We start from the raw sequence: 1153433 nt of genomic DNA on the forward strand, positions 1-1153433 counted from the left end.
TTCCTTCCTGAAACGCTTGGAGTGCAGTTTCCAGAGTTGGCACCCGCGGCCCCCACCTCCAAATTTTTCACATACCTGGGTACCTACAGCTTCTCGCCCTCCGCGACCTGGCTTTTCTCTGTGGTCCCACCCCAGGGTCCCACCGTGCCAGCCCGCTCTCCCACTCCAAGGCCCACTCTGGGCATCTCAGCCACTCCCATGGTTTTAACAACCTCCTGCCTGATGATGACTCTTGAACTTCATCTCCAGCCCAGAATGTCCCCGAGCTGCTGAAGATGGTGAATCTAACTGCCTAGGGAACATCTCCTTTAGAGCTTCCTAGGCCGGCGGAAGCGGTCCAGACCCAAACTCCTAATTGCTTCCCAGGAAAACGCCAGAACCTGCTTCTGTGTTTCCAGTCTCAGTGAATGATACCGGGGTCGGCACCACCGCGGGGCCACAGTTGGGAGCCATTCTTGACTCGGTCTCCCTTTCCTCTCTCAACAAGTAAGTCACCAAGCTCGGAGAGGAAACTTCATTAGTGAGCATCCACTGTGTGTCCTCACTGTGTCAACCACTTTCACAGAGTTGCTCATGTAAGCACCAAGTTTTATTCCTTCTACCCCATAGTCTGATTAGTCTGATACTCACAATTCATGTATTCATAAACGTTTTGCACATGAGACTGCATTAATGAGTTACATATTATAAAGAACACTAAAAAAATTAAAGGATGTGGTAAAGATGAAACAATAATTTTAAATTGCTTCATTTTTATGAATGGTACAATATACCTTTTTCCTTTCATTTTAAAGTTATTAGCAATAACTTTCATTTTAAAGTTATTAGCAATAATCAGCAATAAACAGATTAGTGATTCCACTTATCTGTTAGTGATTTAGTGATTAAATCATTAAAAATTATTTAAATAAATCTTAGTTTAATATTTTATGAGACCAGAAAGTGTACTTGTAAGTTCAGTTAATGTCCGTACTTGATCCTAATGGCTACTCTTTAAAAAAAAAAAAAAAAAAAAAGATATCTCACAAAGATTAAATAGACCTGAATAGAAGAACTATATCTTTGCACTTATTAAATCATAGTTCTTACTGTTTAAATTTGATCTATCAGTTTTGCAAATGTGAAAACTCTTCTTTGTCCATGAAAACAACATTTTCAATGATGTTTTCCTCAGCTGTTCTTGCAAATCATTTTAACAAATGGGACTTTTAAAACACTTGAAATTCTGCATTTGGAATATTTTAAAACGGATTTAGAAGTATGCTTCTACATTTTGCAGATTGTGACTAGGAGAGTGTAGGTGACACTGGCACGCTTCATTTTGGCATTAAAATCACATGATAATGGAAACAGTTCCAAACATCAATTTTCAAAGTGCCTTCCCTATAACACAATTCTTCTAAAGCACATTTGTTACGTCAGTTCATTGCTGAAATATCACCTTTACCCAAAAGGATACTCTGTGTGTGTGTGTGTGTGTGTGTGTGTGTGTGTGTGTGTGTGTATACATGTGGTGTATACGTGTGTGTGTTTCTTTCTGCTACGTATCACACTTGTGACAATCTCAGGCCAGCACATTGGAGGTCAGCAAATTTGGAGCACTTGTTCTTTGTTAAAGAAACTCATCTTTAAATTCACAATGTTCAAATTGTTTGCCTTGAGATAATCAGTAAACCTTGGAATCATAAGAAAGATTTTTAGTCTCATTCCACATCTCAATACAAAGTGCTATAAAGATTCTGCTATATTTTTTTAATTAACCATATTATTGACATCCTATAGTATTTCATGCTCTTCTTGCTTCAACTTCTTGTTGTGCTTTGTAAATGAATAATGTGATTGCCGAATTTCACACGTAGTCCTCATGGACCAGAACACGAACCACCCCCCAGTTTTGGAGGAGAGATTGGTGGTGCTGCTACTGCTTGGAGTTGGGTGAGGGTGACAGTGGCAGTGAGAGGTGGAGGGGGTGAGGGGTAGCAGAAGTGGTTGCATTGGCAGAAGACTAGTTAGGTGGTATTCATGTTGAACTGAGGCAATGGAAGGGTAACATTAAGTCAGTGGTCTTCAAAGTAGAATGTGTAGAATGATCCATTGAAATGTAAAAGAAAAATTAAAACTTTTATTTCTACGTATTTTTTAGTCTAAAAAAAAAAAAAAATTAGCATTCACCAATGTTAACTACATGGAACCCTTACTCAACTCATGCGTCAGGTGTCCATGCCATGTGTCATATCAGAGGCATAGTCAGGGATGAGAGGAGATTGTGCAATACGGGGGACAGAGAATGGGACCAGGACACCCTTGCCTTCAAAGTATATTACTAGGCCTTATGAACTATTTGTATCCTGGGCAGTAGATAGACAGATTATGTTATCTGGTTTTCACTAAACTCTTCTCACAAAAGAGACAAGTGGTAGAACGAGACATTTACATGTCTTGCTGAGTTTATAGCATTTACATGTCTTGCTGGTCATACAAAACACCAACCACCCTTCATTTTGTATTCCAGAGAGGGCAGCCACTCCCTCAGTGGTTTACTTTCACCTATAAAAACCACAGCATGTTTTACTAAGTTGTTCACTGTTGTGAACATATCTATCTTTCCTTTAGTAGATTACAAAAATATTTCTTTATGAATGTCATTATCAAAAAGCATAGCAAAGACTCAAGGTGAAACATGTTAGCAACTTGCATCCAACCATATAGCCAACTTCCACAATACACCATGTGTTCTAAAACCCATTCTTCAAACTTAAAGTCTGTGTGTCTTCCAACAGAATACATTTTAATGTACTGCCATCTTCTCTCTGTGTTAACTCAGTCACTTTAACCTGGCAAATACAACAGCTGTTTTTTTCCAGTGATATTGACTGATATTTTGTCTTTTACTATTAAATAAGAAGCCTCAAAAGAGATTTCTGAGCACTTTCTTTTTTTTTTTTTTTTTTTTTTTTGAGACAGAATCTCACTCAGTCGCCCAGGCGCTGGAGTGCAGTGGCTCGATCTCCGCTCACTGCAAGCTCCGCCTCCTGGGTTCACACCATTCTCCTGCCTCAGCCTCCCAAGTAGCTGGGACTACAGGCGCCCGCCACCTCGCCCAGCTAATTTTTTTTGTATTTTTTTTTTTTAGTAGAGACGGGGTTTCACCTTGTTAGCCAGGATGGTCGCGATCTCCTGACCTCGTGATCCGCCTGCCTCGGCCTCCCAAAGTGCTGGGATTACAAGCGTGAGCCACCGCGCCCGGCCTTCTCAGCATTTTTATACACTCAGTAATAGTTCACAAAAGCACGCAACTGAGTATCCAGGCGCAGTGAAGTGTGCCTGCACTCCCAGCTATTTGGGAGGCTGAGGCAGAATGATCACTTGAGCCTAGGAGTTCAAGTCCAGCCTGGGCAAATAACATATTAAAAAATAATTTTTTTTAAGACAGAGTCTCGCTCTGTCACCCAGGCTGGAGTACAGTGGCATGATCTCAGCTCACTGCAACCTCCGCTTCCTGGATTCAAGTGATTCTCCTGCCTCAGCCTCCCAAGTAGCTGGGTTCAAGTGATTCCTGGGTTCAAGTGATTCTCCTGTGTCAGCCTCCCAAGTAGCTGGGATTACAGGCATGTGCCACTATGCCCGGCTAATTTTTTTTGTATTTTTAGTAGGGACAGGGTTTTACCATGTTGGCCAGGCTGGTCTGCAACTCCTGACCTCAGGTGATCCACCCACCTCGGCCTCCCAAGGTGCTGGGATTACAGGCATGAGCCACCGCACCCGGCCAAAAAATAATTTTTAAAAAGTACACAACTAAGTATTGCATGACTTGGAAAATCCCTGAAATAAAAATTGTAGAAGTTTGTCTTCTTGCCCTGAGTTTATAGCATTTACATGTCTTGCTGATCATGATTTCATGTTTATATTATTATTAGCTAATATCTCAAGGGCCAATATATGGTGGTGTAAATCCATGTTTCAAGTAGTCTTTTTTATAAATTTGAACTTCTTAGTTGTCAGAGCTGACTACTACTGAGCTGACTAATCATCATAATGGATATCATATTAGTAGTAAGAAATCGTCAGCTTTGCCATTTTCTGAGTTTGCTTTTGCTTACATTGTTCATATTATTTTCAGTCTATGGGTTCCTTTGAGGAATGTCTTCAAACCACTTGTCTGTTTTGTGAGAAGAGTTTAGTGAAAACTAGATAATATGTCTATCCACTGCCAGGACACAAATAGTTCTTAAGACCTAGCAATACATTTTGAAAGCACCTGGCCCAGGGAGGGTGCCGTGGTCCCCTTCTCCATCCGCCATGTTGTAGAACCTCCTCTCTTCCCTGACTTGCCTCTGATATGATGCATGACATGGACACCCAATGCATGAGTTGAGTGAGGGTAAAATGTATAATAGTAAACATTGGTGAAGGTTAACTTTTTATTTTTAGACTAAAAAATAAGTAAAAATAAAAGTTTTAATTTTTCTTTTACATTTCAATGGAACATTCTATACCTCCTGTGAAGACCACTGATTTAATCTAACCCTTCCATTGCCTCAGTTCAACAAGAACACCACCTAACTAGTCTTCTGCCAATACAACCACCCCCCCGACCCCTCACCCCCTCTAGCTCTCACCCCCACTGTCACCCTCACCCCACCCCAAGGATTACCACCAGTCTCTCCTCCAGCTTCACACCAGGGACAGACATCCTGTGCTGTCAGCTCCTCTCCTCCAATCGGCCTGATGCTCCACTCATTCAGACCTTTGAACACCTAGGAAAGCACTTGGACCAGAGCTTCAGGTTACCTCCAACAATACTCTGACTCCTAATGCACTGGGGGATGGGGTTATTTGAGCATTTTTGGAAGCCAATATCTGCTTGGGGTCTCTGTTCCCATGCCCTGACTTATGCTCCCTTCTGAATAATGGTTGCACAATGCACACATGTATACAAGATTGGCATGGCAGCCTCCGAAAACCCAGTTTCTCTACCACCTTTACAGTCTTGTCTGCTACAGAGGTCCAAATCTCCCCCCAGGAGGCAATAAGAGAAGGACTCTGCTTCTGAGAGCGCATTAGCAAAGCCTCATCAGATATAGCCAGTTTTCAAACCAAAGTGCCCTGGGGCCTTCTGCTAATTGAGTGGACAGAAATCATGGCATATGGCCTGACACTAGGATAGAAATAGGTACCTCAGAAGTACACGATGGCTGAAAGAAGAATAACCAGGGACATTTTCAGGGCACCATGTGTGGAAGGGCATTGCAGCCTACCCTGATGCTGTGGCATAATGAGAGTACAAGCCTTTCCCCCACCACCCCTCCACTCCAGTTTGAGCCTAATTCCTTCCCAGGATTTTAACTCTGTGTAGTCAATCAGACCTAAGCAAACTGGAGTCTGACAATTGGCATAGCAGTATCCTTACTGTTAAGATCTGGTTCCTTTTTTCTGAAATGGGTTTCTAGAAAGAAGAGAACCAAATCTGAGCACTTTGAAAATTAGTGCATGTGACAGCTAGGCCTCGTCACAGAGTGTGTGCACTCAGGATTATGGCAGGAAGTGGGGAGGGGGGGTGTCCTGGGCACCAGATCAGGAGACAACCAGAAGAGGGCTCAGGACTAGGACTGGGCTGAGTCTGTTTCGGGGAACCTTGGGTCCTTGAGCTTAGAGTCCCTAACTCGTCACCAGACTGGAGTGAAAGAGAGTCATGAGTGGGGATCTGAAGCTTGGGGCCTACCACATGTGACCACAAAACCCTCTCTCCATTATCTAAGTGTATGGCAGGGGGCTGGTGCTCCCCAGGCATGGCTGTCTGCTGATAGGGACATAGTTTCTGAATCAAACTGAAGTCTGAAAATTAGCAGTCCTTTACTCCATCTAAGAATGACCTGTCATCTCTACCTCCTTGCCAGGACTTTGTACAAGATCATCCTCAGTTACACAAGTAGAGTTTATTGCTCCAGGTCACCACTATCTTGTTTCCATGTTTGTGTATCTTTCATAGTCTCCAAAATGCCACCAGCAGCCTCAACATTACATTATTCTGGTGAGACTCTGCAGCTGAATATCCATAGATGAGAGTCACAGCTTCAAATAGAATTTCCCAAATTCTCTGCCCTCAATCTGCTTCAACTCTTCTGCCTTATCATCTGAAATTCAGATTTCAAATTCTAGCCTGACCAAAGCCGTCTAAAATTTTTGGAAGCAGGGAGAGGGAGGTGAGTAGAGTGGAACTCAGGTGAGGCTATGACCTCTGTCTCCCAGAGATGCAGTCTCCCCCATTGCTGCCCACCTGCCCATCACACACACATTCCCCTTAGGCCATACTCTTTCCCAAGAGTCCTCCCTGGCTGTAGCTTCTAGTTTTCCTAGTCTCAAGCTACCTTCGTCCCAGTGCCTTGTTCAGAACTGCTCACCCAACCATTCAATGGGCAATAGGGTCAAAAGCTGAATCTGGAGTGAGGGTCTGTAGCCTTCCTGTCCCACGGTGTTTGCTTCCCAGTTGAATGTCAGACTCCAGGGGCTGGCCACCATCAGCCTTTGACAGTATCATCAACACTCAATACATCCACAGCTCTGTGCATTCTACCAGGGACATCTGGAGGAAGGGGTGGCTTAAATTATACCAGAGAAAATCATGGGGATTTTTCAAGTTCCTGAATTCCTGTTATTTAAAAAGAATCCTCACTATGACCTCACTGGGGCTATAACATCTCTGGGTCAGGAAAGAGGGCTCTATTTAAGAATTTAATTTGGTAGAAGCCTAAACCTCAGCATTACGCAATGTGCCTATGTAACACACCTGCACATGTACCCCCTGAATCTAAAATAAACAAAAATAACAAAAAATTTTAAAATTTTTTTAAACATTTTTTAAAGAATTTTATTTGGGAAATCAAAAAATTGTGATGATTGTATGACATTGTGAATGCAATTAATGCTGCTGAATTGCACATGCAAAATGGTTAAAATGGCAACTTATATATATATTTTTACTATAGTAAAAAATTATCAAAACAACAAAATTAAAAATTGAATTTTTTTAGAAACTGTTATTTCAGAACTTTACTATTTCTTTGGAACATTAAGTATGAACAGGGCAGAGCATGTGGGTCTCTATCCACCATCCAGTATCCCCAAGTCTTCAGGCAAAGCGGTTTAGCCGTGTTCTGGGGGAACACAGAAGACAGAGTCATGTTCCACACTGGCAAGGCTCAGCAGAGGAAAGGAGTGCAGCAGCCAGAGAAGGAGCATAAACACCAAACAAGGACTGAGGCCCCGTAGTCAGAATGAGGACTCTGACACAGAAGCTCGAGCCAGGTCCTCAGAAATCTTGAGAAGAACACAAGCGCCAAACAGCTCAGAGTGAGCAATCGTTTCCATAGCCCACAATTCATCCAAAGGATGAATCTTTAAGAGGAATAAATCAGCTAGAAGTCATCGGTATCTATCACCTGTCAACTGCTCCCGAAAGGTAAGCCCTCGTCACTGGCCCGTCTGCACATTTCATGTCTCGATCACATTCCAGACAATTCCCACTGGATCCAGATCACTACCAGTCACCTATGGCAAAGTTCAGATCCCTATCTAAATGAACATGATGAAAGCTTATGATGCACCAATAATTTAGTGTTCACAAATATATTCACGGGAATTAAGTTCAGCTGATGGTAACAGAGACCCACAATAATAGTGGCCTAAACAAGAGAAAAGTTTCGTCTCATTTCCTTTCCCTAAATAGTCCAGAATTGGACATTACAGGCTGTTCCACAAAATCCCCACACTTCTTCCAGCCATCACTCTACCATCCCTCCAGTGTGGCCCTCATACTTTGTGGTGGGGGTTGGGGGGCATGGGGAATTAGCTCTTCCTTTGTTAAGGAAGAGGCAGAGGCTAGAGCTTCAGCCATTATACTCATGTTTCATGGAGCAGAAAGGAGGAAGTGATGAAGAATAAAAGGCAGAGGGCACAGGCCAGAGGCCTTTTAATTAAGCCACCATATCACACCTCCCACTGGCCTTACTGAGCTGCTCTCTAACATCACTGACCAGTGACATCAGTATTTTTTGTGTCTCACATATAATTTCACCAGGGCATAGCCTTCCTTTCCAAATATAACCGCCATTGGTTTTCGTGGTTAACTTGAGTATACCAGGCCTAGAAGCATGCATCAAAGAGAGCAGATAAAAATATCAACACAGCACAGTTTAGATATCCTCATAACCTCAGAACTTCTCCAGCTTGGTCTCGGTGCACCACGATATTTGCATAGTTGTAGCAGCCACTGAAAGGTCCAAAGACCTATGAGTTCAGCAAAAGCCTTTTGGCAGTTTCAGGGAGATCAAAGAGAAAGTATGTCTCTCCTGCTGTAAAGGTAAGATTTGATCTGATTAAAGTTTTCACCCCCCTTCCTCATGAATTCCTGACATCAGCAGGACTCCCTCCTGGTAATGTGTCAGAAATGTGTCAGAGAAATGGAGGCAACATAGGCCTGAGGTTACCAGGATTATATTAATATATTATGTGTCACCTTCTCTAATTTGGGAAGCTAGTCTCAACTTGACATGCTTTAAAAGTCCTTCATGTTGTCATCCATGAAAGATCTATTGAGCATCTAGGTGTCAGCCACCGGGTCCTAGAGCAACAGTGGTGAGCAGAGCACCATTCTTGTCTTCATGGAGGTCATCAGCTAGTAGGTGACCCAGGACATTAATCAAATGACTTCAAACTATGATAGAGCTGTGCAGAAAAAAATACAAGAACCATACCAGAGCATAACAAGAACACTCAACCTTCGTCAGGATATGAGGGAGGAGACATGGGGAATGGCATGTGCAAAGGTCCTGGGACAATTGAGAGGAATAATACCTGAGTCATTTCTTCCCCTACTTTACTTCTATCACATACTTGTGATTGGACATTCTGTTAAGTTTACACATTAAAGCTTGGTTTTCAATGTGTATAAATTCCTTACTTTACCAAAGGGAAGTACCAGATGGCCTGGGTAAATAAAACCAGATTTAGTGCTCCAGGGTGGTGCTGTTTTTACATTAACTTTTCCAAATCCTGTCACTTTTCCAGCATTTATTAAATATATAACAAACCTATTTTAAGATTCCTCAGGCCCAGGCTCTTGTGTTTTCTCAACATTTCCAGCTGTGTGTCTCACGCATTCCTTCCATGTGAGCATATTCTGAACGTCAGAGGGGAAGAAAGTCCTTCTCCCCACAGCTACTCTGTAAGCACCTTGCTTCCTTCCATCAAAGTTGTAGAGGTGCCCACTCATGCCACTCCCTGTGAAGACACTCTAGTGCCAGGTACCACCCATTCCACCCTCCTCCTTCTTCAGGGGACTCTTCAACTTTAATTCTTCTCCTCTTCCAGGGTCTGGCCTTCTGTTCAGCTCCTCTCCATAGAGCAAGAGAAATAGGTCTGAGTGATGATCATGGCCCTGGGCTGAGGTCTGACTGTAGCCTTCCTGTCCCCTAATACCACCACCCCATTCCTGCCTCAAATCAGATCTCTTTAATCTCTACTCATCCTGATGAGTTAGGCTGCCATGTATTACCAAATTTCTACCAGGGATCTCTGAAGTACATCAATGAAGTCACAATCTATATTCTTAGTTTTAAAAATGTGATATAAGGGGTCCACCATTTAAACCTCAGTCCCCGTCTTTTATCTCCAGAGCTGGTTACTGAAAGCCAGAGTTCCAGAGGGTCCCCCTGAAGCCATCAACAGAATGGCTTCTGCATCAGTAGACTCTCAGCAGCAAGCAGATGGTGCATTCATATTAGGCTAATTGATTTAACAGGTCATTTAATAGAAGGACTATTTCCAAAGGTGTGGCAAGTGTGTAGGGAAACAGTGAGGGTCTGTGCAAGACTCAAGAGCTAATAATATCAGGGCTGTTACTTTCTGGGCCTAAAGGGCCAAGATGAGAGAGCAGCTACAGTGATTATGCAGCAAGTTTTCAACGAAGCCAGGTTCCAAGTTATTTATTTGTCTCGTGTTCCCTGGCTAACTCCTGTTAGCCTGGTCCTGATAGGCCTTTTTAATCACTACCCTATCCTATTTCTCCAGATCCCTCGCAAGATCTCACAAGGCCCCTCTCCAAGTTTTACTCTTCAGCACAGTATCTTCCTGCCTCTGACGTGACCTCAAGGCCTCCTGTGAACCTGAAGGCTACAAGTACCTGGCCAAGCCCACCTGTCCCTGTAGCTTTTCTTTCCTCCTCAGTGAGGATCTGCAAACAGTGCTAAGGGTCACCACCTTTGCCCCCTGACCTTCCTTGCCTTTTTTGTAGCTGGTGACTTGTACTCAATCAGGCCTTATGGCTTATGGCCTTAAGGCTCAGCAGTTGTGTCCCAGGGTTTTTACCATGAAGGGGAGAAATCCCTCCCACTATCCCCTCCTTGTCCCCTGTGCGTCACTATTACTGAGAACACAAAACACGGTGGCCTGGTACTCTCACAGCAATTTCAGTGAACTGCCCTGTTTTTATTCACTTTCTACTACAGCCCCTCCCTCTGAGGCTGGGCCAGAGTGAACAACATTCACAGGCTAGACCCTTTCCCAAGAGGTTTCTAGATCCTTCTGCAAACAGACTTCTGCCACCACAATTGCTCTGGACCATCAAAATACACGTGAATATGACAGTCCTGGTGCTCAGAACACTAGGCTGTCCCACTAAGACCATGCCTCTGGTATAGTCTTGCAAGGGACAGCTCTCTCCAAGCAGTCTCTCCACAGACATATTTAGAAATATTCTTCTTTCTGTCTAGCTGTCAGCAGCTGAAATCATGCAGCCCAATTTGTTAAACGATTTCTGCCCAGGGGTTAGGATTTTGGGGAGTTGCATGTTCTTCTCATATCCTTCAGGACTGAAAATTATGTTTTTAAATAGGAAAAAATGTGAATATAAAACAGATGTTTCCCAATATTATACAGTAATAAGGTAAATGCTTGTGATAAAACATTAAGTTAGAAAAGCAGTCCACAAGAACGTGATTTCAACTATGTAAAAATAAAGCAAATGAAATAAAATCAATAAAAACCTGAGCATAGAACTAAGTAAGTTGCAGTACAATAAAGAAAAATACCACTCTAGATTCTGGGGGAAAACACTCTCAGCTCAGGAGGGCCTGTCCTGTTTCTCCAAAAGGCTTCCCACTGCTCCATTTCTGCCTCACAGATATCTGAGTATGCATTGGTCAGTAGAAAAGAGACCTTGAGTAAGAATCTGATTTGATCCAAGGTAAAGAAAAGCTACAACAGCAAAGCTGGAGAGCTTCGGGTTGCTTTGGAATAGGATGGATGGGAAGAAGCAAGAATATGGAATGTGAGGAAAGAGTTTAAATAGAGAAGGGGACCTTAAAACTTGATAATAGGTCAGGGCCGAACCTGAAAGACTGGCAATGAAAAATTCCCTGGGGGAAGGAGGGGACTGTATATTAAATTAAAATTATTTTGTGTTGTGTGCTATGCTGTAATACCCCTCTGTTAACCCCACATCTTCAGGAAAAACACAGGGGAATCAATGGGAAGTCTTGGCAAACTGCAATATGGACAGATATAAGAGCTGTTGTGAAACAAGCCCTCTTGTAACAGCTAGGATAGGATAGGCCATAGCAAGCCTCTTAAGAAAGAAACAAAGCAGTTCACATCAAAGGTATGTTTCTTGCATATATCACTAGCCAATGCATGTGAGGCAGCTCTCTTGCATGGCTCTCCTCCATACAGTGACTCAGAGATTCATGCAGATTCATTCTGCATTTCCAGCATCAGAAGTCTTTCGCTACTGGATATGTGGGGAGAAGAGAGGTAATGTGGTCAATAACACTACTAAAGCAGCGTCTAGAAGGACACATATACCATTAAGTCCATATATTAAAAAATAAGAAAGGTTAAAAACCAATTATCTGGCTGGGCACGGTGGCTCACGCCTGTAATCCCAGCACTGTGGGAGGCTGAGTCAGGCAGATGATCTGCCGTAGGGAGTTTGAGACCAGCCTGACTGAAATGGTGAAATCCCATCTCTACTAAAAATACAAAAATTAGCCGGGAGTGGTAGTGGGTACCTGTAATCCCAGCTACTCGGGAGGCTGAGGCAGGAGAACTGCTTGAACCCAGGAGGCGGAAGTTGCAGTGAGCCGAGATCGCACCACTGCACTCCAGCCTGGGCAACAGAGCAAAACTCCATCTCAAAAAAAACAAAAACGAAAACCAATCAATGATCTAAGTTCTCAATTCAAAAAACTAGAAAAACGGCCAGGCATGGTGGCTCACACTTGTAATCCCAGCACTTTGGGAGGCCAAACCTGGAGGATTGCTTAAGCCAAGGAGTTTGAGACAAGCCTAGGCAACATAGTGAGACCCTGTCTCTATGTAAGAAAAATCTTTCTTTAAAATATATTTTTAAATAATAGGAAAAAAGCTAAAACAAAAACAAAAACAAAAACAAAAAACAGAAAATTAACCCCCTCAAAAAATAGAAAAGAGGAATACAGAGCAGGATCAATGAAATAGAAAACAGACATTTAATAGAGAAAATCAACAAAGTCAAAAGTTTATTCTTTGAATAGATTAATACACTTAATAAACTCCTAGCAAGACAATTCAAGAAAAAAGAGAGCAAGAGAAAGAAAAAAACATAAGTACAAAAACCAGGCTTGAAAAAGAGAATATCACTACCTGCCTTAGAGACATTAAAAAGATAATGAGAGGATGTTAGAAAAAACTTTATGCCAATAGATCAGCATTCTGTACACCAATATTTATGCCAGTAAATTAGAAAATCTAAGTGAAACATGTTTCTTAAAATACAATTTGCCAAAATTGCCGTAAGAAGAAATTTTAAAATACCAATAGCCCTATATCTATCAAAGAAATCAAATCTGAAATTAAAACTGTTTCCAAAAAAGAAAACTATATGCCCAGATGGCTTCACAAAAATTTAATGGATAATTAATACTGGTCTGCAGAGGTCTGTCCAGAAAATAGAAGAAGGGAAACATTCAAACTCATTTTACAAGGCCCACAAAACATTGATACCAAAAGCTCAGAAAGATATTACAAGAAAGGAAAATTACTGGACAACACCTTAGGCTGGGAAATTTAGAGAAGCACATGTGAGCCAACTTGGTGAGCAACAACAGTCTCCACCGCAGTTCACTCTTCTGGCCATTAAATAACCCTTTGTTCCCTTCATCCTGAAGGTAGAGCATCTTCCACCACTTCTCACGGAAGACAATCCAAAGTCCAATCTATTATAGCATTGCATTTCTTAGTCCTCTCTATCAGGAAAAGACATGGCTTCTCTTACACCTGTGAACTGAAAAGTCAAGATGTCTGCCTCATATCCATGTGATATGGGTTGGCTGTGTCCCCACCCAAATCTCATCTTGAATTGTAGCTCCCATAATTCCCATATGTCATGGAAGAGGCTTGGTGAGAGCTAATTGAATCATGGGGTTGGGTGTTTTCTCAGGCTGTTCTCATAATAGTGAATAAGTCTCACAAGATCTGATGGTTTTATAAAGAGGAGCTCCCCTGCACAAGCTCTCTTGCCTGCTGACCTGTAAGATGTCCCTTTGCTTTTCCTCTGTCTTCCGCCATGATTATAAGGCCTCCCCAGCCATGTGAAACTGTGAGTTCATTAAACCTCTTTTCTTGTAAATTACCCAGTCTCTGGTATGTCTTTATTAGCAGCATAAGAACAGACTAACACACCATGACAGCATACAAATATGCGATAATAGAACAAGAATAGGATAACTACAATAACAGGAACAGGATAACTCCCATTCAGAAAGGGGAAGACTGAGAGACCCACAGTAGTCACTGCCTGTGACAGTGCTGAAATACCAATGGGCAGATGTTATAAAGGCTGCCTAGCCTAGAGCAGGAACTCCCTCCTCCACTATTCTTTGTGATCCTTGGCACCACACTCTGAGGGGCTTCCTCCTGGACCCTGATACTGCTTGACCACATATAAAGAGGGAGTTAGGGAGAATACTCTCTTTAGGGGATGTGCAACTTCCTACCAGAGGTTGCTTTAAGGCTTAGCTAATGGACTAATGCTTTTTATACAGCCTTGTGGTTTCTTTGACAATACTGTTTCCTCAAAAATTTGGTAAGCATCTGATCTATTTGCCAATATCCACACTCAAGGTTGCTTTTGTAAGATACAGTTTTCCAACTTGCTTTACCTTTCACCTTCTTGTCCCCCTGCTCCGTCTGTCTTTCAATATGATAGTGTCTACCTTGAAGCTAGCTAGAACAAAGGAATGCACCTTTAATCAGATACTTTCTTTTTTTTTTTCCTTTTTTTCTGAGACAGGATCTCGCTCTGTCGTCCAGGGTGGAGTGCAGTGGCACGATCATGGCTCGCTGTAACTTCAACTTCCCAGGCTCAAACAATCCTCCCACCTAAGCCTCCCAAGTAGCTGAGACTACAGGTGTGCACCAACTTGCCCAGCTAGTTTTTTAATTTTTTTGAAGGGACGGGGTTTCACTGTATTTCTCAGGCTGGTCTTGAACTCTTAGACTCAAGCAATCCTCCCACTTCAGCCTCCCAAAGTTCTGGGATTATAGGCATGAGCTGGGATTTTAATCAACTGAGACATTTTCTCCGGCCTTATTATGCAAAGCCTTTTAAATTTCCATGTCTTACTATCTGGAAACTAGAAACAGTCAATTTTTTCAATTCTACAGGCCTCGATATTCTGAATTTTCTCTATTTTAGTTAATTTCTACTGGCAAACAGGCAACTCTTTCTTATATTTTTTAAAATTTAGACATAATTCACATACCATGATATTCACTGTTTTTAAAGTGTACAACTCAGTGGTATTTACTATACTTACAAAGTTGTGCAACCGTCACCACTATCCAATTTCAGAATATTATCACCAGCCCCAAAAGAAACCTTGGAACCATTAACAGTCATTCTCCATTTACCACTTCTCCTCTCTCCTAGAAACCATTAATCTACTATCTGTAGATTTGGATATGGATTTGCATATTCTAGACATTTCAGATAAATAAAATAATATGATACACGGCCTTTTGTGTCCAATTTCTTTCAGTTAATGTTTTTGAGGTTCAGCCATGTTGTAATGAGAATCAGTACTTTATTTCTTTATATGGATGAATCATATTCCATTGCATAGCTACACTATTTTTTTAAATCTGTTCATCTGTGGATGGACATGAGGGTTGTTTCCACTTTTGAGCTATTATAAATAATTGTGCCATGAAAAATTATATACAGATTTTTATGGGAATGTGTGTGTTTTATAGCTCTTAGGTAGGTACCTAAGAGTGGAATTGATGGGTCATACAGGAATTGTGTGTTTAACATTTTGACAAACTTTCAAACTATTTTCCAAACTAGTAACACCATATGACTTCCCACCAGCAGTGTATAAGTGTTCCAATTTCTCCACATCCTCACCAGCGCTTGTCATTGTCTCTATTTAATCACAGTCATGTTAGTGAGTAGGAAGTGGTATCTCATTTTAGATTTAATTTGCATTTCCCTAATGACTAATGATTTTGAGCATCTTTTCATGTGCTTCTTGTCCATTTGTGTATCTTATTTGGAAAAAATATCTATCAAATCCTTTGTGCATTTAAAAATTAGGTTATTTCTTTTTATTATTGAGTTATAATAGTTCTTTATATATTCTGGATACTAGATGTTTATCAGATACACATGACTTGCAAATATTTTCTCAAGTTCTGAGTTGTCTTTTCACTTTCTTTATAGTGTTCTTTGAAACACTTAATGATGTCCTTTAATTTTGATGAAGACTATTTTTTCTTTTGTTGCTTGTGCTTTTGGTATCATATGTAAGAAATCATTGCATAATCCAAGGCCACGTATACCTATGTTTTCTTCTAACAGTATTATAATTTTAGCTCTTAAGTTTAGATCTTTGATAATTTTGAATTAATTTTTGTGTACAGTGTGAGTAGTAGTCCAACTTCATTCTTTTGCGTGGATATCCAGTTTTCTCAGCTCCATTTGTTGAAGAGACTATTCATTCCCTATTGAATGGTCTTGGCACCTTTATTGAAAATCTATTGGCTATAAATAAGTGGGCTAATTTCTGGACTCTCTGTTGATTGATTTATATATCTATCCTTATGCTAGTACCACACTATCTTTATTATTACACTTTGTAGTAAGTTTTGAACCTGAAAGTGTGAATGCCCCAACTTTGTTCTTCTTTCTCAAGATTATTTTGGCTATTCTGGATCCCTCGTATTTCCACATGAATTTTATTATCAGCTTGTCAATTTCTGCAAAAACCTGGCTGGGATTTTCTAATTTCATTCCGTTATGGTTAGGGAACATACCTTATATTATTCAAAACCACACATCAGTTTGGGGAGTACTGCCATCTTACAATATTGAGTCTTCAAATTTGTGAATATGCGATGTCTTTTCATTTATTTAGGTCTTCTTTAATTTCCTTTACCAGTGTTTCATCTTTTTTTAGTGTACAAATATTGCAATTCTTTTGTTAAGTTTGTCTCTACATATATTTTTTTTGATGCTACTGTAAATGGAATTATTTTCTTAATTTCATTTTTGGATTGTTCATTATTAGTGTACAGAAATACAACCAATTTCTGTATATTAACCTTATATCCTGCAGCCTTGCTGAACTCATTGTTAGCTCTAAGAGTTTTTTTGTGGATTCCCTTGATATTCTATATTCAATAAGATGTTATCTGCAAGTAAAGATCATTCTACTTCTTTCTTTCAAATATGGATGCCAATTTTTTTCTTGATTAAGTTCCCTAACTGGAACCTCCAGTACAATGTTGAATAGAAGTAACAAGAGTGGACATCCTTGTTTCGTTCCTACCTTAGGGGAAAGCTTTCATTCTTTCACCTTTAGGTATGATGTTAGCTGTGAGGTTTTCATATATGCTTTTTAGAAGATTGAGAAAGTTTCTTTCTAATTCCTACTTTGTTGTGTGTTTTGACCATGAAAAGGTGCTGGCTTTTGTCAAATGCTTTTTCTTCATCTATTAAGATGATAATGTGGTTTTTGTCCTTTGTACTATTAATATGGCATATTACATTTATTGATTTTTGCATGTTGAATCAATCTTGCATTCCTGCCATAAGTCCTACTTTGTTGTGGTATAAAATACTTTTTATATGTTGCTGATTCAGTTTCCCGGTATTTTTATGAGGATTTTGCATCTATATTTATAAGGAATATTGGTTTCTGCTTGTGATATTTTGTTCTGCCTTTGGTATCAAAGTAATACTGCCTCATAGAATGACTTGGAAAATGTTCTCTCCTCTTATAATTTTTGGAAGTATTTGTGAAGTATTGGGCTTAACTCTTTAATACTAGGTATTATAAAATTCACCAGTGAGGCCATTTGTCATCTACTTTTCTTTGTGGCAAGTACTTTTAATCACTAATTCAATCTCTTTACTTGTTACAGGTCTGTTCCAATTTTCTATTTCTTCTTGAGTCAATTTCAGTAATTTGTGTCTTTCTAGGAATTTGTTCATTTTATCTAGTTATCTAACTCATTAGCACACAAGTGTTCATAATATTGCCTTATATTCCTTTCTATTTTTGCAAGGTCGGTAGCAACATCCCCTCTTTCATTCTTGATTTTAGTAATTTGATTCTCTCTCTCTCTCTCTGTCTCTCTCTCTCTGTCTCTCTCTCTCTCTCTCTGCTCTCTCTCTCAGTCAGTCAAGGTAAAGGTCTGTTAATTTTGTTGACTTTTTCAAAGAACCAACTTTTGGTTTTGTTTTTTTTCTCTATTCTTTTCTATTTACATTTCATTTATTTCTGCTCTAATCTTTATTGGTTTCCTCCTTCTGCTTGTTCTGGGTTTAGTTTGCTCTTGTTTTTCTAGTTCCTTAAGGTAGAAGTTTAGTTTACTAATTTGAGGTCTTTGTCCTTTTTTCAATTTGGGTGTTTATAGCTATAATACTCTCTAAGCACTGCTTTGGTTGCATCCCATAAGTTTTGGTATGTCATGTTTTCATTTTCATTCATCTCAAAGTATTTTCTAGTTTTGTCTGTGATTTCTTCTTTGACTCATTGATTACTCAGAAATGTTGTTTAATTTCCATATATTTGTGAATTTCCCTCTGTTATTGATTTCTAATTTCATTCTGTGTGGTTAGGAAACATACTTTATATTATTTCAAAACTTTTAAATTTATTGAAACCTGTTTAATGACCTGATATATGGTCTAAACTGGAGAATGCTCCATGTGCACTTAAGAAGAATGTATAGTCAGCTGTTTTTGAGTGGAGGGTTCTATTGCTATTAGATCTAGTATGTTTATATTGTTATTTAGTCTCTATTCCCATATTGATTTTCTGTCTAGTTGCTCTATCCATTATTGAAGGTGGTGTATTGAAGTCTTCAACCATTATTGTATCAATTCTGTCCTTTTTTGTTTCATGTATTTTGGGTCTCTGTTGTTAGCTGCATATATGTTTATAATTTTTATATCTTCTTGACAAATTGATTTATTTATAATTATAAAACTGTTCTTTGTCTCTGATAACAATTTTTGTCTTAAAGTCTATTTTTTCTGATATTAGTATAGCCACTCCAGCTTTCTTTTGGTTACTGTTTGCCTGATATATGTTTTTCCATTCTTTTACCTCGAACCTATTTCTGTTTTTGAATCAAAAGTGTCTCTTATATGCAGCATATAGTTGGATCATGTATTATCCATTCTGCAAGTCTCTGGCCAGTCCTATTCTGAAGTTTTCTTGTAATACTTGCCAAATGCAGAAATAGTAGCCAACACATCTACTAATGTTCTGTTTTTCAGTCTCTTTTCCTAGGGATGCCATATAAGTAAACATGAAGCTTGCCTCCCAAGTTACATTGGTTAATAATATTTTGGCACAACATAACATGCATTGACATATTTCTGGTCTCCAACATCAGTCTTCCTCTCAGCACACCATCAGCTATTATAGCAGTGCCCTATTTCAATGTACCTATATCTGTCTTAGTACGATATTTATATTAGTCATAGTATGATAAACTATACCCTAGTAATAAATTAACTCAAAAATCTTAGTGTCTATTCACAATAGCCAAGATTTGGAAATAATGTAAGTGTCCATCAATAGACAAAGGGATAAAGAAAATGTAATTCACATACACAATGGAGTACTATTCAATCATAAAAAAAATGAGATCCTGTCATTTGCAAAAATATGGATAGAACTGGAGGTCATTATATTAAGTGAAATAAGCCAGACACAGTTAGACAAATTTCACATGTTCTCACTTATTTGTGAGAGCTAAAAACTAAAACAATTGAATTCATGGAGATAGAGAGCAGAATGATGGTTACTGAGGGCTGGAAGGGTAGTTGGTGGGGTGAGGGGGAAGAGAGATTGATCAGTGGGTACAAAAAATAGAAAGAAATAAGATCTAGTATTTGACAGTAGAACAGGGTGGCTATCATTAATGATAATTTAATTATATATTTTAAAATACTAAAACTGTATAATTGGATTGTTTGTAACACAAAGAAAGAATAAATGCTTGAGGTGATGATACTCCATTTACCCTGATGTGACTATTATACATTGTATGCACATATCAAAAGATCCTATATACCCCATAAACATATACACCTACTATATAGCCACAAAAATTAAACATTAAAAAAACATTTAAGTTTAAATCTTAGCAGTCTAACCCAACAAAGGTTTATTTCTCACTCATGTCACCATCCAAGGCAGGTCAGGTAACCCTTGTGTGGCTTTCTCCAAGCGGTAAAGATGTTCACATCTGGCAGTTTAGGCATTTCAGAGCCCTTCACTTCTGGAACCATAGAAAGGAGTGAAGAGGAGTGGCTGATAATGCAGCGGGGCCAGGGGGCGGGGGTGTTATTTCCAGGATAGAAAACGGCACAAATTTTTCTGCTCACTTCTGATGGGCTACACATCACATAACTCCAAATCAACTCAACAGAAATAGGGACTTTATAGGAACACATTGGTATTTGGTGATCACTAGTAGTTTCCACCACACCCCATTCCATAAACAAATCAAAATTTCACCTTTGAAAGGGGAGAAGAGTGTCTAGAGCCAACTATTTTATGAATACAGGCCATGTAGGGTTCTAAGAAGCATCATGATTAAGTGGTATTAGCTCTGGAGCCAGTCCATCTGGGTTCAAATCTTGGATCTGCTGTCTATTAATTATGTCACCTTAGGCATACTTAAGCCCTATAAGCTCCGGTTTCTTCATCTGTAAAGTGGGGATTAAATATTACCTACCTCCTAGGTTTATTGTCAACATGAAATGAGACATTCCAGTGCAGTACCTAGCACACATAAATGTATAACAGATATAACCTATTATTAGCTAAAGAGCTAGAAAATAATGGGACATGAAATAAAACCATACAGATAATATTATAACTGTTAATGATATTTCCCTCTGCATGCCTGATTGGAAGTGCTCTTGTTTGGGGGCTGTAAGCAGTGGCAGGAAACAGGAGGCAAGACAGATGAGGCGCTAATAGGCCTACTTATATGAGATGAACAGGCATCTGATAATGGTATTAGCTCTCAGAAATGCATTAGTCCAGGCCTGAGAATGCCCCCCTGAGGACTAAGAGAGGAGAGACTTAATTGAAGTTCAATTTAAATCTCAATCACATCCCTACTCACAGGAGAGTAGAACTGCCTGCCTGGTGGCAAGAAGCTTGGACTCTACTTGGGCTGCCTCTGATATTTCAAACCACTCTGTAGATCTGTGAATCCCAGTGGGAGAGCCTAGAGAGAAAATGGCAAGTGTGAATCTTCTAGCACCATTCTGGGGAGCAGGACTAGGAGCTCTTGTTGTTGCCGCAGCTAAGAGGTGATACTATCTCACTGATTCCCATCAGTGAGATAACGTAATTCATCTGAGCTGTACACAGTCAATCTGCTGTCTGAATTCAGGGTCTTCATCTGAGAGATGATAGAGCCTAGTGGTTAAGAGCACAGGTTCCAGAGTCAGACTTACTGAGTTCAAGTCCTAGCTCCTCCCTTGAGTTGACTGTGTGAACCTAAAGAAGTCACTAAGTCCTTCAAGCCTTAGATTATTCATCTGTAAACTGGGATTTGTATTATTGTCTTGGATGTCTTCTATTTGCCCTTCCATATGTGCTTTCATCCCTCTCTACCCTGACCTGTGTCCCAGGAGGCTGGCCTATATGAACCACACCCAGGGACTCCTTTGCCCTCTGGCTTCTAGTTGCACCCATGAAACGGGAAGGTGGGAGGAGAGTGACATTTTGGTGCTTATTCTCCTCGTACCCACACCGCTGGGTTGCTAAGGGTTGGTTATGACCTTCTCCCAGAGACTGCAACTACTTTCAGGCAGCCTTTTGACAGCTCTTTCCATAGGTTCCAGAAGCCACTACCTCCTCTTTCCCCTTCAGGCCTAGGATGGTAACAGCTCCCACACTCACTGGCCCCAAGATACTGCAACATCCTTTGTTGCTTTCCCTAAACTCTTCTCACTTAATCCCCTCATTAAATGCTCTTCAATTACCCACTTTTCAATGTGCCAAAACCCTGAATGATAGAATTGTGTGCTTGCAGTTATCACCCTTTGAGTGACCAATCAGCTCACAGGGATTCCATTTCTCTGAGCACAGCTCGTATAGAAAGCTGACAGCGCCTGGTGGCCATGCCTATGCTACAGGGTCCTTCAACCTGATTGGTCCAGGGATACACACCTGACCCAAGATAGGCCAATCAGATTCTCCCACCCTGAAACGTGGTATTTGGAACAGAGTGATAATACCGGCTAGGAGCCAGTAGTGCTGCACCAGGTTTATCCCCAAATCCACCTTCTAAGGGGACAAGATCAGGCAAGAATGGGTTCTTGTCCTTCCAAGTTTTGATTGTTGAATCCTTCCTCTGACAGGGTATCCATTAGATGCTCTATCATCCTTTCAATTCATTTGTTCTTTTCCTGACTAGCTAGATTTTGTTTCTGTTGCTTACAATCTAAAGAACCTCAACAGACTCAGCACCTCATGGAATTTTTATTAGATATATGTAGGGTTTTTAGCAAAGTGCTTAGTTTATGGCAAGCTCTCAATAATTTTTTACATTTATTATCTGTAGAAGTAGAGCTAATAATTGCCTCACAGGTTTTGTGAAAATTAAATGAGTCTGTGCAGTCTCTACTAAACCCTGATGGGCACACACAGAACTTACGTCTGGAAAATTAAGTAGAGGTTCTGAATGAATCTCAATTGGTTCTAACGTCCTGCAAGAGGGATAATATTAACAATGCCTCAGACTGATACAGCCCTGGAATGGACATGTTATTTGGTCTGCTTGTGTTTCTTCATTTAGAAACGGTTCTGCCCTTGCTTCCAAGGGAGACTTGTGGGACTGCCACTCAAGTAACAGGGAGGAAAAGGGGCAAATATGATAAGCTGGCCAGACAGAAGACCCATCCCCTGGACACAGGGATGCCCAAGATGCCCAAGCAAGGAGCAGTTGGAGTCCTCTGAGGAACGGGGAGGGGCTCTAGGAGGAGTCTCTTCTTCTGAGGTCACAAGCTTAAGGATTCTGAAAACCTGGAGTCTTTGAGTTTCTTTCAACATGTGGGAAAAGTGAAGAAATTCATCATAGAGAGAAGCAGGCCCACAAGAGAGGAAAAGAGAGAAACAGATTCCTGGCAAAATTTTTGGGTTTCCTGAGCCAGCTACACTTAAAGCTGAAACCTAGAGTTTTCAGTTATGACCACCAATATATTTCCTTTCTTTCTATGTTGATTTGAGATGGATACCTGTTATGTGCAATTGAAATAATCCTATTATATAAACCAATCTTCTGAAAAGTTTAGACACTGTCAGAGTTATTACCTTTGTCTTAACAAAAGCCCTGGGAAATAAGCGGGTACAGAAATTTTTCTTCCCATTTTTCTGGCAGAAAAAAAAACTCTTATATTAAGAAACGTATCCAAATTTACACAGCAAGTCAATGCACCAAAATGGCCAATGAGTCAGGGTCCTATCAGGGCCAAAATCAGTGCCAAATTATTTATGGCTTTTGTGAGCCCCCAATACTTTTGTCTTCCTGAGCTCCTTCCTCCAGAAAATAATACTTAAAATTATATTTTATGAATTCATGAGTATAAAGACAAATATAATCCAGTTTGGGTTCATTGTTATATATTTTATATTCACTTTTTTCTATTTTTAAAAGAAATTAAAATTAATACTTTTTTATAGGCCCTGGTCCCTAATGTGCCTACTAGATAAGCTGGCTTTCAGTCTTCTTTGCAAAAGAAATTAGAAGAGAGTATGGGGACGTGGTGTTTCAGAGGGAATCGGGGGCAAGCCCAACTGCAGCTCCACTGGAGAGATGTGAGGCTTGTGGTCCTGGGCCTGGCCGGGTCACAGAGGCTGAGCTGGAGGTCAAGGATGAACTCCAGGAGAGTCCCATAAAAATATATCATCAGCTCCAACCTGATATTTGACCTAGCCATGGAAAACCTCATTGGCTCCTCACTAGATCAGAGCATAGCTGGCACTCTTAAAAACGCTTCCCATGAAAAAGTATCAGGAATGAAAATTTAAGATATATTCCTACCACTACAAGATGTTCTTATACAAGTCAACAGTCTAGCAGATCAGCTAGTCTCTTTCATCATCAAGCTGACATACTCGAGGCACCAACACAGAAAAGGGCACAACATGTCTCTCTATGAGTATTTTTTATACTATGTGTGTGACCCATTAGTGAGGCATGAAATTAATTCTGTGAGTCACAATAAACTTAAAAAAAAAAATGTAGGTGGCTGGCAAGATGGTGGAATAGGAACAGCTCCAGTCTGCAGCTCCCAGCGAGATCAACACAGAAGGCAGGTGATTTCTGCATTTCCAACTGAGGTATCCAGCTCATCTCACTGGGACTGGTTAGACAGTGGGTGCAGCCCACAGAAGACGAGCTGAAGCAGAGTGGGGTGTTGCCTCACCCAGGAAGTACAAGGAGTTGGGGAACTCCTTCCCCTAGCAAAGGGAAACCGTGAGGGACTGTGTCATGAGGAATGGTGCACTCCAGCCCAGATACTACACTTTTCCCACAGTCTTCACAACCCAGGTGAGATTCCTTTGGGTGCCTACACCACCAGGGCCCTGGGATTCAAGCACAAAACTGGGCAGCCATTTGGGAAGACACCAAGCTAGCTGCAGGAGTTTTTTCATACCCCAGTGGCACCTGGAACACCAGTGAGACAGAACCGTTCACGCCCCTGGAAAGGGGGCTGAAGCCTGGGAGCCAAGTGGTCTAGCTCAGCGGATCCCACCTCCTTAGAGACCAGCAAGCTAAGATCCACTGACTTGAAATCCTCACTGCCAGCACAGCAGTCTGAAGTCCACCTAGGATGCTCAAGCTTGGTTGGGGGAGGGGCGTCCATCATTACTGAGGCTTGAGTAGGCAGTTTTCCCCTCATAGTGTAAACAAAGCCACAGGGAAGTTTGAACCGGATGGAGCCCACCACAGCTCGGCAAAGCTGCTGTAGCCAGACTGCCTCTCCAGATTCCTCCTCTCTGGGCAGGGCATCTCTGAAAGAAAGGCAGCAGCCCTATTCAGAGGCTTATAGTTAAAACTCGCATCTCCCTGGGACAGAGCATCTGGGGGAAGGGGCAGCTGTGGGCGCAGCTTCAGCAGACTGCCTGCCAGCTCCGAAGAGAGCAGCAGATCTCCCAGCACAGCGCTTGAGCTCTGCTAAGGGACAGAGTGCCTCCTCACTTGGGTCCCTGACCCCTCTGCCTCCTGACTAGGAGACACCTCCCAGCAGGGATGGACAGACACTTCCTACAGGAGAGCTCCGGGTGACATCTGGTGGGTGCCCCTCTGGGACGAAGCTTCCAGAGGAAGAAACAGGCAGCAATCTTTGTTGTGCTGCAGCCTCCATTGGTAATAACCAGGCAAACAGGGTCTGGAGTGGACCTCCAGCAAATTCCAGCAGATCTGCAGCAAAGGGGCCTGACTGTTACAAGGAAAACTAACAAACAGAAAGGAATACCATCAACATAAACAAAAAGGACATCCACGCCAAAACCCCATCCGAAGATCACCAACATCAAAGACTAAAGGTAGATAAATCCACAAAGATGAGGAAAAATCAGCGCAAAAAGGCTGAAAATTCCAAAAACCAGAATGCCTCTTCTCCTTCAAAGGATCACAACTCCTCACCAGCAAGGGAATAAAACTGGATGGAGAATGAGTTTGACCAATTGACAGAAGTAGGCTTCAGAAGGTATGTAATGACAAACACCTCTGAGCTAAAGCAGCATGTTCTAACCCAATGCAAGGAAGCTAAGAACTTTGAAAAAAGGTTAGACAAATTGCTAACTAGAATAATCAGTTTAGAGAAGAACATAAATGACCTGACGGAGCTGAAAAACACAGCACAAGAACTTCGTGAAGCACACACAAGTAACAATACCCGAATCGATCAAGCGGAAGAAAGGATATCAGAGATTGAAGACCAATTTCATGAAATAAAGTGTGAAGATGAGAGAAAAAAGAATGAAAAGGAATAAACAAAGCCTCCAAGAAATATGGAACTATGTGCAAAGACCAAACCTACATTTGATGGATGTACCTGAAAGTGACAGGGAGAATGGAACCAAGTTGGAAAACACTGTTCAGGATATCATCCAGGAGAACGTCCCCAACCTAGCAAGACAGGCCAACATTCAAATTCAGGAAATACAGAGAACACCACAAAGATATCCCTCAAGAAGAGCAACCCCAAGACACATAATCATCAGATTCACCAAGGTTGAAATGAAGGAAAAAATGTTAAGGGCAGCCAGAAAGAAAGGTTGGGTTACCCGCAAAGGGAAGCCCATCAGACTAACAGCAGATCTCTCTGCAGAAACCCTACAAGCCAGAAGAGAGTGGGGGCCAATATTCAGCATTCTTAAAGAAAAAAATTTTCAACCCAGAATTTCATATGCAGCCAAACTAAGCTTCAGAAGCAAAAGAGAAATAAAATCCTTTACAGACAAGCAAATGCTGAGAGATTTTGTCACCACCAGGCCTGCCTTACAAGAGCTCCTGAAGGAAGCACTAAACATGGAAAGGAACAACCAGTACCAGCCACTGCAAACATACCAAATTGTAAAGACCATTGACACTATGAAGAAACTGCATCAACTGACGGGCAAAATAACCAGCTAGCATCATAATAACAGGATCAAATTCACACATAACAATGCTAACCTTAAATGTAAACAGGCTAAATGCCCCAATTAAAAGACACAGACTGGCAAATTGGATGAAGAGTCAAGACCCATCAGTATTCAGGAGACCCATCTCACTTGCAAAGACACACATAGGTTCAAAATAAAGGGATGGAGGAATATTTACCAAGCAAATGGAAAGCAAAAAAAAACCAGGGGTTGCAATCCTAGTCTCTGATGAAACAGACTTTAAACCAACAAAGATCAAAAGTGACAAAGAAGGGCATTACATAATGTTAAAGGGATCAATGGAACAAGAAGAGCTAACTGTCCTAAATATATATGCACCCAATACAGGAGCACCCAGATTCATAAAGTTCTTAGAGACCTACAAAGAGACTTAGGTCCACACAATAATAGTGGGAGACTTTAACACCCCACCGGCAGATCAACGAGACAGAAAATTAACAAGGATATTCAGGACTCAAACTCAGCTCTGGACCAAGCAGACCTAATAGACATCTATAGAACTCTCCACCCCAAATCAATAGAATATACATTCTTCTCAGCACCACATCACACTTATTTTAAAATAGACCACATAATTGGAAATAAAACACTCCTCAGCAAATGCAAAAGAGTGGAAATCATAGCAAACAGTCTCTCAGACCACAGTGAAATCAAATTAGAACTCAGGATTAAGAAACTCACTCAAAACTGCACAACTACATAGAAACTGAACAACCTGCTCCTGAGTGACTACTGGGTAAATAACAAAATTAAGGCAGAAATAAATAAGTTCTTTGAAACCAATGAGAACAGACACACAACGTAACAGAATCTCTGGGACACAGCTAAGGCAGTGTTTACAGGGAAAATTATAGCACTTAATGGCCACAGGAGAAAGCAGGAAAGATCTAAACTCGACACCCTAACATCACAATTAAAAGAACTAGTGAAGCAAGAGCAAACAAATTCAAAACCTAGCAGAAGACAAGAAATAACTAAGATCAGAGCAGAAATGAGATAGAGACACAAAAAAACCCTTCAAAAAAATCAATGACTCTAGGAGCCGGTTTTTTGAAAAGATCAACAAAATAGATAGACCACTAGCCAGACTAATAAAGAAGAATAGACAGAAGAATCAAATAGACACAATAAAAAATGATAAAGGGGATATCACCATTAATCCCACAGAAATATAAACTACCAACAGAGAATACTATAAACACCTCTACGCAAATACACTAAACAATCTAGAAGAAATGGATAAATTCCTGGACACATACACCCTCTCAAGACTAAACCAGGAAGAAGTCAAATCCCTGAATAGACCAATAACAAGTTCTGAAATTGAGGCAGTAATGGATAGCCTACCAACCAAAAAAAGCCCAGGACCAGACGGATTCACAGCCGAATTCTACCAGAGGTACAAAGAGGAGCTGGTACCATTCCTTCTGAAACTATTCCAAACAATAGAAGACGAGCAACTCCTCCCTAACTCATTTATGAGGCCAGCATCATCCTGATACCAAAACCTGGCAGAGGCACAACAGAAAAAGGAAATTTCAGGCCAATATCCCTGATGAACATTGATGGGAAAATCCTCAATAAAATACCGGCAACCCAAATCCAGCAGCACATCCAAAAGCTTATCCACCACGATCAAGTTGGCTCCATAGCTGGGATGCAAGGCTGGTTCAACATATGTAAATCAATAAATGTAATCCATCACATAAGCAGAACCAATGACAAAAAACACATGATTATCTGAATAGATGCAGAAAAGGCCTTCGATATAATTCAGCACCCCTTCATGCTAAAAACTCTCAATAAACTAGGTATTGATGGAACGTATCTCAAAATAATAAGAGCTATTTATGACAAGCCCACAGGCAATATCATACTGAATGGGCAAAAACTGGAAGCATTCCCTTTGAAAACTGGCACAAGACAAGGATGCCCTCTCTCACCACTCCTACTCAACATAGTATTGGAAGTTCTGGCCAGGGCAATCAGGCAAGAGAAAGAAATAAAGGGTATTCAAATAACAAGACAAGAAGTCAAATTGTCTCTCTTCGCAGATGACATGATTGTATATTTAGAAAACCCCATCATCTCAGCGCAAAATCTCCTTAGCTGATAAGAAACTTTAGCAAAGTCTCAAGACACAAAATCAGTGTGCAAAAAACACAGGCATTCCTATACACCAATAATAGACAAACGGAGCCAAATCATGAGTGAACTCCCATTCTCAATTGCTACTAAGAGAATAAAATACCTAGGAATAGAACTTATGAGGGATGTGAAGGACCTCTTCAAGGAGAACTACAAACCAATGCTCAAGGAAATAAGAGAGGACACAAACAAATAGAAAAACATTCCATGCTCATGGATGGAAAGAATCAATACCGTGAAAATGGCCATGCTGCCCAAGGTAATTTATAGGTTCAATGCTATCCCCAACAAGCTACCATTGACTTTCTTCACAGAATTAGAAAAAACTACTTTAAATTTCATTTGGAATCAAAAAAGAGCCCATATAGTGAAGACAATCCTAAGCAAAAAGAACAAAGCTGGAGGCATCACACTACCTGACTTCAAACTATACTACAAGGCTACAGTAACCAAAACAGCATGATACTGGTACCATAACAGATATATAGACCAATGGAACAGAACAGAGGCCTCAGAAATAATGCCACACATCTACAGCCATCTGCTCTTTGACAAACGTAACAAAAACAAGCAATGGGGAAAGGATTCCCTATTTAATAAATGGTGTTGGGAAAACAGGCTAGCCATAAGCAGTAAACTGAAAATGGACCCCTTCCTTACACCTAATACAAAAATTAACTCAAGATGGATTAAAGACTTAGATGTAGGACCTAAAACCATAAAAACCCTAGAAGAAAACCTAGGCAATACCATTCAGGACATAGGCATGGGCAAACACTTCATGTCTAAAACACCAAAAGCAATGGCAACAAAAGTCAAAATTGACAAATGGGATCTAATTAAACTAAAGAGCTTCTGCACAGCAAAAGAAACTATCATCAGGGTAAACAGGCAACCCTCAGAAAAAACAACCCCATCAAAAAGTCAGCGAAGGATATGAATAGGACACGTCTCAACAGAAAACATTTATGTGGCCAATAAACATATGAAAAAATGCTCATCATCACTGGTCATTAGAGAAATGCAAATCAAAACCACAATGAGATACCATCTCACACCAGTTAGAATGGTGATCATTAAAAAGTTAGGAAACAACAGATGTTGGAGAGGATGTGGAGAAATAGGAATGCTTTTACACTGTTAGTGGGAGTGTAAATTAGTTCAACCATTGTGGAAGACAGTGTGGCGATTCTTTAAGGATCTAGAACCAGAAATACCATTTCACCCAGCGATCCCATTACTGGGTATATACCCAAAGGATTATAAATCATTCTACTATAAAGACACATGCACACGTATGTTTATTGCAGCACTGTTCACAATAGCAAAGACTTGGAACCAACCCAAATGCCCATCAATGATAGGCTGGATAAAGAAAATGTGGCACATATACACCATGGAATACTATGCAGCCATAAAAAAGGATGAGTTCATGTCCTTTGCAGGAACATGGATGAAGCTGGAAACCATCATTCTCAGCAAACTAACACAGGAGCAGAAAACCAAACACCACATGTTCTCACTCATAAGTGGGAGTTGAACAATGAGAACACATGGACACAGGGAGGAGAACATCTCACACTGGGTCCTGTTGGAGGGTGGGGGGATGGCGGAGGGATAGCATTAGGAGAAATATCTAATGTAGATGACGGCTTGATGAGTACAGCAAACCAACATGGCGTGTGTATACCTATGTAACAAACCTGCAGGTTTTGCACATGTATCCCAGAACTAAAAGTATAATTTAAAAAGTGTAAAATATCAAAGTGCTTTGCATGGATCCTTTGCCTGAATTGTGCATGTAGCAAGGAATACTGAGGTCAATTTCAATATGTGAGAAAGGTATTTGATGGAGGGGATATGATGAATACAATGTATGTTGGCTAAGAAGTGGTTTTCAGTCATTTGCTCTTGGGTGTCTTGCTTGGTGTTCATGTTAGCAAAGTTAATGTTGTGCAGTCAAGTTTTATATTACAATGACTTGAAACTAGAGATATTCAACTGAGATTCAATTGCAAACTTTGAATGTAGATTTTGAAAAGATGTCATTTAAACTATATATGTGTGTATTTTTTTCTTCTTTTTTGAGTTAGTACCAATTATACCATTTTAATCAAACTGGAAAAAATTGCTATTAAATGCATAATTTCTTTATTAAAAGAAAGAGGAATCATGAAATGAAATATACAGAAGCATGTTCAAGTTCATCTGTTGAATTTGGAAGTGTGAATAGTGACAGTACTGAGAAAAATATAGACTCTAATCTGCAAACTTAAACTTCATTTAAGCCTCATTTCAAAAAGAAAAACTTAAGTGCAAGATGCTATTATGATTACTTAAAATATGGCTTTATCAAATGTGAAAAGCCCATTGAAAATGACAAACCTCAGTGTGTTATTTGTAATAATATTCTTGCAAATGAAAGCTTAAAACCTAAATTAAAAAGGCACTTAGAAATTCAGCATGCTGAACTTATTGATAAGCCTCTTGAATATTTTCAAAGAAAAAGACATAAAATTATCAACACAATTTCTTAGTTGTCCTACTACTGTTAGTGAGAAAGCCGTATCATCACATTTAGTTGCATATTATGTGGCAAAAAGAACATAGCTAACACAGCTGCTGAAAAAATTATTCTTCCAGCATGTTTGGATACAATGCATATGATTTTTGATGAGAAATCAGCTGATAAATTAAAAACTATACCTAATGATAACACAATTATCTCTTTGGATTTGTAGTATTACAGAACATTTAGAAACAATGCTTATTACTCCATAACAGTCTGGTATAGATTTTGCAATGCAGTGTGATGAAAGCACTGATGACATTGGCAGCTGCACAAGACATTCAGTTTATGTCAGATATGCGTGGAAAGATGATTTTATGGAGGGTCTTTTGTGTTTTTTAAATTTAACCTCACACCCGAGTAGATTAGATATGTTTACAGGATTAGAGAGGCGCATAGTTGGTCAATATAAATTAAACTGGAAAAACTGTAAAGGAAGTACAGGTGACGTCACAGCAAACGTAACTGGAAAACACAGCAGAGTCATTAAAAAATTACTAGAAGTGACTAATAGTTGTACTGTGTGGAATCATTGTTTTATACATCATGAAGGTTTAGCATCCAGAGAAATTCCACAGAATCTCATGGAAGTACTGAAAAATGCAGTGAAGTTGTCAGTTTTATTAAAGGAAACTCACTGAATAACTAGCTTCTTGAAACATTTTGTTCAGAGATTGAAACTAACCGTACCCACTTTCTGTGTCATACCAAAGTTTGTTGGTTGTCTCAAGGGAAAATACTAAGCAGGGTTTATGAGCTCAGGAATCAGATTGACTTCTTTTCTCATTGAAAAAAAATCTCATTTGGCAAATATTTTTGAACGTGACATTTGGATTAAAAAATTGGCATATTTAACTGATATTTTTGGTATTCTTAATAAACTGAGTTTAAAACCACAGGGGAAAAACAGTGATGTATTCCAACATGTCAAACACATCCAGGGATTTCGAAAGACATTATTGTTATGGCAAGCAAGACTTACAAGTAAGTGTCCTAGCTACTACGTTTCCAAGATTTTCGCAACATATTGAAGAGAATATTATTAATGAAAACATTTTGAAAGAAATAAAATTAGAGATATTGTTGAATCTCACTTCTCTATCTCAAACTTTTAACCATTTCTTTCCAGAAGAAAAATTTGAAACATTAAGGGAAAATAGTTGGGTAAAAGATCCACTTGCGTCAAGGCGCAGTGGCTCACGCCTGTAATCCCAGCACTTTGGGAGGCTGATGCGGGCAGATCACGAGGTCAGGAGATCAAGATCGTCCTGGCCAACATGGTGAAACCCCGTCTCTACTAAAATACAAAAATTAGCTGGGTGTGGTGGTGCGCGCCTCTAGTCCCAGCTACTTGGAAGGCTGAGGCAGGTGAATCGCTTGAACCTGGGAGGTGGAGGTGCGGTGAGCCGAGATCGTGCCACTGCAGTCCAGCCTGGCGACCGTCTCAAAAAAAAAAAAAAAATCAGTTTGCTTTTTGAAACCCAGAATCAATAACTGGGCTTAGTTAATAACTGGTGCCTGAAGAAGAGAATGAATTATCTTAGCTTAGTTCTTCGTATACATTGAAGAATGATTATGAGACCTTAAATTTATCAGCATTTTGGATTAAGGTAAAGGAAGACTTTCCTTGATTAAGTAGAAAGAGTGTCCTACTATTACTATATTACTACCATTCACAACAACTAATTTGTGTGAACTAGGGTTTTCTATCTTAACTCAGTTAAAAGCAACAGAAAGGAATGGATCAAATGGTGCAGCAGCTATGTGGGTAGCATTATCTTCCTGTGTTCCAGACTGGAGTGAACTTACGAACAGGCAAGCACACCCATCATAATAAATAAAATCTTATCTAGGTTTTGGTTTTGTATTTCTTATTTTGTAGTATTTTTCTATGTTATATTTAAATGGTAATATAACATTATATGTGATACTTTTGTTATGTTTTAATTTTTGTTGTATCTGATAAAATTATTTTATGTTTGCTTAAAAAAAGAAAGTATGGAAATGAGATAATACATGTGAAAATACTAAAGTGCTCTGTTGACTGTAAATCATTGAACAAATGTAATAACTATTACATTTATTTCTAAAAGGGTGCTCTGTGGAGGGTAATGAAGGTATGTGGTCAAGAAATAGTTAAAAGTCAAAACCCTAAGTGGCTACAGATGTTTAATGGTAGGAGACCAGAAGGATGGGGAATCGATGACTTTTGGCAGTAAGGAGCCCTTTGTAGGTCAGCATCCACCCCTGCTGACCAGCCTGCTCCCATGATGTGGCCCAGCATGAGGCACAGCTGAGGAGAAGCCAATCCTGGGCACAGCTGGAGGCAGGCAGAGACCCTCACAGGTGTCTAGGCCATGCTCCTCAACTGGACAAGGCTGGTAGAAGCCACCTAGAGGGATCTGGGCCAAGGAAGAGCTTTAGAAACAAGGCTGGAAAGAGAGTTTTTATTCAGGTTGCCATAGGTTGAATAGAGCCAGCAGCACGGACCAAATGTCAGGTGCAAAAGACAAGGTAAAGCCAAACATGGAACAATGCCAGGTCAGGAACTGGCAGGATTAGAAACAAGCCAGAACACAGTGTGTGGAGCTGTCAGGTGAGGTTCAGGTCCAAAGCTATCAAGCAAAGGATATTGAGACCCATGTTAGTGTCATGCTGGCTTTGTGACCCAAAGGCAGTCCCTAGTATCTTAAGGAACCCATGAAGAGCCAAACACACTGGATAAAAGTAAACTTCCTCAAAAACATGACTACTGGGCCAGGAGCAGTGGCTCATGCCTATAATCCCAGCAACTCAGGAGGCTAAGATGGCGGGATTGCTTGAGGCCAGGAGTTTGAGACCAGCCTGAGCAACATAGCGAGATGTCTATAAAATATTAAAAATCACCTGGGTGTGGTGGCACACACCTGTAGTCCTAAGCTACTTGGGAGGCTGATGCGGGAAGATCACTTGACCCAGGGAGGTTGAAGCTGCAGTGAGCCACGATCACCACACTACTGCATTTGGCCTGGGTAACAGAACAAGACCCCATCTCTTAAAAAAAAATAGCTATTGAAAATTTTCTCCTTTATTGTGAGCTTTCAGCACCTGCTGATGGAGAGACTGAGAATTCCCCACTATTGATATTAAGACCCATTTTTTTTTTTTGAGACAGAGTCTCACTCTGTCTTGCCCAGGCTGAAGTGCAGTGGCACCTCAGCTCACGGCAGCCTCTACCTCCCGGGTTCAAGCGATTCTCCTGTCTCAGCTGGGATTACAGGTATGTGCCACCACACCTGGCTAATTTTGTATTTTTAGTAGAGACAAGGTTTCACTATGTTGGCCAGGCTTGTCTCAAACTCTTGACCTCAGGAGTCCTTGGCCTCCCGAAGTGCTGGGATTACAGGCGTGAGCCACTGCACCTGGCCAAGACTCATTTTAAGCAAGCAAATCATTTCAGTGCAGACAGTATGGCATGCAGACAGCTCGAGATGCAGAAGAAGACTTAGAAGCAAAACCAGACAATAAATGAAGAGGATGCTGACAGAATCAGGACAGAGATAATCTCCTGGCCACATCTGGCTACAGCTGTCACAATCCCCTAGAGAAGAGGGACTGGCATCAATAACTGAACAGCACTTCACCATTTTTGTGATGATTTTGTGTCTATACATTTGCTTAATTCCACTTGTATAGTTCTCATCTCCTAGTGCCAGTATAGTCATTCTAGACTGACCTCTGTGTTGCCATTGTCTTTACAGAGTTCAGGAGAAAACAAAACCCCTCTCTGGATATGGTAATAAGAAATGCTTGTTGTTATTTAAACAAACAAACAAACAAAAGATACCTAGGCCAGGTGGATTCCAACAGGTAGTCACTGTTTAGGTTCTGCTGCCCAAATGGAGCCAACCAGGTAACTGCTGTCCTTGCCCCCTTAGTAAATGTAGAACAAGCCAGAACATTAAAAAACACAGCCTGAACATGCCTCATGGCTATGTGGGTGTGCCACATATTACACAAGGACATAAATTAATTAAGAAGCAAGGAAGGGACTTAGGACTGGGTGAGACATGAAGGAGTCAAAAAAACAGCAAGAACTCCAATCACTGAGAACATGACCTGGGAACCTGCCAGCCAACTGTGCTATCAAGTTAATAAGAACATGTCGGCCAGGCGTGGTGGTCACGCCTGTAATCCCAACACTTTGGGAGGCCGAGGCGGGTGGATTACAAGGTCAAGAGATCGAGGCCATCCTGGCCAACATGGTGAAACCCCGTCTCTACCAAAAATACAAAACTTAGCTGGGCATGGTGGTGAGCGCCTGAAGTCCCAGCTACTCCGTAGGCTGAGGCAGGAGAATCGCTTGAACCCAGGAGGCGGAGGTTGCAGTGAGCCGAGATCGCACCACTGCACTCCAGCCTGGTGGCAGAACGAGACCCCATCTCAAAGGGGAAAAAAAAGAGAGAAAGAGAATGTGTCCCTGAGAGATGCCAAGTCTCTGCGAGATGACTGAGCGTTTTTCTTGTGCCGCCTCTTTTCTAAGAAGCTAAAGAAGAGGCGATCACAGCTCCAGGACTGCAGGCACATCAGGAAGGAAGTGGGAGGTCCTGGGGAAGCCACCGCCAGGGCTCGGCCGGCTCATGCTCTTCTCAGGGCAGCAAGAGTTGAGATTTAGGATGCTGAGGTTTCAAAAGTTTGGCTGACTCCAGCCTTCCTTAGTTCTGTAAAAATTCCACAGGAGTGCTGTGATCCCCCTGAAGCCTCCAGTCACTCCTAAAGGAAATTATTTTCAGGCACCTTACTCCTCTCTTCCTCTCTTCCAGATGTTAAGTTTTAGCTCTCTTCTTTGTTCATAAATATGTTGCTATTTTTGTTTTTGTTGTTTTTCCCCAAACCAAAAACTTCAATAACCACAGAGAAACACAAAGGAAAGGAAACGGTGATAAATAGCCATTGCCCACACTCCAGCCCACACTCTTAGAGAGAATGTGCTCTTAACATCTGCTCTGAGCTATAGACCACAGATTTTAGTTTTAACATGGAGGAAAAATATGCTTCCTTAAAAAGAGCCCACAGGAACATCCTGTATGTCACAGTCCAGGAGCCTCCTACGCAAAGGGGAGCTGGAAGTCAGTGCCGGGTGCAAATGACATGCATCTTCCCTGTCTGATGGTCTCGGGGCCTCCCAGCCATTCTGAGTCCCACTCGTCACCATTGCACTTGATGGAGCTGGCTGACCACGTGGAAAATTACCCAAAGGCCGTAAAAAAAAAATTTACAGAAAGTTACAGAATGTCACGTTGGAAAAGTTGTGCCGCTTGGGACAAAAGAATGGAGCAAAATCTTTGCAGAGCAACAACTACTGCACCTTTCCTAAGCCGTGCCACGCTCCCCACATCCACTGCCCCTGCCCTCACCTTTCCCTTCAATTTGTGCTTGCTGACCCTTTATAAAATTAGAAGACTTTGTGTCATACTCTGGCCTAGAATGAAGCAAAAGTTCGAGAGACACGCTGTGGAATGCCTGTTCTACCCACATCCCCCTCTCCAGGGAGTGTCTCTACTCCTAGTCCCTTTAGCTTAACTGGTCATTCATTCATTTATTGTACATGTATGTATTGAGCACCTATTGTATTCCAAGCACTGTGGTAGATAAAGATATGAAAAATGAGCAATACAGACAAGGACCCTTTCTCATAGAGTCCATTTTTTAATGGGGAGAGTTAGCTGGTATGCAAGTAAATAAACAAAATAATTTTGGATAATGATACCTACTATGAATTTTTTAAGACAAGCAAAACAAAGTGATGTTCTAGAGCACGGGTCCCCAGGGCCATGAACCAGTACCCGTCCATGGCCTGTTAGGAACTGGGCTGCACAGCAGGAGGTGAGCCGTGGGCCAGCAAGCAAGTGAAGCTTCATCTGTATTTACAGACTCTCCTCATCGCTCACATTAGCACCAGAGCTCCACCTCCTGTCAGATCAGTGGTGGCATTAGATACTCATAGGAGCGCGAACCCTTCTGTGAACTGCACATGGAGGAATCTAGGTTGTACGCTCCTTATGAGAATCTAATCCCTGATGATCTGAGGTGGAACAGTTTCATCCCAAAACCATCCCTGGAAAAATTGTCTTCCACAAAACAAGTCCCTGGTGCCGAAAAGGTTGGGGACCACTGTTCTAGCAAATGATTTGGGGGAAGGGGTTCCTACTTTAGATAAAATAGACTAAGAGAGCCTCTCTGAGAATGTATGAGCTTGCACCTGAGTGATGAGGAGTTGTGGCTGCAGTGAGTATCAAGATTGTGGCTGCAGTCTTCCTTCTTGGGCAGAAGGAAGAACAAGTATAAAGGTCCTGGGGTAGGAATGGGAGAGGACCAGAAAGGCCATAGTGGCTTAAGCCTGTAAAAAAAAAAAAAAAAAAAAAAAAAAAAAAGGAGTTTAGGCTGGGCACAGTGGCTCACACCCATAATCCCAGCACTTTGGGAGGCCAGGAGTTCAAGACCAGCCTGGGCAACACAGTAAAACCCAATCTCTTTTTTAAAAAAAAATTAAAATTAGCCAGGTGAGGTGGGGTATGCCTGTTGTCTTAGTTACTTAGGAGGCTGAGACAGGGCCTGGGAGTTTGAGGCTGCAGTGAAACATGATGAAGTTGCTGCACCCCACCCTGGGCAATAGTAACTCTTTTTCTCTAAAAAGAAAAGAGAAAGAGTTTGCAGAGGAGCAGAGGCTTTGGTAAGAAGTGTGAATTTTATTTTAAGGGCAACAGGAAGTCACTGGAAAATTTTAAACAAAAGAGTGGCATAACCTGATAGACATGTTTAATGGAATCATTTGGCTACTATGCGGAAGGTGGATCCTTGGAGGGCCATCGTGGAAGCCAGGAAACCACTCAGGAGTCAATTGGAATAGCCCAGGCAAGACATGATGGTGGCCTTGGCAGGAGCAGTCAGTCAGCAGTGGCAATGGAGAAGCAGACTCACTAATCATATATCATGGAGGCACCGACAGGGCTTGCTGACATAGTAAATGGGAAAGGAGAAAGGAAGTGCAGAGTGAAGCATGATCCTGAGTTTTGGTCTTCAGCCACTCAGTGTATGAGCATGACTTTGATGGGAAATACTAAGAAGGAACTGGTTTGGAGGTGAAAATCAAGAGTTCAGGTTTGCCCAGTTAAGTTTAAGATGCTATTAGGCATCCAAATGGAGATGTCTGGGAGGAGTACGTAGTTGAGATTCAGGGAAGCTATCAAGGCTACAGATAAATATGTGAGAGTCATTGGTATATAGAAAGTATTTAAAGCCCTAGGACTAGATGAGATCAGCTAGGGAAAGTGTATAGATAGAGAAAAGAAGAGGACCAAAGAAAGAGTCCATGGGAATTCCCAGAAGAGGAAGATATAGCAAGAGAGGGTGAAGCATGCTCAGTGGATATAGCAGGCAAATCAGAAGCATGTGTTATCATGAAGGTCAAAAGAAGCAAGTTTTTCAAGAGTGGTCAAGTGTGTGGAATGCTGCTGAGAGACTGAATATTATGAAGACAGACAGCAAAGTGACCAAGAGATTTGGCAACATGGAAATGGTGGTGTCCCTGACAAGAACAGCTTCAAAGGACTGATGGAGCTGAGAGAATGTGTTGAACAGTGACTAGGATTTCTAATGAAACATGGGGGTGTAAACACATGTGGTACGTCCATTCCATCCTGACACCCACTAAAGTAAAAGTAATGAAATTCTGTTAAAAAGAAAAAGAGTGAGCCCACAAGAGCAAAGAGAATGGCATGAACATGACAGAGAACAAGAGAAGTCAATAATTATTGGAAGAGGTAAGAAGCTGGATGATAACCAGCTTAGCAAAGCAGAGAGAGCTGAAACCAAAGTGAATGCAAAGAGAAATGTTAGCAAGAAGCAAGCAAGTTCCAACCACCGACCCCACAAAGCCTCATGCATTGGAGCCAGGGCGAAAAATGGGGCTGAAAACAGGTGGATAGGGCAGAAGTCTTTATAAGAAAGTATTCCTACCCCAGTCCTCCTCCCAACCCTGCACTGCCTGGAAACTATCCTGGTAGGCTATAGATGATTTCATCTCCAGAGAAATTGATCCAGAGATACTCAAGGATAAGCGATACCTGGCAAAGAGGAAGTTAAAGGTGAAGCACTGTCCTGAAAGCAGGGAGATTAAGTGAAATCTACATATGGGATGGTGAGACCCTCCCACCTTCCCCAGCTCAGCAGCCAGCCCTGTTGACAGCCCTCTCTGGAGGGGACTGAGAGGCTGTGGGTTACTCCCACTCCGGCTGGTAGCCAAGTTAGCCGTATACAGGCAGAGGAAGCCAATCAAGATGAGAGGAGAGAGAAAGTAGTAAAGAAGAAAGATGCTGCTGTCCCTGGGAGATGTGGACAGCTTTGGGTGCTGGCCTCAGGCCAGGAGTAGATAGCTCTTCCAATCACATGACCTGGTGCATGCTCACAATACCTTTTCCTCGAGCCGCTTGAGTAACTTCCAACCTCCTTGGCAGATGAGCCGTAGCAAAGGCTGGAGGCATCCAGAAGAAGGCTGATTTTCCAGACCTTGTCCAAGCTCCACTTGCAGTGCTCTCGGTATTTGTTATGCAGAGGTGGCCAACTGAGCTGCAGACTTCCCTTTACCCCAGGAACTCCAGAATGTCCAAGAAGAGCCCATCTACAGGTCTGAAGGTTCTAGAAAGGCAAGCAGTGGTCCCACATCATAGAAGGCCAGGCTGTTAGGCAATATCCTGTGTAGCTACCACATGTTACAGATAGGGAAGATAAACCCGGAGGCGTTAAGCCATTTGCCTAAAGTCACAGAGCTTTATTATCCACAGAACCGGTTAAAGGTAAACTCCATTCTCTTGACTTTCAGCCCCTAACTCTTTCCACTACCCCACATTGCCTCCCACTAGACTTGATTGATTTGAAACATGGGGCTGTGACCAAAGACGACTTGGACAGGTGAGATTTGGTTATTTCCATGGCACTACTGAAATCAAAATACTAAGGCATGAAACTCTAGATTCACTATTGTGTAGCAGGTAACATGCTGAATGCAGAGCCCAGCAATGTGGGTTCCAGTCCTACCCTTACCTCCTTGTTCTGTGTTATCACATAGGCAAGTTGCTGACGCACCCCTCCAGACCTTGTTTTTCTCATTTGTAAAATAGAGACAAAGTGACAGTGCTAAGGGCAGAGGAAAGAACACAAATTCCAAGGGTCTGAGAGCATTGCCTAAATATGCCTCTAAAACTCGAAATTTTTCTCCGGGCTCCCTGTTTCCTTAAATATATATCTATGCAAATTCAGTATTTTACTCCTATATGTATATTTGTTTTAATATAAACATAGGTGGGGGTGTTATTCCCCACCAATGTTCATGTCAAATTGATGCTCCAGGAAGATGACCCATATTTGTCCTAACTTAGCTTGTCCTTCATATAACCTGATGCTAAAAGGCCTCCTTTTAATGTCCTTTGTGAAGAAAAGAATAAATGCATTAAAGATTCAAGCAGCAGTGTCAGCTTAGGCCAGGGCCTCGCTGTTGTTGTCCAGCCCACCATTTCTCCAAGGCTTCGCAGGTGCCTCACACAATCCACAAAACACTGGGGCCCAGAGAGATCCCCTTCCTTCCACCCAAAATTGCCCTTTCCCAAAGCAATTACCCTCTGCCACCCACAGCAGACAAAATCTAAGAGTTGAAATCCCCTCTTATAAGAACCCAGGAGAGTTGTGAGTTTGAGTCTCCAGTGCTCCGTGATCAGTCCCCAGGGATGCCAAGGGAGCTCTCACATGCCTGTTGGGCATTGCTCTCCCTGGGAGGCATGGGAGACATCTAGCTTCTCTCCATCCTGCTCGGGAAGGCAGGGCCACACAGGAAACCCACATCTCACTCCCCTTGCCCTCTGCTTCCTGCTGTCTCTGCCCCTGCCCCATGTCAATGCTCCTGCCAAAGTCCATTTCTGTAACCTGACCTTGTCTCTGAGTCCATCTCCATCCCTCTCTGCCCTGTGGTGTTACAGGACTCCCTCCTTGGTCCTCATCCCACTCCACCCCTCGGATTCCTTGTTAGTAAACATGACAAAATGTTCTCCAGTGTAGCAACAGGCAGACATCCTCGGTGGCTGAGGGCCCCTGAGGACAGGGCAGGAGGGACTGGCTACAGCCCCCAGTTTCTAGCCAGGCCTTGGAAGATTCCACTAGTGAGCTGCTGATTTAATTCCAGACAACAAATGTTATCAAGGCCCACTCTGGGCCCAGCCCTGCGCTAGGTCCAGGACGGGCAGCTATGAAGCACACACAGCATGGCACAGCCCCTGGGTTGGGGTGCAGGCCTGAGAACCCATAATTACAATCTGGGGGTTACACAGATAAGATGCCTGGTGAATGGAGAAGGGCAGAGGGGGTGAGGGAAGGGAGCAGCTATGCTGACACTCAGAATTCCAAGAGCCACACCCTTCCCTAAGTCCTCCACCCTCAGGACCCCCCACACTAAATACATGACTCTAAACCAGGAGTTGGCAAGCGATGCCCCAACAGCCGAATTAGGCCCACCACCCACTTTATGAGGATGATGAGCTAAGAACTGTCTACATTTAGGCTGGGAGCACAGTGGCTCCCAGCCTAAAAACCCCATCTCTACTAAAAATACAAAAATTAGCCAGGTGTGGTGGTGTGTGCCTGTAATCCCAACCACTCGGGAGGCTGAGGCAGGACAATTGCTTGAACCTGGGAGGTGGAGGTTGCAGTGAGCTGAGATCGTGCCACTGCACTACAGCCTGGGCAACAGAGCGAAACTCTGTCTCAAAAAAAAAAAAAATCTTTACATTTTTAATGGTTGAGAAAAAAATCTGAAGAAGAATATTTTGTGACACATGAAAATTACATGAATTCCAATTTGACCACCCATAAATAGTTTTCTTGGAACATGACCACATTTATTCATTTACCCATTGTCCTTGGCTGCTTTTCCACTGCAATGGCAGAGTCCAGTAGTTGTGACTGACACCATATGATCCCACGAGCCTCAGACATTTACTATCTAGCCCTTTACAGAAAAGTTCGCCAACACTGGCTCTAGACCAAAGCCCAGAAAGGGAATTTAAGACCCATCTGGCTGACCACTCTCACTTTTCTTCCCATCCCGCTCCATTTCTCCTTGCACTGCCCCCGCCACCACCCTCCACTCTCCACCATCTCCTGTCCTCCCTCCTTCTTCCTCCCACAATTCCCTGGGACCAAGAAATGGGTGCTTATTTGCTTCCTTTATGTCAGATCCTCCCCGTTTCTACTCTAGCCTCACGAGTAAGTCTTAGGGACAGGCACAGGTACCTTCCCTAGGCCAGAGCTTCCCCGTGGAAGTGCTTCAGATGGGCCACAGGCGTGCAGCACAATGGTGATGCCCTCGGTCCTCAGGTGAGAGGGCAGCCAGAGTGCACAGGCTGGGTACCTCTAAGGAGAACCTCACCTACAGCTCCTTGGAGGGCAGCCAAGAGTGGGCCCCATCAAACAGCAAGGACAGTGATCTCATCCCAAGTGTCGAGAGAGGCCGCCTCCGGGACACGTCCTTTGGCAGCTTGCTGCATAGTGTGCCACTCCCACATGGACAGGGCCAGAAACCCACTGGAGGAGTGTGTGTCCCTTGCGTCGAGTGAGCACAGAGCACAGGCCAAGAGGGATGGGGCTGGGGGCAAGGAGAGCAGGAGGGAGCTTCTGGCAGCCACAGTAGCAATGGCAGCCCTGAATCTGTCTTCACGCATATGTACAGAAACCATATCATTCATTGTCCAAAATAGTATACTTTCTTTTTTTAAATCGACTTTAATGAGGTATAATTTACATATAATAAAATGCATCTATTTTAACTATATAGTACTATGAGTTTCTGCAAATGTATACATGGGTGATCCACCAGTGTCACCACTACCATGATCAAGATACACAATGTTGTCATTACCCCCCAAAAGCCCCATATGCCCCACTGCAGTCACTCACCCCCACCACTGCCTGAGACAACTACTCATCTGTCTTCCATCACTACAAATTAGTTTTGCCTGTTCTAGAATTTCAAATAAATGGAATCATACATCATGTACTTTTTTGTGTCTGGCTTCTTTCATTCGGGGCAATGTTTCGAGATTCATCCACACTGTGTATCAACACCAAACTGGCACGCTTCTTGTTTGTTTTTGAGCAAAGGGAAGTGCTCTGAATAGTCATGTCATGTCAGAAGAATGAATCAGAGTCCTTCAGGACAAATCAGGACAACAGTCACTCCATGTATATGGGCTGTTCCTGTCTTTCTCAGCAGGTGAGCCTCTTTAGTCACATCCACACTGCCTGCAGGATATCTGATGTAAAAGTGCATGTGTATTCTGCAGATTAGGGCTTCACCATTACCTAAGTGCACTAGAATCCAAAAGGTTTGAAGGGTGCTAAATCCAATGCGCATCACAAAAAATTTCAATACCACATTTGTTGTTTAAAAAAAGAAAATGCCGTTATAGTCTTTATATGATTTCAACTGGTATATATATTTTTAATAGGTGCAAAATTGTTTTTAACTTTTTATCACCAATCTGTACAAACAAATTTCCTGTTAATGATGATTATGAGTACAATGTACACTATTCAAGTGACAGTTACAGGAAAAGCCCAGACTTCACCACTTTGTAATATATCCATGTAACAAAATGGCACTTGTACCCACTAAATCTATAAACATTTAAAAATTAGAAACAAATAAAATTTGAAAAAAGAATTTGAAGAAACCCTTAAAAATCTTGATCAGAAATTCCATGTAGCCATTGCAAGCCTAAAACTACATAAAAAAAGACATGCTAATTTGAAGCAAGCTCATGTTTAACAATAAAATATTTAAATGATTTTATTTAGAATGTTATATAAATTCAATATTTAGCATTTTATTTTGCATATTATTGTAATAATATAACATGAAGAAAATGTGAATTTTTTTCACTAGCTCCCATGTAGGCGTTCCCAAATCCCCTTTAGCTGACCCCAGTGTGCCATACGCATATTCTCACTTTCTAAGTGTGTTGTGAACAGGGAAGCATTAGTCAGTACTGCCCCCACACTATGGGAGAAGCCAGTACCCTGGGCTAGGGCGCATGTTTTCTTGCTAAAGAGGCCTCTCCTGCCCTCTAGTGATAATTTTGTAGCTGGGTCTCAGAGGGAAAACAGTGATGTAATGAGTAATTAAATATACCTGTTTTATATTTGCAAAATTGCCATCCCTGTCACATGCATTATAGCTATCTTGGGTCCTGACAGATAAAAGCTTTCACAAGCATCCCTCTGTTGCTCCATGGGGCCTGGGAGGTCGAGCTTGTGGCTTCTCTTCCATGATTCCACCACTCCTCTCTGCCCTCATCTTCTCCACCCCTGTGGCATGGCAAAGTCTCCACCATCCCCAGCCAGTGACACCACCCTTGCCATCACCTAGGACCAGTGGCCACTGAACCCCTTTCCCACCCTTACCAGATGCAAGGACTGGAGTGGTGGAGAGGGGAGCATGGGCCTGGGAAACAAACACCCAATTGTTCATTGTACAACAATTTGTTATCAACCGACAAACTCCAGGCATTCAGAGAATTTGGGATTCCCTTGGCACACAGAGGGAAAGGGGGGCAGCTGTACCATAAACACTTCCCATACCCCCTTGTCTCTGTAGAAACGCAGCCTTTTATCCCCAAGCAGCAGCACTTAGCAAGTGGCCACACAAGAGCAAAGGCAAAATCACCATCCATCAACTAAAGGATGAAGTATCTGAGTTATCAGTATATAGTTACAGAAGTGAAAGATATATGAATGAAAATTATATGAAAATGGGAACATATCAAAGTTGAGGATCACCTATGCAAACAACAAAAAAGTTGTTGAAAACAGCTGAATTTTCATCTGAAATGAGAACTATAGAATATTTACTATTGAGGTAATTTCTGTTCTGTTGAGTAGAAATCCAGCAAACAACAATCTATTTTTTTATTTCTTTTATTTTTTATTTTTATTTTTAGATGGAGTTTTGCTCTTGTCGCCCAGGCTAGAGTGCAATGGTGAGATCTCGGCTCACTGCAACCTCCACCTTCCAGGTTCAAATGATTCTCCTGCCTCAGCCTCCCAAGTAGCTGGGATTACAGGTGCCCACAACCACGCCCAATTAATTTTTGTATTTTTCATAGAGACAAGGTTTCACCATGTTGGTCAGGCTGGTCTCGAACTCCTGACCTCAGGTGATCCACCCGCCTTGGCCCCCCAAAGTGCTGAGATTACAGGCATGAGCCACCAAGCCTGGCCACAAACTGCAATTCTATATATAGTTGGCCCTCCATCTCCAAGAGTTCCATAGCCATGGATTCAACCAAGTGTGGATGGAAAATATTTGAAAAAAAAAAAGTGGCATCCATCATAAATATATGAAGACTTTTATTCTCTTCATTATTTCCAAGAAATACAGTATAACAACAATTTACATAGTATTTACATTTTATTAGGTAATATCAGTACAGTTAAGCATCCATTAACAATGGGGATATGGTCTGAGAGATGTGTCTTTAGGTGATTTTGTTGTGCAAACATCACAGAGTGTACTCACATAAACCTAGATTATATAGCTTACCACATACCTAGGCTGTATGGGATAGCCTGTCGCTCCTGGGCTACAAACCTCTACAGCATGTTCTTTTACTGAATACTGTAGGCAACTGTAACACAATAGTAAGGATTTGTGTATTTAAACATATGTAAACAAAGAAAAGATACAGTAAAAATGCAGTATAAAAGACTAAAAAATGAACAAATGGAGCTTGCAGGACTGGAAGTTGCTCTGGGTGAGTCAGTGAGTGATCAGTGACTGAATGTGAAAGCCTAGGACATCACTGCACACTATTGTAGACTTCATAAATACTGTACAATGAGGCCACACTACATTTATTTTAAATGTTTTTTCTTTCTTCAATAATAGATTAACCTTAACTTACTGTAACTTTTTTACTTTGTAAACTTGTTAATTTTTGCAAATTGTGACTCTTTCGTAATAACATTTAGCTTGAAACACATAGTATAGCTGTACAAAAATTCTTTATATCCTTATTCTATGAGCTTTCATCTATTTTTTATAAACTTTTTTTTTACTCTTTAAAATTTTAAAACTTTAAACTTTTTTGTTAAAAACAAAGACAGAAACACACACATTAGCCTAGGCCTACACAGGGTCAGGATCATCCATATCACTGTCTTCCACCTCCACATCTTGTCCCACTGGAAGATCTTCAAGGGCAGTAACATGCATGGAGCTCTCATCTCCTATCCTAACAGTGTCCTCTTCTGGAATACCTCCTGGAGGACCTCCTGAGGCTATTTTACAGTTTACAGTTTTTTATAAGTAGAAGGAGTACACTCTAACGATAAAAAGTATAGTATAATATAGTAAACACACAAACCAGTAACATAGTCATTTATTATCTTGTCAAGTATTATGCACTGCACATAACTGTATGTGCTATACTTTTATGCAACTGGCAGTGCAGTAGGTTTGTTTACACCAGAAACAATGTGAATGGTTGTTTATCATCACAACACATAAATGATGCATTGCACTATGACTTTATGAGGGTTACAATGTCACTAGGCAATAGTAACTTTTCAGCTCCATTTGAATCTCATGGGACCCCATTGTATATGTAGCCCATCATTGACTTAATCATCATTGTGTGGCACATGACTGTAATTGAGAGATGATGAAAGTATACAGAGGATGTGCATAGGTTATATGCAAATACTGTGCCATTTTATACCAGGGACTTGAGCATCCTCAGATTTGGGTATCTGTGGGAGGTCCTGGAACCAATCCCCCATGGAAATCAAGGGACAATTGTACTATGTTCCAGTGTTCAGTTCCATTTAATCTTCATTCTGCTCTGCTACATTTTCAACCTCTGCAGGCCAAAAGCCCTGAATTCTCTGCCTAGCCCTCTTTTGTCCAGGTAGAGACCCAGAAGTCCATTTGGGGAAGAGCTGTCAGAAGGTTAAGTCATATCCAGGAGTGGCAGCTTGTATGGCTATGATGGACATCAGAGGGACACAGGATTTCTCTCCTAGCCTTTATTTCTAAGTAGACCCCTTTCAGAAGCACCCTCCACCCCAGATGGGTTTTCCAAGTCCCAGTCCTGATGTCTAACTAATTCCTTTTCCCTGGACTATGTGAGCTGACTGGGCTACAGAGCTAGGCAGTAACCAGCCAAAGCTCTTCTTAGTCACAGATACATGTGGCACAACAAGGCAGGTTCCTCAGTGTCCAGGTGGACAGGCTCTGTTCATACCTCATTTGGAATCAAAGAGCAGCTGTCTTGGGCCCCCAGGCTGTTGGTCTCTAGATCAGTGGGGCCCCCATTAGATCCCACACAAGATGTCAGTCATCAACAATTGAGCTCCACTGAGTTCCTGTGGGACTGAGGTCTGATGATTTCTTGAGGGCTCTTCCCCTATCACATTGATCTTTCTGAAGACGAATTTTATCATTGGTTATGTGTCAGGTAGGAATCTTCTGGTTGCAAGTGATTTTTTAAAAATTCTAATTGGCTTAAGCAAAAAAGGGCACATGAAACTAAAAAGGACCAGGGACAGCCAGCTTCAGGCAAAGCTTCACACTAGGCTCGAAGAATGACATTGCCCAGTCTAGCTGTGCCTCTGCTCTGCTCTGTCTCTGTTGGCTTCAATCTCAGACTTCACATCTATGGAAAAATGGCTACCAGCAATTCCAAGCTTCATCTTCCCAGATACATGTCCAATGGGAAAAGAACAAGTCTCTTCCCCAATGCTCAGGATCAATTCCTGGAATTCACTCAGAAAGACCACTCTTGGGCCATGTACCTGTCCTTGAACTAATCACCACAGTCATAGTGATGGAACAGGATACATTCCCAACACATCCAACCTGTGCTCTCCTCTAAAGTCTGGCCACCAAGGCAGCAGCAACCTCAAGTCCCAATTTCTGAGGCAAACCAACCTGCCCATGTCCACTTCCAGGTCTCAACTTCTACAGAACTCTTTGTCCTCCCATCTTTTTTTTCCCTGGGCTGTCCACCCAGAGGCTACCTCTCTGAGCCTGTTGGCCAGCTGGCCTTCCCTGGTTCTTGATATAACCTACTCCTTGGTGCCCTCTCTTCCACCTCCAAGTTTAGGCCTGAACTCAGGAACTGGAAAATCGTCTTTCAAAACCCTGAGTCTGTTAGCACCAGGCAGCCAGAATTCCTAGAGAAAGACAGAGCTTCCCTGTGCTCAGATGCCGAGAGTGTGCCCCTGCCAGGGTGCCTGGCACAGGAGACCAGCTAGGGTTCCAGATGAGGCATGTGAAGAACTGGTAAGACAGAGGGCAGAACAAGAGCCATTCAGGAAACAAAACCTCTCATCCAGCTTCCTCCTAGATGGTACAGACTGTGAAGGGCCTTAAATGCTGTGTCAAGGAGCTGAGACTTGATTCAACAGGAGGTGAAGAGTAGTCAAAAGGCTTGCTGGACGGGTGAATGGATGGATGAACACACAAACAAGTAACCTCAGCTTGGAGATGGAAAGTGACTTGCCCCATATCACATAGGAAGCAAGTGGCAGAAACAGGACCAAACTCCAGGCCTACCTGTGCCCATCCTAGGGCTCTAGTATCAGCCCAGGCTGCCTCCATCCCAACAGGGCAGCCTGGGAACCCTCGAGATTGTCAGCCACTTCTCAGAGGCTCCAGACCTGGGCTTCTGAGCTTGGAGCAAAAGCAGAGGCCTGGGCATTAGAAATGTGGACACTGGGAAATTTTAGGAAGGCTTGAGCTGGTGCCTAAAGTTGAGGCTGAGGATTTCGAGTAAGACTGAATTCTCTGTGAGGTAGAAGACGGGCAGAGGGAGTCTGCCTGAAGCTCAGCTGCTCTGGAAGAGTCCAGCCAGACCCCCAGAGGGCAGCCCATCCCTGACAAAGCCCAGAACTCAGCAGGAGGGGACCACGACTCCTGGGGAAGAGTCGTGGGGAGATGAGGGGTGTTATCTTTGGCTTCCAAAGGCCTTGCCAGTGTTCCTGCTGAGCCTGGCACTTTGCCCCAGGGCACAGAGCTGTAATTTAGAGACAGCAGGGACTGGGATCCAGGGTGGAGGGGAAGAAGCCTTCTGGCCCTTGGTTTAGGGGAGGCCGAAACTACTTTAGGGCAGGATAAGTCAGGATATCAGAGGTGAAGGGTGAAGAAAGATCCAGAATTTTCATGAGAGCAAGAACTTTGCTGTCTGGCTCTCCATTGTATCTCCAGTGCCTGGAACAAACCCTGACACATAATAGGTCCTCAATAAATATTTGTTGAATTAATAATGAACCCTTGCTGAGGGTTAGGGAGCAATTTTTCACTTCCTTTTGCTGCCCACAATTTCCTCTCTAATGGATCTCCAGCATATAGTAAAAAGTCTGCGTGGAGTCAAGTAAGCACATTTACACTGGTTGGCTGAGGACTTTCTGTGCCCAGAGTGGTTGCACATCCCAACTAGAACAGTTCACCCTTAGCTCCATCAAACATATTTGATGGATACAAAAAGTATGAGGCTGGAAATCAAGCAATTTAGGTCCTAGATACGGCCCACTGTTTATCAGTGACAGATGTGAAAAAACTTTCAGAACATCTTCACAATTAATTCTCTTGTTATGCCCATTTCGTAGATGTGAAAACTAAGTTGAGGCTAGCACTAGATCACACAGCCTCGGAGTGGCAGAGCAAGCCTGACATCCCAGGAACTTGCAACTATCAGTAGCTTCTTTCCCCTCTCTGTGCCTGTTTTCTCACCTGCATTATTGAGGTTTCCAAAGACAGTCCTGGATCTCCTGTGGTAGAGGCAGGAGGCGACTGTCCAAGCACCCCACCACACCTGCTAAAGGCTGGTCCAGCTTAAATGTACTGCGGAGAGGGGTCCACAGGGCAAGATCAGGCCACAGTGGGTGTCTGGGGCTGCTTGGGCCCAGCACGTCTGAGGCCACCATTCGTTTGGATCTTTCTATTACCTTTTCCTGGAACAGAGTAGAAGACTGGAGAGGACTTTTCAGGAGAAGTGAGAGGAGGTTAAAAAGGCAGGAAAGAAAGAAGAGGGAAAGCAAAGGTAGAGAAAGATACACCAGTGGCCAACAGGTACAATAAAAGATAAATCAAAACCACAATGCAAATCAAAACCACAATGAGCGATCACCTCATACCTGTTAGGCTGGCTATTATCAAAAAGACAAGAGATAACAAGGGTTGACAAGGATGTAGCTAAAAGGGAACCCTTGTTGGTGAGAATGTAAATTGGTACAACCATTATGGAAAACAGTATGGAGGTTCCTCAAACAGTTACAAATAGAAATACTGTATGATCTGGCAATCCTACTATTGGCAATCCTACTATATACCTAAAGGAACTGAAATCACCACCTTGTAAAGATAGCTGCACTCCCATGTTCATTGCAGCATTATTCAAAACCGCCAAGATATGAAAACAACCGAAGTGTCCATCAAGAGATAAATGGATAAAGAAATCATGATGTATATGTATAAATATATGTGTCTATATATATTTCTTTGTGTATATATAAACATATATATGTGTGTTACATATATTTATATATAAATGTAAACACACACAAAGAAATATTATTCAGACTTGAAAGAAAGCAATCCTGCCATGTGTAACAACATAGATGAACCTGAAGGACATTATGCTGAGTAAAATAAACCAGACACAGAAAGAAAGAAAAATACCACGTGATTTCACTTACACATGAATCTTAAAAAAACTGAATACATAAAAACAGAAGAATGATGATTGATGGGAGGGACTGGACAGATGTAGGTCAAAGGGTTGAAAGATGTATAGGATGAATAAGACTAGAGATTCAATGGACAGCATGAGGACTATAGTTAGTATTGTATTGCATACTGGAAATTTGCTAAGAGAGTAGATTTTAGGTACTCTCACCAAAAAAAGAAAGAAAGGTAACCATGTGAGATAATGGATATGTCAATTTCCTCGGCCATAGTAACTGCTTCGGCTACTGATAGAAAGAAACTACTGATAGTTGCCCAGCAAGTTCCTGCCTATGTACATTATGCATACATAGGTATATTAAAATATCATGTTGCATGTTTTAAGAAAGGAGGGAAAGTTAGCACTCCCCTTGACAATGATGGAAGAGGCCCTGCAGCCTGACAGCATGCATACAGTTAAGGCATCGCCACCTACTTCAAGGCAACTAACCATCCTTTTTAAAAACACAAAAGGTTTGGTTTGAGGGAGCTTCCTGGTAGCTGAACACCTGAAGGCTCCTGGAGGGTGGTGCATGCAGAGAGGGCATGGAGCCCCTCGCCTCTTCCCACATCTCTTGCCTTAGGCATCTATTCCATCCATCTGGCTGTTGTTCATCTGTATTCTTTGTAATATCCTTTATAATAAATTGGTAAACTTTTTTTAAATTATGTCCTACACTGGCTCCTTTGTAAACCCACTGGCAGAAGTGTCCCACTCAGGACCTAACAGTTCAACACCCATAGCAGGGCTGCAATCAGCTGTACCAGACTCAGGGGACCCATGGATGACAGACAAGCCTGTCCCCCAGGAAGTCCAGTCTCCTGGTTGGGGGTGGGGGTAGCAAGCACCCACAGTCACCAGCAATCCAGCCTGCAAAGTGCTTTGAGGAGGCGAGCCCAGGGGCTGTGAGAGCAGGGAGGAGGAAGTGACTGGCTCTGCTCTCAAGGTCACAGAAGGACGAGAGCATGGGGTGTGACGCCAAACATATGTGTGAAGGAGGATGGAGTGTTCTAGCCCCAGGGAAGAGCATATACAGAGGCACTGGGCATGGTCACCCTGAGGAAGCAACTGTTCCTGTGGAATGCCCCTTAGTGATCACAGCCTCCATCCTTCCCCTGATTTCCCTGCTTTTGTTTAGCCTGCCTTTGAGACTCTGCATGCCCTCAGCCTCTGACCTGTCCCAGTTCTCCTCCTGCAGGGGCCTACGGTCAGCCATGAACCCTTTGGCCTCCCTGACTTTCAGTCCTCTCTTCCCTGATCCCAAACCATTTGCCCACGAGGACTTCAGGAGAGTGTCTTCCAAGAGAAGCCTGGCCCCACTGCAGAGTCAGGCTGTCCATCTTCCAGGGAGCCTTCCTGTAGACTCTCATTCAACCCAGGTGTCTCCCCACTTCTCTGGCCAACAAGCTACCCCTCTTTTCTTCCCTGAGCCCCCAAAGCCTCTTTTGCCAAGCTCAGCATTTCCAGAATAGCCTATCCCTGTAGCAACGGGCAGTGGTCATTTAGCTTCCACTCCCTCCATTTCTCTTCCTTCCACTCTAAATCCACACTCTCTCATCTCCTATTCTTTCCTCCTGACTCCCCCTCTCCAGCCTTACCCATCTCCTATCCATGCTCCACCAAACTATGAGAGAGGACTATCTGATACACAAAGTTGTCCATATCACCCATGCTTAAAATGCTTTCTAACTCCCTATCATTCACAGGGGTAAATCCAGACTCCTCAGATGGCATTTGAAGCCCCCCACACTCTCTCCAGGGGCATTCTGTACCTGTCCCTCACACACCCTAAGATCCAGCCCCTTCCTGCTTCTTGGCCTATCCCGACCTGCCCTGCATTTTATCACATCTGTCACATCCTGAAGCAGCTGCAAGGTTGAGAAAGGCCGGATGCTGGTGGTGACTCAAGACTGGAGGGAGAGGGATTACGCATTGGGCGCCTCACCCACAGAATAGCAGTCTTGGCATTTTGGGGGTCACCTACCTTTTTTTAGTGTCTATTAGAAGCCATAGGTCCCCTTCCTAGAAAAATGAATATAATAATGTACCTAAACACAAATTTTATACCACATGTCTGGAAAGTTACAGATCTTTCCCTTGCACTCTGATATGGTTTGGCTGTGTTCCCCTCATCAAATCTCATCTTGAATTATGGTTTCTATAATCCCCATGTGTCATGAGAGGGACCAGGTGGAGACAATTGAATCATGGGGGCAGTTCCCCCATACTGTTCTTGTGATAATGAATGAGTTCTCATGAGATCTGATGGTTTTACAGGGAGCTTTTCTCCCTTTTGCTCGGCACTTCTCTTTGTTACTGCCATGTGAAGAAGGATGTGTTTGCTTCCCTTTCTGCCATAACTGTAAGTTTCCTGAGGCCTCCCCAGCCCTGCAGAACTATGAGTCAAGTAAACCTCTTTCCTTTATAAATGACCCAGTCTCAGGTGTGTCCTTATAGTGGCTTGAGAATGGACTAATACACAGTCCATCCATGAACCCAGGTTTTAAAAGTCCTGCTCCAGAGAACAGGCAGGAACTGTGGAAGCTGGCCTAGCCATGCCTTGCAGGTCCTTGTGCCACCAACATCCAGCATGGATCTGAAACTGAGTTGGTGTCCATAAGAACTTGTGGAACTGAGCTGAATTCAACAGAAGGCAGGAGCTGCCTCAGAGAGAGAGGAGCCAGGGGCTGAAGATACAAGGAGAGCTGAGAAGCTCAGGCAGATCTTCCCGCAGGTATAGCTTATGGGGTTACCATCCAATGGTGGGCTTGCTGATAAAGGAAAGCAGGTGAATTCCAGGTGCCACTGGGAAAAAGTCGCCCTGTCCAGGTTTCAGCTCAGGTCTGCCTCTTTGAAGCTGGCACCAGTAGGTGACCAGGCCTGACCACATCCCTGCATACCTAAGGGGCATTACAAACCCGATTGCCCACCTTCACCCTCCACCAGCTGTTGCTTCTCCCATCTCAGTTAATGAAAGCACCATTCAACAAATTGCTTAGACAGAAACCCAGGAATCTTCCTTCATTCCTCTTTCCTTCATCTGCCACATCCAATTCATCAAAAAGGCCTGTCATTTTAACCTCCAAAAATGCACCAAATTTACCTTTTCTTCATCTGCACTGTTGTCACACTGCTCCAAGCCACCATCATCTCTGGCTTGGGTGACATCTCCAACAAGGCATCCTGCTTCCCCTCTTGCCCTGTGTGGTCAACTCTCTACACGGCAGCCAGAGTGACCTTTTATAAAATGTGAGATTATAGCATTCTACCACTACAGACTTTCCAACGGCCTCCTTGAAATTAGAATCAAGTCCCAGGATCCCAACCATGACCTGCAAGACCCCCATGATCTGGCCCCTCTCTCTCTCTCTGACCTCACCTTGTGCGACTCTCCCTCTTTCACTGTGCACCTAGCAAACGGCCTTCTTTCTGGTCCCCAAGAAGCCACATGCTCAGGGCCTTTGCAACTTGCTGACCCCTCTGCTCCCCAGATCTGTGCATGACTGATTCCCATGCATCCCTCATTCTCAGTTCAAATTGCACCTCCTCAGAAAGTGAGACCTCATCATTACCAATCCCATTGTCCTGTCTTATTTTCTTCATAGTATTTACCATGGGCTGAAATATTTTTGTTTATTTGCTCATAGTATTGACTGACTTCCAACTAGAATGTATGCTCCATGTGAATAGGGACTGATTTCTCTCTTTTTAGTACTGGAGCTCAGAATAAATGAAGTGACAAAAGGGAAAAACTAGGTATGACTCAGGGCCCCGGGGATATGGGTTTGGGGTAAGGGTCAGGCCAGGGCAGGGCCAGAACAAGGCAGAATAAGGGGCTTGGGCACCCCCTCCCAGTCCTTCCTGATGGGGCCCCACCACTCACTGGTGTGACTTGCCGCAGGTGGACTCCACCAGAGGCATGAATGAGATAAGGCACCTTGGCAGCTCCTCCTAATTCTAAGAGACTGCAGCTACTGGACTGTTCACCAGCATGTATATTCCTGCCAGGGTGAGTCCCTGGGATAGTTAATTCTATGCACTAGGCTATGGTGGCCAGTTGTTCAATCAAACACCAGTCTAGACGTTGCTGTGAAGGTGTTTTTGGCATGTAATTAACATTTAAATCAGTAGACTTTGAGTAAAGCAGATTACACTCCATACTGTCGTGGGCCTTAGCTCATCAGTTTAAGGCCTTAAGAGCAAAGACTAAGAGTTCTTGAAACAGAAGGAATTCAACCTCAAGACTGCAATATAGGAATTTCCTGAGTTTCCAGCCTCCCAGCTTTCCCTACAAATTTCAGAGTAGCCAACCCCACAATCATGTGAGCCGGTTCCCTAAAACAAATTCTCTTTCTCTCTCCCTCCCTCCCTCTCCCTCGCTTCTCCCCTCCCCCTCTCTTCCTCCCGTATGTATGTGTGTATCTATATACTCAGTAGGATATATATCCAATAGGGTGGATGGGTAGATATCTTACTGGTTGTTTCTCTAGAGAGCCCTGACTAATAATACACTCCTTTCCTCTACTTCATCCACAGAGAAGGAAGTAGCCTGAGGTGTCTTCCAGGGAAAATCAAGTAAGAGTGAGGTCACTGTGAATGTCCCGGAAGTGCCATGGCTCTCTTCTCAAACATGAAGGGCCCCAGGGTACCAGCCTGTGCATCATCCTGCGAGCCTGTCCTGCAGTCCTTCCAGGAATAGCCTGGCTTGTGGCCTAATGCTCAGGCGGTCCCCTGCACTGATGAGATAATACTATCAGAAAATGAATCTAGTTTTAAAAGAATGTTGATAAATGCGGCAAACATGCACTCAACAGATTACATATCAATGCTAAAGAGTCACCAAAGCCTCTCTTCTCGTCAGATGTAGTCATTCATTCACCCATTCAACAAATATTTATTAAAAGCCTGCATGTACCAGACATTCTTCTAGGCATCGGGAATGCAGCAGCAAACAAAACAGTGACATTCAGGCAGAGACACAGAATATGTTATGTGGTAATGATAAAGAGCTACGAAGAAAAATGAATCACGGTAAGGGGAGTGGGGGGTGTGATTGAAGAAAGTGTCTAATTGATGCGGGGTGTGTAGAGAAAGCCTCTTTGTTAAGAGAGCCTCCGAACGGAGGCCTAAAAGGAGTGAGGGAGTGAGCCAGGCAGCACTGTGCGAGAAGAGCATACCAACAGAGGGCCCAGCAGATGTGAAGCCACGTGGCACGGCACGCTGGCATCTTCCAGGAACAAGGAGGCCAGTGTGGCCAGAATAGAGTACACAAAAGAGAGTCCAGGAGAAGGGGTGGGAGGCCAAGTCATAGAGGGTCTTAAGTCCATGAGAAGAACTTTGAATCTTACTGAGGAAGTCGGAAGGCCTTTGGAGTTTTTGTCCAGGGGAGGAGTACTAACTCCATAAAACTCATAAGAGGTAGAGAGAAAAGAAAGCGGCAGGGGTGGTTTTACTTCCAGCACTTCTGTGCCAGCCACTCCTAGGCCACATACTCCCCAAAGAGGCCTCCGCCATTGAATTTTCAACAGCTGCTGCCTTGCCTCCCATTTATGTTGCCTCATCCGTACAGGACCAGTTTTAACTTCAGGATGACACACCTGGGGGTGGGAGAAGGGTGGTGGAGGGAGGAGGACCATCGAGGCCACACTGACCCCCATCTCCACAAGTTTATGCTGCTGCTTTCAATGCTGCTTCCTCTAATCTTTTTTCATCATTATCTTAATAACTGTCGTGCCATTATACCACCTCGAAAACTGTCTTCCAGAAATGTCCCATGGAGACAGTGGCTCCCCCTTTCCTGGCCCTCTGGAGTGTTGATCCTCACCCCAGCCCTCCTCTTTCATGCTCAGGACCACAGCCCTGTGGCTCCAAAAAGGACCTTCTGGGTAAGTGCACAGAGCACTTAGAAGCACCTCTGCCCCTTCCTCACTTACTTCCTGTTCCGCCATCAGCATTATACAGCTCTGGCCAATGCCGTCAGCCTCTACTCAATATGGTGCTTCATTCCACTGTGGGAGGGAAAGTGAGGAAATAAAAATATGACAAAGGAAGAGAGAGCTGAGAGAGAAGGCCAGAGGAGAGGAGAGGCACGATTCAGGAAGGAACTGCTGAGACACTTCATCCCTGAAGGAGCTCAGGAATCACTACATCTGGTGAGCAGGAACAAGGAGCTCATCAGAAAAGACTCTGCTTCCTCAAGTGTGTCCTCTAAAGCCAAGAAGAGTGGCAGCAGGACTCTCCATGGTGGGGGGACGGAGGTCCCTGAGGTCAAGTCGGGGACTTTTTTATTTTATTTTATTTATTTATTTTTGACATGCAGAAGGGTTCAGCAGGTAAAGGGAAAACTGCACCTATTGAAGTTCTATCCTTTTCACAAGTACCAGCTCAGATGCCCCAAGAAAACAGCCCACATCTCCAAATGGGAGTGAACATCTCCCTCCTTCTGTATCCCAGAGAGCTCAGCCATAGAGAATCCAGAGCCCTAGGCAGGAAATATTCTTCCTGGAAGCCAGAGAAGCATGTCATGTTCTCCTGCCACACCAAAATGACATTTTCTCCTCCCTTTCCAATTCCACCCTTCCTGCTTTGAATATTAGACTGACTCAGCGCCCCTCTTTCTCCACATCACGTGATGCTCTGCATGGGTTTCTCACGGGTGAAGGGTTGACTCAGCCTGGCTGCCTGAACCCACTTTCCAGCTCTCTGGCCCGCGGTACATCCTCAGCACGGCCTCCACACCACAAAGCAAGATGCGCCCTCTCTGCCTTCGCTGCATTCAAATCCAAAAGAATTTTTCCATGATTTGTCACTTTCAGAGAGGGCTTACATAAAGAGTAGTTGTTTCCAGAGCAAAGCAAAGAATAATCAATGGAATTTAAAACAATCCTAAGAAAGGCCAGCCCCAGTGGAGCCAAGAAAGTTCTCCTGCCCCAGTTGAATCACTATTATGCACAGTCCTGGCCCTGCAGGAACCCAAGAGCCCTCATATTGGAAGGGTATTCCAGGTCCCCCACCCCTGATGTCTTTACTCAAGTCTGTTTGAAAGACCTTAGCTTTAGCGCAAGGCTCCCAGGGAAACAGATAAGAGGGTGTCCCTCCTACCTTACCTATTCTCCATATGCTGGCAATTCAACTTTCGCTCCAGCCCAAGCCTCTTCTGAGTTCCAGTCTCATTTATTCCAGTGCCTACCTGACCTTCGTGGATGTCTAACAGAGATCTCAAACTTAACATGCTCAAATCCGAACTCTGGATTTCCTCCCTGAACTCGGAAGCTTCTCTGCTTGTGATCTTCATATCTCAGTTAAAGGCACCACTATTCACTCAGTTTCTCAAGAAGAAATGTGGCAAAAGTACATGAAGTCTCCCTTGCCCACCACATCCTACTCTATACCCCAAACGTGTCTCCAGTGTTGTCCCATCAGATTAAGCCACCGTCATCCCTTGGCTAAAAGACGAGCAGTTCCTTGCTTCCATGTGACCCCCTCTCCAATCTATTTTCCACGTAGCAGCTATAGCAATCTTTTGAATCAGATCACATCAATTCCTGCTTTAGCCCTTTCCTTTTATAACTTCCTCACCAAGGCCAAAAAGCTGTGCATGAATATGTCTCCTGCCTTCTTCCCTGGTCTCATTTTATGCCACTTTCTCATTTGCTGTACTTCAGCCACACCAAGCTTCTTTCCAGTTCTGGAACATGTTTTCTTCTCCACCTCAGGGCCTTAGCACTTTTTGTTTTCTGTTCTCTGCACATTTTTTTCCCCTATGACATCCTTCAGATCTTAGCTTAAAGGTCACTTCCTCAGAAAGCCTACTCCTAATACCCTTCCTAAGTAGGTGCCCCCATAATTTGTTGTCATTTTCTGTTGCAGTCTTATTCTGTATATAACATTAAACCAATTAGCAGTTGGCAATTAATTATATGTTTACATGTTTATTGCCAGTCTCCCTGCCATTGTCTGCTATCCCCATAAGAATGAGCCTAGACTGGAGACATATTAGTGAGTCCAGCTGGAGACAGTCCAGGTCCTGCCAGACAGATGCAGGGCTTGAGGCAGACACAAGGCTCCTTGCAGGAAGAAACCGTGCCTGAATTGTTTACACAGGACTTGGCAGATACATTTATTGTATGACTGGATGGGTGGATGGATGGATGGATGGGTGGATGGATGGATGGATGGATGGATGGATGGATGGATGGATGGATGGGGGAATTTCAGCTGTGGGCAAAAGGCAATAGAAACCATGTCTGAGGAATGGGAGGTGACTGAACAGAACAGACCCTGCACTGGCAGGAACTCTATAGACCCAAGTTCAGAGAAAATGTCATTTTAGCACCTAGATGAGAAAGAGATTAGGATAAGTCAGGCTTGCATGTGCTCAGGTAATACCTGCCTGCATCTTGAGAGGGAGAATTAAAACCAAAAAATAAAGAATATATATAGTCTGACTTTCTCCTTCTTCACTTTGGCCAGAGTTGCCTTGACTCAGATTAATCACATGGGTTGATGAGCTGATGCGGGATGACCCATAATACTCTGGGAGATGTCTACATGAAGAATTTGATTTTACAGTCAGTAACCCTTACCGGTACATGAGGAGATCTACTCACTGGGGGAAGGGCTGCTGTCAATGGACTCCTAATGACCTTTGCAACCAACAGAAGGGAGACAAATGGAACGGAGAGAAGACTCCTGAGCATGGCTCAGTGGGACAGGAAGCATAGCCCATGCCAAGTGTCATTAAAATGGGCACATGGAGAAAGTATGTCGGGCCAAGGAGAGGAACAAAGAAAATGGAGAAAGCCTCCTCACTAACCCTGAGCCACAGGTTCCAGCCCAGCTGCAAAATGGGCTGGTAAACTGTTCAGAGGTCATCCCTAGTTGACATCAGTATTAAAGATAGCCAGGCCAGTTGGCAGAGATGATAGAGATGGGAGGTGACATAGAGCCAGGTGAAGGTTCATCACCATGCCGAGGGTTCCCTTCGTCAGTGGCTGGAGGAACGGGCCAAAGTTTACAAGCAGGTGTAGAGCCCCAGGAAGGCTTAAAACCTTGGTACAGACCCACAGGAAGGGTTCAGGGAAATATAACCAAGTGAACTAGGAAGAAAGACCAAGGCAAGACCCCAGTCCTGTGGATATACCAACACAGCAAAGCAGGAAGCCCAGCCTGGTGCTACCAGCAGGAAGATGATTCCAAGCCCCATGGAATGGGATTGGGGCTGTTTTCAGTATTGGCTCAGGCTCCCGGATGGGCTCAGGCCTGGAAGTGGGAACATCAGTGACTCCAGGCATGAGGTGCTAGACAGACAGATGCAGGGACAGCAAGGTGCACACAAAACTGACAGCATCTTGAAAAACATGAGTATCCCTTCCGACACCAAGATGGTGGAATGAGGGAAAGTGTCATTGTTCAGCAGGATTATGGATGACCAAGGAGACACCAAATGTCCTTCCCTTTATAGTCCTTTAGGAGCTGGCTCTCTGGCCTGCCTTGGGGACCTTCCTCTCCAGCTTCAGAGAAAGGCCTCTTCCCCTAACACCATTTTATGACTCAGTGTGATTCCTTAGTGTGAGGTGGGACTCAGGAGAGAGAGGCTCTTCTTCCCTGCCCTGTCTGGGCCTTCCCTACATTCTGTCTAGGAAGCAACCTCAGGGTAAGGAAGACCATCCTTGGTAAGGGCCCATACTTCCCCCAGGATCCTGACACCCTGTGAGAGGTCACCCTGCCCGGGATCTATGACACGTGCCTTCTGATAACCTCCCCAAGGGCTGCAGCTAGCCACACCACTGGTGTTTGGCTCCCGACTCGTTCCAAGGCCTGCCAACAAAATCCTATTTAATCAACACTGCTCGTTCTGCAGCTGCTCCCAAGGGGAAACCACATAGGCACAGTTCATTTCACAACTGTTGGCTCCACATCAGGACCAGCGGAACAGAGTGTAGTGGAAAGAGCACTGGGCTGGGAGTCAGGAGCCCTGGGTTCAGCCTTACTCTCACACTAATGGCTGGCCCCCATTTCCCTGTCCTGTCTCCCTCACAAGGGTGGAGTCACATCAAAGGAGAAGCCGTCTGTGACTTGTAGTTCACTACTAAGCACTGTCTATAAAAAGGAACCCCCACGCATGGGACCTCAGGGTGGGCTCCTCTTAGCCGTATTCATACATGTGACTCTGACCCCCTAGCCACCTCTGATTTTACCAATAGTGAGCCTGTCACCCGCCAGGGCTAACTAGCACATTTACCCCAAGGAACTTGGAGTCGGGGAAGAGAGAGAGAGAAAGAGGCTCACGTGGACTCAGGCGCTGTGGGGCAATTGTGTTTTCTGCCACACTGTCTGGAGATCAGAGAAACCTGTTCTGCAAGGAGAGAGAAACATGAAACAAATACTCAAGACTTGCAGACAGAGGTGCAAAGAGAGCCGGTGGACTTTTAGTTCTGGTTTCCAGGTCTCCCTGAAACCTGGCTACGCCTTTTTTTAAGCTGGCTTTTAAAAACGAGTCTCTCTCGGATCCCAAGTCTCCAGACAGCTTCAAAGTGGTGAGCCCTGACAAGCTATCAGGGTCCCACTCAGCAGTCCACCTGTGTGATGCCTGTGTGTTCAGGCTTCTCTCCTCGGCTGCACTGTGCTCAGGCAAGCTGGGCTCAGGCGCTGGTCCACACCTGTGCTTCACCCCGCCCCACAATGCAGCCCAGTGTTTCAGCCAAAGTAGGTGCTCCGTGAACAGGTGTCAGGTTAAGACCGAGAAAATCCAAAGACATCATTCCTCTGTGAGGTGTGTTCCTCAGAGCCAGGCCAGGCAGCAACTCCCTCCCCGTGCAAGGTTGTCCACAATAAATCCATGACCTGCCCAAGCCCTTCCGGCTCTGCAATCCATGGCCCTGCATGAGCCCAGAATTCAGCCCCTGATGCAGCCAGCCCACAACTTCCCAGGTTTTATTTTCATTAACCCAACTGGAAAATTGGACTTCACTCAGGATTGTGCTGAAAACCAGATGCTGGAGCTGGGCTCTGGTTTCCTAGATAAACACATTGCAATAATATGCATCTACCCATGAGATGCTCTGTGTGGCGGCACGTGGCAGCACTCCAGAAGAAAGAAAAACAATGTCAAAGCTTCATTTGAGGCTTCTCACTCCCCTTCCTGGCCAGCGGCTGGGAAAATAGCATTTTTTGTTGGCCCCACTTCAGGCCAGCTCTCTCTCTCTGCTGGCTCCCCTTGCCCTATCCCTACCTCTGGCCCGGAACTTTAAAGCTTCTAGAAAGAACTTCAAGCTTTTCCCAATTGCCCTGTCTGGATCCAGCCCTTTTCCTCTGCATTCCCTCCGTGCCCTGTGTCGACCCCATCCTAGCAGTGGAAGACAGTGTTGCGACTGTTGGGGTTGTCTGGCCCCTCCAGAGGGCTCCAGCACAGCCAGTGAACACAGTTCTTAATGTTGTTAAATGAATGAATGAAAGTGAGTCACACCAGTGGCGGTGGGTGGGGGACAAAGTGGGTTGCACATATGGAGGAGGCATGGGCTTAAGGGATGTCGTTGAGGGCTGATTTTCTACAGCCCGAGTATTTTCATTCACTCATCCAAGGTTCACTGAGCTTTCCCCTTGCAACAGACCCTGTGCTTAGTGTGGGGACAGGCGGGATTCTGACACATCCCTGCCCTCAAGGGGTCTGCCACCTGGGAGAGGAGCGGTGGTAGCAGAATGAGGTTTCCTGTTCCCCTTGCCCACTTCTTCCCAACATATAACCCCACCATCCTTGTAGTGAAGGCTTGTCTCTAGATAGTCACCACAGAGTGGCAGAAACTCTGTTAGCATAAAAACCACAAGCTATGGAAGGCAATCAATACTAGAAAGAGAATGACTTGGGTTTTGGGGCGTGAGAATTTGAGACAAAGTCTCGCTCTGTCACCCATGCTGGAGTGCAGTGGTGCTGTCACAACTCACTGCAGCCTCAACCTCTTGGGCTCAAGCCATCCTCCTACCTCAGCCTCCTGAATAGCTAGGACCACAGGCACATGCCACCACACCCAGATAATTTTTTACATTTTTTTAATTATTATTATACTTTAAGTTTTAGGGTACATGTGCACAACGTGCAGGTTAGTTACATATGTATACATGTGCCATTCTGGTGTGCTGTAAGAGACGAGGTCTCCCTGTGTTGCCCAGACTAGTCTTGAACTCCTGGGCTCAAGCGATCCTCCCTCCTTAGGCTCCCAAAGTGCTGGGATTGAGAAAGACTTGTTTTATGATGCTCCTCTGACTATTTTGAAAGACATTAATACCTGAAGACCTCAGGATATGATGCTATCGCTCTATAATGGAGCATGAATCATAGGGGAGGCCAGGGAGTGCGAAAAAGAAACAGGGCGTCATAAGGGAGGCAAACAGGGCAAAGGGAACACCGATTTGCCTATCTAAGGCTGCTTCTATATGGACCAGTGGATGATTTGCTGAGAAAATTAAATGCTTTGCTGCACCCTTAGACTCCACAGGTATACATGAATCCCTGACAATCAGAGGTGTTACAGCTGTGTACAAGAATAGTTAAAGAATTCCAGGATACTTCCAATGGGGCATAACTGGGAATGGTACAAGAGCCTGTGGAGCATAAAGGAAGGGAGGGCTTTCTAGGGAACCCATGCCCTCATTCAGGCATGTATGCTATGTGGCATTTGGCTTCGAATCCTGCTGTTGTCCTTCTCGCTTATTTCCTTGGCATCTCTGGACCTCAACTGCTCCAGGTGGATAGTAAAAATCCCATTGCATTGTGCAAGGGGGAGAGGCTCATGTCAGGAAAGATGAGCACATGGATTCACAGAGCTGCCAGGGAAATCACAATCACAAACCCAGCTGTGGTTGTCAGGGACATCTCTCTGACAAACTCACAGCTCACAGAACTGTGGCTCTGCTCCAGTCCACATGGTGTTTCTCTCTTCTGAGGACAGTCAGATCCCAGAGAGGAATTCAGTTGCTGCCTGCTTTCCCGGCCCTTGGCCCCCTCGGTTACTGAAGGGTGGTGTATCCTTAGGGTAATCCAGGGAAGAGGTCACATCTCCTTCGAGGAGAGTAGGGAGGGCAGAGCAAATTTCTTAACAACTTCAAAGCCTGACATAAAAGCAAACAAATACCAAAAAAGGCTTGGTTTAGACAATAACATGTAATCTACATAAATGCAAATTGGGCCACTTTTTTATGTGGAAGAGAATTAAGTCCTTAAATTTTAAAAACTAAAGGAAATTCAACGTTTTAATTTAAATTAAATTTTAAAAACTTAGGAAACTGACATGATTATTATAATGAAACTGTGAAGACTACTTTTAATTATAATTATAAAAATGTGTTGGGAGGCTGAGGCAGGCAGATAACCTGAGGTCAGGAGTTCGAAACCAGCCTGACCAACATGGAGAAACCCCGTCTCTACTAAAAATACAAAACTAGCCGGGCATGGTGGCGCATGCCTGTAATCCCAGCTACTCAGGAGGCTGAGGCAGACGAATCACTTGAACCCGGGAGACAGAGGTGGCGATGAGCCGAGATCGTGTCATTGCACTCCAGCCTGGGCAATGAGAGCAAAATTCTGTCTATAAAAAAAAAAAAAGTGAAAACCACTTAATTATAAAAACTTTTTTGTGTATTTCAGACTTCTGTGTGACTTCTCTCATAGGAATGGCAGGATATCCTTTTTTTTTTTTTTTTTTTTGAGACAGAGTCTCACTCTGTTGCTGAGGCTGGAGTGCAGTGACTCAATCTTGGCTCACTGCAACTACACCTCCCAGGTTCATGTGGTTCTCCTGCCTCAGCCTCCCAAGTAGCTGGGACTACAGGCAAGCGCCACCATGCTCAGCTAATTTTTGTATTTTTAGTAGAGACGGGGTTTCACCATGTTGGCCAGGCTGGTCTTGAACTCCTGACCTCAAGTGATCCGCCCGCCTCAGCCTCCCAAAGTGCTGGGATTAGAGGCGTGAGCCACCACGCCCAGGTAGGATATATTTTTGTTCTGAATAAATGACGACTCCTAGAGAGGGACTCAGGGAGTACCACAGGCTACTGAGACTCCCAGCATTGGAGAATAAGTACCCGGCTCTGAAGGAGGGAGCCCGGTGCATCACAGCACTCACTAAGCCGCATACATTTCAGTGTCTTTGAATTGCCTGTGAATATCCTTTAACCAGTTTTCTCATAGTAGTTGTGCCTTTTTTTTTTTTTTTTGTTTGAGACAAGAGTCTCACTCTGTCACCCAGGCTAAAGTAAAGTGGTGTGATCTTGGCTCACTGCAACCTCTGCCTCCCGGGTTCAAGTGATGCTCCTGCCTCAGCCTCCTGAATAGCTGGGATCACAGGCGTGCACCACCACGCCCGGCTAATTTTTGTATTTTTAGTAGAGATGGGGTTTCACCATGTTGGCCAGGCTGGTCTCGAACTCCTGACCTCAAGTGATCCATCCACCTCGGCCTCCCAAAGTACTGGGATTACAGGTGTGAGCCACCACGCCTGGCCAGTTGTGCCTTTTTGATGGATTTATACTTGCTATATATTTTTTATGAATCTTGATATTTTGTTCTATATACACTGCAAATCTTTCCCATGCTGTTTTTTTTTTTTTCCTTTTTCCTTATTGCTTCCTCAGTCTATGAATGAAACTCATCATTTGTCTGTCCAGGACTCGTCTACTTTTCTTGAGGAAACAGATTGTGAGACAACCTGAGTGAAGAGGTAGGAGACAAGACTGGGGAGAAAACCAAAGAGGGAGGATCAGAGACTCAGAGCTAGGAGCTGAAACTCAGGAAGGAAGGAGCCAAGACAGGAAAGGAGGAAGAGTCTCTGAGAGAGAGGAGCTGAGACTCAGAGAAGGAGGAGCCGAGACTCAAAGGGGGAGGAGCTGAGACCCAGAGAGGGAGGAGCCGAGACTCCGAGTGGGAGGAGCCGAGATTCCGAGTGGGAGGAGCCGAGACTCAGAGTGGGAGGTGCCGAGACTCAGAGTGGGAGAGGCCGAGACTCAGCGGGAGGAGCTGAGACTCAGAGAAGCTGACAGGGACTGGAGAGACGCCAGACTTAGAAAGATAGACACCAGAGAGAGGGGGCAGAGATGCAGAAAAAGTTTCTTTTGTGTTCTTAATGTTTTTATGGTGTCTTAACTTGCAAAAAAGTTTCCGAGTTTATGTAGTCAAATCTACCAGCCCCTTCTTATTAAGACTTCTCAATTTTAGAATTTCAGAATGGTCTTTCCCACTCCAAGACTGAAAAACTGCTCTCAAATGTTTTGTTCTAAAACATTTTAGTTTTGTTCTTTAGTATTACTTCCGTAATCCATTTGAAAATTTATTTTCATTTGTGTATGTGTGAGATAGGAATTCTAATCTAATCATTTTCCAGATAGATAACTAATAACATCATCTATTATAATATTCACCCTTATTCCCCTCTTTATGCCCTGTCATTTCAAATACGGTGTTCATTACTTCTCAGCCTTTTGGCTAAGATCAAGTGTGAAATACCATATTCATCATATACTAAACTACTACATGTAGATGAATCTGTTTCTGGAGTCTCTGTTCAGTTCCACTGAATTATTTGTCTATGCTTGTGCCAATCCCACAATGTTTTAACCACTATAGCTTTATGGTATATTTTGATATCTAATAGGGAAAATTCTTCACTATTGTTCTTTTTCAAAATGTTCTTGGCTAGACTTCTGCATTTTTCCTTCCAGATGAACTTAAGAATTTGTGGTCAGATTGCATAAAAAGTTCAGAACCCATCAAATACTTTGTTTCTAAATGTTTCTCCTTTTCTAGTTACTGATCTATTTCTCCTTCTCCCCATGGCACCTCCTTTAAGCAGTACATATGGTCATCAGCAAGGCACTCCCAAAATTCTAAGAAGTAAAAATTTTAAGCCCCCACATTATAAATAAAACTAGAACATGTAGAAAGCAATAATCATAGACTATTCTGGGGTAAGGAGTAGGAAGCGCAGAACCTAATTGATTCAGTTTAAAAACTTATTTTAAAGAATAAAGAGGCTGGGTACAGTGGCTCACACCTGTAATCCCAGCACTTTGGGAGGCTGAGGTAGGACGATCACTTGAACCCAGTAGTTAAAGACCAGCCTGGGCAACATAGTGAGACCCATCTCTATAAAAAAATTACCCAGGCATGGTGGCACACAACTCTAGTCCCAGCTACTTGGGAGACTGAGGTAGGAGGATCGCTTGAGCCCAGGAGGTTGAGACTGCAGTGAGCCATGATCACACCACTATGCTCCAGCCTGGGTAACAGAGTGAGACCTGGTCTCAAAAAAATAAAGAGAATTGACTAATCATAAAAGGTCAATGATACAAGTACAGAAAAAAAAGGGATGAGCTTTTTTAAGCAAAGTCAATTCATGATTGCCCACAATATAGGGATGGGCAAATATGTGACTTGTGCCCTTCTTATATCCCCTCAGCACTATCCATTTCAGACCTACCAGCCCAACTTCTAACCACCACATCTGTTTCTCTTGACCTGAGCTCTGGCCACCAGAGCTCATTCTTCCCATGTATGCAGCAGGAAGGACGTGTTGGCAAATTAGCCAGCCAATCCACTCCCTGGTCAGGAGTATCACTCAGCCAATGACTTATGAGAGTTGGTACATAAAGACCCAGATCTCCGGCTGAGCACAGTGGCTCATGCCTGTAATCCCAGCACATTGGGAGGCCAAGGTTGGCAGATTATCTGAGGTCCGGAGTTCAAGACCAGCCTGGCCAACATGGTGAAACCCCATCTCTATTAAAAATACAAAAATTAGCTGGGTGTGGTGGTGCATGCCTGTAATCCCAGCTACTCAGGAGGCTGAGGCAGGAGAATCGCTTAAACCCAGGAGGCAGAGGTTGCAGTGAGCTGAGATCACACCATTGGACTCCCGCCTGGGCAACAGAGTGAGACTCTGTTTCAAAGAAAAAAAAAAAAAGACCCAGATCTCTGGACCCTAGGTTGGATTAACATGGGGATGCATATTGTACACTGTCTCCCAGAGTCTCCAGTGAGGCTAAGCTTCAGTTACCCATAGTGGTATCTTGTTTGATAACACACCTGTATTGGCTTCCTTCCTTTCCCTGTTTCATTTCACTCTGCTACCACTGTTTCCTGGAACCGCTTTCCAATTAAACCATTTGCACTCAAATCCTTGTTTCAGGGTCTGCTTCTGGAGGAACCCAAACAAAGCAGTCCCCTGACCCAAGGCCTTAACCTACCCAGCTGCAAAGGTAGGCCTTCCCCCATCCCAGGCATGGGGGTAACAGCTGATTAGAACCTGTTGCCATCAAACCGCACCATCATAAAACAATCACCCCTAAATCTGACTCCAAGCTCACCAAGCAATCTTCTGATGATGACCTGGTTTCCCAGATGGCTTTCCATTAAAAAAGAGGGGATGCTGACAAGAGGCAGCAAATGCCCCGTCCCCAAGTGGTTTTGCTTCTCATCGACAACAAAATTTAGCAAGTAGTTTACACAATAAGCACTTGCAAGCTCAGACAATGAAACCCTATTCTGAGTGAGATAGAGCCACTCTCAGTGTTGACAAACATGTGTTTCCAAGCCTACCAAGATGAGAACCAGGCTCTGGGCCAAGGAGACTTTCCACCCTAAAAGCTGATTCATAAAGAGCCTAATAGAAGTCAACCAGCCTCATCTGCCAGCACCTGACCTGGCCACACACCTTCTTACAGGCTCTGGTGGCAGTGTTCCACTTCTGTTAAGGGAAGCAATAACAGATGGCTTCACAATTTTTCAAACCTTTATGCTCCCTCTTTTATGCTTCCTCCTTTTACTAGAGGAAAATCTGTGCACCCTCTAGTACTTTAGTTCCCAGGGCATTCACAATGCCAGGATCTCCATTTCCTGTTAGACTTCTCTCTTCTACCTGAGTCATTCTAGACTGCTGGTTATGAGCAAGAGAAGCATAACTCTGGATTTTCTGGGACAATCCAGATTCCAAATATGCTGAACTTTAGCCTTAAACCATTAAAATATCCATGGAATTCTAAGATTTCTCTGTCCAACTAACCTCTCCCATATTGCATTAATACTGGGAAATAGCCCAAAACAATTTTTGTAAGACAGTGTGTTCTTAATGTTGATTTGGTTCTGCAAATCTTGTTATAAAAGATTCCTGAGCTGTGATACACACCCATCCTTGAGCTGTTTCTAATTCAATTACTCAGGCTCTTATATTTAGCCAAAGGTCCTTTATTTGGACCAACTCATTCCTTTATATACATTGGGTATCTTAAAGAATGAAATCTCTTAAATTGGAGCTCCTTACACCAAAGTGAATTTTTTAAGAAAGAAAGAAAGAAGAACAAGAGAAAGACAAGCCAGTGTTCCCAGAACACCAGTGGCCCAGGGGCCCCACTGAGATGGGGAGATTCTGGTGGCTGATGGGGAGCTGTCCACTAGGGAGGTGCTGACAATTTCCTGGAGTTTAGATGGGGACCGTCCTCAAGAGTTGTGAAAGAGTCCACTCCATACTCCTACCACCACCACATTCCCCAGAAAAAAAAAAAAAAAAAAAAAAAAAAAAATGTTAAATATTGTGAGGGTTTATGGAAACATAGGCCATGCCCCCAAGTTGGAGTGGGAAAGACAAGAATTGGCCCCCAGAGCTTTCTGAATCTTCTCCACTTCACTCAAATCCAGACACAATATCTGCCAGGACTCCTTTACTCTGATTCTAAACATTCTGTGTGATGGATGCTATAGATGACTCCAGGGAGGTCTTGAAGTCCCTACAGATGCTAATTCTGGCAGATCCAATAGGAAAAACAAGACTAGCTGCTGAAGAGAGAGGGGGTTGCAGTCCCAATCCCCCTCCTATGCCCTAACATTGCCTTCCTTCTCCCTTTCTGTACTGAGAATAAGGGCCTGAAGCCCTACCACCTTTCCTTAATCACAGGGTTTGGGGAAAAATACTGGATGCCTTTGAAGGGACAACTGATTGCCTTTGGCTTGTGTGGCAGGCTGCTGACTCTAAACAAGCCATTCTTCCCCTCTAGGCTTGCTCTCCTCCTACATAAGATAAGAAATGCCTGGACTCGCAACCCTTTTGCCGTCTCACTGTCCTCTGGACATCTTTCCTCCTCTCCTCAGTTGTATGTTTCCCTGCCAGGGTATCCACAGCCTCCTTGCAAAGAATTTCCACCACTCAAGTTCCCCAGCACGAAGGATCCCCGAGCTCTGGAAGCAAAATCCTCTGGAACAATCATGGGTATTAGGGTATCAGAAGAACCTGAAAGCCTTGGTTCTGGAGTATATAGGGTGAGGGAGAGTGGGAAAAGCAAGGAAATCCCCAGTTGTTGGGAGGAAATCCAGGAGCACTGCCTCCCTATGTTTTTTTAAGATAATACTTTATTTTTATAAACATGATACATACTTATTATAAAAAATTCAAACAATATTGTAGAACACAAAGAAAATATTTAAAAATCTTCAATATCCCACCACCTCCAAATAACCATGGCTGACACAAGTGAACATTGTTGTAGATGTCACTTTCCTTATGTGTACAGACAGAAGGATGGATAGGTAACTAAGAAGGGAGAGTGAATGGATGTATGGATAGTTGAATATAAAAAGTGGTTTAGAAAGAGATCATACCTTACATGCTATTTAATAAAAGGTATAAAATTTAATTTTCCTTGAATTTAAGAGAAGACAAAGATGTTAATAAAGCTAATGGAATTGCTTAACTTGGTGTATTCTCCACAAGAGATATTTTTATTTTTATTTTTTTGGGACAGGGTCTCATTCTGCCACCCAGGCTGGTGTGCTGTGGTGCAATTACAGCTCACTGCAGCCTTGACTTCCCCGGCTCCAATAACCCTCCCACCTCAGCCTCCCAAGTAGCGGGGACCACAGACACATGCCACCACACCTGGCTAATTTTTGTGTTTTTGGTAGAGACTGGGTTTTGCCATGTTGTCCAGGCTAGTCTCAAACCAGTGAGCTCAAGCAATCCGCCCGCCTTGGCATCCCAAAGTGCTGAGATTACAGACGCGAGCCATTGCACCTGGCCCAAAGGAGATAGTATTTCTCAAAGATGTTGTACGTCTAAGGTTAAGAAAATATGTTATGAAAAATATTCAGAGACTGGAATAAACTTTTTTACATGCTTCAATTTTAGGCAATATCAATTGACTGGCTGCTATAAAAGATAAGGAAATTACCATTCTTACACTTCCCCTTCCTCCCTTCCCCCACTTCCCGAATATTATGAGTAATACTGTTCTTTTTTTCTATTTTTACCTCTTAATATGAGTCATTGTCAGTGCATGTGATCAAGATGAAATGGTGCATGTCATGGAGAAATGTGATAACATGGATGTCTATATTTGTAGATACCAAATAATATCAAAAATAGAAATATTAAAAATTATATTTGTCTACATAATTATAATAATAATGTCAATGATTTATGTGGACCACTGACCTTATGCACCTAATTACTATGCATCTAATAATTATGTGATTATCTTCAAAGGTCAGATCAGAAAAATAATAATAAAATCAAATGAGCGGACAAACTAGATTATCACTGAGGCTTTTGTAATGCTATGAATTTTGAAATCTATCTTCTTAGAGATCCCCTGGAGGGATCTTTATATGAGCTCTGGGGAAGCTTTTCCTGTCACACAGCAGAGACAGACTTGATAATAATAGCAACAATTGGCCAGGCCTTGGGGCTCAGGCCTGTAATCCCAGCACTTTGGAAGGCCGAGGTCAGGAGTTCGAGACAAGCCTGGCCGACATACTGAAACCTTGTCTCTACTAAAAATACAAAAATTAGCCGGGCGTGGCGGCATGCGCCTGTAGTCCCAGCTACTCGGGAGGCTGAAGCAAGAGAATTGCTTGAACCCAGGAGGCGGAGGTTGCAGTGAGCCAAGATTGCGCCACTGCACTCTAGCCTGGGCGACAAAGTGAGACTTCATCGCCAAAAATAATAATAATGGTAATAATAGCAACAATTTCTAACATTGCCACTCACTGCCTGCCAGGCACAGGCTTAACTACTTTACATATATTGGCTTATTTAATCTCCCAACATCTCAATGAAGGATGTACTATATTCTTAATTTAAAAGTGAGGAAACTGAGGCAGAGTGATTAAGTAACATTCCAGGTCCCACACTAGTGAGTTATAAACCTCAAATAGTCACAGTAAGTAGCAGAGGTGGAATTTGAAGACTGTTTCCTTGACCTCAATAACTCACCAAGCCATGTGCCCTTGGGTTAATCACTCATTGTCTCTGGGCCATCGTGTTTTCCATAAGCTAGGGACTAATAAGGACTTCCCTGCCTGTCACCCAGGGCTTCACTGAGGATCAAGTAAGCAGTGCTTGGGAAAGGGCTTTGAAAGCTGCATTATTATCTTCTTCTCCTCCAGTCCTCACTACGGCACGCGGCCAGTGGCCTTGGTCAGGGCTCAGGCAGGAATCAGCCTCTGCTGATGAGAAAAACATTACCACGAGGCCACAAAAAAAAAAAAAAAAAAACAGTCCTCCTGCCAGAAGACAGTTAGATGGGGTGGGCAGGGAATTCCGATGGCCACGAACACTTAACCAAGTTCATGTTCAGGGTGAGTTACAGCGAGATGCTATTCATTTATAAGGTTTGTTGTCAAACGACGATTTCACGGTAGAAGTCATTGCATGGAGAAAATATCAAGAGGGCCATTGGCTATTGTCTCCACTCCTTTGGGCCAGGTCTTTTTTCTCAGGTTCTCAACACTTGTTCTCCACTGGAGCAGACACCCTTTGGCTGGCTGAGCTACCAACCTGCCTCTCTGGATGCGATACTTGAAAAGTGAGGGCCAGAAAAAAATGCCTTTTTAAAACTCAGCCAGTGTAAAGAAGAAGACCAGGCCAGCATTAGGAGCCCTGGGGGCTCTGGGAGACAGAAAAGCTGATTTCTGGCCCTGGCTCAAAACCATGACCTCGGGCAAGTCCCTTCTCTTCTCAGGGGTTTTGCCTTCCCATCTGTAATACAAGGGCTTCCTGGATGCTCTCTCCAGGCCCTTCTACCTCTGCCCTCATGCTGACTATTCTGGGGAGAGGTGCAGTGCGGATATGACTGGCTGTGATTTATCTGGGAGATTTCCAGAAAGAGAGCAATCAAGCAAGAATCCAGAGACCACAGATTAAGACAAACTGCAGTTTCAGAATCCTTCGCCAACAATCCAAAGTTTTAAAGCCACAGCAGTTGGTTTGTAGGGCAAAAAGGAGAAGATAGTACTGTCTAGAGGAGCATCTGGAGATGGGTTTTTTAACAAATGTTGCTGGGATCCTCTATTGTATGCAAGGCACGTGGAGAAGGGGAGGGAAAGAGAAGCTATGGAAGCTCCCAAAATGAATAAGATATAGTGTCAGCCCTCACAGATTATAAACTAGGGGAAAAGATTGTTATATACTAAGCTAAGAGGAATGAAAAGGGTATAGGATAGGGCTGTCTGCACTCGCCATGGAATGCAACAGGAGCCACTTTTAAGTCCTATGCTAGGTATGGCAGGGTCAAAGGTCAGAGAGAGGGCCCTCTCCGGTCTAGAGATAGGAAAGCTGGCTAGGCAGAAGGGATACTCTTACATACTATCCCAGAACCTTGAAAAAAAGGAGAGAGCTTTAAAGGTCTGGGAATCAGTTGCCACTCCAGTTTCATACCTCTAAGTCAAGACCGGTTTCTCTAAAGGCCTTCCATTTCTCCATGAGCAAGAAACAAGAGCCACAGCTTCCCTCCCCACTGCCTCACTCCCAGCATCTAAGGCCTCATTCCTTTCAAAAGAAGACAAGATTTCCAAACTTGTTCCCAGACTTGTCACTTACCTTGTCACTGGCAGGGCTTCTCTCTGAGAGACGGGTCAGGGTCCTATCTCCCAGGGAGCCTGCAGCTACGTCTGGTCAAGAGAAGAGAGGCTGGATCTTCCCATTAGACAATCAGAATCATGGTGCTGTTTCTGCCTTGCTGGCTTTCTGTGCGCTGCTTCTGGTCTAATATGTAGCCCAAACAGATAGGCACAGGAGACAGCTCATCTGGGACATACACTCAGCCCAGGAATGATGACTACAATGCCAGCAGGTCCATTCATTCAGACCTCCCTCCTGAACAGAAGCTTCTGTGATTCAGGACTTTGTAAAGATGACAAAAGGATCGTTTGAAAGACCTAAATCCCCCTATGACATTAACCATGTAATACCATTTGTGAATTATACATACATATAGATACACATACATGCATGCATAAACATACATATACATGCACATGCATGCATATATGTATATATACATGTATATACATTTGTATACATGTATATACATTTGTATACATGTATATACATTTGTATGCATGTATATATGTGTGTATATATATACATGTACATACACATATATACAGATATGTGTGTATATATAGGCATATATACACATATATACAGATATGTGTGTATATATAGGCATATATACAAATATGTGTGTGTACATATACATGTATACACTTATACAGTGACTTTGAATAAAGTACAGTCATGGCCTAGGGGCCTGGGGTTAACTGCCAATCCCCCTCGCCAGAATGAAACTGGCTACAGGTAGAGTTTCTGTGACGGCCTTTTATGGTCTACCTCTGCCTGATCTGACTGTGCATCTGCTCCCCCACTTCTCCATCTTGATGATCTATATCCCACACAGGCCCACACTTCCTTTACAGGTCCCATTTACCAACTGATAAATGTGGAGAATTATCAGTAATAGATCTGATCTATATCTGTGCAGGCTATAGATCATCACTTTTGCCACAATTAAAAATAAAAATAAAAAAGGAGAGCATCTCCTTTTTTATTTTTATTTTTAATTGTGGCAAAAAAACACATGCACAATGGAAAATTTACTATCTTAACCATTCTTAAGTGTACAGTTCAGTAGTGTTAAGTATGTTCACTTTGTTGTTCTCATCTCCCCTTTAACACTTACCTAAAAGCCTTGAAGCAACACAGTCTTCATTTGTTATGGTTAGATTGCTTCCAGAAATTTGACTCCTCTTTGCTCCTGCACAGATCTGTGTAGAGCTGAAGTGCAGGAGGTTCATACTTGACCTCAAATGCACTCTGCTAATGGCTATTATAAATTATCTTCACATTTTGCTGACTCCATGGATAAAAGCAGGTCAGCTTCCTGCAGCCAAGAGTCTTGGGCCAGGCAGTGGCATGGGCTCCCTTCCAGGGAATCAGTCTCAAAAAGGAGTGGATCTACTTGTGTTCACAACACAAGAGTTGGACTGTTTGCGTCAGATGGGGACACCAGACGACTGTGCCTGTAAGGGTGGTAGGCACCCACCTGTGTGGCCCCAGCTTTGCCCTTTGGAGGAGGCACTTGGAAGAAGCAAGTTATGTAATGTCAGGTTCCTCATCTGAAAAATGGGAATAATATCCACCTTATAGATTACTTCAAAGCTTGAAAAAGATAATGTTCATGAACTGTTTATTTTCAAGTAGTAAGTAGTTTAAAATAGTCATATGGTAAGTGCTTTTTTCCCCAAGTTTAATTTTTCAAATTCATTTCTGTCTTGCAGTATACTATACTTCATAATATGTCCACTCTTTGAACTTCTATTTATTTAATTGACAAAAGTGTATATATTTGTGCAACATGCACAACATGATGTTTGATAATGACTACATTGTGGAATGACTAAAAATTAACATAACCATTATCTCACATACAAAGAGACTTCAAAAAGTTTATGAAAAATGTGTCTTATGAAAAAACTGTGCATGGATTTAAAATTTTTTCTGCACCAACATAAACTCATACTAACTTGTTATAATATGTGTGAACAGAATCTAGTTTGAGGCACTAAGGAGGATAAGACATGAGTTTGAAAAGAGCCTCTATCAGAGCAACATGAATTCTGCTAAAATTGAAGAACAAACATCAAATTTATGGTGAAGCTTGGGTGGAAGAATGATAAAATCACTGATGCTTTACGAAAGTTTATGGGGACAATGCCCCAAAGAAATCAGCAGTTTGCAAACAGACACCTCATTTTAAGAAAGGATGAGACAATGTTGAAGATGAAGCCTGCAGTGACCGACAATCCACATCAATTTGTGAGGAAAAAAATCATCCCATTTGTGCCCTAATTGAAGAGGACTGACAATTACCAGCACAAAAAAATAACTAACACCATAGACATCTCAATTGGTTCTGCTTACACAATTCTGGCTGAAAAATTAAAGTTGAGCAAACTTTCCGCTCAATAGATGCCAAAACCATTGCACCCAGATCAGCTGCAGACAAGAGCAGAGCTTTCCATTGAAAGTTTAAATAAGTAGGATCAAGGCCCTGAAGCATTTCTTTGAAGAATCGTAACGGGAGATGAGGGGTGGCTTTACAAGTACGATCCTAAAGACAAAGCACAATCAAAGCAATGGCTACCAAGGGGTGGCAGTGGTCTACTCACAGCAAAAGTGGACAGGTCAAAAGCAAAGGTCATGGCAACAATTTTTTGGGCTGCTCAAGGCATTTTGCTTGTTGACATTCTGGAGGGCCAAAGAATGATAACATCTGCTAAGTATGAAAGTGTTTTGAGAAAGTTAGTCAAAACTTTAGTAGAAAAATGTCCGGGAAATCTTCACCATAGAGTCCTTCTCCACCACGACAATGCTCCTACTCATTCCTCTCATCAAACAAGGGCAATTTTGACAGTGTTTTGGTGGGAAATCATTAAGCATCCTGATTTGGCTCCTTCTGACTTCTTTTTTGTTTCCTACTCTTAAAAAGTCTTTAAAAGGCACCCATTTTTCTTCAGCTAATAATGTAAAAAAGACTGAATTGATATGGCTAAGTTCCCAGGACCACTTGGTTCTTTAGGAATGCACTAAATGGTTGCTGTCATCAATTACAACAGGGTCTTGATCTTGATGGAGCTTATAGTGAGAAATCAAGTTTATATTTTGTATTTTAATTTTTTAGTTCCATTTTTCCATGAACTTTTTGAAGTCTCATGCTTATCATTTTTTTCTCGTGAGAACATTTAAAATCTACTCTCTTAGCAATTTTCAAGTATATGATACATCGTCATTAACTACAGTCACATGGTTGTTCAATAGATCTATTGAATTTGTTCTCTCTGTCTAATCTTATTCCTTTGAGCAACATCTCCCAATCTCCCTACCCCCATGGTAAATGCTTAATGAGTAGATAAATAATATTTCTTGTTATTATTGGACCCCAAATTTTCCCAATCCCTGCAAGCCTGCAAGCATGAGTGAAGATGCTTTAACAGTAAGAGATCTAATTTCACCAACTAACGTTCTCCTTTAATAACTTAGGCTTTCACTTTTGTGGAATGTGTCTCACAGGAGTTATCTTTGCCCATGAGCAAATCTCTCTCTGGGGCATCTGCTGCCCCACAGGGTCCTAGTTTCAGATACTGCTCTTTGCACTTGGCACCACTAGAGATGTGTGGAAGCTTCTCGGTGTCATGTAGGCTCTCTCCCTGTGTGTCACACCCAGAAAATCCTAAAGAACTGTGATGGTGCACCAATGTTTTGCATTATTTGTAAAATGGCTTGAGTTTTTACTTAGAACTCCCTGTTTAGCACAAGACAGGCTTGAGTGAGTCTTTTGAGACTGGATCAAGAGAGATTTCTAAGGGAGAGAAAACAATCTGTATTAGTATTTCCTACCCCCTCCTCCCCTGGGTGGAGTGCTCTCAGCAACCATACACAAAGACATATGGGAAACCTGACCCTTCAGGTCACCAGCCATGGTGGCCAAATCTGTCCCAGATCAAGGGACACAACCTATACTAAGCAGAGATCTAGAATTGTTATTCTACTGGGCTTTGACATTCCAAACACAATCTCCCAAATACCTGCCCCGTATTAGTTACTTATTGCTGCTTAATTAATGATTCCACACTTTGTAGCTTTTGTTAGGAGGTCAGGAACCTGGGAGTGGCTTAGCAGGATGTTTCTAGTTCAGGGCCTCTCCCAGGGTTGCCAGGGCTGCAGGCATCTGAAGCTCAATTGGCAGGAGGCTTTAGTTCTTTGCCACATGGGCCTCTCCATAGCTTATGATGTGGCTTCTCCAGAGCAAATTATCCAAGACAGGGTGACTGAGACAGAAACTACAATCATTTATAACCTAATCTTGGAAGTCACATACCATCACTTTGCCATAGTCTACTGATCACACAGACTTACACTAGTACCAGGTGGGAGGGGACTACCCAAAAGTGTGAATACCAGGAGGTGGAGATCACTGGGAGCTGCCTTGGTAGCTGCCACCACACGTCCTCTGCCCTCTCCAGCTCCAGCCTCTATAATCTTGCCTGAAAGGAGCCCATCTTTCTTCACAGTCAAAGAGGGGAGTTTAGAGGCCCTGAGGATAGAACTAAGCAGTGGCAAAGTAGCACTGGGACCCAAGGATATGTGTGTAAAAGACAAGAACCAGGAAAAGAAAGAGCAGAAAATAAGAGGACAGAAGTAAATCAAAGGGCACAGAGCTTTGAAGGAAAAAAAAAAAAGAAAAAAGCAATACTGTAGGACAGTAAAACTGAAAATAGACAGAAGACCTCGATCCTCAGGGGGTAGACTGACACAGGTCAGTACTTTATAACAGCAGAGTTGCATTTCCCTCTTGTGCTACCTGTCCATGGTTGGGAGTTCACTCCGCATCTCACTTGGGAGCCCAGGCTGATAAAGCAGCCGTCATTTGAACATCACCTGCATATGGGTGGAAAGAGCACTCTGGAGGGTCTTGTATTGGCAATGAAATGCTCTGGCCCAGAAATGATTCACACCCTTTCCATTCACAACCCTTTGGCCACAAAGGGTCACCAAGGAGCCAAAAAGTGCAATCCTATCATGTTCCTGGAAGAGAGGAAAACTGGAAATATTTGGCAAAAGCACTCATGACTCCTCCAGGTCTAAGAGAAGAACAAACTTTTCAGAGAGAAAGGTAGGGAAGGGACTAGGGCTGGGTACTGGGGACTAGACTAGAGTCTCGCAAATGAGGCTTTTCCAGAGCTGTGCTCTAGAAGGTCCTCTGCCTGTCACCCTACCCCCACCTTGGGCTCAGCTCATCCTTTGCTGCCTCACACAGCAGGCCAAAGGAGCAAGCATCTCTTGGGGACTCTGTCTCAGGCCTGGGTCATTCCCTGACCCTCACCTTACACTGTTTTCCTCCCTCACCCAGCCCATTGATCCAGCGGGAGGATGCCCAGACACCAGGTCACAGGTTTCAAAGCAAGGCCCAAGCCATGGGATCCATGGGGGCAGCCCTCAACTCCCTTCCCAGAGATGGGTATACCTCTAGCCCTAATCTGACCACCTGACCGTGGTTCTTGGTAGATAGAGCTGGGCCAAGCTCCCATCAACCTGAGAGGTCCCTGGAGAAGTAAAGCCCTTTCTTGCCTAAACCCATTCTCTCTCTTTTGACTAGAAGCTCAACTCCTGAGAATCTCAAGTTCTCACCCACACTAGCTGGCCCAGCCTACCCAACCAGGCCAAATATCTCATCTCCCTAGCAGGCTTTTCAGAGAAAGATCTGGAGGTGGCTATAAGACAACGCATGGTAGCCGTCTGGCTTGTCTCTCTGCAGACTCCATGTGACCTCACTTTTGTTCATAGTCTCACATCCAACAACTGCTTAGGTTAGAGCTGATTTAGTTATCGGCCATTCTTAAGGACTCCATTGGCTCACTCACAGATTAAGAATATCCATGGTTCAGCAGCAGGACCAATGCCACCTGACCCCAACCTCTTACCCCCATCCCCTAAGCCATCCCTAAAAAGTATACAATGTAAGTGAAATCAGTGTGTTTTCCATACAAGACTTCTAGCTTCCCCTTCCACTGCAATGCCTCCTAACCCCTCCAACATAGAAATGCTGGAGCTGGCAGGGCGTGGTGGCTCACACCTATAATCCCAACATTTTCAGAGGCCAAAGCGGGTGAATCACCTGAGGTCAGGAGTTCGAGACAAGCCTAGCCATCATGGTGAAACCCCATCTCTACTAAAAATACAGAAATTAGCTGGGCATGGTGGCGTGTGCCTGTAATCCCAGCTACTCAGGAGGCTGAAAGAGGAGAATCACTTGAACCCAGGAAGCAGAGGTTGCAGTGAGCAGAGATCATGCCACTGCACTCCAGCCTGGGCAACAGAGCAAGACTTGGTCTCAAGAAAATAAAATAAAAATAAAAGAAATGCTGGAGCCAATAGCACCTCTCAGGCTCAGGCACTCAGAAATCAACTCTTGGGGTGAGGTTGGGGGAATGTCCACAAAAACTTAGGACAAACTTTGACATTAAATTCATTCTCAGGGGCCAATCTCATCCAGTTCTTGACTGAAAATAGTTACAATGGCTGTGCTGCTACAGGAGGCAGAGAAAAACCTCTCAAGGGGCAGCCAGGAACTCTTCATGGGGTAGGTCATATTTTAACTTGGGCCTTGACAGTTGGGAAGATTCTCAGTCAAGGATGCTGAGGAGGTTACTCTGAGTGCAGAGAGAACAGCATATACAAAGGAAAAGAGATGAAAATTTAGCTGACTAATATAGTATGTGTAACAGAATAGTGGAAATAAGACTGGAAAGACAGCTCATAAACTGACCCCAACCTCAAGAGAGCCTTGAATATCAATGAAGAGGTTACCCTGATTCTCAAGAGAGATACAGAACAATCAGGATAAAGAATAATCTTAACCAATTAGTCCATTTTCATACTGCTATGAAGAAGTACCTGAGACTGGGTAACTTATAAAGAAAAAGAGATTTAATGGACTCATAGTTCCACATGGCAGGGAAGGCCCCTCACAATCACAGCAGAAGGTGAAGGAGGATCAAAGGCCCGTCTTACATGGCGACAGGCAAGAGAGCATGTGCAGGGGAACCGCTCTTTATAAAACCATCAGATCTCGTGAGACTTATTCACTATCATGAGAACAGCACAGAAAAAACCTGCCCCCATGATTCAAGTACCTCCCACCAGGTTCCTCCCACGACACGTGGGGATTATGGAAACTACAATTCAAGATGAGATTTGGGTGGGGACACAGCCAAACCATATCAACTAACATCTATAGAATATTTACCAGGTTGAGCATTAGGCCAAGTGCTTTATATGCATTATTATCTCACACCAGCTTAACAAGTATATCTATTATTTTTCTGTTTTAAAGATGAGAAAACTTGGCTCAGAGATGCTGAGTTACTTGCCTGAAATCACAGAGCTAGTAAGTGGCATGCCCGGAATTCAAACCCAAATCTGCCTGATTCTAGAACCACTAGATGATATTAAATGGTGATGAACAGCATACTTACAAAAGTGCCTCTCCATGGCCGTGGACTTAGATGGCATCAGGGGGATGGCAAGGAAGGTGTCGGCCTAAAGCCAGACAATTCCATGCATAGTTCAAGCGTCACTGTCAGGTGTCATTCACAGTTGACAGCTGAACATAAAGGCTGGACATACACGTTGTCTTAGTTAGCAGGGAAGGACAGGAAAGAAGCATGCTGAGCAAAGGTCCATACTGAATGTGATCCCTTCCCTACTCCGGACTTTGCAGAGCTGCCCTGCCTAGCTGCACCAGGCCTTCTCAGAGTTGTCCTTTGGCAGAAATGTAATTCATGTGCCCCACTGAGGGCAGAGTCCAGGCTTTGGGTCTATTCTAGCACCCCTTTTCTTCAGAGGCAGCCAAAACAACCCATTGCCTCATTGCAGCACCCCCTTCAAACCAGTCACTTTGGAGAACTTCCAAGGGCTTCGAGACATCTGTGAACACTGGATCTGTTGAACAGAGTTCCATTCTCAATGCCTCTGCCCGCGGAAAGCCACGACAAGGACAGATGTTGTGGCTAGAGGGCAGCAGAGAGCTAGAGGCAGAAGCCCAAGGAGGAGCTAAAGATCACAGCTGGGAGAGCTCTTGGAGGAAGTGGGGGGATGGGGGCACATGGAGAACCTCCATCTGCCAAGGAAATCCCCTCCCTTGAGTTCACACAGAGGCCAGTTCAGGTTGAGCCATAGATGTTAGGGGATCACATTGGGAAGCCAGACCGGAGGAGAAGGAGAGAGATGCCAGAGACAACACCACTAAGAGTCAAGAAGAGAGCTGGGAACATGCTGGAGGTCACCAGAGGTCCTGGAGCAGGTCTGAACACAGGCCAGCCTTGTTCTCCCCAGGCCAGGAGAGCAGAGAAGAATTTGGGCAAAAAAGCAAAGAAGAAAAGCTGCTCAGTTCATTTTATGAGGTTATCATAACCCTGATAACAAAACCTGTCAAGAACAGCACATACACACACACACACACACACACACACACACACACAAAGACCAGTCTCACTTTTGAATGGGGATAGAAAAACATCTGGAAAAAAATTAGCAAATTTAATTAAAGCACATCAAAAAATCATCCATGATTTTTTGGTCATGGAGGGTTTAACAACGTAAGGATGGTTTGACATTAGGAAATGTATTAAAATTATACAGTTCATCCTCAAGAAAATAAATCACCCAAACCTATATTCTGAAAAGCACTTGATAAAGTTCCACATCCATTTCTGGTGGGTTTTTTTTAACTTTTAAATTTTTAGGAAGAGCAGAAAAATCCCTTAACATAATGAATGGTGGCAATATCTTACTTAAAATTGAAATACTACAGATTGTTCCATTAAAATCAGTAACCAAAAAAAAGATCAATATTATTATTATTATTTAATATTATTCTAGAAGTTAAGGTCAATGCAATAAATGAAGGAATAAAACAAAAACTAGATGTGGCAAGAAGACAAAATTATCATTTCTTGTCAGTGCTATACCTTAGTTATAAAAGCTATATTTTAAAATTCCAAGACAACTTCCAGAAATAAAATAATAGTAAACAAGAACTTAAAAATCAATAATAAAAGTAATGTGAATAAAACAATAGGCAATATAAGTTGTTTACCACCTAGATGTTAATGGTCAAAAAGTTTGAAAACAATGTTGATAAGGGTTTGGGTAAACAGGCACCCTCAAACGTTGCTGATGGTATTTTGTATAGGGGGGAAAAACCATTTCTTCTCTATACTCTCATAATGTTTCTGGCCACTAAATGTGTATGAGCTTTTCCCATACCAACCAATTATCCAATTCTCTGTAGGCACCAACTGGGTATCCTATAATTTAACTCAATTCTGACACTAACTTTCCTGAGTTACGGCAGACCCCACAGGTTAAGGGCTCAGTGCCACAGGACTGCCCCCAACTTCAGACACCAAGTACAAGGAGTAGGTCCCCAGGTTACCAAATTGAGGGCTGTCACAACCCCCTCCCCAGGTTTGATAATTTGCTACAATGACTCATAGAACTCATGGAAACACTTACGTTTACCAGTTTATTATATAATAAAGGGTCTGATAAGGATACAGATGGACAGCCAGAGGAAGAGGTACATAGGGCAAGGTCCGAAAGCAGGACAGGCATAGGAGCTTTTGTCCCCGTGGAGTTGGGGTGCACCACCCTCCCATCACGCGGATGTGTTCACCCACCCAGAAGTTCTCCAAACCCTGTACTTCAGGGACTTTTATGGAGGCTTCATCACGTAGGCATGATTCATTATTAACTCAATCTCCAGAAGTTCCAAGCTTCTAATCATGGCTTGGTCTTGCTCGAGAACAGCCCCCATCTAAGAGCCCACCAACAGTCATTTTATTAGAACAAAGATGCTCCTAGTACCCTTTCACTTAAGAAATTACAAGGGTTTTAGGAGCTCTGTGTCAGGAACAAGGGTCAGAGACCAGTATATACATATATGTATTTCTTGTTGTTTCACAGTGTTATATATTGGTACAGCCTCTATGGAGAGCAATTTGGCAATATTTAAAAATTATAAATGCACTTGCCTTTTAGACTAGCAGTTCCTCTTTAGGAATTAATCTGATAGATATTCCTGTATCTATGTTAAAAAGTATATGTACAAAATTATTTTTTATTTATTGTTATGACATAAGAAAATGGAAATGACCTAAATAACCATCAACAGGAAACTATTCAATAAATTGTGGTATTCATTCATTGGTATACTATGCAGTTGTAAAAAAGAATGAGGAAGCTTTTTATGTATTAAAATGGAATGAGCTCTAAGATATAAAGTTAAGTGAAAAAGCAACATACATAAGACCATGCATAGTTTGCTACCATTTGTATATATACATTTTAAAAACAGGAAAAATCATATTTACTAGTTTATGTATAAAATATCTATGGATGGATATACAAGAAACTAGTAACATTTATTAAATATGTATACCGTATTCTATAATTTGAGTTTAAAACTAAGCATACATATTACCTGTTATTAAATATATTTGATTTTAAGAAAGAACTGGGGAAAATGTTCATAAAAATATGGGACATCCTTTGCTTTGCCAGATAAAAAATATATTTTAAAATTACTATTACTAAACACTATACAACTATAATACTGGCAGAAGTACTGACACAACATGTAAATTAGTAACTTAAAAGACAAAGGAAACATGAGAAATTAATGGAGAAATATCAAGTTATTCACTCACCAAACGATATTGTAAAAAATAACACTTTGGCAAAAAATTATATTCTTACCCTAGCCCCATATATACCAAAATTAATTTCAGATTATTTAAAATTTTAAATGTACAAAATAGAACTATATAAAAACTAGGTGAAATATATGTAAGTAGTTAACTGATCTTTAGATGTTGATAATTTCTGTTCCAAACATTAAGTCTACCTTCCATTCCTGGGATAAACCCCACTAGGTCATGATATATTTTCTTTTTCAAATATTATTGGTTTTAATTTGCCAAAGTATTACCATTGGTTTTAATCTGCTGCCTCTATTCATGAGACATGTTGGTCTTCAGTTTTGTTTGTGGTATCAAGATAATGCTAATCTCCTAAAACAAGTTGGGCAATGTTTCTCCTCCATTTTTTAAGTGAGTTTGTATAGAACTGGTATTATTCCATTCTAATGTATACTAGAATTCACCCGTTAAACATAAAGTTGTTCATAATATTCCTTTGTTTTTTAAATATCTATAGGATCTATAATAATGTCCCCTCTTTCATTCTTTCATTCTTAATGTTGGCAATTTCTCTCTCTTCTCTTCTCTCTCTTTCTGTTAGCCTGGTGAGAGGTTTATTATTGCCTTTTTTTCTTTTCAAAGAACAGCTTTTGGTTTTATTTACTTTATTATTTTTCTGTGTTCTATTTCATTTATTTTCACTCTCATTTCCTTACATTCTTAATCGTTTCTACATCTACTTACTTTGTGTTCAATTGCTCTTTTTCTAGTTTTTGTTTTAAGGTGGAAGATTAGATCATTGATTTTTTTTAGACCTTTTTTTCTCTAATAAAAACATTTAATGCTAAAATTTATTTGAAAGTACTACTTTAGCTTCATACCACCAATTCTGTGGGGGGAGGGGGGCAGTTGTTGTTTTGTTACGTTTTGTTTTGTTTTGTTTTGTTTTGTTTTAAACAGAGTCTCTCTCTGTTGTCCAGTGGCATGATCTTGGCTCACCACAACCTCCGCCTCCTGGGTTCAAACAATTCTCATGCCTCAGCCTCCCCAGTAGCTGGGATTACAGGCACGGGCCACCACACCCAGCTAATTTTTGTATTTTTAGTAGAGACATGGTTTACTGTGTTGGGTAGTCTGGTCTCGAACTCCTGGCCTCAAGTGATCCACCCACCTTGGCCTCCCAAAGTGCTGAGATTACAGGCGTGAGCCACTGCGCTCAGCCCATACCACCAATTCTAATTTGTTTTGTTTTCATTTTCATTCACTCCAAAATATAATTTCTCTTCTTTGACCTATGAGTTGTTTAGAAGAATGTCATTTCATTTCCAAATATTTGTGAATTTTCCAGTTATGTTTTTGTCGTTGATTTCTAATTTAATTTTATTTTTAAACAGAGAACCTACTCAGTGTAATTTCAGTTCTTTTCATTTTGTTGAGATTTGTTTTATGGCCCAGAATGTGTTTTATCTTGTTCAATGTTCCACATGCACTTGAAAAGAATGTGTGTTCTGTTGTCACTGGGTGTTAACACTCTACCTATCAATTAGATCAGTGGGTAGATAATGTTCTAGCCTTCTTTATTCTTACTGATTATCTGTCTGTTTTACCAATTACTAAGAATGCAGTGTTCATATCTCCAACCATAATTGTGAATATTTCCATTTCTCCTTTCATTTTTGTTAGTTTTTATTCATTTTTTTTCTTTTTTCTTTATTTTTGTCTAATTGCAATTCATATATTTGGAAGCGCTGTTACTGGGTGTATATATATACTTAAAATCTTCTGATTAATTGATCTTTTCTTCATTAGAAAATGTCCCTCATTATCCTTGGTAATATTTCTTGTCCTGAAGTCTACTTTGTTTAATATTAATATAGCCACTGCACTTTTTTGATAAGTGTTTGTGATGTCTATCTTTTTCTATCCTTTTTTTTTTTATTATAAATAAATGAGACAGGGTCTCACTCTGTCACCCAGGCTGGAGTGCAGTGGTGTGATCATTGCTCACTGAAGCCTCAACCTCCTAGGCTCAGGTGATCCTCCCACCTCAGCCTCCTCACTCTCTGGGACTACAGGTGCGTGCCACCATGTCCAGCTAATTTTTTGTATTTTTTGTAGATATGGGGTTTTGCCATGTTGCCCAGGCTGGTCTCAAACTCCTGGGCTCAAGTGATATTCTCACTTTAGCCTCCCAAAGTGCTAGGAATACAGGTGTGAGTCACCATGCCCAGCTACTATCCTTTTAATTTTAAACCATCTGTGTCTCTATATTTAAAGTGGGTTTCCATAGATAGCACAAAGCTAATCTCTGTTTTTACTGGACTATCTGGACCATTTATACTTAATGTAATTATCTATATGGTTAGATTAAGTTTATCGTCTTGCTGTTTGTTTTCTACGTGTCTCATTTTTTCTTTTTCTTTTTTTTTTTTGTTTTGCTTTTTTTTTCCTTATTTTATTTTTTTGAGATGGAGTCTCACTCTGTCACCCAGGCTGGAGTGCAGTGGCGTGATCTTGGCTCATTGCAACCTCCACCTCCAAGGTTCAAGTGATTCTTCTACCTCTGCCTCCTGAGTAGCTGGGACTACAGGCATACGTCACCACGCCTGGCTAATTTTTTTTGTATTTTTAGTAAAGATGGGGTTTTGCCATATTGGTCAGGCTGGTCTTGAACTCCTGACCTCATGATCTGCCCACCTCAGCCTCCCAAAGTGCTGGGATTACAGGCGTGAGCCACCACATCTGGCCTTTTTTCTTTTTTCTTTTTTTTGAGATGGGGTTTCACCATGTTGGCCAGGCTGGTCTTGAACTCCTGACTTCAGGTGATCCACCCGCCTCAGCCTCCCATAGTGCTGGGATTACAGGTGTGAGCCACTGGTGCCTAGCCTCCATTTTTTCTTTTTTTGTTGTTGTTCTTCATTGTTCCTTTTTTTCTTTTTCCTGACTTCTTTTGAATTATTTGATTGCTTTTTCAGTATTCCATTTTATCTCCTGTTATTTGAGGTTTTTTACTGCACTTATTTGGACATGTTTTGTTCTGTTGCTTCTTGTTTTGCATATGCGTATTTACCCCTACCACAGCCTACCTTCAGACAATATTACACCACTTCATGTATAAGATCTCATAACAACATGCTTCTATTTACTCTTCCATCTTTTGTGCTATTGTGGTCATAATGTTATAAGCATCATGAAAAGTTGTTATCTTTAAATAGTGAATTATCTTTTAATAAAATGTTTAAATTTTTTAAAATTGCATAAATACATTTATCATTTCCTCCACTCTGCTTTCCTTTATGTAGCTCCAAGTTCCCATGTAGTATCATATTTCTTTAGTCTCAAGAATTTCATAGCCAGGTGTGATGGCTCATGCCTGTAATCCCAGAGCTTTGGGGGGTGGCAAGGTGGGAGGATCGCTGGAGGCTAGGAGTTCAAGACCAGACTGGGCAACATAGAGAGACTCTGTCTCTACAAAATGTTTTTACAAAAATAAGCAAGAGCATATCTGGAAAAAAAAAAAAGATTTCCTTTAACATTTTTGTAGTCCAGGTGATAGTCACAAATTCTCAGCTTCTATCTGTCTAAAAAAGTCTTTATTTTACCTTCATTTTTAAAGGATATTTTTCCTGGGTAGAGAATTCTAGGTTGGCAGATTTTTTTGTTTTAATATGTACTTTGAAGGTGTTGCTAGAAACAAGGGCTTATTTTTGCATTCATTCTTATCTGTGTGCCCCTATAAGTAAGGTATCTCTTTTTCTCTGGCTGAGTTTCAGATTTTTCTCTTTGTCGTTGGCTTTCAGCAATTTGATTATGTTTTACCTTGGTATGACTTACTTTGTACTTATCTTGCTTGGGGTTTATTGAACTTCTTAGGTCTGTGGATTTACAGTTTTTATCAAATATGAGAACTTTTTCTGCCATTATTCCATCTTCCCCTTCCTTTTAGGACTCCAGTTACACATCTGTTATACCTCTTGTTATATTGTCCAATAAGTTACAGAGGCTCTGAACATCTTTTTCAGTCTTTTCCCCTGCTCTGCATTTTAGTTGGGATAGTCTATTGTTCTGTTTTCAAGTTCACTGATCTTTTCTGCAGTGTCCAATGCATTATTAGGCCCATGAGTGAATTTTTCATTTTATGTATTCTATTTGTCAGCTCTGGAATTTCCATTTCATTCTTTTTGATATCTAGCATTTCCTTCCTAATTATGTTCATGTTACTATTAAATACTTGAGCATATTTACAATAACTGTTTTAAAGTTATTTTCTGCTAGTTCCATGATTTTTTTTTTTTTTTTTTTTTTTTTTTTTTTTGAGATGGAGTCTTGCTCTGTCGCCCAGGCTGGAGTGCAGTGGCACAATCTCAGCTCACTGCAAACTCCGCCTCCCAGGTTCAAACCATTCTCCTGCCTCAGCCTCCTGAGTAGCTGGGACTACAGGCGCCCGCCAACATGCTCAGCTAATTTTTTGTATTTTTAGTAGAGATGGGGTTCCACCGTGTTATCCAGGATAGTCTCGATCTCCTGACCTCGTGATCTGCCTGTCTTGGCCTCCCAAAGTGCTGGGATTACAGGCGTGAGCCACCACGCCTGGCCCCATTATTTCTTTAATATCTACATCTGTTTCTGTTTACTGATTCTTCCCCTGCTTATGGGTCACACTTTTCTTGCTTCTTCTCATAACTAGTAATTTTTTGGATGCTGAGCATTGTAAACATTGTGTTGTTACATGGCTGTAAATTGTTGTCTTCTAATGTAAGTAACTTTATATCCTCAAACAGAAAAGGGACATTAGAGAAAAAAGTGGTGAAATCCAGAGTCTGCAGTTTAGTTTATAATATTGTACAATGTTAATTTCTTAGTTTGACAAATACAACATAGCCATGTTTACAATAAGGTAAGCTAGGTGCAGGTCATACAAAAATTCTCTGAAATATTTTTGCAACTTTTCTGTAAATCTAAAATTATTCCTAAATCAAAAGGTTATTTTGTTCAATTTCTCCTTTTTTCCTTCTATTTATCTTAAGGCATTATTTGTTTTGTCTTCCCCTTCCATTGTCTTCTAATTTAGTCTTCATTTCTAAAACAATTTTTTTCCATGGTTTCAAATTCTTTTGTTCTATCATCTCATTTCCAAGTTTTCTGATTCTAATTTACTTTGCTCTTAAATCTTTTGTTTGAAATAGAATGTTATATTTTGATCTCCTTCTTATGTCTCTCTGACATACATGCTTTTGTTGTCTGTAGGTATAATACTGCTTATTCCTTTTCCACATATAATTTTTTTCCTTTTTTTTTTTTTTTAGATGGAGTCTTGCTCTGTCTCCCAGGCTGGAGTCCTGTAGTGCAGTCTCGGCTCATTGCAACCTCTGCCTCCCAGGTTCAAGTGATTCTTCTGCCTCAGCCTCCCAAGTAGCTGGGATTATAGGCACGTACCACTGTACCCGGCTAATTTTTGTATTTTTAGTAGAGATGAGGTTTCACCATGTTGGTCAGGCTGATCCAAAACTCCTGACCTCAGGTGATCCACCCACCTCTGCCTCCCAAAGTGCTGCGATTACAGGTGTGAGCCACCATGCCTGGCCTCCTCATAAAATATTTGACTTTGATATTTTTCTGTGGGTTATGTTGCTGTGAGTTTCATTTTTTATTTTTATTTTTTGAGACAGAGTCTCACTGTAGCCCAGGCTGGAGTGGAGTAGCTTGATATCAGCTCACTGCAGCCTTTACCTCCTGGGCTCAAGTGATCCTCCCACCTCAGCCTCCCAAGTAGCTGGGACTACAGGCACACTCCTTTTGGGATTTTATCATAAGAAAATAATTCAGCAACAACAAAAGGCCAAGTACATAAAGGTATTTATGACAGCATCATCTGAGGCAGCAGAAAAATGGAAACAGCTCATGTGTCCACCAATAAGGGACAGGCTGAGTAAATTTTGGTATGGAATATTTTGTAACCATAAAAATGATCACGATGAAGATTATGTACCAAAGGTTTGCTCCTCAGGACTACAGGCACGCTCCCCAGCTAAGTGTGTGTGCGTGTGTGTATGTGTGTGTGTGTGTGTTTCCTGTAGAGACAGGGTCTCGCTGTGTTGCCCAGGCTGGTCTCGAACTCCTAGGCTCAAGCAATCTGCCCACGTTGGCCTCCTTAAGTGCTGGGATTACAGGCGTGAGTCACTACACCCAGGCTTGAGTTTCATTTTTTTAAGTTTTGTTCAGATAGCCTTCAAAATCTCACGGAGCTCCGTCTTCTGTTGTTTTCATGTAATGTCAAAAAATAGCCGTCTGCATTCTAAATTAAAACGTTTATTTTTAAAAGTTTTCTTTTGAGATTTCCTAGTTCTTTTCTTCTCCTTTTTTTTGAGACAGAGTCTCGCTCTGTCGCCCAGGCTGGAACGCAGTGGTGCGGTCTCAGCTCACTGCAACCTCCGCCTCCTGGGTTCCAATGATTCTCCTGCTTCAGCCTCCCGAGCAGCTGGGACTACTATTTTTAGTAGAGATTAGGTTTCACCGTGTTACCCAGGATGGTCTCCATCTCCTGACCTTGTGATCCACCCACCTCCGCCTCCCAAAGTGCTGGGATTACAGGCGTGAGCCACTGCGCCCGGCCCTTCTCCACTTTTATCTAAACATTCTTTCTTTAGTTTCTTCTGCACTTACCTTATTCAATTTTGATTCCCCTCCTAGAAGTTTCCTTAGGTGGGGGCTTGTTTTAAATGGCACACCACAGGCTACTCAGTTTCAAGAGTTCATGTTCAAACAGTGCCCCAGTCTCTTCAGGCCTTACCTGAGCCCTTTGTTCTCATACATTATTGAAGTGGACAAACTTCTTCTAGTTTTAGCTGCTGCTCTCAAATTAACCCTCTGTGCTTTTCATCATGTCTGACGTTTTCTCGTAATTTCTCAGGTCCATTAGATGTCCTATTGCTTCCCACTGCTTTCTCCCCCTCAGATGCCAATAATATGTCTGTGGTTATTGGTGACTGCATTTTGTCACCTAGCTTTATTATAAAAGTTGTCCCCAGGTCTTTAGTTTTGTTAGCTAATTGCTCTGTTTTTTAATATGGTGATTCAAGAAGATTCATAAACCATGCTGCTCTGCTCCTGCCATCTTCCCAAAATCCCAATACTATCTATCATTTTTTAGATTGGAGCAGGGTGGGGAACATTAGATATTTTGAAGTAAGCTGAGCGCTATGGCTTACACTTATAATCCCAGCATTTGGGGAGGGCAAGGCAGTAGGATTGCTTGAGCCTAGGAGTTCAAGACCAGCCTAGGCAACATAGTGAGATCTCATCCCTACAAAAAAATTTAAAATTAGCCAGGCATGGTGTTGCATACCTGTAGTCCCAGCTACTTGGGAGGCTGAGGTGAGAGGATCGCTTGAGTCCAGGAAGTGGAGGGTGTAGTGAGCTGTGATCATGCCACTGCACTTCAGCATGGGTGATAGAGTGAGATCTTATTTAAAAAAAAAAAGATATTTTGAAGTAAATCTTATATTATTTTTGGGATTTAACTACAGTGATAGGAACTTGGAAAAAATTAATTGCTTGAGACGAAGAAACACTCAACACATTTGCACTAATAACATATATAGCATTTTGTATACTTCTTTTGTCTAAATTATTTATTCTGTGTTTTCTGCATTTGGTACCTAATCTTCACAGTGATCATTTTTACGGTTACAGAATATTCCATACCAAAATTTACTCAGCCTGTCCCATATTGGTGGATGTGTGAGCTCTTTCCATTTTTCTGCTGCCTCAGATGATGCTGTCATAAATATCTTTATGCACTTGGCTTTTGTTGTTGCTGAATTATTTTCTCATGATAAAATCCCAAGAGTAGGATTATTGGGTCAAGAGTAGGAACATCTCCCTGATTCTGGCAATCTATAATCTGAAAATGTGTTTTGAGAATTATTTTTCTTATTATAGGGGAAAGGTTGAAGCTCAGTTGTTAGTGGTAAGGATCACATGAGGAAAACAGGCCTGTTTCCCTGAGCCCATTAGCCCAGGATCACTGCCAATCTATCTTTTCTCCAGCCATCAGCCTTTCCTATTTATTTTATTCAATTTTCATCATTCATTTAACCAACCTTTATTAGGAGCCTACTATATATCAGGCACTATGATTTCTCTCTGCCACACTGCAGTGAATCCCAGAAGTAAATCTAATACACAGAATTTAAAGAGACCCAATCCAGATGTGCCCTGGCCTATCCTCTCTGAGGGTTATGAAAGGCATTGGAGCTTGTCCTCGCCAGAGTTCCTGCACCCCTTCCAACATGTCTGAGATTGTTCATGGAACCCTGGAATCTCTTGCCTGGACAGATCTGGTATTAGCAATCTAGCCCATTCCATAGACAGGCTTGGTACCATGGTAGGGCAGGCCCAAACAGGAAAGGGAGAGCCTAAGCAACCTCAACTGCACCAGCTGATCCAGTTGCCCCAATATCATCTTGATACTTCTGTCCCCAGAACTGGTAAGCTAGAAGTAACCCCAGGGTCTCCTAGCCACAACCTAACAGCTATATTGATTCAGTCCATATACTTGACTTTCAGCCTCAGTTTCCCTCAGTCTGTCTTTTCAGTGCCCCCTCCACCCCGAAAATTGAGACTTGTCCTGAACCCAGGTCCTCTTGGCTTGGGTTCTGGTTGTGGTTCTGAGTCCCTGCCTTCCCTGGCCAGCATCCTTTCACGTCAGGGCTGACCCTGCTCCACTGGTTGAGTCTGTGTGTTTGAAGTGGACAAACTCCCTCCAGTTTTAGCTGCTGCTCTCAAGCAGCAGACTAGTTGACTCATGGGACTAGTCCATGACCAGTTGACTTGTGGGAATAGTCCATGGTGCTGAGAACCCTATATAACTTGTGTCCAAGCCTGCTAAGTTATTAATAATAATCACAATGTTCTAAAGGTGAGGACCCCAAGGTCTACAGAATATATGTGACTTTGTGACAGTCAAATAGCAAGTTTGTATCATATTAGGCCTAGAGCTCAAGGTTCTTGCAATCTAGTCCCCTCCATAGGCAGACTTAGCCCCATTCTAGGGTAAACTGCTTTCCTCCTAGTTTATGCCTAGAAATTTAGGAAAATATTCCAAAGCAGAAGCCCAATTACAAGGCCTGAGACCCACAGGGTGGAGGAGGAGAGAAGACCCCAGGGTTTGAGAATAAAATTAGTCTACTTTTCAAAAGAGGGGCATGAATCAGGAAAGTCCTGAGCAGCAGGACTGATTTTATGTGGAGCCCTAGACCATCAGTCTGGATCTAGTCATCTTAAGATGCTTCTTACATCTCAAGAATGTACCAAGAACCTGGAGTAGGGCTGGGCTCATATAGGTGAGAAGAGACAGGGTAGAAAATTGAGGAAGGATATGGGGGCGAGGAACCAGGCTGGACCTGACACAGAGATGCTCAAGTAGCCCACATGTCAGTTGAAACCTCTCTGCTTCATAAGTCTTAGGTAACAATTGGCTTAAAATACACATCTCCATGGCCTATGGAAGTCTACAGCTTTCTCCAAAATTTCTGTAAATACCCAGGACACATACATTCTCCTGTCCTAGTCTCTCAGGGATAATGTTCTTTGAGTAGTCTTTGCTCTGTGCTACATCAATCAAAGCATAAATTTAGCTCTTTTGTAGAAAAAAATCTTAATATACCATATATGAACTTAATAGACTTTGCTGAAAATGTTGGGAGGGGTTTCACAGAAAGGGAGTCTGCTCATTCACTGTACCCTGGACAACCTAAAAGTCTCATTCGTCATTGCACATTCTTGCTCTCTGCAGTCCTTGTCAGCCACCCACTTAAGATGGTTTTCTCTATTGGCTTCAACACTACACCCACCCTCGCCTCACTGCACCCACCCTCACACGCTCCTCTGGTTCTTCTGTCTTCCTTCTGTCTTCTCTTTCCTCTGTTCTTTCTTCTCCATCCAATCTCTCCAAAGTCAGACATAAATTCCTTTCCTTATCTCATGCAGAGAGGCTCTAGTGGGAGAAGGAGGAATTATATCTCGTTTGCTTCATTATTAAACTCTTTTTTTTCAAGCAAAAACACTTCCTTCCCATCAAGAATTCTAGTGCCAGATGTTTATTAAGGTAATTCAAAAAATTACTCAATACACATGTGTAAACAAAAAGTATGCAGAGTTATTCTGATGGATAGTTCATGCCAGACCAAGCACATGATAGTCCTATTCAAAATGGACTAATGAGAATGTTTAGAACATCCTGTCTGATTTAGGAGTATGCCCTTGACCATAAAAGCTCAGCTGAATCCCAGAACTGAGCCTGGGAAAACTTGATTTGTCTTGTGCCCTTTGAAAGAATTTTACAAACTGCTGCTACAGGCAAGATACCCAAAATGGGGTGCTGCTTTTATTAGATAAGACAAAAAGGTACCTATGGTAACCAGAAAGTTTCGAGGTTTTTCAGACCTGTGTGGACTCTTAAGGTATTTTCAGCTTGCAAATTTGAGCTGGACTGTGATATCAATCCAGTTGCAAAAATTGGCATTAGCAAAAATGCAATGGTCATTTCATGTGGTCAAATCAGGTGACCAGCTGAACAATGAAATTCAAGATATGTGGCTTGTTCCACTTGCTACCTAATGGTGTAAAACAACAACCAGTTTATTATTCTCAAGGATTATATGGGTCAGGAGTTTGGGAAGGACATGACAAGGACAGCTTGCATTTGCTCTACAACATCTAGAACCTCAGCTGGAAAGTCTCAAGGCTGAGGATTACTGAATAGCTGGGAGCTGGAATTATCTGAAGGCTCTTTCACTCATGTGTCTTGGTGTTTGAGGTCAGAAAGTCTGCATATGACCTCCTCATCTGGGCTTTTTCATAGTGTGCTGGTTAAGTTCTGTGTTAAAAAGCCTCTAAAATGGTCCCCAATGATTTCCACCTGCTGGTATTCACAGCCTTGTGTAATCTCATCCCCTTGATTAAATTGCTTCTAACCCATAGAATATGGCAACATTGAAGGAATATTTCTGCTATGATTAGGTCACAAAATAATCTCTCTCTTTCTCTGGCTTTGATGAAGGAAACTGCCACAGTGAAGAAGCTCACATGGTAAGGAATTGAGTGTTACCCTGGCCAATAGCTATACAAAACTAATGGTCTTCAGTCCAACAATCCCTAAAGAAGTGAATCCTGCCAAAAACCACAAATAAACCACGTAAGTGACTTTGGAAGTAGATTCTTCTCCATTCAAACATTCAGATGAGACCCCAGCCCTGACCAAAATCTTGATTATAGCCTTGTGAAAGATTCTGAAGCAGAAGACACAGTTAAACTGTGGTTGAATTCCTAACTCAGAAACACTGTGGGATGGATAATAAATGTGTATTGTCTTAAACTGCTAAGTTTTGGGGTTGTTACATAGCAATAGATATCTACTATAAGTTCCAAGAGCAAATATCTCACAAGAACCAGGCAGAAACCATAGCTTTTATGACCTAGGCTCAGAAATTACATAGCATAATTTCCCCCAAATTCACAAGCCTGCACAGATTCAAGCAGATGGAATATAGACCCCATCTCTCACAAGGAGGGGTGTACAAGTGCCAACATGTCATCATAGGAAGAACATGTGGGAGGAGAGATGCTGCTGTGGCCATCTTTGGGGAACACAATCTGCCTTGTGGCTCTTTGGCCTTGACCTGTAGCATGGCCTGATCTGCTCATGTGAAAATTTCAAGAAAGATTTATGTTGTTTTGCTATTTTGAAATAGAGGTTTTGTTTATGTTCCTCCTGACATGTCTCCCCTGCTTTTAAGAAATTCTCAAGCAATTCATCAGCATGTCACAAGATTAATGGGAGTTTCCCCTCCTGCAACCAAGGAGACCTCAGAACCATAATTTCCAAGAATGTGAATGACTATCTGAAGAACAAGATCCTCTCCACTTAAGAGTGACTCCTAATAAATTACAACATTGCTCTGGCTACACGTTCTGAAACATTCCTGTATTGCCCCACACTCCATGCCAGTTGAGGGGAAAGAAGACAGTGAATGAGGGGGATGTGGTTGGGGGATCTAATGGACACTCGGGCCGGGCTGACTCCAGTGGTATTTCCAGTACCCCATAAACTCACAGAACTTCTGAACATGAAGGAATCTCAAAGATAGATCAATTCAATTTATACTGGAAATGTAGCTATGATCATAGCTATGAATTGAATTGATCGATCTTTGAGATTCCTTCGTGTTCAGAAGTTCTGTGAGTTTATGGGGTAGTGGAAATACCACTGGAGTCAGCCCGGCCCGAGTGTCCATTAGATCTCCCAACCACGTCCCCCTCATTCACTGTCTTCTTTCCCCTCAACTGGCATGGAGTGTGGGGCAATACAGGAATGTTTCAGAACGTGTAGCCAGAGCAATGTTGTAATTTATTTAGTGAGATCTGACTATAATAGTATGTCCTTTATAGCTGAATGAAGTAGACATTAGTGTCTAATAGAACTCAAGTATGTCAGACTTCACCAGTTTGTAAACTCATGCTTCTATTTAATGCACCATCATTGTAGCTCGAGCCTCATCCTACTTGACTTCATGAAATCAGGATTTTATCCAGTTCCGCTGGGGAACACTTACACGGTCCACCCATTTCCTCTGTACTTTTCATCTCTGCCAGCTGCCTGGCCCCACATGGGGGACTCCTATGTCTGAACACCTGCTTCCTTCAGGGTACAACTTTGCTAACCCCACTGTTGTGCCCCAGCATGGGCTGTACAGACTCCTCCACCATTTCCCTGTTGTGATAAAGCAGACTAGGCTAAAACTTTTAACAAGACATTACCAAAGGCTTGGAGAGAAAAGAGAATTACAACAGAGAGAAACTTGAAACTCAGTACCTTTGCCCAGATTCCCCAGTCTCTGGGTTTGACTTCTACATTGCTCTCTACTGCTGCCATGGAGGAAGGGCCAGCCTGCCTCCCCACAGTGGGAAGATACTTCATTCTACAAATCCTTGAGGTTCAGATCAAGGAGGTAGTTATTTCCCTCACACTTCAACCTGAGCTCCATGTCCTTAGTCTTTATTTCCTGCCTTAGAATTGATCGTGTTCCAGGAGGCCTGAGAATTAACGTGTCTATTTCGTGGAAAACTCCAACTTCTAAACAATAACATAACAAGCATTCTAACCATAGAACACTGTGTGTGATAATAACAGCCCAGTCAATGCTGTCCCATAAAGCCCAATTAAGTTCTTTTCCTCATTCTCTCCTCTAGCACGAGTCTATGATCACGGTTATACAGTTGTCTAGCCATCTTCAGTGTCTCAGCTCTTGAGTTTCTATGATTGTCTAGTTGGAAAATGGCTTATTCGGCCTGGCATGGTGGCTCATGCTTGTAATCCCAGCACTTTGGGAGGCTAAAGTGGGCCAATTGCTTGAGCCCAGGAGTTCAAGACCAGCCTGGGCAACATGGCAAAACCTTTACAAAAAAATACAAAAATTAGCTAGTCATAGTGCCCCTATAGTCCCAGCTACTCAGGAAGCTGAGGTGAGAAGATCGCTTGAGCCCAGGATATTGAGGCTGCAGTAAGCAGAGATCATGCCACTGCACTCCAGCCAGGGCAACAGAACAAGACTCTATCTCAAAAAAAAAGAAAAATGGCTTATCCGTTAAAAGATTTTCAAGAGCAAGCAATAATAAAGCGACAAATGGCAGTGTAAATACATAGGAAATTTTAGGCTGGGCATGGTGGCTGTCACCTATAATGCCAGCATTTCGGGAGGCTGAGGTGGGAGGATCATTTGACCCCAGGGGTTTAAGACCAGCCTGGGCAACATAGTGAGACTCCATCTCTGCAAAAAAATAAAAATAAAAAAATTAGCCAGGCGTGGTGGCACATAACTATACACCTAGCTACTCAGGAGACTGAGATGGGAGGATTGCTTGAGCCCAGGTGGTCAAGGCTGCAGTGAGCCATGATTGTGTCACTGCACTCCAGCCTGGGTGACAGAGCCAGACCCTATCAGAAAAGAAAAAAAAGAAAAGAAAAGAAAAAGAAAAAGAAAAAGGAAAAAGAAAAGAAAAGAAAAGGAGGGAAGGCAGGGAAGGGAAGGAGAGAGAGACAAAGAAAAAGAAAGAGAAGGAAAGATAAAATGCTCCAAATAAAACCTTTTGAAGAGATCAATTCTGCCTAACATGTTGACATTTTATACAATTTTGCCAAACATTTTAGTTATTGGAGTCATAGTAGCAGACCTTCCCCCATTCCAAGGTAAGATTTTTTTTCTCTATATTTGCATACGGCCTATAAGAAGCATTTTCTGAGACATTTCCTCTTTTTAGAGACACAAAAATGTGTATGGATTACAAATGACAGTTCTTTTTCAGTCTCTACTTCTCAAGCGATCCAAAAACATTTGGGTCTAATCTCAGCCAAGTTCACCTTGTTATATCCACTTTATGGACAAAGGAAGCTGAGGTTCTATGAAATCCAATTTACTGAATTACACAATTAGAAAATGGGGCTGGGAATGGTGGCTTATGCCTTTGGGAGGCCAAGGAGGGAGAATCACTTGAGCCCAGGAGTTAGAGATCAGCCTGGGTAACATAGGGAGACCCCATCTCTATAAAATATAATAATAATAATTTTAAAAAATAAACAGTAGAAAATGGGAAGGCTGAAATTCAGAACACCAGCTGCCCTGGATGCTCTGGCCCTTGCAACTATACCAGGCCACACTTGATCTAAAAGGAAATGTTACATATCACAAAAACATGCTTTGTGAAGACCAGCCAAGCATACAACAAATCAGTCCCATTCAGTTTGGGATTACAAGCCGGACGAACAATAGAGCAGGCTTCAAAATAAACTTCCTTTTCCAGGATGAGAAGGAAACATAGGGACATAAGCTCTTAGGAGACACCTGCAGTGAGCAGGGACCTGCGCCAGAGAAAGGGTATAAAGCGGAGCCTGAAAAGAGGGGACTCCGAGGAAGACACCGCGTTCATTCTTCCATCCCACAAACTTTCGCCAAGTGAGTCCTTTGTGCCCGGCTTTGTGCTTGGCTTTGTGCTACGCAGCAGGCACATGCTGATGAATCAGTTAGAGGCGCCTGCCTCCTTGGGCCTCACAATCTGATAGAAGGGACAAACAAGTAAACATAGAACCTGCATTCCTCTCATTCAAGTGAAAAGGACATCCTGATTAAAATATCTATGGCAGCTCTGAGAAAATTCATGCCAAATCACAGTAAGGGCCTGAACTGATTGTCATTTCCTTTGTTTAACCAATTCTCTTACACCTGGAGTAGAATCCCTGGGGCCAGCCCAGCTGGGTACCCAGCGTGATCCCTCCAGATCTCTGGAGTGGCTCGCCTTCCTCGTAATCATTTTACCCTGGGATGTTTCAGCCTTTGAGGTACAATGTGTGACTAAGGCCACTGTCAACAGGCAATGACACAAAGCATCTGTCGTCTGGCAAAGACCAGCTGAGCAAATGCTTAACTCAGAAGGCTGTTACAGTTTTTGTGAAAACAAATTACATCAGCGCCTAACCCGGGAGTCTCCCAACCAGGCTAAAGGGTGTTTTCTTTGGTGAGCATGTGTGCTCCTACCTCACACAGCATGAAGGAACTCTGCATAGAGTAAAGTGGCACAAAGTCTCCATATCTCAGAGCTTGGTGACACCATCAAGAAGACTCCTTGCAAAATCGGCTTAGCAAGGAGGCAGACATTCTAAGACTTCTTGGCATGCAAAGAGCCCTGTGCTGTGGGAAGGGACACACAGGAGGTCAGCCAAGGTCATGGGCTCCCAAGGAAATATTTACTGATTAGCTTCCGTGGGCCACGTGCTGGGTGGAGATTTAACTTACCTTATCTCATTTAATTATACCCCATCTATGCTCAGCCCCATGGCCTTACTCTGAAACTGCCTTAAGGCCAGCACTTCACAAAGATACCTTTAAAGCAATAGTGAATAATGCAGAGTCTACTACTAACTCCATGGGGACATATGAGGGACATTTATATTGCAGACCACAGGTAAATATTAATCTTCAAGAGATCTATTGTACAACACGGTGACTAGAGTTAATAACAATGTCTTGCATTCTTGAATATTGCTAAGAGAGTAGATTTCAAGTGTTCCCACCACAAAAAAAAGTACATAAGATAACGCATATGTTAATTAACTCAATTTAGCCACTCCACAATGTATGCAAATTTCAAAAATCATGTTGTACACAATAAATACATGCAATTTTATTTGTCAATTAAATACATAGATAAATTTGAAAAAAAATACTTAGTTTAACGCCTCCATTGTCTTCTCCCTTCTTTCCCTTTCCATTCTCTCTAACTTCCCTGTGACAGTTTCCTCTCTCTCTCTCTTTCTCTCTCTCTCCCTATTTCTCTCTCTGCCTCCCCATATACACAGCTTCTTCAAAATCCCCTCCACATCTTCCCCTGTCACTTGCCTAACCCCACACACAAAAGCCTAATAATAGCCAAAAGGCAAGAATATCCAATTACTCCTTAAGCAAAATCCTTGTGAGCCTCAGTTTGTCTCATTCATTCATTTAACAAATAGTTGTCAAGTGCCCAGCACTGTTTTGGGTGCAGCAGATTAGTAGTGAACATGATAGACAAAAATATCTGCCCTCATGTAGCTTCCATAATCCTTATAGCAATCCATTTTTACATATTAAAAAAACAGAGGTTTGGACTCAATTTATCCAAAAGAGTCAGACACTTGGGGCCCAGGGGCAAATTCCAGCCCAGAGAAAGCATTTGGCAGGACCCAATGAGGGCTTCAGGGGCCCAGTCAGCACTCTGGAATCTGGTGGTGAGACTGGGTGCCTAGAGCCTGGAAAATGAGGGGAAGGGACTCAAGTGTCATGTTACAAGGACAGCCCTTGGAAACAAATACACTGGGTTCAAGTTCAAGCTCAGCTACTTACTTGGACTAGTTACTTAATTCTCTCTAAGTCTTAGTTTTCTCCTCTATAAAATGGGGACAAAAATTAAACTTACCTTAAAGACTGTGTTTACATGTATACGCACTGTGTATATATATACATAGACAAAATCATTAAATTCTCAGAACCCTATGTTGTGCTAAACATCATATATGTATATGTGGTCTAACAGAGTAAATGCTGTAAATATTAGTTACCACTTATTTATTTATATTTGTAATTATTATTAGGTATAAAAATGGGTCTACTTAGTAATACAGCCCCATAATTTGTCAGCCCAGCTCCTTCTTTTTCTGGGAACAGACTTTCTCACAATCACCTCCCCACCCATCCCCAACCTCCTGATCAACCAACTCTATCCACGAGGTTTCCATGGAAGCCACATGTTGGTACAATATGACCTCTCCCCCAGGCACTTGAACCAAGCTTGACATATCAGAGTCCTTTCCCAGAAAGCTTGCCACTGGAATAGGAAAGAAATTAGTCTCCAGGTAGCTAAAGCTGTTACTACTAGCAGCCATGTTTTCAGCCACATGAACTGAGGAGCAGAAATCAGTCTGTAATAAGAACAAAGAATGAAATTGGTGTGCAAATATATAGAAGTGGAGACAGGATATGGGGAGCTGTACCAGCATTTGAGGGCTGGTTGCACTTCATTGAGTTCCAAGAGACAATTCTGTAAGTAAATACCTCATTTTTCTCAAGCTGGTTTGATTTAGGACATTATGCCTTGCCATTAATGAGTCTTAACTAACTACAGGTCTAATCCAGAAGACTTGGCCTTGATATATGGGTCATACCACCCTCTAAGAGAACTTCTCTGAAGAGAAATTCAATTTCTCCTTAATAGTCAGGATCAGTTATCCCAAGCCAGTTTAGAAGCCCTCTCCTTTTCCTGTTGATTCAATGGCATGATGAGCCCATGTGGCCAGGTGGTCATCTTCACTTCCAGGTTAATGATACAGTTGCTGTGCTCCCTGGAGGAAATATTCTTCCCCTGAAAAACAAGACTTCTAAATCAGCAGAGCCTAAAGTTCTAGAGATAGGAAGATAAAATTTCATAGTGGATGACTAAATTTAATAATAAGAAGAAACTCTCTCATTTCCACTCCTTGATTCCTGAACCCAGAAAAATTGGCTATGGGAGAAACAGCAAAATATGTTGGTCACTAATTTAGGACATACACTACATACTAGGTGACACTGCCCCAGTTCTACAAGGTGTTTCCACCCAGCTGGCCCTGTAACTATGCCTTCGAAAGGTCATTCTACCACTTAATCAGGACAGCTGCTTCGAGGTAATGGGGAATTTTGCAAGACTAGTGAATTCCATGAGCGTGAGCCCGTTGCCACACTTCATTTGCTGTGAGTTCCCTGGTCAAAAGCAATGCTCTGTGAAATACCATGTGAATAACACATTCTGTAAATCCCTGGATGGTGGTTTTGGAAGAAGCATTGTGAGAAGGAAAAACAAATCTTTATCCAGAGTAAGTGTCTATTCATTCCAGTGAGAACAAAGTTCTGTCCCTTCCATGATGAAAGTGATCCTTTATAATCAACTTTTCACCAGGTGGCTAAACTGGTACTCCCAGGGAATGGTGCCAAATAAATGCTGTGTTGATCTCTGCTGTTGGCAGGTTGGACACTCAGCAGTGGTGATTCGAAGTCCATGTTGCTGAGCCCCCAAATACCCCTATGGACCATTTTATGTGGCTTCCATAGAACAAAAAAGGGGAACCTGGGGAAAGAGGGTAACAAATGTTCACAAAACCAGCAGTCTCATCCACCTACTTATTAAGATCTTCTTCTGATAAGATTGCTGTTTGGTGAGCATTCACATGGGATATACTATCTTCCCATTCCATGCAAATTCATAACATTCTACCTACAAACCTCTTTCTCAGCTTTCCCTGCCACCAGTTTTTTAATCATGATCCTTTTAAGGTTTGACCATCCAGCCAAACCATTAGCCACTACCCTAAGTCAATATAGATTCATACTGTCCACTGGGAAGATTTTCCTTCACCCTATCTTTCAAGGCCATGCTGTGATGGAACTGCAATGGTGCAACCACCTACTTTTGGGTAGTGCCAGCATATTGGACAGAACCATCTTTAAACAAGGCCTGGAATTTTTCCTCTTCATCAACTTGTTATAGGGAACTACCCAAAAAGACGCAGATGCAGGTTGAGAGGGAAGAGAAATTAATTAACATAGATTTCAAATTAATACAGATAATCATAATAGATACATTTACTTAATATGTAATGTGTACCAGACACAGTTCTAGATGCTTTACATGTATTAGCTCCTTAATTCTCACAATAACATTCCCATTTTATAGATGAGAAAAGTGAGGCACAGAGATTTAGTAACCTGCTCCAAATCACATAGTCATTAGGTGGCACAGTTGGGATTAGAACTCATACCTTCTCATTCTAAAACCTGTCATGCAATTCTGCCTCCCATGATAAAACAAGTTTGCATATGTTTTTGCAAGTTACACTGTAAACTCCCAAAATTAATACTTTGATTGCCATAGGAATCCTAACCCTGGAGCTGTGTCTTTTCAACACAGGGTTATTTTAATACACATTTTTAGATATGGTAACAGGTGCAATAGGGCTGCTGGAAATGTTATTATGTGCAAATTTCAACTGCTCTTAGATCTGAAAGTGATTTTCAACTTAAAATGAAACAATACAGGACAAAAAATGTGATGCTTGTTATTCAATGATAATGTCTCTTCAACAGAACCTACCTTCAAACAACTGAAACTTAAGGCAGGAACTCAAAGAAGAGAACTTTACTACAAAAAAATCGAGAGTTTCCACATGTTGAAGCCCAGAAACATCGTTTTCAATATCCTCTGTCTCTCACAGTTAAATAATCATAGACAAAAAGTTGTATACAAGGTTTAAAACATCTGAAGTGGAAAATTAAAATGCATCAATGAAATATTATTTTTCTGATATTTCAGACTACAAAAGGCAGGCTGGAAGTTATAGTTTGGATGCTAAAACATTGATATTTTCCAGGTGTTCTGGTGGCTTATGGAGACAGAAAACTTGAAGTCAGCACTGTCCTGGTTTTTCTAAGTTATATGGCAATGTCACTTCTCTGGCCTCACTTGAATAGCCCCTAGAAGGACTTTTGTAATAGAAAACTAATAAGCATTTGTAGATGCAGAGAGGAAATTTTGAAGAAAGAGGTACAGCAATCTGAGGATTATGATTCTGCTAGGGATGGGAGTAGAGGTGAAGCTGGTTGGAAATGGGAGAACTTATATGCTTCAATTTTTTTAATATAGCTTCAAAACATGTATTAATTACAAATGTATCCAGCTGGGAATAACAAAAAATAATAACAACCAAAAAAGGTTTAAACCACTGGTTCTTAATCTGGGCTACACATTGGAATCTGCTGGAGAGTTTTTTAAATTATTGAGGCTAGGGCTGGGTGCAGTGGCTCATACCTGTAATCCCAGCACTTTGGGAGGCTAAGGCAGCAGAATCGTTTGAGACCAGGAGTTCAAGGCTGTAATGGGCTATGGTTGTGCCACTGCCCTCTGGCCTGGGAGACAGAATGAAATCCTGCCTCTAATTATTAAGGCTTAGGTCCTACCACCAAAAATTCCTATTCATTTGGGGGTATATAGGGAGATCTTAAAACTGAGAACTTTAAGACTCCACAGGTGATTTTAATGGGTAGCTAAGTTTGAGGGCCACTTTACTAACTAGTTCAAAAAAGTAAAGGCTTAGCCAGGTGTGGTGACATGCACCTGTGGCCCCAGCTACTCAGGAGGCTGAGGGGGGAGGATCAGTTGAGCCCAGGAAGTTGAGGCTGCAGTGAGCGGTGATTGCACTAATGCACTCCCACTGGGTGACAGAGCAAGACCCTGAATCAAAAAACAAAACAAAAAGTAAAGGCTTTTTTTAAACATAACGCAAAATCCAGAAGTGGGTGGACCAAAACCAGCATAGTTGCTAAAGGTTATCATCAAGGAATCAGGATCTTTCCATCTTTCTGCTCCACCATACTTAGCTCTCAGTTTTCATTGTCTTGGTAAATAAATGGCTGCTGCTACTGTATTGGATCAAAGCTCCAGACAGGGAGAGGCAGAAGGGCAAAAACACTCCTCCTCACAAGTCTTTGCCTTTTTTTTTTTTTTTAAACATTTTCATAATTTTCTTTTAATTTCAATCCTCTGAAGTAACTAATTTTTTTGGTTGATACTATTTTCCTAATTTTATTTTTTATTTTTATTTTTTATTATACTTTAAGTTCTAGGGTACGTGTGCACAACGCACAGGTTTGTTACATAGGTATACATGTGCCATGTTGGTTTGCTGCACCCATCAACCAATCATCTACATTAAGTATTTCTTCTAATACTATCCCTCCCCTAGCCCCCAACCCCTGACAGGACCGGGTGTGTGATGTTCCCCACCCTGTGTCCATGTGTTCTCATTGTTCAGTTCCCACCTATGAGTGAGAACATGCAGTATTTGGTTTTCTGTCCTTGTGATAGTTTGTTGAGAATGGTTTCCAGCTTCATGCATGTCCCTACAAAGGACATGAAGTCATCCATTTTTATGGCTGCATAGTATTCCATGGTGCATATGTGCCACATTTTCTTAATCCAGTCTATCATTGATGGACATTTGGGTTGTTTCCAAGTCTTTGCTACTGTGAATAGTGCTGCAATAAACCTACATGTGCATGTGTCATTATAGTAGCATGATTTATAATCCTTTGGGTATATACCCCATAATGGGATGGCTGGGTCAAATGGTATTTCTAATTCTGGATCCTTGAGAAATCACTACACTGTCTTCCACAATAGTTGAACTAATTTACCCTCCCACCAACAGTGTAAAAGCATTTCTATTTCTCCACATCCTCTCCAGCATCTGTTGTTTCCTGACTTTTTAATGATCACCATTCTAACTGGCATGAGATGGTGTCTCATTGTGGTTTTGATTTGCATTTCTCTGATGACCAGTGAGGATGAGCATTTTTTTCATGTGTCTGTTGGCTGCATAAATGTCTTCTTTTGAGAAATGTCTGTTCATATCCTGTGCCCAGTTTTTGATGGGGTTGTTTGTTTTTTTCTTGTAAATGTGTTTAAGTTCTTTGTAGATTCTGGATATTAGCCCTTTGTCAGACGGGTAGATTGCAAAATTTTTCACCGATTCTGTAGCTTGCCTGTTTACTCTCATGGTAGTTTCTTTTGCTATGCAGAAGCTCTTTAGTTTAATTAGACCTCATTTGTCTATTTTGGCTTTTGTTGCCATTGCTTTTGGTGTTTTAGTCATGAAGTCTTTGCCCATGCCTATGTCCTGAATGGTATTGCCTAGGTTTTCTTCTAGGGCTTGTATGGTTTTAGGTGTTACATTTAAGTATTTAATCCATCTGAGTTAATTTTTGTATAAGGTGTAAGGAAGGGATCCAGTTTCAGCTTTCTACATATGGCTAGCCAGTTTTCCCAGCACCATTTATTAAATAGGGAATCCTTTCCCCATTTCTTGCTTTTGTCAGGTTTGCCAAACATCAGTTGGTTGTAGATGTGTGGTGTTATTTCTGAGGCCTCTGTTCTGTTCCACTAGTGTATACATACATATATATAACAACATATATATGTTGCATGTATATATATGTTGCATGTATATATACATATATATACACAACACAGATATATATATGTGTTAGTACCACTACCATGCTGTTTTGGTTACTGTAGCCTTATAGTATAGTTTGAAGTCAGGTAGCGTGATACCTCCAGCTTTGTTCTTTTGGCTTAGGATTCTCTTGGCTATGTGGGCTCTTTTTTGGTTCTGTATGAACTTTAAAGTAGTTTTTTCCAATTCTGTGAAGAAAGTCATTGGTAGCTTGATGGGGATGGCATTGAATCTATAAATTACCTTGGGCAGCATGGCCATTTTCATGATATTGATTCTTCCTATCCATAAGCATAGAATATTCTTCCATTTGTTTGTGTCCTCTTTTATTTCGTTCAGCAGTGGTTTGTAGTTCTCCTTAAAGAAGTCCCTCACATCCCTTGTAAGTTGGATTCCTAACTATTTTATTCTCTTTATAGCAATTGCAAATGGGAGTTCACTCATGATTTGGATCTCTGTTTGTCTGTTATTGGTGTAAAGAATGCTTGTGATTTCTGCACAATGATTTTGTATCCTGAGACTTTGCTGAAGTTGTTTATCAGCTTAAGGAGATTTTGTGCTGAGATGATGGGGTTTTCTAAATAAACAATCATGTCATCTACAAACAGGGACAATCTGACTTCCTCCTTTCCTGATTGAATACCTTTTATTTCTTTCTATTGCCTGATTGCCCTGGCCAGAACTCCAACACTATGTTGAGTAGGAGTGGTGAGAGAGGGCATCGTTGTCTTGTGCCAGTTTTCAAAGGGAATGCTTCCAGTTTTTGCCCATTCAGTGTGATGTTGCCTATGGGTTTGTCATAAATAGCTCTTATTATTTTGAGATACGTTCCATCAATACGTAGTTTTTTGAGAGTTTTTAGCATGAAGGGCTGTTGAATTTTGTCAAAGGCCTTTTCTGCATCTATTGAGATAATCATGTGGTTTTTGAGGGTGGTTCATTTATGTGATGGATTACGTTTATTGATTTGCACAGGTTGAACCAGCCTTGCATCCCAGGTATAAAGCCGACTTGATCGTGCTGGATAAGCTTTTTGATGTGCTGCTGGACTCAGTTTGCCAGTATTTTATTGAGGATTTTCGCATTGATGTTCATCAGGGATGTTGGTCGAAAATTCTCTTATTTTGTTGTGTCTCTGCCAGGCTTTGGTATCAGGATGATGCTCGCCTCATAAAATGAGTTAGGGAGGATTCCCTCTTTTTCTATTTATTGAAGTAGTTTCAGAAGGAATGGTACCAGCTCTTCTTTGTATGTCTGGTAGAATTTGGCTGTGAATCCTTCTGGTCCTGGACTTTTTCTGGTTGGTAGGCTATTAATTATTGCCTCAATTTCAGAGCCTGTTATTGGTCTATTCAGAGATTCAGCTTCTTCCTGGTTTAGTCTTGGGAGGGTGTATGAGTCGAGGAATTTATCCATTTCTTCTAGATTTTCTAGTTTATTTGCATAGAGGTGTTTATAGCATTCTCTGATGGTAGTTTGTATTTCTGTGGGATTGGTGGTAATATCCCCTTTATCATTTTTTATTGTGTCTATTTTATTCTTCTCTCTTTTCTTCATTAGTCTTGCTAGCAGTCTATTTTGTTGATCTTTTCAAAAAACCCGCTCCTGGATTCATTCATTTTTTGAAGGGATTTTGTGTCTCTATCTCCTTCAGTTCTGCTCTGATCTTAGTTATTTCTTGCCTTCTGCTGGCTTTTGAATTTGTTTGCCTTGCTTCTCTAGTTCGTTTAATTGTGATGTTAGGGTGTCAATTTTAGATCTTTCCTGCTTTCTCTTGTGGGCATTTAGTGCTATAAGTTTCCCTCTACACACCGCTTTAAATGTGTCCCAGAGATTGTGTTACATTGTGTCTTTGTTCTCATTGGTTTCAAAGAACATCTTTATTTCTGCCTTCATTTTGTTATGTACCCAGTAGTCATTCAGGAGCAGGTTGTTCAGTTTCCATGTAGTCACATGGTTTTGAGTGAGTTTCTTAATCCTGAGTTCTAATTTGATTGCACTGTGGTCTGAAAGACAGTTTGTCGTGATTTCTGTTCTTTTACATTTGGTGAGGAGTGCTTTACCTTCAACTATGTGGTCAATTTTAGAATAAGTGCGATGTAGTGCTGAGAAGAATGTATTTTCTGTTGATTTGGGGTGGAGAGTTCTGTAGATGTCTATTAGGTCCACTTGGTGCAGAGCTGAGTTCAAGTCCTGGATATCCTTGTTAACTTTCTGTCTGGTTGATCTGTCTAATGTTGACACTTGGGTGTTAAAGTCTCCCATTGTTATTGTGTGGGAGTCTAAGTCTCTTTGTAGGTCTCTAAGGACTTGCTTTATGAATCTGGGTGCTCCTGTATTGAGTGCATATATATATAGGATAGTTAACTCTTCTTGTTGAATTGACCTTTTTTCCATTATGTAATGGCCTTCTTTGTCTCTTTTGATCTTTGTGGGTTTAAAGTCTGTTTTATCAGAGACTAGGATTGCAACCTCTGCCTTTTTTGTTTTCCATTTGCTTGGTAGATCTTCCTCCATCCCTTTATTTTGAGCCCACGTGTGTCTCTGCACGTGAGATAGGTCTCCTGAATAGAGCACACTGATGGGTCTTGACTCTTTATCCAATTTGCCTGTCTGTGTCTTTTAATTGGCACATTTAGCCCATTTACATTTAAAGTTAATATTGTGTGAATTTGATCCTGTCATTATGATGCTAGCTGGTTATTTTGTGCATTAATTGATGCAGTTTCTTCATAGCATCGATGGTCTTTACAATTTGGCATGTTTTTGCAGTGGCTGGTACTGGTTGTTCCTTTCCATGTTTAGTGCTTCTTTCAGGACCTCTTGTAAGGCAGGCCTGGTGCTGACAAAATCTCTCAGCATTTGCTTGTCTGTAAAGGATTTTATTTCTCCTTCACTTATGAAGGTCAGTTTGGCTGGAAATGAAATTCTGGGTTGAAAATTCTTTTCTTTAAGAAGGTTGAATATTGGCCTCCTCTCTCTTCTGGCTTGTAGTGTTTCTGCTGAGAGATCTGCTGTTAGTCTGATGGGCTTCCTTTTGTGGGTAACCCGACCTTTCTCTCTGGCTGTCCTTAACATTTTTTCCTTCATTTCAACCTTGATGAACCTGATGATTATGTGTCTTGGGGTTGCTCTTCTCAAGCAGTATGTTTGTGGTGTTCTCTGTATTTCCTGAATTTGAATGTTGGCCTGCCTTGCTAGGTTGGGGAAGTTCTCCTGGATAATAACCTGAAGAGTGTTTTCTAACGTGGTTCCATTCTCCCCGTCACTTTCAGGTACACCAATCAAACGTAGATTTGGTCTTTTCACCTAGTCCCATATTTCTTGGCGGCTTTGTTCGTTTCTTTTTACTTTTTTTTCTCTAATCTTGTCTTCTCACTTTATTTCATTAATTTGATCTTCAATCACTGATATCCTTTCTTCCACTTGATTGAATCAGCTATTAAAGCTTGTGCATACATCACGAAGTTCTCGTGCTGTGGTTTTCAGCTCCATCAGGTCATTTAAGTTCTTCTCTACACTGTTTATTCTAGTTAGCCATTCGTCTAACCTTTCTTTAAGGTTTTTAGATTCCTTGCGATGGGTTAGAACAAGCTTCTTTATCTCGGAGAGGTTTGTTATTACCGACCTTCCGAAGCCTACTTCTGTCAACTCATCAAAGTCGTTCTCCATCCAGTTTTGTTATGTTGCTGGTGAGGAGCTGTGATCCTTTGGAGGAGAAGAGGCATTCTGGTTTTTGGAATTTTCAGCTTTTCCGCTCTGTTTCTCCCCATCTTTGTGGTTTTATCTACCTTTGGTCTTTGATGTTGGTGACCTACAGATGGGGTTTTGGTGTGGATGTCCTTTTTGTTGATGTTGATGCTATTTCTTTCTGTTTGTTAGTTTTCCTTCTAACAGTCAGGACCCTCAGCTGCAGGTATGTTGGAGTTTGCTGGAGGTCTACTCCAGACCCTATTTTCCTGGGTATCACCAGTGGAGGCTATAGAACAGCAAATATTGCAGAACAGCAAATACTGCTGCCTGATCCTTCCTCTGGAAGCTTCGTCCCAGAAGGGCACCCACCTGTATGAGGTGTCTGTCAGCCCTTACTGGGAGGTCAGGCTACACGGGGTCAGGGAGCCACTTGAGGAGGCAGTCTATCTGTTCTCAGAGCTCGAACACCATGTTGGGTGAGCCACTGCTCTCTTCAGAGCTGTCAGACAGGGATGTTTAAATCTGCAGAAGTTGTCTGCTGCCTTTTGTTCAGCTATGCCCTGCCCACAGAGGTGGAGTCTATAGAAGCAGAAGGCCTTGCTGAGCTGCAGTGGGCTCCACCCAGTTCAAGCTTCCCAGCCACTTCGTTTACCTACTCAAGCCTCAGTGATGGTGGACGCCCCTACCCCCACCAGGCTTCAGCCTTGCAGGTCGATCACAGACTGCTGCACTAGCAGTGAGCAAGGCTCCATGGGCATGGGACCCGCCAAGCCAGGAACAGGAGGGAATCTCCTGGTCTGCCAGTTGCTAAGACCGTGGGAAAAGCGCGGTATTTGGGCAGAGTGTACCAGTTTTCCAGGTATAGTCCGTCACGGCTTCCCTTGGCTAGGAAAAGGAAATCCCCTGACCCCTTGTGCTTCCTGGGTGAGGCGACGCCCCACCCTGGTTTGGCTCTCCCTTCATAGGCTGCACCCACTATCTAACCAGTCCCAATGAAATTAACCAGCTACCTCAGTTGGAAATGCAGAAATCACCCGTCTTCTGCATCGATCTTGCTGGGAGCTGCAGACCGGAGCTGTTCCTATTCAGCCATCTTGGAAGCAACCCCAAGTCTTTGCCTTTTTATTCAGAAATGGAAGCCCACCTCAGGGACATCTGCATACTTACCACACTATATTACACAGCTGTCTTAGATTGTGATGAAGTCTGGGAATTTGTGTATGTTGTTTGCAGCCTCTATAACAGAAAAAGTCAACAGAGAAGGCAGTTAGAATGGTTATTGAGTGAGTCAGTCCACAGCATCTGCCATCCATGAATGTACTACTTTTGTAATTTTTTTAAATGTAAATATAGGCTGGATGCAGTGGCTCACACCTATAATCTCAGCACTTTTGGAGGACAAGGCAGGTGGATTGGTTGAGTCCAGGAGTTTGAAACCAGCCTGGGCAACAGAGTAAGACCCCATTTCCACAAAAAAATAAAAGAACTAGCTGGGTGCTGTGGTGCACACCTGTAGTTCTAGTTACACAGGAGGCTGAGGTGGGAGGATCACTTAAGCCTGGGAGATGGAGGTTGCAGTGAGCTGAGATAGCACCAGAACCGCTGCACTCCAGCCTGGGTGACAGACCTTGTCTCAAAAAAACAAAAAATGTAAATATAGTGGCATAACGACTACAGGGAAACTGCCTAAGCATGGTGGCTCATGCCTGTAATCCCATCACTTTGGGAAGGTGACGCAGGATTGCTTGAGCCCAGAAGTTTGAAGTTGCAGTGAGCTATGATTCTACAACTGCACTGAAGCCTGGGCAACAGAGTAAGACCCTGTCTTTAAAAAAGAAAAGAAAAGGTCTTACGGAAACAACATACCTGGGAGTAATTTCATCACAACCTGGCCTATCTAACACTCTATTTTCTGTTTATGTCATTCTGCCCAAGCCCCAAATCTCTCTGTTACTTTTTCTGAGGCTATGTTAATTGGTTAATACAGCAGCCTTTTTAAGTCTCAGAGTTTCATTCTAGTAGAAAAGAAGCAGCATTTAGTTTTAAGCCTGGAGAGTAGAAAGACCACAAAATCCTCCCCAAAGTCCTGGCCTCCTCTTGCCTGATAGTCTCCAAAATAAATTTAATTTCTCTGCTGACCTGAAGTTCACATTCAACTGTTTACTGCCAAGGGTTTGAATTACTGCAAATATGGCCCTTGGGTTTATCCCAGTTGAATTAATAATCACAGCCCCTGCCATAATCTCGTTTGCCAATTACACGTATTCCAACATCCCTCCTGAACTTAAGACTCATGATTTCCAACTTCCTGCTGGACAAGAACACCTCAATACCCCATAGACAAATCAAACTCAGTATGTCATGGTGATCTCATGATGTTCCCCCTCCAAACTCCTGTATTCCCCATCTCAGTAAATGGCACAACTGTTGATCAAGTCATTTGAACTACAAATCTCAGAACTGTGCTCAAATTCTCTCTCTTTTTAATATCATAGATCCAATCAGCAAAATCCTGTCAATTCTACCACACACATATTTTCTAATCTGTTCCTCCTCCTCTAACCCAATCATCTTCTACCTGGACTATTAGCACCTTCAAGAACTAGAAACAGAGGGCTGGATGCCATGGCTCACTGTAATCCCAGCACTTTGGGAGGCAAAGGCAGGAGAATCTTTTGTTTTGTTTGTTTCATTTTTGTTTTTGAGACAGGGTCTCACTCCATCATTCAGGCTGGAATGCAGTGACCAGATCACAGCTCACCGCAGCCTCGGCCTCCTGGGCTCAAGTGATTCTTCCATCTCAGCCCCCCAAGTAGCTGGAAATAAAGGCCACCACACCTGGCTAATTTAAAAATTTTTTTATTATACTTTAAGTTTTAGGGTACATGTGCACAACATGCAGGTTAGTTACATATGTATACATGTGCCATGTTCGTGTGCTGCACCCATTAACTCATCATTTAACATTAGGTATATTTTCTAATGCTATCCCTCCCCCCACCCCACAACAGGCCCCGGTGTGTGATGTTCCCCTTCCTGTGTCCATGTGTTCTCATTGTTCAATTCCCACCTATGAGTGAGAACATGCAGTGTTTGGTTTTTTGTCCTTGCGATAGTTTGCTGAGAATGATGGTTTCCAGCTTCATCCATGTCCCTACAAAGGACATAAACTCATCATTTTTTATGGCTGCATAGTATTCCATGGTGCATATGTGCCACATTTTCTTAATCCAGTCTATCAAACTATACTACAAGGCTACAGTAACCAAAACAGCATGGTACTGGTACCAAAACAGAGATATAGACCAATGGAACAGAACAGAGCCCTCAGAAATAATGCCACATATCTACAACTATCTGATCTTTGACAAACCTGACAAAAACAAGAAATGGGGAAATGATTCCCTATTTAATAAATGGTGCTGGGAAAACTGGCTAGCCATATGTAGAAAGCTGAAACTGGATCCCTTCCTTACATCTTATACAAAAATTAATTCAAGATGGATTAAAGACTTAAATGTTAGACCTAAAACCATAAAAACCCTAGAAGAAAACCTAGGCAATACCATTCAGGCCATAGGCATGGGCAAGGACTTCATGTCTAAAACACCAAAAGCAATGGCAACAAAAGCCAAAATAGACAAATGAGATCTAATTAAACTAAAGAGCTTCTGCACAGCAAAAGAAAATACCATCAGACTGAACAGGCAACATACAGAATGGGAGAAAATTGTTGCAATCTACTCATCTGACAAAGGGCTAATATCCAGAATCTACAATGAACTCAGACAAATTTACAAGAATAAAACAAACAACCCCATCAAAAAGTGGTCACAGGACATGAACAGGCACTTCTCAAAAGAAGACATTTATGCAGCCAAAAGACACATGAAAAAATGCTCACCATCACTGGCCATCAGAGAAATGCAAATCAAAACCACAATGAGATACCATCTCACACCAGTTAGAATGGCGATCATTAAAAAGTCAGGAAACAACAGGTGCTGGAGAGGATGTGGAGAAATAGGAACACTTTTACACTGTTGGTGGGACTGTAAACTAGTTCAACCATTGTGGAAGTCAGTGTGGCGATTCCTCAGGGATCTAGAACTAGAAATACCATTTGACCTAGCCATCCCATTACTGGGTATATACCCAAAGGATTATAAATCATGCTCCTATAAAGACACATGCACACGTATGTTTATTGTGGCACTATTCACAATAGCAAAGACTTGGAACCAAGCCAAAAATTTTTTCTATAGGCAAGGTTTCACCATGTTGCTCAGGTTGGTCTCGAATCCTGAGCTCAAGTGATCCACCTGCCTCAGTCTCCCAAAGTGCTGAGATTACAGGCATGAGGCACCACACCTGGCCTGGAGAATTACTTGGGGCCAGAAGTTGAAGACCAGCCTGGGCAACATAGCAAGACTCCCTGTCTCAAAAAAAAAAAAAAATTTTTTTTTTTAATTAGCTGGGCATGGTGGCATGCATCTGTGGTCCCAGCTACCCAGCTACTCAGCAAGCTGGGGCAGGAGGATTGCTTGAACCCAGGAGTTCGAGGTTGCTGTGAGCTACAATCACGCCACTGCACTCCAGCCTGAACAACACGGATGAGACTCCATCTCTTAACCAAAAAAAAAGAAGAGAAAGAAACAGAAGCTCATGGGCTTGGCATAAAGAACAGGGAAAAGAGCATCAGCGGATGAAGTCAGAGAGGCAGACTGGGTCCAGATCCTGGAGAGCTGTGTGGGCCACATTAAGGAGTGAGTTCTTTTGTTTTGTTTCTTTAATAATGGTGAAGGTAAGACATTGCAGGGCTTGAAAATGAAAGGGTACTGACTTAATAAATTTGAACTAGTTCACCTTCCACATTGGCCCCATATCACTTTTGATCAAATGGTCTTTAAAACCCATAGTACCCACAACCCCAATCTTGCCATGTGAAAAACATCAGAAAAATTCCAATAAAGGGGCATCCTACAAAATGCCTAGCCAGTACTTCTCAAAACTTTCAAATTTATCAAAAAAAGAAAAGAAAGTCTGAGAAACTGTCACAGCCAAGAGAAGTCAAAGAAGACATGAAAAATGTAGTGTCCAGATAAGATTCTGGAACAGAAAAAGAACATTAGGCAAAAACTAAGGAAATATGAATAAATGATGGACTTTAGTTAATAATAGTATATCAATATAAGGCCAGGCACAGTGGCTCATGCCTATAATCCCAACACTTAGGGAGGCCAAGGCAGGAGAATCACTGAAGCCCAGGAGTTCAAGACCAGCCTGGGCAACATAGTGAGACCCAGTCTCTATAAAAAATTTGAAAATTAGCTGGATTTGGTAGTGCATACCTGTGGTCCCAGTTACTCAGGAGGCTGAGGTGGGAGTATCGCTTGGGCCAGAGAGGTCAAGGCTGCAGTGAACCATGATCACGCCACTGTGCTCCAGCCTACATGACAGAGTGAGACTCTGTCTTAAACAACAACAACAAAAAGTGTTATTAATATAGATTCATTAATTATAAAAAATGGACCATGCTAATATAAGATATTAATAATAGAGGAAAGCAGGAGGCTACGTGGGAACTCTCTATACTATTTGCTTAGTTTTTCTATATTTCCAAAACTACTCTAAAAAATAAAGTATATTAATTAAAAAAAAAAAACTCTACAGTAATTCCCTAGTTCCCAAAGGACAAAGGACAAACAGCATTTGCTTAGGACATTTTCCCAAGTGAATTTCTTATTCTTCTCATGCCTCCAAATTACACCCCAGTCACACTGAACATTTTACTTTTCCTTGGACATTCTAGACCCTTTCATGCCTCTGAGCCTTTTCATATGCTGGTCCCTCTACCTAGAATGCCATACTCTGCCCTTCTCAGCTTAGCTAACATTGCAATTATTCAACTCAGTGCTTCCCCACCTCTCCCAGTTGACTTCTCCTGTGTCATCCTATAGCTCTTAAACATTCACACACTCTCTGCTCACAACAAACTCTAGAAGAGCAAGCTGCGCAGGTCAACCATCTCCCCTTTATTCCCAAGGTTCAAGCATCTAGTCAAACCATCTCCATCTTTTAAATTTTCCAGGCAGAAGCCAGACGAAAGTCCAATATGGACCCTCCCACCCCACAATGGCAGAAGATACATAACAAGTTCTCAGGATGGTCCTGTTTAATCCCTTCTCTCTTGACCTGAGATGCTAGGAAAAGCACTCAGCCTTATTCCTCGGGGTTGATGCAAATACAACTCACTGCACAACTTTTCCAAAGAAATCCTCTTCACAAATCCTCTCCTTTTTAATGCATTTGATACCTTTGATACAGGAGACAAGTTTAATGAATCATGTTGTCAGTTTCGGGTGTCTACTCTGAATACCTACAGATTGGGCACTTGCTTTCATCTGATATCTAGCTTACTGTGCTGGATATGTCTGCATGCTTCAGTGTCCTTTCCCACTCCTTTCTTTGTGCCTTCCTGTGCTACAGAGGCTGGAAGGTTAAAAACTTCAGATCCTTTGCAGCTAGGATACTAGATTCAATTAAGTGCCCTCACATGAGATTTGGAAGGTATAACTGGGATGGAGGCCATCACCCTGCTACCATTTCCTCCTGGTGGTTGAGATCATGGCCACCTGAGATGGGCACTTGACCTCAGCTTTTCACTGACTCTGTTGTGATGAGGCAGCTATGATGGCCATGGCAGAGCCAACAGAAAAGGCATCAGTTTCACAGTCCCCAGACCACAGGCAGTGCACTCTTAAATACATTAGTTCTAGTGGCAGCCCCAACTCCAGCTACTCCAGCTCTTCCAATGATTTTGAAAGCACCTTTCTATATTAAATCTTTCTCTGCTTAAAATATCTACAGTAGTTTTTATACTTGTGTTAGTTTGCTAGAGATGCCATAATAAAATTCCACAGACTGGGTGACTAAAACATCAGAAATTTATTTTGTCACAGTTCTGGAGGCTAGAAGTCCAAGAATAAGGTGTCAGCAGATTTGGTTCTCCTGAGACCTCTCTCCTTGGCTTGCAGATGGTTACCTTTTTGCTGTCCTCATATGGCCTTTCCCTGTGTGGATGCATTCTTGTTATCTTTCTGTATGTCCTAATCTCCTCTTCTTATAAGGACCCCAGTCAGATTGGTTTAGGGCCTATCCTAATGACCTCATTTTAACTAAATTTCTTCTTTAAAGGCCCTATCAAGATTTTTGTTTTTGTTTGTTTGTTTAGAGACAGGATCTCACTCTGTCACCTCAGCTGGAGTGCAGTGGCATGATCATAGCTCACTGCAGCCTCCAGCTCATGGGCTCGAGTGATCCTCCCACCTCAGCCTCTGTATTAGTCCATTTTCACACTGCTATAAAGAACTGCCTGGGCCAGGCGAGGTGGCTCATGCCTGTAATATCAGCACTTTGGGAGGCCAAGGCAGGCAGGTCATGAGGTCAGGAGATTGAGACCATCCTGGCTAACATGCTGAAACCCCATTTCTCCTAAAAATACAAAAAAAAAAAATTAGCCAGGTGTGGTGGCACACACCTGTAATCCCAGCTACTTGGGAGGCTGAGGCAGGAGAATTGCTTGAACCCAGGAGGTGGAGGTTGCAGTGAGCTGAGACTGCACCATTGTACTCCAGCCTGGGTGACAGAGACTCCATCTCAAAAAAAAAAAAAAACACAACTGCTTGAGACTTGGTAATTTATAAACAAAGGGGGTTTAATTGACTCACAATTCCACATGGCTGGGGAGGCTTCAGGAAACTTACAATCATGGTGGGAGGAGAAGCAAGCACGTCTGACATGCCAGTAGGCGAGAGAGAGCATGTGTCAGCACAGGAAAAGCTACCATTTATAAAACTATCAGAGCTCATGAGAATTCACTCACTACCTTGAGACCAGCATGGAGGAAACTGTTCCTGTAAGCCAATCACTTCCCACCAGGTCTCTCCCTAAACACCTGAGAATTACAATTCAAGATGAAATTTGAGTGGGGACACAAAGCCTAACCATATCAGCCTCCCAAGTAGCTGGGGTTTTAGGCATATGCCACCACACCCACTAAGGGCCCTATCACATTCTGAAGTGTTGGGAGTTAAGGTTTCAACATATGAATTTGGGGACTGATATGGTTTGGCTCTGTATCCCTACCCAAATCTCATCTCAAATTGTAACCCCCACATGTTGCGGGAGGGACTTTGTAGGAGTGAATGGATCATAGGGGCAGTTTCACCCATGTTGTTCTTATGATAGTGAATTCTCATAAGATCTGGTGGTTTGAAAGTGTTTGGCAATTTCCCCCACTGCTTCCGTTTCCACCACGACTGTAAGTTTCCTGAGGCCTCTCCAGCCATGCAGAACTGTGAGTCAATTAAACCTTCTTTTCTCTATAAATTACCTACTCTCAGGTAGTTCCTTAAAGCAGTGTGAAAACGGACTAATACAGGGAGACACAATTCAGTCCATGCCAATAGCCTTTCCTGAAGGCTGTTACACATATCTCTACTTTAACATTTTTAACAAATGAATGAATGAATGAATGAATGAATGAACAAATGTGGTAGAGCTTCACAGCAAAAGTCCTTTCCCTAGTCACTTTCTTCTCTTCATAGAGGTTGCTGGAGTTCCCTTCCAATCTCCCTTCCCTGCGATCATTTTTTTCTCCTGCAGTTCTTATGGAAGGCAAAAGAGATTAACTGTTAGGATATTAATTAACTATTGCTGCTTAGCCATATTACCACAAGTTTAACTGCTTAAAAGAGCGCAAGTTTATTATCTCAGTTTCTGTGGTTCAGAAGTACAGGTTTGACTTAGCTGGATTTTCTGCTTAGGGTCTTACAAGGTTGTAATCAAGGTGTCAGCCAAGGCTGTGATCTCATCTGAGCCTGATCTAGGGAAAGATCTGCTCCAAACACACTCAGAATTCAGTTGGCAGAATTCTGTTTCCTGTGGTTGCATTAATAAGACTCAGGGCTTCAGTCTCATGGTGGCTGTCAACCAGTGGCCACCCTCAACTCTTAGAGGCTGCCCACAGTTCTTTGGCACATGGGGCTCCCAACATAGCCATCTGCTTCCTCCAAGCCAAGAGAGCAGTTCAGTAAGACAGCACTAATATTCATATCATACGCAACATAATCAATAATCACATACAATTCACCACCTTTACTATATTCTGCTAGGTAGAAAAGGCACAGGCCACATCCACACTCAAGGAGAGGGGATTATACCAAGGTGTGAATTCCAGAGGTGAGGTTTCATGAAGGTCACCTTAAGAGTCTTTCTGCTTCTTCATGGTTTCTGTTTTTTGGCCTTTTCCTCTTTCTCCCTCTGTCAGGGTCTCTGTGGTCAGGACCACATGGCCTACCTGATGGCCATGGAAAAAAGGAAGGGGCAGTGGACCCTCATCCAAAGTAAGTGCCTCTTCTATCACACACTGCCCGAGCAGGAGCTGCCTGAAGGCAGAGAGCCCATCAATTTTCCTATCCTAGGTCCAAGAGTGGCAGAAGAACTTTGGTTGTGATGAGAGTCTCAGCTGCCTGAACATCTCTTGGCTGCTGCTCCAAGCTCCAGGGAGCCCCACAGGAGAGAAAATTATAGTCCTTTGTATTTAATCAAGGCCCCAGAGCACATGGCACACTCCCCTGTAGTAGACCCTAACACAGAGAACCTTGTTCCAATACTATAAATGTGCTTATTTTGTGACCTCTATCAGATTCCAAGTCTCTGAAGGGCCAGGCCCTTGCCCAGTTTTTGTTTTTAATTCCTCAATGTTCTGACACAAGGTCTAGCATATGGTGGGTGTTTAATATACATTAGGAAGAATGGATTAGGCTGGGCATGATGGCTCACACCTATAATCCCAGCACTTTGGGAGGCCAAGGTGGGAGGATTGCTTGAGTTCAGGAGTTTGAGATCAGCCTGGGCAACACAGTAAGACACTATTTCTACAAAAAGTACAAAAATTTGATGGCTGTAGTGGAACCCACTTGGAGTCCCAGCTACTCGGGAGGCTGAGATGGGATGATCACTTGAGTCCAGGAGGTCAAGGCTGCAGTGAGCCATGTTAGCACCACTGCACTCCAGCCAGGCAACAGAGCAAGACCCTGTCTAGAAAAAAAAAAAAAAGAAGACTAGATTAACTCCATAATTTGAAAACAAATGATTCTTATGTCAGAATCTAATGAATTTAAACAGATAATGTGTTAAACACTTAGAAGAGACTAAGGTTCGTGCAATGAAATTCTACTGAATAATAGAAAGGTAGCCAAAATAGATTAAATTAAAAAATGAAGTTGCACATGATTAAGTTTTTTGTAAAAGAAAAAAATATAATTTTGGGTATTGATAATGATGATAGTTGGCATAATGTATATTGTCAATCATAGTTGACATTTTATTTTCCTGTAATGTGTGACATTTTCACTTAAAACAATGAAAAGTAATATAAAGAGCACTGAGAGCCCAAGTGGTTCATCAGTGAATCATGCCTCATTTCCTTCTTTTAAATATGTGTTTATTATGCTGATGATTCACAGAATTCAGTTTAATTCCACAAACATTTATTGAGAGCCTATTACGTGCAAGATACTGGGCCAGTGCCAGGCCGCCAGGGTGGAAATGCTAGAGTCAGTGTAACTTGATTTCATAAAGAAAATACACAATGCATTTCATGATCCAGTGATGGATAAGGTGGAGAGGGAAAGTGGTATAAAAGTACCATGAGGCCAGGCATGGTGGCTCACATCTGTAATCCCAGCACTTTGGGAGGTCAAGGCAGGCAGTTCACTTGAACCCAGGAGTTCAAGACCAGCCTGGACAATATGGCAAAACCCCATCTCTACTAAAAGTACAAAAATTATCCAGGCATGGTGGAGTGTGTCTGTAGTCCTAGCTACTTAGGAAGCTGAGGTGGGAGGATAACCTGAGCCCTGAAGGTTGAGGCTACAGTAATCTGAGATCAGACCACTGCACTCCAACCTGGGCAATAGAGTGAGATCCTGCCTAAAAAAATAAATATATATATATATATATATATACCGTGAGATAATTTGGCCACTGGCTGAATAGCTAAACACACACTCACTCTGTCACCCAGGCTGGAACAAGGGCAGTGGAGTGATCACAGCTCACTGCAGCCCCAAGCTCCTGGGCTCAAGCAATCCTCCTACCTTAGCCTCCCAAGTAGCTGGGACTACAAGCACACATATCACCAGACCCAACTGATTTTATTTTCAATTTTTTGTAGAGATGGGGGTCTCACTTTGTTTCCCAGGCTGGTCTTAAACTCCTGGCTTCAAGCAATCCTCCCGCCTCGGCTTTCAAAACTGCTGGGATTACAGGCATGAACCACTGCACCTGGCCCTAGTCAATATTTTTATACATGTCTTAAATGATGAAGAAGGTAAGCACAAAGTTTAGAGTAATAGCTAATAGACAAAATAAGCAAGATAATCTGACCAGCATGACTTTCAAGAAGAATCATTGTAAAGTTCTGTATTTGGTTCAAAGAAAATCAACAACACAAATTCACAGGGATTCCTGACTTGGCAGCAGTTCATGTAAAAAACAACTGGGCTTTTAATTGACCATGGATTCATTATGAGGCATTATTGGAATGTGACTGATAAAAACAAGACTAGGGCAATTCTTGACCACAGCCATAAGTCTAGTGTCCCGATAAGAGGGTGGCAGCTCAATCCTGTTCTGGTCAGACCACACTGGAGTTCTATTTTCATTTCTAAGCATCCATTTCACAGTTGGAACATGGCACTCTTGACCCACTTTTGTGAAGTAATGTTTTCTCACACTCCTTTTCCATCCTGTGTTCTAGCATACTCTCAAGTGCAGTATGCTAAACTAGGACAAATGAGCTCTACCCTTGTAATAGAGCACAACTGCAAAGCAGTAATGTCATGTGAATCAAGTTCCTTCAGATTTCAGTCATGTCAGCTTTTTGTTAATTTTTCTTTTATTGCAGTCTCTTCTCCCTGGTGACTTGGGCTAAATCTGGGGGTAATGAAATGACCGAAATCTGACTTACAGCCACTATGTGTACTCCAAATGATTCCTCCTTCCTATTAGTCATAACATAACCCTTTGTCCTTGAACCAGGCTGCTCTGCCTAGTTTCCTGTTCTTCATGCAAAAACTCCAAGAAACCAGCCTTGCCAACCTCCGATAGGAGTCTAAAGCTACCATTTATTCTGAAAACTGAGATCTGTGCTACACTTGAATGCAAAGTCATCAGAATTAGCTTACACAAGTTCCCCTTTCTCCCTCTGGCATATACTTCCACTCCTTTGCCATCCCAGCTTTGACTTCCCTTTCTTCTTCAGCCCTGATGAGAACTGGGAGTAAGAAAAAATGTAAGGAAGAAAGGAGGAAAAAGAAGAAAGAGAGGAGAGATTAATCTCGATCCCAAAGATAGGTAGGACCTTTTGTTATTGCACCAGCAAGTCATGGTTCTCTCCTTTCTTCCTTCTTGGTCTCCCAACTCTCTTCAACGTGTATACTCGCCAAGGGCTAGGGAAACCCCAGGTTACAAGATCCACTCCCTTTAAAGGGACTGATCCTAAAATTAAAGCCAGTCCAGAGGGGCCACCTTTCCAGCCTAGGCAAGATATTCAAGTCTCAAACCAGGTTAAGGTCTTGTTGGAGTCTACACATGCCCTCTTCTTCCCTATCCAACAAAGGCCTGAGAAATGATGGTCTCTTCCATTAATGCCCTTGGATTGGAAGGGCAGGGGTCATATATAAATTCTGTGCTAAATACTACGAATTCTTTTTCTTTTTTCAGCATGAGACAGATATTGTGAATGCTATATCCCATTTAATACCCATAGTAAATCCTGTGCTATAATGTATTAATTTAAGATGGCTTCCATTAAAAGGAGCAGAAAGCTCAACTCACTATGGGATACTAAGTGAAGGAGATGATTGGTTTACACAATAGAAGTACAACGGGATTGAGGATGGGTCCGTTTAGGAGTTCAACAACTTTATCAGGGAGTTCTATTTTCCATCACTCCACTCTGCCATTCACAATGAGAGCTTCCATCTAGGGCTTCCCCTGTTTTAGTCTCAGAGTGGCTTTCTATTGCTGCTGAGACTGCATATGTCTCCCATTTTTATCTAGCAAGAGAAAGGGAACTTGTTTTTCTGGAAATAAGCCAGTAAACTTATGCAAACTCATTGGCCTGAATTGCTAGTGAGACCACATATGTGTCCCATTCTTATCTAGCAGGAAAAAGGAAATTTGTTTTTCTGGAAATAAGCCAGTAAACTTATGCAAGCTCATTGGCCTGAATTAGGCCAGCACCCATCACTGGGTCCTATAATAGTGGCCTTAGAATGGAATTGCACTAGGCCTGAGTGTTCAGGAGTGGAATGGTCTATTGGGGGAGATGTGGATACCCTTACAAAAGTCATGGTAGTTACCAAGAGAAGAACAAGGGCTAGGGAGGCAACTCCAAGGCTCTCTTAGCTACATATTATCCGATTTTTCAGAGGAGAAACTGAAGCTTGGAGATGCTGCTGTGTGTAATGATAGAGCCAGGATTCTCACCCTTCCCTACACCAGGATATCTTGAAGAAACAAACCAAAGAAAAGCCGGAATGGTCATCCCTTCACTTTCAGCCTAAAACATGTAGATAGGAAAGAGAAGCAGGGATTTCATAAGACTGGGAAAATCTCAGCCACTGTGCACCCGGGAGCTACTGAATCTACCTACTCCACAAAGCTGAGGCAGCTTTGAACCTTCACATCACCTGGGACCATGCCTAGCTCAGCAACTATTTGTAAACTGAAGAGCACAGACTACAAAGGTATTACCCATAATGATGAGTTCTAGAGCACTGCTTTCCAAGCCCATTCTGGGTTAAATCAGAGGTGTGGGCTAGCCTGGGAACCTTGCCACACTGCATAACATTGCTCCTCCTGGGGAATGTCTTCCGAGTTCCAAAGGACAGATTTGCAAATAGACTTCTGGAGTACAGCCCCATCCACTGCTGGGAACTGCCTTTGTTTGACTTGTTTATTCAGGAGAGCTGCTCTGGACTTTCACCCAGCCGCTGCCTGGCAGGAGGTGACCTGGCTTTAGCCAACAGTGGGTGGGGACAGCAGGAGAGCAGCTTCTGCTGAGTGCTAACTGGACACGAAGCTATACCATAGGAAGGGGGAAGGGCAGAGTATTCAAAGGCCATAAGACAGCTGGTCTTTGACAAGGGACCTCATTTAAGGAGCAAGAGTCTCTCTGTCCCACTTCTACCTGGTGGAAGAGGGAGACAAAATTAACTCACATGACTTGAAAGGCTTTTGCAATTTTTGAGGGCCACTGAGTATAAATTTTCCAATAAGCAGTTGCTGGATTTTGTTCCTGCTGAGGTGTCTCACAAGGCAGCTCCAGGCTTGAGTGTCATGGCCTGCCGTGGCCACACTGGCCTTGAGGGTTTCTGTGGCCTATTTTGAGCGATTTTACTGTTCATGGTCCTGGCAAACATATCCATTTTTCTGACAATATTTATAGTCTGATGTAAGTGTGAACTAGATAATGACCTTTCAAGTCATGGCACAATGTTCTGTTTAAAGTTTTCATTTTTTTGCTCAGAACATCTGCAAGATCCTTTGACCCTTCTGCATGGTCTCTTGGAGATTTTCCTAACTTTCTGACCACTTGTGGGGATAGAGTGGTGAATGATGGGCAGAACCTTCACGTGTCTTGGGTCTTGTGAGCATCTGAGCCTACAGAGAACACTCCTTTTGCTTCTGAAGCTCTTGCAGCCTGTTCTGAGATATGAAATGCTGACCAGTTCATCTCAGGCATTTCTTTCTCTCTGGACATTATAGGATTATCCTCAAAACACGTGTGAGGGTACATACATCATCAGCTTCCCCTAGTGAGTAGTTACTAGGATTTGGATAACATTTCAAGCTTGACATGGCTAAAACAATACCATATCTGCAGTTAACTTTAGGTGACTCACCAGAAGAGCTATTTTAAACAGAATTTGTAGCGACTAAGATTACATTTGTTCTATGAAAAACAGACTGAAAGGACAAAAGGCTAATGCAATATTTTTGAAATGCTCCTTTTAAGCTCAATGAAGTCCTGCTGTATTTTCTTGACAGCATCCTAGTTACCAGGCATAATGGGACGGGCAATAACTGGTATCTAGAACACTCAAGAAACAAGCATGTCTTGACACCATCCAGCAGGAGTATATGTTCATCAGAAGACAGGTTTGTAGAAATAGTGATGGCCGTGTTCATCTAGTCACCAGGGATTCTAATGTATTCCCCTGCAAAATAATATTGGTCAGGCTAGAGCTCTGGTAGCCTCATGAAGGGTATGGTTTACCAGTCACCTGGCCTGCCTTAAGGTCATCTTCAGTTCTGCTGGCAATTACTATACTCTCTTCTCTACCCCAGAGTGCAGACAAAGTTCTGTATTTAGTTCAAAGAAAATCAACAGCACAAATTCATACAGATTCCTGACAGAGCCAGAAGGTCAGAGCTAGAAGCAGATTGGGGCTTCTAGCTCTGACCTTTCAGCTGAGACAAGATTTCTAAGGGGAGAAGAATGAACAGATGCGAGGAATGGGGTGCTCTCATGCCACTCAAATGAAGCACAAAGGTAAACACCAACCTCATTATTCTCCTAAGAAGTTGCTTCTTTTCCTGGGGTAGGGAACCTGGGGGCAGGCAGAACCTTCAAGGCCTGAGAACTATCAAGAGACTCTTTAAGAGGCGAGGAGAAGCTGAAACCACTACCCCAAACCAGTTCTCCCGAGTTTTCCTTCCTGCTTCGGGTTTCCCACTTCATTTCCCATTGCTGTGGCATCATGTCCGCCCCTACCTGTGAGGAGATACTGACATTTCTCTAGTGTTATACAAACTCCTTCCCTGAACTCTTCTTCACATAGCTGAGATAGGCTGGAACTTTTCCAAAGCCTTTACAAAATTCTAAGGGAGAACAACGGGGACATAAACAAGAAAATACATGAAGCATAAACATGGTCAAGCTTGTGCAATACATTAACAATCATAATATTTAGGGAATGAGACACGGAAGGGAGAAATGTTGTACATAATAACCTTGTTTGATAATTTTTAGGAACTGTATATACTTTATAAGTAATACACATATATTTTGACATATACAGTATTAATTCTGGTCCTACCATAGCATTCTAGCTCCCATGGTTCACTCCACTTACAGACTTTCCATCTGATTAACTCTGAGACTCTTCCTTCTGTTCCTTTCTATCCCTGTCCCTCCCCAACAGGTCTCATGAACCTTCTGGAAAGAACAACGGGTGATAAGTTTGATCATTCAGTCAATAAATGTGCCAGCTATAATGCCAGACACAGTGATAAGCCATCACTTACCTTCAATGCTTATCGGTACCACTCAAATGCCTTTTCTCTTTGATAGGAGAAAAGACCAAGAGTCATTTCCTTAACACTTCTTTCTTTGTCCATCTAAAAAGTCACTTAGAATTATATGAAAACACACTTAATAGACTCAGTAATCTCTGCCAAGAAAAAGATCTTGGTTGAAAGAATTCTCAGCTACAACAATGACCGCAATCAAAAGGAACTCATTTACATACAAATGGATCTTCCCAAAGAAGGCAAAAAGGAAAATCCCACTTTCTGATTTGGAGCAGCAACAAGCTACTAATATAGTCAAGGCAAGGCAGCCTCTGTCCTCTGGATGCCTCCAATAAGATGACTAAGGGCTTTATCAAGCCCATCTAAGCTTATGACTATATTAACTCTCCAGTGCTCTTTATTTGAGCTCCGAGGAGCCACTATTTTCCTCATCCCTCTCATCATCTAACCTGAACTCAAGTATTCTCACCCGGGTGTGATTCAAATGGAGCTAGCCTTTACTTTCCTGGACACCCCTCTTCCTTAATCTGCCTCAGTTTCCTCAAGGAAGACAAAGATAAAACATTTGGAGACACCACAAATGAACCTCATCACAAATGAACCTCAAGCTGAGAAGAGCACTTCTGAGAGGCACTTCCAATACCGCCCACTGACACCCAGCGGAGAACAGTCTGTGCTTGGGGAATTTACCTGCTGTTACAGTTTTCAGACATCATTGGCCCATAAGGAAAAGACACTTAAACCTATAAGCCTCCTGGGCTTTGCTCTGGAGCCTCACTGGTCAGAGCCTTGCGTGAACTCCCTTGGAAAGTTGTCTGGGATCAAGGAGTCTGCCCTTGAGTCTCAGCAAGGGATGAGGGAGGCAGGACTTAATGGACTGAAAGAGAGAAGCCACCCATGTGGTCCAACAGTTCATCCTAGGAAATGAGAGTCCAGTTGGTACACTATATAAACTTATATTCCAAAATCCCCCAAATTCACCACCAAGGCACTTGGCTAAGATAAACCAATATACAATCAACCTAGAACCATTTCAAGAATGTATTCCTAAAGAAACAGCAGGTGGCAGCAAAGTTTTACATTTTTTTTACCCTTTGGCCTGGAATGAAAACAAAGTGTCACAGAATAATCTCATCTCTGAGTCAGCCAATTGGCCCAGAAACGGGCATATTGCCATCTTGTAACGTGACGAGTATAGCATCTTCTCAGAGTGGGCTCTGTGCATTTTGACAAGAGAATACAACATCACCCGCCACCCCCAGGCCAGAGACCTGACTGGTTCTCTAGGCCAAGCAGGAAAGTGACTGCCCCAGAATGACCAGATCACAGAGGCTGTGGCCCTGAGTTTCATATTCGTTTTCCCAATATCCAGGTGTTGCTCATTTACAATGTGGAGGCCCTCAAAGAAAACTGAGTATGATTAAGTGGAAGTAAGCCTAGGAATTGAGTATACACCTCACAGCATTTTCACCATCTATTATGAATAATCCATGGCAGAAATGTGGGGGCAAAAAAAAGTGGAAGAGAAAAGGAGAGTTAATAAAATCTGGTTTCTGGTGTACTTAGAGATTTAGAGATCTCTGAAAGCTGCATCACCACCCCACAGCTGCTGTAGCTTGGGCTCAGGAGCAGGCAGTGCCAAGACCACTGTCTGCTTTGGCCTCAAATACCTTCCTTGACTTAGTATTGTGCTTGGCTCCCAACTTCCAAGTTGTAGCTGGAAAGTTTCCATTGTCACAGTGCAGCACCAGAGTTTGGAATCCAAGTTTTTGCTGAATTGTTTTGCAGAGCAAATCCAGTTTTGCCTTTAAGAAGTGACTGGTCAGCCGGGAGCGGTGGTTCACGCCTGTAATCCCGGCACTTTGGGAGGCCGAGGCAGGCAGATCACGAGGTAAGGAGATCGAGACCATCCTGGCTAACACGGTGAAACCCTGTCTCTACTAAAAATACAAAAAATTAGCTGGGCGTGGTGGCAGGCGCCTGTAGTCCCAGCTACTCAGGAGGCTGAGGCAGGAGAATGGCGTGAACCCGGGAGGTGGAGCTTACAGTGAGCCCAGATGGCGCCACTGCACTCCAGCCTGGGTGACAGAGCGAGATTCCGTCTCAAAAAAAAAAAAAAGAAGTGACTGGTCAGTTTGTTCCATCCCAAAATGGTGATTCAGAACTCTCTCAGACACACCTTAGACTGAGATACTTATTTTTTTCCCCCTTAGATTAGAGAAGGAGGATTTCCTTATGTTGCCCAGGCTGGTCTTGAACCCTTGACCTCAAGAAGGCTCCTGCATCAGCCTACCAAAATGCTGGGATTACAGGCCTGAGCTGCCTCACCCAGGCTGAGATGCTTAATTTGCATCCAAGAGGAAACTTTCTTATCTAAATTAAGTAGAAATGGAAGGATGGAGGAAGGTGGGGGTAGGGCTGGAGGAATTTTAATTGTTACTATTTTTTTTAAATATAAAACTTGTTCAGGAAAAAGATAAAGTTAAGGACCTTGTTTCCAGGATCCCAAACAGATTTTGCAAACATATATTTGTGGGTTTTACTTTTGGAAGTAGAGTTGACAGAAAAGTGAGTAGCTTTAACTCTGTAGCAACACAACTCCTGGTGACCAGAGAGAATGTAGAAGACGTTCATTTATTTACATGACATGCAGCCTCAGCTCCAAACATGTATTTTGTTTTCTTTTTCTGCAGAAAATATGATTTTGTTCCGACAACTTAAGGACAAACTTCACAGCTCTCAGCCCAGAAAGGGTCATTTAAGATTATCTAATAAGGAAAACATTGTATAATTCCTTTGAATGTAATAAACAATATCTTTTGGGGCAACTTGCAGCAAATGTTCCAAATTTCACATCAACATTTAATTCCCCCTCCGTGTGTATGTTCTACGCTCCACAAAAAATGATATTAAAACATTTAATGCAGAGAATTGACAGCACCAGGAAAATATTTGGGCTGTCTGGAGTTGCCATTATTGGCTTTAATTATGACCTACTGGCTCTTGGGTCCTAAAGCAGCCAGAAAATGAGATATGTGTGCCAAAATATTCATTAGAATTCCCTTCTCAGTCATTGTACAGAAAGAACAAGTTTCTTTCTGGCTCCCATCTTCAGTATTTTAAGTGGAATTATTAGTATGCCAGATTTTTTAAAGGATCAGTCAATAAACAAGATTATGTGCCTACCTTGTATTTTGCATTTTAAAAATCTTGAAAAGGTCAAATGTCCCCTTTGCTATCATTGTATTACTGTGAAGAAAGAATTGTTTTTGCAGCCATGGAGTTAACCGGTAATCTCCACCCAGGCCTCCTCATCCAAGCCCTGCTCTCTTGAACTGACTTGATCCTATACGCTTTGGAACTGAAAGTACTGATGAAGCACAGCTTGAGTCTCCCAAGGAACCAGTCAGAAAGATGGTTTAATTTCTCCCACTTTTCAATGTTCATTTCTCCCTGAATATAAGACCTCAGAAGGCTAGAGTCATAAAGGAGGAATCTTTGAGATCCTTGATGCCATGTCCTCATTTTAGAGATGATTAATCTAAAGAGAAATGGTATATTCACTGCTTTACCTTTGTGTTCTGGCATTGAGAAAGAGCAGGTGCTTTTTTTTTCTTTATTTTTTAAACCACAGCATCCTTAGTCGTTACTCTTAAACAGAGTTGCCATTTAATGAGCTTATACTATACTGCCAGGCAGGGGTTGTTGCTTTCATCCATATTATGTCATTCATCCTTACAACAAGCCTATAAGGTAAATATTATTATCCCCATTCTATAGCTAATGAAACTAAGATTTGGGTTAAGAGATGTGCCCATAATTACAGGGCTAGGAGGAGGGAGAGTCTGTGTAATCTCAAGGTTGTCTAACTTCAAAGCCTATGTCCTCTACTATACCACTTCCCTGCCCCCATCCTGCCTGCCAAATGAAACAAGGCCAGACTAGAAATCAGTTGGCATATCTTGGGCTCTCACATTGCTTTAATTTTTCAAGTAGTGGGGTGAAGAAAGAGTCCTCCACAGTGATAAAGTGGAGAGAGATGCCTGTGCCCGAGCAGTCTTCACTTACCAGAATGTGCCAAGAGATAAACAGGGACCATATAGATGCAATTCTCCCCTATTAACTACTTGTCAGGTTTAACATGACAGTTCACCCTGAAAGCTTTTGAAAGACTTCCCAGTTTTTAATAAAGTTGGCAGATTTGGTCCTGACAATTTGTCTTTCATTTAATAGAAAATTGGAAGGGCAATTTGGGTCAGATGCTTATTTTGAGAAAAAAATAATTTGGAGTTTTGTTTTCTGTGTGTGTGTGCGTGTGTGTGTGTGTGTGTGTGTGTGCACGCGCTCAAGGTCATTCAGGGCTGGAAGAGCAGATGTGGTATGAATTAAGGAAGTTTATCTGATGGTTGTCTACGGTGGCACAGATGATGGGGTTATTGCCTGGAAATGCTTGTGTTTTCCATGGAAACATGGTTTGGGAAAGAAACTGATGTTTTAGAAAAACTAACAAAGTTAAGATCAAGTTGGAATGTTATGTGTTAAATTTAACAGCATGAGATGAAGACATCTGGCAAACATCTTAAGTTTGCTAACCTAGGTGCCAGTGAAAACTGTAAACTGAAAATTTCTTTCTCTCAAAGAGAAAATTCATATACCTGGGTTAGTTATAAATAACCTGCCTGGTCTCTGCTCCCACAGTTCCCTCTCCGAAAATGAAGTTACTGGAACCCTCTGCAAATAGGTACTTGCCTGATCAGGAAGACTTAAAGGACATCATCTCCACATTGGGTTGTTTGAATGTCAAATCACCCTAGTCACTGACATCCTCCTAATCTAAATGAACATAATTTTTTATCTGGACTGCTGCAATGGCAGGCTACCCAGTGTCTAGAACAGGGCCCTGCATGGAGCAGATTGTTGATCTAAAATATCATTGATTGAATGAATAAATGAAATACTGTTTGCCCTGACTCAGTTACCCTGTCCTGATTCCCTAACTCTTGTTGCGTGTCTGGTGCTGAAATCCAGCCACGATACCATGTCTCTAGGCTTGTCGCCTGGTCCTGTTCTCATCAATCCCTTTGACACAAGTACATTCATTTGTGAGGACCGTCATAATAAAATACCACAGACTATGTGGCTTAAACAGCAGACATTTATTTTCCCACACTTCTGGAAGCTGGAAATCCAAGGACAAGGAGTCAGCAGGTTTGGTTTCTTTGGGAACCTCTCTAGTTGTCTGGCACGTGGCTGCCTTCTCTCTGTGTCCTCCCGTAGTCTTCTTATAAAGACACAAGTCATATTAGATTGAGGACCACACATATGACCTTACTTTTCCTTGATTTCCTCTTTAAAGGCCCTATCTCCAAATACAGTCACATTCTGAGGTACTGAGGGTTAGGAGTTCAGCATATGAATTTGGCGTATGGGGGTAGGGGACACAATCAGGCCCATCATGAGGAGTAATTCCAGTCCTGTCTGCTGCCTCCGGCTGGACCTCTCTGGGGCCTGCCTATAGTTTGCTCCTAGAATGCACGCTGCTGTGCTCCCTGACATGCCTGATGCCCTGTCATTTCCTGCTGTTCCTCCTTGATGCCAACACCCTACAGCACAACCACCTGTTGTCTGTTACCCTGCCCTGGGCTGGGGCTGGCCTCCTTCCCATCACCTGCAGCTTGTCTTCTCTCCAAACACCTGCCCTGCTGGCTGCAGTTAACCCTTCTATTTCTGGCTGTTTGACTGGATACAACCCTCAATCTACAACAAACGAATAAATAAATAAACTGTTGTTCTCAGTCTGTTATCACTACCAGGGTGCATTTTTGAAATAGCTGTATGGGGACAATATGTAGGCCGAACAAAGTTAAGTGGCTTCACAAAGATAAAATGTTACTCACAATCACACAATGACATTAGGCCCCACCCACAGACAATCCAGTTCAATTGGTTAGGGATAAGGCTCGGTATCAGTTTTTTTTTTTAAAACTTCCCCCACATGACTCTAATAGGCAGAAGAGGTTAAGGATCACTGCTCTATCTGGTGGAACAAACCTATTAAATTGAGACAAAAGGTTACCAACTAGCTGAACATAGGAGCAAAACAAGGCTGGGGGATCCCACCGCATCTGTGACTTGTGAATGGAGTGGAGTACGCCTCCCCAGAGTCCAGTCCCTCCCAGACACAGGGGTGGGTGACTCTTCCTTCAGCTCTAGCACCCCTTTGGTGTTAATTGCTCTGCCCTTTGGTCTAAGAAGTTGGGGGTGGCTTATTAGTGTCCTCTGCCATGTACGGCAATGTGGGTAAGGTTCAGCAATGACTTTAGACTTAGGCAAGTATCACATCTGCTGGGCTATCCGAGCGTGACTTGCAGGCTGTTATTGATGAAAGATCTCCAGCAGTAGTAAAAAGAGCAACTAACATGGCTCTTTGGCTCAGGCAACAGTGGGACTCACTTGGATGGCAGGGGATGAGCTCCAGGCATTTAATTGGCCTCCACAGGTTTGCTGGGACTGATCTGCAGTCTCTCCATGCTGATGTCCTCCTCTCTGTGGGGCTCTTTCCCAAGGCCTCCCTGCAACCTCATAGGTCCCTGCTCTCCCCCAGCCCAGGATGAAGGCGGCTTAGTCCAGCTCTCCCTCTAGTCTCTTTCCAATGTGGGTAAAGCCCAATCCCTGATGCTTCCGGGCCTTCCCTTTTGATTCTCAAGAGCCTTTTCTTCTCTCAACAAAACCTGGTTCTCTGCAAACAAAAGGCTTTGGCTTTCAAAACTATTGTGTTTGATGTGGGCTTCAAGAGGCTATTTTAAAGTCAGAAAACTGAACATTTACTGTTTCATTCTGACTGTTTCTTTCTCTTAGCATTCTGGTTGTACCAATCCTAATTCTCCTCAAGGCAATGCCTCTGATTTACTAGGGAAAAGGTCAAGTGGAAAAAGTGTTGCAAAGAAAAGCATGAACAATAACATTTCAAGATACCCTTTCTCTATGTAAGAAATACTGCAACACTGGCCACTCCACACCTCCCCTCAGGCAAGCCCCGACAAGTGAGCAGGCCAGGATGTTCTGGCTGAGTCCACGCAGGCAGAGTGAAGAGGAGAACCAAGATTTTTCTTGATAATAAAAGCTCTAAATCACAATTATTAAATCACTGTTTTCTTTAACAAGCCAATGGCTAAAAACAAAAGGTGTGAGGAGCTTGCTCTAGATTAAAGAAACACTAGAGATAGAACAATTTTGTCTGGATTCTATTTTGAACAAACCATTGTCAAAAGACATTTTTTGAGGCAATCGGGCAAAGTTGATTATGGCCTGGCTATGAGATGATACCGCAGAATTATTTTTAATGTTAAGTGTGACAATAGCATTTTGGCTACATAAGAAAACATTATTTTCATTTTTTAAAAACAGATGCATACTGAAGTATGTGTGGGTGATATGATAGGATGACTGGACAAAAGAAAATTGAAGAAAAGAAAAAACTTATTAAGAAAAGAAGAAAGAGGAAGAAGGGAAAAGAGAAGGATAGGCAGGAAAGAAAAGAAAAAACATACTTTGGCAAAAAAGTTTTTTAAAAACAAAAAAGAAAAAAGGATAGATGAATCAAATGTGGCAATATCATGATAATTATTGAATTTTAATGATGAGCATATGGGGGTTCATTATATTATTATTTCTCTGTTTTTGTGTGTTTGAAAGCTTTCATAATTTTTTAAGTTGTAAAACTGCTGCAGAAAAAGACAGACTGAGCAATAGAAGAGATTAAAAGGGCCAGAAACAAATTTAAATATTTACTATTTAAGAATTATTATATTACTGATTTGCAGGAAGATGAATTCTTTCTTCAAATAAAATCTTCAAATAAAATCTGACGAGGAGCTCCAACAAAAAGGAATAAAACAAAAAAGGAATATATATGTTCCACTAGAAGCTGGAGAAAGAGACTAGCATTTTTTTCTTCCCCCTTTTCTCCCCAGAAAACTTCAGAAGTAACTCAGGAAAACTCTGTGTCTCTGTGGAACACAGTTTAAAAACCTCTGATGCATATGATGAAGGAAGACCCTCAGGTCCTACAGAAAATATGCATTACTCAGTATAAATACTGGACAATTGGCTAACAATTTAGGGGAAAATAAAAGTTAAATCCCTACCTCATCAGATGCCAAAATAAATTCCATTTGCTTTAAAATGTTTAGCCTGGGTAATATGGTGAAACCCCATCTCTACAAAAAATTTAAAAATTAGCCAGGCGTGGTGGTGTGCACCTGTAGTCCCAGCTACTAGGGAGGCTGCGGTGAGAGGATCACCTGAGCCCAGGAGGTTGAGGCTACAGTGAGCCATGATCACACCACTGCACTCCAGCCTGGGCAACAGAGCGAAACCTAGTCTCAAAAAAATAAATAAAATAAAATGTTTAAAGTACAAAACAAAATCATAAAAATATTAGAAAAAAAGAGATGGCTATTCTAAAATATTGAGGCAGAGAAAGACTTTGTAAGCAAGCCAGTAAAGACAGAAATTATAAAGGAAAAAATTGGTATCTTTGATTATATAAATATTTATAAGTTTTATATGGCAAAAAATAAGCCACACTCTCTCTACAAAAAGAAAAAAGGTGTGTCTCTATGTGACAAAACTTTAGTATTCTTAATCAATAAGAATATTAAAGTATTTCAGATCAACAGGAAAAAAACAAATATTCTGACAGAATGAATGAATCAAGAACTCAAAAAAAAAAAAAAAATGGCAGGGTGTGGTAGCTCATTTATAATCCTATAATTACAATCCTATAATTCCAGCACTTTGGAAAGTCGAGGCAGGAGAACCACTCGAGCCCGGGAGTTCAAGACCAGCCTGGGCAACATAGTGAGACCTCCTCTCTACAAAACATTTAAACATTAACCAGTGTGGTGCACGCCTATAGTCATAGCTATTCAGGAGGCTGAGGCAGGAGGATCACTTGAACCCAGAAGCTGGAGGCTGCAATGAGCTATGATCATGCCACTGCACTCCAGCCTGGGTGACAAAGCAAGACCCTGTCTGTTAATAATAAATAAAATAAATAAATAAATAAATAAATAAACAATAACAATATATGTAAGGGGAAATATAAATGATCATGAAGACATGAAAAATACTCAGGCTACACTAATAATCATGGAAATAAGTTAAAGTAGTGAGAAGAGTTGATGCTGTTAAATTAAATTTAGCCTAAATCTGCTTCCTTACATATTTTAAGTTTGGCCAAAAGCTTTTTGCATACGTAGTGAACAGTAACCTAACGATGTGAAAACACACTGTAACCTACTCTTGTAACAAGCAGCCAAGTCTCAGCCAATCACAGAAGCCATACTTCAACTACTCACAGGTTGCTAAGTGTTTAAACCTTGTTTTAAAAAGGCAGACACAGAGCTGTAACCAGTCTGGCTGTTTCTGTCCCTCACTTCCATTTTCTCAATGTCACTTTTGTTTTTCTGTCCATAAATCCTCTCCAACCACGTGGCAGCACCAGAGATGCTCTGAACTTACTCTGGCTCTCGGGGGCTGCCTGATTCGTGAATCCTTCTTTACTCAGTTAAACTACGTTAAATTTAATTTGTCTAAAGTTTTCTTTTTTAAACAATGCTGATTCCTCTTTCTGGTGATATAGCAGACTAAGTTGAAAATCCTGCTACTATAAAACATCTAGAAATGCTAAGTAAAATACACTTAATATCCTTTTAAATGCATAGCTGAACCCCATGAAAATACAGAAAAGCCACAGAAAACTAAACCAAGGTAACTAAAAACCAGAGTAGAAAACTTGAGCTGAAAAGCAGTTGCCTGGGCTTTGGGGAAGGGGTTTCCTCCCTTTGGTAACAGAGATTTGTTTAGGGACAGAAGAAAAGGAACTGAGATACTCAAGCAAATCCAAGGACTCTCAAAATGCTACACCCCATATCGCCAGCACAGATGCACTTTTGCGTGGTTCATAAACATAAAATTAAGAAATTAATATAAAGAATGGTCTCAGATGGGTAATAACCTTGAGAGATTTATGTTGGCAGAAGCAAACATAAATCTCTCTGAAGGGACTCAACCCAGTCCACACAGAATTACCATCAACTAAGCTTTAATAAGATGAGCTCGGAACCCCAAATTACAGGAAATAGGAGGAAATACATCACAATGAACAAAAGTCAGCTGATAAAGGTAACAGAGTTATTAGAACGAAACTATAAACTAAATATTTTAAATTATTAAGGATATAAAATACAGTCTCAAAAACATGAGAAAAGAATAAAACTTTTTAAAGAGCAATAGGAAACACCATGTTTACCTATTACACGACACAATATTATTAATTGAAAAGAAGAATAATGTTCAGTGTTTCAAAGGAAACAGGAAATTCACTTTTTTTTTTTTTTGAGACAGAGTTTCACTCTTGTCACTCAGGCTGGGTGCAATGACACAATCTTGGCTCACTGCAACCTCTGCCTCCCAGGTTCAAGCGATTCTCCTGCCCCAGCCTCCTGAGTAGTTGAGATTACAGGCACCCGCCACCATGCTCGGCTAATTTTTTGTATTTTTAGTAGAGACAGAGTTTCACCATGTTGGTCAGGCTGGTCTCGAACTCCTGACCTCAGGTGATCCACCTATCTTGGACTCCCAAAGTTCTGAGATTACAGGCCTGAGCCACCATACCTGGCCAGAAATTGACTTTTTTATACTGTTAGTAGAAATAAAAATTGATCCTTCCAGACGGCAATCTGGCTCAAATGCTTTAACAAAAAAGAGGACAGACCCAATGACCCAATACTTTTATTTGTAATAATTTATCCTAAAAAACAGTCATAAAATTACTCAAAGATGAGTTGAATGCACATAAAAATGTTCACTGAGGGCCTTAAAAAATTGTTTAGAGATGGGATCCCCCTATGTTGCCCAAGCTGGTCTCAAACTCCTGGCTTCAGGTAATCCTCCCACCTCGGCCTCCTTGTAGCTGGGATTATAGGTGCAAGCCACAGCACCCAGCTATATTGGGGGCATTTTTAATGGTAAAAACACAGAGGGAAAACCTTAGCATTCAGCCAGGCGCAGTGGCTCATGCCTGTAATCCCAACACTTTGGGAGGCCAAGACAGGAGGATCACTTGAGGCCAGGAGTTCAAGACCAGCCTGGGCAACATAGTGAGACCCCAGTCTACAAAATATTTTAAAAATTAGCTGGGCATGGTGGTGCACACCTGTAGTCCCAGCTACTCAAGAGGCTGAGTCAGAAGGATTGGTCGGGCCCAGGTATTTAGGTTACAGTAAGCTATGATTGTGCCACTGCACTCCAGCCTGGGACAGAGTGAGACACACACAGACATACACACACACCCCAAAACCAAAATAACCTTAACATCCAACAGCAAAGAATGGTTAAACAAATTATGATTTGTTTCATAATTCGTTTCATTTCATTTTAATAAAATGAAATATGGTGCAGGAAATTAAAATGATGTTGCATAGATATATTTATTGGCATCAAAAGATGCCCAAATATACTGAGAAGTAAAAAAAAAAAAAAAAAAAAAATCAGCAGATCATGGACAAATATGATCTCACTCCTTTTTAATTGTGTAGCCCACTAGGAAAAGTTCAAATGACCAATAAATAAATGAAGATATGCCAAAATTCACCAGCAACCAGTAATGGAAAGTAAAACAATATTACTTTTATACCCATCAGCATGGCAAACATCAGAAGAGGATCCATGCTATATTTCTCAGGGTTTTCTAGAGAAACACAATCAGCAGGATATTTATAGATTTGTTGGTTTGTTTATTATGAGAACTGGCTTATGCAATTATGGATGCTGGTAAGTCTCAAGATATGCTATCTGCAAACTGGAGAAGCAGGAAAACTGGGGGTGTAATTCAGTCCGAGTCCAAAGGACTGAAAACCGGGGGAACTGATGGTATAACTCCCAGTCTCAGTATGGAGTGAGGCCACTGGTGTAAGTTGAAAACCTCAAGAACCAAGAGGTCTGATGCCCAAGGGCAGGAGAAGATGGATGTCCCAGCACAAGAAAACAGAGGGAGAATTTGCCCTTCTTCTGCCTTTTTTGTTCTATTCCAGGTCTCAACAGATTAGATAATGCCTGTCCACACTGGTGAGGGAGCTTCTTTACTCAGTCTACTGGTTCCAATGCTAATCTCCTCTGGAGACATCCTCACAGACATACCCAGAAATAATTTTTTACCAGCTATCTGGGCATCCCTTAGCCCAGTCAAGTTGACATATGAAATTAACCATCATACATACAAATATTGCAGTGACATGGGGAGGTGAGAATTCTCAGGCACTGCTGGTGGAAATGCATACTGGTACAGGCATTTTGGAAAGCAATCTCATACATTTAGCATAATCTGTATGTAGAAGCCTTTTAACTAAATGATGCCATTTCTGGGTATATATCTCCAAGAAATTTCCATTTAGACCCATAAGAGGACATGAAATGGAAGGTTAATTTACATATTGTTTGTGGCAGAGGGGTACTGGGGGCAACCCAAGTGTCCCTCATTAAAAGACAAGAAAAGTAAAATGTGGTAGATCCATAAAATAAGTAATATTCAGCAGTAAGAGGAAACAAATCTACCTGGATAATTTTTTTAAAGTGTTGAGTGAGATTAGGAAACAATAAATATTTTAACACAATGTGTTTGCAGGTTAAAAACATGTAGTTGTGAAATAACACAGCAGATTTTACAAGATTGCATACTATAATAAGCACAGATATCAAACACATTAAAGAGGGTTCCCATAAAGAAGATGTGAAGGGATACGGAAATTAAAGAAGAAAAAATAAAATAATTTTAAAAAGAGAGAAGCCTTGCACAGATTGGTAATGACAATTTGCCCTAAACTGAGTAGGTTTAATTCAGCTCTCTCCACTGAATTCAATTTTTTAAAGTGTGTATATGTATAATATATAAAAATGTCAAAAAGGAAGTTAGCCAGGCATCATGCCTATAGTCACCCCTACTCAGGAGGCTGAGGTAGGAGGATTGCTTGGGCCTGGGAGTCTGAGCTAGTGAGCTTGATCAAACCACTGCACTCCAGCCTGGGCAACTGAGCAAAACCCTGTCTCTAAAAAAATAAATAAATAAATAAAAGATTAAAATGTCTAAAATATTAATAGTGGTTATCTCTGAAAGTAGTATTACAGGTGGATCTTTTTCTTCTACACTAAATAAATATTGTAAATAAGTAAAATGCATTTTTTATGCTTTAAAATTTATCTCAATACTCAAAACTACTTTCCTAATGTTGGATAAATGTACAAAAACCTACTAAATTCAGCTGCCTGTGTGGCCACAGTCATTCTATTGTTTTTCCAGAATGTTCCAAAATAGCTCTGGAACAAGACCAGTGGGACCACCAGATAGCTATCTAGCCTCACCCTTCTTCCCTTGCACATGAAGACCAAGCCTCCAGCCTGGCTTTGGCAGAAACCTCTGTGAGACTCAGGATAACAAGGCCTTCTCCTTCTCAGCTGGGGAAAGGAGGGGCCTTATGTCATAGCTCTCTCTCTCTCTGAGAGTCAGTTCAGAACATCCTCTGAAAAGCTGCCTTGAGCAGCAGTTGCCAAGACAAAAGATCCCACCTCAAGGGTGGAAACTCTATTTGCAGTTTTGTAGACACAGGTGTTCTTCCAGGCGACTTAAGACCTACAGTGTGGGACTGTATTTGGCCAGGAATAGCTCAGAAGGCCTTCCCCTCCGAAACCAGCTCTTGAAGCTTCAGTGTATATTTTAACTATATTTGGCAATTCAAACCAAAGAGGTCAGTGGCTTAGCTCAGGAGAGGAAAAAGGTTGATTTATAATCCCTTCTTCAAACCAAGACCAAGAATTTAAAACTCAGTTCATTTATTTATTTTGCACTCATTGAGCTTACTGCTGAAGCAGCTCTCCTTCCCTCTTCTACCAGCCCTCATGTAAATCTTTCAGAACCACAGGTGTAAATCACCTATACAAGCTATCCCTGTTTTAGAGGACATTTGGGGACATTTGGCTAGAGAATCTAAATGTTAAAATTATCCCACTTTACTCCGTATGTCTTTAGAGGATCAAAATAGCCTGTAGCATTTGGGTACAAATCCAGGCTCCATCGCTTATTATTCACTGTGTAACCTTGGCTGAGTTACTTTACGTCTCTGAGGTTGTTTCCTTATCTATAAACAGATAACACCTACTTCACAAGGCTGTTGTAAGAATTAAATGAGATAAGGTGTATAAAGTGGCAAAGAGAATATCTGACACCAAGCAAGTGCTAAAAAAGGAATCTGTTTCCATTCCTCCCCATCACTCCCCTTCACCCTTGGCTGTTCAGCCAAGGTGTTGGCTTTTCAAGAAATTGCCTGATACCCTGTGTTTGATTACAACTGTATGGTATCATTCCCACAGCAAGCAACAGTAGCTAAAGATAAAAGCTGTGACTACTCCTCAGCTGTGGACAGGTCGAATCAGCTCACAAATGACTCATCACTGTTGATAAACGATGTGTTCTTGGCATCAATAGTCCCTATCCTGATAAGCTTCAGCACCTCAAAGAGAAGGGCCCGGGGTTTGATGGTGACCTTCGGTTAATCCTGAACTCATACCAAACTGGTCTTAGGAGGGTCTCTGTCTCCTCTCACATGTCTCCAGTCACAGGATTCTGAGCGGGAAGGACTCCAGCTGAGCAGCTGCCTCTTTTGTCTTAGAGCTGAACCATCTCCTTCACTTGCCTTGGATTCCCTCAAGTCATAAGACTTCCTCAGCACAAGGCTAGACGCCTGTTCCCTGCTCACAACCGCCCTAAGCTTGTGCCCAACCTGCCTTTGGCAGCTTTGTTTGCTGGCTGACGCTGTGCCAGGGTGAGGTTTGGCTGGAGTGCTTTGTGGCTACAGGACAACGTTGGCTCAAGGAAAGGAGTGAGTGTCTAACCTTGCGCCACTGTCTGCGAGGCTAAAGTGTTTGGTGCTCTCTGCAGTTTCTGTAGCCCCTTCAGACCACCCAGAACCCACTCACTGGCACAGAAATTCCATGACAGGAATCTTGAGTCACTCTTTCATTCATACATGCCTGGTACCTTCTCAGTGCCTGTGCCTGACACAGAGTTCCCACAAAGTGAATCTTTTTCTGAAAGGCCCTTGAGGACAAGAATGGTCTGTAGCTGCATTTCTAACCCCCTCAATTCTGACACACCTCACACAATTATCAAGATCAAACAGGGCAATAAACTATATGAGATTGGCACTGTCAACAGCCAGGTGCCCAAACTGAGGCTTTGTATGGTCTTAAGGAAATTCTATGTACTCGAGTTTACTTTCTTCTAAATTGGAACTGCTTTGGAATGAGGTATCTCTGGACCCCGGAGTAGGGCCCCTCTCTCTCAGTGGGTATGCAGTCCTCTTCTGCAAGAAACTAAACATCCTAGCCCCTCGGAGGGGACCCTGTAATGTGCAAAAGCCCCAGAAGGCCCTAGGCTACCCTGGAAACATTTCCATTCTCCAAACTCACCTTCAGGTTTTCTTCACCAGGGAGATTTCTGAGATCACCTACAAGCACTGACATTGAGGCCAGGGAAGCTTTTTGGAAAGGACAAGTAGCTGGTCTCCATCTTGGGTCTTCAGGATATTGGATGAGACAAACGGGGCACCCTGAAATCAAAATCAGGGGTCCCTCTCTTTACTCTCCCCTTATGTCCTAACTGTTCCTATGTGCCCTGACTTTCTAGTCACTCAAGGGGGGGCTTAGTGTCCGTCTATCGCCGGAACTGGGGTCAACCTTCTCAGAAGATAAGGCATATAAAGAAAGCAAGGAGGAAGGAAGGAGAGAGAGAGAGGAAGGCTGGAGAAAAGTGAAGAAAAAAATGAAGAAAGGCTTGGGAAGGAGGAAGGAAGAGGGGAGCGGCTAGGGGAGGCGGAACAATGAAGGTCTCAGGCCGTCGGAGGCTCACGATTCCGGCTGCACGTCCGTCCTGCCCGCCTCCAGCCGGCAGCTGCACGCAGCGCAGCGTGTGGGCGCTGAGTCACTGTCCCAGAACAGGGAGCCGCGGTGCAGGTCTGGGGGGTGTAGGGGGACGGCCCTGGTTGGCATCTGCAAACTGTTTCTTTCTTTTTTTTTTTCTTTCTTTCCTCTTTCATTAAGGCTGTGTGCTGACTCCCACGTAGAAGAACTTATTAAACCGCACGTACTGCTTGGCGGCGCTGGGCCTGTCTCAGATGCCTGCAGGGGGCGCTACAGCCTCGCCCATGAGCCAGCGGCCCGCGGGCGCTCAGGCCCGGGCAGACCCGGGGTTACTGGGGGTTACTGGGTTTTCCGGAGGTGTCCCCACGCATTGCTGGGGCGGCTTGGAACTTTAACAACCGCGGCAGGCAGGGGGAACGCCTCTCTTAGAAGTCCTCAGAGACCACCCCAACTCTTCGAAGCGCGCTTTCGCGCAGGGTTCTGTGAGCAACCCTATAAATCTAGGACTCCGTTGCGCAACCCGAGAGTCCGGGCTCGCCAACCCACTAGGGCTCCCCCTACCCCCGCCCCGCCTGGCCGCCACGCCAGGCGGTGACCTCGGGCGTCTCCGCGAAGTCCTGATTCTCACCCAGGACACGTGTTCTGCGAGCCCCACACAGAGAACAGAGCTCGTGACAGCTCAGCCCGCTCAGAGTAGGGCCAGCACGTGCACGCGCCGCCGTCCCACCTTCCCAAGCCCGGCGGCGGGACCCCAAGGCTCCTGGGCGGGCCGGGACCAGGGAACCCTCCCTCCCTAGACGCGAGAGCCGAGCCGAGAGAATGAATCAGCATTGAGACAGTTTATTGGTTTGCTGTTCGCATATCACCCATTTTATGTAAATAGATTATACAGAGACTCGGTGTTTCCTTCTTCCACACAGGAGGTAATCAGTCTTTCTCTTTCATGCACACAAACACACTCACATTCCACGCGGCGAACAACTTTACACCTCGCTGAGACATTCACGTCTTAAAATAGGGGGAGGAGGACAATATAATTGCTTTTAAAATGCCCTTAATACAATATATAACGTACAAAAATATCTCTATATTTGAAGTTACAAAAAAAATCTTGACAGCAACAAACTTAAATATTGATAGTAACCTCTGTATGTACAACACGCATTGCACTTTTCCTCTCTAGGTTTTGGAAAGTTCAAGTAATAGTGAGGCTTGCGCCCTGGTGGGGTGACACGCCGTGAGAAATCAGTTTGTGGATGAGCACGGCTGTGGCTCAGACCCCTGCCCCGGGGGTCTCAGCATTCATTTCTCATTTTCTCCTCTCCTTAAGCCTGGAAAACACTCGGATTCTTCTGCACCCCGCCCCCCGGGGCACCTGCACCTGAGCAAGGCTAAGGAAGCGAAGCCCCCAGAAGGAGGGGCCCTTGCAAAGCCAGAGCTCGCCGCCGGAAGGTGCCTCCCAGACTCGGGGTCTCTGCAGGGCTGTCAAAGCCCGGTCCCCACACCGCTCGGGAAGTCCTTCGTCCCGGGAGGCACCAGCGGGATGCTTGCGCGACTATTCGTTGTGCCATGGGCGCCTAAATCCTAAAGAAAGTGGGGAGCACTTCCACTCGGGGGGGCTGGAGCCCCGTGTGCTTGTGGCTTAGAAGACACCAGAGTCCGACCCGGGCCGGCCTCGGGCAGGGAGCGCCGGCGCCGGCGGCCGTAGCCCTGGGGGCTGATCTTGCTCCTGGGGGCGACGTTGTCCTTGTCCTTATCTGTGAACTGGTAGATCTGGTGTGCCAGCTTCTGCACCGTGCACGTCCCGAAGCGGCAGCCAAAGCTCCGGAGGCCCTGGAAGTTGTTCATGCTCTGGCGGTAGCGCTTGACTCGGATGCGGGCGGCATCCGGACTGCTGCGGGAGGGGGAGGAAAGGCAATTTGAGACCCCATCAAGCAGAGCTTTGGCCCCAACAACGGGAACGGGAGCCACTCTAGGGCCAGAGGGAGCTGGAAACTTCTCGCGCCATCTGAGCTGCGGTCCAGCCCCGACGATCCCCCGGGCCAGGGGAGTGGAGACAGAGAACTCCGCCCGCACACTTTCCTTCCCTCCCGTCCCTGGACAGCACAGGGCACAGTTACCTGTCTTCGGGGCTTCGAGAGGCACCCTTCATGTCCTGGGGCCGAATAAGGGTCTGGGCAGGCCCAGCCTTCAAGTCAGAGAGCCCAGTGGGGTAGCTGCTGGACATCCGCAGTTCCCTCTTCCCACGACTCAGAGCCCACTTATTCCACCTGGAAAACACAAGCAGACCCGATTCGCGTGCGTTCAGGTGACGCCCAGGCCCGTCCCTGATCCCATTCGCTTCTGGACCTTCGGGACCAACCGTCAGTTCCCCTTGCCTGCCAGGTACCAGCACGGGGGATGGCGCTGCCCCGACTCACTTCTTTCGAAACTCCGACGCGACATCCAACCGAACGGTGTCAGCCCCTAGGAAGGCGAGGGAACCCAGGTACATCAGGGCGACGGAAACCAGCTTCATCCCGGCTGCGAAGCGCAGACCCTGGAAAAGAAGAAAGAGAGTCGAGCGTGAGCACCCGGGCCAGCTGCACCGCCCGGGCGCGGCACGGAGGGCGGGCAGGGGCCCCGGCGAGGCGGGTTTAGCCCGCGCTTTCCCTGGCTCAGACGCTTATCTCCCTCCGGCGCAGAGAGGCGCCAGAGGCGTTTGCACGCGCCGGCCGGGTGACAGGCCCCGCAGGGGAGGCCGCTGCACCCCGCCAGGCTCCCAGAGGGTCTCTGCGCAACTTCTTGGAACTTGGCTGACGGAGCAGAGGGGACTGGGTCTCTGGATCTCCAGCTGTGTGCACAAGTTGGGCCCAGGATATAGGGTGTATCCCTCAGAGAACCCTCCAAAGTGGGTTGTTCCCCTCATCCAGCGCTCCCAGTTTAAGGCCTTGGCAAGCACTGCCCCCACCCCACCTCTTAACCCGCAGGGTCTGCGGCACCTACCTGCTAAGAGAGTGATCTGCCAAGTACTTGAAGGATAAAGTCTCAGACGTCCCACTGGCAATGGCAAAACCACGAAGTCCAAGCCCAGCTGCAGTGAGAAGCCCGAAGTGGCAAGGCTCGAGCTGCTCTATCCAGTGTCACCAAGAAACCACTGAGTGGCCAGCTCTGGTTCCTGTGCTTTATAAGCGCACGGGTGGGGGAGCGGCGGGGCGGGGCTTGGGCTGCCCGGTTGCCTTCCCTTTCTTTCCTCAGCCACGCACGCTCCTGCTCTCGGACGCGCGCATTGCTTCCTTTGGGGCTGGAGTTGGGATGGGGGGAGGGGGGGAGGAGGTCCCTTGTGCCCAGAGGGCTTAGGTATGGGCTCCAGGCGGTTGGTGCGGGAACTGCCATAGCCCTAACTCTTTGGGCACAGGGTTCAGACAGTACGCCGGAGCGAAGGGGCGCCACTACAACCTCTTGAGGTCCTTATCCAGGACCCATGCGGCCCGGAGTGCAAAGCCTCCTGGCGAAGAACAGCAAGAGCCCGCGGGAGGGACAGCGCGGATGGCCCGAGCCCGGACCTGGGGAGCTGTGGCCTCAAGTGGACCGCGCCCCCTGCCGGCTTGGCGCCTGACCGGGCCGCGACCCCAGACTCCCGCGGAGGGGCCGGGGCAGAGACGGAGCAGAGCCGAGAGGAGCAGGACTCACTTGTCCCCCAGAGGACCGAGACCCCGGGGTTTCGGGATGAGCGAGTAAGATTTCACAGTAGGGACAAGGCTCAGAAAAGCTAAATTGAGAATTGGGATTTGGAGGGGGGAATTATCTGAAATTTCAGAATTTTCATTTCTATTTGGAAACATAGGAATAACCAAAATTAGGAGTAAATATACTGTTTCATTTTGCCTCCTTGTAATCCTATTATGCCTTATAAGGTCATAACCTGAGAGTGTGCCTGGCTGCCTTCATTAATCCATCGTAAACGTGAGGACTGACTGCCAGGGAGCACACTAACGCTTCACGTATGCTAATCATTTTACAGTTTACCAAGCACGGCCACATCCCAGTCTACTTTGAGCTTCACACCCACCCTTGAGTCAGGCAAGGAAGGTAACATTCCTTTTCCCATTTCAGCAGGTAGAAAATTCAAGCTCAGAGAGGGGAGGTATCTGCAGAGAGGAGAAGTCACCCTGCAGGTAGGAAGCAGCAGAGTCCCTACTCGGCCCGACACGCTAGCACGGCCGACTGGGGCGCGGCGTGGATTCCTCTAGGCTGGGGTCACCATCTTCTCAAGGGGCAAAGGAGAGTCCTAGCCCCCGCCCAAAGAATTTGTGCCTGTTCATGATGAATCACGCTAAACACGTTTGTCACCCGTTTGTGCTCTTCCATCACAGCTTCTTCTCTTTACTTCTCTCCTGGGGGCCAAACTGGGAAGGAAAGGCTAAGCCACGGGGCTTCCTGCTTCTTGCTTGTGGGTTTCTGGTGTCCTACTAACCACTCCTCTACTCGAATGTCCTGAAGCCCAGCGACTCGAGGGAGAGGCCAAAGGTGCGAGACCACTAGCCAAACAGGCTTCTAGTCCTCACCTCCCAGCAATTCGCTGTATGAAGGTGGGCGAGTCACGTCCCATCTCTCGAGTCCCCATCTTAGAGCGGGTCCCCAGCAGACCTTTAAGCTTCCTTCCTACTCTGCCATATGGCTCTGAGCTCCGGTGCAAAGGCGGCTGGGCAGTGGGTCGCGTGGACCTTGCCCAGAGTGGTCTGTCTGGGCCGCGCACTGCTGGCTCAGCTGCCTTTTCGCTCTCGGGACTCAACAGTGGACATTGCACCTGGGGAAGAAATGGCCGCGCGGAAGTTATTTAAGGACTCTTCCTGGAAGGAGTCACCTGAGCGGACCTGAATTCCATCTGAGGACAGAGGACAGATTCCGGGCCCTGACCCTGGCCCTGGTAAGGGGTTGGGACGCGGAGGGTTAGAGGAGTGCAGCGCGGCGCACTGGTCTGGATCCGGCCGCCCGGCTGAGCGCAGGGCAGTCACCGTAGCGGCCTGGCCGGGCGACGAGTCCGTCTGCTATTACTGCACGCCTGCTCGGTGACCAGAAGCCTCCCCAGCCTAACTATTGTTCTTCTCCCTTGTCTCCCACTTCCTTTTCCTTTCACTTTATCCTCTGCGAGTCAAGCTCTTCGCGCAGATCCAGGACTGGCTATCAGTCGCTCTGAGGATGCGACCTACTTGTCGCCAGCTTTCACTTGGTTCCACGCCAGGACAGGTTTTACTTTCATTTCTCCCGCGCTCCTCCGACTGCTGGGGAGGTCAAGGACAGCTAGGCGTCGGCCCACGGCCAGGGAAGGTCCCGTGGTCTGGACTCGTTCCTTCCAGTCTCCACCAGTCCTGGGGTGTGGGGCGGGGCGGGGGTGTTCGTTCTCCAGAGAACTCTGCGACTGTACCTCGCTGCCTCCTCGCTGCCCTTTACAAAAGCCCGTGATTCCGTGGGGAAACTGAGCTGTGGCTCTGCCAGGAGGATTGCGAAGCAAGTGCTCTTGGTTCAAACTCCTCTTTGAGCTGCAGGCGGCTTCAAAAAGGAAAGCAAGCCCAGGAGTGTAGGGAGACTCAGAGGCTAGGCTCTGCCAGCCTCGGGTGCCTACGCCAGCAACCTCTTGGCTGTGACAAGAATTCCTACCTGAGAGTCTTGGCAGCACCTTATCAGCCTGGTGCACTTTGCCGCTCTGGCACTTAGAGATCTGTCACTTGAGAACCAAGTCAATTCTTTAAGTAAAATCTTGGATTGGCAGCTCAAAGGATTTTGCTAGAAAGCCCCTATCTTGGAGTGTGAGTGTGTGCGCGCGCGCGCACCCCGCTTGCATGGGTGAGTAGCAGGGGCCAGAGTGCTCCCCAAAGCGTCGTGGGTTTAAGTCGAAAAAAGATAAGGAATTTGTTAAATCTGGGCATCTATGTTTTTTCTCGTGAAATCTCGAGTTTGTTTAATTAATCATCGTTAACGACAAAAAAAATCACTAGAATGCATTTCTGGTTCAATGGTTCTATGGAGAAGGAAATGCTGCAGTGGGAGCTCTGATCCTGGTGATTTATTAACATAAGTTGCATCCATTCAAGTGGCAGTGATTGTAGATTCACGTTGAGCAAGGACAGTACAAGGAAGGAAGGAAGTGAAGGAAGAAACATCTTTGAAGTTTCTGGCAAGAAAAGAGAAAAGAAAAAGAAAAAAAAAATCCTTGTTAATGAAGATCTACTTTTTTTGTGTGCTCCAGAATTTTAAAAGGTCAGATTATAAATAAACCTCCAAACCAATGTAATAAATGTGTACATCCTGACATTAGAGAGACATACATACACATATGCTAAAGGGTTTCTGCATAATGGTGTTTCAACTTCTTCACATTCCAATTGAATGATTTTTAGGCCCTACATCCAAGCCTGATTCTTAGTAAAGTTTGGAGTTTAAAAAAATATGTGGTAGTGGTTTCTCAGCTAGCACTGTGGACACAGTTCTTAAAGCCAGAGTGGCCATACTCAGGTCTTTCAGAGAAGCATTGAAAAATAATAAATATCAATGATATTAATAAGAATAACTAAAATGTGAGTAGCTAAGTGCATTGCATAATTATCTCAGATGCCTCCTTTATCAAACAGGAAATTTTATGATGCATTTATTATTAATATAGTTCAAAATGTCTTTTAAGCTGAGGACTTGTTTACAAAGTTCACTTGAAAACAAAGTTCAAGATGCATCCTGAAGTCATAACACAAAGTGATTTAGAGAAAGAACACAATCAGCCTTGTGGATTTGATCACTTACAAGGAGAAGTAAAGCAGGATACAAAGCCCAGGGCACTTTTTTGGGATCTCTGACTTCTCTAAGGACCTAATAAAAATATAGATCCTTTCCAGAAAAATGAACATGTACATAAACCAATTAAAGTATAAAATAGGCATACAGTTCCGGGAGGTTGACCAAGTTTAAAACCCTGACACAGAATAAAAAGCACTGTTTCCATATTTTAAATTTCTGTCTGGTTTACAGTGGTAAGGGCAAGGAGGACAGTTAACCTCCCTCTTTAGGGCATAATATTTTCCAGAGCATCGGCATAAAGAAAAGTAATGCGTTTGCTGCCTCATTTTTGTGCTCCTGTACAAAACAGGCAGAGAGTAATAGTTAGTTCTTGTACATGATAAAGCCAGAAGGCAAACCTCCCTGAAGCTTAAATAGGGTAAATTACTGCAGAACAAATGAAAGAGAAGAGATGGTCCAGTACAGTGGCTCGTGCCTGTAATCCTAGCACTTTGGGAGGCTGAGGCGAGTGGATCTCTTGAGCTCAGAAGTTCAAGACCAGCCTGGCAACACGGCAAAAATCCATCCCTACAAAGAAAAAAAAAAAAAAAACGAGAGAGAGAGAGAAGAGAAAGTAGTAAACCTAAAGAAGCTTGTTACAATAACACCTGTAACAGGACAAAATGAAATTACTTCACGAGAAATTTTTTACAGAGGGCACAATAAATGGCATTAATGAATGGATGATAAAAGAGATGATTAGGCCATTTGAATCATCCATAGCCAAAGAGAATGGTGTTAATGAGAGCAACCATCCTGCTACTTGTCTCCAGGTAGGGATCCTGTGGTATCAGATTAGAAACACCTGGAAAGAAGCAATTATTTTATATATGTATATATATGTATATTTTTTCTTTTTTCTTTTTATAGAGATGTGGTTTTATCATGTTGCCCACGCTGGTCTTGAACTCCTGAGCTCAAGAGATCCACTCGCCTCAGCCTCCCAAAATGCTAGGATTACAGGTATGAGCCACTGTGCTCAGCCAAGAAGCAATTCTGATGTATAAGCCTGAATGAATTGACAGTTTTTTCATTCTTTCAACAAATATTTACTGATAATATATTATGTACCCAGCACCGTGCTAAGTTCTCAACATACACTAATCACCAATGCAGTCATCAACAAACTTACCCTCAATGAGCTTACAGCCTAGTGACGTAGCCAGATATAAACAAATCCTTATCGGAATTATGTATTTACATGATTATAAACTGTGTTAAGTATTCTGAAGGAAAAAGCAAGACTAGGGGGATCTAATATTCCAAATGTAGGAAACAGCATGTGCAAACACTCAGAGATGGGAAAGAACTTGGTACATTAGAAAAAATGAAAGGAGTCCTGTTTGATAGGAGTGCATTGAATGATGGAGAAAAGAGGCCTGAAATGAGATTAAAGAAGTCATCAGGGTCAGAGCAAATAGGACCCTTTCTGACATGAAGATTTTGTACTTTATTTATGGTGACATGGAAAACTATTGACAGGTTTGAAGACAGGAGAGACATGATCTGATATACATTTATTTAAACGATCGTTTTGGCTATGGAATGTGGTAGATAGATTAGAAAGGCGCAAGAAAGGAAGCAGCACAGTGGTGGTACTCTGGAGAGACTGCAGAGAGTCTAGTCCCCCCATAATGTTTACTATACCCCCTCCCCACATACACATATTCATTCCATCCTAAAGTTCACCAGCTTCACTGACATGCACTCTGTTCAGTAGCACACGGCCTGCTCTCAGAAGAGCCCACACTTGGTGGAATGCTCTGCTGAAGCTGTTTTGAAATTCTCCAACATTTCTGAACAGGCAGTCTACATTTTCATTTTGCACTGGACTCCACATATTATGTAGCCAGTCCTGCTCATCAAACATGTGATCTAAGTAAAAGCAGCCTGTAAACTCTTACAGTACTTATCTATACTGTAGCTGCTAATGTCAGGGGTACTTCAAATGAATGTTAAGATTCAACCATTCATCTCATCACACATGTGACCGCAACTGCAGGACACTTTCTTTTTTTTTTTTTTTTTTGAGATGGAGTCTCGCTCTGTTGCCCAGGCTGGAGTACAGTGGTGCCATCTCGGCTCACTGCAAGCTCTGCCTCCTGGGTTCACGCCATTCTCTTGCCTCAGCCTCCTGAGTAGCTGGGACTACAGGTGCTCGCCACCACTCCTGGCTAATTTTTTGTATTTTTAGTAGAGACAGGGTTTCACCGTGTTAGCCAGGATGGTCTCGATCTGCTGACCTCATGATCCGCCCAACTTGGCCTCCCAAAGTGCTGGGATTACAGGCGTGAGCCACCGCACCCGGCCAGGACACTTTCTATGTCATCTATGAAGCTTTTTCTTTGCACCCCAAACACACGCTCAAGGTAGAAATGGTATGTTTGCTATACAAATTTAATTTTGAGACAGGTTCAATAACCTGCTTACTGTCCTTAACATTTACCTATATAGAAAGTTTGGAACCATCGGTGAAGCTGGGAAAACAGTTAAGAACCTATTGCAATAATAAAAGTAGAAGGTGATAATGGCTCAAACTAGTGGGGTGGCAGTGAGGGTGGAGAGAAGTGGACATATTTGGGAAGTAGGAACAATAGGACTGAGTGATGAATGTGGGGCTGAGAGGCAGCTGTCAAGGGTAACATTCATTAAATTTCTTGCTTAGGGAACTAAATGGTTGAAACTATAGCAATGGATCAGGGAATTTTCCACCACAGCGGCATAGTCTCCTTTGTTATGCTTTGGTAGAGACGATCTGAAGAGGCCCCAGCCCTGCCTGGTGACGTTTGCTCAAGTCTAACTCATACTGCCTCCTTAACTACTGTGGCTAACCACAGCAAGCACTTGAAATGACTGTACAGATCAAACCACTTACTCCGCAATAGCCCACTAGGGCAATGGGCTGATAAGCCTTGCTCACTGATAATTAGCTCCATTTTGTCTTTTTCTCATTTTTTATTTTATTTTTTTGAGCGGGAGTTTCGCTCTTGTTGCCCAGGTTGGAGTGCAATGGTGCAATCTTGGCTCACTGCAACCTCTGCCTCCTGGGTTCAAGCAATTCTCTTGCCTCAGCCTCCCAAGTAGCTGGGATTACAGGCACCTGCCACCATGCCCAGCTAATTTTTGTGTTTTTAGTAGAGACAGGGTTTCACCATGTTGGTCAGGCTGGTCTCGAACTCCTGACCTTAGGTGATCCACCTGCCTCGGCCTCCCAAAGTGCTGGGATTACAGATGTGAGCCACCGCATTCCGTCTGTTTCGTCTTCTAAAGCAAAAAAGAAAGGCATCTGCCAGGTACACATCATGATAGTGTTACATACCCTTCCTCCCTTCCTGCTCCCATCAGCCTTCAGGAAAACAAATCTGGGCTTGCTTTACTCTCTCTCTCTTTGGTGAAAGGTGATGGTGGTTATCGTTGGGGATGGTCTGGCTTTCAGCCAACCTCAGTAATCAGGCTGCCTTGTCAGGGCTTATCAGTTTCAACAGACTGGCAGCTGTTGGCTGAGAAGCAAAGCACAGCTTTAGTGTATACAAAATATGTTCACATGTATATACAAACACACAGTGCCTTTCTACATATACCTAGGATACGTTAAAATCTCTATGTGACAAAATGGGCATTTGCAAATGGACTGGAAGTCTACTTATGACAGTAACAGATGAAATATGCCTAAAAGCAGAATAGCATTTGATTCTAGGCTTAAAAACAACTAACCTTTGATTTTAAAAAAATAAAATAATTTAAATGAGTACTTGCAAATGAAATAAAAGCCAAGACATTTAAAAGGTAAAACGAGACCCCTTACCACTTACAAAATTAACTCAAAATAGGTCAAAGTACTAAATAGAAGAGCTAAAACTATGAAGTAAACAAGAGTAAATCTTCATCTCACCTTTAATATGGCAATAATTTTTTAGATATAACACTAAAAGCATAGAAACAAACTAAAAAATTGGACTTTATCAAAATTAAAAACTTTTTGAGCCAAAGGACATTATCAAGAAAATGAAGTCTGGGTGTGGAAGCTCATGCCTCTAATCCTAACATCTTGGGAGGGCTAGGTGGGAGGATTGCCTGAGGACAGGAGTTTAAGACCAGCCTGGGCAACATCATGGTACATTATCTCTACATAAAAATAAAATGAAAACTAAAATAAAAATAGGAAATATTTGGGGGGGAATAGGGCATAAAAATTTTAAAAAGAAAATGAAAAGACAACGTACAGAATGGGAAAATATCTGCAAATCATGTATCTGACAAGGAGTAGTATCCAGAATATATAAAGAACTCTTACAACTCAACCTCAAAAAGACAAAGAATCAATTAAAAAATGGGCAAAGGACTTGAATAGACATTTCTCCAAAGAAGATTTAGCAATGGCCAATAAATACATGAAAAGATCCTCAACATCATTAGTCTTTAGGGAAAGGCAAAACAGGACCACAATGAGATATCACTTCACACTAAGCTACAACAAAACATAAACAACAGGAAAACAAGAGTTGACAAAGATGCAGAGAAATTAGAACCCTAGTGCATTGCTTGTGAAAATGTAAAATGATGCAGCCACGGTGGAAAACAGTAGTAACAGAATTACTACTTAATCCAGTAATTCCAATCCCAAGAATATATCCCCAAAATTGAAAACAGGTACTCAAATACATGTACATGCATGTTTGCAGCAGCACTATTCACAATGCCAAAAGGTGGAAACAACCCATATGTCCATATGGGTTGTTCCAGATAAATAAAATATGGTATATATATATGATATGGTTTGGCTGTGTCCTCACCCAAATTTCATCTTGAATTGTACTCCATAATTCCCACCTGTCATGGGAGGGATCCGGTGGAAGGTAATTGAATCATGGGGGTGGGTCTTTCTCCTGCTGTTGTGGTGATAGTGAGTAAGTTTCATGAGATTTGATGGTATAAAGGAGAGTTCTCCTGCATAAGCTCTCTTGTCTGCTGCCTTGCTCTCCTTGCCTTCCGCCATGTGGAACTGTGAGTCAATTAAACCTCTTCTCTTTATAAATTACCTAGTCTCGGGTATGTCTTTATTAGCACCGTGAGAACAGTCTAATACAACATACAATGGAATATTATTGAGTCATAAAAAATAATGAAGTATTGATACTTCAATGTGATGCTACAACCTTGTACTGAATCTGCCTGTATACAAGCTGAGAACAATATACTAAATGAGAAAAACCAAGACACAAAAAGTCCACATATTGTATGATATGAATATGAAATATTCATAATAGGTAAATCCATAGAGACAGAAAGCAAATTGGTGATTGCCAGGGGCTGTGGGAGGGGGGAATGAGAATGACTGCTTAATGGTTGTGATGTTTTCTTTTGAGTGATGAAAATGTTTTGTAACTAGATAGACATGGTAGTTGTACAGCATTAGGAATGTACTTAATTGCCACTGAATTCTACATTTTCAAGTGGCTAATTTTATGATATGTGAATTTTACCCTATTTTTAGAAAAGTTGGGAAGGAATATGATAGCTGCCTTAAAAATCTATCATATGAAGATAGTTTTTTTTTTTCTGGATAGTTCCGGAGAGCAGAATCAGGGGAAATTACAGTAAGACAACTCTGAAATAATAAGGAAGAACTTTCTAACAATAGGGCTGTTAAACAGTGGAATGGGCTGCCTCCCAAGGAAGTAAGATTACTCTTTACTGAAAGTGATCAAGTTGGATGATGAGCTCTCAGGGGAGTTACAGAGAGGATTGCTGCATGGGGTATGACTGAAGGTTTTTTGTTTTTTTTTTTGGTTTAATTATTTTCAGGATCAAACTATCTTCCCTCCACGTTTGCAAATTCAGCTGATTCAGTTTTACCATTAGCAACTGACATAGAGGTCCTGGAGTTAAAAAGTATTCCTTCAGTTTCAGTTCTAGTGCAGCCCAACCCTCCCAATTTGTAGATCAAACAAGTGTGGCAGAGAAAGGGGAAATACTAAATTACAGCAGAGTAAATCTTCAGGAGCTGAGATGTCAACTCTCTCAGTTCAGAGTTGGAGCCATTGCGGCTTCCTGCTGGTCGTTGGGGAAAATCGCACATTTATTCATTTAAAATATTTGGTAGGCACCTACTACATACTAGACGCTTTGCTAAGAGGCCTTGTCTTATGTGTAAATATGAAGGATCAAACCCTCAATAGTGAGCAGTGATAAGCAACCACAAAGACAACTTCTAAACCACGGAGATTTCCAAAACTTTGGTCTACCACTTGTACAAATTCTACTGAAACCTCGTGAGATATTAACAAATGACAGAGTGAGTTCACCTGAATGTCACACCAGCCAAATTCGAAATGGTCAACACGAGGTTCAACAAAAAAGCAAGCGACTTTGATAATCCCGAGACGGAAGGACGGGACCATCTATTCATTTTTGTGCATGTTTGAGCAGGGAAGTTGGAAGTCCACCTGTTCGGGCTGCAAGAGCCCTGGGACCGCTGCGAGGGAAGCAAGCCGAGGCGTGCGGGGCTCCCCTGGGAGAGGCCAGCCCAGTTCGGGAGGATCCCGGGGATGCCGCGTTCCTCGGTGGAATCTGGCTCCCCCGGGCGCTCCGGGGGAAGCCCAGGCCGACCGCCCCCGGCCCACCCGGCATTGAAACCCGAGGCTCCTTGGAGGATTGCGCAAAAGCCTCTCCCTCCCCCGTCGGCTCGGTGGCATGTTTCTAAAATTCCCATCTACACAGCATAAACAGGAAACGTTCAGGAAAAAGCCCTGTCGATGCAAATTCCTTGCTTCCAACCGAGGGCGGGAGAATTTCATCTTTGGTGGTGGTGGGGAGCAGAGGAAGCAGCCAGCTTTCCAAGTGACCCCTCAACTCTCCACGTCCCTTCTTCCAAATCCAAGCAGAATAGAGAAGGCGGAAGGAAGGACCCCCTGCTTTAGGAAAAATAGGGAGGGGGAGGGGGCCGTGAAGCAGCATCCAGGCCTCAAAGTGAACCACCTCCGGGGCCGCGGTGGCGGCGCGTGGCGGGAACACGCCTGACCGCCCACTCCCCCAGCGCAGCAGTCCGCGGGGCCCGCGGAGGGTGGGGGTGGGCTCGCCGCCCGGGCTTGGGGCAGCCGAGCCAGCGCGGGTGGGGGCGGGGGAGGAGCGGGCACTAGGCGCCGCGCAAGCGCAGAGCGCGCCTCGGTTGTCAAACATGGCTGAAGCGCTGCCGCTGCTGCTACTGCCGCTGCAGGGAAAATGCTGAGCCCTCCCGGGCCGGGTGGGCGGCGGCGGCGAGGGCGGCGACGGGGACCCGCTTCCCGAGCGCGGCGGCGGCGGCCATGGCCCGGCTGGCTGACTACTTCATCGTGGTAGGCTATGACCACGAGAAGCCAGGTAAGGGTGTGGGGCGGCGCCGCCCCCGGGCCTCCCCGCCCCCCGGCCGCTGTCCAGTGGGCTCCGCGGGGCCGGGCGTCGGGGCCGGGCGTCGGGGAGGGCCAGGCCGAGTCTCGGAGGAGCGGGCGGTCGGCGTCCGGCCTTCTCGGCTGGGCTGAGCCTGGCGGTGGGCTTGGGGGCCGGCACGACGGTAGGGGGAGGGAAGACGCCGCGTCTGCCTAGCCCCTGGGTGCACCCGCTGGGCCGGCCGGAGGCGAGTTGGGGTCTCGCGACCCTCCCGCTGGAGGCTGCAGGGTACCCGGGGCAGAGCCCTGGGATTGGGCCCAGGACCGCAAGGCTGGGAGGGCGGGAGCCAACTGTGCTAAGTTCCTCGGGGATAAACTTCTGCCCTGCATCCTGAGTGAGTAACCAGTGACGCAGGGGGTTGTCCTCCTCGAAAGGAAGTGCTGAGAGTCCAGTGCTAACTCACCCCTGTGCTGTTGGGGGCCTAGTGACCTCCCCAAGGAACGCGTGGTACCAGGGAAGGGGAAAGGATTCTTTGCACTTTTACACCTTTCTAGGAAATGCTTCCTGTTCTTTTAGGACAAATGTGACGGTCACTTCACAGTGACATGACTTGTCTTTTAACTAAGGACAGCCAGCTGACCGCTGAAGGTGATCTTGTTTCACTTTAATGTGTTTTCATTGTTCTTTTTATTTGTCACAGCATTTTCTTCGTAAGGAACAACTGGGCAAATGCATTGTATTTTACACTTTAATTGACGGACTTACACAACTTAAGAGAATTCAGGGTTCATGCACGTTTATTTCTGTATTTGTATTCTTTTGTATTACTATGTAGCTAAGCATAATGTAATAACAAATTGAGCTGGGGAACCACTTCTGTTTTAGGGCAATTCTAGTCCCACATTTGCAAGGAATTTTAGATATCAGCTCTACAGCCCCTTCATTTTTCAGAGTTGCTGAGATTGTGTTTTTCTGATGGTTACAGCCATTGGTAGCTCAGAATACCATTGTTCTACCCACTCTTGGTCCACTGTCTCTTTCATTATTCCTCTCCTAAGAACTTCCTCTCCTTTAGTGGGAACCTTTCATGTTCTTTTCTCTTTCACCAGTCATGACCTGATGGAGGTCAATTGTTAAAGAGAAAGATTAAATTTTTAAACTTCTGGATCCAAAATTTTATTTCCTAGTAATTTTGCATAGTCTGATGTTTCTTTTCTATTAAGATTAAGTGTGGGAAATCAGTTTTTTAACCTTTAGTTTTTAGTGACATTGTTCCGCCCCCCACCCCCCACTTTTAAACAATTTTTTTTTTTTTTTTTTGAGACAGTTTTGCTCTGTTGCCCAGGCTGGAGTACAGTGGTGCGATCTTGGCTCACTGCAACCTCTGCCTCCCGGGTTGAAGCAATTCTCTGCCTCAGCCTCCGGAGTAGCTGGGATTTACAGGCGCCCGCCAACACGCCCGCTAATTTTTGTATTTGTAGTAGAGACGGGATTTCACCATCCTGGCCAGGCTGGTCTTGAACTCCTGACCTCGTGATCCACCGGCCTCGGCCTCCCAAAGTGCTGGGATTACAGGCTTGAGCCACCACGCCCGGCCAACAATGTTGAAACAATAACAGTCTTGCAAAAAAGTTGCAAGAATGGTACAAAAAATTCTACCTGCCCCCCGACAATTTGAGAGGAAGCTGTTGACCTGATGCCCTGTCATCCCAGAATACTTTAATGTGCATTTTCTGCAAACAAGAATGTTCTCCTACATGATCACAGTACAATAACCAAAACAGGAAATGAATAGTGATACAGTACTCTATCTAGTTCTCAGACTGGTTCAAGTTTTGTTGATTGTGCTGTTAATCTCTTTACTGGCAAAAGGATCCAGTTTAGCAATATGTGTTGCATTCATGTTATGTCTCTTTTGTCTCCCTCAATGTGGAACATTTCCTTTATCTTCTCCTGACTTTCATGACCTTGACATATTTAACAATCACAGGTCAGTCACTTTGTAGGCTGCCCCCTCAATTTGGGATTGTCTGTTCCTTCATGATTAGATGCATGCAATATGCAGTTGGGAAGGATATCACAGAAGTGATGCTCACTGCATCCTGTCAGGTGGTGCACAATTTCACTTTGTTTCATTGTTGGTTATTTTTACTTTGATTACTTGATATAAGTAATATCTGCCAGGCTTCTCCACTATAAAGTTAATACTTAATTGTTTTTGCCATGTACTTTGAAACTATGTAAATATCTTGTTCCTCACTAAACTCTTAATCATTTATTGACATCTACATGGAGTCTGTGTGTGTATTTAGTGGATTATATTCTGTTACTATTTGCCTTAGTCCATTCGGAAAAAGTCACTAGCCCACCTGCCCTAAGCACTGGCATTTGAGTGGGAAATAGGAGAGTCTAAGCACATCCAGCCGAAGTGAGACCAGAAAGGGGAGTTCGCGGATTATATTGTTACTATTTGCCTTAGTCCATTCGGGCTGTTATAACAAAAATACTTCAAACTGGGTGGCTTATAAACAATAGAAATTTATTTTTCACAGTCTGGAGGCAGAGAAATCCAAGATGAAGACTCTGACAGATTCAGTGTCTGGTGAGGACATGCTTCCTCATAGCCATGTTCTCACTTTAACCTCATATGGCTTAAGGGTCAAATGAGCTCTCTGGGGTTTCTTTAAAAAGGGAACTAATCCCATTCACAAGGACTCCACCACCATGACCTGATCACTTCCTAAAGGCCTCACCTCATAATACCATCATTTTGGGTGTTAGGATTTTAACATATGAATTTTGGGAGGGGACATACACATTCAGACTATAGCATTATTTATTTTGATGTTCAAATTGTTTTTTATTTGGCCAGTGAGAGTTTTCAGGCTGGCTTCTGTGTTCTTATGGTACATCCCCATCACTTTGAGAACAACTTTGTACTTTTTGGCACAAGAACCTGTTCCTGGCTCATCTTGTACTTTCCATGCCTTGGTTCTGGAATCAGCCATTTAGGGATCCCTGGTTCCTTTTAGTGGAGAATGACATTTGGAAGCTAAGATCTCAAGGCTAGTGTGTTTATTGCTGTTGGGCTGTTACTCCTTACAGGTCCTGTTAACGGTCAGGGCTGGTAAGTATAGGTATGTATGCATAAACATACATATGCATTTATATCTATATTTATTTATTATCTCTGTATATTGAAAACTATGAATTCATACTGATACCTCCAATTTCAGTCAAATAGTCCAGGATCTATTTCTAGTGTTCTCCTTTTTCATATTGTAACGTTCTTCTCTGACAGTGAGAAATCTGGCTTCTGTTATTCTTAATGTATTTACTTATTGTTCAGTCTCCCGTCTTCACTACCGTCTACTCCTCTCCCTGCTGGGACTTGGATTCTTCATTCCATCTCTTCCATCCCCCTACCCCAGTCCGGATCTAAGAGTCCATACCAGCATGCTTCAATACAGGGACACCCTCCCCAGCACTCTGGTTATGACTCCTCATGTTGGTCTCCCCACTGTTGGTGGACACACTTCGTACCCCACTCAGACTCTGACACCCCACAGTGAGTTGCTTCCATTGGAAGATATCCTTTTCACTCTGTTGTACCCCAGTGCCCTTTGCCAGTTTCCCCCTCCTGCCTTAATGCTTGGGCTCTGAAGCAAAATGTTTGGCTCTTCCCCTCCCACACAGACTCCCTCCTTACCTCTCTTGGTCTATGACAATGTGACAAGCTCCACCCCAGGGATCCACCTCCACCCCAGGGGTACCATGACAACTGCTCTTCTCACAGCAGGAACAAGGAAGGAGAAGGAAGATTAATTATTTAAGTAATACAGTCCAGAAGCTTGTATAAATTGTAGAATGTCAATAGTGAAATGTATAACTTTTTAACGGGATAATTCTTCTTTAGTCATGTTGATGGCAGCGAAGAGGTGCGGGCGGTGGTGTCAGGAGCGGCTATGGGAGCAGCAATGATGCTGGTGGGTCCCCTGTACCCTGCGTCCCTGAGGCAGCCGACTGTACCGCCCCCGCCCTTGTGCCTCTGGGCAGGACCTGCCCTCAGGCCTGGAGCCTCCCCAGCTCCTGACCCTGGCCCCATGTCACCACTCTTGCCCACCAATGCTGCGGGGAGGATGTGAGTAGGAGGCGGAGCTGGAGGTGCGATTTGGGGGTCTGGGGCCGGAAGTGGGAGCAGTGCCTGCTTCAGGGACCCAGCCAGCAGCGTGGTCACCACACCCACCCTGCCGAGGGCACTGGGTTCCTGTGCCTCAGCGGGAGGCTCTGAGCAGGGCCGCCTAGGGCCGCATCCCTGGGGTCCACCCTGCATCAGGGTGATTGCCAGGCCTAACACTCCCAAGGGCTGGGCCCAGGGCCCACAGTCTGCTCCTGGAGGCACCCCCCTAGGCAGGGCCACAAGCTGGGTGAGGGGGAGCTTGTAGAGATGTTGCCTCTGCCCTAGATACTGGCCTGGGCCCAGCGAGGACCTGGAGCCCGTGCTCCAGGCTACGAGGGGGCATGGCTGGGGCTGCACACTCCACGGACCTGGCAAAAGCTGGAAGCAGGCAGCAGCCCCGCCCTCCTGAGTGTGCTGCAGCCACCCAAGTCAGAGCTGTGGACCCAGTTCTCCCTGTGTTCTAGGGGGCCACGAGCAGGGGGCCCCCCCACCCCACACAGCTGCAGCTGCCCAAGTTGGGGCTGTGGACCCAGGCCTCTTTGCACTCTTAGGGGCCAGGGAAGGCATTCCTCCTGCCCTTGTAGGCTTGGAGGCACCTGCTCCAATCTCGGAGCGGGGTTGGGGCCAAGCCAGGGTGCTGTCACAGCCCAGCCGGGTGTGTACACACTTAGGTCAGCACTGACACACTGGGCCCCTGCCTCCTTAGCCCCCTCTGGACTTTGGGCCCTGACAAGCACCGTGGGAGGGGTTTGAGGGTGGTTTGGTGCTGGCCTGCAGGTACCCCTTGACGCGAGCAGCCTGGGCGTCATGGATAGCGGCAGGAAGCAGACGGGCTCCTGGGCGGAAGGGGGCAGGTCTCTGGTGAGGCCCCACCTTCAGGCCGGGGAGGGCTTGAAGACTGGGGGCCTGGCTGCCAGTCCTATGGACTAGAGCAAGGACTTGTGGTACCTTTTCTGGGCCCACCTATGGACAATTGGTGTGCACTTTGTCCCCTCTGAGGCCCATAAAAGTTGCAGGCTCAGCCCAGAGCAGAGCAGAGGATGGAGAGATGACGGGACAACCAGTTACAGAGAGAAGTTACCCTCTCTGCTGATAGCTGCAGAGATGATGGGACAACCTGTCTAAAGAGAGGAGCTTCCTGCTCTAGAGCCTCCTCTCTGCTGATGAAGAGATGATGGGACAATCTGCCTGCAGAGAGGAGCCACCCACTCTAGTCTAGGACCTCTCTGTTGAGAGCTGCAGACAGCAGGACAACCAGGAGCTGCCCTCTCTGCTGATAGCTGAACACCTGTTGGGATGACCAGCTGCAGAGAGGAGCCACTCTCACTGCTGAGAAAATACTTGCTGGGGTGACCTGCCTGCATAAAGGAGCTACCCTCTCTGCTAGGAGCTGAACACTCATCAGGATACCCTTGCTACAGAGAAGAGCTGTCCACTGTGGGTCTTTGAGCTGTTCTATTGCTCAATAAAGTTCCTCTTTGTCTTGCTCACCCTCCATTTGTTGTCTGCAGACCTCATTCTTTGTGGTCACAGGACAAGAACTTGGGACCCTTGAATGGTGAGGGAAAAAGAGCTGTAACACAAGCAGAGCTGAAACATGCCCCTTGCTCACCATGTTGCAGGTGAAGGAAGGGAGAGAGGAGCTGTGGCCCTTCCGGGAGCCCAGACCTGGGAGCTCCCCAAGCTAGGGCTGTGACTCCATCTTTGGGGCCCTGTGGTTCCTGGCATCTTCAAGCTTCTGAGTGCCACTACATTCCCCGGTGCCGGCCAGGGAAGCTGTTTGTGGTGCACCTGGTCCAGCCACAGCCTTGTAGAGAGCTGGCGCTTATGCCAGCACCTGGAGCTGCCCACCCTGTGGCAGCAGCTGACATGTCTAACTGCGCAGTGGCCAGACTGTACGCTCGCTTACACACCCCTCACCGCTCCACGCCTGACTCCAGTCTTTCTTGGAGGCAGGGGATCCAGGCTGGTAGCGTGAGCTGAGTGTAGCCTACCAGGCCGAGTGGGTGGGAACGAGCCTAGCGGGTCTGAGCAAAACTCAGGCAGAGGTGCCACCGGCCACAGGTTTCTGGCCAGAAAAGTGACACCCTAAAGATCCCATAACAATATCTAATAAAGTATAAATTACATGCAATAAAATTTACTCTTTTAAGTGAACATTTCAATGAGTTTTGACAAATATATACATTAGTGTAGCCACTACTGCAATCAAGATATAAATATAGGGCTGGCCGCTGTGGCTCACATCTATAATGGCAATGCTTTGGGAGGCTGAGGCTGGAGGATTGCTTTAGGCCAGGAGTTTGAGACCAGCCTGTGCCACATGGTGAGCCCCATCTTTGAAAAAAAAAATAGCCTGGTGTGGTGGCACATGTCTGTAGTTCCAGCTATTTGGGATGCTAAGATGGGAGGATTGCTTGAACCTAGGAGTTCGAAGCTGCAGTGAGTCATGATTACTCCACTGTATTCCAGCCTGAGTGACAGATTGAGACTCTGTTTCTAAAAATAGGTAGATAGATAGATAGATGGACAGATAGATAGATAGATAGAGAACATTTTCATGCTTCTAAAACGTTCTCTCATGCCTCTTTGTAGTCAGTTCCCTTTCTAGCATCTGGCAGTCACTGATCTGTTTTCTGTCTGTATGTTTTTGTCTTTTCTAGAATGTCATATAAATAGTATACAGTTTTTTGTGTCTGACTTTTTTCACTTAGGATCATACAGTTGAGATTTATCTATGTTGTATTTATTGGCAGTTGTTCCTTTTTATTGCTGAGTATGATACGATTTATCCATTCACCAGTTGAAGGACACTTGAATTTCTAGTTTTGGGCTATGGTGAACATAATTGTTCTGAACATTTGCATACAGATCTTTGAATGTTTTCATGTTCATGTTTTTATTTCTCTTGGGTAAATACATAGGAGAAGAATTGCTAGGTCATAAGTGTCTTATTTGTGTGAGACTGACAAACTTTCCTAATTGGCTGTGCCATTTTACATTTTCACTAGCAATGTATGAGAGTTTCAGTTATTCTTTTTAAATTTAATTTATTACTTAAAAATATTTTTGGTTGCTCTGCCTGTGGAGTAGCCATTTTTTTGTTAACTTCGCTAATAAACTTGCTTTCACTAAAAAAACAAACAAAAAACAAAAACAGGCTGGGTGCCGTGGCTCACACTTGCAATCTCAGCACTTTGGGAGGCCGAGGTGGGTGGATCACGAGGTCAGGAGAACGAGACCATCCTGGCCAACGTGGTGAAACCACGTCTCTACTAAAAATACAAAAATTAGCTGGGTGTGGTGGTGTGCACCTGTAATCCCAGCTACTCAGGATGCTGAGGCAGGAGAATGGCTTGAACTCAGGAGGCAGAGATTGCAGTGAGCCGAGATCGCGCCACTGCACTACAGCCTGGCGACAGAGTAAGACTGTCTCAAAAAAAAAACCAAAAAACAAAAACTTCCCCTAGCTTTATTGAGGTATAATTTACAAATAAAAATCATATATATTTGTGGTGGACAGTGTGATGTTTTCTGTATACATTGTGAAATGATTGCCATAGTCAAAGTAATTAACATATCCATCACTTCACATAGTTACCGTGTGTGTGTGTGTGTGTGTGTGTGTGTTTGTGTGTGTGTAGAAATTTAAAATCTCTTTTGGCTGGGCGTGGTAGCTCACGCCTGTAATCCCAGCACTTTGGGAGGCTGAGGTGGGTGGATTGCTTGAGTCCAGGAGTTTGACACCAGCCTGGGCAACAGGCTTTTTTCTCCAAAAAAAATATCTACTCTCTTAACATACCTCATTTGTGGTTTTAATTTGCGTTTTCCTGGTGACTAATGATGCTGAACACCTTTTCAGGTGCTTGTTGCCATTTCTGTATTTTTTTGTAACGTGTATGATCAAATTTGTGCTCTTTTTTATTGGGTTGTTTGACTTCTTACTGTTACTGGTGGAGGGTGTCCAGGTTCTTGGTGTTTTGAAAAAAGAATTGGACAAAATGCACAAACAAAGCAATGACAGAAAAGCACAGATTTATTGAAACGAAAGTACACTCCACAGGGTGGGAATGGGCTTGAGCAAGCAGCTTGAGAGTGCTGATTACAGAATTTTCTGGGGTTTAAATACCCTCTAGAGGTTTCCCATTGGTTATGCAACGTACGCCTTATGTAAATGAAGAGGATGAAGTGAAGTTACAAAGTTATTTACTTGGTGTACACCCTGTGCAAATAAAGAGGATGTTTCCTGACATAGCTGAAGTGAAGTTACACAATTATTTACTTGGATGTAGAAAGTTGGGGTTTTTCTGTTTGATTTAGTTCTAGGAAGTCCTTAGGTTCCCTGCCACCAGGCCCTATTCTCCTGCCTCAGTATTATTGAGATTTTTTTTTTTCTAATTCTAGATATAAGTTTGTCCCTCCCTCCCTTTTTCCTCCCCTCTCCCCTCTCTTCCTTGCCTTGCCTTCCCTTCTCTTTTTCCTTTCCTTTCATCTCACTCTGTTGACCAGGCAGGAGGGCAGTGGCACAATCACAGTTTACTGAAGCCTTGATCTCCCAGGCTCAATTCATCTTCCCACCTCAGCCTGCCGAGTAGCTGGGACTACAGGTGTACGCCACCATGCCTGGCTAATTTTTGTATTTTTTGTAGAGATGGGGTTTCACCATGTTACCCAGGCTGATGTTGAACTCCTGGCCTCAAGCAGTCCTTTTGCCTGAACTTCCCAAAGCACTGGGATTACAGCCATGAGTCACCTCACTGGCCAAATGATACACTCTTTATTTTTGTTCCTAAAGTGTCTTTTCAATTAACAATACTTGCAGTTGAATTTTTAAATATTTATATTTTATAATTGGATTAAAAAAAACAAACAAACTCTTGTCAGCTGGGTGCAGTTGGCTCACACCTGTAATTGGGAGGCTGAGGTGGGTTATCACTTGTGCCCAGGAATTTGAGACCAGTCTAGGCAACATAGTGAGACCTCGTCTCTACTAAAAATTAAAAAAACATAAAAATGAATTAGCCAGGTGTGGTGATGCATGCCTGTAGTCCCAGCTGCTTGGGAGGTTGAGGTGGGAGCATTACTTGAGCCCAGGAGGTCAAGGCTGTAGTGAGCTGTGTTTTTGCCATTGTACTCCAGCCTGGGTAACGGAACAAACTCCAGCCTGGGTAATGGAAAAAGATCCCGTCTCAAAAACGAAAGCAAAAACCCCTTGTCTTTTGAAAAATTTCTTTTACAAACTGGAAAAAAAAGTGAATGCATGCTATTTGAATTATATAGAAAGAAGGGTGCCTGGTACATCATAGGTTGTTAATGAAGATACATGGAATGAACACACAGTTGTTGAAAATATGGGGAAAAAAAGCTATAAAAAAGGAGGGTGGGAGGTGGATGTGGTTATAAAAGGGTAATTGGGGGAATTTTTGTGGTGATAAAATTGTTTTATATTTTGACTGGGTGGTGGATACATATATCTTCACGTGTGATAAAATTGCATAGAACTAAATACACACATACAACCACAGATGAGTATAGGTAAAACTGAGGAAATGTGAATGAGATTGGTGGATTGTATGATATCCTGGTGGTGATTTTGTAATTTAATTTTGCAAGATGTCACCAGTGGAGGGAACTGGGTAAAGGGTGTATGGTTTCTGTATTAATTCTTAAAATTGTGTATAAATCTGCAACTATCTCAAAATTAAAAGTTTAATTAAAAAAGCTATAAGGAAGATAGAAAGATACCCTTACTATCTTTTTAAAAACTATTAATGACATAAGGAAAAGTTATTTTATAAAGTTTTAGAAAAACATAATGTCCAGTGGCTGTATTATTATATCATTTGAGTGTTTCGTTTTAACTTAGTCACTTTACTATTGGACCTTGTTTCCAGTTTTGTGTTCTTATAGTGCTGTTATGCTGAGGAGAACATAGCTTGAAAACCATTGATTTTTATGATAGTTTGATTTTGATAATTTGAAATTAAGACTTTATTTTTCTGACTTTGCCTGTGTACTATGGCAGAATAATTAAGAAATATCATTAGCTTCTAATATGTGAAGTTATTTAGCCAACTATATTTTTCTTATTGTTTTTACTTTCTTTTACTGAGATTTGTTCAGAAAAATTGATAATGACTACCTGGGTTAATTTTATATGCCTTTACTTTTTTTTTATTTCTGCTGTCCATTAATACATTTATAATTCATGTGTCTTGGTGGTATTTCATCTGGAGTCAATTATGTTAATTATTTGAAGTTCTTGTATTTTTTTCATATCAATCTGCTTAAGTATGTTAGAGAACATTTGACATGTTTCTTAGGCATTTAATCAGTTTTATTTAAGCACTGTAAGTGAGACAAGCTAGAATGTAAATTTGTGTATAACACCTGAAATACCACATTTTGAGACATTGTAAAAATTGATAATTGATTATTGTTAAACCATTGTAATACATAGCCTGAGTTTTCTCCCCTGGAGTAGTTGGTATTTTCTAGTTGCTGTTTGTTGCCACCTGTCAAGAACCATTTGGGATTCACTGATTTGACAGTTATTTATTGCTTTCCAGGCATTGTGCTAAGTGCTAGGCTAGATACAAATGAGTAAAGATTAAAACTCTATCCCTAACCTAGTCATTAGTGGACAAGGTCTTGAAATAAGTAATATAAATTGCTTATTTCAAGAGGATGGACCCACTTTTACTGAGGGAAAAAGAGAAGACTTCTTATGAGAGGTGATGTTTAAACCAATTTGTATGGTATGCATAAACATTGGCTATGTGAAAAAGAGCATAGAGGAGATTATAGGCATAGAGGAAAAATGTGTGTATGTGAATGTCTTGTTACAGGAATGGAGAGAAGTGAAAGTAGATGGAAACTGAGGTAGGCTTTGATGCTTGAGTGGGTTGACAATTGTGAAAAGCTCTGTACATCAGGCTGTAGAATTTAGCCTTGACTCTATAGATGGTGGGGTCTGTTGAAAAATAGTAGCTCTTAAAAAGCAAGAAACAACATAGAAATGTGACTCAAATGGCAATGAACTGAAGGGAGAAAGACCAGAGAAAGCTCAAGCGTTTTTATGGTGGAAATGGCAAGGAAGGTATGGATGCTAGAGAAATTTGAAAGTTCAGATTAGTAAAACTTAGTAATGAATGAATGTGAGGGGTAAAGTAGAAAGAGTGGATGAGAGGTAACGTGTCATGATGCTATGGATACAAATAGGGAATTCAGGAGAAGAAATGAATTTGGATGAGGGAAGGAAATGCTGCGTGAAAGGTGATGGTCTATAATCAAGGTAGAGATGTCATTTAAGTGTTTAGACATGTGAGTCAGGAGGTAAGGAGAAAAGTGAAGATAGGGATTTAACTTGGCAATTGTCAGTAGCCAGCTGATTGTCAAATATGAAGAAAAATGTGAGATTGCGTAGGAAATCTGCAAGAGTGAAAAAAAGAGTGGCCTCAGAATTGTACTCAGAGAAAAATCAATATTCAAAAGGTTGATAAAGCAGTGGCAGCCTGGAAACTAAATAGGAGTAGTCAGAGGTATTGCAAAAGAACCAAGATAGCATGATATGGTATCATGGAAACCCTGGGTATAGAGAATTTTGAGGAGGAGGAAGTAACAAATGTCAAACGCGCTGAAAATGTCATGTAGAATAAGGACTAAAAACAGGCTTATGGATTTAATAATTAGGATAACTTTTGAACATTATACTAGAGTTGTGGGGGCCATAGTCATTTTGATGAATGCATGCCCCAAGTCATATGCTGTATAAACCTCATGTAGTCTAGTTTGTTTCATTTCTTTTTAGAAGTTCAATATGACCTGCAACTCATGGCTTGCTGCAAATAGAAAGAGGAGTCAGAGGCAACTTCAAAATTGCAGACCTGGAGGTCTGGGGGTACTTGTGATGTTATGACTTAAATTGGAAGATTGAGAATGTTTTTCTTTTAAAGTTACTCATTTGTGTTTGTGGGCTTGACATAGAATGGTGTTTATTTTGTAGCAATCCAAGTGGAGACTTCAGAAGACGGTACAGGTAGGGACTGGGTACAAAGACTTGAGAGTCATTAGAGTATATAGAGTTATGAAACTGTGTAGGTGTTCCCAAGAAGTTGGCATAGAGACAGAAGAATAGAGTACCAAGAACCAAGCTTTGGGGAACACTGTTGGTTAAGAGAATGTAAAAGAAAAGGAACCACAGAAGGGTTTGGAGAGTTTGGAAGAGACATTTGGTTCTCCTCCATGGCGATTCTTCTCCTTGATGGTTTTGAATAATCATGTGGACATGCATAAGACAGACTGTTTTCAAGTTTCTGACAGCTATAAACATGTGAATAAGTTCTGGTCAGTTGGATGTAAGTGGAAATGATGAATGCAGTATCCTTTAAGTGTTCTTAAAGGATGAGGGTATGCCTTCCTAGCTTTTCTTTTTCCTAAGACTGGCATTCTGATATGAAGGCTGCAGCCCCAGCAGCCATCTTGGGCCAAGTAGGTAAGGCCCAAATCCTAGGTATATCAGAGCAAAAAGCTAGAAAGAACCTGAGTCCCTAATGACTTATAGTGGGATTGTCATAGCAGACCTGGATAGCTACCCTCTGGATTTATTTTATTATTTTAATACGAATTTTTAAATTATTTATTTATTTTGACATGAAAGGCTATAATCTTACATGTTTAAACCATTATAAATCTGAGTTTATTGCTTCATGTGGGCAATCTAAATCCAGATACACAGAAGGCGGCGAGATCAGAAAAGTCATAGAAAGTGAAGGAATATTTCTTAGTGTCAGGTGTGGCAGATAGTGATCAGTGAGATAAGGAGTTAATGAAAAGCTTTGCATTTCATAAAACTTTAGGGCCAAAAGTTAACTGTACACATAATCTATATCTGTCCAATTTTTGGGTAAGGAGAAACCAGTGAAGGCTGCCCGCCTTCCCCACCCCCAATCCCCAGTTGTTACTTCTGAGTAGTTACACAGCTATTGAGTGGCAAATCTTGTAATGGAAGTTTTCTCATGCCCATACTGCAGTACACCATGCTGTATCAAGGGTAGTTTTACCCCTAATTGTTTCAGCTGGAATGTTGTGTTGTAAACCATATTGCAGAATTTTAGTAGGATAAAGAATAAGAAGTAGAGGCAGCATATTAAGATGATTTGTTTCAGTAATCTGATCTTGAGAGGTAAGAGTATCTGGTTGGAAAACTTTGAATGCTTATTCTTCAGGGTAAAAAGACTATTTTTTATATCCCAGAGTTGCCTGGCTTATTATTGCTCTCAGTAACATGTTCGTTGAATTAAATTGCAGACTTAATAAGATCCAGTGAGAGTTTTTAAAAATGTATGGAGTAGATGTGACCATTTTAAAGGTAGAAGAGTGGAAATCAATGGAATGAGAACAATTGAGGCTGGAGAAAGTGGGGATAGTATGTATAGGAATAAAGTTCCTTAGGTTGTGGGGGTCTCAAGCACATGTATTTGGGATACAAATATATCAGTCCAGCTCTCAGTCATCCCTTCTAAAGAGTATGTACTTTGGAAACTAAAATTGTCATTTCATTAATCTTGGAGATACAGGTTGAGTATCCCTAATCTGAAAATCTGAAATACTCTGAAATCTGAAACTTCTTGAGCACTGACATGACACTCAAAGGAAATGCTCATTAGAGCATTTTGGATTTCGGATTTTTGAATTAGGGATATTCAACCAGTAAGTATAATGCAAATATTTAAAAATCCAAAAGAATCCTGAAACAATTCTGAGCCAAACATTTCAGATAAACGATACTGAAAACTGTATTCTATAATGATGTACATTAAAACATCGCTGATCGGCCGGGCGTGGTGGCTCACGCCTGTAATCCCAGCACTTTGGGAGGCTGAGGTGGGCAGATCATGAGGTCAGGAGTTCTAGACCAGCCTGACAAACATGGTGAAACCCCTGTCTCTACTAAAAATACCAAAATTAGCCAGGCGTGGTGGTGCTTGCCTGTAATTCCAGCTACTCAGGAGGCTGAGGCAGTAGAATCACTTGAACCTGGAAGGTGGAGGTTGCAGTGAGCTGAGATTGCGCCATTGCACCCCAGCCTGGGTGACAGAGGGAGACTGTGTCTCAAAAACAAACAAACAAAAAAACATATCACTGATCAGATGTAAGGACACTGTGGGAGGTGACAGGTCACATAGGCGTATAATAGAACTGGAAATCTACAGGTAAACTTAGCACTAACAGACAGGGAGGTATTGGGAAAAGATAGTGGTGATACGTGCCAAGAAGTTTCAGGGTAAGCTTTTAAATTTTAGGTACTAGTATCTAAATAATGAATTCCAAGAGACCTAACCTCTTGAAATAACTTTTTTTTTTTTTTTTTGAGATGGAGTCTCGCTCTTGTCGCCCAGGTTGGAGTGCAGTGGTGCGACCTCAGCTCACTGCAACCTCCGCCTCCCGGGTTCAAGCAATTCTCCTGCCTCAGTCTCCCGAGTAGCTGGGATTACAGGTACCTGCCACCATGCCCGGCTAAGTTTTTGTATTTTTAGTAGAGATGGGGTTTCACCATGTTGGCCAGGTTGGTCTTAAACTCCTGACGTCAGGTGATCCACCCACTTCAGCCTCCCAAAGTGCTGAGATTACGGGCATGAGCCACCACGCCTGGATTTTTTTTTTTTTTTTTTTTTTTTTTACGAGACGGGTCTTGTTCTGTTGGCCAGGCTGGAATGCCTGCAGAAGTGTGATCATAGCTCACTGCAGCCTCAAACTCATGGCCTCAGCCATTCTTTCACCTTGGCCACTCAAAGTGCTGAGATTACAAGAGTGTGCCAGAGCCACTGCGCCCAGCCTTGAAATAACTTTTTGAATAGTTTTATTTCCTAATTGTAGGTTAATTTGTATATTATAGGTTGTTATGCCCAATATGATAAAGATCATTTTTATTAAAAACTGTTAGGAAAGTGAAGGCATTGATTAAATCATTGTGTTGCTGGAATTGTATTTCTTTTTTTTTTTTTTTTTGAGATGGAGTTTCGTTCTTGTTGCCCAGGCTGGAGTGCAGTGGGGCTTGGTCTCGGCTCACTGCAACCTCTGCCTCCCCGATTCAAGCTATTCTCCTGCCTCAACCTCCCAAGTAGCTGGGATTACAGGCGCCTGCCACCGTGCCCGGCTAATATTTTTGTATTTTTAGTAGAGACAGGGTTTCACCATGTTGGCGGACTGGTCTCAAACTCCTGACCTCAGGTAATCCACCCGCCTTGGCCTCCCAAAGTGCCGGGATTACAGACATGAGCCTCTGCGCCTTGCCAGTATTTCTTAATTTTAAAACATTATTATGGTCAGAACTGAGATCATTAAATATTATAAGATTTAATATCCTATTATTGCTGAGCTCTCAAAATTTTGGGGGTTGGTTATGCAATTGTTTATTGAGTAAAAGTTATTTATTTAAAATTATTATTACCATAATTTACATTGTGAAGGCAAATGTAACTTTTATAAGTTGATAATTTTATTTTTCCATATACTTATCAATGTCTTCATCATGAAATTTTTCATAAGTTTTTAGTTATGTCTGTAGGTTTCATTGTTTACTTGAAAAAAATTAAAAACTAATTTTGCCTAGGGAACTATTTCACATAACTGCTTAAGTTTAAATGAATTTCAAACAGTATAGATTGATCTAGAATATAGGAACAAAAAGATTGTTAACTAAGAAGATAAAAAAGTTTGGGTCTTTTGGGAAAATTAACACTATTGCAGGGAAGTACAGAGAATTCTCACTTTAAAATATTTAAACAATAGTGCTTATTTAAGCTCCAACACTCTGCTAGTTTCTTGGGGTTGCCATAACAAATTACTACAAACTTGTGATTTAAAACAAACACCATTCTCTCACAATTCTGGAGACTAGAAGTCTGAAGTTGAGGTGACAGGAGGGCGTTAGTCTCTCTGAAGGATTTAGGGAAGGATCCTTTCCCTCTTCCAGCATCTGGTGGCCCCAGGTGCTCCTTGATTTGTGGTAGCATAACTCTGATCTCTTTCTCTGTCATCACGTGGCCACCTTCTCTGTTACTGTGTCCAAATCTCCCTTTCTTTTCTTTTATAAAGATGCTAATATTGGATTTAGGGCTTACCCTAAATCCATGATAATTTTCATCAGAAGATCCTTAACTATATCTGCAAAGACCCTGTTTCCAAATAAAGTCACATTATGAGATTCTGATGGACATGAATTTTCAGAGAACGCTATTCAAGTCACCACAAACACAATGGTTCATGCAGTTATTATAATAATAGTAGTTGTTTGTAAATATTAGGAAATTTATCTGGATAGAACAGTGCTAAATAGGCTTAATTTTTTAAAAACAATTTTGCAACAAACAAAATTATTCAAAAAGCCAAATATATGAAATAGAAATCATTCCCACATTACAAGTTAAATCAGCATCCACTCTAAATACTTCATTGAAAAATATGCTGTAGAAAATTCAGAATTCCTTGGAAGACAGATACATAGCTTTGCATGATTTTTTGTTTGTTTGTTTGTTTAGAGACAGAGTCTTTGTGATGCCCAGGCTGGTCTCAAATTCCTGGGCTCAAGCGATCTGCCCGCCTTGGCCTCCCAAAGTGCTGGGATTACAGGCCTTTGTTTTTTTTTTTGTTTGTTTGTTTTTTGAGACAGGGTCTCGCTCTGTTGCCCAGGCAGGAGTGCAGTGGCACTATCTTTTTAAATTTTTTTGTAGAGATGGGGTCTCCCTATGTTCCCCAGGCTGGCCTTGAACCCCTGGCCTCAAGGAATCCTCCTGCCTTGGCCTCCCAAAGTGCTGATATTACAGGCATGAGCCATTGTGCCCAGCCTGCTTTACACAGTTTTAAGAAAGGCTTAAATTTGTGTTGTGTTCTTTGTTCTAACTTTAAATTACTAGTGCCACCTGTTTTCTCCATATTATTATGTTGATAACAACCAGTAGATACTTTCTTGGGATCTAGTGTCACAGCCTACATTTATTTCTCTATACACTTGTTTTACAAGCAGAGACTATCAGATTGAATCTTCATTCATTTAAAAAAATTGAGTGTGTTCACATTATTGCATTGACTCTTCATGGTCACGCTGAGTTATCCTTGAAGGTGCATAAAGGTTAAATAATTTGCCCATGTTCATACTGAGCATGAATGGAATTAAAAGGGATTAAATGAAACTTGAACCCAGTTTTCTGGCTTTAAATCAAAACTTTTGTCTATAAATACATTGTGGGGACTGGGAGGTGGAGATGAGTAGTGGCAAAGGCACTGAATTGATAAACAATGGGTAGATTCTCAATTTGTCTGGAATATTGGGACCATAAGAAGAGAACTAATAAGTAATAAATGAAGATTATATTAGAGCAGCCAAAACAGGTTTTTTTCCAACTATTTTACTAGGCCAACCACTTTACATTGTGTTTCTTCTGTCCTTCTCTGGAGTTGAAATTCTTGATATTTTGGCAGCCACACATGAGAAAATTGATACAAATAAATAAAAGAAAATTTAAAACTTGTTACACAGGTAGGTTTAAAAGTGTTTTCACTTTTGGTAGTGGAAACTTTGGTAGTCAGGAAGATTGAAAATGCTTTTGAAAATATTTTTTTATTGCAAATATGGTTGCTGTTTTTGGCATAACTGGTTAAGTCCAGATTCCTAATTATGGTAGAAAATAATTTTTCCCCTTATCAGTTAAGTATTTTGTAGAAAGTAAAAAACTATGCAAATTGACCACTGTTAAAAGATCATTCTCAGAAGACATTGCTTCTTTTCAAGCTTCTTGAATTTAATGCTTTGCTTTTAACTATGATTACAACTCGAGAGAATTTTCAAATGTTGAAACCTGTATAGCATGTTGTAATCTGTAGTGTTATGAATACCACATAAATTTAGAGACAGCAATGAAACATCACTTTTTTTCCTCACTCTTAAATGTTGACTCAAGAAGTCACCTAGTAGACTCTCACTGGTATGTATGATTAAAAATGGATAGAGCCTATAGAATTTTATGTTAAAATATTTATTTTGAAACAATGAATTGTTCCCCAAGAAGCAGTTTTTGTTTTACTCCTTCTAGTGTATTGGTTTTTTTGTTTTGTTTTAAGATTCTATTGCAGCCTTGGAAATGAGGAGGATTGGGATACTTTTTTTTTCTTTTAATTAATGAAAGAATGTTAAACCGTAGAATACAAGTTAATGACAAGTCATGTAAGTAAAAAGCAATTTTAGTTTTGTAAGGTATACATGTATTTTACTGTAGAAACTAAGAACACGAATAGTAAAACAATATTCAGTACATCCTACAAATAACTTAAAATATTTTAGTTTTGTCTTGTATAAGTAGGAAGTCATGCGGAGATGGGTGTCATACCCATCAAGATGCTCCAACAGAGAATCAAATATACTTTGGTCTTAGAATTTAGAGTTTTGCCACTAAAGACTTTTAAAGCCATATTGTGCTTTTATGGTTACAAGCACAAATGGAGGTAACACCTTGGGAAAAGTTCTGGCTCTCAAAGGAACCAGGTTAATTGCCTTTGCTTTCAGATTGATTGTCTGGTGTTCTCTCTTTTTTTTCTCTTCTCTCTCTTTTCTTGGTCTCCTTTCTCTACAAACTGTGTTTTGTTTTACTCACATTTGACTTTACCTCCTTATAGACTTAGTTTCTGAACTGATCCTTTCTCCCTGGCTATTGAGTTCATGTGTCCATATGATTTGGAAACTCTGCTCATCTATTTTTCTACCCAGTTTTTACTTATAATTCATAACCAGGATGGTGGTGGTTCTGCTGCACATTTCTGGTGCATGCTCCTGCATATTCATTTGCATATTGCTTCCATTGACGTGCCTATGCTAAACTATTTTACTTACAGTAGTAATACTTGTTAAAAATTTTAAGCATTACAGAAACTTGCTGACTCTTGAATGTAGTACATATCTCTGCGGGTCTTATCACAATGAATTTGTTTCTAGGTACTTGAACAGAAACTTTCTAATTCTTTCTGTCTTTCTTTTTTTTTTTTTTTTTTTTTTTTTTTGAGATGGAGTCTTGCTCTGTCACCCAGGCTGGAGTGCAGTGGCACAATCTTGGCTCACTGCAACCTCCACCTCCTAGGTTCAAGTGATTCTCCTGCCTCAGCCTCCTGAGTAGCTGGGATTACAGGTGCCCACCACCACTCCCAGCTCATTTTTGTATTATTAGTAGAGACAGGGTTTCACTATGTTGGCCAGGCTGGTCTCGAACCCCTGACCTCAGGTGATCCGTCTGCCTCGGCCTCCCAAAGTGATGGGATTATAGACATGAGCCACTACTCCGGCTGAAACTTTCTAATTCTCTTAATAAAATGAAACCCTGTAATTTTAAACACTACAGAAACCTGCTGACTCTTGAATGTAGTACATATCTCTTCAGATTTTGTCATGATGAATTTAGTTCTAGGTACCTGAACAGAAACTTTTAAATTCTCTTAATAAAATGAAACCCTAGTCCTCCAAGGTTGACAGCGGAAGGAGCGCCTGCCTCCGTATGGGAAGGATTGGCTTGAACTCAAAGCTCCAATTCTTCTATTTCTCCAGTGATCTCATGGAGTGCCACTTTTTCTTAACATTCTGGCCTAACTCCCACTGCCAAATCATTCATCCCTTTATTTGCTGAGGCACAGCTGCAGCAGTGAAATAAAATTTTTCTGAAGGTTAAAAATAAAAAGATAATGAAACCGGAGAATAACCTTTAAGTCAGTAGTCTGGTTTGCAAGGTATAGTTTCCTCCGTTTCAGTCTGTAGTCTCCTAAAGGGATTCCACCCTGCCTAGTTTGTGGTCTGCCGTCATATGATGAAGGTCATCTTGCCTTTCAGCATGTTTCCTTAGGTCTAGGCCCTAGATGGTGGCAAGACAGACAACCTGTTCCTGTCAGATCTATCTAATGAGGTCCGTTTTCCTGGTTCTAGTTTTCCATCCAAATGTCTGTTTCTTTTCTGTATGATTCATATCAGGACTGTGCTTCAGGAAATACTCCATTTCTTATCCAAGGCCTTAAACTACAGCACTGACTGGTCTGCTACATTATAATTTAGCACAAGAAGAAGAGATACACACATACAGCAGTGTGGGAAGGGACATCTTTGTTTTTGTACCTGTTTGCCACCCATGGTCCTAGCATTGACAAAACTTTGATGTTACCTAGAAATGTGGTCATAACATTCATATACAAATCAAAGCACAGCTAAATAAGCTTTATATTTTCTGTTTCTTTTAAAAGAAAAATAAGTTCTCTAGAGAGAACTATGTGCTCATATTTATTTTTAATTGATTCATTGTAGTCTTTTCTGTTTGATTTTGATCTGAACAAATAATGATACCATTTTTATTACTTAGTAAGCATGAATGTTGAAGCAATTTTTTAAAAAACAGTAGTTTGAGTTCAAAAACATCTAGATCCTGGACTGATTTAACTTGTGCAATTAAGTTGAAGTAATGATTTCTGAAAGCTTGTCCTATCCCTTTCATTTGACTCCCTTTTGTATAATGGGTCTGTTCTTTCTACTAATAATTAAACAGAATAATTAGTTATCAAATAATTCAAAAACTAAAAATGGTCTTCTATTTACATGTTACATAAAGGCTCACTCCAGGGATTTATTTATTTATTTATTTATTTTTTGGAGACGGAGTTCTCACTCTGTCGCCCAGGCTGGAGTGCAGTGGCGCGATCTTGGCTCACTGCAACCTCTGTCTCCCAGGTTCAAGTAATTGTCCTGCCTCAGCCTCCATGGTAGCTAGGATTACAGGCATGCGCCACCATGCCTGGCTAATTTTTGTATTATTAGTAGAGTTGAGGTTTTACCATGTTGGCCAGGCTCTCTCGAACTCTTGACCTCAGGTGATCCGTCCACCTCGGCCTCCCAAAGTGCTGGGATTACAGGCGGGAGCCACCGCGCCCGGCCTATTATTATTATTATTATTTTAAGACAAGGTCTGGCTCTGTTGCCCAGGCTGGAGTACAGTGGTATCATCACAGCCCACTGCAGCCTCTGCCTCCCAGGATCAAGCCAATCTCAGCCTTCCAAGTAGCTGGGACTACAGGCACATGCCACCATGCCTGGCTAATTTTTGTATTTTTAGTAGAGACGGGGTTTTGCCATGTTTCCCTGGCTGGTCTTGAACTTATGAGTTCGCACTTTGGTAGTGCTGGGATTACAGGCGTGAGCCAGTGTGCCTGGCCTGGTATTTTTTATTTTTAATGAATAATTTTAAAGAAATGGTATGGTGAAATCACCGTGTTTGCCCAGGGTTGTTTATACTTGTGGCTCATGAGGTTTGAAGTTATTGAAGAAATTGTTGCAAGACCTAAGGAAATTGTGTGAGTAGCTGGTAACTAGCAAATAAGTAAGTCTTAGTTACAGTGAACTACTTGTCATTCTCCTAAAGAATCAAGATTGCTGTCCTTGATTTTGTAATTGCTACTCCCTTGTTATTCTGTCTTTTTGATCATAACCACTCCAGTGGGTAAGAAGTGGCATACCGCTGACATTTTAACATATGTATTTCCAGAGATTTTTGTGTGCATCCATATACATATATATGTATAATTAATTTTACTTTTTTTTTTTTTTGAGACAGAGTCTTGCTCTGTCGCCCAGGCTGGAGTGCAATGGCACAATCTTGGCTCACTGCAAGCTCCGCCTCCCGGGTTCACGCCGTTCTCCTGCCTCAGCCTCCCGAGTAGCTGGGACTACAGGCACCCGCCACCATGCTTGGCTAACTTTTTTCCGTTTTTTAGTAGAGACGGGGTTTCACTGTGTTAGCCACAATGGTCTCAATCTCCTGACCTCATGATCCGCCTACGTCGGCCTCCCAAAGTGCTGGGATTACAGGCGTGAGCCACTGCGCCCGTCCTAATTTTATTTCTTAAAAACATGTTTATAGCATCTATCCATTTATATAAGCTGTGTTTTTAAAACTTAACTGCATGTTATACCCTTCAACAACATGGATTTGAACTGCATGGGTCCACTTATACACATTTTTTTCTGCCTCTGCTACCCTTGAGGCAGCAAGAATAACCCTTCCTCTTCCTCCTCCTCAGCCTGCTCAACATGAAGACAATAAGGATGAAGACCTTTGTGATGATCTACTTCCGCTTAATAGTAAATGTGTTTTCTTACGATTTTATTAATAACATTTTTTTCTCTAGTCTGCTTGATTGTAGAATACATTATATAATACATATTAACATTAACAATATGTATTAATCTACCATTTATGTTATCTGTAAGGCTTCTGGTCAAGAGTAGGCTATTAGTAGTAAAATTTTTTGGGGAGTCAAAAGTTATATGTAGATTTTCGACTGCACAGGGGTTGGTGCACCTAACCCTTGAGTTATTCTAGGGACAACTTTGTATATATAAAACATAATGTTAATTTTTATTAACTACAAAATGTTTTTATCATTTTAATATATAATTTAAATTTATCAATTAATCTCTTATTAGATAATTTTGTTATTTCCAAATTTTTGCTGTTATAAATAGTGCTGTGATGAATTGTTCTAGCCAGATTTTTGCATTGATTTTTAATTTCTCAGGATCAATAGAGAGGCAGTAAAGTTTAGTAGTAGAAAAGTTAGAAGTGTGGGATGAGCTAGATGCGGTGGCTCACTCCTGTAATCCCAGCAAGTTGGGAGGCTGAGGTGGGAGGATCATTTCCAAACAGGAATTTGAGGTTCCAGTGAGCTATGATTGCACTACTGTACTCTAGCCTAGGTGACAGAGTGGGACCCTGTTTCTACAAAAATAGATAAAGTGTGAGATGGAGCCACATAGTCTGAGCTTGATTCTTGGTTTTGCCTCCTAGTAGTTCTGGCTTTAGACAAGTTACTTAATTTTTCTGTCTCAGTTTCTGCATTCATAAAATTGGATAATAGTAAATAGTAGTATCTACCTCATAGAGATGTTGTGAAGATTAAATGAGTTATTTCATGTAAAGTAAAACAGTGTCTGGTACACAATAATAGTGCCACAGTTTCATCATAGAAATGGAACTGCTGGGTCAAGGATATGTATGTTTATATGGACGTATGTGAATTTTCTTCCTGGCATCCCTTCCTTTGGGAACCATGCCTTCTTTTCCCTATGGTTCCAGGGAAAGTTTCAGTCCTAGTTACCCTACCCTCTACTTTAAGCTAGGCCAATTAGAGCTTGGGTGTTTTCTTTTGGAACAAACTGGCACGCCTATCTTTTCCCACTAGGATGACTAAGGTAAGATACTGTGATTAAGTTGAGGCTGCCAGTGTGTGTTTTCCTTACTGTGTTTAGAGAGTCTCTGAGTATTGAACACAAGCTGAGGCAAGGATAGTCAAAAAATGAAAAGACAGACATAGCTCTGGAAACATTATCTAAACTTCTGGTTCCAGCTGTTTCTGAAAGCCAAAAGAACATTTTGAATAGTTTTGAGGTATATTGCTAAAATGCCTTGCAGAAAGATGTGTCAGTTTATACTGTCAGTAGTAGTATGGGAGTATACCCATTTCCTTCAGGGAGATTTTAATTAGGAAAAAAAATCTCTTAATGAGGTATTGCTTAAGAAACAACAGAGGAAACTGCATAGCTTCATGAAGACGAAGATGCTAAGGGGCTGGTTCAGAGAGATCAGACCTTCAGATTACATCTCTGAAACATTTTGCTGCTTGTCTTTGGTCTTTATTGTGTCCTAGGAATGTTTGAAACAAGGAATTAGAGTTCTGAAAATTTCAAGGTCCTTCCGTTTATATTTGTCTAATTTTTTTAGACTGAAAAAGAGTTCCTTGAGAGCATGGCCCAAATATATCACAGTATGCTGTCAGTAGAGAAACTTTTGAAACTGGAAAAAATGTCCTTTCAACAGAGAGACTACTACTTTTTTAGCAGAATGCTTTACATACTGGGAGGTAAACAATTATTTACTGATTGTTTATTGAGTAGACAGTTGAAGGGCTTTTGGTGATTTTCCTAACAGACTAAGTTAGGAGAAAGAATTTGTGTTGTTTCTGGAAAGGCCTATTTTCCACTGATGACACCATTCTATAAATGTCATCTTTTTCCTTGATCCATTGTAGCTTTTTGTGTACTGTATTAATAATTTACAAGGTTCACTAATACCATGATATGAAGAAAACAAATTATTTGGGAACTTGACATCTCTCTATTTTTTTTCTTCAAGCAAACATTCTATCCTTATAGTAATTTAAAATATAGGTTTAAGAACTTAAAATGGAAGATTCTTGTTTAAAGAAAATAAGTGGTTTTGCGGCAAGTTTTTAAGTGGAAAAAAAATCTGTATAGTTAATGACATCTGCTTGTAGGTAAAACTGTCCTTTGTTTTTCCTAGCTTAAGTTAATTCTAGTAACATTTACAGAGAGAAATCAAGTGTCAGAACAAACTTGGACAATAATAGTATGAAAATTAATTCACAGTGGAAAGTAGCAGTTGGGACTGGAGTGAATTTTATAAATGCTTCATATACTTGTCCTACGCGGTCTTCTAGGGAATTTGAAAAGAATGTTACTTGTTTTTCTTTGGAGACAGATGTTTTACCAAATCGTAGCCTGAGTAAACCCAAATCCACATGAGATTGGAGTTAATAAAAGTCGTTTTTTTAACAGGAGGAAAGAAATGAGAGGGAACAACAGAATAAATATTCATTTAAGATAGTGAAACACTGAAGATTTTTGAAAATGTAAATTACTGTGTTACTAAAAAACCATATTACTCCCTTCTCCCTCACCCCCACCTTAAACTCCCTTTCATTGCTACTGTTCAGATTGTGTGTTTGAGGAATTTGGTTGTAGAAGAATAAAGAAAATCCTTGAGTATAGCACCTGATAAAGTTATCACAATCTGAATTAGGAGAGGATTATATGGTGACAGTCTTGGCCTTTTTTTAATTGTGTGAATGATGGAACACATAATTCCTACTATATGCCAGAATTTATCTAACTGTGTTAGTGTCTCGCAACAAGCTGATAAGATAGGTGAAGTTACTGCGATTTGGAGACATTAAGTAATTTGCTGAAGGTTATACAGCTGGTACTGGTAGTATCGGTAACTGAGTTGTCTTTTTTCTTTTTTTTTTTTTTTTTTCAATCCAAGACCCATGCTCTTAATACTATGCACAAAACGTCTGTTGACCTTGGGGGAATCCCCAAATATTATTTAGTTATTTGTTTATTTGAGAAATGTTTATTGACCATTATGTGCATGGCATGATGCCACAAAAATAAAGCAAGTCAGATACTGAATGTGCCTGCTTGCAGATTAGAGTAAATAGAACTAGCTCATTTAGGAAAAAGCTAGGCTTTTCTCCTTTAAGGAAGAGTTATTAGCAGCCTTTCATAAGTGGAGTGCTAAATGACTTCCTTTTAACCATTCAGTCAAATATCTATCGAGTAATGGGGTATTGGCTTTGTTCTTAAGGAATTTATCCAATTTTGTTAGGTTTAATCAACTTTATTAGCAGAGAAATGAAAAATTATTCTTTTAAAAGGCTCACATTGGCTGGTTGTGGTGGCCCATGCCTGTAATCCCAACACTTTGGGAGGCTGAGGTGGGCAGATCACTTGAGCTCAGAAGTTCAAGACCAGCCTAGGCAACATGGCAAAACTCCATCTCTACAAAAATATACAAAAATTAGCTAGGTGTGCTGGTGTGCACCGGTAGTCTCAGCTACTCGGAAGGCTGGGTTACGAGGATGGCTTGAGCCTGGGAGGCAGAGGTTGTGAGATTGTGCCACTGCATTGCAGCCTGGGCAACAGAGTGAGACCCTGTCTCAAAAAACAAAACAAAACAAACACACACACACACACACACACAAAAGCTCATATCCATATTATTAATAGTATTCAGTCTGCTAAATTTGTAACAATCAGGTGGTTGTGGACAGTTGTGAGGCATCAGGAGGAACTAGCATGGATATGTAGGTAGGGAGTAGGAGGTGGAACTGCCTACAGAAAAAAAATTCACCTAGATGTCTCATAAGAATGGAAAATTCAGGCTGGGCACAGTGGCTTGTGCCTGTAATTCCAGCACTGTGGGAGGCTGAAGTGGGAGGATTGCTTGAGGCTAGGAGTTCAAGACCAGCCTGGACAACATAGGGAGACCCCATCCCTAGAAAAAAAATAAAAAATAAATTAGCCGGTGTGGTGGTGTGCACCTGTAGTCCCAGCTACTTAGGTGGCTGAGGCAGGAGGATTGCTTGAGCCCAGGAGTTTGAGGCTGCTGTGAGCTATGATCACACCACTGCATTCCAGCCTGTGTGACAGAGTAAGACCCTGTCTCAAAAAAGAAAAGAAAAAGGAAAGAAAATTCGGCATGTTCAAGCATATCTGGCTTATTCAAACCTCTTCCCCTTGGCCATTCACTCAAGTCAGAAACTTGCCACACTCCTTTCTGTCTCACCTTCACTTCAAAGTGTTGTTTTTTTTTCCCTCAAAATTTTCTTACATCTCTTTTTTTCTCTGTTTTCAGTCACTGCCATAGTTTAGGCCCTTATCAGTTCTTACTCGGATTACTATAAAGTGCACTCTGTTAGGATAGAGGTTTGGCTTCCAGTAATAGGGACTTAAGTGTCTTAAACAATATAGAAACTTATTTCTTTAAAGGTTAAAGTCTGAGTGTAGACAGTTTCGGGTTTGTATAGCCATCTGGACCAGACTGCTTCTAGCTTTGTACTTAGCATCTCAACTCCATCCCATCTATATTCCAAGTAGGAGGATGGAGGAAGTAGGGAAGAAGAGATAGCCCCCTTCCCTTTTTTATTTAATTTAATTTAATTCAATTTAATTTATTTTTGAGAAGGAGTCTCACTGTCACCCAGGCTGGAGTGCAGTGGCACGATCTCGGCCCATTGCAACTTCATCCTCCCAGGTTCAAGCGATTCTCCTGCCTCAGCCTTCTGAGTAGCTGGGATTAAAGGCATGTGCCACTGCACTTGGCTAATTTTTGTATTATATTTTCAGTAGAGATGGGGTTTCACTATGTTGGCCAGGCTGGTCTCGAACTCCTGACCTCAAATCATCTGCCAGCCTCGGCTTCCCAAAGTGCTGGGATTACAGGCGTGAACCACCATGCCCGGACCCTCTTCCATTTAAAGGCCAAAATCAACTACGTTTCCTTTGGCCAAAACTTATCCTGGGAAATGTGGTCCATATCCCTCATGTTAAAATTTGAGCTTCTGTTATCACCATCATCATCATTGTCATCATCATCATAGCTGTTAAGAAATAACTAATCAAGTGTAGACATCTCTTTATTTCCTTGCTTTCAGTTAAATTCTTCTCTACCTAGTTCCATATTGCCACCAGAGTAATTTTTTTTTAAAGGAATGTTTATGTCACTTTGTATTTAATCTTTTAGTAGTTTGCTACTAGCTTCAAATTCATACTCAGAATGTCTCACGGTATCTAAACAGTGTCAGTAGCAGAGGAAATCTGCATTTACCTGTATCTAGCCTGGGTCCTGTTGTCCTGCATGCAGGGATATCCCCTCCCCATAGTGATCAGTGTCTCCTAGTCCTTTACAGTCTCAGTGCTCTGTCCTTGGCCGAGAGGTCTTTAATTGCACAAATAGTGTCCTCTCCTCTGTAATTCTGCAGTGAGGGTCTGTATGAGGTAGCATGGTGGATTGACTGGTCACAAGTAGCATTAAGTTCTGGCGTCAAACAACCTGAGTTTGTGCTTAGCCACCCATTGGAATGTGGCTGTGGACAAATCATTTAACTACAGAGCTGAGTTTATCCTCTGTAAATCTGGGATAAAAGTACGAGTAGTAGCTGCCTCATGTGATTGTTATGAGGATTAAATGAACTGATAAGCAAAGTCTTCTGCCTAGCAGAAAAAGTACTTAAAAAAATGGCAGGTTGGGCTGCCAGGCACGATGCCTCATGCCTGTAACCCCAGCACTTTGGGAGACCAAGGTGAGAGGATCACTTGAGGCTAGCAGTTCAAAACCAGCCTGGGCAACAAAGTGAGACCCCCCCCCCCCATCTCTAAAACACACACACACACACACACACACACACAATTAGCCTGACCTGGTGGTGTGCACCTGTGATCCCATCTACTTGGGAGGCTGAGGCAGGAGGGAGGAGTGCTTGAGCCTGGGAGGTTGAGGCTGCAGTGAGCCGTGATTGCACCACTTGTACTCCAACCTGGGTAACAGAGCGAGACCCTGTCTCAAAAAGAAGGCAGCTATTATTATTTACGTATGTGCATATATGTTCTTTACGTAAGTCCATAATATTTAGGCGTGTTTCACAGAATTTAAGTTGCATATGGTTTTCATTGAGTTCTCTAGATTTTTTATATTGACTGTATGTTTGTATATTCATTGACATATTTTAAAAAGATACCCTGTGTTGATCCCCCCACCCCTACGCTCCCCCCCCATTTCTGCACTTGACTGTGAGCTTTTAAAGATAGGAACTGTTAAATTTACAAGAAAAAAACAACCCCATCAAATAGTGGGCAAAGGATATGAACAGACACTTCTCAAAAGAAGACATTTATGCAGCCAACATACATATGAAAAAATGCTCATCATCACTGGTCATTATAGAAATGCAAATCAAAACCACAATGAAATAACCATTTCACGCCAGTTAGAATGGCAGTCATTAAAAAGTCAAGAAACAACAGAATGCTGGAGAGGATGTGGAGAAATAGGAACACTTTTACGCTGTTGGTGGGAGGGTGAATTAGTTCAACCATTGTGGAAGACAGGGTGGCGATTCCTCAAGGATCTAGAACTAGAAATACCATTTGACCTAGCAATCCCGTTACTGAGTATGTACCCAAAGGATTATAAATTATTCTACTGTAAAGACACATGCACATGTATGTTTACTGAGGCACTACTCACAATAGCAAAGAATTGGAACCCACCCAGATGTCCATCAATAATAGAGTGGATAAAGAAAATGTGGCACATAGCCACCAAGGAATACTATGTAGCCATAAAAAAGGTTGGGTTCATGTCCTTTGCAGGGACATGGATGAAGCTGGAAACCATCACTCTCAGCAAACTATCCTAAGAACAGAAAACCAAACACTGCATGTTCTCACCCGTAAGTGGGAGTTGAACAATGAGAACACGTGGACATAGGGAGGGGAGCATCACACACTAGGGCCTGTTGGGGGGTGGGGGACTAGGGGAGGGATAGTATTAGGAGAAATACCTAATGTAGGTGACGAGTTGATGGGTGCAGCAAACCATCATGGCATGTGTATACCTATGTAACAAAACTGCACGTTCTGCACATGTACCTCAGAACTTAAAGTATAATAAAAATTTAAAAAATTAACAAAAATAAAAAAATAAATAAAGTAGGAACTGTTTTCTGCTCATTTTTTTTTCTAGTACCTGGCAAAATACCTGACACATGGAAGACCCTTGGTAAATACATATTGAATTAATATTGAATGAGCAATTTACTAAGATGGGATGGCAGCCTAGATGCTATCCTTCTGCTCCCATTTTCTTTTCAAGCATGCATCTCCCTATATAATCTTCCCTAAAAGAATTTTTAGTATACATAGGTGAGATCTTTATTATAACTCTAAGTCAGTTATTCTCAACATTTTTTCTAATGAGAAGCTGAGCTTAATTTCCCTGAAGTATTGTGAGTATTAGGATTAGAGAAGAAGGTGACCAAGTATCACTGTACCAGTTACTGATAGGAGTGGGAGGGAGATTATGGTTGCTGAGCATTCCTTCCCCATTATAAGGAATAGTCAAGAGCTATAAAGAGGGCAGTTTGGCAGTAAAACCATCTTGGAATTTGATGATGTAAAGCTTGAAGATCTCCAAGCTGTCTGCTGTTGACAAATATTCCTTAGTAAGCTTTACCTAAGGTGGAAGCACATTCACATAAGCACCTTGGATTATCTTGTAGTTCTTATTTTTTAATATTAACTTTATAAATCATGAATATTTTTGTAGTTATCAGGTTATTGTTAAGACCTGTTTGGATAATTTTCCTCAGATAATGCTTGAATGATGTGATTTTTGGATATTGTCGTTTTTTCCTTTTTAAGTGGATAATTTGGACTGTTCAAGTGTTTCCTCACCTTTTCCATAAGGATGTTCAAATGTGTTTAATGTATTCCAGAGAGTTTAATTTCAGCCAGGATACAGTTTTCATTTGATATGGTATATTCTTCTATGTCATTTTTCCGGGTGAATGGAGTTGAGTATTCTCTAATACAGCCTAAGGCTTCTATTCTTAAGTACAGCAGAGATTTTATACAAACCCTTCACTTTATAAACGAGGAACCTAATGTTTAATTAGGTACCTATTAGTAGTAAGAGTCTCTGACTTATATAAAGGTCAGAGTTTATTCCAGTAGAAGTTACTGCATGTCTCTTGATACTAGTAATTAACCTATTGTAGCTTGAATTAACCATAGTTATCATTAAGGTTTTAAGAAGACCGTAATTCATTCTCTTGGTCATTCATACATGGAAGTCAGGGCAACCCCTCTAAACAGAAAGTAAAGTGTGGTTTCTTCCAGCATTATGTCATTATAGTTCACACAAAATATAAAAAAAACCTTGAATTTTTACTATATCTGATACTTCCAGCTTCATAATTTTTCTTTGGGGGATAAAAATGTGTAATTATTATTAAAATCATATAAAATATGAATAATGTGCTATTTTCTTTTGTCGTTAAATGTTGATTTATTATGCTGATTTTTTTTTTTATTTAAAAGGATAACAGAAGATTCTTGAATGATTTATCAATTGGCCTTCAATAGGTATAGAAAGAAGGTATCTATAAGGAGGAGATTTTAAGATTCTAAATGTATATTGTATATAATTTTTTAAAACAGGGAAGTAGTACAATTTCTTTAGGATTAAATGTTGTATTGAACACTGATAAAATATTTTAAAGAATGTCATTACTTGTTAATACAAGTTTTTTTTTTTTTCGTCTTATATGGTAGTACAATTATAGACTCCCCGAGGATCCTTTTATCCTCAGGTAAAGAATCTGAGACCTCTGGTGTCATAGCTCTTTGCAGAACATTTAGAGAAAGCATCAACCAATTATTTTTGCATAGATGAACTATTAAGTTGAATTCAGTAGGTATAGGATATTTCATTAATCAAGGACTCAAATCAAGGATACTTGGTTAAAAGTTTTTAGCTTTCAATGCGTGTGTGTAGCGTATGCATATACATCCACGTATTTACATTTTAGTTGACTGACAGTTGTCTTTTGGAAGTTATGGTTTATAAAATAAAATAATTTATACGTACATAGAAAGCATAATAAACAGATCACTAAACTCTTTTCTACCCTCCCATCGGAGAGCAGCCCCTAAGAGGCTTATAGTCTATTTTATAAGGATGAGATGTATGTGGAAAGATAATTATCATATTGCCAGATGAGTGCTCTAGACAGTAAGACTAGGTCCAGAAGGCTGAGGGTGACAGGAAAGGGCTTATGGGAATAGTTTATTTTGAGTTGCACTTTGAAGGATTGGGTGAGGCTTTTTTTCCTCTACAACATTTGATTATGAAAAATTTCAAATACAACAAAGTTGAAAGAATTTATACCAAATGCCTGTATAAGTACTACCTACACTTTGTACAATTAACATTTTATTATACCTGTTTTATCATATATTACTCCATCTGTTGATTCCTATATCATCCACTAATCTGTCTTTTTTTGGATGCATTTCACAGTAAATTATTGATACCAGTATCTTCCCCCAAACTAGTTTGGCATGCATATAATTAACCATAATGCAATTTTGGGGACTTTTTTTTTCTTTTGATGCAATGTTCACATATAATGAAATAAATCTTAAATTTACATTCCTGGAATTTTACACATCTTTGTAATTTAAACATGTATTAAGATACAATATATTATGCCCCTTCTGAGTCACTTCCTGCCCTGTCCTCCCAGAGGCAGTCACTGTTCTGATTTTTTTGTCTGCCATAGATTAATTTTTCCTATTCTAGAACATCATAGAAATGGAATCATATAGCACATATTTCTATGTAAGGCTTCTTTCACTCAGCATGTTTTTGAAGTATATCCACATTATTATGTCTGTTAGAAATTTGTTCCCTTTTTTTGCTGAATGACATTCCATATGTGAATCAACAAGTTTGCATATCCATTCTATTGATGAATACCTGGACTGTTTCCAGTGTTTGGCAATAGTGAATAAACTGCTATGAATATTCTTATAAGTCTTTTTGTGAGTGTAGTTTTTAATTTCTTTTGGGTAAATACCTAGCAGTTGAATTTTTGGATTATAGGTGGGTGTATGCTTAGTTTTGTAAGAAACGACCACATCTTTTCCCAAAGTGGTATACCATCTTATGTCTCCACCAACAATGTATGAGAATTGCAGTTGGCTGGGCACAGTGGCTCACACCTGTAATCCCAGCACTTTGGGAGGCCAAGGTGGGCAGATCACCTGAGCCTAGGAGTTTCAGACCAGCCTGGGCTACATGGCAAAACCTGCTCTCCATAAAAAATACAAAAATAAGTTGGGTATGGTGGCATGTGCCTGTAGTCCCCACTACCCGGTAAGTTGAGATGGGAGGATTGCTTGAGCCCAGGAGGTGGAGGTTGCAGTGAGCAAAGATGGTACCACTGCACTCCAGCCTGGGTGACAGAGTGAGATACTGTTTCAAAATCAAAACAGCTACAACAAAAAGAGAATTTCAGTTACTCTGTAATCTCATCAGTATTTGGCGTTGTCAGTCTTTTTCATTTTAGCCATTCTGAGATATAGGTACTAGTATCTCATTGTGATTTTAATTTCTAGTTTTCTCTATTGACTAATGATGTTGATCAATTTTTTTCTTCTGCTCTTTGATGAAGGGTCTGTTCAGATCATTTGCCTATTTTATAATTGGATTGCCATTTTATTACAGAGTTGTTACTAGTTATGTAGTGGTGCTGAAATATTGGCTATTTTTTTTTCTTTTCTCCCTCTCTCTCTCCCTTCCTCCCCTTCTTTCTTTCTTTTTTGAGGCAGGGTCTCTCTGTTGCCTAAGCTGGAGTGCAGTGGCACAATCACAGCTACTGCAGTGTCAGACTCCTGGGCTCAAGCAATCCTCCTGTCTTAACCTCCTGAGTAGATGGGACTACGGGTGCACACCACCTCGCCCATCTAATTTTTAAAATCTTTTTTTTTTTTTTTTGAGATGGAGTCTCTCTCTGTTGCCCAGGCTGGAGTGCAATGGCATGATCTCGGCTCACTGCAAGCTCTGCCTCCTGGGTTCACACCATTCTCCTGACTCAGCCTCCTGAGTAGCTGGGACTACAGGTGCCAGCCACCACACCCAGCTAATTTTTTGTATTTTTAGTAGAGACGGGGTTTTATCGTGTTAGCCAGGATAGTCTCGATCTCCTGACCTCGTGATCTGCCCGCCTGAGCCTCCCAAAGTGCTAGGATTACAAGCATGAGCCACCGCACCCGGCCTGTACATTTTTTTTGTAGAGATGGGGTCTTACTATGTTGCCCAGGCTGGTCTTGAACTCCTGGCCTCAAGTGATCCTCCTGCCTTGGCCTCCCAAAGTGCTGGGATTACAGGTGTGTGGCATTGTGCTCTGCAGATATTGGCTCTTCTTTGCATATGCCAAAATGTGCCCTTAGTGGACATAATTACTTATGAAAGATGAGTAATAGTCTTATTGAAATAAAAATAATACAGACTTCTAATTTTATTAACACATTGTGGGTTGTGGGGCAAATTAAAAACTATTGTGGCCTTTTAAAATTTTTTATATTATTTCTAAAGCTGATCTGAATAACTATTTTGCTGTCAGGCAGGAGAACCCAAACTATCCAAATCAGAGGAGAATGATGTAGATAAATTTCTTAAGTATAAATTGTTCCTAGTAAGCGAATAACTATTTGAATATATGGAGTGAAATTAATATGATTCAGGCATTAGTTGGGTGAAAATCAGCTAATAAATGGTAATGAGATCACTTGTTTTTGGATTTGAAATTGTTTGTTATTAAAAGTCCTCAAGAGAAGCTACTATTTTTTTCTTTTAAATTTTTTTGTTATTATAGTAGGTCTGCATATTTATTCCAAATATTATAATCTCAGAATAAAAAATTACTTTTTATTTTATAAAGTAGGCTTATTTTGTTGCCCTTTAAAATTTGTTACGTTTCGGAATCTTTAAAAATGTTGATGCTTTAGATAAGGTATATCTGGTATTGATGTAACATTTTTATCCTGTTTTGGAAGAATTATTTTTTTAAGATCAAACATATTTTCAGAGTATTTAATATTATTAGTTCTATACAAAGTACAAAGGGTGAGAGATTCCCTATGGCTAAGGCCTTGTGGCTACAGTGTACTAATGCATTTTTTGAAAAGCAGTATTTATCAGATGTTTACATCTAGAAATAGGATTTTTCTTTTTTCTTAGTTAGGTTCTAAGGACAAGGTTTTCCTGTTGAGTGAGAGAAAAGAAATGCATGCAAATTAGTAGTAACAATAGCTAACATTTATTCAGTGCTTTCTATGTACAGAGCACTTTACAGACAGCTCATTTAATCCTTGCAGCCTTACTGAGGTGGAGATACTTTCATGTCCATTTTATACATGGGAATTGGAGGCTTTAGTTAACTTTCCCCAAATTTTGCATCTTAACAATAAAAGATGTGGGCTTAATTACAAGTATTCTAACTCTACAACCTGTGCTCTTAACACCTGACTTGTACTGCTTCATTTCAGTGAAATTAAACTCTTCTTGTTTGAATTTAAATAGTGTTGGTTGCAAGGAAAAGATGACTTCTCAAGCTAGTTAAATCCAAAGGGGTACAATATTATAAGGGTACAACGAAGATCCCATAGAAGTCCAAGGACTAGGTTCCCAGGAGCTACAGCTAGCTCCAAATGTGAACACAGAGTCCATCTCTTACTTTTCTCTATGCCTTCTCTGTTCCCTGCGCCTCCCTTTTTTTCTGTTGGCCTTTGCTCTGTTCCTTTGCTTATTAGTAGTTTCTTACTCCTTTGTGATTTCCATCTGCTGCCCTGTTGTCACTGTATGGCTCTTCTGGACCCTCTGCTTTATTGTTTGTTTCCCATTTTTAAAGATAAATCTTATTTGCCCAACTAATCTTTTTGAGGCAGACTGTGTAGTGAATGGGCTATATTCCTTTGGTGCCTATTCTGTCCAGTTATCTCAGAATGGGAGTAAAGTTACATGATCCAAAACATGGTCACTGGCCCTCAGCGTGGCCATGACATTTTCACCTAGAAGTGGTGTATGGATGAGCAGTAATCATAAGATTTACTGATTAGTAATTGACCTAGTTTAGTTGAAATTATCAAAGAAAAAGATGGTCATGTGAAATTTTTTTTTACTAGATAAGCATTTTCTAAGGTGCATTCCACAAAACATGAGTTCCAGGCAATGGCCTGTGAAGAGTGGTAACTTCAGCTAAATAATTATGAGAAACTCTGCTTAATATCTTTACTTATTTACTTCTTGGCTGGGCACAATGGCTTATGCCTGTAAATCCCAGCACTTTGGGAAGCCACAGCAGGAGGTTTGTTTGAGGCTGGGAGCTTCAGACCTATCTGGGCAACATAGAGAGACCCTACCTTTAAAAAATAAAAATAAAAAATTAGCTAGATGTGGTAGTGCATTCCTGTAGTCTTAGCTACTTTGGAGGCTGAGGCATGAGGATTGCTTAAGCCCAGGAGTTTGAGGATGCAGTGAGGTTTGATCGCGCCACTCACTCTAGCCCAGGTGACAGAGGGAGCTCATGTCTCAAAATAAAAAAAAAGTGTGTGTGTGCGTGTGTGTGTGTGTGTGTATTTATACCTCTTAGAGATTCCTAGTTTGGATTGGCATATTAAAAATTCTGATATGTCCTACAATATAGAAGTTTGAGTTCTTTTTAAAATTTATTTTTACTTATTTTTATTTTTTTGAGACACTCTTGCTCTATCACCCAGGCTGGAGTGCACTGGCATGATCTCGGTTCACTGCAACCTCTGCCTCCTGGGCTCAAGCAGTCCTCCTGCCTCTCCTGGCTAATTTTTCTAGTTTTTACAGAGACAGAGTTTCACCATGTGCCCAGGTTGGTCTCGTATTCCTGGGCTCAAGTGATCCACCCACCTCGGCCTCCCAAAGTGCTGGGATTATAGGCGTGAGCCACTGTGCCTGACCAAGCTCTTTTTAGTACAGCATTTTTTTTTTGTTTTTTTGAGGCAAGGCCTCACTCTGTCACCCAGGCTGGAGTGCAGTGATGCTATCATATTTCACTGCAGCCTCTACTTACTGGGCTCAAGTGATCCTCTCACCTTAGCCTTCTGAGTAGCTGAGACTGGAGGCACGCACAACCATGTTGTGCTAAACTAAAATTTTAATTTTTAGTAGAGACAAGGTTTCTACTGATAATAGGTGATCCTGAACTTCTGAGCTCAAGTGGTCCTCCCACTTAGGCCTCTCGAAGTGTTGGGATTGCAGACGTGAGCCACTGAGCCTGGCCTGTAACATTTCTTATGCCTGTTTGGTCATAGAACTTTCTTATTGTATGATATCTCACTGCATAGTGTTTTGGGAACCATTGCATTAGAGCATATTGAAAGATTTTTTTGTGGGGAAAAAGGTAGGATTAGTCAATGTTATAAAATCCTGTTGATGATTCTACTTTGAGGCATTGACAGTGTGGGATAATTGTTAAAAACATGAACTTTGGCATCGCAGAGATAGAGTTTGAATTTCAGTTGTGCTATTTATTAGATGTGATCTTGGATAAGAACTTAACCTTTCTGGGCCTCAGTTTGCTAATGCGTGATGTTTGCTGTCAAGTGCTTAGCTCAGTGCCTGACATGGTAAATAATTAATAAATGGTGATCAGTAAAATTTACCTGTGTTTTTACTAGGAAGTGTTTGGATGTACCAATTAGTACAATCATTCTTCTGTAATAAGAAATAATTATCTTTCATCTGAATAGTTTTGTCTAGCATAATTCTTGTGTCAGACTTCATTATAGGATAAATACGGGATAAATACTGGGTCAAAGGAAAATTTCAATTTAGAGAAAAGATTTTGATGAGAGAGATGCTATTACGTTTTCCAGGTCAGGAGTAGAAATTGTGGGGGGCTGGTGTGAGATGAGATTGCTGTTTTGGATCTGCTGTGAAAGGAGTATTGTGTATAGGGGTGACAGTATGAGACTATACCCTGGAGAGGGTAGGTCAGATTTTTAAGTCTGAATTTATCTAATGAGGTTTTGGTTTATAATCCAAATATATATGGGCAAACAGTGCTCTTAGTGGAAGCTACAACCATATCTCATTTCTGACTAACGTGGATTCAAGGGCTTGTATCAGTTGTTATGCTTTGTTATGAAGCCATTCTTCTTTGCCTCAATTACCTGGACCAGGAACTGGCATCAGTGATATATAGGTAGGCCAGTGGCTTATAGCTTGGCCTGGCCCAAGAACTCTGTCCAATAGCTCTGTAAATGATGAATTAACTCAATCTTATCTTTCTTAGGGAATTTCAATGTGAGATATCAGAGAATGCAGTAAGCAGAAGCTGCAGGACAGTAGAAATCATGTAGTAGAAAGAGAGTAGTTATTGTGGAGAGTAAAATAAAACTACAGTCGTAATAGGGGCAGAGTTGGGAAGCTAAATTTTGACAATAATCAACCAGAATTCCTTCCTATTGGGAACCAATTTTATTTTATCCTGGCCAGTGCTGCAGTTGTTAGTGAAGCCTGATTGTGGAGATTTTTCTTATATTTTCATATTCCCCCACATTTTCTTGTACTAAATTTTCTTTATGAAGTAGCTCAAATGAGTCTGCATATAGTTTGGCAATTGGAAAGAGCCCATCTTGTGTAATACACCCTGAAAGTAAAGCACAATAATTTACTTAGTTGATGTGAATGGTGTTGACTGATTTGACAGGTGGGAGCAACAGGGACTTTGCTTGTGGCGCTGTTGACCAGGGAAACATAACTAAAGTTGTGCTTCTTTCCTGTTTTGACATCGTTTCCTCAGTAATGGGGTAAAGAGACCTGGTTTTATGTCTCTGCCACGCATTAGCTATGTATGATCTTAGGTAACTCTTAATTTTATGGATGACCATTTTCTTTCTATAATTTGAATTAGTCGAACTGACTTTTTGATTCAGAAAAAATGCTTTTTTAGGTCATTGTTCATAGTATTTAGAAATGGTCAGAGATAATAAATGTGAAAAAGTTAGAAAAAGAGGAACTATTATGGTCAATCTAAGTAAACATTAAAATATTGATGCAGCTGCACTAGGAAAGCCTAATAGTATTCAGTGTTACTCTACCACTTTTGTTTATGTAAAAGGAATATCTGGAGGATAATGTATCTTCACAGAAGTGACAGTAACTTATTTACTTTTGCTACTATGTGTTTCTGTTTTTCTCCTTTATTTATATTTCAAATATTTATAACCATTTCCCCCAAAGAACTTAACAAACCAGTAGATTTGTTTTTCTTTTGTTTAAAGATTTTTATTTTTAATTGACAAATAAAAGTTATGTATGTTTATCATGTAAACATAATGTTTTGAAATATGTATACATTGAGAAATAGCTAATCTAGCTGAATAACATATACATTAACTTACTGATTTTGTATACTGAGAACACTTAAAATCGACTCTTTTAGTGCTTTTCAAGAATACAGTATATTATTTTTAACTGTAGTCACCATGATATACAATAGTTCTCTTGAACTTTTTCTTTTGGCTAACTGAAGTTTTATGTCCTTTGACCATCTCCTCAATCCTTCTCACCCCCTAGTCCCTGATAACCACCATTCACCCTCTGCTTCTGTGAGTTTCAGTTTTTTAAGATTCCACGTATAAGTGAGATCATTCTCTTCTTGGCTCATTTAATTTAATATCATGTCTTCCAGGTTTGTTGATGTTTTTGAAAATAATAGGATTTCTTTTTTTTTGAGATAGAGTCTCACTCTGTCACCCAGGCTGGAGTGCAATGGCACAATCTCAGCTCACTGCAACCTCCACCTCCTGGGTTCAAGCTATTCTGCCTCAGCCTCCCGAGTAGCTGGGACTACAGGCATGCACCACCATGTCCAGCTAACTTTTTAAATATTTTTAATAGGGATTTCATCATGCTGGTTAGGCTGGTCTTGAACTCCTGACCTCAAGTGACCCACCCGCCTCAGCCTCCCAAAATGCTGGGATTACAGGCGTGAGCCACGGTGCCCGTCCTCTTTTTTTTTTTTTTCTTTTTTTTTTTTTTTTAAAGGCTGAATAGTATTCAATTGTGTATGTATACCACATTTTCTTTATTCATTCAGCTGTTGATAGACAATTAAGTTGATTCCATATCTTTGACTACCGTGAATAATGCTGCAATGAACATGTGAGCACATATATCGCTTTGAGATATTGATTCTCTTTTCTTTGGATATATACCTAGTAGTGGGATAATTGGATCATACAGGTAGTTCTTTTTTTTTTTTCTTTTGAGACAGGGTCTCGCTCTGTTGCCCAGGCTGGAGTGCACTGTCACTGCAGTCTCGACCTCCTAGGCTCAAGCAGTCCTACTACCTCAGCCTCTCGAGTAGCTGGGACCACAGGCACACAGCACCACGCCCAGCTAATTTTTAAAATATTGTTATTTTTTGTAGAGATAGGAGTCTTACTATGTTGCTCAGGCTGGTCTCAAACTCCTGGGCTCAAGTGATCCTCCCTCCTGGGCCTCCCAAAGTGTGGGGATTACAGGCATGAGCCACCATACCTGAGTATTTTTAATTGTTTGAGCAACCTCCATACTGTTTTCCATAATAACTGTACTAATTTACACTCCTTCCAACAGTGTGTAAGGGTTGCCTTTTCTCTATAACCTCACCAACACTTGCTATTTTTTATCTTTTTGATAATAACTGTTTAACAGATGTGAGGTGATATTTCATTGTGGTTTTAATTTGCATTTCCCATACTATTATCAATGTTGAATATTTTTGCATGTATCTTTTGGCCAGATTTGTTTTTCACTCAGTGCTTACCTAGGCTTTTTATCTGGGATCAGCCTGATAAGGGGGCGGAAGACCAAAGAAGGCCTTTTTGTTTTTTTTGGAGATTTGAAGATTCCTAATGTGTGAATTATGGTATTAATAACTGACAAACTAAATTATACTGTGATTCATTATAGTAATATCTCAGGGCAGTAGTGATTTTTCCTTTATGAGAAAAAGTGCCCCTTTTAGCAAAAAGTAATGCAGACTTCCCAAAAGTAATCATTGTGGTTTTGTATTGGTAGAGTCTGTGATTTAGAGATTCTTTGCCATAATATTCTGTTTCTCCACAGAATCAGGGATATATCCAGGAACAAAAAGAAATTAAGAAAAGCATTTCCAAGCAGTTAAAATCACTGTCTTAAAGAGTACTAATGTGCAGACAAGGTTTTCTTTTGATTTTATATAGTTCTTACCTCTATCTCTTGCATCTCCTCCCAAAAAGAAAAAGACAGGCTTTCAGAAACAAGTTGTGGCTCATTTCTGCTTTCCTTTCTCTCATAACTCTTTTTATTTTCATTATATTATATATGCACATAGTTTAAAAAGTCAGATCTGTAAAAGCATATTATAGAAACTAGTATTCCTTACCACTACGCTCTAATTCTTGCTATCATTTTTCTTTTCTCTAGAGGCAAATTCTGGAAACTTCTAAAGCTGATTTTTTTTTTTTTTTTTTTGGTGTTTACCTCTTGTGTGGAGGTTGCTAGTCGTCTGCCAGTGTGTTTCTCCCATGTTAAAACTTAAGCCGAATTAAATCTAAAGGAGTTTAATTGAGCAATGAACAGTTCGCTAACTGGGCAGTCCCCAGAATCACAGCAGATTCACAGAGACTCCAGTGCAGCCACGTGGTGGAAGAAGATTTATAGACAAAAAATGGGAAATGACATAGAGAAATCGGAAGTGAGGTACGGAACTGCTGGATTCGTTACAGCTCAGTGTTTGCCTTTTTTTTTTTTTTTTTTTTTTTTTTTTAATTTTTTTTTTTGAGACAGAGTCTCACACTTTCACCCAGGCTGGAGTGCAGTGGCGCGATCTCAGCTCGCTGCAAGCTCCGTCTCCCAGGTTCACGCCATTCTCCTGCCTCAACCTCGCACGTAGCTGGGACTACAGGCGCCTGCCACCACGCCTGGCTAATTTTTTGTATATTTAGTAGAAACGGGGTTTCACCGTGTTAGCCAGGATGGTCTCGATCTCCTGACCTCGTGACCTCGTGATCCGTGATCTGCCTGCCTCGGCCTCCCAAAGTGCTGGGATTACAGGCGTGAGCCACCGCGCCCAGCCAGTGTTTGCCTTATTTGAACACGGTTTTAACATTCAGCAGTCTATGAATGGTTGAAGTATGGCCGATGGGATTGGCCAAGACTTAGCTATTATTACAGACACATACTCCTAAGTCAGGTTTTCAGTCTTGTCTACATATTAAGCTAGGTTGCAGTTCGTCCACAAGGACTCAAATATAGAAGTACAGAGTCCTTCTCAGGCCATATTTGGTTTGCTTTAACAATTTCCCACTTTTGGTCATTTTCTCAATTTTGAGAGATTGACCAAAACTTTAGTTATTGATGTCACTATCACCATTGTAAATGTACTTATTTGGTCTTGAAACCCACTGGGAAACAGTAGAACAGTGAGTTTTGCAAAGGTAAGAACAATGACTGAGTAGAGGGTACCTCCTTATGCTGGAACATCCTGTTTACAGGAGAAAAACAAAACCTGGTCTGTTCTAGGATCTGGGTGTTTCCTTGAAGTCTTAAGTTTGATGAATCTGCTATAGAGCCTATTATGAGGGATACATTTTTGATTATTGCCTCTTTTATTCTAAAGCATGGAAAAAGGATCTAACAAATGATGTGCTTCTAGAAGAGTGAAGTCTTCCTGACAATATTCTTTCTAGCCCATGATGTGGGTTAAGAGGAGTTTTGACTGATTATGAGGCAACATATGTACCATTAAGGTTTTGCATCTACATCGGGCTTTCATCTTTTATCTACCAAAGTATAAGGTTATTAATGTATAAGGCTGGCTGCAAAATCCTCTACAAGTAAAAGTATACCCTATAAGTGCACATAATAGACCCCCTTTACATTTCTATTGTTCATGGAGGCATAAATAAGGAAAAAATATTCAAAGATAAGAGTTAATGATAGAAGTCTTGATCCGTGATCCTAGGAAAAGCTGTTCACATTAAGGATGCCATTTTCTTCTGGGGAGAAACTTGCCTGGTTAGTTTTACCTTAAGGGTTCCAGTGGGTGTACAGTTTCCAAGAGTGTGGAGGGACCCTTCTCAGTTGCGAGATTATTAACCCAAGGTTCAAGCTTCCCAAGTTTTGTTGCAGTGTGAATGGCAAGGGCAGTCTTTCTCTGATGTTCTCAGAACATCCAATCTTCAAGTTCTATATTGTGAAGGGGTTAATTGTCCTTAGTGAACCATAAAAACTTTCTTTACCTGGTGAAAATATACTGTGGCATGATAATTAACTGTTATAACATAAAACATGCATTGAAAATGACAATTGAATGAAATCCCTTTATAAATGTTTAAATGACCCATCAGGTAGCCAAATGTACCTGAAGGTTTGATTGTCTTCCCAGGAATATGGAACCAAACATTGGTTTTAAACTAATTTTCACAATTTATAAGTCACCACATCTATATATTCAATTTGGATCATTTTATCCTTTCCATGATGAGTCATGGAATGCAGACCCTTTAATAACAAGAGCCTTAAGGACTCAAGAAGGACAAGGCAGCTGTCCTGGTTCTCTCTGAGTCCATGCTTAGTACTGGACTTACATCCTCTTGAATACCACTTGTTTCTGCAATTTAGGTGCATAGCACAGATAACTAATGGGTTATCATAGGTAGTTTAACTTAGACCATGGAGTTCAAATCATATATCTAAACAGTTTTAGTATCAGCTAGTTTAATATGAAAATCTGGCAAAGTATTTTCTTGGTATTTAATTAACTTTTTTGTTCTGCTTGGGTTAGCAGTTTTACAGAAGGATATTTGGTTATTTCTATGGTGTATAAAACTTAATAACTGTAATTATGATTGATAGCATATACTCAGACATATTAGAATTTTAGAAATCTCATGCAATTTTGGAGCATATATTAATATTCACTAAAATATAACCTGAAGATTAAACATTATTTTTACTTTGACAGTGCTTCCCATGTAACTTAACATGTTAAATAATTCTCTTTACTGCTCTTTTAGATGCTTCAGGGAGGGGCCCTCCATAGCATTCCAAAGTTAGAAGTCAGAAGAGACTATTTAGAAGCTGAAATTTGATTTGGGGAAGCTTATTAAATATGTTAAAGGTTTAAAACACTTGATATTATGAACTGGAATTCCACGTTACTGTAAGTCATTCATTTAGCCAAAATAATGAGTCAAAAATTTTTAAAAAGGCAAAAATGTTTACTCATTGATAGAGGGAAGACTTAGCTTTTCAAACAATCTTTTATCTTTCTCTTCTTTTTTTCTTTGGTAGTGTATTTAAAAGGCAAATAAATTTTTCATTATCTTTTAATATTACATGGAAATCTTGTTCAAGAGAGAAAGCCATATTTCACTCTTGCATTAGTAGATTATTAATGTGAACCCCAATTTTTAATAAAACCTCATTAGACAAATCTGTCCAATCTTAATCAGTTTGACCATAAGGAGAAATTTTTATAAACCTTTTATAACCCTTTACAATTTTTTTTGTTAAAGAGCAGATTCGTGCTTTAAGACAACCCTGTTGTGCTTTTATTTGATGTTCAATTTACAGAAAAACCACATAGTACCCCTTTAAATTTAGTCAATATTTTCACACATAGAATTTCTTTCTTTTTTTTTTTTTTTTTTTTTTTTTTGAGACGGAGTCTCGCTCTGTCGCCCAGGCTGGAGTGCAGTGACACGATCTCGGCTCACTACAAGCTCTGCCTCCCAGGCTCACGCCATTCTCCTGCCTCAGCCTCCTGAGTAGCTGGGACTACAGGCTCCCGCCACCACCCCCAGCTAATTTTTTTGTATTTTTAGTAGTGACGGGGTTTCACTGTGTTAGCCTGGATGGTCTCAATCTCCTCACCTCGTGATCCGCCCACCTCGGCCTCCCAAAGTGCTAGGATTACAGGCGTAAGCCTCCGCGCCTGGCCTAGAATTTGTTTTACAGGGTTAATTTTTACAAACTTTCCACAAGTTGTTTAAACCTTTAGATTTTTCCTATTTCAGTTACAACAATCCTTTAACTAAAGTTAGGCAAAAAACACATTCCCATGACTTTTAATCTTTTACCAAAAACATATTTAACTTTCTTTACACACCTTGCATGTAAAACTGTTTTTTCAGTAATTTCAAATATACATTACACTGTTAACCCTTAGCATTTTTACTTTTGGTGAAAAACCTTGGTAAGTTCAGCGTTTTAATTATGTACTAGGCGTGGAGCCTAGGACCCAGACAGAAATGAAGATAAGGTCTGACTCTTTCCAGCGTCTTACTCCACAAGTCCCAAGCCTTACCTAACTGTAAAGCAGGCAAGTAGTATAGTTAAGAGTCATAGTGGCATTTTATGAAGCATTTAAGAGGCCTAATCACCTTTAAGTTTACAACATTTCTTGCATAAATTCCCTTTCACCAATTCTTTCATGACTTACACAGACTACCTACAACATGCTTAGACTTTTTGACTTGTCCTAAACATCCCTCTTTTTAAATGACCAGTCATTTTACTTTAGCTTTAGGACAAACATTTACTATACAAGATCCTTTCATATATAAAATCTCTTTTCTTTAATACCTTCTTTGCCTAGCTAGGGGGCATGGGTAATTTCACATGTCTCCGGGCCTTATCTGGAATGTAATGCTCCAAAATAAATTGAACAATTTTTAAAAGTCAAAGAAGCAGCTTATGACCTTAAACCATTTAACAAACTTAATATCTGACCTGCATAATTTAGACCAAATGTTTATACTTTTGAAGACATTTTTATTTTACCAGTAATCTTTAAAACTGGGAAGGGGTGGTGTCAGCAATTCAAGACTGTTCATTCTACCCTCTTCAGTGCCTCTTTGAACAATATGAAGTTAAAATCAGGTACTGTAAGGGCTCACCTGATTTTTGTTTTTTATGAAGGTGTTTTCTTCTGTGGATAGTTGTTCAGTTTGGTGTTCCTGTGAGGAGGATGATTGTTGTAGGCTTCTATGTAGCCATCTTGCTCTGCCTCCTATTTTGATTGTTATTTTATTTTATTCATTTTTTTTTTTTTTGCAATGGAGTCTTGCTGTGTACACAGGCCTGGAGTACAGTGGCATGATCTTGGCTCACTGCAACCTCTGCCTCCTGGGTTCAAGCAATTCTCCTGCCTCAGCCTCCTTGAGTAGCTGGGATTACAGGTGCCTGCCACCACGCCTGGCTAATTTTTTTTTTTTTTAATTTTTAGTAGAAACACGGGGTTTCACCATGTTGGCCAGGCTGGTCTCGAACTCCTGACCTCAAGTGATCTTCCCATCTCAGCCTCCCGAAATGCTAGGATTACAGGCGTGAGCCACTATGCCCAGCCTGATTGTTGTTTTAAATTCTTAAATTGTAGTGAATGACAGAGACTGATTTTCAAATGTTAAGCCTATTTTACATTTTTAGTAAATGCAACTTGCTTTGCTATATTATCCTTTGTGTAGTTTGCTTGATTTTGTTTGCTAATGTTTTTAGGAGTTTTGCATGTGTGCTTATGAGTCACATTGGCTTGTAACTTTTCTTGTGTTTTCCATGTCATTTTTTGGTAATAATGTGCTGGCTGGGAAAGTGTTACGTTCCATCCCATTTTTCTTTCACTGAAAGTTTATGTAAGATTAGTGTGATTTCTGTCTTTCTTCCCTTTTTTAAAGACAGGGTCTTATTTATGTCGCCTAGTACAGCAGTATAATCATAGCACACTTTTACTTTGAACATCTGGGCTCAAGTGATCTTCCTGCCTCAGCCTCCCAAGTAACTGAGACTATAGGTGTATGCCCCATGCCCAGCACCATGCTGGGCTACTTTTGTAAATTTTTTGTAGAGACAAGGTCTCACTATGGTGCCCAGGCTGGTCCTGAACTCCTGGACTCAAGCAATTCTACCACTTCGACCTCCCAAAGTGGTGAGATTACAGGCATGACCCACCATGCAAGGCCAGTGTTATTTCTTTCTTAAATGTTTGTTATAGTTAAAGTGGCGAAGCCATCCGGATTTGAAGTTTTGTTTGTGGAAAGATTTTAGATTCATTGTTTTTAATGGTTATAGTATTTTCAGATTTTTAATTTCTTTATTGATATATGATTGTCTTTTTATCATATATCAATTGACATATGATTGTCTTTTATTGACAGAAACCTGTGCATATCAACTGAGTGTGGTGGCTCTTGCCTGTAATCCCAACGCTTTGGGAGGCTGAGGCAGGCAGATCACCTGAGGCAGGCAGACCAGCCTGGCCAACATGGTGAAACCCTGTGTCTACTAAAAATACCAAAATTAGCTGGGCGTGGTGGCACACACTTGTAACCCCAGCTACTCGGGAGGCTGAGGCAGGAGAATTGCTTGAACCTGGGAGGCGGAGGTTGCAGTGAGCCGAAATTGCGCCATTGCACTCCAGCCTGGGTGACAAGAGTGAAACTCAGTCTGAAAAAAACAGCAAAGAAAGAAAAGATACCTGTGCATATTTAATGTATGCAAATTGACGAATTTGGCAATAAGTATACACCTTTTAAAGCGTCGCTACAGTGTATGCCATAAACATATCCAGGACCTTCAAAAGCTTCCCCCCACTCTTTCTTTTTTTGTGTGTGATAAGAACACAACGTAAGATCTAGTGTCTTTGTATAATTTTAAGTATACCGTAATGTTAACTATAGGCAGTATGTCGGACAGTAGATCTCTAGGATTTATTCACGTGTATAACTGTAACTTTATACCCTTTGACTAATACCTCCCCAGTTCTCCACCCTCAACTCATGGTAACCACCATTCTACTGTTCTTTTGTGAGTTTGGCTATTGTAGATTCCCCCTATAAGTGGTATTTGTCCTTCTGGGTCTGACTTATTTCACTTAGCGTAGTGTCCTTCAGATTTACCCATGTTGTCACAAATGGCAAGATACCTTTCTGAAGGCCAAATAACACTTCATTGTATTTATATCCCATTTTTCTTATCCATTTATCTGTCAATGGACATTTACCTTGTTTCCATGTGTTGAGTATTGTGATTAATACTGCAATGAGCATGGGAGTGCAGATATCTTTTTGATATCTTGATTTCAGTTCTTTTGAGTATATATCTGGAAATGAGATTGCTAGCTCATATGGTTGTTCTATTTTTAATTTTCTGAGGTACCTCCATAATTTCTTTTATAGTGGTTGCACCAATTTATATTCCCACCAACAGTATACAAAGGGTCACTTTTCTCCACATCCTTGCCAACATTACTTATCTTTTTTTTTGTTTAATAATAGCCATTCTAACATAAGGTGATATCTCATTTTGTCTGTTTTAAAATTTTTATAGATAGGGTCCTGCTGTGTTGCCCAGGCTGGAGTGCAGTGGCTATTCAATGGCAAAGTCATTGTGCACTGTAGTCTGGAACTCCTGGGATCAAGCAGCATTCTCCTGACTCAGGTTCTTGAGTAGATGGGATTACAGGCATGCACTCCCACACCAGGCCTCCATGTGGTTTTGATTTTTATGAGTAATGTTTTCCACCTTTTCATATACCTGTTGGTTATTTGTATTTCTTCTTTGGATAAATATCTAATTAGTTTGCCCATTTTAATTTTTTTTTTTTTTTTGAGACAGGGTCTCACTCCGTTGTCCATGCTGGAGTAGTACAGTGGTGTGATCTCGGCTCACTGTGGCCTTGACTTCCTGGTCGTAAGCAATCCTCCCACCTCAGTCTCCTGAGTGGCCAGGACTACCTGCATGTGCCACCACACCCATCTAATTTTTTTGTGTTTGTAGAGACAGAGTTTCACTGTGTTGTCCAGCTTGTCGTGAACTTCTGAGCTCAAGCGATCCACCCACCTTGGCCTCCCAAAGTGCTGGGATTACAGGCATGCACCACCGCCCCTGGCCTGCCCATTTTAAATCATGTTATTATTATTGTTTGCTATTGAGTTGCAGGGATTCCTTGTATATTTTAGATATTAATCTGTTACAGTTATATAGTTTGCAGATATTTTCTCTCTTCCATAGGTTGCCTTTGCGTTTTGTTTTTTGTTTCCTTGGATGTTCAGAAGCTTTATAGTTTTGGTGTAGTTCCTGTCAAAATCCCGTTGGCATTTTTTACAGAAACAGGATAACACATGCCTAAAATTCTTAAGGTACCAAAAGAGACCCAAATACCGAAAGTAGTTTTGAGCAAGAACAACAAAGCTAGAGGCATCACACTTCCTGATTTTAAAATATATTACAAAGCTGCAGCAATCAAAACAGTGCAGGACTGGTATCAAACAGACTTGTAGACTGATGGAGCAGAATAGAGTACCTAGAAACAAATCCATGCATATACTCAACTGATCTTTTACAAGGGTGCCAAGAATACACAATGAGGAAAGAACAGTCTATTCACAGATGGTGTTGTGAAAACTGGATATCCATATGCAAAACAATGAGATTGGACCCTTACCTTACACCATAAACAAAAATCAACTCAAAGACTTAAATGTAAGACCTGAAACGATGAAACTCCTAGAAGAAAATATAGGGAAGAAGCTGTTTGATATTAGCCTTGGCAATGATTTCTTGGATATGACACTAAAATCACAGGCAAGAAAGACAAAAAATCACTTGAGTTATGTATATTGGCCTATGTTTACATCCCAGGAGGGAAGTCCCACTTGGTCATGGTTTATGATCTTAACATGCTGTTGAATTTGGTTTGCTAATATTTTGTTAAGGATTTTTGCATCTATTTTCAGGGATTTTGGCCTATAGTTTTCTTGTGTCTTTGTCTTTGATATCAGGTTGATGCTGTCCTTATAAAAGAAGATTAAAAATTTCCTTGTTTTCATTTTTTTGAAATAATTTAAGAAGAATTGGTGATAATAATTCTTTAAATGTTTGGTAGAATTTATCCCTGAAGTCATCTGGTCTTGACCTTTTCTTTGTTGGTTGGTTTTTGATTATAGATTCAATTTCCATATTTGTTATTGGTCTTTTTGGCCTTTTCATTTCTTCTTAATTCAGCCTTGGTAGATTATACATTTCTAGGAATTTATCTGTTTAGGTTGTCCAATTTGTTGGCATATAATTGTACACAATCGTCTTATGATTTTTTTAATTTATGTGGCATCAATTGTAATGTCTCTTCTTCCATTTCTGATTTTGAGTGTTTTGTTTTTTTCTCTTAGTCTAGCTGAGGGTTTTCCAATTTAATTTTTTCAAAAAACTCTTGATTTTGTCATTAAAAAAATTTTTTTCTCATCTCTTTTTCATTTATTTTGACTCTAATTTTTATTATTTGATTTATTTTTTTAACTTTAGGCTTGGTGTGTTCTTTTTTTTCTAGACCTTTAAGGTATAATGTTAGGTTTTTATTTGAGATCTTCTTTTTTTTAACGTAGGCATTTATCATTATAAACTTCAATCTTAGTACTGCTTTTGCTGCATCCCATAAGTTTTTAGATAGATTTTTGTTTTAATTTGTCTCAAGATATTTTCTAATTTCCCTTTTTGGTTTCTTCTTTGACCCATTAGTTGTTCCAGAATATATTGTTTAATTTCCACATATTTTTGAATTTTTTTCTTTTTGTTTTTGATTTAGTTTCATTCCATTGTGGCTGGAAAAGATACTTGGAATTATTTCAAACTTCTTATATTTGTTAGGACTTGTTTTCTGACCTAGCATGTGATCAACCCTGTAGAATGTTCTGTTTGCACTTGAGGACACTGTGTGTTCTGCTACTTTTGGGTGGAATGTTTTGTATCTGTCTGTTAGGTTTATTTGATCTATAGTGTTGTTCAAGTTTGATGTTTTCTTTTGATCTTCTGTCTGGATGATTTGTTCGTTATTTTAAGTGGTGATTGAAATATCCTAGTATTTTCTGTTGCTATCTATTTCTCCTGCAGATCTGTCAATCTTTATGTATTTAGCAGCTTTTATGTTGCATGCATATATAATTGTTTTATTTTCCTGTATTCAGTTTTCCCTTTTATTATTATGTAATGACCTTCTTTGTCTCTTGTTAACAGTTTTTGACGTAAAGTCTATTTTGTCTGATATAACTACAGTCACCCTTGCTCTCTTTTGGCTACCATTTTTATGAAATACCCTTTTTCATCTCTTCTGTTTCAGCTTGTGTGTGTTCTTAAATTTAAGGCGTATTTGTTGCAGACAGCATACAGTTGGATCTTGTTTTTTAATTCCTTTCACTACTTTACCTCCTTTGATTGGTGAATTTTACATTTAATGTGATTGATAGATAAGAACTAACTATTGCCGTTGTTAATTTTTTTCTGTCTGTTTTATAGTTCTTTTTGTTCTCTATTGCTGTCTTCGCTTTGATATGATGATTTTTTTTGTAATAATATACCTTTTTTTCTTTTTTTGTACCTACTATGGATGTTTTCCTCATGGTTATCATGACGCTTGCACAAAATTTCTTAATAGTTATGACAGTCTGTTTGAAGCTGATACAGTGTTAACTTTAATTGCATATAAAAACTGTACACTTATATTGCTTTTGCCACACACTTTATTTTATTTATGTCAGAACGACTCTTTATGTTGTGTATCTATCAGCACATTTTTGTGGGTAGTTTTTTTTTTTTAATACTTTGGTGCTAGGATCAGTCCTTGGGACCTACCACTGCCCATAGACACCAGTGGACCTAACTTGCCCATAGACCCTAGGACCTAACACACTTGCCTTGGTGTCTGTGGGCAGGCATGTTAGGTCCTAGGGTCTATGGGCAAGTGGGTCTGCAGGGAAGTAGGGTCAGCCTGGTGGTGTGGTCTGTAGGTGGACAGGCCTGGTGCTAGAATTTGTGGCAAAGGTAGACACTCACCTTACTCTTTCTTTCTCCCATTGGAGAACTTGTGGGCCAAGGGAATCTGCTGGAGGCTGATTTCTGGAGTTCTCTTGAAGGTAATTTTTCATTTAGATGGTTGTTAATTTTGTGTTTCTATGGAGAAATGAATTTTGGAACCTCCTATTGTGGCATTTTATAGATATCTGCTTCTCAGATTTTCAATTTCTTGAACCAGTTTTGAAAAGCTGTTTTCTAGGAATTTGTCCATTTCATCTAAATTTTCGTATTTATTACCATAACGTTGTTCATAATTTTTTTATCTTTTTTAAGTCAGTAGGATCTGTAGTGTTTCCTGATTTTGATTATTATTGCCACCTTTTTTTGTTTTGTGTTGGTGGGAGCTTATCAAATTAACAACCAACTTTAAGCTTTGTCATTCTTCTCTATTGTATATTTTTTCTATTAAAAATTCTGTTCTCATCTTTATTTACTTCCTTCATTGGATTTAATCTGCTGTCCATTTTCAAAGTTCATTGGATGAATTTTTATATCATTGATTTTTAGCATTACTTACTTTCTTTTTTTTTTTTTTGGAGATAGTCTCGCTCTGTTACCCATGCCAGAGTGCAGTGGTATGATCTCAGCTCACTGCAACCTCTTGCCTCCCAGGTTCAAGTGATTCTCCTGCCTCAGCCCCCCAAGTAGCTGGGAGTACAGGCATGTGCCACCACACCCGGCTAATTTTTTTGTATTTTTAGTAGAGATGGAGTTTCACCGTGTTGGCCAGGGTGGTTTCAAACTGCTGACCTCAAGTGATCCCCCCTCCTCTGCATCCCAAAATGCTGGGATTACAGGCATGAGCTACTGCGCCTGGCCAGTTTCTTTCTTGTATATGCATTTCAAGCTATAAATTTTTTTAAGAACTCTAATCTGTGACACAAATTTGTTTAATCTATTAATATTAATTTGTCAAACAATTGGTATATCTTTAGATATTAAACACTAATATTCCTCTAAGTATTCTTATATTCCTTATGCAAATAATCAAACTTACTGATAATGCAATAAAAATTCTGAGATATTTAAACATGTACTGTGAACTTAAATACTTTTATTGATTGGAGTCATAAAATTTAATAGTAAGTTTTTTTCAAATGATCTAAACACATTAAGAAGCAGAAAAAAATGCACCATGTATCTAAATTATTACCTCAAACCAGTTACATCATTAAATACCATGAATTTTACTGTTTCATATCCTGATGATAATATAATTCTACTGTTCTAATTTTTCTGTTTTTGTAGGTATAGGTAATTCAACCAGATGCAATTATATTTTGCTTTTTTCTTCTCTGGGTTTTAGTCATACCACCAAACTCAAAGGTAAAGAGCATGCGTTCTCAGACCAGCAAAGATACTGATTCTGTGTCACTCACCAGTTGATTTTTGTGTTGGACGTGAAAACTGATTTCTTAGTCCATGATGATTCGTATTTCAGCTATTGTTCTCTAGGCCAAGTCTCCATTTAATCTGAGTTTTATGTGTTATATCATGGTACTTTTAAGTTCCCATCTTTCCTATAAATATTTTTCAAAATTTGTTACCTTTCTCAGAAATAAGGAAGTCTTTAAATTTTGTTTGGCCAGACAAACTTAACAGGTTATCCTGTTTTTTTGTTTGTTTGTTTGTTCTTTTAATTGTATGCATATCTCCTAAAATGATCAGCAACTTATGCCTGCACTTCATTAAAATTATAATGTTCATCTAGGGTTTCAGCTCCTGAGATAAGGCTTTAAGTCTGTATAGTTAGCTTACTTTTGGGGACTTTTGTCTCATGTATTATTGGGACACATTGCAGAATCTTTCTTCTAATTGGTTTTTAGATATAACTACCAATACTAATCAGCTGTGGGACTCACCTTATACTTAGTTACTAAAGGGCACCTCCAGTGCTGATTGGGTCTTCTTGTTTGTAGCATAATTCCTTCTTTTGGCTAGTGCTGTTTGGCTCACTACTAATTTTATTCATGCTCTTCTTCTTACAAAGATAAAAACAGACACATTTATGTGCTTTATAAATGAACACATAAAACATACTCAAAATTTTAAAACCCAAAATATACATATATAGCAATACTTTTCTATACATTATAAAAACAGGCTACTATATTTACCATTAGGTTTATATAGTGCATTTTACGTTTTCTCTTGAGCATTGTTGTGATGTCACGGTCTTTTATAAAATAAAAAACATTAACGATCATTAGTTGGTATTTTTATTTTATGTGCAGTTTTTCAAAATGTAATTAGTATAATCCCCTATTTACCTTTTCCTCCTTTTTTAGTGATGTCTATGATCTTGAAAGTAAAATTGTTTTCCATTTACAACAGGATGTTATAGACACTTCCAATTTTTTCTCCTTCTCCATTATATTGTGGTTCATTTACTGGTAGAGTATTAGGCACCAAAATATGAATGCTAAGGAAGCATCTCACAAGTTTTGATATTGTATTTTTAATCATTTTGTTTAACATATTTTCCAGTTTTTATTGAAATTTAGTTTTTAACCCGTGGATTATTTAGGAGCATATTTTAAAATTTCCAAGTATACAATTTTCTATTTATCTTAGTCTTATTGGTTTTAGGTTAATTGCAGTTGGTTAGGGAAGAAGCTGTGTATGATTTCAGTCCTTTTAAATCTGCTGAAACTTGCTTTATGTTGCAAACAAATTTAATTTTGGTAAAAATTTTGTATGAGCTTGAAAAGGATTTCATTCTATAGTTTGTGCAGTGTTTTATATATATTCACATACATGCACATATACATATAAGCACATATACACATGTTTATGTTAATATACATATATTATACATATATACACACATAAACATGTGTGTGTATATATGTATAATTCAGGTCAGTTTTGTTTCTTCTGTATTCCTGTTTTGTTTGTTCACATGTTCTCATCAGTTGCTGCAAGAGTTACATTAAAATCTTCCACTATTATTTTACTTATTTATTTTTTGTTTGTTTTTTGAGATGAAGTCTCACTCTTTTGCCCAGGCTAGAGTGCACTGGGGCAGTCTCGGCTCACTGCAACCTCTGCCTCCCAGGTTGAAGTGATTCTCTTGCCTCAGCCTCCTGTGTAGCTGTGATTACAGGTGCGTGCCAGCACACCTGGCTAATTTTTGTATTTTTAGTAGAGACAGGGTTTCACCATGTTGGCCAGGCTGATCTCAAACTCCTGACCTCAGGTGATCCACCCACCTCAGCCTCCCAAAGTGCTGGGATTACAGGTGTGAACCACTGCGCCCAGCCATGTTATTTTGGATTTGTCTTTTTCTCTTTGTGTCTCTCAATTTTGCTTCATATCTTTTAAGGTTATACCATTAGGTACATAAGAAAATGTTAATCTTCTTGTGGAATTCAAGCTTTTTTCAATATGAAGTATTTGTAAAAGTCCACTTTGAAGTTAATAGAGCTACACCAGCCTTCTTTTGGTTAGTGTTTTCATGTTATTTTTATTTGTTTTCATTTTTGAGACAGGGCCTTACTCTGTTGCCCAGGCCGCAGTGCAGTGGTACAATCATGGCTCACTGCAGCCTCGACTACCCCAGGCTCAGGCAGTCTTCCCACCTCAGCCTCCCGAGTAGCTGGGATTGCAGGTGTGCGCCACCACACCCAGCTGGTTTTCCTGTTCTTTGTAGAGATAGGGTTTCACCATGTTGCGCAGGCTGATCTTGAGCTCCTGGACTCAAGCAATCTTCCCTCTTCCATCCCCCAAAGTGCTGAGATAACAGGTATGAGCCACCGTGCACCAGCCTCCATGTTATATTTTTGAATCCTTTTATTCTTTCTGTATTCTTGTACTTTAGAATCTGATAAGAGTGTTATCAGAAACAGGCTTCAAAATATTCATACCTTATGCCCATACATAGACTTATATAAGGATGTTCGTAGTAGCTTTATTTGTAATAGCCAAAACCCAGAAACAGCCCAAATGTCTTTCAGTGGATTAATGGATCAACAACTTCAGGTCTATTTATACAATAGAAGTGACCCTCTCCCAAAGTACATACCATTTATTTACATGAAATTCTAAACTAATTATACAAACTAATCTATAGTGACAGAAGGCCAATCAGTGGTGGTTTAGGAATGTGGAGGACTAGGGTAGGAACAGGTAGAAGGCAAGGATTACAAAGGTGCATAAAGAATCTTTTGGGGGTTATGGCTGTGTTAATTATGTTGACTGTGATGATGGTTTCACCAGTGTATATACACGTCAGACCTCATTTAATTGTACACTTTAAATATGTGCAGTTTATTTAACATTATAGCACAATAAACCTGAAGAAAATAATCCTGCTGAATATGTTCAAAGAAATAAAAGACAAGATAGGGGTATTAGTAATTCTGTATCACCTTAATCCAGTTTTAAGTACTGAGATGATTTGAGGCTAGGCAGTATTCCTAGGGATAGTCAGTTTATTTTAGGTTCCCTAGGGTAGCCTTCAGTGTATGGTCTCCAAGCATCAGGTGTTTAACAACACTCCCTTATTTGGCTCCAGTTTTTTTTTTGTTGTTGTTTTTGTTTTTTTTGAGACAGAGTCTCGCTGTGTTGCTCAGGCTGGAGTGCAGTGGCACGATCTCAACTCACTGCAACCTCTGCCTCCCAGGCTCAAGTGATTCTCATGCCACAGCCTCCCAAATAGCTGGGATAACAGGTATATACCTCCACACCCAGCTAATTTTTGTGTTTTTAGTAGAGATGGGGTTTTGTCATGTTGGCCAGGCAGAGCCTCAGGTGATCTGCCCGCCTCAGCCTCCCAAAGTGTGGCTTCAGTTTTTGTTCCATATTCCTTTGTGCCTGTCAAAAGCCCTCCCTATCTTCTAAACCTTCATCTGGATTTCAGATTGGCAAATACTCTGGGGGAAAAGTGCCCCCAAATGCTGACTTTATCTCTGGGTTTTCTTTTTTTCTTTCCAGATCTGTGTCCTGTAATTTATTTTCTGTTTTCTTGACTCATTAATGCCTTTAATCAGATTTATCCAGCTTTTCTATTTGTTTCCATCAGAGAAGTTAGTCCAAATGACTGAATATACATTACTAGAAATGAAAGTAATTTGTTTACATTGAACACTCTTTAAACTTTTTTGAGAGACAGACTCGCGTCTGGTCGTGGTGGCTCACACTTGTAATCCCAGCAATTTGGGAGGCCGAGGCGGGTGGATTAAGAGGTCAAGAGCTTGAGACCATCCTGGCCAACCAACAGGGTAAAATCCCATCTCTAGTAAAAATACAAAAATTAGCTGGGTGTAGTGGCGCACACCTGTAGTCCCAGCTACTCGGGAGGCTGAGGCAGGAGAATTGCTTGAACCCAGGAGGCGGAGGTTACAGCGAGCCGAGATTGCGCCACTGCACTCCAGCCTGGGTGACAGAGTGAGACTCCATCTCAAAAAAAAACAAAAAAAAAGAGACAGACTCGCTCTGTTGTCTAGGCTGGAGTACAGTGGTGCCATCATAGCTCACAGTAGGCTTGAACTCCTGGGGCCAAGTGGTTCTCCCACTGTCAATCTCTTGAGTAGCTGGGACTGCAGATGCATACTACTATACCCAAATAATTTTTTTATTATAAAAAATTGTTAATAGAGATGGGATCTTCCTATGTTGCCCAGGCTAGTCTCAAAATCTTGGCCTCAAGCAATCCTCCTGCTTGGGCCTCCCAATTTGATGGGATTATAGGCATGAGCCACCAAGCTGGACCTAAATCGAACGTTATTTCAGATATTCTTTGTTCATTTTTATTTGTTCATTTGTACACTTTCTGGTTATATGAGGACTCCTTTTTTTTTTGAGACAAGATCTCGCTCTGTTGCCCAGGCTGGAGTGTGGTGGTAGGATCGCGGCTCACTGCAGTCTTGACTTTCTGGACTCAAATGATTGTCCCACCTCAGCCTCCTGAGTAGCTGGGACCACAGGCACAAATTACCACACCTGGCTAATTGTTTCTATTATTTGTGGAGGTGGGGGTCTCACTATATTGCTTAGGCTGGTATTGAACTCTTGGGCTCAGGTGATCCTCCTGCCTCATCCTGGACTACATTTTTAAAAAGCAAATTTGCTACCTATCTTGGATAATGGTTATCTAGATGCAGCAATGATTCAATTTTCCTGTTATGGATTAATAAAGTTCTAGGATATTGTCAATGATAGTCCTAGGATCTGGTCAGTGATAGTCATTGAGAAATTATAATATGAACTATAGAAATGTTCGAAGGATTGTTGATTTGAAAGTATCTTCTAATTTTTCCAAAAAGGGAAGTTTATGTAAATAGGCTTGCTGTTAGTGTTGGTCAAGGTTCTCAATTGAGTTTTTTTTTTTTTTTTTTTTTTTTTTTGAGATGGTGTCTTGCTCTTGTTGCCCAGGCTGGAGTGCAATGGCGCAATCTCAGCTCACCACAACCTCTGCCTCCCGGGTTCAAGCGATTCTCCTGCCTCAGCCTCTTCGAGTAGCTAGGATTACAGGCATGCACCATGGCTAATTTTGTATTTTTAGTAGAGACGGGGTTTCTCCATGTTGGTCAGGCTGGTCAGGCTTCACCTCAGGTGATCCGCCTGCCTTGGCCTCCCAAAGTGTTGGGATTACAGGCGTGACCCACCGTGCCTGGCCTCAATTAATTGACTTTTAAAAAATACTTCAATTCACTTAAAAAAATGCTTCAATTCACTTGAAATTATAATTTCAAGTATAATTAGATGTATACTTGAAAAACAATAAAGTGTAAATTAGTTATTTATTAAATACTCAAAAATGTTGGCAATGAGCTATGAACTTGATATTATCTCATTTCAATCTTTATAAGTACCATAAGGAAGGTATTTGTATTTGAGGTTACCAGTGCTTACTCATACCTGTTTCTCCTTCCTTGGCACAAAGAAACCCAATGTAGTTCTCTTTGTACGTAGGAAGCACCACGTAACTAATTTTAGGCAATGAAATTTTAACAAATTGATGTGCCATGTCTGGGCTGAGGCATATAAGAGATACTGTACCACCTGGCCACCCGTATCCCTTTTTCTACCAAGCTATAACCACACTGATTTTCTTTTTGTCCAGCCAGCACACCAAGCTTGTTCCCCTTGTTCTTTCTATTTTGGATGCATGCATTCTTTTCATCATAGAGATGGAGGATTATTCCTTTGAGAAGACGACATTTAAGCTGTGAGCTGAATTTGAAGATAATTTTGAAGTAGAGAATTTAAATCCGAATAATCTTTGATCCCACCATTTGATAGGGTAAATGTAACACAAATAAAAGCTGTTATAGCTGCACATGGAAAATTTTGTTGTCAATTAAAATCTGATAGGAGCACTATCATGACAAAATTTAGATCTGTAAAATTTGACTTTGGAAAAATAGACTTGGTTAGGAAAAGGTAGAAATTGGGCCACTCACCCAAATTTTACTGTGATACAAGCTAATATTAAAAAAATTGATATGGTTATAAAACAAATTAAAATTGTTATTACAAAATGGACATGAATTGCTCTAGCAATTCAGTGAAATGAACATTTTTTAATAAAATAAATGGTCTAACTGTGCTATAGAAAATCAAGATAGGATGGTTGGCTTAGTGAAACTGGCTCAGGAAAAAAAGATACATCCTTGATGTCAGGGTAAAAGCATTTACAAGATCAAATTGAGGGGTAAAAACAACTACCTCAACCAACATCTCAAATCCTCTGCATACCTGTTTTTAATAGTTTATCCATATTTTTAAAATTTTATCTGATAGGTATGGCAGAATGTAAGGGGACATATAAATGAGAGAAATAGATATTTGTACTAGAATTATAATTTTAAATCTGGATCTTTGATGAATAATATTGATGTGTCAATATTAAATCATTATATCTGTTAGGTCCTTTGGGAAGAAGATGCTGAGGTGGATGGAGTTAGGAGTGCAAGAGGTTGATTGAGGAACAATGACTGTGAAGGATTAATGAAAACAACATAGGGCCAGGGGAGTCTCCTCACCATGATGCAGAGCTGACAGTCTCAGCCAGCCCAGTAGGGGGACCAAGTGTAAAGATTGCATATCGAAGGAGTCCCATGTTAGGCAGAAATGACCAGGCCCTAGTATGACAGCTGTGCTTAGTAATTGGTTGGGAGATAACTTGGGAAGATAGTAGTTTTAATTGGAATGCTGATGCAAAACCTGAAGGCTCTAATAGCTAATTACCCTCCCTGCAGCTGAATCATAAATTCTTTCTTGAAAGGAGATCTGAGTGGCTCATATCTTTGGCTGACTTACTAATCAATACCTTTTTTTTTTTTTTGGAGAATTATCACAGGTTGTTTGATACAGAATCTTTGAGAGAGATATAAAGGATATACACCAAGAGGTTAAAAAAAATGAATACTTTTAAGCTTAGAGATCTTAAAAATCAGTGGTATAAGATTAAGATTATGAAATATGGATTATTCATAATAGGAGCATGCAGCAGTAGAAAGATTTTGGTGGGGAGGGTGTGGGAGAGGATTGGCTACACAGTTCTTGTACTTTAAGACAGGAATAGAATTCTTCCTATTCAGTTTTGATGATGATTAGAACATAGTAAGATACATGTGAAGAAATCTTGTCAAAATATGATAAAAATGGAAAGAATTGATAGAAATGACAAGATAACTACTTTGTAAGGAAAAATTAAAGCATTCAATTTGTATATAAATATGAAACTTTCAAAGGGAAGACATGATAGAGTAAATGAAAAGATATGAAAATTAGTACTAAAAATCTAAAAATAGGTCTTCGTATGTGGCTAATTAGCTTCTTTGGCTGAAAATATTTGCTTAAAAGGGAGGTGTAGACCATGTATGTTTTCAGCGTTTTATATTAATGACTGGATTCGTGACCTCTGGCAACTGGGGTTATGCAGATGGCAAATTTATACTCTTGGTTTTCCAGAATGAAACAGCACAAATTCATCACTCCCTATCAGAGATAACAACTTCTAATTCTAAGTACAAAGTAAATGACTTGTCTGGAGGACTCCTTGCTGTTATAGAAGTAACAGAATTTAGTTTGGGGAAGCTTAAAAATAGGCTTCATATTTAGAGAATAAACTTTTCCCAAATGAAAGCATCTTTTCCCTTGTCCTAGAACTAGAAGAACTAGAAGAACTCATTTTAAAAGTTCTAAACTGGTCCCAATTGTGTGTACCTGTAGTCCCAGCTGCTAAGGAGGCTGAGGCAGGTGGATTGGTTGAGCCCAGGAGTTCAAGACTGCAGTGAGCTATGATCTCACCAATGTACTCCAGCCTCGGTGACAGAGCAAGACCTTGTCCCTTACAAAAAAATTCAGACAAAATAAAAATATAAAAAAGAAACCCTACTACTTTCGTGTAATTCTGCTAACATTTTGGTCTATGTATTTCCTGACTTCTTAAAAATACATGTGTACTGAGGGGTGGAGCCAAGATGGCTGAGTAGGAACAGCTCCAGTCTACAGCTCCCTGTGTGAGTGACGCAGAAGATGGGTGATTCCTGCATTTCCAACTGAGGTACCGGGTTCATCTCACTGGGGAGTGCCAGACATTGGGTGCAGGACAGTGGGTGCAGCGCACCATGCGTGAGCCGAAGCAGGGCGAGGCATCGCCTCACCCGGGAAGCGCAAGGGGTCAGGGAATTCCCTTTCCTAGTCAAAGAAAGGGGTGACAGACGGCACCTGGAAAATCGGTTCACTCCCACCCTAATACTGCGCTTTTCCAACGGGCTTAACAAACGGCACACCAGGAGATTATATCTCGCACCTGGCTCTGAGGGTCCTACGCCACGGAGCCTCGGCTCATTGCTAGCACAGCAGTCTGAGATCAAACTGCAAGGCGGCAGCGAGGCTGGGGGAGGGGCGTCCGCCATTGCCCAGGCTTGAGTAGGTAAACAAAGCGGCTGGGAAGCTTGAACTGGGTGGAGCCCACCACAGCTCAAGAAGGCCTGCCTGCCTCTGTAGGCTCCACCTCTGGGGGCAAGGCACAGACAAACAAAAGGCAGCAGTAACCTCTGCAGACTTAAATGCCCCTGTCTGACAGCTTTGAAGAGAGTAGTGGTTCTCCCAGCACGCAGCTTGAGATCTGAGAACGGGCAGACTGCCTCCTCAAGTGGGTCCCTGACCCCTGAGTAGCCTAACTGGGAGGCACCACCCAGTAGGGGTGGACTGACACCTCACACGGCCGGATACTCCTCTGAGACAAAACTTCCAGAGGAATGATCAGTCAGCAGCATTTGCAGTTCACCAATATCTGCTGTTCTGCAGCCACCGCTGCTGATACCCAGGCAAACAGGGTCTGCAGTGGACCTCCAGCAAACTCCAACAGACCTGCAGCTGAGGGTCCTGACTGTTAGAAGGAAAACTAACAAACAGAAAGGACGTCCACACCAAAAACCCATCTGTACGTCACCATCTTCAAAGACCAAAGGTAGATAAAACCACAAAGATGGGGGAAAAACAGAGCAGAAAAACCGGAAACTCTAAAAATCAGAGCGCCTCTCCTCCTCCAAAGGAACGCAGCTCCTCACCAGCAACGGAACAAAGCTGGACGGAGAATGACTTTGACGAGTTGAGAGAAGGTTTCAGAAGATCAAACTACTCCGAGCTAGAGGAGAAAGTTCGAACCAATGGCAAAGAAGTTAAAAACCTTGAAAAAACATTAGATGAATGGCTAATTAGAATAACCAATACAGAGAAGTCCTTAAAGGACCTGATGGAGCTGAAAACCACGGCACGAGAACTACGTGACAAATGCACAAGCCTCAGTAGCCAATTCGATCAAGTGGAAGAAAGGGTATCAGCGATGGAAGATGAAATGAATGAAATGAAGCGAGAAGAGAAGTTTAGAGAAAAAAGAATAAAAAGAGACGAACAAAGCCTCCAAGAAATATGGGATTATGTGAAAAGACCAAATCTACGTCTGATTGGTTTACCTGAAAGTGACGGGGAGAATGGAACCAAGTTGGAAAACACTCTGCAGGATATTATCTAGGAGAACTTCCCCAATCTAGCAAAGCAGGCCAACATTCAAATTCAGGAAATACAGAGAATGCCACAAAGATACTCCTTGAGAAGAACAACTCCAAGACACATAATTGTCAGATTCACTAAAGTTGAAATGAAGGAAAAAATGGTAAGGGTGGCCAGAGAGAAAGGTCGGGTTACCCACAAAGAGAAGCCCATCAGACTAATAGCTGATCTCTCTGCAGAAACTCTACAAGCCAGAAGAGAGTGGGGGCTGATATTCATCCTTCTTAAAGAAAAGAATTTTCAACCCAGAATTTCATATCCAGCCAAACTAAGCTTCATAAGTGAAGGAGAAATAAAATCCTTTATAGACAAGCAAATGCTGAGAGATTTTGTCACCACCAGGCCTGCCCTAAAAGAGCTCCTGAGGGAAGCACTAAACATGGAAAGGAACAACCAGTACCAGCCACTGCAAAAACATGCCAAATTGTAAAGACCATCAAGGCTAGGAAGAAACCGCATCAACTAACGAGCAAAATAACTAGCTAACATCATAAGGACAGGATCAAATTCACACATAACAATATTAACCTTAAAAGTAAATGGGCTAAATGCTCCAATTAAAAGACACAGACTGGCAAATTGGATAAAGAGTCAAGACCCATCAGTGTGCTGTATTCAGGAAACCCATCTCACATGCAGAGACACAAATAGGCTCAAAATAAAGGGATGGAGGAAGATCTACCAAGCAAATGGAAAACACAAAAAGGCAGGGGTTGCAATCCTAGTCTCGGATAAAACAGACTTTAAACCAACAAAGATCAAAAGAGACAAAGAAGGCCATTACATAATGATAAACGGATCAATTCAACAAGAAGAGCTAACTATCCTATATATATATGCACCCAATACAGGAGCACCCAGATTCATAAAGCAAGTCCTTAGAGACCTACAAAGAGATTTAGACTCCCACACAATAATAATGGGAGACTTTAACACCCCACTGTCAACATTAGACAGATCAACGAGACAGAAAGTTAACAAGGATACCCAGGAATTGAACTCAGCTCTGCACCAAGCGGACCTAATAGACATCTACAGAACTCTCCACCCCAAATCAACATAATATATATTATTTTCAGCACCACACCACACCTGTTCCAAAATTGACCACATAGTTGGAAGTAAAGCACTCCTCAGCAAATGTAAAAGAACAGAAATTATAACAAACTGTCTGTCAGACCACAGTGCAATCAAACTAGAACTCAGAATTAAGAAACTCACTCAAAACCGCTCAACTACATGGAAACTGAACAACCTGCTCCTGAATGACTTCTGGGTACATAACGAAATGAACGCAGAAATAAAGATGTTCTCTGAAACCAACAAGAACAAAGACACAACGTACCAGAATCTCTGGGACATATTCAAAGCAGTGTGTAGAGGGAAATTTATAGCACTAAATGCCCACAAGAGAAAGCAGGAAAGATCTAAAATTGACACCCTAACGTCACAATTAAAAGAAATAGAGAAGCAAGAGCAAACACATTCAAAAGCTAGCAGAAGGCAAGAAATAACTAAGATCAGAGCAGAACTGAGGGAAATAGAGACACAAAAAACTCTTCAAAAAATCAATGAATCCAGGAGCTGGTTTTTTGAAAAGATCAAGAAAATTGACAGACCGCTAGCAAGAGTAATAAAGAAGAAAAGAGAGAAGAATCAAATAGACGCAATAAAAAATGACAAAGGGGATATCACCACCGATCCCACAGAAATACAAACTACCATCAGAGAATACTATAAACACCTCTACGCAAATAAACTAGAAAATCTAGAAGAAATGGATAAATTCCTTGACACATACACCCTCCCAAGACTAAACCAGGAAGAAGTTGAATCTCTGAATAGACCAATAACAGGCTCTGAAATTGAGGCAATAATTAATAGCTTATAAACCAAAAAAAAAGTCCAGGACCAGATGGATTCACAGCCAAATTCTACCAGAGGTACAAGGAGGAGCTGGTACCGTTCCTTCTGAAACTATTCCAATCAATAGAAAAAGAGGGAATCCTCCCTAACTCATTTTATGAGGCCAGCGTCATCCTGATACCAAAGCCTGGCAGAGACACAACAAAAAAAGAGAATTTTAGACCAATATCCTTGATGAACATTGATGCAAAAATCCTCAATAAAATACTGACAAACCGAATCCAGCAGCACATCAAAAAGCTTATCCACCATGATCAAGTTGGCTTCATCCCTGGGATACAAGGCTGGTTCAACATATGCAAATCAGTAAATGTAATCCAGCATAGAAACAGAACCACAGAACCAAAGACAAAAACCACATAATTATCTCAATAGATGCAGAAAAGGCCTTTGACAAAATTCAACAACGCTTCATGCTAAAAACTCTCAATAAATTAGGTATTGATGGAACCTATCTCAAAATAATAAGAGCTATCTATGACAAACCTACAGCCAGTATCATACTGAATGGAGAAAAACTGGAAGCATTCCCTTTGAAAACTGGCACAAGACAGGGATGCCCTCTCTCACCACTCCTATTCAACATAGTGTTGGAAGTTCTGGCTAGGGCAGTCAGGCAGGAGAAGGAAATACAGGGCATTCAGTTAGGAAAAGAGGAAGTCAAATTGTTCCTGTTTGCAGATGACATGATTGTATATCTAGAAAACCCCATTGTCTCAGCCCAAAATCTCCTTAAGCTGGTAAGCAACTTCAGCAAAGTCTCAGGATAAAAAATCAATGTGCAAAAATCATAAACATTCTTATACACCAATAACAGACAAACAGAGAGCCAAATCATGAATGAACTCCCATTCACAATTGCTTCAAAGAGAATAAAATACCTAAGAATCCAACTTACAAGGGATGTGAAGGACCTCTTGAAGGAGAACTACAAACCACTGCTCAATGAAATAAAAGAGGATACAAACAAATGGAAGAACATTCCATGCTCATGGACAGGAAGAATCAATATCATGAAAATGGCCATACTGCCCAAGGTAATTTATAGATTCAATGCCATCCCCATCAAGCTACCAATGACTTTCTTCACAGAATTGGAAAAAACTACTTTAAAGTTCATATGGAACCAAAAAAGAGCCCGCATCGCCAAGTCAATCCTAAGCCAAAAGAACAAAGCTGGAGGCATCACACTACCTGACTTCGAAGTATACTACAAGGCTACAGTAACCAAAACAGCATGGTACTGGTACCAAAACAGAGCTGTAGATCAATGGAACAGAACAGAGCCCTCAGAAATAATGCCACATATCTACAACTATCTGATCTTTGACAAACCTGACTAAAACAAACAATGGGGAAAGGATTCCCTATTTAATAAATGGTGCTGGGAAAACTGGCTAGCCATATGTAGAAAGCTGAAACTGGATCCCTTCCTTGCGCCTTATACAAAAATTAATTCAAGATGGATTAAAGACTTAAACGTTAGACCTAAAACCATAAAAACCCTAGAAGAAAACCTAGGCAATACCATTCAGGCCATAGGCATGGGCAAGGACTTCATGTCTAAAACACCAAAAGCAATGGCAACAAAAGCCAAACTTGACAAATGGGATCTAATTAAACTAAACAGCTTCTGCACAGCAGAAGAAACTACCATCAGAGTGAACAGACAACCTACAGAATGGGAGAAAATTTTTGCAACCTACTCATCTGACAAAGGGCTAATATCCAGAATCTACAATGAACTCAAACAAATCTACAAGAAAAAACAACCCCATCAACAAGTGGGCGAAGGGTATGAACAGACACTTCTCAAAAGAAGACATTTATGCAGCCAAAAAACACATGAAAAAATTCTCATCATCACTGGCCATCAGAGAAATGCAAATCAAAACCACAATGAGATACCATCTCACACCAGTTAGAATGGCAATCATTAAAAAGTCAGGAAACTACAGGTGCTGGAGAGGATGTGGAGAAATAAGAACCCTTTTACACTGTTGGTGGGACTGTAAACTAGTTCAACCATTGTGGAAGTCAGTGTGGCAATTCCTCAGGGATCTAGAACTAGAAATTCCATTTGACCCAGCCATCCCATTACTGGGTATATACCCAAAGGATTATAAATCATGCTGCTGTAAAGACACATGCACATGTATGTTTATTGCAGCACTATTCACAATAGCAAAGACTTGGAACCAACCCAGATGTCCAAGAATGATAGAATGGATTAAGAAAATGTGGCACATACACACCATGGAATACTATGCAGCTATAAAAATTGATGAGTTCATGTCCTTTATAGGGACATGGATGAAGCTGGAAACCATCATTCTCAGCAAACTATCACAAGGACAAAAAACCGAACACCACATGTTCTCACTCATAGGTGGGAATTGAAAATGAGAACACATGAACACAGGAAGGGGAACATCACACACCGGGGCCTGTTGTGGGGTGGGGGGAGGGGGGAGGGATAGCATTAGGAGATATACCTAATGCTAAATGATGAGTTAATGGGTGCAGCACACCAACATGGCACATGTATACATATGTTACAAACCTGCACGTTGTGCACATGTACCCTAAAACTTAAAGTATAATAATAATAAAATTAAGAAAAAAATACGTGTGTACCACATGCAAAAAACATGTTTTGTTTCTTAAATGTTACTTCATAGTATAATGCTGTTTTGTGACTCCTTTTTTTATTTCTTGGTTTTTTGGGACATCTTTCTATGCTAATAAATAAAGATACTACTTTTAATAGTTGTACACTGTCTTTTAAAAAAATGAATAGCCTTTATTGTGACTGGGTTGTGACCATGAATATGCCATAATTTATTTAAAAAATTCCCAGTGTTAAATATCCAAATGACACATAGGTCATTTAAATTTTTTCAGTGTTTTCAGTTTTATAGTAAACAGGCTTATATGTGTCTTCTGGCTGCTTATTTCTGTTGGATAAAATTTTAATAATGAAAATCCTGGTTTAAAAGCCATGAATATTTTTTAAGACTTTGAAAAACATACTACTAATCAACTCCTTTACATTTTATTTCAAACTGTGGGGTATAGGAGTGCTTTTTTCTTTTTGAAAAAGATCTCATCAGCTGTGGGCATTATCAGTCAATTTAACTTTTGCCAACCTTATTACAAATGGTTGAGTCTAAAATGATGAAATGTTCTTGGGAAGAAGTCAAAATAATTTCCCTTGAGATAGTTAGAAGTAAACTGCACAAAATGTTATTTTAAGAGCTTTCATGACAGAATGGATGAATGCTTTTGATAGAATTAAATAAATGAAGGCAAAAAACCCAGCACTTTTTTCTTTTTGAAAATGGTGTGTCATCTAGAATTTCTGTAAAGATAATACAAGACACAAAAATAGATCACTTATTAGGAAATAAATTTCTATTTATAATAGCACAAATGCAACCTCTATGACTAGTCTTTAGGGACAGAGAGTACTCCTTGTCTAGGATTTAGATGTTTACTATTTTCTTAAGAACATTGTTATACCACTTAGACAACTTTTTTTTTTTTGATAGGAAATTGGGTTTTCAAAATGCTGCTTCTATTAAAAAGATCTTTTTCATTTATCTGGCATAATTTCATGTTCCATTTGTGTCTTTTTTTTAAAGAAGAAGTGTTTTTATTTTTGCTTGTTGAAACAGTTAAATATCAATATTCTCAAATTGGTATATGTTAAGATATGAGTTCATTTGGAAGATTGCCAGTGATTTGTTGAGTTTTTTAATTTATATAAGTTCAGTTGTTTTTCATCCTAATTCTGAGGTAACATAGATTATCAGGGACAATGAAGGGAATGTTTTTAAGTTCACTTTATTTTTAATAAAAATACACTATGAGCTTTTATTTGTTAAATTAGTCTCCTCATACCCCTCTATCTCCAAGATGGTAAACCTATTTAAAATGAAACACTATTTGAAATGTGTGAAAATTTGAGTTTATCTTGAGCTTTCAGTTAATAAAATTTATAAGCACCATCGCTTATTCTTATTGTATTAGCCATTGGGCATCCTGGTAAATCATGCAGGTGTGGTCCCTGTTCTCATGGAGCTGTAGGCCTGTAGGGGTCTTAGGCAATAAAAGCAAAACAAAACAACAACACCATAATTAAGCAATTTGTGACAAGTACTATGAAGGGAAAATATAGTGTTAGATAATGGAAAATCTATTTTCAACAAGGTGGTCAGGAGAGGTACTCTGAAGAGGTGACATACAAACTAACGTGAAGAATTCGAAGGAACCAGCCATGTATGCAGAAAGGGGAGTAAACCAGTTTGAGGGGACAGCCTATTAAAAGAACTTTAGGTATGAAAGAACTTCGTATGTTCAAGGAATTGAAAGGATGCTTCTGTGGCTGGAATATAGTGGGTGACATTGAGACTAGAATGGGATGAATGAGGTTGTGGAGGTAGGGGTCACATCATACAGATCTTGTAAGCTTAGTAAGGAGCTTAGATTTTATTAAAAGTGCAATGGGAAGCAAATGAAGTAAAGTGACATGATCTAATTTATTTTGGCTGTTGTGAGAATTATGGATGGGGAGTGGGGAGACTAATAGGAAGTGATGGTGGCTGGATCTAGTGTAAAAGCAATAGAGATTGAGGGAAATGTATGCATTCAAAATATAGTTGACCATTTAACAACATGAGCTTAGACAACATGGGTCTACTTATACATGGATTTTTTTTCAGTAACTATATTGGAAAATTATTTGGTGATGTGTGACAATTTGAAAAAACTTGCAGACAAACTGCATAGCCTAGAAATATTGGAGAAATTAAGAAAAAGGTGTGGTATGAATACATAAAATATAAGTAGATACTAGTCTGTCTTACCATAAAATATACACAAATCTATTATAAAAAGTTAAAATTTATGAAAACTTACGCCACAAACACTGTAGACTATACATGACACCATTCAGTTAAGAAATGTCAACAAATGTAAAGATACAGTATTAAAACTGCATAAAATATACTGAAGTATATACTGTAGTATTGTTAATAATTTTGTAGCTGCCTCCTGTTGCTATTGTGGTGAGCTCAAGTCTTGCGAGTATCTGCTTAAAATACCTTAAAATACCGTGTGATGCCAGTCATCTCCAAGTGAACAGTTTATCTCTCCAGTAAGTTGGATACGATAGTTAAAAATTGCCTCTCGATTATTTTTCATCATGTTTAGTTGAATAACACTATGGGACTCATACACAGTACCACTAGCAATGCTGGAAGTGTTCCTGAGAAGCAGACAAAAGTCATGACATTACAAGAAAAAGTTTAATTGCTTGATATGTAGTGTAGATTGAGGTCTGCAGCTTTAGTTGCCCACCATTCCAGACAGAGATTCATTTATAAACAGATGACATAAACTTTCAGTATTGATAAATACAGTACAATACTATAAATGCATTTTCTCTCCCTTATGATTTTAAAACATTTTCTTTTCTGTAGCTTACATTATTGTAAGAATACAGCATATATATATATATAAAACATGCAAAATATGTGTTGTTTATTGGTAAGGCTTCTGGTCAGTAGTAGGCTATCAGTAGCTAAGTTGTTGAAGAGTTAAAAGTTATGTGCAGATTTTTGACTGCTCTGGGGGTTGGGGTTCCTAACTCCCAAGTTGTTCAAGGGTCATCTGTATATTTAGAAGATAAAAATGACAGGACTCATTGAGGAATTGAATATGGGACAGGAGGGAAACATAATTGATGTTGGTACTTCTAGCTTGTTAGATTTTATATAATCAGTGAGTGTGTTAAAGTATTTGCTTAACAAATAAGTTGTTTCTACTGAGTTACTTTTTATTTGTATTGTTGGTTTTATAAAATGAATACAACTTGTAAATACAGTTTGAGAGGTAAACAGACTGATGGCCTAAATATAGAGATCTACCGATAAAACGTCTCTGAAGATGTAGCATAAATTAATAAAAATGATTTATACATAAGGTTATTGAAACTCATTTATTGCCTAAAGGACATTATCTGTCCTGGGTAATTAACCCATTTATGCCTAGTGTTCCATTATTGGAATGCTAAGCTTGTGGGAGTTATTTATATCCTGCTGCTCAGGGTCATCGCCAAGGTCTGATTTTTTCACAAAAGAAATTTGCAACCTCCAATATAAATGGGTTAATAAATATTTGTTGAATTAATGAGTGTATTTTAAGACATAGCCGATGCTCTCTTTCCTTCTGAAGACTTGAGTTTCCATCTAGCAACCTTCAGAAATCTTTTAGCATTGTATGTGCAGACCAGTCATGAGGCTCTGTTCCTTTTTGCCTCCTAATTTGCTTTTTCTCAGTTCTTCAAATTCAGTAATTTATTGATCTGTTTTCAAGTGTACCTTTTCTCTGTCGTCTTCATTCTGCTGTTAAGCCATCAGTGAATGTTTTTATTTTAGATATTGTGTTTTTCAGATCTAGAATTTCTACTTTGTTATTTTTTAGGTTTCTATGGCTTTGTTAATTTTTCAAATTTGTGTTGTATTTTTCACTGCATCATTAAGCAGAATCATAATAGTTGCTTGAAAATCTATGCTGATTCCAACATCTGGATCATCCTGGAGTTAGTTTCTATTGGTTTTCCTTTCTCTTGCAAATTGGCCACTTTTTCCTGATTTTTTTGTTAGTCAAGGAATTTTAGATTGTGTTTTGGATATTGTGAATATGAAGTTGTGGAGCCTCTGAATTCCATTATATTCCTCCAAAGAGTGTTGATGCTTTTGTTTAGCAGGCAGTTAACATGATTGGACAAAAACTGCAAGCTCTGTCTCTTGAGCGGTAGTTCTTAGTTCAGTTCTTTTATCTCTACCTGGACTGCTTGCAATCTGTCCTTTGCATGTTTGGTTCAGGGGTCAGCCAGAAATTTGTACAGAGTTTGTAACTAGATTTTGTGTCTCTACCTTTCTGGGTCTCTTCTTTCTAGGATGTGTTTCTCACTTTTCAGCAACTGTGGTCTTCCTGAACTCTGTCCTTTCATTCTTCAAGATAGTAAAACAGTGGGGTTTATCTTAGAGTTTTAGGCACTTGCTATGGTGCTGACTGGATCTGCCCTCAGGCCAAAAGTTGTAGATGGGAAATTCACCTAATACCATACTCTTCCAAGTATTGACTGCCCTCTAATTGTCTGCTTTTGGTCACTCTTCAGTGCCTGATTTTTATATTTTGATATATACCTATCTATATATAGGTAGCTGATTTTTATATTTTGTTCAGAATTTATAGTTGTTACCTGTGGGAAGGTTAATCTGGTAGGTGCTTACTCAGCCATAGCATAAGCAGAATTCTCTCTTGTTCCTTTTTGTATGGGGAAATTCCCTTCATGATTGTGCCCCCTAATGTAGATACTAGCTTTGTAGCTATATGATGCATAAGTTAGTTAAGAAATTGTCATTTTGAATATCACTATTGTAAAGTGCTTGACTTGTGAGAAAAGCCACAGCTCTTAAGAAGTAACAGTCTTGGCTGGGCACAGTGGCTCACGCCTGTAATCCCAGCACTTTAGGAGGCTGAGGCAGGCAGATCACTTAAGGTCAGGAGTTTGAGACTAGCCTGGCCAACATGGTGAAACACTATCTCTACTAAAAATACAAAAATTAGCTGGGCATGGTGGCTCATACCTGTAATCCCAGCTACTTGGGAGGCTGAGACAGGAGAATCACTCGAACCCGGGAGACAGAGGCTGCAATGAGCTGATATCGTGCCATTGTACTTCAGCCTGGGCAACAGAGCGAGTCTCAGTTAAAAAAAAAAAAAAGGAAGTAACAGTCTAGTAGGGAAGACAAATAGGTAAATAGAAAATAGTAATATAAGTGAAAGGAGCCATGATAAGAGGTATAAACAGGATACTATGAAGAACACAGAGGAATAGAAGCTTAGCCCAGTCTGACAGGAAAGAGAGGAGATGAAAGAAGGCTTTCTAGAAGAGATGATTCCTGTGTTTTGTCTATGAGAAATAGGATGTGCCAAGTGAGGAATTAAATAAAGTGCTTTGTAGGAAGAAGGGAGAAGAACACAAATATGTATGTGGGAGCCTAACAATGAATGACAGATTGGAAGAATTGCAAGTAGTTTTGGTGGGGCCACAGTATAGGTATATATGGGGAAAGGGGGAAGTGTCAAAATATGAGGCCAGAGAAGTTAAACTGGAGCCAGATGATTCAACGCCTTGAATGTCATGTCAAGGACTTTGAACTTTAAATCATAGATAGTGGGAAGCCATTGGTGCATTTTAAATGTGAGTATGATTTCAAATTTGCATGTTAGAATGATTATTTTGGTAGCAATGTACAGTGTAAGAAACAGGAGATAGGGATACCAAGTCAGGCAAGAAATTATGAAGGCCTAAGGGAGTGGTGGTAGAAAGGAGGGATGAACTCACCTGAGAATTTAGCAATAGAAGCTATAGGTCTTGGTAACAGATTTGTTGTATGTGCTGTAAATGTTAATGAACAAGAATCTAGAACGATTGGAGGTATCATTTGGCTGTGTCCCCACCTAAATCTAATCTCGAATTATACTTCTCATAATTCTTGTGTGTCATCAGAGGGGCCCAGTGGGAGGTAATTGAATCACAGGCTGGTGCGGCGAGGGTGGGTCTTTCCCATGCTGTTCTTGTGATAGTGAATAAGTCTTATGAGATCTGATGGTTTTAGAAAGGGGAGTACCCCTACACAAGCTCTCTTGCCTGCCACCATGTAAAATGTTCCTTTGCATCTCCTTTGCCTTACGCCATGATTGTGAGGCCTCCTGAGCCATGTGGAACTGTGAGTCCATTAAACTTCTTTCCTTTTTAAATTACGCAGTCTCTAGTATGTCTTTATTAGCAGCATCAGAACAGATTAAAACACTAAATTGATACTGAGGTAGGGAGGCATTCTGTAAAGATACTTAAAAATGTGGGAGCATCTTTGGAACTGGGTAACAGGCAGAGGTTGGAACAGTTTAGAGGGCTCAGAAGAAGACAGGAAGATGTGAGAAAATCTGGAACTTCCTAGAGACTTGTTGAATGGCTTTGACCAAAATGCTGATAGTGATATGGACAATAAAGTCCAGGCTGAGGTGGTCTCAGATGGAGATGAGAAACTTGTTGGGAACTGGAGTAAAGGTCACTCTTGCTATGCAAAGAGACTGGCAGCATTTTGCCCCTGCCCTAGAGGTCTGTGGAACTTTGAACCAGAAAGAGATGATTTAGGGTATCCTATGGAAGACATTTCTAAGCGGCGGAGCATTCAAGAAAAAGCAGAGCGTAGAAGTTTGGAAGTTTTGCAGCCTGACAATGCAATAGAAAAGAAAACCCTATTTTCTGGAGAGAAATTCAAGCTGGCTGCAGAAATTTGCGTAAGTAACAAGGAGCCAAATGTTAATCACCAAGACAATGGGGAAAATGTCTCCAGGGCATGTCAGAGACCTTTAAGGCAGTCCCTCCCATCACAGATCCAGAGGCCTAGGAGAAGAAAAATGGTTTCCTGGGCCAGGCCCAGGGCACCCCTGCTGTGTGTAGTCTAGGGACTTGGTGCCCTGCGTCCAGCCACTGCTAAAAGGGGCCAAAGTACAGCTCAGGCCATGGCTTCAGAGGGTGAAAGCCTCAAGCCTTGGCAGCTTCCACATGGTGTTGAGCCTGTGGGTACACAAAAGTCAAGAACTGAGGTTTGTTGAACCTCTACCTAGGTTTCAGAGGATGTATGGAAACTCCTGGATGTCCAGGCAGAAGTTTGCTACAAGAGTGGAGTCCTCATGGAGAACCTCTGTTAGGGCAGTGCACAAGGGAAATGTGGGGTCAGAGCCAGGAGCAGGGCTATACCCTGCAAAGCCACAGGAATAGAGCTGCCCAGGGCTGTGGGAGCCCACCTCTTGCATCAGCATGACCTGGATGTGAGACATGGAGTCAAAGGGGATCATTTTGGAAATTTAAGGTTTAATGACTTCCCTATTGGATGTCAGACTTGCATGGGGCCTGTAACCCTTTTGTTTTGGCCAGTTTCTCACATTTAGAATGGTGTATTAACCAAATGCCTGTACCTCCGTTGTATCTAGATGAGATTGGGTGCATTCAGGGTGGTATGGCTGTAGACCCTCCGTTGTATCTAGGAAGTAACTAACTTGCTTTTGATTTTACAGGCTCATAGGTGGAACGGACTTTTCTTGTCTTGGATGAGACTTTGGACTGTGGACTTTTGAGTTAATGCTGAAATGAGTTAAGACTTTGGTGGACTGCTGGGAAGGCATGATTGGTTGAGAAATGTGAAGACATGAGATTTGGGAGGGGCCAGGGTATAATCATATTGTTTGGCTGTGTCCCCACCCAAATCTTAGCTTGAATTTTAGCTCCTGTAATTCCCACGTGTCATGGGAGGGATCTGGTGCGAGGTAATTGAATCATTGTGGGGGCGGGGTGGGTCTTTCCTGTGCTATTCATGTGATGGTGAATAAGTCTGTTGAGATCTGATGCTTTTATAAAGGGGAGTTCCCCTGCACACACTCACTTGACTGCTGTCATGAAAGATGTGACTTTGTGGCTGGGCACTGTGGCTCACGCCTGTAATCCCAGCACTTTGGGAAGCCGAGGCAGGTGGATCATTTGAGGTCAGTAGTTCGAGACTAGCCTGGCCAATATGGTGAATCCCTGTCTCTACTAAAAATACAAAAATCAACTGGGTGTGGTGGTACACGCCTGTAATCCCAGCTACTTGGGAGGCTGAGGCAGGAGAATTGCTTGAACCTGGGAGGCGGGGGTTGCAGTGAGCTGAGATTGAGCCACTGCACTCCAGCCTGGGCGACAGAGCAAGACTCCGTCTCAAAGAAAAAAGAAAAGATGTGACTTCTCTCCTCATTTGCCTTTCACCATGATTGTGAGGCCTCCCCAGCCATGTGGAATTGTTAGTCTATTAAACTTCTTTTTTTTTTAAATAAATTAACCAGTCTCAGTTATGTCTTTATTAGCAGGGTGAGAACAGACTAATACAGAGGTTATCCTTCCCTCCACAGATTATTATAAAATAGAGTAATACCTCTCTAAGGCTTAGTTTTTTCTCTCATAAAAATTAACTGGAAGTAGCAGCACATTTTGGCCTCTGATAGAAGCATCTCGTCATCTCTGACTTGTAGCAGTGAACATTTTGTGATTTTATAGCAATGATACTTTAGAACTAATAAATAGAAGAAACTACTTAAAGTTGTCAGGGGTTATTTGCCTTTTATTGTCTTAAGTATGTAATCACAGATTTGCCACTTATTTTCTACCATGTTATAGCATTAGTAACTGTTTTATTAAACTACTTGTGTGTGTGTGTTTTGTTTTTGTTTTTTGTAAACAAAATAGTCATTAAACAGAATAATATAAAGTAAAAAGTCTCCTTTCCAAGAAAAAAGAAATAATCTTGCACACTCCGTCCTACTTCCTCAAAATAAGACCTCTTTTCTGTCAGTTTTTGTTCTGTTGGTGGATGCTTTATGAGCAATGAATATATTGGACAACTTTAGACAGCATCTGTTAGTTCTCCAATATGAAGGATGGGGAATTTTGTATTTTTAATAATTATCTTCTCCTTCTCCCTCCTGATATCTGTTTGCTATGTTAATATTTAATATTGTCAGTCTAGAGGATACTTTATTACATTAAACCTCTATTTCTTGAATTATCAAATGTATAGTGTCCATTGATTACCTACTGTGAAAGGCAAGGAAAGTGGTATACTTATACTTTCTATTTTTAGCTCCTGTATTATTTATGATTTTTTAAAAGATTCATTTAGGCATTTATTTATATCATTTAAATATTTGCATTTTCTTAAGATGAGTTCCACTTTTTATCCCTTTCTACTTTTTTTTTTTAATTATTATTTTGAGACAGATTCTCCTTTTGCCACCTAGGCCGGAGTACAGTGGTGCAATCTTGGCTCACTGCAACCTCCACCTCCCCGGGTCAAGCGATTCTCCTGCCTCAGCCTCACGAGTAGCTGGGATTACAGGGGCCTGCCACCACACCTGGCTAGTTTTTGTGTTTTTAGTAGAGACAGGGTTTCATCATGTTGGCCAGGCTGGCCACTTGACCTCAAGTGATCCACCCGCCTTGGCCTCCCCAAAGTGTTGGGATTACAGGCGTGAGCCACTGCACCCAGCCCTCTTTCTACTTTTTCATCCTTTTAGAAGTTCTTACTCTGAACTAATTCTTCTACGTTCCTTAAATTGTTTCACTTTAGTTGAACACTGTTAAGGATTAGAGCAGTCTAAGATGGGAAAGCTAGTTACATTAGAGAGGGATGGAGAATCATGATTATGGCTTTCAAACAGCTGAGAAGCTATCGCTATCATCTTAAAGAAGGAATAGACGCATTTTTTCTTATTCCAGGTAACATCAGTTGGTGAGAGTACTTCAAAAAGATTTTGACTCAGTGTAAGGAAAAAGAAAGTTTCTAAATGATTTAGATCTTTCAACAACAGAATGAAATAATCTCTCAACCTTCTCTTATAGTCATTTTTGTTTTTTTCTTTTATGTCTTAGAGTTAAGTCATACTGGAGAAGATTACATAACTGTTTGCATTTCCTCCCTTTAGGATTTTGAGTAAGATATTATGGAAGCATAGGGAAGGACCACTCTTAGCTTAGGGGAACAAGGTGTCAGGAAACATTCCTAAAAAGAGATGACACTTTAAAATGTGTAAATGTTAACCTGGTAATGGGAGAAATGGAGGTAAGATTAAAGAGGAGAATGTCCACAGAAGGGACAGTATACTTAAAAGCAGATAAATGAGTTTGAATGGACCTGACTTACTTGGGGAGCTGTAAACAGGTTGTTGAAACTAGAGCACTCTTAAAGACATAGATGAGCATTTGGTAAGTCAGATGGAAATTCAGTCATTATCCTGAATGTGATCAGAAGTCAGTTAAGTGGAGTAACATGCTATATAAATTCTGGTACTTTGGGGAAAATGATTTGAAGTGCACAACAAGTAAAAGTCAGGGAGAGCAGTTATGAAGGTATTGCAGTAGTCTATGCAAGAAATGATATGGATTCATTGTAGTAAGTATGGGAGAATGTTGCAGTTCAGAATCATAAGAGGTACATGGTTTTTTGTTTGTTTTTTTGAGTCAAGGTCTTGCTCTATCACCCAGGCTGTAGCAGTGGTACAGTCACGGCTCACAGCAGCCTTGACCTCCTGGGCTCAAGCGATCCTCCCACCTTGGTTGTTATTGATGCAGAGGATTTTCCTTTATGGAAGTCCTCAAAGAGGACTGGTTACACAAAGAGGTTCCTACAAGGTGACATTAACCTTAGTTTGGAATCTATATTCCAGTAATTCAGGCTCAGGAAACTGCATTATTGATAGGTTAAAAATGCAACAGTGCAGTAATTGATAGATTACATCTCTTGGAGAATACCAATTTTTAAGATGACAGTGAAAAACATAGCTTTCAGAATGAGAGTGCCTAATAGTCTTCTTGGCTAGTAAAATTTTTTTTTCCCTATAGGCTGCTTTGTTTTCTGGACGTGATTTAGGTTCCATCCTTCAGATACACTTTGATTTGGAAGTGAACCACCTGGGGAGAGAGGAAGGATGTGGGCTTAGATTATGAGAAAAGTAGAATGGTTCTGAGCTAGTAGTTTGTGGGGCAGCCTTCTCATTTAGCAGTAGCTTTCTAATTCTGCAGCTTCTACAGGAGCTTCCTTGCTTGCCAGCTTCCTACACTGATGGTACCAGCTTTTGTGATTGTGGCTGAGGCAGAGTGGTTCTGTGGGCTAGGAGTTGTTTCTAGGAGCTCAGTCACTCTGGACCCTGCCTCTCTACTTTTTCCAATGATTTTGTGAGCATTTGATTCTTATCTTAAGCCCCCTTTTTGCTTAAACTACCTGGAGTGGATTCTGATCCTGGACCATTAAATAGATGTAAAACTGTTCTGGGCAACAGATCCTCAAGGAATCTAGAAGCGTCACTGGTAACCAGTTTGTGGCATCTAGTGTTTTTCATCTGTAGTTACCTGGGATGAAGTACCTGTTGAAGGCAAAACTTTGCTAAACGGATTGATGATCCATTTAGGAAAGTAAAGATATGAGAGGACAGGCTGTTTTTGTTTGTTTGTTTTTTGTATTTTTTAGACGGAGTCTCGCTCTGTTGCCCAGGCTGGAGTGCAGTGGTGCTATCTTGGCTCACTGCAACCTCTGCCTCCCAGGTTCAAGCGATTATCCTGCCTTAGCCTCCCGAGTAGCTGGGACTACAGGCGCGTGCCACCACACTCGGCTAATTTTTTGTATTTTTAGTAGAGACGGGGTTTCACCGTGTTAGCCAGGATGGTCTGAATCTCCTGACCTCGTGATCCGCCCGCCTCGGACTCCGAAAGTGTTGGGATTACAGGCGTGAGCCACTGCGCTTGGCCAATTGGCTGTTTTTAACTCCACTGTAGAGTTTAAAGCAGTGGTTCTCAGCCTGGGGTGATTTTGCTCTCCAAGGCGTATTTGGAAATGTCTGGTGACATTTTTTAGTCATCAGAACTGGGGGAGCCGGGTGCTATTGGTATCTAGTGGGTAGAGACCAAGAATGCTGCTGCACGGGATTGTCCCCTCCCCACCACAACAACAAAGAGTTACCTGGCCCAAAATGTCAATAGTGTTTAGTTTGAGAAATTCTGGTTTAAAGAAAATTTAAACCACAGGGCTAAATTTTTAAATCTTGGCTGAAGTTATGGTTAGAACACTTAGGAATTTGGTGATTGGCTTAAAAGAGTCTTTTATGTGTTATAACTCTAGGACTGTCATAGTCTAAATCAGGTTCACAGTCTGATCCAACAAATTATTAAACTGTGTTCAGTGCAGAGTGAACTCAGAGCTTCATCAGATTTCATAGGTGTAAGTTTGGTTATTGATTGGGAAAGAGTAAGATTCCAAGAATTGGAATCATGACATGGAACCATTTGAATGACTCCAGGTATTCTTAACCTGTGGTTTGTACTGAGCCTCCCTTGCCAGCAGAAGTAACCCTTCTTCCTTTGAGTGATGCTTAAAGATGCTGTAATGACTTCAGCTCGTTGAGTGATAGCTGTTTTTATTCCCATTCCCACCACCTTTTGGCCTCTAGACCAATAGCGAGAGTCAGATCCCAGGAAGTTCAAGGGGCTAACTTCATGATGAAAGACAAGTTTTGTGCATCAAAAGAATTACAAGAATTTTACTAGTTTATGTTAGCAAAAACCTATGCAATTGATATGAAATCAAATTCAAAGAGGTGCTGGACCAGGAAAGAAGGAATCTAATTTTAGTTTGGGCTGAATCTATTAATGTAGATTCATTTATGAGAGATTTTAGATTTGGTTCTTGCGGAAGCAGCTAGGAGTGGTTCTAATTGTCTGCTTGTTTGACTGAAATGTGGATTCAGTAGTGACCTCCATTGAGTAAAGTTGAGATGCCAAACTTGGGGAGTTAGGAATGTTGGGGTGGATTTATTTTGTGCAGCTGGCTTCCTTACTCTCTAAGAACGTCCGCCGAGATAGGTGTTCTCTACTACCTTTAAGAAAATACAACAGTGAGAGAAATGCTGGCATCCTTAAAAAGTACTGTAGTGGCTGTCTTCTCTGGCCTTGGTATACAGGTAAGAGATGCTGCTACAAAATGAGCTTTCTGAATTTAGTGGAATCCTGGAATGGCAGAGGCAAGTAGCAGAACTTTTTTTTTTTTTTTTTTGAGACAGAGTCTTGCTCTGTCGCCAAGCTGGAGTGCAGTGGTGAGATCTCAGCTCAATGCAGCCTCCGCCTCCCGGGTTCAAGTGATTCTCCTGCTTCAGCCTCCCGAATAGCTGGGACTACGGGCGTGCACCACCATGCCCAGCTAATTTTTGTATTTTTAGTAGAGACGTTGTTTCACCATGTTAGCCAGGATGGTCTGGATCTCTTGACCTCATGATCTGCCTGCCTCGGCATCCCAAAGTGCTGGGATTACAGGCATGAGCCAGCGTGCCCTGCCGCGAATAACAGAACTTAACCATCAGACTCAAGATAGGCGTGCTTAATATAGTATGCAGATTGATTAAGGGGTTCCTAGGACTGACATGGAAGGGTAGCTCACTAAGGTCTTGATCTAGATACTGGAACTAAACAAACAAACAAAAAGAGAACACTTTAGGTCCAATGAATGTAGGACTGATTTTAGGTCTCCATAATGTCTAATACCTATAGCTTTATCACTTTACAGATCTAGAACTCCTTGAAGAAAAAAGAGGCAGCATATCTTCCTTTAAGGAAGGACCTTGTGATAATATCACAAGTAGGCACAATTAATTTTCTTCATAGCCTTCCCTAAAGAAAGGGGTCTTTTATTATTTACAAGCCTAACTGTTTGTCAGAAGGCAAATACTGAAACCTTTCAGGAGTTATTGGAACCTGAGCTAATGATAATTCCCAGTGACTCAGGACACCATTGTGTTCCATGAGGCAGATGGGAGCTTGTGGAAATCAGGCATGGAATGGAGCTTTGACTTGAAATTATTTCACAGTCCATGAATTCATACTGTGCTTGTATCTTGTTTCTTACTGCATGTTTGGAATAAATATGTTCAACAAGTCAAAGAATCCCCAAATTAGTTCCCATATCCATGGGTTAATGGACTTTATGGTAGGAAGAGCCAAGTGTAACCTCCCGAAGTTCTTTTTACCAAAGCAGTCTCACATCCTGAATCTCAGAGATTAGTGCCATATTAAAGACTTGAAAGGTTCAGCCTGCTAACTCTGGTTTTACCTATGCAGAAGATAGATACATTTTGGGGAATGATGGTGTATTATCATAGGCTGCTTCTACCACTCCAGTTGTATCTTTTGTTCCACATGTGGTCTCTTTGCTAGAAACAGAACCTGGCACTCGGTAGTGCCAGGCATTTGATATTGATCTATCAAATGCCTTACTGAATCTGATTAACAGAGAACATCAGAAATACCCAGCAGTGTAGTACGCTGTCATCATATTGCCTCCATGGTTAGGTCAGCATTTTGGCTCTGTGCCATCATTTAGTCTGTAGGGATTTTGTTCATCTCACTATCCCACAGTACATTATCCTGGTCCCCTACAGTGATGACATCATGCTTATTGATAGGACATTGTGATAGAGAACTAGCAGGCACCTTAGATCCTTTGTAAAGACACTAAAGACACAGCTGATGATGGGACATGAAGTCCATAAAAAATTGGAGGACCTGACACCTTAGTGAAGTTTCTGAGCTAACAGTATTTTGGGATATATTGGGATGTCCTTTCTGAAGTAGAAGATAAGTTACTGCATCTTGTATTCACTGCTACCAAAAAGAAGTACAGTAACTGGTGGGTCTCTCTGGGTTTGAAGTCAGGATATACTAAATTTTAAGTGTACTGCTCCAACATCTTGACTCAACAGTCTATAAAAACTGCCATTTGGTTGCTATGTGGAATTTGTGGCAGGCTCTGACAGGAGAATCACAGTGAAGCCTCCTTCATTTTAGAGCTAACTGTATCTTCTCTGAGAAAGCTACTGGCTTTGTTGTTATATGTGATAGAGAACAAATTTCTAAATACTGGATACCAGTGACATGAGCATGCATAGCAGTGTTACATCATCAAATAAAAGCAGTATACCTGGGATTGGGCAAAATGGAAGTACTGAAAACACATGTACATTGAGCAAGCAAGAGGCTCTTTTCTTTTTTCTTTCTTTCTTTTTTTTTTTTTTTTTTGAGTCAAGAGTCTTGCTCTTGTCGCCCAGGTTGGAGTGCAGTGGTACAATCTCAGCTCACTGCAACCTCCGCCTCCTGGGTTCAAACGATTCTCCTACCTTAGCCTCCCAAGTAGCTGGGATTATAGGCACTTGCCACCACATCTGGCTAATTTTTGTACTTTCAGCCGAGACAGGGTTTCACCACGTTGGCCAGGCTGGTCTTGAACCCCTGATCTCAGGTGATCCACCTCCCTCGGCCTCCCAAAGTGCTGGGATTACAGGTGTGAGCCACTGCGCCTGGCCACAAGAGGCTCTTTCTGTACTGTGATTCCTTTCACAACCCCACACCCATGGTTTTATTCCTGGGGAGTCTGCTGTGTTCTTGATTAACAGATGGTTCTACATGATGTGTTGGCACCTGTCAGACTAAGAGCAGACTCTGGTATAAACAGCCAGTTGCCTCCTAATACTATTTTTTTCTCCTTTAGAAATAAAACTCTTGTTTTTTAGCAAGGCGATTGTCTAAGAGACTAAGAGACTCCCTTGCTATTGGGTGTAATCATGTGACAAGGCTTTGGCAAGTGATATGTAAGTGAAATTGTTCTTCCAGAAATTCTCCTTAAAATATTCTATACCTTCCTCCTTCTCTTCCTCCTCCTTCTCTCCCTCCTCCTCCTTTTTTCCTCCTCCTCTTCTTTCTTTTCTTCTTTTTTTCTTTGTGCAAGGGAGCATAGGGTCTTGCTCTGTTGCCCAGGCTGGAGTGCAGTGGAGCAATCTTGGCTCACTGCAGCCTTGGCCTTGTAGGCTCAAGCAATTCTGCCACCTCAGCCTCCTGTATAGCTGGGACCACAGGTGTGCACCACCACACTCAGCTAATTTTTGTGTTCTTTTTGTAGAGATGGAGTTTTGCCATGTTGCCCAGGCTGGACTGGAACTCCTGGGCTCAAGTGATCCTCCTGCCTCAGCCTCCCAAAGTGCTTGGGATTACAGGCATGAGCCACTGTGCCCAGCTTCCTTCCTTCCTTCTTGATTTCTACTTGAAACATGGATGTGATTTTTGGAGCTCTAGCAGACATATTAAACCATGAGAACAAGGGTCTAAACCTGTAGATAGTGGAGTGATGAACCTGAAGAAACTGGATCTTTGAGACCGTAGATCTGACATTGATCCTGAATATTGTCTTTGAGACATCTTTTATATGAAAGGAAATACACTCTTATCTTGTTTAAGCTATTAATATTTTAGGTTTTCTGTCATATGCAGTGGAACATAATCCTAGTGGAGACACTGAATGCTTAGATGGATAACGTGCCATTCTCTGAGATAGAGAATGGAGGGAGAGAAGATACAGATTTTGTCGAAATAATAGAAAATCCCAATTTGGTCATGATTAACTTGCTGTGTTTATGGAAATTCTTAATAGGGGGTACAAACAGCATTGGGAGCTTGAGAAATACTCTGTTACAAGAAGGAAATGATTGTCTTCAGGAGAGTGAGAAGAGTTGAGCAGAAAACACACGGCTTGGATGATCTGTGCTGTAGATGCGATGCTCCAGGGTGAACTTTGAGTTGCAGATAGGAAGTTAGAGATGGGAAAAAAAACCCAGAAATTTGTGGAGAGGAGAGCATTGTAGGCAGGGGACATGTTTAAACTGTATTTGGGAAGAAGAAATTTGTCACCTGTATTTGTGTAATGAAAAAGGCCTAATTGATTTTGAAGGCATAGGTTGCTGGAGAACTAAGGATTTTTGTAACTTCTCCTTTATTGACTTAGGGTTAGGAAATACATTGATAGGGACACATTGAATGAGTTTTAATGAGAAATTTATGTGTATCATGTCCAGTTGCATTATGCAACAGATACGAATTTCTCGTTTAAGGAAGATTAACATAATAGCCTTTGCTGTTTTTCAATCAATAACTTTCCTCCCTAGTTTAAAAATGTTGTATTTAAAAAACCTGTGCTGAAACTAAGCACTTGTTATGTACTAGTCTTATCTTCAATTGGAGGAAAACGTAAATATAACTTAAACACAGTGAAAGTGGTACAGTTAAGTCATAGTAGAGAATTGTGTTTTAAATTTTCAGTTGTATTTTTATTCTGAAAGGATCAATGTTTTATAGATACTACCAATATATTAATGTTTTTAAAGCTGGTTTCAAGAAATTTGTCTGAAATTTTAATGTGGCAGTGTTTTCTCTGCTGAATTATCAAGGGAGGCTAAATATTCTGTGGTACAGTGGTAATACATTTTCATAATACCTTGATAGGCATAGATAATACTGCAGAAATTGCCAAAAAACACCTTCTTTTTTTTTCTCCCTTCCCTCCCTCCACCTGTGTTCTTGCCTGCCACACGTCTTCACTACCTCCTTCACCCCCTCCTTTGTTGTAAACTTATTTTCTCAGAATTATGTAATAAGTGTGTCTTTGTAAGTTTTCAGTTTGGTTCATGATAACTGTAACTAGTTCAGAAAGAGGTTTCTCATTCTACGTCATGCAAAATAAAAGTGTTTGTGAAGTAGCCGGGAGTTATTTGCCAGCAGACAAGTTATTGAGGCTTAGTTTAAATTGGTATAATTTAAACGGGTATAGTTTTCCTAACAAGGTAATCTATCTGGAGGAGATTTTGGTCTGCTTTTCAGATCAGCAATCATAGTGTTATGCCATCTAGTGGTAGATGTATGTATTTCACGTTTTTTGTTGGTTTACCATGCCTGGAAGTTTAGAGCCAGGAGGGACCTAAGATCACTTTCCAGGTGGGAGACCAAGGCTCAGAGAAGTTAGAGGATTTGCTTAAGGTCACCAGTTAGTGACAGAGCTAAGATAAGCCTCAGATCTCCTGATTACCAATGTAGTATTCTTTTCAAAACATGGCAGTGTTTTTCTTGAGAACTTTCTTAGATTAGTTTGAGTATATCAACCATGGGAAGGTATTTATATTTCAGATGATTTCTGTTTATTCATAATTACTGTTGATAGTTTTAATGTAGTAGTGTTTTAATAGGCCCTTGTACTCAGAAGTTAAGAGAAATGGATATCATATTTACCTTTGATAAGACACAGTAGTTTTCTTTAAGTAGTTAAATAAGTGCTTGTGAGAGAGGGTTGAACTTGTTTTCCATTTGTTACAGTGAGAACAAATATTAATTATTGTGCCTTTGGGCTTGCCCTTGTATGATCTAGTTTTTTTTCCCATAGAAAAGGAAATATTAGGAGAGAGGGTCCTAGGACTAAACTTATCTGTTAGGGTCATACTCAGATTAAGTTTTGTGTTGAAAAAAGAATCAATTCTGACAGTGCCTTCTGGTCCCTCCTCACCCTACCCTGGCAACTAAAGGTTGCAAATCAGGCAAGCAGTAAGCTTCAAGGACAGAGAAGTTTTAAGCAATCTTAAAGGCTGTTGGAATAAGCATGAAGAATATTGCCCTGGGAAGAGGTTTAGAGCCAATTGATATCAGAACACCAGCTATTGGACTGGAGAAGTATTTAAGTACTAGATTGAGGATGACTTGGATTTGCATTTTTGTTTTGCCACTGATGCTCCAGTATTGCTTCTTTTGTAATTTCCTTTCTGTTTAAACACCTTTCTTCAGCCAATCTTCAATGTTAGTGTAGTTTTTTTTGTTTGTTTGTTTTTTTTTTTGGTCCAAGAATGTCTGGATTTTCCTTTCATTCCTTAAGGATAGTTACGTGGGAAATAGAATTCATAGTTGATAGTTCTTTCAGCACTTGAAAAATGTTGTGCCGCTTTCTTCTGTCCTTCATGGTTTCTGATGAGAAATTTGCTGTCGTTTGAATTGGTGTTATCCTGTAGGTAAAATGTTTCTCTCTGGCTTCTTTCAAGACTTCTTTGTTTTTAATTTTCAGATGTTTAATTATGATGTATCTTAGTGTAGATTTCTTTGAGTTTACCCAGTATGAGATTCATTCAACTTCTTGAATATGTTTGGTGCTTCACCAAATTTGGGAGTTTTTTAGCCATTATTTCTTTGAATATTCTTTTAGTTCCCCTCTTCCTCTTCTCTTTTCTGGGACTCCAGTGATATGAATAGTGGATCTTTTGTTATGGTCTGTGGACCTCCCATGGGTCCCCAATGTTCTTTTCTTTATATTTTAATTTGTTTTCTTTCTGTTGTTCAGACTGGATGAATTCTACTGATTTCACCTCAAGTTCACTGATTCTGTGCTATGCTATTTTCACTCTACTGTTGAAACCAACCAGTGAGATTTTAATTTTGGATATTTTATTTTTTAGTTTTATAATTTCTGTTTGATTTATAACTTATTTCTGTGCTGATATTTCTATTTTTCATTTGTTTCAAGAGAGTTTATGATTTGATGTATTTTTAAGGTAGCTGCTTTCAAATCTTTGCAGATAATTCTGACATCTGATTCATGTCTGTGTTGGCATCAGTTAATTGTCTTTTTGTCATTCAAGTTGTGATCTTTTCTGGTTCTTGGTGTGATGGGTGCTTTTTTACTATATCCTGGACATTTTGGCTGTTATGTTAGTTTTTGTGTTTAGAGTTAGCATGTAGACCATAGTCTAATTTTGTAGGCTGTTGTTCCAGTGGCAGTTTAATTTTCAGAGCCTTTGCAGTGTTATTTTGATTTTCTTGGTTATTTGGTTTTCTTGGTTTATTTAATGCCAGGGCCATTAAATATAGCCCTTCTGTCACCTCAGGCAGCACTAGAGCTCCCACTGGTGCTGCCTGAGGTGGCAGAAAGCATTCCCCAGGCTGAGCTGTTTGATGTCTCTTGGTGGGGGAGGGGACTCTCAGGCTACAGGGACAAAGAGGTTTTGCTGGACCAGGCTACTTTGTGTGGCACGATGTTCATTATTGGTGCTGTTTCACTGCCCTGATGTCACTGGGGCGTACATGAGAGATTCTGACTCATGAGGACAAAGAGGCTCCCTGGGCCAGACTGCTTGTTACAGTGGAGTCTCTCTTACTGGTGTCCTCTGACTACCCCAGTGTTTCTGGATTGGGGAGGGAATTCTTAAGCCCATAGAAACAAAATGTCTGCCGAGGTTACTTGATACAGCGTGATACCTCTTGCTGGTGCTGGCTGGACACCTCAATATCTCTTGGTTGTGTAGGAGAGCCTCAGGCCTGTGATGACAAAGGCTTCCCAGGCCATCCTGATTATTGTGATGGGGTCTGTCTTGCTGGTGATACCTACTCGCATGGTATCTCCCTTTGGGGCAAGGGAGTCAGGGCCAGGAGTGAAGGAAAGTGCTTTCCCTGGCTGCTTATTATCATTGTGGCTGTCTATCCCCTGCTCATGGTTCTGGGCTTTCCCTGTGTTGTTAGTGGAGCTTCTGTTTGATCTGGGAGATGAGTGAGCCTACCTGGGCTGCCTTCTGTTGTTAGCTTGGGGATTGGGACATGCTAGGCCTGGGTTGCCTTCTTCTCTTTGATAGAGGTACGTAAGATGTCCTGCCATTGTGTTGTTCCTCCATTCCGAGGGTTACAAAACAGTTTACTTTCCTCTTACCACCTTTCAGAGTTCTCCTTTGGTTGCCTCCTGTGTTATTTATAGGCTTATACTTAGTGGGGAAGAGCGAGAAGAAATGGGTCTATACCATTGTGTCTGATCAGAGATTCATTAAAGAAAATCCTTTATTGACATATAATTTGCATACCATAAAGTTCATCCTTTTAAAATGTAAAATGCAGTGGTTTTAGTATATTCAAAGAGTTGTGCCACCATTACCACTATTTATTTATTTGTTTATTTATTTTAAACTTAATTTTATTTTAAGTTCTGGGATACATGTGCAGGACGTGCAGGTTTGTTACATAGGTAAACATGTGCCGTGGTGGTATGCTGCACCTATCATCCCGTCACCTACATATTAAACCCCACAAGCGTTAGCTATTTTACCCTGATACTCTCCCTCCCCCCTCCCACCTCCCCCCAACAGGCCGCGGTGTGTGTTGTTCCCCTCCGTATGTCCATGTGTTCTCATTGTTCAGCTTCCACATACAAGTGGGAACATGCGACATCACCACTATTTCCTTAAAATATTTCATCACCCCAAAGAAACCCTATATCCATTAGCAGTAACTCCCTTTACCCCCTTAAGCCCTTGTCAACCGTGAATTTACTTTCTGTCTCTTTGAATTTGACTTTTCTGGGCATTTCATATAAATGGACTCATACAATATGTAGCCTTTTGTGTTTGGTTTCTTTCCATTAGCATACGGTTTTCAAGGATTATCCATGATACGTAGCATGTATCAGTACTCCATTCCTTTTTTTTTTTTGAGATGGAGTCTTGCTCTGTCACCCAGGCTGGAGTGTAGTGGCGTGATCTTGGCTCACTGCAACCTCTGCCTCCTGGGTTCACGCCGTTCTCCTGCCTCAGCCTCCTGAGTAGCTGGGACTACAGGAACCCGCCACCACACCCAGCTAATTTTTGTGTTTTTAGTAGAGACAAGGTTTCACCATGTTGGCCAGGATGGTCTCGATCTCTTGACCTCTTAATCTGCCTGCCTTGGCCTCCCAAAGCGCTGGGTAATATTACAGGCGTGAGCCACCGCACCCAGCTTTCATTCGTTTTTATGTTCAAATAATATTCGATTATATAGATATACTCAGCTTTTTTTTTTGAAGGATATTTTCTCTGAGTATAAAATGTTCGGTTGATTTTTTTTTTTCCTTTCAGTATTTTAAAGATGTAGCTCCACTGTCTTCTAGCTTGTGCTGTTTATAATGAGAAGTCTGCTGTCATTCTTATATTTGTTACTCTGCACAATGTATCTTTTTTCTCCAGCTGTTTTTAGATATTTATCTTCATATCTAAGTAATTTATTATGGTATGCCTTTGTGAGTTCTGTGTGTTCTTCGTGTTTGGGATTTGATGAGCTTCTATGATCAGTGTGTTTATAGTTTTCATCAAATTTGGAAAAGTCAAATTTCATTAAATTTGGCCATTATTGCTTCAGATATATCTCCATCCCCTCCATTCCACGCTGGGACTCCTGACTCCTGTTACATGCATATTAGGCCACTAGAAGTTGTTGCACAGCTCTGTTTTTGTTTTTTTGTCTTTTTCCCAGTCTGTTTCTCTGTTTCATTTTGGAATTTCTATCACTATAACACCATTAACCTTTTTTTCCTTGTAGTGTCTAATTCATTAGCTATATCCAATATATTTTTTACATTTATATTTCTGAAAATATGCAACATAATGATAATTTAGAATATCTTTATCTACTAATTAATACCTACATCATTTTGGAGTCTATTTCAGTTGATTGATTTTTGTCCTCCTTGTGGCCCATCCTTTTCTGCTTCTTTTCATGCCTAGTGATTTTTGTTTGCATGTTAGAGTTGTGAATTTTACTCTCTTGATTGCTGGATATTTCTGTGTTCCTGTAAATATTCTTGAACTTCGTTCTGAGATGTAATTAAGTCACTTCGAAATAGCTTGATCTTTTTGAGGCTTGTTTCCCAGCTTTGTTAGGTAGGTCTACAGCAACATTTTATCTAGGGTTAATTTTTCACACTGAGGCAATACCCTCTGGGTTCTCTGCCTGATGCCTAGTGAATTATGCAAGTTTTTTCGTTTTTTCCTCTTGGCTGTTGGGAACAAAAACAGTCCCTGGCCTTGTGTGATTTCTGGGGATTGTCCTTTCTGTTCCTTTCATGTGCTTCATTCAGCCTTCTGCAGGTCTCTGAACTTCTTTCTCCCTGTTAATCTCTCTTCTCTTTGATACTCTGTGAACCCTAACCTCTTTGGGTTCCCTAGATTCCCACCTCAATTGCTTCAGTTTTACCAGGACTTCTCCTGGATTTTCCTTGATTGAACTGCAGTCTAGAAACTGCACCCCCCTCTCACCCCCCCACCCCAGCTAAACATCTAGATCTTGCATGGAAACTCTTACCAAGAAGTAAGCTGGGGCAATTATAGGGCTCACATAATTTGTTTTCTTTCTCTCTGGCTTCACTGTCCTCTATTGCCTGATGTCAGGTGTCTGAAAACCATTGTTTTGTAGATTTTGTTTTTTAGTTGTTGTAGGTTGGAGGGTAAATTCAGAACTTGTTACTTCACCTTGGATGAGGTAGAAGTCCCTAAGGTAACGATTTTGGACAATTTTTTTTTTTTTTTTTGAGATGGAGTCTTGCTCTGTCGCCCAGGCTGGACTGCAGTGGCGCAATCGCAGCTCACTGCAAGCTCCGCCTCCCGGGTTCACGCCATTCTCCTGCCTCAGCCTCCCGAGTAGCTGGGACTGCAAGCACCCGCCACCATGCCCAGCTAATTTTTTTTTGTTATTTTTAGTAGAGACGGGATTTCACCATGTTAGCTAGGGTGGTCAATCTCCTGACCTCGTGATCCACCTGCCTCGGCCTCCCAAAGTGCTGGGATTACAGGCATGAGCCCCTGTGCCCGGCCAATTTTGGACTATTTTATTATGTAGCTAGTTAGCTAGTGGGAGAATTACTGAATTATTTTGATCAGAGAAGTTAGTGTGAAGAACTTCGATTTTGCAGAGCTTATTTCTAGACTGCCGGAAACTTGAACATGACTCGGAGTGAAGTGAAACAGGAAGCAGGGAGATGATGAGGCTGCTGCTGTTACCCAGGTGAAGATGATGAGGGTTAGAACTACTAGAGTGATTGTGAATGATGCTGGGGGTAGGAGCACATTCGATGCATATTTAGAGAAGGGACTTGATAAGACTCTCTTTTCTTAAATGTTGATGTACAACAATATAGTTTCCGCAGCATTCCAGACTGCTAACCATTCTTTCTTCATTGCTGTTAAAGAAGACGTTTTAATTCAGTAAAATGATGCAGTCTGAAGAATTTCATCAAAATGCTAGATCATATGTTTAGTTTTAATTTCAGTTTGTATTAATTTCTCAGTTTTTCTTAATCTTGACATTCTCTAAATTGCTGGAATTATACATTCTCGATGAACTGTGAGTTTATAAGGATTAAAACTGTGTAGCTGCTGTTTATTATTTTTAATGACATTCCTTGTTCGTTATGTATTCTCTTCAACTTAAAAATGCATTTTTTTTTTTTGAGATGAAGTCTCGTTCTGTCACCCAGTGATTGTATTTTTAATAGAGACGGGGTTTCACCATGTTGGCCAAGCTGGTCTCGAACTCCTGACCTCAAGTGATCCGCCTGCCTTGGCCTCCCAAAGTGCTGGGATTACAGGCGTGAGTCAGTAAAAATGCATTCTTTTTCACTTCTGTAAAAGCATATGGGCTCTTTCCTAAGTTTAAGTCTGGGAAAAATAGCTTGTGTGTTCCAAATAAACCTTTTGAATAATAGGAGATTGTACTGGAAAATCAGAAAATCACATTACATTCCTACCTAAATTTTTAAATCACCACAAAAAAGGCTTATGTTAATTGAAACAAACAGACTTCTCTCATTAAATGCTAAATGGATCAAATATGAAAGCCTTTTGTAGAATGATTTCCTGCATGCTTTCTTTTCAGTGAATGAACAGCTTTTATTTTCCTTATCTTTTGAAAGTTGGTCTATACTGGCACAATTAGATCTACTTATTTTGGTGAACTTTGATTTTCTGGCTGTCTTGGCATTATAACAAGGTCTTCTAGAGAACATGAAAATAACATTTAAAAAAAAATCATTTGCTCAAAAGCAGATTTTCCAAATCACAAATGGGGAACTTGGAACTTGCGAGTTGAATATGGCCTTCATCTTAGTTCTGTCTTTGGACAGATTTCTTTAGATCAGCTTCTATTCTATTAAAATGAGTAAATCAATACATGTACCCAAAAGTCTGATTTTCTAGTGTTGTGCATTTGCTTTAGCCATTTCTTCTGAGATGATATTCTTAATGAAGAAGAGAGAAGAACAGGTGCTAGGTACGATGCTGAAGTTCCAAGCAGATTGTTTTGGGAGAGAATGGAATAGAAGCGCTGGTGTCAGTGTCAGTAATGTGTATATAGCATGTTTTGACCAAGACTTTTATCCTCAGGAAATTTTGATTATTATTGGGAAAATTATAATTGGACTTATGCCAATATTGATGAATTTTTTTGGGGTAAATATTTTCTGAAGGAACTCTTTAAGCAATATTTTAATATAACAATTTCCATTTTCTCCATTTTTGTTTTTATTCTACTGCAATTGTTTTTATTGAGAGTTTGTCAATATATATCAGACTGTTAATTTAAAATGGTTGCATTTTGTAGTATGCATCTGTAACTAAAAAAAGTAAGTTAATTAAATAAAAAATGGATATAAATACACTGGGTAACTGACATAGGATCCAAAAAATGCATGTACTGAGCTGACTAAAGAAATTTAACAGGGATAAAACTTGAGTCTGAAAAATCTTTTGTACAGGTACAGAACAGCATTAAACATGTTTTAAAAAGGGATTTACATGTTTCATTCAAAAGTAACTCCGGTAAATCAAGAGTCCTGTGGCCACCAAGAGACCTTAAATAATACCATTCTTCATTGTTAATAACATAATTGTCTAGAACAATAATAGTTTTCTTCTCTACACTATATTATTCAGACCAGCTCAGTAATCTCAACTATTATGTTCAGGTTGGAGTGCTATTCTGAGAAACATGCATCTACTCATACTGGTATATCTTTTACATGCACATTAACTTAAATTCTTCCTCACAAGAGCTCTAAGAGTTAGGTAATAGTATCTTCATTTTTTGTATGGGGGAAAATGAAGCACAGAGAAGTAATGTAATTTTCCCAGGGTGGAATGGTGGAACTGGACTAGAGTATAGGTAACCTGGATCCTGAGTCCATATTCTTAACCCTGTTTCATATGTATATAAAACCTCCCGTGACAGGTCACAATCAAAACGCAGATAAATGTTAATTTCTTAGTTTTGACAACTGCTAGGCTTAAGCAGTCTTCCTGCCTCAGCCTCCCAAAGTGCTGGGATTACAATAGCATGCCCCATGCCTGACCAACATCCTGCTTTTAATTCCTTTGGAAATATACCCAGAAGTGGGATTGTTGGAACATATGATAGTTCTATTTTTAATTTTTTGAGAAGCCTTCATACTCCATACCTCCATATTCCATATTTTCCATAGTAGGTACACCATTTGACATTGCCACCAACAATGCACAAGGGTTCCAGTTGAGTCTGAGTAGTTGGGACTACAGGTTTGTACCACCATTCTCAGCTAATTTTTGTAGAGATGGGGGTCTCAATATGTTGCCCAGGCTGGTCTCAAACTTCTGGCCTCCTCACTCCTGGGCCTCCTAAATCCCTGGGATTACAGGTGTGAGCCAATGCACCTGGCTTTACTTTTTGCTTAAAATTTTCTGACTAAATCTCCTTTTTATAGACAGACTTACTTTGGTTTATTGTTCTTTGCTTATTATTTATTATTTGTTTATTGTGCCTTACAGATATTGTGGGTGGGTTTTTTTTTTTTTTAACAAATTGAAGATTTGTGGCAACCCAATGTTGAAGAAGTCTGTCAGCTCCATTTTGCCAACAGCTTGGGCTCATTTTGTGTCTCTGTGTCGCATTTTGGTAATTCTCACAAGTTTTCAAGCTTTTCCATTACATGTATTTTGGTGATATGTGATCAGTGATCTTTGATATTACTGTTTTGTTTTGGCATGCCACAAACTACACCCATGAAAGGTGGCAAATTTAATCCATAAATGACTTATGTATTCTGACTGCACCACTGACCAGCCATTCCATCATCTCTCTCCCTCTCCTCAGGCCTCTCTATTCCTTGAGGCACGCCAGTATTGAAATTAGGTTAGTTGATGACTTTACAATGGCCTTTAAGTGGTCAAGTGAAGGAAAGAGTTGCATGTCTCTCACTTCAAATCAAAATCTAGAAATGATTATGTTTAGTAAGGAAGACATGTCAAAGGCCAAGATAAGCCAAAAGCTGGGCCTCTTGTACCAAACAGCCAAGTTGTGAATGCAAATGATAAGAAAGTGAGACAGCATTATTACTGATATGGAGTCTGAGTGGTTTGGATAGATGAAATTAGCCACAACATTTTCTTAAGACAAAGCCTAATCCTCAGCACAAGGCCCTAACTATCTTCAATTCTGTGTAGGCTGAGAAAGTTGCAAAAGAAATTTGAAGCTGGAGATTGGTTCATGAGGTTTAAGGAAAGAAGCTGTCTCTATAACATGAAAGTGCAAGGTGAAGCAGCAAGTGCTTATGTAGAAGCTGCTGCAAGTTATGCAGAAGATCTAGCTAAGATGATGAGGGCAGCCACACTACAGTAACAATGTAGACGAAACAGGCTCTATTGGAAGAAGATGCCATCTAGGATTTTCATAGCTGGAGAGCAGAAGTAAATGCTTGGCTTCAAAGCTTCAAAGAACAGGCTTACTGTCTTTTTAGCAGCTAATGCTGCTGGTGATTTCAAATTAAAGCTGTTTCTCATTTACCATTCTGAAAATTCCAGTGCCTTTAAGAATTATGCTAAATCTACTCTGTCTGTGCTCTGTAAATGGAACAACAATGCCTGGATGACAGCACATCTATTTATAGCATGGTTTACTGAATATTTTAAGCCTACTGTTGAGAACTACTGCTCATAAAAATATTCCTCTCAAAATATTACTGCTCATTGACAGTGCACCTGGTAACATAAGCGCTCTGATGGACATGTATAAGGAGATTAATTTTGTTTTCATGCCTGCTAACACAACATCTATTCTGCAGCCCATGGATCAAGAGTCATTTTGACTTTCAAGTTTTACTATATAAGAAATACATTTCATAAGCCTATAGCTGCCATAGATAGTGATTCCTCTGATTGAATCTGGGCAAAGTAAATTGAAAGCCTTGTGGAAATGATTCACCATTCTAGATGCCATTATAACATTCATAATTCATGGGAGGAGGTAAAAATATGAACCTATTAACCGGGAGCTTAGAAGAAGTTGATTCCAACCCTTATGGATGACCTTGAGGGGTTCAAGACTTTAGTGGGGAAAGGAACTGTAGATGTGGTGGAAATAGCAAAATAACTAGTGTTAGAAGTGTAGAAGTGGAGCCTGAAGATGTGACTGAATTGCTACAATCTCACGATAAAACCTTTAACAGATGAAGCTTTGCTTCTTACGGATAAGCAAAGAAAATGGTTTCTTGAAATGGAATCTACTTCTGGAGAAGATGCCGTGAATTTTGTTGAAATGACTAAGGATTTAGGATATTACATCAATTTAGTTGATAAAGCAGCAGCAGGGTTTGAGAGGAATGATTTCAATTTTTGAGAGAAGTTGTGCTGTGGGTAAAATGCCATCAAACAGCATTGCATGCTATGGATGAATTTTTTGTGAAAGAAAGTGTCAATCGATATGGCAAACTTCACTGTTGTCTCATTTTCAATAATTGCCGCAGCCACCATCCTGATCAGTTAGCAGCCATCAACATCGAAGCAAGACATTCTACCAGCAAAAAGATTACAACTTGCTAAAGCCTCAGATGATTGTTAGCATTTTTTAGCAATAAAGCATTTTTAAATTAAAGCATGTACATCTTTTAGACGTTATGCTGTTGCACACTTAATAGACTACAGTATAGTATAAACATAACTTTTACATGCACTGAGAAACCAAGAAATTTGTGTGACTCACATTATTGCAATATTCACTTTATTGCTGTGGACTGGAACCAAACCTGCAGTATCTCCCAAGTATGACTGTAATTGTTTCCAGATCCTCTACTAGTTTGAAAGAACTCAATCTGTCTATCAAAGTGCCTCTTACAGTAGTGTGGTCTCATTTCGGTTCTTTTCTTGTAAGGAATACACACCAATTCTAGCTTCAGTAAAAGGAAGAAATATTGTCAGAATGCCTCAGACATTTGCTGACAGGTGCTGCAGTGCTGCCACAGTTTACTAGAGGTAGAATCTGGAAAAGAGTATTTTTTCAGGAAAAGTGAGATGAGGATAAAGATTTGTAAATAAAGACGTTTATTGTAGTATTATTTATAATAGTGAGAAACTAGAAAATGTATGTTCAACAACATTAAAGGCCCTTTGTAAAATATTAAGTAATAAGCCAGTGTATAAAGTTAGGTTCAGTGTGGTATTCATTTTGTAGGAAAAAAATATATATATATATTTATGCAAGAAACCAAGGAATAAATGGATAGTCCAAAATGTTAATAATAATTGTCTCCAGGTGTGGGATTATGGGTGATTTCTTCTTTATATTTTTATGTATTTAAAATTCTTTCTGCACTTAACATTACTTTTATAATTAGTAAAAGTTAGTATGATTGGGCTGGGTACGGTGGCTTACGCTATAATCCTAGCACTTTGGGAGGCCAAGGCAGGTGGATTGCTTGAGTCCAGAAGTTCAAGACCAACTTGGGCAATGTGGCGAGCGAAACCCCGTCTCTACAAAAAATATGAAAATTAGCTGGTTGTGGTGGTCTGCACCTGTAGTCCCAGCTACTTGGAGGCTGAGGTAGGAGGATCGCTTGAGTCTGGGAGGTCAAGGCTGCAGTGAGCCATGATTGTGCCACTGTACTCCAGTCTGGGCAACAGGGTGAGACCCTGTCCAAAAAAAAATTAATATGATAAATATTTCTTGAACCTAAAATACATTAGGTATGGCTTTCAGAACTGGATAAACAATGTAGGGACATGATTAAACATGATAGAATAAGTACATTAATTTATCTCTTTAAAAACAAGGGAGGAATAAACTTAAAACAATTTCAGTCAGTACCAATGAATTTATTAAAGTAAACAGTTTACTCAGTATAGACTATATGCCAGGAATTCAGTATGCCAGGTGCTTGGGGAAACAAGTTGGTTACTGAAAGGAAGTAAGCTTGCTGTCATTTCTTCCAGAAAGTTTTGTATGGTCTTTCTATCATTGAGCTTACGATAACATAACTGAAATTATCAGTTCGTTTGTTTGTTCCCTGAATTGATTATGAGTTCCTTTAGGATAGGGACTATTTCTTTTTCATTTGTGTACCTCCAACACCTAGCAATTTGTTTCATTAACCCTGCTTGGAATGTCATAAGTGTTGATGCTTGAGGTGGATTTTGAAGAATGAGTGCCTATGATAAAAAGTTGGTTTACTCTTAACAAAATCTTTCATTCCCCTATAACAAGAGATAGATAAGTTACTGTACTGCAGCAATTATTAATTTTAATTGAGAATATTTTTATTTTGTCTTTTTCAAATGGATTTTGGTTTGACCTTGTTTCAGAATACAGTTCTGAGTTGGTCAGTAAAGTGAATGTCACTTTCCATTTATATTTTAAACATAAAAATTTGGCTGTAAATTGATTGCACTTTAGGTGAGGGGCAAGGGAGAAGCTGCATTCATAGAGATGAGGTTGAGAAATCATAGTGGATGATTTTTAAAGTATATTAACAAAATGAATTCGTTGTGAAGACTTCCTCAAGTTAGGTATACAAAACAAATAATCAGAATATTGTTGCCTTCATTTCATATGAACTAGAACAACATATAGAATATGCAAGCAACATGAAGATCTTAAAAAACTATAGCAAGAATTAGTTTAGATTTAACATGTACCTTCCATCCCCAGTTTACTCACAAATTACATCCCCAAAGTTCAACGGTAAGTTGATTCCTTCTTCCGTGTCACAGGATAATTTTATAACAACAGTAATAGAGATCTGTGGTTTTCAACACAGGGAACATTTGGCAACGTCTGGGGACATTTTTCGTTGTAACATCTTGCTGGTGGTAGAGGGTGCTACTGGAATCTAGGAATTGAGACTAGGAATACTGCTAAACATCCTACAATGCACAGGACAATCCCCATTCCCCCAAAGAAGTATCCATCTGCAAATGTCAGTAGTGCTGATGTTGGGAAACCCTGCCTAAACAATGGTCAAGTTCCCAGGCCAGCCTCAAAAACTTTAACCAGTAACAGTATTTATAGCCCATAATTGAAACTTAGTGCTGGCAGTGCCATTTCATTTGTTACTTAAAATTATTTCATCTCCATAGAAAAGTTCTTTTTAAATTTCAATTTGGGATTAATTTCCTTGTTGGGGCACAAAGGGCAGTTACTCCCATAACGTGGTAGAGACTCTAGATTTCAATGCCTCTGGCTAGTGTTTTTTAGCTTTTCATATGTATCAGTCAATCTTATAGAATAGTGGCCAGGTGCAGTGGCTCACACCTGTAATCCCAGCACTTTGGGAGGCCAGGGCAGGTGGACCACTTGAGGTCAGGAGTTCAAGACCAGTCTGGCCAACATAGTGAAACCCCATCTCTACTAAAAATACAAAAATTAGCTGGGCGTGGTGGTGGGTGCCTGTAATCCCAGCTACTCGGGAGGCTGAGCCAGGAGAATTGCTTGAACTCGGGAAGCAGAGGTTTCAGTGAGCCAAGATCATACAACTGCACTCCAGCCTAGGCAACTGAGCAAGACTCTGCCTCAAAAAAAAAAAAAAAAAAAAAAAAAGGTTTGTAGACTAGAGATTGCCTGTTATTTCAGTACAGTCATCCCTGGGTATTTGCAGGGGATTTGTTCCAGAACCCTCATGGATACTAAAATCCATGGATGCTCAAGTTCCTTATATAAAATGGTGTAGTATTTGCATATAACCTATGCATATTTTCCTATATACTCTAAATAATTTCTTGATTACTTATAATACCTAATACAATGAAAATGGTACAGAAATATTTGTTATACTGTATTTTTAAGATTTGCATTTTTAAATTGTTGCATTGTTAATTTTATCGTTTTTTTCATCCCAAATATTTTCAATTCATGGTTGGGTATCTCCTGCAGATGCAAAACCCATGGATATGGAGGTCCGACTGTATAATGTTTAGATGATGCATACTCACATGTTTTTTAAAACTTGAAAATGTTTAATCAGTTTTTTAACTTATTTACCAAATATTCATTTAGAAATAAGTAAGAGTAGAATGAGTATTTGTACTTTTTAGTATCCCATAACTGATTCACTTTGATTTTATTAACAGGATCAGGAGAAGGTCTGGGGAAAATAATCCAGAGATTTCCACAGAAGGACTGGGATGATACACCTTTTCCACAGGGAATTGAGTTGGTAAGTGGTTGTTGTATTATTGCATATTTATAATGTTATTTTTCTTTTTTGTCACATTGATTTTTACATTTATGTTACATTTGCTGTTAAATAATTTGATAATTTAATTGTAAGATATTACAGTACTAGAAATAATTATCTTCCCTCCTAGTCCAAGTACAGTCATCTTTGAATATATTAATTTTAGAATGCCTATTTTGCTCTTCTTTTTCTCATTTAAATTTCTAATATTAAAGATGAAATTGAGGGCCGGGCACGGTGGCTCATGCCTGTAATCCCAGCACTTTGGGAGGCCAAGGAGGGCAGATCACGAGGTAAGGAGATTGAGACCATCCTGGCTAACACGGTGAAACCCTGTCTCTACTAAAAATACAAAAACTTAGCCGGGTGTGGTGGCAGGTGTCTGTAATCCCAGCTACTCAGGAGACTGAGGCAGGAGAATGGCGTGAAACCGGGAGGCGGAGCTTGCAGTGAGCCAAGATCGTGCCACTGCACTCCAGCCTGGGCGATAGAGTGAGACTCCGTCTCAAAAAAAAAAAAAAAAAAAAAAAAAAAAAGATGAAATTGATGATTTTCATATACTCAAAAGCAGAAAAATTCCACTGCTTCTTTAGTAAAAGTCTTAGCCTAGTAACTTCAGGGATACACATATATATTTTTTTTCCTGAAAATGTCCAGGTTATTGTCTTAGTAAAAACAAAACAAAAAAACACAGATAAATAAAAAACCAAAAGTTCGTTTAATGTTAACCAGTTATGGTTTGAATTTGATCTTAAAATCACAAATTAGATTTCTTTTTGTTTTTAGCTACAAGGTCTGAAGGTTATTTTATAATAGTGCAGTTCAACTCCTTTTGTTATTGTTGTTGTTACCCATTTTAAAGGAATTTATTGGTTGAACATAATTTATGCTGCCCAAGATATTCTATCTGGTGGTGGATCCATGGTGGTAAAATGAGGGACTAGAAAGGTGATTACTAAAGTACTTTGTAATATGTCTATGAAGTTTGGTTCTCCAAATTTACTGGGGGTGTGTGTGTGTACTTATTTATATTGTGTTTATGGATATGCACACACATAAACACATAGAAGCAGTGTCTTCAATGCAGTCCTGTTGAGAGGACATTTGGTATAAATATGATACTTCAGAGTGCAGGCTCTGGAGCAGAGTGCCTAGGTTAAAATCTCAGCTGCATGGTATGACTTTTGACAAGTTGCTCAACTACTTTGAGCCAGCAGAATACTTATCTATAAAATGAGGATAATGATTATATTAATCTCATAGGTTGTTGTAAAGATAAAGTGGAAAAAATACACATAAAATGCTTAGAACAATGTCTTCCATAAATGAGTTGTCCCGTTGTTTAATTAGTATTGTTGCTGTTTGTTCAACGTATCTCAGCACCTTACCCACAGGAACAATTGTTCATTCTCTTGTTGACATGGATCAGAAATATCTATTAGATATTTTGTATTGAAAATTGTAAATTTTCTCATCCAAGCTAATAACTGTCCAGTTTTGCTTCACTGAAAATTAAAGATACATTGCTGAGTGCTTAGTTTTGACTGTTATAACTCAGCCATGTAAAGAAAGCTGAGGGTTCTGTAGTCCTACAGAGGGGGTAAATCTTGAATTTTGGCATTAAAAATGGGGAAAGAATGTGAGGATCCAAGGAAAATGGCTTTTTGGACAGCCCTTTGCATTCCTTTCTCTTTTTCCCCATATGCCTGCAAATACCAGTTATTGGACTTACAGTGTGAATAAGCAGGCATTTGTTCTATAAAAGCTTTTAAACCCTGTTTCAATGTCCCTTTTAGTGTGATTGAGGGGAAATTTTTGGTGCTAGGAACCTGTTAGAACTTTTTGTGGGTTCCTACCTCCATTCACATCAAAGTGTGGAGAGATATAAACTATACCAATTTAACAGTATGAGCAGGGACTCACCTTCATAAGTTTCAAGAACAGCAGACATCATAGAGGGAGAGGGAAATCATGGATTGGCATAGCTATTTAGCTAGGACAGAGAAAGGATAGTGTTGTTTTGAAAACCAAGAGAATAGATACCTGTGATACCTCTCTTGTTTCTCCAGTAGCAAGGGAGAGAAACATACTGATTTTACTACTTAGTAAATGGATATTTTCTCTTTGTATGACAGACATGCAATGTTCAAGTGCTATAAATGTTTCTCCAATAAGTGGAGTCATGTGCTGCTAGAATAGTGAAATGGAGGTGCTTAAGAGGTAGACAGAACTTTTCCTCCCTAAGATTTTCCTAGATGACTTCTTGGCATATTCTTAGCATAGCATTTCAAGATTTGTTGGGCTAGATTAATATTTAAAGAGTAATCTGTTGGCTTACGTCAGAAATTTTCTTTTTCGTTTTCCTTTTTCCATAATGGATTTCAATTTCAATTTTTTAATTTCTATGGTGTTGTCAAGTACAAAATAAATTTATCTTACATCTATCAAAGTCCATTTTAAAAACAGAATAAATCACTATTAATTTTTTATTGTCTAGCCTTTATTGCCTTATTTTTTCATATCTTTAGAGAGTGTGAATATTCTGTATATGAACAGCAATAACTTGAATCATTGTGATGCCTTATGTGATCTTGAGTAACCCTGCGGCTTCAACACCAAAGATAGACATAATAAAATTTTAGTCTAATTGAAGGTGATCTGGCTTAGTCCTTAAGTGGTTTGTTGTTTCCAGTGTAGTCGTGACCCTTTTCTGATGATTTATGGGAAAAATTCTTACCCCTTCCACAATGGTGGAACAACATTAGCATGTAACATTCATGTTAATATCTAACAGTTGTTTAAGATTAATAGATTGTGATGAACTCACGTACATATGGTGGTGGTATATTAATTCACAAATAAGTAAACAGAGGCTTAGGAAATTTAAATAACTTCACTGAGATCTAACAGCTAGGATACAGCAGAGCTGGGATTCAAACCCTGATCTTTTGATTCTTAGTGTCAGCCAACATCTGAGAGATTTCTGGGAGTGACACTTTTAGCTGTGGTTAGCATTTTAGTGTAAATGGTTAGTCTTTTAGTGTAAATGTAGAATTCTGTGATTTGTAAGAACTAAGGTTGAGAAATGTTAAGGCTGTGTTATTGAATAGGGACCAACTTTATTATTTATTTTATCTGAGAACACACATGGGTTCAGAATATAATATTATATTCAAATTATTTTCTATTGCCACTTCTCCTTCCCAGGGAACACATAATTGATGTGTTTAAGTTCTAAATGAAAAATAGATATGTTCAGCCTTACAACTGGTGGAAAAGGATTTTAGGCATTCATTCACTAATTAATCAAATTCCAAATTTAATTTAGAGGATGCTGAATTTCTTTTTCCATTTTTACATAAAGAAATTGCCTTCTATTTTTCTATTGAAAAATGGTAAACTTTAATTTGGATAGATTTTAAAAATAAAAATATGGAAGTTAGCTAAACCAAACATAATGACTACTTTTCCAATTCTGGGATATTTTTATCTTTCTCTTGTGCTTTTTAGGCATACATGAAAACCACAGACAGTCATATAAATAAAGTTGCAGTTAATTTTAGTGACAGCATTTCAAAGAAAATTAAATTGTTTTTCAGAGGCACTCTATGGTTAACAATCTATTGCTGATTATAGGAACAATATTTTTATTGGCTAGATCAGAAACATCTAAACAGCTTAAAGAATTAAAGCAAAATAGTATTGTTTTGACCTTAGCTCCTTTTTTTTTTTTTTAGATGGAGTTTCACTCTTGTTGCCCAGGCTGGAGTGCAATGGTGCAATCTTGGGTCACTGCAGCCTCCACCTCCCAGGTTCAAGTAGTTCTCCTGCCTCAGCCTCCCAAGGAGCTGGGATTACAGGTGTGTGCCACCACACCTGGCTAATTTTGTATTTTTAGTAGAGACAGGGTTTCACCATGTTGGTCAGGCTGGTCTCGAACTCCTGACCTCAGGTGATCCCCCTGCCTTGGCCTCCCAAAGTGCTGGAATTACAGATGTGAGCCACCACACCCAGCCAACCTTAGCTCCTTTTTAAGATGCCCTGTCTTAGGAGTGAATTTTTTAATATCATTATTCAGAAAATATGCCACAATCTCAATAGGGCATGCTTGTACTAAGGTTTTTGTTAGACGTACCTGATTTTTTTAGAAGACTAAAGTACTGTGGTAAATGAATTTTGTGGCTTGAAAAAGAGAAGCATTCAGTTAGAATTTCTAACTTTAATGTTCTCGAGAAATTAGTTCTGTTATTTAAATTACACACTAGCAATTTGACTACCTGCCCTATGAATTCAGTCTTCTGTAAATGTAGATTGAGGAGAAGAGAGGAAAAAGAGCTTGTATTCCACATTGTGCAGGTGTAACATAGGAAAAGTAGCTTTAATATGGGATGTTATTTGAGGGCAGAGAAGTAAATATAAGTACCATGTAATGCTTTAATTCTTTAAGCTGTTTAGAATGCAGTACATACAATAAATGGGTAGCAATCATCCATCTGACATAGATGTAAATACTGTTTGGTTAGAAGAGACTTTTCTCTTCCTTTTTGTAGAAGAATATGCTTGAAAGGAGAATGAGATGACAGAATCAGGGTTCACAAACATTTTAAAAGGCAGGAGTTATGGGATGTTTAAGAAAATGAAATATAATAAGTAAAAATTTAAGTTCTTGCATGTGAGTATATAAAGCTAGATTTGTAAGTAACTATTTAGAATAAAGATAGGCAGATACTATCCAGCTAGAGAGGTTTGAGAAATAGAAGAAGACAGATTTTAAAAAGTTTATAAAAGGTATGTATGGTAGATACTGTAGATAGAATCTAAAGCCTCTGTCCTGAGGTAGGGTGCGAGGTAAAATACACAGTTTTAAAGATGGTCCGAAGCTTGGTATAAACGGTGTGTGGAAGGGCTCTTGATTTGGCATAAAGTTGAGGCTGAAAACTTAAGAATACTGCTATGAAGTATGAAGACATGACTTTTAAAACATACTAAGAACTATAAAAAGGATTTTAAAAGTTATGTTCACAACAAAGCAAGTGGATATAAATGGGGTTTAAGCTAGAAAATGGTGGTTTGAGCTCATATTTTTGGTACCCACTCCCAGACTGTTGTCTCTTTGAAGTAATAAAACCACAGGGCAGGGAACCTCACGAAGTCTGGAAGGTGCGTGTGAGGTAGTAGATTATTTTATCATCTCTGAGGAAGAGATTAGTTAATCTTGGTGTTATGATTCTAATACACTCCTCCATACTCACTACAATGGTTTGTTTATCCTGTACTAGAACTAGTATCTCTCAATTCTGCTTATTTTGCCAGTGCATCGATACCCTCAGTTATGCTAGAAAATCTTTCCCCTACAGTCACATACTTCACTACTGCTGTCAGAACCACTTTAGACAAAGTTTTCTTGTCATGCTAGGGTTCTGCTCTACCTGATGCTTTAAGAACAAAGAGAACTTCCTGAGGAAGATGTAGAGCTACATAGGCCTGACCCACTACATCTGTGTATTGTTTGCAGACAGCCTGGACTTCGTTACATGGTATTATACTGCTACTTATCTCTCACGTGCTTGTCTGTCATATCACCCTTATGGCTTATTCTGTACTTCTTAAGTTCTAGTTCCTTTTTGCTACTATTCTATTTCTGTTCATCCCATTTCCATTGTATCTATAATTTTAGCAAAAAAAAATGTCTTTACTTTATGTTTTAGCTACTATCCTATTTCTTCTTCATTATAAAATGTTTTCAGTGAGTCTTCATTTGCTGTCCCAATTTCTCTAAGAGACTAATGTGGTTCAGTAGAAAGAATACGGGATTTGAAATTTAAAAGCCTCGAGCGAAGTTAATTTACTCTCTCTGATAATAATATTTTTCCTACAGGGATGTTATTAGATGATCATCTGTTAAAATTTTAATATTTGTAATGTTACAATTTCTTGTTATTTACTCTCATTTCATACCTCTGCCTCATGCACATTGCAGGGATTTATTCTGAAGTATAGTTTATGTCCTCTCTGTTCTGAAATCACAAAGTTGAAGTTAATTTTTTCTGAATTGGTTAAGATAATGCTAGCTTTTGTAATAGATATACCTGAAAATCTTAGTAACTTAACATAATAGAAGTTTTTTTTCCCTTATTTACATAAAGGCTAATTAGTGGCAGTGGGGTAGATGGGAGTGGGGTTTGCCATTTTCAAAATGTGGTCTTGTAACCAAAAAGCAGGTTAGATGCCCACTGAATGTAGAGTTCAATTAACAAGAGTGATGTCTGATTAAAAAAAAAAAAATGAGTTTATTCCAAAGCTCGCTTGGGGGAAGAGGCACACAGCGTTCTTTTAAATGTCCCGCTTCACCTTTGGAGCAGAAAGCAGGCATTTTTATAAGGCAGGGGAGGAGATGAGCAAAGGCAGTGGTCCCCTGCTACCAGGCAGTTATCTACTAGGCAGTTGGATTGGCACCTTCCTGGGAAAAGTTGTAAAAGGTGCCAAGTGGACATGCTTTCAGCAAGCCCTCCTAGTAGGTGTAAGTTCTGAGGCGGGTGGAGAGGGGAGGCAGGGAGAGAGAGAGAGAGAAGAGAAAAAGGAAAGAGAGAAGAGAGAGAAGAGAGAGAGGAAAAAGAGAATAATTAAATCACCTCCAGAAAAATGGGGGTACTTGGTTACAGTCCTCAGGGTCTTCTTGGGCAGCAGTAGTTGGTCGGCAGAGTAGTGAGAGAAAGCATGGAGAATAGTAAGTTAGTTTTATGGGATATGTCTGGAGGCAGTATATATTATCCATATTCTATTAATCAGAAGTCAGTCACAAAGCCAGTTAGCTTTAATAGGAGGTTGGTAAATAAACCCTAGATGTGGGCTTAGGAGAAGAAGGAAACAGATTTACTGAGCAAATAGCTTTCCTCTGCCACACTGTTCATGCTGAATCCAAAGATTGTTTCCCTTATCTTAATTTTCCTTGACCATTTTATTTTTTGACCTCATTAATTTAGTCTTTGTGGTAGAATGAAAAAATAAATGTTTGGTCTTTGCCCCCAGTTTCTGGCACAGAGCTCCTGAAACCTTTGTGATTTACTGTGTTTTAAATGCCAGTGAGATGGTTCTTGGGTTGAGAGGCCCTAAATAGTTTCAGGATGGGGGCTGGTCACCGGAGGAAGCAACTATGCATTTAGTGGGTTGGAACTTTCACCCCCCAGTGGGGAGAGAGAAGGGCTGGAGATTGAGTTTAGTCACCAATGGCAATGATTTAACCAGTTATGCCTACTTAGTGAAACCTCCATTAAAACCCCTAGATAACAGGGCTCAGAGAGCTTTTGGGTTGATGAACACATTTTTTTTTTTTTTTTTTTTCTTTTTAGAGACAGGATCTTACATACTCTGTCACCCAGGCTGGAGTGCAGTGGTGTGATCTTAGTTCATTGTAACCACGAACTCCTGGACTCAAGCGATCTCCTGCTTCAGCCTCCAGAATAGCTAGGACTACAGGTGTGTGCCACCATGCCCAGCTATTTTCTTATTTTTCGTAGAGACAGAGTCTGTCTTTCCCAGGCTGGTCTCAAACTCCTGGCCTCAAGTAATCCTCTCACCTCGCCCTCCCAAAGCACTGAGATTACAGGCATGAGCCACTGTGCTTGCCCAATGAACACACTAATGTCTTGTGAAAGTGGTACACCTGAGAGAGGGCATGGTCCCTGCCATACCTCACTCTGTATATCTCTTCCACTTGTCTGTTTCTTAGTTGTATCCTTTATAATAAAGTGGTAAATATAAATATCTTTTTCTAATACTAAATTTCTAGTATGAGGTAACTTTTGGGTAACAAATAGCCTGGAAGATTAAATCACAGCTAGTTCTTGCCTAATTTCACTTTCAGCAATTTATCTTATCCTTAATCTGAAACTAGGGTAACTGTGTCTTATTCAAACCAGAATGTTTTTGAGAGTGAAAAGGAGTGAATCAAAAATATGCATAAACTGGAGCTATCTAGAACCAACTGATTTGCATGGTTACTTATATACATGTGTATGTATGAATTACCTGTATGCAAAAGATTGGAAACTATCTAAATGACCATTAGTAGGGGACTCGTTGAATTAGCGGTACCACAGCCCACTCATCAGAACATAGTACAGCTGTTAAAAAGTATGAGGTAAGGAGATCTACAAGCACATCAAAAGATGCTAACATTACCAATTATTAAGGAAATGCATATTAAAACCACCATAAGATACCATTGCATGCCCATTATTATTGCTATTAAAAAAAAAAAAAAAAAGCCAAGCACAGTGGCTCACATTTGCAGTCCCAGCAACTGGGGAGGCTGAGGTGGAAGGGTCACCTGAGCCCAGTAGTTGGAAGCAGCAGTGAGCTATGATTGCACCACTGCAACTCCAGCTTGGGTGATAGATGAGATTCCAACTCTAAAAAAAAGCCCCAAAACAAAACAAAAATCCCAGAAAATAACAAATGTTAGCAAGATTAGGGAGAAACTGAAACTCTTGTGCACTGTTGGTGGGAATGTAAAATGGTGCAGCCACTATGGAAAATGTTATGGAGAGTCTTCAAAAAAAATTGAAAATAAAATTACCGTATGACCTAGCAATTTCACTTCTGGGTATGTACCTAAAAGAACTGAAAGCTGGGATTCAAACAGATATTCATACACATGTTTATAGTAGCATTGTTCACAATAGTCAAACGGTGGAAGCAACCTGAGTGTCCATAGACAGGTGAATAGACAAGTGAGATGTGATACACATGCGCGTGCACACACACACCCCAGAATATTATTCAGCCTTAAAGAGGAAGAAAATTCTGACATGTTACAACATGTGCCAACATTTGTTGTGTTGTGCAAGGTTCAACCTGAAGGATGAACCTTGGGGACATTATGTTAAGGGAAATAAGCCAATCACAAAAAAACACAAATGCTAGGAGATCAAGACCATCCTGGCTAACACAGTGAAACCCCGTCTCTACTAAAAATACAAAAAATTAGCCGGGCGTGGTGGTGGGCGCCTGTAGTCCCAGCTACTTGGGAGGCTGAGGCGAGAGAATGGCGTGAGCCCAGGAGGCGGAGCTTGCAGTGAGTGGAGATCACGCCATTGCACTCCAGCCTGGGCGACAGAGTGAGACTCCATCTCAAACAACAACAACAACAACAACAACAACAAAAACCAAAAAAACAAATACTGTATGATTTCACTTATATGAGAGACATAAAGTAATCAAATTCATACAGGCAGGAAGTAGAATGGTGGTTGCCAGGGGCTGGGGAAAGGGAGGAATGGCAAGTTGTTTAGTGGGTATAGATTGTGAATTTTGCAAGGTGGAAAGAGTTTTGGAGTTTAGTTGCACAACAGTGTGAATGTACTTAACACTATCTGAACTGTCCACTTAAAATTGTTAAGATGATAAATTTTGTGTTATATATATTTTACTATAGTTAACTTTTTAAAACAGTATGAAATAAAGCTTTATGTACTGAAATGAATAAATCTCTAAGGCATATTTTATAGCAAGTAGCCAAAAACTATCTTGGAAAAAAAGAACAAAGTTTGGAAGACTTATACTACCTGGTTTCAAGATATCCCATAAGGCTCAATAATCAAGACAGTATGGTATTGGCTTAAGGAATAGACATGTGGATCCATGGTACAGTCTAGAAGCAAACTCACATATATATCATAAATTTATTTCTTTTTTCTGAAATGTTCCACTTTATTGAAAGAAAAGCATGTGTTATCTTTTTTGTTTTTTCCTTTTATTTTTAGTTGATATGTAATAATTCTACATGTTTATGGGAAACAGGGTGATATTTCAGTACATGTATGCAATGTATAATGGTCAAATCAAAGTAATTAGTATATCCATCACCTCAAATACCTATCATTTCTCTGTGTTGTGAACATTCAGAATCTTCTAAGTTTTTGAAAATATACACTAAATTATTGTTAACCATATTCACCTTACGGTGCTACAGAACACTAGAACTTATTTTTCCTGTTTAGCTATGACTCTGTGTCTGTTAACCAATCTTTTTCTTTCCTCCCCTCCTCACATCCTTCCCAGCCTCTAATAACCACAATTCTACTCTCTGCTTCTATGAGCTCAAATTTTTGTTTTTTTGTGTTTTTAGCTTCTACATATGGATGAGAACACACAGTAGTTATCACTCTGTGCCTGACTTCATAAATTGGTTTTTTGACCGAGTTGCTAATGTAACTCATTTGTGGAAAAGATAAGCCCAAATGGTGCTGGAACAACTGGATATCCATTTAGGAAAAAAATGAGCCTTGACCCTTAAACCATACACAAAAAGTAACTTGAAATGGATCATAGTCTAAATGTAAAAGCTAACACTATAAAGTTTCTAAAAGAAAACTTAGGATTTTGAGACCTTTAGTTAAGCCAAGATTTTTTAGAGAGAATGTCAAAACCGTGACTCATTAAAGTTTCTCTGGATTTCCTGAAAAACCTTGAAAAATAGTATATAACCATGCAGAAAAGGTGGATAATACAATAGCAATAAGCCCCATTTTTTTTAGAAGTTTCCCTTGGATCTACAGAATCTTTGGATGCTACTTGGGCCTTCTAGTTTTTACTATTTACCGTTGGAAAGGAGGAGGACGCTGGAAGAAATGAGAGGATGTGGGACACTTTAAGCAGCACTTTCACCTAGAAAGGGAGAGCAAAGTTTACTCAGGTGTTATTTTTGCCAGATGCCAGGTTTTCTTCTTCAAGGCAGAATTTTGGGTATATTAAAAAATGTGGGGTGGTGATCACCCTGGGCAACATGGTGAAGCCCTGTCTCCACAAAGCATGGAAAAACTGGCCAGGCACTGTGGCTCACGCCTGTAATCCCAGCACTTTGGGAGGCTGAGGTGGGCGGATCACGAGGTCAAGAGATCAAGACCATCCTGGCCAACATGGTGAAACCCTGTCTCTACTAAAAATACAAAAATTAGCTGGGCGTGGTGGCACGTGCTATAGTCCCAGCTACTCAGGAGGCTGAGGCGGGAGAATCACTTGAACCCAGGGCACGGAGGTTACAGTGAGATGAGACATCGCCACTGCACTCCAGCCTGGCGACAGAGCAAGACTCCGTCTCAAAAAAAAAACAACAACAAACAAACAAACAAACAATAACAACAACAACAACAAGACATAGAAAAACTAGCTGGACCTGTCGGTGCTTGCCTGTAGTTCCAGCTACTTGGGAGGCTGAGGTGAGAGGGTTGCTTGAGCCCAGGAGGCAGAGATTGCAGTGAGCCGAGATTGCACCGCTGCATTCCAGCCTGGGTGACAGAGTAAGACCCTGTCTTAAAATAAACAGACAAAAAAGAAAGTCGGGTGAATTTGACAATAAGACTTCTTTCTTGAAGTTTTGATTGCTGTAAATGGTAGCCAACTTGAGATATTAAAATCATTATGTGAAAGACTTTGTGATATGCAGGAAAGAATACTGAACTCTAGGATTTTATGTATCTGTATGTTTATGTATATATAGAGAGGTGTATATTTATATATAAATACATAATTTGCTTATAAAGGACAACAGCAACTTGAGAGAACACCATCTCTCTAGGTCATTCCTGTAGGTCATCTCTCTACGTCTACTTTCAAAGGTATATAAGGAATGAATTTTTATATTACCTACCCCCCCATTTTGATCTCATAAAGCTTTTTGTTGAATTATACATCTGTACATGCATACATCCTAATTACTGTATGAAATATGTTTACATCTTTTTGCTTGAGTTTGAATAATTCTTTGAGAGTTCCCAGTTATGGATATTACCATGTATGGTCATCTCCTTGTAACTTAGCTTAACTTGAAGTACCTTTAAGCTAGCCAGAATAACTTGCAAATCTGTCGATTTAATAAAATGAAGTATTTGGTGGCCTCTAGTGGTACTTATGTGTCTATAAAAAGTCACCAATGTACAAAATTTTAGGGTGAGAGTTACTAAGGTGACAAAGTAAACAAATGTGTATTTATTGAAGAAAAGTTTTTTAGTCTTTGAGAACTAAAAGCTCATTAATCAAATATAAATTTATCAATGATATGGCTGTATCTACTTTTATAGCAAATTATTATCACCATTAAACTTTCAAGAAATGCCTTGGAATTATACTCATATCTCTTAACTGGAAGAATTTCTATGTAACTTGTATTTAACATTCAGAAATAGTTTACTGTTGCATTGAATTGAGATGTGTCGAGGAAGGAGGATGGTGAGAATATTTCTGACCTCTTTTGAAATGTAATGAAAGCTAAAAAGGGAGTCACAATTTCATAGATTAATTATAAAGATAAAAGTCCTTAGTAAAGTGTACTTTTTTAAACAGTTAATTCTGGCTAACTCTTAAAGATACTTTAAGTCAGGCCAAAAATTATCCAGAGTCTAAACTGCATGTAGAAATTTAGAAAGATCACTTCAAAAATTGGGAAAATTTGTATAAAGTTAAGATTTAGAAAACCAAAGAGAAAAGTGACAGTTTTAGGTAAGTTATATTTATTCTTAAATGCTAACATTCATTCATTAAAAAAATTAGATATTGAAATCTCAGATTACATAGCTTGCTCAGTGTTATGTAGCTACTTAGTAATTGCTGAGATGATAATAAAACCCTGGTCTTTTGATTCTCTGCTAAAGCTTTTCTAAAACTATTCTACTAGTTGTATTATATGAGAAAGCTGATTTTTTTTATAGTTTTCTTCATTTCTGATACTTAAAAAATTAATAGACTAAGCCTTAGATTCGAATTAGGATGGTTTAAGTGGCATTAGAAAGACACTTAGAGAAAAAGCATTTTAACATTAAAATCGGAAGAGTGTAATGACATGAATACTTGGTGCTTAGAGAGTTGGCAGCTTTTATTTTTTCCAAAGATAGACCATATTTACCAGAAAAACCTCTAATATCTGTGAACTTAGGAATAGCTTTGATTATGACAGCCACAGCGTTCTAATGAAAAAGTTAGATTTTACTATTGGATTCAAAACCAAGTGAAAGATTTCAATAAAGCTAAGGAATGCATCAGCGTCTCTTAACAGCAGCAGAATTGATCAAGCAAAAGAAAGAATTTGTGAGCTTGAAGAGAGGCTATTTAAAAATACCAAGTCAGAGAACACCAAAGAAAAAAGAATGAAGCATACCTACAAGATCTAGAAAATAGCCCCAGTGGGGCAAATCTAAGAGTTATTGGCCTTAAAGAGGAAGTAGAGAGAGATAGGGGTAGAAAGTTTACTCAAAGTGATAATAACAGAAAATTACCCAAAACTAGAGAAAGATATTAATATTGAAGTACAAGAAGGTTATAGAACAGCTAACAGATTTAATGCAAAGAAGAATATATCAAGACATGTAATATCAAACTCCCAAAGGTCAAGGATAAAGAAAGGATCTTGAAAGCAACAAGAGAAAAGAAAGAACGTACAATGGAGCTCTAGTATGTCTGACAGCAGATTATTCCATGGAAACTTGACAGGCCAGAGAGAGTGGCCTGATATACTTAAACTGCTGAAGGAAAGAAGTTTTTATCCTAGAATAGTATATGTAGCAAAAATATTCTTCAAACACGAGGGAGAAATACTTTCCCGAACAAAAGTTGACGGATTTCATCAACACCAGACCTGTCTTACAAGAAATAATAAAGGGAATAGCTCCATCAGAAAGAAAAAAACATTAATAAGCAATAAGATATCATCTGAAGGTACAAAACTCACTGGCAATACTTATAACACTGTAACTGTCATGTGTAAACTCCTCTTAAATAGAAAGACTAAAAGATGAACCAATAAAAAATAAAAACCACAAGGACTTTTCAAGACATACACAGAACAATGAGGTAGAAATAGAAACAACAAAAAGTTAAAAAGTGGGGGAACAAAGTTAAAGTATGGAGTTTTTATTTTTCTTTTTGCTTGCTTTTATGCAATTAGTGTTAACTTGTCATTAAAGTAATTGGTTATAGGATATTATTTGCAAGCCTCATGGTAACCTTGAATTGAAAAACATACAACAAATACACACAAAACAAAAGGGGGTAAAAATAAAAATAAATGAAAACATACCACCAGAGAAAATTATCTTCACTAAAAGGAATACAGGAAGGAAACAAGGAAGAGAAGACTGCAAAACAACCAGAAAACAAATAACAAAATTGCAGGAGTAAGTCCTGCCATATGCATCCAACACTGGAGCACCCAGATATTTAAAGCAAATATTATTAGAGCTAAAGAAATAGACACCAGTACAATAATAGCTGGAGACTTCAATACCCCACTTTCAGCATTGGACAGATTGAGACAGAAAATTCAGTAAAGAAACATCACACTTAATCTGCACCATAAAACAAATCTGCACTATAAAACACTTAATCTGCACTATAAATACCTAATAGATATTTATAGAACATTTCATCCAGCGGCTACATAATATACATTCTCCTCAGCACATGGATCATTCTCAAGGATAGGCCATAACATTAGGTGACAAAATAAGTTTTTAAAAATTTGAAAACATTGAAATAATATCAAGTATCTTCTCTGACCACAATAGAATAGAACTAGACATCAATAAAGAGGAATTTTGGAAACTATACAAACACATGGAAATTAAACAATATGCTCCTGAATGACCTGTGGGTTCATGAAGAGTTTAAGAAGGAAATTTAAGGCCAGGCCTGCTGGCTCATGTCTGTAGTCCCAGCACTTTGGGAGGCCAAGGTGAGCGGGTCGCTGGAGATCAGTAGTTCAAGACCAGCCTGGCCAACATGACAAAACCCATCTCTACTAAAAAATATAAAAATTAGCCAAGCATGATGGCATATGCATGTAATCCCAGCTACTTGGGAGGCTGAGACAGGAGAATCGCTTGAACCCAGGAGGCAGAGGTTACAGTGAGCCAAGATGGCGCCACTGCACTCCAGCCTGGGTGACAGAGTGAGACTGCATCTCCAAAAAAATAAAAAGAAATTTAAAATTGTATTGGCCAGACGTGGTGGCTCACACCTGTAATCCCAGCACTTTGGGAGGCCGAGGCCAGTGGATCACCTGAGGTCAGGAGTTTGAGACCAGCTTGGCCAACATGGCGAAACCCTGTCTCTACTAAAAAATACAAAAATTAGCTGGGCGCGGTGGCAGGTGCCTGTAATCCCAGCTGCTTGGGAGGCTGAGGCAGGAGAATCCCTTGAACCTGGGAGGTGGAGGTTGCAGTGAGCTGAGATGGACCATTGTGCTCCACCCTGGGAGACAGAGCAAGACTCCTTCTCAAAAAAAAAAAAAAAAAAAAAAAAAAAAAATTATTGAAACAAACAATAATGAAAACGCAGCATACCAAAACCTATGGGATATAGTGAAAACAGTATTAAGAGGGAAGTTTGTAGCTGTAAGTGCCTACATCAAAAAAGAAGAAAAACTTCACATAAACAACCTAATGATGCATCTTAAAGAACTAGAAAGGCAAGAGCAAACCAAACCCAAGATTAGGAGAAGAAAAGAAACTAATAAAGATCAGAGCAGAAATAAATTGAAATTAAGAAAACAATATAAAAGATCAACAAAACAAAAAGTTGGTTTTTTGAAGTGATAAAATTGACAAACCTTTAGCCTGAGTAAGAAAAAAATAAAGACCCAAATAAATAAAACCAGAGATTAAAAAGAAGACATTACAACCGATACTGCAGATATTCAAAGGACTGTTAGTGGCTACTATGACCAACTATATGTCAATAAATTGGAAAACCTGGAAGAAATGGATAAATTCCCAGAGATCTACAACCTACCAAGATTGAACAATGAAGAAATCCAAAACCTGAACAGACCAATAACAAGTAACAAGATCAAAGCCGTAATAAAAAGTCTCCCAGCAAAAGAAAGCCCAGGACCCAGTGGCTTGACTGCTGAATTCTATTAATATCAAGCTTTTAAACAAGAACTAATGCAGTTTCTGCTCAAACTATTCCAAAAAATTGAGGAGGAGGGAATACTCCAAACCTTATTCTATGAGACTAGTATTACTATGATACCAAAACCAGGCAAAGACACAGCAAAAAAGAAAACCATAGGCCAACTTCTCTGATGAATATTGATGCAAAAAATCCTCAATAAAATCTTAGCAAACCAAATTTAACAAAATGTTTAAAAGATCCTTCATCATGACCAAGTAGGATTTATCCCAGGGACACAAGGATGGTTCAAGACACACACACCAATCAATGTGATACATTTTATCAACAGAATGTACAAAAACCATGTGATCATTTTAATTGATGCTGAAAAAGCATCTGATAAAATTCAACATTCCTTTATGATAAAAACCGTTTAAAAACTGGATATAGAAGGAACATACCTTAACACAATAAAAGCTATATACAACAGACTCACAGCTAATATCATTCTGAATGGGGGAAAACTGAAAGCCTTTCCTCTAATACCTAGAAGATGACAAGGATGCCCACTTTCACCACTGTTATTCAACATAGCACTGGAAGTTCTAGTTAGAGCAACCAGATAAGAGAAAGAAGTCTAGGGCATCCAAATTGGAAAGGAGGAAGTCAAATTATCCTTCTTTGCAGATGATGTGATCTTATATTTGGAAAAATCTAAACACTTCACCAAAAAACTATTAGAACTGATGAACAAATTGAATAAATCTGCAGAATACAAAGTCAGCATACAAAAATCGTTAGCATTTCTATATGCCAACAGTGAACAATCTGAAAAAGAAATCAAGAAAGTAATCTCATTTACAGTAGCTATAGATAAAATACCAAGGAATTAACCAAAGAAGTGAAAGATCTCTACAATGAAAACTATAAATCACTGATGAAAATAAACTGAGGAGGACACACAAAAAAGGAAAGATATTCAATATTCATGGATTGGAAGAATCAATATTGTTAAAATGTTTATACTACCTAAAGCAATCTATAGATTCAGTGCAGTCCTTGTCAAAATATCAATAACATTCTTCACAGAAATAGAATAAACAATTCTAAAATTTACATGGAGGCAAAAAAGACCCAGAATAGCCAAAGCTATCCTGAGCAAAAAAATAAAAATAAAAAATAAAAAAACTGGAAGAATTACATTATCTGACTTCAAATTAAACTACAGAGCTATAGTAACCAAAATAGCATGGTACTGGCATAAAATCAGACACACAAACCAATGGAACAGAATAGAGAATCCAGAGACAAATCTGTATATCTACAGGGAACTCATTTCTGAAAAAGGTGCCAAGAACATACACTGGAGAAAAGACAGTCTCTTCAGTAAATGGTGCTGAAGAAACTGGATGTCCATAGCAGAGGAAAGAAACTAGACCCGTCTTTCTTGCCATAAAAAAAATCAAATCAAAATTGATTAAAGACTTAAATGTAAGACTTCAAGCTATGAAATTACTACATGAAAACATGGGAGAAACTCTAGGGCATTGAACTGGGAAAAGACTTCTTGAGTAATACCCCATAAGCACAGACAACCAAAGCAGAAATGGACAAATAGGATCACATTAACTTACAAAGCGTCTGTACAGCAAAGGAAACAATCAACAAAGTGAAGAGACAACCCACAGAATATATAAGGAGCTCAAACAACTGTGTAGTGAAAAAAATCTAATAATCTGATTAAAAGCTGGGCAAAAGATCTGAATAGACATTTCTCAAAGGAAGACATGAATGGCAAACAGTTATATGAAAAGGTGCTCAGCGTCACTGATCATCAGAGAAATGCAGATCAAAACTACAACGAGATACCATCTCACCCCAGTTAAAATGGCTTATATCCAAAAGACAGGTAACAACAAATGCTGGCAAGGATGTGGAGAAAAGGGGACCCTCACACAGTGTTAGTGGGAATGTAAATTGCTAAAGCCACTATGGAGAAGAGTTTGGAAGTTCCTCAAAAAACTGAAAATAGAGCTACCATATGATCTAGCAATTCCACTGCTAGGCATATACCCAAAAGAAGGGAAATCAGTTTATCGAAGAGATAATCTGCACTCCCATGTTTACTGCAACACTATTCACAGTGGCCAAGATTTGGAAGCAACCTAAGTGTCCATCAACAGACAAACGGATAAAGAAAATGTGACAATATACACAATGGAGTATTCTTTGACCATAAGAAGAATGAGATTCTGTCATTTGCAACAACATGAAACTGGAAGTCATGTTGAATGAAATAAGCTAGGCACAGAAAGACAGACTTTGCATGTTCTAACTTATTTGTGGGAGCTAAAAATTAAAACAATTGATCTCATGGAGAGAGAGAAGAAGGATGGTTACCAGATGCTGGGAAGGGTAGTGTGGCAGGGGAGAGGAGGTAGTGGGGATGATTAATGGGCACAAAAATATAGTTGGATAGAATGAATAAGATTTAGTATTTTATAGCACAACAGGGTGACTACAGTCAACAATAATTTTTGTACATTTAAAAATAGCTAAAGGAGTATAATTGCATTTTTGTAACACAAAGGATAAATGCTTGAGGTGATGGATACCTCATTTACTGATTATTATGCATTATATGCCATATCAAAATATTTCATGTACCTGATAAATGTGTATACCTGTGTACCCATAAAAATTAAAAATTCAAAAAATATTTCATTAAGAGTACTAACAGCTTCAGTATTTTTCTCCAATTAAATGCTCTTCAAAAGAAAGAAAAACAGTACAATATTATGTACTTACTTTGGAAAGAGGATTAAACTGCTTTAAAACTTGTGTGAAAAATGTGCTCAATTGGTTAATTTATTGTGGTTTCCATTGCTTGAAGTTCACTGTCTTTTTCCTTATGCAGTGTAACTTCTTTTCCTGAGACTTCTGAGCTTCGGTAAAAAGATGAGGTAGAACCCTGGGTTGTTTTAAATATTTTACTTTCTGACAAGCCAAAGAAGCAGAAGAAGAGACATGTCCTTAGTTGAGAAGCAGCACAAGAAGGCCACCTGCTCATAAATAATATCTTCCACTCATTCTATTAACTACAGATTCTTTTAGACTGATTCTGACCTCTTTAAAATTTCCGGAATAGACATTTCAAATTCATATAAATATTTAGCTGGATTAATATTGTTCTACTTGGGTATTATCTGTAATTTCATCTCGCATAGCAGCCTGTTTCCTGTTGGTGACAGTGACAACTTTGAGTAGAATGACCATGTGATGCTGATATTAGTAAAAGGGAAGAATTGTTTCTTGAACATGAAACAAGGGTAAGCGTGGAGTCTAGAAACTAATAAGTTAGTTATAGATCACCAACAACTGGCTTGCAGGTACTTAGAGAAAAACAACCTTTTTTGGTCATTGCTCATTTATGCAGAATTTTACTTTAAAATTTATAGCCTTTTTGAATATTTAGCAATGATAGATTCTAGTCTATTCATTTAACAGATATCTATTTGGTACTTACTATGTGCCAGGAACTGAGATCAGGGTTGAAGATACAGCTGTAAACCAGATAAAAGCTGTCTTCTCAGAACTTAAATTTCTAGTGGAGAGAGACCAGTACTAACCATAATAAGTTAGTAAATTATGTAGTATGTGATAATTGATAAGTACTATAAAAAAACAGTAAAACAGTGATGGGTGGAATGTGGTCTGTTACTTTGTTTTTGTTTTTTGTTTTGAGACAGAGTCTCACTCTGTTGCACAGGCTGGAGTGCAGTGGCACGATCTCTGCTCACCACAACCTCCACCTCCAGGACTCAAGTGATCCTCCTGCCTCAGCCTCCTGAGTAGCTGGGATTACAGGCACATGCCACCACGCCCAGCTGATACTTGTAGTTTTAGTAGAGATGGGGTTTCACCATGTTGGTCAGGCTGGTCTTGAACTCGTGACCTCAGGTGATCCGCCTTCCTCAGCCTCCCAAAGTGCTGGGATTACAGGCATGAGCCACTGTGCTTGGCCGTGGCCTATTACTTCGTAAATAACCAAGGCAATCAGTTTCCTGCTGCTTTTTGCCAAACAGAGTCTAAGGAAAGCAAATGATCTAGATAAAATAGCTTTTAGCATTTTTCATATTTCCTATATTACCAAGCAAATTGTAACTAGATTTTATTTATTTATTTATTTAGAAGACCCAGTGTTGCTCTGTTGTCCAGGCTGGAGTACAGTCTGTGGTCAGGGCTCACTGCAGCCTCGACCTCCTGAGCTCAAGTGATCCTCCCACCTCAGCCTTCCAAGTTGTTGGGCCTATAGGCATGAGCCACCATGCCCAGCTAATTTTTTAATTTTTATTTTTGTAGAGACCAGGGTTCAGTACGTTACTGAGACTGGTCTAGAATTCCTGGGATTACAGACATGAGCCACCACGCCTGGCCTGTAACTAGACTTTTAATCTTAACAAATTACTGAAGAAAATATCTTTAATGTGAAGTATATTATGGGAAGTTATGTGAAGTTCATTAACGGTGGACATTAGTTTCTTGCCTTAAATTAACCATTATTTAATGTGTGACCTATTTGTATATAGTTCAAAAATTTCAAAAATATTTGTGTTTTATAGAAGGACAGAGAAAAGAGTAGGGAAATATAGTCAGATATTTGCAGCTTATCATTAAGTACAAGTATAAAAATCCTGTGTATTTCTAAACTAATTCTGTAACTGAGCAATTGCTTAACTGGTACTGAACTTTTCAATTAGTAGCCTTTTTTTTGAGACAGAGTCATGCTCTGTTGCCCAGGCTGGAGTACAGTGGCATGATCTCGGCTCACTGCAACCTCTGACTCCCGGGCTCAAGTGATTCTCCCGCCTCAGTCTCCCGAGTGGCTGGGACTACAGGCATGCGCCACCATACCTGGCTTATTTTTGTATTTTTAGTAGAGATGGGTTTTGTGATGTTGGCCAAGCTGGTCTCGAACTCCTGGCCTCAAGTGATCTCCCCACCTCGGTCTCCCAAAGTGCTGGGATTACAGGAATGAGCCACCGTGCCCAGCTAATTTGCAGCTTTTAAGGAAAAAATAATTCTGTTACTTTCAATACCAGGGATTTTCCCCCTAATTATTAATACATCATTTTTGGATTTGTTCTTTTAACACAATTCATAGACCTAGTCATTTTTAGATTAACATTTTTTTAGTGTATAAATATAGAAGTATATAAACAAGGTTAATTTATCCTTTAAGATCACTAATGTTTTATGGTTTCTCTTGTGCTCCCTACCCCACCCCCACCCCCGCTTGACAGTTATTTGTATGAAAAGGCTGACTGGTAGATTATAATGCATCCTGTGGTTATTGATAGGCATGTTTCTAGTAGTCCTTTCTATAATAGAGTATGACCTTCATTTAATACCTTCACTGGCATAGTGATGAAAATGTTATGAAGTCTTGAGGTTTGGAAAGCACCTTAAAGATTTCCTGGTCAAATTCTAACCTTCCTTTTACTGATTAAATAAGTTTGTATACAATACTCTTGTCAAGTGATCATCTAATTTTAGTTTATATTAAATATTTGCTATGATTCATTCAGCCTTATGTATTTTCTTAGTGCCTATTATGTGCTAGTCAAGGTGTTGGGTGCTGGGAATATAGTGGTAAATAAAACCAATGTGGCAATGCCCTTATGGACTCGGTATTGTATGGTTTTTGCAGTGATTGTGCACTTCCTCTTGTGTGTATACTTACCTTCATTGATACATATTATCTTCAAGAGTCTTGTTCTTTTCCATGAGTTTATAGGACCATTAACTTGACATATGCTAAAAGTACAGTTACTATAATTGAAAATACTGTGAGATCTTTTTCTTCTCAGAAGCCTATTTGCTAAATTTGTATTAAAATACATACATATTCAAATTCCTTTTTCAAGAGTTGAAGGTCCTAATATGTATGGATGTGTCATTAAGTTATAAATATAGAACCCTTAACCTAATAAAAATTTCTAGAACTTAGGCAGGGCAGAATGTGGAGTATTTCCATCTCATTTAAGTACATTATACTAAGGGTGAGATTTTAGATACTATCTAGTTGAAGTGACTGGGATGGAGATTTGGTTCTGTTTAGTGCTGGTACAGTGTACAACGCTACAATGTACTGGTAGAATCTTAATGAAGTTGTCCTCTGCATTTCAAAAAGAAATTCAACTTCGGCAAATCTTTGGACATCATTTTTGGCTAATTTTGCCACAGATCATATTGGAAACTGGAAACTAGTGCCAACTATTGCTATTGGGGCCATGAGCTCTTGCTATTATTCTGGCAGTCATTTTTAGGGATGTTAGCTGTAGTGCTATTAGGGCATGAAAGCATGGCAAGACATTGGATAATGTAAAGTTGATCTAATCCATATCACACTGGATTAATATCTGTGGCAAGCTTCAAATACCAATAGCAATGCATTATATCTTACAATCTCACATCACCTTAGCGCTTTGGATCATGTAGCTGTCCCTTGTCTGTGGAGGCAAGAGCTCACCTAAAGACCAAAGTCATTTATATAGTAAGTTATCCAAGCTGCTAGAAGAGGTATTTCTCCAGATTAAAAATAGAAAATAGGAAGGCCCGAGGTATAGGTCAGAATTAGCCATTGTTTATTTCTTTCTGCCTCTCAAGAGAAAGTACAGAAGACAGCACTTTCCACATCCTGTTGTAAAGGGAGCTGGGACGCAAGGAATCCATAAGAGGGACCTTCAGAGTTGTTCCAAGGTTTTGGATGACTGTCTGGTTTGGAATAGGTTAGGATTTATTAATGCTGAGAGCAAATAAATTGTGGTAGTTTAGTGTGAAACTTGCTAAGAGATGCCCTGAGGCACTTGGCTTAGCCCTAAGTGTGTTGAGATGTTGAGATCTCTGTGAGCAGTCTTGTGATTAGCTGTGGTATCGTGTATAGATAACATCCTCCATGTTGCATGAAGTGAAAAAGGTTGGAGAGCACTGTGATTTATTGTATGCTGTGGACTGTTTTTAGCTATTTGGTTGTTTCCATTTGGTAGTCTTTTTAGTCTTCAAACTGTCTCAGTGATACTCAGTGGAACCAAGATAGATTAAAGGAAGCACCGTGCTCCCGTGACAGTTATATAAATTAGGATTTTGGTAATTGAACTAAGAGTGCCCCACTCCAAAGTGTAACTTACGTGTTAAAAGGTCACTTGATTCAGCTACTCTCCTTGACTATAGATTCTATTAAATATTTCCAGTGCTAAAATCTTAAAGGCTGTGTGTTTCATTTGAATAGGAAATGTGATTGATTTCTTTTAGTTTACTTTAAAGTTTTGCCTATCCAATTTGTGTTTGGTATATATCTGGAAGGGAGAGTTAATATATAGGCTGGAGTAATGGACTGAAATTAATAAAGTGAATTTTTTTGAGGAAATGTAAAATATTTTATTATAATTATGTCCTATAAAATTATGATGTAAGACCTGCAGTTCATGTGAAAAAGACCTAGATGTTTTATTAATAAGGCTGGCATGAGCTATTAGTTTATAGAAAAGCTGATGCAGTTTTTGACTGTGGAATATCCAAGATGGTGACAATATGAGTGGGAATGGAGTATTTAATTGACAGAGTTTGGTTGGATGACTAATTGAATATGGAATGCACTGAGGCACCAAAAGTTATCTCACTGATTCAAATTTGAATAACTGGGAGAGAAGCACTACCTTGATAGAGTAGTGAGAAGATAGAAATAATTTCAGCTTTGTCCAGCTTGACTCTCTAAATGAACTTAAGGTATAACACTTAGAAAGTAATTTGGTACAGTGGTCAATATCATGGACTCTAGAACAGTCTTCTTGAGTTTTAGTTCTGGCTTCTCCACTTGGTAACACTGTGACCTTGGGCAAATTATTTAAAGGCTCTATACCTCTTTTTATCAGTCTAATGGGGATAAACTTCATGTACTATATACCAGGAACCATTTTAAGCACTCTATGTATATTAAATCATTTGATCCTTATGTATCTATCAAATGTTTCCAGTACTAAAATCTTAAAGGCTCTGCATTTCATTTGAATAGGAAATGTGATTGATTTCTTTTAGTTTACTTAAAAGTGTTGCTTATCCAATTTGTGTTTGGTATATATCTGGAAGGGAGAGATACATGGATCAAATGACTTAATACACATAAAGTGCTTAAAATGGTTCCTGGTATATTGTAAGCATAAAAGTAAAAGCTGTTGCTACTCTTATTGTCATTATTAGGGTACATTTTCAAAAATAATACTGTGGTTTCAGTATAAAACCTAATGTTATCAAAAGGATTTCTTTCATTAGGAGCAGTTCTAGGAAACTTCATTTTCTTTCCTTACTTGCCACCTTTGCCCTCTCAAACTTGTAGATCCAAGGTGTGTAAAATTAGTTGTACAATTTTAATTATTAAATCTTGTCATTATTGTGTATTTTAGGGATGTGAGAGAGTCTTTGAAAATTTTTTTTTGCTGTAATTACAATTCTTTTTGAATTTTAAAAAACCGTATTGAAAATGTTTATTTCCCACTTTCTGTCATTCTCATCTGGATACTGCGTTTAGCTTAAGTTCAGAGTTGTGATTTCAGCTTTTATTTTTCTCCTACTAGACCTCACTTAATGACATTAGCTTTGTCCGTCAGTGAATTTATCTAGTCCTTTGGACTTCATGTTTTATGCTCTCTTCGACCCTCATAAATTACCTGATATTTTCATGAAACATATAGGAAGCAATTTGAATTCTTAGAGGAACTAAAACTAGTCTAAAGACTCAGCTGAAAAAGCTGTGTTTTTTTGGAAACTTCCAGATGAAAAGGACAGTCTGAGGAATGCTGTCAGACTGGAAGAAGCCCCACATATAAACAGAACTGTTCCTAGTTATTCTTGGATCTGTAAAGGTCATATAGTTTTGGATGCTTCTTCTCTTTGATTTCCTTCCATCTATCACTATTTAAATAAATTATGCATATCCATTTCTGTTCATTCAGTGTTTTAAATAGAGCCTGTCTATTTAACTGCATGCCAGATAAGGATGTTAGAATACAGAGGGGGACGGAGTACTGGTAATTTGGTGCTGATAATTTGACTGCCAAAACTTGTGACTGTTTTATTAAAAATTTTTAAAAGAGTGCATTTAAGGGTATCTGTAAAATAAGGTTATTCTCACTTATCTGCATTCTGATATTTTTTTGAATGGAAGAGAAACCAATGCTATTTTAGTTGCTGCTCTGGCCTGCAACGAAGCTCAGACAACATGAAACCCTGCGTTCTTATTTCAAAGACATAACCGAAACTCTTTGGGTGCTCAGCATTAGAGTTTGTCTTTTTACTCTTGGCTGTATTTATCATTCTCAATTATATTACTCCTTTGCCCCAAGGATAGAGATTGCAGTTAGTTCCACTAGTTATCTTCAGCCTCCACTGAGGCATATGTTCAACTAAATGCCTGTAACAGAATACCCAAACTATAGTGGAATAAATGAGGTAGGGATGTATTTTTCTGCGCTGTTGGAAAAAAAAAAAGACAAGGTAGGTGATTTGGGGCTGTTACAGTAACTTTGTGATGTTGTCAAAGACTCATGCTCTCTCCAGCTTTCTGTTCCTTCCTATATAGGATATCACTCTTATCTTCATGTTCTCATCCTACACAGAAGGAAGAGGAAAGGGGAACAGTGCTAAAAATGCAACCGAGTCTTCCTACTATTTTTATTTATTTATTTTTTAGACAGGGTCTCACTCTGTCGCCCAGCCAAGAATGTAGTGGCGCAGTCACAGGACACCACAGGCTTGCACTTCTGGGCTCAAGCAATCTTGCTGCTTCAGCCTCCTGAGTAGCTAGGACTAGAGATATGTGCCACCAGGCCTGGCTAATCCTTATTTTTTAATTTTTTTTTTTTTTTTTTGTAGAGAAGGAGGTCTTGCTATGTTGCCCGGGCTGGTCTTGAGCTCCTAGCCTCAAGCAATCCTCGTTGGGATTACTGGCGTGAGCCACCACGCCCACCCTCTTCCTCCTTTTAAAAAGAATTTTCCTGAAAGTGTACCAATCACTTCCACTGGTATCTCATTGGCCAGAACTGATGTGTAACCATGTCTGACTACAAAGGAGGCAGAGAAATTTAGTGTGTATTTGTTTGAGTTAGGCATATTGCCATATACAATATGGAAAATGGATACTGGTGGACAGCCAACAGTCTCTCCCATATTATCTAATATGGAGAGTTCTTAACAGTGCAGGCTTCAGCTAGTCATTCCTGTGCTAATCATTTGTGGTTAGGAAATTAAAATTGGTTTCTCTTGTCATTCTTGGCTTTGTAAATTATAACAGACTGCTTTGGCTTGCTTTTAAAGAAGAGGCAGTATAACTGGCAAACACTATGAGGCTTCATACAGTATTCATTAGGAGTAGAGTTATTTAGCTTGTTGTGGGAAGAATGCATAACTTTGGATGTGTCCATGTTTGTGGCAGCCAGAAAAAAATGATTGAAAACTGCTTTTTTCTTATGACCTTTTTTTTTTCTTTTATTATTATTATTATTATTATTATTATACTTTAGGTTTTATGGTACATGTGCGCAATGTGCAGGTAAGTTACATATGTATACATGTGCCATGCTGGTGCGCTGCACCCACCAACTCGTCATCTAGCATTAGGTATATCTCCCAATGCTATCCCTCCCCCCTCCCCCCACCCCACAACAGTCCCCAGAGTGTGATGTTCCCCTTCCTGTGTCCATGTGTTCTCATTGTTCAATTCCCACCTATGAGTGAGAATATGCGGTGTTTGGTTTTTTGTTCTTGCGATAGTTTACTGAGAATGATGATTTCCAATTTCATCCATGTCCCTACAAAGGACGTGAACTCATCATTTTTTATGGCTGCATAGTATTCCATGGTGTATATATGCCACATTTTCTTAATCCAGTCTATCATTGTTGGACATTTGGGTTGGTTCCAAGTCTTTGCTATCGTGAATAATGCCGCAATAAACATACGTGTGCATGTGTCTTTATAGCAGCATGATTTATAGTCCTTTGGGTATATACCCAGTAATGGGATGGCTGGGTCGAATGGAATTTCTAGTTCTAGATCCCTGAGGAATCGCCACACTGACTTCCACAAGGGTTGAACTAGTTTACAGTCCCACCAACAGTGTAAAAGTGTTCCTATTTCTCCACATCCTCTCCAGCACCTGTTGTTTCCTGACTTTTTAATGATTGCCATTCTAACTGGTGTGAGATGGTATCTCATTGTGGTTTTGATTTGCATTTCTCTGATGGCCAGTGATGGTGAGCATTTTTTCATGTGTTTTTTGGCTGCATAAATGTCTTCTTTTGAGAAGTGTCTGTTCATGTCCTTCGCCCACTTTTTGATGGGGTTGTTTGTTTTTTTCTTGTAAATTTGTTGGAGTTCATTGTAGATTCTGGATATTAGCCCTTTGTCAGATGAGTAGGTTGCGAAAATTTTCTCCCATTTCTCCCAATTTTTTTGAGACAGAGTCTTGCTTTGTTGCCCAGGCTGGAATGCAGTGGTGCAATTTAGGCTCACTGCAAACTGTGTCTCCCAGGCTCAAGCAGTTCTCCTGCCTTACTCCTGAGTAGCTGGGATTACAGGTGTGTGCCACCAAGCCTAGCTAATTTTTGTATTTTTGGTAGAGATGGGGTTTCGCCATGTTGGCCAGGTGTGTCTCGAACTCCTGGCCTCAAGTGATCTGCCCATCTTGGCCTCCCAAAGTGCTGAGATTACAGGCATGAGCCTGTAATGAGGTTTGTGGTACAAGAAGATTTTATGGAGGAAGTGGTACACATGTGTAGTTTTGAAGGATGAATAGGAATTAGCCAGGTGCAGGTAAACGGGGATAATGTTCTAGGAAGAGAGCTACTTGTGCAGAGGTACAGATATGAAAAGATACAAGGGTATGGGGTGTGGCAGGAGGTGTATGAACCACATAATGAAGGTCTTAGAGTTCTTTCAGAATATCATTAAAGACATTTTCAAAACAACTTTTTTTCTCTCTCTGATGAAAAAGGAAGCACAGTTTTTAAGGACAATCTTCAAAATACAGAAAGTGTATAAAGAAAAATATGAAGATGACTCATAATCTCTTCAACCAGAGATAACCACTGTTAACATTGTGGTGTATGTACTGCCATAATTCCTCTATTTTTCCCCCTCTCTTTTTCCTCCTGTCTTTCCTTTTTTCCTTCTTCTTTTTTTCCTCTCTTTGCCTCTTCTCTGGCCAGATCTTTTTGGCCCATATGGCAAAAACTTGAAGCACTTACTGAAAATAGAGATTAGGGATGGAAAGAGGCAAGTTTTTGTCTTAAAATAATTTTCTGAAATAAATATTGTAGAAAAAGGTATAGTTTTGGGAATGGAGAGTTTGAATTTGGTCATTAGACATGTTTTTATTTCACCAACACTTACTTATGTAGCATGTAATATGTATCCACTTCTGTTTTAAGACCTTTAAAAATTACATATTTAAACCTTTTCATGACCATGCAAGGTAAGAACAGGTTGAATATCCCTAATCTGAGATGCTTGGGAGCAGAAGTGTTTTGGAATTTGGATTTTTTTCAGATTTTGGAATATTCGCAGATACTAACCAGTTGAGCATCCTTAATCCAAATATCCAAAGTCTGCAATGGTGCAATGAGTATTTCCTTTGAGTGTTATCTTGGTGCTCAAAAAGTTTCAGATTTTGGAGCATTACAGATTTTGGATATTGGATTTTCATATTAGGGATGTTTAAACTATATTATTATTCCCATTTTTTAGGTGAGGAAATTGAGACACAAAGAGATCTAGTAATTTGTTTAAAGTTAACAAAGCTAGTAACTGAAGAGCCTGAAATCCAGGCTGTAGATTGAAATCAGGGCAGTTCTGGCTCCAGAGATCATGCTCTTTACCACTATACTATGCTACCTCTCAGAATGAGGCCAAAATATATGTGAAATCATCAAGTAAAGATATTCAGTAGGCATGCGATTATCCATTGGAAACCCAGGGACAAGTTAGGTCTAGGGATATAGATTTGGAAGTGATTTGTATTTCTTCTTTGGATATATGTCTATTTAGGGTTTTTTTGTTTTGTTTTGTTTTGCTGTTGAGTTGTTTGAGTTGCTTATATTATACATTTTGGATCTTAACCCCTTATCACATATATGGTTTGCAAGTACTTTCTCCCAGTCTGTAGATTGCTTTCTCATTTTGTTGATTGTTTTCTTTGCTGTGCAGAAAAAATTAAATTTGATATGATCTTGTTTATTTTTGCTTTTGTTGCTTATGTTTTTGGTGTCATGTAAAAAATTGTTGCCAAGACCAATGTCAAGGAGCTTTTGCCCTCTATTTTTATCTAGGCGTTTTACAGTTTCAGGTCTTATGTTATATCAAACTTTAATCCAGTTTGAGTTGATTTTTGTGTATGATGTAAGAAAAGGGTCAAATTTTACTCTTTTGCACTTGGATATTCAGTTTTCCGACCACTATTTATGGAAGAGGCTATCCTTTGCCCATTGTATATTCTTGGTAACTTTGTCAAAAATTAGCTGACTGTGTATGTGTGAGTTTATTTTTGGGCTCCTTATTCCATTCTATTCATATACATATTTGTTTTTATTCTAGTACTGTGCTGTTTTGATTACTGTAGCTTTGTAATACAATTTGAAATTAGGAAATGTGATGCCTCCAGCTTTGTTCTTCTTTCTCAAGATTGCTTTGGCTATTTAGGGTTTTTGAGGTTTCATACGAATGTTAGAATTGTTTTTTCTACTTCTGTGAAAACTGCCATTGAAGTTTTCATAGGGATTGCAGTGAATCTGTAAATCATTTTGGGTAGTATGGACATTTCAATGATATTAATTTATCCAGTCTATGAGCATGAGAAATCTTCCGTTTATTTGTATCTACTTCAGTTTCTTTCATCAATGTTTTATAGATTTCCAGGTACAGATCTTTCACCTCCTTGGTTAAATTCAATTTCTAAGTATTTTATTCTTTTTGATGCTATCATACATGGAATTGTTTTCTTAATTTATTTTTTTGGATAGTTCCTCGTTAATATATAGAAACACAACTGATTTTTCTTTGTTTGTTTGTTTTGAGACGGAGTTTCGCTCTTGTTGCCCAGGCTGGAGTGCAATGGTGCGATCTTGGCTCACTACAACCTCTGGCTCCCAGGTTCAAGCAGTTCTCCTGCCTCAGCCTCCCAAGTAGCTGAGAAGACAAGCACACACCACCACACCCAGCTAATTTTGTACTTTTAGTAGAGATAGGGTTTCACCATGTTGGTCAGGCTGGCCTCGAACTCCTGACGTCAGGTGATCTGCTCGCCTTGACCTCCCAAAGTGCTGGGATTACAGGCATGAGCCACCGCATCTGGCCCACAACTGATTTTCATAGGTGGATATTGTATCCTACGACTTTACTGAACTTGTTTATTAGTTCTAACAGATTTTTGGTGGAGTATTCAGGGTTTTCTCTCTATGTATACATAAGATTATGTCATCTGCAAAGACATTTTTTACTTCTTCTTTTACATTTTGAGTGTCTTTTATTTCTTTTTCGTGTCTTAATTGTAACTGCCCAAGGGGGTTCACCTTGCCTGCTGCCTAGCCAGAGCTGATTCATCAAGACAGGGGAATTGCAATAGAGAAAGTGTAATTCACACAGAGCCAGGGGTGCGGGAGACAAGAGTTTTATCATTACTCAAATCAGTCTCCCCAAGCATTTAGGAGGCAGAGGTTTTTTTTTTTTTTTTTTTTTTTTTGAGACGGAGTCTTGCTCTGTTGCCCAGGCTGGAGTGCAGTGGCGTGATCTCAGCTCACTGCAAGCTCTGCCTCCTGGGTTCACGCCATTCTCCTGCCTCAGCCTCCTGAGTAGCTGGGACTATAGGCGCCCGCCACTGCGCCCAGCTAATTTTTTGTATTTTTAGTAGAGACGGGGTTTCACTGTGGTCTTGATCTCCTGACCTCGTGATCCGCCCGCCTTGGCCTCACAAAGTGCTGGGGTTATAAGCGTAAGCCACCATGCCCGGCCAAGGGGCCAGAGTTTTTAAGGATAACTTGGAGGGAAGCCAGTGAGCCAAGAGTGCTGATTGGTCAGGGATGAAATCCTAGGGAGTCGAAGCTGTGTTCTTGTGCTGAGTCAGTTCCTGGGTGGGGGCCACAAGACCAGATGAGCCAGTTTATTGATCTGAGTGGTGCCAGCTGATCCATCAAGTGCAGGGTCTGCAAAACATCTCAAGCTCTGATCTTAGAAGCAATTTAGGGAGGGTCAGAATCTTGTAGCTTCCAGCTGTATGACTCCTAAACCATAATTTCTAATCTTGTGGCTAATGTTAGTCCCACAAAGGTAATCTAGTCCACAGGCCAGAAGGTCCGCTTTGGGAAAGGGCTGTTACCATCTTTTTTTAAACTATAAACTACATTTCTCCCAAAGTTAGTTCCCCCTACGCCAAGGAACAAACAGGACAGCTTGGAGGTTAGAAGCAAGATGGAGTTGGTTAAGTTAGATCTCTTTCACTGTCTCAGTCATAATTTTGCAAAGGCGGTTTTATAATTGCTTGTCTCTGATGTTAGAGGAAAAACTTTCAGAGGAAAAGCTTTTTGTCATCGAATATGTTGTTAGTGGTGGAGTTGATATATATAGACTTTATTATTTTGGGGGTACATCCTTCTTACCTAATTTGTTGAGAGTTATTATTGTTAAAATATATTGGATTTTATCAAATGTTGTTTGTGATCTAATGAGATGATCATGTGATACTGATTCTGTTAATGTGGTATACTAAATTTATGGATTTGCATATATTGAACCATTCTTGCACTCCAGGGATAAATCCTAGTGGATCATGGTATAGTATGTTTGTAGTATGCTGTTAAATTCCATTCGTTGAATATTTTTGAGTCTGTATTCACCAGGGACATTAGCTTGTAATTTTCTTTTTCTGTAGTCTTTATATGGCTTTTTATGATTTGTATGATTCAGTCTCCTTGCTTATTATTCATCTACTCCGATTTCCTATTTCTTCATGATTCAGTGTTAGTAGGTTTTATGTTTCTAGGAATTGATACATTTCTTCTAGGTTATTCAATTTGTTTGCATATGATTATTCATAGTAATCTCTTATGATTCTATTTCTGTGATATCAGTTGTAGTGTCAGCTGTTTTATTTCTGATTTTATTTATTTGAGTCTTCTCTTTTCCTAGTCTGGCTAAAGGCTTGTCAATTTTGCTTATCTTTTCAAAAAACCACCTCTTAGTTTTGTTGATTTTTTTCTTTTGCTTTCCTTGTTTATATTTCATTTATTTCTACTCTAATCTTTATTATTTTCTTTTCTTCTGCTGACTTAGTTTGCTCTTCTTTTTCTAGTTCTTGAGGTATAAAGTGAAGTTGTTTATTTGAGATCTTTGTTTTTTTCTTAATGTAGGCATTTATTACTATAAACTTTCCTCTTAGAACTGCTTTTGCTGCATCCCAGAAGGTTTGATATGTTATTTTTTTCATTTTCACTTTCTCGAGATATTTTTTGACTTCTCTTTTAGTTTATTCTTTGATCCATTGGTTGCTTAGGAGTGTGTTAATTTCCACAGATTTGTGAATTTTCCAGTTTTTCCTCCCATTATTGATTTCTAATTTCATACCAATTTGTTTAGAAAATATTCTTGGTATGATTTCAGTTTTCATAAATTTGTTACGACTTGTTTTGTGACCTAACTTGGTCTATCCTGGAGAATGTTTAATGTGTGCTCAGGAAAATATTTATCCTTCTGTTGTTGGGTGGAATGTTCTGTATAGGTCTGTTAGGTCCATTTGTTCCAGAGCAGTGGTCCCCAACCTTTTTGGCATCAGGGACCAGTTTTGTGGAAGACAGTTTTTTCATGGACTGTGGGTAGGGGGTTATGGTTTCAGGATGATTTAAGTGCATTACATTTATTGTGTACTTTATTTCTATTATTATTACATTGTAATATATAATGAAACAATTATAAAACTCACCATAATGTAGAATCAGTGGGAGCCCTAAGCTTGTTTTCTTGCAACTAGAAGGTCCCATCTTATTATGGGGTTGTTTGTTTTGTTCTTGTGAATTTAAGTTCCTTATAGATGCTGAATATTAGACCTTGTCGGATGCATAGTTTGCAAAAATTTCCTCCCATTCAGTAGGTTGTCTGTTTACTCTGTTGATAGTTTCTTTTGCTGTGCAGAAGCTCTTTAGTTTAATTAGATTCCATTTGTCAATTTTTGCTTTTGTTGCAATTGCTTTTGGCATCTTTGTCATGAAATCTTTGCAAGTTCCTATGTTTAGAATGGTATTGCCTAGGTTGTCTTTCAGAGTTTTTATGGTTTGGGGTTTTGTATTTAACTCTTTAATCCATCTTGAGTTAATTTTTGTATATGGTGTAAGGAAGGGGTTCAGTTTTAATAATCTGCGTAAGGCTAGCCAGTTATTCCAGCGCCATTTATTGAATAGGGAATCCTTTCCCCAGTGCTTGTTTTTGTCACGTTTGTTGAAGATCAGATAGTTGTAGTGTGCAGTCTTATTTCTGGCTTCCTTGTTCTGTTCATTGATCTGTGTGTCTGATTTTGTGGCAATCCCATGCTGTTTTGGTTACTGTAGCCCTGTAGTGTAGTTTGAAGTTGAGTAGCATGATGTCTCAGCTTTGTTCTTTTTGCTTAGGATTGCCTTAGCTATTTGGGCTCTTTTTTGATTCCATATGAATTATAAAATAGTTTTTTTCTAGTTCTGTGGAGAATGTCAATGGTAGTTTAATAGGCATAGCATTGAATCTATAAATTACTTTGGGCAGTATGGCCATTTTAACAATATTGATTCTTCCTCTGATAAGCATGGAATGTTTTTCCAGTTGTTTGTGTCATCTCTGATTTCTCTGAGCGATGGTTTGTAGTTCTTCTTGTAGAGCTCCTTTACGTCTCTGGTTAGCTGTATTCTTAGGTATTTTATTCTTTTTGTGGCCATTGTGAATGGGAGTTCATTCCTGATTTGGGTCTGTGTGCTGATTGGTCCATGTGTGGCCACAGGCAGGCCTGGAAAGAGCGCCATCTGGCTGGCTGAACGGCCATCAATGAAGTTCTCACTCTGAGCCCCAGACTTCACCCAGAACTGACATGCCGACTTCACCCAGAACTGGATGGCCTGGACCCCAGGCTTCAGGCTATCCTTGGCCTGAAGGTGGGGGTTTCACCGAGGACCCGCCCCTTCCTGCCTGGTAACCTATCTGCCTCCCACTGCCATCCACAAGCTGTCCACGGTGCCCAGGCTGTTTGCGCCGAGGGGCAGCTGCAAGCCTGCACCCATCTGTCTTCACCCCAGGCCTCCCTCGCATGCTCACTGGTTACCAAAGTCCAGAGGTGGGTGAGGCAGCAAGGGGCTGGCATGTCAGCACGGCCCTGAGTGCACACACCTGGCCAGGTGGCGACAGCACCCGGGCTCAGCCACAACTTTGCTCTGAAATCGGAGTGGGCACTGGGAGCGAGGAGAGGCCAGGGAACAGGAGCAGGCACTTCCAAGCCTGTGGGGATAGGGGGGCTTCCTGGGCTTCTGAGAGTTCAGGGTTGCCCGGTTCCAGAGCTGCAGCTGGGTGGCTGCAGCTGTGCCTGGTAACACGGGACTTGGTAGGGGGCGGGGCTCCCACCTGTCCCCCACCCCCGTGGGCTCTGTGGAATGCACAGCCCCAGCCACACGTCCCTGACTGCAGCTGACATCCCCACAGTGGCTCCTCCAAACTGGCCACTGCCACCATCAATTTGTATTCATTGTTTCAGTAAAGTAAATGATCTGATAGCTTGATAAGTTGTATCCTTGAAAAGATACAAATAGTATAAAGTACATGGTAATTTTCCCCATTTGTAACTGTTTCAATAATATGAAAATACCAGTAGGCATGGAAAAATAAAATTATGAAGACATTTAAAATGTTACTCTATTTTAGAATAAGGTAGAGTTGAAAATTGTCAGAAATACAAACGTTATTTAGCTATTTAATCCTTTATATATGTGAAGTTTTAAAATATGTATGACCTTCCCCTCTGAAATGAAAATATAATTGATGGGAAATTTTAACAAAAGAACACATAAAGTTCTAGACTGTAAACATAAATATTATTGTTTGGCATTACCCCAAAGTTCCCCTTTAAAAAAACAAATAAATGGAAATAATATATATTTGAGTGTTCTGTTTCTACTTTCTTTGAACCAAGGAGGCCTCATACTTTATGAGTTTGTTCCACCCTCTTCTAATATATCTGTCAACAGAGCATGGCAACAGTGTTACAAAATTTAATGTTTTAAAATTTTGAACAAATTAAAAACATTAAATTTATATTTCTCTTACATTTTACTATTCTCTAATGAGGGAAAATGATTTAAATTTTGGACTAAATGCAACCAGTGTATAAAATAATTCTCTTCTGAGTGATAGTGAAACAATTACTGAATTACAACTATATGCAGAAAGTATTTTTGTCTAACATGTTTTCCATGTGACTAACATTATAGCTCATTGCAAGTGGTTTATTTGTTTTATGATTAATAAAGAAGTCCAGGTGGAGTTTAACACAAAAACAGAAGATAGAGAGCATTTAATTTTGGGGAGAGGTTTCAGTACTAAAAGAGGTAGTCAGAATTTTCTGACTTTAATGGAGTCAGAAACTGGGTAACTTTCATTCTTTTAACTTAAATCAGTTTCTGGATTTAGTTTGTCAAAATAGACTGTATTGTATGTGTATTGGTGAACTAGAAATAGATCAGCTCTCACTGAGACCGAATCCTAGCCTTGAATAATTTTAACCTCTGATTGGATTAAGGTGATTTGTTATTTCTAAGGCCATTAGGCTAGCAGCCTGCTAAAAGAAAACATAAGTTTAATTTGGATGAAGGTAGCACCATTGAGAGTCTCAAGTTATGGCCACATAAAAAACATAACAGCATTTAGCATTCAATCAAAAGTAGTCAGACATTCAAGGAGGTAAGACAACGTGATTAAGAAACTAAGAGAAATATTACTAGAAACAGACTCACAGGGGATTTAGCTAATGGCACTATCACACATGGCTGTGCTTAATATGTTTAAGGGGGAAAAAGACAGTATGTGGCAGAGAACTAGAAACTAGGAATTACATCAAATATGAGAACTGAAAAAGTATGATAACTGAAATTAGCAACTCAGAGGATTGACTTAGCAGCACATTGAGTATTGTTGAAGAAAATTAGTGAACTAAAATATAGGCCAGAAGAAAATACCGAAACTATTTCATGGGGATTTTCTAAAAAAGATGAAAAATACAGAAAAGAGTTGATAAAATGAGCCTGATGTGGAATACTTTCCAGAATCTCCAAACACTACTAAAACTAATTAAGGATTTCTTAGAAGTTGCAAGATAAAAGATCAATTTACAAAAATTATTTTTGTATAGGATAGCAATAATCTATTGGAATTCAAATTTATATGTAAATGCAAAAGACCTAGACTAGGCAAAACAACTTTGAAAAGTAAAAACAAAGTTTGAAGACTTCCACTAATTAACTTGAAGACACATTATAATGATTAAAATAGTTTAATACTGTAGACAAGATAGACAATAAACAATATTAATTTAATCAATAGAACTAAATAGAGAATACAAACATAGACCCATACATATATGGACAACCGATTTTTTTAAAAAAATGTGTAAAGATTATTCAGTGGAGAAAGGATAGTCTTTTCAACAAATGGTGCACAATAACTGAATAAGCATATTAACAAATGATCTTCAATCCATATCTCAGCATATTAAAAATGATCCAAATAAATCATAGACCTAAATGTAAACTCTGAAATTATAAAACTTCCTTCTTTCTTTTTTCCCTTATCAATCTATAAATTTTGTTGATCTTCTCAAAACCAGCTTTCATTTATTTTTTTCTGTTAACTTTTGTTACCACTTTCATTGATTTCCATTCTCAACTTTATTATTTTCCTCCTTCAGCTTATTTTTGGGTTAATTTGCATTACATTTTCAAATTTTTAGGATAGAAGCTGAAGTCATTGATTGGAGACCTTTATTCCTTTCTGGTAAAAGTGTTTAGTGCTGTAGATTAATCTTTAAGCACCGCTTTAACTGCATCTCACAAACTTTATTAAATTGTGTTTTATTTTATTCAGTTAAAATATTTTTAAATTTTTCTTTTGAATTATTCTTGACCTGTGAGTTATTTAGAATTGTGTTCCTAATATTGTGAGATTTTGTAGATAAATTGGTTTTGAATTTAATTCCATGGTGGTCAGAAGATGTAGATTTTTATGATTCAAATTATTTTAAATTTTATGAATGCTAGTTTTGTGGCCCCAAATATGGTCCATCTTAGCCTCTACTGCTTAAATTTAAGGCTCTCATTATCTTTCTTCTTGGTAATTATAAAAATTTCTTATCCAGTCTTCCTCTAGTTTATCATTGCTTACATTTCACTGTCACCAGAGTTATTATTCCTAAACACCAATTTGATCTTGTCACTTTTACCTTACTCCAGAAGTGTCAGGGACATCCCACTATCTACAGAATGAAATGAATCCTCTTTATCATTGCAGAAAATGTCTTTCATTATTTGCCTGTAAGTTGTTTTTCTGTGAAAGCCTCATCTAGTATTGTCACCCTTTTCTGCTTCTTCCCAAACATTCTGTATTTCAGCCATGTTTTATTGGCTTTTTTTCCCCCAGAAAATGTTTTATGGATTTTCAGACCTCTGTGCCTTTGATCAAGCTATTCCTTTCTCTCTGAATTCCCCTTCTCTCACCTTCTTGCTTTTCATTTAATACCCATGGTTGATTCTGCAGCACGTGTGGAACACTTTTGATTCCCTTAGTCAGAATCCTGCTTTATCTTTGGTTTATCATTTATATGTTTCTTATGGTATACTTTGACTTTGGGTGACACTTTTTGTTCTCACCTTTGAGTAGATATCATTTTTCTACTAATCTTTTAATACCTGAAATACAGTAGGCATTCACTGTATCTCAGTTGTGAGGAAATTAGGACAACATATGGGGTACTTTTCTTTTCTTTTTGTTTTTTTGTTTTTTTTTTTTTTGAGATGGAGTTTCACTCTTGTTGCCCAGGCTGGAGTGCAATGGCACAATCTCAGCTCACTGCAACCTGTGCCCCCCAGGTTCAAGCGATTCTCCTGCCTCAGCCTCCTGAGCAGCTGGGATTTACAGGCATGCACCACCACACCCGGCTAATTTTGTATTTTTAGTAGAGAGGGGGTTTCTCCATGTTGGTCAGGCTGGTCTCGAACTCCCAACCTCAGGTGATCTGCCCGCCTCGGCCTCCCAAAGTGCTGGGATTACAGGTCTGAGCCACTGCTCCCAGCCTATATGGGGTATTTTCTAATTAATAAATATGCCTTCCTTAATTCAGCATATGGATCAAGGGGTTCTGACACGATGAAAATTTTTAAGTTATGTTTTAAGATAAATTGGATTCAGAATCATAGATTCTATACCTATGTCTTTTACAAGTCATCTGCCTTATGGATAGTTTTTACAAATAGAACAGAATTCCCAGTTCAGTTCCACAGGTACAGCAGAATTCCCAGCCTAATTTTTAGTAAATCTTAGAGAAAAACAAGAACTAACTTTGACAATGCTGCAGAAAATAATGAATCACAAAAAGAACTAAAAATATAGTTTATTGGCTGATAGTTATAAAAGTATGTGTTCCTGAACGTTTAGTGAAGATGGCAGTAATAGTTGATTATGTGTTGACTATTCATTGGAAAATGAAATTATGGGTGATGTAGGAATCATACGCATAGTGACAGCAATAGACCTATTTAAATATAAAGAGGAAGATGGGCAAAAATTACCTGCAAAGCTAGAAATTTCTTCTGTGGTAGCCAAAGTCCCCCAGTCCATAATTTTATGTTATACTCAATAATTTAGTTTAATTTGTGAAAAACAGTAAGAAGATTATTCAGGAAATCATCACATTTCTTCTAAATCTAAGTTTCTTATTGTAGTAAAAGTTGTACATTTATGTTTTAAGTTAAAATGAACAGAGATGTTTATCATTTTTTCTGATTTCCTGTGTTTGTCAACTAGTTTGAGTAATCAGATTAACCTGCTGTATACTTTGCGATCTATAAGGAATTATGTGAATGGGAGTTATTCTTATAACCAAGAAAATAAGCTCTATACAATAGTAACATTTGAATACCACTTTTACCATTTTCAAAGATATTTTGGGTGTGCTGTTTCTTTGACTTTCAACAACGTGGGGAGGAAAGGAATCCTAATTAAAGATATCGATGGATGTATGGAACCTTGTGCTCTTCGTCCCTAATCAGCGAAAAAAGATGGATCCAGATGGCTGAGCGAGCAAAGAGATGCCAAGGGATTTTCTGGTCAGCATTATAGAACCTCTTTAGAACTGGATTACTGGATATTTTTAGAGGTATAAAGTATTGTGTATGTATGCATAGATGTTTTCAAATGTTATTGAGTCCCTGAAGGTAAGAGACCGTGTATTTTGGAATATAAGATTTGATAACATATAGACATATTCTCCAAGGGAAATACATGTCAACCTTTAGCATAGAAAGTTGGGAGGAACCTTTTACTTTTCTAGGAGTCTTACAAGAAATGCTGACTAGTGTTTCTATAATGATTTCATCCCAATTCCAGAAGGTTTAAGTCATATGTGATTAATGATTTAATATATTAGGTAATTGCTCCAGTTCTACCTTTATCCTTATTTGGTAATTTATCCTCCCGTTTCATTCCTATTCTTGTTTTTACTTAGCAGTTGACCTTTTATATAGACTTGAGGGAAAAAAAAAAATAACTGAATGCCTCCATTTATATTTAAAGTATGTTTTTCTTTGAAGTGTTTAAGTCTTTACTGTTTTATCCAGGTACAACATGTGGGACATTTATGTTAAGGTAGAACTAAAAGAGATGATCAGTTATTTGTCGATAAAGAGTTTTCAACTGAACAGCTTAAAAACTAGCTTTTGGGGTTGATTTCTAGTCAATAAAATATTTTTAATTGTTTAAACAAGACAGATTATTGTAACAAAACAAATTTTTTTCTTTGAAATAGATTTTAAAACATTTCAAAGTAAATTTAAATATTAAATTATTATATTTCCATTTAAGTACCCCCTCTTCCATCGGTAATCCCATTCTCCAGAAATAATAGATCTTGATTTATTCATCTTAATCTTTTATGTTGACATTTGGTCAGGAATGAAAATGGTGTTTCGCCCCTGAAAAAGTAATGAGTTTTCTGTCATAAATTTTATCCAATCATGACTAAGATAATTTATCTTTAAAAGAATGATGATAAAATATTTGATTTGGATTAAGTTCATATGGTTATATCAGAATTACACTTTATATACTAGAGTAACTAAATGAACCTATTGAATTCATTTATTTAGTATTCTCCATCTGTGGGCTGAGAAGGGTCTGCTTGAAATGATAGTTCTGGATTTTGGCATAGATAAGAGTATGCAGTTTTTGTTCAAGGATACAGATCTGGCAGAGACTGGGTGGTTATTCTATTATGACCATTTTCTCTCTTCTGTGGCATACTATTAGACTGTACTTCCTCTTGTATTAGGTGGGGCATGATACTAGCTCTCGAAAGTGGAATGTGGATGAAAATAACATGACATTTAGAACTAACCCTAAAATTTCCTTCAAAACTTTCCATACTCTCTTCATTGAGGAATATTTGGTGGGAGTTTCCAAGGCCGTAGGATAGACACTAGTAGACAAAATGTCATTGAGTCACATAGTGAAAGACCATCTTTCCCTGTCCCAAATCGATTGTGACATAAGAGGGAAAACTTTTGTTGTGTAAGCCACTGAAGCTTTGGAGTTGGTTGTTACAGCAGAGAGAGTTACTTACCCTGGTCAACACAGAAATTGACATTTTGAATTGGGTTGCTACTGTAACAAGATCCTAAAGTATATGACATTGGCCTAAGGGTTGGGCAGTGAGGAACACATACAGCATATAGGGATAGCTAGAAATCCATGTCATGTGATGAATGTTTGTAAAACTCTTACCTTTGGCAACTTGGAGGCCATTCCATGTTTCTACCAAGGTTGAAGGTTTAAGAAAAGAAGTTGTTAGTAGTGTGTGTTCATTGTAATTGCATTACCTTGCCAAATGTAGTCAAGGAAGAGATGAGTTTAGGAAAGTATTGTTTGGTTTCCAGGAGTGAAAGAAAATAATAACCAGAAATTCAGAATTGGAAAAAAAATGACTGCTTTTAAACTCTCAAAAATAAAAGATGAATTTTAAGAAGGCTTTGAGCAAAAAAGACCCCATAAGACTTCTCAGTTGAGCTGAGTGGCTACACATTGATATAATGGTCAGATTAAGATGTGTGGCTTTCTTGAGCCTGAAAAGTCAGAGTAGCCACCAGTAAATTAACAGAGAGATGAGACATTGGGAAAAGAAGCAAATAAATAAAGCAGATTTGAGAATGATAAAAAGTAATTTTGGAGTTGGTTATTAGCATTTGGATCTGACTGGAAGCTGCTATGATTCTGATGGAATTTTGTTGCTAGAGAAACTGTGAACTTGGCCTTAGAAGGCATGTGACTGTTCATTGAGCCCCAAAAGCTATCCTCAAGTGGCATACTTCTCAACACCAACTTCATATGTGGCCACAGGAGATAACAGGCAAGGAAAACCCATAGTGGGTGAAGCCAGGAGCCATGGAGAACAACAAAGGACTAGGGAGTTTCTCCTGGAGAACAAAATTAGGGCCTTAACAAGGAATTTCTTCCTTCACGATGTTCATACATCCAGTGGGATTTCAGAATGCTACAGATTAGCAACCACTGAATATTTTTCCATTTTTTTTGCCTTTCTAAATGTGGTGATCCTTTCTCTGTTTTCCCATGGTATGTGTTTTGTACAGAGGGAGATGGGACAGATATCTTGTCTTTAAGGCATATGTTGTGGGGACATGGAGAGCGACATCTACATCTGATGAAGAAGATTATGTATGAACTGGAGATCCTAGATTTTGTCCTGGCTGGGACCTTTGGTAATCTTCCTAGTGGAGAGCTTGAGTGCATTCTATATCTGGCAGGAAGAATTAAAAAAAAAAATAGGTATTTAGTGAGTTAAATAAGGAATTGTTTCAGAAACTAATTAGATTCTCTCTTTGCTCTTCTGGGGCATACAGATAGACTCAGATAGCCCCCATGAATGGAGGCTATGTGACTATGCCTTGTCAATGGAATATGAGCAGAAGTCATTTTGAGGCAAAGGTAGGGTTTGCTTTCTTTTCACTTTCAATTATGTCCTCAAAAGTAGATCTCACAAGATTTTTGGAACTTAGTTCCCTAAATGACCATGTACCAAGTATTCTCTCTCTACTGCAATACTCCTGCTCACCCCCACCCCCAAATTATTATTTAATGAATATTAGACTTTCATTGTGTTAAGGCATTGAGATTTGGGTTATAGCAGTAAACTTCCTCTGTATTATATAGTAAAGCACAAATATAAAAATCAATATTTTACATTTATAATATTTTGGTAACTTTTAGAAAATAACATTTCTTGATTATTTACAACGTTTTAGGTACCATGCTAAGCATTTAGCACATTGTCATCTTATTTGCTCTTTATAGTTACTTATCAGAAGTGAATGTTATTCCTATTTTAGAGATTTAGGAATCTGAAGCTGAGAACATTTATAAGTAACTTTTTCTAGTAGCTGCTATTTATTGGGTTTGTATTTTACCATAATTACTTAATTTCATTCTGATGGACAATAGTGTTTTAAGAACCAGACACAAACTCTGCCTTATTCACTGCTATTTATCACTAGTAGGTTATAGAATTTGTAGTAGTTGTGGAATAAATATATATATATTTTAAACTTTTGTTATAGTTCAGGGGTTCGTGTGCAGGTTTTTTATATAGGTAAATTTATGTCACAGGGGTTTGTTTGTACAGATTATTTCGTTACCCAGGTACTAAGCCTAGTACCTAGCAGTTATTTTTTCTGATTCTCTCCCTTCTTCCATCCTCCACCCTTAAGTAGGTCCCAGTGTCTGTAGTTGCCCTCTTTTTGTCCATATGTTCTCATCATTTAGCTCCCTCAAAGTGAGAACATGCAGTATTTGGTTTTCAGTTTTTCTGTTAGTTTGCTAAGGATAATGGCCTCCAGATCCATCCATGTTCCTGCACAGGACATGATCTCATTCTTTTTTATGGCTGCGTAGTTATTCCATGGTGTATTTGTACCACATTTTCTGTATCCAGTCTACCATTGATGGACATTTAGGTTGACTTCATCTCTTTGCTATTGTGAATAGTACTGCAGTAAACATATGGGTGCATGTGTCTTTATGATAGAACGAGTTATACTCCTTTGGGTATATACCCAGTAATGGGATCGCTGGGTCAAATGATAGTTCTGCTTTTAGCCCTTTGAGGAATTGCCACACTGCTTTCCACAATGGTTGAACTAATTTACACTCCTCCCAAGAGTGTATAAGTGTTCCCTTTTGTCCACAACCTTGCCACCTTTTATTTATTTTTATTTTTATTTTTTTACTTTTTAATAATAGCCATTCTGACTGGTGTGAGATGGTATCTCATTGTGGTTTTGGTTTGCATTTCCCTAATGATCAGTGAAATTGAGCTTTTTTCATATGCTCATTGGCCACATGTATGTCTTCTTTTGAAAAATGTTCATGTCCTTTGCCCACTTTTTAATGGGGTTATTTTTTCTTGCAAATTTAAGTTCCTTATAGTTGCTGGATATTAGACCTTTGTCAATACATAGTTTGCAAAAATTTTCTCCCATTCTGTAGGTTGTCGTTTACTCTGTTGATAGTTTCTTTTGCTGTGCAGAAGCTCTTTAGTTTAATTAGATCCCATTTGTCAATTTTTCTTTTGTTGCAATTGCTTTTGGCATCTTTGTCATGAACTCTTTGCCAGTTCCTATATTTAGAATGGTATTGCCTAGGTTGTCTTCCAGGGTTTTTATTGTTTTGGGTTTTACATTTAAGTTTTTATTCTATCTTGAGTTAATTTTTGTATGTGATGTAACGAAGGGGTCCAGTTTCAATTTTCTGCATATGGCTAGCCAGTTATTGCAGCACTATTTGTTAAATAGGGAGTCCTTTCCCCAGTGCTTGTTTTGTGTCTGCTTTGTTCAAGATTACATGATTGTAGTTATGCAGCCTTACCTTTGGGTTCTTTATTCTGTTCCATTGGACTATGTGTCTGATTTTGTGGCAGCCCCATGCTGTTTTGGTTACTGTAGCCCTGTAGTATAGTTTGCAGTCAGGTAACATGATGCTTCTAGCCTTGTACTTTTTGCTTAGATTTGCCTTGGTTATTCTGGCTCTTTTTTGGTTCCATATGAATTTTAAAATGTTTTTTCTAGTTTTTGAAATATGTCATTGATAGTCTGATAGGAATAGCATTAAATCTATAAATTTCTTTGGGCAGTATGGCCATTTTAACAATATTGATACTTCTCTGATAAGCATGGAATGTTTTTTCCACTTGTTTGTGTCATCTCTGATTCCTTTGAGCAGTGTTTTGTAATTCTCATTGTAGAGCTCTTTCACCTTCCTGGTTAGCTGTATTCCTAGGTATTTCTTTTTTTGGCAATTGTGAATGGAACTGCATTCCTGATTTGGCTTTCAGCTTGGCTGTTGTTGGTGTATGGGAATGCTAGTGGTTTTTGTACGTTGATATTGTATCCTGAAACTTAGCTGAAGTTGTTTATCAGCTGAAGGAACTTTTGGGCCAAGACCATGACATTTCCTAGGTGTAGAATCATGTCATCTGCAAACAGGGATAGTTTGACTATAGAATAAATATTGAAAAAATGTATTTGTGACATTAGTATAGAGCACTATACCAGGTGCTGTAATGGGATATACAAATTATGAAGACCATCTCTCGAGCAACTCCCAATTAAATGGGAGGTTATATTAAGTCCTGTGATGATAATAACTATAAAATACTAAGAGTATTTTGGGAGAATTTAAGTTTGCCTAGGAAGAGTTCGTAAACATTTTCTTGGAGGTAAAAATTTTGCATGATTATAAAAGCTGTGGTAGTTTTTAAACACAGCCCTAAAGCTCTTTTATACCCTTCCCATCAAGATGTATACTTCCTTCTTCTTTCCTTAAATCTGGGTGGTCTCATAACTGATTGGAACAAAAGAATATGCACTTCTGAGGCTGGGTCATAAATAATGATCCAGATGTATTCCTTTTTCTTGGAATACTTGCACTTAGATCCCTGAGCCTACAATGTAAGAAGTCTGACTACTCTGAGGTCTTCATTCTTTGAAGAAATCAAGCAATTTGGAAAGGCCAAGGGTTGGTACTCTGTTTTGCAGTCATAGCCTTTGAATCTTATAGCCCAGGTGCCAGGCATATGAGGGGACAAGACTTAAGATGATTCCAGCCTCCAACTGTTGCATCATCTTCAGTCTCCAAGTTGTCCTAACTGAGGCCCTGGACATTGTAGAGCAAAGACAAGCCATCGCCTCTTTGTGCTATCTGAATTCCTAATCCCCATACTCCTTGACCATGATAAGATGATCTTTAATTTAAGCTATGTTTGGGATTAATTTATTATATAGCAACAGTAAGTGGAACGTAAGTGGAGCTTGAACACATGCTAAAGAGAAAAGGCATTTGCACTGCTTTAGCAAAAGTCCTGAAGTAGTATGTTAAGTTGCTTGACGCTTAGTATTTATTTTGGATTTGGAAGGATGTTAGGTTGTAACAGAAGAGAAGTCTGGAAAGGCATTAGGGGCCAATTGTTTATGGCTCCTAATATTTCATCAGTAGGTCTAAACTTCTTCCCTTGTACCATGAGACCATAAAGATTTTTTGAGCATAGAACATGTAGAAAATGACTATGGAACTTTCTCGCTTCCTTTTACATCATCTCAACTTCCTGGAATGTGTTTAACGTTTATTTATACTTATGTATGTTCACTCAGCAAACATTTCTCAAACATGTACATTCTGCCAGAAGCATAGTTCTTGTAAAGTGAAAATATTTATTTTTTTCTTCATGAAATTGTTTCTAATAAGAAAGCCAGCCATAATGTTTATTTTATTTTATTTTATTTTGAGATAGGGTCTCGCACTGTCATCCAGGCTGGAGTGCAGTGGCACAGCCTTGGCTCACTGTAACCTTCACCTTTCGGGCTCAAGCAGTACCCCCACCTTAGCCTCCCAGGTAGCGGGGACTACAGGTGCATACCACCAGCTTGGCTAATTTTTGTGTTTTTTTGTAGAGACAGTGTTTTACCATGTTGCCCAGGCTGGTCTCAAACTCCTGGGCTCAAGCCATCTCTGCCCACTTCTGCCTCCCAAAGTGCTGGGATTATAGGCATGAGCCACCACACCTGACCTATTATGTTATTTTAATTTCTAAATAGGGCGCTAAAAATTATTTTGGCTACGTGCATATATTAAGTAATGGTATTGAATATGCAAAGCATAAATGTAGTAGAAAAGGCTTGAAGGTTAAATCAAGATCAGGAAATATTATTTAGTGGGGATACATATCTCTATGCATTTGTCAAAACTCAGCTGTTGGGCCGGGCGCAGTGGCTCACGCCTGTAATCCCAGCACTTTGGGAGGCCGAGGCGGGCGGATCACGAGGTCAGGAGATCGAGACCATCCTGGCTAACGCGATGAAACCCCGTCTCTACTAAAAATACAAAAAAAAATTAGCCGGGCGCGGTAGCTGGTGCCTGTAGTCCCAGCTGCTCGGGAGGCTGAGGCAGGAGAATGGTGTGAACCTGGGAGGCGGAGCTTGCAGTGAGCCAAGATAGCGCTACTGCAGTCTGGCCTGGGCGAAAGAGCGAGACTCCGTCTCAAAAAAAAAAACAAAACAAAAAACCCAGTTGTTAATATCTACAAAAACGTGTGCCACAAATTTGATGAAGATTGCACTGAAATCTATAGATCAATTTAGGGAGACATGACATCTTACTGATATTGATCTACCAATCTATGAACCCAGAATTTTTCTTCATTTACTGTTTTAGTATAGGTATAGTAGTAATTAGTGTAATTTTCTTTCATTGTATGTTGTTTCTCATGGGATTATATCACACAGAGCCACAGGTTTCTCCCTGCTGTACCTTTCTTTGATTTCATTTTATAGGTAAAAATTCATGGGAGGCCCATGCGGGCGGATCACCTGAGGTCGGGAGTTCGAGACCAGCCTGACCAACATGGTGAAACCCCGTTTCTACTAAAAATAAAAAATTAGCCAGGCGTGGTGGTGCACACCTGTAGTCCCAGCTATTTGGGAGGCTGAGGTAAGAGAATCGCTTGAACCCAGGAGGCAGAGGTTGTGGTGAGTTGAGATCGTGCCATTGCACTCCCGCCTGGGCAACAAGAGCAAAATTCTGTCTCAAAAAAAAAAAAAAAAAATCATATAATTGACTAGAGCCTACAATGTCAAATTAATGGGAGGAGTAAGGATGGGGACCCACTGTATCAATATTTTATAGATTAACCAAAGTGGGTAGAATTGGCAATAATTTAAGAAGAGGAATACTTTCACAAACCTGTTAGCTTTGTAGCAGAGATGTCTACTTAACAGTACCTATACCCTTATAAGTTCAGGGGTTTGCAGAGTGATTCCCTAAGAGTGTTTGTGTCAATTACATATGCTATCATTGCATTGCCAAGTGGTACCTTTCTTTAGACCATTCTCTTTGGAGACATCTCAAGTTACAAAGTCTTAAAACGGTCAAAATAAATTCTGAGTTTGAATACTTCCTCAAACAAGTGAAATAGTTGTATTGGTTAAAATCAGTCTACGAGTTTATGTGATTTGTAGGGAAGTGCTAAGTATCAGTGGTTTTATAGAATTGTAGCCTATCGTTTATGTTATTCACATATCAGAAGTCATTTCTGTAGAGAATGGTGACTTCACAAGTTTTATGTGGTTTGTGGGGAAGTGCTAAGTATCAGTGTTTTATAGAATTATATCCTATCATTTGTTAAATTCAGATATCAGAAGCCATTTCTATGGAGAATGGTGACTTCATGCTGGTTATATTATAAACTCTTCTTTGAGAAAAGTATAATGGGACTTAAGGAATTTGGGTAGAGAAAAGGAAAAAATGTTTTGCTCCAGTATAACTGATCTTGAAAAGCAAGGTTATTCTTACAACCTGTGGCTTTGATGGAAGAGGCTTTCTACAATGATCCCAATTTTTAAATTAGTTGAGAGAGTCAGACCTTGCAGTCCTTTCACATTGCAGGAGGACCTAACAACATAGTTCCCTTAAATATTGAAAAATACAGAGTAAAAATGTATTCCTTAGTCTCTAGCAAATAAGGAAATTAATTTACCCATAAATGACAGATGCAAGATAAGAAATTATAAACCTTTGTGCAGTATTTCAGGTTATAGTACTGGTTATCCCTATCTATGCTTCTTTGCTAAGAGAAATGTCTAAAACATTCAGAAGTGGTGCAGTTCATATCCATGACACAGGTTACTCCTCTGCTAATGATAATAACTTTAGTATTAGCCTTCTTCTCAGAATTGCAGTATTAGCAGTGAGAAAAATCTAGGCTGAAATATTGGAGGAATGATGTTTCTAAGAAAAGGTACAGAGCTGTAAGGTTAAGAGCTTAAAGAGGATGGATAACTTTTACTTCTATTCTTACTATCCTGAATGTTACATCACATGCTCTATGAAGTCAGATTTGAACACATTTAAACTCAGAAATTTTATGGCATAGTTTCTTGATGAATGCGAGTTTTGTAATAAGTTTGATGGTAACTGCTTTTAAGATTATTTTTGAACTAATGTATCAGCTGGGGAGTCTTGTTGGAGAACTGGATAGATGCTTCACTATGATTTGCTTTCTGAAAGGATGTCCAATCCTATACTTACTAGTATTTATGAGAGAGCTATAAAACTGTAATATTTATCTGATGACAAAAGATGTGTGGTAGTTTATCAAGCAGCATCACCTTATTAAAAACTTGAGGGAAGCTATAATTTTGATGATTTAGTTTGATGGATAATAAAAGTTTTAATAAAGAAATGATTTCTAGCGTTCATACAGACTAGTATACATATTACATTAGCTAAGGGAATCAAGCCCCTTTCTTGTTCTAAAATAATTAGTTATTTACATTCTCTTCCAGAGAGAGGGGGAGATGGCTTCTGAAGGAATAGAAGAAGGTCAAAACCAGCAAGCACAGAAAGCACTGTTTGAAATGGAAAAATTATCTAATGACTCCTTCTTTAAATTTGATGTTTCTTTAGCTATTCCCATCAAGAGCACAGTTTACATTCAGCTGGAGATAATAGTGTACATGGTGACTTCTAATAACATAGCTTTCTCTTCTTTCCTGGGTCCCGAGAAACACTGTTATAAACGTTTTCTGAATACAGAACATGATACTGTAGCTATTACATGGGTTCTATGCTTTTATTCACAGGTATAGATTTAAGTTTGTATTTTTGGTAAGAGGAGATCAAGCATTTTTATATTTGCCACACAGTAAGGATATATGCATCTCTGGACTGAATCATTTTCGTGTACTTGTCTTTATTTTTCTTCCTTTTTTTCTTTTTTTCTGGGCATATTTTACCTCCAATCATCATTTGCTTGTCTTTAAAGAAAGTTATATGAATAAAAAAGGAAAAATAAACTGTTTTCCTATACTTAAAATATTTCTCTTCTGAAAAGAGATGTATGGGAATTTTTGCCACATCAACCAATTTCCAACTCTCTGACACCAACTGGGTGTATTACAGTTCAGTGCAATTCTGGTAGTGTATACTTGGGGTTACTACAGACCCCACAAGTTAAGGACTCAGTCCCACAAGACTGCTCCCCACTTCCAATGCCACTCTCAATTCCAAATTGTCACCTGTGTTTCTGACTGACTAGCTATAAATGGGAGGTTCTCATGGCCCCTCCTTGGGCTTGAAAATTTTCTAGAACAGCTGACAAAACTCAGGGTAACACTTTACGTATGAGTGTCGGTTTATTATAAAGAATACAACTCAGGAATAACCAAATGCAAGACACACATAGGACACTTAAGGGGGAGAGACACACAGCTTCCCTGCCCCAGTTAGGCACACCACCTCTCAGAACCTCCATGTGTTCACCAACCCAGAATCTCTTGAAACCTCATCCTTTGGGGTTTTGTGGAGGTCTCATTGTGTAGGCATGATTGATTAAAATCATTGGCCAATAGTGATTAACTCAACTGCCAGTCCTTCTTTGTAAGACATCAGGAGAGGAGAGCTGAAACTTCCAGTGCTCTAATCATATTGTTGGTTCCCCTGGAAGCCATTCCCCAACCTGAGGCTCTTCAGGAGCCGTTAGCCACCAGATATCTCATTAGCATACAAAAAGACACTTCTGAGATTCCAGAGGTTTTAGGAGCTGTGTTTCTAGTCACAGACCAAATGTTAGAACAAAAGATCGTCCTGGCACTCCTGTCATTCAGGAAATTACAAGGGTTTTAGAGGCACTGTGCCGGGAACTGGTGGCAAAGACCAAATGTATATTTCTTATTACAAATCACAATATCAAAGTGAAATACAAGTTTAATCTCGTATATTTACATGTCCAAAGGCCTTTTATTCATGGAAACCACACCTAAGGATTTCCCTTCTGAGTCTCCGGATAGCATCTGCATCATAGTTGACTTACACTTCTGCTAATCCGTACCCAGTGGGTAGGAGCAGAATGATCTAGCCAGTAGCCACACAGGAATGTAGATGGAAGGAGCTATGTAGAAGGCTGACATTTTCTGTTGATTCTTCCTTGGCAGGGAAACTAATGAGGACAATAACTCTTACTTGGCCAAGATTAGTCGTATTTTTGGAATGAAGGCAGGAAGACAATTACTTAACACTGTCCTTTTTATTGAACAAAAATTAAATAAATAGCTAAGATTGGACAGGAGCTTATATACAGGAGCAGTTTTAGCCCATGTGATAGAAAATGTAAAAGTAAAATCTGAAGCAGTCTAATGTAAAACTAGGTATCTCAGTCACTCCTGTCTTATCTGCTTTAAATTCAGACAAATGTTGCATAGCTTGGAACAAGGAAGGTGTAATAAATGCAAAGGGCCTGTATTATGTTCTGATGCTATACTCTCTAATATGGTAGACACTAACCACATGTGATTACATAAATTAAAATTATAGAAATTTATTCTGTTGCATTAGCCACATTTTAAGTGTTCAGTAGCCTCATACATCTATTGACTACAGTCTTTGACATCACAGATGAAGAATAGTTCCATCATTACAGAAAATGCTTTTGGATGGTGGTGATCTAACACAAGGAAAAAACTGCTGGAAACTCTACAATATGCCTGTTTTACGGTCCCCTAGAGAGTCTGGACCAACCACAGTCCTTTGTATATGATAGGGTGCTTACTAAATATTTGTTGATGGGCTAAATAAGTGAAAATCTTAACATTTTCCCAAAAGTAAGTAATTTTTAATACTCATGTAAACTCAAAATAATACACACGCCTTCCCAAATGAAATTTAAATATGTAATTTTCTAGAGTTACTGTAGTAATAGTTTATGATATGAATAATCTCCCCTTCCATTAATACTTTTTTATTATATGAGTTAGTTTCTTACATAGTTTTCCATAGTCACATTTGTTAAAGAGTCCAGTTGATGGGCAAATTAGCAGTCTTATCCTGGGATGCATGAAGACTTTCCAAGGAAAACGCAGACAAGGAACATTGTATCCATGAATAGAAGAATACAATGTTTTCAAATGTTCATGGAAAATATACCAAGACAGACCATAGTCTGAACCACTAAGAAATCTGAAAAATTTTTTTAAATTTGAAACATATAGAGTATGTTCTCTAACCACTATGAAATCAAACTAGATATCCATAATGGAAAGAAAATAGGAAAATCTCTGGACACTTGAAAAGTGAACAGTATGTTTCTAAATAGTTAATGGTTCAAAGAAATAAAAATCCATTGAATGAAAGTACAACATATCAGAATTCTGAGATACAGCTAAAGCATTATTCAGATGGAAACTTACAGTACTACATGCTTATACTGGAGAAGAGGAAAAGTCTAAAATTGATCATCTAAAATCCTGCCTCAAAAAAAAAAAAAATAGGAAAAGAAGTTCAGAATAGTTAAGCCAAGCAGTAAGAAGGAAACAATAAACATGAAAACAGAAATCAATGAAATTGAAAAATAGAGAAAAATCAATGAAACACACAGTTGGCTCTTTGAGGGGATGATACAATTGTTACACCCCTAGAACAAATAGACAAAATGATCAATATCAGAAATGAAATATCACTAGAGACCCTATAGTCAGTCATCAACGAGTTAATGAGAAACTACTACAAATAACTCTATGCATGTAAATTTGACTCAGTTAGATGAAATGGACAAATGACTTGAAAAGCACAACCTGCTGCAACTCACCCAATATAAAATAGATAATTTGAATAATTCTATTAAGAAAATTGAATTCATAATTTTTAAAATTCTCAAAATAGAAATCTCCAAACCTAGATGATTTTACCAGATAATTATATTAAATGTTTAAAGACTGATTAACATTCATTCTATACAATTGGTTCCAAAAAACAGAAGAGAGAAGAACACTTTTCTATTTATTTATTTATTTATTTATTTATTTATTTATTTATTTATGGAGATGGAGTCTCACTCTGTCTCCCAGGCTGGAGTGCAATGGCACAATGTCGGCTCACTGCAACCTCTGCCTCCTGCGTTCAAGTGATTCCCCTGCCTCAGCCTCCCGAGATTACAGGCATCTGCCAACCACACCCAGCTAATTTTTGTATTTTTAGTAGAGACGGGGTTTCACCATGTTGACTAGACTGGTATTGAACTCTGGACCACAGGTGATCCACCCACCTCGGCCTCCCAAAGTGCTGGGATTACAGACGTGAACCACCGCACCCGCCCTCAATTTATTTTTTAAAGCTTGTGTTACTCTGATACCAAAAGCAGACAAAGACAAAAAAGGAAAACTACAAAATGTATATAAATGTGGAAAAAGCATTTGACAAAATTCAACACCCATTTATAATTTTTTAAAAATCTTAGAAAGCTAGGAATAGAGGGGAACTGCTTCACCTTGATAAAGAACAGCTACAGAAAGCCGAAGGTAACATTATGCTTACTGGTGAAAAACTGAATGCTTTCCCGCTAAGATTGAGAATAAGAAAGGATGTCTGCTCTCACTACTGCTATTCAATATGCTGTTGGAAGTTCTAGCCAGCTCAGTACCACAAAATAAGGAAATAAGAGACCTGCAGATCAAAATGGAAGGAATAAATCTGTCCCTATTTGTAGTTGACATCATTATGTGTATAGACAATTCCAAAGAGTACACAAAAACACATCTAGAACTAATAAGTGAGTTATATAGATTCACAGGTTATGAGATCATACAAAAACTAATTGTATTTTTGTATATCCTATCAATGAAGATGTGGAAAAAATTTAAAATACAGTGTAATTTACAGTTAGTAAAAGAAATGATGTATTTAGGTGTAAATCCAACAAAACACGTACAGGACTGATATGCTGAGACTACAAAATGTTGGGGAAAAAATTAAAGATCTAAGTAAATGGAAATACTGTGTACATAGATTGTAAGACTCAATACAGTAGAGATGCTAATTCCACTCAAGTTGGTACACAGGTTTAACACAATTCTTATAAAAATCCCCAAAGATTTTTCCAGTACATGGACAAGATGATATATATGGAAAGTTGAAGGAATTAGAATAGCTAAAACAATTTAGAAAAAGAAGAGAAAAGTGGGAAGAATCATCCTATTGTATTGGCAGAAAGATAATAAAAGAAAAACAGTTTCTTTATTCGCAGCACTTCTTATATCAAATGCATGGGTGTTCCACACCAAGCAGTTCTTCACTTCTCTGCGGATACCAATAGAGTGTCCTATAGTTTAACTCAATTTTTGACATTAATTACGTAGAATTCCCACGGATTAAAGGCTCAGTCCCACAAGAGTACCTTACCTCCCATTTCAGGTGCTAGTTGCAAGTATGGAGTATGCATACTTTTGTCTGACTGGGCTATACAACACCCTCCTCAGGTTTGATAATTTGTTTGTTCTCCAAGCCCTGCAGTTTTGGAGGCTTCAGCAGATAGGCTTTTTATGGAGGCTTCAGTGTGTACACATAGTCAAATACTAACTCAGTCTCCAGCCACTCCCTGGAGAATGCAGATGGGGCTAAAAGTCCCCAGCTTCAAATTATGACTTGGTCTTTCTGGTGATCAGCTCCCCATCCTGAAGCTATTCAGGAGCCCACCAAGAGTTTCCTCATTAGAGCAAAGATATGCTTGTCACCAAGGAAGCCTGATATGGTTTGGCTGTGTCCCTATCTAAATCTCATCTTGAATTGTAGTTCTCATAATTCCCATGTGTTGTGGGGGGGGACCCTGTGGGGGTAATTTAGTCATGGAGGCAGGTCTTTCCCATGATATTCTCATGGTAGTGAATAAGTCTCATGAGATCTGATGGTTGTATAAAGGGGAGTTTCCCTGCACAAGTTCTCTTCTCTTGTCGGCTGCCACGTGAGACATGCCTTTCACCTTCTGCCATGATTGTGAGGCCTCCCCAGCCACATGGAACTGTGAGTCTATTAAACGCCTTTCTTTTGTAAATTGCCCAGTCTCGGGTATGTCTTTATCAGCAGCGTAAAATCAGACTAATACAAAGTCTAAGGAATTTAGAGGCTTTATGTAAGATGCTCCTATCATTGCTATCACTCAGGGGTTTTAGGCGTTCTGTGTCAGGAACCAAGGTCAAAGACCAAATATTAGAACAAAAGATGCTCTTAGGACCCCTGTCATTCACGAAATTGTAAGAGTTTTAGGAGCTTTGTGTTAGAACCAGGGGCAGAAACCAAATATATATATTTGGTTTGTTCCATTGACCACTAGGTCAGTGGAACAGAACAGCAAACCCAGAAATAGCCTATCCAATTACAGCCACCTGGCTTTTGACAAAGGTACAAAAACAATTCAAAGGAAAAGAATAGTATTCTTCAGAAGTGGGGCCAGTGCAATTGGATATCCATAGACAAAAAACTTAGACCAAAAAAAGAGTCTTGACCTAAGACTCACAATGGTACCAGAGTAACTCAAAATGGATAATAGATTGAAGTTTAAAATGTAAAACTATAAAACTTTTAGGAGAAAACATAGAACATCTTTGGGAACTAAAACTTGGTGAAGAGTTCTTAGACATGACACAAAAAACATGATCTATAAAAAATTGCTAAATTGGAATGTATTAAAATTAAGAACTTTTGCTGTGCTAAATACTCTGAAATGAGAGTGAAAAGACTAGGATAAAATATTGGCAAACCACTATCTGACAAAAGACTTGTGTATAGAATATATAAAGAACTCTCTTGGCCGGGCGTGGTGGCTCATGCCTGTAATCCCAGCACTTTTGGAGGCTGAGGCGGCTGGATCACCTGAGGTCAGGAGTTTGAGACCAGCCTCCAGCCTGACCAACATGGAGAAGTCCTGTCTCTACTAAAAATACAAAAATTAGCCAGATGTGGTGGTGCATACCTGTAGTCCCAGCTACTTGGGAGGCTGAGGCAGGAGAATCGCTTGAACCCAGGAGGCGGAGGTTGCCGTGAGCCAAGATCACAGCATTGCACTCCAACCTGGGCAACAAGAGCGAAACAAGAGAATATATAAAGAACTCTCAAATCACAATCTTTTTTAAAAACAACAGTAAACAACAGTTCATTTAGAAAATGGGCAAAAGACACAAAAAGATATTTTACCAAAAAGCATTTAGGGTAGGAAGATCTACTTAAGCCTGGGAGTTCAAGGCTGCAGTGAGCCGTGATCGTGCCACTGTACTCCAGCCTGGGCAACAGAGCCAGACCCTATCTTAAAAAAAAAAAAAAATTAGTGGTAATATTAAATGTTGGCAAGGAACAGCCACTGGAGGTGGCAAGGATATGGTAATACAGTCTCTCACACATTGCTGGTAGGAGTTGTAAAATAGTATAGTTGCTCTGGAAAACGGTTTAGCAATTTCTTAAAATGCTAACTATACACTTAACCATATGACTCAGCAGTTGTACTCTTGGGCATTTCTCCTAGAGAAATTAAAATTTATTTCTGCACAGAAACCCATACATGGTTTTATTTTCAATGGCCCAAAATTGGAAACAACCAAAATGTCCTACAATAGTAGGAATGATTAAACTGTGGTACGTCTGTACTATGGTATATCTCTTAGCAATATAAAGTAATGAACTATTGATACCCTCAAAAATTTGGACAGATCTCAGGAGCATTATGTAAGTGAAAAAAATCAGTCTCAAAAAGACACATACTGTATGATTCAATTTATATAGCATTCTCAAAACAACAAAATTGTAGAGGTCATCAACAAATTAATGGTAGTCATGGGATTTTTGTGGGGGCAGGGTTGGGTGAAACTATTAAAAGTGTAGCATGAGGAAGCTCTTTATAGTGATAGAATAGTTTTATTTATTGATTGTGATGGTGATTACACAGATCTATGCATGTGATAAAATGACATAGAACTGTATGCACATTGTACCAATGTGAGTTTTCTGGTTTTGATATTATAGTTATATAAGAAATAACCATGGGGGGAACTGAGTAAAGAGTACAGGGGACCTCATTGTATTGCCTTGTAACTTGATGAATTTCTATAATTTTAAAATAAAAACTAAAAAATTTGTTTAAGGGTATATTGTTAAGAGTGTTAAGAAGTCTACTGATTTTTTTTTTTTTTTTTTTTGAGATGGTGTCTTGCTCTGTCACCCAGGCTGGAGTACAGTGGTGCGATCTCGGCTCACTGCAACCTCTGCCTCCTGCGTTAAAGTGTTTCTCCTGTCTCAGCCTCCCGAGTAGCTGGGACTACAGGTGCCTGCCACCACACCCGGCTAATTTTTTGTATTTTTAGTAGAGATGGGGTTTCACTGTGTTAGCCAGGATGGTCTTGATTTCCTGACCTCGTGATCTGCCCACCTCGGCTTCCCAAAGTGCTGGTATTACAGGCATGAGCCACTGCACCTGGCGAGGTGTGTTTAAATTTAAGACTATTTTAAGTTTTCCAGTCCCTTTTTGGTTTTTTCTCTTTTAATATTTTGAGATTGGGGTCTCCTTCTTTCACCCAGGCTGGAGTGCAGTGGCATGATCTTGGCTCACTGCAGTCTTGACCTCCTGGGCTCAAATGAGATTCCCACCTCAGCTTCCCAAGTAGCTGGAATTACAGGTATGCACCACCATACCTCATTAATGTTTGTTTGTTTTTTTTTTAGAGATGGGGGTCTCGCTATGTTGCCCTGGCTGGTCTTGAACTTGTGGCCTCAAGCAGCCCTCCTGCCTTGGCCTCCCAAACTGCTGCGATTACTGCCTTTTTATTATATTTGATTAAAGACGCTGTCTCTAGGTAAAAAATTTAGAGACATAATTAATATTCATAAGATAATTTTTGGAAAAACCATTTTGGTTTACTTCCCAGAAGATTAGAAACTGAATAATTCTCATGTCCGTGTACAAACCCTATTAGAAGTTAGATGATTCCCAATTAATTGCTTTCAACAAAATTAAAGGAGGATCTAATTAGGTATGAGCTGATATGAGAGAGCACCTGCCTTACTTATAATTTATTTTTTAGTTTTCTCACTTCCTAAGCACAGCACATGGCTATGTGTTTGATATATAGCTGTTGATTCCTTTGACGAAAGGAGAGAAAATTGGCCGGGCGCAGTGGCTCATGCCTGTAATCCCAGCAGTCTGGGAAACCGAGGCGGGCAGATCACCTGAGGTCAGGAGTTCAAGACCAGCCTGGCCAACATGACAAAACCCCGACTCTACTAAAAATACAAAAATTAACTGGGTGTAGTGGTGCATGCCTGTAATCCCAGCTACTCAGGAGGTTGAGGCAGGAGAATCGCTTGAACTCGGGAGGTCAAGGTTGCAGTGAGCCAAGATCGTGCCACTGCACTCCAGCCTGCTGGAGCGAGACTCTGTCTCAAAAAAAAAAAAAAGAAAGGAGAGAAAATTGCATGCAAATCACAAAACCATTTTCCTCAATGCTTCTTATCACCAAGAAAATGGTAACAAAGGAGTAAGAAATAGTATTTCATGGGAAACGTGACTCTTTTAGCCTGTAGTCTACTTGTTTGGATACTATCTGCATTGGTGCAGGTGGAAAGGAATTCCTGTTTTGATAGCTGAATAGAACTAGGTAAGAAAAGAGGCAGGAAAATAAACATGTATTTATTAGCAAATGTGGTTTGAAAGAAAACAAACTTATTTCCCCTACATGTTTTAAACAGATGACATGTTTGCAACTTTCTAAATTCACTATCTTTTATTTTGTTGAGCATTCTTTTTTCTACAAGTTGAGTTTATAAATTAATAAAACTGCCAAAGTATACTGTTTCTCATTTTCAGTCTGAACAGCAGTATTTTCTTCAGGACTTTGAAGTTTAGTACTATAGTTTCATCTAATGCCAGAGTCATCAGAGTTTTTAACCAGTGTGTAATGTACAACTACAGATTATTTTTCTTTATCTAGCATATGTTCTTGGGATTAGAACATGTTGTAAAATAGGCAGGGACTGAAACAGATTGATATTCTATGGTTACCTTTGTAAAAAATATAATCTCTGCTTTTACTGTTCAAGAAGGCAGAATCATCTTTTCTTACAGGGAAAAGAGGAAGAGGGGTTGTTGTTAGTAATATAAGCATCTGAGTTTGAATTTTACAAAATATTAGCTTTTTGATTAATTTATTCAGTAGTTATTTGAATGCCAAATTTGTGTGCAGTATATTTCTCCCAACTTCTGTGTTAGGTGCTCTCTATATGGTAGTAGGTAAAACTGATACAGTGCCTGACTTCATGAAGGTAGTGTAGTTAGGAAGACAGCTAAAGAACTGGCAAACAAACAAGTGTGTGTTTAATCATATTATTTTCTCAAGTTTGTCACCAGTGTGCTGTAGAGTCACCAAAATCGAGTTTCATTTATAATTCAACTTCTCAGATATCAGGCACTTCTAATAGTATCAGGCACTTCTAATAGTAATACTGAATGCTAATCTTTTTGAGTGCTTATGTTCTTTTAACATTCATTATTTTATTTAATGCTCACATAATGTTATAAAGTATAGATACTTGTATTTTTGCCATTTTGCAAGTGAGGAAAAAGAGACTCAGAGATTAAGTAACTTGCCTAACCTCATAACTTGCTTAGCCTCATAATTTGCATAGCCTATTTAGTGGTAGAACTGGTTTTTATATTGAGTTAGTAACAGCAGATCTTGAGCTCTTAACCACTTGTGTATTCTGTTCTGTATTATTTAACACTGTGTTAGGCCATATAGGGATATAAAAGAAACATGACCAAAATCCCTATCTCTTAAGGTGCTTTCGGTCTTATTCCAGTAGATAAAGACAATATATTTAACTATTAGATGATGTTAATAGATAAAATTCTAAAAGTATAGTCAAATGACATACTTTGACACAAAAGGATTTTTGGATAGAAAATAGAGATAGAGAACCATCAAGTAGAATTACTGGGAAAGACTCCATGGAGAACTGACCCTTAGAAGATGGTTAAGATAAAGATATAGATGGGGAGGTGGACTGTGGAGGCAATGGAGGGATGTCGATGAGATAACAGCAATAGAAAAGGATGCATTGCAGGAATTAGCATGACTGTTTTAGAAGATTGTGAGGATAAGACCAGCCTAACAGAGGAAACAATTTTGCCCATTCATTCTTTAAACTTTCTTTTGAGAGAGCCAGACACTTTGTCAGTAAATAGTAAAGCATAATAAATGAAAAACATTTCAAACTAATTATGTAGAATCTTCAATTCCAGGTAGTAAGGAATCTGTATTTATTTAATTTTTAAAATTATGATAAAATATGCATACACATAAAATTTACCATTTTAAGTGTTGTAAGTGTACCATTCAGAGGCATTAAGTACATTCACATTGTTGTGCAACTATTGTTGCTATTCATCTCCAGAACTTTTCCATCATCCGAAACTGAAACACCGTATTCATTTTTTAAAAAACTCTCAATTTCCCTTTGCCCCCACCTCCTGGTAATCTCTGTTCCCTTGTATGTCTCTATGATTTGCCTGTTTTAGGTACCCTTTATAAGTGGAATCATGCAATTATTTGATCTCTTGTGTCTTACTTATTTCACTTAGTGTAATGACTTCAAGGATCATCCATGGTTTAGCAAGTATCAGAATTTCTTTCCTTTTTAAACATGAATAATATCCTGATGTATGATTATAGTACATTTTGTTTAACCTATTCATCCGTTGATGGACAGTTGGATTACTTTCACTTTTTTGCTATTGTGAATAGTACTGCCATGAGCACGGATAGACAAATATCTGTTTGGATTTCTGGTGTCAGTTATTTTGGATATATACCCAGAAGTAAAATTGTTGGATTGTGTGAAATTTTGTGTTTAATTTTTCAATATCTATTTACTAAATATAATATTTTATTCCCACCTGTTTAATGTTGCTTACATCTATTCTTTTTCGTTCCTGCATGTATTATATATTATAGCTAGACCAGATTACAGATCACATGCTCCATATTTTCCAGCCTTCTGTTGCTGTAGTCATCTGGCTTGTTCCCTTTGCCTTCCTCTTTCCTTCTTGATCTGTCAACACACTGACCATTTATCAAGATCTAAATACCATTCCTTTGATACATAATGAAGTTAAACGGTGACAGTAAATTAGAAAACCAAAATATAATTGATAATGAAACTCAAAAAATGAACAAATTAGGTATACTCTAAAGAAGCCTAAGAAAAAAGGAAAGAAAACAATAATTTACAGCATTAGGGTTGAGAAAAGCAGTATAACCGCAGATTTAGATAATACCAAAAATAATAAAACATTTTGTGCAGTTTTAAACATACACAGTTATTAAATCTAGATGAGACAATTACATTTTAAAATAAAATATTAAGTATCAGAATGAAACTTAAGAAGAGAGAGAAAACCTGAACAAACTGATAACAATGGATGAAGTGAAAAGGACTGTTAAAAACCAAGTAACCAAGATTCACATGACCAGTAATAAGTCATGTGGATAGAATGTACCTCCTAATATGATGCAATGAGAAGATCACTTCACCTTTGTGGTATCCTTCCCTAAATCCGTAACACAGTCTAGGCATGAGAACACAGAAAATAAACCCAAATTTTGGAACATTCTACAAAATTTCTGACTCATACTTTTTAAAATTGCCAAGTTTATGGGAAAAAAAGAAAAGACCGAGAAGTTATCACAGAGCAGAGGAGAACAATTAAAGAGTCATGGTGCTAAATGCAGTGTAGTGTCCTGGAACAGAAAAGGACATTAGTGGAAACACTGGGGAAATCTGGATAGAGTCTGTAGCTTAGTTGATAGGATTATACTAATGCTAACTTCTTAGTTCAAACAACTGTACCCTGTCTCTAAGATGTTAACATAGGAGGATGCTGGGTGAAGGGTATATAAGGACTCTATTCTGTATTTACAGTTTTCTTTAAATCTAGAGTTGTTAGATATGACAGACAGACACACACACAAAAGGCAGCAGGCTATGTAGTTTTATAGACTTACTGCCCTTTCTAGTGTCGTTCATTAACAAGTAACTGAAAATTCTTAAATTACTATTAAAACTATTTCCAAATATTAAAAATGTAGAAAGCATCTCACTGTATTATATGAAGGCGGCATTACTTCAGTACAAAAAAAAACTTAATGAAGATACCAAAAAAGAGAAAATATGGTTGCAAAAATCCTAAGCAAAGTATTAGAAAATCGAATCTCGTAGTCTGTTCAGAGAGTAATATGCTATGTAGTTTTCATTTGAGATGTACAGTATGTTTCATTATAATGAAATGTATCAGTATGATTCATTACATATTGAAAGAGTAAAACTGCATAATCATACTATTCATGGTAAAATTCTAAGTAGAATTATTTTTTTTTTTTTGAGACAGAGTCTCTCTCTTGTCGCCCAGGCTGGAGTGCAGTAGCGAGATCTTGGCTCACTGCAACCTCCGCCTCCCGGGTTCAAGCAATTCTCCTCCTGCCTCAGCCTCCTGAGTAGCTGGGATTACAGGCACCTGCCACCACACCCGGCTAATTTTTGTACTTTTAGTAGAGACGGGGTTTTGCCATGTTGGTCAGGCTGGTCTCCAACTCCTGACCTCAGGTGATCGCCTGCCTCGGCCTCCCAAAATGCTGGGATTACAGGCGTGAACCACCACACCCGGCCAGAAAATTTTTTTAATCTGTGGAAAATAGATGAGTATATATATATATATATATATATATATATATATTTTTTTTTTTTTTTTTTTCACAGTGCAGAGATGGAGATGACCTTCCTCAGTTAATGAGAAAACCCAGGTGCTTTAAAGGAATGACATTGATAGATCTATCTACAAATAAATTAAATGTCAGGTAATTTTCACACATTAGAAAAATGACTCTCATGAAAATATAGAATGAACATGTGTCAAAAACTCATTCAACATTTTAATTAAAGTAGGAAACAGTAAGATAATAAAACTTAATATTAGAGCATTTGAATAATAGAGACTTATATAGTCCACCTTTGCAGGAAAATTGAGAAATGATGCCTTCAGAATAATATTGATTAGATACAAATTTGGCTAATTTTCTAAAAAGTTATAAAACTGTAACCTTTGGGTTTATGCTTTCTCTAGGACAGAAATGTACAAGTTACATGGAACTTCACAGTGTCTAGACTCTAATCAGATAGAGTAAGTAGGCAGGTTAACAGTTTTCTAGTATGCCATTGGAAGGATAAATGTTCTTAATATTAGTGTACTGTGGTAGACATTGTCAACCAAGTTAAAAGATAAAAAGGTTGATTACCTTGATCAAAAACACCTTAGAACTTAATAGTAAAACTAAACCACAACCAAAAAAATACAAACTGTCAGTTAACTGAAGAAATACATATTGCCAGAAACCATGAGAAGCTGCCTGCAATCTCAGTCATAATTTTTTAAAGGCAATCTAAGATAAAAGTGAATGAAGATTTTGGCTGTCAGATTGGCCAAACCATAAAATGTTTCTATAACTAACTATTAGTGTTAGGCTGTTCATATTCACACTTTAATAATGAGATTCTAATTTGTTATAAGCATATTTGTTGGTGTTTCTTGGAATAGCAAAATACTGAAAACCATCTCAGTAGTCTTGATGTTAGGTAAATACACCATGTTTGAGAAGTGTAGAAAAGAATGAGATTGTTAAGTGAGAAAAGCAAGATGTGGACAAATGTACATTTTTATTTTAAAAAGCTATTATTACATGTGTATGTTTATACCTAGGTCTGAATAATGCCGACAGTAAAGCTTATTTATGTTAGTGGAAGTTAGGAAAATATATATATTTTTTTTTGTAAGTAAGACTTTATAGTCAAGACTAGGGGAGAGAGATTAAACTCGACTCTGAATACAACAGGAACTAGTGGAGATCTATAACCATTAGGCACTGTTAGGAAGTAGATTTCTCTCTCTTTTTTCAAGTAGGGATAAGATTTTAATTTTTGTATTTTTAAAAAGAATTTAAAAAATATGAATACAAAAACTTAAATATCACATTCTCTTGGTAGATTTCCTATTGTTGGGATTTATAAAACTACCCAGATAACAGGGAAATCCTTCAGTTTTTCCTAGTAATGTTAAAGACAGATAGAGTAGAACAAGTGATTAGAGTATACAGTACCTCAAAGTGTCTGTCATAAATAAACTACTTAGAAAAGAGGAATGAATATTTTGTACTCAAATAAATTGCAAGTATTTGTGAGGTGAACCCTATGTTTCCCTTCTTATTCCTGTTTCTGTTTGTCAAACTCTTCCTCCCTGACTTTCTCTTTCCAAGATGAGCATACATGGATTCATTTCAGTTTTGTAGTGTTTTGTGAGACTCTAACCCGATGTTTCCTTCAGTAGGGAAAATCAGAAGGGTTTTCTGTAGTTGAGCCAGGTGATTGGAGTGGTGAAACCAAGCAGGGAGAGGTAAAGCCAAAGTAAGAGCTGCCTATGTGGTGACTCATGAAATGGTTGAGGTTTGAATAGCTTTTGGCAGAAAGCAGAAGAAAAACGGAGACAAGGTATGGGTGTATATGTGTGTGTGTGACTACACGCTGTACAAGCTATGCATATTTCTGAGAGCACATACTAATATAATTTAACCTTTGATGACTAAGGCTATTCTATAGAGTTTCAATTCTTGTAATCTACTCTAGTAAATGATGCATACAAGTAATATGTAAGTGTGTAGGTATGAAGGGCTGACCTAGCCTACTGTGCGTGCTGAGACTCCCATGTCTCCATCTTCACCCCCAGTGTAAATGCATTTGTTATAAATTGGAAAATGACTTAGTTGAATTTGCTAGAATTATGTGTAAACTAATAATATCTAATAACTGAGTGAGTGTCAAATGATTCTCCTATGAGGAAAATCCAGTGCCTTTTAATAAAGATTTGTGATATCTAATTTTAGTTTTTTATAGTTTGCTTGTTTGGCCTACTTTTAGGACTTTTGCTGTGTGCCACATAATTGAGGGTGTTGAACAAGTGAGATGTTGGAAAAGTCTCATAATTCAAATATTAAGCAAGTTTTTAGGGCCTGTTCTGAGTTCTAGCTGTACACTCTAAAATACATAAATATATATTAGTCCCCACTTATCTGAGGAGTATATGTTCGAAGACTCCCACCCTGAAACTGTGGACAGTACCCACTTGATTGCCATCAGTTGGAATACATTTTTATTCCTATCTTCCACCCACAAATTTAATGCCTTTTTCATCTTAACTAAACACTTACTATATACACTGTAGCTGTAACTTTGGCAGTTTGAGGTGTGACAGCAACACTAGCATGAATTTCTTTTCCTTCTTCACAATGTCATGGGTAGAAGATTTATTCTTACCATGTATCATAGCAGCCTAAGCATACGATTTTTTTCTTTCCTTATTCACTTGAGAATTTTCACTTTTACACTTAAAGGAAGCACTTTATGGCTTCTCTTTGGCATATCTGAATTGCCAGCATCACTACTCTTGTACTTTGGGGCCATTACTAAGTAAAATAAGGGTCACTTGAACACAAACCCTGTAATACTTCAGCAGTCATCGTAACCAAGATGGTACTAAGTGAGTAACAGGTGGGCAGATAGCATACACATTGTGGATTCACTGGACAAAGGAGTGATTTATGTCCGAGGCTGGATGGAGTGGTGACAGATTTCATCACACTATGTAGAATGGCGTGAAATTTAAAACTTATGAATTATTTATTTCTAGAATTTTCCATTTAATATTTTCAGATCTGAAGGCACAGAAAATGAAACTGTGGGTAAAAGAGGACAACTGTAATTTATTCTACAGGTTCCCAAGTAAATGCTTGGCTTGTACAAAAGCATATTTTTATATCAATGTTGGTTGTTTTTGTTTCTAAAAATTGTCAGTCTTAGGTGAAATAGGGAATCAGCTGCTAGTCATATTTAAAATTGGCTGCGAGAATACCAGCCCTGCATACTTCTGCCTTGTAGCTGTCTTAAGGCTTTATCCCATCCTCCTTACCATGTGGTGGTAGGAAGGGGATATATCTTTCCTTTAACAGTGTTAAGACTTCATACATAAATGTCCCTGGGAGAAATAAAAAATGTTCCTCAAGTCATATTAAATCCTTTCTTAAGAGCAGAATTGGATTGAAAGAATATAGAAAAAGGAGAGACTGGAGAGATTTCAGAGGGAAGCAGGCTGTCTTAGATGGAAGAAGCAAACCAGTCTTACTTGAAAGTTTTGTCTCTCTTCTAATTGTATTTCAACCATTACCTCTCTATGCATTATCTTCTGAGTGCTGATCCCATATTTCTGACTGGATGTTATTATGTGGATGTTTCTTAACATCACTAATCATTAGAGAAATGCAAATTAAAACCACAATGAGATGTCACACCACACCCATTAGGTTGGATACTATTAAACAAACAAACAAACAAAAACAGCCCGGGCGTGATGGCTCAAGCCTGTAATCCCAGCACTTTGGGAGGCTGAGGCAGGTAGATCACTTGAGGTCAGGAGTTCGAGACCCAGCCTTGCCAACATGGTGAAACCCCGTCTCTACCAAAAATATTAAAAATTAGCTGGACATGGCTGGGCACGGTAGCTCATGCCTGCTAGCTCCCAGCACTTTGGGAGGCCGAGGCAGGCGGATTACGAGGTCAGGAGTTCAAGACCAGCCTGATCAATATGGTGAGACCCCATCTCTACTAAAAATACAAAAATTAGCTGGGCGTGGTGGCACACACCTGTAATCCCAGCTACTCAGGAGGCTGAAGCAGGAGAATCGCTTGAACCTGGGAGGTGGAAGTTGCAGTGAGCTGAGATTGCGCCACTGCACTCCAGCCTGGGTGACAGAGCAAGATTCTGTCTCAAAAAAAAAAAAAAAGAAAAGCAAACAAACAGAAAACAACAAGTGTTACTGAGGATGTGGATTAAATTAGACCCTTTTGCCCTATTAGCGGGAATGTAACATGGTACAGCCTTTGCGGGAAACAGTATGAAGGGTCCTTAAAAAATTAAAAATAAAATTTAAAAAATTATATTTACTGTATGATCCAACAATTCCACTTTTGGGTGTACTTCCAGAAGAACTTCAAGGAGAATTGCAGAGATATTTGCACACCCATATTCATTGCAGCATTATTCACTGCAGCCAAGAAGTAGAAGCAACCTAGATGTCTATCAGTGGAATAAAGAAAATATGGTATATACATTCCATAGAATACTATCCAGCCTTAAAAAAGAAGAAAATCCTATTACATGCTATAACATGGATAAACCATGAGAACATTATGCTGTGTGAAACAAGCCGGTCATGAGAAGACAAATACTTAATAATTTCATTTATAACAGGTCTCTAAAGTAGTCAAACTCATAGAATCAGGAAGTAGAATGAGATTGCCAGGGGCTAGGGGAAGGGAAAATGGGGAGTTGTTCAGTGGGTATAGAGTTTCAGTTTTGCAGGACGAAAAATTCTAGAGATCTGTTGCACAACAATGTACACATAGTTAACACTACTGAACTATACATTTACCAATGAATGAGATGGTAAATTTTATGTTTTTACCATAATTAGAAAATTTAAAATATTGATTCTAAGGCCCGACTGCCAAGATACTCTGATTTATACAATTTGAGATGGAGTCTTGATATTGCAAAATTTAAAAAGCCTCCCAGGTTGATTCCACAGCACAGAGTTGAGAAACACTGAAACATAAAAACGTAAGTAATTGTAACCACAAGGTATTAGGTAGGTGATTTTTTTATGACCCTATAAATAATTTTATTCCAGGAGATTAAACATTCTTTGGTTCACATACTGTCAGACTCCAATTTGCTAAGCAATTATTTATTAATTTAGCCATCAGAGTTTAAAACAGAGAATACTTTAATAAATGAAGAAATAATGTGAAAACAGACATGTCAGGTTCTCTTATCAATGATTTTGACCAGTGTATACAAGATAACAGCATATCACTTGGTTAAGAACTTTTGAATCTATTTTTGACCTTGCAGTGGCCTGTGTACAGTTAAACGAACATTTATTTAACTTAAACTTTTGCTTTAGGAGATTAAGTACAGTTCAACTGGAATAGTGTTTGTTGTTTATGCCTTTCTTGTTTTTATCTGTATATATCTTTGATTTTTTTCTGGATTTTTCCAGAAAAATTGTCTCTACTTTATTCTTTATACTAGTATTTACTCATGAGAATCATAAATGGTAAATATAGTCCATGGGAAAAACAAGCGGAACAGGGAGTACTAAGACAAGCTTTGTCATATAAAGTTTTTAGAAAACATGGTACAAATTGGAGACTTGGACAAAGTGGCAGACTTAGTAAAATATATTAATTAATAATATAACTACCATTTAAATATTCTGAGTATGGAATTTCCACCTTAAATATTTGATCCTATGAAACTATTTTTTTCAAACATTGTTCTACCCTGAGCATTGCAAAATATCTACTGGCAGGATATGAACTTGGAACAGCAGATTGTTCTTTTTTTAGTAGCCTTTTTCCTGCAGATGTGATTTTAACAGAGGAAGATGCTGAGTGTTTTTGTTTGTTTGTTTGTTTAGTTTTGTTGGGTTTTTTTTTCTTCCGGTACTTCAGGTAATCAGCAGAAGTAAAGACAATAGTTATTTGCTAACTGAACCCTAGTTAATTTAGAGATAGAGGGTGTATACCATTTAAAAATGTTTGAGATTTTCTAATGTTCTTTTTAAATTGCTTATTTTCTTTGAAATTCCTCTAGGGAAATTTTAGAAATTTTAACTCATTCAATTATGTCATCTCTGATTTTGGTGGGAACAGGTACATTTAATCCATCTTCTAAAATTGGAGATGGAAAATTGATGATAGCAATTTTTACATCTGATTATCACACGACATTAGAAAGAGGATATATGGTACAACCAAATATTATTTATTATACAATTTAAATTCTTTGTAAATATTTTCTGCTTACATATGTTTGAAATGTATACCTTCTGACCATATTTTAAAATTTGATACTAAGCCAGAATTAAATTTCTTTGCGCAAAATCTGATAGTATTATTTATAATTTTAAAATAAAGATTAATACCCTGGTGAATTTGACCCAGACTTACTTACATATATGTATGCTTATGGATCTTATTCTGCCTGACACTTGACTTTTTGCATTTTTTCTTTGTTGTACTTTAGTCCCTGTCGTAATCTGGAATGCAAAGAGAACTTCCAGGAAGGACATAAGTATTACTTTAAAAATGTACAAATAGGAATAGAGTCATCAGTCAGTGACTAAGGATAGCTGAACTCAATTTGCTGATGTTTAAATTGTCTAATGTCCTGTCTTTCAGAGAGAACAACATTTGGCCTTCAATATCTGGGATTGTGGGTGAGGTGAAAGGAAAGGTGAATTCTAATAATGAATCAAGGCAGGAACTGAAGGAGGCTTTGTTTGTTTCTTTAACTTGTTTTGTAATAAGACCAGTTGTTTCAGTGAATAACCAAATTGTAGTGACATGAAGAATTGCACGTTGCTTGTGAGATGCAGAATGACATAGAAACTGCCAAGATTCTTTTCATTTATCATGAATTCCAGAAAAAGAACTTTTGACCAGAAGTATCACGTGCTTTGTTTTAACAAAAAACTAAACAGTATTAATTCTTTAGAGAATACAGCATTCCAGCTTTACTTGAAATCCCAAATGGAGTCATATTGCATAAGTATAACCAGAAAAAAAAAAAAAACCAACAACATGGAAATAGCACCCAAGAGATTGACTCTTAAGGCTGCTTTCCCGAGTTCAAATATGTCTTTGCGTCTCTAAGCAAATCCATAATTAATCCTCCCCATCTCCCCTGCTCCCAATAATCACACCTAATTTGTATTGATGTGAACTTACACTTGAAAGTTCATAAACTTTCAGTCTGATCAGGAAAGAGGAATGTCAGTGGATTAACATGCAATAAACAGAAATGTGTATTGGGTCCCATTTGTGATTTTAATTTTTATATTAAGCTAGCTGAAAAGCAAAATAGGACACAGGATTTGATACATATCTTTTTTTTTTTTTTTTTTTTTTTGTGATGGAGTCTCACTCTGTTGCCCAGGCTGGAGTGCAATGGCACCATCTTGACTCACTGCAACCCCCACCTCCTGGGTTCAAGCCATTCTCCTGCCTCAGCCTCCTGAGTAGCTGGGATTACAGGCGTGTGCCACCACGCCCAGCTAATTTTTGTATTTTTAGTAGACACGGGGTTTCTCCATGTTGGCCAGGCTGGTCTCAAACTCTTGACCTCAAGTGATTCACCTGCCTCGGCCTGCTGAAGTGCTGGGATTACAGGCATGAGCCACCACGCCCAGCCTAATACATATCTTTTGTTTTGCTCCTTACTTCATGTATACGTACTATGAAAGTAAAACTAACCTGGGTTTTTGACTAGCTTGAAATATTTAACTCTTTGATCTGGGCACTTCACTTAATTACTCTGAGATTTAGTTTTCTATCTTTATACTCTCTTTTCTTTTTAATAGAATTTCCTCTAATGAAAAAGAGAAATGATCAATAATGTTTTCCATATTCAACATAAATTTGGAAAAAGTAATAGTTTTGAAACAAAGAATAGACAAATGCCATGGATAATTTACATAATAATGTCTCTGGCTATAAATAGGAGTCAAAATGAAGTAGATTAAGATTTGAATGGGCCTAAAGGCTAGGCAGGTTTTTTCCTGCTAGTAAGAGGGTGACACAGGAAGTGAGGACCAAGGCAGAGTTGTAAGCAAGATGGGGACTTACTTAAAGAGACTGATCTGACTAAAGCACAGAGTTCATGGAGAATTGTGGAGGGAAAAAAAAGACAATTAAAATTGTATAAACTAATGAAGCCATGTAACAGAGGGCTTTGAAAGTTGTGTGGAAGTTTATATTTGAATTAGGAAGCAGTGAGAAACCATTATAGATTCTTGAACAGGGAAATAATATGACAAAAGCAATGTTTTAGAAAAATAATATATCAATTATTTTTGAAAAATTTAGAAGAGAGTATCTTGAGTTTTTTCTGATGCATAAATCCTCTCCTGGCATTGTAATTCAGCAACCAGTTCTTAAAGATTTCATGTTTTCCACTGTATTTAATTAAATGCCTTACCTGGTATATACAGTGAACTTTATATGTATAGTCTTACTTTCTGTTTCAGAACAGTATCACAGTATAATCTTTTTAGAAAACTAGACAACCAGGGATTAAATGAATTAAAATTCAGTCACAATGACATACAAATGCAGATACCTCAACCAAAGTAATATTCAGATAAACAAATTTTTTTTTTCTTTTTTTTCTTTTTGAGAGGGAGTCTCCCTCTGTTGCCCAGGCTGGAGTGCAGTGGCGTGATCTCGGCTCACCACAAGCTCCGCCTCCTGGGTTCACGCTATTCTCCTGCCTCAGCCTCCCAAGTAGCTGGGACTACAGGCGCCCACCACCACGCCTGGCTAATTTTTTTGTATTTTTTTAGTAGAGACAGGGTTTCACCCTGTTAGCCAGGATGGTCTCGATCTCCTGACCTTGTGATCCACCTGCCTCAGCCTCCCAAAGTGCTGGAATTACAGGCGTGAGCCACTGTACCCGGCCCAGATAAACAAATATTTTATATACACAGTTGTGTTTGTAGTAGTATTATAATTTACTTTTCTACCTGATCATCAGAAAGTTTCCTTTGACGTTAATTGAAAGATACATCCTGATTGTAGAAACATTAAAGTGTGAAAGATATGTTTTAGGTTTGAGGTTATACAGTGTTTTCATAATGCCTATAGCATTATGTGTCTCGTAGATTAGGAGTGCCAATTAGTGTTATATGTTAATAATTGAAGAAGTAACGTAGGTGGGAAGAGTTGTAGGATTTAGTATCTAGAATTTAGCAGAAAACAAGGAAGAATAGTTACCAATGTGAGAATATCAAATATGTGTACTCCAAATGAACAGTAAATGGGAATGTAGTATATTTCTGTGTATGCACATTAGCCAGTAGGTTTGGATCTTAGATCTTCATGTCTCAAATGGGATTAGTAAACCATGCCCTTTCTTCCCAGGGTGGTTGCAAGGAATACATGGGAGACACCATTTTTTGAATTTACTTAAAGGATTATGTAAACTCTTAGCATACAACTTGAATGTATTTAATATTATTTTTGTCACAATTACTCTAAAAATACATAGCAATATATTGTAGTCCTTTATTAAAAAGATGATTTATAGAAAAGGTTAGAACTGCCAGTACTTGGGATAGTAGTATACATATCTGATATGATTTGAATATATTATTCAGAGAAAAACATCTAAAAGAATGTTAATTTGTTCACCAGGGCCAGAAATTTCATTAACAATGATGAAGTCATTCCTATCAAAATCAAAAATACTATAAAATAAGCAAAAAATTCTGCATAAATAAACAATTCCTACAAACTTGAGTTGCATATGAACCTCTTTCCCATATCCCTGGTTGGAACTAATAAGAGCTCCTGGAGCCTGGCCGAAGCAAATGTCCAAATGCAACTGCCCTGTAGATGGGTTTCCATAGCTCCAGGCACACCAGGCTCCCACAGAATAAACTGACCTTTGCTGATGGTCATAGACATTATAAACCACAGGAGAAAACAAACCATCATGTAGAAGAATGTGCAAACCCAAGTAAGATAATAAACACAACAAGAACTGGAGATAATAGAAAAACCTCAAAGAGACTGTGAAACAAATTTGTTTGAAATGATTATAGACAAAAAGGACAATGGGATCATAATGGAAAACCTGTGCAATACAAAAGGAACAGGAAGATTTGAAAGAGGTCAGACAATACTTAGAAATGAAAGCATACAATAATTGAAATTAAAATGTCATCGGTTTTCATTCAGCAAACTTTTGAGTTCTTTCTATGTGCCACTGTGTAGTTCTTACTATAGTATTTTATAATCATGCAAAGACAGACTTACATAATATGAAGGAAGATTTGAGAATGTCACCTAGAAAACAGCATGTAGATACAAAGAAAGAGAAAGCAAGAGAAATGTTAAGAACATGAAAGACAGAATGAGAAGCTTCAACTTATGCGTAGTAGGAGTTTTAGAACCAGAGAATAAAAAGAATAAGAAACGCCATCTGAAAGGAAGATAAAGCATGTATTTTCCAAAATTAAAGAAAAACATGAGATCTCAGACTGAAGACGGATACTGAGTTCCAAATAAAGTATATACAAATAAATCTACACTTAAAAATAATACGTAACATTTATTGAGCACTTATTATGTTATATCCCAGGCATGTTCTAAGTACATGCATTATCTAATTTAATTCCTTCAGTAATGCTTTGGGAGAAAGTACTGTTTTTATTCCTTTTTTAAAATTGAGGAAACTGAGGCCCAGAGAAGTAACCTACCTAAAGCCACACAAGTAGTAAATGGTGGAGCCAGTGTTTGAAATTGTGCAATCTTCCTAACATTGATCAAGAAATAAGAGAAATACACACTAACAATATTAGGAATGTAAAGGGCACCTGTTGAGATTTTAAAAATTATAATAGCAGCTTTGAACAAGTTTATTCTAAAATTATCAAAATTTTGAACAAAGAATTTCCAATTTTCTGGAGAAATGTAAAAGCAAATAGAAAAACTTAAGGAACTCTAACCTTTAAAGACATTGACTCATTTGTTTTTTTTTTTAAACCGCATGTAAGAGAAACACCAGTCTCATACATTTTATTTATGAATTTTCCCAAAACTTCTATTAGTATTTCCAGAAAATATAAAATCGAATAATTTTTCTGAGTAGCATTTACCACATATCTCTACCTAATGTGTGTTTCACTTTCCCACTAAAAAGTAACCTTTATAAGGGCAAGGATCATGTTTTGCTTATTTGCCATCTACATCTTTAGTCTTTATAGTGAAATACCTGACATGTGTTAGGCTCTCAATAAATACTTGACTGAAAAATAGATATAGTAATACCTTAATTAATGTTTTTAAAATATTTAGAAGTCTTTGATAATTATATTTGCTCTCATTATTTGAACTATCATAATTCCTATAGAAAAATATCAGATGAAACAAGTTTGTTTATATTTTTATATTTTATTATTTATTCTCTGCAAATATTTCAGGTTTAAATACTTAAGATTTTTAATGTGTGTCATTTTTGAACATGTATGTTGTTATTAGAAAATAGTCCCAGCCAGGCATGGTGGCTCACACCTGTAATCCCAGCACTTTGGGAGCCTGATTTCGGAGGACTACTTGAGCCCAGGGGTTTGAGATGAGCCTGGGCAACATAGTGAGACCCTGTCTCTATAAAAAATAAAAAAATCAGCCAGATGTGGTGGTGTGCACCTCTGGTCCCAGATACTTGGGAGGCTGATGTGGGAGGATCGCTTAAGCCCAGGAGGTAGAGGTTGCAGTGAGCTGAGATTGATCCACTGCACTACAGCCTGGGCAACAGAGTGAGACCCTGTCTCAAAAACAACAACAACAACAAATAAAATAAGAGAATGATCTCTATGAGATACAAGAGTGTTTTGTATTTTGTTACTTTTTAGAAATAATTCAGGAGAGGAGAAGATAGGAAAATTGTTTTCTGTTCTTCGTCATAAGTACACATATGTAATGCACTTCTTTCCTATTTATTTTTCATTCTGTTTTCAGCATACTTCAGTAGGTTTTCCTTTTAATAAGGAACATTCTCATATTATTTTCTTTAATGCACTTTAAAGAGCTGTTTCAGAGTCGGATTTACATGATTTTGCTTTCCCTGATCCTACCTCTTCTGTTTATTCATTTTGCTTCTGTGTTCTGTTTCTTGAGCCCTACAAATTTTATTTTCCCCAAAGATGTGTTTGCTAACTGACTTATTAAAGGTTGCATTATCCTTATCTGGTAGTGTATTAGTCCATTTCACACAGCTGATAAAGACATACCTGAGACTGGGTAATTTATACCGGAAAGAAGTTTAATGGACTTACAGTTTCACATGGCTGGGGAGGCCTCACAATCATGGCGGAAAGCAAGGAGGAGCAAGTCATGTCTTACATGTATGGCAGCAGGCAAAGGGGGAGCTTGTGCAGGGAAACTCCCATTTTAAAAACCATCAGATCTTGTGAGACTCAGTCACTATCACGAGAATGGTTCAGGAAAGACCCGCTCCCATAATTCAATCACCTGCTGGGTTCCTTCCACAACACATGGAAATTGTGGGAGTTACAATTCAAGGTGAGATTTGAATGGGGATACAGCCAAACCATATCAGGTGGTAAATGCCCTCTTTACTCTCAGTTCTTTTTCTTTTTCTTTCAAGAGTTTACATAAAGGAAAGACCAGATGTGTTTTAGAAATCAAGGGTCCAAACTTTATCATGTGTAGAATGTGACATTTAGTTCGTGGCTGGTCTTATTCATACTTTGATTCTTGAAATTAGACACTACATCTTTCTGTTTCTACATCTTGAAATTAGAGACTACATATTCAGAGTAACTTATGTCATTAAATTTGATGTCTAAATACAGCTTATAACTGCTTTCCTCTGAAATAGGAGATTTTGCCCTTGACAGAATTTTTTAAATAGTGAAACAGAACATCTCTAACAGAACTGTAAGTTAATTTTTTTTTTTTTTTTTTTTGAGACTGAGTCTCACTCTGTCACCCAGGCTGGAGTGAGGTGGTGTGATCTCAGCTCACTGCAACCTCTGTCTCCCCAGTTCAAGCGATTCTCCTATCTCAGCCTCCCGAGTAGCTGGGATTACAGGCATGCGCCACCACGCCCAGCTAATTTTTCATATTTTTAGTAGAGATGCGATTTTGCCATGTTGGCCAGGCTGGTCTTGAACTGCTGATCTCAAGTGATCTGTCCACCTCTGCCTCCCAAAGTGCTGGGATTACAGGCGTGAGCCACTGTGCCCAGCCAAGTAAAATTTTTGTTCTTAATTTATTTGTATTTAAAATCCAACTACAGTTACTTTTTTCTAGAGAGAAATTCTTAAGGCTCTAGAGTTATTGACACACACCAAAATTATGCATTAAGTATGTGTTTATGAAAATGATCTACTTCTGGTTCTTTATAGTATTGGAAACGAAATACTGTTGCTATGATTTGAGTGATTGTACTTTACTGAAGCCTAAAGCATATATTCTTGTCGACTACTTCGCATTTATTTCTGATGCATATGGGAAACCATCCTTCTTCCATAAATTAAAAAGTAATTATTTATAAAATATTTCTTGGCTGGAAAAGTTTCTTCTTTTTGTTTAGAATTTTAATTTTTGGAGCAAGCAGGAAGTATTTCTGTGAAATCATTTAAAATCATATTTTTGTTAAGTGAAAATGGGTTACTAAATTTAAAATATTCATTTTTATGCCAGCATATAATAATTTTAACATTCTTATTAAATCCTTGACAACCTAAGCTGTACAAAAGTTAATTCAGTTTAATGTGGTTGTATGTGTATATTTATACTCCTGTAATTTGCATTGATATATGACTAGCTACTGTTTCAGTGTAATGTGGTCGTATGTGTATATCTATACTCTTGTAATTTGCATTGATAAATGACTAGCTACTGTGTCTCGGTAAATTAAACAATTTTCATATAAAATAAGTATCGTTATATCTGTTTACAATTATTATAACTAAATAGTGTATGTGTACATTCTTTTCCTGGGTAAAATTAAACATTTCAACTAGATCACCCATTTTCCTGATTTGGCTTTCTTTAACATTTAAATAGAGTTGTTAAGCATTTGAAGGATCTCTGGTAGAGGGCAAAGGAAATATATGTGCCAACAGAACCATTTTTGTTTTTTCCTAGTTAGTTGAACTCTTAATATGATGGAGGTTGGTTTTGTGATATTAAATTGATAGCTTTTAAAACTCATGTCATTGGTATTTTAAAGTAATTTTGAAATTTTGAGACCATGCAATTAGATCCAGGTGTATTACTAATTTTATTAAATTTTGTTGTGATCATTAATTTGCCAGTGTAGATCCATGTTTTCTTTGTGCATAGAACTTTATTTTAGATCTTGAAGTCATGATATTTTAGTTAAAACTGAAGGAATACTTTTTCTCTTTAATTTGCAAATAATGTGAAAGCAAAAATTGTCTTAAAATTTTCTATTTTAATTAGTGTGGCTATTGAATACCGAGAAAAATGGAGGATTATAAAAATGATGTTAAGTTGATTCTGATTTACTAGTAACTTTAATGTGCATTGATAATATGAAAACTACTCGATATGTAGGTTGGTTAATTTAGTAATAATTCAACAAATGATTCCTTCAGAATAGTGGAAGACTCAAGATTTGTAGGATTTCCTTTTTGCTATTTTTATCTAGTGTATTTTTAAGTGGCCTCAAAGGCAGTGAAGAAATGTTTTATTTTTCCTCATACATGTGAAATACATCTGGACGAATAAATCCACATCTGGTTCATGGATTTTCTCCATGGAGATGATCCAAATTCAGTGTCAAGATTAGAGCTTGTACTCATGGGTTTGCAGAATCCTGTGTGGAATTTGAAATATTTTGTTTGGAAGTAGTTGAGAAACAATTGATTCACATGTTTGTGTTAAGTTCTAATTTTAGATATATTTCTCCCTCATGAAAAATAAAAATGTTCTGTGCTTCGTAATATAATCAAGGTATGTGAAAACACTGTTTACATTTAACAAAATGTTTTAGGTGACCATTCTCAAATAGTGTTTTATGAAAGAGAGATAAATTGTTAAACTTACTAGGTAATGATCATTGGTAACCATAATCCTTACTGGAAACATACTTCTAGTACATAATGTTATGTGGCCTGAATTATACCATCTTACTTCATTGAGTCCATGTAGAAGCAACAACCGTCATTTTTTAATTATTCTAAGTGTCTACCTAAATGAGATGATAAATTTGGATTCTCAGAATATCATGATGTGTGCACTGAGTGCCTCCCTCAGCCTTCCAGTTGCTAACAAATGTATTTGTATCTGAATGGAGTCCCTAGAGTAGCATAAAGCAGCAGCATTTGTGGGCTGAATCCAAGAAGCATGCGAGCTAAAAATAATATTGTCAAACTTTTATGAATTATTTGTCTTATGCATCGAGACTGCCAAATCAAGCTGCTAGTCATGTGAATTAAACTCAATACACTAGAACAAATGGTTGCTGCTTAGTAAATCTCCCTCATTAAAGAAGATGTTTTGATCTTTCCCAAGGATTATTTTTTGGTCCTTTAGCATGTAATATATTTTCCATATAATAACATTATAAAATTTATTCATAGATAAATCTACAGCTATTTACATATATATATATATAACTTTGAACTTTCTGTGGAATAGAAAAAAAATGCCTTTTGCATATGTATTTAATTTGGCAGTTTCTAAATAATATGGCAGGAATTTTTATGTTCAGCATATTTTCCAGTGCATCACCAAATTGTAGGTATTGTAAGAGGCTTGGAAGGGGCCAGCCTTTGGAGGTTCCTACTCTTTTTTCTCTTATTCTTTCTTCTAACTTTTCCTCCTATTCTTTCTTCTAACTTTTCCTCCTCCTTTAGTCTGCACCATGTAAAATTTTCTTCTTGGCAAATGAGAGTTAAGTGGAAACATTAATTTGGTCTTATGTATGCTAATGTTACTATAGAAATCTAGTTTGTCGTACTGGTACATACAGTCCCCTTAAAAAGTTAACTATTAACTGTTTGGTTCTGCAGCCTTCTTTGAGGTTCTGTGTGCCTTACTTTGTTCCAACAAGCACCCAAACTGCCCTGGATCTATAAATATCACTTCACAGTTAACACAGGGAACTCTGAATTAGTGCTTCATTGATCCATTGACTCACTCCACCAGTATTTGTTTAGGGTCTATGTAGAAGACAATGCTCAGGGAACTAATTGTAAAGTGTCTGATTTACCTGTCTTCCCTTTTAGGGTAGCAGAACTCGTTCTTCCTTAGCCTCTGTCATTTATTAATTTATAGCTCAGTGTTCTGCTATCCTTTCTCAATTCCACATCTTTTTAAAACTATTTCTTCTATTGTGTTTGAATTTATGGTTACTTACTTAGGTTATATTTGATGGTTGTATTCGGAGACTCAGACATGAGAAATTATGGATATTCTTGTCACAAAGTGTGTACTTCGATAACTTTTAATATACATTTATATCCATGAAGCCACTACCACAATCATGATAGTGGATATATCTATCACCTTAGAAGTTTTGTCATGCCTCTTTGCAATTCTTTCCTCTAATCCCTCCCCATCTCCAGATAACCACTGATTTGCTTTCTGTCACTAGAGGTTTGTAGTGGGTTGAATGGTGCCCCCACCCCAAAAGATATGTCTATCCATAACCTGTGAATGGTACCTTATTTGGAAAAAACCATCTTTGCAAATGTAATTGAGGGTTTCAGATGAGATCATCCTGTATTAGGACGGGCCGTAAATCCAATGTCAAATATCCTTAGAAGAGAGGGGAGGAAACATAAAGAGGAGGTGATGTGATGGAGGCAGAGATTGGAATAATACATTTAGAAGCAAAAGAATGCCAAGTATTGCTGGCAGCTACCAGAAGCTAGGCAAGAGACACAGAATACATTATCCTTCAGAGCTTCCAGAATGAACCAATCCTGCCAACACTTTGATTTTGGACCCTGGCCTTTAGAACTGCAACAGAATAAATCTGTATTGTTTAAAACCACCAAGATTCTGGTAATTTGTCACAGCAGCCCTGTGAAACTAATACAAGATCAGTTTGTATTTTACAGAATTTTACCTAAATGGAGTCATACAATATTCTTTTTTATCTAGATTCTTTAACTCAGTATAATTATTTTGAGATCTATCTTTGTTATTGCATGGATTAATAATTCATCTTTTATTGCCGAATAGTATTCCATCTGTATGTATATGCCACACTTTATCTGTTCACCTGTTGATGAATGTTCGGTTGTTTTAGTTTTTTGGCTATTATAAATTAAGTCACTATGAATATTTGTGTCAAGTTTTTGTGTGAACACATGATTTCATTTCCCTTGGGTAAATTTGTAGAAGCTGAATGGCCTGGACTTATTTAACTATGTATATGTATATAGTTAACTTTTGGAATAAACTGCCAAAGTATTTTTCAAATATATTGCACACCATTTTACATTTCTTCAAGTAGAGTGAGGTCCATTGCCTCCACATCCTACTAACATCTAGGAAGGGACAATTGGTTTAATTTTAACCATTGGACTATAGTGTAGTGGCATCTCGTGGTTTTAATTTTCATTTGTCTAATGAATTAGAATATTGAGCATTTTTATGAGCTCATTTTCCATCTGTATATCTTATTTGGTGAAGTACTTCAATTCTTTGGCCCATTTTTTAAGTTGGATTTTTATTTTAAATTAGATTTTTCTTACTTGGTTTAGAGATTTTAAAAAATCTATCTGGATACCAATCCTTCAGGTATATGATTTAAAAATATTTTTCTTTCAATCTGTGGCTTTTTTATTACTTTATAAGTATATTTCAAAAAAAAACTGAGGTTTAACAATTTCATTAGTTTTTTAATTGTGCGGGTTTTTTTTTTTTTTTAATTGAGTCGGAGTCTTGCTCTGGCACCCAGGCTGGAGTGCAGTGGTGTGATTTTGGCTCACTGCAAACTCTGCTGCCCGGGTTCAAGCGATTCTCATGTCTCCAGGCGTACGCCACCTGGGACTACAGGTGCACGCCACCACGTCTGGCTAATTTTTTTGTATTTTTAGTAGAGACGGGATTTTGCCATGTTGGCCAGGCTGTTCTCAAACTCCTGACCTCAGGTGATCCGCCTGCCTCGGCTCCCAAAGTGCTGGGATTACAGGCATGAGCCACTGTGCCCGGCCAGTTCTGTTTTTTGGTGTGTATCTAAAGGATTATTGCCTTACCCCTGTAACAAAGGTTTTTCCCTATCTTTTCTTTATTTTCTTTATTTCAAAAAGGTATAATGAGGTATAATTTACACACAGTGAACTACACATATTAAAAACTACAGAGGGAGGTGAGGAAGTGGGGTAAGGGTTCAAAAACTACATATTGGGTACTATGTTCACTACTTGGAAGATGGGATCATTAGAAGTTCAGACCTCAGCATCAAGCAATATACCCATGTAACAAACCTGCACATGTACCTCCTGAGTCTAAAATAATAATAATAATAATAAATTAAACTACACACATTTGAAAAGCTTTGACATATCTAAACACTTATGAAGTCACTTTTGAAGATAATGCAATATTCATCAACTTTAATAATTTCCTATTGCCCCTTGGTAATCTCCCTCCTGCTCTTCTCCATGCACCTCCCTCTGTCGGCTATCACTGATATGCTTTCTGTCACTATGCATTAGATTGTATTTTTAGAGTTTGATATAGCTATAGAATCTGCCAGAATGTGCTTTGAAAATTGGATTTGACTATTGCTTCCAGTTACCCATTCATGCTTCAGCTGATGGCTGATTGATATAGGCTAGGTCATGTGCCTTTTCCTGGCTGCAAAGAAGACTAAGAGAGCAAGTGTTTGACATTTACAGCATATGTTAGTGAAATGGCCTTACATTGGATATTCTCTAAATATAAAAAAGTGAGCTCTTATTTTTCACAGGCTAAAAGAATATCAAATGCCTTCTGCTCTGTTATTCAAAAGGTACATAGCATGTAGTGATACCATGTTCACATTGTACAAGAATGGTACAATCCATTTACTTAATCTATTTACTTTAGTAAGATTATAGCAGTGTGATTATTCTTCAAGAAGTAATTGAAAATTGGAGATATAAATTCCTTGTATGTTTCTTTCTATCATCATGTTTTAGTAGCTTATTACCAATGTACCAGAAGTTGCTGAGTTACAGCAAAGTATGCTGCTTATTTCCTTAGTTTGTTTTAAAATTTCTCTTATTCGTTCCCTTAGTTATGGTATTTCTTCACCCCTGTCTCCTAAGACTGGCTTTTGCAGATCAGATTTCACCAACTGTGTCAGTCCTCTCAAGACACAGTGTTTTCTTTTGAACCCCTGCAGCGCTAATCTATCTGTAGCCCATCGTTCACAAAGTCTTTCAGTGAATAGAGGAGAAGGAGGAATACTTTCCAACTAATTATAAGGCCAGCATTATTCTCACCTTAAAATCAGGCAAACACATTACAGGGGGAAAAAAAGGCCAGTGGTCCCAGTGAAGATAATAAAAATATCCTTAACAAAATATTAGCAAATTGAATCTAGCAGTATATAAAATAGATCATATGCTGTGACCAAGTGGACTTTATTCCAGGAATGCAAGGCTTGTTTAATATTCAGTGAAGAAGAGAAAATAGTATAGTCAAAGATGACTTCTGAAATGATAGCGTGAGATGCTCCACAAGTATTTTAAGTCTCTGGAAATGGTCCTAAGGTCATATAGCAAATAAAGGAAAATTTATTTAAGAAAATCTATTGGAGGATTATGGGAAGAGGCTGAGTAGGAAGCAATAAGAATCTGTCTCCCCACCTAGACAACAATTGCACTGGTAGAATCTAATGTGACTATTTTGGAACTCTGGAGACTGTTTAATGCTTACAGTTTCCAAGAAAAGGCTTAGATGATAAATGTAGTTTGTTTTGGTCAGTTTCAGCTCTTAGCACAGTACCAGCTCCCTATCTCTCACACCCAGCCCCGTGATAGGCAGCCATGTACATATTCCTGGAGCAGTTTGCACCTGCGTTGCAGAATATAGGAGCCTGTTCTCCAAATATTGGGGATCTGTGCTCTGATTGCTGATTGCTGCTTCTGATCTCAGATTTCCAGACAAAGAAGTGGGCAGCCATTGTTGTTATACCTTCCACCATTGTTTCAAACTGCTCTTCTCTTGACAAGTGACTTCCAGGGGATTTAAAGGGCTGGTACTGTTTCCTTTTTCTTTTTTATTTTCAAATTTTTCTCAGTTACACATGGAGCATTTCCCAGGATAGATCGTGTTTTAGGACACAAATTTTTGCCTCAAATTTAAAAAGAGATACCATACAAAGTATCTTCTCTGACCACAACAGGATGAAGTTAGACTCACTAGTAGAAGTAAAATTGGAGAATTCACACATTTATGGAAATGGCACTCTCTCTCTTTTTTTTTTTTTTTTTTTTTTGAGACAGGGTCTCACTCTCTTGCCCAAGATGGATGGAGTACAGTGGTGCAGTTTCAGCTCACTGCAACCTCCACCTCCTAGGCACAAGTGATCCTTTCACCTAAGCCTCCTGAGTAGCATGGACTCCAGGTGTGCACCACCATGCTTGGCTAATTTTAAAAGGTTTTTTGGAGCAATGAGGTCTGATTATGTTGCCCAAGCTGGTCTCAGCTATCATCTTGGCTCAAGCAGTCCTTTTGCCTTGGCCTCCCAAAGTGCTGGGATTACAGGTATGAGCCACCGCACCCTGCCAAATCATGAGGGAAATTAGAAAATACTTAGAGATAGATAAAAACGACAACAAAACATACCAAAATTTACAGGATGCAGTGAAAGCTGCGCTAAGGTGGAAATTTGTAGCTATAGACACATCTTAAAAAACAAGAAAGGTCTCAAATCAGCATTTTAACTTGACAACTTAAGGCACTAATAAAAAAAAAAAAAAAAAAAAGAAAGACTAAACCAAAAGCTAGCAGAAGGATGGAAATAATAAATACTGGAGCAGAGATAATAAAAAAGATAATAGAAAAAATTAGAAAATCCAATAAACCAAAAGTTGGCTTTTTTAAACAAAATTGACAGTTTTAGTTAGATCGAGTGATTAAGAAAAAAAGAGACAAGACTCAAATTGCTAAAATCAGAAATGAAAGTGGGAACATTACTACTGATTCTGCAGAAATAAAAAAGATCATAAGAGAATACTATGAACAGTTCTACACCAACAAATTGGGTAACCTAGATGAAATATACAAATTCCTAGAAACAAAACCTACCAAGACTAGGTCACGAAGAAATAGAAAATTTGAAAAGACCTATAACTAGTAAGGGATTGTGATCAAAAAATCTTGTGACAAAAGCCCTGAAAGTTAAAGGCTTAACTGGTGAAATCTACCAAACATTTAAAGAAGACTTAATACCAATCTGTATACCAAATTGTTTTCATGCTGCTGATAAAGACATAACTGACACTGGGTAATTTACAAAGAAAGAGATTGAATGAATGGGCTCACAGTTCCACATGACTGGCGAGGCCTCACAATCATGGTGGAAGGTGAAAGGCACATTCCACATGGCGGCATGCAAAGTGGGAATGAGAGCCAAGTGAAAGATGTTTTCTCTTATAAAACCATCAGATCTCATGAGACTTACTACCACAAGAACAGTATGGGGGAACCACCCCCATGATTCAATTATCTCCCACCAGGTCCCACTCAGAATACATGGGAATTATAGGAGCTACAATTCAAGATGAGATTCAGGTGGGGACACAGCCAAACCATATCACAATCCTTGTCACACTTTTTCAAAATATAGTCATGCACCACATAATGCCTTTCAATCGATGATGGACCATTTATGTGATGGTGGTCCCATAAGATAATACTGGAGCTGAAAAATTCCTGTTGCCTAGTGATGTCATAGCTGTCATAATGTTATAGCATAATACATTACCTTTAATATGTTTAGGTGTGCTTAGATACACAAATACTTATCATTGTACTAAGTCGCATATAGTATTCAGTATAATAACATGCTGTAGAGATTTATAATCTAGGAGCAATAGGCTATGTCATAGACTTGGATTGTATAGTAGGCTCTGTCCTCTAGGTTTGTATAAGTATAACTTGTGATGTTTGCACAGTGATGAAATCACCTAACAATGCATTTCTCAGAATGTATCCCCTTTGTTAAGTGAATCATGCCTACATTGAAGAGGAAGGAAGACTTCCTAACTCTTTCTATGATGCCAACATTACCCTGATACCAATGCTAGACAAAGACTCTGTAGGATAAGAAAACTATATATCAATATCCCTTATGTAAAAATACCCAAGAAAATACTAGCACACCAAATTTAGATGTATGTTAAAAGATTATATACCACAACCAAGTGGAATTTAGTGCTGTAATACAAGGATGGTTCAACATTAAACAAATTGATCATGTAATACACCATATTGAATGAGTAAAGGAAAAAAACTCACATGATCACCCCAAGTAATACAGAAAAAGACTTTCACAAAACTCCACACCCTTTCATGATAAAAACACCCAACAAACCATTGTGGTTAGGAAAGATACTTGATATGATTTCAGTCTTTTGGAATTTGTTAAGATTTATTTTTATGGGCCAACATATGATATATCCCAGAGAATGTTCTGTGTATTCTTGAGAAGAATTTGTATTCTGGTGCTATTGGATAGAATGTTCTATATGTATCTGTTGAGTCTATTTAGTCTAAAGTGTAGTTCAAGACCATTATTTGCCTGTTGATATTTTGTCCAGATGATATATTCATTGTTGAAAAAAGAGCTATTGAAGTCTCCTAATATTATAGTGTTAACTTTCTATTTCTTCCTTCAAATTTGTTAATATTTGCTTTATATTTAGGTCCTTCAGTGTTAGGTACATATGTGTGTGTGTGTGTGTGTGTGTGTGTGTGTGTGTGTGTGTGTGTATATATATATTTTTTTTTTTTTTTTTTTGAGACAGAGTCTCACTCTGTTGCCTAGGCCGGAGTGCAGTGACATGATCTCAGCTCACTACAACCTCCGCCTCCTGAGTTCACGCCATTCTCCTGCCTCAGCCTCCCGAGTAGCTGGGACTACAGGCGCCCCCCACCACGCCTGGCTAATTTTTGTATTTTTAGGGGAGATGGGGTTTCACCACGTTAGCCAGGATGGTCTCGATGTCCTGACCTCGTGATCTACCTGCCTCAGCCTCCCAAAGTGCTGGGATTACAGGCGTGAGCCACCATGCCCAGCCTAAGATCTTTGTTTTAAACTATAAAGTAAGTTTTAAACTAAGTTCCTCCCAAAGTTAGTTTGGCGTATGCTTAGGAATAAACAAGGACAGCTTACGGGTTAGAAATAAGATAGAGTTGGTTAGGTCAGATCTCTTTCACTGTCTGTTATATTATTTTGCACTGGCGGTTTCAATTCCTACCTTTGGGTTTTGTTTTTTTTTTTTTTTTTTTTTTTTTTTTTTTTTTTTTCATATTTTAATTTTTTTATTATTACAGAAGTGATACATAATTGCAATGCAAACATTTAGAAAATAGAATTAGTAAGCAAAAGAAAATAAAACTTGCCCTTAATCTTAGCATGTAGGGCTAAAACTAGTATTAGCATTTTGGCATCTTTCCTGCTAATCTTTTTTTTTTTTCTTTTTTTTTTTTTAATTTCTGAAGTATTTATTGATCATTCTTGGGTGTTTCTCGGAGAGGGGGATATGGCAGGGTCATAGGATAATAGTGGAGAGAAGGTCAGGAGATAAACACATGAACAAAGGTCTCTGGTTTTCCTAGGCAGAGGACCCTGCGGCCTTCTGCAGTGTTTGTGCCCCTGAGTACTTGAGATTAGGGAGTGGTGATGACTCTTAAAGAGCATGCTGCCTTCAAGCATCTGTTTAACAAAGCACATCTTGCACCACCCGTAATCCATTTAACCCTGAGTTGACACAGCACATGTTTCAGAGAGCAGGGGGCTGGGGGAAAGGCCATAGATCAACAGCATCCCAAGGCAGAAGAATTTCTCCTAGTCAGAACAAAATGGAGTCTCCTATGCCCACCCCTTTCTACACAGACACAGCAACAATCTGATCTCTCCTTCCTTTCCCCACACTTCCTCCCCTTCTCTTCAACAAAACCGCCATCGTCCTCATGGCCCGCTCCCGATGGTCACTGTCTCTTCGGAGCTGTTGGGTACACCTCCCAGACAGGGCAGCCGGGCAGAGGCGCTCCTCACCTCCCAGACAGGGCGGCTGGGCAGAGGCGCCCCTCGCTTCCCAGACGGGGCCGCCCGGGCAGAGGCGCTCTTCACCTCCCAGACGGGGCGGCCAGGCAGAGGCGCTCCTCACCTCCCAGACGGGGCGGCCGGGCAGAGGCGCTCCTCACTTCCCAGACGGGGCCGCCCGGGCAGAGGCGCTCCTCGCTTCCCAGACGGGGCCGCCCGGGCAGAGGCGCTCCTCTCCTCCCAGACGGGGCGGCCGGGCAGAGGCGCTCCTCACTTCCCCGACGGGGCCGCCCGGGCAGAGGCGCTCCTCGCTTCCCAGACGGGGCCGCCCGGGCAGAGGCGCTCCTCAGTTCCTCCCAGACCGGGTGGCAGCCGGGCAGAGGCGCTCCTCACCTCCCAGACGGGGCGGCCGGGCAGAGGCGCTCCTCACTTCCCCGACGGGGCGGCCGGGCAGAGGCGCTCCTCACTTCCCAGAGGGGGCGGCCGGGCAGAGGCGCTCCTCACTTCCCAGACGGGGCGGCCGGGCAGAGACGCTCCTCACTTCCTCCCAGACGGGGTGGCGGCCAGGCAGAGGCGCTCCTCACCTCCCAGACAGGGCGGCCGGGCAGAGGCGCTCCTCACTTCCCAGACTGGGCGGCCGGGCAGAGGCGCTCCTCACCTCCTAGATGGGGCGACCAGGCGGAGGCGCTCCTCACTTCCCAGACGGTGTGGCGGCTGGGCAGAGGTGCTCCTCCCTTCCCAGATGGGGCAGCCAGGCAGAGGCGCTCCTCACTTCCTCCCAGACGGGGTGGCGGCCAGGCAGAGGCGCTCCTCACTTCCCAGAGGGGGCGGCCGGGCAGAGGTGCTCCTCACTTCCTCCCAGACGGGGTGGCAGCCGGGCAGAGGCACTCCTCACCTCCCAGACGGAGCGGCCGGGCAGAGGTGCTCCTCATCTCCCAGATGGGGCGGCCGGGCAGAGGTGCTCCTCATCTCCCAGACGGGGCAGCCGGGCAGAGGTGCTCCTCACTTCCTCCCAGACGGGGTGACGGCCGGGCAGAGGCACTCCTCACCTCCCAGACGGGGCGGCCGGGCAGAGGCGCTCCTCACCTCCCAGACGGAGTGGTCAGGCAGAGGCGCTCCTCACTTCCCATATGGGGTGGCGGCCGGGCAGAGGCGCTCCTCACTTCCCAGATGGGGCAGCCGGGCAGAGGTGCTCCTCACTTCCTCCCAGACGGGGTGGCAGCCGGGCAGAGGCGCTCCTCACCTCCCAGACGGGGTGGCCGGGCAGAGGCGCTCCTCCCTTCCCAGACGGAGTGGCCAGGCAGAGGCGCTCCTCACCTCCCAGAGTGGGCGGCCGGGCAGAGGCGCTCCTCACTTCCTCCCAGACGGGGTGGCGGCCAGGCAGAGGCGCTCCTCACCTCCCAGACGGGGCGGCCGGGCAGAGGCACTCCTCACCTCCCAGAGTGGGCGGCCGGGCAGAGGCGCTCCTCACTTCCCAGAGTGGGCGGCCGGGCAGAGGCGCTCCTCACTTCCCATAGGGGGTGGCAGCCGGGCAGAGGCGCTCCTCACTTCCCAGATGGGGCAGCTGGGCAGAGGTGCTCCTCACTTCCTCCCAGACGGGGTGGCGGCCAGGCAGAGGCGCTCCTCACCTCCCAGACGGGGCGGCTGGACAGAGGCGCTCCTCACTTCCCAGATGGGGCGGCTGGGCAGAGGCGCTCCTCACCTCCCAGAAGGGGCGGCTGGGCAGAGGCGCTCCTCACTTCCCATATGGGGTGGCAGCCGGGCAGAGGCGCTCCTCACTTCCCAGACGGGGTGGCGGCCAGGCAGAGGCGCTCCTCACTTCCCAGATAGGGCAACAGGGCAGAGGCGCTCCTCACTTCCTCCCAGACGGGGCGGCCGGGCAGAGGTGCTCCTCATCTCCCAGACGGGGCAGCCGGGCAGAGGCGCTCCTCACTTCCTCCCAGACGGGGTGGCAGCCGGGCAGAGGCGCTCCTCACATCCCAGATGATGGGCGGCCGGGCAGAGGCGCTCCTCACTTCCCAGATAGGGCGGCCGGGCAGAGGGGCTCCTCACATCCCAGACGATGGGCGGCCAGGCAGAGACGCTCCTCACTTCCTAGATGGGGTGGCGGTGGGGCAGAGGCTGTAATCTTAGCACTTTAAGAGGCCAAGGCAGGAGGCTGGTAGGTGGAGGTTGCAGAGAGCCGAGATCACACCACTGCACTCCAGCCTGAGCACCATTGAGCATTGAGTTAGCGAGACTCCGTCTGCAATCCCAGCACCTCGGGAGGCCGAGGCAGGCAGATCACTCGAGGCCAGGAGCTGGAGACCAGCCCGGTCAACACGGCGAAACCCCGTCTCCACCAAAAATACAAAAACCATTCAGGCGTGGCGGCGCGCGCCTGCAATCCCAGGCACTCGGCAGGCCAAGGCAGGAGAGTCACAGGAGCCCGAGGCACGGAGGTTGCAGCAAGCCGAGATCCCGGCAGTACAGTCTAGCTTCGGCAACAGAGGGAGACCGAAAAAAGAAGGAGAGGGAGACGGAAAGAGGGAGAGGGAGAGGGAGAGGGAGAGGGAGAGGGAGAGGGAGAGGGAGAGGGAGAGGGAGAGGGAGAGGGAGAGGGAGAGGGAGAGGGAGAGGGAGAGGGAGAGGGAGAGGGAGAGGGAGAGGGAGAGGGAGAGGGAGAGGGAGAGGGAGAGGGAGAGGGAGAGGGAGAGGGAGAGGGAGAGGGAGAGGGAGAGGGAGAGGGAGAGGGAGAGGGAGAGGGAGAGGGAGAGGGAGAGGGAGAGGGAGAGGGAGAGGGAGAGGGAGAGGGAGAGGGAGAGGGAGAGGGAGAGGGAGAGGGAGAGGGAGAGGGAGAGGGAGAGGGAGAGGGAGTTTTGTTAACACCTTAAACTAAGGTGTTGATTAATGAAAATGGGAAAAGGGTGAATACTGCTGTAATTTCTTCCTGCTGACCAGGGGCATAATGGGGGTAGGTGTTACCCCAAGGCAAGAGTAGTGGAACTGCTTTGCAAGTGTCTGAATGTACTCACGCAGGCCTGGTTGGGGTTCCAAGACTTGCATGACAAAGGAATTAGTATTGTCATGTATAGTTTTAGTACTGCATTTAAGGGAAGAGTGTACTATAAGGTAAATAATAAATACTAGGATTAAGGGGTGCAATTCTCAGTTTTAAAAGTAAAGATTTGAAAGCATTAGTATGGGGACTGGTAGCCTGCCAATAATTTAGGATTTAGTCCAAACTGCAGGAAAAAAAGAAGTCAAGAACAGCTAAAAACAGATGTACGATAGTTTTTTTGAAGCATAATTGCTCTCTTTCTAGTACCCATTTTTATTAAACATAAATCATGATAGGACTGATTTGTTTGCAAAACAAACTTTAGTCTTATTATACTTGGCCTGATTATTTGCATAAAATGCAGCAAGAATAATCATTTTCCCCATAGGTTTTGATGGAACTCTGTTCCCTAAGGAATCTCAGGTAAGACTTTTTAAAAGCCATGCCCAGCCATGGATTTGTACCCTCAAATACCTATAAGTTGGATAAATTCCTCTCCTCTTGAGGTCCCAAGATAACTTGGGGCTCCTGGGCCTGTCAGAAAGTGGCATTCTTTACTTACCACAGGTCAGGAACCCTGCACAGGGACTGTGTAGACAAGGTATGACACCAGTTTTCCCAAGGGGCTTTGATTGGTGCTATAAGTCAAGTTTGATTCCTTAAAGGAACCGTTCCACTCAAAGAAACTAGTAAAATAACTAGTTTCTCTAGTTGTATCCTGTTAAAGAAAACAGATTCTTATTGTACTTATACAAATAACTATACTACCATAATTTGAGAAGACTCACAAACAGTTTTTATATTCTGGAGAAATCAGGTAGAGAGGAGCAAATGTGCTCTAAATTTTGTTTACAGGAGTATATTTTACTCAATGGTTAAAAGTTATAAATAGCTCAAAAGAAAAGTTTTCTTGGCTCTGGAAAACAAAAAGGATTAGCAACATTTTAGGGAAAAAAAATTAAAAAATGTTTACTTCTATTTTCTTTTTTTTTTTTTGAGATGGAGTTTTGCTCTTGTTGCCCAAGCTGGAGTGCAATGGTACAATCTCAGCTCACTGCAACCTCCACCTCCCGGGTTCAAGTGATTCTTCTGCCTCAGCCTCCTGAGTAGCTGGGATTACAGGCATGTGTCACCATGCCCAACTAATTTTTGTATTTTAAGTAGAGACAGAGTTTCTCCATGTTGATCAGGCTGGTCTCCAACTCCTGACCTCAGGTGATCCAGCTGCCTCAGCCTCCCAAAGTGCTGGGATTACAGGCGTGAGCCACCGCACCTGGCCTTCATTATCTGTTAGTTCAGTCCATTCAGTTAACTCCTGTTTTGCTTGATATTCATGAACATATCAGCTCTCCATGAGAGTCCTAAAAGTTATTTCCCTTCATTCTAATGTTGCCATCTTCAAAGTTATCAGAAACCTGCATTTAAGAACATCTGTTAGAGTTTTACAGCTGATTATAAAATCACCATTTAAAGAGGATCAAAGCAAGACAACAATTATCTGTGGATGACAAAAAGTCTTAGCCACAGGTAAAGACAAAATTGACAAGGAAATTTGTTACTTTTGTGGCACACAATAATTTAACATAATTATTACTGGTACCATATACTAAGTCATATCAGAATTATGACTTTCATATAGTTTTGCAACATATACCAATAACACATTTACACAAATATAGCACAAAGAAAGCCAAACACCATTTTGTATTTGACAGTGTTTCTTTTATGATTTTTATGCCAAATAAACCAAGTGTGTCGTTTTTGGTCTTTATTTTTTTTTTTTAAGTTTAAAAAGTATAATAACTTTATGTTAAATTTTTAATTTCATTTTTTTGAGATATTCTAGTGAAAACGTTTCCAATAGCTTGTAAGCTCCTTGACGGTAGAAGCTGGCCTTTAGAGGACATAATATCTAAAAGATTAATTAGGTCAGAAACAGTCATACTTCATAATTTGATTTTGGAAAGTTTGTCAAATATCAAAGGTTTAAAACACTGGATATCACAAAATAGAATTTCAGGTCACCATAATTCATTCATTTGGCCAAAATGATAACTCAAAAATTTTTAGAAAGAAAAACCTTTACTCTGATAGGAGACTCAGCTTTCCAAACAATATATTAGACCCAATGAAGACACCCTGAGGCCAACTGAATCTGTTTCTTCTCTCTCCCCTCTCTCCCCTCTCTCCCCATTTTTTTGTAGTTTACTCAAAAGGCAAGCAAAAATCTTTCATTGTCTCTCAATATTACATAAAAATCTTTTTCAAAAGAGAAAAATTTTATGTTTTTATTAGTGCATCTTTAATGCTAAAGCTAGTTTTTAAATAAAATTTTATAAATCCATCCACTTTTTATTAGTTTTACCATAAGGTAATATTTTCATAAACTTTTTAGATCTCTTTATAATTTTCTGTTAAACAGCAGATAAATTTTCTAAGAAAACCCTGTTACTCAGACACGTGGGCCCAGATTCTGGCCCCACATCAGTGTACCTTTATTTTAATGTTCAACCTACAGAAAAAAATAATACCCTTCAAACCTTAGCCAACTTGCTTATACCCCCAGAACTTGTTTTACAGGATCAACCCTTCACACACCCTTTTCAGCCTGCTTAAACTTTCAGTTTTGTCCCATTACTCTTTTAGGTTAAGACAATCTTTAAAACCCTCTGAACTACACAAAATTACATTTTCTTTCACAAAAACCGTATCCCCATGCCTTCTTTTGATCTCCCAGCAAAACCATATTCTACTTTTTCCTTCTCTACCTTGCAACCTTGTATGTCAAGCTGTTTCTCCAGTAGTCTCAGTTATGTTACAGTGTTTAACTCTTAGCAACTTTTATTTTTGATGGAAAAGCTGATAAATAAGTGATTTTAATTATGTACTAGGTGTGGAGCCTAAGACATCAGACAGAAGTGCAGATGAGGTCTTACTCTTTCCAGCATAGCTAGGGAGCCAGGCTAACTCCACATGTTCCCAGGCCTTATCTAGAATCTAATGCTCCAAATTAGGTAAACTGAACAATTTTCAAAAGTCAAAGAAGCAGTTTATGACCTTAAAGCATTTAGCAAATCTGATACCTGAACTTAATTTAGAACAAATGTCTAAATTTTGAGGACTTTTAATTTTACCAATAATCTTTAAAACTGTCTTTATTCCCAAAAGATTACTAAAGTCACATGTCTTCTGGATGGTGGAAACCAAGAGAGAGTATTACCACATGGTCACAAGGTTAAGCTCTTAAGGACATAAAACAAGACAAAGTTTCATCTAGTATTGGTTTCAGGGACCCCTAGCAAAGTTTGTAACTGACCAGCGTGCCAGGCTGACTTGAAAGTAGGCTTATAGGGGTCCTAAACCCATGTTCTATCCTGTGATACCTCTCTCTCCATTACAGAACAACACTGAAAGACAAATTCTTAGCACAAAGTGCACCAGATTTGCTACAGCGTAAGATTAGTCTCACAAATCCTTTTTTCTATTAATTAAACCCTTGCAGAGGAGATAAATACTGACATTTACCATGTACACACACACACACACACACACACACACACACACACACACACACACACACACACACACACACACACACACACCCCCACACACCCCGAGAGAGAGAGACACACCAGAAACTTTTGACTGGTAAGAATTTCTTACCCTTCTTGCCGGCATACCAGGTTTCCGGGTTCCATTTCTCTGCAGCTTCCAGAAAAATGGAGCGGTTTTTGATGACCCTGCTTACTGTGCCATAGCTGTGGGGGTCAAGCCACTTTACAAAAGGAAATCACCCTTTTCTGTTTTATGGAACTATTGGCAAAAGATTCTCAATTTTGCAAGATGCTGCCCAACAGACTGCATGGGGAACTGAGTTAACATTTTCCATCCCAGCCAAAGCAAAATACATATAACAAAACAGACACTAGTCAACTCATTCAGCACCCAGTATTAAACTGTCAAGGCTCAACACTCTCCTGTTGGTCCCTGTTGCCTTTGATTCACTCCAGGTGGGGAGGGATGACCTCTGAATGGTAATTCACTGGGTAGTTGCTGGGTAAGACGAAGAGTGGATAATCTCCCCGACTCAGGCCTGTTGAGCTTCCTTCAGGGCTCACCGAATGTGAGTAGACAAATAAGGAGGGTTCTCTGAGTTAGGCCTGCTGAACTTGTGCCAGCAGTTCCTCCAGAGATTCCCTTCACGTAAACAAACACACACACAAAGACATGATAGGCAGAAGGCCTTCCAAATCCAGATCCCTAACCAAGAACTCCAAGAGTATCCTTTCTAAACTATTCTATTTTCCGTCTGAGAAATCTCCCTGAAATCTTCCTGATTGAAATATCTGCTGAACCAAGACTCCTCCTACTAATTAGGGAGAGCCAACTGAGAACCCCAAAGGGGCTGAACCAAGACAGACACCCTGCAGTAGAGCTACAGACACCCCCACACAAGGCTACAGAAAAACCAAGACCCCTGATGGAGCCAAACCAAGACAGACACCATGCAGTGGGGCTAAAGATAGATACTCCACCATGGGACTACAGAAAAACCAGCACCCCAGAAGGAGCCAAACTGATCAGGAGAAGGAAGGAGGTGTGGGCAGCACCTAGGATACTCACCAAACCAGATACCCCATAGTGGGGCTATAGCTATAAACACTCCATGACCAGGCTGCAGACATATACCCTGCCATGGAGCTACAGACAAACATCCTGGGTAGGGATACAGTTATGGGACATCTCCCCAGGACTGTTTCTCTATTGCAGTTAAATTCATGCACATTAGGTCGGCAGCACCCTGCCAGTAGAGAGATTACCAGAATCAGCCCCCAGTCCAAGACAACTGTGGCCGCTTGGGCTGGCCTTTGGATCCATCACCAGAGAGGGGGCTACTGAACCACAGGCAGGCAGCCACAAGGGCAATCCCAGACAAGCCTCCAAATTTGTAACTGCCCAACAGGTTCACCCTGCCCACTGCCTAGACAGAGCCAATTTGTCAAGATGGGTGAATTGCAGTAGAGAAAGAGTAATTAACGCAGAGCCAGTTGTGCAGGAGATTGGAGTTTTATAATTATTCAAATCTGTCTTCTTGGTTTCCATTTTTACGAAATGTCTTTTTCCATTCCCTTTTAGCCTATGTGTGTTTATAAAGTTAAAATGAGTCTTTTGCTGGCAGCATATAGTTGGGTTAAAATCAGTATGTGTGGCCATTAGTTTGTTCTCTGAGACAAAAACTTGAATCCTTTTCTTATCCTCATGCAACTTTCTTTTAAACCTTTAAAAAAAATGGACTATTTTTTTTGGAACATGTCTCATCAAATATACCATGTGCTTTGATTTTCTTATTCTATGCCATATTATTACATCTAGCAGCAGTTGATTTTTTTAAAAAAATAAGCTTGTAGAATTCAGTGATATTCCTTTTTATTTGGGGAAGAAATGTATAATACTGTCATAGCTGGTTGTTGAAAGTACTAAATTGTGGGTTTAAATCTGTTTTCATTAAAGTATTTCTATGTTATATATCTTAAGTTTGTGTGCAAGTGATATCTTGCATTCTCTGCACATGTTTAGCCCTCCGGTCTTACATCAGGAGTTGTCATTTTAGTGCTGATACAGACTAAATCCTATTACTTCATTGTTAATAATATTTTCTTACTATTTAAATATTTACAATAACTTGAAGGTGATGTTATTGTACTACTTAAAAACCAAATATAGGCAGGACACTGTGGCTTATGTCTCTAATCCCAGCTTTTTGGGAGGCCAAGATGTGAGGATTGCTTGAAGCCAGGAGCTTGAGACTAGCCTGGGCAACATAGCAAGACCTTGTCTGTACAAAAAAAAAAAAATTTAGCTTGGCATGGTGGTGCATACCTGTATAGTCCCAGCTACTCAGAAAGCCAAGGTAGGAGTTTGAGGTTACAGTAAACTGTGATTGATTGCATCACTGTACTCCAGCCTAGGAGACAGAGCAAGTCCCTGTCTCTTAAAATATATGTGTGTGTGTGTGCGTGCGTGTGTGCATGCGCGCGCACATGTATTTTTATATATTTAATAGCTTTAATGGTTCCTTTTTTCTTTTTTTTCTCAGCTGGCCATAACCTATGCTGTTTAAAAATGTGGTTGTGTGGGATTCCTTTTTATTTTTTTTTTATGGTTCATGAGTCTAAGAAGGCTTGTCAGTGATACCCACTCCCCGTTACCACCACCCAAAAATCATATGATGCTAATACAGATATAATCTGTATGTATTTGGGCCAGGCACAGTGGTTCATGCCTGTAATCCCAGCACTTTAAGGAGGCTGAGGCGGGTGGATCACCTGAGGTCGGGAGTTGAAGACCAGCGTGGCCAACATGGTGAAACCCTGTCTCTACTAAAAAAATACAAAATTAGCCAGGCGTCGTGGCGGGCACCTGTAATCCCAGCTACTTGGGAGGCTGAGGCAGGAGAATCACTTGAACCTGGGAGGCGGAGATTGCAGTGAGCCAAGACCAAGAGTGAAACTCTGTCTCAAAAAAAAAAAAAAAAAAAAAAAAAATCTGTATGTATTTGTAGCAGGGAAAAAAAAATTTTAAATGTATGTAGTCACATACCTACAGACTCATACGCACAACCTTTATAGGCAGTCGGGTTTAATTGTTAAAAATAAATGCCTGTATGTTGAAAATGATTCTAAATGAAAGTGGGAAATTACAGGCCTCATTTTGAATAGAAAGTTAATATATATACATATATTTTTTTGAGATGGAGTTTCGTTCTTGTTGCCCAGGCTGGAGTGCAATGGCACCATCTCAGCTCACTGCCACCGCTGCCTCCTGGTTCAAGTGATTCTCCTGCCTCAGCCTCCCGAGTAGCTGGGATTACAGGCATGTCCCACCACTAATTTTGTATTTTTAGTAGAGATGGAGTTTCACCATGTTGGTCAGGCTGGTCTCAAACTCCTGACCTTAGGTGATCCACCTGCCTTGGCCTACCAAAGTGCTGGGATTATAGGTGTGAGCCACTGCACCTGGCCAAAAGTTAATATATTTATAGGAACTTTTAGGAAACTCTGAGAAGTACTTTCCAAATTTTATGCTTTACCAAATATCCTTGTTTGTATTTTTTAATGCTTTTTAGTGTTTATGCCATCTTACCATTACTGAATGGGATTGTCTAAACTTTATTGTGTCTATTTAACTACTATATGTAGTTTGTGATTTATTTGTGACAAGAATGTTGGTATTATTTACCTATCTTCCTACAGTTTTTCAAGATTTCGCTCCACTACAAAATATCCCAAGTTGGTATTTACTGTACACAAAGGTATTTTGGGATAACATTTCTGTATTTAGCAAAAGAGAACATACTTTAAAAGTTATTATTTTTGAAACAATCACAATTTAGTGGGAGAATAGAAGTCACATATCTATTATTTATTGCTTTAAGAAATAAAACTACATAGGTATTTAGCATATGTTAACTATCATGTATAGTTTTTTAGTACATATGTGCACATCATATGTGATAACTGGGTTCTAAAGTTAACACATAAGAAAAAAATCTGGTATTACCAAGGATGTCTTAAGAAATTGATAAATTATCTGTATAATTACAGAGGTAATATAAAATTAAATCTTATATCTAAAGCAGCTTATTCTTTCAACATTGGAAGAAATTGTTTTTTTTTATTGTTTTTTTTTCCAGCTGACCACTGGATGAAGCTGTTAGTATATTTGGAGTTTATATTGATCTAAAATTATGAATTGTAGGCTGGGCACAGTGGCTCACACCTATAATCCCAGCACTTTGGGAGGCTGAGGCAGGTGGATCACTTGAGGCCAGGAGTTCGAGACCAGCTTGGTCAACATGGCAAAACCGTCTCTAATGAAAATACAAAAATTAGCTAGGCATGGTGGCATGCACCTGCAGTCTCAGCTGCTTGGGAGGCTAAGGCAGGAGAATTGCTTGAACCCAGGAGGAAGAAGCTGCAGTGATCAGGGATCATGCCACTGCCCTCCAACCTGGGTAACAGCAAGACCCTGTCTCAAACAAACAAACAAAAAGACAGAAAGAAAAGAAAATGAGGAATTGTGACTTCAATACTTGAATCATACACAGTGTAAATGTATCCTATTCTTTTTTTTTTTTTCCTAAAAGGCGTTCCTAAACTGAAGTAAACTGTGGATAGCATGTTTTTGTTTTGAATCTTATGCTCGTTCTAGGGTATAATCTTACTGAGAGGAATATCAAGTAAAATTGCCTACACTGCATTCATGATGTTCTTTCTCTCTCACTTTGGTGTTGGTCAAGCTCCGTTAGTTAACTCTTGAATTTAAATGCATGTGTATGTGTCATCCCTTTATTTTAGCATTAATGGATGTTCTCTTCCTCTAAATCGTACCCTCTTTCATTCCTTTCACCAATAGAAATTACGGCTTCTGTACAGATAGCAAGTTGACTTAGATCTGCCAGAATTAATTTCTAGTTCTAGAATATTAGAGAAAACAGATCTGTGATAAATGGTTTAGTGGAGTTATATGATTGCATGGCAGCACAAATGATTAATGATATACTTCTTTCTGATAATTGTATGGGAAAATCAGATTCTGTCATAGGCAAGTCAAAGTTTTTCACTTCTCATTTCATTCTTCAGCTAATCACAGCCATACATAAGCTGCAAAAATTACAACTTCGGCCTTATATTTACAGAGTCCTTCTTTTTAGAGTAAAATGTTTTAAAACTAAATATAGCAATAAAAATTACTCATTTTCTAGGAAAAATTAAAATCATGTATATGTTATCTCCAAGAAAAAAAATTAGGGTATTAGTAATCATTTTGATTGCCAAATGATGGATCTTTCTAGGGCCTTAGACCCTCACTGTTCCCTTGGGACTTGTTTTAATTTCTGTTTCTCAAAATTACTAACTTTGCTTTTTCTCTACTTTTATAAGTGATTGGAAGAGTTATTTTCTCTAAATATTGTCTTCAGATCATATTTTGCATTATTTTTCCTCTGTAGGTGAGTTTGATTATCTTTGGTAGTCTTGAAATGTTTAATTATTTTCAAGTTCTTAAAAATCAGATTACAGTTATTATATTTTACAGTACAAATAAATTGAGCTAAATTATTACTTGACTAATCCAAATTGTACTGATATCTTCTGGACCTCTTCCAAGTAAGAGAAATCAAGGAAGCAAAACCAAAAACTCCTAGAAATCTACCAAGAACTAACATTTCATCATAACCGACAATTGTCTTGGTTTTAGATCATTTCATGCTCTATCTCCTTGTGCAGGAAACCACAAAAGTATATACTGGGTCACCTAGAAAGTATAGAATTGTCTCAAAATAAAGGCAGCAAGTAATTGTTGAATGCCTGCCATATCCATAATGCTAATACCTTTTGGGAGTGGGATAAATGATGAGTTACAGTTCCTCCTCTCTGCAGCCTCCCTACCCCCAAAATTATCTGTATTACACACATTAACTAGTAATTGTTTGCTTTATCATGTATGCAGGCAGCATTCCTGAGAGCTTATAACCGAAGCATTCATTTCAGTTCATTGGGTCTTTATTGAGTACTTTCTTTATGTACAGAATTATACTTAATAATGTACCTTCTGTTAGCTCAGTTGTTATGGTGACAAGCTAGTATATAAGAAAATTGAATATAGATTATAGCGTAGAGTACAGCAAGTGACATATAGAGGCTAGAATAATTAGGGGAGACTTCTGTGGAAAAGGACAGTAACCAAGCAGAGAACTGATATTTCTTGAAATCTATAGGCAAGTTTATAGGAAAGTTTGTATCATGTCTGTTCTGGAGGTTTCTTTCTTGTCTTAGCTCCTTTAAAATCTGTTGTTTGTGCCACTCATTTTGAACCTTGTATATGTTGCTTCATATTGTATATAGTTTTTAATGCTTACCTACCTAGTCCCAAACTGCATTGTATTCCCAGAGAGTGAGGATAGTATGATACTTCATTGTACTTAATTTGTTAGCATAGTATCTTGAGTATAGTGCTATTCTGTGATACTTAGTAGCTGTATCAATCCCTAGAAGGTGTGCTGATGAGTTTTCAATAATTATTTCTCAGATACCATTTTCTTGGATTTTGGTGTGTGAGAATTGCAATATTATAAGTTAGGTTTTATAGTAGAAGCTCCTTGTTCATAGCCCCTGGAGCTGGAAATTGAAGAAGAAAAAAGGAATTGCATTTTATTTAGCATTCTGGCCTCACACTTGGAACTTAGAAAGAGGGGAATTACTGTTTTGATTGTTTAGTTGTACTAGGTTCTAATAGCTGTTTTTTTTTTTTTTTTGAGATGGAGTCTTGCTCTCTCAAGCTAGAGTGCTGTGGCGCAATCTCGGCCCACTGCAACCTCCACCTCCCAGATTCAAGTGATTCTCCTGCCTCAGCCTCCTGAGTAGCTGGGACTACAGGCGTGTGTGACCACACCCGGCTAATTTTTGTATTTTTGGTAGAGACGAGGTTTCACCATGTTGGCCAAGCCAGTCTCAAACTACTGACCTCAAGTGATTTGCCCGCCTCAGCCTCCCAAAGTGCTGGAATTTCAGACATGAGCCACTGCGCCCAGCGTCTAATAGTTTTATATGCTTATTTTTCACAGTGAAGTTATATCTATAAGATGGACATGAGTCATCTGTACCCAGGTCAGTGTTTGGGTGAGACCTGTCAACTCTTCCTTCACTAAGTTTATATAACTGTGTTAAAATATATATAACATAAAATACACCTTTTTAACCATTTTAAAGTGTGTAGTTCAGTGGCATTAAGTATATTCTCATTGTTATGCAATCAGCACTGCTATCCATCCCCAGAACTTTTTAATCAGCCCATACAGATGCTGTATCCGTTAAACAATAACCCCACTTCCCTCATCATTCATCCTCTTGTAATCACCATTCTATTTTCTGTCTCCAGGAATTTGACCATTCTAAGTACCTTGTGTAAGTGGAATCATCCAATGTGTATTGTTTTGTGTCTGGCTTATTTCACTTAGCATAATGTCTTCCAAGCTCATTCAGGTTGTGGCATGTATCAGAATTTCCGGCCATCTTAAGACTAAATAAATTTCATTGTGTGCTTATACCACATTTTGTTTATCCATTCATCTATTGATGGACATTTTGGTTGTTTCCACCTTTTGGCTCTTATGAACAAAACTGCTGTGACTATTGGTATACTCACTGAGTTTTTATTGATGAGTATTTGAATATTTCTCATTTCTCCCCGCCTCCTTTCTGCTTAATATAATTCTCTTGAGAATATATTTTTAAGTAAATGCCATTAGTTTTGTGTTGGTCTGGCTTGTGAATCAGAAATTTTTGAAAAGATGACACTTTATTGAAATATATGTTAATGTTTAAAATTTTATCTTGGAGAACAGCTTTATTTATTTCATTTCCAAGTTTTTTTGGTACGTAACTGCCCTGTATACAATATTTGTTTGCAAGAGGTATTAAATAAAGTACTCTGGGTATCCGTGGATGTAATAGAGTTATTTTAATTAAGGTAAATCAGGGAATAGAGAAAGTGAGATTGACCCATCACTTGAACAATTTATACTGTTTTTGATGAATAGTTGGAAAATGAGGGAGGCATTCAAGAAGAAACATTTTGAAAGATACAGAATCAAGAAACAGTGAAACTTTTATTGGCATGTAGGTTGTTTAGGCCAAAGAAGTACAGTCATGCTCTGCATAACGATTTTCCAGTCAACGACGGGCTGCATATATGATGGTAGTTTCCTAAGATTAATGCCACATTTTTACTGTACCTCAAGGTGTGTATATGGACATACAGTGTGGACTCATAGACATTGGAGACTTGAAAGGTGGGAGGGGTTTAAAGGATGAGAAATTACTTAATGGGTTCAGTGTACACTACTTGGGTGATGTGTGTTGCATTAAAAGTACAGACTTCACCACTATGCAGTGTATTCATGTATCAAAACTGCACTTGTACCCGCTAAATTTATACATTTTTTTAAGACCGTCTTTTGGAGGAGGGCAGGACCCAGGTTCTATGTGTCAGTATTTACATAAGCAATGGAAATACTGATGATGATCTTGGGGCTGATGATAATTATTTCAGTTAATTTATTGAACAACCACTATATGCAAAGACCTGTTTTAGGATCCAAAAATACAATGAGAAAGATAAAATCCTTGCCCTGCGGAAGTTTACTTTTTGGTGTTTCTCATTATTCTGATTGCCATAGTTTGGATGTTTGTCCCACCCAAGCCTCATGCTGAAATTTGATCTCAATGTTGAAGGTGAGGCCCTAATGGAAAGTGTTTGGATTGTGGGGGTACACCCCCTCAAAAATAGATTAATGCCTTTCTGCGGGGGACGGGGAGGTGAGCTCTCACTCTATAAGTTCCAGCAAGAGCTGGTTGTTATAAAGAGCCAGGCACCTCCCCTTCAGTTTTTTGCTTTCTCTCTCATCATGTAGTCTCTGCACATGTTGGCTTCCCTTCCCCTACCTTGGGTAGAAGCAGCCTGAGGCCCTCACCAGATGGCTAATCTTGAACAGTCCAGCCTGCAGAACCATGAGCTGAATAAGCCTCTTTTCTTTATAAATTGCCTACCCTCAGGTGTTCCTTTATAGCAATAATAAACAGATGAAGACACTGTGGATATAGCGTATAGTAACTCTCTTTTCTGTGGAATGGCTACATCCCTTAGACTACTCTTGCTATAAAGTTTGCAGAGGGCTGGGCATGGTGGCACACGACTGTAATCCCAGCATTTTGGGAGGCTGAGGTAGACGGATTGCTTGAGTCCAGGAGTTTGAGACCAGCCTGTGCAACATGGCAAAACCTCATCTTTACTAAAAATACAAAAAATTAGCCGGCTATGGTGGTGTGCACCTATATAGTCTCAGCTACTCAGGAGGCTGAGGTGGGAGGATCACCTAAGCCCAGGAAGTCAAGGCTGCAGTGAGCCGAGATCACGCCACTGCACTCCAGCCTGGGCAACAGAGTGAGACCTTGTCTGAAAAAAAAAAAATTAAAGTTTGCGAAGGAAATGACACTTTGACACTTCAAATTACAATGATATCTGATACAGAACCTACCACATATTAAGTACATAAATCTGAAAAAACACCTGTAACAAAATCATTCTTTGGCAGCCAGGAATCAAATGAAAATAAGTTTCAAAATACCAATTCAATTCATGGCTGATATTTCAATGGCAGAAACAACCCACGTTTTACTGAAAATGCTGACTGATTGGAATACTCCAGTCACTATTGTTCTTCAAAACACAGGATACAGTATAACTTGTGATTTGGAAATAAATCAAAATATACATCTAAAGAAAACTAACGAAATATGACTGAAGCAGCTCAAAATTTGTTAGTTTTAGCCCTCATGAGCTTCATAAAAATATGTTTGGTATGAAATACTAACACTGTTTTTGATAAAACCTGTCTAAACAAGATGAGTATTATTTACCATAACAGAAAAACAATGTTTTAGCCAGATATGGGCAGTTAGCTAACTAAATTTAACTTCTATTATCTCAGTCATTCGGAATATTTACTGCTTGTTTACTTAATGCAGCCTTTCTGAGAAAGGCACTTGCAGAATATTCACTGGCTGCTAAATATTATTGTTAAAATCAGCAACCAGAGACAGTTATCTGTTTAAGCTGTTTATCTTTGTCTCTTGAAAAAAAATTATGACAAATAGAACACAGTGTTCTACTGCAATGGCTCAGTCTAAATTGTATCTGGATAATAGCAAAATGGGTGTTTTCTTGGAACTTCAGATTGAAAAGCAGCCTGGAGGAGAAGATTTTCAAAAATTACGTTATCAAAAGTAAAACATACAGTGACAAACTTTTCCCTTGAAAATACACATCAAAATTAGCCATCACAGATGAGAGAATGATTGACTGACAAGCACCAGGACCCAGAAGATGGAAGATTTAAGTGCAAGGTCCAACCTACACAACAAACAAAAAAGACAAAATGGCTAAGTGGTCTCCAATCAGATTCACTTATGAGAAAACTTTGGTATATAAAATAAAATAATAGCACATCTTACGTTTACATAGCGTCTTGGCATTTTCACAGGACTTTAGATCAAAGATGGGTTACTAAGTGAAGTTTTTACTCATTTCAAGTGTAAATTGCTCCTTTTGGAGGGTGGTCTTAATTCATTGTTTATACCTACTTTAGTGTTACCGCAGTCCACATTGCATTGTTACAACTCATAATAAAACAGGCGATCTGGACCACAGTATTATAAATAACCAAAGGGCTATGCTTCAATTTTTATTTCCCTAGACCTAGCAATATATCTCTCTCCAAACAGAAGCTAAGTAAAACTTTGTTGAATTTCACTCTGTTATCTCTGCAATGTCCTCAACAACTCCATGTGAAGGTGAACGTAGACATTATTATACCTGTTTTGTAAAGGAGGAAATTGAAATACAAAAGTGCCCAGATTCACTCACCTAGGCTCCAGGACATTAGACTTCTGGGCTAATAATTCTCCTCTGATTGTACTGTAGTGCTTTGAAAACTTGGGGGCAGGAATTCTTGGAGAACTTACAGAATTCAGAATGAAGCCAAGCAATTGCAAGTTGTCAATAAGTAAGCCACTTATATATTATCTACTGCAGAGGACCAGCAAATGAATTACATTAGATTTATAATCCTAACTTTTCCTTGCCTTTCCTTGTCCACTTAGAATCAGTAAGAGTTATGTCAGGTATATTTGAAAATCTACTAACTTAGGAACTTGTCTTCAAATCAGGATGGCATGATAGTGAACCATCAATCACTGATTGCACACCAAAAACATGGCCAGGACATATAAAACATATGAAAAGATAAAAAAGGCAGGGCCAATTTCAAAAGCAAGATAAACACCTCAACTGCCAATAATTAAACAGAAATTGTATAAAGAAGAAAAAGGAAACTGAGCCTGTTGATGATAGAACTTAAACAGAAATGACAGTTTAATAACACACCAGCACTTGTCTGTAAGAAGGCAGGTTAGAACACACACACATGCATGCACACATGCATGTGTGTGCCAGCCTCCACTTACATCTTTTAACAAACTGCTTGCCTGAGGATACCTGGGGTGGGGGGTGGGGGGAAAGACAGCTGACATACTATTAATCTATTAGAAACGGAACCAAAGTATCAAATATGTCTATGAAAGAGTCTTCCATATGTACAATATAACTGGTGATAGAAGAATTATTTTTGGCTGGGGACAGGAGGGTCAAGATGAAACATAAGGACAGACAGGTATGAGCAGGGAGAAGGAAGTGAGAGAAAACAACCACAGAAAAACATCTTCCACTCAAAATGAGCCATTAAAACAGTATTCAAAATCATATGGAGAAATCTACTGCTAAAAATTACAGCCAGAAGAAGAAAAGTCAGAACCTGAATTTGCTCAATATGAAATTAATTTTACAGAAATAAATAACAAAAACGTTAAAAATATGTTCATACTGAAAGTTCAAAAAGACAAATACAGACAAAACATCAAATAAAAATGAACAGAAAATGATAAAAACAAAAGCAGGAGAGAAATGTATATATGAAGAGAATCCAATTAGAAACTTGAAAATAAAAATACAGTCATTGAAATAAATATAAATCAGTACATGAAATAAAATCTTCTCTAGGTAGAGTTGAAGAGAAAATTCTGGATAGTCCTGATACATTTACCAGAAACTCAATACAGGGTCAGAAAAAAACAATTTAATTTACCACAGCTAAAAGACATATAAGGTAGATTGAAAGGCTCTAATATTCATGTAATATGAGTTTGAGAGAAAGGGATTAAAAGAAGCAGTGAAGAAACAATAATTGCTAAAAGGTTTTGAGAACAAAAGAAAAATGAATCAAGAAACTGGACATTTGAAGTCAGCCTGAAAAAACAGTATTTTCAAATTGTTTCTTAATCTTGGAATTTCCCATAGATTTGTCTCTACCTCAGGATCCTAGTCTTTTCTGTTTTGTTTTGTACAAATTTGTGGAATGCATGTGTGATTTTATTATATACATAGATTATGAAGTCATGTCAGGGCTTTTAGGGTATCCATCACTCAACTAATATATATTGCACCCATTAACGAATTTTTTACCATGCTACCCCCACCATAGCTCCTCATTGTCTGAGTCTCCATTATATATATAATTCCACTCTCTCATCCATGTGAACACATTTTTAGCACCCACTTGTAAGTGAGAACATGTGACATTTGACTCTGAGTTATTTCACTTAATATAACAGCCTCCAGTTCCATCCATGTTGCTGCAAAATACATGATGACATTATTTTTTATGGCTGAATAGTATTCCATTGTATATACCTACCACATTTTCTTTATCCAGTCATCCATTGATGGACACCTAGTTTGGTTTCATATCTTTGCTATTGTGAATAGTGCTACAATAAACATACACAAGTGCAAGCATCTTTTTTATGTCATAACTTATTTTTCTTTCAGTAGATACCCAGTAGTGGGATTGCTGGATATAATGCTAGTTCTATTTTTAGTTCTTTGAGGTATCTTCATACTGTTTTCCACAGAGGTTGTGCTAATTTACATTCCCACCAACAGTGTATGAGCATTCTCTTTTCTTTGTATCCTCACCAACATCTGTTATTTTTTGACTTTTTAATAATAGCCATTCTGACTGGTATAAGATGATGCCTTATTGTGGTTTTAACTTGTATTTTTCTGATTATTACTGATCTTGAGCATTTTTTCCTATGCTTGTTGGTCATTTGTATGTCTTCTTCTGAATAATGTCTGTCCATGTCTTTAGCACACTTTTTTTTTTTTTTTTTCAAAAGTTCCAGGGTACATGCGCAGGATGTGCAGATTTGTTACATAGGCAAACATCTTTCTACACTTTTTAATAGGGTTAATTTTTTGTTTGTTTTGTTCTTAGTTTGAATTCCTCATAGATTCTGAGTATTAGTCCCTTGTTGGATAGATACTTTGCAAATATTTTCTGCCATTTTGCAGACTGTTCACTCTGTTGATTATTTCTTTTGCTGTGCATAAGCTTTTTGGTTTAATTAATTCACATTTGTTTATTTGTGTATGTTTTATAGAGATGTGGTCTCACTGTGTTGCCTGGGCTAGTCTTGAACTCGTGGCCTCAAGCAGTCCTACTATATTGACTTCCAGAGATGCTGGGATTCCAGGTGTGAGCCACCATGGCCATCCATTTTTGCTTTTGTTGCATTTGCTTTTGAGGTTTTAGTAATGAATTCTTTCCTTAGGTCAATGTCCAGAAGAGTTTTTCCTAGGTTTTCTTCTGTTTTTTTTTTTTTTTTTAATAGTTTCAGGTCTTATATTTAAGTCTTTAATCCATCTTGAATTAATTTTTGCATATGGTGAGAGATATGGGTTCAATTTTATTCTTCTCCATGTGGCACTCCAATTTCCCTAGCACCATTTATTGAATAAGGTGTCCTTTCCCCATTGTATTTTTTGTTGACTCTGTCAGAAATCAATTGTCTGTAGGCATGTGGCTTTATTTAGTTCTCTGTTATGTTCCATTGATCTGTGTCTATTTTTATATTAGTACAATGCTGTTTTGGTTATTATAGCCTTGTGTAATTTGAAGTCAGGTACTGTGGGGCCTCCAACTTTGTTCTTTTCACTCAGGATTTCTTTGGCTATTTCGGCTCTCCCTTGATTCCATATGAATTTTAGGATTATTTTTTCTAATTCTGTGAAAAAGTAATGTTCGTATTTGGATAGGGATTGCATTGAATCTGTAGACTGCGTTTGTCAGCATCATTGTTTTAATGATATTGATTCTTCCAATTCATGGTGTGGGATGTTCTTACATTTGTTTATGTCATCTACAGTTTTTTTCATCAATGTCTTATAGTTGTCCTTGTAGAGATCTTTCACCTCCTTCGTTAACTGTATTCCTAGGGTTGTGTTGTTTCGGTTTTGGTAGCTATTGTAAATAGGATTGACTTCTTGATTTGGTTCTCAGTTTGGTAGTTATTGGTGTATAGAAATGGTACTGATTTTTGTATGTGGATTTGTATGCTGAAATTTTAATGAATTCATTTATCAAATACAGGAGTATTTTGGAGGAGTCTTTAGGGTTTTCTAGGTATAAGATCATATTGTCAGCAGAGATCATTTGAATTCTTTTCCAATTTGGACGCCTTTTATTTCTTTCTCTTGCCTGGTTGCTCTGGCTGGGACTTCCAGTACTGTGTTGAATAGGAGTGGTGATAGTGAGCGTCCTTATCTTGTCCCAGCTCTTAGGGGAAATATTTTCATCTTTTTCCCCCTTCAGTATGATGTTGACTGTGGGTTTGTTTTATATGGCTTTTATTACATTGAGATATGTTCCTTCTGTATCTATTTTGTTGAAGGTTTTTATTATAAAGGGATGCTGAATTTTATCAAATGATTTTTTGCATCTGTTGAGATGATCATATGGTTTTTGTTTTTAGTTGTGTTTATCTGGTGAATCACATTTATTGATTTGCATATATTGAGCCATTCTTGCATTCCGGGAATAAAACCTACTTGATCATGGTGCATTATCCTTTTGACGTGCTGTTGAATTCAGTTTTCTAGTATACTGTCAAGGATTTTTGTGTCTATGTTCAAGAGGGATATTGATATGTAGTTTTCTTTTTTGTCGTCATTGTTGTGTATTTGCTGTGCTTTGATATCAGGGTAATACTGGCATCATAGAATGAGTTAGGGAAGTTTCCCTCCACATTAATTTTTTTAGTTTTAGTAGGACTGGTACCAGCTATTCTTTGTACATCTGGTAGAATTTGGCTGTGAATTCTCTGGTCCTGGACTTTTTTGTTGATGGGTGAATTTTTATTACTAGTTCAATCTCACTAATTATTAGTCAATTCGTAATTTCTCTTTCCTTCTGGTTCGGTCTTGGGAGGTTGTGTGTTTCCAGGAACTTATCCATTTCCTCTTGGTTTTCTAGTTTTTGAATGTAGAGTTGCTCATAGTAGTCTCTGATGCTCTTTTGCATTTCTGTGGTATCAGTTGTAATGTCTCCTTTTTCTTTTCTGATTGTGTTTATTTGAATCTTTTTTCTTGGTTAGTCAAGTGTTCTATCAATTTTTTTTAATATTTTCTAAGTATCAACTTTTTTATTTTTGGTTGATCCTTTGTGTTTTATTTTTTTGGTCTCAATTTCTTTCTATTTGCTTGAATCTTTGTTATTTCTTTTATTCTTCTAGCTTTGAGTTTGGTTTGTTCTTGGTTTTCTAGTTCCTTGAGATACAATGTCAGGTTGCTAATTTGCAATGTTTCTTTTTCTTTTTTTTTTTTTTTTTTTGAGGTGGAATCTCGCTCTGTGGCCCAGGCTGGAGTGCAGTGGTGCGATCTCAGCTCACTGTAACCTCTGCCTTCCAGGTTCAAGCGATCCTCCTGCCTCAGCCTCCTGAGTAGCTAGGACTACAGGCACGTGCCACTGCGCCTGGCTAATTTTTTGTAATTTTAGTAGAGATGGGGTTTCACCATGTTAGCCAGGATAGTCTCGATCTCCTGACCTTAGATGATCTATCCACCTCAGCCTCCCAAAGTGCTGGGATTACAGGTGTGAGCTACCACGCTCAGCCATTTCTTTAAGTGGAGGTATTTAATGTTATAAATTTCCCTCTTACCACTGCTTTTGCTGTATCCCAGAGGTTTTTGGTATGTTGTGTCTCCATTTTCATTCTTTTCAATTTTTGTTGTAAATTTCTGCCTTACTTTCATTGTTGACCCAAAGATCATTCAGGAGCATATTCTTTAATTTCCGTGTGTTTGTATGGTTTTGAAAGTTCCTCTTGGAATTGATTTCTAGTTTTATTCCACTGTGGTCCAAGAAGATACTTGGTATGATTTTGAGATTTTTTTTTAATTTATTGAGACTTCTTTTGTGACTAATACATTTACTATCTTGGAGAATGTTCCATCTGTTGATATATTCCTTGTATAGAATGTTCTGTAAATGTCTGTAGGTCCATTTGGTCTAAAGTCCACTTTAATTTCCTGCCATGATACTCTGTGTAGTGCTGTCAGTGGTGTGCTGACATCCCCCACTAGTATTGTATTGCTATCTATATTTTTCTCTTAGGTTTAGTAATACTTGTTTTATGAATCTGGGTGCTGCAGTGTTGGGCCAAATATATTTAGGATTATTATATTTTCTTGGTGAATTGATTGCTTTATTATTATATAAAGACTTCCTTTTTTTTTTTTTTTACTGTTGTTGATGTAAAGTCTGTTTATCTGATATAAGTATAGCTATGTCTGCTTGCATTTGATTTTTGTTTGCATGGAATATGTTTTTTTACCCCTTTACTTTCAGTCTATACATGTCTTTATGAGTAAGGCAAATTTCTCATAAGCAGAATATAGTTGGATCTGTTTTTAAATTCATTCCATGAATCTGTATCTTTTAAGTGGAGCATTTGATCAATTTATGTTAAAGAGTAATACTGATATGTAAGGTTTTTGTTTATATCATAATGTTTCTATCTACTTGCCTTTGGGATTCTTTTTTTTTTTCTCTGTCTTTTTAGGTTTCGTAGGGTTTTGTCACATTGCTATATGATTTATGTGTCTTTCTCATATGTGTAATTATTTTATAAGACCTGTGAGTTTTATACTTTTGTGTTTTGTTAGGATGGAGAGTGTCAACCTTTTGTTTCCATGTTAAAAACTTCTTTGAGTTTTTTTAATAGGACCGGTCTAGTGGTGGTGAATTCCATCAGCATTTCCTTGTCTGGGAAAGACTTTATTACTCCTTTACTTATTCTAGCAGGATATAAAATTTGGGGTTTACTTTTTTTTTTTTTTGAGATGGAGTTTCGCTCTTATTGTCCAGGCTGGAGCGCAGTGGCGTGACCTCGGCTCACTGCAACCTTCGCCTCCCAGGTTCAAGCAATTCTCCTGCCTCAGCCTTCCGAGTAGCTGAGACTACAGGCACACACCACCAGGCCCGGCTAATTTTTGTATTTTTAGTAGAGACGGGGTTTCACCATGTTGGCCAGGCTGGTCTCAAACTCCTGACCTCAGGTGATCCACCCTCCTCAGCCTCCTAAAGTGCAGGGATTACAGGCATGAGCCGTCGTGCCCGGCCCACATTCTTTTTCTTTAAGCACTTTGAAAATAGAATCTCAATCTCTCTGGCTTGTAAGGTTTCTGCTGAGAAGTCTGCTGTTTGTCTCTTGGGGTTTCCTTGATAGGTCACTAGATGCTTTACTCTTGCTGAGTTTAGGATTTTTTTTCCCCTCTTAATGTTAACCATAGGCCTTCTGATGACTATGTTGTGGTGAGTTCCTTCTTGCAGTGTATTTTCTGGAGTTCATGGAGCCTCTTGTATTTGAATATCTAGATCTTTTGCTAGCATAAGGTAGTTTTCCATAATTATTTCCTCAAATCATGTGTCCAAACTTTTTTCTTTCTCACGAGTACCTATGATTTGTAGGTTCAGTCTTGTTTTTATAGTTCCATACTTCTCAAATGCTTTGTTTGTTTTTTAAATCCTTTTTTAAAAAACTTTTTTCTAACTGGATTAATTTGAATGACCTGTCTTCAGTTTCTGAGTCTATTGTTGGAACTTTCAACTGTATTATGGAATTTCTTCAATAAATTTTTCATTTCCAAAAGTTTGGTTTGGCTTTATAGATAGATAGGTGGATGTAGATATCTCTGGTGAATTTCTCAGTCATATCCTGTAAATGTAGATACTGATGTAGTTGTATATATCTTTGCAGATTTCTCAATTATATCCTGAATTTATTTTCTAATTTCTTTGTGTTGGTTTTCTGGTTTCTCTTGTACATTGTTGTGAGATTTCTTTTTTGTTAGGCTCCATTGCTATAGAATTATGGTGTTTCTTTGAGATGTCATAGTATCTTGTTTGTTTTTTTTTAAATATTTCCAATATTATTGCAGTGATACATTTGCACATGGGGTAACAGTCGCCTCTTCTTATTTTTGAATTCACTTTTACTGAAAGGTAACTTTCTCCTTCAGGATGCATCTATGGTGTATATTGAGTAGGGTTCCCTGGCTTTGCTTCTGGGTGCATTTGGTGGCATAGACTGTGTATGATTTTCTTAATTATAAATTGCCTCAGTTTGGTGGATTTCTTAAATGCTAGTTGAGGTCATAATGTAAGATTGAGCAAGTGGGTTCAAGTCCTCCTGAGTAGCCAGGGTGTGATGTTGGTAGTAGAGGTCACGCAGAGCTTGTCTGTTCTTCAAACCTCATGCAATTTTTTTGAATTTGTTTTTTATTATTATACTTTAAGTTCTGGGGTACATGTGCACAACCTGCAGGTTTGTTACATAGGTATACATGTGCCATGTTGGTTTGCTGCACCCATCAACTCGTCATTTACATTAGGTATTTCTCCTAATGCTGTCCCTCCCCCAGCCCCCAAACCCCCAACAGGCCCTGATGTGTGATATTCCCCTCCCTGTGTCCATGTGTTCTCATTGTTCAGCTCCCACTTATGAATGAGAACATGTGGTGTTTGGTTTTCTGTCCTTGTGTTACTTTGCTGAGAATGATGGTTTCCAGTTTCATCCATGTCCCTACAAAGGACATGAACTCATCCTTTTTTATGGCTGCATAGTATTCCATGGTGTATATGTGCCACATTTTCCTTATCCACTCTATCATTGATGGGCATTTGGGTTGGTTCCAAGTCTTTGCTATTGTGAACAGTGCTACAGTAAACATATGTGTTCATGTGTCTTTATATTAGAATGATTGATAATCCTTTGGATATGTACCTAGTAATGGGATTGCTGGGTCAAATGGTATTTCTAGCTCTAGATCCTTGAGGAGTCGCCACACTGTCTTCCACAGTGGTTGAACTAGTTTACACTACTGTAAAAGCGTTTCTGTTTCTCCACATCCTCTCCAGCTTCTGTTGTTTCCTGACTTTTTAATGATCGCCATTTTAAATGGCATGAGATGGTATCTCATTGTGGTTTTGATTTACATTTCTCTGATGACCAGTGATGATGAGCATTTTTTCATAAGTTTGTTGGTTGCATAAATGTCTTCTTTTGAGAAGTGTCTGTTCATATCCTTTGCCCACTTGTTGATGAGGTTGGTTGTTTTTTTCCTGTAAATTTGTTTAAGTTCTTTGTAGATTCTGGATATTAGCCCTTTGTCGGATGGATAGTTTGCAGAAATTTTCTCCTATCCTGTAGGTTGCCTGTTCACTCTGCTGATAGTTTCTTTTGCTGGGCAGAAGCTCTTTAGTTTAATTAGATCCCATTTGTCTATTTTGGCTTTGTTGCCATTGCTTTCGGTGTTTTAGTCATGAAGTCTTTGGCCATGCCTATGTCCTGAATGGTATTGCCTAGGTTTTCTTCTAGGATTTTTAATGGTTTTAGGTCTTACGTTTAAGTCTTTAATCCATCTTGAGTTAATTTTTGTATAAGGTGTAAGGAAGGGATCCAGTTTCAGCTTTCTGCATATGGCTAGCCAGTTTTCTCAACACCATTTATTAAATAGGGAATCCTTTCCCCATTGCTTGTTTTTGTCAGGCTTGTCAAAGATCAGATGGTTGTAGATGTGTGGTGTTATTCCATTGGTGTATATATGTGGTTTGGTACCAGTACCGTGTTGTTTTGGTTACTGTAGCCTTGTAGTATAGTTTGAAGTCAGGTAGCGTGATGCCTCCAGCTTTGTTCTTTTTGCTTAGGATTGTCTTGGCAATATGGGCCCTTTTTTGGTTCCATATGAACTTTAAAGTAGTTTTTTCCAATTCTGTGAAGAAAGTCATTGGTAGTTTGATGGGGATGGCATTGAATCTATAAATTACTTTGGGCCATATGGCCATTTTCACAATATTGATTCTTCCTATCCATGAGCATGGGATGTTCCTCCATTTGTTTGTGTCCTCTTTTTATTTCCTTGAGCAGTGGTCAAACCCTATGCAATTTTATCAGCAGATAATGTAATAAGCGCTGCAGGTTGACCTTGCAGCCAGTAGGTGGTGCTAGCATGTGAGATCCAGCTGAGATGGTGGCAATATGCTTGACCTTTGTTAACCAGAGGTACTCTGATGTCTTAGGTGATGGACTAGGCTGTGGAACTCCCAGGGGCCCTGTTCCCAAGCTCTTCCTCAGATGCAGGTCGATAGAGGTAAGGCCAAGTGGGGCTAGGCTGGACAGTCCCATGCTCTGGCATCCCCAACACCAAGCACAAATGCTGTCCCCAAGGAGGATGAGAAGGCAGTTCTCAGGCCCCTGGGGCAATGCTTGAGGGAGGAGCAGAGCAACTGGTGCTGTGTCAAAGAGCCAATACAGGGACAGGAGGGTCGTTTTGGTTCCACAGCCTAGCAGGCAGTAGTGGGACCTGCGTGAAGTCCACTCTTTCAGCCTGGCAGGGCTCCTTCCCATGGCCTGCTGCCAGTAGTATGCTAATACAGCCAGCCAAGTTATAAGCAGTCTTTCTTCAGATTGTAAAATCGTCCCAGGTCTCAAAGCTCCCTCCCTGAGACAAAAACATGGCTCCCAGGCCAGACCCCTCCTGGTCCCATCCTGCAAACGGGTAGTGCCCAACTCCTGTACCCAAAGCTGAAGCCCACATATTCTCACCTCTCAGTTCTGGCCATAGGGACTCCTGTCCCACTAGAGACTGGATCGCAAATCCTGGTCTGAAGATTCTCCAAACCAGTGTCTGCCACCTGTGCTGGCTAGCTGGTTTTCATGCAGCCCCCTTAGTTGGATCAAGAATGGCCTTCTGTCAGTAGTCAGAGATGGGAGTGCATATGGAGCACTTTCTACTGCCATTCCTTCTCACGGTCTCCCTGTTGTTCACTAACGTAGATCTAGCTCTCAGTAGGGTCACGGAGTTCCCCAGTGGCCTGGATTGCCTTGTTCCTTAGTGGAAATATGTATTGTAAGATACTCTCTCCCTCATCATACACTGGTGATTCACTCACAGTTTTCCACCACAGATCCACAGCGCAGCCTAATGCCTACTGTATTTTTCAAAGTATTCAATTATTCTTTTGCTTTTATGTTCAGCTCCCATGTTCCTTCTTGGATGAAAGTTCACCATGTGACTCTGTACATGCTATTTTGCTATTTCTGAGTGGGTGAGTTATGGTTAACAAAGCCTCTAATTTGCCAACTCGCAGAAAAAAAAAAACTACTAGAAATGGTTTTCTGTTTCCTCTACGATCCATCCTTTTTGTCTCAGGCTAGAGGTGTCCTCTGTTCCATTCATCAATTACTGTGTTAGTCTATTCTCACACTGCTATAAAGAACTACCCAAGACCGGTAATTTATAAAGAAAAGAGGTTTAATTGACTCACAGTTCCACAGTCTGGCTGTACAGGAGGCATGGCAGAGAGGCCTCAGGAAACTTACAATCATGGCAGAAGGGCAAAGAGGAAGCAAGCATGTTTTCACATGGTGTCAGGAGAGACAGCAAATGAAGGGGAAAGTGCTATATACTTTTAAACTACCAGATTTCATGAGAACTCATTCACTCTCATAAGAACAGCAAGGGGGAAATCTGCCCCGATGATTCAATCACCTTTCACCAGGCCCCACCTTCAACACTTGGGATCATGATTCAACATAAGATTTGGGTGGGGACACAGAACAAAACCATATCAACTACCTATTATTCTCTTATATAGTAATAGCAGTAGTAGTGAAGATGTTACTCGTTACTTGAGTACTGATTGTGCGATTGGTCATAATTCTGTAACAGTGTTTATTAATCACAATGTCTGAGGCAGAATGCTAACCAATTTACATGCATGATATCATTTAATCTTGACAGTAATGATGTATTTTGTGTTCAAGGAAAACTGAGGTTTAGAGAAATTAGGTAATTTACCAAAATCATAACCTAAGTTAAGAGTCACATCAAGATTCTTGTCTGTCTGGTGGCACAGGCCATGAGATTATCAAGTTTTAGCCTTCTCTGTGAATCTCTTTTTCAGTGTATCTGATAAATTGCCATCCAACTTCTGGTTTAATATGTGAAGTAAGGGGTTCTCATTCTCTAGGACATAGTTTATTTCATTGTTTGACAGCTTTAAATGTTAACACGTTCTCCCTAATATTAAGGAAACATTAATATATTTTTCTGTAACTTTTAAACTATTATATCTTAACCATTCCAGATATACAGAGGGTAAAATGAATCTATTCTTATTAACATCGGCTATATTTAGCAAATTGTATTTAATATATGTGTAAACAAAATTGGCCTGGCTATAAGCAAGAAATCTCTTTTCAGATGGATAAACTTGTATTTAAAATTGGGTGTGTCTGATGTGAAAACCAAAAACAAAATTACTCTGGGGAATTTAATGTACACATTTTCAATTTTCTGTATTCTCCCTAGTCTATACCTACATCTAAACTTAATAAACAGAGATAGGTAATGGAGTTCAGTGCAAATATTTTTTAATCAGCCTAAGTAAAATAATATAAAACACTTAAAATAAGCAAAAGATGAATATATAGCTATCACAGACTTTGAGAGATAACTTTGAGAGATAATAAAATCTGCAGAATGAAAAGTCATTCAGTCACATGTGAATTTTATAAAATTCGAAGAACATTTTGTTTCTAATTATTGTCTTTCCATTTGATCTTCCTTTGCTGGCTGAGTTTTTGTGAATTCATCATTTCTTATAGATGGACCTTTCTAAGAATATTGATTTAAACATGTTCAACATCTATGTTTTTGGTATTTATTATTTATCAAATATAGTGCTAATAAGCATTAGGCAAGGCACAGTTGTATAAGGTAGAGTTCTCTTGGTTTTCTTGTTAAAAACATAGAAAAATTAAAACATAAAAATAGAGAACAATGAACTCCCATGTACTCATCATATAGCTACGGCAATCATTAACTCTGGGTCACTCTTTCTTTCCCCTTCTATTATACCTGTCTACCTGCTGGCCTCAAACCCTTCTAATTGGATTATTGTGAAGCAAACTACAAATATTATATTAATTGAATCGTATGAAATTGTCTACATCCATTTATTTTGACCTATAAAATGATAATTACATATGATTCAACTTCATATCACTTTGTTCATAAATATTAGAGTACTTCTAAAAGACCTTTTTTTCTTAACCACAGTGTCATTTATCATACCTAAAAAATGATAACTAATAATATCACCAACCATCTGCAGTCTTTATATTTCTCCACTTGTAGTATGTAAGTGTGTATATTGCTCATTTACTATCTTTTCACAGTTAGTTTGTTTGAATTCACATCCGAACAAGGTCTACATATGCATTTGGTTGATAGGTCTCTTAAATCTTTTTTTTTTGTTTGTTTGTTTGAGTTGGAGCCTACTCTGTCTCCCAGGCTAGAGTGCAGTAGTGCGATCTCACAATCTTGGCTCACTGCAACCTCTGCCTCCCAGTTTCAAGCAATTCTCATGCCTCAGCCTCCTAAGTAGCTGGGACTACAGGTGCATGCCACCACACCCAGCTAGTTTTTGCATTTTTAGTAGAGACAGTGTTTCGCCATGTAGGCCAGGCTGGTCTCAAACTCCTGACCTCACCTCAAGTGATCTGCCCACCTGGCCATTCCAAAGTGCTGAGATTACAGGTGCAAGCCACTGTGCTGGGCCACTTAAATCTTTCTTAATCTGTAGTTTCTTCTTTGATTTTCTTCCATGTAATTTGTTAAGGAAATTGCGCTTCCTTAATTTCAATTTAATAAAGAATTTGAAAATTTTAATAATTTTAAAATGAAAATAATTTTAATGATTTTTATTTCAACTTTACAAGGGCTATAGGAAACATATAACTATAACTCACTGTAAGTAAAAGCTTACTTTATTTCTCTTCAGATAAACCTTTATTGATTACTTACCTGCTAGGCAGAATTCTAAGTACTTTCATATTCACAGCAACCCTGTAGATCCCATATTGCAATACATCCCACTACTCAGATCACATTATATATCAGCCTTTTGAAGGAGTCAATTGAAAGCAAGATTCCCACTGGGTGCGATGACTCACACCTGTAATCCCAGCACTTTGGGATGCCAAGGCAGGTGGATTGCTTGAGCCCAGGGGTTCAAAACCAGACTGGGCAAAATGGTGAAACCTGTCTTTACCAAAAATAATAATAATAATAATAATTAGCCATATGTGGTGTCACACATCTGTAGTCCCGGCTACTTGACAGGATCGTGATTGCTTGACCCTGGGAGGGCGAGGCAGCAGTGAGCTGAGATGGCACCACTGCAGTCCAGCCTGGGCAACAGAATGAGACCCTGTCTCCAAAAAAAAAAAAAAAGATTCCACTGGATTTTTTTGTTTTTTGAGAACATAGTAATGCAGCTATTAGTGGAAAAGCCCCAAATGATAGCATTCCTTCTATTTGTTGTCCAGGAAATTAGTAAAATTCCAACGTTTATAATTTACAAGAAAGGAAAAGGAATTGAAATGGAACTCACCTTATTTCCTCTATTTAAGTACTTTTACATTTATTCTTAAAAATCAAAGAATTCTTATTACTATTTGTCAATTTTAATTGAAAAAAATAAAAGTATATCTTCAACTGTTTCCTGAGTCATTATACATAAGATTTCTGACCCTTAAAAGGTAGTGAGCTTCAAGAAGTGAGTAGGTTGTTGGGCCTGAGAGATTTTGAAATGTCAACACTTTGTGCTGACTAGAATCTTAAATTTCCCTTAAAATATACAAATCCTTGATGATATGAGTCATTTTCTTAGGAACTGTTTGTAAAGTTTTGGCTTCAGGGACTATAGTCTTAATATCTACCTTAAAGGCTATATAAGATATAAAATATATTTTGGTTAAGAATCAAAATTAGGTATTTTTATGTGGTGAATTATTTGGCAATTAGTGAATCTAGGTAAGGGTAAATGGGTTTTATTGTACTATTCAAATTATGCCTGAATATTTATATATGCACACATACATGTGTATGTAAATGCATACAAAAATATTTGGAAGGAAACACATAAAGCAATTAATAATGATTAATATGGCTGGAGGTGAAGGGTGGAGTGCCCCACATCACTGGGTTGGGTGGCAAGAACTTGAATGATTTCCCTACAAATTTCTGTATTGATGCGTAAATCCTCAATAAAATACTGGCAAACCAAATCCAGCAGCACATCAAAAAGCTTATCCACCACGATCAAGTCAGCTTCATCCCTGGGATGCAAGGCTGGTTCAACATATGCAAATCAATAAACGTAATCCATAACATAAACAGACCCAATGACAAAAACCACATGATTATCTCAATAGATGCAAAAAAGGCCTTCAGCAAAATTCAACAGCCCTTCATGCTAAAAACTCTCAATAAACTAGGTATGGATGGAACATATCTCAAAATAATAAGAGCTGTTTATGACAAACCCACAGCCAGTATCATACTGAATGGGCAAAAACTGGAAGCATTCTCTTTGAAAACTGGCACAATGGCCGGGCACGGTGGCTCATGCCTGTAATCCCAGCACTTTGGGAGGCTGAGGCAGGTGGATCACGAGGTTAGGAGATCAAGACCATCCTGGCTAACATGGTGAAACCCCATCTCTACGAAAAATACAAAAAATTAGCCAGGCGTGGTTGCTGCTGCTTGTAGTCCCAGGTACTCTGGAGGCTGAAGCAGGAGAATGGTGTGAACCTGGGAGGCGGAGCTTGCCGTGAACTGAGATCACGCCACCACACTCCAGCCTGGGCGACAGAGCGAGACTCCCTCTCACAAAAAAAAAAAAAAAAGAGAAAAAGGAAAAAGAAAACCAGCACAAGACAAGGATGCCCTCCCACACCACTCCTATTCAACTTAGTGTTGGAGGTTCCTGCCAGGGCCATCAGGCAAGAGAAAGAAATAAAGGGTATTCAAATTGGAAGAGAGGAAGTCAAATTGTCTCTGTTTGCGGATTACAATATTGTATATTTAGAAAACCCCATCGTCTGAGCCCAAAACCTCCTTAAGCTGATAAGCAGCTTCAGCAAAGTCTCAGGATACAAAATCAATGTGCAAAAATCACGAGCATTCCTATACACCAATAACAGACAAACAGAGCCAAATCATGAGTGAACCCCCATTCACAATTGCTACAAAGAGAATAAAATACCTGGGAATCCAGTTTACAAGGGATGTGAAAGACTTCTTCAAGGAGAACTACAAACCACTGCTCAACGAAATAAAAGAGGACACAAACAAATGGAAGAACATTCCATGCTCATGGACAGGAAGAATCGATATCGTGAAAATGGCCATATGGCCCAAAGTAATCTATAGATTCAATACCGCCCCCATCAAGCTACCAATGACTTTCTTCACAGAATTGGAAAAAACTACTTTAAAGTTCATATAGAACCAAAAAAGAGCCCACATTGCCAAGGCAATTCTAAGCAAAATGAACAAAGCTGGAGGCATCACGGTACCTGACTTCAAACTATACTACAAGGCTACAGTAACCAAAACAGCATGGTACTGGTACCAAATCACATATATACACCAATGGAACAGAACAAAGCCTTCAGAAATAACACCACACATCTACAACCATCTGATCTTTGACAAACCTGACAAAAACAAGAAGTGGGGAAAGGATTCCCTATTTAATAAATGGTATTGGGAAAACTGGCTAGCCATATGCAGAAAGCTGAAACTGGATCCCTTCCTTACATCTTATAACAAAAATTAATTCAAGATGGATTAAAGACTTAAATGTTAGACATAAAACCATAAAAACCCTAGAAGAAAAACCTAGGCAGTACCATTCAGGACATAGGCATGGGCAAGGACTTCATGGCTAATACACCAAAAGCAATGGCAACAAAAGCCAAAATTGACAAATGGGATCTAATTAAACTAAAGAGCTTCTGCCCAGCAAAAGAAACTACCATCAGAGTGAAAAGGCAACCTACAGAATGGGAGAAAATTTTTGCAATCTACCCATCTGACAAAGGGCTAATATCCAGAATCTACAAAGAACTTAAACAAATTTACAAGAAAAAAACAACCCCATCAACAAGTGGGCAAAGGATATGAACAGACACTTCTCAAAAGAAGACATTTATGCAGCCAACTGACACATGAAAAAATGCTCATCATCACTGGTCATCAGAGAAATGCAAATCAAAACCACAATGAGATACCATCTCACACCAGTTAGAATGGCAATCAGTAAAAAGTCAGGAAACAACAGAAGCTGGAGAGGATGTGGAGAAATAGGAATGCTTTTACACTGTTGGTGGGAGTGTAAATTAGTTCAGCCATTGTGGAAGACAGTGTGGCGATTCCTCAAGGATACCATTTGACCCAGCAATCCCATTACTGGATATATACCCAAAGGATTATCAGTCATTCTAATATAAAGACACATGCACATGTATGTTTATTGCAGCACTGTTCACAGCAGCAAAGTCTTGGAGCCAACCCAAATGCCCATCAATGATAGACTGGATAAAGAAAATGTGGCACATATATACCATAGAATACTATGCAGCCATAAAAAATGATGAGTTCATGACCTTTGCAGGTACATGGATGAAGTTGGAAACCATCATTCTTAGCAAACTATCACAAGGACAGAAAACCAAACACCACATGTTCTCACTCATAGGTGGGAATTGAACAATGAGAACACTTGGAATAGGGTGGGGAGGGATAGCATTAGGAGAAATACCTAATATAAATGACGAATTGATGGGTGCAGCAAACCAACATGGCACATGTATACCTATGTAACAAACCTGCACGTTGTGCACATGTACCCTAGAACTTAAAGTAGAATATAAAAAAAATCAAAATTAGTTATTTTTATGTGGTGAATTATTGACAATTAGTGAATCTAGATAAGGGTAAATGGGTTTCATTGTACTATTCAAATTATGCCTGAATATTTATATGCACACATACATATGTATGTAAATGCATACAAAAATATTTGGAAGGAAATACATAAAGCAATTAATAATGATTAATATGGCTGGAGGTGAGGGGTTGAGTGCCCCACATCATTTGGTTGGGGAGCAAGAATTTGAATGGTTTCCCTACAAATTTCTGTATTGTTTGGGCTTTTAACAATAAAAATATATTCATATTTTAATTGTTTAAAGAATTCAAAATAATCAGTGTATATTTTCATTCATCAGCTCCTTGAGGGCAACAATGCTGTGAATTGATTCAAGTGTTGAGGTAGAGAAGAATCAAGTTGACATTATTTTGAAGGGGGTGACGGGGGGTGAGTCGGTAATAATATTAGTAATAATGATAATACAACAGCTACTATTTATTAAATATTTACTCTTTGCTAGGTACTATGTTAAACATTTTAGGTGCATAAAATAGTTTTTTATAAAAAGTGCATAAGGTATATCACAGTATTTTCATTAAGATTTTATTAATTAAAGGATTGTGGAGAGCCCACACAGCTAAATAAATAGCAAGTCTGAAATTTGAATATGTCTTTTATTCTAGAATCCCAAGTCTTAAACACAGTGCTAGAGTCTGAATAATGAGAATGGGGAAGAAATAGGAAAACAGTATTTCTAAAGTCACAGCTCTGAAAGTGGTTAAAATGGTCAGGTCAGTTGTATGTAGGACCCTTAGCCAGAGGGCTAGACCTTGGATTCAAACAGAATAGCACCTTGTTTCTCAAACTGACCAAAAAGAGGATTCAGGAAAGGGTGAGTTATAATCAGAACTCAATTGCCTATAATTTATTCTTAAAAATCACTTAAGGAAGCACTTAATACTGTATAAATACATGTAAAGTAAAATTTAACCATGTGGTTGCTATGCTAGGGTTGCAGCTGGTAGTTTGCAAGCAGCAATAGATCAGGTAATCCAGTTTGCAGGGAGAATTTCTGCTGTCGAGGGACCTTCTCCATTAACACATTGCTTCATTTCATGATTTCATTATCCCCTGCTTTAAGAACACCTAACAATAGTTATACTTTTCTTGAGCAAGTGTTAAAGTTTCTCATTAATGTAAAGGGATCAGTTGTCCTTGTATGTGTGGGTTTCTATGTTTTGTTTTATTTGTCTGTTTGCATTTCTTTTCTTTATTGGGGGGAGGGGTATCATTTTGTTGCCAGGCTGGAGTGCATTGGCATGATAATAGCTTACTGCAGCTTCAACCTTTTGGGCTCAATTGATCCTCCCACCTCAGCCTCTCGAGCTGGATGCATAGACAGCTAAGTTTTTGTTTTTTGGTTGTTGTTATTTTTTATAGAGACAGGGTCTCCCTGTATTGCCCAGGCTGGTCTCAAACTACTGGACTCAAGCAATCCTTCTGCCTTGGCCCCCCATGGTGCTGAGATTACAGGTGTGAGCCACTACACCAGACCTTGTTTGCATTTCTTTACTACAGTACTATGCTGGGCACTTTTTTTTTTTTTTTTTTTTTGGTTAATGTTGCTTTACCACAATTCTTGGAATCAGGTAGTGTTACTTCTCCAATTTAGTCTGTTTCAGAGTTGTTTTGGCGTTCTAGGTCCTTTACATTTTCACTGGAATTTCAAACTCAGTTTTACAACTTCTACTGTCCTCACTTTCCCCCTCCCCTTCAAAAAACAAACACACAACCAAAAAACCTGGTGACACTTGGACTGGGATTGCATCAAATCTGTAGATTTATTCAAACATAGATTGACTTGTAGGAGAATTGACATCTTGACAATATCAAGTTGGTCAACCCTTGAACAACATACATCTTCCTATTTGTTTGGGTCTTATTTAGTTTTCCTCAGCAATGTTTTGTAATTTTCATTGTCCAGCTCTTTCACATCTTTTGACATATGTATCCCTAAGTAATTAATTTTTAAAAAAACAGAGACAGGGTCCCACTGTGTAGCCCAGGCTGGTCTCAAACTCCTGGCCTCAAGCAGTCTTCCCATCTCACAATCCCAAAATGCTGGGATTACAGGTGTGAGCCACCATACCCAGCCTAGTTCATATTCTTGATGCTATTATAAATGACATTTTTATTTAAATTTCTGGTTTGCTCATTGCTAGTAGGAAGAAATGTAATTGATTTTTATATATTGATCATGTGTTCTACTACCTTGCTAAACTTATTTGTTCTAGACACTCTTTGTAGAGTCCACTCTTTGTAGATTTTCTCTGTAGATTTTCAGCAATCAGGTTCCTTCCTTTTTTTTGCTTGATTGCCCAGGCTAGAACCTGGAGCACAAAGTTGAATACAAGTGGTGATAGAGGACATGCCTATCTTATTTCTGATCTTAGTGGAAAAGCATTCGGTTTTTCAACATTAAGTATGATGTTAGCTGTAGATTTCACATCAATGCTCTTTATTAGGTTAAGGAAATCTGGTTTTTTTCCTAGTGTACTCAGAGAGTTTTTAACAGAAGTGTTTGCTAACTTTTGTCAAATGCATTTTCTGTTTGTATTGAAATGATCATATCATTTTTCTTAGTTTCTTTTTTATGTAAACATGTTAAAATGAATTCTGTTGATTACTTTTCAAATGTAAATCAACCCTGTCTTCCTATGTTAAACCCCGCCTGGTCATGATATGTTAGCCTTTTATTACATTGTTGGATTCAATTTGCTAAAATAAAAGATATATATATATATGTTTTTTAGTATTTTTACAACTGTGTTCATGAGGGATATTGAACTGTAGTTTTCTTGTAATGTCTTTATCAAGTTTTGGTATCAGGGTAATATTAGCCTTATAAAATGGGTTGGAAAGTATTCTGTATTTTTCCGTTTTTTTAGAAGAGTTTGGGTAGAATTGCTGTTATTTTTTTAAGGAAAAAACCTTAAATGTTTAGTAGAATTTACTAGTAAAGCCATCTGGAACTGTAGGGTTTTTTGTTTTTGTTTTTGTGGAAAGTTTTTTAACTATAGTTTTATTTTCTTCAATGGATATAGGGTTATTCAGGTTATGTCTTCATAAGTGAGGTTTGGTAGTTTGTCTCATTTTTTGTTTGTTTGTTGTTTGAGAAGGAGTTTTGCTCTTCTTGCCCAGGCTGGAGTGCAATGGCGCGATCTCGGCTCACTACAACTTCCACCTCCTGGGTTCAAGGATTCTCCTGCCTCAGCCTCCCAAGTAGCTGGGATTACAGACATGCACCATCACACCTGGCTAGTTTTTGTATTTTTAGTAGAGACAGGGTTTCACCGTATTAGGCTGGTCTCGAACTCCTGACCTCAAGTGATCCACCCGCCTTGGCCTCCCAAAGTGCTGGGATTACAGGCGTGAGTCACCGTGCCTGGCCAGTAGTTTGTGTCTTTTAGAGAATTTCTTTATTTCATCTAAGTTGTCAGTTTTATTTATAGGATGTTTTTCATAATATTCCTTTATGATCCTTTTAATAGCTATAGAAATTCTAGTGATATCATCTTATTCTAAATATTAACTTTTTTTTTCTTTGTGTGATGTGTGGCTAAAGTTTTTTTTTTTCATCTCAAAGAACAAACTTTTCTGTAGTTGATTTTTTATTACTGTGTCTACTTTTTATTTTATTGATTTCTGTTTTTATCCCTATTATCTTTTCTTGTCTTACTTTGATTTAATTTTCTCTTCATCTAATTTCTTAAGGTGGAAACTGAGTTCATTGATTGAAATTTTCTATAACATTTTAAGTGTTTAATGCTATAAATTTCCCCTTACATACTACTTTAGTAGCATCCTACAAATTTTTATAGGTTGTTTTCATTTTCATTTAGTTCTGAATAATTTCCAGTTTTTCTTTTGACTTCTTCTTTGGCTTATGAGTTATTTAGGTATGTATTTAGTTTTTAAATTTATGAATTTTCAAGAGATGTTTCTGTTTTTCATTTCTAATTTAATTCCCTTTGACATGAGAACATATTTTATACTGTTTAAATCATTTTAATTTTATTGTGGCTTACTTAGTGGCCCAGTATATGGTCTGGTTTGGCAACTAATTCAGATGTACTTGAGAAGAATGCATATTCCGCTGCTGCTGTATGGAGTATTCTATAAACATCAAATAGGTCAAGTTGATTGATAGATTGTTCAGATCGTCTGTATCCTTACTATTTTTCTATTCATTCTATCAGTTATTGAGAGGGAGTTTTGAAATCTTTGACTGAAATAGAGGATATTTGTCTCTTCCCTCTTGCTGTTCTATCAGATTTGTTTCATATAGTTCAAAGATCTTTATTATATACAAAAATGTTTAGGATTTTATGTTCTCTTGATTAATTGGCCCATATATCATTATAAAATGTCTTCTTCCTGTTTAAAAGAAATTTCTGAAATCTACATTGATATTAATATAGCCATTAAATAAATAATGTTTATTTATTTCATGTTAGCTTAATATATCTGTTTCCCTTCCTTTTTCTTTTAACCTTTTCGAGTCTTTGTATTTAAAATGTTTCTTGTACACAGTATGTAGTTGGGTCTTGCTTTTTTACGTGGTCTTAAAATCTATTTAATGTGATAATTAGTATGGTTAGGCTGGAATCTATTATTTTACTGTTTTCTGTTCATTCCATTGGTCCTTTGTACCCTGTATTTTTCAGCCTTCTTTTAGGTTAAGTCCTTTGTTGGCTTATTAGTTACAACTCACTGTATTTTCATTTTAGTGGTTATTTTGGGCTTAAACAATACTTGTTTAACTTATGCAATCTTTAATTTGTATATTCTACTTTCAAGTGATACTGTATCACTTTTCCTATGATATACAGCAAGAGTACTCTTTCATTTCTCCCTTCCCAAATTTTGTGCTATTGTTGACATATATTGTAGTTCTATATATGCTACAAACCCCATGCTGCAGTGTTATTTTTATTTATATAGTCAATCATCTTTAAAAGAGATTTAAATAATAATAATAAATCTTATGCATTTACCCATGTAGTTACTCCTTCTGGTATTCTTCATTGTTTTATGTAGTCATATTTTCATCTAGTATTAGTTTTTGCCATTATTTCTTAAAATATTTTTGCTCCCCCTGACACCTTAATTCCTGTTACTTATATTTTAGGCCACTTGAAGTTATCTTACAGCTCACTGATTCTCTTTTCATTTTCTCTCTCTCTGTCTCTGTGTGTGTGTGTGTGTGTGTGTGTGTGTTTTATTTTAGATTATTTTTATTGGTGTAAACTCAAGTTTACTAATCTTTTCTTCCATAGCATCTAATCTGTTGTGACTCTCATTTGATTTGTCTTTTATCTCAGACATTATGGTTTTTGTCTTTAGTAGTTTGAATTTTTTTATATTATAATTTCTAACTTTTAAAAAATTTTTGGCCAGGCGCAGTGGCTCATGCCTGTAATCCCAGGACTTTGGGAGGCTGAGGCGGGCGGATCATGAGGTCAGGAGATCAAGACCATCCTGGCTAACATGATGAAACCCATCTGTACTAAAAAATACAAAAAAATAGCTGGTCATTGTGTTGGGCGCCTGTAGTCCCAGCTACTTGGGAGGCTGAAGCAGGAGAATGGCATGAACCCAGGAGGCAGGGCTTGCAGTGAGCCGAGATCACGCCACTGCACTCCAGCCCGGGCGACAGAGCAAGACTCCGTCTCAAAAAAAAAATATATCTATCTATCTATCTATCTATCTATGTGTGTGTGTGTGTTTTTATATATTATTTTCTCCACAACCTTGCCAGCACCTGTTATTTTTTGAATTTTTAATATAGCTATTCTGACTGGTGTGAAATGGTATCTCATTGTGGTTTTGATTTGCATTTCTCTAATGATCAGTGATATTGAGCTTGTTTCCATATGCTTATTGGCCACATCTATGTCTTTTTTTGAAAATGGTCTGTTCATGTCCTTTGCCCACTTTTTAATGAGGTTGTTTTTCCCTTATAAATTTGTTTAAGTTCCTTATATATTCTGGATATTGGACCTTTGTCAGATGCATAGTTTGCAAAAATTTTCTCCCAGTCTGTAGGTCTCTGTTTACTCTGTTGATAGTTTCTTTTGCTGTGCGGAAGTTCCTAAGTTAAATTGGACCCCACTTGTCAATTTTTGGTTCTCTTACAATTGATTTTGGTGACTTTGTCATGAAATCTTTGCCTATTCCTAGATCCATGAGGTTATTACCTAGGTTGTCTTCCAGGGTATTTATAGTTTTGGGTTTTACATTTAAGTCTTTAATTCATCTTGAGTTGATTTTTGTATATGGTGTGAGGAAGGGGTCCAGCTTCAGTATTCTGCATATGGCTAGCCAGTTATCCCAGTACCATTTAGGGAGTCTTTTCTCCATTGCTAGTTTTTGTCAGCATTGTCAAAGATCAGATGGTCATAGATGTGTGGCCTTATTTCTGGGCTCTCTATTGGTCTCTTCCATTGGTCTGTGTGCCTGTGTTTGTACCAGTACCATGCTATTTTTGGTTACTGTAGCCTTGCACTATAGCTTGAAGTCAGGTAACATGATTCCTCCAGCTTTGCTCTTTTTGCTGAGATTTGCTTTGGCTATACAGGCTCTTTTTTGGTTCCATATAAATTTTAAAATAGTTTTTTCTAGTCCTGTGAAGAATGTTGTTGGTAGTTTGATGGGAATAGCATTGATTCTGTAAATTGCTTTGGGCAAGGTAGCCATTTTAATGATATTGATTCTTCCTATACATGAGCATGGGATGTTTTTCCATTTGTTTGTGTCTACTCTGATTTCTTTGAGCAGTGTTTTGTAATTCTCATTGTAGAGATCTTTCACCTTCCTTGTTAACTGTATTCCTATGTATTTTATTATTTTATGTGTGGGAATTGTGAGTAGGTTGCCTTTCTGATTTGGCTCTCAGTTTCGTTGTTATTGGTGTATAGGAATGCTAGTGGTTTTTGTACGCTGATTTTTGTATCCTGCAACTTTGCTGAAGTTGTTTATCAGCTGAAGGAGCTTTTGGACCGAGACTGGGGTTTTCTAGATATAGAATCGTGTCATCTGCAAACAGAAATAGTTTGACTTCCTGTCTTCCTATTTGGATGCCCTTTATTTCTTTCTCTTGCCTGATTGCTCTGGCTGGGAATTCCGATACTAAGCGGTGAGAGGGCATCCTTGTCTTGCGCCAGTTTTCAAGGGGAATGCTTCCAGATTTTGCCCGTTCTGTATAATGTGGGCTGTAAGTTTGTCATAGATGGCTCTTATTATTTTGAGGTATGTTCCTTCAATATGTAGTTTGTTAAGAGTTCTTAACATGAAGGGATGTTTAATTTTATCAAAGGCCCTTTCTGCATCTAGTGATATAATTATGTAGTTTTTGTCTTTAGTTCTGTTTATATTATGAATCACATTTACAGATTTATTTATTTTTTTTTATTTTTATTTTTTGAGACGGAGTCTCACTCTGTCGCTCAGGCTGGAGTGCAGTGGCACGATCTCGGCCCGCTGCAAGCTCCACCTCCCAGGTTCACGCTATTCTCCTGCCTCGGCCTCCTTGGCGCCCACTACCACGCCCGGCTAATTTTTTGTATTTTTAGTAGAGATGGGGTTTAACCGTGTTAGCCAGGATGGTCTCGATCTCCTAACCTCGTGATCCTCCCACGTCGGCTTCCCAAAGTGCTGGGATTACAGGCGTGAGCCACTGCACCTGGACACATTTACAGATTTTTATATATTGAACCAACTTTGCATCCCAGGGATGAAGCCTGCTTGGTCATGGTGGGTTAGCTTTTTGATGTGCTGCTGGATTCAGTTTGCAAGTATTTTGTTGAGGATTTTTGCATTGATGTTCATCAAGGGTATTGGCCTGAGGTTTTCTTTCTCTGTTGTGTCTCTGCCAAGTTTAGGTATCAGGATGATGCTGGCCTCATAGAATGAGTTAGGAAGAAGTCCTTCCTCCTCAATTTTTGGGAATAGTTTCTATAGAAATATTACTAGCTCTTCTTTGTACACCTGGTAGAATTCAGCTGTGAATCCATCAGTTCCTGGGCTTTTCTTTGGTTGGTAGGCTATTTATTACTGATTCAATTTCGGAGCTTGTTAGTGGTCTTTTCAGAGATTCAGTTTCTTCCTGGCTTAGTCTTGGGAGAGTATATGTGTCCAGGAATTTATTAATCTCTTCAAGGTTTTCTAGTTTTTGTGTGCAGAGAGGTGTTCATAGTAGTTTCTGATGGTTATTTTTGTTTCTGTGGGTTCAGTGGTAACATTCCCTTTGCCATTTCTAATTGTGTTTTTTTGGGTTTTCCCTCTTTTCTTCTTAATTAGCCTAGCTATTGGCCTATCTGTTTTATTAATTTTTTTCAAAAGCCAATTCCTGGATTATCGATCCTCTGAATGACTTTTTGTGTCTCAATGTCCTTCAATTTAGCTCTGATTTTTGTTATTTCTTGTCTTCTGCTAGCTTTGGGGTTGATTTGTTCTTGCTTCTCTAGTTCTTTCGTTTTGTGAAGTTAGGTTGTTAATTTGAGATATTCCTAACTTTTTGATGTGGGCACTTAGTGCTATGTATTCTTCTCTTAACACTGCTTTAGCTGTGTCCCAGAGATTCTGGTATGTTATATCATTGTTGTCATTATTTTTAAAGAACTTCTTTATTTCTGCCTCAATTTCATTATTTACCCCAAAATCACTCAGGAGCATGTTGTTTATTTTCCAAATAATTGTATGGTTTTCAGCAATTTTCATTGGGTTGACTTCTATTTTTATTGCACTGTGATCCAAGAGTGTGTTTGGTATGATGTCGGTTCTTTTACATTTGTTGAGGATTGTTTTATGTCCAATTATGTGGTCGATTTTAGAGTGTGTGCCATATGATGATGAGAAGAATGTATATTCTGTTGTTTTTGGGTGGAAACTTCTGTAAAGGTCTATGAGATCCATTTGGTCCAATGCTGAGTTTAGGTCCTGAATATTTTGGTTAATTTTCTTGTTTAATTTAGGATAGTTAGGTCTTCTTGTTGATTGAACTCTTTATCATTATGTATTGCCATTTCTTGTCTTTTTTTATCTTTGTTGGTTTGAATTTTGTTCTATCTCAAATTAGTACTGCAACCCCTGCTTTTTTATTTGCTTGGTAGATCTTTCTCTATGCTTTTATTTTGAGCCTATGAGTGTCATTACGCATGAGATGGATCTCTTGAAGACAACATATCATTGAGTCTTGTTTTTTATCCAGCTTTATCCAGCTTGCTACTTTGTGCCTTTTAAGTGGGTCATTTAGCATGTTTACATTCAAGGTTAATATTGATATGTGTGGATTTGATCCTGTTTTTGTACTGTTAGGTGGTAATTATGTTGTCATGTTTGTGTGGTTGCTTTACAGTGACACTGGTCTGTGTGTTTAAGTGTGTTTTTGTATTAGCTGGTAGAAGTCTTTCCTTTCTATATTTAATGTTCCTTTCAAGAACTCTTGTAAGGCAGGTCTGATGGTAATGAAGTCCCTCAGTATTTGCTTATCTGAAAAGGATCTTATTTCTCCATCATATAGGAAGCTTAGTTTGGCTGGATATGAAATACTTGGTTGAAGGTTTTTTTCTTTATTAGTGTTGAATATAGGCCCCCAATCTCTTCTGGCTTGTAGGGTTTCAACTGAGTGGTCTACTATCAGCCTGATGGAGTTCCCTTTGTAGGTAACCTGCCCTTTCTCTCTAGCTGCCTTTAACATTCTTTCTTTCATTTTGAAAATCTGATGATTACGTGTCTTGGGGATGATCTTCTTGTGTAGAATATTGCAGGAGTTCTCTGTTATTTCCTTAATTTGACTGATTGGCCTCTCTAACAAGGTTGGGGAAGTTTTCATGGACAACATCCCGAAATATATGTTCCATGTTGTTTGCTTTCTCCCCCTCCATTTCAGAGATGCCAGTGATTCATAGATTTCTCTTTACATAATCTCATACTTCTTGGAGGTTTTGTTCATTCCTTTTTATTCTTTTTTCCTTATTTTTGTCTGACCATCTTATTTGAGAGAACCAGTCTTCAAGTTCTGAGATTCTTTCCTCAGCTTGATTTATTCTACTCTTAATACTTGTGATTGCATTGTCAAATTCTTATATTGTGTTATTCAGCTCTATCAGACCTGTTAGGTTCTTTTTCATACCAGCTATTTAGTCCTTTGGCTCCCATATCACTTTATTGTGATTCTTATTTTCCTTGGATTGGGTTTTGCCATCCTCCTGAATCTTAATGATCTTTGTTGCTATCCATATTCTGAATTCTATTCGTCAATCCATCCAGTTTGGCCTAGTTAAGAACTCTTGTTGGAGAACTGGTGCAGTCATTTAGAGGACATATGACAGACACTCTGGACCATTGGAGTTAACAGAGTTCTTGCATTGTTCTTTCTCATCTCTGTGTGTGGGTGTTTCTTTAATTGCAGTGTAGATTGAGTACACCCAATAGACTTCTTTTCTGGCTGTTTTCATCAGGCCAAGACTTTGTGTAGGGTCTTTATTTGAAGCTGACTTCTTGTCTCTGCTTTTAGAGCGGGGTATGTTAGTGAGGTATTTTTGGTGTTGAAGCTTTGGGGTGTGATCCAGCAGGTGACACTTAGGCTTATTGGTCAGTTGGTTGATTCTTGCTTGGTTGTGTGGCTTCCCTATGTTTCCTCACAGTTGTAACCACCTTCCCTCTCAGTGCTTTGAAAGTATGGGCTCCTCTCCCACTTGAGTACTGGCTGTAGTTCATGACTTAGTACTCCTGCGCTGCCCACTGCAACTTTGGGGCAATCTCTGTGTTTATGTTCCTTCCTCAGCTTAGAGGCAGCAGAGGAAGAAATCTTAGTAGTGGTTGTGACCAAGGGTCATTTGCTTGACTCCTGGAGGCACCACCCCAGAGAGATGCAGGTCAGCAATCACTCAGTGCAATCATCCCAGGATAGAGAGTTTGTGCTGTGGACCCAAGCCAGGGGTTCCCTGTCTGATGACAAGACATAGGGGGTTTGTGGGACCCATGGGAGAAAAACTGGCCTCTTCTCCTTGGGTCAGCTGCACTTGTTGGAGGTGTGGATAAGGTACTTAGGGTCTTTGCTCCTTCGTTAGTCCAAGGGTGACAAGGGCAGTTACATTGCAGAGGTAGTGGCAGAGAGGCTGTGTCCAGGGTGTTGCTGAGCTGGTACTGGCTTGATAGTTCTGGCAGGGGGTGGCTGGAGGCTCAGGCCTGGAGGACCTGCCCAGTGAGGAGATATGGGAACAGGCACCCATGTAACAGTCTGGCCACTTTTCCATAGGACTGCTACAGTATGCTTGGGGCCCGCTGCAGTCTCTAGCCACCTCAGATTTTCCAGAACCTAGAAGTGTCACCAGTGAAGGCTGTGAAACAGCAAAGATGGGAGCCTGTTTCTCCCTCTGGGAGCTTTGTCCCGGGAGGTACAGACCTGTTGCTGGCCCAAAGGCACCTGTAGAAAGTTGCTGGAGACCCTGTTTGGGAGGTCCCGCCCAGTGAGGAATGGGATTGGAACTGCTTAAAAAAACAGTCTGGCCACATTGTAATGAGCAGTTGTGCTGTGCTGGGGTCCATTTCAGCCCCCGGTTGCCTCAGACACTCCAAAGCCCAAAGACTGGAATGGTTAAGTCACTCAAACAGCAAAGATGGTGGCCAGCCCCTCTCTCTGGAGCACCATCCCAGGGAAAATTCAGTTCTCTGTTGGCTGGAAACCTCAGGCAAGGGTGGCTGGAGGCCCTGGTTGGGAGGTCCTGCTTAGTGATGAGGAACAGGATTACCCACCCATGTAAAGCAGCAGTGTGGCCACTTTTTGTTAGAACTGCTCCTTCAGCTAATAAACAACTTCAGCAAAGTTGCAGGATACAAAATCAATATACAAAAATCACTAGCATTCCTATACACCAACAACAACCAAACTGAGAGCCAAATCAGAAAGGCAACCACATTCACAACTGCCACACACAAAAATAATTACCTAGGAATACAGCTAACCAGGAAGGTGAAAGATCTCTACAATGAGAATTACAAAACACTGCTCAAAGAAATCAGAGAAGTCACAAACAAATGGAAAGACATCCCGTGCTCATGTATAGGAAGAATCAGTATCATTAAAATGGCTACACTGCCCAAAGCAATTTACAGATTCAATGCTATTCCTATCAAACTACCAACGACATTCTTCACAGGACTAGAAAAAATTATTTTAAAATTTATATGGAACCAAAAAGGAACTTGAATAGCCAAGGCAAACCTCAGCAAAAAGAGCAAAGCTGGGGGAATCATGTTACCTGACTTCAAACTATAGTGCAAGGCTACAGTGACCAAAACAGCATGGCATTGGTACAAAAACTTTTCTTTTGTGGTCTTCATCTTGGAATTATTTTAAACTTATAATTAGTTTGCAGGGTATTGTTTCTGTTTTGTTTTTTCAAAACTTTAATGTTCAAAGCTATTCCAAATGTTTATTTTTCTCTTTAATTTTCTTCTTGAAATTTTTATATTTAGTTCATTTTAAATTTTTTAATTTTTTTATTTCAATAGCTTTAGTGGGGTATAAGTGGTTTTTGGTTACATGGACAGATTATATCATGGTAAAGTCTGGAATTTTAGTATACCCGTTACCAAGATAGTGTACTATGTACCCAATAGGTAGTTTTTCATTTCTTACCCCATCTACCTTCCCCATTTCCCCACTTCTGGGACTCTGTTGTCCATTATACCACTGTATGCCCTTGCATAATCATAGCTTAGCTCTCACTTAAAAGTGGTATTTGGTTTTCCATTCCTGAGTTGTTTTTCTTAGGCAATAACCCTCCAGTTTAATCCAAGTTGCTGCAAAAGACATTATTTTGTTCTTTTTTACAAGTTAGTAGTATTCCATGGTGTGTGTGTGTGTGTGTGTGTGTGTGTGTGTGTCATTTTCTTTATTCACTCATCTGTTGGTGGGCACTTAGGTTGATTCTTTATCTTTGCAATTATGAATTGTGCTGTGATAAACATAATTCATGCAGGTGTCTTTTTCATATAATGAATTATTTTCCTTTTGGTAAGATACCCAATAGTGGGATTGGTGGATCAAATGGTAGATCTACTTTTAGTTCTTAGAGAAATTACTTTACTGTTTATTCTAGAGGCTATTCTAATTTACATTGCCAGCAGCAGCATATAAGTGTTCCCTTTTCACCACATCCATGCCAACATCTTTTGTTTTTTGACTTTTTAATAATAGCCATTCTGGCCAGGCTTGGTGGCTCACACCTGTAATCCCAGCACTTGGGGAGGCTGAGGTGGGTGGATCACCTGAGGTCAGGAGTTCCAGACCAGCCTGGCCAACATGGTAAAACCCCATCTTTACTAAAAATACAAAAATTAACCAGGCATGGTGGTGCACACCTATAGTTCCAGGAGGCTGAGGCAAGAGAATTGCTTGAACCTCGGAGGTGGAGGTTGCAGTGAGCCGAGATCTCGCCACCGCACTCCAGCTTGGGTGACAGGGCAAGACTATCTCAAAACAAACAAACAAAAAAAAAAAACAAACAAAAAAAACCATGCAAACAAAAATAATGGGCATTCTCGTTGGAGTAAGGTGGTATCTCGTTGTGGTTTTAGTTTGCATTTTCCTAATGATTAGTGATGTTGAGCACTTTTTCATGTTTCCTGGCCATTTGTATATCTTCTTTCAAGAAATATCTGTTCATGTCATTTGCCCACTTTTTAATACGATTATTTGTTTTCTTCTTGCTGATTTAAGTTTCTTACAGATTCTGGATATTAGTCCTTGTCAGATCCATAGTTTAAAAATATTTTTCTCCCATTCTGTAAGTTGTCTGTTCACTCTGTTGATTATTTCTTTTGTTTTGCAGAAGCTTTTTTAGTTCAATTAGGTCTGATTCATTTATTTTTGTTTTTGTTGCATTTACTTTTGGGGCCTTAGTCATGAAATTTTTAAATTTAAAGCCTTAATCTGTTCATGAGACTGATATACCAAAATATTAAAAACTTAGAAGTTAAGTTAGCTTATCCTTTGTCTTTGAGAACATATTAAGATTACAAATAGGATCTTTTTTCTAATTGCTTATTGCTGATGTCAGAGAAAACTTTTGATGTGTGTATGTTTGTATATCTGCCTACCTAATTAAACTCTTACTAATTGAAACAGTGTTTAGTCAGTTTGTATGTATTCTCTAGGCAGACAATCATATTATCTTACACATAACGAAAGTTTTATTGTGGTGAGGACAGTGCAAATGTTGTATAGTAGTAATAAAATATCTGGATGTAAATTTTTACCAAAAGCAATATAGATGACCCATTTCAGTTAAGTTTCCATTTTAAGCAAATAATTTTGGATAGTCCCTTTTAAGTATATACTTTATCAAAAGCTGCTTAATAAAATTGGGCCTGTATGTGACATGCATTATTCTGTAAAAACAAAATGTTTGAGATTTCACAAACTCTTAAATTGACTTCTCTTCCAAAGTCTTCTGCCCACTATATTTTCTCTGAACTTTTTTTTTTTTTTTGGTGGAAGAACAGAATCTTGCTCTGTCACCCAGGCTAAAGTGCAGTGGCATGATCACAGCTCTCTGCACCCTCAACCTCCTGGGCTCAAGCAATCCTCCTACCCCAGCCTTCTGAGTAGTTGGGACTACAGGTGCATGCCACTACTCTTGGTTAATTTTTTTTTTTCCCAGACAAGGTCTCACTCTGTCACCAAGGCTGAAGTGTGGTGGTGCGATCTCAGCTCATTGCAGTCTCTTATGCCTAGGCTCAAGTGATCCTCTGGCCTCAGCCTTCCAAGTTACTGGGATTACAGGCATGAGCCACCATGCTGGGTCTTTTTTCAGACATTTGAAGAATATCTATATAATGTTCAGAGCACACATCTGACACTGCCCTGGCCTGACTTGGCACAGACTTCAGTCTCCTAAAGCTTCTATTACTTTATTCACAAATCAGTTCTTTGGTCAGAATATAGTTTATAATAACAGTTCTTTGTTATCACTTCTTTTCTATCCTCTTTAGAAATGTATCAGCAAAAACAAAACTATTTTGGGGTTGCTTAACCTTTAAAAAGGAATTCAAGGATAATTAAACATTTTTGTGCTCAACTTGTGCATGCTCTAGAAAACCAGTTCTGTTTCCCTGAGAAAGTGAAAAGACATGTCTGGAAATATCTATATATTACTATGCTTACTTCAGCATTAATTATAAAAAATTATAAACATCTTAACCAACAATAGGGAATTGGTTATGATATTTTATCTATATCTACATGATGGTATAATATTGTTATTAAAAATAATTATGTTAAAAATATATAAATACATGGGAAAATACATGTTATAGGAAGGGGAGAAAAACAGGATTCACAACTATGTATACAATATGCCCTCCTTTGGATAAACACACACACACACACACACACATGCATACCTTCAGAGATAAATGGTTGCTAGGAAATGTTACATGTTACAAAATTTATTTCACTTTCATTTTATTTCCTAAGTTTTTCTGCCATTTATTTATATTAGCATAAAATAATATGCATAAGGTGATTTATGAAGACAATTTAGAAGTGAAAGAACACGGTTTATAGAAATGCAGAGACTTGGATTCTAGTCCTGCCAGTGCCACAAACTCTTTATGACCTTAATGTCTAACAGTCTTGGTTTCATTGTTTATAGAATGAGTCTTGTGAGATATGGTTATATATAAAATATCTTACAAACCCGAGAGATTATTATATTAGCACGTACCTTTTATTTGCAGGTGGATGGCCTATTTGCAGATTATCTACTTCATACATTTGGGCAATTAAACAAGCAAGTAAACAAAGTGGGTGTTTGTAATGCATTAACATATAGAGTTTAGCAGTGTCTAACAATTCCAGCCTTGCAACCTTGAAGTATAATTTGCTTATAGGTTATACTAAGTTCTTAAAGAAAACTAGAGATAAGCAAAGACAGAAGAACATCCTGAAAAGGATTCCCCCATTGCCTGTTCCCAGATATGTTGTAACATTTTTATGTGCATGGTATGTGTGAAATGGTGAAGTCAAGGTAGAAGGAAGTTGTCAAAAACATAAGTCGTTGCTCATACACTCATGTATGTATGAAAACAGTATTATTTGTCAGATTATGTGGTATGTTTTGTCACTGCAAATATGTGTGTTTTCTCAGTGACTTGAAAAAAAGGAGGGCGCAATGTTAGGTCAGTCTGTTATGACAGGCAATTCTAAACATGTTGGGTTTTGCACCTGTGATAGCTTTTTTTTTCCTGTTTGCCTATAAAGACACTGGGGAGAGAAAAATCCTGATTTTTATCCTGTTTGTTTAATGCTTATCATCCTGCTTACTATCTTTTAGTGACTACTCTCCAGCTGTTTAAACATTTTCCTCACATTCCTGTCAGAAGTGTGACTTAAATCCAGATTCAAGAATTGTAATGTCCACATCCTCATTGTTTATTTCTCTAACACATTTTTAGTTAAGAATGGAAAAGACTAAACCAGCTAGCATTGTTACATTTGAAATCCAAATTCTATGAGGAGTACTTCTCATTAAATTGTGGGTTTGTATTCTGATACTCCCAAATCTATTATTGCTTAATCTTATGATACAGTGAATTTGAAGAAGAGTCATTTAACTGCAGGTTAGGGTCATTTCTTTTCATCCTTTGAGAATGTATTTTTGTAAACTGTGTAACATAGACTATGTCTATGTTAGTGTATTTTATTTGAGAATATAGAATTCAAAATTTCCTATAAAATATGATTCTAATGGTAGTTTTAAATGCACAGTATATTTAATGTCATTTACGTGTGAAATAGAGGATCTCATACGTAACCAGTGTCTAGTTAACTATCTTAACAACCTCTTTGTGAAAAATTTAGTAAAAAAAAATCTTACTAGGCCAACCATTAATTACTGTACTATTTGAGCTGTGGTCACATTAAGCTGAGTTTTGAAGAAGGCTATTGGATTTGAAAATTGATCCTTGGAATTTCCCAAAAGTTTTAAGGGTAATACTTTTTTAATCACAGAATTATTCTTATAGTGTAAACTAACATATTTATGAGGCTATTTAAGTAACTAAGGTGGTCTTACTACCTAAACTCTCACATTCTTTTCCTGAATGTTATATGTTTATTATTTTCTATTAGGAGAAGGAATTTTCTTATAGGCTTTTTAAAAAGAGACACATTTAATTTAAATGTTATACATTAAAACATGGCTCAATAGCTATAAATTTATGGATGCAGATGAAGGTCTTGGGAAATATTGAAAACCTATAATATTTCACCTTCAAGAGATCATTCAATTTAGTCACAATGCTATGGACATTTTTGTTATTCTGGTATATTTTTCTTATATTGTCTGTGCAAAGCATTTGAGAAAAATGGGCACATTAATATTTTTTCTAGTTTCAGGCAGCAAAATATCTGACTGCTCATTTAAGTAATAGATCTACTGTAGTTTCCTCCTTACCCATGGTTTTGCTGTCTGTGGTTTTATTTACCCATGGTCAACTGAGGTCCAAAAATATTAAATGGAAAATTCCAGAAACAATTCATTGGTTTTAAATTATGCACCATCTGAGTAGTATGATGAAATCTCACACCATGCCACCTGGGATATGCATCATCCCTTTGTCCAGCATATCCACACTATGCACCCATTAGTCACTTAGTAGCCATCTTACCTGATTTACCATCAGAAGGTCAATAGTAACCTATAGCTATGTCACAATGTTTATGTCATTCACCTTTCATCTCATCACGAAGGCATTAAATCATCTCACATCATCCCAAGAAGGGCAAGTATAATACAATAATACATTTTGAGAGAGACCCCATTCACATAACTTTTATTAGTCTAATATCATAATTGTTATATTTTATTATTAGTTACTGTTCATCTCTTACTATGTATAACTTATAAACTAAACATCATTGTTATGTATGTATAGGAAAAAACATAGTACATATAGGGTTCCATATACATACATACATAGTACATACAGGATTCGGTATTATCCACAGTTTTAGGTTCCCACTGTGGGATCTTGAACATATCCTCCATGGATAAGAGGGGACTTACATGCCTATATGTATATGGTTGTAAAAAGTTGCATTGTTATTTCTGTTAGGTAACTTCAATTTGTAGAAGTCAAATATATTTGGTAGAATTAGAACTAAAATGAAGGGATTTTGTTTGTCCTTATTGAAAACCTGTAGTTTCTTTAAAAATGTGAAAATATGCAGTCATCATTCTCTAGTGTATGTTTTTTAGTACGATTTACCAAGACTAGTGATTAGCTAATGATATGAATGACAGACTTCTATGAGAATGGGATTATTTGCTGTTAATTCACAGAACTGATTCACTTTTTATCAGAGGGGCAGTTTGTGGGGGTGGTAGAACTGATGATGCAGGCTGTATTGTTACATTATGTTTTAACCCAAGCTCACATACTTCCTTCCTGATTCTGAGGCTCATTTTAGAAAATAATGTACCTTATTCACGAAAGAAGTTTGTTGAGAGAAAGTAAAAGGATTTTGAAAGACATTTTTGGCTTTTATTGTAGCCTGATAAAACTTTCCAGTTCTACCAAGGATTATACCTTTCTGCTACCCAAGTAGTTTAAGCCAAGGATAGTTACATGTTAACACCCATTCTCATTAAAATAGCAGTTCCCATACTTTTAGTCTCAGTACCCTTTATACTGTCACAAATTATTGAGAACTCTAAAAGAATTTTATGTGGTTTTATCAATTCATTTATATATTATAAATTACAACTAATTTTTTTTTTTAAGATGGAGTCTCTCTCTTGTTGCCCAGGCTGGAGTGCAATAGCGCGATCTTTGCTCACTGCAACCTCTGCCTCCTGGGTTCAAGCGATTCTCCTGTCTCAGCCTCCCAAGTAGCTGACACTGCAGACATGTGCCACCACACCCAGCTAATTTTTATATTTTCAGTAGAAGTGGGGTTTCACCATGTTGGCCAGGCTGGTCTCAAACTTCTGACCTCAAGTGATCCACCCATTTCGGCCTTCCAAAGTGCTGGGATTACAGGCGTGAGCCATCACACCCAGCCACAACTAAGATAAATTTTTTTTTTTAATTTACCCACTTTTAAATAACAAAATCCCATTCCATGTTAACAAAAATACCATGTTTTTATGAAAAATAACTATCTCTCCCAAAACAAAAAAATACAGAAAAGAGTGATACTGTGTTACATTTTTGTAAATGTCTTTGATATTTGGCTTCATAGAAGCAGCTGGATTCTCATACCTGCTTTTGCATTCAAGCTCTTGTGATTTGATTTTTTTGGTTGAAGTATATGAAGAAAATCAAATCTCACAAATATGTCATTGGAAAAGGAAGGAGTATTTAGTAGCTTTTTCAGATAATTACAGATACTTTTCTTTATATACTGCTCCAATATCCAATGAATAATAGTTTCTTAAAGGTTAGTTACAGTGTGGAATTTGTTACCACATCTGTGAACTTTTCTTACTGTTACATTAAAATCTGTTGGTCTACTGGGCACTTTGAATAGATCTTTCACATGCATGATTTTATAATATCATGCACTGGTCATTTGGCAAATATGGGTTTAGTGAGTTACATACAGCTTCCAAATATTGACACATGTCACTATATAATACTTAAAATATAACATTAACTAATAGTATGATAGTATTTGTCATAGAAGTCTTAAAATATTACAAAACTCTCAGGTACTTGAAAGCTCATATTTTATCATTGATAACAAATTGTCTTAGATCTTTATCTTGAAGTGACAGGCCCAGTTGATTTATGTTGAGAAAATGTCTGCCAAATACATGTCTGCCAAAATATGTTTGGCATATATAATGCCAATTATAATGAAATTAAAATGTTTATTGCCCCATCAGTGGCCTTTTCAATTAAAACTGACTTTTTTATTGCAAGTGTGCAGCTATAAAGAATACAGCGATTACTAGTGTAGTTTGGTGCCACTGCTTTGATTCCTATTAAGACACAAGCAGTTTTACTCACAGGAAAGAAACAACCAATATCTTAGTTTTATTATGAAAATAATTTTGACATTGGGGACTCTTTTGATAGCTGCTATTCTAGAATAAAAAGGCTTATTGCAGTCACAAATAAGCCTGAGATATAGGGTTATGGAATTTAGTATAGATGGGTTGTTGAGAGAAAAATATATGGATATCAAGGGCCAGTTTTTCATATCTGCAGGTTCCTAAGGGCTGACTGTGGGACTTGATTATCTGCAGATTTTGATATTGGTGAGGAGACCTGGAACCAATCCTCCACAGATACCAAGGGACACATAAAGATAATGATGTCAGCTTTTCTTTACCAGATTAGTATTAATAGATAAAAAGTTCTAGGGAAATATAGAGGAGGATATGTTATTATTGTTGTTGTTATTCATAATAAAGATGGTTTTGGAGTATAGTAGAGGAACAGCCTGGCCTGATTCTTTGGATTGGAGAGGGCGAGAGAAGCTGGGAAGTTTCAAAGAAGACTTCATAGAATAAATGATTCTTAAGTTATCAATAATATTTTGAATAAATCGCTATTTTAAACTAAATATGTAGTAGAAATGTTTTTACTGATTTGCTAATTAAGGTACAGTTAAGCCTTTCTCTAGAGAAACTGTGAACATGATTAACATCTCTCTCCAAATGTAGGAAATCATGTCGATCTTACTTTTCTGATATCTCTAGACTCATACAAGGTAGGCAATGAGACAGTGAAAGGAGGAGCTAGTTTTGGAAAACGTCTGTACAAAAGAGGAAAACGTCAAAGAGATGGGGATAGAAACATGGGTTGGATCAAAGGGGGTAATGGTCATAATGCCTAACATTTACATCCACTGGATTATATGCCCGGGGCTTCTCTGAGCACTTTGCATGTGTATATAAGATCAGTTGAATGTATTTGTGTAAGTCTACTTCTGGGCTCTCTATTCTGTTTCGTTGATCTCTTTGCCTGTTCTTTTGCCAGTACCACACTGTCTTGTCTGCTATAGCTTCCTGGTAGGTCTCAAAGTTTGGTAGTGTCAGACCTCCAGCTGTTTTTCTCCAATATTGTATTGGCTATCCTGGATCTTTTGCCTCTCTTTATAAACTTTAGGATCATTTTGTTAATATCCATAAAATAACTTGCTGGGATTTTTGTTGGAATTATGTTGAATCTGTGGGTCAAAGTGGGATGAACTGACATTTTGTCAGTATTGAGTCTTCCTATCCATGGACATAGAATCTCTCTTCATTTATTTAGTTCTTTGATTTCTTTCATCAGAGTGTTATAGTTTTCCTCATATAGATCTTTTGCATATCTTGTTATATTTATACCTAATTATTTCATTTAGTGGAATGCTAATGTAAATGGTATTATATTTTTGCCTCAAATTCCACTTATTTCTGACATAAAGGAAAAGTGGTTGATTTTTGTATATTAACTTGGTATCTTAGAACTTGTTTTTAATTGCTTATTAGTTCCAGGGATGGATTTTTTTTTTTTTTTTTTTTTTTTTGTCCTTTCAGATTATCTGCTTACACAGTCATGTCACCTGTGAACAAAAGCAGTTTTGTTTCTTTCCTCCCAATATATATACTTTTTATTTCTTTTTCATTTTATTGCATTAACTAGGACTTCTAGGATAATATTGAGAAGCAGTGGTGAGAGGGGCATCCTTACTTTATTCTCCTGATCATTCTTGGAAAACTTTGAGTTTTTCATCATTAAGTATGATATTAGCCATAGGAGCTTTTTTTTTTAAAGATATTCTTTATCAAGTTGAGGAAGTTTCCCTCTACTTCTAGTGTACTGAGGCTGTTTATCATCATAAGCATTGGATTTTGTCAAATGCATTTTCTGCATCTATTGGTATGATCACATGATTATTCTTCTTTAGCCTGTTGATATGATGTAATGCTTTAATTGATTCTTGAATGATTAACCAGCTTTGCATGCCTGGGATGAATTCCACTTGGTCATGATATTCTTTTTATTCATTGTTGAATTCAGCTTGCTAATATTTTTGCTTTTATGTTTATGAGCAATATTGGTCAATAATTCTTATTTCTGTAAATGTCTTTATCTGGTTTTGGTAGTAGTATAGTGCTGGCCTCATAGAATGAAGAAGGTATTCCCTTTGCTTCTGTTTTCTGAAAGAGGTTGCAGATAATTGGTAGACAGTTGTCCTTTGGAATCTGCAGGGGAATTGGTTCCAAGAATCCCCCACACATACCAAAATCCGAGGATGCTCAAATGTTTTATATTAAATGGTGTGGTATGTGCATATAACCCATGCATCTCCTCCTGTATATTGTAAATCATCTCTAGATTACTTATACCTAAGACAATGTAAATGTTATGTAAATAGCTACTGTCCTGGATTTTTATATATACTATTTTTATTGTTATATTGTTATTTTTCTTTTTTTTCAAATATTTTTGATCCGTGGTTGGTTGAATCCACAGATGTAGAACCCACAGTTACAGAGGGCTGACTGTAACTTCTTCCTTAAACGTTTAAAAGAATCCACCAGTCAATCCATCTGGGCCTGGTGCTTTCTGTTTTGGAAAGTTATTAATTATTGATTCAGTTTCTCTAACAATATAGGACTATTCTGATTGTCCATTTCTTGTGTGAGTTTTGGCAGATTGTGTCTTTCAAGAAATTGGTACATTTCATCTACATTGTCAAAGCTGTGGGCATAGAGTTGTCCATAATATTCATTGATTATCTTTTAAAAGTTCATGGAAACTTTTGTGTGGAGGAAAAGTTAAATATTAAATTTGAACTCAATTGAATGTGGACACAAACAATGGTCACCAAGTCCTGGCACAGGTTGTGTGAGCCCCTTGAGGCATTTGTCCAGCACTGTTTCAGAGAAATCTCTATTTCAGTCTATTCCTATACCTTGGTTATTGAAAAGCGATAGGCCGGGTGCGGTGGCTCATGCCTGTAATCCTACCACTTTGGGAGGCCAAGGCGGGTGGATCACTTGAAGTCAGGAGTTCAAGACCAGCCTGGCCAACATTGCAAAACCCCGTTGCTACTAAAATACATGAATTAGCTGGGCATGATGGCGGGCACCTGTAATCCCAGCTACTCAGGAGGCTGAGGCAGGAGAACCACTTGAACCCAGGAGGCGGAGGTTGCAGTGAGTTGAGATTGTGCCACTGCACTCCAGCCTGGGCGACAGAGCAGGACTCATCTCAAAAAAAAAGAAAAACAATAGACAGTCACAAAAACAAGTTGACCTTTTTGTGTTCCTTGAGTCCAGTCACGAAGGGCCTTCATGACTGGACCTCCTGCCAAACAACTCATTACAAAAACAGCTAGGGTCCCACGCTGTGCCTAAGCTTCATGAGACCTCTCCTTGTCTGTGCACAGACAAGTGGCTGACTATAGAGCCCAGGCCATTGCTTCCCAGTCTAGTGGTTGTTAGAAACAAGTGCTCGGTGCTGCAAAGTGAAACCAGCACTCAGGCAAAAAGCGTTCTCCGCAAGGCAATTTACTTCTGCAGAAGGGTGCTCCCTGCATCAGCCACGATCACAAGAGCACACTGAACAAATAGGGTAGATGGATGATTCGCAAGGGAGAGGGTAGAAGTGGTTCTTGTGCTATAGCACAAGACATGTCTGGACATGTCTGGGCAAGTTAGGGCACAGCAAGAGCGGGAGGGCTGCTTGCAGGCTAAAAATGAGAAAGTACAAGGAAGTGGGGCCTTCGAACCAAGGACATTACACAATTAAACCCTTTGAAGAGGAATTCACCACCTCTGGCATGGTGAATCCTCCATAGTCTGGTGAGTGTGGTATCTTTAACTCTGGAGCCCAGACTGTTGCTTCCCAGTCTGGTGGTGAATCCTCCATAGTCTGGTGGGTGTAAAGACATTTATCTCTTTTCCCTTCTCCCCTTTGCATTGCAATTTGCTTATTATATCATTTGCTTATTTTATTAATTTGCTTATTATATCATTTGCTTATTATATCTACATTGCCATTTACATGGGATAAAGCTTGTTTACCTTTAAAGGTATTGTGTGTGTGCCTTTTCTTCTCCTCTCATGGGTCTCCTGCCCAGAACAATCTGTACTGATATCCCCTATTTCGTTTCATTTGTTAGTAATTTGTGCTTTTTTTTTTTTCTTAATTAGCCTGGCTAGAGGCTTATTGAGCTTTTCAAAGAAGCAGCCTTTTATTTTACTGATTTTTCTCTATTGATTTTCTGTTTTCAATATCATTGATTTCAATTCTAACTTTTATTTTCTTTATTTGCTTACTCTGTATGTAATTTACTCTTCTTTTCTAGTTTCCAAAGGTCAAAGATTAGATTACTGACTTTAGATCTTTCTTCTTTTCTAATATGTGCATTCAATGATAGAAATTTTTCTATAAGCACTGCTTTCACCACATCCCACAAATTTTGATGTTTTATTTTCATTTTCAGTTAGCTCAAAATATTTTTTAAATTTCTCTTGAGATTTCATCTTTGACTCATGTTATTTAAAAAGTATTGTTTGACTGGGTGCAGTAGCTCATGCCCATAATCCTGGCACTTTGGGAGACTGACACAGGAGAATCACTTGAGCCCAGGAGTTCGAGACCAGCCTGGACAACATGGAAAGACCCTTTCTCTATAAAATAAAAAATATTAGCCAGATATACTGGTAGGTGCCTGTAGTCCCAGCTACTCAAGAGGCTGAGATGGGAGAATCGCTTGAGCTCAGGGGGTTGAGGTTAAAGTGAGCTGTGATCATGCCACTGCACTCCAGCCTGGGTGATGGAACAAGACCCTATCTCAAAAAAAAAAAAAAAAAAAAAAAAAAAGTGTTATTTAACCTCCAAGTATTTCTGGATTTTCCAGCTATCTGTCTGTTATTGATTTCTAGTTTAATTCTGTCATGGTCTAACAGCAGACATTCTATGATTCCTCTTCTTTAAATTTGTTAAAGTATGTTTTATGGACAAGAATGTGGTCTGTCTTGCTGAACAAGATATCTCTTTTTTTGTAATGAATTGAAGACTCTCAGATTCATACGGAAATTTTAAAATAATTCAATTCTATTTTCCCTCAATGATACATATTTTGCACTTGATTTCTAATGTATTCCATGATTTGTTCTCATAGTTAAGGGGATGTCTTTCATTTTGATGCAGTATTCCTATGTATGCCAACCTAGGTCTCAGAAATAGCACCCAGAGTGGCATCTGTGGGAAATCGAGGCTGTCTTCATGAAATATATATGCACATTGGTGAAAGTTTTCAACATTATGAATCTGTACATGAACTTTTTTTTAAATGTTGGCTTTAGAGTCATTCCACATCAGGTAGGAATTTGTTAAAATGGGCAAACACTTAAAATTTCTCAGAGATTAACTAATAATTAACTTTTATTATTTGTAAATGTTACTTTTTTTTTTCTATTTCATTTAGTTTTGTCAGCCTGGCGGGTGGCAGCTGTCCAGAGAGAGGAAGCAGCCAACGTTCTTTGTGGTTGTCCTGACAGATATTGACTCAGATCGACATTACTGCTCATGCCTAACCTTCTATGAGGCAGAGATCAATCTTCAGGTACAAAAACCTTTACTAGCTAAAGTACAGTCCAAGGTACAACATTTAGGAATGTTTTTTATATGCCATTTTTTGTTAAAACTGCAAGTTTGAGTTTCATGGGCTAGCTTAAGAAGCATGAAGAAATTTTTATGTTTAAGGTTGGAGAGGAGAGCAACATATTAAAATTACTTTCCAGATTTAATTGTCCTTTTTCAAAACAATGATCATAATCTGAATACTTCTAAAAATAGTGCATCCTTGAATTGGTTTATTAAGAATATTAATTTCTTCTCTTGGTGAACCTATGATTTTCCCTGCCAGCCCTTCTCCTGGGAGGTCTTTCATATAAGGTGGAACATTTACTCACAATGTTTGCAAATCGTTATTACAATGCTTGACATTATTGTTTAAGCACCCAAATGTTAACGCATTCTTCTTAGGGGTAGTATTATCAACATGATCAGGCAGAAATTCATAAGCTAGAACTATGAAGACATATAAAATAATTGCTGTTTCAGACTATTGGTTGAGGTTCTTAGTTTCACACTACTGGCTCTACTTTCTCTAAGCAGAAAGGAGTCATAACGAAGTATTTGGCAACTTATGAAATTTTAGGGGTGAGGGACAAGCAGGGAACCAATTCTGGGTACTAGGAACAGCCCAGCTTGGTGCTATTCTCATAGAAACCATATTCCTTCCACCTTTTACTACTTGGCACTTATGATGCTGGGTATATATCAGACATTATAACCTTCACCATGGTTGTGCTAGAATATCCATTCTCCTGCAGATATTCACACTGCTGACTTCTGCTTTAGTCTCACACTGCTGACTTCTGCTTTTAAGTTTTACATGAGTTGTTTCTTTGGTGGAAGTAAGATTGTATACAGAGCCCATTTTGCCCCAAAAAGTGTAGGGTTTTTTTTGTTGGTGCTGGTGGTGGTGGTTTTTCTTTCCAGGCTCTATAATACAAGAAGGAAACCATAAAGCGGATTTGGAAGATATTGAGTAAGCCAGTTTGCATAATCTGCTGTAGTTTCTGCTACGTATAGAGTATCACCACTGGGGGGAAAGATTGGCCTGCTTTCTGAAATGGCTTAACAAAGGAGTGTTTGGTAGTTTTGATTATGTTTATTAAACTCTAAAATCTGAATTTTCTGGATGTAGAAATCTGATTTTTGAGTACAAGAGGAGACAAATTACCTTTCATGATGCAGACTCATTATTCAAGTTCATTAGACTGATGTATTAAAACGAACATGCTAGATTACTAATTTACAGGAAATGTGAAAAGTGCTGAAAATGCATATAGAACAAAATATGCATTATCAGCACATTGTCTTCCTGTCACCAGATCTTAGTAGAAAGCCATATCAAAGTCCAGAATTTTGATTATGGAATCAAACTAAGGGATATTTGATGTTAAATACTTAAAGACTATCAGACTGACATAGACTGTTGCTTCTATTTGAAATTAGAGATTACTGTATGTTATCAATGGGGACAGAAAACTTTCAGTTTGTAACTTAAAGTCTCCTCTCCCCTGGATACTGTTTGGTTGTATGTTGCCAACAAATAGCTAATCAAATTCTCATTTTTATCAGTTCAATCTGAATAAGTTAGAGAGTGTTCTCTAGCCCAAGAACCACTCTGTCTCTTTTATTGGCCTTTCGTTTCTCTGTTGATCTTTAGCATTTAAGTTAATGCTGAGAATTCAGTATATTCTGTTATTTCCATATTCTTGAGGGTATCACTTCACAACTCCTTGGAATTATCTAATGAAACTAACTATAATTATTTAGATTCTCCCTCTTCACTATTCACCTGTCTTCTTCTAGACAAACTGACAGAAAGGCAATATATTGACATCATATTAATAGCAGATGTTTATAAATAGGTTCTAGGAATTCTTGGGTATTTTTCAAACTTTTAATTTGGAAATAATTTTAAACTTACAGAAAAGTTGCAAGAATAATGCAAACATGTATATAGCCTTTACCCATATTCACCTGTTGTTAATATTTTGCCCCATCGATTTATTTGAGGTCTTTCTTTCCTACCCTTCTTTCCTCTCTTTATCCCTTCTTCCCTCTTCCCCTCTCTTCTCTCCCCCCTCCCCCATACACACACACACACACACCTAAATTCTTTAGTATACACTTCAGAGGTACATGAACAGTACGTAAACAGTACAGTTATCAACCTCAGGAAATTTAACATCAATATAATAAAACCTACTATCCATATTCCAGTTTTGTCATTTGACCTAATAGTGTCCTTTATAGCACCCCCCCCATCCCTTTTTTCTTCCAGTACAGGATCTAGTACATACTACATATATTGCATTTAGTTTTCATTTCTCTTTTGTCTCTTTTCATCTGTAATAGTTGTGCAGCCTTTCTTTGTCTATAATGTTGACATTTTTAAATAATGTAGCTTCTCACCCCCATTTTTAATTCAATATTTCTTATTTTGTGTTTTCCAGTGTCTCTCATTGTTAGTTTCAGGCTGTGTCAACAGTTGGAATATTACCTGTGTTCCTTCTAAGGGCATCCTTCTAAGAGTACACATCCGGAAGTCCACAATGCCTGTCTGTCCCTCATTGATGATGTTAATTTTGGTAACTTGGTCAGATGATTGTCAGATTTCTCCACTTTATAGTGGCTATTTTTATGTTTGCAATTAATAATCAGTCTACTAGAAGACACTCTAAGACTATGCAAATATCCTACTATTCATCAATCATGTTCCCCTAGATTCAGCATTTACTAATGATTCTTGCCTATAGCAATTTTGATTCTGATAACAAAAAATGATTATTTTCTAACTCCATACTCCCTCTATTTTTAGCAGTCAGCAGTCGACCTTTTGCTATAAGCAAGAACTCTCTCTTCCTGTCTATTTGAGCTACAGATTCATGGATTCAGGTTTTTTTTTTCAATAATATATAAATCATTAATGGTTTTTATTATTTTAATGCACAAATTATCCCATATTTGACCAGCGTGCACCACTCAGACAGATTCTTGTGTTCTTTTCACAGATTTCCTTTTAGAAAAAGTACTTTTTAGCTTTTCATCATAACAAGTTGATCTAGAATCATTTTATTCCTTCCCTGCCTCTGCCTTGAAATCAGCCATTTCTTCAAGTAGTCTGACTCCTTTGAATAGGGAATAATATTAGAAGCTAAGATCTGGGTTCTCATATAGTTTGAATCCATATGTCAAGAAGTTATTTCTCTTTTTAGCTTAGATATTTTCCTACTTGCCATTTTAAGTGGACCCAGAAATCATAATTTATTTATTACGATCACCTTACAAAAGGTTACAGTCTGCTTCATATCAGTTTTTTCCAAGATTCTGAAAATGTGGATAGGTTGTGAGAATTCTGGATTCTATATAATTGTACTTAGATACTAGCCAGAATTGTAACACCACTTTTCTGGAAACATAAGTTAATGTCTTTTGGGCTTGGTCGAAAAGAGGGACAAACAATGAAGCAGAATTTCAAAAAAAAATAGAACCCAGAAGATGTTTCTTTCTTGTCATCAGTAAAGTTGTTTTCATTTTTGGCATGAACTGTTGACGTCCCTTTAAAAATGTGTTTTTCTTTTCTTTTTGGATCATATCATCAGTTCAAAATAGATCTTTTAATTCTTGTTTGGTGTGAATTACTTCATACCAAGTATACTATGACACATTATTTGGAAGCCTAAAGAGGGGGAACTTAGGGACATACACCATCCAAAATGTGATTGTGCAACTTTAAAAATGTTAGCTCTGTTATCTTTCCAAGATACAGTAACACTGTCAGTAATCATAAGCAAAACTTGGCATTAAACTTTTGATAATATGTTCCCAAAATTACTCAACTAGGTAATGTGATCCTCAATTTTTTTAAGTAATCAGTAAAATATGATAGATTTACATTGACTTTTATTACTTATCTAAGTAATTATTTGATTATCTTTAAATATGTTAAAAGTATAAAATTTTAAATATCTAAAATTTAAATTTAGTTCTATATCTTTTTAAAGTTATTTCATATGTTTATATACTTGTCCCTGAATCAGTGATAATTATGCAGTTCTCAGTGAGAACATTTGGTATGTCATCAAATTGTCATCAAAGAAAGAGGGAATGAATTTTGTAATTTCGAGAGATAAGAGGAGGAAAAAAGAGGGAGAGACATAGAAGCATAAGATATGTTTCTCCATCACAGTGGGCTTCAAATCTAGCTTCAGAAGCAGAACCAAAACTTAAGTACAAAACCATTCCAAAGTATCATATACTAAGTGTTATTCAGTGAAATAGATAATAATTGCAGACTAGGCAAATGGAATAAATCATACAGAGTTTAAAAGACTCAGTGGACATTTTAATAAGAGCTAACACCTAGAGTAAGGGAAAGAAAAAGGACAATTCAAACAAAAAGCTTGTGAAAAGGAAAAAAGATTGTAGTGCTTATGATAAATTAAAGTCTTATGTTCTGGGTACTGTGCTAAAAGTTTTACAACACTTTATTTCATTCTGTTTTATTTAACTCACATATAGTTTATTCTCACAAAACACCATTTGATAGGTTTTAACATTTCCATTTTACAGATGAGGCTTACTTAGGGACATTCAGTACCAAGTTGAAGTGCTTGATTGAGTCTGTCTCCAAGGACCAAATAATAACCACATATACTACAAAGCTGTGAAAATTATATCAGTGTGCTATAGGTTCAAGAATTAAGTGTCAAGGATAAAAACAACTATGGGAACAAAAACAATACTCCAGAAGCAGACCCTATTGTGTATAGGAGATCAGTATCCAACAATAGAAGCTTTATAAATCAATGGAATGTGTGTATTTCAACAAATATTATTTAAACAGTTGATGAGCTATTTGAGAAAACAAAAGAAATTTAAACAATATCATATAATTAATTCCAAGCAGTTAAGTAATTAGCTGGAAAATGGAGTAATAGAAAGGAATTTATAAATTCATCTCTAGATGGTATAAAACAGTGGAGAAAACCACACACAAAACATTGTGTAGATTTAGCTGAAGTACTACAACCCAATCATTTTTGGTACTCCCCCACCCCCACCGTCCCGCTCTTTATCATAGTAAACTATGCTCATTGTAGAAAACATAGAAAGAACATACAGGAAAAAATTTGAGAGAACAGAAAAAAATTGACATATTTTCTTCCAATAATAAGGATTTTTTTTTTTTTTTTACAAAAATTGCTGTACACTAGTTGACCATATGAGTAGATTTAATTACTCCCCTGATGGACATGTATTTCCTGTTTTGTCAATATTATGAATAACTGTGATGAATATCTCTTTGGAAAAACCTTAGTTCCTTCAAGAAGGGTTTAGTCCCAGGTAATCCAACTCTTTGAACTAAAAATTAGAAATAGCGGTGTTTGGGAGTTGGGCTTGCTCATATTGTAATCAACTTTACACTTGGTAGCATTCTAGAGACTAATTCTTAGGTCTTATTCAACAAGACTAGACTTTGTTAGAGTCTAGTGAAAACTAGCATGCGTAACATAATTTACACAGAGAAAAAATTGGGAGACTTGTATATTCTGAGTTTATTCTATAGTTTGATAATTTACAACTTTGCAAGTATCCACATGGGATTCTCCTTAGAGTATGGATGCTGAAGATTATGTTTTTTACCGAAGAATCTGTCTTCTCCTCCCCTTTTTTGAAATGAGAATTGGCAAATGGACAGAATGCTGAATCTTAACAGTCCCCGTGATGTCCCTCACAGATGTATTTTGTAGGGAAAAACTATCACTGAATTAACTATGATTAATTGGTGCTACATGCTTAAAATGATATAAGACTTTAAAAAAACAGGAGAAACTTTTGGGAATAAGTTTCCAGAATCCTTCAACATCAAATACCTTTTCTTACATTTTGACAACTATTTCAGTCTAGGAAGGGCTGCAGTGAGAACTGTGTATTGTTACTATTTCATTTTAAAACAAAGGTTACTACATTCAAATATAATTAAAGGAAAACAAATCTGAACATCTTTTCAAATTGACAGTTTGGCATCTCAGATGTTATCTTTCCTAAACAGCTTATTTTAACTAATATGTTATTTCTTATAAAGGTTACATATAAGAGTATAGGATACTGGAAAGAGAAGTAGCTTAAGAGAAGACTTGGCTTGTTAATCCCAGTTATGCCTTTAATGATCTGTATGACCTTGGCAAGTCATTTCATCTCTCTGGGCATGTGATTACTGATTTATAAAATGAAGTAGGTAGCATAGATTTTAAATATCTTCCACTACTGTATTATTTTTCTTATTCTGTCATGTTAACTATATCTGATTTTAAAGCATATTTTAATATTGTTCATAGCAGATATACTTTAAATTATGTCCCGCAGAATACTATTGCAAGTCATCTTCTGACTAAAGTGTACTTTTATTTTTTTTTTATTATACTTTAAGTTCTGGGGTACATGTGCAGAACATGCAGTTTTGTTACATAGGTATACATGTGCCATGGTGGTTTGCTGCACCCATCAACCTGTCATCTACATTAAATATTTCTCCTAATGCTATCCCTCCCCTAACCCCACTACCCACTAACAGGCCCCATTGTGTGATGTCCCCCGCCCTGTGTCCATGTGTTCTCATTGTTCAACTCCCATTTATGAGTGAGAACATGCGGTGTTTGGTTTTCTGTTCTTGTGTTAGTTTGCCGAGAATGATGGTTTCCAGCTTCATCCATGTCCCTGCAAAGGACATGAACTCATCCTTTCTTATGGCTGCATAGTATTCCATGGTGTATATGTGCCACATTTTCTTAATCTGATCTATTATTGATGGACATATGGGTTGCTTCCAAGTCTTTCCTATTGTGAATAGTGTCACAATAAGCATACGTGTGTGTGTCTTTATAGTAGAATGATTTATAATCCTTTGGGTGTATACCCAGTAATGTGGTGGCTGGGTGAAATGGTGTTTCTAGTTCTAGATCCTCAAGGAATCGCCACACTGTCTTCCACAATGGTTGAACTAGTTTTCACTCCCACCAACAGTGTAAAATCGTTCCTGTTTCTCCACATCCTCTCCAGCATCTGTTGTTTCCTGACTTTTTAATGATCACCATTCTAACTGGTGTGAGATGGTATCTCATTGTGGTTTTGATTTGCATTTCTCTGATGACCAGTGATGATGAGCATTTTTTCACATGTCTCTTGGCTGCATAAATGTCTTCTTTTGAGAAGTGTCTGTTCATATCCTTTGCCCACTTTTTGATGGGGTTGGTTTTTTCTTGTAAATTTGTTTAAGTTCTTCGTAGATTGTGGATATTAGCCCTTTGTCAGATGGGTAAATTGCAAAATTTTTCTCCCATTCTGTAGGTTGTCTGTTCACTCTGCTGATAGTTTTTTTTGCTGTGCAGAAGCTCTTTAGTTTAATTAGATCCCATTTGTCAATTTTGGCTTTTGTTGCCATTGCTTTTGGTGTTTTAGACATGAAGTCTTTGCCCATGCTTATGTCCTGAATGGTACTGCCTAGATTTTCTTCTAGGGTTTTTATGGTTTTAGGTCTTATGTTTAAGACTTTAGGCTGGGCATGGTGGCTCACGCCTGTAATCCCAGCACTTTGGGAGGCTGAGGTGGGCGGATCATGAGGTCAGGAGATCAAGACCATTCTGGCTAACACGGTGAAACCCCCGTCTCTACTAAAAATACAAAAAAAAAAAAAAAAAAATTAGCCAGGCGTGGTGGCAGGTGCCTCTAGTCCCAGCTTCTCAGGAGGCTGAGGCAGGAGAATGGCGTGAACCTGGGAGGCGGAGCTTGCAGCGAGCGGAGATTCTGAACTGAAGACTGGTGGCCTAGTTTGTTTGAAGGCTTGTTATCCTAAAATGTGTATTTCTTATGCATTCATTATTTTCCAGACCAATGAAAGGGCAAACCTGGTTTGATCATGTAGACATGTCAACTTGATTAAAAGATTAGTTGGCAAGAAATGAAGGGTTCAGGGGGAATTTTAGAACTTACAGAATTTTGCAACTACTTAGGCTCCATTATTTCCAATTCTGGAAAATTTTTAAATTCTTAAATTGCTTTACTGAGACAATTCTATATAATGGTACACTTGCTATATATTACGTTTCAGAAAGGAAATTTAGGACTGAAAATTTTTTACTTGTGGAATTAATTTTATCCTCCCTTTATAACTGATTATTTAAGAAATGCTACGGGAAGATTTTTAGTGTGATACAGTATTGTTAAAAATGAACATAGCACAGAGAAGATGTTGGATGCAACAGTTCTTTAAGGATAAAAGGGTCAGGACTTGACAGTTATTTTGATATTAAAATTAAGCATCAAGATACAACAAAGATAAGGCTGAAGTGTTCAACCTGAATGGTAGGATAAGCTTCCTTAAAGCTTGTGCTGATCTGCTACATCAAGTTATTGCAAGCAATCAGCAATCTAGTTAGTATTTTTTGTCTCAGGATATGTTTTAAGAACAGTAGCACTTTTAGGCCAGATTGATATGGTGAGTACTAATTTATCCCATATTATTGAAGCACAGAGACGATGAACTACACATAAGTTACACAGAAGCTGGGAATCACTAGCAGATGTAATCCATAGTAGTAATTGGTAGGCAAAGATATCTACAAATGGGCAAGTTGTGGCATGTGATTATGATATGTATTGACCTTGTAAGTCAATGTGAGATATTTAGTAACAGTGTTTAAGATAAATTTATATCTTTAATGAGACCTACTAAAAGCAAGGAATAATCTTTAAGTGGCCAATTTAATGAGAAGAAATAATCTTAAGTTGGCAAAGCCTTTAAAATATTGTTCAGCTGGATAAAATATGTGAAACTGTTTTGTAGTATAAAATATTAAATTTAGCATTATTAGAATATCTCATATTCATAGACTATGTTTTGAATTTCCTGCTTATTTTTAAGTTTTTCGCATCTTTCCAATGGGTGAAAATCTGTCATTGTAAAACACACACCAAATAAAACTAGTGTCATTATATAATTATTACGTAGAATACATCTAGCAGCTATATAGAAGAGGGAGTATTCCTCTGACATGATAAATTATTTCTAGAAAAATTTTACCAAAATATCACATTACCATTCTGTAACAAACTTTATTTTACCTAACAAATTTGGGGCTTATTTGTGTGTGTGTGTGTGTGTGTGTGTGTGTGTGTGTGTGTGTGTGTGTTTAATCACAGCAGTTACATTTTGCTTTAAAAGCAGAAATAATTTTTCTCTAAACTTGGGACATTGCATTCTTATAGGAGAGTTACTGAAATTAAGAACTAAGAATATTTTAGGATTTGTAGCACGTTTACAAAGGAAAAGTCAACATCGTAATAAAAAGTGATATAAATTAAAATTATTTTTTACTTAATACTGATTTTCACTCTATTGGACCTTTTTCTTTCTCGTTAATAACTATTCCTTTTGGTGAGTGTTTAATTGAAGAGCAGCTTTAAGAAATGACCAATGCATTCTATTTTGTGTTTTGGCCAAAGTTAGTTAGTGGTCATATATTTGAAATGGTTATCTACTTACTCTAGCTGGCTTCTAATGGTACTATAGGGCATTTATCACAGTCTCATAAAATGTGGATAGCTTTATCTCGTCCAAGAATTTTAGTCATTCTTTTGTCATTTTGAATTTGTTAGTAATCCATAAAGAATATGATTCATTAAGTGTGGAAATCTTTGGTAAATTCATATTCATCACATTTTTATTATTCCAGGAACCAACCAACCTAATTTTTGTTTTTGCTTTGTAATAAATGAAAATCTTTCAAGAGCATATGGACTTTATCATACGTACAAAAACTAAACAGATAGTTCCCTTTGGATGTGCACATTCCACAGACATCTAATACTTGGTTATATTGCATTGTACTAGAAACTAAATGAGCTCTAAAGGAAGTAGAAAATATAATTCTTGGCCTTTATGAATAGGGGGGAAAAGACTTCCCTTGATAAAACGCTCAAAAAACTATGCCAAGAAAATGTATTCATGCATGTATGCAATGAATAAATATTAAGTATCAGCTATGGGCCTAGCCCTTATTTTAGGAACTGGGAAATCACCGTTGAACAAAACAGAAATCCTGGCCTTTATGGGAGCATGTGCTAGTGCAGTTGACAGACAAACTAAAAAACAAGATAAGTGAAATAGATAAATATGTTGGATAGTAACAAGTGCCATGGAGAAAAATAAAGCCGAGAAAGTGGGTAGAGAGTGTTAGGTCATTGCAGTTTTAAATAACGTTGTGAGCAAAAGCTTATTAGAGCAGAAGATGCTTGAATGAAAACTTAAAAGTGATGAGGAACTGAGTCATTAGAGTATCTGTGGAAAGAGTATTTAGGCAAAGGAATAACACAGAAGTGCATAGAGCAGTGGATGGGAGCATACCCAGTGTGTTTAAAGAGCAGCAAGGAAGCAAAGTGGGGCTAAAGAAGAATAAAGGAGATGAAGGGAGGCTGTTAGAGTAATCCACACAAGAGATTATAGTAGGTCACAGCATTATGGTAGCAATAGAGGAGGTAAGAAATCAGGATTTGTTGACAGTAGGATATAGGTTATTAAAAAGAGGGGAATCACAATTTTGGGTTTGTTAAGCGGGAGAATCATATTTTTTGAAGTTTATTAACCAGTGTTTAGTTATTGAAACTAATGTATTGTTTTAAGCCTTTTTTATTGTGGTAAAATATATAAGATTTGCCATTTAGCCATTTTTAAGTATTCAGTTCAGTGGCATTAAGTACATTCTGAAATTCAGTTTTGTATGTAAAAATGTTCTCTCAGCCAAGCGTGATGGCTCATACCTATAATCCAGCACTTTGGAAGCATAAGGCAGGAGCATGACTTGAGTTCAGGAGTTTGAAACCAGCTGGGCAACATAGGGAGACCCTGTCTCTACAAAAAATAAAAAATTAACCTGGCATGGTGGCATGTGCCTGTGATTCCAGCCACTTGGGAGGCTGAGGTGGGAGGATCCCTTACGCCCAGAAAGTTGAGGCTGCAGTGCACTGTGATTGTGCCACTGCCCTCCAGCCTGGGCGACAGAGCAAGACCTTGTTTCAAAAACGGAAACGGAATTCTCTGTTCTTAAAATATCAGCATTGTTGCTTATGAACAAAAGCAATTTAGAGCCGATTGTGCTTTACTGCCAAGAGCATTGAGCACCAAGCATTCTGCAAGCCTTAGAATCCTTGTTTGAGAGATTGAGACAAATAGAAAAACCAACATGAAAATTAGTGTCATATTTCCAAAACAGATCTTCTTTTGAAAACTAACTTTTCATTTAAATATCATTTTTTAACTTTTCATCTAAGTGAGTATGATTTTTAATTGGGTCACTGTTTAAAATAATTCGAGCATGTGTTATTTGCCTTTGATTCACTCAGAAAGGAAATGCTCAAATAAAGTTGTGTTATATATCTGGAGCTTAAGGAGCTTTTCAGAAATGAAATAAGTATTCCCTGCTTCATAATTTGTCTACTTTACTTTTAGAATGCTCTTAAAGTCTATTCTTTATTTGTAGTTTGATTTTTTAAATTATATTTTATAATTAATTTTGAATTTACATAAGTTATATTTAAGGTGATGTTCATCTTTTGTGAATTATGAACCTAGGAAATCCCTTCTGTTTGTTGATTTCAGTGTCTCTTTTTCTAGGGAACAAAGAAGGAAGAGATTGAAGGTGAAGCAGAAGTGTCTGGTTTAATTCAGCCTGCAGAAGTGTTTGCTCCCAAAAGCCTGGTGTTGGTATCCAGATTATATTATCCAGAAATTTTTAGGGTAAAGAACACATAGTTATCATTATTACTTTGTATTATTGTGTGAGTCTCTTGAGTGAACCATGGTACAAGTTCTTTGGATTGAAAATATTGTTAGATTGATTTAGGAATTCATCTATGAAATACAGTTAGCATGAACAGAAGAAATATTTTCATGTTGGATGAAATAAATACCTGAATAAGTTAATGGGACTACTAAAACTTCTAAGGATACAGTGTTTGTTTTAAAATAGGTCCCACATTTATTGAATCCAGAATGTATACATCCTAAAGAAATAATTTGACTACCTGTAGTAAATGTAAATGCATAAGTGATTTAACAAATTCGTGTATGTATATTCACCTTATGAGGAATCAAGTTCAAGTAAATAGGGTGGGTGTTTGAGATTTCAAATAATTCTGATATACTTCTGTCAAAATAGTCTTAAAATATTGCTTCCAGGTATTTTCTTGTTTTAGAAACACAGAATTTTCAAATGTAAGAGGAAATTTTTATTCATTTGTAAATATTTGTGCCAAGATACAATTTCAGTAAAACTTTTCTAGAAATTGAGATTATTTGTGTTATAAAAGAAATGAATTAGTGTCAAGATTTCAATGACAATGGTTAACTCCAAGCAAATACTAAGTTTTCAGAGTCACAAATTTTGCTATACTGAAAGATTCATAAAGATTGCATTATGTCTATTTTACCACTTACCTCCTTCTCAACTCAGTGTTAATCTTACAATCTTGTCTCTGTTTTGCAATCCTTTCTTACAATTCACATGTTAAATTTTTCTGTAGAATAAGCATTCTGGATTTATAAGAACCACCAAACAAGATAAAATTTCTTAGTTTTTATCTTGAGATTTAGAGTTCAACAAACTAAGTTGAGACAAAAACAGTATTAGCCCTACAGATTTGCTAGAGTAGTTATCAGAGCACAAACATCTGTTTTACAAATTGTGGATTTCTGCTTTCTATAAACTCATCTCAGAAGCTCATTTGGAGGTTCTGGTTCTAAGGAAAATTTAATAAACTTAATTTTTGCTGTTTAAAATGTATTCCATGTTCACTGCATAATATACTTTACTAGGTTCAAAGAGAAATTGTCCTAGAGCAGATGTCATAACAATTTATTTTTAATGCTTTTTCCATGAAATAATTACATGTATTTATCTTTTTGCAGGCTTGCCTGGGTTTGATCTATACCGTGTATGTGGACAGCCTGAACGTCTCCTTGGAAAGTCTAATTGCAAACCTTTGTGCCTGCCTTGTCCCAGCGGCTGGAGGGTCTCAGGTAAATAGAATAGAAAGAGAGGTGGAGGAGGATTGTTCCTCTTCCCCTCTCCTCCAGTTAATTTAATTTATGGAGAAAGGGAAAGAAATAATTCTTTAAATATTTTTGTTTTAAGGAAGATCCTACTTTAGTTAAGCGTTGTCCCCATGGTCTGCTTTCTAGACACTCAAGATTCCATTCTTCTCTTAGGTCATGAGGTTAATTTTAACACAGGGTTCATCTTTCACATAGCATAATTAGAAGTCATATTTTGTGTAACTTGAACTGCAGTTTGTATTTTCTTGGAAATATATTAAGTTGAACTTTTAAATGTGCTCTTTTACCTTTCTTACTCCCGTATGTAGTTACACCTCATTTTTATTAACCTAAATTGAAAAATGTTGGAGTGATAAAAATTAGAAGATGACATTAAGAAAACTCTCAACACAGTTCTTTGTTACATTGTAACTACTTATTAATAGATTCATTTATTCTGTATGTCTTGAGATTTTCATATTTGTCTCTAAAGTAGAAAAATAAGAATCTCTGCTGCTATGATTTATTTATTGTTTCTTGGTCAAACATACTTTTAAAAGAATAGATTTTTTCCTTAAACCCTAAAAAAATGAATAGTTGATAATTTATTTTGCTTATTCTTATATAATATTGGGGAAGAGGACAGCCTTCTAAAAATCACATTGTCTTCAGTCTGACAAAGATCCTGCTTATAGTGGGACTGGCATTTCTTTTTCTTGCCCTTCGCCTTTTTACTTCCATCTTTCTCATTGTCTTTTGTCTTAAATTTTTATCCTCGTTTTTTCTCTGTCTCTCTTGCTCTCTCCTCCTTCATTCTTCTACCTCTGCTCAAAGGGCAGAATATTAAATGTGAGTTTGGTCACAGATGGGTCTAAACTTGAATTGCTTTGTGAGCCTTTATTGAAGTTGTTGACTTTAACATTTCATTATTTTTTAGCCAGTTATGATTATCAATGATTTTTGTGTCTTATCTCTACTAGATTTTCAACTTTCAACCACTGAATTTTCTTATGCCACTTAAGTATACAAAGAACTTAAATGTTTTGGGGTATACGTTGTTGCCCTTTGTATCTGTTAATTGGATCTTATATGGTCGTTTGCTCTAAAAATGAACATCGAAGGTATTTTTAGTTTTTTAAAAATGTCTGAAATCGTGTGTGTGTGTGTGTTTGTGTTTCTCCCATTCTGCAGAAGCTGTTTTCTTTGGGTGCAGGAGATAGACAGCTGATCCAGACTCCTTTACATGATAGTCTTCCTGTCACGGGCACTAGCGTGGCTCTCCTGTTCCAGCAATTGGGTATGTCTTTTCTCCCATTTTCAATGTCATCTTGTAGAAGCCTATGATTAAAGGATTTATTTTAAGTCGACATCACCTCACATGAATCAAGAAAATATTTTTTAAACCATTAAATATTTTATATATAGGATATATATAATTTGTGGATCCTGATCTTACCTAGTGTTCATTCTTTTTAAAAATTTTAACCCAGGCCCCTTTTTTCCTTAGGTCAGTTAGACTTTTAGAAAGTGGATGGGACGGGTGTGGTAGCTCATGCCTGTAATCACGGTAATTTGGGAGGCCGAGGCAGGAGGATTGTTTGAGCCCAGGAATTTGAGACCAACCTGGACAACATAGTGAGACCCCATATCTACAGAAAAAAATTTTAAAACATTAGCTGGGCATGTTGGTGCACACCTGAAATATCAGCTACTAGGGAGGCTGAGGTAGGTGTATCACTTGAGCCCAAGAATTCAAGACTTCATTGAGCTATGATGGTGCCACTGTACTCTAACATAGAAAGAAGGAAAGTGGACATATTTTCTTTATGCTAAAAGATGAATAGATGATATATTTTGCGTTTCCATAAATGAACTACTTTTGTAGAAACCTTGTCAGATGGGACTATGAGTCTCATTCTTCTCATCCCACCATCTATATGAGGACTTTATCTCCAATTTTTCAGCAGTGGCTAGGATGAAAGATTGGGAGGATTCTAGAAAGTGTCCACTGTACATTGGATAGCTTTTACATTATTTAAGAAAAATATAACTTAAAAATGAGGATATTTCAAACCAGGGCTGCCCAAAGATTCCCATTTACATTACCTCTGACTTGTCTTTTATATATCCTGCCTATGAGTGTCCCACTCTCATTGTTCTCCATCTGTGTTTGTCTTTTCCTAGTTATGCTGAAATCTTCCCTTCCCTAAGGTCCATACCCTGCCTCTTAATGGAATTCTTAATTTCCTTCACAGAAATTCTACCCTCTTGCTTCCCTCCTGTCTCTTGTTGAATTTTGCTTGTAGTTTTGCTCTGTATCTTACCACCCTTTTCATCAGTGTCCCTATCCATATTCTTCTGCTTTAACTTCAATCAGTGAAAGTTAGAAAGCCTTAGAGGAGATTAGTATAAATATAAATAGTCTTCTGATATCTGAATTAAAATGAGTGGTGATATCAATTTCAAAGTAATTCTTTCCAGCTACATTTGCCTCTTCTCACACCAACTCTAAAATAATATCTCCCTTTGGTCAAAAGATACAAAATTTCAATTAGGAGGAATAAGTTCAACATATCTACTATGCAACATGGTGACTACAGTTAATAACAATGTATTGTATACTTGAACATCATTAAGAGAATGGATTTTAAGTGTTCTTACCACAAAAAAAAAAGTATGTGAAGCAATGCATATATTAATTAGCTCAATTTAGCCTATCTGCAATGTGTACATATTTCAAAACATCATGTTGTACACTGTAAATATATAGTTTTTGTCAATTAAAAAAATTACGTCTCCCTTCTCTTCTAGTGCAAGTTTTTACTCATTGAGCATAGTTAAGCCTTAACATATTTAAAGCTATTTTCTTTAATGTCATATTAAATAGATATTTAATGCATATCTATCTAATATGATGTACATAATCCCTTCCTGCTGGCATGTCTCCAAAGAACATCTTGTTGATTACATTCTCCCTCCACAAACTTTTGGAAATTAACAAAAAATTTTTTTTTGGAAACAGGCTCTTAGTTGTCACCAAGGCTGGAATGCAGTGGCATGAACACAGCTCACTACAGCCCCCAGCACCCTGGGCTCAAGCAGTCTTCCCTCCTTAGCCTCTTGGGTAGCTGGGATGATAGGCACATGCAATCATACCCAGTTAATTTTTTTAATTTTTTTTGTTTTATAGAGACAGGGTCTTGCCACGTTGCCCAGGCTGTTCTCAGACTCCTGGGCTCAAGCAGTCCTCCCGCTTTGGCCTCCCAAAGTGCTGGGATTATAGGCATGAGCCACTGCACACAGCCTGGAAGTAAATTTAGTAGTTTCATGGACTACCTGCACCTTGTCTGTGGTCCCTACTAACCATTGACTTAATTGATTTTAGCCAAGAACCATTCACCTGATCTTTTTTACTTTAAAAAAGGTTGTATACCTCTAAAGGGTCAATCAAAGCAGAGGTTTACTATGAAAAGGTATAGAAGGATATGACACAAATGAAATTATTTCACATTTCCAAATGTGAACTTAATGAGTACCTTATAAACCTCTATGGTCTTAGTTTTACAATGAGTTATGAGGGGGGAGGAGAGGAGGGGTTGTAACCAGCATTTAGCGTCGAGGACCAGGGATATTAAACATCCTGCAGTTTGTGCGATGTTTAGGTACCAGAAGCATTTTTACCCCCAATACCATTAGCATTCCCACTGGAAAAAAAAACAAAACAACTACTGTAGATAAAGTATAAATTTCTAAAACCCGGAGCTCTCTTCCAGTAATGGTGGCCTCTGTAATTCAGAAAATCTTAACAATGACAACTTGAAAAGATACACAAATATAAAGAACATCCGCTAGACCAGGCACAGTGGCTCATGCCTGTAATCCCAGCACTTTGGGAGGCCAAGGCAGGTGGATCACTTTAGGGCAGGTGTTCGAGACCAGCCTGGCCAACGCACTGACACCCTGTCTCTACTAAAAATAGAAAACATTAGCAGAGCATGGTGGTGGGCGCCTGTAGTGCCAGCTACTCAGGAGGCTGAGGCATGAGAATCGCTTGAACCCGGGAGGAGGAGGTTGCAGTGAGCCAAGATCATGCCACTTCACTCCAGCCTGGGCGACAGAGTGAAACGCTGTCCCAAAATAAACAAATAAAATAAAATAAAAATAACATCTGCTTGAAGGCCTCAGAGCCAGTAAATAATTGCCAAGCCATGATCCAGGAGAAAATGAAGTGAGCCAGACATTTGGGACCATTTTTTCCTAAGGACACTTGTTGATTTTGGAAGAAATGGCTGAGAAGCTGATCAGTACTATTGATATCTTATGGGGAAGAGGGAAAATTGGAATTTAAATTTTACCAAGGTGGATTTTTTTTTTATGAAGCTCTCATAATTTGAGTTGAGACCATAAAAGGCCACAGCCTGGGAGTAGGTAAATCAGAAGTATTGGCTCCCTCGGGAACTACAATACAGCTTGAAATCATTTCAGTTTCTTGAGTTGGATTAAGGTAATCTTTGATGCTACTGTCTATCCATCTCATAGAAGTAAAAGTATATTCTCTCTGAAACAAGATAACTACATTCTAGACCTCCAATTTGTCTGTGAATTTTTATATACCTGCCCTGTACTCAATCAAAAATAACCAGAAACGTGAGGACCAAAACTATATGAAAGAAATGCGAAAGAAACCATAGACAATATGAAAGAACCACAGGGGCTCTAGCAAATAGAGTTATCAGATGCAGTTATTAAAATAACTATATTTGAAATAGTGAAGGAAATAAATAGTCAAGACTGAGAATTTGGGAGTGACATTAATCAGATAGAGGAATAGGAAATTCCAGCCCTCCCTCCCTCCCTCCCTGACAGAAACACTGATTTAACAAAGATTTACTGACAAAAATCCCTACATGACAATTCCAGATTCTAGTTAAGAAATTACAGTACTTCAGACTTGCACAAAGCAGAGAATAGCAGCATTGAAATGTGTAAATAGAGCAATTTTATGTTACCTGTATCAGCCCCTTCCTCAACTCTCTCAGGCTTGTGGGTACGGGGAGGAGGGAAGAGTGGAGCTTGCATCCCAAATTCTGGCTGTTGAGCAAGCTGCCTAAGGGACTTGTTTCTGTGTTGCCTCGTTGGAAGCACAAGCAGGAGCTGACATAGTTTGGATGTCTGGGGTGGCTGAGAACAAAGAAGGGGTTTGGGGGGATGCTTGCTGTGACCTGCACAGCTTGGTGTGATTGGAAGAAGGCACACAACTTGAGGCTTATCAACCTTGGCGAGAAGCGGGAGGAGCATTTTGTGTTGAGACTTCAGAGTGCTTCCCTGAGTACTGGTAAAAATGTGAATGAATTAGACCTCTTATTCATGGCTAATAGGAATATGAAATGGTACCACTATCTTGGAACACAGTTTGACTATTTTTTTTAAAGTTTAAAAATGTTCATAAAAATATTTGTATGTGAATGTTCATAGCTATTTTAATTATGGTAGTGAAAAACTGGAGACAAACTCAGTGTCCACCAGTGGTAAAGGATAATTGATTATGGAAGTGGATAAAGCATCTGTGGTATGTTCATACAACGTAATACTACTAAGCTAAATGAAAAATGAATGGCTGATACACGCAACCTAGATTAACCTGAAAATAATTATTTTGAATGAAAAATGTCAGAAAAATTATATACGGCATGATTCGGTTTCTCTAAAGTTCTAAAAAATGTAGTCTAATCTATGGTGATGGAAACAGGTCACTGGTTGTTTCATGGACAGGAAGAGCGAGATTACAAAGGGACACGAGGAAACTTTCTGGATGATATTTGTGTATACACTCTTGATTGTGGTGATGGTTTTATAAGTATGTACATAAGTCAAAATGTATCAGATTCTTTAAAAAAATGAAAAACATATAGTCACACCAAAACTTGTACATGAATGTTCATAGCAGCATTATTTATAAGAGTCAGAAAGTGGAAGCAATCCAAATGTCATTCAGCTGATGAATGGATAAACAAATTGTGATATATCTGCACAATGGAAAATTATTCAGCCATAAAATGGAATGGAGTATTGATACATGCTACAACCTGGGTGAATCTTGGAAACATGCTAAGTAAAAGAAACCAGGCACAAAAACCGTATATTATATGATCGTGTTTATGTGGAATGTCCAGAATAGGCAAACACATAGAGGCAAAGCAGATTAGTGATTATGAGGGGCTTGAGGGATGGGGCCATGAGAAATAACTGCCAATGGGTGTGGCGTTTCTTTTGAGGAATTAAATTCTTCTACAATTGGATACTAATGGTGCTTGTACAACCTTGTGACTACACTGAAAACCACTGAATTGTATACTTTAAAATGGGGAATTTATGGTATGAGAATTAAGAAAAAATGTTACTGTTAGAGGCTTGTTAAAAGAACTCAGGAGCCATCTTGAAGAGGCTCACAACTGATCTAAGATGATAGAATTTGAGCTTCAAAAATTACAATAATTGCAGTTGGTTGAAACCCAGCAAATATTTTAAGATCCATGAATTCATAATATTAAAAAGGGATTGTCACCTACCTCAGAATATGATAAAGAACAATTTATCTTGAAAACTTATCCATAAAGAAAAAAATGATAACCAATAGTAGTTGAGGGCAATTATCTTTTTTAGAAAGTCTTCTAATTAATAAAGGTAAAAGAAATGATAGAAATAGAGTATCATTTTGCAATCCTCAATGAACCAAGATCTAAGTTTCAACAGCTGTTACCACAAAAAGAAAAACAAGCAAGTATTATGTGCCTAACCTTACCAAACACTACTTTTATTGTTTTGCCAAAGGGATTAAACCTGAGTCTGATCACAGAAAATGTAGAAAATAGAGGAACACATTAAACTGCACCAAGAGAATGTAATTACCAAAATCCAGGCTGTTGGAAACTCTCTTAGTCAAATGTCCCAGGTTCTTTAACAATCTGGAGGTTCCTCAACCTCGAGATTGAAAGAGATTTAAAAGACATACAACTTTTTAATAGAGTGAGACTAAACTGTAGTGTCTACGGATGTACTTTTGGGTGATAAAAACTGCCTATAGAAAAAAATCAGGAAAGTGGATAATATTAAATAAAAGCATGGTGACTCTTGGCAGTAGAGAGATTATGACCGGGGGGTACATAAAAGGGGCTTCCAGGGGCTTTTACTTTTGCTGGCAAAGTTCTCTTTCTTGATGTGGGTGGTATTTTTAAGATAATTTATTAAGCCATACATTTGATTTGTGTGCTTTTCTATATCTGTGTTTTATAATTAAAAGATTTTTTTAACTTGTAAAATTATTAATGTCCTTTATGTGCATACCTAATATTTTTTTAAAACCTTAAAAATATATATTTAAGCAAAATACAGATTTTATCCTTCTCACATAACAAAAAGTCTACATACAGGTAGGCAGTCCAGGGCTGATATGTATTGATTCTGGAATATCTTCAGGGATGTTACAGAAATTCTATCCTATGCTTTTTTCCCCTGTTTGTTTATAAGAAGTTTTTCCTAAAACTTACGTGTCTTATTGTGTACTCTATATCTGGCATAATGCCTCAGGTACAAAAGGCATCAATGTTTATTGAATAAATGAAAGAATGCACTAGCTATGAGGAAGTGGTAATCATATTATAGAAGATTTTTCTGTGTACTGATGAAGTATGCCGGAATACATAATAATTGGTCATTTGAAGATCAAATTTTATTATTTTATTTTACTCTAGTATTTTCAGCTTCATTATCTTTTGCTTGCATGTTGTAAATTCACTTTTTTCTGGGAAAGAATGGGGAAAAGATAAGGAAGCATAGCAGAAAGAAAGATGCAGTGCAGTGTGCAGAGTTGTTGTTTCCAAAGCATATGATGGTGATAATTCTGTATAAAGGCATTCTCTTATCACCAGTCATTTTGTTTGGACTTTGTCAAAGGCCAATATTAGGCCGTTATCAGAGTTCACGAGCTGGGTTGCGGGTAGTGGTGGTAGCGGATTTTACAAAGCACAGACAGGAAGCAGATAAGACTGTAAGATCCTTTTGTAGCCTTGACTAGTTTTCCTGTGAAAGGTCTAAATGTAATGATAGCATTTCCTTTGTTCTTCTCTCTAAGAATTGTCATGATAATGAATTTGTTTTTCACAGTTTAAAAGGTCTCTGTGTTTTTCTGAAATAATTATATGGACTCTGCCATTCCAAGCTTCACTCCCTACAATTTCCTGTTAATGGCCTTCATCTCTTGTTTACTGTCTTTTGTTTATTTGGTTTTTGTTTTTTTTGGTTGTTTTTTTTTTTTTGGCAGCCTATGTGAACTATTTTTGTTTACCTGAGGATTAGTGTTTTAAGTGTACTAACAATGCTGGGATTTTTAATGTTAATAAGTTTGTATTCACAGGAACTGGTTTTTATAGACCCTGTGATATTTTAATCTAATCCATACCCGTTTAAACTTGGGTGTCCCTCCCTGCCCCAAATAATCTTGTAAAATGGTCTTGACATCTTTTGTCATGTCTGTTCACCTGTAATTTGGATTTTACTAGAACATGTACTAGTTTTAGAATATGTATCCAACAGTTTTCACAGTATACTCTTTAACAGACATTTTTGAAAACTGACTAAAATGATCCCGGGCCATCAGCTATCAACACTTTGTTTCCACAGTTAAACCACATTAATCTTGTATCATTTGTGTTTGTACCTTTTTCTATGTATACTTTCTTTTTACTTGTCCATGTTTAACTTTGGCCAGTTTTTTATTAGCTATTGATGGGTCAATATGTCTCCATTGATGATCTCTGATATTAAATATAGGTTGTTTTTTTTTAAAGTTCTTAAAGTTTTTGTTCAGTTTGTCTTACAAATATTATTCTTACTTTGTACATAAAAGTTATTAAAATGTTGACTGTAGCCATTCCTTGCTATTCGGCAAGTTGTTTCAGTTTTAAAATGCTTTAATGGAAAACCTTTGGTAGTCTCACTTTTGTCTTTCCCTGGAAAAACTTCTCTCTGTAATACTGTGTGATTATTTTTGAAGTGATAATGTTACTGGCAGTGAACCCATAGGGGTCTGCAGCAAAAATTGTTGCCTCCTCAGAAGAAAAAATTCAGCCAAGGGGCCTAAGGCAGAGTGAGAGACCAAGGCAAGTTTTAGAGCAGGAGTGAAAGTTTATTAAAAAGTTTTAGAGCTAGAACAAAAGGAAGTAAAGTACACTTGGAATTGGGCCAAGCGGGCAACTTGAGAGAGCAAGTGCACAGTTTGGCTTTTTGACTTGGGATTTTATAGGTTGGCATGCCTCTGGGTGGTTGCATTTCTCCTCCCCTGATTCTTCCCTTGAGATAGGCTCTCTGCATACACAGTGGCCTGCTAGCACCTGGGAGGGGCTTCACATGCAGTGTGTTTACTGGAGTTGTACACATGCTCACTTTAGGCATTTTTTCTTTACCAATCCAGTGTTCCTAGAGGAAGGTCATATAGCAGTTAAACTCTGCCATTTTGCCTCTTACTGCACCTGCGTGAGCTCACTCACCCAACTCCTGAGCTCTTATTAGGAAGCTGCTGATCACCAATTTCAGGTATTTTCTATCTTGGGAAACTGCCCTTCCCTGGCACCACTGTGACCAATTATTATTTTAGAGAGAGAGTTTAACAACTTACCTGACCATCACCTGATGATCGCCTGACATTCCTGGTTGGGGTTGGGCAGGGGAAGGAGGTTCTCCTGCTCTGCTTATGTCTGTCTGAATATCTACTATAACAATAAGAACATTTGTAGGAGCCTTAAAAATAACTTACGTTCCTAAAACATAAAGATGAAAAGATGCCAGAGGTAACAATGAAAGCTTAGGATGTGTAAAAATGTTTTCTTTAAAAACAAAATACTGATTGGTAAATTGCTGAACCATCCAATTAATGCATCAATTGTAGGATGATTTTTGTCCTTTTTACTTAAATGATCAACATCTAGGGCCTCAGATCATGTTTCTGTCTTAGTTTTCTCAGCTTATTCATATAGCATTATCACTTGTTTTAATCTTATTCTCACTTATAAGGGGAAAAAATGAAGTCGTCTTTTTTTTTCAATGTTTGAATTTGAAGGAAGCTTGCTTATTTTTCTCATATTAATCTGTCTTTTGTCACAAGGGTCTGTCCCGACAACAAACTTATCAGGGTTAAAAAAAATTTTAAAGAAAATATATTTCCTCTCCTATCATAAAAACATAGTTTGCAAATTTGAGTACACAAGATTTTAAACTATTACTAATAATGGCATCTTGTGCCCTATTTTGCTATATCTATGATTAATTATTTTTTGACAGTTGAATATCAGCTATGTTCTTTGGGGATTTGAAGCAAATTAAATCTCCTTGCTAGCCCATTCTGGAGCACTTTTCTGAAGAAACTGCTTACCACGTGTACCATGTGCTTACCTTCAGAGGCCTAAGGATCTCTAACGAAAACTGTTCCAATGTAATTTCTTCTAATAAATGGCATGGGAGTCTATAATAAAGTTCCCATAATACCCTCCTGCTTATATGATGGTAGAAGTATGTTTTTTTCACCAAATGTTTACAAAGCCATTATTATGTGCCAGCTCCTGAGTTAGTCACTGGGGAAATAAAGATGAACAAATCACAGCTCTTATCCCAGATGTACTTAGCCTAATGGAAAAACAAGTATCGTTTTAAAACTATAGTAGAATATAATTAGTGCAATAATAGCGGTACCAAGAGCAAACTCTTACTTGCTAGAAAAGTGGAATAAGGGCATTCTAGAAGGAGAAGCATATTTAGCAGTTTAGGAAGTTATGAAAGGCCTTCATGGAATAGTAAGATGTTTGGTGAAGCCTGAGAACAGGGTTGTAGGAAGTAGTCAGAATGTTATTAAGAAACTGATTGCTTTTCATTTCAAAATTAAAGATTAAATATTTATGCTAGTTCTATAAAGAAACCATTGTAAAAATATCAAAGACTGACAGTCTTTGACCGATTGAGTCCTTGTTGACTGGTGTACTATGCTTGCTCAAATCACATATGAAGAAAGTAGTTGCTACATGATATAATCTGAGGAAAGTTCGGAAAGATCCTGGTTCAAAACTGTCCTGCCCATTGTCGTTTTTTGGCACTTAGATGCTAATATTAAATAGCTCTATCTTTGCATTGAATTATCTATAAAGAATGTAAATGCTCTAAGGCAAGAGAGTCATTAGGTATCGTTGTTCCTTGTCACAAAGTTCTCTTGTCTAAAATTTCTGTTTGCTCTTTCAGCATTTTAGTGGTTAATATTTTTATAAAATATGGCTACTCCACCATTTAAGTATATAGTTTCCAAATGGTGGCAGGATGAAGTACCTTTTTTTTTCCTGTGCTCTGTAACATTTGATACATAGCTCTATTATTTTATGTTTTAACCGTTTATTTACCAGTCTTTTGTCTTCACTGAACTGTGAGCTTCTAAGAGCCTGTCTCATATTTCTTTATATCCATCCCTAGAATTTTATGATTGATGATATATCTCAGTAGTTCAGTAATAATGTAATAGTGGCAGAAGGGAAGAAAGGGAAAAGAAAGGAGGAAGTTTGAATTAAAAGAGTTATTTCCGAGGTGGAGGAGCCAAGATGGCCGAATAGGAACAGCTCCGGTCTACAGCTCCCAGCGTGAGCGACGCAGAAGACGGGTGATTTCTGCATTTCCATCTGAGCTTTGAAGAGAGCAGTGGTTCTCCCAGCACGCAGCTGGAGATCTGAGAACGGGCTGACTGCCTCCTCAAGTGGGTCCCTGACCCCTGACCCCCGAGCAGCCTAACTGGGAGGCACCCCCCAGCAGGGGCAGACTGACACCTCACACGGCCGGCTGGGTACTCCAACAGACCTGCAGCTGAGGGTCCTGTCTGTTAGAAGGAAAACTAACAAACAGAAAGGACATCCACACCAAAAACCCATCTGTACATCACCATCATCAAAGACCAAAAGTAGATAAAACCACAAAGATGGGGAAAAAACAGAGCAGAAAAGCTGGAAACTCTAAAAAGCAGAGCACCTCTCCTCCTCCAAAGGAACGCAGTTCCTCACCAGCAACGGATCAAAGCTGGACGGAGAATGACTTCGACGAGCTGAGAGAAGAAGGCTTCAGACGATCAAATTACTCCGAGCTACGGGAGGATATTCAAACCAAAGCCAAAGAAGTTGAAAACTTTGAAAAAAATTTAGAAGAATGTGTAACTAGAATAACCAATACAGAGAAGTGCTTAAAGGAGCTGATGGAGCTGAAAACCAAGGCTCGAGAACTACATGAAGAATGCAGAAGCCTCAGGAGCCGATGCGATCAAATGGAAGAAAGGGTATCAGCGATGGAAGATGAAATGAATGAAATAAAGCGAGAAGGGAAGTTTAGAGAAAAAAAGAATAAAAAGAAACGAGCAAAGCCTCCAAGAAATATGGGACTATGTGAAAAGACCAAATCTACGTCTGATTGGTGTACCTGAAAGTGACGGGGAGAATGGAACCAAGTTGGAAAACACTCTGCAGGATATTATCCAGGAGAACTTCCCCAATCTAGCAAGGCAGGCCAACATTCACATTCAGGAAATACAGAGAACACCACAAAAATACTCCTCGAGAAGAACAGCTCCAAGACACATAATTGTGAGATTCACCAAAGTTGAAATGAAGGAAAAAATGTTAAGGGCAGCCAGAGAGAAAGGTCGGGTTACCCTCGAAGGGAAGCCCATCAGACTAACAGCGGATCTCTCAGCAGAAACTCTACAAGCCAGAAGAGAGTGGGGGCCAATATTCAACATTCTTTAAGAAAATAATTTTCAACCTAGAATTTCATTTCCAGCCAAATTAAGCTTCATAAGTGAAGGAGAAATAAAATCCTTTACAGACAAGCAAATGCTGAGAGATTTTGTCACCACCAGGCATGCCCTAAAAGAGCTCCTGAAGGAAGCGCTAAACATGGAAAGGAACAACCGGTACCAGCCGCTGCAAAATCATGCCAAAATGTAAAGACCATTGAGACTAGGAAGAGACTGCATCAACTAACGAGCAAAATAACCAGCTAACATCATAATGACAGGATCAAATTCACACATAACAATATTAACTTTAAATGTAAATGGACTAAATGCTCCAATTAAAAGACACAGACTGGCAAATTGGATAGAGTCAAGACCCATCAGTGTGCTGTATTCAGGAAACCCATCTCACATGCAGAGACACACGTAGGCTCAAAATAAAAGGATGGAGGAAGATCTACCAAGCAAATGGAAAGCAAAAAAAGGCAGGAGTTGCAATCCTAGTCTCTGATAAAACAGACTTTAAACCAACAAAGATCAAAAGAGACAAAGAAGGCCATTACATAATCGTAAAGGGATCAATTCAGCAAGAAGAGCTAACTATCCTAAATACATATGCACCCAATACAAGAGCACCCAGATTCATAAAGCAAGTCCTGAGTGACCTACAAAGAGACTTAGACTCCCACACATTAATAATGGGAGACTTTAACACCCCACTGTCAACATTAGACAGATCAACGAGACAGAAAGTCAACAAGGATACCCAGGAATTGAACTCAGCTCTGCACCAAGCGGACCTAATAGACATCTACAGAACTCTCCACCCCAAATTAACAGAATATACATTTTTTTCAACACCGCACCACACCTATTCCAAAATTGACCACATAGTTGGAAGTAAAGCTCTCCTCAGTAAATGTAAAAGAATAGAAATTATAACAAACTATCTCTCAGATCACAGTGCAATCAAGCTAGAACTCAGGATTAAGAATCTCACTCAAAACCACTCAACTACATGGAAACTGAACAACCTGCTCCTGAATGACTACTGGGTACATAACGAAATGAAGGCAGAAATAAAGATGTTCTTTGAAACCAACGAGAACCAAGACACAACATACCAGAATCTCTGGGATGCATTCAAAGCAGTGTGTAGAGGGAAATTTATAGCACTAAATGCCCACAAGAGAAAGCAGGAAAGATCCAAAATTGACACCCTAACATCACAATTAAAAGAACCAGAAAATCAAGAGCAAACACATTCAAAAGCTAGCAGAAGGCAAGAAATAACTAAAATCAGAGCAGAACTGAAGGAAATAGAGACACAAAAAAACCCTTCAAAAAATTAATGAATCCAGGAGCTGGTTTTTTTGAAAGGATCAACAAAATTGATAGACCGCTAGCAAGATTAATAAAGAAAAAAAGAGAGAAGAATCAAATAGACACAATAAAAAATGATAAAGGGGATATCACCACCGATCCCACAGAAATACAAACTACCATCAGAGAGTACTACAAACACCTCTACGCAAATAAACTAGAAAATTTAGAAGAAATGGATAAATTCCTCGACACCTACACTCTGCCAAGACTAAACCAGGAAGAAGTTGAATCTCTGAATAGACCAATAACAGGAGCTGAAATTGTGGCAATAATCAATAGCTTACTGACCAAAAAAAGTCCAGGACCAGATGGATTCACAGCCAAATTCTACCAGAGGTACAAGGAGGAACTGGTACCATTCCTTCTGAAACTATTCCAATCAATAGAAAAAGAGGGAATCCTCCCTAACTCATTTTATGAGGCTAGCATCATCCTGATACCAAAGCTGGGCAGAGACACAACCAAAAAAGAGAATTTTAGACCAATATCCTTGATGAACACTGATGCAAAAATCCTCAATAAAATACTGGCAAACCGAATCCAGCAGCACATCAAAAAGCTTATCCACCATGATCAAGTGGGCTTCATCCCTGGGATGCAAGGCTGGTTCAATACACGCAAATCAATAAATGTAATCCAGCATATAAACAGAACCAAAGACAAAAACCACATGATTATCTCAATAGATGCAGAAAAGGCCTTTGACAAAATTCAACAACCTTCATGCTAAAAACTCTCAATAAATTAGGTATTGATGGGACGTATCTCAAAATAATAAGAGCTATCTATGACAAACCCACAGCCAATATCATACTGAATGGGCAAAAACTGGAAGCATTCCCTTTGAAAACTGGCACAAGACAGGGATGCCCTCTCTCACCACTCCTATTCAATATAGTGTGGAAGTTCTGGCCAGGGCAATTAGGCAGGAGAAGGAAATAAAGGGTATTCAATTAGGAAAAGAGGAAGTCAAATTGTCCCTGTTTGCAGACGACATGATTGTATATCTAGAAAACCCCATCATCTCAGCCCAAAATCTCCTTAAGCTGATAAGCAACTTCAGCAAAGTCTCAGGATACAAAATCATTGTGCAAAAATCACAAGCATTCTTATACACGAAAAACAGACAAACAGAGAGCCAAATCATGAGTGGACTCCCATTCACAATTGCTTCAAAGAGAATAAAATACCTAGGAATCGAACTTACCAGGGACGTGAAGGACCTCTTCAAGGAGAACTACAAACCACTGCTCAATGAAATAAAAGAAGATACAAACAAATGGAAGAACATTCCATGCTCATGGGTAGGAAGAATCAATATCATGAAAATGGCCACACTGCCCAAGGTAATTTACAGATTCAATGCCATCCCCATCAAGCTACCAATGACTTTCTTCACAGAATTGGAGAAAACTACTTCAAAGTTCATATGGAACCAAAAAAGAGCCTGCATCGCCAAGTCAATCCTAAGCCAAAAGAACAAAGCTGGAGGCATCACGCTACCTGACTTCCAACTATGCTACAAGGCTACAGTAACCAAAACAGCATGGTACTGGTACCAAAACAGAGATATAGATCAATGGAACAGAACAGAGCCCTCAGAAATAATGCCGCATATCTACAACTATCTGATCTTTGACAAACCTGAGAAAAACGAGCAATGGGGAAAGGATTCTCTAATAAATGGTGCTGGGAAAACTGGCTAGCCATATGTAGAAAGCTGAAACTGGATCCCTTCCTTACACCTTATACAAAAATCAATTCAAGATCGATTAAAGACTTAAACGTTAGACCTAAAACCATAAAAACCCTAGAAGAAAACCTAGGCATTACCATTCAGGACATAGGCATGGGCAAGGACTTCATGTCTAAAACACCAAAAGCAATGGCAACAAAAGCCAAAATTGACAAATGGGATCTAATTAAAGAGCTTCTGCACAGCAAAAGAAACTACCATCAGAGTGAACAGGCAACCTACACAATGGGAGAAAATTTTCGCCACCTACTCATCTGACAAAGGGCTAATATCCAGAATCTACAATGAACTCAAACAAATCTACAAGAAAAAAACAAACAACCCCATCAAAAAGTGGGCGAAGGACATGAACAGACACTTCTTAAAAGAAGACATTTATGCAGCCAAAAAACACATGAAAAAATGCTCACCATCACTGGCCATCAGAGAAATGCAAATCAAAACCACAATGAGATACCATCTCACACCAGTTAGAATGGCAATCATTAAAAAGTCAGGAAACAACAGATGCTGGAGAGGATGTGGAGAAATAGGAACACTTTTACACTGTTGGTGGGACTGTAAACTAGTTCAACCCTTGTGGAAGTCAGTGTGGCGATTCCTCAGGGATCTAGAACTAGAAATTCCATTTGACCCAGCCATCCCATTACTGGGTATATACCCAAAGGACTATAAATCATGCTGCTATAAAGACACATGCACCCGTATGTTTATTGTGGCATTATTCACAATAGCAAAGACTTGGAACCAACCCAAATGTCCAACAATGATAGACTGGATTAAGAAAATGTGGCACATATACACCATGGAATACTATGCAGCCATAAAAAATGATGAGTTCATGTCCTTTGTAGGGACATAGATGAAATTGAAATCATCATTCTCAGTAAACTATCACAAGAACAAAAAACCAAACACCGCATATTCTCACTCATAGGTGGGAATTGAACAATGAGAACACATGGACACAGGAAGGGGAACATCACACTCTGGGGACTGTTGTGGGGTGGCAGGAGGGCGGAGGGATGGCATTGGGAGATATACTTAATGCTAGATGACAAGTTAGTGGGTGCAGTGCACCAGCATGGCACATGTATACATATGTAACTAACCTGCACATTGCACACATGTACCCTAAAACCTAAAGTATAATAATAATAAATTTTAAAAAAAAAAAGAGTTATTTCCACCAGGACAGTTCCCTCTTATTTGTTCCTTGCATAATTCTCCAGTTATTCTCTATTCTTTTTCCCCACTGCTTGCTGCTCTACTCACAAGGCTCCTTTTGCTTCCTAATTCTTAAATTTAGAATTAAAAGTAGATAAAAACCAAGTCACGCAGAACAGACATAGTCTAGGAATTTGGGTCATTGGAGGTTGGAAAAATCTGATGTTATTACCTCAGAGCTAGAAAAGCAATTAGAATGTTCAAGAAGGAAGAAAAGATACTGCACCTTTTTACACAGTTTTGGTTGAGTTGGCCTTTGACATATTTGAATTATTTTTAGTCTATGTATTTGGTAATTGACTTCTTATATTTAGTCTCCCACATTGCTAAGCTCTATTTGTGTGTGTAAAATATATTTAATTCATGTCATACTCAGGGGATTGAGTCTGTGTTCATAAGGACTAAACTACACCTCCTTTCAGATGCCCAATTTACCACACTTTTTACTTTTTTACTTAGAATACTTGCCATATCTATCGTATGTGGAAATAATGCTCAATTTGTAACAGATAGTAAACATTACCTCTCAGTAATAAATTTGAAACTTTATATAAAGTTTTAGTTAATCCATGAAGTTAGGGATATTGTCTTTATTCACTGGTATATTCTAGTGCCTGGAGTATAGTACACAATAAATATTGGTTCAGTGAATGAGAAATCTCCTTTTTCATGACTTACTTTAAGCTGTGACCAGAACTATACTGTTTTCCCCGTTGTGAGTTGACCAGAAAGGACTGTAATAAATTGTGCAGGGCTTTGTGAACTATATTCTGTTTTGAAACATGGTCTTCAGTTCCACCATTTACCCATTTGAAAACTGAGACATAATCTTCTATTTGTGTAACATATCATTATTATTCAGAGAATGGAGGAGTCTGGAGAAAGTTTTTTTTTTATTTCCTGAAAAAAGAAACAAATACATTTGTTAACATGTGGTGCAATGAATTTTAGAACTCTAACCTCTCAAGAAAATTGAGATCAGGAAGCCATCTTTCAGAATGTTTTACTCTTTGAATAATCAACGGGATGTATATGTGTCATTGTAGTGAAATCACTAGTAATTATCACTGGCATGTCTGTTTTTCATATTTTCTTCTCCTGTGTTATTGTGCAGCTTTGGATGTTGGGCTACAGAAGATGAGACAATTCAAAGTTATATAGAAAACTGATTTTGACTTACAAAATTAAAAGAAACTGGATTTCTCAATAGCTATGTAGCTGTGAACACAGCAACAAACACTGCTACATAGGAATAAAAATCATTAATGTAATTTAAAATATTTGAGATTATTAATTATGTAAAACTTGCCAGGCACGGTGGCTCACGCCTGTAATCTCAGCACTTTGGGAGGCTGAGGCGGGCAGCTTATGAGGTCAGGAGATCGAGACCATCCTGGCTAACACAGTGAAACCCCGTCTCTACTAAAAATACAAAAAATTAGCCGGGCGTGGTGGCAGGTGCCTGCAGTCCCAGCTACTCGGGAGGCTGAGGCAGGAGAACGGCATGAACCCAGGAGGCAGAGCTTGCAGTGAGCTGAGATTGCACGACTGCACTCCAGACTGGGCGACAGAGCGAGACTTCGTCTCAAAAACAATAATAATAATAATAATAATAATAATAATACGTAAAACTTAAGAAAGCATGTGACATTTAAGAATGAAGAATTTAAGTAGTACTTCAGTTAGGCTTGGGTAAATTGTTTTGTATTATACTATTAATTTTCTGGATAATGAAAAACTTACCCTTTAAGCACTAGAATATTGTTCCTATCTCATTTCTACATTATGAGACATATATCCTCTCAGTAAATATAGTATAGCATTGCCTCCCTTGACAATATCAACTGATTGTTTTTACTAGTGTGAGTAAGGTAAAGTTCCTTACAACTGCATGCCTCCCTTCTTCACAATTTATCTGATACTAAATGATACTGATTATGAATTTTATTTTCTGATGAACTGCTTGTAAATCGGTTATCCGTTTTTTGTGGGATAGGGCAGAGTGTTCAGATAAGAGCAAAGTGGGGGCCGGGCATGGTGGCTCATGCCTGTAATCCCAGCACTTTGGGAGGCTGAGGCGGGTCGATCACCTGAGATCAGGAGTTCAAGACCAGCCTGGACAACAAGGTGGGACCGCATCTCTACTAAAAATACAAAAATTAGCTGAAGTGGTGGGGGGCACCTGAGGCAGGAGAATTGCTGAACCCAGGAGGCAGAGGTTGCAGTGAGCCGAAATCGTGCCACTGCACTACAGCCTGGTGACAGAGTGAGACTCTGTCTCAAAAAAAAAAAGCAAAGAGGAACAAGTTTTTCCCCAGAGTCTTCATTAAAAAAGACTAGACTTGACATGACATACAGATTCTTCATAAATTTGTCTTTGGCCAAATTACTTGTAGGTCTGTTAATGCCATTTGCTTCCTCACTCTTCTGTCGGCTTTGAATGCTATGCTTTTCTTTTCTCCTTAACTAATGCATCTCTGTCAAAATCTACCTCAAAAGTCAGTCCCTTTAGGAAGCTCCCACCCCAGGTGGACCCATGATAACCTCAGGAGTCATTAATAGGGTGGCAAAAGATTTACCTTCAGAGTAATACAGTATGACTGCTCATAGTCAACTTTGAAGATGGAAGGAAACCACAAGACAAAGAATGTGAGAAGTCACCAGAAGCTGGAAAATTTGATCACAGGACTTCCACAACAGTAAAATAATAAATTGGTCTTGTTTTAAGCCACCAAATTTGTGGTACTTTGTTACAGCAGCCATAAAAAACTAATACATCCACAGACTTTAAAAAGTATCACTCTGTATTTTAAATAGTTTGACTCACAAGAAATAACTAAATTCATCCGGAGTCCCTACGTATGCGTTACCCACCTTCCTACAACAATATTTTACATAATCATAGTACATTATGGATACCAGGAACTGGCATTGATACAGTATTATTATTTTATTGTTATTATTATCGAGACAGGGTGTATCTTGCTCTGTTGCCCAGGCTGGGGTGCAGTGGTGCAAACTCAGGTCACTGTAGCCTTGACCTCCCGGGCTCAGGCAGTCCTCCTACGTCAGCCTCCCCCCAAGTAGCTGAGACTATAGGCACACACCACCATGCCTGGCTAATTTTTGTATTTTTTAGTAAAGACAGGATTTCACTATGTTACCCAGGCTGATCTCGAACTCCTGGGCTCAAGCGATCTACCTACCTCAGCCTCCCAAAGTGCTAGGATTACAGGCATGAGCCACTGCACCAGGCCTGGTACAGTACTATTAATTGAGGGAGGGAATGACACTCCCCTAAGTGTATCTTCTTGTATTATTTTGACTTCTGGTAGCATATTTGTGTCTTACATATATTAAAAAAAATCAATTAGGATAAGAAGAAAGGAAAGAAAATATCACCTTAAAAGTAAAAGCACATGTAAACAAACTCCAATGTCATTCAAATAATGTAACCACACTGAAGAGGGAAAAAAAACCAAGTTACTTTAGTGACTTATGAGTATTTGACTGTACAAACTCAGCTTTGGACAGTCTTGGGAACAGAATTGCAAACAAATAGTGAACTCCATTTTCATTTTTTTTTTTTTTTTAGTTGAAATGGCTGAAACAATTCTGAAGCTCTTTTATGTGTAATATAGGATTTAGCAAATGAATAAGTATGTTGATGTTATTAGGATCCAGGATTCTCAGTGGAAAAAGGAACATACAAATATGAATTGGGATAGTGAGGGATACCCTGTGGGGATGGAATGGAATTGAAAGTAATGGCATAGACTCAGGATTTCTCAAATACATATGCATGTATATGTTCTCATGTATGTATATGTATATATGTACATGCATATATTTCCTAGCTCCATCTATAGGCAAAAGTGGCCTAGAAGCAAAGTCACTCCAGTAGAAATGATCTAACACATGCCCTAACACCTAAAATTTTGGTCTTTGATACCATTTCTCACCAAAGGGAACCAGGACTCTTAGGAGAAATGGTTGGACTAGGGCTAGGACAGAGTAGGTACAATATGAGCCTGGAAAAAGAAGAGCTCTGTCTCAAGGACACAGGAACTAAGTTTAAGGGCTCCTCTACTGCATAAATCTAGGACATGTTTAGCACCAGAAAAATTAAGGACAGCAGTGACTTATAAACTGTTAGGAAAAAGTGAATATTCATGAGTCCACATTGATAATGAATGAGCAAGTAAGTAGAGGAAAAGGAGGACTCTGCTATGTAGAATGCCAAGTGCTCCTCTCCCCCTCCCCCTCCCGCTCCCCCTCCCCCTCTCCTTCTTTTTTCCGTCTCCCTCTGTTGCCGAAGCTGGACTGTACTGCGGTGATCTCGGCTCGCTGCAACCTCCCTGCCTCGGGCTCCTGTGACTCTCCTGCCTCGGCCTGCCGAGTGCCTGGGATTGCAGGCGTGCGCCGCCACGCCTGAATGGTTTTTGTATTTTTGGTGGAGACGGGGTTTCGCCGTGTTGACCAGGCTGGTCTCCAGCTCCTGGCCTCGAGTGACCTACCTGCCTCGGCCTCCCGAGGTGCTGGGATTGCAGACGGAGTCTCGCTCACTCAATGCTCAATGGTGCTTAGGCTGGAGTGCAGTGGCGTGATCTCGGCTCGCTACAACCTCCACCTACCAGCCTCCTGCCTTGGCCTCTTAAAGTGCTAAGATTACAGCCTCTGCCCCGCCACCACCCCGTCTAGGAAGTGAGGAGCGTCTCTGCCTGGCCGCCCATCGTCTGGGATGTGAGGAGCCCCTCTGCCCGGCCACCCCATCTGGGAAGTGAGGAGCGCCTCTGCCCGGCCGCCATCCCGTATAGGAAGTGAGGAACGTCTCTGCCCGGCCGCCCATCATCTGGGATGTGAGGAGCGCCTCTGCCCAGTCGCCCAACGTCTGGGAAGTGAGGAGCGCCTGTGCCCGGCCGCCCCGTCTGGGAGGTGAGGAGCGCCTCTGCCCGGCAGCCCAGTCTGGGAAGTGAGGAGCGCCTCTGCCCGGCCGCCCCATCTGGGAGGTGAGGAGTGCCTCTGCCCGGCCGCCACCCCGTCTGGGAGGAAGTGAGGAGCACCTCTGCCCAGCTGCCCCGTCTGGGAGATGAGGAGCACCTCTGCCTGGCCGCCACCCCGTCTGGGAGGAAGTGAGGAGCGCCTCTGCCTGGCCGCCCCATCTGGGAAGTGAGGAGCGCCTCTGCCTGGCCACCCCGTCTGGGAGGTGAGGAGCGCCTCTGCCCGGCCGCCCCGTCTGGGAGGTGAGGAGTGCCTCTGCCCGGCCGCCACCCCGTCTGGGAGGAAGTGAGGAGCACCTCTGCCCGGCTGCACCGTCTGGGAGATGAAGAGCACCTCTGCCCAGCCGCCCGTCTGGGAGGTGAGGAGCGTCTCTGCCTGGCCGCCACCCCGTCTGGGAGGAAGTGAGGAGCGCCTCTGCCCGGTTGCCCCATCTGGGAAGTGAGGAGCGCCTCTGCCTGGCCACCCCATCTGGAAAGTGAGGAGCGCCTCTGCCTGGCCACCCCGTCTGGGAAGTGAGGAGCGCCTCTGCCCGGCCGCCCAGTCTGGGAAGTGAGGAGCGCCTCTGCCGGGCTGCCACCCCGTATGGGATGTGAGGAACGCCTCTGCCTGGCCACCCTGTCTGGGAGGTGAGGAGCACCTCTGCCCGGCCGCCCAGTCTGGGAAGTGAGGAGCGCCTCTGCCCAGCCGCCACCCCGTATGGGAAGTGAGGAGCGCCTCTGCCCGGCCGCCCAGTCTGGGAAGTGAGGAGCGCCTCTGCCCAGCCGCCCCGTCTAGGAGGTGAGGAGCGCCTCTGCCTGGCTGCCACCTCGTCTGGGAGGAAGTGAGGAGCGCCTCTGCCCGGCTGCCCCGTCTGGGAGGTGAGGAGCGTCTCTGCCCGGCCGCCCTGTCTGGGAGGTGAGGAGCGCCTCTGCCCGGCCGCCCAGTCTGGGAAGTGAGGAGCGCCTCTGCCCGGCCGCCCTGTCTGGGAGGTGAGGAGCGCCTCTGCCCGGCCGCCCTGTCTGGGAGGTGTACCCAACAGCTCCGAAGAGACAGCGACCATCGGGAGCAGGCCATGAGGACAATGGCGGTTTTGTTGAAAAGAAGGGGGGGGAAGTGTGGGGAAAGGAAGGAGAGATCAGATTGTTGCTGTGTCTGTGTAGAAAGGGGTGGGCATAGGAGACTCCATTTTGTTCTGACTAGGAGAAATTCTTGTGCCTTGGGATGCTGTTGATCTATGGCCTTTCCCCCAGCCCCGTGCTCTCTGAAACATGTGCTGTGTCAACTCAGGGTTAAATGGATTAAGGGCGGTGCAAGATGTGCTTTGTTAAACAGATGCTTGAAGGCAGCATGCTCTTTAAGAGTCATCACCACTCCCTAATCTCAAGTACCCAGGGGCACAAACACTGCAGAAGGCCGCAGGGTCCTCTGCCTAGGAAAACCAGAGACCTTTGTTCATGTGTTTATCTCCTGACCTTCTCTCCACTATTATCTTATGACCCTCCCATATCCCCCTCTCCGAGAAACACCCAAGAATGATCAATAAGTACTCATAAATTAAAAAAAAAAAAACCATGCTGAACTTTAGGAAGCTGTAGACTGCAGTTTGTTGTTGTGAGACCTAGAGAATATAGAAAAAAGGGAACAATTGAGCACCTTTCATTTTTGAAAATGATGCTTTATGCAGATGCCAAAGTAAATCAGTCTGGGAGAAGAAGCCATGTTCTTTCATTCACCCTTGGCAAGTGAATAGAAAAGAATGATTAAGAAATTTTTAACCTATAATATTAAAACTTTTCACTGTACACTAAGTATAATAGCTCACTGGAAAAAGCCAATATTTAAAATATGTATGTATATATATTTGTCTAATAAAGATTACAACATTTTCAGGCAAAAAAAAAAAAAAAAGAATGCCAAGTGCTGACTGGGAAATATAGAGTGAGTGCTGCATTTGGAAAATTATAATCATTATAGTAAAGATCTATTCAGGCAGAAATTATCAGTAGATACTAAATCTAGCCAGGCATTTTGGTGAGAGATGAGATATTTACATGGTCTTAAAGTGTCTTGATACAAATTGCTTTTTAGTTGCAGGAAAAATAATAAGTATTCATTGGAGAAATTGGACAGCATTGGACAGAATTTAGGAGACAAAATTAACATCACCAAAGACAGTACAAAGAGTTTAACAAATCCTTTCCCCCAAAGAACCAGTATAAAACTAGACAAAATTGTTGAATACAATGATTTCAGGGCTTTGGAAATTGACCAAAAGCAAATGACAAATTTAGAAACATTTATTCATGCTAGAACTTTGTGTAAAAACAGCAGGAGTCTGCAGCATTCTTATCTGGTGGTTGCCCCCTCTCCCCTACATCCCAGCTTTGTCAGTGAGACTGGTAGTGGCAGAGTAGGGCTGGGTGGAAAACCAGCTTTGCTACCAGGTGGAGTGGAATTTATTTGAGATGGAGGGCTAAAACCCATGGCATCATTATCAGCGAAAGTAATGAACCCAGTAGGAGATGAAAGGAGAAAAACGTCAGATGGCTGTCTGAATTACAGTCAGTTGGGGCTGGTGGCACATCAGCCAGAAATTTAACAGAGAAATTGTGGAGAGGAGACAGTCTTGGAAGGACTAGACAATGTCTCTATACATCCCTGGCTGCCTGGGTAACTATGCACATGTCTGAACCTGAAAGCATACTTAAAATCTGGCTAAACTATGAACGTGCTTCAACCCATGCAAAATTGGTCAGCAGTACATAGAAGCTTTATTGGCTCAAGGTATTTGAGTACAACCTCTGCCCAAATTATGGACTGACCAAGTGAATCACGCAAACACAGAGATAACCCCTAGGAAGCCAAGCTAAACAATAAAAATAAAAATTTTTAAACCAGACATCAGCAGCCTAATATTACAAGCAGGTTTTGCAGCTTAAAGCAGTGAGCACCCTCCCAAAGAAAAAAAAAAAGCTTTCAGGAAAAAAATATAATTCAAATTTAGTGCAGTATATTATTTATAATGTCCAATTTTTACCAAAAAGCGAGAGGCATTTAAACAGTGAAGTGTAACCCATACTCAGGGAAAAAAAAAAAATAGTATTAACTGACTTTGAGCGCACATACTGGATTTAGCAGATGAGGACTTTAAATCAGCTATTATAAATATGCTGAAAGAATTAATGGTAGCCATATTGAAAGAATTAAGACAAAATATAATGACAGTGGCTAAAAACCTAGGCAATTTCAGTAGTGAAGTAAAAACTGAAAAAGAGCCAAGTAGATATTACAGATTGAACAGTATGATAACTGAAACAAGCCAGGCATTGTGGCTTATACCTGTAATCCTAGTACTTTGGGAGGCTGAGGCAGGAGGAGCTCTTAAGCCCAGAAGTTCAGGACCGGCCTGAGAAACATAGTGAGAACTCATCTCTACAAAATAAAAAACTAGCCAGGTGTGATGGTGCACCCCTTAGTCCCAGCTATGCAGGAAGCTGAGGTAGGAGGATTGCTTGAGCCCAGAAGGCTGGGGTTGCAGTGAGCTGTGATTATGCCACTGCACTACAGCCTGAGCAACAGAGTATAAGACCCTTTCTCAAAATAAATAACTGAAACAAAAAATTCACTAGCTGAGCTTAACAGCACATTTGAGATGTCAGAAATAAAAATCAATAAAATTTGGTGAAAGACCAATAGAAATGATCCAATATAAGGAACATAGAGAAAAAGATTGAAATAAAAATAACAGATTCTCAGAGACCTTTGAGACAATAATACCTTTTAGGTACAGAGCATCTCCATTGGATAAATATGAGGGTAATTAGAACAACATATTTGAAGAAATAATGCTCAAAAACTTTCCAAAATTTGTTGAAATCATTAACCTGTAGACCCAAGAAGCACAATGAAGCCCAAATTAACAGTAAAAAAATCCCCATGTAGACACAGCATGATTGTGAAACTGGTAAAAGGCAAACCCTTAAGAACAGCAAGAGAAAATAATTCATCAATATGAATCAATAGAACTATAATATTATTACAGTGGGTCTCTCAACAGAAAGAACGGGAGCCAGAAGGCATTGATGTGACATATTAAAAGCACTGAAAGAAAAAAATATCAAACAAGAATTCTGTCACTGGCAAAACTGTCTTTCAGAAACAAAGATAAAATGAAGACATCTTCAAGTAAACAAAAACAGATTTACTGCTAGTAGACCTGCTCTATAAGAAATACAAAAGGAAGGCCAGGTGTGGTAGCTCACACCTGAAATCCTAACACTTTGGGAGGCTGAGATGGGTGGATCACTTGAGCCCAGGAGTTCACAACCAACATGGCGAAACCCCATGTTTACAAAGAAATACAAAAATTATCCAGATGTGGTGGCATACACCTATGGTCCCAGCTACCTGAGAGGCTAAGGTGGAAGGATCATTTAAACCTGGGAGGCAGAGGTTGCAGTGAGCCAAGATCGCACCACTATACTCCAGCCTGGGTGATCGAGTGAGACTGTGTCTCAAAAAAACAATAAAAAATAAAAACAAAAGGAAATCCTTAAGACTGCAGGAAAAAGAGACCAGTTAATAACTCGATTTCACACAAACAAACAACACTAGAAATGGCAAATCTGTGGGTAAATAGACTATATGTATATTTTTTTATTCTCTTAGTTTTTAAAAAAGCATAAAGAAATCACAAGCATTCCTATACACCACTAATAGACAAACAGCCAAATCATGAGTGAACTCCCATTCACAATTGTTACAAAGAGAATAAAATACCTAGGAATACAGCTTACAAGGGATGTGAAGGACCTCTTCAAGGAGAACTACAAACCACTGCTCAAGGACATAGGAGAGGACAAAAACAAATGGAAAAGCATTCCATGCTAATGGATAGGAAGAATCAATATCGTGAAAATGGCCATACTGCCCAAAGTAATTTATAGATTTGATGCTATCCCCATCAAGCTACCGTTGACTTTTTTCACAAAATTAGAAAAAACTACTTTAAATTTCAAATGGAACCAAAAAAGAGCCTGTATAGCCAAGACAGTCCTAAGCAAAAAGAACAAAGCTGGAGGCATCATGCTACCTGACTTCAAACTATACTACAAGGCTACAGTAACCAAAACAGCATGGTACTGGTACCAAAACAGATACATAGACCACTGGGACAGAACAGAGGCCTCAGAAATAACACCATACATCTGCAACCATCTGATCTTTGACAAACCTGACAAAAACAAGCAATGGAGAAAGGATTCCCTATTTAATAAATGGTGTTGGGAAAACTGGCTAGCCATATGCAGAAAACTGAAACTGGACCCCTTTCTTACACCTTTTAAAAAAATTAACTCAAGATGCTTTAAAGACTTAAATGTAAGACTTAAAACCATTAAAACCCTAGAAGAAAATCTAGGCAATACCATTCAGGACATAGGCATGGGCAAAGACTTCATGTCTAAAACACCAAAAGCAATGACAACAAAAGCCAAAATAGACAAATGGGATCTAATTAAACTAAAGAGCTTCTGCACAACAAAAGAAACTATCAGCAGAGTAACAGGCAACCTACAGAATGCAAGAAAATTTTTCCAATCTATCCATCTGACAAAGGGCTAATATCCAGAATCTACAAATAACTCAAACAAATTTACAAGAAAAAAACAACCTTATCAAAAAGTGGTTGAAGGATATGAACAGACACTTCTCAAAGGAAGTCATTTATGCGTCCAAGAAACATGAAAAAAGGCTCATCATCACTGGTCATCAGAGAAATGCAAATCAAAACCACAGTGAGACACCATCTCATGCCAGCTACAATGGCAGTCATTAAAAAGGAAACAACAGATGCCAGAGAGGATGTGGAAAAATAGGAATTCTTTTACACTCTTGGTGGGAGTGTAAATTAGTTCAACCATTGTGGAAGACAGTGTGATGATCCCTCAAGTATCTAGAACCAGAAATACCATTTGACCCAGCAATCCCATTACTGGGTATATAGCCAAAGGATTATAAATCATTCTGTAAAGACACATGCTCACATATGTTTATTGCAGCACTGTTCACAATAGCAAAGACTTGGAACCCACCCAAATGTCCATCAATGATAGACTGGATAAAGAAAATGTGGCACATATACACCATGGAATACTATGCAGCCATAAAAAAGGATTAGTTCATGTCCTTTGCAGGGACATGGATGAAGCTGGAAACCATCATTCTCAGCAAACTAATACAGGAACAGAAAACCAAACACTGCATGTTCTCACTCATAAGTGGAAGTTGAACAATGAGAACACATGGACACAGGGAAGGGAACATCACACACCAGGGCCTGTCGGGGGGTGGGGAGGTGTAGGGAAGGGATAGCATTAGGAGAAATACCTAATGTAGATGACAGGTTGATGGGTGCAGCAAACCACCATGGCACATGTATACCTATTTGGCAAACCTGCATGTTCTACATATGTATCCCAGAACTTAAAGTATAATAAATAAAAATATATAGAAAGCAATAATTTTAACTGTTTTGCAATTGTAACATATTTAAATGTTATATATGACAATAGGAACATATCCAGACCTCTGGATTAATGAGACAGTCCATGGGTAGTTCATCCTTGAGTGTGGTTTCCTTGAGGCATAAGATTGCAGTTGGAAAAGGGGATGTCTGCCCTGGAGGAAAGGTTAACTGAGCCTCTAGTCTAAATAAAATATTTCTACCCAAAAGGGGTATGGGACATTCTAGCAACACTAAAAATGAAAAAAAAAAAAAACAAAAAAAACAAAAAAAACAGTTCCCCCAGATAGGCAGCACAAAGGAGGAGTAAACCTCCTGGTTATGGGCACCACATTTATCCCCATTATCTGGCAGGATTTGGAGGATAATTGCCCAGGGAAAGAGGTAAGCATTAAGTAGGCTGCTCCAGTGTCCAAAAGAAAACTTATAGTCCTACCTGCCACATGCAAAGCATTCCTTGGCTCTGTCCCTTCAATAGTGATGTTTGATCTGGGAGCCAGCTGGACTGTAGGCTCCCCTCAGCTCAAGACCAAGGATTCTCTCCAGGAGCCCTCCAGCCCTCAGGGGAGTCCTATTTCCAGTTACCAGGCTTGTGGTGGAGGGGGCAAGCCATGCAAGGCTTTTTCCCATCTGTCCCATTGATACAGTTGGCCTTCCAGTGGCCTGGTTTCTCACACCAATGGCAATTATTTGGGAAGATATTCCTAGGGCAAATTGGAGGGAGCTGGTGGACTTGTAAGACAGCCAATAGTTGGAGCTGCCACTTTTCCGTTTGCCTCTCCTTTTCCTGAGCCCTTTCTTCTTCCTTCTGGTCCTTGCTGTAAAAGACCAAGGCAACTGTTTTGAGAATGTCAGGCATAGGGGTATTGGGGCCCAGTGCTAGCTTTTGGAGTTTCCTCTGAATCTCTGGGGCTGCCTGAGTTAGGAAACGGTCCTGTAGGACCAGTTGCCCTTCTGATGTCTCTGGGTCTAGGTTAGTATGTTTCACTAGGGCCTCTTGTAGCCTCTCTAGGAAAGTGATGGGGTTTTCAAGAGGGCCTTGATCTATTAAGGCCATTGTATTATAGTTCACAGCCTTTGTTCTACTAGCTTTTATCCCTTCTACCAGAGGAACATGTGGTTTCTTCCCCATATACCTCCCTGGGTATTGTAATCCCAATTGGAGTCAACCTGGGGAACTGTGATGGCTCCTACAGGGTAGCCACCCGGGTCAGTCATATGCATTGGATTTGCAAGTTGTTAGGCCACCTCCATAATGGAATCACTTTCTCCCTGAGACAGAATTTGCCCTAGTATGACTGAGAAATCCCTCCAAGTGAGTTCAAATGTTAATCCCAGTTTACAGAACCCTTTGATGTATTTGTCAGGGTCGTCCATAAACTCCCCTAGTTCTGTTGTAATTTGGCTCAGGCCTTACATAGTGAATGGAGTCTGGTTTCTAGTGGGTCCACTGGGGCTACTGACCTCTTGAAGGGAGCGTGACCTAAGAGGATGGTGTCCAGAGGATAGCCCTGGATATGGAGGGGCTCCGGGCCTGGGAGACTTGAATATAATGAGGTAGAATGGGCAGTGGGGTTTGAGCCGTCATCCTTTGCTCCTCTGGGGCTTGAAACCAGGGTAAACCCAATAAGGAGTGTCCCAAACCAGCCAGAGGGGGCTGCTGCCTGACCATGGCAGCTATCATCACTAGATCCATTTTACAAGCCCAACAAAGGTCAGGGTTGTTTCATAGGGCTATGAAGGCCTGTACATAGGGGATTTCTATCCATATTCCGTGCTGGTGGCAAAGTAAATCTAGTTGATAGATCATATTAAAATTTTGGTTTTCTATCCAAGATTCCTGGTCTTGGAGCTTGTATTCAATTCAGGCTGTGTTACAGAAAAATATTAGCCTTTTCCTCTTTAGGGTTTTGGAGTCAAAACTTTTCCCAGTTCTTGAGAATGCATCTGAGGGGCATGTCCTGTGGTATGAAGATGCAGTTATCCATCTGTGAAGAGAGAATAGATGAGAAAAAAAGAAAAAGTGTCTTCTCTTCCTATTATCCTGAATTGGACGTCCCCCATTTGTCCTTAGGGTTCTGGAATGAGCTGATCTTACCATGTACCCTTAACTTTGGTACCCTCTTTTCACAGGGGAGATACTAGAGAGAACAGAGAGCCCTCTCCTGTTCATCCGTGGGGTTCCGGAATGAACTGGTCTTACCATGTACCCTTAACCTTGCCTTCATCTCTGTTATAATGATAATCTGTTAACCCTGGACCAGCCTTCGTCTCTATCCTATGGGTCTCTTGTGCCGACAGCCTTGGGCCATCCTATATTCTTGCCTCCATGACCTTCCAGTGACTCTCACTTGGAGCATTCTAGCAACAAAATGATTATCCCTTTTCTCAGATACCCATTTTCTTTGTTCTCTAACTAGACAAGAAGCTTGTTTTTCATCTAACTGCTGCAAGGGGGCTGAACTTCCCTCCCTTCAAATATGACCTTGAAGGTCTTGATGAATATTGAGAAGGGCATGGAAGTGATTAGAGAAATGGAAGCTCCAGGAGGAAGTGGGAGGAAGCCAGAGGAATAATCATGGAAAGCCTTCTTATGCTTCCAGAAACAGCATCCCTTGGATTTGAGAGGGCAACGTTTATTTGTCTTCTTAACATCAAGTAGTAACCTCTGGAGGACTTAGGGTTTGATGTAGGAACTCACAAATGGGAAAGGAAGAATTTCCCTTCCTCCCGAAGGGGTGCTAACTCAAAAAAAGCAAGTAGATGAGGTCCTTAAAGGGCTAGAATGAGGCCCTATGCGGGTGGAAAACTACTTCAAAAGCCACCAGAAAACTCAGCCCTGGACCGTAACAGGAACAAAAAGCATACGGTAAGTCATAAGGAGCTGTCTGGGGATCCAATTAGTGTCTGTCCTGGCAGTGTGCCAACAGACAGAGGCAGGATTAGAGGTCATCTGAGCTGGTAAGGTAAAAATTAGTGTAAGTCTCTAGATATCCACAAGGGAGCCCATGTTTTTGCTGCTGCACAAATTCAGCAAGAGCTGAGGGTGTACGAATAACAGTTACATAGCATGCAAAGTGAAAGCAAAAGAGGCTGACTTGCCTCGAGATGGACGATCCGGAGGGTGTACAAGGCCATTTCAGAATACACACAGAGAAAACAGGAGAATAGGCGGTGTTGGTTTTTGGGAAAGAGCCAATTTGAATGGAAAAAGCAGAGGAAACCCCAGACATTGCATGGTTTTAGGCTTTAGCCCTGCCACTCTCATGAACCTCTTGTCTAGGAGAGCCATTGTATCTCAGGTCAAGGATCTTACCTGGGAAGGACTCCAAGGTCCTTCCTACCTCTGTGAGCTACCGTACATCAGCAGGAGCTGAGAGATGAGCTTGGGGAACAGAGCCACTGTGGCCGAGAATTATTCTGGGGGTTGGTTAGTAAGCAGAAGAATGAAAAGAGCAAACAAAACTGTGTACAGGGGTTAAACACCTCCAGCCAAAGAAGTTGAGGCATAGAGATGTCTTACCACTGAGGAAGCATATTCGAGTCACGTGGCACCAAAGTATGTTAACATTAGGGAATGTATCCAAATCACAGCACCGAAGTCTGTTACCGGCAGCAAATCCATAGAGGTCTGCAGCAACCTCAATTCTTGCTTCCTCAAAAGAAAGAATTCAACCAAGGAGCATAAGGCAGAGCGAGACACCAAGGCAAATTTTAGAGCAGGAGTGAAAGTTTATTTAAAAGCATTAGAGCAGGAATGAAAGGAAGTAAAGTACACTTGGAAGAGGGCCAAGCAGACGACTTGAGAGATCAAGTGCACTGTTTGAGCTTTGACTCGGGATTTTATATGTTGTCATGTGTCCGGAGTCTTGCATCTCTCCTCCCCGGATTCTTCCCTTGGGGTGGGCACTCTGCATGCACAAAGGCCTGTCAGCATTTGGTAGGGGGCACATGTGCAGTGTGTTTACTGGAATTGTATGCATGCGCACTGGAGGCTTTCTTCCTTTACCAGTCCAAATGTTCCTAGAGGGTCATATACCAGTTAAACTCTGCCATTTTGCCTCTTACTACACAGGCGTGAGCCCGCTTGCCAACTCCTGAGATTTTATCAGGAAGCTGCTGATCACCAGTTTCAGATGTTTCTGTCTATTGGAAGACTGCCTTTCCGTGGCATCAGCTATGACCAATTATTATTTTAGAGAGACAGTTTAATAATCACCTGACCATCACCTGATGGTTGCCCGACATTCCTGGTGGTGGCATGGGGGTGGGGGATCCTCTCCTTCCCTGCTCATGTCTGGCTAGCTACCTGCTATAACAATGAGACATCAATCAGTATGCATAAGATGTACATTGGTTCGGTCTGGAAAGGCGGGACAGCTCAAAGCAGGGGAGGGGGCTTCCAGGTCATAGGTATATAAGAGACAAAAGGTTGCATTCTTTTGAGTCTCTGATTAGCCTTTTACTGAATACACAATTTACATGTGAGAGGAAGATAGAGGAATAGTCACTTAAGCTTTAGTCTGGCTTAGTAGGGCAGAGGAAGCAATCAGATATGCATTTGTCTCACCGGAGTACAGGGATGACTTTGAGTTTTGTCTGTCCTTTGTCCACAAGGAATTTCCTTGTGGGCAAATTGTGAGGGAGGTATGGGAGGTATGTAGGGTTTTTTTGTTTTTGTTTTTGTTTTTTTAATTTTTGTAGCTATCTTATTTAGGAATAAAATGGAGGTTAGGTTTTCCTGGTGCAGTTCCTAGCTTGACTTCCCTTTGGCTTGGTGGTTTGGGGGTCCTGAGATTTATTTTCTTTTCACAGCTATATAATCATTGTGCACCTTACTACCCTCACTCAGTACTATACTTGGGAGAGTTAGCCATGATGATACATATAATACTAGCTCATTCGTTTCCACTGTTGTTTAAGTGTACCAAAACCTTAGTGGGTTTTGAAAATTCATGTTAAATCCAAAAGAATATTTTTTGTAAAATTTGTAGCATTTATTCTTGTGGACTTAATATGAATTTTAAAAACTGCCTGAAAATTGTATTTAGATTTCTTTAATCATTATTTAGTTTTTTTCCATTATTCTAGAAACTATCTGGAGGGTAGATTTGAAGGGAATAAGGACTGGATTAGGAAAATCACTTATGAAACTATTACATTAGTCAAAATGAATGAAGATTAAAATCTGAACTAAAAATTCTGATGTATCACATGGGATAGGTTGGAAATGATAAGAGGGAATAGCAATTAATAATAGACTAAGGAAATTTGCATGTCACATGAAGAAATAAGCTATGATAAAGGGAAAATATAGTATTTTACCTTGAGAAAACAAATGGGGACTCTTGCTTTACTGGGTGTGTATGATTAAATTTGAAGTGATATAAAGAAATAATTTGGTTCAGTAATAAACAGGAGAAAATAAATGATACATTTAACTTCAGTTTCATAAGTATGTATATTGTATTTTCTAGAGTTGCCACTAAAAAAAATAGAAAAAGAGTTTATAAATACCATACTAACAGAGGGGATGAAAGAAGAGACAGGAGAAATTGAAAAGAAAGAAAAAAGAAAAGATAGAAAAAATAAAAACCAGGCTGGGTGCAGTGGCGCCCTGTAATCCTAGCACTTTGGGAGGCCGAGGCGGGCGGATCACCAGGTCAGGAGAGCAAGACTATCCTGGCTAAAATGGTGAAACCCCCTCTCTACTAAAAATAGAAAAAATTAGCTGGGTGTGGTGGCGGGCGCCTGTAATCCCAGCTACTCAGGAGGCTGAGGCAGGAGAATGTCGTGAACCTGGGAGGTGGAGCTTGCAGTGAGCTGACATCGTGCCACTGCACTCCAGCCTGGACGACAGAGCAAGGCTCCATCTCAAAAAAAAAAAAAAAAAAAAAAAAAAAAAAAAAAAAAAAAAAAAAAGAAAAAGCATAAAATAAGATACCACATATAACTATATATATGGTGTATATCTCAATAATTACAATAAGTATAGATGGATTAAGTGAACTAGTTAAAAGACAAAGCTTGTCAGACTGGATTAAAAATATTTCAGTTACAGACAGTCTCTGATTTATGTTCAATTTAAGATTTTTCAACTTTACTATGGGTTTATTAGGACGTAACCCTATCATTAAATTGCGGAGCATTTGTGTATGCTGTTTACAAGAAGTAGAGAAAGGTTGAAATTAAAAGATGAGAAAAGATATAGTAGGCAAATTTCAACAACAAAGCTGGTGCAGTGTTATTAACGTCAGACAAATAGACTCTGCAGGGGTTAGTTTTTAGAACAATGCTAGCATTCTAAAACAGGAACCTAAATATAGGCCTTAGAGATGAAATTGAAAAGAAGGTAATAGTGTTTCCAAACAACTAATATGTTCAATGAGTATTACCTGATTTGAAGAATAAAGGCAAAACTGAAAGTTTGGGAAAACAAATACTCATAGATTATATGGAATTTACAGTTTAACCAAGTATTTTCCTTCAGAGGGTCCAAAATTACTGGCTTTTTCTTTCCGTGTATACTGTCTATGATTGTTGACAACACATATAAAATTAAATGCATTTGTAAGTCCTTGCTCTTATGTTTTCAGGAATTCAAAATGTCCTCAGCCTCTTTTGTGCAGTCCTCACAGAAAATAAGGTTCTCTTCCATTCTGCAAGTTTCCAGAGACTTAGCGATGCTTGTAGAGCCCTGGAATCTTTAATGTTTCCTCTTAAATATAGGTGAGGTTTTCATTTGTTAATTTTATTTATTCCTAAACTATATATCACTTATTGTTGATAAGTCATAATGTTATGGCACAATGGTTTTGAACCACATAGGGATATTTTACAAAGTTATGCTGTTATATGAGTCATAGTTCTGATAAAATCTAGTCTAGAATTTGAGACTTTCCAAGTTGTCCATTACTGAATGTTGATTAGTGTAAAAATATTTAATTTGAATAGTATTGTCAGCAACTTTTAATTGTCTTCTAATACAATTGGCATAAATGTCTAGTCAATGCTACTTGATATTAAAGAATTATTAATTTTTAGAAGTTATAATGATAGAGATCCTATTAATAAAAAGCTCTTATCTTTCTTAGATACCCACTGAAGTATTATATGGGTAAACAGTATGACATCTGGGATTTGCTTGAAAATAATACAGTACAGAGAAAAAAAGTGGGTAGAAATATATATGTAGCTGTGCACTGGTAATTCTCAAAGTTGACAATTACTGCAGGGCTTCGTTATAATTTTTTCCTCTGTTTTTTTATGGGATATGTTAAAATTTTTTTCCTAATAAAAACTAAAAAAACAAAATCTAAACAGTGATGACTAATAGTGCTGTAACTAGAATATTATACCTCTAATATACTGTTTAATCAATTGATAATCATAACATCTGGGAAATTAGTTCATATAAACTAGATAAAATTTTAGACTCTTTCCAGAATTTCTTTAAAAAAAATTTTTGGCCGGGCGCAGTGGCTCACGCCTGTAATCCCAGCACTTTGGTAGGCCGAGGCGGAGGCGGGCGGATCACGAGGTCAAGAGATGGAGACCATCCTGGCTAACACAGTGAAACCCCATCTCTACTAAAAAAATAGAAAAAATTAGCCGGGCATGGTGGCAGGCGCCTGTAGTCCCAGCTACTCGGGAGGCTGAGGCAGGAGAATGGCTTGAACCCAGGAGGCGGAGCTTGCAATGAGCTGAGATCGCGCCACTACACTCCAGCCTGGGCGACAGCGCGAGACTCCGTCTCAAAAAAAAAAAAAAAAAAAAATTTAGGTGCTTTTCTTAACTTTTTAGATAAGATAGAGAATTATTGGCCCCCCTTTTTTTTTTTTTGCCATTCTTAATGAATGCAAAAATCAAGTATAGAAAGTGGAATTTGAATGCTTGTTTTATATAGATAAATCATTGCCTCATATTGAGAGGGGAGGCCCTATCAGAGAGTCTGTGTTACTGTCTAATGTCAGGTTTCTATGTAAGGAAAAATGCTTTCAAACAGCATTAGAAGACCGAAAGAGACTGCTTGCCTAGAAGAAACAAAGGTTAAGGAAACAGGCTTGGATTCCATTTACTTTATGTCTTATATCTGATTGTATCTTTCACATGAAGATTTTTAAATCATTTTTTCCAAAATTTTAGTATTAAAAAGCATGAAAACATTATTGATAATTTCTAAACATAGGTAATATAAAACTTACACAGCATAAAGATGAAAGAAAATATGTTTATGTTAAAGAAAAATATATTTGACACATATTTTTATTATTTCCAGTTATCCTTATATCCCTATTCTCCCGGCTCAGCTACTGGAAGTTCTAAGTTCCCCAACACCTTTCATTATTGGAGTACATTCTATCTTTAAAACTGATATCCATGAACTTGTAAGTATTCATCTGTAAAGTTTCCAGTTATTGAGTCCAGAAGTTTATCATATTTCTTTGGGTCCTATAACATTTCAGCTAATCACTATTTTCAGATCTGTAGCATTTCCAATAGAAAAGATTGAATAGAAGAAAAATATCATTGAAAAGTCTGTATATTAATTTTGCCATATAGCAAGTATAGGAGGTTTTATAAAGGAATTTATTAATATTTTTAAATATCCCTCTTTTGGTACATTGTTTATCTTTATTATTCATCTTACATATGACAAAAGATAAATTAATATTCTATTTATACTTTTGATATTAGTGCATAATTGATTTATATTTTGAAGTGAGATGTGTCTTGATACCAAATTCCTGATAACTAACAAAGCAGAAAGCATATGCAAAAGAGTGAAGAGTTTTAGTGGAACAGAAGTTTGGTATGAGCTTCCACGAAATTTTTGTATTCTTAATGCCATATGAATAGAAATACCAAAGAAGCAAAAGTATACTCTATATTCAAGCCAGTTCTGGAATAATTCATTTAGTTCTGTGTATCACACTTTATGAGGGACTGTAACAAAATAAAGCACATCAGAAAAGGACATCCAGGATTATCAAGTATTTAGAAACTATGTTCTGTAAGGGCCTAAGGAAATTTTCTCAGGTAATAATCTGATACTATTTGATAGGTAAAGGTAAGTATTTAAGTTACTGTCATAGAAGAAGGGTTGAGATTCATTTTTTGTAACTCTTAAAGGCTGAAATAAAATCAGTGGGTGAAGTGGCTATAGAAACAGATTTCTGCCCAGTAAAAGTGTTTCCAACAGTTAGAACCGCCCAGTTATAGAATGGACTTCCTTATGTGAGATGAGGAGTGTACTCTCAAGCACTGTAAGTAGAGTGTAAGGAGAAGATTACGTGACACTTTTCAGGGAGTCTGAGAAAAATTCTTTACTGTAAACTTAGGCTGCATAACATCTGTGATCCACAGATCCCTAAGATTTTGTAATTCTACTTCTGTTTTAGTTTTAAATGCCAGCAAAGAAGTAATTACAGTTGTAACCAAATCAGAGGTGTCATTTAAACTAACAAAATATTATTCAACATTATAAGCAGGACTTTCATTCGTATAGTGATCATTCTTTCTAACTTTATATGTTGATACTTAATTCCTATTTAATTTTGGTATCACCATATAAAAATGTGTAAATCAATAAACATTTAATAAAACCTAATTAATACTAATTAGAAACATATCCACCTGGTTTGTGGATAATTTTATTTCAGCTAAATATAAACAGTCACTGGAGGCCGGGCACGGTGGCCCACACCTGTAATCCTAGCACTTTGGGAGGCCAAGGCAGGCGGATCACCTGAGGTCAGGAGTTTGAGACCACCCTGGCCAAAATGGAGAAACCCTGTCTTTACTAAAACTACAAAAAATTAGCTGGGTGTGGTGGTGCATGCCTGTAATCCCAGCTACTCAGGAGGCTGAGGCAGGAGAATCACTTGAACCTGGGAGATGGAGGTTGCAGTGAGTCAAGATTGCACCACTATACTCCAGCCTGGGCGAGAGTAAGATTCCGTCTCAAAAATAAATAAATAAATGCATACATACATACATACATACATACATACATACAGTCACTGGAGGTAGGACAAACCAAGTGTTGCCAAATAAATAAGTAAAAACAGTCGCTGGAGGTAGGACAAACCAAGTGTTGCCAAATGCAAATTTCTTAAAATCGTAATGAATAAATTAGAATGAAGTATAATATTGTCAATATAACAACTTCACTCATCTTGGTTGTTTTCTCTTACACTTTTATGTAAGTTATTTTTAAATAGACTTTTGTAAAATGCTAAAGATCAGCTTTTTCTAAGTGGCTAAACAGCACCCTTTTGATGTATACTAATTGTTAATTCTTGTAATAAATACTAATTTTTTTAGAATATGACTAAACTACTTGAATAAAGTGTCTAAAATGCAATCCTCTGCGCTTGCTGCAGCAGCATATATAGTAAAATCAGAACAAAATGCAATGGCTCAAACAAAATAAAGTGTTATTGAACACTCATGCAGCAGTCCATAGAGATGTTCCATTATGCCAGACCAGTTTGCTCTATGAAGTCATTCAAGATCCAAGCTTCCATCTTATTGTTTCTCCAACAGAATCCTCCCAGGCATTGTCATCATGTGTATGCTGAAGGCTGGTTTGCTGCCAGTTAATAATTTCAGTCTAAGGGAAAAGGAAAGACAGCATAGGAGAGCTTTACATATCCCCTATCTTGAAGGACAGGAAAACAAATGTCATTTCTCATGTTTTATTGGCAGAATCTTAGCCACATGCCACACCTAATTTCAAAGGAAGCTGGGAAATACAGGGTAGCTGGGAACTTGTTAGCCCAGAATTCTACTACTATGGACAAACAAGAGTCTCTTCCACATCTGATCCTTCTAGTTTTGAATTAGTCAAGGGAAAAATAATTTGCGTAACAACAAATGTGTTTTGGTAATTATAGGTTAATTTTTTTTATCTCTTTCAGTTAGATGTAATCATAGCAGATTTGGATGGAGGCACTATTAAAATTCCTGAATGTATTCACCTCTCTTCCCTCCCAGAACCACTTCTACATCAGACTCAATCAGCTCTTTCTTTGGTATGACATATTTTTGTAATAGTAACTTTCTCTTTATTTAAATCTGAAGCTAAGATAGCTGAAATTAAAAATGTTTGTCAGTGCAGTTTGTTACTTTAATTTAAAGAGAGCTATATATTTGAAACATGAACATAATCTCATACAGTATTTAGAATTCTTCATTTACTAAGTAGTTATCTAAAGCATGTATTTTGGATCCTAACTGAATATTTGTTCTACATTCCTTCCTTCGTTCAGCATACAGGACCTAGTACTTTCCTAGGTGTTGGAAATTCACCTTTGAAAACAAGGCTCTGCCTTGAAATCCCTGATTCCCCTAAGATCCCCCATTAGATGTTGGCTTCTCTTCTCTAACCTCCCTACTGGCATCTCATTCCTCTTTGGTACCTACACAACACTGTAATGTTGTCTTGCCAATACTTTCAGGTTATTACAGAAAGATGTGTCGTATTGATACATAAAATGTCCAACATTCCATTCTTTTTTTTTGGAGACGGAGTCTCGCTCTGTTGCCCAGGCTGGAGTGCAGTGGCGTGATCTCTGCTCACTGCAAGCTCCGCCTCCCAGGTTCACGCCATTCTCCTGCCTCAGCCTCCCAAGTAGCTGGGACTGCAGGCGCCCGCCACCACGCCTGGCTAATTTTTTGTATTTTTAGTAGAGACGGGGTTTCACCGTGTTAGCCAGGATGGTCTCGATCTCCTGATCTCGTGATCTTCCCGATTTGGCCTCCCAAAGTGCTGGGATTACAGGCGTGAGCCACCACGCCCGGCCCAACATTCCATTCTTAATGCCATATGAATAGAAATACCAAAGAAGGAGAAGTATATGCTACATTCAAGCCAAATAAGGCTTTAAAAAATCCTGTGGCTTGGGTTTTTCTCATTGAAACAAATTTAAATTTTTTTGCAGTTATTTTACCTTAGCCGAATTTTGAAAACAGTATTTTGTTTTACTGATAGCCTTTTAGGTGCTTTTCATCAGAAAACTGAACTGTAGAAATTCTGCGTTGCTTTTCAAGATATCACTAGAACTAAGGCCTTAATATTCTACTTTAAGAATATTTTATTCTGGGCTATTTAAAACATTTTTTCCCTCTTAAATAGAAACTTAGAAGCCTAGGATTACCAGGAGGGATTTTATTCTCGGAAAACTTTCAAATTTGTGTTAGTCTTTTTGTTGTCATGGTGGTATCTGTGAAATGGGAACAGTTAGAGAAGACTGACTTTTCCTAATATAATTTGTAATCTGAAATACAAGATGTGATAGGGTGCAAAAGACACTAGTGTGGGATACAGGATACCTGAATTCCAGTCTGTGTTCTGCCACTTGGTATTATTGAGAATCACATTTTTATCTCTAGGCTGTCTCCTGGTCTTTACCTGTAGGATGAATGTTTTAACAGAGATGACTAGGTGATTGTTTGCCAAAATGAAGCATGGTGATGATTTGGGGTAATATTTGGTCAACTTTTTTATTTTAATAATTATGTTTTTATTATAATGTGTACTTAAAATAGCATATAGAACCTATCATTGCTCAACTATCATCTAAGAAAATACTAGGTTTAAGAAGGTGAGTTTGACAGGGTGTGGTGGCTCACGCCTGTAATCCCAGCACTTTGGGAGGCCGAGGCGGGCAGATCACAAGGTCAGGAGTTCGAGACCAGCCTGACCAACATGGTGAAACCCCCCCATCTCTACTAAAAATACAAAAATTAGCTGGGCATGGTGGCGCACGCCTGTAATCCCAGCTACTCAGGAGGCTGAGGCAGGAGAATAGCATGAACCTGGGAGGCGGAGGTTGCAGTGAGCCAAGATTGCGCCACTGCACTCCAGCCTGGGTGACAGAGCTCGACTCCCTCTCAAAAAACAAAATAAACAAAAAAAGAAGGTGAGTTGATTTAAAGACAATTTAAAGAAAAATATTAACTATATAATTGCATAGAGGGTATGTGGATATAGCAAAAGCTGAGAAGGTAGTATTTGAATGACTGAAGAAAGTGTAATGTTTCTAGAATTCCTATGGTGATTAAATCTTATGTGTGGTTACTTACTAGTGATATGAATAGTTATTTAGGGGTCAAGTAGCAAAATTAACAAAGATTAAGATTGTACTTCTTAAGCCAATGGCTCCTGGTAAGGGTTCTGCTGCATACTCATATACCTAAACCTGCAACACCTGTGCCACCAAATTTGGTCAATGTGTAAAATTCCTTTTTGGTAAAACTGAGTATACATATTGTTACAGTTACTAAGCACAATGGTGGATTAGGTACTACTTAATGTACTGTGAATAAGAAATAGGAGCATAGGGCCGGGTGCGGTGGCTCATGCGTGTAATCCCAACACTTTGGAAGGCTGAGGCAGGCAGATCGTCTGAGGTCAGGAGTTCGAGACCAGCCTGACCAACATGGTGAAACCCCGTCTCTACCAAAAAAAAAAAAAAAAAAAGACAAAAAATTAGCCAGGGGTGGTAGTGCACACCTGTAATCCCAGCTACTCAGGAGGCTGAGACAGGAGGCTCACTTGAACCCAGGAGGCGGAGGTTGCAGTGAGCCGAGATCACACCATTGCACTCCAGCCTGGGCAACAAGAGCAAAACTCTGTCTCAAAAAAAAAAAAAAAAAAAGAAAAGAAAAGAAAAAAAGAAATAGGAGCATAATGTATTGTCAAACTAGACCAAAAAGAGACTAGATTTCATGGATGATTGGGAGCATCGACACACAAGTATATAAGCTTTGTTTCATTAGTAAATAATTATAATCAAATGGCAACACTGTACTTAAACTGTGTAATATGGATTATTTTATAGACACTAAGATATTTTGTACTGTGGTTAGTGATTCAATGACTTGAACTGCCAATATTTTAGTGTTCCTTTAAGTGTTGTTTTGAGTCTTTTGGTCTATTCTCAGCATACCATGAAAAATCTTAGTATTTGAAAATGATTCTACAAGAAGAAAATTTGCTACATACTGATATAATTTCATCTTCTCTGTGCAAGTCCTACACAGGTCCTTCTTTCACAGCTGCCCCCCAACCTGATTTCCTTCAAAGCCTAACTCAAATGTTACTTTGTTTTTTGTTTAGTCTTCCCTAAGTTGAATTAATTATACTTTACATTTCATGTATTGCACTTTATATATTTTAGCACTTTTGTGACATAGTTTTATACTTTTACCTGTCTAGACTGCAAAGTTCAAAATCTCATTTTCTTTCTCCTCAGTAAATTTTTTTTTTTTTTTTTTTTTTTTGAGATAGAGTCTTGTTATGTCACCCAGGCTGGAGTGCAGTGGTGCGATCTCAGCTCATTGCAACCTCTGCCTCCCAGGTTCAAGCTATTCTCCTGCCTCAGCCTCCCAAGTAGCTGGGACTACAGGCATGTGCCACCATGCCCAGCTAATTTTTGTATTTTGAGTAGAGACAGGGTTTCACCATGTTGGCCAGGCTAGTCTTGAATTCCTGACCTCAAGTGATCCACCCACGTTGCCCTCCCAAAGTGTTGGGATTACAGGCGTGAGCCACTGCACCTGGCCTCTCCTCAGTAATTTTTAACTACACTTAGAAATATAAAAACAAGCAGCTGTTTTTAAAAATTCAACTATATAGACAAATAGCTCTGGCCTAGATTATTCCCTTCACAGAGATCACTATTTTATAGTTTAGTGTATTTTTTTCAGAACTTTTCATTTTCATATTATATATATATCAGTATATGTACATATATAGATTTAGGATTTATTTTGTTTTATTTTCAAATAAATTAGGCCATACTATGTGTATTTTTCTAGAACATGTTTTCTTTTTTTTTTTTTGAGATGGAGTCTCGCTCTGTCGCCCAGGCTGGAGTGCAGTGGCGCAATCTCGGCTTACTGCAAGCTCCACCTCCTGGGTTCACGCCATTCTCCTGCCTCAGCCTCCCGAGTAGCTGGGACTACAGGCGCCCACCACCACGCCCGGCTAATTTTTTTGTATTTTTAGTAGAGACGGGGTTTCACCGTGTTAGCCAGGATGGTCTCGATCTCCTGACCTCGTGATCCACCCACCTCAGCCTCCCAAAGTGCTGGGATTACAGGCGAGAGCCACCGCACCCGGCCGAACATGTTTGCAACTGAATATTTTGTCTTGGAGATCTTTCTACAATAGTACATATAGAACTACCCCAGCTAATTGAATTGTGTTCATGGAGGGAATATATTATAATTCATATGCTGACATTTTCATCTTAATGTCTCAATAATGGATTTCATTGATATTATGATATTTTACATAACAAAACTTTTTTGCTTTAGATTTTACACCCAGATTTGGAAGTAGCAGATCATGCTTTTCCTCCTCCACGAACAGCTTTATCCCACTCAAAAATGCTGGTAAGAAGTTTAATATTTAAATTTAATGCTGTTAAAGAGAGCTGTACTTTTATTTGTAGGGTTATTAAAGAAGCTAAGTGAAGTTAGAGTTAGATGGACAGCAAAGTAAAAAGTGCCCCAAATTAGAAATTAAGAGACTTGCTGCTGACTGTCCTTATGTCCTGCTCAAGGAGGAGGCACAGGGAAGTGCACTGGGCAAGAGGCCACTAGGACTAAGACTGTTGCCCTGAGGAGGCATGAGTTAAGTGTAGGACAGAACATCAGAGCCTAGATTATAGCCTGGAAAACTGTGCCAAGCATCAAACTGAAATGGCCAGGCAAGGATTAAAAACAAAAGAGATGCTTACAAGAATGGATATAAAGAATGTTGGTTATAGGAGAGAATCAAGTTTGAAGAGTGTGTGGATGAAAATAGTTCCAATTAGAAGCCATAAAAGGTTACATATATAACAGAGGCCCCTTTTTTATTTTGCTCAGTGCATTTCTTAGCAGTGGGCTTTGTAGCCAATAAGGAACCTCAGGGAGCTGAACACATAAGCATTCTTGACCTTCATTTCCTGATCAATTAAGTAAGGCATTGACTAACAGAATCTGTAGGTTTCCTTACAGTTCTAAACTGTGATTCCAATAAAAGCTGGATTGAATACAATCTTGAGAGTTTTTTCTTCTTATATTTGGTTGTGACTGTAATTGTTTTGGTGGATATAAAAATCAAAGGACTTGGAATATATGCCTTTTTCACCTTTTTGACTCGATATTTCATTTGTTTTCAAAAAGTTAAATTACCTAACATTTCTTCTTATATTTTTAGGATAAAGAGGTGCGAGCCGTTTTCCTTAGATTATTTGCACAACTCTTCCAAGGATATAGATCCTGCCTGCAACTTATAAGAATTCATGCAGAGCCAGTAATACATTTCCACAAGGTAAGATAGAGTACTATATTGTATCTGTCCAAAAAATATATTCTAATTTAATAAAACTACTTGTTTTTTTTTTCCTAGCCATTTATTTTGACCTTGATTTATCAAATGTGATTATTTAAAATCTCTGTGTGGTTAAATATCAGTTCTTAATAATAATATGGAACTCACATAATGTCTTAGAATATGTTAACTTTAAATCAATTTTTCTTTTAAAATTGAATGTTAATTTCTGATTTCTTCTCCTGACATGTAGCCAGATTCATTTTTATTCTTTTCAATATATGTAGTATTTCAGAATAACTCTCTTTGAGAGAAATATATTTTATGACAACACGTATTTGTACATGAAGGGATTTATATAGGCTTTGATCTTTTTATTGTATTTCTGTTTTGACCATTTGCCCATTACCAAGTGATAAATTATTATTTCACATTTTCTTTTTTCACAGACAGCATTCTTGGGGCAGCGTGGTTTGGTCGAGAATGATTTCCTCACTAAAGTACTCAATGGAATGGCATTTGCAGGTTTTGTTTCAGAAAGAGGTCCTCCTTATAGATCTTGTGATCTCTTTGATGAGGTATAGTTCTTATTAAATGAAGGCATTATTTATAGACATAATTAGACTAGTAGTTAAAAGTAAAAAGTAACATTTTTCATATTTATATAGTCAAATATAAATTAGGTATTAAATAATCCCAATGTTATTTATTATGCTTATCAAATCTCGATATTTTAATGTGGATTATAAAAATTACAAAAAATTATAAGATACCTTGGAAATACATATAATTTTTGAACAACTGAATTTGAAATAATTGAACAATGTATACTACTCAGGTGATGGGTGCACCAAAATCTCAGAATTCACCATGTAATTCATCCATGTAACCGAAAACCACTCATACTCCAAAAGCTACTCATATTTTAAAATATTACATTTTTAAAAATAGTTGTTTAAAATATTTTCGAAAATTTAACAGTGATTGTATAAATAGAAGTCTTATTTTTAAAGGCCCTAATACAGTAATTCTTTTGTCAGTGTTTCAGGGAGAAAGGTCTAATTTGAAGCTAAGATAGCTGAAATTACTTCAAACTGGAGTTACATTTAGTCTATCAAAATCATAGAGCCATAGTTTAAGTTTGTGGCATTCTCACTAATCAATTATCAACATTTCTCTACCTGTCTTAGGAGACATTAAATATATGGAAAACAGATTTTTGTCTCTATCTTCAAGGAATTAGCCATATAAAAGGAGAAATAGGGCAGATATGACTCAAAATAAGGATGCTGTTTTGCATTTATTGTGCTCTTTTTTAAAAGCATCTTTCCTTTTATCATTTAACTCTATATTCACAGCACCCACTCTGGTGGATAGAACAAGAATATTATTCTCATTTCAGTTTTTGAAAGAGTACTATATTAGAACCAAAAATGTAAAAAGTTTCTTGAAATCTATAAAAGAACAACACTCCTAGAACCCAAGATATTGGAGAATCATGGTAATGGTCATGTTTTGCTTCTGGTGATTTTCTTTTATATAGAGAAGGTAGGAATCAAGGTCTTAAATATCTTTGGTTCAGAGGAGAAGGATCTTTTATTTTTTGTAAAGTTAGTGAAGTATTCACAGGTAAGAATTTTTAAAGAAGAGGCACATGTTTTAGTTCTGTGTAGAATATGTTTACTGCATCAGATGCTTTAATTAAAAACACAAAGCATATGAAGATTTAGGAAACATCCCGAGGTCGACAATTTTTTCTAATCAATTATTGGTCATTGATTCTCTAATACTACCATATAATATGATTGGTTATTGATTCTACTAACATCTCAGCCTTTAGATTCTGTACTAAGTAATTCATAACATAATATTTTATGGGATTAAAATAGATGCTCTCCAAGGTCTTTTCTAGCACCTACATTTTGTTAGTCTTTGAAGCTTTATGAATAGTAACATTGGTTTATATACTCTTTCTTTTCTATTCAAATTTATCTTACTCTGACAGCTTCATCACAACTAAAAAGTGAGATTAGTTACTTGCAGAAAACTTGCTTGCCACAGCCTCTATTTTTATAGGTCTTCCCTTGCTTGGAGTGCCCTCCTCTGTTCTTCATACTCTGCTCTTATCTCACCATCTCTTCCAAACTCTCCCAAAGTCGTTGACTCTGAGAGCCACTCGACTGCGTTAGGCTTCATTTTATGTCTCTAACTTTATATGGTAACTTATTTTTTATTTGTTTATTGTTCGTACAAATATACTCTAGATTGGAAACAATGATAAGGCAAGGACTCTGTCCAAGGTTCCTATTGGGTGACCCCTTAGTGTTCTTCCAGTTCTCTGTTTGGCCTACAGTGGTGACTTTGGGTATACTTATGTTACTTGACTGCCAGTTAATCATATGTATATATCAGTCAAGAGCCTAAGAAAAATGAGCCATCAGAACTAAATAATTTCTCATTCTACCCTCTTTGGCTGTTTGCATGGGAATGCTTTGGTAGAAAAATAGCATTTGCTCCTGGGAAAGTGATCCTTGTTTTCACTTAGCCTGAGGCAGCCTACCACAATGGGGTGTTACGGGGGCTTTGAGAGGCAGCTTGCATTGTGCATGGCCTTGTCCTCACACTTCCATCAGATAGATGTCTTAGAATGAAAAGAATGTTTGCCCTTGACAATCTTTCTTTATCCTAGCCTAGAATAGGTCAGCCATAGTTTTATATGCCTATGCAGTGAATCTGTTAGTTCCTAGAAGAAGCCTATATTGTAGCTTTTTATTTTTGTCGTCCATCTATTTACCCTCCCACAATTTTTTTTTTCTGTCAGCCTTCTTTTCTTTACCCTAAGTATGCAGACTCACACAGTTCTCCCAGTAAATTAGTTAATAAAGAGATAGTTTGAGAACTAGAAGGAGTCTAAGGGTCATCTTGTTCTTCCATCTTATTTCAGAGATGAGAAAACTGAAGCTCGGGAGTTTAAGTGCCTTGTCCCAGTTCACACACTGTCAGCAGAGCTAGGACTAGAGGCTGAGCATCCTGACTTGAACATTTGGTTCATGTTTTGTGAGTTAAGGAAATGTTTAGACACTTTCTGACTGTCTGAATTTCTCTGACTGAGGCCCGTGGAATGACAGGGTCTCTCTGAGTTCCAGAAATGACTTTTCCCTAGAAGAAATAGGGCCCTAAATTCTCAGGGAGGGACCACTAGACAATTCAAGGGTTTGATTGACCCTTTAATCCCAGAATGGAGATGAAACCCCAAAACCTAAAATATTTTGTTTTAAAAATAATGTATATGTTGGATTTTTTTGGCTTGCAAATTGTATGAAATTATCACAGTTTTTGAATTTGGCATATTTTGGAATTGATGTTTTGCCATTTGATTCTTTTTCCTAGTTGGTAGCCTTTGAAGTAGAGAGAATTAAAGTTGAAGAAAATAACCCAGTGAAGATGATAAAGCATGTCAGAGAACTTGCTGAGCAACTATTCAAAAATGTAAGTAAGTATATTTATTTAGACTGTCATTAATTTTTTTTATTTATGTATTTTTCCATAAGTTATTGCGGTACAGGTGGTACGTGGTTACATGAGTGAGTTCTTTAGTGTTGATTTGTGAGATTTTGGTGCACTCATCACCCAAGCAGTATATACTACACCATATTTGTAGTCTTTTATCCCTTGCCTCCCTCCCACTCTTCACCCCAAGTCCCCAAAATTTATTGTATCATTCTTATGCCTTTGTGTCCTCATAGCTTAGCTCCCACGTATCAGTGAGAACATACAATGTTTGGTTTTCCATTCCTGAGTTACATCACACTTAGAATAATAGTCTCCTATCTCATCCAGGTTACTGCAAATGCTGTTAATTCATTCCTTTTCATGGCTGCGCAGTATTCCATCATGTATGTGTGTGTGTGTATGTGTATGTATATGTATATATGTACATATGTGTGTGCATATGTATATATATATATATTTGGCACAGTTTCTTTATCCACTCATTGATGGGCATTTGGGTTACTTCCATGATTTTGCAGTTGTGAATTGTGCTGCTATAAACATGCATGTGCAAGTATCTTTTTCGAATAATGACTTCTTTTCCTCTGAGTAAAACTCCGTAGTGTGATTGCTGGATCAAATGGTAGTTCTACTTTTAGTTCTTTAAGGAATCTTCCACATCATTTTCCATAGTAGCTGTACTAGTTTACATTCCCACCAGCAGTGTAGAAGTGTTCCCTGTTACCACATCCACTCCAACATCTACTGTTTTTTTATCTTTTGATTATGGCCATTCTTGCAGAAGTAAGATGGTATCGCGCTGTGGCTTTAATTTGCATTTCCCTGATCATTAGTGATGTTGAGCATTTTTTCATATGTTTGTTGGCCATTTGTATATCTTCTTTTGAGAATTGTCTATTCATGTCCTTAGCCCACTTTTGGATGGGATTGTTTTTTTCTTACTGATTTGTTTGAGTTTGCTGTAGATTCTGGATAGTAGTCTTTTGTCAGATGTATAGATTGTGAAGATTTTCTCCCACTCTGTGAGTTGTCTGTTTACTCTGCTGACTGTTCCTTTTGCTGTGCAAAAGCTCATTAATTAGGTCCCAGTTATTTATCTTTGTTTTTATTGCATTTGCTTTTGGGTTCTTGGTCATGAAATCCTTGCCTAAACCAACGTCTAGAAAGATTTTTCCAATGTTATAGAATTCTTATAGTTTCAGGTCCTAGGTTTTAAGTCCTTAATCCATATTGAGTTGATTTTTGTATAAGGTGAGAGATGAGGATCCAGTTTCATTCTCCTACATGTGGCTAGTCAATTATCCCAGCACCATTTGTTGAAAAGGATGTCCTTTCCCCACTTTATGTTTTTGTTTGCTTTGTCAAAGATCAGTTGGCTGTAAGTATTTGGGTTTATTTCTGGGTTCTCTATTCTGTTCCATTGGTCTGTGTTTTTATACCAGTACCATGCTGTTTTGGTGACTATGGCCTTATAGTATAGTTTGAAATCAGGTAGTGTGATGCCTCCAAATTTGTTCTTTTTGCTTAGTCTTGCTTTGGCTATGTGGGCTCTTTTTTGGTTCCATATGAATTTTAGAATTGTTTTTTCTAATTCTGTGAAGAATGATGATGGTATTCCAATGGGGATTGCATTGAATTTGTAGACTGCTTTCAGTGGTATGGTCATTTTCACAATATTGGTTCTACCCATCCATGAGCATGGGATGTGTTTCCATTTGTTTGCATCGTCTGTGATTTTTTTCAGCAGTGTTTTGTAGTTTTCCATGTAGCGGTCTTTCGACTCCTTTGTTAAATATATTACTAAGTATTTTAACTTTTTTGCAGCTATTGTAAAGGGGTTGAGTTCTTGATTTGGTTCTCTGCTTGGTCGCTGTTGGTTTATAGAAGAGCTTCTGATTTATGTACATTAATCTCGTATCTGGAAACTTTGCTGAATTCTTTTATTAGTTCTAGGAGCTTTCTAGAGGAGTCCTTAGGGTTTTCAAGGTAAATGATTATACCATCAGCAAACAGTGACAGTTTTACTTCCTCTTTACCGATTTAGATGCCCTTTATTTCTTTCTCTTGTCTGATTGTTCTGGCTAGGACTTCCAGTACTATGTTGAAAAGGAGTGGTGAGAGTGGGCATCCTTGTCTTGTTCCAGTTCTCAGAGGGAATGCTTTCAACTTCTCCCAATTCAGTATTATGTTGACTGTGGGTTTGTTATAGATGGCTTTTATTACATTAAGCTATGTCCCTCGTATGCCAGTTTTGCTGAGAGTTTTAATCATAAAGGGATGCTAAATTTTGTCCAGTGCTTTGTCTGCATCTGTTGAAATGATCATGTGATTTTTGTTTTTAATTTTGTTTATGTGGTGTATCACATTTATTGACTTGTATGTTAAACTATCCCTGCATCCCTGGTATGAAACCCGCTTGATCATGGTGGATTATCTTTTTGATATGTTGTTGGATTTAGTTAGCTAGTATTTTGTTAAGGATTTTAGCATCTGTGTTCATCAAGGATATTAGTCTGTAGTTTTCTTTTTTGGTTGTGTCCTTTCCTGGTTTGGGTATTAGGGTGATGCTGGCTTCATAGAATAAATTAGGGAGAGTTCCTTCTTTCTCTATCTTGTGGAATAGTGTCAAAAGGATTGGTACCAGTGTTTCATTGAATGTCTGATAGAATTCTGCTGTGAATCCATCTGGTCCTCGACTTTTTTTTGTTGGTAATTTTTTAATTACCATTTCAATTTTGCTGCTTGTTATCAGTCTGTTCAGGGTATCTAATTCTTCTTGATTTAAGCTAGGAGGGTTGTATTTTTCCAGGAATGTATCAATCTCTTCTAGGTTTTCTACTTTATGTGCGTAAAGGTGTTGCCTTGAATGATCCTTTGTATTTCAGTGGTGTCAGGTGTAATATCTCCAGTTTCATTTCTTAGTGAGATTATTTGGATTTTCTGTCTTCTTTTCTTGGTTAATCTTGCTAATGGTCTATCAATTTTATTTATCTTTTCAAGGAACCAGCTTTTTGTTTCATTTATCTTTTGTAATTTTTTTTGTTTCAATTTCATTTAGTTCTGCTCTGATCTTGGTTATTTCCTTTCTTCTGCTGGCTTTAGATTTGGTTTGTTCTTGTTTCTCTAGTTCCTTGAGGTATGACCTTAGATTGTCTGTTTGTGCTCTTTCAGACTTTTTGATGTAGGCATTTAGGGCTATGAACTTTCCTCTTAGCACTGCCTTTGCTGTATCCCAGAGGTTTTGATAGGTTGTGTCATTATTGTCATTCAGCTTGAAGAATTTTTTAATTTCCATCTTGATTTCGTTTTTGACTGAACACTCATTCGGGAGCAGGTTATTTAAATTCCATGTATTTGCATGGTTTTGAAGTTTCCTTTTGGAGTTGATTTCCTGTTTTATTCCACTGTGGTTTGAGAGAGTGCTTGATAAAATTTCAGTTTTCTTAAATTTATTGAGGCTTGTTTTATGTCCTATGATATGGTCTATCTTGGAGAAAGTTCCATGTGCTGTTGAATAGAATGCGTATTCTGCAGTAGTTGGATGAAATGTTCTGTATATATCCGTTAAGTCCATTTGTTCCAAGATATAGTTTAAATCCATTGTTTCTTTGTTGACTTTCTGTCTTGATGACCTGTCTAATGCTGTCAGTGGAGTATTGAAGTCCCCCACTATTATTGTGTTGCTATCTATCTCATTTCTTAGGTCTATTAGTAATTGTTTTATAAATTTGGGAGCTCCAGTATTAGGTGCATATATGTTTAGGATTGTGATATTTTCCTGCTGGAGAAGGCCTTTTACCATTATATACTGTGCCTCTTTGTCTTTTTTAACCACTGTTGCTTTACAGTTTGTTTTGTCTGATATAAGAATAGCTACCCAGCCAGGCATGGTGTCGCACACCTGTAATCCCAGCACTTTGGGAGGCCAAGGCAGGAGGATCACCTGAAGTCAGGAGTTTGAGACCAGCCTTGCCAACATGGTGAAACGCCGTCTCTACTAAAAATACAAAAATTAGCCAGGCATGGTGGCGGGTGCCTGTAATTCCAGCTACTTGGGAAGCTGAGGCAGGAAAATCACTTGAACCTGAGAGGCAGAGGTTGCAGTAAGCCAAGATCGCACCACTGTACGCCAGCCTGAATGTCAGAGCAGAACTCTATCTCAAACAAAACAAAACAAAAAAACCAACTAAAAAGAATAGCTACCCCTGCTTGCTTTTGGTGTCCATTTGCATGAAATGCCTTTTTCCACCCCTTTACCTTAAGTTTATGTGAGTCCTTATGTGTTAGGTGAGTCTCCTGAAGGCAGCAGATAGTTAATTGGTTAGTTCTTATCCATTCTTCAGTTCTGTATCTTTTAAGTGGAACATTCAGGTCATTTACATTCAATGTTAGTACTGAAATGTGAGGTACTGTTGCTTTCATCATGCCCTTCGTTGCCTGTGGGCTTTGGTTTTGTTTTTTGTTTTTGCTTTTTAACTTGTATTTTTGTTTTATAGGTCCTGTGTGATTTATGCTTTAAAGAGGTTCTGTTTTGATGTATTTCCAGGATTTGTTTCAAGATTTAGAGCTCCTTTTAGCAGTTCTTGTAGTGGTGGTTTGGTAATGGCGAATTCTTTCAGCATTTGTTTGTCTGAAAAATGACTGTATCTTTCTTTCGTATATGATGTTTAGTTTCACTGGATACAAAATTCTTGGCTGATAATTGTTTTGTTTGAGGAGGCTGAAGATAGGGCTCCAATCTCTTATAATTTGTGGAGTTTCCGCTGAGAAATCTGCTGTTAATCTGGTAGGTTTTTCTTTATAGGTTACCTGTTGCCTCTGTCTCATAGCTCTTTAAGATTCTTTCCTTCATCTTAACTTTGAGTAACCTTCTGACAGTGTGCCTAGGCGAAGATCTTTTTGCAATGAATTTCCAGGTCTTCTTTGTGCTTCTTGTATTTGGATGTCTAGGTCTCTTGCAAGGCCGGGGAAGTTTTCCTCGATTATTCCCCCAAATAGGTTTTCCAGGCTTTCAGAATTATCTTCTTCCTCAGATACAGCGATTATTCTTAGGTTTGGTCATTTAACATAATCCCAGACTTCTTGGAGGCTTTGTTCATATTTTCTTACCCTTTTTTCCTTGTCTTTGTTGGATTAGGTTAATTCAAAGACCTTGTCTTCCAGCTCTGAATTTCTTTCTTCTACTTGTTCAGTTCTATTGCTGAGACTTTCCAGAGCATTTCCCATTTCTAAAAGTGTGTCCAAAGTTTCCTGAATTTTTTATTGTTTTCTTTTTAAGCTATCTATTTCTATGAATATTTCTCCATTCACTTCTTGTATCATTTTTTGGATTTCCTTGCATTGGGCTTCGCCTTTCTCTGCTCCCTCCCTGATTAGCTTAGTAACTAACCTCCTAAGTTCTTTTTCAGGTAATTGGAGATTTCTTCTTGGTTTGGATCCATTACTAGTGAACTAGTGAGATTTTTGGGGGGATGTTGAAGAGCCTTGTTTTGTCATATTACCAGGGTTGGTTTTCTGGTTCCTTCTTATTTGGGTAAGCTCTGTCAGAGGGAAGGTCTAGGGCTGAAGGCTGTTGTTCAGATTATTTTGTCCCACAGAGTGTTCCCTTGCTGTACTACTCTCCCTCTTTTCCTATGGACGTGACTCCCTGTGAGCCGAACTGCAGTGATTGTTGTCTCTCTTCTGGATCTAGCCACCCAGCGAGTCTACCCGGCTCCAGGCTGGTACTGGGGATTGTCTGCACGGAGTCCTGTGATGTGAACCATCTATGGGTCTCTCAGCTGTGGATACCAGTGCCTGCTCTGGTGGAGGTGGCGGAGGGTGCAGTGAACTCCATGAGGGCCCTTAGCTTTGGTGGTTTAATGCTCTGTTTTTGTGCTGGTTGGCCTCCTGTCAGGAGGTGGTGCCTTCCAGAAAGCGTCAGGTGTAGTAGTGTGGAGAGGGACCAGTGGTGGGCAGGGCCCTTGAACTCCCAAGATTATATGCCCTTTGTCTTCTGCTACCAGGGTGGATAGGGAAGGACCATCAGGTTGGGATGGAGCTAGGCCTATCTGAGCTCAGATTCTCTTTGGGCGGGTCTTGATGTGGCTGCTGTGGGGGATGGGGGTGAGATTCCCAGGTCACTGGAGTTGTGTACCTAGGGAGATTATGGCTCCCTCTGCTGAGTCATGCAAGTTGTCAGGAAAGTGGGGGAAAGCCAGCAGTCACAGGCCTCACCCAGCTCCCACGCAAACAGAAGGGCCAGTTTCTCTCCCACTGTGCCCCCCAGTAGCCCTGAGTCTGTTTCCAGGCGGAGGGCAAGACGGGCGGCAAGACGGGCTGCCAGACGGGCTTGAAAACTTGCCCAAGGCTATTTGCCTCCCAGCTGTGAAAGAAAAGTGCTTTAGTTCTTCCCCTGCCTGTGAAGTCTGCTACCCGGATTTGCAGCCCCCACCAGCCCGGGGGCTTCTCACCCCATTCAAATAGTTACAAAGTTCAGCTAGAGAATTCCTTCTCCCTGTGGAGTTTTACCCGCTGCTCCTCTGGCCACCCTCCCGAGGGATCCCTGTGGTGCCAGGCAGGAATGGGCTGCTTTGGGACCCAGCAAGCTCCCAGGGCCTTTCTGCTGCTTTCTCTACCCCTGTATTTCGCTGGGCTCTCTAACTTGACTCAGCTTTAGGTAAAGTCGGCAACTTCTCCCACAAACAGACCTTCAGCTTCTCCGGTGTGTGTTCGGGAGAGGAGGGTCTTCCTTTCCCACTTTCTCAGTTGGGGCTCTCACAGTATTTGGGGTGTCTCCCAAATCCCGCAGGAGCAGTTCACTTCCTTCCGAGGATCTGTGGGTCCTCTCCAGATTGCTGGTTTGTTCTTCCAGTTGATCTGGAGCTGAAACTCACAATGCAAGCCTCCACATGCTGCTCTGTCTGGAGCTGCAATCTAGTCTTGCCTCCCATCTGCCATGATCTACTCTATTTAGACAGTCATTAATTTTTAAAATATACTGTTAAATAAAGTATTTTGTTCACAGAACTAGAAAGCTTCTTCTTTCTGTGATAGTTTTTTTGCTCTGGATTGTAAATTATGAGATATTACAGTTGGTACTGTATATCAAAATAGACCACATTTTTCAAAGTAATTTTCCTGTCAGTGTGTTATGAAAACATGTTAGTAACAATTTTTTCAGTTTGTCATTTGCCCTCATTATGGTTTTCATTTGGGTCTCTTGTAAGACATAAAGATTAGACTCACTGGAGACCAGAACCACCTCAGACAGAACCGACCAGTGTCCTCTGCTTTGGCTTGGCACCGTGGTTGTCAGCTGGTCAGGAGTTGCATTGTTTTGAACAGAGGGAGCGAAAAGCTGAAAGAAAAAAAGCAAATTGGCAAGTGACCACAGAAACACAAGGATGAAAATATTCCATGGATAGAGGAAATGCAATAAGTTAAAAGCACTCAGATGTGGTGAAGTGTGAAATAACTAGTTGAACACCAGGAAAGAAAAGAACATAAAATGACAGAGATTATATTCATATGGAAAAATGGATTTGGGCTAATGAGTGTTCCTTATTTCTCCTGCTGTGAAGTTTTGAGTCCTAAGAAAAGTAAAGTAAGCGAGAACTATAGTCCTCTAGGGAAAAGTTGAGGGAAGATGTAATTTTTTTTCATTACGATTAGGTCCTGACTTTAGTAAACAAAAAAAATTCTGGAAGACAGAAATGTAACATTCTATACTGTTTCTAATCTAAACATTGTCAAAGTAGAAATGTTCTTTTAATTTGTGGTTCTAACATATACTTTATCTGTATAGCAAATAACTTCTGCAAAGACAACTCAACTGATCTAAATTTAGAGCCATATCATTGATTTAAATATAATATTGGCATCCAAAGATGAAAATATAATAATGGTTATACATTTTCTCATTAGTCTTTTCATAAGGAAAATATAGAATTGAACATTAAAATCTTACTAATAAGATGGTGGTTATTGGTTGTATATCTCTTGAAAAAATAACAGAAATTAAATTATAAATCAAGTAAACTTTTGCTTTTCCCGATTTCAAACATTTTTTAAATAATTTCAACTTTTATTTTAGATTTAGGGGGCACATGTGCAGATTTGTTAGCTGGGCTTAGTGTGTGATGCTGAGGTTTAGGGTACAATTGATGCCATCACGCAGGCTCTGAGCAGAGTACCCAGTAGTCACTTTTTACCCCTTTCCCTACTCCTTTCCTCCCCTGTCTAGTAGTCCTCGGTATCTATTGTTGCCAGCTTTAATGAGTACCACTTATTTAGCTTCTGGGGAAGATGTATTTTTAAGGAAATAGTGAAGAAGAATTCAGGGTCAGTATCTTGACCCACAACAGGTATTGTTTAATTTAGTGATTTGACTAGATGGACCTTTTTGGACACTGGATTATTAGTCAGTGCTTTGTCACATTCATTTGAAATTTGAGAACCAATTGGATACAAGCAGGGATACTAAAACATTCGTTTCTTTATTCCATTATTTCTGAGTTTTAAGTTCTACATTTAGAATGTGATCTTTCTTTGAGGGAATAAATACTTTTTTGAAATAGAGCAAAGTAAAGTTCAGAGGTTTCATATTAAAACAAAAAAATCCATCTTTTATGAATTATACTTATCTAAATTTTGGTAAATAGAAAATTCTTGCCAGGCGCGGTGGCTCACGCCTGTAATCCCAGCACTTTGGGAGGCCGAGGCGGGCAGATCACAAGGTCAGGAGATCGAGACCACGGTGAAACCCCATCTCTACTAAAAATACAAAAAATTAGCCGGGCGCTGTGTCAGGCGCCTGTAGTCCCAGTAACTCGGGAGGCTGAGGCAGGAGAATGGCGTGAACCGGAGCTTGCAGTAAGCTGAGATCTTGCCACTGCACTCCAGCCTGGGCAACAGAGTGAGACTCCGTCTGGAAAAAAAAAAAAAAAATTATTAAGTTCTGTTTTATCAATTGCTAGTGGTTCATTATAAATTCTGGAAATAGATATGGTCTGCCAGTAATATTAAGGGAACAGTAATATTACTAACACATGCAGAAATCATTAGCCATAGCATTTCTTGTGCCTGTTAAAAGATGAATTTAGGCTGAGTATGGTAACTTATGTCTGTGATCTCAGCACTTTGGGAGGCCGAGGCAGGAGGATCGCTTGGGGCTAGGAGTTCAAGACCAGCCTGGGTAATATAGTGAGACTCCATCTCTACAAATTTTTTTTTTTTTTTTTTTTTTAATTACAAGAGGCTGGGTATGGTGGCTCATGCCTGTAATCCCAGCATTTGAGAGGCTGAGTCGGGCAGATCACTTGAGGTCAGGAGTTCGAGACCAGCCTGGCCAACATGGTGAAATCCTGTCTCTACTAAAAATACAAAAATTAGCCAGGCATGGTGGCACGTGCCTGTAATCCCAACCATTTGGGAGGCTGAGGCAGGAGAACTGCTTGAACCCGGGAGGCAGAGGTTGCAGTGAGCCAAGATCACACCACTGCATCCAGCCTAGGTGACAGAGCAAGACTCTGTCTTGAAAAAAAAAAAAAAAATTACATGTGGTGATGGACACCTGTAGTCCTGCCCATTCAGGAGACTGAGGTGGGAGGATTGCTTGAGCCCAGGAGTTCAGCCAAGGAGTTTGAGGCTGCAGTAAGCTATGATTGAGCCACCATACTCTAGCCTGGGCAACAGAGCAAGACCCTGTCTCAAAAAAAGAAAAAAAAAAAAGATGAATTTAATTTCAATTTTAAATTACTTAACACAGAAGTACTTTAATTGACTGTTACTTGTAGATTATTAGCTTCTTTACTAAGAAACAATATTTTCAGATTTCTAAATACATCACACGTTAAATCATAATATTGGTTTAGCAAAAGTATAAATTATTTTTCTGGCAACTTGCATGCCAAGATCTGTTACTTGAATTTATTGACTGATCACATTTTTAGTTATTTATAACCATGCCTGATATAATAAATGTGTTTCATGATTAGTATACTAAAACTTAAAAAAGAAATCTGGTAGAATTCTGTTAGAAGGAAAACTTCTGTTGTGTGCTGGTCTTTGCCACTTATAGTGGCTGTGTAGAAGTAATTACAGCATGATCATATGAGAAATTTCTTTTGACCTATTATAATAATAATAAATATTGAGTTCATATATAAATATACTGCTTTTCTTTCCATGCCCAGTTGATGATGCAGGAGTTGGCCCACTTTGGCTTTCAGAATCTTCAGTGTCTGCATGAGAGCACAGTTAGCTATATTGTGCCAGGCATGGAATTAAGCACTTTACATACAATTATCTCTCATCCTCATAACGACAATGTAAGGCAGGTGTCATTATCCCCATTTTAATGGGGATAATTGGCTCAGAATCATATGACTCTTAAGTGATTAAATCCAGATTTTAAATTAGGAATTTTCATCTATTCATTTCCTAAGCCTGTGTTCTTTCACAATAAGGCTGGATCGTCTCCAATTGGAAAAAATGATGTTTCCAGTAGTTGACTTTACATGTTGTTCTTTTTGTTTGTTTGAAACAAGGTCTCACTCTGTTGCCCAGGGTGGAGTGCAGTGGCACAATCTCGGCTCACTGCAGCCTCGACCTCCTGGGCTCCAGCAATCCTTCTACCTCAGCCTCCTGAGTAGCTGGGACTACAGGCATATGCCACCATACCCAGCTAATTTTTTTGTATTTTTTGGTAGAGACGGAGTTTCACCGTGTTGCCCAGGCTGATCTGGAACTCCTGGGCTCAAGGGATCCACTCGCCTCGGCCCAGGAGGTCGAGGCTTGAGCCTAGAAGGTTGAGGCTGCATTGAGCCGAAGTCCTGCCACCACACTCCAGCCTGGGTGATAAAGTGAGAGCCTGTCTCAAAAACAAAAACAAAAACAATCAAACAAACAAAAACACAGACGATCCCTATCCTTTAAAATTGACACTTTAAAAGTGATCATCATGAAGTATTAAGAGATTATATTACTGGGTAAGAGCCCTTCAAATGTCTTCTACATTTCATGGGCCTTATTGGAAATTTTTTTCACAATCTAATTATATTTCATTTAATTTAATAAATTATATTTGTTAAGTACTTATTAGTGCCAGGCATTTTCTAGGTGCATAATTCTCCTAATATCCTTCAGAAAAGGATACACAGACATGACGAGTAAGAATTTGTGACTATCCCAGTGGATTGTCATTAGATTGTCTGAGATTCCTTCTAGTGCTAAGATTCTGAAGTCCATGATGATAAAATCATCATTCATGAAGTAAATACTTTATAAAGTTAAAAAGCAGAACATGACAGTAAAGTTACTTTCTTAGGTTATGCAGGAAATTGGGGGAAGGGAGGCAGGATGGTGTCAATGGGAGGAAAATAATCCACATGGTTCTATTTTTAACTAGTCAGTTGTTGTTTTTTTAATCACATTTCTAAAATTCCCTTTTGGTAAGCAAGAACCAACCATCTAATTTGACTCTTTCCTTATTATTGGGTTGGAATTGAGACCTGGTGATTCCATTCAGATGTTTGTAAATACTTTATTGCACTGAAGTCTGGTATGTGTATCTAGGCCCTCTTTTCATTTCCCTTTGAAGCACCTGAAAAATATACCTTAATTTTTCTGTCTCTTCTCACCACTCCTTTATATTGCTTTTTAGTGAGGTTTTAGGAATGTGAGTAGGATGAATTGTAACTGAGCTTAGCTGCTCTTTTAGCTTTCTGGAGCTTCCCAAATAATTAAGAAAGGCATTTGGTGACTTTGGGGGAATGGGTTAGGTGGAAGGAAGGAGAAGGAAATGACTAAACCCACTAGAGACAAACAGTGTAAGCATTGGTAACAAAGATTATTGTAAAAAAGATATTGTAACAGAGATTATCGGCAACACATCTATGCAGCTTCTTTCCATTCCCAGTTGATAATGTGGGGGTTGGCCTACTTTTTTGGCTTTCAGAATCTTCAGTGTCTGCATGAGAACACATTTAACTACTTCCCTGCCCTATCCCTATGATTCTTTTTTTTTTTTTTTTTTCTTAAAGAGACAGTGTCGTGCCCTGTCACCCAGAAAGGAGTGCAGTGGCTTGATCATAGCTCATTGCAGCCTTGACCTCCTAGGTTCAAGCAATCCTCCTGCTTCAGCCTTCCTAGTAGCTGGGACTATAGGCACACACCACCATGCCTAGCTAATTTTTTGTAATTTTTTTGTAGAGACAGGGTCTCACTATGTTGCCCAGGATGGTCTTGAATGCCTAGCCTCAAGAAGTCCTCCTATCTCAGCCTCCTAAAATGTTGGGATTACAGGGGTAAGCCAATGCCCTTGGCCTCTATGATTCTTGATATGCACATATAAAGGACCACTAATAAATGTTTTCACAAAGTGAGAACATTAAGATAGACCAAGACAAAAAGATAGGCCAAGACAAAAAGATAGGCCAAGACAAGAACTTCATAAAACTTCTACTTCAGGGCATTAAGAAATCAGTTGGGTGGAGCACGGTGGCTCACGCTTGTAATCCCAGCACTTTGGGAGGCTGAGGCAGGCGGATCACCAGGTCAGGAGATCAAGACCACGGTGAAACCCTGTCTCTACTAAAAATACAAAAAAATTAGCCGGGCATGGTGGCAGGTGCCTGTAGTCCCAGCTACTCAGAGAGGCTGAGGCAGGAGAATGGCGTGAACCCGGGAGGTGGAGGTTGCAGTGAGCCGAGATCGTGCCACTGCACTCCAGCCTGGGTGACAGAGTGAGACTCCGTCTCAAAAAACAACAACAACAACAAAAAACCTGAAAGAAATCAGTTGGACATGTGTTTTATTGTTTTACATAGTACAGTTTTTCTAATTTGTTTTGCATCTGCAGTAGTATAAAAATATTTGCTAGATGTGTAATTTGACAATTTTTCTTTTGTTGTTTTTTGCTTTTTATTTTAGAGGTGGTGTCTCACTTTGTTGCCCAGGCTGAAGTACAGTGGCTATTCACGGGCATAAACATAGTGCACTACAGCCTCAAACTTCTGGGCTCAAGCGTTCCTTCCACCTCACGCTCCCAAGTAGCTGGGACTACAGACACTTACCACCATAGCTGGCTTTGTCTGAGAGTTTTAGGAAAAGTTAAAGGAAATATTAAAGAACCTAAAATTCTGTGTAAAATAATATCAGATTTCTGGGCCAGGCGCGGTGGCTCACGCCTGTAATCCCAGCGCTTTGGGAGGCTGAGGCGGGCGGATCATGAGGTAAGGAGTTCGAGACCAGCCTGGCCAACATGGTGAAACACCGTCTCTACTAAAGATACAAAAAATTAGCTGTGGCATGTGCCTGTAATCCCAGCTACTCGGGAGGCTGAGGCAGGAGAATCACTTGAACCTGGGAGGCAGAGGTTGCAGTGAGCCGAGATCACGTCATTGTACTCCAGCCTGGGCAACAAGACAAGAATAATAGTAAAAAATAAAAGTAAAAAATAAATAGTAAAAAAAAGAATAATAATAAAAATAATAATAATAATAATAATAGGAGATTTCTAATTGTGCCTTATGGATATTTCATAGCCCAGCATTGAACCAAATAGGTGTTAGAATCCTAATGGGAGAACAAAACTCAAATATAAGAAATAACTAGTCCAAATCAAATAAAATCTACACCCTTTACATTTCTGCAAAATGTTAATTTCACTGCCAGGCAAACTGATGACATTTATACTGTTTGCCAACTGTGAATAAAGGAATTTTTTAATTATAGGAAGGAAGTAAAATATTGTGATTACCTTTAGAGAGTCAAGACATAGACATAAACGACTTATATAGATTATGATGATGAAATGAAGCCCTACCCCCAAAGCATAGGCTTCAAATTGAACCCCCTCTCCCGTCCTATCTGATTTCTTTGTTCACTTATAAGTCAGGTTTATCATGATCTAATTTTTTTGTACAGTAAAATGTATACTTTTTAATCTACAGTTAGGAGTTTTGACAAATGCGTGAAGTCATACAACCACTAGCATCACAGTAAGTATGTAGAGTATTTCTATCACCCCCCAAAGTTCCTTCATGCTCCTTTATAGTCACATCTTCCCACCACCTCAAACACTTGGCAACCACTGATCAATTTTTTTGTCTGTGTAGTTTTGTCTTTTCCATAATGGCATTATGTAGTTTTTTGAGTTTAGCTTCATTCACTTAGCACAGTGCATTTCAGATGCAATCATGTTGCTTCATACAGTTGTTTATTCCTTTTTCTGAGTGGTAATCCACTTTATGGATGGACTAAAGTTTTATTTACCTGTTGACCAACTGAAAAACAATTTTAGCAATAATGAATAAAACCACCCCAAACATTTGCATAAGTTTTTGTGTAAATATAAGTTTTCAATTCTCTTGTATGAATACCTAGGAGTGGGAGGCTGGAATATATGGTAATACAATATTTAACTGTATAGGAAACTGCCAAACTGTTTTCTCAAGTGTCTACGTTATTTTGCATTCTCACCAGCAGTATATTAGCATTCCATTTGTGCCACATCTTTACTAACAGTTGGTATTGTCAGTTGGTTTCTTTTTTTTTTTTTTTTTGAGTCAGGGTTTCACTGTTGTTGCCCAGGCTGGAGTGCCATGGCACAATCTCGACTCACCACAACCTCTGCCTCCTGGGTTCAAGCGATTCTCCTGCCTCAGCCTCCCAAGTAGCTGGGATTACACAGATGCCCCACCACATCTGGCTAATTTTATATTTTTGGTAGAGGCGGGGTTTCTCCATGTTGGTCAGGCTGGTCTCGAACTCCCGTGATCCACCCACCTCGGCCTTGCAAAGTGCTGGGATTACAGGCATGAGCCACTGCGCCCTGCTGGTTTCTTTCTTTTTTTTTTTTCTTTTTTTTGGCGGTGTTGGGGGGGGTTCTTGTTTTAGCCTTTCCAACAGGTATGTGGCGGTATCTCATTGTGATTGTAAATTGTATTTCAGCAGGTGAGTGAGACTGTAGGACTGTTAGCTGGTCACTGTATATTGCCTTCGTACTTGTGACAAGAGTACTTGTCTTAGAATAGGAAATCTCTATCTGGAGTCATGAATTAGAGCAGTGGTTCTCAACAGGAGCAACCCTCCCACCCTACTTCATGAAATTGATCTGGAGACATTTTTGGTGGTCACAGTTGGAGGGACTGTGCTACTGTCATCTAGTGGATAAAGGCCAAAGATACTTCTAAACATCTTACAATACACAGGACACCTACTCTTTACTGCAAATAATTATCAAGCCCAAATGTCAATTAGTGCATAGGTTGAGAAACCCTGAATTAGGGCAACCAGCATATCAGATATTAAAGTCATCTACCAAATGTATTTGTATTAAGGATAAGACATTCAATTGAATGTCTCAGTCATCTCACAAGGATGTGATCCTTGAAAGTCCTGTGAAGTTGGAAAATTGAGGATGAGTCATTCCATCAATGTCATGTACACTACCAGGCAACTCTAAAGAGTCCAGTTACGTTTTGACAATGTTTAACAATTTACTCCAGTGACAGTATTGCCATCAATTGTATTAGAAAAAAATTTGTGTAACTTGCTATCCCACATAGCTCTAAGTGTAATTTGTGCACATTAAATAATTTCAAATACTTGAATTAATCTGGGAAGCTTGGTAAGCTCTGACAATATCATATTGATTTGTCTTTCAGTGCTGAGACCAATGCATAGGAAAAATTTTCTTTTTCCCAAGGTGGCTGTTGCCTACTTTGAATTTCCATTGGGGTTTGGGGCTTTTGTTGTGCCTTGCTTTGCTTTTATTTGAAATTAGTTTCAAGCCTATATTCTGTAACCCCTAGGCATATTCTCACTTAGCCTACCAAAGCTGGGGGGTTTGCGGGAGTGCTGCAGACCAGATGATGTGTGTATATGTCACTTTTTCATGTCTGAGAAAAATCATTCTACCTCGAATTACTAAAGTATACTCTTAAAGCAGGATTATAGAGACCATTCCTTGAAAATCATTATCCAAATTCAAAATGTAAAAGACAGTGCATTCTGCCAAACTCTTTTCAGTGGTTTATTTTGGTTACTTTGGAAAAAAATGTTGCCAGGTTCACTGTAAGTGTTTAGTTGTCTAGCCCTTGTTTATTACTTTATATTTGCATTTCTCTGGAATCAAAGATGAAAATTTGGCTGCCGCTTTGTACTGTCAGAAAATAACAGATTTCCTTATTTCAACAAGGAGATTCAACACAAAATTGGGCTGTAGCTTTTAATGAGCTTGGTGACGTTCAAGGGACCAGTCCAAACACATTTTGTGTTACAAGTAAGAGCAGATGTTTTTAAGTATATGCAGAATACAGTGAGCCCTACCCTAAACCTCCTCTCATTGCTATTGTCTTCTCAAAAGTCATTTCGTGACCAAGTTAGGTTCAAGGTAGCAAATGTGGTCCTTTACATTTATCATGCTGCCCGTTAGAGGGCAGCAGTATACAGACTCAGGAGCCAGAAAACCAAATATTACTGTATTCTGGGGCATGAGTCTTTTTCGAATCTTCTAAACACAGCTAAATATATCATAATTTAACAAAATCCCTAATCTGCATTTTGGTGTAGGATATCTATACAACTACAGATATTCAACTTTGAACTTTGTTTTAACATGATCTTTTGAATGCTTATAATTCTAAATTGTGTATGGATTTGGTTTACAATATTTCTAATTGCTTCTGGAAAGACTGTTAATAACTTATAGCAACATATTTTTTACATAAATGCTTTCTTTTTAAAACTTATTGGAGGGCTGGGCGTGGTGGTTCACGCCTGTAATCCCAGCGCTTTGGGAGGCCGAGGCTGGTGGATCACGAGGTCAGGAGTTCGAGACCAGCCTGACCAACATAGTGAAACCCCGTCTCTACTAAAAATACAAAAGAATTAGCCAGGCGTGGTGGTGCACACCTGTAATCCCAGCTACTTGGGAGGCTGAGGCAGAAGAATCATTTGAACCTGGGAGGCAGAGGTTGCAGCAAGCAGAGATCGCGCCACTGCACCCCAGCCTGGACAACAAAGTGAAACTGTCTCAAAAACAAACAAACAAACAAAAAACATATTGGATACTACTACTATAATTACTAAAATATAAGTAGTTGGTAATGTGATGGAAATCTTGGGAGAAACAGATGGCTTTAGTTATAGAAGCATGGTACCATGCCATAGAATATGCAAACAATAAGAGAATAAATATTTTTAAGTGAATGTAGCCAAAATTTTTGGAAAACAGACTTTAGATTCATTCTGGGGTGGGGTGTGTGTGTGTGTGTGTGTGTGTGTGTGTGTGTGTGTTCTAACAGCTTTACTGTAACAGCTCGTTCAATACTCATAAGAACCTTATGAAGTAGGTACTATATTATTATCTTCCTTACAGATGTGAAAACTACAACACAAGGGGTAAGTGAATTGGCACTGCACCAGGTCACACTACTAGTAAGTGGCCAAGCTAGAGTTTGAAACGAGGCGTTCTGAAATCAGAGATCATGAACTAAAAATACTTTGTTATACTACCTCTCATTGAATTGTCTAACCTTTCCGCCTGAATTGTCATGCCACCTATCTCTATCATATTTTCTCACATAGTCCTGTTTTGGGGCTCTCTATTCTATTCCATTCATCCTTTTAACCCTTCACTAATAACAGTTGTTGTACTGTATTAACTGTTAAAGGTTTATGTAAGTTTTGATATCTGGAAATCTTAACTCTACCACTTAACTCTTCTTCAGAATTTCCTTGACTATTTTTGGTCTTTGTATGTCCTATAAAGTTTAGGATGAACTTACCAAATTATAGACCAACTCTTTAGAGATTTTGACTAGAAGTGATATGTGCATCCTTCTTTTTCTTTTTTTTTTTCGTTTCTTGAGACAAGGTCTCACTCTGTCACCCAGGCTGGAGTGTGGTGGTGCAATCACGGCTCACCACAGCCTCCATCTCCCAGGCTTAAACTATCCTCCTCCCTCAGTCCCCTGAGTAGCTGGGACTATGGGCAGGCACCACCATGCCTGGCTACTTTTTTATTTTTTGTAGAAATGGGGTCTCACTATGTTGCCCAGACTGGTCTTGAACTCCTGGACCAAAGTGATCTGCCCACTCCGAACTCCCAAAGTGCTGAGATTACATAAGCATAAGACATTGTGCCTGGCCAATGCATCCTGCTTTTTCTAAACCACCCCAAGTCGTTTTTGGAAAAAGACAGAAGACAGATAATATAACAATAGAAAAAAAAATATATATATATATAACTAGAAAAAATACTGGTGTTACTAAGATTATTTCTACTTTTATTTTTCCAAGTTTTAAATTTTATTATAAATATTTACTTCATGGGCAATATGTTTAGAGTTTTAATTTTTATTATAAAGAAAGTATAAATAGAAACCAAAGTAATGAATATACTTTAAATAATTCAGACCTCAAGATCCACCTGAATTACCTGGCCAGCCTGAAAAAAAGATATCTACCCAATGTGTTTTAGAGAATTGATATTTATTATTTTTGGGAAGACAGTATATGAGTAAGAGTCATGCCTAAAGAACAGAGAAGAACAAAAATACTGCTTTTTGAAAAGGGCAGTTTTAGACACTACAGGCCAGTGACATTGGTGTTAAGTCCAGACAGAATTGTAAAACAGTTTTTCAACATTTGGTTTAGAAAGAGTGATTACTAAGAGTTGGACTAAGGATTTACTTACTTATTTTTCCCTGTCTTTGCTAGATATGGGGGGAAATACAGAGCATGTATGAGAGCTGCTTTGGCAAGAACAGATTTTAAATCTGATTTCACCTTCTGAGGAGCCTTATATAAGATAAGCTTAATTATATAACTTAGGCAAAGTTGTTTGTCCTGCATCACATAATAAGGATTAGAGCAAGAACTGGAACCCATCTGTTTTGACACTTAACGGCAGTGGGAGGAAGCAGTGTGTTTCTATTATATTGCTGAGGCATACTAACTATATCATTTGCCTTAGCCCAGCGTTTTCTTTATCTAGGTCTGGGCCATATAACCAAAAAGAATTGTGGGGAGCAGCCCTAAGAAGTGATGGCAGTTGGCCATTTTAACTGTCAAGAGGATGTATGGGAGGCCGAGGCAGGTGGATCATGAGGTCAGGAGATCAAGACCATCCTGGCTAACACAGTGAAACCCCGTCTCTACTAAAAATACAAAAAATTAGCCGGGCGTGGTGGTGGGCACCTGTTGTCCCAGCTCCTCGGGAGGCTGAGGCAGGAGAATGGTGTGAATCCGGGAGGCGGAGCTTGCAGTGAGCCGAGATCACGCCACTGCACTCCAGTCTGGATTTAGACTCCGTCTAAAAAAAAAAAAAAAAATTTGATATATGGGATAGTATTGAGTTTAATCTACAGCATCAATAACATAGGTTCAGTGGGAATAAGGAATTTTCTGGTTGCAAAGAATAAGTGTTAGAATTGATGAAGAATAGTTGTAAAGCAGCCTTCCCTAGAGAACTTTATAAAAGAATGGATTCCATTCTACCTGGAGTGTTTGAGATCTAATCCTGCTTAACTAGATGACTAAAAAGTTCATGCCAACCCCAAGAGTCTACAAAAATATTAGCTGACACATTTAATTCAATTCTTGCAATCCTTATGTGTGTTCAGCATTGTGTCCCCCTCATTAAGATGCAGTGGGAAGAGCTTTAGAGTGCCTGCTATGTGCCAGGCAGTTTCTAGATGGAGTAGGTATACATCTACCCTCATGGAGCTTTATTTTATGGAGAGAAGGATAGACAATAAACAAGTTAAATAAAATGTAAAGTATGTGAGAGAGTGATAAGTGATATAGAGAAAAATATAACAGGGATGGGGTGTGTTGGGGGAGAGAGTATAATTTTAGATAAGGTGATCAGGAAAGGTGGCTTTTAGCTAAGAAATGCAAGAAAGGAAGGAGGATGCTGTACAGATTCATGGGGCACAGGCATTCCAGGCAGAGAGAACAGTTAAGTGCAAAGGCTTTGAGTCAGGAACAAGAAGTTCTGTGTGTCTAGAGCAGAAAAAAATGAAAGAAATCATGGCAGGACACATCATATAGAAAGGCCAGATCTTGTAGGGAGTTGTAAGTTGTTTCAAGAACTTTGGGTTTTATTGTGAGTGAGATGACAAGCCATTGGAATGAACAGAACGGTTATATGATGAACTGACATACTCTTAACTAGATCACATAGTCTGCAGTGTTGAATGAAGGAGTACAGGTGGAAGCAGGGAGACTAAGAGACTGTTGTACTGCTGTAACATGAGGTGTTGACTTGAACCAAAGTGTTGTGAAACTGGCCAAGTTGTAAACATTTTAAAGGTAAAGTCCACAAGATCTGCAGAGGAATGGTTAGCTGGGTGTTAGAGAATGGCATTAAAGATAACTCTAAGCTTTTTGTCTAAATGATTGGAAAAAATAAATGTGCCATTTATGATGTGAGGAAGACTGAAGAAAGCAGGGATAGAGGTGGGTGAAGATTAAGAGCTCCATTCTGGACATAGGTTTAGAATTTTTTAAAAAATCCAAGTGAAAATATTGTATAGAGAGTTAAACATGTGGGTATGGGGTTTAGGAGAAAGCTTGTTTAAAGAAAAACACTTGTGAATTGTTGGTATTTTTATGGTTTAAAGAGGAGACTGGAAGTGATCACCAAGGAATGAGTGTTAATAGAAAAAAGACCCAAGGACTGAGCCCTGAGATATTCACATTGTTAAGAGATTAGGGAGATGAGAAGGAGACAAAGATGTAGCAAGAAGACCTAGAAACCAAGTAACGAAAGTGTTCATGGAAGAGGAAGGCAGATGCCAAACTGTATCAGATGCTGCTGATAGAGCATGTAAGAAGAAGTAATATTTTGGTACTTCATGTTTTATGGCGTATATAAGAATGTATGTATAACCACCCAGCTCGTGTCCCTGTAAGCTCCCACTCCCTTCCTGGTGATCTGCCATTGTTATTTTAACTTGGAGTAATTTTACCTATGTCTGATATTACAGGAGAATCCAAATCCTCATATGGCATTCCAGAAAGTTCCACGGCCAACAGAAGGATCCCACTTGCGAGTTCATATTCTTCCTTTCCCAAAGATTAATGAAGCCCGGGTTCAGGAATTAATACAGGAAAATGTTGCTAAGAACCAGAATGCACCTCCTGCCACACGAATAGAAAAGAAATGTGTTGTGCCAGCAGGTCCACCTGTTGGTATGTATTTGTCTGTCTGTTTTAAAAGTAAACTATTTATAAAGATGTAAGACCCAAAAAGGAAAAGTGTGCAATTTGATGAATTTTCACAAAGTGAACAAACTCCTGTAGCTAGAATCAGAGCATTATCAATACTCAGAAACTGTTTCATTCACTGCCTCCCAAAAAGAGTAATCATAACCCAACCACTGCCACTATAGAATCTTTTCTTTTTTTAATAACAGCTTTATTGAAATATAAGTTACATACTGTAAATTCGCCAATGTAAAATGTGCGATTCCATGATTTTTAGTATATTTACAGACTCATTCAACCATTATTACTATTTAATTTGAGAATATATATATATATATATATATAGAGAGAGAGAGAGAGAGAGAGACATGGAGTTTCGCTCTTGTTGCCCAGGCTGGAGTACAATGGTGCGATCTCGGCTCACTGCAACTTCTGCCTCCTGAGTTCAAGCAATTCTCTTGCCTCAGCCTCCTGAGTAGGCTGGGATTACAGGCATGCGCCACCTCGCCTAGCTAATTTTGTATTTTTAGTAGAGACAGAGTTTCTCCATGTTAGTCAGGCTGGTCTTGAACTCCCGACCTCAGGTGATCCGCCCACCTTGGCCTCCCAAAGTGCTGGGATTACAGGCGTGAGCCACTGCACCAGGCCTCGTTTATTTTTAAATGTCTGAATAATACTCCATTGTTTGGATATATATCACATTGGTTATTTATCCATCAGTTGATGGATATTTGAGTTGGTTCTACATTTTGGCTATTATGAATAATGCTGCTGTGAACATTTATGTGCAAGATTTTGTGTAGATATGTTTTCAGTTCTCTTGGATGTATACTTAGGATTGGAATTGCTGGGTCATATGGGAATTCTGTGTTTAATGTTTTGAGGAGCTGCCAAACCATTTTCCAAAGCAGTTGTGCCATTTTAGATTTCTTTCGTTCTAATTTCAGCCACTGATACTGAACATTTTTTCATGTGCTATTGGTCATTTCACTGTCTCTTTGCCCATTTTGAAATTGGGCTATTTGCCTTTTTATTATTGAGTTGTAACCATACTCTATATATTCTATATATAAGTCCCCTACCAGATATATTATTTGCAAATTTTTCTCCATTCTGTGGGTTGTCTTCCTTTACTGACTTTTGTCTTTTTTTCAGCTATTGAGGAAGAAATATTAAAGTCTCCCATTATAATAGCAGAATTCCCTATTTTCCAGTTTTTCCCGTTTTTCTTGATATATTTTGAAGTTGGTTAATTAGATGCATGTATAAAATGTGAATTAGGTTGGATTCTCCAAAGGAAAAAAATTCCAGATAGTAAACATATTTATTACAAGAAAATATGTTTTCTGGCTGGGCGTGGTGGCTCACACCCATAATCCCAGCACTTTGGGAAGCCAAGGTGGGCGGATCACTTGAGGTCAGGAGTTCAAGACCAGCCTGGCCAACATGGTGAAACTCCATCTCTACTAAAAATACAAAAAATTAGCCAGGCGTGGTGGTATGCACCTGTAGTCCCAGCTACTTGAGAGGCTAAGGCAGGAGGAGAATCACTTGAAGCCAGGAGGCAGAGGTTGCAGTGAGCCAAGATCGCGCCACTGTACTCCAGCCTTGGTGACAGAGCAAGACTCTGTCTCACAAAAAAAAAAAAAAAAAAAAAAAGAGAAAAAGAAAATATGTTTTTTCTAATAACTCAGCCTAAAGAAAATTTAAAATACTGCTAAAGATATTTTAGAATTAAAAGTTTATAAACATAAACATGTTGCTCTCTCAATAAAGTATGTTATTAATTGGAGATTGTAAGTTTTCTATTCTAATATAGATAGATTTGCAGTTTATGCCACCAACCTATGTGTCTGGGAAGCACCAGAGCCCACAATTATGAATGAGCATTTCAGAGAGAAAAGTCATGTGAAATAATCAGTTTAACCAGGAAATTAATGTTACATGATTAAAAATAATTTGAAGAAAACTGGTAAAATTCAAGTAAGGTCTATAGTCTCATTCATTGTAATATGCCAGTTGTTTTCCTGATCCTAATAAAGCATAATTATGAAAGATGTCACCATAGGGGGAAGTTGGGTGATGAGTACAAGGATCTTCTTTGTATTACGTTTGCAGCTTATTGTGAGCATATAATTAGTTTTATTAAAAAGTTTAAGGCTGGGCGCGGTGGCTCATACCTGTAATCCCAGCACTCTGGGAGGCCGAGGTGAGCATATCACCTGAGGTCGGGAGTTCAAGACCATCCTGAGCAACATAGAGAAACGCTGTCTCTACTAAAAATACGAAATTAGCCGGGTGCAGTGGCGCATGCCTGTAATCCCAGCTGCTTGGGAGGCTGAGGCAGGAGAATCACTTGAACCTGGGAGGCAGCCAAGATTGTGCCATTGCACTCCAGCCTGGGCAACAAGAGTGAAACTCCGTCTCAAAAAAAAAAAAGTTTAAAACATTATTTGAAGAATATAGGTTTTGTATTGATGAGATGAATACTAATGAGTAAAATATGATAGTCTTTCTTCTTAGGTATGGGAGAAGGTGAAGGGATTGTACCTTTAGAATCCAAAGAGTAGCCATAAAATATAAGTAGTCTTTTTGGCTTGAGAACCATTGATACTGTTCTCACTTATAAATGGGAGCTAAATAATGTGTACACATGGACATCAAGTGTGGAATAATAAGACACTGGCGACTCAGAAGGCTGGGAGGGTGGGAAGGGAGTGAGGGATGAGAAATTACTTAATGGCTACAATATACTTCATTTTGGTTGATGGACACACTAAAAGCCCGGACTTCACCACTATGCAGTATGTCCATGTGACAAGGCTGCACTTGTACCCCTTAAATTTATACAAAAAAAGAACTATTAATACTACCTCATTTAAACAAATGGCATAGTATAGTTCCTTGTGAAAGTATAAATTTTATATAAATACTACTTTCATTTATATCCTTCTAATATTATCTTAATAAGTTAAATTTATTTAGGTAACTAGCTTAGTAGCCTAGGTAATACACTAGAATTTTCTAACCCTATGGTAAAAGGTGAAAGGTGCTAGGTTTGCATGACTAAAAAGTGACTTTCCTAAGCCAGTATAACAGTTCATTGATCATGATCATTTCTCTTTTTTTGCACTACATCTTTCCTTCAAGTCCCCTCTACTCAAATGTGTAATGTCTAATATTTTGTGGAATGTAGTTTTTCTTTGGTAATATCTTAGAAATATTAACAATATTACTTGTTGTAGACAAAGTTTAAAATAGATGTTTGCCTTTGTTTAATATAATTTTACTTTGCCATGTGAATTAGTTTGCATAAAAGTTAAGTGTCTCATTAGAATCTATCCTGTGAAATTATTAATCAGCTAGCCTGATACTTCAGCACTGGAACATGTGATCAAAATAATGATATGGAATACTTTCAATGCTCTGTAATAAGGGAAAAAAATAAGGTGTAGGTCATATCAACAGTTTCTGTTTGTTTTCTAATAAGAGATGTGGTCTCACTGTGTCACCCAGCTGCAGTTCAGTAGTGCTGTCCTAGCTCACCACAGCCTTGGACTCCTGGGCTCAAGTGGTCCTCCAACCTCAGCCTCCCGAGTCACTGGGATTACAGTGCAAGACACCATGCCCGGCTAATTTTTGTATTTTTTGTGGAGAAGGGTCTTGCTATGTTGCCCAGGCTTGTCTCAAACCTCTGGGCTCAAGGGATCATCCCACCTCAGCCTCCCAAATTGCTGGGATTACGGGCGTGAGCCTCCACGCCCAACCTACAGTCTTAAAGTAATAGTCTGTCTGCTTTTGTAATTACCAAAGAAGTTTAATTTATTTGTGCTTTCTTTATATTCTTTTACTAGTTTCGATAATGGACAAGGTGACGACAGTTTTCAACAGTGCACAAAGACTAGAAGTTGTCAGAAACTGTATCTCATTCATATTTGAAAATAAAATTTTGGAAACTGAAAAGGTAATAAAATGTCACCTTTCCCAAGTAAGCATTTATCATTTCCCTTTCAGATTTACGTGCCGAGGTTACCAGCTTCTCTCTTCTTTAATTCTATCCCTTTTCCTAATAAAGTATCCTCTCATTGTTTGGATCATTTTAAATGAATAGTGTCTAAGATTTAAAGCTGTTGGGCCAAGCTTAATTATATGACCACCAGAAATATATTCATAGTAATTTTTTCTCTCAAACTTTTAAACATTGTTCTCAAAACGCTATTTTGGCATATTACTTAGAAACTTAACATTTTATTTATTTTATTTTTATTTTTGGAGACAGAGTCTTGCTCTGTCACCCAGGCTGGAGTACAGTGGCATGATCTTGGCTCACTGCAGCCTTTACCTCCCAGGTTCAAGCGATTCTCCTGCCTCAGCCTCCCAAGTAGCTGGGACTACAGGCACGCACCACTGCGCTCGTCTCATTTTTGTATTTTTAGTAGAGATGGGGTTTCACCATGTTGGCCAGACTGGTCTTGAACTCCTGCCCTCAAGTGATCCAGCCGCCTCAGCCTCCCAAAGTGCTGGGATTACATGTATGAGCCAACATGCTTGGCCAAAACTTAACATTTTAATATAATTTTATGTATTGCAAAGAATCTAGTTAGAATATGTAATGGATTATAGGAACTGTAGTATTGAACTTAAATGTGCCTCCTTAGAGCATGTTTTCTTGCCTTCTTCAATGAAACATGCTGAACATAATGTAACCGTTTCTTACTGACTCATTGTCATAGTTCTGAATATCTATTTTCAGGAGTTGGTAAAGCATGTAGAAATGTTTACCTTTACACTAACTGACCCAGTGCTCTTTACATTTTGTGCTTTTTGGTTTCTGTTTTCTTATAGTTGGAGTCTTTCACTTCTTTTGCTTTCAACTTTCACATCCTATTTCTTATACCCGCCTTTAGTGATATCATGCCCTCCTACTTCCTTCTTATTTTCTCCTTTGTTCTGATTTTTTAGCTAAATAAGCTTATTATTATTATATGTGAAGTAAATTAACTAAGTCCTACATGGTGAACTAAAGGAGGCATCTTTATGGATGTGCCTGTTGTAAAGTGAAAAGAGTTTTAATGCATACACCTAGAGATATCTGTTTTTGCAACTCCGAGTCCTTTTTCTTTCCTTTTTTGTGATATTTAAATGAGAAGAGATTGCAGAACTTTTCAGTCATAAATTAAAGCTGAATAGTGATTAAGCAGCCAACCAGTTTAAAAGTATGAAATCACTTGTATTTCTTATTGTTTTAATTTTTCTTTCTGTTCTTGCCATGGAAAATTGACTAGTTATAGAAAGAAGGTGTCTTACGTATCTATGGCTTTGACTCATGATCTGAAACAACAGTCAATTTGGTAACCAAAGTTTTGTTAAGTTGAAGAAAAAAAGTGAAATGTTTTTCAATTTATCACATAATTATCTTATATTTCTTGCTGGTTTACATATAAAAATAACCACAAATCTATTTTATAATTGGTCTTAATAATAAATCACCTCTTCCCTAGGAGTTTAATTTTACTAATAACTATGTTAAATAAATTACAGGATGCATTTGAATTTTCAGGATGATTGTTTGAAAGTTATTGTTTCCCCCAGTGGTACCATTTGGTCATTTGTACCTCTCTTGTCCTCAGACCCTTCCTGCTGCACTCAGAGCCCTTAAAGGAAAGGCAGCAAGACAGTGTCTCACTGATGAATTGGGTTTGCATGTCCAGCAAAACCGGGCTATATTAGACCATCAACAGTTTGACTACATAATAAGGATGATGAATTGTACTCTACAGGTAATTTGTAGTTCTTTCAGATTATTCCTCTTATTTGAGAATACTTTTCATTTTTCCAGAATATTTTGTAATTACCAATATATCAGTTCTTGAGCCTACCACAGCTAACAGGATGAAGCGTCAGTATCTGTATCATTTCTGTCAAATGCTTTTTTATTACTTGGCATAAATATTAAGAGTTTTTGTTCTTTCTTTGTTTTCTCTTTGAAAATGCTAGATTATTTTACTAGTTCTGTAATATAAGCAAGTTCTTTGAAAATGAAAAGTCATCTTTAAAGCATTCAGTTATATATTACTTAATGTCTATAGTCACATCAGCCCTTTTCAGTCAGTTTTCAGTTGTCCAAGCAGAGGACAATGAATGGTGGATAATCCAAATGATAAATGAATTACTTAAGTATTTAAGTACTTTGTGTTTGTAAAGCACAACAACAAAATTTCCACTTGGCTTCAAAATGTGTGTATGATCTTTCAGAAGCAAACTTCCCACAAAACAGTGAAGACAATTTAGGAGAAGCTAAAAATCTTGTTTCCTCATCCTGCCTCCCTTGTTAGAGAGTCTGTGACATTGGCATTCTGTTGAGAGGTTATGTAAAGTTCCTTTCTCAAACATTTTGCACGAGGTAGAAATGTAATTAAATATTAAGACTTCAAAGATCATCTGTGGGACTCCAGAAAAAGTAAATAAATGCATGTTAAATATTGGTACATTGGAAAGCAAGAATTATAGGATATAATTAATCAAATTTATGAATGAAACAAGGCCTAAATAAATGAGAAAATATACCATTTGCATGGAATGGAAGACTCAATATGTTAAAGATATCAATTCTCCCCAAAACAATCTACAGAGACAATGCAATTCCTATCAGGACCTTAAATAGAAGAATAAAAGCCTTAAAATTACCAATATACTCCTAAAGAAAAACAACAAAGCATAGCAATTTACCTTGTCAGGTATCAAAAATTTAGTTTAAGATTATATTATTTGGCCAGGCGCAGTGGCTCATGCCTGTAATCCCAGCACTTTGGGAGGCCGAGGTGGGCAGACCACAAGGTCAGGAGTTCGAGACCAGCCTGGCCAGCATGGTGAAACCTCTACTAAAAATACAAAAATTAGCCAGGCTTGGTGGCAGGCGCCTGTAATCCCAGCTCCGCAGGAGGCTGAGGCAGGAGAATCACTTGAAACCAGAAGGTGGAGGTTGCAGTGAGCTGAGATCATGCCACTGCACTCCAGCCTGGGTAAAAGAGCGAAACTCCGTCTCAAAAAATAACTATTATTATTATTATTATTTATGACAGTGTAGAATTGGCACACTCATAAACAAATTGACCCACAGAATAAAATAGAAAGCCTAGAAACAAATGCACACATATATGGAAATATGATTTATGGCAAAATTGGCACCAGCAGTGAAAAGATGATCAGTTCAATTAATAGTGCTGGGACATGTACACATAACATATCATTGATACAAAAAATGCATAGATACCTCCCACCACACACAAGAATCATTTCGACATGTATTAAAGACTTAAATATGAAGAGCCCAAAAAAGCTTATCTATAAAGCTTAAAAGTTTTCAAACATAATACAGAAAATATCCTTATGACTTTGGGGTAAGGAAAGATTTGTTAAACTAGTCACAGCTAGTGCCAATGTTAAAAGAAAAGATTGATAAATTTGACTACGTTAAAATTAAGAACTTCTGTTCATTAAAAGATACCATAAAGAGAGTGAAAACATAAACCTCAGAGAGAGAGGTTAATGCTCAGATTACAAGAACTATAAGCCAGGCATGGTGGTGTGCATCTATAGTCCCAGCTACTCAGGTAGCTGAGATAGGAGAACACATGAGCCCAGGAGTTAGGCTGCAGTACACTGTAATTGCACCTATGAATAGCCACTGAACTCCAGCCTAGACAACTTATCAAGACCCTGTCTCTTTAAAGAAGAAAAAAGCCCTACAAATCAATATTTTTTCAAAAAGACAACCTAACTTGAAAATGAGCAAAAGATTTAAGTATCTTAAAAGGCAGAGCCGAGAATGGGAGAAGAGCAGAGTTTCTGAGCAGCACAGTGGCCTCCCCTCCTCTCTCCTTTCCTCACTCTCGCAGCCTACCTTTACCTACCCACCTGCTCAATGCCCAGAACACCTTCCACCATGACCATCTCAGCAAGCTCCCACTTAAACAGAGGCATCAAACAGGTGTACATGTCCCTACCTCAGGGTGAGAAAGTCCAGGCCATGTATATCTGAATCGATGGTACTGAAGCAAGACTGCACTGCAAGTGAGCCCAAGTGTGTGGAAGAGTTACCTGAGTAGAATTTTGATGGCTCTAGTACTTTGAAGGTTCCAACAGTGACATGTATCTCGTGCCTGCTGCCATGTTTTGGGACCCCTTCCACAAGGACCTCCACAAGCTGGTGTTCTGTGAAGTTTTCAAGTACAATCGAAAGCCTGCAGAGACCAATTTGAGGCACACCTGTAAACGGATTATGGACATGGTGAGCAACCAGCACCCCTGGTTTGGCATGGAGCAGGAATATATAATCTCATGGGGACAGACGGGCACCCCTTTGGTTGGCCTTCCAGTGGATTCCCTGAGCCCCAGGGTCCATCTTAACTGTAGTATGGGAGCAGACAAAGCCTATGGCAGGGACATTGTGGAGGCTCATTACCGGGCCTGCTTGTGTTCTGGAGTCAAGATTGCAGGGACTAATGCTGAGGTCATGCCTGCCCAGTGGGAATTCCAAATCGGACCCTGTGGAGGAATCAGCATGGAAGATCATCTCTGGGTGACCTGTTTCATCTTGCGTCATGTATGTGAAGGCTTTGGAGTGATAGCAACCTTTGATCCTAAGCCCATTCCTGGGAACTGGAATGGTGCAGGCTGCCATACCAACATTAGCACCAAGGCCATGCGGGAGGAGAATGGTCTGAAGTACATTGAGGAGGCCATCAAGAAACTAAGCAAGCGACAGCAGTACCACATCCGCGTTTACGCCAGGCCTGGCACCTAATTGGATTCCATGAAACTTCCAACATAACGACTTTTCTGCTCTTATAGCCCATCATAGTGCCAGCATACACATTCCCCAGACTGTTGACCAGGAGAAGAAGGGTTACTTTGAAGATCATTGCCTCTCTGCCAACTGTGACCCATTTTCGGTGACGGAAGCCCTCATCTGCCTGTGTCTTCTCAAACCGGAGTTGAGCCCTTCCAGTACAAAAACTAAGTGAACTAGACCTCCAGCTGTCAAGCCCCTCCTAGTTCTTCATCCGACTCCAACTCTTCCCCTCTCCCACTTGTCCTAATTGTAACTGAAAGGATGGAATATGAAGGTCTTTTTAAATTCCTTATGCCCAGTTAATCTTGCTTTCTTTGTTTGGCTGGGATAGAGGGGTCAAATTATTAATTTCTTCACATCTTTACCCTCCTTTTATTTCCCTATCACTGAAGCTTTTTAGTACATTAGTGGGGAGGTGGGTGGTGAAACATAACCACTGCTTCCATTTAATGGGGTGTGCCTGTTCAATAAGCGTAGCTATCGGAACAGACTGCATGTTTGAAGGAGGGGGATTTTTTTATTTGAGGGACCTGAGAGGGGAAGACCTGACTTATTCTAGTTAGGTTAGGATTTCCCTTTGTGGTGGAAATGTTTCTTAAAAGGTTATAACCAACTTTCTACTAAAAGTAGTGATTAGGAGAGAAGGTAGGGGTTGGGGATCAGGGAGGAGAATGCCCTTGGTCTCCTGCTTGTGTGGGACTAGCCTAGCTTGGGGTGAAATGCCCTCCTCTGAACACAAAGCTCAGTATAAACTGATGGATATCCCTACCTTAAAAGAAGAAAAGGTTATTTTTGCTTGGTCCTCTATTTATCACACAAAAACAGAGTAGTATTTTTATATTTAAATGTAAAAACAAGGGTCGGGTGCAGTTGCTCACTCCTGTAATCCCAACACTTTGGGAGGCCGAGGCATGTGGATCACGAGGTCAGGAGATTGAGACCATCCTGGCCAACATGGCAAAACCCTGACTCTACTAAAAATACAAAAAATTAGCCAGCATGGTGGCAGGCATCTGTAGTCCCAGCTATTCGGGAGGCTGAGGCAGGAGAATTGCTTGAACCCAGGAGGTGGAGGTTGCAGTGAGCCGAGATCACGCCACTGCACTACAGCCTGGGTGACAGAGCAAGACTCTGTCTCAAAAAAAAAAAAAAAAAGTAAAAACAAAAAGATTATATATATAGTTTTGTGGCTTATGTGTGTTTTGCTAAGGGAAAAACAACATAGAGGTCACGGGGTACCAAATTCAAAGCAAGTAGTCTAGACAGAAATCAACTAGCCCCTTTTGAGTAAGGAGTGAGGGAAGTGGTGCTTGGAAAGTTGTTGATTTGCAGTTAGTCCCTCATGACCATTCTAGGGTTTCTGTGCCCTGCCCACCCTCTGGAGAAGACGAATACTGGTCAGTTAACAGATGACATGTTACTAGCAGTCACTTGATCCCCATGGCTTTGGTTTAAAAGACATATACTTGTCCACATTGGTTTAGAGGTAAGAGTTAGCTGGTCAACTTGAGCATGTTACTGACAGAGGGAATATTGGGGTTATTTTCTGGTGGGAATAACATGTCACTAAAGCAGGACTTTTGATATATTAAATTTTTAAAAAACAAAATAGAAGTTTAGATTTTAATCAAATCTGTAGAGTTTCCAAGTAATTTTTACAGAATTGCTTGTTTGCTTTAACTGTCTCCTTCTGCCTCTGCTCTTGAAGGATATGGGGACAGGGCTAGAGTTAAAACACTTGAAATTTTGTATCCCAATGTCTTTTCTCCCAGTGTGAAATATTCCATTCTTTTGTTAAGACTACCGAGGAGTTATTTTTTTCTTTTGTAATAAGAAACAAACCCCACCTTTGTCTCTACATTTCCCCTACCATTCTCTGACTTTTGTGTATGCTTCAGGGGGCCAGCTGTGGTTTTCTCTTGCCATGATGACTTCTAATCGCCATGTACAGTATGCTTAAAGTCAGACAACTCCTTACTATAAACAAATTGTATAACTGCCCAGAGCAGCACTTATAAATCAGCCTAACATAAGATCTCCCAAAAAAAAAAAAAAAAAAAAGATTTAAGGAAACCCACTTGGATGATAAGTGTATAACAAGATGATCTGTGTCAATAATTGAAGAAATGCAAATTGAAACTATAAGGAGAGCCTTTTACACTCACTATTTGGCAATAATTAAAAAGTCTGATAATATCAAACAAATGTATGGAACAAATAGAGTATATAAACTCTGCTAGTGAACATGTAAGTTGGCATAGCTACTTTAGAAATTTTAATAAGATATGAGAAATAAGATTATTTGTCATTATCTTATAAAGCTGCATATGAAGTGTACTCTATCACCTAGTGATTTCATTCCTAGAGGAGCTCTTGCCCACATACATCAAGAGACATGTACAAAAATGTTAATGGAAAGATTGTTCAAAATAGCAGAAAACTTGAAATGACTCATATGCCAACCAACACTAGAATGGATAATTTATATCTTCTTACACTAGAATATTATATATCAGAGAAAATAAATGAACTGCAGTTACAAGGGATAATGTAGATGAATGTTAAAGGAGATAATTCTGTACAAAAATAAGACCATTCAGCACTGTCATGAGTTACAGAAAAATAAAAAGGAAAAAAAAGGACAATTCAACTATAATATGGTTCCACTTTACAAAATTCAAGTGCATGTTATATACTATTTAAAGATATTTAATCTAATGATACAAACACGTGGTAAAAGTATTTTTTTAAAACTAAGGTAATAAGAAACAAAATATTTAAGAAAATTGCCTCTGCAGGACACAGAGGAGGGGCAGTAAACATGGGAATCTTACAATGTAATGGTAATATACCATTTAGGTACATGGGTGTTCATTGTATCATTCTTCATAACCTTATAGCTTATGCATATTTTATGTGTTAAAGTACTGACCGCTATTAGATTTTTTACAGGGCATGTTTATCTTCTCAAACTCACTTCAAACACTTTGTAGATTGTATAAGTTAATTGACAAGTTAGGGGATGATTCACTTTTACTGGATATACATTCTTTAGAGTATGAGACAGTAGATACAATACTTTATAATGGCAAAAATCAAAAACAGCCTAACTGCCTACCATTTGGCTAGTGATTAAATATGGTGCAACTTTTCTGTAGAACACTGTTCAGCTACTAGATAGAAACAAGTACATCTATATATGTACTGATATGGAAAAATTTCTTATGTATTGCTAAGTAGGCAAAAGGGAAGTTACATAAAGTAGATATGAATCTATTTTTGACCTAAAATTATATGTATGTATGTATGTATATGATAGTAAAAATCTGGAAGGATGTTTACACTAAACCCTGTTAAGATTATCCTGATAAGAGAGATACCAATGATTACCTCTGGGATGTGGATTAGAAGAGTTTTGATTTCCATTTTAAACCCTTCTCTGCTTGAAACATACAAATATAACTACATTATATAAGATATATAACAAGCATGTATTACTTTTATAATTTGAAAGTCCTCAGTTTTTTAGAAAAGAAATTTTAGCATCCTATGAGAAGAACTTGCCCTAAAAAAAAAGCCCTGTCTTTTGTTACTTTATTACAGTTACTTTGTTACCATTATTATAGAGGATAAAGGAATAGAATTAACAGATTAAGGTCTCTAGAAGTCCTAAAGTCAGGTAATTTCCTGATTCTCCAATAATTGGTATTAAAATTACAAAAACCATTTTGGAGCTTTTTGCTATTAGTACTTTCTGTGCTGTTTATTAGCTGAAGAACTAACTTTTAAGGCTTTCTCCAAACTTAATTTTAGCATTTACAATTATGGCACTTATAGAATAGCAGATACCCTTAGGCTACAAATATTTTTCATTTGAATAATCATATTTCTAGAAACAAAAAGACATGGAGTTTTTTTTTTTTTTTTTGCAGCTTTCAAATACAGTTGATTTACTCAGGAGTTGTTTGAAAAAAACCAAATACATTTGGATTGAGGGGCACTTAATATTTTATAATTCACTATTTCATGTATACATAAAAAGAGATCCTGTGCTTCATCAAGCACATGCTGTTGTTGAACATTGTATAGAGGCCCTTTGCAGTTATGAATGGGCTTACATGTGATGTTCTTACTTTAATGTGTTATTTGTTTAATGTGTCACCCACTTGGGATTTGTTAGTATTTATATTCTTGATGCAACAACGTACTTATCAACAGGGATTTAACATGACATTCTGAACATTTTTTTACAAAAGCATAGAGTTTCAAGGCAGAGTGGCCAAACATCTGTGTTGATGTTTTAAGAAAGAAACATTAACTAAGTTAACTAATTTTTAGGTAGTGATTCAAAAACTTTGGTAATTTTTACTTTTCATGACCTAGAAGTTATTCTTCTGTCTTTCCTGCCCACAAGGGAAAATTAAATGGGACATGAGTACTGCCAAAAGGCTGTTTATCAGGTTATTTCAATGCCAATGTAATTTTTTACAGCACTGTTTCATAGAGGTTATAGACTATTCCTACCTATCATTTCATTTCAAAGAACAGATCATATTTTAGTATTTTTTGAAACTGAGATTACTAAAAATCTCTCCAAAAATATCATGGCCTTAATTTTTTGTCAAATATACAATTAAAGCTTTTTATGTGTCTACATTCTAGCTAAGATCTTTTAAAAATAAATTATAGTTTTAAAACCCAGTGAAGTCTTCTATGTCCAGCATTATGTTAAATTGCATATACTGTGAGGAATCTTCTCACTAACATAGAAATAGATCTCAGAAAATTACAAACAAATATAAACCATTATTTTGGTACATTGTTTCTCCTAAGAAGAAAAGAAAATCTCTAATGTATATCTCTTTATACTCTGAAGAAAAGGACAAATAGAGAAAACCAAGCCCTGAGCAGTTAGCAGTTGGGACAGTCAGATTTGTGAGTATGCCCTTGGCCTCTGTAACTCTTGGCCATCTGGTTGAACCTGAAAGTTTTGCATCAAGCTGTAACACTGGAAAAAGAATAAAGTAATCCTTATTCACTTAGAATAATAGTCTTCAATCTCATCCAGGTTGCTGTGAATGCCATTAATTCAGTTCCTTTTTATGGCTGAGTAGTATTCCATCATATATATCTGTGATGGTTTCTTTTTTTTCTTTTTCCTTTTTTTTGAGTCTCGCTCTGTCACCCAGGCTGGAATGCAGTGGCGCGATCTCGGCTCACTGCAACTTCTGCCTCTCAGGTTTAAGCAGTTCTCTGCCGCAGCCTCCTGAGTAGCTGGGATTACAGGCACACGCCACCACGCCTGGCTAATTTTTGTATTTTTAGTAGAGATGGAGTTTCACCATCTTGGCCAGGCTGGTCTTGAACTTCTGACCTTGTGATCCACCTGTCTCAGCCTCCCAAAGTGCTGGGATTACAGGCATGAGCCACTGTGCCCAACCCAATATGCCACAGTTTCTTTATCCACTCATTGATTGATGGGCATTTGGGTTGGCTCCGCATTTTTGCAATTGCAAATTGTGCTGCTGGAAACATGCATGTGCAAGAATCTTTTTGGTATGACTTCTTTTCCTCTGGGTAGATACATTGCTGTATCAAATGGTAGTTCTACTTTTACTTCTTGAAGGAATCGCCACACTGTTTTCCACAGTGGTTGTACTAGTTTACATTCCCACCAGCAGTGTAGAAGTGTTCCCTGTTCACCGCATCCACACCAATATCTATTATTTTTTTATTATGGCCATTCTTGCAGGAATAGGGTGGTATCATATTATGGTTTTGATATGCAGGAAAGAGCCTGTGTTTTTGAAAACTGAAGAGTATTTCCATATTAGTGAGTATAGTGTGGAAATGTGGTTGGAGAAGAGATGAGAACAGTAGATGGAGTAACCTATGGTTAAAGTAAGCAGATTGCATATGTACATTAATCTCTGCTACCACCCAAAAGCCCATTAAAACAAAAGTAAACCACTTAAAAAAAATACATAAACCCACAGACAAAACAGGAGAGGAGACAACAGCAACATCTTAGAAACTAGAAAGCTGATAGATGAGTGATCTTTACTTAGCAGACCCGAGAAAGCCTTTTCCCAAGTAGCAGCGGGAAAAGCCTTGAAGCAGCCCAGTTTACAAAACCCCAAAAGGCTCAGGAATTAGTAACATCATGTATCTCTGTGAGCAGAAGGACAAGGTGAGGCTAAAACATAAAAATAGAGGATTGGTTGAAAGCTGCTTAAGATTCTGTTGGATCCCCCTCCCAGTTCCTTTCTTAATTCGGTATAAACAGCCAGCTGTCTCTCCTTTACCATGGCAGAAGATTAGATGTTTGTTTGTTTGTGTATTTATTTTTATGAGAGAGAGGCTGTCATTGGCCTGGAAGATACTAGGTTTGGTTGAGGGAAATTCTGTCTTGCTGCAAACAAGGTTATGTGAATGCCAAATGAATGCCAGTGGGCTTTCCCCCTTTAGCTTCCAGGACTCTGGCAGCCTACCCTCCAGGCAAGAGATTGTAAAACTGTCCTCTGAGAAATGTGACCAGCCAAAGAGAAAAACACTTTATTAAAGATGTGGAGGTTGACGTTTTTCAGTAGAACAGTTCTCCCAGGGCATACTATAATGAAGCTGTCACTCAACAAGCTTCATCCATGTGGACATTATTTTCTTTTGTCATTCTTTGGTTTACTTCTCCTTTCAGGGAATGACCTAAACAGAAGGGACCATAAAACAAAGTCATTTGCTGCTCCCCACCATTGTTCCCCCAGTCTGCTTTCATTTTCCATTTTTTCGTAAAAGAACCATCCAGTCAGCATTTATAATTGTCCTATCCTCTTCCTTCTTGGGTGCCTGTATCACTCTGTACTGCCTCAGATAATCTCAGCTTTTATTTGTCCATGAAACTGGGTAAGCCACAATCATGGTTGCCCTCTGGAAATAGACTTAAAGAAATTAAGTACTTTTTTGAAATCACACAACTAGTAAATTAAAGCGATGAATTCTAAATGAAAATCTGGTATTTTCATTTGCCTCTTTAGATCCATCTTTAGATCTTCTCTCAGTCTAAAATTCTCCCTAGGCAGTCTTACTCATCTGCATTACCATCTCTTGCTTCTGCCTTCCAAATCTCAAGCCTAAATTCATCTCCTAAATTCTGCTACCGCACCAACTTCTTAACTGGTTACCCTACCTCCATCCTGACCCATTTCTATAATATAACTGTTCTCCATTTCCCCAAAGTGATACTCGTATATTTCAAATCGTATCTTTTCACTTCACAATTTAAAATCCTTTGCCTTCATAGTAAATTCTGATCTTATCTTGGCCCCTGCCTATGTCTACAGTCTCATCGTTCGCTGCTGTCAGTCCCCAGGCCTTACACATCTATTGCCTTTGTTTGGAACACTGTTTCTTCCCCCTTTCCTTTCTCCTCCCTGCTCCCTCAATCTTTCCTTTCCCTTGGGCAACTCCTACTTATCCTTTAATTTCAGCTTGGATGTCATTTCTTTCTGGAAGCCTTCCTCAGTCCATGAAGCCTGCATTGGTAGCCACTCTGTGCCTCTACTTCATCTTGTACTTCCCCTATACTATCCACCATGATCCTGCAGTAGCACTTACCACATATAATGATATTGCCTGTTGACATCTGTATTTCCCATTTTTTCTGGCATGGAGTAGTCGCACACTAAAAATTTGATGAATTAATAAATGAATAAATGAATGTATTGTAAGTAGCTGCTTACCTCAGCTGGTTAGAATTTTAGTCCCTGTACTGAGTTCTGTCCCTTCACAGGCCAGTAGCTTTTGCCCCTTTCTTGGCTATAATCTAATCATCAACGCGATCCAAGCTCTATTCACCTTTATGTCTTTGTGCACAATAATCTCTAGGTTAGAGAATGTTGACGGACATGTTGATAACTCATGACCTAGCTTGAAAGTAAACTTAAAGTTTACATACAGCTGGTCAATATTGTGCCGGTGGACAGTAGTGTTATTGATATATTTAAAGTGCAAATGTTCATACTGCCGAGTTACAATCACCATAGCTGAAGCTTACACATCTGTATTTTTTTAATGTCCCACAACTAAATTTGATATATACCTAGAGTTGAAATATCAGTGTCCTGTTATCTGGAGTAGTCATTTTTAAAACTTTTCATGTTCATTTCTGGGCCCCATCATCAGATGTTCTGATTTGTTAAGTTTGGGAAGGGGGAGATCAGAGCTAACATTTGAAACTTTTCAACAGTGAAATGGGCAGCTTTGTAGAAATGCCATCCCCATCTCAATACAGTGTGTCATCAAACACTCTTATAGTCATTTGTCAGGAAAGCTGTAAAGGATTTCTACATTGTCAGGGAGATTGGACTAAATGCCCTCTAAAGTGTCTCCTCCTCTGAATTTCATGATCTCAGGCCACTTTTTTTTTTAAATCCCTGCTTACGAGAAGGATTCCTGGTTCTCCAGTTCATAACACATTGTCATCTTTGGTCCCTGCAAGTTCCCTTCCTTCTTTTATTTATTTGTTTATTTTTATCAGCATTGTGCTCCCAATCTCCCTCAAGCATTTAAATGTGCTTTTTTAATTGACAGATAAAGTTGTATATTTATCATGTGCAATATGATGTTTTGAAGTATATATACATTGTGGATATTTTAATGTGTTCAATATATTATTTTCTATGCAGGTGTCCTTAAAAAATGTATATTGTTTACTATACGTGTATTTTAATTTATGTAAATGGTGTATTATGTATTTCATTCTGTTTATGTCTTTTGTCAGTCAGCATTATGTTTTTAATAAAACGTGAATCTCGAGTAAATCTGATTCCAAAATCAGATAGATACAATATAAAGAAAGGGAAAAAAGCCCCTTTTTCTTATGAATGTAAATGCAGAACTCTTAAGGAAAATATTGGCTAATCTGATTATCTCAGTCAGTTAAGAAAAGGCATTTAATGAAGTTTAGTACTATTTATTTAAAAGTTCTTAGAAGCTATTATTAGAAAAGAGCTTCCATGTTTGGTAAAACCTATAGCAACCCTTGTAGTTAATGAAGAAACTTTATATGCATTCCTTTAAAATTAGAGCAAGACAAAGATGCTTACTATTACACTATTAACAATGTTATTAGTGTGTCAGTCGCTGTCATTATTTTTAGATAGAAAATCAGATTTCTGATCCTCTATCTAGAAAATGTATCAGAACAAACTATTTTTACTAATAAGATGATTCAGTTAGGTTTTCAAATATAAGATTAGCCTATAAAAATCAATAGCATTTATTTTCTTTTTTTTATTATTATTATTATACTTTAAGTTTTAGGGTACATGTGCACCATGTGCAGGTTAGTTACATATGTATACATGTGCCATGCTGGTGTGCTGCACCCATTAACTTGTCATTTAGCATTAGGTATATCTCCTAATGCTATCCCTCCCCCCTCCCCCCACCCCACAACAGTCCCCAGAGTGTGATGTTCCCCTTCCTGTGTCCATGTGTTTTCATCAGCAAAAAACAACTAAAAAGTAAATTTTTTTAGAAATTATGCTTTCTACCTTTCCTCTCCCCCTCCCATTCCTTCTTCTTTTCTCCCGCCTTTCCTTTCTCCTTCCCACCCTTCTTTCCTTCTTTCTTTCCTTGTCCAGGCACCATTAAACAGGCTCAGGGAGAGAAGTAATGGCAGCCAAATAGAAGCTGGGCCTTATACTTATAAACATTAAGTTTAAATGAGGTAGTATAGGTGGCCTAGTGAAGTCAGGATATTGTTTATCCTCAGAAGACAAAGCAAATAAGTAAATCTATTGAGGGTAATGGTAGCCAAGTTTTTCACAGATAGAGAAGTGAGTACAAATATGGAAAAGGAGAAAGCTAGAATGAATCATATGGTTTTGGATGAATTTAAGCTAATGATGCTTATCTTTTTATAAATGCTAAAATAACAGGTGGAAATGTGGGTATATGTCTATGTGTATATGAGGGGAGGAGTTAGGAATGCATACGTATATTTCCTGGCTCTGTTCTGGGAGAGTCTGGCAACAGAGACACCCTATAGCAATGAGCACGTCTAGTGTCCAGATCTTGGTTTCTAAATACGAGTCTACTAAAAGGAACTAGGAATTCTTGAAGAAATGGCTAGCAGCAGGAGTAGGGCAAGGAAAATATAAGAAGGGCTTGAACATCTTTTTATTTCAGAAAGTACAGAAGTGCTTAAAGAATCAATGAACTCTAGTTGGATTTTTTAAAACTGTGGTTAAATATATATAACATTAAATTTACTATTTTAACCATCCTTAAGTATACAGCTTAGTGGCATTAAGTATATTTATATTGTTGTGCACATGTCACCACCATACATCTCCATAACTTTTTCCATCTTCCCAAACTGAAACTTCCTGTCTATTAAAGGATAACTCCCATTTCCCCCTGCCCCCAGCTCCTGGCAACCACCATGCTACCTTGTGTGTCTATGAATTTGGCTACCCTAAGTACTTAATATAAATGAAATCATACAGTATTTGTTCTTTTGTGACTGGCTGATTTAACATAATATTGTAGCATGTGTCAGAATTTCCTTCCTTTTTAAGGCTAAATAATATTCCATTGTATGTATATACCATGTTTGCTTTACCTGTTCATCTGTCAGTGGACACTTTGGGTTGCCATCACCTTTTGCTTATTGTAAATAATGCTGCTATGAACATGAGTATGCAAATATCTCTTCAAGCTCCTGCTTTCAGTTATTCTGAGTATACAGCCAAAAGTAGAATTGCTGGATGTTATGGTAATTATCCTTTTAATTTTTTGAGGAACTGTCATACTGTTTTGCGTAGTAGCTGCATCATTTTACATTCCCACCAGCACAAGGGTTTCAGTTTCTCCATATCTTCACCAATGCTTGATTTTTTTTTTTTTTTTAATAGTAGCCATCCTAATGTATGTGGACCAGATATCACATTGTGGTTTTGATTTGCATCTCCCTAATGGGAGTGGTGTTGAGCATCTTTTTGGTTAGTGACAGTATGAGCAAGCTGCAAGAGTACCTGACCCTACATTGACCTCTGAGCATAAGCAGAGATGCCGCTTCACTTCCACCTTCCAATCACAACGTGACACTAACAGCACCATACAGAGAAAGGAACTAGAGGTAATGTAGTACCAGCTTAGCTAAATTGACAGTACATAGTCACCACACTCTTCTTCCCCATCAGCATCTAATTTAACCTAAAAGACCTGTGAGGTTGTGAACTCAGTGTGTCTTGTTAGCTGAGTCAGCTAAAAGGTTAGACTTTGTATATTATATTTAGACATTTCAACACTGCAGCTGCTATATCTTACTTGATTTATCTTTTAGAGCGGTCATAGACATTTTTCTATTCCCTTACCTGAAACTTGTGATAGGAATCTAAAGCCTGAGCTCATTGTGATCTTTCTCCAAATTCTCTAGCACACTTTAAAACAATGGACTAACCCCATTGTTCTTACTTGAACTAAAATATTTTATGGCAGTAACTATTTGGTTATCTGTAGGCACTTGATTATAGTTGTCCATAGGTGATAATTTATTTAATTAATTGTTTTGCCATTGCATGCCATGGACTACCAGTTTCTCATTAACCGCTGGCAAAAAACTTATTAATGCTTTTCATTCTAATTAGATCAAATAACTAATTCTAGGTTCCAATCCTTAAGTTTCATTTCTCCTAAAACAACTTTTGTTACAGGTTAGGAAATTCCTTAAGTAATACTCTTTATTTTCTGCAAGTCTTTATTATACTTATCCCAGTTATATCTGTCTAAGTGTATAGAAAAGACCCACAGTAATTTCCAAATATTCTGGATAATTGCTTTTGCAAGTAGAATTTAAAATAGTATCTTACCTAGTTATATCAAATTGTATTAAGTGTTTGTTATACAAGTGTTTGTTAATAGAAATATAGGCCGGGCGCAGTGGCTCAAGCCTGTAATCCCAGCACTTTGGGAGGCCAAGGCGGGCGGATCACCTGAGGTCGGGAGTTCGAAACCGGTCTTACCAACATGGAGAAACTCCATCTCTATTAAAAATACAAAATTAGCCAGGCATGGTGGCGCATGCCTGTAATCCCAGCTACTCGGGAGGCTGAAGCAGGAGAATCGCTTGAACCTGGGAGGCAGAGTTTGCCATGAGCCAAGATCGCACCACTGCACTCCAGCCTGGGCAACAAAAGTGAAACTCCATCTCAAAAAAAAAAAAAAAAAAAGAAAGAAAAAAAGAAATATAATAGCCTGTCAGCAGTTGCAGATTTGGCATTTTTTTTCCCCAATTTTTATTTCAGGTTCGGGGGGTGCATGTGCAGACTTGTTATGTGGTTAACTTGTGTGTTGCTAGATTTTGTATGATAATGGCCTCCAGCTCCATCCATGTTGTTGCAAAGGACGTGATTTCATTTTTGTATGGCTGCTTAGTATTCCATGTTGTATGTGTACCACATTTTCTTTATCCAGTCAACCATTGATGGGCATCTCAGTTGATTCCATGTCTTTGCTGTTGTGAATAGTGCTGCAATGAACATACAGGTATACTTGTCTTTTTGGTAGAACGATTTATATTCCTTTGGGTATATACCTAGAAATGGAATTGCTGGGTTGAATGGTGGTTCTGTTTTAAGTTCTTTGAGAAATCTCTTACTGCTTTCTACTGTGGCTGAGCTAATTTACGTTCCCACCAGCAATGTATAAGCATTCCCTTTTCTCCACAACCTCACCAACATCTTTTTTTTTTTTTAACTTTTTAATAATAGTCCATTCTGACTCATGTGAGATGGTATCTCATTGTGGTTTTGATTTGCATTTCTCTAATGATTGGTGATGTTGAACATTTTTTATATACTTGTTGGCCAGGTATATATCTTCTTTTGAGAAGTGTCTGTTCATGTCCTTTGCCCGTTTTTTATTATTTGGGTTTGTTTGTTAGTTTAAGTCTCTTTTAGATTCTCGACATTAGACCTTTGTCAGATGCATAGTTTGTAAATATTTTTTCCCATTCTTTAGGTTGTCTGTTTACTCTTTAGATAGTTTCTTTTGCTGTGCCCAAAGCTCTTTATTTTGATCCCGCTTGTCTATTTTTTATTTTGTTGCAACTGCTTTTGGAGAATTCACCATGAAACTTCTGCCAAAGCTTGTGTCCAGAATGGTATTTCCTAGATTTTCTTCTAGGGTTTTTATAGTTTTAGGTCTTACATTTAAGTCACTAATCCATTTTGAGTTTATTTTTGTATACAGTGAAAGAAAGGGGTCCAGTTTCAATCTTCTGCAAATGGCTAGCCAGTTATCCTAGCACCATTTATTGAATAGGAAGTCCTTTCTTCATTGCTTGTTATTCTCGACTTTATTGAAGATCAGATGGTTGTAGATGTGTGGCTTTATTTCTGGGTTCTCTAACCTGTCCCATTGGCCTGTGTGTCTGTTTTTGTACCAGTGCCATCCTGATTTTGGTTACCATAGTTTTCTGCTATAGTTTGAAGTTGGGTAGTGTGATGCCTCCGGCTTTGTTTGCTTTGGCTGTTTGGGCTTTTTTTCGGTCCCATATGAATTTTATTTTTTTGAGATAGAATCTTGACTCTGTCACTCAGGCTGGAGTGCAGTGGTGCAGTCATGGCCCACTGCATCCTCAACCTCCTGGGCTCAAGTGATCCTCCTGCTTCAGCCTCCCATGTAACTGGAACCACAAGCATGTGCCACCACACTTGGCTAATTTTTTATTTTTTGTAGAGACAGGGTCTCACTTTGTTGCCCAAGTTGGTCTCAAACTCCTGGCCTCAAGCATTCCTCCTGCATCAGCCTCCCAAAATGGTGGGATTACAGGCATGAGCTCCCACTCCTGGCCCCACATGAATTCTAGGGTCATTTTTTCTAATTCTGTGAAAAATAACATTGGTAGTTTGATAGGAATAGCATTGAATCTGTAAATTGCTGGGCAGTATGGCCATTTTAATGGTACTGATTCTTTGAATCCTTGAACATGGACTGTTTTTTCCATTTATTTGTGTCATCTCTGATTTCTTTGAGCAGTATTTTGTAATTCTCACTGCAGAGATTTTTTCACCTCCCAGGTCATCGGTATTCCTAGTATTTCACTCTTGTGTGAAAATTTGATATTATATGTGTTTGACTATTTGAGAATATCCATAATATGTAGTAATGTGTGTTTTTGCTAGTGAAACACTAGTGTGTAAACCTTGCTAATCACTACCCATTCTGCGTCTCAACTTGGTATTGTTTTCTAGTAGTCATTGTATGACGTGTGAAATGAAATTTATAGTATTTATTAATGTATGTTTTGTTTAAAGAACAATAATAAAATATATCTGTGTGCCCAACACCCAGTTTAAGAAATAGAACATGAACATTGAAGTCCTTCAGAGCTATACTGCAACTGCTTTCACTCTTCCTCTCCTTTAGAACCACTGTCCTGAATTTGGTTTAATCATTTCTTTGCTTTTTCCTACAGTTTTACCCAATAAGGATGTACTCTTAAAATATAATTCAGTTTAGTTTTGCCTGATTTTGACCTTCTTGTGATTGGAATCATCCTGTTTATTCACTGATAAAATAAGTATTCATTGAGCAACAGCTTATAATATTCATACATGTTGCTTCATGTAGTTATGGCTTATTTATTTGCACTGATGTTTAAGCACATTCTACTATTGAAGGATATTTCATTGCCCTGGCAATGAAAACGGTGTTGTAACTAAACACAGTGTTGTAATGACCATTCCTAATAGATGTCTCCTGATGCACTTGTGCAAGACCTTCTCTTGGATAAATACATAGGAATGAAATCAGAGTCAAGAGTATGTGCAACTTCAGCTGTGTTAGATTATAACAAATTATTTTCCAAAATGGTATTACAAATTTATACTCTGACAGCAATATATGAGATTTTGTATTGCCTCACATCCTTGCCAACTTTTAGTATTAAAAATTCTGAATTCTTAAATTCTACCAGTCCAGTGATTATAAAAGGACATATCATTGTAATTATCATTTGCATTTCCCTGATGACTAATAAATGGAACAATTTTTCATGTTCATTGGCTTTGCATGTTTTCTATGTAAGGAAATGCCTTTTGCTTCTTTTGCCCTTTTTTCTTTTGCATTGTTTATTTTTTTTCTCATTGATTTGTGGGAGTTTTTAGTATGTTCTGAATACCAGTCCTTTGATACTTATACATAGTTTGTGGTTGTCTTTTCTCTGTCTTTCTGATGTCTTTTGGCAAATATGTTTGTAATTTTAATGTCATCAACTTCATTAATCATTTCCTTGATGTTTTGACACTTTTTGTGTCTTGTGTAAGAAATCCTTCACTATCATGAGGCCATAAAAATATTCTCATGCTCTCTTAAAATGTTTAGTTATTTTACCTTTCCTATTTAAGTCCTTAATCTATCTGAAATTGATTTTTGTGAATTGTGTGAGGTAGAGATCCAGTTAATTTTTTGCAAATGAATAACCTGTTGCCCCAGAACAATTTATTTCATACTGTGTCTTTTCACCACTGATTTGCAATGACCCCTTTTTTATATATCAGATTTCTGTAAATATGTGACTCCATTCAGGATTTCTATTCAGTTCATTTGCCTATTTATGTAAGAGCATCACAATCTTTCTCTTTTTCTTTCTTTCTCTTTCTTTCTTTCTTCCTTCCTCTTTCTTTTTCCTTCTTTCCTTCCTTCGTTCCTTCCTTCTTTCTTTCTTTCTCTCTCTCTCTTTCTTTTCTTTCTTTCCTTTTCTTTTCTTTCTTTCTTTGTTTTTTTGAGACAGGGTCTTACTCTCTTATTCTGTCGCCCAGGCTGGAGTGCAGTGATGTGACCATGTCTCACTGTAGCCTCTGCCACCTGGGCTCAGGTGATCCTCCCACCTCAACCTCCCTGGTAGCTGGGTCTACAGGTGCACGCCACCATGCCTGGCTAATTTTTTGTATTTGTAGTAGAGACAGGATTTTACCATGTTGCCCATCACATAGTCTTAATTAAAGTTTTATAATAAATGTTAATATCTACCAGGGCAAGCCCCCATGCTGTGTCTTCCTAAGAAATGTCTTCTGTATTCTTTCCCCTTGTGTTTCCGTATCATTTTAGAATAACCTTATTCACTTCCATGAGAGCCTCTATTGGAACTTAAATTAAGATTACATTGAATCCATAGATTAATGTAGGAAGAATTGACATTTTGCAAGTCTTCCTATCTATAAACATGGTATTGTACATCTAGATCTTTAATGTCTTTCATAACATTGTATGGGCTGGGCACAGTAGCTCATGCCTGTAGTCCCGGCACCTTGGGAGGCCTAGTCAGGAAGATTGCTTGAGCCCAGCTTGGACAACATGGCGAAACCCTGTCTCTACAAAAAATACAAAAATTAGCCAGCCATGGTAGCGTACACCTGTAGCCCCAGCTACATGAGAGGCTGAGGTGGGAGAATCACTCGAGCCCACTCGAGGGTGCAGTGAGCCGTGATTGTGCCACCGCACTCCAGCCCAGGTGACAGTACGAGGCCCTGCCTCAAAAAATACATGTATGATTTTTCTCCATGAAGGTCTCATACATATTTTGTTAAATTTATTGTTAGGTGCCCTGTTTTGTTGTTGTTATTGTAAATGCTGTCTTTTAAAATTGCATTTTCTAATTGCTTTTTTTTGATATATAGAAATACAGTAAACTTATCTATTAATATTGCAAACTTCCTTAATTCTAGCAATTTGCCACATATTCTTTTCTGTTTTCTATGTTGGCAATCATATCATCCAGTAATAGGAATGGTTTTTACCTCACTTTCTAAATGTTTTATATATATATATATATATATATATATATATATATATATATATTCTTTCTTATTTTCTGGCAAGGAGCTATAGAATAACATTAAATAGAAGTGACAGTAAGTGCCTTTCTTTTAAAGTTTAATCATTAAGCTTTATCTGTGCTAAAAGTTTTGGGAGATATTTGCTATCAGGTTATTAAGTCCATTTCCATTCCTGGTTTAAGAGTTTTTGTCATAATAGATGTCAGTTTTATGAAATGCTTTTTGTACAGCTCTATCTCATTCTTAATGTACAATTATTTTCATGATTGAAATCAGTTTATAATTTCTCAAATACTCCTTGACTGGTATTGGAGCTAAGTTATACTAACATCAAAAAATGAAATAGGGAGTATTCCTCTGTATCTCTTCTCTGAAACACTTTATGTTAGAGTGAAATCGTGTGTTCTTTGAAAGTTTGTTAAAACTCACCAGTAAAGCCACCTTAACCTGATGTTTTCTTTAGGATAATTTTTTATTTTTACTTTTATTGAAGAGACAGGGTCTTGCTCCATTGCCCAGGCTGGAGCTGGAATGCAGTGGTGGGAACCATAGCTTACTGCAGCCTCAAACTTATGGGCTCAAGTGATCCTCCCACCTCACTCTCCTGTGTAGCTGGGACCACAGGCATGTGCCACCATGCACAGCTAATTTATTTTTTAATTTTTTTATAGAGACGGGGTCTTGCTTTGTTGCCCAGGCTGGTTTTGAACTCTCAAGCAACTCTCCCACCTTGGCCTCCCAAAGTGCTGGGATTACAGGCATAAGCCACCACATCCAGTCTTTGGGAGAATATTTTTAATTTCTAATTATAGTCTCTTCAGGCTTTCAACTTTCCTTGAGTTCATTTTGGTAATTATTTCCTAAGAACATGTCCATTGATTGGTGGCTTTTTAATTTTTTAAAATTAGTTTTGTCCATTTTATTACTCTATAAACCCTTTGCCTTTGTATCTTTGCTTTCTAATTAATTTCTTTTCTATCTTTATTATTTCCATTCATCTAAGTTTTTCACTTGTTCTGTTATTGTTGACTTCTTGGGCTGCAGGTTTAAGAGGTTCCCAAATTTTCTGAGTTCACAATGAATCCTTAGTATCTCAGCAATATTTTCTTGGTGCCCCCTGGGCCAAACCAAATACCTAACAGCTTCATTTAGTAAATCTTTCAGGCCAAGTAATGTGTATCATATTCCTACAACTTAATAGCCATTTGGGAAAAAATATACACTTAAATTTTTTCAAAAATAGTAATATTTTTATTTCATTTAAAAATAACTACAACTGCTTACTAATGGTATATGTGCTCCTGTTGGGTACTGCACAGCTGCTCAGACTTTGGTATTAGACTGGCTGCACCACCAACATTTCTTTTAGCATAGTATGTACTTTTTTAAAAAAATTTTTTCAAGACAGAGTCTCGCTGTGTTGCCCAGGCTGGAGTGCAGTGGTGCGATCTTGGCTCACTGCAAGCTCCGCGTCCCAGGTTCACACCATTCTCCTCCCTCAGCCTCCCAAGTAGCTGGGACTACAGGTGCCTGCCACCACGCCCGGCTAATTTTTTTTGTATTTTTAGTAGAGACGGGGTTTCACCATGTTAGCCAGGATGGTCTCGATCTCTTGACCTCGTGATCCGCCTGCCTCAGCCTTCCAAAGTGCTGGGATTACAGGCGTGAGCCACTGCACCCGGCCTTAGCACAGTGTGTACTTTTTAATCACAGCAACCACTCAATACCCAGCTTTGCAAAGACATGATATCATTAATAGTAATGTAGCATGATCTAATGTTGAAAGTGAATTACTTCAAGCATATAATGTCAAGAGATTCAGTGTCAATATACATTCAAAAATGCTGTGTTTCCCCTGAAAATTAAAAATATATGACATCACTCTTGACATTTCCACGTAGCACCTAGGATGACCTACTCCACAGTTTAGGAGCTAGGCTTTCAGACATTCTTTTTAATTATTATTTAATATTTCATGGTGTGGGCCAGCTTTTTTCCCCTTTGAACAAAATTTCAACAAACATCCTTGTATATATGTCTTTATTTACTGGTACCTGTAGTTAATAAATATTGGCAGGTTGCTGTCCAAAAGGCTGTTTCATATCTCCACCAGCAGTTTTTCAGAGTATCTCCTTTCCCATATCCTTACCAACAACAGATTCAGTTGCTCTTGTAAATGTTGTTTGTTATATGGGTAAAAAAGGTGGTAAAAGTACATATAAAGAAATTGTTTGGTTTGCTTCTGATCCCCAGCACCTGAAATAGGGCCTCGCCCATGAAAACTTTCGGTAAATATTTGTTGAGTGAATGGATGCAGGAATCAGTCAACTAATTAATGTTATTGTTACTTCAATTTGTAGTCCCTGCAGTATTAATTGAATTTGAGCATTATTTTAAATGCGTGTTTAGGCCGGGCGCAGTGGCTCACGCATGTAATACCAGCACTTTGGGAAGCCAAGGTGGCCGGATCACAAGGTCAGGAGATCAACACCAGCCTGGCCAAGGTGGTGAAACCCCGTCTCTACTTAAAATGTAAAAAAATTAAATCAGGACACTAAGGAAGCCAGGCGTGGTGGCAGGCGCCTGTAATCCCAGCTACTTGGAAGGCTGAGGCAGGAGAGTTGCTTGAACCTGGGAGGCAGAGGTTGCAGTGAGCCAAGATCGCACCACTGCACTCCAGCCTAGGCAACAGTGAGAGACTGTCTCAAAAAGTAAAGTAAAATAAATAAAGAAATAAAGCATGCTTGTTTGGCCTTTCTATTTTTCTTTGACTTGCTTATGTATACTTTTTGCCTTTTTTTCTTTTGGGTTAACTTTTTCTTGACATTTTGTAAGAGCACTTTAGTTTAGATATTGCCCTTTACAATTTTTTCCCAAATACATTATTTATCTGTTGACTTTGTATTTTAACTTTTGCCATAGAAAAACTTTTAATTATATTTGCTCATTTTGGCTAGCCTTTTTTTTTAATAACCTCTATATTTTCAGCCTGTTTAGAACATTTTCTTCATCAAGATATATATGTTGTCTAAATTTTCTTGCAAGATTCTTATTGCAGCTGGAATTTATAACTATATAGTATATTAGAAATATCCAGTTTTATTTTCTTCTGAAAGAATGGCCAGTTATTCTGGCAAAATTTATTAAATAATTTGTCATTTTCCTACTGAATTGAACTATAATATTTGTCACGTATTAGATTTTTATACATACTGGGATTTATTTCTGGATTGTTATTCTAATCCATGGATATTTATTTCTAAATGAATACCATATTTATTTGATAAAAGGACATTATGTTCCAAAAGCAAATTACCCTACATTGATTTTTTTTTTTGTACTTTTTAAGCCATTCCTGGGCATTGATTATTTAATATAAACGTTAACACAATACTGTTCAATTCCCCGAAAAAAAATCCACTGGAATTGAGAGTGCAAACCATTTGGAATTTCATTCTATTTATATGTTAATTTTGAAAATTTAATATTATCTTTTTTTTTTTCTTTTTTTTTCTGAGACGGAGTCTCGCTCTGTCGCCCAGGCTGGAGTGCAGTGGCAGGATCTCAGCTCACTGCAAGTTCCGCCTGCTGGGTTCTCACCATTCTCCTGCCTCAGCCTCCTGAGTAGCTGGGACTAGAGGCGCCCGCCACCACGCCTGGCTAATTTTTGTATCTTTAGTAGAGACGGGGTTTCACTGTTTAGCCAGGATGGTCTCGATCTCCTGACCTCGTGATCCGCCCACCTTGGCCTCCCAAAGTGCTGGGATTACAAGTGTGAGCCACTGTGCCCAGCCCTGAAAATTTAATATTTTCTTATAAGTCTTCCCATCTAATAACATCCAGTTTTCAATTTTTGTTTGTGCCTTTCAGTAAGCTTTTAAGGTTTTCTTACAGGTTTTTTGCTTTATTAGATGTATTCTTTAGCATGTTATAGTTTATACTGATAGTGTGAGTGAAGCATTTTTTCTGTTTCCATTTTCAGTTGCTTTTTTGCTATAATAAATCAAAACTATTGCTTTTACATACTTATTTAATATCTATCAATTTTACCAAATTCTCTTATTAATTTCAGTTTTCTATTAGTGTCTTGGGTTTTCTAGGCATGCAGTAATACCAGTTCAAAAGAAAGTTTTATATCTTTTTTGCCCATTTTTATACAATTTATTTATTTCATTTTCTTGTCGTATTGTATTCGCCAGAACCTCCAAGACAATGTTAAATAAAAATCTGATAAAAATTATCACTGTCTTAATCCTAATAAAAATAGTTAGTGTTTTGTTATTTAGGATAATTATTTTTTATTTGGCTTTAGTAAATAATTTTTATTATCTTGAACTAGTTTTCTTCTGTTCCCATTTTACTTGTTATTTGTATTGGCTGATAAATATTTTTCAATTGCTTTTCAGCACTAATTATAATGTTTTTCTCTTCTTTAGTGTCGTGATTTAATAGATGAAATTGATAAATTTTTTTCATTGATCCATGATTGCATTCCTTTACGCTTCCCACAAAACTTTGTCTTTCCTCTTTGGAAGCTTGTAGGATCTTCCCTTTGACCCCAGTCTTCAGAAATGTTATAGTGATGCCTGCTGATGTCATTGGGGGATTTGCATATATTGTGCTGAATATGTGTCAAGCCCTTTTAATCTGGAAGCTTTTGTCCTTAAATTCTGGGCAATTTTGTTTGATCTTCCTTCTTTTTCTCGTTTTGCTCTTCTGGGATTTATACTATTCAGATGTTGGCCCTTGCTATACTTTGAGTGTGTTCCTCAGAATTCATGTGTTAGAAATTTGGCCCCTGATGTGTTGGTGTTGGGAGGTGGGACCTTTAAGAGATGATTAGGTCATTGACAGTGATTAATGCCACTCTTTCATAACTGAGTTAATCCTCAAGGGAGTAAAGGAGTTCTCGCTCTCATGTGCCATGTTGGTTTGCTGCAACTATGAACTCGTCATTTACATTAGGTATTTCTCCTCATGCTATCCCTACCCCAGACCCCCACCCCTGACAGGCCCCAGTGTGTGATGTTCCCTGCCCTGTGTCCAAATGTTCTCATTATTCAATTCCCACCTATGAGTGAGAACATCCGGTGTTTGGTTTTCTGTCTTTGTGATAGTTTGCTGAGAAGATGGTTTCCAGCCTCATCCATATCCCTGCATAGGACATGAACTCATCCTTTTTTTATGGCTGCATAGTATTCCATTGTGTATATGTGCCACATTTTCTTAATCCAGTCTATCATCGATGGACATTTGGGTTGATTCCAAGTCTTTGCTATTCTGAATAGTGCCACAATAAACATACATGTGCATGTGTCTTTATAGTAGCGTGATTTATAATCCTTTGGATATATACCCAGTAATGGGATTGCTGGGTGAAATGGTATTTCCAGTTCTAAATCCTTGAGGAATCGCCACCCTGTCTTCCACAATGGTTGAACTCATTTACAGTCCCACCAACGGTGTAAAAGCGTTCCTATTTCTCCACATCCGCTCCAGCATCTGTTGTTTCCTGGCTTTTTAATGATCGCCATTCTAACTGGTGTGAGATGGTATCTCATTGTGGTTTTGATTTGCGTTTCTCTGATGACCAGTGTTGATGAGCATTCTTTCATAAGTCTGTTGGCTGCATAAACATCTTCTTTTGAGAAGTGTCTGTTCATATACTTCACCCACTTTTTGATGGGGCTGTTTGTTTTTTTCTTGTAAATTTGTTTGAGTTCTTTGTGGATTCTGAATATTAGCCCTTTGTCAGATTGGTAGATTGCAAAAATTTTCTCCCATTCTGTAGGTTGCCTGTTCACTCTGATGGTAGTTTCTTTTGCTGTGCAGAAGCTCATTAGTTTAATTAGATCCCATTTGTCTATTTTGGTTTTGTTGCCATTGCTTTTGGTGTTTCAGTCATGAAGTCCCTACCAATGCCTGTGTCCTGAATGATATTGCCTAGGTTTTCTTCTAGGGTTTTTATGGTTTTAGGTCTGACATGTAAGTCTTTAATCCATCTTGAATTAATTTCTATATAAGGTGTAAGGAAGGGATCCAGTTTCAGCTTTCTACATATGGCTAGTCAGTTTTCCCAGCACCATTTATTAAATAGGGAATCCTTTCCCCATTGCTTGTTTTTGTCAGGTTTGTCAAAGATCAGATGGTTGTATATGTGTGGTGATATTTCTGAGGTCTCTGTTCTGTTCCATTGGTCTATGTATCTGTTTGGGTACCAGTACCATGCTGTTTTGGTTACTGTAGCCTTGTAGTATAGTTTGAAGTCAGGTACCATGATGCCTCCAGCTTTCTTTTTGCTTAGAATTGTCTTGGCAATGTGGACTCCTTGTTTGGTTCCAAATGAACTTTAAAGTAGTGTTTTTCAAATTCTGTGAAGAAAGTTATTGGTAGCTTGATGGGGATGGCATTGAATATATAAATTACCTTGGGCAGTATGGCCATTTTCACGGTATTGATTCTTCCTATCCATGAGCATGGAATGTTCTTCCATTTGTTTGTGTCCTCTTTTATTTCGTTGAGCAATGGTTTGTAGTTCTTCTTGAAGAGGTCCTTCACATCCCTTGTAAGTTGGATTCCTAGGTATTTTATTCTCTTAGTAGCAATTGTGAATGGGAGTTCACTCATGAGTTGGCTCTCCATTTGTCTGTTATTGTTGTATAGGAATGCTTGTGATTTTTGCGCATCGATTTTATATCCTGAGACTGCTGATGTTGCTTATCAGCTTAAGGAGATTTTGGGCTGAGACAATGGGGTTTTCTGAATATACAATCATGTCATCTGCAAACAGGGACAATTTGACTTCCTCTTTTCCTAATTAAATACCTTTTATTTCTTTCTCTTCCCTGATTTGCCCTGGTGAGAACTTCCAACACTAAGTTGAATAGCAGTGATGAGAAAGGGCATCCTTGTCTTGTGCCAGTTTTCAAAGGGAGTGCTTCCAGTTTTGGCCCATTCAGTATGATATTGGCTGTGGGTTTGTCATAAATAGCTCTTATTATTTTGAGGTACGTTCCATCAATACCTAGTTTATTGAGAGTTTTTAGCATGAAGGGCTATTGAATTTTGTCAAAGGCCTTTTCTGCATCTGTTGAGATAATCATGTGCTTTTTGTTGTTGGTTCTGTTTATGTGATAGACTACATTTATTGATTTGCGTATGTTGAACCAGCCTTGTACCCCAGGGATGAAGCCAACTTGATCGTGGTGGATAAGCTTTTTGATGCGCTGCTGGATTCGGTTTGCCATTATTTTATTGAGGATTTTCGCATTGATGTTCATCAGGGATATTGATCTAAAATTCTCTTTTTCTGTTGTGTCTTTGCCAGGCTTTGGTATCAGGATGATGTTGGCCTCATAAAATGAGTTAGGGAGGATTCCCTCTTTTTCTATTGATTGGAAAAGTTTCAGAAGGAATGGTACCAGCTCCTGTTTGTACCTCTGGTAGAATTCGGTTGTGAATCTATCTGCTCCTGGACTTTTTTTGTTGTTGGTAGGCTATTATTGCCTCAATTTCAGAGCCTGTTATTGGTCTATTCAGAGATTCAACTTCTTCCAGGTTTAGTCTTGGGAGGGTGTATGTGTCCAGGAATTTATCAATTTCTTCTAGATTTTCTAGTTTATTTGCGCAGAGGTGTTTATAGTATTCTCTGATGGTAGTTTGTATTTCTGTGGGATCGGTGGTGATATCCCCTTTATCATTTTTTATGTTTTATTTTTATTTACTTATTTATTTATTTTTGAGACAGAGTCTCGCTCTGTCACCAAGGCTGGAGTGCCATGGCACGATCTCAGCTCACTGCAAGCTCCACCTCCCAGGTTCATGCCATTTTCCTACCTCAGCCTCCCGAGTAGCATCTTTTTATTGTGTCTATTTGATTCTTCTCTCTTTTCTTCTTTATTAGTCTTGCTAGCAGTCTGCTCTGATCTTAGTTATTTCTTGCCTTCTGCTAGCTTTTGAATTTGTTTGCTCTTGCTTCTTTAGTTCTTTTGATTGTGATGTTAGGGTGCTGATTTTGGATCTTTCCTGCTTTCTCTTGTGGGCATTTAGTGCTATAAATTTCCCTCTACACACTGCTTTAAATGTGCCCCAGAGATTCTGGTATGTTGTGTCTTTGTTCTCATTGGTTTCAAAGAACATCTTTATTTCTGCCTTCATTTCGTTATGTACCCAGTAGTCATTCAGGAGCAAGTTGTTCAGTTTCCATGTAGTTGAGTGGTTTTGAGTGAGTTTCTTAATCCTGAGTTCTAATTTGATTGCACTGTGGTCTGAGAGACAGTTTGTTGTGATTTCTGTTCTTTTACATTTACTGAGGCGTGCTTTACTTCCAATTATGTGGTCAATTTTGGAATAGGTGTGATGTGGTGCTGAGAAGAATGTATATTCTGTTGATTTGGGGTGGAGAGTTCTGTAGATGTCCATTAGGTCCACTTGGTCCAGAGCTGAGTTCAAGTTCTGGATATCCTTGTTAACCTTCTGTCTCGTTGATCTGTCTAATATAGACAGTCGGGTATTAAAGTCTCCCATTATTATTGTGTAGGAGTCTAAGTCTCTTTGTAGGTCTCTCAGGACTTGCTTTATGAATCTGGGTGCTCCTGTATTGGGTGCATCTATATTTAGGATAGTTAGCTCTTCTTGAATTGATCCGTTTACCATTATGTAATGGCCTTCTTTGTCTCTTTTGATCTTTGTTGGTTTAAAGTCTGTTTTATCAGAGACTAGGATTGAGGATTGCAACCCCTGCTTTTTTTTTTTTTTGCTGTTCGTTTGCTTGGTAGATCTCCCTCCATCCCTTTATTTTGAGCCTATGTGTGTCTCTTCATGTGAGCTGGGTCTCCTGAATAGAGCACACCGATGGGTCTTGACTCTTTATTCAGTTTGCCAGTCTGTGTCTTTTAATTGGGGCGTTTAGCCCATTTACATTTAAGGTTAATATTGTTATGTGTGAATTTGATCCTATCATTATGATGCTAGCTGGTTATTTTGCCCATTAATTTATGCAGTTTCTTCATGACATTGATGGTCTTTGCAATTTGACATGTTTTTGCAGTGGCTGGTACTGGTTGTTCTTTTCCATGTTTATGCTTCCTTCAGGAGCTCTTGTAAGGCAGGCCTGGTGGTGACAAAAATCTCTCAGCATTTGCTTGTCTGTAAAGGATTTTATTTCTCCTTCATTTATGAAGCTTAGTTTGGCTGGATATGAAATTCTGGGTTGAAAATTCTTTTCTTTAAGAGGGATGAATATTGGCCCCCTCTCTCTTCTGGCTTGTAGGGTTTCTGCTGAGAGATCTGCTGTTAGTCTGATGGGCTTCCCTTTGTGGGTAACCTGACCTTTCTCTCTGGCTGCCCGTAACACTTTTTCCTTCATTTCAACCTTGATGAATCTGACAATTATGTGTCTTGGGGTTGCTCTTCTCGAGGAGTATCTTTGTGGCGTTCTCTGTATTTCCTGAATTTGAATGTTGGCCTGCCTTGCTAGGTTGGGGAAGTTCTCCTGGATGATATCCTGAAGCGTGTTTTCCAACTTGGTTCCATTCTCCCCATCACTTTCAGGTACACCTGTCAAATGTAGATTTGGTCTTTTCACCTAGTCCTGTATTTCTTGGAGGCTTTGTTTGTTGCTTTTTACTCTTTTTTCTCTAACCTTGTCTTCTCGCTTTATTTCATTAATTTGATCTTCAATCACTGATACCCTTTCTTCCAGTTGATCGAATCAGCGATTGAAGCTTGTGCATGTGTCACGAAGTTCTCGTGCCATGGTTTTCAGCTCCATCAGGTCTTTTAAGGTTTTCTCTATACTGTCTGTTCTAGTTAGCCATTCGTCTAACCTTTTTTCAAGGTTTTTAGCTTCCTTGCAATGGGTTTGAACATGCTCCTTTAGCTTGAAGAAGTTTGTTATTACCGACCTTCTGAAGCCTACTTCTGTCAACTCGTCAAAGTCATTCTCCATCCAGCTTTGTTCCATTGCTGGTGAGGAGCTGCGATCCTTTGGAGGAGAAGAGGTACTCTGGTTTTTAGAATTTTCGGGTTTTCTGCTCTGGTTTCTCCCCATCTTTGTGGTTTTATCTACCTTTTGTCTTTGATGTTGGTGAACTACAGATGGGGTTTTGGTGTAGATGTCCTTTTTGTTGATGTTGGTGCTATTCCTTTCTGTTTGTTAGTTTTCCTTTTAACAATCAGGTCCCTCAGCTGCAGGTGTGTTGGAGTTTCCTGGAGGTCCACTCCAGACCCTGTTTGCCTGAGTATCACCAGCGGAGGCTGCAGAACAGCAAATATTGCAGAACAGTAAATACTGCTGCCTGATCCTTCATCTGAAAGCTTCGTCCCAGAGGGGCACCCGCCTATATCAGATGTCTGTCGATCCCTACTGGGAGGTGTCTCCCAGTTAGACTACACAGGGGTCAGGGACCCACTTGAGGAGGCAGTCTGTCCGTTCTTAGAGCTCAGCCGCCATTTTAGGAGAACCACTGCTCTCTGCAGAGCTGTCAGACAGGGACGTCTAAGTCTGCAGAAGCTGTCTGCTGCCTTTTGTTCAGCTATGCCCTGCCCACAGAGGTGGAGTCCATAGAGGCAGTAGGCCTTGCTGAGCTGCAGTGGGCTCCGCCCAGTTCGAGCTTCCTGGTTGCTTTGCTTACCTATTCAAGCTGCAGCAATGGCAGATGCCCCTCCCGCAGCCAGGCTGCCGCCTCGAAGTTCAGTCTCAGACTGCTGCACTAGCTTGCAGTGAGCAGGGCTCCATGGACATGGGACCAGCCAAGCCTGGCATGGAAGAGAATCTTCTTGTCTGCCAGTTGCTAAGACCTTGGGAAAAGCGCAGTATTTGGGTGGGAGTGTCCCGTTTTTCCAGGTACAGTCTGTCATGGCTTCCCTTGGCTGGGAAAGGGAAATCCCCCAATCTCTTGCTCTTCCCAGGTGAGGTGACACCCCACCCTGTTTCAGCTCACCCTCCGTGGGCTGCACCCACTGTCCAACCAGTCCCAATGAGATGAAACAGGTACCTCACTTGGAAATGCAGAAATCACCGCCTTTTGCATCGATCACGCTGGGAGCTGCAGACCGGAGCTGTTCCTATTTGGCCATCTTGAAACGGATCTCCCCAAGTTAATAACTTTTTAACATGTATAGACACCTTTGAAACTATCACAACAATCAAAATAATGAACAAATTTATTATCCCAAAAGTTTCTTGTACTATTTTGTACAAGAAAAGGGATACAAAGGGTACTCTCCCTTCTTCTCAACACTTTGCCTCTATACCCATTCCCAGGTAACTGCTGATCTTTTCTCTGCCACTATAGGTTAGGTTGCATTTTCTACATTTTACATGAATAGAATCAAATATGTAATTTTTTTGGTCTGGCTTCTTTTACTCAGCGTCAGTATTTTGATGTATGTAGTATGCATCAATAGTTCATTCCTTTTTAATGGTGAATAGTACTGCTATATATTGTATAAATATTAGGTTGGTAAAAAAGTAAATGCAGTTTAGGACCGTGAATTTTAAATCATTATAACTAGGCTCAAACACATGTTTTTTCACCTGTTTGTACTTTTTTAAAAATTTTTTATATTAATTTCTGAGGTACATGTGCAGGTTTGTTACATAGGTAAACGTGTGCCATGGTTGTTTGTTGCACCTATCAACCCATCACCTAGGTATTAAGCCCAGCATGCATCAGCTCTTTTCCGTAATGCTCTCCCACCCCTACCATCCCCCAACAGGCCCCAGTAAGTGTTGTTCCCCTACCTGTGTCCATGGGAGCTGAACAATGAAAACACATCTTTATTAATCAGAATAGGAACCGTTACAATCAACACATTTTTGCCAGTTAATAATAAGTTTCTTTATTCCTGTAGCATAAATATCTGTGCTTCAAGATTCAACAAACTCTTGTAAAGCATTTTCTGCATCCTGCTGGTTGTGGAAGCATTTTCCCTGCAAAAAGTTGTTGAGATGCTTGAAGTGGTAGTCAGTTGACGAGGGATTGGGTGCATATGGTGGATGAGGCAGCACTTTGTAGCCCAATTTGTTCAACTTTTGAAGCATTGGTTGTGTGACATGCATTGTCATGGAGAAGAATTGGGCCCTTTCTGTTGACCAATGCCAGCTGCAGGCCTTGCAGTTTTCGGTTTATCTCATCGATTTGCCGACTATACTTCTGAGATGTAATGGTTTCGCCAGGATTCAGAAAGCTGTAGTGGATCAGACTGGCAGCAGACCACCAAACAGTGACCATGACCTTTTTTGGTGCAAGTTTGGCTTTGGGAAGCGCTTTGGAGCTTCTTCTCGGTCCAACCCCTGAGCTGGTCATCACTGGTTGTCATATAAAATCCACTTTTTGTGGCACATCACAATCCAGTTGAGAAATGTTTCCTTGTTGCATAGAGTAGGATAAGATGACACTTCAAGACGATGGTTTTTTTTTTTTTTTTTTTTTTTTGGTTCAGCTCATGAGGCATCCACTTATCGAGCTTTTTCACCTTTCCAGTTTGCTTCAAATGCCAGACGACCGTAGAATGGTCAATGATGAGCTCTTCGGCACCTTCTCATATGGTTTTAAAAGGATGAGCTTTGATGATTGCTCCCACTTGGTTGTTGTCAACTTCTGATGGCTGGTCACTACACTCCTCATCTTCCTCCTCTCCTTTGCAAAACTTCTTGAACAACCACTGCACTATACGTTCATTAGCAGTTCCTGGGCCAAATGCATTGTTGATGTTGCAAGTTATCTCCGCTGCTTTATGACCCATTTTGAACTCGAACAAGAAAATTGCTCGAATTTAATTTTTATCTAACATCATTTTCATAGTCTAAAACATAAAATGAACAGCAAGTAGTAAGTCATTAACAAAAGAAAAATAAAGTGAGAAATGCCCATTAAAATGATGTATGAAACATAACCACATTTATTTAAGAACGTATTCCAGTATCAAACAGCAGATTCCAACAATACAAATACCTCAGTTAGTTTTGCTTATCCATTCACATGTTAATATTTGATTCATTTCCAGTTGGGGCCTGGTACAAGTAAAACTGCTCGCAACATTCATGCATAAGTCTTTGATGGACATAATGCATTCATTTATCTTGTTTAAAATAACAGGAGTGTATTGGCTGGACCCTATAGTATGTGTACTTTTAACTTTTTAAGAAATGTCTAAGCTGTGTTTCAAGCAGCTGTATCATTTTACATTCCCACCATGAGTATATGAGAGTTCCAGTATTTCCACACCTTCTCCAGCACTTCCTGTAGTCAGTCTTTCCATTTGAAGCCATCGTAATAGGTGTGTGGTGGTATCTCATGTGGTTTTAATTTGCACTTTCCTAATGACTGATGATATTGGACATCTTGATTTATACTTATTTACCATCTATATATCTTTGTTGATGTATGTTCAAATATTTTGCCCTTTTTAAATTGGGTTGTTTGTTTTCTTATTACCGAGTTTGGAAAAATTTTTATTCTGAATACAAGTCCTTTCTCAAATATATGATTTTCAATTATTTTCAGATATTGTCTTATATTTTTATTCTCTGAATAGTGTCTTTTAAAGATCAGAAGCTTTTTATTTTGATAAAGTCCAGTTCATCAATTTTTTATTCATGAATAGATATGCACTTGGTATCATATCTAAGAAGTCTTCTGTAAACCCAAAGTGACAAAAATTTTCTCCCATTTTCTTCTAAAAATGCTAAATGTTTAGGTTTCATATTTAGATCTCAGCTGTTTATAGTTTATCTTTTTAATTTGGTACAAGGTATGGGACCAAGTTCATTTCTTTTACAAACAGATACACAGTTGTTGTTGCATCATTTGTTTCCTCACTGAATTGGTTTTGCACTTTTGTGAAAAATGGTATAGATTTAAGTGCAGACACTAGCTGTAGGGTTTTTTTGTAGATACTGTCTTATCTGTTTATGAAAGTGTGCTTTGATTCCTAGGATACTGAGGAATCAAATAATTGATGTGGTATTTTGTCAGATTTTTTTTCTGTATCTTTTAAGGTGATCAGATAGTTTTTCTCTTCAGTTTTTTAACATGGTGAATTACATTGGTTGATTTGCTAATGTGAAACCAGCTTTCCATTCTAGTTGATCATGATGTATTTTTTATTTTTTTATTTAATTTTTTATTTTATTAGAGACAGAGGACTTGCTATCTTGCCCAGACCGGCTCCAGTGATCCTCTTGCTTCAGCCTCCCAAATAGCTGGAACTATAGGCACGTAGTACTGCATCCGGTTTAACTTGTCAGATTTGATTTGCTAATTTCTGTGTCTGGTTTTGGTAGCAGGATATTGCTGGCCCCATAAAATGAGTTGGGAAGTGTATACTGCAGCTCAATTTTCCAGTAGAGTTTGTCTAGAATTGGTATTATTGCTTCCTTAAATATTTGGTGGAATTCACAAATAAAGACATCCAGGCCTAGATCTTTCTTTATGAGAAGGTTTTTAACTTCAAGTTCAATTATTTTATAGATGTAATGTATTAGGGTTATTTATTTTGTAAGAGGTCTTTAGCAATTGGTATCTTAAAAGGAATTTGTTCATTTTGTCAAAATTGTCCAATATATAGATATAACATATTAATCCTAGTTCTTTATTATCTTTTTAATATCTATAGAATCTAGAATAATGTCATCTCTCTCATTCCTCATGGCAATAATTTGTGGTCTCCCCTTTTTATCCTGTTCAGTCAAGCTAGAGAGTTATATATTTTATTAAATTTCTCAGAGAACCAGTTTCGGGTTTCATTGATTTTCTCTCTGTTGTTTTTATGTTGTCTATTATTGATTTCTACACGAAGTTTTATTTCCTTTCTTTTAGTTACTTTATATTTAATTAGCTCTTTGTCCATTTTCTTAAGGTAGATGCTAAAGTGATTGATTTGAAACCTTTCTTCTTTTCTAACACAGGTATTTAGTGCTATAAATTTCTCACTAAATACTGCCTTATTAGCAGCCAACAAATTTTTATATAATATGTTTTCATTTTTATTCATTTTTAAATACTTTCTCATTTCCCTTTTGATGTCTTCTTTGAACCCTTAGGTTATTTAGAATTACGTTATGTAGTTTATATTATAATCTTTGCGTGGATCTTTCGGAGGTTTTTCTCTTAATGCTTTCTAATTTCTATCGTGTTCAGATAACATGCCTTTAAAGTCATTGGGAGACGTTTTATGGTCCAGTATATGGTCTATATTGGCAGCTATTCTTTGTGCACTTGAAAAGAATGTGTGTTCTAATATAAGAATTTTTATAGGTATAGCATTATGAAATTTTAAGTAGGGGCCATCCTTTTGCTTTTTCCCTACTTAAGATTTTCAGTCTTTCCAATGATAGTTTGTTAAAAGGAAAAAAAAAAAGACAATTTTTTTTATTCTTAAGGCTAAACTTCAATTTTGAATTGTCACCAGTGACAAAAAGGTTTGCAAGTTTCTAACAGCTACAGGAAAATCAAATACAGTCTACCCCAAATATTTTTCTACTTATGCAGTGTAGAAATGACCAAAGTTCAATGTGAAAAGGGAAAAAAACAAGGAGACTAAAACACTTTTATAAGTACAACTTAAGCCAGATTATAGATAGTCTGCAATGGAGACAACCCAGTTTCATAACAAAATCAAAGGGGAAAGATCCACATATCAGTCTTTGAGGCTGTCTGACTTTGATACCCTTTGAAGTTCAAACTGTTCTCTCTTTTATCTATAACTAATTTCATGGAAAACATGTTATTACATTGGTTCCAAACATCCTTAATTTTTAGCCTGGGGAGACTGACATTTTTTAGTTGCCCTATAACAAGTTCAGTACCCTGATTTGATGTCCCCTGCCATAATTTTCTAAACAGTATTCCAAAAATAGCAGCCCAAAGCCTAAGGAAAGAGCAGTTGTGGGAAGAAAAGAGATAGAAAATCACACTTTCTATAACTTTAGGACTACAAGACCTATATTTTAAGGGTATTGTAGTCTAATGTAGTCCAAAATCTTTATGTGACACATGTGGAACTAGATTCGACTAGGTGAAATGTGTCTAATTCAAACCGAGATGTGCTGTTAGTGTGACATATACATTGGCTTTTGAGGACTTAGTCCAGTAAAGGAGTATAAAATATCTCATTTGTGGCCGGGCGCGGTGGCTCACGCCTGTAATCCCAGCACTTTGGGAGGTCCAGGTGGGCGGATCACCTGAGGTTGGAGTTCAAGACCAGCCTGACCAACATGGAGAAACTCTGTCTCTACTAAAAATACAAAATTAGCCGGGCGTGGTGGCGCATGCCTATAATCCCAGCTACTTGGGAGGCTGAGGCAGGAGAATCGCTTGAAGCCAGGAGGTGGAGGTCACAGTGAGCCAAGATCATGCGCCATTGCACTCCACCCTGGGCAACAAGAGCAAAACTCCATCTAAAAATATATATATATATATCATTAGTGACTTTTACATTAATTTTAAGTTGAACTATCATATTTTAGATGTGTTTGGTTAGATAAAATATTATATTTAATTTTACCTGTTTCCTTTTACTATTTTAAATTAGGCTAATAGAAAATATTAAATTACACATATAGCTCACATCATACAGATCCTGCTTGACTTAAAATGGGGTTACATTCCTGATAAACTCTTTGTAAGTTAAAAATATCCTAAGTTGAAAGTGCAGTTAGGCCAGGTGCGGTGGCTCATGCCTGTAATTCCAACACTTTGAGAGGCTGAGGAGGGAGAACTCCTTGAGCCCAGGAGTTCAAGACCAGCCTGGGCAACATAGTGAGATCTCATCTCTGCAAAACATAAAAAAAATAGCTGGACATGATGGCCTACACCTGTGGTCCCAGCTACTTAGGAGGCTGAGGTGGGAGGATTGCCTGAGCCTGGAAGGTGGAGGCTGCAGTGAGCTGTGATCATGCCACTTCATTCCAGCATGAGTGACAGAGCAAGAGCCTGTCTCAATCAATAAATAAATAAAAATAAGAAAATGTGACCAGGCGCTGTGGCTCACGCCTGTAATCCCAGCACTTTGGGAGGCTAAGGGGGGTGGATCACCTGAGGTCAGGAGTTGGAGACCAGCTTGGCCAGCATGGTGAAACCCCGTCTCTACTAAAAATACAAAAATTAGCCGGGTGGGCTGGTGCATGCCTGTAATCCCAGCTACTCGGGAAGCTGAGGCAGGAGAATCACTTGAATCCGGGAGGCAGAGGTTGCCGTGAGCGGAGATCACGCCATTGCACTCAAGCCTGGGCAACAGAGCGAGACTCTGTCTCAAAAATAAATAAATAAATAAATAAATAAGAAAATGCTTTCAGTACACCTAGCCTACTGAACAACATAGCTTAGCGTAGCCTACTTTAAACATGCTCAGAACACTTACGTTAGCCTACAGTTGGGCAGAATCATCTAATACAAAGCCTATTTTATAATAAAGTGTCAAATATCTCATGTAATTTATTGAATACTATACTAAAAGTGGAAAATAGAATGATTGTGTGGGTACTCGAGGTATAGTCCCTACCGAATGCCTATCACTTTCACATCATCTTAAACTCAAAAAATTGTAAGTTGAACCATCATAAGTCTAGGACCATCTGTATTTCAGTCAGACATCATTGCTCTAGAATCCCATGCTCAAACTCTAGCTTAAGACACTAGTCTTGCTTTTCTTTTCCACCACTCATTTTCCTTTGATCCCGATGATAGAAGTCCCTGAAGTAGTGGTGGATGTAAGTGAGAACAGTTGAGAGCATCAAAGCCCTTACAGAGATTAAGCAAAAATTGCTTTTTAATTAATGGAACTAGCATGAAATTCAACCCAAGCTAATAAATCTGGTCTCTAATTCTCTGCCTCACACTTTATACTTCAGTGAAATCCACTTAGTTTGGATTTTATTGCAATATTTGATTGAAGTTTAGGTGGCCATTTGGGGCCGGGAACTAGAGATTCTTTTTTTAAAAGGGTAAAGAAAATCAATTAGGTACAGATACTTTGCCAGTAAGGGGTTACATTCCAAAGTTTACTGCTAAACCCTTCCTCCTGCAATTCACAGCATGATCTCCATGTACCAGGAGGAGCCTGCCTAGAAAATGGTGAAGATCTACAACCATTTATTGTTTTAGAGTCAAGAAAATATGTCCCTTTGTAAATAGCTTTTCATTCTTTAAGGTTGCTTACTCAAACAACTTTTGACAGATTCAGAATTTCACAAACATAGTAAACAGTGGCCGTGATGTTTCTAAGAATTACATTTAGACTGAAACCATTCTAACCACTTTTTTGGAGAGTATCATTTGTCCCTAAAGTTTGTCTCACTGTAGCCAAAAACTCTGCCACTGGATTTAAATTGCTTAGTCTCTCCATTGTAGAACTCAGCATGCCTTGTCTGTTTTGTTGTTGTCGTTGTTGTTTTTAACTAGGGTGTAACCAAAATGCAGGTTTAGTTGCTCGTCACTTGCAGAGTCCAATTAACAAGAGAGAGATCTAGTATAAAGAAAATGATTTTTTATTCCAAAGCTAGTTTGGGGAAGAAGTACAGGCTTCCTGCCTTAAGGGTACTGCTTCACTTTTGGAGCAGGAAGTGAGTGCTTTTGAAAGGGAGTTTGGCAGGAATGGCATGCGGGGGAGGAAGAAAGAGGAGGGGATCCACATGACTTGGCTTCAGTACTCTGTCTGCCCAGCATTCGAGCTGGCAAGCACTGTGCCTTTGTAGGCAGAACTAGGTTATAAAGGTAGCTGAAACTCTTCAGGTAGGAGAAAGTTTCCTAGTGGGCATACTTTGGGTTGTAGATTGACTGTTGTCTCTCGAGGCAACCTCCTGGTGGGTGCGAGTTCCACTCTGGAGCTTCTAAGCACATAGTTAAATGAACTTGCTCTGTAGGGAGTGTCTGGTAATGGGGAGGTAAAAGGTTATAATTGCATTTCTAAAGGGCTAAGTAGGAAGTGGAAAGAGGGGGAAACGGAGAAAAGAGAAAAAAACGAGCTCATTCTCTCTCTCTCAGAAAAATGGGGGTGCTCAGTTACAAGGGTATGTTTCAAAGCAGGTCCTGTGCTTTTTTCAGTATACTACAGATGGTCTTTAAATGATAATGGGGTTTGGTCTATAACCATAATAACATTTCTTTAAATTTGTGTGAAATAAAAAAATGTTTTGAATTCACATAAATAATGATAAACTAGTTTAATTTTGTAAACTTCTATTTAGGCAAAACATAATGCTTAAAAATGAAAAGCAGTAGACCCCATTTTTAGTGCAGGTATGTGTAAAAGCCTTATGTAAATTATAGTCATAGTTTAAACTATGTGCAAAATAACAGCCATTAACTACTGGCATATAAGAGAAAAAAATTAGAGGAAAATGTGAAAGAAAAATGAGTCCAAATAGACTATTCATCTTCCAGTCCAGCTAAAATATGCCTCACTTGTGGATGCTGACTTTTTTCTTTTTTCTTTTTTTCCTTTTTCTTATTTTGAGACAGTCTTGCTCTGTTTCCCAGGCTGGAGTACGGTGTCATGATCGTGGCTCACTGCATGCAGCCTCCATCTCCTGGGCTCAACCAGTCCTCCCACCTCAGCCTCCTGAGTAGCTAGGACTACAGGTGCACACCACCGTGCCAGTTAATTTTTAAGTTTTTTGTATAATCGGAGTCCCACTATGTTGCCCAGGCTGGTCTTAAAACGCCTGGGCTCAAGCAGTCCTCCCACCTTGGCCTCCTAAAGTACTAGGATTACAGACGTGAACTACCATGCCCAGCCCATGAAGGCTTTTCTGATTGCTATTGGAATCGCTCCCTGTTCTATAATCCCGTAACATCTTTTCTTCTTCTATTGTGGCAAGTTAAACACATGGATCTATATTAGCTATAGGTAAGCCTGCTTATCTGTTAGCTACAATAGCTTGTAAGCCTTTTGAAGACAGAATAACTCCAATTGTAAGAGACTGTATGCAAGTGTTTACTTTGTATGCACTGGGCTCATACTTAATTGGTGAAGAAATAAAGACATAAGTTGAAGTAAGTAACACAAGCATATTTCCTTAAAACACTTAGATTTTAATCTTAAAAATGTGATGACAATTTACTTTAAGCAAATAGAGTAATTTTAATCATGCAAAGAATTTCACACATTTGCTTGAATCCAAAATCAGGTATAATTCTAGTTTTCTAGAATGTTTCAAGGCCATATCAGAAAGGATAATTTTAGTACACTATAAGGCAGTGATTCTCAAAGTTTAGCGAGCATTAGAATAACTAGAGAGCATGTTAAAACGCAGGTCGCCGGGGCCACACCCAGAATTTCTGATTAAGAAGAAACTAGGATGGAGCCCAGGAATTTGTATATTTAACAAGTTCTGGCTGGACGCGGTGGCTGAAGCCTGTAATCCCAGCACTTTGGGAGGCCCAGGCGGGCAGATCACCTGAGGTCGGGAGTAGGAGACCAACCTGACCAACATGGAGAAACCCCATCTCTACTGAAAATACGAAATTAGCCCGGCATGGTGGCGTATGCCTGTAATCCCAGCTACTTGGGAGGCTGAGGCAGGAGAATCACCTGAACCCGAGAGGCGGAAGTTGCAGTGAGCTGAGATCAAGCCATTGTACTCCAGCCTGGGCAACAAGAGCGAAACTCCATCTCCAAAAAAAAAAAAAAGTTTTCAGGTCATACTGATGCATATCATCCAGGGACCACATTTTAAAAACTATTACTATAGGCAGTAGGCTGAGAAGGGAAGAGAGGTAAACTGGAAAAGAGAAAGAAGTAGGGCAAAGTATGCAATGAATGCGAAAATTAAGGGTAGGAGGAACCCTTAAAGGTAGATTGTGAAACCCTGACAGAACACCAGGGCATTAGAAAGACGTGGTCTCTCTCCATGTCATGCTTCCCTGACTAGGGTATCACTGTCCTTGTGCCTGGACATTCTGAATTAAAGGTACAGGGCATGGCGTCCACATTGCAATTTAATATCCACTCACTTTTGTTTCGGGAAATTGGCCTCCTTCTGCAGCTAGTATTTTAAAACCAGTACTTTGAAGGGCTACTTTTCCACATAGCACTGAAATCTTAGATAAAATCATAAAGAAATTTTAGATTAATGTCTCCTCTCACATGTGAAAGAATATACTTTATAACTCAAGCAGAGAGTCTAATGATCTGCAACCTAATTATAAAATTCCTTTAAGTATATATTCTGAAAGACCAGGTTTTATGTAGGCATATGTTAAGCCATATGTGTGGTAATTAATAGTATATACTTCTTGCAGTGGTGCCTAGAATATCTAGATTAGGTCTTATAAACTATACACAAAGCTGGTAGCTTCTCTCTATCAGGAACTTGGCCTGACTCTTGCCTCCCTATCGCCCTGCCAAAGCTCAGTTATACAACTTAGAGTAAATTCTTCCCCCTTCCCAATTCTGCCTGTTTTTCCATGCCAAAAATAAGTAAATAAATACACAAATGCCAAAAATAAGTAAATAAGTAAATAAATATACATATATGTGTATATGTGTATATATTATACACATATAGTATTTGTGTATAGTATTTGTATATATACACATATAGTATATGTGGTATATGTGTATAGTATATACTATACACATATAGTATTTGCAGTTTTGAACCTTATGAGTTATATGTAGTTGTTGTACTCTCCCGATATACATGGCAACTTACTGAGTCTTATTTTCTATTTCTTTGGACTAGAGGTATATATAAGATAAGAAATAAGTTAAGTTTTTTTTAAAAAAGAAGAGGCTGGGCACAGTGGCTCACACCTGTAATCCCAGCACTTTGGGAGGCCCAGGCAGGCGGATCACCTGAGGTCAGGAGTTCAAGACCAGCCTGACCAACATGGAGAAACCCCCATCTCTACTAAAAATACAAAATTAGCCGGGTGTGGTGGCACATGCCTGTAATCTCAGCTACTTGAGAGGCTGAGGCAGGAGAATTGCTTGAACCTGGGAGGTGGAGGTTGTGGTGAGCCTAAGGGAGGAGACCACCCCTCATATTGTCTTATGCCCAATTTCTGCCTCCAAAGAAAGAAAAAGTAAAAACTAAAAGGCAGAAATGAAATCCACAAGCAGACAGCCCAGCGCCACACCCTGGGCCTGGTAGTTAAAGATGGACCCCTGACCTAATCGGTTATGTTATCTATAGATTCCAGACATTGTATAGAAAAGCACTGTGAAAATCCCTATCCTGTTTTGTTCTGATCTAATTACCCGTGCACGCAGCCCCCAGTCACGTACCCCCTGCTTGCTCAATCGATCACGGCCCTCTCATGCGCACCCCCTTAGAGTTGTGAGCCCTTAAAAGGGACAGGAATTGCTCACTCGGGGGGCTCGGCTCTTGAGACAGGAGTCTTGCCGACGTCCCCAGCCGAATAAACCCCTTCCTTTTTTAACTTGGTATCTGAGGAGTTTTGTCTGTGGCTCGTCCTGCTGCATTTCTTGGTTCCCTGACCGGGAAGCGAGGTGATTGGCGGATGGTCAAGGCAGCTCCTTAGGCGGCTTAAGCCTGCCCTGTGGAACATCCCTGCGGGGAACTCCGACCAGCCCGAGCGACACAAATCCTGAGAGCGCTCCCAGGTAGGCATTTGCCCCAATGGGACACCTCGCCAGAGTGGTTTGTGGCAGGCCCCCGTGGAGGATCAGCGCAGTGGCTGAACACCGGGAAGGAACTAGCACTTGGAGTCTGGACATCTAAAACTTGGTAAGACTAGTCTTTGAAACTTGCCTACTCTGTTTGAGTGGAAGCATGGCCTGATCACCCACGGCGTGCCTTTATCGGCACTTTGGTTTTTGTTTTGGTTTTGACTTGGTTTGACTTGCATGACAGGACCGGTCTTGGGAACTTGCCCACTCCATTTGAGCGTGGCCTCATCACCCACGGCGTGCCTGTACCGGCACTTTGGTTTTTGTTTTTGACTTGGCTTGGATTGCTTGATACTTTGGTTTTGGTTTTGACCTGGCTTGGATTTCTGGATACTCTGATTTTGGTTTTGATTTTGGTTTGGCGCAAACTGAAAAAGTGTGTGTGTGCCCTTTTTACCCGTTCTTTGTTTTGTGGTGTGCGTGTGGTGTCAGCATGGTGTTTTGTCTCAAAGAAGCATAGGTCAGGCACAAATAAGCCCACCCTACTAGGAACTATGTTGAAAATTTTCAAAAAAGAATTTAAGGGATACTATGGAGTACTGTGACACCAGGAAAACTTAAAACTTTGTGTAACATAGACTGGCCAGCATTAGAGGTAGGTTGGCCATTAGAAGGAAGCCTGGACAGGTCCCTTGTTTCAAAGGTATGGCACAAGGTAACCTGTAAACCAGGGAACCCACACCAGTTCCCCTACATAGACACTTGGTTACAGCTGGTTCTAGACCCCCCCACCCCCAACACACAGTGGTTGAGAGAACAGCAGCATAAGTGGCTGGCAGAGGCAAGGAAAGATCAGCAGAGAGAGAGAGAGAATAGACAGAGAGGAAAAGAGGCAAAGAGAGAGAGGAAGACAGACAAAGAGAGAGTCAAGGAGAGAGAGAGAAAGAAAGAGAGAGGCAGAGAGAGAGAGGAAGAGACAGAGGCAAAAGGAAAGTCAAAGAGAGAGCGACAAAGTCAGAGAAAGAGAAAGAGAGAGATATACAAGTAGTTAAGAAAAAAAAAAAAGTGTACCCTATTCCTTTAAAAGCCAAGGTAAATTTAAAACCTGTAATTGATCATTGAAGGTATTCTCTGTAAGCCTATAACACTCCAGTACCACTTTGTTGTCATTGTAAACAAGGGCATATCCCGAAAGCACTGAGGCCTTCCTATCAAAAATCCTTAATCCAGTAACCCGCAGATGGACCAAATGTATTCCATCTGTAGTGGCAACTACTTTGCTAATAAAAAAGTAAAAAAATAACTTAGAGGAAACCTCATTGTGAGCACACCTCACCAGTTCAGAAGTATCCTAAGGAAAAAAAAAAAAAGGAAAAAAAAAGGGAGGGCGGAATTTATATAAAAAGAGTATTATACGGTAAATTCTTGTCCGGAAATAAATTAACTGGTTGTTTAAAGAAAGAAATATTTGTAATAAGTCAGAAAGTTGAGGTATGTCGAAGAATTGTCTGCGAAAGTCATGAAAGAAAAATGTTATAAAAAAGAATTTATGCAAAAAATGTTGTATAATTTAAAAGTGACTAGGCCTCCTGAATGTAAAACTATTTTAAAAAAAAACAGTTTATGTGCAAGGTATATAAGAAAAGTAAAATACACCTTTAGTAAAAGGATTATAAGGAGGCATAAGAATGTACATTTTTACCTACATTAAAAAGTTAAAAAAAAAGATTTTTTGAAGGTTTAAGCAACTTTTAAAACATTAATTGTAAAGAAAATTCTGCGTGTAAACGTATTAGCTAAAGTTAAAGAAGTATCATCCAGTTTTTCTGTGAACTGGACATTAAAGTAAAAGCTTAACAGGTTTTTCTTAAAGCACCAACCTGCTCTTTGGCAAAAATTATAAAAGGTTAAAAAGAGTCTATAAAATCTTACCATATGGTCAAACATTGAAAATTAGATAAATACGTCTACGAGGTTTTATTAAAATTAGGCTTAACATTAATAACACACTAATATAAAGATAAAATTTAGCTTATCTGGTATAAAAATCATACAAGAAGCATTGTTAAATGTAAAATGGTATTTGGCTTTCTTTGGTTTAAAAACTAATAAAAACAGATGCTAAAGGAAATTTCTCAGTAAAAAGGCACTAAGGACTATAAAGTCTACTGCCAAGGTCCCCACATTTAAAACAAAAGGTCAGTTTCTTAAAAATTATATACTTGGCTTAGCTTCCACTTTCCTTTATCTCAAAAACTAAGTCTTTTAGCACATGTACCACCCCTAGAATTTCCTGTAAACCAGCACCAGCCTGAAGATCACGTTCTCATCAAAGGGTGGAAAGAAGAAAAACCCGAGCCAGCCTGGGAAGGACCCTACCTTGTGCTGCTGACCACCAAGACTGCTGTTCGTTTGTACAGCAAAAAAAAAAAAAAAAGGATGGGCTCATCACACCCGAGTCAAGAAAGTGCCCTACCAAACTAAAGCTAAGAAAAATTTGACTCTTTTCTTCTATTCTATTACTCTTTCTTCTTTCCTTGTTCTGTTGCTGACCATCTAGTTATTAACATAACCAAGTCAACTTCACCTCAGACTATTGCATTTAATGCTTGCCTTATTATACCCTGTGGGGACTTGTCAAGTCAAGGACAGCTTTCTACTTGAGAAAAGTACTTCTGTCCCTCCTGACTCTCCTCAGACTGGGCACTAGTAAACTAGCACCATTTAATCCGGGGAGATTTTGATAAAGACCCCAGTGTCAACCAGGAGTCTTGCCCCCTGATGTAGAGCTTTCATGTCATAGTTGGACCAGCGTTCTGTGGGTGGACCACTACAGAGCAAGGATGGACTGCCCCAACCGGTTTTTGTAATTTCCTAAAACCATGCATTCATTTTACTAGAGGATCATAGAAGTTAAAGACTTAAAACAAACTTTAGCAATTAAGACAGGATACCAAGATGCAAATGCCTGGTTAAAATGGATCAAATATTCCATCTGTACCTTAAACAAAAGCAATTGTTATACTTGTGAACATGGCAGGCCAGAGGCCCAGATTGTCCCCTTTCCACTAAGGTGGCCCTCCAGTCGACCAGGTGTGGGCTGCTTGCTAGCTCTTTTCCAGGATTCTACAGCCTGGAGTAATAAGTCATGCCAAGCTCTCTCTGCTATATCCTAAAGTCCGGCACCCTGTAGGTCAGCCGCCGAGGGCCATGCAGCCTTCATCTCCCAACACTAAGTTCACTTCGTGTCTCTCACAACAGGGAGGAAACTTAGTGCTCTTTGGAGACCTGAAGGGGTGCAGTGAGCTTAAGAATTTTCAAGAGCTTATCAGTCAGCCCTTGTTCATCCCCGAGTGGATGTGTGGTGGTATTGTGGTGGACCTTTACTGGGCACTCTGCCGAGTAACTGGAGGGGCACTTGTACTTTAGTCCAATTGGCTATCCCTTTCACCCTGGAATTTCATCAACCAGAAAGAAAAAAATAAGACATTGTAAAGCGAGAGAAGCCCCTTATGGATCTTTCGACTCTCATGTCTGTTTAGACGCAATTGGAGTCCCATGAGGAATACCAGATCAATTTAAAGCTTGAAATCAAATAGCTGCAGGATTTGAGTCAATATTTTAGTAGGTGATAGTTAATGAAAATGTAGATTAGATAAACTACATCTATTACAACCAACAGCAACGAGCTTTTCACAAGTTAAAAAAAAAAAAACTCATGTCGGCCCCAGCCCTGAGGCTACCTGACCTGACAAAACTCTTTACACTCTATGTGTCAGAGAAAAATGGCAGTTGGAGTTTTAACCCAGACTGTGGGGCCCTGGCCAAGGCCTATCTCTCAAAACAACTAGACAGGGTTTCCAAAGCGTGGCCCCCAGGTCTAAGGACCCTAGCAGCAACAGCCCTGTTAGCACAAGAAGCAGATAAACTAACCCTTAGGCACAACCTAAATATAAAGGCCCCCCATGCTATGGTAACTTTAATGACTACCAAAGGACATCATTGGTTAACAAATGCAAGATTAACCAAGTACCAAAGCTTGCTATATGAAAATCCCCACATAACCATTGATGTTTGCAGCACCTTAAACCCCACCATCCTTGCTCCCGGTATCAGAGAGCCCAGTTGAACATAAATGTGTAGAGGCGTTAGACGCAGTTTATTCTAGCAGGCCCAACCTCCGAAACCATCTTTAAACATCAGTAGACTGAGCAGTACGTGGACAGAAGCAGCTTCGCCAGCCCCTGCAAAGTGACTCTGAAGAAGATAAGCCCTGCTCCAGTTACACCCTGAAGCTGACTGGTCCACGCACGGCTGAAGCATGAGAAAACTCATCGCGGGACTCATTTTCCTTAAAATGTGGACTTTTACATTAAGGACTTCAATTGACCTTCCTCAGACTGAAGACTGTACCCAGTGTATGCATCAAGTCACTGAAGTAGGACAAAAGGTTGCTATGGTCCTATTATTTTATGGTTATTATAAGTGTACTGGAACTCTAAAAAGAACTTGTTTGTATAATGTTCTTCTATACAAGGTATGTAGCCTAGGAAATGACCAACATGATGTGTGTTATGACCCATCTGAGCCTCCCATGACCACAGTTTTTAAAATAAGATTAGATACATCTCGGCACGAGCCAAGATGGCCTAATAGGAACAGCTCCAGTCTACAGCTCCCAGCATGAGCGACGCAAAAGACGGGTGATTTCTACATTTCCAACTGAGGTACCAGGTTCATCTCACTGGGGAGGGTCAGACAGTGGGTGCAGGACAGTGGATGCAGCGCACTGAGCATGAGCCGAAGCAGGGCGAGGCATCGCCTCACCCAGAAAGTGCAAGGGGTCAGGGAATTCCCTTTCCTAGTCAAAGGAAGGTGTGACAGACGGCACTTGGAAATCAGGTCACTCCCACCCTAATACTGCGCTTTTCCAACAGACTTAGCAAATGGCACACCAGGAGATTGTATCCCATGCCTGGCTTGGAGGGTCCTGAGCCCAAAGAGCCTCGCTCATTGCTAGCACAGCAGTCTGAGATCAAACTGCAAGGTGGCAGCGAGGCTGGGGGAGGGGCGCCCGCCATTGCCAAGGCTTGAGTAGGTAAACAAAGCGGCCGGGAAGCTCAAACTCGGTAGAGCCCACTGCAGCTCAAGGAGGCCTGCCTGCCTCTGTAGACTCCACCTCTGGGGGCAGGGCATAGCCAAACAATAGGCAGCAGAAACTTCTTCAGACTTAAATGTCCCTGTCTGACAGCTTTGAAGAGAGTAATGGTTCTCCCAGCACGCAGCTGGAGATCTGAGAACGGACAGGCTACCTCCTCAAGTGGGTCCCTGACCCCCGGTAGCCTAACTGGGAGGCACCCCCAAGTAGGGGCAGACTGACACCTCACACGGCCGGGTACTCCTTTGAGACAAAACTTCCAGAGGAACGATCAGGCAGCAACATTTGCTGTTCGCCAATATCCGCTGTTCTGCAGCCTCCGCTGCTGATACCCAGGCAAACAGGGTCTGGAGTGGACCTCCAGCAAACTCCAACAGACCTGCAGCTGAGGGTCCTGACTGTTAGAATGAAAACTAACAAACAAAAAGGACATCCACACCAATACCCCATCTGTACGTCACCATCATCAAAGACCAAAGGTAGATAAAATCACAAAGATGGGGAAAAAACAGAGCAGAAAAACTGGAAACTCTAAAAATCAGAGTGCCTCTCCTCCTCCAAAGGAACGCAGCTCCTCACCAGCAACGGAACAAAGCTGGATGGAGAATGACTGACAAGTAGAGAGAAGAAGGCTTCAGATGATCAAACTACTCTGAGCTAAAGGAGGAAGTTCAAACCCATGGTAAAGAAGTTAAAAACCTTGAAAAACCATTAGACAAATGGCTAACTAGAATAACCAATGCAGAGAAGTCCTTAAATGACCTGCTGGAGCTGAAAACCACAGCACAAGAACTACATGACGAATGCACAAGCCTCAGTAGCTGATTCAATCAACTGGAAGAAAGGGTATCAGTGATGGAAGATCAAATGAATGAAATGAAGCAAGAAGAGAAGTTGAGAGAAAAAAGAATAAAAAGAAACGAACAAAGCCTCCAAGAAATATGGGACTATGTGAAAAGACCAAATCTACGTTTGATTGGTGTACCTGAAAGTGACAGGGAGAATGGAACCAAATTGGAAAACACTCTGCAGAATATTATCCAGGAGAACTTCCCCAATCTAGCAAGGCAGGCCAACATTCAAATTCAGGACATACAGAGAACGCCACAAAGATACTCCTCGAGAAGAGCAGCTCCAAGACACATAATTGTCAGATTCACCAAAGTTGAAATGAAGGAAAAAATGTTAAGGGCAGCCAGAGAGAAAGGTCGGGTTACCCACAGAGGGAAGCCCATAAGACTAACAGCTGATCTCTCTGCAGAAACTCTACAAGCCAGAAGAGAGTGGGGGCCGATATTCATCCTTCTTAAAGAAAAGAATTTTCAACCCAGAATTTCATATCCAGCCAAACTAAGCTTCATAAGTGAAGGAGAAATAAAATCCTTTACAGACAAGCAAATGCTGAGAGATTTTGTCATCAACGGGCCTGCCCTACAGGAGCTCCTGAAGGAAGCACTAAACATGGAAAGGAACAACCAGTACCAGCCACTGCAAAAACATGCCAAATTGTAAAGACCATCAAGGCTAGGAAGAAACTGCATCAACTAACGAGCAAAATAACCAGCTAACATCATAATGACAGGATCAAATTCACACATAACAATATTAACCTTAAATGTAAATGGACTAAATGCTCCAATTAAAAGACACAGACTGGCAAATTGGATGAAGAGTCAAGACCCATCAGTGTGCTGTATTCAGGAAACCCATATCACGTGCAGAGACACATATAGGCTCAAAATAAAGGGATGGAGGAAGATCTACCAAGCAAATGGAAAACAAAAAAAGGCAGGGGTTGCAATCCTAGTCTCTGATAAAACAGACTTTAAACCAACAAAGATCAAAAGAGACAAAGAAGGCCATTACATAATGATAAACGGATCAATTCAACAAGAAGAGCTAACTATCCTAAATATAGATGCACCCAATACAGGAGCACCCAGATTCATAAAGCAAGTCCTTGGAGACCTACAAAGAGACTTAGACTCCTACACAATAATAATGGGAGACTTTAACACCCCACTGTCAACATTAGACAGATCAAAGAGACAGAAAGTTAACAAGGATATCCAGGAACTGAACTCAGCTCTGCACCAAGCAGACCTAATAGACATCTACAGAACTCTCCACCCCAAATCAACAGAATATACATTCTTTTCAGCACCACACCACACCTGTTCCAAAATTGACCACATAGTTGGAAGTAAAGCACTCCTCAGCAAATGTAAAAGAACAGAAATTATAACAAACTGTCTCTCAGACCACAGTGCAGTCAAACTAGAACTCAGGATTAAGAAACTCACTCAAAACCGCTCAACTACATGGAAACTGAACAACCTGCTCCTGAATGACTACTGGGTACATAACGAAATGAAGGCAGAAATAAAGATGTTCTTTGAAACCAATGAGAACAAAGACACAACGTACCAGAATCTCTGGGACACATTCAAAGCAGTGTGTAGAGGGAAATTTATAGCACTAAATGCCCACAAGAGAAAGCAGGAAAGATCTAAAATTGACACCCTAACATCACAATTAAAAGAACTAGAGAAGCAAGAGCAAACACATTCAAAAGCTAGCAGAAGGCAAGAAATAACTAAGATCAGAGCAGAACTGAGGGAAATAGAGACACAAAAAACCTTTCAAAAAATCAATGAATCCAGGGGCTGGTTTTTTGAAAAGATCAACAAAATTGACAGACCGCTAACAAGACTAATAAAGAAGAAAAGAGAGAAGAATCAAATAGACGCAATAAAAAATGATAAAGGGGATATCACCACCGATCCCACAGAAATACAAACTACCATCAGAGAATACTATAAACACCTCTACGCAAATAAACTAGAAAATCTAGAAGAAATGGATAAATTCCTCGACACATATACCCTCCCAAGACTAAACCAGGAAGAAGTTGAATTTCTGAATAGACCAATAACAGGCTCTGAAATTAAGGCAATAATTAATAGCTTACCAATCAAAATAAGTCTAGGACCAGATTGATTCACAGCCGAATTCCACCAGAGGTACAAGGAGGAGCTGGTACCGTTTCTTCTGAAACTATTCCAATCAATAGAAAAAGAGGGAATCCTCCCTAACTCATTTTATGAGGCCAGCATCATCCTGATACCAAAGCCTGGCAGAGACACAATAAAAAAGGGGAATTTTAGACCAATATCCCTGATGAACATTGATGCAAAAATCCTCAATAAAATACTGGCAAACCAAATCCAGCAGCGCATCAAAAAGCTTATCCACCATGATCAAGTGGGCTTCATCCCTGGGATGCAAGGCTGATTCAACATATGCAAATCAATAAACATAATCCAACATATAAACAGACCCAATGACAAAAACCACGTGATTATCTCAATAGATGCAGAAAAGGCCTTTGACAAAATTCAACAACAGTTCATGCTAAAAACTCTCAATAAATTAGGTATTGATGGGACATATCTCAAAATAATAAGAGCTATCTGTGACAAACCCACAGCCAATATCATACTGAATGGGCAAAAACTGGAAGCATTCCCTTTGAAAACTGGCACAAGACAGGTATGCCCTCTCTCACCACTCCTATTCAACATAGTGTTGGAAGTTCTAGCCAGGGCAATCAGGCAGGAGAAGGAAATGAAGGGTATTCAATTAGGAAAAGAGGAAGTCAAATTGTCCCTGTTTGCAGATGACATGATTATATATCTAGAAAACCCTGTCGTCTCAGCTCAAAATCTCCTTAAGCTGATAGACAACTTCAGCAAAGTCTCAGGATACAAAATCAATGTGCAAAAATCACAAGCGTTCTTATACACCAGTAACAGACAAACAGAGAGCCAAATCATGAGTGGACTCCCATTCACAATTGCTTCAAAGAGAATAAAATACCTAGGAACCCACCTTACAAGGGATATGAAGGACCTCTTCAAGGAGAACTACAAACCACTGCTCAATGAAATCAAAGAGGATACAAACAAATGGAAGAACATTCCATGCTCATGGGTAGGAAGAATCAATATTGTGAAAATGGCCATACTGCCCAAGGTAATTTATAGATTCAACGCTATTCCCATTAAGCTACCAATGACTTTCTTCACAGAATTGGAAAAAACTACTTTAAAGTTCGTATGGAACCAAAAAAGAGCCCACATTGCCAAGTCAATCCTAAGCCAAAAGAACAAAGCTGGAGGCATCACACTACCTGACTTCAAACTATACTACAAGGCTACAGTAACCAAAACAGCATGGTACTGGTACCAAAACAGAGATATAGACCAATGGAACAGAACAGAGCCCTCAGAAATAATGCCACATGTCTACAACTATCTGATCTTTGACAAACCTGACAAAAACAAGAAATGGGGAAAGAATTCCCTATTTAATAAATGGTGCTGGGAAAACTGACTAGCCATATGTAGAAAGCTGAAACTGGATCCCTTCTTACACCTTATACAAAAATTAATTCAAGATGGATTAAAGTCTTAAATGTTAGACCTAAAACCATAAAAACCGTAGAAGAAAACCTAGGCAATACCATTCAGGCCATAGGCATGGGCAAGGACTTCATGTCTAAAACACCAAAAGCAATGGCAACAAAAGCCAAACTTAACAAATGGGATCTAATTAAACTAAAGAGCTTCTGCACAGCAAAAGAAACTACCATCAGAGTGAACAGGCAACCTACAAAATGGGAGAAAATTGTTTTAATCTACTCATCTGACAAAGGGCTAATATCCAGAATCTACAATGAACTCAAACAAATTTACAAGAAAAGAACAACCCCATCAACAAGTGGGCAAAGGATATGAACAGACCCTTCTCAAAAGAAGACATTTATGCAGCCAGAAGACACATGAAAAAATGCTCATCATCACTGGCCATCAGAGAAATGCAAATCAAAACCACGATCATTAAAAAGTCAGGAAACAACAGGTGCTGGAGAGGATGTGGAGAAATAGGAGCACTTTTACTCTGTTGGTGGGACTGTAAACTAGTTCATCCATTGTGGAAGTCAGTGTGGCGATTCCTCAAGGATCTAGAACTAGAAATACCATTTGACCCAGCCATCCCGTTACTGGGTATATACCCAAAGGATTATAAAACATGCTGCTATAAAGACACATGCACCCGTATGTTTATTGTGGCACTATTCACAATAGCAAAGACTTGGAACCAAGCCATATGTCCAACAGTGATAGACTGGATTAAGAAAATGTGGCACATACACACCATGGAATACTATGCAGCCATAAAAAAGGATGAGTTCATGTCCTTTGTAGGGACATGGATGAAGCTGGAAACCATCATTCTCAGCAAACTATCACAAGGACAAAAAACCAAACACTACATGTTCTCACTTATAGGTGGGAACTGAACAATGAGAACACATGGACACAGGAAGGGAAACATCACACACCGGGGCCTGTTGTGGGGTGGGGGGAGGGGGGAGGGGTAGCATTAGGAGATATGCCTAATGTTAAATGAAGAGTCAATGGGTGCAGCACACCAACATGGCACATGTATACATATGTAACAAACCTGCACGTTGTGCACATGTGCCCTAAAACTTAAAGTATAATAAAAATAAAAAATAAAATAAGATTAAAGACTGAGGACTGGTGGGGGCTCATAAACGATACGAGTAAAGTGTTACCAAAACAGAAGAAAAAGGGGTGCCCAAACAAGTCACCTTGAAATCTGATGCCTGTGCTGTCATTAATAATAAGTTAGGAAAAAGGTGTGGTTCTCTTAATTATTTTCTGCTATATGGCAGAAAATAAATACATCTGTCATAAATTAGGACTGTGTGGAAATAAATGTAAATACTGGTCTTGTGTCATTTAGGCCACTTGGATAAAAAAAATGAAAAGGATCCAGTCTGCCTTCAGAAAGGAAAAAATGGCCCTTCCTGTACTAAAGGACGATGTAACCCCTTAGAGCTAGCAATAACCAATCCCCTTGATCCTTGCTGGAAAAAAGGGGAGCGTGTGACCTTAGGAATCGATGGAGCTGGACTGGATCCTCAAGTAAATATCTTGGTTCGAAGAGAAGTTTACAAACGCTCTCGTGAGCCAGTGTTTCAAACTTTCTATGATGAACTAAATGTGCCAGTACCAGAAATTCCAGGAAAAACAAGAAATTTGTTTTTGCAATTAGCCGAGCATGTATCCCAGTCTCTCAATGTCACTTCATGTTATGTATGTGGAGGAACTGTAGTAGGTCAATGGCCATAGGAAGCCCAAGAGTTAGTACCTACAGACCCAGTTCCTGATGAATTCCTGGCTCAAAAGAATCACCGTGGTAATTTCTAGGTCCTAAAAGCCTCAATTATTGGATAATATTGCATAGCTAAAGAAGGAAAAGAATTCACTCACCCCGTAGGACGACTTAGTTGTCTGAGACAGAAACTGTATAATGGTACCACAAAAACAGTCACTTGGTGGAGTTCAAATCACACAGAGAGAAATCCATTTAGTAAATTCCCAAAGTTGCAAACCATGTGGACCTATCCGGCGTCCCACCAGGACTTGGCAGCCCCCACTGGATTATACTGGATATGGGGGCATAGAGTTTACGCCAAATTACCTGACCAGTAGGCAGGTAGTTGTGTTATTAGCACTATTAAACCATCTTTCTTCCTACTGCCCATAAAAACAGGCAAACTCCTGGGTTTCCCTGTGTATGCTTCCCATGAAAAGAGAAGCATAACTATAGGAAATTGAAAAAATGATAAATGGCTCCCTGAGAGAATCATACAATGTTATAGCCTGCTACTTAGGCACAAGATGGCTCGTGAGGATACCGGACCCCCATTTACGTGATCAACCGAATCATACGGTTACAAGCTGTCTTAAAAATAATCACTGGTAAAACCGGCAGAGCCTTGACTATTCTGGCCTGGCAAGAAACTCATATGAGAAAAGCTATCTATCAAAATAGATCAGCTCTCGACTACTTGCTAGCAGCTGAAGGAGAGGTCTGTAGGAAATTTAACCTTACTAATTGCTGCCTACACACAGATAATCAAGGGCAAGTAGTTGAAGACAGTTAGAGATATGACAAAACTGGCACATGTGCCCGTGCAAGTGTGGTATAGATTAGATCCTGGGGCCATGTTTGGAAAATGGTTCCCAGCGCTAGGAGGATTTAAAACTCTTATAGTGAGAGTTATAATAGTAATAGGAACCTGCTTTCTGCTCCCTTGTTTGCTACCTGTACTTCTTCCAATGATAAAAAGCTTCATCGCTACCTTAGTTCACCAAAGTGCTTCAGCACAAGTGTACTATATGAATCACTATCAATCTGTCTTGCAAGAAGACATGGGAAGTAAAAATGAAAGAGAACTCCCACCATTGAGTGAGAATCTCGAAAGAGGGGAGTAAGGGAGGAGACCACCCCTCGTATTGTCTTATGCCCAATTTCTGCCTCCAAAGAAAGAAAAAGTAAAAACTAAAAGGCAGAAATGAGATCCACAAGCAGACAGCCCAGCGCCACACCCTGGGCCTGGTAGTTAAAGATGGACCCCTGACCTAATCGGTTATGTTATCTATAGATTCCAGACATTGTATAGAAAAGCACTGTGAAAATCCCTATCCTGTTTTGTTCTGATCTAATTACCCGTGCATGCAGCCCCCAGTCACGTACCCCCTGCTTGCTCAATCGATCACGACCCTCTCACGTGCACCCCCTTAGAGTTGTGAGCCCTTAAAAGGGACAGGAATTGCTCACTCAGAGAGCTCGGCTCTTGAGACAGGAGTCTTGCCAATGCCCCCGACCAAATAAACCCCTTCCTTCTTTAACTCGTTGTCTGAGGAGTTTTGTCTGCTGCTTGTCCTGCTACAAGCCAAGATGGTGCCATTGCACTCCAGCCTGGGCAACAAGAGCAAAACTCTCTCAAAAAAAAAAGAAGAAGAAGAAAGGAGAGGCTTTTTCAAATCTTGATGGAAAATCAGCTAGAGAATGTGAGGGACAAGAGATTAAAATATTCTAACAATAGTGGTATAAAGAAATTTCTAGGAATTATGAACTCAAGAATGACCTAATTCTGGAATCCTGGTAATTTACCTGCGTACATTTACTTCTACTCTTTTCCTAAAAGTTGGATAGTAGAGGATTAAAAAATAAAAAAAGCCAGGCGCAGTGGCTCACACCTGTAATTCCAGCACTTTGGGAGGCCTGTAATCCAAGCACTTTGGGAGGCCGAGGCGGGTGGATCACAAAGTTGGGAGATCTAGACCATCCTGGCTAACACGGTGAAACCGCGTCTCTACTAAAAAAAAATAGAAAAAATTAGCCAGGCATGGTGGCGGGCGCCTGTAGTCCCAGCTACTCGGGAGGCTGAGGCAGGAGAATGGCGTGAACCCAGGAGGCAGAGCTTGCAGCGAGCAGAGATCACGCCACTGCACTCCAGCCTGGGCGACAGAGTGAGACTCCGTCTCAAAAAAAAAAAAAAAGACGTAAATCCACAAGGAAAAGAAAATAGATAAAGAGATATTAGCTACAACATTTTAGAAGACAGAAGGCAAAGGGGCCAGACGTAGTGGCTCATAAATGTAATCTCAGCACTTTGGAAGGCCAAGATGTGTGGATCACTTGAGCCCGGGAATTGAGACCAGTCTGTGCAACATGGCAAAACCTTGTCTCTACAAAAAAAAAAAAAAAAAATACGAAAATTAGCCAGGCGTGGTGGCGTGCACCTGTAGTTCCAGCTACTCAGGAAGCTGAGATGGGAGGATGGCTTCAGCCCGGGAGGTCGAGGCTGCAGTGAGCCATGATTGTGCCACTGCACTCCAGCCTGGGTCATAAAGTGAGACCCTGTCTCAAAAAAAAAAAAAAAAAAAGAAATAAAAAGAAAATGGACAAGTAGACTTAGTAGACATGGGAAAGCTAAAAATAGGAGGATGGGGGGGAAAACAGAGAAGCAATCTGATTTGTACTACAAAGCTCCCCCAAAGGCTCAAAAATGGATAGGAGTAAAGGTTATAGACATGGTGAAAGTCCAAAGGTAGTAATTTAGTAAGAGGGAACCGATGACAAATGTGGTGAAGATAGAAATAACAGTACTTGATTAAGCTTCAAGAGGGCAATGTTCGTATAACTGCTTAATTCATGGTCCCTAGATGCACCTATTTCAACTAAACATATTGTTGGGTGGATAGATAGAAAGAAAGTCACTTTGCAGGCATCAAGTTGATATCTGATGGAATCGTAGGGTATGATGCGATGGAAAGGTTTTTGGCTAGGTGACTGAATAAATGCTGGTCCTGTTTACCAAAATAGTGTGGAAGAGGATCATGCTTAGGGGTGAGTGTCAGAGGCCTGGGTAGAGATAATTGAGTTTAGGATATTATCAAGTTCGGGGGTTTTAAAGACATCAAATTGGAGGTGTCCAGTCAGATGGAGCTGAGGAGGGTGGTGTAGGCTGGAGATACAGATTCCAGTCGTGCTTTATATCACAAAAATGGTTACGCTAACCTCAGGAAGGCACGTACCATAAGAAGAGATCTGAAGATGAAAAAAAAAGTGAGGAATACTAATATTAAGGGGGTAGATAGAATAATAAAAACTTGTGGCCGGGCGCAGTGGCTCATGCCTGTAATCCCAGCACTTTGGGAGGCCGAGGCGGGTGGATCACTTGAGGTCAGGAGTTCGAGACCAGCCTGGCCAACATGGTGAAACCCTGTCTCTACTAAAAATATAAAAATTAGCCAGGCCTGGTGGTGTGTGCCTGTAATCCCAGCTACTAGGGAGGCTGAGGCAGGAGAATCGCTTGAACTCGGGAGGCGGAGGTTGCAGGGAGCCAAGACTGTGCCACTACACTGCAGCCTGGGTGGCAGAGGGGAGATTCTGTCTCAAAACAAAAACAAAAAAACTTGTAATGGGACCTGAGACAAAAGAAGGTCACAGAGGCCAAGGAAGGAAATCAGTTCAAGAATAAAGTGACTTTATAAAAGAGAAATTATATAAATAAATATATAATCTGCAATTAGGAAGAAAATGAAGTATTGACACCAAAGTGTTACATTGATATTCAAAGATGGCAGGATTTATCACAAGATATTTTGCTTTCTTTTCACTTACCTGTATTTCCTAGATCTTTCATATTGAAATGGAAGTTTGTGAGTTTTTTTTAAATGAAAATAAAAAAAGAACACATGTTTAATCTTAAACGGTACAGAGGTCAAATTAAATGTCTAAATATAATCCATTTGGTTGATGAGGGTGGGGGTTACAGAAGGCCCAAGCTGAACAAGAGACTGTTGATCTTCTGACTAGTATCCAATTTTATGTTGTCATTAAGAAACAAGTTCAGGGCCAGGCATGGTGATTTGCTCCTGTACTCTTAGCACTTTGGGAGGCTGAGGCAGGAGGATCACTTGAGGCCAGAATTTCAAGACCAGCCTGAACAACATAGTGAGACCCCATCCCTACAAAAAATTTAAAAATTAGCCAGATGTTTGTAATCTCAGCTACTCAGGAGGCTGAGCAGGAGGATCACTTGAGCCCAGTAGTTCAAGGTTGCAGCGAGCCATGACTGCACCACTGCACTCCAGCCTGGGCAACAGAGCAAGACCCTGTCTCAAAAAAAAAAAAAAAAAGAAAAGAAAAGAAAGAAAAAGATATAAGTTCAGGACTTGCACATTGTTTCTTAGTATTTCCAAGGCCACTTTCATGTTACTATCCTGACCACCTGTAACACTTCACATTTCACTGAGTGTGAAAAAAATATATTGAAGCACAGGGAAACGTGAAATATAGATATAAATATATTTCATTCATTGTACGGAACTGGATTTTGAATTTCAAAAACATTTTCATTAATAATGCTCGGCAGGAACAATTACATTCTTAAAATTTAAAATTTTTCTGCCAATGTTTGATTTTGACCATTGACAATAACATTTCAGGGTATTTTTCTTGAAACTGAGAGCTAGCTAGCTAAGCTTTTCTCTGATCTTCTATTATCATCTTTTTATGATATAAGTCATAAAGGAAAGTATCCCTAGTTATTTGTGATAGTTGATTATATAAGTATTTGATTAGTTTATCTTTGCTAGTATTATAAAGGCAACATTATGATAGCTCATAGATTTAAAATGCTAAAAATTACTATTTGGTTTTTTTGTTTGTCTGTTTGTTTTTGGAGACAGAATCTCACTCTGTCACTTGGGCTGGAGTACAGTGGTGCAATCTTGGCTCACTGCAACCTCCGCCTCCCAGGTTCAAGCGATTCTCCTGTCTCAGCCTCCAAAGTAGCTGGGGTTACAGGTGCACACCACCACACCTGGCTAATTTTTGTGTTTTTAGTAGAGATGGGGTTTCACCATATTGGTCAGGCTGGTCTCGAACTCTTGACCTTAGGTGATCCACCCGCCTTGGCCTCCTAAAGTGCTGGGATTACAGGCATGAGCCACTGTGCCCAGCCTATTTGGTTTCTTATGACATTTTTCATATATATGAAGCTTTTTCTAATGTACAGAATGGTTTTTTGTGCATTTTATTTATTTGGTCATCCTACTAACCCTTCTAAATATGACAGATTTATAATTCAGTTTCCTTTTTTCTCACAGGAACTTTAAGTCTGGTCTTTAATTTTTTTTCTGAAAGAAAAGCAAACAATTACAGTAGCAACTTTGAAACTATGTAAACTGTACAAATTATTAATGTTATCTCTTCATGGGTAAGTCTATCTTTTCCTTGTTTTAAAGATAGAGGAAGCAGTTTATCAGCTAGAATTTTTTTTTTTTTTTTTTTTTGAGATGGACTCTTGCTCTCTTACCAGGCTGGAGTGCAGTGGTGTGATCTTGGCTCACTGCAGTCTCCGCTTCCCAGGTTCAAGCAGTTCTCCTGCCTCAGCCTCCCAAGTAGCTGGGACTACAGGCATGCGCCACCACGCCCAGCTAATTTTTGTATTTTTAGTAGAGATAGGGTTTCACCATGGTGGCCAGGATGGTCTCAATCTCTTGACCTCATGATCTGCCCACCTCGGCCTACCAAAGTGCTGGGATTACAGGCGTGAGCCACTGCACCCGGCCTTCTTTTTTAAGTACTCTCTTTCCTTGGCTTCCATAATGAAACATTTCTAGCATATCCTTCTGTCTCTCTGGCCATTTCATCTCCATCTTCACAAGTTCATCCTTCTCCACTTGTTTTTTAATTTTTGAGGCCTTATATTCTTTTTAATAGACTTTATCTTTTAAAACAGTTTTTAATTCACAGCAACAGTGGGCAAAAGGTACAGAGATTTTCTGTATACCACCTGCCCCCGACACATCTACAGCTCCCCCCCCCCACTATAAACAACCTGTAACATAGTGGTATATTTGTTACAATTGGTGAACCTATGTTAACACATCATTGTGACCCAAAGTGCGCATTTTACATATAGGGTTCATTCTTGGTGTTGTACAGATTTATATTTTGCCAGTATTTTCTCTTAATCTGTGGCTTATTTTTTCATTCTCTTTATGGTATCTTTCACAGAACAGAAAATTTTGAGTTTTATGAAGCCTCACTTATCAGTTATTTCTTTCATGGATCATGCCTTTGATAGTGTGTCCAAAAAGTTATTGCCAAGCCCAAGGTTATCTATATTTTCCCGTGTGTAACCTTCTAAGAGTTTTATAGTTTTGCATTTTACACTAAGGTATCTGGTCCGTTTTGACATATTTTTTGTGGAGTGTGTAAAGTCTCTGTCCAGGTTCTGCTTTTGCATGTGGATGTCCAGTTGTGCCAGCACCATTTGTTGAAAAGACTATTTTGCTTCCATCCTACTGTCTTTGCTCCTTTGTCAAAGATCAGTTTACTATATCTATGCAGATCTATTTCTTGGCTCTCAGAGATTTTTTCCTGAGCCATAACTGGTCTACCACTAAGCCCATCAAAGGCATTCTTTATTTCTGTTAACTGTGTTTTTGATCTCTAGCATTACTTTTTGGTTCTTTCTAGGAATTTCCATCTTTCTACTTATATTGTCCATCTATTCTTGTGTGCTGTCTACTTTATCCAGTGGAGCCATTAGCATATTAATCACAGTTGTTTTAATTCCTGGTCTGATAATTCCAACATACCTCCATATCTGTTTCTGATACTTGCTGTCTCTTCAATCTATGTTTTTGGCCTTTTAGTATGCCTTATAATTTTATCTTGATAGCTAAATGTGATATACTATGTAAAAGGAACTGCTATAAAACTCATAATGCCTGTAATCCCAGCACTTTGGGAGTCCAGAGCAGGTGGATGGCTTGAGCCCAGGAATTAGAAACCCACCTGGGCAACGTAGTGAGACCCTGTCTCTATTTAAACAACAGCAACAACAACCAAAAGGAGCTGCTGTAAGTAGGCCTTTACTAATGTATTGTGGTAAGGTGTCAGGGAAGAGAAGCGTTCTGTAGTTCTGTGATTTGGTCTTAGTCTTCTGGTGAGCCCATACCTCTGGACTGTCACTCCTACATTTTATTCATGTGGACATTTTGGTTTTTTCCACATCTCAGCTATTTTAAACAACTCTGTTAAAAACATCATTGCCATGCAATTGTAGTACACTTGTATATAAGTGTTAGAATATATATCTAAGAATGGAATTGCTAGATCATAGGATATGCATATGTTCAACTTTATTAAATGAGGTCAAATTTTTTTTCTAAGTAATTATACTAGTCTCATTCCCACAAGAAACTCCATTATTGTTTCACATCCTCATCAACACTTGTCAGGCTTTTTAATTTTTCCCAATCTGGTGGCTGTGTAATACTATCTCTTTGTGATTATAATTTGCATTTACTACTGAAGTTGAGCAATTTTTCATGTTTCTTGGCCATTCTGGTTTTCTCATTTTGTTTGTTTGGTTATTTGAGACAGAGTCTCGCCCTGTCGCCCAAGCTGGAGTGCAGTGGCGCGATCTCAGCCCACTGCAACCTCCGCTCAAATGGTCCTCCCACCTCAACCTCCTGAATAGCTGAGACTACAGGCGCATGCCACCACGCCGAGGTAATTTTTGTATTTTTCGTAGAAACAGGGTTTCACCATGTTGCCCAGGCTGGTCTTGAACTCCTGGGCTCAAGCCATCAACCCCTGTCAGCCTCCCAAAGTGCTGGGGTTACGGGTGTGAACCACCACACCCAGCACAGTTTTCTCTTTTTTGAAGTACCTGTTTACATTTTTACCCAACTTTTTCTGAGTTATGTCTTTTGTTCTTAATGTTTTATGGTAATTCTTTATATAGTCTGGATAACAGTTATATGTTTTACAAATGTCTTCTTGTATGCAATATGCAATGACTTGTTATTTGACGCTTCATGATGCCATTTTATAAATTTTTAAATTGACAGTGGGGATACATGCTGAGAAATGTGTAGCTTGACAATTTTGTTGTTGTCCACTTAGGCAAACTAATTTTTTAAAATAAGTAGGAGTGTACTGTAGATGGTACCAGGAATGTCCAATCTTTTGGCTTCCCTGGGCCACATTGGAAGAAGAATTGTGGTGGGCCACACATAAAATACACTAAAAATAGCCAATGAGCTAAAAATTAAAATTTTTTCTTTTGAGACGGAGTCTCGCTCTGTTTGCCCAGGCTGGAGTGCAGTGGAGTGATCTCGGTTCACTGCAACCTCCGCATCCCAGGTTCAAGCTATTCTGCCTCAGCCTCCCAAGTAACTGAGATTACAGGCACCCACCACTACGCTCAGCTAATTTTTGTATTTTTAGTAGAGATGGGGTTTCACCATGTTGGCCAGGCTGGTCTTGAACTCCTGACCTTGTGATTCGCCTGCCTTAGCCTCCCAAAGTGCTGGGATTACAGGCGTGAGCCACTGCACCCAGCTAAAAAATAACAAAAAAAATTTATAGAGTGCAGTGGAGTGATCTCGGCTCACTGCAACCTCCGCATCCTCGGTTCAAGCTATTCTGCCTCAGTCTCCCGAGTAGCTGAGATTACAGGCATCCGCCACTATGCCCAACTAATTTTTGTATTTTTAGTAGAGATGGGGTTTCACCATGTTGGCCAGGCTGGTCTTGAACTCCTGACCTTGTGATTTGCCTGCCTTAGCCTCCCAAAGTGCTGGGATTACAGGCGTGAGCCACCGCACCCAGCTAAAAAATAACAAAAAAAATTTATAGTGTTTTTAAAAAGTTTATGAATTGTGTTGGGCACATTCAGAGCTGTCCTGGGCTGCATGTGGCCTGTGGGCCGCGGGTGGGACAAGCTTGGTTAGCCTATTCCACACCTAGGTTATATGGTATAGCCTATCGCTCCAAGGTTACAAATCTGTACAGCACATTACTGTACTGAATACTGTAGGCAGTTGTAATACAATGGTAAGTATTTGTATATCTAAACATATCTACACATAGAAATGGTAAAGCAAAAATACAGTATACAAGATTGAGAATGGTACACCTGTATAGGACAATTACCATGAATGGAGCTTGCAGGACTGAAAGTTGCTCTGGGTGAGTCAGTGAGTGAGTGGTGAGTGAATGTGAAGGTCTAGGACATCACTGTATGCTACTGTAGACTTTATAAACACTTTACATTTAGACTACACTGAATTTATTTTTTTAATTTCTTCAAAAATACATTAATCTTAGCTTACTATAACTTCTTTGCTTTACAAAATTTTTAATTTTTTAAACTATTTGACTCTTTTGTAATAACACTTAGCTTAAAAGCCATGATATTGTATAGCCATACAAAAATATTTTTTCATTATATCTTTATAAATGTTTTCAATTTTTTTTTTTTTTTTTTTTTTTTTTTTTTTTTTTTTTTGAGACAGAGTCTTGCTCTGTCACCTAGGCTGGAGTGCGCTGGCACGATCTTGGCTCACTGAAACTTCCTCCTCCCTGAAACTTCCACCTCCCAGGTTCAAGTAATTCTCTGCCTCAGCCTCAGCTGGGATTACAGGCACCCACCACCACACCTGACTAATTTTTTGTATTTTTAGTAGAGATGGGGTTTTACCAATCTTGGCCAGGCTGGTCTTGAACTCCTGACCTCATGATCCACCTGTCTCGGCCTCCCAAAGTGCTGGGATTACAGGCATGAGCCACCGTACCCAGTCGTGCTTTCTTTTTTTTTTTTTTTTTTTTTTTTTTTTGAGAAGGAGTCTTGCTCTGTCACCAGGCTGGAGTGCAGTGGGGCGATCTCAGCTCACTGCAACCTCCGCCTCCCAGGTTCAAGCAATTCCCCTGCCTCAGCCTCCTGAGTAGCTGGGACTACAGGCATGCACCACCATGCCCAGCTAATTTTTTTATTTTATTTTATTTTATTTTGTATTTTAGTAGAGACAAGGTTTCACCATGTTGGCCAGATGGTCTCAATCTCCTGACCTCATGATCCACCCACTTTGGCCTCCCATAGTGCTGGGATTACAGGCGTGAGCCACCGTGCCCGGCCCCAGCTGTGTTTTCTATTTTTAATAGAAAAGTAGAAAAAAGTAAAAAAAAAAAATTTTTTTAACTTTTTAAACTTGTTCATTAAAAATGAAGACACAAATGCACACATTAGCCTAGGCCTACACAGGGTCAGGATCGTCCATATCACTGTCTTCCACCACCACATCTTGTCCCACTGGAAGTTCTTCAGGGGCAGTAACACACATGGAGCTATCATCTGCTGTGATAACAGTATCTTCTAGAATACCTACTGAAGGACTTGCCTTGGGCTATTTTACCATTAGCTATTTTTTTTAATAAGTAGAAGTATACTCTAAAATAATGATTAAAAGTATAGTGTAGTAAATACATAAGCCAGTAACATATTTATTATCATTCAGTATTATGTACTGTACAAATTGTATGTGCTATATTTTTATGAGACTGGCAGCACAGTAGGTTTGTTTACACCAACATCACCCCAAATGTCTGAGTAATGTGTTAATACTGTGATCTCTTGGATGTTACAATGGCTACAATGTCACTAGACAATAAGAATTTTTCAGCTCCATTATAATCATATGTGACCACCATCATATATGCAGTCCATCGTTGACCAAAACATCATTATAAGGCCACGTGACTATAGTTGAATTTGTTAGTCTTTTTCTCTGTGACTGTGCTTTTTTGTATCATAAGAAATGTTCCCCTAACCTGAAGTCATGAACACATTTTTTTATGTTACCATCTAACCTTCACCCACGTGGAACTGATTTTGCATGTAGTTCGAAGTAAGAGTCCAATTTTATTTTATTTTTCCATATTTCTGCCCAGTAGCCTTAGCATCATATATTAAAATATATATCATTTATTCTTTGATCTGCCATGCCACGTCTGTCAGGAATGGCAATGTTTTTTGATGGGTAGTCCTAGGCCTAGATACTATTCCAATAGTTAATGAAGATTCTGAGCTATACCTGTTAGTAGAGTTAACTTCTGAAAATAAACCCACAGACTACAGATGTTTGCAACTTAACTTCTCACTAAGATTTGAGTGTTTTTACCACAAAGGCCTCAGGGTGTCTTTTTTTTTTTTTTTTTTTTGGAGACAGAGTCTCGCTCTGTCACCCAGGCTGGAGTGCAGTGGCGCAATCTTGGCTCACTGCAAGCTCCGCCTCCCAGGTTCATGCCATTCTCCTGCCTCAGCCTCCTGAGTAGCTGGGACTACAGGTGCCCGCCACCACGCCTGGCTAATTTTTGTATTTTTAGTAGAGACGGCATTTCACTGTGTTAGCCAGGATGGTCTCGATCTCCTGACCTCATGATCTGCCCGCCTCGGCCTCCCAAAGTGCTGGAATTACAGGCGTGAGCCACCGCGCCCGGCCGCCTCAGGGTGTCTTATATTGTAAGTCAGGTTTTTTTTTTACCTTCCTTCTAAGGTCAAAAGGAAAAAAAAAGAGTATGGGGGGAAATACAAAACCAACAGAATAGAAAACAAAAACCCTCCAAAATAAGTGGTTAGGCTAAAGTGAGTTCCTTAGAATAAAACTGCACATTTGAGAAGTGATTTCATAAAAAGGAATCACTATACTAATACTTTATTTTCTCTTTTAGCTGTATTTGTAAAATAGCTTTTTTTTCATTTTTAGAGTAATCTTTCTTTTGTTTAGTATATTCATTGAACATCTATTATGTGTAACGCAATCATTGCCCTCAAAAGGCCTTATGACTAATTAGGGAGGATATGTAATATACATAATTTTAATACAAAGTAAAGAATAGGCTGGGCATGGTGGCTCACACCTGTAATCCCAGCACTTTGGGAGGCTGAGGTGAGAGGATTGCTTGAGCTCAGGAGTTCAAGACCAGCCTGAGCAACGTGGCGAAACCTCATCTTTACAAAAAAAAAAAAAAATTAGCCATGCACAGTGGCACATGCCTGTAGTCCCAGCTGCTTGGGAGGATCGCTTGAACTCGGGAGGTCAAGGCTACAGTGAGCCAAAATCACACCACTGCACTTCAGCCTGGGGGACAGAGTGAGACCCTGCCCTTTCTAAAACAAGAATATCATCAACAACAACAACAACAACAACAAAGATTATGAACAGATGGCATTTGGGCCAAAAATTTAAATAAAGGTAAGTTTTTTGTTTTGTTTTTTTTTTTTTGAGATGGAGTCTTGCTCTGTCGCCTAGGCTGGAGTGCAGTGGTGTGATCTCGACTCACTGCAAGCTCTGCCTGCTGGGTTCACGCCGTTCTCCTGCCTCAGCCTCCCAAGTAGCTGGGACTACAGGCTCCTGCCACCACGCCCAGCTAATTTTGTTTGCATTTTTGTAGAGACGGAGTTTCACCGTGTTAGCCAGGATGGTCTCGATCTCCTGACCTCGTGATCTGCCCGCCTCGGCCTCCCAAAGTGCTGGGATTACAGGCGTGAGCCACTGCACCCAGCCTAAGATTTTAACATCTAAAGGTTAAGGAGGGCGTTTCCAATATCTCTCTAATCTAATGTAAACTCTGTGATAAAAGGGACTTTGATTTGTTTACTGCTATATAACTAGCACCTAAAATAGCACTGGGCACGTAATGGGAGCTCAGTAGTGGCTGAATGGTTGAATCTGTCCTCCACATGGCTTTCTCCACACTGTTGTCAGAGTGGTCATTCTAAAAAACAGATGTAATCCGGCTACATCCCAGCTTAATAACTTGCTTTCACCTACTGTCAAAACTAACGAGAAAATATTAATATGTAGATGTCTATCTATAAAATTTTATCAATATGTATGAATATTTGCAAAAGGTTTAAAGTAGAAAACTACTTATGGAGAAACCCAGTCATCTGTGTATTCACAGGTAGCCATAAAAGATGTTCTGTTTTCAGTGACTTGGTGCATGTGTGTAGAACCTTTATTGCTGTGCATACTTGAACTATGTAGAATGTTAATTCAGGTTTCCAACAAGTCCCGAAGTGGCACTGTATTTGGGCTCAATTTCCGGAAATACTTCCATTGGTGCTGTTTGCATGCTATTTAAGAAAATACTGGGGTGCAGCACACCAGCATGGCACATGTATACATATGTAACTAACCTGCACATTGTGCACATGTACCCTAAAACTTAAAGTATAATAGTAATAATAATAATAATGAAGAAAATACTTGATATCTTTGCGAAATCAGTTTGAACAGCATTTTTTGTAGTATGTTCTAGAAACTACCAGGAAGTCATGATTATATATATATATATATATCTTTGGAAACCAGAATCAGCTCTTTTGAATCATAAATTGTTCTGTATATCTTATAAAGTGAAAATTAGTTTTGTTTATTGTCCCCAATAATTTTAATAGATTAAACAAATGAAACTACGTCTAGTGAATATTTAAAAATGAATGTGATGTTGGTGAATTGTACCAAATATTTAAGAAAAAAATGATACATCATGAACCAGTGGGATTTATCTCAGGGTTGCAAGTTGGTTAAACAACTGAAAATAAGTTCACCGTGTTAACAGACTAAGAAGGAAAAGCTATGTGATCATCTCAATAGATGTAGGAAAAGTATATGACAAATTCATATCCCACTCATTACAAAAAAAAGTTTCTTCACAGTGGAATGAGAAGGTAATTTTCTCAGTCTAATAAATACACAAAAAACCTACAGCTAATACCAGATCTAATGGAAGAAGACTGAATGCTCTCCCTATAAGTTTCAGAGGAAAAGTAAGGATGTCTGTCCTCACCATTCTACTCAACATTATAGTGGAGTTTACAGCCAGTGAAATAAGGCAGTACAAAGAAATAAAATGGATAAGTATTAGGAAGAAGTAAAACTGTCTTTATGCACATATGATATCATATATAGAAAAAAATCCTCAGAAATCCAAACATACACAAAAACTTCTAGAACAAGTGAGTTTAGCAAGGCTGCCAAGTACAAGGTAAAATTTTAAAAACCAATTGATTTCTATATAATAGTAACAATTACAATTTTTAGAAATACTGTTTACAATAGCACCAGTAAACATGAAATGCTTAGAGATAGATTTACATGCCAAGACCTATACAATGAACAGTACAAAACATTACTGAGATAAAGAAACTGAAATAAATGAAAAGATACCCCATAACACATGTGCATAGGTTAGAAGACCCAAAATTCTTAAGATGTCAATTCTCAAATTCATGTATATTCAGTGCAGTTCTCATCAAAATCCTGGCAGGCTTTTTTGTAGAAGTTAGCAAGCTGATTCTAAAATACATATGGAGATGCAAAGGACCTAGTATATAACCAAAACAATTATTAAGAATAAATTGGCCAGGCATGGTGGCTCACGCCTGTAATCCCAGCACTTTGGGAGGCCGAGGCGGGCAGATTACCTGAGGTCAGGAGTTCAAGACCAGCCTAGCCAACATGGTAAAACCTCGTCTCTACTAAAAATACAAAAATTAGCTGGGTGTGGTGGCACACACCTGTAATCCCAGCTACTCTGGAGGCTGAGGCAGGAGAATCACTTGAACCTGGGAGGCGGAGGTTGCAATGAGCCGAGATGGCGCCACTGCACTCCAGCCTGGGTGACAGAGTGAGACTCCATATTAAAAAAAAAAAAAAAAAAAAAAAAGAATAAATTGAAAAACTGATTTCAAAACTTACATTAAAGCTGTGGTAATCAAAGCTGTGTAGTATTGGTGTAAGAATAGCTAAATAGGCCAGGCACAGTGGCTTCATGCCTGTAACCCCAGCACTTTGGGAGGCCAAGTCATGAGGATCACTTGAGGTCATGAGTTCAAGACCAGCCTAGCCAACATGATGGAAACCCCATCTTTACTAAAAATACAAAAATTTCCAGACATGTTGGCGGGCACCTGTAATCCCAGCTACTTGGGAGGCAAAGGCAGGAGAATCACTTGAACCCGGGAGGTGGAGGTTGCAGTAAGCCGAGATAGAGCCACTGCACTCCAGCCTGGGTGACAGAGCGAAACAACATCTCAAAAACAAACAAACAAAAACAAAATAAAACAAAAAAATAGCTAAATAGATCCATAGAACAGAATGGGGAGGCCAGAAATAGACCTACACATATATAGATAGTTTATTTTTGACAAAGGCATGGTAATTCACAGGGAAAGGGTAGTCTTTTCAACAGATGCTGCTGGAACAGGACATCCACATGGGATAAGAAGTGAAATTCAACCCTTAGCTTATATCATTTATAAAAATTAAGTTGTAGACCTAAATATAAGAGCTTATGCTATAAAACTTCAGAAGAAAACAGGGGAAATATTTGTGACCTTGGTGTAAGGCAAGGATTTCTTAGGACACAAAAAGTACAAACCATAAAAGAAAAAAATGATAAATTGGATTTTATCAGAATTTAAAACTTTTTCTACAAAAACTGTTGAAAATTAAAATGCAAACCACACACTAGGAGGAAATATTGGCAAAATATATCTGACAAAGATCTTATATTTTTAAATATCTAAAGAATTCTTACAAAATGTTAAAACAAGCCACTTGATTTGTATTAATGGATAAAAGAGTTGAGCAGACATTTTATCATAGAGGATATATAGATGGTAAATAAGCACATAAAAATCTATTAGCCATTAGGGAAATGCAAATTAAACCTTAAAGAGATGCCACTATACACATCCTACAATGGCTAAAATAAAAACACTGAAAATATCAAAGGCTGACAAGGATGCAGAGATATCAGAACTCTCAAATAAAATACAACCGGCCGGGCATGGTGGCTTATGCCTGTAATCTCAGCACTTTGGGAGACTGAGATGGGCAGATCATGAGGTCAAGAGATCGAGACCATCCTGGCCAACATGGTGAAACCCCGTCTCTACCAAAAATACGAAAATTAGCTAGACTTGGTGGCGCGTGCCTGTAGTCCCAGCTACTCAGGAGGCTGAGGCAGGAGAATCACTTGAACCTGGGAGGCGGAGGTTGCAGTGAGCCAAGGTCATGCCACTGCCCTCCAGCCTAGTGACAGAGCGAGACTCCATCTCAAATAATAATAATAAAATAGTACAACCTATCTGGAAAACAGTTTGGCAGTTTATTATAAAGTTAAACATATACTTGCCATATGACTTAGCCATCTCATTCCTAGGGATTTACCCTGGAAAAAAAAATCGAAACTTGCATTAACACAAAAACCTGTACGTGAATATTAATAGCAGCTCTATTTGTAATTCCCAAAACCTGGAAACAACCCATATGTCCTTCACCAGATGAATGGATAAACACACTGGTATGTGCATACAATGGAATACTACTCAGCAATAAAAATGAATTGTAGTATACAACAGTGTGGATGAATCTCAAAGATGTTGTCATGAGTGAAACAAGCCACTCTCAAAAGGTTATAAATAGTACAATTTCATTTACATAACATTCTCAAAAAGACAAAACCATAGTGTCAGAGAAGAGACCAGTAGTTATCAGGGTCTAGGGGTAGCAGGACAGCATGACTATAAACAGATGGCAATGAGAAATGTGGGGAGTGATGGGACTGTTCTGTATTTTGAATCTGACTGTGGTTATATAATCTAATGTGGTTATGTGCTAGAATCTATAGAACTATATAGCCAGAAAACAAGTCCATTTTTACTGTATATTACTTTTAAATATAAAATAAAATAAATGTTTAAGTATTTTTTCTCAGTACTCTGAAAACATTGCTGTTTGTGATTTTATTTCTTTTTCTAAGTAGTTTCAACTTTTATTTTGGATTTGGGGGTATGTGTGCAGGTTTGTTACACAAGTATATTGCATGATGCTGGAGTTTGGGATACAAATTGATCCCATCACCCAGATAGTGAGCATAGTACCCAACTGTTTTTCAACTCTTGTCCCCTTCCTTCTCTACTGCCTCTAGTAGTGCCCAGTGTGATTTTCTATCATCTAACATTGTTGAGCTTTTCTTCCCCCTAATTCTTGTTTCTTTGTAGATGAACTGCTTTTTTTTTCTCTTAAGAACTTTTAGAGTCTTTTTTTAAATCACTGGTGTAATGAAATTGCACCACAATATGTCTCAGTATAGTTGTCTTTCATTTGTCCTATGTGGACTGTCTGCATCTGAAGACTAAATTTTTAAAATTATTTCTTCTACATTATCCCGTCTGCCTTCTCTTTTTTTTTTTTTTTTTTTTTGAGGTGGAGTCTCACTCTGTCGCCCAGGCTGGAGTGTGGTGGCACCGTATAGGCTCACTGCAACCTCCATGTCCTGGGTTGAAGCAATTCTCCTGCCTCAGCCTCCCGAGTAGCTGGGATTACAGGCGCCCACCACCACGCCCGGCTAATTTTTTTATATTTTTAGTAGAGACAGGGTTTCACCATGTTGGCCAGGCTGGTCTCAAACTCCTGACCTCAGGTGAGCCGCCCGTTTTGGCCTCCCAAAGTGCTGGGATTACAGGCGCGAGCCACCGCACCCAGCCCCCCATCTGCCTTCTCTATTCACAATTTCCGGTACTCCCGTTAGGTATATTTTAGAAGCTTTAACTTCATCCTCAATATTTTGTAATGTTTTTAAATTCCTAAATATAGAGATAAAATGAACACATAAGGAAAAAATTTTCTTCAAGCCCTTCCATTGCATTTTAATTGTAACAATTATGTTTTTAATTGCTTTTTCATAGATGTATAGTTTCAAACTCTCTTGAGGATATTATTTATAATTTACTAGAAGGTTTCTTTTTCATGAATTATGTTTCCACAGACTCCATTTTTATATTCAGTTCAATATCTTACTTGAGAGGCAAGAGAACATTGAGGTTTCAAGCACAAATACTGGAATAAGACTACCCAGGTTCAAATTCTGGCTCTGCCATTTGTGACCATATAATCTCAGGCAAATAATCTAACCTCTGAGAGGCTCAGTTGCATTATCAACAAAAAGGACATAATTACAGTGCCTATCTAATCGAGATGTTGTGAAGATTAAATGAAATAATATCTGTAAATTCATACTTCAAATATGTGTGATACTTAGTAAACACTTAATAAGTGCTAACTATTATTACCATATGCCAGGTGCAGTGTTCTAGTTTCCAGGCATATAAAGTTGAAAGTGACTTGGTCCATTCACTCAAATAACTTAAAGCTTGATATTATTTGTCAAGCCTAGCATTCACCTTCTATCGCAATGGGAGTCATTGTGCATATAAGTAACAGTGGTATTCAAAACTGTGGTACATCCTTTATGGTTTTATAGGTTTATTTAATGTTAAAATATAACTTGAAGCTGAAACTGTAATAAAAAAATCCTTTTGCCTATTTTTTGCTTAACATTGTACTTGGAAAGAAGGGAGAAATATGGGGGCATGCGTATGAAAATACCAAGGAGAAAGCATGTAAATGACAAACCAAAGCATGGATGGGCTTCCTCAACCGTATTAGGTATGGTAGGAATAAGTATGATGTGGAATAGAAGGTGATAAATAAAATAGGTTGACTAAAGCAGCAGCTTGTGGCAGGGGCCCATATGGTCGGGTGGGTATAGAGGTGGATCCGTACTGAGAAGGCCTAATAAGCCTGGCAGAAGAGTTTGGTCATTATTCTATAATGGTCAGAAAATAGCTGAATTTTTGAATAGGAGAGTAATGTGATACAAAGAGGAATTTGTGTTTTTAATTTTTGTCCTTATGTAGACGATGCAAATGTTTTCAATGTTTTGGGCAATTCAAAAAAACTTTTTTGAGCTGTGTCTAATCTAAACTCTAAAGGAAAGTCAGTTCTGTAACACATTGTTCCTTTCAATCTCGTTTTTTCTTTAATGTTTAAATATAACATTTTTTAGAGATTCCAGAGTTTTATCAAACTGGAATGTTGGCCACAACAGTTCAAAGGTATCTAGGTTAAAAGTACGAAGTAATTGAGGATAATGGGAAATTAAGATTGCAGGGCTCACTCTTCAATTGTAGCAGGAAAATTAAAGGTAAATTACAAAGCAAAGTTCGGAATAAAACAGGTATCAGTATTCAAGACCTTGCAAGTTTATAAAATATCTGGTATGTTTATTACTACAATGCTATTATTTGGCCAAAGCATAGGGGACTTCAGATTGTGTATTTATGGACTGATTCCCCAACAGATAACTGCACAACTCTGGAATGCTGTTGCTGTGTCAATAGTTGTAGACTTATTCTTGTAAATTTTTTCCCTCTTTCAACCTAATTAACTTAGAATGTCTCTAACGTGATTTGCAAAGAATTTTTTATTTATATTTTGCAATCAGCATTTGAGCAGTACACAGGTTTGAGACATGCACTACAATGTGTAAACATTTTGTAAGATAATAGTGCCTACTAGTCTAAATGTTTTATGATTGCCTGTTCCCTGCTAATTGGTCATGGATTGAAATTCCCCATTGTTTAATTTTTTTAATTTGTGGAAAATTATTATAAATGAGTGTGTAGGGCTTCATATCACAGCTGTTGTCATTTAAAGTTTGGACAGTGTCATTACAAGTGAAGCCCTGCTGTGAAATCAAAGTCAAAAGGCATCTTGGCATCCCAGCCATTTCCTTGGGAGAAGATTACAGCTCAAGTCTGTTGAACTTTATTGCCTTGGGCCTCATGACAGTCTTCAGAAACATGCAAGGCATTTCTGTTAAAGAAATTCAGATGTGCTAGGACACAGATGACATTCTTGTGCATAGCAGTGTCCTAAGGGGGTGAGGAATAAGTCAGGAAGAAAAAGATGATTCATACTTTTTGCTGCATTCTGGGATTATTATATAAAATCCATGGAGAGGATGGAGACCTTGCAGTGATACCACATAGGAAAAAGGTGCGGTGTTTTCCTACATGGCCTGACTGTATTTTAAAATAAAAACCTAAACACGACTCCAAGGTAATGACTGCCTTCAAAGTAATATTTTAGTTGATTTTAATATTCTCTGAAGGAAGTTCTCATTGACTCATATTTCTTTTCTCCCTCTCCTTTCTCACACACATTCATTTCCAGAGGTTTGACTGAGGGAGAGCTGCTACTCAGTTTTAACAGTCACTCTTTTTATATGTAAAACTCATGTTCTTGAATTTAAAACAAAAGATTACTTGTTCTAACTTAAAAATCTGTCTAACCAGTAACTGGGCTCCAACAAAGGTCTCCACAGAGACATCATAAAAGAACATCATTGTCCTCTAATTTAAGGATGTATCTTATTCAGCCATGAATTTATCTCATCCCTTTAAAATGTGTTCTTATTTGTCATCCCTATTCCCTCCTGGGATAAAGAGATTCCTGAGTTCATTAGCTACAGCATGCCTGGCACATAGTAGATACTCAATAAATATTTGTTGAGTAAATGAAAATCGTTATTCAAAGGAAAATCCTGATTACGCTCAATGTTAATTCTGGAAATCCAAGACCTAGTAAGATCATTTGTTCTACTGTTCTTTCAGCTTTGTATGACATTCAAAAAGGCATATCACTCATTCAACAACTTGCCATAAATATTGATAACTGCTTCTTATTCACTGCTATAAAAATGCCATTAAATTGCTTATGGTCTAGTAAAGAGACATACAAGTAAATAGGTAATCACAATAGAGTGTGATATGCTAAGCATTTCCTAGCCTCAGTGATAATAACATTTATTGAGTACTTACTATGTACCAGGTACAATTTTAAGTATTTTACATGCATTAATGATTTCTAACTTAATTGCATTGTGAGCTGACAACTCTATCTATATGATTGAAAACATTTTGAAATTTACTGATAGTTTTTTGTTTTGTTTTGTTCTTGAGATGGGGTCTTGCTTTGTCACCCAGGCTGGAAGGCAGTGATACAATCATGGCTCACTGTAGCCTCGACCTGCTCGGCTCAAGTGATTCTCCCATCTCTGCCTCCCAAGTATCTGGGATTACAGGCACATGACACCACACCCAACTAATTTGTAATAATTTGTAGAGATGAGCTCTTACTATCTATCACTCAGGCTGGTTTTGAACTCCTGAGCTCAGGCGATCCTCTCACCTCGGCCTCCCAAAGTTCTGTGATTATAGGTGTAAGCCACCATACCCAGCCCTGATACTTATTTTATGGACCAGTATGAGGTCAATTTTTTTAAATCCATGTGAACAGTTCTGGGTACAGTGTTAGAGAGTGCAGTGTCCATTAGAGCAAGCAAGTTTTTGTATACAGTGTTCTATACATATCTATTAGCTCTAACTTTTACAGTATTTCTTTTAATCTTCTATATGATGACTTTCTACCTGCTTGACCTATCAGTTACTGAGAGAGGTATATTAAAATATTTTAGCATGATTGTAAATTTATCTTTTTCCTTTTACATCTGTCAGTTTTTGCTTTGTATACTTTGAGGCTAAGTTATTAGGTTTATATACATTTAAATTGTTATAGCTTTCTGGTAGATTGAGCTATTTATTATTATGTAATGCTTCATTTTATCCCTAGTAATGCATTTTGCCTTAAAGAGTATTTTATATTCTGATTGTTAATATAGCTACCCCAACTTCTTTTGGTATTTGCCTGGTACATATTTTTTCATCCTTTAAATTTTGTATATCCTTAAGTTTTATATATATATATATGTTGTTTATAAGCAACAAATATTTAGATTCTGGTTTTAGATTCAGTGTCAATCTTTGTTTTTTTAACCAGAACATTTGGTCCATTTGTGCTATTGTATTTGTATTTGTTACAAGTAGGTAGGCATGAGCGGGGCAGGAGAAAGCTGTCCCCTCACCCACTAGGAATGTCAGGTGATGGTTGGGCAGTTATCACTTTGCCTCTCTAAAAGTGATAAATTGGCATCTGGCACCAGGGAGAGGCCATTTCCTGATTGTCCACACCTGGTACACTAAAGTGTTAATTGAATGCAGGCACCAGGGAGAAGCAACTTCCTGGGCATGAGCATTAAGAGACAAAATGGCAGAGTATGACCTCCCAGGGGCACACCACCCAAAAAGGGAAGAAAGCCACAGATGGGTGTGCATACAACTTCCTAAACACACTGTGCATGCTCACCTCCCAGGTGTAAGGAGGGCACTGCACTTATGAGTAGCCCAGCCTAAAGGAAGAATCATGGGAAAGGGGCCAGCGTATAAATAAAGTCCTAGGATCAAGGTTAAAATGGCACTTGACCTTCACGTGCCCGCTTGGGTCTCTTCCAAGCATTATTTCATTTCTTTCCCGTTCTAAAGCCTTTTAAAATAAACTTCCACTCCTGCTCTGAAACTTGCCTCGGTCTCCTTTTCTGCCTTATGCCCGTCAGTCCAATTCTTTCTTCTGAGGAGGCAAGAATTGAGCTTGCTGCAGACCCATGTGGATTCACCATCGGTAATACCTTGGATACCTTGACTGGTAACGTATTTGGTGCTGTGAGACTCAGGTATTTGCCACCACTAACACATTTATTCCTACCATCTTATTTTTTTTCTTTTTCTGATTGTTTCCCTTTTCTTTTTCTTTCTTTTTTTTTTTTTTTTTTTTTTTTTTTGAGACGGAATCTTGCTCTGTCGCCCAGGCTGGAGCGCAGTGGCACGATCTTGGCTCACCACAAGCTCTGCCTCCCGGATTCACACCCTTCTCCTGCCTCAGCCTCCCCAGTAGCTGGGACTACAGATGCCCGCCACCACACCCGGCTAATTTTTTGTATTTTTCAGTAGAGATGGGGTTTCACCGTGTTAGCCAGGATGGTCTCAATCTCCTGACCTCGTGATCCGCCTGCCTCAGCCTCCCAAAGTGCTGGGATTACAGGCGTGAGCCACCGTGCGCGGCCGATTGTTTCCCTTTTCTGAGTTTCTTTTTCCACTTCTTTTTTGTTTTCCCTGGGTTCAGGTTTGTTGTTTTTTTTTTATTTTCCTATTATTCCATTTTTTCCTCCACTAGTTTGGAAGTTGCAACCCACTCTATTTCTATTTCTTTCATGATAATACAGAAATTCTTAAATGCTTACTTAATTTATCAAAATCTATCAAAATCTAACTCCAATCCACTCTCTTACAAAGTCTATGCTACCATGGTTGTATAGTTTAGTTGTATCTTAATTTTCTTTGCTATCAAAAGACAATATTGTCATTGTTTTATACAGTCAATGTGTGTTTAGATTTACCTACATATTTATCTCTTTTTTGGCTCAGTTATCTTCTTACATCTCAGACTTTCTATCTGGTGTCATAGATGGCTTTAGAGATCCCAGGATTATTGTCATTCTTGTTAATTGAAAAACCAAATCTGTAAAATATTTTAAAGAGGCTTATTCTGAGCCAATAGGAGTGACCACAGCCTGGTAGTTGGATTGCAGTTTAATTTTATATATTCTAGGGAGACAGAAATTGTAGGTAAAATCATAAATCAATACATGGAAGGTGTACCTTGGTTCATCCTAAAGAGGTGGGATATCTTGTGGGGTGGTGGCTTACAGGTCATAGGTGGATTCAAAGATTTTCTGATTGGCTTCTGATTGAAAGAGTTAAGCTTTATATAAATACTTGATGTCAGTAGAATAGAAAGAAATGCTTGAGTCAAGATAAGGGAGTTGTGGAGGTCAAAGCCCTTATTATGTTTGAAGCCTCATAGGTAGTAGCCCTCAGAGAATAGATGGTACATGTCTCTTTTTAGACCATAAAAGTGTCAGACTCCCAGCTAATCTCTCCCATAGCTGAGAAAGTCCTAGAAAGGGAAGGCCTGGCTGCATTAATGGAGATTCTCTACAGATGCAGATTTCCCCCACAACAGATGACTTTGCAGGGCCATTTCAAAATATGTCAAAGAAAAATATTTTGATTTCCTTCAGGGTCTCCTATCTATCATGTGATGCTGTATCAGAGTCAGGTTGGAAAGGAAGCTGCTTTATGCTGGGATAATTTTAAAAACCTGTTTTCATGCCTATGATCCCAGCACTTTGGGAGGCCAAATGTTGGAAGATCACTTAAGTTCAGGAGTTTGATTCCATCCTGGCCAGTATGGTGAAACCCCATCTCTACAAAAAATACAAAAATTACCTGGGCATGGTGGCACATGCCTGTATTCCCAGCTATTCAGGAGGCTGAGGTGGGAGAATCACTTGAGCCCAGGAGGTTGCAGCTGCAGTGAGCTCACACTGCACCACAGCACTCCAGCCTCCAGAGTGAGACCCTGTCTCAAAATATAAAAATTTTTTTAAAACCCATTTAATGAGATTTTATGGTTTATAAGGTATGACTTAACCCCTGCCTTGCATGGCCTTAGGTCATGTTTATAATCTGGTATCTTATTGCCACAAAGAGTCTGTTTTGTCAGATCTGTAATTTTACCTAAACACCAAAAGGGAGAGGGCATAATGAGGCGTGTCCGACCTCCCTTCCTGTTATGGCCAGGAATTCAGTTTTTCAGGTTACCCTGGGATCCCTTTGGCCAGGAGTCTATTCATTTGGTTGTGGGGCTCAGGATTTCACTTTTGGTTTATATTCTCCTAATGGACTTCCTCCCTTTAGCAAGTGCTAATCTTTTTGTCCTATCCCTTGAGTCTCTTGAGTTCACAACTAATACTAAAATTTGCTCACCACCAGTTCCTAAGTTAAAATTTAGCTTCAGTGCTCTGTTTATCTTTCCAAGTTTCTACTTATATTTTGGTGTGCATATTCCTTGCTTTCTTGCCAATTTATTGCATTGTATTAAAGATTTTAAAATATTTTATCTATCATTTAAAATTATTTTTAGAAAAGTTGCCTATCAGATTATGAAAACAACCATAAGTCAAGAAATAAAAATCCATAAGTAAATTTTAAAATGATCTTTTGGGCTGGGTGTCGTGGCTTATGCCTGTAATCCCAGCATTTTGAGAGGTGGAGGCAGAAGGAAGCAGGAGTCCAAGACCAGCTTGGACAACATAGTGAAACCCTGCCTCTACAAAAAAAAATTAAAAATCAGCTGGGTACGGTGGTGCGTGCCTGTAGTCCCAGCTACTTGGAAGGCTGAGGCAGGAGGATCGCTTGAGCCCAGGAGTTCAGGGCTGCAAACTATGATTGTGCCACTGCACAGCCTAGGCAACAGAGCAGGATCCTGTCTCTAAGAAAATTTTAAAAAAAATTTTTTAATGATCTTTTTGTTATAAATAAAGTTTCGGTGCCACAAAAGAAATAGCACTCAAATATAAAATTGTCTTTTTCTCAGCAAGGCAAGTTACTTCTATAGAAGGGTGCCCCTTACAGATGGAGCAATGGTGAGCTCACACTTGGACAAGGGAGGGGAAGGGGTTCTTATCCCTGATGCACGTGGCCCCTGCTGCTGCATCCTTCCCCTATTGGCTAGGGTTAGACCACACAGGCTAAACTAATTTCGATTGGCTAATTTAAAGAGAGTGACAGGGTGAGTGGTTTGGTGGGAAAAATGGTTATGCAGGGTGGAGAATGAGTCAGGGTGGAGCAGGTAGCACATAATTGGAATGAGTCAGGGCGGAGCAGGTAACCAGAATGAGTCAGGGTGGAGCAGTAATCGAAAAAGGTTGCTTTATGAGGAAGTTAAGTTTAAAAGTTGAAGGCAGAGAATTGAACATACTGACATATTGATTCTTTAAAATGAAATTTAGAACTCATAGCTAACATTTTGGTTGGAATTCTTTCATAGGAATTTTGATGATCTTAAATCATCGTTTTCCAAAATATATTCTACAACTGCTTTCTTTTAAAATACTCAGTGAAACGGAGTTTACAAATGCTGTATACCGAATTCCCTTCATAGAGTCACAGTTTAAAATCCTGCAAAATCCTTTTTTTAAAAAAAAAAAGAAAAAGAAAAGGAAAACCTTGTTTAATTTTGTTTACTCAGCATTTCCCCAATTCCCCCCAAGTAACAGCTATCAGTACTCTACAGAGCTAGTATTAGCAGAATAGTTTAAAGAGCTCTCCCCACTCATCCTCCCCTCGCCATAAAAATAGGAAGTCCTGAGTCTTCCTTGCAGAACCAAACTTCTTTTTCCTCGTATATTATATCTGATGATATCATCAGGGATCTTGCTGTTTAATATAAATTCTAGGTATTTGCTTTTTGTGATGTTTTCGGGGTCTAACCCTGCCTTAGAAATGGGGACTATATTGACTACCAGACGTATCTCAGAGTCCTCAGTCTACTAGAGATCTTTCTTTTTCCTCTCTCTCCTCCATTGGAGTTTCCCTTTTAGTGTACTTGGGACCATTCTAATTCTCAAGAATCTAAGGATTGGATAAAATCTCACCATTCATCTAGTTGAGCCCTATTGAGATTCATTAAACAGTAAATTTAGATGTAATGACTCTTCAAGTGGCTATTTTTTTTTTTTTTTTTTTTGACAGTGTCTCTCTGTGTCACCCAGGCTGGGGTGTCATGGCATGATCATAGTTTGCTGCAACCTCAAACTCCCAAGCTCAAACAATCCTCCCATCTCAGCCTCCCAAGTAGCTGGGACTACATGCATGCACCATCATACCTGGCCAATTTTTTATGTATTTTTATTTTTTGTAGAAGCAGAGTCACCCTGTATTGCCCAGGCTGATCTTAAACTCCTGGGCTCAAGCAATCCTCCTGCCTTGGCTTCCCAAAGTGCTCGGATTATAAGTATGAACCACCACACCCAGCCCAAGTGACTATTTTATTGCTCTCCTTTCCAACCTTGAAGATTTATAGTCAGGGCCTTTTGTTTTATTCTACTCACCTGTTCTCTAATAATTTCAGAAGTCACCAGTGACCTCATATTCATCAGTTTCTCATGTTTTTGTTTTTGTTTTTTTAATCTTTATTGTACTAAACTTCCTCTAAAGCATGTAACACTGTTGGTCATTTCCTCTTAACGTCTATGATACCATTCTCACCAGCTCTCCTTCCCCATCTTGATTTTCCTTTCTGCCTTTATATAAATACATATCTTTCCCAAGTTTCTGTCCTTAGCTCCTTTTTCTCATTATTCTCCTTACGTTTATTCCTTTATTTATTCACTTATTCATTTCTCCAATAAATATTTATTCAATAGGATGAATTAGTTAAAATATTATTTTTAGCATAATATAGGAAGCTTGAGCCTATCTTTTACTTTTTTATTTTTAACTGGGTCACAGAATGTGAGCCATATGAGAATGACTTTTTACTGCTGAGATTTATCTTATAATCCTTTTTTTTAAAGATAGGTCTCACTCCGTTGTCCAGGCTGGAGTGCAATGGCACCATCTCAGTTCACTGCAACCTCTGCCTCACAGGTTCAAGCGATTCTCCTGCCTCAGCCTCCTGAGTAGCTGGGACTACAGGCACAGGCCACCGTTCCCGGCTAATTTTTGTATTTTTTGTAAAGACAGGGTTTCACCATGTTGCCCAGGCTGGTCTTGAACTCCTGAGCTCAGGTGATCCATCCGCCTCTGCCTCCTAAAGTGCTGGGATTACAGGCGTGAACCACCGTGCCCAGCCTTATAATCCATTATTGTTTCAGAGGTCATTGCAATAGAACATGCAGTAAATTCTAAACTGTTTTTCAGAATTGGCAATACATGAAATTCAATTGAAAACTCTTTTAGTTGATCCTAGTACCAAAAGCACTCAGGCTAGAAAGACTAGCTTTAGGCTAGATGGCCACTTCTAGGCTAGGCTCTTGAAGGAAAGTTTCTTCCTTTTTCCTCAGGGCAGTACTACACCCTCCCCATCCACAGCAGTAGTTTGAAATAGGCAAAGATTATCTTTGCCTATTTCCCTTCTGACTCTTCCTCACTTCTGACTTTCCCTTCCGACTCTTCCTCCTGTTTTCTAGAGTGCTTGTCCCAGGCACTAGTGCACTTAGGCAGCTCTAAGCCTTCTGCTGCTCTCCTGGTCAGGTCTGTTCTCACCACCTTCACACTCTAGTGCTGGAAGTTCAGACAATTCATATTTTCTACCTCAAAAATTAAAGGAAAGCAAGTACAAAAGGCAGTGTCTAGAGGAAAAAACACCACGCTGATAGGTCGATAAATCTAGATTCCAGTTGTGGCTCTGTGGCTGACATCTATGAGTCTTTTCTCTGGTCTGGAAAGTGGAGGAATTGCACTGGAATAATTGATGTCTAAGGTCCCAGCTCTATGAGTTTAAAATCATTTCACGCAAACTTATAACGGATGGATGAGGAGTTTTGATGGAGATAGCTACATTGTCTAAGGTCAAGGCTTTAATCACTATTCTTCACCCACTAGGGAAATCAGTTGCAGCTTTTGCAGCCATTGTGGGCACTATTCTGGATTCTGGCCACATTGGACCCCACTGCTAGACAGAGGAAGGACTGGTTAACATAACTGTATGAAAATATCTATCCGCCGGGCATGGTGGTTCATGCCTGTGATCCCAGCACTTTGGGAGGCTGAGGCAGGCAGATCACTTGAGGTCAGGAGTTAAACCCTGTCTCTACTAAAAATATAAAAATTAGCCGAGTGTGGTGGCATGTGCCTGTAATCCCAGCTACTCGGGAGGCTGAAGCACGAGAATCGCTTGAACCTGGGAGACCGAGGTTACAGTGAGCTGAGATCACACCACGCACTCCAACCCTGGGTGACAGAGCGAGACTCTGTCTCAAAAAAAAAAAAAAAAATTATCTAACATAATGTCCTCGAGGTTCATCCATGTGGTAGCAAGTGTCAGAATTTCTTTTTAAGGCTGAATATTCTATGCTTCTATGTGTTTGTGCTTGTATACCACATTGTGTATATTCTCTTATCTGTCAACAGACACCTGGATCACTTTCACCTTTTGTGAATAATGCTTCTGTGAACATGAGTATACAAAAACCTGTTTGAGTTTTTGTTTTCCATTCTTTTGGGTGTATGCCCAGAAGAAGAATAACTGTAATATACAGTAATTCTATATTTATTTTTTGCGTGTGTGGAATCGCTATACTGTTTTCCACAGTCACTGTGCCATTTTACCTTCCCACTGAGATTTCCTGACCTTTCTATTCATCAGCATTTCACTCAATGGGTTTTAGAATCAGTGATATATCTTGTCTGATCAACAGCAAGATCCTCCCCGCCCCCCGCTCCTTTTTTTTTTTGAGACGGAGTCTCATTCTGTTGTCCAGGCTGGAGTGCAGTGGCGGGATCTTGGCTCACCGCAACCTCCGCCTCCCAGGTACAAGCGATTCTCTTGCCTCAGCCTCCCAAGTAGCTGGGATTACAGGCGCCTGCCACCATGCCTGGCTTTTTGTATTTTTAGTAGAGACAGGGTTTCACCATGTTGGCCAGGCTGGTCTCAAACTCCTGACCTCAGGTGATCTGCCCGCTTCGGCCTCCCAAAGTGCTGGGATTACAGGCATGAGCCACCACGCCCAGCCTGCAAGATAACCCTTTTTGTATAACAATAAGAAAGAAAAAAATACCTCCAGTCAATTATAAGATGATCCCAATCTCAGAAGTGTTAAAATGTGCAAAAAAATATATCTTAGACTCAATGGAATACAGTTGATAAATATACTAAAACTCCCTCCAAAAAGAAATTTGTGTAAGTTACACAACTCTTAAAACAGTCTTTGTAGAGCAGGAAAGTAAAGGTGGCTACTCAGCAATAATGTATGAAAATACCTTTCTCAAATGTACTTTTACCTTATTTATAAAAGAATGTGCTTCACACACAGTTTTTTCCCCCAAAACTTACCTAGCTATGCCTTAATGGCAATTTGGAATAAAAGTACAAACCCCTCTGTCAGGTCCTCTGCAAAATAAAAATAAAAAGGTAAAAACCCCATAGGACAGTAAACAGTGTATCCCAGATGTTAGTTCCCATGTTATTTGTGATTTCTGGTAAATATCCTAATGCTCTTTTGTCTTTGTTTTGCTTAAAGGATTGTTCAAGTTTAGAAGAATACAACATTGCCGCAGCATTACTCCCTTTGACTAGTGCTTTCTATAGGGTAAGTTTCACTGGTCCATATATAAGCTTGTTATGATTTACATAAATGTATTCAGTTTGATTTATTATGGAACTACATGAAAATCCTGTCCTCTTAGTAGCATGCCTAAGATATATCTGTGGTTATATTTATTATAACATTTATTGCGTGCTATGTGTAGGAAATTTAATATAGAACACTAAATCATCTCCTAAAATAGCACCCACACCCATTACATCCTTTTTCTTAATTTTCTTTATAGTACTTTATAATACCTGAATTTATGTTACATATTGGTTTGTTTACATGTTTTTTCCCCATCACAGAAAGTAAATTTCATGAGGCTGGGATATTGTCTGTCCTCTTTACTGCTATGTCCCAGGGCCACTCAGTAAATATTTATTGAATGAATGACATTGAAGCCAGAAAGTAGAGTTTAACTTTACTGGTAATTTCTGCGAACCTTCTGAGAATTTTCTGGAATGTTCAAAGTGATTTTTTAAAATTCTGTCACTTAACTACAGTTATATCTGTGCTTTTTCATAAATAGATTCATTCTTATGGCAAACAAAAACCAGCAAATTTCTTTTCCCATGAAGGACTTGTAAAGAATTAGATAACCACCCGCACTCAGAACAATGCATTTAATACATCCTTCTGAAATATGCAATAATAAACAGTAAATCTGTGGTAGCAGCTGACTTACTATTCAGCCACATGCACAGTCAGCTTCAGGAAGCAATAAGTTAACAAGTTTGGTAACTGCCATACTGTTTCTCTGTGTTAGCAGATTAATCATACATAGGTTTTAGTGGTGGGCTTAGATTTGATTTTTTGTGGTTGGCATGGTTTGTTGTTGGATGAGTTTGTTTTGGATTATTTTGGTTTAGGGATGAATCAGTCAAGGTCCAATCAGGAGCCAGAAACCACACCAGTAATTTGAACAGAGAAATTTTATTTTATTTTTGTTTTTATTTATTTATTTATTGAGACAGAGTTTTAGCTCTTGTTGCCCAGGCTAGAGTGCAGTGGCTCAATCTCGGCTCATTGCAACCTCCTCCTCCCATGTTCAAGTGATTCTCCTGCCTCAGTTGCCCAAGTGGCTGGGGTTATAGGCATGCACCACCACACTTGGCTGATTTTTTGTATTTTTAGTAGAAATGGGGTTTCACCATGTTGGTCAGGCTGGTCTCAAACCCCTGACCTCAGGTGATCCACCCGCCTCGGCCTCCCAAAGTGCTGGGATTACAGGCATGAGCTACCACGCCTGGCCTATTTTATTTTTTTGAGGCAGTGTTTCACTCTGTTGCCCAGGCTGTAGTGCAGTGGCACAATCTTAGCTCCCTACAGCCTCTGCCTCCTGGGCTCAAGTGATCCTCCCATCTCAGCCTCCCAAGTAGCTGGAACTACAGGCACACGCCACCACACCCAGCTAATTTTTTTTTTTTTTTTTTTTTTTTTTTGAGACGGAGTCTCACTCTGTCGCCCAGGCTAGAGTGTAGTGGCGCGATTTCAGCTCACTGCAACCTCCACCTCCCAGGTTCAAGCGATTCTCCTGCCTCAGCCTCCCGAGTAGGTGGGACTACAGGCACGTGCCACTACACCCAGCTAATTTTTGTATTTTTAGTAGAGACGGGGTTTCACCATGTTGACCAGAATGGTCTTGATCTTTTGACCTTGTGATCCACCTGCCTTGGCCTCCCAAAGTGCTGGGATTACAGGTGTGAACCACCGCGTCCAGGAGATTTTTTGTATTTTTTTGTAGAGACGGAGTTTCACCATGTTGCCCAGGCTGGTCTAAAATTCCTAGACTCAAGCTGTCTGCTCACCTTGGCCTCCCAAAGTGCTGCGATTACAGGGGTGAGCCACCACACCTGGCTGATTTTTGTATTTTTTTGTAGAGACAGAGTTTCATCATGTTGCCCAGGCTGGTCTCAAATTCCTAGACTCAAGCTGTCTGCCCACCTTGGCCTCCCAAAGTGCTGCGATTACAGGGGTGAGCTACCACGCCTGACCAGAAATTTTAATATAAGGAGTTATTAAGTAGTAATAGGGGATTAACTACTAAGAGGTAAAGAGAATTCATAAGAATACAGGAATAGAATATAGGGAGCAACTACTGCCTCTAGGGCTCAGGCATAGTACCTAACAAAGAAGCAAACTTGAAAGAGAGCCCCTTCCCAGATCTAGGGTGATTCAGATCATGTTGGAGAGGTGTTGTGGCCACTGGATGGCATAGAATTTCAACAGACCAGAACTGGCAAACAGTAAACTGCCTGCTGGAGTACTGGCAAGACTTGCTAGGAAGCCACCCGCTAGGATGGCCCTGAAACTTCTAGGGTGCCAGTGAAACTTGACAGGAAGCTACCACCTGGGGTACTGCTGAAACTTTATAGATAGCACTGCCACTGTGGTCCCACACACCACCATTAGGTGCCTACCACAAGAGCAAGAAGGAGAAAGTACACCAGAACTAGGAAGAGAATCCCCTTTCTACTGCAGTGTTCCTTCAGCACCTTTACTGGTAAAGCTTAATATTCTGCATTTTGGCAAAGGAGAAATGTTTATAAGGTCCAGTTCCAGTATCACAAAGCAAGACAGAGAAGGATAGATTTGGAAGAAAGAAGTACTGCATTGATAACAGAGGGGTTAGGTAAGGTAGATCACACGGATTCTCGGATATTTTCTAAATCTTTACCTTTTGGAAAATTATTTCTAGTGCATGTTAGATTTGTTAATTCAGGAAGTAGATGTAAATTACATTTTCCTGGGCACAAATTGCAAATTAGCCATCCTCATACTGTCCAGCCCGTATAAACTCCTGGGTCTTGCCAGCATTGCTTCAGAGAATGGACTCAGCTGCTTGTCTTGTTTAAACTTAACTTTTAAAATACTTTAAATAACATTATTATTATTTTTCAATGGAACAAAAGTTTATTGAGTATCCCAATATAAAAAGCTACTATAACAGGCAACAGCTGGGCAGCAACATTAATAAAACATTGACATGTTCCCTAGGAACTTATATTAATAGTCTAATACTGCAGATAATTTTAAAAAATCAAACTGGTCCACAGTGCCACCAACCAGATGGACATTATCTTAAGTAAAAGTTATATATATACCAGGTGCGGTGGCTCACACCTGTAATCCCAGAACTTTGCAAGGCGGGCGGATCACCTGAGGTTGGGAGTTGAAGACCAGCCTGACCAACATGGAGAATACCCATCTCTACTAAAAATACGAAATTAGCCGGGCGTGATGGTGTATGCCTGTAATCCCAGCTACTTGAGAGGCTGTGGCAGGAGAATTGCTTGAACCTTGGAGGCGGAGGTTGCCATGAACCGAGAGCGCGCCATTGTACTCCAGCCTGGGCAACAATAGCAAAACTCCGTCTAAAAAAAAAAAAAAAAAAAAATTTATATATATATATATTCCAGATAGTACAGAAAGGAACAAAATGCAAAGTAAAAGTTCCCTTTTCCACCTTCACCCCATTTCCTCTGAACCATTGATTTCCTTCCTGGGGAAAAGGAGTGGGAATGAGGGTGAAGGGCCAGGGAAGAGTCACGCATTACTGCCAGCACATGCAGATAAAAATTTTCTTTTTTTGGTGGTGGATCACTTGAGGTCAGGAGTTCGAGACCAGCCTGGCCAACATGGTGAAACCCCATCTCTACTAAAAATACAAAAATTAGCCAGCCATGGTGGAGTGCACCTATAGTCCCAGCTACTCAGGAGGCTGAGGAAGGAGAATCACTTGAACTCAGGAGGCAGAGGCTGCAGTGAGCCGAGATCATGCCACTGCACTCCAGCCTGGGTGACAGAGCAAGACTATGTCTCAAAATAAAAATAAAAATAATTTTTTAAAACAGTATCTTTTTTAACAAAAACAATCAAACCATTTACACTGTTTTCACACCTTGATTTTTTCACTTGGTAGTACATCTTGGTCATCCTCTCATAATAGCACATATACCTAATTTTTTTAATTACTCCATTTATATTTTTAATGAAAAGATGGTGTATATGTACCTACTATTCTCATATGAGCAGGATATTTCATTAGCCCAGATGAAAGGTTATGTTTATCTTTTAGAGTTTTATTTAGTGTCAGAGTGTTCAAGATTTCCCACTTGTAACATCGCCTGTCTTAGATCCTTTGGAATTTGTCATGCGACAGCCACCACAAATTATTTTTTCCCCTAGATTGTATGCCTACAGTTCCTTCTTACTTCTTTCCACTTTTACTAAGTAACATGTAATTCATTAACTCTTATGGAAGCCTTCTTTGAAGGTGGTACCTTAACAGCCAGGTTTAAATTCTTAGGATTACTTTTACTGTGAAAAATAATGTAATCTTTTATACTTATGTTTGTTGTTTATATGGTACTTTCATTTTCGATTTCATTTTATTAGATATGCCAAGCCCTGTGCTTTTATCTGTTTCAGAATAATCACAGATTAGTAACACATAATCCCTTACCCTCAGGACACATACTAATGGCCTTTCATATCCATTGATCAGCTGTTGACAGTAGAGGAATCATTTCAAAGTTGATGAATAATAACATTGGGCTACTCATTGATTTACTTATGCCCTTTGCATTTAAAGATTATGTTTATTAAATTCAGAGCCAGAGTGTATATTGAGAATATGTAAAGCAGAGGTTCATGTCTAAAGGTTACTTTTTTAGAAGGAAAATAATAAAGTAAAACCCAATAGAGCAGAAATAGAACCACAATAGGATACTTTTGTATTATTCCTTCCCAACAATAGCAGTGAGCAACAGTGAAAGTCATGGCCCCTTCACCACAGCCACCATTTAACTTTTTTTTTTTTTTTTTTGAGACGGAGTTTTGCTCTTTTTGCCCAGCCTGGAGTGCAATGGTGCGATCTCAGCTCGCTGCAACCTCTGCCTGCTGGGTTCAAGCGATTCTCCCACCTCAGCCTCCTGAGTAGCCGGGATTATAGGTGCCCACCACCATGCCCAGCTAATTTTTGTGTTTTTACTGTAGAGATGGGGTTTCACCATGTTGACCAGGCTGGTCTCGAACTCCTGACCTCAGGTGATCCACCTGTCTTGACCTCCCAAAGTGCTGGGATTACAGGCGTGAGCCACCACACCCGGCCGCCACCTTTAACTTAATGCCTTCTCTCTAGTGACCCAAGCACCTCAGGGCCACCCTGTTGTAGTTCTTAATACCCAGGGTATTCCAGAGGGTTTCCTGGAATTTGTCAAAATATGGCAAAGCCGTCCCATTACTTCTTTGAGGCACATCTGTTGGTTATTGATACTCAAAATGACTCCCGGGAGAGCTAACACTTTCTCCTTTGGTACCCATTATAGCCTGTGTTTACCCTGGGAGGAAAAAATACCCTATTCACCTTAAGTGCAGTCATCCTGAAGTGAAGCCTTTCCAGATTCTAAAGATCCCCCACATGTAGTTGGCATTTGAGGAAGTTTTATTGATTGAGTTAGGTCTTACTTCAGAATAAGAGCATTATTCAGACACTCATTCTCAGGAGAAACATATTTTTTCTTCAAAATTCTCCATTCAACATGTAAAAATTTATTTTCTAGTATCTAGCCATTCAGAAGATTTACTTGTTTGAAGAAGATTATTGAAGTATAATTTATATATCATAAAATTCACCCATTTTAAGTGTGTATATTAGTAATTTTAGTGTTTTACAGAGTGGTAAAACCATCACCACGGTCTAATTTTAGAACATTTCTCAAAAACAAAAATAAGTAAGTAAGTAAATAAATAAATAAATAAATAGGCCAGGAGTGATGGTTCATGCCTGTAATCCCAGCACTTTGGGAAGCCAAGGCAGTTGGATCACCTGAGGTCAGGAGTTCGAGTCCAGCCTGGCCAACATAGTGAAACCTCCATCTCTACTAAAAATACAAAAATTAGCTGGGCATGGTGGCACACTCCTGTAGTCCCAGCTACTTGGGAGGCCGAGACAGAAGAATCTGTTGAACCTGGGAGGTGGAGGTTGCAGTGAGCCGAGATTACGCCATTGCACTCCAGCCTGGGCGACAAAGTGAGACTCCGTCTCAAAAATAAAAAAATAGAAATAAATGAATAAATAGGTAGAACATTTCTGTCACCCCAAAAAGAAACCTTATGCCCATTCTCAGTCACTCCCCCTCCCCAGGCAACCACTAATCTGCTTTCTGTCTCTATAAATTAGTCTTCTCTAGACATTTTATTTAAAGGGAATCATACATTATATGTTCTTTTGTGTGTTGCTTTTCTCACTGAGCATAAAGGTTTTGAGGCTCACCCATGTTGTTAGAAGATTTCTTTAAGACTGCTAATTATTAAGAATTTTCCACACCTGGAGTGCTTAGGTAACCTGTATTATTTCAAAATGTGTCTAATTCAGTATATAATACACAATTAAACTAATTCTCATAAATATATTAGGAAAAAATGTGAGATGTACAACATGACTCCTCAGTTTAAAGAAATATAAATTTACATTTCTACCTGATTTTATAATTATTTAATTTCTTTATTGCTGAATTTTAACTTTGGCTTATACATTCTACATAAAGACCCACTAGTTTATCTGGCTGTAAATAAAATTTTTAGACCTAGTTATTATTTCCATTTCAAAATATGAAAGCCCATGGCAAGTAAATTCAGGGTAGGGTAATAGGAAAGTCTACCTGGAAAAAGTAATCTGTGTCATTTATATGAATCTAACTTACCTAATCAGAGAAGCAGTTAGAAAAGTCACTTGTGTCATTTGTGTAAATCTAACTGACCTAATCAGTTAGTGACATTAAAGTATAGAGAGTCACTGCATTTCCTGAGCTAGCTAAGTGGTGACCTTTCTGCCACCATCAGACTCTAGGTATTCCCCCAGCCGATACCCCCTAACATGAGTAAAGTAAAATCTGTGTTTTTCACGTCAAAGCCTGGTGTTTCTTATGTAAGTCCATTTACCTAACAGAACACGGTAAAGAATGGGAGTCCAGAGGCAGGTGATAGGAATAATAAAGAGAGCTAATATTTACTGAACTTTTACTAATGCTACGTTTGACTTGCAGTACCTAATCTAACCCAGTGAAATTTTATTCCATTTTAAGATGAAGGAAATGTGGCTTGGAAAGAATCTATACTACCTAGCTAGTAAATGTCAGAACAGGACTCACTCAATTCTGTCTGATTTCAAACCTCATGTTCTTTAACTATAATAGAGTTCTTCAAATGAGTTCCAATTTATGAAGCATACCTCTAGAAACTTTTTTTTTATCTTTTTGCTTAGAGATACTGAATTGGCATCACTCCTGCCCTCTAATTTCTTCAAGCATTTTCACACATATAACCAGCAAGGATACTTCAGTTAAGTTTTGGCTTAGAGGGGACAAAGTCAAGATGTTATGGTTTAATTAATCATTACGTAGTATTATTTATATGTTTCAAATATTCATATATTTCTCTTTTTTTTTTTTTTTTTTTGAGACGGGTTTTTAGCTCTGTCGCCCAAGCTGGAGTACAGTGATGCCATCTCAGCTCACTGCAACCTCCACCTCCTGGGCTTAAGCAATCGTCCAACCTCAGCCTCCTCAGTAGCAGGACTGCAAGCATGCACTACCACACACAGCTAATTTAAAAAAATTTTTTTCTTTTGTAGAGATGACGTCTCACTATATTGCCCAGGCTGGTCTCAAACTCCTGGGCTCGAGTGATCCTCCCCCTTGGCTTCCCAGAGTTTTGGGATTATAGGCGTGAGCCACTATGCCTGGCCATTTTCACATATTTCTAATAGGGAACGTAGTTTTCAGAATTACACTAAATACACTTTTGTATTTCACTGATAATTCAGAAGTTCCTTGAATACTGGCTTTGCCTTAGTAATTAATATGGATCCTGATTGTCCTACTATAGATATGAGAGTTTGTAGGTAATTGTGATGGAATACAAATATGCCGACTTTCATAGTATTGAGATTGTGGCTAGAAGAAAAATCTTATAGAAATATAAAAAATAGATATTTCATAAGTCATCACTTTTAATTGGTAAATGATAAGAGGTCTCAAAAATTTACAAAATAGGAAAAGAATTTTGTTTTTTTTTCAGACTTCATGATCTGGATACATCTCATTTCCTACAATAGGTCTCAAGGGATTATATTTTTGACCACAAAAAAAAAAAAAAGACAGGGGAGGGAGTGGGTGATGAAGGGTCTTTTTTCATCGTTTTTTCTGCTGTAAACCAAATATTAATCTTAAAAATAAGTTAGTCAGCAGAAAAATGTTTGAGAGTGAAGGCAAGCATCAGTGCTGGCTGAATCCAAATTTGGCCTGGAAAAGATGTGAATGTGTTTATTACAGCACATCTTTCCAGCACAGCAGAATTTTAGAATGGTCAGAGAATTAGTGTCTTGCTTTTATTTCCTCCCTTCATTTTCTTCTTGTTCTTTAAGATAGCTCCTCCTCTTCCCTTTCAGCACAACCTCTCCTTGCTTCTCCCACTTTTCCTTTCTAGTTTTGAAAGACTGTTCATTTATCCTACTGCTCCTGAAAAACTTCTGCTTCTGAGAAACTGTGAATTATTATAATTAATTTAGAACTAATGTTCTTTATTAACATTAGTTTATATATACTATTTAAACTAGTGATAGAAGGAAACTGGGGCAATTTACTCAGAAGCTCTAGAACACTTATTGTGTTTTTCAGTGAATAATTAACAGTATTTTTAATCTTATTAAATTTATTTTTATAATAATTACTAATTTTTAATTTTATGAAATATTTTTCTGAACTTGTCAACTTTTTTTGTGTGATGATTAACTTTTTTCATGTGATGGACAATTTTTTTTTATATGATGAAAAAAAGGTTTGGACCCTTTTGTTCATTCTTCAGAAAAATGAGGCAGCCTGCTAAGACTATTTCTTTCTCTACTCCAAAAGAAATATAGTACAGTTCAGTTCAGTAGACATTGAAGTCCTATGCTACCACGTCCTGAGTATTAGTACTACAAAAGCCAACAAGTCAAAATCTCCACCCTTAAACACACACGCATACAGAGAAGATAGATTAGTAAAACAAATTATAGCATGTGTATTCTAAAACAGATACAATCTAAGTACTGTAAGAATACATTAGTTCCTGGTGACCCAAGGAACACCCCCCAAAAACTGTGACATGTGTGCCCATGAATGATAAATGAGCATTTATCTTGCAGGTGGGAATGAGATAAAGAGTGGGTGAAGTATGAGATGACATACATATTATAGGCAAAAAAAAAAACATGTGGATCACTTACTGGGAATTGTGACTGGAAATGGAGGCAGAAGGAACAGGATGGTGCTACTGCACTCCGGAGCGAGACTCTGTCTCAAAAAAAAAAAAAAAAAAAGGCAGAAATCCTCTTTTTAAAGATTTCCTAATTATTAATAATAAAACTAAAACCAAAAGAACTACAGGCTACCTGTAGCTTGGACTTCTATGTGGATCTGTCCAGAAAACAACGAAAATTGCAGAATTTTAACTTGAAAGATAGGTCCAGCTAAAAATATAAATACAAGAGACTTCTACAGAGAGATAATTACAGAACTCTGTTAGAAGAAGAGAAAAGAAAAAAGAATAGAGGTCAGAAACATGGAAAAAAAATCTATGGAATAACAATGAAGAAAAGCTAAAGAATGAGACAGCACAGGAGAATCATGTGAAGATCAGGTGAAGTTGCAGAATTTCTACTCTGGAATAGAAGTTAAAAGAAAGTTGCTAATTTGAGCAGTCTTTAGTAGGTTATGTAGTGCCATTAAAAATCAATTGATGATTTATTTTGCAAGAAAACAGTAAGAAAGGAAACGTAATTATGACTGAGCCAGGCTCTAATTTATTCTACGGTAGCATGGAATTTGATTATTTCTGTTGGCCCCTCCAAGTACATTTTCTTTTTAGAAGATTGTAACACCTCCCACAAACAGGTAAAGGGACCATGTGTTTGACAAAAGGAACAATGCCCTGTCTTCTAATTCTGAGACAGTAGGAGGTGAAGGCAAAGATCATACTGAAGGGAGGAGGCATCCCATCTCCTAGAAAGTCATGCCAGAAGATTGGGGGGCAAGGCTACGGAGGTTGTCCTGTGTGACTCTGTTTCAATTCTGTTTCTGCCTTGGAAACAATCATCCTGGACCCTATTACAGGAGGATTCCAGGACCATCAACCTGACATACACATTTAAAAATAAAATTTTTACAACAGAATAACTTCATAAAAACATGAAAATTTTTATTGAAATTTTTCATCTTCCAGAAAAAAACGGATTTCTTCCAAAAGTATACCTCTTCTTACTTTGCTATCACCATGTATAGAATATAATATAAAGTGTTTGTCCCCACTAAACCAAAAAAGGAACTAGCAAGCTTTAATGTCTACTGTGATTTTTCTCAGAACCAGTAAGATTATTGCTGTTTCTACCCACTGTCTTACGTCTTGTAAAACTTGAAGAAAAAAAGATTGTGAAGTATATAGACCTAGACTTGAAAGAGTCTTATTCGTGGGCAACGTGAGGGTTGGAAGAAAATATTAGACAATATACTTTTAAGTTTTTAATAATATTTTTAAATTTTCAAATAATACAATGAAGAGTTCGTCATGAGCCACTCAGGAGTATTGGCATCATGTTCAATAATGGGAAGTAATTACACTGGGTTTTTTTTTTGTTGGGGGGGTTGTTTTTTGTTTTTTGTTTTTTGTTTTTTTTTTGGAGGCAAAGTCTCACTCTTTCCCCCAAGCCGGAGTGCAGTGGTGCAATCTGAGCTCACTGCAACCTCCGCCTCCCGGGTTCAAGTGATTCTCCTGCCTCAGCTTCCAGAGTAGCTGGGATTACAGGCGCCTACCACCACGCTCAGCTAATTTTTGTATTTTTAGTAGAGACAGGGTTTTACCATGTTGGCCAGGCTAGTCTCGAACTCCTGACCTCAAGTGATCCGTCCACATCAGTCTCCCAAAGTGCTGAGATTACAGGCGTGAGCCACCGTGCCGGGCTGTAATTACACTATTTGAATGTCTAGGTCCCAAAAAGCTTTCTTTGGTTTATGGATTTACTGCCTTAGATTGTTTCCATGAAATGTTGAGAATGTGTTTATGTGATTGAATATTTAAGTTATTTTGTTAGGTTTTCCTTTCCCAGAATATTACTTGGAACAACTGGAGAAGAGTGGCTAATTTAGCCCAGAAAACACGTGGGAGAGTCTAAGCAGAAAGAAATGGTACAAACTACAGTGCCTCCCGTAAGACTTGAGCAGATAGGGACTCTTCTGAGCCAAGGTTCTAGTCAGTATGAGTATTTTGTGCAGCCACAGCTCTGTGGCAAATGCTTGACTTCTCTTCCATTGTGCTCCAAGAAAAGTGAAATTTGCAACCTTAGGATAAGGAGAAAGTACGCCACCAAAACTATAGGAGGAAAATGCAGTTAGAGTCAGCTTCCAATGGAGAAAAGCAGGGGGAAGGCTAATGCAGTATTGTAGGAATTCCTAATGCCAACCTGCTTTCCTTTTGTTTCTTTTACATATATTGAACTTATATGTAAGATTTCATTTTTAAAAGCTAAAACCACATTTTTTTTAAAAGTAGGAAAACCACTCCCATCTTTAAATGATCAGAATCAAAAACTAAAGGTCCAGATTATTGGCTCCTCATTCTTCATGTTGTGGTATCTAGCATAGAGCATTTCACAAAAACAGTTTCTCGAATTGAATTGATGATCCAATATTCAATACAAGAGCCCAGGTCTCCTGATTTCAGGTCTGTTATTGCTCAATATGGGCTCTAATCCTTTGACCTGGACCCATGACTCTTAACTCTGCTGCACATTAGAATCACCTGGAGTGCTTTTAAAGACAACAGATGCAAAGCCTCCATCAAAGGGTAGTTGAAAACAAAATCCGCGGGGCTGAAGCCATCAGTGTCTTAAAAATTCCAGAAATATTCCAGGGTCTCAGAACCCTAAGAGTCTGTCATTCACTTCTGTGTAAATGCTGATGATGTCTAATACAGCTTAATGTCATACTTCACCAGTAGACACTGGTTATAAAGACAGTACTCTCCAGGCTGGCATGGGGGAGTACTTGGAGATTCTAGCCTCCAAAAAATAACTTAGGGCCTCTTTTTTTCAGGTCTGTAAGTTTAGGGTTCTAAAAGCTTAATGAAAAATGAGGGATACTTATTTTTAATTTATCACACCTGTTGATTCAAATCAAAAGTATTTATTCAGCTCTTTCTTGTGTTAAGAACCCTTTGGTAGTCTAAATGAGGAACCTCAACATCGAAGACCTAGCCTCTGCCTTTGAGGAACTTGTGATTTATTATCATTGAGTTGAGGAAAAATAACTCATAAAATATAATAATGATGCCCAGCATTGACTGAACACTTCCTAGGTACCGGATACTATGCTAAGCACTTCACTAAGCACTTCACATACACACATGTGAGGACTTAATCCTCACAATCATAACCTTGAGAGTTAGTCTGATTTCAGAACCTATTCCCTTAACCATCGGTCAGTTCATAGACTAGTGAGAGGTAATAAAATGGTTGTTTTAGGGGACAGAGCTGGAGGAGGCACCTGCAGTCCTCTGCTATGTCCTGGGTATAAATTTATTTTAATCAATTTAAAATAAAAAAATAAAGTGGTTGTTTTTAAGCCACTAAGTTTTGGCTGTTTTTTTTTCCACACAGCAATAGATGGTAGAAATACTGGTACATAGTAAGTGCTATTGACATCTTAGCTAATATTGCCATTATTATGTAGATCTTTGATGCCAGGTTGTAAAATCCAGATATGTGATCAATAGGGAGCTTTTTTGTGTGTGTGTGTTTGTTTGTTTTTTTGAAACAGAGTCTCACTCTGTCGCCCAGACTGGAGTGCAGAGGCATGATCTCGGCTCACTGCAACCTCCGCTTCCTGAGTTCAAGCAATCCTCCCACCTCAGCTTCCCTAGTAGCTGGAATTACGGGAGTGTGCCACCACACCTGGCTAATTGTTATATTTTTGGTAGAGACAGGTTTTACCATGTTGCCCAGGCTAATAGGTAGCTATTTTAGGTGCTTGGGCAAGAGAAGCAATGTGAATTAAACAATATTTTATTAAGTTTGTAATGAAGTATGGCTTAAAAGAAATATTGATTAGTGCAAGAGAAGATATGGGTTTTTTTTTGTTTGTTTGTTTGTTTTTGAGACAGAGTCTGTCTCTGTCACCCAGGCTGGAGTGCAGTACCACGATCTCAGCTCCCTGCAACCTCCACCCCCCTGGGTATAAGTGATCCTCCTGCCTCAGCCTCCCAAGTAGCTGGGATTATAGGCGCCTGCCACCGCACCCAGCTAATTTTTGTATTTTTAGTAGAAACGGGGTTTCACGGTGTTAGCCAGGATGGTCTCAATCTCCTGACCTTGTGATCCGCCTGCCTTGACCTCCCAGAGTGCTGGGATTACAGGCATGAGCCACCGCACCCGGCCGAGAAGATATGTTTAAGCACTGTATCAGAAGTTTCACAAAAACAGAACTGTATGGAAGTGCAAATCAGTGTAATTACATATTACAGATACTAAATTACATATTACAGATACCTGCTGAAGTTAGGCAATTGTATACCTTCTGTGATTTAGGATATTGTGTCGCCATTAACAATTATTCTTCCTCATGGTAACAATAAAAATTTTACTGGCTTCATCTTAATCTTGTGAATTTTGTAGGAAATTTTCTAAAAACAACAAAAGTACAAATGCAAAGTTTTCAAGGTTAAAAAATTATGAAGAGGTTTGTTTTCACTCAAGCAAGCCCTAGGATACATTTTCTGAAATGTTGTCTGGTGACTGCTTGCATTTTTGCTGTCTTTCAAGTTAAGGTGACATTTGTATTGGTCTGGAATTTTTGTCTCTTCACTAAGTAACTGATCTCCGAATTGCATGTTTAATAACTTGACTCATTATGTTGTGTAAAGATCTGTGGTGTTACAAGGAGAGCTGTGGAAAAACAACACATTTGTGCTTTATTGTTTTTCTTTTTTTAAACACAAGGTCTCATTCTGTCACCCAGGCTGAAGTACAGTGGCACAATCATGGCTCACTGCAGCCTCAAACTCCTGGGCTCAAGGGATCCTCCCACCTCAGCCTCTTGAGTAGCTGGGACCACAGGTGTGCACCACCACCCCCAGCCTATTTCTTCTTCTTATTTTTTTAGAGATGGGGTTTTGCTATGTTGCCCAGGCTTTTATTGTTTTCCTTACAAAATCAACTTTATTTGTTTAATTGGGGGGGGATGGGGAGTGTTATAGAGACTCTACTTGGCCAAAGCTAAAATCTGTTCTCTTTTCCATCCAAGAAGGCTAACTGAAGCTGACATGACTTCTGGGAAGTGCCTTGCAACTGACCTCTGGGCATGCTCCATGCCAAAGTGTTATCATGAGAATCAGTCCAACAGGAGTGAGATTTGAATCCTCTGGAAGGATTAAGGCGAGGGAAAAGTATCTGGACAGTATCCCCTTATTTGGAATTAATAAACTAAATTTTGCAGCTTAACTCTCTCTGTAGTTATGAGAGATGAGATGCGTGTAACAATTAACAGTTACTCGTTCTTCCTAAAACAACTGTATTATCAGTTTCACTGGCTTCACCCCAGTGTTTTGAGCCTCATATGTGATAGTACATTTTAGAATCACCATCCCAGCCCCCAGCAGAGTGCTAAACACATCTTTGGAATTCTGAAAAATGTTCATGGTTATAATTTATCCTTAGGTACCAGTGCTGTGCCAAGAGCTTTCTGTCCAAATACAATTCTTACTTTATTTCATCATTCATTCGGTTCATTTAAATATTTTATCTGTCATCCTATTTTTGTTGTTGGACTTGAAGAAATGAGATTCTATATCCAAAAATGCCTTTTTATGCTATAAAAAGGCAAAGGAGCACTAGTATCTCTGTGAGTGGCTTGTACATAATCTTAAAACCACCATTGACTCCAGATCTTTTTGTTAAGCACTTGCCAAAGTCTTCTGTAGGTAGTAAAAGGACTAAGGCATGCATTTCTGAGGCTGGATTTAAATAAATTATAGGTTTCCTTTTCCTTCTTAAATTTGAAAATCATATTTCTTGTGATCCAAGCCACTGATTAAAATGCTGACAGGGGCAGAATTTTGTAGCAGGCTACTAGACACCCCCTTCTAGGATAGCTGCAATCCTTGTAGTCATCAGACAAGGAAAATATGACAGGAAAAGTAATTCGAAATCAAATCGCAGAATGTCTAAAATGTCATGTTAAGGAGTTTAGACTAATATTATTCTCTGGTCACAGTACATAATACCATACTCTTGAGTAGGGCAGTGACGTGATTGTTTCAAAAACAAACTAGAGCAGTGTAGAAAATAGGAAGATGAGAGGTTAGAGCAACAGAGGCCACTTAGTAGGCTAGTATAACAGACAAGTACTGATGAGGGTACTTAGAGATCCACATAGAGGTAGCAAAAGTTACAAACCAAATCTACAGGGGCCAAACAAATAACGCAAATGAGTTAGCAGGCCACATGAAGAGCACATGTCCCATCTAAGGGGCAGCCTCTGCTGAGCTTCAGCAGTTGTTGCCATACAGGGATGTAGGAACATTGCTACCACATGTTTAGGCTTTTCAAAAGAAGCGCGAAATTTAGATTGTATGTAAAACCTCTTCAGTTTAAAATGTTGGCTTCATTTTTCAAAAATCCTAGACAGCCAAAACAAAACGCATATGCAGCCAGATGTAGTTAATAACATGCGAGCTTCGCAACCTCCAGCTTTTAGCTTCTGATTGTGAATTGTTGTTGTGTGGTATAGTAAGGAAAAGGCCTGAACTCTGGGGCCACAGAAAGATCTGGATTTGAATCTTGGCTCATCCTGAGATCTTTTTTTTTTTTGAGACGGAGTCTCACTCATTGTCCAGGCTGGAGTGCAGTGGCACGATTTCAGCTCACTGCAACCTCCGCATCCCAGGTTCAAGCGATTCTCCTGCCTCAGCCTCCTGAGTAGCTGGGAATACCGGTACGTACCACCACACCCAGCTAATTTTTGTATTTTTAGTGAAGACGGAGTTTTGCCACGTTGGCCAGGCCAGTCTTGAACTCCTGACCTCAAGTGATCCGCCCACCTTGGCCTCCCAAAGTGCTGGGATTACAGACACTAACCACCAAGCCTGGCCTTATCCTGAGATCTGAAACAAATGTTTAACTGTCTGAACTTTTATTCTTCTACTCTAAAATGGTGATAACTAAAGATGAAATTATTCATGTAAAGCACCTAACATAGTGCCTGGCATATAGTAAGTGCACAGCGAATATTTGTTGAATGAAAGACAGGACATGAATTCAACTATAAATTGAATGTCTGCTTCACCAGTCACTGGATATACATTGACAAATAAAACAGACACAGTCCCTATGCTCACCAAGCTTAGCCCAGGTCCTCCAGCTGGCAAATGGCAAAACCCATGATGATGCATGTCAGCATCCTCCACTTCTGGGGTTGGAAGTCACAGGGCATACTTGATTATGTTGGTTTTTAGTGGACTCTAATATTTTCATTTAGGGCAAGGACTTTGTAGCCTGAAGATAGAAATTAGAATACTTTTGGTAAGATACAGCCTAATATAATTGAGAAAAGAATAGAAAATGCAAAACTCATGACTTGTGAATAACAAAAGCAAAGATTTTAATAACTATGTGTCCCTAAAAAGAACTTTATGAATAGATTATTATTCTAGTTTAATTTTGCTTAGGTGGCACTGTTTCCTTTGTATTAGCCAGCATCGTTAGCATTTTTGAGAAGTCATAGATTTGGTGGGGATTTGTGGAGGAGCTGCTGAATTACAGAAGAAATTATTATGGCAGAAAACCAATTATGTTGTGCTATAAATACTTGATTCAGTAACTCAGCAAATTCCCTTTATGTCCAAAGTGCAGACATTTTGTACCTAAGTCAAAAGGTCTGTTTTTAATTTCTGCAGCTTTGCAGCTGTTCCTCTTTGTCACTGATAGATTTTTACATGATAAGAGAGACATAAAGATAAAGAGGGGTCACTTTCAGAGGGAGTTTTAAGTGTTGGGGAGATGAAAGTATGGGATCAACCCTCAGTCATAGGCATGTTTCAGTACTGATAGCAGGAGATTACCTGGAAGAAGTCAGAGAACCATCTGGAATGACTGTGGAGTTAGCTGGTTTTATTATACTCTTGGGTGACATTTCCAGCTAATAAAATTAGAATTAAAATTATAATCTTAGAAGCAAGCCTCTGGGAAATATGTAATTAACCTTTTGGAATTTAACAAGCGTTGTGTGTACCTCCAGTACCTATATTTAAGATGATTTAACCTAGCATTTGAATTGATGCCAAGATGTGCAAGACATGGTCTCTGCCCTCAAAGGCTATTAAGAGAGAGCCTATATGTACACAGATTTTTTAAAATTATTTAGGTTTAATTCATAAAAACCCTAGAAGAAAACCTAGGCAATACCATTCAGGCCATAGGCATGGGCAAGGACTTCATGACTAAAACACCAAAAGCAATGGCAACAAAAGCCAAAATAGACAAATGAGATCTAATTAAACTAAAGAGATTCTGCACAGCAAAAGAAACTACCATCAGAGTGAATGGGCAACCTACAGAATGGGAGAAAATTTTTGCAACCTACTCATCTGACAAAGGACTAATATCCAGAATCTACAAAGAACTTGAACAAATTTACGAGAAAAAAAAACCCCATCAAAAAGTGGGCAAAGGATATGAACAGACACTTCTCGAAAGAAGGCATTATGCAGCCAACAGACACATGAAAAAATGCTCATCATCATTGGTCATCAGAGAAATGCAAATCAAAACCACAATGAGATACCATCTCACGCCAGTTAGAATGGCAGTCATTAAAAAGTCAGGAAACAACAGATGCTGGAGCAAATGTGGAGAAATAGGAACGCTTTTACACGTTGGTGGGAGTGTAAATGAGTTCACCCATTGTGGAAGACAGTGTGGTGATTCCTCAAGGATCTAGAACTAGAAATACCATTTGACCCAATGATTCCATTACTGGGTATATACGCAAAGGATTATAAATCATGCTACTATAATAAACATGCACACGTATGTTTATTGTGGCACTATTCACAATAGCAAAGACTTGGAACCAACCCAAATGTCCATCAATGATAGACTGGATTAAGAAAATGTGGCACATAAACACCATGGAATACTGTGCAGCCATAAAAAAGGATGAGTTCATGTCATCTCCAGGGACATGGATGAAGCTGGAAACCATCATTCTCAGCAAACTATCGCAAGAGCAGAAAACCAAACACCGCATGTTCTCACTCATAGGTGGGGACTGAACAGTGAAAACACTTGGACACAGGGTGGGGAACATCACACACTGGGGCCTGTTGGGGGGTTGGGGGCTGGGGTAGGGATAGCATTAGGAGAAATACCTAATGTAAATGACGAGTTGATGGGTGCAGCAAACCAGCATGGCACATGTATACCTCGGTAACAAACCTGCACATTGTGCACATGTACCCTAGAACTTAAAGTATAATTTTAAAAAATTATTTAGGTTTAATTAATGATTTAGTGTTTAGTTTTTAAAACCTAATTGTTGGTATTTTAAAAATATTATCTCTTAATGAGCGTACAAAAATAGGAACAACACAGGAACTTACTTCATATAATACATTCCTTATAAAATGGTAGAGTATTATTTATTTTTTTTAAAACTCTACCTTGATCATCTTTGTTGTCATAGAAATACTAATACTTTATATTGTTATTATGGCTGCTATTTTCTCTTGTATCAAGCCTAAGAAAGGTTGTAGCATAGCATTTCAGCACATTCTGGAGCAAAAAATAGTCCTAAATGTAATACAAAATAGAATGAAATAATTGTTAAAGAAGTATAAACAAAGTTCTAGGCCAAGCATGGTGGCTCACGCCTGTAATCCCAGCACTTTGGGAGGCCGAGGTGGGTGGATTGCTCGAGGTCAGGAGTTTGAGAGCAGCCTGGCCAACATGGTGAAACCCTGTCTTTACTAAAAGTACAAAATTTAGCTGGGGATGATGGTGGGCGCCTGTAATCCCAGCTACTCAGGAGGCTGAGGCAGGAGAATTGCTTGAACCAAGGAGGCAGAGGTTGCAGTGAGCCGAGATCGCCCCACTGCACTCTAGCCTGGGTAACAGAGCAAGACTCCATCTCAAAACAACAACAACAAAGTTCTACTTAAGATAGTGTCATAGTCTGCTCAGGCTGCCATATTGAAATACCACAGAGTGAGTATTTTAACAACAGAAATTTATTTTCTCAAGATCGAAGTTCCAGCCAATTCACTTTCTGGGAATGGCTTTCTTTGTGGGTTGCATATGGCTGCCTTATCACTATGTCATGTGGCCTTTCTTCAGAACCTGGGGCAGTGGGGAGAGAGGGAGAGAGAGAGCAAGAGAAAGAACAAGCTCTCTATCTCAGGATACTAATCCTGTTGGATCAGGGCCTCACCCTTATGGCCTCATATAACCTTAATTACTTCCTTACTACAAATATGGGCACACTGGATGGAGATAGGGTTTCAACATATGAATTTAAGGGGGACACAAACATTCAGTTTATAACTGAATAAATAGAGAGCAAACAGGGCATTTTGAAAGAGGTAGCATCTGAATAGGCCTTGGAGAATGGATTTTAACCATTAGAGATTGGAAGGAGGGATTCCAAGTAGATGAAACAGCTTGACCAATGTCATGGCAAGGAGAAAGCAAAGAGTATGTTTAGTACACAGAGCATTCAGCTCGTTCAGCTGTGGGATACACCTACAGGAGTGAATAGTATTCAGGAAGTTGAGAAAGGGAGGATGTGACCAGATTGTTTAATACCTTATAAAACAGCTGATGCTGGCTTCAGCACTGCTCTGTCTAGCTGTATGACCTTTGTTATGTTTCTTTTCTTCTGTTTATCTTGGTGTTCCCATGTATTAGTGAAAAAAAATCTCTGAGGTTTATTCTAACTCAGTGAGTCTACACTTAATAACAAGTTAAGTGATTTAAGTTTAATGAGTGTTATGTGTTTGTGTGTGCCTGCATACTTTCACATTTGTGTCTCATACCAGCAGATGTGCAGCTTCTGCAAATTTTTGATAATAGGCAGAAAAATCTATTTTGGCTTCCTAAGTTGAATTTCAGTTTCTCCTACCCGCCATGAATTGGGAAGCTTATTCAGCATATTCCAAGCACCCAAACTGGACCTTGCAGGGAGGATTGACCAGGCAAATAGAGAAGATATATGGCTTCCCCTGCCTTGTTCCACACCCTTTTTTCCACTTCACTGGCCCTGTTATTTTCTCCTGCTTTTACTTCATTTCCCTCATAACTGGTCTTTCTACCCTGTTATGGAAACTTAATCCCAAAGCCTTCTTTCATATTCGGTTATGGACAATTACCGAATAAACTGAGTAAACAAAATGTCAAGCCTGCAGTAACATTTGCTTTGTATTAGGAAGTAGGCCTTAAACTATACCAATGAAACATAAATAGCAAACCACTAGACATTAATAAAAAGAGCAGCTAGTGGGTAGGAGGAAGGTGGATTTTATGGTGTTCCTAGAAGCCTTAGAAGTGAGAAATGATCCTCTGGAGCTTGAAAACCATCTTCAGTCCTAGAACAGTTTAATGTAACTTTATAGCTATTTATTCTTAGCACTGGATCTGTCTTGGTTATTTTTAGCCAGATAATTACTGCTGTTTACTCATTTTCTAGAATTCTAGGCATAATTATTGGCTTACCCATGCAAATACTTGGAGAACGTTGTGACCCAATCTATATGATTTGATGGATAATTCTTCCTGGGAAATGGCCACTAGGTAAACAGCTTGTCTCTCATTCTAGAGGCTCAGTCTTAATCAATCTTTCCAAAATAAATACAGTCTAGAATTAAAGTTGAAGAGCTGTTTTCCTCAGTAACAGAGGCATATTTCTCCTCAATAAATAAATGTTCTTATAATCAGCTTACAATGCTGTTTTTCTTCCAATAATAGGTTGGTCTCCTTCTTTCTCTTCATATAACATTTTAACTTTTTGTACTATTGGCTCTTCAAGGTTGATAGGTTAACATACTTTTAGCAGATGTACATGCAAGTCAAGAGGTGTTATTTTAATAATAAACTTAAGCTAGTAGCGTAGGTGACTCATCCAGTAATATTCTGTAAGTCAGAGCCTCTTCAAGGCCCAACCCCATATTTACTGCTTTGTAGCCTCCACTTTGTGTAGGCACCACCTCAGTGAATCACACTGGCTGGTTGTCACTCATTCTCAGAAGACCACAGCATCAAAATAAAACCCTTACAAAGTATAGGCACTGAAGTAACAGTTACAGTTTAAATGCACCCACGGTTGACTGTATCATGGAGGCAACCTACAATTTGAGTCTTTATTTGGTCATTGACAAGAGTCTTAAGCTTTTTAGTCAAAATGTCAGTGAAATTTGGAAAATTGGACCCCTAAAAGATATTGATTTTCTTGTTTATAGGAAATGCTTTTAAGACTTTGCTTTTTGTATCTCTGATAATTTTTTTAGGGGTCTCTGGAAAAGTTGAGTAGATAGAAACTAAGGAAAGAAGAGATGTACTATAAAACTGTAATTCAGTAGTACTGTGATTTCTGCCTTAATCTAGTAAGAAGTAGAAAATAGTATAAGGAATAAGTTTTTACTTACATTCACTATTATGTACTTGGCAATAAAAATTCAAGTTAAAAATGACTTAGAATGAGAGCTTCCTAATTATGTTTTTTTTCTAGATTCTCTTTGTCGTTAGAGTAGTCTCTAAGATAGTAATAATATTATGCAGATTTAATGAGAGGATTTAAACTCTAAAGCTCAGTCACACAAGGAAAGAAATATGCTCTTTTTTTTTTTTTTTTTTTTTTTGAGACGAAGTCTCGCTCGTGTCTCCCAGACTAGAGTGTAATGGCGCAATTTCGGCTCAATGCAGCCTTCATCTCTTGACAGAGCACGGGTTCAAGCGATTCTCTTGCCTGAGTGGCTGAGATTACAGGTGCCTGCCACCATGCCTAGCTAATTTTTGTATTTTTAGTAAAGACAGGGTGTCACCATGTTGGCCAGGCTGGTCTTGAACTCCTGACCTCAGGTGATCCGCCCGCCTCGGCCTCACAAAGTGCTGGGATTACAGGTGTGAGCCACCGTGCCCGGCCAGAAATAAGCTCTTTCAAGGGACTTACTTTTGTCTTTTCTTTAAATCCTAATATAGTGCTGAACTACTAAATGAAAGATCTTTGGAGCTAAATGATAGCCAACTTTCTAGGTATATGCCACCTCACTGCCCATGCAGATCCCTAAAACTGCTCACTGTTCCTCTACCTAGGCAGGTACTTCTATTTTCCAGTTATCTATGACTGCCTATGTGGATTTCCTGCTATTGTACCATGACCTTGTGCAACTATGCTGCTGCCCCCACTATCCCTTGAGCCCCTGGCTGCTGCTTCTGTTTACTAAATACATATTAAGTGGATCTTCTTACCTTCATGTGGTAGAGCTGCCCTGAAATGAAGTTAGCACCATACACCATAATCTTCTTAGCTTTGTTTCCATAACATATCTTTTGAATTGTCAGACTGTGGTGAATGACTATAACCACCATTTGTGGTTGTGAACCAATATTTTTATGCTGTACTAATCCATATCACTTTAAACCTTTGTGACGAACTACATACAGCATTTTTTAGTAATTTTTTTTTTTTTTTGAGACAGAGTCTCACTCTGTCACCCAAGTTGGAGTGCAGTGGTGCGGTCTTGGCTCACTGCAACCTGCACCTCCCGGGTTCAAGCGATTCTCCTGCCTCAGCCTCCTGAGTAGCTGGGACTGCAGGTGCATGCCACCACGCCCAGCTAATTTTTTGTATTTTTGGTAGAGACAGGGTTTCACCGTGTTAGCCAGGATGGTCTCAATCTCCTGACTTCATGATCCATGGCATATATGTATACATTTCAGAAATATAAAGATTACAGTTTATTAAAAAACACAGGTCCCTGTTCTTCTTTTATGATGTACTTTTCAGACACAACTATGTTGAACTCTTCAGAGGTTTCTTTTGGTTATTTGGCTTAGCATTTATTATTATTGTTTACTCGAACTCCTGATCTCAAGTGATCTACTTGCCTCAGTCTCCCAAAGTGCTGGAATTACAGGTGTGAGCCGTTGCACTCAGCCAAAAATACATTTTTTCCATAGTACTGCCATTTTATGTTCTTTCCAGCAGTATGTGAGAGTTCCAGTTCCTCCATATCCACATGTCAGTGTTTGTCATTTTAGCCATTCTTGTAGATATGAAGTAGTAGGTTATTGTGATTTTCATTTTCATTTCCCTAATGACTAATAATATTGAGTATCTTTGCATGTTCATATTTGCTATCAATATATCATCTCTGGTGAAATCTCTATTCACATATTTAGACTTTTTAATTTTTACTTTTTTTTTCTTCAACCTTTATTTTAAGTCCAGGGGTACATGCAGGATGTGCAGGTTTGTCACACAGGTAAATGTATGCCAAGGTAGTTTGCTGCACAGATCATGCCACCACCTAGGTATTAAGCCCAGCATCCATTAGGTATTCTTCCTGATGCTCTGACAGGCCCCAGTGTGTGTTGTTCTTCCCTATGTGTCCATGTGTTCTCATCTTTCAGCTCCAAGTAAGAACATGCAGTGTTAGGTTTACTGTTGCTGTGTTAGTTTGCTGAGGATAATAGCTTCCAACTCCATCCATGTCCCTGCAAAGATCATGATCTCATTCCTTTTCATGGCTGCATAGTTTCCATGGTGTATATATACCACACTTTCTTTATTCAGTCTGTCATTGATGAGTATTTGGGTTGATTCATGTCTTTACTATTGTTAATAGTGCTGCAATGAACATATGCATGCATGTATCTTTATAATATAATGATTTACATTCTTTTGGGCGCATACCCAGTAATGGGATTGCTGGGTCAAATGGTATTTCTGCCTTTAGATCTTTGAGGAATCACCACACTGTCTTCCACAAGGGTTGAACTAATTTACACTCCCACCAACAGTGTAAAAGTGTTCCTATACTGTGCAACCTCACCAGCATCTGTTGTTTTTTTACTTTAATAATCGTCATCCTGGCCGGGCACGGTGGCTCGTGCCTGTAATCCCAGCACTTTGGGAGGCTGAGGCAGGCAGTTCACGAGGTCAGGAGATCAAGACAATCCTGGCTAACACGGTGAAACCCTGTCTCCACTAAAAATACAATAAATTAGCTGAGCGTGGTGGCGGGTGCCTGTAGTCCCAGCTACTCAGGAGGCTAAGGCAGGAGAATGGCGTGAACCCGGGAGGTGGAGCTTGCAGTGATCCAAGATTGTGCCACTGCACTCCAGCCTGGGCAACAGAGTGAGACTTGTCTCAAAATAATAATAATAATCATCATCATCATCATCCTGTCTGGTGTGAGGTGTTATCTCATTGTGGGTTTGATTATCATTTCTCTAATGATCAGTGATGGTGAGCTTTTTTTCATATGTTTGTTGGCCACATGTATGTCTTATTTTGAGAAGTGTCTGTTCATATTCTTTGCCTACTTTTTAATGGGGTCTTTTTTTCTTGTAAGTTTACTTAAGTTCCTTGTAGACTCTGGATATTAGATCTTCATCAGATGGATAGATTGCAAAAATTTTCTCCCATTCTGTAGGTTGTCTGTTCACTCTGATGATAGTTTCTTTTGCTGTGCAGAAGCGCTTTAGTTTAATTAGATCCCATTTGTCAGTTTTGCTTTTGTTGCAATTGCTTTTGGCGTTTTCATTATGAAATCTTTGCCCATGCCTATATCCTGAAAAGTATTGCCTAGATTTTCTCCTAGGGTTTTTGATAGTTTTGCATTTTACATTTAAGTCTTTAATCCATCTTGAGTTACTTTTTTTTTTTTTTGAGACGGATTCTCACTCTGTTGGCAGGCTGGAGTGCAGTGGCGTGATCTCGGCTCACTGCAACCTCCACCTCCTGGGTTCAAGCGATTCTCCTGCCTCAGCCTCCCACGTAGCTGGGACTACAGGCGTGCACCACCACACCCAGCTAATTTTTGTATTTTTAGTAGAGATGGGGTTTCACCATGTTGGCCAGGATAGTCTCAATCTCCTGACCTTGTGCTCCACCCACCTCAGCCTCCCAAAGTGCTGGGATTACAGGCATGAGCCACTGTGCCCAGCCAGGTTAATTTTTGTATAAGGTGTAAGGAAGAGGTCCAGTTTTAGTTTTCTGTATATAGCTATTAGCACCATTTATTAATTGGGAATCCCTTCCCCATTGCCTGTTCTGTCAGGTTTGTCAACGATCAGATGGTTGTAGGTGTGCGGTCTTATTTCTGAGTTCTGTATTCTGTTCCACTGGTCTGCATATTTGTTTTGGTACCAATACCATGCTGTTTGGGTTCCTGTAGCCTTGTAGTATAGTCTGAAGTCAGGTAGCATGATGCCTCCGTCTTTGTTCTTTTTGCTTAGTATCATCTTAGCTATTCAGGCTCTTTTTTGGTTCCATGTGAATTTTAATATAGTATTTTCTAAATCTGTGAAGAATGTCAGTGGTAGTTTAATGGGAATAGCATTGAATCTATAAATTATTTTGGGCAGTATGGCCATTTTCACAATATTGATTCTTCAAATACATGAGCAGGGAATGTTTTTCCATTTGCTTGTGTGCTTTCTGATTTTTTTGAGCTGTGGTTTGTAGTTCTCTTTGAAGAGGTCCGTCACTTGCCTTGTTAGCTTTATTCCTAGGTATTTTACTGTTTTTATAGCAATTGTGAATGAGAGTTCATTCATGACTTGGCTCTCTGCTTGCCTGTTGTTGGTATATAGGAATGCTACTGATTTTTGCACATTGATTTTTGTATGCTGAGACTTCCCTGAAGTTGCTTGTCAGCTTAAGAAGCTTTTGGGCTGAGACAGTGGAGTTTTCTAGATATAGGACCATGCCATCAGCAAACAAAGATAATTTGACTTCCTCTCTTTCTATTTGAATACTCTTTGTTTCTTTCTCTTGCCTGATTGCCCTGGGCCAGAACTTCCAATACTGTGTTGAATAGGAGTTGTGAGAGAGGGCATCTTTGTCTTGTTCCGGTTTTCAAAGGGAATGCTGCCAGTTTTTGCCTATTCAGTATAATATTGGCTGTGGGTTTGTTATATATGGCTCTCAATATTATGAGGTATGTTCCTTCAATACCTAGTTTATTGACAGTTTTTACCATGAAGGGATATTGAATTTTATCAAAGGTCTTTTCTGCATCTATTGAGATAATCATGTGGTTTTTTTCTTTAGTTCTGTTTATGTGATAAATCACATTTATTGATCTGCGTATGTTGAACCGTGACTAGCCTGGCCAACATGGCGAAACCCTGTCTCTACTAAAAATACAAAAATTAGCCAGGCATGGTGGCATGAACCCGTAATCCCAGCTACTCGGGAGGCTGAGGCACGAGAACCACTTGAACTCAGGAAGCAGAGGTTGCAGTGAGCTGAGATCACGCCACTGCTATCCAGCCTGGGTAACTGAGCAAGACTCTGTCTCCAAAAAAAAAAAACAAACAAATTTTCATTGAACTCTTATGGATAGATTTTTTGGGAGGGTTTGTTTCTAAACTTAGACTTAAGAATAATTTAATAGTGAATCAAATATGTTTTAAAATTTATGAGTTGATAAAGATATTAATTTTTAAAAACCAAACTAATTGGTTACCTGTGGCATACACTAGAAAAACAGCTTGCTTTTAAAATTGTTAAACGAAGGGATAGAATCAAATATTTATCCTGCTTTTCTAATACAGGCTGTGCCTGCGGTTCACCAACAGTTGATAAGGGAAAGTTTCTCTTGATAGAAGTACTCTAACTAATGAGTGAGAAAGTAATGCTAGAATTAGAATATCACAATTTTATAACTTCTAATTATTAAAAAATCTGGGTATTGACAATCAACATCCTCTAACATAACAAAAGGAGAGACAAACAGATGTGCCCGGTGAGTGCTACCCCTCAGGCTAGTACTGTCTGAAGTACTCTTGCCAAACAAGCCTGAGTCTGATCAAGCATCTAGATTCAACTACTAATTTGTAGGAAAACACAGAGGACAAAAGAAATGTGTCATATGTCACCACTGGGATGCAGTCAGACTGATGGAAACTTTCTAGGACAAATGATCCAGTTTCTTCAACAAATAAATTGCAAGTGGAAAAAGAAACTAGAATAAAATTGATGCTAGCAATATACAAACTAATGGTAATATATATACCTTATTTGACCTTAATTCCTACTCGAGTTAAGCAAACTGATTGTAAAAATAACAGAAAAACAAAGACAAACTTTTTTAAAAATTTTTATTTATTTATTTATTTTTTTGTCTGTCACTCTGTCGCCCAGGCTGGAGTGCAGTGGTGCGATCTCAGCTCACTGCAAGCTCCGCCTCCCGGGTTCATGCCATTCTCCTGCCTCAGCCTCCCGAGTAGCTGGGACTACAGGCGCCCACCACCACACCCGGCAAATTTTTTTTTTTTTTTTTGTATTTTTGTAGAGACAGGGTTTCACTGTGTTAGCCAGGATGGTCTCGATCTCCTGACCTCATGATCTGCCCACCTTGGCCTCCCAAAGTGCTGGGATTACAGGCGTGAGCCACTGCACCCCAACAACTTTTTTACATTTAAAAAACAATTGTAAATTTGAACAATGACTAGATATTTGATATTAAAGAATTTTTATTGATACATAAGTATACATTTTTATGGGGTACAAGTGATATTTTGATACATGTATACAGTGTGTAATGGTCAAATCAGGGTAATTAGAATATCCATCACCTCAAACATTTGTCATTTCTTTGTGTTGGGAACATTTCAAATCTAGCTATTCCGAAATATACAATAAATTATTGTTAACTGTAATCACCTACTGTGCTGTCAGACACTAGAACTTATTCCTTCTAAATGTATTTCTGTACCCATTTACCAACCTCTGTTTATTCCCCCTTCCCAGTAGCCCTTCCCAGCTTCTTGGAACCATCATCCTACACTCTATTTCCATTAGATGAACTTTTTTTGCTCCCACATATGTGTGAAAATGTGATATTTATCCTGTGCCTGGCTTATTTCATTTAACATAATGACCTCCAGTTCCATCCATGTTGCTGCAAATGACAGGATTTCATTCTTTTTTTATGGCTGAATATTATTTCACTATGTATATATACCATGTTTCCTTTATCCACTCTTCTCTTTATGGATACTTAGGTTTATTCCATATCGTGGCCATTGTGAATAGCGCTATAATAAATGTAATCTCTTTGATATACTAGTTTTCTTCCTTTTGGATATATATCCAGCAGTGGTATGGTAGATCTACTGTTAGTTTTTTAAGGAATCTCACTACTGTTTTTGCATAATGGCTATACTCATTTACATTCCCATCAGCAGTGTACAACCATTCTCCATTCTCTGTGTCCTTACCGGCATCTGTTACTTTTTCTTTTTTTGATAATAGCCACTTTAACTGGGACGAGATAATATCTCCTTGTGTTTTTCAGTTTAACTGGGACAAGATAATATCTCTTGTGTTTTTTAATTTTTAATTTTTGTGGGTACATAGTAGGTGTATATATTTATGGGGTACATTGAAATGTTTTGATACAAGCATGCATTATGTAATAATCACTTTATGGAAAATGGGGTTTCCATCCCCGAAAGCATTTATCCTTTGTGTTACAAACAATCCAATTATATACTCTTTTAGTTATTTTAAAATGTACAATTAAACCATTAATTACTGTAGTCACCCTGTTGTGCTATCAAATACTAGGTCTTATTCTATTTTTTTGTACCGATCTCATTGTGGTTTTGATTTACATTTCCCTGATGTTTAGTGATGCTGAGCATTTTTAATATGCCTGTCGACCATTTTTATGTCTTCTTTTAAGAAATGTCTGCTCGATCATTTGTCTTTTTTTTTTTTTTTTTTGCTATTGAGTTGCTTGCGTTCCTTATATACTCTAGTTATTAATCCCTTGTTGGATGGATGGATAGTTTGTAAATATTTTCTCCCATTTTGTATGTTGTTTCTTTAGTTTGCTGATTGTTTCCTTTGCTATGGAGAAGCTTTTTAACTTGATGTAATCCCATTTGCCTATTTTTGCTTTTGTTGCCTTTGCTTTTTGAGGTCTTGCCCAAGAAATCTTTGCCCAGACCAATGTCCTGCAGCATTTCCCCAATATTTTCTTCTAGTAGTTTCATAGTTTCAGGTCTTACATTGAAGTCTTTAATTCATTTTGATTTGATTTTTGTATATGGTGAGAGATGGAGGTCTAGTCTCATTTTCCTGCATATGGATATCCAGTTTTCCCAACACCATTTATTGAAGAGACTGTTATTTCCCCAGTATCTGTTCTTGGCACCTTTGTGGAAAATCAGTTGGCTATGCATACATAGATTTATTTATGGGTTCCCTATTGTGTTTTTTTTAGTTAATGCATCAGTTTTTATGGCGGTACCATGCTGTTTTGGCTACTATAGCCTTATAGTATATTTTGAAGTCAGATAGTGTGATGCTTCCAGCTTTGTTTTTTTTTCCTCCGATTGCTTTGGCTATTCAGGGTCTTATGTGATTCCATATGAATTTTAAGATTGTTTAAGGCTAGGACTTCCTGATATTAAAGAATTATTGTTAATTTTTTAAAATAGTGGATTCACAAAATATCTGCATGAAATAATTTCTTATTAGAAAAATAACCAATATGCAATAACCCCAAAATGCTTATTGGTATAGATAACAATGAGAATTACCACATTTACTGGGACCTGTGTCAAGTACTTCCAGGCCCTACTAAATGGTACTGAAACCAATAATCAATAGTTGGCAGTTGAAATATATGATGATATTTATGTATCAGTGTTTATAATAGCAAACAGTTGGAAATAATACAAATGTCTATTAACAGAAACAAGAAAATGCTGTATATTCATACCATGGAATTCCATACAATAGTTAAATTGTGCAGTAGTTGAAAAACAAGACTCTATAAGCCAAACTGGCTGGGTTCAAATCCCATCTCTGGCTCTGTCACTCCCTATCAGTGTTCCCTTGAGCAAATTACTTCTTTTTGCCTCAGTTTCGCCCCCCACCCCTCCCGCTTTTTTTTTTGAGACAGTTTTGCTCTGTCATCCAGGCTGGAGTGCAGTGGCACAATCTTGGCTCACTGCAACCTCTGCCTCCCAGGTTCAGGCAATTCTCCTGCCTCAGCCTCCCAAGTAGCTGGGATTACAGGAGTGTGCCACCACACTCAGCTAATTTTTATATTTTTAGTAGAGACAGGGTTTCACCATGTTGACCAGGCTGGTCTTGAACTCCTGACCTCAGGTGATCCGCGCGCCTCAGCCTTCCAAAGTACTAGAATTGCAGGCATGAGCCACTGCGCCCAGCTATTTCCTCATTTTTAAACAGGAGAAATAATGGTACTTATCTCAGTGGGTCATAAGATTGTTGTGAGGACTAACTGAATCAGTGAATATTTATACTGAGAATGTATTATACTCAGTACAGGTTGGTTATAATAATTTTTTCTTATTTTAAATATTTTTTACAGAGATATTTCTAGTTGTCAGATAATTGTCATTACGTGAATAAATCTAACAACATAATGCATGAAAAACCAAGTTGCAGAATGAAACACAACATTGTACTACTTGTATAAAGTTGTCCAGCCTAGGCATCATAGTGAGACCCCCATCTCTACAAAAATTTTGTTTAATAATTAGCCAGGCATGGTAATGCACACCTGTAGTCTCAGCTACTCAGGAGGCTGAGGTGGGAGGATCACTTGAGCCCCAGAGGTTGAGACTGCAGTGCACCAAGATTGAGCCAACCGCACTGAAGCCTGGGCAGCAGGTGAGACCCTGTCTCAAAAAAATAAATAAATAAAAACTGGCCAAAAATGGGACAATTGGGAGAATTTAGATCATATCTTATATTTTTGAGACCACCAAACCCAGGCAAAGGACTTGACAACAGTCTTGCATTTGATGTCTACAAATTTCTGGACCACAAAGGAAAGAAATTGATTTATCCTCTGAACTCTTAGTATTTACTAAACAACTTAAGATACAGAATCACTAGAAGGCTAAGTGGTTTAAAAACAGAGTTCAGCTGGGCCTGGTGGCTCATGGCTTTAATCCTAGAACTTTGGGTGGCCAAGGTGAGAGGATCACTTGAGCCCAGGAGTTTGATACCAGCCTAGGCAACAAAGTGAGGCCCCATCTCTACAAAAAATACAGAAATTAGCCAGGCATGGTGGTGTGTGCCTGTGGTCCCAGTTACACAGGAGGCTGAGGCAAGAGGATTGCTTGAGCCCAGGAGGTCAAGACTGCAGTGAGCCTTGTTTGTGCCACTACACTCCAGCCTGGGTCACAAGGCGAGACTATGTCTTGAAAATAAAGGACTTCAATCCTATCATCCCAACTACTGACATTTATAGAACCTGGCACATGAAGTGAATACTGGACAATGCTGGTGGATGAATATACCTCTCGTGCAGAAATTGTATGCCTTGATTTTCTTGAGCAATCTAGAAGGGGTATAGACCATTCTGAGTTTTAAGGATACTTGTACTGTTCAAACTGAGTATCAGGTAGTAAAACAGGAAAAACTGTAGAAGATGCTTATAGTCATCCCATTTAACTAAATGGATTACTCACTATTCTGTAAATCCCACTAACTAATGAGCATAATATCCTAAATACTCATTGCTTATAGGCCATTCTCTTTCTGCTCCTGCTAACTGAGTTGTATGTTTACATAAGCCAGTTGTGTTTTGTTCCTGATTAATTATATAGTTTTGTTAGATATCACATAAATAGATAAAATATGAGTTATATACATGAAAAGCATAAATAAGGGATAGAATAAAACCTGCAATATAACTTATGTATTCTTTATGGACATACACAGGTAAAAAACAAAATGGGAATGATAATATCTAATTCATGATCATGGTTACCTCTAGGATAGGAGAGAAATAGAATCAGGACAAGTATACAGTGGACTTGTATGTATTGTATGTCCTCTCTTTAAAAAAAAAAAAGAGAGAGAGGGAGGAACAAAGCAAATATGTTTAAGATTTGATAAAGCCAGGTTTTGGATACACATTTTTTCTATTCCTGTCTTCCTTTTGTTTGTCTCTCAAGACTAAGCAAAAGAAAGACTCCCAATTTCATCAGAAAATGCTATAAAATTAATTATTAAAGTGATTTAATATCTGGACTTGGTCAGGCCAGAGCAGAATCACAGGAGGACTTGCTAGCACCATCCCTGAATTGTGCAGTTAGTTAGGTACACTTATATTCCAGGGACCAGAGCTAGATAGGAAATCTCCAGCAATTTAGACAATGAATCTCTGCATTATTCTTTAAGACCATTACATGTTTATGGAAAAGTCCTGCCAGCGAGCCTTCTTTCCTGAAATCTGGTTTTCCCTGAGCTCCCAAACTAGAGCCTTGAGCTTGGGGAACTAACATGTCTAGCCAGAGAGGCCTTCAACAGGCCCCTCGTGCTGATATCTTAACCTTTCCCTTGACCGTCTCATCTGTCAGATGATTTGCATCCTTTATTTGGATTTGAATCTGGCCTGCTGGTTGGCGAGCCCCATGAGTTTATTCTTCATATCCTGTCCCATGCTGGGTTTCCTTTGAAAGCTTTGTGGAAAATGAATGGCATTGCTTAATCTAGTACCTTCAAGGGCTATTTTTTCTAAATAAAGAAGGAAGTCAACACATTCTTAAACATCTCATAAAATTGCATGGCACAATACCACTTGTTTCTTTAGGACAGAATCACAAAAATTATTATGAAATGTAAATATTATTGCCAGAATTGAAAAGAATGAAAGAGAAATGTGATTTGACAAAAGCATTCCCAACCAGCACCACCACTCTCACACCCTCAGTATGAGTTAAATCTCATCTTTGTGCAATATTAAAAGATTATGATGCTAGTATACAGACCAATTTGTAAAACCATCTTGTCTTGGGAAAGTTTTTTTTTCAAACCAGAGAAATTATTAGAATCAAAAAATAAACACAAAATAATAAAAAAATTTAAAAATAAATTATTACAATCAGAAGATAGTTTTATCCATAGATGCTTATTTTCTCTGTTTACTAAAACTACTGCTACTGTCCCAGGTTATACTGAATTTGAAACCCTAAAGTCTCATTACATCTTTCCCTACATAATTATATTACAGGTTTGTTTTGTAAAATATCTTCATTTTGTATCTTAGAGAAACAATGTAATGGAAAGCTTTATTTCTGTTCCCATCTGTTCTACTCATCTTACCATATGACGCTGAACAGTTCTCTTTCTTTATAGATTCTCTCAAATGCACAGTGAACACCTGAAATATTTACCTTACCACCCACTTTCTAGCCCAAGCTGACTGCAAAGTTCCATTTTTGCAGTTTGTAGATCAAGCCATGATGGATGGAGTCTAGGCAGAATAAAGTGATACTGCCCTCTGCTGGTCCTGAGAACGCCCATCAGTGGAATGGCCCTGCCCATCCTCACTGAGGGACGCAGTGCTCCCTGCTTGTGGTTGACCAGAAAAAGCAAGAAACCACAAAGAAAGAAGGCAAATTGCATGTCTAGAAAAAGAATAATATTTTAAGTATTTGGGGGTTAATGATTTCTAACGCACACATCAGGAGATCATTTTATCTACAGGCACTTATTTTCTCTGTTTACTAAGACTACTGCCACTATCACAGATGCCATAGCCATTTGTGTCTGTCTTGCCACCAAGCGTTTGTACTATAGTCACTTCACCCTGCTGTAACGCTAACCTAGTAAACAGGCTGTGGGTTCTGACCCTTTGGGCCACTGTCACTCTGTCTTGCACCGTTTTTCTTCCTTGGAACATATATAGTCCCACTTCTGCTCAAACTATTTAGATTAGTTTTTGCATATTCAACTTTTAGTTTGTGCATAAACATGAAGATACAGGTTGAGTATATCTAATTCAAAAATTTGGGCCACACTTGGCGGCCTAATCCTATCCCAGCACTTTGGAAGGCCGAAGTGGGGGGATTGCTTGAGGCCAGGAGTTCAAGACCAGCCTGGGCAACATAATGAAAACCTGTCTCAAGAAACATTTTTTTTTTTTTTTTTTTGAGATGGAGTCTCGGTCTGTTGCTTAGGCTGGAGTACAGTGGCGCGATCTCAGCTCACTGCAACCTCCACCTCCCAGATTCAAGCAACTCTCCTGCCTCAGTCTCCCAAGTAGCTGGGATTACAGGTGCCTGCCACCACACCCAGGTAATTTTTGTATTTTTAGTAGAGACGGGGTTTCACCATATTGGCCAGGCTGGTCTTAAACTCCCAACCTTCAGTGATCTGCCTGTCTCAGCCTCCCAAAGTGCTTGGATTACAGGTGTGAACCACTGTGCCTGGCCTCAAGAAACATTTTTTAAAACTAGCCAGGCATGGCAGTACATGCATGTAGTCCTAGCTACTCAGGAGGTTAAGGCGGGAGGATCCCTTGAGCCCAGGAGTTCTAGGCTGCAATGATCTATGATTGTCATCAGCCTGGGTTACAGAGCGAGACCCTGTCTCCAAAAAGAAAAAAGAAAATTCAAAATGCTCCAAAATTCTAAACTTCTAGTGGGCTGGCATGATACTCAGAAGAAATGTTCATTGGAGCATTTCAGATGTCAGATTTTCAGATTTAGAATGCTCAACCAGTAAATATGATGCAGATATTCCAAAATCTGAAACACTTCTGGTCCCAAGTATTTCAAATAAGGGACATTCAACCTGTAATGTCAACTCAAATGTGCCAAGGAAAGCAAATATACACCATCAGTGAGAAAAATGCTGAAGAAAGGTGGGGCTTCATTGCACCCTCGGATTCCTGTACATCTCTGTTAAGTTTTAATAAAAGATGTTTAATTAATAACTTTTTTGGTGTGCTGATTATCCTAAAAGTACTTTGTGAGAATCTGATAAGGATTTGTTAAAAGCTCAGTTTTATGGAGCTTATCTATATGAATATAATTTCAAGACTTCAACATTTTTAGAGTCGCCATTGATTATGTTATGCTGCATTTGTAAGAAATGGTACTGCTCTGAGTATACTCATGGTAAAGGCAGTTGAGAATTACAGTTTTATCTCATTTGAATTTAGTGCCTTTAAAATCTCTTTCAGGCTGGTCATGGTGGCTCACATCTATAATCTTAGCACTTTGGGAGCCCAAGGCAGGTAGATCATTTGAGCCCAGGAGTTCAAGACCAGCCTGGGAAATATGATGAAACCCCATCTCTACAAAAACCCCATCTCATCTCACTGCAACCTCCGCCTCCCAGGTTCAAATTTTTCTACAAAAAAACTACAAAAATTGCTGGATGTGGTGGAGCACACCTGTAGTCCCAGCTACTACAGCTACTAGGGAGGCTGCAGTAAGCCATGATCATGCCACTGCACTCCAGCCTGGGTGACAAAGCCAGACCTTGTCTCAAAAAAAAAAAAAAAAAAAACTGTCTCAAAATAGGCTTGTGTACTGCTACTGAAATAATTGTTGGTCCTTACAGTAAAGGACTAAAAAATGAAGGAGGAAAAAGTGTGTAATGCGTGTCCCAAGTGTCTTCATGCAGAGTATAGAAGGAGCTTGTGATTCAGTGTGTGTGGCTTCTGCTTACGCACTCACAAAACCACACACATTTTGTTCATAATTTCCCATAGGTAGACAGTAACTGTTTCTTAAATGAGCAGATAGGCATAATGAAATCCAACAATGATCCCTGTGCACCCTCAAAGAACTCCTGATTTTTGCTTCGTAGTCAGCCACAACTTACAGCCACTTAACAGGGAGAATTGAGGTTATAGCCAGTTACCTCAGCAGCAGTAACACAGTCCTGTCTTGAAAGGGTCTTACACCTGGCATGTAGTACACAGAGACTCTTCAAGGCAAAATCACAACCACCCAGCTTCTAAATACACAGGTACTACAATTTCGTGGTATGCAGCTCTAGACCAAAAAGGAGATTAGCATGTATTGAGCATATAATTTTTACCAGGTGTCTTATATATCTGGTATACGTCCCTAAGAAATAAACCAACTTTTGTTGCGTAACTTATATAACCTTAGTAATCATCTTCAGTGTCCAACATTTCAGGAGAAGAGACTCAGCTTATTAAATTGCTTCAAAAGAAAACGTATCAAAAACTTTAGTTCTACTCACAGAAAACAGATGAACTCAATTCCAAAGAATCAAATGGGCCAAAAAATGTTTATTGAAAATGGTACCTACTCTTTCTTGGAAAATTATGAATTTTTAAAAATTTGAAACATCCTTAACTTTCAGAGGTGGGAGAAATAGTTCTGGAAAGATGACTCAAGTCACTAACTGAAATTTGGCAATGTAAGTTATCTTTAAAATTTAAAATGCAATGTTATACAAGTTTTTTTCAGAGGTTCCAAGGTAGAATATTACTTTGGGAAACAGAATCATAAAGTGAGGGGAAAACAGAAGTGCTAATTGGCAGTTAATTTGGCATTTCATTTATTTTGATTTACTTTCAGTTCTTTTGAAAGACAGTTTGGTGTTATAAAAAGAGCAGGGGTTTTGGAACTAAACAAACTTAAATATATATGAAGTGCCTTCTAAATGCCCGCAGAGTTCATTTTCCTTCCCTCTGTTGTTAATCACCTCTTAAGTTTACTCTTAACGCTGAAACCCAGCAGGAAGTCCCTGAAAGGAAGGAGGTTTGGTTTGTGTTTATCTTTCCCTGCACAAATTTGGTTACCAGAAAATGCCCTTGAAGCCCAGGGCAGTCTTCTAGAGAGTATGTGAGCCAGGCAGCAGCTTTGGTGGGGAGGTAATGGGCTGGAATGAGCAGTAGGAAAAGTGCAGTTCTCCTGAGTCCCTAATTCATGCTATATCCTCATTCTGTGTGTAAGGCCAAGCTGTAGGTTCACTCATATTTCAATTGTTGTCTCTTTAAAAAGAGTACCCTAAAGCCAAGTAGAAGAAATGTTAAATTATCTGGAGTTTTATGTTTACGTCGTGATGGATTTTATTATATGCCCTAATTGTAATAGTATTCACTAAATCTACAGTGCCTCCTTTTCCTGTATTTTCTAATTGATTTAATAACAGCTTTGATTTTTAGCTGTTACTAAAATACCCATTTTGATAAAGTGACTGAGACTCTCAAGGATCCAACAGCAAGCCCACAGTTGCCAGTTAAAAAGGAGTAAGTTGCTGATTGCTACCATGCGATATTCTTTAGATAAATCCTTTGATCACATCTATGATTAACTGTGGCCCCTGTGACCTTATGAACTGTTATAATTCTGCCAGCCCTGTGGTGATGTATTTTGTGTGTTCTCACAGAAACTTGCCCCTGGAGTCAGCCAGTTTGCTTACACATGTGTACAAGACCACCCCATTTGGACAAATCAGCAGTTTTGGGAGACAACCTTTTACAATGCAGTGCAGGAACAGGTTCGCTCCCTTTATCTCTCAGCCAAGGAAGACAATCATGCCCCGCATCTGAAGCAAAAGGTAAGAGAGAAGAAAAGAATGCTAATTGTGTGGGATTAGGATTCTGGCTTTAAGGAAAGCAGATGTTCCCAGGGCAAAAAAAACTCTAGCTACTTCCTGCCAGTGTATTTGGGTTTTATTTAGGGAGCCCTGTGATATCTTTCTTCTGTTGATTTCAGACATTATGTTTTTCTATAATAACTTCTAAATACAGTTCTTCAGCACTAGGATTGTTTTAATATACTTTAATAAATAAGTATTTCCTGGAAATGATTATAGGAAGTTGAATAGAAAGAACAAACCTAAAATAACAGGCATACTTCTCTATGCAACTAACTTCCCTGGAGGAATGTCAAATTAAAGTTAATTGACTCCAAAATAAATGTAAAATTTAGTAGTTCTATTAAAAAAATGCCAGTAATAAATCTAGGTCTTCTTCTAGGAATATTCTACATGTTTCTCTATGTTTTATCAGCATAAAATATTTTTATGAAAAATATCAAAAAAATGTAAAAATCAAGAAAATTGTTTTTAATTTGAAAGAGTAGTTTTAAATACTCTGAAAGTTTAAAACATCATTTACTAGCTCTCTGGTTTGGGGCAAGTCGTGTTACTTCACTGTGCCTTATATCCTCACTGATAAAATTGATATGATTATTATGAGATTTTAGCGTCTCATATATAAAGTGCATTGAAGAGTACGTGGCATGCAGTAATAATAAGTGTTAGAAATTATCATCCTCATGAATTGAACTTAAAGCAGCCTTAAAGGCTGATTATCATGATACTCCAGAAATTTATTGGGCTTTGGGAGTGCTTTTGATAATTTTTTAAGCAGATGTAATGTTAATATTGACACATCTCGAAAGCATTCATAGAGCAAACACATGTCACTGCTTCTTTGTCAGCCATTCTAAAGAAGTCTATCCCGGAGCCAGCCCTAGGTTAGGTACAAGTGAGACCATAGACATACCAGCTCTTCACAAGCTATAAGGTGCTTTGCTGCTGCTTCCTGAGGTTTGTCACATAGTTCCACTCAAGGCCTGTTGGATCTGGGAAAGAAGACTAGGTTTTGTTTTGTGGTTGTTATGTTTTGTTTATGTTTTCATTTTTGCTGATTTAAGCATTTAATAGAATAGTTATTTAAAACATCTATGTTAGGCCAGGCGTGGTGGCTCATGCCTGTAATCCCAGCACTTTGGGAGGCCGAGGCGGGCAGATCACAAGGTCAGGAGATCAATACCATCCTGGCTAACATGGTGAAACCCCATGTCTACTAAAAATACAAAAAATTAGCTGGGCGTGGTGGCAGGCAACTGTAGACCCAGCTACTCGGGAGGCTGAGGCAGGAGAATGGCGTGAACCTGGGAGGCAGAGCTTGCAGTGAGCCAAGATCACACCACTGCCCTCCAGCCTGGGTGACAGAGCGAGACTCCGTCTCAAAAAAACAAAAAATCTATGTTTTTTAAGCTCACCTGAAGTGATGAGTCTCTTTTGGATTGTGTTGCTTTATTTTTTAGGACAAGCTTCCTGATGACCATTATCAGGAGAAGACAGCAATGGACCTGGCAGCTGAGCAACTACGCCTTTGGCCTACCCTGAGCAAGTCAACTCAGCAAGAGCTAGTGCAACATGAGGAAAGCACTGTCTTTAGTCAGGCCATTCACTTTGCAAACCTCATGGTGAACCTGCTAGTTCCACTCGACACAAGTAAAAACAAACTCCTAAGAACATCAGCGCCAGGTGACTGGGAGAGCGGAAGCAACAGCATTGTCACAAACAGGTACCAAAATGTGAACACACAGACCCTCCTCCTACTCTTCTTGGGGCCCGTCTTGGCTTGACAGATAATATTAAACATTTTGAGCAAATACTGCTGTACGTATTTCAAAAGTTAACCATTTTTCCTCACCTTTAGACTTGCTCAGCTTTTCTCTCTAAAAGATTCACTTCATCCTACTATTCTTAACCACTTCCCACACTTTCTTCTTTTTTATGACCTAATTTTTCCAAATGTCTCACCCATTACTGATCCAGCCCTTCAGTTACTGTCTGCCAAAGCAATTTACAGAAATCATTCCAAAGAAATTAGTGAGCACCTTCTTGCAAAAGTGGCTGTTTGTTTCTCAACCCTCCTTTTCCTCAACCTTATAGTCATATCCTCAACCATGCCTTCCTCTCTACCCTCCAGTGACTTCTCATACCACTGAAACTAAAACCCAGTGTTTACCATGGCCTGCAAGGCCTAACAGAATCCGTCCTCTGGCTGCTGCTCTGACCCCCTATTTCCTATCACTCTTCTGTCGACCAAACTGGTCTCCCTGCTCATGCTAATCCTCAGACACTCCAAGCATATTCCTGCCTCACATCCTTTGTACTGGTATTTTCATTCTGGAATATTCTCACCTAAACAGTCCAAGAATCACTTCCTCACTTTATTTAGGTCTCTGCTCAAATGTTACTTGCCTCAAGAAGCCCTCCTGACTTCTACATCTTAATAATACCTCTCCCTCTCCTACTTTGCATTATTTTTCTTTCATGTCATTTTTTACAACCTGATTTATTTTCATATGTTTGCTTGTTATGTTTCCTTTGTCAGTTTTGTTCATTGCTGTATTCCTAGTGTCTTTGCATCTAGTAGATACTCAATAAATATTTGGTTGAACAAATGATTAAATGAGTGAATAAATGAACTTATCAACTCAAAAGTAGTGAAATTCTATCCTTCTTAGGGCTTCAGTGATGAGTGCTGCAACATCCTGTTAGTTCTTCAAGCTCACATAAATTCTTCTCCTCATGGTCCTTCAGGCAGCTCCTCTTCTCTTCCCATTCTCAATTCCTCTTCCAAGCTCTTCTTACTCTATGGAAGACTCATCTGCAAGCCTAAATCTCTGGCCCAAACCTTTTAATCTTGTTATCCTACGTACTTCAATTTTGTCAGGAACACCTCAGAGTTTCTGCTGTTCCAGGCTAGACAACTTGGAATCAGCATTTCACACCATACAGTCAACTGCACAGATCTCTTACCCCCACCTGTGTAGAGTTTCTTGTTCATCCTCTGGTTATTTAATGGGAACAACATAGTCTGGCCTTTATCACTTCAAGCCCTAATTATAACAGTCTCTTAGTTGTTTCATTTTTTATTCTTCTTTCCACTGCCAAAAGGATCTTCCTGAAATGATGCTTTCTCATTCCTTCACTACTCATAATTCCACAAGACTCTGTTTCATCAATACAGGACCTATCTGTTTAATTTGTAAGATATTCCTTAGCTGTCACAGCTTTATCTCCATTCTCCATTGCCAGTGAAGTTCATCTTCATTATAACAAGCAATAACTATATTTTACATTTCTTTTAAAGTTTTGGGCCAGGCATGGGGCTGACTACCTTATAATCCCAGCACTTTGGGAGGCCAAAGCAGGAGGATTGCTTGAGGCCAGGAATTCAAGACCAGCCTGGGCAACATAGTGAGACCCTATCTCTACAAAAAATAAAAATTAGTCAGGTGTGGTAGCACACACCTGTAGTCCTAGCCACTTGAGAGGCTGAGGCTGGAGAATCACTGCTGCAAGAGGATTTCTTGAGCCCAGGAGTTTGAGGTTACAGCTAGCATCGCTGCAGTCTAGCCTGGGTGACAGAGTGAGACCCTGTCTCTAAAATAAATAAATAAATATAAACAAATAATAATCATTATAGATGACAGTGCTCTCTCAAAGTCTACATATTGATGGCCATAGTCTCTGCTTAGCTTTACTTTAACAATCTCTAACACTGATTCAGCTAATGTGGTTGGCTTTGCAGAAAAGAGAAGTTAATAGGAACAGACAAATGAGTCTTTTCCCAGAGTCTGATGGGTTGAACAGTAAGAGCTGAATAAGCAAGAAGGGCAGAGATTGAGCTTTCACATCTGTTCCATTTCAAATTTGTTCCCTTCTATTGCATGATTTTATCATCTACAGAAGAATGCTGGCTTCAAAGTGGCCAAATGGGTTGCAGTTTACTCAGAGAGTGATAAATCCTGGCAAGAGAAGGGACAGTTTGGTCCTTACATATGGAAGAGTATGCTTGTTGCTGAGAAAAATTCTCTTACTTTGCCTACCAGGGAACATGTTCCTCAGTTGCCAAGTTGCCAAAGATAGCCATATTACTTCTTCTCTATGTAATAATTAACTTGGGAGGACCGGTTGCTTTAGAAGGCCCAGGTAGTCCATAATAAATGAAAGAATCCTCTTTTGCTTTATTTTCTGTGGTTCCTGCATTCCTTTTGGGAGGGTGACAAAAGGTATTCCTTACAGAAACAAATCTGGGTCCAAACAAATTTCCTTACAGAAACTTACTGCCTGACAGTAGTTTCCAAATGTAGACAAGTAGAACATTGTGTTTTATCACCATCACTTACCAAGGAGCCATAGAGTTAAGTGAGCCTTCTACTTGAGTAGACATCTCTTTGATCATGTTTCAGTCACTGTGTAAATTGACTACTATATAGTAGTCATTTGTTGCATTTGAGTACTGACCATGATTTCTTTCCTTGACTGTCTTAGTATTGCAGGAAGTGTAGCTGAGAGCTATGATACAGAGAGTGGGTTTGAAGATTCAGAGAATAATGACATTGCCAATTCTGTTGTGCGGTTCATTACCCGATTTATTGACAAAGTTTGTACAGAGAGTGGAGTTACTCAGGATCACATCAAGAGCCTTCATTGCATGATACCAGGTAATCACTTTGCAGATATTAGAGAATCAGAATATTGGAGATTATTGAGTTTCAGCATAAAACCTGGCAATACATGTCTTCCATATAGTTCAGCCATGCTATTTATTTATTTTCTGATTGGTTTTTAAAATGTTTTTAAATTGTTGTAAAATACATATATAACATAAAATAATCTAAGTGTACAATTCAGTGGCATTAATTACATCTACAATGTTGTGCAGCCATCGCTGTTATCTATTTCTAAAACTTTTTTATTACCCCAAACACTCTACCCATTAAGCAGTAACTCCTGTTTCCCCATCCCCTAGCCCCTGGTAACTTCTAATGTATTTTCTGTCTCTATAAAGTTGCCTGTTCTAGATATTTCACGTAAGTGGACTTAGATAATATTTGTACTTTGGGGTTTGGTTTATTTCATATAGCATAATGTTTTCAAGGTTCATACGTGTTGTGGCATGTATCAGAATTTCATTCCTTTTTATGGCTGAGTAATTTTCCATGGTATAGCTGTCCCACATTTTATCCATTCATCTGTTGATGGACATTTGAGTTGCTTCTCCCTCCCTTTTAGCTAGTATAAATAATAATACATGAATATCCACATATAAGTATCTGTTTGAGTCCTTTCATTTCTTTTGGGTATATATGTAGAAGTGGAATTGCTGGGTCCTAATGGTAATTCTCTTTAACTTTTTTGAGGAACCACTAAACTTTAATTAACTTTTAATTCTAAAATATCCAGAATTTGTTTTTATTCTGCTTGTCTGTGTTCTTTCATTTTGAATACTCTGACTCATCCTAGGAATTGTAGCTATGCACATTGAGACCCTAGAAGCAGTACATCGAGAAAGCAGAAGACTTCCGCCTATTCAGAAGGTAATAATTCCAGACTACATGCTTTCAGGGTATAGCCTCTCTTCTTAAAAACAAACAATAGACCGCTGTGTGCCAGGAAAGTATGTTCACCTAACCTTTTACAGACACTAGCTCCAGTTTTAATGATATGTTAAACTTTCAGAGGAGTTTGTCGTATAGAGCCTTATAAAAAGGATACTGAAATAGGAACAGAATCTTTTCTTAGATTCCACAAAGGAGCAATAATAACCTCTCATTGAGTCTACTTTTATAGGCAGGGCATAAATTAGGAACATTTCTAACCTCTAAGCCCAACCCAAGATTTTATACCGTGCCTATTTTCTCCCCCTCCCCCACCACCAAAAAGGATTTAAGGCAATTATCATAAAAAACCCAGGTTTCTGAATCTGACTATACATCCCAAACAGCTGGAAAGTCTATTAAAAATTCAGAGTCCTGGACCCAACCCCAGCCTCCTGAATTGGAGTACCCCAAAACATGTCTGGGAATCTGTATTTTAACGAGGCTCTCAGATGATTACTTCGTAGTCTGGTGCCAGTAGACTATGGTTCAGGACCCTCTTGCCTATATAACAGAACTTTATAATAGAACAAAAACAAATTGAAGCCAGGAGCCATGGCTCACACCTATAATCCCAACACTTTGGCAGTCTGAGGCAGGCAGATGACTTGAGCCCAGGTGTTTGAGACCAGCCTGGGCAACATGATGAAACCGCATCTCTACAAAAAATAATTTAAAAGTTAGCCAGCCGTGGTGGTGTTATCTGTAGTTCCAGATACACAGGAAGCTGAGGTGGGAGGATCACTTGAGGCCAAGAGGTTGAGGCTGCAGTGAGCTGAGATCATGTCATTGCACACCAGCCTGGGTGACAGAGCAAGACCCAGTCTCATAAATAAATAAATAAATAAACAAATAAATTCATTCATTTAGTCAAAGGAGCGAGCAGAAGCCAGATAGGTAGGAATATAATTCTATCAGAAACCTGAGACACAGTGATTATTATACTTTGGCTTTACATTTAGCTCTAAACTCACTAGAGCCAACAAAAAGAATAGTGCTGATTAGTTTTTATTGCTTAGTAAAAAATAAACATATTAGACCTTCAGGAGAGATTTTTTTTCCTAGCCCTAAACTCTTCAGAGGAATGTATTATGTGGTTACTGAGTCAGAATTTCCTGAGTTGTGTAAATGTTCATTATGTGGCCAAGAAGGACAGGTCTTGTTAAAATCTCGTCCATATTTTTTGTTTTTTTTTGAAAAACAAAAGTAATAATGTCCAAATAATTTCAAAAGTAATAATGTTCTTTGTATAAATTTGAGCATAAAAGAAATACACATTGTAGAAAGTGAAAGTCCCCTGCAGTCCTCCCTGTACTACCTCCACCTCCACCCTTAACTGTGATACCATTGCCTTTAACAGTTTGGTTCACAGTCTTACAATTCTTTTTCTTTTTCCAAAAATGGGATTATAATGTACATACTGGTTTCTAACTTGCTTTTTAAAATAATCTATGTATTCTAGATTTTTTTTTTTTTTTTGAGATGGAGTCTTGCTCTGTTGCCCCGGCTGGAGTGCAGTGGCACGATCTCGGCTCACTGCAACCTCCTCCTCCCAGGTTCAAGCGATTCTCCTGCCTCCGCCTTCTGAGTAGCTGGGATTACAGGTGCCTGCCACCATGCCCAGCTAATTTTTGTATTTTTAGTAAAGGCAGGGTTTCACCATGTTGGCCAGGCTGGTCTCGAACTCCTGACCTCAGGTGATCCACCTGCCTCAGCCTCCCAAAGTGCTGGGATTACAGGCATGAGCCACTGCACCCGGCCTTCCGGATATTTTTCCATGTTAACACATATAGATCTATGTCATTTTTTAAAGGTTAGAAAATGTTTCCTTGAATGAATATTTCAGATATTTGAGTTATTTCTCAATGATTTTACTTTTACACAATTCTGCAAAGAATCCTCCCACATTTGGATGTATAAACTTCATTTCTGCCTCTTACCAAATCAGCTTTCTCATGTGACTATCTGGGAAGTCTGGCTTAAGTTTTTTAGGTCTGTAACTGAAAAGATAACCATGGTCTAAGTATTAGAAACTCCACAAAAGTTGTGTTTAAAATACTTTCTCTAGCCGGGTATGGTGGCTCATGCCTGTAATCCTAGCACTTTGGGAGGCTGGGGCAGGTGGATTGCTTGAGGCCAGGAGTTTGAGACCAGTCTAGGCAATGTAGCAAGATCCCATCTGTACAAAAAAAATTTAAAAATCAGCCAGGCATAGTGGTGCATGCCTGTAGTCTCAGCTACTCAGGAGGCTGAGGTCAGAGGATCTTTTGAGCCCAGGAGTTTGATGCTGCAGTGAACTATGATTGTACTACTGTATTCTAGGCTGGGCAACAGAGCAAGACTCTGTCTCCAAAAATCAATCAATTCATCAGTCAGTCAATCAATCAATCAATCTTTTTCTGTTGTAAGCCCAAGATTCTTAGACCTGCTCTGCTGCCGGGAGAAGAAATTGTCTGTGAGGGTCTTCGAGTCTTGCTGGATCCTGATGGAAGAGAAGAAGCTACTGGAGGTCTTCTTGGAGGCCCTCAGCTCCTGCCAGCAGAAGGAGCCTTGTTCCTCACCACATACAGAATTCTCTTCAGAGGAACACCCCATGATCAGTTAGGTATGACTCGATATGCCATCAGAACATGGATATTTGTGTGGTACATGAGGTCTCAATCCCATCTGTGCACAGTGATTTGCAGATCATTTTAAATCCAAAGTAAGCTTTTTGCCACACAGGTATTTTGGTGAAATACTTTAGTCTGGCAGAGCTAATGATAATTTGGGTCATAGTTTTTTACTTGAAGAACAAAGGGTTATCTTCTAAACAATAAATCAAGGGTTCATTTGCTGAAATGATCATAATTTCATGAGGCAGAGTATTATACCCTAGAGATATTCACTCTAACTGCTGAATATATCCCTTGCTGGTTTGTCCACACTTTCTGAGTCCTACAGTTAACTGTAAAACTAAGGTCTTGCAGACACTTGAACCTTTTTGTGGAAGGATATGCTAACCATCACGGGGTTGTCCAGCACCAATTAATCCCACTTCCCTCTTATTCCATTCCAATTAACCCCACTTCCCTTTTAGCAGACAACTTCTCTTCTACTTGCCAAACTCCTATAACTTCTGTTTCTATTTTCTACTATTCAGTACAGCCTTCTATATTAGAAAGGAGTAGCATGCCCTACCAGAAGTAATCTACATTGTCTTCTTAAATTCACTATAGTCTGTATGTAAAATGCTCTTGTTGATAGGAAAAGCACATAATTAAGACTTTGGGCAAAACAATAGGACTGCAAGTCAAAGCTCAGTGACTTAAGTCACTTAACCTTTCTGGACTTTATTTTCCTCTTTTATAAAATTGGGAGATTGGGCTTTCATTGGTGATAATTCAGTGGTTCTTAATGTTGGCTGTATATTTGAATTATCTGGGAATCTTTAAAAAAAATACCAGTTTCTGGGCCCAACCCTCAAACAATTGAATTGGAATCTGAAGCAGTAGAAAGAGGGAGACCCAGGCATCTGTGTGTTTCTTTAGCCCCACAAGTGATTGTGATTGAGAACCACTGGGCTAAATGGTCACTAAAGTGCCTTTCTCCTTTGAAATTATGTATTCAGTAGCATTTTATGAGTATGCACTATGTGCTACTCATTTGTTGGACAAGTGAATTCAGATATATAAAATGTATTCTCTTTTAAATCTTAACAGTTGCATTATTCCTAGGTTAAATAGAATCAAGATGGCTTAGTACATCAGTCATAAAAGACTGCTTACCATATAATGTGTAACAAGTTCATAAAATTAAATAAGGAAAGATGAATTTGTAAGAATAGTTCTGCTTATTTTGAAAAAGTGAAAAGGAGAAAAAAGTGTCTTAGCCCGCTCCTTCATATTGCTATACACAAATTGTACTTGAAAGTAAACGTACTTTTAAAAGAAAGTATACAATACTTACAATTTTTTATAGTAGGACTTTTGTGAGATTAATGGCCATAAACACACATTTTGGACACATAAACGTGATACTTATGTGGTCATTTAAATTGCTGTAATTTATTTATTTTAAAGTCATGCTTAGTGTGAAATCTCATATTCCCTGCCTTTTCCTTTCAAATTTTGGATTAATTTCACTTAGGAAAATTATTTTTGTCAAAGAAAATCTTTTTATTTCCTTTTAAATTTCTAATTTAAAATTTATCCTTTGATGACACATAGAAATATTATAATTTTACATGTTACATACATGTAGGTGTTAAATACATCCTAGAACTTAAATCCTATGTACATCCTGACTTTGCTTAGCCTCTGGATATGCGCTTGATTTAAAAAGATAGTCAGACTTTTTCTAGATTACAGGTTGATAGATCCAGGGAATTAGGATTCTGATTATAATAAATGAAGAAATGTATTGGCTGTTAAATAAGATGAACCTAGTTCACATCTCCCCATCCCCTCCCCACCCTGGCTTACTAGCTGGGAGGCCTTGTTCATTGCCACTCCTGTTATGTTCCTCTACCACTGCCTAAAATGCTCTTCCTTTCCCTTCTGCAAATCCAGATTCTACACTTCCTTTAAAGCTCATCTTCTCTCTCACTTCTCTCAAAAATCATTTTCTATCCAGCTAAAGCATGCAGAGATCCTTCTCTGAGATATTTAAATCCCTGTAGACTGTTCCCTCAAACGTAGGAGCTAACCACATATTATTATATTCTGCATGTGACTCTCCTCCCACGGGAAATTGGAAGGTCTTCAAGGGAGGTCTTGAGTGTGCTACTTTTTTTCTAGACTCTCATCTTCGTAACCTCAGGTACTTGATAAATAATTATTTATATTTTCCCATGTTTGCTTTAATAAACTCCTAAAAATCTTGCACGTAAGTCCAGGCTTGTTTTCCAAAGGCACATATATATATATAGTATAACACCTTTTACATATATGGAAACAAACTTTAAAAACCTGTTCTCTTTTGCTTTATCCTTACGTTAAATATCTTGGATGTCTTTTCAATACTTGAGGAGTACTTTTTTTTTTTTTTTTTTTTTTAATAAAACCTCCCTTCCTATAAAATTGCCTTAAACCAGGTGATCTTATGTGGCACACAGTAGGTTGGGGAGATAGAAAGAATGAAGGCAGTCAGGCTGTGACAGTTTCTTCACTCCAGGAAAGGACTGTGTCTCAGGAGTGGCAAGTCACTTGTCTCTAACTTCTCAGATTTCCAAGAATTCCAGTTCTTGCCTCATTCCTTCTAGTCAAGGATCCCTTCTATTGCCTTCTATGCTAGTTGTATGAAATGTAAGTCACTTGCCACTCCTGAGACATAATCCTTTCCTGGAGTGAAGGGCACTTTCTTTCACTGCATCCCTGAGCAGTGTCCTCTTCAAATACATTTCTCCAGCAGAGACTGATGAAGTGAGCAGTAGACACTCTAAAAGTGAGCTATAAAGTGTTGTTGCTGAAGCTGTGTCCTGTCTATTTACAGTGGGTGAGCAGACAGTTGTGCGGAGCTTTCCCATTGCCTCCATCACCAAGGAGAAGAAGATTACAATGCAGAACCAGCTACAGCAGAACATGCAAGAAGGACTGCAGATCACATCAGCATCTTTTCAGGTATTAAAAAAGGAAGCCATTGTTTTACTATTCAAAAATTTTCAAAAGTCAAATGATATTGTGGCCATTTTCTGTGGTCATGTGCTCAGAAGTTAAGAGGATGAGAATGGGGAAGATCATAGGGTCTGAGAGGGTAATCATCATCAACTGAGTAAACTCATGAATAGTCTTGGATTTAATCCCTGGAGCCCCTTAGCCAACTCAGAGTACCAGCAGATACTCAATAATGAGTGATCTTAGAAACTTAGACACGTACAATTGGTTCTTATTCTCTGCCAAGTTATACCTCAATACCTGTTTGATGAAGCGTTTAGATAAAAAGCAATTAACTTGGCATCTGTTTTGAAAGAAACGCCCTGTGGCTGTTCTGTGGAAAGGTAAACAGTATAGCTAGGGCTAAAGTTCTATTGGTACTAGTTGCATACCCCTAATAAAGCAAGAGGTTTTCCAGGGGTTTATGACTGTATCAGAACTTTGTAGAATTACTGATGCAAACCAGACCCTGGAAGAAGTGACCTTTTCTTAGTTTTTCCTGTTTTTAAATTCTCAGTTCGCAATATTTTGCTTTTCTTATTCTTCATCACTTCTCAGATTTCTAAGAATGCCAGTTCTTGCCTCATTCCTTCTAGTCAAGGATCTCTCCTATTGGTTTCTATGCTATTTGTGTGAAATGTAAGTTTGCTGATCTTTAGGCTCCAGACCTTCTCTCATCATCTGAAAGCATTGGCTGCCTAAGGATTTCCTCACTGTTCCAACTACCAAAGAACTCCACACTCGAATATTGCCTAGCTGTACTGATTAGGATTCTAGTCAAACGGATTTTTTTTCTTCCTACATTTGTTGTATCTGGGTAGGAAGAGACCTTATTAGGCCAAATTCTCTATCTGGAACCAACCAATTGAGAAATGAGAAGGGCATGTTTGCTAGTGCAATTCCCTATCCCATTGTAGAAGAAATAATCTTAAAGAAACTGACTTGAAGACAGATGATTTTCCTTGCCAACTAGCCATTTGTGGCAAGTAAACCTTTTTGAGCCTTTTTTTTTATTTTTAAAAATTTAAAAATTGTATTGCATGTTATCCAAAGTCCCTTCAACCTCCAGTCTTGCCATTTTGTGTTATTATATTCTGTTGTTTGGGGGGAAGTTTCCTAGAAATCCTTAATGCTTCTTTTGTGTTTAATCTCTTTTGCTTCTAGTTGATTAAGGTAGCATTTGATGAAGAAGTCAGTCCAGAAGTAGTAGAGATCTTTAAGAAGCAGCTGATGAAGTTCCGTTATCCTCAGTCCATTTTCAGTACCTTTGCTTTTGCTGCTGGACAAACTACCCCACAAATAATTTTACCAAAACAGAAGGAAAAGAACACTTCTTTTCGGTAAGAAGAAAGACAAGTCTGTTCATTTCAGCCCTCCCATAACTGATTGCAAAAGGAATGACCTATCCTTTGTGTCCAGGTGTAAGCGATTGCTCTTTTCATTCACTATTCTGTTTCTGTCAAGCCCATGGGGCCAAGATCATAAAGTTATGGAACAGCAGCATTGATAAATGTAGCAAGTTTCAAAAACTAAAAGCTACCAGAGGCTTTGACTGTCATGTCCATTGCTCACAATGCATTTTTAGAATGTGAAATTCTATTTTCTCTTTTTTCCATATTGATCACTTTCTAAATGCTTTTGACTAATCCCTTCAGCTTTTATCAATATCCAGGCCCAGTAGACAGATTTGCTTTTATCTAGAAACAGGAGGCTTTATTTTCTGTTTTTCATAACTCTTTTGAACACTTCAAATTTACAGAAAATTCATAACAGTAGTACAAAGAATTTCTGTATATATTTTACCCAGATTCACCAATACTTTCTACTTTGGTCCATTTGTTTATCATTCTCTCTGTCATATATACACATATTTTTTTTGAGCCATTTGAGTTAGATATAAGATGTCCCTTTATCCTTAAGTACATCACAATACGTTTCCTAAGAACAAATACATTATCTCTTTATGGTTTTTTAATTTTATTTTTAAAATTTATTTATTATACTTTAAGTTCTGGAATACATGTGCAGAACGTGCAGGTTTGTTACATAGGTATACATGTGCCATGGTGGTTTGCTGCACCCATCAACTCATCATCTAGGTTTTAAACCCTGCATGCATTAGGTATTTGTCCTAATGCTATCCCTCCCCTTGCCCGGCATTATCTTATCTAAGCACAGTAATCAAAACCAGATAATTTAATTAATATAAAACTTTTATCTAACTCAGAGTCTATATTCACATTATGTTAATGATCCTTTTTTAGTTTAGTACCTAAACTTTTTTATTCCTGGTCCAGGATCTAATCCAGGATCAGACATTGCATTTAGTTGTCATATTTCTTTAGTATGAACCCTTATTTTCTAGAAAGTTTTTAGAAATTTATGGTGAAAGTTTTAAACTTCAGTTATTACAAAATAACAATTGTTTTAAGTTATCTTCCATCAGTGATAAAATATAAGGGCTAAAATTTCATTCACTGTTAACCATGTAGAATTCGGGCATCTGCCAATACAAATTACAATACTAGGGAGAGCTTTGCAGACTTTGGAAAAGAGGCCGTTCCTTTGCCTGAAAGAAGGGTAGATTGGGGATTATAGAAGATTTGAGGTTCCAGACGGTATATTATTTCTCAGTTGCACAGCTAGCCACCTGTATTACCTGGTAAGCAAAGGAGACCAGGAATATCCAGGTATGGTATGCTGAAGCATGAGCAAGTTCCTAGGGATTTACAGCAGTGGGCCGAGCATCTTGTCTTAGCACCATAGGGTCAGAGAGGAGCCTATGATGTTTGTTATCTCAGCCTTCAATGGAAGAGATAAAGCTTTGTGTGGTATTTTACATTTAGAAACTATCAGAAACATGTATATTTATATTAGTTTCAGAAATATATACCTGTATCAAGCCTGTTGTATCAGCTGCAACAGAGAGCAATTTAAAAATTTTAAGAGTTGCCTGGGTATATGAAAGAAAAGATATAGCTTTAGCTGGGAAAAAACTTCAAAAATCCCATTGAGTTTAAGTTACACTTAGTGTTACAGCTCTTTTAGAATTTGTCTAGCAGACTTTCCAGTTTTTGCCAGAAAGCCCACTAATAAAAATTAAAAAATAAAAATAAAAATTACACAAGTGATTTACAATAAGTTTAATTTAGGAAATATCAGTATTTTATGATTCCCAGCTGTTATCTCAAACTTGTTTCATAACCTTCAGGTTTACATTGCAAATAACTAAAGACAGAGTCTGGTGAAACTATTTGACAATAAAAGAAGCCTTATCACTTTTTACTGAATGGCAAGAAAACACCAGAAGAGTTCTTTGTGATAGAGAAGAATATAATCAAGAACAGTCTTCAGAGTCTTCACCTCCATCTGATTAGTCAGGAAATAGGTTCTCTGTTTAATTCTCTGGATTGCCTAGATTTTCTATCAGCAAGAAGGGGTAAATTGTTTGAATAAATAAAGTACTTTTAGGTCCAAATGATTTACATCTTAGTTTCCCTTTAATTAAAGCTGATTCTCAAAAGGATACTCAAGTTTCTGATTTCTTATTTTTCTCCTTTCAAAAAAGGGGAATTATTTTTCTATGCTTCTTAAGGTTTACAGCTAATTAGAGTCAGGACATCACATATACACACTTAAAACAGTTAAGAAATAAGCAAATGTGTTGCCAACTATGAAGGTCATATGATCTCAAAGAAAGGCTTGTGAGTTGATAGAAAGAGAGTTTGCATAAGTAGAGAAGCGGGCAGGCTGGCTTTCCATGTAGGAGGACTCCAGCAAGCATGCTTTGTGGGAACTGTGGTAGGGACAGTGGCAGGAGGATAACCAGAGTGGGTTCAGGGCAGTCCTCCCCGAAAAGCTAAACCAAGGAGTTTAGATTTGGGGTAATAAGTAGTTTGTATCTCACTTTACGTTTTTCTGCATGTTTTTCCTAACACAGTATCCTGATGACAGTGGTGTTTTATGGGAAATTAGTCTACTGCCATATTAAAAGTAACCTAAAGAAGGAAAGGCTTAACAAAAGTCTGGACCAGTAGTGGCTGTGGGAAAGGAGAAGAAACAATTTGAGCTAAGTAGGTGTCAACAATAAAAGTAGTGCTTTTATATTAAGTTGACATTCTCTTTGGTTCTGTGACTTGTAGTACCTTCTCAAAAACAATTGTGAAAGGTGCCAAAAGGGCAGGGAAAATGACAATTGGGCGGCAATATTTACTGAAGAAGAAGACAGGGACAATTGTGGAAGAAAGAGTAAATCGTCCTGGATGGAATGAAGATGATGATGTATCTGGTATGTGAGAACTTGAATTTCCTTCATTATTCAACTTTATTTCTTATGTGAATAAGAGACTAAGATGTAGTTGCACTTAAATCTTGACTCACAAAAACCTAGATCTCATGAGAAGACGGAAGCACTTACCAGCTTCTTAGAACTGGGGGAAAAATATTTTCCCGATATTCCATTGTTCAGGTAATATTTTGTTAAATTATACTTCTTTACTAAGTTCATACAGCTAATTCGTCATTTTTATGTGGGTCTCATTAAAAGAAGAAAGAAGGAAACCCCACTGCATGGGAAACTTAGGTATAGGGTAGTCCCCTGTATCTTATCCTTCTAGAATAAGAATTTAAGGTAAGGACATTGAACGTTTCAAGTTGAAGATTTCAGTTCTTGGTAAGAACATTGTTGGTGCTCTTAATCAAAATGGGGGACCTAAGATGAAGGAATAATTAGGTCATAAGAAAAAATACTTGCTAAATATTTGAAAGAACAGCTACAATACCTCTCAGTGGGAAAAATAGAGGCAGAAAGCTAGTAACAAAATGTCTGAGTGACTGTTTCCCATTCTTAACCCACTATCAAATATGCTATGGAATCAGCACTACAGAGAGGCTGATATAGTGGGAGGCAGAATGCCATTACACCCTTTTTTTCCCCTCAGGATCTTAGAATCAGTCACCAGTGGTTTTCAAAAACTACTGCTAACAACAAAAACATTTTAAAAAAGAAACCTCATCTTTAGAGAAAGCACTGGCTAACAGGTCTCCATTTTCAGTTGCTGGGATAAAGAACCTATGTGGGCTGGGCACAGTGGCTCATGCCTGTAATCCCAGCACTTTGGGAGGCTGAGGCAGGCAGATCACTTGAGGCCAGGAGTTCGAGACCAGCCTGGCCAACATGGCGAAACCCTGTCTCTACTGAAAATACAAAATTTTAGCCAGGCATGGTGGCATGCACCTGTAGTCCCAACTGCTCAGGAGGCTGAGGCATGAGAATTGCTTGAACTTGGGAGGAGAAGGTTGCAGTGAGCCGAGATCGCACCACTGCACTCCAGCCTATGTCGGACAGAGCGAGACTCTGCCTCAAAAAAAAAAAAAAAAAAGAACCTATGTGGTTTTGTAGTATGTATGCATGCCCTGGGTGAGAACGTGTACAGACAAGCTTGCCTCTGGGGCAATGAAAATACCCACCATTACATCACTGAAATAACCATTTGTTGGAACCCTGATCTTTTCACATTCGTATGTCAAGCCATAAAAATATTATTGCTACCCATCACTATTGACTCTTCTAACTCAATTTTTTTAATATTTCATGGAACAAAACCTATTATTCTATGATAATTATTCTACTAAAAGACCAAACTACATAATGTTCTTTGTTCCCCTGAAAATAAAAGGCCAACACAGAATTGATACCTGATTATATTGCATTGTGAAGTTCACAAATTGAAACACGAATTGAAGTTCACAAATTGAAACACTTAATTGTTGATGTTCTGCTTTTTTAAAATATATTTTAATGAAAGAGGGCCATATCTTTGCCTGCACATTAGTACTTTGAGTACATTTTCAAAAACTTTGAAAGCTTGATTTGATGTCTCTTACTTTCAAAATAAATAGGGAAGTAAATTAGGACAGTTTTTAACATGGATTTTTTTTTTTTTCAGTTAGAACATGCAGTACCAATTAGGAATGTCCTTTAAAAAAAAAAGCCTCCCTAAAATATTTGATTATTGAGTAAATTCTTCCACATCTAAAATCATAAAGGATTCAGTAACCTGTGATTGTAAAACTGTGAGGGGGTTTCCCATGTACACCACATCCTCTAACAAAAATATTTCCAGGAAAAAAGTGTAACTTCTTTATACCTCTCTGAGGAAATAAAGTTATTTTTCCCTCTAGTGAACTTCTGGTTAATCCAGAAATTTCTAATAAAAGTTTATAGTCTGAAAAGTAAACTGAAATCTGGATGATGAGTTTGTATAGTGATTTTATGAAAGATAAATTTTACTGATGGATTAGCCTCTGACAGACTTTGGGTGTTTATTTATAGAGTCCTAAATACAAATCACTGCAATTTGACAGTAAGCAAGCCCTCATGAAACAGAACAGTGTAGGTAATGAATTCAAAATTATATTGTTTTTAGAAATTATTTAAATGGTATTATTTTCCTGACATTTTTTAGTTGAATTACTGATATTTTATTTCTTGACTATTCATTACACTTTTAATTTGTGTTTATTTAAGTGTGATTCCTCACAGAAGTTACATGATTTAATTTGTGATATACATAATACTTGTCATCCTAATATAAACCTGTCTTGGTGTAAGAGTCTCCTTCAAAAGGAAGCGGGTTTTTTTTTTTGGCTGTGGGGAGCAGTTTGAGACAGAGTCTCGCTTGGTTGCCCAGGCTGGAGTGCAGTGGCATGGTCTCAGCTCACTGCAGCCTCTGCCTCCCGGGTTCAAGTGATTCTCCTGCCTCAGCCTCCCGAGTAGCTGGGATTACAGGTGCCTGCTGCCACGCCTGGCTAATTTTTTGTATTTTTAGTAGAGATGAGATTTCACCATGTTGGTCAGGCTGCTGTCGAACTCCTGACCTTGTGATCCGCCCACCTCAGCCTCCCAGTGTTGGGAATACAGGCGTGAGCCACCACACCCAGCCCAAAAGGAAGTTTTTAATCCTGTGCTTTGAGCTAATCATTTCTTCAGTATCTGTCTCTACCATCCCAGTTTCAGATGAGAGTGAGCTCCCCACAGGTACTACCCTGAAGGCCTCAATTGCTTTGAGCTAATCATTTCTTCAATATCTGTCTCTACCATCACAGTTTCAGATGAGAGTGAGCTCCCCACAAGTACCACCCTGAAGGCCTCCGAGAAGTCTACAATGGAACAGTTGGTGGAAAAAGCTTGTTTCAGAGACTATCAGCGTTTAGGTTTAGGAACCATAAGTGGCAGCTCTTCTCGTTCAAGACCCGAGTATTTTCGAATTACTGCCTCCAACAGGATGTATTCACTCTGCCGGAGGTAAGTGTGTCAGTGGGCTCCAAAAAGAGGTCTTCTTTCCTTTCTTCTTATTTGAATCTTTAATAGGCCGTTTGCATCCATAGCCCTGAGATAGATAAAAATGCCTGAAAATAAGAACAAGGTCTCCAGGATATGAGCAAGCATCTCATGGGCGTTCTCGGAACAATTACCTTACTGAAAGTACCTCTAGTAGGTGAGAAGGTGAAAGGTAAAGTACTCACCCCCTATGAATTTCTCTTGTCTTTCTCTTCCCAGTTTGCTTCTTTTCTAGCATGACTAAAGATAACTTGAAGAACAGGATTTTCCCAGGCCAATAGAAGACATGAAAGTTCTTTGTAGGCTGGGGAGCCACAAACTCTTTCTATAAAGGGTCAGTTGGTAAATATTTTCAGTTTATGAGCCATAGAGTCTCTTGTTGCAACTATTCAACTGTGCCGCAAAAGCAGCCACAGACAGTAAGGAAATGAGTGGACATGGCCAGTTTTGGCCCACAGGCTATAATTTGCTGACCCAGGTGTAGGCAAGGCTTTCTTATGCGGTCTAATTGGAATGTTTTCAAGGGAATATTACTTAAAGGATGTAAATAAAGAGGCATTTTTTTTTTCTGTTCTTGTCTCTCACTGTTTTTCAAATATGTTAAGGCTTATTCCATGCTTTACTATATGTAAATGTATATTTTCTAAAATTACATTTTCACCATTCACAATTTTAGTCATTTTCATCTCCAGGTAAGTTTTTTCTTTGCATTTATAAATTCCTGCTTAAACAGCTCGAAAGCACTTTGTAAATTACATATTTTAGAAAGTTATCTTAATGTTACTGTTAGTTTCAACCCTGTTGCTCTTAAAGATAGATATGTCATTTTAAATGACAGTTTAAGTTTACAAATATTAATATGAAACTTGAGAAACAAGTTGGGAATATAGTTTTGAGATTATGGCCAAATATTACATTTTGCATCAAGTTCTGAAAAATTGACACTCTGAGTATGCAGTAATTTTTCTGGAATTCTCTGTCATTCTAACTGAATTTTCTCTGAAGATGAGTCATGTTGTCAGGGTGTGATGTCCTGCTGTTTGGAAAGTTTGCTATCAAAATTATGCCAGCCATTGAGAAAACAGACTCATTTATCATTCCAATCTGTCAGAAGTCAAATAAAATTTTAATAGATGACTTATTAGAACACTGGTTATAAAGCATTTATGATGGTAAAAAGTAATATATATCCATTAAGTTATTAGCAGGAAGGAAATGGAATAATAAAAAATAATCCAAAAGAAGGCAAGAAAGGAAAAAAAGGGGACATAGAACAAATGGAATAAATAACAAGTAGTAAGATGGTAGATTTAAATTCAAATATATCCATAATTGCATTAATTATTAATTGACAAATGTTCCAATTCAAAGAAAGAGATCAGGGTTTGCTTTAAAAAAAAAAAAAAGTGGCTGGGCACAGTGGCTTACGCCTGTAGTCCCACCACTTTGGGAGGCCAAGGCGGGCAGATCACGAGGTCAAGAGATGGAGACCATCCTGGCCAACATGGTGAAACCCTGTGTCTACTAAAAATACAAAAATTAGCTGGGCATGGTGGCGTGCGCCTGTAGTCCCAGCTACTCGGGAGGCTGAGGCAGGAGAATCACTTGAACCCTGGAGGCGGAGGTTACGGTGAGCCAAGATCACGCCACTGCACTCCAGCCTGGTGACAGAGCAACACTCCGTCTCCAAAAAAAAAGCTTTCTGCTGCTTTTAAGGGACAAATCTAATATACAAGTATATAAAAAGGTAGAAAGTAAAAGGATAGAAAAAATATACCATGCAAAACTACCTTTAAAAAAAGTTGTTGTCACTATATGAATATCAAAGTAGACTTTAAAAGCAATAAGAAAGGGTGGTTGATAATGACAAAAGGTTTATTTTACACACAGCAATTCATTAAGACCAAGTGGAGTTTATTATAGGAATAGAGTACTGGTTTCACATCTGAAAATCAGTCAGTGTAATTTACCACATTAACAGAATTAAAAAGAAGTTTATTATATAAAGATAAGCATTTTGCAAATGCAAAGTACGCTTATGAGTTTTATTTATGTAAATTTATTTATGTAAATTCTGTATTTTTTGTCACATTTGTGATTTTTAGAAAAAAGCTCTCAGCAAAATAGAGTAAGAATGAGCTCCCCATGAGTAGTGCCCTGAAGGCCTCAGAGGAGTCTACAGTGGAACAGTGGGTAGCTCCTTAATCTTCTGTCTTAAAAATCCTACACAGGAAATTACTTATCTTAGAAATAAATAAAATATTAAAAGCTTTTTCTCTGAAATCTGGACAAGGATGCCCATTATCACCATTTCTATTCAGTGTTGTACTAGAGGTCTTAGGCAGTGTAAAGAGACTAGAAAAGTAATAAAAGGTATAAAGATTGAAAAGAAAGAAATAAAACTGCCATTACTCACAGATGACCACAATGCACATGTAGAAAATCTGTAGGAATCTGCCGATAAACTTTTAAAATTATTAAGTGGATTTAGTACAAGGTCACTGATAAGGTCACTAGTACAAGGTCATTTACAATAATTAGTCATATATATACTAAAAACATTATTACAAAATGAAATTTTCAAAAAGTGATGCTATTTTGGTACTATTCCTACTATTTACAGTAGCACTAAAAAACATTACTTAGGGATGAATCTAATAACCAGTGTAAGACCTTTATATGGAATACTTAAAACAATATTGAAGATCATTGAAAAGATAAATAAGTAGATATTTCAGGTTCTTAGATTAGAATATTCAATATTCTAAAACTGAATTTCCTGAAATTGTTCTATAGAATCAGTCCCAATCTCAGCAAAATGTTAATGGAAATTGAAAAGGCAATTCTAAGAGTTACATAAAAATGTGGAAGACAGAGTAGCCAAGATAGTCTTACAGAATAATACTATAGGATGTCAAGACTTTTTATGAAGCTACAGTAATTAAGACAGTATAGGACTGACACAAGAATGGACAAATGGACCAGTGTAGCAAAACAGGGAACATATTAAACAGAAACACCCCAACATATGTGGATACTTGATTTAAGATAAAAATAACAATTAAGAGCAGTGGGTAGAAGATGTTTTTTCAATAAAGGCTGCTGGGAAAAATTAATCTTGACCTATTCCCATTGACCTATAGATCTATATGTAAAAGGTTAAAACAATAAAACAATAGGTTTGTTATTAAGGTTAAAACAAATAAGCTTAAAACAATAAAGCTTCTAGAAGATAAGAGAATGTCTTCATGACCTTGAGGTATAGGGAAAGATTTCTTGGCATGGGAAAAACTATCTATAAAGTAAAAAATTGATAAATTTAGAACTTCTGTACATCAGGAGATATCATCAAGAGAGTAAAAAGGACTATAAATTGGTTAAATAACTTTGGAAAGTTGTCTAATGCTGTCTAAACATTTAAACATCTACTGAACATATTCATAACCTAATTCCTAGAAATTCTCCTCTTAGGTGGAGTAGAATTTCTAACAGAAATACATATGTGCTCCCAAAAGACATCTACAAGAATGTTCATGGCAACATTCTTAATAATTAAAAAAACTAGAAACTACTCAAAATCAACAAGAGAATAGATAAACGGTATTGTACTCACACAGTGAAATACAGTAATGAAAATGAACAAACTACACGTGAGTACAGTAACACGGATGGATCTCATAAACGTAATATTGAGCAAAAGAAGCCAAACATGAAAGAATAAACTCTGTTGATTCCCTTTATCTAGAATTCAAGAAGAAGCAAAACTCATCCACATTGTTAGCAGTCAGGATAGTAGTAATCTTTTTTTTTTTTTTTTGAGACAAGGTCTTGCTCTGTCTCCCAGGCTGGAGTGCAGTGATGTGATTCCAACTCACTGCAGCCTCAACCTCCCTGGCTCAGGCAATCCTTCCACCTCAGCCTTCTGAGTAGCTGGGACTAGGCACATGCCACCAAACCTGGCTAATTTTATTTTCATTTTATTTATTTATTTTTGTAGAGAAGAGGTCTCACTATGTTGCCCAGGCTGGTCTCGAACTCCTAGGATCAAGCAATCCTCCCAGCTGGGCCTCCCAAAGTGCTGGGATTACAGGTGTAAGCCACCATGCCAGGCAGGATAGTGGTAATCTTTAAGAAAGAGGAAGAAATAGTGACTGGGAGGAAATACTAGATCTTGGATGCTTGTAGTGGTCCATTTCTTGACCTAGGTGGTAATGATATTACCTAGGTTTTGAGCATTTGTATGTGAATTATGCTTGAATTAAAAAGTTTCCACAACAGCTTCTGAAGGCTAGTCTACCTCTTGAGAGTTAACTGTGGAGCCCAGAGCTGAAGGCTCTGAGTAGTGGGTTAGGATGGGTGGCAGGGAAATTGATATCTTTCATTACGAAATGAGACTGGTACTGAGAGTAGCTTCTCTTGGTCTTTAGGCTTCACACAGTTTGCCCCAGCACTAGGGGCTATCCAGCTGTCATGCAAGCCCATGTCAGGAAGCAGGAAAGAGCCATAGATATTGTATGTAACAGAGGATGGTCTGTGTGTGGTACTCATTCACAGTGGAAGGAGATGGCTCACTACAGGGGGCAGGGAGTGAAGGAGTGTGCTCGTTCTTTACCAATTATTGAAGTAGCTCCTGGAGCCATTAAACATTATTCCCCTATCTAATACACATTGTATCTTGAAGCAAGTTGGGAAAAACTGATATTCAAGTGGAGATAGAGGGTCCTAATTATGGAACTGCCTTTTCAGTCTTCATGAGTGATTATGTCTATAGCTTGGTCTTTTCATCAGTTTGTGGTATTACAAAAATTCAGGCCACAGCTTCCTAGAGCACCAAAGCCCTAGGCTTTCAGAATGCTTCCAAGGTATCATTGGTTAAGTATGGAAAGTTAATTTGGCATTCAGTAAAGTAGTTGAAGGTTATGATTTATGTGACCATAAACTAGATTTCCTTTCCCTCAGCACTGGTTCTTATCAAGATAAGGGATAAGAAGTTCTGGAAATGGATAGTGGTGGTAGTTGTACAACACTGGGAATGTACTAAATGCCACTGGTTTGTACACATAAAAAAGGATAGCATGAATCCCAGCACTTTGGGAGGCCAAGGCAGGCATATCACCTAAGGTCAGGAGTCTGAGACCAGCCTGACCAACATGGAGAAACCCCATCTCTACTAAAAATACAAAATTAGCCGGGTGTGGTGGCACATGTCTGTAATCCCAGCTACTCAGGAGGCTGAGGCAGGAGAATTGCTTGAACCCGGGAGGTGAAGGTTGCAGCGAGCCGAGATCGCGCCATTGCACTCCAGCCTAGGCAACAAGATCGAAACTATGTCTCAAAAAATAAATAAAAAATAAATTAAAAAGGATACCATGGGCCGGGCGCAGTGGCTCACGCCTGTAATCCCAGCACTTTGGGAGGCCGAGGCAGGCGGATCACCTGAGGTTGAGAGTTCGAGACAGCCTGACCAACATGGAGAAACCCTGTCTCTGCTAAAAATACAAAATTAGCCAGGCGTGGTGGCACATGCCTGTAATCCCAGCTACTCAGGAGGCTGAGGCAGGAGAATTGCTTGAACCCGGGAGGTGAAGGTTGCAGTGAGCCGAGATCGCGCCATTGCACTCCAGCCTGGGCGACAGAGTGAAACTTCGTCTCAAAAAAAAAAAAGGATAGCATGGTAAATTTTATGTTAGGTATATTTTACCAAAATTTAAAAATCACCAGCTGGGCACAGTGGCTCATGCCTGTAATCCCAGCACTTTGGGCAGATCACGAGGTCAGGAGATCGAGACGATCCTGGCTAACACAGTGAAACCACATCTCTATTAAAAATACAAAAAATTAGCCGAGCATGGTGGCGGGCGCTTGTAGTCCTAGCTACTCGAGAGGGTGAGGCAGGAGAATGACGTGAACCTGGGAGGCGGAGCTTGCAGTGGGCCGAGATTGTGCCACTGCACTGCAGCCTGGGCGACAGAGCGAGACTACATCTCAAAAAAAAAAAATCACCAAAAAAACGATATAGGATTAGTGGTTAGGAGGTTATAAATATAAAATCTGTTTAGTGTAATATTTCTAATTAAACTAAAAAAAACAAATGATTCTGAAACCTGCCTATCTTCTTGCATTTATTAATCTGTATGTACTCTTACATGTTATTTTCCCAGCATCATATCCTGTAACTTTATAAGCTAATCTGTTAAAATAAGTATCAACATGTAGTGTTATTAACTATTTAAACTCATTTGACATTTGAACATATTGTTCTCATGCCAAAAATAATTTGGTTTTTGTTTTTAAGCCTTTCACCATCTCAGGCAGTCTAATATCGGCATGCTGTATTCTCTAATGTCATCTCAGTGATCTATGAATTGTTTACAATTTGACTTGTCATACTCATAAAGTTGACATTAATCTGGTAATCTTACAATCTATTTCAAGTTGTGGAAAAGTAATGTATAAGGCAAGGTAAATAGTTCAACAGAGGCCTTTTAAAGAATTCTACATAATATTTTTATTTTCTAAGTTTATTCAGCAGAAGTCTGCAATATCAGTGAAGGGGGCTCTTTTCAAAAAAGACTACAGATCAGTGGATGAGTTAGCTATTTTCACCATCTAGGGATTTTCTTCTCAATCCCTGAAGAATTCAGGAGTTGAAACTAAGTTCCGTATTTGAAATATGTTGGCCAGGCACAATGGCTCGGGCACATAATCCCAGCACTTTGGGAGGCTGAGGAAAGAGGATCGCTTGAACCCAAAAATTTGAGACCAGCCTGTACCACAAAGTGAGACCCTGTCTCTACAAAAATAAAAATAAAATTAAAAAAGAAAAGAAATATATCTTACCCTTCAACTAATATGTTTCTGAATCTTAGAAAATTACTATATTAGTATTCAATTTCTTATATTCTCTCTCTCCCTCTTCTCTCATTTCTGTCCCCTTTTCTTCCCCTCTGTTCCTTCCCCCAATCATTCTCTTCTCCCTTCTATGTCTCTGAAGCTATCCTGGCCTTTTAGTCGTACCTCAAGCTGTACAGGACAGTAGTTTACCAAGAGTAGCTCGCTGCTATCGACACAATCGCCTGCCTGTTGTATGTTGGAAGAACTCAAGAAGTGGTACTCTGCTCCTCCGATCTGGAGGATTCCATGGGAAGGGAGTCGTTGGTCTTTTCAAATCTCAGAACTCCCCTCAGGCCGGTAAGCATCTCTCTATAACACAATTACCACCCGTTCACATAAGGACAGTACTAAAAATAAAGGAAGTAAAATCTGGGAATGGTGCTTTTTCATCAAGTCTTGTCTCACACACAAACTTTTCCACTTTGCACAGCTTAAACAAGAACTATACTTGATAGTGTGAGGCTCCACATTGAATTTGACATCTTAATATGTCTGGTCTGTACTTGGATTTTAATAGAAATTAATATAATAAAGTCTTTGGTCCTAGGCAATTTTCATTCCAGCAAACCAGAGTATTCACAGATGGAAACTAGGTTATACCAATCTTTTTTCTTTCTCCTGGGAAGCATCCAAATACATTTAACAGCTTCAGAGGCAAGACGAGATTCTGTGCCATGTGATATGAGATATCCATCCTCACTCTTACAAGTCATATGCACACACAAGACAGCAAACTAATGACCACAAATGCTGCTTCAGGAGCTTTCAAGCAAAGAAGTTTTTAGGAAGCTAGTGAAATAATAAGTACAGCTGTCCCATATTCTGAGAATACTTGTGAGTACCATGTCTGAGGTCTTGAAGTCAGGAACTGTATTTTGCTGACCTTTCTCATAGCTTCTGCCTCATAACAGATGCTCAAAAAAAATGAAACAGTAGGCCACTAAGATATCAGATCCAATTTAGGGATGGCTGCATTCTTCCACCTTTGGAAATGAAGTAAACTCAGAATCTGTGATTCACTGGGTACAACCATGTGCTTTTTGAAAGTCAGCCAATGTTTTGATCATTAGGTTGGCTGAGGGCAGCCTTCCACCTGCCTTGGAGTCTCACTGCTGGTGTAATTGAAGGCAATTGGCTTTTTACCGTTTCTCCTCTGAAACACTGTGTGCTCCCAAGCCACCTGGTGGGTATGTTAGAACATAAGAAGGGGCCAGGTGCAATGGGTCATGCCTGTAGTCCCAGCTACTTGGAAGGCCAAGGTGGGAGGATTGCTTGTGCCCAGGAGTTCAAGACCAGCCTGGGCAACATTGCAAAACCCCATATCTATAAAAAAAAATACAAAAATTAGCCAGGCGTGGTGGCAGGCGCCTGAGTCCCAGCTATTCAGGAGGCTGAGGTGGGAGAATCACTTGAGCCCATGAGGTAAAGGCTATAGTGAGCCAAGATTGCACCACTGCACTCCACCCTGAGTGAAAGAATAAGACCCTGTCTCAAAAAAATGAAATAAAATAATAATAAAATAGAACACAAGCATACGTAAGTTATGTAAAATGAGTGAATGATTTTAGGAGCACCGATAAGCGTATCACTAAGCTTTTAGTTGGAAAACAGTTGAAACTTATTCCACTGGTTGCTGATTTTTTTAAATCTAATTTAAATTTACTATATTTCATATTCAACTTCCACATTTACTCACAACTAATATCTTTGGGGTTTTTTGTATTTTGTTTTTTTGTTTGTTTGTTTTGGTTTTTTTGGTTTTTTTTTTTTTTTTTTTGAGATGGTGTCTTGCTCTGTCGCTCAGGCTGGAGTGCAATGGCGCGATCTTCGCTCACTGCAACCTCTGCCTCCCAGGTTCAAGCAATTCTCCTGCCTCAGCCTCCCAAGTAGCTGGGATTACAGGTGCCCGCCACTATACTCGGCTAATTTTTGTATTTTTAGTAGAGATGGGGTTTCACCATGTTAGTCAGGCTGGTCTCGAACTCCTGACCTCAGGTGATCTGCCCGCCTCAGCCTCTCTAAGTGCTGGGATTACAGACGTGAACCACTGCACCCAGCTGACAACTAATACCTTTGAAATTGCAATGCATCTTACAATTGATGTGATCAGAAAGAATAGTGTCATAGTTTAAATGGCAATTTTTTAATTGATAAGCAGTTTTTATTGTTAGGCAATAAAATAACAGTGTGTCTTAGAATTGATGACATATTAAAGTTGATAAAATACAATAATGCTAATTATTTATTTTCTATTCAGGTTGTAAGAAAATTTATGAATATCTGTAGTCCTTGTAGTGAGTCCATCCCCTATCCTCTTTAAACTGTCTGGGCCAATTTCAGTGATTCTGTTTTGGTTCACCCAAACCAGGCTTATATGCCCATCAACCCAGAATTGCTCTCACAATTGTGTATACTGTTTGCTCCTCATTTAGAAGGAGCAGGGATTGGCAGTAGTTGCTCCTATCTTCTCCCCATCTTCTTCCACTCTTCCCTGTACAAATCTTTACAGGCTCATGTCCCCTGGTTGGTCTATGTGGCAGAATTGAAATAAAGTTACTGGTATTGGAAAGTTCTTAACTCTACCCCTTCTGGGATGTCAAAGGAACCTACTCCCAAGCAATAACCTAGTCAGGATGGTTGGGGGATATCATCAAGGAGTTGTTCGTGAATCTTCATTTTGAGTTGCTTGGATAGTGAGAAGCTATGCCCTGTGCTTTCAAGCCCAATCTATGCTTGGAAGGATAGCCCTGTGCTGGTTTTCCAGACCTGGGCTCTTTCTGGAAGGATAATGAGGCAATCATTAAGTAGGTGTGGTAAAACCAGCATTACAATGGAGGATTAGCCATTTAATAGACTGGCAATTTAAGTGGGGCTGGTTTCTATATTTGGGTGTGGTAACTTGTAGACTATATAGAGAAAAATAAGCATAGATAGATAGATAGATAGATAGATAGATAGATAGATAGATAGATAGATACTTGTTAACACAGAGACAGTTTATTTTATTCAATATATTTTCCTTTTATAGCTCCTACCTCCTCTTTAGAATCTTCCAGTAGCATAGAACAAGAGAAATACTTGCAAGCCTTACTGAATGCTGTTTCTGTCCATCAGAAACTCAGAGGCAACAGCACTCTTACTGTCAGGCCAGCCTTTGCTCTATCTCCAGGTAAGATTTGATAATACTTTTCTTCTTGACAGCTTCTAATGAAAGGTCAGTTCTGTTCCTAGGGTTATTTGTACTGTTATTTGTTATTTGTCCTGTTCCTTCACCAAGACTTCTTAAAAGTTTTACCCTGAAGGGTTATAAGTTTAATTCCTTTTACTTAGAAATCTACCACTATTAATGTCTAGTAAATAGTAACTAAACTTAGAGATTCAGTTTTTTCTTTTTGTTTGTTTGTTTTTTTAAGAGACGGGGTCTCACTGTGTTGCCCAGTCTGGTCTCGAACTTCTGGGCTCAAGCAGTCTTCCCGCCTCAGCCTTCCAAAGTACTGAGATTACAGGTGTGAGGTGTGAGCCACCACACCCAGCTCAGTTATTTCCTTTTCAAAAGAGTAATTGGAGAGGAAGTGGGAAATATAAATAAAGTCACCCTTTATTCCCATATTTATCTTTCATAGAGTTTAAAATATTATTATGACATGGAATATGTAAGTGGAACATGTTTGTTAAATGTGTATTTATTAAAATCATCATTTATAAGTTTGAAATTCCCAAAATATCTGCAGCCTATTATGATTTTCAGTACAGTTTGTTTTCACTGGATTTGGATGAAGCCATTAAGACTTGTACTAATATTCTGTTTCAGTTATCATGTGATGGAACCCCAAAGGGTTCATGTAGAGGTAACCCTAATGTATTAGACACAGGAGCATGTGACTTGAGAAGTTGGTCTCTTTGGCTTAATCAGCTATTTGAATTAGCTCAACATAAGCAGAAAGTGGCTTTTCTTGTAAAGTAACACCATGCATGCCTTGCTCCATTTATCATTAAATTCTCTGATTGCACTTGCCAAACCTAACTCTCTATAATCTTGCAAATGTATGTTATCTCTGATTAATAATAACATTGCCTTGTTATCTCTAATAAAGCTTTGGGTACTTAAAAGTACAATGTTTGGCAGCAGTTAAACATGCTACACATGAAGATAACTTTTTGTCATTTGAGTAATGTTAACCCAAACAACATGGTTTTTGTTCTTCTTTTTGGCTGACTTTAGGGACTGAAAGGAGGACTTCAAGAATGTCCACTGTGCTTAAGCAGGTAGTGCCAGGACATTTGGATGTAAACCCATCCAATAGCTTTGCTCAAGGAGGTTAGTAAGATTGATTTTATAACTGAGCACTGATGCAAGCTTAAAAGCAGAAAGCATTTTTCTAGATAGTTGATATTTTAAATCAATTAATTATGGTTCAAATTGTTCTTAATTACCCTCTTCTGAATGAATGGTCAAATGTATTATTAGCATGATGACAGATGAGCTTAGCCTTGTGGGACAAGAAATATAATAATTGCTGATGTCATATATATTGATAAGTTTGGGAGCATTAGGAGGTAAGGGGAGCATGTCTAAATGATGAGTCAGCCCTGGGAGTACTCCATGATACTCCAGATTTGCAGGGCAGAAAGACCGATCAATCACAGAAGTATAGATAGTTAAGAAGTGATTCCAGATCCAAGGAACTCCAAATCCTGTTATTTTTGCTCCTGTCCTCTGAAATACTGGTTTGGAGGATAAGACATCATGATATCCAGGTAGCTGCTGACATGAGGAAATAGAGAAAGGCTAAGTATTCATTCTTTTAAGCTCCAAAAGGTCATCCACTTTGTTCTCTGGAAGTTTATGTGAGATTCTTTCACTCTGCAGAGGAAATTCCAGACCAGATTTTTTTTTTTTTTTTAAGACAGAGTCTTACTTTGTTGCCCAGGCTGGAGTGCAGTAGAACTGTCATAGCTAACTAACTGCAGCCTCCAACTCCTGGGCTTGAGCAATCCTCCTGCCTCAAGCTCCCAGGGAGCTAAGACTACAGGTGTGTGCCACCACTCCCAGCTAAATTTTTAAAATATTTTTTGGGACAGAGTCTTACTATGTTGCCTAGGCTGGTCTTGAACTCCTGGCCTGAAGCAGTCCTCCCACCTGGGCTTCCCAAAGTGCTAGGATTACAGGCATGAGAAAGCACCTGGCCCCAGATATCTCAACTGTGAAGTCCCACTGTCTCACAATGGAGTCACAGAATCTTAGACTCTTCCTCTCACCCCCATATAATGATGAATTCCCTTAAAAAGATGCTAAGTAGGCTGGGCGCAGTGGCTCACACCTATAATCCCAGCACTTTGGGAGGCTGAGGTAAGCAGATCACCTGAGGTCAGGAATTCCAGACCAGCCTGGCCAACATGGTGAAACCCTGTCTCTACTAAAAATACTAAAATTAGCCAGGCATGGTGGTGCACACCTGTAGTCTCAGCTACTCAGGAGGCTGAGGCAGGAGAATCAGTTGAACCCAGGAGGCAGAGGTTGCATAGAGCCGAGATCGTACCATTGCTGGGCAACAAGAGCAAAACAAGATCCGAGATCACTCCAGCCTGAGCAACAAGAGCAAAACTCCATTTCAAAAAAAAAAAAAAAAGAAAGTATATATATATATACACACACACACACACACATATATACACACTACACACTAAGTAAGTAATCTTGTTTCTGCTTGAACATCATCAGTAATGGGAAACTCATTTCTTCCCCAAAATAATCCCTTACATTTGTGAGCAGCTCTATGTGTTGCTTTCTCATATTGACCACCACTTTTACTTATTGGCCCTAGCTGTGTCCTCTGAGGTTAGAAAGTAAGTGTACTCTCCCACACCTAAAACCCTTCAGGAAAAACTCTTGTCAGGCTTGCTTTCTGCAAAATTCATTTCTTACAAAAATTGACTTTTTTCGCTTTTGAAAACCATACACATCTTGGTCCTTTGGATACTTTCTTTTCTTGCCTTTAGTTAACTCTGAATATCCCCCGTTCAAATGGTTGTAGGCCGCTTACCATCCTTATCACTCTGAACACTCCACAGAATTGAACCCAGCACTCTAGGTGTTCTCACAGCCTAAAACTGCATTAGCTATGAGCAGCCCCATCACTAGGTTAACCCATGTGGAGATTAATATCATTTGAAATCCCTGTCTGCTTCACATGTGCTATTGTTCTTAAAAATATACTGGCCTTGATGGTTGCTTTTTGGACCCACTAGCCGTGTTATAACTAGGAAATTTCATGTTTTGGGATGTGGACTGGTATTTTAGACCTTTGGACCCTGATTCTGTCTACCAGTGCATTTGCTGTTTTCAAACCTTTTGTCATCCATACATTTGATCATTGTTCTCATGTGATTCTTTGTTTAAAAAAATGTTGAACAAGCCAGAGCTAAGGACAAAGACCTACAGCAAAATAATATAAACCCCTCTGAAGAAAAAGATCAATCTGTTCATCTATACTGGTTATGAGTCTTCCCACTAAAACTCACCAGGCCCACATTTCTAAATCTCTGTCAATTGTTTTAATCCACTATTTGCCAGTCTTTCAAACAATTAACTGCATCACCAAGGGTTTTATGGTTATTTTGCTGTGATTTATTATAGGAATCAGTGCTTTTTTTAAAAAAAAGTAATTACAAATAGTCCATTGATAATCCATTCCTAGAATTTGGTTCAGAATCAACATAAAGATTCTACTTTACAAAATTCACTTTTTTCCCTTTTGAAAACCATATACATCTCCTAGTGGTCACATTGGTTTTTTGGATACTTTCTTTTCCTGCCTCGTCAGAACTTTCTGTAATTGCAGGATTTCCTAAGAGCTTTCAACCTTCTTGAGTCATCTTTCCAATTAGTGTGTCAGGCCTTGAAGTCGTTGTATTAGTTTCCTAGGGCTACCATAACAGAGTGCCACAAATTGGGTGGCTTAAACAACTATGTCTCATGGTTCTGGAAGCTGAAAGTCCAAGATCAGGGTGTCAGGGCGGGGTTGGTTCCTTCTGAGGGCTGTGAGGAAGAATCTGTTCCATGCCTTTCTCCTAGCTTCTGGAGGTTTACTGGCCATCTTCGGCATTGCTTGGCTTCTAGAAGCATTACCTAAATCTCTGCCCTCGTCTTCACATGGCATTCTCCCTCTGTGTTTGGCTCCAAATTTCTCCTTTTATAAGTACACCAGCCATATTGAATTAGGGCCCATTCTACTCCAGTATGGCCTCATCTTAACTAATGATATATATTCTGAGGCACTGGGGGTTAGGACTTAATATAAATTTTGGGAGGAGGACACATTTCAACCCATTACAGCCATATATATCATTTTTCTGAATTTTAGAGTACTATTATTTTAAAGTTTAAGATACACACTTCGTTCTTCTCATCATTTCTTTCTCAGTGAATTTGAACTAAAAGATGGTACAGTGATTTTTCTCCTAAGGTTCCTGGTATTTCAGTTGCTAAGCACTCTTGTCAGAATTTGGATCGAAATTGCATTTCCCCTTACTGCTTTATTTACCATATGAAAGTTTACATTGTCAGCAAGGAAAGTCAGTAATTTTTCCACTCAACTTTTAAACAATGCAACTTTCAGCAGATGTCTACTTAATTGAAGCCCTCCCACCCCACAACCTGATCTTGTATTTTGCCATTGTACACGTCACCATATTATCCATTCCAACATTTGGCCAGGTGGCCTATAATATAAATTGTAGCTGCACAGTTGTCTCCTCCTTTTATGTTGGTACCCAAGGCTCATGGATTTTCAACAATCTCTTTTTTTTTTTTTTTTTTTTTTGAGATGGAGTCTTGCTCTGTCACCAGGCTGGAGTGCAGTGGCACGATCTTGATCTTGGCTCACTGCAACCTCGGACTCCCTGGTTCAAGCAGTTCTCCTGCCTCAGCCTCTCAAGTAGCTGGGATTACAGGCACGTGCCACCATGCCCAGCTAATTTTTGTGTTTTTAGCAGAGATGGGGTTTCACCATGTTGGCCAGGATAATCTCGATCTCCTGACCTCGTGATTCACCCACCTCAGCCTCCCAAATTGCTGGGATTACAGGTGTGAGCCACCCCGCCCGGCCTTAACAATCTTTTTCAACTACGTTATCTTCTTTTTTAACACTGGCCTCCAACTCTTGGCTTCTTTTATACAAGGGAGTTCCCAGTAGTGGTTATATTCTTATGACTCCATTTCTTGCTAATCCTGAAGGCACCCGGAAGGCTGTATTTACCTTTTCAGATTAAAATCTCCTATTTAACTTATGACCACTATGTGCATATCTGAGGCTATAAATATTATTTCTGACACCCTTCTCAAATACTTTCTGCTGAAAATTACTGTGAATTTGGCTTGTTTCCTTATGACAGTTTTTTACTCCTAACCAGGTGCCTGTCATTCTGGTATCTTAAGCTAAAATCCAGAAACGCAAATCTCGTTCTTTTACTCCATCTCTTAACTCTTCACTCCTAAAGCCTCCAAAACCTTGTAAAGCCCCAGTGATAAACTGGACAAAGAGATACTGCTGTTCCCTGACACCTTCAACATTGTCTGTGATCTCTAGAGCTGCTTTCTGTGTTTCTTCTGATAGTGTCATTCCTTCTCAAAATAGGAGGAATGAACTGGGGCAAGCAAGTTAAGGGTCTCAAAAGATTCTCTGTTATGTGTAATGCCAGGCAGACACACATTTAGACTGGCCAGGGCAAGACAAGGTATAGACATTCCCATGCCTTGCAAGTAATTCATTTCCTTGTACCGACTCCCAGTACAGCCTCTTCATTCTTCCAGAGTTAGGTACCACTGTGGGAGGAGCCTCCTATCATTTAATTCTTCTTATTTTTTTTTTACCCTAACCCCTAGTTCTTCCTAGCCTTTTTCTTTTTGCTCCCCTATTTTCACAATTTTTTTCATTCCTTTCATTGTCGTACAGTCTTAGTTCCAAGTTTTCTTATGTTATTTCCACTGTGTGTCTCTCCTGGTCTGATGAGCAAGGGTTAAAATTGACCTTCACCTCTTTTTCAGTCAGGGTGATCACTTTGCATTCATCATGCATGTTGGTGAGTTCCTAATGCAAGGGCTGCATCCTTTTTTACATAAGAATCACTTTAAAAGCAAGAAGTGAATAGATTTGCATTTAAGCCCAATGGGGAAGCACATATACTTACAACTTGGATAAATTTCTTTGTTGAGTAGAAAAATGCCTTGAGAAAATTAGTACTGCCTCTCAAATACCAAAATATAATAGCTGGGTATATTTGAGAAGTAGCCACTTGGAGGCAGCTTTTTAATTTTTCATCCTTTACATTTTTTCTCCATGTATTATTTTATTCTTGAAATAACCTCCAGGATATGTATTTAGAGAGGCCCAGGGAGATTAAGTGACTTGGCCAAGGCCACACAGCAAATATTAGTATAACTGGGACTAGAATTAGTTCAGTGTTGCATCGTATCAGTGCAGATATATTTACTGAATATATCTAGTGTCTTATGCACTGGGCCAGGTATAAGATCACAATGATAAATAAGGTGCCACATGTGACCTAAGCATCTCTTTTCCTTCTCCCCTTTCGTCAGAACAGAGTAGAGGAAATAACACCAGTGCTTAGGAAACACTGGTTCTTTGAACAGTAATGCATTCCTATGGGGAAAATGAACTGTGTCATATCTTCCCTGAAGCAGTCCCCTTAGCCAGTTCTTACAGATTGGGTCCAAGGTCACATGGTTCCTCAGGAAACAATACATTAAGAGTTTAGTGGCCGGGCGCAGTGGCTCACGCCTGTAATCCCAGCACTTTGGGAGGCCGAGGTGGGCAGATCACGTGGTCAGGAGATCAAGACCATCCTGGCTAACATGGTGAAACCCCATCTCTACTAAAAATACAAAAAATTAGCCGGGCGTGGTGGCAGGCACCTGTAGTCCCAACTACTTGGGAGGCTGAGGCAAGAGAATGGCGTGAACCCGGGAGGCGGAGTTTGCAGTGAGCCAAGGTCGCGCCACTGCACTCCAGCCTGGGCGACAGAGCGAGACTCCGTCTCAAAAAAAAAAAAAAAAAAAAAAAAGTTTAGTTTAGTTACTTTCCAATTCAAACCATAGTCCCACTACTTACTGTGTGATTAAGCAAATTAGGAAACCTCTTAATTCTCAGTGTCTTCATCTTTAAAAAATAATATAGATTTTTAAGGTAGTTATGAGGAATAAATGAAATAATATATGTAAAACATTTAACTTAGTAACTAGCCCATAGTAGCATTTTAATAAATGTTAGTTGTCATTATTATTATAGTTATTGTTATCATTGCCATTGCCTAATACTCTGCTGAAATGGGAAGAAAGTCGACATTTGCATTTAAATTGCTTTGAGCCCTACTGATCTAAGGCAAGAGATAGAAGGCATATGCCCTAGGTCTAGCCAGTGACTTTCAAACTTGTTTGATCATGACTCACAGTAAGAAATGTATTTTATATTTATATGTATATATACCCATTCATTTTATATCACAATTCAGGTAGTACTAAGGCACATGCAAAATGTATAATGTATACACTAAAACAAAAGTTTTGTGAAACAATATTCATCCGTACCACATGCAGTGCTCATTAGTATTTTCAACTGTAATGTTTAATTTTGAAAAAAATACTGATTTGACCTATTAGAGTGATTTCCCAAGCCACTAAGGAGGATCCTGCAGTTTGGAAAAAACACAGCTTGAGACGTTTTGCTGGTGTTAAGTGCCCAGGACATCTAGAAATCATTCAGGAAATCTAAGTAGACCTCACTACCAACAACCAATGCGGTAGTCTAATTCCTTTGGTTAAAATGACTTCCAGATGGGATTAGAATTCTCAAAGCTCCCTGCGGGCCCCATATCAGTACTGGCCATTTTATCATTGCAGATTTTCTACTAATTGGCCAAAACTTGGCAGTTTTTCATTGATGAGCCTCTGTTTGGGGGAGTCCTTAATATTTTTTGTTTAATACCCCCTTTTCACTCTTTCAGTGCAAATAATTGGGTTGAAGATATAATAATGAGTCACAACAGCTCACAATGTATTGGCTTGCAAAAAGTAAATAATCAACAAATTCTTTGAGTGCCTATATTTCAGGCTGTCAGCATGGATACAAGAATAAACATGATTAGGTGCCTGCCCTCTCAAGCACATGCAAACCAAAAAGTGCCTGAGACAGGTCTCAATAAATTCAGAAGTTTATTTTGCCAAGGTTAAGGACTCGCCCTGGAGAAAGGTCTGTGCCTTTCTCCAACAATGATTTTGAGGGCTTTAATATTTAAACGAGAAAGTGGGAGGGTATAGTAATCCACATGTTGCAAGAAAAAAGGAGCAGGTAGGGGAACAGTCAATTATGTATTCGTCTTTAAGATAAAGTGAACATACCAGTAGCTACCTGTGGATAAATTTAACCTTTTAACTGTAGCTGTTTGTTTAGGAACAAAAGGAAAAGCGGCTTCTTGTATGTCTCACCTTTCAGCCTAATTTTTTCCTTTTGGCATAGTGAACTGGAGTCCTGAGTTTTTATTTTCCTTTCACACACGCAATCTTGTAGAGTGAAAGAATATACAGATAATCATGATGCAATGTGATCAAAGTTCAAATAGAGCTCCTCAGCTTGGGAACAGTCAGGAATGCCTTTAAGAGGTGCTAATATTGTATCTGGATCTTAAGGGTTAAGTAGGAATGTGTCAGGTAAGGAAATGGGGGAAATCATTCCAGGCAATAAGACTAGCATAAGAAAGTGTGATGTGTTAAGGGAACAGTATCTCAGAATCAGGAACTACTCAAGCATCACTATCATCATCTTAGTGTCCCATATTCAATAGGAAAGTTCAAAATTTTGGCAGAAAGGAGAGCAGTCAGCCAACACAGAGGAGGCCACACAGTGTGCCTTGGCCATGTCGTCCCAAACCTTTGTTCTGTCTTGCAGTCACATTCTCTGTCTGTCATCAGCCAGCACCTCTGCAGCCCTTACTTTCTGACTTCCTTTGGCCACCAGAGCCGTCAGTGCCCTTCATTTTCTGCTTCCAAAGGAGGGAAGTGGGAGTGAAAACTCACTTGTAATGATTTTTGTTATGTCATATGTTATACAATTTTGCATTTTATAACTTAATACTACTATTAAAGATTGTAATCCTGAATAAATATAAAATCGTTTCTTCTAATTGACTTGAGCAATTTGTTTGCTTGGAAAGTGCTAAAACTGCTCACAGTTTTTGGTTTGCCATCATCATAAACCCCTTTCTTTCTGTTGGAAAAAAATATATTACTCAAATTACAAAACTATTATCTCTAATACTGCCTATCATTTTGGTGCAAGTAGGGATTTTAAGAGAAGTCATTACTTCAGTCATCACAATCTGTATTATTAGTGGTACTGGGTATTGTCACAGGATTATGAATTTTTGCTGCTCATAACTATTTATGGAAAATAAATATAATTTCCAAATGAAAAGAGAAGAAGGAAGATAGCGTGGCAATGCTTAATGCTCTACTGCAAAAACATGCCCTTAGTTATTCCAAATGGTTACTAGAGCTTCATTGTTTCCTGGTGTGATGACCTTGCTCAAAGAACAAACGTGTTGTACAACACGCAGCATTCGCCAGTCTCCTTCAATATGAGAACCAATGTATTCCTAACATTTACCCATACACACCCCAAATTCCTTAATTTTATTATATAAATTTGTTTCTGACTGAATGACAACCTTCAAAAGCTTATTCCATTTGGTATAATTTTTTAGTGGCACCTTCTGCTGTGTGCTGTCCATTTCATTGTGCTTATAGTATTTATAAACAGGTGCTGAAATTTCATTTAACAGGTACTCAATGCATCTTTTTTTTTGTGACTGTGCAGCTTTTTGTTAATTAAATCTTCTACTTTCATTATATTTACATTTTTCCCCTGCTAATTTTAAAAATTAAATAACCTATTCTTCTCTTACTCAATCTGCTCTGACATTTGCTGCTATATACATTTTATTTCTCTTTCTGTCTTTAATCTTACCTACCAGTGCATGGGTACAGAGATAAATGTTTTACTCAGTCAAATCCCAAATCTTCAGCTAAGGGAAGAGTCCATAATCAAGGTACTGTATTATGTGTCCTGATATATCACTCTCTTAAACCACCTTCATGTGAAACTACATATGTTACAAGTAATTTTTTTGCATTTGTAAAATTATATCCTTTATTCTCATCTACATTCTGAATTTCCTCTGATTCCATTTACAAAAAAATTAATAATTGCCATAATGTCTAAGAAAAACTCATAAACTACATAAAAGATTCATCCAGCCAGGCATGGTGGCTCATACCTGTAATCCCAGCACTTTGGGAGGCTGAGGCGGGCGGATCACCTGAAGTCGGGAGTTCAAGACCAGCCTGACCAAGATGGTGAAACCCCGTCTCTACTAAAAATACAAAAATTAGCCGGGCATGGTGGTGTGCACCTGTAATCCCAGCTACTTGGGAGGCTAAGGCAGGAGAAAACCCAGGAGGCAGAGGCTGTGGTGAGCCGAGATCACGCCATTGCACTCCAGCCTGGGCAACGAGTGAAACTCCGTCTCAAAGAAAGATTCGTGCATGTGAAGCTGAAATGACCAATAAAAACTTTTCTTGGGAACTGGTCTCCTGACCCCATAAATGCTTATAAAGAGAAAATAAAGAGAAAGAGAAGCAGATGTGACATTATCATGGTGACTTCTGGTCACCTAGAAACGTGACTTTGATTTAATACTAGGAAAAGACTCAAACAGACTTTCTAGATCTAAAGAAGAAAACCTACTTTAGGGAGGCAGTAGGAAAGTCCTGTATCCCTGTGACCCCATCAGTGAGATAAACACCACAGTTCTAGAGGCATTTATGAGGGCCTCTTGATTTGAAGGTGATACAGTGCTAGTCAAATTTGAGAATTAGTACATGCCTTTGTGTCTGGATGTTTGATATTTAATAGTCTCACTTGCATATAGAAATCCTTGATTTTTCTAATTAATATAACTAAGGTCAGCTTATCTCATTGAGACTCTTCTAGCATTTTAGCTTGCCCTTTCTCTTAGAAGGTATCTGCTTCTGGCTGGGCATGGTGGCTCATGCCTGTAATCCCAGCACTTTGGGAGGCTGAGGCAGGCGGATCACCTGAGGTCAGGAGTTCAAGACCAGCCTGATCAACATGAAGAAACCCTGTCTCTACTAAAAATACAAATTAGCCAGGCATGGTGGTGCATGCCTGTAATCCCAGCTACTCAGGAGGCTGAGGCAGGAGAATCGATTGAACCCAGGAGGTGGAGGTTGCAATGTGCTGAGATCACGCCATTGCACACCAGCCTAGGCAACAAGAGCGAAACTCCGTCTCAAAAAAAAAAAAATAAAATAAAGGTATCTGCTTCTGACTGTACATTTTATTCATTTATTTTATTTTATTTTAGAGACAGTGTCTTACTCTGTTGCCCAGTATGTAGTGCAGTGGCGCTTTCTTGGCTCACTGCAACCTCCACCTCCAGCTGTCAAGCGATCCTCCCATTTCAGCTTCCCAATACAGGCGTCTTTTTGTATTTTTTTTTTTTTTTTTTTGGTAGAGATGGGGTTCCACCATGTTGCCCAGGCTGGTTTCAAACTCCTGGGCTCAAGTGATCTGCCCACCTTGGCCTCCCAAAGTGCTAGTATTACAGGCATGAGGCACTGTGCCCATTACTACATTTATAATTTCTCATTCTTCATGGATACTGAAAAAAACTATAATATAATCTTGTTTAGAATTACATCATTTTGGCATGATATACAAATATTAATTCCAAATCCAGCTTCAGATTTTAGTAGACTTACGAAGTTTCTATTTCATATCTTTAAATGTCATGTTAAATTGACCAAATAAGCAGAAGAATGTTCCTTACTTTTTTCATGAAGCCCTGAGAAAGTGCATAACTCAGCATTTGCCTTCCTAGACTTTATTAGTACCTCCTGCCAGCATGTTTTGTTTTCAGTATCAATGTACTGTTTCTACTTATGATCTTAGTATTTACTTTTAAATCCTGAATTTACATCAAAATGTAAAATAGGATTGATTTGGGGGATTTGCTAGGTTGTTCTGACGCTAAGATTGTGTGATTTTGAAATGCTATATTGGATAATGCTTATGTTGCAGAAGTAGCAAATGACCATATGACTTATGGTTTTTATATTAATTAGCTTGCTATGACCTCTAAAACTGTAGCTCCAGAGCATGCACCTTTTTCCTTAGTTAGTGGCATTCCCACATTAGATTATCTCACTCCATGACTTTGGCTTTTGTGAAGGTGTGTGGGCAAGTCTTCGTTCTAGCACTCGCTTGATCAGCTCTCCAACATCCTTCATTGATGTTGGCGCCCGGCTGGCAGGCAAGGATCACTCGGCCTCCTTCCGTAACAGCACCTACCTACAAAACCAGCTCTTGAAACGGCAAGCAGCCCTTTACATATTTGGTGAAAAGTCGCAACTAAGGGTAAGATTTCTTTTTTCTCACTTAGAAACTTTATGGATACACTAGGGCTGTTTATAAAACCTGTATCACAAACCAGCTTTGCTAGAATTTTTTTTACAGCATGATTCTTAACCTGGAGTTAATAATCTCAAAAAATTCAGCTCTCCTTTTGTATTTATTTATATATATTAATTTTTATATAGATACATGTATATACATATGCATATTTATTAGCCATGAAAATAAATATTTATTCATAATAGTAAAAAATCAACATAAACATCAGGAATACTAGGAAGTGTACATACAAAAAAAGAAATAAGGCTTCATCAGGCTGTGTTTTCAACAGCCTTGATTCAGTTTCCACAGGAATCTGCCCATGGCAAAACAGATAGTTTTGTTATGGTAAACCTAAAACAGGCTACAGAAAGATAGAAGAATGGAGAAAGGAAGACTGTGGTACCATGTATGGAGGCAAGGCAAGGCCAAGTCTAGGTTTTCTGAGTAACACTTGTTAAAACTTCACAAGGCTATATAGAAAGAGACACATGTCCTAAGACATGTCAGAAAATTCAAAATACTGGATGCTAATCAACTTTATTCTTACTGTTAAATTATTGTGCTAAAGAGCTTCACCATGCTAAGGGCCCATAAGTTGTAAAGATGGTCTTTTCCTCCAAAAGCAACGATAATTCCTTGAATTTAATGTTTTGCAAGTCACACATTACAAAATAAATTTCATTACTACCAGTAGGTATATAGGACATTAAAGTCATCTGTTAACTCAGAAATCTCAACGTTTAGTCCAGTGCTCCAGTTGGCACTGGACAACCTAGACAGACCTCTGGCTGAACCATGGAGCAGAAACTGTGAGCAGGGTGCCATTAGCAAGATCCCACATGCTTGGCCCTTAAGACGCCAGTAACTGAGTCATCTCTTCTGGAGCAGGCTGGTGGGTTTGCTAGCTCTTCTCCCACTGCCTGGACTGCTGCAACCACTTAGTCACTAACCTTTAGGGTAGAGGGCATAAAACTGCTGGGTAATGCTCAAGTTTTAAATCTGCATATGTGTCTTCTGATACAGTAGATAATTTTATATCCAGAAAATAGAACACTTTTCTACAGCAACCCAGGGTTGCTGGTGCCAGTGTCTTCTCCAGAGCACAGACTTTCCATGCTTCAGCACATTTACTCGTGATCCGAATCACTCTCCGAGGTTTAGCTCCTTAATACTCCCCTCTGCCATTCTCTTTGCACTTAATTTCTCAGATTAGCTATGTGATCATACGGATTTGAGTAAGAAAGAGTTGGGATGCTGCCTTTTTCTTTTTCCTTCCCTCTCTTCCTCCTGCCCTCTTTTTCTTTCTGTCTGTCCTTCCTCAATAAAGTATTATTATTATTATATTTTTTTTTTAAGTTTTTGAGATGGAGTCTCACTCTGTCGCTAGGCTGGAATGCAGTAGCATGATCTTGGCTCACTGCAACCTCCGCCTCCCAGGTTCAAGCAATTCTTCTGCCTCAGTCTCCCAAGTAGCTGGGATTACAGGCGTGCGTCACCACGCCCAGCTTTTTTTTTTTTTTTTTTTTTTTTTTGTAGTTTTAGTAGAGATGGGTTTTCACCATGTTGGCCATGATGGTCTCCATCTCTTGACCTTGTGATCCACCCGCCTCGGCCTCCCAAAGTGCTGGGATTACAGGCGTGAGCCACTACACCCGGACAAGTATTATTATTTTTAAAAATGTAATCCCACCATTCTGGCACAGTAGGTGTCAGCAATTCTATATATTCCATTCAGGTTTTATCTTTTATTCAATTTTGTTTGTAGAATATGGCTCTGTATCTGTCTGATATGTGCCACATTCTAGCTAGCACAATGCCGTCCAGTTACAATTCCATACCTTTTTCTCCCAACAAAGAAACATAAAGGAAAGCCAATAAATTACAGTGACTTATTTTGAAAGTAATCTTGAATTTGGCCTTTACCTAGGTAAATTCACATACTTTAATACTTTATTATTAGGAACAAATTCCTTACAACCTAATGGAGTGTCTTAATACTTTGGTTAGTAACTCTTGGTTTATAAGATAGGCATACCTAGCTCATGTATAGTTGGGAAATAGGAATCTACCTTTCCTGAAAAGTAAACTATGTTTTGTCTGTTATAAGTTTTTAAAAATAATAGAAAGGAACTCATGTATATCGCTACGTTCTTTATCTGAAGCCTTAACATCATGTTTCCATGTCATATAGTCTTCATAACTATTTTAGTCACTATTCATCCCATGTTGTTGGATGTTTAGGTTTCTTTATCTTCTGTATATAAAATTACAGTCACAATTCCAAGTGAATAGGTTATTTTGTTATTTCTTTTAATTGAGATACCATTCCCTGGGGTTTTTTTCCTATTAGATTATTTCCTTAGAGTAGCTTCCTTAAAATAGAATTATTAAGACAAAGGAAAAATTATAAAATACACATAACAAGATTTAACCATCTTAACCATTTCTAAGTGTATGACTCAGTATTATTAAGTACATTTACGTTGCTGTGCAACCAATCTCCAGAAAGCAGTTTTACTCTTAGAAAAGCAGATGGTCCAATAGAGTAATTTGGGCACAATGAAAAGAAAGTGGAAACATTTTGAGAAAATTAATTCATTCTTTGGCATGAAAAGTTAGAGGACTTTTAAATCTTCTTCAGAGCTAGGCAACCAGGTTATTAAAATGAAATATACCAGTAGGCCATCAGTATAGCATTCTTTAATTGCAAATGCAACACTCATACCACACACAAAATAAATTCCATATGGATTAAAGATGTAAATGAGAAAGTACTCAAATAAATATAGGTTGATACATATATCATATTAAGTGAAAAAATATTATCCCAAAGATAGAAATGAACAAAGCCTTTCATGGATTTTTTATGTAATTTTTTTTTTTTTAAGGTGGAATCTCACTCTGCTGCCCAGGCTGGAGTATCGTGGTGTCATCTCAGCTCACTGCAACCTCCAACTCCGGGGTTCAAGTGATTCTCCTGCCTCAGCCTCCCGAGTAGCTGGGATTACAGGTGCCCATCACCACGCCTGGCTACTTTTTGTATTTTTAGTAGAGATGGGATTTCACCACGTTGGCCAGGCTGGTCTTGAACTCCTGAACTCCAGGTAATCTGCCTGCCTCGGCCTTCCAAACTGCTGGGATTACAGGCATGAACCACCGTGCCCGACCATGTAATTTTTTATTATTGACTTTTAAGAAGTAGGACCGGGCGCGGTGGCTCACGCCTGTAATCTCAGCACTTTGGGAGGCCGAGGCGGGCGGATCACAAGGTCAAAAGATTGAGACCATCCTGGGCAACATGGTGAAAGCCCATCTCTACTAAAAATGCAAAAATTAACTGGGTATGGTGGCGCACGACTGTAGTCCCAGCTACTCGGGAGGCTGAGGCAGGAGAATCGCTTGAACCTGGGAAGCGGAGGTTGCAGTGAGTCGAGATCGCGCCATTGAGCTCCAGCCTGGGTGACAGAGCGAGACTCCATCCCAAAAAAACAAAAAAGTAACCACAATGTTGGTAGTCTTGGGGCAGTAAGAAAGTGATTTTTATTTCTTTCTCAATATTTATCTCTACCTTTTTTCATTTTTATTATGAATATGTTTTACTTGCATAATAAGAAACAAATATATGCATATCTACAAACTTTAATACATGTACAGTCTGGAACTCCAACAGTGTATTACCTATCCCTTACCATATACATCTTGGGAACACTTAGTTTACACTGTTGGAGTAATCATACTGTCCATGTATCATTAGTTTCTCTTTAAACTTCCAGGTTCATGGCCTTATAATTGACTTATATTTGGTATTATAAGCTCCATCAGGTTCCAGTCTACCAGTAGTCTCTTCCAGTTCTCAGAATGAGTGCATTCTTAGGCTAAGTAATCTACCTCTAGTAAGGACTAGATTTGCCATTCTAGGCAAACCACTAGCCTGTACTGAATGGCTCTTGCCACCAACACTGACACATTGCCATACAAGATTGGCTTTCTTGACCCATTGGCAGCCTCTGCAGCTATTTGGCCCCAAATAACTGTTTATCATTACGCACTGCCCCATTGGAAACATCACTCATTTACCTATAGCACTTCATCTGCCTAATTCTCTGAATCTTCATCCACAGAACTTCAAGGTAGAATTTGCTTTAAATTGTGAGTTTGTTCCTGTTGAATTTCATGAAATCCGGCAAGTGAAAGCCAGTTTTAAGAAGCTGATGAGGGCTTGTATCCCAAGCACCATCCCTACTGACTCAGAAGTGACCTTCTTGAAAGCGCTAGGAGATTCTGAGTGGTTCCCACAGGTAATGTCTGAAGCAGCTTCTTTCTTTATAACTCAAAGAAACAGAGGCCCAAGTAGATATACAGAACCGTATTTGAGAAAAAAAATACTTGGTTCCCCTACTCCCCAACATTCTCCTCCTTCACTGTGTGCCATCAGTAAAGGCCTTTCAGTCTCAGGAAATCATCTGGTATAGGAGGTGAGGGAGTAGAAGTCTTGATCGCTGGGTTTTTATCTCTGTGTATTTAAAAGTTTGGTATCTGTAGGACACTAAGGAGAAAATTATTTTTAGATGGAAATTTTTGATGTAAATTTAATCAGCATGTATTTACGGGTCTCCTGTTCTGTTGTCAATATAGTAAGGATCCAGGGCAGAGGGCAACTTCTGCATGACTCCCAAGAGCTCTCACTTTTCATTTGTCTACCTATCCCAGGTCTTTCGATTTTAGATTCACCCCACACTACCCACCAAAGGCACACTGGATGCCCCCAAGCCTACCTAAGGCTTGAGAAAAAAACACAATGTCTATCTTTCAGTTCAGTCAACTTTGGGATATTCTTAATTGAACTTTTATTGAGAAATTAAAGGGCCTTGTCTTTAAGCCCCTTTATTTCTTCTATTGCCCAGGCTGGTCTTGAACTCCTGGCCTCAAGTAATCCTCCCACCTTGACCTCCCAAAGAGCTGTGATTACAGGCATGAGCTGCCACGCCTGGCCCCCATTATTTGTTATCACCTTGCAGAAATTCCCAGTCCCCTGCCTCCATCTACCTCCAAGCATCCTGCCTCGTTTCCCACAGGACATTGGACTAAAAGGCAAAAAAAAAAAAAAAAAGGAAATGATGTCAGTACCCAGGGCTGTGACTGTTCTCAAGATACTTAAACCAAAGAGAAATGCCGCCACATATATATTTGGCTATAAATGTATCATGCTGTGTTCATTATTATTAAGGCAATTTAGGGTGCTTTGCATACCCGTGGAAGGAACTGATCGATACTCCCTTCTGTCCCCAGGCTATGAGCCCCAGCTCCAAACGGACCCCACCACCGAACTTATCTATCCATGTTTCTGATACATTCTGTGCTCTACTCTTTGCTAGAAAGTGGACCTGTACCAAAAGTTAGGGACTAAAGACAGTGGAAAATAATTGCCCACTTGAGATATTGACATCTTAAAAGTTAACTCTAAAAGCAAATTCTTTTTTTTAACTTTTGTGTTCAGGGGTACATATAGGTTTGTTGTATAGGTACATTGCATACCTTGGGAGTTTGGTGTACAGATTATTTCATCACCCAGGTAATAAGGATAGTACCTGATAGGTAGTTTTTCTATCCTCACCCTCCTCACACCTCCAACCTCAAGTACGCCCCAGGCATCTATTCCCTTCTTTGTGTCCATGTGTACTCAAGTTTAGCTCCCACTTATAAGTGAGAATATGCAGTATTTGGTTTTCCATTCCTGTGTTAGTTTGCTTCAGCTGTGTTACTGCAAAGGACATAAGCTCATTCTTTTTATGGCTGTGTAGTATTCCATGGTGTATATGTACCATATTTTCTTTACCCAGTCTACCGTTGATGAGCATGTAGGTTGACTCTATGTCTTTGCTATTGTGAATAGTACAGCACTGAACATGTGTGCGCATGTGACTTTATGGCAGAACAATTTATATTCCTTTGGGTATATACTCAGTAATGGGATTGCTAGGTCAAATGGTAATTCTGTTTTAAGTTATTTGAGAAATCACCAAACTACTTTCTACAATGGCTGAACTAATTTACATTCCCACCAGAAATGTATATACATTCCCTTTTCTCCACAGGCTCGCCAGCATCTGTTATTTTTTGACTTTTTAATAATAGCCATTTCTTAAAACAAATTCTGAGCCCAAAAGAATTCAGGCCTGGTGATAGCTATGTTGTAGAAACAGTTACATGAGGAGCTTCTCATTACTGAGTAGGACATTTGCCTTATTCCTGTGTTTAAAGTAGCCTAGCTCTGTTTCAGATATGGGTTTTTTCATTTTTGTTCTTGTTCAGAGTTGGATTCAAATTGGAAATTATGTCTGATGATCATTAAAGTATTTTTTAAAATTAGAATGTTATACATTTGGTTTTAAAATCTATATACTATTCTCATACCTTAATTGTTTGTTAAGGACTTTGAGCCAATTGATGTGACTTTAAAAACTTAGCACAAATATATTGATGTGGCTTTAAAAACTTAGCACAAATATAAAAGTTTTTTTTCTCATTTAGTACACAGTGCAGACAAATATGAGTATCTTTTTTATTTTTATTTTTTGAGACAGGGTCTTGCTCTGTCACCCAGGCTAGAGCACAGTGGCACAATCACAGCTCACTGTAGCTTCGATCTCCCAGGTTCAAGTGATCCTCCTACCTCAGCCTCCTGAGTAGCTGGGACTACAGGCAGATGCCACCACGCCTGGCTGGTTTTTGCATGTTTTGTAGAGATGGGGTTTTGCCATGTTGCCCAGGTGGTCTCGAACTCCTGAGCTCAAGCACTACTCCCACCTCAGCCTCCCAAAGTGCTAGGATTACAGGCGTTGAGCCACCACGCCCAGCCAGGAGTTTCTTTTTTAACATATAATTCACTTACCATAAAATTTATCCTTATGATAAAAGTATACAACTCAATGCTTTTTGGTATATCCACAACATTGTGTAACTATCACCACTATCTAATTCCCAAAAAATTAAGAATATCTGAAATAGGCCCGGCATGGTGGTTCACGCCTGTAATCCTAGCACTTTGGGAGGCTGAGGCGGGTGGATTACCTGAGGTCAGGAGTTCAAGACTAGCCTGGCCAACATGGTGAAACCTCATCTCTACTAAAAATACAAAAAATTAGCCAGGTGCACTGGTATGCACCTGTAATCCCAGCTACTCGGGAGGCTGAGGCAGGAGAATCGCTTGAACCTGGGGGGCAGAGGCTGTGGTTAACCAGGATTGCATCACTGCACTCCAGCCTGGGTGACACAGCGAGACTTTGTCTCAAAAAAAAAAAAAAACCAATATCTGAAATAGAACTTACTACATCATGGAAAAACAAATTTTAAGTCCAATAAAATGCATCTGAATTTCCTTCTTTTGTTGGGAAGTCCACATAGAATCTCTATTTTTTGTACTCTATGGAATTATAGCTCACCTACTTTTGGGGGAATCATGTAAGGTAATTTTATTTCATTATGTATTACTAGAATGTATTGTTTTAAAATGTGTCTACTTTTTTGAAGTGTCATTTTGTTGTTGTTTTTATTGAGATGGGGTCTCACTGTGTTGCCCAGGCTGGTCTCGAACTCCTAACCTCAAATGACCTGCCCAGCTCGGCCTCCCAAAGTGCTGGGATTACGGGCATGAGTCACTGCATCCAGACAAAAGTGTCATTGTTTAATCTTGATTTGAAAGAACTTTAAGTATTTAAAACATTATGTGGTTCTTTTGTCCAAGCGCTTTATCCCTAACTCGTTTGATTATCCAGGGTTGAAAGCAACTCTGTCTGACTTCTGCACTCAGAAAGTGCTTGGTCTAATTGTGTTCTCCTTCCTATCTCTTAGCTTCACAGGATAATGCAGCTGGCTGTGGTTGTATCAGAAGTACTTGAGAATGGTTCCTCAGTTTTGGTCTGTTTGGAGGAAGGCTGGGACATCACTGCACAAGTAAACTATTAGACATATTTTTTAATATTTCATTTTATATTTATATTTCCATTTGGTTGTTTTTAAATTCTTCAGATGACTCTTTTGTATAATGACTAATGTGTTTATGGACAGAGAAAGTCGTGTGTTAAACACCACCTGGTATCCATCAGAAAACTCCGTACCATGAGCTCTTAGCCCCTATGCAGCCTGGAGCTCTGGCTCCAGGCATCAAGCTCTCCCATCCACAGATGTACCATGCAGGCTTGCGGATGGAGCCTTTGACCAGCAGTGTGAGGCGTGGACCATCCTTCCTGGGTTTTGTCAGTCCATCCCCTGGCTCTCTATAAGCCCCGCCTTAACTCACTCCAGAGTGAAAAGTGTGAGTTCAGACTACATTAAGACATTAATCTGCATCTGCCAAAAAGTAGAATTGATTTTAACTGATCCTCTGGCCTCTGATTAACTTAGGAAACGGTTGCTGTCAGCAAACTGGCCATTTAAGGATTAAAGTCTTAATTCCCTGAAAGTAAACTTGTAGCCAAAATGAATTTGAGCTTTAGTTTTTACTGGCAAGTTTACAGAATTAATTTTATTGGCCATCCTGGAATGGTTAGTGAACAAATTTGCTGTCCAGGTAAATTTGTGAATTAGCTATCATCAGAAGGAAGTGCTTTTATCTTAGTAATAGGACTTTTTCAGAACTAAAATTAATGACAGTCCATCCTGCTTATGCCCTAGGTGACATCCCTGGTTCAGTTACTCAGTGATCCCTTTTATAGGACACTTGAAGGCTTCCGGATGTTGGTTGAAAAAGAGTGGCTCTCTTTTGGTCACAAATTCAGTCAGCGGAGCAGCTTGACCCTCAACTGTCAGGGGAGTGGTTTTGCTCCAGTCTTCTTACAGTTCTTAGACTGTGTACACCAGGTAAGTAGAGCAAGCTTGAGTTGACTTGATATGAAGGAAAGAACACAACATACTAGCATTGATGGAGCATTGCGATGGTGTGCCCGGTACCTTCCTGTTATAACTCTGATTAACTCAGCCACAGGACATGCTGAAATCTTAGCAGTAGACTCCTAGGAATGGAAAAGAAAAAAAATTAGTTGGTTTCTGAAACTAGGACAGCTAAGCTGGCTGTTGGGCTTGTCCCAAGTGCAGTAGCCAGCATTCTAAATGACCATCTTCAAAGAAGAGGAGCAAACTTGGGCTTATTACCTAAGAACAAAATCTCTAGGCAATAGGGGTCTTGAAATCCAGCACATGGTCTGTCCAGTTTGGGAGGACCCCAGCTTGTGTCTGGGAACATAAGAGGTAAAGCCTAACCCCTGGAGAAATAATCAGGGCCCAGCCAGACAGGTATACAGGCTTGAGAACACTGGTCACTTCTACCACATTGAGAAACTGTGGTACATATACACCATAGAATACTATGCAGCCATACAAAAGAATGAAATCATGTCTTTTGCAATGACATGGATATAGCTGGAGGCCATTATCCTAAGCAAATTAATGCAGAAGCAGAAAACCAAATACCTCATGTTCTCACTTATAAGTGGGAGCCCAGGTATATCCATTCAAATGCAGTGACGGTAGGGGAGATGTGACTGCTCTAGGCTCCCTCCTGCCTTCATCGCAGGCACATCAGATAGAGACCTCTGGATGGGGCCTTGGTCAGGATTGGGTTTGAGAATTCGATGGCACCAAGCTTGCAGGTTGAAGACTGAATTGGCCTAGGAAAAGCAGGCCTATTTCCAGCTTTCATTTGACCACAATCCCAGGGTTGGATGAATGGGTTCTGGCATGTCAGACATATCTGTGGGAATGGTGAGCCTCTTTGAAACACACTGGCCTCAAATATCGATTGGAAAGAAAGGCAGAACTATGTTTTCAGGAACCAGAGTTGAAACTAACTCTGATGACACCAAGTTAGTATGTGGTTATGTTTTATTTTGTTTTTATTAACTTTCCAGATCACTACATAATTTTTGTAAATAACAGCTTTATTGAACTATATATCATACAATTCACCTATTTAAAGTGTTCAGTAGTTTTGAATCCATTCACAAAGTTTTGTAACAATTACCACAGTCAATTTTAGAGCATTTTATCACTCCAAAAAGAAACTCCATACTCATGAGCAGTGACTTTCCAACCTTTTACCCCACACACAGGAAGCTATGTTTTTTACTGCTCTAATTTACTTATTAAAGAAAAGACCGATTGACGAATTTCAATTGATCTGTCCAAGCAGTAACTGGAGGAGCTGGTCACAAGGTTAAGCATGTACCTTTAAACTCTTTGCAGCAAATAGTATGATATATTTGTTTTCTGTTTGAATATTGGCCCTTTTATTCATACTCCTTTTGGCAAATAGATGAGGGAAAAGTTTGGAGACCATTGTCTCTGAAACAGAAAGCTTACCTGAGGCCAAAGGAGAGGAGCAAGCATCTCTTCTCACTTCTAGGCAGGTGAAAGCATATGAGTTCTTCATGAAAGCACTTATTATCTTGCTTTTTTATTATGCTTATCAATTGGATTAGACTATTTCCTGCCTCCATATACCACCATTACTAATAATAATTACTAATTTGTGTCAACTGCTTACTATGTGCCAGGCACTGTTCTGAGCACTACACATGTTATTTTAATTCATAATTCTTTGAATCTTTCGCTGACCCTCACCCTCCCACTTTATTTATATTTCTAATGAGTCAGGTATAGACTTCTTTGATAACATCTATAGCACTAAAGTATATTTATTTGTATGTAAGTATTGCCCTCTACTTAGTCTGAGAATTCCCGGGAACAGGGACTATGTCATACTAGTCTTCATATCCCTAGTATCTAGCACAATTACAGTTTCAGTCTCTGGAATATAATAAATAGATAATCTCAGTGAATATATGAGAATTTGAAAGACCACAAGTCTTGTTCATGCTCTTACCACCCTTCATCAAGACCATCTAGAATACCCTGGCCGGGCGTGGTGGCTCACACCTGTAATCCCAGCACTTTGGGAGGCTGAGGTGGGTGGATCACGAGGTAAGAGATCAAAACCGTCCTGGCCAACATGGTGAAACCCCATCTCTACTAAAAATACAAAAAATTAGCCGGACATGGTGGCGCACGCCTGTAGTCCCAGCTACTTGGGAGGCTGAAGCAGGAGAATCGCTTGAACCCAGGAGGCGGAGGTTGCAGTGAGCTGAGAATCCCCCACTGCACTGCAGCCTGGGAGACAGAGCGAGACTCCGTCTTGGAAAAAAATATATATATATCTAGAATATCCTAAGTAGAATTGCTGGCATAATCTTCCAAAAGCTCAGATACAATCCTTTTATTCCCCTCCACAAAAGTCTTCAAAGCAAACAAACAAAAACCTTCAGTGGCTCCACATTTCCTAAAGAATTACCCTTCCACATTGAATATTCAAATATTCCAATTTGAATATAACTGGGGGGAGCCAAAATGTCCTACAGTAGGTGAATGGCTACACAAACTGGGATACATCCATACTGTGGACGACTACTCAACAGTAAAAAGGAATTACTGGCACATGCAACACCTTAAAGGGATCTCAAGGACATTATATTGAAAGAAAAAAAAAAGGCAATCTCAAAGGGTCCAACTGAGTGTGATTCCATGTATATAATTTTTTTTTTTTTTTTTGAGACAGAGTCTCACTCTGTCACCTAGGTTGGAGTGTAGTGGTGTGATCTCAGCTCACTACAACCTCTGCCTCCCAGGCTCACGCAATCTTCCCACCTTGGCCTCCCAAGTAGCTGGGACCACAGGTGCACACCACCACAGCTGGTTAATTTTTTGTATTTTTAGTAGAGACAGGGTTTTGCCATGTTGTCCAGGCTAGTCTTGAACTCCTGAGCTCAGGCGATCCATCTCCCTTGGCCTGCCTCCCAAAGTGCTGGGATTACAGGCGTGAGCCACCATGCCCAGCTAATATTTTAAAATGACAAGATCATAAATTATTGGTTGTCAGATTCAAGATAGTGGGGGAGAAGGAAATGAGTGTGACTATAAATGGGTAGCATGAAAAACAAACCAAATGTCCATCAACCGATGAAGAGATGAACAAATTCTGGCATATTAATTCAGTGGAATACCACTCAGCACACAAAGGGAATGAAATATTTATATTACAAAGACTGACCAATCTTGTGATCACTATGCTCAGTGAAAGAAGCCAGGCAGAAAAGACTATCTACTACATAAGTTTATTTATATGACATTCTAAAAAGGGTAAAACTATAGTGACTGAAAGCAGATCAGTGACTGCCTGGGACCAGTGACCAAGGGAGGGGATCAATCATCATGCAAAGGGCATAAGCAAACTTTTCAGCATCAGGAAACTGTTCTGTATCATGATTGTGGTGGTGGTTACACAACTGTGTACAGTGACCAAAACTAATAAAACTATACACTTAAAGTAGGGAAATTTTATATTTAAATAATACTTCAATAAATCTGGAGGAAAAAAATAATAATCTTTCATTAGTAAGTCCAACATCTCAGTAAACTAGAGTTCCAGAAAAAGAAAACAGCAGCTACCTTGTTTCTACGGAGAAGAATTTGTCTGGGGCCCAGAAAGTACTTGTAGGTCTGGCTGCTTGCTTTCTGGAAACAGGACAGGAAATAGGTCCAGGGAAATCCCAGTTCAGTATGCAGACTTTTCGTTTTTTCCATGCTATTTTCAGTGTTTCCTAAGTCTCATCACTAACCCAGTTGTGTCTGGTGTTCCCAAGTCTAGAGCTTATCAGGTTTGTTTTTTTGTTTGTTTGTTTTTCAGAAAATAAACCTCCAATCTGTTGCTCTGAAAAGGGTAATCATATGACTACATGAAGTGGGAAAGGACTTGGGGTCCTTTCCTGCCTACATAGACTTCCAGCTAGTCCCACGATAGCCTCCATTTCACCCCTGCATTACTCAATACTTGGGCCTCTGTGCCCTGAGCCTTTCTGGGTTTACACAGCAAATTGTTACCTTCTCAAATCATTTTCCTCCTGGCAGGAATCCCAATATAGCTTCTCCTCTTCTATCATTTACTGCTATTCTTCCTTCTATTTTCCATCTTACAAAAATTTGCTGAATTGCTTTGGCCCAATGCTGTGTTTCCTCCCATTCTCCCCACTCCCTTTTGGGTTTTTTACCTCTTAAAAATTCCTTTAATGGGGGAGGATTCCAGGGGAATGAGCTTGTACAGCCAAGTTTGGCTTAAGTTAAATGGACTACTTAGTATGTTAAATCTCTATGTTCAACTTACAGAATTCTGCACACCTAAACATTAGGGTCAGCAAAATAATCCAGTCACAATCAGTAAGAGATAGGAGGTTCTCATGTAAGATACACTGTCCTCAAAGATGGGAACATCATTGTCTCCCAAGTACAATAATCCTTACTGGGAATGAAATTCTTCTATTTTATTATTGGGGATGGGGCTGGGGGGAGGAGTGGGAGAGGTCTAGATGCTGGAAGGTAACCTGTATTCTGTGAGTACCCCTTAAGTGGTATGATTAAAGCAATTTAACATACACTAAGATGTAGCATAACTTACATTCCTATTATCTTTAGAATACATTACAATAGATGCTAAAACTACAAAAGGCTAAGTTAATTAAAACAATCTGTGGTATATGTTTAATTTCTGCTGTTTTGTTTTATTTACTAATCAGCTGAATTTAAGATTCATCTGGTTTTTTTTTCAAGTAAAGAGTTAAAATTCAAATGTTTTATATAAACCAGTTGATTCTGAAATCAAAAACAGAAGTTAACTTTTAATTAAAGTTCGATTATTTGTAGGTGAATGCTTCACAAACTGTAAAAAGTAATATTGTTCAGGATCTAGAGACCCTATTAGTATGACTTCAAATCTGGCTGTGCCAAATTAAAATTTTTTTAATTAAAACATAAATTTTTAAGAATTTGCCTGAATCCTCTTTTCACTTAATACCTCATACATAATAACCTAAGTGCAGACAAGTCATAGCAAAGCAAGCATATGACCTTAATTGCAGTAAGTAAAGCTTGCTTGGCTACCAGAGGTATCAGCTTTGGTGATGCAAATTATTTTGTGCTGAAAAGGGATTGTTTATTCACTCAAAAACAGAGGAATCTAAGAAGATTATAGTTAGCAAATAGTTTATCTGACTCTTGCTGACTTAATTATAAGGTAGTGTTTCATCATCTTCGACATACTGGTTTTAGGCATTAGAAAATGCCTTCTTTGAATGCCTTTCAAGTGAACACTAGTGCTTTACATGACTCTGGCTTTTACCAGATAATTCAAATTAGTGCTGCCCTCAGTCTCTCAGGGACACACAACAGAACTAGGCCCAGAAACATCAAAAAATAGGTTCAAAATTACACAGCAGCAAGTGAAGCTTTCCCAGATGGAATGTGTTCCCTGCTAATTAACCATTTCTAACATTGAATGCCAAAAGGCAGTCCATGGACATATGCCTAGACTTGTCCATTAGTACTAATAAAGTTAGTTACAAGAAAACAGATGAAGCACTGAACTTAAATTAGAACTGCCTCATCATATAAAAAGCCATTGTTTACGCCAGTATATCCAGGTGTCAAATGAATTATAAATGCTAGCTCACTGTTTCATAATAGCAACATCTGGCAGATTTTTTGCTTCTAAAAGAAATTGGCTCAGCTCAAATGATATCATTACAGGACTTCCTTTTCTTAAAATAGTTGAGCCAAATTAAAAAAAAAAACCAATATACAAAGATTAAATTTTTATGTAAAATTTCTTTTTAAAATATACCAGGAGAAAAACATGAATAGTATGAATGAAAGCATGAAGAAAGCATCCCCTTTATTTCGGCATTAGAGTAAATCTTTGAGGGCATCTTAGAACTTTTTCAGTATTTTTTACTTTGATTTCAAAGTTTATTCAAATTGTAAATTGATTCACTTTGGTCTAGCTTTATGTGATTCTCCTCATGGTTACCTTATGACAGCACTATGCTAGGTCCTACCCCAAAGAGAAAAGCTATTTGCCTTTTGAAGATATGAGCCTTCCTTGTGAGCACATATGTGAGCAGCTAAGCTGCCCCCACACAGGTTGGTTATTCTAAAATTTATCCAGTAATATTGGCAAAATAGCTGTAGCTGATGGATTGTTGGTATATTCAAGAGTTTCTGCTGTCTGCTTCCTATTCAACTGCAAACTGGCAAAAATGAACATAATCCAATCCATTTTATAACAAGGCAATTTTGCATCAAAGCTTAATATTTAAGGCCATATAATATGGAAGGATGTAACACAAAGCACACAATGTTTGTTAAATCTTAATTTGTGAAATAACAAAAATTAATATTAGCTATATATACTCTTCTAGGGTTTGTTTAACCATATCGTTTTTCACGTGTTGATGTATAGTGTCTCTTGTAGCTCAATATTTATAATTCTGAAAGCAGAATCCAGTTTTAATGTATTAAACTTTACTTCCAAAATGTTGCTCTTTCCAGGGATTTGAGTCATAGCTTATTTTTATGGGCCTTTAAATTTTACGAAGTACTTAATGGCACATGGGCAAAAAAAAGACCCTATAAATTCATGTTTCTCCAAATTCCATTTCAGATTCTCTTCTTATAAATAAGTGAAGTTGGCAAGTTTCACTCCATAACAGAAAAACAAAACTAAAATGCTTCATGCAGTTTAGTCTTTTAAGTCTGTATACTTTTTAACCTGCAACAAAATAAACACAAAATTATTTTGAACAACAAAATCCAGATGATACCTGAGAGAAGCCTAAAACTCTATTCATCACCATACTTAGGGAAATGCTGACATAGAATTAATTTATTAGCTGAAATACCTATCATTCCCAATTCTACATAATATAGTAAGGCTAAATTTATTTGAAGCACACTTGCCTTTAGGCCCCCAAAATCTTGTGGCCAACAATAAAGAAAACTAATGAAACCAAAAGCTGTTCTTTGAGAATATCAACAAAATTGATAAACCTCTAGCTAGACTGCTTGAGAAAAAAAAGAAAGACACAAATTACCAATATTAGAAATGAGAAAGATGATGTCACTACAGATTCTACAAATATTATAAGGCTGATCCTGGGTACGGTGGCTCAAGCCTATAATCCCAGCATTTTGGGAGGCCAAGGTGGGATCACTTGAGCCCAGGAGTTCAAGACCAGCCTGGGCAACACAGCAAGACCCCACCTCTAAAATTTTGGCCGGGCACAGTGGCTCACACCTGTAATCCCAGCACTTTGGGAAGCCAAGGCAGGCAGATCACGAGGTCGGGAGATTGAGACCATCCTGGCTAACACAGTGAAATCCCTTCTCTACTAAAAATACAAAAAAATTAGCTGGGCGTGGTGGCAGGCGCCTGTAGTCCCAGCTACTCAGGAGGCTGAGGCAGGAGAATGGCATAAACCCGGGAGGCGGAGCTTGCAGTGAGCCGAGATCGCGCCACTGCACTCCAGCCTGGGCAACAGAGCGAGACTCCGTCTCAAAAAAATAATAATAATTTAAATAAATAAACAAATACTTTTTTTAAATCCCTGTTAAGCAAATGAAAAGACAAATCACACAGTGGGAGAAAATATGTGTAAACCACATATTTGCTGAAGGATTTATCTAGAACACAAAGAAACCTTAAAATTCAATAATAAGAAAACAACCTTTTTTTTTTTTTCTTTGAGATGGAGTCTTGCTCTTTCCCTGAGGCTGGAGTGCAATGGCAAAATCTTGGCTCACTGCAAGCCCGCCTCCCAGGTTCAAGCAATCCTTTCGCCTCAGCCTCCCTAATAGGTCAGATTACAAGTGTGCACCACCACGCCCAGCTAATTTTTGTATTTTTAGCAGAAATGGTGTTTCACCATATTGGCCAGGCTGGTCACAAACTCATGACCTCAAGTGATCCACCCACCTCAGCCTCTCAAAGTGCTGGAATTATAGGCATGAGCCACTGTGCCCGGCCAACAACTTATTTTTGAAATGGGCAAAACATTTGTACTGATTTCACCAAAGATATACAAATAAGCACATGAAAAGATACTTGACATCATTCTTCATTAGAAAATGCAAATTAAAATCACAAGAGTCTAGGTGAGTTCCATTGGCAAAGAGGAAAAGAAGCCAGTGAACTGGACAAACTGAATCACTGGGGTGCAGGACTCAATGGAGAAAGTATGATTTTTCTTGCTTCCTAGAAATCTAAGCACTGTAAGAGTTCAGCCATCTCATCATTTCTTCTTACATGATGGAAGAAAGACATCTCAGAAAATTCCTTAATGTTTCTTAATGTCAGATTCTAAATGTGGTATCTAGGTACTAATCAACCCAGCCTTGAGGTCTATCTGACTTTTCTTTTTCCACCAAAGAAATGTCTACATGCTTGTTACTTTATTGCTGAAGAGTAAAAAACAAATTGCTCTGCATCTTCTCTTCCACTTCCAGTAGACCTGATGGTTAACCCCAGTTTGGGGGAGGTTTGTTTTTCAACCCCAAACAGTTAGCAACTGCAGGTGCTCCTGTGGCACACAGGACGACACATGCATAGTGCCCCCAAGCGTATACACCTTGATGCTTTCTCCAAGCACCAATTCCAGCCCCAGTGGAGTGGGTACAAGAGGCCTTGGAAAATTGTCTAATCTTTCTAGCATAATTGTAGAGGGCTTGTGGTGAGGCCGATACACTGGGCTATGAAAGCATTTTTTGACTTGTAAAGAAGTTTCACTTTTAATCTGAGCACATGATGTCCCTGAAATGCCTGTAAGTTCAACTTAAGATCATATTTCCATTCTACTTTTACCTCAGAAGTGGGTCTTCAAAATTGTATTCCTGAGTAGATTAAATATCAGAATAATCAAGAAAAGATACAAGTATGTATGAGGTATATGGTTTGTATAGAGAATAGTCATTGAGAGAAATGTTATTTTGAGGCTTTAATACAGTTTTTTTTTTTTTTTGAGATGGAGTCTTGCTCTGTTGCCCAGGCTGGAGTGCAGTGGCACGATCTCGGCTCACTGCAAGCTCCGTCTCCCGGTTTCATGCCATTCTCTCGCCTCAGCCTCCCGAGTAGCTGGGACTACAGGCGCCCGCCACCAGGCCCAGCTAATTTTGTTTTTGTATTTTTAGTAGAGACAGGGTTTCACCATGTTAGCCAGGATGGTCTCGATCTCCTGACCTCATGATCCTCCCGCCTCGGCCTCCCAAAGTGCTGGGATTACCGGCGTGAGCCACCACACCTGGCCCTTGAGGCTTTAATAAAGATTTTTAAAAGAAATTTTAGAACATATTGTAGACTGGTTCGGTGGAAAGAACTCTTCCTCCCTTGGAAACAGTGAGTGAGGGGCTGGCTTGTGACTACTGAAGGTTTATCCCAAGGGCTGTTGGGGCAGTTGTCCTTGGAGCTCACCCTGCCTGAGCACACTGCAGATTTCTCCTCCCCAGGATTCAGATGGTAGGGAATCAAGTTCCATCCTTAGTTGCCCTGTCCCCTTCTTCTGTCCTAGCACCCACAATCTGAGTAACCCCCTCTCCATCACTGGCTCCTTGGGGTGGGGCTTTTGATTCCAAAGCAACAGCTCAGACTGGAGAGCTCTGTATGGCATTACAGGACAGGTTGAGGGGGAAACTTGAGGTCTGAGCAATGCTTAAGAAAGGAGCCCAGAAGACCAGAGAACCAGGCCTACTAGAGAGTCAAACCCAGGGCCTTCTTTGCTGTGCATAAGTATCAGTAGGGGCAAGCATTTGAATGAGAATTGCTGTATTAAGGGACATGGTTGACTACTGAGACACACGTAGAGGGCTAACAAAACAAGGAAATAAAAGGTATTTTTTAATATTGATCCTTAATTATGTGTCACATCTGCTTGTTTTATTATAATTATAAACTCTTCAAGTTTTTAGCCTTTATCATTTATTCATTCATTCATTCATTCAGAGACAGGGTCTCACTCTGTCACCCAGGCTGGAGTACAGTAGCACAATTGTGGCTCCACTGCAGCTTCGAACTCCTGGACACAAGTGATCCTCCTCCTCAGCCTCCTGAGTAGCTGGGGCTACAGGCACGTGCCACCACACCTGGCTAATTGTTTTAATTTTTGTAGAGAAAAGGTCTCACTGTGTTGCCCAGGTTGGTCTCAAACTCCTGGCCTCAAGATCCTTCCACCTTGGTCTCCCAAAGGTGCTGGGATTACAGGCGTGAGCCACCGCGCCCAGCCAGTTTTTATAATTAGTTGCTCATATTGCATGATCATAGGAAACCCATGATTTCTAATCGCTTCATTTTCACTGATGAGAAAACTCTGCTTAATACAAATGCTTACAGTTCTACAAACCTGGAGTATGGCACACTACCTAGCTATTCAGAGCCATGTCCCATGGAAAGCTCTGCTGTCCTTTGGAGATCTGATGCAACAGGAAGGCATTGGCTCACATCAAGGAAGCAGTTCCATGGTTTGCAGGCCCACTGCATAGGAGTCAAACTCTTTTTTAATGCATCTTCCTAAAATCCATTTTATTTTACATTACTTACAAGCTAAAATTTTAGTTCAATTAAAAAGCCGATAAGAAAATGTAGAAAACCCTTTAATCATCACAGAAAACCAGGTTCCTAACCAGATGATAAATTTTGATAATGATATCCAGATCACGACTTTAAATTCCCGTTGGTCCACTGGACAATCAACATATCACACACATGCCTGCTCACTTTGGCTGACCCAGCTGACTAAGTACAGGTCCGTATTGCCAAATTAAACATGGAGGAGAACGCTGACTTTTAGACAGCTTACCTAAATTTAGTGTTAATTTGAACCAGCTTTTGAGCAAGTACAATTATGATTGGAACTTATTTCAGCCAAACAAAATTTTCTTGCTGGTCATGAGAGATTGTTTGAGCAATATAGAGGTGAGATTGCGAGGCAGACTGGGGAGTGTCACAGGGTCATCAGCCTACCCTCTGCCAATGTAAGATGGCTCCACAGTCTGTATACGGTTTGCCTAAAGCATGCTATAGCTCAATGACCATTCCAAGCTTTGCCCAGCCTTCTGCCTCCCATGTCATTTATTCATTCCTATTCCTGTGCCCAATGACCTCACTGCCTAATTTACTGATGAAAAATTAGGGCTAAAAGACATTAGCTCCTGCCCTTTCCCTTGGCACTTGAACTATCTTTCTCTTGCCTACATTTCGTCTCTCCCTGTTTCCAAAGCTGTTCCCTAAATCTAGGCCCGAGCCTCATTCATTCTTGCTTTCCAGGATCTTATTCTCTTAGTTATTAGCTAACAAATTTTTCTAAAACTTGTTCTCTCTGTTGGCTCCTTCTGGATTGCCTTTAGACACACACACATTTCTTTTGACCAGAAAACATCTCTTGCTGTCCCCTTAAGCAGCCACCTTCTCTTCTCAATCCTTTTCATTGCCAAACTTCTGTAAGAACAATTTTTCTTGTTGTATGTCACACTATTACACCACAGTTGCCTGGAAAGCAAGAACCATAACTTATGTTAATATATATCTATCACGTGCCAAGGACAGTATAATGTAGTGAGTGGGGTAGAGACTTTGGGGCCTAATAAGCCAGGGTTAAATTTGGGCTCACTAACTACTGTTTAATGTCATTGGGTAAATGTCTTAATCTTGCTGATCCTATGCTTTCTCAATTGTAAAGTAGAGATAATAATGCCTCTCTTGCTATACCGTAGAAATTAAATGAGATTATGTTTATTAAAAAAAACCCTCGTCTGGTGTCTGGCACACAGTAGGTGCTCGGAAAAGCTGGTTCCCTTCCCATCTCTACTCGTGGTAGGGATTCAGGTATTTCTTGAGTAAATGACTGAATGGTCTCCTGCATGTTTCAGTTAAGCCTTCAGTGGCCTGGCATCCACTTTTTGTTCTGTTTGATTCTTACTCTTTTCTTTGCCTTGTGTGTTTCAGGTTCACAACCAGTATCCAACTGAGTTTGAATTCAATCTCTATTACTTAAAGTTCTTGGCTTTCCACTATGTGTCTAATCGCTTTAAAACATTTCTCCTGGATTCAGACTATGAAAGATTAGAGCACGGTATGTGTTTGTATGCCCTTGTTTCATCTTTTTTGTTAGTTCTGCATGTTTTTAATGAAAATTCTAATAATGTAACTACCCCCAAGAGTGACAAGCTGAGTTAAGGTTTAACTCTGAACTATGAATGTAGAGGAGTGGATAAGTGGCCAAATTCTGAAATTATGTGCCACGTTAGCTCTTAGCAGGTGGTCATTCCTATAGCATCTTTGTAAAATTAAATATGTTTACTATTTTGATACCTCAAAGTGATCACACTGAGAAGAAACATTTGACTCAGTTTTTCCAACCCTGATGCACTCTGGTAGGAAGGGTGCCTGCCCTTGGAGGCAGCTTGAATAGCAGCTAAGACCCTGTGCTCTAGACCAAACAGACCAGGGTAAAATCCCAGCATTGCCAGTTACCAACTGAGTATTTTGGGGAGGGGTTAAATACCTCTCTGAGACTCAGTTTCCTCATCTTTAAAACAAGGACAGTAATACCATCCCACCTGTCAGGGCCATAATGATCACATTATGTGAGGAAAAAGTTGTAAACTCTTCACACAGTCACTTAGCCTCTTAGCACAGTCACTAGCAGATAGTAAGCACTCAATAAATTTTAGACATCACTAGCATTATTAATGACAGTGATGAACTATTTTTTTTAATAGCAATGATAGTTGTAATGAGTAGATTCTGAAAGTCAGCCCTGGTAAAAACATTTCCCAAGGGGATTTTACATTCTTACTTTTATAACTGTTACAGGGGGAGAGGAAACACATGACTATTTTTGTTAAGCAAACAAAAATCAGTTCTGTTCAATATATTATATGCACTCAGTACCATAAAGAGGACTCTTAATTCCAAGAAAATATTTACTGATGTTCTCAGTGTGAAATCTGAAATCAGGAAATACTGCTTTCCAGGGCATCCTATTGAAATTGTCTAGTATGATATCTCATACTTTTGATAAGGGAAAGAGCACTGTGAGACCATTTCCCATCCTGTTTATACTTCCAGATCTTTGTTGACTCATGGAATTGTTATTCTTCACATCACAATCAGAAACCTTAATTTCTTAAGCATTTGCATACTGCTTATTGGGAAGGTAGTAAGTATAGCTGGTTACAACTGCCCCAGGCCTGGTCTTTTTTTTTTGAGATGGAGTCCCACTCACTGTGTCACTCTGTCTCCGAGGCTGGAGTGCATTGGTGCGATCTTGGCTCACTGCAACCTCTATTTCCCAGGTTCAAGCAATTCTCCTGCCTCAGCCTCCCTAGTAGCTGGGATTAGAGGCCTGTGCCACCATGCCTGGCTAATTTTTGTATTTTTAGTAGAGACAAGGTTTCACCATGTTGGCCAGGCTGGTCTTGAACTCCTGGCCTCAAGCAGTCTGCCTGCCTCAGCCTCCCAAAGTGCTGGGATTACAGGCGTGAGCCACCACGCCTGGCCAGGCCTGGTCTTAAGTGGACTGACCTGTACCTACAGGGGTCACCATGTCATTCAGCTTTATCACTGAAAGGAACAACATGTACAAATATTGGTGGGAGTAAAACGCAGGTATTTGCCTCCTTGGAGTAGTTGTGTTTTTTGAGGGTTTTTTTTGTTTTTTTGTTTTGCAGGCGGCAGGGAGTGGTATTTTGTTTTGTTTTTGAGGCAGGGTCTCCTCTATCTCCCCGGCTGGAGTGCAGTGTCAGGATCTCGGCTCACTGCAACCTCTGCCACTGGGACTCAAGCAATCCTCCCACCTCAGCCTCCTGAGTAGCTGGGAACACAGGCATGTGCCCCCATGCCCACATAATTTTTGTATTTTTTGTAGACATAGGGTTCTGCCATCTTGCCCAGGCTAGGTTTTTGGTTTTTTAATAAAGCAGTTTGTTTTGCTGAATTAAGCTGATCAGCAAATTACCTCAGCAGCATGCAGATGTGGCCAAAGACCAAGGCTTCTCCTATAGCAGATGATGGTTCTCTTCATTAGAGAAGCAACAAGGTCTAGTGCAGTGGTTCTCAGACTTGACTGAACATTAGAATCACCTGGGGAGCTTTTAAAACTTCCAAGGTCCAGGCAACATCCCCAACCACTTAAATCAGAATCTGTGATGGTAAGGCCCAGGCATCAACAGCTTTTAAAACTCCCCAGGTAAGGCCAGGCGCGGTGGTTCACGCCTGTAATCCCAGCACTTTGGGGAGGCCAAGGTGGGTGAATTGCTCGAGGCCAGGAGTTCGAGACCAGTCTGGCCAACATGGCGAAACCCCATCTCTACTAAAAATACAAAAATTAGCCAGGCGTGGTGGCATGTGCCTGTAATCCCAGATATTTGTGAGGCTGAAGCACGAGAATTTCTTGACCCCATGAGGCAGAGGTTGTAGTGAGCTGAGATCGCACCAGTGCACTCTAGCCTGGGTGACAGAGTGAGACCCTGTCTCAAAAATAAAGAATAAAAAATAAAAACTCCCCGGGTGAGCCCATTATGCTGCCAAGTCTGAGGCCCACCGCTGGCCCCACGGGTAGAGGGTGAGCCCATTATGCTGCCAAGTCTGAGGCCCACCGCTGGCCCCACGGGTAGAGGGTGAGCCCATTATGCTGCCAAGTCTGAGACCCACCGCTGGCCCCACGGGTAGAGCCATAGATCAGGGGTCAGAAAATGTCAGTAACTTTGGGTGTAAATTACTTCATCTCTGAGTCTCAGTTTCCTCATCTGAAAAACTAAACAGCCCTGCCTATCACACAGGGCTGTTGAAAAGATTAAATAAAATGATGCGGATAAAAGGATATGTTTGGTATATATTGAAAGATTATCATGATTATTTGAAAATATAAGCATTTCCATCCTATGAAACATGTTTCCTCTTAAAACTCATAAATACAGGCTGGGTGCAATGGCTCACACCTATAATCCTAGCACTTTGAGAGGCTGAGGCGGGCGGATTGCTTGAGCCCCAGGAGTTCAAGACCAGCCTGGGCAACATGACAAAACCCCATCTCTACAAAAAGAAAAAAAAAAAACAACAACAACAACAACAACAACAAAAAATTAGCTGGGTGTGGTGGCACACTCCTGCAGTTTCAGCTGTTCAGGAGGCTGCGGTGGGAGGACCACTTGAGCCCAGGAGGTCAAGGCTGCAGTGAGCCAAGATTACACCACTGCACTCCAGCCTGGGTGACAGGGTTGAGACCCTATCTCAAAAACAACAACACATAAACATGCATTTTGAATCCTAGAATGTCATTGCCGAAGGCTCAATAGAAATCATCTACCCAGCCTCCTCTCTGGATGTTAGGCCACCCACCTAATCAACATCAAGGAAGCCTAGTTTCGTGTCCCTAGTCCAGACTAGGTTGCCTACTTGAAGTCTGTTCCTTCTTGTGTTCTGGTAGATGCACTCATTATCAAGCCTACAGTGAAACCTTGTTTAGGAACAGCTGTGGTAACTACCCTTTGTCTGCCAAGATGATGAAGTGGAGAGTAAGTAATCTCAACCACTGCTGGTAGAATTCATCAGTCATAATTTTTTTTTTTTTTTTTTTTTTTTGAGATGGAGTCTCACACTGTCGCCAGGCTGGAGTGCAGTGGCACGATCTCAGCTCACTGCAGCCTCCACCTCCTGGGTTCAAGTGATTCTCCTGCCTCAGCCTCCCGAGTAGCTGGGATTACAGGTGCCCGCCACCACACCCAGCTGATTTTTGTATTTTTAGTAGAGAGGGGTTTCACCATGTTGGCAGGCTGGTCTCAAACTCCTGACCTCAAGTGATCCGCCTGCCTCAGCCTCCCAAAGTGCTGGGATTACAGACGTGAGCCACCGCACCACGCTGAGTCATAATTTTTAAGATTTTATCAGAAAAACTTAAACACAATGAATTCTCCTGTGTCCTAAAAGCTTAATATGATGATTATTACATACTGGATTATAGAGTTGTAATTTGATAGGATTTGGCACTAGCTGTCTGATTTGGACTGTTTTTAAGATGTTCCTTATATGTGTACATGTTGCCCTAAGCCAGTCATATGGATACTGTAAGAAAAATCCATTGGACTTGGTTCCAATTACAAGGTGTTATAACAGCCCTAAGGAACAGAGGGCCACGTATTGCATCTCCTCTTCTGGTTTCAGCTCATTCTCTTTCTGTCTGCAAAGGTGCCTAGAGCCTGTTTCAACTTGGGCTAACTACCACACAGCCTTTCAGTCTAATCCATGCCTCAAGGCGCCAAATGGAGCAATATACATGGTGGCTTTCAAAATCTTACTGCAACCCCTAGAGCATTCGCAGCTTTGGACATTGGAGTTACTTGAACTTTTAAAATAACTAATATCTCGGGCCATCCCCAGAGATTCCGATTTAATTGGTCTGAGGTGAGACCTGGGCATTGGGATTTTTTTAAAGCCCTTGGTTTTTTAAATGCATGTCCAAGGTTGAGAACTACTGCACTGGACCCTGCAGTTAAAAGGTAGAGAAGAAACTGTTAATTAGTCTTAGGGGCCCCACATATTATAGAATTTCATGCCATCTTGGGCTTGAGTCTTTTTTTTTTTTTGATAAACTGGTAAAATGCATGTTGATTTTGACTGAGTCACTTCATTCCAAGCAAGACACCCTTCATGGCCTTTTAAAGAACTACTTTTTGCCTCACCCCAACACATTTTCCTCCCTATTAAAAACAAAGTGGGCTCATGTTAGTAATAGATTGACTATTTGAAAAAGGTATAAAAGTTCTGCTTTTATTTTTAAGTCACCCAAGGACACAGACCACACCCTTCTGTCATCTAGAGTCTCAGTAACCGTGATCTGCGGTATATATACACTGCTAAACAAGAAAACTCTTTAAATGGCTTCATAATAAACAGCCAACAACTTAAAAGAGAAACATAAAATTATGTTTTTTACTGAGCTTCATCAAATCAACTCTGAAGTCCTTCCATTTTCTCTTGAAAAGTGTAGACTGCCTCCTGCATGGACTTCTTTGAATCTAGATATAGATGCAGGATGAGGGTTGGAAGAGTCATGATTGATAGACTGCTGGCTGTTTAGGCAAACTTTATCAGATGTTTCCTCCATCTGGATCTGTTTCCCTATAGCTATGAAATTCATTCCTGTCTTTAGCCTTTGCAGTTATTTTCTAAGGTTTTCGCACAAATGTTGCTGTTTTTAAAGCCATAAAAAATATTCTACTTTTTTATCTGCTACATGCATCATACGTTTTTTGGCAAAGTGTGAATTTATTTAATTTTGTTTTGTTGGATTTTTTTAATTTACAGGAACTTTATTTGATGATAAAGGAGAAAAGCATGCCAAAAAGGGAGTCTGTATTTGGGAATGTATTGACAGAATGCACAAGAGGAGTCCCATTTTCTTTAATTATTTATATTCGCCATTGGAAATAGAGGTAGAGTAAGAAATCATTTATGTTTCATTTTCTGAAATTTTGTGTTAAAGTTTTCCTTAGTTTTAACATATATAAGCAGTTTAAGCTTTTTATAAACATTGGACTAGGTTTCATACCGAAAAGCTATTTCAAAGTTTGAGACACTATAGGTTTGGGTTGTGACACAAATGGAGACTGTTCCCTAAATTCTTGCCACAAAAATTAGGAGCTGGCTCTCAAAACCTAGAAAGGAAAACTTCTACAGAATCAAAGCAAGGCACCTTTCCCCAGAAAGAAAGAACTAACAAAATTTGAAATATCAACAGGTGGTCTAAGCTGAAAAACCTTAAAATACTTTAGAAAAGGTTTCTTTAAGTTCATCTGTACCAAAGCCATGGAAGAACCCCTGTAGGAAGCAGAGATATTTGGAGCTGAGCCCAAGAAGGATAACATATCTCGGGGCAACTGCCCCACCATGCACATCTACATAACACACGCCCTGGAATGGAACAGACTGGTCTGATAAGCAGTTTCACCATTACTTAGGGCCGGGAGCAGCCCCTCCCCTGGGCCCCAATCATAGAACCCTAGTCTGGCCTTCCTCCAGCTGCATCCTCCTCGTGGAGGTGAGCAGTACAAGAAACCAAAAGGTGCCCCTCCTTCATCTAAACCATACTCTGGGTACTTCAGAATTCTTTGCCCAAATTCAGGCTGCTCACCAGGCTATTTCTCCAAGTCAGTCTCCTAAGTCAGTGCATGGACCCCAAGGCCCAAAAAATGGCAAAAAATAGCAGGTTTGACAGAGTGGACAGAGTTTGACTTTGTGGGCTGGGGTATACAAAATCATTCATGTAATACCCTTAGAATGTAAGATAGGGGTGGGAGGAGAAGAGAGGCCAAGGACAGGGGGCTGGGGCCAGCTCCTCCAGTGCTACCACTTGGTAGTATAAAATTCTGAGGAATCCAAGAATTCTCTATTGAACTTGACCTTCTAGGTCATTAGGAAGTGACATTTCTCAATGTAGGAGGGAGGATTGGAGGATGTTTTATTTAATAATTTATCTTGATGTATGACTTTTAAATATTTAGACATATGGTACTTGAACTCCATTCATACTCTTCCTCCCCTGGGCTCTACAAATGTTAGGGGTTTGCCTGACAGTGAGCTTGGGGTGCTTTGGGGTCAAGATGGAACTATATTTCTGTTTTCTTTAACAGGCTCTGAAGCCCAATGTAAATGTCTCCAGCCTCAAGAAGTGGGATTACTACATAGAAGAGACCCTGTCCACAGGCCCTTCCTATGACTGGATGATGCTAACCCCCAAGCACTTCCCCTCCGAAGACTCTGACCTGGCTGGAGAAGCTGGGCCACGGAGCCAGAGGAGAACAGTGTGGCCATGCTATGATGATGTGAGCTGTACTCAGCCCGATGCTCTCACCAGCCTTTTCAGTGTAAGTCAACTGTAGACACACACCTAGGGGCACCAGGGGCCCTGGAGGCACGAGGGCAAAGGAACCAGGCTAAGAATGGTTTACAAACTTCTGAACATGGCTCTCCTTACTCTGGGCTAGGGTTAGGGTAGCACCCTCCATGTATGAAGAAACCAGATTTGCTCCCCGTCATCAGTGGGGACCAGGCTTCACTACTGGAAAAGAGTCTCAATAAAAGTGATTTTCCAGCCTGGTGTGGTGGCTCACACCTGTAATCCCAGCAGTTTGGGAGGCCCAGGCGGGCAGATCATAAGGTCAGGAGATCGAGACCATCCTGGTTAACACAGTAAAACTCCATCTCTACTAAGAAATACAAAAAAAAAAAAAAAATTAGCCGGGCGTGGTGGTGGGCGCCTGTAGTCCCAGCTACTCGGGAGGCTGAGGCAGGAGAATGGTGTGAACCTGGGAGGCGGAGCTTGCAGTGAGCGGAGATCATGCCACTGCACTCCAGCCTGAGTGACAGAGCAAGACTCTATCTCAGTAAAAAAAAAAAAAAAAAAAAAAAAGTGATTTTCCAGCATTACAAGAAAGCAATCAAGGAAATGGAGCAATTTACTCCTTCAGGCAGCTTCCCAGCTGTTTTAGTTGTCCGAGCAGCCTTAGTCAGGCCTTGGCTGTGGCTTTTGTGGGTGCTTTACTTCCTCTGGTCAGAAGTGTGGGTAGTCAGTGGCCTGATGGGAGTGCTGCCAACCATCTTCTGCAAGGAATGTTCCGGAACCAACCCCTCCTGGCAGTGGCCAGCCTGAGGAATAGCTTTGAGCCCTGATATGGGCCAGACAGTTCCTAAAGAGTCTTCCCCATCTGGTTTCCTGACCAGGAAGAGTATGCTTCAGTGGTCATACTGTCACAGAGGCAGCTACCCTGATCTCCAGCTTCCCTGTCAGAAGGTATATCTGTTTCCTTGGGCATTTCTTGGTTCATTCTTTCCACATCTGGTTTGAATTATCAGAGTTGAGGGGTTCCTCCTGTCAAGGACTGGCTTCTCATCTACCTCAGCTATTAGGGCTAGACCACAGGCCAGTGCTTGACCTCTTGCTTTGGCTATTAGATTTCCCATGGGCTGCCCAAGGGTACAGACGTCTGAGATACATATTTCACATCCTAGTATGTAAGCTATCCTGTACAAAAAGGCCTAGTTATAGGTCCTAATAAACCATCTTTGCCACAGTACGGCACACCAACCAGAGCTCTCACCACTATTCCTGGCTGGGAGACCTCACAGGCCCATGTCCACCACTTTCCTCAACTGCCCTCTGGCCACGCTGCTCATCTGGGCCTAGTACAGAAGCAGTGTGGCTTTGGGGCCCATCCTGATTTCTATGAAATACTGATCAGAAAACTTTTAATTTCTTTGCAGGAAATTGAAAAATTGGAGCACAAATTGAATCAAGCCCCTGAGAAGTGGCAGCAGCTATGGGAAAGGGTAACTGTGGACCTTAAAGAAGAACCAAGAACAGATCGTGTGAGTTGGCAATGCCCCTTGAGAGCTACTTCTGAGCTTTCTGAGGGTGCTAAGTCAGGTGGAGCCCACTGCCACAGGTGACAAGACCCAGCTGGGTTTATGGCCAGAAGGAAGGGTGGAAAGGGGAGGGGTCATGTCCTGGGAGTCCAGGGCAGAAAGTTCCAAATGACTGAATACTTCCTGAGTGTCTCACTTCACCACAGTGACATAATACTTATGTCTCAGCACCCCGAATCCAAGGAAAATTATTGGGTTCTTTCCTATCTCAGTGCCCCTGTGGTTTCAGCTGATCTTCTACCACATAAGGCAGGAGGGGAATGCCAAGACCATGTTTGCTCCACAGAAAGTATGTTAAAACAACAAAATATGCTGCCCTGTGTTGTTCACAGTCCCTTTTCTGTTTCTGACTTAAGAAACATTTATCATAAAAATATTTTAACGGCCGGACGCGGTGGCTCATGCCTATAATCCCAGCACTTTGGGAGGCCAAGGTGGGCGGATCACGAGGTCAAGAGATCGAGACCATCCTGGCCAACATGGTGAAACCCCTTCTCTACTAAAAATACAAAAATTAGCTGGGCGTGGTGGCGCATGCCTGTAATCCCAGCTACTCAGGAGGCTGAGGCAGGAGCATCTCTTGAACTTAGGAGGCAGAGGTTGCAGTGAGTGAGCCGAGATCGTGCCACTACACTCCAGCCTCGTGACAGAACAAGACTCCATCTCAAATATATAAATATATATATATATATTTTAAAACCAAATACTCTGTTTTCTGCTTCTCATACCCCATTTCCTATTTCTGATTTAAGAAACATTTATCAAGCACATAATATGTGGAAGGGTCTGTGCTTAGTACAGTACACACCTTCGCATCCTATTTAATCCACTGTGAGGGAACAGCGTTCCCTCTCCTACATGAGGAAGAGGCACAGAGATCATACAGCGGCAACTGGTAGAGCCACCAATCGAACCCACATCAGACTGGCTCCAAATGCAACAGAAGGGAAATTAGGACAGATGAGTGTTCTGAAGAACAGTTCAGGAAGAAGAGGCCAGCAGGTCAGATGTTACAGAAAGGTCAAGAAGAATGGAGGGTAGAAGAAAACCTTTGTGGTAAAAAGAGAACATCTGGGGCTCTCTTACCCTCAAATAGCAATTCAGGAGCTATTATCAGACAGACAACAGGTGGGTGATGCCTTGCTGCTTTTTTGTTAGAAAAATAATAGTTTATTGATTTTTTCTGATACTGAAAGTAATGATGTTCATTTTTTGAAAGAACACACAGAAAGTTATAAAATAAAAGATGAGAATCACCCACAATTTATAACCTAGAAGTAAACCACTATGCTATCAAACTTGTTTTACCCTTATAAATTCACATATAAAAGAGATTTACTAGACATACTATTTTAAACCTGCTTTTTCACTCCACGTTGGCATACGTGTCCTTCCATCTGTCACTGTGTATAAACCAGTGTCTGCCAGGCGCAGTGGCTCATGCCTGTAATCCCAGCACTTTGGGAGGCCGAGGCAGGCATGAAGTCAGGAGTTCGAGACCAGCCTGGCCAGCATGGTGAAACTCTGTCTCTACTAAAAATACAAAAAATTAGCCGGGCATGGTGGTGTGTGCCTGTAATCCCAGCTACTCGGGAGGCTGAGTCAGGAGAATCACTTGAACCCAGCAGGCAGAGGTTGCAGTAAGCCGAGATCACACCACTGTACTCCAGCCTGGGCGATAGACTGAAACCCTGTCTCAAAAAAAAAAAAAATCATCATCTTTATTTTTTTTGAGATAGGGTCTCACTCTGTCACCCAGCCTGGAGTGCAGTGGCGTGATCATGGCTCACTGCAGCCTCAGCCTCCAGGGTTCTGGTGATGATCCCAAGTAGCTGGGACTACAGGCACACACCACCACACCCGGCTCATTTGTAAAATATTTTTCGTAGAAATGGGGCTTCGCCATGTTGCCCAGGCTGGTCTCACCTCGGCCTCCCAAAGTGCTGGGATTACATATGTGAGCCACCACGCCTGGCCATAGCAGCATTATTTTTTAATGGCTGTCTAGAATTCCACTGTATGGAAATGCCATAATTTCTTTAATGTCCGTAATAATGGACGTGTAGGTTGTTTCCAGTTTTTTACCACGGTAACTAACTCTGGGATTGATACTTGAGTACATTATTGTTGCTTATTAGTCCAGTTTTTTCCTTGAGATAAATATTTGTAAATGAAATTTTCCAGTCAGTAGTTTAAGTGTCTGTAAAGGTTTCCTAGCTCCTGTCCTGTCTTTTTCAGTCCCAAAGACACCTGTCGAGGTCCCCAGGAATTGTGTCTACCAACCTACCTTCCTATCAGAAGAGGTCTCTGCTACATCTCCCAGACAGCAGCATGGGGGAGGAACAGAATTCCAGCATCTCCCCATCCAATGGAGTGGAGCGACGAGCAGCCACGCTCTATAGCCAGTATACATCCAAGAATGATGAAAACAGGTGACATGCTGAACCCTGCTCACTGTGCTGAAGACTTCCCCACAGCACCTGAGGCTAAACCACAGGTCCCTCAATAAGCTAGGCCTGTGCAGTACAGCCTTTTATAAACTTGAAATGGATTTGCTTTAATTTTTATAATGTTTTAGATGTTTCTTTGAAAAGAAAAAAAAACAAAAATTACAACTAAAAATAATGCCAAGAGGTTGTAGTTATTTGTAGTTGAGTCCTGATGGCTCTTATCTCCCGTCTGCCAGAACGTTTGAGGGAATATGTATTAGCCAGTACTTTGTCAGTGGCAAACATCAGAAATCCAACTTATGCTAGCTGAAGCAAAAAGGAATTTACTCACATAAGCTAGGACAGCCAAGGGTATGCTAGCTTCTCACACAGTATCTTCTATCCACTTCCCGGCTCTGCTTTGCCCTCTCTCTGTTATGTCAGTCCCAGCATGGCACAAAGGATGGCTACTGATCATTCCAAGCCTCACAGATGTGGTAATCCCAGCAGAAAGCAGCAGTCTTTCCCCAGAGGTCTAGCAGAAAAAATCCAGGGAGAACTCTTATTGGCCATTTTTGAATCATCTAGGGGAAATAGAGACTTGACAAAAACAACAGACATCCCTTCCCCTTTACAGCATTTTGTAAGTGTAAGTCAAAATTAACTCTCCTGTCATCATTTCTTCTAGGTCCTTTGAGGGAACGCTTTATAAAAGAGGGGCTTTGCTGAAAGGTTGGAAGCCCCGTTGGTTTGTTTTGGATGTAACAAAACATCAGGTAATACTCTTAAAGCCAAAAGAAATTACTTCTGTCTAGGCCAGTCCCAGTCCCTGGCTATTATGTGGCTCTAGCAGACAGACAGATTCCTCATGTACAGACTGCTTTTTTAGTGCCTCTCATATGCAGTCTGGAGGCTCCTCAAGGGCCCCAGATGTCCCTGAGTAAGGGCAATAGCCTTCGGAGGGAGTTTCCCAAGTAGCTCGACCTGGTACGTGCAGGTAGAGGCAGCAGCAGTTGAGCCCAGAGCATAGAGCAATAGAACTCTTTTTTTAATGCTCAAATATCTCTTGCTGCCTGATCTTAAAACCCAGATGAGGGGATTCCTGAGGTTTTCAGCCTGTTGCATACATACCACATGCACATATAAGCCTGTGCCTGTGAACACTCCCCAGAATACAGGTTACTACCTTCGTCCTCGCAGCAGAAAGCATCCATTCAAAACGGAGGGCATTAATTTATTCCACAAACATTTATCGAACACCACCTCTGTGCCCATTGCTGTACTGGTTACTAAAGAAGTCACTGTTACCCTCCAAAGATGGCAGCAACAGGGAAGTAAAGGGGCCCCAAAAGAGGCAGAGGGGATATGCCCACCCATACTTGGAATTCACCATGGGCAAGTACTAGACTGGACCTTGCTGACTATGTCAAGAAATCTTTTGACTACTGTTAGGTTCTTAGCTATTCCTGTAGCAGCCTCTGCAATCCTTAGCATCATAGTCTTAACTCCAGTGATTTGAAGAGAGAGCAATTCCTACCCAAACCTCCAGCAACTCCACACCCTGCATTACTGAGAGCTGCATGGTCTCCTGTGTTCTGACTGCAGGCCTTACTCCACCTTGGAATTGACCACTCAGCCTTGAGGCTGAGGCTTAAACATTTTGATTCTCAATGCATTTATCTATAAAATGGAGTCTGTTAGGAAAAACCTGAACTGTTACTCATGTACAGTGCTTTGGTTGGACCTGCATCTAGAAGACTCCTTCCAAATGAAGACTGTATTTGGGGTCCAGCTTTTCCTCTGCTCAAGGAGTTTCATAACGATTACAGAGTCTTTGTGGGACAATATAGATAATTTATGTTCAAATATACAAATGGAAGCCCTGTTAGGGAGTTATACTCTGAAATCATAGAGCCTACACTGTGTAAAAAAGTTCCATTAAACTTCTAAATATAACATAGGAGAATGTCATAATTTTTCTATAATTTACAATTACATCAAATTATACTTGCATTCTTACCAGTCTTCTGGACTTCTTTAACATGCAAGATAGATACAGTTTTTCCACTTAGCCCTGCTCATACCGTGCCTGAGAGGAGAGACAGAGAAAAGTCTCAGGTCAGAGCTACGGTGTCGGAAGCACCACTTTCTTGCCATGTACACTAGAGAGTGAAATCCACAGATTATGGTGCAATAAGGCTTATTCCCTAGCAGTCTCTTTGACTTTTTTCCTTTTTGCTTTTTTTTTTTTTTTTTTTTGAGACAGAGTCTCGCTCTGTCACCCAGGCTGGAGTGCAGTGGTGCAATCTCGGCTCACTGCAAGCTCCACCTCCTGGGTTCTCGCCATTCTCTGACTCAGCCTCCCGAGTAGCTGGGACTACAGGTGTGTGCCACCACGCCCGGCTAATTTTTTGTATTTTTAGTAGAGACGGGGTTTCACCATGTTAGCCAGGATGGTCTCTATCTCCTGACCTCGTGATCCGCCTGCCTCGGCCTCCCAAAGTGCTGGGATGACTTTTTTCCTTTTTTCTGATTCCAAAAGCCAATATATGCTTACTATGCGACATTCATTCAAACATTTCATACAGATCTCAGAGTCCCCTGTGTAGTCAAATGTTGAGCTATTTATTGTGTTCTTCAAAAATCATTTTATGTCTACATGCTGTTGGCAACTTGATTTTTAAAATGTCTTGAACAGTTTTCCTATATATGAGTTCTATATGAACTCATATAGATCTTCCATATTCTTTTTGAAAAGCTCTATAGTATTCCATTTTATTGATGAATTGTCATTTAATGTATTCACTGCTACACTGAGACAAATATGTCTTTTTCAATGTTTAGCTGATAAAACAAAGCTGGAGGAAACTTCTTCATACATGTTTCTTTGCATGCTTATAGGAGTATTTCTGTAGGACTACTTTATAAAGGTGGGAAATGTGTTTCTTTTTTTTCTTTTTTTTTTTTTTTTGAGATGGACTTTCGCTCTTGTCACCCAGGCTGGAGTGCAATGGTGCAATCTCAGCTCACTGCAACATCTGCCTCCCGGGTTCAAGCAATTCTCCTGCCTCAGCCTCCCCAGTAGCTGGGATTACAGGTGCCTGCCACCATGCCCAGCTAATTTTTGTATTTTTAGTAGAGACGAGGTTTCACCATATTGGTCAGGCTGGTCTCAAACTCCTGACCTCAAGTGATCCACCCACCTTGGCCTCCCAAAGTGTTGAGACTACAGGCGTAAGCCACCGTGCCCGGCCTGGAAAGATGTTTCAATAGGCATAAACATTCTAAATTTTAGTTGATATTGCCAAATTGTTCTCCAAAAAATTTCTAACAAATTATATTCACACTGGCAGTATTTGAGATGATCTAGTACCTTATTGGATATCATCAGCCATTTTTAATATTTCTCAATCCAAAAGTGAAATCTCATTTATTGTCATTTACTTTTCTTTGATTAATGAGGTTGATCATCTTTTCAGATGTTTATAAGTCATTTGTATTTCTCTGTGACTCGCCTGTTGAGATATTTTGAGCATTTTTCTACTAGATCATTTATCTTTTTCTTATCAATTTCTGGGAATTCTGTATATTACTAAACATTAGCCCCCTTTTTATATGTTACATATACTTTTTACAGTTGTTACTTGACTTCTTTTTTTTTTTATTTTTTGAGACAGGGTCTTACTCAGGCTGGAGTGCAGTGGCAGGATCTCAGCTCACTGCAGCGCGACCTCACAGGCTCAAGCAATCCTCCCACCTCAGCCTCCTGGGTAGCTGGAACTATGGGCATGCACCACCACGATTGGCTAATTTTTGTATGTTTTTGTAGAGACAGGGTTTCACCATGTTGCCCAGGCTGGTCTCAAACTCCTGGGCTTAAGTGATCCATCCACCTTGGCCTCTCAAAGTGCTGGGATTACAGGCATAAACCACCATGCCCAGCCTTGATTCTATTTTTTAAGATGTAATACATTTATTTGTTCGATTTTCAAACAGTACATAAGTCTTTCCCCCAATGCTTTCTCCAAGCCACCTAGTTCTTCCTAGAAGCAACAAGTATTATTAATTTTTTGTGTATTCTTCCAGGCATAGTTTAGCATATATAACCAAGGTACAGAGGAAGGTATTCAAATGCAGGTTGAAAAGCCATGCCATTTTCTCTTTCTGTCTCTTATATCTCACTTGTATCCTTTTGGTTCCAGCTGCGCTACTATGACTCAGGTGAGGACACGAGCTGTAAAGGCCACATTGATCTGGCTGAAGTAGAAATGGTACTCCCTGCTGGCCCCAGCATGGGAGCCCCAAAGCACACAAGTGACAAGGCTTTCTTTGATGTAAGTTGATCTTGCTTCTCTTTTCCTGGCTCTGCCTGCGCATCATTCTGTCTGTCTCCAAGCATGATGGAGCCGTCAGAGCAATTGGTGGTGACTACAGATGGAAGACAGACCCCCTTGGCTATGGGAATTGTTCCAGAGCTTGAACTCAGCATTATTGACCCCCAAGGCTATCCTCTCTTCCTGTCTGTATGTCTCAGAAAAGCTGCATACTGCTTTGTGCAAAAGGAGTCCAGCCGCACATGGAAACAGATGAACTTCTTGTTAAACGTTGTTAGTTATTTCAGTCACCACCTGCTTTCAAGAACAGATGCTATTTCCCTAGTATTCAGTGGTCTTCATGCTTGACTACCCACTAAAGACTGTCCTTAGTCACACATGATAAGTATCTACCCTAACATCTTCAGCAGCCCTTAGGTAGGCCATGGGGCACTTTATAGGCCACATAATAGAAGGAGATTTATGTAGTCCCTGCAGTCAAGCAGGGCTTTATAAAGAGGATAGGTCATCCTCTATGGCCCTACTCAGGCCATGAGACCGTTTTCCTGACAGTGGGCTTCCAATATGGCTCCAACTGAAGAAAGGGGACACAAAGGCCAACTTTATGGTATGGATGAATCTCAGGCATCCCCCTGGAGCACAAGGAGCTCCCTCACCTTTAGTGCATTGGTGCAGTGCATGGGAGAGGTTAAAGGCACCATTCATTGCTGACCCTTCCTCCTTAGTCAAAGAAGACACTAAGAAAATGCAAAATAAGGTGCTCCCAGTACCCTTCTATCAACATCCCCTATGACTCTAGAGACCAGAAAAGTAAAGGCAGTAACAGTATGGTAGTTGAGGAAGAAAAATTCATACAGAGGTTCTGGGGCAGTATGGAAAAGAAAGGTCACAGGGACTGATTTACCACTTACCCAAATCCATAAAACAGCCCTGCCCTTCATCTCTGGTTTGCTGTCATTTGGTTTTGTAGCTCAAGACCAGCAAACGTGTGTATAACTTCTGCGCCCAGGATGGACAGAGTGCCCAGCAATGGATGGACAAGATCCAGAGCTGTATCTCTGATGCCTGATGCCCATGGTCAACCCACGCAGAAGAAACAGAAGAACTCATGCTGCCAGATAGAAAAAAAAGCATGGATCCTTGAGGAACTGACAACAAGTTATCCCAGGGCCTGAGGTTCTCCTGCCCAGTCCCCTTTTGCAGGGGTTGCTGTATCTACTTAACCTGAATAGGTGTTTCACACCAGGTCTGGTCAACAGCCCCATGCACTCCCTGTATCTTGCACTAAATTTTTCTAACAGGGTCTTAGTGGTTAATGATCAGAAGATGTCTCCTGAGCCAACTGTGAACCTCACCCAGGCAAAATGGCTACCACCTACTTGGGTCCTTCTTCATGAAAGCTAGAGATCCTTTTTTGTTCTCCGAGGTCATAATTTCCTTGGAGACCTGTTTAACAAGCAAAAATCAAAACCCTCCAAGATTGTCTCATATTCTACCTAGACTAGGTTTCCTATGAGAGGCATCTACTTGTACTGCCTGACCTTTGAGATGCTCAGTTCTCTGGTGCTGCCAAAAGGTGCTTCCATGGTCCGTGCTCTGCCAGTGGGGTTCACAACAAGAGATGTCATTGTTCAGTAGCAGGCAAAGAGGGAGCACACAGCATTATTCTGATGGAAAAAGATTATCCAGGGAATGGTGCAACAATGACCAGCCCAATGCAGGAAAACACTACTTCCAAAACATTGAATTCTCTAGACCAGAGGCACTCTGAGGATTCAGGGCCTTGTGTTCTTACGTATCTTCTGCTTCCTGACAGTTTATTTTTCAAAATAACATGCAAAAAAAGCTGAATGCACTAACTCACAAAACAAACACTTGCACTGAATTCCCAATGAAGTGAAGATGTTGGAAAGACAGAGGCCAGCTATTTAGGACCACACACACCTGTGACAAGGGCTGTGTTGACCACAGTCACACTGTGGCATGACTGGATACCCAAACTACACTTCTACACATGAAAAGTGAGAACTGTCTTTAGATTTTCTTTACTTTGATAACTTGTGTTTGTTTAGCTTAAGACCCAAGAAATGCTGTTTGCTCATGGTAAACAGAAACAGCATCTTTGCTACAACCACTGACACCAGCTGGCGTCATAGGTAGCTAGATCATTGCATTTGTTTTGAAATGTTAATATGTTAAATACTAAACTAATATTTCAAAAATGTGTATATATGATTTCTATATCCTTGTTTTTCAGATAGCCTGCTTATAATTTAATATAAATTAACTGATGCATTCATAAGATTTCAATAATGAAATGGTTCCCTTTTAAAAAATAAAAATACTTTGTAGATTAAAAATAAATCAGAATTTCAAATTTAAAATTGTCTACACACTAGGAAATAGAACTGTGTTAATATATAAGAAATTTGGGGATAATTAAGAATGAAGGACTTTTCTATCATTTCCATTTTATAAATTGCCACCTGTGAAAATGGTTTTTGCACATTATTTGTATTTTTCTTTGTATATGAAATAATTTTTTGTACTTTGTAAAATATGGAGCCCATTGTACCTTCAGCTATTTGAGACTATACACAGTGCTTCTTTTGTAACTGGATTACTTTAACTTTCGTGAAGGCATTACATTGCCTCACATTCACTAACCACCTTGAATTAAATTTATTTCTTAAGAAAAAGCATCCCTCATTTACTGTGAACTAAAGTTCATTCTGTAGTGCACAGCATTCAGGAGGGTAACACTCAAGATTCATACATGGGACTAAAGGTTCAAGAATAAAACAAAGCATGACCCACTTTGTTCCTTCATTCTCCTAATGTCATCACTGCCCTTTGCTGAAGAAGTAACCAGGGATACTGGACATGTTAGCATGAGCTTCTGGGTTCCAGACACACTTCGGCAGAGTTTAAGTAAGAGACTTGAGGCCAAGATTCTCACATGTGCTGCCACTCCTACCACTGTCTCTAATAAGCTGTTTGAAATTGCTTAAGTCCCTTACCTATTCTGGGTCCATTCCACCACCCAGAGTATATGGTAATTTGTGAAAATTGTAGGCATGAGACATTGAAGTCTGTTTGAGCAGCAGATTTTTCTGCTTCAGGGAATTTTTTTTTTTTTTTTTTTTTTTTTTTTTTGAGACAGAGTCTCACTCTGTTGCCCAGGCTCTGGAGTTCTGGAGTGCAGTGGTGCAATCTCGGCTCACTGCAAGCTCCACCTCCTGGGTTCACACCATTCTCCTGCCTCAGCCTCCCAAGTAGCTGGGACTACAGGTGCCCGCCACCACGCCCAGCTAATTTTTTGTATTTTTAGTAGAGATGGGATTTCACCGTGTTCGCCAGAATGGTCTCAATCTCCTGATCTTGTGATCCACCCTCCTCGGCCTCGCAAACAGGGAATTGTTAAACAGTACAAATGATGAGTGATTTCAGTTCTAGACAATACTTCCTTGGTTAAGCCCATGAGTTAACCTCATATAGCCAACAGAGAATGCAAGTTTTCATCTCAGGGCTGAGCCTTTAAGTTCTTTGACATCCAGAGTCCTCTGAGCCAAGCAAGAGGACCCCAAATAGCCACTGAGGCTCAAGGTGAGATAGCGACATATCCCCTTGAGCTTTCGGTTCCCCTCAGTCTCAAGAGCATGATCTAGCCAAGGGCCCTCAAGCCTTTCCTCGGTCCTAGGCCTCTCAACAGCTACCATTACACATTGCTGTGTCCCTGAGATTCAGTCAGGAGGGAAACAGCTGGGATTAGGGGTTGAGTAGAAGCTGTGTTCACAGTGTCAGTATCTGGATGCCCTTCATTCCTCAGGTCTTAACTGTGAAAGGGGAGAATACTGGGTTCTGTAAATAAAAATAAAATTCTAAGCCCCCAGATGACTGAATGGACCCCTTCTCAGCCAATGGGGTTCCAAAGAAACCTGAAAAACGAGTTCCAGCCATGATGCTGGGGCAAGGAGGCAGACATGCCTCATTATACCCTCTCCCTTTTGGAGTTTAGACACAACAGACCAGCATTAACATTAAAACAGATCTTAAGACTGACAAAATAGACTGTCACAATAAAATACCAAATTCCAACCTGACACTAGTATAGCATCACATAACAGATAGCAAGCCCTGAAGGAAATCAAAGCTTTTTAAATCCCAAAATACATTCCTTTTACATATTTTGAAATGTCTCTGCAAAGCTGTATCTTGTGGTGGGGGGAGGAGATTTACATTCTGTAGAGGATCCCTTTCCCTTCCCAGGTGTGTTTCTGATCCTGAAGAGATTAGCTAAGAGTCTAGTACCTTTTATTAAAGGTCTGAATAGGAAATATTTGCTATCTGTTGCCTCTAAGGGCAGCCACCTATGAGACTTCATCTACATAAGAACCTAGGTCTCTATAACCCCTTATCTTAACCCAGACTCTCCTTTCAATTAATTTCAGCCTTTTAGATAATAACTCTTTCAACCAATTGCCGATCAGAAAATCTTTGAATCTACCTGTGACCTGTAAGCTTCTGCCTTTCCAGGCCAAACCAATGTATACTTCACATGTATTGGCTGATGTCTTATGTCTCCCTAAAACATATAAAAACAAGAGCCTTTAACCCAACTACCTTGGGCTTGTATTCTCAGGACCTCCTGAGGCTGTGTCCTGGGTCATGATCCTTAACCTTGAAAAAATAAATCTCTAAACTGATTGAGACCTGTCTCATGCTTTTTTGCTTTACAGTTCCAAGGGAGAAAGACCAGGGCTTGGCAACCGCAAGAGCCTTAACAGGGCCCTTCCTTCTGTGGTCCCAGTGACAAAACCCTTCTAATATGGGCTCTTGAAAGATGCAAACTCAAAGGAGCACATAGCATAAGTCACTTCCCAACCCCTTTGACCCAAATCCTTTATTCCCACCTCCCAAACCCCTTCACTCTATTGTCTCCACTCCGGAGCTAGAGCTTAAACTGCTAATAACATGGCAGATTTGCTTCTCAAGGGAAACTGACATTTATAGGTATTTAATCAGGGATTCTTGTAAGAGTTACTAAGTAGCCCTATCATCCCATAAAGAATTTCTGAAAGATCCCAAGCTGATAACAGAGAAGTGCCCTCAGCAATGCCAGCCAAAGCTATTAATTAAGCAGTGAATAAAGCAGTGTTGACGAAGAGATAGGGTTTACAGCAGCACCATCAGACATATATAATGCAGGCCACATAGATAGATACCTTTAAGTTAAAAAAAAAAAGACATTAATTTTAATATATTTGTTTTTACCATATATTTACTCCAATATATCAAAAATATTTTAATGAGTAAACAATACCAAAAAAATTAATGAAATATATTCCTTGTTCATACTAAATCCTCAAAATCTAGTGTGTATTTTATACTTACAGCACATCTGAGTTTGGACTAATATTTTTTTTCAGAGGCCATTTCTGATAAAACAAATGCATGTCATGTTTCTATAACAGTTCTCCAACATCAACTGGACATCCAACAATTCACTTCAAGTCTGACACTAACTCCCCGGATTTAGCATAGACTCCACAAGTTCAGGTCTGTCCCCAAGACTGCCCTCACTTCAAACACTAGTTGCAAGTTCCAAGAGCCACCAGAACTTCTAACCAACCAGCTATAAATATGAAGATTTCCACAACCCCCTCCTCAGGTTCAGTAATTTGCCAGAACAAATCATATAACTCAGGAAAACACTTTACTTACATTTACCAGCTTATTTCTAAGGGATACACCTCAGGATCAGCCAAAGGGAAGAGATGCACGGTATGGAGGGAGGCAACACACCACCGGCCCAGCATCTGATGTGTTCACCAACCCAGAGGCACTCCTTATCTCATTATTCAAGAGTTTTTACAACCCAATCTCCAGTTACCCTCCCTCCCCCCAGGTTGGGGGTGGCTGAAAGTTCCCACCCTCTATTCACTTGTTTGGTCTTTCAGATGACCAGCCCACATCCTTAACCTAGCAAGGGACCCCACCCTGAATCACCTTGTTAGCATAAACTCAGGTGTTGCAAAGGGCAGTTATGAATAACAAAAGATACTCCTAAAGGGTGGGGTGTGTTAGGAATAACAAACTATCACTTAGGAAATTTCTAGCGTTTTAGACACTGTGCACCAGGAACCCAGAACAAAGAACAAATATATTTTGTACTCTACCACAACTAGCCTTATTTCCACTGCTACCACACTAAACAATGCATATTTACAGCAAATAGCCTGCTCACAGCAGAGCCTGCGGGGGTAGGGAAGAGCTGGGTGGCAAGAGACCTGGCTTCTAGTGCTGGCTTTCTTCTAATGTAATCTATGACCTTGAACAAGTCCCTTAACTTTGCTGGGCTTTGACTTATAAAAATGCAGGACGCAGATGATCTGTTACTTTGTGATTCCAAATATTTACCTTGGCAAGGACTCAGTTTCCAAACTGAGATTTAAAGGATTTGCTGAAAAGTCCAAACCATCTAAATCAGTGCATCTCAAATTGTAATGCATATATGAATCATCTTGTTAAAATGAGATTCTGATTCAGTAGGTTTGGGGTGGGGCTTGACATTCTGCATTTCTAATGAGGACAGTGCTGCTGGTCCAAGGACCACAGCATTGGTCCTTGGTAACAGAATTGTTCTTGGAGCAACAGAAATGTGTCTCAGTCCTCTGAGAAGCAGACACCTGATAGGCAGGAACTCTGGGGAGGCTGGAAGAGCCAAGAAACCATGATGCTGGTGTAATCCTTGTGAAAAAGAAAGGGAAGCAAAGGTGAGTGGAGGAGACTTGGAGTGCATCGCAGTTCTAAGGAAGTTCAGCAAGGCAGATAAGAAGTCCTTGAGCCATCAGGGGAATCCCACATATTCCAAGAATGGGCCATCCTAGGATCCCTGCCATGCTCAATCATTGGCTAGGAGCAATCCATGGGAAGCATGGTTTTGGTGGAAACACAGTAATAGATTTCAGAATATACCAGCTGAGGCCAATAGTCAATGACAGTCCCTGCAGTCAGAGTTCTGAGAGAAATCTTTTCATGGTTGTCAATGTTAAAGTCAGAATCAAAATGGAGTCACTTATGTTTTAAAAAAAAGCAAAACAAAACAAAACAAAAAAGACTAATAAATTGAGCCAGGGAAAGCTATGAAGAGAGAGTACTCATGCATAAATGCCTGGTAACAAAAACTGTCAAAAAAAAAAACTGCAAAAATTGCAACCTTGCACAAAGGCCATTGCAACCTTACACAAAAATTACTCCTTTGAAGGCATCTATCTAGCAACTGCCTGTCCAGCCTTGTATTAGTGTCACCCTTGTTATTGATCCTTGTAGCCAGGATAATTAAAACAATTATGTAATGATCCTCATTTTTGCTTTAAAAAACCTTTGTGTTCCTTTACCTCCCTGAATACACACAGTTTACTATGGTGTTATATAGGTATTCCCATTGCAATGCCCTTGATATAGTTTGGATGTGTGTCCTCACCCAAATTGCACATTGAAATGTAATCCCCAATTGGAGGTGGGTCCTGGTGGGAGCTGATTGGATCATGGGAGTGGATTTCTCATGAATGGTTTAGTACCATCAACTTGGTACTATTCTCATGACAGTGAGTAAGTTCTCCTGAGGTTTAAAAGTGTGTGGCATCTTCCCCCCTCACTTGCTCCTGCTTTGGCCGTGTGACATGAAAGTTCCCGCTTGGCCTTCTACCATGATTGTAAGATTCCAGAGGCCTCCCAAGAAGCAGATGCCACTATGCTTCCTCTACAGCCTTACAGCCTGCAAACCATGAACCAGTTCAACCTCTTATAGTTTTTTTTTTTTTCTTTTTGAGACAGGGTCTTGCTATGACACCCAGACTGTAGTGCAGTGGCGCAATGACAGCTCACTGCAGCCTTGACCTCCTGGGCTCAAGCAATCCTCCCAGCTCAGGCTCCTGAGTAGCTGGGACTACAAGTGTGCTCCACCACGCCCAGCTAATTTTTTTATAGAGACAGGGTCTCAGTATATTGCCCAAGATGGTCTTGAACTCATGGGCTCAAACAGTCCTCCCACCTTGGCCTCCCAAAGTGCTAGGATTCCAGGCATGAGCCACCGCACCTGACGTCAGGTATTTCTTTATAGCAATGCAAGAACAGACTAATACAGCCCTATTAAATAAATATTATTTTCTTTTAGAGAGCCTCTCTGTTATGTAGGGTAACATAAATGGTGTCCAGAAGCAGGACCTGAAAAAGAATATCAGAAGGAATTCGTGACTCTTGGAACCAGTGTGCAATACTCGCCTGAGCCCTTTGAGCGCTCTGTTTCTATGGCTCGCATTTTCTGCCCTGGTGCATTTTCTCTCAGGCCAAGCCTCCCCCTTTTCGGTAGAAGCTCTTGACTTTGAACCGGAGTTGTTGTCTAAGGTAATACCCGAGGTTCACTGCCTCATGCCAAGAAAATTAAGGACACAGACACACACAAGGAGTGAGTTTAAGAGCAGAGGTTTACTAGGCAAAAGAGAAAGAACAGCTAGTTCTGTCCTTCAAGAGAGATGGGCTCCCAAATGGGACTTCCGGCCCACAGTGGAGTGCACCAGATTTTATAGACAGGCTTGAGGAGGTGATGTCTGATTAAACAGGGCCCAAAGATTGCTTGGACCAGGTGTGACATTACATAGTGCCCAGGGAATCTGGCCGCCCCATCCTAATCTTACTATGCAAATGAGGTCTTTGCTTGGCTGGCACCATCTTGTCTGCTCCTTACGGTATGCATGGCTAGCAAAGAGAAGGGAAGATGGAGCTGTCATGTTGGATATGCCTAGCCCCAGGTAGCCTTTACCTATTGGCACAGCTGCTGGCATTCACCCATGCAAACTTCTAGCTTGCTTGTCTATGTCTGCAGCTCAATTTTACAAGCTGCTCTTTGTTAGAAAAGAAAATTATTTGGGAGCTACTTTTCATTAAAAGGAAAACCTTACCGAGGACTTCCTTACCCTATCTGCCTAATTTCTTAACTCCTATATCAACTTTATTCAGGATTTGGTTTAGTTATAAAACCACCTTTAATAAATAACTGTACATTCTCCTGGAATGAGAAAAGGTTTTTTATCTTCTTTGGTTTAAAGACAAGTGTCTTTCTGGATTGAGTACTCTGGTTTCTCCAGAATCCATGTTCTGTCTGCAAGACATGACTTCTCTGGTAAATTTACTTTTGTTTCTTTCTGCATTGTGATGGTTAATACTGATTGTCAACTTGATTAGATTGAAGGATGCAAAGTATTGATCCTGGGTGTGTCTGTGAGGGCATTGCTAAAGGAGATTAACATTTGAGTCAGTGGGCTGTGGAAGGCAGACCCACCCTTAATCTGGGTGGGCACCATCTAATTAGCTGCCAGTGCGGCTAGAATATAAAGCAAGCAGAAAAACGTGAAAAGAGATACTGGCCTAGCCTCCCAGCCTACATACATCTTTCTCCCATGCTGGATGCTTCCTGCCCTTGAACATCAGACTCCAAGTTCTTCAGCTTTGGGACTCAGACTGGCTCTCCTTGCTCCTCGGCTTGCAGACAGCCTATTGTGGGACCTTGTGATCATGTGAGTTAATACTTACTAAACTGCCCTTTATATATATCTATCCTATTAGTTCTGTCCCTCTAGAGAACCCTGACTAATACATGCATGCATAATTTAATTTTTTTCTACATTCCTGGGTTAAAATTTTTGTGAACACTCTTATCTTGGTTTCATTTTGGTTTGGTTACATGAATCTGTAAATGATTTGGCTCCTTTCCCTTGCTTCTTTCTAAATATCTTCTGAGAGCAAAAATAAATATTCTAAATTGCAGGTGCAGGATGGCTATTTAAAAGCCACTAGGACAGTTGTCACTATCTAAAACATGGGTCCAAACTCTTGACATTCTCTGACAGGATTTATAGGATTTTCTTTGCTCTCAAGACATTAATAAGAAATGAAATGGGATTCTCAAATATTAAGGCATGCCAAGGTTTTCTGAGACTCCAGCCAGCTACATATTATGGTCTATTCTCATGAATATATTTAAACTAATGGGCCAGGTGCAGTGGCTCACGCCTGTAATCACAGCAATTTGGGAGGCCGAGGCAGATGGATCACTTGAGCCCAGGGGTTCAAGAACAGCCTGGGCAACATGGCAAAGCCCCATCTCTACAAAAAATAAAAATTAGGCAAGCATGGTGGCATGCACCTGTTGTCCCAGCTTCTTGGGAGGCTGAGGCAGGAGGATCAATTGAGCCCAGGAGGTTGAGGTTGCAGTGAACCATGATCGCACCACTGTACTCCAGGTAGCCCCTCCAGGTAGCCCCACTGTAATTGTGGGGGGCTGGGCAACAGAGTGAGACCCTGTCAAAAACAACAACAACAACAACAAATACTAATGGCAAATCATATCAAGGAAAATTCAGAGCTAAAATGGTCTGACGTGGTGGCTCATGCCTGTAATCCCAGCACCTTGGGAGGCCAAGGCAGGTGGATCACTTGAGGCCAGGAGTTCAAAAAGAGCCTGGCCAATATGGTGAAACCCCATCTCTGCCAAAATTACAAAAATTAGCCAGGCGTGGTGGTGTATGCCTGTAGTCCCGGCTACTTGGTAGGGTGAGGCACAAGAATCACTTGAACCTAGGAGGCGGAGTTTGCAATGAGCTGAGTTCATGCCACTGTACTCCAGCCTGGGTGAAGGAGCAAGACTCTGTCTCAAAAAAATAAAAATAAAAAAATAAGAGTCATAATTTGAACTCTCTAAAATATACTACAACTATACTGTTAACATCACAGTCTACCCCTTGTGCCACACAGATCTTTACTCTCCACTAGGTTCAGGGAGAAGTTCCTCCCCATTTTCCTTGAGCCTCTATTCCCAAGGGGAACTCAGAAGAAAGCAGGAGGTCTGTGGGACTAACTACGGCCCTACCAATGAAGTTAATCTTGGAGTCATAACTGGCCTTCATTCTCTCCCACGTCCACTATCTATTCCGAATTCTCCCCACCCTCAACAACCTCCTCAGATATTGGTGGCTTACCTGGTGGTGTGAGCCAAACCTTTATTCTAGGGGTGAGAGGAGGGGGAGGGAAGGGGATAAATGCTAAATAATCAAACCCTTCTCAGGGTTGCTGCACATCCTTTCACAATTACAGTGGGGCTACCTGGAGGTGCACAGTGGATCACATGGGCTCCACACACATTCCTCCTGCCCTCATTATGCAGAAGCAGCCTTGCCCCTTCCTGTTGATCAGGGTCAGTTATCCCTGCCAGTATGATGACTCTTCTTCTTGTCTGCTGGTTTCTGAGCACGAAGAATCCCAAGTGCCCTGCGGCAGCCACAAACCTTAGTTTCAATAGGACCCTTGCTATCATAGTGTCCCCCAGTTAAGTGCTGTGCTGTGTGGAATTCCATGCCTTTGGATCAGGCATTCTGTACATCCCTGGAAAGTGATGCTAATTAAGGGTCTGTGGTGAGGAAAGGCAAACCCATGCCCAGAATAAGTCTCTATCCCTGTAGAGATGAACCATTGGCCCTTCCAGAATGGAAAGGGCCTGATGCAGTTGACTTGCCCCAAGTGATGAGTTGGTCTCAAGGAATAGTGCCATTTCAGGGGCTCAGCATTGGCCTCTCTTGCTGACATACTGGACATTCGAAGGCCCCTAGACTCTTCTGCCATATCACATCACAGTGATCTCCAAAAGGCCTCTTAAAGAGGGGCCATGATGATGCTTTGAGCTCCAAGTGTTAATGTCAGCTCAAACTCTGCATCTGCTACTCCTCAAAATGTCTTGTTATCCCCATTTCTCTAGTGAATGATTACCTAAATGGCCATAGGTCCCTTTGGGGGAAAAAATGAAGGAATCACTGTGACACATACTTGCTGCAGTTCTACAAGGTCCTTCCTCTTAGAGAGCTGGCCACCTCTTTAGTCAATGGTTCTCAAACCTAAGCTAATTTTCAGATATGGAACCATTCATTTCTAAGGGAAGCACCTGTGAGGGACAACGGGAAGGGAGGCCAGAGAGGTTGGGAGGGCTATCAGACCATGATGGGGGTGGACCGCTGTGAAAGAGAGAGGGAAGGAAGGAACAAATATGTTGAATAAATTGTAAACATCTGGTGCATACTGGGCACTGAGCGGCTCCCAAGGAATCTCTGGATGAATACAGTACAGCTCAGCCCCCAAAGAACTCACAACCTAAAGTAGACCTAGACTATTTGCTATAAGCAGAATAACCCCCTTCTCTGAAGATGTCCATGTTGTAATCCCTGGAACTTGTGAATATGTCATCTTACATGACAAAGGGGAATTAAGGTTGCATATGAAATTAAGGTTGCTGACCGAGACATTATCCTGGATCGGTCCAATGTCATCACAAGGGTCCTTATAAGTGGAAGTGGGAGGCAGAAGCAAATGTCAGAGAAAGACCCAATAGGAAACTCAATGGGAGAAAGACTTAATGAGCCGTTCCTGGCTTTGAAGATGGAAGGAGGACGGACATGAGCCAAGAATGTGGCAACCTCTGGAAGCTAGTAAAAGGAAGAAAATGGATTCTCCCTCAGAGCTCCAGAAATGAACATAGCCCTGCCAACACCTTGATTTTAGCCCAGTAACACCCATTCTGGACTTCTGGCCTCCAAAATAGTAAGAATAAATCTGTATTGTTTTAAGCTGCTAAATTTGTAGTAATTTGTTACAATAGCAATAGGAAACTAATAGGGCTATATAATGAACCACAGTGATTCATGCAATTGCACTGTATTGTATTCGTACAACGGCTGTGTACAGGGGGCAGGAGCTCAGAACAAGCAAATTGGATGGGGGATGGCCTAGGGAGAAATAAGATGAGGCAGAGGGGCAGAGGTGCAATGTGCAGAGGCAGCTGCTGCAAGGCCGAGAGGGACACTCACACATGCAAACATATAATTCTGTGCACACACATGCAACACAAACAAGAGCATACACGTTCTCACATATACACACCCTAGTGATATTGGCACTTACGCATGTAGACTCTTTCTGACATACGTCCACCCACTGCCTGGATTCCACCTGTTTTTGGTGACCTCTCTTGTATTAGTCTGTTCTCATGCTGCTAATAAAGACATACCCAAGACTGGGTAATTTATAAAGGAAAGAGGTTTAATTGACTCACAATTCAGCATGGCTGGGGAGGCCTCAGGAAACTTACAATCATGTCAGAAGGGAAAGCAAACATGTCCTTCTTCACATGGTGGCAACAAGAAGAAGTGCTGAGCAAAAGGGGGAAAAGCCCCTTGTAAAACCATCAGATCTTGTGAGAACTCAGGATCACAAGAACAGCATGAGGGTAACTGCCCCCATGATTAAATTACCTCCCACTGGGTCCCTCCCACGACAGGTGGGCATTATGGGAACTACAATTCAAGATGAGATTTGGGTAGGGACACAGCCAAACCATATCATCTCTGTCATCTCTTAACACCATATTTCCTGAGGGCAGCTGAAAATAGCAGGTGGGGATAGGGCTTGTCTACCATGGCTCCATCACCAGCCTTCACCTGAACAGGAGGTACACTGGGAGGCTGAGACTCACCAGTTGGGGGGCAACTGGAAATCATTTACCTGCCCAGCATTTTAGTATGTGCAGTGCCAGGGTAAGCCCTGACCATGCACATGTTCTCCCAAATCTCAGTCTCTCCCCTCACAGCTGTATGATGGAACCTGTTATGAATGAGCTGGTCACCCAAACCAGTGTGTCCATCTTCCCATGCATTTGTCTGTCCATTTTCTTTCATTCAACATACATTTATTGGAGCTTCTTCTGTGCTAATGCCTGCTTCTGGATACTTTGGACCCTAAATAAAATAACCTACTATCCAAGCTATGATTTCTGTAGCCAGAGCTATGATAGGGTGAGAGCAAGTAGGAGCCTGCAGAAAGATGGGAGGAGCTCATAGCCCAGCCTTGGGGTAAGAGAGGACTTCCTGAGTAAATGACATGTAGGCCGAGTATTAAAGGATAAGATCACTGGGCAAAGGTGAAATCACGAGGAGCAAGGAAAAGAAGTTAAGTCAGGTTTCTAACATGTATTTTAGAAAGATCTCCCTGGTGAGGATGGCGAAGGGGGACTGGGAGGGAGGCAGGCCAGTGAGCAGCTGCTGTAATTATCCCAACCTGAGAAGGCAGTTGGGCTGGATAGACGTGGGAGCTCCAGAGACATGCCTGAGGTGGTATCTGTAGGATGTAGGGCCTAACTGATGGAGACAGGGAATAAAGGGGGAGAGGGGCACTTGAAGACTGTCAGGTTGATGCCTGGGACATCTAAGAATGGCCCCAGCCTCAGACTCAAGTGCCAGGAGTAGAGAAAGGATGACCAGGTGGGGGGACCCAGGCCCTGGTGCTGACTTCAGGAGCAGGCATATGCTTCCCAGCTGGTAGTGAGGGTATGTGCAGCACTTCCAGGATCTGGGAGGGGTTCCCCAAGTCACATACACACACACCCATCACACATCTGGGCTTAGAGAAAGAAGTTAAGTAGCCCCTCCCCATTTTAACAGCTGAGAAGTCCATGATTTCAAGAGGTTAAACGACCTTCTCCAAGGCCACACAGCTGTGCCTGATGGAACTGGGATTTGAACCCAGGCTTGTCTGACTGCATCCTGTGCTCTTCTCCCGTCCTGACAGGTCAACCAGGCCAGTCTTGGCACCAGAGAATTAAGAGTACAGGGGACATCTGACCTCTACGTCACACCCAGCCTGGCCAGGCCACTTACAGGGCCATTCAAAGCCAGGACTGCCTCACCCTCTTAGACACTGGACCAGGACATAAAGTTCTCTTTGTGGGTAGAATGAGCTTGGGCACTCCAAGGAAAGGCAGGATGGACCCACAGCTAACTTAGCCCTCTCATACCCACTCCACACCGTGGCCACCCACCCCATAGCTAGAGCATCTGAGAAGTGCATCTCCTAGTCTGGAGGTGAGCAGGAGGAGCCAAGGCCAGCATGTCCCCCACTGACACACAGCTCAGCCACAGCTGATTGCCTTCCAGGAAATCCAGACCTGGGCAATTAGAAACAGAGAGCTCAGGGCTTAGAATGATACTCTGCAGGATCCTGGTGAGGATCTGGCCCTGTCTGAGCCTATTTCCTCATCTGTAAAACGTGAAATTAGGCTTATGTATCCTACAGCTCCCACAGCTGCAATGGTCTTTTTACATCTCCTCTACAGTCCCTGGCCTCATCCAAGCCTAAGAGTTAAACAACAGATGCCTGGTCCCTACGGAAAGCCCCCAACTCTGGCCTCAGCAGATCCACCTCCTCACTCCCCACAGGTCCCCTGAGGTTCAGTGCAGCCCCAGCCAGAAGAATGTGAACCATTCCCGGCATCTCCTCCCCTGTGGCCAGCCCAGAGAGGGGCTGGAACCTCTGGGCCCTTCTGACAGGAAATTAGCTGGGCCTGGCCTTCCCCACTACCAGCTGCTCTGCTGACCCTGACCCTGTGTTTTCTGAAACTTGATACTGCAAATTTCAAAGCCTCTTCTCCATTTCTTGGAGGCCTGGCTGAGCTGTGTGTCTAGTGGGGCCTCCAGCCTACGTGTGGGCCTGCCTTCCTGTCCTGGAAAGGGCCCTGGCTGAGAATGGGGCAGGGAAGCCTGATGCCCAGCCCCTGCCGTGACCCTGAGCAGGGCCTACCCCCAGGCGATTCATCTCCCCATCTCTGAGCTGCCAGACGGAACCCACGTGCAGAGTGGCTACAACATGGAGAATGGGTTGGAGGGACGCAAGAGAGGCAGTGGAGAGACCACTTCAGAGGCAACTGCGATGGTTCAGGGAAGAGATGGTTTGGACTAGGATGGGATGGTGAAGATGATGAAAACTGTAGACTCAAGAGATATTTAGGAAAACGGAGAGATACTGGTGATGGTTTGGCCATGAAAGCTGAGGGACACAGGTGTCAAAGGGCCTGCTAGGTTTCTGAGTTACCCAGCTGAATGGATGGTGGTATCTTTCCCTGAGATGGTGAACACCAAAGGATGACCAGGGTTGGGTTGAGGAGGGGAAAATATCCTGTTTGGCCTTAGTTAGAGGCTGAGGTGCCTTTGAGATGTCCCAGTAAAGAGGCTGACACTTGGATATCCAGAGAGGAATAAGCTGAAGATACTTATTTGGGAGGGAGAAAAGTAGATGGTAGCTTGAGGACATGGATAAAACTGCCAAGAAGGAAGAGTATTAAGTAAGAAAAGAGCCCAGCCTGTGCCTTAAGGACACTAATGTTCAATGGCCAGGTAAAGGAGGATAAACCTGGAATAGAGGGTGAACAGAGAAAGAGCATTGTTGTGCCTTGCAATGAATGGAGAAGAGTGTTTCAAGAAGCATGAGAATGTTTGGATGCTGCTGGAAAATCTAAAAGAAGAGGAGAATGAAAAATGCACTTTGGATTTAGTGTCCTGAAGGTCACCTCACCAGTGATTTTAGGGAGTGCTGTTTCGGTGAAGTGAGGCAGGTAGAGGCCAGGCTGTCATGGACAGGAGGCATGTGAGGTGTGAGGAAAGAGACAGGGCTCTGGAGACGTTTGACTGTGGTTGAGAGGAGGGTGGGGCAGTAGCTACAGTAAGACATGGAGTCAAAGAAAGGGGCTTTTGTTGTTTTTTAAGGTAAGTGAGATTCAAGCATGTTTAAATGTTGATAAGCAGAATCTTGTTCAGATGAGAGGTTGACAATACCTGAGAAAACAGGGACAACAAACATAAAAGTGTTTTTGACAAATCAGGAGGGCTTGCCAGGGCCCCTCAGCAGGGTAGGGCTCAGAGGGAACATCTCCAATCCTTTGAAGCTGGCTCCTGGGCACTAGGCTGGCTGTGGCACTGCCTCTGACTGCTCTATATGCCCCACAGCCAAGGCCAGCGCCCTTGGATGGCCAAGTACATGTACCTTATGGATCTTATTCAATCCTACTTGAGGACAGCAGGGGTTAGAGATGACTGGACAGACCATGGTGGGCCATGATGTCCTAAACAAGGGTGCTACATCCCTGGGAGAAGAGCCATGGGCCTCTAGGCCTATTGTGGACATTAAGCCCATTGCCAGTGACAGGATGCCTGGAGCCCTGCTGGATGACATCCCTAAGTCCAGGGTCCCCAGATTCCTCCATTCCAGCTTGGCAAGGCCATTTTGGCTCTACTGGCATGGGACACTTCCAGGCATATCACAGGGCAGTGGTTCTCAGAGGACGGCCTCTAGACTAGGAGTATCAGCATTACCTAGAAACTTGTTGGAAATGCAAACTCTGAGGCCCCATCACAGATCTATCAAATCAAAAGCTCTGGCGGTAGAGTCCAGCAGTCTGTGTGTAACAAAGTTTCCAAGTGACTTTGAGGCACCACTTCTATAAGGTATCAAGCTGTTCATCCCTCCATTTGCTGTCCATCCAGTAACCTAAAATTCACACATCCACCAATCTAAACAGCCATCATCCAACTGTCCATTTCTCAATGTAATTCAACCATCTGTCTTAGTCAGTCTGAGCTGCTATAACAGGACATCCACAGACTGGGTGGCTTATAATCAACAGAAATGTATTTCTTGCCATTCTGAAGGTTGGAAAGTCCAAAATCAAGGCACTAGCAGATCTGGTGTCTGGTGAGGGTCTGCTTCCTGGCTCACAGAGAACTAGCTATCAACAATCCACGTTCACATTCTGTCCAGCCACCTGTGCCTATCTATCTAATCTGATATAATCTAGTCTATCATCAGCCTAGATAGTCATCATCCTAAACATTCCTTTATTTATGTTACATACATCTACTCACTATCCTCACAACTCACTTATAATACAAAAGAATATCTAAGCTCTGGTACCCACCACACCCACCTCCCCTTTCTAAGGAAAATGGACACAAACATTTCTTTCTGCTTAAAGTTTCAGGATCATATCATGTGTACTAAGTGAAATCAGTTCTATTTCTCTGGGCAGCAACCCTGACTGGACAAGGGGCAGGTTCTTGGGGTTCCTCAACTAAAGGCAATTGTGTTTGTATGTGTATAATCTTAATATATATATATACACACACACATATATATAGTAGCTTACGTATTACATACAGATATGATATATTCTATAGATATAGCTCTGTCACACATATGTGTACATATATAACTTCAATAGCTTGCCATAAAACTCTGCTCAAATGAGGTTGTCTGTACTGGATGGTGACAGAGTTAGCCAGTCATAAACATTCTCTTCCTTCATTCTCTTCCTTGGAGAGTATGAATGTTTGGTATCACTGAGAAGTCAGGTCACTTCAAGCTCCAGTTCTATCCTAGCAATGGTAAGCTATGTTCCAGTTTTCAATTAAGCCTGCTGAATATATCTGCCTTGAAAGAGTGGGATTTAGAGTGACCTTACAGCTCAGACAGAAACAACTTTGCTGCTGGGCGTGACTCTCAACCCTGCATTTAGCCCTCATTATCCAAGACAAATGTCAAGCTGCCTCTGCTGGAGGGTGGAGCTAGACGGCCACACTATACCACATATCCTCCTTGTCCACAGCTGATTTGAGCAGGGCCACCTCACCAGAGGGAGGTCGCACCCATATCCCATCCATCAGCAAATCCTGATTACCTTCAAAATACATCCTAAACTGGACCACTTATCACTGCCCTCACCACTGCTACCCTGGTCCAAGCCACCAACATCTCTCACCTGGATTTCTGCAGTTGCCTCCTAAGTGGTCTCCCTGTTTGCCTCCCTTTCCCGCCTTGTCCCCTTCAGTCTATTCTCATCACGGTAGCCAGAGAGGTCCTTTTTAAAATCTAAGATCATGTCATTTCTCTGTTGAATATCCTCTAATGCCTCCCCTCCTTCTTGGAGTAAAAGTCTAAGTCCTCACAATGGCTTGTAACACACTTCATGATCTGTCCTCTGCTACCCGTCTGACCTCATCTTCCACCATCCTCCCCGTGTTCACACAACATCAGCCACACCAGCCTCACTGATGTTCCTCACACAGTGCCAGAGTTCCCACCTCAGGACCACTGCACTTGCCATGCCCTCTTCCTAGAGCATTCTTCCTCCAGATATCTTCACAGCTCACCCCCTCAATTTCTTCAGATCTCTGCTCAAATATGACCATATCAGGGACACCCCCTCTGAGTATCCTATATGCAGCAGAAACCCAACCCCTCCCCAAACTGCTCCCTGCTTTATTTTTTCCATAGCATTTAACATCAGCACACATATAACTGCCTACTGTCTCTCTCTCCTCATTAGAAAGTATGCTTCATAAATGCAGCAACTTTGGCTTGCTATTTTTCAACACGTAGGAGCTTTGTTGAGGTACAAACAGTCACATAAATAAGCACTTGGTAAAAACTTGTGGAAGGAATGAGTAACAGTGGCTGAGAGTAGACCATGAGCAAGAAAATTGAGCAGAGCGAGCCTGCTGAGACAGGAATGAGTACAAAGAAATGCAAGAAACAGAGGAACATGGAGGTCCTCAGGAGACGGAGAGAAGAGCCACCGTTCCTGACTTTCCAGTTCCAATCTTCACAAGGCCTGAATGTCAGTGCTCTCTGCAAGGTTGTCCACTGTATTCTCACAATTGTACCCCTCATTCTTGAAAACATTTGGAGTTTTCTTTGTTCCTTGCAACAAAAACAACCTTGACTTGAGCACTTGAGCAGTATCCTTCCAACCATCCATCCACCCATCTCTCCATCCCCACATGCCCTCCTAATCATTTATACTTCCTTTTTTTTTTTTTTTTTTCTGAGAGAGTTTCACTCTTGTTGCCCAGGCTGGAGTACAATGGTGCAATCTCAGCTCACTGCAACCTCCATCTCCTGGGTTCAAGTGATTATCCTGCCTCAGCCTCCTGAGTAAGTGGGATTATAGGCATGCACCACCACACCTGGCTAATTTTGTATTTTTAGTAGAGACAGGGTTTCACCATGTTGGTCAGGCTGGTCTCAAACTCCTGACCTCAGGTGATCAGCCTGCCTCGGCCTCCCAAAGTGCTGGGATTACAGGCATGAGCCAACGTGCCTGGCTGATCATTTATACTTCTAATCATCTGTCTGCAGATCAGTCCACTAGTCCATTCATCCTTATAAGCATCCATTATCCTAGAGTCCACCCATCACCCATCGATCCATATAACCAACAACTATCCATCCACTTGTTACCCTTTCATAACCTCCAGGTAGAGTGGAGTCAGGTCATGAAGGATCTCATCACAGGGCTGAGGCCATCCAACTTTAATGCTGAAAAGTGGGAAGCTATGGAAGGACTCTAAACAGGAAAGTTATATAGTTGGATCTGTATTTTAGAAAAATAACTCTGACAGCTATGAGCAAGATAGATAGGTCTTACTGTCTAAAGGCAGGAAGACCAGTTGGGGTAATATTAAAATATTCCAGATGATGAATTAGGGCAGAGACACAGGGGCTTCAGAAAAGAAGATTCAAGTGAGAGACAGGAAAGCAGCTCTGGGAACAAGCCCAAGCCAGAAGCGCAGGCCTAGATGGAAAACTGTCTAATAGGGGGCCTCAGTTTTGCAATCACCAGCTCAGCCCAGGCACTGTATTTGCCCCAGATCTCAAGTGGGACCAAGCCTCCTGCACATTCTGCACATTTGAGGCAGAGTTCCCAAGAAGCCCAATCCAGAACCAGTCCTCTCTGGGCCCTTCAGCAGAGCACTCTGTCCTGCATCTCAAGTCTCTCAGCAAGTGATATTTCCAGAGTACACATGCCCCCACCAACTCATCTCACAGCTCAGCCTTGGCTACAGAAAGCCAGAGCCTCTTCTCTGTTAATTTTCTTCAACTCCTCAGAGGTTGGGCCTCCCGCCCAGTGAAGTCAGGGTCTGGGAGGCAGCCCTGGCTCCCTGCCCGCCCACAGAGGCTATATTTGGAGCAAGACAACTCCCTCTGGACACAGAGCTTGGGACCCACCCTGCAGGGCTGGCCCAAGCAATTTTACTGAGTATCCACGCAGTGTGGTTGTCACTCACGTTTTCACTTGTTAGTTCATTCGTTTACTCATTTATTCATTCCACAAACATTTATTGATCTGCTGGTATGATGCAGCAGGTACAACAGGATGAGTGGTGGGCACATATCTGTATATGTGTGTATATGGGTATCTCTAAGCAGGGATGGCAGAACATACTCTGGGTGCCCTCCATCAGGGTTCAATGGTGATGATGACTCACACTCGGGTGTATATGGCATCTGTGGGGACCTGTGTGCAAGTGCATGCAGGCACGTGCTCTCTGAGGAGGTAGCTATGACTCAGTGACACGCGGCATCTGTGGGTACCTGTGTGGATATGTGTCTGAGTGCAGGCATGAGCATAGGTGCTTGCTCCCCAGGGGGTGGGGGAAGTGGTTGTGACTCAGCTGCACATGGTGACTGGGAGCCTACAGGCCAGCTGTGACTTTATGGCTTTGCTTATTTGCCAAGCCAAACAGTTAGCGTTGGGCGTAAATATTCTATCAGAGTGTGCATGGAATAAGTCTTGAGCCAGGGACCTCCAGCAGGCAGGAGAGACTCAGTAGTCTTGGCCCAGCAGCATCTGTCCCCCGCCTGCCCCCTCCACCGCAGGTATACAGGTCCTACCCCCTCCCTCCCTCGCCCTCTCCACTCCTGCCTCCTGGAGACTCAGCGAGCTCGTCCCTCATTGACTCTACATCACCCCTCACCCACCGGTCCCAGCTGCACACACGAGACCAGGCCCAGAGGTACAGCGCTGTGGCCTTCAAGCTGCCAGCCCAATCCATTTTTCTACCATACCAAAAACCCCTTCTTTTTCAGCCCTCATGACCGCGTCTTCCTCCAACATCCCAGCCCCGGTCGTAGGCTCGGCAAGCCCGCTCCAGGACCCACTTCCCATCTCGGCGGCCACAGACCCGCTGCCTCCCCACCGGCGCGGCCCCATCTTCACCTCTGAGCTCCTTGCCCCTCTCTCCCTGGCTGTCTCTGTCCTTATCTGTCCCAAGTCTATCTTTGTCTCTTCTCGAGCCGGGCTGTCTGCAGCAGAGGCTTCACCAGAGTGGAGGTGCTGACAGAGTGGGGGTGTTGGGAGGACACTCTGTGTCCCTTCTTGAGCCTTATCGGGAAAACTTAAGTCACTGCTCAGGGCTCAGACTGGAATTTCGCCCTAGATGACCTTGCTGGGTCTGCTGGGGCCTCCGCAGGGACAGCCAGGGTCAAACGAGTCAGGAAACAGGCCCCTGCTTGTGGGCCGCCTGCCCGCCCTCATCCCAACCAGGCCGCCTGCAGCGCCCTCCGCGGGAGACGCCGGGGAGGGGAGAGAAGGGAGGAGACGGGAGGGGCGGCCCCGTCTTGGGCACTCGCAGCGACCGGCGGGAGGCCGTGTGGGGCTGGAATCGTGACCACGGATGCCGCAAGGCCACAGGGCCCTCCTCGGGGTCCCGGCCGGAAATCCTCAGGGGCCAGAGGAGGACCCAGGTCGGCCACCCGACCACCTCCCCGCGGGCCGCAGGCAGGCGGCGCGCCGTACCCGCCGGGAACGCGGGAAGAGGCTATCGCGTCTGGACATCTGGGCTTCGTCCCAGAGCCGTCACTGCTGTGTCCCCTTGGGCAACTGCCTAGCTCCCTAAGCCTCACTTTTCACACCTGGAACATAGGAAAATTGCGCCCACCTTCTGGGTCGTGGCAGATAAAATGAGTTCACGTCAGGGCTGGCTCTCAGGAGGCGCTCAGTGCCCGTGGCTTTCCTCCCCGGTGGACAGAACCCCAGGGCAGCTCCCCGCGCCCTGGCGCCCAGAGAGGAGCGGCCCGGAGCGGAGCGACCACCGCACACCGGACCCGACCCTAGTCGGCCCCGCGCGCCCGGGTCGGGGTTGGAACCTGCGGGCGTGGCGCACGCCTGCCACCTGGCGGCGAAGCCCCTAGGCCGCCCGTCCCGCCCACGGCCGCGCGCGTGCGCAGGCCTGCACCACCCTGTCGCCCCCACCACGCCGCGCCCCGCCTTCCTCGCCCTGGGACCCCTTAGGCCATGCCACGCCCCTCCACCAGCTCAGGGAACCCCCTCGGCCGTGCAGACCTGCGCCACAAGGTCGTTTCCTCCCTTCCTTCCCTCGAAAGCGTATGCATTTCGTTACCCCTGGAACTGGGGTCATTTCAGGACCTCCCAAGGAGGGTCAGGATGGTGGTATTGGCCTTAAGGGGACGCGGGCTCAGGTTGGGGGTTGAACCGCATGTTCGTGTTTCAAACAAACCTAAATGTAGGCCTGGAAGGCTGTGCACTGAAATCCTAGTATTAGGTTGGTGCAAAATTAATTGCGGTTTTTGCCATTGTAGGTTTGCAGAGTGAGATTATGGCGAAGCATTTTATTCTTTTTACAAACCTGCTTTTTCTCAGTTTTCCACATTGGGTATGTATTGGTGATAAGGAAAAAAAACTACAAAAGATATTTTTTGAAAAAAAAATCACATGGAGAGAGAGAGAATTGGCCTATCAAGGGGGTTTCCGGAAGTTAACTTTCTAGTATCTCTGTTTGCATGTAGACTCCCAGGGTGCCCTGGGAGAAATGGAGAAATGAAGCCCAGGACTTGAGGCATTGGGATGGATGGTCCGTCTTTCACATGTGCTGGCATTAACGTCCTTTAAGAAAAAAGGAAGGCAGAAGAGTTCCCAGCCTTAGGGTAGGATGGGGTAGAGGCTCCAAATAAACCAGAGACTCTTGAGTTGAGGTGGTCAGTCACTGCCGTCTGGTTCAAGCTCTGATTGGACCCAAGGGGACCAGATCCAAGATACATTTGAGAACAAGGAATTTATTTCAGAAAGGGGCCACTCAAAAGCCAGCGTTTACTAAGAACCTGCTTGGTACAGGGTGCTGGAACTACCACAACAAGGCTGTCCCTGCCCTTAAGGAGTTCTGGGCTGACTTTTGGGAAAGTTCATCAGCGGTGATGGGTAGTGAGTGAGGCAGATCAGCAGGAACGTTAAAAGCCGCAGGAACTGTCAGCTGCTGATAGAGGCCCTGGGAGGTAGAGTGGAGAACAGCTCTGGCCACCACAGCTAATGGCCACCAAGGGAGCAACAGTACCCTTGAGGGGAGAGCAGAGGCTGGAGGTCCTTGGGGTCTACTGGGAGGTGGCAGTCACAGGCCCTTGGGTCCTCTCCACAGCCTTGCTGGAACCTTCCAAAGAGCAGGTGTGACTGGGGAAGTGTGTTGCTGGGCTGTCACCCTCAGCTGGGACCTCCTCTGTTCACTTATCCATTCACAGATTTGCCAGCTACCTGCCTCTGCAGGACACCTCAGAAGTTACAGACCTGCCTGTGGAAATGCAGAGCACCTGAGGTATTTCCCAGACTCTCCAGTAGTAGCCTTGAATGGCTGACCAACCGCAGTCACCTGCCAGATCTTCTCAGAACCTGCCAGCCCACCAGCAACATGCCCATTAAGTGGCCTGGCCCAGCCCAGATGAAAAACCCCCCTCCACGTGACTTTCTAAAGAACATGCATGAAGACAAAACACCAGGTGCCTCAGGTATGACACCCTGAGGACACATCACCTGTACAGTATCCTAACCCACCCAAGATGACACAGTAAGGTAAAACCACAGTAGAGCCCACCTGTTTGACTCTGAAGTCCAGGCTCCTTTCCAACTTAGTGCCCTAAAGGCCTGATTGGGGTGGGGGTAGGGAGGAAGATTCAAGCACTGATTGTAGCCCAGGCTGGGAGGGCAACAGCTCTAGAAAAAAAGTCATTCACTGCTTTAACCATCTTCCAGCTAACTGCAGTGAGGTGTACAGGGCCATGGGGCTCTGGGATGAAGTCTTCCACCTCTACACCTTGTAAACAAGGATTCCAGACACACCCTCCAAATGGGAATGGAGACACACGTTTGGCAGAGTTGGACAGTGACGCTGCTCTCCTATCAGCCTGGACTTTGAGGGGAGTGGAAAACTGATGAGTGTGGAGGTGCAGCAGTCCTGGTATCCCCTGAAACCAGCCTGTGGGAGGACAGTCTTCCCAGGGGAGCTGCTCAGGATGGTCCTGGTCCATGCATCAGGAAGAAAAGGGAAGCTGAGAGCAGAGGGAAAATGCAGAAAGTGGGGCAGGGAGACTGCTCCCTGAAACCCCCATGGGCTGCTGGTCCAAGCAGAAAGTATTGTCGGAGGGGGAGAGGCACGGTGAAATGGGACAGGAAACGAGGACTTCCGATGAGGAGGAGGAGGAGGGGGCAGCGGGCTGCGGGTGTTGGGGACTGAACAGAATGGGGTTTGCTAGACAGAGCTTTCCTCTACCCACTCCTAAAGTCCTGCTGGACCTCAGCTGGCCCCTGTGAACTGCTGTTGAGGGGGACATAAACACAAAGGCCTGCATTCCTGTGGGTGCACAACCCTAAGAGACCATGGACTGCCTCTGTGTGGTGGGAACAGGAAAAGGAGGCTGAGTGTAGCCCTGCTTGGAATTTAGTGTCCACCACAGATGTATCCACTACCCAGGGTCAAAGACTCGGCAGCCTCAGAAGACTCAATGGAAGCTGAGCACAGGACTAGAAAGGGTCAGGCCCCTCCTCTGTATGTAGGGGTGGCACATGGTGACTAGCTGGGTGACGGGACACTGAGAAATTAAATGTTTGACATAAAAATGTAATCAGAACCCGAGAGGAGGTGGGTGGTGTAATGAACAGCATCCTAGAAGTCTGGTACAGATTTCACATGTCACCTTCTAGTTCCTTATCTGCAAATTGAAAGGTGAGGTCAGGTGCAGTGGCTCATGCCTGTAATCCCAGCACTTAGGGAGGCTGAGGAGGGCATACCATTGAGGTCAGGTGTTTGAGACCAGCCTGGCCATCATGGTGAAACCTCTGTCTATTAAAAATACAAAAATTAGCCGTGTGTGCTGGCACACGCCTGTCGTCCCAGCTACTTGGGAGGCTGAGGCAGGAGAATCCCTTGAACCTGGGAGGCAGAGGCTGCAGTGAGCTGAGATCACGCCACTGCACTCTAGCCTGGGCATCAGAGCGAGACTTCTTAAAAAAAAAAAAAAAAAAATTTAAAGGTGAGCCAGTTCAGGCATTCTAGAGGCACTACAGTTACGGACAGTAAACTGCACAAATCCTGGGTGTAAAGTTGTTTTTTCCGATGTAACCACCACCCATTTACAGCATCCCAGAAAGTTCAAGTGTGTCCCTTCCTAGTTTACAGCGACCCGCCTCCCACTGTCACTTCTAAATCCACCGATTAGCAGTGTGTCTTGGAAATTAATATACATGGAATCATATAGTATGTGCTCTTTTGTGTTTGGCTTCTTTGCTCAGGATGTCCATGAGATTCAGCCGGGTTGTTGCCTCTCTCTGTAATATGTTAATTTAGGTGTAGTATCCATTGTCTGGATATACAATTGTCTATTCTCTACTGGTGGATATTTGGGTGTCTCTGGTTTGGGGCCATTATAATAAAACTGTTGTGAATCTTCTTATACAAGTTTGTTGGTGGACATCAGCCTCATTTCTCTGAAATGAGTGGAAACTGCTGGGCCAGAGGGCAGCTGTTGTTTTTAGCTTTAGTGGATATTGCCAAGTAGGAAGTAGGGAGGTGATTATTACAGTCTCTAATATATAAAAAAGGAGTAGAGGGGGAAAGAGGGGAAAGAAATAGAGATTCCATAAACTATTCCCAAAACTGATCCTTTAACAAATCTGGAGCACCTCCTCTGCACTGTAAAAGCTGAGGAGTGCCTCTTCCCACGCTTTCGTATGTCTTGACCTTATTCACCTGATCCTCGCCCCGCCAGGGCGGCTGTGCCTTGCTGGAACTACCTAGAAGGCTGCAATTAAGGCTTGGCCAGTTAGAACAAGCACAAGCGCTGTGCAGGACACATCACTACCTGAGTGGCAAATCTGAAAATTCATTCCTCACAAGCTGCTAAATGGTGCTGACAGACCCACCCTGTGTGTTTCAGCACCTGGAAAGAAATCAGGGTTAAGGCAGCTTTTACACTTCACGCCTCAGCAACTTGCATCATAGTCTTTTAAAATATAACCAAAGCAACCCCCTCCAGAGGCTCTGGGTGTGTCAGAGGTCCCTGCCCTCTGCTCTCTGCCAGCTCAGAGAAACAGGCATTCTCCCTTCCAGGTGCTCCTCATTTGCACCGAGGAGGTCAGTCAACTCCTAGGACATCTGAAAGGGAAACCCTGACTCCAAGGGTTATATTGTGCTCTGGATAACAGAACTTGCCTTTCTGTAGAGCAGGTTTTCTCAACCTTGCCACTACTGACATTTTAGTCCACATAACTCTGTTAATGGGGGCTGTCCTGGGCATTTTAAGATGTTTTGCAGCATCCCTGGCCTCTACCTACTCGATGCCAGCAACACTCCCTCCAGTTGTGACAACAAAAAAATGTCTCCAGACATTGCCAAATGTCCCCTGGAGGGCAAAATCACCACCAGTTGAGAACCACTGTGATAGAGAAAGAACAGTTTTTTTGTTTTTTGTTTTTTTGAGACGGAGTCTCGCTCTGTCGCCCAGGCTGGAGTGCAGTGGCACGATCTTGGCTCACTGCAAGCTCCGCCTCCCGGGTTCACACCATTCTTCTGCCTCAGCCTCCTGAGTAGGTGGGACTACAGGCACCCGCCACCACGCCCAGCTAATTTTTTTGTATTTTTAGTGGAGACAGGGTTTCACCGTGTTAGTCAGGGTGGTTTCAATCTCCTGACCTCGTGATCTGCCCGCCTCAGAAAGAACAGTTTTTAAACACACCAACCAGTGTCCTCTTCCTCCCTCCAAGAGGGAAAGATCAGCTTTCCAATATACAATCAAGCTGGCCTGAGTGGGCCCACTTAGTCCACAACAGGCATTTTATCTTGGCAACAATGTAAACCACAAAAAACAAACAAACAAAAAGCCACACGGTTTACTCTGGTGAAAGAAAAACTGAAAGGCATAAAAAGAAAACTAAGGAAACAGAGGTAAGAAAATTTGAAGGTAACAGCAACAATGAATGAGAAATCATCTTTGTAAGTTCCCGTTTGTGAGCTGACACATCAGCCATGGCTTGCCCACATTCATGACTCAAACACCAAACATGAGGCCATAGCTAACTTCTTGGGGTCTAAACTCCAAACCCATTGTTTTCAGGAAATGTCCCTAAACCAAAGTCCATCTCATTATATGAAAATACACATAGATACACCCAAATTTACCCCCCCACTGTTTTATTAAATCAGACAGTTTAAAATGTATGTTCTGGTATTTTTAATTTTCTTACTGGGTCCATTTTACTTAAAAAAAAATACAAAACATTTTTAATGTATCTTAGAAAAATTAGCAAAAAATTGACAAAATTGAGCATATTACATTGTACAATGTTTTCATACGAATGTTTTAAAATCATAAATATTTGGTTTCCTCTCAACATAGCACATCACAAAAATACATTTCAAAAACTTTTTTCATGTATAATTCCTGTAAATGATCATATCCCTACTTATTAAGGAAAACACCTGATGACAAGCACTCAAACACTCTTGAAATTTTCTGTACAGTAATTACAAAAGTAAAACCAAGAGTTCTGTTGGCCCTTTGACAGGTGAAACCATTTTAAATAGTATCAAAACATAATTCCAAATGGGATATACTTAGTTCATTTCTGTGCTATCTTTGATTCACAAGTATCTATCTTAGCCAAAGCACTGTTTAAAAGGATTTTGCCTCCTAGACATAGTGCCACTGAAAACCAAGATGTAAATCGGTAACACTATGCATTAAACAGAAAGCTTTTGCACAACCACATATATAACTGCTTAGTCATATCAAGGTCCACATGTGACCAGAAAGCAGGCAGTCCTTAGGTGGATGGCCAGGGGCCAGGTAGTGTGAGGTCTCCAAGAACCCAGGGCTAGAGCAGCTAAGCCCCAGGTCATGTTATCAGCTACAGCTGTGGAATAAGCCAGGTTTAAGGAAGGACATTCTGCAAAAGTGCAGGACCTATTTCACAACTTCTAGAAGTAGAAATTCACATATTCCATCATGATCCTCCCCACCATGCAGAGACTATTTGACTCCCAAGGCCACACTGTTTCCATCCCATAGAGTTCACATAGGTGATCAGGTTCTTTGTAGAATACTTTTTCCTCATTCTGGAATGAGGGATACTGGAGTCTTCTGGTGTAATGTGCAATCAAACCACAGGAAAGGTTCCATTCCTTACCTAAGTCTCATTGGTCTAACACACCTGCCAGCTACTGAATAAAATGATAATACTGATAAATGGCTGGGCAGAAATCCAACACCCAAATCAGCTGTCAAATTTCAAAGGCACATGATACAAAAATATTTTAGACAATAAACTTTATAAAGGCAACTATAAGAAATCATTAAAGTTACATTTTTATTAAACAGCCAAAAATCTTAAGACAAATACCTACAGACCATTTCTTCATTGGCAAATATTTTCCAGTCATAAAAGGTGATAATTTATGGGATTATATTCCAGTTTCCTCTCATGTAAATAAATACATACACTGAACCTCTAATACCACTCTCTCTAGATGTATACATCTATTTGGAATTGCTTTCTTAGTATGTACTCAACAAGCACTAGCATAAGAACACCTGAGAGGTTATCTGTCCACATTTAATATCTGTAAGAGAAAAGGACTTTATTCTACTGAATTCTGCCCTTTTTTGCAACAACTGAATTATTCCCGTATTTATTTACAATTTTAAGCTTGATTGCTGTCCACGGAGTTACTGTTGCTTCTCAATTATAACTAGTGTTAGAAGGCTTGATTTCATAAATGTTCTTTTTAATCCAAAGATAGATCATATATGAAAACCTTCCTCAATACTCCTTTCAAATCAGATGCATATAAACTATGATCCCAATTTCCCTGTTAGACGTATTTCTATTGGATATTTCCTCCGTTGTCACCATAGAGGAAGGGAAAAAGCAGAAAAGCTGCCCACCTAACAAAGGCCAACATAATGGCCAGGCTAATATATTGACATGCTATCATCTTTATGATGTTTTGAATCTAACTAGCAGACATACAGTCAACTTCCTGTTGGCCATGTGCATCTCATCTGCTTTCTTAATTATCCAAATAATTTTTATTTCAAATTAGCTTCTTTCTACTACTCAGTATAATCCTCTCACAGCCTGGCATATACTTGGTAGCACATCATTCACTAGAGAGAGTACGAGAGAAAATTAGGTTGACAATATGAGGCAACGGGGTAGTCTCCTTTAAGGTGAGGGGAAAGGAGATGGGAATGAAACATGCCAAGTGTATGATGGTTAGGGAAAGAAATATCTTAGTAGAAGCTAGAAAACCTCTACTAACAGGATCACATTCCAAAAGGGCAACCAGGAAATGGCAATGACTCCGTGACTTCTCTGTCAGAGCACCAATGGACAAAGGCATTCCATGTCAAGTGTCAGGAAACGGAAAGCAAACTGGCCAATCTAGTTTAACAGCACATACTCGGAGAAGGAAACACGCTGCCAAAGGAAAGAGCTGACATCCAGTCCACAGAGGTTCTGAGTACCCAGTGGCAGTGAGCCCCTCCAAACTCTGCAGAGCTGACTGTGCTGTCTGCACCCTGCCTCATTTGGGGAAGAATCTGAGAGAGCTAAAAGACAAATTTCAGAAGGTGATGTTTTCAAAGAAAGAGTAAATAAACTGCTTGACAATGTTGACTTTTTTTTTTTTTCTTTTCAGGTAGCCCTTGTTTGCAGGAAGATAAATAAGAAGGCTTCCTTAGGATATTGACCCACTTAGAGAGGCACAGAAGGAAGAAGAGTTAAAAGCAGCAAAGCTGGTTTTTTTTTTTTTTTTTTTTTTGAGATGGAGTCTCACTCTGTTGCCCAAGCTGGAGTACAATGGCACGATCTCAGCTCACTGCAACCTCCACCTCCTACGTTCAAGTGATTCTCCTGCCTCAACCTCCCAAGTAGCTGGGATTACAGGCGCCCGCCACCACGCTCAGCTAATTTTTTTTTGTATTTTTAGTAGAGACGGGGTTTCACCAGGTTGGCCAGGCTGGTCTTGAACTCCTGACCTCAGGTGATCCACCCGCCTCGGCCTCCCAAAGTGCTGGGATTACAGGCGTGAGCCACCGCGCCCGGCCCCCAAAGCCGTTTCTTTTGTCTTCAGCGTAAAGCTCTCCTGCCATACAGTATCTACATAACTGACGTGACTACCAGCAAGCTCAGTCACTCCGTGGTCTTTTTCTCTTTCCAGTTCTTCTCTCTCTCTTCAAGTTCTGCCTCAGTGAAAGCTGCAGGTCCCCAGTTAGTGATCAGGTGAGGGTTCTTTGAACCTAAGAGACAAACATGCTTTAAATACAGGAAGTATTATATTCTTAAGGGTACCCCATCATTTTTCTACAGACAAAATAGTAACTTTCCTACTTTATTTCTTCTTTGAGGAACATCCATAAATGTCATACCAACTAAAACAATTAGAAGATGTATACCAAGGGGATTAACTGGGCCCTCTTACCTATTAGGGGATAAGGTTTTCAAGAGAAATTTATCCTAAACAGCTTGGTTTTTTTTACATTTGGGCTAAAAAAGTTTCTTTAGTACAATTCAAATACGCAAGTGAAACAGAAAAATAAATTTAAAAATAAATATATGGGCAGGTCGTGGTGGCTCACGCCTGTAATTCCAGGACTTTGGGAGGCTGAGGTGGGTGGATCACGAGGTCAGGAGATCGAGACCATCCTGGTTAACACGGTGAAACCCCATCTCTACTAAAAATACAAAAAATTAGCCAGGTGTGGTGGCAGGCACCTGTAGTCCCAGCTACTCGGGAGGTTGAGGCAGGAGAATGGCGTGAACCCAGGAGGCGGAGCTTGCAGTGAGCCGAGATCGCACCACTGCACTCCATCCAGCCTGGGCGACAGAGCGAGACTCCATCTCAAAATAAATAAATAAATAAAATAAAATAAAAATAAATAAATAAATAATAAAAATAAATATATGATTACTTCATAGAGTCTGTTACCTGGTTCTATCAGTCGAATTAATCCTTCATGATGGGCCACTTTGTCCTTCCAGCTCTTGGTCTTATTAGTTGCCATCTCCAGCTTCTTTTTAACTTCCTGAAACAAAAGTGGATTTTGGACTATGCAGACACACAGGTAGTTTAAGAACCAAATCACAACTATTGGGCCCTTACTACGTATTTGTGAATTATCTCATTAAATCCTCTCATAGCCCATTCTAAGAAGTGGGAACTACTATTACCCCATTGTACAGAGTGAAAACGGGTTCAGAGAAGGTCAGTAACCTGCCGAGGGTCACACAACAGGAAATGGTAGAGCCAGAATTGGAACCCAGGCTGTCTGATTCCAAAGCCTATTCTTCCACCATCTGCATACTAATTACAGTGGGTGTATGGCCCTGTGTGCCAGTTACAGTTTACTGCCTCTCCACTCCAAATCCACCCTGAACCATCCTGCTGGTGAAACTAAAATAATTCTCCCTCACTAGCTGGCAGCATAAAGCTTTGTCAGTAGAGGGTGCTGAAGGGACATGAGGAGGGAGGGACTTTTCTTCTAGGTTCCACTCAGCGGCTCCTGTGGCACTCAGAACACCCACAGTGCTCACCACCAGTGAGTTTTTGTAGCACCTCCCTGTGGACAGCTTTTGCCAGTGCCCCAGAAGGTGGCCTCCCGGTGAGTTTTGCTGGCACAGCACCTCAACAAACTTTTCTGCCATCTATGCACCCTCTCCACGGAGGTCTGGATCACAGCACGAGGGTTAAGGGGCAAGGAGCAAAGAATGCTCTTCCAGATCGCTCCCTCCCTGGTGCTCTGCCTCAGTTTTCGAGGCAGTAGCTGCTCCCTACGTCTGCCATTCCTGCGTTCTCAAAGCCTTCTTTACAACACAGTAGGTAATCTCCTATGACAGTTAATAATGTTTCATATTAAACTTTCCCTGTTCAAATTACTGTGCAGTTTCTGTCTCTGATGGATGTATAATACATCTTATCTCCTGTAAAAACTCCCTATTTTTTCTTTCTTACAGCTAAGCAAGATTCTTACTACAGCTTCATATTGGCAGCTAAGCAAATAATTCTATTATTGAGAAATGTTTTTCAAAAATTTAAATATACAAGTTTGCAGGGCCAAGTCTCATTACCTCGTACTGCTCAAGTGCTTGCTTCCGTTCTAACTCAAGCTGCTCCAGCTGCTCCATGGCCTCCTGCAGGGCCTGTTCCTTCAGGACACGCTGATTCTCCAACTCCTGCTTCTCTGCCTCGGTTGTCTGAATGGCCTGCTGCTGCTCCAAGTGCCACTTTTCTAGTTCAGCCCTCTTGGAAGACTCTTCCTCCAACAACCTACAATGTGGAGGAAAGCTCCAGATCAAATCCTGCCCAGGTCACCACCCTGACCCAGCAGATGAGGGAAGCATTTTAGACAAGAGAATATCTGAGGTCGTCTAATCCCCCTCTCATTCCACCAGGAGGAAAGCAGGAGCCAGAGAAGCTCATATTCACAAAGCTGGTAAAGCAGCCTATATGTCCTGCTCTAAGCTCTCTCAGTTTCACCCGTTTGTGAAATAAAAAATAACATTTATCCAGAGTTTAATGTGTGCCAGGAACTGGCCTAAGAGTCAAGTGTATTTTCTCAATTAATCCTCACAGTAAATTTAGGTGCTGCTACTCATATATTAGAGATGGTGCAAGTGAGACACAAAGGTTCAGTGGCCTGTACTAGGATCATCCACCTGCCAGGTGGCAGGGCCAAGATTTGAAATTTGCCTGGTTGCTACAACATGAAAACATTTTCATCTAGTAAAAACCTATTACCATGGAAAAAGCTGAAAATGAAGATGAAGAAAGGAGTTAACACAGACAGAATAATAGAGATACTATTTATTGAACAACTGCTACATGCCAGGCCTTTGCTTCCATTATTGCTAATCCCCTAACAATCCTGAAACGTATTATCCCTACATTACAGATGAAGCAATGAAAAACCAATGGGTTTAAAAGTATGTTGCACAGGTTATAATGGATTTTAACCCAGGTCTGTGTGACTCCAAAATAACAGGAATACCTATCTGGGAATACCCAGCTATGTAGTTGTTTAAATAAACTAACAAACAGCCAAAACCTGCATTAAAGTGTATCTAGTGTCGTTCGATGCCAGCCCAGGACAGGACACATATCTAGTGGCTTTAACACCAAGATTATGGTAACAAAGTAAAGTCACATGACTGGTCAGTTACTACTACCTGCCAGCATCTGCTCTTATAAAACTAACAACAAAGGAAATAAAGTAACAGACTATACCAACACCAATTTCCAAATTCCCTCTACAACCTCCTGCAAGGTTGTTATTCAACTCAGCTCCAATACTCTAGGTGATGGGCTACTACTCATTGCCTCACGAATTGGGCCAGTTTATTTATGGGCAGCTTCAATTCTTACGAAGTTTTTTCTTATACTAAAATGAGTTCTCCCATCCACTACCCTAGTTCCACAAAGGAAGTATCTACTCCCTCTTCCCTGTGATAGCCCTTTAGCAACTGGAAGGCAGCTTTGTTGCCTGTTGAGAACATCCTTCTCTAAGAAGACCACCTTCAGCCTTAACTAATGGGACCCAGCTTCCAGACTCAATATCCTTCTTTGGAGACACTGAGGTCTCCTCAGATGTCTCTTGGAGTTTGATGTACACAACAGAACACGACACTACAGATGTGGTCTGACCAGTGCAGTTTATTCACTCAGTTGATGTGTATTTTTTATGTGCCTTCTACGTGCTTTTCTAGGCACTGGGGATATAAGAATGAACAAGATTGGATGGGTCTGTTTTTTCATTCTAGTGGTAAAAGTATGGAGGGGGAATGGACATTTCCAGGTGCTTATGCTGCCCAGCCTCTGAACTCCTTCATGTGTCTAGGGGAACTGCCACAGTAGAAGTCTTGATGGAAGGTAGGGCTCATTTCCCACTATAGAATCCACAGGCCAGACACCTGCCCTCCCACCCCTTGGCAGCCAGGGTATGGTGGAGGCACAAGCTGGGCTTGGCTATGTAGACGCTCCTTCTGGAACTTTGACTCTGAAGCACCTGGCACAAAGAAGCAAAGCCAGTAGAGAATTCATCTTGCCGGTGGCAGTAACATCCAGTGTTGAGTGACAGCAGGAGCGATAGCACTGCTGATGCCTGGTACCAACATGAGCGCCAGCGGCATCCTCACTAGACTCTTCCCATGGCCTGGCTTGGGCTGTAGTTGGGGCTGCTCATCCCCCTGTGATTCCTGCCTGTGTTCAAGGCCTGGTCACCTGCCTTTCTGTGGAACTGGCAAACTATTTAAGAAACTTTCAACAAATTGTTTTATTGCTTTAGCTAATACAAGGTGGTTTCTGTGGTTTGCAAGCAAGACTCCTGACTAAAGACTTTAGTGCCTCACTCTTTTTCTGTGTATCAGCTTCCTCATTTATCAAAAAAGAAACAGAAACTACACCTACCATCAAAGGTTTATTAGTGTATTAAATGTGATAATGCACATAAGGTACTTACATGCCTACCACACAGCAAGTACTGGTAGGTAACAGCTCATATTATAGAGGGACAATTATCTCATTTGCTCTGGACACTTCACATTCATTAAGGCTGCCTAAGAGTGTAGAGGGTTTTGGCAACCACATTTCAGGGAAATGAAACTGTAGAACTTTTCAAATGAATTTCTACAAAGCCAAGTCTCCTGGATCCTGTAATTGTTCTTTTGATATGTTAAATTAGCTTCTTGGTCTAAAACCATCATTCTAGCCTGTCAACATCTTTTTTTTGAATGCTTATTTTTACATTCCACACATTATATATCTTCCTCATCTGCAAATGAGATAAAAGAACAGAAAGCAACACACTCTGAGTGACTCCCAAATGCTAGGCATTACTCTAAAACACTGCATGCATCATCTCATTTCATCCTCACAACAACTGTATAAAGTTGGCCATTCTCTCAAGTTACACGGCTAAAAGTACCAGAGCCAGGAATCAAACCGTGGCCTCGTTCCAGAGCCCAGTCTCTAACCTTCAAATATATGAAAAGTATTATATCAAATGGAAGAGGGACTGTTGTTCCATGTGGCCCCATTGGATCCATTCATTCATTCAAAAAATATTCCTTGGGTACTTACTGTGTGCCAGGTACGAGTTGCTGGGAATACAGACACGACTAAGGTGTACTCCTGGCTGTTACAGATCCAAAGTGGGTAAGAGTTACAATAGGACAGATTATGGCTCAGCCTCAAGAACTTTCCAATAACTCGACTTTTCTTAATTTTTTTTTCGTTTTTTTCTTTTTTGAGACAGGCTGGAGTGCAGTGGTGCAACCTCAGCTCACTGCAACCTCTACCTCCTGGATTCAAGTGCCTCAGCCTCTCGAGTAGCTGGGATTATAGGCATGCACCACCACGCCCAGCTAATTTTTGTATTTTTAGTAGAGACAGGGTTTCACCATGTTGGCCAGGCTGGTCTCAAACTCCGAGCCTCAAGGGATCCACCCGCCTCAGCCTCCCAAAGTGCTGGGATTAGAGCGTGAGCCACCGTGTCCGGCCAATAACTTGAGTTTTCTACATTTTAAATGAACAGTTTTCTTCTGAGTTCTCATTCAGAAGAGGCTAGATCACCTTCAGGATTACACATAAAAAAATAAACTTCATAGCACAAAGGGTGACTATAGTCAATCATAATTTAATTGTACATTTAAAACTAAAACAGTATAGTGGACTGTTCGTAAGACTAAGGATAAATGCTTGAGGTGATGGATAACCCATTTACCCTGATATGATTATTACACATTGTATGCCTGTATCAAAATATCTCATGTACCCCACAAATATAAACACCTACTGTGTACCCACAAAAATTAAAAGTTAAAAAAAAACTTCAATTGTAATTTTTAAAATTACAAGATCTGGCCAGGCACAGTGGCTCACGCCTGTAATCCCAGCACTTTGGGAGGCCGAGGCGGGTGGGTCACGAGGTCAGGAGATCGAGACCATCCCGGCTAACACAGTGAAACCCTGTCTCTATTAAAAATACAAAAAATTAGCCGGGTGTGGTGGCGGGCGCCTGTAGTCCCAGCTACTCAGGAGGCTGAGACAGGAGAATGGTTTGAACCTGGGAGGCGGAGCTTGCAGTGAGCCGAGATCGCGCCACTACACTACAGTCTGGGTGACAGAGCAAGACTCCATCTCAAAAAAAAAAAAAAAAAAGTTACAAGATCTATGTGTTTCAAGCTAAAGTTCTTGTCTTTCATTTAAACAATTTACTATAAAAAGTTTCTTTTTTTTTTTAAGACACTGTCTTTTTAAGACACTGACAGAGAAAGAACTATCCATTAGAAGAATAATAAGATTCCAAATATTCCACGAATGATTAGCTGTTGCTTTAAGAAAGGAGTGAGAAGAGTTAACTGAGCAGCCTTTTACCCAGGCCCTTGGCGTAAGATTATGTTCATTTCATTAGTGCCAGTTTTCCAACCCAACTCCAGGATGACTTCCCTTGTTTTTTCTATCCAGAAAGGCCTATCCTGAGGAGCAAAGAACAAAACCTCTCTGCCAGTCTGACAGAAAGTCCCTCTGAATCAGCCACAGCCTTCACTGACTTCAGGAAAGAGGAACACACTTCACTTAAAAATGACCACTAGGCCGGGCGTGGTGGCTCACGCCTGTAATCTCAGCACTTTGGGAGACCAAGGCAGGTGGATCACAAGGTCAGGAGATTGAGTCCATCCTGGGCAACATGGCGAAACCCCATCTCTACTAAAAATACAAAAATTAGCCAGGTGTGGTGGTGCGCACCTGTAGTCCCAGCTACTCGTGAGGCTGAGGCAGGGGAGTCGCTTGAACCCAGGAGGCGGAGGGTTGCAGTGAGCCAAGATCATGCCACTGCACTCCAGCCTGGTAACAGAGCAAGACTCCATCTCAGAAAAAACAAAGGGGGGCGGGGGGGCAAATTTGTCCATTTCAGGTTCCAAAAACTAAGAGAAAAAAAAATTTAGAATAATAAAATAATTATATTCATAAAATGCCTTTTGCACATTAAGAAAAAGTTAAATTTGTGTGCAGTACTTTCAGCATATTGGATCAGAGCTGTATGTAGAAGTTACATCTGGATTCAAAAGGTTGAAACCATTTTGCTATTGCTTAAATCAGAGTGTGCAAAATAATTAGCTGGAGTTTTTTGTCATTGTTTTGTGTTTTTTTTGAGACAGGGTCTCATTCTGTCCCCCAGGCTGTAGTACAGTGGTGCAAATGCAGCTCACTGCAGCCTCAGCCTCCTGGACTCAAGTGATCCTCCTGCCTCAGCCTCCCAAGTAGACTTAAAAAAAAAAAAAAAATGGTGAAGTTTCACCATGTTGCTCAGGCTGGTCATAAACTCCTGGGTTCAAGTGATCCTCCCGCCTTGGCCTCCCAAAGTGCTGGGATTATAGGTGTGAGCCACCACACCTGGCCTAGCCAGAGCTTTTTAAATAACAACACACACGTCTGGCTCCTATCCACACATATTTTGATTCAGTAAATCTAGAGTGAGACCCTACATGTGTATTTTTCAGAAGCTTTGTAAGGTGATTCTGATATATAACATTGGTTAAAAAACCACTGGCTTCAATTATCCAAAATTATCCCTTATTCAAAATATCACTCATTCTATAAACACTAAATAACTACGACTAGTATTTCTAGAATTATCTGGTTCCCTCTGTGATCTAGTCTCTGCTGTGTCATAATCAACTTCCCACAAAACTGCAGTAATACATATAGCATATTTCACCTGCAAATTCTCTGCACAAAAACAATCTATAAAACTCTCAACACGGCTCAAATTATGAGGTGGCTCAAAAAATGTTGAGTGTCATGCAGAATGTCACTCTGGACGTCACGTGGCACTCAAACATTCCCACAGAGTGAATCTTCTGCTAAAATCACTGCCCAGTGGCACTGGAAGGGAGTTCCAAGAACCTGATTAACCTCACAGTGCAGTGAATGTGTACCTGCGGGGCCTATAAATGCCTGGCAATATGCTATATGCCTAATTTTCTATTTAGAAAATAATTTTTCCTTAAAAAAATTTAAATTTAAAATCTAAATGTCCAAAATAATTTATTTATTTTTGAAGTCACTTTTGGCAAAATATACAACTAAAGATGGCTTCTTCTTTCTCTTCCTATCTAAAGATTAAAGAAACATCTTTTGCTGCTCCACATGTAAAATGGCAGCCATGGAAAATCTACCCCAGCTCATCTCATAACTGCTCCCCAAAACAGGGGGTCAGAGATCAAAGACTGGACCATGTGCTGCTACTGTAGTGAATACTTTTTAGTGTTGTCTCCCATCCCAGACACCTGAAAGAATGTAAACGGGGCAGCAAAGTAGAAACTGGCAGAGGATAGGCTCAATTTTTCCCTTTGGGAGTCCTCATTTTATTTTGTCCTCCCTGCTGCTATGAAGACCCAAAATTGAGAATTTTCATCTGCGAATATGACTATCATAAAGTTATAAGGGGAAAAAAAATCTAGGTTTCAAATACTTTTAAAATTAGGATTTCAAGTAGTAATTACTGAAGGAATGTTACCAATCCTGAATGACCAAATAGAAACTGCATATTTCTTCCTTATTCCTCAAAACCTGACGGCAACTTTGGCCTCAACAGGCCCCTGCCTGCATACCAACGGCCCTCTCTGGTCTGGAGCATGTTGAAGATGCCAAGCTCTCATCAGAGGTAATTCTGGGTTTGTGGATTTTCTCGAATATGACTAAGGGTACCTCATCAAACATACCTACCAGACTGCTCTAAAATAGGCCCTTATTTAGCTCCAGAAGCAAGGGTTTCCCAGTGCCCCGGAATGAAAAGAAACACTCCAGCCGGTCGAGTCTCCACGGTCTTTCTAATCTGGATAGCACCTCAAGCTCAGTCACAGCCAGAGCAGAGACACTTCTCCCTCTCCACCAGAGTGTTAGTCATTCCAAGAAACTGTATTAGCCCAGGCAAAGTACACAAAGGCAAAGTCTGCAAACAAATCTGGCACCTGGCCTGAAGCTTCCGCACCGTCTCTTCATCTTGCCGGGCCTGTCTCTCATCTTCAAGAGCCTCCTGCAGCTTTAGGTACATGTCTTCCAGCTCCCGTACTCGCTGTAAATACTGTTCCAGTTCAGAGGACTTCTGAGCAACCTGTTCTTCCATCTGCTGTCTGATCTGTTGGTATAAAAGGGTCTTGTTTAAATGCAGGTTAACTTCTTTCTCAGGGAAAGCCTCCCCTCCACCTGAGGGGTTGCCCACAGCTGCAGCCTCAGCCCATCAGGGTGGCAGGACCCTGTCCTTCAATCCTTGAACTTAAAGATGGAGGAGATGAGGGCACCACACCCAATCGCAATAGTGAAAGAGTCTGGGAAGAGCAAATTATAACCCAAATTATGTTCTGCCCTGCTGTATTTTCCATCCCTTCCACTCCACATTTTAAGACTCAAGTCAAGAAAAAAATGTTTCCTTGTGTAATTTCTCTCTAAATTCCTTTCTGTCTTAAAGTCACAATCTTTTTACCAATAGGGTCTTCTCTAAAAGGAACGAACCTTTTCCCAGTCAGAGCAGTGAAGTGTTCCACTAAAGGAGAAGGAAAGGTCAGCCAGCGTGGGATCCCTCCCACACTTCCCTGGCTGCCTCCACTCCCTGGGGCACCTCCAGCCCTAGGGGAACTCAAGCATTTCAGTTAATCTGTATAAGTTAATGGTTTTTCCCTTCTGGATTACAGAGTTTTGAATCCCTGCCTTAAAAATTACAAGACAAGAACATCCTAAATATAACAAACACATTAGCCTATTTCTCTGCAGTTGATAAAATATTTTCACTTGCATTAGCTCACTCTGTCCTCACAAGAGTCATGAGAGAACATGTGATAATCCTGCACTTAACGAAGAAAAAGCCAATGTTCAGTAAGAAGGACCAGAGAGGAAACAAGACCAGACATTCTGGCTGTTTCTCTACGTCACATTTGCCTTCCTCTTTTCTCTCAAACCACAAACACATCTCTTTCAACTCTAAATAAAAAAAGTGACTAGAGGAAATGTCACATGCATCTATTTAGGCACTGGGCTCAGCACTCTCTGACAGAGTATCATTCAATGTGAGAAGACCTGTGTTCCAGCTAACCAGCTAACTACCTAAGACAACCTGGATCTTGGGTCTCTTGAAGATGAAAGCCTCTAGGATGAACCGGAGCTGCCAAGAGCAACAAATCAGAATCTAGATGTTTTCACAATTTCAGGATCTCACTCCCGCCATCCTTGCTTATTACAGAGGAGATATACCATGGAACCTATGCTTACTTTTTCCATAACTATTTATTTTCCAAATCAGAACTGTTTTGAGAATGAAAAGGAATGTTATTAATAATTATACCAGAATGGCAGGGACTCTCCCAGGCAAACCAGGAAATATAGTCACCCTAACCAAGCATTTATCACATCATTCCACAAATTTTTTTTTTTTCTTTTTTGGAGACAGGGCCTTGCTCTGTCACCCAGGCTGGAGTGCAGTGGCAAAATCATAGCTCACAGTAGCCTCGAACTCCTGGGCTCAAGCAATCCTCCCACCTCAGCCTCCTAAGTAGCTGGAACTACAGGCACGTACCAACAGGCCTGGCTAATTCTTTTTTTTTTTTTGTAGCTATTGCCCAGGCTGGTCTTGAACTCCTGGGCTCAAGTAATTCTCATGCCTTGGCCTCCCAAAGTGCTGGGATTACAGGAGTGGGCCACCATGCCTGGCTCCATAAATTTCCACTTAGGAGTCTTGAAAACAATGTTTATGTCTTTTGCCATTACATCTTTGGCACAGTGCCTGGCACACAGAAGGTGCTCAATAAACAGATAATGAATGAATGAACAAACATGCAACTTCCCTTACAGCCCATTCCAGGTCAGTAGCAAAGCCAAGCTGATGACATGCCTCACTGTAGCCTCCAGCCCTTCCCTGTTCCCACCGACCCAGGCTGAGCTACTGCAGCTGCTTTCTCCAGCCACGTGACACTCACAAGCTTCTCTCTTTCCAGCTCTGTGCTGAACCTGGCCTGAAGTTCCACTTGAGTCTGAAGGCGTTTCTTTTCCTCTTCTGCTGCACGAGATGCTGCTTCCTCCAGTTTCTAGCCAATCAAAAACCCATCCACAGAAAAGAAGGTGTTAGAGTAGAAGTACATTAAAGAGAGAGAGACAGTCATACTTAAATACAGGAAAAGCCAAACATTCTTAACATTCAATAAAGATAATAGAATAAAAACTTTTAGCTCCATTAGAATTCCAGTCTAACAATCTGCTGAATCAACATACAAAATAAATTAGGTAAATGAAAGACTATTGATAAGCCTGAACAACATTTTGCAAAGAAAGTTTTAGTATAGTCATTGAATTAAATTCACTTGCGATTGCATTCATGAGATATTTATTTATTTATTTATTTATTTATTTATTTATTTATTTGAGACTGACTCTTGCTCTGTCGCCAGGCTGGAGTGCAGTGGCATGATCTCGGCTCACTGCAACCTCCGCCTCCCAGGTTCAAGTGATTCTCCTGCCTCAGCCTCCTGAGTAGCTGGGAATACAGGCGCACACCACCACGTCCAGCTAATTTTTGTATTTTTAGTAGACAGGGGGTTTCACCATGTTGGCCAGGATGGTCTCGGTCTCTTGACCTCGTGATCCACCCACCTCAGCCTCCCAAAGTGCTGGGATTACGGGTGTAAGCCACCATGCCCAGCCACATTCATGAGATTTGAGAGCTATTTCTTGAGCTCTTTCTGTACAGTTTTGTCATCTTATACATTATTCCTTATAACTTTTACCAGAACCAATTTCTAGAAGGGTGGCATAAGGAGCTCCACAGACCCTTTCCCCAGCAAAACAACCATAACTGGTGAAAATTATTGTTAAAAAAATAAAACCTTTAAAAGTCTCTAGAAATTATGCTAAGGACATTCTAAAATGGATAACATTTATCTAAGAAAATCTAACTCTCAGTAAGAACAGTGAGGGTCTGTGGCATATGATGCACTCCCTCTCCTCCCCCACAGTGTCAGTGAGAAGGAAGCTCTTCTCCTGGCAGATGGAACCCCAAACAAGGGTTCCCCTCCCCTCAGCTCAAGCCTAGGGCTATGATACCTTCCTGGGAGGGGCAGACTGGCTGCCAGAATTTCTCTTTGTCCCCAGCTGCATGTTGCAGAAACTTTATTCCAGGCAAGAGTGGCTGAGAATTAAGAGGAGGACAGTAACTCCATGAGAACGACACACTAACCCACAGACCAGCTAAAAGTGTTGTTGGTTGGTTGGTTGATTGCCAAGAGGTCTCGCTATGTTGCCCAGGCTGGTCTCAAATTCTTGGCCTCAAGTGATCCTCCCACCCTGTCCTCCCAAAGTGATTAACAGGTGTGAGCCACTGCTCTTGCCAGACCAGCCAAACGTCTGACAGACAGAACCAGAGAAAGAGACAGCTAAGAAGAGTTCTCATGTAGTAGGAACAAGTCTCAAAGACTGACCTTAAAGACTACATGTAGGCCTGAATTTAAATGATCTCAGACTGTGAGGCAATTCAGGTTCCAGGGCATTATGGAGAACAGAACAAAATTAGTAAACTCTAACAGCTGATGGTGTGGTACCAACAAAGGTGGAAAGCTTAAATGACAGATCAGAGAAAGACACTCAAAGAGAGCCCTGCAAAAATCAGGGTCTTCGCAGGGTGACTGTGTTCCTGTCCAAGCCTGTGCCTCTGAGGAGCAACAGTCAGAAGCTTCACATTGTGAGGAAAACAAACTTCACTGAAATAGTCCAGCCAAGTCACTAAACAAATAAAGCAGCAAACAACAACAGGCCCCTGGGGAGAGGGGTGGAATCAGAATCCAGAGTTGCTACCATACGTTATCTAAAATGTCTAGTTTTCTACAAGAAATCATGAGACATGCAAAGAAAAAGGAAAGTATGGCCCATTTACAGGGAAAAAGCAGGCAAAGGAAACTGCCTTTGAAGAGGCCCAGATGGTGGATTTAGCATATGAAGACTTCAAAGTAGTTATACATATTTTATGCTCAAATAACTAAAGGAAACCATACTTAGAGAAGTAACGGAAGGAATGACAATATACCATTAAATAGAGAATAATAAAGAGATATAAATCACAGAAAGAACCAAATGGAAATTCTGGAAGTAAAAAGTCCCATAACTGAAACGAAAAATTCACTAGAGGGACTCAACAGTATATTTGGGCTACAAGAAAAATCTACTAAAGATAGATCTATAGAAATTATGCAACTGGAAAACAGAAAAAAAAAAAAAGAAGAAAAATGAACACAGCCTTAGAGAAATATGGGACACCATTATGTGTACCAACATTTGCATAATGGAAGTATCAGAAGAGGGAAAAAAAAGTAGAAAAAATATTTGTGGCTGAAAACTTATCCAGCTTAAGGCAAAACATTAATCTACATATTCAAGTTCAATACACTCTAAACAGGATAAACACAAAGAGATCTACACCCACATACACCACAGTAAAACTGTTGAAAGACAAAGACCAAAAAAAAATCTTAAAAGCAGAAAAAGAAAAATGATTTACCACACACATGGGAACTCCTGCAAGCTTGACAGCTGACTTCTCATCAGAAAGTTCTGACTAGTTCTCACCAAAATATTATAAATAGAAGTGCAGTGTGACATTTCTGGGCTGGAGCACTGCATTGCCAAACCCTAGAACACTTTTTCTTTCGGCACAGTGAATAGCAACACTCAAGATGGCGGCTGGTCCATCAGCCTGGATTTCATAATTACACACTTTGACCCAGCATTCTCACTTCTGAGAATTCATTCCCCAGAGATATCAGAACATGTATGAACACATATACAATGACACAGGTACAAGATTATTCTCTACAGCATTACCTATTAAAACAAAAGATTAAAACGACCCAAATGTTCACTAACAGGGAATGATTAAGTAATGACACAGTTGTATAACAGAATACTCTACAGCCATAAAAAAGAATGAGGTAACTCTCTTTATACTGATATGGAAAGATCTAAAAAATATATTAAGTGGAATAAACTAGAGGCAAAACAGTAACACTAGTATATACTTTTGTGTGTTAAAAAATGGGAAAATAAGAATGTATATTCATATTTCCTTACCTTGGGCAAGGGGTGGAAATTCATAAGTGGGGGAGGGGGAGGAAATCGTTCACAGCTGCCTTTTTATATTTGTATATTTTTGAACCTACCCAAATGATTATATTTTTTAAAAGAAACAAAAGTAGAAATAAAAATTTAAGTAAACCCTTTAAGTAAATCTATTAATTTATAAAAACTACCATGATTTCTTATTCTTTCTTCTAATTAAAATGAGGCCTGTCAAATTTTAAGAAACCCACAGATATGTAACCTAATTCCAGATGATTAAAAGATTCAGCTGGGCATGGTGCCCCATTCCTGTAATCCCAGCACTTTGGGAGGCTGAAGTGGGTGGAATGCTTGAACCCAGGAGTTTGAGACTAGCCTGGGCAACATGGCAAAACCTCATCTCTATTAAAAATACAAAAAATTAGCCAGGTATGGTGGTGCACACCTGTAGTCCCAGCTACTTGAGATGTTGAGGCAAGAAGATCTCTTGAGCAGGGGAGTAAGCATTGCACCACTGCACTCCAGCCTGAACAACAGAGTGAGACCCTGTCTCATAATAAATAAATTTAATTAAATATTCATCTAAGCTGTGTTTTTCTAAGAATGCCTCCATGAAAAAATTGGAGAACTGTGTTTATTGACAAGAAAATCAAAGATTACTAAGCGATCTATAAGAATTTTTCAGCACTTATCCAAGAATCCTAAATCAGTCTTTTAAATAATTCTGTAAACCTAGGTAGTGGGAAAGCTGTCTACATAGGTCTACAGCTTGCTAACACCAGGCATGCCTTCTTCACGTTATACAGAGCAGAACACTACATGCTCCTGGAAGGCAGAGTTTAAAAGTTAAAAAGGGCATCGATGTATGAATCTCAAATGTACAATGCTAAGTCAAAGAATCCAGTCTTAAAATGTACATTCTGTATGATTCCATTTATATGACAATTTGGAAAAGGCAAAAATACAGGAACAGAGAATTGATCAGTGGTTTCCAGGGGTTAGGGATGAGGGAAAGACCTGAATAAAGAATATAAAATGCTCCAAAATCTGAAACTTTTTGAGCTCTGACATAATGCTCAAAGGAAATGCTCATTGAAGCATTTCAGATTTCAGACTTTTGGATTTGGGAGGCTGAGTCAAGAGGATCTCAACTGGTAAATACAGTATATCATGTAAACATTCCAAAATCCAAAAAAAATCCCAAATCTGAAACACTTCGGGTCATAAGCATTTCGGATAAGGGATACTCAAACTGTATTGGCAATAATCTATCTTAACCTGGGTAGTATTTTCATGGGTATCCACTGTATGATTATTTGTATATACGTATTTCATATTCTCCTCTACAGGTACGACCTATTTTATAATTTTAAAATTATAAAAAAGGACACCAAGTTCTAGCTCCCCACCATTCCCTCATAACACCCACTTTTGATGTGTGCACAGTGGAAGGAAGCAGCAGCAATCACATACGGCAGGTGCTCAGCGTAACCTTTAAAGGGAATTTTTACAGAAAATATATTGCAGCAGAAAGAGGCAAGATGCAAGACTGTTTCAGGGGCGGGAGGCAATAAGAAATGAGGAGCTGCTTTTAGAAAGTAAGTGTGTGATAGTAATAACTTTTTCTAAGATTATATATATGCCCATGCAGCTCCTAAGATTATAAAAGCATTCTTAAAAATCTTCATGAGTCTACTCTACTCAGAGGAAGTTCAGCACACAATGTGGCATTTCTATGGGTTACCAAGGGAGAACCCCACTAGGTATGTGGAGTCATAGATTATGAGCCACCCCCATATCCCAGGGCAAAGTTTTTGCACAGATGTGCATGAAAGTCCTTGAGCTTGTGGTTAGCAGGTACTCTTTGATTCAAGGCAGACAGACTCAGCCCAAAAGTGTCTCAAATAAAGACCATACCCATATACTGGGGACTCACTACCACCCCTGGGATCAGGACATAACCGAGGAAGTGTTCCCAGTGAAAATCAACTATCTCATATAGCATATGGTACTTGACCTCCTAATCTTGAGATGGAAGGAAAAGCTGACCCAGACTGTATCTTTAACTCCAAATAGTAAGTAAAACTAACAGTTCTAAAGTAAGGGTCTTCCAAGGTACTCATGAGTGAAGATGGGAGCTAAGGAGAAAACTAAAAAGCAACACACCTTGCCCAGGTCACTAAAAACAGCCTTGACATCCTCAAGGGAATGAAATTTCCCATCTTCTTCTGACGAAATTCAACTGTGCTCATTATTATTAAAAATATTCCTTCCTAGCCAATGAAATGTTTTTGCTGCCGAGATCAACATAGTTTCAGGGCTGGGAAAACCAGTATGTCTCACTTGATGGTCTGGAAACACTTCTGAGAACAGTTCACCACAAGTATCTCCCTAAAACTGCATTACATTCGTCTTGGTAGAACCAACACCCCTAAGCAAGGCACGATGGCTTCTGCAGGGGAATGAAGGGCCCTCTCCCAGCCCAGCGCCCATTCCCACCTTCCGCACAGCCTCCAGCTCCTGCTGCTTGCTTTCGTTGGCGGCCTGGAGTTCCTTCATTTGTCGCTCCAGTTCCTCTTGTTCGGCCAGCTGCTTCTTCCGGAGTTCTTTCCGACGCTGGCGGGCTTCTTTGTGTGGTGGAGGGCTGCCCAGCTTCAACAGATGAATAGTAGAATGAATGGCTGTAAGAGGTGTAGGAGGAAAAAAAAATGGGGAGATATTATTTATTCTTTGTAAGCCTACTATGCAAATGGCACAGTGGGAAGAAAATGAGACAGGGAGCCAGAAGGCCCAGTGTAGATTCTGATTTTGCCACTCCATAGTGGTGTGACCCTGAGCAGTCACATAACCTCTTGGTTTTTTTTCAGAGCTCCCCTCAAGAAATAACCTCTTGCAGCATCAGTTTCCACATCTTTAAAATGAGAGAGATGATCTATAAAGTCCTTTCTCGCTCCAAAATTCTGTAACTGTATCTGTGCTCAGAAACACTCGATCTGGGAATATTGCACACACTTTCAAGAACTAATGACAGTACTTTCAACTCCTTTCTCTACACTTTTCAAAAAGCCAAACAAGATTAAGACACAGTAAAGACAGAGATTCAAATTTCTGATATCTAATTTGCAACCTACTGTGTTTAGCTGGCCTATCATCTATGCCTTATGCAACCCCTTCCTGAGATAACAGGTAACAGCAGCTGTCATTTATTTTAAAAATAAAATAAATATATTCTTTACATGCATTATCTAACTGTTATACAACATCTGATTTTTTTTTGATATTTCAAATTACTTAAATGTAATTTCTTGAATAGCTAATATTTTCACATTATTCAAATTCAAAAGACACACAGGAAAGTCTCCCTCCTACTCCTGTCCCTCAAGTACTAGATTCTCCTCCCCACTAGCAACTAATGCTAACAGTTTCTTATGCATCTTTCCTGAGATAGTATAAGCCTATACAAATAAATATGTATATACGTCTTCCACCTTCTTTTCACACAAACGATGGCACAACACACTCTTCTGACCCTCAGTTTTTTTCATTTAATCTATCTCACAGTTCCCAGTAGCAATACATAAAGTACCGCATGGTACACCAAAAGTACTATACATGAAGTACTGCATGGTACACCACTGTGCAGCTAAACCATAACTTATTCAACCATTTCCCTATTAATAGATAGCTAGATTGTTTGCAATCTATGTCATTTTGAAAAATGTGTGAGTATATCTGTCATTATCTATTTTCTAATCCTACCACTACCCTGGGAAGAACGCACTATTATTATCCCCACTCCACAGAAGAGAAAAGCAGTTACAGAATTTATAACTCAACCCAAGAGATCCAGGAAAGAGCACTCAAACCAGGTGCATTTGCCTCGAACTCTTAAACCACATCAAAAATGACTACATTCTCCAATACAACATAATTTTATCTATGTTTAAGAATATAATATTCAGAATCTCCTTCAGGATTTTAAAAAGCGCTCTTATATTGCATTTTATTCTTTACCAATTTTGGAATAATGGAACACTTTAAAGTTTTTCATTCACTACGAAGCCATAAAAAAGAAAAAAATCATGTCTTTTGCAGCAACATGGATGCAGCTAGAGGCCACTATCCTAAGCAAATTAACGCAGAACAGAAAACCAAATACTGAATATTCTCACTAATAAGTGGGAGCTAAAAACTGGGTACTCACGGACATAAAAGTGGCAACAACAGACACTAGGGACTACTGGGATGGGAGGTAGAGAGGGGGGAAGAGGTTGGAAAACTCTAACTGTTGGGTACAATGCTCACTTCCTGGGTGATAGATTCAATCGTACCCCAAACTTCGGCATTACACATATACCCATGTAACAAATTTGCACATGTACCCCTGAATCTAAAATAAAAGTTGAATTTTTTTTTTAAAGGTTATTAATTCAAAAGTTTGTGTTCTTGAGTTACCCAAAACTAGTGATTTCTTGTGGAAGTAAAATGGATCTTGAAAATCACTTGAAGTATTAAAAAACTATTGCATAATTCCTCTTTTCTTTTACATATTACCTCAAGCTCAAGATGGCCACTTTAAAATTCTTCACAGTCCTTAAAGGGGAAAATTCTATATTCTTCAAATAATAAGTAAAACCTAAAATCTCTAAGATATGGAATCAACCCAAGTGTCCACCAACAGTTGTAGTGTGTGCATACACACATATACCTTGGAATACTACTCAGTCATAAAAAAAGAATGAAATAATGTCTTTTGCAGCAACATGGATAGAACTGGAGGCTATTATCTTGAAGTATTTCTTGAAATAATCCATAAACAGAACATAAAATACTACATGTTCTTTTTTTTTAAGTAGAGACGGGGTTTCACCGTGTTAGCCAGGATGGTCTCGATCTCCCGACTTCATGATCCACCCGCCTCTGCCTCCCAAAGTGCTGGGATTACAGGCATGAGCCACTGCACCCGGCCTACATGTTCTTATTTATAAGTGGGAACTAAAATATGTGTACACATGGACATAGAGCAAGGAATAATAGACACTGGAGACTCAGAAATGTGGGAAGGCAGGAGGCCGGCAAGGGATGAGAAATTACCTAACAGCAACTATTCAAGTGATGGTTACACTAAAAGCCCAGATTTCATCACTACACAATATATCATTGTAGCAGAACTATACTTGCAACCCCAAAATCTATTTTAAAAGTAAATCTCCCATTTATAACTTACCCAAAGTTCATTACGCAAATAAAACTAATGAAAACTTTGAGAGCTCATCTTAATTTGTTTTTCTCTCAGCTATTGTATCACATGCAGAAATAACTACAGACAATGAGGAAATAATGCCTTAGCATCCTTCATAAGATTCAAAACTAGAAAGCCAGAGCTCTCGGCCAGGTGTAGTGGCTCACGCCTGTAATCCCAGCACTTTGGGAGGCCAAGGCAGGCGGATCACAAGGTCAGGAGATTGAGACCAGCGTGACCAACATGGTGAAACCCCGTCTCTACTAAAAATACAAAAACATTAGCTGGGCGTGGTGGCTATAGTCCCAGCTACTCTGGAGGCTGAGGCAGGATAATTGCTTGAACCCAGGAGGTGGAGGTTGCAGTGAGCCAAGATAGCACCACTGCACTACAGCCTGGGCAACAGAGCGAGACTCCATCTCAAAAAAAAAAAAAGAAAGTCAGAGCTCTCAAGTTATATCATGGCAAATAATAAAAAATCACCTTACCTTGAATCCACTCCTGTTTCTTCTTCTTATCTGAAGCACTGATTTCAAAAGTCTTATCAAAACATTTTACGAGAAAAAGGCATTTCTTTCCATCTTTGTCAGGCAAGGACTAAAACAGAAAGCAAAATTAGTTCTTCAAAATTTTAAGTATTTAAATGAAATTCAATTTGAATTATTTATAAAAATGAGCTGAAAATGTCAATGAAAAATACCTATAAATGCATATTACTGATTTACGAATGCTGTTCCCTAAGCACATTACTTGTGGTAAAAATGACCCCAGTTGGTATACTACATCTAGACTGGTAAAACTATAAAGACCTGATAGGATGCCATGCATTGGGATTTCCTGAGTATAGCAGCTCTTATCCTGAGCACCTCCCTTGCAGGAATCCTGGAAGGTACATCTGTGATGATGTTACAAGAGGTATTAATTCCTATGGGATATGAAGCACCTAAGCCAGGGTGATTCCTACATCTGCTTAATGTGGCTTTCTCTCCTTGCACTTGGAATGTTGTGGCTGGCAACCCGTGGTTTCTGTCCTATATGTTTATGAGTAAACTGGCCTTTGGTAACCTTGTAGATCTCCACGTTTAGTTAAATCTAAGCAGACTCCTTCATGGGCATCACACATCTCAAGACATTATTATTCACTAAAATACATTATAGTTTATGCGTGAGATTTCAGGTAGTTAAATGTTATTCAACACATACAGACACGGGGACAGTTCATACAAAAATTAAAAACTCAAAAATTTATGTTCTTGAGAATTTCACTTCTTTAAAGAATTAGTACCTACGAATAAAGTGTTCTGAAAGTCACCCAAAGTATTCAAAGACAATGCTTACATCTTCTTTCATTTTTTGCACTCAAAATGTCCCAGATTTTCTGGCATATTCGTGATTCCAAATATTGTCTTACTGAACTTTTTTTTTACTTTGTTATCTCTTTTATGACTCCATTTTATTCAATAAATGATTCCTTAAATGTTCCAATAAATGATTTAATCCTTATATTTCATTCACGAGTATAAGGTTGAAAATAAATTCACATTAGAAAAAAATTTTGTCAGCTATCTTTAATTTTTGGTTCAGAAACCATGGCAACTGTATGCCTATATTATTTTGGAAATGTAAATTTGGGGATTATTTTAAGGTTCTAGAGTCTAGGTGGAAGAAGGTGAGAAGCTACTTCAGCATCAAGGTGCAGCACGGGGTAATCATGCAAAGAAGTAAGAGTAGACTCACCTCTACACAGCAATTTTCATCCAAGAGAATGTCTCCTTTCTTATCCTTCAGATCCTCACTCACATAGTAAGAAATTATGTTGGGTTTTAGTACAAACCATCGTTCAGTCCAGTTTTTCCGTCTGTGGCCCTTTTTCATCATGTAACCCTATGAAAGATTAAATGTGATATAAATTCTTGTCTTTTTATTTGTAAGAGCTGACATCTCTTCCTTGATATACTTGCCTACTCCATTATTTGATATATGATCCTGAAAACATGAACACCAATTGTTCTTGGACCCTCTGAGAATCTATGGAGGGGCATTACACCAGTCATGCAAGCATAACCGACAAAAATTTGCATATAATTTCAGACACTTCAGAGACAACCCCTCCCCAAAGTGATATGCAGATAATAGAATCCCCTTGATATTAAGTAGCATTTGAGATTTCTAAAAAAATCATTATCTTTTAGAGATACCTATTGAAATATTTATAAACAAAATAAAATACCTGAGATTTGCTTCAAAATAATACAGGAGAGGTAAAAGTAGGTGGGGTAGGATTAGCCACATGTTGGTGGTTACTGGAGCTGGTTGATGGGTATGTGGGAGTTCATTATACTGGTCTATTCCACTTAAAAAGAAAGAATGAACCCCCAACAATGATTCTCTGTAAATTAAAACCTCAATCAAGGCCTGATGCAGTGGCTCATGCCTGTAATCCCAGCACTTTGGGAGGCCAAGGCAGGAGGATCGCTTGAGGCCAGGAGTTCAAGATCAGCATGGGCAACATAGTGAGACCTCATTTCTACAAAAAAAAATTTTTTTTTAGGAGTCTCGCTCTGTCACCCAGGCTGGAGTGCAGTGGGTGCGATCTCGGCTCACTGCAACTGCTCTGCCTCCCAGGTTCAAGTGATTCTCCTGCCTCAGCCTCCCGAGTAGCTGGGACTACAAGTGCATGCCACCACGCCGAGCTAATTTTTGAATTTTTAATAGAGATGGGGTTTCAACATGTTGGCCAGGATGGTCTCGAGCTCCTGACCTCGTGATCCGCCCACCTCAGCCTCCCAAAGTGCTGGGATTACAGGCGTGAGCCACCGCATCCAGCCAAAATTTTTAAATAAAATAAGTAAAGCCTCAATCAATGAAAATGCTAAATGACTGAGGTAAGTAAAAACTCAATCAATGAAAATGCTAAAGCTTGGTCACATATATCTTCTCAACCAAATAGTCAAGGACTTCCACCTCTGGTACCAACCTACCTTTCTGCCTGACCTCTCGGTATTCTGAGGGAGGAACTCTGCCCCAGACCAACAGGAAAATACTGCACCAGGAGTTCAAATACTGGCTTCTAAATGTGGCTTCTAAGCTCACACTCACTAATTCTGTATTTCCTTCCCACAGACTGGCCTCAAAGGTGTGTGACTCAAATGTTTACTTAAGCAAAATTACACATTATTATAGGCCAAAGCCCTTCAGGCTTGTTTAAGAATAGCTGCTATTTTTAGCATTAAGTCTACAGGTGCTGATAGCGCATGATAGAATACACATATCATTAAATATATATGATATTGATTGTAAGTTTCAGTTGGTTATTATATTAAGTTCTAATCATATTACATATTCAGTTTCCTAATCTTTGGACATTTAAGCAAAAGCTATCTCATACTGCAATTCTACTACAGTCATATCCTGCCATCCTAAGAGGCTGAGAATTCCACTTCAGATGGAGACCACGTCTCATACCTCTTTGTAGCACCAAAAACCTATACAAATTCAGCCTCAACGTTTATGACGTGCTCCATTAGGAAAAAAAAGAACACAGACAACACTATTACCTATGGAAGAAAGAAAGGATCAAAGTAAGGAAATCCCAAATCAGTTATTATTCAATATAATAATGTAAGAAGTTTCAAAGAATCACCAAAAAAATATAAATTGTATTTAACAAGCATCGAGCTTCATCTGCTATGCTGGGTGCTGAGAAAAAGAGGACAGTCTAAATAAGACAAAAGCAACTTTGCTACATAAAGGTATTTTTTTTTCATAAGTAGAGGTATTTTTCTGATTTTATAAAAATAATATAAAATCATATAGAAAGTCCAATAATACAGAAAGGAATAAAGGAGAAAAAAATTCACCAAAATCCCACAATCTAGAGGTGATCACTATAAACATTTTGGCAAGCACCTTCCTGACAGCTCTACACACATGCATAACATTACCTGAAGGGGATTACAAGATATCTCCTATTTTTCACTCGACATTATGCCATGGAGATCTTTCTGGATCAGTGGTTATGAATGTGCACATGACAGGAAGATACTTTAAAAATATTTTGGAAATGGCCTGGGCGTGGTGGCTCACACCTGTAATGCCAACACTTTGGGAGGCCAAGGCTGGTGGATCACAAGGTCAAAAGATTGAGACCATCCTGGCCAACCTGGTGAAATCCCATCTCTACTAAAAATACAAAAGTTAGCTGAACGTGGTGGCGCAAGCCTGTAGTCCCACCTGCTCAGAAGGCTGAGGCAGGAGAATTGTTTGAACCCGGGAGGCAGAGGTTGCAGTGAGCCAAGATCATGCCACTGCACTCCAGCCTGGTGACAGCGCGAAATTCTGTCTTGAAAAAAAAAATATATATATATATATATATTTTGCATTTTTAATAGAGACGGGGTTTCAACATACTGGCCAGGATGGTCTCGAGCTCCTGACCTCGTGATCCGCCTGCCTCAGCCTCCCAAAGTGCTGGGATTACAGGCATGAGCCACCACGTCCAGCCAAAATATAAATATATATATTTTTAACTGTATTCTTAACTGCACTTTAAAATTGCACAAATAATTTTTTTTAATGAAAGCCTAATACAAGACTGGAAAAATAAGAAATTTTATTCCTATTCAAAATCAGGCCAGGCCCAGTGGGTCACACCTGTAATCCCAGCACTTTGGGAGGCCGAGGTGGGTGGATCACTTGAGGTCAGGCATTCGAGACCAGCCTGGCCAACATGGTAAAACCCCATCTCTACTAAATATACAAAAATTAGCTGGGCATGGGGGTGCATGCCTTCAAGGCATGAGAGTCCCTTGAACCCAGGAGATGGAGGTTGCAGTGAGCCAAGATCATGTCATTGCACTCCAGACTGGGCGACAGAGCAAGACTGTCTCAAAAAAACAAAAAACAAAAAAATGAAATCAGTGTAAGAAAATAAGTGATTTATACTCATCTTTGTGATAAAAATATTAATTTTAAAATGTCAAATTCTAAAGATGAGAAAAAAAACAGTAACAGAATTCTTACCTGCTTTAACACATCTAATATAAGTTCATTAAAGACTTCATTAATTGCCATAGACACAGTCTGCCGGTCCATGCCTTTGCTAAACTGTCCATTTCCAATAAGCTCGATAAGTTCCCACGCAGAAAGGCCATTTTTACTGTCATCAAAGTTGATTTTATAATGGTCAAATTGTTCTTGCTGCCAACCTCCTCCCATAGCTTCTGTAAGCTTCTTAAGCAGGTATTCAATCTATATAAAGAATGTGAAACAATTATTTCCTAGTTAAAAAAAACTTTAACATAGTTATGTATTTACGTTATAAACACTGATATGTTCAACTTAGGAAATACTCCCAAAATGCCTATCTTTAGAGTCTCCTAAAATATAGGGAGAGAAGTATAAATAAAATGCCACTGGTCTGTATTAGTGCAGAATAAGTAAAGGAATCAAAAACTGATAACCCTCTAATAGTGTAGTATATTTGTCTGCAGAACTAAAACAAACTGCACATATATGACAGTATACAAACTAATTAATGTGATCTGATTACTCTGTTAAATATTTCAATATATCAGAACATTAGTCTTACTGAACAAACAAGCGCTAAATTAAACATCTTAAAGTAATATGTACAAGTTATTGATCAATTTACAAACTTTCCACATAAGCCAATTATTCAAAATTCATGCTGCTTCCTCCCACTGGAACACTACAATGTTGTAAATAATGGTGGAATACCTAGCCTGAGCAGGAAAAGCTTACTAAATCCTAAAACATCATACTTTGTGTAGAAAATACTGCTATTGAAATAATAGCAGTTAGGCCAGGAGCAGTGGCTCACACCTATAATCCCAACACTTTGGGAGGCCAAGGCAGGAGGATCACTTGAGGCATGGAGTTCAAGACCAGCCTGGCCAACATGGCGAAACCCCATCTCTACTAAAAATACAAAAAAGTTAGCCAGGCATGTGGCGCACACCTGTAATCCCACCTACTCAGGTGGCTGAGGCATGAGAATCATTTGAACCTTGAAGGCAGAGGTTGCAGTGAGCAGAGATCGTGCCACTGCACTCCAGCCTGGGCAACTGAGCAAGACTCTTATTTCAAAAAAAAAAAAATAGTAAAGAAAGAAAGAAATAACAGCAGTTAAACAAAACAATAAGGCAGTAAAACTGAATAAGAATTGATACCTCTTATTTTCTGGAAAGCCCAAATATCCTACAGTGCTCTCAAACTCAACATATGTCCAAAAATGAATGAATCCTCTCTACTTTCCAAATGGCTTCCCCCCTCTATTATTGATTTCCATTAGGAATAACACCATTCACACATCCATGTCAGGATTCTTGCTCCCCACCCCCCACATCAAACCAATGACATAATCCTGCTGTTTTATTTCCCTAAATTAGCTCCCTAATAAGTTTGAAAACTGTGGGTTATGGCCCACTATGAAGTCAACTTAGTGGGTAGCAACCAGCATTTTTTTTTTAATGGAATGAAAAACATGTGAGTTCATCCACAATAAAGAAATAGTGTTTTGTGATAAGTTTTGCTTTGAGTATGTATGCGTGCTGGGTCATGATATAAAATGTTTATCTTCCTATGGGTTGCAGTGAAAATAAAATTTAAAACTTTGTCCCAGGCAGCTCTGAACTCTGTCACTTCTACTTGATCTGCTTTTGGTCGGGCCTCCTGGTTGGTATCCTTACCTCCAGGTCGCCACCTTTTATATATATTCTGTCAGACGGATTTTTCTAAAACAAAAGCCAGAGCCTGACACTCCCCTCTTTAAGCCCTGCCCTGGCTCCCTATCACCTCAAAGACAGAGGCCAAGCTCCTCTGCATCCCTTGGTGATCATCCCCCAGCCTGCTTTCTCAAACATGTCCCACCTCAGACTTTACACTCCACCAATACCACCAATACCACAGATCAGGTGATGCAAATTTTACTGTAAATGGTTTAACAGTAAATATTTAAGCTTTGTGCCTCCCTATCACGGGTTCTTCCTTGATTTTGTTTTTTTACAACCCTTTAGAAATATAAAAACTATTCCTTAGCACATGTGCCATGCAAATATAGGCTGTGGGCTGGATTTAGCCAGCAAGCTGTAGTTTGCCACCACTTGCCATAGATTATAAGTAGTTTACCCTCTTACCATACTTTCCTTATGCTTTATGTCATTCCCCATTCTGTCTTCTCTGTCTAGAATACCTTTTCTCACCTCTCGACCCAGTTAATTGGTATTTATTCAAGTCCTACATCCTCTAGAATATTCCTACTCAAAACGAAGCATGCGGACCAGCGACATCAGCACCACCTGGAAGCTTGTTAGAAATGAAGACTGTCAGACCAACCAAAGGACCAAAAATCAGAATCTGTATTTTAACAAAAACCCCTAGTACTTCCATTTGCACACTAAAGTTTTGAGAAGCACTGCTGCTTTAGCAAACCTGCTCTGACCAACCCTAACCCAGGTCACGTGTTCCTTTTCTAGGTCACTGCACTTAGTGTATTTTCACTCATTTGCTTTTCTACCATTTTCTGCATTCCTTGTAGGAGGAACCATGTCCCACTCATCTTTAATCCCCAAAGCTCAGCATGGTACCTCAGAGCTCAACTAATGTTTGCTAAACTGAAATTAACTAAGCTAAGCCTTAATTTTCTCCTCTATGAAATGGGCATAATAATACTTACAGAAATGCTGTGGGGTGAAATGAGACAAATACAGAGCAATTTGCACAATGCCCATCACATAGTAGGTACTCCACTAATGTTGCTTCCCTTCTGCACTGAGTGAAATACTATTCAACCATTCAAAATTACATTTAAAGAAAGCATTTATGAAACAAAAGAAAGTGAAGAATGCAAAACTAAATTTACCTATTATTTCTACTGCATAAAGATTATGTAATTATTTTGACAACTATTTGTCAGAAATAGTAGGTTTAATCTGTTACAATAGGATCATGAGTTAATTTTTTTCCTTTTCCTTCTTTGCATTTCCAATAATTTGGTTATAATGTTTTTTGTAAAATAACATATTTTAACAGAAAAATAGACACGCATGTTTGCAAGGGCATATATATTCACAAAATATCACAAGTTCAAAATATATCAAGAGAAGCCAGGTGTGGTGGCTCAAGCCTGTAATCCCTTTGGGAAGCTGAGACAGGAGGATCACTTGGGGCCAGGAATTCAAGATCAGCCTAGGCAACATGGCAAGATCTCATCTTTACAGAAAAATTAAAAAGTTAGCCAGGTGTGATGGTATATGCCTGTAGTCCCAGCTACTCAGGAGGCTAAACAGGGAAGACTGCTTGAGCCAAGGAGTTTGAGGTTACAGTGAGCTATGATCACAACACTGCACTTGAGCTTGGGCAACAGAACAAGGCCCTATCTCATTAAAAAAAAAAAAAAAGAAAAAATATATTAAAAGGTCTATTGATTTAATTTGATGAGATGCTGTAAGCTCTTTCAGGACAAAGATTTATCTTATACCCTAAAAACAGCACATGGTAAGTGTTTACCAAAATTTACTTGTTGGAGAAAAACACGCTTAGATCTTTTCTTTCTCTTGTTGGAGATATGTCATCTTCTATTAAACTTATCAGATATTATCAGGTATTTCCTTGGCTCTTTAAAGAGAAGTAACAGGCATAGGCAGAGGAAGAGAAAAACAGAAAATGTTAAGAAAAAGAGGGAAAAGGGAAGAGGGAAGGAGAAAATGGGACAGAAAGGGAAGAGGGAAGGAGAAAATGGGACAGAAAAGAGAAAGATATAAAAAGATTAAGAGATTGAAGGCCAGGCGTGATGGCTCACGCCTGTCATCCCAACAATTTGGGAGGCCAAGGCGGGCAGATCACCTGAGGCCAGGAGTTCCAGACCAGCCTGGCCTATATGGCAAAACTCCATCTCTACTAAAAATACAAAAATTAGCTGGGTGTGGTGGTGCGCACCTGTAATCCTAGCTACTCGGGAGGCTGAGGTAGGAGAACCGTTTCAACCCAGGAGGCAGAGATTGCAGTGAGCCAAGATTGCGCCACTGCGCTCCAGCCTGGGAGACAGAGCTAGACTCCATCTTTAAAAAAATAAAAAATAAGAAGAGATTGAAGAGATAAAAGCAAGAAAAAGGGAGTCAAAAAGGACATTAAGATAAACAATTGCTCAAGGTAAAATAATCAGTAGCATTAACAGGTACAGAAATTCAATCTCCCTAAGGCAGCAAAAAGAAGGGCCCAGGCTGGCAGATTACAACTTGGGGTAAAGGGAGTACAGGCACAAGTTGAAGTTTCAGTAGCAAAGCAAAGGAAGCACATATGTATAGCCACATGTGTGTGCAGTATGACTACACGTGGGTGAGACAAGATGGTAGAGCCGATTGACCATGTCCTGGCACAAGTCAAGAATCGGCCTTAGCTCTTCCTCACCTACCTCTTACTGAACCCAAGCCATTCACACTCCAAGCTTCAGTTTCCTTTTCAAAATCAGATGACTTTTTATGTTTGTAACTCAGAAAGCGCCTATTAGTAGCAAACTCAGCTCTAGAAGTAGCTTGCCAGGTTCATCCTGAACCTTTCTGAAGGTGCCCTCCCAAGCCTTATGAAGTTGTCATTAGCACCCAGCTTCGATCTGCTCAGCATTAACAGTGACTGTGCCAGACAACTAATCTAGATTCATTTCCTGCTGACTTTCAACACAATCATATACTTATCATAACCAAATAACTTAAGGGCCTTTTGATTCATTATATTGAGCCAAGGAGAGACAAACATTAACATTCTCCACTATTCAATTATACTAAATAAAAAATCACGTGTTGCCGTTTTAGTCTCTAGTGGCTTGCATCAATTCTAAGAGCTCATTCAGTTTCAGGAAGCAGCTTACTTCCTCCTTCCAAGCAAGTTTCACCAAAAATAACAAAGAAAAAACTTTCAAGATGCATGTGATTTTCGAGGCCTTCAGTTCCAAAATTTATTTTATTAAAAATTCTTTCTCTATCATCATTAATAAGGGGCATTTTATTGGCTTAATAGGTTTTATTTATTTAGGATCTCTTAAAACTATTTCAGGTTCAATTTTTAACTGCATCAAGGCAATTCTTCCAAATAAGTACACAAGAGCCACATCCTGTTTTGTTCCTGGTTCTGTGAGAAACAAATACTAAATAAAAACTATACTTCGCAGGCACATATTTCCAGGAATATATTCTAACAAAAATTATGGAACGAACTCAAATGGGGACACACTATTTCTTACATCTATGTGACAGAAACATCTTAACTTCACTATGTAAGTCACTTAAATATTTATTTAACATACTTGACACTGCTTTCTGGGTAACAGAAAACTGAATCAAAAGCAAACAGTAACCTTTTTTTTTTTGTGAGATGGAGTCTCGCTTTGTTGCCCAGTGGCACAATCTCGGCTCACTGCAACCTCCACCTCCTGGGTTCAAGTGAGTCTCCTGCCTCAACCTCCCAAATAGCTGGGATTACAGGCATGCACCACCACACCTGGCTAACTGCCATGGTTATATCTTTTTTTTTGAGACAGGTTCTCATTCTGTCACCCAGGCTGGAGGCAGTGGAGTGATCTTGGCTCACCGCAGCCTTGACCTCCCAGGCCAAAGTGATCCACCCACTTCAGCACCCCTGCCTGGCTAATTTTTTATATTTTTTGCAGAGATGGGGTTTTACCATGTTGCCCAGGCTGGTCTCGAATTCCTGAACTCAAGTGATCAGCCTGCCTCAGCCTCCCAAAGTTCTGGGATTACAGGTGTGCGCCACTGCACCCAGCTGACAATTATATCTTTTTTATTTTTTTATTTTTTTTGATTCAGTGTCTCACTCTGTCCCCCAGGCGGGAGTGCAGTGGCATGATCACAGCTCACTACAATGTCTGCCTCCTGGGTGATCTTCCCACCTCAGCCTCCCGAGTAGCTGAGACTTCAGGCATGTGCCACTGTGCCCAGCTAATTTTTGTATTTTTTGTAGAGACAAGGTTTCACCATGTTGCCCAGGCTGGTCTCAAACTCCCCAGCTCAAGCAATCCTCCCACCTCAGCCTCCCAAAGATTGCAGGCATGAGCCACCGAGTCAGACTGGTTATATTTTACATTGTATTAATTAAGGCTTAAAAAAAATCTTTCTTAAAAAATACTCTAAACAAAATGCAAATGATCATTACGGTAAGTGGATTATTGGAAAGAAGTATTACTTCAAATTTATAAATCCTAAAAACTATTGATAAGATAACAAGTTAAACCCAGCTATATGTTCATGAAAAATTAAGACATTATACTTCAAAATTTATTTTTTAAATATATCTGTTTTCACATTAAATTTTATTAAAATCTGTAAGTCTACAATCAGTCCAAATATAGTTTTTGAAGTGTTATTATTCAGAAAGGAAGCAAAAGCTAACAGAGAATGTATTTTTCATAATATAGCATGACCTTGAGTTTGCAGTGCTTGGTCAAAGGCCAGGTGATAGGCTAAGAGCTCCATAAATACAAATCCATGTGATTAACCTCAGGAGGGTAGTTCAGCAGCTAGACAAAGCAATCTCACATAATCTACTCCAATGATCCCTTCTTTCCCCACACAAGCACTCCTGGCCCCAGAGGAAAATCTGTAAAACTAACTCAAATTCTACTTCTAACCAGAAGAAATGATGAGAGAGTAAAAGCTGTCAAAGCACAGAGTGAGTCCAAACAGTAACATGACAAGGTATGCTGCCTGGCTATTCTAACAAATCAAAGAAAGGCTGTTCACTTCTCAAATGAGATTAACTTGATTTGAAAGAGAATCAAGACATTTCTGTTAGCCTGCAAAGGTGAAGATAAACATGCCAGGAGCCTTGGCTGGGCTCTGGCCTACAGAAACGCACATCAAGGCCCATGTGGGTCCCAATTCTTCGGGATGCCTGCAGCACAAATCTTTTGAGTTTCTTAGGCACAGTAGTCAGAAAACTGATGCTGACTGGCTCCCTTCACAGCCTGTGGCTCAATGGTGATTTAATGCCATTGACATGTCATCCACATTAAGCAAGTGCTGCCTAAGGCAATAAAAACACTCACTAATTTCTAATTCTGAAATCAGGACAAGGTCACTTTCAAGTCCACCAAATATTTTAGTGATGGAAAAAAACAAAACATCAAGGGTAAGAGACCCACCCCACATCCAGTTTTTCAAAGAAAACATAATTAATTGTGGAACACAGTATAACTACAAAATGTTTTAAAATACTGTAATTTTTTTTTTTTTTTTTTTTGAGATAAGGTCTGGCTCTATCTCCCAGGCTACAGTGCAGTGGCATGATGCCACTCTCTGCTCACTGCAAGCTCCACTTCCTGGGCTCAAACCACCCTTTCAGACTCAAGCCATCCTCCCACCTAAGCCTCCTGAGTGGCTGGGACAACAGGTGCACACCACCAAGCCCAGCTAATTTTTGTATTTTTTTGTAGACACAGGGTTTCACCATGTTGCCCAGGCTAGTCTTGAACTCATGAGCTCAAGCGATCTGCCCGCCTCAGCCTCCCAAAGTGCTGGGATTAGAGGCTTGAGCCAGCACACTTAGCCTAACATACTGTAAATTTTATTTGCACAATTCTTTCAAGCAGCAGCTAGGTTTTAAAACCACCACTGGGATATTCTTTTCTACAGACATTCCCTTCTATACACCTCTGTATTAAGCTAGACAATTTCCTTGGACAAAAATTTCATAGCATGTTTTATTTTTCATTTCCTTTTTAACATACATACATGATTACATCATTATTGTTATTAAGCACTAAGAAACTGTTCCCACCACTACAGTGAAACTGCCTTCTCCTTGATCACCAGCGAGCACCTAATTGTTAAATCCAAGGGCAACTTCTCACTTACCATTGTCTAATTTTTCCATAGCATCTAATGCCAGTAACTACTTCTGTGCTTCTTAAAACTTTGTGTTTCTTAGACATCTATGACTCAGCACTCTCCCAGTTCTCCTACCTCATAGCGTGTTCAATTCAGCTTCCTTTGCCAAATCGACTTCCTCTTTCTGCTACAGAAATGGTCCCAAGGTTCCGTCCTTGGCACTCATGTCTCCAACTACAGTCTTCCTCCCTGATCTAACCTACTCCTGTGGTTTCCCCACCTCTGTCTCCAGCCCTGGCCTCTCACAAGCTGTAGATAAACACTTCTAGTGCACAGCTCCACAAGGATGTTCCACCTAAAATCCCAAATGTACCAAACCCATCATCATGCAATATGTCCCAAATTTGTTCATCATCCTACCATTCATTCACACACACCCCTTTTAGTGAGCAGCTACCACGGGTCCAGGCACTTTATTAAATGTTTCACATACATCATCTTTTTCAATCCTCAGAGAGCCCAATGAAAAAAGTAGTTATCCCCATTTTACAGATGGGGAACCCCAGAGAGAGTGAGTAATTTGTCACAAAGCTAATAAGTGGTAGAGTTGGGTTTCAAACCAGTCAGTCTGATTTCAGAGACCATGCTTTAAACAAATATACTATATTATTCCCCAGTTGCCCCAGCCTGAAACTTGTCTCTACTTCCCCACAGCCAGGCACTATATGCTTGGTCCTGTGACCTCTAGGTTCTTCCCATCTGGCCTTCTTTTCCATTCTCGCTGTATTTTAGTCCTCAATGCCACTTAGCTTCTCTCAACTTCTCACCTCCCATGTCTCCATATTTCATCTATTCACCTATCACTCTCTTCCTCAAAAATCATCAGTGGCTCATCTTTCCACACTGCCTACAGGATAAAGTCAAAACTCTCCAGCTTCGTCTACCACCTATCTTCTTCACAGCCATCATGTTGCAGTGAGAAAGGACATGTATCATTCTTTTTTGACTGCCCAGCATTTAACCCTTTTCTTATGTCTGGGGAAATCCCTACCTGCCAATGTAGAAGCTGAAAATGCAAATGTATCCTTTCCAAGACTCCATTGCAGCTAGTGCACAGTGCCTGACCTAGGCCATGACAATTAGATACATCATACCCTGATGATAATTGGGAAGTGGGCACTATGGAGAACTCTCCCTCGTAGGAAGAACAGTTCCAGGAAAAGTTGAGTTCTGGGGCAGTGATATGGTTTGGCTGTGTCCCTACCCAAATCTCACCTTGAATTCCCAGGTGTTGTGAGAGGGACCCGGTGGGAGGTAATTGAATCATGGGGGCAGGTCTTTCCCATGCTGTTCTCATAATAGCGAATAAGTCTCATGAGATCTGACGGTTTTATAAAGGAGCGTTTCCCTGCACAAGCTCTCTTCTCTTGTCTGCCACCATGTGAGACATGCTTTGTGAGCCCTCTCCAGCCATGTGGAACCGTAAGTTCATTAAACCTGTTTCTTACATAAATTGCCCAGTCTTGGGTATGTCTTTATCAGCAGCATGAAAATGGACTAATACAGGCAGCAATCAGTGTCCAGGACCAGATGTGTTCCATGGTATAAGTGCAAACCCATCCTCTGGTGGCAGCAGCATTTTCCTTGTTGTTCCTCACAGAAGTGGCCAGTACAGTAAATAGGACAGATCAAACTGCATAGCCTCCACACCTGTTTTTAAGCCATCATGATGATTCTGTAAGCTATCCAGCATACTTTTAAAAAATTCCCTTTTAGGCCCTGCACGGTAGCTCATGCCTGTAATGAGCACAGTAGCTCATACCTCAGCACTGTGGGAGGCTGAGGTAAAGGGATCACTTGAGGCCAGGAGTTTGATACCAGGCTGGGCAACATGGCAAGACCCCATCACTGCAAAAAAAAATTTTTTTAATTAGCTGAGTGTGGTGATGTACACCTGTAGTCCCAGCTACTCAGTAGGCTGAGACAAGAGGATCCCCTGAGCCCAGCAGGTTGAGGCTGCAGTGAGCTGTGATTGCACCACTGCACTTCAGCCAGGGCAACAGAGTAAGACCCTGTTTCTTTAAAAAAAAAAAAAAAAAGGCAGGTATGGTGGCAGGCACCTGTAATCACAGCTACTCGGAGGGGTGGAGAATCATTTGAACCTGGGAGGTGGAGGTTGTAGTAAGCCAAGATTGCGCCATTGCAATCCAGCCTGGGCAATAAGAGCGAAACTCTGTCTCAAAAAGAAAAAAAAAAAAAAAAAAAAATTCCCCTTTTGGCTGGAATCAGCCATTGTGGCTGTTTCTAAGTAAGCATCCTGACTGGCAACTCAGTCAAGCTGGATACCTCCCTCACTCCTTTTAGAACATGCCCTTTGCTTTTCTGACTCATAAAACACTGCCTACTGTTGCTTCCATCCAGAATTCTCCTCTGCCTTCACTATTGGTCAAAATCCTTCCCACCCTTTAATGTCTCGGTACGGCCTTTCTAAAGGGCAACTTTGCCTTGTTCATCTAATACCCTGAAAGTGTGCATTTCTTAGGACACAGAATTCCACTGCTGGAAGTTTATTCAAAGAAAATAATCAGACTAGTATGCAAAAATGCATGTAATAAGAGTAGTCTTAAGAGTTACTGAGTACATACTATGTGCTAGGCATTAAACTAAATCCTTTAAATGCAGAATTTCACAACCCTTAGAGTAAACATTGTAATTGGCTTTATTTCACAGATGAGAAAATGAAGATTTGCAGGTTAAATCATTTGTCCAAGGTTAAGGGATTATAGATGACTTTTTTTTAAGTGTGGGGACTACAGCTGATTTTAATTGTGTATATTAATCTTTTCTGAATTTTCTACTGTAATAACCATGTATTAACATGTGTCACTTTTTAGGACAGTTAGATAGCACAGAAGCCATACTCCTATTATTTTTTTCCTTTGGAAGTTTAGGGAAAATAACAAAACAAGCATTCTGTTTCTTTTACTTTGAAAGGTATGGAAAGTCATCACCCTGGACCTTGAAACAAGAATAGTATTTACTCACACAAAACAGCCCTGAAAACAACATTCTGGATCTTATGTGTTTCCCACGTACCAGCACTCAGCCACTACGTTTTGTCAATATGCAAGTAGTATGAAAATTATGTTATGACTTGTACAGAATACTCTTTGGACATGAGAATAGATTCACTTATCATCATAGTCATTTAGAGAAGAAGAGACCCACTTTCCCTGTAAATCTCCAGGGGTATTACATGCCCCAAATTACTATATTTGGGGCTTTTCTATATTCAGGCTGCTTTGCCTCTGATCCAAAAACACTAGTCAAGGATCTCCTTCCATATCTATGCTGAATTAACAGAAAAAATACCAAGCCAGGTCTATTAAATGCTAAAATGACCAAGTAAAAACTCCCCAAGCCACACCTTACCTCTTCTGACACAATAATTAATGGATACTTGTCTTCAGATAAAAAGTTGAAAATAACCCATATTTTAAATGCATCTTCTTCTGTAATGAGCAGGGGATTCTTTGTGAGGTTTTTTTTGACACAGAGGGTCCAACACATCCTATTGAATTCAATCTTGTCAAAGTTGTCTTGGACCTAAAAAGGAATAAGGAAAAACTCCAACACATCAGTCCGATATAAGCAGTATGTAAGGCAAGTAAAATAGAAAGACAAAGCCTCCTTTGGCTCCCATTTTAATCAATCCAGTTAACCAATAGCCATATCCTACATATTTGCTTTAGGTATTACACTTTCAGTGGCTCAATTAAGATGTTACATTTAGCATGACACTGAACCAACATGTCCATATCACTCCCTTGGCACATAAAATACTGACCTCTCAAATAGTTACTGTTTCATGTGTACACACTATCTTCCTGTTAATAAATAGACTACCAATCCTAGCACTGACCTCTCAAATAGTTACTGTTTCATGTGCATACACTATCTTCCTATTAATAAACAGGCTACCAATCCCAGCACATAGAAGAAACTGAGAATGTCAATTACTCAGTATGAGCCAAGTACAGGTACATTATCTTTACATATATGGTCAAAGAAGAGGCTGGGTATGGTGGCTCATGCCTGTAATCCCAGCACTCTGGGAGGCCGAGGCAGGCGGATCACCTGAGGTCAGGAGTTTGAGACCAACCTGACAAACATGGAGAAACCACATCTCTAGTAAAAATACAAAAATTAGCCGGGCGTGGTGGCGCATGCCTGAACCCGGGAGGCGGAGGTTGCAGTGAGCTGAGATCGCGCCATTGCACTCCAGCCTGGGCAACAAGAGCGAAACTCCATCTCAAAAAAAAAAAAAAAAGGAAGAAGATACCTTCTTTTGGGGAAAACTATTTAACTGAAATTCTAAAACAACAATCCTGCCATTCATTCACTTGTTCACGTATCCAGTGTTCCCTCAGCATCTATTACGAGCCAAGTACTAAGATTACATAGGCATGAGCCACTGCGCCTGGCCTATTTTTTATTTTTATTTTTTTAACACTGCTTATATTAATTTAAAAAATAAATAGAGATGAGGTCTTGCTATATTGCCCAGGCTGGTCTCAAACTCCTAGCCTTAAGCAGTTCTCTTGCATCAGCCTCCCACAGTGCTGGGAGGCACTTTTATATCCTATAAACTAAGGATATAAAGATGAAGAACTAGGTCTGTGCTCTTAAAATGTTCACCGTTTATTAGGGAAAACAGATATGCAAATAAATTTTCATATAACTGTGTATAATTTAACAGTGTATAATTCAATAGAATTGTTCACTCATTTGACAAATAAAATTTAGATCATAATTATTATTTGCCAAAGACAGTACAAAGATACTCAACATAATACTCGCCTATGTTCCCAAGGAATGTAAAGACAATTACAGCAGAGTGTGACAAGTACTGTAATAGAGATAAGCAGAGGATTTTGTGGGAGCACTGAGGAGCTAACACAATCTTGACATCTGGGGAAAGATTCGCAGAAAGAGTGACAGGACAACAGAGCTGAGTTCTCAAGCAGCATCAAGAGTCAAACAGATCAAGAATGGGATAAAGGGTATTCCCGGTAGAAAAGAATGTGAGAAAGCCCCGAAGTGGAGGCAAGCATGGTCAGTTGGGAAGAACTGAGAGTATTTAATGTAAATGGGGCACCTGGTGCTGGAGGGTGGTATAACTAAGGCTCTTCATAAGTGCAAGTAACAGAAACCAACTTGGGTTCCTTTAAAAACAAAAGGAATTTATTGGAAAAACAATGGGTAACCTCACAGATCTAACGCAAGGGCTAGAAAAATCTAGGCTCTGAAATTAGGCTGGTATGAAGGTAGAGTAGGCAGCCAGAACTGTGGCTGAACCACTCACGGGAACAGTCTGGTGGAGACACCACTGCCTGTATAACATGAGAGCACCCTCACTATTACCACTGCTACCACTGACCCTGTCCATGATCTTCTGCATCACTCACTGCAGATTCAAAGTTCTATTGGCTGAGCCTGGGTCACATTCCTGTGCTCTAGCTGCCAAGGAACAGGGAAAAATGAGTACCTGAACTTTCCAGATTTTGAGGTGTGAGACAGGTCCTGTTCCCCACCAAGACTCTGTAGAATTTCCCAAATGTAAGAAAAAAGTTCAGATGCTAGACAGACAGACAGACAGACACACACACACACACACACACACACACAAAAGGCAAATTTCCACTACATGGGACACAGTGAAAGACAAGCCAGTGAGGTAGGTGAAGACCAGATCATTAGGAGATTTATCATTCATGTTAAGGAGTTAGGACTTTATCTGGACTGAAAGAGTTGAAGGTAGTAATAGATACACTCTTCATTTTAAAGGCCACATTCTGCACCAGTGCAGTGCCTCACTCCTGTAGTCCCAGCACTATGGGAGGCTGATGCAAGAGAACTGCTTAAGGCTAGGAGTTTGAGACCAGCCTGGGCAATATAGCAAGACCTCATCTCTATTTATTTTTTAAATTAATATAAACAATGTTAAAAAAATAAAATAAAAAATAAATTTAAAAATATGTATAACAATACAAAAAAATAAAATAAAAATAAAAATAAACATAAAAATAAAAAATAGGCCAGGCACAGTGGTTCATGCCTATGTAATCTCAGCACTTTGGGAGGCCAAAGCATAAAGATTCCTTGAGCCCAGGAGTTTTGAGACCAGCCTGGGCAACAGAGAGAGACCCAGTCTCTACAAATAATAATTTTAAAAATTAGCTGAGCACAACAGTGCATGCCTGTGTTCCCAGCTACTCAGGAAGGTGAGGCAGAAGGATTGCTTGCACCCAGGAGGTCAAGGCTGCAGTTAGCCATGATCATGCCACTGCACTCCAGCCTTGGAGACAGGGCAAGACACTTTCTCAAAAAAAAAAAAAAAAAAATTTTTTTTTGAAAAATTAAAAAAAAAAGCCATATCCTGGAATAACATGGAAGATGTACTGGAGGAGGCAGGCATGGGCAGCAGAATAACATCAGCGAAGCATTTCTTTTTAGAAAGATATGAACAAAGCATTTTTTTTACTATATGAAAGAAGTCACCAGCTGTCTGCAGGCAGAAGTTTCACCTGATCTCTAACTTTAATTTGCAGCTGGCAAACCAGTCCTCCAGGAGCAGAAAGAGCTCCTTTGTGTTCTGCCTTTAGCACCTTGCCTCAGTCTAACATCATTTCCCATGGCCCCATCAAATACAAGTGATCCCATGGAGGGAAAGCAGCAGCAGCAGCAGCAACTGCTGCTGCTTTTCTTTTTTGCCTTATCACTATCACCTTGAAGATTTACTATATGCTAGGCATTTTATATGTTATTTCTCACTTAAATTTTGTATTAGTCCTATAAGGTTAATTATTGCCCCTATTTTACAGATCAGAAAATACAGGTTCCAAAAAACTGAGCATCCTTGAACAACATAGGTTTGAACTTCCAGGGTCCACTTAAATGTGGACTGGATTTTCTTCTGCCTTTGCCACCACTGAGACAGCAAGACCAACAACTTCTGCCTCTTCCTCAGCCTACTCAACAAGAAGACAATGAGGATAAAGACCTTTATGGTGATCCACTTCCACTGAATGAATGTAAATATATTTTCTCTTCCTTATGATCTTCTTAATAACATTTTCTTTTCTCTAGATTACTTTATCATAAGAATAACTGCATATAATACATTTTACATTAAAATATGTGCTAATCAACTGTTTACGTTATTGGTAAGCCTTCCAGTCACAGTAGGCTATTAGGAGTTAAATTTTGGGGGAGTCAAAAGCTATCCTTGGAAGCCAGGCACAGTTGCTCATGCCTGTAATTCCAGCACTTTAGGAGGCCAAGGCGGGTGGATTGCTTGAGTTCAGGAGTTTGAGATCAGCCTGAGCAACATGGTGAAACCCTGTCTCTACCAAAAATACAAAAAATCAGCCAGGCGTGGTGGCATGCATCTGTGGTCCTAGCTGCCCGGGAGGCTGAAGCTGGGGGGAGATCGCACCACTATATGCCAGCCTAGGTGACAAAGTGAGAGACTCTGTCTCAAAAAAAAAAAAAAGTTATACTTGGATTTTCAACTGTGTGGGTTCAAGTGTCAACTGTACATTTACAAAGTTCACATGGCTAGTAAATATCAAAACCAAAGTTTAAACTCAAGCTCAGCAAGGTGTGGTGGCTCACGTCTATAATTCCAATGCTTTGGGAGGCTGAGGTGGAAGGATTGCTTGAGACCAGGAGCTCGAGACCAATATGGGCAATATAATGACATCTTATTTCTACCAAAAACATTTTTTTTTTAATTAGCCAAGCATGTTGGCATGTGCCTTTAGCCCCAACTACTCAGGAGACTGAGGCAGGAGGATCACTTGAGCCTGGGAGGTGGAGGCTGCAATGAAGGCAAGACTGTGCTGCTGCACTCCAGCCTGGGCGACAGAGTGAGACTCTGTCTGAGGGGAAAAAAAAAAAAAAACCCAGCCTGGGCAACATAGTGAGACCCCTGTCTCTAAAGAAAAACATTTTTTAATTAGTAGGGTATGGTGGTTTGTGCCTATAGTCCTAGCTTGTCAGGAGGCTGAGGTGGGAGGCTCGTTTGAGCCCAGAAATTCACAGCTGTAGTGAGCTGTGATCATGCCGCTGTACAGATCCACACTCTAGTCTGGGTGACAGAGCGCAACTCTGTCTCAAATGCTAGCTCTTCCCACCATACCAAACTGCTTATAGAACTCAGTAGGTGGAGGCCATCTATGGGATGAATGCCATCTATGCAGAACATTTCCAAGGCCACCACCACCAACTCTATCCACACCCCACAAAACACTAAGTGGAAGATATGCCACACAGGGGAAATGACATGTGCACAAAAGCAGATAGCCTTGCTCTGAGAACAAGAAGTGATTCTAAGTGGATTATGTGGTGAATCATAGGGTTCCTGAGGGGAAGTGGCTAGATATACAGCTGGAAAAGCAAACATAAGACCAAATCACAAAGGGCTTCATAATTTTAAGAAATAGCCTGTAGGAAAACAGTTCAAGGATTTTAGAACAGAATACAAAGAACTCCTACAATTCAATAACAGAAAAACAAATAAGCGAATTTTAAAACGGGCAAAGGAATTATTCGACATGTCTCCAAATAAGATATACAAACGGCCAACAAGCATATGAGAAGATGCTTAACATCACTTATGATTGGGGAAATGCAAATCAAAACACGATGTGATATCACCTCACACCTGTTAGAATGGTCACTATCAAAAAAACCAGACAATAACAAGCGTTATTGTTAGGATGTGGAGAAATTTGAACCCTTGCACACTGTTGGTGGGATTGTAAAATGGTGCAGCTGCTATGGAAAACAGTGTGGAAGTTCCTCAAAAAGTTAAAAATAGAACTACCATATGATCTAGCAATCCCACTTCTGGATATACATCCAAAAGAACTGCAAACAGGACCTTAATGAGACATTTGCACATCTATACCCACTACAGCATAATTCACAATAGCCAAGATGTGGAAGCAACCTAAATGTCCATCCAAGGATGAATGGATAAAGAAAATGTGATATACATTGGGTGCAGTGTACACTTCTTGGGTGACAGGTGCACCAAAATCTCAGAAGTTACCACTAAATAGCTTATCTATATAACAAAAAAACCACCTGTTCCCCCAAAACTATTAAAGTTTAAAAAAATTTTTTTAATTTTTTAAAAGAAAACAAGGGCCAGACACAGTGGCTCACGCCTGTAATCCCAACACTTTGGGAGGCCGAGGCGGGTGGATCACTTGAAGTCAGGAGTTCGAGACCAGCCTAGCCAACATGGTGAAACCTCGTCTCTACAAAAAATACAAAAATTAGCCAGGCATGGTGGCAGGCACCTGTAATCCCAGCTACTAAGGAGGCTGAGGCAGGAGAGTCACTTGAACCCCGGAGGCGGAGGCTACAGTGAGCCAAGATCGCACCACTACACTCCAGCCTGAGCGACAGGATGAGACTCTGTCTCAAAAAAAAAAAAAAAGAAAGAAAAAGAAAATGTGTTATATATATACAATGAAGTATTATTCAGCCTTAAAAAAAGAAGGAAATGCTGTCATAGATGACAATAGGGAAGAACCCTGAGGACACTATGTTAAATGAAATAAGTCAATCAAAAAAAGACAAATACAGCATGATTCTACTTATAATAGAAGGTATCTAAAGTAATCAAATACACTTTAAAAAAATAGTAGAATGGTAATTGCCAGGGCCAAGGGGAAAAGGAAAAGAGGTGTTGTTCAAAAGGTGTAGAGTTTCAGTTATGCAAGATAAAAAAGTTCTAAAGTTCTGTTGTACAATAATGTGCATACAATTAAAAATACTGTACTATACCCTTAAAACTGTTGAGGATAAATTTACATTATATATTTTTACCAGTTTTTTTTAAGTATAAAATCCATAGTTTTCATAGAAAGTAGTGCATAAAGCATTAGTATTCAAGTGTTTTCACACAAGGTACAATGTCAAACAAAATAAAGAAATTCAATCCTGGGTTTCCAGAATTTCATATACCATACACTATACCAAATGGTTTTCAAGGCTCTAAGAATAAGAATAAAGAAATATATGTGAAAGAATCTTGCTAAAGAAAAAAAATGCTTCCTTCCTGTAGGAGATAGCTAAAAATAAAGAAAAAAAAGGAAAAAAAATGCTGCAAAGTATTTATTATTAAATTATATGATGTACTGACCATATACACAGCTGTAACAAGAAAAAAAAAATGAGTTCTTTATATGCTAATGTGAACTAATCACCAAGATACGACATGAAGGTACACAACACAAAGAATTACACAATGTCCAGTGAAAAATGCAAGTCACAAAAGACCATATACAGCATGATCCTATTTTTATGTCTCCAGAATAAAAATTAATCATACATTAAGATATACATATATGACAAAACATTTTTCTAATGTGAGAGGAAAATGCACATAAAATTCAGGATGGTGGCTTCCTCTTGGGAGGAGGCAGGGAAATGACAAAAGAGAAGAGCAAAGAGGTTGAGGCAACATTAGTGATGTGTTTCCCAAGATGAGTGGTAGGTTAACAGATGTTCATTTTATTATGCTTTATAATTTTCATATATCCTACAAATATTATTTTGTATATATCATATTATAAAATAAACAAAAAGACAAAATGGGGGGAAAAAAAAACAAGTGCTGATCAATGTATACAGTTCACCAAGTGTACACAGATCACCAGTGTATACAGATCACCAAGTGTATACAGATCACCAAGTATATATATATCACCAGTGCATACAGATCACCAAGTGTATACAGATCACCAGTGTATACAGATCAACCATTTGTGTACAAAGGGGAAAGAACAGATCATCTTTGCTGTTTGTATGAAGTGTAGCAATGTCTGCATCAATATGTCTTTGAGCTGAACTGCAGCTCAAGACTATTATTCTAGATCCTGTCTTTCACTGTGTATCTGTGGATATGCAAATATTTGTTATCTGTCTACTACAGGTCAGTCAGCATCTGGTATGGGAGGAGTCCCACATAAAATAAGACATACGTAGCCTCTAAGGAGCTTCTAGTCCAAGGAGGAAGACAGACTAACAGTTATGTGCAAATGCTCCAATAAAGGGGAATACAGGGAACTCTAGCAGGGCACAGTGGTTCATGCCTGCAATCTCAGTGCTTTGGGAGTCCAAGGCAGGCAGATGACTTGAGGCCAGGAGTTCGAGACCAGCCTGGCCAACATGGTGAAACCCAGTCTCTACTAAAAATACAAATTACCCAGGCGTGGTAGCTCGCACCTGTAATCTCAGCTACTCGGGAGGCTGAGGCATGAGAACCACTTGAACCCGGGAGGTGGAGGTTGCAGTGAGCCGAGATTATACCATTGCACTCCAGCCTGGGCAACACAGAAAGAGTGTCTCAAAAAAATAAAATAAAATAAAATAAAATAATATAAAATAAAATAATAAAAATTAAAAAAAAAAAAAGAGGGAAGATGGAGGTCCTCTTTCCTTGCCTAATGCAGCCATGGCTCGTGGTCCCAAGAAGCATCTGAAGCAGGTAGCAACTCCAAAGCATTGGATGCTGGATAAATTGACCAATGTGTTTGCACAGTGAGGCCATATATATACACAGTAAGGCCATAAATATATATATGGTCTCTCTCTATATAGACAGTAAACAGAATTGTGTCTGTTATTAAAATATTATAGAACATACTGGGAAATTCTCAGAAATCCAGAATTTGGATAGGGATGATGGCCACACAACATAGTAAATACATTCACAACTATTTTACTGTACACTTTAAAATGGTAGGTTTTATGTTATGTGAATTATATCTCAATGGTTTTATAGTTTCACAAAACCATTTAAACCAGAGCAAGAGCCAAGAAGGGGAAAGTAAAATGGTAGGCTCTTCTCATATAACTACATATATATTTCTAACCTCAAACTCTTTCCTGAGTCCCAGTTCTATATTTTATTACAACTCACATGAAATCATGAATTCTTTGAAATCAAAGGCCATATCTTATTCAGCTTTGTACCCCTCTGCCTGGTTTGCAGTATTAATTTGCTCATTCATTCATTCAAATCATCGTGAGTGTTTACCAGGTACCAGTTACTATGCTAAGAGCTGGATAACAGTGAACCAGTTCTTGCCATCACAGAACTCACAGTCTGGAGAGGGAATCAGACACCAAACAACACAGCAACAACCCAACCACTGGTACGTGCTATAGAGGAAAAGCACAGGCTGCTGCGGGAAACACATTATAGGAGAGCTGGTTAGCTCTGGGAAGGGTGGGTTCCACCAGGAGAAACCTCCCTGAGGAAGTGACAACCAAGTCCAGAGCTAAAGGATCAACAAAAATTCGCTGCATTTGATGGGCGGAGTTGGCCTTACAGCACAGGAAGCAGCATTTCTGAAGGCTCTGAGGCAGGAAGGGTCTTGGTAATCTGAGGAACAGAGAGAAGGCCAACATGGTTGCACTAAAGTGAACAACCCACATGTCCAACAACTGATGAACTGAATATGTAAACAAAACATGGTATATCCATAACGGAATGTTTTTCAGCCATAAAAAGGAATGAAGTATTGTTACAGGATACAATGTGGATGAACCCTGAAAACATTATGCTAAGTGAAAGAAGCCAGATACAAAAGGCTGGCTATTGTATCATTTCATTAATATTATACATCCAGAATAGGCAAATACATATAGACAGAAAGTAGATTTGCACTTGCCTAGAGCTATAGGGGAGAGGGAGTGATTGCTAAATGGGTATGAGATTTTGGGGGCAGCAGTGAGATGAAAATATTCTAAAATCAATTGTGGTAATGGTTGCAGTAAATGAACAAAAAACCCACTAAGTGGTACATGTTAAATACACTAATTGTATGGTATGTAATTTATATCTCAATAAAACTGCTACTTTAAAAAACAATATATCTTTACAGTACATGACTCACATTGCTGGCCAAAGTATCCATCAGTATAGTCATTCATGTTTCTCAGCATGAAACCCCTTTATTTACTCAAAAGTTTATAGTCCTCTATAGTTTCACAAATACAATGAAAATGTGAGTCCAACTTGGTCATTGCATCAAATTAAAACTATGTAACTTTCAGTCAGGTGCAGGGGCTCGCACCTATAATCTCAGCACTTTGGGAGGACAAGGCAAGAGGATCATTTGAGCCCAAGAGTTCAAGACCAGCCTGGACAACATAGTGAGACCTCTGCAAAAAAAAGCTAAAAATTAGCCAGGCATGGTGGTGCACACATGTAATTCCAGCTACTCCCCAAGCTACTTGGAAGGCTAAGGTGGGAGGATCTCTTGAGACCAGCAGGGCAAGGTTGCAGTGAGCCATGATCATGTCACTGCACTCCAGCCTGGGCAAGAGAGCAAGACCTTATCTCAGAAAACAAAAAAACAAAACAAAACAAAACAAAACCCACACTATGTAACTTTCAAACAACAATGAACGAAAAAATAGCACAGGCTAAAGAGCAATAAAAAAGAACCGCAGGAAAGCACAGGTTTGGGTGTTTAAGAACAGTACCACTTCCTACTAAACGATGTTGTTAGGCACACATCTGAAGTGCTTTGAGCACTGACGGGAGTCATTTCATTAACAGAAGAAACTTGAGACTACACTTTATAAAAGAATTATAAGTGACATATGAACAAGAAAGTACACCAAGGGGAAAAAGCATAAATGTTAGACTAGAAAAACAGAATGCAGAGGCTGCTAGGCTCTAGAGGAGAGACATACTGAACTGAAAAGTTTCTCTGTGTTTTTCTTTTGTGTATGTTTCTAAAAAACCAAATACAAAAAGGCTTCTGTTAGAAAGCACCAGATTCCCCAATTGGAACTTGGCATACTGCCAATGGATTAATGATTTTAATCATATAGCCCAAACCAAGCCTTAATATGAGAATCAGAGAAAAGAACTGACAAGATTTGGACTAGCAAGCCTAATCAGCCATTAAATCTCATGGAAGAATTAGACTGCCTTAAAAATACGCTGAAGCAAAACTAGTTTTTTATATACTTTATTGGTACTAACTAGAAGGTAGTAATATACCACTTTCTTCAATTATTCACTGTCAGATAATCCAGCAATAGTGTCTCTGCCAAAAAAAAAAAAAAAAGAGCCCACAAAAGTTTCTTCCTAGACGTTTAAAGAATTCCATTCCTTTACTAAACAAGGATTTTTTTTTTTTTTTTTTTAACAGACAAGGTCTTACTTTGTTGTCCAGGCTGCTCTAGAACTCCTGGGCTCAGGTGATCCTCCTGCCTCAGCCTCCCAAAGTGCTGAGATTACAGGCATAACCTAACACGCCCAGCCAAGAAGGAATTTAAAAATTTAACATTTAGGGCCTGGCACAGTGGCTCACGCCTATAATCCCAGCACTTTGGGAGGCCGAGGCAGGTGGATCACCTGAGGTCAGGAGTTCAAGACCAGCCTGGCCAACATGGTGAAACCCCGTCTCTACTAAAAATACAAAAAGTAACTGGGCGTGGTGGCAGGCACCTGTAATTCCAGCTACTTGGGAGGCTGAGGCAGGAGAATCGCTTGAACTCAGAAGGCAGAGGTTGCTGTGAGCCAAGATTGCACCATCACACTTCAGCCTGGGGAACAAGAGTAAGACTTGTTTCAAAAAAAAAAGTTAACATTTGGAAGGAAAAAATACTTGGTAAAGGAACAACAGACAGGTTAATCATTTGAAGTCTCAGGAAAGCTGAAAATTAATTCTATCGATGTGAAATAATAAAGTAAACACAAAAACCAACCGTAAAAATTACTTTTTGGAAAGTTTCAATACAATTTAACTCTTGGTACCAACCTCCTCAGAATAATTCTCCCAGGCAAAGGCAGAAAACCCCTAAAACAACCTGGGAAAAAAACTGAAAAAAAACTGACCAAAATGAACACTAAGGAACACCATACACTAATTAAGACAAGAGAATCACCTTAAAACAACTTGAGACAGAAGAAAACTGGATGAAAACTGAGCAAGTGTGAGGTAATCAAAATGGCTTTTAAGCAACTATACTCCTCCCTGCCTTCAACCAATATTTCCCCCATGTATCCAAATATTAGACATTGGAAAAAAACTTAATTCCTAAAGGGAGTAATTAATCCTTCAATAGTACAGTTAAAGAAACATTGGTGGTGAAGTTAAATGGCTTAGGTTCAAAAATCTACCTACGATTTATTAGCTAGGCCACCTTAAGCTGTTTCCTCTTTAGTTAATGGGGGGATAATTCCAGTTCTGCCTCACAGAATTAACATGAAGATCAAATGAGACAGTATGTATACATGACAGCATACCTTGCAACTGTTTAATAACTATTTCATATTTTCTCTGCATAGCTGATTATAATCTGTAAGTTTCATGTTAACATTCTTCAGTCACTGTTGGCATTTCTTTTTTCAACCAAGTTTCAAATAAGGCACTAATCTTTGCTCAATTTAAACTCAAACCATGGAAACCTTGGCTGCTTTACTTGGATTGCAGGACTGGCAAAATTCCACTCCAGGTGGCTAAGCAATAATAAACAAGGGCTCACTGTTTCATCACATCCTCATTCCCTCCGTGAATAAGTTTCTCTCCAAATTTAGTGGCTCATTTTGGACTTTTAAAATACTACTATATTTCCTCCCCCAGTTATAAAACTTTCAAAACTTGAAATACTAAAACAAAGAACATTTTAAAACTAAATAAAATTCAGTAAGTTTAAAGAATGTCACACCAAGGAGAACAAAATGCAGTAGTAGGGTACAGCACTTCAAGATATTAAACCATGTTTCTCTATCCACTGGCCCAGCACACACAAATTCTAGCACTGAAATAAGAAAAACATATTCGGATTTCTGAGAATTTCCCAGTATGTTCTATAATATTTTAATAACAGACACAATTCTATTTACTGTCTATATCTAGAGACTATATATATATATATATACAGCCTGGGTGACACAGACCATTGTGCCACAGTGCAGTGGCACAATCATAGCTCACTGTAACCTCAAACTCCTAGACCCAAGTGATCCTCCCACCTCAGTCTCTCAAGTAGTTAGGACTACAGGCATGTGCCACCAAGCCTGGCTAATTTTTAAGTTTTTTTATAGAGATAGGATCTCACTATGTCACCCAGGATGGTCTTGAACTCCTGGGCTCAAATGATGCTCCTACCTCAGCCTCCCAAAGCACTGGGATTACAGGCATGAGCCACTGTGCCCAACCAGTGTCTATCATTAAACACACATACACACAGCAGGCCATCAAGTATTTGTCTTCTATAGTTTTATTATAAGTATATATGAAATATATTCAGCAAATATTTGACATATTAGACATATTTACATATAATAAAACTATAGAACACAAATAAGCTACCTGAGCAATAAACAGAACAGCAACAAAAAAAAAAGCATTATACTGTAAAGTGCTGAGACTTTACACACCAATTTTGGTACAATTTAATTATTTTTTATTGAGATATAATTCACATACCACAAAATTCACCCTTTTAAAGTATACAATTCAGTGGTTTTCAATATATTCATAAGGCTTTATCACTGGTTAATTCTAGAATATTTTCATCATCCCAAAAAGAAACCCAAGACTACTAGTAATCACTCACCATTCCTACCTCCCCCTCACCCCAAGAAACCTCTAATCTACTTTGTATCTCTATTTACTTGCCTATTTTGGACATTTCATATAAATAGAATCATACCATATGTTGCTTTTGCGAATTTAATTTAACGTTATCTTTCATTATCATGTGGTTTTTCTTCCTTCTTTTTTTCCTAATTAAAGCATGATCATGTACCACATGATAACTATAGTTAATAACAATGTATTAAATACCTAAAAATTGCTAAGAGAGTAGACTTTAAGTATTCTCACCACAAATAAGGATGTGAAGTAAGGCACATTACCTAGTTTCACTTTACCATTCCACAATGTATACACATTGCAAAGCATCATGTTGTATCCCATAAATATATTTTTTTGGTCAATTAAAAAAATAAATAGGAAGAAGAGAAAAAAGCACAATCAGGGTAATGTTATCATCTCTGCAAAGGAAATTCTTTAAAAACATGCATTGAGGTTGGGCACAATGGCTCACACCTGTAATCCCAACACTTTGGGATGCTGAGGCAGGCAGACCACCTGAGGTCAGGAGTTGGAGACTAGCCTAGCCAACATGGTGAAACTCCATCTCTACTAAAAATACAAAAATTATCCAGGTGTGGTGGCACATGCCTGTTGTTGCAGCTACTCAGGAGGCTGAGGAAGGAGGATGGCTTGAGCCCGGGAGGCAGAGGACACAGTGAGCCGAGATCATGCCACTGCACTCCACACTGCAGCCTGGGGGACAAAGAGAGACTCCCTCTCAAAAAAAAAAAAAAAAAAAGAACCCAGGGCAGGCACAGTGGCTCACGCCTGTAATCCCAGAACTTTGGGAGGCCAATGGGGGCAGATCACCTGAGGTCAGGAGTTTAAGACCAGCCTGGCCAACATGGTAAAACCCCATCTCTACAAAAAATGCAAAAATTAGCCGGGCGTGGTGGCACACAACTATAATCCCATCTACTGGGGAGGCTGGGGCAAGAAAATTGCTTGAACCCAGGAGGCGGAGGATGCAGTGAGCTGAGATCATGCCACTGTACTCCAGCCTGGGTGACACAGCGTGACCTGGTCTCAAAAAAAAAAAAAAAAAAAACATGTATTGGCCAGGCATGGTGGCTCACATCTGTAATCCCAGGACTGTGGTAAGCCCAGGTGGGAGGATTGCATGAGGGCAGGAGTTCAAGACCAGTCTGGGAAACATAGTGAGATCCTGTCTCTATAAAAAATGTTAAAACTTAGCCAGGTGTGGTGGCACGCAGCTGTAGTCCTTACTACTCAAAAGGCTGAGGCAAGAGGACTACTTTATTTAGCATAGGAGTTCAAAGTTGCAGGGAGCTGTGACTGCATTACTGCACTCCAGCCTACACGACAGAGCAAGACACTGTCTCAAAAAACCAAAAAACATGTATAACACATGAAATACACACACACATATACATAGGCGTGCATACACACAAAGAAAGATCAGGAACTTGTATTGTGAGGCTGATATGGAATAACAGATATAGATACAAAGATTATCACACAGATGAACATTGTAATTTTTAGAATCTTTACTGCAAAATTCTTGAAAAATATTTCTCGTGGTTTCTAAAAAGAATCCTGGCTGGGCACAGTGGCTCATGCCTGTAATCCCAGCACTTTGGGAGGCCGAGGTGGGAGGATCACCTGAGGTCAAGGGTTCAAGACCAATCTGGTCAACATGGTGAAACCCTGTCTCTACTAAAAATACAAAAAATAGCTGGGTGTGGTGGTATGTGCCTGTAATCCCAGCTACTCAGGAGGCTAAACCAGGAGAATCGCTTGAGCCTGGGAGACAGAGGTTGCAGTGAGCCGAGATCGCAGGACTGCATTCCTGCTGGGGAAAGAAGAGCGAAAAAAAGAAAAAAAAAAGAATCCTGACCAACATTTTGGCATTTTCCAAACTATTACATTATTATTATAAATGCTAATTACTATACTTTACTATTGTAAAAAGACATTAAACTATTTTTAAAATTATACATATAAATAATAATAAAAATCTGAAGCCACAGAAAAACATGTATATAGTTGTGTATTTAGGTTTGATGCAAAAATGGAGTTTTTAAAATTTTTTTAATGTTTTATTTATATTTCTTTTGAGACAAGGTCTCACTATGTTGTTCAGGCTAGTCTTGAACTCTTGACCTCAAACAATCCTCCCACCTCAGCATCCCAAAATGCTGGTATTACAGACATAAGCCACTGTGCCCAGCTGCAAGTATTTTACTTTCAATTCGAAAGTATTATCATTATCATTTTTTGAAAGGCATTATTGAAATATACTTGTTATGGAGAATGGTCTGAGCAAAAAATGATAAAAATAGTAAGAATATAAAACTTAGAAGTATACAAAGAAATGTCATGCTTGGTGTTATAAATAGGCAAACGGAGGAATTCACAAACTTTTGATATAAATAAATGATTACTTTCATATCTAAACTAAATGTACATGATATGGAAAGATGACACTAATATATTGTCCAATTAAAAAGATAAGTTGCTTATATCCTACTGGTCACATAAAAAAACCTTTTTTTTTAAAGTTGCAGAGCTGTATGTATAATATGATCCTATTCATGTTGAAACAAAATACCATATATTGATTTGAGGGTGTGTGTACATGTGTATGTGTGTGTGGGTGCATGTGTGTGTATGTTTTCATGTAATTTTTGAAAGTCTACAAAGATATTCTCTAAATTATTAACAATGGTTACTCCAGGAAAATCAGACTACAAAAAATTAAAGCAACGTTCACTTTTTATTTCACATATTTCTGTATTAATTGCTTATGTACTACCTTTTGTAACTTTTTCATCACCAATTTTAAAAATTATTTAAATGTACCATCTTTTCTTGCATTAAATTCAAAACTTTAGTGTGTCAATTTGTAATGATCCAACCCAAGGGAAAAACTGAACATGGCCCCAAACACTAATAGGTGATATTTGACTTCCATGCACCTCACAGGTTTTTTAAAGCATCTTTACTCAGAACATATCCCAGAGAAAGCATCTAACTGGTACCCTGAAAAGTCTGGGATAAGAGTTGGCTGTATAATATCTATACAGTAAAGATAATCATCACTTTTAGTATTCACACATTACTCCACCACTTCCACGCTTTAACAACCATTGCCCCAGCCTGGGCAACATGGCAAAGCTCCATCTCTACAAAAAAAACACAAAAGTGAGCCAGGTGTGGTGGTGTACGTCTGCAGTCCCAATAATGGGAATCTGAGGTAGGAGGGTCACCTGAGCCCGAGGAGGTCAGAGGCTACAGTGAGCTGAGATTGTGCCACTGAACTCCAGCCTGGGTGACAGGGTGAGACCCCTCAAAAAAAACAACTATTGCCAGTACATATGAAACCAGATTTTTTTTCTTCTAAAAACAAAAACAAAACGGATACCTGTGCAGTACATGCAGGTTTGTTACATAGGTATATGTGTGCTGTGGTGGTTTGCAGCACCTATTGACCTATCCTCTAAGTTCCCTCCCCTCGTCCCCCAACCCCCAACAGATCCTGGTGTCTGTTGTTCCCCTCTCTGCGTTCATGTGTTCTCATTGTTCAATTCCCACTTATGAGTGAGAACACGCAGTGTTTGGTTTTCTGTTACTGTGTTAGTTTGCTGAGGATGATGGTTTCCAGCTTCATCCATGTCCCTGCAAAGGACATGATCTCACTCTTTTTTAGGGCAGCATAGTATTCCATGGCGTATATGTACCACATTTTCTTTATCCAGGCTATCATTGATGGGCATTTGGGTTGGTTCCATGTCTTTGCTATTGTAAATAGTGCTGCAATAAACATATGCGTGCACGTTATCTTTTTTTTTTTCTGAGACAGTTTCGCTCTTGTTGCCCAGGCTAGAATGCAATGGCATGATCTCAACTCACTGCAACCTCCACCTCCCAGGTTCAAGCAATTCTCCTGTCTCAGCCTCCTGAGTAGCTGGGATTACAGGAGCATGCCACCACACCTGGGTAATTTTTGTATTTTTAGTAGAGATGGGGTTTCATCATATTGGTCAGGTTGGTCTCAAACTCCTGACCTCAGGTGATCCGCCCGCCTCAGCCTCCCAAAGTGCTGGGATTACAGATGTGAGCCACCCTGCCTGGACATGCATGTATCTTTATAGTAGAATGATTTCTATTCCTTTGGGTATATACCCAGTAACGCAATTGCTGGGTCAAATGGTATTTCTGGTTCTAGATCCCTGAGGAATCGCCACACTGCCTTCCACAATGGTTGAACTAATCTACATCTCCACCAACAGTGTAAAAGCGTTCCTATTTCTCCACAGCCTCGCCAGCATCTATTGTTTCCTGGCTTTCTCATAATCACCATTCTGACTGGCATGAGATGGTATCTCATTGTGGTTTTGATTTGTATTTCTCTGATGATCAGTGATGTTGAGCTTTTTCATATGTTTGTTGGCCATGTAAATGTCTTCTTTTGAGAAGTGTCTGTTCATATCCTTTGCCCACTTTCTGATGGGCTTTTTTCTTGTAAATTTGTTTAAGTTCCTTGCAAATTCTGGATATTAGACTTGATTTTTTTAAAGCACTCTGAGAGAGAATAGGTACAGATTAACACAAAACAGAGTTCTTAATTTCAAAGAATGAACCAAGTTGGAAAAACATCCAACCAAGTTTAGAAGACAGTGGAGGAGAGGGAAGAATAGGAAGCACTGTCAGTCTCTCATTCTTTCTTCCTTTCTGGTTTATCTAGTGATTCTTTGTACCTCAACTCCTTAGTGAACTCACCAACAGGGGGCTTTTGGGCCCACTTGAAACATGCAAACCAAACAATGCTACACCCAAAAAAAGGTTAGAATCATACCTTTTCCAGAATGAACCTGTTTAAATAAGGCATGTAGCCCTGGTTGGACACTGGACCCTCATCATCATCCCTGAAGTGCTCTTCAAGGGCAACCGGGTCATGAGGAACCTTCAGCACTGTGCACAGGTTATGGGAAAGGACCTGCAAGGGAAAAGAAAATCGTTTAAAGACTCCCACTAACCAGCACATGACACCTTCACCATGAATACAACATGCTGCTCCCTGTCCTGGGTAGAGAAAGATGGAAAATAAACTAGCAAAAACAGGGTGAGGGCTGCTCAGCTGCCAGCCCCTACTGGTTACCTGTTATTCTTTCTCATTCCTTCCCAGGTTTGGTTCACTTAGAACTAGTCTCTATTACATGCCTACTATGAGCCAGGCTCCATGCAAGATCTGTGAATATAATACTCCTGTGGTCTTTTACTAATTTGTCCACATCAGAAAGAAAAGCAGGGTGGGGGGGGAAGTGTAAGAGAATGTGTTCAAAATTAAACTTTTCACCAAGTAGAGCAGAGTCAGCCAATTAGAGCTATTAAGAGAAAGAACCTGGTATTGGGAGGCTGCAGCCAGGGGTTCTGGACAAGGAGGCTGACCTGGGCAAGTCACAACCTCTCCAGGCTTTAGTTTTCTCATTTATTCAATAGAAAGGGCCAAATTAATACACCAAATATTAATTAGGAATCTCTAAGTATCTAAACATTTCTAAAATTCTATGACTAGGCTAAATTTCAGCATGAGTATAAAAGAATATAAATATAAAAAGAGAAAGAAATCAAGGGCCTGGATTAGATTTAGGAAAAAATTAAATAGCAAAAATAGGAGTCGCCAACATGGTTAAAAACATTTTACAGAAAACCTGCATTCCATAGCATAAATACATACAAAGGGCTACTGGTCTTGCAATAACCTAAGTTCACACTTCAAAGTCCAGGTACAGTAGTTAAATTAGCAGTCTGGGCTACCTTAGTATTAACCTTGTTTTACATTAAATGAAAATTTTAAGATAGAACTTAAATCCCTTCTGTTTCATTTGTGCTTTCTGAACAGGTCAAATTACATAGCTAAGGCTGTACTTTCTTCAACAGAGCATCTTCCTAGTTGAACCCCAGGCAAAAACATTCCTTATTTTTCTCAGTCCTAAACATTTAACCTTAAGGAGCCACATTCATCTCAATAAATACTTTCATTTGCATTAAGCGAGTCCCTTTTTCTGCATACACATATTTCAGTTAGGAGTTTTTTTAAGATTAAAATTTTTTAATCTATAAAATAATTTGCATATCTTCTTTCTAAATTTGTTTTGTTTCTCAAAGCTTCATTTATGTGGAGATCCTTTTCTACATGCTCTACTGGTTTTAAGGAAGTAAGTTAAGGAAGTAAATTCACAAATGGTTATAAATGCAGTAATGAAGACTACAAAGCAGTCTGTGTTTCTCAAGCAAACCCTGTGTTTGCCAGTAAAGCACATGAAAAGAGTACGGTGGAGCTTTTATTGGAGAATTCTGCACCACAATCAGCAAAATTTTAAATAGATACTTAATTTATATTAGCCTAGTAAATCCTATATACTAAAGATCAATTTCAAGAATATGAAGTGCTTAATAACTGTAAAATGCTGTGGAAATACAAGTATTAAAGAAATGAAATGCACACTTCTCAGATCAGGTTCAAATGTCATTCAAATTTTAAAATCATTTGGAACTTTACCCAAGTTAACAATTCCCAACTACTGGTTAAATTAAGGTATAGCCATAAAACATAAAAACCATGAGAAAGCTTGCTATGTACTGATATGAAAAGATCTCCAACATAAATTAAGTGAAAAAAACAAGGTACCTAAGAATATGTACGCCATCTTTTGTATAAAAGAAAAGGAAGGAAGAAATTCTGGAGGGATATATAAGAAACTAGTAACTATGAAGGGAAGACAAGTTTGATGAGACCAAGGTTAGAAAAAGACTTCACTGTACCTCTTCTTTGTATTAAGTTTTTTAAAAAAAATTAACCTACTCAAAAATGTACTACATATTTTAAAAATTAAATATATATATATTTTTTAAGTGGCCAGCCTAAGATCACATAGATCAATCTATTTATCTTCATAGCCTATACTTTTTCTTCTACATTAACCTGCTGACTAGAAATGAGGTGTAAAAGGAAGATATATTCCACAGCAATGTACCGTGACTAATGGATGAGTGAGCTGTAAGGGCAATAAATGAGTTCAGAAAAGGAGAAATAGTATGTGTTACAGTGACTTCACAGAGGAAGTGAAATGTAACTTATGGCTTACAGGATAGATAAGGATAGCTTTAGGATAGGAATAGAGGCAAATACAAAAATGTCCAGATAGGGGAATAACATGATAAAAGTAGCTGATTAATCCAAAGCCTTCAGGAAACAAAAAACACCATCTCTCCCATACCCACCCTGTTCTCTACCTTAGGGTTTCATAGATTCTCTAACTAAAGTCCTGGCAGGGGCCTTGGATGTCATATTGTCATCCTCATCTTATAAATGGTGACTACAGACTCACAGATATTAAATTTGTTTTTCTTGACTAAAGTTACTGAGAAGAACTGAGACTAGAACTCAGGTTTTGTAATCTCTGGTCCAGCTCTCTCCAGTAATAAGAAACATTATGTCTTCAGTTCTCTAAAGTCAACAATGCTCTTTGTACATATAGATGCTTAGTTTGATTAAGTGATCCCACTGAAGAAGATATAGATTTGAACTCAAGATTTCAGCCTTGGACAATTAAACAGTACTCTTGTTAAACATAGGGATGGCTAAATTCAGTGATAATTTTCTTAACCATCTTTACTTAGTTAAGCAAACTGTGAGGAAGGCAGCACATTATACAAGGCACCTGGAGGAGACCTGCGCTCCAATGTCTCTGCATCCTCACTGTCAAATGAGGAGTTGGACTTGTTTGTAAAACCCTTAACTATCAACCCAAACTCATTTCATAATTTAGATAAGAAGTCCAGCTTTGTGACAGTTTTTTCACTGTTAGTAAGGTCTATAAAAGGGAAGACTTCTTCAAAAAATATAACAACAGGCCGGGCATGGTGGCTTATGCCAATAATCCTAGCACTTTAGGGGGCTGAAACAAGCGGACAGCTAGAGCCCAGAAGTTCAATACCAACCTGGATGACATGGCAAAACCCCATCTCTATAGAAAGTACAAAAGCTAGCTGGATGTGGTGGCACATGCCTGTAGTCCCAGCTACCTGGGAGGCTGAGATGGGAGGCTGAGGTGGGAGGATCACCTGAGCCTAGGGAGGTCGAGGCTGCATTGAGCCATGATCATGCCACTGCACTCCAGCCTTGGTGACAGACGGGGTCCCATCTCAAAAATTAATTAATTAATTATAATAGATATGTATATATAAAACAACCAACTGAATAAAGCAACAATGAAACAGTATTTCTAAAAGAGGAAAAAATTGTGTACTATCTTTAAAACTTTTTTATCAGCAACCTTTCTTTAAAGCTTAGACAGTATCTCAAGTATTTTTTTCTTTTTTAAGATTTATTTGTATTTTTTAAAAATAGAGATGGGGTCTCACTATGTGTGCCCAGGCTAGTCTCAAACTCCTGGGCTCAAGTGATCCTCCCACCTCAGCCTGCCAAAGTGCCAGGATTATACACATGAGCCACCATGCCCAGTCTCAACAAGGTTTTTTGTTTGTTTGTTTTTTGTTTTGAGGCAGAGTCTCACTCTGTCGCCCAGGCTGGAGTGCAATGGCATGATCTCAGCAACCTCTGTCTCCCAGGTTCAAGCAATCTTCCCACCTCAGCCTCCCAAGCAGTGGAATTACAGGCACCTGCCACCACACCCAGCTAATTTTTGTATTTTTAGTAGAGACAGAGTTTCACCATGTTGGCCAGACTGGTCTCAAACTCCTGACCTCAAGTGATCCACTCACCTTGGCCTGCGTGCTGGGATTAGAGGCGTGAACCACTACACCTTGCCAAGGTTTTCTTTTTATAAAAATAAAATATACAAGAAATAAAATTTTTGATGGCCAGAATATAAACTAGTAAAAAGAAGTAAAAGCTCCTCCATAAACTTATACAGCAATTTATGCTTTTTCAAGTAGACTCACACCATCTATTAATTTGTTTTAGCCTCTCCACAGGGAGAGTAGATATTATTGCTATTTTACAGATGAAGAGGCTGAGTCAGAGATTAGGAGATGTGTCCCAAATCACAGAGTTTTACATGTAGCAAAACTGGGATTAGACCCAAGCCTCCCACTCTGGTGTCCTTTCCATGCTTTGCTACCTTCCCTTTGTTTCTGGAAAAACAGATAGCCCTGCCAATACAAAGATGGACACGCCCACGAGTTGTTTCTAAATTTTAGTGATGTGCTGGTGCTACCCCAGCCCCACCCCATCAGCTCCACAGGGCCCAACAGAGATGACAGGCACTATTCAGCAGAGCCAAGTTAGTGCCAGTGGCAAGGAAGTCCACATACCTAGAAGTCTGGGACCATTCTCTCTCTGGGAGCCCTCATCTCCCAGCACCCTATCCCTCTGGGGGAATCTGCACTAAGAGGCACTAACCCCTTCTCCAGATGAGGAAGCTGAAAAGCAGATTAAGACAAAAGAATCAGAAAGAGGACTACAAGTTCTTGATTTGTAAAAGGACTGCCCCAAATCACTCTAATCAGGGTGTTTGCAAGTTTCTTGAAAAAGCTGAATTTATCCCACTTCAAATGCCTGTTCCTCCAAAGGCCATTCTTTCAGCACCCACATAATTGCTAAGCAGCTTTGCTCTCATTCTGCTGATCTGAAGAATAAACTATTGTTACCACAATAACAGATCCATATCCATGCCAGAAACTCATCTCCCAAGTTCCCTCATAGCTGTCTGCAGTTGCCTCTGCAGGGCCTCTGCTGACAAGATGACTAATTAACTGCATGAGCCCTGCTCGTGTGGTCTGTTCCTGTTCAGTGGTTTGCTTGCCATTTACCCTTTTTAAGCATTTTACTCCAGCCATCATGAAAATGAAATCAAGGATGGTGAACAGTGTTTTAACACGAGTAAGTAGTGTTCACTTTCCTTTCTCCAAAGACGTAGAGATTCTAAAAAGTTATTTAAAATGTGCCACCCAGTAACACACTGTTTCCCTTTACAGGATGTGCGTAATGGGCAAGATTCAACACTGAAAAAAAAGCGGAGTGGGGGCAGATTTCTATTCCAAAAGACTTATCTGAACTGACACAATTATAGACTTATAACTCATAATGGGCAATCTTTTTTTAAAACATTAAAATTCCTGTCTGATTTATAAAATTTCAAGCCAATGGCAAATTACCAGAAAATTCTTCCTAACAATGGACCAGCATGACCAATTTCCTACCACAGCTATGCCCTGCCTTAAGAGCATTGTCTACTCTAAGTCCTACCCATTCCCGCATGGACTCATTTTCCCCTTCCAAACATCTTTTCATCCTGCTTGTCACTGCTTAAGTCTTGCTTGTTTCCTCTTATCTTTAATCTATCCAGCTTCAAAAATCTCGAAGTCATTGTTCACACTGCTCTCAATCCCTAAGTACAATCAGTTACCATCCTAGACACTTACACCAAATCTTCAAGTACCACTAACATCACGTTATCCCCCTGCCTAAAAATCATCAGGGACTACAGAAGTAAAAGCTAAGGAAATATGTGAGTTCTATATTTAAGTCACTCCACAAGCCAGCCCACTTCACCTTCCTTATTTCTTCCACCCCTCTGCACCAACCATACAAATCCAGCCAAATAAGCTTACTAACTGCATCCCAGGCAACCCCTGTACCACACCCCTTTCTCCCCTGGGCCCTTGCTCAATTTACCCCTACCTCCTTTCCTACCTAACAAAAATGGCATCTCTTTCTGAAGCCTTCATCACCCAAACCAAGATGATCTTTCTTCACTCTGTTTCCCAAGCAGTACCTCTTGTGCTAACTACCACACATGATTTCTCTCTCCTGTAAGACTGTACATTTCTGAAAGGCCCATATCTTATACAACACTGCATGCCCATGGCACCTAGCATGCTGCCCAGAATCCAGAAGACTTTCAATAACTGCTAAGTGAATTCTTTCTAAAAATTCTCTTAACACTAAAGCCATGATACTTTAATATTAACAATAATCTTAACAAATATACTATTTCTATCTCCTCACTTCACAGATAAAAAGACTGTGGCCTGAGACTTGGCCTAAGTCACACAATAATTAGCAACAAAGTAGGGACTAGAACTCAAATCTCTTAGCTCTTTGTCCCACAGTGATGCCCTGTGCTGGAAACATTTCTCTTCTGCCTAGTCATATCCTTCAAGATTGGGTCATTCATAAACTCTAGGAAATCTTCATGAATTACCACCCTGCCCCATGAACTCCTATTCGGCATTTAACTATGTTCTGTTTCAGACACTAATGGTATCTCAAATATCTAACTTATCAAATATCCTCCCTTATTGAAGGGAGGAAATAAATATTTTCCTTCTGCATCCTTCAGTGACTAGCATAGGGCTAAGGGAAGATTCAGTAAGAGCAGAACATTTACAGACAGATTAAGGAAAAGTAACTCTGTTGGAATGCTGTCCACAGAATATATGCCACTGATTACACTCTAACTGATTACACTCTAACTGAACCACCTTTTTAAAGTTATTTTGGATAACTTACCAACTTACCTCTCTTCAGAAACTAAACAGAAAATACTCATAAATTTGACCACAGAAAAATGCTCATATTTTCTTTTAAAAAGAAAGAAACCATAAAAAAACAAAAAAGGCAAATAGCTCCAATATTCAAATCATTCTCGTGGACATGAATAGAAAATTCACAAAAGAAACTAATCACTAATAAATAGAGGATACCTTCAAGTTCAGGTGGAACTCCTGGGACCTTTAACTTTTAGATTGTATGGCTAAGGCATAATGTTGTTTGTTGTGTATTATATTTGGTATAACTTTTCTTACTGTTTCTCTACTAAGAACGCCTTTAAATGTGGTTATTGTGATACTTTTTACAAGGAAACTATACTTGAGCAGTTCCAAATTGTACATACTGTATGAACCTTGTCCTCTGAATGGGTTCCTTATTTCTACATGGAATTTCATAGCTTGCAGTATCATGTAACTAAAGATTAAACCTCACCTTTTACTTCAAAAATAGGCAAATAAAATATAGGAAAAGATGCTTAATCTTGCTAGTAATCAAAAGAATGCACATTAAAAGAGCTATTACTTTTTGCCTAAGTAACAATACCTGGTGTTTGAGGAGATATAAGGGAGTAAAGACTACCAATAACCAACACTGCAGAAGGTACAGAGCAGGTTTTTCTCAACTTCAGTACTACTGACATTTTGGGCTGAATAATTATTTGTTTGGGAGACAGGGCAGGTAACCTATGCATTGTACAATGTATAGCAGTATCCTGGGTTAAAAACATTTAAAACATCTCAAATACCTGTGAATAGGAAATGGTTAAATAAAGCATGATGCATCCACACAATGAAATAGTTCACAGTCATTATAAAGGATGGTGTCTGTATCTATATGCATTTATACAGAAAGATGACCCTAACACAATGCTTAAGAAGAGACTACAGGCCAGGCACAGTGGCTCTCACCTGTAATCCCAGCACTGAGGGAGGCCAAGGGAGGAGGATCGCTTGAGCCCAGGAGTTCAAGACCAGCCTGGGCAACAAAGTAAGACCCTATCTCTACAAAAAATACAAAAGTTAGCTGAAGGGGGTAGCGTGCGCCTGTGGTCCCAGTTACTAGGGAGGCTGAGGTAGGAGAATCAAATGAGCCCAGGAGGTTGAGGCTGCATGCAGTGAGCCGTGATGGTGCCGCTGTACTCCAGCTCTGGCAACTGAGCAAGAACCTGTCTCACAAAAAAAAATAAATAAATAAATAAGTAAGAAAATAGGTTACAAAAGGATACAGAATATGACCCTATTTATACAAAAGGACATATATGTCTGTGTATTTACATATGTGTATATGCATGTGTGTACATGATGGGGGAAGGGAGAAAGATATATAAGAAAGATATTCACTGAAAAGTTAATTACAACCTGCCTTTGGTGGTAGAATTTGAATGTTTTACTTTGGACTCTGTACTTTAATACATTGTTTGAGTATTCTATGTATTACCTTTTAATCAGAAAATGAAGCTTTTATATTTTAATATTTTATATATTTTAAATAGAAAATTTAAAAATTAGGTAGGGTGGAGGGCTTGCTATGGTCTGAATGTGTCCCCCAAAATTCATATGTTGAAACTTAATCTCCAATGTGTCAGTCAGTATTAAGAGGTGAGGCCTGGCCGGGAGCAATGGCTCATGCCTGTAATCCCAGCACTTTGGGAGGAGGCCAAGGAGGGTAGATCACGAGGTCAGGAGATCGAGGCCATCCTGGCCAACATGGTGAAACCCCATCTCTACTAAAAATACAAAAATTAGCCGGGCGTGGTGGTGTGTGCCTGTAGTCCCAGCTACTCGGGAAGCTGAGGCAGGAGAATCACTTGAACCAGGAAGTCAGAGATTGCAGTGAGCAGAGATCACGCCACTGCACTCCAGCCTGGGTGACAGAGCAAGACTAAGTCTCAAAAAAAAAAGAGGTGAGGCCTTTAGGTGGTGATTAAGTCAAGAGAGCGGAACTCTCGCAAATGGGATCAATGACCTTATAAAAGAGGTTGAAGGGAGGGAATTCCCTAGTCTCTTTTGCCCTTCTGCCATGTGAGGATACAGCAACAAAGAACCATCTTGGGAGCAGACAGCAAGTCATCACCAGACACTCAATCTGCTAGCATCTTGATCTTGGACTTTCCAGTATCCAGAACTGTGATAAATAAATTTATATTATTTATAAATTACCTAGTCTGTGGTATTTTGCTGCAGTATCGGGACTAGGTGAAACAAGGCTCCTGCTAGAAAGCACCAGTAAAATTAGAAAATGAAAAGATCACTTTAGAACTATAAAGTTGATAAAATTAACTCCTCTGAGTCATCCACAAAGCATGTTTTCCCATGCCTCTTTAAAAAGCCACCCTATGGAGGTTGTGGCAGGCCGAGATGGTGCTACTGCATTCCAGCCTGGGCACAGAGCGAGACTCCATCTCAAAAAAAAAAAAAAGTCACCCTAATGGGCAACAAAGTCCCCCAATTTGGGACAGCCTCCTGAGAGTCCAGGCCCCCAATGAAATATTGCACAAATATCTTTTAAGAAGGTAAATGATTTATGAGAAGATTTAACTTCAGCAAGCTTCTTTATCTTTCTCACTACTCTGTAAGTTCCTTAAAAGAGAGGGCCTGTATTTTAGCTATCTGTGCAATACGTATTTTAGCCATCTGTGCAATACCAAAACCTAATGAAGTACTTAATGAGAGAGCTGTTCAACAAATGTTTGCTAAATTAGTCCCATTTAAGAATTTCCAAGAATGTTTTTCTTTTTTTAAATTTCATTTTGCTACTCTACCATCTTCATCTAGATCTGGGTCTTTGCATTTATTTTACTATACTACCATGTTTCTAGAAGAATTTTTAATTGGAATCTCTAGTTCAGATCACTCTCAGAGTGAAAAACAATGCCTCCATTAGTTCTTAACACCACCAGAACTAGTCAAGCATAATTCATTTGGCCTGAGATCTAGTAGAGAAGTCCAGTTCCTTAAAATTCAAGTACAGACTTCTGAGAAAAGGACACAATAAGAATTAATAAGCAGGTGTGAGAGAAGGCTCTATAACAGAAGAGGGGGCTCTGAGCTCCTTGACTATCACCTCCTTGGAAGTTTAATTTAGTACATTCATCTCCAAGAGAAAATGTGAAGTCATCTCCAAGAGAAAATCTGGCTGGACGCAGTGGCTCATGCCCATAATCTCAACACTGGGAGGCTGAGGCAGGAGGATCACTTGGGGTCAGGAGTTTGGGACCACCCAGGCAACATAACAAGACCCTGTCTGTATGAAAAATATAAAAATTAGCAAGGCATGGTGGCGCACACCTGCAATCCCAGCTGCTCAGTAGGCTGAGGTGGGAGGACCACTTGAGCCTAGGAGTTCAAGGTTGCAGTGAGCCATAATAGCACCACTGCACTCCAGCCTGGGTGACAGTGTAAGACCCTGTCTCAAAAAGAAAAATTTTTTTGATTTAAGAAAGATCACAAATCTGAAGTCATTAAAATATACAGAAATCAAAAATATGTAAAATAAAATTAAAAGAATGAAAAAAATCACAAATGTGAGGTTTCCCTCGGCTGCCCCACCTTCTCACCAACCTGACCCTGCATGGTCCCTAAAATATGACTTCTACCCCTATCAATCTCTTGAAATTGCTTTTCTAAATGGATTCTGAGGTAGACACAGAGATGCACCATTCAGATGCCCCCTCAAGTAGGTAACTGCTACCCAGCTACAAGGACTGTGTTAAGCTGATAGCCTCCAGCTACTTTCAGGGTCCCAGTGACAGAGCGGGGTGGTAGGATCACTTTTCCTCAATGTGGGAGTCCCATAAGGGGCAATATTTGCTTCAGAGCTCCTGGTTTTGCCAAATCCATATGATGGTTTGACAGTTCCTTTTCTCAATTTCATTTCCTCTCTCCCATCCCACAGGTAACACTTTTGTATTCCTAACACTGTCTTAGCATTGGCTTCCTGGAGAATCCATGCTGGGACAGATACCTTCTGGCCAAGTCACTCTCCCAAAGGTCTGGCAGTTGGCAGTCTGAATCACCCCCTCCTCTTAGACGTTTTTGGTCCCTGACATACCATTTTCTTTTCTTTTCTTTTCTTTTTTTTTCTTTTTTTTGAGACAGGGTCTTGCTCTGTTACTCAGGCTGGAGTGCAGTAGCTCGATCTGGGCTCACCACAGCCTCGACCTCCTGGGCTCAAGCAATTCTCCCACCTCAGCCACCATCCCCCACCCCTCACCCCCAGTAGCTGGGACTACAGGCACCTGCCATCACACCCAGCTAATTTTTCTATTTTTTGTAGAAACAGGTTTCACCATGTTGTCCAGGCTGGTCTCAAACTCCTGAGCTCAAGCCATCCACCTGCCTCAGCCTCACAAGTGCTGGAATTACAAGCATGCGCCAGCGTACCCGGCCCAGACAGAATAGTTTCTAGGTTCTTCAAAGGTACCTTTATGCAGTCACATCCATCATCCCTCATTCTCCCAATCTGGTCATTTCCCAAAGATCAATTTTCAACCCTGAATTCTACTTTAATTTCTTCTTAGAAAGTGCTTTTGGCCAGGCACAGTGGCTCACACCTATAATCCCAGCACTTTAGGAGGCCAAGGCAGGTGATCACTTCAGGCCAGGAGTTTGAGACCAGCCTGCCAACATGGCAAAACCCCATATCTACTAAAAACATAAAAAGTAGCTGGGCGTGGTGGCACATGCCTGTAATCCCAGCTACTTGGGAGGCTGAAGCATGAGAATCACTTGAACCCGGGAGGCAGAGGTTGCAGTGAGCACAGATTGTGTCACTGCACTCCTGCATGGGCAACAGAGGAAGACCTTGTCTCAAAAAAAAAAAAAGTAAAGACATTCTGTGTTTACGAATCAAAAGACTTAATTAAATTTTTTTAAATTTTATATTTTATAAATCTAAACATTTATAAAAAGAAAAAAGAAAGTGATTTTATTCTGACAACCTTAAGTCACCTCTATTCAAATGATTCATAGATCTCTTTCTGATCTTAACCTCTCAAATAGGCTCTGGTTTACATCACTAAACAATACTAGAGATTTCTATTCTAAATCTGCCTCACGTCCAAAAGATCCAAATGAGATCTCATCACTTTTCTCCCCAAAATAGGTTTGCCACCCTGATTCTGACTTAGGTATCACCATTGCCTTAACAAAACTATGGTCTCTTCTTATATCTCCTTTTCATATAGTTTGTCCACCTTCTGGATCTAATTCAGCCCCAGCCAATGACAACTCCTGTCTCTACTGTGTGAGCCGCTCTGTCACCTTCAGGCTAACCAAGCAGAGAGTGTGAGGCTGGGGAAACAAGGGCTCTTCCCCTCACCTCCCAGTACAAGGTCCCATTCTCCCCTCTCAGGCCCTGTCAAACAGTTGCTGCAGAGCAACTACTCCTCAGGATATAACCACGGTAAACACATTAAGCTACAAGGTTCAGTTAGAAGGCTAAACCTCAAAATGCATGTCTGCCACCCTACATTTTACAAATGAGGAAACTGAAGCCCAGCAAAGAGAAGTGATTTCCCATGACCACACAAGTAATGGAGTACAGGTAACTCTCCTTACTCCCCAACTCCTCTCTCTCAACACTTTTCATGTTCCTCTAAAGGTTTTACTTTCTGAATGTTTCATCATAGTATTCTCACAGAGGAATTTCATACATCCTTTTCAAGTTAGTGACAAATGTCTCCTCCTCTAGGAAGCATTCTCTGAGCTAACTCCTCAGGTCCTCACCCCAAGCTAAATAGGTTCCCTTCCTCTGCATTCTGCCTTCTGTATCTCACTGTATTCGAATTGCCAGTTTGCTCATCTGTATCACTCACAAGATTTTAAGCTCTACAAGGGGAGGGTACATATCTGTTTTAATTTCCATAGCTACCACTACTGAGCCACACTCACCAACTTACCCAGACTTCATAGCACCCCACTAACAAGTCCCCCAATCTCCAGCCTCTCACCTTTAGTCATTAAACCTACATCATCAGAATAATTTTAAAACCGTATCTCTGCCATATATCTACCTAAAAACTTTAAATGACTTATCCTCTTTACAGGGTCAATTCTGAACTAATTCTAACACAGACTGTCAGTCAATAAACATATATTAGCCATATATTCTGTGCAAAAACATTCAATGACATCTAAAATGTAGCCCCACCTCTCTTTAAATCCTAATTCTCCGCTATGCATTAAAACAAACCTTCTACTCCACTCACAGTATTTCCTTTCTGCTCAAATACTCCAAGTTGAGGCTCTTGCTCTTAATTTACAGTGCTACCACCATATTTGTCACCTTTCTGCAATTATACTGGACAAGATCTGCCCCATTCTCTCAAGACCTTGAGAACCTGTCTGGAGGTTCCAGCAGGTAAGCACAGCTACTCATATACCCTTGACCGAAGACTGGTCCTCCTCTATCGAGGGTGGTCGTTCTCTTTGACTCAGCACACAGCATCGGGAGGGACACACATCGAGTGGTGAGGGAGGAAGGGGACAACCACCTAGCCAGCCAGATCAGCGAAATCAACCCTGGTGATCAATGGGGTGACAGATATCACAGCCAGATCACCCTCACATTCGCCATTCCCTCAAGAAATAGCTGAAGTTCTATCTCCTTCATGAAACTTTGTCTGCAACTGTCTATATCCTTTTCTCTATTTGCCATGGAAATATACGGCAAACCACATATGAAATTTAGAATTTTTAAAGCCTCATTTTAAAAAAAGTAAAAGGGAATAGGTAATATTAACTTAAATACTATATCCAAAATATTGTAATTTAAACATGTAATCAGTATTTTTTTAAATCATGCCTGCAATCCCAGCACTTCAGGAGGCCGAGGCGGGTGGATCACCTGAGGTCAGGAGTTCGAGACCAGCCTGGCCAACATGGTGAAACCCTGTCTCTACTAAAAACACAAAAATTATCCAGACATGGTGGCAGGCACCTGTAATACCAGCTATTCGGGAGGCTGAAGCAGGAAAATCACTTGAATCCAGGAGGCGGAGGTTGCAGTGAGCCAAGATCATGCCATTACATTCTAGCCTGGGCGACAAGAGCGAAACACCATCTCAAAATAAATAAATAAATAACGAGATATGTTACTCTTGTTTTGGTACTAAGTCTTTGAAATCCAATGCATATTTTATACTTAAAGTACATTTCAACTCAGGCTCACGACTTTTCAAGCAGTCAACAGCCAAATGTGGCTACTGGCTAACACTGGATGGCACAGCTTAGAGTGGTCATCTTCTACACTCTCTAGAACTTGCTTATATATTGCGTCGTTGTGGTCATTTCATGTATTATCTTCTTGACTACATCACACAATCCTCAACTTAAGGGACAAGGCTGCATGTTTTTTTCTTCCCAGGGTGCCTAACAAAAAGTGTTCAGTAGACTGAAACCTTCAAATTCATATAATGTTTTATACATTAGTTTTCTTCAACATCATTGTTTGGTAGAAAATAAGAAAGAATTTCTGCTGTCACATATAAAGGTTGTGAGCTCTATTATAATCTTAAAATATAAAAAGCAGTCCGGGTGCAGTGGCTCATGCCTGTAATCCCAGCACTTTGGGAGGCTGAGGCAGGCGGATCACAAGGTCAGGAGATCGAGACCATCCTGGCTAACATGGTGAAACCCTGTCTCTACTGAAAATACAAAAAAATTAGCCAGGCGTGGTGGTGGGCACCTGTAGTCCCAGCTGCTCGGGAGGCTAAAGCAGGAGAATGGTGTGAACCTGGGAGGTGGAGCTTGCAGTGAGCTGAGATCGCACCACCACACTCCAGCCTGGGCGACAGAGTAAGACTCTGTCTCAAAAATAAATAAATAAATAAATAAAAATTAAAAAAATAAAAAGCAAAGGAAGCTTCCCAAAGTCACCCAGGTAAAGGACCTCAGAATTCCAATGTAGTCTGATCCACTAACTGTCTGGTGTCCTATTACCTAACAGTGTTTCTCAAATCATCACTGAAGACGATCACTGAGACTGGAGTCAGTTGCTCATCAAGCTACAAGGTTCAATTAGAAGGCTAAATTTCAGGATAACAGCCAGCTAGCTGAGTATCCATCACCCTAGGAACTGAAAGAATTGATGGGGATGTGCTGCCTGCCAAGGCTGACATGCCCTATCCTCCCACAGCTGTCTGTAGAGTGGAATGTAATACCTTCCAACACTGTCCATATGACCAGAACAACTTTCATCCTAACTAGCGTCACTTCTGGCTGATACACCATGCCCACATAACACCATTCTCCTCCTTCAAATCAAATGGTGTAAAGCTAATTATTCCTAAAGAAGTAAAAGGTATAGAAAACGGAAGAGTCTTAATATCAAAAAAATTAGTTTTTCTAATATTGCAGAAATCTCTCCTTAACCGCAAGATCTCCTTATATGAAATTCAAGTATACACACAGATTTCCATTTAAATATCTCTCTCTCAACTGCTGAAAACTACAGTTTCCAGTAAACACAGATTTTGAGTTTAAAGAAAAGGAACACGAAGGTGGGATGAGAAGGAAATAAAGCAGAAAGTAGAGCAGGAAAAATAGTTTTATGAAACGCAGCCTTGGGGAAGAAAAAGGAAGCTAAGGCAAGAATCTACCTTAGGCTTGTGTTGTGGGAGGGGAACAAGGACATGCCTAAGAGGGACTAAGGAAGCGAGTGAGAGTGCTAATTAATCACCACTGATGGGACTAAGGTTCTATAACCCTCACGGTGGGAAGGAATGAGAAATACCTATTGAGTGATGGCATGCTGAGTACCTGGAAGAAGGTCGCCTAACGCCTCTTCTGTCTCTAGCTTTGTTACTATGTACCTCTGGAACTGTGATGAGACCCCAAAGGAAATACAAAATGGAGATCAGAGAGGTTAAGAACTCTGAGTCCTAAGATCAGAAATGTACTGACTATTAAGATGGAAGGTCAAATACCAAAAAAAAAAAAAAAAAAAAAGCACCTCACAGTTTACATGTTATTTTCGATAAAAGTACATGTATTTCCAAAAAAAAAAAAAACCACAAAAATGTCCAAGTTATCTCACTGAAAAGTTTCTAGCAAGTAAGGAATAAAAACTAGAAATAATCCAACATTCATTATCCTATTTTAAGATTTCTAAATGTGTAATTTTCTCTTTATTTAGAGAGCTGCCTTTACTATTTTATTTTGGAGATATCTACATAAAAAATATTTACAAAGACTTTAGGCTGGGTGCAGTGGCTCATGCCGATAATCCCAGCACTTTAATAGGCTCACTCAAGACTCTGATCCCCAACCCCATTTTAAAAATTGTTTTTGTTCCTCAATAGAACCTTTTACCATAGAGGTTAACAGAAACACAACACAAAAGATTAGGGAGGGAATACTATACATGCCAAGTTCACAAAAGAATTAACTACATGTGTATATTGTGTTCCACAAATAAAAACCCTGTCTCATAATTTGCTTCCTTTATATTTTCAACTTACCAATGGCCTGGCTGAATTACCTTTGTAACTAGCAAGGTTAAAATTTTTTTAGGCTAAATGTCTGTATGGGAACAGAAAACATGGTATGATTCATAAGATATCCAAACCAATTGTGAGGCAAAAGATAAAAAAACTAAAAAAAGATTTTAGTTGAAAATCTATCATTGAGAAAATAATAAAGATTTAAACTATCCATGTTGTTCGTCAAAATTTTTTTCATTTAGATCTACACCAGAGTTGTAAATTCTTTTATTTCAAAAAGGTACAATAAATTTTTTTAAAAGCTGTATTTCTAAAAACAACAGGATAAAAATGCACAATGAGTTCATTTCAAGACATTTCCAGTGCTGACATGTAATTCACCCTGCAACCACAACTGCAAAGTAAAGCTGTAACAGAGGTTGCAAAAAATATCACTAGATTTTGCTATATTTAAGAGGAAAACATTTACTAAACGATAAGGATATTAATTTTAAGCTTCATTTCGATCTCTCGAAGGAACAGAAGAAGCTAGAAATAATGGTTACCTCTAGGACAGGGGACTAATATGGGCCAACGGTTAAGGGAAACTTACTTTTCATTTTTGTAAATACCCTTTAGAATTTTATAAAATTTATATGTGTCTATATGAGATATTTAAAAAGTTTCTTTTTAATATACATGTTTAAATAATAACCTTTTTTCTTAGAATTGCATGTACTGTATTTCTAAGTAACACCGGAGATTTAGCATCTTTCAGCAAGACCACTGAAATTCTAAATAATTTTTTAAAACATTTTTTAGCACCAGTAGAGGAGAAACAATTATTGCCTCTACTTCAAGTAAGATGCCCTATTCCTATTTCCATTATGACTTCTGCAAATTTATACCATAATTTAAAAGTAACAATGTCTGTTTCAGGTGCCACATTAATAAGGTTTATTATTATTAGAGAGTATAGAATCCACATACGAATAGCTCTCATTAAAAAAAAAAAAGAGAGAGAGAAATACAGTTGGCCCTCCGTATCCCTCGGTTCTGCATCTGGGTCAAGCAAGTGTGGACTGAAAACACTCCCCTTAAAAACTGCATCTGGGCCAGGCGTGGTGCCTCACGCCTGTAATTCCAGCACTTTGGGAGGCCGAGGCAGGCGGATCACGAAGTCAGGAGACCGAGACCATCCTGCCTAACATGGTGACACCCCGTCTCTACTAAAAAAATACAAAAAAAATTAGACAGGCGTGGTGGCGGGCGCCTGTAATCCCAGCTACTGAGGAGGCTGAGGCAGGAGAATGGCGTGAACTCGGGAGGCGGAGCTTGCAGTGAGCCGAGATTGCGCCACTGCACTCCAGCCTGGGCAACAGAGCAAGACTCCGTCTCAAAAAAAAAAAAAAAAACTGCATCTGTACTTAACACGGGCAAACTTTTCTTCCTGTCATTATTCCTTAAACAATGTAACTTAACAACTATTTACACAGCATTTATATTGCATTAGGTATTATAAGTAATCTAGAGATAATTTAAAGTATAAAAGATATACATAGGTTATATGCAAATATTATGCCATTTTATATAAGAGTCTTGAGCATCCTAGGATTTTGGCATATGCAGGGAGTCCTGGAACCAATCCCCCAAGAATACCAAGGGACAAACTGTACAAACAAAAGAAGAGCACCAAAACCAAACCAAGGGGAAAAAATGGTGGAAAAAATGTCTAACATTGAATTCAACTACATTTACTCAGCTACCTATGTGCACCTAGCACCTTCCTATAGATATAAAGAAAACCCCTTTCCATCTCTCTCAATACAGTTTTCAGTCTACCATCAGTTATCACAGACTATACTAAAATTGCAATCAAAACAGATAATACAGTCTTAAACTATACGGTTTGTTCTAAGAAAGGACTATTCATGAATACAAGTTTAAAAGCAAGTAGAAAATGTGTTTCTGGAAGTCTGTTTCCCCACTATTAGCCTATTGCCATCTATTTCACCTACTGAAAAGCAAGTAAATCTTCGCTTAAGAAAAAGCTCAAAACAATCACTTAGTGTTCCTCATTAGTTCAGCCTGAAAAACAAAGTAACACCAAATCAACATGACAATCAGTTGTCTTTTAACAATCCAATTGCAAATTAAGTTAACAGAGCTGATGACTTCTATGAAGGTGCACAGGATGGGTGCAGAGATGAAGGCCTACGTACTCTCAACTCAGGTGGGGAGCCAGAAAAGTTACAACTGGAGCCAGAGAGACAGAGCTCCCCTGTAGAAGGTGCACAGATTGCCAGGAAGACGCCCAGTGAGATTACAGGGAATGCAGGAGAAGGAAGGAGAAAAAAAATCAAGGTAAGGAAAGGGAAGCAGACAGAAGTGGTTCCCTTTTTGGGGAGGGGGTGGTGTGCAGAGGAGGGCTTAAAGATTCGAGAAAACCTACTGACCTGCAATGACCTTATTTATGGCTATAAATATATATAATATATATAAAATATAAAACAGTTGTTTTAACAAGAAAACATTACTGTGACTAGACAACCAGCAAACATCTGTTTCTATTGTAGTTTATGTAAGTCATAAGAGGTCTTTCTTTCTCCCTTTCTCCCTTTCCCTCCCTCTGTCCCTCCCTCCTCCCTCCTCTCTCTCTCTCTCTCTCTCTCTCTCTCTGTTTCTTTCTTTCTTTTTCTTTGGATACAGGGTCTCACTCTGTTTCCCAGGCTGGAATGCAATGGCACAATCATAGCTCACTCCAGCCTCCATCTCCTGAGTTCAGGCCATCTCCTGTCTCAGCTACAGAAGGAACTTGGACTACAGGCATGTGCCACCATACCTCTCTAACTTTTTAAATTTCTTGTCTTACTATGTTGCAAAGGCTGGTCTCAAACTCCTGGGCTCCAGTGATCCACTCGCCTCAATCTCCAAAAGTGCTAGTATTACAGGCATGAGCCACTGCTGCACCTGGCCTAGGAGTGGCTTCTATTTTTTAAATTTTAAATTTTTTTTTTTTTTTTTTTTTTTTTTTTTGAGACAGAGTCTCGCTCTGTCGCCCAGGCTGGAGGGCAGTGGCATAATCTCTGCTCACTGCAAACTCCTCCCGGGTTCACACCATTCTCCTACCTCAGCCTCCGGAGTAGCTGGGACTACAGGCACCCGCCACCACGCCCAGCTAATTTCTTTTTTTGTATTTTTGGTAGAGATGGGGTTTCACCATGTTAGCCAGGATGGTCTCCATCTCCTGACCTCATGAACCGCCCGCCTCGGCCTCCCAAAGTGCTGGGATTACAGGTGTGAGCCACCACACCCGGCCTATTTATTTATTTTTGAGACAAAGTCTTGCTCTGTCACCCAGGCTGCAATACAGTGGCACTATCTCAGCTCACTGAAACCTCCTCCTCATGAGTAGCTGGGACCACAGGTGCCCACCACCATGTCCAGTAATTTTTTAATTTTTTGTAGAGACAAAGTCTCACTATATTTTCCAGGCTGTTTTCAAACTCCTGGCTTCAAGCAATCTTCCTGCCTCAGCTTTCCAAAGTTCTGGGATTATAGTCATGAGCCACTGCACCCAGCTTCCCAAGGGTTTTTTTAAATCTGTGTTCTATAGTTCAATTTTATTGATAAGTTTGACAAAAGTCTGTTTGCAACATGTGATATTATGAGACAGAGATATACATAGATAAATATACATAGATTTTCATCCATGGTCCCTGGCTCATAACGCCATAGCCCTTGTTATAATGTTGGGGTACTTTAGGCCTCAGAAGCAGGTCTCAGAAAACAGAATCTCAGCCAGGTGCAGTGGCTCACACCTGTAATCCCAGCACTTTGGGAGGCCGAGGCGGGCAGATCACTCGAGGTCAGGAGTTTGAGACCAGCCTGGCCAACACGGCGAAACTCGGTCTCTACTAAAAAATACAACAATTAGTCGAGTATGGTGGCATACACCTGTAACCCCAGCTACCTGGGAGGCTGAGGTAGGAGAATCGCTTGAACCCAGGAGGCAGAGGTTGCAGTGAGCCAAGATCATGCCATTGCACTCCAGCCTGGGCAACAGCGCAGGATTCCATCTCAAACAAACAAATAAATAAATAAATACATGAAAAAAGAAAACAGATCTCTCTCTCTCTCTGACCTTCTGCCCTTTTTTCGCCTGCTCCTTTTTTTCCCCAAGGCAGGCCGTAGAAACTAAAAATATAATCTCATCTCCCCCAACCTTTCTATCTTGGAGCTGGCCATAAAGAAATTCTCTGACCTTCCTTGTCTAATTGAAGGCCACAAGACCTTCATTTCAGAAGGGGTCCTCCCCCAAACCCTGGAGGAAGGAAGGCTACGCAGAGAGACCAAGAAGAATCTGAACAGACAATCCTTGCTGGATTTTCCCACTCAGTCTATTAGTATTAGATCATACCCCTTTTTGTCTAATCACATTTCTACATGGTTGTCTGTACTTTAATCATGACTATCCAATAAAGTCTCCATAAGAGACCCAAAAGGACAGGGTTTGAGGAGCTCCCAGAGAGCTGAACATGTAGAGGCTTAAAGGAAGGTTAATGAGAACTCATTCATGTACCAGGAGGGCAGTGCACCCCAACTCCATGAGGATAGAAGTTCCTCACCCTGTGTCTCTCTTCATCTGTCTATTTGTATCCTTTAAAATATCTTCTGTAATAAATCAGTAAACATGTCACCCTGAGTTCTGTGAGCCACTCTAGTAAAGTAATTGAACCCAAAGACGGGGTCACGGAGAACCCAACTTGAAGCTGGTCCATCAGAAGTTCCAGAGGCCCAGATTTGCAACTGGTAGGAAGGAGGAGGACCATCTTGTGGGACTGAGCCCTCAACCTGTGCGATCTGACACTCTGTGGGATCTGATACTGTCTCCAGGTAGATAGTGTTGGAATTGAACTGGAGGATACCCAGCTGGTGTCCACTGCAGAATTGATTACTTACTTGGTGTGTGGGGAGAAACCGCCACACATTTGGTCACCAGAAATCTTCTGTGTTGATTGTTATTGTGGTGTGAGAGCAGAGAAAAAAACAGTTTGTGTGTTGTTTCCACTGACATACTATTAAAATGATATCTAATTATGTTGTTAATTTTTCTTCAGATTTTGCTTCAAAATTTACTTGGATCATTTTTCTTTTACTTAATAATATGCTATTTGTTAAAAATTAGGTATATAAATAAGCTTTGTCTGTACTACACTGGGGGCCTTCAAGGCCAATATTTACTAATTATAGCAATGACTCAAGCACATTTATCTAAATGAATACCATTCTACAAAGTAATCTTCTTAAAAATGAAAGATACAGGCTGGATGTGGTGGCTCATACCTGTAATCCTAACACTTGTAGGTGGATGGACTGCTTGAGCCCAGGAGTTTGAGACCAGCCTAAGCAGCAAAGTAAGACCCTGTCTCCACAAAAAAAAAAAAAAAAAAAAAAAAAAAATTAGCCAGGTGTGGGGGTATACACCTGTAGTCCCAGCTACTCAGGAGGCTGAGGTGGGAGGATCACTTCAGCATGGAGGTCATGGGTATGGTGAGCTATGATCGTGCCACTGCACTCCAGCCTGAGTGACAGAGTGAGACCCTGTCTCAAAATAAATAAATAAATTTTTTAAAATAAGTAAAAAATACATTTATTCCAAAGATGATATCAATATTCCAAACTTTTCATAACTTCTCTTTAGAGAAGAAATATGAAGTTTATGAGACATGGAAAGGAAGAACCAACCTGATTACTTTACAATCATATATATATATACAATTATATATATATATAAAACAATAATAGGCTGGGCATGGTGGCTCACGCCTGTAATCCCAGCACTTTGGGAGGCTGAGGCAGGCGGATCACAGGGTCAGGAGTTCGAGACCAGCCTGGCTAACACGGTGAAACCCCATCTGTACTAAAAATATAAAAAATTAGCCAGGTGTGGTGGCGGGCGCCTGCAGTCCCAGCTACTCGGGAGGCTGAGGCAGGAGAATGGCGTGAACCCGGGAGATGGAGGTTGCAGTGAGCCGAGATAGCGCCACTGTGCTTCAGCCTGGGCGACAGAGTGAGACTCCACCTCAAAAAAAATAAATAAATGAAAATAAAAATAATAATAATAATAATAAATTAACTCTCAAAGCTATGAGACCATGTTTTCCTTAAAAGTCTTCTCCCTCAGCTCCAATGTTGCCCCAAAGGGGTTCTTATCTCTGATTTCCGGTCCTCTGCTTTTCTTGTTCCTCTCATCATCTACTATAGCCATTCCCCGAGACTGTCAATGGCTCTTTTCTCCTCTTTTTCCAAGCTTCAACTAGCAAATTCCTTACTGACAACCCCAAATTTTCCCAGGAATATCATCTCCAGCTGAACATACACCCATCAAGGACCTCAAAAAAAAATAAATAAAACAAAAAAAAACTTTTCATGTTCAAAACTGTATCATTGCATAAACAGCTCCTTCTCATGGCTTTTCCATTTCTATTAAAACCCACTTCTATTAAAAACCATTATTTAAAAAATCAAAACCACTACTATACATTTGGTCAACTGTAGTTGACATTTGAGACATTTCTGAATCTGTCCTTTCCCGTCCTCCTCCCACCCAATCATGGGTCAAGGCTCAAACCTTGACCCACCATTTCCCTCTTGTCCATCTTCACTGTCTCTAGTCGGGGAATTACCTCTTATCGGGGCTATTGCAATGGTTTCTAACTGTTATCTTCCCAATCCACTCTAGCCAGCACATCTGCTATGTCGCCCAAGCTGGAGTACAGGGTGAGATATTGGCTCACTGCAACCTCTGCCTCCCAGGTTCAAGTGATTCTCCTGCCTCAGCTCCCCAGTAGCTGGGACTACAGGTGCGTGCCACCACACCCAGCTAATTTTTATATTTTTAGTAGAGACAGGGTTTCGCCACGTTGGCCACACTAGTCTTGAACTCCTGACCTCAGATGATCCACTCACCTCAGCCTCCCAAAGTGCTGGGATTACAGGCGTGAGCCACCGCGCCTGGCAAGTAACTTTCTAAAGTGCAATTCTGATCACAACTCACCATCCTCTGGAAACCTGGGGGGCCCCTGGCATCCACCTAATTTGTCTGGCAATCAAAGCTTTCTATGCATTAACCCCAATCTATTTCTGTAGCTTTATCACCAGCGATAACTCTCTCTCATACACACACAGGAACACACATGTGTATGTTCTACACTCCAATCAAAGTAAGTTACACAGAAGTCCCCATAAATACCTGATTCATTCCCATCTCTTGCAGTAGTTCAGTGTTCCCTAGGGATAACAGCAATCAATAAATATCCATTGAATAAATAAATTAGGCCAGGCGTGGTCGCTTATGCCCGTAATCCCAGCACTTTGGGCAACTGCGGCAGGTGGATCACTTGAGGTCAGGAGTTTGAGACCAGCCTGGCCAACGTGATGAAACCTGTCTCCACTAAAAATACAAAAATTAGCTAGACACGGTGGTGCGCATCTGTAGTCCCAGCTACTCAGGAAGCTGAAGCAGAAGAATCGCTTGAACCAGGGAGGTGGAGGTTGCCACTGTACTCAACCCTGGGCAACAGAGCAAGACTCCATCTCAAAAAACTAAGTAATTAATTAATTAATAGAATGGGCTTAATCTTCCCCCATTCCTACATAATCACATCCTAACTTCCTTCAGAGTTCATTTCAAAGAAGCTTTTTTTCATAAAGCAATCACACCAGTGAGAAGAAATTGCTTCTTCCTTTAAAATCTCATGGCTCCATATCTTCTGTCACACTCAGTATCTTCTACCCAATATTTCTGTTTCTTACCTTCACCACCAGACTTTATGTTTTTTAAGGATCAGTAATTGTCTGAGTAATATAATCTCTATCTGGAGAGAGACAGTGCCTTCTTTAATTGTCATTTAGCCTTTTAATTTGCCTACCAAAGTTTAAACTCTTTGAAGGCAAAGATTCATATTTGTTTCTTTTTTCTCTGCCTTTCACCACCATATCCCTTATCTAGTGAATATATCCATTCTCTGTGTCAAAAGTTGTGAAGATAACTCAAAAAGGCAAGTATCAAAAATATTTTAGAATGCCCATATAGCTTTCCAAAGCAATACATTTTAACAATCATTTTGGATATATAATTATTAGTCTGCTGTTTAACAAAACAATTATCTGACATTTCCTCCAAGGAGATATTAACTCTTAAGAGCCTAAAAATACTAAACTTCTTATTAAATTAGCATGGTACCTTACACATAGTAGACTTACAGAAGGTTACTGTATGAGTGAATGAATCAATCAACAAATTAAGGCAAAAACTCTACTCCCAGCCAACAAAACACAGAACTAGAGTCAAACACAAAAGGAGACCTAAATAAAAATGTTTAAATATTTTCAATTCTACAAACACTGGCAAGATGAACAGAACTGAACCAATCCCAAAGTCTCATACAGACAAGAGAGAGACAAAATACAATTGCACAGTTACATTATCAACATACCATGGGTGAAATCTATGAACTGGGATTTAACACTTCCTGCCAAGACGCTTTTCCTATAAGCAGCCGTAAAGACAATTTTGAATAAAGTATAATCAAAGTAATCCAAAAAATCTCATTTATGCCGTCAACTGTAAGAGAAGAAAATGAAGAAACCATTGGCTTTAAAGTGTGAAAATAGACAGGGCATGGTGGCTCACGCCTATAATCCCAAAACTTTGGGAGACCGAGGCAGGTGGATCACCTGAGGTCAGGAGTTCGAGACGAGCCCAGCCAACATGGTGAAACCCCATCTCTACTAAAAATATAAAAATTAGCCAAGTGTGGTAGTGGACACCTGTAATCCCAGCTATTTGGGAGGCTGAAGCAGGAGAATTGCTTGAACCCAGGAAGCGGAGGTTGCAGTGAGCCAAGATCACACCACTGCACTCCAGCCTGGGTGATAGAGCGACACTCCGTCTCAAAAAAATAAAAAATACAACAGTAATAGTAATAAAGTGTGAAAATAGGATGGGTGCAGTGGCTCATGCCTGTAATCCCAGCATTTTGAGAGGCTGAGGCAGGCATATAGTCTGAGCTCAGGAATTCAAGACTAGCCTGGGCAAATGGCAAAACTCCATCTCTACAAAAAGTACAAACATTAGCTGGGCATAGTGGCCTGTGCCTGTAGTCCCAGCTATTTGGGAGTCTGAAATGGGAGGACTGCTTGAGCCCAGGAGGTTGAGGCTGCATTGAGCCATGATCGCGCCACCGCACTCCAGCCTGGGCGACAAAAAGACCTTGTCTCCAAAAAAAAAAAAGAGAAAAATAATTATAAAGAGTTGGCTGGACAAGGTGGCTCATATCTGAATGCTAGCACTTTAGAAGGCCGAGGCGGGTGGATGTCTTTGAGCTCAGGAGTTCAACACCAGCCTGGACAACATGACAAAACCCTATGTCTACAAAAAAATACAAAAATGAACTGAGCATGGTGGCTCATGTCTGTGAGCCTAGCTACTTGGGAGGTGGAGGCTGGAGGATCGCTTGAGCCAGGAAGTGGAGGTTGCAGTGAGCCAAGATAGCGCAACTGCACTCCAGCCTGGGTGACACAGCAAGACCCTGTCTCTCTCTCTCTCTCTCTCTCACACACACACACACACACACACGTGTGAAAATCTTGGTTCTAGATTAGCTACTACTTACAACTGTGACTTTGGACAAATCGCTAAACATATTGCAGTTGCTCACACCTGTAATCCTAGCACTTTTGGAGGCCAAGTTGGGCAAATTGCCTGAGCTCAGGAGTTCAAGACCAGCCTGGGCAATATGGTGAAACCCCATCTCTACTAAAACATACACACAAAAAAAATTAGTCAGGCATGGCAGTGGGCACCTGTAGTCCCAGAACTTTGCGGGGCCAAGGCAGGCAGATCACGAGGTCAGGAGTTTGAGACCAGCCTGGACAATATGGTGAAACCTCATCTCTACTAAAAATACAAAACTTAGCCAGGCTTGGTGGCACACGCCTGTAGTCCCAGCTACTCGGGAGGCTGAGGCAGGAGAATCGCTTGAACTCGGGAGGCAGAGGTTGCAGTGAGCCGAGATCACACCACTGCACTCTAGCCTGGGTAAAAGAGCGCAACTCCAGCTCAAAAAAAAAAAAATTAAGAGGTCATCTGGGAATATCTGGAAAAAAAGAATAAAATTTTCTTCTCCTCTTAAGATCTTTAAAAGAGAAATGATGGTTGAAAGCAAAAAATTTGATATTGTCTGATGGGGATTTGTCTGATGGGGATTTCAATGTATGTAGATTAATAAATATGACAATTACAACAAAAAGCAGTGAGGGGAAAGGGACCTATATGGTGGTAAGTTTTCTATATTCTCCTTTAAGTGGTAAAATATTAACTCTAAGTACACTATGAAAAGTTAGGGATGGATATTCTAACTCCTAGAGCAAGTACTAAAAAAACCTACATGAAGAAATATAGTAAAAAACTCACTATTAAAATGGAATATTGGCCAGGCACAGTGGGTCACACTTGTAATCCTAGCACTTCATGAAACCAAGGAGGGCAGATCACCTGAGCTCAGGAGTTCAAGACCAGCCTGGCCAACATGGTGAAACCCCATTTCTACTAAAAATACAAAAATTAGCTAGCCGTGGTGATGCACACCTGCAATCCCAGCTACTTGGGAGGCTGAGGCACGAGAATCTCTAGAACCTAGGAGACCGAGGTTGCAGTGAGCCAAGATCACACCACTGCACTCCAGCCTGGGCAACAGAGCAAGACTGTCTCAAAAAAAAAAAAAAAAACTAAAGCATATTCAAATAATCCCAAAGATGGAAGAAAAGGAGAGGGAAAAAAAAAAAAAAAACAGAAACCAAATTATAATAAAATGGTAGCCCTAAATTAAACCATATCAATAATTACATTAAATGTAAATGGCCTAAATATACCAATTAAAAGACAGAGATTGTCAGAATGAATAAAAAAAAAGACCCAGCTACATCTATTTATTAAAAACTTACTTTAAATAAAATGGCATAGGTAAGTTAAAAGTAAAAATAAAAGTAAAATGTAGACCTACTCATAAATCCCCCAAACTGGAAATAACACAAATTCTCAAGGATGCATGGCTAAAAACTACCATACATCCATGCAATAGAATATTACTTAGCAATTTAAAAAATTATTGGTACACACAACAAAATGGATTAATCTCTAAGGCATTATGCTGGGTAAAAGAAATCAGTTTCAACAGTTACAAACTATATGACTCCATTTACATGACACTTCGGAAAAGGTAAAACTATAACAATTAGGAAAGATCAATGGTTGCCAACAGTTGGGGTGGAGGCAGGGCAACATCAGGGAGTTTTTTAGGATGATGGAACTGAGGAAGCCATGGTTGTGGTGATAGTTATATAAATCTATACATATGTTGAAATTCAAAAGTCAATTTTACTGTATGTTAATTTTTAAAAATAAAGTAAAATAAAAATTACGTAGATGATCTCCATGGACCCTTCCAGACTATGATTCTATCAGTGAGAAAAAGAGAGGAGAGGCAAAAGGAAGACAAGGAGAATGTTAAGTCCTACTGGCATAAAAGCCACTACTCCTAAGAACCTGATTACTGTACAAAAATATACAAAACAAACCCAATCTTCAGAATTTATTCCCAGAAGGGGCTAAGAAAACCGGACATTCGGATCTAAAATGTGTATATTTTTAAATGCCTATGAATAGCTCTTCTTGTCTGTTTCTATATTTTATACTTTGAAGAAGCTGCCAATTTCTCCTGGCTGAATGCCAATTTCCCTGCTTGGGGTTACTCAATTTACAAGCATCCCTTTATTTATACCCTATACTCTAGGGTCTCTGGCAGTCCCAATAACGACTCTGAAAAAGCAGTCGCTTTTGCAGGGTGCCAGAAAGATCAGCGCTCCTCACCCGGAACTAAGGTCCCTGTGGGACACAGTACACCCGGTCCACTAGTTCCAAACTTAAAAGACTCTGGGCGGAAGGTCTTCCCAAGTCAAAAAGCCTCCCAAAGGAGGAGGACGCTGGAAGCCGGGCTTCGGGGCATTTCTGCGTCTCCGGACTGCCCTGTCGCCTCCGGGGCAGCTAGTCGTTTCGAGGACTGTCCTGGTGTGGGGCTGTGGGCTGCAGAAGGTTCTGCCCAGCGACCTTGGGCAAGTCCCTTCCTCTCCTGGAGTAAGAGGAAAATTCTGGGAAGGCTGTGTAAGGGAGCTTCCCATTGCCGCCTCAGAATCCACTTTCTGCCCCCCGCTCTCTAACGCCAAGAAGGAATCACACTTGCCCCTCACAGACTTCACCCCAGCCTTATGCCCGCCACCCTTCCCAGTCCCTGGGAGACCCGCGGGAACTAACACATCCAGCCGAGGGCATGGCCCGAAGGCAAGGGGAAGGCAGTAAACACCAAATCCAGGTCTCAGACCCACTCCGCCCCAAGCGGGCCTACCGGGCGCATTCCGACCCGCCCCACCCTGCGGTCACGGCCCGCCAGGTCCCGCTTCCACCCAAGGGAAATACAGAGCGCGCCGGGCAGGGTCGGGTGGGGGGCCGGCTCAGGAAGCGCCCACCTTGAGCTGGGACTTGGAGACCTTGCCGCTGTGGTCCTGGTCGAGTGCGGTGAAGGCGTGCCAGATGGCTTTGAGCAGCTCGTCCTTCAAGCTCCCCATGGCTGCGGCCCTGCTGCCCCGCCAACCCCTCCTGCCCAGCCAGCCCCTCCGCGCCTCGGACGCCCCTCAACCTCCGCAGCCACAGCCCGCCGCGCAGTCACCTGACCCGCCAGACCCCGCCCCCGCCAGGCCCCGCCCTGCTGCCGGCGGGGGTCCGGTGCCGCGCCCACAGCCGCCAGAGTGTGGGTTCTGCGGGTCAAGCCACGCCTGGTGGCAGGAATGCTTGGGCTTCAGTGTCAGCCAGAACGGTAAACACATCTCCCTAATGTTTCCCAGACCAGTTCGGGCCATTTTGGGTGCCCGAGTACAACACCTCACACAAATGACCGCGTCTTGAGGAAAAACCCGAGAGATTAGGTGAGCAGCCTACCCGCCTCCTCCCAGCGCCCAGCAGTGAAAAAGGGAGCCCTGGTCCTGTCCTGGGAACGGAGTCAGTGTCTGAGGAGGCCAAAGAAGACCCCGAAAAGTCCCCAGACCAGGACTGAAATGATAGCGCAGTCCCAAGTCGGGGAGATGCAGGGCGGCGGGGAAGCAGGGAAGGACCTCGAGGGAAGTTTGTTGGTTCATTTCGCAAAAGTTTATTCATGCATACTCTATCTTGGGTTCTAGGGACAGAGAGACGAGGTTTAAGGGGAGTTTAGAAGTCAGGGTCAGGCAGCATTTTCTTCCTAACGCCTAGCTGTTGTTCAATTCACATCTTAGGAAGGGTTTGACCTGGGTAATGCCTCTCTGTAGTGTTTCTCTGCTTGCAAAATAGGAGATCTGGGCCAACTCCAACTCACTCCACCCATTTTACTAATCAAAATAGATGGACCATTTAGAAGAACGTATTCGGCCGGGCGTGGTGGCTCATGCCTGTAATCCCAGCCCTTTGGGAGGCCAAGGCGGGCGGATCACCTGAGGTCGGGGGTTCGAGACCAGCCTGACCAACATGGAGAAACCCCGTCTCTACTAAAAATACAAAATTAGCCGGACGTGGTGGCACATGCCTGTAATCCCAGCTACTCGGGAGGCTGAGGCAGGAGAATCGCTTGAACCCAGGAGGCGGAGGTTGCAGTGAACCAAGATCGTGCCATTGCACTCCAGCCTGGGCAACAAGAGTGAAACTCCGTCTCAAAAAAAAAAAAAAAAAGTATTCGATTGCAGCTGTTGAATTAATATCTATTGACGGTGGTCACAATGGTCACTTCATCTCTTTGGGCTTCAAATTATCCCGTATAAAAAGAGCAGGGTTGCACCAGATGTTCTGGAAGGGTTCTTGCAGTACTAGCATCCTAGGATAATAACTATTGCCGGTTAACTAAGGTCTGATTAAATCGCCAAGTTCAGTACCTCTCCTCTCCAATCCTGGACTAATTGGAGAGAACAATAAACACCAAGGGTTTTTTAAATGAGGTGGTTCTCAGATGAAGTTTGGTTTTGTTTTGCTTTTTAAGTTCCTTAATGCACATGTTTGCCTTATTAAGAAAGGAAAAGATCTTCATAACAAAGGGATATTTGGAAAGAGAAGAACAAGAAGGAGCCTCTTCAGTGAGTTTGAGATCAAAAGGGAACTGGTGGGGAAGAGGAGAGGATGGCCCCACTGACGAAAGAAGGGGCGGGAGCAAAAGGGTGGCCAGCCCCTCACTGTGACTGTCCTGAAGGTTCTACCCTATTTCATCACCATTTGTCAGGAGTTTTCTTGCCCTACCAGAATCCAATTTCTATCATTTATCTTCCCCATTTCCAGCCCAAGTCTGCCAGTCAGCAAAAACACATGGTTTAACCTCTGATTTATTCATGCGAACTCAGCTTACCCTGAGTGGCAAAAAAAAAAAAAAGAAGAAGAAAAAAGAAACCAAAAAAACCTCCTAATTCTCAAGGTTCAGTTTAACCACTATATGACACTCCTTCTCTCTCAGTATCTGGAAGCACCAAACATATTTCAAAGCCTGTTTTTTATGACAAGACCAGGACATTGTGGACTTCCAAATTCCTACTTCTCCCATCATCTTCATTCATACAATCCAAACGAATTTTTTTTCTTTTTTTCTTTTGTTTTTTGTTTTTGTTTTTCTCTGAGACAGAGTCTTACTCTGTTGCCCAGGCTGGAATGCAATGGTACGATCTCAGCTCACTGCAACCTCCGCCTCCCGGGTTCAAGCGATTCTCCTGCCTCAGTCTCCAGAGTCCTGGGATTACAGGCGCCAGCCACCACGCCCGGCTAATTTTTTTATTTTTAGTAGAGATGAGGTTTCGCCATGTTGGCCAGGTTGGTCTCAAACTCCCAGCCTCAAGTGATCTGCCCTCCTTGGCCTCCCAAAGTGCTGGGATTACAGGTGTGAGCCACCACGCCCTTCCTATCCAAACAAATTTTAAAGTAGCATGATGTCATAGAAAGCGCTGTGCTTTTCCTGGGTGCAGTGGCTCCTGCCTGTAATCCCAACACTTTGAGAGACTGGGTTGGGAGGATTGCTTGAGGCCAGGAGTTCAAGACCAGCCTGGGCAATGTAGCAAAACCCCATCTCCACAAAAAAATTGAAAATAAGAAAGAAAGAAAAATAAAGAGTTGTGCTTCAGAATCTAACAGATTATATTAATCTAATGCTGTGTAACCAATTAACCCAAAATTTAGCAGCTTAAAACTATAATAAACATTATTTCGTATTTTCTGTAAGTCAGGAATTTAGAAGCCACTTAGCTCTATAGTTCTGGCTTAAAGTGTCTCAGGAGGTTGCAGTAAAATATGGGGCTGTAGTCATTTGAAGGCTAGGCTGGTGCTGGAAAATCTATTTCCAAGGTGGTTCACTCATATGGATGGGTCGTTTACAGAAGGCCTCAGTTCCTCTGTATATGGGCCTGTCCTCAGGCTGCTTGAGTATCCCTACAACATGTCAGCTGGCTTGCAGTTGATTCAAGAAAGAGAAAGATGGAAGCTGCAATGTCTCTTATGATCCACCATCAAAAGTCATTCACCATCATTTCTGCAATGCTCTACTGATTGCTCAGGTCAAATCTATTTGATTTGGGAGGGAAACTACAAAAGGGTATGAGTACCAATGGGCAAGAATCATGGGAGTCATCTTGGAAGATGGCTACCACACAGATGTCGGGAAGAATCCGGGCTTCCCCATTGACTCATCTGTGAGTAAATATAAGGCTTCATTTCCTCATATGTAAAATGAGAATGCTAATATTTATTTTGCAAGACTTTTTTTCTTTCTTATTTTTTTTTTTTTTTTTTTTTTACAGCCCAGAGGTCCTTTAGTTTTCTTTTTTTAACACCTATTATGCCATGAATTCATAGGGAATAGGTTCCAGCAGCTCAGGCTCCTTCCCGTTGGTTCTCACAAAGTGTGCTTCTCTGGGTGGAGCAGGCTGGTGCTTTAGTTGAACCCAGGTACCTTTCCCTTTGGCGCCTTTCTTTTTCTGACCATTTTCCTTCATGCGCTTCAGGAAGCTATCTCGGCTCTTAGAGTGCTTAATGTGCTCAATACGCACATTAATTCTCTTGGCAAGAGTCTTGCCCTTAACTTGTTTGTTTACAACAATGTCAACAGCATGCTGGGTAACATTGTAGACTCTTGCAGTTTTGCCATGGTAACACTTGTGGGGCATTCCTTTTTGAACAGTGCCCATTCCCTTGATGTCTACAATATCAGCTTTCTTATAGATTCACATATATGTGGCCAAAGGAACAACTCCATGTTTTCTAAAAGGCCTAGAGAACATATATCGGGTGCCTCTCCTCTTTCCCTTTGTGTTCGTCATTTTGGCGAATTACTGGAAGATGGCGGTTCCAGCTGAAAGGAAACTTTTTTTTTTTTTGAGACGAAGTCTTGCTGTCACCCAGGCTGGAGTGCAGTGGCTTGATCTTGGCTCACTGCAACCTCTGGCACCCGGGTTAAAGCGATTCTCCTGCCTCAGCCTCTGAAGTAGCTGGGATTACAAGCACATGCCACCACGCCCAGCTAATTTTTGTATATTTAGTAGAGATGGGGTTTCAGCATCTTGGCCAGGCTGGTCTTGAACTCCTGACCTCGTGATCCACCCCGCCTCAGCCTCCCAAAGTGCTGGGATTACAGGCGTGAGCCACCGCACCCGGCCTCTTTTTTAATTTTTATTTTTTTGATGAGGTCTTTCCAGATGAGGTCTATTTTGCAAGACTGGTATGAAGTTTAAATGAGAGGGTAGTATGTATAAGACACAGCATCAGCATCATGGTATCTGACAGTCACTGATGTTTGTACTGTGTCAATTAGGCAAGTTGAAATCTAGTTCCTCAAATGTCCCTTTCCAATATGGGTCCAGGATAGGATTCACTACAAAAGAATTTCGTGTAAGTTTGGAAGGAGCAGGTAAAATTTGTGTAAGATTTGGAAGCAGCAGCCCTTGTGTTCTGAAGGTTGATGTAAATATCACATGCCGCTGCAGATCATAGGGTTGTTGCTGATCTGCTAACATGCTTTGTTGGTACAGAGCATTAACTGGCCCAGAGCTCCTTCAACTCCCACCAGATTTACTATTTCAGTGTCTCCAAGCCTTGGCGCAAGGCACGTGTAGTTCCATGGTAAAGGCATTAGCTTATGCTACATATCACATGCTCATCAATGTGAAAGATAGCTGTGAGTTCCATTTTGTCTTCATGGGTTCCAGTTTGTCCTGTGGATTCTAGTTTGTCCTCACTCTCCCTCAATGCAATCCAACTTTTCTTCCTGATTGCTAGCCCTGATGACCTATCATAAACTTCAGGCCCATTGCTGGATGCAGAGGGAACAGCCTTCCATGTACTCATTCGTCAGCTTTCCTTTGTGATCTCTGGTTAGTGACTTTTCTGATTGTCCAGCCATCTCCTTTCAGACCTTTTCTTCCCTAGCTTCTCCTGCAATTGTATTGTAACCAATTCTTAGAATAAAGCCTGTATTCCATAGTGGTGGCCACTTCCCTGTTCAGCCCATAACTGATAATAAAACTGGTGAAGTTAGATACTGCAACAATGAAAAGCATGTGTCGGCTGGGTGCAGTGGCTCACGCCTGTAATCCCAGCACTTTGGGAGGCTGAGGCAGGTGGATCACGAGGTCAGGAGATCAAGACCATCCTGGCTAACATGGTGAAACCCTGTCTCTACTAAATATACAAAAAATTAGCTGGGCGTGGTGGTGGGCGACTGTAGTCCCAGCTGCTCAGGAGGCTGAGGCAGGAGAATGGTGTGAACCTGAGAGGCAGAACTTGCAGTGAGTGGAGATCGCACCACTGCACTCCAGCCTGGGTGACAGAGCGAGACTCTGTCTCAAAAAAAAAAAAAGAAAAAGAAAAACATGTCATCGGCTTTGGACAGGGGTGGGCGGAAGCCACAAGGACCTCAAGTGAAGTATGGAAGGACAGTGAGGGAATTGCTATTGAAGGTCGGTGCTTTGAGTTGACTTGTGTCCCCACCAAAATTCATATTGAATTTCTAACTCCCAGTACCTCAGAATGTGATCTTATTTGCTCTTGTTTTTGGGTTTTTTAAGCAACAGGGTCTCACTTTGTCACCCAGGCTGGGGTAGAGTGGTGCAATCATAGCTCGCTGTAACCTTGAACTCCTGTGCTCAAGTGATCCTCCTGCCTCTGCCTCCCAAGTACCTAGGATTATAGGCACATACCACCATGCCCAGCTAATTTTTTAACTTTTTTTGTAGAGACAGGGTCTTGCTATGTTGTCCACACTGGTCTCAAACTCCTGGCCTCAAAGGATCCTCCCACTTCAGCCTTCCCAAGCACTGGGATTACAGGCATGAGCCACTGCACCCAGCCAGAATGTAATCATATTTGAAGATAGGGTCTTTATAGAAGGAGTTCACTTAAAATGATGTCATTAGGTTGGGTCCTAATCCATTATGACTGGCGTCCACACAGAAAGAACACCATGCCAGCCTGAAGACAGAGATCAGAGTGATGGATCTACAAGCCAAAGAATGCCAAACATTGCTGCCAGCAAGCAAACCACGAGAATCTAGGAGAGAAACATGGGACAGATTATTGCTCACAGCTCTTAGGCAGGATCAACCCAACCAACACCTTGATCTTGGACATGTAGCCTCCAGAACTGTGAGACTGCCAGGGGCAGTGGCTCATGCCTGTAATCCCAGCACTTTGGGAGGCCAAGGCAGGTGGGTCACTTGAGGCCAGGAGTTCAAGACCAGCCTGGCCAACATGGCAAACCCTGTCTCTACTAAAATACAAAAAATTAGCTGGGCATGGTGTCACGTGCCTGTAATCCCAGCTACTTGGGAGGCTAAGGCACGAGAATAGCTTGAACCTGGCAGGCAGAGGTTGCAGTGAGCTGAGATTGAGCCACTGCACCCCAGCGTGGGTAACAGAGTGAGACTCTGTCTCAAACAAACAAACACACAAAAAAAACGGAACTGTGAGATGATAAATTTCTGTAGTCTAAGTCACCGGTTCTGTTGTTTAAACCACCCTGTTTGTGGTACCTTGTTATGGCACCCTTAGCAAACTAATACAGTTGGATAAAACGCGACTCCTGTCATATAGTGGCAGAAAGTTTGGCAGCACTGTTGTCTGAGGTAATAAAAAACAGAAAGAGTAGTGAGTACATGGTGTGCACCTATAGACCCAGCTACTCAGGAGGCTGAGGCAGGAGGATCATGTGAGCACAAGAGTTCAAGGCCAGCCTGCGCCACATAGTGAGACACATCTCAACAAAAAAAAAGGAAAGAAAGGGTATCTCATGAAAATTAGAAAGCGCAGTTAATGATCTTGTATCTCATGGATTTGGCTAGGGAAGTTTCCAGTCAGAGTGTTGAAATTGCCAAGTGGAGAGTTCTATTTGTTTAAGACAAAATACAAGAAAGTTGAACTAAGGAATTGTTTAATTTTCAAGCAGCACTTAGAATATTAAAAAGTCAAGACTTGCTAGGTCAAAAATAAACCTGTTTCTAACCTATACTATCTCCCAACAAAAAGACTTTCACAGTAAGAGATGACCTAATAGCAAAGATTAAATTCAATACACTTCAAGTAAAGTATGGTCTCTGGGTAAAAATAACCTTGAGGGGCTGGGCATGGTGGCTCACATCTGTAATCCTAGCACTTTGAGAGGCCAAGCCAGGAGAACCACTTGTCAGGAGTTCAAGACCAGCCTGGGCAACATAGTGAGACCTGGTTGCTATAAAAATAAAAGTAAACAATAATAATCTCAAGGGCTTTTTTCAGCTCAGGAAACAGCTGTAAGATTGAAGGGCATGCTTCATAGACATTCCCAATCAGACAAAAAGGCTTCAGGAATTTTAAGAGCATTATCTCAGAGTACCTTGATTGTAAGTCCAAGAAAGAGAGAAAATAGTCTTTAAAGACTTTAGGGGGCCAGACGTGGTGGCTCAGGCCTATAATCCCAACACTTTCGAAGGCCGAGGTGGATGGATCACTTGAGTCCAGGAGTTTAAGACCACCCTGGCCAACATAGCGAGAACCCCAGTTCTACAAAAGAAATTTTTTCTTATTAGCTGGGTATGGTAGCATGCACCTGTAGTCCCAGCTACTCTGGAGGCTGAGGTGAGAAGATTGCTTGAGCCTAGGAGGTCAAGGCTGCAGTCAGCTAGATCATGCCACTGCACTCCAGCCTGGGTGACAGAGCAAGACCCTGTCTCTTAAAAGACTTTAGAGTGTGGCTTTTGTCTAATAAAGTGAACCTCATTGCTATTAATAGAAAACTCACAATGTTTTTAAGAGAATTATATTGGTAGAAGCACCATGAACTTGAACTGAAAAGAACAGATAGTTCAAAATGAAAAGAGACCTTATGACACCCAACTTTATATAGAGAGGAAGCAGGCTGAAAAGGCAACTTATTTGCAAACACAGGTTATTTTTTATGGAAAAGGAAGCAAAACTAAATGCAGAACCAAGAGTCCAAAGGGAAGAGCCAAGAATCACAGAGAAAAACTCCCTTGGAGCAGGACTAGGCCTTAGTCAAGGACCTAGAAATATGTGCCTGGATGGATTTCAGAATTGCTATGAGCCAGTAACTGCTACGTGCCTCTCATTCTTCCTCCCTCCACCTTTTCCTTTTTCTTTCTTTTTTTTTGAGACAGAGTCTCACTTTGTGCCCCCAGGCTGGAGTGCAGTGGCATGATCTTGGCTCACTGCAGCCTCTGCCTCCTAGGTTCAAGCAATTCTCCTCCCTCAGCCACCAAATAGCTAGGACTACAGGCCCACGCCACCATGCCCAGCTAATTTTTTATATTTTTAGTAGAGACAGGGTTTCACTGTGTTGCCAGGCTGGTCTCGAACTCCTGAGATCAGGCAATCCACCCACCTCAGCCTCCCAAAGTGCAAGGATTACAGGCGTGAGCTATCATGCCTGGCCCCTCCACCTTTTTCTTTTTTCTTTTTCTTTTCTTTTTTTTTTTTTTTTTTGATAGGGAGTCTCACTCTGTCACCTAGCCTGGAGTGCAACAGCACAATCTTGGCTCACTGCAACCTCCACCTCCCAGGTTCAAGAGATTCTCCTGTCTCAGCCTCCTGAATAGCTGGGATTACAGGCACACACCATCACGCCTGGCTAATTTTTTTGTATTTTAGTAGATACGGGATTTCACCATGTTGCCCAGGCTGGTCTTGAACTCCTGACCTCAGGTAATCCACCCGCCTCAGCCTCCCAAAGTGCTAGGATTACAGGTGTGAGCCACTGAACCCGGCCCTTCCTCCACCTTTTTCAATGGGAGTATTTGCTATAATTTTGCTGTCCTTATATCACCATTACATGTTGGCCAGTGTGCAAAATAGAGTTAACCATAGCAAGCCTGACTACTTATCCTTAGAAGGGTCTGCTTAGGGCAGGCATGGTGTTTCATGACTGTAACCCCAGCACTTTGAGAGGCCAGGGCAGAAGATCACTTGAGCCCAAGAGTTTGAGACCACCTGGGCAACATAATGAGACCTCATCTCTACAAATAAAAAAAAATTAGCCGAGCATGGTGGTGCATACCTATGGTCCCAGCTACTCAGGAGGCTGAGATGGGAGGATCGCATGAGCCCAGGAGGTCAAGGCTCCAGTGAGCTGTGATTGCACTGCTGCACTCCAGCCTGGGTGAAATGAGATCCTACCTCAAAAAAATAAAAGTAAAAAACTAGCCAGGCATGGTGGTGCATGTCTGTAGCCCCAACTACTTAAGAGGCTGAGGCAGGGGGATCACTTGAGCCCAGAAGTTTGAGGCTACAGTGAGCTGTGATCGCACCACTGCACTCCAGCCTGAGCAATAGAGCGAGAACCAGTCTCTAAAAAAGAAAAAAGACAGAAAGGTCTGCTTCCAAGGTTAGCCTTTTGTTTTGTTTTGTTTTGTTTTTTGAGACGAATCTCGCTCTGTTGCCCAGGCTGGAGTGCTGTGTCGCCCAGGCTGGAGTGCAGTGGTGCGATCTCAGCTCACTGCAAGCTCTGCCTCCCGGGTTCAAGTGATTCTCCCACTTCAGCCTCCTGATTAGCTGGGACTACAGGCGCATACCACCACACCCAGTTAATGTTTACATTTTTTGTAGAGACAGGGTTTTGCCATGTTGCCCGGGCTGGTCTTGAACTCCTGAGCTCAAGTGATCCACCCACATCGACCTCCCAAAGTGCTGCCATTACAGGCGAGAGCCACCATGCCTGGCCACTTTGCTCTGTATCTTCTTGTTGTTGTAGTAGTAAATCTTAGCTATGAATATGACTATTTGCTGAGTCCTGTGAGTCTTTGTAGCGAATCATTCAACCTCAGGTGGGGGACCCCTAACACAGACAGTAGACACAAATAACTTGTCTCTAGTTTGTGGCTCTTCTAATCAAGAGAAGATTGCAATCAAGGAGCCTCATTCACACCTGACCCTAATTTATATGAGATCCTGGACTTCAAGCCAATACCATGAAAGGACATGAATTGTGGTAGCCTGTGCTCTTCATTCTATTCCTTCCTATAGACACACATCAAGAAAGTCTAATTCCTCTCCTCTGAAATATGGGTAAACTTTGTGACTTGTTTGAGCAATAGAATGTGGCAGAACAGGGACTTCTAAAGCTAGGTTGTAAAAAAACATATAACTTGTCACCTGGATTTCTTGGAATTTTCACTCTTGGGTTGCTCCCTCTTGGAAACTTCCTTCCATCCTGTAAGAAGCTAAAGCCACATGGAAAGGCTGCATGGAGAGAAAGAATAATGCTGGCCAACCCCCAGCTGTTTCAGCCACACAAGCCCACAAATAAGATATGTTAGGAAAGGAGGAAAGGAGCTACCTGGGACATTCTAGACCCAGTAGACACTACATGGAGCCCCAGACATATGACTATGTCATATGTTCTTGCCATCTCTAGCCATTTGAGCCAACCCAGCTGAGACCTCCAACACTGGGAAGCAAAGACAAGCCATTCCTGCTCTGCCCTGCTCAAACTCCAACCCTCTGGATCATGAGTATAATAAAATAGTAGGGCCGGGCGCCGTGGCTCACGCCTGTAATCCCAACACTTTGAGAGGCCGAGGCGGGTGGATCACAAGGTCAGGAGTTCAAGACCAGCCTGGCCAAGACAGTGAAACGCTGTCTCTACTAAAAATACAAAAATTAGCTGGGAGTAGTGGCGGGCGCCTGTAATCCCAGCTACTTGGGAGGCTGAGGCAGAGAATTCCTTGAACCTGAGAGGCGGCGATTGCAGTGACCCAAGATTATGTCACTGCACTCCAGCCTGGGAGACAGAGCGAGACTCCATCTCAAAAAAAAAAAAAAAAAAAAAAAAACAGTAGTTGTTTTATGACACTAAGTTTTGGAAAGGATGGTTATGTAACATTAGATAACCAAGCAGCAGTAGCACGGTAATGTCTCCAAGAAAATGTTTCCTTCTCCTGCCCACCAGAGAAGATTCTGTCTTGGCCTACTCAGATTCTTCCCCTCCCCTGCCTTCCGAGGAGGGTCCTGCCTTCCCAGACCAGTTTTTTTGTTTTGTTTTGTTTTGTTTCAGTGGAGAATTAAGAAGAAAGGAAGAAGGAAAGAGGACCACAATGCAGAGTTTTTTGGAGGGAAGGGGCAGTCGTTGAAAAAAAAAAAGCGCAGCTACAGTATGTGAAAACATTGGATGGGAAAGGGATGAAGGGGGAATTCTAAGAAGTCTCATGGGAAACTAAATGTTTCTATAGTGTTCAAAATGTACAAATAAAGTATGCGGAATATTTTTAAATTTGTTCTGGCTGCATGGACTGTGTTCTTTCATTTAGGGCTAGCTCAGTCACGGCTGACACTTAGTCGTTGCTTTCTGAGAGTTATCCTGCTAAGTGCTACAAAGGAAAAGTAGGGGTTGATATGAGAGTATACACTGGTGAAGTTGCTTGTCTGTTGGGATCAGGGAAGGCTTCAAATGAGAAAATGTCAATGAGTCTGGATCCTGATGGATGAGTTGCAATTAACTGGGCAAAAAAAAATGGGGAAAGAGCCTTCCAGACAGAAAGATCAGCCTGAAAGGAGAATGGTTTAGTCAAGAAACCCAAATGAAGGCCAGCAGGTCTAGAGTGTGGTGAACACTGGGAAGAGTGCTGAGATGAGAGAAGGGAATTGGCTGGTATCTGAGTCTGTTAAGCTAGGAGCACCAGGCCTGTCAGTTAGTTCAGTAGAGCTCTTATCTTCCCCCCAAATACCCTGAAATACCCTGTAATCAGTGGACACAATCTGGCAACAGGAAGCAGAAATGTTGAATGTCTGTGACTGAAGTTGGCAGATGTGATAGTGGTATCCAGCCCCTGGCCACTGGGTCCACCTGGTCACTGTGTTCAGCAGTAGCTGATAGCATCTTCATTACTGCCATTTCCTGAGGAGGAAAGGTCATTTCTGGTTCCATGGTAAGTCTCATAAGCTAGCCCCAGGATTTAACCAGAGCCTTAGGAAGTTAGGCCTGTTTCATGTCTTCAGAGTCAGGTGAGATTGCAGGCTCCTCAACTGGCAAAAACAACACCCCCTCTGCCTCACAAGGTTTATTATGAAGAATGAATAAAATAATAACAGCTGTGAAAGCATGGCATAATCACGATAGCCTATCCAAATGGGGGGGTGAGAGTGACAAACAGGAAAAAGGAGAATAATAATAATAGAGTTCTGATGCCAAAGAGGACAAAGGCCTCTGATGCCTTGGGGTTGGGTGGTTTGCTCAAGTTACAAAAGCAGCAAAATATGATCTTTTAATGATAAGAACTGGGTGACAGGACTAACTTTGAAAGACTTCTCAGACATTACAAACTGGAGTTCCAGCTGAGCCCAGCGTTCTATGAAAAATCCCAATTTAGTGATAATTCCACCGGGACCAAGTCCAGATCTACTGCCACATTGAATGCATGAAACTCCATATCAGCCTGACCCAATGAGGACAGGGGTAGGAGTACAGTCAGGAGAAGCTTACTACGTGTGACATTTGAGACTTGAGAATTAAAGTTCACAGATAGCTAAAGAGGGGAAGGAATGACATTCCAGAAACAGGTGGCTGCATGTGCAGACATATGGGAGCAAAAACAAAACAAAACAGGCCGGGTGCAGTGGCTCACGCCTGTAATCCCAGCATTTTGGGAGGCCAAGGCAGGGGGATCACGAGGTCAGAAGTTCAAGACCAGCCTGACCAACGTAGTGAAACCCTGTCTCTAATAAAAATAAAAAATTAGCTGGGCGTGGTGGCGCATGCCTGTAATCCCAACTACTCAAGAGGCTGAGGCAAGAGAATCGCTTGAACCCAGGAGGCGGAGGTTGCAGTGAGCCGAGACCACGCCACTGCACTCCAGCCTGGGCAACAGAGTGAGACTCCGTCTCAAAAAACAAAACAACAACAACAACAAAAAAGTATGTGAGAGATGAAGGAGAAAAAGGACTGCGGAATGTTGTAGAATGGTATTTTGGCCAATATTCTTTGGTCTTTGCGGTCACAAAGGTGGTAAAAGACAGGATTTTTTAAGGAGAAATTGAATCAAAAAGCCAGGCAAACCCACAGCCAACATCATACTCAATAGAGGAAAAACTATAAATTTTTCCTCTAAGGTCAGAAACAAGGTAAGGATGCCCACTCCCACCACTTCTATTCAACATAGTACTGGAAGTCCTAGCCAGAGCAATTAGGCAAAGAAAAAAAAAATTCTAATTGGAAAGGAAGAAATGAAATTATCTCTGTTCACAGATGATATGATCTTATATGTAGAAAACCCCAAGATTCCACCTCTCAAAATGTTTAGAACTAGTGAATGAATTCAGCAAAGTTGCAGGATACAAAATCAACACCCAAAAATCAGCTGTATTTCTTATACACTAACAATGAACAATACAAAAAGAAAATTACAAAAACAATTTCATTTACAGGAGCATCAAAAAGAATAAAATGGCCAGGCACAGTAATCTCAACACTTTGGGCAACTAAGGCAGAAGGATCACTTGAGACCAGGAGTTCAAGACTAGCCTGAGCAACATAGTGAGACCCCATCTCAAAAGAAAAGTAGAAATTTTTAAGATATATATTTTAAAAGGAGTAAAATACTTACTAAGTAACTTAACCAGGAAGGTAAAAGACTTGTACAATGAAAACTACAAAACATTGCTGAAGGAAATTAAAGAAAACACAAATAGGCCAGGCACAGTGGCTCACACCTGTAATCCCAGCACTTTGGGAGGCAGAGGCAGGCAGATCACCTGAGGTCGGGAGTTCGAAACCAGCCTGACCAATATGGAGAAACCCCGTCTCTACTAAAAGTACAAATTAGCCAGGTGGGGTGGTTCATGCCTGCAATCCCAGCTACTCAAGAGGCTGAGACAGGAGAATTGCTTGAACCCACGAGGCAGAAGTTGTGGTGAGCCAAGATTGTGCCGTTGCACTCCAGCCTGGGCAACAAGAGCAAAACTCTGTCTCAAAAAAAAAGAAAAGAAAAAAGAAAACGCAAATAAATGGAAAGTTATCCCATGTTCATTGATTAGAAGACTTAATTTTGTTAAGATGTCAATATTACCCAAAGCAGTCTACAGATTCAATGCAATCTCTATCAAAATCCTAGTGACATTTTTTGCAGAAATAGAAAAAAAAAAATCCTGTGCCAGGCATGGTGACTCAAGCCTGTAATCCCAGCACTTTGGGAGGCTGAGGTGGGAAGATCACCTGAGGTCAGGAGTTCAAGACCAGCCTGGCCAACGTGGTGAAACCCCATCTCTACTAAAAATACAAAAATTAGCTGGGTGTGGTGGCATGTGCCTGTAATCCCAGCTACTCAGGAGGCTGAGGTGGGAGAATTGCTTGAACCTGGGAGGTGTTCAAGCCGAGATCACACCCTTGCACTCCAGCCTGGGTGACAAGAGCAAAACTCCCTCTCAAAAAAATAAAGAAAAAAAATCCTAAAATTCATATGGAATCTCAAGGGACACCAAATAGCCAAAACAATCTTGAAAAAGAAGAATAAAGCTGGAGGCCTCACATTTCCTGATTTCGAAACTACTACAAAACTACAGTAACCAAAACAGTTTGGTACTGGCATAAAGACAGGCATATAGACCAATGGAATAGAATAAAGAGCCAAGAAATAAACCTTTGCGTATATCATCAAATGGTGTTTGACAAGGGTGCCAAGCCCCTTCAAAGGGGAAAGGACAATCTTTTCAACAAATAATACTGAAAAAACTGGATATCCACAGGCAAAATAATGAAGCTGGATTCTTGCCTAATATAATATAAAAAACTTAACTTAAAATAGATCAAAGACCCAAAGGTAAGACCTAAAACTCTTAGCAGAAAACATAGGACAAATTTTCACTACATTAGATTTGGCAATGGGTTCTTGGCTTTGACAACAAAGACACAGGCAACAAAAGAAAAAATAAACAAATTGGACTTCGTGAAAGTTTTTAAATTTTGTGCATCAAAAGACAATCTCAACAGGGCAAAAAGACAACCCACAGAATGGGCAAAAATATTTGCAAGGCATGTATTGCCTAAGAGTTTAATATTTAGAATACATAAAGAACTCCTCAATCTCAACAACAACAGAAAACTCAAATTTTAAGTGGGCAAAGGATTTGAATATGCAAAGAAGGTATGCAAAAAAAACTAATGCTTAACGTTACTAATGTTAATTAGATGCTCAACCTTATTAATTATTAGGGAAATGAAAATCAAACTACAATAAGCTATTACTTCACACCCATTAGGATACCTAGGAAAGAGCGAGTGTTGGCAAGGATGTGGAGAAATTGGAAACCTTGTGCACTGACAGTAGGAATGTAAAATGATATAGTCATTGTGGAAAACAATATGATGGTTCCTCAAAATGTTAAAAATAGGATTACCACATGATCCTGCAATTCCACTTCTGGGTATTACCCATAAGAATTGAAAATAGGGTCTCAAAGAGATAGTTGTGTATCCATTTCATAACAGCATTATTCAAAATAGCTAAAAAGGAAAAGCAACCTATGTCCATGGATGGATGAATGAATAAGCAAAATGTGGCATATACATACAATGGAATATTCTTCAGCTTTAAAAACGAAGGAAATAGTGATACATGCTGCATGGGTGAAGGCTGAGGACATTATGCTAAATGAAATAAGCCGGTCGCAAAAAGACCAACGTTATATGATTCCACTTATATGAGGTACTTACAGAGTAGTCTAAATCATAGACACAGAAGTACAATGGTGGTTGCCAGGGAGTGTGGGGAGAGGAGAATGGGGAGCTGTTTTTTAGTGGGTATAGATTTAGTTTTACAAGATGAAAAGAGTTACGAATGGTGATGATGGTTGCACAATGTTATGAATGTATTTAATATTACCAATTGTATACTTAAAAATAGTTAAGACGGTAAATTTTATGTTATGTGTATTTTACCACAAAAAAAAATTAGAAAAAAAGGCCAAGCCAGGTAGTGAAATCTCAGGACAAGACAGAGAGGAGGGGAATCTGGCATAAACCTAGAGGTAGAGAAATCAGGGAGAACAGGCCAAGTCATGGATCCAAACCCAAGGGCAAGAGGCAGAGCCTGAAGAAATGCCTGAGATTTTCTCATGGTTCCTATGGTCAAAGGCAAGAGTATAGCCCGAGGACTTGTGGGTAATGCCCAGCTCAGGTGTAACATACATGTACAGTTGATGCTTGAACAACACAAGTTTAAACTGTGTGGGTCCACTTATATGCAGATTTTCTCCTGCCTCTGCCACTCAGAGACAGTAGGATTAATCCCTCATCTTCCCCCTCCTCAGCCTACTCATCATGAAGAAGTTTATGATGATCCACTTCCACTTAATAAATATTAATATATTTTCTCTTCATTATGATTTTCTTAATAATATTTTATTTCTATAGCTTTATTGTAAGAATACAGTATATAATAAATATAACATACAAAATATGTGTTAATCAGCTGTTTAAGTTTATTAACTGTTATTCTATTCCATTAGTCTATATGTCTGTCTTTACACCAGTACCATACTGTTTTGATTACTATAGCATTGTAGTACTTTTGAAACCAGAAAGTGTGAGGTCTCCAGCTTTTTTCTTCCTTTTCTGGTCAACAGGAGTTTATTAGTAGTCAAGTTTTGGGGAAGTCAAAAGTTATAAGAGAATTTTCAGCTACATGGGGTGGGGATAGGGGTCAGCTAAAATTAAGGAGTGGCTTAAAGAGGAGCCCATGAAAAAGACTAAGACTAAGAAAATGCAGCCACAGCAGTGAGCAGTGACTCATGCTTGTAATGCCCACACTTTTGGAGGCCAAGGCAGAAAGATCGCTTGAAGCCAGGAGTTCAAGACCAGCCTATGCAACATGGTGAGACTCCGTCTCTAAAAAATTACTTTAAAAATTAGCCAGGTGTGGTAGCACTTGCCTGTAGTCCTAGCTACTAAAGAGGTCAAGGTGGAAGGGTCTTTTGAGCCCAAGAGTTCGAGGTTGTAGTGAGCTGTGATTGTACTAACACACTCCAGCCTAGGTGACAGAGCAAGACCCTTTTTCAAAAAAAAAAGAAACACAGAGAGAGAGAGAGAGAAAAGGGGAGGGAAGGAGGTAAGGAGGGAAGGAGGGAGGGAGGGAGGAAGGAAGGGAGGGAGGGAGGGACGGAGGATGGAAGGAAGGAGTGCCACCAGAGGGGTCCAAAATCTCCCCTCCACTCTCTCCATCAAAATCTTCTCCTAAGTGTGGGAAACCTATCTAAATTAAAGTAATTTATATTCAGGAGTGAATGACCAATGCTTCAGCCATCATGGATATTAACCTACAAGTGTAAATTAATCTCCACTGGATGAAATTTTAGCCTACTTGACCTGGGAGTGGCAAAGAACACTTCAATTATGGCTACTGTAGCCATTGACTTCAGCTTGTGGGAGAGAAGCAGAGGAGACAGTTGGAAGCAGCTCTGAAGCTCCTCTGAAGTCCTAATTCTGGGATACTCATGTGTTTCCTCTTTCCCAACATCTTCTTCTAATGAGGACATCTATGGTTTGAATCTGATGCAAACCTCTAACTGACAGCTACATATCCATAGAGTTTCTGGGCAAATATTGGCATCCAAGTAGGACAGGGCAAATACTGGTTTCCAAGGTCCAGTTCAGCCTCAGGCTGAATATCCGCCTGTCCTCTGCCCCATTATTGACTCAATAAGGACAGAACAACTCAGGCCTCTGACTCCACACAAGAAACTAATGGGAGAGTAGTAGAGAAGAGGTCATCACTCGCCATTCATCCTCTCCCTCTGGGAAAGCATAGAACACCTTTTCCTCCATTCTTCACTCCCTTCCTTTTTTCTCCATGCCTTCCTTTCCTCTTTCCTTTCTTCCTTCCACAAATATGTATTCAGCATCTTCTCTGTATCAGGTATTATGCCAGGCATTGGAGATCCAATAGTGGACATGCATGCACGGCCCTCTCCCTCGTGGACTCATGGTTTGGTGCAGTCCTGTCCCTTCTGCTGATGACTTGAGGAGGCCATGCCATATGGGTGCTGCTGAGTTACCACTCAGAACCATACAGCAGGCCTTCAGAGCAGCTTCCTCCTCCTTCCCATGTTTCCAGTCCCCCATTATCTAATCTTTATTAATAGTGTAATTCAAAGGTTTTACCAGCCAGGAAAGGAAGGATTGAGTCTGCAGAGTCAGCCTTTTTTTTTTTTTTTTTTAATGGCATCTGATTTACACATCATTTTGTAACACATTGTCAGACTCTCTTTTTACCTGGTTATTAAGTGACCATGAAGGTTGTTCAGTTTTTCCTGTTCTTGGTATAATTCCTGCTTTTTTACATAACTCTTTGGCTTACTCACAAGTTCCCTGAATACACTCTTCCCTCATTAGCAGAGAGAAATATATTTTATACTCAAAATAATAGAAGAAATACAATAGGCCAGACACAGTGATTCAAGCCTGTAATCCTAGCACTTTGGGAGGCTGAGGCGAGCAGATTGCTTGAGGCCAGGAGTTTGAGACCAGCCTGGCCAACATGGCAAAACCACGTCTCTACCAAAAATTAAAAAAAAAAAATTAGCTGGGGGTGGTGGCGCACACCTGTAATCCCTGCTATTCAGGAGGCTGAGGCACGAGAATCGCTTGAACCCAGGAGGCAGAGGTGGCAGTGAGCCAAGTTCACACCACTGCACTCCAGCTTGGGTGACAGAGCAAGACTCTGTCTCAAAAAAACAAAAAACAACAACAACAACAACAAAAACAAGAAATAAAACAATTTGATAATGAGTTAGAGGGACATTGTTTCCAGGGGATACAACTGAAGAATATTTTTCTTTTTAAGACCATAGGTTTTTAATTAAAATGTTTGATTTTTATCCAACTCTATCTTATTCTAAAATAGAAATTTCAGTAATGTTCTCTACCACATACTTCCTTAATTTTTAACCTGTCACCAAATTTATTATTGTAACCTCTTCTTTTTTATAATCTTTATTTGAATAATATATTACCATTCAGAACTCTCTTCATTGATGCAAATTTGTTTGCATTCATTTGTAGTCTAAACTAAATTTAGTGCTCAACTGTAAGATTTTCCAGTTAGCTCTGCACATCTATACTTTGGCTATTTATAAATAACCTGTACTATGCTTCAAATTTAATCCTTTTTTGGAAGAATCTAAGCATGAGATAAACGAATAGTTTAGTATTTTAATCAAATAAAACTTGATAACAAAGCAAACCTGATATATATTTATGAGTAGTTATTCTGTTATGTATCTACAGAAAAGTCTGCATACATTATGTAATTACACACCTGAAGATAGTATGTCAAGGGTTAGCTGGCTGAAGAAATGAGGAAAGATTGGAAACATGGGAAGGAGGAGGAAGCTGCTCTGAAGGCTTGCCGTATCGTTCTGAGTGGTAACTCAGCAGCACCCACATGGCATGGCCTCCTCAAGTCATCAGCAGAAGGGACAGGACTGCACAAAACCATGAGTCCACGAGGGAAAGGGCGGTGCATGCATGTCCACTGCTGGATCTCCAGTGCCTGACACTCCAATACCTGATACAGAGAAGTTAATACATATTTGTGGAAGGAAGAAAGGAAAGAGGAATGGAAGGCAGGCATGAATGAAGTAAGGAAGGGAGTGAATGTCTTATATATAAGGCATGTAAATATTTCCAATCATTCCAAACATCTGGGTCAATATATAACAAAGACACTATAATCAATTATATAATACCAACCAAGCAAAATTTTAAAAATACAGAGACTAGGTGCTGTGGCTCATACCTGTAAGCCCAGCACTTTGGGAGGCCTAGGCAGGAGGATCACTTGAGGCTAGGAGTTAGAGACCAGCTTGGACAACATAGAGAGACCCTGTCTCTACCAAAGATTAAAATAAAAATATTAGCCAGGCATGGTGGTGCTTGCTTATAATCCCAGCTATTGGGGAGGCTGAAGTGGGAGGAGTTCTTGAGCCCAGGAGTTCCAGGCTACAGCGGGCTATGATCACACCACTGCACTCCAGCCTGGCCAACAGAGCAAAATCTTATCTCTAAAAAAAATGTTTAAATACATAATTTCAGGAAATCCCCTATGAAGAGTATAGACATGGCAAGTGCCATTGATAGAGCAAGTAAAGTTTAATGATTAAAAGGTGCCCAGCCTCCACATAGTGTATGATTCTGTTCACATGAACTGTCCAGAAAAGGCAAATTCAAAGGGGCAGAAAGTAGACTGTTGGTTGCCCAGGGCCAGGAGGAGGGGGGAATTGGAGCGTGACTGTTTAGGGGGTTTCTTACTGGTGTGATGGAAATGTTGTAAAACTGATTGTGGTGATGGTTGCATAACTCTGAGTATACTAAAAACCATTGAATTTTAAACTTTAAACAGGTGAATTGTATGGTATGTAAATTAATTTATACAATTCTGTTGTTAAAAGGATGTAAGAGGCACCCTAATGCATGCTGACTAAGGTTTAGAAGGTGCCACCAAGTCCCCTGCTCCAGCCAAGAATCAATCTCAAACAAATAATATAAATAACCTACAACCTTGGCCGGTATGAAATAGTCTTATTTGAATTTGGGGTCTAGTAATATTACTGTAACCCTAGAAAAATATAAAAATAAATATTACTTATAAGAATAAGTGTAGAGGCAATACAAATAAATTAAATCCATGATTTTAATGTTTTAAAATTAGATTTAAGTGTAGTTTTAGCCTTCGCGATCATTTTATTTTCATGTTTCTGTCTGTTATTTGATGTGTTAGGATGTTTGCAGGGTTTAAGAGATCAGTCTTATTGAATTTATCATTGTAATTTAGATTCTTTAAGGGAATTTAAATTAAGTTTATGTAGTGATCCTTATGATAGACTCCCAACATTCATTCCACTCTGAGATGATTAGTAAAAGCCAACTGGCAATCCCATTCTCGCCAGTGGTTCATTTAGGAACAGGTGTGTTACACGGTTCTGGCCAATGAGGGTTCAGGAAAAGTCCACCGTGAGGCTTCTAGGAGAGGTTTCCACAGTCCCCCAAAAAAGGAAATAGTAAGAATCCCACTTCCTCCTCTGAACTGTGTCTGGATATGACATTGGCACTGCACCAGCCACATTGCTAGCTGAGGATGATACAAATACACTGAGAAGGGCAGCAATGACAGAATCACAGGAAATGGAGCCCAAGCCCAGACATACTGTGCCCGAGTCCAGCCTACCTCCTGATTTCATGTTATGGGAGATAATAAATTTCCTTTCAACCTAGGCAACAAATTGAGACCCCATCTCTACAAAAAAAAAAAAAAAAATCAAAAAATTAGCCAGGCATGGTGACACGCACCTGTGGTGCCAGCTACATGAAAGGCTGAGGCAGGAGGAGCACTTGAGCCCAGGAGGTTGAGGCTGCACTGAGCCTTGATTGTACCACCGCACTCCAACCTGAGTGACACAGAGAGACCCTATCTCAAAAAAAAAAAAAAAATCCTTATTGCTTAAGCCATTTTGAGTCAAGCTTTTCTATTATTTTCACTCAAAAGAAATATAGTTTGTAATTAGGATTTAAATGTAAAAATGTAGCTTAGAATTTTTTACTTCTGGTCGGGCTCAGTGGCTCACGCCTGTGATCCCAGCACTTTGGGAGGCCAAGGCAGGCAGATCACCTGAGGTCAGGAGTTCAAAACCAGCCTGGCCAACATGGTGAAACCCTGTCTCTACTAAAAACATAAAAATTAGCCAGGTGTGGTAGCGTGTGTCTGTAATCTCAGCTACTCAGGAGGCTGAGGCAGGAGAATCACTTGAACCTAGGAGGCGAAGGTTGCAGTGAGTGAGATTATGCCACTGTACTCCATCCTGGGTGACAGAGCTAGACTCTGTCTCAAAAGAAAAAAGAAAGAAAGAAAGAAATTCTTATGTCCTAATTTTGTTTACTAGGCATATAAATTTGATAAAGTGAGCATCAATTATGCTAGAATTTGTAGAGGGTATTCCTTTGCCCACACAGAAGCCCCTCGGACTATAAAGAACCTAGAAACAGTAAAAAGAGACAAATTTCAAAAAGAGATTCATCAGGCCAGGCACAGTGGCTCACACCTGTAATCCCAGCACTTTGGGAGGCCGAGGAGGGTGAATCACTTGAGGTCAGGAGTTCAAGACCAGCCTGGCCAACATGGTGAAACCCCATCTCTACTAAAAATACAAAAATTAACCAGGCATGGTGGCACACGCCTGTAATCCCAGCTACTTGGGAGGCTGAGATGGGAGAATCGCTGGAACCCAGGACGGGGAGGTTGCAGTGAGCCAAGATTGTGCCATTGCACTCCAGCCTGGGCAACAGAGTGAGACTCCAGCTCAAAAAAAAAGGGGGGTGGGGATTCATCCCCTCACTCCTCATATGAGGACCAAGAGGTAACATGAGAAATGTTTTCAACTGTAGTGAAATATCTTTCATGTTGGGCATTAAATGTAAACTTGGGGAAGACATGTCTGCAGGAATCGCAAACACTGATCTGCTAGTATCATTTCTCATAGAGGAGGAGAGAGCAGAGAACACAATGAAACAGATCACTGGCAGCTGTGCTCTCTATCAATGACCAAAGGGGACTTCATAGGCCAAGAGTCCAAAATTCAAATGCCTTCAGAGCCCAGGAAATTTCCATAGATGAATGACACTGACCAGAGTGAGGCAGTAGGAAATGGTGGCCCCACCTAAAGACAGCATCTTCACTCCGATCCAGGTGATGTTACTATGAAGAAATGGAACTTCAGTATCTCCAGAGCTTCCATTTTTCAAGAAAAGCCAGAAACCTGGATCATGTGAATCTATCAGTTTTTAGATTTTGGCAAACAATTCAACTTAAAAAACAAAAGTAAAACACCATCGGACCAAACAAAGACATCTATAGGCTGTCTGTGGTCCACAGGGTATCCTCTCAGCCCATAGACTTACAATGGGGTCAGAGTGGACATGTGTGAAGTTGAGAGGTCTGCCCTTGCTTTCAGGCAGGGCAAACATTTCCCTCAACAGAAGCTTCTTAGACACTTGGATTCTGGGCCACATAGCTGAAAAGATGTGGTTCATTCTAACAGCCCACCAAGAAGGATTAGCTGCAAAATGCACCTGAGTAGCTGAATGAAATAACCTATTGCCTGGGGCCACTTAGTGTCATCTGCTTAAATGTCGAAGATTAACCCACAATTTTCATTTCAATCCTTGCCAGAGCCAAGCTGTACATCCAATCAATGATTTGCTGCCAAGGTGATCAGTCCCAATAAACTCCTTTGCTGTGTTTATAGACACAGTCATTCACCTGCAACTGAAAACTAAAGAGAGAAGAAGGATCGAGATTCCTAGAGCTGGAGTCTTGTCACACCTCTTTGGAGCTCCTCAGCACAGTGTAGCACAGTCCCTGCCTGCAGTGGCCACACAACAAATATTTACTGGTTTCTTGAAAATAAGAATAAACCCAAGGCAAGTGAATGCCTAACTCAGAAAAATCTGCTCATTTTCATGGGCCTGTTTGTGTGTATGTGTTTTGTTTGCTGTTTGTTTGTTTGTTTGTTTTGAGACAGAGTCTTGCTCTGTCTCCCAGGCTGAAGTGTAATGGCACGATCTTGGCTTACTGCAACCTCCGCCTCCTGGGTTCAAGCGATTCTCCTGCCTCAGCCTCCCAAGTAGCTGGGATTACAGGCGCACACCACCACGCCCAGCTAATTTTTTTGTTGTTGTTGTATTTTTAGTAGAGACGGGGTTTCACCATGTTGGCCGGGCTGGTCTTGAACTCCTGACTTCAAGTGATCTGCCCACCTCAGCCTCCCAAAGTGCTGGGATTACAGGTGTGAGCCACCGTGCCTGGCCTGTGTGCTATTTTAAAAATAAGTGTGCTATGACATACTGTAGCAGGAGGAACTTAGATTAGATATTAAGAACTATTTCCTAACTACACAGATTGTGAAATATTAGAGCAGACTACAAATGAGGAAGTGGCAGCTCCATCTACACGGACTTTTCTGCATAGGGTAAATGCCTGGTATCTTGGTCAGATGTTATCACTGGTAAGGCGGGAAGGTGGTATTTATGCAATGTGTGTGCTCCTGCCTGTCTTCACTTTTAGTAAGAGCCACCATTTACAAAGGGTCAACCTGCTCAGTGTCTTACATCCCTTATCTCATCAAGCCCACACAGAAACCCAGTAAGAGAAATTATCCCCGTTTTACAGTTGAAGAAATGCAATAATTTGCTCAAATTCACCCTGTTAACAAATGGAAGAGCCAGAATTAGGACACACATCGGTTTGGCTTCAGGCTGGGCGTGGTGGTTCATGCCTATAATACCAGCACTTTGGAAGGCCAACGTGGGTGATCATTTGAGGCTAGGAGTTTGAGACCAGCCTGGCCAACATGACAAAACCCCATCTCTACTAAAAATACAAAAATCAGCAGGGCATAGTGACACGTGCCTGTAATCCCAGCTACTCCGGAGGCTGAGGCACGAGAATTGCTTGAACCCGGGAGGCGGAGGTTGCAGTGAGCTGAGATTGTGCCACTGCACTCCAGCCTGGGTGACAGAGCAAGACTCTGTCTCAAAAAACAAAACAAAACAAAACAAAAACACACACAGCTGTTTGGCTTCAAAATCCAGGCTCCTTCCATCAGGCCATACTGCCTAATGTCCCTGGGAAGAGCACCTGTGATTGCATGTCGGGAAGAGAGACCAAAAGGCAGTTAGGCAAGGGGAGCATTACCCAAAGAAGTTCTCAGAGCACTGCTGAGGCCCAGACAGGAAGCCAGGGTCAGGAAAAGAGATAAGATGCCAGCTGGGGAAGAGACAGAAGCACCGAGGGGAAGCAAGATCAGAACCTGGAAGTCAAGGGACATCCTTCCAGAAGTGAGTTGGGAGTGACTTGGACCGTCCAGGAAGGGAAGATATGGTACAGGGAGTTCCTTTTAAGCAACACCCAGTTCATGCTGCAGAGCCTGCCAAGCACTGGCCGAGTGCTGCTGACCCACCCAGCTCAGAGTTTCCTTTGGTGACCCTTGGCCTGCCAACAATGTCCTTGGACTGTTCTCATTCCTACTCCCTACCCATCAGCAATTGTCTTTGGTCTACGAGAGCTGAAACCCTGTTTCTAACAAAGACTGTAATTTAATTATGTGCATGTGAACTTCTTCAGATACCTGCACTCGTGGAAATTTCCTTCTGTAAAGCATGGCCCTGTCATTTCTGCCCTGGTAAGGCCCAGGTTCCTAGAATAGCATCATTGCTGCAACATAAGATGAGGCAGGTTGAAAACTAGTGGGTCAGTATATTATAAGTTAAGCCACACTACCTTTTCTGTTTAACACTTGTAGCTGAAAAGAATTAATGTCTCCATTGCAAAATCAGCCAAAAAGTAGCTCCAGCCAATTCTGGGACTGGGGCCGCATGCAGACTATTTCAATAGGTGATCTGGGTCCTTCATTCCCTCTTTTAAAAGTTTGGCTTTCTGGCCAGGCATGGTGGCTCACGCCTGTAATCCCAGCACTTTGGGAGGCTGAGGTGGGTGGATCACCTGAGCTCAGGAGTTTGAGACCAGCCAGACCAACATGGTGAAACCCCGTCCCTACTAAAAATACAAAAATTAGCTGGGTGTGGTGGTGAGCACCTGTAATCCCAGCTACTTGGGAGGCTGAGGCAGGAGAATCACATGAACCTGGGAGATGGAGGTTGCAGTGAGCCGAGATCCTGCCATTGCACTCTAGCCTGGGCGACAGAGTGAGACTCCATCTCAAAAAAAAAAAAAAAAAAAAAAAAGAAAGAAAAAAGGTTTTTTTGGTTTTCCAAACTCCTGTGATCCTCAGGAGCTCCAGACTCCGTGTTTAGATAGGAAATCGAAGGACATGAACACAACACAGACATGAGGGAGAACATCTGGGCTGGGCTCCCAGATGTTTGACTAGAACTGATCACCAGTTCCTTTCATTAAACTCAAAACTTCCTGGAAGCTTAGGCCTCCTGGACCAGGAGGGAGCCCCAAACCTGCCCTGCAGGTCAGTGCCTTCGGGAAGTTACTTCATTCAGTCTGCACTTTCCTGAAGCCCACACCATTTAACAAGGGCAGTAAGAGCAAAATAAACCAGAAATTTAATAAATAAACAGAAAATAAACAAATCAAGACTTTTCTTTCTCTAGATGACCTTAGGTTGGCCAGGTGAACAAATCAATGCAAGGACACATCTTCCTGAAATTATTTATCTCACCCCACCCACTATGAAAAAGGCCAAAGCTTATTTAGCTATGACTCCAGGGAAAGGTTCAAGTTCTTGAAAGCCTTTTGAGATTTTGGGCTAGGGATTAACAGAACTCTGGGTGGAATGCTTTGGATTTCAGATTAATCAAGTTATTCCACAATCATCTCTTGGGTACCTCATATTTTCTGCGTGCTGAGTTGAAATGGTGGAATCCTCTAGAGATTACTAGAACACAGACCGTGCTCTCCAGCTGCTCAGGGTGGAGTAGGGAAGATAAACCATGAAGTGGGTAACTGGCTAGAAGGAAAAAAGTGCTAAGTGCCACAGAGAAACATAACCAAATAATAATAATCATTTATGTTTGAACAGGACTTCTTTTTTGTTTTTTTGAGATAGGGTCTCTCTCTGTCACCCAGGCTGGAGTGCAATGGCACGATCATAGCTCACCACAACCTCAAACTCCTGGGCTCAAGCAATCCTCCCACCTCAGCCTCCCGAGTAGCTAGGACTATAGGCGCATGTCACCACACCTGGCTAATTTGTTTTTTGTTTTTTTTGGTAGAGACAGGGTCTGGACACGTTGCCCAGGCTGGTCTCTAACTCCTGGCCTCAAGCAATCTCCCTGCCTTGACCTTCCAAAGTGCTGGGATAACCACGCCTAGCCTGATCAGGACTTTCAAACTCAGTTTCCTCATATTGTCTCATTTGATCCCCAGCACATCTGTGGTGGACCTCTGCAGTTATTCTCATCTAGCATCCTTTCACCATGCTGGAAATGCACCCTAACTTCTCATTGCAGAACCTCCACCCACCCACACTCATCCCATGTGTTGCTGCCAGGGATGCACCCCAGGGTCTGAGGTAGAACAAGTCCCCTGGGCCCTAGACAATCCAAGCATCAAATTCTCCTGGCCATAGCGACCACCTCAGGGATGGGCACATGACCCAATGAGAGCCCGTGATAACTTTGTTGTGACTTGAGAAAGATGTTCTCAAGCTAGTCAGCTGGACTTGAAGCAGAAAGATTGGGTTCTGAGAGTGCTGCCAGCCATCAGGCTACTCTTTGAACCTGGGCATAAAGGTGACAGAGCAAAAGGCAGCTCTGAGAGAAGACAATCAGATGCCTGCTGATAGCATTTGAGCTTTGAGTCCACCCCATGCCTGAAGCCATCTCTACCCCTGGACTTTTCACCTATATAAACCAATCTATGCCCTCTTCAGGTTGGATTTTCCTTCACTCAAAACCAAAATGCTCATAAAAGTGACTTTAATTCTGTGAGGGAAATATTTCCATCTGTTTTAGATAATAATTGAAGTTGAGATAGGTACAAAGAGGCAGCTAAGGAGTAACAGAGCCAGGTCCTGAGCCCCTAAGTCCTGATATCAATTCACAGGTTGAGTCCTTTACACTGCAGTGGACTTCTTCAATCGCAGAAATACAGAGAAAGCACACAAAACTTTAAGCTGAGAAGATTAGTCAGGCTTCATAGCAGCACCCATTGAGCTGGACTTTGAAAGACGTGTTGGATTTGGCCTGCAGTAATGCCAAAAGTGTGTAGTTAGTTACTTGGGAGGCTGAGGCAGGAGGATTGTGTGAGCTCAGGAGTTTGAGGCTGCAGTGAGTTAGGATCATGCCACTGCACTCCCGACTGGGTGACAGAATGAGACCCAGTCACCTGGGGAAAAAAAAGTACGTGGGTAAAGAGCGCATCATACGCAAAGACATAGGGCCAGGCGTGGTGGCTCATGCCTGTAATCCCAGCACTTTGGGAGGCTGAGGCAGGCGAATCACGAGGTCAGGAGTCCGAGACCAGCCTGGCAAACATGGTGAAACCCCGTCTCTACTAAAAAAATACAAAAAATTAGCTGGGCGTGGTGGCACGCACCTATAGTCCCAGCTACTTGGGAGGCTGAGGCAGAAGAATCACTTGAACCCTGGAGGCGGAGGTTGCAGTGAGCCGAGATCACCCCACTGCACTCCAGCCTGGGCAACAGAGCGAGACTCCGTCTCAAAACAAACAAATAAACAAACAAAAAAGAGCACATTATATGCAAGGACATGGATACGAGAAAGCTCAGAGGTACATGGAAAATAACAAGCAACTTTGGTTTCTCTAAAGCATTGGGTAGATAAGAGAGGAAAGTAGGAAACTGAATTAGAAACATACTTGGGGCAGAAAGTTTGGAGGACTTGAACTTTATCCTGAAGGCCAGAAATTCTCAGACATCACTGTATTAAAGATTGGCTGCAAGTGGCTGATACTCAATTTTGGCTAGCTTAGTTGCCCTATATCTTGGGGATGATGCTATTGACACAGGAAAGAGAATTTGAAAGAACCCAGTCAGGAAAAAAAGTCAAATTCTTGGCTTTTAGTTCCAAAATAGTGTCTTCTTTTCTTTTTCTTTTCTTTTTTTAACACAGAGTCGTGCTCTGTCACCCAGGCTAGAGTACGGTGACACGATTACAGCTCACTACAGCGTCTACCTCCAGGGCTCAAGCGATCTTCCCACCTCAGCCTCCTGAGTAGCTGGGACTGCAGGTATATGCCACCACATCCAACTTTTGTATTTTATTGGCAGAGACAGGGTTTTGCCATGTTTCCCAGGCTAGTCTTGAACTCCTGGGCTCAAGCAATCTACCCGCCTTGGCCTCCCAAAGTGCTGGGATTACAGGCATGAGCCACCACTCCCAGCCCAAAATAGTGTCTCAAAATCAGACAAGCTGACTGAACTGAAGCAGGAATCACCTCTCACACAAATAGAAATGCTGAGTAATTTTTAGAGACATATATGATAGCCAAACTAAGAAAAAAAGAGAGAAGGCCCCGGTGCAGTGGCTCGTGCCTGTAAGCCCAACAGTTTGGGAGGCTAAGGTGAGTGGATTACTTGAGCCAGGAGTTCGAGACCAGCCTGGGCAAAATGGCAAAACCTCATCTCTACAAAAAAATACAAAAATTATCTGGGAGTGATGGCACATACCTGTAATCCCAGCTAACCAGAGGCTGATGTAGGAGAATTGATTGGGCCCAGGAGATCGAGGCTGCAGTGAGCCGAGATTGCACCACTGCACCCCAGCTGGGCAACCAAGGGAGACGCTATCTCAAAATAAAACAGAGAAAGAGAGAGAGAGAAGATCCAAATAAATAGAATCAGCAATGAAAAAGGAGACATTACAATTGATACTGCAGAAATTCGGAGGATCATTGGTGGCTACTATGAACAACTATATGCCAGTAAATTGGAAAATCTAGAAGAAATGGAAAAATTCCTAGACACATACAACCTACCAAGATTGAACCAGGAAGAAATCCAAACTCTGAACAGAACAATAACAAGTAACAAGATCAAAGCAGTAATGAAAAATCTTCCAGTAAAGGACGGCCTGGGACCCGATGGCATCACTGCTGAATTCTACCAAACATTTAAAGAACTAATACCAACCCTACTCAAACTATTCCGAAAAAATAGAGGAGGAGAGAATACTGTCAAACTCATTCTACAATGCCAGTATCACCCTGATACCAAAGCCAGACAAAGGCACATTAAAAAAAGAAAATTACAGGCCAATATCTCTGATGAATATTAATGCAAAAATCCTCAACAAAATCCTAGCAAACCGAATTCAGCAATAGATTAGAAAGATCATTCATCATGACCAAGTGGGATTTATCCATGGGATGCAAAGATGGTTCAACATGTGCACATCAATCAACGTGATACATCATATCAACAGAATGAAGGATTAGAACCATATGATCATTTCAACCAGTACTGAAAAAACATTTGATAAAATTCAACATCCCTTCATGATAAAATCCCTAAAGATATATCTGAGATTGAAAGTAAGAAAGAGACATTCCCAGGTGCCACAAATCAAAAGGGAACCCAAAGCTACCACAGTAAAGAGAATCTGAAGCTAAGACAGAATAGGTCTTGGCATGGCAGCAGGAAATGAGGCCTTGAACCCTGACGAGATCTGAAGTTGGAATAAAGGTTTTATTTGCTCCCCACGGGAGAAAAGAAAAACTCTACTTACCAGTTTGGGGAAGGAACAAGAAAGCTTGCCATTGGCCTAGACCACAGGGAGGAAAAGAATCAGCTATGAAAAACAGGAACCTCAAGTCTCTTTCTACACCAATGGGACATGAACCCACATAATCTGTCAGGTGCAGGCCATAGATACTGAGCAAAATACAAATAAAGTCATGTACAGCCAGTGTGATAGCTTTGGAAAACATCAAATACAAGAACCTAATATCTTAAAAATAACCAGTAGAAAAAGGCAGACTACTTACAGAAGAATAACAAACCACTGCAAGCTACTCTTCAACAATAGATGCCCAAAGACAAAGAAATAGCTTTTAAATTACTGATGGAAAATAATTGTCAAACTCAAATTCTACCCAGCTAAACTAGCATTAAAGAAGGAGAGGCAAATACAGATAATTTCCAACATACAAACCACCCAGTTTCTTCCTGAAACAATGATTAAAAATATTTGTCAGCACAAAGAAAATTGAACCCCAAATACCTGAAGTAATAACAGCAAATAAGCATTCATACAGATAAGTTTAAGTAAGTATTGGCTTCTTAAAAAAAGAAGACCAACTCAAAGCAGCTGGTTAAAAATAAGATAGATCTGGAAAACCCAAAATAATCAAATAAATAGTTATTATAAATAATAAGAAAAATAGATGAGAAACTTAAATAAAAATAACTACAGGGAAATTATTAGTCTCCAAATACATCAAAAATAAGCAGCTGAAAGATAAAATGGAAGCAAACACCATTTACAATAGCAACAAAGACAATAAAATACCTGAGTATAAACATAGCAAAAATGTGCAAAGAAAGAAAACTTTATAAAGAAAACTTTCCATCTCTACTGGAGGACACGAAAGAGTAACAATAATTAGAAAGGCACACCATGTTCTTAATAGGAATACACACTTCATAAAGACTGATCAATCTGGCCAGTTTAGGCCATCAATTAAACATCATCCTATTAAAAACACCAATAAATTTTTTGAGGCAGATAAGCTGATTTTAAAGTTCATATGAAAGAAATAAACAAGCAGAAATAGCCAGAAAATTTCCGATGAAGAAGAAAAAAAAAGAGGAGAAACAAGCCCTACCAAATAGCAAAATATAGAGCTATAATTATTTTAAAAAGAGAGTATTGGTGCATTAATAAACATATCAGTGAACAGAATAAAAAGTCTAGAAAAAACTCAAGTATATACAGGAATTTAATATGTGCTAAGGGTGGCATTTCAAAACAGGATATGATTGATTATTCAATAAGTAATTTTGGATAACTGAGTAGTGATCTGAAGCAGAATAAAGTTGGATTTCAATCCAACTTATTCTAATCCGTATCTTATATTAAGTTAGTTCTATAATTGAGCAAAAAATTTAATGAAAAAATTGCCCATAAAAATGCTAAAACATGGAAAACAAATTTTTAAATAAGTTTAGAGTTTCAGAGTAGTTTCTTCTAAGCATAACACAAAACTCAGAATATATTTTTAAAATTTGATACATTCAATCTCATGAAAATAAAAGCATTTCTACATGGCAATTAAAAAAACTATAGGCTGGGCACGGTGGCTCATGCCTATAATCCCAGCACTTTGGGAGACCAAAATAAGAGGATTGCTTGAGCCCAGGAGTTTGAGACCAACCAGGGCAACATAGCAAGACCCCATCTCTATTTTTTTTAATTTAAAAATTTAAATAAAAGTAAAATTTTTTAAACCTATAAGACAAAGTTTAATAATTGGGGAAATGATTTGCAAATCATGTAATAGATAAAGAGCTCATTTTTTGTGTATGTAAAGTGCTCTTGCAAATCGGTAGAAAAACACCGGCCCGGAGACAGTGGCTCACGCCTGTAATCCCAGCGCTTTTGGAGGCCAAGGCAGGCAAATCATTTGAGGTCAGAAGTTTGTGACCAGCCTGGCCAACATGGTGAAAACCCGTCTCTACTAAAAATACAAAAATTAGCTGGTGTGGTGGCGGGCACCTGTAGTCCCAGCTACTCAGGTGTCTGAGGCAGGAGAATCGCTTGAACCCAGGAGGCAGAGGTTGCAGTGAGCCAAGATTGTGCCACTGCACTCCAGCCTGGGTGACAGAGTGAGACTCAGTCTCAAAAAGAAAAAACAAAACAAACAAACAACAACAGAAAGCAACAACAAACAGAAAGAAAAAGAAAAGAAAAATACCAACAGTTAAAAAGAAAAAAAAGACAAAGCTGTAGACAGATCATAAAAAGGAAATACAGGCCGGGTGCAGTGGCTCATGCCTGTAATCCCAGCACTTTGGGAGCCTGAGGCGGGTGCATCACCTGAGGTCAGGAGTTCAAGACCAGCCTGGCCAACATAGCGAAACCTTGTCTCTACTAAAAATACAAAAATTAGCTGGGTGTGGTGGCGCGTGCCTGTAATCCCAGCTACTCGGGAGGCTGAGGAAAGGGAATTGCTTAAACCCAGGAGGCGAAGGTTGCAGTAAGCTGAGATCATGCCACTGCACTCCAGCTTGGGCAACAAAGTGAGATTCTGTCTCAAAGGAAAAAAAAAAAGGAAATACAACTGGATCCTAAAAAACAAAAAATATAGTTACCCTAAGACATGTCTTATCCCCAGTCAGAACATCAAGCTCGTGGTTCTGCTTTTCAATTCTGACTCCAACCCTGACAAGGCCAAACAAGTTGAACTAATGAGAGACTATTGCATTAAGTATCCTAAAGCTGACATGCAGATTTTGCCTGTGTCTGAAGAGTTTTCAAGAGCTCCAGCCCTGGAAGTAGGATCTTCCCAGTTTAATAATGAATCTTTGCTCTTCTTCTGTGATGTCCTCGTGTTTACTACAGAATTCCTTCAGTGATGTCAAGCAAATACAGTTCTGGGCCAACAAATACCTTTTCCCATCATCTTCAGCTAGTGTGACCCAAAGATTGTTTATAATGGGAAAGTTCCAAAAACAAAAACAACAAAACAACTTTTTTTTCCGAGACAGAGTCTCGCTTTTGTCACCCAGGCTGGAGTGTAGTGGGGTGATCTCAGCTCACTGCAACCTCTGTCTGCCGAGTTTAAGCAATTCTCCTGCCTCAGCCTCCAGAGTAGCATTACAGGTGTGCACCACCACACCCAGCTAATTTTTGTATTTTTAGTAGAGACAGGGTTTCACCATCTTGGCCAGGCTGGTCTCGAACTCCTGACTTCGTGATCTGCCTTCCTTGGCCTCCCAAAGTGCTGGGACTACAGGTGTGAGCCACCATGCCAAGCCAAAAACAATTGTTTTTTTTTTTTTTAAGACAGAGTTTCTCTCTGTCTCCCAGGCTGGAGTGCAATGGTGCAATCTCGGCTCACTGCAACCTCTGCCTCCCAGGTTCAAGCAATTCTCCTGCCTCAGCCTCCCAAGTAGCTGGGATTACAGGTGCCTGCCAGCATGTCTGGCTAATTTTTTGTATTTTTGGTAGAGACAGGATTTCACCATGTTGGCCAGGCTGGTCTTGAACTCCTGACCTCAGGTGATCCACCCACCTTGGCCTCCCAAAGTGCTGGGATTACAGGCATGAGCCACCGCACTCAGCAAGGTCTGCCATTTCTTGAGTACCTGTTAGTTATTATTATTCATGTCTATCAGGAGTATGTTTAGTATGTTTTATTTGCAGTAAATCAATCTCCAACGATTTCCTTTTGAAAATGCTTTTTCCCCTCCTTAACTTTTAAATTCCTTCTGTTTTACTAAATATTAAGTATTCTTTGACAATTTTGGTGCTCACGTGTTTTGGAAACAAAAGTGAAATGAATCTGTCATTATACCAGAAAGTTTGTTTGTTGTCTCAGATCAAATGTGCCTGAATAAATTTTTTTTTCATTTAGATTTCAAACAATGATAGACTTGCATTTGAATATACATCATTGGAGATCTGCTTATTTGTAAATAGTCTTTTGCTCATTTGGAAAAATAAACCAGTGAACAATATATTCCTATAGTACTTTTTGGAACCATTTTGTGTCATTATTCCTGTTGTAGCTAAACAATTGTATTACACTTGGAGAGTAAAAGACTTGAACACAAAAAAATAATAATAATGGCTCCCAGTTTGTAAATGATATTGCCATGTGTTGGGAAAGACTGAAAGAGGAGGAAGTTTGGAGGAAGAAATCAAGAGTTTTATTTTGAACATGTTAAGTTTAAGATATTTATTAAACATGCAACTGGAATTGTGAAGTTTGTATGTAGACTTAGTCTGGAACTCAGATAGGATATTTAATCTGGAGATAAAAATTTGGGAGTTATCAGACTATAAACAGTATTTAAAACTATGGGATTGAGGATATCGTCAAGGGAAGGGTGTAGATAGAGAAAAAAGCCTTGGGCCCAAAGGTGTAGAATTTCCATATTAGTTTTTTTATTTTTTATTTTTAAAAGCTTTTTGTAGAGACAGGGCCTCACTATGTTGCCTATTCTGCTCTTGAACTCCTGGCCTCAAGTGATCCTCCCACCTTGGCCTCCAGAGTTGCTGGGATTAGAAGCGTGAGCCACTGCGCTGGCCAGAACTTCTATATGTGGAATTCAAGGAAAGGAGGAGGAGCTGTAAAGGACAACGAGAATGAGTTTCAGGAGAGTGTGCGGTCAAGCAGAGAGTGATGTTTTAAGAACAGTGTGGTCAGTTATATCAAAAGCTGACAATACACCAAGTAAGATTAAGACAAAGAAACGTCCATTGGATCTGGCATCCTAAAGATCACCAGTGACCTTAACCGTGGTGGTTTCAGTAGAGGGGTAGGGGACAGAAACCAAGTATGAGGTGGTTGAAGTCAACACAAGGAAGTGAGCTTGTCTCCAAAACCCCCTTTGCTTCAAACACCCAGGCATGATATTTAAAATATAAAAATGATTTTTTCAAAAAAGACACAGTTGCACTCTTATATATCTCCATGAACCAGAAATAGAATGGAAACACGTTAAGTTAAGTGGGGCTGAAGTCTCAAGCTTGTGGGGCTCTAAGTCTGGAAGTTGGACACTGGCAGCTGGATGACGGTTTAGCAGGGGAGTAGGGGGCTAAAGCACTCCCCACAAGGTAGGAGACGGAAGCTTCCAGCTTGATACCAGAGGCTGAAGTGAGCTCCATCGCTTGTGAAAAGAAGATGAAGATAATAGCTGTTAACCTATGGATTGAGACTTTATTAGAGACTAGGGAAATGAGGAGCAAAGAGAACATCTCATTACCAGAAATTGTCAAGCTGTCTGCTGGACCCATAACTAGACCTGCCACATCCCTAATATCTAGGGCTAGAAAAATCATAATCCTAAGCTTTGACTCCAGTTTGAGGCCCAGAGGGCCAGCTGGAGCCCTCCTGGAAAGGAATGAGGGGAGAGTAAGAGAGAGAGAAATCAAACAAAAATGAATACTTTCTCACACTAAAAGAGCTTTCAACCATAATTACAAAACAGAAAGATAGCCTTTGAAATTAACAATCAGACCAGAAATTTTCTCAAATTTCCTTTGGATTTTAAAAATGTTCAGAGATGAATGCATAACTTTCATTTCAAAATGAAATTATTCAGCAAAAATAGGCAGAAATGAAACAGTATGAGACAGAACCAACTGGAAATCCTTGAAATAAAAAAAATACACTAATTGAAATTTTAAAGGTCATCAGTGGGAGAAACTCTAGATTGAACACACTCAAACAGTAAATTAGAGAATTGGAAGACAAAACTGAGGACTCATTCAGAATATAGCACAAGATAAACAAAAAACAGCAACTAAAAAAATGGAGAACAGATTACAAGATTCAAATACTTATAAAATAATAGGAGTTCCAGAGAAAGATAATTAGATGGAAAAAGCAATATTTGATGAGAAAATTACTGAGTTTTTTCCCCTAGAATTGAAGAAAATGCCCTATAAATGGAAGAAATTTACACTCAGCCAAATTACCATTCAAGAGTGTTGGGGGGAGGAAAAAAAGATTCCACATATAAAAACTAAAAGATTCTTAACACTTACAGGCACCTTATGAAATAAATGACATATATCACTCACACACATGCACACACACACACATACACACACCCACATACATATATATATATAGACTTTTTTTTTTTTTGAGACAGGGTCTTGCTCTGCCTCCCAGGCTGGAGTGCAATGGTGTGGTCTCAACTCACTGCAACCTCCGCCTCCTGGGCTCAAGCGATTCTCATGCTTCAGCCTCCCAAGTAGCTGGGATTATAGGCGGGCGCCACTGCTGCCGGCTAATTTTTGTGTTTTTAGTAGAGATAGGTTTCACCATGTTGGCCAGGTTTCCCAACATATATTTAAAGGCTGGGCGCAGTGGCTCATGTCTGTAATCCCAGCACTTCGGGTGGCTGAGGCAGGAGGATCGTCTGAACCCAAGAGTTCGAGATCAGCCTGGGCAACATAATGAGAACCCCCCATCTCTACAAAAAATATCAAAATCAGCCGGGCATGGTGGTGCGTGCCTGTGGTTAAAAAAACAAACAAACAAAACTGAAAGATACTCTCAAAATGTAAGAGAGGGCCTATTACTCCTTTGCTCAGAATCCTCTAGTGCTTCTCATGTGACTCCGAGTAAATGCTAAAATCTTTACAACAGCCTACAAGGTCCCAGGGGGCGGCAAACTAAGGCTGGCCAACAAAATCCTTGTATGACAAGAGGGAAGAGAGGGCTTTCACACTTTTTTCAAAAAGAGAAAGAATATGCAACACAGACCACATGTGGCTTGCAAAGCTAAAAATATTTACTGTCTAGCACTTTACAGAAAAGCTTGCTGACCTCTGCCCCCAACAACTCGGCCCCTTTGTGATGCAGGGTTCATCCCCTAGCCTGACTCTTTCTTTCTGCTCACAGAGCTCCAAGCAGACTGGCCTCCTTGTCATTCCTTACAGTTTCTTGCAGTTTTTCCAACCAGCCAGGCATGCTTCCGCCCGGAAATCATGGAGGACAGGAAAAGCATGAGGAAAAGGAGGACAGGAAAGGAATGAGGGGGCTGTTCAATAGTGATAAAGTCGTGGGTCAATGTCTTGAAATGTAATAAGGTCAAATAATTGTAGCACGGTGATTCTTTTTCTATTGCTGCCAGTTTCTCACAGTTATTCCAACCAGCCAGGCACGCTTCTGCCCTGCTATTTTCTGCCATTTTCTCTGCTGGGAATGAATGTTCTTCCCCCAGATAGCTGCACAGCTAATTCCTTCTCCCTTGGGTCCTCACTTAAAGCACCTTCTCAATGAAGCCTTACCTGACCATGCTAACTAAGGATCATTATCCCTCTGCCTACACTCCTAACTCACTCTGCTTTCTTTGTTTCATAGCACATATCACTAACATACATGTTTTAATTTTTATTGCTGTTTTTTTTTTCCAATATTTTCCTACTAGAATATAAACTATTCCTGGTGCATAGTGGCTGCTCAATATGTATTTCTTGAATGCCCTTATGGGTCATGAAAGCCATCACATCCCTCTGTTTTCTATACAGCACTTGTCACTAGCTGTAAATGCCGTATTTAGGGATTTTGTCTACAAACTTCATGAAAGGGGGGATCACAGGATGACACCCAACATATATCAAGTATCCAATGTAATATTGATTCAATGACTACACATTCCATACATCTTTCAAAAGGGTGAATGGGAAGGGAGGAGATAGACACACAGTGAGCCAACAACTTTTTCAGTAATGTTTGCTGTGAATAGGGGCAAAGAAATTGGATGGTGGCTGGAAGAGGACATGGGGCCAAGAAGGGGCTGAAGATGGGGATCCAGCAAGTAATTCCAATGGACACATATGCTAATATCATAGGAAAGAGTAGGCAATTAAAGAAGCAGGGTTCTTGGAGAGGTGACAGCAATAGGGTGCAGGGACAGGAGGAGAGAGTAGCCGATAGTGGGCAGAGATCTGTCCTTCCACTGTAACAAGAGGGAAGAAGGAACAGTCTCAGGCAAGGTTGCAGCCTCGTGGGAGGTGAGATGAGGGAGTTCCCGTCTTCTGGCCTCTGGTTCCTCACTGAAGTGTGGGAGGTAATATTATCTGCTGAAACTGAGGAGTGGAAGTACACGGGAGGTTTGAGAAGAGAGGACAATGTATGAGAAACACAAAGGGACTTTATTAGGGAAATAGAAAAGGACAGGCAGCTTGGCAGTTATTAAGGGTTATTTAGGGGCTGTAACATGAATTTAAATGAAAGCAGTAGGCTCAGTTTGGTGATTTTTTTTCTTGAGCAACACCAGACTCCTCGGTTGCAGGTGCGAAGAAGACTGTCAAGTGCGATCTGGGTGATTGTAGCAAAGCAGTGCTTCTCAATGTGTGGTCCCTGGACCAGCAGTATCAGAATCATTGAAAACTGGTGAAAAATGCACATTCTCAGACCCCATCCAAAACTCCTGCATCAGTAATTGTGGAGGCGAGGCCCAGTAGAGTGTGCTTCAACAAGCCCTCCAGGCGATTCTGATGGCGTGCCAAGTCTGAGCAGCACAGTAATAAAGGGAGAGAAGAACAAGAGAGCTGAGGATGCTTATGTGAGATGATTAAAATGGCAGGCTACAGAATCTAAATTGGAAAAGGAAGACAGAAAAGACATGAGGGGGCTGTTCAATAGTGATAAAGTCGTGGGTCAATGTCTTGGAATGTAATAAGGTCAAATAATTGTAGCATGGTGTATTCATTTTCTATTGCGGCCGGAATAAAATACCACAGACTTAGTGGCTTAAAACAATAGCCATTTATTATGCCATAGTTCTGGAGGTAAGAAGTCCAGGTATAGCATGTCTCAGCTGGTTCCTGTTTAGAGTCTCAGAAAGGCTCAAATTAATGTGTTTGTGGGACTGCATTCTTCTGGAGATTCTAGGGATAAATCTGCTTCCAAGCTCATTCTGGTTATTGGCTGAATTCAGTTTCTTGCGGTTGTAGAAATGAGGTTCCCATTTTGTTTCTGGCTGTCAGCCAGGAGCTTCTATCAGCTTCTTAAAACCACCTGCATCCCTTGTCAAGTTGCCTCCTCCATCTTTCAACCAGCAACAGCACTGGAGTCCTTCTTTTTTTATTATTTTTATTTTTATTTTTTGTAGAGATGGGGCCTTGCTATATCGCCCAGGCTGGTCTCAAACTCCTGGCCCCAAGCCATCCTCCCACCTCAGCCTCCCAAAGTGCTGGGATTCCAGGCAGGCATGAACCATTGCACCCAGCCTGGAGTCCTTCTTTCACCTCAGGTCTCTTCTGACTTCCCTTCCAGCCACATCTCTTCTGCTTTTCTCTTTTGTTGCATCTGTCTGACTCCAGCCAGAGAAAGTTCTCTGCTTTTAAGAACTTTGGTGATTAGATTGGACACACTTGGATAAGCTAGGCTAACCTACCTATTTTAAGGTCTATAACCTTAATTATATCTACAAAGTTCATTTTGCCATGCAAGGTTACATGTTCACAGGTTCCTGGGATTAGGATGTGAACATCTTAGGAGACATTTATTCTGCCTCCCACAACATGAAGTGACTAGAACAAATGAGATAAAGAAGTGGAAGGTGCAGAATTTAGAGGTGGGGAAGATTCTGGTGGTAAGGTTCAGGGTGTATCCACAGGAGTGAGAGGAGTAGAGGGAATGTCATTGGTGGCTAGAAGGCCAAGTAATTGAGAGGCCTGGGTGTTGGGAGGTCACCCACCTGGATGTTGGAGTCATCGATGATAATTACACAGCAGGGGTGGAGGGAAAGGCTATGAAGCAGGAGCTCAAGTTCTCATCAAAAGGCTTTACGTCTCATTGACCATCGGAATTACTTGGGAGCATCATAAACATGCAGGTTTTGGAGCCCCACTCCAGCAATCCTGAATCATAATCATGATTATGATTAGTCTGAATCATCATGCTTCTGATGATAATCAGATTAGGAGCTACAACTGCAGGCAAGCAGAAGCTGCAGAAGCCTTTGATTGGGAAGTTAGTGATTATAACTATGCTTTGAGATATTGGTCTCTGGGATATGAAGAATGAACAGTTTGAGGGGAACTTTGACTTCCATAGATATTTTTCTTAATTTTAAAAAATTGTTTTAAATTTTTAATAAAAATTATATTTAGTAGAAACCAGGTCTTGCTGTATTACCCAGGCTGGTCTTGAACTCCTGGGCTCAAGAAATCCTCCTGCCTTAGCCTCCGAAAGTGTTAGGATTACAGGCATGAGCCACCATGCCAGCCCATAGGTACTTTTGCATAAAATTGACCTAAGGATGCACCTTCAGTGTCTACCATCATGCCTGTTGTCCTTTCCCATCTCCCCTTTCACAATCTCCCTTTCTCTTTGCAAAAGAAAGGTACATCTCTTACCCATCCTGAATCTTACATTGCAAATTGGCCCAGGATATTAAAAATTAATCTCTTTAAACAGGACACCTATAGGAGGCTTCAAGTCTTTCCCTGTCTCATACATATTTCTGTTAAGTTTGAAGCTCCACAGCGGAAACAGTGTAACTTAGCACATGTTGAGATGTTAGAGATATTGACCAAGGAATAACAAGCTTTATTCCTTCTCCCATCTCTAGACTGCTGTGAAAGAATGCATTGCTTCCAAGACAGAATCCTATGAGGGCAAAACAAATAGAAGTTCAGTAGGAAATACCAAGCGCGGCAGCACCTTCTGTCATCCCAGCACAAACTCAGGGCCTTGCTCTCTGCCTTGGATAGTTATTCAATTTAGAACTAGAATTCAGACAAGAGATAGGGAAACACACATTTTATCGAAATTGAAAACTGAAGCCTAATTGGCTATTAATTTGATAATAAGACTGGTTTTGTCAATTTGGTTATATGACAGATATTTTCCTAAGTTGAATGAGTTGCTTCTGTAGTGCCAAGGTTCCGACAAACTATAAAGCCCATAGTAAGATAAAGCATTTTATTTTTAAATAACTATATTTGGGCCAGGCATGGTGGCTCACACCTGTAATCCTAGCACTTTGGGAGGCCTAGATTAATGGATTGTTTAAGTCCAGGAGTTCAAGATCAGCCTGGACAACATGGTGAAACCTGGTCTCTAAAACAAACAAACAAACAAAAAATTATATTGGCAAGGCATACTAAAATTAATATTTTATGTCTTCAATTCTTTCTCAGTGTATTGGGCTACATAAGTTTCCTCTATATGAAAGAATGAAACATATAAGCAATTTTTTTTTTTTTTTGAGATGGAGTCTCACTCTGTCATCCAGGCTGGAGTGCAATGGCATGATCTCGGCTCACTGCAACCTCTGCCTCCAGGGTTCAAGTGATTCTCCTGCCTCAGCCTCCCGAGTAGCTGGGACTACAGGAGCCCCCCACTACGCCCAGCTAATTTTTTGTATTTTTAGTAGAGACGGAGTTTCACTGTGTTAGCCAGGATGGTCTCGATCTCCTGACCTCGTGATCCACCCGCCTCGGCCTCCCAAAGTGCTGGGATTACAGTTGTGAGCCACCGCGCCCGGCCAAGTAATATCAATTTGTTACGTTTTGGTAAGAATTTTCTTGGAGCCAGGCGCAGTGGTGGCTCATGCCTGTAATCCCAGCACTTTGGGAGGCCAAAGCAGGAGGATTGCTTGTGCTGAGGAGTTTGAGGGGCAACATGGCAAAACGCCATCTTTACAAAAAATACAAAAATTAGCCAGGCATGGTGGCACGCAACTATAGTCCCAGCTTATTGGGAGGCTGAGGTGGGAGAATCACCTGAGCCAGGGGAAGTTGAGGCTGCATTGAGCCATGATTGCACCACTGCACTCTAGCCTGGGCGACAGAGTGAGACCCCATCTCAAATAATAAAATAAAATAACAAAAATAACCCCTGCTCGTTTTAAGAACTCATATAACACCAAAATGTAAAAAGTGAAAAATTAACCCCTTTGTCCCACCCGTTTCATTTTCTTAAAGCTATCGCAGTTACAAAATGGGATGACTTCTATAATACCACACCTCAGGTGGGAAAAAACATAGACTAGCTAGAGAGGAGAGGAGTCAAAAGGTGAGGAAGCCTAACTTCTGGGTCACCCTGGGTCTAAATCTGGATCTGTGCCTGCCCTGAAGGCCTAACTCAATGTGCTCAGCTGCGGGTACACTCACACCCTGAGGGTAGTAAGGAATAACACTGCCCCACTCTTTGTGTTTCCAGATGCCTCTGAGACCCAGGGCCCAGCGAACTTCTTCTGTGCATAGACCCTGCAGGCAGATTCCCCTTCTGGGGCTCTACTAACTCTGGTACCCATATATTTCAGTCCTTTCAGGGACTTGCATGTTAGAAAAACCTGCTGGTTAACCTGGATGAATCTCTATTTGGTCTAACTGGTAGCTCTTCCCCACATTCCTTCCACCCACCAGCATGTCCCACCCCAGGACTTGACTGGCCTCAGAGAGTTCACAGGGGATGAGGAAGGGAAGGGAAGGTTGAGCGTGGTCTCAGTTGCACAGCTGCCCCACACAGCTGCTTGGAAAGCTTTGGTCTTCTGATCCCACTTTTGTGCCCTTCTTGACCCAAGGCAGGTCCAGAGCCCCTGGGCAATAAAAGGACAGTATTTACTGGAGGAGCACCAGCCAGTGCACTTCACTCATCCCACCTTGAGATATCTGGCTGCTCCTGCAACATATTGGTAGCTCCGTGAGAGTGAGACAAATGTCCTGCTCAAAGATTATACCACTTGTGTGCTTCACCTTTTTTTTTTTTCTTTTTTTGTCTCGCTCTGTCACCCAGGCTGGAGTGCAGTGGCGTGATCTCAGCTCACTGCAGCCTCCACCTCCTGAGTTCAAGCAATTCTTCTGCCTCAGCCTTCTGAGTAGCCAGGATTACAGTTGCACACCACCATGCCTGGCTAATTTTTGTATTTTAGTAGAGATGGGGTTTCATCATGTTGGCCAGGCTGGTCTCAAACTCCTAACCTCAGGTGATCCGCCTGCATCAGCCTCCCAAAGTGCTGGGATTACAGGTGTGAGCCACTGCACCTGGCTGGGTGCTTCATCTTTTGAGTTAAAGGTCTGTCTGGACATAGTACTGATATTCCCAGTGTCTTCCATGCTGAAAGTGCAGAGAAGGCATTTGATGAATGATTAACTGAATGAATGAATGAACAAATGACTACATGGTTTCTCTAACTTCCTGTTTTTTAAGACTGTCACTGCAATGTGTTTTAAAATATGCTTTCATTCCCTGCCTTGGTCCAGGCCCTTGCAATTTTTTGCCAGTGCCCTTCACCCAGTCCAGAAGAAGTCTCAGCAAAATCTTAGGAAGGTAATGAATGAGACAAGGGGGCTAGCGGAGAGAAGAGCATTGTAAGCAGAGGAAAGAGGCAGGAGTGTGTCTGGCATGGTTGAGGAACAACAAGAAAAGCTATGTTGCTGGGGCCAATTGAGTGATGGAGAGAACAGTAGGATGTAGGGTCATAGGTAGAAGCTCTGGGTCAGATCGGGAAGGCCGTTATAAGATCTTTGTCTCTTTTTTTTTTGAGACAGAGTCTCACTCTGTCACCAGGCTGGAATGCAGTGGCGCAATCTCGGCTCACTGCAACCTCCACCTCCCAGGTTCAAGCAATTCCCCTGCCTCAGCCTCCCAAGTAGCTGGGACTACAGGTGTGCACCACCATGCCTGGCTAATTTTTTGTATTTTAGTAGAGACAGAGTTTCACCATGTTGGCCAGGATGGTCTCGATCTCCTGACCTCATGATCCACCCACTTGGCCTCCCAAAGTGCTGGGATTACAGGCGTGAGCCACTGTGCCCAGCCAGGACTTTGTCTTTTACTCTGAAACGGCAAGCTGTTTGGAGGGTTTTGAGCAGAGGAGGGACGTGATCTGACAGGTTTTTTAAAATCCCTCTGTTGAGAACAGAGTGGTCGGCGATGGGGAAGGCCAGTTGCAGAAGCAGAGAAATTGTTAGGAGTAAGCCAGGCAAGAAACAACCAATGGCAGCTCTGATCTGGATGGTAGCAATGAAGGTGGTAAAAAGTGTTTGGATTCTGAATATATTTTCAAGGCAGAGCCAAGAGAACCTCCTAACCAATTAAATGTGGGAGATGAGAGAAAAAGTAAAGTCACTCCAGGATTTTGTCTGAGCAATGAAAGAATGGTGATATCATTAACTGAGATGGGGGAGGCTACGGGTGGAATTGTTTAGGGGAGTTAAGATCAGATGTTGTTTTGGATGTTTTGAGCTTGAGTTGTCTTTTAGACATCCAAGTGGTGATGTCAAGTAGACAGCTGGATAAATGATTGGGAGAGAAGTCTGAGCTGGATCTCATGCCATTTCATGCTTTAAATATATCCTCACTCATGTCTCCAAAATCAGCTCTGACTTCTCCCGTAAACTTCAAGTTCTTATATTTCACTGCCTACTTGACTTATTCGCTTAGCTTTCTAACAGGCATCTCAAATTTAATATGTCCAAAACTAAATTCCTAATTCCCCATCTCCCTACACAAAACACAAGCAAATGAACAAACAACAACAAAACTCAGAAAACACAATAGCAGTTCCATTCTTCCTAAAGCTTGATATCATCTTTGACTCTTCCCTTTCTGACTTTTAAACCATCAACAAATCCTATTAAAACCGTCCCCAGGGCGCTGTGGCTCACATCTGTAACCCCAGCACTTTAGGAGGCTGAGGTGGGTGGATCACCAGCGGTCAGGAGTTCGAGACCAACCTGGCCAACATGGTGAAACCCTGTCTCTACTAAAAATACAAAAATTAGGGCCAGGCGTGGTGGCTCACACCTGTAATCCCAGCACTTTGGGAGGCCAAGACTGGCAGATCATCTGAGGTCAGGAGTTAGAGACCAGCCTGACCAACCAAGAGAAATCCCATCTCTACTAAAAATACAAAATTAGCCAGGCGTGGTGGTGCATGTCTGTAATGCCAGCTACTCAGGAGGCTGAGACAGGAGAATCGCTTGAACCAGGGAGGCAGAGGTTGTAGTGAGCCAAGATCGCGCCATTGCACTCCAGCCTGGGCAACAAGAGTGAATCTCCATCTCAAAAAAAAAAAAAAAAAAAAAAAAAAAAAAAAAACATCTCCAGGCTATCCCTACCACTCACACCACCACGTCCTGCTCCAAAGAAGGGCTTCATCTCTTGCCTGGATTATTGTAACAATCTCCAAACTCTGGCAGTCTGTTCTCCATCGACACATTCATTCTTTTAAAATCAGAGTGTCTCATTCCTCTGCACAAAACCCTTTAACAGCTCTTCTTCTCAGAGCGAAAGCCTATAGGGCTCACAGGGTGTGGGCCCACCACTTACGACTCCCCTTCCTACTCAAAACAGCTTTCACTCCTCCTGGCCCACGCCACTCCTGTCACGCTGGCCTCCTTCAACACGCCAAGCACACTTCTACTTCAGGGCCTTTGCAATCACGTTTCCTTTGCCTAGATAGCAGTTTCCCCAGCCAGGCACAATGGCTTACACCTGTAATTTGAACACTTTGGGAGGCAAAGGCAGGAGGATCCCTTGAGTTCAGGAGTTTGAGACCAGCCTGGGCAACATAATGAGACCCCCATCTCTACAAAAAAAGAAAAAAAAATTAGCTAAATGTGGTGGAGTATACCTGTAGTCCCAGCTACTTGAAAGGCTGGGGCCGAAGGATTGCTTGATCCTGAGAGGTTGAGGCTGCAATGAGCCATGATAGCACCACTGCACTGTAGCCTGGGAAACAGAGCAAGACCCTCTCTCAAAAAAAAAAAAAAAAAGAGAGAGAAAGCCCTTTTCCCAGATTTGCAAAAAGGTTACTTCTTCATTTCCTTCATGTCTCTGCTCAAATGTCAACTTATCAAAAAGGTCTACTTATCAAGTAAATCTACTGAACTTAACTTGGCTGTAAAATGAAACCAACTATGCCCTTGGAATTTTTCTGGGGTCTGAGGGAGGGACAGACTATAAGTAGGGAAAGTCAAATCCTGGCTCTACTCCAAAGTACATCCGATCTCCCTTACCTTGCTTCATCTCTCTCTCTTACACTTACCAGTACCTGACTATATATGTATATATAAATTAACGTTGAAAGCATGACTTCTCTGGAACTTGAGAGTTCATGACACCAGAAACTGGCTAGGGAAAAGAAGAGACCTCAGCATGAGCACAACGTTCATGACACAACAACACCACTACCACACATACACACACACACACATTAAATAACCTGGAACCGATGCAATTGTACAACAAAGGGAAATGATAAAGTGTGCTTGTGGAGTAGAAAAGTGTACAGTGATTGGCTGGGTGCAGTGGCTCATGCCTGTAATCCCAGGACTTTGGGAGGTCAAGGCGGGCAGATCACCTGAGGTCAGGAGTTTGAGACCAGCCTGGCCAACATGGTGAAACCCCGTCTCTACTAAAATACCAAAATTAGCCAGATGTGGTGGCGCATGCCTGTGGTCCCGGCAACTTGGGGGGCTGAGGCAGGAGAATCGCTTGAACCTAGGAGGCAGAAGTTGCAGTGAGCCGAGATCATGCCACTGCACTCCAGCCTGGGCAACAGAGCGAGACACCGTCTCAAAAAAAAAAAAAAGAAAAGAAAAGTATACAGTAATTAAAAACACTAATTACAAAGAGTAAAATGCTTATAGTATGTTATGGAAAAGTAGTACCATCAATGGTAAAACAGAGCGGCTCTTAATATATAATTACATACAGTACTGCTATAATCACAACAATTCAAAATACATATACATAGGAAAGCTGAGATTTAAAACAAAATTAGTTATTGTGTTAGGCCTATTAAGGGGATTATGGGTAGTTTTGTAATCTTTTATTCTTCACAAGTAAAAAAAAAAACAAAAAAAAAACTTATAATCTTTTTTTCCATAAAAGGAACATGTTTTAACTCCCTGGGCACATTGGTTGAGGAAAATCCCAGCCCAATGAAGTCAGCACCCAAGTTCCCCAGAGACTCCCATGTGTGGGTGGCAGAAGGGTCCTGGGCCAGGTCTGTGCAGAAGGGCTGTCCCAGAGGTTGAAACGAATAGTAAGTGAAGCACAGAGTATTTGCATGACTAACCCAGGGGAAAATACCCACCAGAGAGTTATTTCTATTTAAGACAGAGAAATGCAGAAGTAAATCTACTTGAACCTAATATGGCCTTAAAACGAAAACAACTGTGCCCCTTGGAGTTTTGGGGGGCCCTCCTGTAAGGAGAGAAGATCAAGTCCAGGCTCTAGTGACCTTCACTGGAGAACCAAATTCTCCTGCAGGGGTCCAGATTGGGGGCTTCGGGCCCTCAAGGGGGCCTCAGTGCTAGTGCAATGAGTTCTGAATCCATAAACCTGCTGAGCATTGACCTTAGACCAGCATTTCTTAACCAGACTAAGGTTACGAACCCTGGTAATCATAAAAACGACAGAACTTCTTCCCAGAAAAACTGCACATTTGCCCTAAAATATGAAACAATCTCAGGAGTTTCATGGGCTCCCTGAATCCTATCCACTCCTAGTTGTCCCCATACCCCAGATTAAGAATCTCTGATGGACCTGAATAAATACAATGTCCTACATACAAAGTATACAACGTGTATGCTGTTTTTCAAGTCTACTGATAGAAATGTGATGAATAAATACAACTTCATTTAAAAGAAATACTGAATTTAGAGACTTCTTGTTACATGTGATCTCCAGAGGACCAGTAAATGCCTGTGCAAGCCAAGGAACACGTTAAAAGAATCCCCTATCCCTGCAACAAAACCTTCTTCCAAGCGCCCGAAAGGGATCCTATTGGGACAGTTGCTCTGTCCCAGGGCCCAGGCCTTGGAGAGAGCCTGGCTCCAGAGACTCTGTGGCCCCACCGGAGCCGGTGCCGGCTTCTCGGGGTTTTCTCACAGAAATGTTCAGCTGCTGGTGAGTTCACGTGCATTTAAGTTTTATTCTCCAGTTAGGACCGGGTTTTCCAGATGTGGGTTGTCAGCGCGTGCCCAGTAACCAGCTCGCGCCCAGGCGCGAAACGCAGTCATTGGGTCTCTCCGGGTGTGCGTCCTGGGTGGAGCCCCAGGGGCCCCGGCGTGGGTGGCCGTCCTGCTCCGCGGGTACCCGCGGAATGCCCTGCCCGCATGCTCCCTCTGCTGGGCGCGCCTCGGCGCCTTCCGGGTGCACGGCCCTGCCCAGGAGCGGCGCGTGGGGCCCCGGGTCTGCGGATGAATGGGGAGATAGCGAGGGGAGGGGCGCACAGCACAGCCCACTCCCCCTTACCCACGCCTCCAGAACAGTCCTACCCCTAGCCCCAACACCTCCTTCTATCCCCCCGCCCCCCTCTCCCCAGACGCTCTTAACCTGATTGAGACTTTGGCACGTAAACGCGGTTCTAGGAGCCCGGGCTGGCTCAGTGCACGACTTATCAGAAACTTATCCGTATCTAACACACAATAGATTCGTGCACATCTGTTGAATAAAGAGGAGTTTGTTTTTCGTGTTTGAACTGTGCCTGCTTCAATAACGCTTCCTGCAGTGGTCCTTCTTAGGAGGGGTACGGTGAGTGGTATACTGCGAGGGAAGCGGGACAAGGAGGCAAAGGGAAGGGAAACAGGCGGGCCCAGAGAGCAGCTTCCGAGTGACCTGGAACATCAGCGCCCAGAACTCATCTAAACACAGAGGATCGGTGCCGTGGCATTCCGCGCTGACTGCCAGAACCGCGGGTCGCGGAGCCAGCACTGTGCCGGCAACGTGATGGGGCGGATGTCCTAGGGTCGGAGAGGTGGAAAGGCCCGAAAGGAAGAGCCCAGAAGGGGACAGTCCCCACCCGACGGCAGGGTAAAGGCCCGTCTCTACTGGTTACTAGAGACGTGGAACCCAGGAAGCTCGAGGCCCCAGGAAACCGGCATAGAAGGAGGCCTGTCAAAGGGGCCCCGAATCCTCCCGCAGGGACAGAGCGACACGTCCACCCGGGCTCGGAGGACTAACACCAGGAGTCCCCTGAGGCCCTGCCCCAGGCTTCCCAGGTTGTGGGGACATCAGCTGCCTGCAGGGGGCGAGATGTTCCTTTGGCGCTGCTGGACTGTGACTAAGAGCAGAAACAAAAATAGAAGCTGAGATCAACTGAAAGGAATGAGACTGAACAAACACACGTATTAATCCTGATGGGATACATAGTAAAATAACATTCCCAAACACGGCAGTAAGAAAGGATGAACTATGTAAAGAATGCGCAGATAAATGAATGAAAATTTGGAGGACAAAAATGTGTTTCACATCGTATATCAAAATAAACACCAAGTGGATTAAAGTGTTAAATATTTTAAAGAACAGCCATAGAAACTATATATTTAATAGGATAAGGCAGTTATATTTATGGATAAATGTCAGCGTTCTCAAAACTTTGAAACAACAGAAGAAAACAAAGGAAGACCAATGTTTAAAAATACAAAAACTGGACAGAATTTTAAAAAGACAACAGCTTGAGAAAAATGTCTGCACCAAGTGACAAGCAAATACTACCAGAAATGTATAAAAGCTTGTTTATAGGCCAGGTGCAGTGGCTCATGCCTGTAATCCTAGCACTTTAGGAGGCCAAGGCGGGTGGATCAACTGAGGTCAGGAGTTCGAGACCAGCCTGGCCAACATGGTGAAACCCCCGTCTCTACTAAAAATACAAAAATTATCTGGGTGTGGTGGCACGTGCCTGTAGTCCCAGCTACTTGGGAGGCTGAGGCAGGAGAATTGCTTGAACCCGGGAGGCGGAGGTTGCAGTGAGCCGAGATCGCACCACTGAACCCCAGCCTGGGTGACAGAGCAAGATTCCATCCCCCTCCCCAAAAAAAGCTTGTTTATATATATAAAAACAATCAAGGTACCAATTGCTAAATAGACAAAGAAGGTAAACATGCACTGTAATTCACAATAAGAAATAAAAGTCGTACCCAAGTGCATGGGGAAACGTTCATTGATAATCAGAAATTTTAAACTTAAAACAGTTATGACATAACACCTTACATCTACTAAAGTAGCAAAAATGTTTTAAAATTATAATGCAGGTTGGATGCAGTGGCTCATGCCTGTAATATCGGTTCATTGGGAGGCCAAGGCAGGAGGTTCCCTTGAGGCCAGGAGTTGGAGACCAGCCTGGGCAACAGAGTGAGACCCTGTCACTACAAAAATTTAAAAATTAGTCCAGCATAGTGCTGTGATCTAGTAGTCTTAGCTACTCGGGAGGCTGAGCTGGGAGGATCCCTTTAGCCTGAGAGTTACAGTGAGCTATGATCATACCAATGCACTCCAGCCTGGGCAATAGTGAGACCCTGTTTATATAAAAATAAATTAAATAAAATAATAATGCATAATGTTAGCAACATGATAAAATAATAGTCACCATTGCTTCATACAACTCTTTCTGGTTTTTTTGAGACGGAGTCTTGCTCTGTTGCACAGGCTGGAGTGCAGTGTTGCCTCACTGCAAACTCTGCCTCCCAGGTTCAGGTGATTCTCCTGTCTCAGCCTCCTGAGTAGCTGGGACTATAGGCACACGTCACCACACCTTGCTAATTTTTGTATTTTTAGTAGAGATGGGGTTTCACCATATTGGTCAGGCTGGTCTCAAACTCCACTGCTCTGTCCCCCGGGCTGGAATGCAGTGGCGCAATCTCGGCTCACTGCAACCTCTGCCTCCCAGGTTCAAGCAATTCTCCTGCCTCAGCCTCCCGAGTAGCTGGGACTACAGGCGCGTGACACCACACCCAGCTAATTTTTATGTTTTTAGTAGAGACAGGGTTTCGCCATGTGATCCACCCGCCTTGGCCTCCCAAAGTGCTGGGATTACAGGTGTGAGCCACCGCGCCCGGCCCATACAACTCTTTTGAATAGCAATATAGTGATCTTCATTGATTCAACAAACAGCTATTAGGGAGTTCCTATTGCAGGTTAAACACTACTGTAAGATCTCACTATAATGGAGGGAAGAGACAATAAAGAAACAAATATACATGATGCAAGGTGGTGGTAGCGGTAGGAAGAAAAATAGAACCATGAGCAATGGGACGTGCTAATTGCATCAGCCTGGTTAGTCAGGGTAAGCCTCCCTGATAAGATGACATTTGAACAGAGCAACATGAATGAAGTGAGGGAGCAAACCTCATTCACACCTGTGGGAAGAGTGATCCAGGCAAAGGGAACAGAAACTACAGTAACCTTGAGGCAAGATCATACTGTGGTAGAACATCAACTGATTGCCTTTTAACCATGCACACAGTAACACTGAAGAATCGTTTACATTAACTTACTTTATATACATATTAAGACCCACAAGAAATGTATTAAGCAGAAGCAATATAGTCAAATATCTGTTTTTTATCTTAACTGAACAAAAACTTAACCTCAGTGGAAGGTGACATTGCCAAAAGTTTGCTTCACCCCATCCTCTTCTCAAAGCTAGAGTCTGCCAGACATGAAACGTTATGTCTTCATTTGCAGCATGCTCAGTCCTTTTCTAAATAATATCTAAACGTGTGAATTAAAGTACTGTCACAGCTCAGAAAAACGGTCATCACAATAAAGGCAAAAAGTCTTGAGTGGGATTATCCAGTTTTGTAGTTTTTTGTTTGTTTTGTTTTGTTTTGTTTTTCTGAGACAGAGTCTTGCTCTGTCGCCCAGCCTGGAGTGCAGTGGCGCGATCTCAGCTCACTGCAACCTCCACCTCCCGGGTTCAAGCGATTCAGCCTCCCAAGTAGCTGGGATTACAGGCACCTGCCACCATGCCTGGCTAATTTTTGTATTTTTAGTAGAGACAGGGTTTCACCATGTTGGCCACGCTGGTCTCGAACTCCTGACCTCAAGTGATCCACCCGCCTCAGCCTCCCGAGGTGCTGGGATTACAAGTGTGAGCCACTGCACCCGGCCAGTTTTGTAGTTTTAATTACCATCACTTTTCTAGTGAGCCTCAAATAAATCCCTAACCTGAACCTCAACCCTGAACTCCAGACTCAAATATCCACCTGTCTACTTGACCTCTCCACTTAGATGTCTGATAGGCACTGCAAATTTAAACGTCCCGGCTGGGCACCATGGCCCACACCTGTAATCTCATCACTGTGGGAGGCAGAAGCGAGCAGATCACTTGAGTTTAGGAGTTAAAGACCAGTCTGGGCAACACAGCAAGACCCTGTCTCTACAAAAAAAAATTTTAAATTAGCCAGGCCTGTTGGGACACGCCTGTAAGTTCTAGCTACTAAGGAGGATAAGGCAGGAGGATCACTTCAGCCAGGGAAGTTGAGGCTGCAGTGAGCCATGATTACACCCCTGCACGCCAGCCTGGGCAACACAGCAAGACCCTGTCTCAAAAAAATTTAAATGCCCAAAGCTGACCATTTATTTTCCATCTGCCCTCCCCACACACACGCATAATGTAGTTTCTCTAACAACTAATAGCAAGGCAATTCTTTTTTTTTTTTTCTTTGAGACAGAGTCTCACTCTGTCACTTAGGCTGGGGTACAGTGGTGCCGTCTCGGCCCACTGCAACATCCGCCTCCCGGGTTCAAGCAATTTTCCTGCCTCAGCCTCCCAAGTAGCTGGGATTACAGGCATGCGCCACCACACCTGGCTAATTTTTGTATTTTTAGTAGAGACAGGGTTTCACCATGTTGCCAGTGCTGGTCTCGAACTCCTGGCCTCAAGTGATCCACCAGCCTCAGCCTCCCAAAGTGCTGGGTTTACAGGTGTGAGCCACCACACCCAGCCAACTAATAGCAAGTCACAAGGCCCCATGTGACCAGCTTCATCACCTCTGTGACCTCCTCCTCTACCCTTCCATCACCCCTCTGGGTCGAATTGGCCTCCTTGCCGTTCCTCAAACACACCAGACATGTGCCCACCTCAAGGCCTTTGGACTTGTTGCTTCTACTGAGAGTGATCTTCCCCTCCATACTCATCCGTGGTCCATGTCTCAGTTTATTGAGGTCTTTACACAAAAGTGAAAGCAACTTTCTGAGTGAGGCCTTCCCTATACAACCTATCTAAAATAAACACACAAAAAAACTCCCTGATTTGAATTTTCCACTTTAGCATTTTATTGCCTTTTTCAAGACAGGGTCTTGCTCTATCACCCAGGCCGGAGTACTGTGGCATGATCATAGCTCACCGCAGCCTTGAACTCTTGGGCTCATGCAGTCCTCCTGCCCCATCCTCCCAGGGCCACAGGCATGTGCCACCATGCCTGACTAATTTTTTATTTTTATTTTTTGTAGAGACAGGGCTCTCACTGTGTTCCCCAAGATGGTCTCAAACTCTGAGCCTTAAGCAATCCTACACCTCAGCCTCCTAAAGCACTAGGATTACAGGAGTGAGCCACCATGCCTGGCCCATTTTATCACTGTTTAAAGTTATATATTTTTTACTTGTTTATTTTGTTTATTGTCTATATCTCCCTATTAGAACGTAATCCTATAAGCCCCAAGGGCATGGATTGTTGTCTATTTTGTTCACTGATGTATCCCCAGTGCCCAGAATGGTGCCTGCCACCTGGTAGACACTTGATAAATATTCAGTGAATGAATAAGAGTGGGAAGGAAAAGCACATAATAACCACGTGGTATGGATCAGAGACAAGAAACATTCTTATTAACAGAAAACGAATTTAGGGAGATTACTAAGAAAGTCAGGTGTGGTCATGCAAAAGATTGTACAAAATATAACTAAATGTCTGAGTCACCAAGATAGGGGCTGGGGGTCAAATAGTCTCTGACAGAGAAAACTGACCCCTTCCCCGACTCACAGTTTACATCCAGCTCTGTCTTCAGAATCACAGTCCCCTGAGGGCTGAGAACTCCAGAATCTACACATACCCAGTCTCCATACATACCTTGGTCCCGGAAGATGGGTGGGAGCTAATGGGGCAAAGGGATGTCTAAGGTATGTTTCTCTCAGCTGGGATGCTCTCAGGTAAGGCATGGTAACAGAAAATCCAGTTCAAACTGGTGTCAGTAATAAAGAACATTTGGGAGTCTGAGGTGGGAGGATCACTTGAGCCTAGGAAATCGAGATCAGCCTGAGAAACCAAGCAAGACGCTCTATCTTGCTTATAAAAACTACAAATTGATAATAATAAAAAAAATTAGGCCAGGCGCGGTGGCTCACACCGGTAATCCCAGCACTTTGGGAGGCCGAGGCGGGCGGATCACAAGCTCAGGAGATCGAAACCATCCTGGCTAACACAGTGAAACCCCGTCTCTACTACAAATACAAAAAATTAGCCGGGCGTGGTGGCGGGCGCCTGTAGTCCCAATAGGAGGCTGAGGCAGGAGGATGGCATGAACCCGGGAGGTGGAGCTTGCAGTGAGCCGAGATTGCGCCACTGCACTCCAGCCTGGGCGACAGAGCAAGACTCCGTCTCAAAAAAAAAAAAAAAAATTAGCCAGGCAGCCGGGCATAGTGGCTCACGCCTGTAATCCCAGCACTTTGGGAGGCCAAGGCAGGCAGATCACCTGAGGTCAGCAGTTCGGGACCAGCCTGACCAACATGGAGAAACCCCATCTCTACTAAAAATACAAAATAAGCCGGGTGTGGTGGTGCATGCCTATAATCCCAGCTACTCTGGAGGCTGAGGCGGGAGAATCGCTTCAACCTGGGAGGCAAATGTTGCAATGAGCCTAGATTGCACCACTGCACTCCAGCCTGGGCGACAGGAGCAAAACTCTGCCTCAAAAAAAAAAAAAAAAAAAAAAAAGAATGGACTCAGACAAGGCTGTTTCTCCTTATAGGGGCAGAAATGGCTGCAGTTTTTAAAGATTTTACATCTTTGCACTAAACTTCAATCTCACTTCAAATTACTGGGCTTCAATCTGTTTGGGTCAATGTTTGTCATAGATTCACTCTAAAGCAACCCCTGTGACCAGAGAAAAGTCAACACACAGAGGAGGGTAGAGCTGGCTTGGGCCATTCCCTGACCCAAACACTGGGCCCGGGGATGGGATTTTTCTAACTGATTTAGGACATGCCCCTGAGGCTGGAAGTGAAGCCAGTCCTAACTAAAGAGCTCCTCCATAGAGAACGGTGTGTGAATGGATGGGGGACCGACTACAGAATCCATGACAAAGACATATCCACCCAGGGGGTCCAGGAGACCACTGTCTACTTCTATTCTGACTTGGGTCTAGTTATCCCTCTCCTCACCAGGGCCAGGCCCTGCAGAGGCTCACCAAATTTCTGTTGGGAACCTGGTGCATACCAGGCTGTAGGCATAGCCTAGGGCCTTGGTCTGCATAGCGTGGAAGCCAAGTCAATCCTGGTCTCTTTTAATGCCTCTTCAATCAGCCCCATGATGCCCCCAACTCTTCCTGTCATCCTAGGCTGACTCCCAAAATGCAAGTGAATCCAGACAGTGGGACTCTCCTGTACTCTTGGGATGATGCTGCCCTCTGTGTTTCCGGCTGTTACTACAGCATCCTGAGCCTGTATCACCTGGAACCTTGGTTCATTTATAGATGGGAGCTCCCTCCACTTTCTGCTTTAACTGAAACCTGGCTGAGGACATGGCATGAGGCCTTGCTAACTTCATCAAGATAGCCCACCTACCATGTGACAAGGAGGAAGGTGGTCTGCATCCCCCGCCCTCACTGCCTCTTTCAGATCACCACTGTTCTTTGGGCTCCTTTCCTCGGCACTTCCCCTACATTCACTGAGGACTTTGGCCCCTGACTCACAGACTTCCCAGGAGAAATACTGCCATCATCCTGGGTGATTTAGTGTCCCTGTGGATAACACCTTCTATATCTTAATCTTAAAGTCCCTAACCCCCTTGTCTCCAATGACCTTAGCCTTTCTTACTGCTCAGGCCACTCATCCCCTTGGTCACACTCTGAGCCTTATCATCACCTAAAAGTAATACTCTGACAAAATCCGATTATCCAAACATAGGCACCTGTTCTCACAGCTCCCCCTTCCTTATCTCATTACATCTGTGTCCCCTTAACCTTCCATCTTCTTTTTTTTTTTTATGGTGAAAAGATATATATATATTTAGAATTAGGCAGCTGGACTCAGTTTAGATGATCCCAATTTTGTTGGCAACATCCAAAGCATCGTAATCAGGAGCCAGTTGAACATATGCTTTCTTCTATCCATCAGGCCGAATCAGGGTGTTGACCTTGGCCACATCAATGTCACAGAGCTTCTTCACAGCCTGTTTAATCTGGTGCTTGTTGGCTTTAACATTCACAATGAACACAAGTGTGTTGTTGTCTTCTATCTTCTTCACGGCAGACTCAGTGGTCAGCGGAAACTTGATGATAGCATAGCGGTCAAGCTTGTTTCTCCTGGGAGCGCTCTTCCGAGGATATTTGGGCTGTCTCCGGAGTTGCAGCGTCTTGGGCCGCCAGAAAGTGGGTGACATGTGGATCTTCTTTTTTTTGTGGCTGTGGACACCTTTCAACGCTGCCTTCTTGGCCTTTAAAGCCTTCACTTTGGCTTCGGCTTTAGGAGGGGCAGGAGCTTCCTTCTTTACTTTCGGCACCATCTTGTGATCTTGTGAAAAGGCCTTCCACCTTCTTGACATCACGTAGTGCTGAGCAGCGTAGGGAAAGCTCCATTCCCCTGTAGACTGGCGCCAGGGTCTTCAACCCCCTGATATCTGGATTCTCTCTCTACTACACCACTGAAGCCACTAATGTCGCCAGGGACTTCCTTGTTGCTAAACTACAGGGACCCCTTGTCTTCTTAGCCCTCTAAGTCCTTATCTTTTTAATCCTCTTCTCTATGTTGACCACTTCTTCATTCTTGAAATCCTCTTCTCCTGCGGCCATTAAATTGCCGGTCACTCATCATTTTCTTCTAACTCCTCAAATGCGCTTTCTCCTTCTTCTTCGCTAATTCCTTTTCTTCCCATCAGCCCCATAAATGTTGCTGTTCCCAGAGCTCTGTCTTGGTTTACTTCTCCTTTCATTTTACAAATTCTTGGATTATCTCACTCATACTCAAGGTTTCAACAACCACCCAAATGCCAATGATGTCCAAACCTAAATTTGGGGCCTTGATTGCTCATTGGGTATCACTACTAGCATGCCCTGCAGGGGCCTTAATTTCAGCATGTCCCAAATTGAACTTTCTATTCTCTACCCTAAACTCTGTGGGACATGACAGAATGTATGGCCGGGCGCAGTGGCTCATGCCTATAACACCAGCACTTTGGGAGGCTGGGGTGGGTGGATCACTTGAGGTCAGGAGTTCAAGACCAGCCTAGCCAACAAGGTTGAAACCCCATCTCTACTAAAAATCCAAAAATCAGCTGGGCGTGGTGACATGCACCCATAATCCCAGCTACTCGGGAGGCTGAGGCAGGAGAATTGCTTGAACCCGGGAGGTGGAGGTTGCAGTGAGCTGAGATTGTGCCACTGCACTCCAGCCTGGGTGAGAGCAAGACTCGATCTCAAAAAAAAAAAAAAAAAAAAAAAAGACAAAGACCAACAGATGTCACCTCCCTCTGGACAGAAAAGGAAATTTGAATAGTACTCATCATTACTAATTTAAGATGTATTAAAATGTCCCAAATATCCCTTTTATTCAGCAAGTTGATGAATATAAAAGTATTTATAATCTTATTTTCTCCTTCAAGTCCTGAGTTGCTCAACTGTGAATTCTCCTCCCACAGATGATTTCAGGAGGACATGCTGTGCCTTGGCCATCAGCCCACCTTGTAATGGCCATAGACACGAATCATGGAGTAGAGAGCAATTGTCTTGTAAGTGGGTGCAGTGTATTTGTTTGCATGTTTAGAAATGTATTTTGCTTTGATGCAGATATTAAGCATACTATAAGAAGAGGCTGGCCAGGTGCAGTGGCTCACGCCTGTAATCCCAGCACTTTGGGAGGCCAAGGCAGGTGAATCACATGAGGTCAGGAGTTCCAGACCAGCGTGGACAACATGGTAAAACCCTGTCTCTACTAAAAATACAAAAACTAGCTGGGCATGGTGGTGGGCGCCTGTAATCCCAGCTACTCAGGAGGCTAAGGCAGGAGAATCGCTTGAACCTGGCAGGCAGAAGTTGCAGTGAGCTGAGATCGTGCCACTGCACTCCAGCCTGGGTGACAGAGCGAGACTCTGTCTCAAAAATAAATAAATAAATAAATAAAATTAAAGAATTAGCCAGGTGTGGTGGCAGGTGCCTGTAGTCCCAGCTACTCAGCAGGCTGAGGCACGAGAATCACTTGAACCTGGGAGGTGGAGGTTGCAGTGAGCTAAGATCACGCCACTAAACTCCAGCCTGGGTGACAGAGCCAGACTCCATCTCAACCACAAAAAAAAAAAAAAAAAAGAAAAAGAAAAAGAAAAAAAAAAGAGAGGCTGAGTCATGTGTAAAGCTGAAAACAGATATGAGACCCAGCATATCCTCTGAAGACACTCCAGGAGGGTCTTATATCACCTTTTGAACTGTGGGCTCTTACCAGGCAGTTCCAGGTCTTATGTAAATGGACTGAGAATTTTCTAGAAAGTGAGACACCAGCTCTGGTAATGGAGCTTCCAAAACTGGCTAGGGGAAAAGCAGTCCCTATTGACACAGCCCCTCCTGGGTGCCACTGTGATTGAGGGATGCAAAGTAATCTGAGGTCTCAGGATGAACAAAGTTTTGGATAACATTAATTTAACCTACTCAGTTTGTCATCTGTTTTCTTGGTGTGTGGTGCAAGAAACAAAAACCTAACCAACTACTTTAAGAAGGCAAAGCGGGGGTTGAAGCTGGTTGGAAGGATAACTGAGTGTTTCAAGTAGCAACGAAACCAGAAGAATAAAAGGGAAACTCTGATTTGGGACCTTGGTCAGACACGAAAGGAACCAAGGATTCAGTGTCTAGTTCTCTGGTTTCCTCTGCATGCTGCCTTCAACTTTCCCCACCACTGCCTGAACTCCTCAGTGTGACTGAGTGTCCTTAGCTCCCTGGCCTCATTCACATCCCACCTGCCACTGGCAGAGAGGGACTGGTCTATTCTCACTGTGCTCTGCGAAGGGACTCTGGCCTGGCTTGGCTCAGAGGGAGACCCCCAAACTATTGGTGGTTGGGCTGTGAAGAGATCTGATGAGACCTCTTGATTCAAGTCTGCCACTGGACCAATTAGCTATATGCCATGGAGACAGGGTCATATAGTACAGACCTGGTCATTGGGCACTCACCCTGTGTAACAAGGACAATTTCCAGGGTAGAAGGATGTGTAAGAATATTCGAATTTGGGGCCAGGCGCGGTGGCTCACGCCTGTAATCCCAGCACTTTAGGAGGCCGAGGCGGGTGGATCTCCTGAGGTCAGGAGTTCGAGACCAGCCTGGCCAACATAGTGAAACCCCGTCTCTACTAAAAAATACAAAAAAATTAGCTGGGCGTGGTGGCAGGCGCCTGTAATCCCAGCTACTCAGGAAGCTGAGGCAGGAGATTCGCTTGAACCCGGGAGGCGGAGGTTGCAGTGAGCTGAGATCGTGCCACTGCACTCCAGGGCAACAAGAGCGAAACTCTGTCTCAAAAAAAAAAAGAAAAGAAAAGAAAAGAAAAGAAAAATAATATTAGAATTTGGACTGCAATTAGAATATTAGAATTAGAATATGGGCAGCCACCCTAGTGGGGATTACTACATCATTGCTAAGTAATTTTTTTTTCTTTTTTTCTTGAGACAGAATCTCACTCTATCACCCAGGCTGGAGTGCAGTGGCACGATGTTGGCTCACTACAACATTCACCTCCTGGGTTCAAGCGATACTCCTGCCTCAGCCTTCCAAGTAGCTGGGATTGCAGGAATATGCCACTACATCCGGCTAATTTCTGTATTTTTAGTAGAAACGGGGTTTCGCCATGTTTCCCAGGCTGGTCTCAAACTCCTGGGCTCAAGCCATCTCCCTGCCTTGGCCTCCCAAAGTGCTGGGATTACAGGGGTGAGCCATCATGCCCAGCCGCTAAGTGTTTTTCAATTCTTTCCCACAACACAGTCAAATAGCCTTAGCACGTTGCCCGTGATAATGAGGTCATGTGCCAAAACACCTAAGAACATGGCTAAGCCCTCTCTCCTTGCTCTGTCAGTCCCTCAGGCCCCTGGGCTGTCCTCCGTCTCCTGGCTTCCAAGGCCTCAGCCCCTCTCCCAGGCTGCTTGCAAAAGTGTCTACCCAAACCCTGCCCTCTGTGTTCGCTCCCTCTTAGTTGATCTCTTTTCTTATTATGCCCAAAGGGAGAGCCTTGAAGTCTTCTGGAAGGGAAACATCTACAGATGTAAATCTGCACGTGCTCCGTAAGAAGACTGGAGGTTGAGGAAGGGTTTCCTTCTAAGATCTGGTGCAGCCGGGCATGGTGGCTCACGCCTGTAATCCCAGCACTTTGGGAGGCCAAGGCAGGCGGATCTCTTGAGCCCAGGAGTTCAAGATCAGCCTGGCCAATATGGCAAAACCTCATCTCTACAAAAATACTAAAACTAGCCGGGCACAGTAACTCCGGTAATCCCAGCTATTCAGGAGGCTGAGGCAGGAGAATCGCTTGAACCCAGGAGGCAGAGGTTGCAGTGAGTCAAGACCGCACCACTGCACTCCAGCCTGGGTGACCAGAGTAAAACCCTGTCTCAAAAAAAAAAAAAAAAAACCAAAAAACAAACAAACAAACAAACAAACCTGGTGCAGAAGAATAGGTGAGGGGAAGGGGCGTTTGTGTTGCAGACTCCCCACATGGGTCTGGGTCCCTCCCCGGGTGAGGGTATTTTCTGCCCCCCTAGATGTGTGAGCCAATGTGTGTGTGTGTGTGTGTGCGCGTGTGTGTATGTGCTCATGCATGAGCCTGTGTGACAGACCAACTGCATGCAACTGACAAGTGGGCAGCTGAGAGTGGGCAGTGATTGTCCCAGGCCCTTCCCACTCACTCCAGGTGCAAGCCGGGATCCAAGCCTTCTGCCTCTGGCTTGCAATTGAATTTGACACCTGCACTGGCCTTTGCTGCTCCCTAAGGTTTGAGCTCTTATTCACCTTCTGGCCACATTGGTTAGCATCTCCTCCTCTAGTTTCAGCTTTCACATTAAACCGCAAACCCAGCCTGTGGGAAAGTCCTCCAGTCAACCTCACACCAGCAACACTCTTGGGGCTCAGCAGGAAATATGCATACTACTTCCTGTCGGGGAGGGAGCTAGATTCTTCCTGGTCCTGTCTGGGCACCAAAGAGTAAGAAAGATAGAGAAGCAGCTGCTCTGCCAAAGGGGAAGAAATGTTCGGCTCCGAAGTACAGCTCTGCCCTCCACCACCAGCCTGCAGCTCTGTCTCTGCTGGGGCCGTTCAGCATTCGGGAACCAGGAGATAGGAAGGGACCTAAGGGGACCTGTGGGTGGTAATGCTCAAGACTCAGGCACAAGGGCCTGGGCTCAGAGGAGGCAGCACCAGGAACACTGGGGACAGGAGGATGGTGCAGGGGACATGAGGGACAGTGCCTAGATCAAGCCTGCTGAAGGAGCAGACAGCAGAGCTGGTGTTGCAGCAAGAGCAGCTGCTCTGGGCCCTTGCCAGAAGAAGATGGGGCTCCGAAGAGGACAACATTGCAATGGTGACACAAGTCCTTCTCTTCTTTTCTTCCTAGGGTTGTTGTGACTCATTCCTTGATGGAAAAAGCCTAAGCTCTCTTATATACATTCCTTTCATTTGCTCATTCATCAATATTTTCAGCTTTTGTCTGAACAAGAATAAACAGAAATTCATATTTTTCAGAAGTTGCTTATTGCAGAATTGAAACCCAGCAATGGAAAACATGAATCTGGCAGTGAAACTGGCTTCACTGGCAGTGAAACACACTATGCTCTTGCCACCCTAATAACCTGTACAGCTGCATTCCTCTGGGCCTTGTTCATGATGATGGATCCCTCTACCTAGGAAACCCTTCTGCCTCATCCACTTGGCAAACTCTTACCCATCTTTCAAGCCGTAGATGAGGTGTCGCCTCTCCTGGGAACAGCAATACCCAGCTCTTTATCCCGTGGATTAATTGCTTACCATTTGGTCCCCATAGTGACCTACGCTGGCCACAAAAGAACATTATTTTATTGTATATGGCTAGTTGTTTCTGCCTAATACCTCCACTAAACTGTGTACAATGGAGAAGGAGGAAGGATTATCTTGTTTGTATTTGTATCTGTGTCTAGCACTAGCCAGTAACTGCTCAGCATTCAGGTACCAGGAGAAAGAAGGGGACCTGGGGTTGACATTGCTCAAGTCTCAGGCACAGAGGCCTGGGCACAGAGGAGACAGCACCAGAACACTGGGAGCAGGAGGATGGCGCAGGAGACATGAGGGTGCAAGGACTAGCACAGTGCAAGTCCTTAAAGTAAATGTTGCTGCACATGGTGTTCCACACCTGCAATCCCAGCACTTTGGGAGGCCAAGGTGGGCAGATGGCTTGAGCTCAGGACTTTGAGACCAGCCTAGACAACAATCCCGTTTCTACAAACAAAAATTAGCTAAGCATGGTGACAGAAGCCTGTAGTCCCAGCTACTTGGGAGGCTGAGGTGTGAAGATGGCTTGAGCCTGAGAGGTTGAGACTGCAGTGAGCCAAGATTGTGCCACTGCACTCCAGCCTGGTCAACAGAGTGAGACTCTGTCTAAAAAAATAAAAATAAAAATTTAAAAAAAAAAGTTGATTGAAAAAAATGAACTAAAAAATTGAATCAGCAAAGTAAACATAAGTGCCATTTCCCTGTATGCTCTGGTCCCTTCAGTGTCGAAGCCAGGAATCTGTTTGGGAAGCACGTGGTGGAGCCAGGTCCTCTGTCTTCCCCAGCTTCAGTATTTTGCTCCATCTTTTAATGAGGAAGCTTAAGCCTGCGTGTGGTGGTTCATGCCTGTAATCCCAGCACTTTGGGAGGCCGAGGCAGGAGGATTGTTTGAGCCTAGGAGTTTGAGGCCAGCCAGGGCAACACAGCAAGACCCCATCTCTACAAAAAATTTTAAAATTAGCTAGACATAGTGGTGCATGCCTGTAGTCCTAGCTACTCTGGAGGCTGAGGCAGGAGGATAGCTTGAGCCTAGGAGTTCAAGGCTACAGTGAGCCGTGATTGTGCCACTGCACTCCAGTCTGAGTGACAGAGTGAGGCCCTATCTCCAAATAATAATAATAATAATAAAGACTGAGAAGCCTTGAAATACAACCTTTTCCCAATTTCAAATACAAATTTAAGAGTCCTCATGGGTTTTTTTTTAGATGGAGTCTCACTCTATCACCCAGGCTGGAGTGCAGTGGTGTGATCTCGGCTCACTGCAACCTCCACCTCCTGGGTTCAAGTGATTCTCCTGCCTTTGCCTCCTGAGTAGCTGGGATTACAGGCGTGCACCATCATGCCCAGCTAATTTTTGCATTTTTAGTAGAGATGGGGTTTCACCACGTTGGTCAGGGTGGTCTCAAACTCCTGACCTCGTGATCCGCCCACCTCGGCCTCCCAAAGTGCTGGGATTACAGGTATGAGCCACCGTGCCTGGCCCGCCTCATGAGCTTTTATCTCCATTTTCACTCCCCAAGAACAGGCTGTTCGATACTCGTAGCAATAGTGTGTGACAGACAGGAAAACAAACTGCACATTTTATCGTCCAAATCACCTGGCTGCATAGGTCTCTTTAATTGTTAATGGAACTATGGGATGTCTAATCCTGTTCAACAGAAATCAAGGTCTAGCAGTAAAATTCTTTCTGGAACTGCTGTGCCTGGTGCTTTGCACCAAGTAAGCCACTAGAAAATTAATGCTATAAGTACATGTAACGACGAAAGTGAGGCAGGCCAGGAGGAGATGCTGCAGGGTCTGCTGCTATCATATGCCATTCTTGACACAGCAGAAACCTCAACCAAGGAATGAACCCGGGGACCCTCAGATCTTTGCAATCCTCAGTCATGCTGTTAGGGAAGGAGAATCAGAGTGATATCATTTTAAAATCAATTCCATCTTTTTTTTTTTTTTTTTGAGACAGAGTCTCACTCTGTCACCCAGAGTACAGTGGCACAATCTGGAGTACAGTGGCACGATCTCAGCTCACTGCAACCTCCGCCTCCCGGGTTCAAGCGATTCTCCTGCCTCAGCCTCCTGAGTAGCTGGGATTACAGGCGTATGCCACCATGCCTGGCTAATTTCTGTATTTTTAGTAGCAATGAGGTTTCACCATGTTGGCCAGGCTGGTCTTGAACTCCTGACCTCAGGTGATCCACCCACCTTGGCCTTCCAAAATGCTAGGATTACAGGCAGGAGCCACCGTGCCTGGCCTAAACTCCATCTTAAAACTAGCCAAGGCACATTCCTTGCCACTCATAAGCTGTTTACAGTTGAGGAAACATCTTAAAGATACCTGCAAGGACATACTCCTACAACTAAAAGTCCAGATGTCTCAATACCCATAACAATATATGCTTTCAAGATAATTATAATGGCCAGATGCAGTGGCTCATGCCTGTAATCCCAGCATTTTGGAGGCCAAGGCAGGAGCATTCCTTGAGCCCAGGAGTTTGAGACCAGCCTGGGCAACATAGCGAGACCCCATCTCTATGAAAGTAAACAAAAATTAGCCAGGCATGGTGGTGTGCGCCTGTGGTCCCAGCTACTCAGGAGGCTGAGGTGGGAAGATCACTTGAGCCCGGGAGGTGAAGGTTGCAGCGAGCTGAGATTGTGCCTCTGCATTCCAGCTGGGTGAGAGAATGAGACCCTGTCCCCCCCCAAAAAAAAGCGAAAAACCCAAAATATAATTATAGTTATACTTTGAGGTACTTACACACTAGAATGTCAAGGATAGCTTTCTTTAAATCAACAGAATAATAAATTTTGTGATGCTGTCAACCTACTCTCATGTAGACACATCTTAGCCTAGCTTTTATGTAGACAAGACCTCTATATAAGAAAAACTTAAAGATGAGGTGTTCCTCCTCTTGCCTTCTGAGGATGTTCTACTCTGTAACAGTAGCTTTCTTTTTTTTTTTTTTTTTTTTGAGATGGAGTCTCGCTCTGTCGCCCAGGCTGGAGTGCAGTGGCACAATCTCAGCTCACTTCAACCTCCGCCTCCCGGGTTCAACCAATTCTCCTGTCTCAGCCTCCCAAGTAGCTGGGACTACAGGCGCATGCCACCACACCCGGCTAATTTTTGTATTTTTTAGTAGAAACAGGGTTTCACCATATTGGTCAGGCTGATCTCAAACTCCTGACCTCAGATGATCCACCCGCCTCAGCCTCCCAAAGTGCTGGGATTACAGGCATGAGCCACTGCTCCCAGCTGACAGTAGCTTTCAGTAAACTACCTCTTCTCACTGCACTCTGTGACTCACTTTGAATTCCTTCCTACACAAGATCTAAGAACCCTCTCTTGGGGTCTGGATCAAGACCCATTTTTCTGGCAACAATACAGTATCTAGATGATTTAACTCATGGCTACAAGTTTAGAAAAATATGTTGCATTAGGCAAGCTCTTTTCATTTCAAGCAACTGACTCACCTTAAAATAGCTTAAGCCAAAAGAGGAATATGTATAGGCTCATGGAACCAAACTAAGATTGGCTTCGGGGACTCAGATGTTCTCAGATCTTGCCCTCCTCATTTCTCAATTCTGCTTCTGTGTTGTTTCATTCACTTCACCTGCAAATCGGCTTTTGCTATGCAGCTTGGCCTCCTTATCTTTGCCAGCAACTGGAGCATCTGCAAGGTTCCAGGATAAACTCCATTTGGTCCAGCCCAGATCATATAGGTACCCCTGTACTCAAGGGAGTGGTGCCCATTATTAGAAATTTGTGGGGGGAGTAGAGGATGATTATTGGACAAATCTTTGCAAGCCAGGTGACTTGCTCAATTTCTATTGACTGCATATGTTAATAACTTTTTGTTTGTTTGTTTGTTTGTGTGTGTGTGTGTGTGTGTGTGAGACAGGGTCTTGCTCTGACATCCAGGCTGGAGTGCAGATCTCGGCTCACTGCAACTGCCGCCTCCTGGACTCAGGTGATCCTCCCACCTCAGCCTCCCAAGTAGCTGAGACTACAGGTGCATGCCATCACGCCTGGCTAATTTTTGTATTTTTAGTAGAGATGGAGGTTTCACTATGTTGCCCAAGCTAGTCTCGAACTCTTGAGTTCAAGAGTTTTTTTTTTGAGACGGAGTTTCGCTCTTATTGTCCAGGCTGGAGTGCAATGGCATGATCTCAGCTCACTGCAACCTCTGCCTCCCGGGTTCAAGCGATTCTCCTGCCTCAGTCTCCACAGTAGCTGGGATTACAAGCATGCACCACCATGCCCAGCTAATTTTGTATTTTTAGTAGAGACGGGTGTTTCTCCATGTTGGTCAGGGTGGTCTCAAACCCCCGACCTCAGGTGATCTGCTCACCTTGGCCTCCCAAAGTGCTGGGATTACAGGTGTGAGCCACCGCGCCCGGCCCCGGCCTCAAATATTTTTTAAAAGGAAAAAGGAGTGGGAAAGCTTCAGTAATCCCACCAGTCACATAAATTACAGCTGTTGTTGGCCTTCATTCTTTTAATGCTTTAACAACAATCCCATGTGTACAATTTTGTTTGCTGGTTTTTTTTTCTTACTTTATTATAACACATAAATTTCTCTAATCATAAAAACTTCTTGAAACGCTGCTTTAAATATCTATATAGTATACTCTAAAGACTCACCCAGGCTGGAGTGCAGTGACACGTTCTCAGCTCACCGAAACCTACAGCTCCCAGGTTCAGGTGATTCTTCTGCCTCAGCCTCCAAAGTAGCTGGGCTTACAGCACCTGCCACCACACCTGGCTAATTTTTGTATTTTTAGTAGAGGCGGGACCTCTACTAAAGACCAGGCTGGTCTTGAACTCCTGACCTCAAATGATCCACCCATCTCGGCCTCCCAAAGTGCTGGGATTACAGGCATGAGCCACCGCTCCAGGCCCTCTGAAGACTTAACTACTTCATCCAGAAGGAAAGAAGGCAGTGGCAGCATAGTGAGGAGGCATTCCTTCTGTACATGTGCCTCTGTCCTCAGTCCCCTGAGGCACTTTCAGTTCCTGGGACACAATTCCAACTTCAGAGGAGAGGGCATTAAACTGGAATTCCCCTCCGCATTTCCTGCACTTCTCAAAACTTGTCTCATTCACACTTATTCTTCCTCTTCTCCAGGCTCAGAGAACTTGCTACAAATTTGGCTAGTGGTTCAGCCAAACACTTTAGGTTTGAATCCTGATGCTGTAGCTTTGTAGCCTGATGCTGTAGCTTTGTAATTGGGGAAACATTTTACCTCTGTAAAAACCATTTGAAAAATGGGGATTTTGTCACAGAGTTCTTATGAGGATTAAATGTCATTATGTATGTAAAACACTTAGCACGTAGAAGATAAATAATACCAAAATCAGCAAAACCCAGGCCAGGTATGGTGGCTCGCACCTGTAATCCCAGCACTTCGGGAGGCCTAATCGGGCAGATCACTTGAGCCCAGGAGTTTGAGACCAGCCTGGGCAACATGGCAAAACCCTGGCTTTACCAAAAATACACAAATTAGCCAGGCATGGTGGTGCACACTTGTGTCGCCAGCTACTTGAAAGACTGAGGCAGGAAGATCATTTGAGCCTGGGAGGTCGAGTCTGTGGTGAGCTGAAATTGGGCCACTGTACTCCAGCCTGGGCTACAAAGTGAGACCCTATCTCAGCAAAACAAAACAAAACAAAACACCCCAGCAAAACCCAAAGAAGATTCCCCTCTAATTATAGCCCTCTCCTCCCTTCCCCTTCTCTTTCAGTAATCCTTCTTGCAAATGATCTGTGCTTGCTATCTCTATTCCCTCATCTCCCATTTACATCTCAACCCATTGTAATCTGGTTGTTTCCCCTGTACTGACACCACTCACCAAATATCTTCTAATGAACTCTAGATACCTTCACAGAGCTTTGAGTCATTGTTCAATCTTTTCTGTCTTAGTCACAGTTAATCAATTTCTCCTTCAAAATTCTCTTGTTCTCTGTCAGATTCCATCCAGTTCTCCTAATTCTCAGCCTGCACCTTCTTACTCTCCTTTGCTGCCTGAACTCTGTCTTTTAAATCAGGGGTCCTCAACCCCTGAATTAATGGCAAAACCCCCATGGTACCAGTTCGTGGCCTGTTAGGAACTGGGCCACAGAGCAGGAGGTGAGCAGCTGGCAAGCCAGAGACGCTTCATCTGTATTTACAGCTGCTCCCGATTTCTTGCATTATCACCTGAGCTCCACCTCCCATCAGATCAGCTGTGGCATTAGATTCTCATAGGAGCACGAACTCTATTGTGAACTGCACATGCGAGGGATCTAGGTTGCATGCTTCTTGTAAAAACCTAATCCCTGATGATATGTCACTGTCTCTCATCACCCCAAGACAGGACCATCTAGTTGCAGGAAAACAAGTTCAGGGCTCCCACTGACTTACATTATGGTGAGTTGTATAATTATTTCATTACATATTACAATGTAATAATAATAGAAATAAAGTGCACAATAAATGTAATGTGCTTGAATCATCTTGAAACCATTCCCCTGCAACACCCCAACCCCAGTAAAAAAATTATCTTCCACAAAACCAGACCCTGGTGCCCAAAAGATTGGAGATCGCCTCTTTAATTAGTATTTGTCTTCAACTTTCATATGTCTAGAAAAAGCATGATTCTTTGTTATGAGATCTGAGTTGGAATTCTGACTCTGCTACCTACTAAATTGATTTCCTAAATTATTTTACTCCCTTGAGCCTTCATACTCTCACCTGCAAAAAAGTTCCTCCTCTCCTGTATAATCATCCTAAATTGAATTGTATACCAAACCTATATTTCCAAGCCGGGTGCGGTGGCTCACACCTGTAATCCCAGCACTTTGGGAGGCCGAGGCGGGCAGATCACAAGGTCAGGAGTTCGAGACAAGCCTGGCCAACATAGTGAAACCTTGTCTCTAGTAAAAATACAAAAATTAGCCGGGCATGGTGGCAGGTGCCTGTAGTCTCAGCTACTTGGGAGGCTGAGGCAGGAGAATCGCTTGAACCAGCAGGTGGAGGTTGTGGTGAGCCAAGATTGCGCCACTGCACTGGAGCCTGGGCAACAGATCAAGACTCCATCTCAAAAACAAAAAAACAAAAACAAGCAAAAAAAACCTGTATTTCCCATTGGCATAATGAATTAGCATAAATTGGAATTCCAGGCCTGGAAACCAATTTCATACCATAACTACATCAAAAATCAGAACAAATATATGCTCTTCAAAATGTTTATTAACCATATAAAACTAAACAATGTGAACTGTGATGTAAATGTTCCTTTGAGGTATTTTTCTTCATGGGCTGGACTGGCTGAAGTTTCTTTGACTCTTAGTTTAATGAAGTTTGGACACAACATGCCATCTTTTCCTGGTGAATCTTCCTAGGGCATACATAGATCTTTTTCCTTACTCCAGAGACCTTTGAATTTGCACTGAAAATTAGGGTCATCTGCCACAAAGAAAAAAAAAGTTCAGTAATGTTCAGATAAATGCCTCTCAGAAGTTTTTGAATGCTAAATGTTGGGAGAGGGACAGTTTCAATGACGTCTTATTCTTCCATTTTTATAAAAATCTACTTTGCTGAGCTTCCGAGAAACGTCTAGCAATATTATCAGTTTGCAAGAGAAATTTCTAGATTCACTTACTCTGCAGTGTCTCTCAGTTTCAGTGATGCTTTTTACAGTTATACAAATACCTTCAAGAATACTGAATGAGGCAGCTTCCTCCAAATTCCTAGTTCCAGGCTTCACTTAAGATTTACATAATATCCAAAACACTTCCAAAATTCTTCTTTGATCTATCCTCCTTGTTGACTGCTTTAATTGGCCTTTGCAAATTTCACAAATAAAGATACCTTAAGAATGCAACAAATTCTGTAGCAAGCCGACTCAGAAAAAAAAATGCAACAATTTATTTGCTCTGTTGGTCAAAAGTCAGTGAGATGCTTTGTAAGGATGAATTGGGGAAGAAAGAAAATTACTCTATTGTCAGGATGCTGCTGCTTAAGAATTGGGAGACAGCCTGGAGCATCCCAGGACAGTTGGCATTAAACCTAGCTGTTATAAACTTTTTTAAAAATGCCATAGTTTTTTTTGAGACAGAGTTTCACTCGAGTTGCCCAGGCTGGAGTGCAATGGCACGATCTCGGCTCACTGCAACCTCCCCCTCCTGGGTTCAAGCAATTCTCCTGCCTCAGCCTCCCGAGTAGCTGGGATTACAGGCATGGGCCACCATGCCCGGCTAGTTTTGTATTTTTAGTAGAGACGGGGTTTCTCCGTGTTGGTCAGGCTGGTCTCGAACTCCCGAACTCAGGTGATCCGCCCGCCTCGGCCTCCCAAAGTGCTGGGATTACAGGTGTGACCCACCGTGCCTGGATTTTTTTTTTTTTTTTTTTTTTGAGAAGGAGTCTCGCTCTGTTGCCCAGGCTGGAGGGCAGTGGTGTGTTCTCAGCTCACTGCAACCTCCACCTCCCGGGTTCAAGCAATTCTCTGCCTCAGCCTCCCAAGTAGCTGGGATTACAGGTATGCGCCACCACGCCCGGCTAATTTTCATAGTTTTAGTAGAGATGGGGTTTCGCCATCTTGGCCAGGTTGGTCTTGAACTCCTGACCTCGTGATCCGCCCACCTTAGCCTCCCAAAGTGCTGGGATTACAGGCTCGAGCCACTGCGCCTGGCCTCAAAAAAATGCCACAGTTTCTTGACTTCCGGAACAAAGTAGAGTGAAAATCAAAGCTTGATAATGGACTCTTCAAAATACATTAGTTCATTAATTAAAGCCTACTACTCTTGTATTCTTGGCAGGATAAAGTTAAGGCAAAAGTTTCAATTTGCGGTCAATCACAATATGTAATACCTCCTACCCAACCGCAAAGTCAATATTAAAAATTTTTCTACCTTACCAAAGTCAGCTTTCCAAAAAAGAAAACTTTTATCGATGGCGAATACCTGTCTCAAACAGTAACATACCCCTGCATTTTAGTTAAGTTTTCTGGAAAAATCTTCAATGCTTCAATCTTAGCAACAAACAAAAACTGTTCAAAGTTTCAAACTGTTCAAAGAAAATCCCTATCCTCTTATTTTCTATCCACAGCAAGGTCCTAGTTCAGGCCCTCCTTTCTTGTACGGTCATTATTATATAATAATCTTGAAACTAGTCTGAACATAATTCCCTGGATCTATTCTCCAATCTACCACCAGCATCTTCATAAGGTACATATGGTCTTTTGAACCTTCATTCTACCTTGCACAGTCCCTCCAGCATTAGCATTTATTACATTTTATTGTCATTATATATTTACAAAAGTCTCCTCTATTTTATCCTGATTTCCTAGTGGGCAAAAACAAACTCTTACTGGTCTTTGGTCTACTACGTAGTCAGCACATAGCACTCAACAAAAGTACCTTTAGTTAAACGAGTCTAACTCTCATATCAGCTTTTAGATGGCCTAAGAGTTCCCTCTTTGAACACCAGATATCGGTTTTCCTTCTTAATCCAATATTCTTATGTGAAAATTTTACTGCAAATATTGATGAAAAACACCTGAATGTTTCTTTGAAGCTAGTGCACTGGAAAAATGCACCTTAGCGACTTAAAATGATCATAAATTAACACCATTATATATAGTTTTTTTTTTAAAGAAACAGGCTCTTACTCTGTAACTGGAATGCAATGGCGGCATCGTAGGTTACTGGGATTATCGGTGCAAGCCACAGCACCCAGCCCAATTATCGTGATCTTTTTATAGCTTTGTCATCAGTAGCTACTAAAAGGTGTGAGTTGCATGCTCCAGTTCCTATGGCTTTTTAGGTTTTATCACCCATATTCACCGGCTTTTATATCTAATTCTTCTGTCGGCACCAATTCATCTCACACCTCTCAATTTTAAGATACCATAGACTAGAAAGCTAATATAATCAAGTTTGTTAGAAATATTTATGGCAGAGGTTGGGCATGATTACACACACTCATAGTCCCAGTTACTCCAGAGGCAGGAGGATCTCTTGGGCTCAGGGGCTCAAGACCAGCCTAAGCATCAATGAGACCCCATCTCTGGTTCTAATCAAAATCAGAAAACGATGCCATAGAAATAACACTATCACTTCAATTTGCACTCAATTCTTTTTTGTTTTTTGTAGATAGGGTCTCACTCTGTTGCCCAGGTTGGTCTCGAACTCCTGGCCCCAAGCAATCCTCCTGCCTTGGTCTCCCAAAGTGGTAGGGATTACAGGCGTGAGCCAAGACGCCTGGCCTCAAATCTTAAAACCCAGCCTAGTTTAGTGAGAATTAAAATCCTCCCCACTTTAGGGGCCAGGCACCTGTAATCCCAGCACTTTGGGAGGCCAAGGCAGGCAGATCACCTGAGGTCAGGAGTTCGAGACCAGCCTGGCCAACTTAGTGAAACCCCGCCTCTACTAAAAATACAAAAAATTAGCTGGGTGTGGTGGTACATGCCTGTAGTCCCAGCTACTCAGGAGGCTGAGGCAGGAGAATCGCTTGATCCCAAGAGGTGGAGGTTGCAGTGAGCCAAGATCGCGCCACTGCACTCCAGCCTGGGTAACAAGAGTGAGACTCCATCTTAAAAACAAAAACAAAACCTCCCCACTTTAAAGTTTTCTTCTGTGACTCAGTCCAAATCAGAAAGTTATGAATCATATTATATTCACTTAATAATCTGAAGATATTTTAAATTACATCATGCTACATTTCTAGCAAGCCACATGAATAACATGCAATGTGATATAAAAATATTAAATATTTATGACAAAATATATTCAAAGTTGATGGGTAAATTTTTCTTAAATGGCAAAATGTAGCTTTGTTCTAAAGCCCATCACGAAACAGTAAATTTCATATTCAATCAAAATGTGCCCTCTGCTTTTATAATAGTACATTATACACACTATACATTTTATAGTATAGCGATAATAGAGATAAAATATTAGAAAACAGGCATCACAAGGATTTAGACAACTAAGGTAAGCTCAGAGTGACTTTTAATATGCCAATCAATGTTAATAAAACACAAGTCAAAGACAAGTGCAAACATGTTTTAGACCAAAATTAATGAGAAAACAAACAACAATTTTTTTCAACATCTGTTAGCCAGTATTATTAGTCAAACGGCTAATCACAGATAAAATATACTTTGTGAAAAACTTGGAATGTCAGAAGTCATTCTGGCATTTCAGACAGCTATGTACAGTATCACGAAGATCGGTTTATATACACAAATATTGAAGAGAAACCGGGCAAAACATTTAAAAACAGACTAATAATACAATCAAGTACAAAACTTGGGGGGAGACATTTAAAAAGAGTCCGGGAAGGACATTACCAGAACAAGTTACAAAACCAGTAATTATTATACTACATTAATACAGCATTCCAAAGGGGGGAAAGGGTGCATTTTTCCAATGCACTAGCTTCAAAGTTCAAAGGAAAAAAAAAAAAGGTAAATAGCTGCTTTTCATCAAAAGCAGCTATACATTTCACATAATTGTTTCAAAAAGAAGACCTATTAACAACAATGATTGTTTAATGCTACAAGTTTACAGCAAAGACAAAACTAAAATAGCAGCAAATTCACAAGGCAATACTTCCACAGAATCATCATCCCATGGTTCATGCAGTGCCTACAAAGTGCTCCCAGTGGGATATACAAGTCTAATTCACAATTAAAAAAAAGAAATATAAGATGGACACACAGGTACATTGAAGGCTGAGTAGTAATGAGTCTTTTAGCATGTCCCTTTTCAAAGGGAGAGAACGTCTGTAATAAAGCCCTTGAGTACTTTTTACAGGTCACTACAGGGAAAGACACCTTTTATTACAATGCAACAGCAAACTATAAGCAGCACACCACCACAGTGGTTAACCCTGGAAAGGCTGGTGTAACATCCAACAGTGACACATCCTACAGAAGACAGACTGGTAAGATTAGATGAAAGCCTGACATAGCAATCATCAAAATACAGCTTTCAACTGTAATTCACAATAAAAGTCCTAATCAGTAAAACTACTGACACCAATCGAGAAAGTAATTGCAAACTGGATTCTATCAGTGATTTCAACCTAGCTTCCTCTTGTCACAGTGTTCAGGGGGAGGTGGGAAAGGAGTAGCTCAGTATATAGTAAGGCTGACAGAGCGGTTCATTTTCTTTCCAATAAGTCGAGATGTTCTATTACTCTGGGTGGTGGACCTAGTGGCCATCCGGTCAGTGAAGAGTGCTCTTTCCTCAGCTGCAGCTTTTGCCATCTGTGCTTTCTTCAGTTCTCTGACATAAAAATAGAAAACAAGGTATTATTCCTAGGAAGAGATTCTAAGAAACTAACACAAACTATATTGTCAATTGGGAGATATTTGCATGCCATCATTATTCTAAGTTATAATTGAAAAATAAAACATGAAACTGAAGCTTCTATTAAAACAACTTAAATTTATGAAATTATTTTATTTTATGCTTTTTGAATTAAAGTATCACATGTACTTGAAAACAAGTAGTAAAGATGCTAGTAATGACTTTGGTTCTTATAAAATAATTTGAGCTGGATGTGGTGACTCACACCTGTAGTCTCAGCTACTCGGGAAGCTGAGGTTGGAGGATCGCTTGGGCCCAGGGGTTTGAGGCTGTAGTGAGCTATGATAGCGCCACTGCACTCCAGCCTGGGTGACAGAGCAAGACCCCATCTTTTTAAATAAATAATAATACACAATTTCCAGACAAACCTATCCCCAGTAAAAAAAAAATTAAAAATAAGTAATAATTTCAAAAACTCCAATTTATATTGCAAATCTATCCTTACATAACAGAGATGAAAGGAACACTTTATTTCCTATTTGTATGAACTATGATGGATATCAAACTAGTGGCAAGTAAACCTCTTAATATACAATTCTTATAATTTAAATATTAAATGTTAATATTAATTGTTAACATAACCTTTTCAAGTCAGTTTTATTAGGTTAAAAGCAAAATGGCTGCAATAAATCAAAAGAATTAGAAATGTGATCTGTGGTAACTTAATAGTCTCCAATATTCTCTTTTTAATAACCTTTACCATTGCAACCAGCTTTTCGAAAATATCAAGTCATTAAGTCAAATATACATTCAGTATACAAAGTATACAAAGATTTAGACAGAAATTAAAAACATATATATGAGAATCATCTACTAACCAAACTGACATTAATTTCATCCTTTCATAAAATAAGAACAGAATGTTTCAAGGACACTGTTAACTTCTGGTGACAGTCTGGGAAGAAAAGATTGGTATAGGCTCGCTTAGCTTTTACTACCATTTATGGCTTGGGGACTATCACCACTTGCAAATATATGTTAGTCTCAACATTTTTAAAGTTCGTAATTTGAAAGTTTAGAAACAATACAAATTTAATAGGTCAAAGACTAATTCATGGCAGAAGTCCCCAAGCTTTCACCGTATAATAACATATCGAGCTACTGGAGCCAGGTGAGGTGGCTCACTCCTATAATCCCAGCACTTTGGGAGGTCAAGACAGGTGGACGGTTTGAGCCCAGGAGTTCAAGACCAGCCTGGGCAACATGGCAAAAACCCCATCTCTACAAAAAATATAAAAATTAGCTGGGTGTTGTGGCATGCATCTGTGGCTCAGCTACTCAGGAGGCTGAGATGGGAGGATAGCTTGAGCCCAGGAGGTGGAGGTTGCAATGAGTCATGATAGCACCAGTGCACTCCTGCCTGGCGACAGTGAGACCCTGTCTCAAAAAACAAAAAACACAAAAAACCACCACATCCTTTGTTGACAGAAAGCTTAAATCATCTCTCATTAAAATTTGAGAATTAAAGCGAATGAAAAAGCAAAAAGAAAACATAAAACCCTCACTTACTTTTGTAAAAGTGAATTTTTGAACTTTTCAGCATTCAATTCTATTCGTAATTGTTCTGCACTCTTTCTAGAAGCGGAAAGCAATACTGAATGCTTTACCAGTGCCATTGCTGAAGGTCTTCTCTCTGGATCTGGATGAATCATAACCTTAAAAAGAAAAGTAAAATGAAGGTAAAGACATGCATTTAATAAAATATAGAACCATGTCAATAAAGGGCTTCATATATAAAATGCTCACTTTTAGCAACTCTGTAAATTCTTGGGAAAGCACTTGTGGTATCCGAGGTAATCTACCCTGTCTGATTTCATGCCATTGATCTCCATTTCTCGGAAGAGGTTCAGCACCAGCAGCACATACCACTGTGAGGGCAAGCGCAAAAATATCTGCTTTTGGTAGATGGGTATAATTCTGCAAAATTAAAACAATTTTTTAAAGGAATGTAAACATGGTCAAAATAAAACAAGATTACACCTCAAAGATGACTTAGGTGAAAAATAGGACTTAATCAAAATGTCTAATACCACATTTAAGTTTGGGACCTATTCAGAGAATAAACTGCTAAATTTGAGGATGTTTATTTTTTAAATTACAAAGTAATACACACTCTTGGGGGGAAAATGCAAACACATATATAAAAGTAAATGCCTCTTCTTTATTAACAGCCCAATTCAACTCTCAAAAGAAATCCCCTCTACCTCTAGGCGTTCATATGCAAACACAAAACACGTAGAAACACACTGACAAGTTACAAATACACATATATGTGATAAAGCAAACATATATATACACATATTTACAAAGAGCAATAGGATCAGACAATTACACTTTATATTTTTCTACTTATTCTATTTTCATTCAAAATTTTTATGAAGAAATACTGTCACACTCTTTTGAAACTATAGGCCATACTAATAACTATGTGCCATAATTTACTTAATCATTCTCTTATTAGTAAACACTTATTTACACTGTTCTCAACTTGTGTTTGTATATGAATAGTTCTATAGGAAAAACTCCTAGAAGTGAAAATTATGAGTCAATGGGTACATGATTTTTAAATATTAATGCAATATTAATACTCTGATCTCCAAAAAGGATATGCCATTATAAAGTTCCACCAGTGGTGTATGAGAACATATTTTTTACCACAACTCCATTATAAATCTTTGCCTTCATGACTTTTTGCTTATTAAATGCCCTCAGATGATGGTTTAGATTTTATTTCCATTCTACTAGTTAACTTAAAAGTTTAATATATCTGAATTTATATTCTTCTATCAACTGCTAAGTGTTACAGAGCAAACTGTGATTAAGGGAGAAGAAAAATTACCTCCTGTAAAACTTCATTTGCAAGAAAACGACTATCGCCCTCTTCAACTTGTGGACTGGAGATCCTTGTTACATGCCCAAGATCACCTAGAAGTATTGAAAAACTTACAGTGAAGAGCAAAAACAAAACAGCCTTCTCTTTATTTGAAGGTAATAATCTGGTTACCTTTCTTACCTATTTTAAATATAACTTTGTTGGATGCCCAATCATCTTCGTCTCCTTCTTCAGAGGCAGCATTTGGGATTGAGGTTCGAGATATGAAAATATTACCTGTCAAACAGTTAATTATGTAAGCCAAACTAACAATAATAAAATCAGAGTTCATAAACAAGATCATATACCAGAATCATCCAGAATGCTTTTTAAAACGCCAATTCTCAAGTTCTAGCCCAAACCCATGGAATAAGCATCTCAGGGGATAGAGACCAGGGTTATATTTGCTGGGAATTTTTTTTTTTTGAGACAGTGTACTATCGCCCAAGCTGGAGTGCAGTGGCATGATCTTGGCTCACTGCAACAAGGTTCAAGCAATTCTCATGCTTCAACCTCCTGAGTAGCTGGGACTACAGGCACATGCCACATCTAGTTAACTTTTATATTTTTAGTAGAGACGGGATTTCGCTATGTTGGCCAGGCTGATCAAACTCCTGGCCTCAAGTGATCCTCCAGCTTCAGCCTCCCAAAGTGCTGGGATTACAGGCATGAGCCACCACTCTGGGCCTCTGGAAATATATTTTTCAGCCTAGCACTGATCCTAAACACTTTAAACTGGATGAGGCCTTTGTCTTCTGCACATTACCCTTCAGCAAAAAAGGTAGTATCAGTAATTTATGAAATTCTGTGAAAGCACAAGTTTTAATGTAGCGCTATAAGGCTGGTGTGAGCAGAATGAGTCATTTAGCCAGTGAGTCTGGCTGACCATACAGCATCTACCTTGCAATATGGCTTTGTGATTCACTATTTCCTATTGTATACACATTACCTTTTTTCTTCAAATTCAGGTTAAGATCATAATTAACATGAGCTTTTAGTGGCAGATTCTATTTTAATAGTTTTATCAGTATAGTATTGGCCAGGTATGGTGGCTCAAGCCTGTAATCCCAGTGTTTTGAAAGGCTGAGGTAGGAGGATTGCCTAAGACTTGGAATTCGAGACCAGCCTGGGCAAGATAGTGAGACCCTGTCTCTACAAAAAGAAAAAGAAAAAAATAAAAATAGCTGGGAATGGTGGTGCACGCCTGTAGTCCCAGCTACTTGTGAGTCTGAGGCAGGAGGTTCATTTGAGCCCAGGAATTCAAAGCTGCAGTGAGCTATAATTGCACCACTGCGTTCTAGCCTGGGCAACAGAGTGAGACTATCTCTAAAAAATAAGGCCGGGAGTGGTGGCTCACACCTGTAATCCCAGCACTTTGGGAGGCCAAGGTGGGCGGATCACTTGAGGTCAGAAGTTCAAAACCAGCATGGCCAGCATGACAAAACCCCATCTCTACTAAAAATACAAAAATTAGCTAGGCATGGTGGTGCACGCCTGTAATCCCAGCCACTAGGGAGGCTGAGGCAGGAGAATTGCTTGAACCCAGGAGGCAGAGGTTGCAGTGAGCCGAGGTCGCACCACTGCACTCCAGCCTGGGCGACACAGCAAGACCCTGTATCAAAAAATAAATAAATAAAAATATATATGTGTGTATATATACACACACATATGTATATATGTATGTATGTATACACATATGTATATATGTATGTATGTATACACACATGTATATATGTATGTATATATACACACGTGTATATATGTATGTGTATATATATGTGCGTGCGCACACACACACACACAAATATATAGTATTAAATTTATGTTACATTTACTGGAGTCATCTATACGTTTTACTTTATAGGACAACTTATTTTGTGATGGTATTTGTAAATTTGAAGTTTTTTTTTTTTTTTTGAGACAGTCTCGCTGTCGCCCAGGCTGGAGTGCAGTGGTATGATCTCAGCTCACTTCAACTTCCTCCTCCTGGGTTCAAGCAATTCTATTCTCCTGCCTCAGCCTCCAGATGGTAGCTGGGACTACAGGCGCCTGCCACCACACCCAGCTAATTTTTTGTATTTTAGTAGAGACGAGGTTTCACTGTGTTGTCCAGGCTGGTGGTGAACTCCTGAGCTTAGGCAATCCACCTGCCTCGGCCTCCCAAAGTGCTGGGATTACAGGCGTGAGCCACCACACCCGGCGAATTTTTTTTCTTTTTTTTTGAGACGGAGTCTCACTTTGTTGCCTAGGCTGGAGTGCAATGGTGCAATCTCGGCTCACTGCAACCTCTGCCTCCCGGGTTCAAGCGATTCTTCTGCCTCAGCCTCCCGAGTAACTGGGACTATAGGTGCATACCACCACACCTGGCTAATTTCTGTCATTTTAGTAGAGATGGGGTTTCATCATATTGGCCAGGCTGGTCTCAAACTCCTGCCTCGTGATCTGCCCGCCTCGGCCTGCCAGAGTGCTGGGATTACAGGCGTCAGCCACTGCACCTGGTCTAAATTTGAAGATTTTTAAACTTCACATCCCTTAATATTTTCAACTTTTATCCCTTATAAGGGTCTATTATATTTGTCTAACACTTTATATGAGTACAGCTATTTCTTAAGAATTCACATTTACTGCCTTAAGTCCAAATATATTTTTGTCTTTTGAAAATAAAAAACATGCTGGGCACGGTGGCTTACGCCTGTAATCTCAGTGCTTTGGGAGGCCACGATGGGCAGATCACAAGGTCAGGAGTTGGAGACCAGCCTAGCCAACATGGTGAAACCCGTCTCTACTAAAAATACAACAAATTAGCCGGGCATGGTGGTGTGTGCCTATAATCCCAGCTACTCAGGAGGCGGAGGCAGGAGAATCGCTTGAACCTGGGAGGAGGAGGTTACAGAGAGCTGAGACTGCACCACTGCACTCCAGCCTGGGCAACAGAGCGAGACTCCATCTCAAAAAAAAAAGAAAAAAAGAAAGAAGAGAAAAAACTTTAGTGACTTGTTAACATACACATACGAAATTCTAGCATATAACTCATAAAGTTGTACAAAATGACTTAAATTCTCACAAATCAACACATTTCCAAAGATTAATAAAACCTCACTAAATTCATCTAGCCTAAAATGCTTAACTTGAATCCATAATCCTTAGTTATAACTTCCAATTTATAGGAAATATAGGAGAAAAAGGAACAAGCTAAATGATACAAGAAGTAACTAGTCAAATCCAGAAAAAGGGATAGCTTGCAATATAAGTGTATATTATTTTTACAAAGCAGAGGATGGGTTCTGAAAAAGAAAAACTGATATAACCAGATGCAATGCATGATCCTTAAGTAGATACTAATTTGAACAAATCAACTATTAAGGACTTGAGTCAACTGGGGGAAATTTTAATATGGTCTGGCCTAGTGGAAGAGTGGGGCTTTAAACACAGATTTTTAGTGCCCTCATTAGCATCCCACCTGTAGTTCCTATAAGATGCAGCAAAAATTTCTGGCTTTTAATAAAAATGAATTTATCTGGTCATGGTGGCACATGCCTATAGTCCCAGCTACTCGGAAGACTGAGGTGGGATGACTGCTTGAGCATGGGATGGGGAGGTTGCAGTGAGCGGAGATGGTGCCACTGCATTCAGGCCTGGGCCACAGAATGAGACGCTGTCTCAAAAAAGTTTATCTCAAATTTTGGGGATTAACAAAGGAAGAGATAAATAGAAATCATAGAACAATATTGGTAAGTGGATCTAAGGCCTTTTAAAACTAACAATGAGAAAACATAAGATATATATTTTTTCAATGTTGTCATAATGAAGTAATTTATTCTCTATAACCCCAAAGAACACAAGTCAGAAGATCTGCAATACTTACTAGGTTTTATATCCATGTGAACCAAAGACATTGAATGAATATACCTCAAGCCTCGGCCAACTTGCAAAAGGAGATCCTTCAACTCTGCTTCTTTAAAGTAACTCATGATTCTGTAGTTTTCACTTATAGCATCAGCTAAACTTCCACCTAACAAAGATAGAAAATATTAGCATTTTCTTTTTTCTGAAATATTTTCTTTCTTCCATCTTTACTGAATGAGTCTCAACCAACCAATCTCAATCAAGAAAGTGTTATTTTATAGGACCTTCTCCCTTCAACCTGCTTGTGAAATCAAAATTTTATTGTTTTTTCAATAGGTAATACATTTGCATGGGTACAAAATAAAATGTAAAGTCTCTCTCTCAATCATACACCTCAGCAACCCACCTGTTTCCTTCCCAGAGTAAACCAGTATTATCAGGTTGGTTTTTTTTTTTTTTTTTAATTTATAAGAGACAGCGTCTATTTATGTTGCCCAGCTGGAATCCAGTGGCTATTCACAGGCTTGATCCCACTACTTATCAGCATAGGAGTTTTGACTTGTGTGTTTCCAACCTAGGCCAGTTTACCCCTCTTTAGGCAACCTGGTGATGCCCCACTCCAAAGAGGTTACCATACTGATGCTCAACTTAGATCAGCATAGTGCACTACAGCCTGGAATTCCCAAACCCAAATTCAAATTCCCTGCCTCAGACTCCCAAGCAGCTGGGACTACAGGCACTGCCACCACGCCCAGCACAGGTCTATGTATTCTTTTCAACTTTTTGTATAAATAACAGCATATGTTCATTATCTTAAAGATCACTCTATACCAATATACAAAGACAACCCATTTCTTCTTGTCTTTATAGAATTCCATTGTATAATTGAATAGAAATGCATTTATTGGCTGGGCACAGTGGCTCACGCCTATAATCCCAGCACTATGGGAGGCCGAGGCGGGCAGATCACGAGGTCAGGAGTTCGAGACCATGCAGGCCAACATGGCGAAACCCCGTTTCTCCTAAAAATACAAAAATTAGCCGGCTGTGGTGGCGCGCACCTGTAATCCCAGCTACTCAGAAGGCAGGAGAATCGCTTGAACCTGGGAGGCAGAGGTTGCAGTGAGCCGATATCGGGCCATTGCACTCCAGCCTGGTGACAGAGTGAGACTCAGTCCCCCCCAAAAAAAAAAAAAAGAAATGCATTTATCAGTCCCTCATTTGATGGACATTTTAAAATTATTTCCAAGCCTTTGCTATTACATACTATGGCCTAATAAATAACCTTGTACATTGGTAATTTCACGTACATTTAGTATATCACCTAGAAGCCAAATTGCTGGGTTAAAGGGTATGCACATTTGTAATATATGGAGATGGTGTGTTTTACACACACACACTTCTCCATAGAGAAGGCTGTACCAATATATATGCCCATTGTCAATGCATGAGAATACCTGTTTCCCCATACCCTTGACAAGTCTATAAATGTTATAGGTAAAAAGTCAGTATTTTAGTATAGTTTTAATTTATACTACTCTTACTATGAATGAGACCATAACCTCCTTTTATAGAATTAGTTAAATCAATCAGTTAATTTGTTTATATTTTTTCAAACTTTTAAAGTTTACATTTCATCTCAAAGGCAATGAGGAATTATTTTAAACATCTCCTGTTTAAGGCTTAGGAATAAAAAAATCAGAGCTGGGTAATAAAATTAGGAAGGTCAATGATGTATTAGTCAGAAAAGGAGGTCCTATAATTTAAATAAGACAATAACATAACGTCAAATGCGTTTTTAAAATAAATTATACATCTCGGTATCTTAGTCTTGAGTATGTTCTCCTTACTTGTACAAATCTTGAACTGAGGGAGGGGAAAGAGTGCTCTAGAAGGGAGCAAACCAATAACGCTGTCAGACAAGATAGGCTAAGTCCTAGATCAAATGTGCTAAGAAAGAATATGGCTAATTCTCTTTTTTAGCAGGTCCAGCAACCATAGCTGTGCCAATTTCTTCTTATTCTAGAAGGGCAAGAAACGTGATGAGAGCAAAACAGGTTCTGACATTTCAGGTTCTTTCCCTATCCATCAATATTTTTCTACACTTGTTTATACAGGTTAATTCCAATCTATCACCAAGCCAAGATAAAAGGCTTATAATGCAAATGAATAAGATAATAAGAAAATTAAATCACAATAAAGGGAATCAGTTACTCATGTACAAATAAATAACAGAATCCTTTTCCAGTGAAACTGTGGAAAAGATGTGAAGATGAGCTCTATTAGTATATTCAAAGCTTTATGTGGAGAGAGGAATGGTGGACACAGGAAACCAAAGGAAGAGATCACAAATGCATCCAGATAGTCGTATTTTCTTTTATCTAAGTAGGACAAACAGCCACACTAAGAGGCAGTCCTATTTCATGCAGGACTATTTATTTTCTTCAAGAGTTTTATATTGCTTTAAGAGGCCGAGGCGGGTGGATCACGAGGTCAGGGTTCAAGACCAGCCTGGCCAACATGGTGAAACCCTGTCTCTACTAAAAATACAAAAATTAGCTGGGTGTGGTGGCACGCATCTGTAATCCCACCTACTCAAGAGGCTGAGGCAGGAGAATCGCTTGAACCCCGGAGGCAAAGGTTGCAGTGAGCAGAGACTGCACCACTGCACTCCAGCCTGGGCGACAGAGCAAGGCTCTGTCTCAAAAAATAAATAAATAAATAAAAACTTATTTTCAATAGATTATTTTACAATCTAACATTACAGGACAAGGTTTTTGTAATCTGAGAGGGTAGCAAGACTACTCACTCAGTTCCCTATCTCCCAGGCCCAAGTGAGTTTTCTCAAAATCATCTGATTTACACAACCATGTATTGGTAGGTTGCTGCATATTTGCCATTCTTGGACTACTAATGAACTATTCTGTTAAGAGAACTATTCACATCAACAAGGTGAGAAAGAGAAAGAAGGAAACTGAAAAGAGATGGTGTCTAGCAAATATCAAATGGAGATGACATTGTGGTCAAGTTGTTCTAGGTTAAATGCAATACCTGAAAAATGAAGGTTAAGAAATAGAATAATCCATAAGGTTGTGATAGTTACATAAATATTTTGATGGTATGAATAGAAACATTTCAAGAGCTGTGTGGAAAAAACTAGCAGCAAGGCTGTATACTAGACACTCAAGTTCTTTCAAGTGTGGAGAACTTTATTAAATAATGAGGAATCAGGTTTGAAAAATGGATCTTTTACTTCTGTTTTGTTCACTGTTTTTAAATATGGAGAACCTGAATCCATACCTACACCACTTATTTATTTACAAGTTATGAGATAACTGGTCTTGTTTATTTAAGGAATAATAAGAATCAACAAAAATAAATCTTGTTATCTCTTCTCAAGTGTTCACTAAACTCTAAATTCTCTATATTCACAGAAGATATACAGAAATAGAAACAAACTAGATATTTTTCATTTCAGACTGGTAATGTGCTGATGTCGTAACAAGGTTTGAGGGAGGCACATTTCACACTTGAGTATGAAAACCCAATCATCATGCTTATAAACTGCAAAAGTGTTGAGAAATAACCCATAAAAGATTTGGTGTATAATAATGACAGACGTCCATAAGAACCAGAATTCTGATCAAGACTTTGGTAAAGGTTTTTAATAGAAAAGGAGAGACATAAGTCGGCCCTTGAAGGACTTACCGAAACTGAAAGCTATACAAGACATCCAAACTTGAATCTATACATGCCTGTTTTGTTTCATCCTTAGGGGAGAGGAGGGAGAGACGACAAGCTAGAGAACTAAAAGAATGTAACATAATAAAGCGTTAGTGGATTCTAGGGTAGACTAGGTTGGACAGGTGGCAGTAGGGCCGGACTACAGAATGCTTAAAGAAACAGCTGAATTTAGATCAATGGAGACTCACTGACTAATAAACATCAGTTTTAGCAGCACACCACATGAAATGGAAATAAAAGACTAGACACAGGAAGAATCTATTCAACATAACATTTCATAATACTATATGCTCCACACACTATGCTAGGTACTACAGACACCAAAACATGTGTCGAGGCCATTGTCTTGTCAAAAAGTTCAGTTGGAGTGACAAGCACATAAATAGGATGCAAAGTTCTACTACTATGTACAAGGTGCTTCAGAAAAGACAAGGTTTTTAATCTTGTACTTGAAATTTATGTTAGGCCTCTGATCTTTAAATTTATAAAAGATAAAAGTGACAGAAATAGAGCAAGATTTTAGAGATAACCATAAATATTTCCTCGATGTTCATTTTCTCAAGCTCACAAGAAAACCATTACATCACTCACCATTACAATATTCATTCTGTATAAGCATATGATCATCTTCTGCCCACGCAGAGAAATATCGAACTACATGAGAATGCTGTCCAAGCACTGCATGAGCATATACTTCTCTCAAAGCATTCTGCCTAGAAGAAATTTGAGATTAATAGAATGGTAAATAATTTTCACTCAAGCTTAAACTGAATCAATTTATCTGAAACTTCATACAATAAACTTTTGTTATCTATTGTTACGCTAAAAAGCAACTTGCTTAAGAGAGAAGGGGTTTAGACTTTTAAGAGATTTTTCCAAAGGCAGATTCCATTAAAGACGATTTATCAGAAAGAAGAAATGTTGCTTGCCCTAGAACTCTGGTAAGAATAAACTCCATTTAACTGTGAATTCATGGATGCTGACTAGAAATAAGAAATTTAAGTTAGGTTCCAAAATCAGACTATTCATATTATTCAACAAGTCTAATAAGAACTGATGGTATTAAGTGAAAAGGACCTGATTAAATCAGTACAGCTTCTCAAAAGTTAAGAGATGGAATTCAGTGTTTGATCAGCTGAAACCTTAATGTTAGTAACACCATAGGGGATAAAAGAGCAAAAGACAAAATGTTTAATACATACTCATCAACAGAGCCGGCCAATGGCTTTTTTGATCGCTTAATGGCATAAATGCATCCATCCAGCCTCTTCACACACTTAAATACAGAACCAAATTCTCCAGAGCCAATTTTCTCTAGCTCATGAAATTCTGTTGTATACCGTGACTTCATGTTGCTTTCAGTAATTGTAATTCTCTGTAATAAAAAGTGTTTCCATATACGTAATACAAATATACAAAAACAATTATTTTTTGCTATGGTGATAGGGCTATGTGTGAAATTTAAAAACCATTCTATCTGATGTGTTAATGCTTATTTAACATATAGCATGCTTTAAGTGGCAGAAAAGTAAATTTCAAAAAAATAAAAATAAAAAGCTATTTACCTTAGCAGGTCTTGTTTCATCTTCAAGCTCATAATCACTGGCTTCCATGTCTTCACCACAGGAACTAAAAAAATGTATTTTTCTATCAATATATCTGACAGATACATCCATGCCATTAAATAGGAACTAAATTTTGATAAATATACCAAACCAATCTTAGGTTATTTGGAGAACCAAATTGTTAAATAAACGACTTACTCATTCCAATACGTTCTCTTTCTACGACGACACTGTCCTGAGGAATGAAGCAACAAAGAATCCGGAGTAAAAGGATTAATATTCACTTGAGGAGTCTGTCGCACATCAAATTCCCTTTTTCCTGATTTTTCTGTATCCATGAAGAGAGAACTACCCCGGAGTTTAACAGAGCTGGAATCAATTCCTCGAGCTTTGGAGAGCAAACTCTAGGGAAAGAAAAATACAAATACAATTTTTAGGATCCAAGTCCTATAGTCAGCCTTCTCAATCTAACCTTCAACAGCCTTTCATATGGCTGAATGCGTAGGTCAAAGCAACACACAAGCCTTTGTTAGAGTTCAAGCAACATAAATTGTGGCTAATTTATGAAGACTGAAGCTGGGTATTAACTACCTTTTCTGGAAAAAAATAGCCAAGTAAAATCTGCCTCTAACCCTAAAAAGAATATAAATGCTGCCTCAAACTAAGTTCATTCTAGTGGCTAAAAGTTAACTAATTCTTTCAACCCATCCAAAAATAGAAAGCAGTCGGAGAGTCCCATAAAAGCTCCCCTCCCCCATCTAAATAGCCACCTCCGCTGGACTCCTCCCCTCACTTCCAGAGGGATTTTGCCTTGAGCAAGTCGGCCAATAAACGGTAAAGCTCAAAAGCACACAGATTCCCTAGGCTGATGACAAACGGTACACTGAAAACAAAACAAACTCACTTTAAAAGGTGCATCTTCCATGTTAACCTTACAAATGCGAGGCTTGTCTTAATCTCTGGAAGTATCAGCTTTAAAATCTGCAGTTTTAAAAGTGGTAATCTGCACAGTACTCGAAGGCCATTCAAAATACAGGTGCTGAACACCTCCTTCTTTAAGATACCTTATCTACAGTAGGATGTTCCTAATCACACGGAGGCCGGCTAAACTCTGGGCACCACAAACCCACGATATAAACAAATGCTAGGCCAAGACCTTGTCCAGAAAGAGGCCTCAGTGCTACCTGGACTTACAGATGAGTCTGTAGGACTGTAAATGCTTGGAAGGCCAGCCTTTACTCCCAAGTCCAAGCGTAGTCTCCCTGCATGCCCCAGACCTTCCCCCCATCAACGCCACACGACACGACACGATCAGGGCAGGACAATTATTTTTCTTTAAACTCTTTCTGCCCGCGCCGCCCAAATTACAGGCCCGATCACCGCGTTTAAAAGGCACCATATGGCTCGGGAGTGTCAGGTGGCCGGGCCAGCACCCTCCAGCATCCCCGCAAACCGCGTTATCGGTGCCGCACTCGGGGCTGACACGCTCAGGGCGGCCCGGACTCAACAGGGGGCAAATCCTTGGCCACCTGGATGGGCCGATCGGCCCCTCTGTAAGATGAAGAAGTTCCAGACCAGGCCTATTGTTCAGTTACATAATCTCAACGGACAACCTCTGGGCAGGGCCAAAAACAAGGGCTGCCAACTTTGGGGGGCGGCGCCGGAAAGCGAGGGGGGAGCGGCCGGCCGGTTATGTAACCGAACCCAGGCAGCGGCGCTGGGCTCCGGCGCCGCGGCCTTTTTAAAAGGCTGGGTCGGCGCGGGCCCGGGGCCCCGGCCGCTTGGTGCCCGCGCCCGCCGCTCTCACCTTGGGCGTGTGCGGGGTGTCGAAGAGTCGCAGCTTGCGGAAGGTCTTGTGTGGCGGGGTGCCCGGGTGGTCTGGCCGCGGCGAGCAGCGGCCTTCGCCCGCACGGCGCGCCCCGCAACCCCGCGGCGACGCATCTCCCGGACCGCCGCAGCGCACCGGCGAGAACGAGCTACCCAGGAAGTAGGGGGCCGCCGGGGACTTGACCGGCGACGAGGAGCCGAAGCCCTCCTCCTCCCACGAGTCGCCCTCCGCCCCACCGCCCGCCTCGTCCGCGCCCGGGCAGGCGCCGGGCAGCAACAAGTCCTCCTCCAGCTCGCCGGGGCTCCCGGGGGCCGGCCCGGGCGAGCGGCGGCGCTCGGGGCCGGGCTCCATGGGGCTCCGCGCGGGCGGCAGCGGCGAGTCGGGCTCTTGAAAGGCCGAGTCCTCCCCGGTGCTGTGGCCGCTGCCCTCCTCCTCCTCTTCTTCCTCTTCCTCCTCACAGTCGCTGCAGGGCGAGAAGATCAGCTTCTGCCGCAAGGTGCAGGCCGCCCCGGCGCGACGGGGTGGCGGCGGCTGCTGTCGGCTCAGGAAGCTCATCGCGGTCCTGGGGACGGGGCCGAGGACAGGAGAGCGGAGGCCTGCGGGGTCCAGGACACTGCAGGCCAGGGGGCGGGTCCGCCACGTGCGGCTGGGCGCGCCTAGTCGCAGTCGCGGCGTCTCTGCTCGGCGGCGGCCTGCGGCTCCGAGGCGCTGGGGCTGTAGACGGTGGCGGCAGCGGCGGCGCGGACTTTCCGGCAGAGGCGGGGCGGCCCGAGCACCGAGGCTGAGGTCTCCTCAGGTCCAGTCTCAGGTTCGGGCTCCGCGGCTTCCCGCGACCGTTAACCACGTGAGTGCCCAGTCCACCAATCCCCGTCCAGCTCCGGGTTTGAAAAAAAAAAGGAGGGCGCGACGTAGCCCGCGGGGGAAGGACCAGCTACGCGATTTTGGCGGGAACCCGCTGGCTCCACCCCCGGCTCGGCGCCAGCCAAGTCTGGGCGGGCTGTGGTGTTCCCGGCCTATGAGCGAGCCTGGGGCGGCTCGGGGCCCGGCCCGGCACCGCCCGAACACCGCCCGGACGGGGTTGGGCCTTCTGGGAGGGGCAAATGAGAGCTGGATTCGCCTAAGCCGACCCGAAAGCCGGCCTGGACGTAGCCCCCTCGCTCCTCCTCCGGTGCTGGGGGATCTGAAGAGGGGCAGGCGGCCGGGCAGCGCCTCCGGGTCTCTGCGAGCTGGGAAGAGCCAGGGACCGAATGACCTTCGGCCGCTGCCCTCGGAGGCCACTTCTTGCCCCTTGTCCCTTGGGGCGAGCCACTGGGGCGTAGTGGGCGTGGCAGTGGGCAGCCACTTTCCGGGTCGAGGTGTGAGCCGGAAATGGTGACTCGGGCCTCAGGACCTTTCTGAACTGCGGGAGCCGATGTGGGAGGAGGCCTCCGAGCCCCATTATTTCCCCGGGGTGGGTGACTGTTAGGAGCGAGTGTCTGCACAGCGAGAAGAGCTCTCCCAAGCAGGGGTCCACCTCTGCCGACCTTGTCCGCGGCCAAAAGAAACAGCAGCACAGTCGCCCACCACGAAACCAAGTGCCCAGCACACGATCTCCGTGTTTACATTTGTTCGCCGGCACGTGGGCATGCGTTGGCAAAACCGATTGGCCCGGCTCGCGGCAAACTCAAACGCAATTTTAAAAAATTTCCCTAGTGCTTCGTTAAACTGATTTAATCTGTCTCTTAATGCAGTTACACGTTTCTTCCAGTTTTCTTTTTTCTTTCTTTCTTTCCTTTTTTTTTTTTTTTTTTTTCTGAGACAGGGTCTTGCTGTGTCACCCAGGCTGGAGTGCAGTGGCACGATCTCGGCTCACTACAACCTGCAACCTCCGCCTTTAGAGTTCAAGCGATTCTCATGCCTCGGCCACCCGAGTAGCTGGGATTACAGGCGGCTGCCACCACACCTGGCTAATTTTTGTATTTTTAGTAGAGACGAACTTCCCAATGTTGGCCAGGCTGGTCTCCAACTCCTGATCTCAAGTGATCCGCCCGCCTCGGCCTCTCAAAGTGCTGGGATTACAGATGTGAACAACCGCTCCCGGCCTTTTCCAGTTTTCTGTTGTAAATAACCCCGTGGTGTATATTCTTCCTTCTCCATGTTTTTTGTTTTGTTTGTTTTTTTTTCGACACGGAGTCTCGCTCTGTCGCCCAGGCTCCATGGAGTGCAGTGGCGCGATCTCGGCTCACTTGCAGCCCCCACCTCCCGGGTTCCCGGGTTCCAGCGATTCTCCTGTCTCCCGAGTAGCTGGTATTACAAGCACATACCAGGCCTGGCCAATTTTTGTATTTTTACAAAATACAAAATACGGAGTTTCACCATGTTGGCAGGCTGATCTCAAACTCCTGACCTCAGGTGATCCGCCCGCCTCGGCCTCCCGAAGTGCTAGGATTACAGGCGTGAGCCACCGCGCCTGGCCTTTTTAAAATATTCTTTTGGCTACCTCCCTGGAATTAGAATTCCTCAGTCAAAGGATATAAACTGGCAAACTCCCCTCCAGAAACACAATACATTCTCACTAGCAGTGGATTAGAGCACACTCTGTGAATTCAGGACATCAGTGGATGTTCGTTGATGTGGTTTTGTTGTTTTGATTCATATTGTTGAACAGTTGTCATGGGTTTAATGATAATTTACATTTATTTCTATTGCCTATTTTTCTTATTGTTAGCGCTTTATGGATATTAACACTTTGTCATATATGTTGTTCTAATGCTTTTCAAAGACTAAATAAACTCCAGCTGAATTTTTCATGAAACACACGGTAGTACTTAACACGTCAAATCGGGAATTTCCTGAGATCACACAACTGAAGACACAGTGAAGGATCAACAGCTGTCTTTTCTCCTAACATTTGCTAACTGGTGTATAAATGTGTTTTTTATATGGTCATGCAAACTTAATTTTAAGCTCTTGGAGGACAAGAACTCTAGACTTGTATAAGGAGAGTTAGTCAATGATCCACAGTGGCCAAAGCCAAGGAGTGATTTTCAGAACCCTCGCTCCAACACTTCCCCTCCTGCCACTCCTTTTTTTAAAAATTTTATTTTTTGAGACAGGTTCTCACTCTGTCCACCCTGTCTTAAAGTGGAGTACAGTGGTGCAATCATGGCTCTGCAGCCTCCATCTCCCCAGGCTCAAGAGATCCTCCCACCTCACCCTCCCAAATAGCTGGGACTAATGATGTGTGCTACCACGCCCAGCTAATTTTTGCATTTTTAGTAGAGACTGTGTTTCACCATGTTGCCCAGGCTAGTCTAGAACTCCTGGGCTCAAACAATCCGCCCGTCTTCATCTCCCAAAGTGCTGGAATTACAGGCATGAGCCACCATGTTGCCCAGGCTGTGGGCCCCCTCCTGCCACTCCTGATGACAAATGTAATTATTTGATATAATTGACATTTTCTCAATTTATTGTGAAGCATAAATAAAAATAGAGAACCACTACTTTTATCGATCTGTAACATAAACTGCATGTGAAAATAGTGTGCTTTCTAAGTAAATGGGACTTTAAAGCCCCTTAGTTACCTCTCCACAACTAGACTGATGCTCCTAAACTCCTCCTATGTAAGAATTCTGTATCTCTGTTCTCACGTCCCCTCCCTCACCCTTTGCTCTTTCACAACACCTGGCTTTATTTCCTTAGCAGGCTTATTTCTATCTCAAAGTACGTTGTTAGTTTATTACTATCTCCTTCTAGAAAAATAAGGTCCCCAAGGGTAGGGACCTTCTGTTCCTTGTTTATTGCAGTATTCTAATGTGGATTAGGCCCTCACTCCCTTGTGAGTGATAAAAGAGCCCTTATTTAAATAATTGTTGGTTTATTCGCTTCCTAAATTGGCACGTTTGCAGATAAGTTTGCCTATTTAAGATTTTGAACCGGGTGTGGTAGTTGTTCACACCTGCAATCCCAACACTTTAGGAGGTCAAGACAGGAGGATCACTTGAGGCCAGGAGTTCAAGACCAGCCTGGGCAACATAGTGAGACCTCACCTCTACTAAAAATTTAAAAATTAGCTGAGCATGGTGGCACATGCCTGTAGTCCCAGCTACTCAGGAGGCTGAAGTGGGAGGATCGCTTGAGCCTGAGGGATGAAGGCTGCAGTGAGCCGTGATTGTGCCACTGCACTCCAGCCTAGGCAGCAGAGCGAGAACTATCTCAGGAAAAAAAAAAAATTGAACAGAGATCACCACTCTATTACTCTATTTAATGCAAGATTGTAGAGGTAGCAGCCATCACACTTCCTATTTTTCCCCATGGTTTTTCCCCACTCCAATAACAAAAATTTAAATGGTACAAAATTCTCCCACCTATCCCTTCAATTCCCAGCCCAGTTCCCCTTCCTGAAGGTAAACACTCTTAACAATGTTTTGTTTTGTTTTGTCAACTCCTACTTTGCCACCTGTCTGCTTCCCTAAACTGGGAGGTCTTTGAAGTAGGATAAGGCAGGCAGAAGGGCATGGGTTGTGGATGGTAAGGGAAGAGTTCTTAGTCCACAGACCCAGGACTTTGAAGTCCTCACACAGAATTGAAGAGGTAAGTTCACAATAAATGTGTAGAATGATTGGGGGAGAGAATTTTTTTTTTCTTGAGACAAGGATTTGCTCTATTGCCCAGGCTGGAGTGCAGTGGTGCGTTCACGGCTCACTGCAACCTCCCCTTCTAGGCTCAAGCAATTCTCCCACCTCAGCCTCTTGAGTAGCCAGGACTACAGGCAAGTGCCACTACATCCGGTGAATTTTTGTATTTTTTGTAGAGACCGGGTCTCATCATGTTGCCCAGGCTGGTCTTGAACTCCTGAGCTCAAGTGATCCGCCTACCTCAGCCTCCCAAAGGGTTGGGATTGCAGGTGTGAGCCACTGCACCTGGCTGAAGGAGTTTTTTTTTTTGAGTTGAAACCAAGACTCAGTGCTAGAGCCATTTCCTCTATGAAGCCTTTCCTGACTCTCCATTCCCTACTCCAGACTTTCCACCGCACCCAGCACGGACTATGTAACACTCTTACTTTGTTTACTTGTCTGGTTTTCATACTGCCCAGGGCAGGGTCCAAACTGTATTTGTCTTCAGAGCTCCAGCAACCAGCACTGTGCCTTGGCCCCTGAGAAAGTGCTTAATAAATGTTTCTGGAATAATTTAATGAAAATCCAGTGATCTTTAAAACAAAAGTGCGAAAATATGTGAGAAACCCAGGCCCTGCCTCTTCAAGCTGAGAACGTGGCACAATATTATGGTTTAACTGTAGCAACATCCTAACTGAAATTTTAAGTGACTGTTCTGATTTTTAAAATTTCACGCTCCTCTGAGTAAAGCACACACTGTACTGGAGAGATGGGTTACACCCGCCTGCCCCAGGCCATATCTAATTCAAATTTCCAGTTCCTTTCTCCACCCAATGTTGTTTCTAACTAATGTTGCTAGGCAACTTTTGCAGAATCCACATGCTTGTGGTAATGTTGAAAGAACTGAGTAAAAATCTTGCCTCTAGCTTCTGGGATAACAAACCTAACCTGTTTATCCTCTTTAGACTCATGACTTAGCACGTAAAGGGCTTTAAAACTATTTTCAACCCATTCACCTTTCTTAGCAACAAAACAAGCAAGATTCTTGCCCTGAAGATCTAAAACTGAGATTTCTAAATCACCTTCTCAAGTATTTTTAATACATATAACACATGAATATGCATGCATATTCCTATGAACATGAGCCTTGCACTTTGAATGAAATCCTTCAGAACTAGGAACTAACTTTTCTCAGTGATGCAAAGCCTTTAGGAATGTTTCATAAGACTAGTCAGCCGTTAGCGAAAGCTGAATCTTTTCTATTAATATGCTCTTTATTCTGGAGAAATAATCAGTTTCTCTAAAGACCCTACTGTGATAGATTTCTAACTTTAAATAAAGACACATTAGTCAAATATCAGTTTTTCACTTAAAAGACAAATAATATGCTTAAAGAGTTCAACTTTCTTCATCTTCCTTGTTATCTTCACCTTTCTCCTTATGCTTGTTCTCACAGCAAGTCTCAATTTATTTCAACCCAGCTCTGTTACCAGCTGCCTATTGGCCTCAGGAATACAAATCTCAGGCTAGAATGTGGTAACTCCTAGATTGCTCCTGTTTGACTTCCCAGGTATAAATTAGATTTCTCTGCTTCGTCATGTGCCTTAATAACCTCTGATGGATGTGATTATTTGACCATTTCACCGCATGTTCATCAGCATACCCTGAAAGTACAGTACCGTCAAAGTCAATTCTTCTCTAATTGTTCAGTGTTTTTGTTTTTGTTTTTGTTTTTTGAGACGGAGTCTCGCTGCGTCGCCCAGGCTGGAGTGCAGTGGCACGATCTCAGCTCACTGCAAGCTCCGCCTCCCAGGTTCACGCCATTCTCCTGCCTCAGCCTCCCGAGTAGCGCCCGCCACCATGCCTGGCTAATTTTTTGTATTTTTAGTAGAGACAGGGTTTCACCGTGTTAGCCAGGATGGTCTCGATCTCCTGACCTTGTGATCCACCCGCCTCGGCCTCCCAAAGTGCTGGGATTACAGGCGTGAGCCACCGCGCCTGGCCAATTGTTCAGTTTATTAAATGTGAGACTAGCATTATCTCTTGCGAACAGTGTTCAATAAATATAAGTGTGCTTTCTGGCTTGGCATGGTAGCTCACGCCTGTAATCTCAGCACTTTGGGAGGCTGAGGTAGGAGGATTCCTTGGGCCCAGGAGTTCGAGACCAGCCTGGGCAACATAGGGAGACTCCCTCTCTACAAAAAATTTAAAAAATTAGCCGGGCATGGTGGCGTGTGCCTGTGGTCCCAGCTGCTCTAGAGGCTGAGGTGGGAGGATTGCTTGGGCCTGGGAGGTAGAGGCTGCAGTGAGCTGTGATCACATCGCTGCATTCCAGCCTAGGCAACAGAGCAACACCCTGTCGGGGAAAAAAATAAAAGTTATAAGTATGCTTTCAATTATAGCAATGTTGTTTGAGAAAAATTCATAGTTGTTAATGGCTTTATAGTCAGTAATTGCAATATGTGACTCCTGATGTCCCCAAAATAAGTTTACTTAATATGGATGGGCTCGAGTTTATGCACAACCAGCTAGGAAGATCAAATCAGAACACAGTATCTATGTAATAAGAACTTGAGAAGCATAACCCAGGAAAAACAACCAGTTAAGAGCTTGTATTTCAATAAAATAAACATTTCTTGTCGTGCCGAATTAATCTTTAAGGACTAACTAACATGCAATTTCTGTGCATCGTTCTGATATTTATTTAAGATAGATCAAGGGCAGATCATTATATCCTTTGGATATGGGTATATCAATTGTATGGATTCTATGCAAAATGTCTGAAGATCTAAGATTTTCATTCAGGTTTTGCTTGGGGTCTTCAGCTAGGAGAGACCATGCTAGGGTACTTAACGGTTGTGTCTGTTCCTGTATGAAACAGCTGTAACCAGCCTTATTTATGAAAGGAGCCCTTAGGCCTACTCCTAGTTATCTCAGCAGTTCTCAGCCTTACACAGGCCCCCTAATCTTGAAACACTTCATAGTCCACTGCAATAGGTCAGGCAGTGGTACTAATGCAAGACTTTTCCCAAGAGAAAATACCACTGACCATTTCATTCCTAGATAAGAGAGTAGTTCTCAACCAAGACATTTTAAAATTATAGCTCTCTGAAGCATTTAGCCAAAACATTAGCAAATAACCCCTTCCTATTTGCTATTTTATAATTCTTTTCTATTGGAATGGAACTGAATAGTCCCATTTTCTCCAATATTCCTTTTTTTATTTCCTTTACAAAGGCACAAAGGTTGCTGTTCTAATGCGGTCTCTCCGTTTGGGGTCCCTGACTTCCCGCAACACTGTTCTCTATATTTTTAATGAGTTTCAATAACTGAAAAGTTCACTTCACAGAAATGTCATAAACAGAGGGAACTGTGAGTGCCCAACAGAATGCAGGCACTCATTAAATATTCAGGTGATTGATTAATTGCCTCTCCTTTTGGGTTAGTGACATACACAGGAAATGACCTGAATGACCACAGGGACTGCCAGTTGTTTGCTGGCCACATTGTGATTATTTAAACTGGCTTTGTTCAGATTGCTGCAGCACAAAAGATGTGATGACTCTTCTCCAGTGAGTCAAGGGGCCCTGTCTCATTAGGGGAGGGAAAGGAGGTAAGACAGACATCCCATGCTGGTCTTTTGTTAGCAACAGGAGTGTGTTGAGGTATTGCTGTGTTTTGATGACTCAGTGGTGAGTCAACTTTAAAGTTCCATAAAAGGCCTTGTTCAGCTCAGATAGGATTGAGAGATGACCTCATCCAGTATCTAGTTGGGTAGAGAGTAACCAGTTGTGTGTGACATGATAAGCCGATAAGCCGATTGGGAGTGTATACAAGAAAAAAAAAAATACTGGTGAGGATGAACTAGTTTCTAACTACAGAAATCAACTCTGCTTGGCAGTCCTCTATTGAATGTCTACTATGTTCAAGCATCTTATCCTACCAGCTGCACATTTGCTTAATACAGGTCAGAATATGAGAAATGCCCTAAGTACTACAAAGAGCTGGGGTGCCTTTGCAGGAGCTGGGAGAGGGGAGAACACTTTGGTGCCAACTATATGATAGGCACTGAGCCAGATGCTTTACATACTTATTTAATCTTTACGGGAACTCTGTAAGAGAGTTATTTTTATTCACATTTTACAGATGAAAATGAAACACAGGTTAAAAAATGCCTTCATCATACAATCATAGAACTAGTATTACTGAGACTATATTTCTGAAACTTTATTTTTAATTTTAAAATTAAAAAAATTTTAAATTTACCCATCCAATGACCTATCAATATTTTTTATTTTAGTATTTTTTTTGAGACAGGTTCTCCATCACCCAGGCTGGAGTGCAGTGGCACGATCATGGCTCACTGCAGCCTCAACCTCCTGGGACCAAGCAATCCTCCCACCTCAGCCTCCTGAGTAGCTGGAACTATAGGCATATGCCACCATACCTGGCTAATTTAAAGAAAAAAAAATTTTTTTGTTGTAGGGACGTGGCCTCACTATGTTGCCCAGACCAGTCTCAAACTCCAAGGGATCCTCCCACCACAACCTCTCAAAATGTGGAGATTACAGGTGTAAGCCACCATGCCCAGCCTTCTGAGACTTTATTACTGCTGACTTAAAGCCTGGTTCTTCCTACCCCAGTAAGAAGGGTGTAAGGTGAAGGGTGAAACAGGGAGATTTGATGAAGGCAGGGTCACACCGGACCCAGCTGGTAGGCCAGGCTAGTTGAGCAGTGTGATGTCTAGAGTCATCCTTCCAGGTAGCCCGGCACACAACCTGATGGTGTGAATGTGGACAGTGGGATCCAGAGGGAGTCAGACTTGTACCTTATTCTTTTGTTTCATTATAAAATCCAAATGTATTTTAAACTCTAAAATCAAGAGGAAAAATTACAAAGATTGATATCAGAAAGTAAAGTAAGGGATGAAGAAGTGGTAGAGGGTTGGAGGAAAGTGCTAGTTTAAAATAGTGAAATCAAGGAATGCTTCTCTGAGGAAGTGGCATTTGAGCAGGAACCTGAATGGAGTGAGAAAATCAGCCACATGGAGATCTGGGTGAAAGTTTACAAAACCAAATATTGGCATTGTTTATTATACTCCATATTGGAAACCACCCAAATTTCTGTTAAATGCTAAGTAACTATAGCTTGCAAAATAATGAGCTGGAACTATATGTATAAAATGAAAAGATGTCTATAAGATAATGGAGAAAAGGGCCAGGTGCAGTGGCTCACACCTGTAATCCCAGCACTTTGGGAGGCCAAGGCAGATGGATCACTTTAGGTCAGGAGTTCTAGACCAGCCTGATCAACACGGTGAAACCCAAACCGTACTAAAAATACAAAAATTAGCTAGGTGTGGTGGTGCATGCCTGTAATCCCAGCTACTTGGGAGGCTGAGGTGAGAGAATCACTTGAACCCTGGAGGCAGAGGTTGCAATGAGCTGAGATTGTACCACTGCACTCCAGCTTGGGTGACACAGCAAGACTGTGTCTCAAAAAACAAACAAAAACATATAATGGAGAACAGTTGCAAAACTGTATAATGATTCAATTAAAAACAAACAAATGAGAAAATTAACCTAAAGCAAATATATTTATCACAGGGAAAACATCTGAAGAAATACAAAAAATTGAAAATTGGGCTGGGCACGGTGGCTCACATCTGTAATGGCAGCAGTTTGGGAGGCTGAGGCAGGTGGATCACTTGAGGTCAGGAGTTCCAGACCAGCCTGGCTAACATGGTGAAACCCTGTCTGTAACAAAAATACAAAAATTAGCTGGGTGTGGTGGTGCACACTTGTAATTCCAGCTAGCTAGTCGAGAGGCTGAGGCACAAGAATCGCTTGAATCCGGGAGGTAGAGGTTGAAGTGAGCCAAGATCATGCCACTGCACTCCAGCCTGGGCGACAGAGCTAGACGGTCTAAAAACAAAACAAAACAAACAAAAATTGAAAATTGGATGGTTGGAAGCAAGATGGCTGAATAGAAGCCTCCATCAATCGTCATCCCTGCAGGAACACCAAACTGAATGATTTTCTACACAAAAAAGCACCATCATAAGAACCAAAAATCAGGTGAGCGATCATAGTACCTGGTTTTAACTTCATATCACTGAAAGAGCCACTGAAGAGGGTAGGAAATATAGTCTTGAATTGTACAGTCTTGACAGACCCTTCCCCCACTCGCCAGCAGCTGCTGCGTGGCACAGAGAGAGAATCTGTGTGCTTCAGGGAGGGCGAGTGCAGCTATTGTGGGATTTTGCATTGGAACACAGTGCTGCCAACACTGGGCAGAACTCAACTGGTGCCCATAAAGGCAGCATTGGACCAGCCTTACCCAGAGGGGAATCACTCATCCCAGTGGTCAGGACTTGAGTTCTGGCAAGCCTTGCCACCACAGGCTAATGTTCTCTAGGGTCCTAAATAAACTTGGAAGGCTGTCTAGGCCACAAGGACTGCAACTCTTAGGCAAGGCTTAGTCCTGTGTTGGGCCCAGAGCCAGTGGACTTGGGAGCCACACAACCTAGTGAGACACTAGCTGGGGCAGTCAAGGGAGTACTTGTGCCACCCCTCCTTCGAGTTCAGGCAGTGCAGTTTGCAAATCCAAAAGAGACCCCTTCCTTCCACTTGAGGAGAGAGAAGAGTAAAGAAAACTTTGTCTTGCAACTTGGATACCAGCTCAGCCACATTAGGAAAGGGTGCCGGGTAGAGTTGTGAGGCCCCCATTCTAGGACCTAGTCCTAGATGACATTTCTAGACACAACCTGGGCCAGAAGGGAACCTGCTTCCTTGAAGGGAAGGACCCAGTCCTGGCAAGATTTACCACCTGCTAATTAAAGAACCCTATATAAGCAGCAGTGGTAACCAAGTAGTACATGCTGTGAGCCTTCAGTGAGACTGAGATGTGTCAGCTTCAGGTGTGACCCATCACATTCACAGCCAGTGCTATGCTGGCTTCAGATCTGACCCAGCACAGTAGCAGGGGGGGTGGCCACAGGGGTGCTTGTTTAACCTCTCCCCCATCTCCCGGCAGCTCAGCACAGAGAGAGAGAGAGAGAGAGGCTGTTTGTTTGGGAGAAAGTATGGGGCCAGGTACAGTGGCTCATTCCTGTAATCTCAGCATTTTGGGAGGCTGAGGCAGGTGGATCACTTAAGGCCAGGAGTTCAAGACCAGCCTGGGCAACATAGCAAAAACCTGTCTCTACTAAAAATACAAAAATTAGCTGGGCATGGTGGCACGTGCCTATAATCCCAGGTACTCAGGTGCCTGAGGCATGAGAATTGCTTGACCCCAGGGGGCGGAGGTTGCAGTGAGCCAAGATTACACCACTGCACTCCACCCTGGGTGACAGAATGAGACCCTGAGATAGAAAGAAAGAAAGAGAGAGAGAGAGAGAAGGAAGGAAGGAAGGAAAGAAGGAAGGAAGGGAGGGAGGGAAGGAGGGAGGGAAAAAAAGAAAAGAAAAGAAGGAATATATTGTATGAGAAAAGACCAAGAGTCTCTGCCTGATACTCCAGAGACTTCTTCCAGGCCTTATCCAAGGTAACCAAGGTGGTACCTCTATGAGTCTGCAAGAACCATGGCGTTACTGGGTTACATTGTGGGTTACCCACCAATGGCCCACTAATGACCAAAAACTTAAATCACAACACTCAAGTCTCTTCAGATACCTGGAAAGCCTTCCAAAAAGGACAGGTACAAACAAGCCCAGATTGTGAAGGATACAATAGATACCTAGCTCTTCAATGCCCAGACACTGATAAACATCTGCAAGTATCAAGACCATCCAGGAAAATAGACACCAAGGATTAATCCCAGAGAGAGAGAGAAATTTGACCTTTCAGACACAGAATTCAAAATAGCGTCTTGAAGAAACTCAAAGAAATTCAAGATAATACAGAGAAGGAATTCAGAATCCATTAGATAAATTTAACAAAGAAATAGAAATAATTAAAAAGAATTGAGCAGAAATCCTAGAGTTGAAAAATGCAATTGACATACTGAAGAACTCATCACAGTCTGTAGTAGCAGAATTGATCAAGCAGAAGAGTTAGTGAACTTGGGCTGTTTGAAAATACAAAGTCAGAGGAGACAAAAGAAAAAAGAAAAAAAAGAACGAAGCATGCCTACAAGATCTAGAAAACAGCCTCAAAAGGGCAAATCTGAGAGTTATTGGCTTTAAAGAGGAGGTAGAGAGAGAGGTGGGGTTCATTCAAAGGAATAATAATAGATAACTTTCCAAACCTAGAGAAAGATATCAATATTCAAGTATAAGAAGGTTATAGAACACCAAGCAGGTTTAACCCAGAGAAGACTACTTCAAGGCATTTAATATTCAGACTCCCAAAGGTCAAGGATAAAGAAAGGATTCTAAAACCAGCAAGAGAAAAGAAACAAATAGCATACAATGGAGCTCCAATAGGTCTGGCAGCAGACTTTTTGATGGAAACCTTACAGGTCAGGAGAGAGTGGCATGACAATATTTAAAATGCTGAAGGAAAAAAAAACTTTTACCCTAGAATAGTATTACTATATCTGATGAAAATATCCTTCAAACATGAAGGAGAAGTAAAGACTTTCCTGGACAAGCAAAAGCTGAAGGATTTCATCAACAGAAGACCTATCCTATAAGAAATGCTAAAAAGAGTTCTTCAATCTGAAAGAAAATGATGTTAATGAGCAATAAGAAATCATCTGGGCCAAGGTGGGAGAATTGCTTGAACCCAAGAGTTTGAGATCAGCCTGGGCAATGCAGTGAGACTCCATCTGTACAAAAAAAAAAAAAAATTGTTTTAATTGGCTGGGCATAGTGGCTCATGCCTGTGATCCCAGCACTTTGGGAGGCTGAGGCAGGAGGATCACTTGAGCCTGGGAGGCTACAGTGAGCTATAATCAAGCAACTGGACTCTAGCCTGGGTGACAAAGTGAGACCTTGTCAAAAAAAATAAAAAATAATAATAAATAAATCATCTGAAGGTACAAAACTTACTGGTAATAATAAGTACTACACAGAAAAACACAGACTATTCTAACACTGTCATTGTGGTATGTAAACTACTCAATTTTAAGTAGAAAAACAAAAAGACGAACCAATCAAAAATAATAATTACAGGCCGGGTGCGGTGGCTCACACCTGTAATCCCAGCACTTTGGGAGGCCGAGGTGGGCGGATCACAAGGTCAGGAGATGGAGACTAACCTGGTTAACATGGTGAAACCCCATCTCTACTAAAAATACAAAAATTAGCTGGGCGTGATGGCACGTGCCTATAATCCTAGCTACTTGGGAGGCTGAGGCAGGAGAATCACTTGAACCCAGGAGGCAGAGGTTGCAGTGAACTGAGATCATGCCACTGCACTTCAGCCTGGGCAACAGAGCAAGACTCCATCTCAAAATAATAATAATAATAATAATAATAATTACAACAACTTTTCAAGACATAGTACAATAAGATATAAATAGAAACAACAAAAAATTAAAATGTGGGGAGACAAAGTTAAAGTTTGTATTAGTTTTTATTAGTTTCCTTTTTGTTTATTAGTTAGTTTACACAATTAGTGTTACATTGTCATCAGTTTAAAATAATGGGTTATAAGATATTATTTGCAAACCTCATGGTAACCTCAAATCTAAAAACATGCAATGGATACACAAAAAATAAAAAACAAGAAATTAAAACATACCACCAGAGAAAATCACCTTCATTAAAAGGAAGACAGGAAGGAAGGAAAGAAGGAAGAGAAGACCAAAAACAACCAGAAGACAAATAACAAAATGGCAGGAGTAAGTCCTTACTTATCAATAATAACATTGAATGTAAATGGACTAAGCTCTCTAATCAAAAGATGCAGAGTGGCTGAATGGATTTTTAAAAAAAAAGACTCAATGATCTGTTGCCTACAAGAAACACACTTCACCTATAAAGACACACATAAACTGAAAATAAAGGGATGGAAAAAGATGCTTTATGCAGACGGAAACTAAAAAAGAGCAGAAGTAGCTATGCTTATAACAGACAAAACAGATTTCAAGACAAAATCAAGGCTGGGTGTGGTGGCTCACACCTGTAATCCCAGCAATTTGGGAGGCCAAGGCGGGCAGATCACCTGAGGTCAGGAGTTCGAGACCAGCCTGGCCAACATAGTGAAACCCCATCTCTACTAAAAATACAAAAATTAGCCTGGCATGGTGGCACACACCTGTAATCCCAGCTACTCAGGAGGCTGAGGCAGGAAAATTGCTTGAACCCAGGAAGTGGAGGTTGCAGTGAGCTGAGATTGCACCATTGCACTCCAACCTGGGTGACAGAGTGAGACTCCGTCTCAAAAAAAAAGACAAAAACTATAAAAAGAGACAAAGAAGGTCATTACATAATGATAAAGGGGTCAATTCAGCAAGAGAATATAACAATTATATATGCACCCAACACTGAAGCACCCAGATACATAAAGCAAATACTATTAGAGCTAAAGAGAGAGACGGACTCCACTACAATAATAGCACAAGATTTCAACACCCCACTTTCAGCATTGGACAGATCATCCAGACAGAAAATCAACAAAGAAACATCAGACTTAATCTGCACTACGGATCAAATGGACCTAATAGATATTTATAGGACATTTCACACAATGGTTACAGAATACACATTCTTCTCCTCAGCACATGGATCATTCCCAAGGATGGATCATATGTTAGGCCACAAAACAAGTCTTAAAGCATTAAAAAAAATGAAATAATATCAAGGATCTTCTCTGACCACAATGAAATAAAACTAGAAATCAATAACAAGAGGAATTTTAGAAACTATACAAACACATGAAAATTAATATGCTCCTGAATAACCAGTGGGTCAACTAAGAAATTAATAAGAAAATTAAAAAATTTCTTGAAACAATAATGGAAACACAACATATCAAAACCTGTGGGATACAGTGAAAGCAGTACTAAGAGGGAAGTTTATGGCTATAAGTGCCTACACCAAAAAAGATAAAAAGTCTGGATGCATTCGCTCATGCCTGTAACTCCAGCACTTTGGGAGGCCAAGGTGGGCAGATTGCTTGAGCTCAGGAGTTTGAGACCAGCCTGGGCAACATGGCAAAACCCCATCTCTACTAAAAATACCAAAAATATTAGCCAGGCATGGTGGCACATGTCTGTAGTCCCAGCTACTTGGGCGGCTGAGGCATGCGAATTGCTTGGACCTGGGAGGCGGAGGTTGCAGTGAGCCAAGATTGGCCACTGCACTCCAGCCTGGGTGACTGAGTGAGACTCTGTCTCAAACAAACAAATGAACAAACATACAAACTTCAGGTAAACAACCTAATGATGCCTCTTAAAGAACTAGAAGAGCAAGCGCAAACCAAACCCAAAGTCAGTAGAAGAAAAGAAATAATAAAGACCAGAGCAGAAATAAATGAAATTGAAACAAATAAAACAATACAGAAGATGAAAACAAAAAGTTCATTTTTTGAAAAGATAAATAAGGCCGGGCACTGTGGCTCACACCTGTAATCCCAGCACTCTGGGAGGCTGAGGCGGGGGGATCACAAGGTCAGGAGATCGAGACCACGGTGAAACCCCGTCTCTACTAAAAAATACAAAAAATTAGCTGGGCCTGGTGGTGGGCGCCTGTACTCCCAGCTACTCAGGAGGCTGAGGCAAGAGAATGGCGTCAACCTGTGAGGGGGAGCTTGCAGTGAGCCAAGATCGCGCCACTGCACTCCAGCCTGGGCGACAGAGCGAGACTCCATCTCAAAAAGAAAGAAAAGATAAACAAAATGACAAACCTTTAGCCAGACTAAGAAAAACAGAGAGAAGACTGAAATAAATAAAATGAGAGGTGAAAAGGGAGACGTTACAACTGATACCAAGAAATTCAAAGGATCTTAGGTACTACTATGAGTAAGTATATGCCAACAAATTGGAAAACTTAGAAAAAAATAGATAAATTTCTAGATACATGCAACCTACTGAGTTGAACCATGAAGAAATTAAAAACTTTAACAGACCAATAGTAAGTAACAATTTCAAAGCCAAAATAAAGTCTGCCAGCAAAGAATAGCCTGGGGCTCAATAGTTTCACTGATGAATTTTACCAAACATTTAAATAACTAATACCAATCCTACTCAAACTATTCAAAAAAATTGAGGAGGAAGGAATACTTTCAAACTCATTCCATGAGGCCATTATTACCCTGATAGCAAAACCAGACAAAGACACATCAAAAAAAAAAAAAAAAAGAAAGAAAGAAAAGAAAAAAGAAAGAAAACAACAGGCCAATATCCCTGATGAACATTGATGCAAAAATCCTCAACCAAATACTATTAGGTTGGTGCAAAAGTAATTGCGGTTTCAGACTGTGAATTTTAAATCATTATAACTAGGCTCAAACACATCTTTATTAATCAAAACAGGAAACATTACAATCAACACATTTTTGCCAGTGAGAAATGTTTATTCCTATAGTGTGAAAATCCATGCTTCAGGATTCAACAAACTCTGGGAAATCATTTTCTGCATCCTGCTGGTTGTGGAAGCGTTTTCCATACAAAAAGTTGTTGAGATGCTTGTAGAAGTGGTAGTCAGTTGGTGAGAGGTCAGGTGAGTACGGCAGATGAGGCAAAACTTCATAGCCCAATTTGCTCAACTTTTGAAGTGTTGGTTGCGTGACGTGTGTTCGGGTGTTGTCGTGGAGAAGAATTGGGCCCTTTCTGTTGACCAATGCTGGCTGCAGTTGTTGCAGTTTTTGGTGCATCTCGTCCGTTTGCTGAGCATACTTCTCAGATGTAATGGTTTTGCCAGGATTCAGAAAGCTATACTGGATCAGACTAGCAACAGACCACCAAACAGTGGCCATGACCTTTTTTGGCGCAAGTTTGGCTTTGGGAAGTGCTTCGGAGCTTCTTCTCAGTCCAACCACTAAGCTGGTCATCGCCAGTTGTTGTATAAAATCCACTTTTTGTCACATGTCACAACCCGATCAAGAAATGGTTCACTGTTATTGCACAGAATAAGAGAAAACAACACTTCGAGACAACATTTTTTAAAATTTTTGCTCAGCTCATGAAGCACCCACTTATCAAGACACCTTTTTTCACCTTTTTTTTTTCCACCTTTTTCACCTTTCCAATTTGCTTCAAATGCCACATGACCATAGAATGGTCGACGTGGAGTTCTTTGGCAGCTTCTCGTGTAGTTGTAAGAGGATCAGCTTTGATCATTGCTGTCAGCTGGTCATTGTCAACTTCTGATGGCTGGTCATACACTCCTCATCTTCAAGGCTCTTGTCTCCTTTGCAAAACTTCTTGAACCACCACTGTACTATACATTCATTAGCAGTTCCTGGGCCAAATGCCTTATTGATGTTATGAGTTTTCTTGCTGCTTTATGACCCACTTTGAACCCAAATAAGAAAATTGCTCCAATTAGCTTTTTGCCTAACATCATTTCCATAGTCTAAAATCAACATAAAATAAACAACAAATAATAAGTCATTAGCAAGAAAACATAAAGCGAGAAATGTCCATTAAAATGATGTATGACCTAACCACATTTATTGAAGAATGTATTCCAATATCAAACGGCAAATTCCAACAATGCAAAAACTGCAATAGTTTTGCACTCACCTTAATAGCAAACTGAATTCAACAACACATTAAAAAGATCATTCATCATGACCAAGTGAGATTTATCCCAGGGATGCAAGGATGATTTGTCAAATGCAAATCAATCAATGTGATACATCATATCTACAGAATGAGGGACAAAACTATACTATCATTTCAATTCACACTGAAAAAGCATTTGATAAAATTCAACATCCCTTCACTATAAAAACCCTAAAAAAAACCCTGGGTGTAGAAGGAACATATTTCGGCCGCGCACGGCGGCTCACGCCTAAAATCCCAGCACTTTGGGAGGCCAAGGTAGGTGGATCACTTGAGGTCAGGAATTCGAGACCGGCCTGACCAACATGGCGAAACCCCATCTCTACTAAAAATACAAAAAAATTAGCCAAGCATGGTGGTGCACACCTGTGATCCCAGCTACTCAGGAGGCTGAGGCAGGAGAATCACTTGAACCCAGGAGGCGGAGGTTGCAGTGAGCCGAGATTGCACCATTGCACTCCAGCCTGGGCGACAAAAGCGAAACTCTGAAAAAAAAAAAAGAACATACTTCAACATAGCCCTACATGACAGACCCACAGCTAGTGTCGTACTCAATGGTGAAAAACTGAAAGTCTTTCTTCTAAGATCTAGAGCATGACAAGGATGCCCACTTTCATCACTGTTATGCAACACGGTACTGGAAGTTCCAGCTAGAGCAATCAGACAAGAGAAAGAGAGAAAGGGCATCCAAATTGGAAAGGAAGAAATCAAATTATCCTTGTTTGCAGATGATATGATCTTATATTTAGAAAAACCTAAAGACACCACTAAAAAATTATTAGAACAGATATACAAATTCAGTAAACTTGCAGGAAATAAAACAATATACAAAAGTCAACATGCAAAATCAACATATATCGGTACACACAGCTATTATTGGGTTAAAAAAAAAGAGAACATAACATATAAAAATCATTTCTAGGCCAGGCACGGTGGCTCAAGCCTGTAATCCCAGCACTTTGGGAGGCAGAGGCGGGTGGATCAAGAGATCAGGCGTTCAAGACCAGCCTGGCCAACATGGTGAAACCCTGTGTCTACTAAATATACAAAAATTATCCAGGCATGGTGGTGCGCACATATAGTCCCAGCTACTCAGGAGGCTGAGGCAAGAGAATCACTTGAACCTGGGAGGCAGAGATTGCAGTGAGCTGAGATCGCACCACTGCACTCCAGCCTAGGCAACAGAGTGAGACTTCGTCCCCCGCCAAAAAATAATAAAAATAAAAAATAAATTAAAATAAATTTAAAATTCGGCCTGTAATCCCAGCACTTTCAGAGGCTGAGGTGGGCGGATCACGAGGTCAGGAGATCAAGACCATCCTGGCCAATGTGGTGAAACTCCCATCTCTACTAAAAATACAAAAATTAGCTGGGGATGGCAGTGTGTGCCTGTAATCCCAGCTACTTGGGAGGCTGAGGCAGAAGAATTGCTTGAACCCGGGAGGTGGAGGTTGCAGTGAGCTGAGATCACACCACTGCACTCCAGCCTGGTGACAGAGCTAGACTCCATCTCAAAAAATAAATAAATTAAAATTAAAATTAAAAATTAAAAAATAATTTAAAAAATTTCTATATGCCAACAGCAAACAATCTGAAAAATCATAAAAGTAATCCCATTTACAATAGCTACAAATAAAATAAAATACCTAGGAATTAATTTAACCAAAGAAGTGAAATATTTCTACAATGAAAACTATAAAACATGATTGAAAGAAATTGAAGAGGACATTAAAAAAGGAAAAATAGTCCATGTTCATGGATTGGAAGAATCCATATTGTTAAAATGTCCATACTATCCAAAGCAATCTATGGATTCAATACAATACCTATCAAAATACTAAAGACATTCTCCACAGAAAGAGAAAATGCAATCCTAAAATTTATATGGAACTGCAAAAGATCCAGAATAGCCAAAGCTATCCTGAGGAAAAAAAAAAAAAAACTGGAGGAATCACATTACCTGACTTCAAATTATACTACAGAACTGTAGTAACCAAAGTAGCATAGTACAGGCATAAAAACAGACACATGGACTAATGGAACAGAATAGAGAACCCAGAAACAAATCCATACATCTACAGTGAACTCATTTCTCAACAAAGGGGCCAAGAGCATACAATGGAGAAAAGACAGTGTCTTTAACAAATGGTGCTGAGAAAACTGGATATCCATATGCAGAAGAATGAAACTAGACCCCTGTCTTTCACCATATAAAAAACTCAAATCAAAATGGATTAACGACTTAAATCTCAGACCTCAAACTATGAAACTACTAAAGAAAATATTGAGGAAACGCTCCAGGACATTGGACTGGGCAAAGGTTTCTTGAGTAATGCCCCACAAGCACAGGCAACCAAAGCAAAAATGGACAAATGAGATCACGTCAAGTTTAAAAGCTTCTGCACAGCAAAGGAAACAATCAGCAAAGTGAAGAGACAACCCACAGCATAGGAGAAAATATTTGCAAACTATCCTTCTGACAAGGAATTAATAACCAGAATATATAAGGAGCTCAAACAACTCTATAGGAAAAAATCTAATAATCCAATTTTATTTATTTAATTATTTATTTATTTATTTATTGAGATGGAGTCTTGATGTCACCCAGGCTGGAGTGCAGTGGCGCGATCTCGGCTCAGTGCAAGCTCCGCCTCCCAGGTTTACGCCATTCTCCTGCCTCAGCCTCTTGAGTAGCTGGGACTACAGGCGCCCGCCACCATGCCCGGCTAATTTTTTGTATTTGTAGTAGAGACGGAGTTTCACCGTGTTAGCCAGAATGCTCTTGATCTCCTGACCTCGTGATCTGCCTGCCTTGGCCTCCCAAAGTGCTGGGATTACAGGTGTGAGCCACTGTGCCCGGCCTTATTTATTTATTATTATTTATTTTGAGATGAAGTCTTGCTCTGTAGCCCAGGCTGAAGTGCAGTAGTGCAATCTCGGCTCACTGCAACCTCCCCCTCTTGGGTTCAATCAATTCTCCTGCCTCAGCTTCCCAAGTACCTGGGATTACAAGCATGCACCACCATGCCCAGCTAACTTTTTGTGTAGAGACAGGGTTTCACCATGTTGGTCAGTCTGGTCTCGAACTCCTGACCTCAAGTGATCTACCCGCCTCGGCCTCCCAAAGTCCTGGGATTACAGGCATGAGCCACTGTGCCTGATCTGTGTGTCTCCTTTTGATAAATGTCTATTCAGATCTTTTGCCCATTTAAAAACTGGATTGGCCGGGCACAGTGGCTCACCAAAGATCTGAATAGACATTTATCAAAAGGAGACATACAGGTCAGGGGCAGTGGCTCATGCCTGTAATCCCAGGACTTTGGGAGGCCGAGGGGGGTGGATCACCTGATGTCAGGAGTTTGAGACCAGCCTGACCAACATGGTGAAACCCCGTCTCTATTGAAAATACAAAAATTAACTAGGCATGGTGGTGTATGCCTGTAATCCCAGCTACTTGGGAGGCTGAGGTAGAAGAATTGCTTGAACATGAGAGGCAGAGTTTGCAGTGAGCCGAGATCGTGCCACTGCACTCCAGCCTGAGCGACAGAGCAAGACTCCATCTCTAAAAAAAAAAAACCTAAAAGAGTATAATTGGATTATTTATAACACAAAGGATAAATGCTTGAGGGTATGGATGCCTCACTTCCCCGATGTGATTATTACACATTGTATGGCTGTATCAAAATATCCCATATGCCCTATAAACATATATACCTACTATATACCCTCAAAAATTAAAAATAAATTTTTATAAGTAAATTTTAAAAATTGTCAAAAAATCTGACTTCTAAGAGTTGTTGCATGGATTGAATGAGAGAACAATAAGTCAAAGTGCTTAGGTGCCTACTAAAGAGAGAGCCAGGAGGAAGGCTTTGTCATCTCTAAAACAGGATAGGGCAGACGGAATTACGACATGAGTCCTGAAGAGCCATCCCCTTGCCTTTTCTGATATACTTAGAGCTCTCCTCTCTTTCAAGCCATGTATGCCTGACCCTTCCTCATTTCCTCACGTGGCTTTGTCCCTCCTCTAGCTTTGCTCTTGGGAAAGGAGCTTGTGCTTCTGTTTTTTAATCTGGTTTCTTCATCTGGAATGACCTTCCCGCCACCCTCAGACAAACAGCTTTGTGCTCTGGCTGCAGTCTGTGGAGAGGTGCTGATAAGGAAGAGGGCTTCCTGGATCCCTCTGGTTCACTGTAGCCTCACTTCAATGTGGTGAAGTGCAATGTCAAGAGCAGCGTCAAAGGCTCTGTTGTGTCTCCCCCACCAACCCCATTCTAGCCTCAGAACATTAGGATTGCTCACACACACTCTGGCTGATGTTGACTGCATCGCCTGCCTTCCATTTAAGGTTTTTGTTTTGTTTTTCTGAGACAGGGTCTTGCTCTGTCCCCTAGGCTGGAGTGCAGTGGCACGATCTTGGCTCACTGCAGCCTCCACCTCCCAGGTTCAAGCGATTCTCATGCCTCGGCCTCCCAAGTAGCTGGGATTACAGGCACAGCCACCACACCCAGCTAATTTTTGTATTTTTAGCAGAGATGGGGTTTCACCATGTTGGCCAGGCTGGTCTCGAACTCCTGGCCTCAAGTGATCTGCCCACCTCGGCCTCCCAAAGTGCTGGGATTACAGGCGTGAGCCACTGCACCCAGCCCCATTTAAGATTTTTGAAGGATCCAAGCTGTAACTGTTTCTGCCCATCCCATCCCCACTCTCAGCCTCCACTACCAAGCTCTACTGACTTTCAGGGTCCTGTGTGCTTGAAACCAATTATTAGAAACAATTGGCTCTGTCAGTATGCTTGTCAGCCAATTGTTAGAAACAACACAGCACAGAAAAATAACCAGTGTAAAATAAGTGCAAATAAAATAAATATAGAAAGAATATTCTGTGCTCTTGGTTTTTTTTTTTGTTTTTTTTTTTGTTTGTTTGTTTGTTTTTTTTGAGACAGTGTCTTGCTCTGTCGCCCAGCCTGGAGTGCAGTGGTGCATCTTGGCTCACAGCAAGCTCCGCCTCCCGGGTTCATGCCATTCTCCTGCCTCAGCCTCCCGAGTGGCAGGGACTACAGGCGCCTGCCACCACGCCCGGCTAATTTTTTGTATTTTTTAGTAGAGACGGGGTTTCACCGTGTTAGCCAGGATGGTCTCAATCTCCTGACCTCATGATCCGCCTCACCTCTGCCTCCCAAAGTGCTGGGATTACAGGCATGAGCCACCACGCCCGGCCTCTCTTGTATTAGTTCTAACAACTATTCATTTGATCATTTTGGATTTCTAGGCCGACAATCAGGTAATTGATAATAATTCTCTCATCCACTTTAGTATTTTGACTTTTATTCCATCATCTAATTGCATTAACTCGCACTTCTAGAACAACATTAAATAACAGAGATGGTGAGAATCCTTGTCTAGCTCCTGACTTTAATGGGGATATTAATAATAATATTGATTGGGCCGGCTCAGTGGCTCATGCTTGTAATCCCAGCACTTTGGGAGGCTGAGGCGGGTAGATCACCTGAGGTCAGAAGTTCGAGAACAACCTGGCCAACATGGTGAAACCCCCATCTCTATAAAAATACAAAAATTAGCCAGGCGTGGTGGCGGGCACCTGTAATTCCAGCTACTGGGGAGGCTGAGTGGGGAGAATCACTTGAACCCGGGAGACGGAAGTTGCAGTGAGCTGACATCACACCATTGCACTCCAGCCTGGGCAACAGAGAGAGACTTCCTCTCAAAAAAAAAGGGAGAGAATTAGGGCCTTGCATTGGCCTAAGGGAATGTTGTGACCGGTTTGATCTATCCAGACCATTCAAACATCCTCCATATCAGCAATAAGGCTGTTCTGCTTTCTTATCTCATTTGTGTATTCACTGGAGTAGCACTTTTAATCTCCTTCAAGAACTTTTCCCTTGCATTTACAACTTAGCTAACTAATTTTCAGCCTGTGCCAGCTTTCGACATGCCTTCCTAAGTAAGCTTAATTATTTCTAGCTTTTGAGAATGAGAGATGTGTGACTCTTTCTTTCATTTGAACACTTAGAGGCCACTGTAGGGTTCCAACTGGCCTAATTTTAGTATTTTTGTGTCTCAGGAAATGAGGAGGTTGCAGTAGAGAGAGAGAGACAGGGGAACACCCAGTCCATGCAGTAGTCAGAACACACACAACATTTATAGATTAAATTCACCATCTTGTATGGGCATGGTTTGTGGCACCCCGAAACAATTACAGTTGTAACATCAAAGATCAGAGATCAACATAATAGATATAATAATAATGAAAAAGTTTGAAATTTTGCAAAAATTACTAAAATATGACAAAGAAACACGAAATGAGCAGATGCTGTTGGAAAAATGGCCTGATAGACTTGCTAAATATAGAGTTACCACAAACCTTCAATTTGTAAAAATGCAGTGTTTGGCTGGGCACAATGGCTCATGCCTGTAATCCCAGCATTTTGGGAAGCTGAGGCAGGTGAATCACTTGAGGCCAAGAGTTAGAGATCAGACTGGGCAAAATGGCAAAAAACCGTATCTACTAAAAATACAAAAAATTAGTGGGATGTGGTGGTACACACCTGTAATCTCAGCTACTCAGGAGGCTGAGGCAGAAGAATCACTTGAACCTGGGAAGTGGAGGCTGCAGTGAGCCAAGATCACTCCACTGCACTCCAGCCTGAGCAACAGAGCGAGACTCTGTCTCAAAAAATAAAAAAATAAAATAAAGAAGACGTCCAAGCACAGGGGGCCCCATTTTATAACAAAACCAGTCCCTGCTTATCTGTGGTTTCACTTTCTGCAGTTTCAGTTACCTGGGGTCTGAAAAATAAAAATTTTTTTAATGAAGTATTTGCAAAGCCTGATGAAGCAGAGCAATAAAATGAGATATGCCTGAGTTTTACATTTTGTTTTTCCTTTTTAATGTTTTTAATTTTAATTTTTTGATTGTTTTAATTTAAAAAAATGTTTTTTGAGACAGAGTCTTGCTCTGTTGCCCAGGTTGGAGTGCAGGGTACCATCTTAGGTCACTGCAGCTTTCACCTCCCAGGCTCAAGTGAGTCTCCTGCCTCAGTCTCCCCAGTAGCTGGGATTACAGGCATGCGCCACCACACCTGGCTAATTTTTGTATTTTTAGTAGAGATGGGGTTTCACCATGTTGGCCAGGCTGATCCCAAGCTCCTGACCTCAGGTGATCCGCCTGCCTCAGCCTCCCAAACTGCTAGGATTACAGGCGTGAACCACTGTGCCCAACCTTAATTTTTAATTATACTTTTCTATTTCACAATCTAATCCCAAGATGTGCCTGTGTTTTTTAAGGTGTTCTACATCTACATTTATAAATGAGACTGGTCCATAGTTTTCCTGCTGTATGATGTAAAATTTTGGCTTTATGAAACACTGGGATGTTTATCTATCCTTTGGAATATGAGTATGATTGATTACCTGAATGTTTGAAAGAAGTTGCTCGTTAACCTATCTAGTTTTAGCTTAGGTCCTTAAGCATATCTTTTGACAGCTTTTATCCATGATTATTTATCTGTTTAGATTTTGAGTCCCAATTGGTAATTTTATATTTCCTCAAATATTATCTATTTCATTCAGATTTTATATTGTATTAGTATTGGGTTGGGCAAGGTATTCCCTTGTAATTCTCATTTCCTCTATACTGATGGCTATAAACCCTTTCTCACTCCTGATGTGTATATTTATGCCATTTCTTTTTTAGTTTGTTTTGTTAGCTAGTGGTTCATCAAATTTGTTGCTTGCTTCTTGCCAAATAACCAGATCTTAGAGTTATTCATCAACTATATTGTCTTAAATTTTTTTTTTTTTTTTTTTGAGACGGGATTTCCCTCTTGTCATCTAGGCTGGAGTGCAATGGCGCAATCTCGGCTCACTGCAACCTCCACCTCCCAGGTTCAAGTGATTCTCCTGCCTCAGCCTCCCAAGTAGCTGGGATTACAGGTGCCTGCCACCATGCCTGGCTAATTTTTATATTTTTAGTAGAGACAGGGTTTCACCATGTTGGCCAGACTGGTCTCGAACTTCTGACCTCATGATCCGCCCACCTCGGTCTCCCAAAGTCTGGGATTACAGGCGTGAGCCACCGCGCCTGGCCCCCAAAATTTTTTTTTTAGAGACAGAGTCTTTCCCTGTCGCCCAGGCTGGAGTGCAGTGGTGTGATCATAGCTGACTATAATCTCCAGTTCCTGGGCTCAAGTGACCCTCCTGCCTCAGCCTCTGAGCAGCTGGAACTACAGGCATGCACCACCATGCCTGGCTAATTTTGTTGTTGTTGTTGTAGAGACAAGGTCTTGCTATGTTACCTGGGCCAGTCTTGAACTCCTGGCCTCAAATGATCCTCCTCCCTCGGCCTCCCAAAGCACTGGCATTACAGGCATGAGCCACCACACCTGGCCAATTATATTGTTTTTCTGGTTTTGAAATAATTCAGTTTGCTTTTATCCTTAATTTTTTCCTTTTGCTTTCTTAGGTTTTGCCTTACTGTGACATTTTCCCCTTTTAATTTCCTGCATTGTCTACTTTGTTAATGAACTTTTATTCTCACTAAGCAATAACAGTGTTTACAGCCATGCATTTTCTTGTGAATACTACTTTGGCTGCATTTCATAAGTAGTGTTTCATGAGTTATTTTAAAAATAGTCTATAGTTCTGTTTTTAAGCTTTGTATTGAAGTATGATACACATACAGAAAAGCAAACATATCAAAATACGTTCAGTTTGGTGAATATTCACAAATTCACCCATATTGAGAAACAGAACATTGCCAGTACCAATGATATAATTTGCAGGGCCTAGTGCAAAATGAAAATGCTCAGCCCTTTGGTCAAATATTATTAACAACTTTCAGTGGGGCGCAGTGGCTCACTCCTGTAATCCCAGAACTTTGGGAGGCCAAGGCAGGTGGATCACCCGAGGTCAGGAGTTCGAGACCAGCCTGGCCAACATGGTGAAACACCATCTCTACTAAAAATACAAAAATTAGCCGGGCATGGTGGCACATGCCTGTAATCCCAGCTACTTGGGAGGCTGAGGCAAGAGAATCACTTGAACCCGGGAGGCGGAGGTTGCAGTGAGCCAAGATCACTCCATTGCACTCCAGCCTGAGCAATAGAATGAGACTCCATCTCAAAAAATAATAATAATAATAATTTTGAAATGGTGACAGCAGAGTGTTAGCCAAACGCTGAGCCTAAGTGCAGGGCTCATGCTCATGTGCTTGTGCACATGCTCATGAAGCTGGTTGGCCCTGGCAACTCACCCTTGGGCTTCCTTCTACTCCCTAACTCGGCCTCCCTACCAAGTGTAACCACTACCTGACTTCAAATGGCAGAGAATTGTTAGTCTGTATGCTTGTGTCTAGTTTCTTTTGCTTAGCATTATGTTTGTGAGGATCATTCATACTTCTATGTGTAATTGAAGAGCATACATTCTCATTGTTATATAGTTTAAAATAGTCCAGCCAGTCGCAGTGGCTCACCCCTGTAATCCCAGCAATTTGGGAGGCTGAGGCGGGCAGACTGCTTAAGGTCAGGAGTTTGAGAGCAGCCTGGCCAACATGATGAAACCCCATCTCTACTAAAAATACAAAACTTAGCCTGGCATGGTGGCACACACCTGTAGTCTCAGCTAGTTGGGAGGCTGAGACACAAGAATTGCTTGAGCCCGGGAGGCGGAGGGTGCAGTGAGCTGAGATCACACCATTGCACGCCACCCTGGGCAACAGGGCAAGACTCCATCTCAAAAAAAAAACAAAAGTCTGTAATTCAGTTTTGGTTTGTCACTGATTAAAGAGTTGTTTAGAACTTAAAAATTTCTCCAAGAGGTTGACTTCCTCAGGCTAAGGACCAACTTCCTAGTTTCAGGGGTGGAGCTAGAAACAGATTGGTTTTCTTTGAATGAGTGGGTCTTTACTCATAGAATAACAGTATGGGTAAGAAACTAGCAAGCTTTATTTTCTCCTCCTGGTCTTCTGATACTCAATGAGGAAGAGAAGAGCCAGTGAGGGTAGTTAAGGATAACAGGTTTTTCCTCTCCAGGCAAAGTATAATAGCACACACTATGGAGATAGGGGCTGAAGTTGTTTTGTCACCTGTGAGTTCTCAAGGAAACTGGGAAGAAATTGGCTCCTTCTTTATCAAGTCAAGGGAGGCACAGCGCTTCTTTCATGGATCTGAACAGGGGCAAGGTCCTTGTGCATGTCCACTACCTCGCTGTCCTGGAGAAGTGGCCAGTGGGTCCTTTCTGTTTATGGGTACAGCTGGGTGGAGTCCTGACAGTGAGAATAGTTGGATATTCAGAGGATAAAGATTAGTAACCCAAACAAGAAGTCTACCCATCCTTAAAGAAAACATTGCTGCAGAGTGAGACTCCGTCTCAAAAAAAAAAAAAATGTTGCTAAAAACGAATCCTACTTTTCCACTTCAAACCTAACATTGGAGCCTAAATTCAAACTACTTTATTGTAATCAACTATATGAGCGTTATATTTAAGAACTGTAATTCGAATTTGATGACCAACGATAGAAAATCTTTTTCAAAGTGTTATTTGCTTGAGGTGGAAGCCTTGTCATTTTGTTTGTTTCTTTAAAATAAATAATAATTTTGTTTACTCAAAAACAGATCAGGCCAGGCACAGTGGCTTACGCCTGTAATCCCAACACTTTGGAAGGCTAAGGTAGGAGGATCATTTGGGCCCAGGAGTTCGAGACCAGCCTGAGCAACATGGTGAGAACTTGTCTCTAAAAAAATTTTTTTAATTAGCCTGTCATGGTGGCATGAACCTGTGGTCCCAGCTATTCAGGAGACTGGGGGAAGATCACTTGAGCCCAGGAGGTGGAGGCTGCAGTGAGCCGGGTTTGTGCCACTGCACTTCAGCCTGGGTGACAGAGTGAGACCCTGTGTCAAAAAAATAAAAATAAAAAATAAAATAGATCATAAAAAGCTTATAACACAGAATTCAAAAGGCATAAAAAAGAATAGAGTGAAAAGTAAGTCTCCCTCTCACTCCTAGCTCCCACCCATTCCCCAGAGGCAACTCCAGGTTTCTTGTATATCCTATCAGAAATAATCTATGTAAATATATGTAATTTTTCAAATGTTTTTATAAGAAAGTATAGCATATTATGCATACTGTTCTGCTCCCTTATTTTTCACTTAATATTTATTGGAGATTGTTTCATATTAATGCATATAGAACTTCCTCATTCTTTTTTTTTTTTTTGAGATGGAGTCTCGCTCTGTCACCAGACTGGAGTGCAGTGGTGCGATTTCGGCTCACTGCAAACTCCACCTCCCGAGTAGCTGGGACTACAGGCACCCACCACGACGCCCAACTAATTTTTTGTGTTTTTAGTAGAGACGGGGTTTCACCATGTTAGCCAGGATGGAAACTGCCTCATTCTTTTGAAAGGCTGCATAATATTCATAGTTTGGATGATGAGCCATACTTTTTTTGAAAATGTTTTTCTTTTCTTAACAGCTTTTTTAAAGGTAAATTTACATACCATAAAATTCACCTACTTTAAGTATACAGTTCAGTGATTTGTAGTGAATTCATAGAGTTATGCAGCCATCACCACAATCAAGTTTTAGAACACTGCTCTCACCCCAGTTTTCTTCTTCCCATAATTTATCTTTTAATCATTTAATCAAACTGTTTTTCCTTTCCAGTAATTTGTTTTAACCTTTCCTGAGGTTGTGATTCTTTGTTTTGTAAACTGGGTAGGTTTTGGAGTGGTAGAGATGTGTCAGGAGCGCACCTCGAACCTCATACAGTGCTGATCTTCTCTATTAAACAGTAACTATTGTTCTTTTCATTCAGTTGAAAAAATTGCTGTGAATTTACAGATTGTGGTACAGCACATCCTGAACATTCTGCCAGGGAGCTGCTTGCTCTCCCTCCTTCTTTCGCTCTGCATACTATGATAATCAAAATAAGCAGAGTTTTAAAGATGATAGACAGGTTGGAGAAGATGGACGAGCATCTATCTGCTCTGTCCTTCCAGAAGATGGCTGATTGTGATAAGCATTAGCTAAGTTACAATGGCTACAGACTGCCCTGGGAGAAGTGAGAAGCAGAGGAAAGTGACCTCCCCAAATTTGCTAGTACCCCATCTTGGACAGGCGCTTACCCTTCATTTAGCAGATTATCCCCAAGGCTAATGAGGGAGTATGTGTGACTCCTTCTACCATAGCCCATGGCTATACATACCTGCAATGGAACAGGGGGCACCAGGAGATATACCTGCAATGGAACAGGGGGCACCAGGAGACATACCTGCAATGGAACAGGGGGCACCAGGAGACATACCTGCAGTGGAACAGGGGGCACCAGGAGACATACCTGCAGAAGAATAGGTGGCAGCAGTGCCATCACATGTTCTAGAATGTGAAAGTATGTTCAGATCGTCCATTGCTGTGGTTTTTGCATTTCTTTGAATGGGCTGTCAGTTCTACTCATTATTTTTTTGCCTGATATAAGGTTGTCCATAGTTAGTACTCCAGAACAGGAAATATCACACTAAAATATACAGGGTAAGTAAAAATTATTTTCTCTGATATTGTTCTTCCAAAATTAGTACATTTTTTGTTTTTCTCAGGCCTTTTTTTCTCCTCAGTTCTAATATCACAGCTATGTACCTACCTGTTAGGGACATAACTATAGCTGCATGGTGTTGTGTACCTGTAGTTCTTCCCTACTGTTAATCTACAGTCTTATTTATGTTTCATTTTCTTCTTTCTTTTTACTTATTTATTTATTTGAGATGGAGTCTCACATTGTTGCCTAGGCTGGAATGCAGTGGCGTGATCTGGGCTCCCTGAAACCTCCGCCTCCCAGGTTCAAGTGATTCTCCTGCCTCAGCCTCCGGAGTAGCTGGAATTACAGGCACCTGCCACCACGCCCCGCTAATTTTTTGTATTTTTAGTAGAGACGGGGTTTCACCATGTTGGCCAGGCTGGTCTCGAACTCCTGACCTCGTGATCCACCCATCTTAGCCTTCCCAAGTGCTGGGATTACAGGTGTGAGCCACTGCACCTGGCCCCTTTATTTTTATTTTTTAAAAGTATGGAAGGCTTCATGAATGTGCATGTCATCCTTACACAGGCGCCATGCTAATCTCTATATCATTCCAATTTTTACTATATGTGCTGCTGCAGTGAGCACAAATTTTTACCTTCCAAATGAGTAATTCTCCAATCAAAATTTAAGTAGATGAATCCTGTTCTCTTCTATCTCAACAGGAAAGAGAGGAGAACAAATTGCTGATCAAAACAGGGCCCTAGGGGAAAATGTAGGAAGGGCTTACATGCTTTCTCTGGTCCTGGCTCCTAGCAGTTATATGAGACACACCCAGGTTGTTCAGGAGAAAAATGTATCTGCACAAGGAAGTCACTGCCTGGTCAACCCGAGTTCTCCCTGAGGTGGTGCTCCCCTCCTGCTGGGAAGGACTCTTGTGACTCAACTTGCAGAGAGGAGATGACTGTCTAGCCAACACATCTATGTGCTCAGATATTTAAATTTAGGGGCCAGAAAGAAGAGGAGCCAGGGGAAATCTCTGTAGAAGGTTGAAATGTCAATGGGCCATTGGATACAGACGCACTTGCTAGAGCTGTCATGTGAAGGGAGTCCTCAGGGTGTCTTTCCATGAACTCATCTCTGAGAAGAGCCTGACCACTGTTTCCCAGGGGCCTGCATGTCTGTGATGTGACTTTTCTGAAGATTCCCTTTCTCTTGAAGGAGATCAAACTCTAACACCTGTGAACGCATGGGTGCGTGGAGAGCCAGAACAGAGACTGGATTTCCCCTTCAGAAGGGCTTCCTTGTCCCTGGGCCAGCCTGGACTAGGCCAGCGACCCTGAACTCTCAAGGCTAGGATGGCTGTGCCCTAGTTTCCTATTGCTGTTGCAAAAAATTACCACACATTTGTGGTTTAAAACAACAAAAAATTATTACAGTTCTGGAGGTCCGAAATCAGAAATGAGTTGCACTGGATTAAAGTCAAGGTGTTAGCTGAGCATAGGAGCACACCCCTGAAGTCCTAGCTACTTGGGAAGCTGAGGCAGGAGGATCGCTGGAGCCCAGGAGTTGGAGTCCAGCCTAGGCAACATACTGACATGCCCCATCTCTTTAAAAAAAAAAAAAAGAGTCAAGGTGTTGGTTCCTTCTGGAGGCTCTGAGGGGAGGATCTGTTTCCTTGACTTTTTCAGCTCCTAGTGGCCTCCTCTATTCCTTAGCTTGTGGCCCCTTCCTCTGTCTTCAAAGCACATCACTCCAACCTCTGCTGTGTCGCTGAACAATTGTCTCCTTGTCTCCTACTGCCTCCTTCTTATACAGCCATCATGATTACATTGGGCCCACCCAGATGATTCAGAATAGTCTCCCCATCTCAAGAACCTTAATCAACATCTGCAAAGTCCCTTTTGCCATATAAAATAAAATTCAGCTGGGTGCAGTGGCTCATGCCTGTAATCCCAGCACTTTGGGAGGCTGAGATGGGAGGATTCCTTGAAGACCAGGAGCTCAAGACCAGCCTGGGCAACGTAGTGAGACCCTGTCTCTACGAAAGGTTTTTCAAAAAATTAGCTGGAGGCTGGACACGGTGGCTTACGCCTGTAATCCCAGCACTTTGGGAGGCTGAGGCAGGTGGATCGGCCAGGAGTTTGAGACCAGCCTGGCAAACATGGCAAAAACCCATCTCTATGAAAAATACAAAAATTAGTCAGATGTGGTGGCATGTGCCTGTAGTCCCAGCTACTCCAGAGGCTGAGGCAGGAGAACCACTTGAACCTGGGAGGTGGAGTTTGCAGTGAGCTGAGATCATGCCACTGCACTACAGCCTGGGCAACAGAGCAAGACTGTCTCAAAAACAAACAAAAAAACAAACAAACAAAAAATTAACTGGGCATGTTAGTGTGCACCTATAGTCCCAGCTACTTAGGTGGCTGAGCCAGAGGATTGCTTGAGCCCGGGAGGTCAAGGCTGCAGTGATCTATGATCAAGCCACTGCACTTCAGCCTGGGTTATAGAGCAAGAATACACTGTCTCTAATCAAAAATAAAAATAAAATAAGATTCACAGCTTCTGGGGATTAGAATATGGACATATTTGGTGGGGGCATTATTTAGCCTACTACACCTTGCACCCAAGAGCAACCTACCCAGCAGCTTCCCACACAGTGCTGAGGTCTGGAAGAGCCTGGGGCAGTACAACTTTTCCCATGATTTATCTAAACAGCTCTCCATTAGGCTGTTTTCAAACTTTTGCTATTATGAGCAATGCTGCTCATATATCCTTAGGATACAGTATTAGAAGAAGAATTGCCAAATTAAAGGATATATGCACTTTAAATCTATTTTTGGCCGGGTGCAGTGGCTCACATCTATAATCCCAGCACTTTGGGAGACCGAGGTGGGAGGATCAATTGAGCCCAGCAGGTTTTGAGACCAGCTTGCCAACATGGTGAAACGCCATCTCTACCAAACATACAACAACAACAAAAAAAAATTAGCAGAGCTTGGTGGCATGTGCCAGTAGTCCCAGCTACTCAGGAGGCTGAGATGATAGGATGGTTTGAGCGCAGGAGGCAGAGGTTGCAGTGAGCCCAGATCACGCCATTACGCAGCAGCCTGGGAGGCAGAGCCTGACCCTGTCTCAGACAAAACAATCATTTTCCTGGTCAGGCATGGTGGCTCAAACCTGTGATCCCAGCATTTTGGGAAGCTGAGGCAGGAGGATGGCTTGAGCCCAGGAGATCGAGACCAAATACAAAAATTAGCTTGGTGTGATGGCAAATGCCTGTAATCCCATCTATTTGGGAGGCTGAGGCAGGAGAATCGCTTGAACCTGGGAAGTGGAGGTTGCAGTGAGTGGGGATTGCGCCACTGCACTCCAGCCTGGGCAACAGAGCGAGATTCCGTCTCAAAAAAAAAAAAAAAGAAAATTTAAAAATTAGCTGGGTGTGGTTGTTTGTGCCTATAGTCCCAGCCACTCAGGAGGATGAGGTGGGGAAATCACTTGAACTTGGGAGGTTGAGGCTGCAGGGAGCCATGATCGCACCACTGCACTCCAACCTGGACAATAAACTGTCTCAAAAAAACAAAACAAAACAAAACAAAAATCTATTTTCCTGCATCTTTGCCAAAAACATTATCAACTTTGTTGATATTTACCAATTTTATAGGTGAAAAATGGGATTTCATATAAGTTTTTTCTTTTTTTTTTTTTTTTTGAGATGGAGTCTCTCTCTCTGTCACCCAGGCTGGAGTGCAGTGGCACGATCTCGGCTCACTGCAAGCTCCACCTCCCAGGTTCACGCCATTCTCCTGCCTCAGACTCCCGAGTAGCTGGGACTACAGGCACCCGCCACCAGGCCCAGCTAATTTTTTTGTATTTTTAGTAGAGACAGAGTTTCACCATGTTAGCCAGGATGGTCTTGATCTCCTGACCTTGTGATCTGCCCGCCTTGGCCTCCCAAAGTGCTGGGATTACAGGCGTGAGCCACTGCACCCAGCCCAGTATAGGTTTTTTAAACTTTTCAAAACTTTTTGAAATAATTTTGGTATAGTTTTAATTATCAATTTATCTTATTATAAATGAGGTTATGCATTTTTTGATATGTTTAAACTGCCATTTCTGTATCTTTCCTGTGATTTATTGGTCCCTCATGCAACACTGTGTATCTGAAGACATAGTCAACAGTGGCAGGCCAGGCGTGGTGGCTCACGCCTGTAATCCCAACACTTTGAGAGGCCAAGGTGGGCAGATCACTTGAGGCCAGGAGTTTGAGACCAGTCTGGCCAACACGGCAAAACCTCGTCTCTACTAAAAATACAAAAATTAGCCGGGCATGGTGGCGCACGCCTGTAGTTCCAGCTACTCGGGAGGTTGAGGCATAAGAATCACTTGAACCCAGGAGGCAAAGGTTGCAGTGAGCAGAGATTGCACCACTGCACCCCAGCCTGTCTCAAATAAAAATAAAAATTAACAGTGGCAATCAGGCAAAAAAGTAGTGTCATAGGATTAAAGTAAAATAAAATAAAACAAATGAAAAAAAGCTCCTCTGAAGGGAGAATTCAGGGGCAGGAGAAGAGAGGAGTCACGGTAGGAATAAAAGACCCCTTGCTACCAGGCTGGATTTCAATAACTCTGAGTCCTGTGGAGTTTTGCTGGGATAAACATAGCCACAGTTTAGCAAGTCTGGAGGCCAGGAGAGGTGATCAAGGCAGAGTCAATCCTCAAGAACAATGTCAGAGCCCACTTATTAGACTTGGGTCCAAGGGAAGGGCAGCAATGGGGCTTCTATCCCAAGTTCTTGGACAAGAATTTGGCATTTATCCCATAAGTTTGGCATTTATTCCAAAATTTCTTGTCCAAGAACTTGGGATAGAATCTATTGACAGCCTATTGTCTCCAGTCGTGGTTGACACTGGAGCCCTGGACAGGGCTCTGCCTGTGGATGAGCAAGTGACTTTCCCTGTGGGGATGAAGGAAGGTGACCCTGTAGACCTTCTCCTAAGACTGTAGAAGGCATGCAGAATGGCAAATACTACAGCAGCCTGGCCTCGCCTTAGGACTGGGTTTAAGAGTGTGGAATGGGCCAGGTGCAGTGGCTCATGCCTGTAATCCCAGCACTTTGGGAGCCTGAGGCAGGTGGTGATCCAGGAGTTCAAGATCCAGGAGTTCAAGACCAGCCTGGCCAACATGGTGAAGCCCCATCTCTACGAATAATACAAAAATTAGCCAGGCGTGGTGGCACATGTCTGTATTCCCAGCTACTCAGGAGGCTGAGGCAGGAGAATTGCTAGAACCTGGGAGGCGGATATTACAGTGAGCCGAGATTGCGCCACTGCACTTCCAGCCTGGGCAACACAGCGATACTCCATCTCAGAAACAAAACAAAGTGTGGAATGTTGCTAGGAATGAGTGGCTGGGGCCAGAGACTCCTTAGGCCTGGCAGAGATTTGCCCTGGAAGTGCCTGTGTGAGAATGATTAGTTCTCAGCACCTTCTTGTCACAGGATTGCAACTGGCGTCTCAGGAAGCCAAATATGAGCTACTCCTGGAAGTATCATCTTGGTCAACACTGGCTATAAAACCAAAAGTGGCTGCTAGATTGTGCAAGGAGACAAAACTAGTCTGGTGAGAGCATTTCCTCTTTAGTGACGTCCCAATGACCTGAGGCTGTCAGGGTTCTTCTCATCACTTGCCTTCTTTTGACTGCCCCTATCAAGGCACAGCTGGCTCATTTGTCCCAGAAGGAAATGGTGAAGCAAGCAGATGGATTGCTCCCTGAACCTCCACAGCGCCTCCTGCTGGTGGTCGACCCCGAGGCCCACCATCCTGCCTTTAATTCATTAACCAGCTGCTTTCTTTTTGAAATACCCAAAGGTTCCACCAGCTTTCCAACAGTGAAGCCCACCTTTGTAGAAAAAAAAGAAGCGCTCCCACTTTTTCTGTTGCCCTTGCTTTTTCGGTTAAAAGAACATGAAGCGATTTCAGGATATTAGAAAAGCCCTAAGGCAGTGAGGAAACTTGCCTAATCAGTTCTAGCTGAATAAAACATCAGGTGAGTGTGGGAGCTGCCCTCAAGTGGGACCTACTGCGCTCCCAGGCCCCTCATCAGCACAAAAGCCCTGTCACTGGCTTGGAGTGAAGGTTTCCTATTTAAAAAGATACGCCAAACCCCTTGAGGCAGCAGAGATTTTTACGGCTTTGGGTTTTCTTTAGAATTTGCAGAATTTGTGTGAAGGGCACTGGCACTGAGTCTACACCCAGATTACAGCTGTTTCCCACATCTCTTTCCTAGGCTGGGGGGCTTTGGGGCAGATTAGTGATTAGGCTTGCGGGGGGCTTTTGTGTGCTGTGACCTGTGTGTGCCAGGGAACCCCTGCAGCAGTGAGGCAAAGTGGGAAGAAATCTGGAATTGACATTAGAGCTGGAATCTCATTTTCTTTCATCTTGTAAACCAAAACACGACCATGGCAGATCTCAATTGATTCGAGGTTTATTTTGCCAAGGCTGAGGACGTGCCTGGGAAAAAGAAACCCAAGTCACAATAGGATCTGTGACCCGTGTTTTTCCAAAGAGGATTTGGGGAACTTCAATATTTCAAGAGGTGTAAACCAAAAAGTATCTGAGATAGGTAACAATTAATTTAGAAATTTATGTTGCCAACGTTAAGGACGTGCACTTGGGAGACAGGTCTGTGCCTTTCTCCCAAGATGGTTTTGAGGGCTTCAATATTTAAAAGTGGGAAAAGCAGTCTGGACGGGAAAGATGGAGGGTATGGTCACATGACTGAATCCACATGTTGCAAGAGAAAAGGAGCAGGTAGGGGAATAGTCAATTATATATTCATCTTTGTAGAAGCTAAGGTGAACATAGAGTATCTCTGTGGAGATACTTAACTTTTTGTCTGTAGCTACCTGCTTAGGAACAAAAGGAAAAGTAGCTTCTTGGATAATTCAGCTTTCAGCTTAATATTTTTCTTTTGGCATAGTGAAATTAGGGTTCCAAGTTTTATTTTCCTTTCACAGAGGAAAGGGCAAGCAGGAGGGGAAGGAAAAAAAAAAAAAAGGAGGGTGGGTAGGCAATGAGGCAAGTGGTTACATTCTTGTGAGGCTCTGGTTAGAGTTCAGTGAGTCTATGTTTTACATGTAAAAAGAAAGGGGTAGAGGAAAAGTCAATTATGCATTAGTCTCATGCTCGGTCAATCCACATTTTTTATAAGATAAGGTGAGCTTGTGAAATTACAGCTGTTTGGGAACAAAAGAAAGGCCGTATTTTTGTTTTATTTTTGCTTTTTTGTTTGCATGACTCAGTTCCCAAGCTTTGGCATAGTGAATTTGAGGTCCCAAGATTCTATTTTTCTTTCACAGCCTGAATGCAGAAAAGTGAGCAGAAAAAGCTTTTGCCAGGCAATTTTAACTATTCATGCAATTATCCTGAATTTTGAGCATTCTTCATTCTCAGCAAGATTTTCTGTCCTTGCAGTTTAGCCGTGCTCTAGAAGCAAGACGAAACTCCTGTGGAGAATTGAGGAATCTCTCTGTACATCTCAAGACACGGGAGTTTGGAACTGGAGGGAACAGCTAGAAGTGCCCTGCTACTCTGCAAGACCTCCAGGAGTTACCGGGAAATTTAAATCCCCAGCTGTCTTAAAGGAGCCCATAATCTAACAAGAGATAATATATTCCCAAAACACAGGTCACACATCTGCAGCAAAAACAGAAGGGCTAATAGAAGTGCATGCCTCAGCAGGACAGGCTACATAATCTGTGGGGCTCCGGACAAAAATGAAAATACGCTACCTCTTGGTCAAAAGACAGGAAAAACATGCTTTTAAAGGTACACATAAAGCCAGACACAAAAGGACAAATATAATATGAGGTGCCTACAATAGTCAAATTTATAGAGACAGAAAATAGAATGGTGGCTGGGCACGGTGGCTCACGCCTGTAATCCTAGCACTTTGGGAGGCCAAGGCGGGCAGATCACTTGAGGTCAGGAGTTCGAGACCAGCCTGGACAACATGGCAAAACCCCGTCTCTATTAAAAATACAAAAATTAGCCGGGCATGGTGGCATGTGCCTGTAGTCCCAGCTACTTGGGAGGCTGAGACAGGAGAATCACATGAACCCAGGAGGGGAGGTTGCAGTGAGCCGAGATCATGCCACTGCATTCTAGCCTGGGTGACAGAGCGAGACCCTGTCTGAAAAAAATAAAAATAAAATAAAATAAAATGGTGGTTGTCAGGAACTGGAGTGAGGGGGGATGTGGAATTATTGTTTAATGGGTACAATTTCAGTTTGGGGAGATGAAAAAGTTCTGGAGATGGATGGTGGTGATGGTTGCACAACAATGTGAATGTACAGTTGTCCTGCGGTATTGGAGGGGGATTGGTTCTAGGATTCATCAAGGACACCAAAATCCATGGATTCTCAAGTCCCTGATAATAAATGGTATAGTATTTGCATATAACCTACGCACATCCTCCTGCATACTTTAATTCATCTCTAGATTACTTATAATACCCAATACAATGCCTACACATCATTCTTATGAATTCAACATAGTACTTGGTACCTTGCAAATTCAAGGCTTGCTTTTTGGAACTTAGTCTTTTTTTTCCTGAATATACTTTTTCTTTTTTTTGTAGAGACAGAGTCTCACTATGTTGCCCAGGCTGGCCTTGAGCTTCTGGCCTCAAGTGATCCTCCTGCCTAGGTCTCCCAAAGTGCTGGGATTACAGGTGTGAGCCACCACACCAGCCTTTTTCCTGAATATTTTTGATCCATGGTTGGCTGACTCCATGGATGTGGAACCCAGGGATGTGGAACTGATGGATACAGAGGGTTGACTAAGTACCACTGCACACTCAAAAATAGTTAAAATGGTATATTTTATGTATATTTCATTACACACATAAAATGGTAGACATAAGCTTTTTCCTTCTTTTATAGTCTTTCTCTCAACTTGTCATGGTGCTTATTTGCTACTAATGTCATTCTAAGAAAAACTACAGGACGGGCTCAGTGGCTCACACATGTAATCCCAGCACTTTGGGAGGCTGAGGCAGGTGGATCACCTGAGGTCAGGAGTTTGAGACCAGCCTGGCCAACATAGTGAAACTCTGTCTCTACAAAAATACCAAAAATTAGCCGGGCATGATGGCGGATACCTGTAATCCCACTTACTCGGGAGGCTGAGGCGGGAGAATCACTTGAACCCAGGAGGCGGAGGTTACAGTGAGCCGAGATCGCACCATTGCACTCCAGGCTGAGCAACAGAGCAAGACTCTGTCTCAAAAAAAGAAAACTACAAATTAAAAATTTTGGCATGCATTTTACCCTCCACTTTTATATTATACAATGCCAATTTTAAATGTAAATATCAGAATATTTATCTCATATTTAGAATCAATGAAATTATACAATTTGAATTTTGTGGTTCATCCCAGAAGGGTTATCTCCTGCTGGTTCAAAGGCACAACAAACACAAGCCAGGCTCAGGAAAGTTGGAAGGAGGAAGAGAGGATTCCTCCAGGCACAGAGCCTGCTGAGAAAGCCTCCAGGGCAGGGGACCTCACTGATGCCTGTGGGCAGGTGCTCTGTTGGGTCTGACATATTCCAGGTTCCCTTTCCTCCAGGTGTCTCCCCTTGCCACAGGCCTGCCACCTCAGCCTACAGCAAATGGGCTACCAGTGTCTTTAAAACTCAGAGCTGGGACACTGTCAGTAAAGGGCTGGGCAAGAGGCTTGCTCCTTTCAAGGCTCAACTAAGGCTGATTGTCCACCAGGAGCACTGTGGTGCTGCCAGCCTGGAGTGGGGATGGCCACCACCACGCCCCAACCCTCCCTGAATTGGGATCAGACTCCTGCCAAGGGTAGAAGGTGGCAGCAGTTGCAGGGTGAGGGCAAGGAGGGAGAGGCCAGGTGGGGCAGTGGTGGTGAGAGAACTTCCAGGGAGGCAGCAGCGGGTGGAGCTGTGTGTAAGCTCAGGCGCTAAGCCCCCAGCACATGCTTTGTTGATGCATGGGACTTCATTTACGAAACACACACAAAGATAGACATCAAGACCGCAGCCAGGCGCAGTGGTTCATGCCTGTAATTCCGGTACTTTGGGAGGTGGATCACTTGAGCTCAAGAGTTTGAGAACAGCTTGGTCAACATGGTGAAACCCTATCTCTACCAAAAATACAAAAATTAGCTGGGCGTGGTGGTGAGCACCTGTGGTCCCAGCTACTTGGGAGGCTGAAGTGAGAGGATAGCTGGGACCCAGGAGGAGGTTGCAGTGAGCCCTGACCACGCCACTGCACTCAAGCCTAGGTGACAGAGCGAGACCCTGTCTCAAAAATAAACAAAAATAATTTCAAGACTGCAACCATAGTCCATTAAACCCCAAATCCAGGGCCCTTCTGAGTGCAGTTTCTTGTTCAAACTGTACTGATCACATGCCCATGCACGCGTGTCCTGTCCTTCAGGCAGAAGAAGAGAGAGTATTTGGCTGGAGTATTCCCTGAAAGTGTCCTCATCCCCGAAGGAAACCTAGGTACAGAAAGTGCTTATCATGCAGGACGCTGAGGCAGCTTTTCTCCCCTTCCAACACGCTCCCTTTTCCTCTTCGACACTAGACTTCAGCTCTGCCCCTTTCTTTTTCACATCCCACTCCTCACTCGCTGCTGAGGTCTACCAATAGTTGACTAGTCTATAATCTTATCTGAACCAGGAAATACTGGACGGTAAACTCCTTGGGTTGATAAATGGAGTCCAGTCAGTTTCAGCAGAGTCCACGGTTTCCCAAGTTGCTTATCTAGCCCCAGGGCTGTCACGCGGGAAGGCAAGGAGCAAGCAAGAGACACTGTACAAAGTTAGTTTGCCCTGAAGGCCTGGGGGTGGGTAGGAGAGGAAGGAGAGATCTGGCTCTCTGGGCAGCTGTCACCTCTAGAGAATTAAGAAAGCCTCGTCTCTCCCTTAACTCTAAGTTCTTGTGAGTTCAGACTGGGGCACATTTTCTTTGCAGTGGCCTCAAGCTGTGACTGGGGCAAAGCAGGGTGGTTTTTTTGGACGGAGAGGTTTTCCTTGAGCACTGTCTGGATCAAATTCCAGAGGGTTGTGTCCCACCTGGTTCTGTTTGCTAGTGTTTACTCTTACGTCTTTTTGGGATTTTTCAACCTTGGACGTTTCCGTGTCCTGCACTGTGAAGAGACTCTATAGCAGCTTTCCTAGCAATTCTCAGCACACCAACTGCACCCTTCCCCTGGAGGAAACAGGCCACCTCGCTAGGCTCCTGAGGCCCCATTCCCAAGAAGGCAGGTCAGGGAAAACTAGCAGTGATCTTAGGCCCTTTTCTCTGGGTGCCAGAAGTCATTTTCTTTTGAGCTGAGGGATAATCAGGCTAACCAAAACAGTCCAGGTTAAGCCCTGCCCAATCCAACTGGCAAAGGTGCTGGGAGTAAAGAGAAACACCCTGGAATTTGAGCAAAGTCAGATCTAAGGGGCCATGGGAGGCTGACAGCTTGGTTTTTGGTCCTGGGAAGTACAGCAGCCTGGCTGAGCCCAGTGGGGAGGAGCTCCTGGCCAGCAGCCAGGACCAGCACTGGGAGGCTGCGCGCCACCCTGCCTGCGATTTCGCAGATTCTGGTCTTCTATCCCAGCTCGACAGCCCCTTTCTGAGCCTCTGGGCTTCTGGGGGGAGTTCTGTGTGGGTCTGTGTCTCTGTCAAGAATGAAGACTCGATCTGTGGTTGACTAGGGCTTTTGCTAATGTTATGTATCTATAAAGGGTTCTGAAGGAAAAGCTCTGCCCAACCATGAAGGGCTTCCTATTTCAAGTAAGTCACCGTCCTTTTTAGCAAGAGTTCATAGAACCTGATCAAAGATAACATTTATGTAAAATAAAACAGCACAATGTTTTCCCCTTTCTACTGTAAAGCTTGAAATGAAAAAGCCACATTTCAGCTCTCTGCAAACAAAGCTCACTGAATAACAGTGCAGGAGGGGCTGCTGCAGAACACACCTTCATCTTTTTTTTTTTTTTTGACCTTGGTGAACGCTGATTTTCCAGCATTAGAAAATGGTTTTTATACTGCTCAATTCATTAGGCAATCAGAAATCACCAAAGTTCATCTTGATAATCTCTGCCACAAATGAGCATTTGAGGAGCTAACTGTGGTGCAGTGAAAACACACTAGACTCGGAGCCAGAAAGTCTGGGTTCTCGTCTTGGTCCTGCCTCTCCATAGCTGTGAGGGCTGGTACGACAGTCAGCCTCCCTCCTGGACTCTTGGTTTCCTCATGTGAAAAACGGAGGTAGTAAATCCCATATGTCTCAGAAAATTGTTGTGAATATATAAAAATATGTGGAAAAGCACTTACTCTGTACTTGATATACAACATCCTTTCAATAGGTGTATTAGGTTACATTCCATTACATTTGCGATATTTTCTGCACCATTTCCCCCCACCCCCCCCACCAATTTGATAAATAAAATATAAAAGTAACATTTTAAAAATTGCTGTATTCAAAATTAATAATAAACTTTGGGGTAAATAAGCTTTAAAACAAAAGTACATAAGCAAAAATAAATAATTTACACCAACCCACTAACCTAATTTTCAGAGTAAAGCCATTTCCAATTACAGTACTGTTATCCCGGGCACCAGCCTGTGGTTAAACTTTGATAACTCATTATTTTTAAAAAACAGTAATAAAAACTGAATACTAAGCAAAATCTTTAACAAAACCACTGGATTTAACTTTTTAATTTTAAATAACCAAATTTTATAATTTTGTACATAATTCAATGTAATGCCAATATAATTAGCATTTCAGCTTGAAGAGCCGGTTTTTAACAGGGATGGGAAACTATAAATTATTCAAATAGTCTGCAAACCATGAGATACAAATAAAAATGGACAAGCATATAGTAGAACAAAAACCACAGACACTCTACTAACTGGGGAAATATCTGAAGGCTTTACATCCTTTATTATCCATAATGGCTTTTGGAATTATGATTGTGTGACATATAGAACCTTTGATATTTTAGATACAGCCTTTATTTTTTTTTCCATGGGAAGTTAAAAATCCATCATAAGACTCCATAAGACTTTACTAGTCTTGCATGTAGACTCTAGGAGTTTGTGATCTGATAAAAGAGTAACATGAAAATTTACTGTATTGCCCTAATTTCATACTTCCTTGTACACAATGAATCACTCTGAGAATCTATTCCAAGGGATATATACACAAAAGTGTCAAGAATAAAATGTTCTCCACTCTCGCATTAAAATGTGTACAGTGTATCAGGAATGGAAAACTTCTAATTTTCCTGGGCCCGGGCTTCATGGATTTCTGCTGCCGGAAGATGAAAGACTCCTTCTGCTTTATTGCTCCATTGTTCTGAGGATTAATCATCCAACCCTGGCGTTTCTCCTTGTTGGATTCTAGACGCTATTCTGATGGCTTCTTCCAGAGATGGCTGTTCTCCAAGCTGAAACAGGAACACACACATCAAACGCTAACAATTCAAAAGCCACAGTCAAGAAAATGCCAAAGAAATGTTATATGCCAGAAGTGAAACTTCTCTCTGTAATTCTGACACTTGGGATTGTTAAGATACTCCTGCTGACTCAATCATTAAGAGAACAAAACAATTTCCTGCAGGGGAGAATAATGCAATGCAACTTTTCTTTTTTGAATTTCGAATCCTAGGTGCAGCCAGGCCTGGTGATATGATGAGGTCTCAGCAGGGCATGGTGGCCCATGCCTGTAATCCCAACACTTTGGGAGGTGGAGGCAGGCAGATTGCTTGAGCCCAGGAGTTCGAGACCAGCCTGAGCAACATGGCAAAACCCCATCTCTACTAAAAAAAATACAAAAATTGGCTGGGCGCGGTGGCTCACACCTGTAATCTCAGCACTTCGGGAGGCCGAGCAGGCAGATCACGAGGTCAGGAGATCGAGACCATCCTGGCTAACACGGTGAAAACCCATTTCTACTAAAAAATACAAAAAAAATTAGCTGGGCGTGGTGGTGGGCGCCTGTAATCCCAGCTACTGGGGAGGCTGAGGGAGGAGAATGGCATGAACTGAGGAGGCGGAGCTTGCAGTGAGCCGCGATGGCATCACTGCACTCCAGCCTGGGTGACAGAGCGAGACTCCGTCTCAAAAAACAAAAATTAGCTGGGCATGGCAGCGTGCACCTGTACTCCCAGCCTGCCGTGCCTGGCCTGCAATTTACTTGGGATTTTGATAAAATCTTCATACAGTCCGGCCATGGTGGCTCATGACTATAATCGTAGCACTTTGGGAGGCTGAGGCAGGAGGATCACTTGAGCCCAGGAGTTCAAGACCAGCCTGGCAACATAGTGAGACCCCATCTCTATTTATTTTTACATAAATAAAAACTAAAAAAAAAAATTCATACATGCAAGAGACAAAAGATGCTTACCTCAGCCAACAAAAGAGAGCTTCTTGAGCCTTTAGCTTCTATGACCCATAAACTACATAAAACCAACAGCTGACATTTCCTGGAGTGTGTTCTAACTCTTTATCAAGTAAACACGTAAGCGGAAAAAAAATCTCCCTAAGGACAGGTAATCTGCACCTAGCCCCTAGGATTCTATTTTACTTTACGTTCTTATTCTTTTTTTGAGACAGGGTCTCGCTCTGTTGCCCAGGCTGGAGTACAGTGGTGCGATCTTGGCTCACTGCAGCCTCAACCTCCCTTGCTCAAGCGATCCTTCCACCTCAGCCACCTGAGTAGCTGGGACTACAGGGGCACACCACCACACCTGGCTAATTTTTGTATTTTTATAGAGATGGGGTTTCGTCATGTTGCCTGGGCTGGTCTCTTTTATTTTTTGAGATGGGGTCTCATTTGTTACCCAGGCGGGAGTGCAGTGGCACAATCTTGGCTCACTGCAGCCTCAAATCTCCTGGGTACAAGTAATCCTCCTGCCTCAGCCCCCCCACCAAGTAGCTGGGCACTACAGGCACCCGTCACCACACCCATCTAATTTTTGCGCTTTTTGTAGTGATGGTTTTCACCATGTTGCCCAAGCTGGTCTCTAACTCCTAAGCTCAAGCTACCTACCTGCCTCAGCCTCCCAAAGTGCTAGGATTATAGGGATGAGCCACCATGCCCGGCTGCACCCAAGATTCTAAATTCTCTGCTTCCCAGAGAATGATTCCTTCTAAGTCTTCTGACATGCCCCACTTTAAAATGGGGGCTGTGCAAGGATTCTCAGAGGACTTATTTAGGATTTGTGTTTCCACTAGGTTTTTCACTAAGGAGTAGCTCTTAAGTGCTTTATAGACCCCTGCCTAATTAGACTTTTATTTTGAGAGTAAAGATGCCTGGGTGGGTGCACACAGGGATATATATCTGAAGGTTTTTCTTCTTGCTATAAATTCCCCTAGAATATGCAAAGATGGGTAGAGAACAAAGTGCTGGTCTCTTTGAGTCCACCTCAAATACACCAATTTCCTTAAAGTAGGCTAGGTGATAGAGATTATTCTACACCTTGCTTCCTGTAAAGGTTATACACGAAGCACAGTGTACAAAGTTGAGAGCTATGAGCAGCACTGCTGTCGACTGAGGACAGTATGCCTTGGTACTCACCTGAACTGCAATCTGGGTGCCATTGGATGTTGCTACTAAGGTCAGAGGTCTGGTTTCTGTGGTTACTAAGTGATGGCTATGCTGCTGGTGCCCCATTTCTGATGAGGCAGTATGGAATGCTGCCAAGTCTTGAGCTACAATTGCAACCTTAAGCAAAACAAAACAAACCACACACATGAAGAATTAAACCTGTGATTTAAATAGGTTAAAGTCCACTTAATACAATGGATTTCTTCAAATTGAAAAGGAAAAACTCCTCTGACCATAGACTTGTCAAAGCCTATATTGAAAGGAGGTTTATTTGAGGAAGTTGAGGCTCATTATCTAAGGTTATGAAGTGAGCCAACGGCAAAATAGGGTAGAGGACACTGGAGAAATGGATCTGCTGTGCCAGGCCTCATTAGCCAGGGAGATGTGGCTGTACCTAGATTCTATTACCCCTAAGTGACTGCTTGGGAAGTTATGTATGTGGACTAATTTGCACCTCAAATGTCCATTTTTTTTCCTGAGATTGGCTCATAGGAGAAAATAAATGATTTTTTTCCTCTTTACTTGTCGTATTTAAAATTAGATTTCCATTTAACTAGGAAAACTGAAAGGACCAGTGGTATTACTGACAAACGGCATCTCATCTCATACTCATTTCCCATTTTAGACTCCATGGAATCTTCCCATACTCCTCTTGCAGCATCTAGCCAGGAGGATTAAAAGTGCTTTTGTGGCTCTTATACCACAAGTACAACTTTTTTTAAAAATGCAGATAACATGGAAAATGGCAATTAACTATTTCTGTTAGATGATATTCTAAAATTTTACTCAGCCAAATTCAGAGAAAGAATAGATTAAAAATGAAAACTGCTGTTTTACTTGGCTATTCATCCACTAAAAATGCTACATTTTAAGCTAATAGATATTTAGCTTGGATCAATCCCAGTAATGTTCCCTAATTCTATAAGAAAAACAGATTTCATTCCAGCAATGTCTAAGTAGCTTATATTGGGCTAACCTTCCTGCAGATAACAATTATAAACCCTTGACAAAAATATGAAAAAGCAACTATTTGAAGGCTTTGAGGAGCAATGAAAAGCAGGAAGAAAATAGAGGGAATTCTCAAAAGAAGGGAGTCACACTGTGTTATGTCTGTGTTTAAATAGATTTCACACTGAGGGCACTGCCCAGTTTGAGCAGCTTGGGGCAACTTAAGGTTAAAGATAATGGAGTCCAGGGCTGCCAGAATAGCAGTACAGAGAATAGCCCAGAAAGCAAAGAATTTGAGTGGGGAGCCCCCAAATCTTTGTATAAACTGTCCTCAAATCCTTAAGACCCCTCAACACAAATATTTCCAGTTTCCAACAACGTTCCAACAAGACTGGCAAAGCAGCATCTAGAAGGCTGAGAAGCTAAGGAGAGCTTTCAGTGCAACTCACCAAAGAGAGACGGAATTTGAAGTTTCAATCTTACCAAGTTAGGAGGTAAGATTACGTCCCAGGACTAAATATTCACCCTAAGACCTAATAGCAACACTGAAACAGACCTGCCTTAACAAAGTACAAAACCCAGCCTCAACACGTAATTTAACTAGCTAATAGAAAAAAAAAAAAAAAATCAATATTCTCCAGAGAAAGATAACAAAATTCAGAATCTCTATAATGTGTCATCCACAAGGTCCAGAATGCAATTTTAAAATTACAATTGCTTAGCCAGGCATGATGGCTCACGCTTGTAATCCTAACACTTTGGGAGGCCGAGGCGGGCGGATCACCTGAGGTCAGGAGTTCGAGATCAGCCTGGCCAACATGGTGAAACCCCACCTCTACTAAAAAAAAAAAATACAAAAAATTAGCTGAGCGTGGTGGTGGGTGCCTGTAGTCCCAGCTACTTGGGAGGCTGAGGGAGGAGAACCAGGTCAAAGACAAATTAATATACATTCTCCATCTGAAGAACCTTGAGAAAGATTGTTAAAAACCCCAAATAGGCCAGGTGTGGTGGCTCACACCTGTAATCCCAACACTTTGAGAGGCCAAGGCGGGTGGATCACCTGAGGTCAGCAGTTCGAGACCAGCCTGACCAACATGGTGAGACTCCGTCTCTACTAAAATTACAAAAATTAGCCAGGCGTGGTGGCCAGTGCTTGTAATCCCAGCTACTCGGGAGGCTGAGGCAGGAGAAATGCTTGAACCCGGGAGGCGGAGGTTGCAGCGAGCCGAGATTGTGCCATTGCACTCCGGCCTGAGCAACAAGAGCAAAAACTGTCTCAAAAAAACAAAAAACAAAAAACAAAAAAACCAAATAGATTCCCAGCAACTTGTAAGACAACACCAAGTTAATATACATATAATTAGAGTTCCAGAAGGGCAGTAGACAATTTCAATTTTTTTTTTTTTTTTTTTTTTTGCCAGAAGCAGTGGCTTGTACCTGCAGTCCTAGCTTCTTGGGAGGCTGAGGCTGAGGGATCCCTTAAGCCCAGGAGTTTGAGGCCAGCCTGGGTCCCAGCTACTCGGGACCGCTTGCCTCAGCTTCCCAAAGTCCTGAGATTACAGGTGTGAGCCACTGCGCCCAGTCCTTATTTCCTTCCATTTACTTTTTTTGTTTAATTTTTCTTCTTAAGGTAGAAACTAAGATCATTGAATTTAAACCTTTTTTTTTCCAATACAAGCATTTAAAACAAATTTTCCTCTAAGAATTGCTTTACCTTCCACTGACTTTTTTTTTTTTTTTTTTGGAGACAGGGTCTCCCTCTGTCGCCCAGGCTGTAGTGTAGCTGTGCTATCTCAGTTCACTGCAACCTCTGCCTCCTGAGTAGCTGGGACTACTGGCGTGTGCCACCACACCTGGCTAATTTTGTATTTTTAGTAGAGATGGGGTTTCACCATGTTGCTCTGGGTTGGTCTTGAACTCCTGACCTCAGGTGATCCATCTGCCTCAGCCTCCCAAAGTGCTGGGATTACAGGCATAAGCCACCTCACCCGGCCCCCAGATCCTATGTATATTAAAGGGATAATAAGGAAATAGTATGAACACCTTTATATCAATAAATATGAAAACTTAGATGAAACAGACAAACTTACAAAAACAAAACTTAGCAAAATGGATACAAAAAAAATAGATAACTTGAATAGTACAGATCCACTTAAAAACTTGAATCCATAGTAAAAAACAAAAACAAAAACAAAAAACCTCCCCAAAAAGAAAACTTTGGGCCTAGATGGTGGTGTCCTAATTAACTCTATCAAGCTTTTATGGAGAAATAATACCAATCTTACACAACTATCAGAAAATAGTACAGAAGAGAACACTTCCCAACTTGTTTTATGAGGCAAGCCTAACCCTAATATTGAAACAGGAGATGAAACTTTTTCTTATAATTTCATAATAAATTATAGATCAATATGGTTCATAAACACTGACACGAAAATCTTTAACAAGATATTAGCAAACTGTCACAGAGGATTTTAAGGGCAGTAAAAATACTCTGACAGAGTATGATTCTCTATTGATAGATGTATATCATTATATGTTTGTCCAAACCCATAGAATGTACAACACTAACAGTGAATCCTGATGTAAACGATGGACTCTGGGTGACTGTGATGTGTACATGTAAGTTTCAACAATAGTAACAAACGTGTTCCTCTGGTGGGGTTGTTCATTATGCAGGAGGCTATGTATGTGTCGGGGCAGGGAGTGTAAGGGAAGTCTCTGTACCCACCTCTCAATTTTGTGGTGACCTATAACTGCTCTAAAAAAATCGTCTTTAAAAAATATTAGCTAACTGAATCCAGCAAAATACAAAAAGGTAAATACATCATAACCAAGTGATATATTAGCTTTTTTATATGTAAATTAAAACCACAATGATAGACCACTTCACATCCAGTAGAATGGCTAAAACATCATCCAAATGTTGGTGATAATATGAAACAAACAGAACTCTTTTTTATTTTTTATTTTTTTGAGATGGAGTCTCGCTGTCACTCAGGCTGGAGTGCAATGGTGCAGTCTCAGCTCACTGCAACCTCCACCTACAGGGTTCAAGCAATCCTCCTGCCTCAGCCTCCTGAGTAGCTGGGACTAAAGGTGCACACTACACCATGCCTGGCTAATTTTTTTTTTGTATTTTTAGTAGAGACGGGGTTTCACCATGCTGGCCAGGCTGGTCTCGAACTCCTGACCTCGTGATCCACCCGCCTCAGCCTCCCAAATTCCTGGGATTACAGGCATGAGCCACTGTGCCTGGCCTCTTTTTAATTTTTTTAGAAGACAGGGTTTTGCTCTGTCACCCAGGCTGTGGTACAATGAACATGGCTTACCAAAGCCTCAACCTCCTGGGCTAAGTGATCCTCCCACTTCTGCTTCAAGAGTAGCTGGGACTACAGGCATACGCTGCCATGCTTGGCTAATTAAAAAAAAAAAAAAAAAATTGGCCAGGCACAGTGGCTCAGCACTTTGGGAAGCCGAGGCGGGTGGATCACCTGAGGTCAGGAGTTGGAGACCAGCCTGACCAACATGGTGAAACCCTGTCTCTACTAAAAATACAAAAATTAGCCGGGCATGGTGGTGGGTGCCTGTAATCCTGCTACTGAGGAGGCCGAGGCAGGAGAATCACTTGAACCCAGAAGGTGGAAGTTGCAGTGAGCCGAGATTGGGCCACTGCACTACAGTCTGGGTGACAGAGAGAGACTCCGTCTCCAAAAAAAAAAAAAAAAAAAAAAAAAAAAAATTGGTGGAAAACAGTGCCTTGCTACATTGCCCAGTTTGGTTTTAAAATCCTGGGCTCAAGCAATCCTCCGACCTTGGCCTCCCAAAGTGCTGGGATTACAGGTGTGAGCCACTGCGCCCAGCCTGTTTTTTAAAAATGTTTTAACTACAAGAAGCAGCACTGAACAAATGGAACTCTTAGACATTGCTAGTGGGAGTGTATGACGGACCAACCACTTTGGAGAACTGTTTGGTACTATCATAGAAAGGTAAATATGCCTCTATTCTATGACCCAGCAATTCCACAAATAGGTATTTATCCAAGACAAATGAGAGTATATGTCTACAAACATATTTTTACTGCCATCTCATTCATAATAGTAAAAAACTGGAAGCATTTCAAATGTTCACCAAGGGGAGAATGTATCAACAAATTGTGGTATATTCTTACAATAGAACACTGCTCAGCAATAAAAAAGAATGAACTGTTATTACATGCCAACAATGTGAATAAATATCCAAAATGTTAAGTAGAAAAACCCAGACACAAAAGAGTTCATACTGTGGTTCCATTTATGTAATGTTCAAGAATAGGCAAAACTAAGCTGGGTGCGGTGGCTCACGCCTGTAATCCTAGCACTTTGGGAGGCCGAGGCGGGCAGATCACTTGAGGTCAGGAGTTCCAGACCAGCATGGCCAACATGGTAAAACCCCATCTCTACTAAAAATACAAAAAAATTAGCCAGGCGCAGGAGGTTGCAGTGAGCTGAGAACGTGCTACTGCACTCCAGCCAGGGTGACAGAGTGAGGCTCTGTCTCAAAAAAAAAAAAAAAAAATAGGCAAAACTAATTCAATCACAACAGTTTTTGCCTAAGGAGGGTGAGTACTGACTATAAAGTAATCACAAGGGAACTTTCTGGTGTGATAGAAATGTTCTACATTTTGTTTAGGATGTTAGTTATATGGGTGCATATTTAACATAACTCATTGAATTGTAAATTTAAGATCTGTGCATTTCATTGTTATGTAAATTTTACCTCAATTAAGAAAAAAACAGATTGCAGGCAAATATGAAAAACAGGTTTAACTTCACTAGTCGTCAAATGGAAATAAACAGAATTTAACTTTTGCTTGTTAATTCTGTAAATATGAAAAAAAATCCTCAATGCAAGAGTACAGTGAAAAAGAAAGCTTTTAGATCCATAACATGATTATTAAACCTTTCTGAAAAATAATTTGGCAATATGTAACAAGCAGCTTAAAACAGCTTAAACCGTTAATACAAAAATTTGTTTCCTATGAAAATAACCAGAAGCTTTTTTTTTTTTTCTTTAAGACGGAGTCTCACTCTTTTTGCCCAGGCTGGAGTGCAGTGGTGCAATCTCGGCTCACTGCAACCTCTGCCTCCTGGGTTCAAGCGATTCTCCTGCCTCAGCCTCCTGAGTAGCTGTGATTACAGGCGCCCTGCCACCACGCCTGGCTAATGTTTTTGTATTTTTATTAGAGACGGGGTTTCACCATGTTTGGCCACGCTGGTCTTGAATTCCTGACCTCAGGTGATCCACCCGCCTCGGCCTCCCAAAATGCTGGGATTACAGGCGTGAGCCACCGTACCCAGCCTGCATTTTCTTAATGACTAATGATGTTGAACATCTTTTCATGTGCTTATTGGCCATTTACATCATTTTACACTCCCACTAGCAGTATATGAATATTCTAGTTGCTCCGCATCTTTGCCAACATTTGGATGTGGTGGTGGTTGTTGTTTCCTCACTTTTCTTAGGAGAAATCAACATTTGGTTTTGTTAGTCTTCGATTTTAGCCATCTTCTTGGGTTTGAAATGCTCTCTCATTGTGATGTTAATTTGCATTGCTTTGATGATAAAAGATGTGCACTTTTTGTGTTATGTATCTTTTGTGGGAGGTCTGTTCAATGAGCAACGGAATGATTTGTACATTTTAAAACACTTTTTTGGCTCATTTTTAATGGTTGTTCATCTTTTCATTGTTGATTTGTAGAAGTTTGTTGCACATTCTCAATACAGTCCGTTTTTAGATTTATATTCAATACAGTGTGTGTATATAGTGTGAATATCTTTTCCTCAGTCTGGGGGTTGTCTGATCTTTTTCTTAACAGTGTCTTTTGGTGAGCAGAATTAATTTTGATTAAGTCCAATTTATCAGTTTTTTTCTTTCATTGTTAGTACATTTTGAATACAGTCCAAGTAATCTTTAAGGTTGCAAAAGTATTTGCCTCTCTTGTCTTCTAGAAGCTTTATGATTCTGAGTTTTGCATTTCAGGGTGTATGAGACCACCAACTTCATTCTTTTTTCAAGAGTGAGACTCAACATTGGCCTTTAGCACAGTACAAGAACAGTTTTTAAATATATTACATTATTTATTTTAAGGGAAATGAAAATTAAAACTACAAAAAATACATCAGATTGGCAAATATTCAAAAGTTTGATGCTACCATGGTGATTATGCTGAAGGAGAAGAGGCACTATCAAACCCTGCAGGTGAGAATGGAGACTGGCACAACCCTAGAAGGGAAGTTTGGCAATACTGATCACAATTACGAATGCATGTATCTTTGCACCAGCAATCCTGCTCTAGGAATTTATCTAGCATATCTACTCACACATATATATGCAAACTCACATGTGCACAAGGTTATGTATTGTTTGAAATAGCAAAAGACTTTAATTACGGCACATCCATACAGTGGAATACAATGCAGCTTAAAAAAAAACAGAATGAGGAAGCTCTCCATATGATGAAATAGAAAGATTTTGAAGATGTATTGTTAAGTTTAAAAGACAACAACAAGATGCAGAACAGACTAGTTTACTATCATTAAAAAAAAAATGGAGGCTGGGCATGGTGGCTCATGCCTGTAATCCCAGCACTTTGGGAGGCCAAGGCCTGGGCAACATAGTGAGACCTTTTCTCTACAAAAAATAAAAATAAAAAAATAAAGAAAAATTAGCTAGGCATGGTGGTGCACACCTGTAGTAGTCTCAGCTACTTGGGAGGCTGAGGTGGGAGGATTGTTTGAGCCTGGGTGGTTGAGGCTGCAGTGAGCCATGATCATGCCGCTGCACTCCAGCCTGTCTCAAAAACCAAAAGAGAGCTATTATGTTAGCTGTGGGCTAGTTAACAAAAAAGGTAGGGGGAGATGACTATTTACTTATTTGTATTTGTTTGTATATGCTTAATGACTGGAAGAATACACAAAAAACTGATAAAAGTTGATTATCTGTGGAGGCAAGAACGAGTTGATGAAGGCAGGGGTGGGATGAAGACTTTTCATTACATACCTGTATATATTTTTTGAGTTTTAAACCATATGAATATATGACATATTCAAAAAATTAAATAGTAAATTTTGCAATTATTTCCTAAGTATCTGATAATGATGATAATAGAAATAGCTACCACTACTGAACACTTAATATATATGTGGGCTGAGTACCTTATATACATTATCTCATTCAATCCTTACATCAACCTTATGGGGTAGATGCCACTAGCACCCTACTTTACAGATGAGGAAAAACAGGCTCTGAGGGTTAAGTAGCTAAGAAGTTGCAAAATATTATTCACTCCCAAGTTTGTATGCTTAACTGTTGTACCACATTGCACATCTATGTAACAGTTTTGGTACTGATACATGTATTGATTGATATAACAGAAAAAAGTAATTACCTGTTGCCCTTCTGTACCCTCAGCAGTAACCATAGCAACAGAGTGTGTTCCTGCTGAGGAGATGACTGCATCATGGGCGGGGACTGTGATGGGCGTGCCATCCTGCGTCACCATTGTGATGGTGTTGCCAATGGCCTGCATGTCAGCTTGAGATATGTTGACCTGCAATACAGTGAATTTTACAAAGCAGTCAATGTTTCTTGTTATAGCTGACAATCTTACATAACGACTAGGACTAATCCTTGTATAAGTTTGCCCTGTGAACGTAAATAAGCCTTTTAGAATGAAATAAACTCATTCAGTCATCAGAAAAATCAATACACTACTTCTTTTAACAATTCTTATATTTTTATTTTTTTTATTATTATTATTTTTGGAGACAAGGCCTCGCTCTGTTGCCCAGGCTGGAGTGCAGTGATGCAATCATAAATCACTGCAGTCTAAAACTCCTGGGTTCAAGTGATCCTCTAGCCTCATCCTCTTAAGTAGCTGTGACTATAGGCATGACCCATTGCTCCCGACTAATTATTTGCAATTTTTTTTGTAGACATGGGGTCTCACCATGTTGCCCAGGCTGATCTCAGACTCCTGGCCTCAAGTGATCCTCCCACTTCAGCCTCCCAAAAGTGCTGGGATTACAGGTGTGAGCCACTGTGCCCAGCAATACAGTTATTTCTTTTCTTTTTTTTTTTTTTGAGACAGAGTCTTGCTCTGTTGCCCAGGCTGGAATGCAGTGGTGCGATCTCTGCTTACTGCAAGCTCCGCCTCCTGGGTTCATGCCATTCTCCTGCCTCAGCCTCCCAAGTAGCTGGGACTACAGGTGCCCGCCGCCACGCCCAGCTAATTTTTTTTTTTTTTTTGTATTTTTAGTACAGACAAGGTTTCACCATGTTAGCCAAGCCGTTCTCGATCTCCTGACCTTGTGATCCACCCACCTCGGCCTCCCGAAGTGCTGGGATTACAGGCGTGAGCCACCACACCCGGCAATACAGTATTTCTTAATTGCATTTCCTCCTCTCCATTCCTGTTGCTAATTTAGATCCTTATTTTTCTCCCATCTGAATTTCTACGAGAATCCAACTTCTCTCCAGGTATCCAGTCTAACCCTTCCCTAACCATCCTCTATGTTGACATCTTTCTAAAACAAAACAAAACAAAATCTTATTATGCTCTCTGCTGCTGAAATCCCCTGTGACTGCCCATCACCTATAGTTCAGACTTTTTTTTTTTTGAGAAGGAGTTTCACTCTTGTTGCCCAGGCTGGAGTGCAATGGCATGATCTCGGCTCACCGCAACCTCCTGGCTTCAAGCAATTCTCCTGCCTCAGCCTCCCGAGTAGCTGGGATTACAGGCATGCACCACCACACCCGGCTAATTTTGTATTTTTAGTAGAGATGGGGTTTCTCTACGTTGGTCAGGCTGGTCTCAAACTCCTGACCTCAGGAGATCCGCCTGCCTTGGCCTCTCAAAGTGCTGGGATTACAGGCATGGGCCACTGTGCCCAGCCCAGACTTCTTACATAGCATTCCTGACCTTTCATGACCTAGCCTTTACCAACTTCCCCAGACTCATCTTCCACTACTTTTAAACTAGCAACTGACACTCCAGCCACAACTAGTCATTTGCAGTCCCAGAAAGTGTCATATTCTCTTGTATTTTTATGACTTTGCTCTTCCCTTCACTCTCTGGTGAGTTCATGAAAATCCTTCAAGACCCAACTGAACACCCATTCTCTATTAGGATCTGCAAGATTACTTTAGGAAGAAAAATTTACTCTCTCCTCCAGGGTGCCACAGCACTTCCTATATACCTCAATTATATACCCCTCATTATGAAAAATTATTCATTATAAAAGGGTCTCTCTCCTACTAGACTGTGATACTGCCCTTCTTGTGATTCCAACACTAAGTCCACTGACCAAAATGTCTGGCATGGGGTAGGTGCTCAATAAATGTCTATCATTTGACTGATTAAAGGAATGGAATGGAAATCTAATTCCTGAAGGAAATGAGAAGGTTAAGTGTAGAGAAAGTACAGCATTGGGATGGGAAAGATAGTTGTTTTGGAATATATGAAGAAGGATAAGACTTATTCTGTATGGTCAGAGAGGAGCCATGAGTGGATGATACAGGGGTGGGTTCTGGTCTGATAAATACTAGAATTATGGTGGCTCATGCCTGAAATCCCAGCGCTCTGGGAGGCTGACGCAGGAGGATCACCTGAGGCCAGGAGTTCAAGACCAGCCTGGATAACACAGTGAGACCTCGCCTCTGAAAAAAACATGCTTTTTAATTAACCAGGTGTGGTGGTACACGCCTGTAGTCCTTTGAGCTATGATTGTGCCACTGCACTTTGGCCTGGGCAACAGAGTGGGACCATCTCTAAAACCACACAAACAAACAAACACTAGAATTATCCAACAATGGAACAGATTGCCTCTTTTTAAAATGTATTTATTTATTTATTTTGAGACGGGGTCTCACTCTATTGTCCAGGTTAGAGTGTAGTGGCACAATGCTGTCTTATCCCGCCTCCTGAGTGCAAGTGATCCTCCCGCCTCAGCCTATCTAGTAGGTGGAACTACAGGAGAGCGCCACCACACCAGCTAATTTTTGTATTTTTAGTAGAGACAGGGTTTCACCACATTGGCCAGGCTGGTCTCAAACTCCTGATCTCAAGTGATCCACCCGCTCTGGCCTCTCAAAGTGCTGTGATTATAGGCGTGAGCCACCGCGCCTGGACCCAGATTGCCTAAGACAGAAATTGCCTAATCACTGGGGGTTTCTCAGTAGTGGCTATTTCAGACCTGCTATAGTAGGAATTTTTCCTGTATAGGGAAGAGGGAGGTTATATAAAACAACCTCCAGAGGACCTCTGTATGTGATGATCTGATTCAAGAAAAAGTGTTAAGGCTGATGCAGAATTAAAACTTGGTTAATAATCTTGCATACCAGTCAGAGGACAAACAGTATAGTGTGAAATTAGTGACGTCAAAGTGAGGAAGAGATAAATGAGAAGGTGTAAGAGCTTTGTACTTTCTAATCCTGAGTATCAAAACAGGGCAGATTAATCATTAAACTCTGAGAGATGGGTAAGGAGAGCGTTCTCCATGAAAGAGGCAGACACAGAAAGGTAAAGAAGCACATTGTGCATATTTCCACCAGGTATTAAGACAGCCTTTGCTAGAGCTTAAAAATGGAATCAAGGTGGAATTATTTTAGGCTAGTGACATCTAGAAAATAATAACAAGTTTGGCTCTCAGAGAACAACCATTACACTGTGCTTTTCCTGGGGGAAATCAAGATACCTATTCTATCGACTCAGTGAGGCTAGTTGAGTGAACTCTCATGACTCCTGATCTCTTAACGGTGCCATCATATGCTGATCACCTCAGCCAAATCTCTGTTTTCTCAATCTCACCTCCTGGATCTCATCAGCCACCAAATCCTATCCCTTTTCTGAGCTGTGTTTCACATGGATCCAGTACTTTTGAAGCCCTCAGGCTCTCTGTGGCTGACCTTTATCATCTCACCTTTGAGCTACACCAAGAATACCATTTGGATTCTACAGTCACAAACCTTCTCTCTCTCCTAATCTCTCTGCACGTAGTCTCTGTAAGCAGACTACTGAAAAACCTCAGGGTTTCCAAACTTTGTGCCCTGATATTTCAAAGCTTTCCTCAATGGGGACCCAGCCTGCCTTTCAAGCCCAGGTTCACAGAAAGATTTAATTTGTTTGGCTTTTGGTGGATACTTACATGCTGAGTCCCATCTTGGGATATGAGTGTAACTTGTTGACTCAGCCCAGATTGGGTTACTGTGGCTACTTGTGTAGAAACAACGTCGTCCCCTTCTACACCTGTAACATATGTAATCTGGGACCCTTTAAGAACATCTTCACCTTGACCTGTTTAAAACAAATGAATCATTTATTTGACCAACCAACCAATTTGTTTAGAAAATAGGACATTTTAAATATTAAAGAGAAAATTACATAAATTAAAATGTACACGTATTATATTCTAAGTCACGAAAATGGCTTCCAGGACCTCCTTCCAATTCCTCCACCTCCACTTTTGCAAAGGCAAACCACATCAAAGCAGACCAAACAAAAAATCTTTCTGCATCAAATTTAAGTGTTCTGATTTTTAGGGACCTGTTTTATTCTCTTAGTTGGAGTAATTACTTGATACTGTATGTGTATTAGTGGCAGAAAGGGGAGGAACTGTACAGGAAGACTAGCAAATAACCCTTCAAATACAGCAAGTATGCACTAAATTCTTGCATTCACTTAAGAAGCTGTCAAAGGCCAGGCACAGTGGTTCACACCTGTAATCCCAGCACTTTGGGAAGCCAAGGCAGGCAGATCACCTGAGGTTGGGAGTTCAAGACCAGTCTGACCAACATGGAGAAACCACGTCTCTACTAAAAATACAAAACCAAGGCCGGGTGCGGTGGCTCAAGCCTGTAATCCCAGCACTTTGGGAGGCCAAGGCGGGTGGATCATGAGGTCAGGAGATAGAGACCATCCTGGCTAACATGGTAAAACCCCATTTCTACTAAAAATACAAAAAAAAAAAAAAAAATAGCCAGGCACGGTGGCAGGCGCCTGTAGTCCCAGCTACTCAGGAGGCTCAGGCAGGAGAATGATGTGAACCTAGGAGGCGGAGCTTGCAGTGAGCCGAGATCGCACCACTGCACTCCAGCCTGGGCGACAGAGCGAGACTCTGTCTCAAAAACAAAAACAAACAAACAAACAAAAATACAAAATTATCTGGGCCTGGTGGCGCATGCCTGTAATACCAGCTACTTGGGAGGCTGAGGCAGGAGAATCACTTGAACCCGGGAGGCAGAGGTTGTGGTGAGCCGAGATCGCACCATTGCACTCCAGTCTGGGCAACAAGGGCGAAACTCCGTTTCAAAAAAAGAAGCTGCTAAAAGTGGTTAACACTATTTTCATTTTCATACACATTAACCACAAAGCCAGAATGGTTTGTAAACACACCCACTGATACTAAACTTGGTCTTTAGCACAACTGATTGACTGCAAACCATCAGTACACAAAGACCTCACTGTGTAAAGACAATGTATGGCATATTATCTGAGGTATGGTTAATAATTTAGTGACATAAAAGGAACCTCCATCACTTCTTTATTTCATAAAGAACCAGCAAGTAAACAGCAATTTCAACAGTCCATTACTGCTATAATTGTCAACCAGGAAGACTCCTGGTCCCTCTTGTCTTTCATCACTTTCTACTTCCCATGAAGTCAGAAAGGGAGCAAAAAAAAATGTTTCCCCCTCAAAGGACGTAATATGCTAATCTAAGAGTACTTCTCAAGTCAGTGGTTAATCCATGCACTCATATGGCTACAGTCATCAACGTGTAATTTCCATGACAGACCTTACTTCATTCCTTTTTGTTCTGTTCCACAGCTATTTATATACCATTATTCCGACAGGTTACAAAACCTAGTGGATCATGTGAGAGAAAACAGAAATCCATCCCTATTCTTGGAAAAACAATCTTAGTTCAGTTTTGTTTTTAAATAAAATGTTTATTATTATATTATAGACTATTTTCTAGAATATAGGAACTTCCGGGCTGGGCGCGGTGGCTCACGCCTGTAATCCCAGCACTTTGGGAGGCCGAGGTGGGCAGATCATGAGGTCAGGAGATCAAGACCATCCTGGCTAACACAGTGAAACCCTGTCTCTACTAAAAATACAAAAAATTAGTCAGGCGTGGTGGCGGGCGCCTGTAGTCCCAGCTACTCGGGAGGCTGAGGCAGGAGAATGGAATGAACCCAGGAGGCAAAGCTTGCAGTGAGCCGAGATCGCACTACTGCACTCCAGCCTGGGCAACAGAGTGAGACTCCATCTCAAAAATAAAAAAAAAAGAATACAGGAACTTCTGATAATCTGAAATATCAACATTTAAGGAAGAGACTTGAGGAAGCTTAGAAGAAGAGTCTTGCAAACTGAAGTCTGATATCATTAAAGCCTGCTTTCTAACTGAAAAGACTCAGCAGTTGTAGGATCTTCTTATTTACTTCCTTTCTCTTAGCAATTGTCAAATACACGGTACATTATTATTAACTGTAGTCACATGCTGTGCAGATCTCCGGAACTTATTTCTCCTAACTGAAACTGTACTCTTTGACCAGTATCTCCCCAACTGATGTAATATTTAACCATGCACACTTACAGTGTTTTGGCTAGAAAATAATCACCATGAAGACTGATGGAATTGCTATTATCCTACCATCACCTAACAAATACCTGAAAAGACAAATCAGGACTACAAGGAATCATCTGAGCAGATGACCTGTTCTTTCCCTTATTCTCCAACAAACTTTTTCCACCTAAATGTTTTTCAATGCTTCAACGTAAGTTGTTAAAAATGAGAAAAGATGCCTTCTCTTAATTTTCAAATTTACTTCATTTAGGAGGTATTCAATGAAACTCTAAGACAACTTGCTTTGTTTTGTGTTTTAGAAAAACCTACTTCCTTTTACCTACTTACCTATGCTTATTTACCTGAAATAATTCAATGTAATTCTCTAAAATATTTTTCCAAGGGTTTACTGAAACAAATAATTTTGTCTCTTACAATAACATACTTAATAGCACCTGAATCAATGAAGAGTTATTTGGGAGTACTTATCTACTGTTACGATTAAGACCAACATCCTTAATGGGCCCAAACAGTCTGGCTGCCCCTGCCCCGCTCTCCAGCCTTGTTTCATACCACCTTCCCAAGCAGAACTGCCCTACTAGCCAGGCTTCCTTCAGTATCTCCAATTTACTTTGGACTCTCCAACCTCCTGGCTTTCTGCATGTGCCATTCTCTCTATTTGGAACATTCTCTTGCCTTTGCTTCCTGCTTCGCTTCCCAGCAACCTCTGCTTCTTCACCCAGTTAACCCCTATTCAACCTCTAGATCTCTCCAAAAATCCCTTCCTTGACCTCCCAGACTAACATTCCCTTCTATACATCCCAGAGCACCACATACTTTTCTTCAATAGCACTTACTGCAGCTGTAAATTATGTTTGTGTGATTACACGAATGACACATTATGATTTCAGAAAATGCTATGAATCATAAATTATGTTCATAACTGTTGATTCTCAAACTCAGAAACAAAATATAGTAGACAAAACTCTCACCTGGGGGCGGTTCAAAGAAGGCTTCCTGCTCCTCCTCGATGGGCTCAGTGTCGTTGTGGGCTGTCCTTTTGTGCATGGCCAGCGTGGAGATCTGCTTGTATGTCTTCCCACAGTGGTTACAGTTGTAAGGTTTGGAATGAGTGTGGACAACATGATGTTTGTATAAACTGGAATATTCTGTAAACCTTTTGTCACACCCAGGAACTGTACAAACATATGGCTTTTCTCCTAAAGAGCAACACCAAAAAAAAGTTCAACTTTTACATATGTAGGCATAAATCATTCCATACCTCCCCCCCAGGGGGTAAAATACCTCTAAAAATAAAGAATTGCCAAATCCCTCCTCATCCCACCATGAGGCAGCACACAAGAAAAGATTCCCTAACTATGGTTTTGACTTGACTCAAAAGGTAGTATGATCCTTAGTGCTGTCTCCATGCATCAACACCAGGTTCTCCTTAATCTCAAGGAACGAGAAAAGGATGGAGATGTTGCCCAGTTTAACTCTAACTTTAATGAAACTGTAATTTATTGTTTCCCATAATTAGATAATCTAGATACTGTTAGTTATACTCTATTTATAATAATAACAAATGCTATTATCGTAACTTATGCAGCTTCCTAAGAATTTTATAAAGATAATAAAAAAGGATTTTCTTTAAAAGTCTATTAAACCTAGTTAGATATGTCAATACATCTAAAAGGACAAACATGATTCATTTAACTTAACCTGACTTCTTGCATCCAATCAAACGCTACTGAGTATTCACCAATAGCAAGCAGGCAATACATAGGGAAGTAAATAATTTTTGTCCCATGAAACAGCTTGAGAACATTATAGGCAGTACATATATTTTTAGAACTTTTTATTACAGAAAATTTCAAATATACACAAAAGTATAGAGAAATAGTACCCCATGTACCAATCATCCAGCTTCAACTATCAATTCATGACCAATATTGTTTCTTATATTTACTACCCATTTCCCCCTTCTTCCTGACCAGGATTATTCTGAAACAGTTGCAGGTAACATTCTTTTTCTTTCAGACTGTATACCTAAAAGATGGGTCCCAGTCTAAAAAATATGTAAACAAAATTAATAATAATTACTTAATATCACAAAATATCTAGACAGTGCTAACATGTGGTGGTGTAGGGACCTAAAACTGAAAGCAAACTGGAACAAATTAACCTAATTGTTTAAATGAATACTTTTAACTACACTGAAGGGGTTGGGGTGGGGGAACAAGTAAATTAATTAAAGTAGCTCATTTACACAGTATTTGACTTATGCCCTCAGTCTTGGGCTCAGTGGTGAGAGTGAGGGGAAGAATTGCAAACAAATATTCAGCTCATTTGCAGTAGGCTTGTTTACTATAGTGGTATGGGTGAAGGGATTCTGAAACTATTTTAGATGGAATAAAAGACTGAGCAAATGAGTAAATATTTCAAATGCTGCTGGAATGGCTCCAGCTGTGGAAAAAGGAGAATACAAATATGGAATGGGGGAAGAAAAAAAAAAAGAACCCTGTGGTGAAATGGAATTGGAGGTATTGGTGTGAACTGAAATTTTTAAAATGTACATATGAAAGTGTGTATACATATGCATGTCCTGGTTTATTCTCATTCGCCACATTCCTTGGGTAACTGCACCTTTCCCAGTGGTTCTAAACACAGTAAACCCACCCAAAAATAAGATATCACACTAATGTATGGTAACATAAGTCTTACACATAAAGTAATTGGCGATTGCTTCCTGTCCTCTGCCCAGTTCCCATTCTCAAAGCAGGTAGGTTAATGTTCTTATTTTGGTGGATGGTTGCTGAGATGTGGTGAGGGCAAGACAAAGGGCAGCCAATTTCAACTTGGAAAAATCAGCCCAATTGATATTTAGGCTAGAGCAGAAACTGCCACTAGGTGGCACCAAACCACAGCCAACAGGTGAATGGATTTGGATTGAGCTTTTGAGCTCCCTTACTGGCTAGTTACATAGCCTCACCTGGGCCATCTGACGAGCCTTGCAAAGAAAAAAAAAAAAAAAAAAAAAAAAAAAGGACTGCATTTCACAGGTCTGAATCTTTACTCTACTGGATATTGTGACCAGTTATTGTAGCAGTTACCTGACCATTAGCCAATCTTTTCTTCCAGCCCAGACCAACCTCTTAGGTCAGACCAACATTTATAACTGCATACTCTCTCTACTTCAATTATTCTCAAACAGTCTACTAAAAGACCTGGAGAGCTTTTAATATACCCTGATGCCTGGGTCTCACCCCAGTACAATTATGTCAGAATCTTTGCAGACAGGATCTGGGCAATCAGTCTATTTTAAAGAGATACATCCAATATGCAGACTCATTTGAGAGCACTGCTCTACCTAAATGTTCCAAAGACATCAGTGTGGCCAAACTTAATGTAGGCATCTCTCTTATTGAATGCTAATTTGCCCATAAAATGTGTTGAATGGCTAGCTTTCAGATAATTAGTCTGTATTCCATTGCTTTTTTCTTTTCTTTTTGAGACAGTCTCGCTCTGTCACCCAGGCTAGAGTGCAATGGTGTGATCTCGACTCACTGCAACCTCCACCTCCCGGATTCAAGTGATTATCCTGCCTCAGCCTCCTGAGTAGCTGGGATTACAGGCAGCTGCCACCACACCCAGCTAACTTTTGTATTTTTTGGTAGAGAAGTGGTTTCGCCATGTTGGCCAGGCTGGTTTTGAACTCCTGACCTCAAGTGATCCACCCACCTTGGCCTCCCAAGTGCTGGGATTACAGGTGTGAGCCACCACCCCGGCCATAATTATTTAACAGTAAGTGAACTCATTCGTAGGTACATGTTTATGTATAGCACACAAAAATTGCGTATCAGGGCTGGGCGTGGTGGCTCACCTGAGGTCAGGAGTTCGAGATCAGCTGGGCCAACATGGTGAAACTCTGTCTCTACTAAAAATACAAAAATTAGCTCGGCGTGGTGACATGCGCCTGTAATCCCAGCTACTCGGGAGGCTGAGGCCAGAGAATCGCTTGAACCCAGGAGGCAGAGGTTGCAGTGAGCTGAGGTCATGACACTGCACTCCAGCCTGAGCGACAGAGCGAAACTCCATCCCAAAAAAAAAGTCTTTTGGCCAGGCATGGTGGCTCACGCCTGTAATCCTAGCACTTTGGGAGGCCAAGGTGGGTGGATCACAAGGTCAGGAGATGGAGACCATCCTGGCCAACATGGTAAAATCCTGTCTCTACTAAGAATACAAAAATTAGCTGGGCGTGGTGGTATGTGCCTGTAGTCCCAGCTACTCAGGAGGCTGAGGCAGGAGAATCACTTGAACCCAGGAGGCGGAGGTTGCAGTGAGCCTAGATTGTGCCATTGCACTCCAGCCTGGGTGACAGGTCTTAAAAAAAAAAAAACGAAAGTCTTTTAATTTTGAATTAACACAAGTTTACTCTTAATACCAGTAATAAAACAATATATTAGAATTTTTCTTATAAAACTAATGCATATCCTGCCTTACTCTCACATTTGCCTTTCCATTCTCACCCACCAAAAAAAATCCATACAATGGAGCATTAAAATTAAAAGCTTCTATACTGCAAATAATATCATCAAGAGAATAAAAAAACCAGCCACAGAATGGAAGAAAATATCTGTAACTCATATATCTAATAAGAGACTTGGATCCAGAATTAAAGTTATACAACTCAGTAATAAAGACACAACCCAATTTTAAAAATGGGCAAAGGATTTGAATAGACATTTCTCCACAGAAGATATACACATGGCTAATAAATACATAAAAAGATGCTTTGGCCAGGTGCGGTGGCTCACACCTGTAATCCCAGCACTTTGGGAGGCTGAGGTGGGAGGATCACAAGGTCAGGAGTTTGAGACTAGCCTGGCCAACATGGTGAAACCCTATCTCTATTAAAAATACAAAAATTAGCTAGGTGTGGTGGCAGATGTCTGTAATCCCAGCTACTCGTGGGGGCTGAGGCAGAAGAATTGCTTGAACCTGGGAGGCGGAAGTTGCAGCAGGCCGAGATTGCACCACTGCACTCCAGCCTGAGTGACATAGCAAGACTCCGTCTCAAAAAAAAAAAAAAAAAAAAAAAAGGCCAGGCGTGGTGGCTCATGCCTATGATCCCACCACTTTGAGAGGCCGAGGCAGGTGAATCACCTGAGGTCAGAAGTTTGAGACCGGCCTGGCCAACATGGTGAAACCCTGTCTCTACTAAAAATACAAAAATTAGCTGGGTGTGGTGGCACACACCTGTAGTCCCAGCTTCTCAGGAGGCTGAAACAGGATCAATCAATCGCTTGAACCCGGCAGGCGGAGGCTGCAGTGAGCCGAGATCACACCACTACACTCCAGCCTGGGCGAGACAAAGCGCGACTCCGTCTCAAAAAAAAAAGCTTCACATCATTAGCCATCAGAAAAATGCAAATCAAAAGTCGGAATGAGATACCAATTCACACCTACTAAGATGGCTATAATAAAAAAAGACAGATAATAACAACTGTTTGCTGGGATGTGGAGAAACTGGAACCCTCATCCATTGCTGCTAAGACTGTAAAATGGTGCAGCCACTTGGGAGAACGGTTTGGAAGTTCCTAAAATGTTAAGCATGGAGTTACCATATGACCCAGCAAGTCCACTCCTAAGTACACATCCAAGAGAAAAGAAAACATGTCCACATAAAAACTTGTACATGAATGTTCATTGCATATAAGGAATACATATGACATATGTAATCTATTATTATTCTTAATAGCCAGAAAGTGAAAACAACTGGTGAATAAATAAACAAAATGTAGTACATCCATATAATGAAATACTATTCAGTTACCGAAAAAGGAAAGAATTTAAAAGATGTTACAACATGGCTGAACTTCAAAAACATTATGCAGGCTAGGAACAGTGGCTCATGTCTGTAATCCCAGCACTTGGGAGGCCGAGGCAGGTGGATCACGAGGTCAGGAGATCAAGACCATCCTGGCTAACACAGTGAAACCTCGTCTCTACTAAAAAATACAAAAAATTAGCCAGGCATGGTGGCAGGTACCTGTAGTCCCAGCTACTTGGGAGGCTGAGGCAGGAGAATGGTGTGAACCCAGGAGGCGGAGCTTGCAGTGAGCCGAGATCGCGCCACTGCACTCCATTATGCAAAGAGAACGAAGTCAGACAAAAACCTCCCACATATTGCATGATTTCATTTATATGAAAAAATCCAGAATGGGCAAACCCATAGGAGGGAAAGTAGATTCGTGATTGCTTACACCTGGGGGGTGGGGTGGGGAAAGGACTGCTTCTGAGTATGGAATTTCTTTTAGGGGAAATGAAAATATTCTAAAATTGAATTGTGGTGATGGTTGCACAACCTTGTGAATATACTAAAAAACACTGAAACACATACTTTTTTTTTTTTGAGATGGAGTCTCGCTCTCGCTCAGGCTGGAGTGCAGTGGTGCGATCTCAATTCACTGCAAGCTCTGCCTCCGGGGTTCATGCTGTTCTCCTGCCTCAGCCTCCGGAGTAGCTGGGACTATAGGCACCCGCCACCAAGCCTGGCTAATTTTTTGTATTTTTAGTAGACACGGGGTTTCACCATGTTAGCCAAGGATGATCTCAATATCCTGATCTCGTGACCCGCTCGCCTTGGTCTCCCAAAGTGCTGGGATTACAGGCGTGAGCCACCGCGCCTGGCCCATACACTTTAAATGAATGAATTGTATAGTATGTGAATTATATTTCAATAAAGCAGTTTACCAAAAAAAAAAAAAAAAAAAAAAAAAAGAATATGGCCGGGCGCGGTGGCTCACACCCGGATTCCCAGCACTTTGGGAGGCCGAGGCAGGCAGATCACCTGAGGTCGGAAGTTTGAGACTAGCCTGACCAACATGGAGAAACCCCGTCTCTACTAAAAATACAAAATTAACCAGGCATGGTGGCACATGCCTGTAATCCCAGCTACTAGGGAGGCTGAGGCAGGAGAATCACTTGAACCTGGGAGGCAGAGGTTGCAGTGAGCCGAGATCGCGCCATTGCACTCCAGCCTGGGCAACAAGAGCGAAACTCCATCTCAAAAAAAAAAAAAAAAAAAGAATATATCCATAGACCACTCCTCCCCCTCACAAGCTTCACACACAAAGTCCAGTTTAAGAAGTATCTTAACTATGACAGCACAACACACAAGGCCTCTGGCTACCTCTCAGAATTCACCTTGTACAAATCTTCTACATGTACTTAATGCTCCTGTCATATGGAACCACTGAGTATGATGCTTTTTCATACCTTTGTGCCCTTCCCCATGACATTTCCCCTGCCAGGAATACCCTTCTCTCTTATGTGGCAAACTTCAGGATTGAGTCTGTATGCCAAATTTCCCCCCAGAAAGCCTTCGCAAAATGCTTCTCCTATTCCTGCAGAAGTGACTGCTCCCCTCTCTGCTCCCACAGCATCTTGTCCATATAATGGGAGACACTGCAGCAACTGTATGTCTACTATCTCTTCCCAAGTAGCCTGCCCTTGACAATGTCTTATCTCTCTTTCTATGTTTGATGCCTGGCAGGAGATACTCAATAACTGTTTGTTGAATAAATGAATGTATGACTGTTAAGGTGAAACTTTTTCAAGTTGCTTAATCTCTTTCCACCATGCCAAGTGATAGAAAGGAGGGAAAAGATTAGTTGGAAATGGTTTCTGGAAAAGGCAGGAGTTAAACTGAGCCTTGAAAGATAAAAGATCAAAAGATCAGAGATTGTTACCTGTGTGTATCCTCACATGGTTTTTATAATTTGTTGCACTGGCAAATGCCCTCCCACATCCTGGCTCTGTGCAGTAATAAGGTCTTTCTCCTGTGTGTGTCCTAACGTGCACTTTTCTGATATTTGATGTCGTAAAGGACCGACCGCAGCCTTCGAAGGGACACTTAAAGGGCCTTTCTCCTGCAAATATAAAGGGTAATACATTAAATGGTGCAAAAATATATAGAAGATTGAAATGTCTTATCCTTCAATCCTGCCTAGGATTATGCTCAAGACTCTAGTCTTCTTGTGCTGAGCTTCCCTTTCAGACATTTTTTTGGGGGGGTTGGGGAAACAGCATCTTCCACTCCAAACTTAAATTTACATAAGAAACTGGGAATGGTATTCAAAACTAATCACTGATACATAGCTCTCCAAGACGGAGTCATCCAGGTAGGCAAAAAATGAGCTGAGAAAAGCAGAGAGAAAAACATAAGAAATATAAAAGAAAAGTACAGTCAGGAACATGAATTAAATTAGAACAAACCCAGAATTCCCTAAAAGCTTGTATCCTACTTGATTTATTCTACAATATCTTGCAGGAAAATAATTTTTGCTCTCTTTAAAAATATGGTGTTTTGACCAGCCTGGCCAACATGGTGAAACCCTGTCTCTATTAAAAATACAAAAAATTAGCCGGGCGTGGTGCCGGGCGCCCGTAATCCCAGCTACTCAAGACGCTGAGGCAGCAGAATCGCTTGAACTCAAGAGGCGGAGGTTGCAGCGAGCCGAGATTGCACCATTGCACTCCAGCCTCAGCGACAGAGTGAGATTCCGTCTCAAGAGAAAAAAAAAATGGTGTTTTAACTAATGTTCAACAAGATAATGCCTAATATTAACTGTGTCAGGAAAGAGTAGGTGTTCAATACATACTTGTGTTATTGAACAACAACAAAAAAAAATCTAGTGCCTAGCACATATGTCAAAAATACCTGCTGGGACATACTACTACCACTACCCTCATAATCTAAGCTTATAAAAAGTCTGGCCAGGCACAGTAGCACATGCCTGTAATCCCAGCACTTTGAGAGGCTAAGGCAGGTGGATCACTTGAGCTCAGGAGTTCAAGACCAGCCTGGGCAACATGGCGAAACCCCATCTCTACAAAAAAAATACAAAAAATTAGCTGGGTGTGGTGGTGCACACTGGTAAGTCCCAGCTACTCAGGAGGGTGAGATGGGGGGATCACAGGAGCACAAGAGGTCAAGGCTGTAGTGAGCTGTGACTGTGCCACTGCACACCAGCCTGGGCACTGAAGTGAGACACTGTCTCAAAAAAAAAAAAAAAAAAATCTGCTTTACCAATTATGTTTCTTTCCTTCATATTTGCTTTATACAGTCTTGGAATACGAAAGGCCTTTAAACTGTCAAGCAAGAAGTAGCCTTTGCTTTTGATTCTCATGTACCCTTTTCTAGGATGAGCTCGAATTAGGCAAAGAACTTCTGGGGAAGGGGAAAAAAAATCTCTCTTTATGTAGACAGATACAGATATTTATCAATATATAGTAAGTTTGTTAAATTTTTTAAGAGACGAGTCTCACTATGTTGCTCAGGCTGGAATGCAGTGGCTCTTCACAGGCACGATGGTTGCACACTGCAGCCTTGAACTCCTGCCCTCAAGCAATCCTCACACCTCAGCCTCCTGGATAACTGGGACCACAGGCACATGCCACCACGCCTGGCTAGTCTGTTGTTTTTCTTTTGGTCAAATGAAATTATGATTTCTCTATTGGTGGAAACCATTCCAAAAGATTTCTCCCCTTAAGTATGAAATCATTTTAAAAGGAGCAGGAATCTTTGATCCTATCTTTAGTAAGTTTTATTCATTATGTCAGCCTAAGGAGAACAAAGAGTTTATCTTGGGCAAGTCTTTTCTCTTGGATCTAGATGACCTCTAAAGTCTTCCCAGCTCTGACATGCTATGACAGGGAATCAACTGTTCTAGGATAATTTTCACTGTATTAGTACTCTGATTCTGTAACATCCTGCTTTGTTTTTGCACTGTAATCTTCTGTATTTGTTACAGAAGTCCCTATGCCCCTTACTCAATCCCACACTATACCAATGAAAATATCATGATTTTAAAGCTGTTATGTGAACATGTGGTTTGACAAATAAATACTATGAAATAAATCACAATTCTGATGTTTTTTAATCAATATTTATAAAACTAGATTATTGGTTTGATATAGCTTTTATATAACAAATTGGTTTTATTTCCAAATTCAAGTAGAATTTATGGGAGCTTGGAAATACTCGCCTCTGATACAATAAATAAAAAGTGCATGAATGAGATGGAAGTAGAGACCTACAGCTCTGTTCCTCAATGTTGTAAAGTAAAGCCAATTTGGAGTCATAGTTGAGCTGCAGGTTAAACATTAATAGCTGCAAGAATCCTACATGGAAATTAGCTAAATTATTTCAGATATTTCCACACATGGGGACACAGTTATCACACCATGTTTAAAACATCTATACTAAAATCCCAAACTAAATTATCTTAATGCTGTATTATTTAGTCAACAGCTTATAATAGCATCTCTTATCAACAGCTGCTGAACTTTTTTTTAGCTCCAATCCAAAGCAAATATTTATCTTATTAATACCAACTCCACAAGTAATCAAATATAAGGAGGAGAGGAGATGGTCGGGGAGATAAGAATAAAGTACTATTTAGGAAAAGAAGATAAAATTTAAAGAGAAGGAGAAATGATCACAAAAAGTAATGAATCTTTCTTTCTGTGGGCCTGTTGGGGTTCAGACACTTTCTTTAGCAGCTACTTAATGCAGGAGAAACAACTGGGTGCCTTAGGTTCTGTCTCAGCTCGGCTACTGATTAGATGTGTAATCCTAGGTAAATAAACTTGTTGCCCAGACAACTAAAACCTGACATTGCTCATGGTCTAGGGCCACTGTTAATCTTTTCTGGGACATGGACCCTTCTGAGAATCTAACAGAGCTATGGGCCCTCACCCTGAAAAGCAGCAGACATGCACAAACAGCAAGTCATATGGAATTTCAGGGTTTTTTTTAGAAGCCCTTGATATTGACTTCCTGAAACTTTCAGAGACTCCTTCCTCAAGTCCCATCCCTGCAGATTAAGAATTCTTGGCCTAGGCCGGGCGCAGTGGCTCACGCCTGTAATCCCAGCACTTTGGGAGGCAGAGGCGGGCAGATCACCAGGTCAGGAGATTGAGACCATCCTCGCTAACACAGTGAAACCCCGTCTCTACTAAAAATACAAAAAATTAGCCGGGCGTGGTGGTGGGTGCCTGTAGTCCCAGCTACTCGGGAGGCTGAGGCAGGAGAATGGCGTGAACCCGGGAGGCGGAGCTTGCAGTGAGCAGAGATTGCACCACTGCACTCCAGGCTGGGCGACAGAGCAAGACTCCGTCTCAAAAAAAAAAAAAAAAAAAAAAGATTTCGACACTCTGTTTCCACTAGTACCTGTATGAGTTCTGATGTGTTTCTGAAGATCTCCTGAAGTTTTGAAAGATTTAGTACAATTATCTTCCGAACACCGATATGGCTTTTCTCCTGTATGAGTTCTGACGTGACTTTTTAATCCATAACCTTTAAGAAAAAATTAAAAGAAATTTAATTACACAATACTCCTCTAAACATGCACACTGAGATTAAGCTACTGAAAAATATAGTCAATACCAAGTATAAAATATTAGGCAAATACACAGAATAACTATTTAAAATGTACAAAAGGGCTGGGCACGGTGGCTCACGCCTGTACCCCCAGCACTTTGGAAGGCCAAGGCGGGCAGATCACCTGAAGTCAGGAGTTCGAGCCCAGCCTGGCCAACATGGTGAAACCTCATCTCTACTAAAAATACAAAAAATTATCTGGGTGTAGTGGTGCACGCCTGTAGTCCCAGCTACTCAGGAGGCTGAGACAGGAGAATCGACTGAACCCAGAAGCGGAGGTTGCAGGGAGCCGAGATCACGCCACTGCACTCCAGGCTGGGCGACAGAGTGAGATTCTGTCTCAAAAACAAACAAAAAAATGTACAAAAGTATCATAGCTCAGGACTGCCATGCTGAAAATTCAATAGTTTCATTTCTGTCTAAAAGAGGTTGTGTGTTTCTTTTCTAAAGTGCCTCAGTTTTATCAGCTGTTCTCATACCCCAAAAGCTCAAAGTGGAATCAAGACATGGAATGAAGAATGGAAGTCAGCAGGCCTGGTGCCAGTCCCAGCACTGCTGGATGCAAAGGCCTCATCCATTGCTAAGGCCTGTCCTGATGTCAGAGTCTATGACAGCCTTTAAAGCTTGGCTTTTATTTTCCCGCTAAAATAAACAGAATGTGGAGGAGTGAAAAGTATCAAACACAGCAGGCAGGCCAGGTGCAGTGGCTCACGCCTGTAATCTCAGCACTTTGGGAGGCCGAGGCGGACGGATTACTTGAGACCAGCCTGGCCAACATAGCAAAACCTCATCTCTACTAAAAATACAAAATATGAGCCGGGCATGGTGGCGAGCGCCTGTAATCCCAACTACTCGGGAGGCTGAGGCACTAGAATTGCTTGAACCTGGGAGGCGGAGGTTGCAGTGAGCGGAGATCCTGCCACTGCACCCAAACCTGAGTGACAGAGTGAAACTGTCTCAAAAAAAGAAAGAAAAAGAAAAAGAAAACACAGCAGGCGGAGACAGGTCAGTGGAGAAAAGAACAGAGAGGGGTCTAGAGCAAGCAGGACAAAAGGCAGTCATGAGAGAGACTGAAATACTGATCATGTGCTTCTGCAGATTCAGACACAGCCAAGGGATCAGTTCCTTCCACTAGCCTGTCTCTACTTGACCCCTAATTGGAACCAAGAAAAAAACAAAATTCATACTTTTACCTGTTGCAAATGCCTTCCCACAGCCTGCATGCTCACACTGATAAGGCCGATCTCCTGTGTGTGACCTCTCATGGACCTGTGATTAAAATGCAGGTATGATTCTATTTCCTTTACGTATTCCTCAGGAAGATGGTTGCAACACAGACCTACTTTTTCCCACACTGCTAAATGATTTTGTTGTATGCTTTTTTCTTATAAAAAAGATAACTTCACAAAAACGATAGCCCAATAGTTCCCAATATAGACCTAAATGTTAAATATTAAGAGGAAGTTACCAATATTTTAAGTAGGGAACAGGAACGCTTGAGGTCTGAGCTTTCTCGAGTGGTCAAAGGTGTTTGCATGAAACATACAAATAATGAGAAACTAGAAGCAGGGGGCTGGGAGAGACTACACAACGTAAGGTTAAGAGTGTGGAGGCTGCTGCTAGAGGGACCTGGATCTGAGGCAAGGATCCACCACTGCCTAGTGGTGTGGCCATGGGCACTTGCCTTCTCTAAGCCTCAAAGGCCTCTCTGAAAAGTGGGGACACAATAGTATCTACGATAGAGGGCTGCCATGACAAATGAGTAACAATGACAATGGCTAACATTTACTGAACATTTACCACATCAGGCCACTCTTTTTAGTACTTTACGTGTATGGTATTAACTTATTTAATTTTTACAACCACTCTGAGAGGGAGATAACTCTTAGGATCCAATTTTATAGATGAGGAAAATGAGGTACTAAGAGGTCAACTAACATGCCAAGGTCACTGATAAATAGTGAAGATGGACCCCAGGGCCACTACTCCAGATATGCTAAATGCACACTTCGTGACACATTGAAAAAGTTCTTTAACAAATCTTAGCTATCATTGAGTCATGGTATGTTCTGTTATGTATAGCAGCAAGTGAAAAAACATACTTAGCCCAAATATTTATTTATTTATTTATTTTTTTTTTGAGATGCAGTTTCGCTCTGTTGCCCAGGCTGGAGTGCAGTAGTGCAATCTTGGTTCACTGCAACCTCCGCCTCCCAGGTTCAAGCAATTCTCCTGTCTCAGCCTCCCAAGTAGCTGGGATTACAGGCGCCTGCCACTGCGCCCAGCTAATTTTGTATTTTTAGTAGACAGGGTTTCACCATGTTGGTCAGGCTGTTCTCCAACTCCTGACCTCAGGTGATCCACCCGCCTTGGCCTCCGAAAGTACTGGGATTACAGGCGTGAGCCACTGCGCCCGGCCTTAGCCCAAATATTTAAAAGCCAAATTAACACCAACTTTTGCTAGATTTCAGTGAATTAACAGAGATGTGTGATTACACACATATCTCTCATATAATTAAATGGATTTCATACTTTTTTTTTTTTTTTGAGACGGAGTCTCACTCTGTCACCCAGGCTGGAGTGCAGTGGCACGATCTCGGCTCACTGCAGGCTCCACCCCCCAGGGTTCATGCCATTCTCCTGCCTCAGCCTCCCGAGTAGCTGGGACTACAGGCGCCCACCACCTCGCCCGGCTAATTTTTTGTATTTTTAGTAGAGACGGGGTTTCACTGTGTTAACTAGGATGATCTTGATCTCCTGACCTCATGATCCGCCCACCTTGGCCTCCCAAAGTGCTGGGATTACAGGCGTGAGCCACCGCGCCCGGCCTGGATTTCATACTTGACAACATATATTCAAATATGTAGAGTACCTACCATGTGCCAGGTAGTATCCTGGACATTAGGAATACAGAGATGAAAAAAACACAGTCCAAGCCCTCAAAAAATTAACAGTCTCTAAAGTCTGCACAGGTTTTTACATGTCTGTGTATGAGTGTTACCAAGTGCCAGTGTCTTGATAACTGGGAGAAAACAGTGGCATTTGAATTACACAAAAATACGATCTTAGTATTTGATATCCTAGGTATTCTCATAACTAGATAGAACATTTCTTTTATATATACCTTGAGATGATGAGCTGTTGTATATAATTTTCCACATCCATCATATTCACATCGAAATGCCTTCTCTCCACTCTGTTGAGATTTAGCAGTTACTCTTGTAGCATGTCCTTGTAAAACAATCTAAATAAAACAAATAGTATTATTTAAATTACTTAAGCCAGGCACAGTGGCTCATGCCAGTAATCTTAGCACATGGGGAGGCAGAGGTAGGCGGATCATTTAAGCCCAGGAGTTCAAGACCAGCCTGGGCAACATGGCAAAACCCTGTCTCTATACAGAAAAATATTACAAAGTTAGCCAGGTGTAGTGGTGCATCTGTGGTTCCCAGGTACTTGGGAAGCTGAGGTGGGAGGATCATCTGAGCCTGGGGAGGTCAAGGCTGCAGTGAGCTGTGATTGCATCACTGCACTCCAGCCTGGGTGGCAGAGTGAGACCTCCTGTCTCAATCAATCAATCAATCAATCAATCATACAGAAATAAAATAGATAAATTATGATTTTCAGAATTAAAAAGACAAAACTGCTATGTGGGTTTCCAATCTCAGGTCATCACTTTATTAGGACTCTTTCACCCTGAGTCAGTCAGGTTAATTCCATTGCATGATTGAAGTTAGTGACTCTGAAAGTACAGTAGTCAAAAGGACAGTCACAGAAATACACAGCTGGAGCTCACACATCTATTCCTACTCTAGAAAAACAACCTAAGTAGCATCTTCATTGGATGCAGGTATTCCTTGATATACTCAAGTGATCCGTCTACCTGCTTTTTTTTAGAACCTGTGTCCCAAAAACGATGTCAAAAGTGTTTTCAATTTCAAAAGCAATGAGAAAGGGGGGAATTAGGTCATTTCAGTCACCTAGAGGAAACATTACAATCCATATGATACTACTACTCTGTACTTATATTCACTAGAAGATCATTTTTCTGGGATGTAATAACATAAAAATCCAAATACTGATTTTTAAAGGCTTTTTAAAATAGAAATTAAGGTATCATAAAAATTGAAGAATGACTTTCTACTCTGTGAGCCATGTGGTGATAGTGTTGCAACATCCTATCTCTGCAGACTGTCACACATGGCATATAATTCTGGGTAATGACCTACTACAATTACACACATCCCAGAATGGTAAAGGCAGAGAAAGGAGGAGTTACAGAGGCTAGAATAATGGTGGGGGAATTGAGAAGTACCCTGCATTAGATGACAAGAATATAGAAAGACTTTGACTTTTCCTTGTAATATAAATCAACTAAAAAACAAGCAGTAGAGATCTTAGTGTAATTGTTAAATTACAAGCTATTTATTTTGTCATCCCCATACTGTGGTATGTTCATTAAATGTTGCAGACCATAATTTTCTGAATAAAGGTAGATCTGTTGATAAAATATTTGTATAAAAGTATGCATAGGCCAGGTGCAGTGGCTCACACCTGTAATCCCAGCACTTTGTGAGGCCGAGGCGGGCGGGTCACGAGGTCAAGAGATCGAGACCATCCTGGCTAACGTGGTGAAACCCCATCTCTACTAAAAATACAAAAATTAGCTGGGCATGGTGGTGCGTGTGCCTATAGTCTCAGCTACTCAGAAGGCTGAGGCAGGAGAATTGCTTGAACCTGGGAGACGGAGGTTACAGAGAGCTGAGATTGTGCCACTGCACTCCAGCCTGGAGACAGAGCAAGAATCCGTCTCAAAAAAAAAAAAAAAAGTATGCATAATTCCCAATGGGCAAAAGGAAAATGTTTATTATAGACTGAAAAGTGCCTATACAAAGAATAATATAATTCCACATCTTTTCTGCCTAGAAAATTCCATCTCCCTACTTCCATGAGGCCTGTTGTCATCACTCCAAACATAGATGATTCTTCACTTCCTCAGCAAACCTGTGATATTTAGCTTATATCACTGGTGTGAAACTTGAATCAACTGCCTTGTTGTAAAGACATTTATATTTCCTTTTCTTCCCTATTAGTCTATCAGCTACTTGAAGTCAAGAACTGTGTCTTATATGCCTTCATAACTCACAGTGCTAGGTTCACCCTGAAAATGTCACAAGATTTATAAAAGATTTATACCACTAAAATATATGAAAAGAATTACAAGAAATTTTTCTTTTCAGGGGTATTTTTAAAGTTCTAAAATTAAGATTGTGATAATTGTTCAATTTTTTGAATTTACTAAAAAGCACTTAGCTGTACACTCTAAATGGGTAAATTTAAAGTGTGTAGGCTGTGCCGGGCGTGGTGGCTCAGACCTGTAATCTCAGCACTTTGGGAGTTCGAGACCAGCCTGACAAACACAGTGAAACCCCGTCTCTACTGAAAATACAAAATTAGGGCTGGGTGCAGTGGCTCATGACTGTAATCCCAGCACTCTGGGAGGCCAAGGTGGGCGGATCCACCTGAGGTCGGGAGTTCGAGACCAGCCTGGCCAACACAGCGAAACCCTGTCTCTACTAAAAATTATAAAAATTAGCCAGGCATTGTGGCATGTGCTTGTAATTCCAGCTACTAGGGAGGCTGCGGCAGGAGAATCGCTTGAATCCGGGAGGCGGAAGAAGCAGTGAGCCAAGATCACGCCACTGCACTCCAGCCTGGGAAACAGAGCGAGACTCCGTCTCAAAAAAAAAAAAAAAAAAAAAAAAAATTAGCCAGGTGTGGTGGCGAATGCCTGTAATCCCAGCTACTTGGGAGGCTGAGGCAGGAGAATCACTTGAACTCAGGAGGCAGAGGTTGCAGTGAGTCAAGATCTTGCCATTGCACTCCAGCCTGGGCAATAAGAGCAAAACTCCATTTTAAACAAACAAACAAATAAATAAATAGCATGTAGGCTGGACACAGTGGCTCAAGCCTATAATCCCAGCACTTTTGGAGGCCGAGGAAGGCAGATCGTTTGAGATCAGGAGTTTGAGACTAGCCTGGGCAAATGGCAAAACCCCATTTCTACAAAAAAATGCAAAAACATCAGCTGTGCATGGTGGCACCTGCCTGTAGTTCCAGCTACTCAGAGGACTGAGGTGAGAGGATTGCTCGAGTCCAGGAGGTTAGGCTGCAGCAAGCTGTGTTTGTGCCACTGCAATGCATCCTGGGTGACAGAGTGAGACACCCGTCCTTTTTTTTTTTTTTTTGAGACGGAGTCTCACTCTGTTCCCCAGGCTGGAGTGCAGTGGTGCGATCTCGGCTCACTGCAAGCTCCACCTCCCGGGTTCACGCCATTCTCCTGTCTCAGCCTCCTGAGTAGCTGCGACTACAGGCGCCCGCCACCACGCCGGGCTAATTTTTTTGTGTGTTTTTAGCAGAGATGGGGTTTCACCGTGTTAGCCAGGATGGTCTTGAACTCCTGACCTCATGATCCACCTGCCTCAGCCTCCCAAAGTGCAGGGATTACAGGCGTGAGCCACCGTGCCCGGCCGACACCTGTCTTAATAAACAAAAAAGTAATACAGAAATAAAACAGAAAAAATTACATTGACAAAGCAAGACCCTGTCTCGAAAATTTTTTTAAAAAAGTAGGTAAAATGTATCTTTTTCTTGTTTCGTTTTAAGAGACTGGAGTCTTGCTATGTTGTCCGTACTAGACTCAAGTTCTTGGGTTCAAGGAATCCTCCGTCTCAGCTTCCTGAATAGCTGGGACTACAGGCATGTTCCACTGTGCCCAGCTAGTATGTGAAATATATCTTAATAAAACTATAAGAAATGGAAATCAAATATTATTAGAACAAAAAATTTCTTAGGCCAAATGCAGTGGTTCATGCCTATGATTCCAACACTTTAGGAGGCCAAGGTGGGAGGATTGCTTGAGCCCAGGAGTTTGAGACCAGCATGGGAAACATGGGGGGACCCCCATCTCTGCAAAAGATAAAAAACTAGCTGAGTTTGGTGGTGTGTACTTGTGGTCCCAGCTACTTGGGAGGCTGAGGTGGGAGCATCACCTGAGCCCGGGAGGTCAAGGCTCCAGTAAGCTATGATCGCCCCACTGCACTCCAACTTGGGCATCAGAATGAGATCCTGTCTCAAAAAGATCAGTTTCTGTTTATTGCTCATGAAAACAGAAGAGCCTCTATGAACCCTTTAAAAATCAACTATTATTTTAATAACTTCATTTTTTTTTCCATGTATTGTAACAGCAACACATGTACTCTGGAGGAGTCTGGATACCATAGTGAAGAACAAAAAGTGCTACCAGGCACGGTAGTTCACATCTGTAATCCCAGCACTTTTGAGAGATTGAAGCAGGTGGATCACTTGAGCCCAGGAGTTGGAGACCAGCCTGGGCAACATGGCAAAACCCCAACTCTACAAAAAAAATATAAAAATTAGCTGGGCATGGTGGTGCGTGCCTGTCATCCCAGGCTGTCATCAAGCAGGAGGATTGCTTGAACCCAGGAGGTTGAGGCTGCAGTGTGCCAAGATTGTGCCACTGCCATCCAGCCTGGGTAACAAATGAGACCCTGTCTCAAAAAAAAAAAAAAAAAAAAAAAGAAAAAGAAAAAAAAAAAGCTTAACTGTGTTATAATTCCACCATCTAGGGAAAATCATTGTTAACTTCTTGGTCTATTTCCACTCAGTATTTTTTATTTTTATTTATTTTAGAGACGGGGTCTCACTCTGTCACTCAGGCTATAGTACAGTGGTACAATCACTGCTCACTGCACCCTCCAACTCCTGGGCTCAAGTGATCCTCTTGCCTCAGCCTCCCATGTAGTTAGGACAACAGGTGTGCACCACCACACTCAGCTTTTTAAAAAAAAATTGTAGAGATGGAGTCTTGTCATGTTGTCTAGGCTGGTCTTGAACTCCTGGCCTCAAGCAATCCTCCTGCCTCAGCCTCCCAAAGTGTTTGGCTTACAGGTGTGGGCCCCCATGCCCAGCCCAGTGTTTTTTAAATACATATACAAGTGTAGAGTTTTATTTTAGTAGAATTGGCATCAGGCTTTATATGATTTGTAAAGGCAGATTTCAATTGACGAAAGACTCCAAATTAAGAGAAAAGGACTCTTCTTCCTATTCTCTTCCCCTCCTTTCTAAGAGCACTATGAAATGAAAGTGCTTACCACCTTTCCACATCTGCCAAACAAAGCCCAGCTGCTCACACCTTCAGACTAGGTAGCGGCAGCAAATAACTCCAGAGAGACTCATATCTGAATCTTTTCTGTTATTCTATTGCTTCCTCCTAGGCCAATTTATTAGGAGCTTCGATTCTGTTATGAAACATATACCAGGAATTTGGTATCTAATTTAGTTAAGCCAACGAAACAATGTTGAATTCCTAACCAATGATGAGTATTGGACATTTTTTCCAAAAATGTACTTGTTTTTGATCCCATTCTTAATGTCTATAGTGGAGACTTTAAGAACTTAGGGTAGTAAAATAAGGGTCAGAAAATTCAGTTTAGGGAGAACTACTGAGGTCTCCGAATGTGCACCTGTGGGGTGGGGACATGGGTGACAACAGCAAGGTTTCTTATTTCTAAGCCAGCTGAAGTCACTAGCATTTGGCATGCTACGAGAATTATAAGTAAGGGCAGTGTCCAACAGAATTATTTCCACTAGTATCTAATTACTCAAAACAGACCTCTCTTAAAGGCATTCTCGCAAAGTACAGTAAGATGAATACCTGTACAAACACCCAAGTAACAAAAGGAACCTCTGGAAAGAAAACTACAAAAATAGCAATGACCTACAGTATACAGTAGTTGGAAAAATAAAAGGCCAGGGAGACAGTCAAAAAGCCATTCTGGCTTTTATCTCAATGCATAGAGTATTTGGGTGTGATATGATTCCCTCCCCTTTTATTGGAAATGTTTCCTTGCAAAGCTCTTTATCTCCAATCTAGGCTAACATTTACCTTCTCAATTCCCAAATAAGTGTTTTTTTTTCTATTTGGAACCTGCTTTGCATCTACTACCTTCTTATTCTATTTCCAATTAACTATCCTTTATACCTATCCCTCCATCATAACTCCCTACCACTTCCTATCACAACATTCTAAAATAATAAATGTTTAATAAATGACTGGCAAAATACCTACTTTCTAAAATGATAAATAAAATACTGTTCCTGCCTTTGTAGGGCTCTCAGTCTAGCTAGTAAAATTGTGCTATTAATGAAGGATTATAATAGAATATAATAATTGCTATCACAGGAGTCCATGAAAAGATCTAACAGGGCAAAATGCAAAAGTAGGGAGATGTAGGTTAGGGCAAGCTGTCTAGGGGTGAAATTTGAAGACTGAAGGAGAGGACTGGGGAGTGCTGTCCAGGCAGAAGGAATAGTATGGTCAAAGGTTTGGAGTGTATCTAGAAGAAGTGGAAACAACATGAGAGTATTGTGTTTACATAATAGAATGAGTTTCATGAAAATGAAAGTTTAGGACCAAGTTTGTGAAAAGCAATAAATACAACCCTGAACAGCAAGCCTAGACAATGAAAGCCAAAGGAAGGTATTAAAAAATTTTAAGTAAGGGACAAACCAAGATCACCTCTGTGTTTTATTTTAATTAGTTAATTAATTAATTTTTTTCAAGACAGGGTCTCATTCTGTTGCCCACACTGGAGTGCAGTGCAGTGGTGCAATCTCAGGTCACTGTAACCTCCGCCTCACAGATTGAAGCAATTCTTGTGTCTCAGCCTCCCGAACGGCTGGGACTACAGGTGCGTGCCACCATGCCTGGCTATCTGCGTTTTAGAAAGAGAACTACAGTAATAGCGGGGAACAGACTGAAAAGACAAATGAGGTAGGGAGCCCAAAGGAAGTTTGTATAATCATAAATATGCAGGAAAGAAGTGATAAAAACAAACCTAGGATAATGACTGTGGAATAGAAAGCAATAGCTGATTCTACAGATGTTTTAGGGGAAAAAATGGACAGAATCCAAAACTCAAAAGCTAAATTAAAAGACCAAAACTATAATAGGTACTTCAGGGTTATGCAGCATGAGATATGCGCAGTCACTGTCAAAGAAACAGCAATCTGGTATGTCATCACAAGGGAAAACTCTCAAGGGCAATTTTGAAGCTAACACCAGTGAAATACTAATCAGCTTCCAAAAACCATGTATAGAAAATGACTTCACTGGTATTTAAACTTAATGTATGTTCTGAGAATTAAGACATAACCTTGGCCGGGCGCGGTGGCTCACGTGGTGGCTCCCAGCACTCTGGGAGGCCGAGGCAGGCGGATCACGAGGTCAGGAGATCGAGACCATCCTGGCTAACACGGTGAAACCCCGTCTCTACTAAAAATACAAAAAATTAGCCAGGCGTGGTGGCAGGCGCCTGTAGTCCCAGCCACTCAGGACGCTGAGGCAGGAGAAGCATGAACCCGGGAGGCGGAGCTTGCAGTGAGCTGAGATCATGCCCCTGCACTCTAGCCTAGGCAACAGAGCAAGACTCCGTCTCAAAACAAACAAACAAAAAGACAAAACCTTAGCTCTGCCATAAACTCATCATGTAACATTGTGCAAGATACATAGGGCCTATCTGCCTGTCTATAAAGGACATACTGTAGCCAGGTGCAGTGGCTCACGCCTGTAATCCCAGCACTTTGGGAGGCCCAGGCAGGTGGATCACTTGAGGTCAGGAGTTCAAGACCAGCCTGGCCAACATGGTGAAACCCCATCTCTACTAAAAATACAAAAATTAGCCAGGCGCAGTGGCAGGCACCTGTAATCCCAGCTACCTGGGAGGCTGAGGCAGGAGAATTGCTTGAACCCGGGAGACGGAGGTTGCAGTGAGCCAAGATCATGCCATTGCACTCCAGCCTGGGTGACAAGAGTGAAACTCTGTCTCAAAAAAAAAAAAGGGGGGGGCCGGGTGCAGTGGCTCACGCCTGTAATCCCAGCACTCTGGGAGGCTGAGGCAGGCGGACCACGAGGTCAGGAGATCGAGACCATCCTGGCTAACACAGTGAAACCCTATCTCTATTAAAAATACAAAAAATTAGCCAGACGTGGTGGTGGGTGCCTGTAGTCCCAGCTACTCAGGAGGCTGAGGAAGGAGAATCGCTTGAACCCAGGAGGCAAAGGCTGCAGGGAGCCGAGACTGCACCACTGCACTCCAGCCTGGGTGACAGAGTGAGACTCTGTCTCGGGAAAAAAAAACAAAAAAACACATTGTTCTAAGTCAGTAATGTTTTTTCTTTTCTGAGGGAGTCAAACGTCTTTTGCAGATAAAATCTTACATGGCATTCTACTGTGTAAAACACACAGAAAAAGGAACTAGAGCTGCTGGCCTTGGCAGATGAGGGTGGATCAGAGATCTGCTAGTCCCTGACAGGACTCCTGATACCTCAACAAACAGGGCTTGAAAAGCCCATACTAGACAGATAACCTAAGTCCTTTTGGGCTTAAACATTCTAGGAGGTGCTAATTATATTAGCTAATTATATTATGTTATATTAGCTAATTATATTAGCACATTATATTAGCTAATTATATTAGCACCTAGGACCATTACATTCTAAGGAGGTGCAAATTCCAGAGGTAGATACAAGACTGGAGCTAAGATTAAATTCCAAGGTGACCTCAATAATAAAGAGGCTAACTGGCATTTATTGAGCAGTTGCATGTATGTGATGCACCGTGGTGGCTGCTTTACGTATACTGTCTAATTGGCCCCCATGGCTACCCAATGAATTCAGTATTATCTATGATTTACAAATAGAAAAAATGAGACTCAGAGGGGCTAAGTAATGTAACTTGCCCATGGTCAAAAGCTGGGAAGTGAGATTTGAAGGAGTTTGGCTCTAGAGCTCAAGCTATTAACCCACCAGGTTTCAGGATGCTGTAGTCCAGCGGGACCTAACTGGCAGAGCTTCTGTAATTACAGAGTGAGAGACTCAGCAGGGTTGAGGATAAACATTGCATTGTATTGTCTGGTTTAGTACTTATAACCCCATTTACTGTAACGGCCTAATGTACATGGCAGCTATAACTTACAATTTGGTGTTTGTTAACTTGTATGATGTAAATAATCTATATTCTTGGGGGAGGATAAAATAAAAACAACTTGAATTTTTAAAAATGTATTCTCTTTGAAGAAAGGAAACAATCCTAGAAGTGTGGCACCAGAGGAACTTTTAAAGAACCATGAGACACATCAGCACTGCCAGGAAGATTAAGAAACAAAAACAAGGCCAGGTACAGTGGCTCCTGCTTATAATCTTCGGGAGGCCGAGCCAGGTGGATCACTTGAGGGCAGGAGTTCAGAACAGCCTGGCCAACATGGCAAAACCTTGTCTCTACTAAAAATACAAAAATTAGCTGGGCATAGTGGTGTAAGCCTGTAATCCCAGCTACTTGGGAGGCTGAGGCATGAGAATCACTTGAATCCAGGAGGCAGAGTTTGCAATGAGCCAAGATTGTGCCACTGTACTCCAGCCTGGGTGACAGAGTGAGACTCTTCTCAAAAAAAAAAAAAAAAAAAAAAAGAGAGAAAAAACAAAAACAAAGCAGATTTCTAACAATAATTACTATCAGGTAGTAGATCCCTCACTTTTTATTTTTACTAATCTATACTATTTGGATTTTCTAAACATAAACATGATTACTTTTATATTTAAAAATATGTAAAATAGATACGTAGAGTAAGATTACGGGTCATTTTGGGTTTTCTTCTTTGTACTTTCCCTGAATTAAAAAAACTACTAAAAATATTATCTTAAAAAATCTTTGGTGGCCGGGAGCGGGGGCTCACGCCTGTAATCCTAGCACTTTGGAAGGTCGAGGCGGGCGGATCACAAGGTCAGGAGATGGAGACCATCCTGGCTAACACAGTGAAACCCTGTCTCTACTAAAAATACAAAAAATTAGCCGGGCGTGGCGGCAGGCGCCTGTAGTCCCAGCTACGCGGGAGGCTGAAGCAGAAGAATGGCGTGAACCCGGGAGGTGGAGCTTGCAGTGAGCCAAGATCGCGCCACTGCACTCCAGCTTAGGCGACAGAGCTAGACTCCGTCTCAAAAAAAAAAAAAAAAAAAACAAACAAACTTTTGCCCCTAAGATAATCATCAATCTAATTAATACCTTTCTTTTAGATTTCTTTTAGAGGTAGAAAAAAAGAGACTTAGAAAAGCAAGGTTCAGTCTGGGCACGGTGACTCACACCTGAAATCCCAGTACTTTGGGAGGCCGAGGCAGGTGGATCACTTGAGGTCAGGAGTTTGTGACCAGCCTGGCCAAAAGGTGAAATATAAAAAACATTTTTTTAAATATTTCTTTAACAAAAATATAAAAAATTAGCCAGGCATGGTGGCACGCTCCTGTGATCCCAGCTACTCAGGAGGCTGAGGCAGGTGAATCGGTTAAACCCACGAGGCAGTGGCTGCAGTGAGCTGAGATCGGGCCACTGCACTCCAGCCTGGGCAACAAAGCAAGACCCTGTCTCAAAAAACAAAAAACACAAAAAACCAAGTACTAGGTTCTCAACCTCAAATATGGTAATTAATTGTTTTAGAGAATGGTGAAGTCATGAACTTCTGATCCAGCACTAATGAAGAGAAATATAATGAGTCACAAGTGCAAGCCACATATGTAATTAAAAATTTACTGAGCTGGGTGTGGTGGCTCACACCTGTAATCCCAGCAGTTTGGGAGGCTGAGGGGGGCGGATCACGAGGTCAAGAGATCAAGACCATCCTAGCCAACATGGTGAAACCCTGTCTCTACTGAAAATACAAAAGTCAGCTGTGCATGGTAGCATGTGCCTGTAGTCCCAGCTACTCGTGAGGCTGAAGCAGGAGAATCGCTTGAACCCAGGAGACGGAGGTCACAGTGAGCTGAGATCACACCACTGCACTCTAGCCTGGTGACAGAGTGAGACGCCATCTCAAAAAAAAAAAAAAGAATTCTGGCCGGGCAAATTGGTTCACACCTATAATCCCAGGACTTTGGAACGTCAAGGCAGGAGGATCACTTGAGCCAACACTGCACCACTGCACTCCAGCCTGAGCGACAGAGCAAGACTCAGTCTCAAAAAATAAATAAATAAATAAAATAGGAGTCAGGCATGGTGGCTCACACCTGTGGTCCCAGCACTTTGGGAGGCCAAGTGGCTGGATTACAATGTCAGGCGTTAGAAACCAGCCTGGCCAGCATGGTGAAACCCTGTTTCTACTAAAAATACAAAAAATTAGCCAGGCATGGTGGCACATCCCTGTAGTCTCAGCTACTCGGGAGGCTGAGGCAGGAGAACTGCTTGAACTGAGCAGGTGGAGGTTGTAGTGAGCTGAGATCGCGCCACTGCACTCCAGTCTGGGTGACAGAGCGAGATGCCATCTCAAAAAAAAAAAAAAAAAATGACAGGCATGTTGGCTCACACCTGTAATCCCAGCATTTTCGGAGGCTGAGGTGGGTTGATCACTGGAGGTCAGGAGTTCGAGACCAGCCTGGTAAACATGACGAAACCCCATCTCTACTAAAAATACAAAAATTAGCTGGGTGTGGTGGTGCATGCCTGTAACCCCAGCTACTCGGGAGGCTGAGGCAAGAGAATCATTTGAACCCGGGAGGTGGAGGTTGCAGTGAGCCAAGATCACACCACTGCACTCCACCCTGGGCAAGAGAGTAAGACTCCATCTCAAAATACATAAATAAATATAATAATAAAATAAAACAAAAAATCTCTAGTAACCAATTGAAAAAAATTAAAAGAAACAGGTGAAATTAATAGTAATTATTTTGTTTAACACAATATGTCCAAAATATTATCATTTCAACGTTATCAATATAAGAAATTATTGATATTTTACATTCTTTTTATCGTACTATGTCTTCAAAATCCACTTACAGCACATCTCAATTTGGACTAGTCATATTTCAAGTGCTTAACAGCCACATATGGCTAGTGGCAACCGTACTGGACATTGCAGATCTAGTCTGTAAGGAAGAGGTACAAAAGGCAAAGGAGAAAAAAGCTACAGTTAAAAAAAAAAAAAAGAATCCCATTCAATAGTCTTCTATTTGTCTACTGGTACCAATACCAAATGGCAATATGTCTACAGATAAAGAGTAATGGGATTTTTTGGCCGGGGGCGCTGGCTCACGCCTATAATCCCAGCACTATGGGAGACCGAAGCGGGCAGATCACGAGGTCAGGAGATCGAGACCATCCTGGCTAACACAGTGAAACCCTGTCTCTACTAAAAATACAAAAAATTAGCCGGGCATGGTGGCGGGCCCCTGTAGTCCCAGCTACTCCGGACGCTGAGGCAGGAGAATGGCATGAACCTGGGAGACGGAGCTTGCAGTGAGCCGAGATTGCGCTACTGCATTCCAGCCTGGGCAACAGAGTGAGACTCCGTCTTAAAAAAAAAAAAAAGAGTTGGGGCCAGGCACGGTGGCTCACACCTGTAATCCCAGCACTTTGGGAGGCCGAGGCAGGCAGATCACGAGGTCAGGAGATCGAGACCATCCTGGCTAATATGGTGAAACCCCATCTGTACTAAAAATACAAAAAATTAGCCGGGCGTGGTGGTGGGCACCTGTAGTCCCAGCTACTCGGGAAGCTGAGGCAGGAGGATGGCGTGAACCCGGGAGGCAGAGCTTGCAGTGAGCCGAGATCGCACCACTGTACTCCAGCCTGGGCAGCAGAGCGAGACTCCGCCTCAAAAAAAAAAAAAAAAAGAGTAATGGGGTTTTATGACATTTTGCCTCAGCAGTTCTGAATTCCTAGTTACGTCTCTGAGTTCTGAAAAAAAACTTTTTTTTTTTTTTTTTTGAGACAGTCTCACTCTGTTGCCCAGGCTGGGGTGCAGTGGCACAATCTTGGCTCACTGCAACCCCCACCTCCCAGGTTCAAGCGATTTTCCTGCCTCAGCTTCCCAAGTAGCTGGGATTATAGGCGTACACCACCACACCCAACTAATTCTTGTATTTTTAGTAGAGATGGGGTTTCGCCATGTTGGCCAGGTTGGTCTCAGACTCCTGACCTCAGGTGATCCACCCGCCTCGGCCTCCCAAAGTGCTAGGATTACAGGCGTGAGTCACCGCGCCCAGCCTACAACTGCTTTCCTTTAAAATATCTATTATTTTAAAATGTAGTTGTCAGTTACCAATAAGACAGAGAACTTATTGGGCCACTCCAACACTCCAAGCCACTGACCTATAACTCCCGCATATATTTACCCTGTGTTTGCATCTTAGTAGAGGTTGACTTAGGTGGATTTGACACAGAACTGTATAAAAAATACTGACGTCTCATTTTTTGGGAGGTGAGGGAGAACAGCGTCTTGCTCTGTTGCCTAGGCTGGAGTGCAGTGGCACAATCAGCTCACTGTAACTTCAACCCATGGGCTCAAGGGATCCTCCTGCCCTTGCCTCCCAAATAGCTGTGACTACAAATGTGTGCCACCATGCCTTGCTAATTTTGTAATTTTTTGTAGAGATGGAGTCTCACTTTCTTGCCCAGGCTGGTCTCAAACTTCTGTGTTCAAGCAATCTTCCCACCTCAGCCTCTCAAAGTATTGCGATTACAGGTGTGAGCCACCACACCTGTCTTAAAGTCTCATTTCCTTCACAAAATATGAATATGAATTGAGACCTGAAAATTTTGCTAAGAATCACACAGCATCAAAGCTGATGGGCTTAGTGAACTGAAAACTGTGTTTATTCTATTGCCACTTTGTGGCATCACTTCAGCTGGTAAACAGAAATACTGGCTATTCAGCAATGTGTAGAAGCATAATATTTCTTTTTTTTTTTTTTTTTTGAGACAGTTTCGTTCTTGTTGCCCAGGCTGGAGTGCAATAGCGCGATCTCGGCTCACTGCAACCTCCACCTCCTGGGTTCAAGCGATTCTCCTGCCTCAGCCTCCTGAGTAGCTAGGATTATAGGCATTAGCCATCACACCTGGCTAATTTTTTGTATTTTTAGTAGAGGCAGGGTTTCACCACGTTGGCCAAGTGGGTCTCGAACTCCTGACCTCAAGTCATCCGTCCGCCTCAGCCTCCCAAAGTGCTGGGATTACAGGCATGAGTCACCACGCCTGGCCAGAACCATATTTCTACAAGTGATTTCAGTGATTCCTGTTATATTTCTACAAGTGATTTCAGTGATTCCTGTTATTTTATCACTATTAGTATAAATGTAAAATTTTCTTGATAACCCCTAACAGTATCACTCAATGTCACTAAGTGGTCATGTTAATGTTATAAATGTGACCCTGAGTAGTAACTTTAGGGGTTAAATATAATAAAACTCTGAAGAATGAAAAAAAAACTACTATAAAGGAACAGTCAACAAGATATTAGAGAAAACTGCTGAGAAAATAAAGAGCAGCATTAAAGCAGGAATGTACTACAATGATTATATAAGCTCCAAGCATACCCTCCACACGAACATCCCCCCAACACAAAAACAATTCTTGAATAACGTAAGTTTTGAATTTTTGATTGTAGGAGACATGCAAGAATGCACCTGTGACTACTTTGTACTTACTACAAAACTTTTAGAAGCACTGGTGCTCTAGGCTGTTACTCAGGTAAGGGGCAGCCAATGATTGGACACAGGGTGAACATTTGAACCATGGGAAGCCAGCCCACAGGCCACCTGCAGACCAGGAAGCAGTCTGGTAGAAAAAGCATAAACAGCTTTGTCCAAGATTAACTAGGCTGGACTCTCCCTTCAGAAGTTGAAAAGGAAAATATGGAGGGAATCAGCTGGAAGGAGAAGAAATTTAAAAATACAAAAAGCAAAGCAGTGAGGATTATTTAGAAAGAATCATGATGAAGTCCCAGAAAAAGTATCCACAAATTGCCATGCCATGGGTGGGGGCAGTCAGGAAGTCACCTGGTCTCCACAACTGCCTCGTCCAGAAAACTGCCTTGGAATCCAGCACACAAGATTCACCTGGATTTCTGTGATACTTCCATTTCTTTAGCAGCATTTTGCATCCACCAATGAACAATGGGACCTCAGGCAGTTTGAGAAAGCTGCTGCCCAATACATACATTGTTTTTCTGAATTGGTGAGATATTTCTAGAGAGGTAGTGAGTTACCTATTCTTGCTTTCATCCACAGAAGGGCATAGAAATGCTAAGTTAGATTTTTATATTAAAAAGTAGCTTTACATACCTGCATTTTTTTCTCTTGCTCATTTTCTCCAATCATTCCAGTACCTGCTACACTTTCACTTCCATCAATGGATACCTATAGGAATAAAATAAATCTTTAAAACGTTTTACATTTTGATAATGGTTTAGGCTGGTTAAGCACATGGTTCAGGGAGAAGCTTGCAAAAAAAAAAAAAAAAAAAAAAGAACAAAAAGTACATGGGGCTTCATTATCATTTATTTTTGTGTATATTTGAAAATTTCCATAATAGGCTGGGCATGGTGGCTTATGCCAGTAATCCAAGCACTTTGGGAGGCTGAGGCAGGAGGATCATTTGAGCCCAGGAGTTCAAGACCAGCCTGGACAAAAGAGCAAAACCCTGTCTCTATTTATTTTGTTTGTAAAGAAAAAAAAAAGAAAATTTCCCTAACAAAAGTGAAATAAAATCTTTTAAGTTATATGAGAGATACATGTTCAATGCAGGGGAAAAAAAATCAGCTCTTTTGATATAAACTTGAGACTTTACTTCTCCTAATCTATAGTTCCTACTTCTTAATTCATAAGCAGTTCCATTTATACTTTATTATTTCTTTTATAGCCCTTCATCCTTGTATATCTTTTGGTGAATTACCGGCCACTCATTTCTCTTCTATAAGCCTTTACTCCATTCCCTTATTTTTTCTTCCAATCTTTCTACACTTCACTTAAGATAAATGCTGATCTCTTCAATACTGACTGATTTTGACTTTGAATTGCTAGTGTCTTTTTCTTTTTTTAATTTCTGAATTTGAGACAGGGATCTATGCTCAAACAACCCTCCCACTTTGGCCTCCCAAAGTGCTGGGATTATAGGCGTGAGCCATCATGCCATGCCCAGCCAAAATTGGCCAGGTTTTTTTGATGAGGTGTACTTTTTTGTTTTCTATTCTTTTCATGAAAAATAAAGAAGCTGTATCTGGGACATTCTTGACATTGTGAAATGCTATACCTTTGCTGCATACTGTTCCAAAGCACTGATGGTGTCAGGGTCAATTGTAGCATCCCCAGTGTGCAGACCTGCCACTGTCCCATCAGCCTGAATTGCCAAGATGGTGTCAGACTGTGGGACTTGCACTGCGTGGTGGATATAAGCTGTGGTGCCATCTTCCAGCTGAACCGCCTGTAATGCACTCTGGTCATAACTATCTGAGAGAGTGGAAGAGAATGCCATTAAATTAAAGGTAAAATCTGACAAATATTTACATATTTAAAGGAAGAGAGAAATGAGTTTTTATTGAGTAGTTACTCTGAGTACTGGACCACACACTTGATATGTGTTATTTCATTTAATCCTCACAATAATTTTGCAAGGCAGGTATATTTACTGCCTTCATTGTATAAATGGGACCTCAGGTTTGGAGAAGTAACATCACTTTCCTTAGCAATCAGAAAATATAAAAAACATTAACAGGCCGGGTGCAATGGCTCAAGCCTATAATCCCAGGACTCTGGGAGGCCGAGGCGGGTGGATCACGAGGTCAGGAGATTGAGACCATCCTGGCTAACACGATGAAACACCTTCTCTACTAAAAATACAAAACACTTAGCCGGGCACGGTGGCACACGCCTGTATTCCCAGCTACTGGGGAGGCTGAGGCAGGAGACTCACTTGAACCTGGGAGGCAGAGGTTGCAGTGAGCCAAGATTGCGCCACTGCACTCCAGCCTGGGCGACAGAGCAAGAGTTCCTCTCAAAAAACAAAACAAAAACAAAAACAAACAAACAAAAAACACTAACAATTAACAGTCAAAATCAATATGTAGAGAAATCAGATTTGAACTCATGTCAGTATGACTCCACAGTCCCTCCATGGTGGTTTTTTCCCCTCCAAATGTCCACACTAAGATATATCTATATCTATACTGGTATTGATATAAAATAGTGATTTTATATCGATATATATATATAGATAGATAGATAGATAGTGAAATAATAAATCTAGCCAGTTACGATGAACCTGTGACTAACACTTATTGATAAAGAAAAAAGTGTGGCCTTGTGTGGTGACTCACGCCTGTAATCCCACCACTTTGGGAGGCCAAGCCAGGCGGATCACAAGGTCAAGAGATTGAGACCATCCTAGCCAACATGGTGAAATCCCATCTCTACTAAAAATACAAAAAAAATAGCTGGGCATGGTGGCACGTGCCTGTAGTCCCAGCTACTTGGGAGGCTGAAGCAGGAGAATCACTTGAACCCGGGAGGTGGAGGTTGCAGTGAGCTGAGATTGCACCACTGCACTCCAGCCTGGTGACAGAGCAAGACTCCGTCGAAAAGAAAAGAAAGAAAAGGAAGGAAGGGAAAGGAAGGGAAGGAAGGAAGGAAGGAAGGAAGGAAGGAGTGCAGACTTTACTTTTTTCCAACTGTAATTAAAGAAATTTATTTATAAATTTAAGTATTTTAAATTTTTTAAAGATTCCTCCCTTTGTTTGGGAGGCCGAGGCGGGCAGATCACAAGGTCAGGAGACCGAGACCATCCTGGCTAACACGGTGAAACTCCGCCTCTATTAAAAAAAATACAAAAAATTAGCCGGGCATGGTGGTGGGTGCCTGTAGTCCCAGCTACTCCGGAGGCTGAGGCAGGAGAATGGCGTGAACCCAGGAGGCGGAGCTTGCAGTGAGCCGAGATGGCACCACTGCACTCTAGACTGGGAGAGAGAGCGAGAGTCTGTCTCAAAAAAAAAAAAGATTCCTCCCTTTGGCTTCATAACAAAACAGTCTTTCTAAAATGTGTTACGTCATTCTATAATAAAATATTATCTAGCTGGGTGAGGTGGCTCACGCCTGTAATCCCAGTACTTTGGGAGGCTGAGGTGGGCGGATCACCTGAGGTCAGGAGTTCGAGACCAGCCTGACCAACATGGTGAAACCCCATCTCTACTAAAATACAAAAATTAGCCGGCCGTAGTGGCAGGCACCTGTCATCTCAGCTACTTGGGAGGCTGAGGCAGGAGAATCGCTTGAAACCAGGAGGCGGAGGTTGCAGTGAGCCAAGATTGCACCCCTGCACTCCAGCCTGGCAACAGAGCGAGACTGTCTCAAAATAATAAATAAATAAATAAATAAAATAAAATAAAATATTCTCTAAAGTAGTAACAATAGGTAACATTTATTGAGCATTTAGTATGTGACAAGCACGGTTCTAAGTGCTTTACATGTTTGTGCATTCTGTCCTCGCAACAACCCTACGTATGATATGGATTATTATTATAATCCTCATTTTACAGATGATGAAACTAAAGCACAGAGAATTAATCTGCTTAATGTCACACAGCAAAAAAAAAGTAGCTTTGAATCTACATAGTCTGGTTGCAGAGCTGTACTCATCATTCCTATACATTTCACCTCAAACCCCTGAACTTCCCTTAAACAAATGTAATAAGCGTTAACATTTTGCTGTATTTGTTTCAAATATTTTTGAAATTGTACACTTAGTTTCAATTAAACACAGTAGGCAAAGGACCTTGCTTTAAAAAATTTATATATATATACACACACACACACACACATATATATATATATATTTTTTTTTTTTTGAGACAGAGTCTCACTCTGTTGCCCAGGCTGGATTGCAGTGGCACGATCTCAACTACACTGCAACCTCTACCTCCTGGGTTCAAGCAATTCTCCTGCCTCAGCCTCCCGAGTAGCCGGGATTAAAGGCATGCACCACCACACCTGGCTAATTTTTGTATTCTTTTGTATTTTTAGTAGAGACAGGGTTTTGCATGGCCAGGCTGGTCTCGAACCCCTGACCTCAGGTGATCCGCCTGCATCGGCCTCCCAAAGTGCTAGGATTACAGGCATGAGCCAACGTGCCCAGCCAAAAAATTGTATTTAAGAGGAAGAAATAGGTTAGGCAAAGTGGTTCATGTCTGTGACCCCACTGCTTTGGGAGGTCGGAGCAGGAGGACTGCTTGAGGCCAGGAGTTCAAGACCAGCCTGAGCAACATAGCAAGACCCTATATTTAACAAATATAGCAAGACCCTATATTTAACAAAAAAAAATTAATCAGAAAATAAAAATTAAAAAATCAGCTGGCTGTGGTGACACACACGTGTAAGTCCTAGCTGCTCAGGAGGCTGAGGCAGGAAAGTCCCTTGAGCCCAGGAATTCAGGGCTGTAGTGAGCTATGATTGTACCACTGCACTCTAGCCTAACAGAGTAAGATCTTATCTCTAAAATACAGAAATCAATAAAATATGAAGTTAACCATTTCAATGTTACATTGTGATTTTATTTCTTAGTCATTTAAAAAAGTAGCCAAGGCTGCTTTTAAAATATGAAATTAAGGCTGGGTGCAGTAGCTAACGCCTATAATCCCAGCACTTTGGGAGGCTGGCTTGAGGCCAGGAGTTCGAGATTAGCCTGGCAACAGAGTAAGACCCTGTCTCTACAAAAAATGAAAAAACTAGCCAGGAGAGGCAGCGTGCACCTGTAGTCCCAGCTATTCAGGAGGCTGAGGCAGGAGGATCCCTGAGCCCAGGAGTTTGAGGCTGCAGTGAGCTGTGCTTGTGCCACCACAATCCAGCCTGGCAACACAGGGACACCCTGTCTCTTAAAACAAAAGCCAACCAAAAAAACAAAATGTGGCCTCTACTTTAAGTCTTCCAGGGACCAGTCATTTGGTTTGCTGTTCCAGCTTGTCACCGGACAGCTCAAATTGTAGGAAAATTTTTCCTTAAATCATGCTTAAATCTGCCACCTTGTACTTTAACGAATAAATACAATTCTTTCCCACGACACTTCAGAAGCTAAACACAGGTCTTCTTTCCCCACCACACTCCCACTTCTCCCTTATTTTATTCATACTTTCAAAGTTATTTTACCTTTGGAGGTGTGGTGAATAAATGCTGTGGTACCATCTTCCAACTGTACTGCTTGACCATCCTCTAGACGCAAACTGTCCCCTGCTCAAGAACAATGCTTACATTTAGATCTCATGTTTTCTAGCACATTCCAATTAACTCACTTAGCAACAAGAGTCAATAAACCATTAACACATTATAACAATCTATACTTGCTTCATGAGTCTTTGGAACATTTAAGTAAGTTCAGCAAAGCTTCCCTGAGTCAGTGTTTAAAGGTAAAAAGATATTAGAATATTAGTTTTAGGAATATACACCAGTATAAAAAAGAGAGTTGAAAGAAGGGGAAAAATGAGGAAAATGAGAGACATGTAAGATTCAGCTCAAAAAACAGAAACATTCACTTAGGACTGTTACTCATTTATCTCCACAGTGCAGTCCAGTAACTTCTTTTCCATTATCTTTAAGAGAAAGTCTTGGTTAAGATCCACTCTGTGGCATCTATAATCTCCCTTTACAGAAGGAGGACTTGAGATCAAGACCAAGTTTAGGTAGTAAGAGGGAGCTGCAGGCAGCAAATACTAAAAGCTGAGAATTAAGATGGTTTCCTGTGCTGTTATCTTAAATACTTACTACTTTTAGGTATGGGTACATGTTGAACATAGGCAGCAGAACCATCTTCCAACTGAATGACCTGGCCATCTATGAGTTTTCCATCTAGAACAAAAGATTCAAGACAATAAATTGGCACAAACAAAAATTTTAAACTTTATACAATTTTCAAAATGATATCAACTATAAAAACATACACAACTTAAGCTCGTGTTCATCTTGATTCTTCCCTCAATGTTCTGAGGCAATTCAATAACACATCCAGTGATCCTACAGAAAGCAGAAAATCCTCCCTCAGCCATCCTTCCTCCCCTGCAATTTTCAATTAGATGAGGTCAAGAGGAAGAGTGGGCTCATCACAGCAGGCTACATGAGTTGGACTGCTTATACCTTTCAGAGTCACTTAGAATCAGTGACCATGACCAGTGGGGAGTTGAAGCTGGGAAGACAGACAGATATGTCAGTGTATGTGAGGTCATCTGTCATTCTCATCCCTGAAGGCTATAAGACCCCTGTTTATGTATGCATGTGCTCAGTAGGTTTCCATAGAAACAAAGAGTTTTTGAGGACTTGGCGGTTTCCTGGAGCAAAGCAAACACTAATTCAGAGACAATGTTAGATAAGCAAAACCAAATGTCTTTTTTTTTTTTTTTGAGACAGAGTTTCGCTCTTGTTGCCCAGGCTGGAGTGCAATGGCATGATCTCGGTTCACTGCAACCTCTGCCTCCCGGGTTCAAGCGACTCTCCTGCCTCAGCCTCCTGAGTAGCTGGGATTACAGGCATGCGCCACCATGCCCAGCTAATTTTGTATTTTTAGTAGAGACAAGGGTTTCTCCATGTTGGTCAGGCTGGTCTCGAACTCCCGACCTCAGGTGATCTGCCCGCCTCGGCCTCCCAAAGTGTTGGGATTACAGGCGTGAACCACTGTGCCCGGCCCCAAATGTCTTTACTCTTACACATATTTGGTAAAAATATGAAATAATGACCCAAAGTAAAGAAGCAAGAAAGGTCTTACTAGAAAATAGGCCAGACATACTCCCTGCTCTCCTCTCTCCCACTAATTTTGACATCCCAGGGTATCTTCCAAATATCTCAAAGGACTACTCCAAATTATAAAAAAAAAAAAAAAAAAAAAAAAAAAGAATTAAACTAAAATGACTTAAAATCAACATATGCAATACAGCATCTTTAGGAGAGATAGGAAAGGTGGTATAGCTTCTAGGTGCTCCAACTCACAGTTATAAATCACTGGTATTAACCAATCAGCCATATGTGAGGCACATACCTTTAGAATTGTGTTGTATGTAAGCAGTAGAACCATCTGCAAGTGTTACTGCTTGCAAGCTTACGCCTTCCATATTTTCTAAGTTGTCACCATCTATTACAAAAAAATTAATATTTTTTTTAGACAGCTCGCATATGGACATGCTGATTAATTTTCTTTTAAATAAAGATCAGAAAAAAGGTAGACTGCTTAACTCAGACTCAAAATGAGATTTAGCGGCCAGGTGCGGTGGCTCACGCCTGTAATCACAGCACTTTGGGAGGCCAAGGCAAGTGGATCATGAGGTCAGAAGTTCAAGACCAGCCTGGCCAATGTGGTGAAACCCCGTCTCTAATAAAAATACAAAAATTAGCCAGGCGCGGTGGCATGCACCTTGTAGTCCCAGCTACTTGGGAGGCTGAGGCAGAAGAACCACTTGAACCCAGGAGGTAGAGGTTGCAGTGAGCTGAGATTGTGCCACTGCACTCCAGCCTGGGCGACAGAGCCAGACTCTGTCTCAAAAAAAAAAAAAAAAGTGAGATTTAGCACTTGCCAAAAAATAGGCTCGGAACAATGGCTCATGCCTGTAATCCCAGCACTTTTTGAGGCTGAGGTGGGTGGATGGCTTCAGCCCAGGAGTTCGAGACCAGCCTGGGCAACATGGTGAAACCCTGTCTCTACTAAAAATAAAATAATTAGCTGGGCACGCTGGTGGGTGCCTGTAGTCTCAGCTACTTGGGAGGCTGAGGTGACAGGATGTCTTAAGCCAGGAGGCTGAGGCTACAGTGAGCTGTGATCATACCACTGCACTCCAGCCTGGGCGATAAAGCAAGACCTTGTCTCAAAAAAAAAAAAAAAAAAAAGAAAAAGAAAAAAAATTCCCTGCCCTACTGTACCCACACCAAGATAAAAAATACACATAGAGGCTGAGCGCTGAGCGCAATGGCTCATGCCTGTAATCCCAGCACTTTGGGAGGCCAAAGCAGGTTGATTACCTGAGGTCAGGAGTTCGAGACCAGCCCGGCCAACGTGGTGAAACCCCGTCTCTACTAAAAATACAAAATTAGCCAGGCATGGTGGCATATGCCTGTAATCCCAGCTACCCGGGAGGCTGAGGCAGGAGAATCACTTGAACTTGGGAGGCAGAGGTTGCGGTGAGCCGAGATCAGGCCATTGCACTCCAGCCTGGGCAACAAGAGTAAAACTCCGTCCCGTTTCAAAAAAAAAAAAAAAACACCTCATAAAAAGACCTAGGTTTATATTGTTTTCTGCTATAAATCAGGAACTAGGAAGTTGTAAATTTTCTTTTTCCTTTAAGATAAATGATATTTTCAAACACATCCCTTCAAACACAACTGCTCACCTGCCACGGTGACTGCCTCTGTCAAGCACAGGGTAACATGTTGCGCCTCCATCCCTCCTCCAGGAAACTCTGCCATTCCCTGAGAATCTCGATTTATTTGGGCTAACAACATCTTCTACCTTGAAGAAAAATAAAGACACTTGGGAACAAAGAATGATACATAAGAAATAAAAGTTACAAAGAATATTTATGAACCACAAAAAACTGCTGAGGATGTAATGGTGTTGGAAATAAGATGAAATTTCACTCAATATGTAGGGTAAGAGTATTAGCCCAAAGTCCAAGGCATGCTTCTTATAATTCAGCAATTCAAACAGATGGGCACAATTTGTCAGTGCGCTTAGCAACTTCTAAGTACACTGACGAATTGTACCCATCAGTTTCGTATGATCTCTAAAATTCCCATAATTAGAGTCCTTTGGGTTTAGCATTGCTGAGGACTCCCACTTAAAATGTGTCAGCATATTCTGTTGACTTAATCTTCAGAAATCTACCCCGAATCTGGCTACCTCTCACAACCTTCACCATTACTTCCCTGATCCAAGCCACAACCAGTCTCTCATCTGCATTACTTTAACAGCATCCTAACTTATTTCCCTGCTTCTCCATTAGCCTCCTACACTCTTCTTTTGACACAGCAGTCAGTGTCCTTTGAAGGGAAAAGTTAGCTCATGTCCCGCATCTGCTCAAAACCTTCTGAGGACTTCTCAGAGTAAAATCCCCAAATCCTTACACTGACCAATGAGGCCATTGATCTTGCCCCTCATTTCCTACTACTCACCATCTCATTCACTCCACTTCAGCCACACTGGCATCCCTGCTTTTCCTCAAGCATACTGGATGTTCTGCTGCCTTAGGACGTGTTCATTTGAGTTTCCTTCTGCCTGAAACATTGTCCCCAGTATCTTCATTATTCATTCCCTAACCTCTTCAAGTCTTTGCTCAAATGGAATGAGAGCTTCCCTGTCCATCCCATTTCAAACTGCACCTCCCAACTGCTCAATCATGGTAAACCCCGTCCTTCTTTTCCCCTCCATATTTCTGCACAGTACTTATTATTTAACAAATTACATGTATTTCCTTATTTAGTTTATCTATTTCCCCTTCCAAAAGAATGGACAGAGATTTCTGTTTGTTTGCTCACTGCTGACTCTAGTGCCTAAAAAGTGCTTGGCCCATAGTAGAAGTACAATAGGTATAGAATAAATGGATGAATGGGCAACTCTTCTACCAATCACCAACACAACCTCCTTCTTCCCTTCTACCTCCAGGTCTCCTTACCTCTGTGGACCGTGGCTTATCTCAAACAGTAGCTGGGATAATTTAGCTGCCTTGGGCCAGGGAACTGAACCAGAGATGTCTTGAGGACCTTTCCAGGTCCAAAGACCTGACTTAGCAACAATATTTAAAAGAGCAATACACGGATAGTAGTAATAATTTGTAATTCTTTTTACGTTTAGGATTGCTTGAAGAATTTTGTCTTGGAAATACTATAAACTGTACCCTCATTAGACCAAAAGTGGGAACTACTGTTCAGATACACAAAAAGGTATCAGTGCTATGATAAAAGTCAGTCAAGGCTGGGTGCAGTGGCTCACACCTGGATTCACAGCACTTTGAAAGGCCAAAGCAGGTGGATCACCTGAGGTCAGGAGTTCGAGACCAGCCTGGCCAACATGGTGAAACCCTGTCTCTACTAAAAATACAAAAAAAAATTAGCTGGATGTGGTGGCACGCACATTTAAAGAAAAAAAAAAAGTCAAGGGGTGACCTTTTAGGTATGAAAGGATCCATAATCTATAACTGTTCATAGAACAAACTGAAACGTCATTTCCTTGGCACCTCCAAAAGCTGACAGAGAAGACTCAAAGTAACACCAGTACCCCACTGTTAAGACCCGTGGGCTGCATGCGGTGGCTCACACCTGTAATCCCAGCACTTTGGGAGGCCGGGGTGGGTGGATCACCTGAGGTCAGGAGTTCGATACCAGCCTGACCAACAAGGTGAAACCCCATCACTACTAAAAATACAAAAATTAGCTGGGAGTGGTGGTGCACGCCTGTAATCCCAGCTACTTGGGAGGCTGAGGCAGGAAAATTGCCTGAACCCGGGAGGTGGAGGTTACAGTGAGCCGAGATCACAACACTGCACTCCAAGCTGGGCAACAAGAGCGAAACTCCGTCTTGGGAGGGTGGTAAAAAAAAAAAAAAAAAAAAAAAAGACCCCTGCCGAGTATAAAATTAGCATAGGCTAATTTTCAGTTACAAAAAGACAAATACTGCATTACTCTACTTTTTTTTTTTTTTTGAGACGGCATCTCACTGTAGCCCAGGCTAGAGTGCAATGGCATGATCTCAGCTCACTGCAACCTCCACCTCACAGGTTCAAGCAATTCTCATGCCTCAGCCTCCCGAGTAGCTGGGATTACAGGTACATGCCACCACACCTGGCTCATTTTTGTATTTTTAGTAGAGGTGGGGTTTCACCATGTTCGCCAGGCTGGTCTCGAACTTCTGACCTCAAGTGATCTGCATGCCTCAGCCCCCCAAAGTACTGGGATTACAGGTGTGAGCCACCGTGCCCAGAAAATATATGATATATGAGAGTTGAGTCTCACTCTGTCACCCAGGCTGGACTGCAGTGGCAGGACCCTGCAACCTCAAATTCTTGGGCTCATGTGATCCTCCTGCCTCAGCCTCCTGAGTAGCTGGGATTATAGGCACAAGCCACACCCAGCCTTGAGTTATATTTAAACATAGCCAGAGTGTAAGCATGTTCCATTAATTATATATAATTCAGTGAAGTACAAAGTAATTAGAATGTGCTAGCAAATGAGATAAGAGTTCTCGCAGACTCCATATGATGCTAAGGGTTAAAGTATGGGCAAAGAGTTTATACTGCCAATTCTAATTGGGGCAGAATATCTTATTGGATAGGTGAAATGTTGAAACTTGAAGGCTTTGTGCAGTTCCAGGACTATTCAAAAACTGAATATATGAAACTGACTGGCAGGTAGGTAGAGCCTGATACCTTTGAAGTGACAACAGAGATAGGACCTACTAGGCTTAAAGCTAAAAATACCTGTCAAATAAGAGCTGAGAGCAGAGACAAGAATTTAGAAACGAACATCTAGGTCTAGTCATTAGGTATCCCCATTTTGGTGATGGTTTGATCTCAACTGAACTATTGATGTGAAAAAGAACAAAAAACACCTCTCTTAAACTTCAGTAAAGTAGCACTAATGGACATGGTTTAATAAGGGCACCCCATGCCCAGAGCAGTTTGGTAAGCATGCCCTGGTTTGCTTTCAGCAAAACTAGGGAATATGAGGAACAGATGTAGCAGAGAAAAGAAAGAGATTCTGACATATTCCAAACACCATTTCTGATGCTGCTCTGTTAAAAAGCATGTTATTTCAAAATTACAATGCTAGACTGTACTTTATTACCCCCAAGATTGAACACTGCATATGCTACTATTTTATCACCCAAATTGCTCATCGTGTCATAGGTAAGGAAAGCAAAGCATCATTAGACAATTGTGAAAATTATAGAAGGAATTCCTGACAGACAACTTTTTTTTTTTTTTTGGAGATGGAGTCTCACTCTTGTCGCCCAGGCCAGAGTGCAGTGGCGCCATCTCAGCTCACTGTAACTTCCACCTCCCAAGTTCAAGCAATTCTCCTGCCTCAGCCTCCCGAGTAACTGGGATTACAGGCGCACACCACCATGCCCAGGTAATTTTTTGTATATTTAGTAGAGAAGGGTTTTCACCATGCTGGCCAGGCTGGTCTCGAACTCCTGACCTCATGATCCACCCGCCTCAGCTTCCCAAAGTGCTGGGATTAAAGGCATGAGCCATTGCACCAGCCAGCCATGATTTTCACCCTTTAAAATTTTTCTTGTTGGGTGTGATGGCTCACACCTATAATTCCAGCACTTTGGAAGGCTGAGGCGGGTGGATCACCTGAAGTCAGGAGTTTGAGAACAGCCTGGCCAACATGGCGAAACCCTGTCTCTACTAAAAATACAAGAAAATCAGCCGGGTATGATGGCGGGTGCCTATAATCCCAGCTACTCCCAGCTGAGGCAGGAGAATCACTTGAACCCGGGGGGTGGAGGCAGCAGTAAGCCAAGATCGTGCCACTGCACTCCAGCCTGAGCTACAGAGTAAAACCCTATCTCAAAAAAAAAAAACCAAAAAAAAAAAACTTTCCTTTTTCATTCCCTCACTTAAGAGTATTACACTATTGTTGGCCGGGGCGCGGTGGCTCACACCTGTAATCCCAGCACTTTGGGAGGCCAAGGCGGGTGGATCACGAGGTCAGGAGATCGAGATCATCCTGGCTAACATGGTGAAACCTCGTCTCTACTAAAAAATACAAAAAATTAATCGGGCGGTGGCACGCGCCTATAGTCCCAGCTATTCGGGAGGCTGAGGCAGGAGAATGGCGTGAACCCGGGAGGCAGAGCTTGCAGTGAGCCGAGATCGCACCACTGCACTCCAGCCTGGGCGACACAGAGAGACTCCGTGTCAAAAAAAAAAAAAAAAAGAGTATTACTCTATTGTAATATTTAAAAGTATTACAATAATATATTTACTGCTCTCTGTACCATGTTCTCATCGTTTCAGTCTAATAACACTGTCAGCTATTTTATTGTGTTTTGTAGACCATTAAAATTTTCCTTGCAGGCTGGGCATGATGACTCACCCCTGCAACTGCAGCACTTGGGGAGGCCAAGGAGGGAAGACGGCTTGAGGCCAGGAGTTCAAGACCAGCCTGGGCAACACAGTGAAACCCTGTCTCTATGGAAAATAAAAAAAAAGAAAAAAATTATGCCGGGAGTGGTGGCTCACGTCTGTAATCCCAGCACTCTGGGAGGCTGAGGTGGGTGGATCACCTGAGGTCAGGAGTTCGAGACGACCCTGGCCAACGTGGTGAAACTCAGTCATTACTAAAAATACAAAAATTAGCCAGGCGTGGTGACAGACGCCTGTAATCCCAGCTACTCAGGAGGCTGAGGCAGGAGAATCGCTTGAATCCGGGAGACGTAGGTTGCAGTGAGCCGAGATCACATCATTGCACTCCAGCCTGGGTGACAAGAGCAAGACTCCATCTCAAAAAAAAAGAAAGAAAAAAATTAGGCCGAGCACGGTGGCTCACGTCTGTAATCCCAGCACTTTGGGAGGCTGAGGTGGGTGGATCACCTAAGGCCAGGAGTTCAAGACCAGCCTGGCCAACATGGTGAAACCCTGTCTCTACTAAAAATACAAAAATTAGCCAGATGTAGTGGCAGGTGCGTGTAATCCCAGATACTCAGGATGCTGAGGAAGGAAAATCACTTGAGCCTGGGAGCTAGAGGTTGCAGTGAGCCTAGATCTAGCCACTGCACTCCAGCCTGGGCAAACTCCCTCTCAAAAAAAACAAAAAAAATTAGCCAGACATGGTGGCTTGGACCTGTAATACCAAGCTACTTGGCAGGCTGAGGAGAAGGGAGGATCACTTGGGCCTGGGAGGTAGAGGCTGTGGTGAGCTGTGATTGTGCCACTGTACTCCTTCCTGGGAAACAGAGAGAAATCCTCCCAAAAGCAAAAAAAACAAAACAAACAAAAAAAAAACTTTTCCTTGCACACAATATTGTAATATAAACTTAAAACTTATAATAATAAGTCCTTTGGGAGGCCAAGACGGGCAGATTACGAGGTCAGGTGAAACCCCGTCTCTACTAAAAATACAAAAAAAAAAAAAAAAAATTAGCCAGGCGTGGTGGCGGGAGCCTGTAGTCCCAGAGGCTGAGGCAGGAGAATGGTGTGAACCTGAGAGGCAGAGCTTGCAGAGAGCTGAGATCACACCACTGCACTCCAGCCTGGGCGACACAGTGAGACTCCATTTCAGAAAAAAATAAATAAATAAATAAATAAATAAATAAATAAAGTACCAGCCAGGCACGGTGGCTTGTACCTGTAATCCCAGCACTCTGGGAGCCGAGGCAGGCGGATCACAAGGTCAGGAGTTCAAGACCAGCCTGGCCAACATGGTGAAACCCTGTCTCTACTAAAAATACAAAAATTAGCTGGGCATGGTGGCGCGCTTCTGTAATCCTAGCTACTTGGGAGGCTGAGGCAGGGGAATCGCTTGAACCCGGGAGGCAGAGGTTGCAGTGAGCTGAGATTGCACCACTGCACTCCAGCCTGGGTGACAGAGTAAGACCCCATCTCAAAACAAATAAAATAAATTTTAAAAAAATAATTCCCAATAGCTTAACAAATCAAACATTTTCAGTTTTCCTGGTTTTATTCTCTAGCCCTTGCTATCCACACACATACATAATTTTTACAGCATTGTAATTATCATATACATAACATTTTGTATTCAGCTTTTTTCATTCCTATAAATTTTCCTAAGTTGTCAAAAATTCTTCACAATGATCACTTTTAATTCACATTTAACAAATTAATTACCCTTACAGGCCATTTAGCATTATTATTATTATTTTTTTTTGAGACGGAGTCTCCCTCTGTCACCCAGGCTGGAATACAGTGATGCGATCTCGTCTCACTGCAACCTCTGCCTCCTGGGTTCAAGCAATTCCCCTGCCTCAGCTTCCTGAGTAGCTGGGATTACAGGTGCCTGCCACCATGCCCAGCTAATTTTTTGTATTTTTTTAGTAGAGACGGGATTTCACCATGTTGGTCAGGCTCGTCTCGAACTCCTGACCTCGTGATCCACCCACCTTGGCCTCCCAAAGTGCTGGGATTAGAGGCGTGAGCATTATTCTTATTATGTAATTAACACGCACCATTGATTGATTGATTGATTGAGACAGGGTCTTGTTCTGTCCCCCAGGCTGGAGTGCAGTGGTGCAATCTCAGCTCACTGCAACCTCCACCTCCCGGGTTCAAGCGATTCTGCTGCCTCAGCCTCCCGAGTAGCTGGGATTAAAAGCATGGGCCACCCCACCTGGCTAATTTTTGTATTTTTAGTAGAGACAGGGTTTCACCATGTTGGCCAGGCTGGTCTCAAATTCCTGACCTCAGGAGATTCACCTGCCTCAGCCTCCCAAAGTACTGGGATTATAGGCATGAGCTACCTCGCCTGGCCTACAAACTTTTTTTAAAAATTAGCTGGGCATGGTGGCGTGCACCTGCAGTCCTAGCTACTCTGGAGTCTGAGGTGGGAGGATCGCTTGTGCCAGGGAGGTTGAGGCTGTAGTGAGCTGAGATCATGCCACTGTACTCCAGTCTGGGTGAGAGTGAGACCCTGTCTCTTAAAAAAAATGGATTTTTTTTTAATATCTATACACAAATACACACACACACACACACAGGACATCCCTAAATGAAACATGTAGGCATTTAAAAGAATGAGATCTATCTATCTGAAACAGTGAGAAACATGTCCAAGATATATGGTAAGTGGGAAAAAGCAAGTTGCAGAAAAGTAGATACCATATGATTGCATTCATGTATTTAAAAATGTATATAGTTGGGCCGGGCGTGGTGGCTCACGCCTGTAATCCCAGCACTTTGGGAGGCCGAGACGGGTGGATCACGAGGTCAGGAGATCGAGACCATCCTGGCTAACATGGTGAAACCCAATCTCTACTAAAAACAAAAAATTACCCGGGCGTGGTGGTGGGCGCCTGTAGTCCCAGCTACTCGGGAGGCTGAGGCAGGAGAATGGCGTGAACCCGGGAGGCAGAGCTTGCAGTGAGCTGAGATGGCGCCACTGCACTCCAGCCTGGGCGACAGAGCGAGACTCCGTCTCAAAAAAAAAAAAAAAATGTATATAGTTATCTGTATATGCTTGTATGAACATTTAAAAATCCAGTGCTTATCTTCCAGAAATGGAACTATGCTATGAGGGTGGAGGGAGTGGTTTTTTATTTTAAAAATAAAACCATGTAGTACAGGCACAGTTCAATACAGCCATGCCGTATTTCTGTGAAGAACACAATGAGTCCTTACTTCACAGCAACATTCCAACACACAGGAAAGGACTATGGACATTTTGCAAACCATGTATCTGATAAGGGACTTCTATCTAGAACATATAAAGTACTCTCACAACCAAATCATAATAAGACAAATAATCCAACTTTAAAATGGGTAAAGAATCCAAACAGACATTTCTCCAATGATTATAAATGATTGCTAGGCACAGAAAAAATGCTCAACATTATTAACCATCAGAAACATGCAAATCAAACCTACAAGAGACACCATTTCATCCACACTAGAAAAACTATAATCAAAAAGACTGATGATAACAAGTGTTGGTAAGGATATGGAGAAACTGGAACCTTTACACATTGCTGGTAGGAATGTAAAGGTGGTGCAGTCACATTGAAAAAGTTTTAGAGTACCTCAAAAGGTTGAACATAGTTACTATATGACTCAGCAATTCTATTCCTAGGTATTCTACTCCCAAGAGAAAGGAAAACCTATGTCCACACAAAAACTTTTGTACAAATGTTCATAACATTATGCGTAATAGCCAAAGGGTGGAAACAACCCAAATGTCTATCAACAGATGAATGGATAAGTAAAATATACTATGTTCATACAATGAAATATCATTTGGCAATAAAAAGAAAGTATTGATACATGTTATAACATAAATGACCCTGGACAAGGCTACATACTATGTGATTCCATTTATGTGAAATATCTAGAATAGCAAACATGCAAACTAGTAGCGGGGTAGAGGGGAGAACTGAGAGGAAATGGGGAGTAATTGCTAATGGGTATAGTTTCTTTTGGGGGTGATGAATATGTCGCTAAATTGATTGTAGTGATGGCTGCGCAACTCTGAATATATTAAAATTCAACTTTTTTTTTTATACGGAGTTTCGCTCTTGTTGCCCAGGCTGGAGTGCAATGGTGCAATCTCGGCCCACTGCAACCTCCGCCTCCTGGGTTCAAGCGATTCTCCTGCCTCAACTTCCCAAGTAGCTGGGATTACAGGCGCCTGCCACCGTGCCAGGCTAATTTTTGTATTTTTCGTAGAGACGGGGGTTTCACCACGTTGGCCAGGCTGGTCTCAAACTCCTGACCTCAGGTGATCTGCTGGCCTCGGCCTCCCAAAGTGCTGAGATTACAGGTGTGAGCCACCACACCCAGGCTAAAATTCAACTAATTATCTTTTTTTTTTTTCTTTTTGAGACAGGTCTGCCTGTCACCCAGACTGGAGTACAGTGGCACAATCATGGCTCGCTGTAGCCTGGAACTCCTGGGCTCAAGTGATCCTCTCACCTCTGCCTCCAAGTACCTGGAACTACAGGCACACGTTGATTTCACTTAAAAATTTTTTTTTTTGTAGAAACGTGGGAGGGCCGTCTCCCTATGCTGCCCAGGCCTAATTACATATTTTAAATGGGTGAACTGTAAGGTATGTGAATTACATCACTAAAGCTATTTTAAAAAATAAAGGCGAGCATCTGTAAAGGAAAAAAAAAAGGCACTCAAATATCTGTAGACAGCTGACTGCTCATAAAATTTCCAAATAGTGGACACTGACAATTAAAAAAAAAAAAAATTTCCAAACAGTCAAAATACGCCAGGATAAAATTAGCTATGCATCTTATGGGTGTTTCTGAGGGATCTCCTTATCACGTTATTTTCTTACCAAACGTAAACTTGATCTACATACTCAGCAAGAAAAAACATTAAATACTGCACCGTTTTTTGTCAACTACAGGAAAACACAAGTATCTTCTGGGTAAGATTCAGGACAAAGCCGACCACAATCTCGAACCTACAATTTCTCCCCACATCCTCACTTGATTATATCAGCTGATTTAGACACTTCCAAGGCAAAGGCTGACGTTGATTTTAAACAAATAATGGGCTGGCAATGGTATTCTTTCCTCTTTTTAACTTCGTTATTATGTGGAAAAAACAAATGTCAAAAGCAAAAGGGGAAGGAATAAAAACTGGTTTGCGTTCCACAATAATATGTTTCAAAGCGACTTATAAGGATTTGTTCACTCTTTCGGCCAAAACTGGAGAAAAGGGAGGATAAAATTGTAAATTTCTAATATCCGATGTTAGACCTCAGTAACCTTTTTTTTTTTTTTTTTAATAAAAGAAAGGGTGAGGGGGAAACAATCTGCCCACGACACGCATGGGAGGGAATCGCTAGGTGAGACCGGCAGGCGGGGTCCTGGGAAGGCCTGGGCCAGCCCTGTCCCCGGCGCCCCCGCTGCGGCCTGGTGTGGCCCGTGGGCCCGGCGTCCCAGGCGGCGGAACTCTGCCTCGGCGGCGCCTAGGGACTCGCTCCGCGCGGAGGTCAGGCCGAGAAACGCGGCCAAGGTTCCCGAGGGCTCCACCCTCCCCTCTTTCACTCCCTCCCCTTGGCGGTCCCCTGAGGGAAACAGGCGGGGCGCATCGCTCAGAGACAAGTTGGGGGGGGTTGAGTCCTCAACGAGAAAAGCTCCGCCGCCTAGAGTGGCGGCCGCGGGTTATTAATAAACTCCGCTTCTGCCCAGACGCCGCTACCGCGGCCGGCCCATAGAATCGGCAAGGCCTGCGGCGAAGGCTGAGCAGCGGGAGCCGGAGCCCGGGCCCAAGCGGGCCCGCGCCGCCGCGCTGAGGGCGGCGGCCGGGCGGAGAATAATGCACACTGGGTAAAAACACATTTATATACGAACCTCCGAGAAAATTTTCCAACAATTCCTTCGTCCGACCACCATGCACCAGGACAGGAAACAGCCGTCCGGCCCCCAGGCCCCGCAACCCGCATAGTGTGTCTGAGGCCCGCCCCCAGCTTCCATTGGGCTGTCATTACATCACTCACAGGACGCTTCCGGTTTTCCATTGGCCCACGTTTGGTCGACGCGAAAGAAAACCGCCCTAGCCGCGCCCCCTCAACTGACGCCAGCCAAGCCTGACTTTACAGCCCGCCCCTGAGTGGCTCGCGCAAAGTGCAGAATCAAAGCTCCTGTGTCTAACTGGTTGACAGAACCGCTTATCCCAGACGGAACCCGCCTCACTGACTAGCGAGTTATACCGATTCTGGGGCCCCAGCGGGAGGCGCCATTTTGTAGCGAGGGAGGGAGGCTGGTCCTTGTGATTACCCGGGAGGGAGAAGGGGTGACGAGCGCCATTTTCCCCACAGGGGCGAGGAGGCGGCTTTGGTTCTCCCGGTGGGCTTGCCGGAGTGCGTTCTGCAGACCAGAAGGGCTTTGCCTGGCGATTGCTGAATGCTGAATAGCAGCCTGCTGGGAGGGAAGTCGAAGGGAGAAATAGGAAAGAAAGAGAGACCTGACCTCTCCCTGGAGGCTCTCAGTGTCGGCCGAGGCCCTTGGTCTTGCTCTAGGGCTCTGCATTCGCGAGAGCTGCCGTATGCCGGGGATTGGCTTCCAAGCCTGCCTGAGCTTCTCCAGTCGCCCGGGCATCGCCATGCGGTGGGAGGGTGAGCCTTCCTTTCCTGCTGAAATTCCGGCGGCTTGGCAACCGGCCGGGGGGGTCTTGGATTCCGCGGGGAGACACCACTGATGCTTTGTGCTTTCACGTAATTTGGATTCAAAAGTTGAAGGCGTCAGAACTGGTGTGGCTACGGTCTTTTGTATGTTCTTGTGTCCCTAACTAATAAAGGAAGGTCAAAAGGGTGGGAAAAGCATTCAGTCTGGTTCCCTAAAGTTACTAAGAATGGATACAAATTAGTTGTGGCCCTTGTGGTAATGCTTCTTGTAGCTCTTAACCCAGCCCTTTCTAAACCTTTGGATATACTTACTAGTCAGTTCCGAAGGTACTCAGTACAAATTTGCGTTGGCGCACCAGGCCGACTAAAGATGAGGTGGGTGTATTAGACTCAAAATTTCTGAAGTCGGCCAGGCCAGGGGGTAGAATTGAGCTACCAAGAGAATGAGAGTCTACCCTGTTGTAACAGATTTGGATCCTGCTTAGAAAAACAGGGAGAAAGCTGGATGATGTTTAACTTAATGTCTTGCATTTCAGACGATTATCGAGTGGACGGGGATAAATAAAAAAGATGTTACGGATAGCCCTCTAAGTGTGGATAGTAAATATTTTGATTTACAATTAAGCCTACTTTGAGGTGCAGACCCTAACCAACGGATAGTTGAGTAATAGGGTCCTAGACGCCAATAGAAAGAAAATAGGACTTTAAGCTTTGTTTAAACACATATTCTGTTAATAAAGAAGTTTAAATCAGTTCGGATTACTGTTGTTTTTTGTTTTTTGTTTTTTTTTTTGAGACGGAGTCTCGTCCTGTAGCCCGGACTGCAATGCAGTGGCACGATCTCGGCTCACTGCAACCTCCGCCTCCCAGGTTCAAGCGATTCTCCTGCCTCAATCTCCTGAGTAGCTGGGACTACAGGCGCCCACCATCACGCCCGGCTAATTTTTCTATTTTTAGTAGAGACGGGGTTTCACCATGTTGGCCAGGCTGGTCTCGAACTCTGGACCGCATAATCCGCCCACCTCAGCCTCTCAAAGTGCTGGGATTACAGGCGTGAGCCACCGCGCCCGGCCCGGATTACTTTTTAAGCCCTTAAAATAAAAGTGTCACATATAAAAAATGGATTAGGTGGCCGGGCGCGGAGGCTCACGCCTGTAATCCCAGCACTTTGGAAGGCCAAGGAGGGCGGATCATGAGGTCGGGAGATGGAGACCATCCTGGCTAACGCGGTGAAACCCGTCTCTACTAAAAATACAAAAAATTTAGCCGGGCGTGGTGGCGGGCGCCTGTAGTCCCAGCTACTCGGGAGGCTGAGGCAAGAGAATGGCGTGAACCGGCGAGGCGGAGCTTGCAGTGAGCTGAGATTGCGCCACTGCACTCCAGCCTGGGCAACAGAGCAAGACTCCGTCTCAAAAAAAAAAAAAAGGATTAGGTTACTTTTAACTGGAGGATTTTGCTCAGTTAAATCAGTCTCCTACCCAATGGATACATTCTCTGTTACAGAGAAGTAGCTCAGCTGAAAAACAAATGGTTTTAATTTATAATTTCTGTTCCTTCCACATGTATCTGTGTTTTGTAATCGGAAGTGTTTTTTAACCCATCAGAATATTTTTATGCAGTTCCGCTAAGTCCCATGCCTGTAGGCTACTCATTAAAACACTGTAATACAGAATCTCAAGAATTTTTAAATCGCTCTCTTATTGTAGATAGCAATTACAGGACATCTTTGTATCCCCAGAAGCTACTGAGTGGTTCTGAAAATTGAATGGCGGTGATGGTGGCGGTGGATAGGATGCTATAATTGTAACTGGATTCAGAGAGAAACCTAATTCTGATTTGTCACAGGTAATGGAACCTTGTGTTAACAGTATTTACCAGTGACTATAGAACAGAGTTCAAATGTACATAGTATTCAGAGCCATTCATAAGCTTAAAATGTTATCCCATTCATCTCCTTTCCTTTATATCATGTTACATCCAGTCAAATTAATGGCTTGAAAATGCTTCCCTGTCAATCAGTACTAGCCCAAGCTCTTAAATGCAGAAATTAAATAATTTCCCCAACTTCGTGAACAAGAGGTAACTTATTTCTAGCCCCCTTCAAAAACTGTTAAGATAATATTTTCTAAAACACTTCTTTCAGTAACTTAAAACTTACTGGAGAATTGGTTGGTTTTGGCATATTTAAACCATGCTATAAGCATTAAAGTAGTATATATGTATACTATATATATAGAAATTATATATGATATATATGTATACCATATATATAGAAATTATATATGATATATATAGAAAAAAGATAAAACGATGAGTTAAGCTTAAAAGCAATTATTTCAGGCCGGGCGCCGTGGCTCACACCTGTAATCCTAGCACTTTGGGAAGCCAAGGTGGGCGGATCACGAGGTCAGGAGTTCGAGACACAGTGAAACCCCGTCTCTACTAAAAATACAAAAATTAGGCGGGCGTGGTGGTGGGCGCCTGTAATCCCAGCTACTCAGCAGGCTGAGGCAGGAGAATGGCTTGAACCCTGGAGGCGGAGGTTGCAGTGAGCCAAGATCACACCACTCCACTCCAGCCTGGGTGACAGAGTGAGAATCCATCTGAATAAAAAAAAAAAAAGGCCGGGTGCGGTGGTTCACGCCTGTAAACCCAGCACTTTGGGAGGCCAAGGAGGGTGGATCACCTGAGATCAGAAGTTCATGACCAGCCTGGTCAACATGGTGAAACCCCGTCTCTACTAAATATACGAAAATTAGGGGGGGTGGTGGCGGGCACCTGTAGTCCCAGCTACTCGGGAGGCTGAGGCAGGAGAATCGCTTGAACCCAGGAGGCGGAGGTTGCAGTGAGCCCAGATCGCTCCATTGCGCTCCAGCCTGGGCAACAACAGCAAAACGTCGTCTAAAAAAAAACCGCAGTTATTTCTGGGAAAAGGGATTATAGGTGACTTCATTCCTTTTTTTTTTTTTTTTTTTTTTTTTTGAGACAGTCTCTCTGTTGCCCAGGCTGGAGCACAATGGCTGGATCTCGGCTCACTGCAACCTCCACTTCCCGGGTTCAAGCGATTCTCCTGCCGCAGCCTCCCAGGTAGCTGGGATTACAGGCGCGTGCCACTGAGCCTGGCTAATTTTTGTTATTTTTTAGTGGAGATGGGGTTTCACCATGTTGACCAGGCTAGTCTTGAACTCCTGACCTTGTGATCCCCCGCCTCGGCCTCCCAAAGTGGTGGGATTACAGGCATGAGCCACCGTGCCCGACCAAGTTATTTCTAATATATTTCAATGTTTTTATCGTGTACTTACTTTTTTTTTTTTAGTAAACTTCCCTAAGGGTGGAGAGTGGATTTTTTCAACATAAAATAATTTAAATCCAAACCAGTGGCTCATTCTCCATTTGGAGTTGTAGCTATAGATCTGTCAGTTATCTCAGAACCTGTTGCCTCATCTGTAAGGTAAAACCACCCATTTTTGGGTGATAGGGACACAATGTGATAGGGAGGATATATGATAACACAGAGATGCTTTTAAAGTGCTTAAATGTTAGCCCATCTCCACCATTCCCACTTTATGATTCATAGCAGTCATTCCTAAGCACTTCGACAACTCCTTTGAGATTCTGATGAGCGCTATGAAAAATATACTAAAAAGTTTGCAGTTTAGGCCGGGCACAGTGGCTCACGCCTGTAATCCTAGCACTTTGGGAGGCCGAGGTAGGTGGACCACCTGAAGTCAGGAGTTCGAGACCAACCAGGCCAACATGGCGAAATCCCATCCCTACTAAAAGAACAAAAATTAGGCTGGGCACTGTGGCTCACACCTGTAATCCCACCACTTTGGGAGGATGAGGCAGGCAGATCACAAGGTCAGGAGATCAAGACTATCCTGGCTAACACGATGAAAACCCGTCTCTACTAAAACTACAAAAAAATTGGCCAAGCACAGTGGCTCACGCCTGTAATCCCAGCACTTTGGGAGGCCAAAGCGGGCAGATCGCCTGAGGTCAGGAGTTTGAGACCAGCCTGGCCAGCATGGTGAAACCCCATCTCTACTAAAAATGCAAAAATTAGCCGGGCATGGTGGCAGGCGCCTATAATCCCAGCTACTTGGGAAGCTGAGGCGGGAGAATCGCTTGAACCCGCGAGGCAGAGGTTGCAGTGAGCCAAGATCGTGCCATTGCACTCCAGCCGGGGCAACAGAGCAAGACTTTGTCCCAAAAAAGCAAACAAAAAATAAATAAAAAATAAAAATACAAAAAATTATCTGGGTATGGTGGCATGCGCCTACAGTCCCAGCTACTCAGGAAGCTGAGTCAGGAGAATCCCTTGAACCCGGGAGGCAGAGGTTGCAGTGAGCCAAGATCGCACCACTGCACTCCAGCCTGGGTGACAGAGCGAGCCTCAGTCTCAAAAAAGCAAAAAACAAAAATTAGCCGGCCATAGTGGTGGGTGCCTGTAATCCCAACTGCTCGGGAGGCTGAGTCAGGATAATAGCTTGATCCTGTGGGGCGGAGGTTCATGAGCCAAAATCGTGCCACTTCACTCCAGGTGGGGCGCAAGAGCGAGACTCTGTCTCAAAAAAAAAAAAAGTTTGCATGCCGGGCGCGGTGGCCCACGCCTGTAATCCCAGCACTTTGGGAGGCAGAGGCGGGCGGATCACGAGGTCAAGAGATCCAGACCATCCTGGCTAACGCGGTGAAACCCCGTCTTTACTAAAAATTTAAAAAAAAAAAAGTTAGCCGGGCGTGGTGGCGGGCGTCTGTAGTCCCAGCTACTCGGGAGGCTGAGGCAGGAGAATGACGTGAACCCGGGAGGAGCTTGCAGTGAGCCAAGATCGCGCCACTGCACTCCAGCCTGGGCGACAGAGGGAGACTCTGTCTCAAAAATAAATAAATAAATAAATAAAATAAAATAAAAAAGAAACCTGTGAAAATTATTTTTTGAGATATAATTTGTTTATCATAAAATTCACCATTTTATACACTTGAGTACATATATATACTCAGGTTGTGCAGACATCACCACTATCTAATCCAAAGTATTTTATCACCCCTGTAAGAAACCCCATACTCATTAGCAGTCACTTCCATTCCTTCTTTCCCCCAGCTTCTGGCAACCATGACTAACTTTCTGCCCTTTTGGACTTGTCTATTCTGGACATTACATTTTAATGGAACCTTTTTTGTCTGACTTCATTTAGCACAATGTTTTCAAGCCTCATCCAGGTTGCAGGGTGATAACAGTACTTAATTCCCTTTTATTGCCAAATATTTGGTTGTGTATACACCCGATTTGTTTATCAATTTATAGATATTTGGGTTGTTTCCACCTTTTGGCTATTATCAATAATGCTACTATGAACATTTGTGTGCAAGTTTTTTTTGCAGACCCTGTGTTTCATTTCTTTTGGTATATATACCTAGGAGTGGAATTGCTGGGTCATGTCTACGTAAAACAATATTTTCAACCTTTTGAGAAACTGCCAAACTTCCACAACAAATAAGCATTTTATATCCCATCAGCAATGTATGAGGGTTTCAATTTTTTTTTTTTTTTTTTTTTTTTTTTTTTATCTGCCAAGTCCATCGTATGGGCTTTATTTTATTTATTTATTTATTTATTTTTTTAATTTCTGAAGTATTTATTGATCATTCTTGGGTGTTTCTCGGAGAGGGGGATATGGCAGGGTCATAGGATAATAGTGGAGAGAAGGTCAGGAGATAAACACATGAACAAAGGTCTCTGGTTTTCCTAGGCAGAGGACCCTGCGGCCTTCTGCAGTGTTTGTGCCCCTGAGTACTTGAGATTAGGGAGTGGTGATGACTCTTAAAGAGCATGCTGCCTTCAAGCATCTGTTTAACAAAGCACATCTTGCACCACCCTTAATCCATTTAACCCTGAGTTGACACAGCACATGTTTCAGAGAGCAGGGGGCTGGGGGAAAGGCCATACATAGATCAACAGCATCCCAAGGCAGAAGAATTTCTCCTAGTCAGAACAAAATGGAGTCTCCTATGCCCACCCCTTTCTACACAGACACAGCAACAATCTGATCTCTCCTTCCTTTCCCCACACTTCCTCCCCTTCTCTTCAACAAAACCGCCATCGTCCTCATGGCCGGCTCCCGATGGTCGCTGTCTCTTCGGAGCTGTTGGGTACACCTCCCAGACAGGGCAGCCGGGCAGAGGCGCTCCTCACCTCCCAGACAGGGCGGCTGGGCAGAGGCGTCCCTCGCTTCCCAGACGGGGCCGCCCGGGCAGAGGCGCTCCTCTCCTCCCAGACGGGGCGGCCGGGCAGAGGCGCTCCTCACTTCCCCGACGGGGCCGCCCGGGCAGAGGCGCTCCTCGCTTCCCAGACGGGGCCGCCCGGGCAGAGGCGCTCCTCAGTTCCTCCCAGACTGGGTGGCAGCCGGGCAGAGGCGCTCCTCACCTCCCAGACGGGGCGGCCGGGCAGAGGCGCTCCTCCCTTCCCCGACGGGGCGGCCGAGCAGAGGCGCTCCTCACTTCCCAGAGGGGGCGGCCGAGCAGAGGCGCTCCTCACTTCCCAGAGGGGGCGGCCGGGCAGAGGCGCTCCTCACTTCCCAGACGGGGCGGCCGGGCAGAGACGCTCCTCACTTCCTCCCAGATGGGGTGGCGGCCAGGCAGAGGCGCTCCTCACCTTCCAGACAGGGCGGCCGGGCAGAGGCGCTCCTCACCTCCTAGACGGGGCGACCAGGCAGAGGCGCTCCTCACTTCCCAGACGGTGTGGCGGCCGGGCAGAGGTGCTCCTCCCTTCCCAGATGGGGCAGCCAGGCAGAGGCGCTCCTCACTTCCCAGACGGTGTGGCGGCCGGGCAGAGGTGCTCCTCCCTTCCCAGATGGGGCAGCCAGGCAGAGGCGCTCCTCACTTCCTCCCAGACGGGGTGGCGGCCAGGCAGAGGCGCTCCTCACTTCCCAGAGGGGGCGGCCGGGCAGAGGTGCTCCTCACTTCCTCCCAGACGGGGTGGCAGCCGGGCAGAGGCACTCCTCACCTCCCAGACGGGGCGGCCGGGCAGAGGTGCTCCTCATCTCCCAGACGGGGCGGCCGGGCAGAGGTGCTCCTCATCTCCCAGACGGGGCAGCCGGGCAGAGGTGCTCCTCACTTCCTCCCAGACGGGGTGACGGCCGGGCAGAGGCACTCCTCACCTCCCAGACGGGGCGGCCGGGCAGAGGCGCTCCTCACCTCCCAGACGGAGTGGTCAGGCAGAGGCGCTCCTCACTTCCCATATGGGGTGGCGGCCGGGCAGAGGCGCTCCTCACTTCCCAGATGGGGCAGCCGGGCAGAGGTGCTCCTCACTTCCTCCCAGACGGGGTGGCAGCCGGGCAGAGGCGCTCCTCACCTCCCAGACGGGGTGGCCGGGCAGAGGCGCTCCTCCCTTCCCAGACGGAGTGGCCAGGCAGAGGCGCTCCTCACCTCCCAGACGGGGCGGCCGGGCAGAGGCACTCCTCACCTCCCAGAGTGGGCGGCCGGGCAGAGGCGCTCCTCACTTCCCAGAGTGGGCGGCCGGGCAGAGGCGCTCCTCACTTCCCAGAGTGGGCGGCCGGGCAGAGGCGCTCCTCACTTCCCATAGGGGGTGGCAGCCGGGCAGAGGCGCTCCTCACTTCCCAGATGGGGCAGCTGGGCAGAGGTGCTCCTCACTTCCTCCCAGACGGGGTGGCGGCCAGGCAGAGGCGCTCCTCACTTCCTCCCAGACGGGGTGGCGGCCAGGCAGAGGCGCTCCTCACCTCCCAGACGGGGCGGCCGGGCAGAGGCACTCCTCACCTCCCAGAGTGGGCGGCCGGGCAGAGGCGCTCCTCACTTCCCAGAGTGGGCGGCCGGGCAGAGGCGCTCCTCACTTCCCAGAGTGGGCGGCCGGGCAGAGGCGCTCCTCACTTCCCATAGGGGGTGGCAGCCGGGCAGAGGCGCTCCTCACTTCCCAGATGGGGCAGCTGGGCAGAGGTGCTCCTCACTTCCTCCCAGACGGGGTGGCGGCCAGGCAGAGGCGCTCCTCACCTCCCAGACGGGGCGGCCGGGCAGAGGCACTCCTCACCTCCCAGACGGGGCGGCTGGGCAGAGGCGCTCCTCACCTCCCAGAAGGGGCGGCTGGGCAGAGGCGCTCCTCACTTCCCATATGGGGTGGCAGCCGGGCAGAGGCGCTCCTCACTTCCCAGACGGGGTGGCGGCCAGGCAGAGGCGCTCCTCACTTCCCAGATAGGGCAACAGGGCAGAGGCGCTCCTCACTTCCTCCCAGACGGGGCGGCCGGGCAGAGGTGCTCCTCATCTCCCAGACGGGGCAGCCGGGCAGAGGCGCTCCTCACTTCCTCCCAGACGGGGTGGCAGCCGGGCAGAGGCGCTCCTCACCTCCCAGATAGGGCGGCCGGGCAGAGGGGCTCCTCACATCCTAGACGATGGGCGGCCAGGCAGAGACGCTCCTCACTTCCTAGACGGGGTGGCGGTGGGGCAGAGGCTGTAATCTTAGCACTTTAAGAGGCCAAGGCAGGAGGCTGGTAGGTGGAGGTTGCAGAGAGCCGAGATCACACCACTGCACTCCAGCCTGAGCACCATTGAGCATTGAGTTAGCGAGACTCCGTCTGCAATCCCAGCACCTCGGGAGGCCGCGGCAGGCAGATCACTCGAGGCCAGGAGCTGGAGACCAGCCCGGTCAACACGGCAAAACCCCGTCTCCACCAAAAATACAAAAACCATTCAGGCGTGGCGGCGCGCGCCTGCAATCCCAGGCACTCGGCAGGCCAAGGCAGGAGAGTCACAGGAGCCCGAGGCAGGGAGGTTGCAGCAAGCCGAGATCCCGGCAGTACAGTCCAGCTTCGGCAACAGAGGGAGACCGAAAAAAGAAGGAGAGGGAGACCGAAAAAAGAGGGGAGTGGGAGTGGGAGTGGGAGTGGGAGAGGGAGAGGGAGAGGGAGAGGGAGAGGGAGAGGGAGAGGGAGAGGGAGAGGGAGAGGGAGAGGGAGAGGGAGAGGGAGAGGGAGAGGGAGAGGGAGAGGGAGAGGGAGAGGGAGAGGGAGAGGGAGAGGGAGAGGGAGAGGGAGAGGGAGAGGGAGAGGGAGAGGGAGAGGGAGAGGGAGAGGGAGAGGGAGAGGGAGAGGGAGAGGGAGAGGGAGAGGGAGAGGGAGAGGGAGAGGGAGAGGGAGAGGGAGAGGGAGAGGGAGAGGCTTTTTTTTTTTTTTTTTTAATACGGAGTCTTGTTCTGTTGCCCAGGCTGAGTGCAGTGGCACAATCTCGGCTCACTGCAAGCTCCGCCTCCCGGGTTCACGCCATTTTCCTGCCTCAGCCTCCCGAGTAGCTGGGACTACAGTCGCCCGCCACCACGCCCAGCTAATTTTTTGTGTTTTTAGTAGAGATGGTTTCACTGTGTTAGCCAGGATGGTCTCGATCTCCTGACCTCTTGATCTGCCCACCTTGGCCTCCCAAAGTGCTGGGATTACAGGCGAATTTCTCCATATTCTTACCAATACTTCCAGTTGTCCATCTTTTTTGAGATGGAGTCTCACGCTGTAGCCCAGGCTGAAGTGCGGTGGCGTGATCTCTGCTCCTCCACTTCCGGGCTTGAAGTGATTCACCTGCCTCAGTCTCCCGAGTAGCTGGGATTACAGGCTTGTACCACCATGCTCAGCTAATTTTTCTGTATTTTTAGTAGAGACAGGTTTCACTACGTTGGCCAGGGTGGTCTCAAACTGTTGACCTCAAGTGATCCACCTGCCTGAGCCTGGGAAAGTGCTGGGATAACAGGCGTGAGCCACTGCGCCCAGCCCATCTTTTCTTTATTATAGTCATACTAGTAGGTGTGAAGTGGCATCTCCTTGTTTCTGATTTGCAGTTCTCTAATGACTGATGATGTCAATCATCTTTTTCTGTGATACTGGCCATATATATATATTCATGAGATAAATGTCTACTGATTCCTTGCCTATTTTTTAACTGAGTTGTCTCTGTTGCATTGTAAAACTCATTCACATATTCTGGATATTAGCCTGTTATATACTTTGCGAATATTTTCTCCCTTTCTCTGGCTTGTCTTCACTTTCTTGAAAGTGTCTTTTGGGCGCAGTGGCTCATGCCTGTAATCCCAGCACTTTGGGAGGCTGAGGCAGGTGGATCACCTGAGGTCAGGAGATCGAGACCAGCCAGGTCACCATGGTGAAACCCTGTCTCTATTAAAAACACAAAAAATTGGCCAGGTGTAGTGGCTGACACCTGTAATCCCAGCACTTTGGGAGGCCAAGGTGGGGAGATCACCTGAAGTCAGGAGTTCGAGACCAGTCTGGTCAACATGGCAAAACCCCGTCTCTACTAAAAATATAAAAATTAGCTGGGCATAGTGGTGGGCGCCTGTAATTCCAGCTACTCGGGAGGCTGCAGCAGGAGAATCCCTTGAACCTGGGAGGCGGAGGTTGCAGTGAGCCGAGACTGCGCCATTGCATTCCAGCCTGGGCGACAGAGTGAAACACCGTCTAAAAATATATATATACAAAAAGTAAGCTGGGCATGGTTGTATGTGCCTGTAGTTCCAGCTACCTGGGAGGCTGAGGCAACAGAATTGCTTGAACCCAGGAGGCGAAGGCTGCAGTGAGCCGAGATTGTGCCACTGCATTTTAGCCTGGGCAGCAGAGTAAAACTCCGTCTCAGAAAAAAAAAAAAAAAAGCCAGGCGCAGTGGCTCACACTTGTAATCCCAGCACTGTGGGAGGCCCAGGTGGGTGGCTCATGAGGTCAGGAGATTGAGACCATCCTGGCCAACGTGGTGAAACCCCGTTGCTACTAAAAATACAAAAATTAAGGCTGGGCACAGTGGCTCACACCTTTAATACCAGCACTTTGGGAGGCCGAGGTGGGAGGATCACCTGAGGTCGGGAGTTCAAGACCACTCTGACCAACATGGAGAAACCCTGTCTCTACTAAAATTACAAAATTAGCCAGGTGTGGTGGCACTTGCCTATAATCCCAGCTACTCGGGAGGCTGAGGTAGGAGAATCGTTTGAACCCGGGACGTGGAGGTTGCAATGAGCTGAGATCGCGCCATTGCACTCCAGCCTGGGCAACAAAAGTAAAACTCCGTCTCAAAAAAAAAAAAAAAAAAAAATTGGCCGGGCGTGGTGGCGGGCGCCTGTAGTTCCAGCTACTCTGGAGGCTGAGGCAGGAGAATTGCTTGAACTTGGGAGGTAGAGGTTGCAGTGAGCCGTGATCGCGCCACTGCACTCCAGGCTGGTGACAGAGCGAGACGAGACTCTGTCTAAAAAAAAAAAAGAAAGTGTCCTTGAAGCACAAAATTTGTAACTGTGATGAAGTCCAATTTGATTTTTTATTTCTTTGCTTGTGTTTTGATGTTGTATTAAGAAACCAGTCCTTCATCCAAAGTCATGAAGATTTATGCCTGTTTTTTTGTTTGGAGACAAGCATCTCACTCTGTCACCCAGGTTGGAGTGCAGTAGCGTGATCACAGCTCACTGCAGCCTCAATTTCCCTGGGTTCAGGTGATCCTCACATCTCAGCCTCCCGAGTAGCTAGGATTACAGTTGTGTGCCACCATGCCTGGCTAATTTTTGTGTTGTTTTGTAGACACAGGGTTTTGCTCTGTTTCCCAGGCTGGCCACATACTCCTAGGCTCAAGGGATCCACCCACCTTCAAAAGTGCTAGGATTACAGGAATGAGCCACCATGCCCAGACCTATTCCTGTTTTTTTCCTAATTTTAAAGTTTGAGGTCTTACATTTAGACCTTTAATCTACTTTAGTTAATTTTTATATATGATGTGAAGTAAGAGACCACCTTCATGTTTTGGATGTAGATATCCGGCTGTCTCAGAGCCATTTGTTGAAGATTCTTTCTCATATTGAGTGATCTTGGCATCCTTGTTGGAAATCAGTTGACCATAAATGTAAGGGTTTATTTCTGGACTATCAATTTTATTCCATTGGTCTATCTATGCCCTTTTTTTTTTTTTTTTTTTTTGAGATGGAGTCTCACTTTGTTGCCCAGGCTGGAGTGCAATGGCGTGATCTCGGCTCACTGCAATCTCGGCCCCCCGGGTATGAGTGATTCTCCTCCCTCAGCCTCCCGAGTAGCTGGGATTACAGGCGTGTGCCACTGCACCTGGCTAATTTTTGTATTTTTAGTAGAGACGGGGTTTCATCATGTTAGCCCGTGTGGCGGGAAGTCAGGGACCCTGAATGGAGAAACCAGCTGGATCCATGGCAGAAAAACATAAATTGTGAAGATTTCATATTTATCAGTTCCCAAAATGAATACTTTTATAATTTCTTACGCCTGTCTTTACTGCAGTCTCTGAACATAAATTGTGAAGATTTCATGGACATTTATCACTTCCCTAATAATACTCATAATTTCTTATGCCTGTCTTTACTTTAATCTCTTAATGCTTTTTTTTTTTTTTTTTTTTTTTGAGACGGAGTCTTGCTCTGTCACCCAGGCTGGAGTGCAATGGCGCAATCTCGGCTCACTGCAACCTCTGCCTCCCGGGTTCATGCCAGTCTCCTGCCTCAGCCTCCCGAGCAGCTGGGACTACAGGTGCCCACCACTACGCCCAGCTAATTTTTTGTATTTTTAGTAGAGACGGGGTTTCACTGTGTTAGCCAGGATGGTCTCGATCTCCTGACCTCGTGATCCGCCTCACCTCTGCCTCCCAAAGTCCTGGGATTACAGGCGTGAGCCACTGAGCCCGGCCTAATCTCTTAATCCTGTTATCTTCATAAACTGAGAATGTACATCACCTCAGGACCACTATTGTACAAATTGATTGTAAAATGTGTTTGAACAATATGAAATCAGTGCACCTTGAAAAAGAACAGAATAACAGCAATTTTCAGGGAACAAGGGAATATAACCATAAGGTCTGACTGCTGCGGGATTGGGCAGAATAGAGCCATATTTTTCTTCTTGCAGAGAGCGTATAAACGGACATGCAAGTAAGAGAGAGATTGCTGAATTCTTTTCCCAGCAAGGAATGCCCTGGGAAAGGAGCACATTCCTGGGGGGAGGTCTATAAATGGCCGCTTTGGGAGTGTCTGTCTTATGGGGTTGAGATAAGGACTGAAATACGCCCTGGTCTCCTGCAGTACCCTCATGCTTACTAGGATTGGGAAATTCCAGCCTGGTAAATTTTGGTCAGACCAGTTCTCTGCTCTTGATCTGTGTTTTCTGTTAAGATGTTTATCAAGACAATATGTGCACAGTGGGTCATAGACCCTCATCAGTAATTGTAATTTTGCCTTTGCCTTGTGATCTTTATTGCCCTTTGAAACATGTGATCTTTGTGACCTACTCCCTGTTCGTACACCCCCTCCCCTTTTAAAGTCCCTAATAAAAACTTGCTGGTTTTGCAGCTCAGGGGACATCATGGGCCTACTGATATGTGATGTCACTCCCAGAGGCCCAGCTGTAAAATTCCTCTCTTTATACTCTATTTCTCAGACCGGCTGACACTTATGGAAAATAGAAAGAATGTATGTTGAAATATTGGGGACTGGTTCCCCCGATAAGCCAGGCTGGTCTCGAACTCCTGATCTCAGTTGAGCCACCTGCCTCAGCCTCCCAAAGTGCTGGGATTACAGGCGTGAGCCACCATGCCCAGCCCCATTGGTCTATTCTTACACCAGTACTTGTGCTACTAAATCATGTTCTTTTTGAAGATTGTTTTGACTATGCTAGGTCCCGTGTATTTTCATATAAATTTTAAGATAAGCATGTCAGTTCCTGCAAAGATAACTGGGATTATATAGGAACTACACTTAATCTATAGATACATTTGGGGAATTTTGCCATCTTCACAATATTGTCTTCCAGTTCATGAATGTGGGGTGTCTTTCATCTTTTCTTTCAACAGCATTCTGTAGTTTTCTGTGTCCAAGTTTTGTACTTACTTGTTCCTGTTTTTTAATGCTGTTGTAAATGGAATTTTCTTTTCTTTTTTTTTTTAGAGATGACATCTCGCTCTGTTGCCCAGGCTGGAGTGCAGTGGTGTGATCTTGGCTCACTGCAACCTCCACCTCCTGGGTTCAAGTGATTCTTCAGCCTCCCGAGTAGCTGGGACTACAGGTGTGTGCCACCAAGCCCGGCTAGTTTTTTTTTTTGTATTTTTTAGTAGAGACAGGGTTTCACCATGTTAGCCAGGTTGGTCTCCATCTCCTGATCTTGTGATCTGCCCACCTCAGCCTCCCAAAGTGCTGGGATTACAGGCATGAGCCACTGCGCCTGGCCGGAATTTTCTTAATTTCATTTTCAAATCATTTATTACTCTTGTATAGAAATACCACCAATTGTTTTTTTTGAGATAGAGTTTCGCTCTTTTGCCCAGGCTGGAGGGCACTGGCATGATCTTGGCTTACTGTAACTCCTGCCCCCCGGGTTCAAGCAATTCTCCTGCCTCAGCCTCCTAAGTAGCTGGGATTATAGTGCCCACCACCACGCCTGGCTAATTTTTTGTATTTTTAGTAGAGATGGGGTTTCGCCATGTTGGCCAGGCTGGTCTTGAACTCCTAACCTCAGGTAATCCACCTGTCTTGGCCTCCAAAAGTGTTGGGATTACAGGCGTGAGCCACCACACCTGGCCAATACCACCAATTTTTATATATTGATCTTGCATCCTGCAACCTTCAAGTTATTTATTTGTGTTTTTTTGTGTGTTTTTTTTTTTTTTTCAGACAGCATCTTGCTCTGTCACCCAGGCTGGAGTGTAGTGGCGGGATCTTGGCTCACTGCAACCTCTGCCTCTGCCTCCCAAGTACCTGGGATTACTGGCGCCCACCACTACGCCCAGCTAATTTTTGTTTTTAGGGTTTCACTATGTTGGCCAGGCTGGTATGGAACTCCTGACCTCAGATGATCCACCCACCTCAGCCTCCCAAAGTGTTGGGATTACAGGCCTGAGCCACTGCGCCTGGGCTGTGTGTGTATATCCTTTATGGCTTTCTAGATATAAGATCATGTCATCTGTGAATACAGTTTTAATTTCCTTTCCAATCTGCATGTCTTCTATTTCTTCTTTGCTATTTTCCCTGACTAGGACTTCCTGCATAATGTTGAATAGAAGTGGCAGAAGGGAGCATCCTTGTCTTAGTCTTTGGTGGAACATTTTTCTTTCACTATCAAGTCTATTAGCTTTATAGTTCTGTTAGATGCGTTTTATCAGGTTAAGGAAGTTCCTTTTTCTAGTTTCTTGGGTTTGTTTAAAAAAGAGATTCAGAAAGAAAGCTTAAAATGCTCTGGTAGACTGGGTGCAGTGGCACATGCCTGTAATCCCAACACTTTGGGAAGCTGAGGTGGTCGGATAACCTGAGGTTGGGAGTTTGAGACCAGCCTGACCAACATGGAGAAACCCCGTCTCTACTAAAAATACAAAAATTAGCTGGGTGTGGTGGCACATGCCTGTAATCCCAGCTACTGGGGAGGCTGAGGCAGGAGAGTCTCTTGAACCTGGGAGGCAGAGGTTGAGGTGAGCCGAGATCATGCCATTGTACTCCTGCCTGGGCAACAAGACCGAGATTCCGTCTTCAAAAAAAAAAAAAAAAAAAAAAAAAGGCTCTGGTAGTTATAGAGCTCAAATATTGTATGTCATTGACAAATCCCAATTTATATATGAAAGCAGAATCTACTATCACTATTTTTTTTTCTGAGACGGGTCTTACTCTGTCGCCCAGGCTGGAGTACAGTGGTGTGATCTTGCATCACTGCAACCCCCGTCTCCCAGGGTGAAGCAATTCTCCTGCTTCAGCCTTCTGAGTAGCTGGGATTACAGGCATGCGCCACCACGCCCGGCTAATTTTTGTATTTTTAGTAGAGATGGGGTTTCACCATGTTGGCCAGGCTGGTCTTGAACTCCTGGCCTCAGGTAATCTGCCAGCCTCAGCCTCCCAAAGTGCTGGGATTATAGGCATGAGCCACCATGCCCAGCCTATTATTTTTTAAGACAGGGTCTTGCTGTATTGCCTAGGCTAGTCCTGAACTCCTGGGCTCAAGCGATCCTCCCGCCTTAGCCTTCCAAAGTGGTTGGATTACAGGCATAAGCCACCGTGCCTGGCCCAGCATCTATAAATATATAAAGGTGAATTCTCACCTGTGCCTTAACACCTGGAGGGGGTCGGGCGCAGTGGCTCACGCCTATAATCCCAGCACTTTGGGAGGCTGAGGCGGGTGGATCACGAGGTCAGGAGTTCCAGACCAGCCTGGCTGAGATGATAAAACCCCATCTCTACTAAAAATACAAAAATTAGCCGGGCGCAGTGGCAGGCACCTGTAATCCCAGCTACTCGGGAGGCTGAGGCAGGAGAATCGCTTGAACTTGGACGACAGAGGTTGTAGTGAGCCAAGATTGTGCCACTGCACTCCAGCCTGGGTGACAGAGTAAGACTCCATCTCAGGAAAAAAAAAACAAACAAAAAACTACCAAAAAAACACCTGGAATGGGGATGACTACCTCACACAGACACATGCACACTCAAAAACTTATATATTTCTCCTATAGTGCTACAACCAAAGATTTCGCCTAGCTTAAGAACCACATTGTCCAGCTTCTTTTGATATGCATGGTCATAAGAATATGTTTTGACCCTTTATATAAGGGGCAACAATGAGTATAGCCTACTGTATTGGTCCCTAAAGGAAAGGGATATATCTGTCCCCATTGCTTGTTTTATGCAGTCGTAATACTACATACAAATCTATTCAGTGGTAATACTACATACAAAGGATGAAGGGCCTAGAACAGTATTGGATCACTTTAGTTAGCTGAGTTACAGCCTGGGTCTAGAAGACCTTTGGAGAAGCATACTGCTTCTGCTAATGCTAGATTTTGGATTGCCAGGTCAACTTAAAATGTAACTGTTTATGTTAAAGAATCTATTATCCTAGCCTTCTCTAATTTGGAGGTCTGATTTAGGTAACTCCCCCAATTGAGAGATGACAGTACTATCTCCAAGAGCACTTTCCAGGTAACCTTTGTTTACCATGAGCCAAAGTGTGAAGTGGCTATTGCAAGAATGGCCAACTCAGCAAGGATAAAAGCTAGAATTCAGTAGGCACTGATAAATGGTCACAGAAAATCTTTACCAAAATTTAAATTACAAAGAACAGAACTGACAGTTTTATAACTGATGTTTTAAATTTAAGTCATTTATTTTACAGACTACCTATTATACTTAAGACATTGTGTTAGATCTTTGCCAAAGACATGGTTTAGTCATACTAATGTAATCCATTTTTTAACTTTCCATATTAATTTAATTTTTAATTATTTTTCTTTATGCTTGCTTCAGGGGCTACATCTGGGACTGAATAGCAGCATATGGCCCAAGGGCTGTGGTTTTGCCACTCATGCTTTATACTCTAGTCTCTTCCAGAGTTGAGTATAGCAGTCACTATCTTAATACAGTGTGTCACTATTTTATTACCTGCAGAGAAACAGATTAACTTCCTTTATTTAATACTGATAAATAGAAAGCTTTTTCAAGAAAAAAAAGAAAGCTTACATTTACAAAAGTGATTTATGCTAATATCTGTCATTAACAAAGATAAATACTGAAATCCACACAAAATCAGAATTAACTTCTACAACTAAAAAAAAAATTATAGGGTAATAAAACTGTAGGAAAAACTGTATGTAAAAAGAAAAAAAGACAAGTCCCTATGCAGCTAATTACAAGAGAATATTGTAAATACATTCAAAAAATTTTCCAAAAATCCTGCAGCCTCATCTAGAAACTGACACGTGTTAAGATTCTTGATCTACACCAAACTATAATGTTAAAGGAAATCATGAAAACTGAGGTATATATTTGATGCATTAGAAACTATCATTTGAACACTATTTAAATAGTTTAATTGTAAGGTCTAATTTCAAGTTAAAGTCTGTAAATGGAGATTAGTTTGGATTATATGACACAGGAGACAATAAAACATGTTCTCAAAGACATGCCAATACATTTTCTTGAAACAAAACCTCAGCAAACGAGAATTCTCATACTGTGCATGGGAATAACTAAAACCTTTATTAGATATGATTTTCCATTAACAATAATGTGAAAATTAGAATTATGAATTCAAAAAGCAGTGAAGTCTGAAAATTTAAAAAGTAGACTAGGTATTAGGGGATTAAAGGTAAAGGAAGACAAGAATGTTTCTTTAATACTATTCATTATTTCCCCTCTGTACACAATGTTGCATATATACAACTACTTCATTTTTATTGACTTTATATAATAGTGAAATCCCTTTAAGCAACCTAGGGTATACAGTTGGTGTCCAACTTTCAGGGGATTTTGGGGGGGGGGAGTAGAAACACTTGATTAACAGTTTTCACCCACACAAGTTAGACAATTTTTTTCTTTTTTTGCCAAGATTTTAGTAGTAAATTCATAAATATAGGAAATACTTTCACTCCTTCAGTGTTAAAATAGAAAACCAAACAGTGCCAACAGTAGTGGCTTAATTATTGGTATGCAAGAAAAACACAACAACAATGGGTTTTCTTAATTACGCATTTTAAATATCAATATGTGCATTTGTTTTTACAGTTATAAATTTTTTTCTCATCTGTTTTAGACAACAGCTTGTAATAGTTTTGAATCCATTAAGATGTTGCTTTCAATTTGAAATATTTTGTGTATACATGTATATAAAAAATAACCCAATGTATGACTCATCTGACAGATGTTTAAGATCAATAACGGCTTATTTTTCAACATGCAGTTAGGAAGAGAGGGAAGCAAGCCAACCTCTCTACAGTATCTTTTTGCTGGCTTGTTTTTACAGTGGTATCAATAGTGGTTTTTGGAGGGAACCATGTGCCTTCAGCCTATCTAGTCAAGATCAGATACCACAATCAACAAGAGCGGTAGAAGAGATGGGGAAAGGGGAGTGGGTAAGTGTTAAATATCAATTTTTTAAAGTGTTCATTTTGTACTCTTTCTAGGCACAGGATTAAAAACAGGCCAATGAGGAAAAATTTGTTATAATTAGGAAAAAACTGCAATCAAATCAAGACATAATAGCCGAATTAAGTTCTTTTAATAGATTGCATATATAGATGTTTAGCCATACTCTTAGATCAACTCTTTAAGAGTAGAACTCTATATCCAATTTACATGCTCTAGATACCACCTTTCTCATTTTTTACAGTAAGGTCTGGTATTCAAATACCCACTTGTACACTGACAGCTTTAAGAAAAACAGGACACAGAGGGAGTTGTCATTTTTAGCAGCAATGAAATACCACTAACCCCTTTTTACATACCGAATTCAAGTCACTATCAGAGGTGAGTGCACCACAAAGTCACCAGGTACAAAATTGCTAGTTCATTTTTAAATTAATAACTTGAAATTACCCCTGCCCCCCACCCCATTACATCTTTTTATAAACAGCAAACATTTTGCTATTTTATACATAGGCTAGCAGGCTTGTTTCAATATGAAAGTGCTAATTCATTTACAGATTTTTATAATCAGTTATGTAGTGCTACAATAAATGTCCAATAATCTACATAGGAACAATGATGAATGAAAATGATGAAGACTGAATAAGGCTATCAGATGACCTTATCTTATTTACATATAAAGAATAGATACCCAATGGTGAGGAAGAGACAGAAATTGGACAAATACTCATAGGTGTAAAAATTACATCTACCTTTGAGTTTTATACTGTAAATGAGACATTTTAAATAGTCCTGTAGCCCATGCCTATTTTTTCCTCAGAAAAAGAAAAGCTGCCTTCATGACATCCCCTCTTGTTTCAGATTTCCACAGTGTCACTTTGAAGCTTCAGAGTCAGGATCTTACTTTCTTCAAAAAATAAAGAAAATACGCCCTCTAAGGTACCTCCCATCCCCCACCCCACCCCCAAAATCCCGCTGATTTCTTTTCCAGTGCCAGGTTGCATGATCAGGTCCCATCTCCTGGGGTTGTTGTTTCTTTTGTCCATCTATTGATCATTAGTTTAGAATAGATAACATGAACCAGTTCTGGAACCACTACTAGGAGGAACACAAGCTCTTCACTACAATCACACAGCAGGAAAGAAAGAGGTAACTCAATTCATCCCTGGTGCTGGGCCTCCGAAATTGAAAGAACTTGGCACAACTGGAGCACTGAATTTGTATCCTCCATGCTTCTCAATCATTTTGGATTCTAGAAAACAAATAAAATTTTAGTAGGCCATTCAATCATCTACTAACTTGGGGAGAAACTGACAAAACATTAAACAAGCCAGTAGCTTAACCATCATTAGTGGCCAGGAAGTTCCAAAGTCCATGTTTTCTCCAATGTATAGCGGCAAGGGAGCATGCATTATGTAGAGAATATAATCTCTTTTACTGGATGCTGTAGACTTCTTAGCCAATTTTCACTTCCCACTGTTAAGAAAAAAATCTTTTTTTTTTTTTTTTTTTTTTGAGACGGAGTCTGGCTCTGTTGCCCAGGCTGGAGTGCAGTGGCACGATCTTGGCTCACTGCAACCTCTGCCTCCCAGGTGCAAGTGATTCTCTCCTGCCTCAAACTCCCAAGTAGCTGGGACTACAAGTGCGTGCCACCATGCCTGGGTAATTTTTTGTATTTTTAGTAGAGGCAGGGTTTCACCATGTTTGGCCAGGTTGGTCTAGAACTCCCGACCTCAAATGATCCATCCGCCTCAGGAGTCAGGAGTTTTCAAGACCAGCCTGGCCAACATAGTGAAACCTCATCTCTACTAAAAATACAAAAATTAGTTGGGTGTGGTGGTGCGTGTCTGTAATCTCAGCTACTCGGAAGCTGAGGCACGAGAACCACTTGAAATCGGGAGATGGAGGTGGCAGTGAGCCGAGATTGCGCCACTGCACTCCAGCCTGGGTGACAGCGTGGACTCTTCTCAAAAAAATAAATAAAATAATTTTTTTAATTTATAAAAAAAAGTCTATAGATAATTGTTGTGCATTAACAGTGGTGTATAACCTAAAATGTACTTTTTTTGTTTGTTTTTATTTTTTTCTTAGAGACAGAGTTTCACTCTGTCACCCAGGCTGGAGTGCAGTGGCGCGATGTTGGCTCACTGCAACCTCTGCCTCCCAGGTTCGAGCGATTCTCCTGCCTCAGCTTCCCAAGTAGCTGGGACTACAGATGTGTGCCACCATGTCCAGCTAATTTTTGTGTTTTTTAGTAGAGACAGGGTTTCACTGTATGTTGGCCAGGCTGCTCTCGAACTCCTGACCTCAAGTGATCCGCCAGCCTCGGCCTCCCAAAGTGCTGGGATTATAGGCGTGAGCCACTGCGCCTGGCCTAAAATGTACTTTTAAAAATTGCACACTGAAACATTTAAAGATGAAAAGACATGTCTGGGAGCTATTTAACTTTGTAAGTTTTTACATTTTTGGACACAGGGTCTCACTCTGGCACCCAGGCTAGAGTACAGTGGCACAATAATGGCTCACTATAACCTACACACCTCCCACGTTCAAGTGATCCACCAGCCTCAGCCTCCCAAGTAGCTGGGACTTACAGGCATGCACCACCATGCCTGGCTAATTTTGTTTATTTTTTGTAGAGATGATGTCTGACTATGTTGCCCAGGCTGGACTTCAACTTCCAAACTCAAGCGACCCTCCTGTCTTGGCCTTCCAAAGTGCTGGGATTACAGGCATGAGCCACCACGCCTAGCCAAGTGTTTAAATTTTTTTTTTTTTTTGAGACGGAGTTTTGCTCTTGTTGCCCAGGCTGGAGTGCAATGGCGCGACCTCGGCTCACCGCAACCTCCACCTCCCAGGTTCAAGCAATTCTCCTGCCTCAGCCTCTCGAGTAGCTGGGATTACAGGCATGCGCTACCATGCCCAGCTAATTCTGTATTTGCAGTAGAGATGGGGTTTCTCCACGTTGGTCAGGCTGGTCTTGAACTCTAAACCTCAGGTGATCCACCCGCTTCAGCCTCCCAAAGTGCTGGGATTACAGGTATGAGCCACTGCACCCGGCTTAGGTGTTTACATTTTTAACAGAACTTTCTACTATCTAACCATCACCATGAGCTAAAATTATTGCATACTGAAAGTAGTCTTCAACTGCACTTTTTTTTTTTTTTGAGACAGAGTTTTGCTCTTGTCACCCAGGCTGGAGTGCAATGGCGTGATGTCGGCTCACTGCAACCTCTGCCTCCTGGGTTTAAGGACTTGCCTGCCCCAGCCTCCCAAGTAGCTGGGATTACAGGCATGAGCCACCATGTCTGGCTGTGTTCTCTAGTTTTTTTGTTTCTGTTTTTTTGGAGATGGAGTCTCGCTCTGTTGCCCAGAATGGAGTACAGTGGTGCAATCTCAACTTACTGCAACCTCCGCCTCCTAGGTTCAAGCAATTCTCCTGCCTCAGCCTCCTGAGTAGCTGGGAATACAGGCATGTGCCACCATGCCTGGCTAGTTTTTTGTATTTTAGTAGAGACACAGTTTTGTCATGTTGCCCAGGCTGGTCTCAAACTCCTGAGCTCAGGCAATCCACCCACCGTAGCCTCCCAAAGTGCTGGAATTAATTACAGGCATGAGCCACCACGCCTGGCCCAACTATACTTAAAAATAAGCAAACTGGGGCTGGGTGTGGTGGCTCACGCCTGTAATCTCAGCACTTCAGGAGGCCGAGGCGGGCAGGTCATGAGGTCAGGAGATTGATACCATCCTGGCTAACACAGTGAAAACCTGTCTCTACTAAAAATACAAAAAATTAGCCAGGTGTAGTGGCAGGTGCCTGTAGTCCCAGCTACTTGAGAGGCTGAGGCAGAAAAATGGCATGAACCCGGGAGGTGGAGCTTGCAGTGAGCTGACATCGCGTCACCGCACTCCAGCCTGGGCGACAGAGCAAGACGCCATCTCAAAAAAAAAAAAAAAAAAAAAAAAGCGAACTGTAGCCAAAGCCAAAATTAAGTTATCTTGAATTAAATCCCTCATATTAAACTCCTATCACCTGCGACAACTATACCTTTTATATCATCTTAAATGATATAAAATTTAAAACCTGTAAAATTTTAAAGCTATAAAAGTCACTAATTAAAGAAGAGTTACAGTTAATTAACATACCATGGGCTGCTCTTCTTTGATCAGCCAGAGTTGCTATGTCCTGTAACTGTTTTCTTTGTTCTTCATTAAGACCGTGAGTCAGTGCCTGATACCACACAGGATTACGATTTTGAATAGCTATCAAAAAACAAAAACAAGGGAAAAACAACATGAATAAGAGAGGCTTGGTAGCTCCGTTCTATACTATTCCTCCTACTCCATCCCGAGGCAATACTGAAATTCTGATCTATTTTATATTCTCCCAATAATTTTTAAAATTACCATATTTGTGAAACAACAGATATAGGAATAAAAATTAATTACAACTTATCTTTATGCCTCCAAAAACTCTAATCATTCTTACGATCCATCTCTCTAGCAAATAAGGACTCAGAGCCTAACTAGTTCTTATATAGTAAGTAACAAACCAGGGAGACTTCAGGAATAAGGCTAACCCAACCATCTTAAAAGATTCAGAGCTAAAGCAACTTGAAAATCATCAAGGCTACTTTGGTACATGGGCCCCGTGTTAGGAACCATCCTTTAGGGACTGACATGTGGTGTCTGTCTACAAAGTACAAGGCACAGAAACAACAAGTTAGGCACTTCAATCAGTTCTTGCTGCCATGTAGCTCAGAAACCAGCACTTTGTGCTTCTGTAACCTTGCATCAAAACTGCCTTGTCATGGGCTTAGAAGACTCAAATCCTTGGTTATCAGATAATGTATTCTATCAAAAAATATATTCATCAGTTCCCAATGCATAGGAAATGATATATAATAGCAATTAACTGTGAGAGGAAAGGATGTTTCAAATACAGCGGAAATTTAACTTCTTAACGTGGATGGTAAAACACAGATGCTATACCTTGTTGAAATCCAAGTAAATGATGGTAAAAACCAACCAGAACCTAGTATTCTGGAGCCACATACAATGACACATTATAGGAACAGTGGACTTTTCTTGGAATATTTAACAGTGTATGTGGCTCCAGAATCCTAGGCATATATAATTCAAAAATCTCAAGGTTAAATTAGTTGTTTAAAGCTAAAAATTTGATTATGCCAAAAGTGCTAATTTAGTAATAATAGATTAAATTAGTTAACACATCATAGAATATAGGAAAAAAAGAATTATAAGATCATACGCCATAAATGCTAATATACTCTAACAGGTAAGTGTAGGTTTGGGCAGGAAAAAAGGATACACACAAATAATAACATACAACAAACAGGTATACACGTAAGAGTGGTTACTTCTGAGGAAAGCTGGGAGACTGGGAATCAGAAGTAGCAAAGAGGCACTGTCACTGTATACTTTTTTGAACTACATTATTTTCCTATAATCTTCCAAAATTACAAACTAAATGTAAAATAACAGGATGAATAAAGAATACTCAGAAACTATGGCAACCTTAGAAATAATTTTGGTTACTTTGCCTAACCAGCCTTTTCTAGTCTGGGTTTGATATCCTCCAAACTCTTCCTTTAAAGGGCAGGCAGAAACTACAATAGATTTGTTCAATGAAATGGATCCACATGTAACAAGTTGACTTACTTTGAAAGATAGCTTTAAATATCTGATACTCATCAACAGGGTTATCTTCATCATCAATGATTGTGGAATAGCCTTCCAGAGCAGTCTCTTCAGCATCATCTTCTTCCCAATCTTCATCATCTCCATCTTCACCAGCCTGCTTAGCCAGAATCTCCAAATATTCTTGCCCATCTTCATCAATATCATCTTCATCACTCCCCAGTTCCTCTGCCAAGTCATAATATAAGTACTTTTATAACAATGAGATATTTTGTTACTCAACAAATTGACAATCATCTCAATCACTGTCAGTAAATTACAAGTCACAAGTAACAAGAGAGAGCTCCAGGAATTGGTGTTTAAATACATGTTCAACAATGAATAGAAATGAAAATTCCCATAGGAGTCCAAGAAAACCAACCTTGATTTAATGTGTTCTTAATACTAGACATCTGAAAAAGGACTGCACAGTATGAACACACTACCATTACACCCACTAAACCTTCTGTAAGATTTTTTTTAAATGGCTGGCTAAGTTAGTAAATGATAAAAGACAAAAATAGCAATAGCTATCTTATGTTGAAACCCTTACAATAATTTCTCTTAATATTTTATCAATTTATACACTGATAGTGTACAGTCTTATAGATAAAATGTATTTATCAACATTTAATTAACATAATGTTATAGTGCAGGTATACTTAGGTTTTAGAATTAATAGATGATAGGATGGATGTCTCCAATAAATTCAGTCAACATTAAGACCATAAATCTTTAGAAGCTTAAAAATAAAAAGAAAACCCCATAATTCGCCAGGCGCGGTGGCTCACGCCTGTAATCCCAACACTTTAGGAGGCCGAGGCAGGCAGATCACGAGCTCAGGAGATTGAGACCACCCTGGCCAACACGGTGAAACCCCATCTCTACTAAAAATAAAAAAAATTAGCCAGGTGTGGTGGCACACGCCTGTAATCCCAGCTACTTGGGAGGCTGAGGCAGGAGAATCGCTTGAACCCTGGAGTCGGAGGTTGCAGTGAGCCAAGACTGCCACTGCACTCCAGCTTGGCGACAGAACCAGACTCCGTCTCAACAACAACAACAACAAAAAACAAACCAACAAAAAAACCCCATAAATCTTTAATAGTAACTATAATGATATGTGTACCTTTGTTAATACTGTTAATTCAGTGCCATCTGCCAAGCACTATTTAAGCGTCAAGGATTCCCTCATGTAATCCCCACAACTTTTTTTTAAAGAAATGGGGTTTCACGGCTCAGTGCAGTGGCTCACACCTGTAATCCCAGCACTTTGGGAGGCCCAGGAAGGTGGATCATCTGAGGTCAGGAGTTTGAGACCAGCCTGGCCAACACGGTGAAATCCCGTCTCTACTAAAAACACAAAAATAAGCTGGGCATGGTGGCACGTGCCTATAATCCCAGCTATTTGGGGGGCTGAGGCAGGAGAATTGCTTGAACCCGGGAGGCAGATGTTGCAGTGAGCCAAGATCGCGCCATTGCACTCCAGCCTGGGCAACAGGAGCAAAACTCCGTCTCAAAAGAAAAAAAAAAAAAAAAAAAACCCAAACTCCTGGGCTCAAGCGAATCTGATACCTCAGACTTCCAAGTAGCTGGGACTATAGGCTCATGCCACCATATAAAAAAGGGAGCTATAATCTCTCGCTGTTAAGTGGACTCAGCACTTCGTGTCAACTCTATTATTATATACATAATTATTTGGCTTTGTAATACTTTCCCACAGTGGGATAGAAAACTTTTGAAGAACTGCATGACATCTCATTCATCTTTGTATCTACAGTGCTGAGAATGTGTAAAATGAACAAATCTTTGTTGGTTGCATACTATAATGATTTGAACTGTTCTACATGTTGGTGATACAGCTGAGGTTCCTGATTACATCACTCTAGTGAGAAGATAGGAAGTCTTTTCTGTGAATGAAAGCATTTGGGTATGATCCCACATTTATTTGGGAGAAGGGCTAGTGATTTTTTTTTTTTTTTTTTTTTAATCTGAGATGGAGTCTCGCTCTGTTACCCAGGCTGGAGTGCAGTGATGCAATCTTGGCTCACTGCAACCTCTGCCTCATGGTTTCAAGCGATTCTCCTGCCTCAGCCTCCCAAGTAGCTGGGACTACGAGTGCCCACCACTACACCCAGCTAATTTTTGTATTTTTAGTAGAGGCGGGGTTTCACCATACTGGCCAGGCTGGTCTCGAACTCCTGACCTTGTGATCCACCTGCCTCGGCCTCCCAAAGTGCTGGGATTACAGGCCTGAGCCACTGCACCCGGCCCAGTGCGGTAATATTTCTAAGTAGGTAAGTTTTGTCTTCTTCCATTGAAAATCCCTTACCGGTTTCATCATCATCTTCAGCTTCATCATCATCATCACTGTCATTCTCGTGTTCTGCATGGCAGGCATATGCTCTTTTCAATCCGTTAAATAAAAGAATAAAAGCTGGCAAAATCTGTCCAGAAACCTGATTTAAAACTTGGGGTATCTGTTCCATATCAATAAGAGCACAGAGTCCGAGAACACACATCTTTCTATCATGAAGCCTAAAAAAAAAAAAAAAAAGTTTTCTTTTCTTAAATAAGCAGAGTTCCTCCCAAAGCAAATGTAGTAAAACTGCAATACGTCACTTACCCCAAGAAACAGTCAACATCATTAAGCCACTGTGTAATAAAATGATTTGTAACTGGTTCAACATTATTAGGGAAGCGAAGATTTTCTAAGGTATTGAGTAGTAGGTGTGGATTATAATACAAAGCTGCAATTGCAACTTGCAGACACATAGTTCGAAGTTCACTTGTCTTAACCTCTCTTGTCAGTCTTTCTAAGGCTGCTTCCACGAATAAGGGAATGCACTACAAAAAAAGATAGCAAGATATTCTAAGACTATAATTAATAGCATTCAAACATTCTAAAAATATTAACTTCTTTGTTGCCTCAATTAACCCTATTGTAGCATTAGATGACCAATATTTACTGCTGAGGCACTGCACTGGGACATCTAATTTTAGAGAAAGTCTAGTAGTCTTCATGGCGCTATTAAAAGCTCACGACGGGCCGGGAGTGGTGGCTCACGACTGTAATCCCAGCACTTTGGGAGGCTGAGGCAGGCGGATCACGAGGTCAGGAGATCGAGACCATCCTGGCTAACACAGTGAAACCCCGTCTCTACTAAAAATAAAAAAAATTAGCCAGGCGTGATGGCGGGTGCCTGTAGTCCCAGCTACTTGGGAGGCTGAGGAAGGAGAACGGTGTGAACCCGGAAGGTGGAGGAGTGAGCCGAGATCGCGCCACTGCACTCCAGCCTGGGCGACAGAGTGAGACTCTGTCTCAAAAAAATATATAAAATAAATAAATAAATAAATAAAAGCTCACAACGATATCAATCATGGCTTCACAATGTTCCTATTAAAATTGACCATGGGCCGGGTAACGTGGCTCATGCCTGTAATCCCAGCACTTTGGGAGTCTGAGGCGGGCAGAACACTTGAGGTCAGGAGTTTGAGACCAGCCTGGCCAAAATGGCGAAACTCCATCTCTACTAAAAATATAAAAAATTAGCCGGGTGTGGTGGCAGGCGCCTGTAATCCCAGCTACTCTGGAGGCTGAGGCAGAGAACTGCTTGAACCTGGGAGGCAGAGGTTGCAGTGAGCTGAGATTGCACAACTGCACTCCAGCCTAGGCGACAGGCCGAGACAGCGTCTCACAAAAACAAAACAAAACAAAAAACAAAACAAAAACAAAAAAATATATTTATATATACACACACATATATATATATATACACACACACATATATATACACATATAAAATTAGGCGGGTGTGGTGGTGTGTGCCTGTAATCCCAGCTACTTGGGAGGCTGAGGCAGGAGAACTGCTTGAATCTGGTTGCAGTGATCAGAGAATGTGCCACTGCACTCCAGCCTGGGCAACAGAGCGAGACTCTGATTCAAAAAAACAAACAAACAAACAAACAAACAAACAAAAAAACACAAACAAAACGAAACAAAAAAAACTGACCATGGATATTTAATTACTAAAGCTATCCAAAAAATCTTAAGCCAAAGTTTACCTTTCATGATAACAAAGTAGCCATAAAACTTAGTCCAACTCCTATATATTAAACATATGATCATTATTACATATTAGTTAAATTTTAAACTAAAAATATTAGTTGTCTAGATGTCTCAATAAACAAAAACATACAGAATATGCAACAAATGCCAAAAAATGAAGAAAGAAAGTGGAAGGAAAAGATTACCCCCTGAACTACAAATCATTATTAGCTTCACTGACCTGGTCAATGCCACGCCCTTTGCACTGCAGAATGATGACCTCTAACAATTTTGCTGCATGACACTCTGCATCTTCTCCTGCAACTCCTGTAAGAACCTGATCAAAACAGAATATAAATTGCAGTAAGGCTTTATCCTTTAAATCAGATATCTAAATCAGGGAAACAATTTCCTACCCTGTGTACAGGCTCTGAGTATTACTTGATGTACCCTAATTAATACCAAATAACTGCAATGTTCATTGCACAGATGAAAGACTAAAGGATCTGGATAGCTGTGAGGATCTGGAGCTGTCTGCCTCCTATCTTTCATAGTCTAGCCCTCTGGCATCTTGGTCTTTGTGATCCAAGTACCTATCCTGTAGTGCCATTCTGGATTACAGCAAGTTGACAACCACTAACTTCTCATACACAGGTGGTAGCTAAAACACCTAACCTTTCTCCTGTAAAGAACTACAAAAAGCTAAGATGTTGACATTTCTAGGAAACCCTTTTCTCTTTAAAAAAGAAAACAACAATAACAAAAAAAAAAACCAGTAGGGGAGGGAGGAATGGAGGGAGGAAGAGGCAGCCTGTTGAGGGCAAATGTTGCCTTATAGGGCAACATTAAACTCCAGACAGGAAATGAACATGGACTTGAAGGCTAGTGAAAACTAGATGAGTAAAAACGTATGAATAAGTGTTCAGGAATAGAAATATAGATAGTATAGGTATATCTCTGCCCCAGAATATTAATATAAATAATATAATTGGCAGTAAACAATGACTAACATAACTAGATGATTATGTGTGACTTTGTGTTCAGAAGGGAAAGAGATGAGTGAAAGAAATCTAAAAACTTCATGGAGCAAATCATTTTCTAATGACCTACAACAGACATTGCTAGAAATTAAAATGCTACCAATTACACTGACTTTGACATTGATGGACTCCAGTTTATTTGTTTCCCCAACCAAACAAAAGGGAGACATTCATTCCCTATTGCTTGTTGTAAACCTACAGCTGCTAACCTTTTCCTTTATAAAACATCTCTATCCATTCCTAATCCTTTCAAAAATCTCTCAAGTTCTTGACTCTTTTCCTTCTTTTGATTCCATAAGACTATGTTAGTTAAACTCCGGGCACTCTAAAATTCAAAAACAAATTCCAAGTGTCAGAAGGCACACAAAAGACATATATTTATCAAAGCTGTGGCATCTAGGGACCAATGACCAATGACTTTTAACTTTTAAAGCCCTTAATTCTGTCAGATCCATGTTTACATGTTTATTACTACAATGTGGTATCACATGAGTTTTCACAATTTTATATATTTTATAGCAGAAGCCTCATGAAATCTGATATATAAAAATGACCTACCTTTTTGCACATACTGTATATCATTTCAAGATACTTGGTGTCAGACAGAAGTGTGTCTGTATCAACTGTTACATAATTATGAAGGAGGGGCATCATATCTGTATTAATAAAAAACATCAGTTACACATCTTTAGTAACACAAATGCTTTCTTTGCTTTTGAAAAATTTCCTTAGAAAAAGGCAAATCTATGAGATCATTTTGTCTCTAACATTCACCTGTTTTTGGGGGGAGGGGGTGACACTCTCACTCTGTTGCCCAGGATGGAGTACAGTGATGTGATTAAAACTCACTGTAACACCAAAATCCTGGACTCAGGTGATCCTCCCACCTCAGCCTCCTAGGTAGCTGGGACTATAGGCACACTCCACCTCGCCTGATTAATTTTTAAAAGTTTTTTTTAGAGACAGAGTCTAATAGCCCAGGCTGGTTGAGAACTCCCGGAGTGAAGTGCTTTCCCACCTTCCCAAAGTGCTAGGATTACAGGCGTGATCCACTAGGCCTGGCCTTAACATTCAGTTTTAATTAAAACATATTCATTTATAATTAAATGTAGAAATGAACCTATTATTAAAGTGATTTTCTTTGTACTTAAACATAAAAATTATAGACACATTTTTACATTTATATGGAGAAGATTACAAGGGGGTGTGTGGGTATGTATGTGTGTTAACAAAGAATAAACCTAAAATAACTAAATTATATAGCAGAAATCAACACCATGCATCACCACTGAGCATTAACTTCTACTGATAATTGTTCCAAACAGTGAAGCAGTCTGAACATTCAAAAGTGTACGTTCAGGCCAGGCGCAGTGGCTCATGCCTGTAATCCCAGCATTTTGGGAGGCTGAGGTGGGCGGATCACCTCAGGTTGGGAGTTTGAGACCAGCCTGACCAACATGGAGAAACTCTGTCTCTACCAAGAATACAAAATTAGCTGGGCATGGTGGCGCATGCCTTTAATCCCAGCTACTTGGGAGGCTGAGGCAGGAGAATCACTTGAACCCAGGAGGCGTAGGTTGCGGTGAGCCAAGATCGCCATTGCACTCCAGCCTGGGCAACAAGAGCGAAATTCCGACTCAAAAAAAAAAGTGTATGTTCAAATGGTAAGCTACAAATAAATCAAAGCAGGGAAAACCCTCAGTATTTCCATGCTGATTTGACTCACCTGTAAAGTAATCAAAGCCATCTTGCTGAAAGACTTCAAATACAAGGGGTAGTAGCTGCCACATCTGTGGAGACACTTGTTGACATGTCAAACTGTGCGCTAAAGAGAAGATCTCCTCATAGAATTCTAAAAGAGAATACTAAGTCATTAGGAAAATGCTTGCTCATGTGAAATAGCACTAAATTCTTAGCACAATCAGAGGTATAATACCTAAGACATGCTGTTGTAAAACAGTACCAATGACCTGTAAGCAGATTCCCTCAAGCTGTTGGGTTATCTAAAAGAGAAGAAAAAAATCATATGCAGTTACAGCCCACTAAATGACTTAGTAAGATAACGCATACTATAACAGTACACTTAAATATAAAGTCAATATTGTGAAAAAAATAAGTCTTTGTTTTAAAATGACTTACACATTATGAAATTGTGATCTCAGATAAAAATAGAATGAAATACCATTACAATGAGAAAAACACAAGGAATGGCTAGCTTAATTTACCTAAAAAGGAAAAAACAACATTCTCGAAAAATGCAAACAACTATGAAAATAAAGGAGTTGGCCGGGCGCGGTGGCTCACGCCCGTAATCCCAGCACTTTGGGAAGCCAAGGCGGGTGGGATCACCTGAGGTCAGGAGTTTGCAACCAGCCTGGCCAGCATGGTGAAACTCCGTCTCTACTAAAAATAGAAAAAATTAGCCAGGCATGATAACGGGTGCCTGTAATCCCAGCTATTTGGGAGGCTGAGGCAGGAGAATTGCTTGAACCCAGGAGGTGGAGGTCGCAGTGAGCCGAGTGCCATTGTAGTCCAGCCTGGGCAACAAGAGCAAAACTGCATCTCAAAAAAAAAAAAAAAAAAAAAAAAAAAGACCATTCGGAAGATAGCCCATCTGTTATGTGCAAATAGAGATATTAATTCAGCTCAATGTAATTGAAAAGTCACTGTCAATGACTCAGAGAAATTATCCAAAGGAAGGCATTATTGCTATGAATCCCAATAATCCTTAAGTCACCTTAGTTTTTCAAATTTTATTAGATATATTGAACCATGGAATGTGAACTCAGCCCCCAACTCAAGACTGACAGGAAATACAAATTCCTCTATAATTGTCTAGATAGTCCTAAATTAGATCCCAAATCCCTGAGGGCCATAAGAATGTTAAGGGGAGGAAGGGTAAAATAATATCCACTAATCAGATATAAAAACAAGACATCCATTTCAAATACACAGAACTTAATACATTTACAACTCCTAAAATAGAATAAACAATCTGTTAAAACATAAAGCACCTATAGGATTGGTCATGGCTTCTGCTTATATTCAATTATAAGGCAGAATACAAAAACAGTTTACGTGGCTGGTGTGGTGGCTCACGCCTGTAATCTCTGCACTTTGGGAGGTCGAGGGAGGCGGATCACTTGAGGTCCTGACCTCAAGTCAGGAAACCCTGTGGTGAAACCCTGTCTCTACTAAAAATAGAAAAATTAGCTGGGCGTGGTGGTACGTGCCTGTACTCCCAGTTGCTCAGGAGGCTGAGGCAGGAGAATCACTTAAACCTGGGAGGCAGAGGTTGCGGTGAGCCAAGATGGCGCCACTGCACTCCTGCCTAGGCAACAAAGGGAGACTCAAAAAAAAAAAAAAAAAAAAAGTTTAGTGAAAAACCTCATGCTGCAAAAGGCAACTTGCAGATAATCTGAAAACATGTAATTTATGGATAAGAGATACATTACAAGCATCTGCTTTGGAATTATAAACACCAAATTCATGACAGTGTTACTTCTACGGGAAGAAAGGAAGTAGGGAAAAGGGGTTAGGAAGTGGTCCCCTGAGGGCTTTCAACTGCATCTATCTGAAATTGTTTTTCTTTCTTTCTTTCTTTTCTGACACAGTGTCTCACTCTGTCGCCCAGGCTGGAGTGCAGTGGCGCGATCTTGGCTCACTGTAGCCTCTGCCTCTCGGGTTCAAGTGATTCTCCTGCCTCAGCCTCCCAAGTAGCTGGGATTACAGGCGCCCACCACCACACCCAGCTAATTTTTGTATTTTTAGTAGAGACAGGGGTTTCACCACGTTGGCTAGGCTGGTCTTGAACTCCTGACCTCAGGTGATCTGCCCACCTCGGCTTCTCAAAGTGCTGGGATTACAGGCATGAGCCACTGTGCCCGGCCGCCCAATAATGGATTTTTTTAAAAATGGAATTATTTAAAACATACAGAAAAAAGAGTAAATAACAAGAAAACTATAACCAAAACTTCTTAATCACCTAAACTTTATTACATTTTTAACACTTAGAATATTTCCATTATGTTAAGAAAAACAATTTCAGGGCCAGGTGCAGTGACCATTGCAATCCAGCCTGGGCGACAGAGCGAGACTCCATCTCAAAAAAAAAAAAAGAAAAAAGAAAAAAGAAAAAAAAATCCATTATTACAATTCTTACTTTTCCAAAAGACAACTAGAAAAGAAGAAAACTAGGAAGATGGTAGTGATGGTTGCATAACAATGTGAATATACTTAATATTAGTGAACTATATACTTAAAAATGGTTAGGATTGTAAATTTTATGTTATGTGTATTTCGCCAAAACTTTTCAAAGAAAAAGAAAACTAAGAAAAAATTTTTTTTTTCCTGGGAACCATCATATTTCTGGATCTGAGAAAACATAACGAGGAGCCAAAATCCTGAGCCCTAAGATGGTAAAACAAATACCTGCTTCCTATTCCTTCTACTAATACTTTAGAACTTAAAATATAATGTACCAGTCTTATCTTTATAAAAGGGAAAATGGCAAAAACATGGTACATGAGATGCCAGAGAGATATTAGAGCCCTCTAAAAAGCATAAAATGGCTTGAAAAACTGCAACACTAGATCATCTTCTTACCTCTTTATGATCTTCAACTACACTAAGAAGTGTATCAATTGTATTCAGAATTCCCATAGCAGTAACTGCTTTGTCATCACTACCTTCTTCATCTGGCCCCGTCTGGATTACTTGGTTAAATGTCATTGCCTAGATTCAAGAGAATATAACTCAAGTTTGTCACTGAGGCATTATAAATATGTTTTGGTCTAAGACTTTTAATTCTTAGAACGTTCTCATAGGGATACCACAACAAATCAATGTCTCCAAATTGATTAATGATAATAAAGAGCTTGAGCTCTATAATCAAATAGTCTACTCATTGGGTGACCTTGAACAAGCTACTTGACTTCTCTTGACCTTTTCTGCATGCCACTTTGGGGATTTCACAGACACTGTATGAGGACTAAATGAGGCAAGGTATAAAAAGTACTTAATATTATGAATAGTTTTCATTAATATTACTGGTAACACTTGACAATGTCCAAATAAAAGTATATTTAATCATCAAGGGGGTCACTGATTTATCTTTTGTAAAATTCAATAGATTATTTTGAGCATTCCAGGCCACTACACAGATAGTCATGCTGCAGCCTGAGGTAGTAGTTAAGAACAAGTATCGTGAAGGCCCATATACAAATCCCAACCGCACCCTGCCTAGCTTAGGCAATTAACCATTTTACACCTCACATTTTCTCTGTAAAATAGGAATAATTCTGACACACGATTGTGTTAGAATTAAGTAAGTATCTGTCAAGGGCTTTATGTGCTACACAGTAATGTCTGTGAAATATCTACTATAAGGCAGGGGTCCCCAGTCTCCAGGCAGTGGACTGGTACTGGTCCATGGCCTGTTAGGACCAGTAGATAAGTGGTAGGTGAGGCAGCATTACTCCCGGAAATTCTCATAGGAGTGTGAACCCTACTGTAAAATGTGCATTCAAGGATCTAGGTTGCACACTCCTTATGAGAAACCATTGCCTGCCTGATGATAAGAGGTGGAACAGTTTCATCCCAAAGCCATGTCCGCCGGACCATCTGTGGAAAAATTATCTTCCATGAAACCGATCCCAGATGCCAAAAAGGTGGACTGCTATAAGGTAAGGCAAGCCACTTGTGACACAACCTGGAACATACTGAGAGCTACATTAAAATGCTTGCAAATATGGTAGGTTCAAACAACATACCAAATGTTGTGTCATTTCTACTGCAATAGGAGTAACTTCTTCACTATATTCACAGATCATTTTCTGAATTACATTGGTAAGGTCATCATTTTCTGTTTCTCTTATAATATGAAGAAGAGCCTGCATTACAGGCCTGATGAATGGTGTGATATATTCTTTAGCTGTAAGAGAAAGAGTAAAAAACTTGCATAAAACCCCTAAAACTTCTTAAAACCTGATATAACAAATATCAATGAGTTTTTTAAAAAGTACTTTCACATAAAAAGGAAGTATGCCAAGTTTCTAGGATTATGGCTTTTTACAATTAATATATATTTTATATATAGATATATATATCTTTTCATAAGAGGCAGGGTTTTGATCTGTTGCCCAGGCTGGAGAGTAGTGGCAATCGTAGAACACTGCAGCCTAAAACTGTCGGGCTCTAGTGATCCTGCTGCCTCAGACTCCCAAGTAGCTGGCACTACAGGTACAAGCCACTATGCCCAGTTAATTTTAAAAAATTTTTTTTGTAGAGATGTTGCCCAGACTGGTCTTGAACACCTGGCTTCAAGCGCTCTTCCCACCTAAGCCTACCGAAGTGCTAAGATTACAGGTGTGACCTACCGCACCTGGCCAACATTCACTTTTCTTGACTTACAAAAATCCTTTACCTTTTTCTTGATTGCTGATCAATACTTGAAGGGCAATGGCAGCTTCCACTTTAACAGGCATTTCTCTATCATCAATCAGACATCTTCTCGTTAGCTCTAAGGCTGTTTGAAGGTTCTGATCACTTTTGAACTTCACTTCACAAAAATAGTGAAGTACCCAGCAAGCCTTTTGTAAAAACACAGTGAGTTAGTGTAGATACCTTACCTTAAATTCCCCCAAGCTAATCTCTATTCCCTGAGTTCTGTGTGTGGGAATTTGGAGGCTGGCCAGTGGTAGATGTGTCCAGAGACAACACTAGACCAGTACTATGATCCCAAGTTACTCTTTGGCTGCATGACGTTTGTGTGGATAGCAAGATCTGAATGCAAAACACAGACAGACTCTGCTACCAGACACAGATGAAACCTATGCACACATTACAGCAGCCATGTAAAGATTTACATTAAACAGAAACCTAAAATAAAACACAGCCTTCAAAGTGAACATTTAAAAGTTTCAATATAAAAGTCCACAGAGTCATTCATTACAAGACAAAAGTATATAAATAATGCAGCTTTAAAACATACCCTTGCTCTCATGTAGCCTAGTTCACTGCTGAAGAGAGGGAATACATGATTCTGCAACATGTATTCCATCTGATCTTTATAGATCTTTTTCTGTAAATATAAACAACAATTATTTTGATACAGTTCCAAATGTAATCATCTCAATTTCCAAACAGATATAACACTGTTAAAAATTACTATTAATGTTACATATATTTATTCTCATTCTTTGAACCCCAGAATCCACAACCAATTTTCTTATTTCAGAACTTCACCACCAAAAACCACTAAACACATTTTCACGTTTTTATATTCCTGGATTAGAAAGCCATTATGCCAAATCTTACCAGCAATAGCGTTTGATGTAAGTTTGGTTAATTTTATCTGTTACCATGAAACTTTTAAAATGAAAAAACTTGTCTGATAAAGTTTCTGGCTGAAAATAACATAACCTGAGAAAAATCCTGCTTTCAAATGAATAAACTGGCTATCTAAAAAGGCACACTCTTTTTTTTTTTCTTTTTTTTTTGAGACAGAGTCTTGCTCTGTTGCCCAGGCTGGAGTGCAGTGGCACAATTTCGGCTCACTGCAACCTCCACCTCCCAGATTCAAGTGATTCTCTAAAAAGGCACTCTCAGTATTCAAGGTGAGTATTTTCTAAGTGCAAAGAAGCTTTTTAGAAGAGTTCCTTAAACTGCACATTAAATCAACATTAAAAACATGACACTTATATATCAACACTTACATAATCAGACATGACAACTTAATGCAATGTGAGACCCTAGACTGGGTCATGGAACAGAAAAAGGACACAGTGGGAAATCTTGTGAAACTTTAAAAAAGTCCATAGATTAGTTGATAGTAGCATACCAAAATCAACTTCATGTTTTTGATAACTTTGCCTACCTATGTAAGGTATTACCACTAAGTGAAGCTGAGTGAAAGGTAAGAATAGATAAACTTGAATTTGCCAAGAGAACTCACTAATTCTCAGCCTTCTATGCCACAAATGATTAGAATGTCTTTAATACATACTTTATAAACAAAGAGAAGGATGGGTGAACAGGTATAGAAAAGATGAAAGACGGCTGGGTGCAGTGGCTCACGCCTGTAATCCCAGCATTTTGGGAAGCTGAGGCGGGTAGATCACCTGAGGTCAGGAGTTTGAGACCAGCCAGGCCAACGTGGTGAAACCCTGTCTCTACTGAAAATACAAAAATTAGCTGGTGTGGTGGCAGGTGTCTGCAGTCCCAGCTACTCGGGAGGCTGAGGCAGGAGAATCGCTTGAACTCAGGACGTGGAGGTTGTAGTGAGCAGAGATCACGCCATTGCACTCCAGCCTGCATAACAGAGCGAGGCTCCATTTCCAAAAAACGAAAAGATAAAAGATACAATGACTAAATATTCTGTGAGTACTTAGTGCCTGCCTTTAGAATGTAAAGATTTCTAACAACTCAATTATAAAAAGACAAATAACCCGATTAAAAATGGGCAAGGGCCAGGCACAGTGGCTCACGCCTGTAATCCTGGCACTTTGGGAGGCTGAGGCAGGCGGATCACCTGAAGCCAGGAGCTTGAGACCAGCCTGGCCAACATGGCAAAACCCCGTCTCTACTAAAAATACAAAAATTAGGCTGGTGGCAGGCACCTGAGGCATGAGAATCACTTGAACCCGGAAGGCAGAGGTTGCAGTGAGTCGAGATTGCGCCACTGCACTCCAGCATATGGCGGGGGGAGGGGCGGGGAGGCGGAAATCTCAGCTACTTGGGAGGCTGAGGCAGGAGAATCACTTGAATGTGGGAGACTGGTGGCTGCAGCGAGCCAAGATCTCACCACTGCACTCCAGCCTGGGTGACAGAGCAAGACTCCATCTCAAAAAATAAAAAGAAAAAAGAAAAAAAAAAACCAAAGGCAAGCAATTTTTTTGGGGCAAGCAATTTGAATAGATATTCTCTAAAGAAAATATACAAATGGACAGTAAGCACATGAGAAATTTCAAAGCCACAAAGACATAATACTTCACGTTCACTAGGATGGCTATAATCAAAATATAGTGCTGGCAGAAATATAAAATGGTATAGCTACGTTAGAAAATGGGTCCTGCAGTGTCTCAAATTATGACGAGCAATTCATACTCCTAGGTATATACCCATGAAAAATGAAAACATATGTCCACATAAAAATTTAAACATGAATGTTCACAGCAACATTTGTAGCAGCCAGAAAGTAGAAACAACTAATGAATGAGTAAATAAAATGTGATATATTAATATAATGAAATATAATTTGGCAACAAAAAGGAAAAAGTACTGAAACATGCTACAACACGGATAATCCTTGAAAACATTACACTAAATGAAAGAAGTCACCCACAAAGAGCTACATATTATATGATTCCATTTATATAAAATGTCCACAATAAACAAATCCATAGAAAAAATGTGGACTATAGGTAGCCTAGGGTTGGGAGATTTGGGGTGATATGTGGAGTGACTGCTCATGTATACAGAGTTCCTTCTGGGGGTGATAGTTATACAACTGTGAATAAACTAAAAACCACTGAGTTGTACACTCCATAAGGCTGTTATTTATTTATTTATTTATTTATTTATTTTTTGAGATGGAGTCTCTGTCGCCTGGACTGGAGCATGGAGTGCAGTGGCATGACCTCAACTCACTGCAGCCTCCACCTCCCAAGTTCAAGTGATTCTCCTGCCTCAGCCTCCTAAGTAGCTGGGATTACAGGTGCCCATCATCATGCCCAGCTGATTTTTTTTTTTTTTTTTTTTTGAGACAGAGTCTCACTCTGTCGCCCAGGCTGGATTGCAGTGGCACGATCTCGGCTCACTGCAAACTCCGTGTCCTGGGTTCAAGCCATTCTCCTTCCTCAGCCTCCCGAGTAGCTGGGAATACAGGCACCAGCCACCATGCCCGGCTAAATTTTTTTTTATATTTTTAGTAGAGACGGGGTTTCACCATGTTAGCCAGGATGGTCTCGATCTCCTGACCCCGTAATCTGCCCACCTCGGCCTCCCAAAGTGCTGGGATTACAGGCATGAGCCACCACGCCTGGCTGATTTTTGTATTTTTAGTAGACACGGGGTTTCACTATGTTGGCCAGGCTGGTCTTCAACTCCTGACCTCAGGTGATAACCCCGCCTTGGCCTCTCAAATAGTTGGGATTACAGGCGTGAGCCACCACACCCGGCCTATTTTTTATCCTTATAGAGATGAGGGTCTCACTATGTTGCCCAGGCTGGTCTCAAACTCCTGGGCTCAGGCACTCTGCCTGCCTCAGCATCCCAAAAGTGCTGGGATTATAGAAGTGAGCCACTGTGCCTAGCTGGCTGTTTATTTTTTAAAACTACTTGCACACTCATGCACATACAAACACACTAAAGAATACCTTCAGAAGTATTTCAGCTAAAGAGCCAATCATATGCAGGGCTCCATCTTTTTTTCGAGGGTCAGCATTTGGTTCTGTAAGAATCTGGTAACAAAATCCCATAGTCTTTTGCAGTACCTAGATTAAAAGAGAAAAGTACTGTTATTGAATAGGCCAATAGTCCTTAAAAAACATACTAACAAAATGACTCACATGACTAACATTTAAAACTGAGTGTATAGTTGAATAAATTTTAATACAGAAAAGTTATCTAAACATTAAATAAGCCTACCTCTTTCCTCTTACTACAGGCTGTAAACAAAAGTGTCTGGGCAGCAGTGGTAGGAGAAATGAAATCTTCAAACACATCTAGAGAACAAGTTTAAAATTCAGACAATAAACATTAATTTCTTCACCAAAGCATTAAAAAACATGCTTAATCTTTACATAAGGTATGAAAATGATCCCAGATCCCTTTATAATTTTGCAAAAGCAGAATTCAATGTCTTTTCTGTACAAATTAAATGCTTTTGTTTGAGATGGAGTCTCGCTCTGTCACTCAGGCTGGAGTGCAGTGGGCGATCTCGGCTCACTGCAACCTCCATCTCCCAGGTTCAAGCAATTCTCCTGCCTCAGCCTCCCAAGTAGCTGGTTTACAGGTGCCTGCCACCACGCCCGGCTAATTTTTGTATTTTTAGTAGAGATGGGATTTCACTATATTGGCCAGGCTGGTCTCAAACTCCTGACTGCCTAGGCCTCCCACCATGTTGGGATTTACAGGCCTTAGCCACCGCACCTGGCCTGTGCAAATTAAATGTTAATCCATGAATTCCTCCTAATAGTTTTCATTTTTATTTATTAACTCAGAACTCAGCAGTTTAAATCGTATGTATGAAACACTACTGATGTGAGAATTTTCACAACAGGGTCACAAAAGTACAAGCTGCAAAAAGCACAAATGACTTGGTAAGAATAAGGACCAATACTCAACATTATTAGCCAAATTACAATTCTTTAGTTCTGTGCAAGGACTTCATGTGACTCCAGCTTCCTAGATGTGTTTTCTCATTTCTCACTCATATGATGGCTAACATAAGATCCAAAAGTATAGTTAGGACATTTAGTGTTGAGGTGTAATCTTGAATATCTAACAGTTTTGGTATTCAGTAATAAAAACTTAACAGTATTGAATTTGTGTCCGCCAAAAATAAGACTATCATTATCAAATGTCATAATTAATAAATAGCCCCAAAAAGGACTACACAAGGGATCAATTACATTAAAACAACAAAGAAGATACATAATACCCCCAGGCTGGCTACATGAAATCACTGTAATCTTAATTACTGACATTTTTTGTTTCTAAAAATGTGACAATTCCTTACCAAACTTCATGCGTATATATTCATAAGGGTCTTCTTGCCAAAGTTCCTCATCAGCATCTGTATAGCACATCAATGGAAAAATAACATCTTGGATAATGCCCTGCAATTTAAAAGTTAAGAAAACAATAACCACCAGTTTTCAAATTTAAACCTTCAAATTTCCTTAAGTATTAAAACCGAAGTAACACTATATGTATTTTAAAGCTTAATATCAAACGTTAGTAATGCATTTAATGTGTTCTAAGATCAACTATCAAACTACATGTACTTCCCCTTTCTGTAACAAGTAATTATAAGATATATGTGTAAAAAGGTCACAATTAAGTATTCTAAATATATATAGTCTATAAAATTCTACAGCTCTAAATAAAGCACATAAATTATTCATAGAAACAGCAAATAAGTCATTTATCCTAGAAACGAATCTGGTGAAATAAAGTCCCTTGGCTACTCCAAATTACATGATAAAATATAATCATAGTCCAATATTAAGAACTTAAATTGCAAGTTTGAAGACAACAGTTTTGGATTAAAAGATAAGTTGGAAATTCACAAGATACCTCTCATAACTTTATGTCACTGTCTTGTCTCCTTTTTCTGCTATACTCTCAAAACGATCACCAGAAGTAGACTAAGTAACACAACTCAACAAACATGCAATTTTTCAACCTTTATGGCAGCTGATGTTATTTCTATCATACTTGCTATAAAAACATTTCAGATAAAAATTATTACTTGTATATGGGGCTTCAGATTCTTCCAGGTGAGAGCATGAGAAACTCCTTGATTAATATAATTTAATGTCTGTTGTAAAACTCGAGGAGCCATATATTGCTTCTCCTTGTACTGATATAACACCTTCAATAAAACCTTGGAAAAAAATTTTCGATCAAAAATCAATGTTCAAATAGAAATTCAACCACTTACAAGCCAGTAAAAACAGTTAACACATATCTTAATGTCAAGCTCATCATCAAGAAAAACAACCGTATATTTTGAAAAATAATTTAAGTCAGAATGAAAAGAAGAGAAAACTATATGCTATCTTCGTTTTTCTGGGTTTTTTTTGTTGTTGTTAGAGACAGTATCTCACTACGTTGCCCCGGCTGGTCTCTAACTCTTGGCCTCAAGCAATTCTCCCATCTCAGCCTCCCAAAGTGCTGGGATTACAGGTGTAAGCCACCAAACCTAACCCATTTGCTACCTATTGAAAAACCACAGTATTGGGAGAAAACCCTATCTTGTTAAAGCCATCTTCTGGGAAAACCTTACCCAAAGCAGTCAACTGCCTATTTAGCATCTGTCAATAGTTCTAACTCTACTTCATGTTTCAGAACATTGATACGCAAAATGTGGTCCACAAACCTCTAGTGGTCCCCAAGACTATTTCAGAGGATCTACTAGTTTAAAGGTACTTTCATAATGATATTGTCTTTTTTTTTAAAAAAAAAACTGTGTTTTGAGTAAATGAGTATTTGCACCAATGGTACAAAACCATGGTGTTACATGTTCTGATGCCTTATTTGAATCAAGAGAGTATGCTATTAAATTCACAGCATTTTTATTTATTTATTTTTTTTTTTTTTTTGAGATGGAGTTTTGCTCACTGGTGCAATCTTGGCCCACCGCAAACTCCGGCTCCTGGGTTCAAGTGATTCTCCTGCCTCAGCCTCCCGAGTAACTGGGATTACAGACATGCACCACCACACCTGGCTGATTTTGTATTTTTAGTAGAGACAGGATTTCTCCATGTTGGTCAGGCTGGTCTCGAACTCCTGACCTCAGGTGATCTGCCTGCCACAGCCTCCCAAAGTGCTGGGATTACAGGCGTGAGCCACAGCGCCTGGCCAAGTCACTGTATTCTTTACAGCCATATTCTTATAGAACAAGTTTTCCTTTTTTTTTTTTTTGAGACGGAATCTCGCTCTATCACCCAGGCTGGAGTGCAGTGGCGCGATCTCTGCTCACCGCAAGCTCCAACCCCGGGTTCACGCCATTCTCCTGCCTCAGCCTCCCAAGCAGCTGGGACTACAGGCGCCCGCCACCACGCCTGACTACTTTTTTGAATTTTTAGTAGAAACGGGGTTTCACTGTGTTAGCCAGGATGGTCTTGATCTCCTGACCTCATGATCCACCCGCCTTGGCCTCCCAAAGTGCCGGGAGTACAGGTGTGAGCCACCGTGCCCAGCCTTAGAACAAGCTTTTCTTAAGAATTTTTTTTTTCAAATGGAGTCTTGCTCTGTCACCCAGGCTGGAGTGCAGTGGCGTGATCTCAGCCCACTGCAACCTCTGCCTCCTGGGTTCAAGCCATTCTCCTGCCTCAGCCTCCCCAGTAGCTGGGATTACAGGCACACACCACCACGCCCAGCTAATTTTTGTATTTTTAGTAGTTTTGGGGTTTTACCATGTTGGCCAGGCTGGTCTCGAACTCCTGACCTCGTAATCTGCCCGCCCTGGCCTCCCAAAGTGCTGGGATTATAGGATTATATTCTCAAAAATGAATAAAATGAGTCCATCATTTCAAGGAAAATTGCTGACAATATGTTACTGGTGTTAAAATTTGAGGTTTCAAGCAAAAATTAGAATTCTGGGCCGGGGGTGGGGGTTCACGCCTGTAATCCCAGCACTTTGGGAGGCCGAGGCAGGCAGATCACCTGAGGTCAGGAGTTCAAGACCAGCCTGACCAACATGGAGAAAACCTGTCTCTACTAAAAATTCAAAATTAGCCGGGTGTGGTGGCACATGCCTATAATCCCAGCTACTCAGGAGGCTGATGAGGCAGGAGAATCGCTTGAATCTGGGAGGCAGAGGTTGCAGTGAGCCGAGATTATGCCACTGCACTCCAACCTGGGCAACAAGAGAAAAAAAAATTGTTACCTTAACATATAAATAGGCCTATTATTATATTTTAATGAACTGTTTACTCTTACCTTAATTTCTAATATGATAAATATTACTAGGTATAACTCACATAAATGAGAACCCAATGGTATCCTAAGTAATTTGAACATAAAGAGATCCTGAGACCAAAAATGTTTGAGATCTGGTACAGGGTCCAAACAGGCACTCTTTAGATGTCAAAGAAACTGGAAATAAGCAATATATAAATTAACTTAAAGATGCCATGTTTCCACTTAGAAAAACTAAAAACAGACTTACTTGCTGGACACCAACAGCAAATGCCTTCAGAAATACTTCAGCAAATTCATTATACTCCTTGGAAACATTGCCAGGGCTTCCATATCTAAAAGAACATCAAAATGCCCATTGTTTCTTTATAATGCTTTATGCTAGCACTTTAAAGCAAAACCTTAATAAATTAATTTAAATCACCATATATGGATGAGATTACCTTTCAAAAAGTCTTGCTAAAATATGTAAGGCCCACTTCTTGCATTTCCACCATGGTAACTCAGGTCGATCATCTTCTTCAACTTGAAGTGTTTCCTTTAAAGAGACACTTATTTAATGATAGAGATAATACAATATAGGAGGAACAGCATGAGATGAGAACAGATTGACAAAAATGTGAATGCTTCTCTAATGCTGGCCTTTTTTTTTGAGACGGAGTCTCGCTCTATTGCCATCTCAGCTCACTGCAAGCCCCGCCTCCCGAGTTCACGCCATTCTCCCGCCTCAGCCTCCCAAGTAGCTGGGACTACAGGCGGTCGCCACAACGCCCAGCTAATTTTGTTTTTGTATTTTTAGTAGAGACGGGGTTAGCCAGGATGGTCTCGATCTCCTGATCTCGTGATCCACCCGCCTCGGCCTCCCAAAGTGCTGGGATTACAGGCGTGAGCCACTGCGCCTGGCCTGATGTTGGCCTTTCATAGTAGAAGGTTAGACTTGGAAAAGTATTAACCCTAATTAAATCAAAGAGGCATCCTCACTGCTTCACTAGTTGGTTATAAAAGACATGCTTTTTAAAATAATTCTACAAGCTTAAAGCCAAACATTTTAGCCAAGATCTAAATAGCATAGTCAAGGCCACGACAATCGTAGCTTAATCAAAATCAGTATATTTCATAATGGAAAGGGCATGAGAAACTCCATTTCAGAAATCTAGTTTCAGATATATAAGTAAAAATGCGCAACGATTTGTGTATGAGAATATTAATTATAATATTATTTGTAATGGTAAAAAATTGCCAAGAACCTGAACATTCATTAATAATGTTCAATTATGGAAGATCCATAAAAGACTACTATACAATCACTGAAAGAAGGAACTGGATCATTATACATTAATAACCTAAGACATCCATAACATATATATATATATATTTTTTTTGGAGACAGAGTCTCGCTCTGTTGCCAGGCTGGACTGCAGTGGCACAATCTCGGCTCACTGCAACCTCTGCCTCCCTGATTCAAGTGATTCTCCTGCCTCAGCCTCCTGAGTAGCTGGGACTACGGGCTTGCGCCACCACACCCTGCTAATGTTTGTATTTTTAGTAGAGATGGGGTTTCACCGTGTTGGCCAGGATGGTCTTGATCTCCTAACCTCGTGATCCGCCCACCTCAGCCTCCCAAAGTGCTGTGATTACAGGCTTGAGCCACCACGCCCAGCCTATTCATAACATTTTTTTTAAGTAGGATAAGGAAGTGAATATACAGAGCAAGTGAACTCTCTCATACATCGCTAGTGAAAGCAGTGCTACAGCCACTTTGGAAGTTACTTGTAAAGTAAAACATACACCTACCTTATGACCCAATTCCTTTCTTTGATATTTATGCAAGAGTGTGAAAAACGTGACCACAAAAAGACACGTAACAATGTTCATAGCTTTACCTATAATACTGAAAAAGTAAAACTACCCAGATGTCCATCAACATACATAAATTGTGATATATCTATACAATGGGATACTGCTCAACAATAAAAAATAATAAACTACCACTATACGACATGAAAGAATCTTATAAATATATTAAGTGAAAGAAGCCAGGAACAAAAGGTTACTTATTAAGTTTTAAAACAGATTAAATCTATTGTGCAGGAAATGAGATGGTGGCAGAGATGACTAGAACCAGCCATGATGAGCAAACATTCTGAGGTGATGGCTACATGGGTACATAATAATTGTGTTAACTCACTGAACTGTTTATTTATAATCGGTGCATGGATTATAAATTATACCACAAAAAGGTGTACAACATATATATGAGACGTTTAAAAGTTATATTTTATATCTATTAAATGTGCAAAGAAAAATATACACCAAACTAGTTTCCTATGGAGGGTGTAGAAATGTTGTTTCTTCTGCATTGTTTGTAAACCTTTTTGGAACAAATCTTTAAAAAAAATTAAACTACAAAATAGGACTTTGGTCTCACTTATGCGATTAACAATATTATATTGGACAAATTACATAACCCTCCCATGTGTAAGTTTAAAATAAAAGTCAGAAGGATTTTGAGGGTTAAATAAGTATATATTAATAACAGTACATAAAACACACTGTAAAACAGGCTGGGCACGGTGGCTCACACCTGTAATCCCAGCACTTTGGGAGGCTGAGGCGGGTGGATCACAAGGTCAGGAGTTCAAGACCAGCCTGGCCAAGATGGTGAAACCCTATCTCTATGAAAAATAAAAAAATTAGCCAGGCATGGTGACAGGTGCCTGTAATCCCAGCTACTTGGGTGGCTGAGGCAGGGAATTGCTTGAACCTGGGAGGCAGAGGTTTCAGTGAGCTGAGATCGCACCACTGCACTCCAGCCTGGGCGACAGAGTGAGACTCTGTCTAAAACAAAACAAAACAAAACAAAACAGGGTATTCAGTTATCTGTAAATTCCCCTATATCTCTAGAAAACTAGACTATAGGCCGGGCACAGTCGCTCACGTCTATAATCCCAGCACTTTGGGAGGCCAAGGTGGGTGGATCACCTGAGGTCAGAAGTTTGAGACCAGCCTGGCCAACATGGTGAAACTCCATCTCTACTAAAAATACAAAAATTAGCCGGGCTTGGTGGCACACGTCTGTAGTCCCAGCTACTTGGGAGGCTGAGGCATGAGAATCGCTTGAACCTGGGAGGCGGAGGTTGCAGTGAGCCGAGATTGTGCCACTGCACTCCAGCCTAGGCAACAAAAGCGAAACTTCATCTTAAAAAAAAAAAGAAAAAAGAAAACTAGACTATAAAGAAAAATTGTAATAATTTTAAAAAGTTTGATTATAAAAACACAACTGGACAACTCTGAATGTACTAAAAACTACCAAGTTATACTTTAAAAGAATAAATTTTATGGTATGTGAGTTATTTCTCAATAAAGTTATTATGAAAAAATAACATAACTACAAAGTTTGGCCAATCTATAAATCAAGTTCTTCCTCTTCCTCTGTACGTGGGCATCTGACAAATTAACTAGGCTAAGAGCCAGCTATGAGCTCTTAATTTATCAACTTAGAGGGAACAGAAGATTTAGGATGAAATAAAAGGATAACAGAAGCACTTAACCAATAACATATTAAAAAAAACACCCTTTACAACTTTTTACACTAAGTAAATGTACAGATGTAATGTATATGTAAACAAATGAAAAGGTACCTCTAATCTAGAAAAAAATACATCACATATTATAAAAATTCGTAAAGAATGTTACAGGAAACACCAGTTAAAGTCTTCAAAAGACCATTAAATATTTATATTTTGTAATATAAGAGAACATACAGAAACTTACATTAGGTACATCCCTGTTCACAACAGTCTTTAAAATTTCTATCCATTCTGTCAGGTTCTGTTGGTTTATCAGTTCCAGTGGTAGTGTATACTAAATAAAAGTCAAGAATTAATATTTCAAAATCCTTGCTAAAGAAAATCCTACTTCTTTTTACTCTTCACAATACCTACCAAAAGTATTTCATTCAATCCACATTTCCTGCTTTTAGTACATAGGCAAACTTCTTTGCTTGTTATCTATAATGGTAAACAATGAGTGTGCATCCTTGCCATATTCCCATTTTACTGGGACATTTTATTTTCACCATAAGGTGTGATATTTATTGTAGATTTCTAATGAACACCTTTCATCAAGTTAAGAAAGATTCTCTTCTAGGATTCTAACAGTTGTTTATTTTTTTCAAAGCAGACATGGTTATTTAATTTTATCAAATGCTTTATCTGACATCCATAAAGATGGTTACAGGTCTCTATTTTAATGTGATGTAAGGGTTAATTACAAAAACTAATTTCTTACTGTTGATCCATTCTCGTATTCCTGGGATAAATCCTATTTCTCAGTAGGCCAATAAAAAAGTTTTCCAATTTGGGATTTTAGGACATCTATTTTCACAAGTGAGACGGGGCTATACTTTTACAACAGGTATGCTAGTCTCAAAGAATGAGTTGAGAAAGTATTTTGTCCTATTCCCTATGCCCTATGATAGTTTTCAAAAAGACCTATTATTTAATCCAAAAGTTATGATCCTCCTAGTTAGAAAAAATATTGAAAAGACTAGTGTTTATTCAAATTACTTAACAAAAGAATAACATAAGAGTCCAATAGAATGGCATTAAGGTGCCCTTAGATTCAGAGTGGGAGATACCTGAATGTCTTTAAAGATCTAGCAAAGACACGCAAAATCCAACCAAGGAATAGAGTTAGGCAAGTACAATCTTAATGGAGGTGAAGTCATAGATTTTTCTTCCTTTTTTTTAAGAGACCAGGTCTCGCTCTGTCAGGATGGAGTGCAGCCTTGAACTCCTGGCTTCAAGCAATCCTCCAACCTCAGCCTCCAGAATAACTGGGATTACAGGCTTACAGGTGCGAGCCACTGTGCCTGGCTCTGATCTATTTAAATGAGATTTTTAAATGTAATGGTATGACTTGAACCAAAGGTCTTGGCAGATGAGATAAACCCTTCTATGGTATACGATACAACAAAAAGAACCAGAATTTTCCTGGTTTTTAAAAATCTGTTTTACAAGTAATTACATTTCACTGCGAATACTGACCCAACCATTTCTTTTTTTTTTTTTTTTTTTTTTTTTTTTTTTTTTTTTTTTGAGACAGAGTCTCGCTCAGTCGCCCAGGCTGGAGTGCAGTAGTGCGATCTCAGCTCACTGCAACCTCTGCCTCCCGGGTTCACAGTATTCTCCTGCCTCAGCCTCCCGAGTAGCGGGGACTACAGGCACCCACCACCACGCCCAGCTAATTTTTTGCATTTTTAGTAGACACGGGGTTTCACCGTGTTAGCCAGGATGGTCTCGACCTCCTGACCTCGTGATCCGCCCGCCTCAGCCTCCCAAAGTGCTGGGATTACAGGCGTGAGCCACCGCGCCCAGCCCCAACCATTTCTTTAGTGTGTATCTTTTATCCTAGAAAAATTTAGAACATACAGAAATAATAAAAGCCATTACTGTGTACCAGTAAAGCCCACTGATTTAGTATTTTTGTGACAAGTTTAGGAATAGGTTTTGTATTGAGACAATCTATGTATATTTTGCATATCAAGTATGTGTTAGACTTCAACTGTAATCAAGTAACTGGTTTTCAGATTCATTAATTTTTTTTTTGAGACAGAGTTTTGCTCTTGTTGCCCAGGCTGGAGTGCAATGGCGTGATCTTGGCTCACCGCAACCTCCGCCTCGCAGGTTCAAGTGTTTCTCCTGCCTCAGCCTCCCAAGTAGCAGAGATTACAGGCATGTACCACCACGCCTGACTAATTTTTTTTTATTTTTAGTAGAGACGGGGTTTCTCCATGTTGGGTCAGGCTGGTCTCAAACTCCCCTCCTCAGGTGATGCGCCCACCACAGCCTCCCAAAGTGCTGGGATTACAGGTGTGAGTCACCATGCCCGGCCCAGATTCATTAATCCTTAAGGTGAAAGATACTTTCTAAACTGACTAATTTGGTTGCAGTGGATGGTTTAAGATAATTTGACATTGCCCATTTGCAATTTAATATTTATTAGGGGCCAAGCATGGTGGCTCATGCCTGTAATCCCAGCACTTTGGGAGGCCAAGGCAGGTGGATCATGAGGTCAGGAGTTCGAGCCCAGCATGACCAACATGGTGAAACCCTGTCTCCATTAAAAATACAAAAATTAGCCAGGTGTGGTGGCACGTGCCTGTAATCCCAGCTACTCAGGAGGCTGAGGCAGGAGAATCGCGTGAACCCGGGAGGCAGAGGTTGCAGTGAGCTGAGATCATGCCACTGCACTCCAGCCTGGGCGAGAGAACAAGACAGTCTCAAAAAAATAAAAAGATTCATTAGGGTTGTTAGACTTATAATTTCTGCAATTTATATTTTGCTAGAAAATCATCCACTTAATGTAGATTTTCAAGTTAACTATTATTCAAATGCTGAACTTCTTTGTTAATTTTTAACATGGTAAATGACAGACTAACTTTTTATGCATAAAAACTGCTTCATAGATATTACCTGAACAAGAGCATAGAAGATCTTGAATATTTGTTTCTGGATGAGGACAGACTGATCAGACTGGTCAGAAAGAAGCTGGATAAAACGATCCTTTAGAACTGGCAGAAAATGCTGCATTGCTGCTACCAATGGACTCCGCTCCTCTGGTTTTTTATACCTTTGAGTAGGAATACAAACTAATTCTGTAAGAATTTATTTCCACAATTTTATATATATTTAAACTATGCATTTATTTACACAAATATAATCAAATACTTCCTAACCAATTTAGAAAAAGAAAAATATCTAGAACAAAACCATAAAAAGGAAGCATCTTGAATAAAACCTTGAGTAAAGATTATCCAGTATTTTCTGAACATGTACTATGAGGTCAATAATCTTCAAGGCACACATGAGTATCCCCACTTTTATAGTTGAGGAAACTGTGGCACAGATGTTAACTATCTTTCTCAGTATTACATAGTTAGGCATGAACCTAGGAAACTGGAATCCAAGGTCTGCCCTCTTAACCACTTGACTATGCAGTCTCTAACTGTGAATCAATTGATATAGATGAGGCGGCATAATGAAATTTTTTATTATCAGCTGCTACTATTCACACAAATATAATCAAATACTTCCTAACCAATTTAGAAGAAGAAATATATCTAGAACAAAACCATAAAAAGAAAGCATCTTGAATAAAACCTTGGGTAAAGATTATCCAGTATTTTCTGAACATGTATTATGAGGTCAATAATCTTCAAGGCCCACATGAGTATCCTCACTTTGATAGTTCAGGAAATTGAGGCACAGAAATTAACTATCTTTCTCAGTATTACATAGTTAGGCATGAACCTAGGCAACTGGAATAGGTTACTGACCTCATAATAAATGAGGAAAGTAATAATAAATTATAAATAATTTATACAAATTATAAATAATAAATTAGGAAGCATTTGATTATATTTGTGTAAATAGTAGCAGCTGATAAATAAAACTGATTATATATTACCATCCTTAAGTAATTTACATACCACCACATTAAGGCAGAAGTGGTATGTATAAAGCAGAAAATATTTTATTTCTAAAAGCATCATAAACCATAAGTTCTTCTATTAACCCACAGGGCAACAAAATGTGACCAACAGGCTATCAATTATGAGCCAAGATTGTGCCACTGCATTACAGCCTGGGTGACAGAGAGACTTGATCTCAAAAAAATAAAAAAGTATCATTAAAAAGTCTGTTGGGGGCCGGGCACGGTGGCTCATGCCTCTAATCCTAGCACTTTGGGAGGCCGAGGCGGGCGGATCATGAGGTCAGGAGATCAAGACCATCCTGGCTAACACGGTGAAACCCTGTCTCTACTAAAATGCAAAAAATTAGCTGGGCGTGGTGGTGGGAGCCTATAGTCCCAGCTACTCGGGAGGCCGAGGCAGGAGAATGGCATGAACCCGAGAGGCGGAGCTTGCAGTGAGCCACTGCATTCCAGCCTAGGCAAGAGAGAGAGACTCCGTCTCAAAAAAAAAAAAAAAATCAAACAATCAATCAAATTTGTAACTACCCAAAAGCACTTCCAGTATCCTTTTTTTTTTTTTTTTTTGGAGAAAGTGCCTCACTCTGTCACCCAGGCTGGAGTGCAGTGGTGATCATGGCTCACTGAAGCCTCAACCTTCCAGGCTCAAGCTATCCTCACACCTCAGCCTCTTGAGTAGCTGGGACTACAGATATGTGCCACCACACCCGGCTGATTACTTTCTTTTTTTTCTACAGAGAGAAGGGTAGAGACGGGGTTCCACTATGTTGCCCAGGCTGGTCTCAAACTCCTGGGCTCAAGTGATTCGCCTGCCTCAGCTTCCCAAAGTGTTGGGATTACAGGCTGAGCCACTGCTCCCAGCCCCAGCTTCCATTATTAAGGAGTCAATAGGCAGACTAAATTTGTAAAATACAGATTACTGATTATAGAAATCATTATTCTAAGAGCCACAGCTTATCTTTTTGGAAAAGATATTATCAAAACAGCTTCAAATTGGTTTTCCATAGCACATCCCAGTTGTATTTATTGGTACTCCTCTTCCTTAAGAATGAAAATATAAACAATTGAATATCTGAGTACATTTTAAAATGATAATGGGAGACTTTTTTTAAAAGCTATTTTTTTTTCCTACCAGGTGAAATGAGTAACAAAGTAAATCACCAGGAATAAAAAATACAAAAAGGAATGTTCACATTAACAATGACTGCTAAAGCTATTAACACAATCTACTGACAAATTATTTCAAATATTACTTTAATGTGCTAACAAATTATACCTAGCATACATTTTAAAAGGTTATCTATACCTTTGAGTTGATAAAATAATAACAATTCACAAAAGAAAGCCATTTGCACCCTCCAATCTGATTATACAAACTACAATTATACACAAAATTCCCTTTAAACACTAAAAGTGAGAACTAATATTATGCAGCTCTATTTATGCATCACAGGTCCATTACCCACCCTAAGAGAGTTTAAATACTTGTTCTACATCAGATATTCTCTCCTACCTCCCTCAATACCCTGAATAGTGGACTGGGAGTTGAGTGGTACTAGTTGTTAATCTAAGCTAATGAGTAAAAAATTATGGTACCAAACTTATTACTACCCTGTAAGACCTGAACATTCCTGAAAGGATGAAAATATGACACTAATAAAATTCTACTACCACAAGGCTGTGATGTGTCAAACTGGAGAACCATACTCATAGAAAATCCTTAAATACTAGTCTTATCACTATTCTGTTAAAAAAAAATATTTCAGTGGTTCTCAGTATCTAAAAGATCACATCCAAATTTCCCATTCTGGCACTCAAAACCCTTTTTAACATGGTCCCAATTTACCAGTCCAAAACTATTCCCAACCTCTCACTGGAAATTATCAATACCATTAAGCAGTCTCCTCACTACCCACTAAAGACAGGGTCTCACATTTCCATCTCTTTCTTTGTTCATACCACTCCACATGGTGTGACACACCTTCCTCTTCACATGTTCTTTGTGTTCCTTCAACTGACAAGCATTTCCTGAGGATCTATGCTCCCGAGGACCACCACAAATTCCAACTTCTCCGTAAATTTTCTTAGAACTGCTTCAGTCCACACAGATCCCTTGTGAACACCTTGTGCTTCACAACGAAACACTGGCTGAAAATGAACTGAATTCCAATGATGTAGCAGCCTCCTGTATCTCCCATTTAAAAATCCCTGTCATATTCCCTCCTGCTAAGATTATGGGACAGGAGGGCCTCGAACCTCCTCAATGATATTGACAGCTTATTGTTTTTATTCTCTCCAATTTTAGTCACTCACTTACCAGAACTGTAACAGCTGGAATATTCCTTAGCAGGAAGATGGGTAGCTGGTGGGAACACAAGAAAACACCAGTACCAATGCTGTAAATGGTATATTTCTCTCCTGCTCAGAGAACAAAAGCAGCAGTTCATCAGCCACTTTGAGATGGGACCCAAAGAGAGTATTGGAGGCTAACTACAAGTCCCAGAATTAGAGGGCTCACAATGGCATCTGTGTAGCTGTTAGGACTGGCAATAAAGTCACGATCATGGTATAAAAGTCTTCCTTATGCCTTCCTCATAATATCCCATCAAACCTTTTCAAGTGCCTATACTTAAAAAACTCCTTCAACATGTGGCTTACCACTCTCAGTGCTATACCTCAACTTTCTAGGTTAGATCTTTTTTTCCTGATCCCTAAAACAAGATCTAAAATAATCACTTGGCCTAAAATCTTTTTTTCTAATACTAATGACCTATATGAACTATAATCTGCTTAAATATGCCAACAATGAAATAGGTGAGTGTGAATCCCCCCAAACACACTGATTAAACAAGATCACATGAAATTCCAATGAATTCTTCTTAAAGAATCAGAGGGAGGTTCTGGAAGTTAATCAAGAGCCTAAATTAAGATAAAAATTCACAGAAAAAAAAGCCACAAGTAATAAAGAGCTTTAATCCTCAATGTATTCTGATCACCTTCACATTTTAGAAAAACTTATCTGAAGGACTTTTATCAGCACATATTGAGGAGGCCCTCTTTAGAGATAACTTAGTTTTTGAATAGGTAAAGAGACAGTGATTAAGAAAAAAGGGCGCAAGGAGTTTCTTAGTAGAATAAAGAAAAGAAACTGCAGAGTTAGAATGCTATGTCAAAAAGAAAATAATAAATTGAAATTACCATATAATTCACTAATTTTATTATCTATGCCAAATATAATTTTACATGTTCAAATTGGCTTAAATTTTCCCAATTTTTCCTACTTCTCAAAGCTCTATAGGAATTGAAAGAAACACTTACTCATAATTTTTCACAAGTTGATAAAGGCAAAGAAGAATTCCTAGCCAACAAGCACTGTTATCGGACTGAAGATAAAAGCCAATTTTGTCCACAATGGCAGTCCAGCGGCTTGGATAATCATGTTTGATGATGTGATGAATGCATGTAGTAAGCTGTACCCTGAAAGCCAAAAATAAACAGTAAGGAAAAAATCCTAACTAGGTAAGATTTTGCTAACTCATAGAAAGGAAAATAGCTGTTTAGACAAAATCTAATTTCAAAATAACCCATGTGATTTTAGATGTATACAGAATATATATGATTCAGAATAAGTCACTGAGCAAACGAAACCCAACAAATGTTACAAATACAGGTGTTTTATTTTTCATTCCTATCATCAATAAACAAGTTTCATTTAAGAACATCAATTAGGCTGGGTGCAGTGGCTCACACCTGTAATCCCAGCACTTTGGGAGGTCCAGGCGGGAAGATCACAAGGTCAAGGGATCAAGACCATCCTGGCCAACATGGTGAAACCCCATCTCTACTAAAAACACAAAAATTAGTTGGGCCTGGTTGTGCACACTGTAATCCCAGCTACTCCAGGGGCTGAGGCCACTGCGCCCAGCCCACAAGTTTTATTTGAAGTTTTTGGTTTCATCAATGTGAAATCAAACTGTAGTAAGAAAATAAATTACAGGCCAGGCATGGTGGCTCACACCTGTAATCACAGCACTTTGGGAGGCCTAGGCAGGTGGATCACTTGAGGTCAGGAGTTCCAGACCAGTGCGGCCAACATGGTAAAACCTCGTCTCTACTAAAAATACAAAAATTAGCCAGGGATGCTGGTGCACGCCTGTAATCTCAGCTACTCAGGAGACTGAGGCAGGAGGATTGCTTGATCCCAGGAGGCAGAGGTTGTACCGAGCCGAGATTGCGCCACCTCACTCCAGCCTGGGCGACAGAGCAAGACTCAATCTCAAAAAAAAAAAAAAAAAAAAAACAAAATGACTAAGGCATTCTCCTACAATCCTACAATAGCATTTGTTGGGTAAGTTTTCTGCTACAAAAAAAAACAGGCCTATATGTTCTGAAAAGCCCCCCAGAAAAAAACAAAACGCAGGCCGGGTGCAGTGGCTCACGCCTGTAATCCCAGCACTTTAGGAAGCCGAGGCAGTTGGATCACGAGGTCAGGAAATCGAGACCATCCTCACCAACATGGTGAAACCCTGTCTCTATTAAAAATACAAAAATTAGCTGGGCGTGGTGCCGTGTGCCTGTAATCCCAGCTACTCGCGGAGCTGAGAGGCAGGAGAATCGCTTGAACGCGGGAGGCGGAAGCTGCAGTGAGCAATGATTGTGCCACTGCACTCCAGCCTGGCCACAGAGGGAAAGTCCATCTCAAAAAAACACAAAAAACAAAAAACAAAAAAACCCTGAAAGTTACATACCTGCAGAAATGGGTAAATTTTAACAATACATACCTGATGAGCTCAGGAGAATGGATAATGGCTTCTACAATATTTTCTCGAATACAATGGCGATCTTCTTCAGGAATAGTATAAGGGGATATATCCCCTGGTGCTGTTTCTCGATCAGGCCAATACTGTGTTATCATATTTTTCAAATAGATAACACCTAAAATACAGATCAGTTTGACAAAAGAATGTTTACTGTGAAAGTACTGTGAAAATCCCATAAGTGTCCATACCTCAAGTATTTCTTTCACACTATCGTTTGTAAAGTTATGCTTTCATTAACAAAATACTATATTCAATTATTTTTAAAGTTGATAATGCACAAATTGAACACTCAGTTACAGCAATCAAGCACAAAGTTATTACTAGTCACACAGCGTAAGAAAACTCTGCAAATAAACAACCCCAGAGAAAACTGGTTTTTTTTAACGTCACAACACTTTTAACCCTGTTTTCTATAGGCGAGTTAAATTAAATCAAATCAGTTTTCTAAATGAAGCCTCTAAAGACAAAACCATCATACATATCCCAACATAGCTTCTACAACTAATCACACAAAGGTAATAAAAAAATCAATTCTTATCACAGAAAAATCATAGCATATAAAGGTTCTTAATCTATAAATTTAAGTATTTCAATCCCATACCACTTCAAATTCAAATTATGTTATGGGAGAATTTACTGTGTTCAGAAATTATAGACCGCTATTTTTCTGTCAGTTATCATACTGCTACCTTTGCACATTGCTATTTGACAAAAGTTAACAAACTGATGAAGTGGTAAAATCCAGGCTGCTAGCAAAGCTTTTTACCCAGCACTTTCAGAGAGAGGGGGAGAACAGAATCACAAATCTGTAAGATGTACTGTAAAGGGAAACTGTCCAAAATTAATTCTTAAATTCTGCAAAACACTGGATCTTCTCTAATTAGCAATTCTTATCTCAAGTCCTGTACTTATTTGAACAAGGATAACCGACAGAAATAGGATTTTTATATTCTAGTTTGCTTTAATTTAGGAATTAAATATTCCATATTATAGTATTTCAAATAGATTAAGATTATATATTAAAATACCCCTCAACAAGGTATTTTTATGAGATGGAGTCTTGCTCTGTCACCAGGCTGGAGTGCAGTGGTGCAATCTCGGCTCACTGCAACCTCTGACTCCCTAGTTCAAGCGATTCTCCTTGCCTCAGCCTCCCAAGTAGCTGGGATTACAGGCATGCACCACCATGCCCAGGTAATTTTTGTATTTTTAGTAGAGACGAGGTTTCACCATGTTGGCCGGGATGGTGTCGCTCTCCTGACCTCGTGATCCACCCGCTTCGGCCTCCCAAAGTTCTGGGATTATAGGCGTGAGCCAAGGTTTTAAGATAAACTACATCTACAATAAAGAATCACCCATCTAATTATTTTATTTTGTAGAGATGGAAATAAAGTCCAGGTTATTACTACTACAGAATTTTGGTTGTTTTTCTCCAAAACAGAATAGAGACCAATACTAAGACCACACAACAGTCCCAATGTCTCTGGATGCAACCTCTGAATATTTCTATTCTAAGTAAAGAATGGAATATATGCTTATGTGATTCGGAATTTTAAACATTTTTTGCCAACAATACAGAACTTGGAACTGCACTGTGAGGATCTCATGATTCAGTCTACTCTAGCCAGAATGCTTGAGCAAAGACAGAATGAACTAATCATTCGAAATCTAGCAGATGAAACCACCATATGCCATGCACTACAGAATGTCATTCAATTATTCCAAGAACATAATTTTTTTTTATTTTTTGAGAAAGGGTCTCACTCTGTTTCCCAGACTGGAGTAAAATGGCACAATCTCGGCTCACCACAACCTCCATCTCCCATGCTGAAGCGATTCTCCTGCCTCAGCCTCCTGAGTAGCTGGGATTACAGGTGCATGCCACTACCACCGGCTAATTTTTTTGTATTTTTAGTAAAGACAGGGGTTTCACCATGTTGACCAGGCTGGTCTTGAACTCCTGACTTCAAATGATCCCCCATCTATGGCCTTCCAAAGTGCTGGGATTACAGATGCGAGCCACCGTGGCCAGCCCCAAGTATATAATTTTTAAATTAATGATATTTTAAATGTTTTGACCAATTCCATAGTTTAACTGCTTCCAACTGTGTACACACTAAAACAACTTTCCAGCGTAATTTGTTTTTCTAATACACATAACCAAGTCTCTAGAATTTATTAATATCGCTCCTAAAGGTCAAACACTTAACTTCTTAGTAAAATATTGGATTTAAAGGCAGATTCTTATCTAAAAACGGGAAAATGTAAGCTTCACTAGTAAAAGATAAATGACACTTGAATATATATAAAAAAGAAACAAGACCAGGCACAGTGGCTCATGTCTTTGATCCCAGCACTTTGGGAGGCTGAGGCGAGAGGATCACTTGAGGCCAGGAATTCAAGATCAGCCATAGTGGCTAACGCCTGTAAATCTCAATACTTTGGAAGCCAAAACCAGCCAGGGCAACACAGTGAGACCCTGTTTCTACCAAAAAAAAAAAAAGACCAGCCTCAGCAACATAGTGAGATTCCATCTCTGCAAATTAAAATAATTAGATGGGTGTAGTGACACATGCCAGCAGCCCCAGATGCTTGGGAGGCTAAAGCAGAAAGATTATTTGAGCCCAGGAGTTTGAAGATTCAGTGAGCTATAACTGAGTCACTGCACCCCAGCCTGGGCAAGGATCAAGACCCTGTGGAAGAAAGGAAAGGAAGGAAGGGAAGGAGGGAAAGGAGGAAGGGAAGGAAGAAAGGAAGGGAAGGGAGGGATAGGAGACAATAAAAATTACCCTTTTCTATTAAATTAGAAATATTTACAAAAAGATTTACTGCTAACCAGGGAGTTCAGTCATTTACATAAAATTGTTTGCTTTTAAAAAAGTCATGGCCAGGCATGGTGGCTCATGCACATAATCCTGGCACTTTGGAAGGCCCAGGAAGGCAGATCGCTTGAGCTCACAAGTTTGAGACCAGCCTGGACAATATGGCAGGACCCCATCTCTACAAAAAAATACAATTATCAGGGCATGATGGTGCGTGCCTATAGTCCCAGCTACTCAGGAGGCTGAGGTGGGAGGATGGCTTGAGCCTGGGAGGCAGAGTTTACAGTGAGTCAAGATGAGGCTACTGACGGCCGGGTGCGGTGGCTCACGCCTGTAATCCCAGCACTTTGGGAGGCAGAGGTGAGGCGGATCACGAGGTCAGGAGATGGAGACCATCCTGGCTAACACGGTGAAACCCTGTCTCTACTAAAAATACAAAAAATTAGCCGGGCATGGTGGCGGGCGTCTGTAGTCCCAGCTACTCGGGAGGCTGAGGCAGGAGAATGGCGTGAACCCGGGAGGCGGAGCTTGCAGTGAGCCGAGATCGCGCCACTGCACTCCAGTCTGGGCGACAGAGCAAGACTCCGACTCAAAAAAAAAAAAAAGATGGAGCTACTGAATTCTAGCCTGGGCAATACAGCCAGTTTGTCTAAAAAATAATAATAATAATAATAATTCCTATCTGCCTAGCAGAGTCCAGGTTATTTAATTAATTAATTTAAAGTGATAAATTATTTAAATTCATGTATTTCCTGAGTACCTACACTGTACTAGGCAACATTTTAGGCACTGAAAATGAAAATATACTGTTAACAAAACAGACCTCAGACTAAATTCTATTTCTAAAAATTTTAACAGTTTACTGCATATGGCATATTATGGCTAATTATTTAGCCATTAAAATATGAATCTGAAGGCTGGGCGTGGTGGCTCACGCCTGTAATCCCAGCACTTTGGGAGGCCAAGGCGGGCAGATCACGAGGTCAGGAGATCAAGACCATCCTGGTAAACACGGTGAAACCCCGTCTCTACTAAAAAATACAAAAAATTAGCCGGGCGTGGTGGCAGGCGCCTGTGGTCCCAGCTACTTGGGAGGCTGAGGCAGAAGAATGGCGTGAACCCCGGAGGCGGAGCTTGCAGTGAGCCGAGATCGCGCCACTGCACTCTAGCCTGGGCGACAGAGCGAGACTCCGTCTCAAAAAAAAAAAAAAAAAAAAATCTGAAGTCCGGAACTATGTAAAGAAAAGGGAAATACTCAGTATACAACATTAAGTGAAGTGAGAAAACAATTTTTTTTTTTTTTTTTTTTGAGTAGCTGGGACTACAGGCGCCCGCCACCACGCCCGGCTAATTCTTTGTATTTTTAGTAGAGACAGGGTTTGACCGTGTTAGCCAGGATGGTCTCGATCTCCTGATCTCGTGATCCCCCCGCCTGGGCCTCCCAAAGTGCTGGGATTACAGGCGTGAGCCACCGCACCCAGCCCGAACAAAATTTTTAACAAAATAGCTGTAGGGGAAAAGAACAGCAAGAAATAACACAAAAATGTAATCTGTTTTTCTAGAATGATGAAATTATTGGTACTTTATATTTCCCATAACAAAATTATTACATCTGCAAATAAATTAAAAAGAAATGAAAAGGCTGGGAGTGGTGGCTCACGCCTGTAATCCCAGCTACTCGGGAGGCTAAGGCAGAAGAATCGCTTGAACCTGGGAGGCAGAGGTTGTAGTGAGCCGCGTTCGCACCACTGCACTCCAGCCTGGAGGACAGAGAGAGACTGTCTCAAAAAAATAAAAAATAAAAAAAAATGTAAACTCCATTATTTTTTACAGACTAACATAATATTCAGAAAAGTAGTATGCCACATTTTCAGACTATTTGATACTGAGGGAAGTGGCTCAATATGTTGAACAGGAACTAAAAATAGTATAATACTTTTTAAACTGTTAAAACGATAAAAGCAAAAAGGTGGTAAGAGATGACTATATAAACAAACATGTTTGAGTCTTATAATCACCCATCAGGGAAGGACTCTAAAAATACATAGAACCTTTTAATAAACCCCATCAATTTCTATTTGAAGCTTCTATTTTAATTCAACTAAATGTCAAATTATTCCTTTAAACTCTGCCACCAGATATCAAGGTACCTGATGTTAGCTGTAAACACTGAAGGTAAACAAATTACCTGGGGGGAAAAAAATGCCAAAGGGCCATCCCAAGACACTTCTGCTATTCGATTATGAACCTTTTAAACAATAGATTACATACACTCAAAATAATTTAGGAAACTTGCCTGCCTGTCTCACAGGTAAATCCAGCTGTTCCGACATAGTAATCTGGAGCAGTGTTGAGACAAAATTCAGAGACTTGTGTGCCTACAAAGAAAAAAGTCCATTTTAAACTTCTGCAAATAAATGTACTTTAAAATTACAGATCAAAGAGGCTCCAATACATTTCCATTGCTTGGCTCGCACAAAAGGCTCTTCATTACTGGTTCCAGCCTTATTTCTCATCACTCCCTTATACTGAACTTTAAGGAATTTGATGACTTAAATCCTAAAACTTTTTGGATGTTTGCATTAGCCTGTATAGCACTGCACTTCCCATTTATCCCAACTAGCATTCTTTTTTCTTTAATTTTTGAGACAGAGTCTCACTCTGTCGCCCAGGCTGGAGTGCAGTGACACAATCTTGGATCACTGCAACCTCTGCCTCCCCAGGTTGAAGTGATTCTCCTGCCTCAGCCTCCCAAGTAGCTGAGACTACAGGTGCGCACGACCACACCCTGCTAATTTTTTTTTTTTTTTTTTTTTTTTTTGAGACACAGTCTTACTGTTGCCCCCAAGGCCAGAGTGCAGTGGCGTGATCTCGGCTCACTGCAACCTCCACTTCCTGGGTTCAAGCGATTCTCCTTCCTCAGCCTCCTGAGTAGCTGGGACTAGCAACACCATGCCCAGCTAATTTTTGTATTTTTTTAGTAGAGACGGGGTTTCACTGTATTGGCCAAGCTGGTCTTGAACTCCTGACCTCTTGATCTGCCTGCGTCAGTTTCCCAAAGTGCAGGGATTACATGTGTGAGCCACTGTGCCCAGCCCTAATTTTTTATATTTTTACTAGAGTCGGGGTTTCACCATATTGGCCAGGCTGGTCTCGAACTCCTGACCTCGTGATCCACCCTCCTCGACCTCTGAAAGTATTGGGGTTACAGGCGTGAGCCATCGCGTCTGACCCCCAACTAACATTCTTTTTTTTTTTTTTTTTTTTTTTTTTTTGAGAGAGTCTCACTCTGTCGCCTGGGCTGGAGTGCAGTGGCATGACCTCGGCTCACTGCAACCTCTGCCTCCTGGGTTCAAGCAATTCTTCTGCCTCAGCCTCCCGAGTATCTGGGACTACAGGCAGGCGCCACCATGCCCGGCTAATTTTTGTATTTTTAATAGAGACGGGGTTTCACTATATTGGCCAGGCTGATCTCGAACTCCTGACCTTGTGATCTGCCCGCCTTGGCCTCCCAAAGTGTTGGGATTACAGGCGTGAGCCACCATGCCAGGCCCTCCAACTAGCATTCTTAACCTACACTGGTGACAGCAGCTCAAAAACAATATCCTCTGTGACACCTGTTTCCTCTTTTAAGTAATTTCTCCTTAGAAACATTTCATTAAATGGCCAGACACATACGAAATCAATAAAAATGAACAGTTTGGTCCAGGCATGGTGGCTCTGGAAGGCCAAGGCAGGCGGATTGCAATGAATAGTTTGGGGGTAGTGTCCAAGGTGGTAATAATGTTATTTCTTGATATGACTGCTGTTTTATACAAGTGTGCTCAGTCTGTGAAAACTGACTGTACCTTATGACCACCTTTGTGTATACATGTTACGTTTCAAAAGAAAAGTTAAAAATCAATAGCTTTGAACATACAATAAAAGAATACAGACTATATAATCAAAATTTAATAAATACAATTTATATGAATATGCAATAGAATTTCCCACATTTTAAAATTTTTAAATTTTACACATTTTACATTATAGACCTGGATCACTTTTATTAACAGTACAAAAAGGTTACATATTCCTAAATTTGTCATATTTGCTTCTGATTTTGTTTTTTGAAAAATTTTTTGTTTGCTTTGTTGTTGTTGTTAGATATCAGGTCTCGCTATGTTGCCCAGGCTGGTCCTAAACTGCTGGGCTAGGCTCAGGAGCTCCTGCCTTAGTCTCCTAAAGTGCTGGGATCACAGGCATGAGCCACCACACCTAGCCTGCTTCTCATTTAAAGAACTGAACATTTTATCTTGAAATGGTGGGCAAAACAATCTTTTTAAAATTAACATTCAAGTCAAATCGCTTCTTCTATATTTTCTGTTTCATTCTCCTTTGTCCCAATATAACCACCACTTATACTGTCATCTTTTAGCTCAAGTATTTTTCTACACATGTTCACATGAACAATATTCTGATTTTTATTTTAGTATCTTCTTTTTTTTTTTTTGAGACGGAATTTCACTCTTATCGCCCAGGCTGGAGTGCAATGGTGCAATCTTGGCTCACTGCAACCTCCACCTCCCAGGTTCAAGCGATTCTCCTGCCTCAGCCTCCAGAGTAGCTGGGATTACAGGCACATGCCACCACACCCAGCTAATTTTTGTATTTTTAGTAGAGACGGGGTTTTGCCATGTTGGCCAGGCTGGTCTCGAACTTCTGACTGCAGGTGATCCACCCACCTCGGCCTCCCAAAGTGCTGGGATTACAGGCGTGAGCCACCTGCGCCCAGCTATTTTGGTATCTTCTTACAGACTTTACCCCACTCTGCAAACACATTCTTATAGAGAATTTTCCAGCTGGGTGCAGAATTTTCCTTTGAATATAATTTTCCTTTGAATATAGAAAATTATTTCACATTAGAATCTAGACTTTATTCTTTCAATCACTCCAAAAATTACTTATTTAGGTGTTTGTGGTATAAGACATGCCAGGAGCTGAGACTACAGGGTTGAATATGACAACCGGGCTCTATGACCTCACGGCAATTTACAGTGTTGTCAAGAAGTACAAGATAACCAAATAGATAATTGCAATATAGTACAATCGGAGATAATTGCAATAAAATACAGTCGGCACCCCCATATCTGTGAGTTCCAAATCCATGAATTCAACCAACCACAGATGAAAAACATTTGGGGACAAAAATTTTTAAATAACAATACAACAATAAAAATAATACAATACTTAATACAAGTACAGCAACTATTTACATAGCATTTACATTGTATTAGGTATTAAAAGCAATCTAGAAAGATTTAAAGGGTTCAAGGGGATGTGTACAGGTTATAAGCAAATACTACACCATTTTATATTAAGCGACTTCAGCATCCATGAATTTTGATGTCCGTGGGGGTCCTGGAACCGATCCCTCATAGTTACCAAGGGAAAAGTGTGTAATGGAAGAAGTAGCAGTATGGAAGAATCAAAAGGAGGATCCCCTAATACAGAAGACCTGAACAGAAGGAGTTAGGTGGATGAAAGGGAGGTATTGACCCTTTCCACTACCCTAGATGTGAACACTGCCAACCACTATCACTTTACTTAAACACCCTTCCACCTATGCCATTCAGCATACTATTTATTCTGGTCTCTCATCCTTCTCAGGCTCCTTTACTGATTTCTCATCCTGTTTAATCTATAAATGCTAGAATTCACCAGGACTTGGTCATAGGCCATCTTTCTTCTCCCCAGATGATCTCATCCAATCACTATCTTTACAAAGCATAATTTTCCCCTCAAAATTATTACTCTACTTCCCTGCACCACTTCTCCCAACCTCTCATCACTATCCTCACAGTAATACTCACCACTTTCCTCTTCATCAACCCAATTTAATATATCAAGTCCTGTCAATTCTATACCCAAAATCCTTCTTTAAAATGCTGCCGGGCACGGTGGCTCATGACTGTAATCCCAGCACTTTGGGAGGCCGAGGCGGGTGGATCACCTGAGGTTAGGAGTTCAAGACCAGCCTGACCAACATGGAGAAACCCTGTCTCTACTAAAAATACAAAATTAGCCGGGGTGGTGGCACATGCCTGTAGTCCCAGCTACTCGGGAGGCTGAGGCAGGAGAATCGCTTGAACCCGGGAGATGGAGGTTGTGGTGAGCCGAGATCGTGCCATTGTACTCCAGCCTGGGCAACAAGAGCGAAACTCCGTCTCAAAAAAAAAAAAAAAAATGCATCCACTTTCTCCATTCCCATGAACACCAACCTAGTCCAAGTGACTATCATCCCTCTTAATTTAACTATTTGTGCCCCCAATCATTCTCCATTTGGCAGCCAAAGATCCTTTAAAATTATAAATCAATCCCCTTTAAGCAAACCTTTTAACAAGCTTTCTACTGCACCTTCCAAGGTCCTACATGAAGACATCTCGTCCCTGCCATTTTCTTCAGTCCCATTTTAAAAAACTTTCTCAACACGCTCCCCTCACTGCCCCACCTACCAGCCTTTAGGTTCTTTCAACAAGAAAGAAACATATTTAACAGATACAAAATCACAGCTAGATAGAACTAGTAAGTTCTAGTGTTCTATAGCACTGTAGGGTAACCATAATTAACAACAATTTATTGTATATTTTCAAATAGCTAGAAGAGCAGATTTTCAATGTTCCTAGCCCAAAGAAGTGATACACATTTGAGATGAATATGCTAATTACCCTGATTTGATCATTACGTTGTTGTATACATGTACTGAAACACCACTGTACCCCATAGATATGTATTATACAATTATCATGTATCAATTAAAAAATAATAAAAGCAAAATGAAACACATGACTTCATTTCAGAGTCTTTGTACATGCTGTGTCTTTCTAACTACAACATCCTTCTCTTGCATGCTCCACCAGTTAACTGGTTCACAGCTTCACATTCTTTGGGTCTCGGCTTAAACATTATTTCCTTAGAGAAGCCTTTTCTGCCTGATCACTCAAGCTAAAGTAGGGCTCCGTATTGCTCTCATAACCATTATTTTTCTTCATAATGCTTATTACATATTTGTTTACTATATTTGTAGATGGGTCTTATGCCTGTTTCTCCTATTAATTAGACTCTAAGCCCCACTGAGTAAGGACTATACTGTTTATATCCCCAGTTCTTCATATGACACTTGGCATTTAAGCTATTAAAAAAATTCACTGAATGGATTGGAAAAGCCAAGAAATAAATGCCTTGGAAGATGTGATTGCCTAGGGGCAGTGTAGAGTGAGAAAGGTTTTTATATTTAAGGGACAGACGGATGAGCCCAAAGGACACTACTATCCACACTACTAAGGCACTTTTCAGACCATTTACATTACAGTATATATCTTATCTCCTGCATCAAATCATGAATTCCTGGAATGAACTGCTGCAATCAGACAGTCTTGGTTGTAAATCTAGGTGATGCCACTTCCTAGAATGCTAAGCCTTCAACAAGTTGATTCAGTAAATCTAAGTCTCAATTACAAAATAAGAATAACAAAATCTACTTCAGAGGATGGCTATAAGGAGTATATAAAACAACACAGAAAATATCTTAGCAAATATCAAGACATAACAAATTTTATATCCTTTATATATCCACATTCAGTACGCTCTAACATCAGAGTACGCTCTAACATCAGTAAGATGTAAATCGATGTATAGCCAAGTTACCCTTTAGTTCCTTAAATCGTCCACAAAGCACACATATATGGTTTTGTGTATACAGTCTCTCTTGAGATCCCAACATTGAAGTTTTTCCTTAACTTGAAACAGACTACTTTATATGATTAGAACCCCAGATTAAACTGTTGGTTTATGTTTGGGAGCCATGTTGGAACAACAAAAACTGCCCAGCACAGTGGCTCACACCTGTAATCCCAGTGCTTTGGGAGGCTGAAGCAGGAGGATCACCCGAGGTCACGAGTTCAAGACCAGCCTGAGCAACATAGCAAGACACTACCTCTACAGAAAATTTAAAAAAAAAATTTTTTTTGAGACGGAGTCTCACTCTGTCGCCCAGGCTGGAGTGCAGTGGCGCAATCTCAGCTCACTGCAACCTCTACCTTCCGAGTTCAAGTGATTCTCCTGCCTCAGCCTTCCGAGTAGCTGGGATTACAGGCACCTGCCACCGCGCCCGGCTAATATATATATATATATATTTTGTATTTTTAGTAAAGACGGGGTTTCACCATCTTGGCCAGGCTGGTCTTGAACTCCTGACCTCGTGATCCACTGCGCCCAGCCTAAAAATTATAATAGCTGGAAATGGAAGCATGCGTTTGCAGTTCGAGGCTGCAATGAGCTATGATCACCACTCCACTCCAGCCTGGGCAGCAAAGCAAGACCTCAACTCTAAACAACAACAAAAACCACCATTGTTTTTGTTGGCTGAACAGATGTATAGCTACATTACGTGTGTTAAGGCAGGCAAATCTAACCCATAGTAATAGAAGTCAGAAAAACAGTAACTTGGAGGAGAAACAGTACTGAATAGGAAGAGTATCACGGAAACTTTCTAGGCCAATGAAAATGTTACATGTGTCTTGGTCTGGGTGCTGGTTACCCAGATTTAACCTAAAAAAACAAAATTGAGACTATTTTTACCCCAACTTTCACAGTAGCATTACTCATAATACCCATAAGTGGAAACAACCTGTATGCCCATCAACTAATGAAAGTAAAATGTGTCTTATCGATACATACAATAGAATGCTATTCGGCAATTAAAAAAATGAAATACTGATACATGTTACAATAATGCATGAACTTTGAAAACATAATACTGCATGAAAGAAGCCAGTCACAAAAGACTACATATTGTATGATTGAATTACATGAAATGTCTGGAATACACAAATCTACATAGACAGAAAATAGGATTGTTGCCTAGGGCTAGGAATGGGGTCGGGGCGGAATGGGGAGTGACTGGTAAGATATGAATTTTCTTTGTGGGGTGATGGAAATGTTTTAAAGATTGGGTGATGGCTGTACAACTGTGAACATACTAAAAGCCACTGTATTGCATACTTTAAATGTGTGAATAGTTAAATCGATAACACTGAACTATGAAAATAAGCACTTACCACTTTTTTTTGAGATGGAGTCTCGCTTTGTCTCCCTGGCTGGAGTGCAGTGGCGCAATCTCAGCTCACTGCAACCTCCGCCTCCCAGGTTGAAATGACTCTCTTGCCTCAGCTTCCTGAGTAGTTGGGATTACAGGGACATGTGCTGCTACACCCAGCTAATTTTTGTATTTTTAGTAGAGATGGATTTTCACCATGTTGGCCAGGCTGGTCTCCAACTCCTGACCTCAAGTGGTCCACCCACCTGAGCCTCCCAAAGTGCTGGGATTATAGGGGTGAGCCACCACGCCCGGCCCAACACTCATCACTTTATTAACCTTATTAATTACCTTCAAAAACATATAAGTATAAATTTTAAAAGTGTGATGGATGAAAAAAAGCATAACTTTCAGCAAGGCCTGGTGGCTCACGCCTGTAATCCCAGCACTTTGGGAGGCTGAGATGGGTGGATCACCTGAGGTCAGGAGTTCGAGACCAGCCTGACCAACATGGTAAAACCCTGTCTTTATTTAAAAAAAAAAAATACAAAAATTAGCCAGATGTGGTGGCGGCTGCCTGTAATCCCAGCTACTTGGGAGGCTGAGGCAGGAGAATCACTAGAACTTGGGAGGCAGAGGTTGCAGTGAGCCGAGATTGCGCCATTGCACTTCAGCCTGGGGAACGGAGTAAGCCTCCATCTCAAAAAAAAAAGCATAACTTTATAACTTTCAGACAACTAAGCTAAAGTTAAAAATAAGAAAGGATATTTCTGTTAGCGGGGATACAGCACAGGCAATCTCAACCAGGGACATCCATCTAGCTGCCCCATACACATTTCTACCCACCTGAAATCCTTAAGACATGAAGACTTGTATTCTCCCAAAAACGGTAACAAATGAGGGCCAGGGGCGGTGGCTCACACCTGTAATCCCTGCACTTTGGGAGGCCGAGGCGGGCAGATCACAAAGTCAGGAGTTCGAGACCAGCCTGGCCAACGTGGTGAAACCTCATCTCTGGTAAACATACAATAATTAGCCGGGCATGGTGGGGGGCGCCTGTAATCCCAGCAACTCGGGAGGCTGAGGCTGGAGAATGGCTTGAACCTGGGAGGCAGAGGTTGCAGTGAGCCGAGATCATACCACTGCACTCCAGCCTGGGCAAAAGAGTGAAACTCCATCTCAAAAAATAAAAATAAAAATAAAATAAGCTTAATTAAAAATATCACTAGTATCAATCTTTATCACAAAAACCCTTTAAAATTTGGGCAATTATGGTATTATTGTCAACAATTTGGCAAACATCAATACAGGCCTCAGAAGATGCTACAATAGATTTTTTATGAGTCAAAATATAAATATAACTTCTGGATGCTGCCCCTAATTATATGCCCAGTAGTCCCCTTCTCAAGCTCCTGGATTCTAGCATAGAACTGAAGCACCAAATGAGTCATTATACATCATTAATTAGGGCTAAAACTCCTAATACTCTAGTTTCAAAAGCTCTTAACCATGACACAAAACCACCTTCCTAGACATCTTTGAATCTTCTCATTATCTGTCATCAACCCAGATAATTTCAATAGTCACCCTTAATTCATCTCATCAAAATTCTTCAACAAACCCAACTCCACTCTACTTACTAGTACTGACAATGCGCCAGACACTATGGAGAAAAAAAGATCAATATGAAGTTACGTTGGGAGTTTAATTCCAATTGGGCTAGTAAGTAAAATTTCAAGTTAGAACCTAAGGGACGTAAATTCAGAAATCAGAGAAGACTTTGAACAGTGAAAGATAAAAATGAATTGGTAGGTTGTGGCCAAAAAATTTAATGAGTATGAATTTTTTGTGAAGGGTTTTACATGATCAGATTTATGCTATAGGAAAATGAGGTCTTGAAGCACTGTGAAGAATGTAATGAAGAATGTAATTCAAGGACTGATGACTATAAAACATGAATGAAAAACTATTAGTACAACAGGTAGTAGCAATAGGCCTCAAAAACCTAGGCCCTATTCTACTACACAGCTAGCTTCCCTGCTGCTTTCTCTGCCACCCAAAATAAGTTCAACTTTAAAAAATAGAAAAAGAAAAACGCACACTCACATCAACGAATTTCCCAATATGGCCACCCTTTTAACTTACAATCTTATCCTGCCCCCTTACTAGCATTCCACTCACTAACACTGTAATCAGAAACTGCTTTCCCCTCAGACCGTGTGGAAAATTAATAATAATTTTAAAAATTAAAAGGCTGGGAACGATGTTCACGCCTGCAATCCCAGCACTTTGGGAGGCTGAGGAGGGCGGATCACGAAGTCAAGAGATGGAGACCATCCTGGCCAACATGGTGGAACCCATCTCTAAAAATACAAAAATTAGCTGGGCGTGGTGGTGCACACTTGTAGTCCCAGCTACTTGGGAGGCTGAGGCAGGAGAATCGCTTGAACCTGGGAGGCAGAAGTTGCAGTGAGCCGAGATAGCGCCACTGAATTACAGCTGGGAGACAGACTGTCTCAAAAAATAAAAAAATTAAAAGAAAAAAATTAGAAATTGCTTTTCCAAGGTTACCGATACTTTAAGGCATTTTCCCAGGAAGTCTTCAGTTTGTTTAACCTCTCTCATTTAGGAGTATCAACACCCCTTTCCTTTTTCTAAAATTTTTTTACTCATTTTCAAAAGTAATTCATGCTCTTTAGTAGAGAATTTATTAAATCTATGTAAGAAAAAGGAAATTAGGCCTGGTGTGGTGGCTTACGCCTGTAATCCCAACACTTTGGGAGGCCGAGGAGGGCGGATCACCTGAGGTCAGGAGTTTGAGACCAGCGTGGCCAACGTGATGAAACCTCTTCTCTACTAAAAATATATAAAAATTAGCCGGACGTGGTGGTGGTTGCCTTGTTATCCCAGCTACTAGGGAGGCTGAGGCAAGAGAACTGCTTGAACCCAGAAGATGGAGGTTGCAGTGAGCTGACACGGTGCCACTGCACTCCAGCCTGGGCAACAGTGAGACTCCGTCTCAAGAAAAAAAGAAAAAGAAAAAGAAAAAGGAAACTAAACACTAACCACAAGCAACCTTCCTAAAATTATCTTTTTTGGCTTCTCTCTTAATTTTATGCACAAAATCTCCAGTCTGCTTTTTCAGATGTTTATCAAAGTACTCAAAATAGGCATGGTTGAAAGTTTAGCCCTCTATTCCATCCTATACCTTTGGATCATACTACTGTAATCACCTGCCTGCAGAAGAATATCACTTTTCCATTGCTGCTTTCTCTCCTAAACTTCAGCTCCACATTCCAATTGCCTGCTAGACTTTTTCTACTTGATGTTTACCAGCTCCTCAAACTGGACACTCTGTATGTAACTCATGTCTTCAAAATCAGTTTTCCCTCTGGACCCACATTTTCCAATGTAATCACTAATATCAGTATCTTTTAAAACACACTCTTCAAACCCGTAACTTTTTTTTTTTTTTGAGACAGAGTCTTGCTGTCGCCCAGGCTAGAGTGCAGTGGAGCAATCTTGGCTCACTTCAGCCATTGCCTCCCAGGTTCAAGCGGTTCTCGTGCCTCAGCCTCTTGAGTAGCTGGGATTACAGGCATGCAACACCATGCCCGGCTAATTTTTGTATTTTTAGTAGAGACAGGGTTTTGCCATGTTGACCAGGCTGGTCTTAAACACCTGACCTCAGGTGATCCACCCACCTTGGCCTCCCAAAGTGCTGGGATTACAGGCCTGAGCCACCGCACCCGGCCAAAACTGTAACTTTGTATTATTTCTCTCCATTGAAATATAACCAAACAGACTTTCAATTAGCTACTATACTTCAGACCATTTTTAAGGAACATAGGAGGTAGAAGAATCCTTTGCTATCAGATTTTTACATAAAATACAACCAGGTAATTTCAAGAGCCAAGGAACTTCTAACCTTTCTTGTTACTAAAGCATTTGACAAGTCGGGCACAGTGGCTCACACCTGTAATCCCAGCACTTAGGGAGACCAAGGTGGGCAGATCACCTGAGGTCAGGAGTTCAAGACCAGCCTACCAACATGGAGAAACCTTGTCTCTACTAAAAATACAAAATTAGCCAGACGTGGTGATGCATACCTGTAATCCCAGCTACTCAAGAGGCTGAGGCAGGAGAATCGCTTGAATCCGGGAGGTGGAGGTTACGGTGAGCCGAGATTGCGCCATTGCACTCCAGTCTGGGCAATAAGAGCGAAACTCCATCTCAAAAAAAAAAAAAAAAGAATTTGACAAAGGCAAATACGACATCTACTTTGGCTACATGAAACATAAGGCATAGTGAGGTTAAGTCATTATAGTCGTAGACTCAGGACAAGGCTAAGGCTCTTCACTGCGTCCCTCTGCCTTTGTTAAAAAAACAGTAATATGCCAGGTGCAGTGGCTCACACCTGTAATTCTAGCACTTGGGAGTCAAGGCTGGGCAACAAAGACAGACCTCGTCTCTACAAAAAATCAAAAACTTAGCCAGGCGTGGCTGTGCACGCCTGTAGCCCCAGCTAGTTGGGAGGCTGAGGCAGGAAGATAGCTTAATCTCAGGAGAGTCAAGGCTGCCGTAAGCCATGTTCATACTACTGCACTCCAGCCTGGGTAACAGTACGAAACCCTGTCTCAAAAAATAATAACAATAAAAATAATTTTACAATATTATTTTTATTTTTTCCAACTAGGAAGTTTTATGTTATTTTATTTATTTTTTTTAAGATGGAGTCTTGCTGTCGCCCAGGCTGGAGTGCAGTGGTGTGATCTCTGCTCACTGCAAGCTCTGCCTCCCAGGTTCACGCCATTCTGCCTCAGCCTCCTGAGTAGCTGGAACTACAGGCACCCACCACCATGCCCGGCTAATTTTCTGTATTTTTAGTAGAAACGGGGTTTCACCATGTTAGCCAGGATGGTCTCGATCTCCTGACCTCATGATCCACCTGGCTCAGCCTCCCAAAGTGCTGGGATTACAGGCGTGAGCCACCACGCCTGGCCAGAACTTTTATTTTATTTTTCTTTTTTTGAGATGGAGTCTCACACTGTTGCCTGGGCTGGAATGCAATGATGTGATTTTGGCTCACTGCACCTCCGCCTCCCGGGTTCAAGCGATTCTCCTGCCTCAGTCTCCCAAGTAGCTGGGATTACAGGCACCCACCACCACACCTGGCTAATTTTTCATATTTTTAGTAGAGACGGGGTTTCACTATGTTGACCAGGCTTGTCTCGAACTCCCGACCTCGTGATCCGCCCACCTCGGCCTCCTAAAGTGCTGGATTACAGGCGTGAGCCACCGCACCTGGCCTCCAACTAGGAACTTTAAAAAAAAACTTTTTTATTAGAAATCATTTAGCAGCCGGGCGCCATGACTCATGTCTGTAATCCCAACACTTTGGGAGGCGGAGGCAGGTGGATCACCTGAGGTCAGGAGTTCAAGACCAGCCTGGCCAACAAAGTGAAACCCCATCTCTACCAAAAATACAAAAATTAGCCAGGAGTGGTGGCGGGCGCCTGCAGTCCCAGCTACTCGGGAGGCTGAGGCAGGAGAATCACTTGAACCCAGAAGGCAGAGGTTGCAGTGAACCAAGATTGCGCCACTGCATTCCAGCCTGGGTGACAGAGCGAGGCTCTAGCTAAAATAAAAATTTTTTTGTAGTGACTGGGTCTCCCTATGTTCCCCAGGCTGGTCTCAAACTCCTGGACGAGCGATCCTCTTCCTGCTTTTACCTCCCAAAGTGCTGGGATTACAGGCGTGAGCCACTGCGCCCAGCCTCTTTCAGATCTTTAACAGGCTACATCATTGAATAACTTGCTATCTAAGAGCCAAAGTATCCAGGGACTTTCCTTCTCCCAAACTCAGAACAGTACTTCAAAATATTCCTGGTGAAGGAATGTTATCTAAACTACAGGCTACTCTGGTCTTCCTAAAATATTTTGCTTAATTTCTAAACATTCCAAATTATCTTACAAATCTGCCATTATTTTACACTTTTCCAGACCTAAGATTTTCATTAATTAAATACTTTTAATAAAATGAAATCAAATGAACCATTTATAAGTAAGGTATATCACATACAGCAGTAATAGTTAACCTTTTGTGACAATCCCAAAAGTGATCCAGGGTAGTGTGAGTTTAAAAAAAAAAAAACACAACACAAAATATCAAGAAACTTATCAAAAGCAAGATCACTTTTTCATATAAAGCATGTGAGAAAGTAGCACTGCTGCCCATATGTATAAAACCATTAGGCCCGGCACGGTGGCTCAGGCTGCAAATATAACAGGGGAGAGACTACTGATGCTGAGATCATATCCACCTTAGCCAAAATCAGATCTAATAGTTTCCTCATCCAAAATTTACATGTAGCTTTATTATAGTACTGACCACATGTATTGTAAGGGCCAGTGACGTGGTGATTATGGAGCTCTAGAAAGGCAGTGATTACAAATTTCTCTGCATCTAACTACTTAGCTCAGTGCCTAGCACACAGACATTTGCTGTTACATGAACCAGACTGGGAATTATCCTTCGGAATAAGAATTTCATAAAAATCTTCCTGGCATTATATTTAAAAATGCCGGCTGGTGTGGTGGCTCATGCCTGTAATCTCAGCACTTTGGGAGGCCAAGGTGGGTGGATCACTTGAGGTCAGGAGTTCGAGACCAGCCTGGGCAACATGGCAAAACCCTGTCTCTACTAAAAATACAAAAATTAGCCAGATGTGGTGGCACGCACCTGTAGTCTCAGTTACTCAAGAGGCTGAGGACTGAGAATCGCTTGAACCTGGGATTGGAGGCTGCAGTGAGCCAAGATCACGCCACTGCACTCTAGCCTGGGCAACAGAGTGAGAGCCTGCCACAAAAATAATAATAATAATAATAAATTTTAAAAAATAAAAGAGCTAATCTTGTTATTTATTAATATTATAACAGGAAGTCAGTCATAAAGCCTATTACTGGCAAATCAAGGAATAACAATAACAAAAAATAACAATTCATGACCTCATGAAACTTAAAATTATAGTGGGAGAACAAAAGTTAAGTAAAATTAGGCCAGGCGTGGTAGCACGTCTCTGTAGTCCCAGCCACTTGGGAGGCTCAGACGGGAGGAGGCTGTTTGAGGCCAAGAGTTCTAGGCTGTAGTGTACTATGTAGTGCAGCGGAGCCCACTGCACTCCAGCCTGGGCAACATAGCAAGGCCTTGTCTCTGAAAAAGTTAAAAATAAGCCTGGGCAACACGGTGAAACCTTGTCTCTACAAAAAATACAAAAATTAGTTGGGCATAGTGGCACATCCCTGTAGTCTCAGCTACCTGGGAGGCTGAAGTGGGAGTGTTGCTTGAGCCCAAGAGGGAGAGGCTGCAGTGAGCCATGATGGTGCCACTGCACTCCAGCCAGGGTGACAGAGCAAGACCCTGTCTCAAAAAATAAATATAAATAAATAGGCTGGGCATGGTGGCTCATTCCTGCAATCCCAGCACTTTGGGAGGCTGAGGCGGGCGGATCACAAGGTCAGGAGTTGGAGACCAGCCTGGCCAACACAGTAAAACCCCGTCTCTACTAAAAATACAGAATTAGCCAGGTGTGGTGGCAAGTGCCTGTAATCCCAGCTATTTGGGAGGCTGAGGCAGGAGAATTGCTTGAACCCAGGAGGCAGAAGTTGCGGTGGGCTCAGATTGCGCCACTGCACTCCAGCCTAGGCAACAAGAGCAAGACTCCGTCTCAAAAAAAAAAAAAAAAAAAAAATTTATTTATTTATTTATTTTTATTTTTATTTTTTGAGATGGAGTTTTACTCTTGTTGCTCAGGCTGGAGTGCAATGGCATGATCTCAGCTCACCGCAACCTCCACCTCCCGGGTTCAAGCGATTCTCCTGCCTCAGCCTCCCTAGCAGCTGGGATTACAGGCATGCGCCACCACGCCCAGCTAATTTTGTATTTTTAGTAGAGACGGGGTTTCTCCATGTTGGTCAGGCTGGTCTCGAACTCCCAACCTCAGGTGATCCGCCCGCCTCGGCCTCCCAAAGTGCTGGGATTACAGGCATGAGCCACCATGCCCAGCCAGTTTTTTTAATTTAATTAATTAATTAATTAATTTGAGATGGAGTCTCACTTTGTTGCCCAGGCTAGAGTGCACTGGCATGATCTCAGCTCACCGCAACCTCCGCCTCCCGGGTTCAAGCGATTCTCCTGCCTCAGCCTCCTGAGTAGCTGGGATTACAAGCATGCGCCACCACGCCCAGCTAATTTTGTATTCTTAGTAGAGATGGGGTTTCTCCATGTTGGGAGTTTGAGACTCAGGCTGGTCTCAAACTCCCAACCTCAAGTATCTGTCCGCCTCAGCCTCACAAAATGCTGGGATTACAGGCGTGAGCCACCATGCCTGGCCAAATAAAATTAATTTTAAAAATAAGCCAAATATGTATGACAAATCAATGCTATAGAGAAAAACAAGTGAACGGAGATAGGGAGTATGATGGTCAAGGAACTCCTCAGTGATAAGGAGACATTTGAACAGGGATGGAAGGAAATGAGAGAACAAGTTAGGGGGATAACTATGTGAAAGGAGTTCCAAGGAATTAAGTAAGTGCAAAGACTCTGAGGCAGAAGGGCTATTCTGTTTTGAAACTATCTACACTATAAACACTTTAATAACATTTACAAATTTTACATTGAGTCAGTGATTATTTCACTTAGTGAAGAGATTCATTCAAATGTCAATGATCTTTTTCTTTGGTTCTAAATGAACCAAAACACAGCTTCACTGGAATGAGAGACATCATAGAATAATTCGTTCTTCTATCTTCTCCAAAGCAAGAGCCTTTCAGAAATGTTACTTCCTCATTCTTAAATATATTCAAGACTTATCTGAGATCTGTCTCCCAAATCAATGTTCTGCCACAAGAAAGTCAAAGCAAAAAATATTTAAATGGAAGAAGGGAGAGGGAGAAGCAGTGTATTAAAATGGAATGAAAGTAAATATACTAATAGAAAATTTACCTTAGGAAGAATATTTAAAAATCTAGGTGTTATAATGGAAAGAAATGTATGAAATGTAAATAGCTAAGGATTACAAAAATAAAGGCCATGTAATAAATTTTCTTTGACAGATTAGCGGTGTTCACTGTTTGACAGTATTCCAAAACAGTAGTTTAACGGTTCAGTAAAAAAGGCTTTGAATACTATTTTGATCATTTGTTTATCTTCCAAAAACTAGCTTGTAAAATACCCCAGGTTTCTATTACCAGATGTTAGTGCATATACTAGACATGTAATGTCTATTTGAGGAATAAATGAATTTCAGATTTTCAGGAAGTATTATTTCCCCAATTTTTGTAGAAGCAAAGCAGCTCTTTCAAGTACTCACTTTTAAAATTAATAATTACACGCAAGTATAATTAGTCAAAATAATACGCGATTAGAGCAAAATCATGGTAGAAATGACCATGACTAAACTTTTAGCTTTTCTAGGCTTGTAACTGCATTACTATTTAACAAGCAAAATAATTTTCAACTTAACCCATGTCTATCACAAAGCAAATCAAAACAAAAAGTGATTCATTGCTCCTTCCATAGTTTTGTAGTGGTTCAAAATGGTAATACGGTTCAACTCACTATTTTATATCCAAAAAAACCTAAGCTCCTCCCAAGGTGACTCTGAGTCTAAAAATTTGAACATGTAATCATCACTTCGTGTGGTATAATAATGATCTCATTTACATATAAAATAGATTTAACATTCTAAAATAATTTTACATTTAATTTGTGTAAACTCTGTAGGTAGTTTTCTTGAACTGTAAGTTCCGTGAGGGCAGGGATCTCTAGTGCAGCCCTTTACACTGAAAAAGTCCAATTAGTAATATTTCTGCTGTTTCTGGTAAGTCAATATAAACAATGTTTTTAAATTATTTACTTACCAGCTAAAAGACGCATAAAATAGTTGAATTTCTATTTTAAAGTGTGATTTATTTTTCAGTTAAAAAATGTACACTAAAGTTCAGTAAAGCTGGCAGATTCAGCAGCATGCTAAAGAATAATTACTAACTGGCAGAAAAGTTACAGCAGCCCTTTTAAGAAGGCTTTAAAATACTGATCATTAATAAGTAAAACTGCAAAAGTTTAGAAACAAAGAATGACACTGGAGATAGTACAATAAATATTCATGCAATTAAGCTGTTTTCCAAGGAGCGGTCCCCACAAAATATAGGGGGAAAAGAAAAACAACCTTCAGAGAATGCAATATCTGAACTGATAAGGAGCTCTGCACATTCCAAGGTACTCAGACTTAACATTCTCTCACCTGTCACAGCAACTCTGTGGCGTAATTTTATGAATGGGAAAAACTCAGGATCAAGAGGTTAAGCGACTGGCCCAAGGTCACTCAAGGAATCAGTGGTGCAGCTATACCTAGAAGGGTGCACTTCACCTGATCCTTTCCACTACATAAGCCAGCTCCCCGACTGAAGCATTGTGACAGCGGAAGAGCAGGGATCAGACTCTGTGAGTGTCCCGCACTACCCCTGTCCTGCCAAAGAGGCGCGGGCTTGCCTTTGAAAGCCTTCCCTAGCAACTCAGCCAGAGAGGAGGAAGTTGTGCCCGAGGTAGGCCACTGATCAGCCCAGCAAAGTGACAAGGATGACAGGCGCAGCCCCCAAAGGACCAGCCGGCATTCCCATGAGCCCTTCCAAACCCTGCGACGGCGAGACTGGTCTCAGAAACATCTGAAAAACCTCCCAGTAAGTTTCGCCCCCTCCTGGGCATGAGGAACCAGCTGGGAATGAGCCAGAGGGCGGCCAGCCACCCGAGCCGGCCATGTGTCCATCCCGTCACGCCCGCCTCGCCACAGCCGGCTCCTCATGCCTAGACCGCAGCCAGAGGCCCAGCTCAGGATCCGAAGCAAAGGCAGCCTTGGCTGCAGCCACCACCAGCACACCACACCAAGGCGCCCCGGCGTGGAAGTCGCCGTCAGATGTTCGCCCCACCCTCCTGCTGGGGCCCTCAACGACGTCGTCCGCGCCTCCGGCCAGGCCCCGGGGGCTCGGCCTGCCACTTCTGTCTGCCCGCCTGCCCGCCGCCACCGCTAGCCGGGCGTCCTTACTTCATTGAGCTGGCGCTCCGCGGCCTCACGCAGGGCTGGGTCCATGGTGCCCCGCAGGGCCTCGATAATGGTGTTGGGGTCCATCGCAGCGCGGACTCGGTCAAACCCGGGGCTCGGGTGCTACTGGGCCAGGAATAGCGCCACTCACTGCGCACATGGACCCGCCGCGCTCCGCAGCGGCAACCGGCGCGAAAGGAAAGAGAAGCGCCAAGGCCCCGGATAGAACCTCTTCGCCTCGGCGAGGAGGCGGGAGATGCTCTGGCGACTTCCTGTGGGCGCGCCTGCGGAGCACTTTGGGAGATGTAGTCCACAAACACAGTCCGCAGCCCACGTGGCTGCCTGAGCTGTCGTTCCTACAGACAAGTCTTTCTATTCAAAAACGAAAAGTGTTCAAATTCCACAAAAAGAAAAGTAAAACAATCAATTACAAAAGGCTTCACATACTATATCCACAGTGATCATAAAGGGAATCAGATACAGTGTGTGGTGAAATCTATTGCTAATGGCTGCGTAATTTAAGGAAACTTTCTGAAAAGCAATTTGAGATGTGTTTCTGATTGCCATTAAAATATTTAAACTGCCGGGCGCGGTGGCTCACGCCTGTAATCCCAGCACTTTGGGGGGCCAAGGCGGGCGGATCACGAGATCAGGAGATCGAGAGCATCCTGGCTAACACGGCGAAACCCCGTTTCTACTAAAAATACAAAAAATTAGCCGGGCGTGGTGGCACGCGTCTGTAGTTCCAGCTACCAGGGAGGCTGAGGCAGGAGAATCGCTTGAACCCGGAAGGCGGAGGTTGCAGTGAGCCGAGATCGTGCCATTGCTCTCCAGCTTGGGCAACAAGAGCGAAACTCCGTCTCAAAAAAACAAAACAAAACAAAATGTTTAAACTCTGACCCAGTAATTCCACTTATGAGACTTTATCCTAAGGCAATAACACGGAAGATTAAATGAACTTTATGTATGAAAGGTTTTTATCACATTACATATTAGTAATTACCAAATACTGAAATCATGGCTTTTTATTGAGTATCCAAATTTTAGTTGGGACTTCATATAAATCACCTCTTAATGCAGAGTAAAAGCATAATCCGTATTAAAATATACCTTCCTGCCAGGCGCGGTGGCTCACGCCTGTAACCCCAGCACTTTGGGAGGCCAAGGTGGGCGGATCACAAGGTCAGGAGATCGAGACCATCCTAGCTAACACGGTGAAACCCCGTCTCTACTAAAAATACAAAAAATTAGCCGGGTGTGGTGGCGGGCACCTGTAGTCTCAGCTACTCTGAGGCAGGAGAATGGTGTGAATCCAGGAGGTGGAGCTTGCAGTGAGCCAAGATCATGCCACTGCACTCCAGCCTGGGTGACAGAGCGAGACTCCATCTCAAAAATAAATAAATAAATAAACAAACAAATAAATAAAAGTAAATAAAATACACCTTCCTAGCCAGGCGTAATCCACCTGTTGAGGCAGGAGAATTGCTTGAGACCAGGAGTTCAAGGTGGCAGCCTGTTAAGATCGTGCCTATGAGTAGCCACTAAACTACAGCCTGGGCTACATAGCGAGACCCCATCTCTAAAAAAAGAGGGAGGTGGGGGAGAAAGAAAGAAAGAAAAAGTCCTCTTTTATAACAGCCAAGAAAAAGTTTGTTTCAGAAAAGTTAAATAACTTACCCAAGGTCACGTAGTAAGAGGTTCAACTAAGATTTCAAACCTAAGATCTTTGTTTTCAAACTTTCCATTGCTTCCACTAAATCACTCTGCCTCTGAAGAGAAATGTTGAACAATATAGGACTGGTTAAGCAAATAGCAAGAATCCAGTAAATTAAATATTTCACAGCCATTAAAAAGTATAACAAAAAAGTATTTATGTAAGGATATAGCTTTGTAACATGGACAAAGACTGAAAAGCAAGGTTGGCAAATGAAAATAATTTATTTTCTATTAACAGGATGGTGAGATTTGGAGTAATTTCCTTTCATATCTATTATTGTAACAAAGTTATATAAACAGATATACTTAAAATTAATTATAAGCCTTCAAATACAATGTGTTAAATGATCACTTACTGTTTTTAGATTACAAAAAAAAGAGAAGGAAAGGCACATGAAAGCCTTTCCCTGGAGCGGTGGGTTTTGCAATGTTACTACCTTGTATATGCCAGCCACTGTGCCTGGAAGTACTGGAAGTAAGACAGAATTATTCCTAACTTAGGCCAGGTGTGGTGGCTCACAACGGTAACCACAGCAATTTGAGAGGCTGAGGTGGGCGGGATCACCTGAGGTCAAGAGTTCAAGACCAGCCTGGCCAACATGGCAAAACCCCATCTCTACTAAAAATACAAAAATTGCCTGGCCCGGTGGCTCACGCCTGTAATCCCAGCACTTTGGGAGGCCAAGGCGGGCGGATTACGAGGTCAGGAGATCGAGATCATCCTGGCTAACACAGTGAAACACCGTCTCTACTAAAAATACAAAAAAATTAGCCGGGCGTGGTGGCGGGCACCTGTAGTCCCAGCTATTTGGGAGGCTGAGGCAGGAGAATGATGTAACCCGGGAGGCGGAGCTTGCAGTGAGCCAAGATCGCACCACTGCACTCCAGCCTGGGCGACTGAGCAAGACTCTGTCTCAAAAAAAAAAAAAAAAAAAAAATTAGCCAGGCACAGTGGTGCTCACCTGTAATCCCAGATACTCAGGAGGCTGAGGCAGGAGAATCACCTGGACCAGGGAGGCAGAGGTTGCAGTGAGCTGAGATCGCACCAGTGCACTCCAGCCTGGGCAACAGAGCAAGACTCCGTCTCAAAAAAAAATTTACAAATGAAGAACCCAAGGCTCAGGCTACTTAAATTGTGAAGAGTCAGAAAGTTTTCATAATAATAACCTGTAAAAAGTGTAATACTGTTACAAATACAATCTGTTTAAGAATTTTCCTCTCCCTGAATTGTTTGAACCCGGAAGGCGGAGGTTGCAGTGAGCTGAGATCGTGCCATTGCACTCCAGCCTGGGCAACAAGAAACTCCGTCTCAGAAATAAAAAGAATTTTCCTCTCCCTGCTCCACTGCCCAAAGTGAGGACCTTGAAAACAGGCTTATGTTCTATTCACCTTTGTATCCTCACCTCCTACCACAGAGTTAGAATGTATAGAAGAAGTTTAAAAAATTCTTTAGTGAATAAATGAAGAAAGGAATTAATAAACTAGTAATGACTTATAGGTGGCTGAGCCAGAATTGAAGCTTCATTCTTCATGATTCAAAAGCTAGTCCTCTTTCTAATATTATACGCCTATTTTAGATTCCAGAATTGACTTGTTTATCATGGAATTGTGAAGATTTTAGCAGAGCACAATGTATATGAAAGAACCTGGCACATAGAAGGTAGTCCAAAAATGTTAATTTCCTCTCCCTAAAACTGAAAGGGAAAAGAAGTGGTAGTGAAAAATATGGTTTTAAGCTGTAGTGCTGGGAACAGGGAGCCAATGAGGCTTACAGATCTACAGCTGGCATGGGGCCTGTGTCTCATCCTTCATAGAGAACAGAGCACACTGGGTACAAGATCCTGTCTGGGGAGCCAGCATTCCTGTATCCACAAAAGGAGCTTGGCCCCAGGGACCATTCAGGAGCTAGTTGGTAGAGTGATTAGCACACTCAACCTATTTGTAGATTTTAGTTTTATTTTGTCAAGCTAGTGACACAGAGAATGTGACTTTTGTGACTGGAAATTTCAGTGTGAACTCCTCTAGGGCAGAGACCACATCCATCTTTTTGTGGTAGACACAGAAATGAATGAGTGCTCAATAAATATGAGAAGACTAATGAAAAAAGTGGTTTGTTAAGCCACTCTAAACACAATTACATAACCTTATGGTGTCCCACAATCCCAATCGCCAGCACAGCAGCCAACATAGGTATCTAAGCCTCCTTAGGCAAGGTGAAGGCTGAGAATTCAGAAAAGCATAAACCATAGTCTCAGAGTTGATTTTGAGGTAGGATGAAATTAGACAAAAATTAAGAAGAGATGCGGCCGGGCACAGTGGCTCCTCATGCCTCTAATCTCAGCACTTTGGGAGGCCAAGGCTGGCAGATCACGAGGTCGGAGAGATAGAGACCACCCTGGCCAACATGGTGAAACCCCGTCTCTACTAAAAATACAAAACTCAGCTAGACTTGGTGGCGTGCACCTGTAGTCCCAGCTACTCGGGAGGCTGAAGCAGAAGAATTGCTTGAACCCAGGAGGTGGAGGTTAGTTGCAGTGAGGCGAGATCACACCATTGCACTCCAGCCTGGCGACAGAGTGAGATCCGTCTCAAAAAAAAAAGGAAGAAGAGCTGGGCCTGACTTGGTGGCTCACACCTTTAATCCCAGAACTTTGGGAGGCCAAGGCAGGTGGATCACCTGAGGTCAGGAGTTCAAGACCAGCCTGGCCAACATGGTGAAACTCCGTTTCTAGTAAAAATAAAAAAATTAGCACAATATGGTGGTGCGTGCCTGTAATCCCAGCTACTTGGGACACTGAGGTGGGAGAATCTCTCGAACCTGGTAGGCGGAGGTTGCAGTGACCTGAGATCGCACCACTGCACGCCAGGCTGGGAGACACATTAAGACTCCGTCTCAAAAAAGAAAAAAAAAAGATAGTTACACCGTAAGGGAATGGAAAGAATTAGTGTTCCCTTTACAGGCCCCCACTGGGGCTTTTGTGGGTGAATACCAATGACAAGACCCTTGATGATAATTGACACGGGAAAAGTTCCCTTGTCCCCCTCTCAGAGTCTGAGACGGCGGTGTGGCTCCCTTCTTCAGTGCCCTGCTGCTCAAACCTCTCAGGGAACATACAGACGGGTAACACTGCAGGGCTCTGAACCCACGGCAGTGTCTAGTGGTGAATGTTTACAGCTCCTAAAGCCCCAGTGGGTGTGTGTTATAGGATGCTCTTTTAGTTTTGCTCTTTTAGTTTTGCTGTCTATAGATGGCTTGTGTTAACCAGCTCAATTAGACCCTCTACCTTGTTGCAAGGACAGAGGGCTTTCTGTATCCCCGTGTACCGGAAGAATTGGATCACACCTGGGCTTGGAGAATGAGTGCAAGGTTTTATTGAGTGGAGGTAGCTCTCAGCAAATGGGGGAAGTCAGAAGGGGATGGAGTGGGAAGGTTTTCCCCTGCAGTTGGGCCGCTAGCGGCCTAGGCTTTCCTCCAACTGCCCCAGCCAAACTCCGCCTCCTTCTGCTTCTGTGGTGGGTGGCCTACCGGCATGCCAGTGCCTGTTAGCGCGACCCTCTTGATGTCCAGCCACCTGTGTGTTCCTTCACCGATGTGCTGCTCTCGACGTCCAGCTGCCTGTGTATTCCTCTGCTGATGTGTTCCTCTTGATGTACAGCCGCTTGTGTGTCTGCCTGCTAGGGTCTCAGGGCTTTCTATAGGCACAGGATGGGGGCGTGGCAGGTCAGGGTGGTCTTGGGAAATGCAAAATTTGGGCAGGAAATGCCTGTCCTCACGCAGGTCCATAGGGGTGGAGCCTTAGCCAGGGATCATGCCTTTTTCTTTTCTTTTCTTTTCTTTTTTTTGAGACGGACTTTCTCTCTTGTTGCTCAGGCTGGAGTGCAATGGCGTGATCTCGGCTCACCTCAACCTCCACCTCCCAGGTTCAAGCGATTCTCCTGCCTCAGCCTCCCTAGTAGCTGGGATTACAGGCATGTGCCACCACGCCCGGCTAATTTTGTATTTTTAGTAGAGACGGGGTTTCTCCATGTTGGTCAGGCTGGTCTCGAACTCCAGACCTCAGGTGATCCGCCCACCTTGGCCTCCCAAAGTGCTGGGATTACAGGCATGAGCCACCACGCCTGGCCATGGATCATGCCTTTTTCTACCCAGCACTTACCTTCCCCGCTTCCATATCATTTAAAGGGATCACACTCTTCCCTTCCCAGCATTCCCATATCAATAGTACCAAGCACCCAAAGTCATCTTAGAGCCCAGGCTGATTTTGTCAAGATATTCACAGATATTGAAACCCCGCATTCTATACTTTCTATGTTATGCCTATTCCAAATAGTCAAAACATTTTAGACCAAATTTTTCATAAAGTTTTGGGTTTTTTTTTTTTTCAAATTTTCTTTTTCTTTCTTTTTCCTTCTTTTTTTTTTTTTGAGACAAAGTCTCACTCCATCACCCAGGCTAGAGTGCAGTGGCATGATCTCGGCTCATTGCAACCTCCCCCTCCTGGGTTCAAGCGATTCTTCTGCCTCAGCCTTCTGAGTAACTGGGATTACAGGCACACACCACCACATCTGGCTAATTTGTGTATTGTTAGTAGAGACGGGGTTTCGCCATGTTGGCCAGGCTAGTCTTGAACTCCTGACCTCAAGTAATCCACCTGCCTTGGCCTCCCACAGTGCCGGGATTACAGGTTATAAGCCACTGTACCCAGCCAATTTTTCATTATATTTTTAAATAAACTGGTCCTCTTATTCATTTTTACGCCTTGGCAAGATTTGTACTCTAAACAATTTAAAACGCAGGGGGAAAAGGACAGACATCGATTCTGTTCTGAGGCATGTACACACTGTGTTGCCTCAAGTAAAACATTTCATCTCACTGTCCCTAATTTTATTTTCCATTCTGTAAAATGAGTAAATAGTCCTATCACAGGCTACGAAAATTATTCTGAAGATCAAATAAAGTTTGAAAATCTTTTGCAAGTATAAAGTTCAGTAATGTAAATTGTTGCTGGCTGTCAGGAAAGGGCTAGCGAGAAGGAAGGTAAGAGGGCAAGGAAGAAGAGTTAAAGTGAAGAAACAGAGACTTTCTGCAGAGCATTGTTCCCGGTAGCTGTGAGTCCTCACATTCAGCAGTTTGATACCGTTTGTGAATAAAACAGTATATTCATAGGAAATATAGTCAATCCTGTATTGAACATAGTCACTGAAGACCATTTTCCTTTTTTTTTTTTTTTTTTTGAGGGACAGAGTCTTCTTATGTTTCCGACACTAGCCTTAAACTCCTGGACTCATGAGATGCTCTGGCCTCAGCCTCCCAAGTAGCTGGGACTACAGGTGCACACCACCATGACCAGATAATTTAAAAAATTTTTTGTGGCAATAGAGTCATATTTGCCCAGGCTGGTCTCAACCTTCTGGCCTCAAGCAATCCTCATATTTCAGCCCCTCAAAGTGCTGGAATTATAGGTGTTACAGGCGTGAGCCACTGCCTCAGTACTTACTACCAGTAAGTACTTTCTTTTTCTGTCTTTTTTTTTTTTCACTCAGCATGTTTCTGAGATTATTTTCATGATGTTGAGTGAATCAGGAATTCCCTCCTTCTTGTTGGTAAATGGTAGTCCATTCAGTTGATATACAATTATCTATTCATCTGCTGAAGGATATTTGGATGGTTTCCAGTTTTTAGCTAATGTAAATAAAATTGATATGTATATTTCTATATACAAGTCTTTGTGTGAATATATGCTTTCATTTCTCTGGTAAATAGCTAGGAGTGGAATGGCTGGTTTGCATTGTAAATATATATGTAAATTTGTAAGAAACTGTCAAACTGTTTCACAAATGGATTGTACAATTTTATATTCCCACCAGCAATTTATAGGCATTCTGTTGTCCCACATCTTCACCAACAGTTGGAATTCTCAGTGTTTTTAAGTGTATCCAGTGGAGAGGATATGTACTGTTACGTCATTATTCACAGTATGTAGTTCTCTGATGACTAATGATGTTGAGCATGTTTATGTGTGCTTTTTGCCATTTGTATCATCTTTTGTAAAGTGTCTGTTTCAACCTTTTGCCCATTTAAAAACTAGATTGTTGGCTGGGCACGGTGGCTCACGCCTGTAATCCCAGCACTTTGAGAGGCCAAGGCGGGTGGATCACAAGGTCAGGACATCGAGACCATCCTGGCGAACACAGTGGAACGCCCTCTCTACTAAAAAAAATTACAAAAAATTAGCCGGGCATGGTGGCAGGCGCCTGTAGTCCCACCTACTTGGGAGGCTGAGGCAGGAGAATGGCACGAACCCAGGGGGCAGAGCTTGCAGTGAGTGGAGATTGTGCCACTGCACTCCAGCCTGGGAGACAGAGCGAGACTCCATCTCAAAAAAAAAACAAAAAAAAAAAACTAGATTGTTGCCTTCCTGTTACTGAGTTGTAGGAAACTCTATGAATTCATTTTGTCAGATTTCATCATTGTGTATATTTTCTTACATTCTATGTCGTGTCTTTCCATTTTCTTTTTCCTTTTTTTTTTTAGACAGTCTCGTTCTGCCACCTAGGCTGGAGTGCAGTGGCACAATCTCAGCTCACCACAACCTCTGCCTTCCAGGTTCAAGTGACTCTCCTGCCTCAGCCTCCTGAGCAGCTAGCTGGGATTACAGGCACGTGCCACTGCACCCGGCTAATTTTTGTATTTTTAGTAGAGAGGGGGTTTCACCATGTTGTCCAGGCTGGTCTTGAACTCCTGACATCAAGTGATCTGCCTGCCTCAGCCTCCTAAGTGCTGGGATTACAGGTGTGATCTTGGCCACCATGCATGGCCAAGGCTACAAATCTCCACAGTACTGGATACTGTAAGCAATTGTAACACAATGGTAGTATTCATGTATCTAAACATAGAAAATGTACAGTAATATGCTATTATAATCTCATGTTCACTGTCCTATATGCAATCCATTCTCCCATTCTCGACTAAACCATCATTACATGTTGCATAACAGTAATAGATTTTTACATGTTGCTTTGCTGGGATAAACCTCATTTGGTCATGGTGTATTGTCATTTTTACATATTACTGGATTCAATTTGCTAATTTTTTTTTTTTTAACAGAGTCTCACTCTGCCACCCACGCTGGAGTGCAATGGTATGATCATAGCCCACTGCAGCCTCAAACTCCTGGGTTCAAGTGCTCCTTCTGCCTCAGCCTCCCGAGTAGCTAGGACTATAGGTGCACGACGCCATGCATAGCTAATTTTTAAAAAAATTTTTGTAAAGACAGGGTTTTACCATGTTGGCAAAGCTGGTCCAAAACTCCTGGCATCAAGCAATCCTCCCACCTTGGCCTTTCAAAACTCTGAGATTACAGGTGTCAGCCATAGGTGTCAGCCATGGTGCCTAGCCAATTTGCTTTTTTTTTTTTTTTTTTTGAAATGAAGTTTCGCTCTTGTTGCCCAGGCTGAAGTGCAATGGTGCGATCTCAGCTCTCTGCAACCTCTGCCTCCCGGGTTCAAGTGATTCTCCTGCCTCAGCCTCTGGAGTAGCTGGGATTACAGGCGCCCACCACCACACCCGGCTAATTTTTGTATTTTTGGTAGAGATGGGGATTCACCATGTTGGCCATGTTGTTGAGTGAGTTTTCTTGTTTTTCTTTAACAAATGTTGGGATTTGACCTGGTTAGCAATTAAATTATAGAGTTCAGTTTGATACTTACAAATCTTGTTTAAAGTTTTTTTTTTTTTTTTTTGAGACGGAATCTTAGTCCTGCTCTGTTGCCAGGCTAGAGTGCAGTGGCGTGATCTTAGCTCACTGCAACTTCTGCCTCCTGGGTTCAAGCGATTCTCCTGCTTCAGCCTCCTGAGTAGCTGGGACTACAGGTGTGTGCCACCATGCCGAGCTATTTTTTTTTTTTTGTATTTTTAGTAGAGACGGGGTTTCACCATGTTGGCCGGGATGGTCTTGATCTCTTGACCTCGTGATCCACCTGCCTCGGCCTCCCAAAGTGCTCGGATTACAGGCGTGAGCCACCGCACCTGGCCAATTAAAGATTTTTAAGATCAAGTCTGCAGAGGGTGGGGGGGCAAAGGGAGGGAGAGCATTAGAACAAATACCTAATGAATGAGGGGCTTAAAACCTAATGACAAGTTGATAGGTGCAACAAACCACCATGGCACATGTATATCTATGTAATACATTCTGCACCTGTATCCCAGAACTTAAAGTCAGAAAAAAAGGGACCGGGCACGGTGGCTCATGCCTGTAATCCCAGCACTTTGGGAGACCGAGGAGGGTGGGTCACCTGAGGTCACGAGTTCGAGACCAGCCTGACCAACATGGAGAAACCCTGTCTTTACTAAAAATACAAAATTAGCTGTGCATGATGACGTACTCCTGTAATCCCAGCTACACGGGAGGCTGAGGCAGGAGAATTGCTTGAACCCAGGAGGCAGAAGTTGTGGTGAGCCGAGATCGCACCATTGCACTCCAGCCTGGGCAACAAGAACAGAACTCTGTCTCAAAAAAAAAAAAAAAAAGCTATACAACCATAAAAAAATAAAAATAAATGAAAAGATAAAATCTGTTAGTATTTACTATAGGGCTATTTTACTGTACAACTAATGTGTGGCCTTTTGGAGGTTTCTACTGATGCCCGCCAAGTAATCAACAAGCTTTCTCTAGTCTAGTGTCCTAGTCCTGTGAGATCTCTAGGAACCCTTTTTTTTTTTTTTTTTTTTTTTTTTTGAGAGGGAGTCTTGCTCTGTTGCCCAGGCTGGAGTGCAGTGGCACAATCTCTGCTCACTGCAAGCTCCGCCTCCCGGGTTCACGCCATTCTCCTGCCTCAGCCTCCCCAGTAGCTGGGACTACAGGCACCAGCCACCATGCCCGGCTAATTTTTTGTATTTTTAGTAGAGACAGGGTTTCAACGTGTTAGCCAGGATGGTCTCGATCTCCTGACCTCGTGATCCACCCACCTCGGCCTCCCAAAGTACTGGGATTACAGGCATGAGCCACCGCACCCGGCCTCTGGGAACTCTTTAGCTAACCCCTTCCTTGGTTATTATTTGTCCAAGCTGTGAGGTTTCACCCCGCTTATAACCATCTTAATATTCAGAAAAAGTGGAGGGGGACCCCATGTGGATTTCTGGAGCTCTTTTTCTGTGTAACCCCTCTTTTCAAAAACCATACTGCTATCTCCATCCACCTCAGCCTCCTAAACTTCATACTCTTTCTCCTTGACCCAGTGAGACCGCAGTGATGTTTATGGGAACCCCTTCCCTATGCTATGGTCCAGAATGAGCCTTTAAACAGAAAACTGGAGAAATTGGAGGGCTTACCTCTTTTGTCTTCCTTCTCTCAGGATCACAGTTCTGATCTGCTTCTTGTCTGATGTCTGAAAACACTTGTTTCATATATGTTTTCCAGTTCCTAGCTGTTACAACAGGAGGTGTCCCTTGTTACTTCACCATTGTTCGAAGCAGAAGACTCTTTTTAGCTGTTATAGAGAGGTGGATGTGCTCTTTGTCATCTTAAATATTCAGGGTAATTATGAGGATCAAAGGAGAAATCACCCATCAGATTTATTCTTCTAACTTACAATGGAAAAGTTTTCTTTTATCTGCTCACCCCTAATGTGGGATAGATATGCCACTTACTTTGCATAGCCTTTTAATATGCAGAGTCAGCACAACAGGTAGACTCAAGGAAAAATAAAGTCAGAATGTTTGTGCAGTAGCTTTGGCTCCAATACCCAGAAAACTCTGACCTCAGGTCAGAGTACCCTGTCTCCCAGGCAAGAAGTCTATGGTTGGGTATTTGGTAGCCTTCGTTTTCTAGGAAAACAATCTGAGAGATGACCCAGAAACACTAGCTTTTAGGTGGCAAAAATTACTCTAGTCAGTCATAGAGCTTCACTACCATTTTGCTTTAGTAAAAGGAGCGTTAGTCTCAAAGACAGACAGACTTGGGTTGAATCTGGACTCTACAGTTTCCTAGATTTAACATGATTGTCTAACAAGAAATACTCTAGATGAAGTTAATAGACAAATAGCAGACTCTGTAAAGAGATTTACCACATCTAAAAGCCACAGAGCATTATTATTAGGTAGACACGTGGAATTCCTATAAGCCAATACAAATAAGACTGAAAAAAGTGGGAAAATATTAATAGGCAATTCATGGAACAGGAAGCTTGAATTCCTGAATAGGATGTAAAGAAATATTTGAGGTGGCCAGGCACAGTGGCTCACAACTATAATCTTGGTGCTTTGGGAGGCGAAGGAAGGAGGATTGTTTGAATCCAAGAATTCAAACCCAGCCTGGGCAACTTAGCAAGACCTTGGCTCATAGTTCTGCAGGCTGAACAAGAAGCATAGTGCCAGCATCTGCTCCTGGTGAGGCCTCAGGAAACTTACAATCATGATGGAAGGCGAAGGGGGAGCTGGCATATCACATGGTGAGTTAGGGAAAAAAGAGAGCAGAGGAAGTTCCAGGCTCTTTTAAACAAGCAGATCTCCTGTGAACTAATACAGCGAGATGTCAATCATTACAGTGAGAATGGCATAAAGCCAGTCCCCATGAAGAAAAACACCTCCCACCAAGTCCAACCTCCAACACTGGGGATTACATTTCAACATGAGATTTGGAGGAGACAAATATCCAAACGTATCAGCTGTGTTCCCAGTTCTAGGTTTATATTTCAGAGTATATTCTTCATCACTTTTTGGTGGTGGTGTTGCAGGAAGAAGCAGGCAGCAACCCAGATACCTATCACTAGGTCAATGGAAAAGACAAAAGTAGTATATTCACATCATGGAGGGCTGGTACAGTGGCTCACACCTTTAATCTCAGCACTTTGGGAGGCTGAGGTGAGAGGATCACTGGAGCCAGGAGTTCAAGACCAGCCGGGGTAACAAAATGAGACCTTGTTTCTACAAAGTGATGCTCTGTCTCAAAAAAAAAACCAAAAAACAAAGATTCAAAGCAAAAAGTGTTTATATATTTATTTATTGGGGGAGACAGAGTCTCACTCTGTCACCCAGGCTGGAGTGCAGTGGCGCGATCTCGGCTCACCGCAACTTCCGCCTCCAGGTTCAAGCAATTCTCATGCCTCAGCCTGCCAAGTAGCTGGAACTACAGGCACATGCCACCATGCCTGGCTAATTTTTTGTATTTTTAGTAGAGACGGAGTTTCACCATGTTAGTCAGGCTGGTCTCGAACTCCTGACCTCAGGTGGTCCGCCCGCCCTGGCCTCCCAAAGTGCTGGGATTACAGGCATGAGCCACTGCACCCAGCCACCTTTCAAGATTTATTTTCTTTGGCCAGGCACGGTGGCTCACGCCTGTAATCCCAGCACTTCGGGAGGCCAAGGCGGGCAGATCACGAGGTCAGGAAATTGAGACCATCCTGGTTAACACAGTGAAACCCTGTCTCTACTAAAAATATGAAAAAATTAGCCGGGCGTGGTGGTGGGCGCCTGTAGTCCCAGCTACTCGGGAGGCTGAGGCAGGAGAATGGTGTGAACACGGGAGGTGGAGCTTGTAGTGAGCCGAGATCGCGCCACTGCACTCCTGCCTGGGCGCCACTGCACTCCAGCCTGGGCAACAAAGCAACACTCCAGCCTGGGCAACAAAGCAAGACTCCATCTCAAAAAAAAAGAAAAAAAAATTATTTTCTTTATCTTTGGTTTTCAACTGTTGGACTATCATGTGGCTAGGTATGGCTGTCTTTATTTTTGCCTTTTTATATTTTTTACCATTTATGAAATTTGTTGAACTTCTTACAGCTATTCTTTTATCAGAATATATTTTGTTGCCTTGATTTCCTCAGATTTGGCCTGTCAGAGGCTCTGCAAGCTGGCTCCTGTGTCCTAGTAACGTCATCTGTTTTTATCAAATATGGAGAACTTTTGACCTTTTTTTTTTTTTGGAGATGGATGGAGTCTTGCTCTGTGGCCCAGGCTGGAGTGCAATGGTGTGATCTCGGTTCACTGCAACCTCTGCCTCCTGGGTTCAAGCGATTCTCCTGCCTCAGCCTCCTGAATAGCTGGGATTACAAGCAACTGCCACCACACCTGGCTAATTTTTGTATTTTTGGTAGAGACGGGGTTTCACCATTTTGTCCAGGCTGGTGTCGAACTCCTGACCTCATGTGATCCACCTGCCTCAGCCTCCTAAAGTGCTGGGGTTACAAGCGTGAGCCACTGCGCCCGGCTGCATTATTTCTTCAGATAGTTTTTTCTGATCCAATTGCACCCTCTTTTCTTTCTGGGACTCCAATTGCATATGTATTAGGTCATTTGATATTGCTCTAAAAGTCCCTGAGGCCACTTTTCTTGTTTTTAAATTTGTGTAAATTTAAGGGGCGTCTGTTCATTTTTCTATAATTTCTCAACATTCTGTTCTTCAGAATGAAAACTTTCTATTGGCCTATTAAGCCATATATAATCTGCTGTAAATCTCATCCAGTGAACTTTTTATTCCAGCTATTGTAATTTTCAGTTCTAGAACTTCCATTTGGTTCTTTTTTATGGTTTCTATTTCTGTTAACTCATTAAGATTATATTTTTCTTTCTTTCCATAAATATATTTTCCTTTAATTTTTGAACTTATTTTTGATAGCTCCTTTAAACTCTTTTTCTTTTTTTTGAGACAGAGTCTCTTCCTGTTGCCCAGACTGGAGTGCAATGGTGTGATCTCGGCTCACCGCAACCTCTGCCTTGCGGGTTCAAACAATTCTCCTGCCTCGGCCTCCCGAGTAGCTGGGAATACAGGCCCGCAACACCATGCCCAGCTAATTTTTTTTTTTTTTTTTTTTGTATCTTTAGTAGAGACATGGTTTCACCATGTTGGTCAGGCTGGTCTCGAACTCCTGACCTCATGATCCGCCCTCCCGGGCCTCCCAAATTGCTGGAATTACAGATATGAGGCACCGTGCCTGGCTTTTTTGTGTGTGTGTGTGAGACAGTCTTGCTCTGTCACCCAAGCTGGAGTGCAATGGCACTGTCTCGGCTCACTGCAACCTCTGCCTCCTAGGTTCAAGCGATTCTCCTGCCTCAGCTTCCTGAGTAGCTGAGACTACAGGTGTGTGCCATCACACCTGGCTAATTTTTGTATTTTTAGTAGAGACAGGGTTTCACAATGTTGGCCAGGCTGGTCTCGAACTCCTGATTCTCCTAATTCCTGACCTCAGGTGATCCACCCACCTCGACCTCCCAAAGTGCTAGGATTACAGGCGTGAGCCACTGCTCCTGGCCTAAACTCTTTTTCTGGTAAGTTTCACATCTGGACCATCTTGGGTTTAATTTGTATAGACTACTTTTTCCCCCACCTTGACTATGGATTTTATTTTCCTCATTCTTTGTATTTCTAGGAAATTGAAATGTAATACTGGGCCGGACGCAGTGGCTCACACCTGTAATCCCAGCACTTTGGGAGGCTGAGGCATGCAGACCACTTAAGGCTGGGAGTTTGAGACCAGCCTGACCAACATGGAGAAACCCCGTCTCTACTAAAAACACAAAATTAGCCAGGTGTGGTGGCACATGCCTGTTATCCCAGCTACCTGGGAGGCTGAGGCAGGAGAATCACTTGAACCTGGGAGGCAGAGGTTGCAGTGAGCTGAGATCCTGCCATTGCACTCCAGCCTGGGCAACAAGAGTGAAACTCCGTCTCAAAAAAAAAAAGAAAGAAATGTAATACTGGACATTGCGAATAATACATTGTAGGACTCTGGATTTTGTTATCTTCCTCTGAAAAATGTCGATTCTTATCTTAGTGGACAGTTCAAATACTTGATACAAATAATCATCTTGACGGGGCACTGTGGCTCATGCCTGTAATCCCAGCACTTTGGGAGGCTGAGGCAGGTAGATCATCTGAGGTCAGGAGTTCAAGACCAGCCTGGGCAACATGGCAAAACCCTGTCTCTACTAAAAATGCAAAAATTAGTGGGGTGTTGTGGCGCACTCCTGTAATCCCAGCTACTTGGGAGGCTGAGGCAGGAGAATTGCTTGAACCTGGGAGATGGAGGGTGCAGTGAGCCGAGATCGTGCCACTGCACTCCAGCTGGGGCAACACAGTGAAGAAAAAAAAAAAAAAAGCAAACCCTTAGAACCAGGTGAGGTGGCTCATGCCTGTTATCCCAGCACTTTAGGAGACCAAGGCAGGTGGATCATTTGAGGTCAGGTGTTTGAGACCAGCCTGGCCAACATGATGAAACCCTGTCTCTACTAAAAATACAAAAATTAGCCAGGTGTGGCAGTGCATGCCTGTATTCCTAGTTACTGGCAAGGCTGAGGCAGGAGAATCGCTTGAACCCGGAAGGTGGAGGTTGCAGTGAGCAGAGATCATACCACTGCACTCCAGCTTGGGCAACAGAGTAAGACTCTGTCTCAAAAAAAAAAAAAAAAAAAGGAAAAGAAAAGCAGACCCTTAGGAAGAAGGCCCTCAGCAGACCTCCTTTCACCAGTGCTCAGTGGACCTCTTTCATTTGTACATTAATATTGGAAGCATTGGAATGTTCCAAAAAAAGAAAAAAAGATAAGCTACAGTAAACCAGCTGACAAGCAGCTCTGAAAGCAGCAGAGCCTCTATGACAGCAATTCAGAAGACCCTCGATACTTGTAACAATAGGGTAGACTGCACTAAAAATCAGGCCTAGGTTCTAACAGTAAAGGCAGCATTGCTTCAAAACCTCAACAAAACTCTTAAGTCAAAGTCAGGCCCTGATAGAAAATGGGACACTAATACCTAGGATAAAGATATTTGGGTGGATAAACATGAGAATTTTGAATCCTGGATTCTCCGAATTCCCCAGGCTATCAGAAGCAGTCTCTTCTTTAGCTGGAAGAGAGACACTTCAGCTGGCTTGGACACCTTGCAAGAAGACCTAACCTGAGGCAGATGCCTCACAAATGACTCTCGTCTTTAAGATCTATCTCTGCCATCCTTCACTGCCTCCAGGCTCATACTGATAAACCAAGTAAGGTCTCAGCATAGCCCAGGGAGGGAAGTAGCTTTCCTGCTCCAAGAGAAAATAAGTTACACACCAAAAGAATTACAGAATCCGGAATAATATGTCCAAACAGAAACCAAAGGAGTGTATCTGCAGGTTGTTAGAGCAGGGGAGTGGAACATAAGGCTAAATAGATGACAATTACTGACATACCAGCACTTGCCCATGACTCAGATTCAATCTTTTGGCAAGAACATACCTGGAGCTGGTCCTAATAGCCTGCTGGGGATGGCTCCTTTAAAGCTTGAACACAAGAAACATATCAATACAGCTTCTAGCAATTAGTATGTGGCTACTGCTCTGTAGAAAGCAAGGACCAAGGCCGGGTGCCTATAATGGGTGCAGGAAACTTAGGTGTGGTTCACAGAAGGTCAGATAATACGTTGGTACTAAAAAGGACCGTGCTGCACCACAGCTCTACTCGGGGTGCCCCTAAAAGACAACAATGAAGGGAAACTCTCCCAGTGAGTAGAGTTGAGAATAGTACATTTATTTGCTCATTCACTCTGTATGGAGGGATAAATGGGCTAAGATTTCGCTTCCAGCATTGAATGTTTTGTCTGGTTAATCAGGGCCCTGGGGCCAGGCGCGGTGGATCAGTTGAGGTCAGGAGGGCGAGACCAGCCTGGCCAACTTGGTGAAACCCATCTCTACTAAAAAAATACAAAAACTAGCCGGGCGTGGTGGCTCACACCTGTAGTCCTAGCTACTCAGGAGGCCTGAGGCGGTAGAATTGCTTGAACCCGGGAGACTGAGGTTGCAGTGAGCCAAGATTGCCCCACTGCACTCCAGCCTGGGTTACACAGTGAGAAAACAAAAACAAGCAAACAAAAAATTGGCCAGGCGCAGTGGTTCGCGCCTGTAATCCCAGCACTTTGGGAGTCTGAGGCAGGCAGATCACTAGGTCAGGAGTTCGAGACAAACCTAGCCAACGTAGTGAAACCCCGTCTCTACTAAAAATACAAAAATTAGCCAGGTGTGGTGGCAGGCACCTGTAGTCTCAGCTACTTGGGAGGCTGAGGCAGGGGAATCGCTTGAACCCGGGAGGTGGAGGTTGTGGTGAGCCAAGATCACGCCACTGCACTCCAGGCTGGGCAACAGAGCAAGGCTCCGTCTAAAAAAAAAAAAAATCAGGATCCTGGAAAGAAAAGATTAGAAGATGCGGATGAGAGGTCTGGGTAAGAAAGAAATAGAGTAAATGGATAGATTAAAAGAAATAGGCACAGGTTGAGTGTGGTAGCTCATGCCTGTTATGCCAGCATTTTGGGAGGCCAAGGCAGGAAAATAACTTGAGGCCAGTAGTTCAAGACCAGCTTTGGCAGAATAGCAAAACCCCATCTCTAAAAAAAGTTAAAATTAGAAAAAAAAAAGATTAAATTAAATTCCCAGGAGGTAGAGCCAAGATCATACCACTGCACTCCAGCCTGGGTGACAGAGCAAGACTCCATCTCAAAAAAAAAAAAAAAAGATTAAATTAAATCCAAAAAAAATTATTGTGATGAAATGGGCATAAAATGTGTAGACTTTTGTGTCTCATAATAATGTCAACCAGAGGCACTCAGAATCCAGGTGAACAGGTTAACTTCTTCTATGGATGTCAGCCAGACTCTCTCCTTGGCCATCTCAGTGCTTAAACAATGGGTCTCTTAATGGAGAGGCCATGATAGCATGGGCCCAATATTATGGGTTCCTTCTAACCAAGGGCTGATCTGGTGTTGCCACTGCTAATGGCCAAACTGCCAACAGAAGATATTGATGCTGAATTCTCATTATTACTCTACCTCTGGAGGGGACTAGCCAACCAGTGGTGGAAGATTGATTATATCAGATCTCTTCCTTCCTGGAGTAGGCAGCAATTCATTCTTTTTTTTTTTTGAGTCTGAGTCTCGCTCTGTCGCCCAGGCTGGAGTGCAGTGGCGCAATCTCGGCTCACTGCAAGCTCTGCCTCCCGGGTTGAAGCCATTCTCCTGCCTCAGCCTCCCAAGTAGCTGGGACTACAGGCGCCCACCACCTCGCCCAGCTAATTTTCTGTGTATTTAGTAGAGACAGGGTTTCACCATGTTAGCCAGGATGGCAGCAATTCATTCTAACTAGTACTGACAACTGTTCCAGAAACAGTCATTTCTATCCACAGTGCCTCTACCAGCACAACTACCTTAGTGCTTACAGAATTCTTATCTACCAGCCTGAGCAAAGTAGTGAGACTCCATCTCTACAAAAATGTTAAAAATTAGCGAAGTTAGGCCAGGTGCAGCAGCTCATGCCTGTAATCCTAGCACTTTGGGAGACCAAGGTGGGAGGATCACTTGAGGTCAGGAGATCAAGACCAGCCTGGCCAACATGGTGAAACCCCATCTCTACTAAAAATACAAAAAAAAAAAAAAAATCAGCCGGGCATGGTGGCAAGCGCCTGTAGTCCCAAGTACTTGGGAGGCTGAGGCAGGAGAATCGCTTGAACCCAGGAGGCAGAGGTTGCAGTGAGCAGAAATCGCGCCACTGTGCTCCAGCCTGGGTGACAGAGCAAGACTCTGTCCCCCAAAAAAAAAAAAAAAAATTAGCTGAGTTGGCCAGGCATGGTGGCTCACGCCTGTAATCCCGGGACTTTGGGAGGCCAAGGTGGGCGGATCACCTGAAGTCAGAAGTTCGAGATTAGCCTGGCCAACATGGCGAAACTCCATCTCTACTAAAGATACAAAAATTAGCTGGTCATAGTGGCGAGTGCCTGTAATCCCAGATACTCCGGAGGCTGAGGCTGGAGAATCACTTGAGCCCGGGAGGCAGAGGTTGCAGTGAGTCAAAATCGTGCCACTGCACTCCAGCCTGGGCAACAAATGCGAAACTTCGTTTCAAAATAAATAAATAGGCGGGGCACGGTGGCTCACGCCTGTAATCCCAGCACTTTGGGAGGCCGAGGCGGGCAGATTACGAAGTGAGGATATCGAGACCATCCTGGCTAACACGGTGAAACCTTGTCTCTACTAAAAATGTAAAAAATTAGCCGGGCATGGTGGCATGTGCCCGTAGTCCCAGCTACTCAGGAGGCTGAGGCAGAAGAATCACTTGAACCTGGGAGGTGGAGGTTGCAGTGAGCCGAGATCATGCCACTGCACTCCAGCCAGGGCAACAGAATGAGACTCCGTCTCAAAAAAAAAATTAAAAATAAAAAAAAATAAAATTAGCTGAGTGTGGTGGCATGAGCATGTGGTCCTAGCTACTCAGGAGGATTGCTTGAGCCCAGGAGGTTGAGGCTGCAGTGAGCCCTGTTTTTACCACTGCACTCTAGCCTAAGTGACAGAGATAGTCTGTTTAAAAAAAAAAACAAAAAACATCATCATAGGATCCCATACAACGTTGCTCAGAACAGGGACTCTTTTTATGGCAAAAAAGTGCAACAGAGAGCATGGCCATAAAATCCACTGGTCTTTTCACATTCCCCATCATCTAAAGCTATTGCTAACAGAATTGGAGTGGCCTATTAAAAGCTCACCCTAGCCATCAGTTTGGAGATCATCCCCTGTGGGTTTAGGGTACTGTCCTCTATGATATATTTATGTGCTGAACTAATGCTGATATGTATTCAAAATGGTTAAAATATACGAGTCTGGGAACAAATGGTAAAAGTAGGATTTGCTGTACTCACTTGGGAAACAGAAAGCTTGAATTTAAAGCTATAACTTCCATCTTGGTCTCTTTGGACTTCTTTTTTTCTTTTTCCATTTATTTATTTATTTAGAGATGGAGTCTCACTCTGTTGCCCAGGCTGGAGTGCAATGGCACTATCTTGGCTCACTGCAACCTCTGCTTCCCAGGTTCAAGTGATTCTCCTGCCTGCTTTAGCCTCCTGAGTGGCTGGGATTACAGGCACCCATCACCCTGCCCAGCTAAATTTTTTGTATTTTTAGTACAGATGGGGTTTCATCAGGTTGGCCAAGCTGCTCTTGAACTTCTGACCTCAGGTGATCCACCTGCCTTGGCCTCCCAAAGTACTGGAATTACAGGTGTGAGCCGCTGGGCCTGTCCAGAACAACTCTCTTGGGCAATTGGACAGACAATGAATAGACTCCCTTAGGTCAATCAGATGTGTCAGAGGTGATAGAGTCCTATAGTTATAGAACAAGATGACCTGAGATGGGGCTGTGGGAGTGGAAGATGCTTGCTCCAATGCTCCAATACTGGGAATACAAAGTAAAGCAAATTGGCCTGATCTTAGGTATACCAAATAAGAATAAGCCTGGGGCTTGACACTGATGGCAATAATTGCCAGGATCAGTCATTCAGATTTATTTGAGTATGCTAGTAGTTCTTTCTGTAATCTCCTCTGTCCTATTATTAAAGGATATCCATAGATAATACAGTCAAACTAACTACACACTTATATTTAAGAAAATCAATATTGTGTGCCAACTGTAATATAAAGAAAAAATTAAAAAAGGTTATTTATAATAACATATTTCAACATATAATTGCATAGTGGCTCATGCCTGTAATCCCAGCACTTTGGAAGGCCAAGGCAAGCAGATCACTTGAGCTCAGGAGTTCAAGACCAGCCTGGGCAACATGGCGAAACACTATCTCTGCAAAAAATACAAAAATTTGCCAGGTGTGGTGGCATGCACCTGTAGTCCCAGCAACTCAGGAAGCTGAGATGGGAGGATGGCTTGAGCCCAGGAGGCAGAGGTTGCAGTGAGCCAAGATTGTGCCACTGCACTCCAGCCTGGGCTACAGAGCGAGACTCTATCTCAATAAATAAATAAATAAATAAAGCAGTAGTCAGTTGCTAGCAACTATACATAGCAAAATCATGCATGTTACAGCTGCAAATTCTGATTGATACATGCATGTTGTGCAGGTGACTCAAATACCATCAACACCATTGCCATCAATAATGTAATTTTCTGAAATGGTATAACCAACCCCTAGCACAGTGTCTCTTACTCAGTTAAAATGCAGTGGGTTTTTTTTGAAATGAAAAAATTCTGAAAGCCAATGAGACCCATTAAAGGTTTTAAAAAGAGAAGTATCTGGATCAGTCTTTAGGAAGATTTAAGACTCTCAAAAAATGATGAGCTTCAGGATCTGGGTTATTTTCATCTTTGGCTCATCTCCCATTCCTACCCCAGGCTTATAAGTAGTAGGCACTCAATACATGATTTTAAATTGAATTGATTTGAATCAAATAATTTCTGCAGCAAAGTGTCCACAGGACCCTTTGGTATAACATTATCTTAGGGCATAGCTCCAGAAAAGCAGCATTAATGGAAGAGAATTACTTATCACAGCTCCCAAAGTCAGTCCTATCTCTATTTCACATGTGAAGGACCCTAGAGTCTAGAATGGAATGTTCTGGGTCCAGCTCTGTTGCAAACAAAGCTACATTCTATTAGATCATCCCAAGATTGACTAGCAACAAGAACAAAGGCCCACAATAATAGAAGTCTTTAACAAAAACATGCTCTATGTAGCTGGCACAAAACATGTTCCAAATTTTGGCTGGCTGTTTGAAGGACATCTTCAGCACCTTAGCATAGTGCCTGGCATATAAAAGCCCCTTAACAAATATGTGTTGAATGGATGAATGAACAGTAGCAGTTGAAAACGGTGCCTAAGAGAAAACAATGAAATAGCAAAATTCTAGTGTGTGTTATACCAGAACCAGATCTGGGACTCTTAGATTAGTTTTCAGTTTGAAGAACTGTCAAGCCCACTGACTCAAAAGCAAGCACTCGGACCACACATCCAAAATAAAACAACAAAAAAGAAAGAAGTAATATATGCACATGGTTACAAAGAAGTGCATAAGAACTTTCAGATGAAAAGGAATCGCTTCTTGACCTTTTTCTTCTCCCTCTTATCCTCAGTCCCATTGCCCAAGACAAAATCTATGACAGGCCAGGCACGGTGGCTTACTTTTGTAATCCCAGCATTTTGGGAGGCAGAGGTGGGCGGATTACAAGGTCAGGAGTTCGAGACCAGCCTGACCAACACAGTGAAACCCCGTCTCTACTAAAAATACAAAAATTAGCTCGCCGTGGTGGCAGACGCCTGTAATCCCAGCTACTTGGGAGACTGAGGCAGGGGAATCGCTTGAACCTGGGAGGCGGAGGTTGTAGTGAGCCAAGATCGTGCCACTGCACTCCAGCCTGGGCAACAGAGCTAGACTCCATCTCAAAACAAAAAATAAAAAACAAAAAAAATCTGTGACATTACATTCATTTCCACCATTATCCATTATTTTGTTTTCTTTTGTTTTATTTTCTCCATTTAATCACTGATCTGATTAAGAAAGACTTACACATTGAGGCCAGGCACAGTGGCTCACGCCTGTAATCCCAGCACTTTGGTAGGCTGAAGTGGGAGGATCACTTGAGGTCAGGAGTTCGAGACCAGCCTGGCCAACATGGCAAAACCCCATCTCTACTAAAAATACAAAAATTAATTGGGCATGGTGGCAGGCACCTGTAATCCCAGCTATTTGGGAGGTTGAGGTGACAGCATCACTTGAACCCAGGAGGCAGAGCTTGCAGTAAGCCCACACCGCACCACTGCACTTCAGCCTTGGTGACAGAGTGAGACACTATCTCAAAACAAAACAAAACAAAACAAAAACAAAAACCTCTTCTTGTGAACAAAATGTAGGAAAAGAAGCAAAAGTAATTGTGGTTTCTGGTTTAGCAACTGTAATTGAGTGTGTTCCCCCCCCCACCACCCTGAGAAAATTCTATAATATAGTTGTTCTTTGTCTAAAAAAGAAACCTGAACAAAATCCATTAAGCATTATTATTATTATTATTTTTGAGATGAAGTTTCACTCTTATTGCCCAGGCTGGAGTGTAATGGCGCGATCTCGGCTCACTGCAACCTCTGCCTCCCGAGTTCAAGCGATTCTCCTGCCTCAGCCTCCTGAGTAGCTGGGATTACAGGCGTGAGCCACTGTGTCCAGCCTAATTAAGCACTATTATACAAAAATGAGTTCTGGCTTCAGTAGTGTGGAAGTGGGGAGAAACTAGAGAAAGAGATAAACTACTGAGTCCTGGTACCACCGAGCAAGTTTCAGGGACCTTTGGAAAGTTCCCTCTGCAAAATTCTCATCCTGTTAGAACTTGTGAACCCCGAAAATCTGAGATAGGTCTCAGTTAATTTAAAAAGTTTATTTTGCCAAGGTTGAGGATGCGCGCCCTGAGGACCTCCTGAGGACATGTGCCCAAGGTGGTCAGAGCACAGTTTGGTTTTCTATATTTTAGGGAGACATGAGACATCAATCAACATATATAAGATCAACACGGGATTGGTCTGGAAATGGGGGCTTTCCAGGTCATAGGTAGATAGGAGACAAATGGTTGCATTCTTTTGAGCTTCCCTCCCTCCCTCTCTCTCTTTCTTCATATGGAGTTTCCCTCTTTCGCCCAGGCTGGAGAGAAGTGGCCCGATTTCGGCTCACTGCAACCTCCGCCCCCGGGTTCAAGCGATTCTCCTGCCTCAGCCTCCCAAGCAGCTGGGATTACAGGCGCCCGCCACCACGCCCAGCTAATTTTTATATTTTTAGTAGAGACGGGGGTTTCTCCACGTTCGCCAGGCTGATCTCGAACTCCTGACTTCAGGTGATCCACCCGCCTTGGCCTCCCAAAGTGTTAGGATTACAGGTGTGAGCCACCGTGCCCAGCCTGGATTTTTTTTTTTTAATCTTATTTTTTGAGAGGGAGTCTGGCTCTGTTGCTCAGGCTGGAGCGCAGTGGCTGATCTCGGCTCACTGCAACCTCCGCCTCCCGAGTTCAAGCGATTCTCCTGCCTCAGCCTCCCGAGTAGCTGGAATTACAGGCGCCCGCCACCATGCCCGGCTAATTTTTGTATTTTTAGTAGAGACGGGATTTCGTTATGTTGACCAGGTTGGTCTGGAACTCCTAACCTCAAGTGATCCGCCTGCCTATGCTTCCCAAAGTGCTGGGATTACAGGTGTGAGCCACCGCACCCAGCCTCTTTTGAGTTTCTGATTAGCCTCTCCAAAAGAGGCAATCAGATAACGCATTTATGTTAGTGAGCAGAGGGGTAACTTTGAATAGAATGGGAGACAGGTTTTCCCTAAGCAGTTCCCAGCTTGACTTTTCCCTTTAGCTTAGTGATATGGGGGCCCCAAGATATTTTCCTTTGACGAATTCATCTCGGAAACCAAGATTTATTTTCTCTTGGAATTTTAAAAGTTTTGCTCTTGCATTAAAAAAAAAAAAAAAGTGCGTGTGTGTTTCGCTTTAATTATTATTTGCTTCATTTTGGAACTGAGTCAGGCAAATCATTTTTGTTCCTAGGCAAGTGCCTTTGATCTTCAAAATCTACCCAGTCTTTGAGGCACTGCTGTCTCCTTTCACAAGGTCTTAATTCCCACTGAAACCTGTCTGTAATTTGTGGCTTGGGGCCACTTCAAGATTTCAAATTTCAGCCTCAGACTCCAATCCCCGGGCGGGATCCGGCAGACCCAGCCCCATGCGGCCCCCGCCGAGCTGGCGGGGATTGCAACGTCGGGATCGTGGCAACGCGCGGGGCCCTGGAGCCCAGGCGCGCGGCCTCGGGCGCGTCAGCCCCTCCCCGCCGGCGTCGCTCGCGTCGCCTGCACTGACTCAGCTCTTCCGGTCACCGCCGTCACTGGTGGTTCCCGACTGCAGTGAAGGTGCGGACGTCAAGTCACTGCTCAGTAATGCTGGAGCCGCCGGCGTCCCGGGCCTTCTCCAAATGCGCTGCATTCCTGCCCCCACCATGATTCAGCGGCTTCCGCTCCGGCGTCAGCGGCGCTTCGGCCTCTGCCCGCGAGGCCCTGCCGCCTTCCCACTGCCCCAGGGGGGCCACAACGCGCCCGCTTCCGCCCTTAGGTGTCCTTCCAAGCCCCTGAAAAGGTTTGGCAGCTTGATAAAGGCTCCCTGAACTCCAGTGCTTAGGCCCTGCAAGGCCCTTCTCTGTACATTGAAGAGCTGAGGCCTCCGCACAGGAAAGTATTCCTCACCCTGCGGCGCAAGGAGGAAGTTAGCCTCAGACTGATTGAGGCAACTGAGGCCTCGGACAGCCGCGGGTCCTGAGAGCCCGATGGACCTACTTTGGAAGTTCAGCGTTACCGTTTGCGGATGTGTGACACTCCCCCACTCCTACCCGCACCCACTTAACAGAAATGAGGATTATTCCGTGCCACCTTGTTGTTGGCATTGCGTAGCACATAGTAGGAACTCAGCAAATCTCAGCTTTTGTTTGTATTTTCTCTTTCTTTCTTTTCTTTTTTTTTTTTTGAGACGGAGTCTCTCTTTGTCACCAGGCTGGCGCGATCTCGGCTCACTGCCACCTCCGCCTCCTGGGTTCCTCCTGGGTTCAAGCGATTCTCCCGCCTCAGCCTCCTGAGTAGCTAGGACTACAGACGCACGACACCACGCCCAGCTGATTTTTGTATTTTAAGTAGAGACGGGATTTCACAATATTGGCTAGGATGTTTTCGATCTCTTGACCTCGTGATCCTCCCGCCTTGGCCTCCCAAAGTGCTGGGATTACAGGCGAGAGCCACCGTGCCTGGCCTGCATTTTCTTTGAAATGCCTTTTAGATATAGTTCTTCCTCTCCATGGTCGGGGTCACCTCAGCAACTTCCTAACTGGTTTTGCCACATTCCCATCCAACTTCTCACAATGACCAGGTGCATTTTTATGGCACACTGTATTCTGCAAGCCATTCCTCTGTGCAAGAAAATTTAATACTCTGTTGTCTTTTGGTTTGAGTTTAAAGTCCTTTCCCTGGTATTTAAAGCACTCTAGCATAGTCCGGCTCCCATCCTTCCCATAAATATTTGAGGCCTGCTCTGCACCCTGTATTGTGGTACTCGGATTCCTGCCCTCCAGAGCTCTAGTGAGGGGAGATAAATACATAATCACGTCATTATTATACTGTGTAATAAGTGCTCTGATCGAAGTGTGAACAGGACAGAGAGCAACTCAGTGTAATAGAGGGGGAAGAAGAAAGGCTTCACAGAGGAATAAATACATAGAGTAGGGAGATGGCTTGATGGTTGTGAGGCATTTACCAGCACTCTGATAGATATTGCGTATAGCAGAGTGTCCTTGTTGCTGTAGGTTTTCGAAGGCATCATTGTGCTCTGCTCTGCTGCTGTTACAGAAGGCTTGAAACATCTAGCCCCATCCTTTAATATTGGATCCAGAAGTTTTGTGGGAAATAAAATTTGATTTAAAAATGATTATCACCTGATAAAATACAGCTTGCAGAAAGAAATAATAGATTCCTTACAGGAAAAATTCTGTACCAAGGATACCCTTATAAGGAGTAGGATTGGCCACAGGGCCTGAGTGCTAGAGAAGACAGTGTTTATGAAGATTCTATAAGGCTGTACTTGAACCTGCCCCAGCTCAACCCTCTGGGGCACGCTTATCAGTCCTGGGAAGGAGAAGGCTGTGTACTAAAATGGAAACAACCGAATCACCAGGGGCCCAGGTCCTCTTCTGCATGGCATGCTGAAAGAATTGAATTATTAAAAACCCAGCACACACTCTGTGGGATCCTCGGTTTTTAAAGAGCTGAATGTAAGAAAGGCATTTACCTACTGGCCAGAGAGAGATGGGCAGTGGAGGTCTGCAAGTTGTCAGTGACAGATTCTAGGTGGCAGTAGCAGGGAGAGCTGAGGCTCCAAGGGGGCCTCGGGGTCAAGGACAACTCAGGGACAGAGCAGATGGCCTAAGCATTGATATGGGTACTTAGAGGCAGAGAGGACAGGGATCACAGAGGTGGTGAGAGCTGCAGTTCAAATAGTGTCTGCGATTACAGTAGATTTTAATTTCTTTTTATTTTTCTGAATTAAATTTGTCCATGGTGAACATGGTTTTTTTTTTTTTTGGTGGGAGGGGAGGGATGGAGTTTCACTCTTATTGCCCAGGCTGGAATGCAATGGCCCGACGTTGGCTCACTGCAATCTCCGCCTCCTGGGTTCAAGCAATTCTCCTGCCTCAGCCTCCTGAGTAGTTGAGATTACAGGTGTGCGCCGCCACCATGCCTGGCTAATTTTTGTATTTTTAGTAGAGACGGGGTTTCACCATGTTGGTCAGGCTGGTCTCGAACTCCGGATCTCAGGTGATCCACACAACTCGGCCTCCCAAAGTGCTGGGATTACAGGCGTGAGTGAGCCACCATGCCTGGCAACATGTTTTTAATATCAGAAAAAAATTTTTTTATTACCCAGTGTTGGTGCAGATGAAGTAAAATTGGCCTTCCTATTCAATAGAGTTTTACAAGAAATGAATCACAGTACATTTCCTGACTCATCTGTGAAAATTACACATATTAATCATGATGTAAATGCTTATTATTGATGTGAACCAAAATTATGATTTAACTACTTTGGGAGGCTGGGGAAGGAGAAATGGTGGTGGGTATGTGGTGTATTTGTAAGAGTGCTACAACGTCATCTACCACAACACGAAAGCAGTAGATTGTGTTTCAAACAGATACGTCAAGAAATAGCATAAGCACATTATTTTGATGTATGGAGGTAAATACCCAAAGTAACAGTGAAAAAATTGGAAAATGGTTGCCTTTGGGCTATGAAGAGGAATGAGGCAGAAGGCTACTTTTTTTCACTACACATTTCTTGGTGCTATCAAAATATTTTTTAACTTCTTGCATTTTTAAAGACGGATAAAAGTAAAAGCGTACAAACCTGTTGTTCCAGTAATTTCATTTATATTTAGGTATCCTAAGGCAATAATAGCAGATGTGGGTAAAGATTTATGTATGGTAGTCACTGCAGTATTTTTTAAATTCTAAATATCCCATTTTTATTTATTTTTAATTCATTTATTTTCAATTTATGTGGGTACATAGTAGGTTATATAAGATTGTTTAATTAGGCCAGGCGCGGTGGCTCACAGCTGTAATCCCAGCACTTTGGGAGGCCAAGGTGGGCGGATCACGAGGTCAGGAATTCGAGACCGGCCTGAACAACATGGTGAAACCCCGTCTGTACTAAAAATACAAAAATTAGGTGGGCATGGTGGCACGCGCCTGTACTCTGAGCTACTCAGGAGGCTGAGGGAGGAGAATTGCTTGAACCTGGGAGGCAGAGGTTGCAGTGAGCCGAGATTGCGCCATTGCCCTCCAGCCTGGGCGACAGAGCAAGACTCCCCCTCAAAAAAAAAAAGATCATTGAGTTAGAAATTAAAAACTGGCAACAATGTAATAAGTATTTTTTTTTTTTTTTTTTTGAGACGGAGTCTCACACTGTCACCTGGGCTGGAGTGCAGTGGCGCCATCTCGGCTCACTGCAAACCCCACCTCCTGGGTTCACGCCATTCTCCTGCCTCAGCCTCCCGAATAACTGGGACTACAGGCGCCTGCCACCATGCCCGGCTAATTTTTTTGTATTTTTAGTAGAGACGGGGTTTCACCGTGTTAGCCAGGATGGTCTCGATATCCTCACCTCGTGATCCACCCGCCTCGGCCTGCCAAAGTGCTGAGATTACAGGTGTGAGCCACCGTGCCCGGCCTATAAGTTTTTAAAATTATGGTACATTTATATAATGATTTTTAAAATCACATTTTTGAGCATTATTTAATTTCCTTGTTGAAATGCTAATTTTAAAAGTAGTGAAAATACTTGAGGTCAGGAGTTCGAGACCAGCCTGACCAATATGGAGAAACCCCGTCTCTACTAAAAATACAAAAATTAGCCAGGCGTGGTGGCGGGCAACTGTAATTCCAGCTACTCAGGAGGCCGAGGCAGGAAAATCTCTTGAACTCAGGAGGCGGAGGTTGCGGTGAGCCAAGATGGCGTCATTGCACTCCAGCCTGGGCAACAAGAGCCAAACTCCGTCTCAAAAAAAATAAAAAATAATAAAATTAAAAAAATAATAATAAAATTTAAAAACCCATGTTACCTTAAAGTTTGTTTTGCAAGATGAAAAGAGTTCTGGAGATTGGTTTTACAACATTGTCAATGCACATAACACTACTGAACTGTATACTTTAAAATGGTTACCATGGCAAATTTTGTGTTACGTGTATTTAACCACAGGGAAAATTTTGTTGTTGTTGTTGTTGTTGTTTTGGGATGAAGTCTCTGTTGTCCAGGCTGGAGTGCAGTGGGACAATCTCAGATCACTGCAACCTCAGCGTCCTGGATTCAAACAATTCTCCTGCCTCAGCCTCCCTAATAGATGGGATTACAGGTGCCCGCCACCAAGCCCGGCTAATTTTTGTATTTTTAGTAGAGATGAGGTTTCTCCATGTTGGCCAGGCTGGTCTCGAACTCCTAACTACAAGTGATCCACCTGCCTTGGCCTCTTAAAGTGCTTGGATTACCAGTGTGAGCCACTGTGGCTGGCCTAAAATTTTTGTTTAAATGCATGTGCCCTATGACCTAATGATTATACTTCTGGGTATGTACCCCAAATAAACTCTCACCCGTGTGTACAAAGAAACAAGTGTGAGAATGTCCTCTGCAGCATTGTTTGTAATCACAAAAAGGTAAAAGCAGCCTAAATTTTCATCAAAAGGAAATGGATAAAAGTGTAATATATTCATACATCAGCCTGAATTGGTCTGAAAAACAACTTTGGGTGATAAAAGCAAGATGCAAAATTATACGTACATGATTATATCATTAATGTAAGTTTTAAAATACAGTGTCACAATCCATTGGTGATGAATACATATATATGTACGTATATGTGTGTGTGTGTGTGTGTGTGTATATATATATGTATTCATCCATGTAAAAGTATAGGGAGTGGAATGGAACGTTACACATCAGACTCATGGCAGTTGCCCCTGTAACTTGAGAGGGGGGGTGGGACTGAGTGGGAGGTTGTGTGGTTAAAGGGGACTTTAATTTTGTCTATAACATTTCACTTCTTTTAAAAATATGGAAGTAGGCCGGGTACAGTGGCTCACGCCTGTAATCTCAGCACTTTGGGAGGCCAAGGCAGGTGGATCACCTGAGGTCAGCTGTTGAAGACCAGCATGGCCAACACGGTGAAACCCCGTCTCTACTAAAAATACAAAAATTGGCGGGCGCGATGGCTCACGCCTGTAATCCCAGCACTTTGGGAGGCCAAGGTGAGTGGATCACAAGGTCAGGAGTTTGAGACCAGCCTGACCAACATGATGAAACCCCGTCTGTACTAAAAAAAAAAAAAAAAAAAAAAAGGCCAGGTGCGGTGGCTCAAGCCTGTAATCCCAGCACTTTGGGAGGCCTAGGTAGGCGGATCACCAGGTCAGGAGATCGAGACTATCCTGGCTAACACAGTGAAACCCCGTCTCTACTAAAAATACAAAAAATTAGCCGGGCGTGGTGGTGGGCGCCTGTAGTCCCAGCTACTCTGGAGGCTGAGGCAGGAGAATGGCGTGAACCCAGGAGGCGGAGTTTGCAGTGAGCCGAGATCGTGCCACTGCACTCCAGCCTGGGCGACAGAGCAAGACTCCGTCTCAAAAAAAAAAAAAAAAAAAAATTAGCTGGGTGTAGCGGCATGCGCCTGTAATCCCAGCTACTCAGGAAGCTGAGGCAGGAGAATCTCTCGAACCTGGGAGCTGGAGGTTGCAGTTAGCCGAGATCATGCCATTGCACTCCAGCCTGGGCAACTGAGCGAGACTCTGTCTCAAAAAATAAAAAAATAAAAATACAAAAATTAGCTGGGCGTGATGGCGAGCACCTGTAATCACAGCTACTTGGGAGGCTGAGGCAGAAGAATCGCTTGAACCCAGGAGGCAGAGGTTGCAGTGAGCTGAGATCGTGCCATTGCACTCCAGCCTAGGCAACAAGAGCGAAACTCCATCTCAAGAAAAAAAAAAAAACTGTATGTGTGTGTGTGTATATATATATGTGTGTGTATATATATTCTATATATATATGTGTGTGTATATATATTCTATATATATGTGTGTGTATATATATTCTATATATATGTGTGTGTATATATATTCTATATATGTGTGTGTATATATATTCTATATATGTGTGTGTATATATATTCTCTATATATGTGTATATATATGTATATTCCATATATATATATGGAAGTAAATATGAAACAGTGTTAAAAGTTGGTGATTCTGGGTGGTGGGAATATGGGTGGTTGGTATTTTATTCATTACATTGCTTTAAATTTTGATTAAAAAAATATACAATTACAGACTTAAAAAAAAAAAGCCAGTGATCCATGCGTGAATAAATTATTTGAAATGCTTTTTCCCTGGTGTCGTAAAGAAATAGCAATTGAACATAAATTTAATTTCCTCAACAAGGCCATTTTTACTTTCTGCAGAAAGGGTACACTTGTCAGCAGTTTTGCCATGAGAGTACACTGAACAAAGGAGACAGGGTCACTTATAACCTGACGCATCCACCTTACTGCTGTGTCCGGTTTCCATTGGCTGGAACGGGACCTCACATTTTGTATTCGTCCTAATTGGCTAGCGACTTAGAACTTTTTAAAAGAGACAAAGGCAGAGGAGAACAAAGGAAGGAGGAAGTAACTTGTGGAATGCTGAGAAAGGTAAAAACACCTTTAAATAAGGAAGGCTATGACTTAATGCTTGCTTAGACCAGTATAAGCATGCCAGGGCAAATATTTAGGCTAAATTGTGGGAGTTAAGAACATAAAATACATTGATTTCTTTTTTTTTTTTTTTTTTGAGACAGAGTCTGGCTCTGTCCCCCAGGCTGGAGTGCAGTGCCACCATCTCGGCTCACTGCGAGCCCCGCCTCCCGGGTTCATGCCATTCTCCTACCTCAGCCTCCTGAGTAGCTGGGACTACAGGCGTCCGCCACCACGCCCAGCTAATTTTTTTGTATTTTTAGTAGAGACGGGGTTTCACCATGTTGGCCAGGATGGTCTCGAACTCCTGACCTCGTGATCCGCCCACCTCGGCCTCCCAAAGTGCTAGGATTACAGACTTGAGCCACCGCGCCCGGCCAGTACATTGATTTCTTTATTATGGCTAGCAGATATTTAAGAATGTAAGCACAGGTCTTTGAATAAATTTTGCTTCTAAGAGAAGTAACTATTCTTAATTAGATGGGTAGGAAAGTTTTTGAAGAGGAACCTCTACTTTTTACAAAAGGTACAGGTAAAGTTCTATAGAAGTTCAGAATGGAGAGACATTATCAAAGGCAGTGTGGGAGAGAAAGGTGGGATAAGGAAAGGGTCTGAATTGAGCCTTCAGGGACCCAGAAGATTAAGACAGCTGAGAAGAGTACTGTGAAGTGGTATTCTAGGCAGAATGAGCAACATGAAAGATCCGTGAAGACAGAAAAGCAAAGGACTCTTCAGTAGTTCAGCTTGGCTGGACCTGAAGATACCTGATGACAAATAAGTAGGAAATGAGATCTGGAAGGTGATTGCTACCTCATCCGGAAAGCCAAAGAATTTTAATCTGTTCTGTAGATTGTGGTTTGTCATTAAGGGTTTTGGGGTTGGGATAACAGGATCAGAACAGGAAGATTAATCTAGACATGAAATAGAAAATGATGGCCGGGAGCGGTGGCTCACGCCTGTAATCCCAGCACTTTTAGGAGGCCGAGGCAGGTGGATCACCTGAGGTCGGGAGTTCAAGACCAGCCTGGCCACCATGGTGAAACCCCGTCTCTACCAAAAATACAAAAATTAACCAGTCATGGTAGCTCACACCAGTAATCCCAGTTACTCGGGAGGCTGAGGCAAGAGAATTGCTTGAACCCGGGAAGCAGAGGTTGCGGTGAGCCAAGATCGCGCCATTGCACTCCATCTTGGGTGACGGAGAGGGACTCTGTCTCAAAAAAAAAATAAATAAATAAAATAAAATTATTTGAAACGGAGAGGGACTGGAGACAGGGAATACAGCTAGGAAAAAATGATTATAGAGGACCAAGTGAGCGACGAATACGAGTGCCCCCTCCCTCCTTTTTTAAAAACAGCTTTACTGATCCAGGTGTCCTTTTTGTTTTGGTTTTTGTTTTTGTTTTTTTTTGAGACAGAGTTTCCCTCTTGATGCCCAGACTGGAGTGCAATGGCACAATCTCGGCTCACCGCAACCTCCGCCTCTTGGGTTCAAGCGATTCTCCTGACTCAGCCTCCTGAGTAGCTGGGATTATAGGCATGCACCACCACGCCCAGCTAATTTTGTATTTTTAGTAGAGACAGGGTTTCTCCACGTTGGTCAGGCTGGTCTCGAACTCCTGACCTCAGGTGATCCACCCGCCTCAGCCTCCCAAAGTGCTGGCATTACAGACGTGAGCCACTGCCCCCGGCCCCAGGTGTCCTTTTGACTACACACAACAGTCTCTAAAACAGTCTTCCTGCCTCTGGGCTGATGTTTCCCAACCATTTCTCATGTTCCAACACACAGCTGAGGGTTCTAACACACTCTCATCAGTTACAATGGTTCACTGAGGCAGGATTTTAGGGACAGCTGATGAAAGTGTGCAGTTTGAAAGAAGACCCAAGTGATTTTCTTTCTTTCTTTCCCTTCCCCTTTCTTCCTTCCTTCCTTCCTTCTTTCCTTCCTCCTTCCTTCCTTCCTTCCTTCCTTCTCTCTTTTTCCCTTTCTTTCTACTCTGGCCATATTGATATACCCCGTAATGCCTGTAGACACAGCTGTGCATTTTCTTTTTTTAAAACAATTGTTTTTCTGGGATGCTCTTTCTCCCACTTTCTGCTTATCAAAAATTCTGGGCCTTGTTGGTTGTGGTGGAGTGTGCCTATAATCCCAGCTACTCAGGAGGCTAAGGCATGAGAATCACTTGAACTCGGGAAGTGGAGGTTGCAGTGAGCTGAAATCACATCACTTCACTCCTGCCTGAGTGACAGAGTGAGACTGTATCTCAAAAGAAAAAAAAAAAAATTCTGGGAAGATTGCTTGAGACCAGGAGTTTGCGACTAGCCTAGGCAACATAGAGAAACCCTGTATCTTAAAAAAATAATAATAATAATAATTAGCCAGGCATGGTGGTAGATGCCTGTAGTCCCAGCTACTCAGGAGGCTGAAGCGGGCTTGAGCCTGGGAGGTCAAGCCTGCAGTGAGCCATGATCGCACCACTGCACTCCAGAGCCTAGGTAGCAGAGCTAGACTCCATCTCAAACAAACAAATAAAAAATCTGTTTATCTTTTAGGGCCCAGATTTCACTTCTTCCATGAAACCTTTTTTTTTTTTTGAGACAGAGTCTCGCTCTGTCACCCAGGCTGGAGTGCAATGGCGCGATCTTGGCTCACTGCAAGCTCCGCCTCCCGGGTTCAAGCGATTCTCCTGCCTCAGCCTCCCGAGTAGCTGGGACTAGCAGGTGCTTGCCACCACCCCCGGCTAATTTTTTGTATTTTTAGTAGAGACGGGGTTTCACCGCGTTAGCCAGGATGGTCTCGATCTTCTGACCTCGTGATCCGCCCGCCTCGGCCTCCCGAAGTGCTGGGATTACAGGCGTGAGCCACCACGCCCCGCCCTTCCATGAAACCTTTTATGAATAGCTGAAAGGGAATTATTTTCTTATTCTCAGCTGCCAAGACCTGTGCCAGTCACATCACTGCTTGCACTGCTTTTCTCTCCCAGTTTAAGATCTGTGTCTTCTCTTTTAATCTAGTATTTTAACTGCCAGAGATAGGACTCAAGTTTTTGTTGTGTGTAGGTTTTTTGTTGTTGTTGTTGTTGTTGTTGTTTTTAAGGCGGAGTCTCGCTCTGTCTCCCAGGCTGGAGTGCAGTGGCGCCATCTCGGCTCACTGCAAGCTCCACCTTCTGAGTTCACGCCATTCTCCTGCCTCAGTCTCCCGAGTAGCTGGGACTACAGGCGCCCGCCACCACGCCCGGCATATTTTTTGTGTTTTTAGTAGAGACAGGGTTTCACCGCGTTAGCCAAGATGGTCTGGATCTCCTGACCTCGTGATCCGCCCGCCTCGGCCTCCCAAAGTGCTGGGATTACAGGCGTGAGCCACTGCGCCCGGCCGCTTTGTTGTGTTTTTTTAATCCCTCTTGAATACACTAGCCCAAAGTCCTTGCAGATCGAAGTGTTTGAGAATGAAAATAATTACCATTCATTGACTTTGTTTTTTTTTTTTTGGCAGGGTCTTGCTCTCTCACCCAGGCTGGAGTGCAGTGGTGTGATCATGGCTCACTGCAGCCTCAACCTCCCCCGGGCTCAAATGACCCTCACACCTCAGCCTCCCAAGTAGTGGGGACTACAGGCATAAGCCAGCATGCCCAGATACTTTTTGTATTTTTTTGTAGAGAGGGGTTTTTGCCATGTTGCCAAGGCTAACTACCATTTATTGAAAGCCTTTTAGTTACAGGCACCATATACATTACATCTACTCCTCCTAATACCCCTAAGAGGTAGGTAGTTATCCTCAATGTACAAAAGAGGAAACAGAGGCTCCAAATATTAATTAACATATTCAGTGTACATAGCCAGAAAATAGGGGATTTAAGATTTGAGTAGGGCTCTGGTAGGCTCCAAATCTTGTGTTGCTTTCACTACACTGTGTTGCCCTTTTTTTTTTTCCCGAGACGGAGTCGGAGTCTTGCTTTGTCGCCTAGGCTAGAGTGTATTGGTGTGATCTCGGCTCACTGCAACCTCCACCTTCTGGGTTCAAGGTTTAAGCAATTCTCTTGCCTCAACCTTCCAAGTAGCTGTGATTACAGGCATGTACCACCATGCCTGGCTAATTTTTTTTTTTTTTTTTTTTTTTTAGACGGAGCCTCCCTCTGTCACCAGGCTGGAGTGCGGTGGCGCAATCTCGGCTCACTGCAACCTCCGCCTCCTGGGTTCAACCGATTCTTCTGCCTCAGCCTCCCGAGTAGCTGGGACTACAGGCATGTGCCACCATGTCCAGCTAATTTTTTGTATTTTTAGTAGAGATGGGATTTCACTATGTTAGCCAGGATGGTCTCGATCGCCTGACCTCATGATCTGCCTGCCTCAGCCTCCCAAAGTGCTGGGATTAGAGGCATGAGCCACTGTGCCCGGCCTAATTTTTGTATTCTTAGTAGAGACGGGGTTTGACCATGTTGGCCAGGCTGGTCTCAAACTCTTGACCTTGTGATTCACCAGCCTCAGCCTCCCAAAGTGCTGAGATTACAGGCGTGAGCCACCACACCCGGCCCTGTGTTGCAATTCTTAAGTGATGGTTGAATGGATAAAATTTTTTTTTTCATTTTTAAGCACTTTTTTTTTTTTTTTGAGACAGAGTTTTGCTCTTGTTGCCCAGGCTGGAGTGCCATGGTGAGATCTTGGCTCACTGCAACCTCCACCTCCTGGGTTCAAGTGATTCTCCTGCCTCAGCCTCCTGAGTAGCTTGGATTATAGGCATGCGCCACCACGCCCCACTAATTTTTGTATTTTCAGTAGAGATGGGGTTTCACCATGTTGGACAGGCTGGTCTCGAACTCCTGTCCTTGGGTGATCCACCCACCTCAGCCTCCAAAAGTGCTGGGATAACAGGTGTGAGCCACCGCGCCAGGCTGAGCAAATTTTTTTTTTTTTTGAGACAGTTTTGCTCTTGTTGCCCAGGTTGGAGTGCAATGGCCCAATCTCAGCTCACCACAACCTCTGCCTCCCAGGTTCAAGTGATTCTCCTGCTTCAGCCTCTGGAGTAGCTGGGATTACAGGCATGCGCCACCACGCCCAGCTAATTTTTGTATTTTCAGTAGAGGCGGGGTTTTTCCATGTTAGTCAGGCTGGTCTCAAACTCCTGACCTCAGGTGATCAGCCTACTTCAGCCTCCCAAAATGCTGGGATTACAGGCGTGAGCCACCACTCTGGCCTTTTTTTTTTTTTTTTTTTGAGAAGGAGTCTAGCTCTCCCACGCTGGAGCGCAGTGGCGCAATCTCGGCTCCCTTCTACCTCCGCCTCCCGGGTCAAGAAATTCTCTTGCCTCAGCCCCTCGAGTAGCTGGGATTACAGGCGCCCACCACCACGCCCAGCTAATTTTTGTATTTTTAATAGAGAAGCGGTTTCACCATCTTGGCCAGGGTGGTCTTGAACTCCTGACCTCATAATCCACCCTGACCTCATAATCCACCCGCCTCGGCCTCCCAAAGTGCTGGGATTACAGGTGTGAGCCACCGTGCCCAGCTGCACATTTTTTTTTTTAACTTGCTTTTCTTTGCTGTATTTCCTCCCTAGAGGCTTACCCAGCTAGTAAACCAGAAGGAAATACTTGCCAGCTGTATTAGTTGCAAGTAATGGTACTCCAACTCATTCTGACTTACACAATAAAAGTAAATATGTTTTTTTATTTTTGAGACGGAGTCTCACTCTGTCGCCCAGGGTGGAGTGCAGTGGCTCGATCTCGGCTCACTGCAAGCTCTGCCTCCCGGGTTCACGCCATTCTCCTGCCTCAGCCTCCTGAGTAGCTGGGACTATGGGCGCCCGCCACCACGCCTGGCTAATTTTTTGTATTTTTGGTAGAGACGGGGTTTTGCTGTGTTAGCCAGGATGGTCTTGATCTCCTGACCTCGTGATCCTCCCGCCTCAGCCTCCCAAAGTGCTGGTATTACAGGCGTGAGCCACCACGCCCGGCCGTAAATATGTTGATTAATGAGCCAGGGAGTCCACTGGTAGATTGCCAAGCTTTAGGACTATATCAGGGTTGCAACATTGCCTCCATCTTTCAGTTTTGCTTTCCTCTCAGTTGATTTTATTCCCAGGCAGGCTCTGTTTATGTGGTAACAAAGATGGTCACCAGCAGCTCCAGCTTACATTCTACCAACGTAGTAACCCCTGCAGAAACCACCTCTTTTCCAAGAGTGCCAATAAAATTCCCAGGTAAGACTGCCATTGGCCCAGCTTGAGTCATATACACATGCTTGAAACAGTCACTATGTTCAAGGGGTGCTGTGTTGCTCTGATTAGTCAGAATTAAGGCTATGAACTCTACGGATTGAAATGAGGAAGGCAAATTATGGTATCTGACCAGAAGAAGGGATGCTGGATGGGCAAAATGGACATTCATTACATACACTTTCACTGAATGAGAATCCAGTACTCAACAGTCTCTGATCCAGGTTGACACTTTCTGGGTGGATACTACAATTAACTCCATGATCAACATGTTGCTCTTGAATACCATTCTCAAAGGCCCTATCACGTAGGGCTATGCTGTTCTTGATTTGGTCCCAAGAGTTATACTGTTCCTTAGAGTAGTTATATAATAAAACATTCCACTCATGGGAAATGGTCCATCCCTGGCTTTGAGTCCTGTGGTGGTCAGCTGAAAGGAAGACACTAGAATGTAGTTCCACAAGGGGACACAGGGTCAGCTGCAGTAGCACCAGACAGGCCAAATCTGCCACTAGGAGGGCACAGTGACAAATGGCAAGCAGTAGTGTAGACAAGCAGTTGGCATCTGGGGCCAAGCATTGAATAACATGTTGTCTTAATGGGAGACAGAGAATTCTGAGACAGGAGATGCTCATCAGGATTTCAGACAGATAAGTCTGATAATCAAGTTGTAGAACTCTAGCCACCCAGCTAAAGTTCAAAGACATTCCAGTCCCAGGGAATGGAGAATTGAAAGGAGCAGGAAAGATGTTCATTTAGCTGGGCGCAGTGGCTCATATCTGTAATCCTAGCTCTTTGGGAGGCTGAGGTGGGCAGATCACCAGAGGTCAGGAATTCGAGACCAGCCTGGCCCACATGGAGAAACCTTGTCTTTACTAAAAATACAAAAATTAGCCGGGTGTGGTGGCACACGCCTGTAATCCCAGCTACTTGGGAGGCTGAGGCAGGAGAATTCCTTGAACCCAGGAGACAGAGGTTGCAGTGAGCCAAGATCTCACCACTGCACTCCAGCCTGGGCAACAGAGCGAGACTCCGTCTCAAAAAAAAAAAAAAAAAAGAAAGAAAGAAAGGAGCAGGAAGTCCTCAGTGGTAGGGAAATCAGGACACTGGAAAGGGTAACAGGACTGGCTCTAAGACATTAGGCTGAAATCCATGCATTGGGTCTGGAGTGCAAGGTGAAGCTAGATCTCAAGAATGAGACTGGAGGTCAGTTTTTGAATAAAACTGGGACTTGAGGCCAGGCGAGGTGGCTCATGCCTGTAATCCCAGCACTTTGGGAGGCCGAGGCAGGTGAATCATGCGGTCAGGAGTTCAAGACCAGCCTTGGTGAAACCCGGTGTCTACTAAAAATACAAAAATTAGCTGGGCATGGTGGCACACACCTGTAATCCCAGCTACTCAAGAGGCTGAGGCAGGAGAATTGCTTGAACCCAGGAGGCGGAGGTTGCAGTGAGCTGAGATCGCATCACTGCATTCCAGCCTGGGTGACAGAGCAAGACTACATCTCGGGAAAAAGAAAAAAAAATTAGTCGGGCATAGTGGCACACGCCTGTAATCCCAGCTACGCAGGAGGCTGAGGCGGGAGAATCACTTGGTCCTGGGAGGCAGTGGTTGCAGTGAGCCAAAATCATGCCATTGCACTCCAGCCTGGGCGACAGAGCGAGACTCTGTCTCAAAAACAAAAACTGGGACTTGAGTTCAGCCTAGCAACAGCCTTCATAGAAAACCTCAGAGTGGCCGGATGTGGTGGCTCACGCCTGTAATCCCAATACTTTGGGAGGCCAAGGCAGGCAGATCACGAGGTCTGGAGTTCGAGACCAGTCTGGCCAATATGGTGAAACCCCGTCTCTACTAAAAATACAAAAATTAGCCAGGTGTGGTGGCCCGCACCTGTAGTCCCAGCTACTAGGGAGGTTGAGGTAGAAGTATCGCTTGAACCCAGGAGGCTGAGGTTGCAGTGAGCTGAGATCACGCCGCTGCACTCCAGCCTGGGCGACAGAGCAAGACTCCGTCTGAAAAAAAAGAAAAAGAAAAAAAAGAAAAGAAAATCTCAGAGTGGGGAACTGAAGTGCCACAAATTCCTCCTGCCTCTGGGCAGATTTTGTACAGTGACTAGATCAAGACTGAGCCTGCAGGTAATATTGAGTGCCTCCAGCTAAGGGGAAGGAAGGAGAGACAGAGGCTGCTCCCACAAGAAGGTCTAACAAACTCTAAAGGAGGTGTGTGCGCCAGGCGTGGTGGCTCACACCTGTAATCCTAGCACTTTGGGAGGTCGAGGTGGGCAGATTGCCTGAGCTCAGGAGTTCGAGGCCAGCCAGGGCAACACGGTGAAACCCGGTCTCTACTAAAAAAAAAAAAAATACAAAAAATTAGCTGGGAGTGGTGGCACGTGCCTGTAGTCCCAGCTATTCGGGAGGCTGAGGCAGGAGAATGGCTTGAACCCAGGAGGCGGAGGTTGCAGTGAGCCGAGATCGTGCCATTGCACTCCAGCCTAGGCGACAGAGCGAGACTCTGTCTCCAAAAAATCATAATAATAATAATAATAATAATAATAAAAAGGAGATGTGTGCCCATATGCCCCGCAACTGCTCTAACTCTGCCACTTTTTGCATGCATGCAAATACTCATTATTGGACAGGGAAAATGATTAATCCTAGTTGTCCTGGAGGACTTGGAGCCACTGTCTTTTGGACTTACTTCACCCATACCGGTATGTCTCATGGGGGTGGAGTTCAAGATCAGGCAAGAGAAAAACACATAAAGGAAGTAGTCTCCCAACTGACCTGAGTACATAGCACCCCTACCCGCTACAAAGGACTAGATCTCAAAACTACATGAAACCCTCCGTACCCATACTCGCCTAGTAAGCCTATTTAATACCACCTTCACTGGGGTCCATGAGGTCTTGGCCCAAAACCATACTAACTGTTGGATGTGCCTCCCCCTGCACTTCAGGCCATACATTTCAATCCCTGTACCTGAATGATGGAACAACTTCAGCACAGAAATAAACACCACTTCCATTTTAGTAGGACCTCTTGTTTCCAATCTGGAAATAACCCATACCTCAAACCTCACCTGTGTAAAATTTAGCAATACTGTAGACACAACCAACTCCCAGTGCATCAGGTGGGTAACTCCTCCCACACGAATAGTCTGCCTACCCTCAGGAATATTTTTTGACTGTGGTCCCTCAGCCTATCGTTGTTTGAATGGCTCTTCAGAATCTATGTGCTTCCTCTCATTCTTAGTGCCCCCATGACCATCTACACTGAACAAAATTTATACAATCATGTTGTACCTAAGCCCCACAACAAAAGAGTACCCATTCTTCCTTTTGTTATCAGAGCAGGAGTGCTAGGCGGACTAGGTACTGGCATTGGCGGTATCACAACCTCTACTCAGTTCTACTACAAACTATCTAAAAAACCAAATGGTGACATGGAATGGGTCGCCAACTCCCTGGTCACCTTGCAAGATCAACTTAACTCCTTAGCAGCAGTAATCCTTCAAAATCGAAGAGCTTTAGACTTGCTAACTGCCAAAAGAGGGGGAACCTGTTTATTTTTAGGGGAAGAATGCTGTTATTATGTTAATCAATCCAGAATTGTCACCGAGAAAGTTAAATAAATTTGAGATCAAATACAACGTAGAGGAGAGGAGCTTTAAAACACCGGATGCTGGGACACCCTCAGCCAATGGATGCCCTGGATTCTCCCCTTCTTAGGACCTCTAGCAGCTATAATATTGTTACTCCTCTTTGGACCCTGTATCTTTAATCTCCTTGTTAAGTTTGTCTTTTCCAGAATCAAAGCTGTAAAGCTACAAATGATTCTTTAAATGGAGCCCCAGATGAAGTCAATGACTAAGATCTACCGCAGACCCCTGGACAGGCCTGCTAGCCCATGCGCCAATGTTAATGACATTGAATGCACCCCTCCCAAGGAAATCTCAACTTCATAACCCCTACTACGCCCCAATTCAGCAGGAAGCAGTTAGAGCGGTTGTCGGCCAACCTCCCCAACAGCACTTGGGTTTTCCTGTTGAGAGGGGGGACTAAAAGACAGGACTAGCCGGATTTCCTAGGCTGACTAAGAATACTTAAGCCCAGCTGGGAAGGTGACCACATCTACCTTTAAACACAGGGCTTGCAACTTAGCTCACACCCGACCAATCAGGTAGTAAAGAGAGTTCACTAAAATGCTAATTAGGCAAAAAACGGGATGTAAAGAAATAGCCAATCATCTATTGCCTGAGAGCACAGTGGGAGGGACAATGATCGGGATATAAACACAGGCGTTGGAGCAGGCAACAGCTACCCTCTTTGGGTTCCCTCCCTTTGGGTGTGAGCTCTGTTTTCACTCTATTAAATCTTGCAACTGAAAAAAAAAAAAAAGGAGGTGTGTGTTCTCTCATTGGAATGCATAACCTAATAAAAATTAAATTTAAAAACCTCAGCTGGAATGCATTAAGAAACAAAGAACTGGGAAAGAATAAATGCAGTTGAGACAGGATGTTAAATTAGATTTTCCTATTTTCTTAGTTTTGGAGCTCAGAACAATAGGTGGCAAGTACCCCTATATAAAGAGACATGTCAGATCGTTTATGCAGGACTTGCTCAACGGGTAGCCTCCAAATTGGTTCTGAAACCTGTAGCCTATTACCCACTTTTGGCCTGAGAAAAGAAAATCAAGGAGAGGAAGTTTGAAAAGTGAAGATTTCTTTGAAGAGAACTGTCAGAGCGCTGTGGTTTTCTTGCTGTCAAGTCAAGGGCAAGCAAGGAGTGAGGAGTGAGTGGGAAAGATTAGCGTCTCATGGTGACATGTGCTGAGTGGAAGAAACGCTCTGTGGCTACTGGCAACTAGAGCAGAATGTGGTGAGAAGATTTCTTGGGACAGTGTGACATGAGTGCCTTGAGTTGTGAGGTAGAGAGACTCATCTGTTATCTCACCTGAGAGCTAGGTGAGAGGCTTATGGGAAGACAGAAAAGACAATAGGGTAAAGGGCTAGGGAAGGGGGGGTTGCGGTGAGTTTGAAAGGTAGTAGTAATAAAGACTAAAATCGTTCCTTCCTTTGGACAAAAGATAGGAAGCCTGAATTCTTTTTTTTAGCTCTACTACAAATGAGTTGTGCTAATGTGGAAAAATGACTTGAACCCTCTAGGTTTGTTTTCTCTTCTACAAAAGGAAGAATTGAGGCTGGACACAGTGGCTCATGCCTGTAATTTCAGCACTTTGGGAGGCCAGGTGAGGATTACTTGAAGCCAGGAGTTAGAGACCAGCCCGGGCAACATAGTGAGAATCCATCTCTACAAAAAAAAAAATTGTCTTAATTAGCCAGGCATGGTGGTATGTCCCTGTAGTCTCATCTACTCAGGAGGCTGAAGTGGGAGGATCACTTGTGCCCAGGAGTTGGAAGTTACGGTGAGCTTTTTTTGTTGTTGTTGTTCCCATCCAGGCTGGAGTGTAGTGGCACGATCTCAGCTCACTGCAACCTCTGCCTCCTGGGTTCAAGCAATTCTCATGCCTCAGGCTCATGCCACCACACCCAGCTAATCTTTATATTTTTAGAAGAGACTGGGTTTTGCCATGTTGGCCAGGCTGGTCTCGAACACCTGACCTCAGGTGATCTGCCTGCCTGGGCCTCCCAAGTGCTGGGATTACAAGCATGAGCCACCATGCCCAGCAACAGTGAGCTTTGATTGTGCCACTGTACTCCAGCCCGGACATCAGAGCAAGACCCTGTCTCTTAAAAAAAAAAAAAACAACAACAAAAAAAAACAGGGCCGGGCATGGTGGCTCACTCCTGCAATTCCAGCAATTTGGGAGGCCAAGGCAGGCTGATCACCTGAGGTCGGGAGTTCGAGACCAGCCTGACTAACATAGAGAAACAATACAAAATTAGCCGGGCGTAGTGGCACATGCCTGTAGTCCCAACTACTTGGGAGGCTGAGGCAAGAGACTTGCTTGAACCTGGGAGGCGGAGGTTGCGGTGAGCTGAGATCGTGCTACTGCACTCCAGCCTGGGCAATAAGAGCGAAACTCTTGTCTCAAAAAAAAAAAGAGATGGCCAGGTGCAGTGGCTCATGCCTGTAATCCCAGCACTTTGGGAGGCCGAGGGGGGCAGACCATGAGGTCAGGAGATTGAGACCATCCCGGCCAACATGGTGAAACCCCGTCTCTACTAAAATACAAAAAATTAGCTGAGTGTGGCAGCACGTGCCTGTAGTCCTAGCTACTCGGGAGGCTGAAGCAGGGGAATCGCTTGAACCCGGAGGCAGAGGTGCAGTGAGCCAAGATCGCGCCACTGCGCTCCAGCCTGGTGACAGAGCAAGACTCCTTCTTAAAAAAAAAAAAAATAGAAAGGAAAAATTGGACTAGACTGTCTTTAAGGTAGGGATGTTTTATGACGCTCTAGTTCTACAGGTGTATTCTGATGAGCTCCATGGTGACTCATGGACTGGGATGAATTCTGGTATACAGATGGTCTCTGACTTATGATGGTTCAACTTAGGATTTTTTACTTTAGGAGGTACCCATACAATCATTCTGTTTTCGCTTTCAGTACAGTGTTCAATCAAGTACATGAGATACTTAAGACTTCATTATAAAGTAGGCTTTGTGTTAGATGACTTTGCCCAACTATAGGCTAATGTAAGTGTTCTGAGCACATTTAAGGAAGACTAGGCTAAGCTCTGAAGTTTGGTTTAGGTTAGGTGTACTAAATGCACTTTTTTTTTTTTTTGAAACAGAGGAGTCCTGCTCTGTTGCCCAGGCTGGAGTGCAGTAGCACGATCTCTGTTCACTGCAAGCTCCGCCTCCCGGGTTCTTACCATTCTTCTGCCTCAGCCTCCCGAGTAGCTGGGACTACAGGCACCCGCCACCACTCCTGGCTAATTTTTTTGTATTTTTAGTAGAGTCGGGGTTTCACCATGTTAGCCAGGATGGTCTCGATCTCCTGACCTCGTGATCCTCCTGCCTTGGCCTCCCAAAGTGCTGGAATTACAGGCGTGAGCCACCGCGCCCAGCCTAAATGCACTTTTTTTCTTTTTTTGAGACGGAGTTTTGTTCTTGTCACCCAGGCTGGAGTGCAGTGGCACAGTCTTGGCTCACTGCAACCTCTACCTCCCGGGTTCAAGCAATTCTTGTGCCTCAGCCTCGCGAGTAGCTGGGATTACAGGCGCCCACCACCATGCCTGGCTAATTTTTCTATTTTTTTTTTTTTTTTAGTAAAGACAGGGTTTCACCATGTTGGCCAGGCTTGTCTTGAACTCCTGACCTTAGGTGATTCACCTGCCTCGGCCTAAATGCACTTTGACTTACTAGATTTTCAATTTACAATGGGTTTATCAGGACATAACCCCATCATAAGTTGAGGAGCATCTATAAATACATTCCATAATATTAGGCCCTAGAAATTCAGGTCTCAAGGGGACAGCATTCTCCCCTCCCTAACCACTCTTCTCTTAACATTATTTAAAAGATGAACCAATTTTTAAATTTCCAAAAAAAAAGTTATCCATAATACCACTACCTGACACATTACTAATTATATTTCAGTGGGTGCTTTTCTAGACCTTGACCATCTCTCCTTGTAGTTGCTCCAGTTGCAATCACTAGCATACACTTTTTGTGTTCTTACAGCACACTAGTTCAGTAAACTGTGCATAACCAATGGGAGTGAAGTTTGAGGTGCTTCCAATCATTGCACAATAAACGCAGGCAAGGAAGAACTTGGCCTTTAATAAAACAGTCTTTAGGGGCACAGAACTAGTCTGTTGTGGCCTCTCTTACTCCTTAAGTCCCTTCCCCCTCCCCACCCTCACTTCCTGATCCCTTCAGCAACAGCAGCAACTTAAGAGGGCCAGTAAATCTAAGCCGCAGTAGCCTCTGACCTACGTGACACTCACTCTGAGGCGGCTTCTGGTTTAGAAATACCAGGTAATCCATTTAGCAGACATTGCAGCACACAGAGAAGATAGATATCAAAGGGATGTGGATATGTGCTGCTGATTCTGCTATTGTTAAGGCAGGTTTCAAGAGATGTTCACAGATAATCAGCAAGGTGAGGACACTCACCCACCTTACTTCCAACTCATGTGTCTCAATTCCTATGACCTCAATACTACTGACAGGAACACATCTGAATCCAGCCCCCGCAAAGTCAAGCTTTTCGGAAGTCTTTGTACATCCTCATCTAGACATAGACAGAAATGGTTTAGACTGGGCTTTGAGGAACAATCCCTTAAAACTTAGTCTAATATTGCGGAACTTAAAGAGCAGGTGAGAGGTAGAGAGCAATGGGTTAGAGAAGTGGGTAGGTAGGGATTGGAACATGGAGTCCTTGAAGATTACAGGGGATAAAAAGCCTCAGATAATTTGCAGTAAGGATGTGACACACTCAGATCTATGTTTTAGAAAGATCACTCTGGTAACAGTGTGAGGAATGATTTGAATAGGGCAAGACTGGAGGCAGAGACCAGAGGTTATTATAGTAGGGTTGGCTGGGCATGATGGCTCACTCCTGCAATCCCGGCACTTTGGGAGGTGGAGGCGGGTGGATCACCTGAGGTCAGGAGTTTGCAACCAGCCTGACCAACATGATGAAACCCGATCTCTACTAAAAATACAAAAAATTACCTGGGCGTGGTGGCAGGCGCCTGTAATCCCAGCTACTTGGGAGGCTGAGGTAAGAGAATTGCTTGAACCCAGGAGGCGGAGGTTGCAGGGAGCCAAGATTGCGCTATTGCACTCCAGCCTGGGTAACAAGGGAAACTCTGTTTCAAAAAAAAAAAAAAAAACTTAGGGTTTGTTCTTGTTTTTGTTTTTTTTTTTTGAGACAGAGTCTCACTCTGTCACCCAGGCTGGAGTGCAGTGGCACGATCTTGGCTCACAAAAACCTCCATCTCCCGGGTTCAAGCGATTCTCCTGCCTCAGCCCCCTGAGTAGCTGGGATTACAGGTGCCCGCCATCACGCCTGGCTAATTTTTGTATATTTAGTAGAGAAGGGGTTTCACCATTTTGGCCAGGCTGGTCTTGAACTCCTGACCTTGTGATCTACCCACCTCAGCCTCCCAAAGTGCTGGGATTACAGATGTGAGCCACTGTGCCCAGCCTGTTTTTTTGTTGTTGTTTTGTTTTGAGACAGGGTCTTGCTCTCGCTCTGTTGCCCAAGCTGGGGTGCAGTGGAATCAGTGGAATGATCATAGCTCACTGCAGCCTTGAACTCATAGGCTCAAGCCACCCTGCTGCCTCAGCCTCCCGAGTAGCTGAGACCACAGGCATGCACCACCACAACTGGCTAATTTATATTTATTTATTTATTTATTTATTTTATTGATATGGAGTCTAACTCTGACACCCAGGCTGGAGTGAAGTGGTGCAATCTCAGCTCACTGCAACCTCTGCCTCCCAGGTTCAAGCAGTCCTTCTCCTCAGCCTCCCAAGTAGCTGGGACTACAGGCATGCACCACCACGCCCAGCTAATTTTTGTATTTTTGGTGGAGACAGGGTGTCACCATGTTGGCCAGGCTGCTGACCTCAGGTGATCTGCCTGCCACAGCCTCCCAAAATACTGGGATTACAGGAATGAGCCACCGAACTCAGCCCTATTTTGTATGTTTTGTAGAGACAGGGTCTTGTTATATTGATCAGGCTGGGCTTGAACTCGTGGCCTCAAGCAGTCCTCCTCCTGGGCCTCCCAAAGTGCTGGCATTACAGGCATGAGCCACCATACCCAGCTGTAGTTCAGTTTAAGACATTAAAATTTCTAGGAAAGCATGGAATTTCACCATTAGAAGAGGACCAAGGACAAAATGCACTAGAAGAGGAAATCTTACCCCTTGGAGAGCTCCATGGGTAAAATAACTTTTGTGGTGTTGCCTTTTTTTTTTTTTTTTTTTTTTGGCGTTGATCATTTTAAAGATATAAATGTTTATATCTATTTTTCTGATTACAAAAGCATTTATACTCATAAAAACTTCAAACAATTCAGAATTCTTTAACTTAGGAAGTAAAAGTCCTGCACAATCCTACCTACAAGAAGCAGAATACCTTTCTCACAGTGGGAAATTCTGCTCTTACCAAACAAAGGACTTGAAATGCCTCATTCTCAAAAGGCAATGCAATGTTTAGGTTCCCTAATGAGTAAATGATGAAAGATTATTCAGAGGAGGAAAAAGGCACAGAATAACTGGATGAAAAAGATCAAGTGCTAAAAGAGCTGACTAATTCTCAATTATATTTTCTGCTGAGGTGTTTATTTGCCAGAAGCTATCTAGGGTGCTTGACTAAGTGGGTGTTTAATGGTTAGTTTTGCAGAATAAATAAGCTCTAGAAGTTTATTATTGGTGAACTGTTCATATGTTTCAGTTTTCTTTTGAAAAGAAGAGTGTTGATACAAAAATTAGCCGGGTGTGGCAGGGCACGGTGGCTCCCGCCTATAATCCCAGCACTTTTGGAGGCTGAGGCGGGCAAATCATGAGGTCAGGAGTTCAGGACCAGCCTGGCCAATATTGTGAAAACCCGTCTCTACTAAAAATACAAAAAATTAGCTGGGCGTGGTGGTGGGTGCCTGTAATCCCAGCTACTCAGGAGGCTAAGGCAGGAGAATCGCTTGAACAGGGAGGTGGAGGTTGCAGTGAGCTGAGATTGCACCATTGCACTCCAGCCAAGGTGACAGTGCAAGACTCCATCTCAACAACAACAACAAAAATTAGCCGGGCGAGGTGGCAGGTGCCTGTAATCCCAGCTACTTGGGAGGCTGAGGCAGGAGAATCTCTTGAACCCGGGAGGCGGAGGTTGCAGTGAGCTGAGATTGAGCCACTGCACTCCAGCCTGGGCGACAGAGTGAGACTCCATCTCAAAAAAAAATACTAATAATAGGGCCAGGCATGGTGTCTCATGCCTGTAATCCCAGCAATTTGGGAGGCTGAGGTGGGAGGATCACGTGAGGTTAGGAGTTTGAGACCAGCCTGGACAACATGGTGAAACCCTGTCTCTACTAAAAATACAAAAATTAGCTGGGCATGGTGGTGCACACCTATAGTCCCAGCTACTTGGGAGGCTGAGGCAGGAGAATTGCTTGAACCCGGGAGGCAAAGGTTGCAGTGAGCCGAGATCGCACTACTGCACTCCAGCTTGGGTGACAGAGCAAGACTCCGTCTCAAAATAATAATAATAATAATAATAAAGGAAGAGTGTTGTTGGGAGACGGGAAAGGGTTTTTTATTCCTAGCAGACCTCTGAACACATGGAGAATGACAGAAAATAATTCAGTATTTGTATGCCCATTTGTACATATCAGATTGGGATAATAATACCTGCCTGCCTTCCCAGGGTGGTGATAAGGTAATTCAAAGAGTTCTTCTTGGTCATTTGCTTTGAAAACACAGAAAAAAATTTCGGCCAGGCACAGTGGCTCATGCCTGTAATCCCAGGACTTTGGGAAGCCGAGGTGGGCAGATCACTTGAGTTCAGGAGTTTGAGACCAGCTTGGCCAACATGGTGAAGATTGGTCCGTGGTCTAAGTCTGTTGCCAAAAGTGAAGGGATGTACTCAAAAAACAGACGTTTCATTTTGGGATCATCCATCATAATGCTGTTCAATTCATTTTACTTCAGAAATATTTTTTTTTGGCTGTTTATTTTTATTTATGGTTTTATTATTTTATTATTTTTTATTAGTTTTTTTTGTTTGTTTTTTGTTTTCTGGGTTTTTTTTTTTTGGATGAAGTCTTACCCTGTTGCCCAGGCTGGAGTGCAATGGTGCGATTTTGGCTCACCGCAACCTCTGCCTCCCAGGTTCAAGCGATTCTCCTGCCTCAGCCTCCCGAGTAGCTGGGAGCAGTGCCCGTCACCACGCCTGACTAATTTTTGCACTTTTTAGTGGAGACCAGATTTCACTGTGTTAGCCAGGCTGGTCTTGAACTCCTAACCTCAAGTGATCTGTCTGCCTTGGCCTCCCAGACTGCTGGGATTACAGGTATAAGCCACTGCACCCGGCCAGTTTTTTATTAATTTTTAAAATGAGATTGGGTCTCATGAGATTCCACCCTGGCTGGAGTGCTGTGGCTCAATTACAGCTCACTGCAGCCTTAACCTCCCGGGCTCAAGCCTCAGTCTCCCAAGTAACTGGGACTACAGGCTCATGCCATCACGCCTAGCTAATTAAAAAAAAATTATTATTATTAATATTTTTTTTTGAGACAGAGTTTCGTTCTTGTTGCCCAGGCTGGAGTGCAATGGCACAATCTGGGCTCACTGCAACCTCCGCCTGCAGGATTCAAGCAATTCTCCTGTCTCAGCCTCCCAAGTAGCTGGGATTACAGGCATGTGTCACCACACCCGGCTGATTTTGTATTTTTATTAGAGATGGGGTTTCTCCATGTTGGTCAGGCTAGTCTTAAACTCCCAACCTCAGGTATTTGCCCGCCTTGGCCTCCCAAAGTGCTGGGATTACAGATGTGAGCCACCAAGTCCGGCCCTAAAAATTATTATTATCTGTAGAGACAAGTTCTTATTATGTTAGCCAGGCTAGTCTCAAACTCCTGGGCTCAAGCCATCCTCCCACCTTGGCCTCCCAAACTGTTGGGATTACAGGCATGAGCCACCGCACCTGGCCTGCTGTTTATTTTTATTTATTTATTTATTTTTCTGAGACAGAGTCTCGCTCTGTCAACCAGGCTACAGTGTAGTGGTGTGATCTTGGCTCACTACAACCTCCACCTCCCAGGTTCAAGCAATTCTCCTGCCTCAGCCTCCCGAGTAGCTGGGATTACAGGCGTCTGCCACTATGCCTGGCTAATTTTTTGTGTTTTAATGCTGGGATTATAGGCATGATCAACTGTGCTTGGCTGCTGTTTGTTTTTAATTTATTTAGCAGAAACCATAAATGAGCTACCTGTTTTAATTAAATATCTTGAACTATATTTGCTCTTTCTGCCAGAATTAATAAAATTAAATCCAAAAGAAGGACAAGAGTTGCCAGGCACAGTGGCTCACGCCTGTAATCCCAGCACCTTGGGAGGCTGAGGCAGGCAGATCACGAGGTCAGGAGTTCAAGACCAGACTGGCCAACATTGTGAAATCCTATCTCTACTAAAAGTACAAAAATTAGCTGGGAGTGGTGGCACGCGCCTGTAATCCCAGCTACTTGGGAGGCTTGAACCTGGGAGGTGGAGGTTGCAGTGAGCTGAGACTGAGCCACTGCACTCCAGCCTGGACAACAGAGCGAGACTCCTTCTCAAAAAAAAAAAAAAAAAAAAAAAGGCCAAAAGCATTGTGTTATACTACATGTTGAAGCATAGAAACATATGTGGCCTAGCTGGGTGCTGTGGCTCATGCCTGTAATCCCAGCACATTGGGAGGCCAAGGCAGGTGGATCACAAGATCAGGAGTTTGAGACCAGCCTGGCCAACATGGTGAAATCCTGTCTCTACTAAAAATACAAGAATTAGCCGGGCATGGTGGCACATGTCTGTAGTCCCAGCTACTAAGGAGGCTGAGGCAGAAAAATTGCTTGAACCCGGGAAGTGTAGGTTGCATTGAGCCAAGATCACGCCACTGCACTCCAGCCTGGGCGACAGAGAGAGACTCTTCTGTCTCAAAAAAAAAAAAAGAAAGAAACATATGTGGCCCACGAAGTCTCAGATTAATAAATCTCATGATTAAACAGAACATACGTGAAACTAACACATGAACATGCATTTTGACATAGAATTCTAAAATTCAACATTATAGATATTTTCTTTACTGAGGAAATTCAGTATTATTGTTATTCATATTTTAAGAGACAGGGTCTTGCTCTGCTGCTCAGGCTGGAATGCAGTGGTGCAATCTTAGCACTCTGCAGCCTGGAACTCCTTGGCTCAAGAGATCCTCCTGCCTCAGCCTCCTCAGTAGCTGGAACTACAGGTGTAAGACATCACACCTGGCTAATTTTTAAAATGTTTTGCAAAGACGGGGTCTAGATATGTTGCCCAGGCTAGTCTTAAACTCCTGCCCTCAAGTGACCTTCCCACTTCAGCCTTCCAATGTGCTGGGATTACAGGCGTGAGCCACCGTGCCCAGCCCACACATTCATTTCTTTGGGCTCCCATAGCACCACTAGAACAAGTATTACAATCTGGCTTGAGTTACTGCTAGTTATGTATTTTTCTTTCTGTCCTGGTAGAGTGTGATTTTTCTTGAGGGAAGGACCTTTCAACACAGTTCATTGCAACAATTCAGGTAATCAATAATATTTGTCAAACTGAATCATAAAAGGAACTGAAAAAACTGCAGAAATCTCTGGCAAGAGACAATGTAGTTTAAGAATAACACCTTTAGGGCCAGGCACGGTGGCTCACGCCTGTAATCCCAGCACTTTGGGAGGCTGAGGTGGGCAGATCACTTGAGGTTAGGAGTTCGAGACCAGCCTGGCCAACATGGTGAAACCCTGTGTGTACTAAAAATACAAAAAATTAGCTGGGCCTGGTGGTACTCACCTGTAATCCCAGCTAGCCAGGAGGCTGAGACAGAGAATCAGTTGAACCAGGGAGGTGGAGGTTGCAGTGAGCCAAGATATTGACACTGCACTCCAGCCTGGGCAAGAGAGCCACTTGACCCTGTCTCAGAAAAAATGAAATGAAATAAAATAAAATCTCTCAGGATATGAATTCCGATAAATCTTAGCTTATTCAAAGCAGACATTTTAAAGCTAAGGACCGCTTGTGTTGTAGAATAAAGGCCAAATTCACTCACCTACCAAGAAGAGTTAAGAGGGCATCAGCTCTGTCTGCTTGCTATTGCTGTCTCTCTAACCCCATTTTTTAACAGCAAATAATTTACATCAGAAAGCAGTCTCCCAAAGTATTTGGGAGTGGCACAATCTCTGCTCACTGCAACCTCTACCTCCCAGGTTCAAGTGATTCTTCTGCTTCAATCTCCTGAGTAGCTAGGATTACAGACATGAGCCACAATGCCTGTCTAATTTTTGTATTTTTAGTAGAGACGAGATTTCTCCATTTTGGCCATACTGGTCTCAAACTCACGGCCTCAAGTGATCTGCCCACCTGGGCCTCCCAAAGTACTGGGATTACAGGTGTGACCCACCACATCTGGCCGAGATTTTATTCTTTAAGCAAGCAGAAGAGAGAGCTCTCAACTGACACATTATATGGTCTTGACGTGTGGTGGGCCTCAAACATATGGGTAACTGGCCTACTAAGAAATCTCAAGACAGGCATAGTCAGGTTGGTCTCAAACTCCTGGTCTCAAGTGATCCACCTGCCTCGGCCTCCCAAAGTGCTGGGATTACACGCGTGAGCCACTGTGCCTGGTCAGTAATTATTAAATGTTATCATTTTTAATTAACGCTTTCAACAACGTTGTGGTAAATCCACCTCTCTTGTATCTTATGAAACCTGGGGCACATCCTATGACTTGATTACTAAATTTCAGCTCTGTCTGTTTAAAACATCAATCTCATTATTGGTTTAAAGCTCTCTGCCTCTCTAACCCAAGCTACACTTATGGCAAGAGGAGATTGGTTGACATTTTCAATTCTCCTCCCACTCTGGTGCCCTGGAAGGCAGGTGGAGGCCAGGCCATGCCCTGGCATACCTTGTCCCCTTCCCTGTTCTGGGCAAGAGGTCAGGGAGAGAGATGAGGCAGTCAGGGTTCTTTCCCCATAGCTAGTCACCTATTGTTTGGGAGGCATGCCTGGTGTCTACCACACTGGTTCAGTTTTGTTCTCGCCTCTGTCGCCAGGGTGGAGTGCAGTGGCGTGATCTCGGCTCACCGCAACCACCACCTCCTGGGTTCAAGCGATTCTCCTGCCTCAGCCTCCCGAGTAGCTGGGATTACAGGCACATGCCACCATGCCCAGCTAATTTTTTTGTATTTTTAGTAGAACCAGGGTTTCACCATATTAGGCCAGGATGGTCTCAATCTCCTTACCTCATGATCTGCCCTCCTCGGCCTCTCAAAGTGCTGGGGTTACAGGCATGAGCTGGGAAATCAAGTTTTCTATTAATATATTTTTATTTTTGAGACAGTCTCACTTTGTCACCCAGGCTGGAGTGCAGTGGTACGATCTCATCTCATTGCAACCTCTGCCTCCTGGGTTCAAGGGATTCTCATGCCTCAGCCTCCTGACTAGCTGGGATTACAGATGTGCACCACCACACCTGGCTGATTTTTTCTATTTTTAGTAGAGATAAGGTTTCACTCTGTTGGCCAGGCTAGTCTCGAACTCCTGACCTCAAGTGATCCACCCATCTCTGCCTCCCAAAGCTCGGGGATTACAGGCGTGAGCCACCACATCCGGCCAACTTTACTATTAATTTTTATTTTTAGCCAGGCGCGGTGGCTCACGCCTGTAATCCCAGCACTTTGGGAGGCCGAGGTGGGCGGATCACAAGGTCAGGAGATCAAGACCATCCTGGCTAACAGGGTGAAATCCCGTCTCTACTAAAAATACAAAAAAAAAAAAATTAGCCGGGCGTGGTGGTGGGTGCCTGTAGTCCCAGTTACTCGAGAGGCTGAGGCAGGAGAATGGCTTGAATCCGGGAGGCAGAGCTTACAGTGAGCCGAGATCGTGCCACTGCACTACAGCCTGGGCGACAGAGTGAGACTGTCTAAAAAAAAAATTTTTTTTAAATTTTTATTTCAATTTTATTTATTTATTTGGAGATGGAGTTTTGCTCTTGTCCCCCAGGCTGGAGTGTGATGGTGCGATCTCAGCTCACTGCAACCTCTGCCTCCCAGGTTCAAGCGATTCTTCCACCTCAGCCTCCTGAGTAGCTGGGATTACAGGCGCCCGCCACCATGCCCAGCTAATTTTTGTATTTTTAGTAGAGACAGAGTTTCACCATCTTGGCCAGGCTGTTCTCAAATTCCTGACCTCGTGATCTGCCCCCCTCAGCCTCCCAAGTGCTTGGATTACAGGCGTGAGCCACTGCTCCTGGCCCATTATTGATTTTTAATTGTTTGTTTTGGAGAGAAGACTAAATTAGCAAAACCACAAGTCTAGTAGTTTTTTTTTTTTTTTTTTTTTTTGAGAGGGAGTCTCGCTCTGTTGCCCAGGCTGGAGTGCAGTGGCGCGATCTCGGCTCACTGCAAGCTCCGCCTCCCGGGTTCACGCCATTCTCCTGCCTCAGCCTCCCAAGTAGCTGGGACTGCAGGCGCCCACCACCACGCCCGGCTAATTTTTTGTATTTTTAGTAGAGATGGGGTTTCACCGTGTTAGCCAGGATGGTCTCTATCTCCTGACCTCATGATCTGCCCTCCTCGGCCTCCCAAAGTGCTGGGATTACAGGCGTGAGCCACCGCCCCCGGCCTGTTTTGTTTTGTTTTTGATAGGCCTCACTCTGTTGCCCAGGCTGGAGTGCAGTGGCACCATGTTGGCTCACTGCAACCTCCACCTCCCGGGTTCAAGTGAATCTTCTGCCTCAGCCTCCCGAGTAGCTGGGATTACAGGCGTGCGCCACCACACCTAGCTAATTTTTGAATTTTTAGTAGAGACGGGGTTTCACCATATTAGCCAGGCTGGTCTGGAACTCCTGACCTCATTATCCGCCTGCCTCAGCCCCCCAGTGTGCTGGGATTACAGGCCTGAGCCACCATGCCTGGCCAGAAATCTAATTCTATAGTAGTAATAATAATAATAATAATAATAATAATAATAATGTTTTATATCCTTAATTAAATTCTGGAAAAATAGCCAGATGTGGTGGTTTGCACCTGTAATTCTAGCACTTTGGGAGGCCAAGGTGGGCGGATCACTTGAGGTCAGGAGTACGAGACCAGGTTGGCTAACATGGTGAAACCCCGTCTCTATTAAAAATACAAAAATTCGCTGGGCATGGTGGTACGTGCCTGTAATCCCAGCTACTCAGGAGGCTGAGGCAAGAGAATTCCTTGAACCTGGGAGGCAGAGGTTGAGGTGAGCCAAGGTCGCACCATTGCACTCCAGCCTAGGGGACAAGAGGGAAACTCCATCTCAAAAAAAAAAAAAGAAAAAACATTCTGGAAAATAAAGTAAAAAGTCTTTGGTTATAAGTGACAGAAGCCCAGATCAAACTAGTGTAAACTCCAGAGGGATAGTTTGTTTTTGTTTTTTTTTTTGTTTATGAGACACAGTTTCGCTCTTGTTACCCCAGGCTGGAGTGTAATGGCGCTATCCCAGCTGACTGCAATCTCCGCCTCCCTGGTTCAAGCGATTCTCCTTGCTCAGCCTCCCGAGTAGCTGGGATTATAGGCGCCCGCCACCATGCCTGGCTAGTTTTTGTATTTTTAGTAGAGACGAGGTTTCACCACGTTGGCCAGGCTGGTCTCGAACTCACTCAGGTGATCCGCCCGCCTCAGCCTCCCAGAGTGCTGGGATTACAGGTGTGAGCCACTGCACACGGCCAGAGGGGTAATTTGTTGGTTCATATAAACAAACCCTGAGAAAGGGAGAAGTGAAGCTTACCCTGGGACTTCACAGCCTATGGAATCTCTCACTATTTTTTCAGACTAATTTCAAAAATCCATGGGAAGGACTTGGATTGGCTCATCCCGTGTCACATGCCCACATTTGGACCAGCACTTATATTCAACCAGTGTGCCCAGGTACCACCATCTATCTAGTGTCTACTCTGATTGGTAACAACCTTTGACCTGCCGACTATTAAATACTTTGAATTATCACCATTGCCTTGGACCACTTACTGTGGCCAGGTAAAGAGGTCCCATGATTGGGAGGAGGCAATGTGATAGGTCTGTAATCATAGGGAGGAGGAAAAGGATACTAAGTATATAAAAACTGTAGGCCTTAAGCATAGTATGCAAATAGATATATATGTATGTGTATATATATAATTTCCCAACTTTTTATTTAAAAAATTTTCAAACCTGAAGAAAATTTGCAAAAATGGTATAATGACCACCCATACGCTCTTCGTCTAGATTGGCTAACTGCTAACATTTTTCCCATATTTGCTTTCCCTCTCTCTCTCTCCCCGCACACACATACACACACACACACACTCGCTCACACTCTCACTTTTTTTGGCCGAACCAGTTGAGAGTAAGTTGCAGTCATCATTAACATTTTACCCCCAAACTCGTCAAGATGTAGCCCTTCAGAACAAAGATGTTCTCATATATAACTACAGAATAATTATCATACTAAAGAAACTTAATATTGAATCAATGCTTTTTTTTTTTGAGACAGTCTTGCTCTGTTGCCCAGGGGCATGATCACAACTCATTGCAGCCTCGATCTCCCTGGCTCAAGCAATCCTCCCACCTCAGCCTCCCAAGTAGCTGTGACCACAGGCACACACCACCACACCCAGCTAATTTTGTATTTTTAGTAGAGGGGGTGTTTCTCCATGTTGGTCAGGCTGGTCTCAAACTCCTGACCTCAGGTGATCCACCAGCCTCAGCCTCCCAAAATACTGGGATTACCGGTGTAAGCCACCACACTTGGTCTTTGTTTATTTCTAATACAGGGTTGAATACTATATGGCAAATGGTTGTCACATTTCTCTTGTTTTCTTGAAGAAGAAAACAAAGCTGAATTGGAGCCTAAAAGTGTACCAGTCCTGGCTGGGTGCGGTGGCTCATGCCTGTAATCCTAGCACTTTGGGAGGCTGAGGCGGGTGGATCACGAGGTCAGGAGATCGAGACCATCCTGGCTAACGTGATGAAACCCTGTCTCTACTAAAAATACAAAAAATTAGCCGGGTGTAGTGGCACGCGCCTGTAGTCCCAGCTACTTAGGAAGCTGAGGCAGGAGAATCGCTTGAACCCGGGAGGTGGAGGTTGCAGTGAGCTGAGATTGCGCCACTGCACCCCAGCCTGGGTGACAGAGCGAGACTCCGTCTCAAAAAAAAAAAAAAAAGTGTGCCAGTCCTGCTAAGAAGTTTTACTCTCATGAAGGTAAATTCTAGGAAATTTGATTTTGTTTTGTTGCTTTAATAAAGTTATTAACTATCAAGGAGTCCACCTAAGTCACTCTTCTATGCTTAGTATATCACTTTATTGATAATTAAATATATTCTGATGTAAAATAGAAAATAACCACTTTGGGCTGGGCACAGTGGCTTAAGCCTGTGATCTCTGCACTTTTGGAGGCCAAGGCAGGAGGATCACCTGAGGTCAGGAGTTTGAGATCAGCCCAACCAACATGGAGAAACCTCGTCTCTACTCAAAATACAAAATTAGCCGGGCGTGGTGGCACATGCCTGTAATCCCAGCTACTTGGGAGGCTGAGGCAGGAGAATCCCTTGAACCTGGGAGGCAGAGGTTGAGGTGAGCTGAGATCGTGCCATTGCACTCCAGCCTAGGCAACAAGAGCGAAAATCCATCTCAAAAAAAAGGAAAGAAAGAAAGAAAAGAACCACTTTGCCTTGTATATTTGTGCTTCTCAACAGAAATCCTATAGTAGACTTTCTTACATTTGAGGCAAACAGCTTTTACCAATCTTTCAAAGCAATAAAAATAGTTTTCATATGATTATGTCTTTGGAAGTCTGGTGCAAAATGTGATTTCACTTAGTGATTGTGGTGTGACAGCTGTAAATTGCTACATTCCAGGTTGGTGCTTCAACATTGTATTTTCAGTGTGACTGAGTTGCTCACTTCTTCTGGCTTTGACTGTCTTTTCCACAGAGAAGCTAGCTCTCAGAAGAAGCCCCCAAAGAGGAGCGGATCAACACCCTCACAAAGAGATGTTAACAGATCACTGTCTCATAGAGGTTCTAACTGGGCAATGTCCCATCCAGACATGCTGGACATGAGTATGAGTGTCTGTGTCTGCTGGCCTGGTCAGTAGCCAAGAGGCAGAGAGATCCCCTTGGGGTAGGAGTTCTGCCCTGAGGCCACATGCTTTGGTAGGAAGACATTGGGCCAGTTTAGTAGGGCAGGGAGCCTTATTCAAGGAAGTCAGAAGTAGTGTAGCAGGCTGCAGTATCAAATTCCTCTTGACAGTATATGATTGGGTAATTGTGTAAGTGCTCAATAAATAAATGGTAGAATGTTCCGGCATACTTCCGGGTACTTGGGGTGCATAAATGAATGGCTAACTCAAGGAACTCACTGTAACTTGTTTGGGGAGATGGCCTACAGCTGCCAACCCTTCTTGCTAACCATGCCACCCCAACCTCAAAACTGCTTACAACTCATTCAGTGAATTTTCAAATCGTTTTTATTAAGTACTTTGATGTATGCCAGGCACTGTTCTCTGCTTAGGATATACAGAAGTAAACAAGACAGATTGTTCTAGGATTAATGTTGCACACAGAAATGTTATAGTGGCTATTTTAGGGAAGTGGAATTAGATAAAGATATGGATAGGGACTCTTAATTATTACTTTTTTTGTTTGTTTTTGAGACACAGTCTTGCTCTGTTATTCAGGCTAGAGTACAGTGGCGCAATCTTGGTTCACTGCAACCTCCGCCTCCTGGGTTCAAGCGATTCTCCTGCCTCAGCCTCCCAAATAGCTAGGATTATAGGTGCCTGCCACCATGCCCGGCTAATTTTTGTATTTTTAGGAGAGATGGGGTTTCACCATGTTGGCTGGTCTCGAACTCCTGACCTCATGATCCTCCCGCCTTGGCCTCCCAAAGTGCTGGGATTACAGGTGTGAGGCACTGTGCCCAGCCAACTTTTACTTTTTGAACTTTACTATTTGACCTTTTGTTAACAATTTTTTTTTTTGGCAACAAACTCATCAAAGATCTGAGCAATAATGTGCCAAGGATTCTCCTAAGCTTTGAAAAGACAGCAGTGAAGGAAGCAGAAAAAGTCCCCTGACCTCATGGAGCTTAGATTCCAACTAGGGAGGGACCATAAAACAAATAAATCCATGCAAATATGCCATGTAATATAATGATGACTGATGATATGTTCTATGAAAAAAATAAATACAAAATAAAGCTATTCTTTTTAAAAGGTAATAATATTCCGATTTGTTCAGATAATTTAGACTATTTAGATACTAGAATTGTTTACTGGCCTGGGCAGATAGCATCGAGTGAAATGGGGCAGAGGGCCAAGCCTCAAAGCCTGAACCACCTGGACTCCTGTCCAGCACTCTCTCCACCCAGTACAAATGAAAGGCCAGCTGAGGCCAAGTGCGGTGGCTCACACCTATAATCCCAGCACTTTGGGAGGCTGAGATGGGAGGATCACTTGAGCTCAAGAGTTTGAGACCAGCCTAGGCAACATGGCAAAACCCTGTCTCTACAAAAAAATACAAAAAAGTTTAGCTGGGCGTGGTGTTGCACGCCTGTAGTGCCACTGCACTCCAGCCTGAGTGAGTGAGATCTTGTCTCAAAATAAATAAATAAAATAAATAAATAAATAAATAAATAAAAGTCCAGCTGAGCGTCCTACATTCTTTTGGAACTTGAGTGATGTCAATCCAGGGAGGTTGGCCTGGATGATTGCCCTTGACAGGAGCCCAGGCCTTTCCCCAAACAGTTTGGGGACAGAACTCACTGCTGCCCCAGTACTGGAAGGTGCAGACCCTGGCTACCCTGCAACCATAGTCGGTTTCTTCTTTCCAGCTTCACCAGCTGGTTTCCAGGGACCTGATCCCATTGGCTTTTGGTCTGCCTTGTCTGACAGCTTCCTGAATACTAAGACTTGAAAATTAGTTCAGAATGCCTGGCTCCAGCCACCACATTCTAATCTATTTTTAGGACAACATCCTCCTTCTTTGGCTCTCTGAGAAACTGCTCTTCTTTTTCTGTTTCTTAACTATTTCCATTCCCACCTTAGCCTGAGGTCTCCTCATCTGACAAAGCAAAGCTTAGGGGTTCCATTTCCTGCCCACAGCCCAGGGAGAAGATGCTGTTTTCACTAAATTCCTCTAGTCAAGGAAGAGGTAAGAAGACTTCACATTATATTAAATTATTATTTTATATATATATATATATATTTTTTTTTTTGAGATGGAGTCTGTTCTGTTGCCCAGGCTGGAGTGCAGTGGCACGACGTCGGCTCACTGCAACCTCTGCCTCCCAGTTTCAAGCAATTCTCCTGTCTTAGCCTCCTGAGTTGCTGGGATTACAGGCGCACGTCACCACATCCAACTAATTTTTTTGTATTTTTAGTAGAGATGGGGTTTCACCATATCTGTCAGGCTGGTCTCAAACTCCTGACCTCCTGATCCACCCACCTTAGCCTCCCAAAGTGCTGGGATTACAGGCGTGAGCCACTGTGCCCACATGATATTAAATTAAAGAAGCATAGCAAAAATTATATGCCCACTAACATGACAAGCATTTAAAATCTTTTTTTGCTTTAATTGCTTTATTCTAATTATTAAGGTAACACAAACCAATTGCAAAAACTTTAGAAAATACAATATAGGCGGGGCGTGGCAGCTCACGCCTGTAATCCCAGCACTTTAGGAGGCCGAGGTGGGCGGATCACCTGAGGTCAGTGGTTCAAGACCAGCCTTTCCAACCTGGTGAAACCGATCTCTACTAAAGATGCAAAAATTAGTTGGGCGCGATGGCAGGTGCCTGTAATCCCAGCTACTCGGGAGGCTGAGGCAGGAGAATTGTATGAACCCAGGAGGCGGAGTTTACAGTGAACCGAGATCACGCCATTGCACTCCAGTCTGGGCGACAAGAGCGAAACTCTATCTCAAAAAAAAAAAAAAAAAGATTGGTTTGGCTATTTGGGGTCCCCTGGATTTCACATGAATTTTAGGATCAGCTTGTCAAATTCTGCAAATAATCTAGCTGGGATATCTTTTTTTTTCTTTTTTGAGACAGAGTCTCACCCTGTTGCCCAGGCTGGAGTGCCGTGGACCGATCTTGTCTCACCACAATCTCCACTTCCTGGGTTCAAGTGATTCGCCCGCCTCAGCCTACCAAGTAGCTGGGATTATAGGCACGCACCATGACGCCCAGCTTTTTTTTTTTTTTTTGAGACGGAGTCTTGCACTGTCGCCCAGGCTGGAGTGCAGTGGCACAATCTCAGCTCACTGCAAGCTCCGCCTCCTGGGTTCACGCCATTCTCCTACCTCAGCTTCCTAGGTAGCTGGGACTACAGGTGCCCGCCACCATGCCTAGCTAATTTTGTTTTGTATTTTTAGTAGAGACGGGGTTTCACCGTGTTAGCCAGGATGGTCTCGATCTCCTGACCTCATGATCCACCTGCCTCTGCCTCCCAAAGTGCTGGGATTACAGGCGTGAGCCACAGTGCCTGGCCTTTTTTTTGTATTTTTAGTAGAAACGGGGTTTCACCATATTGGCCAGCCTGGTCTTAAACTCCCGACCTCAGATGATCCGCCCACCTCAGCCTCCCAAATTGCTGAGATCACAGGCGGGAGTCACTGCACCCGGCCTGGGATTTGTTTTGTTTTTGTTTTGAGACAAAGTCTTCCTCTGTCACCCAGTCTGGAGTGCAGTGGCATGATCTTGGCTCACTGCAACCTCCGACTGCCAGATTCAGGTGATTCTCTTGCCTCAGACTCCTGAGTAGCTGGGATTACAGGTGTGCACCACCACATCTGGCTAATATTTGTATTTTTAGTAGAGTTGGGGATTAGCCATGTTGACCAGGCTGGTCTGGAACTCCTGACCTCAGGTGAGATCTGCCTGCCTCAGTCTCCCAAAGTGCTGGGATTACAGGCGTGAGCCACGGTGCCTAGCCATGCATGTCTTCTTCTGAGAAGTGTCTATTCTATTCCTTTGCCCATCTTTTTCCTTTTTTTTCTATTGCTACTGCACAAATTAACCCTTGTCCATTATTTAATGGGTTTCCTTGGGTTTTGCTTGTTGATTTAAGTTTCTTATAGATTCTGAATATTACACTTGTCAGAAGCACAGTTTGCAAATATTTTCTCCCATTTTGTAGCTTCTCTGTTTACTCTGTTGATAATTGATTTTTCTGTGCAGCTCTTTAGTTTAATTAGGTCCTACTTGTCAATTTTTGTTTTTGTTGCAATTGCTTTTGGAGTTGACATCATGGAGTCTTTGCCTGGGCCCACATCCGGAATGGTATTTCCTAGGTTTTCTTCTGAGTTTTTATAGTTTTGGGGTTTTACATTTCAGTCTTTAATCTATCTTGAGTTTATTTTTGTATATGGTGTAAGGAGGGGGTATAGTTTCAACTTCTGTCTGTGTCTAGCTAGTTATATCAGTGCCATTTATGGAATGGGGAGTCCTTTCCCCATTGCTTGTTACTGTTGGCTTTGTTGAAGATCAGATGGTTGCACATGTGTGGCTTTATTTTTGGGTTTTCTAATCTATTCCATTGGTCTATGTGTCTAATCTATTCCATTGGTCTATGGTACTAGTACCATGCTGTTTTGGTTACTGTAACCTTGTAGTTTGAAGTTGTTTTGGCTTTGGATTGTTTTGGCTATTTGGGCTCTTTTTTGGTTACAAATGAATTCTAGAATGTCTTTTTTTTTTTTTTTTGAGATGGAGTCTCGCTGTGTTGCCCCAGGCTGGAGTGCAGTGGCGTAATCTCGGGTCACTGCAACCTCCACCTCCTGGGTTCAAGCAGTTCTCCTGCCTCAGCCTCTCCAGTAGCTGGGATTATAGGCAGGCACCCACTACCACGCCTGGCTAATTGTTTTGTATTTTTAGTAGAGATGGGGTTTCACCATGTTGGCCAGGCTGGTTTCGAACTGTTGACCTCAAGTGATCTGCCCATCTCGGCCTCCCAAATTGCTGGGATTACAGGCATGAGCCACCGTGCCTGGCCGTATTTTTCTAATTCTGTGAAAATTAGAATTTTTGAACTCTTGACCTTAAGTGATCTGCCGGCTTCAGCCGGCAGGTGGATCAGGAGGCAGGTGGATCACTTAAGGTCAGGAGTTCAAGACTAGTCTGGCCAACCTGGCGAAACCTTGTCTCTACTACAAATACAAAAATTAGCCGGGCACGGTGGCAGGTGCCTGTAATCCTAGCTACTCGGGAGGCTGAGGCAGGCTCAAGAGAGCCTGAGAGGCAGAGGTTGCAGTGAGCCAAGGTTGTGCCACTGCACTCCAGCCTGGACGACAGAGTGAGATTATGTCCCTCGCCACCGGAAAAAAAAAAAAAAGAAAAAGAAAGAAAAAGAAAAATGTCATTAGTAGTTTGATAGAGATAGCATTGAATCTGTACTGAATCTGTAAATTGCTTGGACAGTTTGGCCATTTTAACAATATTGATTCCTCCTATCCATGATCATGAGCATGGAAGATTTTTCCATTTGTTTGTATTGTTTCTAATTTCTTTCAGCAGTGTTTTGTAATTCTCATTGTAGAGATCTTTCACCTCCCTCCCTGGTTAGCTGTATTCTTAGGTATTTTATTCTTTTTTTTTTGAGATGGAGTCTCGCTCTGTCGCCAGGCTGGAGTGCAGTGTCAAGATCTTGGCTCACTGCAACCTCCACCTCCCGAGTTTAAGCAATTTTTCTGCCTCAGCCTCCAGAGTAGTGTGCACCACCATGCCCGGCTAATTTTTGTATTTTTTTTTTTTTGAGACGGAGTTTTGCTCTGTTGCCCAGGCTGGAGTGCAGTGACGCGATCTCGGCTCACTGCAACCTCCACCTCCTGGGTTCAAGCGATTCTCCTACCTCAGCCTCCCGAGTAGCTGGGATTACAGGCGCCCACTACCACACCTGGCTAATTTTTTTTGTATTTTCAGTAGAGACAGGGTTTCTCCACGTTGGCCAGGCTGATCCTGAACTCCTTACCTCAGGTGATCTGCCCGCCTCAGCCTCCCAAAGTGCTGGGATTACAGGCGTGAGCCACGGCGCCCGGCCAATTTTTGTATTTTTAGTAGAGACGTGGTTTCACCATGTTGGCCAAGCTGGTCTCGAACTCCTGACCTCAGGTGATCTGCCCACCTCAGGCTCCCAAAGGGCTGGGATTACAGGCATGAGCCACCACGCCTGGCCAATTTTTGTGTTTTTAGTAGAGACATGGTTTCACCATGTTGGCCAGGATGGTCTCGATCTCTTGACCTCGTGATCTGCCCACCTCGGCCTCCTAAAATGCTGGGATTACAGGCGTGAGCCACCGCGCCTGGCCTAATTTTTGTGTTATTAGTAGAGACAGGGTTTCACCATGTTGGCCAGGCCGGTCTCGAACTCCCGACCTCAGATGATCCACCTGCCTTGGCCTCCCAAAGTGCTGGGATTACAGGCATGAGCCACCAGGCCTGGCCATGTCAGTGTTTTCAACATCAGATTTTGTTTTAGTCTCTGTTGAGCAACAGACTCATATATTTAATGTTGTAGTGTTTACAGGCATTTGGAAAGCTTTCATGTATTTCAAAGGCCTTCATTGTACAAAAACATGTTGAAAAAGGCACTGTCCTGAATCACCAAAGGGTGCTTATAGTTTGGTGGCAGATAAGAAGTCATTAAAATATAATTAGATAATTACAAAAATAGTGGCAATCCAGGAGAGAATGTACCTATCAGGACTGTTACCTTAAGTCAACTCTTCAAAGATAAGCAGTAGTTGATCTTAGGGAAACACTAAGCAGAAAACATTAAAGGCAGGCTGGGCGCAGTGGCTCACACCAGTAATCCCAGCACTTTGGGAGGCCGAGGCAGGCAGATCACGAGGTCAGAAGATCGAGACCATCCTGGCTAACACGGTGAAACCCCGTCTCTACTAAAAGTACAAAAAATTAGCTGGGCGTCGTGGCAGGCACCTGTAGTCCCAGCTACTCAGGAGGCTGAGGCAGGAGAATGGTGTGAACCTGGGAGGCAGAGCTTGCAGTGCGCTGAGATCGCACCACTGCACTCCAGCCTGGGCGACAGTGCAAGACTCCGTCTCAAAAAAAAAAAAAAAAAAAAAAGACATTAAAGGCAAAGAGTTAACTCCTGCAAGGACACAGAAACACAAATGAGTATGACATGTTCAGGGTACTTACTACATGTGGTTCAAAATTGTTTCATTCATTCATTCATTCATTTGTTCATTCATGTTGGATTCAAAGTCAGCTAGATCATTTGAGGTTATGTCAGATCATGAAGGGCTTCAAGATTATTATTATTATTATTATTATTATTATTATTATTTTCTTTTTTGAGACAGAGTCTTGCTGTTGCCTAGGCTGGAGTGCACTAGCATGATTTCGGCTCACTGCAACCTTCTCCTCCTGGGCTCAAGCAATTCTCCTGCCTCACCCTCCTGAGTAGCTGGGATTACAGGTGTGTGCCATCACACCCAGCTAATTTTTGTATTTTTGTAGAGATGGCGTTTCACCATGTTGGCCAGTCTGGTCTTTAAGTCCTGACTTCAGGCAATCCACCCGCCTTGGCCTCCCAAAGTGCTGGGATTACAGGCGTGAGCCACCACACCCGGCCCAAGATTATTTCTTGGAGACCGCTCTAGCAACAATATGGAAAACTGATTAGAGGTGAATAAGAAGAGAAATCATTGTGGGCGGCAAGCCACCCAGGCGCCGAAGCAAGAGACCGAGGACACGAGCTGTTCCAGTATAATAAAATATAAAACAAGAATAGTTATACCAGATATAGATCTTAGATATGATTATATATGAGTATCAATAATCATTAGTTTGTAGCAAATACTCTTTATTCCAATATTGTAATCCTTGCTCTATAATCATAACCTAGGAAAAACTAGGCCATACAGAGATAGGAGCTGAGGGGACACAGTGAGGAGTGACCAGAAGACAAGAGTGCAAGCCTTCTGTTATGCCCAGACAGGGCCACCAGAAGGGCTCCTTGGTCTAGCGGTGACGCCAGCGTCTGCGAAGACGCCCGTTGCCAGGCAGACCGTGGTCTAGCGGTAGTGAAAAGTGTCAAGGAACAACACCTGCTACTTAGCAGACCGGGAAAGGAAGGCTCCCTTTCCCCGGGGTAGTTTAGAGAAGACTCTGCTTCTCCACCTCTTGTGGAGGGCCTTGCCCGCAGTTATCCGGAGGCCTAACCGTCTCCCTGTGATGCTGTGCTTCAGTGGTCACGCTCCTAGTCCGCCTTCATGTTCCATCCTGTACGCCTGGCTCTGCCTTCTAAATAGCAGTAGTAAATTAGTGAAAGTACTAATAGTCCCTGATATGCAGAAATAATGGCATAAGCTGTCTTTCTCACTGTCTCCTCTCCCTCTCTGCCTCGGCTGCCAGGCAGGGAAGGGCCCCCTGTCCAGTGGACATGTGACCCACATGACGTTACCTATCATTGGAGGTGACTCACATTCTTTACCCTGCCCCTTCTGCCTTGTATCCAATAAATAACAGCGCAGCCAGACATTCGGGGCCACTACCGGTCCCTGCGCATTGGTGGTAGTGGTCCCTCGGGCCCAGCTGTCTTTTCTTTTATCTCTTTGTCTTGTGTCTTTATTTCTACACTCTCTCGTCGCCGCACATGGGGAGAGACCCACCGACCCTGTGGGGCTGGTCCCTACAAATCATGATATCTAAATAAAGAAAGAGTAAGGAGGCTGGGCACTGTGGCTCACACCTGTAATTCCAGCACTTTGGTAGGCTGAGGCAGGTGGATCACTTGAGGTCAGGAGTTTGAGATCAGCCTGGCCAACTGGTGAAACCCCATCTCTACTAAAAATACAAAAAATTAGCCAGGCGTGGTGGCGGGCACCTGTAATCCCAGCTACTTGGGAGGCTGAGGCAGGCAGGAGAATTGCTTGAACCCAGGAGGTAGAGGTTGCAGTGAGCCGAGATCATGCCACTGCACTCCAGCCTGGGCGACAGAGTGAGACTCTGTAAATAAACAACAAACAAACAAATAAAGAGTAAGGAGTTGGAGACCTGCCTGACCTGGCATTTGAATGGATGGGGGTGTGAATATGTCGACCTAAAAGGAAGAGGCTGAGGCACAAAGTATAAAGAGTTTACTTGAGCCCAAGTGAGGACAGCTGCCCAGAAGACTCAGACACAAGTAACCTTGGAGATGAGCTCCATCCAGGCTTTGTTACAAGTAGGATTTTGTTTAAGGTAAAAGAAGGGGACAGGCAGCAGTCTGATGCAAAATTGTTTGTCAGGAATTCTCATTGGTTTACACACATAACATTGGTTAGTGATTGGCTATATATTGTTAAGCTATGGTGTGCGGATTATTTGTGTCCAGTGCATCATTTTCAGGTTACTTTATAGCTACTTGTGGCAATTGCAGGCAGTTTCAGGAGAAGAATACATAGCTCACAAGGGAGGAGTAGGACATTATTGGGGTCTCATTTGAATGTCTTTCTGGGCCTGATAGTTTAAAGGACTTGCATTTCTCAGATAAAAGTTTTTCTTTTCTCAAAGGACAAGAAGGAATTCATTCATTCATTTCACCAGTTGAATTTAACAAATATTAAATGAGAATTCTTAGATTTGCCTGAGCAAAAGGGGAGCTCATGGTGTTATCTGCAACGTCTGTGAATACAGGGAGTGGATAAAGTTTGAGAGGTAAGATATTCATTTCAGATTTGGATATTCTGAATTTGAGATGTTCGTGGTACACCCTGGTGTAAATGTGTATTAAGTTCTATGTATATCATTCTGGCATTTAAGATAAACATTTGTCATCTGTGTATAAAAAGTGGTGTTGAAGTCATGACCTAGATGTTGCATAGAAAGAGTCATAGGTGAGGCCGGGTGAGGCGCGTAATCCCAGCGCCTGTAATCCCAGCGCTTTGGGAGGCTGAGGCGGGCGGATCATGAGGTCAGGAGTTCGAGACCAGCCTGGCCAACATAGTGAAACCCCATCTCTACTAAAAATACAAAAATTAGCCGGGCATGGTGGCACGGGTCTGTAGTCCTAGCTACTTGGGAGGCTGAGACGGGAGAATTGCTTGAAACCGGGAAGCAGTGGTTGCAGTGAGCCGAGATGGCACCAACATACTCCAGCCTGGGCAACAGAGCGAGACTCTGCCTAAAAAATAATAATAATAATAATAAAATAACCAAAAGCAGTGGACATGGTGGTGCACGCCTGTAGTCCCAGCTACTCTGGGAGGCTGAGGCAGGAGAATCGCTTGAACCCGGAAGTTCAAGTGAGCTGAGATCGTCCCACTGCACTCCAGCCTCGGCAACAGAGTGAGACTCTGTCTCAAAAAAAAAAAAAAAAAAAAAAAGACAGAAAGAGTCATAGGCTCTTTTTTTTTCTTTACTTTTTCTTTTTTTTTGAGACGGAGTTTAGCTCTTATTTCCCAGGCTGGAGTGCAACGGTGCGATCTGGGCTCACCGCAATCTCCGCCTCCCAGGTTCAAGCGATTCTCCTGCCTCATCCTGCAGAGTAGCTGGGATTACAGTCGTGCACCACCACACCCAGATAATTTTTGTATTTTTAGTAGAGACAGGGCTTCACCATGTTGGCCAGGCTGGTCTCGAACTCCTGACCTCAAGCGATCCACCTGCCTCGGCCTCCCAAAGTGCTGGGATTACAGGCGTGAGACACTGAGCCTTGCCATGAGAGTCAACGACTCTTATTGCATGGCAGAGTAGATACCCTGGGGGAAATATTGGCCTTTAAGCAGTGGGGAAAAGAAGAGTTTCCTGCAAGTGTTTAGAGAACTATCATGGAAACCATGAAGAGTGGAACAGTTAATGGATTAAGCAATGCAGAGGAGAAATAACTAGAAACTAACTGAAGGCAACAAAAAGAAGCTCACTGGTTACCATAATAAGAGAAGTTTTAGCTGAGAAAAGGTGGCAGGAGTCAGGAAGTAAGAATAGAAAGTATCTGAGAGGCCAGGTGTGGTATTGGCTCATCCCTGTAATCCCAGCTACTTGGGAGGCTGAGGCGGAAAAATTGCTGAGTCCAGGAGTTCAAGACCATCACAACAAAATTTAACAACTTTTCCTTTAATCCAACTCGTCTTCCTGTGGTCTCTTACCACTATTATTCCTAGTGAGACAGGAATAATACAGGGTGGTGGCAGGAGAATAGAAAATGTTGGCTGGGCGCAGTGGCTCACGCCTGTAATCCCAACACTTTGGGAGGCCAAGGCGGGTGGATCACTTGAGGTCAGGAGTTCAAGACCAACCTGGCCAACAAGGTGAAACCTCATCTCTACTAAAAACACAAAAATTAGCCAGGTGTGGTGGCATTCACCTATTGTCCCAGCTACTTGGGAGGTTGATGTAGGAGAATCGCTTGAGCCCGGGAGGCAGAGGGTGCAGTGAGCTGAGATCGCACCACTGTACTCCAGTCTGGGCAACAAAGCAAGACTCTGTCAAGAAAAAAAAACCCACAACAAACACAATAAAACATAATCACACACCCACCAACCCCCTGACGGTTCCGGGAACAAATTTGGTATAAAAATGGGTGGCACCACATTTCTGAAAAATCCAGGAATTTTTCCAGGAATCTTCATGAATATCCCACCCTTTGGTTAAAGAAACCCAGAAAGGTAGAAATCCCAAACTCTATTGGGCGACTACTCCTTGAGTACAGCTGCACTCCCCTTTCTTCAGTGTGTACTTTTCACCTTGCAATAAGTCTCCATACTTCCACTATTTTCTGAGTCTTCCTGGAATTCCTTCCTGCAATGATATCTAGAGCCTACACACTGGCTGGGGTTGTGGTCCCACTGGTATCACATTCAACCTCCTAAACCAGAAACTCTCCAAACACCTAGTGCCTCCCCTCTCACTAACATCTTTGTCTAAGGATATTAAGTGACACTAAATCCTCTAGATTCTACTTAACATTTTTTAATATCCCAAGAGGATAAATCCCAATATTAGAATTATGTATGGACGGTGTATTGTTACAGAAGGTAGC

General features: G+C 40.9%; 7 protein-coding genes, 2 long non-coding RNA genes, 5 other non-coding genes and 2 pseudogenes across 39 annotated transcripts; 5 read left to right on the forward strand and 11 right to left on the reverse strand.

Annotated features, from left to right (window-relative positions):
- Positions 1–51112: 51112 nt before the first annotated feature.
- LOC129009167 (U6atac minor spliceosomal RNA) lies at positions 51113–51238 on the forward strand. Its single transcript, XR_008492701.1, has one exon. It is a non-coding gene; the product is annotated as a U6atac minor spliceosomal RNA (small nuclear RNA).
- A 92630-nt stretch (positions 51239–143868) lies between these two features.
- On the reverse strand, positions 143869–146412 carry ADM (adrenomedullin). Its single transcript, XM_054440827.2, has 4 exons — positions 146030–146412; positions 145465–145583; positions 145165–145314; positions 143869–144938 (listed from the first exon to the last, which is right to left on the reverse strand). Exons 2-4 carry the CDS (start codon positions 145560–145562, stop codon positions 144629–144631), a joined length of 558 nt encoding a protein of 185 aa, XP_054296802.1. The 5' UTR covers positions 145563–145583; positions 146030–146412; the 3' UTR covers positions 143869–144628.
- A 1979-nt stretch (positions 146413–148391) lies between these two features.
- SBF2 (SET binding factor 2) lies at positions 148392–693307 on the forward strand. Of its 9 annotated transcripts, XM_063671920.1 has the most exons (42): positions 157013–157213; positions 256160–256245; positions 260004–260126; positions 403187–403324; positions 415010–415132; positions 416303–416413; positions 417620–417725; positions 451708–451840; positions 453390–453498; positions 456034–456147; positions 460439–460516; positions 461328–461441; positions 461891–462019; positions 464832–464930; positions 485936–486140; positions 490010–490119; positions 491786–491935; positions 575743–575811; positions 613275–613445; positions 614945–615207; positions 617970–618142; positions 618945–619018; positions 621488–621683; positions 624551–624678; positions 625876–626051; positions 628854–628999; positions 631819–632017; positions 639048–639244; positions 641976–642116; positions 643170–643265; positions 654275–654459; positions 658620–658796; positions 662350–662451; positions 663172–663357; positions 675368–675494; positions 680729–680856; positions 682054–682287; positions 683684–683788; positions 686084–686277; positions 686963–687050; positions 690477–690608; positions 691579–693307. In XM_063671920.1, the coding sequence occupies exons 1-42, from the start codon at positions 157159–157161 to the stop codon at positions 691675–691677; spliced, it is 5769 nt and encodes a 1922-aa protein (XP_063527990.1). In that variant the 5' UTR covers positions 157013–157158; the 3' UTR covers positions 691678–693307. The 9 variants fall into 9 exon arrangements, with proteins under 9 accessions (XP_063527995.1, XP_063527992.1, XP_054295249.1 ...); XM_063671922.1 differs by lacking the exons at positions 157013–157213; positions 260004–260126; positions 643170–643265 and adding exons at positions 148476–148870; positions 186806–186841; XM_054439274.2 differs by lacking the exon at positions 260004–260126 and having other exon boundaries at positions 157009–157213.
- LOC129007901 (glutamine synthetase-like) lies at positions 492052–507258 on the forward strand (annotated as a pseudogene).
- Positions 627740–627801, forward strand: LOC129009113 (U7 small nuclear RNA). The gene has a single exon (XR_008492653.1). It is a non-coding gene; the product is annotated as a U7 small nuclear RNA (small nuclear RNA).
- LOC129007902 (uncharacterized) lies at positions 662462–713528 on the reverse strand. Its single transcript, XR_008492417.2, has 4 exons — positions 713258–713528; positions 688295–688363; positions 686627–686809; positions 662462–663509 (listed from the first exon to the last, which is right to left on the reverse strand). It is a non-coding gene; the product is annotated as an uncharacterized LOC129007902 (long non-coding RNA).
- Positions 712229–716988, forward strand: LOC129007903 (uncharacterized). The gene is made up of 3 exons (XR_008492418.2): positions 712229–712343; positions 713919–713992; positions 714849–716988. It is a non-coding gene; the product is annotated as an uncharacterized LOC129007903 (long non-coding RNA).
- A 1826-nt stretch (positions 716989–718814) lies between these two features.
- SWAP70 (switching B cell complex subunit SWAP70) lies at positions 718815–804346 on the reverse strand. The gene is made up of 12 exons (XM_054439276.2): positions 804114–804346; positions 775379–775519; positions 757286–757459; positions 746016–746243; positions 742731–742877; positions 741482–741590; positions 738251–738432; positions 732628–732735; positions 730630–730796; positions 723727–723925; positions 722588–722684; positions 718815–721898 (listed from the first exon to the last, which is right to left on the reverse strand). The coding sequence occupies exons 1-12, from the start codon at positions 804210–804212 to the stop codon at positions 721792–721794; spliced, it is 1758 nt and encodes a 585-aa protein (XP_054295251.1). The 5' UTR covers positions 804213–804346; the 3' UTR covers positions 718815–721791.
- A 3103-nt stretch (positions 804347–807449) lies between these two features.
- LOC129007905 (large ribosomal subunit protein eL21-like) lies at positions 807450–807989 on the reverse strand (annotated as a pseudogene).
- A 52315-nt stretch (positions 807990–860304) lies between these two features.
- Positions 860305–860806, reverse strand: LOC129007906 (large ribosomal subunit protein uL23-like). The gene has a single exon (XM_054439277.2). It carries the CDS (start codon positions 860804–860806, stop codon positions 860408–860410), a length of 399 nt encoding a protein of 132 aa, XP_054295252.1. The 3' UTR covers positions 860305–860407.
- A 16449-nt stretch (positions 860807–877255) lies between these two features.
- WEE1 (WEE1 G2 checkpoint kinase) lies at positions 877256–893365 on the reverse strand. 4 transcript variants are annotated; one of them, XM_054439279.2, is made up of 11 exons: positions 892472–893365; positions 890863–891068; positions 890665–890728; positions 890302–890474; positions 889691–889812; positions 885375–885521; positions 881651–881746; positions 881477–881562; positions 880384–880554; positions 880147–880292; positions 877256–878553 (listed from the first exon to the last, which is right to left on the reverse strand). In XM_054439279.2, exons 1-11 carry the CDS (start codon positions 893045–893047, stop codon positions 878400–878402), a joined length of 1941 nt encoding a protein of 646 aa, XP_054295254.1. In that variant the 5' UTR covers positions 893048–893365; the 3' UTR covers positions 877256–878399. The 4 variants fall into 4 exon arrangements, with proteins under 4 accessions (XP_054295254.1, XP_054295255.1, XP_063527236.1 ...); XM_054439280.2 differs by lacking the exon at positions 892472–893365 and adding an exon at positions 891569–892459; XM_063671166.1 differs by lacking the exon at positions 892472–893365 and adding an exon at positions 891859–892224.
- LOC129009173 (small nucleolar RNA U13) lies at positions 888828–888931 on the reverse strand. The gene has a single exon (XR_008492705.1). It is a non-coding gene; the product is annotated as a small nucleolar RNA U13 (small nucleolar RNA).
- A 30469-nt stretch (positions 893366–923834) lies between the features above and the next one.
- On the reverse strand, positions 923835–923939 carry LOC129009089 (U6 spliceosomal RNA). Its single transcript, XR_008492633.1, has one exon. It is a non-coding gene; the product is annotated as a U6 spliceosomal RNA (small nuclear RNA).
- Positions 923940–936002: 12063 nt separating this feature from the next.
- ZNF143 (zinc finger protein 143) lies at positions 936003–1002075 on the reverse strand. 13 transcript variants are annotated; one of them, XM_063671933.1, is made up of 17 exons: positions 996086–996298; positions 995896–995990; positions 991185–991303; positions 989843–989935; positions 988579–988662; positions 987967–988047; positions 984086–984282; positions 983119–983193; positions 968057–968176; positions 966126–966201; positions 964723–964848; positions 961238–961417; positions 954476–954703; positions 951062–951210; positions 947305–947466; positions 938897–939043; positions 936003–936764 (listed from the first exon to the last, which is right to left on the reverse strand). In XM_063671933.1, the coding sequence occupies exons 3-17, from the start codon at positions 991294–991296 to the stop codon at positions 936681–936683; spliced, it is 1914 nt and encodes a 637-aa protein (XP_063528003.1). In that variant the 5' UTR covers positions 991297–991303; positions 995896–995990; positions 996086–996298; the 3' UTR covers positions 936003–936680. The 13 variants fall into 13 exon arrangements, with proteins under 13 accessions (XP_063528003.1, XP_063528002.1, XP_054295257.1 ...); XM_063671932.1 differs by having other exon boundaries at positions 987967–988050; positions 996086–996296; XM_054439282.2 differs by lacking the exons at positions 995896–995990; positions 996086–996298 and adding an exon at positions 1001833–1002075 and having other exon boundaries at positions 987967–988050; positions 991185–991299.
- A 19019-nt stretch (positions 1002076–1021094) lies between these two features.
- IPO7 (importin 7) lies at positions 1021095–1082536 on the reverse strand. Of its 3 annotated transcripts, XM_054439290.2 has the most exons (25): positions 1082252–1082536; positions 1064371–1064452; positions 1059214–1059367; positions 1057751–1057909; positions 1053415–1053571; positions 1050713–1050802; positions 1047382–1047476; positions 1047189–1047273; positions 1044765–1044899; positions 1044030–1044129; positions 1042937–1043013; positions 1042666–1042782; positions 1039281–1039370; positions 1038714–1038879; positions 1038061–1038221; positions 1036895–1037023; positions 1034226–1034292; positions 1034016–1034141; positions 1032848–1032945; positions 1031491–1031586; positions 1029828–1030048; positions 1029534–1029739; positions 1027187–1027393; positions 1025651–1025767; positions 1021095–1022756 (listed from the first exon to the last, which is right to left on the reverse strand). In XM_054439290.2, the coding sequence occupies exons 1-25, from the start codon at positions 1082333–1082335 to the stop codon at positions 1022659–1022661; spliced, it is 3117 nt and encodes a 1038-aa protein (XP_054295265.1). In that variant the 5' UTR covers positions 1082336–1082536; the 3' UTR covers positions 1021095–1022658. The 3 variants fall into 3 exon arrangements, with proteins under 3 accessions (XP_054295265.1, XP_063528006.1, XP_063528007.1); XM_063671936.1 differs by lacking the exon at positions 1050713–1050802 and having other exon boundaries at positions 1082252–1082478; XM_063671937.1 differs by lacking the exon at positions 1064371–1064452 and having other exon boundaries at positions 1082252–1082421.
- Positions 1038956–1039137, reverse strand: LOC129009138 (small nucleolar RNA SNORA23). Its single transcript, XR_008492675.1, has one exon. It is a non-coding gene; the product is annotated as a small nucleolar RNA SNORA23 (small nucleolar RNA).
- Positions 1082537–1153433: the final 70897 nt, after the last annotated feature.

This window comes from Pongo pygmaeus, chromosome 9, assembly GCF_028885625.2.
Source record: "Pongo pygmaeus isolate AG05252 chromosome 9, NHGRI_mPonPyg2-v2.0_pri, whole genome shotgun sequence".
In the NCBI taxonomy this organism is placed as follows: domain Eukaryota; kingdom Metazoa; phylum Chordata; class Mammalia; order Primates; family Hominidae; genus Pongo; species Pongo pygmaeus.

What these genes read in the sequence shown, in the direction of transcription:
- WEE1 (XM_054439279.2), bottom strand. Translation starts at nt 893,047, where the DNA reads ATGAGCTTCCTGAGCCGACAGCAGCCGCCGCCACCCCGTCGCGCCGGG. An exon ending in ATGAAACAAGACCTGCTAAG is followed by an intron (nt 890,475 to 890,664) that starts GTAAATAGCTTT and finishes TTTTTATTACAG; the next exon opens with AGAATTACAATTACTGAAAG. An exon ending in AATTTACAGAGTTGCTAAAA is followed by an intron (nt 880,293 to 880,383) that starts GTGAGCATTTTA and finishes TTTCTTTTTAAG; the next exon opens with GTTATGATTCATCCAGATCC.
- SWAP70 (XM_054439276.2), bottom strand. Translation starts at nt 804,212, where the DNA reads ATGGGGAGCTTGAAGGACGAGCTGCTCAAAGCCATCTGGCACGCCTTC. An exon ending in GAAACAGGAGTGGATTCAAG is followed by an intron (nt 738,433 to 741,481) that starts GTAAGGTGATTT and finishes CACCTCTTACAG; the next exon opens with CCATTCATTCTACTATTCAT. An exon ending in AAGCACTTGAGCAGTACGAG is followed by an intron (nt 722,685 to 723,726) that starts GTAATGAGACTT and finishes CTTTTGTTTCAG; the next exon opens with GAAGTTAAAAAGAAGCTGGA.
- IPO7 (XM_054439290.2), bottom strand. Translation starts at nt 1,082,335, where the DNA reads ATGGACCCCAACACCATTATCGAGGCCCTGCGGGGCACCATGGACCCA. An exon ending in TTTACCTGTGAGACAGGCAG is followed by an intron (nt 1,059,368 to 1,064,370) that starts GCAAGTTTCCTA and finishes TCTGTATTTTAG; the next exon opens with GTGTTATCTATTTGAAAAAT. An exon ending in TGGCTTTGATTACTTTACAG is followed by an intron (nt 1,032,946 to 1,034,015) that starts GTGAGTCAAATC and finishes TTATTAATACAG; the next exon opens with ATATGATGCCCCTCCTTCAT.
- ADM (XM_054440827.2), bottom strand. Translation starts at nt 145,562, where the DNA reads ATGAAGCTGGTTTCCGTCGCCCTGATGTACCTGGGTTCCCTCGCCTTC. An exon ending in GCGTCGGAGTTTCGAAAGAA is followed by an intron (nt 145,315 to 145,464) that starts GTGAGTCGGGGC and finishes TGTGTTTTCCAG; the next exon opens with GTGGAATAAGTGGGCTCTGA. An exon ending in TCTCGAAGCCCCGAAGACAG is followed by an intron (nt 144,939 to 145,164) that starts GTAACTGTGCCC and finishes CCCCTCCCGCAG; the next exon opens with CAGTCCGGATGCCGCCCGCA.
- ZNF143 (XM_054439282.2), bottom strand. Translation starts at nt 1,002,003, where the DNA reads ATGGAAAACCGGAAGCGTCCTGTGAGTGATGTAATGACAGCCCAATGG. An exon ending in AGAGGCAGTCACCGTGGCAG is followed by an intron (nt 989,936 to 991,184) that starts GTGAGCAGTTGT and finishes TTTTTGTAATAG; the next exon opens with ATGGTGACAACTTAGAAAAT. An exon ending in AGGGTACAGAAGGGCAACAG is followed by an intron (nt 939,044 to 947,304) that starts GTAATTACTTTT and finishes GTTTTGCTTAAG; the next exon opens with GTTGCAATTGTAGCTCAAGA.
- LOC129007906 (XM_054439277.2), bottom strand. Translation starts at nt 860,806, where the DNA reads ATGGTGCCGAAAGTAAAGAAGGAAGCTCCTGCCCCTCCTAAAGCCGAA.
- SBF2 (XM_063671920.1), top strand. Translation starts at nt 157,159, where the DNA reads ATGGCCCGGCTGGCTGACTACTTCATCGTGGTAGGCTATGACCACGAG. An exon ending in CAGTAATACATTTCCACAAG is followed by an intron (nt 461,442 to 461,890) that starts GTAAGATAGAGT and finishes CTTTTTTCACAG; the next exon opens with ACAGCATTCTTGGGGCAGCG. An exon ending in ATGTATTCACTCTGCCGGAG is followed by an intron (nt 632,018 to 639,047) that starts GTAAGTGTGTCA and finishes ATGTCTCTGAAG; the next exon opens with CTATCCTGGCCTTTTAGTCG.